We start from the raw sequence: 1,153,433 nt of genomic DNA, 5'->3' as shown, positions 1-1,153,433 counted from the left end.
CTGCCTCTGCCTCTATCAGATCTCTGGCTTCTTTCAGTTCCTTATCTTGGGGCCCTTGCCTTTGTTGCTTTCTCTGTTGTCAGGAACCCTTCTTCCTGACTCTGCTTGGGGAACTAGGCGACTTTTCTCTGTCCTTTCCATGACACTCCCTCCCCCTCCAACATACTGTTTAGCATTCTGTGCTTTCTTTCGTGAAATGTAACACGACTTATTCTTATAATTTTATTTGGGCTATTATGTAAATCAGTTTCTTCTACTAGAATGAGACCTCTGTGAGATCAGGGACTCTGTCTCCATTGCTCACCATTTTATACCCAGCATTTTAGCACAGTGTGAGATCATGGATAGAGGTTGTGGCCCTGAACAAGAACCTGCCTTCCCACCTGTACCCTTCTGCTGTCCTTGTGTTATTTAACTCTTCTCTATAGTTGATGCTTAGTAAATAAATACATGTATTTAAAATTTTATTTATTTTAATTATACTTGAAAGGCATAGAGACACATGGAGAGATAGGAAGAGAGAATTTCTATCCACTGGTTCACTCTTTAAGTGCCCATAACAGTTAGGGCTGTGCCTGGCTGAAGCTAGAAGCCCAGAACTCAATATAGTTCTCCCACATGGGTGGCAGGGACCCAACTACTTGAGCCATTACCTGCTTCCTCCCAAGAAATGCAAATTAGCAGGAAAACTACATCAGAAATGGAGTAGCAGGGCCAGCGCTGTGGTGTAGAGGGTAAAGCTGGCACTGCAGGTAAGCTTTACCCTCTATGCCCATATCCCATATGGGCTCCAGTTGGAGTCCTGGCTACTCCACTTTTCATCCAGCTCTCTGCTATGGCCTGAGAAAGCAGTAGAAGATGGCCCAAGTCCTTGGGACCCTGCACCCACGTGGACTACCCAGAAGAAGCTCCTGGGTCCTGGCTTCAGATTGGTACAGCTCCAGCCATCACAGCCATTTGGGTAGTGAACCAGCAGATGGAATATCTCTCTCTTTCTCTCTGCGTCAGCCTCTCTGCAAATCTCGCTTTTAAATAAATTAATATTAAAAAAAAAAAGAAGTGAAGTAGTTGGGACTTGAACCAGGCACTCCGACATGGAATGTAGGTTTCTCAAGTGGCAGCTTAACCTCTATGTCAAATGCTTGTCCTGCTTAGTAAATATCTTTTATACATGAATGTTTAATGAGATAAACAAGGCAACTCTAGAATTCAGATATGTGGCAAGTTGTTGGCTACACTGTGAGGTGTCATAATTTCTCAGGTATCCTCATTTTTTTCCCGTCCTAACCCAGGTCCAGAATATTACCAGCTTTTTCTTTCAAATCGCTATACTTGCCTGTGGATAGTTACAAGTTGGATTTCTACTGAGGGGATCTTGGTAACATCACCCTTAAGTCTTCCTTATTACCTGCTTCCTAAGTGGGAAGAGTTGATCCAGATACCTTACATGTATTAAATGGATGTATAATTAACTGTCATAGCAACATTATGAGATTGGTACTATCATTAGTTACATTTTACAGATAGGGAAACTAAGGTACCATCAGGTTAGGCGCCTTGCTCAAGGTGACGTGGCTAGTGAGTGGTGGAGCTGAGAGTGTGAACCTGGGTGGTATGGCCTCAGAGACCGTGCTCTTGACTGTTGGCTTTTACTGCCTTTCCAAAGCCAGAGTGTCTGCGAGGAGGATCCTGGAAAGAGAGAGCAGGAGTGTAAAGGAGAGCCCTTTAAATCCAAAAGGTTTGTAGACACAGCCCTAGGATGCTTCGCGTTAGGATCCTACAGTGTTTATTGTGTAGTCCTCATTCCAGGAGCATCAAAATAACTGAGTGGTTTTAAACGGTAAAGGAGTGTGGGGTGATCTGCTAGGTTTTCACTGCTGTCAGGCTCCTGAAAGTTTGGTTTGATGGTCATCCAGGCTGTGGGGCATAAATTGCCTTGCCTTGGGTCAGGGCTTTCCAACTTCAGCATGGGACCATGGAGAATGGCTCAGTAATTGTCCAGTCCGTGGGCTTCTGCCTTGGAACGTTCTGCTTGGTAGATTAAAGGATAGACTTTGGACTGCTTAATCTCTGGTTGCAGAAATAGTCATCTAGATGTTTATTAGGTGGTTATTTGAAAAATAGCCCATGTAATTACCAATGGCAACTTGCATTGAATTTCAACATGAGTGACACTGAGTTACTTAATAAGGCCCTGATATGTGGACACTGATATGAGGACACTGAGACGAGAGAATAAGGAAAACACAACCTAGATTCTGTCTTGGGAAATGAAATTCCCACATAGTACAGAGATTCTCACTCTGATGGAACATGCTGGTAGGTCTTCCCTGAAAGCTCTCCATACCATCCTCCTCTGCCTCCCACTTCTTGACTCCTGGATTTGTGGTCAAGCAGGAATCCTGGAGGGCTGTGCTTATGAATGCTCTCCTGGTTGTAAAAAGTCCACATGACTCTGACTAGTCTTAAGCATTTATTAGAAAGGCCAGTAAATCCAGACAGGCAGGGTCATGTGTCATGCCTATGGGTTGGGAAGATGGATCCCAGAGAGAAACCCTGTGGTTCCCACTACATGTCTCAGTTCTTTCTTTTCTCAGTTACTACTCATTGCAGAACCAATTCTTGTCTCTTCCCTTCTCCACGTCAGCTGTTTTACAGTACTGTATTACAGCTGTATTCCGTCTCCTGTCTTCCCTATGATCTCCAGATTCTGGGGCATGAAAAAATAGACTCCTACTACAAAAAGGCGAGGAATTCTTGAACTAAAAACAATGGATCCAGTTATCTGACCAGGAGGAGGCAGGAATGGGTTGAGAGGTTAGACTACGCCTACATCTCCTTATTCTGGATGTTTTGGATCTTGGTACTTTGCTATAAAAGAGATCGTCTCTTTTACACTTCACAGTGGTGAAGTGGGGCAGGTTTTTGGCACAGCGATTACAGTGCCTTTATGTCAGAGGGCCTGGGTTTAAGTTCTGGCTCCACTTCCAATTTGGCTTTTTGCTAATGCATACTCTAGGAGGCAGCAAGTGATGACTCAAGTATTTGGGTCCCTGCTACCCATGTGGGAGCACCAGAATAGATTCCAGGCTTTGGCCTGGATCAACCCCAGCTACTGCGGACAATTGGGGGAGTGAATTGGCAGATGGAAGACTTCCCTCTCTCTCTCTCTGTCTGGCTCTGTCTCTCATTCTCCCTTGCTGCCTTTTAAATGAATAAAATAAATAAAAAACATTTTTAAAATGGTGAATTTTACCACAGCAACCCCCCCAAATAAACAAATCCTCCACTCAGAACCTCCACAATGCTCAGATCATTCCTAGTTCTCTCAGCAGGGCTGGTTGTGCATCATGGCCCTTAGCAAGTGTATGAGTTGGTTGCCTGTCTGGTGGATGCTCGTGCGAGGCCACTCTCAGGTACAGGCTTAAAGGGCCACCTCTGGGAAACCTTCTGGCCTCTCAGGCAGAGTCAGGCCCTATGAATGGGAAGAAGCCTGACCATTCTGCACTGCTGAGTCCACCATCCCCATGAGCATCTGCCTGTGGCCCCGGGTCCCCCATGTGATTGGCCATCAGCAGGATCTGAGCCTCTGTGAACTACTCAACTGGAGGGTTTTGGTGAGGAGCTCAGGCCAGGGTTTCCTCAGACACAGACTAACATTGTAGCCCAAGACCTTTTTTTAAGACTAAATGTCAAGAAGGAAATAAACCAACAAAAGGAAAGAAAGAAAGAAAGGACAACACTAATTATGTGCAGGTTCCTGGTCCTGTTAGAGCTCATTAGGCCTCTGGCTCCCAAGACAGTGGCTGGTGTGGTTCTAAGGTCCCCCATCTCTTGCTTGGCAGGAGCTATTTAGTTTCCTCTCATAGGGACCTCTTCACCCCTTCACCTCCATTGCAACCAAAGCTGAAAGAAAACTAGCCCGAATCTCCCAAACTCCACCATCCAGGGTCCTCCCTCTGATCTTTGCACTGATTTCTAAGGGACTCACCATTTAGCATCTCATGGGAATTGATGCATGGACAATGATGCATCACCCTTCAACTCTGGAGCTCCTGTCCTGTCAGAATCCAACAGACTGCACCACCAGTGACCTTGCACCCAAGTCACGGGCAGATTTGGGGTCAGCAGTCCTCAGTGAGCATCACAGTTCCATGGGGAGCTCTGAAGACTGATGCTTACTCCCCACTCCAGATCAATTTAGTTGGAATCTCTCCAAGGATGTCTAGCATTGGTATTTTATAGAAGTTCCAAAGATTCTGATGCATGTTTAGGAATGAGAATCTTAATTAATTGAGTTGAGAATCATGCAGTAGGCTCTGAGTTCTCCAGGCTGGGCCATTAGTAACACATCCCAATCCCTACCAATCCCTGCCAGGCTCAAAAATAACTCTCCTATAGAATACAATAAATTGGAAAACGTTTAACAGTTCAGCTTAATAATACCTAGAAGTTTGGTGCATATTGACCTTGTACCAAAGACTGTACTAATTTGGGGGATACTTCAAATATCATCATCCTGGTTTTATACAAAGAGGTGAAGTGACTTGTCCAAGGTCACACAGGTCCTCATTATCTTACTCTGTGCTGGAAATGTAGGGGAAGAGGCTTGGAAACCAAGCAACCCAAGGCAGAGCTCTGTGCCATGGTGAGGGTAGTACATTAATTTTTTTTCTCCCTGGTTGTGTTGATGGCTCACCTGTTTTTCAGGGCTGAATGTAGTTTGTGTTGTTTGAAATTTCACAGAAAAAACAAGAAAGCAAGCTGAAGGAAGACCATGAAGAGCTCGCTCATCAAGGCAACTGACACATCCTTGGAGAAATGAACAATTTTTGTTGTCTGTGTTGAGTAACTGGTGTCTAACCTGTTAAATCGAATTCTGTACTCAGTCTTGTGCCCAGGTAAGAGTATTGATTAAAGCGTTTCCTGTTTGGGGCTGAACTTTTCTTGTCAAGCTGGAAAATTGGTGTTTTAGTTTGTTTTGAGCATGAAATAGGAAGTAACAATGCTGGGTGGCAGGTGCTTTTCCATTTGGAAAGCAGTTCTTTGAATTCTAACAAAAATGTCAAGATGTCTTTGTAGGTGTTTTTCATTCTTGCCAGTGGATGTGTTCTTGAAAAGTTCTATTTCTTCAACTTCAGTTTCCCATGAGGTAGAGGATGTTGCTATTTAGAGGTATAACCTGACAAATCCTCTGAGTACAGACTGTCAACCTGATTTTCTTTGTTTGGTAAATCTGATATTTTTCTTTTGTAGTTGTTTGCTTTTTAGTATTAGGCTTGATATTTACATGAAGTCCACTGAGGACTTATGAAATGAGAGCATTCTATCTAGATAATTCCAGTTTTGTTTTAAAATTTGTAAGAGGAGGTTAGTTTCTTGGGAATATAGTTTAAACTACTCCTTCTCTTCCCTGTCTTCTCTTGTCTTCTCAGAAATTCTTCATTTATATGAGGAGCAAACTTTCCTCAAATATTTCTGTGAAAGAGTTACTGTCAGCAGATAGGTTCTGTGGCTATATGGCTGCCAAAATCAGATCTTAGATTAGCTAGTAGGGTGCTTTTATGAAATGCATTCACAGTTTGTCGGGGTAGGAATGGGAGAGGGATAGAGTGAAGAAGGACTGGGGGCACCTTTGCTTTTCTCAGCACAGAGAAAAGGGGGCTTGAAAATGGAAACCTCTGTCCTGCCTCCTGCCTCATTCTGTCACCATAGTGATTTTCTGCACCAGACCTGCTATAAGTCTCCAAGTTTGTGTCCCCTCCAAAGCTGTATGTTGACATCCTAATCCATAAAGTGATAGTATTTGGAGGTGGGGCCTTTGGGAGATGATTAGGTCATGAGGACGAAACCCTCATGAATGGGATTGGTGCCCTATGAGACAGGTCTCAGGGAGCTCCTTGCCCTTTCCTGTGTAAGGAAGCAGAGAGAGGGTGCTGTCTACAAACCAGGAAAGGGGCCCTTACCAGATTCTAAATTGTTGACATCTTGATCTTGGACTTTGAGCCCCTAGAACTGTGAGAAATAAATTTCTTTTATTTATAAGCTACTCAGTTTAGGGTGTTTTGTTACAGCAGCCCAAATGAACTAATATACTACCCTAACTCTTTTAGATTTTTGCAATTCAGTGAGAGCCACATTTCTTTTCTTATGACTGTAGAAATTGGTTTGTTAGATAAACTAGGGGAAAAAAAGTCAGGGCTGAGTGTTGTGGTGTGGTGGGTTAAGCCACTGCTTTTGGGATACCTCATCCCATATTGAAGTATGTGGTTCAAATCCTGCCTCCTCCACTTCTCATCTAGCTCCCTGCTGAACACACCCTGGGAGACAGCAGATGCTATCTTCAAGTACATGGGCATCTGCCATCCATGTGGGAGACTGGGATGGAGTTCTGGTCTCTTGACTTAGCTCTGGCCCAGCCCTAGCTGTTGTGGCCATTTGGGGAGTTAACTGGCAGATGGAAGATCTGTCTCTCTCCCTTTCTCTCTGTTACTCTGCCTTACAAATAAATAAACAAATCTTAAAAAAAAAAAAGAAAAAAGAAGCTAAAAAACAAAATCAAAACAAGGCAGGGAGGGGGGGCAGGGGGAGAATAACTACCCAAAATTCATTTATCTGTTTATCTTCTTGGAATTTCAGCAAACAAAAGTATACATTACAATAAGCATTCCACCTTTGGGATGCAGACAACAGGCTTAAGTTCCATGTACTTACTTGAGAGTCTGTGAAACAATAGGTGTTGATTTGTTCTTTTTCTCACTTCTAAGTCATCAAAAATAAAAAAAAATGCTGTGTTCCATTAGGATTATGGTCCAATTCTCAAGAAGAGGGTGACTCACATAAGTAGCTGAAGGAAACCAGGCCTAATGTTATTGGTGCTGCATCTCAGTCACTGTTCAGTTCAGTTTTTTGGGGGGAGGGGAAGAAATGGTTTGAGAATAACTTCTTAATTTAATTTAGTGGGATTTATAATTTGTTTATTCTTATTTGTGATCATTTTTGTTTTTCTCAGTTCATAATCTGCTGTTGTTAAATTATTCCAGTTTTATTTCTTAAAGAATTATTTCTGTTTTGAGACATCGTGTTGGGGCCAGGATTACAGTAGAGGTTTTTTTATTTTGTTTTGTTTTGCTTTTGGAGTAAATAATAATGTGAATAATTTTGTGATGGCATTTGGACTGCATTGGAAAGAGTTGTGTCATTAAAATAATAAATGTTCCCACAGGTCTGTCTTCAGTTCACAATCCTTTTCTTGACTTTCAAAGTTGTGGTCCCTGAAAACCTGGGCCATATTTTAATATATTTCACAGGGTCTCAAGTTTACAGAGGTTCCTGGCAAAATCTCCTTTGTGGACCAGGGCCCTCCTAAGAATGGCCACTGTACAATAGGACTATTTCTCTAGGTCACCAGACCAAACTAAACTTTGCTGAAGCCTTTAGGCTCTGAATTATAAAAGATATTTCGAAAAGGAGTGTGTGAATGATGTGTTTGACATAAAAGAGGTGGTTAGTTTTAAGTGTGCAATTTGAGAGGATTGATGGATTATGTGTGTGAGTTCAACCTAGCCCCTCAGTGCTGGGCCGCTGGTCAGGATGGCCACAACTTCACTCAGTCATGCCCATTTCTGGCCTCTCTGAAGGGCAGCCTGAGAAACAGGACATGTCGTGTAGTCTGTGCCAGGACCACTAAGTTGGCTAACACTGCCGGATGGCACTGCTGTCCCTCTCTGATGAGTGGACCTATCTCAGCAGTACTTGAGAGATCATGGAGGAAGTCCCCTCCCTTCTCTGTCCTGGGATCCCTGCCTCCAGTGACAGAAGCCACAACCCTCTGCTTCCTTGCTCTGGGGCCCTTCCACCCTCCACACTTTATCTTTCCAAAGGCACCAAATTATGGTCAGTAACCTTGCTTTTTCAGAGGAAAGAACCTGTGCTTTATTTAACCTCTAGAACTTGAGAATTTGGCCAAAGCAGAGTGGTCTCTAGGACCCTTGGTGCAAATGGATCCTTCTCAGGATGGTTGGATGATGGCCCTTCTCAGCACGGTGAGGAATTCCCAGTTCAGTGTTTTCTCCTCAGGGCAATGCCCCTGTAAGCTTATGTTTTCTTATCTTCAGCCCATAGTAAAATACCCATCCTCCACCTCCCATAAGAAAACCTGCTGGGGCTCGTCTGCTCTGTGCGACTCTGTGGTGACCACATAGCTTTACCTTCTCTCCAGGAGCATGCCAACCAACAGGACAGATTACAACACGTGCATGGCTGGGTTTGCTCTGTATGCAGGGAGGGTCACTGGCAGGGAGTTTGTGTTCTTCTCCACAGCTGGAGTGCAGAAACAACAGCACTGAGGGCTGGCCACGGTGCCCCGTCCCTGAAACACAGCGGGGCATGCAGGCATGACTGGGCCAGCGAGACACCAGCACTAGGATATCACATGAACAGAGAGAAGCAATCCTAGTAAGCTGGGAGTTGGCTGTAAGGTAAGGGAGTTGACTTGACTTAGCCTTTGGTTGCAATTGGCTGGGGATGGTTTTGAACCAGCCAAGCTGTGTCATACATGACCCGCTTATCCTAGTGGGTATGCAGTGTGATTTGTCCTAAGTCCTTCCAGAGAGGAGGCTTCGACAGAGGCAGCTTGAGAGAGTCAGTCTTTTTGAACACTTTGCCATTTACCTTTGCAGGACCTGGAATGTCAGTTAAGAGATAAGGTAGGGGCTAGCATTATGGTGTAGCTGGTTAAGCTGCTGCTTGTGATGTCAGCATCCCATATAGACACTGGTTCAAATCTGGGGTGCTCCACTTCTGATCCAGCTCCCTGCTAATATCCCCGGGAAGCAGAAAAAGATGGCCAAGTGTTTGGGCCCCTGCCACCCATGTTGGAGCTCTGGATGGAATTCCTAGTTCCTGGCTTCAACCTGGTATAGCCCTGGCTGTTGCGGCCATTTGGGGAGTGAACCAGCACATAGAAGATCTGTTTTTTCTCTCTCTGTCTCCCCCCTCTCTGTAACTCTGCTTTTCAAATAATCTTTTTTTTTTCAAAGAGAGAGTAAATGTTCTTCCTCCCCTAAACCCCCACTCCCATTCATTTATTCATTCCTTTGTTTAATGTCTCAATTTGCCAGCTGCTGTGATAGTCTAGGTGTGAAGACTGAGGAATTCTGGAGCAGGAGCACTTGGATTTATTTATTTATTTTTTTATTTAATGAGCATAAATTTCAAAAGTACAGCTTATGGATTACAATAGCTTCCTCCCCCCCGTAACTTCCTCCCACCCACAATGCTCCCCTCTCCCACTCCCTCTCCCCTTCCCCTTCACATCAAGATTTTCAATTATCTTTATATACAGATCAATTTAGCATATGTTAAGTAAAGATTTCCACATTTTGCTCCCACACAGAAACACAAAGTGTAAAATACTATTTGAGTACTAGTTATAGCATTAATTAAACACCTAAGAGTAATTGTGTATTAATTACAGAGTTCAACCAATAGTTTTAAGTAGAATATAAACTGCAACTTTTGTATTGTTGTGGCTTCCCCCCCGCCAACCTCCCTCCCTCCTGTGGCCCTCCCCTCACCCACTCCCTCTCCCATCCCGACCTTCATCACATTTCATTTTCAATTACCTTCATATACTGAAGATCAACTTAGTATACACTAAGCAGGGATTTCAACAGGTTGCACTCACACAACCGAACCAGGTATAGGGTATTGTTTGACTAGTAGTGTTGTTTTTGAGTTTCATAAACACATTAAGGACAGAGATCCTGCGTGGGGAGCATGAACCCAGTGACTCCCGTTGTTGATTTAACAATTGGCACTCTTATTTATGATGTTAGCAATCACCCGAGACTCTTGCTATGAGCTGTCTAGGCTATGGAAACCCCTTGAGTTCACCAACTCTGAATTTGTTTAGTCAAGGCCATATCACAGTAGAGGTTCCTTCCTCCCATCAGAGAAGGGCGCCTCTCTCCTTGATGGCCTGATCCTTCTGCTGGGGTGTTGTTCACCAGGATCCTTCATTTAGATTGTTTTTTGCCACCGTGTCATGGCTTTTCATGCCTGTGAGACTCTCATGGACCTTTTAGCCAGATCCGAATGTCCCAAGGGTTGATTCTGAGGCAGGAGGAGCACTTGGATTTAAATCCTATTCCTGCTATTTACGGGCTGGACGACCTGGGCAAATAAATTAACCTCTTTGTGCTCCATTGTCCTTAAGTATAAAGTGATGATACACATAATTTTAGTAAGTATCTGCTTCATAATGTTGTTGTAAGTAGATAGCATATTTGAAGCACATTAAATTAGTGCCTGGCACCAAATGAGCACCCGTTAACTGTTAGCTACTCTTATTTTTTTTAATTAATTAATTAATTTATTTTTTAAGCTTTATTTCTTTGAAAGGCAGAGTGACAGAGAGAGAGAGGGAGAGAGTGAAAGAGATCTTCTGTCCTCTGATTTACTCCCCAAATGGTTTCAGCAGCTGAGGCTGGGTCAGGCCAAAGCCAAGAGCCAGGAGCTCCATCCAGGTCTCCCACATGGGGGGCAGGGACCCAAGTACACTGACCATCTTCTGCTGCCTTCCCAGGCACATTAGCAGGAAGCTGTATCAGAAGAGAGCGCACAGGATTTGACCTGGCACTCTGTTATGGGATGATGGCATTGTAAGTGGCAGCTTAGCCCACTGCCCCACAACACTGGCCTCAGCTATTCTTATTTTAGACTTATTTATTTGGGGAAAACATTATTTCCCACATTTTCATGATAAGAACATTGAGACTGAGCAGAGCAAATGTCAGAGACAATTTTCAAACCCTAACTGCCTTGTTTCTAAATCCCAAGCTGTTTCTGCCACTTTCTGCCACCCCTTTGTTGTCACCTCCTTGTATAATTCAACCTGTAGATTTGGAAAACATGAACTCAACATTTCAGTCAGGGCACAGGGCAACTGAGGTGTCTTGGCAGAAGTTGGAAAAAGGTTAACCACTTCTTGTTTAGGGCAACAGGTGTTGTTTTCTGTTCTTATTTCTTGTCATTGGAATGTTGTGTTTGTAAATAGCCTTTTTGGAATTTCTTTTTTTCTGCCCCCAAATAAGCCTCTGTTTTCCTTTTCCTTCAGGAGATGACACACACCTAAGATGGTATTTTGAACTGAGATAAACATCACACCTGTTTTAGTGGGATGACTTCCAGGAGCAGGCTGTAAGCAGTAGGTGTTATTGCTGGAAGAACTGACTCTGTGGAGGGAACTGGCTGTGAATGCTCACTTGGCATGGCATAAGAAAAGTGCAGCCTAGGTGCTCCTTGGCATCCTGTGTTCATTGGGTCCTGCAGTCCTCCATCCCTGACAACCAAATCAATCCTGCAGCCTTGTAGGGACTCAGCTGGTAGTTAGTAAGATCCTCCTGGGTGCTCAGAACAGTACCTGAACCCTGTAGGGTAGAGAAGGCCACACTAGGGTTTATAAGATGCAACCTGTGCCCTGCTCAAGTTTCCAGACTTAACCAGGGCAAAGAGATGTCTCAAACTTTGCTGTCAAGAAGTGTTGCAAACCCAGATGTTTTCATGACCAGCAATGACTGACCATCATGAGCAGTGTGGTTTGCAATAACAGTGTAGTTGAAGGGAAATGGAGGGTATGACTCCCCTGCCCTCCTCCTGCAAATTCAAAGCTAAAGCAATAGTGGCTCTTTGGCCACATAAAACTGTTCTGTAGCTGGGCCTTACCCACAGCTAGTTGGTTCTGATTCCTGTTTAATTCTGTGAAATAATGGCAGTGATGGACAGGTGAAGTTTGTGCAGCTCACTTTCATTACTGTTTAATCATAGCTGATTATATATAGCAAAATACGGTTACTTTTGTAGGTCCTAGGAGGTAAGAAATAGTGGGGTCTTGGGGCTAGGGACTGAGAATTTCTTTCTGATATTAAGGGATGGGGAGAGGTTTGGGAGAAGTGATGCCACTGGGGAGGGTATTATGAAGAAAGTGTGCACAGAAATGTCATCTGGGCATATCTTCTGAAGTATCCTAAATATCAGGCGTGGTCTTCGAGACTTTGTGTTATGGACAGTAAGAAGCCACTAGGGTTTTGTTATGAGAACACAAAATATTAATTTGTTCAGGATGGTTTGGGGGCGGGTAGAGGCTGGCTGCAGAGAGACTCTGAGAAAGCCATTGAAGTCGGGAAATTAGGGTCACAGAAGCTGAACTGGGTGGGAGGGTCATGGGGAAGAGAAGGGCTGATTAAACATGGGGAGTGGGATGAAATCAGGAGGTAATTTACCTTAATGGGACTTTAAAACCCACAGGTGTGTGGGTCGGTGGGTTGAGGGGCTACCTTCTCTAAGGGAGAAGCAGTGAAGTTGCCTGTGCTGAGTTGCAAAGTGAAGGTGAGCTATGTAACTACCAGGAATGGAGTGTTGAGTAAGGGAATAACTGCTCTGCAGATCGGAGAACAGAGTCCTTCACACTGTAGAGCCATATTCTTCTGGACGTGTGGTAAGATGAACTCAAGGACTGAGAGAACAATATGGGATGCCAAGGAGAATCTTTATGGGGAGGGATTTTTTTAGGGTCTCCTTTGGGCAGGGAAAATAGAGTAGGAAACACTGACATTTACTAGGGGATGGGGTGCTGCGAGGGAAGTTGGATGTTCCAGACACAGTGGAGGCCTTGTCTTAGATTTAATGTAATGTGTGCATGTGTTGGTGTGTATGTGTCATCCTTCTGAATCTGGTTCTTATTGTGAAGGCCTCTTTTTGTGACTATAATTTAAAAGACAAAATACAAGTCGCAGAGAAAATGCAGAAATGCACCTTGTCTAACTATTTGCATCTGAATGGCAGCTTGGGCAACCGGCTTCCCACAGGGGCATCACTGTTGACTCAGGGGCTCCCCTCTGAGACCCAGAGCAGAAGGTTCTGAATGAATGAACTTCCCTCCATGGGCCTTTTGGAGTTAACAGGAAGAAATTATGATCCTAGGTTGCAAGGGAAAGAATGATTTTGAAAATATAGTAGTACCTGTTTAGGAAAGACTGTAGAAGAAATCTATGAGGCTGATTTTGATTACATTCAGTTTTAAAAGATGGTAGAGGCCAGCGCCGCGGCTCACTAGGCTAATCCTCTGCCTTGCGGCGCCGGTACACCGGGTTCTAGTCCCGGTCAGGGCGCCGGATTCTGTCCCGGTTACCCCTCTTCCAGGCCAGCTCTCTGCTATGGCCAGGGAGTGCAGTGGAGGATGGCCCAGGTGCTTGGGCCCTGCACCCCATGGGAGACCAGGATAAGTACCTGGCTCCTGCCATCGGATCAATGCAGTGCACCAGCCGCAGCGCGCTGGCCGCGGCGGCCATTGGAGGGTGAACCAACGGCAAAAAGGAAGACCTTTCTCTCTCTGTCTCTCTCTCTACTGTCCACTCTGCCTGTCAAAATAAATAAATAAATAAATAAAAAAAAGCAAAAAGATGGTAGAAAGGTTAATGGAGAATGCCCAATAGAAGTTGGAAATGAGGATCTGAAATTTGGCTAGGCAAGTGAAACCTCGGGTTGTGGATAAACACTTTTGGGAATCATCTGCATAGACATGGTAGTTAAAGTCACAAGAATGAAGGCTGGCATTGTGGTGCGGCTTCCTCCAGGTCTCCTACGTGTGTGCAGGGGCCCAAGGACTTGGACCATCTTCCACTGCTTTCCCAAGCCATAGCAGAGAGCTGGATTAGAAAAGGAGCAGCTGGGACTAGAACTGGCGCCCATATGGGATGCTGGTGCTTCAGGCAGAGGATTAACCTACTGTGTCATGGCGCCGGCCCCCATTCCACAAATATTTGAGGGGCCCCATGTGACTGACACAGGCAGAGATGAGACCTACAGTAGAAGAGCAGGAGGAAGAGGAGGTTACAAAGGTGATGGAAGAGAGTAGCAGGAAAATTTGGGACAAAGCAGAACCTGGGAATGCCTTGAAAGCTGAGGGAAGAGAACTTGGAGGAGTACAAGCTAATTAATTGTGATGGATATTTGCAGAAGGGTAAACACTGATGGCTGAGAACATGCCTTTTGGATTTGACAAGCAGAACTTATATTACCTTGGCGTTTCAGAATAGCTGTGGATGTGGAAGCCAGACTGTAGGGGATTAAGGCATTAAATAGGGAGGAAAGACAAGAAGAGAGGGAAGACCAAGAAGCAGCTCCAAAAATTTGTTGAGAGAAGAGGAGAAACAGGGTTCCGGTTTTCATTCTGACACCTGGTTTGGGAACAGAAAGGGCTTCTTAGGAGAAGTGGATTTTGAAGGAAAGATTTAAAGGTGACACGAGGAGGGATATAGTGATATTCACTGCAAAGAAGGGGAGATGGGCAGCTCGATGATGGGGCAATCATGTAGACACATTTTACATTACTGTTTGCTAGAATGGGAAAGCAGGAAGAGGGGAGCTTCAGGGAGTAAACTGGTTGTAGCAAATGAAAGGTGGTCAGAGAGGAACAGGTTTAAACAGGTGAGGATCAGATACTACCGTGCATTGCCTTTTACTTTTTAGGCATTTTGGAGGCACCATGTCTCTTGCTAGGAAAAGACTTTGGAATCTGTTTGAGTCCTAGTTTTGTGAATGTGGGCAAGTTACTTAACCTGGCAAGGCCGGTTTCCTCATTTGGAAGAAAGAGAGGTTTATGATTTGCCTAACTAGGAGTAACTAGGGGTAACTAACTAGGAGACAAAATAAGTGATGCTGTGCATGTAAAATACTTAGTGTAGTGCAGCAAGTAGCATGCAATGTTAGCAATGACTCTTTTTATCTTAAACCACCTTTGGAGGATCGATTGGCATACAAAAAGCTGTACATTTCCAAGTAGACAACTTGATGAGTATAGAGATAGAGATGTATACCTGTGGGACTGTCACTGAAGTCTATGCTTAAAACTCTTCCACCGTCTCCAGACGTTTCATTTAACCTTCGTTTTTTTTTTTTCTCTTAGCAAAAATATAAATATAAAATACATTGTTGACTGTAGGCTCGGTGTTGTACAGTAGATTTCTATAGTGATACTTATTCGCCTCTAAAATTTTAGACTACCTCCAACTTGAGTTAGAATCACTATTTTATGGATCAGCATTGCATCATAGCAGGTTAAACTGTCACTTGGGACACCTGTATCCCATATTGGAGTGTTGGTTTGAGTCCCAGTCACTCCGCTTCTGATCCAGCTTTCTCTTAATGCACCTGGGAAACAGCAGAAGATGGCTCAAATACTCGGATCCCTGTCAACCTATGTGGGAGGCCAGGATGGAGCTCCAGGCTCCTGGCTTCAACTTGTCTCAGCCCTGGCTGTTGCAGGTATTTGGGAAGTGAATCAGCCGTTGGAAGATCTGTCACTCTGCCTTTCAAATAAATAAATAAGTCTTTTTAAAAAGAGAGTTAGTGTTCTAGCACCTGTGGCTCTCTCTGCCTTACTGTGCCTGGTGACATCATTGACCCTGAAGCCAAATTTTGCTGTGCACCTATTTATTCTGTGATCTTGGGTAAGTTGCATCACCTTTTTTTGTACAGTCCTTCTTCTATAGGGAGAAGATAATGGTACCCATTTCATGAGAGTAAATGAGTTAAAATTTAAGTGCTACAAAAAGTGCCTACCACCTAATCAATGCCACATAGATAAAAATGATTTTCCTCTGTGTTGTTGCTATTTCCCTTTTGGAATTGTGGCGCCCACCCGCTGCCACACTCAGCTTGGCAGGGAGCTCACTCTCCCCTCGATGCCTGCAGCTGTTACATGTTAGAGTGCCATCTTGGAAGAAGTCAGACCTTTATTTGTCTTACATATCATCTCTATAAAAGGTAATGATGCCCAGCAGTTGGGTGGGTGGTTATGTGACTGGAATGGACTAGCAGCAAAATTTTCCTTAGTGGCAGGGAAGAAAACTAAGTATCCTTGTGGCCCGAGGGTCTTGTTTGCATGTCGAATTTTTCTGTCAACTGCAGGTCGCACATTCTTCCAACTTACTGGGCCCCTCCTGACTGAGCAAAGAACCTTGAGTTTATGTGTGACTAATGTAAAGTTGACACATTATTGACTTTCTTATCCTTTCTGAATCAGGAAATGGAAGATTAATTCTGAAGTCAATTGGGTGTATTGGGAAGACGGAAGTGAGTGTTGGGGAAGGATGTTACCTCTGTGTTACCTCTGTGGCTAACTGGCACTGCTTTTATTTATAACAGGAGTTTGCACACTAGCACTTCTCTGACACCTGTCAGACCCACCTAGTTTCCTGAAAATCTAGCTGTGCTGTTACCCTGAGTTACTTTAGGAGCTCTGCGCCATCCCCCCACCCCCCCACCCCCCGGCAATCCACTTACTGAGTCCTCAACTCAGACACACCTTTTGTTGGCCTTTTGTTTTTTCTTGCCAGGCTAGGTTGATAACCTTAGACACACCACACATGGGTTCTTAAAATGAATGTTAGGTTTGAATGCTTGGAGGAGGATCAAAGTCCTATTTAAAATGTCATGTTTTCATTTGTGAAGGCATGCCCATAACAGACTGGTGCCTTTGTTCTAGCAGCTGTTCTCCTGGGATGCCTCAATTCCATTTCAGTCTGTCTTACCTTCCACAGAGCTGTGACAAGGTAACACCAGTCCTGGGTACCAGCAGATCTCATGCCTTCCCCTGGCAGCCAGATCCTTGACTCTGATGACTTGTGTGGATGACACATCCCTGCTGTGTAGTCTCAAATGACCTGATGTAGAAGAGGAGAGGGCCACCTGCTAAGTTTATGGCTTTCTCCAATCTTTTCAGGAAAAGGCAACTTCTTGGAAGGAAAATGGAGGTTGGCATCCACACACCACTGCTCAGAACTATCGGCTGAGACTGTGTTTGAGTTCCCAGGTCCTGGTGCTGCCCTCACTAGAAGACTTCTAGAAACCAGCAGAGTGTCTCTGGAAGGGGCCACAGCTTTTCTTTTCCATATACCCCAACCAGAGTAATGAAGTAGGGGTTTACCTCTAAGTCCAAGCAGACCAGATACAGATTTGTAGATGAAACCAGAAGTGTCTCCCTCCATCATTCTAGAGGGATGCCCTTGAAATCACACATGGCATTGGGGTAAGGCCAAAGCCAGAAGTAGAAAGGTAATCCAGGTCTCCCAAGTTGGTGGCAAGAACCCAGTGATATGAGTGAGCTATCCCTGATGCTTCCCCATGTCTGCATTGGCAGCAAGCTGATGTCAGGAGCCAGAGCTGAGAACTGATCCCAGGGGATGGGGAATGCAAGAGTCTTAATCACTAGGCTAACAGCACATTATGTGCTTGAGTTTTGTGGCACTGTATAGCCTAGGCTGTTGATGAATGTCCCCAGTCAACTCTACTCCTGATAATAATTTCACACACTTAGGTGCAGGCACCCAGTTCCCTATGTACTGATCAATATATTGCTTCCAAGTCCCACTTACTAAGCCCTCCTTGTTTTTAGTACATGTGAGGGAGGCACATTTCCCACCGCAAGGTGTATTAAAAAGCACCAGGTGGGGCCGGGGGTAAAGTCTGCTTCCTGCAGCAGAGGAGGACAGTTTCTGAGGATTCCTGACATTTATAGACTTATTGCAAGCGTGAACTTCATGCTGTACCCCCATTTTCCGGGCACCTGAAGAGGTGTTGCGTGAACGTGCATCTCAGCCTCATGAAGGCAGCTTGAGCATCTCAAACCCTGTGAACACCTGTTTCATTCCCATGTGGTACTTTACAGGAGAAAATATGAAGTACTTCAGAAAGTTCATGGAAAATGGAATTGTAAGGTTTTTTTAATTGCAGAAAAATTTTAAAAACCATGCATAGTTTTTTCATGTTAATTTTTCATGAGCTCATTGAAGATGGCTCATATTCTGTTTTATACTCCTTAAAGTGTCATTTTCCCAGAGGGATTCCCCTTTTTCACTAGGTGGGATAGAATATCTTCTGTTGACCCAGCTAATACCGACTCCCTAATTGCTGGTGACGTGGGTCCTGAACCACTGGAGTAGCCACTGCAGTCACCCACGTCAAAGCTTCCCCCTCATCCACCCAACCCTGGGGCAGGGAGGAGTGGGGCACTAAGGCTTATTAAGCATACTATGTGATAGGGTCTCTGCTAAGTGCATCAGACATGTTTTCTCATTTGATACTTAAAAGCAAGCTCAGGAGGTGGGAGTTACCTCATTTCATGGAAGAGAAAACCAAGGCTTAGACTGTGGATCCTGTATTGGCAAGGATCACAAAGGTGAGAGGAAATCAGAGCTGTGCGCCGCGGTCTCTTATTGGGCAGTTAGAGAATACAGCATATCAATCCTGTTGCTTAGACTCTTCTAGCATCCTGTCAGGCATCTGCAGGACCATTTCCTCTCTCCTGCTCCTGAACAGTAGACCCTTAAAATCTGCAAAGCCACACTGCTGGTGAGCCACTGCCTGATAAGCCAGACCCATAATCCAAGGTACTCTAAGAACAGGGATGTATACCCAGTTTGCTTACAATTTTTTGAAAAAAAAAAAAAAATCATTTGCCAGAGATAACATCATTCCTGTATGCATTAAGTATACTTTAGGCAAAATCAAAATCACATGGAGGGGTGGCATTGTGGCTCAACAGGTTAAAGCTGCAGCCTATAGCAATAGCATCCCATATGAGTGCCAGTTTGAGTCCTGACTGCTCCACTGCTGATCTAGCTCCCTGCTAGTGCACCTGGAAAGAAGCAGCAGATGGCCCAAGTCCTTGGGTCCCTGCACCCATGCAGGAGACTTGGAAGAATCCCCTAGCTTTGGCCTGGCCCAGCCTGGCTGTTGTGGCCATCTGGGGAGTAAATCAGTGAATGGAAGAGCTGTCTCGTCTTCTCTAACTCTGCCTCTCAAATAAAAACAACACACACAAACACACACACACACACACATTCACAATCACATGGAAGCCCAGGTGCACCAACTTTCCCAAACAAACCTCTTTCCACGGAGTTGTGTTCTGGAGTATTTCTTCCATGCTGCAAACAAAGGGAAACTATTCTGTATTCTTTTGGCCATGGAGCAATCAGTATTTTTATGAGATTCTAGCCTCTGAAAGCTGGCCACAGGAAGTTGTCCATTCTTTGATGTCCACCCAGCCCTGCAGAGTGCCATCATGACTCAGGTTTTCTGGGCAGGTCTGTGCCTGCCTTTGAAAGAACACCCAATACAGCTGTCAGTGGTTTGCAGTCATATCTGAGGGCAGGATTGGTCTTTCAATGAAACCAAGCCACCCTGATGTAGAGATACAATTATCTTATTATAGTACTTTCTAAGAAAATTCTACTTTCATCTTGGTCATCATGAACACAACTGTTCATAATGGCACTGCATGTCAGCTGTCACTGCACTGATTAACATAAAAAATCAAGTTAGTTTTCCTCAAGCCCTGCTTTTCCATTCTTGGGATATGAAGTTTTGAAAACAGTCTGTGTATAATCCAATCCAACTGACCACATCTCTGCTTTTTCACACCCATCCAAGAAAATAATAATTAAAGTAAAAAGAAAAAGTGGAGGAGAAAGAATGGGGGAAATGTTTATTGAGACTGAGATGGAGTGCTGTTCTCTGATGAGTTAAGAGCAGTGTCAAGACCCCAAAACAAGGGATGTTTCATGAACTGTGCCAACTGCAGTGCCACAACCTGGAGAAACCCAATAAGGAGGAAGAACTACTCAGTTCAACACAAATGATTGACTCAACTTCATTTACAGCTCTATTTATTTCCTATAACAATACCAATAATTCCATTTTAAAATTCACATTGAACCACTGGTTACTATGATGATTACATGATGGTTCGGTATCAGTCTCATAGTTTCAGCTGCAGATGGTCAATACTGAGTATTTACTTCCCTGCTTTCTTTGGCACAATTTCTGGCTTAATTTTAAAAGCACATGTTTGAGCTGGCTACATAAGACTGCATTACTGTTTTGGATGCCAGTGTAAGTACATGTTAAGCATTATTTACAAGGTGAGAACTGAAGCACAGACTTTAATCAGTTATCTTCATAAATTAGCAGGAGGATGACAAGCAAAGGATTTTAATGAACAGGGCTAAGATTAACAGTGAAGCCATCGTTAGAGGAGGAGACAAGCGTCGCAGAATGGAAGACTCACTCCTCACCTGCTGGCACCAGCGTCTCAGGTCCCGTGGTTTACTCTGCAAGAACCCAGGGTTGACACAGCTCTTTTTCTGCAGTGTGGCTTGTTCAAACCATGGATTCTATATTCAAATGCAACGTAGGTGGTCACCTGCCACTGTTGTTTGGGTGCTGATGGATACAAAAGTGCAAGGCCAGCAAAATGTTTCTCTACCTGGCATGAGTCAACACAGGAGAAGGAGGCCTTCTAATTAGATAAAAGCACGTCCAGCCTTTCATGAGTGGCACCTTTGTGTGCAGTCTTATGTACAGCTGATATGGGTTCACTCCAGGCAGCACCAATCTGGGAGATGTAAGTGAATGGCCAGCCTGGACTGTCACCACAATACATCTCTGCTTGGGGCTGATACACAGACCTTAAGTGATCCAACAACATGATTTCTCTAATTCTGATAAAAAGGAAAAGAGTTCTGATAAGCCCCACAGCAGATCTGGGTTGGAATTGTAATAACTATTCAAGTACAAGGACAGCTCTTTATTTCACATTGACAGTTCAATTCTGATCTCTGGCGAATTATATGAAAATAATAAATATATACATACACATACATACATATATATATATATATATATATAGCTCTATAGTGAACACTGGGTTAACAGTTATCAGCATCCCAATACAGTACATTAATAAAAGAACTCTTCTCCTTCCCTCCCCAAAGCCTATACCCATCTTAAGACTGTTATTGAGGAACTGTGCTGGTTTGTTTTCTTTCAAAGCAATTTCTTTGAAATTGGCTAGAAAGGAGTTCAGTATGGACAATTTGGCACATTAGTGGGGAAGGTTAGATGAAGAATAATCTATAAAAAAGTGAGGTCAAAGGAAATCCATGCCAATAGAAAGCCTGAGTAAAAATTTGTAACCAATGACAGAATTATTTTTTAAAAAATACTAGTCTGTACATGAGAAAGCAATTTCTCTTCCATACCCATTATCTAATTCCAAGTTAGTTTGCATACTTCTAAACTTTGGCCTATGGAATTTTAAAAAATTCAGATAATACAACTTTCAAGAATTTCCTTTCATGTTACCCCACCCTGCCCCAAATCCCAAAACCCAGAGAGCAAAGGCTCAGAATTTGAATATAGAAAATAATCTGGAGGTCTGTATATCAAATTAAATGTACAGTGGCCATTTGCATTTTCCTTAATTAATGTTTGCATTTGCTAAGAGATGACTCTCATGGAAGGTCCTTCATGACAGTCCTGTGAAGCCAGTGCCTCTAGAACTGTGAGGTCTGGGTGAAAGAGATTGTGTCAGACTTGTCTACTGCAAAGCCTCCGTTGATGTAGGACTTCTTGGTGTCTGAGTCTTCGTTGTCAAGGGTCGCAGATTCCAAGGCAAAAGGGTTCACGATGTTGACTTCAGATGAAACATCCATCTGCTCCAACTCCTTCTTGGAGAGCTTTTCCACAATGCCGGTTCCAAAAGCATCACCAAGGACGTTGACCACAGTCCTGAACCGGTCCCTGAGGAAGAGACAGCAGGAGTCAGGAGGCTCAGGTTTCATTTTTCTCCACCAATGGGTAGACAAAAGGATATGATGTGTTTAGATTTAAGTGAATGTTGTCCTCATGGACAAGTGACCAGAGGCGCCCCACAGGCCCAGGGCAGGAGGTGGTTCATAGAGGTGCAGAATTAGCAAATAGGCTTTACTGGGGCTGAACTCCCAGTAAGTAGTAACAACTCCCCTAAATCCCCCTGGATTCTCTCCCCTCCTCACAAAGAAATAAGAGTCTTCACAGATATTGAACGGAGTTCAGAATTCAGTTAAGTCTTTTGCCCTAACCCCTGTCTTGTGGGTTCTCCAAATTCAATGTAATTGACATGTGGGCTCCCTTTTGGCTAGGTGAGAGAAATTGGCTATTCTGCCTGTGTTGTATTGCCAAACTGTGTGTGTACTTGTGTGGTCATCCCTGGTGTACTTGTTTCTTTACCAATCTAGGCCACTGTGCTTAACAGCAAGCCAATGGGGATATGGTAGAGTCCAGAGTCAGAAAACAGGTCAGCCTAGGAACTAATTTCTCCTTGAGGCACCCTCAGCCAGTTTTAGTTCCCAGACAGTCTAAAGAAGAGGCTAGCAGCAGGAAGATGTGGAGAGAAGGCACTCCGTGGAGGGCATTGTCCATTTTGATAACAGTAGACATGAGTATTCTTGTGAAAACATCTGCAGGAATGATTAAAAGACCAATAATGCACCCACATACCCACTCTGGATGCCCTGGTATTTAGAACAAGGCCAGGGATTGGAATGGCTCCAGTGCCATTTCACCCCATGGCCTCAGATCGGACTCTTGACTTTTGGTGACGAAGGTTACTGGTTCCAGGAAGAACCAGAGAAAGGAGGGAGAGGAAAATGCACTGTCATCACTAGACAGAAAAGTAAAGCTTGCCACACTGGTAGGGTAACTCGTCATCTCAGTTGGGCCACCTGCTAAAGGGCTCCACATGGCATGGTCTCCAAGCCAGGTGCTGGGGCTTTTGCCTTCTGGGATGTGACTCTTCTCTTCAAACTACATGGAAATGTCACTGTTTCCCTTTCTTCTATCTCAGCTGCTACCTTCCAACTATGTAGCATGGATTCCCTACTAAGCCTGAGCTGGTTTTGAATGAAAAGCTCAATACAGATCTACCCTTAGCCCAGGTGGCTAGGGAATGGAGCCAGACCTTGATGCCAGCAGGCCAAGGCCCAGAAGCAAACATTAGAAGGCATGTTCTCACCTAGGTGTTCTGTGTTCCTTTCTCTCTCTCTCTCTCTCTCTCTCTCTCTCTCTCTCTGTGTGTGTGTGTGTGTGTGTATGTATGTGAGAGAGAGAGACAGAGAGAGGGAGGAAAAGAGATTGAGATTGTTGCCTGAATGGCCCAATTCTTTCTACTCATAACAAGAAAGCACACCATTTATTTAACACATACTGACTGTCACACTCAGTTCTTGACACGCACATGAGCTCCCTGAATCTTTACAATAACCTAATGAGACAGGCAGGATGTTCTCCATCTTACAGATAATGCAAGTGGCCTTCAAAGAGGCTAATGAATCTGCTCAAGGTCAAAAGCCAGTCAGACGTCTGTGCTCACGCCACTGCCCTGCCAGTGCTGGAGACGCCTGGGGAGACAGATGTTTCTGAACCAGCTAGTTCTGAGCCTCTGATGCTGAAGCACAGTGCAGATGGGCCAGGATGGCTGTGGGCTTTGTGATGTCTGGGGCCTTGCCCCGCTGCTTCTTCCTGTTATTATTCTGCAGTTACCTTGTCCCACACCCAGCTCCCAACCTTGAACATTATCAGGTACAGTGAGCTAATGGACTTCATTGGCTTTTTAAAACCTTTGCTCAAGGTTATGAGGAGTTAATTTTTAAGCATGTTATCAGATAGCCTGGTCAGAGGGAAACTGAAGCAGCCCCAGATGGCTCATTAGGCAATCTGGGGGCAGAGTGATGACAGACTGCAGATTCTGCATGGCTGAGAAGTTGGCCCGCCCATCCGGCTGCACAGTGCATTTATTCCAACTCACAGGAGCCAGTCGACAGCAATGATCAGCGTGACATCCTCAGCGGGCAGCCCCACAGCACTCAGCACGATCACCATGGTCACCAGGCCAGCCTGGGGCACACCGGCAGCTCCAATGCTGGCAGCTGTAGCTGTGACGCTGTAGCCAAAACACAAGCAGGAATGGGATTAGACACCTACTTCTCCCTCTAAGGCCCCTGGCTCGCAACATTTAGTAAGTCCCAGTGGCTGCTACCTCCCTGTTCCTGAATTGGGCAGTCAGAATCTGCCATCGGCTGAGAACCAGCTCTGCCTTGCTGTCGGATGAAAGCTGTAGGGCAGTGAAGAATATGAGGCCATGTTCTTGTTCGGGGAGAGGTGGCAAATCAAACGCAGGAAAATATAGAGGAACTGTGAGAGGAGCAGCCAAAAGATGAGCAAGAGAGGTATCCAAGAGCAAGGCAAGAGTTTACCAGCTGGGAATGCTTACAGAAGCTTTTTACCCATCCATACATATATCCCTGTTAAAGAAGGGCCAGGTACCTGTTCACCTGCTTTCCCCCTCACTGCTGCCATCTACTCCCCTAACCAACCACTTACTGAGCATCTAGTATGTGTCAAGAATTTAAAGTTGTCTTGAAGGAAGGGCAGAGGCGTAGCGTAGTGGTAGCAGTGGATGGTCAAGGGTTTATCAGGTAAAGTCAAAGAAATGAGGCCAAAAGGTTAAGCAGTTTTATGTCCATTTTTTTTTTTTTAAACATCACAAGATTCTTGACCTTTCTGGGAACTGTCTTTTAGGGAACTGAATTGAGAAAGTTCCAGGATTCCCATCCAAGGTGCAAACATTTATTCCTGACTGCTCCTTTTAGCCAGTGGATTCACTTTGTGCAATAGGAGGAGAGATCTGGAATCTAGGTGGAGCAGCCAGATGAACTTTATTGCCATGTATTTAAATAGATACCTCATGGGCAGCTAAGATGTGGCTAAGGACTTTTCTCTTCAAAATGTGTAGCTGCTCCATGCTGGAGGGAACAAGAGCTCCCCACCCTGAGGGAACACCCATGCTACTTCTGGAGACAAGTCCTCCCCCTCAGGCAAGATTGAACTGCAGCTGGGATGTCAGTGGGTTGAAAGGTGAAGGTATTTGCACAAAGTTTTGGGCTTGTGTCATCTTTTAGGTCTGTTCTGACTTAAGCAATCTTTGGAAAACCCAACTGTATTTCTAAGCGGATTGAAAAAGAAGTAGGTGAATGCATCAGGGGTTTTTCTTTATCTGAAGTGATTTGTGCCCATGCCCAGTGATCCCTTTCAAAAACCTTCACCTGTCATGGGGAACCATGTGCCTGTAGCTTGAGGCTGAGCTTGAAGCTCAAAATTCATCAGCCCAGGAAAACTCTGTCCTTGGGCCTGGGCTTTGCTGGTTATATCTTGGCAGTTTGAGTGGCTTTGGTCTGCAACATACATATCTGGATAGGGAACACAGTATCAAAACTTCTTCCTGCTGCTTCAACGTATTTGAGGTTGACTTAGGTTTTTACAGAAGAAAACATAATAATCATTGGTACAAAGTTCTTTCCTGGGCCTGTGTTTTTTTTTTTTTTTTTTTTTTTGACAGGCAGAGTGGACAGTAGAGAGAGAGACAGAGAGAAAGGTCTTCCTTTGCCGTTGGTTCACCCTCCAATGGCCGCCGCGGCCAGCGCGCTGCGGCTGGCGCACCGCGCTGATCCGATGGCAGGAGCCAGGAGCCAGGTGCTTTTCCTGGTCTCCCATGGGGTGCAGGGCCCAAGCACCTGGGCCATCCTCCACTGCACTCCCGGGCCACAGCAGAGAGCTGGCCTGGAAGAGGGGCAACCGGGACAGAATCTGGCGCCCCGACCGGGACTAGAACCCGGTGTGCCGGTGCCGCAAGGCGGAGGATTAGCCTAGTGAGCCGGGGCGCCGGCCCTGTGGTCTAGTTTTAGGACAACCCTCTGAACAGGCTGTGAGCTGGAGGGAGACACCCTTGGGTTACACGTCTGGTTCTGTGGTTTTACTAATGGCGTCTCCTTAGACAGGTTACTTCTCTGAATCTTAACTCCTCGCCTGGATCCAGGCGGAATGGATCTAGGTTGCAGGGCTGCAGAGAAGATGACAGGAGGGAATCCATATAAAGTATCTGGGCCGGTGCCTGTGGAGTAGAAGCTTAACAGCATGTCATTTCTGCTGACCACCTTCGCTGCAGGGGCAGGTGCTTCCACCACGTCTACTGCTACCATGGCTGCTGCTGCTACTATGGGGGTGGCTGGGAGCTGGCGGGGGGACTTCCAGAAGTTCATGGAAAATGGGATTAAAAGATAAATATTTTGGTTCAAAAAATTTGGATCCCTGTGTACAAGAGGTCTTCAGGAAAGTTATTGGAAATTCATAATTATGAAAAAGATATTATGAAAAATTCATAATTATGAAAAAAAATTTTACACCAAAATAAACTTGTGTTAACTCTATTTTTCCATGAACTTTCTGAAGTAGCCTGGTATTACTACTCTTAGTATATAATACCCTGGTATTATTACTATTACTACAATAGTCAGAATGACAAGCAAAAATTCCAAACCTGAAAATCTAAAATGTTCCAAAATCTAAAACTGTTTTTATTAAAGGTTTTATTATTTTCTCATCAATTCTCTTGTTATTGTGATATTAATACAGAGAACAGGGGCCAGTACTGTGGTGTAGTGGGTAAAACTGTTGCCTGCAGTACTGGCACCCTATATAGGCACCAGTTCAAGTCCTGGCTGCTCCACTTCCGATTCAGCTCTTTGCTATGGCCTGGGAAAGCAGTAGAAGATGGCCCAAGTCCTTGGGCCCCTGCACCCATATTGGGGACCCAGAAGAAGCTCCAGGCTCCTGGCTTCAAATTGGCACAGCTCTGGCCATTGCAGCCATCTGGGGAGACAACCAGAGGATGGAAGATCTCTCTCTCTCTCTCTGCATCTACCTAACTCTGCCTTTCAAATAAGTAAATAATTTTTTTTTTTTTTTTTTTTTTTTTTTTTTTTTTTTTTTTTTTTTTTGGTGACAGAGTGGACAGTGAGAGAGAGAGAGAGAAAGGTCTTCCTTTTGTTGTTGGTTCACCCTCCAATGGGTGCCATGGCCGGAGCACCGCGCTGATCCAAAGCCAGGAGCCAGGTCTCCTGGTCTCCCATGCGGGTGCAGGGCCCAAGGTTTGGGCCACCCTCCACTGCACTCCTGGGCCACAGCAGAGAGCTGGCCTGGAAGAGGGGCAACTGGGACAGAATCCGGCGCCCTGACCAGGACTAGAACCCAGTGTGCCGGCGACGCAGGTGGAAGATTAGCCTACTGAGTCATGGCGCCAGCCTAAGTAAATAATCTTTAAAAAATATACAAAGAATAGATTCAGTGTAGTTCACAGATAGAATTCTAATAATATTATATTTTCCTCTCTTCCTTCCTCCTCACTTTTTTTTTTAAAGATTCTTTTTTTTTTTTTTTTAAAGATTTATTTATGGGGCCAGCGCCATGGCTCACTTGGTTAATCCTCTGCCTGTGGCGCCAACATCGCATATGGGTGCCGGGTTCTTGTCCCAGCTGCTCCTCTTCCGGTCCAGCTCTCTGCTGTGGACTGGGAGGGCAGTGGAGGATGGCCCAAGTGCTTGGGCCCTTGCGCCCACATGGGAGAACAGGAAGAGGCACCTGGCTTCAGATCCACGCAGCGCGCCGGCCGTGGTGGCCATTTGGGGAGTGAGCCAACGGGAAAGGAAAACCTTTCTCTCTCTGTCTCTCTCTCTCTCACTGTCTATAACTCTACCTGTCAAATAGAAAAAAAGATTTTGAAAGGTTGAGTTACACAGACTTATACACACACACAGACAGAGGGAGGGAAGGAGGGAGGGAGGGAGGGAGGGAAGGAGGGAGGGAGGGAGGGAGGGAAGGAGAGATGGAGAGGGAGATCTTCCATCCAGTGGTTCACCCCTCAAATGGCCACAACAGCTGGAGCTGGGCCAGGCCAAAGCCAACTCTGCAGGTAACAGCTTAACCCATTATGCCACAATGCCATCTCTCCCCCTCCTTTCTCTGTCTTAAAATTGGAAACTTTTTGAGTGTCAACATGACACCAAAAGTTTGGAGAATTCCATCTTGACTTCATGTTACAGCTCATACTCAAAACACTGGCACACTAAATTATTTCAAAATCTGAAAAAGCCCCAAGTATTTCAGTAAGAGATTCTCAACCTATACTAGTAAAACAATAACTACTGCTACTCCCCACTCCCCCAGCTCTTTTTAGGCACCAAATCCTGTAATCATCTTTCACCATAACACAATTTATCCCATGTTCAATCAGTTGTAAGCAAATATCATAAAACCACAAAAGGGTTTGTTTTGAGTGGATGTTTCTTTGGTGCACATTCCACAGAAAGAAACATATTAGGGGTCTAGAAATATCTTTCACCATTAGCCATATGGGCTATAACTATAGCCTGTAAAGTTAAAACTAACTTTTATTATTTCCCAGGTTGAGCCAGAGAGGATTTTTTATGTTAAGTCAATGATGGCTTTGGGCATCACAGTTGTGATTGGTTTGGGGCCTGTAATTACCCACAAGTCGGATTTAAGAAGACACAAGAGAATCGGGGGAGCGGTTTGGATGAAAAAGGACTATATAGCCTCTAGGACCAAAGTTGATTCCTTTAACAGGTCACAAGCATGGGTAGAAAGATCTAGAAAACTTATCAAAATGGGAGAGGGAGGGAGTTCATCATCAAATGGCAAACACAAGAGAGAACTGGCACCTCTTACAACCACTCCTTGGAAACCAGTCTAGCGCTGACAGGGTCCCCCAGGCTGGGGTGGGAGAAGAGGGAAAACTCATGGACATGTAAAAGTAACAACTGCTGGAGCTGCACGAGTGTTTATGGAGCAGGAACTTTGCCAGGCACGATTCGAGGGCTCAGTTTTAACACACTCTCTGCACTTGTAACTACAGGACTCTACACAAGCTCTTTTGGCAAGGGCTTCTTTAGCCAGTAACACATTTTTATAGAATCTGCAGCACTGGTGTAGCTCCCCAGCTGATATGCCACATGGTGTATTTGCACTTGACTTCAGTCAATTCCAAACAAACAGGAATACATACTTTATGATTTAGAGTTAGGGAGATCTTTAAAATTGTACTGTATTAAAACACTGTTGGTAAACAACATTCTTACTCGATATCTAGGCTGGGGTAACAGAAGCAAATTAACTCTAAAAGGTTCAGATCCAACCTTGAGTTGGCCTTGGGACACAGCTTAATCTTAAACTTACATCTATGCTGAACTAGAGAGTCACTAAGTTAACTCTCATCCCAGCCTATCACTCCAACAGACCTTTCTGCAATGGCAGAAGTGTTCAGTATCTGCGCCCTCTGATTCAGTTAGCCATCAGCCACCCATGCTGGTGGCTATCACCTTCAACAGTGCTTTCCTAGAGAAACAACTCTGGCAAGACTCAATATTGACATTTCTACCATTTCTTTGAGCATCTTTTTAAGTCTTCATTGGACTCAAATTCTCTGAAGTCTCTGCTCTGTGGACCACTGCATCCTTGAAAATCTCTATTCTCTGGGTTTCTAGGATACCACAGCCCATGGCTCCCACCTGCCTCTCTGTTCCTTCTCCCTCTTCCTTTTAGGCCCCCTTTTCTCTGTTAGGATCTTCCAAGGCTCAGTCCTTTGCCTCCCTTCTCTCCTCTACACACTTTCCCTGTATAATGACATACATTGCCAGCATGACTGAGTGCTCACTATGTAGGCGCTGCTCCAAGCATTTTATATGCATAATCTTATTTAATCACCACTACTTGAGTAAATTATAGGTACTACTATTACTCTCACGTTGCAGGTGAGAAAACAGAAGATTAGAGAATCCACCCCACTTGCGCAAGGTCACAGCTAATAATGGTGTCACTGATTCAAACTCAAGACAACTGACTCCTGACCCACATGTGTGATGGTCATTAAGCTCGTGACCTGACTTCTGTATCTGCTGGTCCAGGCATGCGTTTCTCACTGCATATCTCCAGCTGGATCTATTAAAGGCATTGTAATTCAGTGGACCACAAGTATAAACTCTATCCTTCCACCTATCTTGATTGCTAGTCCCTATTCTATAAGCCCATCCAGCAATCTAGGATCACCTACCAATCCTGGGAGTTATCCTAGCCTTCCTCATCCCTCATCCCTCATCCAAGTTATGACTCTTCCATTCATTAGCTCTTCCTTATTCCCAGTGTCAGTGCCTTGACAGAGGCCATTTCATTCCTAACCTGGACTTCTGCTAATAGTCTTCTAACTGGTCTTCTGGTCTGTGGTCCCTGTGTCCATCCAAATCATTCACCACACTGACAATTACCTTTAGAAAATGTGTACCTGACTTTTCTCTGAAGGGAGGAGAGAACTTCCACCTTGCTTATGGCCCTGTCTAAAAACCGACAGAGTTTGTGAACTCAAAAGGCTTCCATAGCCTTGGTAGCTCATGTCAAGAGCCTCAGGTGACCACTGACATCATAAATAAGACTGTCAATTGTTAAATCAACAACAGGAGTCACTGTGCACTTGCTCCCCATGCTCGACCTGTCCTTGTACTATGAGAATTAATGGTAAAACTTGTCTTCAAACTGTACTTTATACTTTGTGTGTCTGTGTGAGTGCAAACAGTTGAAATCTCTCCTGAATAAAGAGTTGGTCTTCTGTATATAAAGTCAATTAAAAATGAATCTTAATGGAAAATGGAACGGGAGAGGGAGTGGGAGGTGGGGTGGGTGGGCAGGTATGAGGGGAAGAAACACTATATTCCTAAAATCTGTACACATGAAAATTTGTATTCATTAAATAAAACCCTTCAAAAAAGAAAGAAAGAAAATGTGTCCCTGTCCTTAATATGATAAATGTTCTAAGATCCTTCCATGAGCTCCCCATATAGAAGTTTCATGATATGACCCCTGCTTCCTCATTCTTGTGTGTCCTCTATACTGTACTAGGTATGCCAGCCATCCCAAATAATCTGCATTCTATAACCAGGCCATGGCTACATTACAAGCCCCTGTACATGGTCTTAATCCAAAGTGCCCTAAACACTCTCCATTGCCTGCTGAAGTTTTATTCCTCTTCGAAGATTCCGCTAAACACCCACCTCAGTGAGCTTCCCCCCCCCTCCCCTTTCCAGGTCAAGCCAGCCTGTTTTCCCTGGCAACCACCATGCAAAATCTCATTCTAGCCCTTATCACAGCCCTCAGCTTTCACTGAGCTGTCTATATCCTCACCCAGCCAGGACCCCTTAAAATCATGGGCTGACCCTTATTCATCCTTGAGTCTCTGGTGCCTACTCTCTTCCCAGCACCTACTGAGCACAGAGTTTTGCCCTTGATTAGCCAGACCCTGAAGCCTAAATCTTGCATACCATAAACCCACCACTTATAATATAGTTTCCTGCAGAGACCAAGGAAAATGATCTATCGCAGGGCCCTTCTTGGCCTCCCTTCTTAGATCGAGTTTACTTGAGGCAACCCAGTGACAGGACACAAATGAGTGCGATGCCATCCCCCACCTGATAGTGATGATCTGCCCAATGCTCAAGTCCATATCATTCAACTGTGCAATAAACACTGCTGCCACTGCCTCATAGAGTGCGGTCCCATCCATGTTGATTGTGGCACCAACGGGCAACACAAATCGAGTGATCCTCTTGTCCACACGGTTCTTTTCTTCTGCACAGCGGAAGGTGACAGGCAGTGTTGCTGAACTGTGTGATCAAAACAGAAAAGAACGTTGGGTCTAGGAAGGGTACTTCTCAATCCCTACCCTTAAAGACACCTCTCTTCTAAATAGTAGATCAAGAACCCAAAGCATACTGGCACTTTTGGCAGATCGAGGAATCAGAAGGCGCAGTGCCCACTACTGCTCCAAGCTCCATGGGAACCCTCCCTGGGCTGCAGGCCATGCCAAGGCGGCAAGGACTCAAGAGGGTGAAGGGACAGGGTCTAGGATGTAGCCAGAGATTATGGAGGCATTTTTCAAATGAAAGGCAGCTAGGAACACAAGTGGGAGTCTGTTTCATGTGATAGAGTGTGGTCTGGAGCCTTCATCCCAAAACCGCTCTTCTGCTTACCTGGAAGAGATCATGAGTGCTGTCAGGAGAGCCTGGGTCATTCCCATGGCAAATCGGAAAGGGTTCTTTCGCACCACAATGAAATATATCAGTGGGAGAATGACAATGGAGTGGATTGCAAGCCTGCAAACAAGAGACAGTTTCAAAGGTAACACCACCTGCTGGCACTTAGTCCTGTTGCCAAACACCTTCTTTATTCATGATGTTGTTTAACTTTCATCGTGAGGCAATGAGAAAGAGGGAAGTCAGGCAGGCACGTGGGAGTAGGTCCCTATGTGCATGAGGACACAGAGGCTCTCTCATTCAGTGAAGCTTCTTGTCAAAGCCAGCAGCTGAATGCTAATGCCAACACTCATTTAACATGGTTAATGACCTGCCACCATGCTGAGACATTCCTGCTGTATGTGCTGAACACTCTTCCCTCCTTGCTGCTTCTGAATTACTTTATTATTAATGTTTATTTGAAAGGCAGAGTCGCACACACACACACACACACACAAATAAATCTTCCATCTGTTGGTTCACTTCCCAAATGCCTGCAACAGCAAGAACAAGAGCTGGGCCAGGCTGAAGCCAGGAGCCTGCAACTCCATCTGGGTTTCCCACATGGGTGGCAGGTGCCCAAGCACTTGAGCCATCCACTGCTGCCTCCCACGGTATGCACTAGCAGGAAGTTGGATTGGAAGTAGAAGGGCTGGAACTTGATCCCAGCATTCTGATATAGGAGGTGGGCATCCCAAGTGGAGGTCTAATGCACTGCACCACAATGCCCATCCCATGCTGCTGAATTTTTACTCCTCCTCTATGACTAAGCAAAACATCCCTTTCCTCCAGGAAGCCTTTGCTCACTTTCCCAGGAAGAGCTGATCCTTCCCATCTTGGCTCTCCTTACGTCCCCCACGTTGTGCCTCCTCACAAGCCCTCATTCCCTCCATCCCTGGGGCCACCGCTGTCTTGCTGGATGGCACCCACTAAGAGGGAAGTCAGAACTGCAGTCAGAGAGGAATCCCTGTTCCTCCACAGTCATGCTTTAGGACTGCTCCTCTTTTCTTTATTATTCCTTCCTGCACAAACTGTCCCTTGTCTTACATGGAAATCTGCAGGTCACACAAAAGAGGGGCCTTAAAAAAATGAGGCCTGCTTGTCAGATGTCATGAATATGTAAGTGACAACTTAGAGTTTACAGGTCAGTCCCATGAGGTTGACATAGTAAATGAAATGGTCCTGACAGTCTGTAGCTATGAACTACTGGTTTTCCACTGAAAACCTAGATAGGGTAACAGAAAAGCAGCCAGCAGAACTGCTTCAGAAATGGATCAGCACCATGAATCTTAGCATAATCACTGCCCACCTGCAGCACCTGGTCCTGCCTGTTTGAGCAGTCACAGCAAGGCTGGCCTCTGGAGTGGCACTGGTCCGTCTCCCTTACCACCATGGCCCTTGTGGAATCCAAGCTGCTCCTGTGTTGGCTGCTGGGGCTGTGTTTTGGCACAGATTAAATGTGCAATGGAAATGCTCCAGTGTGATCAAGTTTCAATAGCTAAGTTGATGGCTCAAGTGCAATGTTCGAGGGATTGATTTGTGGGAGTCAAATCAGTGTTATTTATGCATTCCCTTGGTCCACATGTCTTAGCATATGGGACGTATTCAGGAGCACCATACATAACCTGTCCCATCACATCTCTTCTTGGGAAACCACTAACTAGGCTGTATTAAGTATGCAATGACCCATTCCTGCTGCCTTCCTGGTTTATGGCTTCTGAAAAGCCCCACCCAGTTCCTGCTAACCCAAAGCATTCCCAAGCACACTCTCTGAGCATGGCAGTGTTACAGCCCAGCATCAGAATTTGAAGCAAGCAGCCCTGGAGCCTGATTCCACGTAGGCTCCTCTGAACTGCTTTCAGGCTCAAGGTACATGGGGGCCCTTCTTACCTGCTTGGCTAGTTTGCACTTTTGAGGAAGCAAAGGCCAGGAAAGAGCCAGAGGAGGCTATGAGTGGGTTTCTCTCTTGATTTAAAAACTGATTTGAACACAACCAATAAAAAGGCGATGACCAAGCCTGGTCCAGGCTGTTCTGCCAAGAGCTGGCAATTAGCACAGCATGATCCGCCTACTCTACAGCTGTGAAAGGGCAGCCCTGCTTCCCCGCTCTCTTATCTCTGAACCCCATCTTTCCTGCACGTGGCAAAGAAGCTGATTTGACCAACTGAACCTCAGCCTCTCTGCAGCCATCCCATGGGGTCCAATGCGAAGTTCCCGCTGCTGTTCTTGAGCCTGACATACCCACTCAGGACGGTGACCATGTACAAGCCCAGCTTGCGGAAAATTTCCCAGTCTTCAACTTCTATGATCTTCCCGGCAATCAGGAACAAAATACCAAGCGGCATGTAACTAGAAAGCAAGCATGACAAAGGCATGATTCCGTCAGCAGGGTTTTCTCCGTGGGAGGAGGCAAGGCAGTGTGTAGACCCTCAGTGCATGCCCTCAGCTGGGAGGAGCGTAGATATGTCATGAAACCAAGGACTCCGTGTCAAGTCCTAGGCAGACTGCGCGGATTCATTTTTAGTACCTGCATGCACCTTAAATTCTAGCCATCCAAACAGTCATGAGAGTAGTTTGCAAACTTGGCAAGAACACGTGGTGAGAACGGTGCATAGCCTGGGCCATGTGCCCAGTACACATATATCCCACTGATTGCCTTATCTGCTTATCTCATTTGGGTTTGACCCTGACAAATATAGACACTTGGTTCATTCTAGCCATGGTCTTCTAGTTTCCCAGGTACCCGCAATAGAAAAGCAGTATCAGTGGTCACAATAGCTCCATTTGTGGAGCCCCCATTACATCCTGTGTTGGGGAAAGCATTTTATATGCACCATTTCCCTTAATGTACATCTGCCAGTCCTGGGGGTAGTTTTTATTAACTTTGTAGAAGATGAAGCTGAGGTTTCTGCAGGATTAAGTAATTCACCTGGCTTTTTTTTTTTTTTTTTTGAGCTTTGTATGTTGCTGTCAGGGTCTATAATTTGAATTAAATAATGTTCTACCCCGGCCATCAAAGAAGGAGATACCTTTCTCTGAAGGGAGGAGAGAACTTCTGCTTTGATTATGGCCTTGTCTAAATAAGGTCAGAGTTTGTGAACTGAAGAGACTTCCATAGCCTTGGCAGCTCATGACAAGAGCCTCGGGTGATTACTGACGTCATAAATAAGAGTGTCAATTGTTAAATCAACAATGGGAGTCACTGTGCACTTACTCCCCATGTAGGATCTCTCTCCTTAATGTGTTGTACTATGCGAATTAATGGTAAAATTGTCTTCAAACAGTACTTTATACTTTGTGTGTCTGTGTGGGTGCAAACTGTTGAAATCTTTACTTAGTATATACTAAGTTGATCTTCTGTATATAAAGATAATTAAAAATGAATCTTAATGAAGAATGGGATGGGAGAGGGAGTAGGAGATGGGATGGTTTGCGGGTGGGAGGGTAGTTATGGGGGGGGAAACGCTATAATTCAAAAGTTGTACTTTCAAAATTTACATTTATTAAGTAAAAGTTTAAAAAAAAAACAGAGAGTATAAGAAAAGAATGTAAGAACGCCCAAAAATAATGTTCTACCAATTTAATATGAGATAGTGGAGGCAGAGGTCTCCTGAGAAAGTGGACCTCGGGCAGCGTCTGGGATGAGGCAGAGCCTCAGGGGCTGTGCCTGGTGGGCTCAGATGGCAGCTCGTGCTCAGATGTGTTGGGGCCCCTGCTGTACCAGCTCAATGTTTCGAATTTCACTTCTGTATGGGGCCTAACATGGAATGCCTTCTGTGTTCTGATGTGCAAGAAACTCCTTGAAATCTTTCCTTTAAGAGTCACTTCTTACACAGATGCTGGCTTGGTGACAGATGACCTCACAGGGCTACAGGGAGAAGAGTGGCTGAAAGCCAGGCTTGTGTCAGTGAACTACCTCCCGCATGGTGTGTGGAGTTCGTTAGCAGTCTAATGGTTTCATAGCAAATGTTCACCTCCCCTAGAATGAGTTCAGTGGAGAAACAAGCCTCTTCTTCTTAATTCTGAGGAGACAGGGTTGTCAGGGGAAGCAAAGATGGCATTAGCAGCATCTGCTCACCACATAATGATCTGAACGATTTTCATGGTTGCGTCACTCAAAGCATTGAAGAAATCCACCAGAATCTGTCCCTTTTCTCCCATTTTCCCGATGACGAGTCCGAACACGAGGCAGAAGACAATCAAGCCCAGGACATTGATGCCATCTGAATACAGGCCCACGACTCTGTACTCCTTTGTTCTGTTCTGTGGATCAAAACCAAGGAAATATATTGATATGTGATTATAACCTTGTTAGAATGCATGGGAACCTGAAATGAGAAAATGAAATGAGAAATGAAAGCTGAACGTACCAGGCAGAGTGAACAGTACTTCAGGAAATAGTAATAATAAGAATAAATCCTTTCCCAATTGAACTTTAAAGTTTTTTTCTTTTCTCAACAAGTTCCTATTTTAGTATTTCTTTTTAAGACTTTTTACTCTGGATTGCTTTGCATTTTTATTATGAATTTTAGAATCAAGGCATTTTTTCAGGGCTATTTTAATCATGAGCTACATTTACAGTCTGCTTAAAAAGACAGAAATTAGTGCAGGAAGCACAAAATATTTACCAGTGCAAACATTCTCAGGAGATTTTTACCATCTATTTTACCCTGTTAATGAAGCAAACGTACACTTTTTATGGCCTCTGGTCTTGGGTGACCAACAAGTTTTTAGAAATAAAAAAAATTAACCAGATCCCTATTACAAGGGACTTTTACTTTGTCCTGGCTGCAAGAGTATATGATTTACCAAAGGACACCATAATCTGGGTGAGACAAGCCAGGTTTATAAAAAATTATGTGGATGAGCCACCAGGGTGCCAGTCATTTCTGACTTAAATGGCCTACCAGCTCTTTATGGATCAGCCAGGGTTCTCTAATGGCACTGGCTACAGCATTAGCTCCTGACTCAGCTGGAGAGAGACGATGAGCTGTGAGAAACACCAGCTCATGCCAGCAAGACTGTATGTAATGAACACAGCCTGGCGATGCCACAAGCGTCATAAGGAGGTGGGGACACGAATGAGGACTTGGAAGTTAGGGAAAGCAGGCAGCCAGGAGACCAGGCACATTCCAGGAAAATGGTAAGAAAAGCAAAAGCCATCAGGCACTGGGCCTTTTCAATCTGCTCAAATAACTCTTTTCTTTCTTTCTTTATTATTTATTTATTTTATTTTATTTTTTGACAGGCAGAGTGGGCAGTGAGAGAGAGAGAGACAGAGAGAAAGGTCTTCCTTTTTCTGTTGGTTCACTCCCCAATGGCCGCTGCAGCCGGCACACCGCACTGATCCAAAGCTAGGAGCCAGGTGCTTCTCCTGGTCTCCCATGCAGGTGCAGGGCCCAAGCACTTGGGCCATCCTCCACTGCACTCCCGGGCCACAGCAGAGGGCTGGACAGGAAGAGAAGCGACCGGGACAGAATCCGGTGCCCCGACTGGGACTAGAACCCGGTGTGCAGCCACTGCAGGTGGAGGATTAGCCTAGTGAGCCATGGTGCCAGGCTCAATAACTCTTACTCATGCATTATGGCCCCCACACTAATTTAAAGCCCTCTGTGGAATGCCCTCAAAGCACCCTGCTCTTTCCAGTTGTAATCTCTACCACTTTTTGCACAAGGGCAAATGCCACCTGTTTTTCACTATTATAATCCCAGTGCCCGGCAGGGCTTGGCACATGGACAGCGCTCACAAATGTATTTTTGGAACCACAAGGAACTGAGGGGCATATCTGTAAGGAAGAGAGAGGGCTCACTGGGAAGTGACTGGGAAAACGCGAGAGGAGCCAGAGAAGTTAAAGCTTCCCGCAATGGAAGGCAGGAGCCAACTGCAGTCAATTTATCTAAATTCCTGTGTTTACTCAATCTTTTCTTTTTTTCTTAAAGCTTACCTTCCTTTGTGAAGGGAGAGAAGGTTCAGGAGCAATCTACTCTAGGCCTATAAAACTCACACGTTCTAATCTCCAACTTGCAAATCCCAAAAGCTCTTGAGGCCCTTTGACTTTGTTGATAAATTTACAGCCAAGCCTTTTGGTGGTAAAACTTACGCTGAACCAAGGGGGCTACTGATAGTCTGTGTCTCTCACTTGACAGAAAATTCATGAGTTAGCTGCAGAAATACTGAGGTGCTTTCTGGAGGGCTGCTGTCAATCCCCTCCATGGATACTGCATAACCTACAGTGCATGGGCATACGCAACCGAGCCCTCCTGCAAATTCCGGACCTGAATCACAGCTGGGCGAGGAGATCCAGCCAAGGAGCCATGGTCCTGCATTCTGGGTTAAAAGAGCCCTGCAATGTAAAGCAGCTCCCCGACACTGCTGTAAGAAGTGGCTGAGATATCCTGTAGGAGCCACAGCGTCCATTGCTTCCCCATGTGGAACCACTGATCCTCTTTGATCCTGGTAGTTATGTTCCATGAGGTCCCCATGTACACCAACTGAAGCAGCCAATACTAAGCCAGTCCTCCTAGAGGGAATACAGGGTTAGGGAACTGGGAACACTGGTTACATAATTTTCAATAATGAGTGCCTAACATTATTTTATGTATGTTTTTGTTTAAAAATACCATGTTTAATATAAGGCTGAGTTGGTAACACTGAAGTCATGGTCAACAACACTGTAAGTCATGATGGAAAGCAGCTTATCTGACACATGTTTTCTCCTTGGTCTTAGGAACACTAGACAACACTTTTATACTATGTTTCAGTCCATTTTAAACAGTGGAATCATGACAAAAAGCAGAGAAATGCAGAAAGGGTGACGTTAACCACCTTGCAAAATGGACACAGGTTCACACAAGACAGGAAGGCAGGGCACAGCCTTGCTCAGTCTTGGCTGGCCACACGCACGGTGGGTGACACACATACTCTGCTGCTCTGTGCAGGCCTGCCAATGACTATGAATGTGCTGTGAGTACTGATTTGGGGGTTACAAATACATTTTAGCAGGTAGGTGAATTCACCAATGCAGAGTCTGAAAAGAACAAGAATTGAGTGTTTTTCCCTCTGCTCACGCATGACTGGTGCCTGCCTACTGCAAGAGGGGAGCTGCCACGGGACGGACCTCAGACACGGCTGTTGTCATGACGGCTGTGACAGACTCTTCAGTCCCATTCTTCCCTGTATCATCGGAAGCTGTCACTTCTTCACGAGTGGTTTTGTACTGCATATTAGAGAAAAACAGAGACATGTAAACAACAACCAAAAGAGTTATTTAAGCTCCCAAGGCTAAACAACAGGAACACTTTATTGGTCAACAAAAGTGCCTTCGAAGGGTTCAACCTCCAGTGCCTCTGCTGCGTCTAGTTCTTGAACATTCTGCCTGGAAGTTTAGGAATTAAAAGTACACTTGAGAAATACAAACCCTTCATTTCCACAAGTACCATTCAATAGGTCGGAATGTTCTCTCTTGGGGCGAGTGTATGGCACAGCAGTTATGTCACTGCTTTATATGCCTACATCCCATATGAGGATGCTTGGTTCAAGTCCTGGCTCATGGCTCCTCCACTTCTGATTCAGCTTCCTGTTAACGCACACCCTGGCAGGCAGCATGTGATGGCTCAAGTAATTGGGTCTCTGTCACCTATGTGGGAGACATGGATTGAATTCTGGGCTCCTGGCTCTGAGCTGGCCCAGCCCTGGCTGCTGCAGGCATCTGAAGGTAAAGTACTGGATAGAAGATCTCTTGTTTATCTCTCTGCTTTTCAAATAAAGTTGAAAAAACAAAAAGAATGCTAATTCGCTTTTATATCAATGGGACAGTAATGTGAAAGAAAATGTTTTATTTGTAGGGGCGTTCACAGACTAAAGGGATTCCTGTCAATCATGTGTCTCTATTAAGGATTTTCTTTTTTTTCTTTAAAGATTTATTTAATTTAAAGGCAGAGTTACAGAGAGGCAGAGGCAGAGAGAGAGAGAGAGATCTTCCATCCCCTAGTTCACTCCCCAAATGGCCGCAATGGCTGGAGCTGTGCCGATCCAAAGCCAGGTTCCAGGAGTTTCCTCTGGATCTGCCATGTGGGTGCAGGGGCCCAAAGACTTGGACTATCTTGTACTGCTTTCCCAGGCCACAGCAGAGAGCTGGATCAGAAGTGGAGCAGCTGGGACTTGAACCGGCGCCTATATAGGATGCCAGCACAGCAGGCGGTGGCTTTACCTACTATGCCACAGTGCCAGCCCCTAAGGATTTTCAATCTGGGGAAAGTACCTCATCACCTTGACTTTAATAAACAGCAGAAGGATTTAACTGTATAGTTGTTCCCAAATCGGTAGACCCTGGAGGACTATTTGGCAAGTGAGATTTCTGTTGAATTCTCTTCCTTCATCCCTGTCTGGTTCCATGGAGCTTGAACACAGAGGCTGGAGAAAGAGCTACAGTAGTATTACAGCAGGCATAACTGTCGCTCCTCCACAGCTCTACCAACACCAAGCACCAGACAAGTGACCACTGTGGCTGATCTGCAAAGGCACCCTGGAATAGAGGTGCTTCTGTGCCTCCTGGAGCGGGCAAGTAGCAACAGAATTGCCATTTTTGTTGGTATACACAGAGGTCTCTGTTCATGTAATTTATGTAAATGAAAGCAGCGGAATGGGGTATTCAGCTGTTTTAAAGAAGAGAGATCTATAGGAGAAAAGGGCTTGAAGTCAACGGATGAAGAGACGGGCAAGAAGAAAATCGCAGCTGTGTTGCATTGCTCTGTCAAGTTCCAGCAATGGGCATACAGTGGTTAAGAAAAACACTGATTCCCAGGAACACTGGCCACACCATGTGGGTTAGTTGGGCACAACCAGGCAGAGAGGGCAGGGAAAGAGCAGGGGAGGGCACTGTGCTTATGGGCTGTTTCCTCACAAACACAATGTGCTGCTTCTCCAAAAACTAGTACTACAGCTCATTTTTTTTTTTTTTAAAGATTTATTTATTTAAAAGGCAGAGTTACAGGGAGAGGGAGAAGGAGAGGGAGGGAGAGAGGGAGGGAGAGGGAAGGAGGAAGGGGGAGGGGAAAAAGGAGAGGGGGAGAGGAAAAAGCAGAGGGGGAGGGGAAGTGGGAGGGGGAGGAGGAGAGGGAGAAAAAAATCAACTTTCCATGCTGTTTCACTCTCTAAATGGCCACAACAGTCAAGGCTGAGCCAGGCTGAAGCCAAGGAGCCTCATCTGGGTCTTCCATATGGGTGCAGGGGCCCAAGGACTTGGGTCATCCTCTACTTCTTTCCCAGGTGCATTAGCAGGGAACTGGATCAGAAGTGGAGCAGCTGGGACTTGAACCAGTGTCCATACAGAATGCTGGCATTGCAGGTGGCAGCAGCTTAACACTACAACGCTGGACCCTGAAGCCAACATTTAAAAACACTCATTTGTTGACAGACTGTTAACTTGCTTCCTTTGAGTCCTTTTGGAGGAGCAGGTGTTCTTACATGCACCTCACTGTGGGCTGGAAGGATGATTCTGTGCCCCACCACTCACAGGTGCATTTCCTGTTGCCTATTTATTGGGTAGTCCTATTGAATCATAACAGAAAAAAATAACCTTAATTGGTAACAGGAAGAGGGGAACGAACTGAGCGCAAAGGCTATTAATATTACCTGCTGAAAACAGGCCTGCACGAGGTTCTCAGGGAACATATTCCTGGCGGAGACATGAAAATCAGTGTTATATTAGGGCCAAAGAGGGTGTTCTGGTCATACTCAGTACACTGGTAGCAATGAGTCTAATATAGAACAAGTACTTGGGTTTCTCATCCGGCCTCTTCTCTGTAAAATATTTCCATGCATTACAATTTACTTATTTCCTGCTGAGCTTCAACCACGTATGGACAGTTGTGAGCAATCATCACATGAGCGATTCTGTAAGTGACACACTTGCTGTCCACAGTGCAATGCTGCACTGGCAGATGGACAGTCAAGGGACTAAGAATTCTTTAATTTCCTGTGCATTTCTGCTTCCATCCATGAGGATGGATGCTTATCAACAGTCCACTGGGTTTGTTTCCAAATTCTTTATGCCAACTGCAAATATGATCATAATAGGGGAATTAAATCTTATGTAAACCAGGGAAATGAGTGTGAAAAAGAGGTGTGGTTTCTATTAAAAACTAAGCCGAATGCTTGGAAACTCAGTAAAGCCAAATAACTAAAATGTCTGTGGTTAAATTAGGTATGGATAACAATTGAAGTAAAACACACACACATACACACACACACACAAACTGAGAGCATGTGGTGCTCAGTTTTCTTTGCAATTGCTCAGGGTTTTGTTGCTCCATTCCATGGAAACGGGATCAGGAAGTGCAGGCGATGCACATATAAGGGCTGGGTATGTAACAGAAATGATAGGAAATTACAATAAATTAACATACTCAAAGAAAAGACCTTGGCCCTACATCAAAAGTTGGTGGAAAATTCATTTAATTTTTAGATGGGAACAAAACATGTAATGCATATCCAATTTTTCTGAGCCTCTCCTTGAATGACTACTTTTAGTTAGCTGGCCTATTTCTGACCCTGACTGTTCCAGGCAAGATTCAGGTTAAGAAGATTCCTCCTGTGCAATTAAAACATGTGTTTCTTCACGTGTGCTTCAGAAGTGCCTGTCCAATCCAGGCCAGCATCTGAACATGACAGGTATACCTCCTGCATCTCCAGCAAGCTGACATCCTAATGGAGGAGCCTGCTTCTTGCAAAACCTCTTAGAACCATGACTTAGCAAGCAAGACTGGCTACAGAATTTGCGAGATCCAGGACAGAAAGAAGATGCATAATAATGAAATTTAAGAAAAATTTCAAGACAGCGTCAGCAGGGTATGATGACACACATGGGGCCTTGTGCACCTACACAGATCACACACCCCTGAGCCACCCGTGGCGAAGCACTCACCTGATCAGGTCTAACATGGCATCCACTGTGCTGACTTCAGGGGTGCTGCCTGTCCTGTCGATTTCGTCCACTTTCTGGGTGACCCCAGGCTTGATGCTCACCACCAACACAATACCTGTGGCCAAGCACACCACCCACATAGCATTGAGAAAAGTCCAGGCCCCTTGGCTGTCAGTGCAAGCTTCCTAGAACCAGCGGGCAGGGTGGCACCTGGCAAGAGTGTGCCTGGGAAGACCCTGAGATCCAGCCAAAATGCCATCTTTCTGGAAATATTTTATAATTAGACTCAACTCCACTGTTACCAACTAATTATCCAGTTTAAGGATTATGTAAGCTCTTGGCTTGATTCCTTCTACTCGGTGATTCTGCAAGGCATAGAACTGGCACCCTCTTAACGTTTCTCACTTGAGATTTTAATAAGTACTGCCACGGCTAAAATTCAGTAAGAATCACATTTTCTTCACATAAAAGGTACAATTTAGACTTCAAGGCAGAAAGGTTCATGGTAATTTGACAATACTAATTTCTGATTTAAGAAAAAAACAACAGAAGGATCAACTACTTTTTGAAGTCACAATAACACGGAGGAATAAAGTTTCAGAAACAAATGTTACCTAGAATTACAGCAATGATAGTGGTGCAGAAATAATACAAGACAGCACGCAGGCCAATTTTCCCAGAAACATTGGAATCCAGTGCAGCAACACCTGAGGGGGAAGAGAACAGAAGTGAAATTATATTAATTTTTTAAAGACAATCCTAGGGCTGATGATCTCATCCTTGATGTGTGGCATAAACAGCTGAGAAATGTTCTCTGTGTCTACAAGGCCCATCTCACCAGCTGGGATGCAACAGGCAAAAGAAACACTTCCAAATTAATTCCAGAGTGGTTCAGACACCACTTCAGATGCCCATGTCCCTTATCAGAGCACCTGGGTTTGAGTCCTAGGCTCCACCTCCAGTTACAGCTTCCTGCCAACGCTGACCCTGGGAGTCAGCAGTGGTGAGCCAGGTGGGTGCGTCTTTGCCCCCAGTGTGAGGGACCCACACTGATTTCTTGGCTTTTGGCTTTGGCCTGGCCTACCACATGAATTGGATGGGTGTCTGGAGAGTAAACCAGTAGACAAGATCTCTCCTTGCCTTCAAGATAAGAAGAATAAAAATTTTAAATAAATAAAGATCCAAAACATATGCATATTGATTTAGGCAAGAAAGAGTTCAATCTTTAAAAAATATTCCAAATACAGAATTACAAGAGGGAAGCCCAGTGAGGTGCAAATTCCCCTGCAGGCCAATTCCCATAGCCTTGACCTCTGCTCTTTTTGGGGTGGTCATGAAACACTGTCACAAGGCAACTTCCATCTGCATTTGCTCAGAGACCTTTATCAAGATCTGGATACTATACAACTTAATATCCTTTATGATAAACCTCTTGGAATTCCGTGTCAAGGAAAATTTTATCTTGAAGAATTGAGATAGCTTCCTCATCACATAAGGAAAATGTGCAACTCATGATTGTTTTCCTTTTTGCCTTTTCTGTCAGGAAGCTCAGTCAACCAAAAAAGGTTAACTTTTACATATGATTATAAAAGTAACTTATATTCATTATAATTCCATGAAAAAAGAATACAAAGACAAAAACAAAAACCACTTTAGCTCTTCAACTACAGTTACTATTTCAGTGACTTTTTAAAAAAAGATTATTTATTTATTTATTTGAAAGCGAGAGCTTCACAGAAAGAGAGACTGAAAGAGATCTTCCATCTGCTGGTTTACTCTCTAGATGGCCACAACGGTCAAGGCTGGGCCAAGCTGAAGCCAGGAGCCAGAAACTTCTTTCAGGTCTCCCACTTGGGTAGCAGGAGCCCATGCACTTGGGCCCACTTCTGTTGTTTTCCCCGGCCAATAGCAGGGAGTTAGATTGGAAATGGAGCAGCTGGGACAGGAACCCATCTGGGATGCTGGTATTGCAGGCAGCGAGTGGCTTTACCTATTATGCTACAAGGCTGGCCCCTCCAATGACTTCTCTTTTCTTTTTTTTTTTTTTTTTTTTTTGACAGGCAGCGTGGACAGTGAGAGAGAGAGACAGAGAGAAAGGTCTTCCTTTGCCGTTGGTTCACCCTCCAATGGCCACCGCGGCCGGCGCACTGCGGCCGGCGCACCGCGCTGATCCGATGGCAGGAGCCAGGTGCTTATCCTGGTCTCCCATGGGGTGCAGGGCCCAAGCACTTGGGCCTTCCTTCACTGCACTCCCTGGCCACAGCAGAGAGCTGGCCTGGAAGAGGGGCAACTGGGACAGAATCCGGCACCCCAACCGGGACTAGAACCTGGTGTGCCGGCGCTGCAAGGCAGAGGATTAGCCTAGTGAGCCGCAGCGCCGGCTACCTCCAATGACTTTTCTACCAATAATTTTTCATGTAAACAAACAGATAATTTTATAATTTTAACTTTCTTCCTCCTTAATACTTTATTATCCTCATCATTACAAACTTGTTCTGAGGAGAATTTTATGGCCACATCATCATCTGTCATGTGGCTGAAACTATACATACATAAATATATTGAATCATCCCCTTACTGCTGAGTCTTTAGATCGTCTCAGGGCCAAATCCAATAATAAACCACAGCAATTTCATTATCCACCCTAGCTAGTCCATTTCCTTTCTCTTTTCATGATTTTCCAATTGGTTCCACAGGAACAACCCTATTGTGGATGGCTTCTGTTGTGAGACACCTTAACATTCCTGCTTCAAAGAGAAAGGATATAAGTGAATAATTTCTGAGAGCACAGGCAGATTACGAGACCTCTGGCCATTTGGTGAACTCTATTTATGCATGATATTTGGCTATCAATAAAATGACTGAGCACTGCCTAGTCCTGAAAGAGTTGTCTGGATGCCAAGGAAAGCTGCGTTAGAGGTGGAAGACATGCATCCCTCCTTGTGCGAAACCCTTCCCTCTCTCAAAGATGCTCACATGAAAGAAATCTAACGATGCTGTTCTCTACCTGGGCTTCTAGGTTGGAGACGAGGCAAGTGATGAAGCAACCAAAAGCATACCTTTTCTTGGTTTCCAACTCTACCCTGATCATGGAAGAAAATGATTTGGTGTCTTCAGTGTGAACAAGTTGTCCTGTAAACATTGGCAAAGCCAGGATAACAGGACAAAGGAGGAAACTGTCACAAGGCAACCTGAAGGGAAATGCAATAAACCTGTGTGGCTCTCAGGTGCACAGGCAGTGTTTATATTCACTTCTCACGCTATCAAAGGCCCATTCATCTTGTTCAATGAGTGGGGATTATGTTTCTCACATATAACCATACAGATTGGAGGTACAGGAAAAATCTGAAAGGAAGCTATCACCATTATGATGATGGAACAACTCATTTCTCTTGCCAAACACACTGTTGCCCTCACTGCTGATTGCTGCCTTGGAAGTTAATATTTTGAGAAAAGGTGCTCTGGCCTCTTTAGCAGCTACACCAGGATGTTGTTAAAGGCCCATTCACTAACCTTCAGGACAAGACTGTGTAAATACCCAATGATGGGCATATTGCAACAGGCACATTTTATGAATAACCTTGATGATAGCTTGTTTTCTTTCTTTGAGAAAAAGGCAATCGGGTATGTTGAAGAGACTTTGTTTTACTGAGGGTAGGACAACTAAAAATACCAACCATACAAAGAACAACAAAAATCAAGAGGGACCAAAGGTTATAACTCAGAAATAATGAATGATCTCTTTTAGTTGAGGTCTCTCAAAAAAAAAAGAGCAAAAATAATGTAAATATCTAAGTTTGGTAAGTATATGATTATAAAATATACCTAAGAGCTCAGTGTATTATTTTGATAAACAATTTTAAAATTTGTAACTATAATGGTAGGTTAAAAAGAAAGAAAAAGAGCAAGGCATTGTGGGGCAGTGGGTTAAGCCACTGCATGCAATGCCAACATCCTATATTGCAGTGCTGCTCTGCTTTCCCCTGGGAAGGCAGTGGAAGACAGCCCTAGTACTTGGGGCCCTACCACCCACATGGGAGACCTGGATGGAGTTCCTGGATCCTGCCTTTGTCCTGCCCCACCTGGGTTATGGCAACCATTTGGGGAATGAAACAGGGGACAGAAGATTTCTCTTCCACTCCGCTTTTCAAATAAATAAAATCTTTAAAAAAGGACAAATTGTTGTATGAGCCCATTTACAGGAGGTAATCGCTTAATAAAGACAAGAAAATCAGCACTTTAACAGATTTCCAAATAACCTGTCGAAGCACCTTGACCATTCTCTGTGATGGATGTCTGTTTGAAGCAGCCTCCAGCCCCTCAAGTGCAGACAATGGACAGATTCACAGGGTTGTTACAAAACTGTCTTGGGCATGTGTTTGGTGCCCTCTCAGGATTTCTTCCAACAGTGAAACAAATTAAATCTACATGAGTAATTGTTTTGAGCATATGTTAATATGTCTTAATTTGTCTTAATGGCTTGGCCATGGGCTGATGCCTCTGCTTGTACTCCAGGACCAAGCTGGTAATAAAAGGCTTCATAATAATGAGATTGTTGGTGGAAATATCTTAAACAAATACATCCCCAGGCAGTCAGCCAACTCCTCTCTGTTGGAGCACAGCAACTATCTCACAGACTTTGAGGAAGACTTTTATTTCTCATTCCTCTAATCTACTTCAGTTCTACCAATGTCTGGAATATTACAGAAATATTTTCAAATCAACATACTTCCCTACATTCTACAGTTATCCCTCTACCTCTCCAGTCATCAATGATCAGGGGCAAAGCTTGTCCTGAAACCCAGATTCTTGGGTTTTGTAATATGCTATTGAGGACAAAGGTGGTGACCACCAGAGAGGAAGGGAAAATATACAGGACAACATTTTAAGCTTTGAAAACCTCTATAGTAGGGGTATATTAAGGACTATAAAATATCAGTCTGGGGCTGGTGCTGTGGTGGGGTAGGTAAAGCCACCACCTGCAGTGACAGCATCTCATATGAGTGCCAGTTTGAGTCCTGGATGCTCCACTTCCGATCCAGTTCTCTGCTATGGCCTGGGAAAGCAGTAGAAGATGACCCAAGGCCTTGGGCCCCTGCACCCACGTGGGAGACCTGGAAGAAGCTCCTGCCACATGGCTTTGGATTGGTGCAGCTCTGGCCATTGTGGCCATCTGGGGAGTGAACCAGTGGATGGAAGACCTCTTTCTCTTTCTGCCTCAGCCTCTCTGTAACTCTGCCTTTCAAACAAATAAATAAAAATCTTAAAAAAATCTGTTTGGATTGTCTAAACACTCCACCTGCCAATAATAATGATAATGACAATGGATACCATATTGAGCTGCCCATTAATGAATCATTTCTTTAGTCATTATAACCCTATGAGGCAACCATTATCATCCTCATTTTACAGAGGAATCAAAGCTCAGAAAGGCCAAGTAACATATCTCACTATGCAACAGTTTAGTTCTGATTTGGTCCTTGAACTCATGTAGATGTTTATAATTTCAAAGTTATTACTTAATGTTACTTAGTTTAGGAAGTGGGCCTAGAGGGAGGCCCTTAGGTCACTGGGGACATGCTCTCAGAAGGCAATTCTTGCAAGAAGATGATTATAAAAGCCTGAGTTGGGTCTAACTCCTCTCTGCATCTTGGCTTACTATGTGATGCTTCCTCCATTGGCATCCACTGCCCTTAACAGAGACCAAACCAATGAGATCTCCTGATCTTGGACTTGAACCATTCAAACCAAGCCAAGTAAACATTTTCTCTTCATAAAGTTGGTTGTCTTATACATTTTGATGCACTAATGCAAAACTTAGTAACATACAGTCATAATGTTGGCAAGGTGATCCCACCCCAGATTTGACCCCAAAGGTGTATTTTTAACCACCATGCCTTGTTGGCATCATCCATGTGCTGCAAGATTCTAGGCCAGGAATTTCCAAAAGAAATCCCTATGATGATGGAGATTTCTATATTTGTGCAGTAGTCACAAGCTACCCAAGGCTAGTGAGTCCCCAAAAGGTTCCTCCTATGACCGAGGCACCAAACTTTATTTCATTTTAACTAACCTTAATTTTTAAAAATCACACATGGCTAATAGTTATTGCATTGGACAGTGCAATCTTTAGATCACCAGGGTAGTTAGCATTCAGTGGGTGCTCAACTATGTTGAGTGAATGAATTCAAACTTAATTAAACAATTCAGTAGGGGAAGGGTTAAGCTACTAGATGGGACTTTTGCATTCACATCAGAGTGCTGGTTCAAGTTTGAGTCCTGGCTATTCCACTTCCAACAAATGAGCTTTGGAGGCAACAGAAGATGGCTCTAGTACTTAGGTCCCTGCTTCCCATAAGACAGACCCAGAGGGAGCTCCTGGCTCCTGGCTTCAGTTTGGCCCAGACCCAGCTATTGCAGGCATTTGGAGAGTGAACCAGCCTGTGGAAGATCTCTCCATCTCTTTCTGTCACTCTGCCTTCAAAATAAATACATCTTAAAAACTCAGTAACACAGACGGCACCGCGGCTCACTTGGCTAATCCTCCGCCTGCGGTGCCGGTACCCAGGGTTCTAGTCCTGGTTGGGGCAGTGGATTCTGTCCCAGTTGCTCCTCTTCCAGTCCAGCTCTCTGCTGTGGCCCAGGAAAGCAGTGGAGGATGGCCCAAGTGCTTGGGCCCTGCACCCACACATGGGAGACCAGGAGGAAGCACCTGGCTCCTGGCTTTGGATCAGCGCAGCGGCCATTTGGGGGGTGAACCAACGGAAAAGGAAGACCTTTCTCTCTGTCTCTCTCACTAACTCTGCCTGTCAAAAAAAAAAAAATTCAGTAACATCTTTACCTTGCCAGCACAGGGGTGGTGGAGAGGATGATGATGAGCCAACCCCCTGGCACACGATTCCCTGACTGTGCTGACCATGTATTCCAGGCCATCATTCTTGCCTGGGTCCCCAGTGCACTAAACAAGGTGCTCTATGAATGCTGTGTGTGAAGCTATCCGTGCAACAGAAAGAGCTGCACTTAGTACAGATGAGCTCCCCTTTACACTGAGCCCATTTTACAAGTTCACTGCTTGCACAAATTTGGGATTAAGCATAACCTCTTTAGAAAGCACTCAGATGTGCTGGTTTGGAATGGTTTGGTTTTCAGGGCAGCCAACAAAAACACTGGTCACCCATAAAAGACCTCCACACAGGAACACATTTAGCATCTTGGTGTCTGTCAACATTTCTTTTTTCATTATTGGGTATCTTCTCCCCCAGAGACTTAAAGAAACTTCTGTTGCCTCCCCAATAACTGTCCCTGTGAAATTTTAATGCTGCAAGCTAACTGGCTGTATACTAAATGAATGCATGTGCTTTTGATGTAAATAGAATTTGACATAAAATGAATTTTCTCTTCCCCTTCAAAAAACCAGCTTTGGCTGCCCTAGGGGTGATGGATGGCTGCTCCTGCGGGGCAGCACCTGCTTGTCATCTGCTGGGGGGAGGTCAGAGGGATGCCCCCTTAGCCTCAAAACAGCTGGAATACCCTATGCTTTGGGACTTCCCTCTCAACAGCCACCTAGCTTTCTTGCTGCTTGGTCCTCCCTGGTCCCTGAGAAGTCCACTGGACTACTTCTCTTCACAGTCCACTCCCAGGGCTCACTCCTCTTGGGAGCTTATGGCTGCCCTCTGGGGGATGACAAACAAAGGGGGCTGGGTACTCATTTATTACAAAGCAGCTGCACAAGAGTCAAAAAATACTCAAAAATGTTTATAGCACATGGACGGTAATTTGAGGGCTCTTGAATGTAATCATTAGAATTAGGGCTAGAATTTTTTTCTATCATTTCTCTAGCATGTCACTTTTATGACCGTTTACAAAGGTTATTGATCCCTGACAGAAATTTTATAAACTGGTCTTTCCCCATCTAGTTGGAAAACTAGCTGCTTTGTAAAGTCTTGGTACAGAGAACAGGTACTGCAGGGGATAACCAGGAGAGACTTGATGCAGCAGGTAGCACCTGAATTAGGCAGGAAAAGATGAGCAGGATTCCAGTCACCAGGAAGCCTAGGGCCTTTTAAGACCAGGGACAGTTCTGAGGTTGGACTGTGCCCTAGAAACTGGGATAAAAGCCCAGGTTGTCCTTGGAAGTGAGGGATACCTGCTAGCTCTTTATTTTAGGTAGAAAGCATTTGCCTGTTCCACCTCTGGAGGAGGCTCTGACTATCTGGGGTGTTGGCTCCTGGCCAACGCAGCAATCATTTGAACTTTTTATAAAACACTACAAAGGAAGCAGTTGCCTGAGCTAAACAATAGCATATTTTAAAAATAAACATCTGAGGGTAAAAGATTCCTCAGAGAGTTCGCTGATTAAGCTGAGGCTACTGGAGAACAAAGCTGTCGTGACAATCTCTCTCCACTTGGCTGTCATAGTGTCAGAATTAACTCTGCTACTGGAAGCTTTTTTTAGTCTGCCGTATGATGGTGCTTCCCAATTGTGAATGGACACACCATCCAAGAAGCTCAGTGTTGCACAGGAGCTAAAACCCATCATGTGGGTGACTCCAATCTCTGTGTCAGTAACAGAGAGCCACCTGCAGAGAGGAACAGGAGTGGCCTCTGATGGGAAAGAGCTGGCTCAAAGCACAGCCTTCTATTCCCCGACTCAGCTTCCCAACAACACGTTTTTAAAAAATTGTATTTTATTTTATTTGAAATGCAGAGAGGAAGACAAAGAGAGACAGATGGAGAAAGATCTTCCATCCACAGACTCACTCCCCACATGTACTCAATAGTCAGGGTCAGGCCAGGCTAATGCCAGGAGCCAGGAATTTAACCTGGGTCTCCTGCGTAGTGGGCAGGGATCAAGCCATCATCTGCTGCCTGCCAGGTTGCTCATCAGCAGAAAGCTGTATCAGAAGCAGAGTAGCCAGGAAGCAAACCCTCCAACACATGGTGCAGGTGTCCCAGTCAGTGACAACCACTGTGCTAAATGCCCACCCCATCACTCCCTACTTAAGGGAAACTGTGAGGAGTAAATTGAACAATCTCTTATTGCACAGTGATGCTAAGATTAGAAATAATTAGGTCTTCCATCTGTTGGTTCACTCCCCAAATGGCTGCAACAGCTGGGGCTGGGCCAGGCTGAAGCCAGGAACTTCATCTGGCTCTCCCAAATGGGTGCAGGGTCCCAAGCACTTGGGTCAATTTTGCTGTTTTCGCAGGCACATTAGCAGGGAGATGGATCATAAATGGAGCAACTGGGACTCAAAGCAGAGCCCATATGGGATTCCGGCACTGTAGGCAGAGGCTTAATCTGCTCCATGGCCCCAGCCCCAGCCCCAGCCTCAGCCCTGTAAATAGTCTTCATTATGATGGAATGAGTGATAAACAGGATGTGTGTTGCTGAGTGAATGGAAGGCAACTCAACAAACCTCAATCCATTTGTTCTGTCAGTCTCTCACTCCTTCACTGCACCGCCTAGAAAGAGATCTTTTAAAAACATCACTCATGGCCGGCGCCATTGCTCAACAGGCTAATCCTCCGCCTTGCGTGCGGCACCGGCACACCGGGTTCTAGTCCCGGTCGGGGCGCCGGATTCTGTCCCAGTTGCCCCTCTTCCAGGCCAGCTCTCTGCTGTGGCCAGGGAGTGCAGTGGAGGATGGCCCAAGTGCTTGGGCCCTGCACCCCATGGGAGACCAGGAGAAGCACTTGGCTTCTGCCTTCGGATCAGCGTGGCGCGTCGGCCGCAGTGGCCATTGGAGGGTGAACCAACGGCAAAGGAAGACCTTTCTCTGTCTCTCTCTCTCACTGTCCACTCTGCCTGTCAAAATAAATAAATAAAATGAGTGATTTTTTTTTTTTGACAGGCAGAGTGGACAGTGAGAGAGAGAAACAGAAAGGTCTTCCTTTGCCGTTGGTTTAACCTCCAATGGCTGCTGCGGCCGGCGCACTGCGCCTATCCGAAGGCAGGAGCCAGGTGCTTCTCCTGGTCTCCCATGGGGTGCAGGGCCCAAGCACTTGGGCCATCCTCCACTGCCTTCCTGGGCCACAGCAGAGAGCTGGCCTGGAAGAGGGGCAATTGGACAGAATCCGGCGCCCCAACTGAGACTAGAACTCAGTATGCCGGCGCCACAAGGCGGAGGATTAGCCTAGTGAGCTGTGGCGCCGGCCCACTCATTTCATTTTATACTCTGTTATACTCTGGTATAGCCCACCAGTAGCACTGAAGAAAATCCTTACTCTGGCAGATTCTACAAGGGGGACCCCCACCTGCTTCTCCAGCTCCATTGTGCTACCTCCTTTCATCCCAGCATCTCCTCCAGCCCTCTTCTCAGCACACCACTTGTGGGCCTTTGCACAGGCTCTTCCCTCTGCCTGGTCTTCTCCCTACTCTTCATTTGGCTGGTAAATCTTGTCCTCATGGGACCTGTGCAGTGGCACAGTGGGTTAAACAGCTGCAATGCCAGCATCCTGTATAGGAGCACTAGTTCACATCCTGGCTGCTTCGCTTTCAACCCAGCTCCCTGCTAATATACTTGGGAAAGCAATGGAAGAGGGCCCAGGTGCCCGGGCCCTTGACACCCACATAGGAGACCCAGATGGAGTTTCCAGGCTCCTGCCTTTGGCCTGACCCAGCCCTGGTTGTTGTAGCCATTTGGGGATTGAACCAGCAATGGAAGACTTCCCCTCACCCCATAACTCTGCCTTTGAAAGGCAGAGTTACAGAGAGGCAGAGGCAGAGGCAGAGGCAAAGAAAGAGAGAGAGAGCGAGCGAGCGAGCGAGCGCGAGCCTTCCATCCACTGGTTCACTCCCCAGATAACTGGAGATAAGCCAATCTGAAGCCAGGAGCTTTCTCTGGGTCTCCCACATGGGTACAGGGGCCCCAAGCACTTGGGCCATCTTCCACTGCTTTCCCAGGCCATAGCAGAGAGCTGGATCAGAAATGGAGCAGCTGGTACTTGAACTGGCACCCATAGAGTATGCCAGAGCGGGAGGCCAAGGCTTTAACCTGCTGTACTGCAGTGCTGGCCCCTAAAAAATGCCTGTCCTCAGAGTACTTTTCCCAACACCCACACCATTGCTTGGCATCCTGTGGATATTGATTTTCACAGCTTTTAGCAATGGGCTCATTATTTATGATCTTTCTCACTAGACTGCAAGCTTCCAGGAAGGCAGGAGACCTAGGTATCTGCTTGTCCACCAATGCACACCTGGTGCCCAGCAGACAGGAGCTTAATAAACACGTTAATGGAATGAGTGTTTGGTTGCCTGCCCCAGGACTCTCCTTCCAGGCTCTGACCCGCGGGTGGCAGAATGTTCCAGAACAGAACTCAGTCAGTCCCAGGTACTGCCCTTTTGATCTGTTTAGTCTTGGAAGTGACTTCACCTCTCTTCAATCTCCTGTTTCCTTATCTCTAAAGGTGGAGATAAGGATGGTCCCACCTACTTTACTAATTTATAAGGTTGCCATGTGGATTGAATAAACAAGTTCACATTTTTAAACTGAGAAATGTTTCTTTTACTCCTTGGAGAAAATAAGGCTGGATGTTATCTCACATTGTCCATCTAGGGCACAGGGAAACCTTGCAGCCTGCATGAATACTCCTTGAACGTTAAGAGAGAAGAGAAAAGGCAGAGAGGAGCGAGCAAAATATATTTCTGTGCATGCTTCACCTGTGGTATCTATTATGCTTAGAGACATGAATACAAAGAATTTCCTTAAAATAGGTGATATCGCCACCCAAGACTATTGTGTGAAGTAAACAAAATAAATTGGTTGTCGGCAGAATCAATTAAAGGTCATTTTTCAGCCATCAGCTGATCTACAGTTGGTGTTCAAATCATGTCTCAAGGAGCTGGCTGGTCTCCCAGTTCTTCTGTTGCCTGGGAGCCGTAGTAACTTTTTTTTTTTTTAATACCACGGAGCATGGTGGTCTTTGTAGTTGGGATGGATTATTTCAAAGACCCCATGAACTATTTTTTTTATGAGGCTTATTGTTCAATGAAAGCATTAAACACATCCCAGAGGATCTGAGAAACTCAACTGTTTTCTCCCCAAGTCCAGACGAATGCTTTGACACCAGTGCCTGGCTTACAGCTCAGAGAACCTTTTCTGGGTTTCTGGCATAACCTAGTTATTACTAAGTTCCCTCTTTGTTTCTCTTCACCCTATAGAACTGGTAGCTCAGGCTTGTAGGTAGAAGTTTCTTGTATGTTGGTGAACTTTAATGAAAAGCACAAGTCTCTTTTAATATTGTCTTCCATTTCCTGAATCAATGTATTTGGTGCACTTGTGTATGTATAGCTCAGTTCTAATTTTGGTCCTGATAGCTTCTGGTCAGTTCAGGAACTTTCTAGAAACTCCAGGCAATATTAAGCCAAAAAAGAATTGTAAAATTGTTTAGCATTCTTTCTGAAGACGACGCGGTAGCATTTGGTGCGGAGCGTGTTTGCGCCCGCTCCTGCTCCTGACTCACCGCTGTTCGCTCTCGCCGAGGAACAAGTCGGTCAGGAAGCCGCGCCGCAGCCATGGCTTTTAAAGACACCGGAAAGACACCCGTGGAACCAGAGGTGGCCATTCACCGAATTAGGATCACCCTGACCAGTCGCAACGTCAAGTCCCTGGAGAAGGTGTGTGCTGACTTGATCAGAGGAGCAAAGGAGAAGAATCTGAAAGTGAAAGGACCTGTTCGGATGCCTACCAAGACACTGCGAATCACTACAAGAAAAACCCCTTGTGGTGAAGGTTCTAAGACATGGGACCGCTTCCAGATGCGAATCCATAAACGGCTCATTGACTTGCACAGCCCTTCTGAGATTGTGAAACAGATCACTTCCATCAGCATTGAGCCAGGAGTGGAAGTTGAAGTCACCATTGCAGATGCCTAAGCCAACCGACTGTTTTAATAAATTGACTACCACTTGTTAAAAAAAAAAAAAATTGTTTAGCATTCTAAATATACTATGACACGGTGCTACTTTCCATCTTTTAAAAATAAGGACCAGTTAAGTAACTAACTTATCTAGGGTTTCAAAATTAATAAGGGCAGAACTGAGATTCAAACTCAGGCAGTGTGGTCCCTGAGTCTTAACCACCGGACTCTGCAGCCCCTCTGTGACTACATCCTCTCCTGAAGCTTGTTCGGGTGTCCCTGTGTAGAGAACAGCACAGGTGGGAGTTAACCACTCCGGCCTGCTTCCCTGCATACAGACTCAAGTCCAGACCCTTGAGCAAGGCACATGGAGCCAACAAAGTGGCATGCTCACCCCTCCATCCCATTCTCCTCCCCATGGTCCAGGCATTCCTGCTGAAGTCTCATGGTCCTCCCAAGACACTATGCCTTCTGCTATTTCCTTCTGTGTAAAATATTCCCTCTTTCTCTTCATTCCTATCTTTTAAAGTCACATCCCAACATCTCATCCATCTCATCCACTGTCCTCATTCCCACAAAGCACTACCCCACAGCCTTGTAATGTGTGCTCTTTCTCTTGTTGGGACAGGATTTAACTTTGTATCTTGTGTGCCTAACACAAAGCCTGGTTCACTGAAGACGAAGGAACGAATAAATGGTCTCTCAGCTTTGTGCATTCAATGTAAGAGGTCCAGTAGAATCCCTGCATGGTTTCTTTTTTTTTTTCTTTTTTTTTTTTTTTTTGCCATGAAACACAATCAGATTATCTCACAGCTGAACAGAGCTGTGAAACAGACCAGCACCAGCTGAGGCAGAAGGAGTGCTCATTCACGGCTGTCTCTCCAGGCTGCACTGCCTCTGGGAGAGACTGAAATCGGGCATGTTTATCTCTGGTACTTTGTATTTTATTATTTGTGCAGGTGGCACATTCATTATGGGAACTTTATTCCTTATACACTGCGTGCTGCTCCTCTAGTTTTTGGATCAAAGATATTGTGGAAATCAAACTTCAATAGCTGGGCTCTAACTCAACACAAATTTCTTGATGATATTAGGGAAATGTTTAAGGCATGTCAGTAAATCTGCTTAGGCCATTCTGCTTTCCTGGTTTCCAGACAGGGCTAGAGAAATAGAAAGGAAGCACTTTAAGATGCAGGAAGAGCCCATTGGCTCCGGATGTAGCAAAAAGGCAAGAAGTTTGTTCCCAGACTGTAGTCTTGGGCTACAATCTTGCCTCCCCTAGTGGAGATTTTCAAGTCAATAAATTGCTCAAAGTGATAATTTTCATAGAAACTGTAAATAACAGACCACTGATATTTTAAGAAAAGCATTGTGCTTTCCCAAGCTGAAACTGACACTAAATGCTCTTCACCACCCCTGTTAACCAGTAGCAGCTTATATTTAACAGCAAGTTGTATAACCAAGTGATCATGCATCTTCAAACCCTACATCCTCTTGCCAATAGGGGGCCTCCTGGTACTGGCTATCAGAAGACCTCCAGTGCATGACCCAGTGGGTGACAGAACCTTATTCTCTTAGGGTTATTTTCTGTGAGTCTGTTTTGATGCAGTTGTGGTTAACAAACAAACATTTGTTCAATACAACTGGATCCTATTTCAGGGAGGAACATGACCTGGTTCTTTTTGATGTAGGACAAACAGGCAGAAAGTTAGTTTAGGATCATTGAGCTGGGAGTCACAAGCCCCAATGTGAAATTCTATCCTCCTACTTGTCAGTCAAAATGCCAGCTTTCTGGGGAGGGATGAGCTTCATACAGTACTTGGGGGGAAAAGCCACGAAAATATGGATACTGATCTCCACACGGAACTTCACTCCTGGAGACGCACCACCCTGACCTCATAAAAGGGACGAAAACCAGGAGTGGAGCGGCTGCCAGGGATCCCTTCTGTCTTCCTTCCTCCACACCTCCTCCTTTCAGCAATCTTCTGGCCCACTGCCCACTCCTGATGGGTATTTTTTTTTTTTTTTTGTATTGGGCAATCCATGCTCGTGTGTGTGTGTGTTTGCTTTCTCATCTTTGGAATAAAATTTACCTTACATAGGTCAGTACTCAGAATTCTGGTCTTTGTGTACGGTAAGAGGCTAGAGTAAGAAATTAATGCCCTCTCACCCACATCATTTGCCATGGAGGATGTGGGATTACTTCCAGATACCATGAGAAAAGTAATGCAAGGCCTTTAAACAACACCTTCCCCAGCCCAAATCCAAGCATGTCCTCTCCTACAAAGCTCGAATTCAACAGTAAAGGTCTCCCAAAACCTTGGCTGATTCTATTCTGCTCCACCTTCGGGGCATTTATACCCACTGTGTAGAGTGGTGATTTATCTTGTCACAGGGATTCCATCTCAACTAGACTGTATCGTGAGAGTCAGAATCTAGTCTTCTCTTTCATCTACAGCAGATCAGTTTCAGCCTGGCCTCCTGTTCTGGTAAATAAATGTTTTTATTGGCACAAAGCCATGCTCCAATCATTTATCTGCTGTACCTATGACAGCCAGAGTTGGGAGGCTGGACAGAAACTGTATGGACCACAAAGCCTAAAATCCTTACTACCTGGACCTTTGGAGAAAAATCTTGCTGACCCCTGCTTGGGAGCTAACTGACTCACAAATGTCTTCTACATCTGGCTGCTGTTTAACCTACACTACTTATATTTAAGCTTTTATATAAGGATTTTTTTGTTGTTGTTAAAAAGTAGCAGAAAATGCTGCTATGGTTGAGGTCAAATCCTAAAAATTTTGAAATCCAGATGCAGATGCAGCAGTGACAATCACCGAAAAGTTTCAATAATATTAAAAAAAAAAACTCCTAAGGGTGGGATCTTAAGTTTATCTTCAGAGAATCTGCCTACAAATGTAAATCTAATTACCCAACCAGTGCTCTCTGGAGGAAACTGAAGTCACTGATCAACAGAATGCAAATGTTTTCTCCTGCTGTCTAGGGTTTTGTGTTTACCTTGCCTGGGAGGCAGGACCAGTGCTAGAAGTCACTCCCAGTGGCTTGGGGGGAGCGGAGAGGATAAACTTGGAATGCACTTGTAACTGGTGCTGCTGCATGAGGATTGTGTGCTTTTGTGCCAGTAGGCATTTGTAGGAAACCCTGGGGCTCAGGTGTCATAGGGATGGTGAGCAATGTATTTCTCCTTGCTCTGTTGGAAGAAATGTGCACAGGACCTGGCAAAGACTTGGCCAAACCCGACCTGGACAGACACCAAGTCCTGCAAGCAGGGTGGGTTTACAACAAACTGGCAGGAACTGGGACACCAGGTCTACCTGAGTTCTCTGATGGGGCCCACAGGGCAAGGCCAGCCCTTGTGGCTGCATGGCAGGGGAGATGGTTTCTCCATACACCACCACCACAGCAAGCATCCCAGGAAGAGGTTGCCTCCCAGGTCAGGACAGAAAGGCCTGTGCGAGAGCAAAGCTTGGGCCTCCTAGGCCCTGGTGTCAGGTGCCCCTGTCTGGGTGGAGTGGTGCTTGGAGGCAAGAGGCTAGGAGGATCCTTCCTGAGCATGGCCAAGAGCATCACAGAACCATGCTGGGAGAGCACGGGAGTGCATGGAGGGGGCTGTTCTGTTCCTACGCCGGTCACAGGAGGCTCTGCTCATCATAATTTGGGTATTAAAGAAAACATGACTTGGACCAACATTGTGGTGTAGTGGGTTAAGCTGCAGTCTGGGACTCGACTCTGGCATCCCATAGAAGCGCTGGTTTGAGTACCACCACTCCACTTCTGATCCAGCTCCCTGCTAATGTGCCTGGAAAATCAGGGGAAGATGGCCTAAGTGCTTGGCCCTCTGTCACCCAGGTTTGAGACCCAGATGAAGTTCCAGGCTCCTGGATTCAGCCTGGCCCAGCCCTAGACATTGTGGCCATTTTGGGAGTCAATCCACAGATAGATCTCTCTCCACCCTCCCACTGCACTGCCCCATAACTGGGCCTTTCATATAAATAAATCGTTTAAAAAAATGACCTGAATTTAATCTCAGTGACTGGTGAGATCTGGACTGGGATTGCACGGCAGAGTGTGTGGATGGGGTATAAACGGTAGGTGGTGTTCTGTCTGTTAGCACCCACACAGTCTGCCTGATAATGCCTGCAGATTGCATCTACAATGCTGTTTCTCTTTCTTTTTTCCTGTTTTAAAGGACATTTGAGACATTATATCATTTATTTGATACATAATTCCACATGCATTTATAAAAGGTCATTTTCTAAGTCTGTGCTATGGCTCAGCGGGTTAACTGTTGTCTGCAGTGCTGGTATCCCATATGGGGGCTGGCTCGAATCTCTCCTGCTCCACTTCTGATCCAGCTTACTGCTAACACACCTGGGAAAGCAGTGGAGGATGGCTCAAGTGCTTGGGCCCCTCCACCAACGTGGGAAACCCACAAGAAGCTCCTGGCTCCTGGCTTTGGACCATTCCAGGTCTAGCCATGGCTATTCTGGGGAGTGAACCAGTGGATAGAAGCTCTCTCTCTTCCTGTAAATGCAGCCTTTCAAAGAAATAAATAAATCTTTTTTTAAAAAAAGTTATTTTCTTGCACAGCTATATGCCATTATCACCTCTAACAAAATATCATTTTCTTAATATTATCGAATAGCTAGCACATATTCAAATTTCCCTGATTAACATGACTTATTAACCTCATTATCACATAAAGAGGGATTCTTATTGTTTAAAAAAAAAAAAACAGGAAACAAAGTGGCTGTAGAGTATTTTTATGTCATTAGATGGCTTAATGGCAGAACTTTTCCCCCTACCTATTAATGTGGCCAGATAGGTTCCCTGATGCAGAAGCACAGATTATTAGTGTTGGTGTCTTGCTGTCTATTTCCAATGTATGTATCCCTAGGGAACTCATATATTACTTCCCACTCTCCACCCAACTTCCCATATGCATTTTTTTTTTATTTGACAGGTGGAGTTATACAGTGAGAGATAGAGACAGAGATAAAGCTCTTCCTTCCGTTGGTTCACCCCCCAAATGGCCGCTATGGCTGGCGCTGTGCTGATCCGAAGCCAGGAGCCAGGTGCTTCCTCCTGGTCTCCCATGTGTGGGTGCAGGGCCCAAGCACTTGAGCCATCCTCCACTGCCTTCCCAGGCCACAGTAGAGAGCTGGACTGGAAGAAGAGCAGCTGGGACTAAAACCTGGCGCCCATATGGGATGCTGGCGCTGCAGGCAGATGATTAACAAGTGAGCCATGGCGCTGGCCCCCTCCATATACATTCTTATTTGATCTAATACATTTATCAATTAAGCTACTGATCTGTGAAATTAGGTAGGCTTTTGTAATGTGAAAACTTCCCTTCTTGGGACTTGGTTGTGGCACAGTGAGTTAAGTCACCACCTGTGATGCCAGCATCCCATATGGTCACCGGTTTGAGTCCCAGCTGCTCCACTTCCCATCCAGCTCCCTGCTAATGCACCTGGGAGAGCAGCTGAGGATGGCCCAAGCCATATGGAAGATCTGAGGAGAGTTCTAGCCTCCTGGCTTTGACCTGACCCAAGTCCAGCTGTTGTGTGAGTGAACTAGAAGAAGGAAGATCGTTCTGTCTCTCCCTACAGTTCCCTCTGCCACTTTGTCTTTCAAATAAATAAATAAATCTTTTTTAAAAAGAAAGGAAAATTGTCCTCCCTGTATATTTTCTGTGGGCCTCTTCTGGGTGAATCTGAAGCCTGCTGCAGGGTGGAGGAAGGACCTGTAAGAAGGGGTGTAAAGGGCAGTGAGCTGGAGGGGACAGGGAGGAGAGCTGTGAGGGGGAACAGGGCAACTAACACAGGCAAAGTCTGAGACACACGGAGCAGGATCCATCCCACCTTATAAGAATAAGAAAATGCATAGCATGGAAACAAACCAAAGTAGCACAATCACCTTCAAATAAGGAAAGCATAATGGGTCCTGTTTTCTTATCACCCAGACTGAACCACTGATAACCTTGTTTTGATCTCAACTTTTTTTTTTTTTTTTTTTTTTGACAGGCAGAGTGGACAGTGAGAGAGAGAGACAGAAAGGTCTTCCTTTTGCCGGTGATTAACTCTCCAATGGCTGCCGTGGCCGGCGCACAGCGGCCGGTGCACTGCGCTGATCCAATGGTAGGAACCAGGTGCTTCCTCCTGGTCTCCCATGGGGTGCAGGGCCCAAGCACTTGGGCCATCCTCCACCGCCCTCCCGGGCCATAGCAGAGAGCTGTCCTGGAAGACGGGTAACCGGGACAGAATCTGGTGCCCTGACCGGGACTAGAACCCAGTGTGCCGGCGCCACTAGGTAGAGGATTAGCCTGTTGAGCCACGGCGCCGGCCGTGATTTTGCATCTTTATCTCCAGACTATGCTGGGGAACTGGGGGAGTGGGGGTAGGGAAGAAGTGAGTCTAGAAGTGACTGGGTCTGTGCTATTATTCTGGAAGCGCCAGGTTATGCCACTGGAATGCTGAGACCTGTAAATTATTTTCCTAGATTATTTCCAAGGCTGAGCTAGCACAACACGCAAAACACCCGGAATTCAAATATTGGTTATATTACAGAACTAGTATATTCAGGCATGCATTTTTACCTTTTCTAAAACCTGGATTACTACATGAGTTTTAGATTTTCTGCCTAATTGTGGATTAACTTTCTTTACTTTTCCCCATAGATATAACAATTAAATATTGTCACACATCAGGCTTATGATTGTTGTACAGATGCATGCAAAATGCTGTGTATGCACAATTCTGAATATTTTTCTTGGGAGAGAGCCCAGAGTTTTCATCATTTTCTCAAAGGAGAAAAGGAAAAATAAAGAATCTTCGACATGGAAAAAGCTCTAAGGGGTTAAAGCTGTGATGCCTACAGGGCCAGGATGAAAATATAAAAGAATAAAGTGGACAAGGTATTGAGCAATAGGGATGGTAGAAACTCTGGCATCCCCAAATGCATTTGGTCTACTTAAATGGAATAGCTGTTCCTGGCTCCAGATGGAGACCTGGCCCTAGTGTTCGCAGATCTTAATTCTTTCAGAGAAAGTAGAAATCTGGATATTTACATGAAATATTACAAATTTCAAATGCTGATTATAATTTAACAAATAAACAGACATTAAATAGGTCTCTCAGGCCACTAGGCTTAAAATAAACCAGGCATTCTGAAATATAATTAAATACATAAATAACAAAATTAAATGTTTTCTTTAGGTTTCCAGTAAGTCAAGAACACTAGGATCATTTAAGAACAAAGCTCCCAAGAGCTTCCGGACTGACCAGAGTTTGGCATTTGGGAAGTTCAACGGTCAAATGTGACAGCTCTCCAAACAATGCAGTTGCAGAATGAAGCAGATCCTGAAACCACACCTCCCTACCCCCTTCCCCCACAATGTCCAGGAGTCAACAGATCAGTGCCAGTGGAAAAACAAGTTCTAGAAGAAGACATATGCAGACTCCTAACTGTATGATTACATAAAATCTTGATTTTCAAACAGGTTATCAAAGAAGGAGGTACCTTTCTCTGAAGGGAAGAGAGAACTTCCACTTTGACTACGACCTTGTCTAAATATGATCAGAGTCGGTGAACTCAAAAGGCTTCCATAGCCTTGGCAACTCATGACAAGAGCCTAGGGTGATTACTGATGCCATAAACAAGAGTGTCAATTTGTTAAGTCAATAATAGGAGTCACTGTGCACTTACTCCTCATGTAGGATCTCTGTCCTTAATGTGCTGTACATTGTGATTTAATGCTATAACTAGTACTCAAACAGTATTTTTCACTTTGTGTTTCTATGTGAGTGCAAACTGTTGAAATCTTTACTTAATATATGCTAAATTGATCTTCTGTATATAAAGAGAATTGAAAATGAATCTTGATGTGAATGGAAGGGGAGAGGGAGTGGGAGAGGGGAGGATTGCGGGTGAGAGGGAAGTTATGGGGGGAAAAAGCCAATGTAATCCATAAGCTGTAGTTTGGAAATTTATATTCATTAAATAAAAGTTAAAAAAGAATCTTGATTTTCAAGCTGACAACACTAGTGATGGCCATGTCACATCTTAACAGCTGCCAGAATTATGCTAAGTATAAGAAATGCAACAAATGCCGTTTTGTAGACCAAATTAATTTTTTCTACACGAGGAATCTTGCTGTTTACAGGCACCGTGCAATATAATGATCAATAAGAGAAAAGTCCATTTCCAAATGCAGTTGTGTCACAAGTTCAGGTGTTAAAAATACTAGCACAGGGGCCAGCACTGTCGCGCAGTGGGTTATTGCCCTGTCTGAAGCGTAGGCATCCCATATGGGCACTGGTTCTAGTCTCGGCTGCTCCTCTTCCGATCCAGCTCTATGCTACGGCCTGGGAAAGCAGTAGAAGATGGCCTAAGTACTTGGGCCCCTGCACCCACGTGGGAGACCCGAAGAAACTTCTGGCTCCTGGCTTCAGATCAGCACAGCTCCGGCTATTGCAGCCATTTGGGGAGTGAACCAGTGGATGGAAGACCTCTCTCTGTCTCTACCTCTCTCTGTAACTCCTTCAAATAAAGAAAATAAATCTTTTAAAAAAATACTGGCACAATCCACAATTAACCATTTGCTACAGCACCTGACTCTTGGTCCCCATGGCAAATTTCCAGGGTGAATAAGAAGCAAGCTCTGAGTTCCATGACGGGTGGAAGTGGGCGGAGAGGATAAGCAGAGAGAACTGAAGACAGAGGCTGAGGGGTTCTTAGGAGTGCAGGCGCAGTTGAGAAATGAATGAGAAAACTTCAGAAAACACAAACAAAATCGACAGCCACATTTTTCCTCAAGACATGAGCTGAAATTTCAGTGACAACTATGCCTTTTTTCTTCCTTCTGTGCCCTAGATAGAATTGTATTTATAACATGTTTGAAAGTGGCACCTTCCTCAAAAGACATCAGATGCTGATAAGGAAGCTTGGAGCAGTGGTGGACACTGCTACAGACACAAATGACAGAAACATAATATACACTTTCCAAGTGAGGAGTGTGTGTGCGTGCGCACATGTGTGTGTGCAAGAGAAAGACAGAGAGACATGCCCCCAAGGTATTTCGTTTTTCCAAAATTAGAAAAGAACAACTTGGGAAAGTTCTCTTTAAATAACCATAGAGAACACCAGTTTTCTCAAGGTACCTGTAATCATGCTGGATACAATTAATGGCAGAATGACGAGTTTCAGCATCCTCATCAGGATTTCTCCAGGAAAAGCAAAGTAGAATTTATCCAGAGTTGAGAGATTGCTGTATTCTCGAACCAAGACTCCTATGACAATGCCTAGGAAAAATAAGAGTTGCAAAGAAGAAGAAAAAAAAACACTGTTGAGTTCTCCGGCATAAATTTCAGTGGCAAAATACTCCAAATGCACAAATTTTAACAGCAAGAAAGCAAAAGTTTAGAACTCCACAAGTCTATAAAATTTAGGTTTAAAAAATACCCACATTTTGAGAGGTAGCCAGTAGAAAGTACACATTGTTTGGTAAATCTGAAAAAATATTCTTGACATGAGAATTTTTGCTTTCATTTCTTCCCTATCAATTATATTTATCTTAGTCAATCAAATATAAGTATTTTGTTTTTACATACCACTTTCATTCTTTTCTACTTGTGGAAATATTTTACTATAATTTACATATCAGTTTTTCTCATATTTCTATTATAAGTACTCCTTTAATGATCATCCTTACAATAAATGCTCTTCCCTGGTTATACAAATTTTATCATTTTAACAGGAAAATATACTTTCTGATTTATTTTCCATGTTATCTGCCAATTTTGTTCTCTAATGCTTTGTATTCTTTTCAGTTATTTCTCAATAACAACATGTTCAAGTTTATGTGATCAAGAGACTTTTTATAGTCTGATCCTAAGGATCTTGTACATTGAGGCTTATAATTATTTGAGTAGGGACATGTTCACCATCAAGAAAGGTTATATGTTCTCTGAAAAAGCCTGCCTTAACTAGAATCCTATACAAAATCTTTGAGTTATATAGAGAACACAATTTAATGATGACTTTGATAACTAAAAATCACAAATTCTTAATATTTCCTCTTCAACCTGTTCCAAATAGTTCTAATAACATCTAACTACTGCACCCTTCCCGCCTGCTAACACATACTCCCCTTTTTAAAAACTAAGAAATAAATGAGCTGGGATGGCTTTCACACAAATTCCCCTTCATCAGCCTCTAGTGGGTAACATGGGAACTGGAAGAGAAATGGCTAAATTGTGGGGAGATTCAACAAGGATATCATCAGATACAGGAATTCACACACTCAAGCAGCCTATAGTCTGAAAATTCAGAGTTGTTTTAGCAAAGTTAAAAACCACTAGGGCAATGGAAAGACACTTGAAGTATAATAAATACTAGAATTCATACTTCATTGTTTGTCTAGAAATTTCATCTCAGATATATTTCCTATGCTCACTAGTGGACCAAAAAGATGAACTTGGTTAAGATGCACTGAATAATAACCTTACCCTTAGCTTAACTTTATTTTCCTACATATTCTACCTTGTCGTTGATCTCTGAATTTCATGTACACACTACTCAGTGAATTTCTGCACTGTGAATGCACAATTTTAAATCACTGTTGAAACAACCATAGGCATGCAAACATTTCCCAAATTGCAGCAAAGACAAAGGCAAAACGACTCTATTATCAATCCTACTTGGTTTGTATTTTTAAAACCTAGGATTAGAGACTCCTGAATGGTTAAGAACATCAAGGACATAAATATAGTTTAACTGAGAGGCACGATGCACTCACTTCCTGCTTTACCAATTGCCTGTGTTCAGCTGTTCCGTACAAACATACCTAAATTATGCCATCAGGATGCTCTGTAATGCTCAGGGTTTCAAAAATCAAACACTCGGGGCTGGCACTGTGGCACAGCAGGTTAAAGCCCCAGCCTGCAGCACCAGCATCCCATATGGGCGCCGGTTCGAGTCCCAGCTGCTCCACTTCCAATCCAGCTCTCTGCTATGGTCTGGGAAAGCAGTAGAAGATGGCCCAAGTCCTTGGGTCCCTGAACCTATGTGGGAGACCCAGAGGAAGCTCCTGGCTTCAGATCAGCTCAGCTCTGGCCATTTCGGTCATTTGGGGAGTGAACCAGCAGATGGAAGACTTCTCTCTCTCTCTCTCTCTTTCTCTCTCTCTCTCTCTCTCTGGCTCCCTGGCTCTCTGGCTCTCTGGCTCTTTCTTTGTAACTCTTTCAAATAAAGTAAATCTTAAAAAAAAATCAAACACTCATTTTTTCTTATACTATTTAGGTTGCTTCCAGTAAACTGGCTTGTATGTCGAAGAAAACTCAGTAAGTGAAAATAAAAATGTGTCTCTATTCCCAAACAGCCCCAGGACACTCTGTTGAGTGGCAGAATAACCCCATGTGCCCCCATCTCAGGGTTTAGATTACAATGATTAACTCTTCCTCTAGTCATCTCCACTCCAAATGAATGCAGGGCTTTTAGAAATAAATGTACTTGCTATTGCTATTGTTTAACATTCAGCCAGATAAGACTTTTTGCAGAAAAAATAAGAGTTGCCATGCAGAGCAGGCTGAAAGCAATGTGGGGTGACACACACAGTAAACAGGTTACTGTACTAGGCAATTAAAAGTTTGTAAAATACGCTGTTGTTGAGTACCTCAAACTGTACCCTAGGGTTTCTTTTTTTTTTAATTGGAAAGAAAATAGAAGCACTGAAATATCAACGAAGTGCTGGAAAGTGGGGCGATTCACATGGCACCCTGGCACCCTCAAGTGACTGTCGTCACCCAGGAGTTAGATGCCTTGTAAATGGATATGCTATCTCTTGGTCTCAAGCAAGTTTGGAAACACACGGTTCAGGACAAGGAAATCATGGGACGATTTTCCAGTTCCCAAGAACAACCCTTCTCTGCCTACTGAGAGAGTCAGAACCTTGGACAGGATTAAGATGCCTGGAGAAGTCTCCAAAGCCAAAGGACGCTAGGAACCACTTCCCACTTGGGGATGCACAGGCCCACCTACAGGGCCACACCTTGAACTACGGAGGGTAAACATCAGCAACCTCCTTGAATGGTCCAATTCTACAGAGTCCCACAGCAGGACCAACCGCAAGTCCCCAAAGGTAAGAACCCCTGCAGTCCCAGCCGTGGACCCACGGCACGATACTTGAACTTCCTTCTCCCACACAGGCAAGACAGTCTTGAGCAGGTACAGAGATGACTTCGAAAGAACACTGGTGTCATACGAGTAGGTTCAAGTTTTGGTTCCATCGCATGGGAGCTGTGGAGCCTAGGCCACGACTTTAACCTTTCCTCTGGTCAAGCAGTGGGAAAAGGGTCAGATTAGCTTCTTTCAGAGATCCTTCTGATGTCCAAGATGCTGTGAGCCCCAAGCCTTGGTTTCCTCAACTGTCAAATGAGACCACCTGATCTCAGCTCCAAGACAGTTGTTTGTACTTTCCAACTTTTATGTTAAATCTAAATGTGGTGGCCGGGCAAGAAGGAAATGTGAGAGAAAAGTACCAAGACCTCTGCTAGGGCTTCTTCAAGTTGAAGTTCAGAGATGCTAGTTTAGGGGCCAGCGTTGTAGCACAGTAGGTTAAACCTCTGCTTGTGACGCCAGTATCCCATATGTGCACAGGTTCAAGACCCAGCTGCCATACTTCCAATCCATCTCCCTGATAATGCTCCTGGGAAAGCAGTGGAAGATGGCCCAAGTATTTGGGCCCTACACCCACATGCGAGACCCAGAAGAAGCTCCAGGCTCCTTGCTTCAGATTGGCCTAGTTTCAGCCGTTGCAGCCATTTGGGGAGTGAACCACCAGATGGAAGATCTGTCTCTCCCAGTTTGTGTTACTCTGCCTTTCAAATAAATAAATAAATCTTAAAAAAAAATTCTGTTTCAGAGTATGAGTAGAAAAGAGACTTCTCTTTATTTAATGGAATACTGGGCCTTTTACTATAATTAAATTAAAATATGTTGTCTCAAAGATTTTTTTTTAAAAAAGAGAGGATGAAAGATGTATAAACTACATCAAATCTGTTCTCTTTATATCAAAAACTTAGAGATAAAATAGAGTTCTCCAGCACATAATTTAATCTTGGTTTCATTAGATAAGAATTATCGGCAAAGGAAAAATATTTTTAATTATCACTGAGATGGTAATCTAGCCAAGCCATCAGGCTAAGAAAGCAATGTAGTAAGCAAATTAACTGTGTTTCTTCTCACCCTGCAGAATTCTGGAGTTAATCTAAGAACATTCAGGATGGGAAAATAAGCATGCAGTGAACACTTACTAACAATGACTGTGGGCGTGCCCTGGGTACAGGAAAGGAAGGTTTCTCTACCCATCCTTCCTCATATGGCTGTGACCTTTTGTCCTTGTCTAAAGAGCTGTGTAGCTCCTCCAGTACAAGCTCTTCACAGGAATTTTGGCTTAAAAAACAGATGCCTTAGTCTGCACAGATTTTATGTTCTCTTTTTATTTAAATTCTTTGAAGAAAGCACTTTTTAGGGGCCAGTACTGTGATGTAGTGGGTTAAGGTGCTGCCTGCAGCATGGGCAGCCCATATGGCCACTGGTTCGAGTCCCGGTTGCTCCTCTTACAATCCAGCTCCCTGCTAATATACCTTGCAAAGCAATGGAAGATGGCCCAAGTTCCTGGGCCCCTGCATCCATGTGGGAGACCCGGATGAAGCTCCTGGCTCCTGGTTTTGGTCTGGCCTACCCCTGGCTGTTGTGGCCACTTAGAGAGTGAACCAGCAAATGGAAGACTTCTGTTTCTCTGCCTTTACCTCTCTTAACTTTCAATTAAATAAATAAAACACTTTAAAAATATTGTCAGAATGCAAATGTAAATAAAAATCAGTGCAAAACTTTGCCAACCCAAATACATGCAAAATGAAAACGTTTTTATTGTTCCATGTACTCTTGCAGTTAACGAGGACATAATGGTTAATCATATCAAGCACATGTCAGATATTGTCCCAATACTTCAAATTAATTATCTCTTGTATATGAAGGATCTTCAAAAAGTTCATGGGAAATGCATACTATGAAAAAGCTGTGCAAGAATTTCCAAATTTTTGCACCAAAACAAACATCTTTTGATGATATTTTCTGTGAATTTTTTGAAGTACTCTCTTATGCCCCTTTGTAATTTTAATGGCTATAATAGGGTATGGTAATTTTTAAAAATGGAGATAAAATTCACATAACATAACATTTATATTCTAATTAAATTTTTTTATTTAGTTGAGTGGCAGAGAGAAGAAAGAGACAGACAGATAGGGTAGCACAGAAGTGCAGATGAACAGAAAGAGTCTCATATGTGCTGATTCACTCCCCAAATGCCCACAACTGCTGGGAATGGGCCAGGTTTAAGCCATGAGCCAGGAACTCAACCCAGTGTCCCATATGGAGGACAAAGACTTGACTATTTGAATCATCACTTGATGCCTCCTAGAAAGCTGGAATTGGGAGTGCAGAAGTAACTTGAACTAGGCACGTAGATGCAGGCATCCCAACTTGTGTCTTGATGGCTAAGCCAAACACCTGCCCTGCAAATATAAAGTATATAATAAATGTGGTTTTTAGTATATTCACAATTTTGTACTACTCCCATCCAATACATCATTATTATCCAAGACCAGAACAATTCTACCACTCTGTAAAGAAATCAAATACCTATTAGCAGTCACTCCCATTTCCCCCACTGCTAGAGCCCCTTGGCAACCACTAACCTACTGTCTTTTGGATTTGCCTATTCTGAATATTTCATATAGTTTAATTCATACAATCTGTGGAGTTTTTTGGTTTGGGGGGGTCTGGCATCTTTCACTTAGCGTGATTTCAAGGTTCATCTATGTTGTATCAAGTAAGTGGTTTTTCAAAAAAATATTTTTTCATTTATCACAACACCATAAGCATTTTTCCCATGTAAAATGTCATGTCTTCATCTTTTTAAGATGCTGAACAATCCTATTTTGGATTGGATGCTTGATGGACTTTCTTCCTTACCATCAACCAACTGTCAAGCATTTCAGTTCTTGACCATTTTGCTGAATGTCCTAACAACCAAAATGGACAAGCCTGAAATATGAATAAAGTGAGTGAAAGGCTTCATATTATTACATATTTTCAAGTTTAAAGGTCTAAGTGCATTAAACACATTGTTTGTAATATCTAAATTAAGAAGTAGTAACAAATGAACATTTATTAATATCCAACTATATACCAGGCATTGCTTTGAATGCTAGAGGATATGAAGGTGAGCAGTTAAAACAAGAACACAATTTTGTTATTATTGCAATAATGACTGTTTTCCTTCACGGATGACTCTGTCCACTATCTACAGGAAATGTGCTTCATCAAGAGCAGTGATTGTTTACATTGAGTCACCTATTTTTTTATCTACCACCTAAAATTAATTCATTCTCACTCAGGAAGAAAGTTAACCTTGGGGAAGATCTAATTGGTTTCTCAGAGGTAGGGATTTGGACCCACAGGAAAAACAGTTGCTCTCTGGAACAAACCAGCTTCTCTCTGTGCTAAGCCAGCATCTCTGTGCCCAATAAGGATGACTGCTTCTCCTCTCAGTCCCACTGGATCTTGAAGCTGCAGCTTAGTCAAAGGTTAGATTTTATTCTGCTTCATTACCACACTGAGTGAACTTAGTTGTGCTTTCAAAAATTAGTGCTCTCTACTGGAGAATTCTGACAGTTCAACAATCCATTCTTTTGATTATGCACCATATTTCATCCATTCTTTTGATTATACACCATATTTCATTGCTCCTCTGTGTCAAATATCACAGATGGCTGCATCATGGAATTTGAGCAGGAGGAAGAACTACGCTCTCTTTATAAAGTGCCCTCTCCCATTTCTACCCTTCCCCTCCCCAAACTGCCTTCTTTCAGGCAACCCAAACAGAAACAATAGCAAAATAAAGGAGCCACATTATTTACTTTCTATAATTTATGGTTCATTTTTAGGAAGATACTGAATATTAAAGTTATTTTCCCAGCCTATTTGGTCTAAAGAAATAAGAAAACACACGCACAAGTATTTCCTTCATTGTTCAACTCAACTTTATCATGATTAAAGTATTCAAAGTATTTATCTTACAAATGATTCAGAACCCTAAAAGGGGTCAATCCCATGGGCTGTGGGCAAAATGTACCGTGGTAAAGCAAGTAAATACATGATCTAAAAATGAGAGCTGAATTTTGACTGATGGCAGACTACCAATTCTCTCATTCACTCTTCATTCCTTCAACACCTACTCATCTTTTTCAGCACACTCATTTATTCACTCACACACAGGTGTTATTCCAATCACTACCACACCTGCAACATTTATTGAGCACCTACAGGGACAGTTGTACACAATTCTATACACTGTGTGACTACAAAGACGACTGCTGTAGGGCATTGCCCTCAAGCAGTCACCTCTGAGAGGTACATAGACAAATTACTTTAACACAATAGCAAGTGTCAGTAGGATGGTGGTAAACACAGCCTCTTCAAGCTGGTAGAGAAGACTGTCACAGAAAGGAGTAGTAAGAGTTAAGATCAAGAGCAAAGACATCTCAGGAAGACACTACTGTAAAGGCTTAGATCACAAGTCTTAACATATCTGAACAACTTAAAGCAACTCAATATGGCTTGTGATTAGGTAGAACTGGAAACTGAGGAAGAAAGCAGAGGCAGATTGTGAAGAATTTCTTACACCAAGCCAAGGATTTGAAGACGATCGTGAAAGCAGTGGGAAGCCACTGAAGGATGTACAGATTCACTAAAATTTTGAGTTAGAATGCAGCATAATAATTCAAGAAGCAGGGAGACCAATTAGAAAGAACATAGAAGATATCTCCCATCCACCGGTTCACTCCCTAAATGGCCAAAGCCAGGAGCCTGGAACTCCATCCAGGTCTCCCATGTGGGTGTCAGGGACCCAAGTATTTGAGCCAAGATCTGCTGCCTTCCAAGGTGCTCATCAGCAGGAAGCTGGATCTAAAGTGGAGCCTGCCAGGCACTCTGATGTGGGTGGTATGTGGGGTCCCAAGTGGTAGCTTAACCTGCCATGATACAATGCCTGCCCCAGGGGAAAGTAACTAATTATACAAGACCTCTATACCAAGGGGTAGGAATCTTGGGACCTTCTATGATTCTGCCCACCATATCTATTCTATATTATCTCCTAAAACTGAATGCCATAGAGTAAAAACCTCATGCAAAACTGGCATTGACTTCATTGCCAAACAGTAATGTTAAATTCTATGGCTTGCAGTTCTGGGATTTTTAAAATGATGTTTTGAGTGCTCGCTTTGGCAGCATGTATTAAAAAATTAGAATGATACAGAGAAGATTAGCATGGCCCCTGTGCAAGGATGACACCCAAATTCATGAAGCATTCCATATTTAAAAAAATGATGTTCTAAGATTTATTCATATTATACATATAATTCATAATACAAGTAGACACAGGTCATTCTAAGTGATGTTCAGTATTCCATTCCACACTCCCTAGTTTCTGGTGTGTGTGTGTGTGTTTTTTTTTTTTTTTTTTGTATCAAATCTTGCCCCTACTTAATGATTTCATTCCTTTTTTTTAGGTTGACCTGTTCTTTTCCAAACTTTTTGAGTTCATAGCTTAGCTAATTAAGTGTGTTTGTTTTTTCAATATATGAACTTAAGACTATACTCTTCCCTCTGAATTCTCTTGGTGTCCCATTAATTATTATACAGTACTTTTGTCATTCTTTAGTTCTAAATGAATTATGTATCTTCTGAGATTTCTTTGAACTGTAGATTCTTGAAAAATATGCTTTTCAGTATCCAAACACATAGGGATTTGGGGACTTTTTATACTCCTATCTCGTAATCTCTCTGTGATGCAACTGACTCAATTTTCTCTGTTTTCCAACTTCTATTCCATATTTTTTAAATCATTTTAAACATATATTCTCTGTCCTGCATATATTTTCTCTGTTCTGTATATATTCTCTGTTCTATCATCTCTACACTTGGGGACATAAATTCTGCTGTATCTTTTCTGGTTGTTTAAAAATTTTTTTTGTAGGTTTATCTTTTGGTGGGGGGATTGGCTTTTTTTTCTTTGAGTTACAAAAGTGTTCTTACCAGCTCCTTGCTTTCCTGGGGACTTAGGAGTTTCAAGGTATCTAGCAAAATTTTCAGGTTACTTTTTCAGACTAGGAAGTCAGCCTTGCATGGCAGCATAAACTTAGCTCATGCAACCAGGAGAGAATAAGTCTGAGATATAATTTTCTTGCCAGCGCCCCCACCCCTTCTTGCTTATCCCTGGCTATGGGCAGATGCCAAGGATTCCTAAGCTTTTCCTGAGGTCACCATGTAGAATGTTTCTGCTTTTCTTTCCAAGAACAAAAACAAAATTTGATGTTTTGGGCTTTATACTGAGGTCTAATTCTAGTCCCTTGACTCATGTGGGCTAAGATCATCTCTTCTCCATGTGGATATTAAAATCTCTGTGTCCCAGTATCATATGTTCTTCCTGATCGGTGACAACTGACTGAGCACCAAAAAGGAAACCTGTTAAAGTGAAATGAACACTATGAGAAATGGTGACTTCATCAGCCCTTGCCCTGACTGTTGATGAACAACTTAATACGTTATCCCTCTTAGTATTTTTTGTTTGTTTGTTCTACTTAATACTTTTGGTTGAATACTGTAATCAATACACAGTTATTCTTAAGTGTTGAAACTTAACTGAAAAGTGATCACTGTTAAATATAAGAGTGGGAATAAGAGAGGGAGGAGATGTGCAATTCTGGACATGCTCAAGATGACTTACCTCAAACGGTAGAGTTAGAAACATACCAGGGGATTCCAATTTAATCCCATCAAGGTGGCATGTACCAATGCCATCTCACTAGTCCCAGTGATCAATTTCTGTTCACAATTGATCATAATGATAGGACTAAGAGCCAAAGGGATCACATAAACAAGAATAGTGTCTGCAAATACTAGCTGATAGAATAAAAAAGGGAGAGAAGGATCCAACATGGGAAGTGAGATACACAGCAGACCCCTGGAATGGCAGATGTCATAAACAGCACTCTGGCCTCAGAATCAGCCCTTAAGGCATGCAGATCTGGCTGAAAAGCCCATGAGAGTATTTCAGGCATGGAAAGCCAAAACACTCTGGCAAAAAAAAAAAAAAAAAAAAAAAAAAAAAAAAAAAAAAAAAACAAACAAAAAACAACACACCTAAATGAAAGAATGAAAGATTTCTGCGAGTGAGATCCCAGTGGAAAGAACAGGTCATCAAAGAAGGAGGTACCTTTCTCTGAAGGGAGGAGAGAACTTCCACTTTGACTACGACCTTGTCTAAATATGATCAGAGTCGGTGAACTCAAAAGGCTTCCATAGCCTTGGCAACTCATGACAAGAGCCTAGGGTGATTACTGATGCCATAAACAAGAGTGTCAATTTGTTAAGTCAACAACAGGAGTCACTGTGCACTTACTCCTCATGTAGGATCTCTGTCCTTAATGTGCTGTACATTGTGATTTAATGCTATAACCAGTACTCAAACAGTATTTTTCACTTTGTGTTTCTATGTGGGTGCAAACTGTTGAAATCTTTACTTAATATATGCTAAACTGATCTTCTGTATATAAAGAGAATTGAAAATGAATCTTGATGTGAATGGAAGGGGGGAGGGAGCGGGAGAGAGGAGGGTTGCAGGTGGGAGGGAAGTTATGGGGGGGGAGCCATTGTAATCCATAAGCTGTAGTTTGGAAATTTATATTCATTAAGTAAAAGTTAAAAAAAAACCTGTGTGTCCCATCACTGAAGCCTATAATTGAGTCTAGACCATAGCATCATCAGTTCATGTTTGCACTGTGGCTTTGAGCTCCCTTTTCATTTCTGGCACAAGAGAAATTTCTTTTTCTTTGACTTTCGGTTGGGTATGTATTAATTTAGAGAGTGCTGTTATATTTCTGTGTCTTTGAGTAGAAGAATCATCCATATTACTAGCTGTTTACTACCACCACAGATTTCTTCCTTATCCTTCCCAATTTGTCTAATTTAAGAGGGATAACAGACACAGTGAAGATTAAAATTGAGAGTGCCAGAATATAAGCAAATATCTTACTACACTAAGGATTCACTACACCAAAAGTCACGGTTTGGGGTCAGCACTGTGGCACAGTGGGTTAAGCCACGTCTACAATTCCCGCATTCCACAGTGGTGCTGGTCCATGTCCTGGATGCTCCACTTCCAATCCAGCTCTCTGCTAATGTACCTGGGAAAGTAGTGGAGGTTGGCCCAAGTCCCTGGGCCCCAGCACCCATGTGGGAGACCTGGATGGAGTTTCTGGCTACTGGCTTCAGCCTGGCCCAGCTCTGGCCATTGCAGCCATTTGGGAAGTGAACCAGCAAATGGAAGATCTCTCTCTGTGTCTCCTTCTCTATCTCTGTCTCTCAAATAAATAAATAAATCTTTTAAAAAGTCAGGCTTTTCCAAGTACTCCCACATAAACACAGAATCAACTATTCAACAATCATTTCAGACCAACAAATTCTTGCAACACAATGGCAAATGGAGAAATGAAACTTGAGAGGCTTTAATACACAATGAAGTAGGCATTTTAAATCAAGTGAGACATCTTGAGGGAAGAAATGAATTCAGCACAACTCTTCTGTAGTTAGGCTCTCTGTGGTCAAGTTCTGGTCTCTCTATGTTACTAGCTGTATATTCATGGGCAAAGTAGAAGGGAACTTCAACAAGTCTGTAGAGAAAAGAATTTAAAGGTAAGTTTATTTTACTCATCCTGCCACCTGTGCCTCTGTCTCCTCATCTGTAACAACAGTCATGGTAAAACGTCAACCTCATAGAGTCATAAAGAAGCTTAAAGACGATACTACACCTACGTAAGGTGCTTAGGATAAAAAGTATTTGGCTCCCTCCCATAGTAAATGCAACTAATAAATGTTAGCTATTATTACAGGTGTCATACTCTTTTTACATTGTCTTATTTTTTTTTTCTTTTTCTTTCTTTGTTTCTGCTTTAGGTTTTCTTATTGAATTCTCAAAACAGATGTGGTTCTGACAGGTGAGTCATGGGTGCAGAGCTCAAAAGCAGCAGCCAGGAATTGAGGGGAGAACTTACTGGAAAACATTGGCAGTGTGATCAAATTTACAAAGTTCTTCCCTTCGCCTACTGTATTTATCTTGTTGAAGAACTATTTACTTTTGTGGCACAAATTTAAACAATTTCCAACTTAACATTATGATACATAAAGGACCCAAGAGGTAGACTAAAAGTAATGTTTGCTCATCTTTACATCACTTAGTATCACTGAAATAAAAACCTCAGGATCTGACTGGTACTACAAGAAAAGACATTTTAAAATCTTCTGGTGTCTTTGAAAATAATTTTCATTGTGGCTCAATAAGGGAACTATATTAGATCCAGGGGTGGGAATGAAGATACAAACATGGATGATCGAAAGCCCCTTCTCTGAAGCAGCTCACACTCTAGAGAGGATGCAACTCAGCACAGGCCAGAGTCAGAATGGGGTGAGGGTGAACAACGAGAAGTAGAAGTAATGAGTATGGGAAGAGAGGAAGGGGCAGGAGGAGGAAGGCTCAAGTGTAAACACAAGTAAGTAACCACCCCGGGATTTCCATGAAACTGTTTACAAGCCTAAGAACACTCAGGGAATTCCCACTCATCAAGATTGCTTCTCATCACCCAAGAGGGAATGGAAGCTGTAACCAGTACTGGGGTGGCATCAAGAGTACATGGAAAACAAAGCCATGAAAACAAAGAGGAAGACTGATTCCAACCAATAGCGACTGAATAACCAGGTGAGTTGTGCAGGAACAAGGAGACTATAACTTGAATCCATACTTCTTAAACTTCAACGTGCATGTGAATCACCCGAGATCTGTTAGAAGTCAGATTCAGATTCAGTAGGACCAAGCTCAGAGCAGCTGGGAGAAGCCACTCCCGGATGGAAGACTGTCACAGGCCTCCTGCAGCGGGACAGCAAGGTGTGCCTCAGCCAGCCCACAAACAGGTCAGGGGGCCTCCCTCTGGAAACGTCCTGGTCCACTAACGGTCCTTGTTGCCTGTTTCTCCTTCGCTGAACCACCTTCTTCAGTGTTGGTTGGCCTCTCCTCTTCTGCCTCCACGTGGGGCTAGAGGCCTTCCACAGGGTATGTAGTCACGCCTAACCTAAGTGAGGGAAAATGAGACCGCAGCCACCCATTCATTATAAAACTTCTGACCAAACCACCTCCAAAGGGCAAAGTCATCTAGACAAGAAGAAACATGTTGAAAATACTCTCCGGATGATGGTGAGGGCTCACTGGGCTCTGTTTTGTTTTGTTTTCTTTAAGAGCAAATCTGAAGCAAAAACAATGGCTCCATCCCATAATGCGGAAAAATGTGGTAGGTCCACAGGCTTCCTCTGTTAGAGATGGTGACCTTGGCTTTCTTCAAGGTGGCAGGGGGGATTAATTCATGACCTCAACATCGAAACTTTCTGGACAGGAGGTGCTTTAACATGCCAACTACTATTTTTGAGCATAAATTGTGGCAGCCTGAAAAATACAAGTTTTCTTGAAAACTGCTGTTTTCCGATTGACTCAGGAAAGGCAGACATTCACATCATGTACCTGATGAAGGCCTGAACACATAAAGACCCATCTCAAATCAACAATGAAAAGAAAAATCAGTGTTTAAAAATGGGCAAAATTTTTGAATAGATGTTTCTACAAAGAAGAGATACAAATGGCCAATACGTGCATTGAAAGGTAGAGTTACAAAGAGAGAGGGAGAGACAGAGAGAAAGATTTCTCATCTGCTGGTTCACCTCCCAAATGGCCACAGCAGCCAGGGTTGTGTCAGGAGCCAGGAACGTCCCACATGGTTGCAGAGGCCCAAGGACTTCGGCCATCTTCCACTGCTTTCTCAGGAGCATTAGCAGGGAGCTAGATCAGATGTGGAGATGGCTAAGTCAAAGAAACCATGTATTGTATAACTTCATCTATAGAAATGTCTGCAACAGGAAAAACCCATAGAGACAGAAGGTAGACTTAGCAATTGTGGGTAAGGGATTGGGTTTTCTTTTCAGGCATGGTTAGAAATGTTCTGAAACTAGATAATGGTGATGGCTATACAACACAGTGAAAATACTAAAGCCAATGAATTGTGCAATTTATAATGGTAAATCTTATGTGAATTCTATCTCAACTTAAAATCAGCATACAGGGGCCAGCATCGTAGCACAGTGGGTTAAGCTGCAGGCATTGGTTGCTGGCACGCCATATGAGTACCTGTCGGAGTCTCAGCTGCTCCACTTTCAATCCAGCTCCCTGTTAATGTGCCTGGGAAAGCAGTGGAAGATGGCCCGTACTTGGGCCTGTGCCACCCTCTTGGAAGACCTGGATGGAATTCCAGACTCCTGGCTTCAGCTTGGCTCATACTCTGCTATGGTGGCCATTTGGGGAGTGAATGAAAAGCTCAAAGATTTTTCTCTCTTTGTCTCACCGTCTCTGTTACTCTGCCTTTCAAATAAATAAAAATAAATCTTTATCAAAAAAAAGGTAACAAACTCTTAAATGAACTAAATTTTTTAAGTGAGGAGGAAAAAAGAAATGTAGACAATATTAAATGTAATTCATGACCATTCAGATCCATTCATGTTGACGACTTGGTAACTTTTTCACGGGGTGAAAGAAATGACAACACAGAGAAACCTGTTTTCTTCTAACCATGGTACTAAGAGCACAAAGATTGCCCAAGATGTGGCATTTCGCTCAAACGTGTGTGTGAGCTTATCAGATCTGAAAAACATCACCATCTGGAAATAACAATTTGAAAACCTAAACGAAGCCAGACATGTTTATTAACAGCTCAGAAGAAGAAGATCAATCTAAAGAAAAGCTGTGATTACAGATTGTTGTTCATAGCCCACAAAGGAGATGTCTGAGAGCTTAATTTTCAATCACAAAGTACAAAGACAAATCAAAACAGCCTACAGAAAACCAGAATTATTCTGAGGATGGTAAAATCTGAAAATCCATGAGGAAAAGAAAAATCTAAACTAGCAGCCAAGAAAAAACCAGCTGTCATTAATGAATGACTTGCCTACATGCTGCACACAGCCATTCTGCTAAGCTCAGGTTGGGGGGTGGACAGGGTGAGGTCCTGGTCCCCATAGAGCTTGCAGTCTAGGTATCTTTGACTTCATAAGTCACAGCAGAAATTTCCAGGAGTCATCCAGGTCTGGGGCTGAGTGTGCTCCATCAATTACTAGCACTGTGACGTTAAGTAACTACTTTACCCCTCAATATCCTCATCAGGTGTAGGATAGGAAGAATACCTATGTCACACGACTGTTGGAAGCATGAACTTAAGTAACGGATCCAGAGGGCTTAGCCCCGCCCCTGGCTCTCAGGAAGGTTCAATAAGTGATAGCCATGACTGAATCATAACAGCAGAAGTAGAGAGAACAGAGCTTTCGGAATTAACCTATAACCTGAGTAAGTAAAAACCAAGCAGGATCAGATAATGGAAGGAGGGATCAAGAATCTGGATTCTAGTCCCATTTCTACCACAAACTTAGCTATGTCACTGAATCTCTTTGCTTTTTTGGTTGCTTTATCTAGTAACTTCAACAAACGTAACTGAGGAATGTTTAAAAAACAAATGAGAAAATGTATATAAAAATACTGTGTGATATAAACCAATGTGTGTTAGTCTTATTTTAGAATGATTATCTACTATTAATTGTTCCACTTCCCTGAAGTCAATTCAAATTATAGATATATATGAGACAAAATTTGCAGGTTCAAAGACATGCAGGCAGGGGGCCCAAGCTGTTGGGCCATCTTCCACTGCTTTCCCAGGCACATTATCAGGGTGTTGGATAGGAAGTAGAGCAGCCAGGACTCAAACTGGCGCCTATATGAGATGTCCACATTGCAGGTGGTGTCTTAACCCATTATGCCACAGTGCCTGCCCCAACTCTGATCTTTATAACAACTCCACCAGTGAACTTCCTTTTCAGGTGAGAGACACAGGCACAAGGAAGGGAAATAATTTGCCCAAGGTCCCACAGTAAATAAGTGATGACCCTGAGATACCGAAGTAGTTTAGACTCACAATAGAGACATTCTAGGCAACTGTGTCCTGTGTCAGATGACTCTACTGCCCAAGCAACCCCCCATCTCTCTCTTTCTATCCACACTGAACTGCCTTGGTTCATATCTAATTCATTTCTTCCCAAGAGTATTCAATGAACTTCTTTAAGCTCTTCCTACATCCAATTTTGTCTCTGCTATCTTTGTTTGCAAACCAAAGCCAGAGCTATCTTTCCAAGACACAAATCCTTTCACTGGTACCCTAACACAGGGCAACAGGCAAGTTCTTTGGTCTACCTCAGCCCTAGTTCCTACCACATCTATGTTTTAAAGCCTTTGCTTATTGTGCCCTCCACTCTCCCATTTATCTGATTACCACATCAGCTACTTCAAAGCTCAGCTCAAAGGTGTTTGGGAAGACTTCCCAGCCTCCTCCATGATCCATGTGACATGACTGTGCCCAAGCCAGACAGCCAGGGAGGCCCTGTTGGCCCTGTAGATGTGGAGTTAAGTAAGAAGTTCCCACCACTTCCATACCCAGTTTTGGTACCCAAAGCAATTAGATCAGATGCCCTTGGTGGGAATTAGGATGGCCTCAGGTCACTGGAGGCTTTGCTCTTTGCAGGGATGAGAAGACACCAGAAAGAAGGAATTTCTCATCACTGAACACAGACTGTCTCTTGCAAACACTGTATATGTATGCATCAATCTGACTTGTAACATATGCATATGTAAGTATATTATACTGTAAAATGGACTTTTTACATTTTAGGGCTTTTGATGTTAGAATTCTTGTAACTCCAATAAAATTTAGGCTGTAAAATAGTTCCATTACCTGAAAGAACTCCTTCATGCCATTGTAGTTCACCTCTACTGCTCCACTGCTCCAAACCTCTAGCAACCCCTGATTTATTCTCTATCACCATGGTTTTGTCTTTTTGAGAATGTCACATAGTTGGAATCACATTCTACATAACCTTTTGAGACTGGCTTCTTTACCTGAACATAATGCCTTTAAAGTTCATCCAGGTTTTGTGAATATCAATAGTATATTCCTTTTTTTTTGCTGAATGGGTCACACTTATAGATGGATTGCAGTCTGTTCAGGCATTCACTTACTTAAGAACATCTGGGTTATTTCCTATTTTGAATGATCATGAATACAACTGCTACTAACATTCATGTACAAGTTTTCATGTGAACATCACCTTCTCTTTCTCTAGGGTCTACACCTAGGAGTGGGATGGCTGAGTCATATGGTAAGGTACATTTAAGTTTAAGAAGTTGTTCAGACTGGCTGTGCCATTTTATATTCCAATCAGCAATGCTTAAGAGCACCAGTTGTTCCACAACCTCATAAGGACTTGGTGATGTGGCTTTTTTTTTTTTTTGAAAAAAAATTTTTTTTATCTTTTATTTAATGAATATAAATTTCCAAAGTACGACTTATGGATTACAATGGCTTTCCCCCCCTACCGTCCCTCCCACCCACAACCCTCCCCTTTCCCACTCCCTCTCCCCTTCCATTCACATCAAGATTCATTTTCGGTTATCTTAATATACAGAAGATCAGCTTAGTATACATTAAGTAAGGATTTCAACAGTTTGCTCCCACACAGAAACATAAAGTGAAAAATAATAGATGATTTTTTTTAAATGATGATGAAATCAGATCAGACCTATTGTCATGTTTAATCCCAGTGAGAGAGTCAAGTTGGGAATTGATAATTTCTTTTTTTTTTTTTTTTACAGAAGATCAGTTTAGTATACATTAAGTAAAGATTTCAACCGTTTGCACCCCCATAGAAACACAAAGTGAAATATACTGTTTGAGTACTCGTTATAGCATTAAGCCTCAATGTACAGCACATTAAGGACAGAGATCCTACATGAGGAGTAAGTGCACAGTGACTCCTGTTGTTGACTTTACCAATTGACACTCCTGTTTATGGCATCAGTAATCTCCCTATGCACCAGTCATGAGTTTCCAAGGCTATGGAAGCCCCTTGAGTTCTCCGACTCTTCTCTTGTTTAGACAAGGTCATAGTCAAAGTGGAGGTTCTCTCCTCCCTTCAGAGAAAGGTACCTCCTTCTTTGAAGACCTGTTCTTTCCACTGGGATCTCACTCACAGAGATCTTTTTGCCAGAGTGTCTTGACTTTCCATGCCTGAAATACTCTCATGGGCTTTTCAGCCAGATCCGAATGCCTTTAGGGCTGATTCTGAGGCCAGAGTGCTATTTAGGACATCTGCCATTCTATGAGTCTGCTGAGTATCTCACTTCCCATGTTGGATCACTCTCCCCTTTATTTATTCTATCGGTTAGTGTTAGCAGGTACTACACATGTTATGTGCTCCCTTTGACTCTTAGTCCTTTCATTATGATCAATTGTGAACTGAAATTGATCACTTGGAATAGTGAGATGGCACTGGTACATGCCACCTTGATGGGATTGAATTGGAATCCCCTGGTATGTTTCTAACTCTACCAATTGGGACAAGTCAGCTTGAGCATGTCCCAAATTATTCATCTCTTCCCTCTCTTATTCCCACTCTTATGTTTAACAGGGATCACATTTCAGTTAATTTTCAACACTTAAGAATAACTGTGTGATAATTACAGAATTAAACCAGTCATATTAAGTAGAACAGACAAAAAAAATACTAAGAGGGATAATGTATTAAGTTGTTCATTAACAGTCAGGGCTATGCTGATCAAGTCACCGTTTCTCATAGTGTCCATTTCACTTCAGGAGGTTTCCTTTTTGGTGTTCAGTCAGTTGTCACCGATCAGGGAGAACATATGGCTTAGTTCACTCAGCATGATGTGTTCCAGATTCCTCCATTTTGTTGCAAATGACTGGATTTCGTTGTTTCTTACTGCGGTATAGTATTCTAAAGAATACATATCCCATAATTTCTTTATCCAGTCTACCGTTGATGGGCATTTAGGTTGGTTCCAGGTCTTGGCTATTGTGAATTGTGCTGCAATAAACATTAGGGTGCAGACCGCTTTTTTGTTTGTCAATTTAAACTCCTTTGGGTAAATTCCAAGGAGTGGGATGGCTGGGTCAAACGGTAGGGTTATATTCAGGTTTCTGAGGAATCTCCAGACTGACTTCCATAGTGGCTTGACCAGTTTGCATTCCCACCAACAGTGGGTTAGTGTCCCTTTTTCCCCACATCCTCGCCAGCATCTGTTGTTGGTAGATATCTGTATGTGAGCCATTCTAACCGGGGTGAGGTGAAACCTCATTGTGGTTTTGAGATGTGGCTTTTATAGGTATAAACATCATACAGTGGGTTTTTAATTTGCATTTCCCTAATGCTAACAACACTGATCATCTGTTCATGTGTTTATTTGCCATCAGTAATTCTCTTTGCGGAAGTGTCTGTTAAACCTTTTGCCCTTATTTAAAGGTGCATCATTTGTTTTCTTACTACTGAGTTTTAAAAGTTGTTTATGCATTCTGGATCCAAGTTCAGACATGCTGGATATGTGGTCCATAGTTTTTTGCCTATTCTCTTAAGTGTCTGTCACATAGAAAAACATTTTTTGTCAAGCCCAACTTAGCAATTTTGTTGTCTAAGTATCTCTGCCTACTCCAGGACATGAAGATTTTTCTCCTCTATTTTCTTCTAATATTCTTATTCTGTTCCATTAATCTGTCTCTATTCCTTCATCAATATTATACAATTTTGATTACTCTATTAAAGTAGGATAGTGTGGGGCCAGCACCACGGTGCTGCAGGTTAAACTGCCACCTGCAACACTGGCATCCCATACTGGAGTGCCAGTTCAAATCCCAGCTGCTCAGCTTCCCATCCAGCTCCCTGCTAATGTGCATGGGAAAACACTGGCAGATAGTCCAAGTCCTTGGACCACTGTCACCCATGTGGCAAACCCTTCTGACTGGGATTAGTACCCTTCTCAAAGACACCCCAGAGAACTTCTTGATCCACATGCCACCTATGAGCCACAAGGTAGGCTCTCTCCAGACACTGAATCTGGTTGCACCTTGACCTTGGACTTGTCTCAACTGTGAGAAATGCATTTCTGTTGTGTAGAGGCCATGCAGTCTGTCACATATTAGTAGCCCAAAAGAACTTAAACACACTCTCGGTGGTGCTAACTGGTTTCTGTCTAAACTCAATCAAATATAAGCTATGTGGTGCTATGATCTCCCCACTAAAACTCCTGTTGGAATTTAATCCCCACTGAGAGGTGTTGACAGGTGGGATCAGGTGGAACCTTGAAGAGGTGATTAGATCAGGACTCTGCCCTCGGGAGTGGATTAATGCATTCATGGATTAACAGGCTATCTCAAGAATGGGTCTGTTATCAAAGCCAGTTTGACTGTCTCTGGTCACTTTACTGCCACGTGACGCTGTGCTTCCCGCTAGGGAATCGGAAGAGACTTCTCATGCATAAGGCAGCCTCACCAGATGTGGCCCCTTGACCTTGGACGCGCCAGTTTCCAGGACCATGAGCTGAATAAACCTTTCTTTTTTATAAATTAGTCTCTGGTAGACGTGGTAGAAAATGGACTAGATGTTTATCTAATAACTAAACAACATCAACAGCTTTTTAACACCACATATTCAATAACATTTAACCTATGGGGGTGTGAACTGATTACTTTCAGGAAATAGCTCAGGAACACAATAGCCACAAGGCAGGGTGTTTGCGCATGTTGCACCTAATAGCCACTGTCCCCGTGGTGAACAGCATACCTCTCAACCCTGCTTCAGGTGGAGCTGGACTGGACCTAACTCAGGAATTTGGAGGAAGAGGGTAGGAGCCCGGAGCCACTTCAGTCTGGCCAATCAGATCATCACATTCTTATTGTCCCAAAATTCTACTGAGGAATGGGACGCTGACCCAATTAGCGCTAACTTTCAGCTAAAGCCTAGGAGTCTTGGTTGAACCCACGGGGGTCAGAACCTTTCTCTTCTCTGCTGGTGTGTAACTGGGAAAAGGAAACCTTGAGGCAGGTTACAGCTCCCTCACCATCCACAGAAGTCTTCTTGTGTGAGAGTGAAAACAGCACAGGAGTGCAGAGACCTTCCATGGTGAGCATAGGTCTCGATGATATTATTTGAACACCTGAATCCAGCTGTACCTGAAGCCAGGTATTATTTCTGGACTCTTAAGTTATCTGAGCCATAAATCCTGCACCTCACTACCTACCTTTTTGGCTTAAGCTTGTTTGAACTGGATTTTTTTTTTGCAGTTCCAATTAAAAGGGCCCTAAATTACAGGCGGGGAGATAAGAGAGAAGGTGTCAGTGGTATTCTGGGAACCTCTGGAATCAACCGCACCTGTGCTCCTAGCATAAGCAAAAGGCTGGTTAATGTGGGGGCAGGGCACTCCACAGGCCAAGGGTATGGGGTGGGACCAACAGTGGTCTTGCTGGGCCATAGTTAGAGCTTGCAGGAGCCATTATTGCCTCCTGTTTCCCACAGTAGCAGCCACTAATCTCAGCAGACATCATCCAAACTTCTCTGCTCTCATTCACAGGCCGCATGTCTTTCCCACGCTTCTTGACAACAGCGGCCTGAGAAAACCTACTAGGGTGGTACCTGGTACCTTCTGGCTCTGCGCTGTTGCTCTCTGCCTGCCCTCCAGATCCACACTCTGCCCTCTGTCCTGCTCTGTGTGCTGCCAGGCTGACCCCAGGGTTCCCTGCCCTCTGGTTTTGGCTGGGCTTAGCCAAGAAGAGGCACCAGCCACCGAAATCAGAGGTGGACAGAGAGAGAGGGTGGGGTATTTCTTTTCTCACACCTCTCTGCCTTGGCAGCATTCCTCTGTGGCCATCCAGATATTGTCATGTGGCCACACTGTCATGGCCTCAGCCCTCAATGGGCTGTGGTGACACTGTGCCCTGTCCCTTGCCTATACAGGCCTAGGGGAGTTCCCCAGTGATTACTCACTGGGTGCCTCACCAACTTTTGCAGAGTCCCTTAATTCTGGCTAACTCTGTACATAGTCCCTTGATTAAAGTGTCTGGTGAAGTCCTTGGAGCAGATGCATTGCCACTGCCAGGTAACTGAACTGATACAGGACTGCAAGTCCTTACAGCCCAAAGTCACAGAACATCCACTCACAACAACTCCTTGCTACTTCTTAGAGATACGACAGGGCCCAGTGCTGTGGCATAATGGGTAGAGCTGCTGCCTGCGGTGCTGGCATACCATATGAGCCCTGGTTCAAGTTCCAGCTCTCTGCTATGGCCTGGGAAAGCAGCAGCAGATGGCCCAAGCCCTAAGAAGCCTGGAAGAAGCTCCTGGCTCCAAACTGGCCCAGCTCCAGCCATTGCAGCCATTGTGGAGTGAACCAGTAGATGAAGACCTCTCTTTCTCTTTCTCTCTGCCTTTGCCTCTCTGTAACTCTACCTTTCAAATAAATAAATAAATACATAAATCTTAAAAAAAAAAGCTCCACATTGCTTGCTTTCATGCCCTTGTTCACACACATGCCCTTCCTTGAAAAATCCTTTGCCACTATCTCTGCCTAATGAACTTCTATCCACTTCTTCAAGCCAAGTTTAAATGCCATATCCTTCAGAAAGTCTTTCCCAGATCTCTTCTCTGGTGTGATGAGTCTCTCCCTGGACCCCACTGAGCTTTATCTCAACACTGTTCTCTGTTTCTCTTCTCTTCCCCTCCTCTTGAGTTCCTCAGGCAGAAGCACAGCCTGCTCATTGCAGTCCCTGTCACCAACCTGACAGTAAATCTGACTTTTGTAAGTATTTCATTGATACGCGTTGCATTGTTCTGAATGAGGGCCATGTTATAACTGCTAATTAATGCACACGCCCAGGAAGCCACTGTATTTTCTATCCTTTGCTCATCAAACCTGATTCTGAAAAGAAAAAAACAGCCAGGGAGGATGCCATTAGTAGAGTGTGAAACCTGGGCCATGGGAATCTGGGTACAAATTCTGCCACACTGCCCCAGTGCCATCAAACCCTGAAGTGCATCAGAATCGTAGATTCTCCTGTAACTACTGCCTTGTGGCCTCACCCTCCTTGACAGTGGCTATGGTGCTGTATGCATGAGAAGTCAAGGGCCAAGTTCCTACACCTGAGGACTTCTCCCAGGCTTCTGGAGCTCCTGGAGTCTGAACTTGAACCTGTGGGTTCAAGTGAGGATGAGGTTGCTTAGAAAAAGGACCAGCCCACAGGAACCCAACCTCTAAAGCAGGGGTGGGGAACTTTTATGGGGGGGAAAGGGGGCAACGGCCACTGGGATATTTATAACATCATTCACAGCCCATACAAAATTATCAACTTAAAGATTAGCCTGCTACAGATTTATTCAATTTTGAGTCCTGCCTGAAATTGCTTTGGCCATTGGCAGGGTCAGACCAAATCATTTCATGGGCATTATACAGCCTGTGGGCCAGACGTTCCCTTCTCCTGCTAGATCAAGCATCCCATGAACTTTGAGGCCCAGGCAGTAAGTGAATCTTTCAGTCCAGGAACAATCAGTCCCCTTCTGACCCCACAGGTGTCAGCTGCATAAGTCTCATAAAGGCAGTCAGATTATTTCTTCAGATACACAGCTGTGACCTGGCTTGTGAGAGCTCAGAGTTCCCATTTCAGCTCTCTTCAGCTCTCTTTATTCTACTTTGTTGCTCTTAAAGGGCTCATGTCTGACAATATGACGGGTGATTCTATTTATTGACTTGTATTATGCATTCCTGTGAAGTATCTTCATATATCTGTGACCCCATTCCATACCCTCCCCTCCTCGGTACCTGGGCAAATACTTGTATTTAGCCTCCAAGTCACTGGTGGAATTATCAGATTGGTCAACCAGACTGGTAAGGTTTGGTGAGGCCCTAGAATCTTGTGAAGAGATGCAAGTTTAAAACACCAGATGCTCTGGCTCAACACCTCTTTACGATACCCAGTTTCTTTCTTTTTAAGATTTATTTTATTTATTTGAAAGAGTTACAGAGAGAGGTAGAGACAGAGAGAGAGGTCTTCCATCCACTGGTTCACTCCCCAGATGGCCACAATGGCCGGAGCTGGGCCGATCCAAAGCCAGGTCCCAGGAGCCTCCTCCAGGTCTCCCATGTGGGTACAGGAGCCCAAGGACTTGGGCCATCTTCTACTGCTTTCCCAGGCCACAGCAGAGAGCTGGATCTGAAGTGGAGCAGCTGGGACTAGAACCAGTGCCCATATGGGATGCCAGCACTCCAGGCCAGGGCTTTAACCTACTGCACCACAGCGCCGGCCCCAATACCCAGTTTCACAACTTCTGTAAAATACCTTCTTGGTTCATGACACAATCTTTGGGACCTTTCCTTCTACATGTAAACACAAATCTGCTGCTCTGCTCTGCAAACTAGTGTGACTCCTCCACACCTGAATCTTGTATCACCTTGAACTCTGCACTCCAGGATTCCTAGTCCTGAGACCTGCCTGCCAACTGCTGGCCCTGATCTCTTCATGTGGAGCTGAAATTCACTCCTCCTTCCCCGCTAACCCAAAGGCCTGTTGCAGGAAGACTTATTTTCCTCTTCAAGTGAGTTAAGACCTATTTTTAGAATTCTGTGATATTTCTTAAATTAAAATGAAGGCAGTCCCCAGTGTAAATACCTCAATGCTTCTCTTAGTCCTCACTGAAAGAAAGGCAATCAGAAGCCAGCTTGTTTGGTCATCATTCATGAAAGAACACTCAGGTAAGGCATATTAAACATGTTCCAGAGCCACCAATGGGGACCAGGTGCCTTTCGCTCAGGATGAAAATAGCCATTCAAAACACACACAAAGATGATACCTTATGCCACTGTTTAAATGAATAAAACTGTACTGGGGAATTTTATTATTTGTACCCTTCCCCCTTTGTTTCTGGGAAACAATAACAAAATTTATAATTTTATGTTATAAAATTTTACAATTTTATCAAGTATCTGCACATCATCATATGAGCTCCCTTGATAACAGTGAATTGGATTTAAGGTGCAGAAATGACCATAAGTACATCTCAGATGAACTTCAGAGACCAGGAAATCAAACAGGATAAGTATAACCTTTTCATAGTAACACCTGAGGGTTTTCTTGACTCCTGGAATCCAACTTTTGTCTTTGTGAGGATTTTCAGCTCCTTTTCTTAGTAGTGCTGTTACGCACAACAGATGTTCCCTGAGGCACAAGAGGATATATTAGAAGGGAAAAATAGAGACAGACAGACTCCAAGCAAACAGTCACAGCTGTATACCCATGGCAACCTACTAAGGCTCTGTCCTAGACACAGGGCCCTGAAGAGCCTAGAAGCCTGTGGGAGCTCACGATGAGCGCTGTTCCAGTGAACTCTAGAGTTCTAGGTCCTGGGTGCAATTAGTTCAGACTCCTGTGGTTAGAAGAGGGCATTTGGCACAGTGGGTAAGACACCTGCACCCCATATCTGAGCGCCTAAGTCTCAGCTCTACTTTTTTTTTTTTTTTTTGACAGGCAGAGTGGACAGTGAGAGAGAGAGACAGAGAGAAAGGTCTTCCTTTTGCCGTTGGTTCACTCTCCAATGGCCGCCGCGGCCAGCACGCTGCGGCCGGCGCACCGTGCTGATCCGATGGCAGGAGCCAGGTGCTTTTTCCTGGTCTCCCATGGGGTGCAGGGCCCAAGCACTTGGGCCATCCTCCACTGCACTCCCTGGCCACAGCAGAGAGCTGGCCTGGAAGAGGGGCAACCGGGACAGAATCCGGCGCCCCGACGGGGACTAGAACCCGGTGTGCCGGCGCCGCTAGGCGGAAGATTAGCCTAGTGAGCCGCGGTGCTGGCCTCAGCTCTACTTCTTATTTCAGCTTCCTGTTAATGCTCACCCTGGAAGCCAGCAGGTGATGGCTCAAGTACCTGGGTCTCTGCCACCTATGTGTAGACCTTGACTGAGTTCTGGGTTCCTGGTTTCATATGGCCCTATCTCTGACTATTGCAGACATTTGGGATGTGAACCAGTGAGTGAAAGATCTGTCAGCCTTTCAAATAAAGAAAGAAAAAGAAGAAACAGCAAGCTAAAATATCAGAAAGGAAAACGTTTTTACAGATTTTTTAAAAGATTTTACTGGGGCTGGCGCTGTGGTATAGCAGGTAAAGCCACTGCCTGCAGTGCCGGCATCACATATGGACACCATTTCGAGTCCTGGCTGCTCCACTTCCAATCCAGCTCTTTGCTGTGGCCTGGGAAAGCAGTGGAGGATGGCCCAAGTCCTTGGGCCCCTGCACCCAAGTGGGAGATCTGGAGGAAGCTCCTGGCTACTGGCTTTGGATCAGCACAGCTCCAGCCATTGCAGCCACTTGGGGAGTGAACCAGCGGATGGAAGACCTCTCGACCTCTCTCTCTCTCTTTCTCTCTGCCTCTCCTTCTCTCTCTGTGTAACTGACTTTTAAATGAATAAATAAATCTTTTAAAAATAAAATAAAGATTTTACTTATTTTTATTTGAAAGACAGAGTTACAGAGTGGGGGGGGGGCAGTGGTAAAGGTCTTCCATCTGCTGGTTCACTCCCCAAATGGCTACAATGGCTGGAGCTGGACTGATGGAAAGCCAGGAGCTTTTTCCAGGTCTCCCACTTGGGTTCAGCAGCCTAAGTACTTGGGCCATCTTTCACTGCTTTCCCAGGCCATAGCAAAGAGCTGGATTGGAAGAGTAGCCAGGACATGAAACAGCACCCATATGGGATGCCAGCGCTGCAGGCAGAGGGAGGCTTAGCCTACTATGCCACAGTGTTGGCCTCGAAAAAATGTTTAAAAGAGACCAATTGTTCTCATTTCTATTTAAACAAGTAAATATAAGCTTCTATATTTTCCCTAAAATAAACAAGCTTGTTGGTGATTACTGGAAAATATCAGTATTCAACGCAGGTGTCAGGTCAGTTACAGAGACCTGGGCATTGTTTCTCAGGGCTCCGGGTTTCTGAACTGGCAACAAGATCTGGATCTCCATCACTCTGGATCAGAACCCCCTTGATTCAGTGAAACCTCAGGGAATTCTGCAGATACAAGAAAGGAATCCATTAAGAGGAAGCAGAAACAAAGCAAGCCTGTGTTGGCTTTTGGTCAACAACTAACTTTTGCTAAGTAAAAAAAAAAAAAAAAAAAAAAGTCTTCAGACTCTTTAATGACAAATTTAGCATGTATCCAAGCAGTTGTTCAAGGCCTACTGGAACAAGTAGCACAGACAAGCAAATTAATTTCTTATCACAGAAATAATCTCCAGACAGAGGCAGAAATGGGTTAAGAATTTGGCAAGGATGTGAGAGGGCACTTGGAAAGAGAAAACCTAGAAATAAAGACATTAAGAAATTGATGTGAAAAACACTATATTTAAAAGTCAGGACCATCCAGGGCTAATTAAGCTGTGAGACACAGGTCAACAATTGGAAACCAGAAAGACTTTCAATTTATTTTTCCTAATCAGTACAAGGACTTCTCAGGAGATGAGGCTGACTCTTACGCTGGTTCCCTGAGAAGATCAGATCTTCTCTGGGGGACAGAGAGGCGCCCTCCAGTCAGGGAGCTCCAGGGCCAGACTGAGCTCACACTAAAGGCTTCAGAACTTTCAGTAACCAGGCTTGTTCTGTTTCTAGGATCCCAAGCTAGTAGGATTAAAATGTGTTCTGGATGCCTCAGGCTTGAATAAGAACTCCCCAAAGCTTATGTCTCAGAAGTCCATACAATGAATGGCCCATCAGAGAACCAAGGGGATAGATGCTGTGAGGCTGCAGGTGACAGCTGAAATAGTTGGGTTCTTGCCATCCCATGAACGAGCTGGACTGAATCCCCAGCTCCCAGCTTCAGCACTGGTCAGCTCAGCCCTAGCAGTTGGAGGGTTCTAGGGAGTGAACTGACACTTGCTGTCTGTCTCTGCTTCTCAAATAACTGAATAAATAGATTTAAAATAAAAGTATCTTAGAAAGCAAGTGCAGTGCTAGATGCTGTGAGTGCATCAGGCTCATGTAAGATAGGAAAATGAGGTGGGAGAGAGAAATGTGAAAACAATCATACATACTGCACATGAAATTCGACTGCCATCATGGAAACGCTGGGAGGTAGAGCTTCCAAGAAGTAACTAGGCCATGAAGAGGGAGTCGTGCCTTCCTCCTGGAGTGGGTTCTAGCTCTCGTGGGAGTGGATGGGTATTGTGATAGCAGTTACACAGTAGGGCTGCTCTCCTGTTTTTTTCTGCTCTGCGCATGCCTGCTTGCCCTTCTGTTTTCTGCCATGAGTTGAAGCAGCACGGGCCCTTACTGGTACCACACTCTTGGACTTCTCAGTCTCCAGAACCACGAGCCAAAATAAACCTCTTTTCTGACAAGTTGCCCAGTCTCTGGTATTTTGTTATAGCAACAGAAAACAAAGACACATGTACTACATAAATATAAGCTCCATACAATACTAAGATGAGACGTAAGAGGATGCAGGCTTCTGTACTCCTATCATTACCTCGAGCTGGACTTGTTTATCAGGTCTTCAATCCCACAAATCCTATCGCCCCTGCTCAAGGCCATTCTGACCATGATCTCCTCGACACTCCTTCCCAATTCCACCTCTCTTCTCTGGAGGCCCAAAGGAAGCTGGAGCTTTCCTGCAGCATTTACCACACTTGGGCTCATGTTTGTGGCATTTGTGCATAAACTGTTGCAGAGAAGATGAAACACAGACTTCTACTCTGCATTTCTTGCCAGTAATGTTTATCCTTATTCAATTTAAATCACATTCCTAATTTATTGCTAAATGAATAGAATTTTTCCGAGCAACAGACAATACTTTTCATCCCATATGTCAATTTCATTTGATTAACAGTGGTTTCCCGGAGTGTAGTTTCAAGGATTCTGAAGCCATTGTAGAGTTCAGTAGTAGTAAACAAAAAAACCCTGTAATTGATTAGTGATGTCTGCCACACAGCAGGATTGGGAGTTGTGTAAAGACTGATTATCTGTGAATATAAATTGAAGGCTATCACATGGAGAAGGGAGATTATCTCCAACTGAACAGTCAGAAAACTCTATATGATGAAAGTGGGAATGAGACCCATCTTCAGGCCAGTGCAAGACAGGAAAGATAATAGTGGGTGAATACCCAAGCAACAGCATTAGTTCAGGAAAGTACAACACATCTGGGAAAGCAAGTACAAGTTCAACCAGAATACAAGCTTGAACAGAAAGTGCACATAGCAGAAAACCAGGGAAAGGACTAACCACTGTGGAATGCCTTAAGACAAGGAACAAGACAAAGAAGAGCCAAGAGGCAGACAGGAGGAAGGATAATAGCCTCCCTAGCTGCTTTGTAAGAACCAAGTCTCCAAGAATGATTTTAGCTGCCAGGGGAGGGTATCAAAATTTGCTGGGAAGGAAGAGCCTTGCACAGTGGTTAACCTAAGCTTTGGAATCAGGCAGTCCTGGTGCAAATCCCAGCTCCATGTGCTCAGGAACATGATGAGGGCCTTGTAAGTTCCACCTCCCCCAACTGTAAAGCAGGAAACTAACTCATCATGCTGAGTGTCAACTGGGAAATAAATGTGCTTAAAACTTATAGTAAGCCCCCAGTAAATATTAGCATTAGGCTTGGTTAGACATAAGACAAAGAATTTTTCAAAAGAGAAACATCTATCTTTCTCAATGTCTCACAGTTTGGGGGATCTTATGTGAAACTTAGAAAGTAGCCAGGTGGGTCAGAAAACAAGTACATGTGACATCCTCAGAAATTGAGCAAAATCACTTTATTTCCCACAAATGAGGAGAGACTAAAAGATGACACTTTCTGTAACTTAAGCTTTTCTGGTAATAGTGCACTGTTTTCTGGTGGCTGACTTAATTCTTTACTGAATCATAAGCACAAGATAACTCTTAAGCAATAGAACAGTGGCAGAAAAACAATTTATCTGTACAAATGCACCTAAGCTCTCTCCTCTTAAGGATTATTCCCCTTGGTTGGGTGAGCACTGTGGTTTTGGCCATCTGAGTGTTGAACTCAAACATGTGTCTCAGAGCTGTTACAAGAAAAAGCACAGTGAGGACACTCTGTGGGGTCGTTCCTAAACTAATATTCCCATTCCAAAGGCTACCACAGAGCACGAAGTCCCATGACACTGCTCTCAAGACCCTTCCTAAGCACATGGAGAGCTGCAGTGACAACTGTCCTGGCTCTGGACACAGGCACTCGGAGACCAAGGCTTCAGCCCCTCAGATCTATCTGGTCTGGGTCTTAGTGATGCAGAATGAGGTGCATTGGTGTTTCTAACCTAACTGAGTGGGGGCTGCTGCCCAGAGCTCGCACATTTGGGGCGGAGCCTGGGAGAGGAACAATCTAGAATACACAGTGTGAAGCAGCTCTGAGTTGGAATCAGCTGGGCCCATCCCGGAACACGCAGGAGTATTTGCTGGGAAGGAAATATTCCACCTGTGGTAATGAACCAGGCAGGTATTTCTCAAGTTGAGGTAGTAACATCCTGGCAAGGAATGAGTCAACAAAACACTTCCTTTCCATTTGCAGAGGTGTTACTGGGAGGTGTGATAAATACAACACAGCCCCGCTAGATACAATATGGGCTATTCCCCCAGCAAGTATCATGAATGAATGAATGAATGAATGAATGAATGCCTCCCAGCTCCCGAGGGAATTACTGGCTTCCTGAGATCTGTTTCCAATATTGTCTTCTATCAGGAGTTGTATGGTTAATCTTCACAGTGGCAAAGGCCATTAAAGGTACTCCCATGATGCAACAGGCCCTGCTGTAGCAGGGTGGTCAATGTGCCGCTCACTGGCATCTGAAATGAGTGCATTTTCTTCGAGAGCACTTGAGTCCCAACAGTGTACGTGACCCCAGGTCTCCAGCGACACAGGAGCTGCACAGTTCCTCAGGCGAACACAGCTTCCTTGGCAACAGGCCAGCGTGCTGCTGACTCCCTAGGATAGCTATTTTCAGTCTTGGCTCTGTTAAAGGTAATCACAATTGCTCAAAAGTAATGAACGTAGAGAGCTTTCTCTCTACGTAAGCAGTGCATTCATGTGCTTGCCTAACCTAACCCAGGGCTTTCCCCATCTGACTACAACATGAGGTCCACCACATTCTGAATGAGCACACAAAAGCTTTACATAACACATTTTCATTCGAAGCTTCCTTTATTTCCTAGGACTTGGCTCAAGTTTTTGCCAGGGGAGTAACTTTGATTCTGTAGTCATATTATGCTACATAAAATGCTCATCTTTATTAAGCAATATCTAACAAGATGCTTCATATCTGTCAACGATTATCAGTTTATATTCAAAGTCCTTCTAATAGGTGGCACTAAGAATGTACATAGATAACAACCCTGACAGGCAGAGTCTAACTGACAAAACTTTTTTTTAAAAGATCTATTTCATAATTTTGTTAGGTAATTTTGTTTGCAGTTTTGATTTGACAGACTTGTGGTATATACTTTGCTGAGAACAAGCAAAACCCAAGAATCTTTTCAGTGGTGCCCTTAATCTGGTAGGTTTTGGTTTTGTTTCAAAAGTGAAAACACTGGTATAGGCATTCAAAGGCCAGTTTTCTTTTTCTAATTCTTCAGTGTTGGGCCAGTCAGCAAAGATTTCTTCTCTAAGATAATTAAACAGGTGTGTGTGTGTGTGTGTGTGTGTGTGGGAGGGGAAGAGAGTGAAATAGATACATATATATATGTATGGAAGGAGATCTTCTGGGACTCAAAGCAGTGCTCTGAAATAGATACCAGTGTACCAAGTGGAAGCTTAATTTCCTGTGCCACAACCCCGACCCCTAAAAACGAATTTTAAAAACCCCCATTTATTTTGTGCTTCTGGAGTATTCTGTGCTTCAGAAATATTTTTAAAAAATATATTTATACAAAGTTTTATTGTAGTGAATAATCTAATATTGACATAAGACATTGCCCTGATAACAGTCCCATACACAATTTACTTCATTATCACTAAGTCATTCACTAATCAGCAGTTCAAACACAGAACAGTTGACTTGATGTCAGGGTCATTTTATCCTCAGGGAATGCCCTTTACCCCTCCCTTAGCCCCATCTGGAAGAGTTCCTAGTAATCTATCTCTCAATAATGAACTACAATACAGTCATCCGGTTAAAGGTGCTTAAAGCTGGAAGAACCTTAGAGATTTTAAAACTCAGTCAACAAGTATGCAGCATTCACATCCCTGCTTCTCATCCTAAACCCTCGGCAGACACCACTCCTCAGCTTTAGAACTTTTGCTTTCACTCCTTTGTTGACAAACGTACCAGGCAGTCCACTGCCTAGACTGGGATTTGGTTTATGGATGGAATCCTCTTTGCTATTCAAGCTAATCCAAACCCCTTCCTTTCTGATAAAAACAGGCTCAGAGAGTATAAATATCAGGTACACTTTTTCAGAAGACAGCATTTAAGAGTTAGTCGTATCATTCTAAGTTCTCATTTCATTCTCTAAGGCCTGCCAGGTATGACAGGAGTGCCCTCAAGGGGTTATAATCTGATTAAGGTTACTCACAGGGATCAGAGAGGGCTGAAGTGGGCAGAAAATTCATAAAGAAAATGGAGTTTTAAAAAAATTTTATTTGAAAGGAGAGAGAGATTGATTTTCCATCTGCTGGTTCACCCCTCAAACACTTTCAACAGCCAGGGCTGAGCCAGGCTGAAGCCAAGACCTCAGAACGCAACTCAGGTCTCCCCCATAGGTAGCAGGGACCCAAGCACTTGAGCCATTATTTGCTGCCTCATGGAGTGTGCATTAGTAGGAAGCTAGAATCAGAAGCAGAGCCAAGATTAGAAGCCAGGCACTCCAATATCGGATGCAGGTGTCAACCGCTGTACCAAATACCTAATCAGAAAGTAGAGTTTTAGGGGCTGGCGCTATGGCGTAGCGAGTAAAGTTGCTGCCTGCAGTTCAGGCATCCCATATGAGCACCAGTTCGATTCAGAGTTGTGGCTGCTCCATTTCCGATCTAGCTCTCTGCTATGGCCTGGGAAAGCAGTAGAAGATGACGCAAATTCTTGGGCCCTTGCACCCAAGTAGGAGACCTAGAAGAAGTTTCTGGCTCCTGGCTTCAGATCGGCACAGCTCTGGCCATTGCGGCTATTTGGGAAGTGAACCAGCGGATGTAGGACCTCTATATTTCTCTCTGCCTCTGCCTCTCTGTAACTCTGCCATTCAAATACATACATCTTAAAAAAAAAAATAGAGTTTTTTATAAGCTTTGGTTATTTACTCACTCAAATGGGGACAGTGTCTTACTAACTCTCTGGTTCATAAATGGCTCAATTATTTAACACATGTACTAAAGCTGCCAGGCAATGAGATAGAGACTGTGGGCACACAGCAGAGCAGCTCAGGATTCCCTCCCCACAGGGTACACTGGTTGGTGGCACAGGCAAAAAATCAGCATATCAGGTGACAAATACCAAGTAGATACTGGCTCTCTACAATAGCCAGAGAGCATAATGGTTATGAGAAGCGTCTCTGGAGCCAGATTGCTAGGGTTAGTGCCCCTGCTCTGCCCTTGGTCAGTGACTCTGAGCAAATGTCTTAAGTTTCTGAGCCTCAATTTTCTGCAAACATGTTTGATAGGGAGATCAAATGGATTAACGCATGCACAGAACTAGAACAGTACTTGGTACAAAGTGATATGTAAGTCTTAGATCTTATTATATGTGACACATGCAGAGAGGGTGTTTTGTGCCACCTGAGGGAAGTGGGTACTGAGAGGCAGATGGTGAAGGGTTTTGGACACCATGTTAGAGTCAGGCCTCCTGCGCCCGAGGATAGCAGAAGGTCACGGGCAGCCCCAAGTCCCAGGGTGCTGAGCTCCCATTCACATCTTACACAGGGCTCTTGGACAATAGTCTCAGCTCTTCACTGTAAGGCCCTGAAGAGAGGTAAATGAGGCCTCCAAACAGGTGTACCCACGTGCCCAATCTCTGAAGCCTATGAGCATCACCCTTATGGCAAAAGAGTGAATACCCTGTACAGCAATATGGGATTTAAAGATCAGCCAGCTTCATTCTAAATGCCACCCCAAAAGACACACCTGGGAGAAGGCATTCAGCGCAACAATTAAGACAGCCACATCCGCCTCCTGACTCCAGTCAGCTTCCCACCAACACAGACCCTGGAAGGCAGCAGTGATGGCTCAAGTAACTGGGTTCCTGCCACCCCACCCATGTGGGAGACCTGGATAGCGCTCCTGGCTCTGGCTCCAGCCCTACCCTGCCTGTTACAGGCACTTGGCAAATCAGTGAATGGCAGTTGTCTCAAATAAATGATAATTGTTATTTGATTAAAAAAAAGTGCTAGAGGAAACCACATGCACACACATAGGAAAAAGAGATCTGAAAGCAGAGGCAAAGCTTAGAAGATATAGTCACAATTCCAGGAATACAAGAGCAGCCAACAGCACCAAACACTGGGAGAGTCCAAGAGGAATGGCCCCCTACAGCTCCTAGACAGACAGGCCTTGCTGGATTTGGAATTTTGGACTTGTGACATGCAGAACTGGGTGAGAATAAATGACTATCGGTCTAGCCATCCATTGTGTGGAAATTAGTTATAGCAGACACAGGAAGTCGCTATCTGAGGCAGGGAGCGGGCACATGGAAGAGAAACAGCAGTGAAGAAGGGGAGCAGGAGGTGGCCAGGGATTAATCCCTAACTCCTCCCCTCCTATCTCAACCTCAGAGGGAGTCCCAGTCCTTACCCAGGGCCAGGCCTTCAGAGGCGCCCCACCCCTTGGATAAGCATCTTCTCTACCTCAGGGCCTCCCTCCATGTCATTCACCCTTCCCTCATCTGTCTGCATTTCTTGTTCCAATCATTGCTTCTCTTCAGGTTAAATCAGGCTCAAGTCCCAGAACAGAAAAAAAATCCCCTCTGGTTCTCTTTACTACTTTCTCCCTAAGTGTCTTCAAGGAAATGCCCAGAGGGTCACATCCTGTCTCTCTCTTTTTGCAGGGTTAGCATCTCCTCCCCACTGAGTCTCTGGCCAGCACCTGTTCTGTGAGCTTTCTGAAGACCTCTTGTACCTGCTGAATGAATGACTTCCATAGGTGCTGGTTGCTATAGGCATTTTCCTAACCACAACTGAGCCCAGGCTCTTTGCAGGTAGTGGGGCTGGCCCCTGTCTTTAGGAGCCTTCACAGACTTGTGTAAAAAGAGACAGGACAAGAAAGAACCTAGCAGGTCTCCAATTAGCACTGGCAAGCTATATACTACATGAAACCCGTGCTAGGAGACCCAAGGCTGGGCCAGGGTATTAGTAAGAATGTAAAGCAATTGCTTAAGACGTGAGACAGACTCAAAATCTACCAACGGCTGCTTCCCGACTGCTCCTAGGAAATGAAGCAGAGACTGAAGAGGCTTGTTAGTGCCATGGTGTAAGTAACAGCCACTGCCTTTCATGAAAACCCCTAAGCTTGAAATCAGAGTTTTCAACTTCCTGAAAGAATGTAGAACTGGTCTGGAGAGAAAGGTGAGGTTTTACATTATGAGTAAGGCGAGGATACTATTGTGGCTGACCTACACTCTTTAAAGCGTGATTACTGGGTGGCTTGAATCAAAACACTGACAGATGCCTCACGCACAGAATCCTCATTCAGAGCACAAAAACTCTCCCCTAAGAATATCTGCTACTCAGTGAATTAGGAATTAGGCTGTGGGTGCACAAAACAAAATGACTGTTTCCATTTCCCTTTTTAAAAAAATGAATGTTACTGAGGCTGTTATTAGATTAGAGCATGTTATCCACAACTGGGTGTTTTCACATGATCTTAATCAACCCCACAAATACATGAGATAATGACTAATATCCCATTTTCCAAGTGAGGATCCCTGAAAATGAGCACTTTGTTTAAACGGGAGAGCCCCATAGTGCCAGAATTCAAACCCAGGACTCTGACTCCAGACTGTGCTCAGTCTACTCCACTACAACAGCAGGGAAAATCCTGCAAGAGCTGCAGTGAAAGCAATGACAGTGTTCACAGTAGCATCCCAGGAGAGGCCTCTCAAGTGAAAAGCCAAGGTATTCTTTTCAGACCCTTGGAGGGTGTCACAAAAGGAATGAATATGGTCACCTAACTATCCCATCCCACCCTCTTGTGAAGACGAACCTGAGAAATTTAGCTCATTGCATCTCCTTCTCCATGAAAGGAACTAACTTCCACACCTAATAAAGATGACCTTTACTGTGTCATTTCCTTTCACATGCTGTATCTTGAAAACTCAAGAGGGTTTCAGCCGGCTCACAAAAACCACCGCTTCTCATTTCAATAGGAAAAGTATCTTTAAAGCGCCAGGACTGCTGAATTCTAGCAGGGACCCAGCATTTCAGCAGCTGTGATCAGATGAGGACACTGCATCGGGGTAGTTAATGCATTTCACAGGGTTTTCCTCTTTAAGGTCCACATGCTGAAATGTCCAGATGGCAGGCTGCCTAAGAGCTCTCGAGATTTTTCTGGACCAATTAAGGAAGTTACAAAATAAACTCTTGCTCTGATGATCTAGCCCAAACTCACTGTCACTCTTCTAAGTTGCAGGAATTCCACTGCTTGTTAAATCAGTGAGCCAGCAGGTACACAGAGAGAAGCATGATGTCCCGCTTAGGACCAGGGCTATCTGAAAAAAGAAGGAAAGAGGGGGACCCTGGGAAGTGCTTCTGATGAGCACTCTGCAGGCGGGCGGTCCAGGCTTGAGACTTCCCAGACCAGAAGTGGAAATAGAGGGCTGCCCTGTGTTGCCTTCTAGAGGGCCAAATGTCCACCAAGGCTTTGGCCTTTTAAATGGTGGTTTTCCCTTTTTGAGAAAAGTACCTGAATTATACTCCTGGGGCTTGAGTGACCACATTTAAAACTGGAGGAAAGCACCCATCTGAGATCAAAAGTCACCTCTACAAAATGGGCGTGCAATGCCTCTTGACTCTGAAGATGCATTTATGCAAATGGTTCCAAAGGCCAGGAGCAAATGCTCAAAATTCCTTCCAACCCTCCAGTGAAATGGTCTCTGACTAGTGGTGCACAACATGGCTACCAAGGCAGTGTGTCTGGAAAGCTCCATGGCCCAAAAGGCAGAATTACTCTATTTCCAAAGGCCATTGGGACACGCCAGCCTCAGGCTATCCTCTGCCTAAAGTCTTTAAAAAACAGCTGAAAAATGAATTCGGACTCCTATCACCAGCGATATAAACAAGGCCATCTCTTTCACGTGGCTGAAAGGAATTCTAATACCTCTTTGTAGGGTCAGCTATTTAGAATTAATGGGGACAGGACAAGCATTCCCTAAAAATGCCCAAAGCCACTTGGCACTTCTTAGAGGAAAAAAGTCAGCACTTGCTTCTCTACTTTTCTCCTCAGTCACAGAAGTTCTCCGCTAAAGTAATTCCAGGACGTTATTTATTTACTAGAAACCAGACTTTCCCTTGCACAAAGTTCTGGAGGAATCCATCTGACCCCAGATCCCATTCATTAACTTCCAAAGGTGTTTTCTTTGGGGGAGGAGAAAACGGGCACCACTGGAGGGGAAGCAGGCAACACCAACTATTCTGAGGTCCAGAATCAGCAACTAGGAAGAAGGCACAAGAAGCTGGGGGTGGGGGAGGGCCAGAGGCTACCCCTCCCTCCTTTCTAGCAAACCGGGCTGCAGCTTCAAGCAGGTGAAGCTTGCCAAGGACTCCACGTATTCCCCCGAAGGTTCCTCAGCCCTCACCTGCTGGGTGTCCCCACCGGTGCGAGCTCACAGGCAAGGAGGCTAGACATGACTCTAACCCTCAAGAAGTGCAACCCAGAACCCAATTTGGGAAACGGACAACCTCGGCGGAAATTCCGAAGGCAAATACGAGTAACTCATACAGCTGAGCAAGGGTGCAGCCATTCACCCAGTCCAGCGATCGGTCAGGAGTCAATCACTTAAATAGCCCCGTGCTTAGAAACAAGCAGAGACGGTTGGAAGATTTTTGATGGAAAAATAAGGGGAAGGCAGGAGGAGGCTCAGCAGGAGGGTGCTCTCCGACTTCCCCAGTGACCACCCGCGGGCCACAATTGCACATGCCCGAATTCAGGCTCGAAGCTGGCAGCTTTTCCAAGCCAAGCTGCGGGCAGTAGCCGCGCGCCGCGTTCCGGGTACTATGGTGAGCGGCCGCTACGTCCCCAGTTTGCTCCCCGCAGGGGCCCCGCCATCCCAGAGGCCAAGGTGTCTCCTCCAGTCTGACAGCTGTCATACACACCAGCCTCCGTCAAGGCAGCGAGATTCAGAAGGGAAAAAGGGGAGGGAAGAGGAAACGCAGTTAAGATGAACAAAAAAAAACCTATTTGTATCTAAATGGGCAAGACCGGGAGCTACCTGCTTCCCTTTCCACCTTCCAAGCCCCTCTGATCATTTTGGGCAAAGCAAGAATCAGCGGGCGGCTCCTTGGGAACCCAGATGGAATCCCCAAGGAGCAGACATCTAAGCGCCATGGCGAAATCCCCCGCGCAGGGTCCGAGGCGAAGGCCGAGGGGCGCTCAGGCACCCACACATCGAGTGCGCCAGCGCCATGCACACCCTCGCACCCGCGCTCTCCGCACGCGGCCTGGACGCGGGGCGCGCGTGAGGCTGCGCACCTCGCCCACCGGCCGCGCAGCTCACCTAGCACCACCGCGACCACGGTGGAGAGCAGCAGCCAGTTATTCTTCAGGAAGCGCTTGCTGTCGCATCCTTTCCTCGCCGGCTTCCCCATGGCGGCCGTCCGGGCTCCGAGCGGGCCCCGCGGTCGCCGCTGTTGTGTGCGGGGCTGGGCTGTGCGCGCCTCGGCCGGGGATGGCCGTCAGCTGGGCGGCGCGGAGGAAGCAAGACGCCGGTGCGCCTGGGAGAGAGTGCGCGCTGGCCCTGCCGATGCCGCTGTCACCGCCGCCTGGGATCGCGCGCTGCGCCTGCCGCCTGCCAGCCGGGTGGCTTTGCGTGGCGGGCGCGCCCAGCTCCTCCTGCCGCCGCGGCGCTCTGCGGCGCCTGGGCCAACCAGCGAGGAAGGAGGGAGGAGCGGCGGCCCGGGGAGGCGGGTGCGTGCGCGCGCGGGGTGCCGGCGGTCCGCGCGGAGCAGGCGTGGGAGGGCGTCCCGCGCCTCACCTGGGGCCGGGGCGGTCTCCCCGGGAGGCTTATGTCCTGCCCCGCAGCCTTCGCCTGGAGTCTGCCCGTCCCTGTGTATATATATATATATTTTTTCCTTCCAGAGGGGCGCAGCCACAGGCACCCTTAATTTAGACTTAATCATGCATGCTGCCCTCTCCTGGTACCACGCCAGCCATTCCCAGGGTCGGTGCGGGAGAACGCGGCACCCTTTGAGGTGGGAGAAACGGTTCCGCCTTGGGTGCCCCCCGGCTGTCCTATGAAGTCTGGGATTTGCCAGCAACCCGAAAGCCGGCAGCCTCCCTTTGCGAGGAGGGAAAGGCGCGTGAGAGATCCCAGGGTTTGGTGACTTCCTTGAGGGGTCTCTACTCCCCTACTGCGGGACTGCGAACTCTTAGAGTCGCAGGAGGCGAGGCTCCCACATGGTTTGCCTGTGAGCTGAGGGCTCCGCAGTGTCGCCCGCGTGCGGGGGTGGGGGGGGCGATTCCCTCTCAGGATTTTCACTTTCGCTCCTTGTGACTTGCTCGGTGGCCGCCCCAGGCCCCACAGCTGCCTGAGGTGGTAGAGTACTTAGGACTGACAAGCGGGCCCTGCAGTTCTGAGGAGGTGGGCGGGCCCAGCCCCTAGGCCAAACACGTGAGGTAGGCAAAGGCGGGAGTGTTGGAGGAACTGGCTTAGTGGTGCCACAGAAAAGTCTGCGCTGTGGATTTTCTCATTCACCTCCGTTCTTCTACCCATCTTTCTCACCCTCACTGACTCAGCTTCTTTCCTTCTCTTTGTCATGGCACTGCTTTGGCGACTCTAAGCAGTCCCCTCATGAGCGATCTGACGCTGAATGAGCCCTGCGCTCATTCATTTTGCTGTTGTGGAATCTGTTCTCTCATTAGGAGTGAGGGGACCCTCCCCGGCCCAGGTTTCATGAGTAAAATCTCACAGTCAGAGAGAGCTTCGTCCCTTCCACTGAACTCTAACAACCATGTACACCTTAGCATGAGTGAGTTTATGAGGTCCTTTCCAGAAAGGAAACTTTGAGAGAAGGGAAGGGAGAGGAATATGAAGGTCGGTCGGTAGGTGTCTGAGGAAGATCTGAAGAAATGTCATGAGGGGAAATGATCAGGAGTGAGGGAACCGAGTGGTCCCAAAGAGAAAACGCTGGAAAAACTCACGTGTCCAAAATGAGGGAGTAGTAAATACATTATGCATGCATAATACTCTGCCATGCAGTATACACCATCCAGCCTACATAAAAGAAATCTATCAAGTTTTTAATAGTGTAACATAGCACATGTTAAATAAGGAAGAAAAAAAGGTTAAAATTATATATACCGTTCAATCACATGTGCTTAAACTTGTAAAAGAAAACCACATGCTTAGAAAAATGCTAGCAGAAAACACCCCTGAATTGTAACAATCTTTGGGTGATAACATCATGATTGGATCTTTCTCCCTTCTATCTTTCTGTATCTTTCTGTATTTTTGGTGTTCACCATACACATACCCATGCTCATCCCATGCTCTAAAAAATACACAGACCCTGAAGAGAAGAACGCAAGAGGAATTTAGTAGACATCACAATTTTCTGAGTTGTAGTAAGACCATTCAACCTGCATTCTGGGGTTAAGGTATTTAGGCTTAAATCCCAGCAGTGCCACTCAACAACTAGGTGACCATGAGCAAGCTGCTTAAATTTTATGTCTCAGTTTCTTCATCTGTGAAGTGGGGACATTGATAATCTTTACCTCCTGGGAGTATGATGACAACTGAATATGATTGTGTGTATGAAGGACATAGAACAATGTCTAGCCTACCAGTATGATCACTTGTTGGAACTGTGGTCAACTTGAACAAGCATCTTGTAATTCCTCCTGTCATGGTCTGCCTGTTGGGAACCCAACCAGAAGCACATCAGACCCAGAAAAACCCTGGAATACTGATCAATAGTAATTGCCCCTGGCAGTACAAGAGACCTATGTCACTGAGCCTGAAGCCCAGACAGCATGCACGTGTTTTATGCTTCTTTAAATCACGCGTGTAATATGCTGCAATGCACAAGATTAATGACAGTGCATGTGTTCTCCCCCACCCATACATAGAGTCCAAACTTGTGAAAATCTTCCAGACTCAAAAAAAAAAAAAAAAAAAAAAAAAAAAAAAAAAAAAGGCAAGAATCTCAGAGGTTGGAAGCTGGTGGGCCAGGTGAATTGAAAACTGTTTTTGCAGTTGCTACTTGGAAACTCCACTTCAGTTGCTAATAAAGAAAGACTAATCAAACACTTGTAAAGCACTGACATGTTTGGCAGTGCTGTAAGCACATCACAGATATGAATGCACTTAGTCTTCTCAATAACTCCTTGAGGTAGAGACTGTTGTTTCCTCCTGGGACTATCAGAAGCACCAAATGAGAAGTTGTGTCTCATCACCCTCATCTTGTGACTAGGGAAACTGAGGCATGAAGTGGTTAATTAACGTGTAAGTTTCCTTTCTTAGTAAGAGAGGGATCCAGGATCCAAGTAGGTGGTCTGGCTCTGGATTCTGTGCATTCAATCAGTGACTCTCATATGAGGAACCAATACACAATTAAGAGAAAGACTCTTTGAGTTCTGTGTTTTGCTTTATACAAGGTCTCTCAGAACCCATCAGTTCACGTGCAGGAGACACTTTGGTGTTCTAAGGGGCTGTGCTCCCTTCTAGTGGATGGACTCCTGAATCCTGTTGCTGCTGCTGACACCTAATTCCCTGGATTCTCTATATAAGACAACCATGGTGTTCACAGCTTGACTTTGGGGACAGCTGAGAATGAAGACCTTGAGTACTTCTCTTTCATTTTCTTGGCCTGTGAGAGTCATGGGCACAAATGATCTCAAACTGGACAAGAGTTAAGAGGCATTTGCCTTGTAAGTTTTCCCAAAGGAGACCTTGGCCACTCTGTTACAGGAAGAAAAAGTTCTCTCCTGGAAAAAGATCTGAAAGCCAAGGGGGACAAACTGTTAGGATTTCTCCCCCTCCAGTAAATGTTAATATGTCCCTTTTTTTCTAAGTCTTTCAAATTCTTTCATCCAATAAACCTTAGGTTAATTCTTACTAAGTACATTGTGCTGCCTTCTCCCCCTCCCTCAGCTTCTCCCTCCTCCACCCTTCCTTCTTCTCTTAACATTGAGTAACTCTGGCTCTTCTTTTATTGTTACCTTTTTTATATTGACCCTTGGATTCTCCTATTAGTTATTAAAGGAGACTTTGACTTTGCTGAATAAGGTTAAACCAGCAGGTGACAGCTTGGCCTTATACCTTAATTGGGATATAAATGAGAAAGGCATTCAGAAATGAATAGTAAGACAGCTTCTGTGATGTTTCCAGAAATAGTTTGCTGATTGTATTCTGCTGTCATAAAGCAGATGCGGTTGGTTGCTTTGTCCTTAGACTGATGCAGTGGGAGAGGTCATGTACCAGAGTCTCCTTCAGTGTCTCAGCTATGTAGCCTTCCATGACCCATGGTGGTAAGAAGAATGCTATCTGCACATTCAGACACTCTTTCCAATGATCTATTCTGCATCTTCCAGTCTTGATTCAATCTAATTTCCCTTGAAATTGTAAGTCAAAAAAGGAAAGCGCAGGAATTCTTTAATTGTCCAAGCAATATTTTATAAAGATGATTTGGCCAGCAGAGACTTACCTATTCATTAGATGTCCTTCAACTCTTGACTCTTACAGAGCTTTGAACCATTGCCTTTACTGCTCATTCTGACAAAGTGAAGAACAATTTCAGAATATGAAGAAAAGTTCTGTCTCTGTTATCCATAAGCTGTGTGTCTTTGAGCATGTCATTGACTTTTTGGAGCCTCAGTTTCTTCATCTGAAGAGAACATTCGAAGTAATAAGTACAAATGGTCAGTACATATTTGACACAAATGAAAAACACTTTAATCTCACCAGGACACAAGAAGATTCAAATTGAAACTTTTTTTAACCACTGGGAAAATATATTTGACCATAAAAGTTTAAAGGCACAATTATAAAATTTATAGTTGTAACATTATAAATTGTAAACTTAGAAAGTTTGGAGAAATGGATGGGTCACACCTTGCTGATGGATCTAGAAAACACTGACTTTTCTGGGCACAATTAGGAAATTTCTAGCATCTTTTATCAAACGTTCTGGTGTTTTTTACCTCAGCTATTCCACCTGTAGAAATTAGTATGAAACAAAAAACTTGAAGATATGCATGAAGTCTGCTCATCCAGTTCAGCTGGAAACAACTATGTAGTAAAGTGGGTGGACTAAGGATTGATTAAGAGTGTAAAAGTGGACAATGGAACCCTGTTGGGGGAATGAAAAACATACTTAGCAGAATATTGAATTACATGGGAATTACATAGGAAATTGAATTCTCCTGGAAAAGAGTATATATACAAATACAAAACTGTTTTGCAGTGGCAACAGTAACTTATAAAACAGTGAGTAGGTTGTTTATTGCAATGAGGATGTAGTCATTTATTAGTTGCATACTTGAAAATATAAAACAAAATGTGCATACTGTAATTCTAATGAAATATGTGTGTTTGTGTAAGAATAGCAATAGGAAAATTATTAATGTCTTTTGGTTTGTCTTTCTGAGCACCTGCTGTCTGCACTGTTAGGACAAGTTCTTCATATGCTTAAGAGATTAGGATTTGTTACAGAGGAATTTTAAAAATGTGGTGACATTCCACTGCTGTGCGGTATATAGGATTATGTAGCAGGAAAGACTATTACTGTGAGAAAGAACCTTCTAGGCTCAATCATCTCTGTATTAGAATATCAAACTCCCAGCCTGGAAGAGCCATCTCATAGAGTTCACAAGTGTCAGAAAGATACCCCTCCACATTTTAGTCTCAGGTTTTTAGTCTCAGCAGGGTGTTAAGACAAAGGGGAATGAGAAGAAAAGGGAAGAAGGGAATAAGGAGAAAAAGAAAGGGAGACAGGAGAAGAGGATTTTTGTTTCTCTTTCCAGGCTTCATCCAAGAAGTTGGCTATGTTAGGCAAAAAGGGTGACTGCCCTGTCCCTGTACAAGAGGCTATCTCCCAGGTTCTCTCTTCCCTACCCGGGTTGCAGAAATATCAATGCAAATATGGCAGGGCAGTGTGCTCAGGCCAAGAGTAGCTCAGAGATTTCATTCCCCAATAACTTCCAGGCCCTGGTGGCTGGGATGCTGAGCTGAGAGCCAATGGATGTTCACCTAATGGGAGATGTTCTTTTAGAGTCTGGGGGTAGCTAGTGTAGACTCATTTGCAAATTTGTTACCAGCTTTGGCTGAGGTGGGGCTGAATGCATTCAGAGCAGAATACTTCTTCACAGTCTCAAATTTCAACTATGAATTCTATAGAACAAATTGCACAGAGGAAGGACAACCAAATGGACACCAAAATCTAAATACGTTTACACCATGCATTTGGTAGTTAAGTTTGAAAAATCTCTCTTATTCTGCAATAGATCTCTCTTGTCTCATTAGTTAAACAGACTGGATCATAAATTCCCCACATTCTGGATTTGGCTGATTGCTCTTTGATGGAAGCAGTTAATTTGTTTCTCTAAACCTAATATTTCTTGTAAGTGGATACTTCATTCTTTAAAGGTTTGATCTTTTGCAATACTAAGAATAGTTGCTTCTGAAGTCATCAGCCTGATTAACAAGTGATAAATTCACCATTGACCTTTCACATATTGTTTTAGCATCTGTTGGTGATAGTTAAGACCATCTTAGTTAATTTATTTTAATTGTATCATTCCTTCTGAATACATTTGTTGAATCAACTCTCTTGAATCCTGAAATAGACTATTCAGAAAAGGCAGCATAAATGATTAATTCTTTCCTTTTATTGGTTTTCTCAATAACTGGTGAATGGACAATGTCCAGTAATGACTGATGAGTCTTCACTTTGTTTTTAAATGTTATTATGAACGCATGGGTTTGTATGTGTTTTAAGTAGATTTATATGCTCCAAACAGTTACAGTCATGTTTCCTTTCAATTATCAAATTTTTCTACCTTTAGCCAATGGCAGCCCCTTCATTTTGGCTCCTGTGTCCTTTTCACTGCACACTTTGTCTTCTTTTTTTTTTAAATTTTTTATTTAGTAAATATAAATTTTCAAAGTACAGTTAATGGATTACAATGGCTTCCCCCCATAATTTCCCTCCCACTCACATCCCTCCTATCTTCCGCTCCCTCTCCCATTCCATTCACATCAAGGTTCATTTTCAATTATCTTTATATACAGAAGACCAATTCAGTATATATTAAGTAAAGATTTCATCAGTTTGCACCCACACAGAAACACAAAGTGTAAAGTACTGTTTCAGTACTAGTTATAGCATTACTTCACATTGGACAACACACTAAGGACAGATCCCACATGAGAAGTAAGTACACAGTGACTCCTGTTGTTGACTTAACAATTTGACACTCTTGTTTATGGCGTCAGTAATCTCCCTAGGCTCTAGTCATGAGTTGCCAAGGCTATTGGAAGCCTTTTGAGTTCGCAGACTTCAATCTTAGTCCAACAGGGTCATAGTCAAAGTGGAAGTTCTCTCTTCCCTTCAGAGAAAGGTACCTCCTTCTTTGATGGCCCCATTCTTTCCACTGGGATCTCACTCACAGAGATCTTCCATTTAGGTCTTCCTTTTTTTTTCCCCAGAGTGTCTTGGCTTTCCATGCCTAAAATACTCTCATGGGCTCTTCAGCCATATCCAAACACCTTAAGGGCTGATTCTGAGGCCAGAGTGCTATTTAGGACATCTGCCACTCTATGAGTTTACTGTGTATCTCACTTCCCATGTTGGATCCTTCTCTCCCTTTTTTATTCTATCAGCTAGTATTTTCAGACACTAGTCTTGTTTATGTGATCCCTTTGGCTCTTAGTCCTATCATTATGATCAATTGTGAACAGAAATTGATCACTGGGACTAGTGAGATGACATTGGTACATGCCACCTTGATGGGATTGTATTGGGATCCCCTGGCATGATTCTAACTCCACCATTTGGGGCAAGTCCGATTGAGCATGTCCCAAATTGTACATCTCCTCCCTCTCTTATTCCCACTCTTATATTTAACAGGGATCATTTTTCAGTTAAAATTTAAACCACTAAGAATAATTGTGTGTTAATCACAGAGTTCAACCAATAGTACTAGAACAAAACAAAGAGAAAATACTAAAATGGATAAAGTATTACATTGTACATCAACAGTCAGGACAAGAGCTGATCAAGTCACTGTTTCTCATAGTGTCCATTTCACTTCAACAGGTTTCCTGTTTGCTGCTCAGTTAGTTGTTGCCAGTCGGGGAGAACATATGATATTTGTCCCTTTGGGACTGGCTTAATTCACTCAGCATAATGTTTTCCAGATTCCTCCATCTTGTTGCAAATGACCGGATTTCATTGTTTTTGACTGCTGTATAGTATTCAATAGAGTACATGTCCCATCATTTCTTTATCCAGTCTACTGTTGATGGGCATTTGGGTTGGTTCCAGGTCTTAGCTATTGTGAATTGAGCTGCAATAAACATTAAGGTGCAGACAGCTTGTTTGTTTGCCAATTTCATTTCCTTTGGGTAAATTCCAAGTAGTGGTATGGCTGGGTTGAATGGTAGGGTTATATTCAGGTTTCTGAGGAATCTCCAGACTGCCTTCCATAGTGGCTTAACCAGTTTGCATTCCCACCAACAGTGGGTTAATGTCCCTTTTTCCCCACTTCCTCTCCAGCATCTGTTGTTGGTAGATTTCTCAATGTGAGCCATTCTCATCGGGGTGAGATGAAACCTCATTGTGGATTTGATTTGCATTTCCCTGATTGCTAGTGACCTTGAACATTTTTTCACGTGTCTGTTGGCCATTTGGATTTCCTCTTTTGAAAAATGTCTATTGAGGTCCTTGGCCCATCTCTTAAGTGGGTTGTTTGTTTTGTTCTTGTGGAGTTTCTTGATTTCTTTGTAGATTCTGGTTATTAACCCTTTATCTGTTGCATAGTTTGCAAATATTTTTTCCCATTCTGTTGGTTGCCTCTTCACTTTTCTGACTGTTTCTTTTGAAGTACAGAAACTTCTCAATTTGATGCAATCCCAAATGTTAATTTTGGCTTTTACTGCCTGTGCTTCTGGGGTATTTTCCAAGAAGTCTTTGCCAGTACCTATATCTTGCAGAGTTTCTCCAATGCTCTCTAATAATTTGATGGTGTTGGGTTGTAGATTTAAGTGTTTAATCCATGTTGAGTGAATTTTTGTGTAAGGTGAAAGGTAGGGGTCTTGCTTCATGGTTCTGCATGTGGAAATCCAATTTTCCCAGCACCATTTATTGAATAGACTATCCTTACTCCAGGGATTGGTTTTGGATCCTTGATCAAATATGAGTTGGCTGTAGATGTTTGGATTGATTTCTGGTGATTCTATTCTGTTCCATTGGTCTATCCATCTGTTTCTGTACCAGTACCATGCTGTTTTGATTACAACTTCCCTGTAGTATGTCCTGAAATCTGGTATTGTGATGCCTCCAGCTTTGTTTTTATTGTACAAGATTGCTTTAGCTATTCGAGGTCTCCTGTGTCTCCATTATGAATTTCTGCATCATTTTTTCCAGGTCTGAGAAGAATGTCTTTGGTATCCTGATTGGAATTGCATTGAATGTATAAATTGCTTTTGGGAGAATGGACATTTTGATGATATTGATTCTTCCAATCCATGAGCATGGAAGATTTTTCCATTTCTTGGTATCCTCTTCTATTTCTTTCTTTAAGGTTTTGTAATTTTCATCATAGAGATCCTTAATGTCCTTGGTTAAGTTTATTCCAAGGTATTTGATTGTTTTTGTAGCTATTGTGAATGGGATTGATCTTAGAAGTTCTTCCTCAGCCGTGGCATTGCCTGTGTATACAAAGGCTATTGATTTTTGTGCATTGATTTTATATCCTGCTACTTTGCCAAACTCTTCTATGAGTTCCAATAGTCTCTTAGTAGAGTTCTTTGGATCCCCTAAATAAAGAATCATATCATCTGCAAAGAGGGATAGTTTGACTGCTTCCTTCCCAATTTGTATCCCTTTAATTTCTTTTTCTTGTCTAATAGCTCTGGCTAAAACTTCCAGAACTATATTGAATAGCAGTGGTGAGATTGGGCATCCCTGTCTGGTGCCAGATCTCAGTGGAAATGCTTCCAACTTTTCCCCATTCAATAGGATGTTGGCCGTGGGTTTTTAATAAATTGCTTCGATTGAATTGAGGAATGTTCCTTCCATACCCAGTTTGCTTAGAGTTTTCGTCATGAAAGGGTGTTGAATTTTATCAAATGCTTTCTCTGCATCTATTGAGATAATCATATGGTTTTTCTTCTGCAGTCTGTTAATGTGGTGTATCACGTTGATTGTTTTGCGCACATTGAACCATCCCTGCATACCAGGGATCAATCCCACTTGGTCTGGGTGGATGATCTTTCTGATGTGTTGTTGCATTCTATTGGCCAGAATTTTATTGAGGATTTTTGCATCTATGTTCATCAGGGATATTGGTCTGTAATTCTCTTTCAATGCTGCATCTTTTTCCGGCTTAGGAATTAAGGTGATGCTGGCTTCATAGAAAGAATTTGGGAGGATTCCCTCTTCTTCGATTGTTCTGAATAGTTGAGAAGAATTGGAGTTAGTTCTTCTTTAAATGTCTGGTAGAATTCAGCAGTGAATCCATCTTGTCCTGGGCTTTTCTTTGTTGGGAGGGCCTTTATTACTGTTTCAATTTCTGTCTCAGTTATGGGTCTGTTTAGGTTTTCTATGTCTTCCTGGTTCAATTTAGGTAGGTTGCATGTGTCCAGGAATCTATCCATTTCTGATAGGTTTTCCTGTTTGCTGGCATACAGTTCCTTGTAGTAATTTCTGATGATTCTTTTTATTTCTGTGGTGTCTGTTGTTATGTTTCCTTTTTCATCTCTGATTTTATTGATTTGGGTCTTCTCTCTTCTTTTTTTAGTTAGTTGGGCCAATGGGGTGTCAATTTTGTTTATTTTTTAAAAAAACCACCTCCTCGTTTGGCCTATTTTTTGTAATGTTTTTTTTTTTTTGATTCAGTCCTGTTGATTTCTTCTCTGATTTTAATTATTTCTCTTCTCCTACTAGATTTGGATGTGGTTCACTGCAGATTTTCTAGATCCTTGAGATGCATTGAAAGCTCATCTATTTGGTGCCTTTCCAATTTCTTGATGTAGGTACCTATTGATAAAAACTTTCCTCTTAACACTGCTTTTGCTGCGTTCCATAAGTTTTGGTATGTTGTGCTGTTATCCTCATTGACTTCCAGAAAATTTTTGATTTCTATTCTAATTTCTTCTATGACCCATTGTTTATTCAGGAGCAAGTTGTTCAATCTCCATGTGTTTGCGTATGCTCTAGGGATTCCTGAGTTACTAATTTCCAACTTCATTCCTTTTTGGTCTGAGAAGCTGCATGGTATGATTCTAATTCTTTTGCATTTGCTGAGACTTGCTTTATGGCCTAGTATGTGGTCAATCCTAGAGAAGGTTCCATGTACTGCTGAGGAGAATGTAAATGCTTTATGTGTAGGATGAAAATTTCTGTAGATATCTGTTAGATTCATTTGGGCTATAGTGTCATTTAAATCTATTGTATCCTTGTTGATCTTCTGTTCTGTTGATCTGTCTATTTTTGAGAGTGGAGTATTGAAGTCCCCCAGTACTGTTGTATTGGGGTCTAAGTCTCCCTTTAATTCCCTTAACAAATCTTTTAAATAAACCAGTGTCCTGTAATTAGGTGCATATACATTGATAATCGTTATATCTTCCTGTTGAATTGATCCCTTAATCATTATATAGTGCCCCTCTTTGTCTCTCTTAACAGTTTTTATGGTAAAGTTTATGTTGTCCAATATTAAGATGGCTACGTCTGCACTTTTTTCATTTCTGTTGGCATGGTATATCTTTTTCCAGCCTTTCACTTTCAGTTCGTATGGATCTTTGTTGGAAAGATGTGTTTCTTATAAGCAGCAAATAGATGGGTTTTGTCCCTTAAGCCAATCAGCCAATCGGTGTCTTTTAACTGGACAGTTCAGGCCATTAACGTTCAATGTGACTATTGATAAGTGGTAACTTTGCCCTGCCATTTGCCAAAGATATTTTCTAATATATGCTTTGAATTCCCTGTGATCTTTTGCTGTGAGGCTTCCTTCCTTTACCTTCTTTCATATTGATGACCGTGTTTCTGTGTTTCTGTGTGCAACACATCTTTAAGCATCTTTTGCAGGGCTGGATGAGTGGCGACAAATTCTTTCAATTTCTTCTTTTTTTTTTTTCTTAAGGACAGAGATCCTACATGAGGAGTAAGTGCACAGTGACTCCTGTTGTTGACTTTACCAATTGACACTCCTGTCTATGGCATCAGTAGTCTCCCTATGCTCCGGTCATGAGTTTCCAAGGCTATGGAAGCCCTCTGAGTTCTCCGACTCTTATCTTGTTTAGACAAGGTCATAGTCAAAGTGGAGGTTCTCTCCTCCCTTCAGAGAAAGGTACCTCCTTCTTTGAAGACCTGTTCTTTCCACTGGGATCTCACTCACAGAGATCTTTTTGCCAGAGTGTCTTGGCTTTCCATGCCTGAAATACTCTCATGGGCTTTTCAGCCAGATCGGAGTGCCTTTAGGGCTGATTCTGAGGCCAGAGTGCTATTTAGGACATCTGCCATTCTATGAGTCTGCTGAGTATCTCACTTCCCATGTTGGATCACTCTCCCCTTTATTTATTCCATCGGTTAGTGTTAGCAGGTACTAGACTTGTTTATGTGCTCCCTTTGACTCTTAGTCCTTTCATTATGATCAATTGTGAACTGAAATTGATCACTTGGAATAGTGAGATGGCATTGGTACATGCCACCTTGATGGGATTGAATTGGAATCCCCTGGTATGTTTCTAACTCTACCAATTGGGGCAAGTCAGCTTGAGCATGTCCCAAATTATACATCTCTTCCCTCTCTTATTCCCACTCTTATGTTTAACAGGGATCACATTTCAGTTAATTTTTAACACTTAAGAATAACTGTGTATTAATTACAGAATTAAACCAGTCATATTAAGTAGAACAGACATCTTTCAATTTCTGTTTGCTATGAAAGGTCTTTATTTCACCTTCATTCACAAATGAGAGCTTTGCAGGTTATAATATTCTGGGCTGGCAGTTTTTCTCTCTTAGTACCTGGGCTATGTCTCGCCATTCCCTTCTAGCTTGTAGCGTTTCTGATGAGAAGTCTGCTGTGAGTCTAATTGGAGATCCTCTGAATGCGATCTGACATTTCTCTTGTGCACATTTTAGGATCTTTTCTTTATGTTTCACTGTGTGGAGTTTAATTACCACGTGTCGTGGTGAGGATCTCTTTTGGTCATGTTTACTAGGGGTTCTATGAGCTTCCTGTACTAGGATGCCTCTGTCCTTCTCCAAACCTGGGAAATTTTCTGCTAGTATCTCACTAAAAAGGCATTCTAATCCTTTCTCCCTCTCCATGCCTTCAGGAACTCCTAGAACCCGAATGTTGGGTTTTTTAATAGTATCCTGCAGATTCCTGACAATATGTTTTAGATTTCTAATTTCCTCTTCTTTTCTTTGGCTTGACTGTATCCTTTCCTGTTCTCTGTCTTCTAAGTCCAAAATTCTCTCTTCTGCTTCACCCATCCTGTGTTTAAGGCTCTCTAATGTGTTTGTCATTTGATCTATTGAATTCTTCATTTCATTAGGATTTCTCATCACTATCACCATTTCATGTTCTACTAGTTGTTTCATTTCATTTTGATTCCTCCTTAATATTTCATTTTCACGAGAAAGATTTTCTATCTTGTCCATTAAGGATTTCTGTAGTTCAAGAATTTGTTTTTGAGAACTTCTTAATGTTCTTATCAATTTTTTTGTGATCGCTTCTTGCATTTCTTCTATCTGATCATCTTCATAATCTTGAATTTGGGTGTCTTTTTCATTTGGGGATGTCATAGTGTCTTCCTTGTTCTTATTACCTCGGTTTTTGCGTTTGTTGCTTGACATATTGGAGATATTTGGTTTCTTCACTGTGGTGTTTTTTCTTGTTAACTATGATTCTAGATTAAATGGACTGTCTGTTTTTGATGGAGCCTTAGAGGCATGAGATGGGTGTGGCCTGAGAGCTCTGTTTGGTTCCTCAGGGTTAAGGGTGTGCTAAAGGTGACACTCCTAGGTTACGCGTGGTAAATCTCTCTTTCTTTCTTTTTTTTTTTTTTTTTTGATTCAAAAGGGAAGTAATTCCGCACAGCTGAACAGAACTGGAGGTAGTTAGCAGGCAAATGATATACCCACAGGAGCCAGAGTTCGGAAGCTCTATCCCAAGGACCACACAGGGAATCTTTCCTGCCCTCAGTGTGGGCTGAAATTCTCCTGCAGTCTCCCAATGGGTTGCCAAGGTTACCGAATTGTAGCATCTCTGGAAAGTACTCACGTGAATTCTGTGAGTTCTCTCCCCCACCATCTCTTTTTTCACCGTCTCAGTTCAGTAGCACCACACATTCACTAGGTCCTAATCTCCTGTTAATTTACACCCCCCCCCCCCAAGAGTTAGGTTTTTCTGCTAGGCTCAGGGCCGGTGCAGACCTGAGGTCGCCCTGCTTATTACATATGTCCAAGATGGCGCCTGCTCTTTGTCTTGCTCGCCTATGAGAGGTGAGTGGAGAGAGAGAAACTCGTGTCCGTATCAGTCACTTTTTTTTTCCTCTCTCTCTTCTAGTTAGCCTGGTGAACTTTTACTCACGGGGTTGTTCCCTCTAGTCTCCTCTTTCTGCTTGCTTTCCGGTGTCTCGCGCTATTGAGGTTCGGCTCACCTTGTGTTCCAGCGCTGGTGTGTTGAGTCTGCTGCTGGTGTCCCAAACTGTGGGCTCCCACGCTCTCCACGCAGGTCCACTAAAGTCTTAACTCCAGAGACTGATGTTTGCTCAAGTTTTACTGAGGCAATTTGAGCTTCTTCAATTTTCCTCCTCCCTTTCCAGCGCTGGCGCACAGACTCGGCGGCTCCAGCAGCTCTGGCGGCTCCTGCAGCTCCTGCGGCTCCTGCGGCTCCTGCGGCTCGGCTTCCACATGGTGGGTGACCTTGCTCTCCCTGTAGGTCCTCCGAGTCACAGCCACTAGATCCGGAAGAGTTTCCTCTGCAATTTTTTCCTGATCCTTTTCCTGTGGCTACCATAACTCCACTTTTATTAAACTATCTTTTCCCAGACTATCGGTGTGTGCCCTCACTATTCTGCCATCTTGGCTCTGCCACACTTTGTCTTCTGTAGTGTCTTTGTTTTCTGACTCTGCAAGATGTCCCAAGGCCATCTTGGACATTTCTTGCCCTGGAACTGGAATCAATCATTTCTCCCCAGGGTTCATGTGTGCTTTTGTGGGTAATAGTATTTAGAAGTATATCCATGAGTGATACATTTTAAGACCCCCTGGAAACCTGAACCACAAATAGTATTAAACATTATAGATTCTGTTTTTTTCTATACATACATATCTACAATAATGGTCAATTTATGAATTAGGCTCAATAAGAGATTAACAACAGCTAATAATACAATAGTGGTTTGGGGCCATTTTAAGACAAATAAGCATTACTTGAACACACTGCAATACTGCCACACTACCGCAATTTGATAACCTAGATGATTTTAAGTGACCAATGGGTAGGTAGCATATATAGCATGGATACACTGGACAAAGGATTGATTCACTTTTCAGGCATAACTGAAGAAGACAGCATGAGATTTCATCATGTTATACAGATGGACACATAATCTAAAACTTCTGAATTGTTTATATCTGGGATTTTTCACTTACTATTTTTGGATGGTGGTTGACCACAGGTAGCTCAAACTGCAGATAAAGCAGGAACTGTGGTGCAATCTTGGTGATGGGGGCCCACTGCCATTAGATTGTCAGTGTTTCTAGGCCCTTGGAATGGGCAGGGTTCAGAAATATGTATTTCATAATAAAGGATAAATAAATACTAAATTTATACTGTTATTTCCAATTCAACTTTTATTGTGGCATAGTATACTTAATGGATTTTAACACTTGAGCCATTGTTAAGTGTGTAGGTTGGTGGCATTAGATGCCTTCACATTGTTTGCTACTTTCTCTATCTGTGAATATTTGTCCTTGTGTGACTGTCTTGTCACACACTTGGCGCAAGGTCCTATGCTTCATCCTTGCTGAAGCATGTGTCAGAATTCCTTTCCTGTTTGAGGCTGAATAATATTCCACTGCACAAGGACCATGTTTTGTTATCCATTCATTAATCAATGGACTTTTTGGGTGATTTCCACTTTAATGATGCTTTGAACAGGTATGTTTGAGTCCTGCTTTAAATTCTTTGGGGTTTATACCCCCAAAGTATAATTGCAGCATGTGGTAATTCTAGGTTTAATGTTTTGAGGAATCACTATACTCTTTCCCACAGTGGCTGCATCATTTTACAATTCCATTAGAAGTGCACAGGGGTTCCAACTTCTTCATATCCTCGCCAATATTTATTTTCTGGTTTTAAACTTTAAGAATTTAAACAAGTAACAGCCATTCTAATGGGGATGAACCAATTCAAATGTAAGATTATAGGTTTTTTGGCTGAACTTTAAAATTTTTATTTTTAAAAAGTTTCCTTAATTATTTTAAAGGCAGAGTGAAAGAGAGAGGAAACATAGAAAGAAGAAGACATTCCATCCACTGGTTTACTTCCCCCAATTGCTCTCAACAGCCAGGAGTGAGCCAGCCTGAACCCAGGAGCCTGAAACTGCATCTGGGCCTCCCACTTGGGTGGCAGGGGCCCAGGCACTTGACCTATCATCTGCTGACTCTGGGAAGGAGCTGGGTTGGAAGGGTGGGTGGGACTCAATCCCAGTACTCTGATAATGGGATGTATGTGTCTCAGGCAGCATCCTAACCTTCCACACTACAATGCCCATCCCTGAAAAATTTATTCTTGTGCTTCTTTTCTCTACTTCAAAAACAAGACATTATTTCAAGTATTTATTATATAATCATATACTATATAAAATCATTTTTAGAAGTCTAATATTACTTTTAATAAAAGGGCCAATGAATTCAGCTTAATATTCCTTTTTCATTCTTTTTGCTCTAGGGCATACACTACTGGAGACAAGCAATCAAATTACAGTTTAGAGGTCATGAGAAAATATTCTTTTCCCTAGATGATTATTCCCTCAATTTGACATATAGTTAAGATCATATTATATTATTTGTTTTTGAATTTAAGAATTTCTTTTAAAAAATGTAGTACTTTGATAATTATGTAACAAATTCACATGGTTTAGTCAAAATAATAAAGCAGCACAGTCAGAGAATTCCCACTTTAATCTCCTTCTCTTCTTTTACCCCCACCCCTTGCTTTAGGTAACAATCAAGTATCTATTAGCATTTGATTTACTCTTCTGTTGCTTCATTTTAGAAAATATAAGCAGATCTTTATACTAGCATGCCCCTCCCTTTTGTTACACAAAGGTGGCATTTGACAAGCCCTGCTCAGTGCCTCACTTGTTTCAGGAACCATATATCCTGGTGCTTACTCAGTATTGTAGCACGATGGTCTTCCTCATTCCCTTTCTACTTACTGCTCTTCTGTGTTGATATTACTACTGGGAAGTCTTCCTCATGCCTTTGCAAGGCTGTGGAATACTATATTGTGTGGATACACTGATTGTCTCTTTAACAAACTCCCAGGTGATTGAGGGTGTGTTTCCAGAATTTTGCTATTACAAATAATACTATGAGAGAAGGTGTTATACTCACTCAGTAGAAAGACTCACTCTGGCAAAAAGCTCTCTGAAAAAAAGCCAAACAGAAAAACAAAACAACTCTGATGTGTAACCTTTGCCAATTGCATGGTAAAGTACTCCTACTGTGGCCAACTGAAAATTACCAATGTGAAGCCATTGAATATTGAGGGAGACAGAGATGTACTATTTCTCCCATATAGATAGAACAGATGTAAATACCTACAAGGGCATAGACATAGTTGTAACAATAATCAGGAACTCATTAATATTGAGTATTTAATTTTGTTTTAATACCTTCTTTAATTTTGTGCTTTTATAATTTAATGCTTTTGTAGGAGACCAGGAAGAAGCACCTGGCTCCTGGCTTCAGACTGGCGCAGTGCCAGCCGTAGTGGCCATTTGGGGAGTGAGCCAACAGAAGGAAGACCTTTCTCTCTGTCTCTCTCTCACTGTCTACAACTCTGCCTGTTAAATAAATAAATTAAAAAAAAAGAATTTAATGCTTTTATTTCAGGCATAGAAAGCCACGACACTGTGGCAAAAAGATGTTCTACATGAAGGATCTCTGTGAATGAGACCCCAAGGGAAAGAAGTGGCTATAAAAGAAGGGTGTATTTTTCTCTAAAGGGAGGAGAAAACTTCCACTTTGCTTATGGCCTTGTCTAAACATTGATGGGATTTTTAGATTCAAATGGCTTCCATAGCCTAGGAAGCTACTGTCAAGAGCCTCAGGTGGTCACTAATGTCATGTAAGAGTGTTAATTGTGGGCCAGTGCTGTGGCTTACTTGGCTAATCCTCTGCCTGCTGCACCGGAATCCCATATGGGCCCTGGGTTCTGGTCCCAGTTGCTCCCCTTCCAGTCCAGCTCTCCGCTGTGGCCCGGGGAAGGCAGTGAAGGATGGCCCAGGTGCTTGGGTGCCTGCACCTGTGTGGGAGAGCAGGAGGAAGCACCTGGCTCCTGGCTTTGGATCAGTGTAGCTCTGGCCATAGTGGCCATTTGTGGGGGTGAGCCAACGGAAGGAAGACCTTTCTCTCTGTCTCTTCCTCTTACTATCTATAACTCTACCTGTCAAATAAATAAATAAATAATCTTTAAAAAAGAGTGGTAATTGTTAAATTAACAACAGGAGTTACTGTGCATTAACTCCCCATGTAGGACCTCAGTCATCAATGAGTTGTATTATGAGAATTAACTGTAGAACTAGTTCTCAGACAGTTTGTGTGTGTGTGTGTGTGTGCATGTGTGTGCAAATTGTTGAAATCTTTACTTAGTATAGAGTTGGTTTTCTGTGTACAAAGTTAATTGAAAATGATTGTTAATGGAGAATGGACTGGGAAAGGGGAGAGGGAAGAGAAAGTGGGGTGGGAGTGTGGGGGGAGGGTGAGTATAGTGGGAAGAAGAACTACATTCCTAAAGTTGTGCTTATGAAATTTGTATTCCTTAAAAAATAAATTAATTAACAAAAAAGAATTTAATGCTTTTAAATGGAAGTGTTTAACAACCAGCTCATTGATATTTTTGAAAATTCAGCAATTGGTTCTATTGAGCTGATTCAAGCCAAAACATCACTGCATCGCCACCTTGTTTTAATAGCTAAATGGGAAGTTCTTCTAATTGTCAAAGTTAATGGGCACTGAAACAATCTACATATGGTGGTAGACATAAGGGTCTGTTTGTCTCTTAGGAAAAGATGTTTGGAAGCAGGCAGCCTAAAGTCTGTAAGGAAACTCCAGGGCCATCAATGTCCCAGGCCCCTTCTTCCTCAGTCAGCAGCCTCATGGCCAAAGTACTGACACAGCCCCAGGCATCATGTCCATCGGCCAGTGCGCAAGCAAGAACTGGGGAAACACAAACCGGTTGCACTGCTCTGGTGAGTTCTACCTCTTAGGATATTTCCTGGAGGCTCTGTACAGACTTCTGCTTATGACCTACCAAACAGCACATAGTGACCACGCTTAGCTGTATGGGTGCCTGGAAAATGAAGTCAACTCTGCAGATGGCTGCCCCAAACAATATTAGGCTTTAGTCTGTTAGCCTGTTTCAACTTACTATGAATAGCAGACTGTATCTCTGTCTAACTAAATCTTTCAAGCACATGCCCTCTGAAAATCTACCTCTGACCATAGCCTCTCCTCTGATTTAGAGTATTTGTGCTCCAGGGATCACTTTGCACACAAGACAGCATACTTTCTTATACCCATATTTTGGTGTTTCACATGTATATCAGAGTTCCATTTCCTAATTCACTTATACACAATTATAAATTCACATGGGCAAGGTCTGTGTTTTACATTCTTTTTTGTTTCCTTTATGGCTTAAAAGATATTTATAAAATGAAAATGAGGTTAGCAATACCTACACAGTATTGTTGGGAGAAGTAAAGAAATAATCCCTATGAAAGACTGTAAAAATAAAGGATTATATTGCATACATGTCCTTTCCTCCCTCTCTACTTCTCTTACAACAATCATTCATTCCTTCCTCTGATTAAGTATAAGGGGAAACCTGGGGAAGATGAAATTTAATATTTTCTCTTGGTCTTGGGAATTCCATGGACTAATTATGGGTAGTTTTCAGGAGTTAGAGCTGGAGATATTGACTTATGATGGGGTTGAATTTCCTCCGTTCTGGACATGTCTTCAGAGTAACTCTTTAGGCACACACCTAATCTCTCTTGTTCTTGAACTTTGTAAGAATTAAGTTATACTTCAGCCCCTTTGGGGTCTGACTTTTGGCTTCTTTCACTCCACATTATGCTTGTGAAGCTCATTCTTGTTGTTTTGTTCAGCAATCATTTCATGGTATGAGCGTGCTGTCATTTTTCCATGGTACTGCAGACAGACATCAGTGTCCTGCCGTGAATGTCCCGTGTCTGTCTTCTAGGACAGATGTGGATGCACTGGATCTTCACTCAGGTGGGGACATTCTGAGTCATAGGCCATGTGTTCAGCTTTCTTAGGTGCTTCCAGACAGTTTTCCAAAGTGGCCGTACCAAACTGTTCTCCCGCAAGAATGTGAGAGTTCAATTGTTCCCCATATTCATCAATCATTGGTCTTTGTAGCATATTCTGTGATACTTCACTCAGACCCTTCTTTGGGGATTAAGCACTTGTTTGTTTCCTTGCTGGTGGTGTCAGTGGTTGAAGCCCCCCCCCCCCCCCCCGGGAAATTTCCCTCAAGCAAAGAGTGATTTCAAATTCAAGGTCAGGCCCCTTTCCCTGGGCGCAGTCAGCTACAATGACTAATCTGTGGTGGCCGCCGTGGTGTGCGTGTTGATGGTGGCGGTGGAGGTGGTTAGGGTGAGTAGAGGCAATTTCTGCCATCCCAACTCCAGTGCTCCTGGCCCCAGTAACTGATACTTCTACTTCTGTTGCAAGGGTTTTCCCTGTGGTCATCCTTCCTTCCCTCATCCCCTCAAGATGTTTTCCCAGGAGCAGTCCCCTAAAACCTCCTCTGTATAAATTTGAAAAGTGTCAGAGTACATTTCCTGGGAGAACTGATCTAAGACTGTACTGTCAGATTAAAAATTTTTTGGCCTTTCTGGTGGGTACATAATGTTCTTTCACTGTGGCTTTAGTTTCCTTTTCCTTCAAGACTGCTGAGATTGAGCACCTTTTCGTGTACTTTGCAAGCATCCAGGTATCTTCTCTTTTCCTGTAAGTTGTCCATCTTACTCCTTCTCACTATGAGTGCTTCACTGGAGGTCTGTGCTTCAGATATCTTTCTCATGGTGGCTTGCCTCTTCACTCTCTGTCTTTTTAAAACTAATTCATTTATTTGAAAGTCAGAGTTATAGAGAGGCAGAGGCAGAGGCAGAGAGAGAGGTCTTCCATCCTCTGGTTTATTCCCCAAACGGCAGCAACGGCTAGAGCTGGACCAATCTGAAGTCAGGAGCCAGGAGTTTTTCCAGGTCTCCCACATGGGTGCAGGGGCCCAAAGACTTGGGCCATCCTCCACTGCTTCCCTAGGCCATAGCAGAGAGCTGGATTGGAAGTAGAACAGCCAGGACCTGGACCAGTGCCCATATCGGATACCAGCACTGCAGGCAGAGGCTTTACCTGCTACACCACAGTGTCAGTCCCTCTCTTTACTCTCTTAATGATTTTTCTGTCTGCTTGAAATTTAAAATTTTAACTTCATATAATTTATTAAAAGTTTCCCTTAAGTTTAGAGTACTTATAATGCTTTATAAGAAATACTTGCTCACTCCCCAAAGCGTGGAGACATTTTTTATTATAGACATTTTATTAGATTATTTAATTTTGGTCTAAACTCCATCTGAAGTCTGTTACTTTATGCATGAGCTAAGGGTCGACTCATTTTTCTCCATATGAATGTCCAATCAATCCAGCAGTATTTAGTGGAAAGATTTTCCTTTCTCCACTGCATCACAATGTCACTTTTGAGGGCGCTTCAAAAAGTAAATGAAAAGATAAATCTGTTTTGGCACAAAAATTTTGAAATCCATACATATGGGATTCCATACATTGTATTCCATAACCTTTTTAAATTCAAGAGGCAGAGAGAGAGAGAGAGAATGCACAAGTGAATGGGTGCTCCCATCTAGTACTTCATTCCCCCAAAAATGTGCAATTTGATGGGGCCAAAGGCAGGAGCCAGTAATTCAGTCTAGGTCTCCCACATAGGTGGCAGGGACCTGGTTATGTGATCCATTACTGATGCTTCTCAGAGTCGACATTAGCAGGACCTAGAGTCAGGAGCAGAGCTGGGACTGGAACTCAGGCACTCTGATAGGGAACGTAGGCATCTTAACTGGCTTCCTAACCGCTAGACAAACACCAGCCCTCTCATCTGCACTTTTTAAAAAATATTTATGTATCTATTTGAATGACAGAGTTATAGAGAGAGACAGAGGCAGGAGAGAGAGAGAGAGAGAGAGAGAGAGAGAGAGAGAGCTGGGCCATTCTGAAGCCAGGAGCCAGGAGCTTCCTCCGGGTCTCACATGCAGGTGCAGCGACCCAAGGACTTGGGCCATCTAGTACTGCTTTCCCAGGCCACAGCAGAGAGCTGGATTGGAAGTGGAGTAGCTGGGGCCTGAATGGCACCCATATGGGATGCCAGCACCACAAGAAGCAGCTTTATAGGTTACGCCATGGAGCCAACTCCTCATCTGCATTTTTTTCTTTTAGATTTATTTTATTTATTTGAAAGACAGAGTTACAGAGAGAGGTAGAGTCAGAGAGAGAGAGAGGTCTTCCATCTGCTGGTTCACTCCACAAATGGCTGCAAAGGCCAGAGGTGGGCCGATCTGAAGCCAGAAGCCAGAAGCTTCTTCCGGGTCTTCCATGTGAGTTCAGGGGTCCAAACACTTGGGCCATCTTCTACTGATTTCCCAAGCCATTGCAGAGAGCCAGATTAGAAGTAGAACAGCCAGGACTTGAACTGGTGCCCATATAGGATGCAGGCGCTGCAGGCTGTGGCTTTAACCTGCTGCGCCACAGTACTGGGTCCCATCTGCACTTTTGAAGAGGGCAGTTGCTGTTGTCTCAGTATCTGTTCTGGCCCAGTGCACACACCCCAGCCGGCTTTCCCTGTGCAGACACTGCATGCTCCAGGCCTTGTGCTGTCCATGTGGCGAAGTTTGCTGGCCGCTCACCAGCTGTGGCCCACCTGACCTTCAGAAGGGTGTTTTCTTCTTTCTTGACAATGGTGGAGGCCAGTGATTGACTGAGTGACCCAGAAATTGTCTTTTTACCCTCCAGTGGGCTACAACCCAGTCAGATCTGAGCCTCAACCTTAGATACTTAGTGTTAGTATATTCTGTATTACTGTCTTTGTAGCTTTACAGTTACCCCTTGGTTGAATTTGGAATTATTTATATCAGACATTCTCTGTTTACATTTCTTTGTGATTTCTCTTTATTGATCAGGTCCTGATACATCAATCTGTATTCTCATCATGACTCCATTGCACTGTTCTCTTTATATATTGTGCTAAATTTGATAATATTTTGTTACATTTTGTATCTACATCATGAGGGATAATGTTTTATAATCCTGCTTTCTTATGATGTCCTTATTTGGTTTTGGAATCAGAGTAATATTGGCCTCAAATAATTTGGTGTTTCTTCCTCTATTTTCTGAACAAGGGTGTTTACATTGATACTATTTCTTTAAGTATTGGGTGGAATTCACCTGTGAAGACATTTGGGCCTGGAGTTTCTCTCTGTAGAATTATTAACCAAAAATTCTACTTCTTTAGTTGATATTGGGGTGTTCAACTTCTTCTATTTCTTCTTGGGCCAATTTGGTCATTTGTGTCTTTTTCAATGAATTCAACCATTTCAACTATGATGTCAAGTTTATTGGAGTAGTCATTCACAATATACCCTTTGTTCCTAATGTCTTTTAGGTCTATAGTGATGTTCTTTCCATTATTCCTGATATTTGTAATTTGTGTCTTTATTTTTCTCTTCACCAATCATGATATGAATTTGTGAATTTATAATTTGTTTTCCCCAAAGAATCAGCTTTTAGGCTCACCAATTGTCTATATTTTTGTTTGTTTGTTAGGCTACATTTTTGAAGTTCCCTCATTTCTGGATCCTATACTCTCAACTCCTGCCAAGTTTTAGATGATTTAAAATAGAGTTAATGCCTTTAAATATATTTTATTATTTTCTTTTTTTCCCTGGCTTTTCAAACTAGTCTCAGCAGGAGCCCTAATCTGCTACCTACCTTGTTGGAGCCAGAAATAGAGGTATAATTTCTAGTTGCTGGTCTTCCAGGAATCCCTAATTTAAGACTTTTCTCCATTGGTTTCTAATACTGCTATGAACAACCTTGGGCAAGTCATAAAATTTAGTTAAGATTTAGTTTCCTTGTTTGTAAAATGGGGATAATAACAATCTTCTTTTAAAGACATATTTATTTTATTTGAAAGGCAGTGTTACAGAGAGGCAGCAGCAGAGAGAGAAAGAGAGGGAGAGATAGAGATAGAGAGAGAGATCTTCTATCTGTGGGATCACCCCTCAAATGACCACAATGGCTGGAGCTGAGCTGATCTTTAGCTGGGAATCGGGAACTTCTTCTGGGTCTCCCACATGGGTGCAGGGGCCCAAGAACTTGGGCCATCTTCTATTCCTTTCCCAGGCCAGAGTAGGATTGAAAGTAGAGCAGCCAGGACTACAATCAGGCAGTGGCTTTACCTACTACACTACAGTGCTGGCCCCAATAATAGTACCTTACATCACAGCATTTTCATAAGAATTAAATAAAATAATTCAAAGTGAACCTGTTTTATTAACTATAACAAATTTTATAAATGCAGCATGGCTTATAGTTAATTTATACATGTCTTGAAGGCTGAGATTGTGTCTTTTTGGTCTTTCCACAACAGCTCACACAATTCCTGGCATGTATTTTGAAGTTTAATAAATATTTGTTGATCTCAACTGAATCTATTATATATTAATGGTTGTAATTCTCATGGGCTGATTCCAGAGTAAGTATGTAATACATACTTATGTTATTGACATCTCAATTCATCAAGATCATACTGAATTGTTTTTATTATCATTTTGTGGACTAAAAGTATATGCAATATTTTATGGACATTTCATACTTTCTTGTAAGGTTTATTCTCTTTTGGTCATGAAGAGAAAAATGTGCTGAAAAATCTATAGATGGTGGGAAATCCCCGAAGACTGCCTCATAGGAAGAAGAGATGAGGAAATGCTCTAATCTGGTAATGCTGTAGGTTGAGTGTGCAGACATAAACATGGTTTCCTAAGAGATGTGTCACTGACACTTGTCACCTTTCATCCTTTTGACAGTGTCCCTTTCAGCTTATGCAAACATGAACCACACCAGCTCCAGGTGATAGGTTTGCATTTTATCTTAGCACTGTTTCTGGGGTTTTCTCTCCCCACATATACCTGTCTCCCACATCAGGTTTGAACTCGAGTGTGAAGTTCATTCAGGTTAATCAGTGTTTCCCAGCTTCAGTATTCTGCATACCACCTTCACATTTCTTTTCCACATCTATTGTATTACTTATCTAAGATCATCTTTGAACTAATTTTCTTTATCTGAAGTGAATGGATTTTTAAAAAGTATCACTATCATAGCATGTTTTAATTGTTTATCTGAAAGACATTTGTTCTATGTGGGGAGAGAGAGAGAGAAAATCTTTATCTGCTGGTTTACCCTCTAAATGCCCATAGCAGCCAGGGCTGGACGAGGCTGAAGCTAGGAGCCAGAACTCCTTCTGGGTCTCCCACATGGATGGCTGAAACTAGAGCCATTGTCTGCTGCTTCTCAGGACACACATTAGCAGGAAGCTGGACAGGAACAGCACTCTGATATGGGATGCTGTGCCACAACAGTCACTCCCATTATCATAAATTAAAAGTCAGTATCAGTTGTCAAGACCATGTAAAAGTAAAAACAATGAAAATGAAACAGTGTTATTAAATGCCATAAATGGATCAATGCATGTTGAAGACCCTGAGCCCCAAGCCTGCTTTCTTGGTTAAAATAAGCAACAGTTAGAGAGGTTTGTAAGCCTATATAAAGTAAGCTCTTATTCTTAGTATAATGAAAAACTGGATAAATTGAAAACAGACTTCTTCACTATATTGTTCCATTTTATTTTGTGCTTTGCTAATGCACCAACTAAAACCTCTCATGTATGAGGCTTTGGGACTCCCTGGGTAAGATCATTTTCAAGATCTTTTCCAGTTGCAACATGCAGGATGTTCCAAATAATTCCTCTTCCAAGTATCTTTGTATTTTCTCCTTCAATTTTCATTCATGGAAGTGTCCTTGACTTACACCTCATGACAAATGACTATTGTTTACCAGTGACTATCTGCATTATCAGTGCTCAGTGTCACCATGAAACACATTTGGAAATTTTATGTGAGAAATAGTAAAAGGGGGGAAATTGTGAAAAGTAGGAAGTGGTTGGAGACAGTGACTAAGACAAAAGGCATTCTGCCTTCTTGAGCTGGAATATTTTCTCAATTATTTATTTCCTTGCACTGCCCATTTGAGTTTTTTTTTTTGGATCAAAAGTAAGCATAATCTCCTAGAAAGGCCTAAAACGGGGTAGCTCTGTTCTTTCTCTTCAGAGAAAAAGGTGATGATAATCTCTTCAGAGAACCAACATCAGAGTGAGGCAGAGATGTGTAAAGGAGATCATTGGCGTGATAGGAAAAATTTGAATAAATCTATAGGTTACATAAGAAAGTTGGATATTAGTTTCCTGATATTGATCATTTTTCTGTGGTTATGTGAGAAGATAATGTCCTTGTTTTTGAAATGTAAATACTAACATATTTGGAGTCAAAGGAGTTTTTGTTTACATCTTACTTTCAGATTGTTCAGGAAAAAGAATAGATACAGATAAGTAGATTATAGACAGATATTGCAGAATAAATAGATACAGAGAGTCAGTGAGAGATTGAAATAGGAATGTTAACATTTGGAAAATCTTGGTGAAGGGCATATGAGTGTTTTTGTTCTACTTTAGTAATTTTTCTGTAAGTCTATAAATATTTCAGAATCAAGTGTTTCAAGAATTTGCTCATACTATGCTATAAATAAAGAAGGGATTATCTCAAGAAGAGTCCTGACTACCCACTGTTTCTCAACACACACATTCCCAAAAGAATCTTGCCCATTGAGGGAGGGTATCTGGCTGGTGGGTGCTGTGGTGTAAACATATGTTTCAAAGTTCATGTGTTGGCATGCAGAAGTATGAAGCAAGATCCCTACCTTACAGCTTTCACTAAAATCCACTCAAAATGGACTAAAGACCTAAATCTACAACCCAGTACCATCAAATTATTAGAGAACATTGGGGAAACCCTATAAGACATCAGCATAGATAAAGAGTTCATATAAAAGAAAACCCCAGAGACACAGGCAATTACAGTCAAAATTGACAAGTGGGATTATATCAAATTGAGAAGCTTCTGCACCACAAAAGAAATACTCAGCAAAATGGAGAGGCAACCAACAGAATGAGAGAAATTATTTGCAAGCTATACAACTGATAAAGGATGAATAACCAGAATATATAAGGAGATCAAGAGAGTACACAACAAGAAAACAGACAATCTGGATAAGAAATGGGCAAAGGACTTAAACAGATATTTTTCAAAAGAGGAAATCCAAATGGCCAAGAGAAACGTGAAAAAATATTTAGGATCACTAGCCATCAGAGAAATGCAAGCAAAACCACAGTGAGGTTTCACCTCATCCCAGTTAGAATGGCTTTCATACAGAAATCCACAGACAACAAGTGCTGACAAGGTACCCTAATGCACTATTGGTGGGAATGTAAATTGGTAAAGCCACCATGGAAGATAGTATGGAGATAACTCAGAAATCTGAATATTGACCTACCATATGAGCCAGACATTCCACTTCTGGGAATCTACTCAAGGGAAATGAAATCAACATGTGAAAAAGCCACCTGTACCTCCATATTTATCACAGCTCAATTCACAATAGCAAAGAGATGGAATCAACACAAATACCCGTCCACTGAAGACTGGATAAAGAAATTATGGGGGGGGGGGATTGGCGCTGTGGTGCAGTGGGTTAACGCCCTGGCTTGAAGCGCCAGCATCCCATGTGGGCACTGGCTCGAGACCTGGCTGCTCCACTTCCAATCCAGCTCTCTACTATAGCCTGGGAAGTCAGTGGAGGATGACCCAATTCCTTGGGCCCTGCACCCGTGTGGGAGACCAGGAAGAGGCTCCTGGCTCCTTTCTTCAGATTGGCGCAGCTCCGGCCATTGCAGCCAATTGGGGAGTGAACCAGAGGATGGAAGACCTCTCTCTCTCTCTGCCTCTCCTTCTCTCTCTGTGTAACTCTGACTTTCAAATGAATAAATCTCTTTTTTTAAAAAAAGAAATTATGGCATATGTACATCATGGAATACTACACAGCAGTTAAGAAAAACAAAATCTGGTCATTTGCAACAAAATGGGTGAAACTGGAAAACATACTTAGTGAAATAATCTAGTCTCAAAGGCACAAATTCTACATATTCTCCCTGACCTGTGATAACTAATAGAGCACCTAAAAGACAACCTGTAAAAATGAAATTGACACTTTGAGAAGCAATGACTTTGAACAGTCCTTCTCTTGGCTATTGAGGAGCACCTTTTTTCCCCTTTATTTTCTTTATCATATTTTCCTTATCTTTTTTCTTTCATACTAATTGTTGAACCCTTTACTTAACATAGTTAACCACATGTGTATAAAGTTAATTGAAAATAGATATTAGTTAAAAATAAGAATAAGAATAAGAAAGGGAAGACGAAGGAGGGTGGGAGTGTGGGTGAGAGGGCAGGCACGGTGGGAAGAATTACCAGGATTCTAAAGTTTAATTGTGAAATGTATGAAGTTTGTAGCTGCAAATCAGTGTAGTTATGCATACAATTCTACAGACTTACTTCTAAGGGTACAGTTGAAAAGCTTGCCATGGAACCCCAAATTCCTTTAAACTGGCTGTTAAAAATAGCAACTTCAGCCGGCGCCATGGCTCACTAGGCTAATCCTCCACCTTGCAGCGCCGGCACACTGGGTTCTAGTCCTGGTGGGGGCGCCGGATTCATTCCCAGTTGCCCCTCTTCCAGGCCAGCTCTCTGCTGTGGCCAGGGAGTGCAGTGGAGGATGGCCCAAGTCCTTAGGCTCTGCGCCCCATGGGAGACCAGGATAAGTACCTGGCTCCGGCTGTTGGATCAGTGCAGTGCATCGGCTGCACCGTGCCGGCCACGGTGGCCATTGGAGGGTGAACCAACAGCAAAAGGAAGACCCTTCTTTCTGTCTCTCTCTCTCACTGTCCACTCTGCCTGTCAAAAAAAAAAAAAAATAGCAACTTAAGTGTTATAGAGATCATATGGATAGAATTAAGTGGTGAAGTGATCATATAGTTAGGATCAAGTGTTAAAGTGATCATATAAATAGGAATGAATGATAATAATAATGGAATTAAAAAGGAGTGTATGCTGCAACATGGGAAGTAGTCCATACAGCAGACTCAGAATGACAATTGCTTTAGATAGCACTCTGACCTCAGAATCAGTCCTTAAGGCATTATGGTCGGGCTGAAAAGCCCAGGGGAGCATTTCAGACAAGGAAAGCCAATACACTGTGGCAAAAAATGTTCTAGATAAAGGATCTCTGTGGGTGAGACCCCAGTGGAAAGAAGCAGCCACCAAAGAAGGATGTACTTTTCTCTGAAGGGAGGAGAGAACGTCCACTTTGCTTATGGTCTTCTTGAGCTTAGTGGCTCCAATAGGCTTCCATAGCCTAGAAAGCTCATGTCAAGAACCTCTGGGCCAGCGCCGCGGCTCACTAGGCTAATCCTCTGCCTGTGGCGCCGGCACCCCAGGTTCTAGTCCCGGTTGGGGCGCCGGATTCTCTCCCAGTTGCTCCTCTTCCAGTCCAGCTCTCTGCTGTGGCCCAGCAGTGCAGTGGAGGATGGCCCAGGTCCTTGGGCCCTGCACCCACACAGGAGACCAGGAGGAAGCACCTGGCTCCTGGCTTTGTATCGGCGTAGTGCGCCAACAGCAACTCACCGGCCGTAGCACCCACTTGGGGGTGAACCAACGGAAAAAGGAAGACCTTTCTCTCTGTCTCTGTCTCTCTCTCTCTCACTGTCTAACTCTTCCTGTCAAAAAAAAAAAAAAACCCTCTGGTGATCACTGATGTCATACATAAGAGTGTTAATTATTAAATAGACAACAAGAGTCACTGAGCACTAACTTCCCATGCAGGACCTCTCTCCTCAAAGAGCTGTATCATGAGACTTAATAGCAAAACTTGTTCTCAAGAATCACTTACTTTTAGTGTATTAAGTGGAAGATGTTCTTATGTCTCCTAAGCTACAATTATGCCTAAGCTTGCAAAAGATATAGCATTCTTGGGTTCATCTTCAAAGATGATTAAGGGGGCTAGCTCTGTGGCACAGTCAGTTAAAGTCCTGGCCTGAAGCGCTGGCAAACTATATGGGTGCCAGTTCTAGTCCCTTCTGCTCCTCTTCCTATCCAGCTTTCTGCTATGGCCTGGGAAAGCAGTAGAGGAAGGCCCAAGTCCTTGGGCCCCTGCACCCACATGGAAGACCTGGAGGAAACTCCTGGCTCCTGGCTTTGGATCAGTGCAGCTCCAGTGGTTGCAGCCATCTGGGGAGTGAACCAGCTGATGGAAGACCTCTCTATCTCTGTCTCTACCTCTCTCTATAACTCTTTCAAATAAATAAAATAAATCTTTAAAAAATAAAGATAATTAAGTTTCTAAAAGGAAAGAAGGGCAAAGAAGGGAAAAAAGAGAAATCACCTTTGAGATGTAATAATTTTGAACAGCCCTTGTCTGGACTGTTGAGGAACAGTGTTTTTTTCTTTGTTCTTGTTGTTGTTTTCTTTCTCATACTAAACATTGAACTCTACTTAGAATAGAGTTAATCTTCTGTATATAAAGTTAAATGAAAATAGATCTTAGTGAAAAGCAGGGCAGGGAACAGGAGAGGGAAGAGGCAGAGGGGTGGGAGATTATGTGGGAGGGTGTGTACAGTGGGAAGAATTACTATGTTCCTTATGTTGTATTTATGAAATGCATGGAAAGCAAGCAAGCAAGCTAGCTAGCTAGCTAGCTTCCACAAAACAAAAAGAAAAACAAAGTTCATGTGTTGGAAATGTAATCCCTGTATACAGCAGTGTTGGGAAGTGGGACCTTTAAGTGGTGGTTAGGTCATGAGATCTTTGCACTCATGAAGGCAGTCAGGCCTGTACTGTGGGAGTGGGTTGTTTACCATAGGACTGGGGTCCTAGTACAAAGATGAGTTCAGCAGCCTGCACTTGCTTTCTATCACCCTCTCACCTTCTGCCAGATCTCAGCACTTTGATATTGGATGGCCCAGCCTCCAGAACCATGAGGAATTAACCTCTTTATAAATTATTCATTCTAGGGTATTTTGTTATAACAAAACAAAACAGACTAAGGCAATGGGATATCTTGACCAACAGCCCTACTAAGGTTGTCCAAATTGGGAAAGAAATAATTTCTCAAAGAAAAAGTAGAACACTGTGCCAAATGAAGGAATATAGATTTCCAGGTGGACACAATCCATAGCAGTGTACATTAAGGAAAACTTGAGCAGGCAGTAGAAGATCACACGTGTCTGACAATCCCTAATTTATTTTTTATCTCTTTTTAAAATTTAAATTATTCAGGTTTCATATATTTTATATATATAGATTTAGGAACACAGTGATACTTCCTACTCTACCCTCCCTCCCACCCATGCCCCCACCCTTCTTTGTCCTCCCTCTCCCATTCCCATTCTTAATTTTTCAAAAATCTCCTTTCTGTTTACTTAATGGTCATAAAGTTAGCCACACACTAAGTAAAGAGTTCAACAAATAGTATGAAAGAAAAAACACTGTTCCTGAGCAGAAGAGACAAAGGCTGTAAACAATCATCAAATCTCAAAATTTCCATTTCACTCCAATAGATTACATTTTAGGTACTATATTAGCTAGACAGATCAGGGAAAACATATGATATATGTCTTTTTGGGACTGGCTTATTTCTCTAAGATAATGAGTCCCAGCTGTTTCCATTTTGTTGCAAAAGACAGGATTTTATTTTTTTTTACAGCTGAGTTACACTCCATAGTGTATACATTCCATAATTTCTTTTTTTTAAATATTTTTTTTTGCTTTCAAACTTTTATTTAATGAATATAAATTTCCAAAGTACAGCTTATGGATTACAATGGCTTCCCCCCCATAACATCCCTCCCACCCGCAACCCTCCCCTTTCCCACTCCCTCTCCCCTTCCATTCACATCAAGATTCATTTTCAATTCTCTTTATATACAGAAGATCAGTTTAGCATACATTAAGTAAAGATTTCAACAGTTTGCTCCCACACAGAAACATAAAGTGAAAAATACTGTTTGAGTACTAGTTATAGCATTAAATCTCAATGTAAAGCACACTAAGGACAAAGATCCTACATGAGGAGTAAGTGCACAGTGACTCCTGTTGTTGACTTAACAAATTGACACTCTTGTTTATGGCATCAGTAATCACCCTAGGCTCTTGTCATGAGTTGCCAAGGCTATGGAGGCCTTTTGAGTTCACCGACTCTGATCATATTTAGACAAGGTCGTAGTCAAAGGTGGAAGTTCTCTCCTCCCTTCAGAGAAAGGTACCTCCTTCTTTGATGACCCATTCTTTCCACTGGGATCTCACTCGCAGAGATCTTTCATTTAGGTTTTTTTTTTTTTTTTCCCCCAGAGTGTGTTGGATTTCCATGCCTGAAATACTCTCATGGGCTTTTCAGCTGGATCCACATGCCTTAAGGGCTGATTCTGAGGGCAGAGTGCTGTTTAGGACATCTGCCATTCTATGGGTCTGCTGTGTATCTCACTTCCCATGTTGGATCATTCTCTCCCTTTTTTATTCTATCAGCTAGTATTTGCAGACACTATTTTTGTTTATGTGATCCCTTTGGTTCTTAGTCCTATCATTATGATCAACTGTGAACAGAAATTGATCACTGGGACTAGTGAGATGGCATTGGTACATGCCATAATTTCTTTATCTAGTCATCAGTTGATGGACATCTGGGTTGTTTCCATATATTAACTATTGTGAATTGAGCTGCATAGACACCTAATTTCACTTTTTTCAATTGTTGAGCCATAGGATGGACTGGAATCATTCTAGGATTCAAATTTTTTCTCAGTGTTGGTACCTGAACCTTCATCCCTAAGGGTAACTACCAGCCTATGTAAATGGAACACCACCAGGCCCTATTCCTTAAAATGGAACTCACTGAAAAGCACCTTTTGAAAAATCATGTTGATTTAATGAAGAACTTAGGAAATTCAGAATTGATTAGTTTATTCTTTTATGTTTTTTTCCAGGTGAGCAGGTGGACATTCAGGGAAGATAAATGACCCAGGGATACCAGAGTTGGCCCCCACTTTAGATGTACTTTATCAGGATTTCGTCAGTTGACTTTCTCTACAATGCCTTAATTCTTATGAGTTTTTTTCTCAAAGTCCAGGAAAAAATTCTACTACTTTACCAACCTCAGTTGAAATCCAAGTCTAAAGATAATCCCAGCAGAAATCTCAGGGCTGATTCTCATTAGCTCGAGTTATCCCAGTTTTGAACCTTGTGGGTAACTACAATCCTTCACTGCAAAAATAAGGAGTAAAAGAGGTTGGGGAAAACTGGAGCATGGGTCAATCCTGCCTGAATCACATGATTTGATGGGGGATGATTGACCCAAGGAAAATCATAGTGCTATTACCTGAAAAGGGTAAGTGAATGTGAGTCAGACAAAAGCACAGATGAGCATTGCTCTACGTTTCCTAATTTCTGTTCTAAGTTTTCTGCTGCAACTTTCTTCTGATCTTTCTGTTTAACGAGGGTAAACTGTAACATCTTTGGATGTTAGATGCTGTAAAATGGTAGAACCATGGACAGCACCTAAGTTGATGTGGTAAGTTCTTATCTGAAGCAGGAAGAAATCTTTGCAGTAATATATGAAAGCACTCTAATAGATGGTTTATTTTTCTCATCTTATAGATGAGAAAAATGAATCCCAGAAAAGTTACATATGACTTACCTGAGGTTATACAGAGCTGAAGGTCAAATCCAAGTCTTTAAACCCAAGTCTAGATCCCTTTGCCTTTTACCTCATTGTTGCCCATCACATTGTGATGGCATGGGAGAGATGGCAAAGAGGAAAATCTAGGGGCTAGCAGGAGACACCCATTACCTCTCCCTTTCCAGCATGCCTCTGCTCTTATTTTGGTAAATACACCTCCATTTTTGCTTTGGGGAATCTGTCTTTCCACTGTTGCCCTCTTCTGGTCAATGTGTTCCAGGTTGGACCAATTTATTTCATTCTCATGATTTCAAAATGAGTGGGATTACTCCAGAAAGGACGTACAATTGAAAGTGGCACACACACTCATTTGCTCCCTGAAGCAGTGGATCTCACAAATTGAAGAAACTTTTTTCATGCAATCTGGAATTGTGCATGTGGACACACATACACACACACACACTCACAAATTGATCTATATACATACAAAGTGCCTGTGTTAATTCCATGTTTTCCTGATTTTACTTTCCTTATTTTTGCTTTAACTTTTCCTTATTCTCACACCATTCACCTCCCTCAAACTACCAAAAATGAAGTACTTAGTGCTTTTCCACTTCACTAAGTAATTTATGTCTTTTTCCAAAATCCTGCATAGATAGTGCAGAGTAGAATTTAGCTCCAAGATAATAATCAATTTCTCATTCTAAAATAGAAATATAAAATGTTTGCTCTTGGTGAGCCTTAAATTTCCCTTTGTGGCATTTCTAAAGTTATTATTCTTTCATGCAGGTGAACTCATAAATTGCTGGGTTTGGGTAGATTTATATTTAAATCACAGCTAGTGTGAGATTGCTTTCTATCTTATAGTCTTTATTTATCCTGAATCCATCTAAAAGGTGTCACCATACTGTTTGTAGACAACTAAGTAGTATTACCCACAATTTATTGATGGAGGTATTACTAATAGAAGTTATATGGCTAGATCCTCAGAGAACAGGATGGAAATGAAAGGACAAGGCAAAAAAGAAAAATTAGAGATGTCTTGTATAGTAAATTAAAGAGCCTGTGTTGAAGGTCAAACAGATCTGGGATTTTAAGGGTTTAGTTTTAGTACTATCACTAACCAAGTTATCCTTGGTGGATTATATTTCTTTGGGCAAATGAAACTGCCTCTAATAACCTTTCCAAGCCCAACAATGTAGGATATCTCCGGTTGTGCAATCAATTTTTTTAAAAAAAACACTCTCTTCAAGGGCAGGTGGTTAGCCTAATAATTAAGATACCTGGCCGGCGCCGCGGCTCACTAGGCTAATCCTCCGCCTAGCGGTGCCGGCACACCGGGTTCTAGTCCCGGTCGGGGCGCCGGATTCTGTCCCGGTTGCCCCTCTTCCAGGCCAGCTCTCTGCTGTGGCCAGGGAGTGCAGTGGAGGATGGCCCAGGTGCTTGGGCCCTGCACCCCATGGGAGACCAGGAAAAGCACCTGGCTCCTGGCTCCTGCCATCGGATCAGCACGGTGCGCTGGCCGCAGCGCGCCGGCAGCGGCGGCCATTGGAGGGTGAACCAACGGCAAAAGGAAGACCTTTCTCTCTGTCTCTCTCTCTCACTGTCCACTCTGCCTGTCAAAAAAAAAAAAAAAAAAAAAGATACCTGCAGTCCATATTCGAGCACCTGGGTTCAAGTCCCAGCTCTGCTTCTGATTCTAGTTTTCTGCTAACATACAGCCTGGGAGTCAACAGTGATGACTCAAATTATTGAGTCCCTGCTGCCCACATGGGATACCTGGATTGAGTTCTAAGCTTCATTCTGACATGGCTCTAGCTCCCTGAGCCAGGTAGTAGTACCTACTATGGGGAAAACATACCTGGGAATGATAACTGCTGTGGATAAAAATAACCACCATAAAGGGATGGGGAGTGCCACATGGTAGTGGTGATGGTAGCTGTGTATGTTATTTTAAAAAGGTGGTCACACAAAGGCTGATAATATCTGGTGATATTCAAACAAGTGAATATGTTTGGGAGGAAGTATCAAGTATAGTTGGTGGAACAGCAAATCCAAAGATCCTGAAGTGGAAACATGTTTTTTTTTTTTTTAATTTTATTATTATTATTATTATTATTTTGTGACAGGCAGAGTGGACAGTGAGAGAGAGAGAGACAGAGAGAAAGGTCTTCCTTTTTCCATTGGTTCACCCCGCAATGGCCGCTACGGCCGGTGCACTGTGGCCAGTGTACGGCGCTGATCTGAAGCCTGGAGCCAGGTGCTTCTCCTGGTCTCCCATGCGGGTGCAGGGCCCAAGCACTTGGGCTGTCCTCCAGTGCACTCCTGGGCCACAGCAGAGAGCTGGCCTGGAAGAGGAGCAACCGGGACAGAATCTGGCGCCCCAATCGGGACTAGAACCCGGTGTGCTGGCGCCGCAGGTGGAGGATTAGCCTATTGAGCTGCAGCGCTGGCCCAAGTAGAAACATGTTTGACATGTAAGGACAATCAAGAGAACTGGTGTGCCAAAGCAGAGGTAGGGGAAAGGGAGAGTAGTAAGAGGCAAGAGCAGCAGGGTTGGCCAATGGCTAAACCACAGAGATTCAGTGTTCATTGATAGTGTTTTGGTGGCAAGTCATTAGGAAGTGAATTCTATACATACTAAACTTCAATGTAAACATAATAGGTTATCATCATGTGTACAGAATGGGAGTCTATACCCTCAAGGCACTTCGCCAGCCATACTCCCTGGCTGCAGCAGGGCCCATGAAGAAGCAACAAGCATATACACGAAAACAAATATACCTGGATCCTGTGGCTAGTGTAAGAGCAACACAATTTCCCCTGAGTATACATATTGAGAGCTGTTAGAAAAACGTGTTGTTAATATCTCACAAAACAGAAAGTAGAAAAAACATCCCAAGAGGATGGTTTGAAATCATTGGCTTGGAGAGAAAGAATAGAGGCAAATAAGGAATTTCATTTGCTTCTTTTCTTCTTGCACATCTCATGTAGTGGGAATTCATCCTAACTCTTTCTACCTAGTTCTGACAAAGCATTTCAAATCTGAAGTTTTTTTATAAAGTGATTTTGAAGAGCTCTAATGCCAATTGTGCTCTATTATTTCTAGGCTGCATGTTAGATGCTTAAAGAAGCTTATTATTTCTTTGATACTGAAATGAGCTCTATTTGAAGAACAGTATAGGGAATTTTGATCTTATCCACAGAGAATTAAGAACTTTTCAGAAGTAACAAGACAAGTCTGGCTTCTTCTCTGGGATCTTGAGATGTCCTATCTTATTTTATTAAATGAGGAATCCTCCGACAAGACGGAGCACGAATGTGATAGTCTTTTCCTGTAACATCCTCATCTTCTAAATGTGCTGCACAAAATAAGATAAAAGACATTGAAGTTTTAAAAACTCAGGCTCAGTTGAGTCAGTATCAGATTACACTTTGTTCTCATCTGTGTTGCTTTATAATCATGCTAATTCATGTCAGCCTTATTTATTCCAGAGATATGGATAAAGTCACATTTTTCTCTTCTTAATACAAAGTATCTGTGATTACGTAGGGGAAATGTTTCTTCTTATGACACATTAAGAACCAATTCATCTTATTTTGAAAGTTGCTGCATCTCACAATGATATGTGGCTTTCATGGGACAACATTTCCTTCAAATTTCTGGGCAGCATGTTGTGGAAGAAAAAGTTATGTTTACCAAATATGCAACGTGCATTTCTACATTTCCCAGCCCCAATATGATTATGTGGGACCATAGTTTTAGTTTTGGCCAGTGGGCTGTTAGTGAAAGTGACATGGTACTTAGGAGTAGGTATGAATTCTCTGGCTTACTCTACCTTGCAATGACCTAGATCCCAGTTCACCAAATGCAAGAGAGTTGTTCTAAAGAGTGGTCAGCACAGCTTCATACTGTCTAGGAATGAAAATACAAATATTTTCTGTCTTAAATCATGAGATTAGGAAGTTGATGTATTACCATCACAGCTTAGGTTATCTAAATGAAACATCCAGTACCCTTTCAATATTTTCCCTTTGGTGTAGCTAAGGTGATTTTTCTGTTGTTGTTCATGCAATTAAAGAACCCTAAGTGTATATACTAAGGTTAGTGTAATAATGCCCCCATTGGTTTCATTGATATCTTTAGTGTCTGCTAACTCTAATTCAACCTTCAAGCTTCAGCCAAGACAAACTTCATACATGCTCCCCATGTTGTTTAAATGAACTCAAGATTCCTCCCTAATGGTTTTGTTTCCTGCCTCTGTTTCTCTAGGCACATGCCACTACTTTCTAATTCTCTAGCACATTCTATGCACTTTGTGTTCTGAATTTTGGCTACACTACTCTTTACACAAGGAGAGAAACTGCCTTTTTCCATTTCTTTTTTTTTTTTTTTTTTTTTGACAGGCAGAGTGGACAGTGAGAGAGAGAGACAGAGAGAAAGGTCTTCCTTTGCCGTTGGTTCACCCTCCAATGGCCGCCGCAGCCAGCGCGCTGCTGATCCGATGGCAGGAGCCAGGTACTTCTCCTGGTCTCCCATGGGGTGCAGGGCCCAAGGACTTGGGCCATCCTCCATTGCACTCCCTGGCCACAGCAGAGAGCTGGCCTGGAAGAGGGGCAACCTGGACAGAATCTGGCGCCCCAACCGGGACTAGAACCTGGTGTGCCGGTGCCACAGGCGGAGGATTAGCCTAGTGAGCCGTGGCGCTGGCCTTTTTCCATTTCTACCTATTGTGTCCCTTGTTTTTTATAAGACCCATCTCAAATGCCAGTTGAGTTTTCTCTGGTTTCCTAAGCTATGACCTTTTCTGTTTCGAGTCACTTTTTTAAACCTCTATGCATAAATTTCTTTTAATTTTAGTTTGTTTACCTAGTTATCTTTCTGTATAAACCTTTGGAGATAAGGAACAAAGTTGTGTTAATCCCTGTGCCTCTTAGTCTTCAAAATACTAGCACAGGGCATTACTTATAACTTAAGATCAATAAAGATTTCCTTTTGTCTATTGTTTCCATATAAACCTATGGCCCCAAAGCTTCACTAATTCCTGCAGGTGCTCTGATTGGCAGGAATTGATGGTTATACTACAAAGAGAGAGGCTGGTGGAACTTCCATTTTTGGTTTACAGTCCAGTTCTGCCACTTGCTAATTGTATAATTACTTAACTATGATGAGCCTTGTTTTCTTTCCATAGGTGCAGTGCAGGGGCCCAAGGATTTGGGCCATCTTCTACTGCTTTCCCAGGCCATAGCAAAGCTGGATTGGAAGTGGAGCAGCTGGACTCGAACTGGTGCCCATATGGGATGCCAGCACTGCAGGCGGTGGGTTTACACACTATGCCACAGTGCCAGCCCCAAAAGCAGTATTTTAAAAGTAAAGTACAGAGACTGGTGCTATGGTTTAGCAAGCTATAGCCACAGCTTACAGCACCAGCAACCCAAATGGGTACTGGTCTGAATCCCAGCTACTCCACTTCTGATCCAGCTTCCTGCTAATGTGCCTGGGAAACCATGGGATGTTGGCCCAAGTGTTTGGGCCCCTGCACCTACATGAGAGACCTGGATGAAGCTTCTGGCTCCTGACTTTGGCTGGCCCAGTCCCAGTCATTGTAGCCCTTTGGGGAAGTGTATCCTAGGAGGTAGCAAATGTTGACTCAAGTGTTTGGGCCCCTGCCACTCACATGGGAGACCTGGGTGAAGCTCCTGGCTCTTAGTTTCAGTGTGGCCTTGCCCTGGCCATTGCAGGCATTTGGGAAAGAAAGAGCCAGCAGATGGAAGATCCCACTCTACCTTTCTCTCTCTCTCTCTCTCTCTTATTGTCACCCTGGCTTCTAAGTAGTGAAATAATATTTTTTAAAAATGTATTTATGTATCTGAAAGTGAGAATTACAGAGGGAGAGGGAGATACACACACACACACACACACACACACACAGATCTTCATCCATTGGTTCACTCCCTAGATGGCTGGTATGGCCAGAGCTGGACCAGCTGAAGCCAACAGTCAGGAGCTTTGTCCAGGTCTACCACTTGGGTGGCAGGGACCTAAACACTTGGACCATCTTCTGCTGCTTTTCTTAGGCCATAAGCAGAGAGCTGGTTAGGAAGTGGAGCAGCTGGGACACAAAGTGGAGCCCATATGGGATGCTGGCATTGTAGGCAGAGGCTTTACCTGCTGAGCCACAATGTTGGCCCCAGATAAACTTTTTTTTTTTTTTACAAAGTAAAGTACATAGATTGTGAATTGTGAACTACTTGAAGGTTTTTTTTTGTCAAATCTCTTTTTCTTGTAAACATTAGTGGTAATGAACATATATGTCCTAAATGTAATGAAGAATATGTCTGATCTTCTGATTTTGACTTTTTGCATATTAGGACCAAAAAAGACATTTTTAAAATTGAAAATGAAATATCTTTGTTGATGGAAGCAGAGTTTTTGGGAAGTAATTTTTATAAAGGTTGGAAAGTTGTGCTATTTGCAGGGCTGCTCTCAGGATACACTTGAGTGCCTTCCACACCAAGAGAAGAGGTGAAGTCACCTGGGAGCCTGGGGAGCATGTCCTCCAGGAAGCCATCCTACTGGGGAGAGAAAATGTCAGCATCTCCTCCTGCAGATCAGTAGTACTTAGAATCAGAGACCAGTCTGGAAGCAGAGTGAGGTTTAGGACGGGAGATCAGTTGTCACTTCTGAGCAAGAATGAGTTTAATTTCAATTCGACATTAGCTGAAATTGGAACAAAATATATAAAACATGTACTTGCACTAAAATTGTGAGGTAAATGGGATAAGATGTGTAAGATGCTGTGAGAATGCATGTGGGTGGTTGTGGTGTGTGTGTATGGTGTGGGGGCTGATCGGAGACCTGGTGGAAATAATATCCAGACGATCTGAAAAGAAGTTTGAACATGGAGGTATAGGGTATAGCATGAGCAAGGGACCACGGTAAGAGAGAGAATCCATGGGCACACTTGCAGGAGTTGGTGGGTGACTTTGTTGAACCACAGCCATTCAGTGCATCTGGAAACTCCGCACAAGGCAAGGGAAGAGAGGAAGTGAGCTGGAGAAAGAAGTGAGGACCAGATTGTGAAATGTCTTCATGAGAAAGAAATTTCTTCATGAAGAAGGAGTTTGAAAGTTTCCCTGCTGCATTAGTCTATGTGAGTCACCATAAGAAACTGCCCTAGACTGGGTGATTTGTAGATAATACAAATTTACTTCTCATAGTTCTGGAGGCTGGGAAGTCGAAGGTGAAGGTACCAGGAGATTTGGTGCCTGCTGAAGGCTTGCTCTCTGCTTCTGTAACATGGCCTCTGCCGTGTCCTCATGTGGGACAAGGGGCAAGGACAGTCCCTTCAAACCCTTTATAAGGGCACTAGTCCCCAATCAGGGGACAGAGTCCTGATGACTTAATCTCATCCCTGAAGTCTCTACCTCTTTGTACCACCAAAATGGGGGTTGTGTCTCAACAGGAATTTTGGAGGAACATATTCAGATCCTAGTCCCTGTGGATCAGAGTTCACAAACTGGTAAACCATGGGCTGCTTGGATATATTGTTTGGCCAGTACACATTATTTTAGAAATTAACATAATATTTAAAAATTGAGACATATTTTCACATAACAAAACATCTAGAGGTAGGTGTTTGCCACAGCAGTTAAGGCACCATTTAGGACCCCATTTTCCATATGAGCGTGCCTGGGTTTGCGTCCTAGCTCTGCTCCAAATTCCAGCTTCCTGATAATGCACAGCCTGGGAGGCAGCAGGTAATGACTCAGGTGCTTGGGTCCCTGCTGCCCACATAAGAGATCCAGACTGAGTTCCAGGCTCCTGGCTATGCTTGGCCCAGTCCCAGCATTTAAAGATATTTGGAGAGTCAATCAGCTGATGGGTGATCTCTCTCCCTCTCCTCTCTGCCTTTCAAATAAAATAAAATGAGTAACTAAAAGTGTTATTTAAAAACCTGGTTTAAAAAGTCTAGATTGCTTACTTTTCTAGAGAAAAATGGGAGTTTCTGACAATCCTTGGCCTCTACCCAGATATGGCAAACATTTCCTGGAGACAAGTATCAGCTGTCTTCTCCTGATAGGGCAGGTTCATTTCCATTTCCCCACAGTCTCTACTACTCTCTAAGATACTCAGCTGGCAGCCAGCTTCTCTCTCTCCTTTTATCTGCATGTCCCATGTAGTGAAGAGAGTACCTGAGGATGCAGAGTCAAAGTTGGAGTTGCCCCCACAGAGCTGTATTTCTGTGAGTAGGTCATTTAGTCTGGTCCCTTTGGTCTCTGTTCCCTTAGCTCTTGAAGCCAAACTAATTAATTCTTTCTTTTTTTTTAAGATTTAGTTCTTTATTTGAAAATCAGAGAGGGAGAGAGGGAGGGAGGGAGGGAGGGAGAGAGAGAGATATCTTCCATCATCTGGTTCACTCCCCAAAGTGGCTGCAATGGCCAGGGTTGGGCTAGGATGAAGCTGGGAGCCAGGAGCTTCATTCTTGCTTCCTGAAGCTAGGAGCTTCATGTGGGTGGCAGGCACCCAAACGCTTGGGTCATCTGCTGCTGCTTTCCCAGGCATATTAGCTGGATTGGAAGTGGAGCAGCCAGGAAACTAACTAGAGCCCATATGGAATGATGGTGTTGCAGGCTGTGGTTTTACCTATTATGCCACAGCACTGGCCCTTGATTATTTCATTCTTAGTGTCCCTTCCTGCCCCATCACTCTATGATTCTGGTATAACAAAAATAGTGATAAAATGCGATAGCAACTTAGAGTTTCCATTTACAATTTTCAGTCTCTGACTGGACAGATGAATAAACTGAGCTCCAAAGAGGCTAAGGAAAAAACCCCGTGTCCTTTCTTCCACACCATACTAAACTGTTATGCTGTCCTTGGACTTCCAGAGTTGATGCATAATGATTCTAATAAGAAAATGCAACCAATTAGCATGCAAAAGGTAAGATGTATGAGATGCAACTCCAAGGCAACAGGAGAGATTTCACACGAGAAATAAAAAGTCGTCACATACATATATATTTTAAAGATTGCATTTATTTATTTGAGAGGTAGAGTTACAGACAGTGAGAGGGAGAGACAGAGAGTAGGGTCTCCTGTTCGCTGGTTCACTCCTCAAATGGCTGCAACGGCCGGAGCTGCGCTGATCCGAACCCAGGAGCCAGGAGCTTCTTTTGGGTCTCCCACGTGGGTGCAGGGACCCAAAGACTTGGGCCATCTTCTAGTGCTTTCCCAGGCCATAGCAGAGAGCTGGATGGGAAGAAGAGCAGCCGGGATTAGAACCAGCACCCATATTGGATGCTGGCACCGCAGGTGGAGGATTAACCTATTGTGTCACAGTGCCAGGCCCCAAAAGTAGTCACATATATATTTTAACCCTCATATTTCTTACAAGATGATTTGGCATCTGGATGACAAGGAGCTAAACTGAGTCTATAAGAAGAATTTCATTTACCTCCATTCAGACAACTTATCCAAGCACAAAATCTTTGAAGGTATTTTATAATCAGGTCTGAAAATAGTTTTTCAATCTCCAGATGTGGGAATGCCTGGAATAGAAGAGGGAGTGTGTTTGCTGGGAATGCAGATGTCACTGGTACCATAGATGCCAGAGGCTTTGCCTCTTCTTCTCTATTCATTGGAAGGGAGAAGTGGGCAGAATTCAGTTGTTAGAATTTCTGCTTTCTTCATGGTAGTTTCTTCATGGTAACCAACAAGGTTATCAGAATACCAGTCCTGCAAAGTCAAGTACAGTCACCAAGTGTTTGGTTTCATTTACAGGTGAGTTTAAAGTTGTTAGAAGTTGACACACAAAGGAATTTCTGAGTCTGGCTTACTGACTTGTATATGACAGACACTCCCCAGTGCCAAGAGCTTATCCTTCTGTTTGCTCAAGAAAAGTATGTGGAGACTGGTGCTATGGCAGAGCAGGTAAAGCTGCTGCCTGCAACACTGGCATCCCAAACGGGCACCAGTTCTGTCCCGGTTCCTCTACTTCTGATCTAGCTCTCTACTAATGGCCTGGGAAAAGCAGTGGGGGATGGCCCAAGTGCTTGGGTCCCTGCCATCCATGTGGGGGACTGAAGCTCCTGGTGTCAATCTGGACCAGTCAGTGCTGGCTGTTGAGGCCTTCTGGGGAGTGAACCAGTGAATGGAAGACCTCTTTCCATCTATCTCTCTCTATAACTATGTCAGAATAAATAAATAAATATAAACAGAAAAAAAAAAGAAAATTGTATGTGGAGTGGGTGCTTGGTGCAACAGTTGGGATGCAGCTTGGTTGCCCACATACTGTCTCTGAGTGGCTGGGTTCAAGTCCCGCCTCTGCTTCCAAGTCAGATTTCCTGCTAATGCATATACTAGAGACAGTAGCCAGTGGCTCAAATACTTAGGTCCTTGCCATCCATGTGGGGGACCTGGATTGAGTGCTGGGCACCTGGTTTCAATCTGACCCAGTCATAGCTGTTGCAAGCATTTGGGGAATGAACTGGGAGATGGAAGAGCTCTGTCTTTCAAGTAAAACGAAAGTTAATAAATAAAAATTTTAAAAAGAAAGAGTGTGAATGGAAAGAAAATTGAGATAATGATGCTAACTAACCCAGATAATAAAATAAGTGTGGCATGTGATTATGCATTTCTGATGGGGCAGGGAGGGAAAAAAGACATTGCTCACATGTTTTTATCATTGTATATGAGAAGCACAGTCATTATCATGATGCTTCTATGAAACAAAATAAAGGCCTCTATTTTTTGCATGTTTGAGATACTGATTGATAGGACATTCAGCACTGAATCATGATCACATTTCAGACAATCAGCTCTCATTGCTGTTTCTTAGCCATCACTCCCATGGTGGACCGTCAGACCAGATTTCTCTTCTCTTGACCATGGTTCTGTCCCATACTCCTTTCCAGGGCTTCTCCTCTGGGTGAATCACTAACACCACACACAGTCTCCTTGCCTGTCTTTCAGAGAAGGTCAGAATAACCCCTTTACAGCAAGCAGCATCACAGGCACACACGCCGCAGAAGGGTACAGTGTCAACCATGACAGACTATCAGAGTTTTGACTTCTTGAGCCCACTTGGAAACACAAGAACCTTTCTGACAGTTTCTCTGGGCAATCTGGAGGTTAGGTTAAAACTACTTTCTTTGTAATCCTCTGATGTATAAGCTTATTATTCCTTTTCCTGGACCCTCCATCCACTTCTTGAACTGGCCTCCAGAAGCACATGTTCCAGTGACTTCTCTAATAGGGTGCTCTTGATTCTCTTAATCCCATCTTGCTCCCCATTTCAATCCTGGCTGTTTTCTGCTCCATTGTTTTTCCTTCCTGTGATAATCTCCTTATTTCTTTCCCTGATCCTTCTCTCTGGCCTAAAGAATGCTTCATGTTCCTTGCTTATTTTTCTGTTAGTCAACTTCTAACTCAATTATGACTGAGAATTCTCTTTCAAGGGAGAGGAGACTTTTGATCAAATTGGAACAGTAAATTCATATTTTGACACATTCCTTCTGCTCTCAAATACAGATGTTACAGATGAAATATAAAAGAAGAAAGAAAAAAATGTTAAATTGAACCTTCCGTAATTGCAATTTTGAGATGTTAAAATTGTCAAATTTTAGAGACTTTGTATGGTTCACCTTAACATAGAATGATGAAAAAATTGGATAAGTATTCTTTTTTTTTTTTTTTTTTTTTTTTTTGACAGGCAGAGTGGACAGTGAGAGAGAGAGACAGAGAGAAAGGTCTTCCTTTGCCGTTGGTTCACCCTCCAATGGCCGCCGCAGCCGGCGCGCTGCGGCCGGCGCACCACGCTGATCCGATGGCAGGAGCCAGGAGCCAGGTGCTTTTCCTGGTCTCCCACGGGGTGCAGGGCCCAAGCACCTGGGCCATCCTCCACTGCACTCCCTGGCCACAGCAGAGGGCTGGCCTGGAAGAGGGGCAACCGGGACAGAATCCGGCGCCCCGACCGGGACTAGAACCCGGTGTGCCGGCGCCGCTAGGCGGAGGATTAGCTTAGTGAGCCGCGGCGCCGGCCAGTATTCTTTTTTTAATAAAAATTTTATTTATTATTTATTTGAGAAATAGGGTTACAGTGAGAGGGAGAGACAGAAAGAAAGATCTTGCATCTGCTGCTTCACTCCCCAAATGGTTGTAACAACTGGAGCTGGGCTGATCTGAAGCCAGGAGCTCCTTCTAGGTCTCCCACGTGGGTACAGGGACCCAAGTGCTTGGAGAATCCACTACTGCTTTCCCATGCCGTAGCAGAGAGCTGGATAGGAAGAGGAGCAACCAGGACTAGAACCTGCTCCCGTATGGGATGCCGGTGCCGCAGGATACTGTGTCACTGTGCCGGGCCCTAGACAAGAATTCTTATATATAAGACATGAAGTAGGAGTGGGCTTGCCTGACTCTGGGTTTGGAAGCAGGCAGCAGCTTGCTACCAGAATGTTCTATGGGAGTTGGAGGACTGGATACAGGTTTGCTTATTGAAGCTAGAATGGGACTCAAGATATTAATTATTACCCTTAGGTATCTTTAAATTGTCTTTGTGAGGTTGTATTCTGGACTGGAATATGGGGCAAAGGTAAAGGCAACCTTGATACCTTTCTCTGAAGGGAGGAGAGAACTTCCACTTTGATTATGGCCTTGTCTAAATAAGGTCGGAGTTTGTGAAGTCAAGAGACTTCCATAGCCTTGGCAGCTCATGACAAGAGCCTTGGGTGATTACTGAAATCATAAATAAGAGTGCCAATTATTAAATCAACAACGGACGTCACTGTGTACTTCCTCCCCTTGTAAGATCTTTGTCCTTAATGTGTTGTACTATGCAAATCAACGGTAAAACTAGTATTCAAACAGTACTTTACACTTTGTGTGTCTATGTGCGTGCAATCTGTTGAAATCTTTACTTGGTATATACTAAGTTGATCTTCTGTATATAAAGATAATTAAAAATGAATCTTAATGAAGAATGAGATAGGAGAGGCATTAGGAGATGGGATGGTTTGCAGGTGGCAGGGTGATTATTGGGGGAAAAGCCGATATAATCCAAAAGCTGTACTTTTGAAATTCATATTTATTAAATAAAATTTTTCTAAAAAAAAAAGAAAGAAAGAAAGAAGACGGCAGAAACTAAAAAAAAAAAAAAACAAAAAGGCAACCTTGAAATTCCTAGAATAAGGGAAAGCAAAGAAGGAAAAAGGAGAAAATAAAAACAAAATCTTTTCAACATAAAATAAGCCCCAGGGGTGGCATTTGGCTTAGAAGAGAAGAGGTAGGTTAAGACCGTCATGCTCCACGTGGAAGTGCCTGGTTTGATACCCAGCTCTGGCTTTCTGCAAGTGCAGACCCCGGAAGGCAGCAGGTAATAGCTCAAGTGACTGGATTCCTGCCATCCAAGTGGGAAACCTTGATTGAGTTCCTGGCTCCTGGCTTTGCCCTGACCAAGTCTTTACTGTTACGGGCAGTTGGGGGGGGTGATCCAGTGAATTGGAAGTTTGCCTCTCTGTCACTAGATCTCTGCTTCTCAAAATAAAATAAATCTTCATATTAATAACTGTTAATATGTAAAGGAATCCAATGGAAGAAAAGACATGAATTCATTTTAGATCAGATTAATTTGTAATAAATTTTCAAGATGAATTCTCAGGTACTCATCATGCCACCCTAAAAAATCTTAACATTTTACCATATTTTCTTTAGATATTGTTTAACGGAAACAATAAGTATAGCTAAAATTCTTGTTTTAGGAGAGATGGTTATATGAATTACAAGTAATGAAAGGTTGTGTAAAGACTATGTTTATTCCTGTCTCAGAGAAGTCTCCTGTTCCATAATCACTTTCCTGAGTGGGAGGGAATGTGCCAAAGGCATTGTGAAACTTTAATTGCATTAATTTAGCTTAACAAAGACCTTGACTTAGGTGAGTGTTATAGCACAAGGGGTTAAGCCTCCACTTGGGATGACCATATCCCATATCATGGGACTGAGTTTCACTTCTTTTTTTTTTTTTTTTTTTTTTAAGATTTAACTTGAAAGTCACAGAAAGAGGGGAGGCACAGAGAGAGAGAGAGAGAGAGGACAAAGGACAGAGGTCTTCCATCCGCTGGTTCACTCCCCAGATGGCCACAATGGCCGGAGCCGCACCTATCCGAAGCCAGGAACCAGGAGCTTCCCATGTGGGTGCAGGGGTCCAAGGACTTGGGCCATCTTTTACTGCTTCCCCAGACCATAGCAGAGAGTTGGATTGGAAGTAGAACAGCTGGGTCTTGAACCAGTGCCCATATGGGATGCCAGCACCACAGGAGGTAGCTTTACCCACTACACCACAATGCTGGCCTGAGATTCACTTATTTTTTCGATTCATCTTCATGCTAATGTACCTGGGAAAACAGTCCGAATTGCTGGGGCCCCTGCCACCCATGTGGTAGACTCAGATGGAGTTCTTGGCTCTTGGCTTTGGCCTGGCCCAGCCCCGCTGTTCTAGGTATTTGGGTAGTGAACCCCTGAAAGATCTCTCTCTTGGCAGGTGGGATGGGAGCAGGGGTGGGGGGTGGAGGTAAGGGTGAAAGAACCACTATATTCCTAAAGTTGTATCTATGAAAAAATGCATTCATTAAATAAAAACTAAAAACAAACAAACAAACAGAAAAACCTCTCTCTCTCTGTTATTCTGCCTTTCAAATAGGTAATTACATCTTTAAAAAGTAGACTTTTATACTTTTATTTACATGTGTTTAAAATACTCAAGAGAAAAAGGAAGGCATAAAATTAAGGAATCATAAAGCAAAAGTAATAGGAATTACTTCTGAAATGAAGAAGGATGAATTAGAAAGCTTGCAAAACGGAAAACATGATACAGACACAAAATCATATGACAAAACTTCATATATGTAAGGGGAATTAATAATAAAATGGAAGGTAATACTGAAGAATCCACTCAGAAGGCAGCACAGAGAGATAATGCATAAAAGCACTAAAGCATGTTGAAGAGGCAATAGATATTAGGTTGACAGGGACCATCACTGGACATTACATGCATTTTTAGGGGATATTATGACCTCATGTATGTAATTCTTAAAAGCAGGCCAACCAATGCTATATTTAAAGAAAATCTACATATGTAGTAGGATTATGCAAAATATGCAAGGAAATGATAAATACCAAATTTGGAATAATCTGTTTCTTCTGAAATAGGACTGGAGTTTCTCTGCCTGAGATGCCATCCTCCCATTCTCTCTAAAGCTTCTATTTATTTTTAGTGTCCCAGCTCAGATACTATCTCTTAGAAAGTTTTTCTGATCCCATCAACAGTTTTAAGTGCTTATTTTCCTGTGTTCCACTTTGACCTGTACCAGGATATACTCCCATAAAATTGTGATGTTGGAAGACAGCGACTGCTCCAGGTCTGATTCTCATGAACTCCTTCTACTGCCTCTGGTACCAGAAGAGTATCTTTCACACAGCAGGCTCTCATAACTATGGGTGGAATAAATGAATGGAGAAATAACTGCACCCATCAAATGTTCAGAATGAGGCACTGGCCTTGAATCACCCTAATTTTGAGACTTTCCTCTCAATTGCAATTTAGGTAGACCATTCTTGAATGTCAGAACAGATTTCTTCACCAGCAGGTGGAAGTAGGGATTTCTGTGCAAAAGCCAAAGTCAATGTTTTCAACACAGATGGGCTCTGACAAATAAGCCCAACAGGTTTGCATCAATTAGGGATAAGTAGTTCTTTTTAGGGATCTGGAAATGAAGGCCTCACTAAATATGCTTCTGACTCCATGGTTCCACCTTTATGCAAATCCTCTCCCAGGATGCAAATGTGTTGGCAAAAAGTTGAGTCTGTATTTTGTTATGGCAAACTCTTCCAGGAATTTCATATAAGAGGATATAAATCACTCTATGTGTTAACTGAGGAACTTATCCTAGGAAAGCTCATTTTAGATCAAGACAATGATAATCAGAGCAACATTTAAACAGTTCTATAATGGAATAATTTTCTGGGCATATTGGGCATAGAAATTCTCCTCTACAGATAATGGGAGGTTATAAACACCTGAGAAGCAGATTCTGTGGGCCAGTGTGAGACTGTAACTCCCATTGCTTACACTGTGTTCAAAAACATTGTGATGCAAATGAATTTACAAATGCATTTTTGTAGTACAAGACTTACATATGTACTTCTCAACAATTTTCAGTGGCTCCCTATAGCTCCTGAATATGCAAACTTTAAACCTGGAATTTAAATATCCTTAGCTTTCCAAACTTATCCTTGTGTTATGGCCAAATTGAACTATAGGTGCTTGCTCAACCCACAATGCTTTCCTGCCACTACAGGTTTGCGCATGCTGTTCTTCCACTTTTGTTTGTTAAAATCCTGTCCTATCACTGGGATTGAACTATAGCTACCTTTCCTGATTTCCCCCATTAACTGTCTGCTTTTCCCTGTAAATACCAAAGGTAACTATTCCTGTATTTAAAAGATGATGACAGTTGCCATTTATTGAGCAACTCCTATATCCTGACCTTTGCATGAGGTGCACTACAAATGTTGTTTAATATAATTCCCTGACAGTCATGGAAGATGGGAATTTTACCTGTGTCTCTTTCACAGTGCTTGCTCTTTCTCTACCCACTGGCTCAATACAGAGGAGGACAAGAACCTAAAAATAAGTCGGCCAACTAGAGCCAAATCCAGACTGCTGCCTGTTTTTGTAAATATGATTGTGTTGGAACGTGGCAGTGTCCATTCATTTACACATTGTCTATGGCTGCTTCTGTGCTACAATGGCAGAGGTGCAAAATTGTGACAGAGACCACAGAGCCCTCAAATCCTAAAATATTTACTTTGTGGCTTAACACCAAGAAAATTTGCTAATCCCTGGACTAAAAGGATGGTGGACTCCCAGAATAGAAGAACCCTTAGTCCCTGATGGACTCTGTGGAGCAGAACTTCTTTTTCCTCGACCTTACCAATGTGCACTGAATGGTTGTAGGAGCAACAAATTATAAATTCTGCTAAAACATGTGGTTATCTGTTCTAATAGTTAGCCTCTCTAATGAAAGAGTGATGTACTGGGGGCGGTGCTGTGGCGTAGCAGGTAAAGCCACTGCCTGCAGTGCCGGCATCCCATATGGATACCTGTTCAAGTCCCGGCTGCTCCACTTCTGATCCAGCTCTCTGCTATGGCCTGGCAAAGCAATAGAAGATGGCCCTGCACCCACATGGAAGACCTGGAAGAAGCTCCTGGCTCCTGGCTTCAGATCAGCTGAGGTCTGGCCATTGTGGCCATTTGGGGAGTAAACCAGTGGATGAAAGACCTTTCTCTCTCTCCCTCTCTGTAACTCTCTACCTTCTGAATAAATAAATAAACCTTAAAAAAAAGAGTGATGTACTAAGTATAAAACTCTTTAGGACAGTGATCAAAGGATTCCTCTTTCCAATATCCAGCAACATGTGAAGGTTGTTGCTGAGTTTTCCAACTGGGTTCTGCTGCCTTTTTAAATTACAGAGGAGCTTAAGAGAAATTCTAAGACCACAGTCCAGGAATATGCTCCAAAAAAGAACTATCTTAAAGGTTATGGTATTGAGTTGCTAAGGATTTAATTGAATAAATAAATGCTATAGGAAAAAAGACCACAATAATTTTTGAGATATTTATGTGGAACAGGACAAGTTGAGAAAATTTGTGAAGTTTTTCTACATATCATTTCCTCCTCCCCTGTCCAGAATTAGAAAAACTGATACTGGGGCCGGCGCCGCGGCTCACTAGGCTAATCCTCTGCCTAGCGGCGCCGGCACACCGGGTTCTAGTCCCGGTCGGGGCGCCGGATTCTGTCCCGGTTGCCCCTCTTCCAGGCCAGCTCTCTGCTGTGGCCAGGGAGTGCAGTGGAGGACGGCCCAACTGCTTGGGCCCTGCACCCCATGGGAGACCAGGAAAAGCACCTGGCTCCTAGCTCCTGCCATCGGATCAGCGTGGTGCGCTGGCCGCAGCGCACCGGCTGCGGCGGGCATTGGAGGGTGAACCAACGGCAAAGGAAGACCTTTCTCTCTGTCTCTCTCTCTCACTGCCCACTCTGCCTGTCAAAAACAAAACAAAACAAAACAAAACAAAAAAAAAACCTGAAACTGAAAAGTAAATATTCATTTTATTACAGTTTTTCTTTTGTAAAAACAGTTGGTGACATCATTTTATCCCGTCAATGAGAAATACTAGGGAAAGAACCCAGAGATAAAGATGAACTTTCCCATAATATTTGATGTACTAAAAGTGGCTACAATATCATAATGGAATTTGAATCAAGTTAAGGGCTGTTATCTTCTTATCTCCAGGCTATATTTTCTTTGAAAGGAAAATAATGTACTCAGTAATCTATACATTCTCAACAGTGGCCATTGGAGTTCGTTGCCCATGTCTATAGGATGTGATGAATGTTTATCCTTTGGCTCATTTGTTGTTTATTTGCTTTAACAGAACATAGTGACTTTGGAGCCATAAAGTCCATTATAGATTAACCGATCCTAGCTTCTCAGATACCTGGACTCATCAAAGTTTAAGCTGGACAGTTATTGCTAAGATTATTTATGAGAGACTATTCACATGCTTTTCATGCAAGATACGTGCATAGTGGGTATCTGCCAACAGTGCATCTTTTCTGCTCATCTCTTCTTCAAGTAGTGGGAGGGTTGCAAATTGGTATCCATAGATCACATTCCTCCTTCAGACATGTACCATGTGATCAAATCTTTTAAAATCAGAAAGATTTCACACAAAATTTCAGGTTTGAACTTCTTTTTAAAAATAGACAACCTACAAATAGTGGGCCTGTATTCCTATGCATCAACAAAAAGGAACAGTGAGAATTAATTGGGCATAGCTCTTCTAGCTTTGCGTGGTTTCCAACACTTTGTTTTATCTCAGCTCTGGCTTCTTTTACATTATCTTCCAAGTGTCTGAAGTCATTGGAGATCCTGGCTTTCCTTCCTGGGCTCCTTACTCTCTCCTCTGCTTGCCTCATTTTTTTTTTTTAATAGAAAGAGAATTACACTTGGAGTCAAATAATGTAGATCAGCATGTTAGATCTCCTATTATGTGGCTTGCTACACAAGTTATTTGATATGCCTTGTTTCTTTGCTTGTACAATGCTGTAGAGAAAAAGATGTAATGTTCAGGAGATTAGCCAAGGTAGCAGGAAAAACCTGTGTTAGTTTCAGGCCCTCATCCTCTACTGCAGGACAACTGTCCCAGTCTGTACAGGTCACCCTGTGTTCAGTCTCTCCACTCTTACATTCCATAGTTTTAAACACTTTATTTATTCAAAAACATGTTAAACACTTAACTCTGTGTTTGACATTGGGCTGGGGACACAATGATAAGGGAAGACAGACTCAATTCCCGTTGAGTCTTACAGTCCTAGCGAAGGAGGCAGACATAAATCATATAATCACACACAGGACTGTACCATAAAGGAAAGGACCTGCATGATAAGAGGATGTGTGATGAGGCCCTTGATAAGGCCAGGAGGTCTGGGAAGGCTCTCCTGAGGAACACTGCTGGAGATAAGATCTGAAGGTAAGAAGTTGGACGACTGAATTGGGGTAAAAGAACATCCCAGGCACTTTGCTTATGCAAAGGCTCTGTAGGAAGAGAAAACGTGAAGAACACAAAGTTTTAGAAGAAATTCAGGAGGTCATGGAGAGAAACAGGGGTCATGCTGCTGGAGAGGAAGGTAGGAGTCAAATGGAAGTGTAGGACTTGCTAAGAACAGTAGGAATGTCATAAAGGTTTAAGTATGGGTGAAGTGCAATATAATAAAATTTGCATTATGAAAAGGTAATTCTACCTCTGGTATGAAAATCAAATAGGAAGAAATATTAGGTTGGACCCTGTGAAACTGGCATTTCTGGATTGTTTTTGACTTACAAGATGGCAATTTCATATAGTATCACCTGATCAAGTAATACGGGGAGACCTGTATTAGGAGACTGTTGAGAGAACCATGGTTTATGTTAAAAAATGTAAACAAACCATATGGCTTCTCCCAGCCAGCTGCAGGTCTGGTTGGGGGGAGGGGAGACATACCTGGGCAGGGGGGTCATCTGGCCTCTCTGTTTGTTCCTCTATGCCTTCTATTTTTTCCCATGTGGAACTTCAAATGCTGTTCGCCAAGCAGTTCCGAGGACCTGTGATGTCCCATCTAACCTGGTCTGCTGGGGGCTGGTGCCAGCCTCCCGGAGCTGAGTCTCCACCATGCCTCTGCTGCTTCCGTTTCTTATTTGCTTCTTCAGCAGGGACTGCCCAGTCTCTGTTGGTCTCCTGGGCTTCTTGTTGCGAATTTCCCACTGCTCTATCTCCGACGTGTATACTCTCTCCTTTTTAACTGTCTATTTTGCCCTGCATGACTCAGATGGTCCTGTTGCTATACTGCCATCTTTGGACTCCTATACATACGTTTTTAAGAACATACTATTTCCCATCCTCCCTTCCTCCCTCCTGCCTACCCTCTTTCTTCTTCTCTTATTTCTCTTTTAATTTTTTGTGATGGCATACTTTCAATTTACTTTATAATCACAAGCTTAATCCTCAACTAAATAAAGAATTCAACAAGTAGGAAGTAGGAAGACTACTATTCTTTAGGAGTATAGACAAGGATTGTAAGCAATAATCAGATCTCAAGATGTCAATTTCACTCATATACATTACATTTTTAAAAAAATTATTTATTTGAAATTCAGAGTTACAGAGAGAGGGAGACAGAGAGAGAGAGAAAGAGATTTTCCAACCCACAGGCTCATTCCCCAGATAGTCACAATGGCCAGTGCTGGGCGAGACTGAAGCCAGGGGCTGGGAGGTCTCCCACGATGGTAGCAGGGATCAGGGATGTAGACCAGCTTCCTCTGCTTTCTCAGCGCATCAGCAGGGAGCTGGATCAGAAGTGGAGCAGCCAAGAAACTAACCACTGGTGGCATCTTTACCTGCTATGCTACAACACTGACCCCATATACAATTCATTGTTTTGTATCCTATATACTGGCTACCATGACTCTTTTTTTCCTTTTATAGAGAAAGAGACAGAGAGAAAGGTCTTCCTTTCCATTGGTTCACCCCCCAAAATGGCCACTACAGCTGGCACACTGTGCTGAACTGAAGCCGGGAGTCAGGTATCTCCTCCTTGTCTCCCATGCGGGTGCAGGGCCCAAGGACCTGGGCCATCCTCCACTGCCTTCCTGGGCCACAGCAGAGAGCTGGACTGGAAGAGGAGCAACCAGGACAGAATCCAGCGCCCCAACTGGTACTAGAACCCGGGGTGCCGGTGCCGCAGGCGGAGGATTAGCCAAGTGAGTCGCGGCGCCAGCCTATCATGAGTTTTTTAATCCCTCTCAAAACCCTAGGCAATATCTTGTTTATGCAGGGAGCTCAGTTCCATTCTTTCCCTCCTATAGAAATGAGCCCACATTTTTGTAGGTGTTAGAAACGCAGCTCTGCTCATCCCATGGGGTCCATATCTGAAACTCCATCTGAAACTCTCATGGTGTCATCCCATGATTAACTCATATCTGTCCTTCTCACTTGACCTCATGCTATTCCTGGCACCTGTTGTTGGTGGTGTTTTGCTTCCAACTTTTCTATGTGATACGGGTTTTTTTTTAAGGTCAGCTTAGTGCGATGGGGTTAAAAGCAGTCTAGTAAATTGTTTATACATGTTTATACAATTATTTTATAATTTACTATGACATACTCTTCTGTCATTTTACATAAGCATGCACCTCTTGTTATAGGGAAGAAAATCCTGCAGACCAATTGCCACTCGGCATTGGACATCAAGATCATGAAATATAAAAATATAAGAGTGTATATATGTTTGGGGCCCTGGGCTTGAAGACCGGTATTGGGAGGCAGCTGGTAGGATCCCAAGGAAGACATCTCTAGCCTTCACCAATATCACCTAAGAGTTGCCAAATCTGTATAATTGACCAATAGCTGAAAAATATGTAATTGGAGATGAGAATCCTAGCATGTCTTTCATGATAGAATGAAAATCCTGGAATTAGACAAGACTTGCAATCAGGATGTTTTGTCAAGACCCAGAATGATTTGTAGGCTCGGTACAGCTTCCAGCTTACTTCTCTGTGGCCTCTCACTCATGCATAAAATATGGGTGACTACAATGCTGTCTGGAGTTCTTAGATAAAATTTTTATAAATGATTCATTTTTATTCATGTACCAAATGCTGATTATTTACTATGTGCCAACCAGAGAAAACTTTTTTTTTTTTTTTTTTAGCTAGGTTTTATGAGGTGTAAAATGATGACTAAGGCTAAGGCTCCACCTTCTACCTTCAACCCCTTTATGGTTAAGTGGTAGGGGGTATGAGAAAAAAGAATACAACTAGCCAAACTAGAAATAACACCTTATTAGGGGCCAGTGCTATGGCACAGCAGGTTAATGCCCTGGCCTGAAGCGCTGGCATACCATATGGGTGCCGGTTCTAGTCCCATTTGTTCCTCTTCTGATCCAGCTCTCTGCTATAGCCTGGGAAAGCAGTAGAAGATGGCCCAAGTCCTTGGGCCCTTACACCTACATGGGAGACCCAGAAAAAGCTCCTGGCTTCTGGCTTCAGTTGTAGTTACGGCCATTCTGGCCAATTGGGGAGTGAATCATTGGATGGAAGACCTCTCTCTCTCTCTGCCTTTCCTCTCTCTGTTTAACTCTGACTTTCAAATAAATAAATAAATCTTAAAAAAAAGAAAGAACACCTTATTAGATGTTTTCAACATATCCAAGCACTGTGCTAAGAAAATTTCATGGATTAGCTCATTAAATCCTCACATAATCATATGAGACTATTGTTGTATCCATTTTATCAATAAGGGCACTGAAGTCTAGAAAGGGTAAGAAATGTACACAGGTCACACAGCAAAAAAGAGATAGAAGCAGGCTTGAAGCACATTATGGTCCCCAGTTTCAAGGGTCCAAATATTCTGCCCATATGGCTGCCCAAATGATTGTGGTGGAAGGTGATGTGTTCTGCAACAGATGTGTAAAGCCAAGTTGAGTGCACAAAAGAAGATGTAGGGAAAACTTTAGAGAGAAATCTGTTATTCCCAAGTCCAAATGAATGAGTAATATTTTGACAGATAGTGATCTGTGAAGAGGTATCGAGTGACGACAGAGGGCAGAAGGAGGCACTGTGGTATGTTGAGGAAACTACACATAAGCTGTTCAGCATGGTTGATTGTATGAGGGAAAAAAACAGAACAAGAAAGGAGAGTATGTTGGGACTTGGGGAAGAGGTATGTGGCATTTCTCTCAGAGTGGTTCGTAAAGCCCCTGAACATGTGAAATTGCTAAAATCACCTAGTTTACTCTGTTCAGGAGCAGTGGGGAATTTATCTGGATGAGGAAATTAGATGATTTCAGCAGTTTTTAAAAATCTGTTCCAGGATTCAAAGACAGGTTTTTTTTTGTTTGTTTTTAACCTGAGAGCTCTGGATGAGCATCAGGGGCCTGGAATCTCATAAAATTGTGGTCAAAGTTTTATGTTGCATGAGCAGATGTGGTTTGGGTCAAGGGAGGTAGTGATACAGGTGTATCACTTTTTCTAAGGGTTCATGATCTCATCCACACTGCAAACCACTGTCTTAGGGAGAGTGTCACCAATCATCTCAGTGGAGATTTCCTTGGAGTCAAGAACTGGACCCCGTGTCCAACGCTTCAGGATTCTGCAGACATCAAATCTGAGAGTTTAAGTTCCAGACTCATAGGTAAAACTTCCCCCAGAGTCCTCATCGTGCACCCACTGAAGCCTGCCTTGTGTGGGCCTCTGTCCCAAGGTAGCAGGTTGCCTTGGCTAGCAATTTCAACCAGGGTATTAGGGACAGGCAGATCTCACAGTGGAAGCAGCAGTAGGAGCAGCACCACTTTCAGGTTCCATGCCAGGAGGTTGACAAGGGTACTAGGAAGCTGAAAGCTCCAGAAATGACAGCTCTCTGGAAGGATGACTCCCGATGGCAATTTTAACCCAACCCATCTGTGTCAGTCGGTAGTAAGGCAGTCTTGAGAATGAGGCCACTTAAAGGCAAAGCCTGTGAGAAAATCCTTCATTTGCTCCTCTTTTTCATGCCATTTCAGATCTGCCTGCCATGCCTGCCATGCCTGACACCAGCGAGGTAACTGACAGCAGGTAGGAGAAACATCAGCGGTAGAAGCCAGGGGTCCACGGAAATCCTGTGGTCCAGTGGTTATTAGTGGCATGTTTTCTGTGATGATACTCTTTGACAAAGGAAATAGTCTTGTGTGTGTTAGTTGAGGTTGAACTACATGTGTGGGACAGGAAACTTGAGACAGTAGTGGCTTACACTTGGCAGAAATGGGTACTTCTCATAGAAACCAAGTCTGGGTTGGGCAATTTGGGGCTGATAGGGCAAGTCCACCATCAGCAGGAACCCAGGCTTCCTCCAGCTTGTTTTTCCACCAATTTTCAGGAGCTCCTTCATGACCCAAGTGGCTCCTCAGCCTCCAGTCACTGTGTTCATTTACCTGTCTGGGGGAAGGAAGAAGAGGGAAGAAGGGTGCTCCCTTCCTTTGGAAAATACTTTCCCAGAAGTCTCAAGTCACAGTTTGTTTATATCCCCTTGTCCAGCATATAGTGGCCACAAATATCACATTGCCCACAAATGTGATGCGTTCTTTTAACAGGAAAAATCCCCAACACAAAAAATCCACCAACTGCCTAAATTCCCCTTGTGAACATTGCAATGATCAAGCACACAATGGTAGACCACAGTAATGGAAATCTTTAGAATCTGTTTGAAAAATCAAAGTTAAAGTTTATCCAGCTGGTCAAGCTGAGGATTGAACCCAGAAAGAACCAGTCAGTTACCTGAGTTGGCTGTTCTGCAAGACCAAGTGAACATAACAACCATGCAGGAAAGAGATTAGTGAGGTTTGTATAAGAGGTGCCAAATCTTCATTGATTTTCTGCTGACATTCTAAGTATGTGTGTGTGTAGATGTTGTGAGCAAGAATAAGGCAAGTGAAGGTTTAGAGGTATCAAGAAAGACAAACTGCTAGAAGCAATTGGCCCATTTTTCAATAAAATGATTTATATGCCCCTTCCGGTATTTGTGCAGTAAGTTAGCTAACATTTGTTATAGGCCCTTGGTGAATGTTCCATGACCTTGTGATAACCCTAAAAATGATGAGTTTTCTACCAATGAATCCCTTCTGTAAGTTAGTTTAATAGCCCCCTTCTAGCTGTGACAAGCTCTAAGCAATGTCTTAAAGGCTGCTGCCAGATAGGAGTTTCGGTGTTACCTCTTTCTTGTCTTGTCTTGTCTTGTCTTGTCTTGTCTTGTCTTGTCTTGTCAGGAAACAGCATGATTTTCCTAGAGGTCAAAGGTTGGGTGGCATAAGTAGTTCTCCTGGATCTGGCTGGGAAAATAGGCTGAGCAAAACTCCTGAGATGGCAGGAGGCCTTGGGCAGCAAGACTGATATGTATCTTGGAGTAAATAGCTGTCTGCATAGATAGGTTATTTCACTGCTCCAGGCCCTGGGGAAAATAAAGGGAATAGGAATCTGCGCTGTTGGGCGATAAATATTTGTTGATGCCTTCCAGGAATGAGGGAGAGACCTCTGGTCATAGGAGTGAAAGGCAGGTGGTGATGACTGAGATAGGAAAGGCCTGGGGTTGTCCAGACGTGGGAGAGTCTCCTGACTTTCTTCAGGGCACCCTACACCTGGAGAGTCAGGGCATATCCTGTCCTGGGCACTTGATCCACTTTTCTGTTCTGCCTCTGTGTTCATCAGACCCTCAGAACACCCTAGTTTCCTCTTCTGAAACCTGTGAATTGTTTCTTCAAAAATAGGGCATGAGGAGGACACAATCAGCACTACTTAAGAGCTCTGGGTCCTTAAATTCCAGGGAACTGAGTGTTTACTTGTTTCCTCTTAGGGCCTTTGCCTGTCTGTTAGATTCATCCTCCCAAACTCTTCCTTTCGGCCTCCATACAAATGTAACCTCCTTGGAGAGACACTCCCTGTCCCCCTAGGTATTCTGTAAGCCTCCACTGGCGTTCTCTCTCTCTCTCTCTCTCTCTCTCTCTCTCTTTTTTTATCTCATTACCCCAGTTCACTTTCTTCAAGAGCTTTGCTCTCTAAGATGATCCAGGCTTTGTTCTTCCTTATGTGTGGTTTGCCCAAAATTCCCTAACTAGGTTGGCAGACAGAGAAGCAGTACTCCCCAGGTTCACATGCAGCTCAGCAGAGTTCAGACATGCAGCCGACCTTTCTGATGGACAGCCCAGCTGCAGGAGAGGATGCAGCTTCCCAGGTGATGGCACTAGACTAGACCAGGGGACCACATCTCCTCTGCTTGCACCTCACGCTCCTGGGCTTTGTTTTGAGTGCTCTTAGTACTGTCTGTAAGTACATGTTTGTGAGATTAGTTCTTTAAGTCCTATCTGACTTAGTAGGACCAGAAATCACAACCATTTTGTGCCAAGGTTCGCTTCACCAGATGGTGAAGCTTATGGACTCTTTCTCAGAATAATATTTTTAAGTGCATAAAGCCAAACACATGGATTGTAAATGAAACTCATTGTACTGTAATAAAATCAACAAAATGTTAACATACAAGTTTGTGGTATATTCATATATGCCCTTCTCCATTAACACCTTAAAGAATAAAATCTAGTGGCAGAACTAAAGCTTAGAATAATTTTTGAGTGCTGATGAGCATGGTCAACATTTCTGAACTATCTGCAAAGATTGCAAATTGATAGGAAAATGTCAGTAATTTCTATTGGTGTCAGAGGCACAGGAATCTTCAGTGCTGGCTTGTTGCTTACATTCACAATCAAATCAAATGCTAAATTTCAAAAGATTAGTGAAAACAAAGACGTGATTTTCCCCCCATCTGTGTTTAATGACTCCCTGAAGCTTACCTAGGGATTTTAAGGAGCATTCCTGGATCCCAGGTTAAGAATTCCTGCACTAGAATATATCACAAAGGTCTGGGTTATCATTTTAATATTAGCATCTAATGAAGTGGGTAATTTTTACATACTTATGGAAGGGGGAGGGAAGGAAGGTTGGGGAGGGAGGGAGGGAGGAAGGTAGTTATGGGAATTCTTTTGTGTCTTACACTGTTCTCAGAACAAATTTGCTGAAAGAACAAATTCTGTGGACAAGGCGGTGAACTAATCAATAATAAATGAGAGTACCCCCTTCCTCTACCAGTTCCAATAATGATTATACTTTAGGTAAGGTTCTTGATACTCTGGCAAACATATTTAGTATCACAGACAACACAGTGTATGTTTGAATGCTGAATCCCACATCACCTGAAAGAGACAAGTAGCAGCTGTCATTAACCAGGTGTGTTGTGTCAGGTCTTTGAGGCTCCCATCAGCTTTCTCCTTGAACTGTCTTTGTCTTGTTGTCATCCGCAAGATCAGCAGCCTTTGTTGGTCACTCTCTCTTACCATGATTGCGCCCCCTGGTTGAACTCAGCCTCACCACAACCACCAGCCCCAGTGATTTGTCTGGAACGGACTCCTTTTCCTGTCCTTTGTGGAGAAAAGGCCCAGTTGGACAGTAGGCTCACTAGGAGTCTGGTCCTGTCATCCTACAGAGATTATTTCAGGCTCTCCTGAATATCAGCTGGAAAGATCTATGCTATGTGGATTACTGCTCTCACAGTGCCTTCCAAGTCAGCCATCAGTGACAGGACTGAAAGGAAAATCCAGTGCTAGTGGAGACAAGATCAATGTCACTATTCAGTGCTTCAGAAACAATTTCTAATATATCAGCAGCACAGAAGGCAACTTGCATCTCTTGGTGGCAGACACTTTTAAGGATTTTGGAATGCTTTCTAAGACAGTGAAGGATAAATGAATATTCATGCAAGTGATTTAAAAATGGAAGGTCTGCATGTTTCCTTACAGGAGGGGGCCAGATAAATCACTTGGGGAGAGAAACAACAATTTCAGGTGGCTGTAAAAATTAGATGTTACACATAGACCTACTTTCTCATAAGTTCTCAGGGGAATCCAGTGTTCTGTGTTGTCATCAGGATCAAATGATAAATATACGCTGGTTTGTCCCATCCTCCTTACTCAAGTTCATTGGTCTGCTTAACATGATACTAAAATTATACCTTACTTGGGTCACAATGCCCTACAAATAATGGTTTGGAGCTGGAGATGCTTCTCTGGCTATGTAATCATCTAATTCTTCTCTTTAGGTTTGTGTGGCTTGCACTTTCTCAGATTAGAGTTAAGGAAATAGAATATGAATTAAGTTATGGAAGAAAACTTTCTACTCAAACCCATAAAACTCCTGGCCCATTCTGTACACACGGTGCTCAGGAGACTTGTGGATTCTCAGATACTTCTCAGTGTGAGGCCAGGCCTTTTTGTTAAACAATGATTTGGGAATATGTGGTTTTCTATCCTGGTTGCCCAACATTATCAACAGGGAGTGTTTTGTTTTGTTTTGTTTTGTTTTCTAACTACACATGCCTGTACCTATTCCAAGAGTTTGCATAAATTCCCCAGGTGATTGCCTGGAGCAGCCAGGGCTCAGGATCACTGCTCTGAATGCAAAGGCTACTCTCAAAGGCCTTTTCTGTTCATATTTCCATAGATGGCTTTCAGCCTAAGGCCCATGCTCCTTGTTCAAAAGATATTAGCAGCTGTTCAAACTAGATGACCATGTATGATGGTCTTTTCCCTGATGGATTTGGAAGGAATAAATGTTTGGAGGCAAAAGTGAGTTTAAGTTTCCCATATTTGAAGTCAGAAAGCAGAACTCATCGACCAGTTCTTTCCTAGAGATATTAAAATTCCAGTCCTCAGAAATGGTGAGGGTATTTTGTAATTCCTTGGATTATAGTTTAATTGCTTAATGATAGATTGCAAGTCATATGTCATATTTCTCAAAGATTTAGCAATTTGATCTTCACCTGTCTCGGGCCCTACCCTGAATTGACCATGATTCACACCTGACCTTTGTACCACATAGGGCAGCAACTTGTTCCCTGAAGGTGATCTGGACACTTCTGTCCACTGCCCTGGCTCCTACTCTTCCTTTTACTTTCTAAACCTTTCTCTTGCTCTTCAACATTTGAAATTGTACTCATCCTTAAAGAGCCAACTCAAAATACTCTGGTTTCCACAAAGGCCTTTTTCTCTCTGATGCCAAAATCAGAATCTTTCTCCAATATGTTTGCATACCACTTTGTGCTTGTATTCTAGTCTTTGCAAATTCTTACACAGTCATTCATGATGCCTAGTTCAGAAGGATTTACAGAGAATGCAAACCCTGTAACATCCTTGTTTGTAACCTGCTCATCTGGACAATATCTTGACTCACATAAGGTTATAATCCTGAGGTCTGTCTTTCCTGCTGGAAGCCAAAGACCTCTGTGTTAAACCCCAGTTTGTTACATAGAATAAGTATTTGTGGAACTTAAAGAAAAGATGTTTCAGTATTTTCTAACACACTTTAAGTTTCAGGATACTTTCTTCAAAGGATAGGTGACTATCCAGAACATTCGTTGGGATGGCTCATGAGTGACTGTTGATAGGAAGATTGAAACATCTAATGCAGTGACTCTCAGATAGTCCACCCTTAAGATGGCCTTGGAGATATATGTGGAATGTTTTTGATCATCACAGACTGAATATACTGAATGAACTAGTGGGTGAAAGAACTCTGTCTCTCCCTTTATGCCTAAAACTCTGCCTTTCAAATAAATTGATCTGTTTTTTTTTTAAGTCACAGACATGATTTCATTCTTCATTATCATTTGGTCTTGTACTATTGTGCAAAATGAGCTTACATATGAGCTAAAATACAAATGTATCATATACAGATATGTGTGTATTTTAAAATGGTAGTGTATGTTCAAGGAATTGTTAATAGTGGTTACTCCTGAGGAGTGGGGTTGAATCAAAGTAGAAGCAAAGGAAAATTTCATTTTCCTTTTATGCCTCTCTGAACTGTTTCACTTTTCCTCCTTTAGTGAGTGTGCCTTTTAAATATAAAACCTGATTAATAAAATAAAGATGTTAATGAAAATTATTCATTTTTTTTTCCTGGAAGAAAATCCAAAACTTTCATTAAGAACTTCAGCTGTCTCTTGGGAGAGCCAGATGGAGTTCCAGGTTCCTGGCTCAGTCCTGGCCATTGCTGCCATTTGGGGAGTGAGCCAGTGGATGGAAGATCTTTCTCTGTCTTACTTTCTCCCTTTCTCTCCAACTCAGCCTTTCAAATGAATAATCTTAAAAGAAATTAATTTTTTAATAAAGATTTTAATTAAAGATTAATTAACTACTCTTTAAAAATTTCAGAAGTTCAGCTTAGCAGTTAAGATGCTGATGAAGACATTAGCTCCATATTGGAGGGCTTGGGTTCAGTAGCCATCTACAGCACCTGATTTCTGCTCCCTGCTAATACAGACCCCAGAAAGCAGATGATGGCTCAAATGATTGGGTTCCTGCCATCATGTGGAGACCTGGATTGAGTTCCTGGCTCTCAGCTTCCTTGTAAGCTTTTGGAGAGTGAATCAGAGGTTTACTGTCTCCCTGCTTTTCAAATAAACAACAACCATAAAAAAAAGAATTCAAAAAAGATTGATGATGCCAAAATGGGTAGAATTTATTGTTGTAAGGTCAAATGTACACTGTCGCCAAGCAGAAAGATTGCAAACTCTGCAATTTCTTCAGGCATAAATATGATCTGAGTTGTTGACTTCCTATGTGGGGAGAATTGGCTTGAGGACAAGTCCTGCTGATGGTGATGTTCAAGTTCAATTTGCAAACAGATGCCTGAAACAAAATGCCTCTGTTGTGTCTGATGACTAAAATGCATCTGTTTAATAGCAATAGGGTTAAAGTAAAGTATGACCTTGTTCAATACTGGTAAAGTTTATTGGTGGACAAACAAAATGCCAACTATATTATGGTGAGAAGCATTTCGAAAAATGATGTTGAGGTTACAGGATTATTTACTCTGCCAGGACTTTGATACTGAAAATGAGGGCCACATGTGGATGGATCTGAGGATTTAATCACTGGACTAAACAGGATGTTTTCTGGAACAGTCCTTGGGGAAAAAGATACTGCTAGTTCTCTAAATCTATTAATAGGTATATACCTTCTATCATAGTCTGAGAACTCTTGGATAGGCAAGGAGTCCTTCAGACCTAACCCATGCCTAGGAAAACCAGATCTGGGCAGTAGTAACAGCCAGAAAAGATTTTGTTTAGGACACTTACAATAGGGGCAGAGAGACATCAGGAGAGCCCTGGGCTGAACACAGTGTGGGAAGTGGACATTCAAAGCCAAAGAGCAGGATGAGGGTGAGTGGGTGGTGGGGAAAAGCTAGGGGGATTCTGGCAAAACTGTCCTAACAGGATTCTTGCTAAACACAGAACAAGTGAACAGACATGGCCTGGGGTATGGTGGAGGATAAGGAACCCAACTGTTATCAAGGGTGATGAGATAAGGATCAAGGGGGGGGGCCTTCTGACTAAGCCAATTTAGTGGGTTCTTGCTAAAATAAAGTTTTATAAGGGAGTACACAGATGGGCCTAGCAAGTATTTAGGAGCCTGACCAAAGTATTCAGGAGCTTGACCAAAGTTTAATCAAGCAAGGAGTCTTTGTTACCAGAAATGATTCTAAGGATGAGACAGTGTTCAGGAATGACCAGATAATCCTGAAGCATGCAGGTAAAAGCCAATAATCAGCATGACACATGCGTTTAATTATTTAATCCTTTAGACAGTCTTCTAATTGTTTTATTACCCCAATATCCCTGAGACAGCTGAGGTTCAACCAAGGTTAAGGAGGTTCAGTAACTTACCCGCTGTCACTTAGGAGACAGGTGATTGGCCTGGGACTTGACGTTTAATCCCTAAGTTTATCCACACCCACAGCTCCAGCTGTGCTGTCTGAGAAGTGGAGATGGGGTTGGAACGTACATATTTTGCTTTATCTTCCATTAACCTGATATCGTGCTAATTCTGAATTATCTAATCTGAAGTCTGCCCAGCCCTGATACATTGTCCTGAAATGTGCTGTCTTGGTGCTTGCCATTGTGAGCATTGGGACCTTTTAACCCTGGATTCCACCTTTTGTGTTTCTCTCACATGACATCTGTAGCTTGGTGGGGAGGGGGGTTCTTGCTTTTACTAACTTTCCATCCCAGTTGGCTCAGAGGACCTGTGCTTCAGTTTTCCGTGTTTTCCCTTCAAGCAGGGAGTGGTTCCAGCTCTCATTGACTTGGGTAAGGCTTCTCTGTCTACAAATAAGAAATATCTCGATGCAGGTCTATAAAGCAAATGACAGTACTGGGTGAGAGTGACATTCTTTAGTCTGACAAAGCTGAGTCATATTTTGATAGCCAGAACCTCACTCAGCAACATCCAGATTTTTCAGTTGAATAAAATTGTAAAGGGTCTCAGTTAATAACTTCAAAAATAAAATAATGTTCTGTTTTAAGAAGTGTTTAAAAGTGCAGTGGAAGATATTCCCCACCTGGCTGGCCACTGGGCTATGTTGGTAGCAGGATGAGAAAAGACATTTTCAGAGATCACTGAGGGTGACCTGCTATCTAGGGATGTAGACAACTTTGTTAGAGGAGTTGACAACCTTCTTTCTCTCCATTTCGAAAAAAGGTGTATTTATTTGAAAGGCAGAAGGACAGAGAAGCGGGATGGGGAAAGATCTTCCATCCACTGGTTCACTCCCCAGATAGCAGCAGCTGGGGCTGGACTAGGCTGAAGCCGTGATCCAGGAACTACATCTGCTATCCCAAATGGATGGCATAGGCCCAAGTACTGGGACCATCCTCTGCTGCCTTCCTAAGCTCATTAGTGGGAAGCTGAGTCTGCAGCTGAACAGCTGGGATTTAAACAGATGCCCTTATACAGGATGCTGAAATCACTCAACCCACTGTGCCACAGTGCTGGCCCTCAATCTTCTCTCTTGTCACCTATGTCAAGATTATGTGCTAGGGCTGGCATTGTGGGGCAGTGGGTTAGGTACCCGCTTGGAATGCTGGCATTGCATATGGATGCTGGTTTGAGGTCCGGCTGTTCTACTTCCTATCCAGATCCCTGATAATGAGCCTGGGTAAGCAGCAGCAGGTGACCCAAGTATTTGGGCTCCTGCCACCCAGTGTGGGAGAACTGCACAGGATTCCAGGCTCCTGGATTCTGCCTAATCCTGGCTGTTGCAGCCATTTGGGGAGTGAACCAGTGGGTGGTCTCTCTGTCTCTCCTTCTCTCTCTGTAATTCTACTTTTCAAATACATGAATAAAATTTTTAAAAAGATTGCATATTATTTATTAAAAGGTATTTTCTGTGTTTAAAGCTTATCTGGTATTAAGCCAATTTATTTTCACTAAGCTAGTTGAGATCATAAATGAGCCAAGATGGCATATGTGGCTGACTCGGTCATTAAGGTGATGCTTGGGATATTTGCATCTTATTTTGGAGTGCCTGGGACAAGTCTCAGTTACTCTGCTTCTGATCCGGGTCCTTGCCACCCATATGAGAAACCCAGATTGAGTTTTGGGCTCCTAGCTTCAGCCTGGCTCAGCTCTGGCTATTGTGGGCATTTGGAGAATGAATGGTGGATGGAGGATTTCTCTCCCTTTCTCTATTTCTTTCTTGTCCCTCTACCTTTCAAATAAAACAAATAAAATCATTGTAGAAAAATGAGACAAGATATTAAATGGTGTTTTCAATAGAAAACACTTAAAATAATTTTGTTAGCTCTCAATGAATTTGCAACCACACATCAAAATGATGCAAGCCGGCGCCGTGGCTCACTAGGCTAATCCTCGCCTACGGCGCCGGCACCCCACGTTCTAGTCCTGGTCAGGGTGCCGGATTCTGTTCCAGTTGCTCCTCTGCAAGTCCAGCTCTCTGCTGTGGCCCGGGAGTGCAGTGGAGGATGGCCCAAGTGCTTGGGCCCTGCACCCACATGGGAGACCAGGAGGAAGCACCTGGTTCCTGGCTTTGGATCAGTGCAGCGTGCCGGCTGCTATGCGCCGCCAGTAGCGGCCACTTGGGGAGTGAAACAACGGCAAAGGAAGACCTTTCTGTCTCTCTCATGTCTAACTCTGCCTGTCAAAAACAAAACAAAACAAAACAAAAATGATGCAGGACTGCAGATAAAAAAAGAAAACCTTCAGTACAAGATTGTGACAGAGGGGGTTTCAAGCCCATTGGGATCATAAACTATGGGCTTGTATTCCATTCTGCTTCAGCAGTGGAGTCTAGGTAGTTTACCAGAGAGCATTCAGCACCATAAATCAAATATATCAATTTTCTAAAACTGAGGTCAAGTGAAAAATAGAATGGAAAGATGGCATCAAGGAAAAATGGACATATCACTAGCCCCTAAATCAGGGCTTCCTAATCTGGAATGAACAGATGAGTTTGTTCTTTTTGCATACTTTTGCATGTAGATTTGCATGGTGATTTACAAAATAATATGAAAGCATTCCAGGTCATCCGTAGGACTGCCTCATAGCTCAGCACTGCTGCAATGTTTTCGTTCTTGGAATTCTGTTTATGCTTACAGTCAGGTGGTGGTGAGAATTAACAAAATGTAGAGATGGACTGAAAATCTAAATGGCATGTTTGCCCTAAAGGAGGGACAAAATTCATTGCAACATACCATGTGAGCCAAGATTTAACAGCAATTTAAATGCAGAAAGGGTATGATAGGATTGCATCATCACACCACATACTGTAAGTTAGGTATGTGATCCAAAAAATGTATCACATTGACTAATGGCATTAAAATGAACTATACAAGTTTTATGATTATGGTTATGTTAAATTTCATGTTTGTTTTTGTTCTTAGAATTGTATAAGAGCCTATAGACATAAAAATTTTTAACTCTTTTTAGATACATGCACGATTTAAGGAAAATTACAAGGGTTTATTAGAGTTATTTCCTACATGATGACTGAAGGAGGATTGTAAAAATCTTTTTGACCCTGCCTGTGGCTAAAATGAAGAGAGACCTATGATCAGCTAAAGATTCATCTTATCTAAATTTCCCCTTTACTCAGGAGAATTTGGGCTGGCAGTTAAATGTGAGCTAAATTTCACCTGGGAGTATTTTTTAAAGTGATACTGGTAAATACAAAGTTCAGTATCCTTGACAACATCTCATGATCACTAAAGTGAGTTTAAGGCTGCTATTTCTGTGCACCCTTTGCTACAAGACAATGAGGACACAGAACAATGAAAATAACTTTGTGGTGGACCAAAGCAAATGTGGAGCTATCTGAACTTTCTTGGTTTTCAATTAATTCAACAAAATGTTAGACTAGCATGTGAAATAATTAGGGAAATTTTCATAGTTTCAATAGATGCATGAATTCTTCCTCCCTCCCTCCCTCCCTCCCTCCCTTCTTTCCTTCTGAGAGGCAGAGAGAGGTCTTGCATCCACTGGTTCACTCCCTAAATGACCACAACAGCTGGAGCTGGGTGGATTAGAAGCCAGGAGCTTGGTGCTTCTTTTAGGTCTCCCACATGGGAGATGCACGAATTCTTTATGTATATATACTTCAAATCCCAATATTTAATTTTCTGCATTTATTTTTCCTTTTTGGCCCATAAACGTAATGAAAGAAATAAGGGCTAGTGTCGCGGCTCACTAGGCTAATCCTCTGCCTGCGGCGCCGGCACCCCGGGTTCTAGTTCCATTTGGGGCACCGGATTCTGTCCCAGTTGCTACTCTTCTAGTCCAGCTCTCTGCTGTGGCCCAGGAATGTAGTGGAGGATGGCCCAGGTCCTTGGGCCCTGCACCTGCATGGGAGACTGGGAGGAAGCACCTGGCTCCGGGCTTCGGATCAGCGCAGCATGCTGGCCGCAACGCTCTGGCTGTAGCAGCCACTTAGTGGGTGAACTAACGGAAAAAGGAAGACCTTTCTCTCTGTCTTTCTGACTGTCTAACTCTGCCTGTCAAAAAAAAAAAAAAAAAAAAAAAAGAAAGAAATAAGGATGCCTTTTTTCCATATCTCCATGCTAACAAGAAAAAGTAATTGTTTCTCTGTCATTTTAGCTTCTTTGTGATATCTGAACCCTAATATAGAACCTAATTCTTCAGATTCAAAATATGTGGTTTTTGAAGAATTGTTCCTAGTTGATACGTTCTGTCAAAAGATGTTAATCACTTGCAAGCATTTGGGGACAGAAGGGGTTTCCAGTGTTCCAGTAGTCATGCCTGAAATTGGAACTGGGAAATAACAAGTATGTTCTTATAGAAAGTAGCCTTTCAGGTTTGTTTTTCCTATGATCCATATTTGTTTTTCTTTGACAGTCTTTGTTTTATGACAGTTCCCTTTTCTCACATTGATAGTTTATCATTTGTTCCTCATTTCTTTCTTTCTTTTTTTTTTTTTTTTTTTGGACAGGCAGAGTTAGATAGTGAGAGAGAGAGAGACAGAGAGAAAGGTCTTCCTTCCATTGGTTCACCACCCCCCCAAGTGGCCACTACGGCCTGTGTGCTGCACCAATCTGAAGCCAGGAGCCAGGTGACTCCTCCTGGTTTCCCATGTGGGTGCAGAGCCCAAGCACCTGGGCCATCTTCCACTGCCTTCCCGGGCCACAGCATAGAGCTGGACTAGAAGAGGAGCAACTGGGACAGAATCCAGTGCCCCAACCGGTACTAGAACCCGGGGTGCTGGTGCTGCAGGCGGAGGATTGGCCAAGTGAGCCGTGGCGCCAGCCTGTTCCTCATTTCTTAATATTTAATAATTCCCCAACCAAGTGACTATTTGCAGCTGGAAGCATAATTAGGTCCACATTACTAGAATCTTCAGTGCTTTTCCTGATGAATTATCTGTTTTGTTTAATGTCACCTCACTGTGACAACCATTCTCACTGTGTGCCTTATCAGAATCCTGTTACATGGTAAAGCTGTTCACCTGATGATCACTCAGGTCAATTTCTACGATCATGCAAAGACAAACTGAGCCAGAAATATATGAATAAATAAAGTAGTACTTATACTGTAATTTGGAGATAATTGGCAGGATTACTTTTGATAACATGGCTAAATATACAGTGATAATATCCATGGCCTTGGCCGGCGCCGCGGCTCACTAGGCTAATCCTCCGCCTGCAGCACCAGCACCCCAGGTTCTAGTCCTGGTCGGGGCACCAGATTCTGTCCCGGTTGCCCCTCTTCCAGGCCAGCTCTCTGCTGTGGCCAGGGAGTGCAGTGGAGGATGGCCCAGGTACTTGGGCCCTGCACCCCATGGGAGACCAGGATAAGTACCTGGCTCCTGCCATCGGATCAGCACGGTGCGCCGGCCGTAGCGCGCCGACTGCGGCGGCCATTGGATGGTGAACCAACGGCAAAGGAAGACCTTTCTCTCTGTCTCTCTCTCTCTCACTGTCCACTCTGCCTGTCAAAAAAAAAAAAAAAACCCATGGCCCTGCCTAACTCAGAATTGAAGGGCAACATCCTGATGTCCCCATCTTGCTTACTTGTCATTGATCAAGCCACACATTATTAAGGTTTACCTCCTAGAAGGCTCTCTCTCTTCTTTCTTGACCTTCCTGCTCTTGCCTTAGCCCAGGCCACCATCAACTCTTGTCTACATTATTCCAACATCCCCTAAATCTTTTCCTCCATTCTCTTTTGCCCTCTCTTGAACCCATCATCACAAAGAAGAATGATCTTTCTAAAACACAGATGTAATCATGTCCCTCCTGTGCTGAAAAACTTGGTGTGACATTCCTTGTCCCCAGGATTAAGAGCAGGCTTCTTATGTGGCTCCTAATGCTCTTCATGATTTGAGTCTTGTCTACCTTGGGACCTTCTTTTATTCCATTTCTACTCCCCATTCAACTGGAGCCTCTGACATTCTGCTCCAGCCATACCCATTTCTTCCTTGAAGTGACCACGGAGTCATTAACCTAGGACCTACACACTTGGTTTCCTCTGCTCAAGTATTCTCTCCATCTTTTTCTGCAGGTCTCAGCTAGTGTGCATTGTCTCAAAGTAAAAATCTATACCCAAGGCTGAATTAGACTCTCCTCCCATGGGTGCTCATAGCTTCCCATGCTTGGCAGATTTATAGCACCTATCACACTATTTCAACTGACCTGTCAATAAAAACCTCTGGATGGGGTTGCTTGAGAAAAGGGTCAAGGTCTGGAGGCAAAGAGAGTGGTCTGACATCTGCTAGAAATATAGACACAGGAATAGATATAAATATCTTCAGCCCGAGAACCCAGCAAGCACATGACTTCATGGTTATAAAGAAAAGGCAGCATGGTGTAGGGGAAGGGCAGAGCAGAGTTTGACGCAGCTTCAGCCTCCTGACCAGCTATGAGAACTTGGGCAAATCATTTAATCTTTCTCATCTGTACATAAGGATCAGACTCTCTATGATGCGGCTCAGTGAAATGCTGCCTGTGAAAACCTTTAGCACAATGCTTGGCACATATTTGACTAATCAAAAGTAATGCTTATCATCGGTGGTTATCATTGCAAAATTTTCTCTGGTTTTCCTACTTCCAAGCATGATATATATACAGGAACAGAAGGCAATCAAAAGAAAGAAGAGCTTGAATAACCATTTCAAATCCAGAGTAATGGAGATGGGACAAGGTCAGGGGATGGTTGAGGAGCTAATTTTAATTAAAGGAGAATTTACTGACGTAGACCTTGAACTGAACCATTCTACAATTGGGATTCAGGAGGAGGGAGACAGTGCTCTGGGACTCTAATGCAATGTCCAGGACCCTAAAGGAACTCCAGTATGTTGCAAAGGGTATGAAAATGATGGGATGTTGGTAAAAATGCAAATTATGATTCTGAAGATCTGGAGTGGATCTGCATTTCTTACAAGTTTTCAGGTAAAATTATGCTAATGCTGCTGATTGAAATACCATATTTTGAGTAGTAAGGATGTAAGAAATAGCCGATGATGATTTTACTGCTGTACTGATACTGGAAAACCATGAGCTTCTCAGTAAAGATGCAAGAATTCTTCTTCAGCGGAACATTCTGTGTCTTGAAGACAAACTCTGATGAATTCCTCAGGGTGGAGGTGGGTGGGGCTGACTCGCCAGACACATGCTGAGGTAATAATTGATCATCTTTTTTTTAAAATTTTTTATTTGATAGAGTTAGACAGTGAGAGAGAGAGACAGAGAGGAAGGTCTTTCTTCAATTGGTTCATCCCCCCAAATGGCTGCTACGGCCAGCGCTGTGCCAATCCGAAATCAGGGGCCAGGTACTTTTCCTGGTCTCCCACATGGGTGTAGGCACCCAAGAATTGGGCCATCCTCCACTGACTTCGTGGGCCACAGCAGAGAGCTGGACTGGAAGAGGAGCAACCGGGACTAGAACCCGGCACCCATATGGGATGCCAGCGCCACAAGCTGAAGATCATCCAAGTGAGCCATGGTGCTGGCCCCAACAATTGATAATCTTACATTATTTCTTAGGAGGGAGCTCCCATTGACTTCAAGACGTTTTTGTCTTTGTGTCATTGTAATTGGGGCAGCTAGGTTTGAGGGCAGAGAAGACCGGCTCCACATACGAGGACACAGCAGCCGAGGGGAATGGAGGTTGAATGGGGACCTGTAGAAGTAGGGATCCATTTTGGAGAAATGTCTACATGGATATTTAGAAGTTGTTTACCTGATAATACAAAGATACTTCCATAAATTCATGGGAAACTGATATTAAGAGATATGTTTATTCTGGGGCAAAATATTTTGAAATCTATACATACAAACGGTCTTCAAAAAGTTCTTAGAAAATGCATGCTGTGAAAAACCTATTTGTGGATTTCAAATTTGTGCCCCCAAAAACCCTTATCTTTTAGTTTCATTTTCCTATAACCCTTTGTAAGTATCTGCATGTATTCATTTTCCTTCATCCCTTCCAAGGAATCCAGTGGATTGTTCAGTAATGCTTTTGTACGTGAGATTTCTTGTTTCTTCAAGCTCACTGCCTCTGCAAATAGACAGAGGAGGGGACAGCTCACAGCAGGGCTACACTAGCCTTAGAGGCCCCTGTTAAGTCCTATTCAGCAGCTGTTGGGTGGTGGGTGGGCAGGAGACAATGGTGGGACACATCCCATATTCTATTATTGAGTAATATGACTCTATGGTTATCAGCATCAGTAATTAAAGTAAAGGGCAATAGTGGGTTGGCAAAAACACAAGGGAAGACAGTGACTTGGGAGAAGAGAGAGAATAGGGTGTTTGGGAACAGTTTGCAGTGCCTGGAGAGTTTAACTAAAAGGGTGGACATTAAGGAGCAAAGCCATTGTAAGGTCAAATTTATCAATCTTGTTCACAAAATTCTAACTCAAGGAGCAGGTGCTATCTTTAAAACATAATTTTTCGAAGTTTATTTTTTGTTTCTGTCTTGTTAAAAATTGATACATATAGTTTGTATATATTTATGGAGTGCCATGTGATGTTTCAACACATGTATACATTGTGAAATGTTCAAATCAGTGTAAACATATCTACCTCCTTACACATTTATCATTTCTATATAATTAAAGCATTCAAAATTCTTTCTTCTGTTTTTCTTGTACATACAATATATTATCATTATCTTTAATCACCAAGTTCTGCAATCAAACACCAGAACTATTTTTTCCCATTTGACATTTAACTTAGCACCTATTAATCAACCTTTGCCCATTCCTCCCTGCCCCTTACCCTCTCAAATCTCTAGTAATCAATATTATACTCTTCTACACAGTCAACTCTTTAGGATTTTACATTAAGTGAGAACATACAGCATGCATTTTCTGTGTTTGGTTTATTTCACTATATTCTCATATACTATTTTAAAAAACCCAGAGTTACACAGAGAGAGAAGGTGAGCCAGAGAGAGAGAGAGGTCTTCTATCCACTGGTTCACTCCCCAATTGGCTGCAACCACCAGAGCTGTGCTGATCTGAGGCCAGGAGCCACGAGGTTCTTCTGGTTCTCCCATGTGGGTGCAAGGGCCCAACATAATGACCTCCACTTCCATTCAGGTCATCATAAAAGACAGGATTTCATTTTTCTAAATGACTGAATAGTATTTGGCTGTATATACATACATACATATATATAATATATATACTATATTTTCATATACTATTTTTAAAAACCCATTAACCATGGCCGGCGCCGCGGCTCACTAGGCTAATCCTCCGCCTAGCGGCGCCGGCACACTGGGTTCTAGTCCCGGTTGGGGCGCCGGATTCTGTCCCGGTTGCCCCTCTTCCAGGCCAGCCCTCTGCTGTGGCCAGGGAGTGCAGTGGAGGATGGCCCAGGTGCTTGGGCCCTGCACCCCATGGGAGACCAGGAAAAGCACCTGGCTCCTGGCTCCTGCCATCGGATCAGCGCGGTGCGCCGGCCGCGGCGGCCGTTGGAGGGTGAACCAACGGCAAAGGAAGACCTTTCTCTCTGTCTCTCTCTCTCACTGTCCACTCTGCCTGTCAAAAAAAAAAAAAAAAAAAAAAAAAAAAGAAAGAAAAAAGAAAAAAAAAAACCCATTAACCAGTTAATAGGTACTTAAATTGTTTGCATTTCTTGCCTATTATGAATAGTGTTCAAATAAACTTGAGAGTACAGGGGCGAGCACTGTGGCTTAATGGGTTAAGCTGTGACCTGTGATGCAGGCATCCCATATGGGTACCAGTTAGAGTCCCAGCTGCTTCACTTCCAATCCAGCTCCCTGCTAATATGCTGGAGAAAGCAGCTGAGGATGGCCCATAGTCCTTGGGCCCCTGCACCCGTAAGGGAGACCCAGATGAAGCTCCTGGCTCTTGGCTTTGGCCTGGCCTAGCCCTGGCTGTTGTGGCCATTTGCAGAGTGAACCAGCAGATGGAAAGTCCCTCTCTAATTCTCCCTCTCTCTGTGACTCTGCCTTTCAAATAAATAAAATAAACTTCTAAAAAACTGTAAGAGTATGGTGTCTGTTTGACAAATTGATTTTATTTTCTTTGGATGTATACCTAGTGGAGGAATTGCAGGATCAGATAGTAGTTTTTTTTTTTTTTAAGATTTATTTATTTATTTGAAAGTCAGAGTTACACAGAGAGAGAAGGTGAGCCAGAGAGAGAAAGAGAGAGGTCTTCTATCCACTGGTTCACTCCCCAATTGGCTGCAACCACCAGAGCTATGCTGATCTGAGGCCAGGAGCCACGAGGTTCTTCTGGTTCTCCCATGTGGGTGCAAGGGCCCAAGGACTTGGGCCATCTTTCACTGCTTTCCCAGGCCATAGCAGAGAGCTGGATCGAAAGTGGAGCAGCTGGGACTAGAATCAGCACCCCTATGGGATGCCGGCACCACAGGTGGCAGCTTTACCTGCTACGCCACGGCGCCAGCACCAGTAGTTTTATTTTTAATTTTTTACAATGACTGAAATAATTTACATTCCCACCAACAGTGTTTAAGGGTTCCCCTTTCTCCCAATCCTCACCAAGCACCTGATATCTTTCTGGTAATAGCTGTTTTGATTGGTATGATGGTGATAAAATAGAAATTTAACCTGGCATTCATGAAAGGGTCTACAGAGGTTGTATCATTAAATCTCCTTATATTATATGCAAGCACTGTATGGATGTGCCTATGCACACTTTTCTAGGGAGACACTACTTAGCTTTCCCTGATTTGCATATCAAATAGTGGTATAAAAATTGTTTGGGGGGCCAGTATTGTAGGGCAGTGGGTTAGGCTTTGTCTTGCAATGCTGACATCCCATATAGTTCATTATATGTCACTGGCCACTCCTCTTCTCATCCAGCTTCTTGCTAATGTGCCTGGGAAGTAGCAGATGATACTGAATTTCTTGGGCCCCTGTCACCAATGTGAGAGACTAGGATGAAGTTCCTGGCTCCTGGCTTTGGCCTGGCCCAGATTCATCTATTCTTGTAATTTGGGATGTGTATTAGCAAATGGAAGAGTCAGTCTCTCTCTCTCTCTCTTTCTCTCTCTCTCTTGCTTTCCAGGTAAATAACTAGATATTTTTAAAAATGATTCAGCATCATTGAATTCAAAATGAACTAGTATCTTTTTGATACTGAAAATTCTCTTTGATAATAAAAATTGGAAACTAGGAATATTGCCAATAATAAATCAAAATAATCAGCCCAGAGTTACATTGATATTCATTTAAAAATTATGCAACCAGTCAGAGGATGATACAGTTTTTGAATCTGTTTGGGACTGGTGCTGTGGTGCAGTGAGTTAAGCCTCTGCCTATAGGGCCAGCATCCTATATTGGTGCCAGTTCGAGACCCTGCTGCTCCACTTCCAATCCAGCTCCCTGCTAATGTACTTGGAAAAACAACTGAAGATGGCCCAAGTCCTTGGGCCCCTGTACCCATGTGGGAGACCTGGGTGAAGCTTCTGGCTCCTATTTCCAGCCTGGGCCAACCCTAGCCATTGCAGCTATTTGTGGAGTGACTCAGTGAATGGAGGTTTCTACCCCCCACCCCATGTGTGTGTGTGTGTTTCTCCCCCTCTCTCTGTAATTCCAACTTTAAAATAAATATATAAATCTTTTTTAAAAGAAGAACCTTCTTTGGTATTATTTAACAGAAAATAGTGACCCCTGATTCTCAATATCTATAGTAAATAACAGCAACATAAGTAAGACATCAAACTGTAAAAGAATAAATTCAAGTTAGATCAGTATTTTGCCCCCAGAGAGCATTTGGCATTTCTGGAGATATTTTTTGGTTGTCTCTACTTGCAGAACGCTACTGACACCACCATAGAATGTTTCAGTCTATTAAGAGGAGATAGAAGCCAGTGATGATACCAAATTTTTTTTTTTTAAGATTTATTTTATTTATTTGAAAGATGGAGTTACAGAGAAAGGTAGAGCCAGAAAGAGAGAGAGAGAGGTTGGATCACCAACCTCTCTCTCTCTCTGACCCCTGATTCTCAATATCTATGCTTTCCCAGGCCATAGTAGAGAGCTGGATTGGAAGTGGAGCAGCCGGGACTGGAACTGGCGTCCATATGGGATGCCAGTGCCAGAGGCCGGGTCTTTAACCCACTGTGTCACAAGCCCTGGTCCCCTAAATGTTTTTCAGTGCATGGCACAGCTTCCCCACAGCATGGAATTTTCCAGCTCAAAATGTCAATAATCCTGACTCTGGGAAACCTTGAGTTAGGGTAAACGAAAGTTTCCTGACCATGGGAAGTACAGATGATTGAAATAGACATCCTAGGATTGTTCAATTTCCTTCTGTGAAGCGTTTTCTCCTTAATTTTCATTTATTCATTTGTTTGAAAAGGAGATGTAGAGAGAGATGGAGCTAAGAGAGAAGTGGAGGGAGGGGAGACTGACAGAAATTTTCCATTTACTGCTTCACTCCCAAAATGTGTACAACAGCCAGGGCTGGCCCAAGCTAAAGCAAGGAGCCAGGAAGTGCTTCCAGGTCTCTCACTGGGGTGGCAGGGACCCAATCACTTAAGTCATCATCACCTGCTGCCTCCCAGAATCTGCACTGGAAGAAGCTGGAATCAGGAATGAAGACTCAGTCTCAGTACTGAGACACAGGTACTGTACTATGGATATAGTGTTGCAAGCAGCGTCTTAACCACTACACCCAATGTCCACTCTTTAGGAGGTTGTTAGTGATCTAGAACCTCATGTCTACTTTGCAAAACACTGTACCTGTCTGCAAAAGTGAAGCTTTCAGGTGAAGGTACAAAATGTGGAGAAGTTAGCGTGAGAAAGAGATTTGATCTTGCTCAATTTCATGCCCTCACAGTACCTGGCACGCAGTAGGCACTAAATAATGTTTGCAAATTGCATAAATATCTCTGTGGAGTTTTGCAATAAAATGTTCTGCCACCAATTTAGCTGTTCCTAAGGTCAAATGCCCTTTCTGATGGGTGTTTTTATAAAATTGAAATTATAGGGAAATTTATTTTAATATTTATTTATTTGTTTGAAAGGCAGAGTTACAGAGAGCCTGAGGCAAAGGCAGAGAGAGGTCTGGTCTGGACTTTAGCTAGAGTGGCAGCAAGAATCTTTTGGAAAATAGTAGCGATTCCTAATAAATGATACTTCATGTAAGTCTCTACAAGAACCAGTCTGGTAGGCTCAGCACTTTTGGAAGAAAAGATGCCACTTTTTCAGGCACCACTACCAAAGAGAGACATAGATCATGGGGAAATCCTTTTCAAATCTGGGTTTGGGTTGCAGACATCTCCATAGAATATTTCAGGCTATAAGAGGCCCAAAAAAGGAGGTGGGTTGAAATCTCTCTAAGGGTCACATATTTCCAGTAAAATATTGTAGTATGTGAGAAGGGCAGATAGAAAATTATGTCAGCAGCTAGAAAAAAAATCAGACTGCACATGAGACTCACCTTGTTTCAGAGGTCATATAAATAGTCACAAGTCAATAGATGCATTTATATGCCACTGGTAAAGGAGTGTCATTTAAGGGAGAAGATGTGATTGGAGTTTAATAAGCTGAATTACCAAGATTTAAATTCATGGGCACAATTTGTAAATTTAGGACATGGTCTGCATAAACCCTCAACATTAACCTTTAGTATGTTAGAGACATGCAGTATATGCCCGTTTTATTCTTAATGAGTAATTAGAAAGCATTTTACCCTGTTAGACATTCTAGAGTTACAGATCCAGATTTTAAAAACAGCAGTTAGTCATCTGCTGGATGTTCAGTGCAGGAATAGTACTCATGGTGTGTTTTCCTAAGTCAGACTGATTAAGTAGCTAATTATAGTGCTAGTTATTGTGGCTCTGGTCTCCAAGCTTAAAGATATTCATAATAGTTAGACGTGACTATATTTGGCAGAGTTTTGCTTTGCTGTAAGACAGGGAGAGTAATAGGAGGTTATAATATTCCTCATTAGTGGTGAAAGGAATGAAAAGTGTGCTTGCGTATGTCTGTACTTAGTAAAAACAAACACAGTACAGTTGGGTGAAATCAGGTTTTCCCTGGGAAAAGCAAACGAATGCAGTGGGCTGCCTTTCTGGAAAACACTGATCTAGGCTATGAAGTTGACCTTTTAAATGGTGATGAATTGTTTCTCAGAAACCTTTCATCTGAATTAAAGATAAATCTTCCTTCTACGCACTCAATGATACACAGCATTGCCAAATTAAAGCTTGAAGATTATGATTTTCCTTTGCTTATTGTTCAAGAATTGTGAATATAAAGATTTCTCACATATTTGATGCGTATTTGATCCTAAGCTGAAAAAAATGAAGACTCAGAACATCCTCAAATAGCTCTGTTAGTCTTGGGATTAGGGGCTCTGAGATAATAAAAAAAAAGTCTGAACCGAGTTGAAGTTTCTTAAAAGATAGATATGAAAGCCCCAAATCTCATGTCAAACTGATCTGTGCTTTCTGCCTTCTTTGAGAAGAATCCTAGGTCTTCAGGGTTAGCAGCCAAGGGCAATCATAGCAAATTCAGAAGTAAACTCAGTCAAAAGTAAATTTAGGGTATGAAAATGAATTTTTTTATTTTACTTTTGTTTTTTAATGGAAAGTCATTTTCCTGAGGTTTGATTTTTGATAGAATGGGGTACAGCAAATCAAAGTCCTAACTTCCACTAGCTTTCCATTTTCTGTTCCAGTTTTAGAAAATCTGTAGTTCTGGTGAAAAATAAAAACTCAAGCCCACTGAATCATAAAGGTCACAGGGAAAATAATGTTTTTATCAGCAGTAAAAGCAGAATTGGATTAAAGCAAAGACTCTTTTACATGTTGACAAATGACCACAGTAACAACAAAAATGATCACCTCTTTTAAATGAGGTGATCAAAGTTAATTTGCTGAAATCAGACTAACATAATTTGTCTCCTGATGCAATGTACAGAGGAGTGCACAAAATGACTTCAGTTTTCTTGCCAAAATTTAATCATGAAGAAATATCAGGCAAACCCAACTTGAGTGACATTTTACAAAATAAATGGCTGTAGTCATCATAAAAATCCAGGTGAGAAAGAGCCAGAGAAACTTCCAGATGGAAAAAGAATAAATGATACATGGCAATAATGCAATGTATATGTGGGGAGATCTTGGACTGAGAAAAATCAGATAATTAGAAAGCCTTTTATTAGCAATTGGTGAAAAATGAACATGGACTGTGGAGTAGGTAATAGTATTGTATCAGTGTTAACTTTCCTTGTTTTGATAACCACAGTGTGGTAGCCCAAGAGGATATAATTTTTCTTATGAAATACAGACTATATTATTTGGTACAGAGACATAGTGTTTCCAAACTTACTCTTAGATTACATAGAGGGAAAACTGTCACAGCTAGAGCCAGAAATAGAAACAGAAATAGAAATATGTGTGTAAAGAGAGGTGAGCATGCAAGTTTATCAAATGGAGAAAAATGGAAGCAAGGGGCGAATCTGTATAAAAGGTTTAGAGGACTTCTGTTTGCTTATTTTTACATCTAACTTGAAAGGCGCACACACACATACACACACAGGGGGGGAGAGAGAGAGAGAGAGAGAGATTGATTTTCTATCTACTAGTTCACTCTCCAAATGCCTGCAGCGGCCAAGGCCAGGCCAAAGCCAGAACCCTGGAGCTCCTTCCCATGTGAGTGGCAGAAGCTCAAGTACTTAGCCATTATCTGCCATCTCCCAAGATGTGGAGCAAGAAGCTGGATCGGAAGTGAAGGAGTCAGGAAACTGGCACTCCCATATAGGACCCAAGTGGCAGTTTAAATTGCTGCACCATGTCACCTCCCCACCCCATTAATTTATAATATTAATAAAGCAGTCACTTACTGATTGAAATAAACAATTATTAAAATACCATCAGGCAAGGTTGATTTTATTTCATCAAATTCTCCCAAGGTAGGACTGCTGGATCAAGAAAACCTATCTCCAAAACAACAGCAGCAACAAAACAATACACAAATTAAACTTCAATGGGTGGGTGATTCAGAATGATCAGTGACCTAGAGAAATTGTTCTGCATTTTTCCAGTTGTGTCATTCTGGCAAGAGACACCTATGCTGCTTGAAGGAGTTTCCATTTAGCATTATAAGCAGCAAGGCTGACTCAGAGAATGGTACTGTGTCGAGATGCTTCCCTGGGAGCTAGAATAAGCAAATGATTAATTTTTCCAAAAGCAAATGGATATCCTGAACAGCATGTCTCTCCCCTGTTAGCATCAATACGTTAAAGGATGTTGTGTTTAGGGGGTGATCTGAGAAAAGAGAAGGCATGTTAAAGTTCTGGATCTGATTTAAAAAGAAGGGGGGGAGGGGAAGAAGAAGGGAAGAAAACAAGAAAGAAAAGAAAGGGGAAAGAAAAGGAAGGAGGGGCCAGTGTTGTGGCTTAGTGGATTAAGCCCCCACCTATGACACTGGCATTGCAAATGGGCACTGGTGCAAGTCCCAGCTTCTCTGCTTCTGATCCAGCTCTCTGCTAGTGGCCTGGATAAAAGCAGTGAAAGATGGCCCACGTATTTGGGCCCCTGCCACCATGGAGAGCCTTGTGAAGTTCTTGGCTTCTGAATCTGGGCTTCAGCCTAGTCGTTGCAGCCATCTGTTGAACGAACCTGTGGATTTTTGAAGATCTCTTTCTCTCTCTGTGTCTCACCCTCTCTGTAACTCTGAATTTCAAATAAATAAATAAATCTTTTTTAAAATTTATCTTTTTTTTAAAAGATTTATTTATTTTACTTGTAAGTCACAGTTACACAGAGAGAGAAGGAGAGGCAGAGATAGAGAGAAAGAGAGAGAGAGGTCTTCCATCTGCTGGTTTACCCCCCAGATGGCCACAATGGCCAGAGCTGTGCTGATCTGAAGCCAGGAGCCAGGAGCTTCTTCCAGATCTCCTACATGGGTGGAGAGGCCCAAGGACTTGGGCCATCTTTTATTTACTGTTTTCCCAGGCCATAGCAGATTGGAAGTGGGACAGCTGGGTCTCAAACCAGTGCCAATATGGGATGCCAGCACTGCAGGCGGTGGCTTTACCCACTACGCCACAGTGCCAGCCCCAATAAATAAATTTTAAAAAGGAAGGGAGAGAAAGAAAGAAAGAACAAATGAACAAACAAGCAACCAGCAATTGCATCCCAGTTAGAATCTAAAGTTTGGGTCACATGGAGAAACAACTGACTTCAGTCCCCCTTCCTCAGGATAGGCTAAGACCCCAGCTAAGTGGGGAGGAGATAGATTCAGCTTGGATCAGTGCGTCCAAAACTCCCCTGATGATCTGCTCATGTGTAAGAGTAATAATGGACACCAGCTACCACAGCACTTTTGACAGTGCAAGCCTTTTTTTTTTTTTTAACAGGTAGAGTGGACAGTGAGAGAGAGAGAAAGACAGAAAGAAAGGTCTTCCTTTGCCGTTGGTTCACCCTCCAATGGCTGCCGTGGCAGGCGCGCTGCGGCCGGCACACCACACTGATCCGAAGGCAGGTGCCAGGTGCTTATCCTGGTCTCCCATGGAGTGCAGGGCCCAAGCACTTGGGCCATCCTCCACTGCACTCCTGGGCCACAGCAGAGAGCTGGCCTGGAAGAGGGGCAACCGGGACAGAATCCGGTGCCCCAACCGGGACTAGAACCCGGTGTGCCAGCACCACAAAGCAGAGGATTAGCCTAGTGAACCGCGGCGCCGGCTGACAGTGCAAGCTTTTTTCTGTAGTCTCTGTCCTCAAGTCAGATGGAGAAATGTATTTTCTCAAGTTTCAAAGGAACTTTTACATATCTGGTAGAATAAACTGAACACCTCATCCCAGCACCCATACAAAACACAAACACACACCCCCTCTTAGCATGGAAGAAACCTAGCAATGAGAAAGAAATTCTCAAAAAATGGTACCAGGTGACCCAGACAGAGCAATTTTTAAGGGAATGTGGCAAATCTCAATGAGAACAGGGTCAGAAAAGAGTTCTAGTGTTAGTAGTTCAGCAGAGGTAGGGTTAAAGCTGTGTTATTAGTAGAACAGATCCCTTATATAGACCAGGCAAAGCAGTCTTTGAAAGAAGCCGCTTCTCTCACAGGCGAAGTTGGTTTGTCTTGAAGGAAATTCAAAAGGCAAACCAGAGGCAGACTCTTCTGGAGGTCAAGTACCCCTGTGGTGGTCCCTTCCACAGAGCACGAGGGCATCTGTGGCATTGGCACTGGGGTTCAGCTAACCACAGAGGTGGTTGCATAATCCAGATTCAAGAAAGGACTGGCTCCAGGGCTCTGCATCCTGGTAAGGCTGGTGGGCAGAATAGAAAGAGGGGAGGGAGACAGATAAGGAGGAAGGGAACTGATTAAAGAGACAGAGGAATCATCCAGCAGGAGGTGAGCCTCTCTCAAAGGGTCAGAACACAGAAGACTTGTTCTCCTGAGATAGCAGGAAGAACACTAACTGAAAGAGAAAAAGCATCATTCCTGTTTCTACCCCCAGGGCTGTACCATTTGGGGTCCAAAGAAGACAGGAAAGTTAGTAGAAGTAGAATTAGCTACTGTGTACCTGATGGGCACCCATCCTGTCCCACAGTGGACTCCTGGCAGGGAAGAGCCCCTGGCAAGGGGGAATCCTCGAGTGTGATGGAGGGGAATGCAATTCCCTGCCTCCCCTGGTCCCCACTGTACCCTCCCCAGAAGGCCACTGGAAATAGCCGGCAGAAGCTAGAAAGGTCAGTCACTACCATGGGTATAAGCATATGAACTGTGCCAGATGCTTAAGACTTTTATCAAGCACCTAATATGTACAAACATTGAGGTTTAAATGACCACAAAACCTTTGCATGCTGTTTCCTGCACATAGTAGGGGTGACTGCAAGCTATATGCATTATGAATTATACTTTCAATGCAGAGTACAAATTACTGAAAAATGGGGGATAATGGATAACATCTTGTCCCAGGGTTTCCATCATGATTAGTGAATTAATGCATATATACCATGCAGCCTGAAGTAGGGACTCAGTCGTTGCTGGCTCGTTTTTTGGACCCTCACTGGTTGAGGTGTTTCTACTTTGATCTTGTATACACAAGTAATTCTAAAGTCAAAAACCGATGATATCTATCATTCTGATTTTCTTTTAAGATTATTTATTTATTTGAAAGGCAGAGTTACAGAGAGAGAGGGAAAGACAGAGAGAGATCTTTCATCTGCTGATTCACTCCCCAACTGGCCACGACAGTCAGGGCTAGGCCAATTAGAAACCAGGAGCCAGGAACTTCTTATAGGTCTCCTATGTGGGTGCGGGTCCCAAGTACTTGGGCCATCAGCAGGGAGCTAGGCCTTGAACCGGTTCCTGTATGGCATGCTAGCATAGCGGGTGGTGGCTTTACCCACTATGCCACAATGCCAGCCCCCTATTCTTATTTCCTTGGAAAATACGGGAACTTAGCTTTTCAAAATGTGTCATATGGGCCTTTCTACTGCTATAGGAGCATCTCACTCTATATTTCTTCTGCGACTTCAAAATCATTTATATTAGACAATTTCATATTGTCCCACAGGATATGGAGGTTGTTTCCTTTTTTTTTAAAATGAGCTTATTTTTCTATCTGTTCTTAAGATAATTTTTATTGATCTGTCTTCAAGGTCATTGATTCTTTTGTCATTTCCAATGTGCTCTTAATTCCTTCCTGTGAATTTTTCATCTTGTTGTTGTCCTTATGTTTTGTTAGGGGAAATCTATGGAAAGCCCAAGCACATCTGAATTTCCAAGACTCAACTTCTCAGTTCCATCTCCCCTGTGGATCTTGCCGGGACTTGGTTACAAGCACTGTTAGGGTATGTCCAGATGAAGCTTTGCTCTGGATCAGGGCCCATGCTTGTAGGTATAGCTATGCTGATATCTTAGCTGGTTCCTGGCTTTGTTACAAGAACCACAGGCTGGAGCATGGTCAGTGGAAGTGTCCTCTGTCTATCATAGGAAGAATAGTTAAAAGAAACCCTGGGCTTGAGAAAGACTTGGATGGGGAAGGCATGGGGAAATGGATGACGCACAGGAAGAGCTGTCACATCACAGAAAGAAGCAGTAAGGTCTTTATGGCCTTGGGGCCTGTCCCTAGCTTTCCCAGGTGCATTAGTAGGGAGCTGGATTGGAAATGGACCAGCCAGGACTTGAACTGGTACCCACATGGGACGCAGGCACTGTGAGGCATAGATCTAACCTGCTGTGCCATAGTGCCCATCCCACTCCATCATCATTCTACAAACACTTTCTAAAAGACTGAAGCATCAGTGCTTGGTTTCTGGTCGTCTGGAGGACAACACCGTGAAATAGGAGTAGCTGACTGATGAAGGTGAGCTGAGATTGTGATAAGGATCATTGTCCGATATGGTGCAACCATGTCTGTACTGACACTCCAGGTTCCCAGTTTGGATCTCAAGGAATAGAGAGAACCATGACTCACCAAGTTTTAATACAAAGAACCGAGGAGCTGGGAAGAATTACTGATTAGAAATAACTACAAATAAGCCATCTTTTTATGTATCCTCACACAAGAGAAGATTCTCTAGGTTGCAGCTGAATTCTCTAGTCTCAGCTCATTCATTTGAGTCAAACATTGCCTTGCCCCAGTTTGGGGGAAGATGAGACCAGCAGAAAACAAGACAGATTTCAAAATCTTTTGACTTGTTACCTTCAGCCCCAAGCCTAGCTCCCCTGTGATGTAATAAACTCTTGAAACAAAAGTTTGAAAAAGTCAGGGAGCCAACACTGTGGTGTAGCAAGTAAAGCCACCGCCTGCAGTGGCAAGATCCCATGTGGGAGCCGGTTCGAGTTCTGGCTGCTCCTCTTCCAATCCAGCTCTCTGCTATGGCCTGGGAAAGCAGTGGAAGATGGCGCAAGTCCTTGGGCCCCTGTACCCATGTGGGAGACCCAGAAGAACCTCCTGGCTCCTGGCTTTGGATCATCACAGCTCCAGCCATTGTGGCCATCTGGGGAGTGAACCAGCGGATGGAAGACCTCCCTCCCTCTCTCTCTGCCTCTGCCTTTCTGAAACTCTGCCTTTCAAATAAGTAAATAAATCTTTATAAAAAATAGAAAAAGTCTGAAATTAGAGACATGCCTTTTTTGGTGGGGAAAAAAGAAAGGAATAGAAAGCCTTTTTTTTTTTTTAAAAAAAAAAGATTTTTATTTATTTGAGAGGTAGACTTGCAGATGGAGAGAGGGAGAAACAAAGAGAAACGTCTTTGATCTGCTGGGTCACTCCCAAAATGGCCGGAATGGCCAGAGCTAGGCTGATCCAAAGCCAGGAGTCAGGAGCTTCCTCCAGGTCCACGTGCATGCAGGGGTTCAAGGACCCGGGCCGCCTTCTATTGCTTTCCCAGGCCATAGCAGAGAGCTGGATTGGAAGTGGAGCAGTTGGGACCCTAACCAGTACCCATATGGCCTTTGTCTTTTACAATATAATTAATTCTCAATGTTTTCAACTTGGAGCTATTATTTGAAAGTTTAATTTCCCTTTTATATCCACTAGTCTCTCATAATTGACTTAAATTATTCCTGATACCAGTGTGAGCAAATTAGTCTAGGTTTACCTAGGTTAAGAATAGTATGTGTTCCAAAAAGTATTTTCCATACATGCTCAGACCTGACTACATTTTTTGTTTATTTTTAAATTATTTATTTATTTGAAAGTCAGAGTTACACAGAGAAAGGGGAGAGAGAGAGAGAGAGAGAGAGAGAGAGAGAGAGAGAAAGAAAGTTCTTCCATCTGCTGGTTCACTCCCCAATTGGCCGCAGTGGCCAGAGCTGTGCAGATCTGAAGCCAGGAGCCAGGAGCTTCTTCTGAGTCCCCCACATGGCTCCTGGCTTCGGATCAGCACAGCTCTGGCTGTTGTGGCCATCTGGTGAGTGAACCAGCGGATGGAAGACCTCTCTTTCTTTCTCTCTCTCTCTCTCTGCCTCTCCTCTCTCTGTGTAACTCCGACTTTCAAATAAAAATGAATAAATCTTTTAAAAAAAAAAGACTGTTTAGTGGAGTGTACATGTTTTCCTTCCAGTCACCTTGTAGAACTCACACTTGTGGTAAACCCGTGTTACTGGACCTTGGTGTCATGGGTTTTAACCACGGAGGGCTTTTTGCAACAGCAGTGATGTAGCAAGGGGCAAAAGAGTATAAGCTTCTTTTTAGGCAGTGCTCTTGGTTCAGCCAGAAGTTACCCTCATTGGAAAAGATCTTTCTAGACTGGAGTTCCAAATGAGGATAAATGCTCATTTTCTAAATGGTCAGTATCAGCTGTGTGTTCCTTAACAAGAACTATTACCCATGCCAAGTGTTTTCCACTGGCAATGAGACTCATTTGTGTGCTCTCTCCCCTACCCCATGATTTTTTTTTGTCTCAAAAAAAAATATTCTCTCGTTTATTCCCTGAACACCAAGATGCCACTCATTACCTTATACCTACACCCTGCTCTCCTAGCTTCTGCATGTCCAAAGACTAGATAATAAATCACATTTCCTTTTGAGAAATTTCTGATACCACCTGGTTAAAATCCATAGAGTTGTGTGTCTTTCCTTCTCTACCACCCTGTTTGCTTCACACTTCCACTCATTCAACTTCCAACCATCCAAACATATGAAAACACACCAGAGGGTCAGGCATGGTGATGCAGCACAACGGGTCACCGCTCTGGACACCCACACCCCATATCAGAGTGCCAGTTTGAGTCCCAGCTCCTCACTTCTGATCCAGCTGCCTGCTGCTGCATTCTGGGTGATGATGGGTGATAGCTCTTATGCTTGGCCTCCTGCTACCTGTGTTGGAGACCCTGATGGAATTCTGGACTCCTGGGTTCTACATGGTCCAGCCCTGGCTGTTGTAGACATTTGGGGAGTAAGCTAGCAGGTGGATCAAAAAATATATTTCTCTGTGCCACATCCCCACCCCCACATCTCTCACTCTCAAGTAGATGAAAATAAATATATATATTTTATTTGAAAGGTAGAGCAACAGAGAGAGAGAGAATCTTCCATCTACTGATTCACTCACCAAATGGCTACAACAGCAAGGGCTGGGACAGGCCAAAGTTAGGAGCCAGAAACTTCATCCAGGTCTCAGGTCTCCTATGTGGGTGCAGGGGTACAAGCACTTGGGCTGTGCTCCACTGCACTCCAAGGCACACTAACAGGGAGTTGGATCGGAAGTAGAGAAGCTGGGGCTAGAACTGCCACCCATTTGGAAAGCCAACACTGCAGGCAGAGGCTTAACCCATTATGACACAATGCCAGCCCCCAAAATAAATAGCTTTAAGAAGTCATATCAGCTATCCAACACGTATAAAATAAAAGGCTTTATGATTTTTCTGTTACCTGATTTGCAAGTTTTTAAATATTTGCTTCTTTTTTGTAGTGTTTATTTTTATATTTTTATTTTTATTTTACAGATTTTATCTATTTATCTTTATTATTTATTTTTATTTATTTTATTTATTTTTAATCAACTGGGACTCCAAACTAGTGTTCCCATATGGGATGGCAGCATCCCAAGAGGCAAGCTACCTCACTGTGCCACAAAGCCCACCTCAAGTGATTGTTTCTGGTATTTTTCCATCAGAATGTTAGCACCAGCACTCTGGTGTAATGAAATCCTAGGCCTTGTGACAACGAGAGATCTGCTCTTTTCAGTTGTTGTTTTCTAACATGAAGCCTGTCTGTTATGGGCATGCCATTCCCTTCTTTTAGAGAATCCAAGTTATTATCCCTGTTTAGGCTTTTGCTATTTGCTTGGAGAGATTTATGCAATTGCATCTTAGGGAAGAAGACAGATGAGAAAGTGCATTCAAGTGCAGAATCAGCAGTCCCGAAGAGGTCTTCATGAGATGTTTTTCACTGGGACAGAAATATTAATTAGGCAGTAGTGACACCACCTGGTCTTCCTGGGAATCTTCCTTCATTCAATTCATTGGAAAAATAAACACTTTTTTGTTGTCTGCTTTAACTGTGTTAGGCACAATGAAAGCTACATAAGAAATAAAAGGGGCTTGATCTTGAAAGGCTTATCATCTGAAAATTATAAAAAAATATACAGATGCCTTCCCTGATCCACACCACCCACCAAGGGATTAGGAGAGGGAGTTTATCCTGCTATCTATGTTTTTCTGAGGATTTTGATGGTCACTCAGATTTGAGGAGTGATCTAGGGAAAGGCTCTGACAACAGACCTGGAGAGATTCTCAAGAAATCAGAAATCCAAAGAACCAGGGGAATTCAAGATTAAGTTTGCATGGGATAACCCAGAGACTTCCTTGAGGAGGAAATTCTTGCAGGTCTGTGTGAAAAAGCAGAGAAGTTAAAAAATAAAAGCAACAATAAGGTGATATAAGCGGGGAAATATTCCAAGGTGGGGGAAAGACATTATGTGTGTTATTTAATATGCTGTTTAGTCATGATCAAACAAATGAAATGTTCTCTAATTTATACCTAGTATTATCACAGTTACCCTATACCAGTTGGAGTCTAGTCAGAAAAATGGGAGCCACTCTGGATGTTTCCTACAGAGGCAATTAACACAGATCTTGGTTTGATGAGTATTGGAAAGGTAGAGAGCTAAAGAGAAAATCAAGGGAGCTTTAGAAGGGAAAGGGGCGACATCTGTAGGCAGCAGCTGCCAGCCTGGGGGAATGAAGGCAAGAGAAACTGTCTCCAAAGCAAAGGGCAGGCTTTTAGGTTCTCCAGGCAGCAGCACTAGTACTGACAAGGGTCGTCTTCCTGGCCAGCACTGGACCAGGAAAGGCAGTTACAGCAGAAGTTTCGATTGTGGAAGGGATACATCTGCTTCCAACACACCAGCAGAAGCAAGAGAGTATGAGAAAGAATTAACAGCTCTCTGTTTTGCTGGAACTTAATAGAAAGCCACCTAGTAAGGGAGCCTGGGAGATGTAGTTTGTGGTTTCCCAGCCTCAGAAATATAGAGTTGATGGAAGAAGGTGCAGTGCAGCTAAGGGTCAACAGGGAGAAGACTGAGACTCTAAGCGGAGTGAATCAAGATGGACTTCCTTCAGGAAGATAAAAAGCATGCCCAGGTCAACAGGCTTTGTTCTAAAGTATGCTCAATTTTGTGATAACCACTGAGCAGCTCAGCCCATGTGAACTAGAGAATCAAGCCTGTCAAATTTTGGATGCTTGTGTGACCATTGTAACTCTTCTCTTGTCTTTTGCTATTTTAACTTAATTTACCCACTTAGACATCTGTCTATCCATGCATGCATCCATGCAACCATCTATCTACCCATCTGCCTACCCTGTTAGTGACTTTTATATACCAATCACTGTGTTAGGCCCAGGAGATCTGAAGACAATTCTACATAGTCATCCTTAACTAGTTTCCAAGACAGGCAGGAATGAATGAATTTGATAGTCACAGAAAACGCAAGAAATAATAATATTTGTTCTTTATGCTTTTCAAAGTATTTTCTCATTTCTATCCTAAAATACTTACAAAATATTTTATTTTTTAAAACTTAAATTTTTTTGACAGGCAGAGTGGACAGTGAGAGAGAGAGAGAGACAGAGAGAAAGGTCTTCCTTTGCCATTGGTTTACCCTCCAATGGCTGCTGTGGCTGGCGCACTGCAGCCAGCGCACCGCGCTGATCCGAAGCCAGGAGCCAGGGGCTTCTCCTGGTCTCCCATGCAGGTGCAGGGCCCAAGCACTTGGGCCATCCTCCACTGCCTTCCCGGGCCACAGCAAAGAGCTGGACTGGAAGAGGGGCAACAGGGACAGAATCCGGCACCCCGACAGGGACTAGAACCCAGGGTGCCGGCACAGCAGGTAGAGGATTAGCCTATTGAGCTGCGGCGCCAGCCTAAAACTTAAATTTTTATTTATTTATTTTTTTAACAGATTCAATGTGCTTTTGTAGATACAATTTTAAGAACATAATATTTTTTTTTTTTTGACAGGCAGAGTTAGACAGTGAGAGAGAGAGAGAGAGAGAAAGGTCTTCCTTCCATTGGTTCACCCCTCAAATGGCTGCCACGGGTGGCGCGCTGCACCGATCCGAAGCCAAGAGCAAGGTGCTTCCTCCTGGTCTCCCATGCGGGTGCAGGGCCCAAGGACCTGGGCCATCCTCCACTGCCTTCCCGGGCCACAGCAGAGAGCTGGACTGGAAAAGGAGCAACCGGGACAGAATCCAGCGCCCTGACCGGGACTAGAATCCAGAATACTGGTGCTGCAGGCAGAGGATTAACCTAGTGAGCCGCACCCTGGCCAAGAACATAATATTTTCTTCCTTCCTGCCCCACCTATCTTTCGCTCATCCTCCTTCCTTCTCCCTTTCTTTCTTAATAGTTTTTGAGATAGCATATTTTAAATTTATATTACAATAAAAAGGCTTAATACTCCACTGAATAAGAACTGTGACAAGTTAAAAGCAAAAAGACCCTAGATTACTGGAAATGTAGAGAATGACTTAAACGAGAATTGAATGGGAAAATGAACATTTCACCCCCATATACAGTACATTTCCAAGTAATCACAGGTCATTAAAATAATAGTAGTATAACATTCTTAACCATTGGTTTCACGAAGGTGTACAAGTTTTACAAAACTATGTTTGCAGCAATACTGATACACATAGATATCTCTTTCTTTTTTTGTTTTTTGAATTTCAACTCCCACATTTAAGGGAGAACATGTTATTTTTGTTTATCTAGGTCTGGTTTATTTCACTCAACATGATGTCTTCCAGTTGTGTCCATTTCACTGCATATGGTAGAATTTCATTCTTTTTTATAGCTGAATAATATTCCATTGTGTGTGTGTATATATATACATTTTATTTATCTGTTCATCTGATGATGATGGATACCTTGGTTGATTCCAAATTTGGCTATTGTGAACAGTGTTGTTATGAACAAGGAGGTGCAGGTATCTCTCTGATACACTGTGTTCAAGTCTTTAGGGTGTATACCCAGTAGCGGGATTGCTGGATTATATGACAAGTCTATTTCTAGTTTTTTGAGAAATCTTCATACTGTTTTCCAAAGTGGCTGCACTAATTCACATTCCCACCAACAGTGTGTGAGTGTCCCCCCTTGTCCACATCCCCTCAACATTTGTTACTCTGTATTTTGGATATTAGTCATTCTGACAGGGGTGAGGTGATATTTCATTGTGGTTTTGATTTGCATTTCCCTGATAGCTAGTGATGGTGAGCATTTTTTCATATATTCTTACACATATTTTAAAAGATATTTTTACTTTGAAAATAGTTTGATTTGTTTTCCCACCAACAAATTTTTGTGAACATTGTATATCACTTTCTTATAAATAGGAGAGATCTTAAAAATTTCACACAAATATGTATAATGAAAAACTGCACATGAATTTCAAAACTTTTCACCAAAATAAACTTATACTCACTTGTTAAAACATATCTGATCAGCATCTAATTTGAAGCATAAAAAGGGGGAGGCATCAACTTGAGGAGAACCTTATGAGTGACATGAATTCTGCTAAAACAGAAGCAAGCACTCAGATTTGTGCTGAAGATTAGTAAAATCATTGATGCTTCACAAAAAGTTTTTGGGAGTAGTATTCTTCCCAAATCAGAAGCTTACAAATGGATAACTCATGTTAAGAAAAGATGATGTTAAAGACAAAATCTGTAGTAGCAGATCACGCACATCAATTTGTGCAGAAAAAAAATTAATCTTGTTCATGTCCTGATTGAAGAGGACTGACAAGCAATGCAGGAACAATAGTCAACACAACAGACATCCCAGCTGGCTTAGCTTGCATAATTCTAGCTAAAAAATTCAAGTTGAGCAAACTTTCTGGCCTATGGGTGCCAAAATTGTTACTCTCAAATGAGCTGTAGACAAGGGTAGAACTTTCAATGGAAATTTTCAATAAGTAGAATTAAGATTCCAGAGCAATTCTTGGAAAAATTGCAACAGGAGATGAAACATGGATTTATCATTATGATCCTGAGGACTAAGCATTAATCAAGGCAATAACTACCAAGGGGGAAAAGAGTTCCATTAAAGTGAAAGTGGACTGGTAAAGAGCAAAGTCATGGAAAGAGTTTTTTGGAATGCTCAAGGAAATTTGCTGGCTGACTTTCTGCAGGGTCAAAGAACAATAAAATCTGTTTCTTATAAAATTGTTTTGGGGGCCGGTGCCACGGCTCAATAGGCTAATCCTCCACCTGCAGCGCCAACACCCCAGGTTCTAGTCCCGGTTGGGGCGCCAGATTCTGTCCCCGTTGCCCCTCTTCCAGGCCAGCTCTCTGCTGTGGCCAGGGAGTGCAGTGGAGGATGGCCCAAGTGCTTGGGCCCTGCACCCCATGGGAGACCAGGAGAAACACCTGGCTCCTGGATTCGGATCAGTGTAGTGCGTGAGCCGCAACGCGCTAGCTGCGGCAGCCATTGGAGGGTGAACCAATGGCAAAGGAAGACCTTTCTCTCTGTCTCTCTCTCTCACTGTCCAGTCTGCCTCAAAAAAAAATTGTTTTGGGGGCTGGCACTGTGGTGTAGCTGGTAAAGTCACCGCCTGCAGTACTGGCATCCCATATGGGCACTGGTTAGGGTCCCTGCTGCTCCTCTTCCGATCCAGATCTCTGTTATGGCCTGGGAGGGCAGTAGAAGATGGCCCAAGTCCTTGGGACCCTGCACATATGTGGGGGACCTGGAAGAAGCTTCTGGCTTCAGATCAGCACAATTCTGGCCATTAGAGCCATCTGGGGAGTGAACCAATGGATGGAGGACCCCTTCTCTCTCTCTCTCTCTCTCTCTCCCTCTCTCTGCCTCTCTCTGCCTCTGCCTCTGCCTCTGCCTCTATGTAACTCTGCCTTTCAAATAAATAAATAAATAAATCTTTAAAAAAATGAGAGTTTTGAGAAAGGTAACCAAATATTTAGCAGGAAAACACACAGGAAATCTTCCCCCAAAGAGTCCTTCTCCATGATAACAATGCTTCTGTTCATTCCTCTCATCAGACAAGGGTAATATCCACGGGGAGTCATTAGGCTTCCAACTTACAGTACTGATTTAGATACTTCTGACTTCTTTTTATTTCCTAATCTTAAAAAATTCTTGAAAGGGCAGCCATTTTTCTTCAGCTAATAATGTAAAAAAGATTCCATTGACCATGTTAAATTCCCAGGGTCTTCAGTTCTTTACAGATGAGCTAAATGGCTGGCTGGCATCATTGCTTTCAAAAGTGTCTTGAACTTGATGGAGTGCATGTTGAGAAATGAAGTTAATATTTTTGATTTTTTTAATTCCATTTTTCCACCAAATTTTTGAGTTCCCTCACAGAAGATGACCATGTTTTTGCTACTTGCTCCCTATTGTTCTTTTGGATAAATAGGTTTCCTCCTCCGACTTAATGATTTCCCTGAATTTCTCCCATCTTTTTAGGCCTCAGCAATTCCACCATTCCAGAGACTCTTTATATTGTGGCCTTTTTTTGTACATCGTCTCTCATTTTTTTTCCAATTTTATTCTGTTTTATTTTTTGAGAGGCAGCAAAAGAGAGACAAGGGCAGAAAGAGCTGCCATTTGTTGGTTCACTCTTCAAATGCCAGCAGGGCATGAGCTGGCCTGGGCAGGAAAAGACCTCTTCCCTGGTCTCTGATAAGGGTGGAAGGAACCCAATTATTTGAGTTATCTCTGCTACCTTGTAGGGTCTGTATTACCGAGAACTTGGAGTCAGAAACTGGAGCCAGGACTCAAACATAGGTACTCTGATATGGGACACAGGTGTCCTAACACTAAGCTAAACGTTTGCCCCCTCCTCCCAATTTTTAAAAATTTTTCTTTTTTGTTCTTTATTTATTTGAGAGGGAGGGGAAGAGACAGAGAGTGAGAGAGGAGATTGCCCCTTGGCTGGTTCACTCCCCAACTAGGGCTGAGCCAGGCTGAAGCTAGGAGCCAGGAGCTCACTCTGGGACTCCCAAGTGTGCAACAAGGACACAACTACTTTTGCCATTACCTGTTACCTCCCAAGGTACACAGTAGCAGGAAGCTGTATCGAAAGCAGATCTGGGACTTGAACCTAGGTTCTCTGATATGGGATGCAGTGTCTGAGGAGGCATGAGATGCCCAGCCCTCTGCTTCCAGTTTTATATGGCTTCTTTGGCTTCTGGGTTTGTTATCTCCATTGCCTTGACCAACTGGCTCATATTGATTGGCCTTAGAAACATTTGAGAAATTAGACACTGCTCTGAATCCTTCTCTCCTAACTTTGCTTTTAGGAGGGTCTCATCTCTCCTGTCTACAACTTTATATTGAGTTAATTCCATATTCTGCTATCAGTTTATTTACTTTTAAAGATTTGTTTATTTATTTGAAAGTTAGAGAAAGGAAGAGAGAGAGAGAGAGAGAGAATCAGAGAGAATCTTCCATCTACTGGTTCACTCCCCAGGTTCCTGCAACAGCCAGGAGCCAGGAACTTCTTCCAGATCTCCCAGATGAGTAGCAGGGACCAGACCATTTGAGACATCTTCCACTGCTTTTCCCAGGCAATTAGCAGGGAGCTGGATTGGTAGTGGAGCAGCCGGGACCTGAACTGGTGCCCATATGGGATGCTGCAGGTGGCAACTTTACCTGCTATGCCACAGCCTTGGCCCCTATACGTTTATTTTAAAATGTTGACATGTTTATATTTGATTGGTACTAACCAGTGTTTCTAAAAGTCCTCACTCACTCAAGCTCTTGTTAAATATGCAGATTTCTTGGCCAACTGCAGTCTTGCTGACTCAATCTCTGGTGTGGGGCTCAGACACCTGCATGTTAACAAACTCCCCGGAGATTCTGATCACACAAGCATAAGACACGTTGATTAAGACCTTTGTCTTCAGCTCTGTTGTTTTTATTCTTACCTACTTTCCTGCTTTCAAAAATATTTTTAGCAGAGTACCCTCTTATCTTTGAACTTCCCAGATGGGCAATAATGATTTGAAGTTTGCCCCTTTATTTCTGAAATAATTTGAACCAATTATTATCTTTTCGTGTATGTGCAACAGAGGTTCTCCGTGCATATAATGGAAATATTCAAACAATAACATGGAGGCATTAAAAAAAGAATCAGTCAAATACCTGTCTAATTAGTAGATAGCAAGAAGGCAAAATTTATTCTATTTTTAAAGGGAGAGTCAATAATGAACCAATTATAATCTTTCTTCTTCTGGCAGCATCCACCCTTCTAGGTTTGAAGCCTTGTCCCAAAATATTCCTGTGGAGTAGAGCAGATATTGATGTGCCTGGCTAGAGAAAATGAGGTTCAGAGAGAGGGAACTTGTGAGAAAAATCATGTGATGAATCAATTACAGGGCCCAGGTTAGAATCCAGGCTTCCTGGGGCCTTTCCTCTGAATCTGCCACGAATTCAGTGGTCTCTTCTTTTAGTTTGGGGTCTGTACCATAAACACACACACACACACACACACACACATTTTTTTTTAAGATTTATGTATTTGAAAGACAGAGTTACATAGAGAGGTAGAGCCAGAGAGAGAGGTCTTCCATCCTCTGGTTCACTCCCCAGTGGCTGCAATGGCCAGAGTTGAGCTGATCTGAAGCCAGGAGCTTCTCCCAGGTCTCCCACTTGGGTGCAGAGGCCCAAGTACTTGGGCCATCATCCACTGCTTTCCCAGGCCATAACAGAGAACTGAGTTGGAAGTGGAGCAGCTAGGACTTGAACCTGCACTCATATGGGATGCTTGCACTGCAGGCGAGCCCTTTCACTCACTGCACTACAGTGCCAGCCCCAACACAAACTCTTTGTAATGTAACATGATATGTTTTGAATATTGGCTCCTTTTTTGTGCCCACTTTTTGAGAAACATCCTTTTTCCGAGAGCAAATGGCTACATGAAAAATGCCTGTGTCATCACCAGGACCCCTGTAAATTAATACATTTTATTCCCTGGATGGTGCCAGTTGCAAATGGGGAGTGAAGCAAACACTGAAGTGAAGCAAAAAGTCATGATCATTTCAAGGTCCACTGCAGCAGCAGCAAACAAGGCAAGTGCCACCATCCAACGGGAATGAGGAGCTCAAAGCTCAGCTCCCAGACCCTGAAATCTCATCACAGCTCTTCAAAGCGTTTGCAGCTCTTCTCTCCCATTTCTGGATAATTGGCACGGAAAGAAAGGACATATTGTCAAGCTTCCAGAATGGCTGAAAATTCTCAAGTCATTTAGATTTGGCATTGCAACATGTTTTTGTGCTTGGTATTTCAATTTGGGTTTAATGTATTTTGAGAAATTAGAACGTTTAAATAACAATAACACAGTAATGAGAACCAAGATGTTATTATACCTGGATTTTTCATTCTGTTGTAAGATTTCCTTCTTTATATAGGGAATCCCATGAAAGGGGGATGATTTCCCATTGCACCAACCCAGTAAGAATCCTTCTGTCTCTGTCTTACCTTACCCATAAAATTACTATTCCTTTTCATAGGATCGATGTAGTTTGACACATAAAATATAGGATGCCTGGTTGAATTTTAATTTCAGATAAACAACAAAAGCTTTTTAGTATGAATATGTGACACATATTTAAGATAAATGTTGAGTAAGAACAATTGGGATACATTTATACTAATTTTTTTCATTGTTTATCTGAAAATCATATGTAATTGGTACTGTGTAATTTTATTTTTTTGAGCCTGGCAGCCTAGCTTGCTTAAATGAGGTAATATGTTTGTAGTATCTGGCACATGGTGAATGTTCAGTAGATGTTCATAAAAATTGTTTTCATCATGAGCTCCTACAGACCCTAACAAATAGTAATAATTAGCATTTGTATATTGCTTTCTTATTTCCAAAGCCCTTTTGTTTCCATGAAATTCTGATTCTCTTAATGAGAGCTCTGGTATCCCCATTTGCCAGAGTAAAAAACTAAGTCTCATCAACATATGTTTTACTGGCTGCAGACTAAGCCACATTAGGCTGAAGAATCTTTTTACTTTTCAGGATATTTTTAATATTGATATAATATTGAGTGCTACCATACTACTAACTGCACAACTAAGAGCATAATTTTTCTACAAATATATCATGAGTTCCTTAGCTCAGAGATTATGACTGTTGTGTTCTTCATTACCCAAATAAAAATATTGCTCAATAAATATTTTCCAAACAAATGCAACTTCCAGATTATTGCTGGATTCTTTTAATAATGCACATAATAACAATGATATTAATATCACATGGCTGTAGTTACTAAGTAATCTCCACTTTACTTTGTGATATCAAGAGCATTATTACTCCACTTAGAGATGAGGAACCTGAGGCACAAAAGGTCTAGGCCATTTCTTGCCTAATTATTTGGCTAGAAAGTGGTGGGGCTGGGAGGCAGTCTCAGGTGGTCTGGCTCAGAGCCTGTGTTTGTCACCAGTGCATTATTGATCCTCCAGCAGAGGACTTGATAACTCAATGAATGTGTGCGTTTGTGAACATCTTGATGCAGATTGCCAAATCACTCCCTGTATACTTTCCCACCAGGAACATGTGTGTGTGTCAGGGCAGTTATTCCAGCACAGTCTTCTCTTTAAAACTTTCTCATATTTTTAAAAAATCTCTTTTTGAATTTTTTCTTTATTTTAAAGGCAGAGAGACAGAGAACCATTTGTCATCTGCTAGATTACACCCCCAAGTGACTACAACAGCCAGGGCTGGGTCAAGCCAAAGCCAGAAGCTTGAAACTCAATCTGAATCTTGCACATGGGTGTCAGGGACCCCGTTATTTGAGCTGACATCTGCTACCTCTCAAGATGTGCCTTAGCAGGAAGTTAGATTGGAAGCAGAGCTGGGACTTGGTAGCACTCTGATGTGGGATGTGGGCATGCCAGGTGGCATCTAACCCACTATGCCAAATGCCCACCTCCTTTCTCAGGTAGAAAAGATATCTAGTAGTATTAAATTTCATTTTTATAAGATATGTATGTGTTTACATCCATACACTTTGGCATATTAAAATTAAACAAAGTAATTTCATGATGTGTGTTTTCATTTGTGGCAAATGAGCTGCAAAAGTCAAATTTGCTTTGCTGTTCAGTTTTGTATTTGAATGTTTGTCTTATGAGGTTTATTTTTTTAAGTTTTATTTAATGAATATAAATTTCCAAAGTACAGCTTGTGGATTACAATGGCTCCCCCCCATAACGTCCCTCCCACCCACAACCCTCCCCTTTCCCACTCCCTCTCCCCTTCCATTCACATCAAGATTCATTTTCGATTCTCTTTATATACAGAAGATCAGTTTAGCATACATTATGTAAAGATTTCAACAGTTTGCTCCCACACAGAAACATAAAGTGAAAAATACTGTTTGAGTACTAGTTATAGCATTAAATCTCAATGTACAGCACACTAAGAACAGAGATCCCACGTGAGGAGTTAATGCACAGTGACTCCTGTTGTTGACTTAACAAATTGACACTCTTGTTTATGGCATCAGTAATCACCCTAGGCTCTTGTCATGAGCTGCCAAGGCTATGGAAGCTCCCTGAGTTCACTGACTCTGATCATATTTAGACAAGGCCATGGTCAAAGTGGAAGTTCTCTTCTCCCTTCAGAGAAAGGTACCTCCTTCTTTGAAGATCCATTCTTTCCACTGGGATCTCACTCGCAGAGATCTTTCATTTAGGTTTTTATTTTCCCCCCAGAATGTCTTGGCTTTCCATGCCTGAAATACTCTCATGGGCTTTTCAGCCAGATCCACATGCCTTAAGGGCTGATTCTGAGGCCAGAGTGCTGTTTAGGACATCTGCCATTCTATGGGTCTGCTGTGTATCTCACTTCCCATGTTGGATCGTTCCCTCCCTTTTTGATTCTATCAGCTAGTATTTGCAGACACTATTCTTGTTTATGTGATCCCTTTGGTTCTTAGTCCTATCATTATGATCAATTGTGAACAGAAATTGATCACTGGGACTAGTGAGATGGCATTGATACATGCCACCTTGATGGGATTGAATTGGAATCCCCTGGTATGTTTATAACTCTACCGTTTGAGGTAAGTCAACTTGAGCATGTCCTGAATTGCACATCTCTTCCCTCTCTTATTCCCACTCTTATATTTAACAGTGATCACTTTTCAGTTAAGTTTCAGCACTTAAGAAGAATTGTGTATTCAACCAAAAGTATTAAGTAGAACAAACAAAAAAAAATACTAAGAGGGATAACATATTAAGTTGCTCATCAACAGTCAAGGTGAGGGCTGATCAAGTCACCGTTTCTCATAGTGTTCATTTCACTTTAACAGGTTTCCTTTTTGGTGCTCAGTTAGTTGTCACCTATCAAGGAGAACAGTGGTATTTGTCCCTTTGGGATTGGTGTCTTATGAGGTTTAAATATGAAGAGCAACATGTCAGTCTTTTGTGATTTCTTCTGTGGCTCTTCTATGGGTAATGCACTTGAAATCACTTATTCATCTCCATTTGTCAAAGGCTCTGCCTAGGAAAAGAGTGGTCAGCCTCCAAGAGCCTTCTGTGGATCATACTAATGACGGAAGTGCTTGCCACCTGAAAAATGGGCTAACATTTCTTTCTGACGCTTTCCTTGCTAACCCATTTCCTTCCTAACCTCTTTGCCCGAGAGGATCCCTTTGCTCCTTCTTTAGGAACAATCTCTCCTCCACTAGGGTCATGTCTGTGAACACTTATGGAGCAAACATGAAACATTTTCTTAAAAAAAAATTTGGATTGCTAATCCAACCATTCTGAACAACAATAATATTACATATTTTTTGATATTTTAATCTATTTTAGTACATTTCCCATGTGTGACCTCAGCGTTCCTGTGAAGCCCACATCTCAGGCCTTTGATAGATAAACAGTCAGAAACCAGGAAATTCGTGACCAAGGCCACTGAAAGTGGCTAGAATCTGATTGTTGTAAGACTGGCCCTTGTGGTCACCTCACTCCCAAGTTCCTTATGAATGAGTTACTGTCACAGGAGAGCTAAATAGTCATGCAATCCTTTTCTTGGTCAAGCATTAGTGTTTCAGAAGGTTTTGAAATTTTCCTCCTTGTTCTGGATTGTTAACCAGTTGGGGATAGGAAATTCTCTGATAGGAAATTTGATTTATGTGCACATGTTTTTAGAAAGCTAATAAACAGGGATATGCATGCTCTGTTACTTTAGAAGCAAACATTACCTCAGAGAGGGCCCTGTGGTAGTATTTGGTTGGTCTGTCTCATGCCTTCTTCACACACTAGAAAGCCATGTGTCTGCTGAACATCTTTTGTATCTGCCACAAGATGGTACCATTGCGCAGTCTAGAGAGAGCATGGGCCAGCAGAGAAAGCAACAGAAGGAGATTAATCTTAGGTGAAGTGTAGCACGAACACAGAAGAAACCTTGCCATTATATTCCAAAATAGAAATTGTTTTCACTGAAGGTGAAATGGACATTTGTATATACTATAATTTTATCTGCCTTCTTTCTCTACACTTACAGTCTCACTCTTAAAATAGCTAAGGTTCTGTTCTATAAGAAGGTTATGATCTTCACTTCAATTGAAAGATAAATTTCTCCCTCTAATGTTGGAAGTTTTATAGGATCAATGGAAGCTCCCTTCCCCCTCAATCCTGGGTATTCCTTTCTCTTTTGGAGAGAGGACCAGCTTTCCAGAAACGGTTTCAAATTCAGTTTTGCAAAATGGTAAATGACAACAAACAATGCATTGTGTCAGGAGAGAATGGGCTACAGAGCTGAAATCAAGCAGAGAGAGCAATCAGAGCCTCATTTATGATAGAGAAAAGTTTGAAGCAAAGGCCCAATAGGAGAGGTTGTGGGGGAGCACCATGGAGAGGCTTGCCAGTGAGTTGCAGGAAGATATTTCATCACATGGGAAAATGCTCAAGATGGAATGTTCAGTGAAAGAAATAAATTGCAAAACTGGATTGGCTTCAATAGTGTGCACATGAGCATGCATGTGTGTTGATGGGAGAGATGCACAGTGAGTGACAGTAGTTCTGAGTGCAGCTCATTCACTGCTTTGGGCCTCTAGGTAGTGCCTCCGTTTTCTAGCATAAGCCTGCTTTGTGAGTGTGACCAGTCCTCCAGGAAATGAGCAGGCTCTGCTGCCAGCTTAGCTCTCACTCCTCTCCTGTGGAATGGGGATGAGATGCCTTGATTGACAGCCTCATTAGAGTCACACAGAGCAGCGAGTCGGGAGAGTTCCCCAAGAAAGGGGTGTGAGGAAGCCTTGTGTGAGCTTTGCCTGGTGCTGTTGCACAGCCTAGACAGATTATTGGCCTGCAGAGAACTTGTGCTACTTGTGCAAACCTTGAGGTTTGTGAGGCCTCACAGTCTTAAGGGTCTCGGTTGCAACTGTGTGAGATGATCTTTTGGAAACTGGCAAATAATTGTTTGGAAATTCTACCCACATTCACAATCTCTATTGGTTCTTTTAAAATATGCTATGAAGCAGAAGTCTCAGGACAGCAAAGAACACAGACGAGAGTCAAAGTGGACCACTCAGGCCAGTGTTGTGGCACAGCAGGTTAAGCAACTGCTTGCCAACGCCAGCATCCCACATAGGAGCGCCAACTGGAGTCCAGGCAACTTTGTTTCTGATCCAGCTTCCTGCTAATGCACCTGAGAAAGCACCCAAAGATGGCTCAAGTCCTTGAGCTCCTGCCACCCATGTGGGATAATAGGATGGAGTTTCTGGCTTTGGCTTAGCCTAGCTTTAGCTTTTGTAGGCATTTGGGAAATGAACCAGCGGATAGAAAATCTCTGCCTTTCTGCTTATCTCACTTGCTTACTTTATTTCAGATAAGTACCTAAATCTTTACTTTAAAAAGTGGATCGGCCGGCGCCACGGCTTAATAGGCTAATCCTCCGCATTGTGGTGGCGGCACACCAGGTTCTAGTCCTGGTCAGGGCGCTGGATTCTGTCCTGGTTGCTCCTCTTCCAGGCCAGCTCTCTGCTGTGGCCAGGGAGTGCAGTGGAGGATGGCCCAAGTGCTTGGGCCCTGCACCCCATGGGAGACCAGGAGAAGCACCTGGCGCCTGGCTTCGGATCAGCACGGTGCGCTGGCCGCAGCACGCCAGCCGCGGCGGCCATTGGAGGGTGAATCAACGGCAAAGGAAGACCTATCTCTCTGTCTCTCTCTCTCACTGTCCACTCTGCCTGTCAAAAATAAAAAAAAGTAAAAAAAAGTGGATCATCAATACTTCCATGTTTTGCTTTGGAGGGATGGACAGAGTAGAGTAGGACATAGAGGGTTTTGTCCCTAAAGAGGAGTCACAGAAGGTAAACTGTAACTTCTCTTGAATGAGGAACATCTGACAGTGAAGGTATTTGGATAATTAGAAGACAATACCATGGAGGCAGTTTCAACAGAGAGATCCTTCTCTGCATATTAGCGGTAATATTAAATAGCAGTGGTCTGCATATGGACAGAGGTTGCTCATATTACCCAGAACCATCATCGTTACCTATTCCATTTGTTGCAAGATGTGAAATACACTTGTCAAAATGGTGCATACGTATGATGTAAGTTGTTCAATGATCACAGTTTGAAATTTTCATGTTTTTCTCCAGATAAGGAAAAATCATTAATTTCACACTGAGAATTAAGAAGTGTTTTTAGACCCCAAAAGGAGAATTTGGCCAGGGGTTTCACATAACGTTAATACAAGTGAACTTCAAAAAGTTCATGTTAGGGTGGGCTTATGGCTTAATGGTTAAGACTCCAGTTTTTTTTTTTTGTTTGTTTGTTTGTTTGTTTGTTTTGACAGGCAGAGTGGACAGTGAGAGAGAGAGACAGAGATAAAGGTCTTCCTTTGCCGTTGGTTCACCCTCCAATGGCTGCTGCGGCTGGCACGCTAAGGCCGGCACACCACACTGATCCAAAGGCAGGAGCCAGGTGCTTCTCCTGGTCTCCCATGGGGTGCAGGGCCCAAGCACTTGGGCCATCCTCCACTGCCTTCCCGGGCCACAGCAGAGAGCTGGCCTGGAAGAGTGGTAACTGGGACAGAATCTGGCACCCCGACTGGGACTAGAACCCGGTGTGCTGGTGCCGCAAGGCGGAGGATTAGCCTACTGAGCCATGGCGCTGGCAAGACTCCAGTTAAGATGTCTGCCCCCCACATCAGAGTGTGAAGGTTTAATTTCTGGCTCTGGCATTAATGTGGACCATGGGAAGACATCAGTGCGTCTCAAGTAATTGGGTTCTTGCCACCCACAAGGGACACGTGGATTGTGTTCTCAGCTCTTGCTTTGGCTCTAGCCTGCACCCAGCTGTTATAGGCATTTGGGAGTGTGAACCAGTAGATGGGAGCTCTCATTTCGCTGTCCCTCTGTCTCTCATTAAGAAAGTAAAATGTTTTAGAAAATGGAAAATAAATTTGGTTCAAAATATTTTGAAAACCATGTGTTTTTTTAAATAAAATGCATTTTTGTGAACTTTTTTCCCGTGAATGCATAGATTTCAAAATGTTTTACACCAAAATAAGCTGTAAGTTAATTTCATTTTTTCCCCAGTAGCCTTTAATTTGCCCTTGTATTATCCAAGTGGATTCTTTGTGTGCATTGAATGGTGCTGGAAACGTGTGTAACTTCCATAGTTTATTATCCCAGAGGAATTGTTTCCAAATGCTGGTCTTTGAATCAACTATACTCTGTCTTCCTCTCCTTCTCTCTCTGTGTAACTCTTTCAAATAAATAAATAAATCTTAAAAAAAAAAAAAGAAACCCTTAAGTGGCTTTCCTGAGGTGTTGCCTGCTTTTCAGACTTGGCATTTCATAACCCAGTTGGTGTTTTTTACTTCTGGTACCTGTTTTATCTTCTGAGAAGATGTATGCAGTGCTTCCCAGGACTGGTCACTGCATGAGGCACTGAGGTAGACAGAAACATCAGCCATCATCCCTGTGCCTGAGAACTCACTGCCCCCTGCAGGTTGGGAAGGATGGTGTAGTTCCTGCACTTCCTGGGGAGATGCTTGCCACAGAGCAGGTGGGGTGGGAGAAAAACATGAACAAAGTAAGGATAAAGTACAGGATTCCTTCAAGAGTTAGTGAGCTACCATAACTCTAGCATCTTCCCCTTTCTCGACTATTTTTAAGGGTTTCCGAGAAGAGAACCTATTTAAGCAGATCTGGATTTCTCCAAGCAAATACCATTTGCAAGATTTTCTCTTTTTGGTCATCAGTTGAATCAGGATATTTTAAATTTGAAGCAACTTCTTTAAGTGTGTTTGTTAAAATTTGGCCTTAAACCCAGTGTGATTTTTATTGAGTTACAGCACATTGGTGGCCCAGGCCATAAGTGCCTGGCTTCTGTCCATCAGCATCCTGATGGCCAGTACCATGGGGCAGCCTGCCACAGTAGCATGTGTCACCTGGCCCTTGGTGGTGATGATGCACCTGCTGGATGCCTTCAGTGAACTTGCCATCTCTTTCCTAACCAGACTCTGCTTTTCATTCTGCCAACCAAAAACACATCACAGAGTAGGCACTCAATAAGACTTCCCTTTCTCATGTCCAGTGGTGCAAGTAGGGCCCAGTTGCAGTCAGGATAATAGGTTACATTTCTTTCCCCAGAGTGGGCTACAGAATTTGTAGGTACAGTGGAAAATATAAGTGTTGTGTCCCTTGATCTAAACAGCATAAAAGTGCATTAAAGATGCTAAATATAAAATATTCTCATTTCTTTCATAGCTTTTCTCTTAGGTTATCATGGTGTTTACTTTGCTATTTGATGCCATTCTGAGTAATGAAAATTAAAGTTTTAAATAATTAGCATGAATTTTGCCATTCATCCTTTTAGTGTTCAATGCTAATTTTAAATTTTAACTTTATTATTTTTTAAAGACATCTATTTATTTGAGAGGAAAAGTTACAGAGAGGCAGAGGCAAAGAGAGGCAGAGAGAGGTCTTCCACCCACTGGTTATCTCCCCAGATGGCTGTAACAGCCAAAGCTGTGCTGATCCAAAGCCAGCAGCCAGGAGCTTCTTCTGGGTCTCCTACGCGGGTGCAGGGGCCCACGGACTTGGGCCGTCTTCCACTGCTTTCTCAGGCCATAGCAGAGAGATGGATCTGAAGTAGAGCTACTGAGACTCTAACCAGTGCTCCTATGGGATATTGGCACTGCAGGCTGCGGCCTCACCCGTTATGCCACAGTGCCAGCCCTTAACTTTATTTTTTAAATTGTCAGATAACATTGTGTCATTTTATTGTGTCAAGCATGAGGGTTTGTTTTTTTTTTTTTTTTTTGACAGGCAGAGTTAGACAGAGAGAGAGAGACAGAGAGAAAGGTCTTCCTTCTGTTGGTTCACCCCCTAAATGGCCACTACGCCTGGCATACTGCGCCGATCTGAAGCCAGGAGCCAGGTGCTTCCTCCTGGTCTCCCATGCGGGTACAGGGCCCAAGCACTTGGGCCATCCTCCACTGCCTTCCCGGGCCACAGCAGAGAGCTGGACTGGAAGAGGAGCAACCGGGACAGAACTGACACCCCAACCGGGACTAGAACACAGGGTGCCATTTCTGCAGGCAGAGGATTAGCCTAGTGAGCTGTGGCGCCGGCCAAGCATGAAATTTTGAAGTGCATATACATTGTGGAAGGGTTAAGTCAAGTTACCTGGGGCAGGTATGGTGGTACAGTGGGTTAAGCTGCTGCATGGGGTGCTCAGATCTCATAGCAGAGAGCCTGGAATTGAGTCCCACATCCACTTCTAATCAAGCTTTCTGCCAAAGTACCTAGGAGGCACCAGATGATGGCTCAAGTACTTGGGTTCCTGCCAGATGTGGGAGACCCAGATGGAGTTTCTGGATCCTGGCTTTGGCCTGGCCTAGCCCTGAATGCTGTGGGCATTTGGGGGAGTGAACCAGTAGAAAGATCTCTCTCTCCCTCTCTCTGTCACTCCATTCAAATAAAGAAGTAAATTAATAACTCTTAGAAGCCTGGTTAAAAATTGCCCTACCTCATATAATTATTTTTGTGGTGAGTACATAACATCCTTGTTACATTTTGTAAAGAATACAATATATCATGATTAGCTATAGTCACCTTGCTATACAGTAGATTTCTTCACATTTTTAAAAAAGATTTATTTTATTGTATTTATTTGAAAGAGAGAGGTAGAGACAGAGAGAGGCCTCCATCCGCTGGTTCACTCCCCAATTGGCCACAATGGCTGGAGCTGTGCTGATCTGAAGCCAGGAGCCAGGAGCTTCCTCTGGGTCCCCCACGCTAGTGAAGGGGCCCAAAGACTTGGGCCATCTTCCACTGCTATCCCAGACCATAGCAGAGAGCTGGATTGGAAGAGGAGCAGCCGGGACTAGAACTGGTGCTCATATGGGATGCTGGCGCTTCAGGCCAGGGCATTAACCCGCTGTGCCACAGCACCGGCCCTGATTTCTTGACATTTCTAACTCACAGTTGCTGAGAAACAGGAGGCAGGGCACACCATGCAAGGGCACATGAGGAAGCACCGGTGTAGGTCAGGAGGCAGGAGTGATGGGAATACCTGGGCCTGATCCTTTATTATAGTTTTCATGAAAAGGACTGGGCGAAGGAGGGTTGTCAGCTGAGCTTGCCAGGATCATCTAGTTTAATGATTTCATTGTCCCGGACTCTAACAGTGATCCCTACTTGTCTAATAACTGGCCCTGGGGTCCCTAGGAAATAGGCATACTGGCCCCTAGAGTATAAAAGCCAGGCAGATGAGGCGATTTGGAGCCTTGACTCTGGAGAGGTTGCTTTGCAAATCAAAGGATGCTCCCAGGCAGATTGTTTGCCATTGCTGGGCAGCAACTGACCCTGGGAGAGATAATCCTGTCCCAGGTCCCTGAGGTCCCAAGATGTCAAAGCATCATAAAATGAAGAAAACAAACCAACAAACAAAAAACATGATTTGTACAACTGATATAATAGGAAGTTCAGGAAGACAAAAGCAGAGCTGTACATAGCACTACTTGTTTATTTGAAAGGCAGAGATACAGACAGAGAAGGAGAGAGGGAGAGAGATCGAGATTCCATCCACTGGTTCACTCCCTAAATGGCCACAATGGCTGGGGCTAGGCTAGGCTGAAGCTGGGAGCCAGAAGCTTCTTCTGGGTTTCCAGCTGGGTGCAGGAGCCCAAGTATTTGGGCCATCCTCCACTGCCCTCCCAGGTGCATTAGCAGGGAGCTGGATCAGAAGCAGAGCAGCCAGGACTTCTTAAACTGGTGCCCACATGGATGCCAACACCCCAGGAGGAGGCTTAACCTTCTATACCATAGCACGGGCCCCAAAACTTCTGAGCACAGGGCCCAGCACAGTTGCTCAGTGGTACACCACAATGCTGGCACTGACTTTTCCCTCATGTACTCTTTCTAGACCAATACCTCCTCCTCAGGACACTTCACCACCCTTCAGAGCATAGACAGAATCAGTTGGAGGTACAGTCGTGGCTTTAAAACAAGGATCCCACAAGAGGGGAGGGGGCAAGACCAAGGACTGAACCCACCTGTGGAGGCCGGACCAGAAAAAAACTGAAAAGACACAACTGCAGCTAAGGCTAGAGAGAGTGTGAGCAGACAGTGGAATAGAGCATCTGAAATTGTGTTGGTGGAGCAAACAGCATTCAGTTCTTCCCACATTTATGGTGTGAGATACAGAAGGACTAGATATGAGCTCTATCTTTGATATAAACAATCAGGTTTCCAAGGCCTTGAGCCAGGAGAAAGCTTTGAAATTTACTTTGTAGGAAGTGGAGGGGGGAGCCCCTGAGAAACAGCAAGAAAGGTAACATATTGTGAATTCTATGTTTTAGAAAGATGAGAGAGACATGGCAATGGACAGAGGTCAATTTGATGGTGTCAGCAATTATCCAATAAATAGTAGATTTCAACAAGGGTTCAGCAGGGAGGGGCACCTGCTGGGGGTGGGGTGGTGTGTCCTTGCCGGCAAGTCCAGGCAGGGAAAAGAATCAGGGTTCTGTCACTCAGCCAGAATTTGTAGGCAGGACTTCAACCCTTAGGTCAGGGAGTATCCAGGGCAACAGAGGCCACAGAAGCTTGAGCGAAGGAATTGGTCTGTGTGGGGAGGATTTTAGAAAACCTGGGATTTCAGACTGAGGTATATCTGCTAGAAGAACTGGGGTGGGGCTGAGGGACAGCCCTTAAGAGTGACTGACTCAGTAATACCAGCTCCTAGACAGAGCACTATGGCTACTTAAATGGCAGGCAGGCTTTGTCCTGAGCAGGCATTGAGTCAGCAAGTGGAAGTACTGTGTTCACTCTTGTGAGGCATAGAGGAGCTGCCAAGCCTGACCAAAAAGTTTATGTGAACTTTTAAAGAACCTGATAGTTTTATATCTTTTCTTCTTATGAAGGTCATTATTTTAGGCAATATAGCTGAGCAAAATGAAAAATCTAACTGAAGTATGTTTCTACTCATCCTGGGCCATGTTGACATTTGGGAGTGTGTACCTTCAGTATTTATCTTTACATTTCCCCCTTCCCTTACAAAAATGGGAGTCTTTTTTATTGGATTTTTTACCTTTTGAAGTTTCACTAATTTGTGATACCTGTGTAATCATATGTGTTTATCCTGAGCCACCCTGGAAGTAACGCCCAGAACATTCTAATTCTCTGTTTCTGAAGTCTTCAAGAAATAAATCTTGTCGACCCAGAGGGCTACTTACCTCAAACTTCACACATTGGTTGAAAGAAAACATAAGCCCAGAATTATGAACCAAATCTAAAGAGATTTAACTAAGAGAGCCAAAGTGCTTGGTTTGCACCTGAGAATCCAACAAGAAGCACAGAAAAAGCCAGCAGCCATGGGATAGTGGGGAGGTGATGAACCACAGCTCGTGGTGAAGGGCTGGAAGAACAAGCTGCTCATCATGGAGAAGTTGAGGGGCTGATGCTACCCACTCATCTGAAAGCTGTTACCTGGAAGAGGAAGCTCCCCACAGTTTCAGAAGCCCACGGAGGTAACTTTTGGGTGACCATGATGTGCTATTGACTAGTATTTCCCCTCTGGTCTCCAGTTCTTTTTCACTGTGTCTCTACCTACATTCTCCTGTAACTGCATGTTTTATTTTTACTCATTGTTGGCTTTATGGCCATGAATAGAGTGCTTTACTAGGTAAATTGTACTGAGATCTGGTTCATGGTTCCAACCTGTCAAGCGTTGGGATTCTGATTAGGTTGGTGAGCCTGTAAGCCATATGCACATGTGTTCAGCATACAATTAGTACAATCCTCGATGGACAGATGTCAAGTGGAAGCTACAGAAGAATAACTTATTGCCTAAAGTCTTAGAGCTAGGGTATATCAGAGCCAAGCCACACCTGGGTCATCCGACCCTCAGGCAAATGTTCTCTCCAGGACACTATACTCTCTCCAGACACTTTGGAATATATGGTAGAACTTATGAAAAGTTCTAGAAACAACAGAGATCTGCCTTTTGATTGGTACTTTCATGAACATTGTACAACTCATTCTTTAAGCAAAGATAGAGCTGATATTATTGTTCTCATTTTACAGATGAGATGCCCAGGAAGGTTAGGTATCTTTATCCAAAATCAGAGCAAACTGGCTGCAATATATGAGTTGTTGCAGAGAACAACTAGATTGGAAAGATATATTCCCTTCGTGGGATTCTTAAGATGTTCTTGGGACTACTTCTTCAGAAGACATAGACTTGTGGCTGAACAATCCACCAGGAATTATTAAAATGGGAGAACCTTAAAGCCCTGATCAGAAAAGATACCCGAAAATCTCTTAACACTATGCAAAAATGCCTGGATGAATCTGATCTCCAAAGATATACAAAAACAAGAAAATATGTAAGCACCATTTGGGATCTGATTAGAATTTGGAGTCTAGTTTCCTAAGTTCAGAAGCAGATAACTGGAGAGAATTTTCAGGAAAAAAGCAAACATTCTTTTGGGCTTTATTTGTTCTGCTTAATTAAGCCCTTGGCTAACATAAGCAAGATTTTGATTATTCTAACTGAAAAGCTTTGTGTAGGTCTTTTACTCTCACATAACAATCACCAGCTTGCTTCAAGAATAAGCCAGTGAGTTTGTAGACAGCATCTCCCTTTTTAGTTAGAACAATAGAATTTGAGAGCTAAAGGGCTCCTTCAACATGCATTCCAGGCCATGCTTCTATCTTCTTTTTAAAGATGAAGAATTGCAGTTCGGACACATGCAGTGATTTAGTCAAAGTCACACATCAGGGCTAGGACCAATTCTTGGCTTGAGAATAGGAATCTCATGGACTGCTTACTCAGTGCTCTCTTTTCTCTGCCTTATGATGCCCTGTTGCCTTCTGGCTGAGAAAGCTCACTAATAAGGACTTTTTGGGATGACTTAAGTTATTTGCCTTGGAAATACTGAGAACATCAGAAGAAATCCCTTTTAAAATGTAAGAACAAAAAACCCTGCATCACCTAAAGCCCAATGAGTTTAGACTTATTCAGCATCAGAGAACAGTCATACCAAATGATGTGTTTATTGATATGAATTAGCAAGAACAAACTGTGGTTAAATTGGCCTACCGAACAGGAAGCATCATGCTGTAGAAGGCCCGAGAGCTTTGGAATTACACTTGGTGGTAAATGCTAAACTCTCTGAGCTTCACTTTCCTCACTAAAAATGGAAGACAGTGCTTTCCCTGGTTGTATTGGCTGGAAGTTAAATGAAATAATAGATGTGCAAGTACTGAATTTAGCATCTGGTCCATGTGTGGCACTTTTTTCCCATCCTAGAATTTGATGATTCTTTGAATGCAATGCACTCTTTAAATAAATGTTGTTCCTGTGTTGGGTATGGAGGACAAAGAGGTGAGTGCCAGACACAGTATCTGCCTCGTAGAGAGTATTTTTTTTAATGGGGAAGACAGACATTAAGTAAGGAATTATTATTCAGTGTCATGAATTATTAGGTAAGGATGTCAGGATGTTAAGGAATATGGAGGCGTGGACCTAGTTTGGAGGATCAGGTAGGGTCTCCATGAGGTGGCAGTGTTTATGTTAAATCCTAAAGCATGCGAAAGACTTAGCCAGGTGAGATGGGATTAAGCCAGGGGAGGGTAGATACAATTATTCTCAGCAGAAGCACCAATCAAGTGTGAAAATACTGAAGAAGGAGAGCTCAATTAATGTAAAATGAGGGGAAGCGTGGCAAGGTGATGCAGCTGGAGAAATAGATGGGGTAGAGCCTTACAGTGTGCAAACCGTGGTGATGATACTGGAAGTTAATTTTGAGGGCGTAGAGAAACATTGGGGAGCTTTATGAGTTTGACTGGAGTGATTTTTGTCATTGAAATTAAATGGCTATAGGCCGGCGCCGTGGCTCACTAGGCTAATCCTCCGCCTAGCGGCGCCGGCACACCGGGTTCTAGTCCCGGTTGGGGCGACGGATTCTGTCCCGGTTGCCCCTCTTCCAGGCCAGCTCTCTGCTGTGGCCAGGGAGTGCAGTGGAGGATGGCCCAGGTGCTTGGGCCCTGCACCCCATGGGAGACCAGGAAAAGCACCTGGCTCCTGGCTCCTGCCATCGGATCAGCGCGGTGCGCCGGCCGCAGCACGCCAGCCGCGGCGGCCATTGGAGGGTGAACCAATGGCAAAGGAAGACCTTTCTCTCTGTCTCTCTCTCTCACTGTCCACTCTGCCTGTCAAAAAAAAAAAAAAAGAAAGAAATTAAATGGCTATAAATATTAGCTTACTGGAAATATATAGGTAAAGGTCACAGCTGAAGTGGGCTGGCAGGATTCATTTAGGAAGTGCCTTCATCCTTTGTTCCTGGAATTCAGGGATGTCTTTCTGAGGAAAAGCAGAAGAAAATTTAGTATTATGCCCCACCACAAGAGAGAGCTACTGGTCTTCCATGGCCATGTAACTTTCTGTTGGCCAATTGTCTAACAACAACATGGCGGCACTGGGAGCTGGCTCAACAGCTTGGCCATTTTCCAGGGATAAGGCCGTTATGGCAGTTGGTGGTTGGTAAATTCATTCCCTGATTTCTGTGTCCAACCATATGCTCAGACCCTACTGGCAGTCTGCAGCCTGGACTTTCCAGCCAGCACAGAACAAAGACAGTCTGAAAAGCCCTCTCCCTGTCACCATCGCAATCACTTGAACATTTATGCTCCAAACAGCTCTCTTACAGGAAGACGTTTGTGTTCCTCGGGAATGTGAAGGAAGGTTCATGGTTTTTAAAATTCATGAATTGCGTGGAATGGAACGTTCCTTCTCCAAGTACAGGAAAGAAACAGAGAGGCTGTGTCTTCTTACATCCAAGCTTTGGGTCATCTCAGGCAGGAAAAATCTAGTCTGACTGATTATTTGGTGTGGTATAGCCAGAAAGACCCCCTTCCCTCCCATAGTAAGAGAATTTTTCTTCCTTCTCAACTCATTGTGTTGGATTCACTTGAGAGCATGCAGGCTGAGGCAATCAGCTGAAGGAATTCAGTATTTATCTTTTTTCTTTTCGATTACTTGAAGACAATAATTTAGTCTGGGTATATGATCAAAGCACAAGCCAACTAAAAGACTCAGGTGGCCTGATTTGCTTTGGTTGGTTTAAATGCAGACATTGGAAAATTGTGGAATTGGTCTTTAACTGTGCTTATTGCCCCTTTGATGCTGTCTCCTGACTCCCTGGGCCTATTTCTTTCCATTCTGGATGCTCATTACCCTTATCCCCAAGATCAGAACTCACTTCTCTACCAAACTACTTCGAATGACCTACCCTTCTCTTGCCAGCTCACCCTGCTGTACCTCTGAATGAAACCTTAGAATGTGAATTTGAAAAAAAGAAATGATTAAATTGATTTTAATAAACTGTAATGTCTGAATGTAGGAACACTCTGTACACTATTGGCTCTAGACCCATTCAGGTGTAGGTGGAGTGCTACATTTTAAAGGAAGATTTTGGGGGACTGGCATTTGGCTTAGAGGTTAAGGTGCTAGTTAATATGCCTGTATCCCATATTGGAGTATCTAGGTTTGAGTCCCAGATTTGCCTCTGTGTCCAGCTTCCTGTTAATGCACACTCTGGGAGGCAGTAGGTGATGGCTGAAGATGTTGGGTCCCTGCTACCCACATGGGACAGTTGGATTGATTCCCTGGCTCTCAGCTTCAACCTGTCCTAGCCTGTCATTATGGACACTTGGGGGGAGGTGAACCAGTAGATGGGAGATCTCTATCTCTGTCTCCCTCTATTTCTCTAAATAAGTGAATAAAAGAAGGTTTGATAGTCCAAGTGAATACATGGTAGGAAAATTTAAAAAGTTTTAGAGGCAGAGAAACTGTTCTTTCCCAAATGCTCACTATTGGTTTGCTCCTGCAATGTCAGGGCCAGAGTTAGAGCTGGGAGCAAAATCCTTAAGGGGATTTTAAGCAAAAGATTGAAAAAGCCAAAAATCTCTTTGTAACATTAGACTAGATGGGGTGGGTGTTTGGCTTAGCAGTCAAGATGCTTGTTGGGACACCTGTTTCCCATATCACAGTGCCTGGACTTGCTACTGATTTCCAGCTTTTGGCTTTAGCTTCCTGCCATTGCAGACCTGGGAAGCAGCAGCAATGGTTCAAGTGATTGGATTCCTATCAGCCATATGGGAGACCTGGATTGAGCTCCCAGCTTCCAGCCTCAACTTGGGCCAGTCTTGGTATTTGAGGCATTTGGGGAGCGAATTAGCAAGTAGGAGTGTCTCTTGCTCCCTCTCTCTTTCTCTCTCTTCCTTTCCTTCTGCCTCTTACATAAGTAAATAAATAGATAGGCAGATAGGTAAATAGATGTTTAAAATTAAAATATATAGGGGCCAGCGCTATGGCGCAGCGGTTTAAGGTCCTGGCCTGAAGCTCCGGCATCCCATATGGGCACCGATTCTAGTCCCGGCTGCTCCTCTTCCAATCTAGCTCTCTGCTATGGCCTGGGAAAACAGTAGAGGGTGGTCCAAGTCCTTGGGCTCCTGCACCCATGTGGGAGACCTGGAAGAAGCTTCTGGCTCCTGGCTTTGGATCAGCTCAGCTCCGGCCATTGTGGCCATCTGGGGAGTGAACCAGTGGATGGAAGACCACTGTCTCTGTCTCTACCTCTCTCTGTAACTCTGTCTTGCAAATAAATAAAAATAAATCTTTAAAATTAAAATATATATATATTGCACTAGGTGTCCTGGCTTGCTTGTTCATAACTGGGAGTACAGTTGGAGCCTACCATGAAGAATTGCCCCAAGAGGTTGTGATATAATTTATTAACCTCAACAGTTATCTGAATAATTATGGGATTATGTTAGTTGGTAGTAACTGTTAGTCAATGGGGTTCATTATTTATATGTATGATTTCTAGAGCAGGAGAGTTAAATGGAATTTCTACAGGTAGAACAAGATACAAATGGGAAACCAATGTTCGTAGAGATGTTGAGGACGTGAGAGAGCAATTCAGGATTAAATAAATCTGGGAAAGGCAATCACTAAGGTCCTTTTACATGCTAATCACTCAACTACTAGGCAACATCTCTCTCTCTCTCTCTCTTTCTCTTAAGGTTTATTTACTGGTTGGTTTGTTTGGTTATTTGAAAGGCAGGATGACAAAGAGAAAGGGAGGAAAAAGGAGAGAGAGATCCTCCATCTGCTGGTTCACTCCCCAAATGGCCAGGGCTGGGCCAGGCTGGAGCCAGGAGCTTCATTTGGGTCTCTGACTAGTGTTCAGGGGCCCAAGCACTTGGGCCATCTTTTGTTGCTTTCCCAGGTGCATTAGCAGGGAGTTGGATTGGAAGTGGAGCAGCTGGGACTCGAACTAGAGCCTATGTGGGATGCTGGCATCAAAGGAGGCAGCTAAACTTGGCTATACCACAATGCTCTGTCTTTAGGCAATATCTCTGGTGGCTGAATGCATAGAATTTCTACTCCATGACTTGTTTTTATTTTATGAATACCTTAAATATGTTTGAGGAAGTTTAATCACTTTATTTTTAAAAAGTAAGTTGATTTTTATCATTTATGCCCTAATGTACCACAATTTCTTGGTGTTAAAATTAGCAAGTAGTTTAAAACTATCTTTGGTTATCCATGATTATTGGTTATTGATCATTTCTATTCTTGATGACTTCCTAGGTCAAGGCTGTCTCTAGGGTCTAATTTGCCCTAATGTAGAGTGTGAATAATGGGGCAGTGTCCTCCTCTCTCCTCTCTTTTCTTTCCTCCTTTCTTCTGCTGCCTCCACTCTCTGCATTACCAGTGCATGTAACCCTCAGTGTCTGTGGGTTCCACATCCAAGGGTTCAACAAATACAGACAAAAAACCTTTGAAAAAAACTATTATGTCTATACTGCACAAAGTATAGACTTTGTTTCCTTGTCATTATTCCCTAAACAGTACTGTGCATTTACATCTATACTAGGTAATATAAGTAATCTAGAGATGATTTAAAGTCTATGAGGGAGGATATGCATAGGTCACATACAATTACTATGGCCTTTTGTTTAAGGAACTTAAGCATCTGTGTGGTTTAGTATCTGCAGGGGTTCCTAGAACCAATCCCTCATGCACACAGACGACTTATGCTTCTCTTTGGCTACCTTCTTCCCCTCTCGCCTTATTCCCTCTACTGCCTCAAATTCTATTTGTTCTGATCCAGTTGCTTGAAATTAGGCATCTTTGTGCTCATCCATCCTTCTCTAACACAATGGCTGGGTTTTCTGGCCAGATCTCTAGGTTCTGTGTCTGTTCACAGAAGTGATGTGCTGAGAGCTGGACCCTGGATCCTTAGTGCTTCACACCTATTCTCTGTGTGTGTGTGTGTGTGTGTGTGTGTGTGAGAGAGAGAGAGAGAGAGACAGACAGACAGACAGACAGATAGGGAAGTGGGGGGAGAGATCAGTTCCATCTAGTGGTTTGCCTATCAAATGGCCACAATGGCCAGAGCCAGAGCCAGGAGCCAAAGCTGGGAGCCAGGTACTTAATTCAGGTCTCCCGCACAGGTGGCAGGGATCCAATTGCTTGGGTCACACTGCTGCCTCCTGGATCTGCATTATCAGCAAGCTGGAGTCAGGAGCTGGAGTGAGGGATCAAACCCAAGAACTCTAATGTGGGACATGGTGTCCCAACTGGCATCCCAACCACCAGTCCAAATGTCGCTCACATCCTCCTTTTTAATTGAGCATTACCTGAGGGCTCCAAAATGCTTCTGATCCCAGAGAAATGTCCACATATTGCCTCTGTGAGGTAAGAGCCCTTTCTCACAGGATCCTTGAAGGGAACAAACACATGATCATGAATGAGCAACTTAGAGGAAAACTCATCAAAAATGCCTACTTCTGAGTGTTGGAAAAACAAGTCGTTGCTATAGGATTTTATTAAAACTGGCCACATGCCGAGATGGAAAGTGTGTGGTCATCAGCTACAAAGGGAGGCTCAGCTGAGAAAGCTCATTTTGGGAAGAAAATTGTCTTCCGATTTTCCTGCTCTATCAATGATACAGCAATTTCTTTTAGACTTTTCAGTTGTGCACAACCCAGTCAGCAGAAAAGTTGAATGTCCTTCCTTTCCTAGCTTAGAAAATATCCTATTAAAAGAGAGAAAAAGAAAGGACAAGGAAAGAAGAAAAACACCCATTAAGATAAAAGCTACTTTCTACCCTCCACCCCACTGGTTTCAGACAAAAGAGACTAGTCTGATACAGTGGCTTGTCTTAGTCTGATTTACAACTTAACCATTACCTCTACTTCCAGGCACATTTGACCATATGTGGGAAACTGATGAGCACTCTTTAAAATTTTTAAAAATTAATTTATTTATTTGAGAGGGAGGTAAAGAGGAAGAAAGAGAGAGACAGATAGATCTTCCATCCATTGATTCATTTCCCAAGTGTCTGCATTAGTTGGGGCAGGACTAGACCAAAGTCAGGAGCTGGGAACTTGATCCAGGTCTCTCACATGGGTGACAGGGACCCAAGTACCATCATCTGCTGCCTCCTAGGGCATGCATTAACTAGAATAGGGTGCGGAGGCAGGACTCAAAATCAGGTACTTTAATTTGGGATGTGGGCATCTTGACTGCTGCACTAAAAGCCTGCCCCTCAATGAGCATGCCTCAGTGATTCAGTGTTGTATAAGTAAATGTATTTCCCTTCCTTGACCATTTATCTCCTGCTTACTTTTGCTTTAGAATCACCAAGAGGATATCAGTTGATCCCTAGAATTTCACTAGATTTTTCTTATGAAACTACTAGCATATTTTATTTCTCTTGGATGAGGAAGAGAGAGATTACATTCTAAACTTGCAAAAACAAGATTAAAAATGTCAAAGATTACAAGATCCTACCCTTTACCATTGGGGAAGGAGCTTCAGAGCATGCTACCAGTGTTCTACTGATGTCAACAACATTTAGGATTTGAAGATGTAATGAAACCACCATGTTATAACAAGTTCAGCAAATGAGGTTAGGATCCTACACTGACTTTTTTTTTAAAGATTTATTTATTTATTTAAAAGTCAGAGTTTCACAGAGAGAGAAAGAGAGGCAAAGAGAGAGAGGTCTTCCATCCGATGGTTCACTCCCCAATTGGCCATAACGGGCAGAACTGCACCAATCCGAAGTCAGGAGCCAGGAGCTTCTTCCAGGTCTCTCATGCAAGTGCAGGGGCCCAAGGACTTGGGCCATCTTCTACTGCTTTCTAGTCCATAGCAGAGAGCTGGATCAGAAGTGGAGCAGCTGGGACTCGAACAGTACCCATACGGGATGCCTGCACTGCAGGCGGCAGCTTTACCTGCTATGCCACAGCATTGGCCCTCTACACTGTTGATGCCAACTCTTCCTGTTATGTGTGCAAGGTCAGAATAAGGTCAAGTCAGGACTGGTTATGGAGTGATTAGGGTCAGAACATGGGGACCTGGAAGCCTTAGTCTTCTTTACTAGTTAGGATCTATCCTAAGCTTGATCTTGGTGTGTTGGTGAGTCACCCAGGAAGAAGCAATTCACACATCACAGACTTGTAAAATCTCAGTCTCCTTGCTTGCAGAACATAGTTGACACTAGAGAGAAGGAGCAAGTGTTTTCTTGTAGGTAAGACAGTAAAGGGAGTGGCACCTTTAGGGAGAGAGGGAATCAGTGTTGGGTAGAAGTCGAACTGGGATGTAGGGCAGGACTCAGTCCATCCCACAGAGGCCCCTGGAGCTGAAATAATTCGTCACAGGGGTCTTTTTCAAAGAACCACCTCTTTGTTTTGCTGATCTTTTGTTTGTTTGTCTTTTGGTTTCAATTTTGTTGATTTCTTCTCTAATTTTAATTATTTCTTTTCTCCTACTAGTTTTGGGTTTGGTTTCTGTTGTTTCTCTGGATCCTTGAGATGCAGTGATAGCTCATTTATTTGGTGCCTCTCCAATTTCTTGATATAGGCACCAATTGCTGTAAACTTTCCTCTTAACATTGCTTTTGCTGTATCCCATAAATTTAATATGTTGTATTGTGGTCTTCATTTGTTTCTAGAGATTTTTAAAATTTTTCTTTTGACTTCTGCTATGACTCACTGTTCACTCAGGAGCATATTGTTCAGTCTCCATGTGTTTGCATATGTTCTAGAGATTCCTGAGTTGCTGCTTTCCAGCTTCATTCCATTGTGGTCTGAGAAGATGCATGGTATGATTTCGGTTTTTTTGAATTTGCTGACATTTGCTGTATGGCCTAACATGTGGTCAATCCTAGAGAAAGTTCCATGCACTGCTGAGAAGAATGTGTATTCTGCAACTGTAGGATGAAAAGTTCTGTAGATATCTGTTAGGTCCATTAGGTCTATAATGTTGATTAACTTAGCTGTTTCCTTACTGATTTACTGATTTTCTTTCTGGTTGATCTGTCCATTGCTGAAACTGTGGTATTGAAATCCCTCATTACTATTGTATTTGAGTCTATGTCTCCCTTTAGATTCCTGAGCATTTCTTTTAAATAACTAGGTGCCCTGTAAGTAGGTGCATATACATTTATAATAGTTACATCTTCCTGCTGAATTGATCCCTTAATCATTACATTATGCCCTTCTTTGTCTCTTTAAAGAGTTTTTATGTTAAAATCTATTTTGTCTGTTATTAGGATGGCTACACCAACTCTTTTTTGGTTTCTGTTAGCATGGAATATCTTTTTCATTCTTTGACTTTCAGTCTGCTGCATCTTTGTTGGTGAGATGTGTTTCTTATAGGCAGAAGATAGATGGGTTTTGTTTTTTAATCCATTCAGCCAATCTGTGTCTTTTAACTGGAGAGTTGAGGCCATTTACATTCAAGTTGACTATTGATAAGTAACAACTTTGCCCTGTCATTTTTCCATAACTATTCCTATTTTTTACTTTGTATTTTCTTTGTACTTTCACTGTTAGATTTCTTTCCTTTGCCTTCTTTCATAGTGATGACCATGTTTCTGTGTTTCTGTGTGCAGCACATCCTTAAGCATCTTCTGCAGGGCTTGGCAGGTGGTGACAAATTCTTTCAATTTCTTTTTGTCATGGGAAGGTCTTTATGTCACCTTCATTCATAAATGAGAGCTTTGCAGGGTATAGTATTCTGTGTTGACAGCTCTTTTTTTTTCTTAAGACTTGGACTTCTCTCCTAGCCTGTAGGGTTTCTGATGAGTTGTGAGTCTAATTGGATATCCTCTGAAAGTAGTATGCCATTTCTCTCATACACATTTCAGAGTCTTTTCTTTATGTTTTACTGTGGAGAGTTTGATTACAATGTATCATAGTGAAGATCTTTTCTGTCATTTCTATTAGGAGTTCTATTTGCTTCCTGTACTTGGATACCGTTTCTTCAAATTATGGATATTTTCTGTTGTTATTTTACTAAAAAGGCCTTTAATCCTTTCTCTCTCTCCATGCCTTCAGGAACTCCTAGAGCCTGTATGTTGAGTCATTTGTTAGTATTCTATAGATTTCCAACAGTGTTTTTTAGTTTTCTAATTTCTCCTTCTTGTGTTTGGCTTGACTGTTTAATTTCCTGTGCTTTGGCTTCTAATCTTCTTTCTTCTACTTTACTGATTCTGTCATTAAGGCTTTCCACTGCATTTTTTATTTTTTCTATTAAATCCTTGAGTTGCAAGATTTCATTTTGATTTCTCTTTATGATCTCAGTTTCATGGGAAAAATTTTCTTTCATGTCATGTATGAATTTCATTAGTTTTGGCATTTGCTTCTGATTATTTCTAAGTAATCCTATGATCAATCTTTTGAATTTCCTTTCAATCTTATCATCTTCACACTCTAGTACTGAAGTATTGTGTTCTTTTGGGGGCATCATGTTGTCTTCCTTATTCTTATTTCTTGAATTCATGCATTTGTTATTTGGTATTTGTGGAGATAGTTGTTGTTGGTTTCTTTTTGTTTGTTTGTTTCTTTGTTTTTTTGTTTTTTTTTTGTGCGTGTGTGTGTGGTTTTTTTTTCTCTCTCTGGTGGTATTTATCTTTGGACTATGTGTGGATTAGTGAAGTGTATGCTTTCAGGGAATAGCTATAGTTATGTGGTGAGTGTGGCCAAGGAGCTCTGTTAGTGCTCCAGGATGAAGGGCGTGTCTGAGGTGATACACTGAGGTTTGGTATGGTAAATCTCTTTTTTTTAAATCAGAGGAGAGGTTTGTTCTTGTCTGTTGGCATAGCTGAACTCCTCTCCTCAAAGGAGACCAGTGCCTGGGTGCTTGCCCCATTGGGTATATTATTCATCTGCTTTGACACAAGGACCACACAAAGGATCTGTGAAGTCCTCAGTGTAAACTCAGATTCGCCAGCAATGTCCTTTGCTAAGTAACCAGGGAGCCCTGATCATGTAGAGCCTCCCACAATGACTGCCCAAATTCCTAGCTACACCCTGAGTCCTCCCAGGCAGCCTCAGTGTTTTCACAGTCTTGGCACACAAGCCTCCCACAGTCCCAAGCACCTAGACCCCACCTCACTCAGGAGTCTCTGCTTGGCTGGTTGCTGGGCGTGGACACAAGCCAGCATAGTTGTTACTTATGTCCAAAATGGCACATGCTCTCTATCAGCTTGTAACAGGATGCTGTTGCAGGGTGATCAGGAAGAGAATAAACGTGCCCCCCTCTTTGTTTTTTCTCTAGTTTGGCAGGTAGACTATCCCCCAGGGGGCTTCAATCTGGATTCTCTCTAGGGTCTTCCTGTAGCTTTTTCATCAGTGGCTTGGGCTGCTGCAGTCTGGTGTCTCCTCACTCTCCAACTCTGGTGTGAAGGCTCTCAGCAGATGGGGTCCTGAGTTCTGTGTGTCTTCACCCTCCAAGTAAGTCCACTGTGGACCTCCAATTTGCACAGAATTTCCTCCACTGTTTCCTTCCTAACTCTTCCCTGAGACTGCATTCTTCCCACTTTTTAAGAAGTATCTTCTCCTAGACTAGAGCAGCAAACTCCCTCCCTACTCCACCATCTTAATCTACAAAACCACCCTGGAATATTTGTGAGATGATTCCCATTAGAGGGTTTTGTAATTCACATGTTTTCCAACTCCAACGTTCTTAAAAGTCCATCTAAAGCCAGCTGGAAAATGTAGATTCCTGATCTCTACTTCCAGGCACTCTAACGCAAGCAGTCTGGACTGGGGCCTAGGACTATGCATTTTAACATGCCCAACACTTTGAGAGGTGCTGATCCAGACACTTTGAAGACTTTTTTTTCAGCTGTTGAAATCTCATCCATTAGTTCATCTTGTTGCCTTGCTCCTTATAAGTCCTTCCAGAGGAGCTGAGGATGGGCCAACAGGTGCAACTGAGATCTGCAGTTCTGCTCTTTTCCATCAGTTGATTGACATCTTGTGGCTCTGGATGTAAAGTAATGGCCACCCTTATGAATAATGGATATGATATTTTAAGAATTGTTTAATGTATTTTTTATTTCCCTTAAATCAAGATGCCATATGGCTCTCCATCCTTTTAATCAATGAGTTTCAGTGCTTCAGGGGCAGGGCGGTCACTGGCTAGAACACCAAAGTCATCACTCAGCTTTGACTGTCAAATGAAGCTTTTTATGTATTGTATCCCCAGGGAGCAAGTGCTGTTGAAAGCTAGGCTGCATCAAGAGACAGAAGGAATTTATAAATTTCCAAAATTCCTTTTATTTATCATTTATTTCTAATCTTATTGGATTTTTATTAGAGAAGGAGATCTGTAAAATCTCTACTCTTCATATTTTCTTGAGGTTTTCTTTGCAGTCACATACATGATCGATTTTTGTAATACATCTGTCCTTCAATGGATGTCAAGTTCTCCAGCTATTGAAAGAAGTGAGTTGACTGTAATATTCAGTTCCTCTCTGTCTCTATTTTTTGTCTCCAAGATCTCACTGATTTGAAGGAAGTCTATGAGAATCTCCTATTGTACTTTATTCATTCTTTTTGAATATTAAATATTCTTTTTGAATTTAAATTTTGCTTTTTATCAAAGCAAAATTCTTTCACAAATTGTACTCTGATGCTCAAAACAACAAGAAAAAGCCACATATTTCCATGATTTACTTCTTCCCATCCCCAAATTATTTCTTCTTAGAGGCAACCACTTTCAACTCTTTCTCCTTTATCTTTAAAAATAATTTATTTATTGATTTATTTCAAAAGGCAGAGAGACAGAGAGGGAAGCAGAGAGAGAGAGAGAGAGAAAGAGATGGATAGAGAGCTCTCTCATCTGGTGTTTCACTCACCAAATGTCTCCAACAGCTACAACTGGGCCAGTCTCAGGGCAGGAACTAGAAACTCCATTCTGATCTCCCACATGGGTAGTAGGGACCCACATACTTGAAGTATCACCTGCTGCCTCCCAGGGTGCTAATGAGCAGAAAGCTGCATTCAAAACATGAGACAAGACTCAAGCTCAGACTCTGATTTAGGCACAGGCACCCCAAGTTGCTTCCTAACACTGTACCAATATTGACCTATTTGCTTTATCTTCTTATGGTTACCTCTTTATTTCAAAATTACACATGACTTTAACTTTTAACCTTTGAATAAGATCTGTTAACATCCTACATTGGAAAATGAATTTGGGGAAAAATAAACACCCATGTTGAATCTGCCATGCTAATGTCTTTAAGGAGGGTTAAGGACAAGTGATAAGATAGGTGAAACCTTGTTCTTCCTCTCTAAGACAAAACTCTCGCTGGGGAATGGTGAGTATTAGAAGTAACAATAGACATTAAAATTATCTACTGAGCACCTACTGTTGTAGTGAAGTTGCCCTCATGAGCTTGCATTCTAACTGGAGAGCCAGACAATAAGCAAATATGGGAAAATGCTTGTCAGTTGGCAAAAGAAATGTTATCATGAAAGAAACAAGGAGATTAATAGGATAGGGGGTGGAGTTGGAAATGGGCTTGTGATTTTAACTAGGGCCAAGGATACCAGGATCCAAATATCCAAGCGAATGCCTGAAGCAGGTAAGGGAAATGGCTCTGGGTGTTCCAAGTAGAAATGAAGTAAGAGCAGAAGTAGGAAATGAGGTCAGGGAGATAATGGCAGTGTCCAGGGGCAGGAAGGAATGAGAGTCAGATTGTGTAGGATCTTGTAAGCACTTTGGCTTTTACTGTGAGATGGAAACTTCTGAAGACTTTATAGTAAAAGGAATGACCTTGTTTGAGATCAGATGGAAGGGATTGCTCTGGTAGTTGTATTGAGAATAGTCTGAAGGGAGACAAGGATGGCAGCTGGAGACTGGTCAGGTGACTCATGTTATATCCAAGTGGGAGGACTTGACCAGGCTGCAGTAGTGAAGACAGGATGTATTTGGAAGGTAGAATCAACAAGACTTGCTGATGGATAGAACTTAACAATTTGAAAGGAAGAGAGTAGATAAGGGATTTTGGCCTGTGTATTGGAAAGATAGAATCACTTCCTATAGAAGAGAAGATTATGAAAGGAACCTATTTTAGGAGGAAAAATTGTGGCCATTTGAGGAGTGAGAAGTGTCTTGATCATCCAGGTGAAATCGTGGTCTAGACTGTTGAATATCTGAATCTAGAGTTTGTGGGATAGAATTAAACAGAATGCAGGGGTCAGTGCTATAGCACAGTGGGTTAAAGCCCTGGCCTGAAGAACTGGCATCCCATATGGGCGCCAGTTCTAGTCCTGGCTGCTCCTCTTCTGATCCAGCTCTCTGCTATGGCCTGGGAAAGCAGTAGAAGATGGTCCAAGTCCTTGGCCCCCCTGCACCCACATGGGAGACCCGTAAGAAGCTCCTGGCTCCTGGCTTCAGAACGGTGCCGCTCCGGCCATTGCATCCATCTGGGGAGTGAACCAGTGGATGAAAGACCTCTCTCTTTGTCTCTACCTTTCTCTGTAACTCTATCTTTCAAATAAATAAAATAAATCTTAAAAAAAATAAAATAAACAGAATGCAGCCAGGGAGCTGTTAGCAGAGATGATATTGAAAACCAAGAGACTGGATGAGAACACCTAGGGAATGAGTGAGTAAGAAAGAGAACTCAGCTTTGGGCCATTCCACACTTATAGGTCAGAGAAGAATTGATGATGATAAAGTCCAAGAACTCAAATAAAGGAGGTATTTTAAGAAGAAAATATAATGAACTTTGTCAAATACTGCAGATATGTTAATAGGATGAATACTGAGAATTGACCACTAGACTTAGCAATATGCATATCATTAGCAGCCTTGATAAGACCAGTTCTACTGGAATGGTGTGGGGGCTGGGGGCTGGGTGCTGGGAGTAGGAGGGAGGATTGGGAAGAATGAAGGAAACCAAAATGGTGAGAATAGGAAAATCTTATCAGCAGCTTTGCTATAGAGGGGAGAAGAGAGGTGGGGTGATAGATAGAAGGGTATGGAAGCTGATGCAGGTTTAATTTAGAAGTTGAAATTGTGGTATGTTTAAATGTTATGGGATCCATCCAGTAAAGAGAAAACCAAGTGATGCAAGAGAGGGGAAGGATTTCTGACAATGGGATCTCATTCTGAGATCAAAAGTTGTCCTTGGTACAATGAATTGCTTGTCATTAGTAATAGGAGAGAAGGCAGAATATATGGACACAAATAGAAGGGATGGGTAGAGGAACGGTAAGCCTATAGAAACTTTCTTATTGATCTCTGTATTCTCAATGAATTAAGTGACCTTGGACTGAATAAACTGGATGAAAGTGAATATGGTTGAGCATGTGTTATCAAGAAAAGAAAGTATGAAATAAGTCATAGCAGAGGGTACAAGAAAAAAAATGATATAGTGCCATATTAAAGGCTTACTTGAGGTCAGTGACCTTGGGTATAAAATGATATCAGTCTTCACAATTGTGAGGCTTTCACCAACCAAATCAGGCCGTGCACATGTTAGCATGGAGTAGAAGAAGAATTAGATTTAACCAGGATGAGAATTTGTTGAACAGTTATGAGTTTGGGATCCCAGAACAATGGTCTTTATCCTTGACTTCCTTTTCCTAGACTGGGAAGACTTAAGTTCCAGGGCTGCCACAGTGATATGTTGGAAAGGGCTGAAGAAGGGTGGAGGTAGTTGGTTAGAGAGCAGTCTTGCCTTATAGAGTGTTCTGTGGGGAGCAACTGGGAGCAACTCGGACTAGACTAAGTTACTGGAATTAAGACTTATTCTATGCATCTGCTCTCCCACAATATGGCGCTGGGAGAGGAGGAAACAGCTTCTATGCAGCTGCCTCCAGTTCAACCAATAAGCAGCAGGACCTGCTCCTGATTGGAGGAGAGCAGCGTACTCGGCGTGTGGGTAGCAGAGTTGGGATTGGTGGAAGAGGACTATAAAGGAGGAGAGAGACAACATGCACCAGGAACACCTGAGGAACATCTGAGTAGCCCCCGAGAGAGCCGGCCGGCGGTGTGCCGCTCCCCCGCGGAAGTGGGGAAAGTGGCTAGGGGGAACCGTCCTTCCATGGAGGTGGAAGGGACGGTAGCCAACCCGGGAAGAACCAGCAGCAAACCCGGGGAGGGCCGAGCAGACGAAAGAACAACGCAGGGTCCTGTGTCGTTCCTCCACGAAGATGGGGAGCGACAGTGTTCCACATGTCTGAGGGTCAGTGAATGCAACTAGGAGAATCTGCCTCCTTAGTGGGATCACAGAAATGCTAAGGGAACCAACAGACCAGAAAAGATATGAAATAATTCAGGAATCAGTAGCAGGTATAATAACAGTATACTCAAGGATAACTGATGCCAGCTGTGGGTGTTAGCACAGTTTCCAAAAGAATCAGGCAGGATCAAATCCCTGTGATGGTCACCATGCACAAGTATCCAGAACAAAGATCAGCCCAGCTTCTTCCCGGAGGTCAACAGTAAGTTCACAGTTGGGTGATCCTTATTCTGGCTCTCTTGCCACCATACAGATACATAAGCTCAGCCCTAGACTCAGGAGCTGACTTCACCAGGAGAACAAGGAAAGAGACTGCTTCCAGAAAGATAGAGAATTTACCCCAAACTGACACTGAGATGAGACAAAATAAAAGGATGTCTCGGGGCAGGTACTGTGGCACAGCGAGTTAAAGCCCCAGGCTGCAGTGCTGGCATCCCATATGGGTATTGGTTTGAGTTCTGGCTTCTCCACTTCTGATCCAGCTCTCTGCCATCGCCTGGGAAAGCAGTAAGAAGATGGCCCGAGTCCTTGGGTCCCTGCACCTGCCTGGGAGACTCAGAAGAAGCTCCTGGATCCTGGCTTCAGATCGGCTCAGCTTGGGCCATTGCAGTCGTTTGGCTAGTGAACCAGCAGATGGAGGACCGACCTCTGTGGCTCTTATCTCTCTCTGTAACTCTGTCTTTCAAATAAACAAAATAAACCTTTTTTTAAGGACATTTTATACTGGAATTGGCTGGGTGCTTTTAATGAGTTAAAATCTTTCCTACGCCTCTCACTTCTACTGAGCTCAAAAGTCAGATGACGTGGGAATAAAGGAAAGTAACTTAAGTGGTTTTTTTTTTTCCATTTGTTTTGTAATTCATGGACTTCTCCCTGGGAACAGACATTTTGGATTATTCTGTGATTTAAAGTATACATATTACTCCTGCTTCAGTGTTGTAATTTAAACGTGGTCATATAAGAAAATATTAGAAGTGTGGAGAAGTACGAAGATAAAGGCATAGATCCAGGTATTCTAGGGTGTATCAACCTCATGCTAAGTGATCAAGCCATGAAAATCTTGTGAATTCACTAATGAACAAGAAGCAAAGTTACTTGTCACAGCTGGTGTTAGATTTTGTTTTTTCTTTCATCTTTGTATCTTGGTCAATCCCAACATGGAAATGTCTGTTCTAAAGCTCACCTATCTAGGGAAGTCACCACTAAACACACGTCTTATTTTTTGAGCAACAGCTTTGCCACAGACCTTTCAGCATCACATGCACCAGGGAGATTCCCAGTTTTGAGCTTTGTCCTTGGGGTCAAAGTGATCTCATGAGCTCTTGAGGTCATCCTTTTTTTTTTTTTTTTTAAGATTCATTTTTATTGTATTTGAAAGGCAGTGTTAGAAAGAGGAACACACATACACACACACACACAGACAGAGTTCTTCCATCCACTGGTTCACACTGCAAATGGCTGCAATGGCTAGAGCTGCGGTAGGCTGAAGCCAGGAGCCAGGAGCTTCTTCAGGGTCTCCCACATGAGTTTAGGGACCCAAGAACTTGGGCCATCTTCTACTGCTTTCCCAGGTGCATTAGTAGCAAGTTGGATCACAAGTGGAGTAGCTGGGACTTGTACCAGTGCCCACATTGGATGCCAGCACCATGGGCAGGGTACTTAGCCCGCTGCACCACAACACTGGGCCCCTGGATGCATCCTTATGTCATCAGGGCTGGGATGACCAGTGTCCTGTGAGTTGATGCAGCTGTTGGGAAATTTTGCTTTTATTCCATCTTAACCAAAGATCATCTTAGCTTAAGGAAATCACCTGTACCTAAACATGAGGAGAAAATGAGGGCAAAGGCATGTTTCCATTGGCTGCATAAAGGTCCAAAACTGTTCATCAAGCAATGCAATGGGGAGAAGAGGACAATGATTGCTCTGGAACGCAGTAGCACTTGAGGAACCAAGTCCTCTACAACCATCCTGGGACCCATATCCATTTTTACCAGGAGCTTAGCATAGCTGGAATGTTGTGTCAGCTGCTGTCTGTATTTGGACAGACCTGCTAATATCTCTTTTGTTTTAGTCCATTTGGGCTGTATAACAAAATATCATTACCTGGGTAGTTTACAAGCAACAGAAGTTTATTTCTTACAGTTCTGGAGGATGGGACATTCAAGATCAAGGGGCGAGCAGGGCTGGGGTCTTGTGAAGGCCTGCTTTCTGGTTCATAGACGGTCCCTTCTGTGGTGTCCTCACGTGCAGGAAGGGACCGACATTGTCCCTAGGTCACTAATGAGCTTCATGCTGTAATCACTCACCGGGCCGGCAGTTCTCACCTCTGAATACCCCTCACATTAGGGGTTAGTGTGCAACATAGGCGTTTTGTGGGGACACAAACATTCAGACCACAGCACCTGCTTTCCTCCCAAAATTCAATCCTGTCAAGTTGCTGAATGAATAAGATAATGCATTTTAAGTAGAAGGCATATGATAGGTGTTCGAGAAATGCTTGCTATTTTTAGCAGAAACAATGAGAATAGCAATGGTCTGAGCAAGTAGTTTTCAAAGATCTTTCACAGAAGTCTGTGGTTGAGAAGGGAAATGTTATTTATACCAATGCTTTACAAATGTGGCAATGTATCCTGATATTCTTTGAGGCTTGTCAAAATACATACTCTGGTCTCAGTCATAGTCATTCTGATGCTGGCTTTGGGGTCGAGAGGGGACAGCTATGTAGTTAAAGATCCATTGGTGAGACTGATGTGCAAATCAGTGGATCTCAAACATGGCTGCATATTAAATATTAAACTGAGAAGCTTACAAAAAGTACAAGTGTCAGGGCCATATCCTGGATTAAATGAATCAGAGTCTCCGGGCAAGGCACCCATTTCAAAAGAGCTTCCCCTGAGATTCTAATGTGCCTTTACAGATTCTACACTTTGGTTTATATCACCATCATCTGAGGTGTTTGTAAAAACTCTCAGTGTCCAGGCACCATGATTCTGAATCAGAACTCTTTGAGTAGAAGCCCAGGAATGTGCATTCTAGGGAACTCCACAGGTTTTTACATACAACCAGTTCCAAGAATCATAGTGTCAGACCAATATTTCTCAAACTTGGCAGCACATTGGAAGTACTGAGATAATTTAAACAGTACTGATCATCTGGTCTCACCCCCCAGATACTCCAAGTAGATTGGGAGGGGGTGTATTAACAGCTCCTTAATATCCAGTGAAGCTCTAGATTGTAATATCCCACAAAGCTTTGGAACCAACAGCACCTGGACTGGTAGCATCAGCATTATCTTCTGGGAATTTGTAAAAATGCAAGTTCTCTTGCCGGCGCTGTGGCTCAATAGGCTAATCCTCCGCCTAGCAGCGCCGGCACACCGGGTTCTAGTTCCAGTCGGGGTGCCAGATTCTGTCCCAGTTGCCCTTCTTCCAGGCCAGCTCTCTGCTGTGGCCAGGGAGTGCAGTGGAGGATGGCCCAAGTGCTTGGGTCCTGCACCCGCATGGGAGACCAGGAGAAGCACCTGGCTCCTGCCTTCAGATCAGCGTGGTGCGTCGGCTACAGCGCGCTGGCTGCGGTGGCCATTGGAGGGTGAACCAATGGCAAAAAGGAATACCTTTCTCTCTGTCTGTCTCTCTCACTGTCCACTCTGTCAAAAAAAAAAAAAAAGAAAAAGAAAAGAAAAGAAATGCAAGTTCTCAGGCTCCACACAGACAGACTGAAGCTCTGGAGGTAAGGCTCAGCAATCTGTGCACCAGCCCTGCAGGTGTTTCTAATGCAGAGCCAGGGGTCTAGACCTACTGGCTGGTGCTAATAGATTAGCAAGGATTGCTGGATCAGATCAGCTGGTTGACACTTGGAGTCGAGACCCTCGGCCCAGTCAATTTCAATTGAGGTATGAGGAAGGCCTGGTGGAATGGGGGTGCCCTGTACAAGGCCTTTGTCCAGAGAGGCCAGCCTTGGGGTGCATGTGGGAAGGGGAGAGCTCTGAAGTCTGCCCTCTACCCACTGGCTTGTCCTCGACTAAAAGGCGTGCTCATTGAGGACAGCCCAATCCAACTTTCATTGAGTGCAACCCAAGGCTTTCCACAGCTGTTCCTAGGCTTCAGTGAGAACTGAACTGTGGCCACCACTTACAGTAGCTTGTTAAAAGCCTCCTGAGCTCTCCACCAGCAGACTCAGGTTCTGTGGATGTGGTGTGGGTACGAAGGAGCAGCCTTTTAAACAAGAACCCACAGATGATGATGTCAGTGGGGTATAAACCACACTCTGAATAACATTGGTTTATGGGCTGATGTCTCAAGCCTGAGAGAAACATGGGAGTCCTTCCAGTTCAGTTTCAGCTTCAGAAGGTCGGGAGCCTCCATCAGTGCATTGACAGGAATCCCAGGTCACATGAGCAAAGTCACTGGCCAAGCTCTTCCTCCTCCTGGTTCCAAAGAGCTGCTTTTGATGCCACTGGAATGCTTTTTTGGTCCCAGGTCTCCCCAGCCTCATCATCACATTGCTGCCTGGCTCTACAATTCACCTCTGGCATCTGGGTCCCTGCTGCCTATGGAAGATCTAATTTGCCTCACCTGAACTGAACTCTGCCTGACCCAGGCAAAACACAGGTGGTAGAAGCCAACAGGTCTAAGAGGTGCTTTCGTCTTTGGGGATAGAAATCCCAAGCACTGCACCTATTTGGCCTCTAGGCGGCGCCAACCTTTTGGAAAACAAGGCTGTTTATGTAACAGATTGGCAGTTTGAGTGGCTGTATAAATGTCATTCTTTAAAAATAAAGACGAAACTCTCAGTTAACTCAAAGTGGAGCAAATTAAAAAGTAGAGCGAAACGTCTATTTCACGAACACAATTCATCCACTGTGCTTGGTACTTCAAAATGATACCTTTTCTTCAAATGATAACTGGCAGCCTCCCACCAGCTTTAGCTGTGCAGTGACAAAACAACAGATCAATTCACTCACTTCAGCAAAGAGGAAAAAGCTGGTCAGTTAGGACGGGCTCCATGGGACACAAATACCTGGATATGGAATTTCTTCTATGCCACCAAATATGTAAGGGAAGTCACGAAGCCATGACAGAAGTGTGGACTTGATCCCCAAAACCTACCACTGAAGTTTTGTATTGAAAGTCTCATTTGTTTAAAACATGATTATTTTTCTCCGTGAACTCACCAGGAGGGTCTTTGAAATGCCAGTTTCCAGCAGTCTCTAAGGTACGTCTGTTACACATAAAGGCTTCATGTTCTGAGGCCTTTGTGTCCTTGTGTGCTAATGGAAAGTCTCAACCTTAGCTAGAAAATGGAATCTCTTGGGGGAGATTTTCTAATCCCTAGGCTCAGGCATGTAACCCAAACTGATTAAGTATGGCTTTGGCTTTGTGGAGGTAACCCAGGCTGCAATATGCCTTTTTTTTTTTTTTTTTTTTTTTTTTGACAGGCAGAGTTAGACAGAGAGAGAGAGAGAGAGAGAAAGGTCTTCCTTCCATTGGTTCATCCCCCAGATGGCGGCTGCGGCTGGCACGCTGCGCCGATCCGAAGCTGGGAGCCAGGTGCTTCCTCTTGGTCTCCCGTGCGGGTGCAGGGCCCAAACACTTGGTCCACAGCAGAGAGCTGGACTAGAAGAGGAGCAACTGGGACAGAGTCCGGCGCCCCAACCAGGACTAGAACCCGGGGTGCTGGTGCCGCAGTCGGAGGATTAGCTTAGTGAGCTGTGGCGCCGGCCTGCGGTATGCTGCTAAGCTCCTTAGGTAATTTCACGTGGGGCTACCCTTTTGGTGTCCTTGCTTTCTCTTTGCAGCTGTCTTGGTCCCAAGGTGCAGACTGATTTCTGGGGCTGCGTGTAGAGACCCATCTCCAGTCCAACAACGGCTTCTCCCCAATTCCTCTATCTGCTTGGGTTCTGCCCCAGGCTTCACGCAGAAACTTGATCCTAATGGATCCTTCTCTAGCATCTTATTCCTGTCGGGCCAGGGGAAATCCAACAGTGATCAACATCATGACCTCAAATTTGGGCCTACTACACAGTCATTGACTGGTAGATAGAAAAGCTAGCTCCTAAGTTGTCTAGTATGGTGGTTCCTAAATATTAGCAAAGAGACTAAAAATCTCTTTCTGAATAATAACCTAGGGAGTTTGTTATTGTTTTTTAAAGAATACACACACATATACAAAGATATTTCGAAAGTCCATGGAAAATGAAGTTAAAAGGCAAGCTTTTTTGGTGCCAAAAAACCTTGAAATCAATGCATGTAAGGGATCTTCAAAAAAGTTCATGGAAAATATGTTTCCTGATAAAACTGTACATGGATATCAAAATTTTGTACCAAAATAAACATCTTTTAGCACTATTCTGTACTAGTTTTTGAAAGTACCCTCATTTATCTATGCAAGAGTATTCCAAAAAGTTTATGAAGGGGCTAGTGTTGTGGTGCAACAGGTTAAACCGTGCTTGTCACACTAGCATCCCATATTAGATGGAACACCTATTTGGGTCCCAGATGCTCTGCTTCCAATCCAGCTGCCTGTTAATGTGCCTGAGAAAGCAGTGGAAGTTGGCCCAAGTGCTTGGTTCCTGGTCATATGTGTGTGAGACCTGGATGGAGTTCCTGCCTCCTGGCTTTGACCTGGTTTGACCCCAGTCATAATTGCTGTTTAAGAAAATCTCTTTTTCTTTCTCTGCCTCTCAAATAAAATAAATATTTTTAAAGGTCGATAAAAATGGAATTAAAAGTATGAGTTTATTTCGGTGCAAAGTTTTTTTTTTGAAAACCATGCATAGTTTTTCTTTTTTTTTAAACTTTTATTTAATGAATATAAATTTCCAAAGTACAGAATATGGATTACAATGGCTTCCCCCCCATAACGTCCCTCCCACCAGCAACCCTCCCCTTTCCCACTCCCTCTCCCCTTCCATTCACATCAAGATTCATTTTCGTTTCTCTTTATATACAGAAGATCAGTTTAGCATACATTAAGTAAAGATTTCAACAGTTTGCTCCCACACAGAAACATAAAGTGAATAATACTGTTTGAGTACTAGTTATAGCATTAAATCTCAATGTACAGCACACTAAGGACAAAGATCCTACATGAGGAGTTAGTGCACAGTGACTCCTGTCATTGACTTAACAAATTGACACTCTTGTTTATGGCATCAGTAATCAACCTAGCCTCTTGTCATGAGCTGCCAAGGCTATGGAAGCCCCCTGAGTTCACTGACTCTGATAATTTTTAGACAAGGCCATGGTCAAAGTGGAAGTTCTTTCCTCCCTTCAGAGAAAGGTACCTTCTTTGATGACCTTCTTTGATGACCCGTTCTTTCCACTGGGATCTTGCTCACGGGGATCTTTCATTTAGGTTTTTTTTTTCCAGAGTGTCTTGGATTTCCATGCCTGAAATACTCTCATGGGCTTTTCAGCCAGATCCGCATGCCTTAAGGGCTGATTCTGAGGCCAGAGTGCTGTTTAGGACATCTGCCATTCTACACATTTCCACCTATATAAAAAATGTTTTGCACCCACTTTTTTGCACTAAAATAGAATTCAATTTCATTTCCACAAACTTTCTGAAATATACTTGTATATATGCTATACAGCTTATTTAAAATATTTATTACTAATTGATTAATTTCTAGACTTGGTCCCAGAAAGTCCCAGTTAGTAATTTGGAGAATGACCTGGAAAGCTGTGCTTTAGCAAGATAAGCCTGGAGGAACTGATGTGGGCAACACTTTCAATACAGAGCAGTAGCAGAACCTCCAGTGATGTCATTTATCCAAGGGCACTGAGCTAATCAGAGGAGATAAGATCAGAATTAAGTGTCCTGATTCCTCTGAAAAGAAGTTGTGTTGAAGATAAATGCAATTTTTGTATTTCAAAAATTTAAAAAAAGCAAACCCTATCCAACAAATTGTCCTTCCCACCTTACCAGCCAGACATAAAGGATTCTTCCTTTAACAGATGCAAAGCATCTGTTAAATGGGATCAGGGTCTCATCTTCTGCCTGGACAAGTATGTGCTGTGTGATTTGGGGTAAGTATTTTTGCCTCTCTGAGCTCCAGTCTCTTTATCGTTCATGTGAGCTAATGCTTGTCTCATGGAGTTTTGTGAGGGCTCAGTGATAACAACATATCAAGGACAGAGTGTGTAACTTGGCATTGAGGAAACACTGAGAACCCGATTGCTGCTACTGCTATCATGGTGACTGTTTGTATCAGGCAGCATGTGTCTGGCTTTGTGGCATGGAAGAAGGAGAACCAGAACAATGGCCCATGAGGCGTTCATCCGATTACTTTAGTTTCGTGATGCTGGAGGCCCTGTTCTGACTTGGCATGTCAGAAAGAAGACCTGCAGGGGTCCAGCGTTTTTGTGTTAGCCATATTTTCTGCTTATAAAGGAAATAAACATCACTGTAGAAAAGACTAGAAATGTTTAAAAAAAAGTGTGATCATATTTTCCATACAGTTTTGTGTCTTTATTTTCAAATTAGCATTATGTAATGAGCACTTTCTCATGTCATTAAAATTCTGTAACTATGTCACATTGATTATGGCATAATATCTGATCATATGGTTGTATTTAATGAGCCATTTTTCTAATTGTCAGACATTTATATTGTTTCTGTTTTGCCATAAATGCTTAACATTTTGATGAGTATCTTGCAGTTAAGTTTCGTTGTGGATTTCTGATTAGTTCTTAATGACTGCATCCCGTAGTGGGAATTCTTGAGTTAAACAACATGCACTTTTAAAGATTCTTGCTATGTATTCAGAATACTTGGACAACTCTGGAAAAGTTTTTCATGTATTAGAAGCCAAATGACATTATCAACTTTGGGTAATAAGTAGTATCTCATTTTAATACATTTAACAATATTCACTATTCGTGTTGGATTTTTGTTTTTGATGATTGTGTGTTCTTTAAAAATATGTATTTATTTGAAAGGAAGAGCAACAGAGAGAGAGGAAGGGAGTAAAGGAGGGAGGGAGAGAGCAAAAGAGAGAGCTTTGATCTGCTGATTCACTCTCCAAATGGTACAATAGTTGGATCTTGGTCAGGTTGAAGCCAGGAGCCAGGACTTCCATTCTGGTATCATGTGGGTGGCAGGGGCCCAAGTGCTTGGGCCATCTTCCCCCTGGACATTAGCAGGAAAATGAATTGGAAATGAAGCACCTGGAATTTGAACTTGGTCCCTATATTTCGGGTTTTTTTTAAAAGGTTTATTTATTTACTTGAAAGGCAGAGATACAGAGAGAAAAGGAAAGAGAGAGAGAGAGAGAGAGAGAGAGAGAGAGAGAATCTTCCATCCACTGGTTCACTCCTCAAATGGCCAAAAAGGCCAGGGCTGTGCCAGGCCAAAGCCAAGAGCCAGGAGTGTTTTCCAGGTCTCCCATGTGGGTGCAGGGGCCCAAGTACTAGAGCCATCTTCTTTTGCTTTCCCAGGCATATTAGCAGGGAGCTGGATCAGAAGTGTAGTAGTCAGGACTCAAACTGGCACCCATTTGGGATGCTGGCGCTGCAGGCAGAGGCTTCACTTGGTATACAGCATTGGCCTCTGGTCCCTGTTTGTTAAGTTACTGTTGGCCATTTACAATTTATTTTTTATCTATCTATTTCATTTATTTAAAAAATAGAGAGAGCACATGAGTGAGCAAGCATCCGTCTCTTGGTTCACTTCCTGAACGCCTGCAATGTCCTGATCTGTGCCAGGCTGAAGCCAAGATCACAGAACTCCTCCTGGGTCTCCCACATAGATGATAGGGATACAAGTACTTGAGCCATCACCTGCTGGCTCCTAGGGTACAAATTAGCAGGCAGCTGAATCAGAAGCTGGGTAGCAGGACTCAACCAGTGGCTCAATCCTCTGCACCACAACACCAGCCCTATGTTAGATTTTTGTATACTTACTAGTCATTTATTTTTTCATCCCCTCAGAATTCTATTTTAATTTGGCCTATTATTTTCTGTTGGAATTTAGTGTTTTCCTCGTTGGTCTGTATAACTACTCATGTATAATTGACATATAATTTTGTAGATCTCTCTTCACAGATCCTTTTAACCAATTTACAATGCATTTAGTACACACATATATTTTCTGTAATAAAGACTTGCCCACCAACAGAAATAATATGCAAACTATGATCTCCTGAGAGCTAGCATTCCCTGTTTCCCATAGGTCATGCTTGGTACAATAGCAAGGTTTGGAATTAGATGGATTTGAGTCCACATCTTGGTTTTATCATTTATGGGTTTTGTGGTTTGATCTTTCAGAGTCTTGCTCTCCTATTCCATTGAATGGCTATTATCATAACTAATTTGCAAGGCTCAAGTGAAGATCAAGAAATGCTACTAATCTCAATATCCTGACACATATATACCAGGGATCTCAGGGTCAGGTGCCAGAAATGGCAGCAATGATGTCAAGGTACTGAGGCCTTGGCTTAGAACTGGCGCCCAGAGTGTTGGTGACCAGGGTGTTAGGTTGGCTTTGGCCCTGTGAAACAACTTCAGTGCTGGTTTCACCAGTGCCAGAGGTTTAGAGCAGCAGAAGTTTTGACTATGGAGAGGCTCTATAGGAACCCAGAGCCAAAGGGGAGGAAAACCATGAATCCTACCTGGCGACGCAGAGGACATGGTTTGAACTCGTGAGAGATTCTCTTTGGAGACTCTGACAGCTGGAACAGGTAGAGGATTTTACAGTGAGCTAGAGCCAGAGAAGTATTGCTGTTGTGATTGCACTCTCACACCATGGTACGTGGATTATGGATTATAGACAGGGAAACTGAGGCCTCCAGCAGCTCAGTGACCTGATCAGAATCATGTGGTCCATCCTGTCCAGACTCAGGTCTCCTAACTCTCTTCTCCATCTCCTGTCATTGCGTAAGTTTCTCCAAGTCAGCCAATTGTATTTTAGTTGCCTATACATGTATTAACTAATTGAATTTCTTGGAACTGGACTCACGTGGGGAGATGGCAAGGTCACTGCATCCTCTTAAATCTGGTTCAGAGTGGGGAGGGACCCTAGTGTACATCAGAGAAGGACAAGGGACCCAGGGGTAACCAGTGGGTCTGTGACTTTTTGGAAAGGTCAGACCCTTCTTTGACAGGACTAGATGTATCCTGATATTACAGTTTTAAGTTACAACCACAAACATTGTTGAAAGCGCCCCGGTTTAATCCCGGGATATTTAGGGTGCTTCAGGTGAGCAGCCAGACATCAGCTGGTTTAACACCATCCCCAGAGCTGGCGGAATGGGGATGGACAACCGAATCATTGAATTCTACTTTGTTTTCCACCCTTGGAGGCTGTGTCTACACAGGAAACACATTGAGCAGAGGTGACACTCCAGATGATTTGAGCAAAAATCCTTTGCGGCATAGCATTGCCAGACACTTATTTGTTAAGTCTGGCAATGCTACAAGAAATGAGGATTTATTGGCTGGAACCGTGGCTAAACAGTCTAATCCTCTGCCTGTGGTGCTGGCACACCAGGTTCTAGTCCCGGTCGGGGTGCTGGATCCTGTCCTGGTTGCTCCTGTTCCAGTCCAGCTCTCTGCTGTGGCCCAGGAGGGCAGTGGAGGATGGCCCAAGTGCTTGGGCCCTGCACCTGCATGGGAGACCAGGAGAAGCACCTGGCTCCTGGCTTCGGATCAGTGCAGTGCGCCAGACTTAGTGGCCATTTGGGGGTGAGCCAATGGAAGGAAGACCTTTCTCTCTCTCTCTCTCTCTCTCTCTCTCTCACTGTCCACTCTGCCTGTCCAAAAAAAATAAAAATAAATAAAAACCTGAGGATTTACTTTAGCCAAACCATTCAGTTTAGCTGTTCTACAATTAATTGATCAATTGTGCAGGTTAATTGGCTTGTTTTCATCTTGTGAGGGTTTCATCTCGTTTCATCTCACTTTGTGGTATAGACTACAGTCATCAATAGAGGTATTTCTTTGTGTCTCTAATTTGCCTCAGTTTTGGCCCTGAGACACTCAGCAAAGATGGATCGGAAGAGCTTCTCTTCTATGAGCTGGTCTCATTATAACTGTGGATAGAAGGGAGTGGACATGACTGCACATGGCTGGCTATGCCTTTGAAGGTCAGAAGTAGAAAAGGGTCATGGACACCACGCCTTCCTCCTGTGCAAATGGTCATGTGTAGTGTCTTTTTGTGCCTAATAATGAACACTGCCACTCCTAAAGGCGACAATGTGGATTGAGGGAGTGAAAGAGTGAAAGGAGAAGGCGTGCAAAGCAGTACAGGGACGGTGGTGGACAGGCCCCTTACTCAGTGGGCCAGGTCAGTCTGTTTAGTGTTCACCTAGGCAACCAGTTGCCAGGAGGTCGACAGTGACTTCCCCATGACAACACTGGAGCAAGGTCCCTGGCATTGCAAACAGAGGCAGACAAGTCAGCACAAGAGTGGGCCTGCTGCTTAATGAGCGTGCAATGTGTACTGCAATCATTTCCGGTAGGATGCAGAGGGCAGAGGGCACTCACCAGTTTCCTGCCTCTGCAGCCATCAGCTGGCAATACTTTTCTGCCCTCCCAAAGACCCTAGAGCTGCCGAGTTTTACTGTTGATGGTTTTGAGGGGTTCTATGCGTTTATGCTTTCTTTTTAACTTGAAGAAGAATTGAATGCTATTTCCAGGAGGCTCCTTAAGAGACCAATTTAGAAACTGCCTGAGACATACCCTATCCACATGGTCTTTCATTGTTCTTTTGACTCATTTTTCCAATGATAAAAGAATCAATACTCATTTTCTGAATTTGAGTGAATGTAATATGAGATGATACCACTTAGGCACACTTGGTGTAACTGTTTGCCTTGAGATTCAGATTCAAAATCCTCTATCTGTGAGACCACCAAAGTCATATTGTCTGCCTCATGAGGGTGTCACTTTTATTTTTAGGTGCTGAAGCCCCTGAGGAACCTAGTCCTTCTATCTGCACAGGCCATCAAACAGTCATGAGGGTAGCATTCTAGGGAGGGCTTGCCCCAAAGAAAATGGTGGCCGTTGTTGCTTGAAATCCCACCTTTTGTAAAGCCCTGTTTCAGGCTTTGTAATAACAGAGTTTCTCTTGGGAGGAGAATTGGGCATAACACCTGCAAGTGATAGGTAATTAAAACAGAAGAAATAGGGACGCCTCTGCTCCCCCCAATCTCATTGCTTCACATTTATGTTTACAAGTCTTTTTTTTTTTAATAAATTTATTGACTTACTGATTTATTAGGTTGTTTTGAGAAACTGCTGGTCTCATATCAAATCAGGTCTAGGTATGCAGTTCTTTTTTTAAAAAACTTTATTTAATAAACATAAATTTTGAAATACAACTTTTGGATTATAGTGGCTTTTCCCCTTAACCTCCCTCCCACCCACAACCATCCCATCTCCCACTCCCTCTCCCATCCAATTCTTCATCAAGATTCGTTTTCAATTATCTTTATATACAGAAGATCAACTTGGTATATACTAAATAAAGATTCCAACTGTACAAGAGCCTTTCTTAAAGTTCTGGGGGAAGCCGATAGCATTATTTGAAAAGATGGTTTCATAGCTAAGTACAACTGGGGAATATGGGGTTAAAATGATCTCTTTCCTGCACATCTTATCAGAGACTTTGACATTTAAATGCACAGTGTGCATCGCCTTATTATGCAGTAGTTCTTAAACTTATTTGATCAGGAAACAAGTTTCTTTTTTCTTACAGAGCAGGGAGACTATTGTTTATTGGATCATATTTGGAAAGCTATCCCAGAGCAGTGTTGAAAAGTCGTTGAGCAAGACCTTGTCCTATCACCACTGTCTAAATTTTAGAAATCTGTTTTTGTCTTTTAAGATTATACTGTTTGCTGATTCTTAGGCAAAATAAAGTCAATTTTTTAAAAGGCTTAGTTTCTCGGTTTTTAAAATAAGGATAATAGTATCTGCCTCATAAAGTTATCCTGAAGATCAAAGGAGACAGCTTATATACAACAGCTGTAATGTAGATACTAAATGTTATGAAAATGAAGGTACTGAAAACACATTGAACTGAGAGGCATCTAAATAAACATTATAAGCAAATAATAATATACTGCTCATGCCAGAAATACTGATGTTGCATGTTTAAGATTTAGAATACATATTGTCTAGTATCTAGTAGGTGATTGATGTATATACTGAATGGATGTATGGGTACTTGAAGGCCTAAATCTACAACTGTACCAAGTGAAATGTATACTAATAGGGATCGGGTGAGGCTGGCTCTTATTAGCTACATTGGCTCACAGGTCAGAAGCTTGTTTCTATTGCCAGACCAGAGGGGGATGGGTAGGTTGCTGTGAGTATCATGCTCCCTACCTCTAAACGTCATCCAGAGACCCAGGTGGGCTGGTTTGCTCAGCTGTTCTCAACATGAGCCTTCCCTCTCTGTGTGCAAGTCTGCTCCAATAGTCCCGACTTCCCACCAGCAGGACAGGGGAGGGAGGAAGACAGGAGTGAGCGGCTTTGTGAAGAAGATTCTGTGAACCGGGAGTTAGTCACATGACCACACTGAGCTACAAGGAAGCTGAAACCTGAGGGACTCCTATCACTTGTAGGGTTGGGAACATCAATGATTTGGTCTGGCCCTGCCAAGGCAACCGCAGGTAGGACTCAATGCAGTGAATCTCTAGCAGGCTAATTTTTCAGTTGAGAATTTTACATGATCTCTGAGTGATGCTACAAATATCCAAATGGCCCATGGCAGAAGAAAGTTTCCACATCTCTGTTAGAGGAAGAAAATAGCAGTGGATAGTGGGAGCAGTCTCTGCCTCAAAAGCCTGCCTCAATCCTATACCTAAATCTAGGAAGGAAAGCTGCTTCCAGTGAATGTTGACCATTAGAGTCAGGGCATTGCTCCTGCGGTATGGAGTTAGTGTTCTCTTCCACTTTGGGAGTTCTAGTTCAAGAGATTTAGACAAGCTGGGTGGGTTTGCAGGAGTTCAATTATGATAGTTGGTGATAGGCTGGAAATCCAAAGCTTTTAATAAATCCTTGGGGGGCATTCAGTACATTAACCTGGAAAAGAGAGGATTTCAGGATAACAAGATATCTGTCTTTAAAGACATAAGGACTCCCAAATTGAAGAAGGCTTAGAATTATCCATGTAGCTTTAAGAAATGAAAGGGACTCACACTTCAGTCCCCCAAATGCTTTTCCATCCCACCCCCATGGACCATCCCTTTTACAAGCCAACCAATTCAAATTTCTTTCTGCTTTGGAGCAAATCATATTTTCTCTCACTTTTAAGCCTTTGTCCATAAGTTTCTTTGGTCTCCAACACTTTCCCAACTTTGGTTCTGGCTATTTCCTGCTCATTTTTCTGGTCTCAACTTGGATGTTTTAAACTTTAGGCAATTTTGACTAGTACCTAAGTCTGTGATCGGTTCCTGTCTCCCGTGTTCCTTTGGCAATCCACAGTACCTCATCATAATGCAACACACTGGATGAAGTAGTGGGATTTCCCACTGACTGTACCTACCTAAGTACAGGCAGCTCCATACTTCCCTGGTTGTCAAGAACCCAACCTCTGTTCCAGGGGGCCAGTGAATGTCCTGAGCTGCTGCAAAAGGCAAGAAAGGGAAGTTTGGTAATGGTAACTTTGATGGGGTAGTGAATTGAATGGTGTCCTCCCAAGATTCATGTGCCCTTGGAACCTTAGAATGTGATTTTATTTTGCAAATAGTCTTTGCAGATGTAATGAGTTAAGATGAAGTCATACTGAATGAGAGTGGTCTTTACATCCAACAGTCAGTGTCCCTATAAGAGAGGGCACAGAAAGAGACGCACAGAGAAGGAGACACTGTGAATAGGAAGAGATTAGCATTACGCTGCTCAAGCCAGTGGCTGCCTGGAACTTTCAGGACCTGAAAGGACAAAGAAAGAATTCCTCCCTAGAGCTCTCAAAGGGACCATGACCCTGCAGAAACCTTGATTTTGGACTTACAGACTCCAGGAATCTAAGAGAGTAAGTGTCTATTGTTTTAGGTTGCCAATTTCTGGGAGTTTGTTACAGCAGCTTTAGGAAACTAATAGAGATGGCACAGGGCAAGGTGGGATTCCTTTCCATGAACAGTCTTCGGATGACATGTGTATAGCTGTCAGTAGAGGGGACCAGATATACAGCAGTGGGAAGAACAGCCAACATAATCCTTCAGTGCAAATGTCAGGCGTGTTTGCTACACTGGCAACAGGTGATCTGTAGGCATCACTTTGCCTCAACCCCGGCTCCTCCGATGCTTGCTGTAGTGGATTCAACAATGATTCCACCTATTCCGAGTTATCCCCTGTGTCCAGTTTCTATTTGCAGCAAGCTCTCAGTCTTTCTTGCTAGCTCAGATGGAGGTCACATAGTTTGCCTAGGTTCTTAGTCTGGGCCTTTTTCTTTTCACTCAACTATTGAGACCTAAACTCTAACCAAATGGTTTGCAAACTGTGGTTCCCTGGACAAACAATGTCAGCATCACCTGAGTGGGTTCTAATAGTATCAAAGCTCAGGGCCTAGTGCAGACCCACTGAATCAGAAACTCTGGATGGCCCCAGCAATCTTTGTCTCAACAGACCCTGCAGGTAATCTCATTGTTCATCAAAGTTTGAGGGCCATCCATTTATAGCTTTGCTGTCTTGGGGCCATGCATCTTGATTTTTCTTTTAATTCTCCTGGCAAAATCCAGATACTACAACACATAAGATTTGGCTTTCAAAACTGTTATTTCTGATATGAGCATCAGAAGTCCACATCAGATATCATCATAAAAGTAAGTTGTTTTTTTTTAAAAAAAGATTTATTTATGTATTTGAAAGTCAGATTTACACAGAGAGAGGAGAGGCAGAGAGAGAGAGGGAGAGAGAGGGAGAGGGGGGGAGAGAGAGAGAGAGAGAGAGAGAGGTCTTCCATCTGCTGGTTCACTCCCCAATTGGCCGCAATGGCTCGAGCTGCCGGAGTTGTACCGATCAGAAGCCAGGAGCCAGAAGCTTCCTCTAGGTCTCCCACGTGGGTGCAGGGGCCCAAGGACTTGGGCCATCTTCTACTACTTTTCCAGGCCATAGCAGAGAGCTGGATTGGAAGTGAAGCAGCCAGGACTCAAACCAGCGCCCATATGGGATGCTGGCCCTGCAGGCAGTGGCTTTACCCACTATGCCACAGTGCCAGCCCCAAAAAGGCAGTTTTGACTATGACTATTTCTATGTACTTGCATTTCTGCTGGAATAATCCAACTTTTCATCAAGGGTATATGGAAAACTCCAGTTGGCCTGAGAATAGTCCTGTTCAAGGAAATTTGTTAGAGAAAAGCACATAAAGATATATTAATTGGTATATTAAAATCTGTGTGCTAGCTACATACATTCATGTATTCATCTGTTTCCCTAGACTGTAAGCTCTTAGAGATCAAGGACTATGTCAGTATGATTTGCCACTGTGTTACAAGCACCAGCATGAGCCTGGACACTTGTTGAACAGATGAAAAATCAGTAAGTTTTAGCAATTGTAAATTCCCCAGCACCAGAGGTGTTTAGGCAGAGATTAGATGGGAATGGCAGGAATGTTGTAGAGAAGGTTCACATATCGGATAGGTGTCGGACTGTATGAATTCTCCAGCCTTCACCCACTGTGAGTCTTTGTTACAGGACCCTGCAGGTAGTGCAGCACTTGGCCCATTGTCTAGCACAGTCTTACTGTTAACTGTTTTGTAACCTACTGACTTCTCCAGTGAGAGTAGAGTTAATGGTGACTTTCTTATAGGCTCCCAGACATTTTCTGGTTCTAGGACAAATCGTGGGGTTTTTGAAGTACCCATTTGGGGAGCATTTTACTATTCAGAGATAAAAAAATCTATTTTTTGTTGTCACACTTATAAATTTGGGGAATTGTCCTGACTTCAATATTGTACTTGTTGATTGTAAGAAGCAAAGTGAAAAATTAAAGTCTGCAGGGCTCAGTGGATTGAGATGATACTGCACACACACAGATATAGAGCAGCCCCTGGCTGCTTTCATGCAGATGTGGGGTGATGGTCACAGAATGTTACACTGGAGGAGACCTCAGGGGGGTTGTGGTCTACATTTGAGAAAACTGAGGCCTGAAAAGGAGGAAAACTTCTTGACCCTGCACAGATGCCCAAATAGGTAATATATTAGTGGGATGAAAAGGTTTATGCCATTTCTTTGAGCATTAGAAGGATAGCCTGGCAAGAAGGCAAAATTCAAAAGAACCTGATTCATGACCATAGACCTTGGGTGGCAAATGCCACTGGTGGCTCACTTGTGTCCCCTTGACATTCCTCTTACAAGCTGTGGTTCCTGGGGTGTAAGAGAAACAGGCAGATAACTGCAACTTGTCAACCTACCTCTCCTGGCCAGGGAGTGCCATGTGTCAGCCTCTTGTTCTAATAGACCAATGAGAGTGAACATTGCATGCTCACTGTGTGTCAGACACTAGTCTAAGTGATCTAAGTGTCTTAAAGCTTTCAATCCTCACAACACCCTGTGTGATAGAGACATTTATTATCTGTAAGTTATAATGTAATAATAATAAATGCATAATAAATAATCAATTCATGATAAATAAATGATAAATGCATACGAAACTTATGCAAGGTCACAAGCTTGACCTTGTGGTTCACTCCCCAATTGGGCCAATTGGGGAGTGAACAGGCAGGGCAGGATTCTAAGCTGGGCTCTCTGGTGTAGACACGACTGCCCGGTAAAATTCTTTTTTTTTTTTTTTAAGATTTATTAATTTATTTGAAAGTCAGAGTTACACAGAGAGAGAAGGAGAGGCAGAGAGAGGGAGAGAGAGGTCTTCCATCTCTGGTTCACTCCCCAAATGGCCTTAATGGCTGGAGCTGTGCTGATCTGAAGCCAGGAGCCAGGAGTTTCTTCTGGGTCTCCCACGAGGGTGCAGAGGCACAGGGAATTGTGCCATCCTCTACTGCTTTCCCAGGCCACAGCAGAGAGCTGGATTGGAAGTGGAGCAGCCAGATCTTGAACCAGCGCCTATATAGGATGCCGGCATGGCAGGTGGGAGCTTCACCCACTACACCACAGTGCCGGCCCTGTAAAGTTCTTAATATAGAAGCTCGTGTGGATTCAGAAGTCAGGAGGCTTCCCTCTTCTTGAGGCCCAGGGCCTTCCTCCTTTGGTTTCCCCTTTGTAGGGGGATGGATTGATCTATCAATGATCCAGGGTCCGGGGCAGTGCCACAGGTTTCCTGTTCACACAGGTAAGAAGGTGGGAGGCAAAATGGCTGATTGAGACTTGTGGATATCCCCCAGTGCTCCCAGTTTTGCTATGACTTTGAGACATGAACTTCTCTAACTGCTGCTACTTAGGGGTAGAGGGAGTTCGGATTATTCAACTGGCTCCACAGGCGGAGTTGTAATTCTTTTTTTTTTTTTTTTTTTTTTTTTTTTTTTGACAGGCAGAGTTAGAGAGAGAAAGGTCTTCCTTTTCTGTTGGTCCACCCCCCAAATGGCTGCTACCGCCGGCGCACTGTGGCCGGCTAGCCACGCCGATCTGAAGCCAGGAGCCAGGTGCTTCCTCCTGGTCTCCCGTGTGGGTGCAGGGGCCAAGCACTTGGGCCATCCTCCACTGCCTTCCCGGGCCACAGCAGAGAGCTGGAGTGGAAGAGGAGCAACTGGGACAGAACCGATGCCCTAACCAGGACTAGAAGCCGGGGTGCCGGCACCGTAGGCAGAGGATTAGCCAAGTGAGCCGTGGCGCCGGCCGGAGTTGTCATTCTTTAGGAGCCTCAGCATAATCTAGGATGCCTTAGGGTTCCTAGCACAGACCTGGAGAGATCTTTATTTCTCTTGCCCCTGCCCTCTTAAGTCACAAAGGATGAGTCAGTCTCGGGTCTCTGGGCAGACTCTAATGAGACATGGCTTCCTGGCACTGGAGCCCTGCAGTAACTGCATCCAAGGCTTTCCCATCAGTGGATCACATGACTGGAAGACCATATGTGCTGGGCTACATGAGCATTGATGACAGTGGTGAGTGGGAAAGAACAAAAAAATCCTGGGACATTTCCCTAACACATGTCATGCTCATACAAAGGCTTTTGTGTTCCTACTTTACTTTAACCCAGGATCCTGCTGAAGGTCTGGGTTTGTGACACATGTTCAGGGGAATTTAACATCAACAATTCACCACAAGACATTAGATTCCACTGGGCTTCAGGCATGTTGGTCACTGAACATAGCCCTCAGGTACAACGTGAACAAAATGTCCAACTGAAAGAAGTTGGGCTCCAGGCAAGGGGGACACTTCTTGCCCGAGGGCTGCTGCTGGTGCTACATAGGCTATTGCTTTTCCACAATTCCACGGGTACCATCCTCACTGATGGCAAATGGATGGAGCCCCTTGGAGTTGTGTGGTGTGATGACAGTGGTATTGTATTCAATGAGGTGAAAGGCAGCCCCCTCTGGCTTCACAAAGCAGAAAGCTCAGGGTTGCTCATGAGCCCTCCTTGTCTATCATGCTTCGTTCCCAATCCATCTGAGAACATCCTGTCTTTTAGCTTTCAGTCCCAGTTGAGTCTGCCCTGTCTCTTCATTCCACTTCCCTGATCTCTCCATCATCCCTCACTCAGACTCCTGGAGTAATCTTCTCGCTGGTATCCCCACATCTCTAATGAAACCACTCTAACGATTTGTCTTGGCTCTGAGAAGAAGGACCAAGGTTTGGACATGGCCCCAGGCTTTGACGTCTGTCCCTTGCCCACCTCCCCAGAATTACCTTGTTCCTTCTGTTCTCTCAGCCTCACTGCTCTGGCCTTTTTGTTCAGGTCCTGGAGACCTGCTCTTCCCTCTGCCTGGGACGCTGGATGCTCTCCCTTCTCACCTCCACCCTGACAGCATCATTAACTCTCACTCACTTTTACTCTCAGCTCCTGTGTCATTTCCTCACCTGACCTTTTCAACATGAATCACATTGTAACCTCCATGGATGGGATGGTTTCACGTCAGTTTCCCCCATGTGACTCTAAGGTATGTATCTTGCTCAATGCTGTACCCCCAGTGCCAGCACAGGAAACTCAGGAGATATTTGTTATTAAAGGAATCACTTTGCCCTTAGGTGGGAAGCAGGACAAAAGTAAGTCCACAGCCACAGATACCCCCCACTGAAGTCCCTACGTCTTTGTCTGTGTGCTTATCCTAAACCAAGACCCAGATCTTCCTCTTAGCAGGTGCTTCCAGCCTGAGTACATTTCTAACTATTCATATCATCCAGCTCTAGAATTTGTCATCATCACAAACCACACCTCTATCTTTTACATAATAACTCTTCATCCCATCTTCTTCCATTGGTGCCACCATTCTACTTTCTGTATCTATGAATTCTACTCTAGTTATGTCATGTAAGTGGAATTATACAGTACAGTAGTCCCTCCTTATCTGCAGTCTTTATGGGTTTCAATTATCTATGATCACACATTATTAAATGGAAAATTCCAGAAATAAGAAATTCATGTTTTAAGTAACTCTTATTATATTGTTATAATTGATCTTTTATTATTGGTGTTTGCTGTCAATATCTTCCTGTAACTTACATTAATTAGGCTTTATCATTGCTAGTATGTATAGGAATAAACATAGTATACATAGGATTACATACTATATGAGGTTTCAGGCATCCTCTGGGAGTCTTGGCCCCTATTTCCTGTGGATAAAGAGGGATTTACTGTATCTGTCTTCTTATGGCTGAATTATTTCATCTAATACAATGTCTTTAAGGTTATCCATGTTGAGGTGTGTGTCACAATTTCCTTCTTCTTAAAGGATGGATTATATCCCATTACGTGGACGTACCCCATTTTGTTCATCCATCCTTCTACTGGTGCATGGTAGCTGTTATTTCTGCCTTCTGAGTGTTGTAATGCTGGACATCAGTGTTTGACAGTTTTCAGTGAGTGATGCTGTACATCGGTGTTCAACAGACAATTTTCAATGACCTGACATAATTTTTGAGATAATGGGTTAGTGTCTCCCTCATCTTGGCATAACAATCTTTTTTTAAAAAACGTTTAGCTATTTATTTGGAAATCAGAATTACAGAGAGGTAGGAGAGATGGAGAGAGACAGAAATCTTCCACCCGCTGGTCCACTCCCCAGATGGCTGCAATGGCCAGGGCTGGGCAAGCCTGAAGCCAGGAGCCAGGAGCTTCATCTGGGTCTCCCACATGAGTGGCCAAAGCATTGGGCCATCCTTTTCCAGGCCAGTAGTGGGGAGCTGGTTTGGAAGTGGAGCAGCCAGGACACAAACCAGCACCCATATGGGATGCCAGCATTACAGACAGCGGCTCTACCCATTAGGCCATAATGCCGGCCCTAGCATAACTGAATCTTGAACTGAGTATTTCTTGCCTTGCAAAAAGTGTCTGCTCACCCTTTTACCTAGCCAGCCCCAACTTAGACTTTCTGCCCCTTGAGAAATAACAGAAGCATGGGGAAGCCTATGTCCCCGTGGGGCTTGTGTTAGGATGAGAAAGTAGGCTTCTGGAGTTTTGAGTGCTGTGTTGGGTCTTCAACCCTCACCAAAATTCAGAGAAGGGGAGGAGATCCACGTGCATCTTGGTTTTGGGGAATGGATATTTGTTTCCTCTGCCTGCTGTAATGAATCCATGCAAATGTGGTAACGTGAAATAAACAAATTGATCCTCATGTACCTCTGGGAGCCAGAAGCCTGCAGTCTGTTTCATGGAGCTAAAGTCAAGGTGTCAGCAGAGCTGGAAGCTGTGAGGGAAGAGTCACTTCCTTGCCTTTTTAGCATCTGGTGGCCTCTTGTGATCCCATCACCCCACTCTCTGCTTTCACCATTAAATTGCCTTGTCCTCTGCATCTGACCCTTCATGCCACCCTCTTATAAGGACCCCGTGATTCCATCAGGGTCATCAGGTAATCCAGGACAATCTCCCACCTCAAGATGTTTAACTGAGTCCTATCTGAACAATCCCTTTTGCCATCTAAGATAACATTTTTACAGGTTCCAGGGGTTAGGACATGAGTATATCTATGTGGGTGAGGATGTTATCAGTGGAACAGAAAAGGCTTCCTAAGAAGCAAGGGGCTGGCCTTAATTGGCAGGCAGTGCAGGACAGGTGGATGGGGTTAGAATTCTAGGGCAGAGGCAGATGGGGGCTGGGTAATCTGCCCCCAACTAGTAGTAGGCATTACAGGATTCTTTCTCTGATGTGTGAGTCAACAAACATCTACCCAAGGCCCACTGTCAGCCTGGACTCACCTCACTGCACCCATTGGAGTATTCTGCAGAGCGCCCAGTGTTTCTGACCAGTGGGCAATGCCCTGATCTCTGGAAGCAGCACAGCAGTGGAGATTCTTGTGCAATGAATTCTTGTGGGTCTCCAAAAAATGCACTCCTCGTGAACATCTACAGAGCTTCTCGAAGGGCTGACACTTGTTAGGCTCTGTAGATGCAGGCAACTGAGACATAGCCCCTGCTCCAGGGCGTCTTTTTCTTCTTGGTTTCTCAGGCTTCATGCCATGAAGAGGATGACTTTTACAGTTGAAACAAGTTTTTATAAAACATGGACTGTCCCTGGAAAAAAAAAAAAAAGGTTGATTTTGATTTTGGCTCGAAACTAGGTAAACATGAATCTTGGTGTGCATTGTCTGATTCCAGTGTTGATGAGGGTTTAAGAGGGGAGAGGAGGCATCCTGATGAGTAACAAAAATGTGGGTGCTTCACAGAAAAGGCAAGGATTTCGGCAGGATGGAGAGCTACTAGAAGTGGGGGGTGTACTGAGGGATGCGAGCTTAGTAAAATTCCTGAATAGGCTCTGAAAGTCTATCATAAATGCTGATTTGAAGATGAGCTGTATGCTGTTCCTAAAGCTTTTATTTCTTTCATGTTGGTCCAAATGTTATGCCCTAGCACATTTCTCGGAGTGCTCGTCACCACATTAGGGGGTCCTTGACTCTTTCAAGTGGTTCAAGGGGGAACATGTCACTCATCAAAAACACACAAACAGCCCCCTGAGAGGTCCTGTCCTAGCCTCAAAAGTAAAACATAAAGGAGGAAAAAATGTGATGGGGTTTGCAGTTTGGAAAAGGCAGCTTTATGCATGTGAAGGTGGAGCATATGCTGAAGCTGTGGGTCTTGTGGGCGCACTGGGCTCACGTGCCAGCAGGAGGAGTCACCAAATGTGTGGCCTGGGCACATTGTTGAATTTCTTGGCGATTCTGTGGTCTCTTCTTTAAATGAGGACAAAAGAGCACCTAAGCACGAGGCTGTTGAGTAAATTCAGACATATTTGACATATCATCCGCAGTAAGTTCTGAATCAGGGTCAACTGCTGCTCGTGGATAAGGATGCTACCTGGGCTTGTATCTTTTAGTCTGTGAAGTTAGGTAAGAGAAAATGGTGGCCCAAGTTAATCCATCCTTAGAAACTTGAAACAAATCACCCAAAGCCAAAACAAATCAAGTGACTTACAGAAAATGGTGCAAAACAAATCAAGTGATTTACAGAAAATGTGCTTACTGAGTCATTGGCAGGCTTCCTGCTTCCTTGCATTTTCCTTAGTGATTTATTCGAATCCTGGAATATGTATTCAGATTGACCTCAGTCTTTTTATGAGAAGATCTTGCAGAATCCAAAGCTGCTGCCAATGTGTGAGTGAAAGGAGGGGACAAAGCTTGGAACCATCAAGAAAGAGCATTAATCATAATCGTAGCTACTATTACACAACATGGTCAGTGACAAAAAGTCTTTTCACCTGTTTTGTCTCACATGATTTGCAAGTCAGTCCTATAAGCTAAAATGGGACTGTTAATCCCATTTTACTGATGGAAATAGTGAGGCTGAAGGAAGTCAAGTAACTTACTTGGCACAGGTAATAAAGGGCAAGACTCAGGACTGCACACCTTCTGCCTTTAGAAAAAGCCAGAGGCTGGCACTGCAGCTCAATAGACTAATCCTCTGCCTGTGGCGCTGGCACCCCGGGTTCTAGTCTTGGTCGGGGTGCCAGATTCTGCCTTGGATGCTCCTCTTCCAGTCCAGCTCTCTGCTGTGGCCCGGGAGTGCAGTGGAGGATGGTCCAAGTGCTTGGGCCCTGCACCCACATGGGAGACCAGGGGAAAGCACCTGGCTCCTGGCTTCGGATCAGCATGGTGCGCCAGCCGCAGCGTCCATTGCGGGGTGAACCAACAGAAAAGGAAGACCTTTCTCTCTCTCTTGTCTCTCTCTCTCTCACTGTCCACTCTGCCTGTCCAAAAAGAAAAAAGAAAAAGAAAAAGTCAGTGTCCTAGGTTATGAGCTTCACAATGAATTGATCAGAAGATGAATGAATGCAGCCGTTTTTATAGAGCTGACTGTCAGAGTGCTCACTTTTTTTTTTTTTTGACAGATTTAGACAGTGAGAGAGACAGAGAGAAAGGTCTTCCTTTTCCTTTGGTTCACCCCCCAAATGGCTGCTATAGCTGGTGCGCTGCGCCGATCCAAAGCCAGGAGCCAGGTACTTCCCCCTGGTCTCCCATGCGGGTGCAGAGCCCAAGCACTTGGGCCATCATCCACTGCATTCCCGGGCCACAGCAGAGAGCTGGACTGGGAGAGGAGAAACCAGGACAGAATCCGGTGCCCCAACTGGGACTAGAACCCGGGGTGCTGGCATTGCAGGCGGAGGATTATCCAAGTGAGCCGTGGCGCCAACCCAGAGTGCTCACTTCTGAGTGCTGTGTGCTATTTTGAAAAGGGGGATATTGTACAGAATATTTTTAAAGAAATGCCTCTCTCTCTCTCTCTCTCGCTCTCTCTCTCGCTCTCTCTATCTCTCTCTCCCTCCCTCCCTGCCTCCCTCCTCTCTTCCTGTCTTCCACTTCCCTTGACTCTCTGCCTTTCAAATAAATAAGTAAACATTTTTTAAAAATCAAAGACTATAATCAGACATGCAAAAGCTTTTGAAGGAGACAAGCCTTACTGGAATATATTAGGACATTTGTGTCACTTCCTCAGGGGACTATTTTGAAGGGCATCCCCTATTTGGGTGTGAAAGTTGGTATGTTTCTTTAAACATGAGGGCCATATTACTTTATAGCTGTAGTTTTAGGAAGTCAATCAATAACTTCCTTTCTTTCCAAGTGCAGCACCAGTTGAGAAATCAGACCCAGCAAGCAGACAGATGGAGATCATAGTGTGAGCTTTATCACTGATAAGCTCGTGAGAGAGCCAGCTTGAGAGCTGTGGGCAGAAGAGTTGCCAACAGCTCAGCTCCAAGTTATCAAGCTTTGCCCACCAGCACCACCACGGCCCTCATCCCCCACCCTCAGGGCAGAGCCTGCCTCACCAAGCATCCCACAGAGAAGGCAGAGCAGAAAGTGTGAATCTGTGGACAAGCAGATGAGAGAGGATGAAGGGTGGAGAGAACAAGGGAGGGCAGGACAGAAAGGAAGAGGAGGGAAGGAGGCTGAGCTGTGTCGCTCATCTCCCTTTCCCAAACTCCCTAATTTGGTAAATCCCTCCTACCTTTCAAAGGAAAAAGGAGTAACAGTAGGGGGTGGGGCAGAAATAGTACCCCAAGGAAATTTGGGATAAATTAAAGGGAACCCCTTTAACATTTTTAGGTATTGATGCACTTACTTTAATGCCATCAGCATTTCCCAGAGTTAGATATGATTATCCTGTGTAAGAAAGTCAAGGTGAGATATGGGTTTTGTGGTCCTTTATCTCTGAATGTGTTTAGTTAGATGAACTGTTTAGTAGAGATAATTTACTATTTTTCATGATTTGTTCATTCATGCAACAACTTCAGTTGAGCCCTTACCATGTGCTATGGCTGAGGGTTTCACAGCAAGCAGAGAGACATGGTGACTGGCCCCCAGGAACTACAGTGAAGTCTGGGGAGGAAGAACCCCATCAGTCACTAAAGTGTGAGGTTACTACCACATGAATGGGTACCTGTGACTTCAAGGTTTATAATAAATTAGGAGTCTGATGGTTGTGAAGGTCAGGAAGCAGCTCCTGAGAAGGTGACACCTGCGCTCGGATCTGGAGGGTAAGTAGTTAACTAGGCTAAGAGAGCAAAGAGCATTGCAGACAGGGGGACATTCATATAATGTCATATACACAGCAGTGAAAATGAATGAGTCCCTGCTGCCCACAACTACAGGGATGAACATTAGCAACATAATGTTGGGTGGGAAAAAAGCAAATCCTAGAGACTACATGGAGCATGGTACTCTATCATGATATAAACTTTATATAAACTTTAACAAGAAAAATGAAACAATATATTATTTAGATATACAAATATTGTGATAAAACAAAAAAGGCACAAATACAAACACAGAATGTAGGGACAGTGGCTACCTTCAGAGAAAGGGTAGTAGGGAAGGGATGGGAAGTTCACAAAGGGACATGGAAACCATTGGTAAGTCTCTAGATAATGTATGGAAAGTTCTAAACAAGTTTATTGTATCATTTTAAACATATAAATAAAAAAGGCCACATATTAGCCAATTTAATGGCATTACATAAACCAAGGGTTATGGTTAGTCCAATGCTAGGTACTTGAGATGAAAAACAGGAGTGATTATGCTGAGTATTTGTGGAGTTAATGAATATTATAATGGTTGGAACAGAAAAGTAGAGGAGAGGAAAGATAGGAAATGAAGCTGTGGAGATGGCTGGGTCCACACCATACAGACCCTATCAAGCTGGAATCCCTTTATCCCAAAAGCTATAGGAAACATTGAGGTTTCTAAGCAAAAGACAGACTTCAAAATTTGGATTTTGAAAAAAGCACATCATTGTGCATTCAATGTCCTGACTAGATTGAAGAGAGTCCAGACTTAATGTGAATGAACTACTAAGGAAGATTTGTCTAGACATCAGTAGGTGGAAGCTAAGAATAGTGTGGTGGCAGCAGTGGTAGTGATGGTGGTCACAGTAATAGTACTGGTGATGGTAGTGGTGGTGGTGTTTCTCGTGGTGTTCACGGTGGCAGTGGAGATAGCAGTAATTATGATGGCAATGAGGTAATGATGGTGTTGGTAATGATGAGGTAGGTTGATGGGGATGAAGGTTGTGGTTGTGGTAATGATAGAGGTAGTAATGATAGTGATGGCACAGGTGGTAATGGTACTGGTAGAACTGGTGATGGTGGTAGTTTTAGTGTGGAAAAGACAGGTAAAAAGGGGCTAGTGTTGTGGTATAGCAGTTAAAAGCCTTTGCAAGTGACACCAGCATCCCATATGGGGTGCCAGTTCAAGTTCCAGCTGCTCCGCTTCTCATCCAGCTCACTGCTAATGCACCTAGGAAAGCAGTAGAAAATGGCCCAAGTTCTTGGGCCACTGCACCCATGTGGGAGACCCAGAGGAAGCTCATAGCTCTTGGCTTTGGTCTGGCCCACCTCCAGCCATTGTGGCCATTTGGGGGATGAACCAGAGAATAGAAGATCAATCTCTCTCTCTTTATCTCCCTCTCCCTCTCTTTATAACTCTGCCTTTGAAATAAATAAAAAGGGGCCAGTGCTGTGGTACAGCAGGGTTAATGCCCTGGCCTGAAGCGCTGGCATCCTATATGGGCGCCGGTTCGAGACCCAGCTGTTCCACTTCAGATCCAGCTCTCGGCTATGGCCTGGGAAAACAGTAGAAGATGGCCCACATCCTTGGGTCCCTGCACCCATGTGGGAGACCCGAAGAGGCTCCTGGATCCTGGCTTTGGATCAGCACAGCTCCGGCTGTTGCGGCCAATTGGGGAGTGAACCATCGGATGGAAGACACTTTCTCTCGCTCTCTCTCTCTCTCTCCTCTCTCTGTGTAACTCTGACTTTCAAATAAATAAATAAAAATAAATCTTTTTTTAAATAAAAAACGAAACTCTGCCTTTCAAATAAATAAAATGATTCTTTTTTTTAAAAGATAGATAAAGAGACAGATTTGAGGATATTTAGCAAGTAAAACCTACAGAATTTAGAGATAAATTTTATATCTGTGTTTATAGACAGGAAAACAAAGATGCCAATGGTAAATTCATTCTCTGGCTTGTTAATAAAGTGGGGATGGGTGGAGAAAGAGTTAATAATAACTCAGTTTGGGGCTGAGTTGGGGATGCATTTTTAGGTCTCACTTCTTTCTCACCTCCTTTCCATAGATGATGATCTCACCTTTTTTTGTTGTTGTTCTTTAAAAAGAAGACAGTTTCTGAAGGACATCTCACAAACTCAGACTCTTCCTGCAGCCAGCCTGACAGCTGGAGTGAGTGAAGTAGCCTGGGTCAGGGAGACAATCATGATGGTGGAGACTTTGGTGACTTGTAGAGCCAGTGGGGGGTGGGAGAGGTGGCTATGACTCAGATTAACTCAGATTGGGAGTCAGTCAATTAGACTCTGATTGGGAGTCAAATGTTGCTAGCTCTAGATTTTTCAAGGAGATCTAAAAGTCATTATTTTTATGTTTCTTTGTTAGCAACTAATTTCGGCACACACACACATGCATGCACATACATTCACAGGCACACACACACACACACACACACACACCCTTACTGACCTACTGTAAGGACCAACCCTATGGACAAAATAAAACAAATCTATGACTCCTGGGTAATCAAACTAGGATTTTGGGGCCGGCACCGTGGCTCACTTAGTTAATCCTCCACCTGTGGCGCCGGTATCTCATATGGGCGCCAGGTTCTAGTCCCGGTTGCTCCTCTTCCAGTCCAGCTCTCTGCTGTGCTCCCCCCCGGAGGGGGCAGTGGAGGATGGTCCAGGTGCTTGGGCCCTGCACCTGCATGGGAGACCATGAAGAAGCACCTGGCTCCTGGCTTCAGATCAGCGCAGCACCGGCCGTAGTGGCGATTTGGGGAATGAAGCAGTAGTGGCCATTTGGGGATTGAAGCAACAGAGGGAAGACCTTTCTCTCTGTCTCTGTCTCTGTCTCTCTCTCTCTCTCTCACTGTCTATAACTCTACCTGTCAAATAAAAAAATTAGGATTTTGGCTCCAAATCATTATTAGTATTAGATTACTCATCAAATTACTAATAAAGTATAATTTCCTTAACATTATTGGGATAGAAATGATAAGATATCACTATTAAGTGGTTTAAGCATTTGGATTTTACCAAAATGTATTATTTAATCAATCTTAAAACATTTTTAATTTTTTAAAATTTGTACTTAAAAATACCAAATCTCAGGAAAAATTGCAAGAATACAATCATGAACTCCCACATACCTTCATCCAGATTCACCAGTTTTCTTAGCATTTTGTCATATTTGTGTATCCCCCCCACATCCTATATCTGAATCATTTGAAAGCAGGCTTTCCCCGATACAGACATGACATACTTGACATTCTCTTACACAGCCTCAATACATTGATCAAATACAACACTGTTATCTAATATACATTTACTATACAACATTGCGATTTTTTTTTATCCAAGATCCAGCCAGTGCCACCCCCTTGCACTTGAATGTCATGTATGTTTAATCCTTTAACCTAGAATGATTCCTCGTGTCTTTCAGGACACATTTTTGAAGAGTAGAGACCAGCTGTTTCACGGGAAGCTTCTCAGATGGAGTTAGCTTGGTTGTTACTGATGATTAGATTCAAGCTGTACCTTTTTGACAGGAATACTAGTCAATGTCCTGGTATTTGCAGGACCTCACCCCAGGAGCAAATGATGCCACTTTTATCAGTTAGGGAGGGGGTGCCTGGTAGATTCCCTACTAGGCAGGAAGCTCATTCCTTGGAGGTCAGCAAGGAATCTGCAGGGAGGTAGTCTGAGACCCTAAACCTACAGTTGGTGACTTTGTTCATCAAAAAATCTTCATCCAGTTATTTAGCACCCATTGAAGATTCTTGCCTGAATCTTACTATGGAGGTGGCAAGTTTATGATTTTTAAAATATTTCTTCTACATTTATTAGCTTTTCATGGTCTTAAAAGAAGAGCTTTCTCCTCTCCATTTATTTATTTGGCCATATTTGCATATCGCCTCACTCCTGCCTCCTGTATGGGATGCTGGTATTTCAGATGTCAGATTTACCTGCTGCAGCATAATACCAGCCTGTATTTTTTTTTAATATCTGTATGGCTACTGGGACTGTTTTGATAGTCAGTGTATCAGGGACCAAGTACTTGAGCCATCACCTGGTGTTTTCCCAGGGTGTGTATTATCAGGAAGGGGGACTGGAAGCAACAGAGCTGGGGAATTTAACTAAGCCCTCTAATACAAGATGTGGGTGTCCCAAGCAGCACCTTAATCACTGTGCTACACACCACCTCCACTCCCCACCCCACAATCCTTCCAAGATTGAAATTTTAAAAAGATACCTGCTTCCTTAAGAGAGGGCAAATAACACATGCCTTTAAAGCAGTGATTCTCAAGTGTGGTTGCACATAGCCTCTCTCAGGGAGATATGAGTAGGGGCTGAACCCCATGGCAATTAAGTCAGAATCTTTACAGCATGCATAGTACTTTCTCTTTTTTTAACTTTTATTTAATGAATATAAATTTCCAAAGTACAGCTTATGGATTACAATGGCTCCTCCCCCCATAACTTCCCTCCCACCTGCAACCTTCCCCTCTCCCACTCCCTTTCCCCTTCCATTCACGTCAAGATTCATTTTTGATTCTCTTTATATACAGAAGATCAATTTAGTATATATTAAGTAAAGATTTCAACAGTTTGCACCCACACAGAAACACAGAGTGAAAAATACTGTTTGAGTACTAGTTATAGCATTAAATCACAATGTACAGCATATTAAGGACAGAGATCCTACGTGAGGAGTAAGTGCACAGTGACTCCTGTTGTTGATTTAACAAATTGACACTCTTGTTTATGGCATCAGTAATCACCCTAGGCTCTTGTCATGAGTTGCCAAGGCTGTGGAAGCCTTTTGAGTTCGCTGACTCTGATCATATTTAGACAAGGTCATAGTCAAAGTGGAAGTTCTCTCCTCCCTTCAGAGAAAGGTACCTCCTTCTTTGATGGCCTGTTCTTTCTACTGGGATCTCACTCACAGAGATCTTTCATTTAGGGTTTTTTTTTTTTTTTTTTTTTTGCCAGAGTGTCTTGCAAAAGAAACAGTCAGGAGAGTGAAGAGACAACCGACGACAGAATGGAAAAAAATATTTGCAAACTATGCAACAGATAAAGGGTTAATAACCGGAATCTACAAAGAGATCAAGAAACTCCACAAAAACAAAACCAACAACCCACTTAAGAGATGGGCCAAGGACCTCAATAGACATTTTTCAAAAGAGGAAATCCAAATGGCCAACAGGCACATGAAAAAATGTTCAAGGTCACTAGCAATCAGGGAAATGCAAATCAAAACCACAATGAGGTTTCACCTCACCCCGGTTAGAATGGCTCACATACAGAAATCTACCAACAACAGATGCTGGCGAGGATGTGGGGAAAAAGGGACACTAACCCACTGTTGGTGGGAATGCAAACTGGTCAAGCGACTGTGGAAGTCAGTCTGGAGATTCCTCAGAAACCTGAATATAACCCTACCGTTCGACCCAGCCATCCCACTCCTTGGAATTTACCCAAAGGAATTTAAATTGGCAAACAAAAAAGCAGTCTGCCCCCTAATGTTTATTGCAGCACAATTCACAATAGCCAAGACCTGGAACCAACCTAAATACCCATCAACGGTAGACTGGATAAGAAATTATGGGATATGTATTCTTTAGAATACTATACCGCAGTAAGAAACAACGAAATCCAGTCATTTGCAACAAAATGGAGGAATCTGGAACACATCATGCTGAGTGAAATAAGCCAGTCCCAAAGGGACAAATACCATATGTTCTCCCTGATCGGTGACAACTGACTGAACACCAAAAAGGAAACCTCCTGAAGTGAAATGGACACTATGAGAAACGGTGACTTGATCAGCATAGCCCTGACTGTTAATGAACAACTTAATACATTATCCCTCTTAGTAGTTTTTTTGTCTGTTCTACTTAATATGACTGGTTTAATTCTGTAATTAATACACAGTTATTCTTAAGTGTTGAAATTTAACTGAAATGTGATCCCTGTTAAACATAAGAGTGGGAATAAGAGAGGGAAGAGATGTATAATTTGGGACATGCTCAAGCTGACCTGCCCCAAATGGTAGAGTTAGAAACATACCAGGGGATTCCAATTCAATCCCATCAAGATGGCATGTACCAATGCCATCTCACTAGTCCAAGTGATCAATTTCAGTTCACAATTGATCATAATGAAAGGACTAAGAGTCAAAGGGAGCACATAAACAAGTCTAGTACCTGCTAACACTAACCGATAGAATAAATAAAGGGGAGAGTGATCCAACATGGGAAGTGAGATACTCAGCAGATTCATAGAATGGCAAATGTCCTAAATAGCACTCTGGCCTCAGAATCAGCCCTAAAGACATTCGGATCTGGCTGAAAAGCCCATGAGAGTATTTCAGGCATGGAAAGCCAAGACACTCTGGCAAAAAGCTCTCTGTGAGTGAGATCCCAGTGGAAAGAACAGGTCTTCAAAGAAGGAGGTACCTTTCTCTGAAGGGAGGAGAGAACCTCCACTTTGACTATGACCTTGTCTAAACAAGATAAGAGTCGGAGAACTCAGAGGGCTTCCATAGCCTTGGAAACTCATGACTGGAGCATAGGGAGATTACTGATGCCATAGACAGGAGTGTCAATTTGTAAAGTCAACAACAGGAGTCACTGTGCACTTACTCCTCATGTAGGATCTCTGTCCTTAATGTGGTGTACATTGAGATTTAATGCTATAACGAGTACTCAAACAGTATATTTCACTTTGTGTTTCTATAGGGGTGCAAACTGTTGAAATCTTTACTTAATGCATACTAAACTGATGTTCTGTAAAAAAAAAAAAAAAAAAAAAAAAAAAGAAGAAATTATCAATTCCCAACTTGACTCTCACTGGGATTAAACATGACAATAGGTCTGATCTGATTTCATCATCATTTAAAAAAATCATCTATTATTTTTCACTTTATGTTTCAGTGTGGGAGCAAACTGTTGAAATCCTTACTTAATGTATACTAAGCTGATCTTCTGTATATTAAGATAATCGAAAATGAATCTTGATGTGAATGGAAGGGGAGAGGGAGTGGGAAAGGGGACGGTTGCAGGTGGGAGGGACGGTATGGGGGGGAAGCCATCGTAATCCATAAGTCGTACTTTGGAAATTTATATTCATTAAATAAAATTTTTAAAAAAAGTGGAAGTTCTCTCCTCCCTTCAGAGAAAGGTACCTCCTTCTTTGATGACCTGTTCTTTCCACTGGGATCTCACTCGCAGAGATCTTTCATTTAGGTTTTGTTGTTGTTGTTGTTGTTGTTGTTGTTTTGCCAGAGTGTCTTGGCTTTCCATGCCTGAAATACTCTCATGGGCTTTTCAGCCGGATCCACATGCCTTAAGGGCTGATTCTGAGGCCAGAGTGCTGTTGAGGACATCCGCCATTCTACGAGTCTACTGTGTATCCTGCTTCCCATGTTGGATTGTTCCCTCCCTTTTTTATTCTATTGGTTAGTATTTTCAGACATTAGTCTTGTTATGTGATCCCTTTGACTCTTAGTCCTATCATTATGATCAATTGTGAACAGAAATTCATCATTTGGACTAGTGAGATGGCATTGTACATGCCACCTTGATGGGATTGAATTGGAATCCCCTGGTATGTTTCTAACTCTACCATTTGGGGCAAGTCCAATTGAGCATGTCCCAAATTGTACCTCTCCTCCCTCTCTTATTCCCACTCTTATATTTAACAGGGATCACTTTTCAGTTAAGTTTCAACAGCCACCTACAGGATTCCACTGAGAAGCCACCACATGTGTGAGGAAAGTCTCTGCTAAGGTTACAGGTGGCTTGGTTCACAAGCTAAACACAAGTGAGCATGATCCACATCACATATCTGACTTAAAAACTGGTAATTAAAAACTGTGTTAGAGTATATTTTGAGCTTAACCTGGGAGTTGAAAGACATGGAATATGTTTTTGTTTTTTTCTTAGTGTGATGATAAAAACCACGTTCCCGGGGCCGGCGCCATGGCTCACTTGGCTAATCCTCCACCTGCAGCGCCGACATCACATATGGGTGCTGATTCTAGTCCCAGTTGCTCCTCTTCCAGTCCAGCTCTCTGCTGTGGCCTGGAGGGGGGGGCAGTGGAGGATGGCCCAAGTGCTTGGGTGCCTGCACCCACATGGGAGACCAGGAGGAAGCACCTGGCTCTTGGCTTCGGATCGGTGCAGCTCTGGCCATGGTGACCATTTGGGGGGTGAATCAACAGAAGGAAGACCTTTCTCTCTGTCTCTCTCTCTCACTGTCTATAACTCTACCTGCCAAAAAAAAGTTTCCTTGATTTTATGGTTTATGTGAGGTTCACATTTTAATTACTTTTGAAATCATGTTATGACCTAAAACTAAGACTGTGTGTGTGTGTGTGTGTGTGAAAGTTTTAAAGTTGTATCTAGGACAGGGTTCTTAAAGTTCAGTGCACACCAGAAATACCCAGAGTACTTTTCCCAAATGGGGCATTTTAGGCAGATTTCTGGTCCTTTGAGAAGGCCCAGGTGACAACCACCAATGATTCTGATTCACCTTGCACTTTACCTTGAATGGCAGTTTTCAGAGCAGCATTGCATCACCTGAGAACTTGTTAGAAATGCACGTTCTCAGGTCCTGCCCTAGACTTTACTGAATCAGAAACTTGAAGTGAGGATGAGCATTCTGTGTGTTCACAGGCTGTAGGGATGCTGAGGCAGGATAAGGAGCCATGTTCTAAGAAGTGTTGCCAGTGCTCCTGTGTTTCTTTAATGAATAGTAGTCATTGAGGTTTTTTTCATTTTTAAAATTTATATAAGGTGAACAAATTTCCTGTATTTTATATACACAAATTTAGGAGCATAGTGATACTTCCCCTCCTAACTTCCCTCCCGCCCATGATCCCACCCTTCATCCTCATTCCTTTCTAATTCTTTCTTTTAATTTTTATAATGACATACTTTCAGCTAATTTTATAAATATAAGCTTGACCCTTAATTCAGTAAAGAATTTAACAAATAGTAAGAAAACAACAACACTGTTCCTCAACAGTAGAAACAAGGGCTGTAAACAATCATCAAATCTCAAAATGTCAGTTTTGCTCACATACAGTACATTTTTTGTACTCTATTAGTTACCACACATCAGGGAAAACATATGATATTTATCTTTTAGGGACTGGTTTATTTGACTAAGTATAATGGTTTCCAGTTGCATCCATTTTGTTGCAAAATGAAACAAAGCCAATCCTCTCCCTATCCTTTCCACTGGGTGGTATTGAGACCATGGGAGAACATTTGGTTACTTCCAAGGTCAAAACAGCTTTGCCTACCTATTCTGTTTCTCTTTCACAAGAGGTTCCTGAGTTAGGAAAGCACTGGAGCCACACCTCTTCCTACCTCTGGCCTAAGTTACTCTAATGCCATTTCCCTCATTGTTCCCTGAGTTGATCAGCCCTACTGGGCCTCCTGGACACTCAGCTCCACCTCCAGGAGAGCAACAGGGACAGCATCCAACACACTTACCTGCTTGGGTCTGGAAGGCCAAGAAAAGGAAGACTGGGGTGCCATGGACTCATCACCACATCACTGGGAGCTCCAAGACCATCCACTGCCCAGACTGTGGCAGGGGCAACCTGGAGGCAGAGACAGAGACATCCAAATCTGATTTATGGATGAGTAGTATTCCATAGTGTATATATAACATGTTTTCTTTGTCCAGTCATCGGTTGATGGACATCTAGGATGATTATCTTAGCTATTGTGAACTGAGCTATAATAAATGTGAGGGTACAGATAACTCTTCCATATGCTGACTGCATTTCATTTGGGTAAATTCCCAGAAGTGAGATTGGGTCATATGGTAGATATCTTTCCAGATTTCTGAGGTATCTCATTACTGTATTCCACAATGGCTGTACTAATTTACATTCCCATCAACAGTGTATTAGGGTATATTTTCTCCCATGTTCTCACCAGTATTTATTGTTTTCTTTAATTTTTTTTTATGAGAGCCATTTTAACTGGGGTGAAGTGAAACCTCATTGTGATTTTGATTTGCATTTTCTTGATGCCTAGTGATCTTGAGAATTTTTCATGTATCTGTTGGCCATTTAGATTTCCTTTTTTGAAAAATGCATGTTCAAGTCTTTTGTCCAACTGGACTGCTTGTTTTGTTGTTGTTGAGTTTATTGAGCGCTTTATAGATTCTGGGTATTAATCCTTTATCAACTGCATAGTTTGCAAACAATTTCTCCCATTCTGTTGGTTGCCTCTTCACTTTGCTGTTTCTTTTGCAGTACAGAAGCTTCTCAACTTGATATAATCCCATTTGTCAATTTTGGCTTTGATTGCCTGTGCCTCTGGGGTCTTTTCCAAGAAGTTTTGATTGTGGCAATATGTCTTGATGTAGGCACCGGTTGCTATAAACTTCCTTCTTAACACTGCTTTTTCCGTATCCCATAAGTTTTGATATGCTGTATTGTCAACTTCATTCATTCCCAGTACTTTTTTATTTCCCTTTTGATTTCTTCTATGACCCACTGTTCATTCAGGAACATGTTGTTCAGTCTTCATATGTTTGATTATGTTCTAGAGATTCTTATGTTGTTAATTTCCGTCTTCATTTCATTATGTTCAGAACAGATACATAATATGATTTCAGTTTTTTAATTTGCTAAGACCTGATTTATGGCCTAGCATATTGTCTATCCCAGAGACATTTCCATGCACTGATGAAAAGAATGTGTATTCTGCAACTGTGGGATGAAAGGTTCTGTAGATATCAGTTAGGTCCATTTGGTCCATAGTTTCTATTAGCTCTGTTATTTCTTTGTTGATTTTCTGTCTAGTTGATTTGTCCATTGATGAATGTGGGGTGTTGAAGTACCCCATTACTATTAATATTGGAATCTATGTTTCCCTTTAGACCTATTAACATTTGTTTTAAATGGCCAGATGCCTTGGCATTGAATGCATATACATTTATTATAGTCACGTCTTTCTGTTGAATTGGTCCCTTAATCACTACATAATGCCCTTCTTAGTCTCTTTTAACAGTTTTTGTTTTAAAGTCTATTTTGTCTGATATTAGGATGGCTACACTTGTTCATTTTTGCTTTCCATAAGCATGGAATATCTTTCTCCATCCTTTCACTTTCAATCTGAACATATCTATGTAGGTGAGATGTGTTTCTTGCAGGCAGCAAATAGATGGGTCTCTCTTTTTATTTTAAGTCCATTCAGCCAATCTGTATCTTTTTTAAAAAAAGATTTATTTTATTTATTTGAAAGACAGAGCTACAGAGAGAGGTAGAAACAGAGACAGAGAGAGGTCTTCCATCTGCTGGTTCACTCCCCAAATGGCCCCAATGGCCGGAGCTGAGCTGATCCAAAGCCAGGAGCCAGGAGTTTCTTCCAGAACTCCCACAAGTGTACAGGATCCCAGGGATTTGGGCTATCCTTTGCTGCTTTTCCAGGTGCATTTTCAGGGAGCTGGATCAGAAGTGGAGCAGCAGGGACCCGAACAGCACCCATACTGGATGCTGGCGCTGCAGGCTGGGGCCTTAACTGCCATGCCACATTGTTGGCCCCCAGTCTGTGTATTTTAATAGGAGAATGTAGGCTATTTACATTCAAGGTTATTATTTTTTAAATATTTATTTTGTTTATTTGAAAGACAGAGTTACAGAGAGAGGTAGAGACAGAGAGAGAGGTCTTCCATCTGCTGGTTCACTCCCCAGAAGGCTGCAATGGCTAGAGCTGCAGCAATCCAAAGCCAGGAGCCAGGAGCTTTTTCTGGTTCTCCCACATGGGTGCAGGGGCTCAAAGGCTTTAGGCCATCTTCTACCACTTTCCCAGGCCACAGCAGAGAGCTGAATTAGAAGAGGAGCTGCCAGGACTAGAACCGGCACCCATATGGGATGCTGGAATTTCAGGCCAGTGCTTTAACCCGCTCTCCCACAGTGCTGGCCCCTCAAGGTTATTATTGATAAATAATGATTTGGTCCTACCATTTTCCTATACATATTCCTATTGTTTGCTTTGAATTTTCTTTGTACTTTTACTGTAAGATTTTCTGCTTTCACATTCTTTCATAATGATGACTATCATTCTCTATTTCTGCGTGTAGCACTTTCCGAAGAATCATTTGTAAGGCTAGACAAATAGTGACAAATTCTTTGAATTTATGTTTTCTCTGGAAGGTCTTTATTTCACTTTCACTTATAAATGAGAGCTTTGCTGAGGACTGTATCCTGGGTTGACATTTTCTTTCTTTTAGGACTTGGGCTATGTCTATCCATTCTCTCCTGGCCTGTAGAGTTTCAGATGAGAAATCAAAAGTTAGTCTAATTGGGATTCTCTTGTGTACATTTTAGAATCTTTTCTTTGTGTTGTGCTGCTGAAAGTTTGACTGTAATGTGCCCTGGTAAAGATCTTTTCTGTTCCTTTCTATAGGAGTACTAGGTGCTTTCTGTATTTGGAAATCCCATTATGTCTCCAAATTGGGGAAGTTTTCTGCTATTTATTTCATTGAATAGTCATTCTAGTCCATTCTTTCTTTTGTTGCCTTCAGGAACTCCATAGACATGTATGTTTAGTCATTTGATAGTATCTCATAAATATCAAATACTATTTTCAGTTTTTTCTAATTTTTTCTTCTTTTTTGTCTGACTGAGATACTTCCAGGATTTGTCTTCTAGCTTGGATATTCTTTCCTTTTTTCTTTTTAAAGATTTATTTATTTGTTTGTTTGAGAGGCAGAGTTACAGAGAGAGGAAGAGACAGAAAGAAAGATCTTTTATCCGCTGGTTTACTCCCCAAATGGCTGCAAGAACCAGGGCCAGCCAAGTCAAAATTAGGAGCCAGGAGCTTCTTCCTGGCTTCCACATGGGAGCAGGGACTCAAGGAATTGGATCACCTTCTGCTGCTTTCCAAAGTGCATTAGCAGGGAGCAGGATCTGAAGTGGAGCAGCTAGGACTCGAACTGGCACTCATATGAGATTCTGACACTGCATACAGCAGCTTTACCCTTTGTGCCAGTGTCTCCTCTAATATTTGAGTTTGATTTCTCTTCACTATCTCAATCTCTTGGCAAATTTTTTCATTCACACTATGAATGGATTTTTTTTTAACTCATGAATTTGTTTCTCTGTGTTTCTGAGTAATTTTATGATCATTCTTTTGAATTCCTTTTCAGTCATTTCACCAATCTCTTTGTCTTCATATTCTAATATTTAAGTGTTGTTGTGTTCCTTTTGAGGAGTCATATCGTCTTCCTTGTTCTTGTTTCTTATATTCCTATGTTTATTTTTAGGCATTTGTGGAAACACTTGTTGTTTTTCTCCTCTGATGGGTTTTGTCTTTGAGCTATGGCTCTGTGGCTTAGTGGAGTGTCTGCTCCTTCGGTGAATACCCAGAGGCACAGGCTGGGTGGTACCAGGGGGCTCTGGTCAATGCTCAAGTGTGGGGCGAGAATCCAGGGTGACACTGAAGATGGGCGTGATAGATCTCTTCTAATGTCAGCAAGTTGGAGGGTATAATTATGCCTGTTGGCATAATCGCAGCCTCACCTCCTCTCTTCTAAGGTGATCAGTGCCTGAGGTTAGCCCACAGTGGGTACAAGCCTCACCCACACTGGTACATGAACCACACAAATGATCTATGTAGATCTCAGTGTGTGCCTGGAACCCTCTGTGATGACCCACCCAGGGAGTCAGGGAGCTCGGAGACTCTCGTTCCAGCCACAGTGATTGCCCAGAGACCCTGCTACACCCATTTCCTATCACGCAGTTACAGGATTCCCACAGTCACAGTGCACAAGGTTCCCACAGTCATGGGGTGTAGAGGATCCACTCAACCCCGTGAGTGGATCCTGTCCATGGAAAGAGCAGAGACATTCCCTGAATCAGCTGCCTGTGGGGGCTCCACCTTGTCAGATTGAGCCCCACAGCCTATGATAGGTTGAGAGGATGGGGGCACCTGACAGTCCTATGTAGGTGCCCAGCCCCTTATCAAGCATCCCAGCCAGACTCAAAGTCCGTGGGGAAAGTGGATTTTTCCCTCTGGTAAATCTCCTAGTTGCGTGTGTGTGAGAACCACTGCAGCCTCTGCTGGCGCTGATGGTGCTCTCTCTTTACTGGTCTCCAGGCACCCTTGTTGGGGTATAGGGAGGAAGAAATGTACTTTTCCTTCACTGGATTAGGTGGGTATCCTGTGCCCTGCTAAGGCTTTAGGCAGGGCTCAAAGTCATTGTGGTCTGCAAGGCTCACCCTTGGGTAACCTCACCAGTGATGCAGGCTGCCATGGTCCATTTTCACCTGGCTCTCAGAAGTTGGCGTCTCCTCCAGCCCCAAGATGCGGAAGTCATGGGTAGTCTCTGCTGCCATATGACCTCACTTTCCATGCTGCTCCATGGTGACCCTCTTCTTTCTGTAGAATTTCCTCTACGAACTTCTCCCCGACTCCCCTAGGAATGCACTTACTCCACTTTTCCTTTACTATCTTCCCCTGGTCACAATCAGCATGTCTTTTTCCTATTTAGCCATCTTGGAATCTCCATTGAAGATATTTTTAAAAATGCAAATCTGGGCTCCATTGACAACCTAAAATTCAAAAGGAGAAAATTCCAGTGCTAGAGGTAGATAAGGTATATTAACAAACACTCCACATGATTCTTGTCTTTTTTTTTTTTTTTCTGACAGGAAGAGTGGATAGTGAGAGAGAGAGACAGAGAGAAAGGTCTTCCTTTTGCCGTTGGTTCACCCTCCAATGGCCGCCACGGCTTGCGCGTTGCGGCTGACGCACCGCACTGATCCGAAGGCTGGAGCCAGGTGCTTCTCCTGGTCTCCCATGGGGTGCAGGACCCAAGCACTTGGGCCATCCTCCACTGCCTTCCCGGGCCACAGCAGAGAGCTGGCCTGGAAGAGAGGCAACCGGGACAGAATCCGGCGCCCTGACCAGGACTAGAACCCGGTGTGCCGGTGCCGCCAGGTGGAGGATTAGCCTATTGAGCCGCGGCACCGGCCTGATTCTTGTCTTAAGACAAATGTGGCAAACACCAGGATGGAAAAGCCCAAGATTTCCCTTTGTGTAGGTTGACTTCACCTATTTAGGATCTATCTTTGGGTTTTGTGTTCATCATCCTATTTACATTTCATAACAGCCTTTTGAAGTGGATGGTAACCAAACTCATTTTCCAAGTGAGAAAACTGAAATTTAGAGAACTTAAAATGGTAGCTAGAACCATAGAGATAGTGAGCTGGAAAGCTGAAGATTAAATCGGGAACTTTCTGACACCAAAGTCTTTGCTCTTAAACTAGTCTTGTCTTCAAAGATAACTGCATGCAGGGGCTGGTGCTGTGGCCTAGCCAATAAGCCACTGCCTGCAGTGCTGGCATCCCAGATGGGCATCGATTCAAGTCTCAGCTGCTCCACTTCTGATCCAGCTCTCTGCTATGACCTGGGAAAGCAGTGGAAGATGGTCCAAGTGCTTGGGCCCCTGCACCCATGTAGGAGACCTGAAGAAGCTCCTGCTCCTGGCTTCGGATCGGCGCAGCTCTGGCTGTTGTTGCCATCTAGAGAGTGAACCAGAGGATTGCAGAGAAGAACCCTCTCTCTCTCTCTCTCTGTGCCTCTCTGTAACTCTGCCATTCAAGTAAATAAATACATCTTTGGAAAAAAATGTAACTGCATGCAAATTGTTGTTATAGAGCAGTGCAGCCTTGTAGATGTGGGCCCAGAGCATGTCCTTGGTGCAACATTGAACAATTGCCATCTGTAATCCCAAACTAGTTTTTTCAGATTTTCCCTCCACTGTTAGTCTACATAGATTGTTCCCTGTTCTTTGGTCTCCCTTTGCTCATTCCAACCATTGCTAATGCCCTCACTGTACCTTTCCTGATGAGAGCTCTCCATTCTTTTAGGCCTCTAACTTGCAAATTTACTTATTGTATATTTCCTTCCTTTCTTCCTCCCTCCATTCCTTCCCTCCCTCTGTCCCTTCCTTCCTTCCTTCCTTGCTTCTTTCCCCCTACTTCCAAAATATGACCATGCTTCAAATTTTCCTCTGTCGAGCCTCTCTGACCACGCAAAAGCTCAATGAATTCTCTCACCTTGGGCCCACTATGACCTGCTTGGCCTGTATCCTCTATTTGGTACCTACTTATACATCTTAATCTTTCATCTAGATTAAAACTCCATGAAGGTGTTACTCTGTCCCTGGCAAGTAGTAGGAGCTGAGATAAAGTCTGTTCACTTAAAGACTAATAGAAAATGAAGATGGATTAAAAATTATTTTTCAATTTTTTGAAAGGCAGAGACAGAAACTAACAGAGAGAGAAAGAAACCATCCATCTGCTGGTTCAATCCCCAGATGCCTGAGACAGCTGGGACTAGGCCAGGTCAAAACCAAGAACCTAAAACTCAGTGTGGGTCTCCTATGTGGTTGGCAGAGATGCAAGTACTTGAACCATCACTGCTGCCTCCCAGGGTGTGGGAACAGCAGGAAGCTGGATCAGAAGCAGAGCTAGTACTGGAACCTAGCATTCCAAGTGGCATCTTAATTACTGCACAAAATACCTACCCCTGAGGAATGATTTTAAAATCAAGACAAGTTGTGAGACCTTGTGGGAGAATCTGTGAAGGGGTCACTCAAGTGATCATTGGATTTGCAAAGAGAGTTAGATGAATTTACTGAGGATTTTTTAGAAGTCAGTTTGTATGAATCCTAACATATCTTCTAAACCCAGAAAAGTACAGGGAAATCTTTTTTTTGTTGAAGACAGAATGGAAGTGGCATTAGGAGATATAATGGTAAATATATAAAGAATTCTATATAAAAAATTTATCCAATGTGATCATTATTTCAGATGAGAATGTGTTTTCTTTAAAAAAAAAAGAAAATGGGTAATGTCTATTCCAGTTCCTTTTCAAACTTTAGGGTAGCAAAGTTTTGGGAATGGCATCGTGTTTCAGGCCAATGCCATCCTAGGAGGTAACAGGGGACATCTGACCTGAAACAGTCCATACCTGGAAGAACATGTCAGTGGATCTCTAATAGGGTCAGGGTTAGTCTGGGGAAAGAGTGCCACCTGCTGATCAGACCAAGTCACGTTTTTTTCTTGCCTGTGTCCTATTTGGCTTGGCTAAAAGCAGGTATCCCAGAGGCTGATCCTTAGTGAGGTTGTGTGCAGTTCCACGGTATTTCACTGGCAGGCTCAGGAGGACATTGCCACAAAAGTGAGGTGTTCCAGGAATATGTTCCAGGTCTTCTTTTAGATCCCTTCTTGGGAAAAGAGTTTTCCCTGAGGAAAAGTATCAACAGTCTTGGTGTAGAAAATGACAGAACTGATATTGGGTGAATAGTGCTGCATAAGGTTGTATGATTCCATCAAACAGATTTCAGAGACAGCTGTGTTGTTAAGGGAAGGAGAGGCCAGAGGGGAAAGTTTAAGAATTAACTGTGTTTTAAAATGGTTTGAATTAATTTAAATTTTTAAAAATTTGAGGTCTGCTCCATTGACAAGTAAAAATCTTCATTTTCTAATGCATTAGTAAATGGGGAGTTTATTTACTGAAAAGTGTTGTTGTGTATACAGTACAGTTTCAGATGCTGTCTAAAGTAGCAAAACACTGAGATCCTAAATGTAGGGGCACCAGAGTCTCCTGGAAAACCAGTCAGCCCCTGGCTTCTTGTATAGATGATGGTCACAATTGCTTGTCCTCTCAACCCTGTGTCAGGTCAATGTGAGAAGCGTATTTGAGATTGATGGGCTGGGTGGATGTTCCCTGTTCCCTCCAACCAGAAACATGCATGTGGGACATGTGATTTTAGCTGTGAGAAAGGCCACTTCTGAAATCAACTGAGATCCCAAATTAGACTCTTTTTCTTCTTTGGTGGGAGTTGTCCTTAAAGAAAAGACATTTTCATTGCCTGAGAGAACCAGAGGGAGTGGAAGGACCATGGGGGAGGAGAGATCTTCACTGCCTCTAGCCAAGTTGGCCCTTGGGGCTTCCTATTGTTACTGTTAATCCCTGGGGAATTCCAGGACCCTGGATCCTGTTAAGCAAGTTCACACTGAAAATGACCACATTGACACTCACCCTCAAGAGGGTCTTACCTAAGCCAGAATGATAGGAAGGGGCCATTGCTGAGCTAGCGGCACTCTGGGTGCCCAGCACTGGGTAGAAGCATTCCTTAGAGTGTAGGTCAGCTCCCCTGCAGCCCTTTGCAGTGGGAAGAGCAGAGACACAGGGACACAGGTTACTTGCTCCAGAGCTAATGAGAGAAGCAGCTGAGATATGAACCTATTTCTGCCTGGCTCCAGAATCAGTGCCCTTGTTCACATGATATCTTGAACCACTAGTGGTATGTTTTCAAACACTGCTAGTGGACTTATCTTAGAACTAGAAAAGATAGGAACAACTCCACAGCCTGCTTTTCCTTAGTTGCAAGAGGCTATCCTGCTCTATGGCTGACAGAGGGTCCTACTTTCTACAATCTTTATTTGAGAGGGATAGAGAGAGGGGGGAGGAAGGAGGTGGGAGGCGAGGAGGGGAGAGAGAGAGGAATAGAGAAACTCTTCGACCTGCCAATTTACTGTCCAAATGCCCACGACTTCTGGCATGGGATGAAGCCAAAGCTGGAAAGCCTGGAATTCAAACCATATCTCCCTTGTGGGTAGCAGCAACCCAACTGATTGAGCCATCATGTACTGCCTCTCAGGAAGTACATCAACAGAAAGGTAGAATCAGGAATGAAGATGGGACTCAAACCCAGGCACTGTGATATGGGTCGCAAGTGTCCTAACCAGTGACTTAACAGCTGGGCAAATGCCCATACTGCCTTTTCTTTCTTTTCTTTTTTTGACTGAAGACCACATAGCTTCTCAAAGTTTTAGCCTCCCTCACAGAGAAAAGCAGTACTTACTGCTTGACTTGAACATGTGTATGTGCACACACATGTCATATACATTCATCCTTTTTGCACAGAGTGGGGAAGTTGAACAGAATAGGACCACTGAGGAGACAGATAGCATTGAGTGGCAGGAAACTACATAGTGCTAGGACATGGTGGCTGGTATTAAGGGCACTGGTTTGGTGGTCAACCATCCTTGAATTGAGTTCTTGTTCTGCCATGAAGAATTATGACTACAGTAGCAACAACGGTGAACATGGGAGGGCTTACAGTGTGTCAAATACTCTCCCAAACATTTCGTATGTATTCATTCACTTAATCCTCATAACCATTCTATGAGATAAGTGTTGTTATTATTTCCACTTTACTGAGTAAGAAAATTGAGGCACACGGAAGTTGTTATTTATTCAAGGTTCCACCAGCTAATAAATGGTAAAAAGATGGCTTAACCTCAGGCAATCTGGTTTACTACATGAGCTATGGTGTAATACTGTCTCTCAACTAACATTTACTAACTGCTTCAGTTAACCTTTCTAGACTTTAGTTTTTCCCATATATAAGTTCACGTTTTTAAGAAATACTGATGTCAAAGCCTATGTAAGATGCGATAGATCAGACAGAGGTGGAAAAGACCATGCACACAGACTCCTACTCCCCCCCACCCAGCATGTATCCATGCAGCATGCAAAGGAGATGGAGGCCACGTGCAGTTGAGAACCCCTAGGAGAGCTGCAGGAGCTGGCACTAGAACTTGATCATATGATAGGAGACTGATCTGGAAAGGGCATTTCAGGCAGAAAGAATGCTCATGGTGAGTTTGGGGCCCCTGTTAACCAATCTGTTTTGACTCAGTAATAGGGTATTGGGCTGGGGACACTGTCAGAGGGAAAGATCAAGATCCAAGTTTAAGGAGTCACATCTATGACCATTCATTGACAGTAGCATGTAGGCTAAATTCACGAGTGGAGAGACTGGAGGTCAACTACCAGAAGGCCAGAGAAATGGTCTGGCTTAGAAAATGGAGAAGCTCAAGTTGGATGGCAGGAACTGAATAATGGGGACAGAAGTCTGAAGTATCAGGAAAGCAGGATGAGGGGCAGCAAGATGAGCAGAGGAGGCAGTATGGTGAGTGATTCACTGGGTGAGAGGGCAGCAATGGCTTGCAAAGTAAGACAGTCAGTCACTGAGTTCTTCAGACCAAGAGTTCTGTGGACCATACAGGCAGACACACATGGTCAACGTTAATGCGTTTGCTGAATTCGTATGGCTGAAGCTTAGAGTAATGATCGTTAGAGGAATGTGTAATGACAGCCACCTACCATGTGCCAGGCATTCTATATGCTCACCCCATCCTCCAATGTTGTCTCTAATCAGCAGATGAGTACTGCTCTACAGGTGTGGGGCTTTCATTTGAGAGGGTTTTTCTCCCCAGAAGATGCAACATAACTTGGTGCTTACAGGCAGACACTGAAGCCAGAAGACTGAGTAAGTGGAGGAGCTACCGTTGTATATCCTGGACAAGAAACTTGATCTTTCTGCCCATCACTGTGTGCCTCTGTAAAATGGAGATAACATTATCCACCTCCCAGTGTTGTTGTGAGGACTAGATAAGTTAACTTGAGGTTACATAATGCCTGGCCTAGCCATTGCTATTGATGAGCGAGTTGATGAGCAGCAAGAAGAGATACTCTGGCTAAGGACACAGAGCCAGCAGGCCCAGTATTCAAACCTGGGCCCACCAACAGCCAGGCCTCCTCCATGCTAGCTAAGGGGAAAGAAGACCATAAAACAGAGAGAGGAGCAAGCACATTCAGGTGGCAGGATGCAGACGAGGACTATTAGAAGGAACCAGGAGAAATTAGGAGGAAGAGGAGCCAGTGCTGTGGCATAGCCGGTAAAGCTGCTGCCTGTGGTGCCGGCATCCCAAAGGGGTTCCATTTTGAGTCCCAGCTGCTCTACTTCCAATCCAGCTCTCTGCTATGGCCTGGGAAATCATAGAAGATGGCCCAAGTCCTTGGGCCCCCTACACCCATGTGGGAGAACTGGAAGAAGCTCCTGTCTCTTGGCTTCAGGTCAGCACAACGCCAGCCATTGCAGCCATCTGGGGAGTGAGCCAGTAGATGGAAGACCTCTCTCTCTCTCTCTCTCTCTCTCTCTCTGCCTCTGTCTTTATATAACTCTGCCTTTCAAATAAATAAATCTTTTTTTTTTTTTTTTGACAGGCAGAGTGGACAGTGAGAGAGAGAGAGAGAGAGAGAAAGGTCTTCCTTTGCCGTTGGTTCACCCTCCAATGGCCGCCGCTGCAGCCGGCGCACCGCGCTGATCCGATGGCAGGAGCCAGGATCCAGGTGCTTTTCCTGGTCTCCCATGGGGTGCAGGGCCCAAGCACCTGGGCCATCCTCCACTGCACTCCCGGGCCATAGCAGAGAGCTGGCCTGGAAGAGGGGCAACCGGGACAGAATCCGGCGCCCCGACCGGGACAAGAACCCGGTGTGCCGGCGCCGCAAGGTGGAGGATTAGCCTATTGAGCCACGGCGCCGGCTCAAATAAATCTTTTTTTAAGATTTATGTTATTTATTTGAAAGGCAGAGTCACACAGAGAGAGGAGAGGCAGAGAGAGAGCGAGGTCCTCCATCCACTGGTTCACTCCCCAGATGGCTGCAACAGCTGGAGCTGCACCGAACCAAAGCCAGGAGCCAGGAGCTAGGAGCCAGGAGCTTCCTCCAGGTCTCCCACATGGGTGCAGGGGCCCAAGGACTTGAACCATCTTCCACTGCTATCCCAGGCCATAGAAGAGAGCTGGATCGGAAGAGGAGCAGCCGGGATTAGAACTGGCGCCCACATGGGATGCTGGCACTTCAGGCCAAGGCTTTAACCCACTGCATCACAGTGCCTGCCCCAATAAATAAATCTTTAAAAAATAAAGAAATTAGGAAGAACAGGAATAAAGAACTTTTAAAAGTCTTTTCTGTTTCCCTGACCATATAAGTAAAACAAGTTCATTCTAAAACAGCCAGGAACTAAATTGCAGTCACCCAGCCATCTCCCCTGCTCCATTGTCAGACAACCACTGCTAACCAACAAGCCCAGTACTTTACAGTGTCACAGGAGGCAGGGGAGAAGACTAGGGAAGGCAGGGTTGCTCAGTAAGGCCGGTTGTAGAAGAGTCTGGGCCAGTTAGCTTGGTGTTGGGAAGGATGGTCCACAGCAGGGTGGGGGCAGGGGAGTAGGTCAGCTGAGGGGCAGGAGTAGGCAAGTTAGGCTTGGAGTGAATCTGATGTGGGAGGCAGGGGGCAGAGGACAAACAGCTCCAAAATAAGGGGGCTGGAGCATAGTGTTGCAGGGTAGGAAACACTTTCTGTGTGATGGACCCTTTTGGCAATCCAGTGAAGCTTCTGGACCACCTCTCAGAGTAAGATTTTAATGCCTAAATGGCATACAAGGGATTACAGCAGGGAGACACTTGGAATGAAGACCTCTCATAAGGACCCTCCCAGCTTTAAGACTGAGTACTTCTGCGACGTGTACATTCTTAGAAACTACCTGTGGTCTTCTGTCGCTCCCCCTCTTCGTGGAGGAACGACACTAAACCCTGCCTAGGCTTCATATCCGAGTCACGGCACCATTATGTCACTCCCCCTCTTCGTGGTGGAGCGACACAGGACCCTGCGCTGTTCTTTTGTCTGCTCGGCCCTCCCCGGGTTTGCTGCTGGTTCTTCCCGGGTTGGCTACTGTCCCTTCCACCTTCGTGGAAGGGCGGTTCCCCCTGCCACTTTCCCCACTTCCTCGGGGGAGCGGCACACCGCCGGCCGGCTCTCTCGGGGGCTGCACAGGTGTTCCTTCAGATAGATGTTCCTGGTGCATGTTGTCTCTCTCCTCCTTTATAGTCCTCTTCCACCAATCCCAACTCTGCTACCCACATACCGAGTACGCTGCTCTCCTCCAATCAGGAGCAGGTCCTACAGTTTATTGGTTGAACTGGAGGCAGCTGTGTAGAAGCTGTTTACTCCTCTCCCAGCGCCATATTGTGGGAGAGCAGATGCATAGAATAAGTCTTAATTCGAGTAACAGTCTAGTCCGAGTTGCTCCCCACAGTCTTCCAAATCTTGCACACCCTGTTAGTATAGAAAACCAAAATGCACCCCAAATTGTGGTTGGCTCCCCACCTCTAGCTCCAGACTATGATTTTTAGACAAGGACCACCTTCAGATGAACCACACACTCTACGCTGAAAACAAGTTGTATTAGAATGTCAACATCACACCCCTATTTGTCTACTTCAGAGGGATGCTGGCAGGATAGAAGATGTGATGAAGACCTCATGTGTGCTGATCAAGTTTCACAGCATTACAAACCCATTTCCACCAAGTCACAGAGGCCCATAGTCCTGGTACCTCACTCATCACAACAGGCTCATGATGTGCTGCACACACTTAAGATGGCCACCGTCTTGCCTGGCGGCTGGATCTGTCCCCGTTGGGTGTGTATCCTCACAGCTGGGCTGTGGAGGCAGGGTGAGGCAGAGCAAATAGGATTCTGCACTGAGAATCCTGGGCATATTCAGGGTTTAAGTTTGCAATGAAATTCAGAAAATCAGCTATGACTGTTCTTGGACTAGGTCAGGGGCAGCCAGGGCTCCAGGCAGATTCCAGAGGTACACTGGGGCACACACTAAGCAAGTGGCTTTCTGAGATTTTTCCCTATCACCCATTCAATCAGGAACTGGTTGTGCCTGCCTAAGAAGCCTATTAATACAGTATAGAAAGGGGTTCACTTGAAATAATCCTATCTAGTCTTCAGTTATTATTTGATATTTTGTTTTAAGCTACCAGAGTAGGTCAATAAGAAAAGAGCTCTTCTACCCCATTAGCTGTTGCTTGAAGTGAAATTATCATACCAGTGACATCCATTGTTGGAAGACTATTTTGCATTGGCCCCATGTAATGTGACATGAAGAGAAAAAGTGTGTAGCAGAATCCTGATATGGAAATCCAGACTTAAAAATCATTCTCTCATGGCTTGGCATCCTTGGGATGAATTGGTCATAGTTTTCAACAACTTAGATCAAAGCCAAATGCTGTTTGCATTCAGACAGTGATTCAGGGACCATGTCTTATTTGGTTTCTTTGAAAACAGAGCACAGACATTTTTTCATACCTTTGAGAGAAATCTTTTGGCTGCCAAATTTGTGCATTGTAAATTTTCTTGTACCCTAATACAGAGTTCTACATCTTGTATCCAATGTCTCTTTTGGAGTATCCCTATACTGAGTTGCCTATTACAATGATGGTCTCCTGATGTAATGTGGAAAAAAAATAGGCCAACTGGTAAAGATAAAAAATAAATGAGAGTAAATAAAACACATATGGAACTTCTACTTTCAGAGTTAAAATGTATATGAGGATGTATGCAAATCAGCCATCCAAATAGAAATGCAGACTGGGTTAGAGTCAGGCACAATTACGAAGCAGCCAAGTTTGCTTTCTCTGGCCTTTTATTCTCCTGACCTGGGTATTTTCATAACCTGTACCTCTCTTCTGATTTCAATTTACCCTCTGACCCTTCTGTACACCTAGAGAATTAGAACTGTCCGCAGTCACTACCCACTTCAGAAGTCTTCTCCCCACCCCCTCCCGACACTTCCTTTTCCTTCTACAACATCCCCTCCTTAAAATCCACATGATCTGTGTCTTTTTCCTAGAGCCTTGCTCATAAGTGAGAAGTATTTAAATGACTATCCTTTAGAAAAATACTAAGTCATAGCAAATTCCTGACCCTAGTACACTGATGATATGTTTTCTTGATTTTGCTTAGTTCATTTAACAGATTGTATTGAGGGCCTATTCTGCAGGGATCAATAGCTTTGGTGTAGTGGGAATTACTTGAGGTGAAGTTGTAAAATGGGGGGAGGGGGCATCTCCCCCAAAGGTGAAACAGCAATTGGGAGATGATGCAAGTTGATTTTATTTTATCTAACAAATGTTTTATCCCACATAGTCTGTGACAGGCATTGTTCTAAATGCTTGGCAAATATGACCTCACGTACTCCTCAAAGCAAATACTTTTATAATATTCATTCTCTTTTTGCAGGTGGAGAGACAAACACAGACAGAGTAAGTGACTTCCCCAAGATTGCTCAGCTATTAAATGTGGAGCCAGGACAGAATCCCAGCAGTTTGGCTCCAGGGTTGGGAGTGCTTAAATCATCTTGACTCTGCTTCTCCAGCTGCCAAGTGCAGGACACAGACAAGGGCTCTGAGTTTGACGTCAACATCCATTCCAGGTGAGCTAATGAGGTCAAAGAGGTCTTTATGACAGTCATCGTTCACCCTGGCTGCTCATTGGAGTCTCCTGGGAAGCTTTCACAAGGTCCTAATTGTGCCGGCCTGCGGCACAATGAACTGGGTCTTCCTGAAACAGAGAGTGGGAATGCGGGGACAAGGACGCAAAGAATGGAGCCAAGACAAGTCCTGATCAAGGCTCGTTTATTGAACAAATCCAGTAGTATTTAAACATGACCAGTTGTTTACAAGAAGGAGCACAAAAGATTTACATATCAAAACGGCTCTTAAGGTTACAATAAAAACACTTAGGTGATAAATGAAGGTTACAGGTGTGACTGATTATTTGTATCATCTCTTGTGAAAGGTTTAGGTTCCTCCTGCCTCTTCCCGGAATCTCCCCTAGCCTAATTGTCTGTGCCAGGAAGTCTCCATTCATATGTTTAAGTGTAAACAAAGGGAGTGACTACCTGTGGCTGCCCACACCTAATGCCCAGGTCCCATCTGGGTTGATTGAATGAGAATCTCTGGGGCAAGGCCTGGCCATTACATGACAAGCTTGCCTGGGTGTTCTAAGGGGCAGCTAACACCGAGAATCATGGCAGGGACGGGTCTCCAGTTCTGCCTCCTCTCAAGCGTGGTGTGCAGCTCAGAGGGAAAGGAGGAGGTTTCAGGTGGGAGATGAGGGTGGGTGGAAAACCTGGTCCTCTGGTCCTCTCTTCTCTCCCACCGTCAGGATTCTGCATGTTCCCCCAGCCTTCCATCTTCTTTCTCCTCTTCTCTGACCTTGTCTCCCTCTTCCTTCCCTTTGTTTCCTCTTCTGTGCCAACACTTTCAACCTGGTCTTCTGTTCAGCTTCCTGCTGAGTCTTATTTCCTCCTCTGCCTCTTCAAGTTCACAGCCTTTCAGTCATTTCACTTAGCAGGGCTTAGAAAGGGAGCAGGGGTAGAGTCATGGTGCTCAAATGATTAATGACACAAATTCACAGGGCTCCTGGAGGAATTAAAGGAGGGACTAGGATGCATCTACCTGCTTCTCAAATAGTATGATTAGTTTGAATACTGCAAGGACTATGTTCTGTGTGTCGCTCCCCCTCTTCATGGAGGAACGACACTAAACCCTGCCTAGGCTTCATATCCGAGTCACGGCACCATTATGTCGCTCCCCCTCTTCACAGAGGAACGACACAGGACCCTGCGCTGTTCTTTCGTCTGCTCGGCCCTCCCCGGGTTTGCTGCTGGTTCTTCCCGGGTTGGCTACTGTCCCTTCCACCTCCGTGGAGGGGCGGTTCCCCCTGCCACATTCCCCACTTCCTCGGGGGAGTGGCACACCGCCGGCCGGCTCTCTCGGGGGCTGCACAGGTGTTCCTTCGGATGTTCCCCTTAGATGTTCCTGGTGCATGTTGTCTCTCTCCTCCTTTATAGTCCTCTTCCACCAATCCCAACTCTGCTACCCACACGCCGAGTACGCTGCTCTCCTCCAATCAGGAGCAGGTCCCACAGTTTATTGGTTGAACTGGAGGCAGCTGTGTAGAAGCTGTTTCCCTTCTCAGCGCCATATTGTGGGAAAGCAGATGCATAGAATAAGTCTTAATTCCAGTAACTTAGTCTAGTCCGAGTTGCTCCCCACACTGTGGTGCCCAAATTTTGCAGGGAATATTAGTTTCTTATTGCTGCAATAATAAGTTGCCTTCAACGTAGTGTCTCCATTAGCTAAGGTCAAGATTTTGGCAGGGCTGTTTTCTGAATGCTCTAGGAAAGAGTAGGCTTCATTGCATTTTCCAGATTGTGGGAACCACTCACATTCCTTGGTTAATGACCCCTTCCTGAATCTTCAATGCTTGCAGCATACCATCTCTATGGCCCTGCTTCCATATGGGTATCTGCATTTTTCAGGGGTCTTTAGAAAGACACACTTGGTAGGATATGTATTTAGTTGTTTGAAGCCAGATCTGTTAGGAAAATTGTGTCACATGATTATGGCAGCTGACAAGTCCCACAACAAGTTGTCTACAGACCAGAAACCCTGGGATGATGATAGCATGGCTCATTCCACGTCCAAAGGCCCCAGAACCAGGGAAGCCAAGGGTTTAACTCTAAATTTCAGGCCAACAGCCCGAGTGCCAGCAAGGGTGCTACTGGTGTGAGTCCTGGAATCCAAAAGCCATCAAATTTGGAAATCTGACATCCAAAGCAGGAATGGAGTGCATTCAGACATCCAAGTTCTCAGGGCCAAAGACCAATTTGCCTTCTGAATTTTTTTTTCAAAAAGATCTATTTATTAATTTGAAAGTCTTAGTGACACAGAGAGAGAGGGAAAGAGACAGAGACAGAGGTTCTCTTCTCAAAATGCTACAATACCTGAGGCTGGATCAGGTCAAAGTCAGAAGCACAGAAACCCATCCAAGCCTCCTACTTAGGTGGCAGGGACGACAGTGTTTGAGCCATCATCTGCTGCAACCTAGGCACATTAGCAGGAAGGTGGATCAGAAGCAGGGTAGCTGGAACTCAAACTGGCCCTTCAATATGGGATGCCAGTGTCAAAAGCTGCAGCTTAACGGGGTGTGCGATAATGCCCACCCCTTGCCTCTTGTATGTTTTCTCTCCAGACCCCCAGCCAGTTGATGGTACCTTCCCACACTGAGCCCAGGTCTTCCCACCCAGTCTACACAGACTTACTTGTTCATCTAATTTGGAGACACCCCCATAGACAAACCCAAAATAATGCTTCCCCAAGTTTCTGGGCAGCCCTTAATCTAATCAAGTTGACATTAAAAAATTAACCAATTCTTTCTCTGACTCTTCTTATGTCTTCTTCTTTTTATTTTTTAAGAACTTGTGAATACATTGGGCTCTCTTCCATAATCTATAACAGTCTCTATTTCAAGGTCAACTGATTAGCAACCTTAATTCTATCTGCAACCTGAAGTCCCTTTTGTCCAATAACCTAACATATTAATAGGTTCCAAGGATTAGGGTGTAGAGCTTTTGTGGCGTCATTATTCTCCCTACCACATAAAGCCCCACAGAGCAGGATGAGGTTGGTAGCAAAGGTCTTTTCATGTAGCTGGAACAGCAAGTGCAAAGGCTAATGAGAGCATGCAAGGCAGGATTTGATAAACTGTAAGTAGCTCAGTATCACCTAGCAGTGTCATTTAACAGTTTGTTACACATGTAATTTATATAATCTATTTTCCTCTTTAATTTGATATAATAATTATCTTTACCAAATATCTCACCAAAATGGTTTACAATAAACAGTACTCTATGGAGGCAGAACAGAGTGTGTGCTTTGCAGCAATAGGAGGTTGTGTTCTAGTCTTACCTCTGTCATTTATTAGCCCAAATCTGAGAATTAAATGAGATCAGGAATCTCAAGTACTTTGCTTAGCCTTGGCATATGATAAGCCCTTAATAAATGTGGGTTGGTATTACCATGACTAAACTGTGCCTTAAGCTGACCACTTATAACTTGTCACCCTTGTTTTCTAAATGTCTTTCTTGCTAGAAGGAAAAAGAAAGCAGTGACAGGAAGAACATTTCTGACCTATGCAACCTGCTAAGATAACATCATGATTATCAGGTTCAAACTGTCTAACTGCTGTGCCTTAAGTTCAACCTAGAATCTAAGGACTCAGTGCTCCTGCCCCTTATGCCAACAACCCCACACAATATCTACAGCTAGAATTTTAAATGGCATTTAGTGATGAAACAGAAGACAGAAATGCATGGGGTTAGGGAAGAGGTTCAAGGATGAACTGAAACTTTTAAAGGTAGAATTGATAACAAGCCCCAAAATGAGTGGGACTCCTGGGCTGGCACTTGTGTATAATTCCTTTCCTATTTCTGAATGCTATTGTGGGAAACCCTTGGAGATTCTATTTTATCTGTCAATGAGAAAATGCCCAATCTCAATAGGAATTTTGGAATGCATATACTTCCTCTTAGGTGCTGTGTTCTTGGACCACATTTTTTTTTTTTTTTTTTTTGACAGGCAGAGTGGACAGCGAGAGAGAGAGACAGAGAGAAAGGTCTTCCTTTGCCGTTGGTTCACCCTCCAATGGCCGCCACGGCCGGCGCTCTGCGGCCGGCGCACCGCGCTGATCCGATGGCAGGAGCCAGGAGCCAGGTGCTTTTCCTGGTCTCCCATGCGGGTGCAGGGCCCAAGCACCTGGGCCATCCTCCACTGCACTCCCTGGCCACAGCAGAGAGCTGGCCTGGAAGAGGGGCAACCGGGACAGAATCCGGCGCCCCAACCGGGACTAGAACCCGGTGTGCCGGCGCCGCTAGGCGGAGGATTAGCCAAGTGAGCCGCGGCGCCGGCCACTATTGGACCACATTTGTTAACCAATAACCAAGAACATGTGGAAATGGGCTTGCTTTTCAAGGTAGTGGTCTGACAACCAAGTGGATAAGTCATTCCATCTGACCCCCAAAATTTGACCAGGTCATCTGAAAGGGGCCATAGTGTAATTCCTAGGGAAGTAGAATGGCTCTTGCTTAACATACTGACCAAAGGGTAAGGGGATCTTGAAGAGAGCATCAGCTACAACTTAATTTTTATTTTTTATTTTTATATAAAGCTTTTATTTTATAAATATGAATTTCATAGGTACAACTTTTTATTATAGCAGTTCTTCCCCCCATACCCACCCTCCTACCCCCATACCATCCCACCTCCTATTCCCTCTCCTATCCCATCCTTCATTAAGATTCATTTTTAATTATCTTTATATACAGAAGATCAACTCTATGCTAAGTAAAGATTTCAACAGTTTGCACCCACACAGACACACAAAGTATATAGTACTGTTTGAAGACTAGTTTTACCATTAAGCCTCTTAGTACAACACATTAAGGACAGAGGTTCTACATGGGGAGCAAGTGCACAGTGATTGCTGTTGTTGATTTAACAATTGACACTCTTATTTATGATGTCAGTGATCACCTGAGGCTCTTGTCATGAGCTGCCAAGGCTGTGGAAGCCTCTTGAGTCCACAAACTCCGACATTATTTAGATAGGGCCATAATCCAAGTGGAAGTTCTCTCCTCCCTTCAGAGAAAGGTACCTCCTTCTTTGATGGCCTGTTCTTTCCACTGGGATCTCACTCACAGAGATCTTTCAGGAAGCTCATTTTTTGTCACAGTGTCCTGTGTCCTGGCTTTCCATGCCTGAAATGCTCTCATGGGCTTTTTAGCCATATCTGAATGCCTTAAGGGTTGATTCTGAGGCCAGGTACTGTTTAGGGCATTTGTCATTCTATGAATCTGCTGTGTGGCCTGTTTTCCATGTCGGATCGTTCTCTCCTTTTTAATTCTATTATTATTAGCAGACACTTGGTCTTATTTATGTGATCCCTTTGACACTTAATCCTATCTTTATGATCAGTACAACTTAATTTTTAAAAAGGACTCAAATGATGTCACAGAAGCTACTTATTAGATGGTTCCCTTTGAAGTCAGTCTTGCTTTTCTTTATACCCTCCATGACACCTCAAACAGTTTTGGTACCTCTATAAATTGTTGTAACAAAAACTTTTCTTAAAAAACTAGAAGGGGGGATAGTGCTGTGGCATAATGAGTAAAGCCACCAGCTGCAGTGCTGGCATAACATATGGGCTGCTCCACTTCCAATTCAGCTCTCTGCTATGGCCTGGGAAACCAGTGGAAGATGATCCAAGTACTTGGGCCCCTGCACCCATGTGGGAGACTTGGAAAAAAGCACCAGGCTGCTGGCTTTGGATCAGCCCAGCTCCAGCTGTTATGGCCACCGGAGAGTGAACCAGCAGATGGAAGACCTTTCTCTCTCTCTCCCTCCCTCCCTCCCTCCCGTTCTCCCTCCCTCCCTGTGTAACTTTGCCTTTCAAATAAAATATGTAAGAAAAAAAAAGTAGAAGGGATTTACAGGTTCTCACCAATAAAAGTTAAGAGGTCAGGCCGAGATCAAGTGTGTTCCACCAGCACCCTGGCTCCTATTCTCTGAGCGTTCTCCACTCTGCCCTCTGCTGACTGACAGCTGCTTCTGCAGGCTGAAAGACATTGCCTTCCATTTTGTGTCTCCATAAGAAAAGGAAGAGATGGCTGGCGCCGCAGCTCACTAGGCTAATCCTCTGCCTGTGGCGCTAGCACCCTGGGTTCTAGTCCCAGATGGGGCACCGGATTCTGTCCTGGTTGGCCCTCTTCCAGGCCAGCTCTCTGCTGTGGCCTGGGAGTGCAGTGGAGGATGGCCCAAGTGCTTGGGCCCTGCACCCGCATGGGAGACCAGGAGGAAGCACCTGGCTCCTGGCTTCGGATCGGCACAGCGCGCCATTTGCGGGGTGAACCAACGGCAAAGGAAGACCTTTCTCCCTGTCTCTCTCTCTCTCACTGTCTAACTCTTCCTGTCAAAAAAAATAATAAAATTAAAAAAAATATGTTTTCTTTTCACGCCTCATTAGCCTACATTGGGTCACATGCCTGTTTTTTCTTATATTAATTTATTTTCAAAGATTTTTGATTAACATGTAACACTTGTACATTTTTATGGGTCACAGTGCATATTTTAACACATCTACATGGCATAAATCAATTAACTGCCTTTCCATTGACTTATCCTTTGTGTATTTGGAGCCTAACAACTCTTCCAGTTTTTATATGGTATATAATACATGATCTTGAATTCTAGTCACCTCACTGGGCTGTAGAACATGAGAACTTCCTATCTCTATCTGACTTTGTTTTGATTCCTGTTATTCAACTCCTTCAACAACTCTTTTCTTTCCCCTCGCCATTCACAACCTCTAGTAGTCTTTTGTAACTTCAAATTCACTACTTTTAATGACTTATATGAGAGGGAACATATGGTACTTGTCTTTCTGTGTCTGATATTTCACTAAATATAATGATCTTCAGCTCCATTCATTTTGCTGCAGATGTCAAGATTTCATTCTTTTTACGGTAAAATGATACTCCATTGTGTATATAACCACATTTTCTTTATCTGCTCATCCATTGATATATATTGGGTTGATTCCGTATGTTGGTTATTGTGAAAAGTGCTGCAATGAACATGGGAGTGCAGGTATCTCATATGCTGATTTAATTTCTGTAGGATATAATCCAGAAATGGGATAGCTAGGTCATATGGTAGAGCTATTCTTAGTTTTTTTGAGGAATCTCCATGCTGTTCTCCATAATGGCTGTACTAATTTGCATTCCTACCAACAACATAAAAGGGTTCTATTTTCTCTATATCCTTGCCAGCTTTTGTTATTTTTTGTCTTTTTGATAATAGCCATACTAACACAGGTGATATGATATATTTTGATTTGAATTTCCTTAAAGGCAGGTAATATTGAGTATTTTTTCATAGATTTGTTAGCTATTTTCAATTCTTCTGCTGAGAAATATTTATTCATATCCCTTGCCCATTTCTCAGCTGAATTGTTTTATTGTTGTTATTGAGCTTTTTCAATTCCTTATATATTCTGGGTTTTAGTCCTTTGTCACATGAATAGCTTACAAATATTTCCTCCCATTCTGTTGCTTGTCTCTTCACTCTGTTGATTGTTTCCTTTGATGTCAGAAGCTTCTTAGTTTGATATGATCCCTTTTGTTGATTTTGCTTTAGAGCAGTTGTTGCCTATGCCAATACCTCAAATGGTTTACTCTTTCTCCTAGTAGTTTCATCGTTTCAAGTCTTACATTTATATCTTTGATCCACTTTGAGTTAATTTTTGTATAGCATGAAAAGTAGGGAGGAGGATGTCACCTTCATTCCTCTGCATATGGTTTACCCAGCATCATTTATTGTAGAGACCAGTCTTTCTTCAGTAGAAATCTTTGATGTTTTCATGAAAGATCAGTTGGATTTTGATTTGTGGATTAATTTCTGGGATCGCGATTCTGTTCTATTGGGCTGTGTGTCTGTTTTTATGACAGTATCATGCTGTTTTGGTTATAATAGCTCTGTAGTATGTCTTGAAATCTGCTATCATATGTCCAGCTTTGTTCTTTGGCTCAAGATTGCTCTGGGTATTTGGGATCTTTTGTGCTTCCATTTACATTTGAGGGTTATTTTTCTGAGTTCTATGAAGAGTGGCATTGGTATTTTGATGGAAATTCATTGAATCTGTAAATTCCTTTGGGCAATATGGACACTTCAGTAATAATAGTTCTTCCAACCCATGAAGTGTTTTACAACTTTCATTGAAGAGGTTCGGTTAAGTTTGAAGGTATTTTTATGGCTTTTGTGAATAGGATTGCTCTTGTAATTTCTGTCAGTGAGTTTGTTATTGGTACATAGAAATGCTACTGATTTCTGTGTGTTGATTTACTATCCTACAACCTAACTAAAAGTGTTTTTCAGTTCTAATAGTCTCTTGGTGGAGTCTTTAGTCTTCAGTTTATCTTTCATCATGTCATCTGCAAACAGGAATAATTTGATTCCCTGCTTTCTTATTTTATGCCTTTAATCTCTTTCTCTTGCCTAAATCTGTGGCTAAAATTTCTAGTATTGTATTAAATAAGCGTGTTGAGGGGCCGGCTCTGTGGTGTAGCCAGTGAAGCCTCTGCCTGAAGTGCCGGCGTCCCATCTGGATGCCGGTTTGAGTTCCAGCTGCTCAACTTCCGATCCAGCTCTCTGCTATGGCCTGGGAAAGCAGTGGAAGAGGACTCAAGTCCTTGGGCCCCTGTACCCATCCTGGCTTCGGATCGGTACAGCTCCGGCCATTGCGGCCATTTGGGGAGTGAACCAGCAGATTGAAGACCTGTCTCTCTCTCTGCTTGTCTGTCTCTGTAACTCTGCCTTTCAAATAAATAAATCTTTGGGAAAAAAAAGTGTGAGAGTGGACATCCTTGTCTGGTTCCTGATCATACAGGAAATTCTTTCATCTTTTCTCCGTTTAATATGCTGTTAATTGGGGTTTGTCATAAGTAGCCTTTGTTATGCTGTTATTTTCATCGTATATAATAATTTGTTCAAGGTTTTATCAAGAGTGGATATCAAATTTTTTTTAATTTATTTATTTGACAGATAGAGTTAGACAGTGAGAGAGAGAGACAGAAAGAAAGGTCTTCCTTCCATTGGTTCACTCCCCAAATGGCTGCCATGCCCAGCGCTGCGCTGATCCAAAGCCAGGAGCCAGGTGTTTCTTCCTTATCTCCCATGCAGGTGCTGGGGCCCAAGCACTTGGGCCATCCTCCACTGCCCTCGTGGGCCACAGCAGAGAGCTGGACTGGAAGAGGAACAACCAGGACTAGAACTGGTGCCCATATGGGATGCCGGCACTGCAGCTGGAGGATTAACCTAGTGCACCACAGTGCCAGCCCCAAGTGGATATTGAATTTTATTGAATACTTTTTTTCTATCTGTTGAGATGATCATATGGTTTTTGTTCTTCAATGTGTTGACGTGATGTATTGTGTTTACTGATTTGCATATGTTGAGTCATTTCTGTATCCCTGGGATAAATCTCACTTGATTATGATGAATGGTATTTTTAATTTGTTTTTAAATTTTATTTGCTAGCATTTTGTTGAGAATTTTTGTATCTATGTTTATACAGGATATCGGTCTATAGTTTTCCTTTGTTGCTGTGAGCTTGTCTGGCTTTGAATCAAACTAATGCTGGTTTCATAAAATGAGTTGGGAAGGTATATTTCCTTTTTGATTTTGGGGAACAATTTGAGAAGAATTGGTATTATTTCTTCCTTAAAACTTTAATAGAATCAAACCAATAAGTATTTGATCTGAGCTTTTCTTTTTTGCAAAGATTCTAATTATGGATTCAGATTCATTATTTGTTGTTTTCTAAAAAAATCCTAAGTACATAGGTTTTTGTTGTTTTCAAGTTTCTATTTCAATGGTTTCTGCTCTGACCTTTATTATTTTTTCCTTCCTTCCACTGACTTCAGGTTTATTTTGTTCATGTGCCTGTTTTGAACAAATCTCTGTGTCCATAGAAATGCCCTGCACTGATTGGCTTAGGCTTAGATTTATGAGCCATTCATTTTGACCAGAGGAGTGGGATTTCTTTCAGAATCATCAAGCCCTATCCAGCTGGGGCTGGAGTCAGCTTCCCCAGAAGCTCTTGAGCTATGCCTCTTATCAAAAAGTGAAGCCCCTACTTACACATGTATGCTGGCCATTGTTACAGTTCCCATTCAATTTTTCAAAAACTCAGGAATTTAAAGAGAACCCCCCAGCAGTTCAGAAACCAGTGCATGGTCTCCCAGTAAGAGGTAGAGTTGAGATTTCCAGGGTTTTCTAATTCCAAAGTCCACCCCTCTTCCAAGGGACCACTGTGTTTGAGTAAATAAAGAAATAAATGGCCGGTGCCGTGGTTCAATAGGCTAATCCTCCACCTAGCGGCACTGGCACACTGGGTTCTAGTCCCGGTCGGGGCGCTGGATTCTGTCCTTGTTGCCCCTCTTCCAGGCCAGCTCTCTGCTGTGGCCCGGGAGTGCAGTGGAGGATGGCCCAAGAGCTTGGGCCCTGCACTCCATGGGAGACCAGGAGAAGCACCTGGCTCCTGGCTTCGGATCAGCGTGGTGCACCGGCCATAGCGCGCCAGCCATGGTGACCATTGGAGGGTGAACCAATGGCAAAAGGAAGACCTTTCTCTCTGTCTCTCTTTCTCACTATCCACTCTGCCTGTCAAAAAAAAAAAGGGGGGGGGGCGGACGTTTGGCACAGTGGTTAAGACACTATTTGGGATGCCCACATCCCATATCAGAATTCCTGGGTATGAATATCAGCTCGGCTTCTGATTCTGTTTTGTGTACCCTGGGAAGCAGCATGTGATTGCTCAGGTGCTTGGATCCCAGACACTCACGTGGGAGATCCAGATTAAGTTCTCTGTTCCAAGCTTTGGCCTGGCTCAGCCCTGGGGGTTATGGGTATTTGGGGAGTGGATCAGTAGATGGAACATCTCTTATTTTCTCTTTCCCTCTCTGCCTTTCAAATGAAGAAATAAATGTCTAGTGGAAGCTGGGTCTCCTGCCCTTAGAATAGTAGAAACTTTCTATTGAGCCACTCCCATATCAAATGGGCCACACTTTCTCTGCATCTGTGTTCTTTTTTTTTTTTTTAAATTTTTTGACAGGCAGAGTGGACAGTGAGAGAGAGACAGAGAGAAAGGTCTTCCTTTACCGTTGGTTCACCCTCCAATGGCCGCTGCTGCTGCAGCGCTGCGGCTGGCGCACCGCACTGATCTGATGGCAGGAGCCAGGTGCTTCTCCTGGTCTCCCATGGGGTGCAGGGCCCAAGCACTTGGGCCATCCTCCACTGCACTCCCGGGCCACAGCAGAGAGCTGGGCTGGAAGAGGGACAACCAGGACAGAATCCGGTGCCCTGACCGGGACTAGAACCCGGTGTGCCGGTGCCGCTAGGTGGAGGATTAGCCTATTGAGCCATGGCGCTGGCCTGCATCTGCATTCTCATCTGTACAACTGAAGTTGTACTAGATCCTACATCAGTGAGATGTTGTGAGAATTAAATGAGGTGCTACAGATAAAGAACTTGGATCAGTGTCCCCAACCTGAAATAAGTCAACATTCTTATCCAGGTTGCAGGTGTAGGACTGGTCAGTTAGCCAACGGACAAGAAAGTTCCCCCTTCCCTGCTCTATAGAGTTGAGTGCACAGGAATGTGTACATAAATGAAATCCTCCTTTGTCCTCTAGCATCATGGCAATTTAGGATTAGTAGAAAAATTCTAAGTTCATTTAAACCCCTCACAGATGCACTTACAACTTGAGATGAGTCAGAGAGGAATCAGAAAACCAGGAAATCACTTTTGTTTTTTCAGAACAAACGAATTTTTTGATCTCAATTATTCTGATGACATTCTAATGCCGCCTTGCCTTCTTCATTTCCTTTCATTTTAAAAATTTTATCATTCTATCTCTATCCTCATTCCCTATTTTCTGTTTCTTATTTCTTTTTTTCCTCATTCAGTGAATGTTTTCTTTTTTTGGGTGGAATTCAGGTGTGGTATGAATGATCTGGTTTGGTGTGGTATGAGGGAGGTAATGGGTGTCTGTTATAGAAGGTGTCAAGGTGTAGGGAGGCAAGACATCCTCCTCCTAACGCCATGCTTTGCACTGAGACTTTGAATTTCCTTCCTCAAGATATAGGAAATAATATTTTAATCTTCAGATTACAATGAAGAGCTGGGGTGTGCAGAAAGAAAAGGACAGGTAAGTAGATTTTGGGGAATGTTAAAATGATTTTACTCATATACAAAGAAAAGCTATCAGTGCTATTCACCATTACTGAATGCAGGGAAACCTTTCTTTCACTCATTAATCCATTAATTCAATTAGCATTGATTACTTACTTACTAGGACCCAATACTGTCGGAAGCCATGAAAGACTTAGGAAGAAAAGTAAGATACAGCCACGGGGGAGAGTGCTTACAGAAGGCAGTTATGGATAACATCTTGACCAGGTAATTAATTTTGCAGCACTATATATGCATTTAAGTGGCCAGTGTGAATGTTATGTAGTAAAAGAATAACTTGCTATTTGTGGGATATTCCATGTATCTGTAGGTTTGCCTTTATTTTGGCAAGCTCTTTGTAGATATATCTTAGCGATATGTTAAGCAACATCCACTTTTCTGAAAGTTTAGATGCATCTCAATTGGGTTTATATAAAATAATCAGAAAAATTCACCAATCATAATATAGAGAGCCATTATATAAGAGTAAAATATTTCACAATTTTTCAGTTGCATTTGGAGTGACAAATTTTAGACTCTGATTTACACTAGAAGAGAAAAAGAGGTATGATTCTATGTATCTAATAGGTATAAACAAGAATTTTTAAAAACTGCATCACTGGGCCAGCATTGTGGCCTAGTGGGTAAAGCTTCTGCCGAAGACACTGGCATCCCATATGGGTGCCACTTCGAGTCCTGGCTGCTCCACTTTCTATCCAGCTCCCTTCTAATGCACCTGGGAAAGCAGTGGAGTATGGTGCAAGTGCCTGGGCCCCTGCCACCTAGGTGGAAGACCTGGAATAAGCTCCTGCTCCTGGCCTTGGCCTGGCCCAGCCCTGGTTGTTATGGCCATTTTGGGAAGTAAACCAGTGGATGGAAGATTCTCTTCTCTCTGTCTCTCTCTCTAACTCTTTCAAATAGGTAAAACAAATCTTTTTAAAAAAGTTACATTACTAAAAATAAATAAATAAGAAACTGCATCATTGATGTGTAAGCACAAGAGTGTGAGCTGACCAATGTTTGTGGCAAAGTTAGTGGAAAGATAAACTTATTTTATTCGGGTTTCAAGTCCTGATAAATATAATGTAAAATTTGCTGCATCCCACTATTTGTACTACTAGCTCAGGAACGTAAAATGGAAAATTTCCATCTTATACATTGAGTTCCCCTCTTTAATTTGGCTAACACTGACTTTTTCCACTGCATTTCTACATCCTGGACTCTTGCCAGCTTGTATGTGTGTGCATGTGCTTTAATAGCTAGGCATACTATCACTTGTGCCATTAGCTCAACTTGTTTGCATTTTGGGCTTCAAACTTGTTTCTCTCTATGAATACTCTATTGGCATAGGAATCTGATCATAGTTCTTGGCAAGTCTGTAAATGGTTTGCTGTGAGATCACTCAGACTGACACAAATAACAGTCCTGAAGATTGGCTGTTAGGATGTTCTTCTGGGAGTGTTCCATTGCTGTAGCTATGAGGCTGTGAATGTTCCTGTTTTGTACTCTAGCTTTGTGTGGTCCTTGTCTTCTATGGCCTTTCTGATGCTTATGCCTCCACTTTGAATGATCTTTTAAAATGCTTATTTATTCTGTGTTTGTTATTCAAAAGGAGAGTGTCAGAAGAAGAGAGAGGGAGAGAAAGAGGGAAACAGAGATATATCAATCTCTATCCACCAGTTCACTCCTCAAATGCCTGAAACTATTAGGGCTGGGCCTGGCAAAAGCCAGGAGCCAGGAACTCCATCCAGATCTCTCTCATGGATGGCGGGGACCCAGGTACTTGACCCATCATTTGCTGCCTTCCAGGGTGCATATTAGCAGGAAGGAGGATGGGAAGCAGAGATTCTAGGAGTCAAACCAGACACTCTGATATGGGATGTGGCTATCTGATATGGGATGTGGCTTAACCTGCTGCTCTACAAATGGCTACCCTAGAATGGTTTCCTTTTCTTATCAGTTCTCCTTTCATTTTCTGATGTCCACCTCAAACCACAGCTATTCCATGCCACTTGGTAGGGAATTATTCCTCCCTTCTCCATGTCCACTGCACACTTAATTGTGCTCATCTGACACTGATCACAAAATGCCTCCTGCTTTATTCTGCTGCAATAGGCTTCGTGTAGTTTTTCAGAAGGATAGAAATGTTAAAAGAACTTAGGGTTTCTAGAATGGCAAACCTAGCTCTGTCTTTAACTTTGTTTACTGAGCTTCAACTTCTTTGCTTCTAAACAGGGTATTACTAATGACCATCTCATATGACCACTTGGAAGAATGGGTGAGATCATACATGCAAAGACTCCCAACTTCTTGAGGGTTTGCTGTCTCCCAGGCACTGGACAGAAAGCTTTATGTAACATCCTCCCATGCAGAAAGTGTTGATTTCTTTAGTCTCAATTGTTGGACAGAGTAGGCATTAATGAGAACTGGACATTAGTTGGCAGCAGGGCCCTGTCTGCTGAGTCAGCTTCCCTGAGTCAGTGGTTGAGGCACATACAATGCAGGTCTCTAGAGAGTGAAGTTACTGAATGGGCTGCAGTTCCCACCTATCTGCCTGAAGGGCTGCCAGGGTGTGATTCCCCAGCATGATGGAGCGCTCACAGGGAGGGGAGAGTAGTACATCTGAACTGCATTATCTCCTTTCCCACTGTCTCTCACCACTCCTGCCTCTCCCACCCCAACTGACCAATTCAACCCAGAAGAGGTACAGATCTGATTGTAAGTCACTCCAGGAGTGTGTTGGTCTCTGCCTTTTTACTATGCCTCATGGAATATCAGGGCATTGTGGATCAACATTCTTGCCCTGCTCATTCACCATTACTCCAAATTCAACCAAAGCATTGTACCTGTGCAATGGAAATGTCTTAGGGATGTCAGGGATCCATGAAAATCACATCTAAACAAAATGAAAAATCCTACCCTTGGGTACTTATAAATGAAGAGAATTCGGGGTACTTGCAAATCAATAACCCAAAACTTTTCCACTGTTTTCTTTTTATAAGCCATTGATTAAAGTAGGGTGTAGAACCACATAATTTTTTTTCTTCCAGCTAAGCTACTCCCATCAAGTGGGTAGTTTTGGAAAATTCTGTAACCCCTAGGACACCATTTCATGCATCAAAACCATTGTATTTGAAATGATGTTTGAAGGAAGTTGGAAAGGTGTTTTTGCAACCTCTTTGCAGGTTTGTCTTGTTCCTGGGGAGCAGTTGTATAGTCTGAAAGTGTGATGAACACAATTTCCCATTCTGCATGGAAGGATCAATGTTCCCATCTTGCTCTGCAAGGCTGGAGTTAATGAGGAGGAGTTTTTATGTGAAGGTCAGGCATGTTGCAATAACCAGCCAGAACTGAATAGTCATGGCAGTTCTACCACTTGGCTTCTTTGTTTTTGTCATGCTGCTGCATGCTTCATTTTATGAATATTTTCTTTTCTTATGTGTGGTTGAACACATCTCTTGACATCTTGGGCTTTGAGACTTGCCTTTAACAGGCCATGAGGCACAGAGAGAGAAACTGGAAACTGGACAGAATGTCATATCTGAAACATGTATTTATTCTCCTCCCTCTACTTCTGCTGACAGATACTCTGGTGATTAATATTCTGAAGAATCTGTTTCTTAAGGAGAAGGAGAAGGAAGAGGAGCACCAGACACAGAAAAAAGTATTGTGAAAACTGACTTTCTTTTGCTGATGTTCATGTCATGGATGAAGACAAGGTCTAGTAATAGTCCTGCTGAAATGAGATAAATGAAAATTGCTTGGCTTCTTGAGCTAAGTCGTTCATGTTCTTCAGGATTCTATCTTGATCTTGGCGTCTACTCCCTGAAGGCTGATTTGTGTTTGAGTGAGAGCAGAACAGGCTGCCAGGGCTGAGGAAATCCCAAGTGTCTTGGGGCATCCTCATTCATTTCATCGCTGCAGAAAGTCCTAGCTGGGGGACTGTGTGCGTTTCATAACTAGATTCCCAAGAATCGAGAATTCACAGTATGGGCAACTGTGGCAACACGTGTGAAGCCATTAAAATCAGGCCCTCTGCAGACCACCATTTGAGGGCTAACAGAAAGGCAGGGTGGGGTGGGGTCCCAGCTTAGGTGGGACTTGAAGCCTGAAGCAGGGGATGATGAATTCTTAAGGAAAAAGCTCTATTTGGCATGGCAGGTGCCTCTGTACCTGGAAGTTGGTGTTCAGAACTGTACACCTTTGCTACATTTTCATCACCTTCGTGGCTTCCCTAACTGGGAAAGCTGCCTAAGACATCCTTTCTGCCTTACCTGTCCAGTTCTGAAACTGTCAGGCTAATCGGATCCCCTAGATTAGAAAGATACTTTTAGGATTTTTTTTTTTTCACTTTTTAGTTTTCAATCTCTCCCTGTTACTCCTGAGTATTTTCCCCCTTCTCGTTCTTTATGGCTTGTCACCAAATCCTGTGGAAACGGTGACGCTTTTTCATTAGAGAGAGAGAGAGAGTTTTCAACCAAAAAGGCCAGGAAGAAGGCAAGGGTCTCCCCACTGTTACCCTGTACCCTGCCTTGGAGTTCGACTCCGCGCACAGGAGAAGGAGTGTGTGTGTGAATGAGTGGAGAGCAAGACACAGGCTCGGCCTTGGAATTGGCCGGCCCGGTGACCGGCGAGCCCGCCCCCACCCCTCCCCCCCTGGTGCTCGCACTCAGGAAGCAGCTGGCTGCAGGCCGGCCCTCGCGGCAGCACACACATCCACACTCCTCGCCGGGCCGCCTCCCTCCCTCCCTCCCTCTTCCCCCTTCCCCTCTGCCGTGCAGCGCATCCACACTGCGCCGCCCGGGCAGCCCAGAGCGCGGCGCGCACGGGCACAGGCGCCGGGAGCCGCCACCGCCACCCCTCCCCGCACGCCGGGGTTCGCGGTCCGCCGCCGTCCAGGTTCGGCCCGGCGCTCCTCTTTACGGGATCCGCTGGTTAGCAGCAGTTAGCCCGCATCCCGGGCTGGCCCCCGGACGCATCCGCCGGCCCGGGGCGAGGATGAGCAGGACAGACGAGGCACAAAGTCGCAACCCAACTTTTTGAAAACATTCTTTGCGAGCGCGTGTGTGCAGCGGGGGAAAATGAGCTGATGCCGAGGGTCCAACCACCCCCCTGCCGCCGCCTTCCCCTGCCGCCGCTGCCCTCGCAGCCGCGCGCGCACACACGGCACTCGGGCCCGGTTTCCGTGCTCTGTCCCCGGGCTGAGATGCAAGTGTTCAGCTCCGAAGGAGGCAGAGCCCGCCGAGCGCTCTGAAGCCTGGAGCCCCAGTAACTCCTCGCCAGCGCTGGCCGCCCGCTGTCACTCGCGGAGGCTGGCCGGGGGAAGGGACCCGCACGCCGGGCTTTGTTGTGGAAATCCCGGTTACCAGGTAAGTGGACGCCGCAGGAACTCTGCTTGCAGGCGAGCGACCGGGAGAACCCTGGTGCTCGAGAGTTGCAGGAGCTTTGAGGCTCAGAGCCGCCAACGGGGGGTTCGGAATAGTTTTCCACGCTGAGCGGGCAGCACTTGGGCGGGTTTAAGGATACGTGGGCTCCAGCCCCCCGATTCTTAGATCTTCTCGAAACGTCTATCGGGATAGAGATAGCAACACCTCACTGGGAGGCGATCAAGCTGGGTTCTTGCCAGTTACCTACGAGTGCCCAGTGTAGGAAGACACCAACAGGTTTGGAAGTTTGGCTCATTAGGAAGAGTTTTCTTTTTCTTCTTACATTACAGGTCCCAGAGGGCTACAAAACCAGGGCAAGTTACAGGGCGCATGGGCAGGGTGCACGCCACCCCGAGTGCCCACGGAGAGAGATTTTGGCTCAGTGGGCACTGATGGGGTGACGTTAGATCGGCCGCGCACACACCGGGCTGTAGTTGCCTTTTCAGGTCCCACGTGTTTGCGTAGCACCACGAAGGCTTTTTTTTATTTTCCCACGCGTGTGCTTCCCCCCAGCCGGCGTCGCTCTGGTGCCCGGAGCCCCTCGGGGCGGGGTGTTAGGCGTGTGAGTGGCGGAGAGCGGGCCAGCGCCTGCGGCCGCAGGTCTGGCACTGTCACCTCCCCCGCGCAAGGGCGCAGACAAGGCTCAGACGCGAACGCTCCCCGCCGGGCTCGTCACCGCGCGTTTACGTTTTCATGGGCCTGCCGAAATGTCAGCCGTGTTTGGAAAATGTCTCAGTCTCGGGGACTTTGTCCTGCGCACGGCTCCAGGCCCTATAAATGACCCTGTGTGTGTTTTGAAGTGGGCCGGGGCCGCTCTCTGGAAAGCGTGAGTGAGCCGCCGGGCTCTCTCCTAGACACACACCTTGCCCCAAGCGACTGTCCCAAGTTACTCACTGGAGCTGACAAGTCACTTCGGGGTCGGGGAAGTCACCCAAATGTCTGGAAATCTTGGCCCCGGCGGATTTGTCATCCTATGGATGATTCAATTAGGTGCCCGGAGGAAGAAACTTTGGGGACGGTTTCTGGCTGCGACTTCAGATTTTTTGGAGTGGGGGGAAGGGTATTTGGGAGGCGAAAGGGAAAAGGACACCCGAGCGCCGGGATGCTTGCCCGAGAGGCGCTCCTGGCCGGAGGCTGAGCCCGTGCGCTCTGGGGCGCGGCGAGCCGGGCCCGGGCTCCCCCCGGGCTCGGGCAGGCTCCGCAGCACGCGCGGGTCCCCGGCCGTCCGTGCGGGCTTCCGAGGTGCGGGCCGGCGGCGGCGCCCTTTCAGCCCCGACTTACTCAGGACTGAGTTGCACAACAGGAAGCCGGCACGAGTTTGTTTTGTTTTGCTGCGTTCGCTCGCTCGCGGACGGGGCTGAGGGTTAGGGGCGGAGGCGGCGGGGGAGTGACGGGGTCGCGGCAGCGCGCACCCTGCCGGGCCCCGCCGCCTCCGCCTCCGGATCCGCCCCTTGCTCCGCGCCAGGGAGCCCCGGGGCCAGGGCTTGGGACCCCAGCAGACCACGCTTGTGGGGTAAGAAAGCTACGAGGGCTGCCCTCCTCCTGTCGTACCGCGCGCCCCTCTCCCCGGCTGCGCTGCTCTGTGCCTCACCTTCCCTCACTCCCGGCGTCCCCGGTTTCTGTCGGGCTCTCATCTCAGCACCCTCTGAACCCGGGGCAGGAGATCTGGCGTTACTTCCGGCGTCGCAGGGAGGTGCAGGGTTGGTAGAGACTGGACTCCTGTCGTCTGGGCCCTCTTCTGGAAGGGCTCTGCACCCTCTCCCCACGCCAGCATCTCTGGAGAGTTGGGGCCCCAGGGGCCTTAGAGTCCGCGAGGAAGGGAAGTTCTGCAGCTCCCTCCAGTGGAGCAGTTCCCTTTAGGTTATGGGACTTAGACTCTCAAGTGCTGTGTAAACAAAGTTAGAAGGGGCCTGAGCTGCTCCTGGCCTACATGTGAAGGTATTGGGGACCCACAGACCTTAAGGGTTTTGCTCGGGATCTCGCAGCCAAATTGTCAGACGCAGGGCAGACACTTAAGACGTCCAGTTCCCAGTTTGAAGAGCATTTCTGGGTCAGAAGGTGAACCCAAGCCAGATGCAAAGGCTTCTGTCCCCCTCAGAGAGCTTTCATGAGCCATGGTTTCTGCCTTGGGATGTAGCCAGTCTTCCGTTTCTGCCCTCGGCCTTGCTCATTGGGTCTCCCCTTTTAGAATAAACGGGGCAGCAGTTTTCTTTTGAGGTGGTGGTGGTGGTGATGGTTCAAACTTGATTTTCTCCTGCCTCTGCCCGGTGTGCTGCTTGAATCAGGTGCAGCCACGTTGAGGGTTGTTCACAGAGAAGTTGAAGAGATTCTGGAGACAGGAGTCTGTGATAGTGTGTGCTATTTTTGCAACTGAGACTTTGCTGAATTTATGGATCATCTTTAAGCACGCTGCAGTTTTCTTGCGTTTTCAGTAGTTGGCTGGGCCGGCAGATTACTTCCAATACTACCTTTTGAAAGAAAGGGCAGGAGACATTTCTTTTCCTGTTATTTCCAAGGCACCTTTCCTTGTTGGTGGTTTATTTCCTTTACTTTGGTGCCCCGGGGCCTCAGCAAGTCCTTGAGTATGAACAATTAAATCTCACTGCTGCTGCCATAATCCACTCTGTGCTTGGTTCACCGTGGGCCCATTTGGGAGAACATCATTTCTCTGATTCTCTGATTCCACCCTTGTTCCTTATTAGAAGTCAAGTTATCGGAGGTTGAATACCTGGTGTTTGTTGACTAGCCTGGGAGGAAGTGATCTCTTTTGTTTGGATGCACTCCAGTGTCTACCTAGCGGGTCAGATTCCTACTGGACTCAAATAGGCAGGATGGGGTTGAAAAATACCAAATGAATGTTTTGTTTCAGTCCTGCTTCCTGTATGTGGCAGGAGAGGATCTTTCCTTCATTTCAGAAGACCGCTCACTCCAGCCTTTGCTCCCCCCACGCCCCTTTAGTGTTCTCTTCTGGAATAAATGAAGTCTGAGGACATTCTTGCTGCTCTTGCCCCCTCTTATTTTGTAGTTACTGGTCTTTGGAGGTGAAAGTCAATTAGTGAGTCTCCCAGCTTCCAGATGTGGTGCTTCTTGAAGGATATAATTCAGGAGTAGGATTCCATGCACGTTATGTCCCTGGTTTTTTGTAGTTGTTTTCTGTAGAGGATATATATTGCAAATAAGGTGGAAAGACAGGACATAACTCTAACTTTGTCTTAAGTTACATTGGTCATAGACTTGATCAGGACTGGGGAAAAAAGCACATGGTTACATCTATGCAATCAAAGTGTGTTACCCCTTTCAATCAAGGGTGATGAGACATACTAAAACCTTGATAGTAACAAGTGCTTGGTTAAAAGGTGTGCTAGTTCCAAGTTTTCCTTGTTTCTCACTTGAGGCATAGTTGACATAAAAGCCAGTTTTTATCTCAAATGAAATATCTCTACAGAATAGGACTCCTGTGTTAAATTCAGTGAATTTTCACACACCAGATACATCTCTATCAAGGAACAGAACATAGTTAATACACAGGAAACATATCTCATATTCCAGTACCGTGATTACCCCCTCCTAAACTCCACTGCCTGCCTTCTAATGGATACATTCATTTTGCCTATTTTTAATACCCTATGTAAATGGAATGATTCAATATGTACTCTTAGGTCTGGCTTCTTTCCTTTGACAAACCACCTTTAAGGATAATGGGACACTTTGGCTTGGAGAAATTAGTTGGTCAGGCATTACTTAATATGATAGAATTAAGGAAAAACACTAAGGAAACAGACGCCATATTTACGCCGTGATGACTGTGTGGATAGGGACACTGAACAGGAATCAGTGAAATGTCTGGTGTGGCCCCAGTGTAGGTAAGTAGGGGCTGCTTCTTCCATGGCAACCCAGGATGCATTTGCAGGCCCACTGTGAGGGCCAACAGCACCCACAACAGACAAGGTGCCTGATCTCAGTACTGGACTGACTCTTCATGTGGCAGCATTATGCTAGGATTTTTTGTTGTTCACCTTTTTGCCAAGCAACGGCAAGAATAATGTGCTTGTCCAGAAGAGTGAAATAGAATTTCCTTGCTACTTTTTCTCGATAGAAAAAGTAGTAGCCAGTAGTAGACCAGGAGGAATAGACAAGGAACTAGGCTAACTTGGTTTCATAAGCTACAGAGCATGGGATCATGGGATTCAGGATTGTATGGTCACACTTCACTTGTATTGTATTTGAGTAATAAGTCCTAAATGTGGGATATAACTGCATATTTTGCTGATACTGTATTTTCAGTATAAATGATCAAGAAAGTGTGAATAATATAAATATAAATATATGTGAATATACAAATGCAGTCTAAGAATAGGTTTGGTAAATGTAGTATGAAAAATGTAACATGTAGGTTTTATAGAAGACAGTCTTTGTACATATAAGTGCTGGAGAAAGTTCCAAGAAAAATCAGATGTCACTCCAAAAGCTAAATGAAATTAGAATGTAGATGTGGATACAAGTACAGGCGTATAACTATAATGCAATGGAGAAAGGAGTGTGAAAAGAGGTGTGGAAAGTAAAGTACTTTCACGTTTTTCAGGTCCTTTTATGTATTAAACACTGTGCTAAGCATGTGACATGCATTTTCTCAGTCTTCTGTAATGTTGTGAACTATAGACAATGCATAATTATCCCCATTTACATATCTGAGCTGTGGAGACCAAGAACAGATCAGGGAGACATACGTGGATATTTGGGGTGGGCTAAGAGGGTTAGTAAGTTCTAGAAAGAAGACAGCAGAAGGGAATGGAAAAACCATGGAGGAAGTCTCTAAGGCAGTATGTAGGATGAACAGGAACAGGAGCCAGTCGTGTTCCACTATGAGAAAAACAATCAGGGGGTTTGTCTGTAAAACTGAAATCTTGAAGTCAATACACAGCTGAGGGCAAATAAACTGGAGACAGATTAAGCTGGTGGGGCCACTCCTGTCTGATGCGATCTCTTCTAGGCCAAGAACGTGAATGGCTACCTACTCCCTCAAGTGTAGCAAGCCTTGCTGAACTGCAGATGGGCTGATAGGCTCACAGTGCAAGATCAGAGCCAGTTGTAGGTGCCGTGATAAAGAGTTCAGACTTCCTGAACATCAGTTATTTCTGAAATTCTGAGTCAGGTCTCTGAAGTTTCATTTCTAGGCCTGTTGAATACTGTACACAGAAAACTAACCAGATGTCAGGACTGTGTATGAAATTTTGTTATTCTTGTGTGTGAAGAAATGGATTAATGTTTTCCCAACCTTTTCAGCATGACCAATAGATTCCATTTCTGTCTGTAACTTGGCTGAGTCACTCATGGATGTTTAAAAAAATTTTTTTTAATAAATATGTTGTCATGTTGGTTAAGGGCCTAGTCATTGTTGTGGACATTCATACTTCTATCATGATGTCATTGAAACATAATTTAAGTTGTGTAAAACTTTTGTCTAACAATGGCTAAAAATAGCTATATTGGTCACTTTGAAGGCTATAACCACACTAAAGGAAAGAAATCACTCAGATTCATGTGTGATAGAGGCACTTTAATATGTTTAAATATCTGGTTTAGGGAGTGAGACATTTTATTTCTAGAATCTTCCATAGGTAGATATTTATTACCCCTTTGAAAGGATTGTGACTTTTAGCCTTGAAAATAGTTATTCACGTGAACTGAGTGGTTAGTTGTACAGACTAAATAATGCTCTTTTTCTTTTGCCTTATTTTACTACCTATGTACTTCCTTGAGTGAGGATGATTTTTTTTAAAGAAAAATCTTCAACCAGTTGCTTCGCTTTTATGTTTATGAAGAAGAAGTCTTTGTGTCTCAAACCATGGCCATGTGGTGCTCACTCTGCAATTCAGGTAATTAATTCAGCAGTGACATCATAGGGAATGTGTTCATTTTTCCATTCCAATTCCTCTTCTTGGAGTCTGATGGTTAACTCATATTAAGAACACATTTTGAAAAACTCAATTCTCAAAGACAGTTATGAGTTAATTTAAACATTCCCCCTTTTGTGTTATAAATGCACTGTTTCATTCCAGAGAAGGTCTACCCTCTGTAATGAAGGTGATGTAAAATTGTCCATCATGTTGATCCTGATTGTTAGTTGTTTGATCAGTTATTACTGAGCACAGTTGATCAACTGATATTTACTAAGTAGAAGCCATAGGGAAAAACAGCAGTGGTGGAAATATGGTTTCATATTATTTAATCCTCATTTTTTTATAAAGCTAAAAATGTTGAACTATGAAATCTTTTTAAAAGATCTATTTTTGGGGATTTATTTTACTTTGTTCAACTCTATGTATACCTGCAGCTGTTCTTTGTAGATACTTGGATAGGCAAATAGACCGGATGTTTTTATAATGTAGCTTTTATGCTGTTTTGACTGTGACCTACCATAAAATAGAGAGACATCAAAATGTTCATGGAAACAGTGAATTAAAAAGACAAGCTTATTTTGGTGTAAAAACTTTTGAAATCCATATATACATTTTCCATGAACTTTAAGAGAAGATATTTATTTATTTGAAAGAGTTACAGAGTGAGAGAGACAGAGAAAGAGAGAGACAGAGAGAGAGACATCTTCGTCTAGAGAGAGACATCTTCCATCTGCTGATTCACTCCCCAAATGGCTGCTGGAGCTGGGATTGCACCAGGCTGAAGCCAGAGTCTGGAACTCCATTTGTGTCTCCCATGTGAGTACAGGGGCCCAAGGACTTGGGCCATCTTCCACTGTTTTCCCAGGTGTATGAGCAGGGAGCTGGACTGGAAGTGGAATAGCATGGACTTGAACTGGCACCCAACAGGGGATACTCACATTACAGGTGGCGGCTTAACCTACAGTGCCACAACACTGGCCCCTCCGTGAACTTTTTGAAGACATCTCATATATGTATTATGTTACTCAGAACATAATATATGCCTGTAAACGTGTTGATATGTCCACCCACAAATAACTGAAGTAATTTATGACCATTAATACATTGTTTTTACTATGATAACTTCTACTCATATTTATTTTATTTGGCTTTCTTTCATTAAAAAAGCTTTCTCTGTTGAATAATTGATTTTATGGACCACCAATGAATTACAACCCAGTTTGAAAAACAGTGTTTTAGAAAGACTACTTCTTTACACATAGATCTAGGAATTTATAGTGTATTGATACCTAACTGGGCCAGTGCATGGGCTGAGGCATTTTTACCTTTCTAAAGTTTTATTATGTTTGTCTTAAAATATTTTTGGTTCCAAGTTAATTTTCACTTTGTGATTTCTTGTACATGACCAGGAAATCTGTAATCATTTCTTTCTGTTTTGCCATTTTTGATAGGGCCACAGTTTTCTCGTTCTTTCTGTACTCATTGATGAGTTAATTACTGAGGCAAAGTAAATGAAACTCTTCTAAGTAATTACTACTAAAAGTAGTGACACTGAGTGAAGTAGGAGGCTATGAGAGTTACATAGATGCACTGAAGTGTGGAAAGTGGACTCTAAGCGAGGTTATGGAACTTTTAATACTGCCCTCCAGCAGTATTTTCCTGAAGGTCCTGACTTTGTTCCAACAATCTGTAATAATTTTCATTGTGTAGATGGTTCTCAGTGCTGCTTCTGATTTCTTGTTGTTAGGATTGACTAACTGGAGATAAATTCCTGAATTGGTCTTGGCCAAATTCTGTGGTTTTCTCACTTCTTTCCTTTCTTTTTACCCTCCCTTTCCCTTCTTTCTATCTTGCCATGTTTCCTATTCCTATTTTGAGCTTCATAGCCATTAATTTAAATTAATAATGGCACTGCCTTAAATTTAGGAGAGATTATTTTCATTTTTGAGGACATTTATAAAGCATAAAAATTACAAAGTTGAAATATTTGTAATAAGATAGCTAAGGGTTTGAACCACAGATGAAGTTAAATCAGTATTTCCATTAGATGGGATCTATGCTGTTCATTATGTTATCTGTGATGTTTGTTCCATTATCTTTTCTGAGTGGTCTTTGGAAGGATGGTTGTGACTCTCTGGAGGCTACACCGATTTGGCTTCATATTTTTATTTGGTGTACCAGAATGAGACCTCTTTGATTTCATCTAGTTGCTAGTTATATTGCTTGAGTAACATCTGTACATATTAGTATTCAGAATAAATATGCTAACATTCTTAGAACTACTGACATTAGGCCTTGGGAGTATCCAAGTGAACAGGTCCATGCATACTAATTATTAGGTGTAACCTGCCTAACTTTTGTTCTGCATCTCAGTAAGGAGGAATTATTGTAGCGAGCTGTTTTTGTATAACTTCTGTGGTACATTCTGTGAAAATGTTGATTTCATGGAATAAAGTAAGTGAAACACAGCAGTGATCAGCTATACCTTGTTGTGGGTTACTTTATCGTAATATAGTACCCTCCAGTTTCAATTTAGAGCAATGCTAGTGTACACATCCAATACATTTCCTCTATAATATCCTCTGGCTTCACAGGCGCATGTTTGCACTTTCCTCTTGTTAAAATTGCAGACAAGAATAATTTTGATTTATTGGTGACATCTAATATAGCTTTGTTTATATTGTTGCCAATAAAATGACTTACATGATTGGGTTTTGTTTATACAATCTTTTCTGAGGAGTCAGTCACCTGTGTTAGGACAAGGTACATTCTGCTTATTAAAATGAACTCCTGGGATCTAAGAACATTCAGCTCTATCTGTCCTTGATTGAATTGCAAAATGTGCTTCACATTGCAGCCGTGCATGAGAATAACTTATAGTATCTATCAATAGGCTTTTCATTTCTATATTCTTCTGGCCACAAAAGCTGTAACAAGAGAAACCCATGGGAATTGCATGGGCCTATTAACGATCAAGGCAACGATGTTGAAAAGGCAGTGTTAATGAAATTATACAATCATTAACTCAGAAGGAAAAAACCAAAAGAATAAATAAAAACTCTTTTAGATGGCTTAGACCTACTTATAAGAAGCAGACTCAGGAGCAGTTTGTTTGCTGACCAGTATTTTGTGCCTCATTATCAGGTTTTCTATTCAGAGTAAGAAATGCTTGTGGCATAAGGAATGGAAAATGTAACAAAGGCTAAATGTAGCCTAAGGAAATGAAATGATGTATGAAAATTAATAATTAACTGGCTCATCAGATGAATTATGACTCTAGATGAGTCTATTAATGATATTTACCAAGAAAGGGCCTTTTCGGTTGTAAATAGGCACTATGGAACGCCTGTTTTTGGAATTTTCTTGAATGGGTGCATTAGCATTGCTCTTGCTTGTTTAATTTTTAATCCTTGAAAAATAATTCCTGGGGCCTTGGGTGGAAGGTAGAGTCATGATTTTATATTTTGATGAAACTTATGCTTTTCCAGAAAATTGTGGAATTATTAAATGGTTTTGTGCCTTAGTTTCCTTAGGGGTTAAGTAATTTCCTCTCAAACCTGATTTACAGGAGTGTGTTGAGTTTCAAAGTGGTCAAAAGGAAAGATTTATTAAGTCTCATGTTGACTCATATTAGCAGAATGAACATTTTCATTGTGTGAACCAATGGAATATTAAAAATTTAAATATGTCAATATGTCAGATATCAGATTCTCTAAATTTATACTTCTGGATTGTTTTGCCTTTTCTTTTTCTTCTGTTGGTAGCCTGGGGTAGAGTAATTGGGTAGAGGACAAAAGGGAAGATGCTGGAAAATTTGATCAAGGTTTTCAGTAGAAAGATGATCATGTAGTCAAATACTGTCACTTAGGATGTTGATACGGATTAGTTGTGGTTGCACATTTTTGGCAAAGTCTAAATTTAACCTTCAATTCATTTTTCATGGTAGTGTTGCCTTTCAGCACATTGTGGGCAGGAGAGCTTTCCTATCAGCTCTTGCTTTGATAGACTTAGTAGAGGTTGCTGTTATCTTTGCTTGCATGTCTACTGGGTTTTCCTATATTCAAGTGCCATAGGTATACAATCTGTGTATTTATTGATTGGAGTAAGTGGATTTTTTTTTTATAAAATTCCTTATCCAAATTACCTAGAATAACATTATTTCAAGAGAATGTGGTGATTCTGGTCAACCTCCTCAACTTTTTATGGATGAAAAACTACAAGTCCAAAGAAGTGATAAAAGATTTGCCAGAAGTAGAACTCAGGTATCTTGACTTTTTGAGTGCTCTTTTCACTGTAACTCTGGGAAGCTGTGTCTGTCTTAAAAGTTAGCAGTTTATTCTCATTTAGTTACCAGGTGGACTTAGATTTCTATCTTGATTGTATGACCTAGCTAAAAGGTCTTTACAAGTATTGTAATGTGAATAGAAAAAAAATGATTTCTACATTCTGGTATCTAATGCTTGAAAAAAAATCTGTTGGCATGATTAATGTGAAAACTGGAATTACAGGCATTTTTCCCGTGTAGTTTCTTTTTGTTTTGTCTTGAGGCTGGTTTTGCTCAGTTGCATATCATTGTTTTCCATGGTATTAATCACTTTACTCTCAGGATACTGTTTTTCTGGCCATAAAATTTAAGTGTAAGTTGCTGTTGTTTTACTTTCAACCTCATGGTATTTCAAACAGGCATGCAGTTTATAAGAAAATAAATATTCAGTGCGAGACAGACAAGTGTGAATGCCTGATTAAGTTCTCAGTGCTGTAATTATTTTTCCTTCTTGCAGACTCACCTTCTTAATGATTGTGTGTAGTGCTAAGTACTCTTAGGTGTTTTTATCCATATTTTTGATGAGAATTCCTGCTTGCATGTGATCTTCCTGCCAAAATGACTCTCTTATTTTTAAAAACCTGGAAATGGGCACAGTCTACAAATCTGCAGACAGTTGTCACTTGAACTATGGTCTCAGTGACTCATATTTCCAGTCATGTTGGACAATTCTTTATTTTCAAAAAATTACCAATATGACATCTTTTGTTGTTGTTGTAGAGAGCTGAATAAGCACTTTCTTCTGCGGGATTCAGACTGCTTGGAAACACTGTTTTATCAATGAGTGGAGAATAGATGGCCAATTTCATCTGACAGAGCTCGAGACATTCAATGACTCTTGCTCATGATGAACCAATGAATGAGTCAACATGCCAGCTGGTAATACTGTCTACTTCTCCTACTTGGACCCAAAAGAAAAGGCATTGGAATTTTTCCAGTGTAAAAAGAAAAATCTTAACAAATCAGTCTGGTAACAGGTTCTGTGTTTCATTATTCCATTAATAAACTTAAATGATTCAGGTTTGGATAACCTGAATGTATTTGTCTGTTTATAGAGATTGTCATGCAGGGCAGGGGACAGAGGTGAGACCTGGCTTAGAGGAACACTACTAAATAATTCCTTGGAGTAGATGGCATGATAGCATGAAGTGTCACAGAGTGATGGAATTCTTAATAAAATAGAGAATTGGTAAAAATTATAAAAATACTCCAAAATTCATATTGTTAATTATTTGTGATGTTCCTTAACACAGGCACACTTTGTTGAAGGTATGGTGAGTGCTTGAGTTGAAAATTAAAAATGTTTTAGGCTTTCCGCTATGATGAAAGAAAAAAAAACTCCTTCACAAAAAGTTTTCACTCCTTCATATATTTTCTGTGATGATTTATGGAGTCATTTATTTGGGAGTTGAGTTGAAAATATTTGTGTAAGACCTTAAGTGGATCATACATAGTAGGAGCCATCCAGTTGAAGATACCTGGTCACTGTTGCTTTGCACTCAATCCTTATTTCCTGTGTTTGTTCAGCTTTGGCTTCTTTCCATGCCTATAATATCTGTATAAAAGGCCAATTGTGACTATGTCTATCATAGAGTTGAGGTGGTGCCACTACCATAGTAGCTGGCTGCCTCACTGCATGCATTTAAGGAACTGGCTATCAAGGAATTGTGGAATACTAACATCACATTTGTGGTAGTAATTTTTTTTTACCTAAAAACCTTTTATTTAAGGTATACAGATTTCATTCATTTCATATATACAAATTTAGGAACACAGTGATTTATTCCATACTACCACACTACTGCCCACACTCCCACCCTTCTTCCTCCTCCCTCTCCTTTTTCTTTTTCTTCTTCTTCTTTTTTTTTTTTTTTTTTTTTTTGACAGGCAGAGTGGACAGTGAGAGAGACTGGATTCTCCTGTTTCCGTTCTTGTTTTTTACAAAGATCTATTTTCAGTTAACTTTATACTCATAAGGTTAACCCTACACTACATGGAGTTCAAAAAATAGTATGAAAAATAAAAACTGTTCCTCAACAGTTGAGACAAGGGTTGTTCAAAATCATTGCATCTCAAAAAGTGTCAATTTCACTTCTCTAGATGATCTTTTAGGTACTCTATTAGTTACCACAAATCAGAGACTGACTTATTTGACTAAGTATGATGGTTTCCAGTTGCATCCATTTTGTTGCAAACTACAGGATTTCTTTTTTTTTTTTTTTACCCCACTGTGTAGTAAGTGTAAGCTTTGCGGGACTGTGATCAGGCATGGTGAACATACTGGGCAGCTCATCTGTATGAGGGCCATTCTTTATGCTTTTCAAAGGCATTTCGTGAAGCTTTTTGTTTTCTTTTAGTATCTTCATAGAAGGTTAGTGTATTGTGTGTTGACTTTATTTCCATCCCTATAAATGAGAATCATTATGTAACCAAGACTCTAGTATTGCTGTGAATATTTAAATATATATTTAAATATATTTTGTGAATATTTAAATATATGGAATTTGAGATCTAGGCAGTATTTGCAGTACAAAAGACTTTCATCTTTTGTAAACCTAGAGATTGTGAAAATCCTACTCATATGGTAAAAATCAGAGATGGCTTCATGTCCCAGTAATCTCATTTTGAGGCCATGTCTGTTTTGTGTTTATTGACTGAAACCCTTTGAAATATTGGTCTTATAGCTCCTGACTGTGGTACTTTTGGGTTTCCTAAGGCCCACTATAGTAAAACATTGAACTGAACTAGTATGGACAGATCCTCAAGGGAGAAAACTAAGTTGCATTTTGCCAGCCAGCACCTGTAGATTGGTTGGGTTGCCAAGAGCATTGCATAGATTGGGGCTTATTGGCAAAGAAAACAATGCAGTGATCCGTAATCCGTGCCTACCATGAGTCTGGAAGGGGAGAGTGCCCGCCAGTGAGCTATAACTTATATTGGATGGCCCCGTTCTATGTAAAAGGCCATTTTGTTGGGAGTGCTTCTTTTCTTCCTGATATGAAGGATATGCAGGTTGAAAACTTGCTATGCCTCGTTTTGTTTTTTACTTTAAAAATGCCTGTATTTGTCTTTTAAACAGGCTCATAAACCATCCCATGGATAGCTTATTGGACCTTGCCTGAAAGGAGTGAGTAGTGCCACTGGCTATTTGACCAAACTGGCGACAGGTTTTTCAGGATGAATGGAAGGTCATGCGGCATGAATCTGCACCGGACAGCAGGAACCACACAGGGGCCTGGGATGCTTAGTGGCCAACACGTTCCTCCCATACGAGCTCACTCGGGAACTCCTGGCCCCTTGTCCTGTGGCAGCACACCAAGCCCTGCTATTGGAAGCCTTGCTAACAGTCTCCATCTCAAGATGCCTTCAGGAGGAGGGATGGCTCCTCAGAACAACATGGCTGAGAGTCCCATTCACCTGCCTGCCTTGAGCCCCAGGAGACAAGTGCTCACCAATGGGAAGCCCCGATATCAGGTTGCCCCGGCTGGAGGCATGTCAGGGTCACACACTTTAAAGCCAAAGCAGCAGGAGTTTGGAAGCCCTTTTCCTTCAAATCCTGGGAAAGGTAGGATTGTCTTTCTGGAATTTTTTTCAAAGTGAAAGCTTTTTTTTTTAAACCTCCAAAATCCCTTTCTCTGGCAGAAAATCCTATGGGAAGGATACATCACTCAATGTCAGGGTCAGAATTGATGTTCTCATAATGATATCCAGCTTGCTCAGTAAGGGGTGTGTGTGTGTGTGTGTGTGTGTGTTGGGGCAAAGGGACCATAGTGGTAAATAATTGCTGAGTAAAAGCATGTGATACCTCATGGGACTGTGAAAGAGTAGAAGCTAAGATAGATCAGAAATAGAAAGGTGGGGTGGGTGGCGGTAACAGAAGGGCAGGAGCAGGAATCACAAGGTGCTACCCTCTGGATACACGTAGCTCTGCTGGGGCTCTCTGGGGGCTGCATTCCGTTGGCCAAGGATGAGAGGGTGATTGGAACTGCCATTTATGCTAGTGTTAGAAGTGCTAGAAGAAAGGTGTTTGGAAGGGAAAAGATTGAAAAAGAGAAATTTTAATAACCAATAAATGAGGAATAAATGTATACAAATGACAAGAAAAATATTTTGAGAAAATTTATAATTTTTATAGTACAGTTAGAGCTATTATAAAAGAAGCAAGCTAGAAGAGAATAATGAAAAGATGTATTGCGTGGTTGTGGAGAACTAGAAAATCTGGTTGATTTGAAATGCAGAGGGAATGTGTGTGTGTGTTTTTAAAGATTTTATTGATTTATTTGAGAGGTAGAGTTACACACAGTGAGAGGAAGAGACAGAGAAAGGTCTTCTGTCCGTTGGTTCACTCCTGAAATGGCCGAAACGGCTGGAGCTACGCTGATCTGAAGCCAGGAGCCAGGTGCTTCTTTTCAGTCTCCCACATGGGTGCAGGGGCCCAAGGACTTGGGCCATCTTCTACTGCTTTCCCAGGCCACAGCAGAGAGCTGGATTGGAAGATGTGCAGCCAGGACCTATATGGGATGTGGGTGCTGCAGGTGTAGGATTAATTTACTGCGTGTACCATGGTGCTTGCTTCTTAGAGATACTGTGTTTTTAATTCAATAGTGTTGACTTACCATATATTGCATTAAAATTTTAAAAAATTTATTTGAGAGGTAGACAGGGAGAGAGAGAGAGAGAGAGAGAGAAAGAGAGAGAGAGAGAAACACAAAGCATTTACTGGTTCAATCTCCAGATACCTACAACAGTTGAGACTAGGCCACACTGAAGCCAGGAACCTGAAACTCAATCCATGTTTCTTATGTGGGTGGCAGGGGCCCAGCTACTGGAGCCATCACCTGTTTCCTCTTTGGTTCCTTATTAGCAGGAAGCTGGAATCCAGAGGGAGCCATCATTGAAACCCAGGTACGCTGAAATGAGATGTAGCTGTCTTAACTGATAGGCCAAATGCTCACCCTCAAATTGCCATATGTTTTAAATTAAGGAAAAATTGTTAAGGAATAGAAAATTATTTACATGACATACTATATTGAGAAACTGATATTGACTTAATGAATTTAAACCAGGTTTGGTTTTGAGTTGTTTTGCTTCTTAGAGATACTGATAGTAAGTATTAGAAAAGATTTCTTGGGGGACATACCCAACATGGCTCTGACATTGTTGGTTGCTGTTCTCATGGTGTGGCAAACTAAGTTCCTTAATATCAAACTCAGGTGTTTGGGTTTTCAGAGACAGAGTCCCAGTAAAATCTTCCAGCTCATGCTTGACTAGTGAACTGTAGCCTGCTTTTTTTATGAACCATACTGAGTTTGCAATCTCGACAATAGGAATGGAGGTAGTTATATCATAACTTAGTATGTGTCAGTCATTGTGTTAAGTGCTTAATAATACATAGTCTCAGTTATTTTTCATAATAGCGCTGAGTTGTATGCTATGGTTGATTTAACTGATCAGGTGACTAAGATCTAGAAAGAGTAATAACTTCATGGTCACCAGCCAGGTGGTAGGGATCAGAAGTGGCTATAATTGTAATCACAGTAAAAAAAAAATGCTTCAGGTACTGAAGGGATAGTGAACTCTTGGGGTCAGTACATCTTGGAATGTAAGTAAAATATAGGACTGCTTTTGGATTCTTGTCTTTGGTTCCCTGGTCCCTTGCTTGGCTTCCCAGTGTACAGAGCCTGTTTTGGGTCTACATAGTTGGGGCATGATACACACAGATAAGAGGACAAAGACATTGTATAATTATTCTGGCCGTGCAGCTTAGTTACCATTACTGGTCTGGATGGTGCCAGAGGTGGCTGCATGTGTCCTTTTCAGATCTTGATTGACAGTCCCTAAACTAAGCCTTAACTGGTGGAGAATGGTGATCCAGGACTGTTTGAACTTTGATCATTTACTCAACAAATAATTATTGAGCCTACATGAGTGTATTATGGGTGAGCTGCTGTTCTGGAGATAAAATAACCAGTAAAAGATAGTGCTTGCCCTCATGGTACTAAGGGAGACAGACAAATAAATAAGTGGGCAGTTAAAATAAAGCACAGTAAGAGCTCTGATAGGGATATGCTCTGAGTGACATGGCAACATCAGTGAGGGGGGTCCCAGCCTGTACTGAACTGGTGGAACAGGAGCAGAGTATGATATTTAAGCTGACACCTGTGTGCATCCATGTGTGTGTGTGAAAATATATATGCACACGCATATATGTGTGTATATATTTATATCCTTATATAGAGAAATAGGTTTATTATGAAGAATTGACTCATGAGATGATGGAGGCAGGCACATCTCAAGACCTACATGGTGATCAGATGGTTTCATGCCAGTTCAAGTCAGAAGTCCCAGAACAGGCAGAGCTGATGGTAAAGGCCCAGCCCTGGCCATTGCAGCCATTTGGGAAGTGAACCAACAGATGGAATCCTCCCTCCCTCCTCCTCCCTCTCCCCCTCCCAGGTAGGGAAGCCAGTGTTTTGGTTTGAATCCAAAGGCAAGAAAAAAGCTGATGTCATTGTTCAAAGGCAATCAGACAGGGAAGAATTCTCCCTTACTGGGAGAAGGGTCAGCCTTTTATTCCATTCAGGACTTCAGCTGTTTGGATGAGACTTATGCACACTATCAGGGACAGTCTGCTTTACAGAGTCTACTGATTTGAATGTTAGTCTCATCTTGAAACATCCTTGCAGGAAACACCCAAAATAATGTTTGATCAAATATTTGGGCAGCCTGGGGCCCAGGCAAGTTGACACATCACAGTAGACAATCATTGCTTTGGGACAAGGTGCAGTTTACATGGTGGCTAAAAAAATGCATTTTCTGAGTCTTGAGAGTGATTATGCTAACTCTTAGGAATGCAGTGAGTTGTGTACAGAGAATGTAAGTTCCCCAAGGACTGTCACGTACGTTGACTTCTGATTTCAATAAAGAGTAGATACTTTGCAGTGGAAGCCTTATGAGAAGAATACAGTTGATAGTAATGTTGATGCTACTTAAGGACTGAGTTCTGCTCAGTTGGAAACTCAAGTAAGAGACTTTACCATCAGAGGATGTAATTTCCAAACTCAAGTTCACTGAGGCACCACAGTAAGCTCAGGGTATCACAGGCTATTTTAAAACTTGAAGGAAACAGAAGGATATGTGGCATCCTTTGAATACTAGGCAAGTGCTAGCTTGAAGAGGCCAACAGTTTCAAAAGTAAATCGTACTATGCGGGCCGGAGCTAAGGCTCACTTGGTTAATCCTTCTCCTGTGGCGCCGCCTTCCCACATGGACACTGGTTCTAGTCCCGGTTGCTCCTCTTCCAGTCCAGCTCTCTGCTGTGGCCCGGGAGGGCAGTGGAGGATGGCCCGAGTGCTTGGGCCCCTGCACATGCATGGGAGACCAGGAGGAAACACCTGGCTCCTGGCTTTGGATCAGCGCAGCGCTGGCCGTTGCGGCCATTTGGGGAGTGAACCAACAGAAGGAAGACCTTTCTCTGTCTCTCTTTCTCACTGTCTGTAACTCTACCTGTCAAATAATAAAAAATAAATCGTACTATGCTTCCTTTAGTGATGTCAGATCTTTAGGTAGCCACATTTTCAGTAATTGTGATAAAAAAGCAAGCACTTTATATACCCATGTTCTTAGTATTATTCATAAAAGCCAAAACACATAAACAACCCATGAATATATGATTGAATGGAATACTTAGAGTGAAATGCTCAGCCTTAAAATGGAAGTAAATTCTGGGAGAGGGTTTTAGCTTAGTGGTTAAGGCACTAGTTATCAAATGTTTGTGAGTACTGGGTTTGATGCCTGGCTCTGGCTTCTGACTCCTGCTTCCTGATAATGCATACTGGGGGGTGGATGTGGGGGGGCGGGGACAGTGGCAATAGTTCAAGTAATCAGGTTCCATACGTCCATGCAGAAGATCTGGATTGCTTTCCTGTTTCCTGGTTTCAGCCCAGTCTGGCCCCAGACATTGCAGCCATTTGTGAAGTCAATTAGTGGGTTAAGAGTTCTCTCTATTATGTTTGTCTCTCTGTCTCCTAAGTAAATATACAAGGAAAAAGCAAACTTTCAAAAAGAAAGGAAATTATGATACATGCAAAAAAACAACAAGGGTGAACCTTCAGGAAATGATGCTAAATGAAATATGTCAGTCACAAATTGACAAATACTGTGTGAGTCTTCTTATATGAAGTTTTTGGCATAGTCATGAAGACAGAAAGACTAGTGGTTGCCAAGGTTTCAAGGAAGGGGATTAGGGAATTAATGTTTGATGGTACACAGTTTCAGTTGGGGAGGATGAAAAAGTTCTAAAGATGGATGGTGGTGATAGTTGTATAATAGGAATGAATTTCAGGCCATTGAACTGTACAGTTATAAGTGGTTAAGATAATGCATTTTGTTAAATCTACAATGGGAGTCATTGGGTACAGGCTTCCCACGTAGGATCTCTGTCCTTAATGTGTTTTACTATGAAACTTAAAGACAACACTACTAGTCCAACAACACCCTATACCTTGTGTGGTTGTGTGAGGGCAGCCTGTTGAAATCCTTGCTTAGGGTATACTAAGTTGATCTCCTATATATGAAGGTGATTGAAAATTAAACTCAATGAAGGGTGGGATGGGAGAGGGAGTGGGAGAGGGGAGGGCCGTGGGAGGGAGGGAGGTTGGTGGGGGGGAAGCCACAACAATACAAAAGTTGCACTTTGTAAATTCACATTTATTAAATAATAAAAAGAATAAAAAATAGCTATACCAAAAAAGATGATGCATTTTATGTTCTTTATATTTTACCACTGTTTTAAAAACAAGTAGTAAGTGAAGTCAACTTGGAACAGGAAATGAGGGTTGTAGTGTCCAATCAGATTCCAAGCTTTGAGAAGTAGTAGAATGTACAACTGAAACACATTACATCAGTAATTGTGGTTGAGAATGAAATAAAATTAAGAATGAAATAAAAATACCATGTTTGTTTTAATTTATGTGCATTTTCCCCCAAACAGTTGTCAATATATAAATGCTATTAAGTTATTAACACCTAACTACTTAATAAACACAACTGTTGGGTGTTTCTTTTGACCTGGGGGCACTATGAAAAAAATGGCTGAGGCACCAAGCATGCCATGAACTGAGGACATATGGGAACCTCTATCATAGGAGTTGATTTTTCTCTCACATAGAGAATGCTGGAGTAGGCGATTGCTGCTGAGGAGCGGCAGTTCAGCTGTGTCAGGTCCAAGATCATGGAGCTGTCCTCAGTCTTTTCTGCATGTTTGTGCAATTGCACTGCTGTACACCAGCTCAAGCTACAGTGGTGTCTACTGAAAATAGTGAAGGAGGAAGGGAAAAGGACAAAGGGCAAAAAAGCTAAAAAACAGCCAACTCTCCCCAAATCTGTCCCCTTTCAACAGGACAGAATTTAAACAGGAGCCCTGCCCAGTTATTCTCACTAAAATCAGCTAACTATTACATAACTTAATTCTTGAATAGGCTCATTCTTTGGTCCTGAGTTTATCTTCTTTTAAACTTGCTGCTATCTTATTTTATTTTGTATTCTCTATTTTTTAAAACAATTATTTGCCTTTTTTAAAGCATTTTTTCCACCTTTATCTCTCTCAAGTCAAAGTAAGTTGTAGTTGTAGACATTGTGATATATTATTCACAAATTCTTAAGTATCTATATAACCAAAATATGTCCATTAGAACCAAGGAATTCAACTTTGCTGTAACTATTATTTATAGTTATATCTTATAATCTATCATCAAATTGCTATTATATTATTTTATATTTTATGCCAGTTATTATTTATAATATACATAATTTCTTTTCCCCATTTAAAATACAAATGTCCTTTACTGCCACACAAAGACCTAATCAAAGATCATGTATTACATTTGGTTGTCATGTCTTTAGTGTTCTTTAATCTAAACCAGCCCTCTCCCCTGCCTTATCTTTGTGTTTCATGCCAAAGTATGTTGATATCTTAAGAGTTCAGGTCAGTTGTGTTGTTCCACGATTGTTGTGTCTGATCACTTCTTCCTGATAAGTTTTAGGGTAAACATTTTTGGCAGGAACCCTGCATAGGTGATTTGTGTACCACCTGTGACACTGCACCAGGAAGCCCTGGATATTCCTTCATCCTGGTGTTCATGATGCTACATTTGATCACCTTGTTGAAGTGGTGTCACCTGATCTCTGCATTGTGCAGGACACTTTTTCCCTTTCAAAATTAATAAATAATCTTATAGGAATATCTTGTTCTCCAGCAGCCTTTCATAGCATCTATCGATGATTGTTGTGTGAATCAGTTTTTATTGTTAATTGCATACTGATGGGTTTTGGATTCTATCCTTCCCTCTCTGTTAATTGGTATTCTTCTGGAAAGGAGAGCCTTTCTCCCTCTTCTTTTTGAGAATAATTGTAGTTACATGTGTTCCTTTTTAATATTTACTGTGCTATAATTCATTATCATCATTATTTATTTCTGATGCTCAAATTGTCCCAAATTTGGCCATTGGGAGCCCTTTGTGGTCAGTTCTTCTCTCTGTTTGATATGTTCCCATTAAACACTAACTTGTTTTCAGGCAAGATGTTCTAGGCTCCCTTGTATTTCCCTGTCCCTCTTATTGGGGGACAGTATTTGGAAAACCACGTGACTGTCCTTATTAACTCTGGGATGTCATTGCTGTTAAGCCATTTCTGTGCACAGAGCTAGGAAATGTATTAGAAAAAGATAATGAATTCTTGTTGAAATGTAACAATGCTGGGTTCTTCTTTATAATTCCTCATTGCATGCTTGCCACTGTGTACCTGCTTTTTAGTGACATAACTTGTTTTTATTTGCTCTGTCCTACAATAAAATTACTTTTAGCTTTATGTTTTTGAGATAATAGAAATTAGATTTAACATTGATAGTTTACCATATATGAGTTTTTTAAGGTACTGAGATAAGAGTGCTTATTTCTCAGGGCCTCAGAGTACACATGGAAGACATTGAGCAATTGGCAGCTCTCTGGTAGGATTTGTGAGTAAAGGATCCTGCTTATATTGTACCAATAATAGCATTCCCCCTACTTCCTGCTCCAGCAGTTACTGATTGTAATTAGACTGGTAAGAAATGCATTTTTCAAAGCATCTGGGAAATCGGTTTTATGATCCCCACTTTAAGCACATTTGACACAACTATTTAAATATTTAAGACAATTCTACATTTGCAGTACCCAGAGGACTATATAATTGGGAAGGTTTTCATTATAAAGGTTTTTATTTTACCGCAGGGCCTCTGACATTTCTTGTTGGGCTCTGCTGTCCTTGGAGACAAAGGGAGTTAGTTATTCATTAGCGTCTGTGGGTTATTCATTATTGTTGGTCAGAAAAAAACAGAATAATATCAACAAAGGACACCAAACTAATTGGGATTAAAAAACTCTTTTGTGTCACTTAAGTCTGGTGTCTCTTGGAAAGACCCGGTTTAAGGAAGATAGTGTATTGTGCAAACCTGGGAGGTCTAAACATGAGTATACTTTAAATAATACAGCAAATTGTATTTTTATTTCTCCCAATTTGTGGTTGACTAGTCTAATTGGTTAGAATCTGGGGCTTACATTACAGCTTGATTCTTCAGTGGGTCAGTTACCTTCAGGTTTTTGTCCCTCTGCCACATCATAAATTTTAAAATACTGCCCATGACTTAAGATGCTACTTGCCTATAGTATCCCTCATGACTATTCATCCCTGGAAAAAGAATAGGCAATGAGGAAGTCTGTGAACCCCAGTATGCACACCTTGAAAGAAGCCATGTTGGATCCAGGGTAAGAGTAGCATTTGGGGTCCCCCATTTTTGAAGAAATTAAGTTAATATATTAGTTGAAAAAATTTTGGGCAAACTACTTGGTTGCTCTTCTTTCTCTTCCTCTCCCCTCCCTTCCCCTCCCTTCCCTTCCTCTCCTCTCTTTATTTGAAAGACAGAGTTACAGAGAGAAGTAGAGCCAGAGAGGGAGAGGTTTTCCATTGTGCTGGTATACTCCACAAATGACCACAATGGCCAGAGAAGAGCTGATCTGAAGCCAGGAGCTTCTTCCAGGTCTCCCACGTGGGTGCAGGGGCCCAAGGACTTGGGCCATCTTCTACTGCTTTCCCAGGCCACAGCAGAGAGCTGGATCAGAAGAGGAGCAGCTGGGACTCCAACCGGTGCCCATATGGATGCTGGTGCTGCAGGCTGGGGCTTTAACCCACTGTGCCGCAGCACCATCCCCTCTTTCTTTTTTTCGTTTTTTAAAGATTTATTTATTTGAAAGTGTTGCAGAGAGAGAGAAGGGGAGGCAGAGAGTGAGGTGAGAGGGGAAAGGAGAGAGAGAGAGAGAGGAGATCTTCCATCTGCTGGTTCACTCCCTAAATGGCTGCAAAGGCCAGGGCTATGCCAGGCCAAAGCCAATAGCCAGGAGTGTTTTCCAGGTCTCCCACATGGGTGCAGGGGCCCAAGTACTTGGGCCATCTTCCACTGGTTTCTCAGACACATTAGCAGGGACCTGGATGGGAAGCAGAGCAGCAGCAGGACTCAAACCAATACCCGTATTAGATGCTGACATTGCAGACTGCTACTTTAACCTGCTGAGCCACAGTGCCAGCCCCAGTTACTTTTTTTTTTTACTTCTACTTTTTAATCATTTATATTTCTTTGCAATTCCAATGTGGCTTCTTGCAGAATTAGAGCAAATAAAGTAAATATTCCATGAAAGATTCCCAAAATAATGTACTCGCCAGAAACCAAAGGTATTATTGGATTTGGGGAAGCCAGTGTTTTCATTTTGTCTCACCAACAAGGCAGGTGAAACACAATGTTTAGTTTGTTTACTCACTGGGTTACACAAGGTAACTTTGTGTGATTTATTGTTGTTGGGTATAAATCAAATTGATGATGGATTTCTAAGTATTACTAAATAGCAGGCAGGACTTGTTCCAGTTATAAAAGCAATTTGTCAGTCGGGTAACATTCCACCTTTAAAAGAAACAGTATATTCCAGTAACCCACTCCCAACCTCCCCAACACACCTCAAATTCTACTGGACATGAAGCTGAAATGTGACAGCCATTAGTCACCTGTAGTATTTTTTGACTGTTAAACAAGAACAGTCTTGGACTTCTATAGTACTATGTAGGTCACAGTCTTTCACATTGATTATCCCATGTGATTTGATGAAAGGCTTCCTCCTTTGAGGCAGGGCAAGTGTAATTGGACCCATTTTAGGAGTGAAGATACTGAGGCTCAGTTTGCTGGTGATCTCACTCTATGTTATGTGCTGTATAGGTTTACATTGAACAGGGTACTATTTTATTTTTTATTTTATTTATTTGCATGCATTTCAGAATTCTAGCTTTAGGAATATAGTAATTCTTCCCACTGTCTAGTCCTCCCACCCACATTCCTACCCCTCATCCTCCTCCTTCTCCTATTTTGTCTTATTTTTAAAGATTTATTTATTTATTTGAAAGAGGTACAGAGAAAGAGAGGCAGAAAGAGAGAGAGAGAGAGAGAGAGAGAGAGAGAGAGAGAAAATCTTCCATTTACTGGTTTACTCCTCAAATGGCTGCAATAGCCAGAGCTGGGCTGATCCAAAGCCAGGACTTGAACCAGCACTCAGATTGGATGCTGGCTGCTTTACCCACTGTGCCACAGCACCAGAATAGGGTACTATGATCTGAGCTCTCCTGCTACAGGAGTTCTGAGAAGTCCCTGACACCTTTCCTCATAGAGTTTGCCTTTAAAAACAAACCATTCAGCTGTCAGATCGATCCAAGAGCTAAGCAGTGGGCCCTTGCTCTTGTTTTGGAAAATGTTCCTTGCTGGTTCTCAGCCTTTGGCTTCGCTGAGCAAGGGCAGCTCAGAGTACCTGGGGAAGAGTCAGGGAGTCTTTGCATTGTGGCCACCAATATATGCTCTGTGTTGCTGGTTGAAGTCTCTGAACCCAAGCAGGTGGGCTATCATGGATGTGAATAGATTAGCTACTTCCGAGTCATCACATTTTAAAGACACAATGGATGGTGACTTGTATTTAACACCTATTTTCATGGCTGCCTTATTTGAATAATGCAAGAAATAGAGAGTTGGTAATTGGCTCTGACATAATAAATAAGTTAAAAATGATGTAGGAACTTGCTCCCTTATAGCCTGAGGACCAGCAGTTTTAGATTCCTCTGGGAAACACATGGTCTCAGGGCCACCCTGGGCCTGTGAATCAAGATCTCAGCTGATTCATCTGCATGCTGCTGGCTTCCTGGCTGTGTGAGGAGTGATTGCACAGGATCCCAAGTTCAGAAGGGGTGTCCTGCGCTGAGATTTAATAGTCTGTAATTGCCATCTTGACATTCATGTTAGTTTTATCTTTGAATCACTGCTTGGTAAGTGATGTCTGATGGATACTCAAGCATGCACAGTGCACTTGGAATCTCAGTTCATGCATGGTCCCACCTTCTGCCAGGATAGTCACTGCACCACTTGTCCCCATTCAGTGCCACTGCTACCTTCTGCTGCCTGTGGGGACCTGGGCCTGTGTGTAAGGAGGGTCAGGGTCAGTTGTGTCTGCTTCATGTGCCCAACTGCAAGTGAAGCTCTATGCACCTTTGAGGGTCTGTGCTTGCCCTGTGATTATCACTGTCGGGGAGGATCCCAGGTTAAAAGCAAATTTGAAAACATCCCAATGAGTCCAGAGGGAGACCTGAGAAGTAAAAACATTCTTCTTGCTTTTCAAACATTGTCATTTTGTTCTGGTCTCTACCAATTCTGTAGCTGATTTTGCAAGTGCATGTTGAAATCTGAGAAGCATTGCTGTAGTAGAAGGAGTGTACACTGGTCACTGACCCACTTGCCCCACACACCCTGGGGTGGGATCTTGGCAAATCATTGGTTCTCCCTGCTCAGTTCCTCATGTGTAAAATGAGAGTCATGTCTTGTCCTCGTTTCTACATGGACAGAATGTAGACAAAGGGCAGGTCTCCTTGGGTGGAGCCCTAGCCAAGGCACCTCTGATCCTTGGCTTTGATTTCAGGAGGCTGATGAACAAGGCTGGACAGTATGGCCTGGGGGTGGGTGGGGGTGGAGAGCAGGTTCAAAATGGGACAAGAAAGCCATCCATGGGAGAAGATGGAAAGTGAGAGTCAAGAACCTGAGGAAGGCAGGGATTGGGATGTTGAGATGGGCAGTGGGTGAGCATCAGAAGACCTCTGAGCCACATGAAGGAACTGCCCTGGGAGTCGTTCGCTTGTGTGGAGATCGCTGGTGGAGGTAAGATGGTGGAACCATAGATGGCACTTGCTTCTGAGAGTGAAATTAGATGATAAATGTGAAAGTGCGTTTATTTTATCTTTTTTTAAGATTGATTTATTTACTTGAAAGTCAGAGTTACACAGAAAGTGTAGGAGGCAGAGAGAAAGAGAGAGAGAGGTCTTCCATCTGCTGGTTCATTCCCCATTTGGCCGCAATGACCGGAGCTGCACTGATCTGACCCCAGGAGCCAGGAGCTTCTTCTGGGTCTCCCATGCGGGTGCAGGGGCCTAAGGACTTGGGCCATCTTCCACTGCTTTCTCAGGCCATAGCAGAGAGCTGGATTGGAAGTGGAGCAGCTGGGACTCGAAGTGGCATCCATATGGGATGCTGGCACTGCAGGCGGCAGCTTTACCTGCTATGCCACTGTGCTGGCCCCAAAAGTGCATTTGAAATTATAAACTGCCAGAGGCATGTAAAGTATTGTTCCTTGATTACAAGGGGGCAGTCTGGGTCTCCATAAACCACAGTAATTGCTTCTGTGAGACATGGCCTCGCTCCACTACCCTCTTCATTCATGTGATTTGTCTTTTGAAAAAAAGGCCTACAGTTTATTCCTGGCTCCCAAGTCTGGACAGTATCACAGACTACTTGATGTGTGGACTTAGAACCACAGAAGTTCTATACTTTAACAGTTGTTTCAAAAACTAAAGAGAGAACAAAACTAAACCCCAGTGAATAAGCATTGAGGCAAAATAAAATAAAGAATCTCCCATATAAAGATTCTCCTTTATTTAAAAAGGGTTAAGCATATGCTTCATTGTCTAAGCTGGCACACTTTCAGAATATAATGGGAGCCTATTGATAATTATACCCAGGTCTATCTTGCACAAATTGGAAGGTAGGTCACTCTACAGTCAGGGGACATTTGGTTGCATCTAGATGCAGAATCTTACCCTCCCTTAAGGTGAGGCAGTTCAGCCTACTTCACAGGATTAACTTCATATAAGTTAATAGCAAAATTACCTCTGGGAGTCAGTGAGTGATTATTTGGATAGTGTTATGTAGAACACATACATTTCTAGTTGCTCTGGGGTTGAAAATAAACTACCTAGCAATTATTGAGCACTTGCTGTCTTCTAGAACTATGCTTAGCATTACATATCTCAATGTATAAAGTATCTGCACTGACAACACAAGAACAGAGAGGCTGAGCAAGATGAAGAGACTCACTCAAGAACACTCAGTGGAAGGACTGGATCTTTGAACCCATGTCTCACTGACTCCAGAGCCTGACATCTCTATTGGAGTTTTTTGTTTGTTTGTTTTTCTTTTTCTTTTTTCTTAGCACAGATTTGCCTCAAAAGGTTTGGTTCTTGGCAACTGGGGATGCTTTCCAGAAAGATACTTCATGTCTGCTAGAATGTCTACTACATGTGGTGGTGTAGTGCCTGGCATGCTTTTGTTTGGAAAGAACAGCAAGCAAAGCAGACATCCAAGTGAATTGTTGTGGGTGTCTTTGTCAATTTGTGTACAAAGAAACCTTCTACTTTCTTATGATAGTGTTTTTTCTGTGTTGGTAGGCAATACAAAATAAAAATGAAAGAGTATGGCCAACTTTTTGAGACCTTACTCTGGGCTGGCTGTTGCACTGAACATAATAAAACTAAGTATAACTTGCAGGCTCTTCTGTGATGGCCCTGGAACTTTTTCTCATTACTTCTCATAAAACCCAGTATATATCTGTAGGCTGAGGAACCCAAAGTTAGAAGAGAAGGAGAAATTTAGAAAGAGTCTCATGGCTAGTATATGGCAAATCTGAGAACTGAAAACCTAAACAGATCCATAACCAAGATGTAATTGAATCAGTAATAAAGATGTTTTCAATAAAGGAAAGCCCAGAACTGATGGCTTCATTGCTGAATTCTGCCAGACATTTAATGAAGAACTAACTCCAGTTCTTCTCAAGTTATTCAAAGCAATTGAAAGGGAGTCTGTTTAAGTCCCTTGAAATTGAGAAGCTTCTGTACTGCAAAAGAAACAGGAAAGTGAAGAGGCAACTGACAGAATGGGAGAATATATTTGCAAACTATGCAACTGACAAAAGATTAATGACCAGAATCTACAAAGAGATCAAGAAACTCCACAACAACAAAACAAAGAACCCAGTTAAGAGATGGGCCAGGGACTTAAACAGACATTTTTCAAAAGAAATCCAAATGGCCAACAGACACATGAAAAAATGTTCAGGATCACTAGCTGTCAGGGAAATGTAAATCAAAATCACAGTGAGGTTTCACCTCACCCCAGTTAGAATTGCTTTCATACAGAAATCAACAAACAACAAATGCTAGAGATGATATGGGGGAATGTAAACTGGTAAAACCACTATTGAAGACAGTATTGAGATACCTCAAAAATCTGAATATAGACCTAACATATGACCCAGCCATTGCACTCCTGGGAATTTACCCAAGGGAAATGAAATCAATAAACAAAAGAGCTATCTGCACCTCTGTGTTTATTGCAGCTCAATTCAAAATAGCTAAGACATAAAAATCAATCTAAATGCCCATCAACTGAAGACTGAATAAAGAAATTATGGAATATGTACACTGTGAAATACTATACAGTGGTAAAAAAAATGAAATCCAGTCATTTGCAACAAAATGGATGAATCTGGAAAACATCATACTTTAGTGAACTAATCCAGTCCCAAATGGACAAATACCATGGGTTCTCCCTGATCTGTGAGAACTAATAGAGGACCTAAAACAAAAGCTGTAGAAATGAAATTGACACGTTGAGAAGCAATGACTTGAACAGTCCTTGTCTTGAGTGTTGAGGAACAGTGTTGATTTCTTTGTTTTTTTGTCTTTTTATTCTTCATGCTATATGTTGAACTCTTTACTTAACATAGAGTTAATCATGTATATAAAGTCAATTGAAAATAGATCTCAGTAAAAAATAAGAGGGGGAAGAGGAAGTTTTTTACTGTAAAGCTGGATAGTTCTGTATACATTAGGACTTACTTCTAAGAGTAGAATTTAAAAACTTGTTATGGGGCTCCAAATTCCAAAATTGGTAGTAAAATGCCATCTTAATTGTTAAAATGATCATAGTAGGTGTTAAAATGAACATATAGATAGGATTATGTGTTAAAGAGATCATATAGATACCATCATGTGCCTGGTAATAATAGAATTAAAAAGGAGGGAATGTCCAACATGGAAAACAATCCACACAGCAGATTCATAGAATGACAATTACTTTAAGAAACACTCTGGACAGAAGATCGCAGAATAGGGAGGGAGCACGCCGATGGTCTGGGAAGGGAAGGTTCAAAGACGGGTGAGAGTTTGTAGTTTCAGGGAAAGGGAAGCTCTTCCAAAACAGGGGAGGCAGGGTGGACCTGCGAGGAGGACATAGACGCCTGAAGAGCAGGACACCAGCAGGAGTGTCTGCGCACCAGCGCTGGAAGCCAAGGTGAGACAGGGAGCTCGCCCAGCACTGCTGTAATAGCCACCTCGCCCCTCCCCCAACCCACCCTGGGACGGACACTGAGACACGCACGACTGAGTGGGGGAGGAAATAAAAAATGGAACAGAGTGAGTGGCGCCTGCAGAAAGAGTGCGCGATTCAGGGGGACTAGTAGAGGGTCTAGGCAGGCCAGGATCCCTCCCCCAGGTCAGAGCTGCAGCGGGCGGGAAGCAGCCATCTTGTTTGTTTACATTCGGGCTTAAAGGAGAACTGCCTCTGCCTGGGCACTAATGCAGGAAGCAGCCATCTTGTTTGTTTTCATTCGGGCTTAAAGGAGAACTGCCTCTGCCTCGGCACTAACCTTTGGAGGCGGAGCCCAAGGATGGAGTGGAACAACATGACACTCCTTGCGCAGGGGTGGGCAGCAACGGAGGGCAGCTCATAGCCCTGACACCAGTCTACCTGAAAAACCACCCAGACGGAATGCCAAAAAGCAAAACAAAAACCCACAATAAGAATATAGAAGAACATATAAACTCGCCAATAGAGCAGGCTAAACCAACCATAACAAAGGCTGAAGAAGAAGAAGAATTTGAAACCATGCCAGAAAAAGAATTCAGAAAATTAATAATCAGAATACTTAGAAATAATGAGAAACAGTGTCGAGAGTTGAACGAAAAACAAGCCCAAGGATTAGAGATCCTAAAGAGAAGCCAGAATGAAATACTGGAATTGAAAAACTCAATTGGCCATATAAAAAACACCGTGGAATCCCTCAGAAATCGAACAGATGAAATAGAAGAGCGAATATCAGAATTCAAAGACAAACTTCCAGAAATAATACAGTCAGTTCAAACGCAGGAAGAAGAAATTAAAAAAAAAATACGGTCAGAGACCTACAAGATTCAATCAAACGGTGTAATGTTCAGATAATAGGAGTCCCTGAGGGGGTGGAAAGAGAGAATGGATTGGAAGGTGTTTTCAATGAAATAATATCAGAAAACTTCAAACAAAGGCAGCTGGATAACAACAGGCAAATTCAACAGATAGCCAGGACTCTGAACAGGGTAGACCAGAAGAGAAATTCACCGCGACATATTGTGGCAACACTCAGCTCGGTGACACACAAAGAACAAATCCTAAAATGTGCCAGAGAAAAACGACAAATCACATTCAGGGGTAAGTTAATCAGACTCACCCCAGACTTGAAAGAATTACTAAAGGATTTAAAGGGAGATACAGATTCAAATACAATAGTAACAGGGGACTTCAACACCCCACTCAGCAATGGACAGAACAACCAGTCATAAATTCAACAAGGAAACAACAGAGTTAATTGATGCTATAGACCAAATAGACCTAATAGATATCTTCAGAACCTTCCACCCCACAGCCACAGAGTTCATGTATTTTTCCCCAGTACATGGAACGTTCTCTAGGGTTGACCATATGCTAGGCCATAAAGGGAGCCTCCACAAATTCAAAAAAATTGAAACTATACCATGCGGCTTCTCAGACCATCGTGCAGTGAAACTCGAAATCAACAACCCAAGAATCTCTACACCATATGCAAATATATGGAGAATGGACAACATGATTCTAAATGAACAGTGGGTCATCGAAGAAATTAAAAGAGAAATCAAAAGCTTTCTAGAAACAAATGAAAATGATAACACAACCTATCAAAACCTGTGGGACACAGCAAAAGCAGTGCTAAGAGGAAAATTTATAGCAATTGGTGCCTACATCAAGAAGCTGGAAAGGAACCAAACAAATGAACTCTCCATGCACCTCAAGGATTTAGAAAAACAGCAGCAAATCAAGCCCAAATCCAGAAGGAGGAAAGAAATACTAAAGATCAGAGAAGAAATAAACAGAATTGAAACAAACAAAAAAAAATACAAAAGATTAACAAAACCAGGAGCTGGTTCTTTGAAAAAATAAACAAAATCGACACACCATTGGCCCAACTAATCAAAAAAAGGCAAGAGAAGACCCAAATCTGTAAAATCAAAGATAGTAATGTAAATGTAACAACAGACACAACAGAAATAAAAAGAATCATCAGAAACCAGTACAAAGAGATGTATGCTAACAAATTGTGGAATCTGGAAGAAATGGATAGATTCCTGGACACATACAACCTTCCTAAACTGAGCCGTGAAGATATAGAAAATCTAAACAGACCCATAACCATGGAAGAAATTGAATCAATAATAAATGCACTACCGAAAAAGAAGAGCCCAGGACCGGATGGCTTCACCGCTGAATTTTACCAGACATATAGAGAACAACTAACCCCAGTTCTTCTCAAGTTATTCAAAACAATTGGAAGGGAGGGAATCCTCCCAAATTCTTTCTATGAAGCCAATTTCACCTTAATTCCTAAGCCCGGAAAAGACACAACAGAGAAAGAAACTACAGACCTATCTCCCTGATGAACATAGATGCAAAAATACTCAACAAAATTCTGGCAAACCAAATCCAACTGCACATCAGAAAGACCATTCACCCAAACCAAGTGGAATTTACCCCTGATATGCAGGGATGGTTCAATATTCAAAAGTCAATCAATGTAATACATCACATTAATAAATTGAGAAACAAAAATCATATGATTATCTCAATAGATGCAGAGAAAGTATTTGACAAAATACAACACCCTTTTATGATGAAAACCCTAAGCAAATTGGGGTTAGAAGGAACATTCTTCAACACAATTAAGGCAATTTATGATAAACCAATGGCCAGCATCATATTGAATGGGGAAAAGTTGGAGGCATTTCCATTGAAAACTGGCACCAGACAGGGATGCCCACTCTCACCATTGCTATTCAATATAGTCCTAGAAGTGTTAGCCAGGGCCACCAGGCAAGAAAAAGAAATTAAAGGGATACAAATGGGAAAGGAGGAAGTTAAACTATCCCTATTTGCAGATGACATGATAATATATATAGGGGACCCGATAAGTCTCCTATAAGAGAGTATTGGAACTCATAAAAGAGTTTGGTAAAGTAGCAGGTAAAGTAGCAGGATACAAAGTCAATGCTCAGAAATCAACAGCCTTTGTATACACAGATAATGCCAGGGCCGAGGAAGAACTTCTAAGATCAATCCCATTCACGATAGCCACAAAAACAATAAAGTACCTTGGAATAAATTTAACCAAGGATGTCAAAGACCTCTATGATGAAAATTACAAAACACTAAAGAAAGAAATAGAAGACGACACAAACAAATGGAAAAACCTGCCATGCTCATGGATTGGAAGAATCAATATCATCAAAATGTCCATTCTCCCAAAAGCAATTTACAAGTTCAATGCAATACCAATCAAAATACCAAAGTCATTCTTCAAAGACCTAGAAAAAACAATGCTGAAATTCATATGGAGAAACAGGAGACTGAGAATAGCTAAAGCAATCCTCTACAATAAAAACAAGGCCGGAGGCATCACAATTCCAGACTTCAAGACATACTACAGGGCAGTTATAATCAAAACAGCGTGGTACTGGTACAAAAACAGATGGATAGACCAATGGAACAGAATAGAAACACCGGAGATCAATCCAAACATTTATGACCAACTCATATTCAACAAAGGACCTAAAACCAACCCCTGGAACAAGGACAGCCTCTTCAACAAATGGTGCTGGGAAAACTGGATGTCCACATGTCGAAGTATGAAGCAAGACCCCTACCTTACACCTTATACAAAAATCCACTCAACATGGATCAGAGAATTAGAGATGTGCCATGACACCATGAAACTAATTGAGAGCATAGGGGAAACCCTTCAAGATATTGGAACAGGTGAAGAATTCCTGGAGAAGACCCCGGAGGCACGAGTAATCAAAGATCAAATAAACAAATGGGATTACCTCAAATTGAAGAGTTTCTTTACCACAAAGGAAACAGGAAAGTGAAGAGGCAACCAACAGAATGGGAGACGTTATTCGCAAACTACACAACAGATAAAGGATTAACAACTAGAATCTATAAAATGATCAAAAAACACCACAAAATCAAAACAAACAACCCAATTAAAAAATGGGCCAAGGACCTTAACAGACATTTTTCAAAAGAGGAAATCCAAATGGCCAACAGACTCATGAAAAAATGCTCAGGATCCCTAGCCATCAGGGAAATGCAGATCAAAACCGCAATGAGGTTTCACCTCACTCCGGTTAGATTGGCTTACATACAGAAATCAACCAACAACAGATGTTGGCGAGGATGTGGGGAAAAAGGGACACTAATCCACTGTTGGTGGGAATGCGAACTGGTAAAGCCACTATGGAAGACAGTTTGGAGAGTCCTTAGAAACCTGAATATAGCGCTACCACAGGACCCAGCCATCCCACTCCTTGGAATTTACCTAAATGGAATTAAAGGGGAGAAAAAAGAGCCATTTGCACCTCAATATTTGTTGCAGCTCAATTCACAACAGCTAACACATGGAAGCAACCTAAATGTCCATCAACAGATGACTGGATAAAGAAATTATGGGATATGTACTCTATGGAACACTATACAGCAGTAAAAAACAATGAAATCCGGGCATTTACAACAAAATGGAGGAAGCTGGAAAGCATCATGCTGAGTGAAATAAGCCAGTCCAAAATGGACAAATATCATATGTTCTCCCTGATCGATGGCAACTAAACGAGCATCTAAAATGATACCCATTGAAGTGAAATGGACACTATGAGAGACAAGGACATGATCAGCCCTTGTCTAGACTGTTGAGGAACAACTTACTATTTTATTCCTTTTAGTATTTTTGTTGTTGTTGTTGCTCTGTTTGTTCTACATAAGACCACTGGTTGAACTCTGTAATTAATGCACAATCATTTTTAGGCATTTAAAAATTAACAGAAAAGTGATCTCTGTTAAACATAGGAGTGGGAATAAGAGAGGGAGGAGATATATAGGTTGGCACATGCTCACTCGGACTTACCTCCAATGGTGGAACTAGAAATGTGACAGGGGATTTCAACTCAATCTTACCAAGGAGGCAGGTACCAAAGTCAGCGCACTTGGTAAAGTGGTAAGTATAAATACACAACCGACCAAAAAGATAGGGTATGTGTCGATGAGATTTCACAAATAAGACCAGTGTAAGCAAATAATGAAGGATAGAATTAAAAGGGAGAGAAGGATCCTGCGGGGAAAACAGGACACACAGCAGACTCATAGAATGGCAGCACTCCTGCCTCAGAATCAACCCTTGGGACATTCGGATCTGGATAAAAGGTCCATGAGAGTCTCACAGGCATGGAAAGCCATGACACGGTGGCAAAAACCAATCTAAATGAAAGATCCTGGTGAACAAGACCCCAGCAGAAGGAACAGGCCATCAAGGAGAGAGGTGCCTTTCTCTGAAGGGAGGAAGGAACCTCCACTGTGATACGGCCTTGACTAAACAAGTTCAGAGTTGGTGAACTCAAGGGGCTTCCATAGCCTAGACATCTCATAGCAAGACTCTCGGGTGATTGCTGACATCATAAATAAGAGTGCCAATTGTTAACAACGGGAGTCACTGGGTACATGTTCCCATGTAGGATCTCTGTCCTTAATGTGTTTTACTATGAAACTTTTAAAAACAACACTACTAGTCAAACAATACCCTATACCTTGTGCGGTTGTGTGAGTGCAGCCTGTTGAAATCCTTGCTTAGTATATACTAAGTTGATCTTCAGTATATGAAGGTAATTGAAAATGAAACTTGATGAAGGGCAGGATGGGAAAGGGAGTGGGAGAGGGGAGGGCCATGGGAGGGAGGGAGGTTGGGGGGGAGCCACAACAATACACAAGTTGCACTTTGTAAATTCACATTTATTAAATAAAAAAAAACCAATATAACAAATAAAAAAAGAAAAAAAGAACTTAATACTTTACCCTTTTAGTATTTTTTATGTTCTACTTAAAACTATTGGTTGAACTGTAATTAATACACAATTACTATTAGGTGTTTAATTAATGCTATAACTAGTACTCAAATAGTATTTTACACTTTGTGTTTCTGTGTGGGTGTAAACTGTGGAAATCTTTACTTAATATATGCTAAATTGATTTTCTGTATATAAAGATAATTGAAAATTAATCTTGATGTGAATGGAAGGGGAAAGGGAGTGGGAGAGGGGAGTGTTGTTGGTGGGAGGGAAGTTATGGGGGGGGGATATTGTAATCCATAAGCTGTACTTTGGAAATTTATGTTCATAAAATAAAATAAAAACAAGTTGGAAATGAGGATCTGAAGTTTGACTAGGGAAGTGAAACCTGGGGTTGTGGATAAACACTTTTGGGAATCATCTGCATAGACATGGTAGTTAAAGTCACAAGAATGAAGGCTGGCATCGTGGTGCAGCTTCCTCCAGGTCTCCTATGTGTGTGCAGGGGCCCAAGGACTTGGACCATCTTCCACCGCTTTCCCAAGCCATAGCAGAGAGCTGGATTAGAAGAGGAGCAGCTGGGACTAGAACTGGCGCCCATATGGGATGCTGGTGCTGCAGGCAGAGGATTAACCTACTGTGCCATGGCGCCGGCCCCCATTCCACAAATATTTGAGGGGCCCCATGTGACTGACACAGGCAGAGATGAGACCTACAGTAGAGGAGCAGGAGGAAGAGGAGGTTACAAAGTTGATGGAAGAGAGTAGCAGGAAAATTTGGGACAAAGCAGAACCTGGGAATGCCTTGAAAGCTGAGGGAAGAGAACTTGGAGGAGTACAAGCTAATTAATTGTGATGGATATTTGCAGAAGGGTAAACACTGATGGCTGAGAACATGCCTTTTGGATTTGACAAGCAGAACTTACATTACCTTGGAGTTTCAGAATAGCTGTGGATGTGGAAGCCAGACTGTAGGGGATTAAGGCATTAAAGAATAGGGAGGAAAGACAAGAAGAGAGGGAAGACCAAGAAGCAGCTCCAAAAATTTGGTGAGAAGAGGAGAAACAGGGTTCCAATTTTCATTCTGACACCTGGTTTGGGAACAGAAAGGGCTTCTTAGGAGAACTGGATTTTGAAGGAAAGATTTAAAGGTGACACGAGGAGGGATATAGTGATATTCACTGCAAAGAAGGGGAGATGGGCAGCTCGATGATGGGGCAATCATGTAGACACATTTTAAATTACTGTTTGCTAGAATGGGAAAGCAGGAAGAGGGGAGCTTCAGGGAGTAAACTCGTTGTAGCAAATGAAAGGTGATCAGAGAGGAACAGGTTTAAACAGGTGAGGATCAGATACTACCGTGCATTGCCTTTTACTTTTTAGGCATTTTGGAGGCACCATGTCTCTTGCTAGGAAAAGACTTTGGAATCATGTTTGAGTCCTAGTTTTGTGAATGTGGGCAAGTTACTTAACCTGGCAAGGCCGGTTTCCTCATTTGGAAGAAAGAGGGTTTTATGATTTGCCTAACTAGGAGTAACTAGGGGTAACTAACTAGGAGACAAAATAAGTGATGCTGTGCATGTAAAATACTTAGTGTAGTGCAGCAAGTAGCATGCAATGTTAGCAATGACTCTTTTTATCTTAAACCACCTTTGGAGGATTGATTGGCATACAAAAAGCTATACATCCCCAAGTAGACAACTTGATGAGTGTGGAGATAGAGATGTATACCTGTGGGGCTGTCACTGCAGTCTATGCCTAAAACCCTTCCACCATCTCCAGAAGTTACATTTAACCTTTGTTTTTTTTTTCTCTTAGCAAAAATATAAATATAAAATACATTGTTGACTGTAGGCTCGGTGTTGTACAGATTTTGTATTGGAATTTTGTATTGTTTACACTGAATAACCTTAGTTGTCTCTGGCAGTGGTACAAAGGCTTGATATAATTTTCCTACCACTACCTAATGGCTTGACTCCAAAGGGTAGCATTTTCTTTTTCCCAATTTACATTTATTCTCTACTGCTTTTTTCTAATTGTGTGCACATGCATCAGTATGCAGATAACAAAATCCATCCTTATCTCCCCAAAGCCTATAGTTCATTCCCCTTTTTTACCAGCACTGATTGCAAAACCTCAATAACTTGTGGAGGCTGTGCACTCCGTAACTTGCCATCCCAATTCTCACTCAATCCTGAGTAGAGAGCCCATTCTTTCACCAAGGAAGCGAACGGAGGGTCTTTCCAGCCAGGAACATCACAGGTTACACATGCAACTTTAGTTTGTTTTTTTTTTTTTTTTTTTTTTTTTTAAAGAATGGCATTGCTTTGTATACTTGCAGATCCTGCCGACTATGCCAATTTGTGACAGCAAATTATTTTTCAGCTGTCTGCTGTGCACAGACTTAGTTACTTTCAGTTTAATTTGCAAGAAATACGCTGCAACCCTTGCAGTACACACTAAAATTATTTAGAGGAAAGATAAAGGAGTATAGATTAACAGAATGTTGCAATAAACATGGCTCCATTGCTTTAATGATACTATAGCAAGATGGTCCACTGATCCCTGTAGGGAGGGCCTGAGGCTGGACCCACTTCTAGTTTCCTGAACTCTGTTTTTTTTAATGAATTACCTTTTTTATTACTTTTGGAGTGACATTGGCCCAATGTCTTCCTCTTTAGCATCGGAGGCAAACCCCAGGAGGAGCCTTAGTTTGATTTTTGACTTTTGGACAATTTTTGTACATGTCCCTGCTGCCCACATTTATAGCACCCTTGTTTATTGGGCATAACCCTCCTTGTTGACTTTTGTAATGACATACCAAGCAGAGTGGCAGGTCCTGAATGTTCTGTTTTTAAGTGAATCCATTTTGCTAATTCCTTATCAAAGGGACTGTCACAGAACACCCCAATAACAGTAGCCAATTGACCCATGTCTGCATTGTACTTATGTTTCGTAGAATTTACAGTACCGTGGGCATCACTAGGCAATCTTCAATCCATACTGAGAATCAAACACCATTATTAATCATCATGGACATGTTTAACATTCAACTTGACTGCATGTTCCACCGGGATGAAATGGTAGCAGCAGAGGCTTGCTCCGGCTCTCCCTTAAAGCCCCCAAGGACAAGGGTGGCTCATGGCCAAGATTTTAGGCAAGCAGTGCATCCTGTCCCGGATCTTGGCCAGAGAGCCGAGACACGAAGCATGCCCACCTGTTTATCAGAAACCTTCCTTTATCCTCCCCGGGAACTGGCCAGGCTCCCAAGGAGCAGGAGAAGGTCATTCGGCAGCAGAGTTACTTATCTACCAGAGCTGAACCTAGATACAAGCCTCTCCATCCCAAAAATCTGTCCTTACATTTGGCCCTAGGGTTGCACCAAGGTATAGACGTAATTAACATCATAAGAATACAATACAAATTTCTCATACAAGTATACATCCAGCAATTAAACACAATAATATTCAATGTGTTTTAAGGATAAATTGAAACATATCTGAGGGGGAATTAGCCTCTTATTATCTGTAATTGTTACATTTTTGCAGGTTTGTGGAATCTTAACTATTTGCGGCATATTTTGATTTACATTTTTTTTTGTAAAGCAAACCAAGCATAATCTGTCCAAACATTCCTATCAATAATAGGGATAGAGTTAATACATAATACAAAAACAGAATGGGTAGTCTGGACACTTGGTCACAATTCCTCATTTTACATAGTAATATTAACTTTATGACAGATAACATTTACTTCAAATGAAATATTCAGATGCAGGGTGGGGGGTGTCCAGTGTACACTGATCTACCAGTGTTTCTTATCCACAACACCCTCTTCAGTAAACCGAAGACTAATTTTAATTTTTTTTAACAGCACTGATAAAGTGCTCTACGGTTTCTTTCTTTAACCCTATTCTCTACATCTGCAATAAAGTTTTCACAGCCTTTGTCATGGCTTGCTTTATTTCTTTAAATGCACATTTAAATCTTTTCCCAGCAAATCCCAATATTGCTCATCTAGGACTCCTTCTGAGAACCAAGGACTGACTATTCCTATAGCATTAATGAACTGTTTTGTGGCTCGCTGTTTTCTTAACCCTTGCTCCTCGCATCTTGAGTGAGGCTTTTAGCCCTTCTACAAACATTTCTTGCTTAGTTAGTGTTTGTCCCATAGTTTCGTTGCTCCACTTACCCTCGTAGCCTGTATCGCGGATGGGTTAGGATGCGGTGGCCACTATGCCGGTCTTTACTCACCTTCTTCGGGCCCGTATCACAGACAAATTGTCGGTGGTGGCTGTTATGAGACAAGGCAGCGACCTAAATGAAACAGCCGGCTCTTCCAGCGACATTCAGTTCAATTCCCGTTCCTCGAGCCCCACGTTAGGCGCCATTTGCCCCGGCCCGCTTGGTAATTAACTAGGACACGAGGAGGGCAGACCTAAATGAAGAGACAAACCAGACACAAGAAGGGAGACCAAAACAGTATTCTGATCAAGGTCCCACTTTATTGGAGAAGGAGGCAGCTTATATAGTACAAGGCAAGGATTGTAACAGTTGAGGGCAAGCAGGGGTCATTTTACAACATAGTTAGAAGGAATAGTTTTACAGGAGTTTTAAATCAACATCAGTTTGACAAGGGGAGTTACCGTGGGGTTTTACAGCCACCAAATACGCTTATAAGATACAAGAGGTCGTGAGGTCAGAGGGCACTGAAGCCAGAAGGCCAAGCGCCAACCATATCAGTGATCTGTACAAACAGAGCTTTCTAGTGATTTGTAGTGAAAGTTCATCTAAACAGAGGCCTCTACAGGGAAACCAACACAGTGGCTCCCAACAGTCTCCTTCCCTCCCCAAAGCCTATACCCATCTTAAGACTGTTATTGAGGAACTGTGCTGCTCTGTTTTCTTTCAAAGCAGTTTCTTTGAAATTGGCTAGAAAGGAGTTCAGTATGGACAATTTGGCACATTAGTGGGGAAGGTTAGATGAAGAATAATCTATAAAAAAGTGAGGTCAAAGGAAATCCATGCCAATAGAAAGCCTGAGTAAAAATTTGTAACCAATGACAGAATTATTTTTTTAAAAATACTAGTCTGTACATGAGAAAGCAATTTCTCTTCCACACCCATTATCTAATTCCAAGTTAGTTTGCATACTACTAAACTTTGGCCTATGGAATTTTAAAAAATTCAGATAATACAACTTTCAAGAATTTCTTTTCATGTTACCCCACCCTGCCCTAAAACCCAGAGAGAAAAGGCTCAGAATTTGAATATAGAGAATAATGTGGAGGTCTGTATATCAAATTAAATGTACAGTGGCCATTTGCATTTTCCTTAATTAATGTTTGCATTTGCTAAGAGATGACTCTCGTGGAAGGTCCTTCATCACAGTCCTGTGAAGCCAGTGCCTCTAGAACTGTGAGGTCTGGGTGAAAGAGATCGTGTCACACTTGTCTACTGCAAAGGCTCCGTTGATGTAGGACTTCTTGGTGTCTGAGTCTTTGTTGTTGAGGGTCACAGATTCCAAGGCAGAAGGGTTCACGATGTTGACTTCAGATGAAACATCCATCTGCTCCAACTCCTTCTTGGAGAGCTTTTCCACAATGCCGGTTCCAAAAGCATCGCCAAGGACGTTGAGCACAGTCATGAACCGGTCCCTGAGGAAGAGACAGCAGGAGTCAGGAGGCTCAGGTTTCATTTTTCTCCACCAATGGGTAGACAAAAGGATATGATGTGTTTAGATTTAAGTGAATGCTGTCCTCGTGGACACATACTGACTGTCACACTCAGTTCTTGACACGCACATGAGCTCCCTGAATCTTTACAATAACCTAATGAGACAGGCAGGATGTTCTCCATCTTACAGATGATGCAAGTGGCCTTCAAAGAGGCTAATGAATCTGTTCAAGGTCAAAAGCCAGTCAGACGTCTGTGCTCACGCCACTGCCCTGCCAGTGCTGGAGACGCCTGGGGAGACAGATGTTTCTGAACCAGCTAGTTCTGAGCCTCTGATGCTGAAGCACAGTGCAGATGGGCCAGGATGGCTGTGGGCTTTGTGATGTCTGGGGCCTTGCCCCGCTGCTTCTTCCTGTTATTATTCTGCAGTTACCTTGTCCCACACCCAGCTCCCAACCTTGAACATTATCAGGTACAGTGAGCTAATGGACTTCATTGGCTTTTTAAAACCTTTGCTTAAGGTTATGAGGAGTGAGTTTTTAAGCATGTTATCAGATAGCCTGGTCAGAGGGAAACTGAAGCAGCCCCAGATGGCTCATTAGGCAATCTGGGGGCAGAGTGATGACAGACTGCAGATTCTCCGCCCATCTGGCTGCGCAGTGCACTTATTCCAACTCACAGGAGCCAGTCGACAGCAATGATCACGGTGACATCCTCAGCGGGCAGCCCCACAGCACTCAGCACAATCACCATGATCACCATGCCAGCCTGGGGCACACCGGCAGTTCCAATGCTGGCAGCTGTAGCTGTGACGCTGTAGCCAAAACACAAGCAGGAACGGGATTAGACACCTACTTCTCCCTCTAAGGCCCCCGGCCTGCAGCATTTAGTAAGTCCCAGTGGCTGCTACCTCCCTGTTCCTGGATTGGGCAGTCAGAATCTGCCATTGGCTGAAAACCAGCTCTGCCTTGCTGTCGGATAAAAGCCATATGCAGTGAAGAATATGAGGCCATGTTCTTGTTCGGGGAGAGGTGGCAAATCAAACGCAGGAAAATATAGAGGAACTTTCAGAGCAGCAGCCAAAAGATGAGCAAGAGAGGTATCCAAGAGCAAGGCAAGAGTTTACCAGCTGGGAATGCTTACAGAAGCTTTTTACCCATCCATACATACATCCCTTTTAAATAAGGGCCAGGTATCTGTTCACCTGCTTTCCCCCTCACTGCTGCCATCTACTCCCCTAACCAACCACTCACTGAGCATCTAGTATGTGTCAAGAATTTAAGTTGTCTTGAAGGAAGGGCAGAGGCGTAGTGTAGTGGTAGCAGTGGATGGTCAAGGGTTTATCAGGTAGAGTCAAAGAAATTAGGCCAAAAGGTTAAGCAGTTTTATGTCCCTTTTTTTTTTTTTTTTTTTTGAACATCACAAGATTCTTGACCTTTCTGGGAACTGTCTTTTAGGGAACTGAATTGAGAAAGCTCCAGGATTCCCATCCAAGGTACAAACATTTATTCCTGACTGCTCTTTTTAGCCAGTGGATTCGCTTTGTGCAATAGGAAGAGAAATCTGGAATCTAGGAGGAGCAGCCAGATGAACTTTATTGCCATGTATTTAAAAAGATACCTCATGGGCAGCTAAGATGTGGCTAAGGACTTTTCTCTTCAAAATGTGTAGCTGCTCCATGCTGGAGGGAACAAGAGCTCCCCACCCTATAAAGTCCTTTGCTTTGGATGTGCACTGAGGGAAGACCCATGCTACTTCTGGAGACAAGTCCTCCCCCTCAGGCAAGATTGAACCGCAGCTGGGATGTCAGTGGGTTGAAAGGTGAAGGTGTTTGCACAAAGTTTCGGGCCTGTGTCATCTTTTAGGTTTGTTCTGACTTAAGCAATCTTTGGAAAACCCAACTATATTTCTATGCGGATTGAAAAAAAAGTAGGTGAATGCATCAGGGGTTTTTCTTTATCTGAAGTGATTTGTGCCCATGCCCAGTGATCCCTTTCAAAATCCTTAACCTGTCATGGGGAACCATGTGCCTGTAGCTTGAGGCTGAGCTTGAAACTCAAAATTCATCAGCCCAGGAAGACTCTGTCCTTGGGCCTGGGCTTTGCTGGTTATATCTTGGCAGTTTGAGTGGCTTTGGTCTGCAACATACATATCTGGATAGGGAAAACAGTATCAAAACTTCTTCCTGCTGCTTCAATGTATTTGAGGTTGACTTAGGTTTTCACAGAAGAAAACATAATAATCATTGGTACAAAGTTCTTTCCTGGGCCTGTGGTCTAGTTTTAGGACAACCCTCTGAACAGGCTGTGAGCTGAAGGGAGACACCCTTGGGTTACACGTCTGGTTCTGTGGTTTTACTAATGGCGTCTCCTTAGACAGGTTACTTCTCTGAATCTTAACTCCTCGCCTGGATCCAGGCGGAATGGATCTAGGTTGCAGGGCTGCAGAGAAGATGACAGGAGGGAATCCATATAAAGTATCTGGGCCAGTGCCTGTAGAGTAGAAGCTTAACAACATGTCATTTCTGCTGACCACCTTCGCTGCAGGGGCAGGTGCTTCCACCACGTCTACTGCTACCATGGCTGCTGCTGCTACTATGGGGGTGGCTGGGAGCTGGGGGGGGGGGGGACTTCCAGAAGTTCATGGAAAATGGGATTAAAAGATAAATATTTTGGTTCAAAAAATGTGGATCCCTGTGTACAAGAGGTCTTCAGGAAAGTTATTGGAAATTCATAATTATGAAAAAGATATTATGAAAAATTCATAATTATGAAAAAAATTTTACAGCAAAATAAACTTGTGTTAACTCTTTTTCCATGAACTTTCTGAAGTAGCCTGGTATTACTACTCTTTTCTCTATTTTTTTTTATTTTCTATTTGGCCGTCCCCCCAGCAGCAGTAGTCACTTTGGAAGCTGGGCTGAGTGAAGGGCTTTTCAGCTTAGAGCCAATAAGATCCGTGGCTCTGACCTGAAGTCCTTCAACTCCAGGGCAGGTCCATTTCCAGTGATGCAACTCTTGGCTGGCAGAGCTGCCAGGGCTCTTCATAAGTTAACTTCTGCTGAGCCCAGGCTTACCACACTGAAAGCCAGTTCAGTGGACTGGCCTGTTGGGTCTCCTTGAGGGCATATCACTGTACAGAACAGCCATTAATAGGCTGCCACCTATCTTTCCATTTCTGATGCCCAGCTTTCTTTTCCTCCTGATTTTTGTTAAAGCAGACCAGAGGATGCAAGTCAAGGGGGTGCTCAAATCCCAGATCACTTACTGACAATAGTAATATAAAATGAAAATTTAGAAAGTAATTTCAATCATTAGATAACAAATACAGCAGTTTCAATTAAACTTTAACTGTTTTTTAATTTACCAATTGATTCAAATTACTTTCTGCTCTTAGTAACCTGTTAACCATACTTTCTCTCAGTTGGTACCTGTAATACATTATTGGCTTCATCTGTTTACAGTGCCATCCCAAAATACTGAATACAATAGATGTGGCTGGAAAAAGTCCATCAGAACCTATAGGAGGACAGCTAAGCACAGAACCAACAACGTTTTAGTTTTATGAGCAGCAAATCTGATATATAAAACTGCGGATGACAAGAGACTTTAAGTTGCCACATTTAAAATTATAAACTCCTTATAAACTCAACAAGAGGCACTTGCTTACTTCACATAGCATTTTTGAAAGCACCTGCAGGATTTTACAGAACATTTAACTCTTAAGGTCTCTGTGGCTTTCTCATTAAGATCCAATATTTCTTTCTTTCATAACCTTCTGTGACTTCCACACACCCTCTTCAACTTACTTGAAACATTCCATCATTTCCATTCCAGTCTAGAGTAAACTAGCCATCAGGATGAAGTCAATCTTACAAACTTTGTCCTTTCTTTATTCAAAATAACTCTTTCCTTTTAACCTTCCTTACCAAATGCACATTTCTATAACATTTTTAACACAAATTTAACATGCTGAGTATACAAGAGTTTACAATAAATTAGCAATTACACCTAAATGGCTTAAGATGCTGATATTTCTCTACTTGAATTCAATTAAAATTAAAATTAAAATTGCATTCATCTAAAACAAGTACCAATTACCCATTGCTGTTTCATTGAGTACTGATTGCCCGGAAACCTGTTAAAAGAAATTGCAAAAATAAGTTCAGCAAGTTACAAAGCAATATTTTCAAAGGTAGTGGTCTACTTAGATTCAAAGAAAGGAAACCAGAGGAGGAGGCTAGAGAGCCACGTGTCAGGAACAGGTCCTTTTAAAACTTTGCCAGAGGGTGGCCAGGGAAGCAGGAGCAGCGAATCTCATTAGGATGGGGGTGGTGAGATTGACACTGGTGGTTGGGCCACGTGGCTACCTGGCTTCCAGAAATGGCAGAGGGGAGAGGCAGGACATGGGGTGGGGCAGGGCAGAAGAATGCGCATATGGGGGCGGGAGGTTCCTGGCTAGCTATGTGGTCCCCAGGAACTCAGAAGGGTGGAGAGTTTGGCAGTAACACAGAAGAGGTGTCCTTAGGCAGTGGGGGCCCAATCTTGGCCAGCAAGACCTGGGCTGTTGAGCAGGCAGAGAGGAAAGTAGAGGAGAAGGGAGTAGGACGGGAGCGGAGGTCACAGAAAGCCTGGACATATGGGACCATTTTCTCTCCCTGCGGCAGAAATTCTCAAGGTAATTAGGCCATGCCTGAGTGGAGTAGAAGATTAGGCGTTTACTCCATAGGTCGTGGACCAGTCCCAGTTTATTCAAGTTCTTTAGGAGGCAGGCCAGGGGGCATTTTGAGTCCCACCCTCAGGATTGGCCAGATCCCATGGTGTCCCCGGTAGCCCGGATCTACTGAAATTCGGTAAGGCATCCCCTGTCCCGGACTTCAGCAGATGGATTAGAGGTCAGTCCTCTACGGGGCCAAGCCAGCAGCAGGACGTCTCCACAACTGCTGGGAGGCTAAACAGTGGAGAACAGAGGCCACGTGCGCATGATTTGGAGGTCTCTGTCCGGATGGAGAGCTAGCCAGAGATCACAGAGACTGGGCCAACCCAGAGGAGGGAGGGAGAGCAAGGGAGGAGTTACTTACAGTTGGTCGAGCTTAGTCTATAGTCAGCCTGGGGCACCAGACAGGGTCAAGGAGCAAGGGGGCCTCAAACTCAGAAAGGGGAGGCTCACAGCCTCAGCTCCCCGGTTTCGGCACCATCTGTAAGGTGTCTGGCGCGTAACAAATCTTCCCAGGCAGACAAATCAATTCATTCACAGGCTTTTATTGGGGTTCCGCTCCCGGGCAAGGTTCCCCGGTCCCAACAGAGCAACAGAGTAGGGGCCGGAGAAGTCGCCAGTACTCTTAGTATATATACCCTGGTATTATTACTATTACTACAATAGCCAGAATGACAAGCAAAAATTCAAAACCTGAAAATCTAAAATGTTCCAAAATCTAAAACTGTTTTTATTAAAGGTTTTGTTATTTTCTCATCAATTCTCTTGTTAATGTGATATTAATACAGAGAACAGGGGCTGGTGCTGTGGTATAGTGGGTAAAAGTGTTGCCTGCAGTACTGGTATCCTATATAGGCACCGGTTCAAGTCCTGGCTGCTCCACTTCCGATTCAGCTCTTTGCTATGGCCTGGGAAAGCAGTAGAAGATGGCCCAAGTCCTTGGGCCCCTGTACCCATATTGGGGACCCAGAAGAAGCTCCAGGCTCCTGGCTTCAAATTGGCACAGCTCTGGCCATTGCAGCCATCTGGGGAGTGAACCAGAGGATGGAAGATCTCACTCTCTCTGCATCTACCTCTCTAACTCCGCATTTCAAATAAGTAAATCTTTTTTGTGTGTGTGTGTGACAGGCAGAGTGGACATAGAGAGAGACAGAGAGAAAGGTCTTCCTTTGCTGTTGGTTCACCCTCCAATGGCCACTGCGGCCGGCGCAATGCAGCTGGCGCACCACACTGATCCGAAGCCAGGAGCCAGGTCTCCTGGTCTCCCATGCGGGTGCAGGGACCAAGGTTTGGGCCGCCCTCCTGGGCCACAGCAGAGAGCTGGCCTGGAAGAGGGGCAACTGGGACAGAATCCGGCGCCTTGACCGGAACTACAACTCGGTGTGCCGGTGCTGCAGGCAGAGGATTAGCCTATTGAGCCATGGTGCCAGCCTTAGTAAATCATCTTTAAAAAATATACAAAGAATAGATTCAGTGTAGTTCACAGATAGAATTTTAATAATATAATGATATTTTCCTCTCTTCCTCCCTCCTCACTTTTTTTTTTCAAAAGATTCTTTTTTAAAAGATTTATTTATGGGGCCAGCGCCAAGGCTCACTTGGTTAATCCTCCGCCTGTGGCGCCAACATCCCATATGGGTGCTGGGTTCTTGTCCCGGCTGCTCCTCTTCCTGTCCAGCTCTCTGCTGTGGACTGGGAGGGCAGTCGAGGATGGTCCAAGTGCTTGGGCCCCTGCACCCACATGGGAGACCAGGAAGAGGCACCTGGCTTCGGATCCATGCAGCGCGCCAGCCGTGGTGGCCATTTAGGGATTGAGCCAACAGAAAAGGAAGACATTTCTCTGTGCTCTCTCTCACTGTCTATAACTCTACCTGTCAAATAAAAAAAAAAAAAGATTTTGAAAGGTAGAGGTACACAGACACATACACACACACACACATACACAGAGAGAGAGAGAGAGGGAGGGAGGGAGGAAAGGAGGGAGGGAGGGAGGGAGAGATGGAGAGGGAGATCTTCCATCCAGTGGTTCACCCCTCAAACGGCCACAACAGCTGGAGCTGGGCCAGGCCAAAGCCAACTCTGCAGGCAACAGCTTAACCCATTATGCCACAATGCCATCTCTCCCCCTCCTTTCTCTGTCTTAAAATTGGAAACTTTGAGTGCCAACATGACACCAAAAGTTTGGAGAATTCCATAACTTGACTTCATGTTACAGCTCTTACTCAAAACACTGGCACACTAAATTATTCCAAAATCTGAAAAAGCCCCAAACAGTTCAGGCCCCAAGTATTTCAGTACGAGATTCTCAACCTATACTAGTAAAACAATAACTACTGTTACTCCTCACTCCCCCAGCTCTGTTTAGGCACCAAATCCTGTAATCATCTTTCACCATAACACAATTTATCCCATGTTCAATCAGTTGTAAGCAAATATCATAAAACCACAAAAGGGTTTGTTTTGAGTGGATGTTTCTTTGGTGCACATTCCACAGAAAGAAACATATTAGGGGTCTAGAAATATCTTTCACCATTAGCCATATGGGCTATAACTATAGCCTGTAAAGTTAAAACTAACTTTTATTATTTCCCAGGTTGAGCCAGAGAGGATTTTTTTATGTTAAGTCAATGATGGCTTTGGGCATCACAGTTGTGATTGGTCTGGGGCCTGTAATTACCCGCAAGTCAGATTTAAGAAGACACAAGAGAATCGGGGGAGCGGTTTGGATGAAAAAGGACTATATAGCCTCTAGGACCAAAGTTGATTCCTTTAACAGGTCACAAGCATTGGTAGAAAGAGCTAGAAAACTTATCAAAATGGGAGAGGGAGGGAGTTCATCATCAAATGGCAAACACAAGAGAGAACTGGCACCTCTTACAACCACTCCTTGGAAACCAGTCTAGTGCTGACAGGGTCCCCCAGGCTGGGGTGGGGGAAGAGGGAAAACACATGGACATGTAAAAGTAACAACTGCTGAAGCTGCACGAGTGTTTATGGAGCAGGAACTTTGCCAGGCACAATTCCAGGGCTCAGTTTTAACACACTCTCTGCACTTGTAACTACAGGACTCTACACAAGCTCTTTTGGCAAGGGCTTCTTTAGCCAATAGCACATTTTTATAGATTCTGCAGCACTGGTGTAGCTCCCCAGCTGATATGCCACATGGTGTATTTGCACTTGACTTCAGTCAATTCCAAACAAACAGGAATACATACTTTATGATTTAGGGTTGGGGAGATCTTTAAAATTGTACTGTATTAAAACACTGTTGGTAAACAACATTCTTACTTGATATCTAGGCTGGGGTAACAGGAGCAAATTAACTCTAAAAGGTTCAGATCCAACCTTGAGCTGGCCTCGGGACACAGCTTAGTCTTAAACTTACCTCTGTGCTGAACTAGAGTCACTAAGTTAACTCTCATCCCAGCCTATCACTCCAATAGACCTTTCTGCAATGGCAGAATTGTTCAGTATCTGCGCCCTCTGATTCAGTTAGCCATCAGCCACCCATGCTGGTGGCTACCACCTTCAACAGTGCTTTCCTAGAGAAACAACTCTGGCAAGACTCAATATTTCTACCATTTCTTTGAGCATCTTTTTAAGTCTTCATTGGACTCAAATTCTTTTAGGCCCCCTTTTCTCTGTTAGGATCTTCCAAGGCTCAGTCCTTTGCCTCCCTTCTCTCCTCTACACACTCTCCCTGTATAATGACATACATTGCCAGCATGACTGAGTGCTCACTATGTAGGCGCTGCTCCAAGCATTTTATATGCATAATCGTATTTAATCACCACTACTTGAGTAAATTATAGGTACTATTATTACTCTCACGTTGCAGGTGAAAAAACACAAGATTAGAGAATCCACTCCACTTGTGCAAGGTCACAGCTAATAATGGTGTTGCTGATTCAAACTCAAGACAACTGACTGCTGACCCACATGTGTAATGGTCATTAAGCTCATGACCTCACTTCTGTATCTTCTGGTCCAGGCATGCGTTTCTCACTGCATATCTCCAGCTGGAACTATTAAAGGCATTGTAATTCAGTGGACCACAAGTATAAACTCTATCCTTCCACCTATCTCTATTCTATAAACCCATCCAGCAATCTAGGATCACCTACCAATCCTGGGAGTTATCCTAACCTTCCTCATCCCTCATCCTGTATCCAAGTTATGACTCTTCCATTCATTAGCTCTTCCTTATTCCCAGTGTCAGTGCCTTGACAGAGGCCATTTCATTCCTAACCTGGACTTCTGCTAATAGTCTTCTAACTGGTCTTCTGGTCTGTGGTCCCTGTGTCCATCCAAATCATTCACCACACTGACAATTACCTTTAGAAAATGTGTACCTGACTTTTCTCTGAAGGGAGGAGAGAACTTCCACCTTGCTTATGGCCCTGTCTAAAAACCGACAGAGTTTGTGAACTCAAAAGGCTTCCCTAACCTTGCCAGCCTCACATGACCACTGACATCATAAATAAGACTGTCAATTGTTAAATCAACAACAGGAGTCACTGTGCACTTGCTCCCCATGCTCGACCTGTCCCTAATGAGTTGTACTATGAGAATTAATGGTAAAACTTTGTCTTCAAACTGTACTTTATACTTTGTGTGTCTGTGTGAGTGCAAACAGTTGAAATCTCTCCTGAGTAAAGAGTTGGTCTTCTGTATATAAAGTCAATTAAAAATTAATCTTAATGGAAAATGGAACGGGAGAGGGAGTGGGAGGTGGGGTGGGTGGGCGGGTATGAGGGGAACAAACACTATATCCCTAAAAGCTGTACACATGAAAATTTGTATTCATTAAAATAAAAACCTTCAAAAAAAAAAAAAAAAAGAAAGAAAGAAAATGTGTCCCTGTCCTTAATATGATAAATCTTCTAAGATCCTTCCATGAGCTCCCCATATAGAAGTTTCATGATATGACCCCTGCTTCCTCATTCTTGTGTGTCCTCTATACTGTACTAGGTATGCCAGCCATCCCAAATAATCTGCATTCTATAACCAGGCCATGGCTACATTACAAGCCCCTGTACATGGTCTTAATCCAAAGTGCCCTAAACACTCTCCATTGCCTGCTGAAGTTTTATTCCTTCCTTTAGAGGAAGATTCCACTAAACACCCGCCTCAGTGAGCTTCCCCTCCCCTCCCCTTTCCAGGTCAAGCCAGCCTGTTTTCCCTGGCAACCACCATGCAAAATCTCATTCTAGCCCTTATCACAGCCCTCAGCTTTCACTGAGCTGTCTATATCCTCACCCAGCCAGGACCCCTTAAAATCATGGGCTGACCCTTATTCATCCTTGAGTCTCTGGTGCCTACTCTCTTCCCAGCACCTACTGAGCACAGAGTTTTGCCCTTGATTAGCCAGACCCTGAAGCCTAAATCTTGCATACCATAATAAACCCACCACTTATAATATAGTTTCCTGCAGAGACCAAGGAAAATGATCTATCACAGGGCCCTTCTTGGCCTCCCTTCTTAGATCGAGTTTACTTGAGGCAACCCAGTGACAGGACACAAATGAGTGCGATGCCATCCCCCACCTGAGAGTGATGAGCTGCCCGATGCTCAAGTCCATGTCATTCAACTGTGCGATAAACATTGCTGCCATTGCCTCATAGAGTGCAGCCCCATCCATGTTGATTGTGGCACCAACGGGCAACATGAATCGAGTGATCCTCTTGTCCACATGGTTCTTTTCTTCTGCACAGTGGAAAGTGACAGGCAGTGTTGCTGAACTGTGTGATCAAAACAGAAAAGAACGTTGGGTCTAGGAAGGGTACTTCTCAATCCCTACCCGTAAAGACACCTCTCTTCTAAATAGTAGATCAAGAACCCAAAGCATACTGGCACTTTTGGCAGATCGAGGAATCAGAAGGCGCAGTGCCCACTACTGCTTCAAGCTCCACGGGAACCCTCCCTGGGCTGCAGGCCATGCCAAGGCGGCAAGGACTCAACAGGGTGAAGGGACAGGGTCTAGGACATGGCCAGAGATTATGGAGGCATTTTTCAAATGTAAGGCAGCTAGGAACACAAGTGGGAGTCTGTTTCATGTGATAGAGTGTGGTCTGGAGCCTTCATCCCAAAACCGCTCTTCTGCTTACCTGGAAGAGATCATGAATGCTGTCAGGAGAGCCTGGGTCATTCCCATGGCAAATCGGAAAGGGTTCTTTCGCACCACAATGAAATATATTAGAGGGAGAATGACAATGGAGTGGATTGCAAACCTGCAAACAAGAGACAGTTTCAAAGGTAACACCACCTGCTGGAACTTAGTCCTGTTGCCAAACACCTTCTTTATTCATGATGTTGTTTAACTTTCATCATGAGGCAATGAGAAAGAGGGAAGTCAGGCAGGCACGTGGGAGTAGGTCCCTATGTGCATGAGGACACAGAGGCTCTCTCATTCAGTGAAGCTTCTTGTCAAAGCCAGCAGCTGAATGCTAATGCCAACACTCATTTAACATGGTTAATGACCTGCCACCATGCTCCCTGAGACATTCCTGCTGTATATGCTGAACACTCTTCCCTCCTTGCTGCTTCTGAATTACTTTATTTTTAATGTTTATTTGAAAGGCAGAGTCACACTCACAAACATACACACACACACACACATACACAAATAAATCTTCCATCTGTTGGTTCACTTCCCAGATGCCTGCAACAGCAAGAACAAGAGCTGGGCCAGGCTGAAGCCAGGAGCCTGCAACTCCATCTGGGTTTCCCACATGGGTGGCAGGTGCCCAAGCACTTGAGCCATGCACTGCTGCCTCCCAGGGTATGCACTAGCAGGAAGTTGGATTGGGCTGGAACTTGATCCCAGCATTCTGATATAGGGGGTGGGCATCCCAAGTGGAGGTCTAATGCACTGCACCACAATGCCCATCCCATGCTGCTGGATTTTTACTCCTCCTCTATGACTAAGCAAAACATCCCTTTCCTCCAGGAAGCCTTTGCTCACTTTCCCAGGAAGAGCTGATCCTTCCCATCTTGGCTCTCCTTACGTCCCCCACATTGTGCCTCCTCACGAGCCCTCATTCCCTCCATCCCCGGGGCCACCGCTGTCTTGCTGGATGGCACCCACTAAGAGGGAAGTCAGAACTGCGATCAGAGAGGAATCCCTGTTCCTCCACAGTCACGCTTTAGGACTGCTCCTCTTTTCTTTATTATTCCTTCCTGCCTGCGCAAACTGTCCCTTGTCTCACATGGAAATCTGCAGGTCACACAGAAGAGGGGCCTTAAAAAAATGAGGCCTGCTTGTCAGATGTCATGAATATGTAAGTGACAACTTAGAGTTTACAGGTCAGCCCCGTGAGGTTGACATAGTAAATGAAATGGTCCTGACAGTCTGTAGCTATGAACTACTGGTTTTCCACTGAAAACCTAGATAGGGTAACAGAAAAGCAGTCAGCAGAACTGCTTCAGAAATGGATCAGCACCATGAATCTTAGCATAATCACTGCCCACCCGCAGCACCTGGTCCTGCCTGTTTGAGGAGTCACAGCAGGGCTGGCCTCTGGAGTGGCACTGGTCTGTCTCCCTTACCACCATGGCCCTTGTGGAATCCAAGCTGCTCCTGTGTTGGCTGCTGGGGCTGTGTTTTGGCACAGATTAAATGTGCAATGGAAATGCTCCAGTGTGATCAAGTTTCAATAGCTAAGTTGATGGCTCAAGTGGAATGTTCGAGGGATTGATTTGTGGGAGTCAAATCAGTGTTATTTATGCATTCCCTTGGTCCACATGTCTTAGCATATGGGACGTATTCAGGAGCACCATACATAACCTGTCCCATCACATCTCTTCTTGGGAAACCAATAACTAGGCTGTATTAAGTATGTAAGGATCCATTCCTGCTGCCTTCCTGGTTTATGGCTTCTGAAAAGCCCCACCCAGTTCCTGCTAACCCAAAGCATTCCCAAGCACACTCTCTGAGCATGGCAGTGTTATAGCCCAGCATCAGAATTTGAAGCAAGCAGCCCTGGAGCCTGATTCCACGTAGGCTCCTCTGAACTGCTTTCAGGCTCAAGGTACATGGGGGCTCTTCTTACCTGCTTGGCTAGTTTGCACTTTTGAGGAAGCAAAGGCCAGGAAAGAGCCAGAGGCGGCTATGAGTGGGTTTCTCTCTTGATTTAAAAACTGATTTGAACACAACCAATAAAAAGGCGATGACCAAGCCTGGTCCAGGCTGTTCTGCCAAGAGCTGGCAATTAGCACAGCATGATCCGCCTACTCTACAGCTGTGAAAGGGCAGCCCTGCTCCCCCGCTCTCTTATCTCTGAACCCCATCTTTCCTGGATGTGGCAAAGAAGCTGATTTGATCAACTGAACCTCAGCCTCTCTGCAGCCATCCCATGGGGTCCAATGCGAAGTTCCTGCTGCTGTACTTGAGCCTGACATACCCACTCAGGACGGTGACCATGTACAAGCCCAGCTTGCGGAAAATTTCCCAGTCTTCAACTTCTATGATCTTCCCAGCAATCAGGAACAAAATACCAAGCGGCATGTAACTAGAAAGCAAGCATGACAAAGGTATGATTCGGTCAGCAGGGTTTTCTCCGTGGGAGGAGGCAAGGCAGTGTGTAGACCCTCAGTGCGTGCCCTCAGCTGGGAGGAGCGTAGATATGTCATGAAACCAAGGGCTCCGTGTCAAGTCCTAGGCAGACTGCGCGGATTCATTTTTAGTACCTGCATGCACCTTAAATTCTAGCCATCCAAACCGTCATGAGAGTAATTTGCAAACTTGCCAAGAACGGTGCATAGCCTGGGTCATGTGCCCAGTACACATATATCCCACTGATTGCCTTATCTGCTTATCTCATTTGGGTTTGACCCTGACAAATATAGACACTTGGTTCATTCTAGCCATGGTCTTCTGATTTCCCAGGAACCCACAATAGAAAAGCAGTATCGGTGGTCACAATAGCTCCATTTGTGGAGCCCCCATTACATCCTGTGTTGGGGAAAGCATTTTATATGCACCATTTCCCTTAATGTACATCTGCCAGTCCTGGGGGTAGTTTTTATTATCTTTGTTTGCAGAAGATAAAGCTGAGGTTTCTGCAGGATTAAGTAATTCACCTGGCTTTTTTTTTTTTTTTTTGGAGCTTTGTATGTTGCTGTCAGGGTCTATAATTTGAATTAAATAATGTTCTACCCAGGCCATCAAAGAAGGAGGTACCATTCTCTGAAGGGAGGAGAGAACTTCCGCTTTGATTATGGCCTTGTCTAAATAAGGTCAGAGTTTGTGAACTGAAGAGACTTCCATAGCCTTGGCAGCTCATGACAAGAGCCTCGGGTGATTACTGACATCATAAATAAGAGTGTCAATTGTTAAATCAAAAATGGAGTCACTGTGCACTTACTCCCATGTAGGATCTCTGTCCTTAATGTGTTGAACTATGTGAATTAATGGTAAAATTGTCTTCAAATAGTACTTTATACTTTGTGTGTCTGTGTGGGTGCAAACTGTTGAAATCTTTACTTAGTATATACTAAGTTGATCTTCTGTATATAAAGATAATTAAAAATGAATCTTAATGAAGAATGGGATGGGAGAGGGAGTAGGAGATGGGATGGTTTGTGGGTGGGAGGGTAGTTATGGGGGGGAAACGCTATAATTCAAAAGTTGTACTTTCAAAATTTATATTTATTAAGTAAAAGTTTAAAAAAAAAACAGAGAGTATAAGAAAAGAATGTAAGAACGCCCAAAAATAATGTTCTACCAATTTAATATGAGATAGTGGAGGCAGAGGTCTCCTGAGAAAGTGGACCTCGGGCAGCATCTGGGATGAGGCAGAGCCTCAGGGGCTGTGCCTGGTGGGCTCAGATGGCAGCTCGTGCTCAAATGTGTTGGGGCCCCTGCTGTACCAGCTCAATGTTTCGAATTTCACTTCTGTATGGGGCCTAACATGGAATGCCTTCTGTGTTCTGATGTGCAAGAAACTCCTTGAAATCTTTCCTTTAAGAGTCACTTCTTACACGGATGCTGGCTTGGTGACAGATGACCTCACAGGGCTACAGGGAGAAGAGTGGCTGAAAGCTAGGCTTGTGTCAGTGAACTACCTCCCGCATGGTGTGTGGAGTTCGTTAGCAGTCTCATGGTTTCATAGCAAATGTTCACCTCCCATAGAATGAGTTCAGTGGAGAAACATAAGCCTCTTCTTCTTAATTCTGAGGAGACAGAGTTGTCAGGGGAAGCAAAGATGGTATTAGCAGCATTTGCTCACCACATAATGATCTGAACGATTTTCATGGTTGCGTCACTCAAAGCATTGAAGAAATCCACCAGAATCTGTCCCTTTTCTCCCATTTTCCCGATGACGAGTCCAAACACGAGGCAGAAGATAATCAAGCCCAGGATATTGATGTCATCTGAATACAGGCCCACGACTCTGTACTCCTTTGTTCTGTTCTGTGGATCAAAACCAAGGAAATATATTGGTATGTGATTATAACCTTGTTAGAATGCATGGGAACCTGAAATGAGAAATGAAAGCTGAACGTAACAGTGATCTACCCAGGCAGAGTGAACAGTGCTTCAGGAAATAGTAATAATAAGAATAAACCTAGGTACACAATCAATTTTATCCCTTCCTAATTGAACTTTAAAGTTTTTTTCTTTTTTCAACAAGTTCCTATTTATTTCTTTTTAAGACTTTTTACTCTGGAATGCTTTGCATTTTTATTATGAATTTTAGAATCAAGTCATTTTTTCAGGGCTATTTTAATCATGAGCTACATTTACAGTCTGCTTAAAAAGACAGAAATTAGTGCAGGAAGCACAAAATATTTACCAGTGCAAACATTCTCAGGAGATTTTTACCATCTATTTTACCTTGTTAATGAAGCAATCGTACACTTTTTATGGCCTCTGGTCTTGGGTGACCAACAAGTTTTTAGAAATATAAAAATTAGAAATCGGAGCCAAGATGGCGGAATAGTGAAGGCGCGCACCGATAGTCCGGGAAAATTTAGTTTAATAAAAGGGGAGTTACGGTAGCCTCAGAAAAAAGAACCAGGAAAATATTGCAGAGGAAACCCTTCTGGATTGAGTGGTCGTGAATCGGAGGACCTACTGGGAGAACAAGGTCGCCCACCGCGCGGAAGCCGAGCTGTGGGACCGAGCCGCGGAAGCCGAGCCGCGGGACCGAGCTGCACAAGCCGAGCCGCGGGACCGAGCCGCTGGAATGCGAGGTGAGCCGAACCTCAATAGCCCGAGACACCGGCAGGCAAGCGGAGAGAGGAGACTAGAGGGAACGACCCCCGGGGTGGGGGGGAACTTCACCAGGCTAACTGGAAGAGAGAGAGGGAAAAAAAAAAAAGGTGACTGGCACGGACACGGGTTTCTCTGTCTCCGCTCACCTCTCAAGGGCGAGCAAGACAAAGAGCAGGCGCCATCTTGGACATACGTCATAAGCAGAGCAACCTCAGGTCTGCACCGGCCCTGAGCCTAGCAGAAAAACCTGACTCTGGGCAGGGCAAATTAACAGGAGATTAGGACCTAGTAAATTTGTGGTGCTACTGAACTGAGACTGTGAAAAAAGAGACGGTGGGGGAGAGAACTCACAGAATTCACGTGAGCACTCTCCAGAGACGCTATAATTCCGTAACTTTGGCAACCCAGTGGGAGACTGAAGGAGAATTTGAGCCCACTCTGAGGGCCGAACAGATTCCCTGTGTGGTCCTTGGGAAAGAGCTTCTGATCTCTGGCTCCTGTGGGTATGTCATTTGCCTGCTAACTACCTCCAATTTCGTTCAGCTGTGCAGAATAACTTCCCTTTTGAATCAAAAAAAAAAAAAAGAAAGAGAGAGAGAGAGAGAGGTTTACCACGCCTAACCTGGGAGTGTCACCTTTGGCACACCAAACAGAGCTCTCAGGCCACACCCATCTCAAGCCCTAAGGCTCCATCAAAAACAGATAGTCCACTTAATCTAGAGTCATAGTATAACAAGAAAAAGCACCACAGTGAAGAAACCAAATATCTCCAATATGCCAAATAACAAACGCAAAAACCAAGGTAATAAAAACAAGGAAGTCACCATGAAGCCCTCAAATGAAAAAGACACCCCAATTCAAGATTATGAGGATGATGATATAGAAGAAATGCAAGAAGCAGATCTCAAAAAAATTGATAAGAACATTAAGAAGTTCTCAAAAACAAATTCTTGAACTACAGAAATCCTTAATGGACAAGATAGAAAATCTCTCTCGTGAAAATGAAATATTAAGGAGGAATCAAAATGAAACGAAACAACTAGTACAACAGGAAAATGGGATAGTGACTGAAGTGAAGAATTCAATAGATCAAATGAAAAACACAATAGAGAGCCTTACAAACAGAATGGGTGAAGCAGAAGAGAAAATATCGGACTTAGAAGACAGAGAACAGGAAAGGATACAGTCAGACCAAAGAAAAGAAGAGGAAATTAGAAATCTAAAACATATTGTCGGGAATCTTCAGGATACTATTAAGAAAACCAACATTCGGGTTCTAGGAGTTCCTGAAGGCATGGAGAGGGAGAAAGGATTAGAAGGCCTTTTTAGTGAGATATTAGCAGAAAATTTCCCAGGTTTGGAGAAGGACAGAGAAATCCTAGTACAGGAAGCCCACAGAACCCCTAATAAACACGACCAAAAGAGATCCTCACCACGACACGTTGTAATTAAACTCTCCACAGTGAAACAAAGAAAAGATCCTAAAATGTGCAAGAGAGAAACGTCAGATTACTCTCAGAGGATCTCCAATCAGACTCACAGCTGACTTCTCATCAGAAACTCTACAAGCTAGGAGGGAATGGCGAGATATAGCCCAGGTACTAAGAGAGAAAAACTGCCAGCCCAGAATATTATATCCTGCAAAGCTATCATTTGTGAATGAAGGTGAAATAAAGACTTTTCATAGCAAACAGAAATGGAAAGAATTTGTTGCCACTCGTCCAGCCCTGCAAAAGATGCTTAAAGATGTGTTACACACAGAAACAAAGAAACACGGTCATCAATATGAAAGAAGGTAAAGGAAGGAAACCAAGGAAGGAAAGCTCACAGCAAAAGATCACAGGGAATTCAAAGCATATATTAGAACTTATCTTTGGCAAATGGCAGGGCAAAGTTACCACATATCATTAGTCACATTGAACGTGAATGGCCTGAACTGTCCACTTAAATGACACCGATTGGCTGATTGGGTTAAGGAACAAAACCCATCTATTTGCTGCTTACAAGAAACTCATCTTTCCAACAAAGATCCATACAGACTGAAAGTGAAAGACTGGAAAAAGATATACCATGCCAACAGAAATGAAAAAAGAGCAGGCGTAGCCATCTTAATTTCAGACAACATAAACTTTACCACAAAAACCGTTAAGAGAGACAAAGAGGGACACTACATAATGATTAAGGGATCAATTCAACAGGAAGATATAACAATTATCAATGTATATGCACCTAACTACAGGGCACCGGTTTATCTAAAAGATTTGTTAAGGGACTTAAAGGGAGACTTAGACCCCAATACAATAGTACTGGGGGACTTCAGTACTCCACTCTCAGAAATAGACAGATCAATACGACAGAAGATCAACAAGGATACAGTAGATTTAAATGACACTATAGCCCAAATGGATCTAACAGATATATACAGAACTTTCAATCCTACAGCTAAAGATTTTACATTCTTCTCAGCAGTACATGGAAGCTTCTCTAGGATTGACCACATACTAGGCCATAAAGCAAGTCTCAGCAAATGCAAAAGAATTAGAATCATACCATGCAGCTTCTCAGACCATAAAGGAATGAAGTTGGAAATTAGCAACTCAGGAATCCCTAGAGCATATGCAAACACATGGAGATTGAACAACATGCTCCTGAATGAACAATGGGTCATAGAAGAAATCAAAAGAGAAATCAAAAACTTCCTGGAAGTAAATGAGGATAGCAGCACAACATACCAAAACTTATGGGACGCAGCAAAAGCAGTGTTAAGAGGAAAGTTTATATCAATAGGTGCCTACATCAAGAAATTGGAAAGGCACCAAATAGATGAGCTTTCAATTCACCTCAAGGATCTAGAAAACCTACAGCAAACCAGACCCAAATCTAGTAGGAGAAGAGAAATAATTAAAATCAGAGAAGAAATCAACAGGATTGAATCCAAAAAAAAATTACAAAAAAAAATCAGCCAAACGAGGAGCTGGTTTTTTGAAAAAATAAACAAAATTGACACCCCATTGGCCCAACTAACTAAAAAAAGAAGAGAAAAGAACCAAATCAATAAAATCAGAGATGAAAAAGGAAATGTAACAACAGACACCACAGAAATAAAAAGAATCATCAGAAATTACTACAAGGACTTGTATGCCAGCAAACAGGGAAACCTATCAGAAATGGATAGATTCCTGGACACATGCAACCTACCTAAATTGAACCAGGAAGACATAGAAAACCTAAACAGACCCATAACTGAGACAGAAATTGAAACAGTAATAAAGGCCCTCCCAACAAAGAAAAGCCCAGGACCAGATGGATTCACTGCTGAATTCTACCAGACATTTAAAGAAGAACTAACTCCAATTCTTCTCAAACTATTCAGAACAATCGAAGAAGAGGGAATCCTCCCAAATTCTTTCTATGAAGCCAGCATCACCTTAATTCCTAAGCCAGAAAAAGATGCAGCACTGAAAGAGAATTACAGACCAATATCCCTGATGAACATAGATGCAAAAATCCTCAATAAAATTTTTGCCAATAGAATGCAACAACACATCAGAAAGATCATCCACCCAGACCAAGTGGGATTTATCGTGGTATGCAGGGATGGTTTAATGTGCGCAAGACAATCAATGTGATACACCACATTAACAGACTGCAGAAGAAAAACCATATGATTATCTCAATAGATGCCGAGAAAGCATTTGATAAAATACAACACCCGTTCATGATGAAAACTCTAAGCAAACTGGGTTTGGAAGGAACATTCCTCAATACAATCAAAGCAATCTCTGAAAAACCCACAGCCAACATCCTATTGAATGGGGAAAAGTTGGAAGCATTTCCACTGAGATCTGGTACCAGACATGGATGTCTACTCTCACCACTGCTATTCAATATAGTTCTGGAGGTTCTAGCCAGAGCTATTAGGCAAGAAAAAGAAATTAAAGGGATACAAATTGGGAAGGAAGAACTCAAACTACCCCTCTTTGCAAATGACATGATTCTTTGTTTAGGGGACCCAAAGAACTCTACTAAGAGACTATTGGAACTCATAGAAGATTTTGGCAAAGTAGCAGGGTATAAAATCAATGCACAAAAATCAACAGCCTTTGTATACACAGACAATGCCATGGCTGAGGAAGAACTTCTAAGATCAATCCCATTCACAATAGCTACAAAAACAATCAAATACCTTGGAATCAACTTAACCAAGGACGTTCAAGATCTCTACGATGAAAATTACAAAACCTTAAAGAAAGAAATAGAAGAGGATACCAAGAAATGGAAAAATCTTCCATGCTCATGGATTGGAAGAATCAACATCATCAAAATGTCCATTCTCCCAAAAGCAATTTATAAATTCAATGCAATACCAATCAAGATACCGAAGACCTTCTTCTCAGATCTGGAAAAATTGGTGCTGAAATTTATATGGAGGCACAAGAGACCTCGAATAGCTAAAGCAATCTTGTACAACAAAAACAAAGCTGGAGGCATCACAATACCAGATTTCAGGACATACTACAGGGCAGTTGTAATCAAAACAGCATGGTACTGGTACAGAAACAGATGGATAGACCAATGGAACAGAATTGAAATACCAGAAATAAACCCAAACATCTACAGCCAACTTATATTTGATCAAGGATCTAAAACCAATTCCTGGAGCAAGGACAGTCTATTCAATAAATGGTGCTGGGAAAACTGGATTTCCACGTGTGGAAGCATGAAGCAAGACCCCTACCTTACGCCTTACACAAAAATCCACTCAACATGGATTAAAGACCTAAATCTATGACCTGACACCATCAAGTTACTAGAGAACATTGGAGAAACCCTTCAAGATATTGGCACAGGCAAAGAGTTTCTGGAAAAGACCCGGGAGGCACAGGCAGTCAAAGCCAAAATCAACTATTGGGATTGCATCAAATTGAGAAGTTTCTGTACTGCAAAAGAAACAGTCAGGAGAGTGAAGAGACAACTGACAGAATGGGAAAAAATATTTGCAAACTATGCAACAGATAAAGGGTTAATAACCAGAATCTACAAAGAGATCAAGAAACTCCACAAAAACAAAACCAACAACCCAATTAAGAGATGGGCCAAGGACCTCAATAGACATTTTTCAAAAGAGGAAATCCAAATGGCCAACAGACACATGAAAAAAATGTTCAAGGTCATTAGTAATCAGGGAAATGCAAATCAAAACCACAATGAGGTTTCACCTCACCCCGGTTAGAATGGCTCACATTCAGAAATCTACCAACAACAGATGCTGGCGAGGATGTGGGGAAAAAGGGACACTAACCCACTGTTGGTGGGAATGCAAACTGGTCAAGCCACTATGGAAGTCAGTCTGGAGATTCCTCAGAAACCTGAATATAACCCTACCGTTCGACCCAGCCATCCCACTCCTTGGAATTGACCCAAAGGAATTTAAATTGGCAAACAAAAAAGCGGTCTGCAGCCTAATGTTTATTGCAGCTCAATTCACAATAGCTAAGACCTAGAACCGACATAAATGCCCATCAACGGTAGACTGGATAAAGAAATTATGGGATATGTACTCTTTAGAATACTATACCGCAGTAAGAAACAACGAAATCCAGTCATTTGCAACAAAATGGAGGAATCTGGAACACATCATGCTGAGTGAAATAAGCCAGTCCCAAAGGGACAAATACCATATGTTCTCCCTGATCGGTGACAACTGACTGAACACCAAAAAGGAAACCTGTTGAAGTGAAATGGACACTATGGGAAACAGTGACTTGATCAGCATAGCCCTGACTGTTAATGAACAACTTAATACATTATCCCTCTTAGTATATTTTTGGCTGTTCTACTTAATATGACTGGTTTAATTCTGTAATTAATACACAGTTATTCTTAAGTGTTAAAAATTAACTGAAATGTGATCCCTGTTAAACATAAGAGTGGGAATAAGAGAGGGAAGAGATGTATAATTTGGGACATGCTCAAGCTGACTTGCCCCAAATGGTAGAGTTAAAAACATACCAGGGGATTCCAATTCAATCCCATCAAGGTGGCATGTACCAATGCCATCTCACTAGTCCAAGTGATCAATTTCAGTTCACAATTGATCATAATGAAAGGACTAAGAGTCAAAGGGAGCACATAAACAAGTCTAGTACCTGCTAACACTAACCGATGGAATAAATAAAGGGGAGAGTGATCCAACATGGGAAGTGAGATACTCAGCAGACTCATAGAATGGCAGATGTCCTAAATAGCACTCTGGCCTCAGAATCAGCCCTAAAGGCATTCGGATCTGGCTGAAAAGCCCATGAGAGTATTTCAGGCATGGAAAGCCAAGACACTCTGGCAAAAGATCTCTGCGAGTGAGATCCCAGTGGAAAGAACAGGTCTTCAAAGAAGGAGGTACCTTTCTCTGAAGGGAGGAGAGAACCTCCACTTTGACTATGACCTTGTCTAAACAAGATAAGAATCGGAGAACTCAGAGGGCTTCCATAGCCTTGGAAACTCATGACCGGAGCATAGGGAGACTACTGATGCCATAGACAGGAGTGTCAATTGGTAAAGTCAACAACAGGAGTCACTGTGCACTTACTCCTCATGTAGGATCTCTGTCCTTAATGTGCTGTGTATTGAGATTTAATGCTATAACGAGTACTCAAACAATATATTTCACTTTGTGTTTTTATGGGGGTGCAAACTGTTGAAATCTTTACCTAATGCATACTAAACTGATCCTCTGTAAAAAAAAAAAAAAAGAAATTGTCAACTCCCAACTTGACTCTCACTGGGATTAAACATGACAATAGGTGTGATCTGATTTCATCATCATTTAAAAAAAGTCATCTATTATTTTTCACTTTATGTTTTTGTGTGAGAGCAAACTGTTGAAATCCTTACTTAATGTATACTAAGTTGATCTTCTGTATATTAAGATAATCGAAAATGAATCTTGATGTGAATGGAAGGGGAGAGGGAGTGGGAAAGGGGAGGGTAGTGGGTGGGAGGGACGGTGTGTGGGGGAAGCCATTGTAATCCATAAATCGTACTTTGGAAATTTATATTCATTAAATAAGTTAAAAAAAAAAGAAATATAAAAATTAACCAGATCCCTATTACAAGGGACTTTTACTTTGTCCTGGCTGCAAGAGTATATGATTTACCAAAGGACACCATAATCTGGGTGAGACAAGCCAGGTTTATAAAAAATTATGTTGATGAGCCACCAGGGTGCCAGTCATTTCTGACTTAAATGGCCTACCAGCTCTTTATGGATCAGCCAGGGTTCTCTAACAGCACTGGCTACAGCATTAGCTCCTGATTCAGCTGGAGAGAGACGATGAGCTGTGAGAAACACCAGCCCATGCCAGCAAGGTCGTATGTAATGAACACAGCCTGGCGATGCCACAAGCGTCATAAGGAGGTGGGGACACGAATGAGGACTTGGAAGTTAGGGAAAGCAGGCAGCCAGGAGACCAGGCACATTCCAGGAAAATGGTAAGAAAAGCAAAAGCCATCAGGCACTGGGCCTTTTCAATCTGCTCAAATAATTCTTTTATTTATTTATTTATTTATTTTATTTTATTTTTTGACAGGCAGAGTGGGCAGTGAGAGAGAGACAGACAGGGAGAAAGGTCTTCCTTTTTCCGTTGGTTCACCCCCCAATGGCAACTGCGGCCAGCGCACCGCACTGATCCAAAGCCAGGAGCCAGGTGCTTCTCCTGGTCTCCCATGCAGGTGCAGGGCCCAAGCACTCGGGCCATCCCCCACTGCACTCCCTGGCCACAGCAGAGGGCTGGACAGGAAGAGAAGCGACCGGGATAGAATCCGGTGCCCCGACTGGGACTAGAACCCAGTGTGCAGCCACCGCAGGTTGAGGATTAGCCTAGTGAGCCATGGTGCCGGCCGAAATAACTCTTACTCATGCATTATGGCCCCCACACTAACTTAAAGCCCTCTGTGGAATGCCCTCAAAGCACCCTGGTCTTTCCAGTTGTAATCTCTACCACTCTTTGCATGAGGGCAGATGCCAACTGTCTTTCACTATTTAATCCCAGTGCCTGGCAGGGCCTGGCACATGGACAGCGCTCACAAATGCATTTTTGGAACCACAAGGAACTGAGAGGGCAGATCTGTAAGGAAGACAGAGGGCTCACTGGGAAGTGACTGGGAAAATGTGAGAGGAGCCAGAGAAGTTAAAGCTTCCCACAATGGAAGGCAGGAGCCAATCTTCTTTTTTTCTTAAAGCTTACCTTCCTTTGTGAAGGGAGAGAAGGTTCAGGAGGAATCTACTCTAGGCCTATAAAACCCACATGTTCTAATCTCCAACTTGCAAATCCCAAAAGCTCTTGAGGCCCTTTGACTTTGTTGATAAATTTCAGCCAAGCCTTTTGGTGGTAAAACTTACGCTGAACCAAGGGGGCTACTGATAGTCTGTGTCTCTCACTTGACAGAAAATACTGAGGTGCTTTCTGGAGGGCTGCTGTCAATCCCCTCCATGGATACTGCATAACCTACAGTGCATGGGCATACGCAACCCAGCCCTCCTGCAAATTCTGGACCTGAATCACAGCTGGGCGAGGAGATCCAGCCAAGGAGCCATGGTCCTGCATTCTGGGTTAAAAGAGCCCTGCAATGTAAAGCAGCTCCCCGACACTGCTGTAAGAAGTGGCTGAGATATCCTGTAGGAGCCACAGCGCCCATTGCTTCCCCATGTGGAACCACTGATCCTCTTTGATCCTGGTAGTTATGTTCCATGAGGTCCCCATGTACACCAACTGAAGCAGCCAATACTAAGCCAGTCCTCCTAGAGGGAATACAGGGTTAGGGAACTGGGAACACTGGTTACATCATTTTCAATAATGAGTGCCTAACATTGTTTTATGTATGTTTTTGTTTAAAAATACCATGTTTAATATAAGGCTGAGTTGGTAACACTGAAGTCATGGTCAACAACACCTTAAGTCATGATGGAAAGCAGCTTATCTGACACATGTTTTCTCCTTGGTCTTAGGAACACTAGACAACACTTTTATACTATGTTTCAGTCCATTTTAAACAGTGGAATCATGACAAAAAGCAGAGAAGTGCAGAAAGGGTGACATTAACCACCTTGCAAAATGGACACGGGTTCACACAAGACAGGAAGGCAGGGCACAGCCTTGCTCAGTCTTGGCTGGCCACATGCACGGTGGGTGACACACATACTCTGCTGCTCTGTGCAGGCCTGCCAATGACTATGAATGTGCTGTGAGTACTGATTTGGGGGTTACAAATACATTTTAGCAGGTAGGTGAATTCACCAATGCAGAGTCTGAAAAGAACAAGAATTGAGTGTTTTTCCCTCTGCTCACGCATGACTGGTGCCTGCCTACTGCAAGAGGGGAGCTGCCACGGGACGGACCTCAGACACGGCTGTTGTCATGACGGCTGTGACAGACTCTTCAGTCCCATTCTTCCCTGTATCACCGGAAGCTGTCACTTCTTCACGAGTGGTTTTGTACTGCATATTAGAGAAAAACAGAGACAAGTAAACAACAACCAAAAGAGTTATTTAAGCTCCCAAGGCTAAACAACAGGAACACTTTATTGGTCAACAAAAGTGCCTTTGAAGGGTTCAACCTCCAGTGCCTCTGCTGCATCTAGTTCTTGAACATTCTGCCTGGAAGTTTAGGAATTAAAAGTACACTTGAGAAATACAAACCCTTCATTTCCACAAGTACCATTCAATAGGTCGGAATGTTCTCTCTTGGGGCGAGTGTATGGCACAGCAGTTATGTCACTGCTTTATATGCCTACATCCCATATGAGGATGCTTGGTTCAAGTCCTGGCTCATGGCTCCTCCACTTCTGATTCAGCTTCCTGTTAATGCACACCCTGGCAGGCAGCAGGTGATGGCTCAAGTAATTGGGTCTCTGTCACCTATGTGGGAGACGTGGATTGAATTCTGGGCTCCTGGCTTCAAGCTGGCCCAGCCCTGGCTGCTGCAGGCATCTGAAGGTAAATTACTAGATTGAAGACCTCTTGTTTATCTCTCTGCTTTTCAAATAAAGTTGAAAAAACAAAAAGAATGCTAATTCGCTTTTATATCAATGGGACAGTAATGTGAAAGAAAGTGTTTTATTTGTAGGGGCGTTCACAGACTAAATGGATTCCTGTCAATCATTTGTGTCTCTATTAAGGATTTTTTTCTTTAAAGATTTATTTCACTGAAAGGCAGAGTTACAGAGAGGCAGAGGCAGAGGCAGAGGTAGAGGTAGAGAGAGAGAGAGAGATCTTCCATCCCCTAGTTCACTCCCCAAATAGCCGCAATGGCTGGAGCTGTGCCGATCCAAAGCCAGGTTCCAGGAGTTTCCTCTGGATCTGCCATGTGGGTGCAGGGGCCCAAAGACTTGGACTATCTTGTACTGCTTTCCCAGGCCACAGCAGAGAACTGGATCAGAAGTGGAGCAGCTGGGACTTGAACCGGCGCCTATATAGGATGCCAGCACAGCGGGTGGTGGCTTTACCTACTATGCCACAGTGCCAGCCCCTAAGGATTTTCAATCTGGGGAAAGCACCTCATCACCTTGACTTTAATAAACAGCAGAAGGATTTAACTGTATAGTTGTTCCCAAATCGGTAGACCCTGGAGGACTATTTGGCAAGTGAGATTTCTGTTGAATTCTCTTCCTTCATCCCTGTCTGGTTCCATAGAGCTTGAACACAGAGGCTGGAGCAAGAGCTACAGTAGTATTACAGCAGGCATAACTGTCACTCCTCCACAGCTCTACCAACACCAAGCACCAGACAAGTGACCACTGTGGCTGATCTGCGAAGGCACCCTGGAATAGAGGTGCTTCTGTGCCTCCTGGAGCGGGCAAGTAGCAACAGAATTGCCATTTTTGTTGGTATACACAGAGGTCTCTGTTCATGAAATTTATGTAAATGAATACAGCGGAATGGGGTATTCAGCTGTTTTAAAGAAGAGAGATCTATAGGAGAAAAGGGCTTGAAGTCAATGGATGGAGAGACGGCAAGAAGAAAATCATGGCTGTGTTGCATTGCTCTGTCAAGTTCCAGCAATGGGCATACAGTGGTTAAGAAAAACACTGATTCCCAGGAACACTGGCTGCACAATGTGGGTTAGTTGGCACAGCCAGGCAGAGAGGGCAGGGAAAGAGCAGGGGAGGGCACTGTGCTTATGGGCTGTTTCCTCACAAACACAATGTGCTGCTTCTCCAAAAACTAGTACTACAGCTCATTTTTTAAAGATTTATTTATTTAAAAGGCAGAGTTACAGGGAGAGGGAGAGGGAGAGGGAGGAGAGGGAGGAAGAGAGGGAGGGAGAGAGGGAGGGAGAGGGATGAAGGAAGGGGGAGGGGAAAAAGGAGAGGGAGGGGAAAAAGTAGAGGGGAGGGGGAGGAGGAGAGGGAGAAAAATCAACTTTCCATATGCTGTTTCACTCCCTAAATGGCCACAACAGTCAGGGCTGAGCCAGGCTGAAGCCAAGGAGCCTCATCTGGGTCTTCCATATGGGTGCAGGGGCCCAAGGACTTGGGTCATCCTCTACTTCTTTCCCAGGTGCATTAGCAGGGAACTGGATCAGAAGTGGAGCAGCTGAGACTTGAACCAGTATCCATACAGAATGCTGGCATTGCAGGTGGCAGCAGCTTAACACTACAACGCTGGACCCTGAAGCCAACATTTAAAAACACTCATTTGTTGACAGACTGTTAACTTGCTTCCTTTGAGTCCTTTTGGAGGAGCAGGTGTTCTTACATGCACCTCACTGCAGGCTGGAAGGATGATTCTGTGCCCCACCACTCACAGGTGCATTTCCTGTTGCCTATTTATTGGGCAGTCCTATTGAATCATAACAGAAAAAAATAACCTTAATTGGTAACAGGAAGAGGGGAACGAACTGAGTGCAAAGGCTATTAATATTACCTGCTGAAAACAGGCCTGCATGAGGTTCTCAGGGAACATATTCCTGGTGGAGACATGAAAATCAGTGTTATATTAGGGCCAAAGAGGGTGTTCTGGTCATACGCAGTACACTGGTAGCAATGAATCTAATATAGAACAAGTACTTGGGTTTCTCATCCGGCCTCTTCTCTGTAAAATATTTCCATGCATTACAATTTACTTATTTCCTGCTGAGCTTCAACCACGTATGGACAGTTGTGAGCAATCGTCACATGAGCGATTCTGTAAGTGACACACTTGCTGTCCACAGTGCAGTGCTGCACTGGCAGACGGACAGTCAAGGGACTAAGAATTCTTTAATTTCCTGTGCATTTCTGCTTCCATCCATGAGGATGGATGCTTATCAACAGTCCATTGGGTTTGTTTCCAAATTCTTTATGCCAACTGCAAATATGATCATAATAGGGGAATTAAATCTTATGTAAACCAGGGAAATGAGTGTGAAAAAGAAGGTGTGGTTTCTATTAAAAACTAAGCCGAATGCTTGGAAACTCAGTACAGCCAAATAACTAAAATGTCTGTGGTTAAATTCGGTATGGATAACAATTGAAGTAAAACACACACACATACACACACACACACACAAACTGAGAGCATGTGGTGCTCAGTTTTCTTTGCAATTGCTCAGTGTTTTGTTGCTCCATTCCATGGAAACGGGATCAGGAAGTGCAGGCGATGCACATATAAGGGCTGGGTATGTAACAGAAATGATAGGAAATTACAATAAATTAACATACTCAAAGAAAAGACCTTGGCCCTACATCAAAACTTGGTGGAAAATTCATTTAAGTTTTAGGTGGGAACAAAACATGTTATGCATATCCAATTTTTCTGAGCCTCTCCTTGAATGACTACTTTTAGTTAGCTGGCCTATTTCTGACCCTGACTGTTCCAGGCAAGATTCAGGTTAAGAAGATTCCTCCTGTGCAATTAAAACATGTGTTTCTTCACATGTGCTTCAGAAGTGCCCGTCCAATCCAGGCCAGCATCTGAACGTGACAGGTATACCTCCTGCATCTCCAGCCAGCTGACATTCTAATGGAGGAGCCTGCTTCTTGCAAAACCTCTTAGAACCATGACTTAGCAAGCAAGACTGGCTACAAAATTTGCGAGGTCCAGGACAGAAAGAAGATGCATAATAATGAAATTTAAGAAAAATTTCAAGACAGCGTCAGCAGGGTATGATGACACACATGGGCCTTGTGCACCTACACAGATCACATACCCCTGAGCCACCCGTGGCAAAGCACTCACCTGATCAGGTCTAACACGGCATCCACTGTGCTGACTTCAGGGGTGCTGCGTGTCCTGTCGATTTCTTCCACTTTCTGGGTGACCCCAGGCTTGATGCTCACCACCAAAACAATACCTGTGGCCAAGCACACCACCTGCATAGCATTGAGAAAAGTCCAGGCCCCTTGGCTGTCAGTGCAAGCTTCCTAGAACCAGCGGGCAGGGTAGCACCTGGCAAGAATGTGCCTGGGAAGACCCTGAGATCCAGCCAAAAATGCCATCTTTCTGGAATATTTTATAATTAGACTCAACTCCATTGTTACCAACTAATTATCCAGTTTAAGGATTATGTAAGCTCTTGGCTTGATTCCTTCTTCTTGGTGATTCTGCAAGGCATAGAACTGGCACCCTCTTAACGTTTCTCACTTGAGATTTTAATAAGTACTGCCACTGCTAAAATTCAGTAAGAATCACATTTTCTTCACTTAAAAGGTACAATTTAGACTTCAAGGCAGAAAGGTTCATGGTAATTTGACAATACTAATTTTTGATTTAAGAAAAAAACAACAGAAGGATCAACTACTTTTTGAAGTCACAATAACACGGAGGAATAAAGTTTCAGAAACAAATGTTACCTAGAATTACAGCAATGACAGTGGTGCAGAAATAATACAAGACAGCACGCAGACCAATTTTCCCAGAAATATTGGAATCCAGTGCAGCAACACCTGAGGGGGAAGAGAACAGAAGTGAAATTATATTAATTTTTTAAAGACAATCCTAGGGCTGATGATCTCATCCTTGATGTGTGGCATAAACAGCTGAGCAATGTTCTCTGTGTCTACAAGGCCCATCTCACCAGCTGGGATGCAACAGGCAAAAGAAACACTTCCAAATTAATTCCAGAGTGGTTCAGACACCACTTCAGATGCCCGTGTCCCTTATCAGAGCACCTGGGTTTGAGTCCCAGGCTCCACCTCCAGTTCCAGCTTCCTGCCAACGCTGACCCTGGGAGTCAGCAGTGGTAAGCCAGGTGGGTGCGTCTTTGCCCCCAGTGTGAGAGACCCACACTGATTTCTTGGCTTTTGGCTTTGGCCTGGCCTACCACATGAATTGGATGGGCGTCTTGAGAGTAAACCAGTAGACAAGATCTCTCCTTGCCTTCAAGATAAGAAGAGTAAAATTTTTAAATAAATAAAGATCCAAAAATATGCATATTGATTTAGGCAAGAAAGAGTTCAATCTTTAAAAAATATTCCAAATACAGAATTACAAGAGGGAAGCCCAGTGAGGTGCAAATTCCCCTGCAGGCCAATTCCCATAGCCTTGACCTCTGCTCTTTTTGGGGTGGTCATGAAACACTGTCACAAGGCAACTTCCATCTGCATTTGCTCAGAGACCTTTATCAAGATCTGGATACTATACAACTTAATATCCTTTATGATAAACCTCTTGGAATTCCGTGTCAAGGAAAATTTTATCTTGAAGAATTGAGATAGCTTTCTCATCACATAAGAAAAATGTGCAAGTCATGATTGTTTTCCTTTTTGGCTTTTTTGTCAGGAAGCTCAGTCAACCAAAAAAGGTTAACTTTTACATATGATTATAAAAGTAACATATTAAAATTTTAACTGAAAAGTGATCCCTGTTAAATATAAGAGTGGGAGTAAGAGAGGGAGGAGATGTACAATTTGGGACATGCTGAATCGGTCTTGCCCCAAAAGGTGGAGTTAGAATCATGCCAGGGGATCCGAATACAATCCCATCAAGGTGGCATGTACCAATGCCATCTCACTAGTCCAAGTGATCAATTCCAGTTCACAGTTGATCACACTGATAGGTCTAAGAGTCAAAGGGATCACACAAACAAGACTACTGTCTGCTAATACTAGCTGACAGAATCAAAAAGGGAGAGAATGATCCATCATGGGAAGCAGGATACACAGCAGACTCATAGAATGGCAGATGTCCTAAATAGCACTCTGGCCTCAGAATTACTCCTTAAGGCATTCGGATATGGCTAAAGGGCCCCTGAGACTATTTTAGGCATGGAAAGCCAAGACACCCTGGGAAAAAAAAAAAAAAGAAGACCTAAATGGAAGATCTCTGTGAGTGAGATCCCAGTGGAAAGAACGGGGCCATCAAAGAAGGAGGTACCTTCCTCTGAAGGGAGGAGAGAACTTCCACTTTGACTATGACCCTGTCGGAATAAGATCAAAGTCGGTGAACTCAAAAGGCTTCCATAGCCTTGGCAACTCATGACTAGAGCCTAGGGAGATCGCTGACGCCATAAACATGAGTGTCAAATTGTTAACAACAGGAGTCACTGTGTACTTACTTCCCATGTGGGATCTGTCCTTAGTGTGTTGTCCAATGTGAAATAATGCTATAACTAGTACTAAAACAGTATTTTACACTTTGCGCTTCTGTGTGGGTGCAAACGGATGAAATCTTTACTTAATATACACTAAATTGATCTTCTGTATATAAAGATAATTGAAAATGAATCTTGATGTGAATGGAATGGGAGAGCGAGCGGGAGATTGGAGGGAATTTATGGGGGGAAAAAGCCATTGTAATCCATAAACTGTACTTTGGAAATTTATATTTACTAAATAAAAGTTTAAAAAAAAATAAAAGTAACATATTCATTATAATTCCATGAAAAAAGAAATACAAAGACAAAAACAAAAACCACTTTAGCTCTTCAACTATAGTTACTATTTCAGTGACTTTTTTAAAAAAGATTTATTTATTTATTTATTTGAAAGTGAGAGTTCCACAGAGAGAGAGACTGAAAGAGATCTTCCATCTGCTGGTTTACTCTCCAGATGACCACAACGGTCAAGGCTGGGCCAAGCTGAAGCCAGGAGCCAGAAACTTCTTTCGGGTCTCCCACTTGGGTAGCAGGAGTCCATGCACTTTTTTTTTTTTTGACAGGCAGAGTGGACAGTGAGAGAGAGAGACAGAGAGAAAGGTCTTCCTTTGCCATTGGGTCACTCTCCAATGGCCGCTGCGGCCGGCGCACTGCGCTGATCCGATGGCAGGAGCCAGGAGCCAGGTGCTTTTCCTGGTCTCCCATGGGGTGCAGGGCCCAAGCACTTGGGCCATCCTCCACTGCACTCCCTGGCCACAGCAGAGAGCTGGCCTGGAAGAGGGCAACCGGGACAGAATCCGGCGCCCCGACCGGGACTAGAACCCGGTGTGCCGGCGCCGCTAGGCGGAGGATTAGCCTAGTGAGCCGCGGCACCGGCCAGGAGTCCATGCACTTTAAACGATGCTGTTCTCTACCTGGGCTTCTAGGTTGGAGACGAGGCAAGTGATGAAGCAATCAAAAGCATACCTTTTCTTGGTTTCCAACTCTACCCTGATTTCTGAAATGCAGATCACATTATGAGGCAAACTATCATGAAAGAAAATGATTTGGTGTCTTCAGTGTGAACGAGTTGTCCTGTAAACATTGGCAAAGCCAGGATAACAGGACAAAGGAGGAAGCTGTCACAAGGCAACCTGAAGGGAAAGGCAATGAACCTGTGCAGCTCTCAGGTGCACAGGCAGTGTTTATATTCACTTCTCACACTATCAAAGGCCCATTCATCTTGTTCAATGAGTGGGAATTATGTTACTCACATATAACCATACAGATTGGATGTACAGGAAAAATCTGAAAGGAAGCTATCACCATTATGATGATGGAACAACTCATTTCTCTTGCTAAACACACTGTTGCCCTCGCTGCTGATTGCTGCCTTGGAAGTTAATATTTTGAGAAAAGGTGCTCTGGCCTCTAGCAGCTACACCAGGATGTTGTTAAAGGCCCATTCACTAACCTTCAGGACAAGACTGTGTAAATACCCAATGGTGGGGATATTGCAACAGGCACATTTTATGAATAATCTTGATGATAGCTTGTTTTCTTTCTTTCAGAAAAAGGCAATCGGGTATGTTGAAGAGACTTTGTTTTCTTGATGGTAAGACAACTGAAAATACCAACCATACAAAGAACAACAAAAATCAAGAGGGACCAAAAGTTATAACTCAGAAATAATGAATGATCTCTTTTAGTTGAGGTCTCTCAAAAAAAGAGCAAAAATAATGCAAATATCGAGGGCGGAGCCAAGATGGCGGAATAGTGAGGGCATGCACCGATAGTCCCGGAAAATTTAGTTTAATAAAAGTGGAGTTACGGTAGCCTCAGAAAAAGGATCAGAAAAAAATTGCAGAGGAAACTCTTCCGGATCTAGTGGTTGTGACTCGGGGGACCTACTGGGAGAACAAGGTCATCCACCGTGGGGAAGCTGACCCGCGGTAGCCACAGGGTCTGCGCGCCAGTGCAGGAAGGGGAGTGGATGTCACACAGACACCAGCGGGGAGAGCAGGGACGCCCAGGGCTCCGAGTCCACACACCGGCGCTGGAAGGGGAGATGAGCTCAGTAACCCGAGACATTGGCGGGGAAACGGCGGTCAGAATCTAGAGGGGAGCAGGAAAGTTCACCAGACTGACTGCAGGAGAGAAGGAAAAAAGTTGGGGGGGGGTACGGGTACAGACAAGTTTCTCTCTAGTTTCTCTCTCCGCCAACCTAGCAAAGGTGAGCAAAGAGACAAAGAGCAGGCCCCACTCTGGATATACATAACAACAGTGGAGAGCTAAGGAACTGAGTCGCTACAATTCAGTAACCTAGGCAACCCAGTGGGAGTCCCCAGCAGAAACTGAACCAGCACAGAGATCGGAAGCTAAATACTATCAATTCTGCACAGCCATGCGGTATGGTATTACTTACCTCCTGAATAAATAAATAAAATAAATGAATGAATAAATAAATAAATAAATAAATAAATAAAAAGAGAGAGATTTACCACGCATAACCTGAGGGTGTCACCTTTGCACACCCGTAACCTGGAAGAACCAAGCAGAGCTCTCAGGCCACACCCATCTCAAGCCTCCAAGGCTCCTCCAACAGCAGGCAGTCCACTTAACCCAGACATAATATAAAAAAAAAAATCACAGTGAGGGAAGAAGAATTAACTATGCCAAGCAACAAACACAAAAATCGAGGGAACAAGATCAACAATGACACTATGATGCCTCCAAATAAACAAAACACCCCAAGCCAAGATTATGAAGATGATGAGATAGAAGAAATGCAAGATACGGATTTCAAAAAATTTATGATAAGAACCTTTAGAAGTTTTCAAAAGCAAATCCTTGAACTACAGAAATCCTTATTGGACAGGATTGAAAATCTCTCTTGTGAAAATGAAATTTTAAGGAAGAATCAAAATGAAACTCAGAAACTAGTAGAACAGGAAAGTGTGATAGTAAAGAGAAATCAAAATGAAATGAAGAGCTCAATAGATCAAATGACAAACATATTAAAAAGTTTAAAAAACAGAGTCAGTGAAACAAAAGAGAGAATATCGGACTCAGAAGACAGAGCACAGGAAAGCATACAGTCAAACCAAAGAAAAGAAGAGGAAATTAGAAATCTAAAAAATATTGTTGAGAATCTACAGGATACTATTAAAAAAACCAACATTCGGGTTCTAGGAGTTCCTGAAGGCATGGAGAGAGAGAAAGGATTAGAAGGCCTTTTAAGTGAGATACTAGCAGAGAACTTTCCGGGTTTGGAGAAGGACAGAGACATCCTAGTACAGGAAGCTCATAGAACCCCTAGTAAACATGACCAAAAGAGATCCTCACCACGACACGCTGTAATTAAACTCACCACAGTGAAACATAAAGAAAAGATCCTAAAATGTGCAAGAGAGAAACGTCAGATTACTCTCAGAGGATCTCCAATCAGACTCACAGCAGACTTCTCATCAGAAACACTACAGGCTAGGAGGGAATGGCGAGACATAGCACAGGTGCTAAGAGAGAAAAACTGCCAGCCCAGAATATTATATCCTGCTAAGCTCTCATTTGTGAATGAAGGTGAAATAAAGACCTTTCATAGCAAACAGAAATTGAAAGACTTTGCGGCCACTCGTCCGGCCCTGCAAAAGATACTTAAAGATGTGCTACACTCAGAAACACAGAAACACGGCCATCAATGTGAAAGAAGGTAAAGGAAGAAAACCTACCAGTAAAAGAGCATGGGAAGCTCAAAGCATATACTAGAAAATATCTCCGGGAAAATGTCAGGGCAAAGTCACTACATATCAATAGTCACATTAACCATTAATGGACTTAACTCTTCAGTTAAAAGACACCGATTGGCTGATTGGCTCAAGGAACAAAACCCAACTATTTGTTGCCTACAAGAAACACATCTCTCTAACAAAGATGCATGCAGACTGAAAGTGAAAGGTTGGAAAAAGATATTCCATGCCAACAGAAACCAAAAAAAAAAAAAAAAGCAGGTGTAGCCATATTAATATCAGACAAAATAAACTTTAATACAAAAACTGTTAAGAGAGACAAAGAGGGACACTATATAATGATTAAGGGTTCAATTCAACAGGAAGATGTAACTATTATAAATGTATATGCACCTAATTACAGGGCACCGGTCTATTTAAAAGATATGTTAAGGGACTTAAAGGGAGATTTAGATTCCAATACAATAGTACTGGGGGACTTCAATACTCCACTCTCAGAAATAGACAGATCATCCGGACAGAAGATCAACAAGGAAACAGCAGATTTAATTGACACTATAGCCCAAATGGATCTAACAGATATATACAGAACTTTCAACCCTACATCTACAGACTTCACATTCTTCTCAGCAGTGCATGGAACCTTCTCTAGGATTGATCACATACTAGGCCATAAAGCAAGTCTCAGCAAATTTAAAAAAATTAGAATCATACCATGCAGCATCTCAGACCACAGCGGAATGAAGCTGGAAATTAGCAACTCAGGAAACCCTAGAAAGTATGCAAACACATGGAGACTGAACAACATGCTCCTGAATGAACAATGGGTCATTCAAGAAATCAAAACAGAAATCAAAAACTTTCTGGAAGTAAATGAGGATAACAGCACAACATATCAAAACTTATGGGATACAGCAAAAGCAGTGTTGAGAGGCAAGTTTATAGCAATAGGTGCCTATATCAAGAAATTGGAAAGGTACCAAATAAATGAGCTTTCAGCGCATCTCAAGGACCTAGAAAAACTGCAGAAAACCAAACCCAAATCTAGTAAGAGAAGAGAAATAATTAAAATCAGAAGAAATTAACAGGATTGAATCCAAAAAAAAAAAAAAAACATTACAAAAAATCAGCCAAGCGAGGAGCTGGTGTTTTGAAAAAATAAACAAAATTGACACCCCATTGGCCCAACTAACTAAAAAAAGAAAAGACCCAATCAATAAAATCAGAGATGAAAAAGGAAACATAACAACAGACACCACAGAAATAAAAAGAATCATCAGAAATTACTACAAGGACTTGTATGCCAGCAAACAGGAAAATCTATCAGAAATGGATAGATTCCTGGACACATGCAATCTACCAAAATTGAACCATGAAGACATAGAAAACCTAAATAGACCCATAACTGAAACAGAAATTGAAACAGTAATAAAGGCCCTCAAAACAAAGAAAAGCCCAGGACCAGATGGATTCACTGCTGAATTCTACCAGACATTTAAAGAAGAACTAATTCCATCTCTTCTCAAACTATTCAGAACAATTGAAAAGAGGGAATCCTCCCAAATTCTTTCTATGAAGCCAGCACCACCTTAATCCCTAAGCCAGAGAAAGATGCAGCACTGAAAGAAAATTATAGACCAATATCCCTGATGAACACAGATGCAAAAATCCTCAATAAAATTTTTGCCAATAGAATGCAACAACACATCAGAAAGATCATCCACCCAGACCAAGTGGGATTTATCCCTGGTATGCAGGGATAGTTCAACATTTGCAAATCAATCAATGTGATTCACCACATTAACAGACTGCAGAAGAAAAACCATATGATTATCTCAATAGATGCAGAGAAAACATTCGATAAAATTCAACACCCTTTCATGACGAAAACTCTAACCAAATTGGGGATAGAAGGAACATTCCTCAATATAAGCAAAGCAATTTATGAAAAACCCATGGCCAGCATCCTATTGAATGGGGAAAAATTGGAAGCATTTCCACTGAGATCGGGCACCAGACAGGGATGCCCACTCTCACCACAGCTATTTAACATAGTTCTGGACGTTTTAGCTAGAGCCATCAGACAAGAAAAATAAATTAAAGGAATACAAATTGAGAAGGAAGAAGTCAAACTATCCCTCTTTGCAGACGATATGATTCTTTACTTAGAGGATCCAAAGAACTCTACTAAGAGACTATTGGAACTCATAGAGGAGTTTGGCAAAGTGGCAGGATATAAAATTAATGCACAAAAATCAACAGCCTTTGTATACACAAGCAATGCCACGGCTGAGAAAGAACTGCTAAGATCAATCCCATTCACAATAGCTACAAAAACAATCAAATACCTTGGAATCAACTTAACCAAGGATGTTAAAGATCTCTATGATGAGAATTACAAAACCTTAAAGAAAGAAATGGAAGAGGATACCAAAAAATGGAAAAATCTTCCATGCTCATGGATTGGAAGAATCAACATCATCAAAATGTCCATTCTCCCAAAAGCAATTTATAGATTCAATGCAATCCCAATCAGGATACCAAAGACATTCTTCTCAGATCTAGAAAAAATGATGCTGAAATTCATATGGAGGCACAAGAGACCTCGAATAGCTAAAGCAATATTGTACAACAAAAACAAAGCCGGAGGCATCACAATACCAGATTTCAGGACATACTACAGGGCAGTTGTAATCAAAACAGCATGGTACTGGTACAGAAACAGATGGATAGACCAATGGAACAGAATTGAAATACCAGAAATCAACCCAAACATCTACAGCCAACTTATATTTGATCAAGGATCTAAAACCAATTCCTGGAGCCAGGATGGTCTATTCAATAAATGGTGCTGGGAAAACTGGATTTCCACGTGTGGAAGCATGAAGCAAGACCCCTTCCTTACACCTTACACAAAAATCCACTCAACATGGATTAAAGACCTAAATCTACCACCTGACACCATGAAGTTATTAGAGAACATTGGAGAAACCCTTCAAGATATTGGCACAGGCAAAGAATTTCTGGAAAAGACCCAGGAGGCACAGACAGTCAAAGCCAAAATAAACTATTGGGATTGCATCAAATTGAGAAGTTTCTGTACTGCAAAAGAAACAGTCAGGAGAGTGAAGAGACAACCGACAGAATGGGAAAAAATATTTGCAAACTATGCAACAGATAAAGGGTTAATAACCAGAATCTACAAAGAGATCAAGAAACTCCACAACAACAAAACCAACAACCCACGTAAGAGATGGGCCAAGGACCTCAATAGACATTTTTCAAAAGAGGAAATCCAAATGGCCAACAGACACATGAAAAAATGTTCAAGATCACTAGCAATCAGGGAAATGCAAATCAAAACCACAATGAGGTTTCACCTCACCCCGGTTAGAATGGCTCACATACAGAAATCTACCAACAACAGATGCTGGAGAGGATGTGGGGAAAAAGGGACACTAACCCACTGTTGGTGGGAATGCAAACTGGTCAAGCCACTATGGAAGTCAGTCTGGGTATTCCTCAGAAACCTGAATATAACCCTACCATTTGACCCAGCCATCCCACTCCTTGGAATTTACCCAAAGGAATTTAAATTGGCAAACAAAAAAGCAGTCTGCCCCCTAATGTTTATTGCAGCACAATTCACAATAGCCAAGACCTGGAACCAACCTAAATGCCCATCAACGGTAGACTGGATAAGAAATTATGGGATATGTATTCTTTAGAATACTATACCGCAGTAAGAAACAACGAAATCCAGTCATTTGCAACAAAATGGAGGAATCTGGAACACATCATGCTGAGTGAAATAAGCCAGTCCCAAAGGGACAAATATCACATGTTCTCCCTGATCGGTGACAACTGACTGAACACCAAAAAGGAAACCTGTTGAAGTGAAATGGACACTATGAGAAACGGTGACTTGATCAGCATAGCCCTGACTGTTAATGAACAACTTAATACATTATCCCTCTTAGTATATTTTTGGCTGTTCTACTTAATATGACTGGTTTAATTCTGGAATTAATACAGTTATTCTTAAGTGTTGAAATTTAAAAAAAATGCAAATATCTAAGTTTGGTAAGTATATGATTTTTATTTATTTATTTATTTTTTTGACAGGCAGAGTGGACAGTGAGAGAGAGAGATAGAGAGAAAGGTGTTCCTTTTGCCGTTGGTTCACCCTCCAATGGCCGCCGTGACCAGCACGCTGCAACCAGTGCACGACGCTGATCCGATGACAGGAGCCAGGTACTTATCCTGGTCTCCCATGGGGTGCAGGGCCCAAGCACTTGGGCCATCCTCCACTGCACTACCTGGCCACAGCAGAGAGCTGGCTTGGAAGAGGGGCAACTGGGACAGAACCCAGTGTGCTGGCGCCACAAGGCGGAGGGTTAGCCTACTGAGCTGCTGCGCCGGCCTGTAAGTATATGATTATAAAATATACCTAAGAGCTCAGTGTATTATTTTGAGAAACAATTTTAAAATTTGTAACTATAATGGTAGGTTAAAAAGAAAGAAAAAGAGCAGGGCATTGTGGGGCAGTGGGTTAAGCCACTGCATGCAATGCCAACATCCTATATTGCAGTGCTGCTCTGCTTTCCCCTGGGAAGGCAGTGGAAGACAGCCCTAGTACTTGGGGCCCTACCACCCACATGGGAGACCTGGATGGAGTTCCTGGATCCTGCCTTTGTCCTGCCCCACCTGGGTTATGGCAACCATTTGGGGAATGAAACAGGGGACAGAAGATTTCTCTTCCACTCTGCTTTTCAAATAAATAAAATCTTTAAAAAAGGACAAATTGTTGTATGAACCCATTTACAAGAGGTAATGGCTTAACAAAGACAAGAAAATCAGCATTTTAACAGATTTCCAAATAACCTGTGGAAGCACCTTGACCATTCTCTGTGATGGACGTCTGTTTGAAGCAGCCTCCAGCCCCTCAAGTGCAGACAATGGACAGATTCACAGGGTTGTTATAAAACTGTCTTGGGCATGTGTTTGGTGCCCTCTCAGGATTTCTTCCAACAGTGAAACAAATTAAATCTACGTGAGTAATTGTTTTGAGCATATGTTAATATGTCTTAATTTGTCTTAATGGCTTGGCCATGGGCTGATGCCTCTGCTTGTACTCCAGGACCAAGCTGGTAATAAAAGGCTTCATAATAATGAGATTGTTGGTGGAAATATCTTAAACAAATACATCCCCAGGCAGTCAGCCAACTCCTCTCTGTTGGAGCACAGCAACTATCTCACAGACTTTGAGGAAGACTTTTATTTCTCATTCCTCTAATCTACTTCAGTTCTACCAATGTCCGGAATATTACAGAAATTTTTTCAAATCAACATACTTCCCTACATTCTACAGTTATCCCTCTACCTCTCCAGTCATCAATGATCAGGGGCAAAGCTTGTCCTGAAACCCAGATTCTTGGATGATTTGTAATATGCTATTGAGGACAAAGGTGGTGACCACCAGAGAGGAAGGGAAAATATACAGGACAACATTTTAAGCTTTGAAAACCTCTATAATAGGGGTATATTAAGGACTATAAAATGTCAGTCTGGGGCTGGTGCTGTGGTGGGGTAGGTAAAGCCACCACCTGCAGTGACAGCATCTCATATGAGTGACATATACTCATCTCATATGAGTCATATACTGTGACACGGTGCTATTTTCCATCTTTTAAAAATAAGGACCAGTTAAGTAACTAACTTATCTAGGGTTTCACAATTAGTAAGGACAGAACTGGGATTCAAACTCAGGCAGTGTGGTCCCTGAGTCTTAACCACCGGACTCTGCAGCCCCTCTGTGACTACATCCTCTCCTGAAGCTTGTTCAGGTGTCCCTGTGTAGAGAACGGCACAGGGGGGAGTTAACCACTCCGGCCTGCTTCCCTGCCTACAGACTCAAGTCCAGACCCTTGAGCAAGCCACATGGAGCCAACAAAGTGGCATGCTCACCCCTCCGTCCCATTCTCCTCCCCATGGTCCAGGCATTCCTGTTGAAGTCTCATGGTCCTCCCAAGACGCTATGCCTTCTGCTATTTCCTTCTGTGTAAAATATTCCTCCTCTTTCTCTTCATTCCTATCTTTTAAAGTCACATCCCAACATCTCATCCATCTCATCCACTGTCCTCATTCCCACAAAGCACTACCCCACAGCCTTGTAATGTGTGCTCTTTCTCTTGTTGGGGCAGGATTTAACTTTGTATCTTGGGTGCCTAACACAAAGCCTGGTTCACTGAAGATGGAATGAACGAATAAATGGTCTCTCAGCTTCGTGCATTCAATGTAAGAGGTCCAGTAGAATCCCTGCAGGTTTCTCTCTCTCTCTCTCTCTCTTTTTTTTTTTTTTTGCCATGAAACACAATCAGATTATCTCCCAGCTGAACAGAGCTGTGAAACAGACCAGCACCAGCTGAGGCAGAAGGAGTGCTCATTCACGACTGTCTCTCCAGGCTGCCCTGCCTCTGGGAGAGACTGAAATCGGGCATGTTTATCTCTGGTACTTTGTATTTTATTATTTGTGCAGGTGGCACATTCATTATGGGAACTTTATTCCTTATACACTGCGTGCTGCTCCTCTAGTTTTTGGATCAAAGATATTGTGGAAATCAAACTTCAATAGCTGGGTTCTAACTCAACACAAATTTCTTGATGATATTAGGGAAATGTTTAAGGCATGTCAGTAAATCTGCTTAGGCCATTCTGCTTTCCTGGTTTCCAGACAGGGCTAGAGAAATAGAAAGGAAGCACTTTAAGATGCAGGAAGAGCCCATTGGCTCCAGATGTAGCAAAAAGGCAAGAAGTTTGTTCCCAGACTGTAGTCTTGGGCTACAATCTTGCCTCCCCTAGTGGAGATTTTCAAGTCAATAAATTGCTCAAAGTGATAATTTTCATAGAAACTGTAAATAACAGACCACTGATATTTTAAGAAAAGCATTGTGCTTTCCCAAGCTGAAACTGACACTAAATGCTCTTCACCACCCCTGTTAACCAGTAGCAGCTTATATTTAACAGCAAGTTGTATAACCAAGTGATCATGCATCTTCAAACCCTACATCCTCTTGCCAATAGGGGGCCTCCTGGTGCTGGCTATCAGAAGACCTCCGGTGCATGACCCAGTGGGTGACAGAACCTTATTCTCTTAGGGTTATTTTCTGTGAGTCTGTTTTGATGCAGTTGTGGTTAACAAACAAACATTTGTTCAATACAACTGGATCCTATTTCAGGGAGGAACATGACCTGGTTCTTTTTGATGTAGGACAAACAGGCAGAAAGTTAGTTTAGGATCATTGAGCTGGGAGTCACAATGTGAAATTCTATCCTCCTACTTGTCAGTCAAAATGCCAGCTTTCTGGGGAGGGATGAGCTTCATAGGGTACCTGGGGGGAAGAAGCCACGAAAATATGGATACTGATCTCCACATGGAACTTCACTCCTGGAGACGCACCACCCTGACCTCATAAAAGGGATGAAAATCAGGAGTGGAGTGGCTGCCAGGGATCCCTTCTGTCTTCCTTCCCCCACACCTCCTCCTTTCAGCTGCCCACTCCTGATGGGTATTTTTTTTAATGGGGCAATCCATGCTCATGTGTGTGTGTTTGCTTTCTCATCTTTGGAATAAAATTTACCTTACGTGGGTCAGTACTCAGAATTCTGGTCTTTGTGTGCGGTAAGAGGCTAGAGTAAGAAATTAATGCCCTCTCACCCACATCATTTCCATGGAGGATGTGGGATTACTTCCAGATACCATGAGAAAAGTAATGCAAGGCCTTTAAACAACACCTTCCCCAGCCCAAATCCAAACATGTCCTCTCTTACAAAGCTCGAATTCAACAGTAAAGGTCTCCCAAAACCTTGGCTGATTCTATTCTGCTCCACCTTCGGGGCATTTATACCCACTGTGTAGAGTGGTGATTTATCTTGTCACAGGGATTCCATCTCAACTAGACTGTATCGTGAGAGTCAGAATCTAGTCTTCTCTTTCATCTACAGCAGGATCAGTTTCAGCCTGGCCTCCTGTTCTGGTAAATAAATGTTTTTATTGGCATAAAGCCATGCTCCAATCATTTATCTGCTGTACCTATGACAGCCAGAGTTGGGAGGCTGAACAGAAACTGTATGGGCCACAAAGCCTAAAATCCTTACTACCTGGACCTTTGGAGAAAAATCTTGCTGACCCCTGCTTGGGAGCTAACTGACTCACAAATGTATTCTACATCTGGCTGCTGTTTAACCTACACTACTTATATTTAAGCTTTTATATAAGGATTTTTTTGTTGTTGTTAAAAAGTAGCAGAAAATGCTGCTATGGTTGAGGTCAAATCCTAAAAATTTTGAAATCCAGATGCAGATGCAGCAGTGACAATCACTGAAAAGTTTCAATAATATTAAAAAAAAAAACTCCTAAGGGTGGGATCTTAAGTTTATCTTCAGAGAATCTGCCTACAAATGTAAATCTAATTACCCAACCAGTGCTCTCCTGAGGAAACTGAAGTCACTGATAAACAGAATGCAAATGTTTTCTCCTGCTGTCTAGTGTTTTGTATTTACCTTGCCTGGGAGGCAGAACCAGAGCTAGAAGTCACTCCCAGTGGCTTGGGGGGAGCGAAGAGGATAAACTTGGAATGCACTTGTAACTGGTGCTGCTGCATGAGGATTGTGTGCTTTTGTGCCAGTAGGCATTTGTAGGAAACCCTGGGGCTCAGGTGTCATAGGGATGGTGAGGAATGTATTTCTCCTTGCTCTGTTGGAAGAAATGTGCACAGGACCTGGCAAAGACTTGGCCAAACCTGACCTGGACAGACACCAAATCCTGCGAGCAGGGTGGGTTTACAACAAACTAGCAGGAACTAAGACACCAGGTCTACCTGAGTTCTCTGATGGGGCCCACAGGGCAAGGCCAGCCCTTGTGGCTGCATGGCAGGGGGGATGGTTTCTCCATATGCCACCACCACAGCAAGCATCTCAGGAAGAGGTTGCCTCCCAGGTCAGGACAGAAAGGCCTGTGCGAGAGCAAAGCTTGGGCCTCCTAGGCCCTGGTGTCAGGTGCCCCTGTCTGGGTGGGGTGGTGCTTGGAGGCAAGAGGCTAGGAGGATCCTTCCTGAGCATGGCCAAGAGCATCACAGAACCATGCTGGGAGAGCACGGGAGTGCATGGAGGGGGCTGTTCTGTTCCTACGCCGGTCACAGGAGGCTCTGCTCATCATAATTTGGGTATTAAAGAAAACATGACTTGGACCAACATTGTGGTGTAGTGGGTTAAGCTGCAGTCTGGGACTCGACTCTGGCATCCCATAGAAGTGCTGGTTTGAGTACCACCACTCCACTTCTGATCCAGCTCCCGCTAATGTGCCTGGAAAATCAGGGGAAGATGGCCTAAGTGCTTGGCCCTCTGTCACCCAGGTTTGAGACCCAGATGAAGTTCCAGGCTCCTGGATTCAGCCTGGCCCAGCCCAGGACCTTGTGGCCATTTTGGGAGTCAATCCACAGACAGATCTCTCTCCACCCTCCCACTGCACTGCCCCATAACTGGGCCTTTCATATAAATAAATCATTTTTTTAAATGACATGTATTTAATCTCAGATCTGGACTGGGATTGCATGGCAGTGTCTGTGGATGGGGGTATAAACGGTAGGTGGTGTTCTGTCTGTTAGCACCCACACAGTCTGCCCGATAATGCCTGCAGATTGCATCTACAATGCTGTTTCTCTTTCTTTTTTCCTGTTTTAAAGGACATTTGAGACATTATATCGTTTATTTGATACATAATTCCACATGCATTTATAAAAGGTCATTTTCTAAGTCTGTGCTATGGCTCAGCGGGTTAACTGTTGTCTGCAGTGCTGGTATCCCATATGAGAGCTGGCTCAAATCTCTCCTGCTCCACTTCTGATCCAGCTTACTGCTAACACACCTGGGAAAGCAGTGGAGGATGGCTCAAGTGCTTGGGCCCCTCCACCCATGAGGGAGACCCACAAGAAGCTCCTGGCTCCTGGCTTTGGACCATTCCAGGTCTAGCCATGGCTATTCTGGGGAGTGAACCAGTGGATAGAAGCTCTCTCTCTTCCTGTAAATGCAGCCTTTCAAAGAAATAAATAAATCTTTTTTTTTAAAAAAAAGTTATTTTCTTGCACAACTATATGCCATTATCACCTCTAACAAAATATCATTTTCTTAATATTATCGAATAGCTAGTACATATTCAAATTTCCCTGATTAACATGACTTATTAACCTCATTATCACATAAAGAGGGATTCTTATTGTTTAAAAAAAAAAAACCAGAAAACAAAATGGCTGTAGAGTATTTTTATGTCATTAGATGGCTTAATGGCAGAACTTTTCCCCCTACCTGTTAATGTGGCCAGATAGGTTCCCTGATGCAGAGGCACAGATTATTAGTGTTGGTGTCTTGCTGTCTATTTCCAATGTATGTATCCCTAGGGAACTCATACATTACTTCCCACTCTCCACCCAACTTCCAATATGCATTCTTTTTTTTTATTTGACAGGTAGAGTTATACAGTGAGAGAGAGAGACAGAGATAAAGCTCTTCCTTCCGTTGGTTCACCCCCCAAATGGCTATGGCCGGCGCTGTGCTGATCCGAAGCCAGGAGCCAGGTGCTTCCTCCTGGTCTCCCATGTGTGGGTGCAGGGCCCAAGCACTTGAGCCATCCTCCACTGCCTTCCCAGGCCACAGTAGAGAGCTGGACTGGAAGAGGAGCAGCCGGGACTAAAACCTGGACGCCCATATGGGATGCTGGCGCTGCAGGCAGATGATTAACAAGTGAGCCACGGCGCCGGCCCCCTCCATATACATTCTTATTTAATACATTTATAAATTAAGCTACTGATCTCTGAAATTAGGTAGGCTTTTGTAATGTGAAAACTTCCCTTCTTGGGGCTTGGTTGTGGCACAGTGAGTTAAGTCACCACCTGTGAGGCCAGCATCCCATATGGTCACCGGTTTGAGTCCCAGCTGCTCCACTTCCCATCCAGCTCCCTGCTTATGCACCTGGGAGAGCAGCTGAGGATGGCCCAACCCATATGGAAGATCTGAGGAGAGTTCTAGCCTCCTGGCTTTGACCTGACCCAATTCCAGCTGTTGTGTGAGTGAACTAGAAGAAGGAAGATCGCTCTGTCTCTCCCTACAGTTCCCTCTGCCACTTTGTCTTTCAAATAAATAAATAAATCTTTTTTAAAAAGAAAGGAAAACTGTCCTCCCTGTATATTTTCTGTGGGCCTCTTCTGGGTGAATCTGAAGCCTGCTGCAGGGTGGAGGAAGGACCTGTAAGCAGGAGTGTAAAGGGCAGTGAGCTGGAGGGGACAGGGAGGAGAGCTGGGAGGGGGAGCAGGGCAACTAACACAGGCAAAGTCTGAGACACACGGAGCAGGATCCACCCCACCTTATAAGAATAAGAAAACGCATAGCATGGAAACAAACCAAAGTAGCACAATCACCTTCAAATAAGGAAAGCATAATGGGTCCTGTTTTCTTATCACCCAGACTGAACCACTGATAACCTTGTTTTGATCTCAACTTTTTTTTTTTTTTTTTTTTTTTTTTTGACAGGCAGAGTGGACGGTGAGAGAGAGAGACAGAAAGGTCTTCCTTTTGCCGGTGATTCACCCTCCAATGGCAGCCGTGACCGGCACACTGCGGCTGGCGCACCGCACTGATCTGATGGCAGGAGCCAGGTGCTTCCTCCTGGTCTCCCATGGGGTGCAGGGCCCAAGCACGTGGGCCATCCTCCACTGCCCTCCCGGGCCACAGCAGAGAGCTGGCCTGGAAGAGGGGTAACCGGGACAGTATCCAGTGCCCTGACCAGGACTAGAACCCGGTGTGCCGTTGCTGCTAGGTGGAGGATTAGCCTGTTGAGCCACGGCGCTGGCCATGATTTTGCATCTTTATCTCCGGACTATGCTGGGGAACTGGGGGAGTGGGGGTAGGGGAGAAGTGAGTCTAGAAGTGACTGGGTCTGTGCTATTACTCTGGAAGCGCCAGGTTATGCCACTGGAATGCTGAGACCTGTAAATTATTTTCCTAGATTATTTCCAAGGCTGAGCTAGCACAGCACGCGAAACACTCAGAATTCAAATATTGGTTATTGATTGCCAAGAATGGCGTATGTGAGGCTGGCACTGTGGCGCAGTGGGTTAAGCCACAACCTGCAGTACCCACATCCCCTGTGGGTACCAGTTTGAGTCCTGGCTGCTCCACTTCCTATCCAGCTCCCTGTTAATGCACCTGGGAAGGCAGTAGAAGATGGCCCAAGTCCCTGGGATCCTGTACCATGTGAGAAACCTGGAGGAAGCTCCTGGCTCCTATCTTCAGCCTGGCTTAGCTCTGGTCTTTGTGGCCATTTGGGGAGTGAACCAGCATATAGAAGATCTCTCTCTCTCTCTCCTTTTCTCTCTGTAACTCAGTCTTTCAAATACATAAATCTTAAAAAAAGAGAATGGCATATATTTTCAAACACATAATATTACAGAACTAGTATATTCATGCATGCATTTTTACCTTTTCTAAAACCTGGATTACTACATGAGTTTTAGATTTGCTGCCTAATGTGGATTAACTTTCTTTGCTTTTCCCCATAGATACAACAATTAAATATTGTCACACATCAGGCTTATGATTGTTGTACAGATGCATGCAAAATGCTGTGTATGCACAATTCTGAATATTTTTCTTGGGAGAGAGCCCAGAGTTTTCATCATTTTCTCAAAGGAGAAAAGGAAAAAAAAAGAATCTTCGACATGGAAAAAGCTCTAAGGGGTTAAAGCTGTGATGCCTACAGGGCCAGGATGAAAATATAAAAGAATAAAGTGGACAAGGTATTGAGCAATAGGGATGATAGAAACTCTGGCATCCCCAAATGCATTTGGTCTACTTAAATGGAATAGCTGTTCCTGGCTCCAGATGGAGACCTGGCCCTAGTGTTTGCAGATCTTAATTTTTTCAGAGAAAGTAGAAATCTGGATATTTACATGAAATATTACAAATTTCAAATGCTGATTATAATTTAACAAATAAAAAGACATTAAATAGGTCTCTCAGACCACTAGGCTTAAAATAAACCAGGCATTCTGAAATATAATTAAATACATAAATAACAAAATTAAATGTTTTCTTTAGGTTTCCAGTAAGTCAAGAACACTAGGATCATTTAAGAACAAAGCTCCCAAGAGCTTTCCGGGCTGACCAGAGTTTGGCATTTGGGAAGTTCAACGGTCAAATGTGACAGCTCTCCAAACAATGCAGTTGCAGAATGAAGCAGATCCCGAAACCACACCCCCCTTCCCCTTCCCCCACAATGTCCAGGAGTCAACAGATCAGTGCCAGTGGAAAAACATGTTCTAGAAGAAGACATATGCAGACTCCTAACTGTATGGTTACATAAAATCCTGATTTTCAAACAGGTCATCAAAGAAGGAGGTACCTTTCTCTGACGGGAGGAGAGAACTTCCACTTTGACTATGACCTTGTCTAAATATGATCAGAGTCAGCGAACTCAAAAGGCTTCCATAGCCTTGGCAACTCATGACAAGAGCCTAGGGTGATTACTGATGCCATAAACAAGAGTGTCAATTTGTTAAGTCAATAACAGGAGTCACTGTGCACTTATTCCTCATGTAGGATCTCTGTCCTTAATGCGGCGTACATTGTGATTTAATGCTATAACTAGTACTCAAACAGTATTTTTCACTTTGTGTTTCTATGTGAGTGCAAACTGTTGAAATCTTTACTTAATATATACTAAATTGATCTTCTGTGTATAAAGATAATTGAAAATGAATCTTGATGTGAATGGAAGGGGAGAGGGAGTGGGAGAGGGGAGGATTGCTGGTGAGAGGGAAGTTATGGGGGGAAAAAGCCAATGTAATCCAAAAGCTGTAGTTTGGAAATTTATATTCATTAAATAAAAGTTAAAAAAGAATCTTGATTTTCAAGCTGACAACACTAGTGATGGCCATGTCACATCTTAACAGCTGCCAGAATTATGCTAAGTATAAGAAATGCAACAAATGCCATTCTGTAGACCAAATTAATTTTTTCTACATGAGGAATCTTGCTGTTTACAGGCACCATGCAATATAATGATCAATAAGAGAAAAGTCCATTTCCAAAAATGCAGTTGTGTCACAAGTTCAGGTGTTAAAAATACTAGCACAGGGGCCAGCACTGTCGTGCAGTGGGTTATTGCCCTGTCTGAAGCGCAGGCATCCCATATGGGCACCGGTTCTAGTCTCAGCTGCTCCTCTTCCGATCCAGCTCTCTGTTATGGCCTGGGAAAGCAGTAGAAGATGGCCTAAGTACTTGGGCCCCTGCACCCACGTGGGAGACCCGAAGAAACTTGTGGCTCCTGGCTTCAGATAAGTGCAGCTCTGGCCATTGCAGCCATTTGGGGAGTGAACCAGTGGATGGGAGACCTCTCTGTCTCTACCTCTCTCTGTAACTCCTTCAAATAAAGAAAATAAATCTTTAAAAAAATACTGGCACAATCCACAATTAACCATTTGCTATAGCACCTGACTCTTGGTCCTCATGGCAAATTTCCAGGGTGAGTAAGAAGCAAGCTCTGAGTTCCATGAGGGGTGGAAGTGGGCGGAGAGGTTATATAAGCAGAAGGAACTGAAGACAGCAGCTGAGGGGTTCTTAGGAGTGCAGGTGCAGTTGAGAAATGAATGAGAAAACTTCAGAAAACACAAACAAAATCGACAGCCACATTTTTCCTCAAGACATGAGCTGACATTTCAGTGACCAACTATGCCTTTTTTTCTTCCTTCTGTGCCCTAGATAGAAGTGTATTTATAACATGTTTGAAAGTGGCACCTTCCTCAAAAGACATCAGATGCTAATAAGGAAGCTTGGAGCAGTGGTGGACACTGCTACAGACACAAATGACAGAAACATAATATACACTTTCCAAGTGAGGAGTGTGTGTGCGTGCATGCATGTGTGTGTGCAAGAGAGAGAGAGACATGCCCCCACGGTATTTCGTTTTTCCAAAATTAGAAAAGAACAACTTGGGAAAGTTCTCTTTAAATAACCATAGAGAACACCAGTTTTCTCAAGGTACCTGTAATCATGCTGGATACAATTAATGGCAGAGTGACGAGTTTCAGCATCCTCATCAGGATTTCTCCAGGAAAAGCAAAGTAGAATTTATCCAGAGTTGAGAGATTGCTGTATTCTCGAACCAAGACTCCTATGACAATGCCTAGGAAAAATAAGAGTTGCAAAGAAAAAAAAAAACACTGTTGAGTTCTCCGGCATAAATTTCAGTGGAAAAATACTCCAAATGCACAAATTTTAACAGCAAGAAAGCAAAAGTTTAGAACTCCACAAGTCTATAAAATTTAGGTTTAAAAATACCCACATTTTGAGAGGTAGCCAGTAGAAAGTACACATTGTTTGGTAAATCTGTAAAAAATATTCTTGACATGAGAATTTTTGCTTTCATTTCTTCCCTATCAATTATATTTATCTTAGTCAATCAAATATAAGTATTTTGTTTTTACATACCACTTTTATTCTTTTCTACTTGTGGAAATATTTTACTATAATTTACACATCAGTTTTTCTCATATTTCTATTATAAGTTCTCCTTTAATGATCATCCTTATAATAAATGCTCTTCCCTGGTTATATAAATTTTATCATTTTAACAGGAAAATATACTTTCTGATTTATTTTCCATGTTATCTGCCAATTTTGTTCTCTAATGCTTTGTATTCTTTTCAGTTATTTCTCAATAACAACATGTTCAAGTTTATGTGATCAAGAAACTTTTTATAGTCTGATCCTAAGGATCTTGTACATTGAGGCTTATAATTATTTGAGTAGGGACATGTTCACCATCAAGAAAGGTTATATGTTCTCTGAAAAAGCCTGCCTTAACTAGAATCCTATACAAAATCTTCGAGTTATGCAGAGAACACAATTTAATGATGACTTTGATAACTAAAAATCACAAATTCTTAATATTTCCTCTTCATCCTGTTCCAAATAGTTCTAATAACATCTAACTACTGCACCCTTCCTGCCTGCTAACACATACACCCCTTTTTAAAAACTAAGAAATAAATGAGCTGGGATGGCTTTCACACAAATTCCCCTTCATCAGCCTCTAGTGGGTAACATGGGAACTGGAAGAGAAATGGCTAAATGGTGGGGAGATTCAACAAGGATATCATCAGATACAGGAGGTTAAAGCCCCAGCCTGCAGCACCAGCATCCCATATGGGCACTGGTTCGAGTCCCAGCTACTCCACTTCCAATCCAGCTCTCTGCTATGGCCTGGGAAAGCAGTAGAAGATGGCCCAAGTCCTTGGGTCCCTGAACCTATGTGGGAGACCCAGAGGAAGCTCCTGGCTCCTGGCTTTGGATCAGCTCAGCTCTGGCCATTGCGGTCATTTGGGGAGTGAACCAGCAGATGGAAGACCTCTCTCTCTCTTTCTCTCTCTCTCTCAGACTCTATCTTTCTTTGCAACTCTTTCAAATAAAGTAAATCTTAAAAAAAATTAAACACTCATTTTTTCTTATATTATTTAGGTTGCTTCCAGTAAACTGGCTTGTATGTCGGTATGTCGAAGAAAACTCAGTAAGTGAAAATAAAAATGTGTCTCTATTCCCAAACCAGCCCCAGGACACCCTGTTGAGTGGCAGAATAACCCCATGTGCCCCCATCTCAGGGTTTAGATTACAATGATTAACTCTTCCTCCAGTCATCTCCACTCCAAATGAATGCAGTGCTTTTAGAAATAAATGTACTTGCTATTGCTGTTGTTTAGCCTTCAGCCAGATAAGACTTTTTGCAGAAAAAATAAGAGTTGCCATGCAGAGCAAGCTGAAAGCAATGCAGGGTGACACACACAGTAAACAGGTTACTGTACTAGGCAATGAAAAGTTTGTAAAATATGCTGTTGTTGAGTACCTCAAACTGTACCCTAGGGTTTCTTTTTTAATTGAAAAGAAAATAAAAGCACTAAAATATCAACGAAGTGCTGGAAAGTGGGGCGATTCACATGGCACCCTGGCACCCTCAAGTGACTGTCGTCACCCAGGAATTAGATGCCTTGTAAATGGATATGCTATCTCTCATTCTCAAGCAAGTTTGGAAACACAAGGTGCAGGACAAGGAAATCATGGGATGATTTTCCAGTTCCCAAGAACAACCCTTCTCTGCCCACTGAGAGAGTCAGAACCTTGGACAGGATTAAGATGCCTGGAGAAGTCTCCAAAGCCAAAGGACGCTAGGAACCACTTCCCACTTGGGGATGCGCAGGCCCACCTACAGGGCCACACCTTGAACTAGGGAGGGTGAACATCAGCAAGCTCCTTGAATGGTCCAATTCTACAGAGTCCCACAGCAGGACCAACTGCAAGTCCCCAAAGGTAAGGACCCCTGCAGTCCCAGCCGTGGACCCACGGCACAATACTTGAACTTCCTTTTCCCACACAGGCAAGACAGTCTTGAGCAGGTACAGAGATGGCTTCGAAAGAACACTGGTGTCATACAAGTAGGTTCAAGTTTTGGTTCCATTGCATGGGAGCTGTGGAGCCTAGGCCATGACTTTAACCTTTCCTCTGCTCAAGCAGTGGAAAAAGGGTCAGATTAGCTTCTTTCAGAGATCCTTCTGATGTCCAAGATGCTATGAGCCCCAAGCCTTGGTTTCCTCAACTGTCAAATGAGACCACCTGATCTCAGCTCCAAGACAGTTGTTTGTACTTTCCAACTTTTATGTTAAATCTAAATATGGTGGCCGGGCAAGAAGGAAATGTGAGAGAAAAGTACCAAGAACTCTGCTAGGGCTTCTTCAAGTTGAAGTTCAGAGATGCTAGTTTAGGGGCCAGCATTGTGGCATAGTAGGTTAAACCTCTGCTTGTGATGCCAGTATCCCATATGTGCACAGGTTCAAGACCCAGCTGCCTTACTTCCAATCCATCTCCCTGATAATGCGCCTGGGAAAGCAGTGGAAGATGGCCCAAGTATTTGGGCCCTACACCCACGTGGGAGACCCAGAAGAAGCTCCAGGCTCCTGCCTTCGGATTGGCCTAGTTTCAGCCATTGCAACCATTGTGGGAGTGAACCACCAGATGGAAGATCTGTCTCTCCCAGTTTGTGTTACTCTGCCTTTCAAATAAATAAATCTTAAAAAAAAATTCTGTTTCAGAGTATGAGTAGAAAAGAGACTTCTCTTTATTTAATGGAGTATTGGGCCTTTGACTATAATTAAGTTAAAATATGTTGTCTCAGAGATTTTTTTAAAGAGAGGATGAAAGATGTATAAACTACATCAACTCTGTTCTCTTTATATCAAAAACTTAGAGAGAAAATAGAGTTCTCCAGCACATAATTTAATCTTGGTTTCATTAGATAAGAATTATCAGCAAAGGATAATATTTTTAATTATCACTGAGATGGTAATCTAGCCAAGCCATCAGGCTAAGAAAGCAATGTAGTAAGCAAATTAACTGTGTTTCTTCTCACCCTGCAGAATTCTGGAGTTAATCTAAGAACATTCAGGATGGGAAAATAGTATGCAGTGAACACTTACTAACAGAAGAATATTGCCTTTATTCTGATACTATAAGAAACTTGTCAAGGGCTTACAAGCAACCAGAGACAGGATCAGATGTGTATCTTGAAAGGATTACCAGAGATAAACCGTGAGGAACACAGGAAGTGTGGGTGGGGTGTGAGCAGAAGAAGGGAATTTGAGACTATTGTAGTTGTTTGAGCATCAGATGAGGCATCTTTGATGATGGAGAGTAAGCTGGGGGAGGGGAGATTTCAGGTAAATAGGACTCATCCAATGGGATAAATCAGAATATGGCCTGATTCCTCAGCTCCTCTGCAGGCTGAAACTTTAAGTGAAGGATTCAGACATACTTACTCTCTAATGAATTGTTTCACTGATCCTTCAGAACCCAGTTATTCAACTGATATTCATGGAGCACTTATTATGAATTATTCCAAGTATAAGTGCTGTCAGATTAGCCAGAGCACCTTGTGAATTGTGTGCCTATTCGTGCCAGAAAGTGGGGATAAAGTAAAAATCAGTGTGATCAAAATGTCAGTGGAATTTAAATACCAAAGGTCAATTTTCCTTTTGGAAAATCAAATAAATGCACTCTGTAGTTCTTTATAATTTGTAAAATTCCAGACTACCTCACACAAGCCAAGGAGGAGGAAATGAACCAGGGAGATTCCAGAGACTCCCAAGGCCACAGAACCATGGGAAGTCATTCTTAGGCTTCAGGTCTTCCGAGTCTGAGACAAGGACTGCATATAGTGTTTTAACATCAAAAGCATAATTGAGGAAGCTGGTAAGGCAGCTCCTTGAAGGAAAAGGTTTTCTGTTTTAAACAGCTAGTCCAAAATGAAAACAGATTCAGATCTTCCTCTCCCCACTAGGAAAAAGCACTTCTGCTTTTCTCACTATCTAGAGTAACCAGTCAAGTGAAGGCAGATGAATACAGGAAATTCTGAGATTTTGTACTGATTGGTCACAGAAGGTAATGGTTTCCAGGTATATCTCTTACAAGCCCATGCCAGTACCCACAGAAAGCTTAGAATCAAGGGAGAAAAGACAAAAGAGGGAGGCCCATGTTCCCCTTATTTGGCTCTTTCTTCACTGGAGCAATTGAATAACCTAACATTGGTGCTTGTCTGCACACCCTTCACTTCTATTTAGTTGGTTCTTAATACTCATGAAGGGCTTTAAATCAAAGTCCTATTGTTCTTATTAATGACCTTGATCTTTACAAGATTATACCAGGAGGCTTAACACAGGGTGGTTCTAAGGATGTGCTGTAACTTAGGTTTAGAAAATTGTATCTTCCCTGCTACCCTCATCTGAGAATCAGAGAATCACTCTGGGGGATGTCAGTTCTCCCAGCACAGGCACAGCAACAGATGCTTCTGCTTCCCTAGACAGATGTTTCCCCTTGGGCTTGACATATTTCCAACTATTAATATCAAATCAACTCATACCTGGACTCCAAGTATTCAATGGCATTATTTATCAAAAATAAATGTATTAAAATATCCAAAGACCACTTCAAACGTCTGCTGCCTTCAAGACAGTTTTTGGCACTTGTAACAGACACTGTAGTTTTCTACACATGAGCACCCACTCTGTTTCACAAACTATCTAGCAATTCAAACAGACCATTTCAGGTTCAACCGTGCATAAGAATAGTACGGATGATCTGCAGTCACAAGAACTTCAATACTCTTGCACAGAGTAAACCTGCTAATATTAGGACTCAAAACTGAAAAATAAAGCCATTATGTGGTAATATGGACAGGTTTAGGGAAAGATGTACAGCCAGCTAGCCAAGGCCACATAATCCCGGACATTGATTTTTCATGTGTTGGGATAAAATTATGTTATCTTCCATTTCATATTCTTGCATTTCTAGTGAGACACACCACATTCAGGCCACATATTCCTTCCCTTTGTCTGTACAGTGGTAGAAGCTATTCTGATACAAGATTCTCCTAGACAGTCAGCAGCATCCTGATTCACTACCCAACTTGGAATCAGTAGTTCTGAGAGATGTTTCCCTAACAACCAGGCTGAATTCAAGGTCATTCTCTTTGGCAGGTGACAGCCTTCTACCTCAGGATACAGAAAGACATGTCTCTCACTCTGGGGCTCCCCTTTTCAAATCATATAGCATGGTGCTCTGTGGTGATTTGAAGTTTTTTACACAAGTTCTGGTAGAATTCTGATGCCAAGAAATGTGGATAGGAGTTATTCTCCATCAAGCTGTAAAACCTTTTCTGTGCAGATGTAAAACAGCCAGTTGTAGCATTTTGTATATTTTGGACAATGAGAATTTTGGTTTAGAAGTCTATGTTTACCTCTTTTGGGGCCGGGGCAGTCTCCCCGGGAGGCTTATGTCCTGCCCTGCAGTCTTCGCCTGGAGTCTGCCCGTCCCTGTATATATATATATATATTTTTCCTTCCAGAAGGGCGCAGCCACAGGCGCCCTTAATTTAAACTTGTCATGCACGCTGCCCTCTCCTGGTACCATGCCAGCCATTCCCAGGGTCGGTGCGGGAGAACGCGGCACCCTTTGAGGTGGGAGAAATGGTTCCGCGTCGGGTGCCCCCGGCTGTCCTATGAAGTCTGGGATTTGCCAGCAACCCGAAAGCTGGCAGCCTCCCTTGGCGAGGAGGGAAAGGCGCGTGAGGGACCCCAGGGTTTGGTGACTTCCTCTAGGGGTCTCTATTCCCCTACTGCGGGACTGTGAACTCTCAGAGTCGCAGGAGGCCAGGCTCCCACATGGTTTGCCTGTGAGCTGAGGGCTCCGCAGTGTCGCCTGCGTGCTGGGGGGGGGGGGGGCGATTCCCTCTCAGGTTTTTCACTTTCGCTCCTTGTGACTTGATAGGTGGCCGCCCCAGGCCCCACAGCTGCCTGAGGTGGTAGAGTAATTAGGACTGACAAGCCTGCCCAGCAGTTCTGAGGAGGTGGGCGGGCCCAGCCCCTAGGCCAAACATGTGAGGTAGGCAAAGGCAGGAGTGTTGGAGGAACTGGGTTAGTGGTGCCACAGAAAGCCTCTCATTTCAATAGGAAAAATATCTTTAAAGCGCCAGGACTGCTGAATTCTAGCAGGGACCCAGCATTTCAGCAGCTGTGATCAGATGACGACACTGCATCGGGGTAGTTAATGCATTTCACAGGGTTTTCCTCTTTAAGGTCCACATGCTGAAATGTCCAGATGGCAGGCTGCTTGAGAGCTCTCGAGATTTTTCTGGACCAATTAAGGAAGTTACAAAATAAACTCTTGCTCTTATGATCTAGCCCAAACTCACTGTCACTCTTCTAAGTTGCAGGAATTCCACTGCTTCTTAAATCAGTGAGCCAGCAGGTACACAGAGAGAAGCATGATGTCCCGCTTAGGACCAGGGCTATCAGAAAAAAAGGAAAGAGGGGGACCCTGGGAAGTGCTTCTGATGAGCACCCTGTGGGTGGGCGGTCCAGGCTTGAGACTTCCCAGACCAGAAGTGGAAATAGAGGGCTGCCCTGTGTTGCCTTCTAGAGGGGCAAATGTCCACCAAGGCTTTGGCCTTTTAAATGGTGGTTTTCCCTTTTTGAGAAAAGTACCCGAATTATACTCCTGGGGCTTGAGTGACCACATTTAAAACTGGAGGAAAGCACCCATCTGAGATCGAAAGTCACCTCTGCAGAATGGGCGTGCAATGCCTCTTGACTCTGAAGATGCATTTATGCAAATGGTTCCAAAGGCCAGGAGCAAATGCTCAAAATTCCTTCCAACCCTCCAGTGAAATGGTCTCTGACCAGTGGTGCACAACATGGCTACCAAGGCAGTGTGTCTGGAAAGCTCCATGGCCCAAAAGGCAGAATTACTCTATTTCCAAAGGCCATTGGGACACGCCAGCCTCAGGCTATCCTCTGCCTAAAGTCTTTAAAAACCAGCTGAAAAAATGAATTCGGACTCCTATCACCAGGAATATAAACAAGGCCATCTCTTTCACGTGGCTGAAAGGAACTCTAATAGCTCTTTGTAGGGTCAGCTATTTAGAATTAATGGGGGCAGGACAAGCATTCCCTAAAAATGCCCAAAGCCACTTGGCACTTCTTAGAGGAAAAAAGTCAGCGCTTGCTTCTCTACTTTTCTCCTCAGTCACAGAAGTTCTCCGCTAAAGTAATTCCAGGACGTTATTTATTCACTAGAAACCAGACTTTCCCTTGCACAAAGTTCTGGAGGAATCCATCTGACCCCAGATCCCATTCATTAACTTCCACAGGTGTTTTCTTTGGGGGAGGAGAAAACGGGCACCACTGGAGGGGAAGCAGGCAACACCAACTATTCTGAGGTTCAGAATCAGCAACTAGGAAGAAGGCACAAGAAGCTGGGGGTGGGGGAGGGCCAGAGGCTACCCCTCCCTCCTTTCTAGCAAACCGGGCTGCAGCTTCAAGCAGGTGAAGTTTGCCAAGGACTCCAAGTATTCCCCAGAAGGTTCCTCAGCCCTCACCTGCTGGGTGTCCCCACCGGTGCGAGCTCACAGGCAAGGGGGCTAGACATGACTCTAACCCTCAAGAAGTGCAACCCAGAACCCAATTTGGAAAACGGACAACCTCGGCGGAAATTCCGAAGGCAAATACGAGTAACTCATACAGCTGAGCAAGGGTGCAGCCATTCACCCAGTCCAGCGATCGGTCAATCATTTAAATAGCCCCGTGCTTAGAAACCAGCAGAGACGGTTGGAAGATTTTTGATGGAAAAATAAGGGGAAGACAGGAGGAGGCTCAGCAGGAGGGTGCTCTCCGACTTCCCCAGTGACTGCCCTCGGGCCAAATCGCACACGCCCGAATTCAGGCTCAAAGCTGGCAACTTTTCCAAGCCAGGCTGCGGGCAGTAGCCGCGCGCCGCGTTCCTGGCACTATGGTGAGCGGCCCCTAAGTCCACAGTTTGCTCCCCGCAGGGGCCCCGCCACCCCAGAGGCCAAGGTGTCTCCTCCAGTCTGACAGCTGTCATACACACCAGCCTCCGTCAAGGCAGCGAGGTTCAGAAGGGAACAAGGGGAGGGAAGAGGGAACGCAGTTAAGATGAACAAAAAAGAAACCTGTTTGTATCTAAATGGGCAAGACCGGGAGCTACTTGCTTCCCTTTACACTTTCCAAGCCCCTCTGATCATTTTGGGCAAAGCAAGAATCAGCGGGCGGCTCCTTGGGAACCCAGATGGAATCCCCAAGGAGCAGACATCTAAGCGCTATGGCGAAATCCCCCGCGCAGGGTCCGAGGCGAAGGCCGAGGGGGCGCTCAGGCACCCACACATTGAGTGCGCCAGCGCCATGCACACCCTCGCACCCGCGCAATCCGCACGCGGCCCGGACGCGGGGTGCGCGTGAGGCTGCGCACCTCGCCCACCGGCCGCGCAGCTCACCTAGCACCACCGCGACCACGGTGGAGAGCAGCAGCCAGTTATTCTTCAGGAAGCGCTTGCTGTCGCATCCTTTCCTCGCCGGCTTCCCCATGGCGGCCGTCCGGGCTCCGAGCGGGCCCCGCGGTCGCCGCTGTTGTGTGCGGGGCTGGGCTGTGCGCGCCTCGGCCGGGGATGGCCGTCAGCTGGGCGGTGCGGAGGAAGCAAGACGCTGGTGCGCCTGGGAGAGAGTGCGCGCTGGCCCTGCCAATACCGCTGTCACTGCCGCCTGGGATCGCGCGCTGTGCCTGCCGCCTGCCAGCCGCCTGGTTTTGCGTGGCGGGCGCGCCCAGCTCCTCCCTGCAGCCGTGGCGCCCTGCGGCGCCTGGGCCAACCTGCGAGGAAGGAGGGAGGAGCGGTGGCCCGGGGAGGCGGGTGCGTGCGAGCGCGGGATACCGGCGGTCCGCGCGGAGCAGGCGAGGGAGGGCGTCCCGCGCCCCGCCTAGGGCCAGGGCGGTCTCCCCGGGAGGCTTGTGTCCTGCCCTGCAGCCTTCGCCTGGAGTCTGCCGGTCCCTGTATATAATATATATATATATATATATATATATATATATATATATATTTCCTTCCAGAAGGGCGCAGCCTCAGGCGCCCTGAATTTAGACTTGTCATGCACGCTGCCCTCTCCTGGTACCACGCCAGCCATTCCCAGGGTCGGTGCGGGAGAACGCGGCACCCTTTGAGGTGGGAGAAATGGTTCCGCCTTGGGTGCCCCCGGCTGTCCTATGAAGTCTGGGATTCGCCAGCAACCCGAAAGCTGGCAGCCTCCCTTGGCGAGGAGGGAAAGGCGCGTGAGAGATCCCAGGGTTTGGTGACTTCCTCTAGGGGTCTCTACTCCCCTACTGCGGGACTGTGAACTCTCAGAGTCGCAGGAGGCCAGGCTCCCACATGGTTTGCCTGTGAGCTGAGGGCTCCGCAGTGTCGCCTGCGTGCTGGGGGGGGGGGGGGGGGGCGATTCCCTCTCAGGTTTTTCACTTTCGCTCCTTGTGACTTGATAGGTGGCCGCCCCAGGCCCCACAGCTGCCTGAGGTGGTAGAGTAATTAGGACTGACAAGCGGGCCCAGCAGTGCTGAGAAGATGGGCGGGCCCAGCCCCTAGGCCAAACATGTGAGGTAGGCAAAGGCGGGAGTGTTGGAGGAACTGGGTTAGTGGTGCCACAGAAAGTCTGTGCTGTGGATTTTCTCATTCACCTCCGTTCTTCTACCCATCTTTCTCACCCTCACTGACTCAGCTTCTTTCCTTCTCTTTGTCATGGCACTGCTTTGGCGACTCTGAGCGGTCCCCTCTTGAGCTTTCCTGATGCTGAATGAGCCCTGGGCGTTTTTGCTGTTGTGGAATCTGTTCTCTCTTTAGGAGTGAGGGGACCCTCCCCGGCCCAGGTTTCATGAGTAAAATCTCACAGTCAGAGAGAGCTTCGTCCCTTCCACTGAGCTCTAACAACCATGTACACCTTAGCATGAGTGAGTTTATGAGGTCCTTTCCAGAAAGGAAACTTTGAGAGAAGGGAAGGGAGAGGAATATGAAGGTCGGTCGGTGTCTGAGGAAGATCTGAAGAAATGTCATGAGAGGGGAAATGATCAGGAGTGAGGGAACCGAGTGGTCCCAAAGAGAAAACGCTGGAAAAACTCACGTGTCCAAAATGAGGGAGTAGTAAATACATTATGCATGCATAATACTCTGCCATGCAGTATACACCATCCAGCCTACATAAAAGAAGTCTCTCAAGTTTTTAATAGTGTAACATAGCACATGTTAAATAAGGAAGAAAAAAAGGTTAAAATTATATATACCGTTCAATCACATGTGCTTAAACTTGTAAAAGAAAACCACATGCTTAGAAAAATGCTAGCAGAAAACACCCCTGAATTGTAACAATCTTTGGGTGATAACATCATGATTGGATCTTTCTCCCTTCTATCTTTCTGTATCTTTCTGTATTTTTGGTGTTCACCATACACATACCCATGCTCATCCCATGCTCTAAAGCTTCCTCAAAGGGGAGCAGTCACCACCTCTTTGGCTAAGATTCAGCAGGAACCCGACGAGCCTTACAGTGATTTTCTCACGCCTTAATGTTGCGGCTGAGAGACTAGTTGGCCCAGGAGAAAATGGAAGTGCATTTGTTACGCACCTCACCTTTGAGAATGCCAACCCAGCTTGTAAAGATATTCTTCAGCCTCATAAACATAAGAGTGATTTTTCAGAATATGTAAGGCTCTGTGCTGGTGTGGGATCGGCCCATGCCATGGGCTTGGCAATTGGGGCTGCACTCAAATCGACCCAAAATCCCTCCAAGGGGACCTCCACTTGCTATGAGTATAAACAGCCTGGACATTTTGCCTGTGAATGTCCAACAGCCTTACTAAACAGGCCCATGGCCCAAGGCGCGGCTCCATCTCCCCCAGGCAGGCCGCTCCCCTCCACCCCATGCCCCCGATGTCATAGGGGTTAACACTGGGCAAATGAATGCAGGTCAAAAATGAATTCTTCAGGACAACCCCTCCCTCCTTGAGTGAAACTCCCAGAGGGGCCAGCAGGACAACTCCTCCCTCCTCGAGGGAAACCCCCAGAGGGGCCAGCCCCTGGCCCCAGTATCTCAAAGGACAAACCCTGGGGCAGTATGGTTTGTCCCCTCCCAGCCTCAGGCTCAGCAAATGCCTCAGCAATTGCCTCCTTCCCACGAGCAACCCCAGGTAGCTCAGGATTGGACCTCTGTGCCGCATCCGATACAATATTAGATTCCACCCAGGGCCCACAAATTATCCCTAAAGGGGTGCAGGGCCCCTTGCCTCCAGGTACCTGTGCTTTTATTCTCAGCTGAGCGTCAGCCACCCTTAAAGGCATTCAAGTTTTTCCTGGTATTATTGACAGTGACTTTACTGGGGAGATAAAAATCCTAGCAGCCGCTATTAATGGAGTGGCTGTCCTTCCACAGGGCACCTGTCTAGCACAACTGGTTCTTCTGCCTTTAATTACTGGAAATACATCCTCAATTTCTTCCAGGCCCCAAGGCATTACCCCTTTGGGCTCCTCAGATGCTTATTGGGTCCAGCCAATTACAAAAAATAGGCCTGTGTTAACCCTTACTATTGAAGGAAAGGATTTCAAGGGCATTTTGGACACAGGGGTGGATGCCACAGTCATATCTCAAGATCATTGGCCCGCCCATTGGCCGCTGACTGCATCTCTCACCCATTTGTGAGCTATAGGCCAGTCCAATAACCCCCAAGTCAGTTCAAGGGTATTACACTGGAAAGATAAGGAAGGCAATCAGGGCACTGTGACTCCTTTTGTATTACCAGGCCTCCCTGTTAACCTGTGGGGACTTGACATTCTCTCCCAAATGGAAGTTATCCTGCGCAGCCCTAATGCTGTGGTCACACAACAAATGCTGCGCATGGATTATGTGCCTGGAACAGGACTTGGAAAAATGAGGCAAGGCATAACTCAACCTATTACAACCCCCTCTAAAACAGATAGACATGGGCTCGGATATTTGGATTTTTAGTAATGGCCACTGGCCTTCCTGTACCCCATGCAGATAAAAATCACATGGAATACTCAAACTCCTGTTTGGGTGGATCAGTGGCCGCTTACTCAAGAAAAGCTAAATGCCGCTACCGCACTTGTACAGGAGCAGCTCATGGCTGGACACCTGGAGCCTTCCAATTCTCCCTGGAATACACCCGTTTTTGTCATAAAGAAAAAATCTGGTAAATGGTGCCTCTCACAGGATTTGCGCGCTGTTAATAAGGTCATGGCACCCATGGGAGCCCTCCAACCTGGCATCCCAACCCCTGTGGCCATCCCAAATGGTTATTAGAAAATAATTATAGATCTCAAAGACTGCTTTTTCCTTATTTTGCCTTTAGCCTCCCCTGTGTTAATTTCCAGGGACTGATGCAAAGATTTCATTGGAAAGTCTTGCCCCAGGGGATGGCCAATAGCCCCACCCTTTGTCAAAAGTTTGTAGCACAGGCAGTGGACCCGGTTTGTTTATGCTGGCTTCACATTTATATTCTGCATTATATGGATGACATTTTACTGGCGGCTCAAAACAAGTCAGACCTACAAGATTGCTTTACAGCGCTTTCTAAAGCCCTTCTTGCCCTTGGTTTACAAATTGTTCCTGATAAGGTCCAGTTACAAGACCCATTTACCTATTTGGGTTTAAACTTACAACAGGAATTGGTTTTTGTGCCCCGCATCCAGTTCCGTTTGGATTGCCTCCATACCCTTAATGATTTTCAAAAACTTCTAGGAGATATTCAATGGCTCAGGCCCTATTTAAAAATACCTAATAATGTCCTTTTACCCCTCAATGACATTCTGCGAGGAGACCCGGAATCCCCCCCCCCCCCCCGCGCAAGCTCACCCCTGCCGTGGGAGATGCATTAAACCAAGTAGTGCAAGCCATTAGCCAACAGTTTGTCTCACAAATTTCTTACACTCTCCCCCTACTTTTTGTAGTTTTAGCCACACCACATACACCCACTGGAGTTTTTTGGCAAAAATCCCTCATGCCCAATAAAAAAGGTCAACCTCTTTTCTGGGTTCATCTCCCCATTTCCTCATCTAAAGTAATTACAGTATATTTGTCTCAGGTTGCTTCAATAATCATCAAGGCTCACTTCCTTTCCTGCCAATATTTCGGAAAAGACCCCAATGTTATAGTAGTGCCATATACCAAAGAGCAGACTCAGTTCCTTCTTCAAACTTCCGATGACTGGGGAATAGCCATGTCAGGATTTATGGGAGTCATTGACAATCACCTCCCTAATGACCCCGTGTTACAGTTTGCCCAATCCTATTCCTTTGTTTTTCCAAAAAAAAAAAATTCCAAAGGCTGTTACAGTATTTACAGATGGGTCCTCCAATGGAATGGCTGCCTCCATGGCAGACAACCGTTCCCATGTTTTTAAAACAGCCCAGTTGGTTGACCTGTATGCCATACTTCAAGTCTTTACACAGCTTTCCAGTCAGGCTGTAAATATTTATACTGATAGTGCATATGTAGCTCACTCCATTCCATTGCTTGAGACTTCTCCTTTTCTTAAAACAGCTTCCAACACTATGCCCTTGTTTATACAAATTCAAAAGCTAATACGAGAAAGACAACAGCCCTTCTATTTGGGACATATTAGGGTGCACACAAGCCTACCAGGGTCACTCTCAGAAGGTAATGCCCAGGCAGATGCTGCTACAAGGCTTACCTTCTCCACAATTGTGGGATCAGCACAGAAAGCTCAAAACTCAGAAGGTAATGCCCAGGCAGATGGTGCTACAAGACTTACCTTCCCCACAATTGTGGGATCAGTGCAGGAAGCTCAAAACTTGCATAGGTTGCATCACTTAAATGCTCAGTCTCTGTTTGTTTTGTAAAATTTCATGAGAATAGGCTTGTGAAATAGTCAAAGAATGCCCCTCATGCATTACAAGTCAACCTGTACCGCATTTGGGAGTCAATCCGCATGGTCTTCTCCCTAATCAACTGTGGCAAATGAATGTCACACACTTCCCAAAATTTGGCAAACTAAAGTATCTTCATGTCTCTATAGACACCTACAGTGGCTTTATCTTTGCCTCCCCCCATACAGGAGAAGCTGCTAAGGATGTTATCTTGCATCTTATCACAGCGTTTTCTGTACTGGGACAACCTGTTAAGATTAAGACAGATAATGGTCCTGCTTATGTCAGTACTAAATTTAAACAATTTTGTGAAGCACTCCATAATAGTAGATTACCCTCTTTATGTCCCTAATTCCACCGTTGTTGTATGTAGGGATAATTTAGCTTATACCAGTTTACCAACAAATTGGACCAGTAATTGCATGCATGCTATGCTTCTTCCTGATGTAGAGATTATTGATGGAAATACCCCTGATCCTATCCCCTCCCTTGATTATATCGAAGGGAGACAAAAGTGAGCTATTCAATTTATTCCTTTATTGGCCACATTGGAAATTTCTACAGCTGTGGTTACAGGATCCACAGGGCCGGGAATCGCGGTCCAAAAATATAGAGAATTGTCCCAACAACTTATTAAAGATGTACAAACCCTATCCACCACCATTCAGGACCTTCAAGATCAAATTGATTCCCTAGCAGAAGTGGTTTTACAAAATCGTAGAGGCTTAGACTTGCTTACTATTGAACAGGGAGGTATTTGCTTGGCTTTACAGGAAAAATGTTGTTTTTATACTAACAAATCCGGCATTGTTCACAATAAAATCAAGACACTTCAAGAAGATCTGGAGCGTTGTTGACGTGCCATGGCTGAAAATCCCTTTTGGACAGGATGGAATGGACTGCTTCCCTATTTGCTACCGCTTTTAGGCCCCATTGTTGGGTTGCTTGTTATACTATCTGTAGGTCCTTGTCTTTTCAATAAGCTGATGACTTTGTTATCAAACAGCAAGTAGATAATTTAGCAGCCAGACCAATTCAAATACATTACCAAAGTCTGGCCATGGAAGATCCCATGGAGAACGTTATCTCTGTCTCTGGTCGGTGAGGTCTGGCCGGTGAGGTCACGGTCCCTCCAACAACTGACTCTCCCCTTCAGTCTGCCGCTGCCCCAGTTGGGAGCCCAGGAAGGGCCCCAGGTCTATCAATAAGACGAGCAGTAAGCCAATGATGGGCACCTTCCCGGAACCTCACCCACCTAAGACAGGAGTCCTTGGGGACTGGCAAGGATATCCAATGATGGGTAAGAGGTGCTGGAGCTCTGGGTCGATTTCTAAGGCAGGTACTGCTCGTTCATCACACTTGGCCTAACCGGTAGCCATTTCTGTTTAATTGATAAGAAAGGGGGATATGTCAGGGATAGAACAGATGTAAATACCTACAAGGGCATAGACATAGTTGTAACAATAATCAGGAACTCATTAGTATTGAGTATTTAATTTTGTTTTAATACCTTCTTCAGTTTTGTGCTTTTATAATTTAATGCTTTTATAGGAGACCAGGAAGAAGCACCTGGCTCCTGGCTTCAGACAGGCGCAGTGCCGGCCATAGTGGCCATTTGGGGAGTGAGCCAACAGAAGGAAGACCTTTCTCTCTGTCTCTCACTGTCTACAACTCTGCCTGTTAAATAAATAAATTTAAAAAAAAGAATTTAATGCTTTTATTTCAGGCATAGAAAGCCATGACACTGTGGCAAAAAGATGTTCTACATGAAGGATCTCTGTGAATGAGATCCCAAGGGAAAGAAGTGGCTATAAAAGAAGGATGTACTTTTCTCTAAAGGGAGGAGAGAACTTCCACTTTGCTTATGGCCTTGTCTAAATATTGATGGGATTTTTAGATTCAAAAGGCTTCCATAGCCTAGGAAGCTTCAGTCAAGAGCCTCAGGTGGTCACTAATGTCAAGTAAGAGTGTTAATTGTGGGCTGGCACCGTGGATCACTTGGCTAATCCTCTGCCTGCTGCACCAGATTCTCATATGCGCCCCGGGTTCTGGTCCCAGTTGCTCCTCTTCCAGTCCAGCTCTCTGCTGTGGCCCAGGAAGGCAGTGGAGGATGGCCCAGGTGCTTGGATGCCCGCACCTGTGTGGGAGAGCAGGAGGAAGCACCTGGCTCCTGGCTTTGGATCGGCATAGCTCCGGCCATAGTGGCCATTTGGGGGGGGTGAGCCAACGGAAGGAAGACCTTTCTCTCTGTCTCTCCCTCTTACTGTCTGTAACTCTACCTGTCAAATAAATTAATAAATAATCTTTTAAAAAAGAGTGGTAATTGTTAAAATTAACAACAGGAGTCACTGTGCATTAACTCCCCATGTAGGACCTCAGTCCTCAATGAGTTGTATTATGAGAATTAACTGTAAAACTAGTTCTCACACAGTTTGTGTGTGTGTGTGTGTGTGTGCATGTGTGTGCAAATTGTTGAAATCTTTACTTAGTATAGAGTTGGTTTTCTGTGTACAAAGTTAATTGAAAATGAATGTTAATGGAGAATGGGACTGGGAAAGGGGAGAGAGAAGAGAAAGTGGGGTGGGAGTGTGGGGGGAGGGTGAGTATAGTGGGAAGAAGAACTACATTCCTAAAGTTGTGCTTATGAAATTTGTATTCCTTAAAAAAATAAATTAACAAAAAAGAATTTAATGCTTTTAAATGGAAGTATTTAAAAACCAGCTCATTGATATTTTTGAAAATTCAACAGTTAGTTCTGTAGAGCTGATTCAAGCCAAAATATCACTGCATCTCCACCTTGTTTTATTAGCTAAATGGGAAGTTCTTCTAATTGTCAAAGTTAATAGGCACTGAAACAATCTACATATGGTGGTAGACATAAGGGTCTGTTTTTCTCTTAGGAAAAGACATTCAGAAGCAGGCAGCCTAAAGTCTGTATGGAAACTCCAGGGCTATCAATGTCCCAGGCCCCTTCTTCCTCAGTCAGCAGCCTCATGGCCAAAGTACTGACACAGCCCCAGGCATCATGTCCATCGGCCAGTGCACAAGCAAGAACTGGGGAAACACAAACCAGTCGCACTGCTCTGGTGAGTTCTACCTCTTAGGATATTTCCTGGAGGCTCTGTACAGACTTCTGCTTATGACCTACCAAACAGCGCATAGTGACCATGCTTAGCTGTATGGGTGCCTGGAAAATGAAGTCAACTCTGCAGATGGCTGCCCCAAACAATATTAGGCTTTAGTCTGTTAGCCTGTTTCAACTTACTATGAATAGTAGACTGTATCTCTGTCTAACTAAATCTTTCAAGCACATGCCCTCTGAAAATCTACCTCTGACCATAGCCTCTCCTCTGATTTAGAGTATTTGTGCTCCAGGGATCACTTTGCACACAAGACAGCATACTTTCTTATACCCATATTTTGGTGTTTCACATGTACATCAGAGTTCCATTTCCTAATTCACTTATACACAATTATAAATTCACATGGGCAAGGTCTGTGTTTTACATTCTTTTTTGTTTCCTTTATGGCTTAAAAGATATTTATAAAATGAAAATGAGGTTAGCAATACCTACACAGTATTGTTGGGAGAAGTAAAGAAATAATCCCTATGAAAGACTGTAAAAATAAAGGATTATATTGCATACATGTCCTTCCCTCCCTCTCTACTTCTCTTACAACAATCATTCATTCCTTCCTCTGATTAAGTATAAGGGAAACCTGGGGAAGATGGAATTTAGTATTTTCTCTTGGTCTGGGGAATTCCATGGACTAATTACGGGTAGTTTTCAGGAGTTAGAGCTGGAGATATTGACTTATGATGGGGTTGAATTTCCTCCGTTCTGGACCTGTCTTCAGAGTGACTCTTTAGGCACACACTTAATCTCTCCTGTTCTTGAACTTTGCAAGAATTAAGTTATACTTCAACCCCTTTGGGGTCTGACTTTTGGCTTCTTTCACTCCACATTATGCTTGTGAAGCTCATTCTTGTTGTTTTGTTCAGCAATCATTTCATGGTATGAACGTGCTGTCATTTTTCCATGGTACTGCAGACAGACATCAGTGTCCTGCCGTGAATGTTCCTGTGTCTGTCTTCTAGGACAGACGTGGATGCACTGGATCTATACTCTGGTGGGGACATTCTGAGTCATAGGCCATGTGTTCAGCTTTCTTCGGTGCTTCCAGACAGTTTTCCAAAGTGGCCATACCAAACTGTTCTCCCACAAGAATGTGGGAGTTCAATTGTTCCCCATATTTATCAATCATTGGTCTTTGTAGCATATTCTGTGATACTTCACTCAGACCCTTCTTTGGGGATTAAGCACTTGTTTGTTTCCTTGCTGGTGGTGTCAGTGGTTGAAGCCCCCCTAGGAAATTTCTCTCAAGCAAAGAGTGATTTCAAATTCAAGGTCAGGCCCCTTTCCCTGGGCGCAGTCAGCTACAATGACTAATCTGTGGTGGCCGCCGTAGTGTGCGTGTTGATGGTGGCGGTGGAGGTGGTTAAGGTGAGTAGAGGCAATTTCTGCCATCCTGACTCCAGTGCTCCTGGCCCCAGTAACTGACACTTCTACTTCTGTTGCAAGGGTTTTCCCTGTGGTCATCCTTCCTTCCCTCATCCGCTTAAGATGTTTTCCCAGGAGCAGTCCCCTAAAACCTCCTCTGTATAAATTTGAAAAGTGTCAGAGTACATTTCCTGGGAGAACTGATCTAAGACTGTACTGCCAGATTAAAAATTTTTTGGCCTTTCTGGTGGGTACATAATGTTCTTTCACTGTGGCTTTAGTTTCCTTTTCCTTCAAGACTGCTGAGATTGAGCACCTTTTCATGTACTTTGCAAGCATCCAGGTATCTTCTCTTTTCCTGTAAGTTGTCCATCTTACTCCTTCTCACTATGAGTGCTTCACTGGAGGTCTGTGCTTCAGATATCTTTCTCATGGTGGCTTGCCTCTTCACTCTCTGTCTTTTTAAAACTAATTCATTTACTTGAAAGGCAGAGTTATAGAGAGGCAGAGGCAGAGAGAGAGGTCTTCCATCCACTGGTTTATTCCCCAAATGGCAGCTATGGCCAGAGCTGGACCGATCTGAAGTCAGGAGCTAGGAGCTTCTTCCGGGTCTCCCACATGGGTGCAGGAGCCCAAGGACTTGGGCCATCCTCCACTGCTTTCCCAGGCCAAAGCAGAGAGCTGGATTGGAAGTAGAATAGCCAGGACCTGGACCAGTGCCCATATCGGATGCCAGCTCTGCAGGCAGAGGCTTTACCTGCTACACAACAGTGTCAGCCCCTCTCTTCACTCTTTTTTTTCCTTTTTTTTTTTTGACAGGCAGAGTGGACAGTGAGAGAGAGAGACAGAGAGAAAGGGTCTTCCTTTTGCCGTTGGTTCACCCTCCAATGGCCTGCACAGCCGGCGTGCTGTGGCTGGCGCACTGCGCTGATCTGAAGGCAGGAGCCCGGTGCTTCTCCTGGTCTCCTATGAGGTGCAGGGACCAAGCACTTGGGCCATCCTTAACTGCACTCCCTGGCCACAGCAGAGAGCTGGCCTGGAAGAGGGGCAACCGGGATGGAATCCGGTGCCCTGAGCGGGACTAGAACCCGGTGTGCCGGTGCCGCAAGGTGGAGGATTAGCCTATTGAGCTGCAGCGCCAGCCTCTTCACTCTCTTAATGATTTTTCTGACTGCTTGAAATTTAAAATTTTAACTTCATATAGTTTATTAAAAGTTTCCTTTAAGTTTAGAGCACTTATAATGCTTTATAAGAAATACTTGCTCACTCTCCAAAGCATAGAGACATTTTTTTATTATAGACATTTTATTAGATTATTTCATTTTGGTCTAAAATCCATCTGAAGTCTGTAACTTTATGCATGAGCTAAGGGTTGACTCATTTTTCTCCATATGAATGTGCAACCAATCCAGCAGTATTTACTGGAAAGATTTTCCTTTCTCCACTGCACCACAATGTCATTTTTGAAGGCGCTTCAAAAAGTAAATGAAAAGATAAGTCTGTTTTGGCACAAAAATTTTGAAATCCATACATATGGGATTCCATACATTGTATTCCATAACCTTTTTAAATTCAAGAGTCAGAGAGAGAGAGAGAGAGAGAGAATGCACAAGTGAACAGGTGCTCCCATCTAGTACTTCATTCCCCAAAAGTGTGCAATTTGACAGGGGCCAAAGGCAGGAGCCAGGAATTCAGTCTAGGTCTCCCACATAGGTGGCAGGGACCCGGTTATGTGAGCCATTACTGATGCTTCTCAGAGTCTACATTAGCAGAACCTAGAGTCAGGAGCAGAGCTGGGACTTGAACTCAGGCACTCTGATAGGGAACATAGGCATCTTAACTGGCTTCCTAACCACTAGACAAACACCAGCCCCCTCATCTGCACTTTTTAAAAAATATTTATGTATCTATTTGAATGGCAGAGTTATAGAGAGAGACAGAGGCAGGGAGAGAGAGAGAGAGAGAGAGAGAGAGAGAGAGAGAGAGAAAGTCTTTCATCTGCTGGTTCACTTCCCAGATGACCACAATGGCCAGCGCTGGGCCATTCTGAAGCTAGGAGCCAGGAGCTTCCTCCGGGTCTCCCATGCAGGTGCAAGGGCCCAAAGACTTGGGCCATCTTCTACTGCTTTCCCAGGCCATAGCAGAGAGCTGGATTGGAAGTGGAGTAGCTGGGGCCTGAATGGCACCCATATGGGATGTCAGCACCACAGGAAGCAGCTTTATAGGTTACGCCATGGAGCCAACTCCTCATCTGCATTTTTTTCTTTTAGATTTATTTTATTTATTTGAAAGACAGAGTTACAGAGAGAGGTAGAGTCAGAGAGAGAGAGAGAGAGAGAGAGAGGTCTTCCATCTGCTGGTTCACTCCACAAATGGCTGCAAAGGCCAGAGGTGGGCCAGTCTGAAGCCAGAAGCTTCTTCTGGGTTTCCCATGTGGGTTCAGGGGTCCAAACACTTGGGCCATCTTCTACTGATTTCCCAAGCCATTGCAGAGAGTCAGATTAGAAGTAGAGCAGCCGGGACTTGAATTGGCACCCATATGGGATGCAGGCGCTGCAGGCTATGGCTTTAACCTGCTGCGCCACAGTACTGGGTCCCATCTGCACTTTTGAAGAGGGCAGTTGCTGTTGTCTCAATATCTGTTCTGGCCCAGTGCACACACCCCAGCCAGCTCTCCATGTGCAGACACTGCATGCTCCAGGCCTTGTGCTGTCCTGTGGTGAAGTTTGCTGGCCACTCACCAGCTGTGGCCCACCTGACCTTCAGAAGGGTGTTTTCTTCTTTCTTAACAATGGTGGGGGCTAGTGATTGACTGAGCGACCCAGAAATTGTCTTTTTACCCTCCAGTGGGCTACAACCCAGTCAGATCTGAGCCTCAACCTTAGATACTTAGTGTTAATATATTCTGTAGTACTGTCTTTGTAGCTTTACAGTTACCCCTTGGTTGAATTTGGAATTATTTATATCAGACATTCTCTGTTTACATTTCTTTGTGATTTCTCTTTATTGATCAGGTCCTGATACATCAATCTGTATTCTCATCATGACTCCATTGCACTGCTCTCTTTATATATTGTGCTAAATTTGATAATATTTTGTTACATTTTGTATCTACATCATGAGGGATAATGTTTTATAATCCTGCTTTCTTATGATGTCCTTATTTGGTTTTGGAATCAGAGTAATATTGGCCTCAAATAATTTGGTGCTTCTTCCTCTATTTTCTGAACAAGGGTGTTTAAATTGATACTATTTCTTTAAGTATTGGGTAGAATTCACCTGTGAAGACATTTGGGCCTAGAGTTTCTCTCTGTAGAGTTATTAACCAAAAATTCTACTTCTTCAGTTGATATTGGGGTGTTCAACTTTTTCTATTTCTTCTTGGGCCAATTTGGTCATTTGTGTCTTTTTCAATGAATTCAACCATTTCAACTATGATGTCAAATTTATTGGAGTAGCCATTCACAATATACCCTTTGTTCCTAATGTCATTTAGGCCTATAGTGATGTTCTTTCCTGATATTTGTAATTTGTGTCTTTATTTTTCTCTTCACCAATCATGATATGAATTTGTGAATTTATAATTTGTTTTCCCCAAAGAATCAGCTTTTAGGCTCACCAATTGTCTATATTTTTGTTTGTTTGTTAGGCTACATTTTTGAAGTTCCCTCATTTCTGGATCCTATACTCTCAACTCCTGCCAAGTTTTAAATGATTTAAAATAGAGTTAATGCCTTTAAATATATTTTATTATTTTCTTTTTTTCCCTGGATTTTCAAACTAGTCTCAGCAGGAGCCCTAATCTGCTACCTACCTTGTTGGAGCCAGAAATAGAGGTATAATTTCTAGTTGCTGGTCTTCCAGAAATCCCTAATTTAAGACTTTTCTCCATTGGTTTCTAATACTGCTATGAAGAACCTTGAGCGAGTCATAAAATTTACTTAAGATTTAGTTTCCTTGTTTGTAAAATGGGGATAATAACAATCTTATTTTAAAGACATATTTATTTTATTTGAAAGGCAGCATTACAGAGAGGCAGCAGAGAGAAAGAGAGGGAAAAGAGAGAGAAAGAGAAGGAGAGATAGAGATAGAGATGAAAGAGAGAGAGAGAGAGAGAGAGAGAGATCTTCTATCTGTGGGATCACCCCTCAAATGACCACAATGGCTGGAGCTGAGCTGATCTTTAGCTGGGAATCGGGAACTTCTTCTGGGTCTCCCACATGGGTGCAGGGGCCCAAGAACTTGGGCCATCTTCTATTCCTTTCCCAGGCCATACAGAGAGTAGGATTGAAAGTAGAGCAGCCAGGACTACAACCAGCACCCATCTGGGATGCCAGCACTGCAGGCAGTGGCTTTACCTACTACACTACAGTGCTGGCCCCAATAACAGTACCTTACATCACAACATTTCCATAAGAATTAAATAAAATAATTCAAAGTGAACCTGTTTTATTAACTATAACAAATTTTATAAATGTAGCATGGCTTATAGTTAATTTATACATGTCTTGAAGGCTGAGATTGTGTCTTTTTGGTCTTTCCACAACAGCTCACACAATTCCTGGCATGTATTTTGAAGTTTAATAAATATTTGTTGATCTCAACTGAATCTATCATATATTAATGGTTGTAATTCTCATGGGCTGATTCCAGAGTAAGTATGTAATACGTACTTACGTTATTGACATCTCAATTAATCAAGATCATGCTGAATTGTTTTTATTATCATTTTGTGGACTAAAAGTATATGCAATATTTTATGGACATTTCATACTTTCTTGTAAGGTTTATTCTCTTTTGGTCATGAAGAGAAAAATGTGCTGAAAAATCTATAGATGGTGGGAAATCCCCGAAGACTGCCTCATAGGAAGAAGAGATGAGGAGATGCTCTAATCTGGTAATGCTGTAGGTTGAGTGTGCAGACATAAACATGGTTTCCTAAGAGATGTGTCACTGACATTGTCACCTTTCATCCTTTGACAGTGTCCCTTTCAGCTTATGCAAACATGAACCATACCAGCTCCAGGTGATAGGTTTGCGTTTTATCTTAGCACTGTTTCTGGGGTTTTCTCTCCCCACACATACCTGTCTCCCACATCAGGTTTGAACTCCAGTGTGAAGTTCATTCAGGTTAATCAGTATTTCCCAGCTTCAGTATTCTGCATAACACCTTCATGTTTCTTTTCCACATCTATTGTATTACTTATCTAAGATCATCTTTGAACTAATTTTCTTTATCTCAAGTGAGTGGATTTTAAAAAAGTATCACTATCACAGCATGTTTTAATTGTTTATTTGAAAGACATTTGTCCTATGTGGGGAGAGAGAGAGAGAGAGAGAGAGAGAGAGAGAGAGAAAATCTTTATCTGCTGGTTTACCCTCTAAATGCCCATAGCAGCCAGGGCTGGATGAGGCTGAAGCTAGGAGCCAGAACTCCTTCTGGGTCTCCCACATGGATGGCTGAAACTAGAGCCATTGTCTGCTGCTTCTCAGGACACACATTAGCAGGAAGCTGGACAGGAACAGCACTCTGATATGGGATGCTGTACCACAACAGTCACTCCCATTATCATAAATTAAAAGTCAGTATCAGTTGTCAAGACCATGTAAAAGTAAAAACAATGAAAATGAAACAATGTTATTAAATGCCATAAATGGATCAATGCATGTTGAAGACCCTGAGCCTCAAGCCTGCTTTCTTGGTTAAAATAAGCAACAGTTAGAGAGGTTTGTAAGCCTATATAAACTAAGCTCTTATTCTTAGTATAACGAAAAACTGGATAAATTGAAAACAGACTTCTTCACTATATTGTTCCATTTTATTTTGTGCTTTGCTAATGCACCAACTAAAACCTCTCATGTATGAGGCTTTGGGATTCCCTGGGTAAGATCATTTTCAAGATCTTTTCCAGTTGCAATATGCAGGATGTTCCAAATAATTCCTCTTCCAAGTATCTTTGTATTTTCTCCTTAAATTTTCATTCATGCAAGTGTCCTTGACTTACACCTCATGACAAATGACTATTGTTTACCAGTGACTATCTGCATTATCAGTGCTCAGTGTCACCATGAAACACATTTGGAAATTTTATGTGAGAAATAGTAAAAGGGGGGAAATTCTGAAAAGTAGGAAGTGGTTGGAGACAGTGACTAAGACAAAAGGCATTCTGCCTTCTTGAGCTGGAATATTTTCTCAATTATTTATTTCCTTGCACTACACATTTGAGTTTTTTTTGTTTTGTTTTGTTTTGTTTTGTTTTGTTTTTGGATCAAAAGTAAGCATAATCTCCTAGAAAGGCCTAAAACAGGGTAGCTCTGTTCTTTCTCTTCAGAGAAAAAGCTGATGATAATCTCTTCAGAGAACCAACATCAGAGTGAGGCAGATGTGTAAAGGAGATCATTGACGTGATAGCAAAAATTTGAATAAATCTATAGGTTACATAAGAAAGTTGGATATTAGTTTCCTGATATTGATCATTTTTCTGTGGTTATGTGAGAAGATAATGTCCTTGTTTTTAAAAAGTAAATACTAACATATTTGGAGTCAAAGGAGTTTTTGTTTACATCTTACTTTCAGATTGTTCAGGAAAAAGAATAGATACAGATAAGTAGATTATAGACAGATATTGCAGAATAAATAGATACAGAGAGTCAGTGAGAGATTGAAATAGGAATGTTAACATTTGGAAAATCTTGGTGAAGGGCATATGAGAGTTTTTGTTCTACTTTAGTAATTTTTCTGTAAGTCTGTAAATATTTCAGAATCAAGTGTTTCAAGACTTTGCACATACTATGCTATAAATAAAGAAGGGATTATCTCAAGAAGGAGTCCTGACTACCCACTGTTTCTCAACACACACATTCCCAAAAGAATCTTGCCCATGGGGGGGGTATCTGGTTAGTGGGTGCTGTGGTGTAAACATATGCTTCAAAGTTCATGTGTTGGCATGCAGAAGTATGAAGCAAGATCCCTACCTTACAGCTTTCACTAAAATCCACTCAAAATGGACTAAAGACCTAAATCTACAACCCAGTACCATCAAATTATTAGAGAACATTGGGGAAACCCTATAAGACATCAGCATAGATAAATAATTCATATTAAAAAAAACCCAGAGACACAGGCAATCACAGTCAAAATTGACAAGTGGGATTATATCAAATTGAGAAGCTTCTGCACCACAAAAGAAATACTCAGCAAAATGGAGAGGCAACCAACAGAATGGGAGAAATTATTTGCAAGCTATACAACTGATAAAGGATGAATAACCAGAATATATAAGGAGATCAAGAGACTACACAACAAGAAAACAGACAATCTGGATAAGAAATGGGCAAAGGACTTACACAGATATTTTTCAAAAGAGGAAATCCAAATGGCCAACAGACACATGAAAAAATGTTTAGGATCACTAGCCATCAGAGAAATGCAAGCAAAACCACAATGAGGTTTCACCTCATCCCAGTTAGAATAGCTTTCATACAGAAATCAACAGACAACAAGTGCTGACAAGGTACCCTAATGCACTATTGGTGGGAATGTAAATTGGTAAAGTCACCATGGAAGATAGTATGGAGATAACTCAGAAATCTGAATATTGACCTACCATATGAGCCAGACATTCCATTTCTGGGAATCTACTCAAGGGAAATGAAATCAACATGTGAAAAAGCCACCTGTACCTCCATATTTATCACAGCTCAATTCACAATAGCAAAGAGATGGAATTAACACAAATACCCGTCCACTGAAGACTGGATAAATAAATTATGGGGGGGGATTGGCGCTGTGGTGCAGTGGGTTAATGCCCTGGCTTGAAGCGCCAGCATCCCATGTGGGCACTGGCTCGAGACTCAGCTGCTCCACTTCCAATCCAGCTCTCTACTACAGCCTGGGAAGTCAGTGGAGGATGACCGAAGTCCTTGGGCCCTGCACCCATGTGGGAGACCAGGAAGAGGCTCCTGGCTCCTGGCTTCAGACTGGCACAGCTCCGGCCATTGCAGCCAATTGGGGAGTGAACCAGAGGATAGAAGACCTCTCTCTCTCTCTCTGCCTCTCCTTCTCTCTCTGTGTAACTCTGACTTTCAAATGAATAAATCTCTTTTTTTAAAAAAGAAATTATGGCATATGTACATCATGGAATACTACACAGCAGTTAAGAAAAACAAAATATGGTCATTTGCAACAAAATGGGTGAAACTGGAAAACATACTTAGTGAAATAATCTAGTCTCAAAGGCACAAATTTTACATATTCTCCCTGATCTATGATAACTAATAGAGCACCTAAAAGACAACCTGTAAAACTGAAATTGACACTTTGAGAAGCAATGACTATGAACAGTCCTTCTCTTGGCTATTGAGGAGCACCTTTTTTCCCCTTTATTTTCTTTATCATATTTTCCTTATCTTTTTTCTTTCATACTAATTGTTGAACCCTTTACTTAACATAGTTAACCACATGTGTATAAAGTTAATTGAAAATAGATGTTAGTAAAAAATAAGAATAAGAATAAGAAAGGGAAGAGGAAGGAGGGTGGGAGTGTGGGTGAGAGGGCAGGCACGGTGGGAAGAATTACCAGGATTCTAAAGTTTAATTGTGAAATGTATGAAGTTTGTAGCTGCAAATCAGTGTAGTTATGCATAAAATCCTACAGACTTACTTCTAAGGGTACAGTTGAAAAGCTTGCCATGGAACCCCAAATTCCTTTAAACTGGCTGGTAAAAATAGCAACTTAAGTGTTATAGAGATCATATATAGAATTAAGTGGTAAAGTGACCAGATAGTTAGGATCAAGTGTTAAAGTGATCATATAAATAGGAATGAGTGATAATAATAATAGAATTAAAAAGGAGTGTATGCTGCAGCATGGGAAGTAGTCCATACAGCAGACTCAGAATGACAATTGCTTTAGATAGCACTCTGACCTCAGAATCAGTCCTTAAGGCATTCTGGTCCGGCTGAAAAGCCCAGGGGAGCATTTCAGACAAGGAAAGCCAATACACTGTGGCAAAAAATGTTCTACATAAAGGATCTCTGTGGGTGAGACCCCAGTGGAAAGAAACAGCCACCAAAGAAGGATGTACTTTTCTCTGAAGGTAGGAGAGAACGTACACTTTGCTTATGGTCTTCTTGAGCTTAGTGGCTCCAATAGGCCTCCATAGCCTATACAGCTCATGTCAAGAACCTCTGGGCCAGCGCCGCAGCTTACTAGGCTAATCTTCTGCCTGTGGAGCCAGCACCCCAGGTTCTAGTCCCAGCTGGGGCGCCAGATTCTGTCCTGGTTGCTCCTCTTCCAGTCCAGCTCTCTGCTATGGCCCAGGAAGGCAGTGGAGGATGACCCAGGTCCTTGGGCCCTGCACCCACATGGGAGACCAGGAGGAAGCACCTGGCTCCTGGCTTCGGATCATCACAGTGCGCTGGCAGCAACACACTGGCCGTAGCAGCCACTTGGGGGTGAACCAACGGAAAAAGGAAGACCTTTCTCTCTGTCTCTGTCTCTGTCTCTCTCTCTCTCTCACTGTCTATCTCTTCCTGTCAAAAAAACAAATAAACAAAAAACCCTCTGGTGATCACTGATGTCATACATAAGAGTGTTAATTATTAAATAGACAACAAGAGTCACTGAGCACTAACTTCCCATGCAGGACCTCTGTCCTCAAAGAGCTGTATCATGAGACTTAATAGTAAAACTTGTTCTCAAGAATCACTTACTTTTAGTGTATTAAGTGGAGGATATTCTTATGTCTCCTAAGTTACAGTTATGCCTAAGCTTGCAAAAGATGTATCATTCTTGGGTTCATCTTTAAAGATGATTAAGGGAGCTGGCACTGTGGCACAGTGGGTTAAAGCCCTGGCCTGAAGCACTGGCAAACTATATGGGTGCCAGTTCTAGTCCCTTCTGCTCCTCTTCCTATCCAGCTCTCTGCTATGGCCTGGGAAAGCAGTAGAGGATGGCCCAATTCCTTGGGCCACTGCACCCACATGGGAGACCTGGAGGAAGCTCCTGGCTCCTGGCTTTGGATCAGTGCAGCTCCAGTGGTTGCAGCCATCTGGGGAGTGAACCAGCTGATGGAAGACCTCTCTATCTGTCTCTACCTCTCTCTATAACTCTTTCAAATAAATAAAATAAATCTTTTAAAAAAAGATAATTAAGTTTCTAAAAGGAAAGAAGGGCAAAGAAGGGAAAAAAAGAGAAATCACCTTTGAGATGCAATAATTTTGAACCTCCCTGGTGTAGACTGTTGAGGAACAGTTTTTTTTTCTTTGTTCTTGTTGTTGTTTTCTTTCTCATACTAAGCATTGAACTCTACTTAGAATAGAGTTAATCCTCTGTATATAAAGTTAAATGAAAATAGGTCTTAGTGAAAAGCAGGGCAGGGAACAGGAGAGGGAAGAGGCAGAGGGGTGGGAGACTATGTGGGAGGGTGTGTACAGTGGGAAGAATTACTATGTTTCTAATGTTGTATTTATGAAATGCATGGAAAGCAAGCAAGCAAGCTAGCTAGCTAGCTTCCACCAAAAAACAAAAACAAAAACAAAGTTCATGTGTTGGAAATGTAATCCCTGTGTACAGCAGTGTTGGGAAGTGGGACCTTTAAGTGGTGGTTAGGTCATGAGATCTCTGCACTCATGAAGGGAGTCAGGCCTGTACTGTGGGAGTGGGTTGTTTACCATAGGACTGGGGTCCTAGTACAAAGATGAGTTCAGCAGGCTGCGCTTGCTTTCTATCACCCTCTCACCTTCTGCCAGATCTCAGCACTTTGATATTGGATGGTCCAGCCTCCAGAACCATGAGGAATTAACCTCTTTATAAATTATTCATTCTAGGGTATTTTGTTATAACAAAACAAAACAGACTAAGGCAATGGGATATCTTGACCAACAGCCCTCCTAAGGTTGCCCAAATTGGGAAAGAAATAATTTCTCAAAGAAAAAGTAGGACACTGTGCCAAATGAAGGAATATAGATTTCCAGGTGAACACAATCCATAGCAGTGTACATTAAGGAAAACTTGAGCAGGTAGTAGATCACACATGTCTGACAATCCCTAATTTATTTTTTACCTCTTTTTAAAATTTAATTTAAATTATTCAGGTTTCATATATTTTATATATATAGATTGAAGAACACAGTGATACTTCCTACTCTACCCTCCCTCCCACCCATGCCCCCACCCTTCCATGTCCTCCCTCTCCTATTCCCATTCTTAATTTTTTGAAAATCTCCTTTCTGTTTATTTAATGGTCACAAAGTTAGCCCCACACTAAGTAAAGAGTTCAACAAATAGTATGAAGGAAAAACACTGTTCCTCAGCAGAAGAGACAAGGGCTGTAAACAATCATCAAATCTCAAAATTTCCATTTCACTCCAATAGATTCCATTTTAGGTACTATATTAGCTACACAGATCAGGGAAAACATATGATATATGTCTTTTTGGGACTGGCTTATTTCTCTAAGATAATGAATCCCAGTTGTTTCCATTTTGTTGCAAAAGACAGGATTTTATTTTTTTTTTACAGCTGAATTACACTCCATAGTGTATACATTCCATAATTTCTTTATCTAGTCATCAGTTAATGGACATCTGGGTTGTTTCCATATATTAACTATTGTGAATTGAGCTGCATAGACTCCTAATTTCACTTTTTTTAATTGTTGAGCCATAGGATGGACTGGAATCATTCTAGGATTCAAATTTTATCTCAGTGTTGGTACCTGAACCTTCATCCCTAAGGGTAACTACCAGCCTATGTAAATGGAACACCTCCAGGCCCTATTCCTTAAAATGGAATTCACTGAAAAAACAACTATAGAAAAATCATGTTGATTTAATGAAGAACTTAGGAAATTCAGAATTGATTAGTTTATTCTTTTATATTTTTTTCCAGGTGAGCAGGTGGACATTCAGGGAAGATAAACGACCCAGGGATACCCGAGTTGACCCCTATTTTAGATGTACTTTATCAGGATTTCGTTAGTTGACTTTCTCTACATTGCCTTAATTCTTATGAGATTTTTTTCTCAAAGTCCAGGAAAAAATTCTACTAGCTTACTAACCTCAGTTGAAATCCAAATCTAAAGATAATCCCAGCAGAAATCTCAGGGCTGATTCTCATTAGCTCGAGTTATCCCAGTTTTGAACCTTGTGGGTAACTACAATCCTTCACTGCAAAAATAAGGAGTAAAAGAGGTTGGGGAAAACTGGAGCATGGGTCAATCCTGCCTGAATCACATGATTTGATGGGGGATGATTGACCCAAGGAAAATCATAGTGCTATTACCTGAAAAGGGTAAGTGAATGTGAGTCAGACAAAAGCACAGATGAGCATTGCTCTACATTTCCTAATTTCTGTTCTAAGTTTTCTGCTGCAACTTTCTTCTGATCTTTCTGTTTAACGAGGGTAAACTCTAACATCTTTGGATGTTAGATGCTGTGAAATGGTAGAACCATGGACAGCACCTAAGTTTATGTGGTAAGTTCTTATCTGAAGCAGGAAGAAATCTTTGCAGTAATATATGAAAGCACTCTAATAGATGGTTTATTTTCCTCATCTTCTCATCTTATAGATGAGAAAAATGAATTCAGAAAAGTTACATATGACTTACCTGAGGTTATACAGAGCTGAAGGTCAAATCCAATTCTTTAAACCCAAGTCTAGATCCCTTTGCCTTTTACCTCATTGTTGCCCATCACATTGTGATGGCATGGGAGAGATGGCAAAGAGGAAAATCTAGGGGCTAGCAGGAGACAGCCATTACCTCTCCCTTTCCAGCATGCCTCTGCTCTTATTTTGGTAAATACACCTCCATTTTTGCTTTGGGGAATCTGTCTTTCCACTGTTGCCCTCTTCTGGTCAATGTGTTCCAGGTTGGACCAATTTATTTCATTCTCATGATTTCAAAGTGAGTGGGATTACTCCAGAAAAGACGTGCAACTGAAAGTGGCACACACACTCATTTGCTCCCTGAAGCAGTGGATCTCACAAATTGAAGAAACTTTTTTCATGCAATCTGGAATTGTGCATGTGGACACACATACACACACACACACTCACAAATTGATCTATATACATACAAAGTGCCTGTGTTAATTCCATGTTTTCCTGATTTTACTTTCCTTATTTTTGCTTTAACTTTTCCTTATTCTCACACCATTCACCTCCCTCAAACTACCAAAAATGAAGTACTTAGTGCTTTTCCACTTCACTAAGTAATTTATGTCTTTTTCCAAAATCCTGCATAGATAGTGCAGAGTAGAATTTAGCTCCAAGATAATAATCAATTTCTCATTCTAAAATAGAAATATAAAATGTTTGCTCTTGATGAGCCTTAAATTTCCCTTTGTGGCATTTCTAAAGTTATTATTCTTTCATGCAGGTGAACTCATAAATTGCTGGGTTTGGGTAGATTTATATTTAAATCACAGCTAGTGTGAGATTGCTTTCTATCTTATAGTCTTTATTTATCCTGAATCCATCTAAAAGGTGTCACCATACTGTTTGTAGACAACTAAGTAGTATTACCCACAATTTATTGATGGAGGTATTACTAACAGAAGTTATATGGCTAGATCCTCAGAGAACAGGATGGAAATGAAAGGACAAGGCAAAAAAGAAAAATTAGAGATGTCTTGTATAGTAAATTAAAGAGCCTGTGTTGAAGGTCAAACAGATCTGGGATTTTAAGGGTCTAGTTTTAGTGCTATCACTAACCAAGTTACCTTTGGTGGATTATATTTCTCTGGGCAAATGAAACTGCCTCTAATATCCTTTCCAAGCCCAGCATTGTAGGATATCTCTGGTCGTGCAATCAATTTTTTTTTTTTTAAAAAAAAACACTCTCTTCAAGGGCAGGTGGTTAGCCTAATAATTAAGATACCTGCAGTCCATATTCAAACACCTGGGTTCAAGTCCCAGCTCTGCTTCTGATTCTAGTTTTCTGCTAACATACAGCCTGGGAGTCAACAGTGATGGCTCAAGTTATTGAGTCCCTGCTGCCCACATGGGATACCTGGATTGAGTTCTAAGCTTCATTCTGACATGGCTCTAGCTCCCTGAGCCAAGTAGTAGTAACTACTATGGGGAAAACATACCTGGGAATGATAACTGCTGTGGATAAAAATAACCACCATAAAGGGCTGGGGAGTGCCAAATGGTAGTGGTGATGGTAACTGTCTGTTATTTTAAAAAGGTGGTCACACAAAGGCTGATAATATCTGGTGATATTCAAACAAGTGAATATGTTTGGGAGAAAGTATGAAGTATAGTTGGTAGAACAGCAAATCCAAAGTTCCTGAAGTGGAAACATGTTTATTTTTTGAAAAATTTTATTATTATTATTATTATTATTATTATTTTGTGACAGGCAGAGTGGACAGTGAGAGAGAGAGAGAGACAGAGAGAAAGGTCTTCCTTTTTCCGTTGGTTCACCTCCCAATGGCCGCTACGGCCGGTGCGCTGTGGCCAGCGTACGGCACTGATCCGAAGCCAGGAGCCAGGTGCTTCCTCCTGGTCTCCCGTGCGGGTGCAGGGCCCAAGCACTTGGGCCATCCTCCACTGCCTTCCCAGGCCACAGCAGAGAGCTGGCCTGGAAGAGGAGCAAGCAATAACCCAAATCTGATTAATATTTCAGTAGAACCATTCTGGCTGCTGTATGTAGGAGAGCAATAGTGGAGGCACAAGCCTGTTTAGGAGGCTATTTGAATAATCCTTGTAGAGACGATGGGACTTGGCCAGGTGGTAGTTAGTGAGAAGTGACCATATACTGAATATATGTTTAAGGTTGCTAGCATTATATAGCAAGGCATTGCATATACAAGTATAAGAGAACCAAGAGATTCAAAGATAACCTAAGACAGACAGAGGATAGGACTTCTGAAGACTGCTCCCTGGAGCTCTCCAAACTTTAGAGATGGAGGAGCTGGGAACAAATCTGTGAAAGAGATGGAGAAGGAATGGCCAGCGAGGTGGGAGGAGAACCAGGAGAGGGAGGTATCTCAAAGCCTCCTGGAGAAAGTGGTTAGCTATGCTGGGGGCTGCTAAATGATGGAGAAAAATGAGGACTGAGAATTGACAACTGGAGGGAGTCTTTAAAGAATTTTATCTGAACTTAGAATAGTGATTATTAGTGGGGGGCAAGTGGGAAGAGGGGGAATAGAGAGTGGCTGAATACAGGGTGCTGAAATGCAGTCAGAAGGAAGTATTAGATTCTACTGTTCCACAGCACAGTGTGGATACTAGAGATCACAGTAATGCATCATATGCTGTATAAGGAACAGTATGGAGGAAATAGCATAGAGGAAAGATGAGCAGGTAGACATGCTAATTTCCTGTTTGATCAGTTCACATTGCATCTGTGTGTGAAAGCAGTGGACAGTGTCCCATCCAGGTACAGGTGTATTACTTAAACAAAAATTTTAGAAAACAGAATTGACCACTAGGTGTAATTATAGGGCAGGCATGTGGCTGAGCTTGACAAGAGGTGGTGCAGTAGAATTGTGGAGCTAAATATTCTGAAAGCCTGTGCTGAATTTAGAGTACTAAATTCTTAGTTCCAGTTTTTTAAAAAAATCCTACAGACTCTGATTTGACTGGTGCATTTCAGGCAAGGCTCTTGTTTTTAAACCAAGCAACTATGGTCATTGGGAAGGGAAATTTGGTGGTTCAGCGGTAGACCAATCAGCAGCAGGGGACCACAGGCTGTCATGTAAGAACATGGGCCTTCCTGAGACAGGTATGTGGAGGGAGAAAGGGAACAGTTCCTAGAGAGAGGAGGATGAGTTTGCAAAGAGTTGCCTTTGCATGGGGTCTGTTAACTTAATCTTCAAGTATAAAATGGGGTTAAAAATTCCCGTGTCACTGTATTGGTGTCAAAATCCGAGCATGGAAGAGAATATGGTTAATGAGTTCTACACATACTAAACTTCAATGCAAACATAATAGGTTATCATCATGTGTACAGAATGGGATTCTATACCCTCAAGGCACTTCACCAGCCATACTCCCTGGCTGCAGCAGGCCCCATGAAGAAGCAACAAGCATGTACATGAAAACAAATATACCTGGATCTTGTGGCTAGTGCAAGAGCAACACAATTTGCCCTGAGTATAAATATTGAGAGCTGTTAGAAAAATGTGTTGTTAATATCTCTCAAAACAGAAAGTAGAAAAAACATTCCAAGAGGATGGTTTGAAATCACTGGCATGGAGAGAAAGAATAGAGGCAAATAAGGAATTTCCTTTGCCTCTTTTCTTCTTGCACATCTCATGCAGTGGGAATTCATCCTAACTCTTTCTACCTAGTTCTGACAAAGCATTTCAAATCTGAAGTTTTTTTTTTATAAAGTGATTTTGAAGAGCTCTAATGCCAATTGTGCTCTATTATTTTTAGGCTGCATGTTAGATGCTTAAAGAAGCTTATTATTTCTTTGATACTGAAATGAGCTCTATCTGAAGAACAGTATAGGGAATTTTGATCTTATCCACAGAGAATTAAGAACTTTTCAGAAGTAACAAGACAAGTCTGGCTTCTTCTCTGGGATCTTGAGATGTCCTATCTTATTTTATTAAATGAGGAATCCTCCGACAAGACGGAGCACGAATGTGATAGTCTTTTCCTGTAACATCCTCATTTTCTAAATGTGCTGCACAAAACAAGATAAAAGACATTGAAGTTTTAAAACCTCAGGCTCAGTTGAGTCAGTATCAGATTATACTTTGTTCTCATTTGTGTTGCTTTATAATCATGCTAATTCATGTCAGCCTTATTTATTCCAGAGATATGGATAAAGTCACATTTTCTCTTCTTAATACAAAGTATCTGTGCTTATGTAGGGGAAATATTTCTTCTTACGACACATTAAGAACCAATTCATCTTATTTTGAAAGTTGCTGCATCTCACAATGATATGTGGCTTTCATGGGACAACATTTCCTTCAAATCTCTGGGCAGCATGTTGTGGAAGAAAAAGTTATGTTTACCAAATATGCAACATGCATTTCTACATTTCCCAGCCCCAATATGATTATGTGAGACCATAGTTTTAGTTTTGGCCAGTGGGCTGTGAGTGAAAGTGACATGGTACTTAGGAGTAGGTATGAATTCTCTGGCTTACTCTACCTTGCAATGACCTAGATCCCAGTTCACCAAATGCAAGAGAGCTGTTCTAAAGAGTGGTCAGCACAGCTTCATACTGGCTAGGAAAATACAAATATTTGCTGTCTTAAATCATGAGATTAGGAAGTTGATGTATTACCATCACAGCTTAGGTTATCTAAATGAAACATCCAGTACCCTTTCAATATTTTCCCTTTGGTGTAGCTAAGGTGATTTTTCTGTTGTTGTTCATGCAATTAAAGAACCCTAAGTGTATATACTAAGGTTGGTGTAATAATCCCCCCATTGGTTTCATTGATATCTTTAGTGTCTGCTAACTCTAATTCAACCTTCAAGCTTCAGCCAAGACAAACTTCATACATGCACCCCATGTTGTTTAAATGAACTCAAGATTCCTCCCTAATGGTTTTGTTTCCTGCCTCTGTTTCTCTAGGCACATATCACTACTTTCTAATTCTCTAGCACATTCTATGCACTTTGTGTTCTGAGGATTTGGCTACACTACTCTTTACACAAGGAGAGATACTGCCTTTTTCCATTTCTACCTATTGTGTCCCTTGTTTTTTTCATTTATTTATTTATTTATTTATTTTGACAGGCAGAGTGGACAGTGAGAGAGAGAGACAGAGAGAAAGGTCTTCCTTTGCCGTTGGTTCACCCTCCAATGGCCGCCGCGGCCAGCGCGCTGCAGCCGGCGCACCGCGCTGATCCGGTGGCAGGAGCCAGGAGCCAGGTGCTTTTCCTGGTCTCCCATGGGGTGCAGGGCCCAAGCACTGGCCACAGCAGAGAGCTGGCCTGGAAGAGGGGCAACCAGGACAGAATCCAGCGCCCCAACCGGGACTAGAACCCGGTGTGCCGGCGCCGCTAGGCGGAGGATTAGCCTAGTGAGCCGCGGCGCCGGCTTCCCTTGTTTTTTATAAGACCCATCTCAAATGCCAGTTGAGTTTTCTCTGGTTTCCTAAGCTATGACCTTTTCTGTTTCTAGTCACTTTTTTAAACCTCTATGCACAAATTTCTTTTAATTTTAGTTTGTTTACCTAGTTATCTTTTCTGTATAAACCTTTGGAGATAAGGAACAAAGTTGTGTTAATCCCTGTGCCTCTTAGTCTTCAAAATACTAGCACAGGGCATTACCTATAACTTAAGATCAATAAAGATTTCCTTTTGTCTATTGTTTCCATATAAACCTATGGCCCCAAAGCTTCACTAATTCCTGCAGGTGCTCTGATTGGCAGGAACTGATGGGTATACCACAAAGAGAGAGGCTGGTGGAACTTCCATTTTTGTTTTACAGTCCAGTTCTGCCACTTGCTAGTTGTATAATTACTTAACTATGATGAGCCTTGTTTTCTTTCCATAGGTGCAGTGCAGGGGCCCAAGGATTTGGGCCATCTTCTACTGCTTTCCCAGGCCATAGCAAAGCTGGATTGGAAGTGGAGCAGCTGGACTCGAACTGGTGCCCATATGGGATGCCAGCACTGCAGGCAGTGGGTTTACACACTACGCCACAGTGCCAGCCCCAAAAGCAGTATTTTAAAAGTAAAGTACAGAGACTGGTGCTATGGTTTAGCAAGCTAAAGCCACGGCTTACAGCACCAGCATCCCATATGGGTACTGGTCTGAATCCCAGCTACTCCACTTCTGATCCAGCTTCCTGCTAATGTGCCTGGGAAACCAAGTGTTTGGGCCCCTGCACCTACATGAGAGACCTGGATGAAGCTTCTGGCTCCTGACTTTGGCTGGCCCAGCCCCAGTCATTGTAGCCCTTTGGGGAAGTGTATCCTAGGAGGTAGCAAATGTTGACTCAAGTGTTTGGGCCCCTGCCACTCACATGGGAGACCTGGGTGAAGCTCCTGGCTCTTAGTTTCAGTGTGGCCCTGCCCTGGCCATTGCAGGCATTTGGGAAAGAAAGAGCCAGCAGATGGAAGATTCCACTCTACCTTTCACTCTCTCTCTCTCTCTCTCTCTCTCTCTTATTGTCACCCTGGCTTCTAAGTAGTGAAATAATATTTTTTAAAAATGTATTTATGTATTTGAAAGTCAGAATTACAGAGGGAGAGGGAGATACACACACACACACACACAGAGAGAGAGAGATCTTCATCCATTGGTTCACTCCCTAGATGGCTGGTATGGCCAGAGCTGGACGAGCTGAAGCCAACAGTCAGGAGCTTTGTCCAGGTCTACCACTTGGGTGGCAGGGACCTAAACACTTGGACCATCTTCTGCTGCTTTTCTTAGGCCATAAGCAGAGAGCTGGTTAGGAAGTAGAGCAGCTGGGACACAAACTGGAGCCCATATGGGATGCTGGCATTGTAGGCAGAGGCTTTACCTGCTGAGCCACAATGTTGGCCCCAGATAAACATTTTGTTTTCCAAAGTTAAGTACATAGATTCTGAATTGTGAACTACTTGGAGGTTTTTTTTTTGTTTTTGTTTTTGTCAAATCTCTTTTTCCTGTAAACATTAGTGGTAATGAACATATATGTCATAAATGTAATGAAGAATATGTCTGATCTTCTGATTTTGACTTTTTGCATATTAGGAACAAAAAAGACATTTTAAAATTGAAAATGAAATATATTTGTTGATGGAAGCAGAGTTGTTGGGAAGTAATTTTTATAAAGGTTGGAAAGTTATGCTATTTGCAGGGCTGCTCTCAGGATACACTTGAGTGCCTTCCACACCAAGAGAAGAGGTGAAGTCACCTGGGAGCCTGGAGAGCATGTCCTCCAGGAAGCCATCCTACTGGGGAGAGAAAATGTCAGCATCTCCTCCTGCAGAACAGTGGTACTTAGAATCAGAGACCAGTCTGGAAGCAGAGTGAGGTTTAGGACGGGAGATCAGTTGTCACTTTTGAGCAAGAATGAGTTTAATTTCAATTCAACATTAGCTGAAATTGGAACAAAATACATAAAACATGTACTTGCACTAAAATTGTGAAGTAAATGGGATAAGATGTGTAAGATGCTGTGAGAATGCATGTGGGTGGTTGTGGTGTGTGTGTATGGTGTGGGGGCTGATCGGAGACCTGGTGGAAATAATATCCAGACGATCTGAAAAGAAGTTTGAACATGGAGGTATAGGGTATAGCATGAGCAAGGGACCACGGTAAGAGAGAGAATCCATGGGCACACTTGCAGGAGTTGGTGGGTGACTTTGTTGAACCACAGCCATTCAGTGCATCTGGAAACTCCACACAAGGCAAGGGAAGAGAGGAAGTGAGCTGGAGAAAGAAGTGAGGACCAGATTGTGAAATGTCTTCATGAGAAAGAAATTTCTTCATGAAGAAGGAGTTTGAAAGTTTCCCTGCTGCATTAGTCTATGTGAGTCACCATAAGAAACTGCACAGAATCTCTGTAGTTAATGAATTAGCAATGGCTGAATTGTTAGCGAGGATTGTCAGAAGACTGCCAAGCTTAGTAAGGAGGAGAAAGATAAGTGATATAAAAATCAGAGATGAGTGGAAGGAAACCACTCCCTTACTGATATTAGTAATCTTTTATATAGTTAATGGTCAAAAAATTATATTTACTTCTTAAAATCCAGGATTGGTACTGGTAACATAGAAATATTGACTTTTCTGTACATTCCTCATTATTGGTTCCCCAGAAAATAATTATTAAGAGTTTATGAAACCAGATTAAATATCCATGTTCACTTCAGCCTTATTTTTTCAAATAAAAATTTGAATTTTCAAAAAAAAAAAAAAAGAAACTGCCCTAGACTGGGTGATTTGTAAATAATACAAATTTACTTCTCATAGTTCTGGAGGCTGGGAAGTCCAAGGTGAAGGTACCAGGAGATTTGGTGCCTGCTGAAGTCTTGCTCTCTGCTTCTATAATGTGGCCTCTGCCATGTCCTCATGTGGGACAAGGGGCAAGGACAGTCCCTTCAAACTCTTTATAAGGGCACTAGTCCCCAATCAGGGGACAGAGTCCTGATGACTTAATCTCATCCCTGAAGTCTCTACCTCTTTGTACCACCAAAATTCAACAGGAATTTTGGAGGAACATATTCAGATCCTAGTCCCTGTGGATCAGAGTTCACAAACTGGCAAACCATGGGCTGCTTGGATATTTTGTTTGGCCAGTACACATTATTTTAGAAATTAACATAATATTTAAAAATTGAGACATATTTTCACATAACAAAACATCTGGAGGTAGGTGTTTGCCACAGCAGTTAAGGCACCATTTAGGACCCCGTTTTCCATATGAGCGTGCCTGGGTTTGCGTCCCAGCTCTGCTCCAAATTCCAGCTTCCTGATAATGCACAGCCTGGGAGGCAGCAGGTAGTGACTCAGGTGCTTGGGTCCCTGCTGCCCACATGAGAGATCCAGACTGAGTTCCAGGCTCCTGGCTATGCTTGGTCCAGTCCCAGCATTTAAAGATATTTGGAGAGTCAATCAGCTGATGGGTGATCTCTCTCCCTCTCCTCTCTGCCTTTCAAATAAAATAAAATGAGTAACTAAAAGTGTTATTTAAAAACCTGGTTTAAAAAGTCTAGATTGCTTACTTTTCTAGAGAAAAATGGGAGTTTCTGACAATCCTTGGCCTCTACCCAGATATGGCAAACATTTCCTGGAGACAAGTATCAGCTGTCTTCTCCTGATAGGGCAGGTTCATTTCCATTTCCCCACAGTCTCTACTACTCTCTAAGATACTCAGCTGGCAGCCAGCTTCTCTCTCTCCTTTTATCTGCACGTCCCATGTAGTGAAGAGAGTACCTGAGGATGCAGAGTCAAAGTTGGAGTTGCCCCCACAGAGCTGTATTTCTGTGAGTAGGTCATTTAGTCTGGTCCCTTTGGTCTCTGTTCCCTTAGCTCTTGAAGCCAAACTAATTAATTCTTTCTTTTTTTTTTAAAGATTTAGCTCTTTATTTGAAAATCAGAGAGGGAGAGAGGGAGGGAGGGAGAGAGAGAGAGATCGAGAGTGAGAGAGATCTTCCATCATCTGGTTCACTTCCCAAAATGGCTGCAATGGCCAGGGTTGGGCTAGGATGAAGCTGGGAGCCAGGAGCTTCATTCTTACTTCCTGAAGCTAGGAGCTTCATGTGGGTGGCAGGCACCCAAACACTTGGGTCATCTGCTGCTGCTTTCTCAGGCATATTAGCAGGGAGCTGGATTGGAAGTGGAGCAATCGGGACACTAACTAGAGCCCATATGGAATGATGGTGTTGCAGGCTGTGGTTTTACCTATTATACCACAGCACTGGCCCTTGATTATTTCATTCTTAGTGTCCCTTCCTGCCCCATCACTTTATGATTCTGGTATAACAAAAATAGTGATAAAATGCGATAGCAACTTAGAGTTTCCATTTACAATTTTCAGTCTCTGACTGGACAGATAAATAAACTGAGCTCCAAAGAGGCTAAGGAAAAAACCCTGTGTCCTTTTTTTCACATCACACTAAACTGTTACGCTGTCCTTGAACTTCCAGAGTTGATGCATAATGATTCTAATAAGAAAATGAAACCAATTAGCATGCAAAAGGTAAGATGTATGAGATGCAACTCCAAGGCAACAGGAGAGATTTCACACGAGAAATAAAGTCGTCATATATATATATATATATATATATATATTTAAAGATTACATTTATTTATTTGAGAAGTAGAGTTACAGACAGTGAGAGGGAGAGACGGAGAGTAGGGTCTTCCGTCCGCTAGTTCGCTCCTCAAATGGCTACAATGGCCGGAGCGGCAATGATCTGAACCCAGGAGCCAGGAGCTTCTTTCCGATCTCCCACGTGGGTGCAGGGACCCAAAGACTTGGGCCATCTTCTAGTGCTTTCCCAGGCCATAGCAGAGAGCTGGATGGGAAGAAGAGCAGCCAGGATTAGAACCAGCACCCATATTGGATGCTGGCACCGCAGGTGGAGGATTAACCTATTGTGTCACAGTGCCAGGCCCCAAAAGTAGTCACATATATTTTTTAACCCTCATATTTCTTACAAGATGATTTGGCATCTGGACGACAAGGAGCTAAACTGAGTCTATAAGAAGAATTTCATTTACCTCTTTTCAGACAGCTTATCTAAGCACAAAATCTTTCAAGGTATTTTATAATCAGGTCTGAAAATAGTTTTTCAATCTCCAGATGTGGGAATGCCTGGAATAGAAGAGGGAGTGTGTTTGCTGGGAATGCAGATGTCACTGGTATCATAGATGCCAGAGGCTTTGCCTCTTCTTCTCTAATTGGAAGGGAGAAGTGGGCAGAATTCAGTTGTTAGAATTTCTGCTTTCTTCATGGTAGTTTCTTCATGGTAACCAACAAGGTTATCAGAATACCAGTTCTGCAAAGTCAAGTACAGTCATCAAGTATTTGGTTTCATTTACAGGTGAGTTTAAAGTTGTTAGAAGTTGACACACAAAGGAATTTCTGAGTCTGGCTTACTGACTTATATATGACAGACACTCCCCAGTGCCAAGAGCTTATCCTTCTGTTTGCTCAAGAAAAGTATGTGGAGACTGGTGCTATTGCAGAGCAGGTAAAGCTGCTGCCTGCAACACTGGCATCCCAAACGGGCACCAGTTCTGTCCCGGTTCCTCTACTTCTGATCTAGCTCTCTACTAATGGCCTGGGAAAAGCAGTGGGGGATGGCCCAAGTGCTTGGGTCCCTGCCATCCATGTGGGAGACTGAAGCTCCTGGTGTCAGTCTGGACCAGTGCTGGCTGTTGAGGCCTTCTGGGGAGTGAACCAGTGAATGGAAGACCTCTCTCCATCTATCTCTCTCTATAACTTTGTCAGAATAAATAAATAAATATAAACAGAAAAAAAAAGAAAATTGTGTGTGGAGTGGGTGCTTGATGCAACAGTTGGGATGCAGCTTGGTTGCCCACATCCTGTATCTGAGTGGCTGGGTTCAAGTCCCGCCTCTGCTTCCAAGTCAGATTTCCTGCTAATGCATATGCTAGAGACAGTAGCCAGTGGCTCAAATACTTAGGTCCTTGCCATCCCTGTGGGGGACCTGGATTGAGTGCTGGGCACCTGGTTTCAATCTGACCCAGTCATAGGTGTTGCAAGCATTTGGGGAATGAACTGGGAGATGGAAGAGCTCTGTCTTTCAAGTAAAACGAAAGTTAATAAATAAAAATTTTAAAAAGAAAGAGTGTGAATGGAAAGAAAATTGAGATAATGATGCTAACTGTTGTTAGGTATTTGGGTAGTGAACCCCCTAGATGAAAGATTTCACTCTTGGCAGGTGGGATGGCAGCAGGGGTGGGGGGGTGGAGGTAAGGGTGAAAGAACCACTATATTCCTAAAGTTGTATCTATGAAAAAATGCATTCATTAAATAAAAACTAAAAAAAAAACTCTCTCTCTCTGTTACTCTGCCTTTCAAATAGGTAATTACATCTTTAAAAAGTAGACTTTTATACTTTTATTTACATGTGTTTAAAATACTCAAGAGAAAAAGGAAGGCATAAAATTAAGGAATCATAAAGCAAAAGTAATAGAAATTACCTCTGAAATGAAGAAGGATGAATTAGAAAGCTTGCAAAACAGAAAACATGATACAGACACAAAATCATAATGACAAAACTTCATATATATAAGGGGAATTAATAATAAAGTGGAAGGTAATACTGAAGAATCCACTCAGAAGGCAGCACAGAGAGACAATGGATAAAAGCACTAAAGCATGTTGAAGAGGCAATAGATATTAGGTTGACAGGGACCATCACTGGGCATTACATGCATTTTTATGGGATATTATGACCTCATGTATGTAATTCTTAAAAGCAGGCCAACCAGTGCTATATTTAAAGAAAATCTACATATGTAGTAGGATTATGCAAAATATGCAAGGAAATGATAAATACCAAATTTGGAATAATCTGTTTCTTCTGAAATAGGACTGGAGTTTCTCTGCCTGAGATGCCGTCCTCCCATTCTCTCTAAAGCTTCTATTTATTTTTAGTGTCCCAGCTCAGATACTATCTCTTAGAAAGTTTTTCTGATCCCATCAACAGTTTTAAGTGCTTATTTTCCTGTGTTCCACTTTGACCTGTACCAGGATATACTCCCATAAAATTGTGATGTTGGAAGACAGCGACTGCTCCAGGTCTGATTCTCATGAACTCCTTCTACTGCCTCTGGTACCAGAAGAGTATCTTTCACACAGCAGGCTCTCATAACTATGGGTAGAATAAATGAATGGAGAAATAACTGCACCCATCAAATGTTCAGAATGAGGCACTGGCCTTGAATCCCCCTAATTTTGAGACTTTCCTCTCAATTGCAATTTAGGTAGACCATTCTTGAATGTCAGAACAGATTTCTTCACCAGCAGGTGGAAGTAGGGATTTCTGTGCAAAAGCCAAAGTCAATGTTTTCAACAGAGATGGGCTCTGACAAATAAGCCCAAAAGGTTTGCATCAATTAGGGATAAGTAGTTCTTTTTAGGGATCTGGAAATGAAGGCCTTACTAAATATGCTTCTGACTCCATGGTTCCACCTTTATACAAATCCTCTCCCAGGATGCAAGTGTGTTGACAAAAAGTTGAGTCTGTATTTTGTTATGGCAAACTCTTCCAGGAATTTCATATAAGAGGATATAAATCACTCTATGTGTTAACTGAGGAACTTATCCTAGGAAAGCTCATTTTAGATCAAGACAATGATAATCAGAGCAACATTTAAACAGTTCTATAATGGAATAATTTTCTGGGCATATTGGCTGAATAGAAATTCTCCTCTACAGATAATGGGAGGTTATAAACACCTGAGAAGCAGATTCTGTGGACTGTAACTCCCATTGCTTACACTGTGTTCAAAAACATTGTGATGCAAATGAATTTACAAATGCATTTTTGTAGTATAAGACTTACATATGTACTTCTCAACAATTTTCAGTGGCTCCCTATAGCTCCTAATATCCAAACTTTAAATCTGGAATTTAAATATCCTTAGCTTTCCAAACTTATCCTTGTGTATGGCCAAATTGAACTATAGGTGCTTGCTCAACCCACAATGCTTTCCTGCCGCTACAGGTTTGCACATGCTGTTCTTCCACTTTTGTTTGTTAAAATCCTGTCCTATCACTGGGATTGAACTGTAGCTACCTTTCCTGATTTCCCCCATTAACTTTGTCTGCTTTTCCCTGTAAATACCAAAGGTAACTATTCCTGTATTTAAAAGATGATGACAGTTGCCATTTATTGAGCAACTCCTATATCCTGACCTTTGCATGAGGTACACTACAAATGTTGTTTAATATAATTCCCTGACAGTCATGGAAGATGGGAATTTTACCTGTGTCTCTTTCACAGTGCTTGCTCTTTCTCTACCCACTGGCTCAATACAGAGGAGGACAAGAACCTAAACATAAGTCGGCCAACTAGGGCCAAATCCAGACTGCTGCCTGTTTTTGTAAATATGATTGTGTTGGAACGTGGCAGTGTCCATTCATTTACACATTGTCTATGGCTGCTTCTGTGCTACAATGGCAGAGGTGCAAAATTGTGAGAGACGACAGAGCCCTCAAATCCTAAAATATTTACTTTGTGGCTTAACACCAAGAAAATTTGCTAATCCCTGGACTAAAAGGATGGTGGACTCCCAGAATAGAAGAACCCTTAGTCCCTGATGGACTCTGTGGAGCAGAACTTCTTTTTCCTCGACCTTACCAATGTGCACTGAATGGTTGTAGAAGCAACAAATTATAAATTCTGCTAAAACATGTGGTTATCTGTTCTAATAGTTAGCCTCTCTAATGCAAGAGTGATGTACTGGGGGCGGTGCTGTGGCATAGCAGGTAAAGCCACTGCCTGCAGTGCCGGCATCCCATATGGATACCTGTTCAAGTCCCGGCTATTGCTATGGCCTGGCAAAGCAATAGAAGATGGCCCTGCACCCACATGGAAGACCTGGAAGAAGCTCCTGGCTCCTGGCTTCAGATCAGCTGAGGTCTGGCCGTTGTGGCCATTTGGGGAGTAAACCAGTGGATGAAGGACCTTTCTCTCTCTCCCTCTCTGTAACGCTCTACCTTCTGAATAAATAAATAAACCTTAAAAAAAAAGAGTGATGTACTAAGTATAAAACTCTTTAGGACAGTGATCAAAGGATTCCTCTTTCCAATATCCAGCAACATGTGAAGGTTGTTGCTGAGTTTTCCAATTGGTTTCTGCTGCCTTTTTAAATTACAGAGGAGCTTAAGAGAAATTCTAAGACCACAGTCCAGGAATATGCTCCAAAAAAGAACTATCTTAAAGGTTATGGTATTGAGTTGCTAAGGATTTAATTGAATAAATAAATGCTATAGGAAAAAAGACCACAATAATTTTTGAGATATTTATGTGGAACAGGACAAGTTGAGAAAATTTGTGAAGTTTTTCTACATATCATTTCCCCCTCCCCTGTCCAGAATTAGAAAAACTGAAACTGAAAAGCAAATATTCATTTTATCACAGTTTTTCTTTTGTAAAAACAGTTGGTGACATCATTTTATCCCATCAATGAGAAATACTAGGGAAAGAACCCAGAGATAAAGATGAACTTTCCCATAATATTTGATGTACTAAAAGTGGCTACAATATCATAATGGAATTTAAATCAAGTTAAGGGCTGTTATCTTCTTATCTCCAGGCTATATTTTCTTTGAAAGGAAAATAATGCACTCAGTAATCCATACATTCTCAACAGTGGCCATTGGAGTTCGTTGCCCATGTCTATAGGATGTGATGAATGTTTATCCTTTGGCTCATTTGTTGTTTCTTTGCTTTAACAGAACATAGTGATTTTGGAGCCATAAAGTCCATTATAGATTAACTGATCCTAGCTTCTCAGATACCTGGAACCATCAAAGTTTAAGTTGGACAGTTATTGCTAAGATTATTTATGAGAGACCTATTCACATGCTTTTCATGCAAGATACGTGCATAGTGGGTATCTGCCAACAGTGCATCTTTTCTACTCATCTCCTCTTCAAGTAGTGGGAGGGTTGCAAATTGGTATCCATAGCTCACATTCCTCCTTCAGACATGTACCATGTGATCAAATCTTTTAAAATCAGAAAGATTTCACACAAAATTTCAGGTTTGAACTTCTTTTCAAAAATGGACAACCTACAAATAGTGAGCCTGTATTCCTATGCATCAACAAAAAGGAAAAGTGTGAATTAATTGGGCATACCTCTTCTAGGTTTGCGTGGTTTCCAATACTTTGTTTTATCTCAGCTCTGGCTTCTTTTAGTCTTTACATTATCTTCCAAGTGTCTGAAGTCATCGGAGATCCTGGCTTTCCTTCCTGGGCTCCTTACTGTCTCCTCTGCTTGCCTCATTTTTTTAATAGAAAGAGAATTACACGTGGAGTCCAATAATGTAGATCAGCATTTTAGATCTCCTATTATGTGGCTTGCTACACAAGTTATTTGATATGCCTTGTTTCTTTGCTGTAAGATGCTGTACAGAAAAAGATGTAATGTTCAGGAGATTAGCCAAGGTAGCATGAAAAGCCTGTGTTAGTTTCAGGCCCTCATTCTCTACTGCAGGACAACTGTCCCAGTCGGTACAGGTCACCCTGTGTTCAGTCTCTCCACTCTTACATTCCATAGTTTTAAACACTTTATTTATTCAAAAACATGTTAAACACTTAACTCTGTGTTTGACATTGGGCTGGGGACACAATGATAAGGGAAGACAGACTCAATTCCCGTTGAGTCTTACAGTCCTAGCGAAGGAGGCAGACATAAATCATATAATCACACACAGGACTGTACCATAAAGGAAAGGACCTGCATGATAAGAGGATGTGTGATGAGGCCCTTGATAAGGCCAGGAGGTCTGGAAAGGCTCTCCTGAGGAACACTGCTGGAGATAAGATCTGAAGGTAAGAAGTTGGATGATTGAATAGGGGTAAAAGAACATCCCAGGCACTGGAAACTGCTTATGCAAAGGCTCTGTAGGAAGAGAAAACATGAAGAACACAAAGTTTTAGAAGAAATTCAGGAGGTCATGGAGAGAAACAGGGGTCATGCTGCTGGAGAGGAAGGTAGGAGTCAAATGGAAGTGTAGGACTTGCTAAGAACAGTAGGAATGTCATAAAGGTTTAAGTATGGGTGAAGTGCAATATAATAAAATTTGCATTATGAAAAGGTAATTCTACCTCTGGTGTGAAAATCAAATAGGAAGAAATATTAGGTTGGACCCTGTGAAACTGGCATTTCTGGATTGTTTTTGACTTACAAGATGGCAATTTCATATAGTATCACCTGATCAAGTAATACGGGGAGACCTGTATTAGGAGACTGTTGAGAGAACCATGGTTTATGTTAAAAAATGTAAACAAACCATATGGCTTCTCCCAGCCAGCTGCAGGTCTGGTTGGGGGGAGGGGAGACATACATGGGCAGGGGGGTCATCTGGCCTCTCTGTTTGTTCTCTATGCCTTCTATTTTTTCCCATGTGGAACTTCAAATGCTGTTCGTCAAGCAGTTCCGAGGACCTGTGATTTCCCATCTAACCTGGTCTGCTGGAGGCTGGTGCCAGCCTCCCAGAGCTGAGTCTCCGCCATGCCTCTGCTGCTTCCGTTTCTTATTTGCTTCTTCAGCAGGGACTGCCCAGTCTCTGTTGGTCTCCTGGGCTTCTCGTTGCGAATTTCCCACTGCTCTATCTCCGACGTGTATACTCTCTCCTTTTTAACTATTTTGCCCTGCATGACTCGGATGGTCCTGTTGCTATACTGCCATCTTGGGACTCCTATACATACATTTTTAAGAACATACTATTTCCCATCCTCCCTTCCTCCCTCCTGCCTACCCTCTTTCTTCTTCTCTTATTTCTCTTTTAATTTTTGTGATGTTATACTTTCTTTTTTTTTAATTTTTTTTTGACAGGCAGAGTGGACAGTGAGAGAGAGAGAGACAGAGAGAAAGGTCTTCCTATTGCCGTTGGTTCACCCTCCCATGGTTGCGGCCGGCGCACTGCGGCCGGCGCACCACGCTGATCCAATAGCAGGAGCCAGGTACTTATCCTGGTCTCCCATGGGGTGCAGGGCCCAAGCACTTGGGCCATCCTCCACTGCACTCCCTGGCCACAGCAGAGAGCTGGCCTGGAAGAGGGGCAACCAGGACAGAATCCGGCGCCCTGACCGGGACTAGAACCCGGTGTGCTGGCGCCGCAAGGCGGAGGATTAGCCTGGTGAGCCGCAGCGCCAGCCAGCATACTTTTGATTTACTTTATAATCACAAGCTTAATCCTCAACTAAATAAAGAATTCAACAAGTAGGAAGACTACTATTCTTCAGGAGTATAGACAAGGACTGTAAGTAATAATCAGATCTCAAGATGTCAATTTCACTCATATACATTACATTTTTTAAAAAAATTATTTATTTGAAATTCAGAGTTACAGAGAGAGGGAGACAGAGAGAGAAAGAGAGAGAGAGAGAGATTTTCCAACCCACAGGCTCATTCCCCAGATAGTCACAATGGCCAGTGCTGGGCGAGACTGAAGCCAGGGGCTGGGAGGTCTCCCATGATGGTAGCAGGGGTCAGGGATGTAGACCAGCTTCCTCTGCTTTCTCAGCGCATCAGCAGGGAGCTGGATCAGAAGTGGAGCAGCCAAGAAACTAACCACTGGTGGTATCTTTACCTGCTATGCTACAACACTGACCCCATATACAATTCATTGTTTTGTATCCTATATATTGGCTACCATGACTTTTTTTTTCCTTTTATAGAGAAAGAGAGAGAAAGTCTTCCTTTCCATTGGTTCACCCCCCAAATGGCCACTACGGCTGGCACACTGCGCCAATCTAAAGCCAGGAGTCAGATTTCTCCTCCTTGTCTCCCATGCGGGTGCAGGGCCCAAGGACCTGGGCCATCCTCCACTGCCTTCCTGGGCCATAGCAGAGAGCTGGACTGGAAGAGGAGCAACCAGGACAGAATCTGGCGCCCCAGCTGGGACTAGAACCCGGGGTGCTGGCGCTGCAAGTGGAGGATTAGCCAAGTGAGCAGCGGCGCCAGCCTACCATGAGTTTTTTAATCCCTCTCAAAACCCTAGGCAATATCTTGTTTATGCAGGGAGCTCAGTTCCATTCTTTCCCTCCTATAGAAATGAGCCCACATTTTTCTAGGTGTTAGAAATGCAGCTCTGCTCATCCCATGGGGTCCATATCTGAAACTCCATCTGAAACTCTCATGGTGTCATCCCATGATCAGCTCATATCTGTCCTTCTCGCTTGACCTCATGCTATTCCTGGCACCTGAGGAGTCCTTTGTTGTTGGTGGTGTTTTGCTTCCAACTTTTCCATGTGATAAGGGTTTTTTTTTAAGGTCAGCTTAGTGCGATGGGGTTAAAGCAGTCTAGTAAATTGTTTATACATGTTTATACAATTATTTTATAATTTACTATGACATACTGTTCTGTCATTTTACATAAGCATGCACCTCTTGTTATAGGGAAGAAAATCCTGCAGACCAATTGCCACTCAGCATTGGACATCAAGATCATGAAATATAAAAATATAAGAGTGTATATATGTTTGGGGCCCTGGGCTTGAAGACCAGTATTGGGAGGCAGCTGGTAGGATCCCAAGGAAGACATCTCTAGCCTTCACCAATATCACCTAAGAGTTGCCAAGTCTGTATAATTGACCAATAGCTGAAAAATATGTAATTGGAGATGAGAATCCTAGCATGTCTTTCATGATAGAATGAAAATCCTGGAATTAGACAAGACTTACAATCAGGATGTTTTGTCAAGACCCAGAATGATTTGTAGGCTCAGTACAGCTTCCAGCTTACTTCTCTGTGGCCTCTCACTCATGCATAAAATATGGGTGACTACAATGCTGTCTGGAGTTCTTAGATAAAATTTTTATAAATGATTCATTTTTATTCATGTACCAAATGCTGATTATTTACTATGTGTCAACTAGAGAAAAAAAATTTTTTTAGCTAGGTTTTATGAGGTATAAAATGATGACTAAGGCTAAGGCTCCACCTTCTACCTTCAACCCCTTTATGGTTAAGTGGTAGGGGGTATGAGAAAAAAGAATACAACTAGCCAAACTAGAAATAACACCTTATTAGGGGCCGGTGCTTTGGCACAGCGGGTTAATGCCCTGGCCTGAAGCGCTGGCATCCGATATGGGTGCCGGTTCTAGTCCAGGCTGCTCCTCTTCCGATCCAGCTCTCTGCTATAGCCTGGGAAAGCAGTAGAAGATGGCCCAAGTCCTTGGGCCCCTACACCTACGTGGGAGACCCAGAAAAAGCTCCTGGTTCCTGACTTCGGTGTAGTTCCGGCCTTGTGGCCAATTGGGGAGTGAATCATTGGATGGAAGACCTCTCTCTCTCTCTGCCTCTCCTCTCTGTTTAACTCTGACTTTCAAATAAATAAATAAATCTTAAAAAAAAGAAAGAACACCTTATTATATGTTTTCAACATATCCAAGCACTGTGCTAAGAAAATTTCAAGGATTAGCTCATTAAATCCTCACATAATCCTATGAAACTATTGTTGTATCCATTTTATCAACAAGGGCACTGAAGTCTAGAAAGGGTAAGAAATGTACACAGGTCACACAGCAAAAAAGAGATAGAAGCAGGCTTGAAGCACATTCTGATTCCGTTTCAAGGGTCTAAATATTCTGCCACATGGCTGCCCAAATGATTGTGGTGGAAGGTGATGTGTTCTCCAACAGATGTGTAAGGCCAAGTTGAGTGCACAAAAGAAGATGCAGGGAAAACTTTAGAGAGAAATCTGTTTTTCCCAAGTCCCAGTGAATGAGTAATATTTTGACAGATAGTCATCTGTGAAGAGGTATCGAGTGATGACAGAGGGCAGAAGGAGGCACTGTGGTATGTTGAGGAAACTACACATAAGCAGTTCAGCATGGTTGATTGTATGAGGGAAAAAACAGAACAAGAAAGGAGAGTATGTTGGGACTTGGGGAAGAGGTATGTGGCATTTCTCTCAGAGTGGTTCGTGAAGCCCCTGAACATGTGAAATTGCTAAAATCACCTAGTTTACTCTGTTCAGAAGCAGTGGGGAATTTATCTTGAGGAGGAAATTAGATGATTTCAGCAGTTTTTAAAAATCTGTTCCAGGATTCAAAGACAGGTTTTTTTTGTTTGTTTGTTTTTAATCTGAGAGCTCTGGATGAGCATCAGGGGCCTGGAATCTCAGAAAATTGTGGTCAAAGTTTTATGTTGCATGAGCAGATGTGGTTTGGGTCAAGGGAGGTAGTGATACAGGTGTATCACTTTTTCTAAGGGTTCACGATCTCATACACACTGCAAACCACTGTCTTAGGGAGAGTGTCACCAATCATCTCAGTGGAGATTTCCTTGGAGTCAAGAACTGGACTCCGTGTCCAACGCTTCAGGATTCTGCAGACATCAAATCTGAGAGTTTAAGTTCCAGACTCATAGGTAAAACTTCCCCCAGAGTCCTCATCGTGCACCCACTGAAGCCTGCATTGTGTGGGCCTCTGCCCCAAGGTAGCAGGTTGCCTTGGCTAGCAATTTCAACCAGGGTATTAGGGACAGGCAGATCTCACAGTGGAAGCAGCAGTAGGAGCAGTACCACTTTCAGGTTCCATGCCAGGAGGTTGACAAGGGTACTAGGAAGCTGAAAGCTCCAGAGATGACAGCTCTCTGGAAGGATGAATCCCCATGGCAATTTTAACCCAACCCATCTGTGTCAGTTGGTAGTAGGGCGGCCTTGAGAATAAGGCCACTTAAAGGCAAAGCCTGTGAGAAAATCCTTCATTTGCTCCTCTTTTTCATGCCATTTCAGATCTGCCTGCCATGCTTGCCATGCCTGACACCAGCGAGGTAACTGACAGCAGGTAGGAGAAACATCAGCGGTAGAAGCCAGGGGTCCACGGAAATCCTGTGGTCCAGTGGTTATTAGTGGCATGTTTTCTGTGATGATACTCTTTGACAAAGGAAATAGTCTTGTGTGTGTTAGTTGAGGTTGAACTACATGTGTGGGACAGGAAACTTGAGACAGTAGTGGCTTACACTTGGCAGAAATGGGTACTTCTCATAGAAACCAAGTCTGGGTTGGGCAATTTGGGGCTGATAGGGCAAGTCCACCATCAGCAGGAACCCAGGCTTCCTCCAGCTTGTTTTTCCACCAATTTTCAGGAGCTCCTTCATGACCCAAGTGGCTCCTCAGCCTCCAGTCACTGTGTTCATTTACCTGTCTGGGGGAAGGAAGAAGAGGGAAGAAGGGTGCTCCCTTCCTTTCGAAAATACTTCCCCAGAAGTCTCAAGTCACAGTTTGTTTATATCCCCTTGTCCAGCATATAGTGGCCACAAATATCACATTGCCCACAAATGTGATGCGTTCTTTTAACAGGAAAAATCCCCAACACAAAAAACCCACCAACTGCCTAAATTCCCCTTGTGAACGTTGCAATGATCAAGCACCCAGTGGTAGACCACAGTAATGGAAATCTTTAGAATCTGTTTGAAAAATTAAAGTTTATCCAGCTGGTCAAGCTGAGGATTGAACCCAGAAAGAACCAGTCAGTTACCTGAGTTGGCTGTTCTGCAAGCCTGAGTTTGATTATAGGTTTTATACTTTTCTTACAGGGTGAGTCCATGTGTTGAGTCAGGTTTAAACAATACGATTTCTTTGTGATTATCAAACAAATTGATAAACAAAGAATAGCCCATTGAAAAGTAAAGAACACCTGGTACTAGCTACTGACTTGATTACTGATTAAGGAGGAATATTGCATTTCCATACTCACTCCCACATGAGGTCTATATGCAGGGAGAGGAAAACAATGGAGTCCTTAATCAGTCTTCCTACAGTGGCCTTAAGATGCAAAGCTTACTCCTTCTTGAGGTACAGGAGATGTTTCCTTGCCCACCACCAAGATTTCTACCGTCACAGGTGAGTATCCTTGAAAGGTCACATGACCTGGGAACTGGCTGCATGGTGCCTTCACAGCAGGGACAGCAGCCCGGCTGACTTAGGTCTCTGCAGTAACCATTTAAGTCCACAGCCACATCTCAAGTTTGAAGATAATTGCTTAGGATCACATTCCCAGATGGAGTCCTGGCTGGAATCTGATGGTTGGCATTCATGGAGCTATTCTCAGCAGAGAGATCGAGATTCACAGTAATCTAGAGCTCCACCAGGCCTTGAAAGACATCTCTACTAATCTCATAGTTTTATAGACAAGGAAATAGAGGCCCAGAGAAACTAAAGAACACAGAGAGTAAAAATCAGACTGGAGGAGACTCAGTAGCTAAGTTACATCTGGAACCTCCATCAACTGATTTCAAGTCCAAGTTCACTCCTTGTTTTTAAAGCCTTCTTTTTAAAAATTTAAATATTACTTTAGAAAAAAAGTTTGCATTGATGGTTCATTGGAAATTCAAAGATTCAGGGGGGATTTTTTTTTAACTTTTATTTAATGAATATAAATTTCCAAAGTACGGCTTATGGATTACAATGGCTTCCCCCCAATAACGTCCCTCCCACCCACAATCCTCCCCTTTCCCACTCTCTCTCCCCTTCCATTCACATGAGGATTCATTTTTGATTCTCTTTATATACAGAAGATCAGTTTAGCATACATTAAGTAAAGATTTCAACAGTTTGCTCCCACACAGAAACATAAAGTGAAAAATAATAGATGATTTTTTAAATGATGATGAAATCAGATCAGACCTATTGTCATGTTTAATCCCAGTGAGAGTCAAGTTGGGAATTATAATTTCTTTTTTTTTAACCAAAGATCAGTTTAGTGTACATTAAGTAAAGATTTCAACAGTTTGCACCCCCATAGAAACACAAAGTGAAATATATTGTTTGAGTACTCGTTATAGCATTAAGTCTCAATGTACAGCACATTAAGGACAGAGATCCTACATGAGGAGTAAGTGCACAGTGACTCCTGTTGTTGACTTTACAAATAGACACTCTTGTTTATGGCATCAGTAATCTCCCTACGCACCAGTCATGAGTTTCCAAGGCTATGGAAGCCCCTTGAGTTCTCCGACTCTTATCTTGTTTAGACAAGGTCATAGTCAAAGTGGAGGTTCTCTCCTCCCTTCAGAGAAAGGTACCTCCTTCTTTGAAGACCTGTTCTTTCCACTGGGATCTCACTCACAGAGATCTTTCATTTAGGGTTTTTTTTTTTTTTTTTTGCCAGAGTGTCTTGGCTTTCCATGCCTGAAATACTCTCATGGGCTTTTCAGCCAGATCGGAATGCCTTTAGGGCTGATTCTGAGGCCAGAGTGCTGTTTAGGACATCCGCCATTCTATGAGTCTGCTAAGTATCTCGCTTCCCATGTTGGATCACTCTCCCCTTTATTTATTCTATCGGTTAGTGTTAGCAGGTACAAGACTTGTTTATGTGCTCCCTTTGACTCTTAGTCCTTTCATTATGATCAATTGTGAACTGAAATTGATCACAGGGGGGATTTTCTTATAACTGAATTTTCTGCCAAGCGTTTTTGCCTTAACCATTGCTTTTCGAAAAGCTTTCTAACATTTACCAATTAATTTTCCTGTCTTCATTCAAGTGTAGTGCAATAGGTAGGATTTTGTTTTCCTTTGAGCTTGTACTACCTTGTAGTGGATTAGGGCCATCAACTGACCACCAATCAGCTTACCCTTCACATCTCACCAAAGACCAAGTGAACATAACAACCATGCAGGAAAGAGATTAGTGAGGTTTGTATAAGAGGTGCCAAATCTTCATTGATTTTCTGCTGACATTCTAAGTATGTGTGTGTGCAGATGCTGTGAGCAAGAATAAGGCAACTGAAGGTTTAGAGGTATCAAGAAAGACAAACTGCTAGAAGCAATTGGCCCATTTTTCAATAAAATGATTTATATGCCCCTTCCGGTATTTGTGCAGTAAGTTAGCTAACATTTGTTATAGGCCCTTGGTGAATGTTCCATGACCTTGTGATAACCCTAAAAATGATGAGTTTTCTAACAATGAATCCCTTCTGTAAGTTAGTTTAATAGCCCCCTTCTAGCTGTAACAAGCTCTAAGCAATGTCTTAAAGGCTGCTGCCAGATAGGAGTTTCGGTGTTACCTTTTCTTTCTTTTTTTTCTTTCTTTCTTTCTCTCTGGTCAGGAAACAGCATGATTTTCCTAGAGGTCAAAGGTTGGGGGGCATAAGTAGTTTTCCTGGATCTGGCTGGGAAAATAGGCTGAGCAAAACTCGTGAGATGGCAGGAGGCCTTGGGCAGCAAGACTGATAGGGCATAAGGAGGACACAATCAGCACTACTTAAGAGCTCTGGGTCCTTAAATTCCAGGGAACTGAGTGTTTACTTGTTTCCTCTTAGGGCCTTTGCCTGTCTGTTAGATTCATCCTCCCAAACTCTTCCTTTAGGCCTCCATACAAATGTCACCCCCTCGGAGAGACACTCCCTGTCCCCCTAGGTATTCTGTAAGCCTCCACTGGTGTTCTCTCTCTCTCTCTCTCTCTCTCTTTTTATCTCATTGCCCTAGTTCACTTTCTTCAAGAGCTTTGCTCTCTAAAATGATCCAGGCTTTGTTCTTCCTTATGTGTGGTTTGCCCAAAATTCCCTAACTAGGTTGGCAGACAGAGAAGCAGTACTCCCCAGGTTCACATGCAGCTCAGCAGAGTTCAGACATGCAGCCGACCTTTCTGATGGACAGCCCAGCTGCAGGAGAGGATGCAGCTTCCCAGGTGATGGCGCTAGACTAGATCAGGGGACCGTGTCTCCTCTGCTTGCACCTCACACTCCTGGGCTTTCTCTCGAGTGCTCTTAGTACCGTCTGTAAGTACACGTTTGTGACATTAGTTCTTTAAGTCCTATCTGACTTAGTAGGACCAGAAATCACAACCATTTTGTGCCAAGGTTCGCTTCACCAGATGGTGAAGCCTATGGACTCTTTCTCAGAATAATATTTTTAAGTGCATAAAGCCAAACACATGGATTGTAAATGAAACCCATTGTACTGTAATAAAATCAACAAAATGTTAACATACAAGTTTGTGGTATACTCATATATACCCTTCTCCATTAACACCTTAAAGAATAAAATCTAGTGGCAGAACTAAAGCTTAGAATAATTTTTGAGTGCTGATGAGCACGGTCAACATTTCTGAATTATCTGCAAAGATTGCAAATTGATAGGAAAATGTCAGTGATTTCTATTGGTGTCAGAGGCACAGGTATCTTCAGTGCTGGCTTGTTGCTTACATTCACAATCAAATCAAATGCTAAATTTCTAAGATTAGTGAAAACAAAGATGTGATTTTCCCCCCATCTGTGTTTAATGACTCCCTGAAGCTTACCTAGGGATTTTAAGGAGCATTCCTGGATCCCAGGTTAAGAATTCCTGCACTAGAATATATCACAAAGGTTTGGGTTATCATTTTAATATTAGCATCTGGCTGGCACCACGGCTCACTAGGCTAATCCTCCGCCTTGTGGCGCCGGCACACTGGGTTCTAGTCCCGGTTGGGGCGCCGGATTCTGTCCCGGTTGCCCCTCTTCCAGGCCAGCTCTCTGCTGTGGCCAGGGAGTGCAGTGGAGGATGGCTCAAGTACATGGGCCCTGCACCCCATGGGAGACCAGGAGAAGTACCTGGCTCCTGCCTTTGGATCAGCACGGTGCGCGGGCCCCAGCATGCCAGTCGCAGCGGCCATTGGAGGGTGAACCAACAGCAAAAGGAAGACCTTTCTCTCTGTCTCTCACTGTCCACTCTACCTGTCAAAAAAATATATTAGCATTTAATGAAGTGGGTAATTTTTACATACTTATGGAAGGGGGAGGGAAGGAAGGTTGGAAGGCAGGGAGGGAGGAAGGTAGTTATGGGAATTCTTTTGTATCTTACACTGTTCTCACAACAAATTTGCTGAAAGAACAAATTCTGTGGACAAGGCGGTGAACTAATCAGTAGTAAATGAGAGTACCCCCTTCCTCTTCCAGTTCCAATAATGATTATACTTTAGGGAAGGTTCTTGATACTCTGGCAAACATATTTAGTATCTGTGGGGAGCAACCCGGACTGGACTGAGTTACTGGAATTAAGACTTATTCTACGCATCTGCTCTCCCACAATATGGCGCTGGGAGAGAAGAAAACAGCTTCTACGCAGCTGCCTCTTGCCAACTTGAGTGATGACCTCCAGGAGCTGATCCTGCTCCTGATTGGAGGAGAGCAGCGTACTCGGCGTGTGGGCAGCCAAGTTAGGATTGGCGGAGTAGGACTATAAAGGAGGAGAGAGACGGCATGCACCAGGAACATCTAAGGGGAACATCTAGCTGAAGGAACACCTGTGCAGCCCCCGAGAGAGCCGGCCGGCGGTGTGCCGCTCCCCCGCGGAAGTGGGGAATGTGGCAGGGGGAACCGCCCTTCCACGGAGGTGGAAGGGACTGTAGCCAACCCGGGAAGAACCAGCAGCAACAGGGAGGGCCAAGCAGACAAAAGAACAGCGCAGGGTCCTGTGTCGTTCCTCCACGAAGACGGGGAGCGACAAGTATCACAGACGACACAGTGTGTGTTTGAATGCTGAATCCCACGTCACCTGAAAGAGAAAAGTAGCAGCTGTCATTAACCAGGTGTGTTGTGTCAGGTCTTTGAGGCTCCAATCAGCTTTCTCCTTGAACTGTCTGTGTCTTGTTGTCATCAGCAAGATCAGCAGCCTTTGTTGGTCATTCTCTCTTACCATGATTGCCCCCCACCCCTGCCTGGTTGAACTCAGCCTCACCACAACCACCAGCCCCAGTGATTTGTCTGGAACAGACTCCTTTTCCTGTCCTTTGTGGAAAAAAGGCCCAGTTGGACAGTAGGCTCACTAGGAGTCTGGTCCTGTCATCCTACAGAGATTATTTCAGGCTCTCCTGAAGATCAGCTATAAAGATCTATGCTATGTGGATTACTGCTCTCACAGTGCCTTCCAAGTCAGCCATCAGTGACAGGACTGAAAGGAAAATCCAGTGCTAGTGGAGACAAGATCAATGTCACTATTCAGTGCTATTCAGTCACTATTCAGAAACAATTTCTAATATATCAGCAGCACAGAAGGCAACTTGCATTCTTGGTGGCAGACACTTTTAAGGATTTTGGAATGCTTTCTAAGACAGTGAAGGATAAATGAATATTCATGCAAGTGATTTAAAAATGGAAGGTCTGCATGTTTCCTTACAGGAGGGGGCCAGATAAATCACTTGGGGAGAGAAACAACAATTTCAGGTGGCTGTAAAAATTAGATGTTACACATAGACCTACTTTCTCATAAGTTCTCAGTGTTCTGTGTTGTCATCAGGATCAAATGATAAATATCCTCTGGTTTGTCCCATCCTCCTTACCTCACGTTCATTGGTCTGCTTAACATGATACTAAAATTATACCTTACTTGGGTCACAATGCCCTACAAATAATGGTTTGGAGCCAGAGATGCTTCTCTGGCTATGTAATCATCTAATTCTTCTCTTTAGGTTTGTGTGGTTTGCGCTTTCTCAGATTAGAGTTAAGGAAATAGAATATGAATTAAGTTATGGAAGAAAACTTTCTACTCAAACCCATAAAACTCCTGGCCCATTCTGTACACACGGTGCTCAGGAGACTTGTGGATTCTCAGATACTTCTCAGTGTGAGGCCAGGGCCTTTTTTTTAAACAATGATTTGGGAATATGTGGTTTTCTATCCTGGTTGCCCAACATTATCAACAGGGAGTGTTTTGTTTTGTTTTCTAACTACACATGCCTGTACCTATTCCAAGAGTTTGCATAAATTCCCCAGGTGATTGCCTGGAGCAGCCAGGGCTCAGGATCACTGCTCTGAATGCAAAGGCTACTCTCAAAGGCCTTTTCTGTTCATATTTCCATAGATGGCTTTCAGCCTAAGGCCCATGCTCCTTGTTCAAAAGATATTAACAGCTGTTCAAACTATATGACCATGTATGATGGTCTTTTCCCTGATGGATTTGGAAGGAATAAATGTTTGGAAGCAAAAGTGAGCTTAAGTTTCCCATATTTGAAGTCAGAAAGCAGAACTCATCGACCAGTTCTTTCCTAGAGATATTAAAATTCCAGTCCTCAGAAATGGTGAGGGTATTTTGTAATTCATTGCATTCTTACACAGTCATTCATGATGCCTAGTTCAGAAGGATTTACAGAGGAAGCAAACCCTGTAACATCCTTGTTTGTAGCCTGCTCATCTGGACAATATCTTGACTCACATAAGGTTATAATCCTGAGGTCTGTCTTTCCTGCTGGAAGCCAAAGACCTCTGTGTTAAACCCCAATTTGTTACATAGAATAAGTATTTGTGGAACTTAAAGAAAAGATGTTTCAGTGTTTTCTAACACACTTTAAGTTTCAGGATACTTTCTTCAAAGGATAGGTGACTATCCAGAACATTCGTTGGGACGGCTCATGAGTGACTGTTACATCTTGATAGGAAGACTGAGACATCTAATTCAGTGACTCTCAGATAGTCCACCCTTAAGATGGCCTTGGAGATATATGTGGAATGTTTTTGATCATCACAGACTGAATATACTGAATGAATTAGTGGATGAAAGAGCTCTGTCTCTCCCTTTATGCCTAAAACTCTGCCTTTCAAATAAATTGATTTTTTTTTAAAGTCACAGACTTTCATTCTTCATTATCATTTGGTCTTGTACTATTGTGCAAAATGAGCTTATATATGAGCTAAAATACAAATGTATCATATACAGATATGTGTGTGTTTTAAAATGGTAGTGTATGTTCAAGGAATTGTTAATAGTGGTTACTCCTGGGGAGTGGGGTTGAATCAAAGTAAAGGCAAAGAAAAATTTTAATTTCCTTTTATGCCTCTCTGAACTGTTTTACTTTTCTTCCTTTATTGAGAGTGCCTTTTAAATATAAAACCTGATTAATAAAATAAAGATGTTAATGAAAATTATTCATGTATTTTTTTTTTCCTGGAAGAAAACCCAAAACTTTCATTAAGAACTTCAGCGGTCTCTTGGGAGACCCAGAAGGAGTTCCAGGCTCCTGGCTCAGTCCTGGCCATTGCTGCCATTTGGGGAGTGAGCCAGTGGATGGAAGATCTTTCTCTGTCTCACTTTCTCCCTTTCTCTCCAACTCAGCCTTGCAAATGAATAATCTTAAAATAAATTAATTTTTATTAAAGATTTTAATTAAAGATTAATTAACTACTCTTTAAAAAATTCAGAAGTTCAGCTTAGCAGTTAAGATGCTGATGAAGACATTAGCTCCATGTTGGAGGGCTTGGGTTCAGTAGCCATCTACAGCACCTGATTTCTGTTCCCTGATAATACAGACCCCAGAAATCAGAAGATGGCTCAAATGATTGGGTTCTTGCCATCATGTGGAGACCTGGATTGAGTTCCTGGCTCTCAGCTTCCTTGTAAGCTTTTGGAGAGTGAATCAGAGGTTTACTGTCTCCCTGCTTTTCAAATAAACAACAACCATAAAAAAAAAAAGAATTTAAAAAAGATTGATGATGCCAAAATGGGTAGAACTTATTGTTGTAAGGTCAAATGTACACTGTCGCCAAGCAGAAAGATTGCAAACTCTGCAATTTCTTCAGGCATAAATATGATCTGAGTTGTTGACTTCCTATGTGGGGAGAATTGGCTTGAGGACAAGTCCTGCTGATGGTGATGTTCAAGTTCCATTTGCAAACAGATGCCTGAAACAAAATGCCTCTGTTGTGTCTGATGACTAAAATGCATCTGTTTAATAGCAACAGGGTTAAAGTAAAGTATGACCTTGTTCAATACTGGTAAAGTTTATTGGTGGACAAACAAAATGCCAACTATATTATGGTGAGAAGCATTTCGAAAAATGATGTTGGGGTTACAGGTTTATTTACTCTGCCAGGACTTTGATACTGAAAATGAAGGGCCACATGTGGATGGATCTGAGGATTTAATCACTGGACTAAACAGGATGTTTTCTGGAACAGTCCTTGGGGAAAAAAGATACTGCTAGTTCTTTAAATCCATTAATAGGTATATACCTTCGATCATAGTCTGAGAACTCTTGGATAGGCAAGGGAGTCCTTCAGACCTAACCCATGCCTAGGAAAACCAGATCTGGGCAGCAGTAACGGCCAGAAAAGATTTTGTTTAGGACACTTACAATAGGGGCAGAGAGACATCAGGAGAGCCCTGGGCCGAACACAGTGTGGGCAAGTGGACATTCAAAGCCAAAGAGCAGGATGAGGGTGAGTGGGTGGTGGGGAAAGCTAGGGGGATTCTGGCAAAACTGTCCTAACAGGATTCTTGCTAAACACAGAACAGGTGAACAGACATGGCCTGGGGTATGGTGGAGGATAAGGAACCCAACTGATATCAAGGGTGATGAGATAAGGATCAAGGGGGGGGCCTTCTGACTAAGCCAATTTAGTGGGTTCTTGCTAAAATAAAGTTTTATAAGGGAGTACACAGATGGGCTTAGCAAAGTATTTAGGAGCCTGACCAAAGTTTAATCAAGCAAGGAGTCTTTGTTACCAGAAATGATTCTAAGGATGAGACAGTGTTCAGGAATGACCAGATAATCCTGAAGCATGCAGGTAAAAGCCAATAATCAGCATGACACATGCGTTTAATTATTTAATCCTTTAGACAGTCTTCTAATTGTTTTATTACCCCAATATCCCTGAGACAGCTGAGGTTCAACCAAGGTTAAGGAGGTTCAGTAACTTACCCGCTGTCACTTAGGAGACAGGTGATTGGCCTGGGACTTGACGTTTAATCCCTAAGTTTATCCACACCCACAGCTCCAGCTGTGCTGTCTGAGAAGTGGAGATGGGGTTGGAACGTACATATTTTGCTTTATCTTCCATTAACCTGATATCTTGCTAATTCTGAATTATCTAATCTGAAGTCTGCCCAGCCCTGATACATTGTCCTGAAATGTGCTGTCTTGGTGCTAGCCATTGTGAGCACTGGGACCTTTTAACCCTGGATTCCACCTTTTGTGTTTCTCTCACATGGCATCTGTAGCTTGGTGGTAGTGGTGGTGGGGATTCTTGCTTTTACTAACTTTCCATCCCAGTTGGCTCAGAGGACCTGTGCTTCAGTTTTCCGTGTTTTCCCTTCAAGCAGGGAGTGGTTCCAGCTCTCATTGACTTGGGTAAGGCTTCTCTGTCTACAAATAAGAAACATCTCGATGCAGGTCTATAAAGCAAATGACAGTACTGGGCGAGAGTGACATTCTTTAGTCTGACAAAGCTGAGTCATATTTTGATAGCCAGAACCTCACTCAGCAACATCCAAATTTTTCAGTTGAATAAAATTGTAAAGGGTCTCAGTTAATAACTTCAAAAATAAAATGATGTTCTGTTTTAAGAAGTGTTTAAAAGTGCAGTGGAAGATATTCCCCACCTGGCTGGCCACTGGGCTATGTTGGTAGCAGGATGAGAAAGACATTCTCAGAGATCACTGAGGGTGAGCTGCTGTCTAGGGACGTAGACAACTTTGTTAGAGGAGTTGACAACCTTCTTTCTCTCCATTTCGAAAAAAGGTGTATTTATTTGAAAGGCAGAAGGACAGAGAAGCGGGATGGGGAAAGATCTTCCATCCACTGGTTCACTCCCCAGATAGCAGCAGCTGGGGCTGGACTAGGCTGAAGCCGTGATCCAGGAACTACATCTGCTATCCCAAATGGATGGCATAGGCCCAAGTACTGAGTCTGCAGCTGAGCAGCTGGGATTTAAACAGATGCCCTTATACAGGATGCTGAAATCACTCAACCCACTGTGCCACAGTGCTGGCCCTCAATCTTCTCTCTTGTCACCTATGTCAAGATTATGTGCTAGGGCTGGCATTGTGGGGCAGTGGGTTAGGTACCCGCTTGGAATGCTGGCATTGCATATGGGTGCTGGTTTGAGGTCTGGCTATTCTACTTCCTATCCAGATCCCTGATAATGAGCCTGGGTAAGCAGCAGCAGATGACCCAAGTATTTGGGCTCCTGCCACCCAGTGTGGGAGAACTGCACAGAATTCCAGGCTCCTGGATTCTGCCTAATCCTGGCTGTTGCAGCCATTTGGGGAGTAAACCAGCAGGTGGTCTCTCTGTCTCTCCTTCTCTCTCTGTAATTCTACTTTTCAAATACATAAATAATTTTTTAAAAAGATTGCATATTATTTATTAAAAGGTATTTTCTGTGTTTAAAGCTTATCTGGTATTAAGCCAATTTATTATCACTAAGCTAGTTGAGATCATAAATGAGCCAAGATGGCGTATGTGGCTGACTCAGTCATTAAGGTGATGCTTGGAATATTTGCATCTCATTTTGGAGTGCCTGGGACAAGTCCCAGTTACTCTGCTTCTGATCCGGGTCCCTGCCACCCATATGGGAAACCCAGATTGAGTTTTGGGCTCCTAGCTTCAGCCTGGCTCAGCTCTGGCTATTGTGGGCATTTGGAGAATGAACGGTGGGTGGAGGATTTCTCTCCCTGTCTCTATTTCTTTCTTGTCCCTCTACCTTTCAAATAAAACAAAATTATTGTAGAAAAATGAGACAAGATATTAAATGGTGTTTTCAATAGAAAACACTTAAAATAATTTTGTTAGCTCTCCATGAATTTGCAACCACACATCAAAATGATACAAGCCGGCGCCATGGCTCACTAGGCTAATCCTCCACCTATGGCGCCGGCACCCCGGGTTCTAGTCCTGGTCGGGGTGCCGGATTCTGTTCCGGTTGCTCCTCTGTTAGTCCAGCTCTCTGCTGTGGCCCGGGAGTGCAGTGGAGGATGGCCCAAGTGCTTGGGCCCTGCACCCACATGGGAGACCAGGAGGAAGCACCTGGTTCCTGGCTTTGGATCAGCACAGTGTGCCGGCCGCTATTCGCCACCAGTAGCGGCCACTTGGGGGGTGAACCAACAGCAAAGGAAGACCTTTCTCTCTGTCTCTCTCTCTCACTGTCTAACTCTTCCTGTCAAAAAAAACAAAACAAAACAAAACAAAACAAAACACACACACACACACACACACAAAATGATGCAGGACTGCAGATAAAAAAAGAAAACCTTCAGTACAAGATTGTGACAAAGGGGGTTTCAAGCCCATTGGGATCATAAACTATGGGCTTGTATTCTATTCTGCTTCAGCATTGGAGTCTAGGTAGTTTACCAGAGAACATTCAGCACCATAAATCAAATATATCAATTTTCTAAAACTGAGGTCAAGTGAAAAATAGAATGGAAAGATGGCATCAAGGGAAAATGGACATATCACTAGCCCCTAAATCAGGGGTTCCTAATCTGGAATGAACAGATGAGTTTGTTCTTTTTGCATACTTTTGCATGTAGATTTGCATGGTGATTTACAAAATAATATGAAAGCATTCCAGGTCATCCATAGGACTTCCTCATAGCCCAGCACTGCTGCAATGTTTTCATTCTTGGAATTCTGTTTATGCTTACAGTCAGGTGGTGGTGAGAATTGACAAAATGTAGAGATGGACTGAAAATCTAAATGGCATGTTTGCCCTAAAGGAGGGACAAAATTCATTGCAACATACCATGTGAGCCAAGATTTACCAGCAATTTAAATGCAGAAAGGGTATGATAGGATTGCATCATCACACCACATACTGTAAGTTAGGTATGTGATCCAAAAATGTATCACATTGACTAATGGCATTAAAATGAACTATACAACTTTTATGATTATGGTTATGTTAAATTTCATGTTTGTTTTTGTTCTTAGAATTATATAAGAGCCTATGGACATAAAAATTTGTAACTCTTTTTAGATACATGCACGATTTGAGGAAAATTACAAGGGTTTATTAGAGTTATTTCCTACATGATGACTGAAGGAGGATTGTAAAAATCTTTGTTGACCCTGCCTGTGGCTAAAATGAAGATTTCATCTAATCTATCTTCTGTTTAAAAAAAAAAAAAAAAAAGAAATTATCAATTCCCAACTTGACTCTCACTGGGATTAAACATGACAATAGGTCTGATCTGATTTCATCATGATTTAAAAAAAATTCATCTATTATTTTTCACTTTATGTTTCTGTGTGGGAACAAACTGTTGAAATCCTTACTTAAGGTATACTAAGCTGATCTTCTGTATATTAAGATAATCGAAAATGAATCTTGATGTGAATGGAAGGGGAGAGGGAGTGGGAAAGGGGAGGGTTGTGGGTGGGAGGGACGGTATGGGGGGGAAAAAAAAAAAAGATTCATCTTATCTAAATTTCCCCTTTACTCAGGAGAACTTGGGCTGGCAGTTAAATGTGAGCTAAATTTCACCTGGGAGTATTTTTTAGAGTGATACTGAACTGCTATGGCCCGGGAGTGCAGTGGAGGATGGCCCAAGTGCTTGGGCCCTGCACCCCATGGAAGACCAGGAGAAGCACCTGGCTCCTGCCTTCGGATCAGCGCGGTGCGCCAGCTGCAGCGTGCCAGCTGTGACTGCCACTGGAGGGTGAACCAACGGCAAAAGTTCAGTATCCTTGACAACATCGCATGATCACTAAAGTGAGTTTAAGGCTGCTATTTCTGTGCACCCTTTGCTACAAGACAATGGAGGACACAGAACAATGAAAATAACTTTGTGGTGGACCAAAGCAAATGTGGAGCTATCTGAACTTTCTTGGTTTTCAATTAATTCAACAAAATGTTAGACTAGCATGTGAAATAATTAGGGAAATTTTCATAGTTTCAATAGATGCATGAATTCATCCTCCCTCCCTCCCCCCCTCCCTCCCTCCCTCCCTTCTTTCCTTCTGAGAGGCAGAGAGGTCTTGCATCCACTGGTTCACTCCCTAAATGACCACAACAGCTGGAGCTGGGTGGATTAGAAGCCAGGAGCTTGGTGCTTCTTTTAGGTCTCCCACATGGGAGATGCACGAATTCTTTATGTATATATACTTCAAATCCCAATATTTAATTTTCTGCATTTATTTTTCCTTTTTGGCCCATAAACGTAATGAAAGAAATAAGGGCTAGTGTCGCGGCTCACTAGGCTAATCCTCTGCCTGCGGCGCTGGCACCCCAGGTTCTAGTTCCATCTGGGGCACCGGATTCTGTCCCAGTTGCTCCTCTTCTAGTCCAGCTCTCTGCTGTGGCCCAGGAATGTAGTGGAGGATGGCCCAGGTCCTTGGGCCCTGCACCTGCATGGGAGACTGGGAGGAAGCACCTGGCTCCAGGCTTCGGATCAGCGCAGCATGCTGGCCGCAACGCTCTGGCTGTAGCAGCCACTTAGGGGGTGAACTAACGGAAAAAGGAAGACCTTTCTCTCTGTCTTTCTGACTGTCTAACTCTGCCTGTCAAAAAAAAAAAAAAAAAAAAAAAAGACGCCTTTTTTCCATATCTCCATGCTAACAAGAAAAAGTAATTGTTTCTCTGTCATTTTAGCTTCTTTGTGATATCTGAACCCTAATATAGAACCCAGTTCTTTAGATTCAAAATACGTGGTTTTTGAAGAATTGTTCCTGGTTGATATGTTCTGTCAAAAGATGTTAATCACTTGCGAGCATTTGGGGACAGAAGGGGCTTCCAGTGTTCCAGTAGTCATGCCTGAAATTGGAACTGGGAAATAACAAGTATGTTCTTATAGAAAGTAGCCTTTCAGGTTTGTTTTTCCTATGATCCATATTTGTTTTTCTTTGACAGTCTTTGTTTTATGACAGTTCCCTTTTCTCACATTGATAGTTTGTTTATCATTTGTTCCTCATTACTTTCTTTCTTTTTTTTTTTTTTTACAGGCAGATTGGACAGTGAGAGAGAGAGAGACAGAGAGAAAGGTCTTCCTTTTGCCGTTGGTTCACCCTCCAGTGGCAGCCACAGCTGGCACGCTGCAGCTGGCGCACCGCACTGATCCGAAGGCAGGAGCCAGGTGCTTCCTCCTGGTCTTCCATGGGGTGCAGGGCCCAAGCACTTGGGCCATCCTCCACTGCACTCCCGGGCCATAGCAGAGAGCTGGCCTGGAAGAGGGGAAACCAGGACTGAATCCAGCGCCCCGACCGGGACTAGAACCCAGTGTGCCATGCTGCTAGGCAGAGTATTAGCCTATTGAGTCGCGGCGCCGGCACCTTTCTTTTTTTTGACAGGCAGAGTTAGATAGTGAGAGAGAGAGAGACAGAGAGAAAGGTCTTCCTTCCGTTGGTTCACCACCCCCCCCAAGTGGCCACTACGGCCTGCGTGCTGCACTTACCTGAAGCCAGGAGCCAGGTGACTCCTCCTGGTCTCCCATGTGGGTGCAGAGCCCAAGCACCTGGGCCATCCTCCACTGCCTTCCCAGGCCACAGCAGACAGCTGGACTAGAAGAGGAGCAACCGGGACAGAATCCAGCGCCCCAACTGGGACTAGAACCCGGGGTGCCGGCGCCGCAGACGGAGAATTAGCCACGTGAGCCGCGGCGCCGGCCTGTTCTTCATTTCTTAATATTTAATAATTCCCCAACCAAATGACTATTTGCAGCTGGAAGCATAATTAGGTTCACATTACTAGAACACATGCTGAGGTAATAATTGATCATCTTTTTTAAAAAATTTTTTTATTTGATAGAGTTAGTGAGAGAGAGAGACAGAGAGGAAGGTCTTTCTTCCATTGGTTCACCCCCCACAAATGGCTGCTACGGCCAGCGCTGCGCCAATCCGAAGCCAGGAGCCAGGTACTTTTCCTGGTCTCCCACATGGGTGCGGGCACCCAAGCATTGGGCCATCCTCCACTGACTTCGCGGGCCACAGCAGAGAGCTGGACTGGAAGAGGAGCAACCGGGACTAGAACCCGGCACCCATATGGGATGCCGGCGCCGCAGGTTGAGGATCAACCAAGTGAGCCATGGCGCTGGCCCCAACAATTGATAATCTTAAATTATTTCTTAGGAGGGAGCTCCCATTGACTTCAAGACTTTTTTGTCTTTGTGTCATTGTAAGTGGGGCAGCTAGGTTTGAGGGCAGAGAAGACCGACTCCACATACGAGGACACAGCAGCCAAGGGGAATGGAGGTTGAACGGGGACCTGTAGAAGTAGGGATCCATTTTGGAGAAATGTCTACATGGATATTTAAAAGTTGTTTACCTGATAATACAAAGATACTTCCATAAGTTCATGGGAAACATCATCAAGAGACATGTTTATTCTGGGGCAAAATATTTTGAAATCTATACATACAAACGGTCTTCAAAAAGTTCTTAGAAAATGCATGCTGTGAAAAACCTATTTGTGGATTTCAAATTTGTGCCCCCCAAAAACCCTTATCTCGTAGTTCCATTTTCCTATAACCCTTTTTAAGAATCTGCATGTATTCATTTTCCTTCATCCCTTCCAAGGAATCCTATGGATTGTTCAGTAATGCTTTTGTACGTGAGATTTCTTGTTTCTTCAAGCTCACTGCCTCTGCAAATAGATAGAGGAGGGGACAGCTCACAGCAGGGCTACACTAGCCTTAGAGGCCCCTGTTAAGTCCTATTCAGCAGCTGTTGGGTGGTGGGTGGGCAGGAGACAATGGTGGGACACATCCCGTATTCTATTGTTGAGTAATATGACTCTATGGTTATCAACATCAGTAATTAAAGTAAAGGGCAATAATGGGTTGGCAAAAACACAAGGGAAGACAGTGACTTGGGAGAAGAGAGAGAATAGGGTGTTTGGGAACAGTTTGCAGTGCCTGGAGAGTTTAACTAAAAGGGTGGACATTAAGGAGCAAAGCCATTGTAAGGTCAAACTTTATCATTCTTGTTCACAAAATCCTAACTCAAGGAGCAGGTGCTATCTTTAAAACATGATTTTTCAAAGTTTATTTTTTGTTTCTGTCTTGTTAAAAATTGGTACATATAGTTTGTATATATTTATGGAGTGCCATGTGATGTTTCAACACATGTATACATTGTGGAATGTTCAAATCAGTGTAAACATATCTATCTCCTTACACATTTATCATTTCTATATAATTAAAGCATTCAAAATTCTTTCTTCTGTTTTTTTTTGTACATACAATATATTATCATTATCTTTAATCACCAAGTTCTGCAATCAAACACCAGAACTTTTTTTTCCCATTTGACATTTAACTTAGCACCTGTTAATCAACCTTTGCCCATTCCTCCCTGCCCCTTACTCTCTCAAATCTCTAGTAACCATTATTATACTCTTCTACACAGTCAACTCTTTAGGATTTTACATTAAGTGAGAACATACAGCATGCATTTTCTGTGTTTGGTTTATTTCACTTAACGTAATGACCTCCACTTCCATTCAGGTCATCATAAAAGACAGGATTTCATTTTTCTAAATGACTGAATAGTATTTGGCTGTATATACATACATACATATATATAATATATATATACTATATTCTCATATACTATTTTTAAAAACCCATTAATCAGTTAATAGGTACTTAAATTGTTTGCATTTCTTGGCTATTATGAATAGTGTTCAAATAAACTTGAGAGTGCAGGGGCGAGCACTGTGGCTTAATGGGTTAAGCTGTGACCTGTGATGCAGGCATCCCATATGGGTACCAGTTAGAGTCCCAGCTGCTTCACTTCTTTTTTTTTTTTTTTTTTTTTTTTTGACAGGCAGAGTGGACAGTGAGAGAGAGAGACAGGTGAGAAAGGTCTTCCTTTGCCGTTGGTTCACCCTCCAATGGCCGCCGCGGCCGGCGTGCTGCGGCCGGCGCACCGCGCTGATCCGATGGCAGGAGCCAGGAGCCAGGTGCTTTTCCTGGTCTCCCATGGGGTGCAGGGCCCAAGCACCTGGGCCATCCTCCACTGCACTCCCTGGCCACAGCAGAGAGCTGGCCTGGAAGAGGGGTAACCGGGACAGAATCCGGCGCCCCGACCGGGACTAGAACCTGGTGTGCCGGCGCCACTAGGCGGAGGATTAGCCTAGTGAGCCGCGGCGCCGGCCCAGCTGCTTCACTTCTAATCCAGCTCCCTGCTAATGTGCTGGAGAAAGCAGCTGAGGATGGCCCATAGTCCTTGGGCCCCTGCGCCCATAAGGGAGACCCAGATGAAGCTCCTGGCTCTTGGCTTTGGCCTGGCCTAGCACTGGCTGTTGTGGCCATTTGCAGAGTGAACCAGCAGACGGAAAGTCCCTCTCTAACTCTCCCTCTCTCTGTGACTCTGCGTTTCAAATAAATAAAATAAACTTCTAAAAAACTGTAAGAGTATGGTGTCTGTTTGACAAATTCATTTTATTTTCTTTGGATGTATACCTAGTGGAGGAATTGCAGGATCAGATAGTAGTTTTTTTTTTTTTTAAGATTTATTTATTTATTTGAAAGTCAGAGTTACAGAGAGAGAGAAGGTGAGCTAGAGAGAGAAAGAGAGAGGTCTTCTATCCACTGGTTCACTCCCCAATTGGCTGCAACCACCAGAGCTGTGCTGATCTGAGGCCAGGAGCCACGAGGTTCTTCTGGTTCTCCCATGTGGGTGCAAGGGCCCAAGGACTTGGGCCATCTTTCACTGCTTTCTCAGGCCATAGCAGAGAGCTGGATCGAAAATGGAGCAGCTGGGACTAGAATCAGCGCCCATATAGGATGCCGGCACCACAGGTGGCAGCTTTACCTGCTATGGCATGGCGCCAGCACCAGTAGTTTTATTTTTAATTTTTTACAATGACTGAAATAATTTACATTCCCACCAACAGTGTTTAAGGGTTCCCCTTTCTCCCAATCCTCACCAAGCACCTGGTATCTTTCTGGTAATAGCTGTTTTGATTGGTATGATGGTGATAAAATAGAAATTAAACCTGGCATTCATGAAAGGGTCTACAGAGGTAGTATCATTAAATCTCCTTATATTATATGCAAGCACTGTATGGATGTGCCTATGCACACTTTTCTAGGGAGACACTACTTAGCTTTCCCTGATTTGCATATCAAATAGTGGTATAAAAATTGTTTAGGGGGCCAGTATTGTAGGGCAGTGGGTTAGGCTTTGTCTTGCAATGCTGACATTCCATAAAGTTCATTATATGTCACTGGCCACTCCTCTTCTCATCCAGCTTCTTGCTAATGTGCCTGGGAAGTAGCAGATGATACCGAATTTCTTGGGCCCCTGTCACCAATGTGAGACACTAGGATGAAGTTCCTGGCTCCTGGCTTTGGCCTGGCCCAGATTCATCTATTCTTGTCATTTGGGGTGTGTATCAGCAAATGGAAGACTGACTCTCTCTCTCTCTCTCTCTCTCACTTTCCAGGTAAATAACTAGATATTTTTTAAAATGATTCAGCATCATTGAATTCAAAATGAACTAGTATCTTTTTGATACTGAAAATTCTCTTTGATAATGAAAATTGTAAACTAGGAATATTGCCAATAATAAATCAAAATAATCAGCCCAGAGTTGCATTGATATTCATTTAAAAATTATGCAACCAGTCAGAGGATGATACAGTTTTTGAATCTGTTTGGAAAAGTCAGGGACTAGTGCTGTGGTGCAGTGAGTTAAGCCTCTGCCTATAGGGCCAGCATCCTATATTGGTGCTGGTTCGAGACCCTGCTGCTCCACTTCCAATCCAGCTCCCTGCTAATGTACTTGGAAAAACAACTGAAGATGGCCCAAGTCCTTGGGCCCCTGTACCCATGTGGGAGACCTGGGTGAAGCTTCTGGCTCCTATTTCCAGTCTGGGCCAACCCTAGCCATTGCAGCTATTTGTGGAGTGACTCAGTGGATGGAGGTTTCTACTCCCCTCCCCATGTGTGTGTGTGTGTTTCTCCCCCTCTCTCTGTAATTCCAACTTTAAAATAAATATATAAATCTTTTTTAAAAGAAGAACCTTCTTTGGTATTATTTAACAGAAAATGGTGACCCCTGATTCTCAATATCTATAGTAAATAACAGCAACATAAGTAAGATATCAAACTGTAAAAGAATAAATTCAAGTTAGATCAGTATTTTGCCCCCAGAGAGCATTTGGCATTTCTGGAGATATTTTTGGTTGTCTCTACTTGCAGAACGCTACTGACACCACCATAGAATGTTTCAGTCTATTAAGAGGAGATAGAAGCCAATGATGATACCAAATTTTTTTTTAAGATTTATTTTATTTATTTGAAAGATGGAGTTACAGAGAAAGGTAGAGCCAGAGAGAGAGAGAGGTTGGTCTTCCATCCACTGGTTCACTCCCCAGTTGGCTGCAACGGCCAGAGCTAAGCTGATCCAAAGGCAGGAGCCAGGAGCTTCTTCCGGGTCTCCCACGTGGGTGCAGTGGCCCAAGGACTTGGGCCATCTTCTACTGCTTTCCCAGGCCATAGTAGAGAGCTGGATTGGAAGTGGAGCAGCCAGGACTTGAACTAGCGCCCATATGGGATGCCAGTGCCAGAGGCCGGGTCTTTAACCCACTGTGTCACAAGCGCTGGTCCCCTAAATGTTTTTCAGTGCATGGCACAGCTTCCCCACAGCATGGAATTTTCCAGCTCAAAATGTCAATAATCCTGACTCTGGGAAACCTTGAGTTAGGGTAAACGAAAGTTTCCTGACCATGGGAAGTACAGATTATTGAAATAGACATCCTAGGATTGTTCAGTTTCCTTCTGTGAAGCGTTTTCTCCTTAATTTTCATTTATTCATTTGTTTGAAAAGGAGATGTAGAGAGAGATGGAGCTAAGAGAGAAGTGGAGGGAGGGGAGACTGACAGAAATTTCCCATTTACTGCTTCACTCCCAAAATGTGTACAACAGCCAGGGCTGGCCCAAGGTGAAGCAAGGAGCCAGGAAGTGCTTCCAGGTCTCTCACTGGGGTGGCAGGGACCCAATCACTTAAGTCATCATCACCTGCTGCCTCCCAGAATCTGCACTGGAAGAAGCTGGAATCAGGAATGAAGACTCAGTCTCAGTACTGAGACACAGGTACTGTACTATGGATATAGTGTTGCAAGCAGCGTCTTAACCACTACACCAAATGTCCACTCTTTAGGAGGTTGTTAGTGATCTAGAACCTCATGTCTACTTTCCAAAACACTGTACCTGTCTGCAAAAGTGAAGCTTTCAGGTGAAGGTGCAAAATGTGGAGAAGTTAGCGTGAGAAAGGAGATTTCATCTTGCTCAATTTCATGCCCTCACAGTACCTGGCACGCAGTAGGCACTAAATAATGTTTGCAAATTGCATAAATATTTCTGTGGAGTTTCGCAATAAAATGTTCTGCCACCAATTTAGCTGTTCCTAAGGTCAAATGCCCTTTCTGATGGGTGTTTTTATAAAATTGAAATTATAAGGAAATTTATTTTAATGTTTATTTATTTATTTGAAAGGCAGAGTTACAGAGAGCCTGAGGCAAAGGCAAAGAGAGGTCTGGTCTGGACTTTAGCTAGAGTGGCAGCAAGAATCTTTTGGAAAATAGTAGCGATTCCTAATAAATGATACTTCATGTAAGTCTCTACAAGAACCAGTCTGGTAGGCTCAGCACTTTTGGAAGAAAAGATGCCACTTTTTCAGGCACCACTACCAAAGAGAGTCATAGATCATGGGGAAATCCTTTTCAAATCTGGGTTTGGGTTGCAGACACCTCCATAGAATATTTCAGGCTATAAGAGGCCCAAAAAAGGAGGTGGGTTGAAATCTCTCTAAGGGTCACATATTTCCAGTGAAATATTGTAGTATGTGAGAAGGGCAGATAGAAAATTATGTCAGCAGCTAGAAAAAAAATCAGACTGCACATGAGACTCACCTTGTTTCAGAGGTCATATAAATAGTCACAAGTCAATAGATGCATTTATATGCCACTGGTAAAGGAGTGTCATTTAAGGGAGAAGATGTGATTGGAGTTTAATAAGCTGAATTACCAAGATTTAAATTCATGGGCACAATTTGTAAATTTAGGACATGGTCTGCATAAACCCTCAACATTAACCTTTAGTATGTTAGAGACATGCAGTATATGCCCGTTTTATTCTTAATGAGTAATTAGAAAGCATTTTACCCTGTTAGACATTCTAGAGTTACAGTTCCAGATTTTAAAAACAGCAGTTAGTCATCTGCTGGATGTTCAGTGCAGGAATAGTACTCATGGTGTGTTTTCCTAAGTCAGACTGATTAAGTAGCTAATTATAGTGCTAGTTATTGTGGCTCTGGTCTCCAAGCTTAAAGATATTCATAATAGTTAGACGTGACTATATTTGGCAGAGTTTTGCTTTGCTGTAAGACAGGGAGAGTAATAGGAGGTTATAATATTCCTCATTAGTGGTGAAAGGAATGAAAAGTGTGCTTGCGTATGTCTATACTTAGTAAAAACAAATACAGTACAGTTGGGTGAAATCAGGTTTTCCCTGGGAAAAGCAAACGAATGCAGTGGTCTGCCTTTCTGGAAAACACTGATCTAGGCTATGAAGTTGACCTTTTAAATGGCGATGAATTGTTTCTCAGAAACCTTTCATCTGAATTAAAGATAAATCTTCCTTCTACGCACTCAATGATACACAGCATTGCCAAATTAAAGCTTGAAGATTATGATTTTCCTTTGCTTATTGTTCAAGAATTGTGAACATAAAGATTTCTCGCATATTTGATGTGTATTTGATCCTAAGCTGAAAAAAATGAAGACTCAGAACATCCTCAAATAGCTCTGTTAGTCTTGGGATTAGGGGCTCTGAGATAATAAAAAAAAGTCTGAACCGAGTTGAAGTTTCTTAAAAGATAGATATGAAAGCCCCAAATCTCATGTCAAATTGATCTGTGCTTTCTGCCTTCTTTGAGAAGAATCCTAGGTCTTCAGGGTTAGCAGCCAAGGGCAATCACAGCAAATTCACAAGTAAATTCAGTCAAAAGTAAATTTAGGGTATGAAAATGAATTTTTTTATTTTTATTTTGTTTTTTTAATAGAAAGTCATTTTCCTGAGGTTTGATTTTTGATAGAATGGGGTACAGCAAATCAAAGTCCTAACTTCTACTAGCTTTCCATTTTCTGTTCCAGTTTTAGAAAATCTGTAGTTCTGGTGAAAAATAAAAACTCAAGCCCACTGAATCATAAAGGTCACAGGGAAAATAATGTTTTTATCAGCAGTAAAAGCAGAATTGGATTAAAGCAAAGACTCTTTTACATGTTGACAAATGACCACAGTAACAACAAAAATGATCACCTCTTTTAAATGAGGTGATCAAAATTAATTTGCTGAAATCAGACTAACATAATTTGCCTCCTGATGCAATGTACAGAGGAGTGCACAAAATGACTTCAGTTTTCTTGCCAAAATTTAATCATGAAGAAATATCAGGCAAACCCAATTTGAGTGACATTTTACAAAATAAATGGCTGTAGTCATCATAAAAATCCAGGTGAGGAAGAGCCAGAGAAACTTCCAGATGGAAAAAGAATAAATGATACATGGCAATAATGCAATGTATATATGTGGGGAGATCTTGGACTGAGAAAAATCAGATAATTAGAAAGCCTTTTATTAGCAATTGGTGAAAAATGAACATGGACTGTGGAGTAGGTAATAGTATTGTATCAGTGTTAACTTTCCTTGTTTTGATAACCACAGTGTGGTAGCCCAAGAGGATATAATTTTTCTTATGAAATACAGACTATATTATTTGGTACAGAGGCATAGTGTTTCCAAACTTACTCTTAGATTACATAGAGGGAAAACTGTCACAGCTAGAGCCAGAAATAAATAGAAATATGTGTGTAAAGAGAGGTGAACATGCAAGTTTATCAAATGGAGAAAAATGGAAGCAAGGGGCGAATCTGTATAAAAGGTTTAGAGGACTTCTGTTTGCTTATTTTTACATCTAACTTGAAAGGCACACACACACACACAGAGAGAGAGAGAGAGAGAGAGAGAGAGAGAGAGAAAGAGAGAAAGAGAGAGAGAGATTGATTTTCTATCTACTAGTTCACTCTCCAAATGCCTGCAGTGGCCAAGGCCAGGCCAAAGCCAGAACCCTGGAGCTCCTTCCCATGTGAGTGGCAGAAGCTCAAGTACTTAGCCATTATCTGCCATCTCCCAAGATGTGGAGCAAGAAGCTGGATCGGAAGTGAAGGAGTCAGGAAACTGGCACTCCCATATAGGACCCAAGTGGCGGTTTAAATTGCTGCACCATGTCACCTCCCCACCCCATTAATTTATAATATTAATAAAGCAGTCACTTACTGATTGAAATAAACAATTATTAAAATACCATCAGGCAAGGTTGATTTTATTTCATCAAATTCTCCCAAGGAAGGACTGCTGGATCAAGAAAACCTATCTCCAAAACAGCAACAGCAGCAACAAAACAATACACAAATTAAACTTCAATGGGTGGGTGATTCAGAATGATCAGTGACCTAGAGAAATTGTTCTGCATTTTTCCAGTTGCGTCATTCTGGCAAGAGACACCTATGCTGCTTGAAGGAGTTTCCATTTAGCATTATAAGCAGCAAGGCTGACTCAGAGAATGGTACTGTGTCGAGATGCTTCCCTGGGAGCTAGAATAAGCAAATGATTAATTTTTCCAAAAGCAAATGGATATCCTGAACAGCATGTCTCTCCCCTGTTAGCATCAATATGTTAAAGGATGTTGTGTTTAGGGGGTGATCTGAGAAAAGAGAAGGCATGTTAAAGTTCTGGATCTGATTTAAAAAGAAGCAGGGGAGGGGAAGAAGAAGGGAAGAAAACAAGGAAAGAAAGAAAAGGAAGGAGAAAGAAAAGGAAGGAAGGGCCAGTGTTGTGGCTTAGTGGATTAAGCCCCCACCTATGACACTGGCATTGCAAATGGGCACTGGTGCAAGTCCCAGCTTCTCCGCTTCTGATCCAGCTCTCTGCTAGTGGCCTGGGTAAAAGCAGTGAAAGATGGCCCACGTATTTGGGCCCCTGCCACCATGGAGACCCTTGTGAAGCTCTTGCCTTCTGAATCTGGGCTTCAGCCTAGTCGTTGCAGCCATCTGTTGAATGAACCTGTGAATTTTTGAAGATCTCTTTCTCTCTCTGTGTCTCACCCTCTCTGTAACTCTGAATTTCAAATAAATAAATAAATCTTTTTAAAAATTTATCTTTTTTTAAAAAAGATTTATTTTACTTGTAAGTCAGAGTTACACAGAGAGAGAAAGAGAGGCAGAGATAGAGAGAAAGAGAGAGGTCTTCCATCTGCTGGTTTACCCCCCAGATGGCCACAATGGCCAGAGCTGTGCTGATCTGAAGCCAGGAGCCAGGAGCTTCTTCCAGATCTCCTACGTGGGTGCAGGGGCCCAAGGACTTGGGCCATCTTTTACTTACTGCTTTCCCAGACCATAGCAGATTGGAAGTGGGACAGCTGGGTCTCAAACCAGTGCCAATATGGGATGCCAGCACTGCAGGCGGTGGCTTTACCCACTACGCCACAGTGCCAGCCCCAATAAGTAAATTTTAAAAAGGAATGGAGGGAAAGAAAGAAAGAAATAATAAATGAACAAACAAGCAACCGGCAATTGCATCCCAGTTAGAATCTAAAGTTTGGGTCACATGGAGAAACAACTGACTTCAGTCCCCCTTCCTCAGAAGAGGCTAAGACCCCAGCTAAGTGGGGAGGAGATAGATTCAGCTTGGATCAGTGCATCCTAAACTCCCCTGATGATCTGCTCATGTGTAAGAGTAATAATGGACACCAGCTACCACAGCACTTTTGACAGTGCAAGCCTTTTTTTTTTTTTTTACAGGTAGAGTGGACAGTGAGAGAGAGAGAGAGAGAGAGAGAGAGAGAGAGAGAAAGGTCTTCCTTTGCTGTTGGTTCACCCTCCAATGGCTGCCGTGGCAGGCGTGCTGCGTCCAGCACACTGTGCTGATGTGAAGGCAGGAGCCAGGTGCTTCTCCTGGTCTCCCATGGGGTGCAAGGCCCAAGTACTTGGGCCATCCTCCACTGCCTTCCCGGGCCACAGCAGAGAACTGGCCTGGAAGAGGGGCAACTGGGACAGAATCCGGCACCCCGACTGGGACTAGAACCCAGTGTGCCGGCGCCGCAAGGCAGAGGATTAGCCTAGTGAGCCACGGCACCGGCCGACAGTGCAAGCTTTTTTCTGGAGTCTCTGTCCTCAAGTCAGATGGACAAATGTATTTTCTCAAGTTTCAAAGGAATTTTTACATATCTGGTAGAATAAACTGAACACCTCATCCCAGCACCCATACACACAAACACACACCCCCTCTTAGCATGGAAGAAACCTAGCAATGAGAAAGAAATTCTCAAAAAATGGTACCAGGTGACCCAGACAGAGCAATTTTTAAGGGAATGTGGCAAATCTCAATGAGAACAGGGTCAGAAAAGAGTTCTAGTGTTAGTAGTTCAGCAGAGGTAGGGTTAAAGCTGTGTTATTAGTAGAACAGATCCCTTATATAGACCAGGCAAAGCAGTCTTTGAAAGAAGCCGCTTCTCTCACAGGCGAAGTTGGTTTGTCTTGAAGGAAATTCCAAAGGCAAACCAGAGGCAGACTCTTCTGGAGGTCAAGTACCCCTGTGGTGGTCCCTTCCACAGAGCACGAGGGCATCTATGGCATTGGCACTGGGATTCAGCTAACCACAGAGGTGGTTGCATAATCCAGATTCAAGAAAGGACTGGCTCCAGGGCTCTGCATCATGGCAAGGCTGGTGGGCAGAATAGAAAGGGGGAAGGGAGACAGATAAGGAGGAAGGGAACTGATTAAGGACACAGAGGAATCATCCAGCAGGAGATGAGCCTCTCTCAAAGGGTCAGAACACAGAAGACTTGTTCTCCTGAGATAGCAGGAAGAACACTAACTGAAAGAGAAAAAGCATCATTCCTGTTTCTACCCCCAGGGCTGTACCATTTGGGGTCCAAAGAAGACAGGAAAGTTAGTAGAATTAGAATTAGCTACCATGTACCTGATGGGCACACATCCTGTCCCACAGTGGACTCCTGGCAGGGAAGAGCCCCTGGCAAGGGGGAATCCTCGAGTGTGATGGAGGGGAATGCAATTCCCTGCCTCCCCTGGTCCCCACTGTACCCTCCCCAGAAGGCCACTGGAAATAGCCGGCAGAAGCTAGAAAGGTCAGTCACTACCATGGGTATAAGCATATGAACTGTGCCAGATGCTTAAGACTTATCAAGCACCTAATATGTACAAACATTGGGGTTTGAATTACCACAAAACCTTTGCATGCTGTTTCCTGCACATAGTAGGGGTGACTGCAAGCTATATGCATTATGAATTATACTTTCAATGCAGAGTACAAATTACTGAAAAATGGAGGATAATGGATAACATCTTGTCCCAGGGTTTCCATAATGATTAGTGAATTAATGCATATATACCATGCAGCCTGAAGTAGGGACTCAGTCGTTGCTGGCTCGTTCTTTGGACCCTCACTGGTGAGTGTTTCTACTTTGATCTTGTATACACAAGTAATTCTAAAGTCAAAAACCGATGATATCTATCATTCTGATTTTCTTTTAAGATTTATTTATTTATTTGAAAGGCAGAGTTACAGAGAGAGAGAGGGAAAGACAGAGAGAGATCTTTCATCTGCTGATTCACTCCCTAACTGGCCACAACAGTCAGGGCTAGGCCAATTAGAAACCAGGAGCCAGGAACTCCTATGTGGGTGCGGGTCCCAAGTACTTGGGCCATCAGCAGAGAGGTAGGCCTTGAACCGGTGCCTGTATGGCATGCTAGCATAGCAGGGGGTGGCTTTACCCACTATGCCACAATGCCAGGCCCCTATTTATTTCCTTGGAAAATACGGGAACTTAGCTTTTCAAAATGTGTCATATGGGCCTTTCTACTGCTATAGGAGCATCTCACTCTATATTTCTTCTGCGACTTCAAAATCATTTATATTAGACAATTTCATGTTGTCCCACAGGATATGGAGGTTGTTTCCTTTTTTTTTTTAAATGAGCTTACTTTTCTATCTGTTCTTAAGATAATTTTTATTGATCTGTCTTCAAGGTCATTGATTCTTTTGTCATTTCCAATGTGCTCTTAATTCCTTCCTGTGAATTTTTCATCTTGTTGTTGTCCTTATGTTTTGTTAGGGGAAATCTATGGAAAGCCCAAGCACATCTGAATTTCCAAGACTCAACTTCTCAGTTCCATCTCCCCTGTGGATCTTGCCGGGACTTGGTTACAAGCACTGTTAGGGTATGTCCAGATGAAGCTTTGCTCTGGATCAGGGCCCATGCTTGTAGGTATAGCTATGCTGATATCTTAGCTGGTTCCTGGCTTTGTTACAAGAACCACAGGCTGGAGCATGGTCAGTGGAAGTGTCCCCTGTCTATCATAGGAAGAATAGTTAAAAGAAACCCTGGGCTTGAGAAAGACTTGGATGGGGAAGGCATGGGGAAATGGATGACGCACAGGAATAGCTGTCACATCACAGAAAGAAGCAGTAAGGTCTTTATGGCCTTGGGGCCTGTCCCTAGCTTTCCCAGGTGCATTAGTAGGGAGCTGGATTGGAAATGGACCAGCCAGGGCTTGAACTGGTACCCACATGGGACGCAGGCACTGTGAGGCATAGATCTAACCTGCTGTGCCATAGTGCCCATCCCACTCCATCATCATTTTACAAACACTTTCTAAAAGACTGAAGCATCAGTGCTTGGTTTCTGGTCGTCTGGAGGACAACACCGTGAAATAGGAGTAGCTGACTGATGAAGGTGAGCTGAGATTGTGATAAGGATCATTGTCCGATATGGTGCAACCATGTCTGTACTGACACTCCAGGTTCCCAGTTTGGATCTCAAGGAATAGAGAGAACCATGACTCACCAAGTTTTAATACAAAGAACCAAAGAGCTGGGAAGAATTACTGATTAGAAATAACTACAAATAAGCCATCTTTTTATGTATCCTCACACAAGAGAAGATTCTCTAGGTTGCAGCTGAATTCTCTAGTCTCAGCTCATTCATTTGAGTCAAACATTGCCTTGCCCCAGTTTGGGGGAAGATGAGGCCAGCAGAAAACAAGACAGATTTCAAAATCTTTTGACTTGTTACCTTCAGCCCCAAGCCTAGCTCCCCTGTGATGTAATAAACTCTTGAAACAAAAGTTTGAAAAAGTCAGGGAGCCAACACTGTGGTGTAGCAAGTAAAGCCACCGCCTGCAGTGGCAAGATCCCATGTGGGAGCCGGTTCGAGTTCTGGCTGCTCCTCTTCCAATCCAGCTCTCTGCTATGGCCTGGGAAAGCAGTGGAAGATGGCGCAAGTCCTTGGGCCCCTGTACCCATGTGGGAGACCCAGAAGAACCTCCTGGCTCCTGGCTTTGGATCATCACAGCTCCAGCCATTGTGGCCATCTGGGGAGCGAACCAGCGGATGGAAGACCTCCCTCCCTCTCTCTCTGCCTCTGCCTTTCTGAAACTCTGCCTTTCAAATAAGTAAATAAATCTTTATAAAAAATAGAAAAAGTCTGAAATTAGAGACATGCCTTTTTTGGTGGGGAAAAAAGAAAGGAATAGAAAGCCTTTTTTTAAAAAAAAAAAAGATTTTTATTTATTTGAGAGGTAGACTTGCAGATGGAGAGAGGGAGAAACAAAGAGAAACGTCTTTGATCTGCTGGGTCACTCCCAAAATGGCCGGAATGGCCAGAGCTAGGCTGATCCAAAGCCAGGAGTCAGGAGCTTCCTCCAGGTCCACGTGCATGCAGGGGTTCAAGGACCCAGGCCGCCTTCTATTGCTTTCCCAGGCCATAGCAGAGAGCTGGATTGGAAGTGGAGCAGTTGGGACCCTAACCAGTACCCATATGGCCTTTGTCTTTCACAATACAATTAGTTCTCAATGTTTTCAACTTGGAGCTATTATTTGAAAGTTTAATTTCCCTTTTATATCCACTAGTCTCTCATAATTGACTTAAATTATTTCTGATACCAGTGTGAGCAAATTAGTCTAGGTTTACCTAGGTTAAGAATAGTATGTGTTCCAAAAAGTATTTTCCATACATGCTCAGACCTGACTACATTTTTTGTTTATTTTTAAATTATTTATTTATTTGAAAGTCAGAGTTACACAGAGAAAGGGGAGAGAGAAAGAGAGAGAGAGAGAGAGAGAGAGAGAGAGAGAAAGTTCTTCCATCTGCTAGTTCACTCCCCAATTGGCCGCAGTGGCCAGAGCTGTGCAGATCTGAAGCCAGGAGCCAGGAGCTTCTTCTGAGTCCCCCACATGGCTCCTGGCTTCGGATCAGCACAGCTCTGGCTGTTGTGGCCATCTGGTGAGTGAACCAGCGGATGGAAGACCTCTCTTTCTTTCTTTCTTTCTCTCTCTCTCTCTCTCTGCCTCTCCTCTCTCTGTGTAACTCCGACTTTCAAATAAAAATGAATAAATCTTTAAAAAAAAAAAAGACTGTTTAGTGGAGTGTACATGTTTTCCTTCCAGTCACCTTGTAGAACTCACACTTGTGGTAAACCCGTGTTACTGGACCTTGGTGTCATGGGTTTTAACCACGGAGGGCTTTTTGCAACAGCAGTGATGTAGCAAGGGGCAAAAGAGTAGAAGCTTCTTTTTAGGCAGTGCTCTTGGTTCAGCCAGAAGTTACCCTCATTGGAAAAGATCTTTCTAGACTGGAGTTCCAAATGAGGATAAATGCTCATTTTCTAAATGGTCAGTATCAGCTGTGTGTTCCTTAACAAGAACTATTACCCATGCCAAGTGTTTTCCACTGGCAATGAGACTCATTTGTGTGCTCTCTCCCCTACCCCATGATTTTTTTTTGTCTCAAAAAAAAATATTCTCTCGTTTATTCCCTGAACACCAAGATGCCACTCATTACCTTATACCTACACCCTGCTCTCCTAGCTTCTGCATGTCCAAAGACTAGATAATAAATTACATTTCCTTTTGAGAAATTTCTGATACCACCTGGTTAAAATCCATAGAGTTGTGTGTCTTTCCTTCTCTACCACCCCGTTTGCTTCACACTTCCACTCATTCAACTTCCAACCATCCAAACATATGAAAACACACCAGAGGGTCAGGCATGGTGATGCAGCACAATGGGTCACCGCTCTGGACACCCACACCCCATATCAGAGTGCCAGTTTGAGTCCCAGCTCCTCACTTCTGATCCAGCTGCCTGCTGCTGCATTCTGGGTGATGATGGGTGATAGCTCTTATGCTTGGCCTCCTGCTACCTGTGTTGGAGACCTGATGGAATTCTGGACTCCTGGGTTCTACATGGTCCAGCCCTGGCTGTTGTAGACATTTGGGGAGTAAGCTAGCAGGTGGATCAAAAAATATATTTCTCTGTGCCACATCCCCACCCCCACATCTCTCACTCTCAAGTAGATGAAAATAAATATATATATTTTATTTGAAAGGTAGAGCAACAGAGAGAGAGAGAGAATCTTCCATCTACTGATTCACTCACCAAATGGCTACAACAGCAAGGGCTGGGACAGGCCAAAGTTAGGAGCCAGAAACTTCATCCAGGTCTCAGGTCTCCTATGTGGGTGCAGGGGTACGAGCACTTGGGCTGTGCTCCACTGCACTCCAAGGCACACTAACAGGGAGCTGGATCGGAAGTAGAACAGCCGGGGCTAGAACTGCCACCCATTTGGAAAGCCAACACTGCAGGCAGAGGCTTAACCCATTATGACACAATGCCAGCCCCCAAAATAAATAGCTTTAAGAAGTCATATCAGCTATCCAACATGTATCAAATAAAAGGCTTTATGATTTTTCTGTTACCTGATTTTCAAGTTTTTAAATATTTGCTTCTTTTTTGTAGTGTTTATTTTTATATTTTTATTTTTATTTTACAGATTTTATCTATTTATCTTTATTATTTATTTTTATTTATTTTATTTATTTTTAATCAACTGGGACTCCAAACTAGTGCTCCCATACGGGATGCCAGCATCCCAAGAGGCAAGCTACCTCACTGTACCACAAAGCCCACCTCAAGTGTTTGTTTCTGGTGTTTTTCCATCAGAATGTTAGCACCAGCACTCTGGTGTAATGAAATCCTAGGCCTTGTGACAACGAGAGATCTGCTCTTTTCAGTTGTTGTTTTCTAACATGAAGCCTGTCTGTTATGGGCATGCCATTCCCTTCTTTTAGAGAATCCAAGTTATTATCCCTGTTTAGGCTTTTGCTGTTTGCTTGGAGAGATTTATGCAATTGCATCTTAGGGAAGAAGACAGATGAGAAAGTGCATTCAAGTGCAGAATCAGCAGTCCCAAAGAGGTCTTCATGAGATGTTTTTCACTGGGACAGAAATATTAATTAGGCAGTAGTGACACCACCTGGTCTTCCTGGGAATCTTCCTTCATTCAATTCATTGGAAAAATAAACACTTTTTTGTTGTCTGCTTAAACTGTGTTAGGCACAGTGAAAGCTACATAAGAAATAAAAGGGGCTTGATCTTGAAAGGCTTATCATCTGAAAATTATAAAAAATATACAGATGCCTTCCCTGACCCACACCACCCACCAAGGGATTAGGAGAGGGAGTTTATCCTGCTATCTATGTTTTTCTGAGGATTTTGATGGTCACTCAGATTTGAGGAGTGATCTAGGGAAAGGCTCTGACAACAGACCTGGAGAGATTCTCAAGAAATCAGAAATCCAAAGAACCAGGGGAATTCAAGATTAAGTTTGCATGGGATAACCCAGAGACTTCCTTGAGGAGGAAATTCTTGCAGGTCTGTGTGAAAAAGCAGAGAAGTTAAAAAATAAAAACAACAATAAGGTGATATAAGCGGGGAAATATTCCAAGGTGGGGGAAAAACATTATTGTGTTATTTAATATGCTGTTTAATCATGATCAAACAAATGAAATGTTCTCTAATTTATACCTAGTATTATCACAGTTACCCTATACCAGTTGGAGTCTAGTCAGAAAAATGGGAGCCACTCTGGATGTTTCCTACAGAGGCAATTAACACAGATCTTGGTTTGATGAGTATTGGAAAGGTAGAGAGCTAAAGAGAAAATCAAGGGAGCTTTAGAAGGGAAAGGGGCGACATCTGTAGGCAGCAGCTGCCAGCCTGGGGGAATGAAGGCAAGAGAAACTGTCTCCAAAGCAAAGGGCAGGCTTTTAGGTTCTCCAGGCAGCAGCACTAGTACTGACAAGGGTCGTCTTCCTGGCCAGCACTGGACCAGGAAAGGCAGTTACAGCAGAAGTTTCGATTGTGGAAGGGATACATCTGCTTCCAACACACCAGCAGAAGCAAGAGAGTATGAGAAAGAATTAACAGCTCTCTGTTTTGCTGGAACTTAATAGAAAGCCACCTAGTAAGGGAGCCTGGGAGATGTAGTTTGTGGTTTCCCAGCCTCAGAAATATAGAGGTGATGGAAGAAGGTGCAGTGCAGCTAAGGGTCAACAGGGAGAAGACTGAGACTCTAGGCAGAGTGAATCAAGATGGACTTCCTTCAGGAAGATAAAAAGCATGCCCAGGTCAAAGGGTCATGGGTGGCTGGCAACAGGCTTTGTTCTAAAGTATGCTCAATTTTGTGATAACCACTGAGCAGCTCAGCCCATGTGAACTAGAGAATCAAGCCTGTCAAGTTTTGAATGCTTGTGTGACCATTGTAACTCTTCTCTTGTCTTTTGCTATTTTAACTTAATTCACCCACTTAGCCATCTGTCTATCCATCCATGCATCCATGCATCCATCTATCTACCCATCTGCCTAGCCTGTTAGTGACTTTTATATACCAAGCACTGTGTTAGGCCCAGGAGATCTGAAGACAATTCTACATAGTCATCCTTAACTAGTTTCCAAGACAGGCAGGAATGATTGAATTTGATAGTCACAGAAAATGCAAGAAATATTTGTTCTTTATGCTTTTCAAAGTATTTTCTCATTCCTATCCTAAAATACTTACATAATATTTTATTTCTTAAAACTTAAATTTTTTTTGACAGGCAGAGTGGACAGAGAGAGAGAGAGAGAGACAGAGAGAAAGGTCTTCCTTTGCCATTGGTTTACCTCCAATGGCCGCTGTGGCTGGCGCACTGCAGCCGGCACACCGCGCTGATCTGAAGGCAGGAGCCAGGTGCTTCTCCTGGTCTCCCATGCGGGTGCAGGGCCCAAGCACTTGGGCCATCCTCCACTGCACTCCCGGGCCACAGCAGAGAGCTGGACTGGAAGAGGGGCAACAGGGACAGAATCCGGCGCCCCGACAGGGACTAGAACCCAGGGTGCCGGCACAGCAGGTAGAGGATTAGCCTATTGAGCTGCGGCACCGGCCTAAAACTTAAATTTTTATTTATTTATTTATTTTTAACAGATTCAATGTGCTTTTGTAGATACAATTTTAAGAACATAATATTTTTTTTTTTGACAGGCAGAGTTAGACAGTGAGAGAGAGAGAGAGAAAGGTCTTCCTTCCATTGGTTCACCCCTCAAATGGCTGCCACGGCTGGCGCGCTGCACCGATCCGAAGCCAAGAGCAAGGTGCTTCCTCCTGGTCTCCCATGCGGGTACAGGGCCCAAGCACTTGGGCCATCCTCCACTGCCTTCCCGGGCCACAGCAGAGAGCTGGACTGGAAAAGGAGCAACCGGGACAGAATCCAGCGCCCTGACCGGGACTAGAATCCAGAATACTGGTGCTGCAGGCAGAGGATTAACCTAGTGAGCCGCAGCCCTAGCCAAGAACATAATATTTTCTTCCTTCCTGCCCCCCCTATCTTTTGCTCATCCTCCTTCCTTCTCCCTTTCTTTCTTAATAGTTTTTGAGATAGCATATTTTAAATTTATATTACAATAAAAAGGCTTAATACTTCACTGAATAAGAACTGTGACAAGTTAAAAGCAAAAAGACCCTAGATTACTGGAAATGTAGAGAATGACTTAAACGAGAATTGCATGGGAAATGAACATTTCACCCCCATATACAGTACATTTCAAAGTAATCACAGGTCATTAAAATAATAGTAGTATAACATTCTTAACCATTGGTTTCACGAAGGTGTACAAGTTTTTTTTTAATTTTTTTTAATTTTTTTTTATTTTTTGACAGGCAGAGTGGACAGTGAGAGAGAGAGACAGAGAGAAAGGTCTTCCTTTGCTGTTGGTTCACCCTCCAATGGCCGCCGCGGCCGGCGCGCTGCGGCCGGCGCACCGCGCTGATCCGATGGCAGGAGCCAGGAGCCAGGTGCTTTTCCTGGTCTCCCATGGGGTACAGGGCCCACGCACCTGGGCCATCCTCCACTGCACTCCCTGGCCACAGCAAAGAGCTGGCCTGGAAGAGGGGCAACCGGGACAGAATCCGGCGCCCCGACCGGGACTAGAACCCGGTGTGCCGGCGCCGCTAGGCGGAGGATTAGCCTAGTGAGCCGCGGCGCCGGCCAAAGGTGTACAAGTTTTACAAAACTATGTTTGCAGCAATACTGATACACATAGATATCTCTTTCTTTTTCTTTTTTTGTTTTTTGAATTTTAACTCCCACATTTAAGGGAGAACATGTGATTTTTATTTTTCCAGGTCTGGCTTATTTCACTCAACATGATGTCTTCCAGTTGTGTCCATTTCACTGCATATGGTAGAATTTCATTCTTTTTTATAGCTGAATAATATTCCATTGTGTGTGTGTATATATACATATATATATACATACATATATATACATATGTATATATATATATACATATATATGTATATATACACACACACACACACACCACATTTTATTTATCTGTTCATCTGATGATGATGGATACCTTGGTTGATTCCAAATTTGGCTATTGTGAACCGTGTTGTTATGAACAAGGAGGTGCAGGTATCTCTCTGATACACTGTGTTCAAGTCTTTAGGGTGTATACCCAGTAGTGGGATTGCTGGATCATATGACAAGTCTATTTCTAGTTTTTTGAGAAATCTTCATACTGTTTTCCAAAGTGGCTGCACTAATTCACATTCCCACCAACAGTGTGTGAGTGTTCCCCCTTGTCCACATCCCCTCAACATTTGTTACTCTCTGTATTTTGGATATTAGTCATTCTGACAGGGGTGAGGTGATATTTCATTGTGGTTTTTATTTGCATTTCCCTGATAGCTAGTGATGTTGGGCATTTTTTCATATATTCTTATACATATTTTAAAAGATATTTTTACTTTGAAAATAGTTTGATTTGTTTTCCCACCAACAAATTTTTGTGAACATTGTATATCACTTTCTTATAAATAGGAGAGATCTTAAAAATTTCACACAAATATGTATAATGAAAAACTGCACATGAATTTCAAAACTTTTCACCAAAATAAACTTATACTCACTTGTTAAAACATATCTGATCAGGATCTAATCTGAAGCATTAAAAAGGGGGAGGCATCAACTTGAGGAGAACCTTATGAGTGACATGAATTCTGCTAAAACAGAAGCAAGCACTCAGATTTATGCTGAAGATCAGTAAAATCATTGATGCTTCACAAAAAGTTTTTGGGAGTAGTATTCTTCCCAAATCAGAAGCTTACAAATGGATAACTCATGTTAAGAAAAGATGATGTTAAAGACAAAATCTGTAGTAGCAGATCATGCACATCAATTTGTGCAGAAAAAAAATTAATCTTGTTCATGTCCTGATTGAAGAGGACTGACAAGCAATGCAGAAACAATAGTCAACACAACAGACATCCCAGCTGGCTTAGCTTGCATAATTCTAGCTAAAAAATTCAAGTTGAGCAAACTTTCTGGCCTATGGGTGCCAAAATTGTTACTCTCAAATGAGCTGTAGACAAGGGTAGAACTTTCAATGGAAATTTTCAATAAGTAGAATTAAGATTCCAGAGAAATTCTTGGAAAAATTGCAACAGGAGATGAAACATGGATTTATCATTATGATCCTGACGACTAAGCATTAATCAAGGCAATAACTACCAAGGGGGAAAAGAGTTCCATTAAAGCGAAAGTGGACTGGTAAAGAGCAAAGTCATGGAAAGAGTTTTTTGGAATGCTCAAGGAAATTTGCTGGCTGACTTTCTGCAGGGTCAAAGAACAATAAAATCTATTTCTTATAAAATTGTTTTGGGGGCTGGCGCTACGGCTCAATAGGCTAATCCTCCACCTGCAGTGCCAGCACCCCAGGTTCTAGTCCCGGTTGGGGTGCCAGATTCTGTCCCCATTGCCCCTCTTCCAGGCCAGCTCTCTGCTTTGGCCAGAGAGTGCAGTGGAGGATGGCCCAAGTGCTTAGGCCCTGCACCCCATGGGAGACCAGGAGAAGCACCTGGCTCCTGGATTCGGATCAGTGTAGTGCGCTGGCCGCAGCGCGCCAGCCGCGACAGCCATTGGAGGGTGAACCAATGGCAAAGGAAGACCTTTCTCTCTGTCTCTCTCTCTCACTGTCCAGTCTGCCTGCAAAAAAAATAAAATTGTTTTGGGGGCTGGCACTGTGGTGTAGCTGGTAAAGTCATCGCCTGCAGTACTGGCATCCCATATGGGCACTGGTTAGGGTCCCTGCTGCTCCTCTTTTGATCCAGATCTCTGTTATGGCCTGGGAGGGCAGTAGAAGATGGCCCAAGTCCTTGGGACCCTGCACATATGTGGGAGACCTGGAAGAAGCTTCTGGCTTCAGATCAGCACAATTCTGGCCATTAGAGCCATCTGGGGAGTGAACCAGCAGATGGAGGACCTCTTTCTCTCTCTCTCTCTGCCTCTGCCTCTCTGTAACTCTGCCTTTCAAATAAATAAATATATAAATCTTTAAAAAAATGAGTGTTTTGAAAAAAGTAACCAAATATTTAGCAGGAAAACACCCAGGAAATCTTCCCCCAAAGAGTCCTTCTCCATGATAACAATGCTTCTGTTCATTCCTCTCATCAGACAAGGGTAATATCCACGGGGAGTCATTAGGCTTCCAACTTACAGTACTGATTTAGATACTTCTGACTTCTTTTTATTTCCTAATCTTAAAAAATTCTTGAAAGGGCAGCCATTTTTCTTCAGTTAATAATGTAAAAAAGACTCCATTGACCCTGTTAAATTCCCAGGGTCTTCAGTTCTTTACAGATGAGCTAAATGGCTGGCTGGCATCATTGCTTTCAAAAGTGTCTTGAACTTGATGGAGTGCATGTTGAGAAATGGAGTTAATATTTTTGATTTTTTTAATTCCATTTTCCACCAAATTTTTGAGTTCCCTCACAGAAGATGACCATGTTTTTGCTACTTGCTCCCTATTGTTCTTTTGGATGAATAGGTTTCCTCCTCCGACTTAATGACTTCCCTGAATTTCTCCCATCTTTTTAGGCCTCAGCAATTCCACCATTCCAGAAACTCTTTATATTGTGGCCTTTTTTGTACATCGTCTCTCATTTTTTTTCCAATTTTATTCTGTTTTATTTTTTGAGAGGCAGCAAAAGAGAGACAAGGACAGAAAGAGCTGCCATTTGTTGGTTCACTCTTCAAATGCCAGCAAGGCATGAGCTGGCCTGGGCAGGAAAAGACCTCTTCCCTGGTCTCTGATAAGGGTGGAAGGAACCCAATTATTTGAGTTATCTCTGCTACCTTGTAGGGTCTGTATTACCGAGAACTTGGAGTCAGGAACTGGAGCCAGGACTCAAACATAGGTACTCTGATATGGGACACAGGTGTCCTAACACTAAGCTAAACGTTTGCCCCCTCCTCCCAATTTTTAAACATTTTTCTTCTTTGTTCTTTATTTATTTGAGAGGGAGATGAAGAGGCAGAGAGTGAGAGAGGAGATTGCCCCTTGGCTGGTTCACTCCTCAACTAGGGCTGAGCCAGGCTGAAGCTAGGAGCCAGGAGCTCACTCTGGGACTCCCAAGTGTGCAACAAGGACACAACTACTTTTGCCATTACCTGTTACCTCCCAAGGTACACAGTAGCAGGAAGCTGTATCGAAAGCAGATCTGGGACTTGAACCTAGGTTCTCTGATATGGGATGCAGTGTCTGAGGAGGCATGAGATGCCCAGCCCTCTGCTTCCAGTTTTATATGGCTTCTTTGGCTTCTGGGTTTGTTATCTCCATTGCCTTGACCAACTGGCTCATATTGATTGGCCTTAGAAACATTTGAGAAATTAGACACTGCTCTGAATCCTTCTCTCCTAACTTTGCTTTTAGGAGGGTCTCATCTCTCCTGTCTACAACTTTATATTGAGTTAATTCCATATTCTGCTATCAGTTTATTTATTTTTAAAGATTTATTTATTTATTTGAAAGTTAGAGAAAGGAAGAGAGAGAGAGAGAGAATCAGAGAGAATCTTCCATCTACTGGTTCACTCCCCAGGTTCCTGCAACAGCCAGGAGCCAGGAACTTCTTCCAGATCTCCCAGATGAGTAGCAGGGACCAAACCATTTGAGACATCTTCCACTGCCTTTCCCAGGCAATTAGCAGGGAGCTGGATTGGTAGCGGAGCAGCCGGGACCTGAATTGGTGCCCATATGGGATGCTGCAGGTGGCAACTTTACCTGCTATGCCACAGCCTTGGCCCCTATACGTTTATTTTAAAATGTTGACATGTTTATATTTGATTGGTACTAACCAGTGTTTCTAAAAGTCCTCACTCACTCAAGTTCTTGTTAAATATGCAGATTTCTTGGCCAACTGCAGTCTTGCTGACTCAATCTCTGGTGTGGGGCTCAGACACCTGCATGTTAACAAACTCCCGGAGATTCTGATCACACAAGCATAAGACACGTTGATTAAGACCTTTGTCTTCAGCTCTGTTGTTTTTATTCTTACCTACTTTCCTGCTTTCAAAAATATTTTTAGCAGAGTACTCTCTTATCTTTGAACTTCCCAGATGGGCAATAATGATTTGAAGTTTGCCCCTTTATTTCTGAAATAATTTGAACCAATTATTATCTTTTTGTGTATGTGCAACAGAGGTTCTCCGTGCATATAATGGAAATATTCAAACAATAACATGGAGGCATTAAAAAAAGAATCAGTCAAATACCTGTCTAATTAGTAGATAGCAAGAAGGCAAAATTTATTATATTTTTTAAGGGAGAGTCAATAATGAACCAATTATAATCTTTCTTCTTCTGGTAGCATCCACCCTTCTAGGTTTGAAGCCTTGTCCCAAAATATTCCTGTGGAGTAGAGCAGATATTGATGTGCCTGGGTAGAGAAAATGAGGTTCAGAGAGAGGGAACTTGTGAGAAAAATCATGTGATGAATCAATTATAGGGCCCAGGTTAGAATCCAGGCTTCCTGGGGCCTTTCCTCTGAATCTGCCACGAATTCAGTGATTTCTTCTTTTAGTTTGGGGTCTGTACCATACACACACACACACATTTTTTTTTTTAAGATTTATGTATTTGAAAGACAGAGTTACATAGAGAGGTAGAGCCAGAGAGAGAGGTCTTCCATCCTCTGGTTCACTCCCCAGTGGCTGCAATGGCCAGAGTTGAGCTGATCTGAAGCCAGGAGCTTCTCCCAGGTCTCCCACTTGGGTGCAGAGGCCCAAGCACTTGGGCCATCATCCACTGCTTTCCCAGGCCATAACAGAGAACTGAGTTGGAAGTGGAGCAGCTAGGACTTGAACCTGCACTCATACGGGATGCTGGCACTGCAGGCCAGGGCTTTCACTCACTGCACTACAGTGCCAGCCCCAACACAAACTCTTTGTAATGTAACATGATATGTTTTGAATATTGGCTCCTTTTTTGTGCCCACTTTTTGAGAAACATCCTTTTTCCGAGAGCAAATGGCTACATGAAAAATGCCTGTGTCATCACCAGGGCCCCTGTAAATTAATACATTTTATTCCCTGGATGGTGCCAGTTGCAAATGGGGAGTGAAGCAAACACTGAAGTGAAGCAAAAGTCATGATCATTTCAAGGTCCACTGCAGCAGCAGCAAACAAGGCAAGTGCCACCATCCAACGGGAATGAGGAGCTCAAAGCTCAGCTCCCAGACCCTGAAATCTCATCACAGCTCTTCAAAGTGTTTGCAGCTCTTCTCTCCCATTTCTGGATAATTGGCACGGAAAGAAAGGACTGATATTGTCAAGCTTCCAGAATGGCTGAAAATTCTCAAGTCATTTAGATTTGGCATTGCAACATGTTTTTGTGCTCGGTATTTCAATTTGGGTTTAATGTATTTTGAGAAATTAGAATGTTTAAATAACAATAACACCGTAATGAGAACCAAGATGTTATTATACCTGGATTTTTCATTCTGTTGTAAGATTTCCTTCTTTATACAGGGAATCCCATGAAAGGGGGATGATTTCCCATTGCACCAACCCAGTAAGAATCCTTCTGTCTCTGTCTTACCTTACCCATAAAATTACTATTCCTTTTCATAGGATCGATGTAGTTTGACACATAAAATATAGGATGCCTGGTTGAATTTTAATTTCAGATAAACAACAAAAGCTTTTTAGTACGAATATGTGACACATATTTAAGATAAATGTTGAGTAAGAACAATTGGGACACATTTATACTAATTTTTTTCATTGTTTATCTGAAAATCATATATAATTGGTACTGTGTAATTTCATTTTTTTGAGCCTGGCAGCCTAGCTTGCTTAAATGAGGTAATATGTTTGTAGTATCTGGCACATGGTGAATGTTCAGTAGATGTTCATAAAAATTGTTTTCATCATGAGCTCCTACAGACCCTAACAAATAGTAATAATTAGCATTTGTATATTGCTTTCTTATTTCCAAAGCCCTTTTGTTTCCATGATATTCTGATTCTCTTAATGAGAGCTCTGGTATCCCCATTTGCCAGAGTAAGAAACTAAGTCTCATCAACATATGTTTTACTGGCTGCAGACTAAGCCACATTAGGCTGAAGAATCTTTTTACTTTTCAGGATATTTTTAATATTGATATAATATTGAGTGCTACCATACTACTAACTGCACAACTAAGAGCATAATTTTTCTACAACTATATCATGAGTTCCTTAGATCAGAGATTATGACTGTTGTGTTCTTCATTACCCAAATAAAAATATTGCTCAATAAATATTTTCCAAACAAATGCAACTTCCAGATTATTGCTGGATTCTTTTAATAATGCACATAATAGCAATGATATTAATATCACATGGCTATAGTTGCTAAGTAATCTCCACTTTACTTTGTGATATCAAGAGCATTATTACTCCACTTAGAGATGAGGAACCTGAGGCACAAAAGGTCTAGGCCATTTCTTGCCTAATTATTTGGCTAGAAAGTGGTGGGGCCGGGAGGCAGTCTCAGGTGGTCTGGCTCAGAGCCTGTGTTTGTCACCAGTGCATTATTGATCCTCCAGCAGAGGACTTGATAACTCAATGAATGTGTGCGTTTGTGAACATCTTGATGTAGATTGCCAAATCACTCCCTGTATACTTTCCCACCAGGAACATGTGTGTGTATCAGGGCAGTTATTCCAGCACAGTCTTCTCTTTAAAACTTTCTCATATTTTTAAAAAATCTTTTTAAATTTTTTCTTTATTTTAAAGGCAGAGAGACAGAGAACCATTTGTCATCTGCTAGATTACACCCCCAAGTGACTACAACAGCCAGGGCTGGGTCAAGCCAAAGCCAGAAGCTTGAAACTCAATCTGAATCTTGCACATGGGTGTCAGGGACCCCGTTATTTGAGCTGACATCTGCTACCTCTCAAGATGTGCCTTAGCAGGAAGTTAGATTGGAAGCAGAGCTGGGACTTGGTGGCACTCTGATGTGGGATGTGGGCATGCCAGGTGGCATCTAACCCACTATGCCAAATGCCCACCCCCTTTCTCAGGTAGAAAACATATCTAGTAGTATTAAATTTCATTTTCATAAGATATGTATGTGTTTACATCCATACACTTTGGCATATTAAAATTAAACAAAGTAATTTCATGATGTGTGTTTTCATTTGTGGCAAATGAGCTGCAAAAGTCAAATTCGCTTTGCTGTTCAGTTTTGTATTTGAATGTTTGTCTTATGAGGTTTAAATATGAAGAGCAACATGTCAGTCTTTTGTGATTTCTTCTGTGGCTCTTCTATGGGTCCTGTACTTGAAATCACTTATTCGTCTCCATTTGTCAAAGGCTCTGCCTAGGAAAAGAGTGGTCAGCCTCCAAGAGCCTTCTGTGGATCATACTAATGACGGAAGTGCTTGCCACCTGAAAAATGGGCTAACATTTCTTTCTGACGCTTTCCTTGCTAACCCATTTCCTTCCTAACCTCTTTGCCCGAGAGGATCCCTTTGCTCCTTCTTTAGGAACAATCTCTCCTCCACTAGGGTCATGTCAGAGAACACTTAAGGAGCAAACATGAAACATTTTCTTAAAAAAAAATTTGGATTGCTAATCCAACCATTCTGAACAACAATAATATTACATATTTTTTGCTATTTTAATCTATTTTAGTACATTTCCCATGTGTGACCTCAGTGTTCCTGTGAAGCCCACATCTCAGGCCTTTTATAGATAAACAGTCAGAAACCAGGAAATTCATGACCAAGGCCACTGAAAGTGGCTAGAATCTGATTGCTGTAAGACTGGCCCTTGTGGTCACCTCACTCCCAAGTTCCTTATGGATGAGTTACTGTCACAGGAGAGATAAATAGTCATGCAATCCTTTTCTTGGTCAAGCATTAGTGTTTCAGAAGGTTTTGAAATTTTCCTCCTTGTTCCAGATTGTTAACCAGTTGGGGATAGGAAATTCTCTGATAGGAAATTTGCTTCATGTGCACATGTTTTTAGAAAGCTAATAAACAGAGATATGCATGCTCTGTTACTTTAGAAGCAAACATTACCTCAGAGAGGGCCCTGTGGTAGTATTTGGTTGGTCTGTCTCATGCCTTCACACACTAGAAAGCCATGTGTCTGCTGAACATCTTTTGTATCTGCCACAAGATGGTACCATTGCACAGTCTAGAGAGAGCATGGGCCAGCAGAGAAAGCAACAGAAGGAGATTAATCTTAGGTGAAGTGTAGCACGAACACAGAAGAAACCTTACCATTATATTCCAAAATAGAAATTGTTTTCACTGAAGGTGAAATGGACATTTGTATATACTGTAATTTTATCTGCCTTCTTTCTCTACACTTACAGTCTCACTCTTAAAATAGCTAAGGTTCTGTTCTATAAGAAGGTTATGATCTTCACTTCAATTGAAAGATAAATTTCTCCCTCTAATGTTGGGAGTTTTATAGGATCAATGGAAGCTCCCTTCCCCCTCAATCCTGGGTATTCCTTTCTCTTTTGGAGAGAGGATCAGCTTTCCAGAAACGGTTTCAAATTCAGTTTTGCAAAATGGTAAATGACAACAAACAATGCATGTGTCAGGAGAGAATGGGCTACAGAGTTGAAATCAAGCAGAGAGAGCAATCAGAGCCTCATTTATGATAGAGAAAAGTTTGAAGCAAAGGCCCAATAGGAGAGGTTGTGGGGGAGCACCATGGAGAGGCTTGCCAGTGAGTTGCAGGAAGATATTTCATCACATGGGAAAATGCTCAAGATGGAATGTTCAGTGAAAGAAAGAAATTGCAAAACTGGATTGGCTTCAATAGTGTGCACATGAGCATGCATGTATGTTGATGGGAGAGATGCACAGTGAGTGACAGTAGTTCTGAGTGCAGCTCATTCACTGCTTTGGGCCTCTAGGTAGTGCCTCCGTTTTCTAGCATAAGCCTGCTTTGTGAGTGTGACCAGTCCTCCAGGAAATGAGCAGGCTCTGCTGCCAGCTTAGCTCTCACTCACTCCTCTCCTGTGGCAGGGGGATGAGATGCCTTGATTGACAGCCTCATTAGAGTCACACAGAGCAGCGAGTCGGGAGAGTTCCCCAAGAAAGGGGTGTGAGGAAGCCTTGTGTGAGCTTTGCCTGGTGCTGTTGCACAGCCTAGACAGATTATTGGCCTGCAGAGAACTTGTGCTACTTGTGCAAACCTTGAGGTTTGTGAGGCCTCACAGTCTTAAGGGTCTCGGTTGCAACTGTGTGAGATGATCTTTTGGAATCCGGCAAATAATTGTTTGGAAATTCTACCCACATTCACAATCTATATTGGTTCTTTTAAAATATGCTATGAAGTAGAAGTCTCAGGACAGCAAAGAACACAGACGAGAGTCAAAGTGGACCACTCAGGCCAGTGTTGTGGCACAGCAGGTTAAGCAACTGCTTGCCAACGCCAGCATCCCACATAGGAGTGCCAACTGGAGTCCAGGCAACTTTGTTTCTGATCCAGCTTCCTGCTAATGCACCTGAGAAAGCACCCAAAGATGGCTCAAGTCCTTGAGCTCCTGCCACCCATGTGGGATAATAGGATGGAGTTTCTGGCTTTGGCTTAGCCTAGTTTTAGCTTTTGTAGGCATTTGGGAAATGAACAAGCGGATAGAAAATCTCTGCCTTTCTGCTTATCTCACTTGCTTACTTTATTTCAGGTAAGTACCTGAATCTTTACTTTAAAAAGTGGATCGGCTGGCGCCACGGCTTAATAGGCTAATCCTCCGCCTTGTAGTGGCGGCACACCAGGTTCTAGTCCTGGTCGGGGTGCCGGATTCTGTCCCGGTTGCCCCTCTACCAGGCCAGCTCTCTGCTGTGGCCTGAGAGTGCAGTGGAGGATGGCCCAGATCCTTGGGCCCTGTACCCGCATGGGAGACCAGGAGAAGCACCTGGCTGCTGGCTTCGGATCAGCATGGTGCGCCAGCCACAGCGCGCCGGCCACAGCAGCCATTGGAGGGTGAACCAACGGCAAAGGAAGACCTTTCTCTCTGTCTCTCTCTCTCACTGTCCACTCTGCCTGTCAAAAATAAAAAAAAGTAAAAAAAGTGGAGCATCAATACTTCCATGTTTTGCTTTGGAGGGATGGACAGAGTAGAGTAGGACATAGAGGGTTTTGTCCCTAAAGAGGAGTCACAGAAGGTAAACTCTAACTTCTCTTGAATGAGGAACATCTGACAGTGAAGGTATTTGGATAATTAGAAGACAATACCATGGAGGCAGTTTCAACAGAGAGACCCTTCTCTGCATATTAGCAGCAATATTAAATAGCAGAGGTCTGCATATGGACAGAGGTTGCTCATATTACCCAGAACCAACATCGTTACCTATTCCATTTGTTGCAAGATGTGAAATACACTTGTCAAAATGGTGCATACGTATGGTGTAAGTTGTTCAATAATCACAGTTTGAAATTTTCATGTTTTTCTCCAGATAAGGAAAAATCATTAATTTCACACTGAGAATTAAGAAGTGTTTTTAGACCCCAAAAGGAGAATTTGGCCAGGGGTTTTACATAACGTTAATACAAGTGAACTTCAAAAAGTTCATGTTAGGGTGGGCTTATGGCTTAATGGTTAAGACTCCAGTTTTTTGGTTTTTTTTGTTTGTTTGTTTGTTTGTTTGTTTGTTTTGACAGGCAGAGTGGACAGTGAGAGAGACAGAGAGAAAGGTCTTCCTTTGCTGTTGGTTCACCCTCCAATGGCTTCTGCTGCTGGCATGCTAAGGCCGGCACACCATACTGATCCAAAGGCAGGAGCCAGGTGCTTCTCCTGGTCTCCCATGGGGTGCAGGGCCCAAGCACTTGGGCCATCCTCCACTGCCTTCCCGGGCCACAGCAGAGAGCTGGCCTGGAAGAGGGGCAACTGGGACAGAATCTGGTGCCCCAACCGGGACTAGAACCCGGTGTGCTGGCGCCGCAAGACGGAGGATTAGCCTACTGAGCCATGGTGCTGGCAAGATTCCAGTTAAGATGTCTGCCCCCCACATCAGAGTGTGAAGGTTTAATTTCTGGCTCTGGCATTAATGTGGACCATGGGAAGACATCAGTGCATCTCAAGTAATTGGGTTCTTGCCACCCACAAGGGACACGTGGATTGTGTTCTCAGCTCTTGCTTTGGCTCTAGCCTACACCCAGCTGTTATAGGCATTTGGGAGTGTGAACCAGTAGATGGGAGCTCTCATTTCTTTGTCCCTCTGCCTCTCAAATAAGAAAGTAAAATATTTTAGAAAATGGAAAATAAATTTGGTTCAAAATATTTTGAAAACTATGAGTTTTTTAAAATAAAATGCATTTTTGTAAACTTTTTCCCGTGGATGCATAGATTTCAAAATGTTTTACACCAAAATAAGCTGTAAGTTAATTTCATTTTTTCCCCAGTAGCTTTTAATTTGCCCTTGTATTATCCAAGTGGATTCTTTGTGTGCATTGAATGGTGCTGGAAACGTGTGTAACTTCCATAGTTTATTATCCCAGAGGAATTGTTTCCAAATGCTGGTCTTTGAATCAACTATACTCTGTCTGCCTCTCCTTCTCTCTCTGTGTAACTCTTTAAAATAAATAAATAAATCTTAAAAAAAAAAAAAGAAACCCTTAAGTGGCTTTCCTGAGGTGTTGCCTGCTTTTCAGACTTGGCATTTCATAACCCAGTTGGTGTTTTTTACTTCTGGTACCTGTTTTATCTTCTGAGAAGATGTATGCAGTGCTTCCCAGGACTGGTCGCTGCATGAGGCACTGAGGTAGACAGAAACATCAGCCATCATCCCTGTGCCTGAGAACTCACTGCCCCCTGCAGGTTGGGAAGGATGGTGTAGTTCCTGCACTTCCTGGGGAGATGCTTGCCACAGAGCAGGTGGGGTGGGAGAAAAACATGAACAAAGTAAGGATAAAGTACAGGATTCCTTCAAGAGTTAGTGAGCTACCATAACTCTAGCATCTTCCCCTTTCTCGACTATTTTTAAGGGTTTCCGAGAAGAGAACCTATTTAAGCAGATCTGGATTTCTCCAAGCAAATACCATTTGCAAGATTTTCTCTTTTTGGTCATCAGTTGAATCAGGATATTTTAAATTTGAAGCAACTTCTTTAAGTGTGTTTGTTAAAATTTGGCCTTAAACCCAGTGTGATTTTTATTGAGTTACAGCACATTGGTGGCCCAGGCCATGAGTGCCTGGCTTCTGTCCATCAGCATCCTGATGGCCAGTACCATGGGGCAGCCTACCACAGTAGCATGTGTCACCTGGCCCTTGGCGGTGATGATGTACCTGCTGGATGCCTTCAGTGAACTTGCCATCTCTTTCCTAACCAGACTCTGCTTTTCATTCTGCCAACCAAAACACATCACAGAGTAGGCACTCAATAAGACTTCCCTTTCTCATGTCCAGTGGTGCAAGTAGGGCCCAGTTGCAGTCAGGATAATAGGTTACATTTCTTTCCCCAGAGTGGGCTACAGAATTTGTAGGTACAGTGGAAAATATAAGTGTTGTGTCCCTTGATCTAAACAGCATAAAAGTGCATTAAAGATGCTAAATATAAAATATTCTCATTTCTTTCATAGCTTTTCTCTTAGGTTATCATGGTGTTTGCTATTTGATGCAATTCTGAGTAATGAACATTAAAGTTTTAAATAATTAGCATGAATTTTGCCATTCATCCTTTTAGTGTTCAATGCTAATTTTAAATTTTAACTTTATTATTTTTTAAACACATCTATTTATTTGAGAGGAAGAGTTACAGAGAGGCAGAGGCAAAGAGAGGCAGAGAGAGGTCTTCCACCCACTGGTTATCTCCCCAGATGGCTGTAACAACCAAAGCTGTGCTGATCCAAAGCCAGCAGCCAGGAGCTTCTTCTGGGTCTCCTACGCAGGTGCAGGGGCCCACGGACTTGGGCCATCTTCCACTGCTTTCTCAGGCCATAGCAGAGAGATGGATCTGAAGTAGAGCTGCTAAGACTCTAACCAGTGCTCCTATGGGATATTGGCACTGCAGGCTGCAGCCTCACCTGTTATGCCACAGTGCCAGCCCTTAACTTTATTTTTTAAATTGTCAGATAACATTTTGTCATTTTATTGTGTCAAGCATGAGGGTTTTTTTTTTTTTTGACAGGCAGAGCTAGATAGAGAGAGAGAGAGAAAGGTCTTCCTTCCGTTGGTTCACCCCCTAAATGGCCGCTACGGCTGGCATACTGCGCCGATCTGAAGCCAGGAGCCAGGTGCTTCCTCCTGGTCTCCCATGCGGGTACAGGGTCCAAGCACTTGGGCCATCCTCCACTGCCTTCCCGGGCCACAGCAGAGAGCTGGACTGGAAGAGGAGCAATCGGGACAGAACTGACGCCCCAACCGGGACTAGAACCTGAGGTGCCATTTCTGCAGGCAGAGGATTAGCCTAGTGAGCTGTGGCACCGGCCAAGCATGAAATTTTGAAGTGCATATACATTGTGAAAGGGTTAAGTCAAGTTACCTGGGGCAGGTATGGTGGTAGAGTGGGTTAAGCTGCTGCATGGGGTGCTCAGATCTCATAGCAGAGAGCCTGGAATTGAGTCCCACATCCACTTCTAATCAAGCTTTCTGCCAAAGTACCTAGGAGGCAGCAGATGATGGCTCAAGTACTTGGGTTCCTGCCAGATGTGGGAGACCCAGATGGAGTTTCTGGATCCTGGCTTTCGCCTGGCCTAGCCCTGAATGCTGTGGGCATTTGGGGGAGTGAACCAGTAGAAAGATCTCTCTCTCCCTCTCTCTGTCACTCCATTCAAATAAAGAAGTAAATTAATAACTCTTAGAAGCCTGGTTAAAAATTGCCCTACCTCATATAATTATTTTTGTGGTGAGTACATAACATCCTTGTTACATTTTGTAAAGAATACAATATATCATGATTAGCTATAGTCACCTTGCTATACAGTAGATTTCTTCACATTTTTTAAAAAGATTTATTTTATTGTATTTATTTGAAAGAGAGAGGTAGAGACAGAGAGAGGCCTCCATCCGCTGGTTCACTCCCCAATTGGCCACAATGGCTGGAGCTGTGCTGATCTGAAGCCAGGAGCCAGGAGCTTCCTCTGGGTCCCCCATGCTGGTGAATTTGGGCCATCTTCCACTGCTATCCCAGACCATAGCAGAGAGCTGGATTGGAAGAGGAGCAGCCGGGACTAGAACTGGTGCTCATATGGGATGCTGGCGCTTCAGACCAGGGCATTAACCCGCTGTGCCACAGCACCGGCCCCGATTTCTTGACATTTCTAACTCACAGTTGCTGAGAAACAGGAGGCAGGGCACACCATGCAGGGGCACATGAGGAAGCACCGGTGTAGGTCAGGAGGCAGGAGTGATGGGAATGCCTGGGCCTGATCCTTTATTGTAGTTTTCATGAGAAGGACTGGGCGAAGGAGGGTTGTCAGCTGAGCTTGCCAGGATCATCTAGTTTAATGATTTCATTGTCCCGGACTCTAACAGTGATCCCTACTTGTCTAATAACTGGCCCTGGGGTCCCTAGGAAATAGGCATACTGGCCCCTAGAGTATAAAAGCCAGGCAGATGAGGCGATTTGGAGCCTTGACTCTGGAGAGGTTGCTTTGCAAATCAAAGGATGCTCCTGGGCAGATTGTTTGCCATTGCTGGGCAGCAACTGACCCTGGGAGAGATAATCCTGTCCCAGGTCTCTGAGGTCGCAAGATGTCAAAGCATCATAAAATGCAGAAAACAAACAAAAAAAACCATGATTTGTACAACTGATATAATAGGAAGTTCAGGAAGACAAAAGCAGAGCTGTACATAGCACTACTTGTTTATTTGAAAGGCAGAGATACAGAGTGAGAAGGAGAGAGGGAGAGAGAGATCGAGATTCCATCCACTGGTTCACTCCCTAAATGGCCACAATGGCTGGGGCTAGGCTGTGCTGAAGCTGGGAGACAGCAGCTTCTTCTGGGTTTCCAGCTGGGTGCAGGAGTCCAAGTATTTGGGCCATCCTCCACTGCCCTCCCAGGTGCATTAGCAGGGAGCTGGATCAGAAGCAGAGCAGCCAGGACTTCTTAAACTGGTGCCCACATGGATGCCAACACAGCAGGAGGAGGCTTAACCTTCTATACCATAGCACGGGCCCCAAAACTTCTGAGCACAGGGCCCAGCACAGTTGCTCAGTGGTACACCACAATGCTGGCACTAACTTTTCCCTCATGTACTCTTTCTAGACTAATACCTCCTCCTCAGGACACTTCACCACCCTTCAGAGCATAGACAGAATCAGTTGGAGGTACAGTCGTGGCTTTAAAACAAGGATCCCACAAGAGGGGAGGGGGCAAGACCAAGGACTGAACCCACCTGTGGAGGCCTTACCAGAAAAAAACTGAAAAGACACAACTGCAGCTAAGGCTAGAGAGAGTGTGAGCAGACAGTGGAATAGAGCATTGAAATTGTGTTGGTGGAGCAAACAGCATTCAGTTCTTCCCACATTTATGGTGTGAGATACGGAAGGACTAGATATGAGCTCTATCTTTGATATAAACATCAGGTTTCCAAGGCCTTGAGCCAGGAGAAAGCTTTGAAATTTACTTTGTAGGAAGTGGAGGGGGGAGCCCCTGAGAAACAGCAAGAAAGGTAACATATTGTGAATTCTATGTTTTAGAAAGATGAGAGAGACATGGCAATGGACAGAGGTCAATTTGATGGTGTCAGCAATTATCCAATAAATAGTAGATTTCAACAAGGGTTCAGCAGGGAGGGGCACCTGTTGGGGGTGGGGTGGTGTGTCCTTGCCGGCAAGTCCAGGCAGGGAAAAGAATCAGGGTTCTGTCACTCAACCAGAATTTGTAGGCAGGACTTCAACCCTTAGGTCAGGGAGTATCCAGGGCAACAGAGGCCACAGAAGCTTGAGCGAAGGAATTGGCCTGTGTGGGGAGGATTTTAGAAAACCTGGGATTTCAGACTGAGGTATATCTGCTAGAAGAACTGGGGTGGGGCTGAGGGACAGCCCTTAAGAGTGACTGACTCAGTAATACCAGCTCCTAGACAGAGCACTATGGCTACTTAAATGGCAGGCAGGCTTTGTCCTGAGCAGGCATTGAGTCAGCAAGTGGAAGTACTGTGTTCACTCTTGTGAGGCATAGAGGAGCTGCCAAGCCTGACCAAAAAGTTTATGTGAACTTTTAAAGAACCTGATAGTTTTATATCTTTTCTTCTTATGAAGGTCATTATTTTAGGCAATATAGCTGAGCAAAATGAAAAATCTAACTGAAGTATGTTTCTACTCATCCTGGGCCATGTTGACATTTGGGAGTGTGTACCTTCAGTATTTATCTTTACATTTCCCCCTTCCCTTACAAAAATGGGAGTCTTTTTTATTGGATTTTTTACCTTTTGAAGTTTCACTAATTTGTGATTCCTGTGTAATCATACGTGTTTATCCTGAGCCACCCTGGAAGTAATGCCCAGAACATTCTAATTCTCTGTTTCTGAAGTCTTCAAGAAATAAATCTTGTCGACCCAGAGGGCTACTTACCTCAAACTTCACACATTGGTTGAAAGAAAACATAAGCCCAGAATTATGAACCAAATCTAAAGAGATTTAACTAAGAGAGCCATAGTGCTTGGTTTGCACCTGAGAATCCAACAAGAAGCACAGAAGAAGCCAGCAGCCATGGGATAGTGAGGAGGTGATGAACCACAGCTCGTGGTGAAGGGCTGGAAGAACAAGCTGCTCATCATGGAGAAGTTGAGGGGCTGATGCTACCCACTCATCTGAAAGCTGTTACCTGGAAGAGGAAGCTCCCCACAGTTTCAGAAGCCCACGGAGGTAACTTTTGGGTGACCATGATGTGCTATTGACTAGTATTTCCCCTCTGGTCTCCAGTTCTTTTTCACTGTGTCTCTACCTACATTCTCCTGTAACTGCATGTTTTATTTTTACTCATTGTTGGCTTTATGGCCATGAATATAGTGCTTTACTAGGTAAATTGTACTGAGATCTGGTTCATGGTTCCAACCTGTCAAGCGTTGGGATTCTGATTAGGTTGGTGAGCCTGTAAGCCATATGAACATGTGTTCAGCACACAATTAGTACAATCCTCGATGGACAGATGTCAAGTGGAAGCTACAGAAGAATAACTTATTGCCTAAAGTCTTAGAGCTAGGGTATATCAGAGCCAAGCCACACCTGGGTCATCCGACCCTCAGGCAAATGTTCTCTCCAGGACACTATACTCTCTCCAGACACTTTGGAATATATGGTAGAACTTATGAAAAGTTCTAGAAACAACAGAGAATCTGCCTTTTGATTGGTACTTTCATGAACATTGTACAACTCATTCTTTAAGCAAAGATAGAGCTGATATTATTGTTCTCATTTTACAGATGAGATGCCCAGGAAGGTTAGGTATCTTTATCCAAAATCAGAGCAAACTGGCTACAATATATGAGTTGTTGCAGAGAACAACTAGATTGGAAAGATATATTCCCTTCGTGGGATTCTTAAGATGTTCTTGGGACTACTTCTTCAGAAGACATAGACTTGTGGCTGAACAATCCACCAGGAATTATTAAAACGGGAGGACCTTAAAGCCCTGATCAGAAAAGATACCCGAAAATCTCTTAACACTATGCAAAAATGCCTGGATGAATCTGATCTCCAAAGATATACAAAAACAAGAAAATATGTAAGCACCATTTGGGATCTGATTAGAATTTGGAGTCTAGTTTCCTAAGTTCAGAAGCAGATAACTGGAGAGAATTTTCAGGAAAAAAGCAAACATTCTTTTGGGCTTTATTTGTTCTGTTTAATTAAGCCCTTGGCTAACATAAGCAAGATTTTGATTATTCTAACTGAAAAGCTTTGTGTAGATCTTTTACTATCGCATAACAATCACCAGCTTGCTTCAAGAATAAGCCAGTGAGTTTGTAGACAGCATCTCCCTTTTTAGTTAGAACAATAGAATTTGAGAGCTAGAGGCCTCCTTCAACATGCATTCCAGGCCATGCTTCTATCTTCTTTTCAAAGATGAAGAATTGCAGTTCGGACACATGCAGTGATTTAGTCAAAGTCACACATCAGGGCTAAGACCAATTCTTGGCTTGAGAATAGGAATCTCATGGACTGCTTACTCAGTGCTCTCTTTTCTCTGCCTTATGATGCTCTGTTGCCTTCTGGCTGAGAAAGCTCACTAATAAGGACTTTTTGGGATGACTTAAGTTATTTGCCTTGGAAATACTGAGAACATCAGAAGAAATCCCTTTTAAAATGTAAGAACAAAAAACCCCGCATCACCTAAAGCCCAATGAGTTTAGATTTATTCACCATCAGAGAACAGTCATACCATGTGATGTGTTTATTGATATGAATTAGCAAGAACAAACTGTGGTTAAATTGGCCTACCGAACAGGAAGCATCATGCTGTAGAAGGCCCGAGAGCTTTGGAATTACACTTGGTGATAAATGCTAAACTCTCTGAGCTTCACTTTCCTCACTAAAAATGGAAGACAGTGCTTTCCCTGGTTGTATTGGCTGGAAGTTAAATGAAATAATAGGTGTGCAAGTACTGAATTTAGTATCTGGTCCATGTGTGGCACTTTTTTCCCATCCTAGAATTTGATGATTCTTTGAATGCAATGCACTCTTTAAATAAATGTTGTTCTTGTGTTGGGTATGGAGGACAAAAGGTGAGTGCCAGACACAGTATCTGCCTCGTAGAGAGTATTTTTTTTAATGGGGAAGACAGACATTAAGTAAGCAATTATGATTCAATGTCATGAATTATTAGGTAAGGATGTCAGGATGTTAAGGAAGATGGAGGCGTGGACCTAGTTTGGAGGATCAGGTAGGGTCTCCATGAGGTGGCAGTGTTTATGTTAAATCCTAAAGCATGCGAAAGACAGCCAGGTGAGATGGGATTAAGCCAGGGGAGGGTAGATACAATTATTCTCTGCAGAAGCACCAATCAAGTGTGAAAATACTGAAGAAGGAGAGCTCAATTAATGTAAAATGAGGGGGAGCGTGGCAAGGTGATGCAGCTGGAGAAATAGATGGGGTAGAGCCTTACAGTGTGCAAACCGTGGTGATGATACTGGAAGTTAATTTTGAGGGCGTAGAGAAACATTGGAGAGCTTTATGAGTTTGACTGGAGTGATTTTTGTCATTGAAATTAAATGGCTATAAATATTAGCTTACTGGAAATGTATAGGTAAAGGTCACAGCTGAAGTGGGCTGGCAGGATTCATTTAGGAAGTGCCTTCATCCTTTGTTCCTGGAATTCAGGGATGTCTTTCTGAGTAAAAGCAGAAGAAAATTTAGTATTATGCTCCACCACAAGAGAGAGCTACTGGTCTTCCATGGCCATGTAACTTTCTGTTGGCCAATTGTCTAACAACAACATGGCGGCACTGGGAGCTGGCTCAACAGCTTGGCCATTTTCCAGGGATAAGGCCGTTATGGCAGTTGGTGGTTGGTAAATTCATTCCCTGATTTCTGTGTCCAACCATATGCTCAGACCCTACTGGCAGTCTGCAGCCTGGACTTTCCAGCCAGCACAGAACAAAGACAGTCTGAAAAGCCCTCTCCCTGTCACCATTGCAATCACTTGAACATTTATGCTCCAAACAGCTCTCTTACAGGAAGACGTTTGTGTTCCTCCAGAATGTGAAGGAAGGTTCATGGTTTTTAAAATTCATGAATTGCGTGGAATGGAACGTTCCTTCTCCAAGTACAGGAAAGAAACAGAGAGGCTGTGTCTTCTTACATCCAAGCTTTGGGTCATCTCAGGCAGGAAAAATCTAGTCTGACTGATTATTTGGTGTGGTATAGCCAGAAAGACCCCCTTCCCTCCCATAGTAAGATAATTTTTTTTCCTTCTCAACTCATTGTGTTGGATTCACTTGAGAGCATGCAGGCTGAGGCAATCAGCTGAAGGAATTCAGTATTTATCTTTTTTCTTTTAGATTACTTGAAGACAATAATTTAGTCTGGGTATATGATCAAAGCACAAGCCAACTAAAAGACTCAGGTGGCCTGATTTGCTTTGGTTGGTTTAAATGCAGACATGGGAAAATTGTGGAATTGGTCTTTAACTGTGCTTATTGCCCCTTTGATGCTGTCTCCTGACTCCCTGGACCTATTTCTTTCCATTCTGGATGCTCATTACCCTTATCCCCAAGATCAGAACTCACTTCTCTACCAAACTACTTCGAATGACCTACCCTTCTCTTGCCAGCTCACCCTGCTGTACCTCTGAATGAAACCTTAGAATGTGAATTTGAAAAAAAGAAATGATTAAATTGATTTTAATAAACTGTAATGTCTGAATGTAGGAACACTCTGTACACTATTGGCTCTTGACCCATTCAGGTGTAGGTGGAGTGCTACATTTTAAAGGAAGGTTTTGGGGGACTGGCATTTGGCTTAGAGGTTAAGGTGCTAGTTAATATGCCTGTATCCCATATTGGAGTATCTAGGTTTGAGTCCCAGATTTGCCTCTGTGTCCAGCTTCCTGTTAAATGCACACTCTGGGAGGCAGTAGGTAATGGCTGAAGATGTTGGGTCCCTGCTACCCACATAGGACAGTTGGATTGATTCCCTGGCTCTCAGCTTCAACCTGTCCTAGCCTGTCATTATGGACACTTGGGGGGAGGTGAACCAGTAGATGGGAGATCTCTATCTCTGTCTCCCTCTATTTCTCTAAATAAGTGAATAAAAGAAGGTTTGATAGTCCAAGTGAATACTTGGTAGGAAAATTTAAAAAGTTTTAGAGGCAGAGAAACTGTTCTTTCCCAAATGCTCACTATTGGTTCGCTCCTGCAATGTCAGGGCCAGAGTTGGAGTTGGGAGCAAAATCCTTAAGGGGATTTTAAGCAAAAGATTGAAAAAGCCAAAAATCTCTTTGTAACATTAGACTAGATGGGGTGGGTGTTTGGCTTAGCAGTCAAGATGCTTGTTGGGACACCTGTTTCTCATATCACAGTGCCTGGACTTGCTACTGATTTCCAGCTTTTGGCTTTAGCTTCCTGCCAATGCAGACCTGGGAAGCAGCAGCAATGGTTCAAGTGATTGGATTCCTATCACCCATATGGGGGACCTGGATTATGCTCCCAGCTTCCAGCTTCAACGTGGGCCAGTCTTGGTATTTGAGGCATTTGGGGAGCGAATTAGCAAGTAGGAGTGTCTCTTGCTCCCTCTCTCTTCCTTTCCTTCTGCCTCTTACATAAGTAAATAAATAGATAGGCAGATAGGTAAATAGATGTTCAAAATTAAAATATATAGGGGCCAGCGCTATGGCACAGTGGTTTAAGGTCCTGGCCTGAAGCTCCGGCATCCCATATGGGCACCGATTCTAGTCCTGGCTGCTCCTCTTCCAATCTAGCTCTCTGCTATGGCCTGGGAAAACAGTAGAGGGTGGTCCAAGTCCTTGGGCTCCTGCACCCATGTGGGAGACCTGGAAGAAGCTTCTGGCTCCTGGCTTTGGATCAGCTCAGCTCCGGCCATTGTGGCCATCTGGGGAGTGAACTAGTGGATGGAAGACCACTGTCTCTGTTTCTACCTCTCTCTGTAACTCTGTCTTGCAAATAAATAAAAATAAATATTTAAAATTAAAATATATATATTGCACTAGGAGTCCTGGCTTGCTTGTTCATAACTGGGAGTACAGTTGGAGCCTACCATGAAGAATTGCCCCAAGAGGTTGTGATATAATTTATTAACCTCAACAGTTATCTGAATAATTATGGGATTATGTTAGTTGGTAGTAACTGTTAATCAATGGGGTTCATTATTTATATGTATGATTTCTAGAGCAGGAGAGTTAAATGTAATTTCTACAGGTAGAACAAGATACAAATGGGAAACCAATGTTCGTAGAGATGTTGAGGACGTGATAGAGCAATTCAGGATTAAATAAATCTGGGAAAGGCAATCACTAAGGTCCTTTTACATGCTAATCACTCAACTACTAGGCAACATCTCTCTCTCTCTCTCTCTCTCTCTCTCTCTTTCTCTTAAGGTTTATTTACTGGTTGGTTTGTTTGGTTATTTGAAAGGCAGGATTACAAAGAGAAAGGGAGGAAAAAGGAGAGAGAGGGAGATCCTCCATCTGCTGGTTCACTCCCCAAATGGCCAGGGCTGGGCCAAGCTGGAGCCAGGAGCTTCATTTTGGTCTCTGACTAGTGTTCAGGGGCCCAAGCACTTGGGCCATCTTTTGTTGCTTTCCCAGGTGCATTAGCAGGGAGTTGAATTGGAAGTGGAGCAGCTGGGACTCGAACTAGAGCCTATGTGGGATGCTGGCATCAAAGGAGGCAGCGAAACTTGGCTATACCACAATGCTCTGTCTTTAGGCAATATCTCTGGCTGCTGAATGCATAGAATTTCTACTCCACGACTTGTTTTTATTTTATGAATACCTTAAATATGTTTGAGGAAGTTTAATCACTTTATTTTTAAAAAGTAAGTTGATTTTTATCATTTATGCCCTAATGTACCACAATTTCTTGGTGTTAAAATTAGCAAGTAGTTTAAAACTATCTTTGGTTATCAATGATTATTGGTTATTGATCATTTCTATTCTTGATGACTTCCTAGGTCAAGGCTGTCTCTAGGGTCTAATTTGCCCTAATGTAGAGTGTGAATAATGGGGCAGTGTCCTCCTCTCTCCTCTCTTTTCTTTCCTCCTTTCTTCTGCTGCCTCCACTCTCTGCATTACCAGTACATGTAACCCTCAGTGTCTGTGGGTTCCACATCCAAGGGTTCAACAAACTACAGACAAAAAACCTTTGAAAAAACTATTATGTCTATACTGCACAAAGTATAGACTTTGTTTCCTTGTCATTATTCCCTAAACAGTACTGTGCATTTACATCTATATTAGGTAATATAAGTAATCTAGAGATGATTTAAAGTCTATGAGGGAGGATATGCATAGGTCACATACAATTACTATGGTCTTTTGTTTAAGGAACTTAAGCATCTGTGTGGTTTAGTATCTGCAGGGGTTCCTAGAACCAATCCCCCATGGACACAGATGACTTGTGCTTCTCTTTGGCTACCTTCTTCCCCTCTCGCCTTATTCCCTCTAATGCCTCAAATTCTATTTGTTCTGATCCAGTTCCTTGAAATTAGTAATCGTTGTGCTCATCCATCCTTCTCTAACACAATGGCTGGGTTTTCTGGCCAGATCTCTAGGTTCTGTGTCTGTTCACAGAAGTGATGTGCTGAGAGCTGGACCCTGGATCCTTAGTGCTTCATACCTATTCTCTCTCTCTCTCTCTCTCTCTCTCTCTGTGTGTGTGTGTGTGTGTGTGTAAGAGAGAGAGAGAGAGGCAGACAGGGAAGCAGGGGGAGAGATCAGTTCCATCTAGTGGTTTGCCTATCAAATGGCCACAATGGCCAGAGCCAGAGCCAGGAGCCAAAGCTGGGAACCAGGTACTTAATTCAGGTCTCCTGCACAGGTGGCAGGGATCCAATTGCTTGGGTCACACTGCTGCCTCCTGGATCTGCATTATCAGCAAACTGGAGTCAGGAGCTGGAGTGAGGGATCAAACCCAGGAACTCTAATGTGGGACATGGTGTCCCAACTGGCATCCCAACCACCAGTCCAAATGTCGCTCACATCCTCCTTTTTAATTGAGCATTACCTGAGGGCTCCAAAATGCTTCTGATCCCAGAGAAATGCCCACATATTGCCTCTGTGAGGTAAGAGCCCTTTCTCACGGGATCCTTGAAGGGAACAAACACATGATCATGAATGAGCAACTTAGAGGAAAACTCATCAAAAATGCCTACTTCTGAGTGTTGGAAAAACAAGTCGTTGCTATAGGATTTTATTAAAACTGGCCACATGCCGAGATGGAAAGTGTGTGGTCATCAGCTACAAAGGGAGGCTCAGCTGAGAAAGCTCATTTTGGGAAGAAAATTGTCTTCCGATTTTCCTGCTCCATCAATGATACAGCAATTTCTTTTAGACTTTTCAGTTGTGCACAACCCAGTCAGCAGAAAAGTTGAATGTCCTTCCTTTCCTAGCTTAGAAAATATCCTATTAAAAGAGAGAAAAAGAAAGGACAAGGAAAGAAGAAAAACACCCATTAAGATAAAAGCTACTTTCTACCCTCCACCCCACTGGTTTCAGACAAAAGAGACTAGTCTGATACAGTGGCTTGTCTTAGTCTGATTTACAACTTAACCATTACCTCTACTTCCAGGCACATTTGACCATATGTGGGAAACTGATGAGCACTCTTTAAAATTTTTAAAAATTAATTTATTTATTTGAGAGGGAGGTAAAGAGGAAGAAAGAGAGAGACAGATAGATCTTCCATCCATTGATTCATTTCCCAAGTGTCTGCATTAGTTGGGGCAGGACTAGACCAAAGCCAGGAGCTGGGAACTTGATCCAGGTCTCTCACATGGGTGACAGGGACCCAAGTACCATCATCTGCTGCCTCCTAGGGCATGCATTAACTAGAATAGGGTGCGGAGGCAGGACTCAAAATCAGGTACTTTAATTTGGGCTGTGGGCATCTTGACTGCTGCACTAAAAGCCTGCCCCTCAATGAGCATGCCTCAGTGATTCAGTGTTGTATAAGTAAATGTATTTCCCTTCCTTGACCATTTATCTCCTGCTTACTTTTGCTTTAGAATCACCAAGAGGATATCAGTTGATCCCTAGAATTTCACTAGATTTTTCTTATGAAACTACTAGCATATTTTATTTCTCTTGGATGAGGAAGAGAGAGATTACATTCTAAACTTGCAAAAACAAGATTAAAAATGTCAAAGATTACAAGATCCTACCCTTTACCATTGGGGAAGGAGCTTCAGAGCATGCTACCAGTGTTCTACTGATGTCAACAACATTTAGGATTTGAAGATGTAATGAAACCACCATGTTATAACAAGTTCAGCAAATGAGGTTAGGATCCTACACTGACTTTTTTTTTAAAGATTTATTTATTTATTTAAAAGTCAGAGTTTCACAGAGAGAGAAAGGGAGGCAAAGAGAGAGAGGTCTTCCATCCGATGGTTCACTCCCCAATTGGCCATAACGGGCAGAACTGCACCAATCCGAAGTCAGGAGCCAGGAGCTTCTTCCAGGTCTCTCATGCAAGTGCAGGGGCCCAAGGACTTGGGCCATCTTCTACTGCTTTCTAGTCCATAGCAGAGAGCTGGATCAGAAGTGGAGCAGCTGGGACTCGAACAGTACCCATACGGGATGCCTGCACTGCAGGCGGCAGCTTTACCTGCTATGCCACAGCATTGGCCCTCTACACTGTTGATGCCAACTCTTCCTGTTATGTGTGCAAGGTCAGAATAAGGTCAAGTCAGGACTGGTTATGGAGTGATTAGGGTCAGAACATGGGGACCTGGAAGCCTTAGTCTTCTTTACTAGTTAGGATCTATCCTAAGCTTGATCTTGGTGTGTTGGTGAGTCACCCAGGAAGAAGCAATTCACACATCACAGACTTGTAAAATCTCAGTCTCCTTGCTTGCAGAACATAGTTGACACTAGAGAGAAGGAGCAAGTGTTTTCTTGTAGGTAAGACAGTAAAGGGAGTGGCACCTTTAGGGAGAGAGGGAATCAATGTTGGGTAGAAGTCGAACTGGGGTGTAGGGCAGGACTCAGTCCGTCCCACAGAGGCCCCTGGAGCTGAAATAATTCGTCACAGGGGTCTCTTCTTGAGACAGGGGGTTCAGGACTTAGTATTTCCTTGCACCCACTGGTCATAACATGCAGGCTACTACAGGGAGAGGTGAAACGTGAAATTGCTCCCTTCTGCAGGGCAGTTCTTTTTTTTAAAGATTTATTTATTTATTTGAAAATCAGAGTTACACAGAGAGAGAAGGAGAGGCAGAGAGAGAGAGAGAGAGGGCTTCCTTCCGATGGTTTGCTCCCCAGTTGGCTGCAATGGCTGGAGCTGCGCCAATCCAAAGCCAGGAGCCAGGAGCCCCTTCCAGGTCTCCCACATGGGTGCAGGGGCCCAAGGACTTGGGCCATCTTCTACTGCTTTCCCAGGCTATAGCAGAGAGCTGGATGGGAAATGGAGCAGCCAGAACTCGAACTGGTGCCCATATTGAATGCCAGCACTGTTGGCGGTGGCTTCACCCACTACACCACAGCACCAGCTGTGCAGGGCAGTTCTTGTTTGTATTTGTATCAGCAGCAATACAAACAAGTTGTCCCACAACATCCAGTAACAACTGTGTCAAGTTTCATATGTGCTCTTGATGGAGGTTGCAAAGTGGGGCCTCTTTCAGAAGGAAACTATCAGGACCAAGATAAAGGTTTTGGGACAATATTGGGATGAGGTCAAGACAATTGACAGCCAGCTGCTGGGAATCTCAAAGCATCAGAAATTCCTCTGCTTCCTCTTGTTTGTGTTTTCTGTAACAGCCAACCAGCTCCTCTGCCTTAGTACCACCCTTCTCCAAAGCCCACGATAGGCAATGCCCACTCCAAAGTTAATGTCTTTTTAAAGCACTTCTCAAGGCAGCTGTGCCCCAATGCCACTCGTTCTGTGTCAGGAAGAAACAACAGCACAATTTCAAGAACACAGGCTTTTACATCAAAAGAGTTGATACAAATCCCTATTCTGACACTTAATAATTATGTGTCCAGGAAAAAAGGATTTAATATCTCAGCCTCAGTTTTTCATTTATAAAATGGGGGCATTAATATTGTTCTCATGGGGTTAAGGCAAAGAGTAACTGAGACAATCCTTGTAAAAGGGCAAAGCAAGGTGCATGCAAGGGCTTCATGTGTGTTAGCATTATTACTAAAATGGCAGGAGTTCAATATTGCTGATACTGTTTGTATTAGTCTGATTAGCCTCAGCCACATCTGTCTGAGTAGGTGGGTGTGTGCTTTCCAGGGGTGGGTTACAAGTGGACTTTGGCCTAGAGTATACCAGTGTGTCTGAAGTGGTTCTCATTTTCCCCTAACAACCAACATAGTCACATGCTCTTGCTGGGACATCTTTTCACACACGAAAGACATGTTGTGATGCAGAGTGATTTGATATTAAAAGGTCTGTGAGGCCAGTGTTTGTGGAGATGAGGGTTAAGCTGCTACTTCTGATGCTGGTATACCATATTGGAGTGCCAGTTTGAGTTCTGGATGCTCTGCTTCCAATCCAGTTCCTTGCTCGTAAGACTGGTAAGGCAGAAGATGGCTCAGGTTGCTTGGGCCCCTGCCACTCATATGGAAGACCCAGATGGAGTTCCTAGCTCCTGGCTTCAGCATAGCCCAGCTCTGGCTGCTGTGGCCATTTGGGGAATAAACCAAATAAACCTTTTAAAAAAGGTCTAAAATCCAGAGGTGATCAGTTGATGAGATGACACTTCTAATCTTTCTCCTCCTGAATCCTCATGAGGAAACACCATGGTTTGCTTAAGGCAAGGACCCTGAGCAAAGACCACAGAGGGAAGTGATGGCTCATTAGGGAAGGGGAATACCACAGATGGGCTTCAAGTTTTTTAATTTAACTTTTTTTTGGCAAATTTTGATATTCTACTTAGATTCTTAAAGTGTATTTTATATATAAATAAATTTACATGCATATGTACATAAATATATATTTATATACCTAATGTAAGTGTATATGTATTTAATATTCATTACTTGGAGCAAAGAAAGAATATATACATTGGTGCATGCTTTATTTAACATCAAGATCAATTATTTTTCCAGGTAAATACTGACTAATCTGGAGGACAGAGCATTGTGTACCTCTCAGTTCAATAATTCTTGATGTTAACTTCAGCAGAAATCAGTGTTTGCTGATTATACTCACAAGAACCAAAGCAAGCAACGCTACCATTTTAATATATTTTAGTACTAAAATCAAGTGAAAATCTGGATCTTGGACCTCGAGGGTAATGTGTACTACGGAAAGAGTTCTTGCTACAAAATGTTAAAGGAAACATGTATTGGGTGTGTTGTGCCGTCACCAGTCAATAACTTTTTTTTTTTTTTTTGACAGGCAGAGTGGACAGTGAGAGAGAGAGTCAGAGAGAAAGTTCTTCCTTTGCCGTTGGTACACCCTCCAATGGCTGCCGCAGCCGGTGCACTGCGCCTATCCAAAGGCAGGAGCCAGATGCTTCTCCTGGTCTCCCATGGGGTGCAGGGCCCAAGCACTTGGGCCATCCTCCACTGCACTCCCTGGCCACAGCAGAGAGCTGGCCTGGAAGAGGGGCAACCGGGACAGAATCCGGTGCCCCGACCGGGACTAGAACCCAGTGTACTGGTGCCGCAAGGCGGAGGATTAGCCTAGTGAGCCGTGGCGCCCGGCCCAGTCAATAACTATTACTGCTCTGCAGATGGGAGAGAATCATCAGAAGGTGGTAAAAGGTGAGCAGTAGCTACTCGAAGGAGTCAGGGAGAAAGATTGTTGGCTTGGTCTCATTACAGTAGAAGTAGCAAAACAGAAGTAGAAGTCTGTTTGCCATGAAGGTAGATCAGCAGCTTTTCCTGACTCCTGGTTCCAAAAGCTATCTGCTTAATCTTCCAGATAACACAGAAAAGGAAAGAGATTAGCTCTGATGAGCTGTGTTCTAGTTCCAGCCCCCCAGTCAACTGAGCCAGGAAGGGATTGCGAAGCTTGAGGTACTTGGGGAGATTCACACCTGTGTGTGCACAGTTAAGGGCATCCCTGGCCATTTGGGATTTGGTACACACCAGAGCAATTGTAACAGTAGACTTTGAAGGAGCAACTTTCAGACTCAGGAGAATGGGAACCAGGATGACAAAGCAGACTGAAGTATCTGTAACCTCTCTTTTGTGAACCATGCAAGCCTCTGTCTCTACGTGCTGCCAAGCTCTTACCGGTTGGGAATGCCAAGGATGGGCTTCAGGAGGAGTATTAGGATTTAGGGACCCACATACCTCTTGACCCGCATCCAGTCTGGAGGGTTTGGCATGGAGTAACAGCAGCACCAGCAGCACAAGTAGCTTCTCTGAGCCGGCGCCATGGCTCACTAGGCTATCCTCCAGCTGTGGCGCCGGTACCTCGGGTTCTAGTCCCGGTTGGGGTGCTGGCTTCTGTCCCGGTTGCTCCTCTTCCAATCCAGCTCTCTGCTGTGGCCCGGGAGTGCAGTGGAAGATGGCCCAAGTGCTTGGGCCCTGCACCCACATGGAACACCAGGAGGAAGCACCTGGCTCCTGGCTTCGGATCAGCGCAGCAGGCCAGCCGTAGTGGCCATCTGGGGGGGTGAACCAATGGAAGAAAGACTTTTCTCTTTGTCTCTCTCTCTCACTTTCTCACTAACTCTGCCTGTCCGAAAAAAAAAAAAAAAAAAAAAAAAAAAGAAGTAGCTTCTCTGAAGTTCTGCAGGGTTCTTACTAAGATGTTACGTGTTACCAGGGCCTTTTTCATGCCTCTCTCATCTGCTCACTATATGGGGTTATCTAAGTGAATCCCAGACTATTATTTGGACACACATTGTGTACACATATATGTACATACACATGTGTGCCCACCACTCCCTGAGCATTTGTAGAATGACTACTGTACTTCAGGAAGTAGATCACTGCCCCACAAATGCAATGCAGACTGAAATTTTTAAAAAAGATTTATTTATTTATTCAAAAGTCAGAGTTTAGAGAAAGAAGGAGAGGCAGAAAGAAAGAGATGGACCGTCCATCCGCTGGTTTATTCCCCAAATGGCCACAATGACCAGCATTGGGCCATACAAAGCCAGGAGCCAGAAGCTTCCTCTGAGTCTCCCACGTGGCTGCAGAGACCTAAGCACTTGGGCCATCTTCTGCTGCTTTCTCAGGCACATTAGCAGGGAGTTGGATCAAAAGTGGAGCAGCCAAGACTTAAGGTGTCCATATGGGATGCCAGTGTCACAGGTGGCAGTTTAACCAGCTGTGCCACAATTCTGGCCCTAGACTGAAATATTTCTTATCTAAATAGGTGGACTGTAAGAACTCTGAGGGCCAATGTTTTTGTCTGTTTGGCCATTGATAGATATCCCCAGAACCTATAAGAGTGTTGGCATATAATATAAAAAGTGTTTTACCACCTATCATGTCAACACTAACTATAAGACTTACAACACAGAGAATTTCATGGGACAATGAGCAATTCAATTTGTGAAGGGATTTAGCACATTGCTTAATACATGATAATTATCAAATGGTTGGATGAACTTTGTATTAGTCTTGCTTTTTTAAATTACAAAAGGAATATTAGGACATGGTTTAAAAAAACAAACATTGAAAAAGAATTTCTTGTCACTCTCGTTATCAGCTTCATTTTTCTGCAGCATCAAGTATTGTCAGTTTCTGTGCCCTTCCAAGCATTTTCTAAGCATGTCTATATAGAAACACACAGATGAACAGACACATGTGTATATGTATGTGCACAAATTGGTATGTACACTTACCAAAAATGAGAATATTCTTTACACACTGCTATTGTCATTCTGGACATAATATCTATATTTTCTGATCCATGTAGATGTAACATACCTTTTCAAAACATCTTGCAATGGCAAACATTTCCCTTGTTCCCAGTCATTAGCTATCAAATAATTTGACAGTGAACACCTTTGTTGCATCAGGCCCCACCGACAGACTCACTGGGAATGATGCAGCGGACTGATCCATATGCTTAATTGTTGGAACCATGTCCAACTATCTTTGCAATTGCTAGATCAAAGGCTATATCCCAAGTAAATTTTGATACTTAATCTCAAAAAAAAAACTTGTTAATGGACCATTTGAGGGATTCTCTAGGGAAAAGAATTAATAGGAAATATATATATATATATTCATATTTTTACAGGGGGAGGTCTTCATGGAGTTCATGGAAAGTATATATAACAAAGAAAATATGCTTGAATTTCAAAAATTTTCCCCGAAAATAAACTTATCTTGTAATTCTATTTTCCCATGGAATTTTTAAGGTACTTTCATATGAAAGTGAGTAGATAGATGAATAAGGAATTGGCTCAGATGATCACGGAGGCTGAGAAGTCCCAAAATCTAGTTGGCAAGCAAGAGACCCAGAGGAGCATACAGTGCAGTTCCAATGAGAGTTTTAAAACAGGGAGAAACAGAACAGCTGATGGTGTAAGACCTGGGTCTGGATCCAAGTACAAAGGCAAAAGATCGATGTCTCAGCTTGAAGACAGACACAGAGAGAAATTTTCCCTACCTAGCCTTTTGCTCTTCGATCAAGGCTTCTACTGGATTGTGTGGGGCCCACCCATTTGGGGAGGGCAATTTGCTCTACTTGGTTCACTGGTTCAAATAACAGCTTCATCCAGTAAAAGTCACAGGCACACTCAAAATAGTGTTAAGTTAAACATCTGGGCACCCTGTGGCTCAGTCAAGTTGATACAAAGTTGTCTATCACAAAATTATCCCCCAAGGAGTTCAAGTGAGAACAAACCCCACTCATTTTAAATACAACTTGGGACTAAAATAGGCCTCTTATTTCTGTTCTGTTTGCATAAGCAAACTCATTAATACTCAGTGAGATTGGTTTATGTTAGATTTCATTCTTAGATTCTTAGTCTTTGGAAACCATTTGATTTAATGCCAGTGAATATATTCCATCTTTTGAAACTCTCATTAATATATTATAATAATGTCACCTACAGCTGCTAGCATAATATTCTCCTTTGAGAGTCCAATTTAACCTTCCTTTTGCACATGTAATCCTGCAAACAATGGCTTGCATTTCACATCCAAAGGGTTTTGGGATCCCACCTTTAAAAGACTTCCTCTTGATGTTTCTCGGCTTTTGGTTCATCAGCAAATTCCAAATTCATTTCTGATGATTTTTTTTGCTCTAGTAGTCATCAAATTTCATTTGTAAATGAGATAAGTGGCCTTTGATCGCTTACTCTTTGCAAAGTCTGCAGCACTCACCTGAATCTGCCATGTTCCCTGTGTATTTTAAAAGTAGTAACTGCACTAGAGGCAGCTTGACCTCACCGTGAGAAACAGCATTTGATTGTGGGACTTGGCAGTGCCTTCAGTTTCCTTCCATCTAACATCTGTCAGTCATTCCCATTGTCCAGGAAACATTATCTCCATTCTCCATGTGGAATTTGTTATCTCTGGTGGTACATACAACTTCTCTGGAGCCAGATCATCCTCATTCCTTGGCTTAATCGTGTTGCATTTTGCTCCTGGTGGAAAACAAATCGTGCTTTTAAAAGCGTGGCTAGAGCACTGGATCCTCTGCACATTACATCACTACTCCTCCCCATAAATTCTGCACCAGTCTGAGTCTGCTGCTGAACCCAGTGTGCACAACACAGAGGCTTAAATGAAAGAAACGTGTCCCATTTACTAAATTATATTGTTGTGCTGGAAGGAACTTTGGGCTGCGCCTCATCATAAACCTTCACTGTAAGGACAAGAAGGTTGGAGCTCAGAGCTGACTTGAATTAACTTGGCCAGAACTTGGGTCAGAAAACTAATTTTTTAACTAGTTAATTTTGCTGCAGTGTGATACGTATCCCACAAAATACACAGGACTTGACTGTCCAATTGATGCATTTTAATAAACAGCTATGCCATCTATGTAACCATAACCAGCACATGCCAATCAAGATACAGGCATTTCATTGCCCTCAGGAGTTTCTCACACACCCCTTCCTAGTTGAAAAGCAAGTCTTTGATTCCTGATCCAGTGTTTTTGTCACCAATGTATGGGTGCACTCATCATTTGGTGAAAAGAGCCTGGGACTGGAAACAGAACATGTGGGTTCCCATCTCAGTTCTTGCTCCATTAACTACATGACGTTAGACAAGCAGTTTTGCTGAGTCAGTAACTCTAGCTATTGATTGATGAAATACGGGTGGGGGTCCAGACAGTAAAGGTGGTAAAGTCTGTCTTTGGTTCCCTTTACCCTTCCTGTCTGAGATCCTTCTTGCCCCTTCTGAGCTGTGAGGTATTGCTAGGATTGTCTGGCCTCCATTTCATTCTGCTGTTATCTGTGGTGGTTAGCTAGGTACCATTACAAACAGAATAGAGTAGTCCATCTTATATCAAGGAATTCATATGTTGTTCCTAGATGTGCTTGTGTTTAATAATCATAGTGACAGCTATAGTTGCTTGTGTATTGACAAGACCCAGAGCATGTGTTTAACATTCTATAGACATTGACCAAATGAACCCTGCCTTGAAGGAACAAGCCTGTAAGCTTGCTGTGTTTTTTTTTTAAGATATATTTATTTATTTAAAAGTCAGAGTTACACAGAGAGAGTAGAGGCAGAGAGAGAGAGAGAGATATCTTTCATCCGTTGGTTCACTCCCCAGATGGCCACAACAGCTAGAGTTGAGCTGATCCAAAGCTAGGAGCCAGGAGCTTCTGGTCTCCGATGTGGGTGCAGGGGCCCAAGGACTTAAGCCATAGCAGAGAGCTGGATTGGAAGTGGAGTAGCCAAGACTCAAACTGGCACCCATATGGGATGCGGGCACTCAAGTGGCGGCTTTACCTGCCTGGCCACAGCGTGGCCCCTGCTGTATTTTTCAAAAGGCCAATCTGAGGTTCAGAGAGGTTACACATGGTCACACAGTTGGTAAGTGTCAGAGTTTGCATTGTGATCCAGATCTGGCTAACGCCAAAGCCAGGACACTTTTCAAGTCTGCCACCGCTAAAGAAACTCTTGACAATGACAACCCCTTAGCTCTAAGGAATGACACTGCAAGATGACATTTGAGTTGGCATATCTTCCTAGAGGGAGAAGGATATTGGATCATGAACTTCACAGATATGTATGCATCACCCCAGTGCTGCCAAGAGGAGTTGTGCCCCTAGCCCCAATACCATGGTGAGAGTGCATTGTTTGAAATAAGTGTGACTGTGCCTACATGTCTGAGATAATTTCATTCACTGGATTTTTGACCCAAGTTGTATCAGATGGATTCTGGAAGGTAAGCAGATATCTTAGGCAAAATTAGCCACAGAAGGTGAGATTCCAGGCTGGAGCATATACTCCTGGTTCACTGTTGCAAAAGGAAAAAAATCACCCATTCACTCAAGCAGGAGAGTCTGCCTGTTAATAGGGTGTTGGATCCTCCGCCCCACCAGCATGAAGAGAGATACCCTGTTTTAAAAAGAAATGTTAGGAGGTTTGGCCCAAGGTGAGCCCTCTGAGTTTCACTCGGTGCATCTGATTCCATAAATCTTGGCTTGCCATTGTCTGGGTGCAGGTCTGGCATGACTCTTTCCTAAAGCCCTCTTGACTTATAGTAGTTTTCCTGAAATGGTACAGAGCAGACTGTGAGAAACAAAAGCAACTCAACAGCTATAGGCACTATATTCAGTACAGCGCATAGGATTCAGAAGGTACTCTTCCAGGCAGGGGATAGCAGGCCCCAGGATACACCACTGAGAGCTACTCCATGGTATGGTTTGGGGGAGGGTCATCTCTAGAACATTCTGGAATACTCCAGATTAAAGTCCCTTTTTGGTACTTTCTTGATGCTGAACCTGGGAGAAACATTCTTAGGCAAGGAATCAGAGTACAGTCCTTAGTTTTGTTGGCAACACACTAATCCACACACTGCCCCCTGGCTAATGCCCAGAGGCAGTTCTGGAAAGTCCTTAGTCATTTCTCGTCTGGGTTGAGTCCAGAGACAAACCCTGGACCCTGAACTTTGAAAATCCTGAATCTCAATAGGCTTGATTAGTTTTGCTGCTGGTGAACTCCCACGCCACCTTCTCATATTTTAAAGAAAGCTGCCTGAGGTCAGAGATCTGAGACTTCACAGAAGCAGATCATATGGCAAGCAATTTCATGGGCAGTGAGACAATGGGGGCTTTGAAGGGTTGCTGAGCTACAGATGTCTGCACTCGGCCTGTGGTTTTGTCTGGCTGGTGGGGCACTGAAGTCTAATCACCTTTGCCTTGGCAGCTTCAGCCTTCAATGGCACAGGGATGTCAAAACAGGGGGCTTTTCAGAGTTGGAGAGAGAGACAGAGAGGTTGGATCAAGTTGCATTTGTTCACTCAGGGATCAAAAGACAAAGCTGAATCTTGGGATGGGCTGCTGTACCCCAGGATGAAATAGCTTTCCAAAGAGGTAACTGACCTCCTAACCAAACCAGTGAGCCTATAAACCACTAAGGCAAGAGCTGTGAAGGACAGGAAGGACTCCATATCTCTGCCTGGAGAGTAGCAATTTAGGCTTGCTAAATGTGTAGAAATCAGAACTTGTTCTATGCAGCATAGGATATGCATTTCTTTTAAAGTTCATGAAATCTTTCCATAGGTCATCAAACTAGGAATGTTCATTTTGGCCACTGTCTGAGAATATTTACTTTTTACAATTCATTATTTTGGTGTCCACATCAAAATGTTATTTCTCTGAGCCAGCGACACAAAAACACAAGAGTCAGCAGAACTGGCCAATGCCACGCCTAACTCTTCAGGCCTGCTTGGTTTAGGTCATCTTCCCTCTAACCAAATCTAGGTTAATGAAAGACTCTAGGTAGCTAAGGAAGAAATCTCTCTACACAGAGGAAGCCTTACCCAAGACAGCGTCCACTTTCATGGCCATCTGTAAGAAGCATGACTCCTTGGTTACTATTTTATGCCCTAAAATTGAGGAGCAGAGAAAAGGCCCTTGGTTTTGCCTGAAAGATGCCCCACTGTGGCTCAGCCATCCGTGTTCCCATGCCCTCACCGGCCAAAAGGCTTCAAGGTGAGTGGAGAACTTTTAAAATCTGGAAACAGATGACTGAGGGACCCTACACAAAAAGCCCAGTGTAATTTTAGTAGTCATAGGCCAACCTCAGGTTTCCACTTGTATCTGAGCCATATCCCCACATGACCTTGAGACAACTAGTCAGCCACCCAAAAGTGCATGAATGGGTATTGCCTGAGCTTCAGTGATGCTAACTAAGCATAATACAATGACTGCAGTTTTTTTTTTTTTTTTGAACAGGGTAATAGAGTGGACCAAGATAATCTTCCTCTATAATTATAAAGATCTCCTATTTATCAACTTCAAGAACACCATAGCTCAAGTTTATGTGGGACACTTAATTCATAAAGAGGAGGAGGTTTTAGAAAATGCTATTGCATTTTAACCAAGAACAGCTATTAACCCTCTAGGGGACAAATCAAACTGTTTAGATCCAAAGCACAACTCAGAGATGCACTACTGATTTTATTTTTTTCTCCAAACTAAGAATCTTCATGCCCTTTTTTTTTTTTGAAAAGACAACTCTGAATTAATTTTCTTTGAAAATGACTTCTTTGTGCTCCAGTTTTCTGCTTAAAGATAACATTGGATTCTTTGAAGAGGCTTAGAAACTAATTTTAAAAATCTAAGGCTCATCAATAAGTGACAGAGATTCCTCTGGGTACTATGTTATGCTCCCCAGTTCAAGAGAGCACCATATATAAATTTTCAGAACAATATCATTCATTCTCATTTGATGCCTGTCATTTGGCAACTCAGATCACATATTCCTTTGCTCTTTTTGTCCATGAAAATTCTGCTAATTCTGAACAATTAAGTAGAAAGTCCATTTTTCACTCTTGTACAGAGTAATAAAGAATTGTTCAAGACAAGCATTTCTGTGTTTTCAGGATATATTCTGATACTTTATTATAAGCTTAAACACTGATCAGCGTTTTATGAGATACTTTTTCAAGTATCTCCCCTCACCCTCCAATGTCTCACTGTTCTTTTTAAAAAAGATATATTTATTTATTTGAAGGACAGTTAGAGAGAGGGAGAGAGACAGATGTCCCATCTGCAGGTTTATTCCTTAAATGGCTAGGCTGGGACAGGCTGACGTCAGGAGCCAGGAGTTTCTCCCAGGTCTCCCACATGGGTGCAGAGGCTCAGGCACTTGGGCCATTCTCCGTTGCTTTACCAGGCATGTTGGGAGCTGGATTGGAAATGGAAGAGTCAAGACTTGAACCAGCCCCATAAGAGATGCTGGCATTGCAGGAAAGAGCTTAATCTGCTATGGTACAATGCCAGCCCCTTGATTGATTTCTTGTTTATTTCTTCCACTTAGGAAATTAACAAAATACAGAACAGTATGAACAAAGATGAAGAACTTATTTTCCCACTACTCATTAACATTTTATTGCACTTACTTTTAGTCTCTTTTTTAGTTAAAATGTAAAATATTACAGATTAAATTCAGAATTCTGTGTGTCTCGCTCTATTTCATCCCTTTCCCAGAGACAATGATGGTGGTTAATTTAAGAAGTATTCTTAAAAGATTTTTGAATACTTTTTTTTTTTTTCATTTTCGATTCTCTTTATATACAGAAGTGTCGCTCCCCCTCTTCGTGGAGGAACGACACAGGACCCTGCTCTGTTCTTTCGTCTGCTCGGCCCTCCCCGGGTTTGCTGCTGGTTCTTCCCGGGTTGGCTACTGACCCTTCCACCTTCGTGGAAGGGCGGTTCCCCCTGCCACATTCCCCACTTCCGCGGGGGAGTGGCACACCGCCGGCCGGCTCTCTCGGGGGCTGCACAGGTGTTCCTTCAGGTGTTCCCCTTAGATGTTCCTGGTGCATGTTGTCTCTCTCCTCCTTTATAGTCCTCTTCCACCAATCCCAACTCTGCTATCCACATGCCAAGTACGCTGCTCTCCTCCAACCAGGAGCAGGTCCTACAGTTTATTGGTTGAACTGGAGGCAGCTGCGTAGAAGCTGTTTCTCCCTTCTCAGCGCCATATTGTGGGAGAGCAGATGCATAGAATAAGTCTTAATTCCAGTAACTTAGTCTAGTCCGAGTTGCTCCCCACAGATCCCCCTTTCTTTTTATTTTTGGCGTTGATACGTGCCTGTCTTCGGTGCCCCGCGGCACACACTCTGCTCTGCTTGCTAGAGTTGCCCACAGGTGCTTACAAGCCCTACCAATCAGGCAAACCGAATCCAGGTCCTCTCTTCGCCATGTTGTGAGGAGGTTTTTAGGTGCTGATGCGTGCCTGTGTTCGGTGCCCTGCAGCGCATGCTCTGCTCTGCTAGAACTGCCTGCAGGTGCTTACAAGCCCTACCAATCAGGCAAACCAAATCCAAGCCCTCTCATTGCCATCTTGTGGGGAGACTTATTGGTGTTGATAACGTGCCTGTCTTCGATGACCTGCAGCGCATAAGCTGCTAGCCGCCTGCAGGTGCTTATCATCTTACTAATCAGGCAGACCAAATCCAAGCTCTCTCATTGCCGTGTTGTGGGGAGGCCTTATTTTTCCCTATTTCTCTACCTCCGGGCATTCCTATTTCTCCTATTTTACTTCTATTTGCCAGCATTCCTATTTCTCTCATTTTACTTCTAAATTTCTGTTTCTCTTATCCCTGCGGCTTCCCGGCACCCGCCCCGAGGCTGCTTCTCGGCGGCTTCCCGGCTCTGAGCCGCTTCAGCCCGCGCTTCTCTCATCTGCGCGGCTGCCCGGCGCCCGCCCTGCGGTGGGCTCCCGGTTCTGCGCGGCTCGGCTTCACGCGCACACTCCACGGTCTCCACGCCCTTCGCGCCCGCACCACGGCCTCGCGCCAGCCCTGCGTTCCCTATCTATTCACGCCCCGTGCTCTCTCTGCACGCGGCGGCTTCCGCGAATCACACAGCGTAGCTCACGTTTCCGCCGCCGGCATTCAGTCCAAGTTCCCCAGACTAACCTGGCGAATTCCAACCTGGCAGCCCACGTCTCTGCCTCTGGTTCCAGATTTTCGCCTTTTGCTCCCCGGGCTGACTTGAAGAATTCCAAGCTGGCTTACATCTCCGCCTCGGCCTGCACTCGCGGCTTCATCCTCCCTAACATTTTTCTCTACCCGGTATGTTTCCCTAAGTTTTCTTCCAACAATATTCCTCCCTCATTTCTCCTGGCCTCTCCCCACAGTCCGTATCCAAGTCTAAGTTTCTTATAGGTTTCACTTTCACTTTCAACCTGCAGTCCGTATCTGAGTCTAAGTTTCTTCTTGCTTTCACTTTAAATCCTAACTTCTTTCCCACAGTCCGTATCCGAGTCTATGCCTAGGCTTTCGATAGCTTCTTCCGGCACCTTTTCCGTCCGGCTTTTCCCTAGGCTCTTTGCTAGTCTCTCTCTCCGGTATTTTCCACTTCTTCCCGTTTCTTCCCTCCTAGGTTTCCTATCCGAGTCACGGCACCATTATGTCGCTCCCCCTCTTCATGGAGGAACGACACTAAACCCTGCCTAGGCTTCATATCTGAGTCACGGCACCATTATGTCACTCCCCCTCTTCGTGGAGGAACGACACAGGACCCTGCTCTGTTCTTTCATCTGCTCGGCCCTCCCCGGGTTTGCTGCTGGTTCTTCCCGGGTTGGCTACTGACCCTTCCACCTTCGTGGAAGGGCGGTTCCCCCTGCCACATTCCCCACTTCCGCGGGGGAGTGGCACACCGCCGGCCGGCTCTCTCGGGGGCTGCACAGGTGTTCCTTCAGATGTTCCCCTTAGATGTTCCTGGTGCATGTTGTCTCTCTCCTCCTTTATAGTCCTCTTCCACCAATCCCAACTCTGCTACCCACACGCCGAGTACGCTGCTCTCCTCCAACCAGGAGTAGGTCCTACAGTTTATTGGTTGAACTGGAGGCAGCTGCGTAGAAGCTGTTTCTCCCTTCTCAGCGCCATATTGTGGGAGAGCAGATGCATAGAATAAGTCTTAATTCCAGTAACTTAGTCTAGTCCGAGTTGCTCCCCACACAGAAGATCAGTTTAGCATACATTAAGTAAAGATTTCAACAGTTTGCTCCCACACAGAAACATAAAGCATGCATGGCTATGTAAAGGACAATATGAAGACATTTCAAAAATCTTGTGGAAAAGGAATTAAATGGTGCTTGTTTTGTGCAAAAAAGTTTTGAAATCTGCGCATACATAGGATCTTCAAAAAGTTCATGAAAAAAATCACGTTACAAAAGCTATGCATGGGAGATGGCACTGTGGTTCACTTGGTTAATCCTCTGCCTGTGGTGCTGGCATCCCATATGGGCGCCAGGTTCTAGTCCCAGTTGCTCCTCTTCCAGTCCAGCTCTCTGCTGTGGCCCGGGAGGGCAGTGGAGGATGGTCCAAGTCCTTGGGCCCCTGCATCTGTATGGGAGACCAGGAAGAAGCACCTGGCTCCTGGCTTCGGATCAGCGCAGCACCACCCGTGGCGGCCATTTGGGGGGGAGGGAGGGTGAACCAATGGAAGGAAGATCTTTCTCTCTCTCTCTAACACTACCTGAAAAAAAAAAAAAAAAACACAAAACCAACTATGCACATAGAAAGCCAAGACAGTGGCAAAAGAATGTTCTACATGAAGGATCTCTGTGAGAGAGACCTCAGTGGAAAGAAGGGGCCATCAAAGAAGGACGTACTTTTCTTTGAAGGAAGGAGATAACTCCCACTTTGCTTATGGCCTTGTCCAAATACTGACAAAGTTTGTGGATTCAAAAGGTTTCCATAGCCTTGGCAGCTCATGTCAAGCTCCACTGGTCACTGATGTCATACATAAGAGTGTTAATGTTAAATTAACAACAGAAGTCGCTGTGTACTTACTTCCCATGCAGGACCTCTGTCCTCAATGAGTTGTATTATGAGAATTAACTGTAAAACTTGTTTTCATTTTTTTTGTGAATATGTGTGCAAATTATTGAAATCTTTACTTAGTATAGAGTTGGTATTCTGTGTATAAAGTTAATTGAAAATGAATCTTAATGGAGAATGGGACTAGGAAGTAGGAGAGGGAGGAGGAGATGGGGTGGGAGTTGGAGTGGGAGGGCGGGTATGGTGGGAAGAATCACTATATTCCTAAAGTTGTACTTATTTAATTTGTACTAATTAAATAAAAGGTTTCTTTGGGAAAAAATATTCCAGAATATTTTAAAATCAGGGAAGGAAATGGACCCTGTATAGTAACTTCTTGTTTGTTTGCATCTGTTGCTTTGCAACTTCATTCAAATAAAGTGTTAAAAGTAACTATCTGTTGGGCTTGAAGCACAACTATTTCATTGCTTTTTGGTTTTTGTTTTTAAATCACTTTGTGGCTCATCAGTGCTTCTAGTCAAGGGAAGAGCAGAGTGGAGTTTCAGGCAAATGTGCAGGCTTGTGGGCTCTCACCTCATTTGCTCCCGTCCCAGGAAGGGTTGCCCTGGTGGCAGGGCTACCTTCCACAATTAGGAGATATTTTGAAAAACAATCAAGAAGTCTTCCAATTGATAATTCTTCTTCTAGAAATAGAGTCTAAGATTTCTCAGACAAGCATGCAAAGATGTCTGAAGAAGTATGTTCACCACAGCATATCTTCTAAGGGCAAAACTTAGAATCAGCCTAAGTATCTATGCCAGTCAGAATTAGGTTCATTTGCACAGAAGGACGTACTTAATGCTGGTCAAACAATAGAGTTTTACTTAGAAGTTCAAGAGGTCTACTGACTTTAGTTAACACCAAAATAATGTGTTCTTTAAAAATGCTAAGACAGTTGATTTTGAATGTTCTCACCACAAAATGGTGACTTTGTGAGATAATGCATTCTTAGTTAAATTTAGCTATTCCACAACGTATGTACAAGACTACTTCAAAAAGTTCCTGGAAGGGGTAGACATTTGGCACAGTGGTTAAGATGCCACTTGGGATGCCTTCATCCCACAGCACATAGCCTGAGTTCCAGCCGTGGCTCTGCTCCTGATTCCAGCTTCCCCAGGAGGCAGTAGGTGATGATTTGAGTTTTATGGGTCCTGCCACCCACATGGAATGCCCTGGCTGTTTTGAGCATTTGGGGAGTGGAACAGCAGATGGGAGATCTCTGTCTTTCTGTATCTCTCTGCCTCTCTTTCAAATAAATTGAATCAATAATAAAGAAGCACATTAAGAAAAAAAGCTCATGGAAAATAGAATTAAAAATTAGTTTGCACAAAAGTTTGAAATCAAAGCATTGTTTTCTCTTTCATGAACATTCTGAAGATCACTGTATTTTTCAAAACATCATTTTATGTATAATAAATGTATATAATGTTATCTGCCAATTTAAAGGTTTTTAGTTTTATAAAAGAAAACATTTAATAATCATCACTGAAATATAATAGAAATATAGTTCCTTCTCACCCCAAACAAGATCAGAGGTAGGTGATCAGGGGCTAACATGGTATCTTCACATATCATTGAGGACCAAGGCTCCTATCTTGCCAGTTTACCAACTGTAGGAAACAGCTCCATCTTTCAAGGCCATCTTATGACCCAGAACACCTGCTAGATCACCACCTGTCACCTCCTCATTCCATATAGCAGGAAGTTGATAGAAGGCAAAAATAAGAAGGCTCCTCCAACCAACTCAGCCAAGTGTTCTTACAGGGGGCTGACATCCTTATTACAAGGTATTTGATTGTTGTGGTAGCTACTGTACATGGGATTAATCTTAGAAGTTGGTTCTCAGTCATGGCATTTTCTGTATAAACAAAGGCTGTTGATTTTTGTGTATTGATTTTAAATCCTGCTACTTTACCAAACTCTTCTTTGAGTTCCAACAGTCTCTTGGTGGAGTCTTTTTGATCCCCTCTATCTAGAATCATGTCATCTGCAAATAGTAATAGTTTGATTTCTTCCTTCCTAATTTGTATCCCTTTGATTTCTTTTTCTTGCCTAATGGCTCTGGTTACAACTTCCAGGACTGTATAGAATAGCAGTGGTGAGAGTGGGCATCCTTCTCTGGTTCTGGTTCTCAGTGGAAATGCTTCCAACTTTTTCCCATTCAATAGCACACTGCCCGTGGGTTTGTCATAGATTGCCTTGATTGTGTTGAGGAATGTTCCTTCTATAGCCAATTTGCTTAGAGTTTTCATCATGAAGGGTATTGTATTATATCAAATGCTTTTCCTGCATCTATTGAGATAATCATATGGTTTTTGTTTTTCAGTTTGTTAATGTGATGTATCACATTGATTGATTTGCAAATGTTGAACCATCCCTGCCTTACCAGGGATAAATCCCACTTGGTCCATGTGAATGACCTTTCTGATGTGTTGTTGGATTTGATTGGCTAGAATTTTGTTGAGAATTTTTGCATCTATATTCATCAGGAAAATTGGTCTGCACTTCTTTTTCTCTGTTGAATCTTTCCGGATTTAGGAATTAAAGTGATGTTAGATTCATAGAATTTAAGAGGATTTCAACCCTTTCAGTTGTTTTGAGTAACTTGAGAAGAATTGGAGTTATTTCTTCTTTAAATGTCTGATAGAATTCAGCAGTGAAGCCATCTGATCCTGGGCTTTTCTTTGTTGGGAGGGTCTTTATTACTGATTCAATTTATGTCTTGGTTATATGTCTGTTTAGGTTTTCTATGTCTACATGGCTCCATTTAGGCAGGTTGCATGTGTCCAGGGATCTATCTGTTTCTTCTAGTTTTCCCAGTTTGTTGGCATAGAGCTCTTTGTAGTAAATTCTGATGATTCTTTTTATTTCTGTGGTGTCTGTTGTTACATTTCCTTTTTCATCTCATTTTTTTTTTTTGATTTGGGTCTTCTTTCTCCTTTTTTGGTTGGTTGGGCCAATGGTATGTCAATTTTGTTATTTTTTCAAAGAACCACCTCTTTGTTTTGCTGATCTTTTGTTTGTTTGTCTTTTGGTTTCAATTTTGTTGATTTCTTCTCTAATTTTAATTATTTCTTTTCTCCTACTAGTTTTGGGTTTGGTTTCTGTTGTTTCTCTGGATCCTTGAGATGCAGTGATAGCTCATTTATTTGGTGCCTCTCCAATTTCTTGATATAGGCACCAATTGCTGTAAACTTTCCTCTTAACATTGCTTTTGCTGTATCCCATAAATTTAATATGTTGTATCGTGGTCTTCATTTGTTTCTAGAGATTTTTAAAATTTTTCTTTTGACTTCTGCTATGACTCACTGTTCACTCAGGAGCATATTGTTCAGTCTCCATGTGTTTGCATATGTTCTAGAGATTCCTGAGTTGCTGCTTTCCAGCTTCATTCCATTGTGGTCTGAGAAGATGCATGGTATGATTTCGGTTTTTTTGAATTTGCTGACATTTGCTGTATGGCCTAACGTGTGGTCAATCCTAGAGAAAGTTCCATGCACTGCTGAGAAGAATGTGTATTCTGCAACTGTAGGATGAAAAGTTCTGTAGATATCTGTTAGGTCCATTAGGTCTATAATGTTGATTAACTTAGCTGTTTCCTTACTGATTTACTGATTTTCTTTCTGGTTGATCTGTCCATTGCTGAAACTGTGGTATTGAAATCCCTCATTACTATTGTATTTGAGTCTATGTCTCCCTTTAGATCCCTGAGCATTTCTTTTAAATAACTAGGTGCCCTGTAAGTAGGTGCATATACATTTATAATAGTTACATCTTCCTGCTGAATTGATCCCTTAATCATTACATTATGCCCTTCTTTGTCTCTTTAAAGAGTTTTTATGTTAAAATCTATTTTGTCTGTTATTAGGATGGCTACACCAACTCTTTTTTGGTTTCTGTTAGCATGGAATATCTTTTTCATTCTTTGACTTTCAGTCTGCTGCATCTTTGTTGGTGAGATGTGTTTCTTATAGGCAGAAGATAGATGGGTTTTGTTTTTTAATCCATTCAGCCAATCTGTGTCTTTTAACTGGAGAGTTGAGGCCATTTACATTCAAGTTGACTATTGATAAGTAACATCTTTGCCCTGTCATTTTTCCATAACTATTCCTATTTTTTACTTTGTATTTTCTTTGTACTTTCACTGTTAGATTTCTTTCCTTTTCCTTCTTTCATAGTGATGACCATGTTTCTGTGTTTCTGTGTGCAGCACATCCTTAAGCATCTTCTGCAGGGCTTGACAGGTGGTGACAAATTCTTTCAATTTCTTTTTGTCATGGGAAGGTCTTTATGTCACCTTCATTCATAAATGAGAGCTTTGCAGGGTATAGTATTCTGTGTTGACAGCTCTTTTTTTTCTTAAGACTTGGACTTCTCTCCTAGCCTGTAGGGTTTCTGATGAGTTGTGAGTCTAATTGGATATCCTCTGAAAGTAGTATGCCATTTCTCTCATACACATTTCAGAGTCTTTTCTTTATGTTTTACTGTGGAGAGTTTGATTACAATGTATCATAGTGAAGATCTTTTCTGTCATTTCTATTAGGAGTTCTATTTGCTTCCTGTACTTGGATACCGTTTCTTCAAATTATGGATATTTTCTGTTGTTATTTTACTAAAAAGGCCTTTAATCCTTTCTCTCTCTCCATGCCTTCAGGAACTCCTAGAGCCTGTATGTTGAGTCATTTGTTAGTATTCTATAGATTTCCAACAGTGTTTTTTAGTTTTCTAATTTCTCCTTCTTGTGTTTGGCTTGACTGTTTAATTTCCTGTGCTTTGGCTTCTAATCTTTCTTCTACTTTACTGATTCTGTCATTAAGGCTTTCCACTGCATTTTTTATTTTTTCTATTAAATCCTTGAGTTGCAAGATTTCATTTTGATTTCTCTTTATGATCTCAGTTTCATGGGAAAAATTTTCTTTCATGTCATGTATGAATTTCATTAGTTTTGGCATTTGCTTCTGATTATTTCTAAGTAATCCTATGATCAATCTTTTGAATTTCCTTTCTGGCATTTCTTCAATCTTATCATCTTCACACTCTAGTACTGAAGTATTGTGTTCTTTTGGGGGCATCATGTTGTCTTCCTTATTCTTATTTCTTGAATTCATGCATTTGTTATTTGGTATTTGTGGAGATAGTTGTTGTTGGTTTCTTTTTGTTTGTTTGTTTCTTTGTTTTTTTGTTTTTTTTTTTTTGTGTGTGTGTGGTTTTTTTTCTCTCTCTGGTGGTATTTATCATTGGACTATGTGTGGATTAGTGAAGTGTATGCTTTCAGGGAATAGCTATAGTTATGTGGTGAGTGTGGCCAAGGAGCTCTGTTAGTGCTCCAGGATGAAGGGCGTGTCTGAGGTGATACACTGAGGTTTGGTATGGTAAATCTCTTTTTTTTAAAATCAGAGGAGAGGTTTGTTCTTGTCTGTTGGCATAGCTGAACTCCTCTCCTCAAAGGAGACCAGTGCCTGGATGCTTGCCCCATTGGGTATATTATTCATCTGCTTTGACACAAGGACCACACCAAGGATCTGTGAAGTCCTCAGTGTAAACTCAGATTCGCCAGCAATGTCCTTTGCTAAGTAACCAGGGAGCCCTGATCATGTAGAGCCTCCCACAATGACTGCCCAAATTCCTAGCTACACCCTGAGTCCTCCCAGGCAGCCTCAGTGTTTTCACAGTCTTGGCACACAAGCCTCCCACAGTCCCAAGCACCTAGACCCCACCTCACTCAGGAGTCTCTGCTTGGCTGGTTGCTGGGCGTGGACACAAGCCAGCATAGTTGTTACTTATGTCCAAAATGGCACATGCTCTCTATCAGCTTGTAACAGGATGCTGTTGCAGGGTGATCAGGAAGAGAATAAACGTGCCCCCCTCTTTGTTTTTTTTCTAGTTTGGCAGGTAGACTATCCCCCAGGGGGCTTCAATCTGGATTCTCTCTAGGGTCTTCCTGTAGCTTTTTCATCAGTGGCTTGGGCTGCTGCAGTCTGGTGTCTCCTCACTCTCCAACTCTGGTGTGAAGGCTCTCAGCAGATGGGGTCCTGAGTTCTGTGTGTCTTCACCCTCCAAGTAAGTCCACTGTGGACCTCCAATTTGCACAGAATTTCCTCCACTGTTTCCTTCCTAACTCTTCCCTGAGACTGCATTCTTCCCACTTTTTAAGAAGTATCTTCTCCTAGACTAGAGCAGCAAACTCCCTCCCTACTCCACCATCTTAATCTACAAAACCACCCTGGAATATTTGTGAGATGATTCCCATTAGAGGGTTTTGTAATTCACATGTTTTCCAACTCTAACGTTCTTAAAAGTCCATCTAAAGCCAGCTGGAAAATGTAGATTCCTGATCTCTACTTCCAGGCACTCTAACGCAAGCAGTCTGGACTGGGGCCTAGGACTATGCATTTTAACATGCCCAACACTTTGAGAGGTGCTGATCCAGACACTTTGAAGACTTTTTTTTCAGCTGTTGAAATCTCATCCATTAGTTCATCTTGTTGCCTTGCTCCTTATAAGTCCTTCCAGAGGAGCTGAGGATGGGCCAACAGGTGCAACTGAGATCTGCAGTTCTGCTCTTTTCCATCAGTTGATTGACATCTTGTGGCTCTGGATGTAAAGTAATGGCCACCCTTATGAATAATGGATATGATATTTTAAGAATTGTTTAATGTATTTTTTATTTCCCTTAAATCAAGATGCCATATGGCTCTCCATCCTTTTAATCAATGAGTTTCAGTGCTTCAGGGGCAGGGCGGTCACTGGCTAGAACACCAAAGTCATCACTCAGCTTTGACTGTCAAATGAAGCTTTTTATGTATTGTATCCCCAGGGAGCAAGTGCTGTTGAAAGCTAGGCTGCATCAAGAGACAGAAGGAATTTATAAATTTCCAAAGCTCCTTTTATTTATCATTTATTTCTAATCTTATTGGATTTTTATTAGAGAAGGAGATCTGTAAAATCTCTACTCTTCATATTTTCTTGAGGTTTTCTTTGCAGTCACGTACATGATCGATTTTTGTAATACATCTGTCCTTCAATGGATGTCAAGTTCTCCAGCTATTGAAAGAAGTGAGTTGACTGTAATATTCAGTTCCTCTCTGTCTCTATTTTTTGTCTCCAAGATCTCACTGATTTGAAGGAAGTCTATTAGAATCTCCTATTGTACTTTATTCATTCTTTTTGAATATTAAATATTCTTTTTGAATTTAAATTTTGCTTTTTATCAAAGCAAAATTCTTTCACAAATTGTACTCTGATGCTCAAAACAACAAGAAAAAGCCACATATTTCCATGATTTACTTCTTCCCATCCCCAAATTATTTCTTCTTAGAGGCAACCACTTTCAACTCTTTCTCCTTTATCTTTAAAAATAATTTATTTATTGATTTATTTCAAAAGGCAGAGAGACAGAGAGGGAAGCAGAGAGAGAGAGAGAGAGAGAAAGAGATGGATAGAGAGCTCTCTCATCTGGTGTTTCACTCACTAAATGTCTCCAACAGCTACAACTGGGCCAGTCTCAGGGCAGGAACTAGAAACTCCATTCTGATCTCCCACATGGGTAGTAGGGACCCACATACTTGAAGTATCACCTGCTGCCTCCCAGGGTGCTAATGAGCAGAAAGCTGCATTCAAAACATGACACAAGACTCAAGCTCAGACTCTGATTTAGGCACAGGCACCCCAAGTTGCTTCCTAACACTGTACCAATATTGACCTATTTGCTTTATCTTCTTATGGTTACCTCTTTATTTCAAAATTACACATGACTTTGACTTTTAACCTTTGAATAAGATCTGTTAACATCCTACATTGGAAAATGAATTTGGGGAAAAATAAACACCCATGTTGAATCTGCCATGCTAATGTCTTTAAGGAGGGTTAAGGACAAGTGATAAGATAGGTGAAACCTTGTTCTTCCTCTCTAAGACAAAACTCTCGCTGGGGAATGGTGAGTATTAGAAGTAACAATAGACATTAAAATTATCTACTGAGCACCTACTGTTGTAGTGAAGTTGCCCTCATGAGCTTGCATTCTAACTGGAGAGCCAGACAATAAGCAAATATGGGAAAATGCTTGTCAGTTGGCAAAAGAAATGTTATCATGAAAGAAACAGGGAGATTACTAGGATAGGGGGTGGAGTTGGAAATGGGCTTGTGATTTTAACTAGGGCCAAGGATACCAGGATCCAAATATCCAAGCGAATGCCTGAAGCAGGTAAGGGAAATGGCTCTGGGTGTTCCAAGTAGAAATGAAGTAAGAGCAGAAGTAGGAAATGAGGTCAGGGAGATAATGGCAGTGTCCAGGGGCAGGAAGGAATGAGAGTCAGATTGTGTAGGATCTTGTAAGCACTTTGGCTTTTACTGTGAGATGGAAACTTCTGAAGACTTTATAGTAAAAGGAATGACCTTGTTTGAAATCAGATGGAAGGGATTGCTCTGGTAGTTGTATTGAGAATAGTCTGAAGAGAGACAAGGATGGCAGCTGGAGACTGGTCAGGTGACTCATGTTATATCCAAGTGGGAGGACTTGACCAGGCTGCAGTAGTGAAGACAGGATGTATTTGGAAGGTAGAATCAACAAGACTTGCTGATGGATAGAACTTAACAATTTGAAAGGAAGAGAGTAGATAAGGGATTTTGGCCTGTGTATTGGAAAGATAGAATCACTTCCTATAGAAGAGAAGATTATGAAAGGAACCTATTTTAGGAGGAAAAATTGTGGCCATTTGAGGAGTGAGAAGTGTCTTGATCATCCAGGTGAAATCGTGGTCTAGACTGTTGAATATCTGAATCTAGAGTTTGTGGGATAGAATTAAACAGAATGCAGGGGTCGGTGCTATAGCACAGTGGGTTAAAGCCCTGGCCTGAAGAACTGGCATCCCATATGGGCGCCAGTTCTAGTCCTGGCTGCTCCTCTTCTGATCCAGCTCTCTGCTATGGCCTGGGAAAGCAGTAGAAGATGGTCCAAGTCCTTGGCCCCCCTGCACCCACATGGGAGACCCGTAAGAAGCTCCTGGCTCCTGGCTTCAGAACGGTGCCGCTCCGGCCATTGCATCCATCTGGGGAGTGAACCAGTGGATGAAAGACCTCTCTCTTTGTCTCTACCTTTCTCTGTAACTCTATCTTTCAAATAAATAAAATAAATCTTTAAAAAAATAAAATAAACAGAATGCAGCCAGGGAGCTGTTAGCAGAGATGATATTGAAAACCAAGAGACTGGATGAGAACACCTAGGGAATGAGTGAGTAAGAAAGAGAACTCAGCTTTGGGCCATTCCACACTTATAGGTCAGAGAAGAATTGATGATAAAGTCCAAGAACTCAAATAAAGGAGGTATTTTAAGAAGAAAATATAATGAACTTTGTCAAATACTGCAGATATGTTAATAGGATGAATACTGAGAATTGACCACTAGACTTAGCAATATGCATATCATTAGCAGCCTTGATAAGACCAGTTCTACTGGAATGGTGTGGGGGCTGGGGGCTGGGTGCTGGGAGTAGGAGGGAGGATTGGGAAGAATGAAGGAAACCAAAATGGTGAGAATAGGAAAATCTTATCAGCAGCTTTGCTATAGAGGGGAGAAGAGAGGTGGGGTGATAGATAGAAGGGTATGGAAGCTGATGCAGGTTTAATTTAGAAGTTGAAATTGTGGTATGTTTAAATGTTATGGGATCCATCCAGTAAAGAGAAAACCAAGTGATGCAAGAGAGGGGAAGGATTTCTGACAATGGGATCTCATTCTGAGATCAAAAGTTGTCCTTGGTACAATGAATTGCTTGTCATTAGTAATAGGAGAGAAGGCAGAATATATGGACACAAATAGAAGGGATGGGTAGAGGAACGGTAAGCCTATAGAAACTTTCTTATTGATCTCTGTATTCTCAATGAATTAAGTGACCTTGGACTGAATAAACTGGATGAAAGTGAATATGGTTGAGCATGTGTTATCAAGAAAAGAAAGTATGAAATAAGTCATAGCAGAGGGTACAAGAAAAAAAATGATATAGTGCCATATTAAAGGCTTACTTGAGGTCAGTGACCTTGGGTATAAAATGATATCAGTCTTCACAATTGTGAGGCTTTCACCAACCAAATCAGGCCGTGCACATGTTAGCATGGAGTAGAAGAAGAATTAGATTTAACCAGGATGAGAATTTGTTGAACAGTTATGAGTTTGGGATCCCAGAACAATGGTCTTTATTCTTGACTTCCTTTTCCTAGACTGGGAAGACTTAAGTTCCAGGGCTGCCACAGTGATATGTTGGAAAGGGCTGAAGAAGGGTGGAGGTAGTTGGTTAGAGAGCAGTCTTGCCTTATAGAGTGTTCTGTGGGGAGCAACTGGGAGCAACTCGGACTAGACTAAGTTACTGGAATTAAGACTTATTCTATGCATCTGCTCTCCCACAATATGGCGCTGGGAGAGGAGGAAACAGCTTCTATGCAGCTGCCTCCAGTTCAACCAATAAGCAGCAGGACCTGCTCCTGATTGGAGGAGAGCAGCGTACTCGGCGTGTGGGTAGCAGAGTTGGGATTGGTGGAAGAGGACTATAAAGGAGGAGAGAGACAACATGCACCAGGAACACCTGAGGAACATCTGAGTAGCCCCCGAGAGAGCCGGCCGGCGGTGTGCCGCTCCCCCGCGGAAGTGGGGAAAGTGGCTAGGGGGAACCGCCCTTCCACGGAGGTGGAAGGGACGGTAGCCAACCCGGGAAGAACCAGCAGCAAACCCGGGGAGGGCCGAGCAGACGAAAGAACAGCGCAGGGTCCTGTGTCGTTCCTCCACGAAGATGGGGAGCGACAGTGTTCCACATGTCTGAGGGTCAGTGAATGCAACTAGGAGAATCTGCCTCCTTAGTGGGATCACAGAAATGCTAAGGGAACCAACAGACCAGAAAAGATATGAAATAATTCAGGAATCAGTAGCAGGTATAATAACAGTATACTCAAGGATAACTGATGCCAGCTGTGGGTGTTAGCACAGTTTCCAAAAGAATCAGGCAGGATCAAATCCCTGTGATGGTCACCATGCACAAGTATCCAGAACAAAGATCAGCCCAGCTTCTTCCCGGAGGTCAACAGTAAGTTCACAGTTGGGTGATCCTTATTCTGGCTCTCTTGCCACCATACAGATACATAAGCTCAGCCCTAGACTCAGGAGCTGACTTCACCAGGAGAACAAGGAAAGAGACTGCTTCCAGAAAGATAGAGAATTTACCCCAAACTGACACTGAGATGAGACAAAATAAAAGGATGTCTCGGGGCAGGTACTGTGGCACAGCGAGTTAAAGCCCCAGGCTGCAGTGCTGGCATCCCATATGGGTATTGGTTTGAGTTCTGGCTTCTCCACTTCTGATCCAGCTCTCTGCCATCGCCTGGGAAAGCAGTAAGAAGATGGCCCAAGTCCTTGGGTCCCTGCACCTGCCTGGGAGACTCAGAAGAAGCTCCTGGATCCTGGCTTCAGATCGGCTCAGCTTGGGCCATTGCAGTCGTTTGGCTAGTGAACCAGCAGATGGAGGACCGACCTCTGTGGCTCTTATCTCTCTCTGTAACTCTGTCTGTCAAATAAACAAAATAAACCTTTTTTTAAGGACATTTTATACTGGAATTGGCTGGGTGCTTTTAATGAGTTAAAAATCTTTCCTACGCCTCTCACTTCTACTGAGCTCAAAAGTCAGATGACGTGGGAATAAAGGAAAGTAACTTAAGTGGTTTTTTTTTTCCATTTGTTTTGTAATTCATGGACTTCTCCCTGGGAACAGACATTTTGGATTATTCTGTGATTTAAAGTATACATATTACTCCTGCTTCAGTGTTGTAATTTAAACGTGGTCATATAAGAAAATATTAGAAGTGTGGAGAAGTACGAAGATAAAGGCATAGATCCAGGTATTCTAGGGTGTATCAACCTCATGCTAAGTGATCAAGCCATGAAAATCTTGTGAATTCACTAATGAACAAGAAGCAAAGTTACTTGTCACAGCTGGTGTTAGATTTTGTTTTTTCTTTCATCTTTGTATCTTGGTCAATCCCAACATGGAAATGTCTGTTCTAAAGCTCACCTATCTAGGGAAGTCACCATTAAACACACGTCTTATTTTTTGAGCAACAGCTTTGCCACAGACCTTTCAGCATCACATGCATCAGGGAGATTCCCAGTTTTGAGCTTTGTCCTTGGGGTCAAAGTGATCTCATGAGCTCTTGAGGTCATCCTTTTTTTTTTTTTTTTTAAGATTCATTTTTATTGTATTTATTTGAAAGGCAGTGTTAGAAAGAGGAACACACATACACACACACACACAGACAGAGTTCTTCCATCCACTGGTTCACACTGCAAATGGCTGCAATGGCTAGAGCTGCGGTAGGCTGAAGCCAGGAGCCAGGAGCTTCTTCAGGGTCTCCCACATGAGTTTAGGGACCCAAGAACTTGGGCCATCTTCTACTGCTTTCCCAGGTGCATTAGTAGCAAGTTGGATCACAAGTGGAGTAGCTGGGACTTGTACCAGTGCCCACATTGGATGCCAGCACCATGGGCAGGGTACTTAGCCCGCTGCACCACAACACTGGGCCCCTGGATGCATCCTTATGTCATCAGGGCTGGGATGACCAGTGTCCTGTGAGTTGATGCAGCTGTTGGGAAATTTTGCTTTTATTCCATCTTAACCAAAGATCATCTTAGCTTAAGGAAATCACCTGTACCTAAACATGAGGAGAAAATGAGGGCAAAGGCATGTTTCCATTGGCTGCATAAAGGTCCAAAACTGTTCATCAAGCAATGCAATGGGGAGAAGAGGACAATGATTGCTGTGGAACGCAGTAGCACTTGAGGAACCAAGTCCTCTACAACCATCCTGGGACCCATATCCATTTTTACCAGGAGCTTAGCATAGCTGGAATGTTGTGTCAGCTGCTGTCTGTATTTGGACAGACCTGCTAATATCTCTTTTGTTTTAGTCCATTTGGGCTGTATAACAAAATATCATTACCTGGGTAGTTTACAAGCAACAGAAGTTTATTTCTTACAGTTCTGGAGGATGGGACATTCAAGATCAAGGGGCGAGCAGGGCTGGGGTCTTGTGAAGGCCTGCTTTCTGGTTCATAGACGGTCCCTTCTGTGGTGTCCTCACGTGCAGGAAGGGACCGACATTGTCCCTAGGTCACTAATGAGCTTCATGCTGTAATCACTCACCGGGCCGGCAGTTCTCACCTCTGAATACCCCTCACATTAGGGGTTAGTGTGCAACATAGGCGTTTTGTGGGGACACAAACATTCAGACCACAGCACCTGCTTTCCTCCCAAAATTCAATCCTGTCAAGTTGCTGAATGAATAAGATAATGCATTTTAAGTAGAAGGCATATGATAGGTGTTCGAGAAATGCTTGCTATTTTTAGCAGAAACAATGAGAATAGCAATGGTCTGAGCAAGTAGTTTTCAAAGATCTTTCACAGAAGTCTGTGGTTGAGAAGGGAAATGTTATTTATACCAATGCTTTACAAATGTGGCAATGTATCCTGATATTCTTTGAGGCTTGTCAAAATACATACCCTGGTCTCAGTCATAGTCATTCTGATGCTGGCTTTGGGGTCGAGAGGGGACAGCTATGTAGTTAAAGATCCATTGGTGAGACTGATGTGCAAATCAGTGGATCTCAAACATGGCTGCATATTAAATATTACACTGAGAAGCTTACAAAAAGTACAAGTGTCAGGGCCATATCCTGGATTAAATGAATCAGAGTCTCCGGGCAAGGCACCCATTTCAAAAGAGCTTCCCCTGAGATTCTAATGTGCCTTTACAGATTCTACACTTTGGTTTATATCACCATCATCTGAGGTGTTTGTAAAAACTCTCAGTGTCCAGGCACCATGATTCTGAATCAGAACTCTTTGAGTAGAAGCCCAGGAATGTGCATTCTAGGGAACTCCACAGGTTTTTACATACAACCAGTTCCAAGAATCATAGTGTCAGACCAATATTTCTCAAACTTGGCAGCACATTGGAAGTACTGAGATAATTTAAACAGTACTGATCATCTGGTCTCACCCCCCAGATACTCCAAGTAGATTGGGAGGGGGTGTATTAACAGCTCCTTAATATCCAGTGAAGCTCTAGATTGTAATATCCCACAAAGCTTTGGAACCAACAGCACCTGGACTGGTAGCATCAGCATTATCTTCTGGGAATTTGTAAAAATGTAAGTTCTCTTGCCGGCGCTGTGGCTCAATAGGCTAATCCTCCGCCTAGCGGCGCCGGCACACCGGGTTCTAGTTCCAGTCGGGGTGCCAGATTCTGTCCCAGTTGCCCTTCTTCCAGGCCAGCTCTCTGCTGTGGCCAGGGAGTGCAGTGGAGGATGGCCCAAGTGCTTGGGTCCTGCACCCGCATGGGAGACCAGGAGAAGCACCTGGCTCCTGCCTTCAGATCAGCGTGGTGCGTCGGCTACAGCGCGCTGGCTGCGGTGGCCATTGGAGGGTGAACCAATGGCAAAAAGGAATACCTTTCTCTCTGTCTGTCTCTCTCACTGTCCACTCTGTCAAAAAAAAAAAAAAAAAGAAAAAGAAAAGAAAAGAAATGCAAGTTCTCAGGCTCCACACAGACAGACTGAAGCTCTGGAGGTAAGGCTCAGCAATCTGTGCACCAGCCCTGCAGGTGTTTCTAATGCAGAGCCAGGGGTCTAGACCTACTGGCTGGTGCTAATAGATTAGCAAGGATTGCTGGGTCAGATCAGCTGGTTGACACTTGGAGTCGAGAGCCTCGGCCCAGTCAATTTCAATTGAGGTATGAGGAAGGCCTGGTGGAATGGGGGTGCCCTGTACAAGGCCTTTGTCCAGAGAGGCCAGCCTTGGGGTGCATGTGGGAAGGGGAGAGCTCTGAAGTCTGCCCTGTACCCACTGGCTTGTCCTCGACTAAAAGGCGTGCTCATTGAGGACAGCCCAATCCAACTTTCATTGAGTGCAACCCAAGGCTTTCCACAGCTGTTCCTAGGCTTCAGTGAGAACTGAACTGTGGCCACCACTTACAGTAGCTTGTTAAAAGCCTCCTGAGCTCTCCACCAGCAGACTCAGGTTCTGTGGATGTGGTGTGGGTACGAAGGAGCAGCCTTTTAAACAAGAACCCACAGATGATGATGTCAGTGGGGTATAAACCACACTCTGAATAACATTGGTTTATGGGCTGATGTCTCAAGCCTGAGAGAAACATGGGAGTCCTTCCAGTTCAGTTTCAGCTTCAGAAGGCCGGGAGCCTCCATCAGTGCATTGACAGGAATCCCAGGTCACATGAGCAAAGTCACTGGCCAAGCTCTTCCTCCTCCTGGTTCCAAAGAGCTGCTTTTGATGCCACTGGAATGCTTTTTTGGTCCCAGGTCTCCCCAGCCTCATCATCACATTGCTGCCTGGCTCTACAATTCACCTCTGGCATCTGGGTCCCTGCTGCCTATGGAAGATCTAATTTGCCTCACCTGAACTGAACTCTGCCTGACCCAGGCAAAGCACAGGTGGTAGAAGCCAACAGGTCTAAGAGGTGCTTTCGTCTTTGGGGATAGAAATCCCAAGCACTGCACCTATTTGGCCTCTAGGCGGCGCCAACCTTTTGGAAAACAAGGCTGTTTATGTAACAGATTGGCAGTTTGAGTGGCTGTATAAATGTCATTCTTTAAAAATAAAGACGAAACTCTCAGTTAACTCAAAGTGGAGCAAATTAAAAAGTAGAGCGAAACGTCTATTTCACGAACACAATTCATCCACTGTGCTTGGTACTTCAAAATGATACCTTTTCTCCAAATGATAACTGGCAGCCTCCCACCAGCTTTAGCTGTGCAGTGACAAAACAACAGATCAATTCACTCACTTCAGCAAAGAGGAAAAAGCTGGTCAGTTAGGACGGGCTCCATGGGACACAAATACCTGGATATGGAATTTCTTCTATGCCACCAAATATGTAAGGGAAGTCACGAAGCCATGACAGAAGTGTGGACTTGATCCCCAAAACCTACCACTGAAGTTTTGTATTGAAAGTCTCATTTGTTTAAAACATGATTATTTTTCTCCGTGAACTCACCAGGAGGGTCTTTGAAATGCCAGTTTCCAGCAGTCTCTAAGGTACGTCTGTTACACATAAAGGCTTCATGTTCTGAGGCCTTTGTGTCCTTGTGTGCTAATGGAAAGTCTCAACCTTAGCTAGAAAATGGAATCTCTTGGGGGAGATTTTCTAATCCCTAGGCTCAGGCATGTAACCCAACCTGATTAAGTATGGCTTTGGCTTTGTGGAGGTAACCCAGGCTGCAATATGCCTTTTTTTTTTTTTTTTTTTGACAGGCAGAGTTAGACAGAGAGAGAGAGAGAGAGAGAGAGAGAGAGAAAGGTCTTCCTTCCATTGGTTCATCCCCCAGATGGCGGCTGCGGCTGGCACACTGCGCCGATCCGAAGCTGGGAGCCAGGTGCTTCCTCCTGGTCTCCCGTGCGGGTGCAGGGCCCAAACACTTGGTCCACAGCAGAGAGCTGGACTGGAAGAGGAGCAACTGGGACAGAGTCCGGCGCCCCAACCAGGACTAGAACCCGGGGTGCTGGTGCCGCAGTCGGAGGATTAGCTTAGTGAGCTGTGGCGCCGGCCTGCGGTATGCTGCTAAGCTCCTTAGGTAATTTCACGTAGGGCTACCCTTTTGGTGTCCTTGCTTTCTCTTTGCAGCTGTCTTGGTCCCAAGGTGCAGACTGATTTCTGGGGCTGCGTGTAGAGACCCATCTCCAGTCCAACAACGGCTTCTCCCCAATTCCTCTTTCTGCTTGGGTTCTGCCCCAGGCTTCACGCAGAAACTTGATCCTAATGGATCCTTCTCTAGCATCTTATTCCTGTCGGGCCAGGGGAAATCCAACAGTGATCAACATCATGACCTCAAATTTGGGCCTACTACACAGTCATTGACTGGTAGATAGAAAAGCTAGCTCCTAAGTTGTCTAGTATGGTGGTTCCTAAATATTAGCAAAGAGACTAAAAATCTCTTTCTGAATAATAACCTAGGGAGTTTGTTATTGTTTTTTAAAGAATACACACACATATACAAAGATATTTCGAAAGTCCATGGAAAGTGAAGTTAAAAGGCAAGCTTTTTTGGTGCCAAAAAACCTTGAAATCAATGCATGTAAGGGATCTTCAAAAAAGTTCATGGAAAATATGTTTCCTGATAAAACTGTACATGGATATCAAAATTTTGTACCAAAATAAACATCTTTTAGCACTATTCTGTACTAGTTTTTGAAAGTACCCTCATTTATCTATGCAAGAGTATTCCAAAAAGTTTATGAAGGGGCTAGTGTTGTGGTGCAACAGGTTAAACCGTGCTTGTCACACTAGCATCCCATATTAGATGGAACACCTATTTGGGTCCCAGATGCTCTGCTTCCAATCCAGCTGCCTGTTAATGTGCCTGAGAAAGCAGTGGAAGTTGGCCCAAGTGCTTGGTTCCTGATCATATGTGTGTGAGACCTGGATGGAGTTCCTGCCTCCTGGCTTTGACCTGGTTTGACCCCAGTCATAATTGCTGTTTAAGAAAATCTCTTTTTTTTTCTCTGCCTCTCAAATAAAATAAATATTTTTAAAGGTCGATAAAAATGGAATTAAAAGTATGAGTTTATTTTGGTGCAAAGTTTTTTTTTGAAAACCATGCATAGTTTTTCTTTTTTTAAAAACTTTTATTTAATGAATATAAATTTCCAAAGTACAGAATATGGATTACAATGGCTTCCCCCCCATAACGTCCCTCCCACCAGCAACCTTCCCCTTTCCCACTCCCTCTCCCCTTCCATTCACATCAAGATTCATTTTCGTTTCTCTTTATATACAGAAGATCAGTTTAGCATACATTAAGTAAAGATTTCAACAGTTTGCTCCCACACAGAAACATAAAGTGAATAATACTGTTTGAGTACTAGTTATAGCATTAAATCTCAATGTACAGCACACTAAGGACAAAGATCCTACATGAGGAGTTAGTGCACAGTGACTCCTGTCATTGACTTAACAAATTGACACTCTTGTTTATGGCATCAGTAATCAACCTAGGCTCTTGTCATGAGCTGCCAAGGCTATGGAAGCCCCCTGAGTTCACTGACTCTGATAATTTTTAGATAAGGCCATGGTCAAAGTGGAAGTTCTTTCCTCCCTTCAGAGAAAGGTACCTCCTTCTTTGATGACCCGTTCTTTCCACTGGGATCTCACTCACGGGGATCTTTCATTTAGGTTTTTTTTTTCCAGAGTGTCTTGGATTTCCATGCCTGAAATACTCTCATGGGCTTTTCAGCCAGATCCGCATGCCTTAAGGGCTGATTCTGAGGCCAGAGTGCTGTTTAGGACATCTGCCATTCTACACATTTCCACCTATATAAAAAATGTTTTGCACCCACTTTTTTGCACTAAAATAGAATTCAATTTCATTTCCACAAACTTTCTGAAATATACTTGTATATATGCTATACAGCTTATTTAAAATATTTATTATTAATTAATTAATTTCTAGACTTGGTCCCAGAAAGTCCCAGTTAGTAATTTGGAGAATGACCTGGAAAGCTGTGCTTTAGCAAGATAAGCCTGGAGGAACTGATGTGGGCAACACTTTCAATACAGAGCAGTAGCAGAACCTCCAGTGATGCCATTTATCCAAGGGCACTGAGCTAATCAGAGGAGATAAGATCAGAATTAAGTGTCCTGATTCCTCTGAAAAGAAGTTGTGTTGAAGATAAATGCAATTTTTGTATTTCAAAAATTTAAAAAAAGCAAACCCTATCCAACAAATTGTCCTTCCCACCTTACCAGCCAGACATAAAGGATTCTTCCTTTAACAGATGCAAAGCATCTGTTAAATGGGATCAGGGTCTCATCTTCTGCCTGGACAAGTATGTGCTGTGTGATTTGGGGTAAGTATTTTTGCCTCTCTGAGCTACAGTCTCTTTATCGTTCATGTGAGCTAATGCTTGTCTCATGGAGTTTTGTGAGGGCTCAGTGATAACAACATATCAAGGACAGAGTGTGTAACTTGGCATTGAGGAAACACTGAGAACCCGGTTGCTGGTGACTGTTTGTATCAGGCAGCATGTGTCTGGCTTTGTGGCATGGAAGAAGGAGAACCAGAACAATGGCCCATGAGGCGTTCATCCGATTACTTTAGTTTCGTGATGCTGGAGGCCCTGTTCTGACTTGGCATGTCAGAAAGAAGACCTGCAGGGGTCCAGCGTTTTTGTGTTAGCCATATTTTCTGCTTATAAAGGAAATAAACATCACTGTAGAAAAGACTAGAAATGTTTAAAAAAAAGTGTGATCATATTTTCCATACAGTTTTGTGTCTTTATTTTCAAATTAGCATTATGTAATGAGCACTTTCTCATGTCATTAAAATTCTGTAACTATGTCACATTGATTATGGCATAATATCTGATCATATGGTTGTATTTAATGAGCCATTTTTCTAATTGTCAGACATTTATATTGTTTCTGTTTTGCCATAAATGCTTAACATTTTGATGAGTATCTTGCAGTTAAGTTTCGTTCTGGATTTCTGATTAGTTCTTAATGACTGCATCCCATAGTGGGAATTCTTGAGTTAAACAACATGCACTTTTAAAGATTCTTGCTATGTATTCAGAATACTTGGACAACTCTGGAAAAGTTTTTCATGTATTAGAAGCCAAATGACATTATCAACTTTGGGTAATAAGTAGTATCTCATTTTAATACATTTAACAATATTCACTATTCGTGTTGGATTTTTGTTTTTGATGATTGTGTGTTCTTTAAAAATATTTATTTATTTGAAAGGAAAAGCAACAGAGAGAGAGGAAGGGAGTAAAGGAGGAAGGGAGAGAGCGAAAGAGAGAGCTTTGATCTGCTGATTCACTCTCCAAATGGTACAATAGTTGGATCTTGGTCAGGTTGAAGCCAGGAGCCAGGACTTCCATTCTGGTATCATGTGGGTGGCAGGGGCCCAAGTGCTTGGGCCATCTTCCCCCTGGACATTAGCAGGAAAATGAATTGGAAATGAAGCACCTGGAATTTGAACCTGGTCCCTATATTTCGGGTTTTTTTAAAAGGTTTATTTATTTACTTGAAAGGCAGAGATACAGAGAGAAAAGGAAAAAGAGAGAGAGAGAGAGAGAGAGAGAGAGAGAGAGAGAGAATCTTCCATCCACTGGTTCACTCCTCAAATGGCCAAAAAGGCCAGGGCTGTGCCAGGCCAAAGCCAAGAGCCAGGAGTGTTTTCCAGGTCTCCCATGTGGGTGCAGGGGCCCAAGTACTAGAGCCATCTTCTTTTGCTTTCCCAGGCATATTAGCAGGGAGCTGGATCAGAAGTGTAGTAGTCAGGACTCAAACTGGCACCCATTTGGGATGCTGGCGCTGCAGGCAGAGGCTTCACTTGGTATACAGCATTGGCCTCTGGTCCCTGTTTGTTAAGTTGCTGTTGGCCATTTAAAATTTATTTTTTATCTATCTATTTCATTTATTTAAAAAATAGAGAGAGCACATGAGTAAGCAAGCATCCGTCTCTTGGTTCACTTCCTGAACGCCTGCAATGTCCTGATCTGGGCCAGGCTGAAGCCAAGATCACAGAACTCCTCCTGGGTCTCCCACATAGATGATAGGGATACAAGTACTTGTACCAGTACCTGCTGGCTCCTAGGGTACAAATTAGCAGGCAGCTGAATCAGAAGCTGGGTAGCAGGACTCAACCAGTGGCTCAATCCTCTGCACCACAACACCAGCCCTATGTTAGATTTTTGTATACTTACTAGTCATTTATTTTTTCATCCCCTCAGAATTCTATTTTAATTTGGCCTATTATTTTCTGTTGGAATTTAGTGTTTTCCTCGTTGGTCTGTATAACTACTCATGTATAATTGACATATAATTTTGTAGATCTCTCTTCACAGATCCTTTTAACCAATTTACAATGCATTTAGTACACACATATATTTTCTGTAATAAAGACTTGCCCACCAACAGAAATAATATGCAAACTATGATCTCCTGAGAGCTAGCATTCCCTGTTTCCCATAGGTCATGCTTGGTACAACAGCAAGGTTTGGAATTAGATGGATTTGAGTCCACATCTTGGTTTTATCATTTATGGGTTTTGTGGTTTGATCTTTCAGAGTCTTGCTCTCCTATTCCATTGAATGGCTATTATCATAACTAATTTGCAAGGCTCAAGTGAAGATCAAGAAATGCTACTAATCTCAATATCCTGACACATATATACCAGGGATCTCAGGGTCAGGTGCCAGAAATGGCAGCAATGATGTCAAGGTACTGAGGCCTTGGCTTAGAACTGGCGCCCAGAGTGTTGGTGACCAGGGTGTTAGGTTGGCTTTGGCCCTGTGAAACAACTTCAGTGCTGGTTTCACCAGTGCCAGAGGTTTAGAGCAGCAGAAGTTTTGACTATGGAGAGGCTCTATAGGAACCCAGAGCCAAAGGGGAGGAAAACCATGAATCCTACCTGGCGACGCAGAGGACATGGTTTGAACTCGTGAGAGATTCTCTTTGGAGACTCTGACAGCTGGAATAGGTAGAGGATTTTACAGTGAGCTAGAGCCAGAAAAATATTGCTGTTGTGATCGCACTCTCACACCATGGTACGTGGATTATGGATTATAGACAGGGAAACTGAGGCCTCCAGCAGCTCAGTGACCTGATCAGAATCATGTGGTCCATCCTGTCCAGACTCAGGTCTCCTAACTCTCTTCTCCATCTCCTGTCATTGCGTAAGTTTCTCCAAGTCAGCCAATTGTATTTTAGTTGCCTATACATGTATTAACTAATTGAATTTCTTGGAACTGGACTCACGTGGGGAGATGGCAAGGTCACTGCATCCTCTTAAATCTGGTCCAGAGTGGGGAGGGACCCTAGCGTACATCAGAGAAGGACAAGGGACCCAGGGGTAACCAGTGGGTCTGTGACTTTTTGGAAAGGTCAGACCCTTCTTTGACAGGACTAGATGTATCCTGATATTACAGTTTTAAGTTACAACCACAAACATTGTTGAAAGCGCCCCGGTTTAATCCCGGGATATTTAGGGTGCTTCAGGTGAGCAGCCAGACATCAGCTGGTTTAACACCATCCCCAGGGCTGGCGGAATGGGGGTGGACAACCGAATCATTGAATTCTACTTTGTTTTCCACCCTTGGAGGCTGTGTCTACACAGGAAACACATTGAGCAGAGGTGACACTCCAGATGATTTGAGCAAAAATCCTTTGCGGCATAGCATTGCCAGACACTTATTTGTTAAGTCTGGCAATGCTACAAGAAATGAGGATTTATTGGCTGGAACCGTGGCTAAATAGTCGAATCCTCTGCCTGTGGTGCTGGCACACCAGGTTCTAGTCCCGGTCGGGGTGCTGGATCCTGTCCTGGTTGCTCCTGTTCCAGTCCAGCTCTCTGCTGTGGCCCAGGAGGGCAGTGGAGGATGGCCCAAGTGCTTGGGCCCTGCACCTGCATGGGAGACCAGGAGAAGCACCTGGCTCCTGGCTTCGGATCAGTGCGGTGCGCCAGACTTAGTGGCCATTTGGGGGTGAACCAATGGAAGGAAGACCTTTCTCTCTCTCTCTCTCTCTCTCTCACTGTCCACTCTGCCTGTCAAAAAAAAAAAAAAAAAAAAAAAAAACACCTGAGGATTTACTTTAGCCAAACCATTCAGTTTAGCTGTTCTACAATTAATTGATCAATTGTGCAGGTTAATTGGCTTGTTTTCATCTTGTGAGGGTTTTATCTCGTTTCATCTCACTTTGTGGTATAGACTACAGTCATCAATAGAGGTATTTCTTTGTGTCTCTAATTTGCCTCAGTTTTGGCCCTGAGACACTCAGCAAAGATGGATCGGAAGAGCTTCTCTTCTATGAGCTGGTCTCATTATAACTGTGGATAGAAGGGAGTGGACATGACTGCACATGGCTGGCTATGCCTTTGAAGGTCAGAAGTAGAAAAGGGTCATGGACACCGCGCCTTCCTCCTGTGCAAATGGTCATGTGTAGTGTCTTTTTGTGCCTAATAATGAACACTGCCACTCCTAAAGGCGACAATGTGGATTGAGGGAGTGAAAGAGTGAAAGGAGAAGGCGTGCAAAGCAGTACAGGGACGGTGGTGGACAGGCCCCTTACTCAGTGGGCCAGGTCAGTCTGTTTAGTGTTCACCTAGGCAACCAGTTGCCAGGAGGTCGACAGTGACTTCCCCATGACAACACTGGAGCAAGGTCCCTGGCATTGCAAACAGAGGCAGACAAGTCAGCACAAGAGTGGGCCTGCTGCTTAATGAGTGTGCAATGTGTACTGCAATCATTTCCGGTAGGATGGAGAGGGCAGAGGGCACTCACCAGTTTCCTGCCTCTGCAGCCATCAGCTGGCAATACTTTTCTGCCCTCCCAAAGACCCTAGAGCTGCCGAGTTTTACTGTTGATGGTTTTGAGGGGTTCTATGCGTTTATGCTTTCTTTTTAACTTGAAGAAGAATTGAATGCTATTTCCAGGAGGCTCCTTAAGAGACCAATTTAGAAACTGCCTGAGACATACCCTATCCACATGGTCTTTCATTGTTCTTTTGACTCATTTTTCCAATGATAAAAGAATCAATACTCATTTCCTGAATTTGAGTGAATGTAATATGAGATGATACCACTTAGGCACACTTGGTGTAACTGTTTGCCTTGAGATTCAGATTCAAAATCCTCTATCCGTGAGACCACCAAAGTCATATTGTCTGCCTCATGAGGGTGTCACTTTTATTTTTAGGTGCTGAAGCCCCTGAGGAACCTAGTCCTTCTATCCGCACAGGCCATCAAACAGTCATGAGGGTAGCATTCTAGGGAGGGCTTGCCCCAAACAAAATGGTGGCCGTTGTTGCTTGAAATCCCACCTTTTGTAAAGCCCTGTTTCAGGCTTTGTAATAACAGAGTTTCTCTTGGGAGGAGTATTGGGCATAACACCTGCAAGTGATAGGTAATTAAAACAGAAGAAATAGGGACGCCTCTGCTCCCCCCAATCTCATTGCTTCACACTTATGTTTACAAGTCTTTTTTTTTTTAAAATAAATTTATTGACTTACTGATTTATTAGGTTGTTTTGAGAAACTGCTGGTCTCATATCAAACCAGGTCTAGGTATGCAGTTCTTTTTTTAAAAAAACTTTATTTAATAAACATAAATTTTGAAATACAACTTTTGGATTATAGTGGCTTTTCCCCTTAACCTCCCTCCCACCCACAACCATCCCATCTCCCACTCCCTCTCCCATCCCATTCTTCATCAAGATTCGTTTTCAATTATCTTTATATACAGAAGATCAACTTGGTATATACTAAATAAAGATTCCAACAGTACAACAGCCTTTCTTAAAGTTCTGGGGGAAGCCGATAGCATTATTTGAAAAGATGGTTTCATAGCTAAGTACAACTGGGGAATATGGGGTTAAAATGATCTCTTTCCTGCACATCTTATCAGAGACTTTGACATTTAAATGCACAGTGTGCATCGCCTTATTATGCAGTAGTTCTTAAACTTATTTGATCAGGAAACAAGTTTCTTTTTTCTTACAGAGCAGGGAGACTATTGTTTATTGGATCATATTTGGAAAGCTATCCCAGAGCAGTGTTGAAAAGTCGTTGAGCAAGACCTTGTCCTATCACCACTGTCTAAATTTTAGAAATCTGTTTTTGTCTTTTAAGATTATACTGTTTGCTGATTCTTAGGCAAAGTCAAGTCAATTTTTTAAAAGGCTTAGTTTCTCGGTTTTTAAAATAAGGATAATAGTATCTGCCTCATAAAGGTATCCTGAAGATCAAAGGAGACAGCTTATATACAACAGCTGTAATGTAGATACTAAATGTTATGAAAATGAAGGTACTGAAAACACATTGAACTGAGAGGCATCTAAATAAACATTATAAGCAAATGATAATATACTGCTCATGCCAGAAATGCTGATGTTGCATGTTTAAGATTTAGAATACATATTGTCTAGTATCTAGTAGGTGATTGATGTATATACTGAATGGATGTATGGGTAGTTGAAGGCCTAAATCTACAACTGTACCAAGTGAAATGTATACTAATAGGGATCGGGTGAGGCTGGCTCTTATTAGCTACATTGGCTCACAGGTCAGAAGCTTGTTTCTATTGCCAGACCAGAGGGGGATGGGTAGGTTGCTGTGAGTATCATGCTCCCTACCTCTAAACGTCATCCAGAGACCCAGGTGGGCTGGTTTGCTCAGCTGTTCTCAACATGAGCCTTCCCTCTCTGTGTGCAAGTCTGCTCCAATAGTCCCGACTTCCCACCAGCAGGACAGGGGAGGGAGGAAGACAGGAGTGAGCGGCTTTGTGAAGAAGATTCTGTGAACCGGGAGTTAGTCACATGACCACACTGAGCTACAAGGAAGCTGAAACCTGAGGGACTCCTATCACTTGTAGGGTTGGGAACGTCAATGATTTGGTCTGGCCCTGCCAAGGCAACCGCAGGTAGGACTCAATGCAGTGAATCTCTAGCAGGCTAATTTTTCAGTTGAGAATTTTACATGATCTCTGAGTGATGCTACAAATATCCAAATGGCCCATGGCAGAAGAAAGTTTCCACATCTCTGTTAGAGGAAGAAAATAGCAGTGGATAGTGGGAGCAGTCTCTGCCTCAAAAGCCTGCCTCAATCCTATACCTAAATCTAGGAAGGAAAGCTGCTTCCAGTGAATGTTGACCATTAGAGTCAGGGCATTGCTCCTGCGGTATGGAGTTAGTGTTCTCTTCCACTTTGGGAGTTCTAGTTCAAGAGATTTAGACAAGCTGGGTGGGTTTGCAGGAGTTCAATTATGATAGTTGGTGATAGGCTGGAAATCCAAAGCTTTTAATAAATCCTTGGGGGGCATTCAGTACATTAACCTGGAAAAGAGAGGATTTCAGGATAACAAGATATCTGTCTTTAAAGACATAAGGACTCCCAAATTGAAGAAGGCTTAGAATTATCCATGTAGCTTTAAGAAATGAAAGGGACTCACACTTCAGTCCCCCAAATGCTTTTCCATCCCACCCCCATGGACCATCCCTTTTACAAGCCAACCAATTCAAATTTCTTTCTGCTTTGGAGCAAATCATATTTTCTCTCACTTTTAAGCCTTTGTCCATAAGTTTCTTTGGTCTCCAACACTTTCCCAACTTTGGTTCTGGCTATTTCCTGCTCATTTTTCTGGTCTCAACTTGGATGTTTTAAACTTTAGGCAATTTTGACTAGTACCTAAGTCTGTGATCGGTACCTGTCTCCCGTGTTCCTTTGGCAATCCACAGTACCTCATCATAATGCAACACACTGGATGAAGTAGTGGGATTTCCCACTGACTGTACCTACCTAAGTACAGGCAGCTCCATACTTCCCTGGTTGTCAAGAACCCAACCTCTGTTCCAGGGGGCCAGTGAATGTCCTGAGCTGCTGCAAAAGGCAAGAAAGGGAAGTTTGGTAATGGTAACTTTGATGGGGTAGTGAATTGAATGGTGTCCTCCCAAGATTCATGTGCCCTTGGAACCTTAGAATGTGATTTTATTTTGCAAATAGTCTTTGCAGATGTAATGAGTTAAGATGAAGTCATACTGAATGAGAGTGGTCTTTACATCCAACAGTCAGTGTCCCTATAAGAGAGGGCACAGAAAGAGACGCACAGAGAAGGAGACACTGTGAATAGGAAGAGATTAGCATTACGCTGCTCAAGCCAGTGGCTGCCTGGAACTTTCAGGACCTAAAAGGACAAAGAAAGAATTCCTCCCTAGAGCTCTCAAAGGGACCATGACCCTGCAGAAACCTTGATTTTGGACTTACAGACTCCAGGAATCTAAGAGAGTAAGTGTCTATTGTTTTAGGTTGCCAATTTCTGGGAGTTTGTTACAGCAGCTTTAGGAAACTAATAGAGATGGCACAGGGCAAGGTGGGATTCCTTTCCATGAACAGTCTTCGGATGACATGTGTATAGCTGTCAGTAGAGGGGACCAGATATACAGCAGTGGGAAGAACAGCCAACATGATCCTTCAGTGCAAATGTCAGGCGTGTTTGCTACACTGGCAACAGGTGATCTGTAGGCATCACTTTGCCTCAACCCTGGCTCCTCCGATGCTTGCTGTAGTGGATTCAACAATGATTCCACCTATTCCGAGTTATCCCCTGTGTCCAGTTTCTATTTGCAGCAAGCTCTCAGTCTTTCTTGCTAGCTCAGATGGAGGTCACATAGTTTGCCTAGGTTCTTAGTCTGGGCCTTTTTCTTTTCACTCAACTATTGAGACCTAAACTCTAACCAAATGGTTTGCAAACTGTGGTTCCCTGGACAAACAATGTCAGCATCACCTGAGTGGGTTCTAATAGTATCAAAGCTCAGGGCCTAGTGCAGACCTACTGAATCAGAAACTCTGGATGGCCCCAGCAATCTTTGTCTCAACAGACCCTGCAGGTAATCTCATTGTTCATCAAAGTTTGAGGGCCATCCATTTATAGCTTTGCTGTCTTGGGGCCATGCATCTTGATTTTTCTTTTAATTCTCCTGGCAAAATCCAGATACTACAACACATAAGATTTGGCTTTCAAAACTTATTTCTGATATGAGCATCAGAAGTCCACATCAGATATCATCATAAAAGTAAGGTTTTTTTTTAAAAAAAAAAGATTTATTTATGTATTTGAAAGTCAGATTTACACAGAGAGAGGAGAGGCAGAGAGAGAGAGGGAGAGAGAGGGAGAGAGAGGGAGAGGGAGAGAGAGAGAGAGAGAGGTCTTCCATCTGCTGGTTCACTTCCCAATTGGCCGCAATGGCTCGAGCTGCCGGAGTTGTACCGATCAGAAGCCAGGAGCCAGAAGCTTCCTCTAGGTCTCCCACGTGGGTGCAGGGGCCCAAGGACTTGGGCCATCTTCTACTACTTTTCCAGGCCATAGCAGAGAGCTGGATTGGAAGTGAAGCAGCCAGGACTCAAACCAGCGCCCATATGGGATGCTGGCCCTGCAGGCAGTGGCTTTACCCACTATGCCACAGTGCCAGCCCCAAAAAGGCAGTTTTGACTATGACTATTTCTATGTACTTGCATTTCTGCTGGAATAATCCAACTTTTCATCAAGGGTATATGGAAAACTCCAGTTGGCCTGAGAATAGTCCTGTTCAAGGAAATTTGTTAGAGAAAAGCACATAAAGATATATTAATTGGTATATTAAAATCTGTGTGCTAGCTACATACATTCATGTATTCATCTGTTTCCCTAGACTGTAAGCTCTTAGAGATCAAGGACTATGTCAGTATGATTTGCCACTGTGTTACAAGCACCAGCATGAGCCTGGACACTTGTTGAACAGATGAAAAATCAGTAAGTTTTAGCGATTGTAAATTCCCCAGCACCAGAGGTGTTTAGGCAGAGATTAGATGGGAATGGCAGGAATGTTGTAGAGAAGGTTCACATATCAGATAGGTGTCGGACTGTATGAATTCTCCAGCCTTCACCCACTGTGAGTCTTTGTTACAGGACCCTGCAGGTAGTGCAGCACTTGGCCCATTGTCTAGCACAGTCTTACTGTTAACTGTTTTGTAACCTACTGACTTCTCCAGTGAGAGTAGAGTTAATGGTGACTTTCTTATAGGCTCCCAGACATTTTCTGGTTCTAGGACAAATCGTGGGGTTTTTGAAGTACCCATTTGGGGAGCATTTTACTATTCAGAGATAAAAAAATCTATTTTTTGTTGTCACACTTATAAATTTGGGGAATTGTCCTGACTTCAATATTGTACTTGTTGATTGTAAGAAGCAAAGTGAAAAATTAAAGTCTGCAGGGCTCAGTGGATTGAGATGATACTGCACACACACAGATATAGAGCAGCCCCTGGCTGCTTTCATGCAGATGTGGGGTGATGGTCACAGAATGTCACACTGGAGGAGACCTCAGGGGGGTTGTGGTCTACATTTGAGAAAACTGAGGCCTGAAAAGGAGGAAAACTTCTTGACCCTGCACCGATGCCCAAATAGGTAATATATTAGTGGGATGAAAAGGTTTATGCCATTTCTTTGAGCATTAGAAGGATAGCCTGGCAAGAAGGCAAAATTCAAAAGAACCTGATTCATGACCATAGACCTTGGGTGGCAAATGCCACTGGTGGCTCACTTGTGTCCCCTTGACATTCCTCTTACAAGCTGTGGTTCCTGGGGTGTAAGAGAAACAGGCAGATAACTGCAACTTGTCAACCTACCTCTCCTGGCCGGGGAGTGCCATGTGTCAGCCTCTTGTTCTAATAGACCAATGAGAGTGAACATTGCATGCTCACTGTGTGTCAGACACTAGTCTAAGTGATCTAAGTGTCTTAAAGCTTTCAATCCTCACAACACCCTGTGTGATAGAGACATTTATTATCTGTAAGTTATAATGTAATAATAATAAATGCATAATAAATAATCAATTCATGATAAATAAATGATAAATGCATACGAAACTTATGCAAGGTCACAAGCCAATTGGGGCCAATTGGGGAGTGAACAGTCAGGGCAGGACTCTAAGCTGGGCTCTCTGGTGTAGAGACAACTGCCCGGTAAAATTCTTTTTTTTTTTTTAAGATTTATTAATTTATTTGAAAGTCAGAGTTACACAGAGAGAGAAGGAGAGGCAGAGAGAGGGAGAGAGAGGTCTTCCATCTCTGGTTCACTCCCCAAATGGCCTTAATGGCTGGAGCTGTGCTGATCTGAAGCCAGGAGCCAGGAGTTTCTTCTGGGTCTCCCATGAGGGTGCAGAGGCACAGGGAATTGTGCCATCCTCTACTGCTTTCCCAGGCCACAGCAGAGAGCTGGATTGGAAGTGGAGCAGCCAGATCTTGAACCAGCGCCTATATAGGATGCCGGCATGGCAGGTGGCAGCTTCACCCACTACACCACAGTGCCGGCCCTGTAAAGTTCTTAATATAGAAGCTCGTGTGGATTCAGAAGTCAGGAGGCTTCCCTCTTCTTGAGGCCCAGGGCCTTCCTCCTTTGGTTTCCCCTTTGTAGGGGAATGGATTGATCTATCAATGATCCAGGGTCCGGGGCAGTGCCACAGGTTTCCTGTTCACACAGGTAAGAAGGTGGGAGGCAAAATGGCTGATTGAGACTTGTGGATATCCCCCAGTGCTCCCAGTTTTGCTATGACTTTGAGACATGAACTTCTCTAACTGCTGCTACTTAGGGGTAGAGGGAGTTCGGATTATTCAACTGGCTCCACAGGCGGAGTTGTAATTCTTTTTTTTTTTTTTTTTTTTTTTGACAGGCAGAGTTAGAGAGAGAGAGAGAGAGAGAGAGAGAGAAAGGTCTTCCTTTTCTGTTGGTCCACCCCCCAAATGGCTGCTACCACCGGTGCACTGTGGCCGGCTAGCCATGCCGATCTGAAGCCAGGAGCCAGGTGCTTCCTCCTGGTCTCCCGTGTGGGTGCAGGGGCCAAGCACTTGGGCCATCCTCCACTGCCTTCCCGGGCCACAGCAGAGAGCTGGAGTGGAAGAGGAGCAACTGGGACAGAACCGATGCCCTAACCAGGACTAGAAGCCAGGGTGCCGGCACCGTAGGCAGAGGATTAGCCAAGTGAGCCGTGGCGCCGGCCGGAGTTGTCATTCTTTAGGAGCCTCAGCATAATCTAGGATGCCTTAGGGTTCCTAGCACAGACCTGGAGAGATCTTTATTTCTCTTGCCCCTGCCCTCTTAAGTCACAAAGGATGAGTCAGTCTCGGGTCTCTGGGCAGACTCTAATGAGACATGGCTTCCTGGCACTGGAGCCCTGCAGTAACTGCATCCAAGGCTTTCCCATCAGTGGATCACATGACTGGAAGACCATATGTGCTGGGCTACATGAGCATTGATGACAGTGGTGAGTGGGAAAGAACAAAAAAATCCTGGGACATTTCCCTAACACAAGTCATGCTCATACAAAGGCTTTTGTGTTCCTACTTTACTTTAACCCAGGATCCTGCTGAAGGTCTGGATTTGTGACACATGTTCAGGGGAATTTAACATCAACAACTCACCACAAGACATTAGATTCCACTGGGCTTCAGGCATGTTGGTCATTGAACATAGCCCTCAGGTACAATGTGAACAAAATGTCCAATTGAAAGAAGTTGGGCTCCAGGCAAGGGGGACACTTCTTGCCCAAGAGGCTGCTTCTGGTGCTACATAGGCTATTGCTTTTCCACAATTCCACGGGTACCATCCTCACTGATGGCAAATGGATGGAGCCCCTTGGAGTTGTGTGGTGTGATGACAGTGGTATTGTATTCAATGAGGTGAAAGGCAGCCCCCTCTGGCTTCACAAAGCAGAAAGCTCAGGGTTGCTCATGAGCCCTCCTTGTCTATCATGCTACGTTCCCAATCCATCTGAGAACATCCTGTCTTTTAGCTTTCAGTCCCAGTTGAGTCTGCCCTGTCTCTTCATTCCACTTCCCTGATCTCTCCATCATCCCTCACTCAGACTCCTGGAGTAATCTTCTCGCTGGTATCCCCACATCTCTAATGAAACCACTCTAATGATTTGTCTTGGCTCTGAGAAGAAGGACCAAGGTTTGGACATGGCCCCAGGCTTTGACGTCTGTCCCTTGCCCACCTCCCCAGAATTACCTTGTTCCTTCTGTTCTCTCAGCCTCACTGCTCTGGCCTTTGTGTTCAGGTCCTGGAGACCTGCTGTTCCCTCTGCCTGGGACGCTGGATGGTCTCCCTTCTCACCTCCACCCTGACTGCATCATTAACTCTCACTCACTTTTACTCTCAGCTCCTGTGTCATTTCCTCACCTGACCTTTTCAACATGAATCACATTGTAACCTCTATGGATGGGATGGTTTCACGTCAGTTTCCCCCATGTGACTCTAAGGTATGTATCTTGCTCAATGCTGTACCCCCGGTGCCAGCACAGGAAGCTCAGGAGATATTTGTTATTAAAGGAATCACTTTGCCCTTAGGTGGGAAGCAGGACAAAAGTAAGTCCACAGCCACAGATACCCCCCACTGAAGTCCCTACATCTTTCTCTGTGTGCTTATCCTAAATCAAGACCCAGATCTTCCTCTTAGCAGGTGCTTCCAGCCTGAGTACATTTCTAACTATTCATATCATCCAGCTCTAGAATTTGTCATCATCACAAACCACACCTCTGTCTTTTACATAATAACTCTTCATCCCATCTTCTTCCATTGGTGCCACCATTCTACTTTCTGTATCTATGAATTCTACTCTAGTTATGTCATGTAAGTGGAATTATACAGTACAGTAGTCCCTCCTTATCTGCAGTCTTTATGGGTTTCAGTTATCTATGATCACACATTATTAAATGGAAAATTCCAGAAATAAGAAATTCATGTTTTAAGTAACTCTTATTATATTGTTATAATTGATCTTTTATTATTGGTGTTTGCTGTCAATATCTTCCTGTAACTTACATTAATTAGGCTTTATCATTGCTATGTATGTATAGGAATAAACATAGTATACATAGGATTACATACTATATGAGGTTTCAGGCATCCTCTGGGAGTCTTGGCCCCTATTTCCTGTGGATAAAGAGGGATTTACTGTATCTGTCTTCTTATGGCTGAATTATTTCATCTAATACAATGTCTTTAAGGTTATCCATGTTGAGGTGTGCGTCACAATTTCCTTCTTCTTAAAGGATGGATTATATCCCATTACGTGGACGTACCCCATTTTGTTCATCCATCCTTCTACTGGTGCATGGTAGCTGTTATTTCTGCCTTCTGAGTGTTGTAATGCTGGACATCAGTGTTTGACAGTTTTCAGTGAGTGATGCTGTACATCGGTGTTCAACAGACAATTTTCAATGACCTGACATAATTTTTGAGATAATGGGTTAGTGTCTCCCTCATCTTGGCATAACAATCTTTTTTTAAAAAACGTTTAGCTATTTATTTGGAAATCAGAATTACAGAGAGGTAGGAGAGATGGAGAGAGACAGAAATCTTCTACCCGCTGGTCCACTCCCCAGATGGCTGCAATGGCCAGGGCTGGGCAAGCCTGAAGCCAGGAGCCAGGAGCTTCATCTGGGTCTCCCACATGAGTGGCCAAAGCATTGGGCCATCCTTTTCCAGGCCAGTAGTGGGGAGCTGGTTTGGAAGTGGAGCAGCCAGGACACAAACCAGCACCCATATGGGATGCCAGCATTACAGACAGCGGCTCTACCCATTAGGCCATAATGCCGGCCCTAGCATAACTGAATCTTGAACTGAGTATTTCTTGCCTTGCAAAAAGTGTCTGCTCACCCTTTTACCTAGCCAGCCCCAACTTAGACTTTCTGCCCCTTGAGAAATAACAGAAGCATGGGGAAGCCTATGTCCCCGTGGGGCTTGTGTTAGGATGAGTAAGTAGGCTTCTGGAGTTTTGAGTGCTGTGTTGGGTCTTCAACCCTCACCAAAATTCAGAGAAGGGGAGGAGATCCACGTGCATCTTGGTTTTGGGGAATGGATATTTGTTTCCTCTGCCTGCTGTAATGAATCCATGCAAATGTGGTAACGTGAAATAAACAAATTGATCCTCATGTACCTCTGGGAGCCAGAAGCCTGCAGTCTGTTTCATGGGGCTAAAGTCAAGGTGTCAGCAGAGCTGGAAGCTGTGAGGGAAGAGTCACTTCCTTGCCTTTTTAGCATCTGGTGGCCTCTTGTGATCCCATCACCCCACTCTCTGCTTTCACCATCAAATTGCCTTGTCCTCTGCATCTGACCCTTCATGCCACCCTCTTATAAGGACCCCGTGATTCCATCAAGGTCATCAGGTAATCCAGGACAATCTCCCACCTCAAGATGTTTAACTGAGTCCTATCTGAAGAATCCCTTTTGCCATCTAAGATAACATTTTTACAGGTTCCAGGGGTTAGGACATGAGCATATCTATGTGGGTGAGGATGTTGTCAGTGGAACAGAAAAGGCTTCCTAAGAAGCAAGGGGCTGGCCTTAATTGGCAGGCAGTGCAGGACAGGTGGATGGGGTTAGAATTCTAGGGAAGAGGCAGATGGGGGCTGGGTAATCTGCCCCCAACTAGTAGTAGGCATTACAGGATTCTTTCTCTGATGTGTGAGTCAACAAACATCTACCCAAGGCCCACTGTCAGCCTGGACTCACCTCACTGCACCCACTGGAGTATTCTACAGAGCGCCCAGTGTTTCTGACCAGTGGGCAATGCCCTGATCTCTGGGAGCAGCACAGCAGTGGAGATTCTTGTGCAATGAATTCTTGTGGGTCTCCAAAAAATGCACTCCTCGTGAACATCTACAGAGCTTCTCGAAGGGCTGACACTTGTTAGGCTCTGTAGATGCAGGCAACTGAGACATAGCCCCTGCTCCAGGGCGTCTTTTTCTTCTTGGTTTCTCAGGCTTCATGCCATGAAGAGGATGACTTTTACAGTTGAAACAAATTTTTATAAAACATGGACTGTCCCTGAAAAAAAAAAAAAAAGGTTGATTTTGATTTTGGCTCGAAACTAGGTAAACATGAATCTTGGTGTGCATTGTCTGATTCCAGTGTTGATGAGGGTTTAAGAGGGGAGAGGAGGCATCCTGATGAGTAACAAAAATGTGGGTGCTTCACAGAAAAGGCAAGGATTTCGGCAGGATGGAGAGCTACTAGAAGTGGGGGGTGTACTGAGGGATGCGAGCTTAGTAAAATTCCTGAATAGGCTCTGAAAGTCTATCATAAATGCTGATTTGAAGATGAGCTGTATGCTGTTCCTAAAGCTTTTATTTCTTTCATGTTGGTCCAAATGTTATGCCCTAGCACATTTCTCGGAGTGCTCGTCACCACATTAGGGGGTCCTTGACTCTTTCAAGTGGTTCAAGGGGGAACATGTCACTCATCAAAAACACACAAACAGCCCCCTGAGAGGTCCTGTCCTAGCCTCAAAAGTAAAACATAAAGGAGGAAAAAATGTGATGGGGTTTGCAGTTTGGAAAAGGCAGCTTTATGCATGTGAAGGTGGAGCATATGCTGAAGCTGTGGGTCTTGTGGGTGCACTGGGCTCACGTGCCAGCAGGAGGACTCATCAAATGTGTGGCCTGGGCACATTGTTGAATTTCTTGGCGATTCTGTGGTCTCTCCTTTAAATGAGGACAAAAGAGCACCTAAGCACGAGGCTGTTGAGTAAATTCAGACATATTTGACATATCATCCGCAGTAAGTTCTGAATCAGGGTCAACTGCTGCTCGTGGATAAGGATGCTACCTGGGCTTGTATCTTTTAGTCTGTGAAGTTAGGTAAGAGAAAATGGTGGCCCAAGTTAATCCATCCTTAGAAACTTGAAACAAATCACCCAAAGCCAAAACAAATCAAGTGACTTACAGAAAATGGTGCAAAACAAATCAAGTGATTTACAGAAAATGTGCTTATTGAGTCATTGGCAGGCTTCCTGCTTCCTTGCATTTTCCTTAGTGATTTATTCGAATCCTGGAATATGTATTCAGATTGACCTCAGTCTTTTTATGAGAAGATCTTGCAGAATCCAAAGCTGCTGCCAATGTGTGAGTGAAAGGAGGGGACAAAGCTTGGATCCATCAAGAAAGAGCATGAATCATAATCGTAGCTACTATTACACAACATGGTCAGTGACAAAAAGTCTTTTCACCTGTTTTGTCTCACATGATTTGCAAGTCAGTCCTGTAAGCTAAAATGGGACTGTTAATCCCATTTTACTGATGGAAATAGTGAGGCTGAAGGAAGTCAAGTAACTTACTTGGCACAGATAATAAAGGGCAAGACTCAGGACTGCACACCTTCTGCCTTTAGAAAAAGCCAGAGGCCGGCACTGCAGCTCAATAGACTAATCCTCTGCCTGTGGCGCTGGCACCCCGGGTTCTAGTCTTGGTCGGGGTGCCGGATTCTGCCTTGGATGCTCCTCTTCCAGTCCAGCTCTCTGCTGTGGCCCGGGAGTGCAGTGGAGGATGGTCCAAGTGCTTGGGCCCTGCACCCACATGGGAGACCAGGGGAAAGCACCTGGCTCCTGGCTTCGGATCAGCATGGTGCGCCAGCCGCAGCGTCCATTGCGGGGTGAACCAACAGAAAAGGAAGACCTCTCTCTCTCACTGTCCACTCTGCCTGTCCAAAAAGAAAAAAGAAAAAGAAAAAGTCAGTGTCCTAGGTTATGAGTTTCACAATGAATTGATCAGAAGATGAATGAATGCAGCCGTTTTTATAGAGCTGACTGTCAGAGTGCTCACTTTTTTTTTTTTTTTTTTGACAGATTTAGACAGTGAGAGAGACAGAGAGAAAGGTCTTCCTTTTCCTTTGGTTCACCCCCCAAATGGCTGCTATAGCTGGTGCGCTGCGCCGATCCAAAGCCAGGAGCCAGGTACTTCCCCCTGGTCTCCCATGCGGGTGCAGAGCCCAAGCACTTGGGCCATCATCCACTGCATTCCCGGGCCACAGCAGAGAGCTGGACTGGGAGAGGAGAAACCGGGACAGAATCCGGTGCCCCAACTGGGACTAGAACCCGGGGTGCCGGCATTGCAGGCGGAGGATTAGCCAAGTGAGTCGTGGCGCCAACCCAGAGTGCTCACTTCTGAGTGCTGTGTGCTATTTTGAAAAGGGGGATATTGTACAGAATATTTTTAAAGAAATGCCTCTCTCTCTCTCTCTCTCTCTCTCTCGCTCTCTCTATCTCTCTCTCTCTCCCTCCCTCCCTGCCTCCCTCCTCTCTTCCTGTCTTCCACTTCCCTTGACTCTCTGCCTTTCAAATAAATAAGTAAACATTTTTTAAAAATCAAAGACTATAATCAGACATGCAAAAGCTTTTGAAGGAGACAAGCCTTACTGGAATATATTAGGACATTTGTGTCATTTCCTCAGGGGACTATTTTGAAGGGTATCCCCTATTTGGGTGTGAAAGTTGGTATGTTTCTTTAAACATGAGGGCCATATTACTTTATAGCTGTAGTTTTAGGAAGTCAATCAATAACTTCCTTTCTTTCCAAGTGCAGCACCAGTTGAGAAATCAGACCCAGCAAGCAGACAGATGGAGATCATAGTGTGAGCTTTATCACTGATAAGCTCGTGAGAGAGCCAGCTTGAGAGCTGTGGGCAGAAGAGTTGCCAACAGCTCAGCTCCAAGTTATCAAGCTTTGCCCACCAGCACCACCACGGCCCTCATCCCCCACCCCCAGGGCAGAGCCTGCCTCACCAAGCATCCCACAGAGAAGGCAGAGCAGAAAGTGTGAATCTGTGGACAAGCAGATGAGAGAGGATGAAGGGTGGAGAGAACAAGGGAGGGCAGGACAGAAAGGAAGAGGAGGGAAGGAGGCTGAGCTGTGTCGCTCATCTCCCTTTCCCAAACTCCCTAATTTGGTAAATCCCTCCTACCTTTCAAAGGAAAAAGGAGTAACAGTAGGGGGTGGGGCAGAAATAGTACCCCAAGGAAATTTGGGATAAATTAAAGGGAACCCCTTTAACATTTTTAGGTATTGATGCACTTACTTTAATGCCATCAGCATTTCCCAGTTAGATATGATTATCCTGTGTAAGAAAGTCAAGGTGAGATATGGGTTTTGTGGTCCTTTATCTCTGAATGTGTTTAGTTAGATGAACTGTTTAGTAGAGATAATTTACTATTTTTCATGATTTGTTCATTCATGCAACAACTTCAGTTGAGCCCTTACCATGTGCTATGGCTGAGGGTTTCACAGCAAGCAGAGAGACATGGTGACTGGCCCCCAGGAACTACAGTGAAGTCTGGGGAGGAAGAACCCCATCAGTCACTAAAGTGTGAGGTTACTACCACATGAATGGGTACCTGTGACTTCAAGGTTTATAATAAATTAGGAGTCTGATGGTTGTGAAGGTCAGGAAGCAGCTCCTGAGAAGGTGACACCTGCGCTCGGATCTGGAGGGTAAGTAGTTAACTAGGCTAAGAGAACAAAGAGCATTGCAGACAGGGGGACATTCATATAATGTCATATACACAGCAGTGAAAATGAATGAGTCCCTGCTGCCCACAACTACAGGGATGAACATTAGCAACATAATGTTGGGTGGGAAAAAAGCAAATCCTAGAGACTACATGGAGCATGGTACTCTATCATGATATAAACTTTAACAAGAAAAATGAAACAATATATTATTTAGATATACAAATATTGTGATAAAACAAAAAAGGCACAAATACAAACACAGAATGTAGGGACAGTGGCTACCTTCAGAGAAAGGGTAGTAGGGAAGGGATGGGAAGTTCACAAAGGGACATGGAAACCATTGGTAAGTCTCTAGATAATGTATGGAAAGTTCTAAACAAGTTTATTGTATCATTTTAAACATATAAATAAAAAGGCCACATATTAGCCAATTTAATGGCATTACATAAACCAAGGGTTATGGTTAGTCCAATGCTAGGTACTTGAGATGAAAAACAGGAGTGATTATGCTGAGTATTTGTGGAGTTAATGAATATTACAATGGTTGGAACAGAAAAGTAGAGGAGAGGAAAGATAGGAAATGAAGCTGTGGAGATGGCTGGGTCCACACCATGCAGACCCTATCAAGCTGGAATCCCTTTATCCCAAAAGCTATAGGAAACATTGAGGTTTCTAAGCAAAAGACAGACTTCAAAATTTGGATTTTGAAAAAAGCACATCATTGTACATTCAATGTCCTGACTAGATTGAAGAGAGTCCAGACTTAATGTGAATGAACTACTAAGGAAGATTTGTCTAGACATCAGTAGGTGGAAGCTAAGAATAGTGTGGTGGCAGCAGTGGTAGTGATGGTGGTCACAGTAATAGTACTGGTGATGGTAATGGTGGTGGTGTTTCTCGTGGTGTTCATGGTGACAGTGGAGATAGCAGTAATTATGATGGCAATGAGGTAATGATGGTGTTGGTAATGATGAGGTAGGTTGATGGGGATGAAGGTTGTGGTTGTGGTAATGATAGAGGTAGTAATGATAGTGGTGGCACAGGTGGTAATGGTACTGGTAGAACTGGTGATGGTGGTAGTTTTAGTGTGGAAAAGACAGGTAAAAAGGGGCTAGTGTTGTGGTATAGCAGTTAAAAGCCTTTGCAAGTGACACCAGCATCCCATATGGGGTGCCAGTTCAAGTTCCAGCTGCTCCGCTTCTCATCCAGCTCACTGCTAATGCACCTAGGAAAGCAGTAGAAAATGGCCCAAGTTCTTGGGCCACTGCACCCATGTGGGAGACCCAGAGGAAGCTCATAGCTCTTGGCTTTGGTCTGGCCCACCTCCAGCCATTGTGGCCATTTGGGGGATGAACCAGAGAATAGAAGATCAATCTCTCTCTCTTTATCTCCCTCTCCCTCTCTTTATAACTCTGCCTTTGAAATAAATAAAAAGGGGCCAGTGCTGTGGTACAGCAGGGTTAATGCCCTGGCCTGAAGCGCTGGCATCCTATATGGGCGCCGGTTCGAGACCCAGCTGTTCCACTTCAGATCCAGCTCTCGGCTATGGCCTGGGAAAACAGTAGAAGATGGCCCACGTCCTTGGGCCCCTGCACCCATGTGGGAGACCCGAAGAGGCTCCTGGATCCTGGCTTTGGATCAGCACAGCTCCGGCTGTTGCGGCCAATTGGGGAGTGAACCATCGGATGGAAGACACTCTCTCTCGCTCTCTCTCTCTCTCCTCTCTCTGTGTAACTCTGACTTTCAAATAAATAAATAAAAATAAATCTTTTTTTAAATAAAAAACGAAACTCTGCCTTTCAAATAAATAAAATGATTCTTTTTTTTAAAAGATAAAGAGACAGATTTGAGGATATTTAGCAAGTAAAACCTACAGAATTTAGAGATAAATTTTATATCTGTGTTTATAGACAGGAAAACAAAGATGCCAATGGTAAATTCATTCTCTGGCTTGTTAATAAAGTGGGGATGGGTGGAGAAAGAGTTAATAATAACTCAGTTTGGGGCTGAGTTGGGGATGCATTTTTAGGTCTCACTTCTTTCTCACCTCCTTTCCATAGATGATGATCTCACCTTTTTTTGTTGTTGTTCTTTAAAAAGAAGACAGTTTCTGAAGGACATCTCACAAACTCAGACTCTTCCTGCAGCCAGCCTGACAGCTGGAGTGAGTGAAGTAGCCTGGGTCCGGGAGACAATCATGATGGTGGAGACTTTGGTGACTTGTAGAGCCAGTGGGGGGTGGGAGAGGTGGCTATGACTCAGATTAACTCAGATTGGGAGTCAGTCAATTAGACTCTGATTGGGAGTCAAATGTTGCTAGCTCTAGGTTTTTCAAGGAGATCTAAAAGTCATTATTTTTATGTTTCTTTGTTAGCAACTAATTTCGGCACACACACACACATGCATGCACATACATTCACAGGCACACACACACACACACACACACCCCCTTACTGACCTACTGTTAAGGACCAACCCTATGGACAAAATAAAACAAATCTATGACTCCTGGGTAATCAAATTAGGATTTTGGGGCCGGCACTGTGGCTCACTTAGTTAATCCTCCACCTGTGGCGCCGGTATCTCATATGGGCGCCAGGTTCTAGTCCCGGTTGCTCCTCTTCCAGTCCAGCTCTCTGCTGTGGCCCTGGGGGTGGGGGCGCAGTGGAGGATGGTCCAGGTGCTTGGGCCCTGCACCTGCATGGGAGACCATGAAGAAGCACCTGGTTCCTGGCTTCAGATTGGCGAAGCGCTGGCCGTAGTGGCCATTTGGGGAATGAAGCAGTAGTGGCCATTTGGGGATTGAAGCAACAGAGGGAAGACCTTTCTCTCTGTCTCTGTCTCTGTCTCTGTCTCTGTCTCTGTCTCCCCCTCTCTCTCTCTCTCACTGTCTATAACTCTACCTGTCAAATAAAAAAAATTAGGATTTTGGCTCCAAATCATTATTAGTATTAGATTACTCATCAAATTACTAATAAAGTATAATTTCCTTAACATTATTGGGATAGAAATGATAAGATATCACTATTAAGTGGTTTAAGCATTTGGATTTTACCAAAATGTATTATTTAATCAATCTTAAAACGTTTTTAATTTTTTAAAATTTGTATTTAAAAAATACCAAATCTCAGGAAAAATTGCAAGAATACAATCATTAACTCCCACATACCTTCATCCAGATTCACCAGTTTTCTTAGCATTTTGTCATATTTGTGTATCCCCCCCACATCCTATATCTGAATCATTTGAAAGCAGGCTTTCCCCGATACAGACATGACATACTTGGCATTCTCTTACACAACCTCAATACATTGATCAAATACAACACTGTTATCTAATATACATTTACTATATAACATTGCGATTTTTTTTTTTATCCAAGATCCAGCCAGTGCCACCCCCTTGCACTTGAATGTCATGTATGTTTAATCCTTTAACCTAGAAAGATTCCTCGTGTCTTTCAGGACACATTTTTGAAGAGTAGAGACCAGCTGTTTCACGGGAAGCTCCTCAGATGGAGTTAGCTTGGTTGTTACTGATGATTAGATTCAAGCTGTACCTTTTTGACAGGAATACTCGTCAATGTCCTGGTATTTGCAGGACCTCACCCCAGGAGCAAATGAGGCCACTTTTATCAGTTAGGGAGGGGGTGCCTTGTAGATTCCCTACTAGGCAGGAAGCTCATTCCTTGGAGATCAGCAAGGAATCTGCAGGGAGGTAGTCTGAGACCCTAAACCTACAGTTGGTGATTTTGTTCATCAAAAAATCTTCATCCAGTTATTTTAGCACCCATTGAAGATTCTTGCCTGAATCTTACTATGGAGGTGGCAAGTTTATGATTTTTAAAATATTTTAAAATATTTCTTTATTTATTAGCTCTTCATGGTCTTAAAAGAAGAGCTTTCTCCTCTCCATTTATTTATTTGGCCATATTTGCATATCGCCTCACTCCTGCCTCCTGTATGGGATGCTGGTATTTCAGGTGTCAGATTTACCTGCTGCAGCATAATACCAGCCTGTATTTTTTTTAATATCTGTATGGCTACTGGGACTGTTTTGATAGTCAGTGTATCAGGGACCAAGTACTTGAGCCATCACCTGGTGTTTTCCCAGGGTGTGTATTATCAGGAAGGGGGATTGGAAGCAGCAGAGGTGGGGAATTTAACTAAGCCCTCTAATACAAGATGTGGGTGTCCCAAGCAGCACCTTAATCACTGTGCTACACACCACCTCCACTCCCCACCCCACAATCCTTCCAAGATTGAAATTTTAAAAAGATACCTGCTTCCTTAAGAGAGGTCAAATGACACATGCCTTTAAAGCAGTGATTTTCAAATGTGGTTGCACATAGCCTCTCTCAGGGAGATATGAGTAGGGGCTGAACCCCATGGCAATTAAGTCAGAATCTTTACAGCATGCATAGTACTTTCTCTTTTTTTAACTTTTATTTAATGAATATAAATTTCCAAAGTACAGCTTATGGATTACAATGGCTCCCCCCGATAAGTTCCCTCCCACCCGCAACCCTCCCCTCTCCCACTCCCTTTCCCCTTCCACTCACATCAAGATTCATTTTCAATTCTCTTTATATATAGAAGATCAATTTAGTATATATTAAGTAAAGATTTCAACAGTTTGCACCCACACAGAAACACAAAGTGAAAAATACTGTTTGAGTACTAGTTATAGCATTAAATCACAATGTACAGCACATTAAGGACAGAGATCCTACGTGAGGAGTAAGTGCACAGTGACGCCTGTTGTTGACTTAACAAATTGACACTCTTGTTTATGGCCTCAGTAATCACCCTAGGCTCTTGTCATGAGTTGCCAAGGCTATGGAAGCCTTTTGAGTTCGCTGACTCTGATCATATTTAGACAAGGTCATAGTCAAAGTGGAGGTTCTCTCCTCCCTTCAGAGAAAGGTTCCTCCTTCTTTGATGACCTGTTCTTTCCACTGGGATCTCACTCACAGAGAACTTTCATTTAGGTGTTTTTTTTTTTTTTCCAGAGTGTCTTGGCTTTCCATGCCTTAAATACTCTCATTGGCTTTTCAGCCAGATCCGCATGCCTTAAGGGCTGATTCTGAGGCCAGAGTGCTATTTAGGACATCCGCCATTCTACGAGTCTACTGTGTATCCTGCTTCCCATGTTGGATCATTCCCTCCCTTTTTTATTCTATTGGTTAGTATTTTCAGACATTAGTCTTGTTATGTGATCCCTTTGGCTCTTAGTCCTATCATTATGATCAATTGTGAACAGAAATTGATCACTTGGACTAGTGAGATGGCATTGGTACATGCCACCTTGATGGGATTAAATTGGAATCCCCTGGTATGTTTCTAACTCTACCATTTGGGGCAAGTCCAATTGAGCATGTCCCAAATTTTACCTCTCCTCCCTCTCTTATTCCCACTCTTATATTTAACAGGGATCACTTTTCAGTTAAGTTTCAACAGCCACCTACAGGATTCCACTGAGAAGCCACCACATGTGTGAGGAAAGTCTCTGCTAAGGTTACAGGTGGCTTGGTTCACAAGCTAAACACAAGTGAGCATGATCCACATCACATATCTGACTTAAAAACTGGTAATTAAAAACTGTGTTAGAGTATATTTTGAGCTTAACCTGGGAGTTGAAAGACATGGAATATGTTTTTGTTTTTTTCTTAGTGTGATGATAAAAACCACGTTCCCGGGGCCGGCGCCGTGGCTCAATTGGCTAATCCTCCGCCTGCAGCGCCGGCATCACATATGGGTGCTGGTTCTAGTCCCAGTTGCTCCTCTTCCAGTCCAGCTCTCTGCTGTGGCCCGGAGTGGGGGGCAGTGGAGGATGGCCCAAGTGCTTGGGTGCCTGCACCCACATGAGAGACCAGGAGGAAGCACCTGGCTCTTGGCTTTGGATCAGCGCAGCTCTGGCCATGGTGACCATTTGGGGGTGAACCAACAGAAGGAAGACCTTTCTCTCTGTCTCTCTCTCTCTCTCACTATCTATAACTCTACCTGCCAAAAAAAAGTTCCCTTAATTTTATGGTTTATGTGAGGTTCACATTTTAATTACTTCTGAAATCACATTATGACCTAAAACTAAGACTGTGTGTGTGTGTGTGTGTGAAAGTTTTAAAGTTGTATCTAGGACAGGGTTCTTAAAGTTCAGTGCACACCAGAAATACCCAGAGTACTTTTCCCAAATGGGGCATTTTAGGCAGATTTCTGGTCCTTTGAGAAGGCCCAGGTGACAACCACCAATGATTCTGATTCACCTTGCACTTTACCTTGAATGGCAGTTTTCAGAGTAGCATTGCATCATCTGAGAACTTGTTAGAAATGCACGTTCTCAGGTCCTGCCCTAGACTGTACTGAATCAGAAACTTGAAGTGAGGATGAGCATTCTGTGTGTTCACAGGCTGTAGGGATGCTGAGGCAGGATAAGGAGCCATGTTCTAAGAAGTGTTGCCAGTGCTCCTGTGTTTTTTTAATGAATAGTAGTCATTGAGGTTTTTTTTTTTCATTTTTAAAATTTATATAAGGTGAACAAATTTCCTGTATTTTATATACACAAATTTAGGAGCATAGTGATACTTCCCCTCCTAAATTCCCTCCCGCCCATGATCCCACCCTTCATCCTCATTCCTTTCTAATTCTTTCTTTTAATTTTTATAATGACATACTTTCAGCTAATTTTATAAATATAAGCTTGACCCTTCATTCAGTAAAGAATTTAACAAATAGTAAGAAAACAACAACACTGTTCCTCAACAGTAGAAACAAGGGCTGTAAACAATCATCAAATCTCAAAATGTCAGTTTTGCTCACATACAGTACATTTTTTGTACTCTATTAGTTACCACACATCAGGGAAAACATATGATATTTATCTTTTAGGGACTGGTTTATTTGACTAAGTATAATGGTTTCCAGTTGCATCCATTTTGTTGCAAAATGAAACAAAGCCAATCCTCTCCCTATCCTTTCCACTGGGTGGTATTGAGACCATGGGAGAACATTTGGTTACTTCCAAGGCCAAAACAGCTTTGCCTACCTATTCTGTGTTTCTCTTTCACAAGAGGTTCCTGAGTTAGGAAAGCACTGGAGCCACACCTCTTCCTACTTCTGGCCTAAGTTACTCTAATGCCATTTCCCTCATTGTTCCCTGAGTTGATCAGCCCTACTGGGCCTCCTGGACACTCAGCTCCACCTCCAGGAGAGCAACAGGGACAGCATCCAACACACTCACCTGCTTGGGTCTGGAAGGCCAAGAAAAGGAAGACTGGGGTGCCATGGACTCATCACCACATCACTGGGAGCTCCAAGACCATCCACTGCCCAGACTGTGGCAGGGGCAACCTGGAGGCAGAGACAGAGACATCCAAATCTAATTTATGGATGAGTAGTATTCCATAGTGTATATATAACACGTTTTCTTTGTCCAGTCATCGGTTGATGGACATCTAGGATGATTATCTTAGCTATTGTGAACTGAGCTATAATAAACGTGAGGGTACAGATATGCTGACTGCATTTCATTTGGGTAAATTCCCAGAAGTGAGATTGGGTCATATGGTAGATCTCTTTGCAGATTTATGAGGTATCTCATTACTGTATTCCACAATGGCTGTACTAATTTACATTCCCATCAACAGTGTATTAGGGTATATTTTCTCCCACGTTCTCACCAGTATTTATTGTTTTCTTTAATTTTTTTTTATGAGAGCCATTTTAACTGGGGTGAAGTGAAACCTCATTGTGATTTTGATTTGCATTTTCTTGATGCCTAGTGATCTTGAGAATTTTTCATGTATCTGTTGGCCATTTAGATTTCCTTTTTTGAAAAATGCATGTTCAAGTCTTTTGTCCAACTGGATTGCTTGTTTTGTTGTTGTTGAGTTTATTGAGCTCTTTATAGATTCTGGGTATTAATCCTTTATCAACTGCATAGTTTGCAAACAATTTCTCCCATTCTGTTGGTTGCCTCTTCACTTTGCTGTTTCTTTTGCAGTACAGAAGCTTCTCAACTTGATATAATCCCATTTGTCAATTTTGGCTTTGATTGCCTGTGCCTTTGGGGTCTTTTCCAAGAAGTTTTGATTGTGGCAATATGTCTTGATGTAGGCACCGGTTGCTATAAACTTCCTTCTTAACACTGCTTTTTCCGTATCCCATAAGTTTTGATATGCTGTATTGTCAACTTCATTCATTCCCAGTACTTTTTTATTTCCCTTTTGATTTCTTCTATGACCCACTGTTCATTCAGGAACATGTTGTTCAGTCTTCATATGTTTGATTATGTTCTAGAGATTCTTATGTTGTTAATTTCCGTCTTCATTTCATTATGTTCAGAACAGATACATAATATGATTTCAGTTTTTTAATTTGCTAAGACCTGATTTATGGCCTAGCATATTGTCTATCCCAGAGACATTTCCATGCACTGATGAAAAGAATGTGTATTCTGCAACTGTGGGATGAAAGGTTCTGTAGATATCAGTTAGGTCCATTTGGTCCATAGTTTCTATTAGCTCTGTTATTTCTTTGTTGATTTTCTGTCTAGTTGATTTGTCCATTGATGAATGTGGGGTGTTGAAGTACCCCATTACTATTAATATTGGAATCTATGTTTCACTTTAGATCTATTAACATTTGTTTTAAATGGCCAGATGCCTTGGCATTGAATGCATATACATTTATTATAGTCACGTCTTTCTGTTGAATTGGTCCCTTAATCACTACATAATGCCCTTCTTAGTCTCTTTTAACAGTTTTTGTTTTAAAGTCTATTTTGTCTGATATTAGGATGGCTACACTTGTTCATTTTTGCTTTCCATTAGCATGGAATATCTTTCTCCATCCTTTCACTTTCAATCTGAACATATCTATGTAGGTGAGATGTGTTTCTTGCAGGCAGCAAATAGATGGGTCTCTTTTTTTATTTTAAGTCCATTCAGCCAATCTGTATCTTTTTTTAAAAAAAGATTTATTTTATTTATTTGAAAGACAGAGCTACAGAGAGAGGTAGAAACAGAGACAGAGAGAGGTCTTCCATCTGCTGGTTCACTCCCCAAATGGCCCCAATGGCCGGAGCTGAACTGATCCAAAGCCAGGAGCCAGGAGTTTCTTCCAGAACTCCCACAAGTGTACAGGATCCCAGGGATTTGGGCTATCCTCTGCTGCTTTTCCAGGTGCATTTTCAGGGAGCTGGATCAGAAGTGGAGCAGCAGGGACCCGAACAGCACCCATACTGGATGCTGGCGCTGCAGGCTGGGGCCTTAACTGCCATGCCACATTGTTGGCCCCCAGTCTGTGTCTTTTAATAGGAGAATGTAGGCTATTTACATTCAAGGTTATTATTTTTTAAATATTTATTTTGTTTATTTGAAAGACAGAGTTACAGAGAGAGGTAGAGACAGAGAGAGAGGTCTTCCATCTGCTGGTTCACTCCCCAGATGGCTGCAATGGCTAGAGCTGCAGCAATCCGAAGCCAGGAGCCAGGAGCTTTTTCTGGTTCTCCCACATGGGTGCAGGGGCTCAAAGGCTTTAGGCCATCTTCTACCGCTTTCCCAGGCCACAGCAGAGAGCTGAATTAGAAGAGGAGCTGCCAGGACTAGAACCGGCACCCATATGGGATGCTGGAATTTCAGGCCAGTGCTTTAACCCGCTCTGCCATAGTGCTGGCCCCTCAAGGTTATTATTGATAAATAATGATTTGGTCCTACCATTTTCCTATACATATTCCTATTGTTTGCTTTGAATTTTCTTTGTGCTTTTACTGTAAGATTTTCTGCTTTCACATTCTTTCATAATGATGACTATCACTCTCTATTTCTGCGTGTAGCACTTTCCGAAGAATCATTTGTAAGGCTAGACAAATAGTGACAAATTCTTTGAATTTATGTTTTCTCTGGAAGGTCTTTATTTCACTTTCACTTATAAATGAGAGCTTTGCTGAGGACTGTATCCTGGGTTGACATTTTCTTTCTTTTAGGACTTGGACTATGTCTATCCATTCTCTCCTGGCCTGTAGAGTTTCAGATGAGAAATCAAAAGTTAGTCTAATTGGGATTCTCTTGTGTACATTTTAGAATCTTTTCTTTGTGTTGTGCTGTTGAAAGTTTGACTGTAATGTTCCCTGGTAAAGATCTTTTCTGTTCCTGTCTATAGGAGTACTAGGTGCTTTCTGTATTTGGAAATCCCATTATGTCTCCAAATTGGGGAAGTTTTCTGCTATTTATTTCATTGAATAGTCATTCTAGTCCATTCTTTCTTTTGTTGCCTTTAGGAACTCCATAGACATGTATGTTTAGTCATTTGATAGTATCTCATAAATATCAAATACTATTTTCAGTTTTTTCTAATTTTTTCTTCTTTTTTGTCTGACTGAGATACTTCCAGGATTTGTCTTCTAGCTTGAATATTCTTTCCTTTTTTCTTTTTAAAGATTTATTTATTTGTTTGTTTGAGAGGCAGAGTTACAGAGAGAGGAAGAGACAGAAAGTAAGATCTTTTATCCGCTGGTTTACTCCCCAAATGGCTGCAAGAACCAGGGCCAGCCAAGTCAAAACTAGGAGCCAGGAGCTTCTTCCTGGCTTCCACATGGGAGCAGGGACTCAAGGAATTGGATCACCTTCTGCTGCTTTCCAAAGTGCATTAGCAGGGAGCAGGATCTGAAGTGGAGCAGCTAGGACTCAAACTGGCACTCATATGAGATTCTGGCGCTGCATACAGCAGCTTTACCCTTTGTGCCAGTGTCTCCTCTAATAATTGAGTTTGATTTCTCTTCACTATCTCAATCTCTTGGCAAATTTTTTCATTCACACTATGAATGGATTTTTTTTAACTCATGAATTTGTTTCTCTGTGTTTCTGAGTAATTTTATGATCATTCTTTTGAATTCCTTTTCAGTCATTTCACCAATCTCTTTGTCTTCATATTCTAATATTTAAGTGTTGTTGTGTTCCTTTTGAGGAGTCATATTGTCTTCCTTGTTCTTGTTTCTTATATTCCTATGTTTATTTTTAGGCATTTGTGGAAACACTTGTTGTTTTTCTCCTCTGATGGGTTTTGTCTTTGAGCTATGGCTCTGTGGCTTAGTGGAGTGTCTGCTCCTTCAGTGAATACCCAGAGGCACAGGCTGGGTGGTACCAGGGGGCTCTGGTCAATGCTCAAGTGTGGGGCGAGAATCCAGGGTGACACTGAAGATGGGCGTGATAGATCTCTTCTAATGTCAGCAAGTTGGAGGGTATAATTATGCCTGTTGGCATAATCACAACCTCACCTCCTCTCTTCTAAGGTGATCAGTGCCTGAGGTTAGCCCACAGTGGGTACAAGCCTCACCCACACTGGTACATGAACCACACAAATGATCTATGTAGATCTCAGTGTGTGCCTGGAACCCTCTGTGATGACCCACCCAGGGAGTCAGGGAGCTCGGAGACTCTCGTTCCAGCCACAGTGATTGCCCAGAGACCCTGCTACACCCATTTCCTATCACGCAGTTACAGGATTCCCACAGTCACAGTGCACAAGGTTCCCACAGTCATGGGGTGTAGAGGATCCACTCAACCCCGTGAGTGGATCCTGTCCATGGAAAGAGCAGAGACATTCCCTGAATCAGCTGCCTGTGGGGGCTCCACCTTGTCAGATTGAGCCCCACAGCCTATGATAGGTTGAGAGGATGGGGGCACCTGACAGTCCTATGTAGGTGCCCAGCCCCTTATCAAGCATCCCAGCCAGACTCAAAGTCCGTGGGGAAAGTGGATTTTTCCCTCTGGTAAATCTCCTAGTTGCATGTGTGTGAGAACCACTGCAGCCTCTGCTGGCGCTGATGGTGCTCTCTCCTTACTGGTCTCCAGGCACCCTTGTTGGGGTATAGGGAAGAAGAAATGTACTTTTCCTTCACTGGATTAGGTGGGTATCCTGTGCCCTGCTAAGGTTTTAGGCCGGGCTCAAAGTCATTGTGGTCTGCAAGGCTCACCCTTGGGTAACATCACCAGTGATGCAGGCTGCCATGGTCCATTTTCACCTGGCTCTCAGAAGTTGGCGTCTCCTCCAGCCCCAAGATGCGGAAGTCATGGGTAGTCTCTGCTGCCATATGACCTCACGTTCCATGCTGCTCCATGGTGACCCTCTTCTTTCTGTAGAATTTCCTCTACGAACTTCTCCCCGACTCCCCTAGGAATGCACTTACTCCACTTTTCCTTTACTATCTTCCCCTGGTCACAATCAGCATGTCTTTTTCCTATTTAGCCATCTTGGAATCTCCATTGAAGATATTTTTAAAAATGCAAATCTGGGCTCCATTGACAACCTAAAATTCGAAAGGAGAAAATTCCAGTGCTAGAGGTGGATAATGTATATTAACAAACACTCCACATGATTCTTGTCTTTTTTTTTTTTTTTTTCTGACAGGAAGAGTGGATAGTGAGAGAGAGAGACAGAGAGAAAGGTCTTCCTTTTGCCGTTGTTTCACCCTCCAATGGCCGCCACAGCTTGTGCGCTGCAGCTGACGCACCGCACTGATCCGAAGGCAGGAGCCAGGTGCTTCTCCTGGTCTCCCATGGGGTGCAGGACCCAAGCACTTGGGCCATCCTCCACTGCCTTCCCGGGCCACAGCAGAGAGCTGGCCTGGAAGAGGGGCAACCGGGACAGAATCCGGCGCCCCGACCAGGACTAGAACCCGGTGTGCCGGTGCCGCTAGGTGGAGGATTAGCCTATTGAGCCGTGGCACCGGCCTGATTCTTGTCTTAAGACAAATGTGGCAAACACCAGGATGGAAAAGCCCAAGATTTCCCTTTGTGTAGGTTGAATTCACCTATTTAGGATCTATCTTTGGGTTTTGTGTTCATCATCCTATTTACATTTCATAACAGCCTTTTGAAGTGGATGGTAACCAAACTCATTTTCCAAGTGAGAAAACTGAAATTTAGAGAACTTAAAATGGTAGCTAGAACCATAGAGATAGTGAGCTAGTGAGCTGGAAAGCTGAAGATTAAATCGGGAACTTTCTGACACCAAAGTCTTTGCTCTTAAACTAGTCTTGTCTTCTAAGATAACTGCATGCAGGGGCTGGTGCTGTGGCATAGCCAATAAGCCACTGCCTGCAGTGCTGGCATCCCAGATGGGCACCGATTCAAGTCCCAGCTGCTCCACTTCTTTTTTTTTTTTATTTTTTGACAGGCAGAGTGGACAGTGAGAGAGAGAGACAGAGAGAAAGGTCTTCCTTTGCCGTTAGTTCACCCTCCAATGGCCGCCGCGGCCGGCGCACTGCGCTGATCCGATGGCAGGAGCCAGGAGCCAGGTGCTTTTCCTGGTCTCCCATGTGGGTGCAGGGCCCAAGCATCTGGGCCATCCTCCACTGCACTCCTGGGCCAAAGCAGAGAGCTGGCCTGGAAGAGGGGCAACCGGGACAGAATCCGGCGCCCCAACCGGGACTAGAACCCGGTGTGCCGGCGCCCCTAGGCGGAGGATTAGCCTAGTGAGCCGCGGAGCCGGCCCTGCTCCACTTCTGATCCAGCTCTCTGCTATGACCTGGGAAAGCAGTGGAAGATGGTCCAAGTGCTTGGGCCCCTGCACCCATGTAGGAGACCTGAAGAAGCTCCTGCTCCTGGCTTCGGATCGGCGCAGCTCTGGCTGTTGTGGCCATCTAGGGAGTGAACCAGAGGATTGCAGAGAAGAACCCTCTCTCTCTCTCTCTCTGTGCCTCTCTGTAACTCTGCCATTCAAGTAAATAAATACATCTTTGGAAAAAAATGTAACTGCATGCAAATTGTTGTTATAGGGCAGTGCAGCCTTGTAGATGTGGGCCCAGAGCATGTCCTTGGTGCAACATTGAACAATTGCCATCTGTAATCCCAAACTAGTTTTTTCAGATTTTCCCTCCACTGTTAGTCTACATAGATTGTTCCCTGTTCTTTGGTCTCCCTTTGCTCATTCCAACCATTGCTAATGCCCTCACTGTACCTTTCCTGATGAGAGCTCTCCATTCTTTTAGGCCTCTAACTTGCAAATTTACTTATTGTATATTTCCTTCCTTTCTTCCTCCCTCCATTCCTTCCCTCCCTCTGTCCCTTCCTTCCTTCCTTCCTTGCTTCTTTCCCCCTACTTCCAAAATATGACCATGCTTCAAATTTTCCTCTGTCGAGCCTCTCTGACCACGCAAAAGCTCAATGAATACTCTCACCTTGGGCCCACTATGACCTGCTTGGCCTGTATCCTCTATTTGGTACCTATTTATACATCTTAATCTTTCATCTAGATTAAAACTCCATGAAGGTGTTACTCTGTCCCTGGCAAGTAGTAGGAGCTGAGATAAAGTCTGTTCACTTAAAGACTAATAGAAAATGAAGATGAATTAAAAATTATTTTTCAATTTTTTGAAAGGCAGAGACAGAAACTAACAGAGAGAGAAACCATCCATCTGCTGGTTCAATCCCCAGATGCCTGAGACAGCTGGGACTAGGCCAGGTCAAAACCAAGAACCTAAAACTCAGTGTGGGTCTCCTATGTGGTTGGCAGAGATGCAAGTACTTGAACCATCACTGCTGCCTCCCAGGGTGTGGGAATAGCAGGAAGCTGGATCAGAAGCAGAGCTAGTACTGGAACCTAGCATTCCAAGTGGCATCTTAATTACTGCACAAAATACCTACCCCTGAGGAATGATTTTAAAATCAAGACAAGTTGTGAGACCTTGTGGGAGAATCTGTGAAGGGGTCACTCAAGTAATCATTGGATTTGCAAAGAGAGTTAGATGAATTTACTGAGGATTTTTTAGAAGTCAGTTTGTATGAATCCTAACATATCTTCTAAACCCAGAAAAGTACAGGGAAATCTTTTTTTGTTGAAGACAGAATGGAAGTGGCATTAGGAGATATAATGGTAAATATGTAAAGAATTCTGTATAAAAAATTTATCCAATGTGATCATCATTTCAGATGAGAATGTGTTTTCTTAAAAAAAAAAAAAAAGAAGAAGAAAATGGGTAATGTCTATTCCAGTTCCTTTTCAAACTTTAGGGTAGCAAAGTTTTGGGAATGGCATCGTGTTTCAGGCCAATGCCATCCTAGGAGGTAACAGGGGACATCTGACCTGAAACAGTCCATACCTGGAAGAACATGTCAGTGGATCTCTAATAGGGTCAGGGTTAGTCTGGGGAAAGAGTGCCACCTGCTGACCAGACCAAGTCACATTTTTTTCTTGCCTGTGTCCTGTTTGGCTTGGCTAAAAGCAGGTATCCCAGAGGCTGATCCTTAGTGAGGTTGTGTGCAGTTCTACGGTATTTCACTGGCAGGCTCAGGAGGACATTGCCACAAAAGTGAGGTGTTCCAGGAATATGTTCCAGGTCTTCTTTTAGATCCCTTCTTGGGAAAAGAGTTTTCCCTGAGGAAAAGTATCAACAGCCTTGGTGTAGAAAATGACAGAACTGATATTGGGTGAATAGTGCTACATAAGGTTATATGATTCCATCAAACAGATTTCAGAGACAGCTGTGTTGTTAAGGGAAGGAGAGGCCAGAGGGGAAAATTTAAGAATTAACTGTGTTTTAAAATGGTTTGAATTAATTTAAATTTTTAAAAATTTGAGGTCTGCTCCATTGACAAGTAAAAATCTTCATTTTCTAACGCATTAGTAAATGGGGAGTTTATTTACTGAAAAGTGTTGTTGTGTATACAGTACAGTTTCAGATGCTGTCTAAAGTGGCAAAACACTGAGATCCTAAATGTAGGGGCACCAGAGTCTCCTGGCAAACCAGTCATCCCCTGGCTTCTTGTGTAGATGATGGTCACAATTGCTTGTCCTCTCAACACCCTGTCAGGTCAATGTGAGAAGCGTATTTGAGATTGATGGGCTGGGTGGATGTTCCCTGTTCCCTCCAACCAGAAACATGCATATGGGACATGTGATTTTAGCTGTGAGAAAGGCCACTTCTGAAATCAACTGAGATCCCAAATTAGACTCTTTTTCTTCTTTGGTGGGAGTTGTCCTTAAAGAAAAGACATTTTCATTGCCTGAGAGAACCAGAGGGAGTGGAAGGACCATGGGGGAGGAGAGAGCTTCACTGCCTCTAGCCAAGTTGGCCCTTGGGGCTTCCTATTGTTACTGTTAATCCCTGGGGAATTCCAGGACCCTGGATCCTGATAAGCAAGTTCACACTGAAAATGACTGCATTGACACTCACCCTCAAGAGGGTCTTACCTAAGCCAGAATGAGAGGAAGGGGCCATTGCTGAGCTAGCGGCACTCTGGGTGCCCAGCACTGGGTAGAAGCATTCCTTAGAGTGTAGGTCAGCTCCCCTGCAGCCCTTTGCAGTGGGAAGAGCAGAGACTCAGGGACACAGGCTACCTGCTCCAGAGCTAATGAGAGAAGCAGCTGAGATATGAACCTATTTCTGCCTGGCTCCAGAATCAGTGCCCTTGTTCACATGATATCTTGAACCACTAGTGGTATGTTTTCAAACACTGCTAGTGGACTTATCTTAGAACTAGAAAAGATAGGAACAACTCCACAGCCTGCTTTTCCTTAGTTGCAAGAGGCTATCCTGCTCTATGGTTGACAGAGGGTCCTACTTTTTGCAATCTTTATTTGAGAGGGATAGAGAGACGGGGGAGGAAGCAGGTGGGAGGCGAGGAGGGGAGAGAGAGAGGAATAGAGAAACTCTTCGATCTGCCAATTTACTGTCCAAATGCCCACGACTTCTGGCATGGGATGAAGCCAAAGCTGGAAAGCCTGGAATTCAATCCATATCTCCCTTGTGGGTAGCAGCAACCCAACTGATTGAGCCATCATGTACTGCCTCTCAGGAAGTACATCAACAGAAAGGTAGAATCAGGAATGAAGATGGGACTCAAACCCAGGCACTGTGATATGGGTCGCAAGTGTCCTAACCAGTGAGTTAACAGCTGGGCCAAATGCCCATACTGCCTTTTCTTTCTTTTCTTTTTTTGACTGAAGACCACATAGCTTCTCAAAGTTTTAGCCTCCCTCACAGAGAAAAGCAGTACTTACCTATTGACTTGAACATGTGTATGTGCACACACATGTCATATACATTCATCCTTTTTGCACAGAGTGGGGAAGTTGAACAGAATAGGACCACTGAGGAGACAGATAGCATTGAGTGGCAGGAAACTACATAGTGCTAGGACATGGTGGCTGGTATTAAGGGCACTGGTTTGGTGGTCAACCATCCTTGAATTGAGTTCTTGTTCTGCCATGAAGAATTATGACTACAGTAGCAACAACGGTGAACATGGGAGGGCTTACAGTGTGTCAAATACTCTCCCAAACATTTTGTATGTATTCATTCACTTAATCCTCATAACCATTCTATGAGATAAGTGTTGTTATTATTTCCATTTTACTGAGTAAGAAAATTGAGGCACACGGAAGTTGTTATTTATTCAAGGTTCCACCGGCTAATAAATGGTAAAAAGATGGTTTAATCTCAGGCAATCTGGTTTACTACATGAGCTATGGTGTAATACTGTCTCTCAACTAACATTTACTAATTGCTTCAGTTAACCTTTCTAGACTTTAGTTTTTCCCATATATAAGTTCACGTTTTTAAGAAATACTGATGTCAAAGCCTATGTAAGATGCGATAGATCAGACAGAGGTGGAAAAGACCATGCACACAGACTCCTACTCCCCCCTACCCAGCATGTATCCATGCAGCATGCAAAGGAGACGGAGGCCACGTGCAGTTGAGAACCCCTAGGAGAGCTGAAGGAGCTGGCACTAGAACTTGATCATATGATAGGAGACTGATCTGGAAAGGGCATTTCAGGCAGAAAGAATGCTCATGGTGAGTTTGGGGCCCCTGTTAACCAATCTGTTTTGACTCAGTAATAGGGTATTGGGCTGGGGACAGTGTCAGAGGGAAAGATCAAGATCCAAGTTTAAGGAGTCACATCTATGACCATTCATTGACAGTAGCATGTAGGCTAAATCCACGAGTGGAGAGACTGGAGGTCGACTACCAGAAGGCCAGAGAAATGGTCTGGCTTAGAAAATGGAGAAGCTCAAGTTGGATGGCAGGAACTGAATAATGGGGACAGAAGTCTGAAGTATCAGGAAAGCAGGATGAGGGGCAGCAAGATGAGCAGAGGAGGAGGCAGTAAGGTGAGTGATTCACTGGGTGAGAGGGCAGCAATGGCTTGCAAAGTAAGACAGTCAGTCACTGAGTTCTTCAGACCAAGAGTTCTGTGGACCATGCAGGCAGACACACATGGTCAGCGTTAATGCGTTTGCTGAATTCGTATGGCTGAAGCTTAGAGTAATGATCGTTAGAGGAATGTGTAATGACAGCCACCTACCATGTGCCAGGCATTCTATATGCTCACCCCATCCTCCAATGTTGTCTCTAATCAGCAGATGAGTACTGCTCTACGGGTGTGGGGCTTTCATTTGAGAGGGTTTTTCTCCCCAGAAGATGCAACATAACATGGTGCTTATAGGCAGACACTGAAGCCAGAAGACTGAGTAAGTGGAGGAGCTACCGTTGTATATCCTGGACAAGAAACTTGATCTTTCTGCCCATCACTGTGTGCCTCTGTAAAATGGAGATAACATTATCCACCTCCCAGTGTTGTTGTGAGGACTAGATAAGTTAACTTGAGGTTACATAATGCCTGGCCTAGCCATTGCTATTGATGAGCGAGTTGATGAGCAGCAAGAAGAGATGCTCTGGCTAAGGACACAGAGCCAGCAGGCCCAGGATTCAAACCTGGGCCCACCAACAGCCAGGCCTCCTCCATGCTAGCTAAGGGGAAAGAAGACCATAAAACAGAGAGAGGAGCAAGCACATTCAGGTGGTAGGATGCAGACAAGGACTATTAGAAGGAACCAGGAGAAATTAGGAGGAAGAGGAGCCAGTGCTGTGGCATAGCCGGTAAAGCTGCTGCCTGTGGTGCCGGCATCCCAAAGGGGTTCCATTTTGAGTCCCAGCTGCTCTACTTCCAATCCAGCTCTCTGCTATGGCCTGGGAAATCATAGAAGATGGCCCAAGTCCTTGGGCCCCCTACACCCACGTGGGAGAACTGGAAGAAGCTCCTGTCTCTTGGCTTCAGGTCGGCACAACTCCAGCCATTGCAGCCATCTGGGGAGTGAGCCAGTAGATGGAAGACCTCTCTCTCTCTCTCTCTCTCTCTCTGCCTCTGCCTCTGCCTCTGTCTTTATATAACTCTGCCTTTCAAATAAATAAATCTTTTTTTAAGATTTATTTTATTTATTTGAAAGTCAGAGTCACACAGAGAGAGGAGAGGCAGAGAGAGAGCGAGGTCCTCCATCCGCTGGTTCACTCCCCAGATGGCTGCAACAGCTGGAGCTGCACCAAACCAAAGCCAGGAGCCAGGAGCTAGGAGCCAGGAGCTTCCTCCAGGTCTCCCACATGGGTGCAGGGGCCCAAGGACTTGAACCATTTTCCACTGCTATCCCAGGCCATAGCAGAGAGCTGGATCGGAAGAGGAGCAGCCGGGATTAGAACTGGCGCCCACGTGGGATGCTGGCACTTCAGGCCAAGGCTTTAACCCACTGCATCACAGCGCCTACCCCAATAAATAAATCTTTAAAAAATAAAGAAATTAGGAAGAAGAACAGGAATAAAGAACTTTCAAAAGTCTTTTCTGTTTCCCTGACCATATAAGTAAAACAAGTTCATTCTAAAACAGCCAGGAACTAAATTGTAGTCACCCAGCCATCTCCCCTGCTCCATTGTCAGACAACCACTGCTAACCAACAAGCCCAGCACTTTACAGTGTCACAGGAGGCAGGGGAGAAGACTAGGGAAGGCAGGGTTGCTCAGTAAGGCCGGTTGTAGAAGAGTCTGGGCCAGTAAGCTTGGTGTTGGGAAGGATGGTCCACAGCAGGGTGGGGGCAGGGGAGTAGGTCAGCTGAGGGGCAGGAGTAGGCAAGTTAGGCTTGGAGTGAATCTGATGTGGGAGGCAGGGGGCAGAGGACAAACAGCTCCAAAATAAGGGGGCCGGAGCATAGTGTTGCAGGGTAGGAAACACTTTCTGTGTGATGGACCCTTTTGGCAATCCAGTGAAGCTTCTGGACCACCTCTCAGAGTAAGATTTTAATGCCTAAATGACATACAAGGGATTACAGCAGGGAGACACTTGGAATGAAGACCTCTCATAAGGACCCTCCCAGCTTTAAGACTGAGTACTTCTGCGAAGTGTGCATTCTTAGAAACTACCTGTGGTCTTCCAAATCTTGCACACCCTGTTAGTATAGAAAACCAAAATGCACCCCAAATTGTGGTTGGCTCCCCACCTCTAGCTCCAGACTATGATTTTTAGACAAGGACCACCTTCAGATGAACCACACACTCTACGCTGAAAACAAGTTGTATTAGAATGTCAACATCACACCCCTATTTGTCTACTTCAGAGGGATGCTGGCAGGATAGAAGATGTGATGAAGACCTCATGTGTGCTGATCAAGTTTCACAGCATTACAAACCCATTTCCACCAAGTCACAGAGGCCCATAGTCCTGGTACCTCACTCATCACAACAGGCTCATGATGTGCTGCACACACTTAAGATGGCCACTGTCTTGCCTGGCGGCTGGATCTGTCCCCGTTGGGTGTGTATCCTCACAGCTGGGCTGTGGAGGCAGGGTGAGGCAGAGCAAATAGGATTCTGCACTGAGAATCCTGGGCATATTCAGGGTTTAAGTTTGCAATGAAATTCAGAAAATCAGCTATGACTGTTCTTGGACTAGGTCAGGGGCAGCCAGGGCTCCAGGCAGATTCCAGAGGTACACTGGGGCACACACTAAGCTAGTGGCTTTCTGAGATTTTTCCCTATCACCCATTCAATCAGGAACTGGTTGTGCCTGCCTAAGAAGCCTATTAATACAGTATAGAAAGGGGTTCACTTGAAAGAATCCTATCTATTCTTCAGTTATTATTTTATATTTTGTTTTAAGCTACCAGAGTAGGTCAATAAGAAAAGAGCTCTTCTACCCCATTAGCTGTTGCTTGAAGTGAAATTATCATACCAGTGACATCCATTGTTGGAAGACTATTTTGCATTGGCCCCATGTAATGTGACATGAAGAGAAAAAGTATGTAGCAGAATCCTGATATGGAAATCCAGACTTAAAAATCATTCTCTGATGGCTTGGCATCCTTGGGATGAATTGGTCATAGTTTTCAACAACTTAGATCAAAGCCAAATGCTGTTTGCATTCAGACAGTGATTCAGGGACCATGTCTTATTTGGTTTCTTTGAAAACAGAGCACAGACATTTTTTCATACCTTTGAGAGAAATCTTTTGGCTGCCAAATTTGTGCATTGTAAATTTTCTTGTACCCTAATACAGAGTTCTACATCTTGTATCCAATGTCTCTTTTGGAGTATCCCTATACTGAGTTGCCTATTACAATGATGGTCTCCTGATGTAATGTGGAAAAAAAAATAGGCCAACTGGTAAAGATAAAAAATAAATGAGAGTAAATAAAACACATATGGAACTTCTACTTTCAGAGTTAAAATGTATATGAGGATGTATGCAAATCAGCCATCCAAATAGAAATGCAGACTGGGTTAGAGTCAGGCACAATTACGAAGCAGCCAAGTTTGCTTTCTCTGGTCTTTTATTCTCCTGACCTGGGTATTTTCATAACCTGTACCTCTCTTCTGTTTTCAATTTACCCTCTGACCCTTCTGTACACCTAGAGAATTAGAACTGTCCGCAGTCACTACCCACTTCAGAAGTCTTCTCCCCACCCCCTCCCGACACTTCCTTTTCCTTCTACAACATCCCCTCCTTAAAATCCACATGATCTGTGTCTTTTTCCTAGAGCCTTGCTCATAAGTGAGAAGTATTTAAATGACTATCCTTTAGAAAAATACTAAGTCATAGCAAATTCCTGACCCTAGTACACTGATGATATGTTTTCTTGATTTTGCTTAGTTCATTTAACAGATTGTATTGAGTGCCTATTCTGCAGGGATCAATAGCTTTGGTGTAGTGGGAATTACTTGAGGTGAAGTTGTAAAATGGGGGGAGGGGGCATCTCCCCCAAAGGTGAAACAGCAATTGGGAGATGATGCAAGTTGATTTTATTTTATCTAACAAATGTTTTATCCCACATAGTCTGTGACAGGCATTGTTCTAAATGCTTGGCAAATATGACCTCACGTACTCCTCAAAGCAAATACTTTTATAATATTCATTCTCTTTTTGCAGGTGGAGAGACAAACACAGACAGAGTAAGTGACTTCCCCAAGATTGCTCAGCTATTAAATGTGGAGCCAGGACCGAATCCCAGCAGTTTGGCTCCAGGGTTGGGAGTGCTTAAATCATCTTGACTCTGCTTCTCCAGCTGCCAAGTGCAGGACACAGACAAGGGCTCTGAGTTTGATGTCAACATCCATTCCAGGTGAGCTAATGAGGTCAAAGAGGTCTTTATGACAGTCATCGTTCACCCTGGCTGCTCACTGGAGTCTCCTGGGAAGCTTTCACAAGGTCCTAATGCCCAGGTCCCATCTGGGTTGATTGAATGAGAATCTCTGGGGCAAGGCCTGGCCATTACATGACAAGCTTGCCTGGGTGTTCTAAGGGGCAGTTAACACCGAGAATCATGGCAGGGACGGGTCTCCAGGTCTGCCTCCTCTCAAGCGTGGTGTGCAGCTCAGAGGGAAAGGAGGAGGTTTCAGGTGGGAGATGAGGGTGGGTGGAAAACCTGGTCCTCTGGTCCTCTCTTCTCTCCCACCGTCAGGATTCTGCATGTTCCCCCAGCCTTCCATCTTCTTTCTCCTCTTCTCTGGCCTTGTCTCCCTCTTCCTTCCCTTTGTTCCCTCTTCTGTGTCAACACTTTCAACCTGGTCTTCTGTTCAGCTTCCTGCTGAGTCTTATTTCCTCCTCTGCCTCTTCAAGTTCACAGCCTTTCAGTCATTTCACTTAGCAGGGCTTAGAAAGGGAGCAGGGGTAGAATCATGGTGCTCAAATGATTAATGACACAAATTCACAGGGCTCCTGGAGGAATTAAAGGAGGGACTGGGATGCATCTACCTGCTTCTCAAATAGTATGATTAGTTTGAATACTGCAAGGACTATGTTCTGTGGGTGCCCAAATTTTGCAGGGAATATTAGTTTCCTATTGCTGCAATAATAAGTTGCCTTCGACATAGTGTCTCCATTAGCTAAGGTCAAGATTTTGGCAGGGCTGTGTTTTCTGAATGCTCTAGGAAAGAGTAGGCTTCATTGCATTTTCCAGATTGTGGGAACCACTCACATTCCTTGGTTAATGACCCCTTCCTGAATCTTCAATGCTTGCAGCATAGCATCTCTATGGCCCTGCTTCCATATGGGTATCTGCATTTTTCAGGGGTCTTTAGGAAGACACACTTGGTAGGATATGTATTTAGTTGTTTAAAGCCAGATCTGTTAGGAAAATTGTGTCACATGATTATGGCAGCTGACAAGTCCCACAACAAGTTGTCTACAGACCAGAAACCCTGGGATGATGATAGCATGGCTCATTCCACATCCAAAGGCCCCAGAACCAGGGAAGCCAAGGGTTTAACTCTAAATTTCAGGCCAACAGCCCGAGTGCCAGCAAGGGTGCTGCTGGTGTGAGTCCTGGAATCCAAAAGCCATCAAATTTGGAAATCTGACATCCAAAGCAGGAATGGAGTGCATTCACACATCCAAGTTCTCAGGGCCAAAGACCAATTTGCCTTCTGAATTTTTTTTTCAAAAAGATCTATTTATTAATTTGAAAGTCTTAGTGACACAGAGAGAGAGGGAAAGAGACAGAGACAGAGGTTCTCTTCTCAAAATGCTACAATACCTGAGGCTGGATCAGGTCAAAGTCAGAAGCACAGAAACCCATCCAAGCCTCCTACTTAGGTGGCAGGGACGACAGTGCTTGAGCCATCATCTGCTGCAACCTAGGCACATTAGCAGGAAGGTGGATCAGAAGCAGGGTAGCTGGAACTCAAACTGGCCCTTCAATATGGGATGCCAGTGTCACAAGCTGCAGCTTAACGTGGTGTGCCATAATGCCCACCCCTTGCCTCCTGTATGTTTTCTCTCCAGACCCCCAGCCAGTTGATGGTACCTTCCCACACTGAGCCCAGGTCTTCCCACCCAGTCTACACAGACTTACTTGTTCATCTAATTTGGAGACACCCCCATAGACAAACCCAAAATAATGCTTCCCCAAGTTTCTGGGCAGCCCTTAATCTAATCAAGTTGACATTAAAAAGTTAACCAATTCTTTCTCTGACTCTTCTTATGTCTTCTTCTTTTTATTTTTTAAGAACTTGTGAATACATTGGGCTCTCTTCCATAATCTATAACAGTCTCTATTTCAAGGTCAACTGATTAGCAACCTTAATTCTATCTGCAACCTGAAGTCCCTTTTGTCCAATAACCTAACATATTAATAGGTTCCAAGGATTAGGGTGTAGAGCTTTTGTGGCGTCATTATTCTCCCTACCACATAAAGCCCCACAGAGCAGGATGAGGTTGGTAGCAAAGGTCTTTTCATGTAGCTGGAACAGCAAGTGCAAAGGCTAATGAGAGCATGCAAGGCAGGATTTGATAAACTGTAAGTAGCTCAGTATCACCTAGCAGTGTCATTTAACAGTTTGTTACACATGTAATTTATATAATCTATTTTCCTCTTTAATTTGATATAATCATTATCTTTACCAAATATCTCACCAAAATGGTTTACAATAAACAGTACTCTATGGAGGCAGAACAGAGTGTGTGCTTTGCAGCAATAGGAGGTTGTGTTCTAGTCTTACCTCTGTCACTTATTAGCCCAAATCTGAGAATTAAATGAGATCAGGAATCTCAAGTACTTTGCTTAGCCTTGGCATATGATAAGCCCTTAATAAATGTGGGTTGGTATTACCATGACTAAACTGTGCCTTAAGCTGACCACTTATAACTTGCCACCCTTGTTTTCTAAATGTCTTTCTTGCTAGAAGGAAAAAGAAAGCAGTGACAGGAAGAACATTTCTGACCTATGCAACCTGCTAAGATAACATCATGATTATCAGGTTCAAACTGTCTAACTGCTGTGCCTTAAGTTCAACCTAGAATCTAAGGACTCAGTGCTCCTGCCCCTTATGCCAACAACCCCACACGATATCTACAGCTAGAATTTTAAATGGCATTTAGTGATGAAACAGAAGACAGAAAAGCATGGGGTTAGGGAAGATGTTCAAGGATGAACTGAAACTTTTAAAGGTAGAATTAATAACAAGCCCCAAAATGAGTGGGACTCCTGGGCTGGCACTTGTGTATAATTCCTTTCCTATTTCTGAATGCTATTGTGGGAAAACCTTGAAGACTCTATTTTATCTGTCAATGAGAAAATGCCCAATCTCAATAGGAATTTTGGAATGCATATACCTCCTCTTAGGTGCTGTGTTCTTGGACCACATTTTTTTTTTTTTTTTTTTTTGACAGGCAGAGTGGACAGCGAGAGAGAGAGACAGAGAGAAAGGTCTTCCTTTGCTGTTGGTTCACCCTCCAATGGCCGCCACGGCCGGCGCTCTGCGGCCGGCGCACCGCGCTGATCCGATGGCAGGAGCCAGGAGCCAGGTGCTTTTCCTGGTCTCCCATGCAGGTGCAGGGCCCAAGCAGCTGGGCCATCCTCCACTGCACTCCCTGGCCACAGCAGAGAGCTGGCCTGGAAGAGGGGCAACCGGGACAGAATCCGGCGCCCCAACCGGGACTAGAACCCGGTGTGCCGGCGCCACTAGGCGGAGGATTAGCCTAGTGAGCCGCGGCGCCGGCCACTATTGGACCACATTTGTTAACCAATAACCAAGAACATGTGGAAATGAGCTTGCTTTTCAAGGTAGTGGTCTGACAACCAAGTGGATAAGTTATTCCATCTGACCCCCAAAATTTGACCAGGTCATCTGAAAGGGGCCATTGTGTAATTCCTAGGGAAGTAGAATGGCTCTTGCTTAACATACTGACCAAAGGGTAAGGGGATCTTGAAGAGAGCATCAGCTACAACTTAATTTTTATTTTTTATTTTTATATAAAGCTTTTATTTTATAAATATGAATTTCATAGGTACAACTTTTTATTATAGCAGTTCTTCCCCCCATACCCGCCCTCCTACCCCCATACCATCCCACCTCCTATTCCCTCTCCTATCCCATCCTTCATTAAGATTCATTTTTAATTATCTTTATATACAGAAGATCAACTCTATGCTAAGTAAAGATTTCAACAGTTTGCACCCACCCAGACACACAAAGTATATAGTACTGTTTGAAGACTAGTTTTACCATTAAGCCTCTTAGTACAAAACATTAAGGACAGAGGTTCTACATGGGGAGCAAGTGCACAGTGATTGCTGTTATTGATTTAACAATTGACACTCTTATTTATGATGTCAGTGATCACCTGAGGCTCTTGTCATGAGCTGCCAAGGCTGTGGAAGCCTCTTGAGTCCACAAACTCCGACATTATTTAGACAGGACCATAATCCAAGTGGAAGTTCTCTCCTCCCTTCAGAGGAAGGTACCTCCTTCTTTGATGGCCTGTTCTTTCCACTGGGATCTCACTCACAGAGATCTTTCAGGAAGCTCATTTTTTGTCACAGTGTCCTGTGTCCTGGCTTTCCATGCCTGAAATGCTCTCATGGGCTTTTTAGCCATATCTGAATGCCTTAAGGGTTGATTCTGAGGCCAGGTGCTGTTTAGGGCATTTGTCATTCTATGAATCTGCTGTGTGGCCTGTTTTCCATGTCGGATCGTTCTCTCCTTTTTAATTCTATTATTATTAGCAGACACTTGGTCTTATTTATGTGATCCCTTTGACACTTAATCCTATCTTTATGATCAGTACAACTTAATTTTTAAAAAGGACTCAAATGATGTCACAGAAGCTACTTATTAGATGGTTCCCTTTGAAGTCAGTCTTGCTTTTCTTTATACCCTCCATGACACCTCAAACAGTTTTGGTACCTCTATAAATTGTTGTAACAAAAACTTTTCTTAAAAAACTAGAAGGGGGGATAGTGCTGTGGCATAATGAGTAAAACCACCAGCTGCAGTGCTGGCATAACATATGGGCTGCTCCACTTCCAATTCAGCTCTCTGCTATGGCCTGGGAAACCAGTGGAAGATGATCCAAGTACTTGGGCCCCTGCACCCATGTGGGAGACTTGGAAAAAAGCACCAGGCTGCTGGCTTTGGATCAGCCCAGCTCCAGCTGTTATGGCCACCGGAGAGTGAACCAGCAGATGGAAGACCTTTCTCTCTCTCTCCCTACCTCCCTCCCTTCCTCCCTCCCTCCCTGTGTAACTTTGCCTTTCAAATAAAATATGTAAGAAAAAAAAAGTAGAAGGGATTTACAGGTTCTCACCAATAAAAGTTAAGAGGTCAGGCGGAGATCAAGTGTGTTCCACCAGCACCCTGGCTCCTATTCTCTGAGCGTTCTCCACTCTGCCCTCTGCTGACTGACAGCTGCTTCTGCAGGCTGAAAGACATTGCCTTCCATTTTGTGTCTCCATAAGAAGAGGAAGAGATGGCTGGCGCTGCAGCTCACTAGGCTAATCCTCTGCCTGTGGCGCCAGCACCCTGGGTTCTAGTCCCAGATGGGGCACCGGATTCTGTCCTGGTTGGCCCTCTTCCAAGCCAGCTCTCTGCTGTGGCCTGGGAGTGCAGTGGAGGATGGCCCAAGTGCTTGGGCCCTGCACCTGCATGGGAGACCAGGAGGAAGCACCTGGCTCCTGGCTTCGGATCGGCACAGCGCACCATTTGGGGGGTGAACCAACAGTAAAGGAAGACCTTTCTCCCTGTCTCTCTCTCTCTCACTGTCTAACTCTTCCTGTCAAAAAAAATAATAAAATTAAAAAAAATATGTTTTCTTTTCACTCCTCATTAGCCTACATTGGGTCGCATGCCTGTTTTTTTCTTATATTAATTTATTTTCAAAGATTTTTGATTAACATGTAACACTTGTGCATTTTTATGAGGCACAGTGCATATTTTAACACATCTACATGGCATAAATCAATTAACTGCCTTTCCATTGACTTATCCTTTGTGTATTTGGAGCCTAGCAACTCTTCCAGTTTTTATATGGTATATAATACATGATCTTGAATTCTAGTCACCTCACTGGGCTGTAGAACATGAGAACTTCCTATCTCTATCTGACTTTGTTTTGATTCCTGTTATTCAACTCCTTCAACAACTCTTTCCTTTCCCCTCGCCATTCACAACCTCTAGTAGTCTTTTGTAACTTCAAATTCACTACTTTTAATGACTTATATGAGAGGGAACATATGGTACTTGTCTTTCTGTGTCTGATATTTCACTAAATATAATGATCTTCAGCTCCATTCATTTTGCTGCAGATGTCAAGATTTCATTCTTTTTACGGTAAAATGATACTCCATTGTGTATATAACCACATTTTCTTTATCTGCTCATCCATTGATATATATTGGGTTGATTCCATATGTTGGTTATTGTGAAAAGTGCTGCAATGAACATGGGAGTGCAGGTATCTCATATGCTGATTTAATTTCTGTAGGATATAATCCAGAAATGGGATAGCTAGGTCATATGGTAGAGCTATTCTTAGTTTTTTTGAGGAATCTCCATGCTGTTCTCCATAATGGCTGTACTAATTTGCATTCCTACCAACAACATAAAAGGGTTCTATTTTCTCTATATCCTTGCCAGCTTTTGTTATTTTTTGTCTTTTTGATAATAGCCATACTAACACAGGTGATATGATATATTTTGATTTGAATTTCCTTAAAGGCAGGTAATATTGAGTATTTTTTCATATATTTGTTAGCTATTTTCAATTCTTCTGCTGAGAAATATTTATTCATATCCCTTGCCCATTTCTCAGCTGAATTGTTTTATTGTTGTTATTGAGCTTTTTCAGTTCCTTATATATTCTGGGTTTTAGTCCTTTGTCACATGAATAGCTTACAAATATTTCCTCCCATTCTGTTGCTTGTCTCTTCACTCTGTTGATTGTTTCCTTTGATGTCAGAAGCTTCTTAGTTTGATATGATCCCTTTTGTTGATTTTGCTTTTGAGCAGTCGTTGCCTATGCCAATGCCTCAAATGGTTTACTCTTTCTCCTAGTAGTTTCATCGTTTCAAGTCTTACATTTATATCTTTGATCCACTTTGAGTTAATTTTTGTATAGCATGAAAAGTAGGGAGGAGGATGTCACCTTCATTCCTCTGCATATGGTTTACCCAGCATCATTTATTGTAGAGACCAGTCTTTCTTCAGTACAAATCTTTGATGTCTTCATGAAAGATCAGTTGGATTTTGATTTGTGGATTAATTTCTGGGATCGCTATTCTGTTCTATTGGGCTGTGTGTCTGTTTTTATGACAGTATCATGCTGTTTTGGTTATAATAGCTCTGTAGTATGTCTTGAAATCTGCTATCATATGTCCAGCTTTGTTCTTTGGCTCAAGATTGCTCTGGGTATTTGGGATCTTTTGTGCTTCCATTTACATTTGAGGGTTATTTTTCTGAGTTCTATGAAGAGTGGCATTGGTATTTTGATGGAAATTCATTGAATCTGTAAATTCCTTTGGGCAATATGGACACTTCAGTAATAATAGTTCTTCCAACCCATGAAGTGTTTTACAACTTTCATTGAAGAGGTTCGGTTAAGTTTGAAGGTATTTTTATGGCTTTTGTGAATAGGATTGCTCTTGTAATTTCTGTCAGTGAGTTTGTTATTGGTACATATAAATGCTACTGATTTCTGTGTTCATTTACTATCCTACAACCTAACTAAAAGTGTTTTTCAGTTCTAATAGTCTCTTGGTGGAGTCTTTAGCCTTCAGTTTATCTTTCATCATGTCATCTGCAAACAGGAATAATTTGATTCCCTGCTTTCTTATTTTATGCCTTTAATCTCTTTCTCTTGCCTAAATCTGTGGCTAAAACTTCTAGTATTGTATTAAATAAGCGTGTTGAGGGGCCGGCGCTGTGGTGTAGCCAGTGAAGCCTCTGCCTGAAGTGCCGGCGTCCCATCTGGATGCCGGTTTGAGTTCCAGCTGCTCAACTTCCGATCCAGCTCTCTGCTATGGCCTGGGAAAGCAGTGGAAGAGGACTCAAGTCCTTGGGCCCCTGTACCCATCCTGGCTTCGGATCGGTACAGCTCCGGCCATTGCGGCCATTTGGGGAGTGAACCAGCAGATTGAAGACCTGTCTCTCTCTCTGCTTGTCTGTCTCTGTAACTCTGCCTTTCAAATAAATAAATCTTTGGGAAAAAAAAGTGTGAGAGTGGACATACTTGTCTGGTTCCTGATCATACAGGAAATTCTTTCATCTTTTCTCCGTTTAATATGCTGTTACTTGTCTGGTTCCTGATCATACAGGAAATTCTTTCATCTTTTCTCCATTTAATATGCTGTTAATTGGGGTTTGTCATAAGTAGCCTTTGTTATGCTGTTATTTTCATCGTATATAATAATTTGTTCAAGGTTTTATCAAGAGTGGATATCAAATTTTTTTTTAATTTATTTATTTGACAGATAGAGTTAGACAGTGAGAGAGAGAGACAGAAAGAAAGGTCTTCCTTCCATTGGTTCACTCCCCAAATGGCTGCCATGCCCAGCGCTGCGCTGATCCAAAGCCAGGAGCCAGGTGTTTCTTCCTTATCTCCCATGCAGGTGCTGGGGCCCAAGCACTTGGGCCATCCTCCACTGCCCTCGTGGGCCACAGCAGAGAGCTGGACTGGAAGAGGAACAACCAGGACTAGAACTGGTGCCCATATGGGATGCCGGCACTGCAGCTGGAGGATTAACCTAGTGCACCACAGCGCCAGCCCCAAGTGGATATTGAATTTTATTGAATACTTTTTTTCTATCTGTTGAGATGATCATATGGTTTTTGTTCTTCAATGTGTTGATGTGATGTATTGTGTTTACTGATTTGCATATGTTGAGTCATTTCTGTATCCCTGGGATAAATCTCACTTGATTATGATGAATGGTATTTTTAATTTGTTTTTAAATTTTATTTGCTAGCATTTTGTTGAGAATTTTTGTATCTATGTTTATACAGGATATCGGTCTATAGTTTTCCTTTGTTGCCGTGAGCTTGTCTGGCTTTGAATCAAACTAATGCTGGTTTCATAAAATGAGTTGGGAAGGTATATTTCCTTTTTGATTTTGGGGAACAATTTGAGAAGAATTGGTATTATTTCTTCCTTAAAACTTTAATAGAATCAAACCAATAAGTATTTGATCCTGAGCTTTTCTTTTTTGCGAAGATTCTAATTATGGATTCAGATTCATTATTTGTTGTTTTCTAAAAAAATCCTAAGTACATAGGTTTTTGTTGTTTTCAAGTTTCTATTTCAATGGTTTCTGCTCTGACCTTTATTATTTTTTCCTTCCTTCCACTGACTTCAGGTTTATTTTGTTCATGTGCCTGTTTTGAACAAATCTCTGTGTCCATAGAAATGCCCTGCACTGATTGGCTTAGGCTTAGATTTATGAGCCATTCATCTTGACCAGAGGAGTGGGATTTCTTTCAGAATCATCAAGCCCTATCCAGCTGGGGCTGGAGTCAGCTTCCCCAGAAGCTCTTGAACTATGCCTCTTATCAAAAAGTGAAGCCCCACTTACACATGTATGCTGGCCATTGTTACAGTTCCCATTCAATTTTTCAAAAACTCAGGAATTTAAACAGAACCCCCCAGCAGTTCAGAAACCAGTCCATGGTCTCCCAGTAAGAGGTAGAGTTGAGATTTCCAGGGTTTTCTAATTCCAAAGTCCACCCCTCTTCCAAGGGACCAGTGTGTTTGAGTAAATAAAGAAATAAATGGCCGGTGCCGTGGTTCAATAGGCTAATCCTCCACCTAGCGGCACCGGCACACTGGGTTCTAGTCCCGGTCAGGGCGCTGGATTCTGTCCTTGTTGCCCCTCTTCCAGGCCAGCTCTCTGCTGTGGCCTGGGAGTGCAGTGGAGGATGGCCCAAGAGCTTGGGCCCTGCACTCCATGGGAGACCAGGAGAAGCACCTGGCTCCTGGCTTCGGATCAGCGTGGTGCACCGGCCATAGCGCGCCAGCCGTGGTGACCATTGGAGGGTGAACCAACGGCAAAAGGAAGACCTTTCTCTCTGTCTCTCTTTCTCACTATCCACTCTGCCTGTCAAAAAAAAAGGGGGGGGGGGCGGACGTTTGGCACAGTGGTTAAGACACTATTTGGGATGCCCACATCCCATATCAGAATTCCTGGGTATGAATATCAGCTCGGCTTCTGATTCTGTTTTGTGTACCCTGGGAAGCAGCATGTGATTGCTCAGGTGCTTGGGTCCCAGACACTCACGTGGGAGATCCAGATTAAGTTCTCTGTTCCAAGCTTTGGCCTGGCTCAGCCCTGGGGGTTATGGGTATTTGGGGAGTGGATCAGTAGATGGAACATCTCTTATTTTCTCTTTCCCTCTCTGCCTTTCAAATGAAGAAATAAATGTCTAGTGGAAGCTGGGTCTCCTGCCCTTAGAATAGTAGTTAATATGAGAAACTTTCTATTGAGCCACTCCCATATCAAATGGGCCACACTTTCTCTGCATCTGGGTTCTTTTTTTTTTTTTTTTAATTTTTTGACAGGCAGAGTGGACAGTGAGAGAGAGACAGAGAGAAAGGTCTTCCTTTACCGTTGGTTCACCCTCCAATGGCCACTGCTGCTGCAGTGCTGCGGCTGGCGCACCGCGCTGATCTGATGGCAGGAGCCAGGTGCTTCTCCTGGTCTCCCATGGGGTGCAGGGCCCAAGCACTTGGGCCATCCTCCACTGCACTCCCGGGCCACAGCAGAGAGCTGGCCTGGAAGAGGGGCAACCAGGACAGAATCCGGTGCCCTGACCGGGACTAGAACCCGGTATGCCGGTGCCGCTAGGTGGAGGATTAGCCTATTGAGCCACGGCGCTGGCCTGCATCTGCATTCTCATCTGTACAACTGAAGTTGTACTAGATCCTACATCAGTGAGATGTTGTGAGAATTAAATGAGGTGCTACAGATAAAGAACTTGGATCAGTGTCCGCAACCTGAAATAAGTCAACATTCTTATCCAGGATGCAGGTGTACAACTGGTCAGTTAGCCAACGGACAAGAAAGTTCCCCCTTCCCTGCTCTATAGAGTTGAGTGCACAGGAATGTGTACATATATGAAATCCTCCTTTGTCCTCTAGCATCATGGCAATTTAGGATTAGTAGAAAAATTCTAAGTTCATTTAAACCCCCTCACAGATGCACTTACAACTTGAGATGAGTCAGAGAGGAATCAGAAAACCAGGAAATCACTTTTGTTTTTTCAGAACAAAGAATTTTTTGATCTCAATTATTCTGATGACATTCTAATGCCGCCTTGCCTTCTTCATTTCCTTTCATTTTAAAAATTTTATCATTCTATCTCTATCCTCATTCCCTATTTTCTGTTTCTTATTTCTTTTCTTCCTCATTCAGTGAATGTTTTCTTTTTTTGGGTGGAATTCAGGTGTGGTATGAATGATCTGGTTTGGTGTGGTATGAGGGAGGTAATGGGTGTCTGTTATAGAAGGTGTCAAGGTGTAGGGAGGCAAGACATCCTCCTCCTAACTCCATGCTTTGCACTGAGACTTTGAATTTCCTTCCTCAAGATATAGGAAATAATATTTTAATCTTCAGATTACAATGAAGAGCTGGGGTGTGCAGAAAGAAAAGGACAGGTAAGTAGATTTTGGGGAATGTTAAAATGATTTTACTCATATACAAAGAAAAGCTATCAGTGCTATTCACCATTACTGAATGCAGGGAAACCTTTCTTTCACTCATTAATCCATTAATTCAATTAGCATTGATTACTTACTTACTAGGACCCAATACTGTCGGAAGCCATGAAAGACTTAGGAAGAAAAGTAAGATACAGCCACGGGGGAGAGTGCTTACAGAAGGCAGTTATGGATAACATCTTGACCAGGTAATTAATTTTGCAGCACTATATATGCATTTAAGTGGCCAGTGTGAATGTTATGTAGTAAAAGAATAACTTGCTATTTGTGGGATATTCCATGTATCTGTAGGTTTGCCTTTATTTTGGCAAGCTCTTTGTAGATATATCTTAGCGATATGTTAAGCAACATCCACTTTTCTGAAAGTTTAGATGCATCTCAATTGGGTTTATATAAAATAATCAGAAAAATTCACCAATCATAATATAGAGAGCCATTATATAGAGTAAAATATTTCACAATTTTTCAGTTGCATTTGGAGTAACAAATTTTAGACTCTGATTTACACTAGAAGAGAAAAAGAGGTATGATTCTATGTATCTAATAGGTATAAACAAGAATTTTTAAAAACTGCATCACTGGGCCAGCATTGTGGCATAGTGGGTAAAGCTTCTGCCGAAGACACTGGCATCCCATATGGGTGCCACTTCAAGTCCCGGCTGCTCCACTTTCTATCCAGCTCCCTTCTAATGCACCTGGGAAAGCAGTGGAGTATGGTGCAAGTGCCTGGGCCCCTGCCACCTAGGTGGAAGACCTGGAATAAGCTCCTGCTCCTGGCCTTGGCCTGGCCCAGCCCTGGTTCTTATGGCCATTTTGGGAAGTAAACCAGTGGATGGAAGATTCTCTTCTCTCTGTCTCTCTCTCTAACTCTTTCAAATAGGTAAAACAAATCTTTTAAAAAAAGTTACATTACTAAAAATAAATAAATAAGAAACTGCATCATTGATGTGTAAGCACAAGAGTGTGAGCTGACCAATGTTTGTGGCAAAGTTAGTGGAAAGATAAACTTGTTTTATTTGGGTTTCAAGTCCTGATAAATATAATGTAAAATTTGCTGCATCCCACCATTTGTACTACTAGCTCAGGAAGGTAAAATGGAAAATTTCCATCTTATACATTGAGTTCCCCTCTTTAATTTGGCTAACACTGACTTTTTCCACTGCATTTCTACATCCTGGACTCTTGCCAGCTTGTATGTGTGTGCATGTGCTTTAATAGCTAGGCATACTATCACTTGTGCCATTAGCTCAACTTGTTTGCATTTTGGGCTTCAAACTTGTTTCTCTCTATGAATACTCTATTGGCATAGGAATCTGATCATAGTTCTTGGCAAGTCTGTAAATGGTTTGCTGTGAGATCACTCAGACTGACACAAATAACAGTCCTGAAGATTGGCTGTTAGGATGTTCTTCTGGGAGTGTTCCATTGCTATAGCTATGAGGCTGTGAATGTTCCTGTTTTGTACTCTAGCTTTGTGTGGTCCTTGTCTTCTATGGCCTTTCTGATGCTTATGCCTCCACTTTGAATGATCTTTTAAAATGCTTATTTATTCTGTGTTTGTTATTCAAAAGGAGAGTGTCAGAAGAAGAGAGAGGGAGAGAAAGAGGGAAACAGAGATATATCAATCTCTATCCACCAGTTCACTCCTCAAATGCCTGAAACTATTAGGGCTGGGCCTGGCAAAAGCCAGGAACCAGGAACTCCATCCAGATCTCTCTCATGGATGGCGGGGACCCAGGTACTTGACCCATCATTTGCTGCCTTCCAGGGTGCATATTAGCAGGAAGGGGGATGGGAAGCAGAGATTCTAGGAGTCAAACCAGACACTCTGATATGGGATGTGGCTATCTGATATGGGATGTGGCTTAACCTGCTGCTCTACAAATGGCTACCCTAGAATGGTTTCCTTTCCTTATCAGTTCTCCTTTCATTTTCTGATGTCCACCTCAAACCACAGCTATTCCATGCCACTTGGTAGGGAATTATTCCTCCCTCCTCCATGTCCACTGCACACTTAATTGTGCTCATCTGACACTGATCACAAAATGCCTCCTGCTTTATTCTGCTGCAATAGGCTTCGTGTGGTTTTTCAGAAGGATAGAAATGTTAAAAGAACTTAGGGTTTCTAGAATGGCAAACCTAGCTCTGTCTCTAACTTTGTTTACTGAGCTTCAACTTCTTTGCTTCTAAACAGGGTATTACTAATGACCATCTCATATGACCACTTGGAAGAATGGGTGAGATCATACATGCAAAGACTCCCAACTTCTTGAGGGTTTGCTGTCTCCCAGGCACTGGACAGAAAGCTTTATGTAACATTCTCCCATGCAGAAAGTGTTGATTTCTTTAGTCTCAATTGTTGGACAGAGTAGGCATTAATGAGAACTGGACATTAGTTGGCAGCAGGGCCCTGTCTGCTGAGTCAGCTTCCCTGAGTCAGTGGTTGAGGCACATACAATGCAGGTCTCTAGAGAGTGAAGTTACTGAATGGGCTGCAGTTCCCACCTATCTGCCTGAAGGGCTGCCAGGGTGTGATTCCCCAGCATGATGGAGCGCTCACAGGGAGGGGAGAGTAGTACATCTGAACTGCATTATCTCCTTTCCCACTGTCTCTCACCACTCCTGCCTCTCCCACCCCAACTGACCAATTCAACCCAGAAGAGGTACAGATCTGATTGTGAGTCACTCCAGGAGTGTGTTGGTCTCTGCCTTTTTACCATGCCTCATGGAATATCAGGGCATTGTGGATCAACATTCTTGCCCTGCTCATTCACCATTACTCCAAATTCAACCAAAGCATTGTACCTGTGCAATGGAAATGTCTTAGGGATGTCAGGGATCCATGAAAATCACATCTAAACAAAATGAAAAATCCTACCCTTGGGTACTTATAAATGAAGAGAATTCGGGGTACTTGCAAATCAATAACCCATAACTTTTCCACTGTTTTCTTTTTATAAGCCATTGATTAAAGTAGGGTGTAGAACCACATAATTTTTTTTCTTCCAGCTAAGCTACTCCCATCAAGTGGGTAGTTTTGGAAAATTCTGTAACCCCTAGGACACCATTTCATGCATCAAAACCATTGTATTTGAAATGATGTTTGAAGGAAGTTGGAAAGGTGTTTTTGCAACCTCTTTGCAGGTTTGTCTTGTTCCTGGGGAGCAGTTGTATAGTCTGAAAGTGTGATGAACACAATTTCCCATTCTGCATGGAAGGATCAATGTTCCCATCTTGCTCTGCAAGGCTGGAGTTAATGAGGAGGAGTTTTTATGTGAAGGTCAGGCATGTTGCAATAACCAGCCAGAATTGAATAGTCATGGCAGTTCTACCACTTGGCTTCTTTGTTTTTGTCATGCTGCTGCATGCTTCATTTTATGAATATTTTCTTTTCTTATGTGTGGTTGAATCCATCTCTTGACATCTTGGGCTTTGAGACTTGCCTTTAACAGGCCATGAGGCACAGAGAGAGAAACTGGAAACTGGACAGAATGTCATATCTGAAACATGTATTTATTCTCCTCCCTCTACTTCTGCTGACAGATACTCTGGTGATTAATATTCTGAAGAATCTGTTTCTTAAGGAGAAGGAGAAGGAAGAGGAGCACGAGACACAGAAAAAAGTATTGTGAAAACTGACTTTCTTTTGCTGATGTTCATGTCATGGATGAAGACAAGGTCTAGTAATAGTCCTGCTGAAATGAGATAAATGAAAATTGCTTGGCTTCTTGAGCTAAGTCATTCATGTTCTTCAGGATTCTATCTTGATCTTGGCGTCTACTCCCTGAAGGCTGATTTGTGTTTGAGTGAGAGCAGAACAGGCTGCCAGGGCTGAGGAAATCCCAAGTGTCTTGGGGCATCCTCATTCATTTCATCGCTGCAGAAAGTCCTAGCTGGGGGACTGTGTGCGTTTCATAACTAGATTCCCAAGAATCGAGAATTCACAGTATGGGCAACTGTGGCAACACGTGTGAAGCCATTAAAATCAGGCCCTCTGCAGACCACCATTTGAGGGCTAACAGAAAGGCAGGGTGGGGTGGGGTCCCAGCTTAGGTGGGACTTGAAGCCTGAAGCAGGGGATGATGAATTCTTAAGGAAAAAGGTCTATTTTGCATGGCAGGTGCCTCTGTACCTGGAAGTTGGTGTTCAGAACTGTACACCTTTGCTACATTTTCATCACCTTCGTGGCTTCCCTAATAACTGGGAAAGCTGCCTAAGACATCCTTTCTGCCCTGCCTGTCCAGTTCTGAAACTGTCAGGCTAATCGGATCCCCTAGATTAGAAAGATCCTTTTAGGATTTTTTTTTTTTTTCACTTTTTAGTTTTCAATCTCTCCCTGTTACTCCTGAGTATTTTCCCCCTTCTCGTTCTTTATGGCTTGTCACCAAATCCTGTGGAAACGGTGACGGTGACGCTTTTTCATTAGAGAGAGAGAGAGAGAGAGAGAGAGACAGTTTTCAACCAAAAAGGCCAGGAAGAAGGCAAGGGTCTCCCCACTGTTACCCTGTACCCTGCCTTGGAGTTCGACTCCGCGCACAGGAGAAGGAGTGTGTGTGTGAATGAGTGGAGAGCAAGACACAGGCTCGGCCTTGGAATTGGCCGGCCCGGTGACCGGCGAGCCCGCCCCCACCCCTCCCCCCCTGGCGCTCGCACTCAGGAAGCAGCTGGCTGCAGGCCGGCCCTCGCGGCCGCACACACATCCACACTCCTCGCCGGGCCGCCTCCCTCCCTCCCTCCCTCTTCCCCCTTCCCCTCTGCCGTGCAGCGCGTCCACACTGCGCCGCCCGGGCAGCCCAGAGCGCGGCGCGCACGGGCACAGGCGCCGGGAGCCGCCACCGCCACCCCTCCCCGCACGCCGGGGTTCGCGGTCCGCCGCCGTCCAGGTTCGGCCCGGCGCTCCTCTTTACGGGATCCGCTGGTTAGCAGCAGTTAGCCCGCATCCCGGGCTGGCCCCCGGACGCATCCGCCGGCCCGGGGCGAGGATGAGCAGGACAGACGAGGCACAAAGTCGCAACCCAACTTTTTGAAAACATTCTTTGCGAGCGCGTGTGTGCAGCGGGGGAAAATGAGCTGATGCCGAGGGTCCAACCACCCCCCTGCCGCCGCCGCCTCCCCCTGCCGCCGCTGCCCTCGCAGCCGCGCGCGCACACACGGCACTCGGGCCGGGTTTCCGTGCTCTGTCCCCCGGCTGAGATGCAAGTGTTCAGCTCCGAAGGAGGCAGAGCCCGCCGAGCGCTCTGAAGCCTGGAGCCCCGGTAACTCCTCGCTAGCGCTGGCCGCCCGCTGTCACTCGCGGAGGCTGGCCGGGGGAAGGGACCCGCACGCCGGGCTTTGTTGTGGAAATCCCGGTTACCAGGTAAGTGGACGCCGCAGGAACTCTGCTCGCAGGCGAGCGACCGGGACAACCCTGGCGCTCGAGAGTTGCGGGAGCTTTGAGGCTCAGAGCCGCCAACGGGGGGTTCGGAATAGTTTTCCACGCTGAGCGGGCAGCATTTGGGCGGGTTTAAGGATACGTGGGCTCCAGCCCCCCGATTCTTAGATCTTCTCGAAACGTCTATTGGGATAGAGATAGCAACACCTAACTGGGAGGCGATCAAGCTGGGTTCTTGCCAGTTACCTACGAGCGCCCAGTGTAGGAAGACACCAACAGGTTTGGAAGTTTCGCTCATTAGGAAGAGTTTTCTTTTTCTTCTTACATTACAGGTCCCAGAGGGCTACAAAACCAGGGCAAGTTACAGGGCGCATGGGCAGGGTGCACGCCACCCCGAGTGCCCACGGAGAGAGATTTTGGCTCAGTGGGCACTGATGGGGTGACGTTAGATCGGCCGCGCACACACCGGGCTGTAGTTGCCTTTTCAGGTCCCACGTGTTTGCGTAGCACCACGAAGGCTTTTTTTATTTTCCCACGCGTGTGCTTCCCCCCAGCCGGCGTCGCTCTGGTGCCCGGAGCCCCTCGGGGCGGGGTGTTAGGCGTGTGAGTGGCGGAGAGCGGGCCAGCGCCTGCGGCCGCAGGTCTGGCACTGTCACCTCCCCCGCGCAAGGGCGCAGACAAGGCTCAGACGCGAACGCTCCCCGCCGGGCTCGTCACCGCGCGTTTACGTTTTCATGGGCCCGCCGAAATGTCAGCCGTGTTTGGAAAATGTCTCAGTCTCGGGGACTTTGTCCTGCGCACGGCTCCAGGCCCTATAAATGACCCTGTGTGTGTTTTGAAGTGGGCCGGGGCCGCTCTCTGGAAAGCGTGAGTGAGCCGCCGGGCTCTCTCCTAGACACACACCTTGCCCCAAGCGACTGTCCCAAGTTACTCACTGGAGCTGACAAGTCACTTCGGGGTCGGGGAAGTCACCCAAATGTCTGGAAATCTTGGCCCCGGCGGATTTGTCATCCTATGGATGATTCAATTAGGTGCCCGGAGGAAGAAACTTTGGGGACGGTTTCTGGCTGCGACTTCAGATTTTTTGGCGTGGGGGGAAGGGTATTTGGGAGGCGAAAGGGAAAAGGACACCCGAGCGCCGGGACGCTTGCCCGAGAGGCGCTCCTGGCCGGAGGCTGAGCCCGTGCGCTCTGGGGCGCGGCGAGCCGGGCCCGGGCTCCCCCCGGGCTCGGGCAGGCTCCGCAGCACGCGCGGGTCCCCGGCCGTCCGTGCGGGCTTCCGAGGCGCGGGCCGGCGGCGGCGCCCTTTCAGCCCCGACTTACTCAGGACTGAGTTGCACAACAGGAAGCCGGCACGAGTTTGTTTTGTTTTGCTGCGTTCGCTCGCTCGCGGACGGGGCTGAGGGTTAGGGGCGGAGGCGGCGGGGGAGTGACGGGGTCGCGGCAGCGCGCACCCTGCCGGGCCCCGCCGCCTCCGCCTCCGGATCCGCCCCTTGCTCCGCGCCGGGGAGCCCCGGGGCCAGGGCTTGGGACCCCAGCAGACCACGCTTGTGGGGTAAGAAAGCTACGAGGGCTGCCCTCCTCCTGTCATACCGCGCGCCCCTCTCCCCGGCTGCGCTGCTCTGTGCCTCACCTTCCCTCACTCCCGGCGTCCCCGGTTTCTGTCGGGCTCTCATCTCAGCACCCTCTGAACCCGGGGCAGGAGATCTGGCGTTACTTCCGGCGTCGCAGGGAGGTGCAGGGTTGGTAGAGACTGGACTCCTGTCGTCTGGGCCCTCTTCTGGAAGGGCTCTGCACCCTCTCCCCACGCCAGCATCTCTGGAGAGTTGGGGCCCCAGGGGCCTTAGAGTCCGCGAGGAAGGGAAGTTCTGCAGCTCCCTCCAGTGGAGCAGTTCCCTTTAGGTTATGGGACTTAGACTCTCAAGTGCTGTGTAAACAAAGTTAGAAGGGGCCTGAGCTGCTCCTGGCCTACATGTGAAGGTATTGGGGACCTAGAGACCTTAAGGGTTTTGCTCGGGATATCACAGCCAAATTGTCAGACGCAGGGCAGACACTTAAGACGTCCAGTTCCCAGTTTGAAGAGCATTTCTGGGTCAGAAGGTGAACCCAAGCCAGATGCAAAGGCTTCTGTCCCCCTCAGAGAGCTTTCATGAGCCATGGTTTCTGCCTTGGGATGTAGCCAGTCTTCCGTTTCTGCCCTCGGCCTTGCTCCCCACTGGGTCTCCCCTTTTAGAATAAACGGGGCAACAGTTTTCTTTTGAGGTGGTGGTGGTGGTGGTGGTGGTGATGGTTCAAACTTGATTTTCTCCTGCCTCTGCCCGGTGTGCTGCTTGAATCAGGTGCAGCCACGTTGAGGGTTGTTCACAGAGAGGCTGAAGAGATTCTGGAGACAGGAGTCTGTGATAGTGTGTGCTATTTTTGCAACTGAGACTTTGCTGAATTTATGGATCATCTTTAAGCACGCTGCAGTTTTCTTGCGTTTTCAGTAGTTGGCTGGGCCGGCAGATTACTTCCAATACTACCTTTTGAAAGAAAGGGCAGGGGACATTTCTTTTCCTGTTATTTCCAAGGCACCTTTCCTTGTTGGTGGTTTATTTCCTTTACTTTGGTGCCCCGGGGCCTCAGCAAGTCCTTGAGTATGAACAATTAAATCTCACTGCTGCTGCCATAATCCACTCTGTGCTTGGTTCACCGTGGGCCCATTTGGGAGAACATCATTTCTCTGATTCTCTGATTCCACCCTTGTTCCTTATTAGAAGTCAAGTTATCGGAGGTTGAATACCTGGTGTTTGTTGACTAGCCTGGGAGGAAGTGATCTCTTTTGTTTGGATGCACTCCAGTGTCTACCTAGCGGGTCAGATTCCTACTGGACTCAAATAGGCAGGATGGGGTAGAAAAATACCAAATGAATGTTTTGTTTCAGTCCTGCTTCCTGTATGTGGCAGGAGGGGATCTTTCCTTCATTTCAGAAGACCGCTCACTCCAGCCTTTGCTCCCCCCACGCCCCTTTAGTGTTCTCTTCTGGAATAAATGAAGTCTGAGGACATTCTTGCTGCTCTTGCCCCCTCTTATTTTGCAGTTACTGGTCTTTGGAGGTGAAGGTCAATTAGTGAGTCTCCCAGCTTCCAGATGTGGTGCTTCTTGAAGGATATAATTCAGGAGTAGGATTCCATGCACGTTATGTCCCTGGTTTTTTGTAGTTGTTTTCTGTAGAGGATATATATTGCAAATAAGGTGGAAAGACAGGACATAACTCTAACTTTGTCTTAAGTTACATTGGTCATAGACTTGATCAGGACTGGGGAAAAAAGCACATGGTTACATCTATGCAATCAAAGTGTGTTACCCCTTTCAATCAAGGGTGATGAGACATACTAAAACCTTGATAGTAACAAGTGCTTGGTTAAAAGGTGTGCTAGTTCCAAGTTTTCCTTGTTTCTCACTTGAGGCATAGTTGACATAAAAGCCAGTTTTTATCTCAAATGAAATATCTCTACAGAATAGGACTCCTGTGTTAAATTCAGTGAATTTTCACACACCAGATACATCTCTATCAAGGAACAGAACATAGTTAATACACAGGAAACATATCTCATATTCCAGTACCGTGATTACCACCTCCTAAACTCCACTGCCTGCCTTCTAATGGATACATTCATTTTGCCTATTTTTAATACCCTATGTAAATGGAATGATTCAATATGTACTCTTAGGTCTGGCTTCTTTCCTTTGACAAACCACCTTTAAGGATAACGGGACACTTTGGCTTGGAGAAATTAGTTGGTCAGGCATTACTTAATATGATAGAATTAAGGAAAAACACTAAGGAAACAGATGCCGTATTTACGCCGTGATGACTGTGTGGATAGGGACACTGAACAGGAATCAGTGAAATGTCTGGTGTGGCCCCAGTGTAGGTAAGTAGGGGCTGCTTCTTCCATGGCAACCCAGGATGCATTTGCAGGCCCACTGTGAGGGCCAACAGCACCCACAACAGACAAGGTGCCTGATCTCAGTACTGGACTGACTCTTCATGTGGCAGCATTATGCTAGGATTTTTTGTTGTTCACCTTTTTGCCAAGCAACGGCAAGAATAATGTGCTTGTCCAGAAGAGTGAAATAGAATTTCCTTGCTACTTTTTCTCGATAGAAAAAGTAGTAGCCAGTAGTAGACCAGGAGGAATAGACAAGGAACTAGGCTAACTTGGTTTCATAAGCTACAGAGCATGGGATCATGGGATTCAGGATTGTATGGTCACACTTCACTTATATTGTATTTGAGTAATAAGTCCTAAATGTGGGATATAACTGCATATTTTGCTGATACTGTATTTTCAGTATAAATGACCAAGAAAGTGTGAATAATATAAATATAAATATATGTGAATATACAAATGCAGTCTAAGAATAGGTTTGGTAAATGTAGCATGAAAAATGTAACATGTAGGTTTTATAGAAGACAGTCTTTGTACATATAAGTGCTGGAGAAAGTTCCAAGAAAAATCAGATGTCACTCCAAAAGCTAAATGAAATTAGAATGTAGATGTGGAGACAAGTACAGGCGTGTAACTATAATGCAATGGAGAAAGGAGTGTGAAAAGAGAGGTGTGGAAAGTAAAGTACTTTCACGTTTTTCAGGTCCTTTTATGTATTAAACACTGTGCTAAGCATGTGACATGCATTTTCTCAGTCTTCTGTAATGTTGTGAACTATAGACAATGCATAATTATCCCCATTTACATATCTGAGCTGTGGAGACCAAGAACAGATCAGGGAGACATACGTGGATATTTGGGGTGGGCTAAGAGGGTTAGTAAGTTCTAGAAAGAAGACAGCAGAAGGGAATGGAAAAACCATGGAGGAAGTCTCTAAGGCAGTATGTAGGATGAACAGGAACAGGAGCCAGTCGTGTTCCACTATGAGAAAAACAATCAGGGGGTTTGTCTGTAAAACTGAAATCTTGAAGTCAATACACAGCTGAGGGCAAATAAACTGGAGACAGATTAAGCTGGTGGGGCCACTCCTGTCTGATGCGATCTCTTCTAGGCCAAGAACGTGAATGGCTACCTACTCCCTCAAGTGTAGCAAGCCTTGCTGAACTGCAGATGGGCTGATAGGCTCACAGTGCAAGATCAGAGCCAGTTGTAGGTGCCGTGATAAAGAGTTCAGACTTCCTGAACATCAGTTATTTCTGAAATTCTGAGTCAGGTCTCTGAAGTTTCATTTCTAGGCCTGTTGAATACTGTACACAGAAAACTAACCAGATGTCAGGACTGTGTATGAAATTTTGTTATTCTTGTGTGTGAAGAAATGGATTAATGTTTTCCCAACCTTTTCAGCATGACCAATAGATTCCATTTCTGTCTGTAACTTGGCTGAGTCACTCATGGATGTTTAAAAAAATTTTTTTTAATAAATATGTTGTCATGTTGGTTAAGGGCCTAGTCATTGTTGTGGACATTCATACTTCTATCATGATGTCATTGAAACATAATTTAAGTTGTGTAAAACTTCTGTCTAACAATGGCTAAAAATAGCTATATTGGTCACTTTGAAGGCTATAACCACACTAAAGGAAAGAAATCACTCAGATTCATGTGTGATAGAGGCACTTTAATATGTTTAAATATCTGGTTTAGGGAGTGAGACATTTTATGTCTAGAATCTTCCATAGGTAGATATTTATTACCCCTTTGAAAGGATTGTGACTTTTAGCCTTGAAAATAGTTATTCACGTGAACTGAGTGGTTAGTTGTACAGACTAAATAATGCTCTTTTTCTTTTGCCTTATTTTACTACCTATGTACTTCCTTGAGTGAGGATGATTTTTTTTAAAGAAAAATCTTCAACTAGTTGCTTCGCTTTTATGTTTATGAAGAAGAAGTCTTTGTGTCTCAAACCATGGCCATGTGGTGCTCACTCTGCAATTCAGGTAATTAATTCAGCAGTGACATCATAGGGAATGTGTTCATTTTTCCATTCCAATTCCTCTTCTTGGAGTCTGATGGTTAACTCATATTAAGAACACATTTTGAAAAACTCAATTCTCAAAGACAGTTATGAGTTAATTTAAACATTCCCCCTTTTGTGTTATAAATGCACTGTTTCATTCCAGAGAAGGTCTACCCTCTGTAATGAAGGTGATATAAAATTGTCCATCATGTTGATCCTGATTGTTAGTTGTTTGATCAGTTATTACTGAGCACAGTTGATCAACTGATATTTACTAAGTAGAAGCCATAGGGAAAAACAGCAGTGGTGGAAATATGGTTTCATATTATTTAATCCTCATTTTTTTATAAAGCTAAAAATGTTGAACTATGAAATCTTTTTAAAAGATCTATTTTTGGGGATTTATTTTACTTTGTTCAACTCTATGTATACCTGCAGCTGTTCTTTGTAGATACTTGGATAGGCAAATAGACCGGATGTTTTTATAATGTAGCTTTTATGCTGTTTTGACTGTGACCTACCATAAAATAGAGAGACATCAAAATGTTCATGGAAACAGTGAATTAAAAAGACAAGCTTATTTTGGTGTAAAAACTTTTGAAATCCATAATATACATTTTCCATGAACTTTAAGAGAAGATATTTATTTGTTTGAAAGAGTTACAGAGTGAGAGAGACAGAGAAAGAGAGAGACAGAGAGAGAGACATCTTCGTCTAGAGAGAGACATCTTCCATCTGCTGATTCACTCCCCAAATGGCTGCTGGAGCTGGGATTGCGCCAGGCTGAAGCCAGAGTCTGGAACTCCATTTGTGTCTCCCATGTGAGTACAGGGGCCCAAGGACTTGGGCCATCTTCCACTGTTTTCCCAGGTGTATGAGCAGGGAGCTGGACTGGAAGTGGAGTAGCATGGACTTGAACTGGCACCCAACAGGGGATACTCACATTACAGGTGGCGGCTTAACCTACAGTGCCACAACACTGGCCCCTCCGTGAACTTTTTGAAGACATCTCATATATGTATTATGTTACTCAGAACATAATATATGCCTGTAAACGTGTTGATATGTCCACCCACAAATAACTGAAGTAATTTATGACCATTAATACATTATTTTTACTATGATAACTTCTACTCATATTTATTTTATTTGGCTTTCTTTCATTAAAAAAGCTTTCTCTGTTGAATAATTGATTTTATGGACCACCAATGAATTACAACCCAGTTTGAAAAACAGTGTTTTAGAAAGACTACTTCTTTACACATAGATCTAGGAATTTATAGTGTATTGATACCTAACTGGGCGAGTGCATGGGCTGAGGCATTCTTACCTTTCTAAAGTTTTATTATATTTGTCTTAAAATATTTTTGGTTCCAAGTTAATTTTCACTTTGTGATTTCTTGTACATGACCAGGAAATCTGTAATCATTTCTTTCTGTTTTGCCATTTTTGGTATTGCCACAGTTTTCTCGTTCTTTCTGTACTCATTGATGAGTTAATTACTGAGGCAAAGTAAATGAAACTCTTCTAAGTAATTACTACTAAAAGTAGTGACATTGAGTGAAGTAGGAGGCTATGAGAGTTACATAGATGCACTGAAGTGTGGAAAGTGGATTCTAAGCGAGGTTATGGAACTTTTAATACTGCCCTCCAGCAGTATTTTCCTGAAGGTCCTGACTTTGTTCCAACAATCTGTAATAATTTTCATTGTGTAGATGGTTCTCAGTGCTGCTTCTGATTTCTTGTTGTTAGGATTGACTAACTGGAGATAAATTCCTGAATTGGTCTTGGCCAAATTCTGTGTTTTTCTCACTTCTTTCCTTTCTTTTTACCCTCCCTTTCCCTTCTTTCTATCTTGCCATGTTTCCTATTCCTATTTTGAGCTTCATAGCCATTAATTTAAATTACTAATGGCACTGCCTTAAATTTAGGAGAGATTATTTTCATTTTTGAGGACATTTATAAAGCATAAAAATTACAAAGTTGAAATATTTGTAATAAGATAGCTAAGGGTTTGAACCACAGATGAAGTTAAATCAGTATTTCCATTAGATGGGATCTATGCTGTTCATTATGTTATCTGTGATGTTTGTTACATTATCTTTTCTGAGTGGTCTTTGGAAGGATGGTTGTGACTCTCTGGAGGCTACACCGATTTGGCTTCATATTTTTATTTGGTGTAACAGAATGAGACCTCTTTGATTTCATCTAGTTGCTAGTTATATTGCTTGAGTATCATCTGTACATATTAGTATTCAGAATAAATATGCTAACATTCTTAGAACTACTGACATTAGGCCTTGGGAGTATCCAAGTGAACAGGTCCATGCATACTAATTATTAGGTGTAACCTGCCTAACTTTTGTTCTGCATCTCAGTAAGGAGGAATTATTGTAGCGAGCTGTTTTTGTATAACTTCTGTGGTACATTCTGTGAAAATGTTGATTTCATGGAATAAAGTAAGTGAAACACAGCAGTGATCAGCTATACCTTGTTGTGGGTTACTTTATCGTAATATAGTACCCTCCAGTTTCAATTTAGAGCAATGCTATTGTACACATCCAATACATTTCCTCTATAATATCCTCTGGCTTCACAGGCGCATGTTTGCACTTTCCTCTTGTTAAAATTGCAGACAAGAATAATTTTGATTTATTGGTGACATCTAATATAGCTTTGTTTATATTGTTGCCAATAAAATGACTTACATGATTGGGTTTTGTTTATACAATCTTTTCTGAGGAGTCAGTCACCTGTGTTAGGACAAGGTACATTCTGCTTATTAAAATGAACTCCTGGGATCTAAGAACATTCAGCTCTATCTGTCCTTGATTGAATTGCAAAATGTGCTTCACATTGCAGCCGTGCATGAGAATAACTTATAGTATCTATCAATAGGCTTTTCATTTCTATATTCTTCTGGCCACAAAAGCTGTAACAAGAGAAACCCATGGGAATTGCATGGGCCTATTAACGATCAAGGCAACGATGTTGAAAAGGCAGTGTTAATGAAATTATACAATCATTAACTCAGAAGGAAAAAACCAAAAGAATCAATAAAAACTCTTTTAGATGGCTTAGACCTACTTATAAGAAGCAGACTCAGGAGCAGTTTGTTTGCTGACCAGTATTTTGTGCCTCATTATCAGGTTTTCTATTCAGAGTAAGAAATGCTTGTGGCATAAGGAATGGAAAATGTAACAAAGGCTAAATGTAGCCTAAGGAAATGAAATGATGTATGAAAATTAATAATTAACTGGCTCATCAGATGAATTATGACTCTAGATGAGTCTATTAATGATATTTACCAAGAAAGGGCCTTTTCGGTTGTAAATAGGCACTATGGAACGCCTGTTTTTGGAATTTTCTTGAATGGGTGCATTAGCATTGCTCTTGCTTGTTTAATTTTTAATCCTTGAAAAATAATTCCTGGGGCCTTGGGTGGAAGGTAGAGTCATGATTTTATATTTTGATGAAACTTATGCTTTTCCAGAAAATTGTGGAATTATTAAATGGTTTTGTGCCTTAGTTTCCTTAGGGGTTAAGTAATTTCCTCTCAAACCTGATTTACAGGAGTGTGTTGAGTTTCAAAGTGGTCAAAAGGAAAGATTTATTAAGTCTCATGTTGACTCATATTAGCAGAATGAACATTTTCATTGTGTGAACCAATGGAATATTAAAAATTTAAATATGTCAATATGTCAGATATCAGATTCTCTAAATTTATACTTCTGGATTGTTTTGCCTTTTCTTTTTCTTCTGTTGGTAGCCTGGGGTAGAGTAATTGGGTAGAGGACAAAAGGGAAGATGCTGGAAAATTTGATCAAGGTTTTCAGTAGAAAGATGATCATGTAGTCAAATACTGTCACTTAGGATGTTGATACGGATTAGTTGTGGTTGCACATTTTTGGCAAAGTCTAAATTTAACCTTCAATTCATTTTTCATGGTAGTGTTGCCTTTCAGCACATTGTGGGCAGGAGAGCTTTCCTATCAGCTCTTGCTTTGATAGACTTAGTAGAGGTTGCTGTTATCTTTGCTTGCATGTCTACTGGGTTTTCCTATATTCAAGTGCCATAGGTATACAATCTGTGTATTTATTGATTGGAGTAAGTGGATATTTTTTATAAAATTCCTTATCCAAATTACCTAGAATAACATTATTTCAAGAGAATGTGGTGATTCTGGTCAACCTCCTCAACTTTTTATGGATGAAAAACTACAAGTCCAAAGAAGTGATAAAAGATTTGCCAGAAGTAGAACTCAGGTATCTTGACTTTTTGAGTGCTCTTTTCACTGTAACTCTGGGAAGCTGTGTCTTTCTTCAAAGTTAGCAGTTTATTCTCATTTAGTTACCAGGTGGACTTAGATTTCTATCTTGATTGTATGACCTAGCTAAAAGGTCTTTACAAGTATTGTAATGTGAATAGAAAAAAAATGATTTCTACATTCTGGTATCTAATGCTTGAAAAAAAATCTGTTGGCATGATTAATGTGAAAACTGGAATTACAGGCATTTTTCCCGTGTAGTTTCTTTTTGTTTTGTCTTGAGGCTAGTTTTGCTCAGTTGCATATCATTGTTTTCCATGGTATTAATCACTTTACTCTCAGGATACTGTTTTTCTGGCCATAAAATTTAAGTGTAAGTTGCTGTTGTTTTACTTTCAACCTCATGGTATTTCAAACAGGCATGCAGTTTATAAGAAAATAAATATTCAGTGCGAGACAGACAAGTGTGAATGCCTGATTAAGTTCTCAGTGCTGTAATTATTTTTCCTTCTTGCAGACTCACCTTCTTAATGATTGTGTGTAGTGCTAAGTACTCTTAGGTGTTTTTATCCATATTTTTGATGAGAATTCCTGCTTGCATGTGATCTTCCTGCCAAAATGACTCTCTTATTTTTAAAAACCTGGAAATGGGCACAGTCTACAAATCTGCAGACAGTTGTCACTTGAACCATGGTCTCAGTGACTCATATTTCCAGTCATGTTGGACAATTCTTTATTTTCAAGAAATTACCAATATGACATCTTTTGTTGTTGTTGTAGAGAGCTGAATAAGCACTTTCTTCTGCGGGATTCAGACTGCTTGGAAACACTGTTTTATCAATGAGTGGAGAATAGATGGCCAATTTCATCTGACAGAGCTCGAGACATTCAATGACTCTTGCTCATGATGAACCAATGAATGAGTCAACATGCCAGCTGGTAATACTGTCTACTTCTCCTACTTGGACCCAAAAGAAAAGGCATTGGAATTTTTCCAGTGTAAAAAGAAAAATCTTAACAAATCAGTCTGGTAACAGGTTCTGTGTTTCATTATTCCATTAATAAACTTAAATGATTCAGGTTTGGATAACCTGAATGTATTTGTCTGTTTATAGAGATTGTCATGCAGGGCAGGGGACAGAGGTGAGACCTGGCTTAGAGGAACACTACTAAATAATTCCTTGGAGTAGATGGCATGATAGCATGAAGTGTCACAGAGTGATGGAATTCTTAATAAAATAGAGAATTGGTAAAAATTATAAAAATACTCCAAAATTCATATTGTTAATTATTTGTGATGTTCCTTAACACAGGCACACTTTGTTGAAGGTATGGTGAGTGCTTGAGTTGAAAATTAAAAATGTTTTAGGCTTTCCGCTATGATGAAAGAAAAAAAAACTCCTTCACAAAAAGTTTTCACTCCTTCATATATTTTCTGTGATGATTTATGGAGTCATTTATTTTGGAGTTGAGTTGAAAATATTTGTGTAAGACCTTAAGTGGATCATACATAGTAGGAGCCATCCAGTTGAAGATACCTGGTCACTGTTGCTTTGCACTCAATCCTTATTTCCTGTGTTTGTTCAGCTTTGGCTTCTTTCCATGCCTATAATATCTGTATAAAAGGCCAATTGTGACTATGTCTATCATAGAGTTGAGGTGGTGCCACTACCATAGTAGCTGGCTGCCTCACTGCATGCATTTAAGGAACTGGCTATCAAGGAATTGTGGAATACTAACATCACATTTGTGGTAGTAATTTTTTTTTTTACCTAAAAACCTTTTATTTAAGGTATACAGATTTCATTCATTTCATATATACAAATTTAGGAACACAGTGATTTATTCCATACTACCACACTACTGCCCACACTCCCACCCTTCTTCCTCCTCCCTCTCCTTTTTCTTTTGCTTCTTCTTCTTTTTTTTTTTTTTTTTTTTTTTTTTTTTTGACAGTCAGAGTGGACAGTGAGAGAGACTGGATTCTCCTGTTTCCGTTCTTGTTTTTTACAAAGATCTATTTTCAGTTAACTTTATACTCATAAGGTTAACCCTACACTACATGGAGTTCAAAAAATAGTATGAAAAATAAAAACTGTTCCTCAACAGTTGAGACAAGGGTTGTTCAAAATCATTGCATCTCAAAAAGTGTCAATTTCACTTCTCTAGATGATCTTTTAGGTACTCTATTAGTTGCTACAAATCAGAGACTGACTTATTTGACTAAGTATGATGGTTTCCAGTTGCATCCATTTTGTTGCAAACTACAGGATTTCTTTTTTTTTTTTTTTTTTTTTTACCCCACTGTGTAGTAAGTGTAAGCTTTGCGGGACTGTGATCAGGCATGGTGAACATACTGGGCAGCTCATCTGTATGAGGGCCATTCTTTATGCTTTTCAAAGGCATTTCGTGAAGCTTTTTGTTTTCTTTTAGCATCTTCATAGAAGGTTAGTGTATTGTGTGTTGACTTTATTTCCATCCCTATAAATGAGAATCATTATGTAACCAAGACTCTAGTATTGCTGTGAATATTTAAATATATATTTAAATATATTTTGTGAATATTTAAATATATGGAATTTGAGATCTAGGCAGTATTTCCAGTACAAAAGACTTTCATCTTTTGTAAACCTAGAGATTGTGAAAATCCTACTCATATGGTAAAAATCAGAGATGGCTTCATGTCCCAGTAATCTCATTTTGAGGCCATGTCTGTTTTGTGTTTATTGACTGAAACCCTTTGAAATATTGGTCTTACAGCTCATGAATGTGGTACTTTTGGGTTTCCTAAGGCCCACTGTAGTAAAACATTGAACTGAACTAGTATGGACAGATCCTCAAGGGAGAAAACTAAGTTGCATTTTGCAAGCCAGCACCTGTAGATTGGTTGGGTTGCCAAGAGCATTGCATAGATTGGGGCTTATTGGCAAAGAAAACAATGCAGTGATCCGTAATCCGTGCCTACCATGAGTCTGGAAGGGGAGAGTGCCCGCCAGTGAGCCTTATATCGGATGGCCCCGTTCTATGTAAAAGGCCATTTTGTTGGGAGTGCTTCTTTTCTTCCTGATATGAAGGATATGCAGGTTGAAAACTTGCTATGCCTCGTTTTGTTTTTTACTTTAAAAATGCCTGTATTTGTCTTTTAAACAGGCTCATAAACCATCCCATGGATAGCTTACTGGACCTTGCCTGAAAGGAGTGAGTAGTGCCACTGGCTATTTGACCAAACTGGCGACAGGTTTTTCAGGATGAATGGAAGGTCATGCGGCATGAATCTGCACCGGACAGCAGGAACCACACAGGGGCCTGGGATGCTTAGTGGCCAACACGTTCCTCCCATACGAGCTCACTCGGGAACTCCTGGCCCCTTGTCCTGTGGCAGCACACCAAGCCCCGCTATTGGAAGCCTTGCTAACAGTCTCCATCTCAAGATGCCTTCGGGAGGAGGGATGGCTCCTCAGAACAACATGGCTGAGAGTCCCATTCACCTGCCTGCCTTGAGCCCCAGGAGACAAGTGCTCACCAATGGGAAGCCCCGATATCAGGTTGCCCCGGCTGGAGGCATGTCAGGGTCACACACTTTAAAGCCAAAGCAGCAGGAGTTTGGAAGCCCTTTTCCTTCAAATCCTGGGAAAGGTAGGATTGTCTTTCTGGAATTTTTTTCAAAGTGAAAGCTTTTTTTTTTAAACCTCCAAAATCCCTTTCTCTGGCAGAAAATCCTATGGGAAGGATACATCACTCAATGTCAGGGTCAGAATTGATGTTCTCATAATGATATCCAGCTTGCTCAGTAAGGGGTGTGTGTGTGTGTGTGTGTGTGTTGGGGCAAAGGGACCATAGTGGTAAATAATTGCTGAGTAAAAGCATGTGATACCTCATGGGACTGTGAAAGAGTAGAAGCTAAGATAGATCAGAAATAGAAAGGTGGGGTGGGTGGCGGTAACAGAAGGGCAGGAGCAGGAATCACAAGGTCCTACCCTCTGGATACACGTAGCTCTGCTGGGGCTCTCTGGGGGCTGCATTCCGTTGGCCAAGGATGAGAGGGTAATTGGAACTGCCATTTATGCTAGTGTTAGAAGTGCTAGAAGAAAGGTGTTTGGAAGGGAAAAGATTGAAAAAGAGAAATTTTAATAACCAATAAATGAGGAATAAATGTATACAAATGACAAGAAAAATATTTTGAGAAAATTTATAATTTTTATAGTACAGTTAGAGCTATTATAAAAGAAGCAAGCTAGAAGAGAATAATGAAAAGATGTATTGCGTGGTTGTGGAGAACTAGAAAATCTGGTTGATTTGAAATGCAGAGGGAATGTGTGTGTGTGTTTTTAAAGATTTTATTGATTTATTTGAGAGGTAGAGTTACACACAGTGAGAGGAAGAGACAGAGAAAGGTCTTCTATCTGTTGGTTCACTCCTCAAATGGCCGAAACGGCTGGAGCTACGCTGATCTGAAGCCAGGAGCCAGGTGCTTCTTTTCAGTCTCCCACATGGGTGCAGGGGCCCAAGGACTTGGGCCATCTTCTACTGCTTTCCCAGGCCACAGCAGAGAGCTGGATTGGAAGATGTGCAGCCAGGACCTATATGGGATGTGGGTGCTGCAGGTGTAGGATTAATTTACTGCGTGTACCATGGCGCTTGCTTCTTAGAGATACTGTGTTTTTAATTCAATAGTGTTGACTTACCATATATTGCATTAAAATTTTAAAAAATTTATTTGAGAGGTAGACAGGGAGAGAGAGAGAGAGAGAGAGAGAGAGAGAGAGAGAGAAAGAGAGAGAGAGAGAAACACAAAGCATTTACTGGTTCAATCTCCAGATACCTACAACAGTTGAGACTAGGCCACACTGAAGCCAGGAACCTGAAACTCAATCCATGTTTCTTATGTGGGTGGCAGGGGCCCAGCTACTGGAGCCATCACCTGTTGCCTTTTTGGTTCCTTATTAGCAGGAAGCTGGAATCCAGAGGGAGCCATCATTGAAACCCAGGTACGCTGAAATGAGATGTAGCTGTCTTAACTGATAGGCCAAATGCGCACCCTCAAATTGCCATATGTTTTAAATTAAGGAAAAATTGTTAAGGAATAGCAAATTATTTACATGACATACTATATTGAGAAACTGATATTGACTTAATGAATTTAAACCAGGTTTGGTTTTGAGTTGTTTTGCTTCTTAGAGATACTGATAGTAAGTATTAGAAAAGATTTCTTGGGGGACATACCCAACATGGCTCTGACATTGTTGGTTGCTGTTCTCATGGTGTGGCAAACTAACTTCCTTAATATCAAACTCAGGTGTTTGGGTTTTCAGAGACAGAGTCCCAGTAAAATCTTCCAGCTCATGCTTGACTAGTGAACTGTAGCCTGCTTTTTTTATGAACCATACTGAGTTTGCAATCTCGACAATAGGAATGGAGGTAGTTATATCATAACTTAGTATGTGTCAGTCATTGTGTTAAGTGCTTAATAATACATAGTCTCAGTTATTTTTCATAATAGCGCTGAGTTGTATGCTATGGTTGATTTAACTGATCAGGTGACTAAGATCTAGAAAGAGTAATAACTTCATGGTCACCAGCCAGGTGGTGGGGATCAGAAGTGGCTATAATTGTAATCACAGTAAAAAAAAAAATGCTTCAGGTACTGAAGGGATAGTGAACTCTTGGGGTCAGTACATCTTGGAATGTATGTAAAATATAGGACTGCTTTTGGATTCTTGTCTTTGGTTCCCTGGTCCCTTGCTTGGCTTCCCAGTGTACAGAGCCTGTTTTGGGTCTACATAGTTGGGGCATGATACACACAGATAAGAGGACAAAGACATTGTATAATTATTCTGGCCGTGCAGCTTAGTTACCATTACTGGTCTGGATGGTGCCAGAGGTGGCTGCATGTGTCCTTTTCAGATCTTGATTGACAGTTCCTAAACTAAGCCTTAACTGGTCGAGAATGGTGATCCAGGACTGTTTGAACTTTGATCATTTACTCAACAAATAATTATTGAGCCTACATGAGTGTATTATGGGTGAGCTGCTGTTCTGGAGATAAAATAACCAGTAAAAGATAGTGCTTGCCCTCATGGTACTAAGGGAGACAGACAAATAAGTGGGCAGTTAAAATAAAGCACAGTAAGAGCTCTGATAGGGATATGCTCTGAGTGACATGGCAACATCAGTGAGGGGGGTCCCAGCCTGTACTGAACTGGTGGAACAGGAGCAGAGTATGATATTTAAGCTGACACCTGTGTGCATCCATGTGTGTGTGTGAAAATATATATGCACATGCATATATGTGTGTATATATTTATATCCTTATATAGAGAAATAGGTTTATTATGAAGAATTGACTCATGAGATGATGGAGGCAGGCACATCTCAAGACCTACATGGTGATCAGATGGTTTCATGCCAGTTCAAGTCAGAAGTCCCAGAGCAGGCAGAGCTGATGGTAAAGGCCCAGCCCTGGCCATTGCAGCCATTTGGGAAGTGAACCAACAGATGGAATCCTCCCTCCCTCCCCCTCCCTCTCCCCCTCCCCGGTAGGGAAGCCAGTGTTTTGGTTTGAATCCAAAGGCAAGAAAAAAGCTGATGTCATTGTTCAAAGGCAATCAGACAGGGAAGAATTCTCCCTTACAGGGAGAAGGGTCAGCCTTTTATTCCATTCAGGACTTCAGCTGTTTGGATGAGACCTGTGCACACTATCAGGGACAGTCTGCTTTACAGAGTCTACTGATTTGAATGTTAGTCTCATCTTGAAACATCCTTGCAGGAAACACCCAAAATAATGTTTGATCAAATATTTGGGCAGCCTGGGGCCCAGGCAAGTTGACACATCACAGTAGACAATCATTGCTTTGGGACAAGGTGCAGTTTACATGGTGGCTAAAAAAATGCATTTTCTGAGTCTTGAGAGTGATTATGCTAACTCTTAGGAATGCAGTGAGTTGTGTACAGAGAATGTAAGTTCCCCAAGGACTGTCACGTACGTTGACTTCTGATTTCAATAAAGAGTAGATACTTTGCAGTGGAAGCCTTATGAGAAGAATACAGTTGATAGTAATGTTGATGCTACTTAAGGACTGAGTTCTGCTCAGTTGGAAACTCAAGTAAGAGACTTTACCATCAGAGATGTAATTTCCAAACTCAAGTTCACTGAGGCACCACAGTAAGCTCAGGGTATCACAGGCTATTTTAAAACTTGAAGGAAACAGAAGGATATGTGGCATCCTTTGAATACTAGGCAAGTGCTAGCTTGAAGAGGCCAACAGTTTCAAAAGCAAATCGTACTATGAGGGCCGGAGCTATGGCTCACTTGGTTAATCCTTCTCCTGTGGCGCCGCCTTCCCACATGGACACTGGTTCTAGTCCCGGTTGCTCCTCTTCCAGTCCAGCTCTCTGCTGTGGCCCGGGAGAGCAGTGGAGGATGGCCCGAGTGCTTGGGCCCCTGCACATGCATGGGAGACCAGGAGGAAACACCTGGCTCCTGGCTTTGGATCAGCGCAGCGCCGGCCGTTGCGGCCATTTGGGGAGTGAACCAACAGAAGGAAGACCTTTCTCTGTCTCTCTTTCTCACTGTCTGTAACTCTACCTGTCAAATAATAAAAAATAAATCGTACTATGCTTCCTTTAGTGATGTCAGATCTTTAGGAAGCCACATTTTCAGTAATTGTGATAAAAAAGCAAGCACTTTATATACCCATGTTCTTAGTATTATTCATAAAAGCCAAAACACATAAACAACCCATGAATATATGATTGAATGGAATACTTAGAGTGAAATGCTCAGCCTTAAAATGGAAGTAAATTCTGGGAGAGGGTTTTAGCTTAGTGGTTAAGGCACTAGTTATCAAATGTTTGTGAGTACTGGGTTTGATGCCTGGCTCTGGCTTCTGACTCCTGCTTCCTGATAATGCATACTGGGGGGTGGGTGTGGGGGGGTGGGGACAGTGGCAATAGTTCAAGTAATCAGGTTCCATACGTCCATGCAGAAGATCTGGATTGCTTTCCTGTTTCCTGGTTTCAGCCCAGTCTGGCCCCAGACATTGCAGCCATTTGTGAAGTCAATTAGTGGGTTAAGAGTTCTCTCTATTATGTTTGTCTCTCTGTCTCCTAAGTAAATATACAAGGAAAAAGCAAACTTTCAAAAAGAAAGGAAATTATGATACATGCAACAACAAGGGTGAACCTTCAGGAAATGATGCTAAATGAAATATGTCAGTCACAAATTGACAAATACTGTGTGAGTCTTCTTATATGAAGTTTTTGGCATAGTCATGAAGACAGAAAGACTAGTGGTTGCCAAGGTTTCAAGGAAGGGGATTAGGGAATTAATGTTTGATGGTACACAGTTTCATTTGGGGAGGATGAAAAAGTTCTAAAGATGGATGATGGTGATAGTTGTATAACAGGAATGAATTTCAGGCCATTGAACTGTACAGTTATAAGTGGTTAAGATAATGCATTTTGTTAAATCTACAATGGGAGTCATTGGGTACAGGCTTCCCATGTAGGATCTCTGTCCTTAATGTGTTTTACTATGAAACTTAAAGACAACACTACTAGTCAAACAACACCCTATACCTTGTGTGGTTGTGTGAGGGCAGCCTGTTGAAATCCTTGCTTAGGGTATACTAAGTTGATCTCCTATATATGAAGGTGATTGAAAATGAAACTCAATGAAGGGTGGGATGGGAGAGGGAGTGGGAGAGGGGAGGGCCGTGGGAGGGAGGGAGGTTGGGCGGGGGGGAAGCCACAACAATACAAAAGTTGCACTTTGTAAATTCACATTTATTAAATAATAAAAAGAATAAAAAATAGCTATACTAAAAAAGATGATGCATTTTATGTTCTTTATATTTTACCACTGTTTTAAAAACAAGTAGTAAGTGAAGTCAACTTGGAACAGGAAATGAGGGTTGTAGCGTCCAATCAGATTCCAAGCTTTGAGAAGTAGTAGAATGTACAACTGAAACACATTACATCAGTAATTGTGGTTGAGAATGAAATAAAATTAAGAATGAAATAAAAATACCATGTTTGTTTTAATTTATGTGCATTTTCCCCCAAACAGTTGTCAATATATAAATGCTATTAAGTTATTAACACCTAACTACTTAATAAACACAACTGTTGGGTGTTTCTTTTGACCTGGGGGCACTATGAAAAAAATGGCTGAGGCACCAAGCATGCCATGAACTGAGGACATATGGGAACCTCTATCATAGGAGTTGATTTTTCTCTCACATAGAGAATGCTGGAGTAGGCGATTGCTGCTGAGGAGCGGCAGTTCAGCTGTGTCAGGTCCAAGATCATGGAGCTATCCTCAGTCTTTTCTGCATGTTTGTGCAATTGCACTGCTGTACACCAGCTCAAGCTACAGTGGTGTCTACTGAAAATAGTGAAGGAGGAAGGGAAAAGGACAAAGGGCAAAAAAGCTAAAAAACAGCTAACTCTCCCCAAATCTGTCCCCTTTCAACAGGACAGAATTTAAACAGGAGCCCTGCCCAGTTATTCTCACTAAAATCAGCTAACTATTACATAACTTAATTCTTGAATAGGCTCATTCTTTGGTCCTGAGTTTATCTTCTTTTAAACTTGCTGCTATCTTATTTTATTTTGTATTCTCTATTTTTTAAAACAATTATTTGCCTTTTTTAAAGCATTTTTTCCACCTTTATCTCTCTCAAGTCAAAGTAAGTTGTAGTTGTAGACATTGTGATATATTATTCACAAATTCTTAAGTATCTATATAACCAAAATATGTCCATTAGAACCAAGGAATTCAACTTTGCTGTAACTATTATTTATAGTTATATCTTATAATCTATCATCAAATTGCTATTATATTATTTTATATTTTATGCCAGTTATTATTTATAATATACATAATTTCTTTTCCCCATTTAAAATACAAATGTCCTTTACTGCCACACAAAGACCTAATCAAAGATCATGTATTACATTTGCTTGTCATGTCTTTAGTGTTCTTTAATCTAAACCAGCCCTCTCCCCTGCCTTATCTTTGTGTTTCATGCCAAAGTATGTTGATATCTTAAGAGTTCAGGTCAGTTGTGTTGTTCCACGATTGTTGTGTCTGATCACTTCTTCCTGATAAGTTTTAGGGTAAACATTTTTGGCAGGAACCCTGCATAGGTGATTTGTGTACCACCTGTGACACTGCACCAGGAAGCCCTGGATATTCCTTCATCCTGGTGTTCATGATGCTACATTTGATCACCTTGTTGAAGTGGTGTCACCTGATCTCTGCATTGTGCAGGACACTTTTTCCCTTTCAAAATTAATAAATAATCTTATAGGAATATCTTGTTCTCCAACAGCCTTTCATAGCATCTATCGATGATTGTTGTGTGAATCAGTTTTTATTGTTAATTGCATACTGATGGGTTTTGGATTCTATCCTTCCCTCTCTGTTAATTGGTATTCTTCTGGAAAGGAGAGCCTTTCTCCCTCTTCTTTTTGAGAATAATTGTAGTTACATGTGTTCCTTTTTAATATTTACTGTGCTATAATTCATTATCATCATTATTTATTTCTGATGCTCAAATTGTCCCAAATTTGGCCATTGGGAGCCCTTTGTGGTCAGTTCTTCTCTCTGTTTGATATGTTCCCATTAAACACTAACTTGTTTTCAGGCAAGATGTTCTAGACTCCCTTGTATTTCCCTGTCCCTCTTATTGGGGGACAGTATTTGGAAAACCACGTGACTGTCCTTATTAACTCTGGGATGTCATTGCTGTTAAGCCATTTCTGTGCACAGAGCTAGGAAATGTATTAGAAAAAGATAATGAATTCTTGTTGAAATGTAACAATGCTGGGTTCTTCTTTATAATTCCTCATTGCATGCTTGCCACTGTGTACCTGCTTTTTAGTGACATAACTTATTTTTATTTGCTCTGTCCTACAATAAAATTACTTTGAGCTTTATGTTTTTGAGATAATAGAAATTAGATTTAACATTGATAGTTTACCATATATGAGTTTTTTAAGGTACTGAGATAAGAGTGCTTATTTCTCAGGGCCTCAGAGTGCACATGGAAGACATTGAGCAATTGGCAGCTCTCTGGTAGGATTTGTGAGCAAAGGATCCTGGTTACATTGTACCAATAATAGCATTCCCCCTACTTCCTGCTCCAGCAGTTACTGATTGTAATTAGACTGGTAAGAAATGCATTTTTCAAAGCATCTGGGAAATCGGTTTTATGATCCCCACTTTAAGCACATTTGACACAACTATTTAAATATTTAAGACAATTCTACATTTGCAGTACCCAGAGGACTATATAATTGGGAAGGTTTTCATTATAAAGGTTTTTATTTTACCGCAGGGCCTCTGACATTTCTTGTTGGGCTCTGCTGTCCTTGGAGACAAAGGGAGTTAGTTATTCATTAGCGTCTGTGGGTTATTCATTATTGTTGGTCAGAAAAAAACAGAATAATATCAACAAAGGACACCAAACTAATTGGGATTAAAAAACTCTTTTGTGTCACTTAAGTCTGGTGTCTCTTGGAAAGACCCGGTTTAAGGAAGATAGTGTATTGTGCAAACCTGGGAGGTCTAAACATGAGTATACTTTAAATAATACAGCAAATTGTATTTTTATTTCTCCCAATTTGTGGTTGACTAGTCTAATTGGTTAGAATCTGGGGCTTAGATTAGAGCTTGATTCTTCAGTGGGTCAGTTAGCTTCAGGTTTTTGTCCCTCTGCCACATCATAAATTTTAAAATACTGCCCATGACTTAAGATGCTACTTGCCTATAGTATCCCTCATGACTATTCATCCCTGGAAAAAGAATAGGCAATGAGGAAGTCTGTGAACCCCAGTATGCACACCTTGAAAGAAGCCATGTTGGATCCAGGGTAAGAGTAGCATTTGGGGTCCCCCATTTTTGAAGAAATGAAGTTAATATATTAGTTGAAAAAATTTTGGGCAAACTACTTGGTTGCTCTTCTTTCTCTTCCTCTCCCCTCCCTTCCCCTCCCTTCCCTTCCTCTCCTCTCTTTATTTGAAAGACAGAGTTACAGAGAGAAGTAGAGCCAGAGAGGGAGAGGTTTTCCATTGTGCTGGTATACTCCACAAATGACCACAATGGCCAGAGAAGAGCTGATCTGAAGCCAGGAGCTTCTTCCAGGTCTCCCACGTGGGTGCAGGGGCCCAAGGACTTGGGCCATCTTCTACTGCTTTCCCAGGCCACAGCAGAGAGCTGGATCAGAAGAGGAGCAGCTGGGACTCCAACCAGTGCCCATATGGATGCTGGTGCTGCAGGCTGGGGCTTTAACCCACTGTGCCGCAGCACCATCCCCTCTTTCTTTTTTTCGTTTTTTAAAGATTTATTTATTTGAAAGACAGTGTTGCAGAGAGAGAGAAGGGGAGACAGAGAGTGAGGTGAGAGGGGAAAGGAGAGAGAGAGAGAGAGATCTTCCATCTGCTGGTTCACTCCCTAAATGGCTGCAAAGACCAGGGCTATGCCAGGCCAAAGCCAATAGCCAGGAGTGTTTTCCAGGTCTCCCACATGGGTGCAGGGGCCCAAGTACTTGGGCCATCTTCCACTGGTTTCTCAGACACATTAGCAGGGACCTGGATGGGAAGCAGAGCAGCCAGGACTCAAACCAATACCCGTATTGGATGCTGACATTGCAGACTGCTACTTTAACCTGCTGAGCCACAGTGCCAGCCCCAGTTACTTTTTTTTTTTACTTCTGCTTTTTAATCATTTATATTTCTTTGCAATTCCAATGTGGCTTCTTGCAGAATTAGAGAAAATAAAGTAAATATTCCATGAAAGATTCCCAAAATAATGTACTCGCCAGAAACCAAAGGTATTATTGGATTTGGGGAAGCCAGTGTTTTCATTTTGTCTCACCAACAAGGCAGGTGAAACACAATGTTTAGTTTGTTTACTCACTGGGTTACACAAGGTAACTTTGTGTGATTTATTGTTGTTGGGTATAAATCAAATTGATGATGGATTTCTAAGTATTACTAAATGGCAGGCAGGACTTGTTCCAGTTATAAAAGCAATTTGTCAGTCGGGTAACATTCCACCTTTAAAAGAAACAGTATATTCCAGTAACCCACTCCCAACCTCCCCAACACACCTCAAATTCTACTGGACATGAAGCTGAAATGTGACAGCCATTAGTCACCTGTAGTATTTTTTGACTGTTAAACAAGAACAGTCTTGGACTTCTATAGTACTATGTAGGTCACAGTCTTTCACATTGATTATCCCATGTGATTTGATGAAAGGCTTCCTCCTTTGAGGCAGGGCAAGTGTAATTGGACCCATTTTAGGAGTGAAGATACTGAGGCTCAGTTTGCTGGTGATCTCACTCTATGTTATGTGCTGTATAGGTTTACATTGAACAGGGTGCTATTTTATTTTTTATTTTATTTATTTGCATGCATTTCAGAATTCTAGCTTTAGGAATATAGTAATTCTTCCCACTGTCTAGTCCTCCCACCCACATTCCTACCCCTCATCCTCCTCCTTCTCCTATTTTGTCTTATTTTTAAAGATTTATTTATTTATTTGAAAGAGGTACAGAGAAAGAGAGGCAGAAAGAGAGAGAGAGAGAGAAAATCTTCCATTTACTGGTTTACTCCTCAAATGGCTGCAATAGCCAGAGCTGGGCTGATCCAAAGCCAGGAACCAGGAGCTTCTTCCAGGTCTTCCGTGTAGGTGCAGGGGCCCAAGCACTTGGGCCATTTTCCACTGCTTTCCCAGATGCAATAGCAGGGAGCTGGATTGGAAGTGGAGCAGGCAGGACTTGAACCAGCACTCAGATTAGAAGCTGGCTGCTTTACCCACTGTGCCACAGCACCAGAACAGGGTACTATGATCCGAGCTCTCCTGCTACAGGAGTTCTGAGAAGTCCCTGACACCTTTCCTCATAGAGTTTGCCTTTAAAAACAAAACCATTCAGCTGTCAGATCGATCCAAGAGCTGAGCAGTGGGCCCTTGCTCTTGTTTTGGAAAATGTTCCTTGCTGGTTCTCAGCCTTTGGCTTCGCTGAGCAAGGGCAGCTCAGAGTACCTGGGGAAGAGTCAGGGAGTCTTTGCATTGTGGCCACCAATATATGCTCTGTGTTGCTGGTTGAAGTCTCTGAACCCAAGCAGGTGGGCTATCATGCATGTGAATAGATTAGCTACTTCCGAGTCATCACATTTTAAAGACACAATGGATGGTGACTTGTATTTAACACCTATTTTCATGGCTGCCTTATTTGAATAATGCAAGAAATAGAGAGTTGGTAATTGGCTCTGACATAATAAACAAGTTAAAAATGATGTAGGAACTTGCTCCCTTATAGCCTGAGGACCAGCAGTTTTAGATTCCTCTGGGAAACACATGGTCTCAGGGCCACCCTGGGCCTGTGAATCAAGATCTCAGCTGATTCATCTGCATGCTGCTGGCTTTATGGCTGTGTGAGCAGTGATTGCACAGGCTCCCAAGTTCAGAAGGGGTGTCCTGTGCTGAGATTTAATAGTCTGTAATTGCCATCTTGACATTCATGTTAGTTTTATCTTTGAATCACTGCTTGGTAAGTGATGTCTGATGGATGCTCAAGCATGCACAGTGTACTTGGAATCTCAGTTCATGCATGGTCCCACCTTCTGCCAGGATAGTCACTGCACCACTTGTCCCCATTCAGTGCCACTGCTACCCTCTGCTGCCTGTGGGGACCTGGGCCTGTGTGTAAGGAGGGTCAGGGTCAGTTGTGTCTGCTTCATGTGCCCAACTCCAAGTGAAGCTCTATGCACCTTTGAGGGTCTGTGCTTGCCCTGTGATTATCCTTGTCGGGCAGGATCCCAGGTTAAAAGCAAATTTGAAAACATCCCAATGAGTCCAGAGGGAGACCTGAGAAGTAAAAACATTCTTCTTGCTTTTCAAACATTGTCATTTTGTTCTGGTCTCTACCGATTCTGTAGCTGATTTTGCAAGTGCATGTTGAAATCTGAGAAGCGTTGCTGTAGTAGAAGGAGTGTACACTGGTCACTGACCCACTTGCCCCACACACCCTGGGGTGGGATCTTGGCAAATCATTGGTTCTCCCTGCTCAGTTCCTCATGTGTAAAATGAGAGTCATGTCTTGTCCTCGTTTCTACATGGACAGAATGTAGACAAAGGGCAGGTCTCCTTGGGTGGAGCCCTAGCCAAGGCACCTCTGATCCTTGGCTTTGATTTCAGGAGGCTGATGAACAAGGCTGGACAGTATGGCCTGGGGGTGGGTGGGGGTGGAGAGCAGGTTCAAAATGGGACAAGAAAGCCATCCATGGGAGAGGGTGGAAAGTGAGAGTCAAGAACGTGAGGAAGGCAGGGATTGGGATGTTGAGATGGGCAGTGGGTGAGCATCAGAAGACCTGTGAGCCACATGAAGGAACTTCCCTGGGAGTCGTTCGCTTGTGTGGAGATCGCTGGTGCAGGTAAGATGGTGGAACCATAGATGGCACTTGCTTCTGAGAGTGAAATTAGATGATAAATGTGAAAGTGCATTTACTTTATCTTTTTTTAAGATTGATTTATTTACTTGAAAGTCAGAGTTACACAGAAAGTGTAGGAGGCAGAGAGAAAGAGAGAGAGAGGTCTTCCATCTGCTGGTTCATTCCCCAATTGGCCGCAATGACTGGAGCTGCACCGATCTGACCCCAGGAGCCAGGAGCTTCTTCTGGGTCTCCCATGTGGGTGCAGGGGCCTAAGGACTTGGGCCATCTTCTACTGCTTTCTCAGGCCATAGCAGAGAGCTGGATTGGAAGTGGAGCAGCCAGGACTCCAACCGACGCCATATAGGATGCTGGCACTGCAGGCGGCGGCTTTACCCGCTATGCCACTGTGCTGGCCCCGAAAGTGCATTTGAAATTACAAACTGCCAGAGGCATGTAAAGTATTGTTCCTTGATTACAAGGGGGCAGTCTGGGTCTCCATAAACCACAGTAATTGCTTCTGTGAGACATGGCCTCGCTCCACTACCCTCTTCATTCATGTGATTTGTCTTTTGAAAAAAAGGCCTACAGCTTATTCCTGGCTCCCAAGTCTGGACAGTATCACAGACTACTTGATGTGTGGACTTAGAACCACAGAAGTTCTATACTTTAACAGTTGTTTCAAAAACTAAAGAGAGAACAAAACTAAACCCCAGTGAATAAGCATTGAGGCAAAATAAAATATTTAAAGAATCTCCCATATAAAGATTCTCCTTTATTTAAAAAGGGTTAAGCATATGCTTCATTGTCTAAGCTGGGACACTTTCAAGAATATAATGGGAGCCTATTAATAATTATACCCAGGTCTATCTTGCACAAACTGGAAGGTAGGTCACTCTACAGTCAGGAAACATTTGGTTGCATCTAGATGCAGAATCTTACCCAACTCCCTTAAGGTGAGGCAGTTCAGCCTACTTCACAGGATTAACTTCATATAAGTTAATAGCAAAATTACCTCTGGGAGTCAGTGAGTGATTATTTGGATAGTGTTATGTAGAACACATACATTTCTAGTTGCTCTGGGATTGAAAATAAACTACCTAGCAATTATTGAGCACTTGCTGTCTTCTAGAACTATGCTTAGCATTACATATCTCAATGTATAGGCCGGTGCCGTGGCTCACTGAGCTAATCCTCCGCCTTGCGGCGCCAGCACACCGGGTTCTAGGCCCGGTCGGGGCGCCGGATTCTGTCCCAGTTGCCCCTCTTCCAGGCCAGCTCTCTGCTGTGGCCAGGGAGTGCAGTGGAGGATGGCCCAGGTGCTTGGGCCCTGCACCCCATGGGAGACCAGGAGAAGTACCTGGCTCCTGCCATCGGATCAGCGCAGTGCGCCGGCTGCGGCAGCCATTGGAGGGTGAATCAACGGCAAAGGAAGACCTTTCTCTCTGTTTCCCTCTCTCACTGTCCACTCTGCCTGTCAAAACAAACAAACAAACAAACAAAAAAATCATATCTCAATGTATAAAGTATCTGCACTGACAACACAAGAACAGAGAAGCTGAGCAAGATGAAGAGACTCACTCAAGAACACTCAGTGGAAGGACTGTATCTTTGAACCCATGTCTCACTGACTCCAGAGCCTGACATCTCTATTGGAGTTTTTTGTTTGTTTGTTTTTCTTTTTCTTTTTTCTTAGCACAGATTTGCCTCAAAAGGTTTGGTTCTTGGCAGCTGGGGATACTTTCCAGAAAGATACTTTATGTCTGCTAGAATGTCTACTACATGTGGTGGTGTAGTGCCTGGCATGCTTTTGTTTGGAAAGAACAGCAAGCAAAGCAGACATACTATGGCCAAGTGAATTGTTGTGGGTGTCTTTGTCAATTTGTGTACAAAGAAACCTTCTACTTTCTTATGATAGTGTTTTTTCTGTGTTAGTAGGCAATACAAAATAAAAATGAAAGAGTAGCGGCCAACTTTTTGAGACCTTACTCTGGGCTGGCTGTTGCACTGAACATAATAAAACTAAGTAAAACCTGCAGGCTCTTTTGTGATGGCCCTGGAACTTTTTCTCATTACTTCTCATAAAACCCAATATATATCTGTAGGCTGAGGAACCCAAAGTTAGAAGAGCAAGAGAAATTTAGAAACAGTCTCATGGCTAGTATGTGGCAAATCTGAGAACTGAAAACCTAAACAGATCCATAACCAAGATGTAAATTGAATCCGCAATAAAGATGTTTTCAATAAAGAAAAGCCCAGGACTGATGGCTTCATTGCTGAATTCTGCCAGACATTTAATGAAGAACTAACTCCAGTTCTTCTCAAGCTATTCAAAACAATTGAAAGGGAGTTTGTTTAAGTCCCTTGAAATTGAGAAGCTTCTGTACTGCAAAAGAAAGTTAGGAAAGTGAAGAGGCAACTGACAGAATGGGAGAATATATTTGCAAACTATGCAACTGATAAAGGATTAATGAGCAGAATCTACAAAGAGATCAAGAAACTCCATAACAACAAAACAAAAAACCCAGTTAAGAGATGGGCTAGGGACTTAAACAGACATTTTTCAAAAGAGGAAATCCAAATGGCCAACAGACACATGAAAAAATGTTCAGGATCACTAGCTGTCAGGGAAATGTAAATCAAAATCACAGTGAGGGTTCACCTCACCCCAGTTAGAATGGCTTTCATACAGAAATCAACAAACAACAAATGCTAGAGATGATGTGGGGGAATGTAAACTGGTAAAACCACTATTGAAGACAGTATTGAGATACCTCAAAAATCTGAATATAGACCTACCATATGACCCAGCCATCGCACTCCTGGGAATTTACCCAAGGGAAATGAAATCAATAAACAAAAGAGCTATCTGCACCTCCGTGTTTATTGCAGCTCAATTCAAATAGCTAAGACATGAAATCAATCTAAATGCCCATCAACTGAAGACTGGATAAAGATTATGGAATATGTACACTATGGAATACTATACAGTGGTAAAAAAATGAAATCCAGTCATTTGCAACAAAATGGATCAATCTGGAAAACATCATACTTTAGTGAACTAATCCAGTCCCAAATGGACAAATACTATGGATTCTCCCTGATCTGTGAGAACTAATAGAGGATCTAAAACTAAAGCTGTAGAAATGAAATTGACACTTTGAGAAGCAACGACTTGAACAGCCCTTGTGAGTGTTGAGGAACAGTTTCGATTTCTTGGTTTTTTCGTTTTTTTATTCTTCATGCTATATGTTGAACTCTTTACTTAACATAGAGTTAATCATGTATATAAAGTCAATTGAAAATAGATCTCAGTAAAAAATAAGAGGGGGAATAAGAGAGGGAGGAGGAAGTTTGTAACTGTAAAGCTGGATAGTTCTGTATACATTAGGACTTACTTCTAAGAGTAGAATTTAAAAACTTGTTATGGGGCTCCAAATTCCATCAAAATTGGTAGTAAAATGCCATCTTAATTGTTAAAATGATCATATTAGGTGTTAAAATGAACATATAGATAGGATTATGTGTTAAAGAGATCATATAGATATCATCAAGTGCCTGATAATAATAGAATTAAAAAGGAGGGAATGTCCAACATGGGAAACAATCCACACAGCAGATTCATAGAATGACAATTGCTTTAAGAAACACTCTGGGCCGGCGCCATGGCTCACTAGGCTAATCCTCCACCTTGCAGCGCCGGAACACCGGGTTCTAGTCTCGGTCGGGGTGCTGGATTCTGTCCCGGTTGCCCCTCTTCCAGGCCAGCTCTCTGCTGTGGCCAGGGAGTGCAGTGGAGGATGGCCCAGGTGCTTGGGCCCTGCACCCCATGGGAGACCAGGATAAGTACCTAGCTCCTGCCTTTGGATCAGCGCAGTGCGCCTGCCGCAGTGCGCCAGCCACAGCGGCCATTGGAGGGTGACCCAACGGCAAAGGAAGACCTTTCTCTCTCTCTCTCTCTCTCTCTCTTTCACTGTGCACTCTGCCTGTCAAAAAAAAAAAAAAAAAAAAACCACTCTGATCTCAGATTCAGACCTTAAGGCATTCGGATGTGGCTGCAAAGCCCACAAGGGAATTTCAGGCATGGAAAGCCAAGACATTGTGGCAAAAAATGTCCTACATGAATGATCTCGTTAAGTGAGACCCCAGTGGAAAGAAAGGGCTGTCAAAGAAAAGGATGTACTTTTCTCTGAATGGAGAATTTCAACTTTGCTTATGGCCTTGTCTAAATACTGATGAAGTTTGTGGTCACAAAAGGCTTCCATAGCCTTGGAAGCTCATGGCAAGAGCCTTGGGTGATTACTGACATCATAAATAAGAGTGTTAATTGTTAAATTAACAACAGAAGTCACTGTGCACTTACTCCCCATGTAGGACCTCTGTCCTTAATGAGTTGTATTATGAGAATTAACTGCAAGACGTACTTTATACATTGTGTGTGTGTGTATGTGTGTGCGTGCGAACTGTTGGAATTGTTACTTAGTATAGAGTTGGTCCTCTGTATATAACGTTAATTAACAATGAATCTTAATGAAGAATGGGATGGGAGAGGGAGTAGGAGGTGGGACGGGAATGGGGGTGGGAGGGTGGGGAATGAGGGGAAGAACTGCTATATTCCTAAAGTTATACCTATGAAATTTGCCTTCATTAAATATAAGCTTTAAACAAACAAACAAACAAACAAACAAATATCTGTGTTATTACTTATCCATGGATGAATGAAGGGACAGCAAATCCATTCATTTCTTCATCAATGGTGATGTAGTGTAATAGAAATGTTGGCTTGGAGATGAAGAGGGAAAGCTCAAAACCTAGGACTTGCATTAACTGTGAGATTTTTAAGAGAGTAATTTATTAATGTAGGCTCTTTGTAAAACGAGGAAGCTGAATGACTCCTTCGTAGCTGTCATTGTTTTATGATTTGTGAAGAACCGGTCAGTCACCTTTTAAGAGCTGGGAACTAGGCATGAAGCCTGGCTTGCAGAATGAGTTAACCGTTGAGGATTCCTATCAGGTAACTGACATAGACTTGGTAGTGGCAGTGCTATCCAAAGCTATCTAGCTAAGGAGAGTTAAGGACAAGGAGATGAAACACTTTTTTATTCAGGTATTTGAATACTATGGGGCTGGCTTTGTTTTGATTTTTTTTGTTCTTTTTTTTTTTTCTAAATTTCCATTTTTCTGCATCCAGGATTTAATCTTGACAAGGACCTGGCAAAACACTACCTGGAAGCTATTTCACTTCTGGGACTTTATCCAAGACAGGATGGTCTTTTGTACCAGTTTCACTTGCTCCTAAGGGACTGACTACTCTTTTAACTTATAGATGGCCTGTCACTAGACTCATTTTCTCTGAAGACTAGGGACCAGGAGTCCAAAGACCAGCAAACAATGAAGACCACACTACAACAGTTTAGTGAAAACAATCCAGGATTAGAAGATGAGAGGAGTTGTGCTGGCTGAAGAAACTTTATTGGAAGGCTGAAGAGGGAACATGGGTGTGTGCACTGTGGGGCGATGGCTTTTTTCTTATTCTCCACGTGATGACATTCCCATTATCCTCAGACATTTTCCTTTTTTTCTGTTCCTCCTTGCACCCACATTTTCTGAAGCCTTGATTTTTATGAAGGAAACAATTCCTCAAAAGCCTTCACATAAATGGGTTATAGAAGCAGAAAGCACTTATGAGCAGTGCTATAACATTTATGAGCTTTTTAGAGTCCAAACATCAGACTGGGATGGGTGCATGTAAGGCACTCCATTCTACACACACTGGAAGACTGAGGCACAAAACTGCTTTGGTTATTTTTGCATAAGCCAGGCAGTTGATTTTCCAGGTGACAGATGAAGGTGTGAACCAATGTGAAAGCATTTTACTAAAGTATTCTGCTTTGGTTGACTCTAGCTTGTGAACTTGTCACCCCCTTGCATCTCTTGTTTGAATTTATAATCTTTAGTGGGGAGATGTTATAACGTGTGTAACAGGGGTGATGAAGTGGGGCGGTGCCTCACCACCCTAACAATGGCAGTCTCTCTGTGCATGTTTCTGCATTAGTCTGTGGCCAGTTTTCTTTGTAAACTGTGTTGTGACTTAATATAGAAATCAAATTTTAGGTAGAGAAAGGTATGGCATTTTTTTTTTTTTTCTGTGTCAGGAAGTAGAATTGAAGCATGAGGGGTCATTCTAGCTCAGTCACTCCACTTTCCAGAAAGTGACACAAAGCACAGCCCAGTAGTTGAAGATGCAGCCCAGGAGTCTAATGTGTCTGAAATTTAGTCCCAACTCTACCCTCATCTACCTGGGACCTTGAGCAAGTGATTTACCCTTATTTCATGGAAGCTTTAACTAATGATATAAAATAATGCATAGCTGGAATTTTAGCATAATGCCTGCTACTTAAGAAAGAGTAATATGTTAAGTATCACTTTATGAAAATAGCACAGTAGAAATCACTCTAGAGTAGATAACTGAGTCTTTTGAGTTCTAGTTCTTTTTGGTGTCATCTTTCATCAGTTATGAACTCTGTGAATCCAGAAGATTGTTATTTCCTCAAGTTTTTGAGGGCCTACTATGTACCTGTGTGGCTGAGGCAAAGTAACTGTACTTACCTTGTGTTCTAAGGGGAGCAACAATCAATGAGTACATATCTAAGATTTAATTTTCATGGAGCAGTAAATGCTGTAGGCAGCAAAAATCAAGATATTTTAGAATTGGTGTCCAGGGCAGACATCTCTGATAGAAATAAAGAATGAGCATGTGAAGACTGAAGGAGGATTGTTCCTAGAAGACAGAAAGGTAAGTGCATATAGGTCCGATTTGATGCAGGTATGCAAAATCACCTTTGTCCTGAGAGACTGAGATTGGGAGTTCAGAGATTTCAGCCCTTTGAACCTTTGAAGAGTTAGAGGTAGAGGATTTTTAGAAAGGACATCATATTACTACATGGAGAATAGACCAGGTTAGAAGGTAAGAATGGAAACAGGAAAATCAGTTATTTCATTGCAGCAACCCTAGGGAGATAGATGATGGCTTAGCCTGGATGAAAGTGGGTGGAAGGGTTAGATTTAGGATAAGTTTGAGGGTTTTGCTGAGGATTGGTTATGAGGCAATAAGGAAGAGACGAATCAAGGAAGACTTCTAGGTGTTTGCCTTGAGCAGGTAGTAAATGGTGCTACCATTTCCTGAGATGGAGCAATCTGGGCCTGGAGGAGGGAGATCAAGTGTCTGCTTTGAACATGTTGTATCTGGGATGCTCATTAGTCCTTTAAATGGGATGCTGGGTTCACAGTTGAATATATGAGTCTGGAGCACTGAAGTGAAATGGAAGCTCGAGATAGAAATGTGGGAGTTAACAGCATAGGGATGATACTTGGTGTCATGGCCAAGAAGTGAGCTGTGGCACAGTCATGACTGCAGGAAACTAGGAGGATGACACTAATCAATGAGGTCAGAGGAAAGCCAGGGTAGAGCGTATGTTGGACACTAAATGAAAAAAAGTTTTTGCAGAGGAAGGAATGTTCAGCTAGGTCAGATGTTGCAGAGATGTCAGATAAGATGAAGCCAGCAAATTCTCTAGCAAATTGAGGAAGGTGACTGCTGCCCTTGAAAAGAGGACAAAGGACATGTTGTGTCTTGCCTGTTCACCACCACGTTGCCTGTGACATGCATGGTGTTCGGAACATGATAGAAACTTGAAAAACATCTGTAGAATGACTTGGTGGATAGATGGATGAGCGAATGAATGAATGAATGGACAGGTCTGACTCTTGGCCCCCTTTTTTTGGTCTACAACTTTTCCTTGTCTTAGACTTTATTTTTAGACTTACCAAGGAAAAATAATCATGTGATGATGAATAAACATATACATGACATCTTCTGTTAGCAGTCGGTAATAGATTCAGTGTTTATTTTACATGTTAATTAATGAAAGTGTATAAATCATATTAGTTCTTACCAACATTCTGTATTATACTTTAGGGTGAAATTAAAATGCTGTGATATAATCCATTGGTACCACATTCCCTCTCTTCCCTACCCCAGAGTCCACAGTATCTCCCTGTGAGTCACCCAGCAGTTCATCAGGTTCCCAAAGTCTGCTGTGAATGGAAGATAGAACAATTAAATAGAGGAGGTCAGAGCTTACTTCACAGTTCAAACCCATAACCATTTCAGTCCAGGAGCTTTCTCTCTCTCTCTCTCTCTCCCGTTCTCTCTTCCTTACTGTGAGCTTGTCATCTAGCGAAGACACTCTTAGTTGTTTGCATTGGAAAGTCTTGCAGTTTGTCAAGCTGTTCTCTGAGGCACCCTTGGGTGCCACAGTGAATGCACAGCCAAGCTGTGGGATAGGTGTTTTTTTTTTTTTTTTTTTTTTTTTTTTGCAAACACAGAAATGATCAGCATCTGTCAGCTACCATGTGAACTACTGGCTTAAGGTAGCTCATAGTTCCAGTATAAGATCACCACATTCCTTTCAGTGATGTCATATCTTTGCAAAGCTGGGCTTTGGGGGTTTGCTGTGATAGAAAGCTGATATCATGTAGCAATCAATGTGGAGCAGGAAATGAGATGATGGAATCCAATCTCATTCCAAAGTTTGAGAAGCTGTGTATTGCCCAGGAGCACAGCCTCCCCCCCCTTTAAAATTGTGATTATTTAAGAATGAAGTAAAAAATACAATTTTCCTATCTCCTTGTTTTTTCCAAATTGCTACCAAGTTGTTAGGACATGAATGCTTAACAACTTATTTGAATCTACCCTCCCCTCTTTTGTAAGTAAAAAGATTTATTTATTTTGAAAGAGAGACAGAGATCTTCCATTGATGGATTCATTCCCTAAGATGGCTGCAACAGCCAGTGCTGGGCCAAGCTGAAGTCAGGAACCAGGAACTTCATCTGGGGTTTCCCAACTGGGTGGCAGGGTCCAAGCACCCAGGTTATCTTCTGTTGATTTTCCCAGGCCATCAAGAGGAAGCTGGATCATAAGTGGATCAGCCAGGAACCGGTGCCCTTATGGCAACTTTATCTGCTATACCACTAAGCTGTCCCCGACCTACCTTTTTAACATATGGAACTGCAGGGTATTTCTGTTGGCCTAGAGATACCTTGAGAAAATGTACCAGGCTGCCTGATTTAGCTTCTTAGGAATTTAACAAAAAGAAGAAAAGGGGAGAGAAGGGACCCATTCTGCTGTGAGCTCCAGCTTGGTCTGCTGTGGCCCTGCCTGTCTCCCAAGTCTACACAGTTTCCACATTCTTTTAAGTGTTCCTGTAAGCGATTGAGTGAATTTGCAAAAATAATGGATATTGATTAACAATCCTATTTCTTGGCAAATGAATATTTTTATGTTAGTTTGTTGGCAGCCGCTGCTCCAAATGGCTCCTGTCACATCCCCTTCAGGAGACAGGTCATTTTTTGTCACCTTTTCCTCTGTATCTCCCTGGAAATGCTGCTCCATGGTGCCCAGAACCAGGATTACTTGTCGCTCCCCCTCTTCGTGGGGGAACGACACAGGACCCTGCGCTGTTCTTTTGTCTGCTCGGCCCTCCCCGGGTTTGCTGCTGGTTCTTCCCGGGTTGGCTACTATCCCTTCCACCTCCGTGGAAGGGCAGTTCCCCCTGGCCGCATTCCCCACTTCCGCAGGGGAGCGGCACACCGCCGGCCGGCTCTTCTCGGGGGCTGCACAGGTGTTCCCTCAGCTAGATGTTCCCCATAGATCTTCCCGGTGCATGCCGTCTCTCTCCTCCTTTATAGTCCTCCTCCGCCAATCCCAACTCGGCTGCCCACACGCCGAGTACGCTGCTCTCCTCCAATCAGGAGCAAGTCCTACAGTTTATTGGTTGAACTGGAGGCAGCTGGGTAGAAGCTGTTTTCTCCTCTCCCAGCGCCATATTGTAGGAGAGCAGATGCATAGAATAAGTCTTAATTCCAGTAACTTAGTCTAGTCCGAGCTGCTCCCCACAGAGGAGAGCAGATGCATAGAATAAGTCTTAATTCCAGTAACTTAGTCTAGTCCGGATTGCTCCCCACAGATCCCCCTTTCTTTTTATTTTTGGCGTTGATACGCGCCTGTCTTCGGTGTCCCGCGGCACACACTCTGCTCTACTTGCTAGAGTTGCCACAGGCTCTTACAAGTCCTATCAATCAGGCAAACCGAATCCGGGTCCTCTCTTCGCCATTGTGAGGAGGTTTTTAGGCGCTGATGCATGCCTGTGTTCGGTGCCCTGCAGCGCATGCTCTGCTCTGCCCGCAGGGGCTTACAAAACCTATCAGGCAAACCGAATCCAAGCCTTCTCATTGCCTTATTGTGGGGGAGACTTATTAGTGTTGGTTCGTGCCTATCTTCGGTGACCTGCAGCTCATACTCTGGTCGAGCTTTGCTGGCGCTTACCGCCTTAAATCAGGCAGACCGAATCCAAGCCTCCTAATTGCGGTATTGTGGGGAAGCTTTACTGATGTTAATTCGTGCCTGTCTTCGGTGACCTGCGGCTAGCCGCCCAGGTGCTCATCGCCTCACTAATCGGGCAGACCGAATCCAAGCCTTCTAATTGGCATGTTGAGGGGAGGCCTTATTTTTCTCTATTTCTCTATCTCCGGGCATTCCTACCTCTCCCATTTCACTTCTATCTTCCAGCATTCCCATTTCTCTTTTACTTCACTTCCAAACTTCTGTTTCTCTTATCCCCGCAGCTTCCCGGCACCTCGCCCCGCCGGCGGGTTCCCGGCTCTGCGCCGCTTCAGCCCGCGCGCCTCTCTCATCTGCGCAGCTTCCCGGCTTTGCGCGGCTTCCCGGCGCCTCGCCCCGCCGGCGCCCGCCCCGCGGCGGCTTCACGGCTCTGCGCGGCTTCCCGGCGCCTCGCCCCGCCGGCGGGTTCCCGGCTCTGCGCGCACGCTCCGCGGTCTCCACGCACTTCGCGCCCGCACCACGGCCTCGCGCCAACGCCCCGTGCTCTCTCTGCACGCGGCGGCTTTCGCGAATGTTTCCGCCACCACCGGCATTCAGTCCAAGTTCCCCGGACTAACCTGGCGAATCCTGGCGGCCCACGTCTCTGCCTCTGGTTCCAGATCTTCGCCTCTTGCTCCCCGGGGTGACTTGAAGAATTCCAAGATGGCTTGGCCTGCACTCGCGGCTTCATCCTCCCTAACATTTTTCTCTACCCGGTGTGTTTCCCTAAGTTTTCTTCCAACAATATTCCTCCCTCATTTCTCCTGGCCTCTCCCCACAGTCCGCGTCCAAGTCTGTTTGTTCTAGCTTTCACTTTCGCTTTCGACCTTAGAGATTTCTCCCAGCTTCCCCCCGTAGTCCGTATCCGAATCTATGCCTAGGCTTTCAATAGCTTCTTCCGGAACCTTTTTCGTCCGGCTTTTCCCTAGGCTGTTTGCTAGTCTCTCTCTCCGGTATTTCCCCAATTCTTCCCGTTTCTTCCCTCCTAAGTTTCATATCCGTCCTAGGTTTCCTATCCGAGCTAGGTTTCCTATCCGAGTCACGGCACCATTATGTCGCTCCCCCTCTTCGTGGGGGAACGACACAGGACCCTGCGCTGTTCTTTTGTCTGCTCGGCCCTCCCCGGGTTTGCTGCTGGTTCTTCCCGGGTTGGCTACTATCCCTTCCACCTCCGTGGAAGGGCAGTTCCCCCTGGCCGCATTCCCCACTTCCGCAGGGGAGCGGCACACCGCCGGCCGGCTCTTCTCGGGGGCTGCACAGGTGTTCCCTCAGCTAGATGTTCCCCATAGATCTTCCCGGTGCATGCCGTCTCTCTCCTCCTTTATAGTCCTCCTCCGCCAATCCCAACTCGGCTGCCCACACGCCGAGTACGCTGCTCTCCTCCAATCAGGAGCAAGTCCTACAGTTTATTGGTTGAACTGGAGGCAGCTGGGTAGAAGCTGTTTTCTCCTCTCCCAGCGCCATATTGTAGGAGAGCAGATGCATAGAATAAGTCTTAATTCCAGTAACTTAGTCTAGTCCGAGCTGCTCCCCACAGAGGAGAGCAGATGCATAGAATAAGTCTTAATTCCAGTAACTTAGTCTAGTCCGGATTGCTCCCCACAATTACTGTCATTATAGCACCTGACTTAGGAGACTTTGTGGGCTAGACTGGGTCTATGTCTGACCATTCATATCTGTTTATTTTCCTCTCTGCAAACATGAACTGGGAGAACTGAACAATTGCCTTACAGGGGAACTTTCTGAAAGTGGTCATCTGTAGCGAGGGGACCACCCAGATCTGTTGGAGGACCTTCTTGGGAAGCTACAATGGTTGTGATGTACTATATTTGGCCCTTAAAAGCTCAGAGGACTCCCATATTTTTTCATAGCAAGAGATTGCTATATTTTTTGAGGTTCAAGATAAGGGAATGAAAAGTGCCCGTTTTCACGAGTTTCTAGGCAGTGCCTTAGACTCTCTGAAATGGGAATTGCACTTAGTGAAATTACAGGTTTCTGGCCATTGACAAAGAAGAAAAGCAGAGAAGTGAGCGAGTTACGTATGTAGCGTGGCTTCATCTGTCTCCACAGTGGTCTTCTAAGGGATTAAAGTGCCCTCATTTCTGTGCCTTTCTTTGCTGAGTGGAGTGACCCTCTTGGGCAGTTGTGCTTTCAGTCTTGATGCTAGCCTTTTCAGGGTCAGCCTTTAAAATTACTCTGCACAGGGAGAAGAATGCTTAGTCTTTTGTTTCTGTTTTTCCCGATGATGAAGATTTTTTTTTCCCTCTCCTTATCTGATTCTTCCTAATCTTTGCTGTTAAGTCCTCAGTTTCAGAAAGTGGTCATCTGTAGCATGGGGACCACCAGATCCATTGGAGGACCTTCTTGGGAAGCTACAATGGTTGCGATGTTGTCTTTCCATCTTAGTCTAGCTCCTCCCTTCTTCTAGTGCTCCGTTCTGCTCTCCACCTCCATCTCTGTGTCTCCTCTCATGGCCTCCCATCGTGACAGAGCCCTCAAGCCCCACATCTCACTCTCACACATCCCTGAAGGAAGGAGGTGCTTCATTGACTGGGGACGCTTACCCTGGAGCCCGAATGGAGTGTCACAGTTCTGCAGGAGGTAATTTCTATGTTGAACTCATAGATGAGATTCAGATGGTTCCCATGAATGAACTTTACCATGGGATGAGTTAATCAGGACTCAGTTCCCTAATCAATTTTCCACAAGTCCATAACATTGAGAAAGATTAGCTGGTACTTGCTGTTTGAGTTTAAACACCTCTAATTCTAGTACCAATATTTCCCATAGCAGTGCTATGCAGATATGAATACATTATCTCCAGAGCTTCACTGACTTGGAGAGATGCAGTGACTGCCAGTAATGGGAATCCTAGGCATAGTTTAAATTTGCTTTAGACAGGCACATCCCCCTTGGGACTAGCCACATTTCTGTTGTTCTGTAGCCACGTGTGTTATTGGCTGCTGTGTTAGACAGTACAGCTCCAGATAGTAAGACATGGAGAGAAAGACAGATTTTTCAGGCAGTAAACAAACTGGAAGTATTTATTAAGCTTCTGCTTCCAGAGTGATGAGTGAAAGGAGCAGGTGCTGGGCCAGTAAGGTGCACTTGGGAAGCAACTTAAAGTTTTATGTTAGTCTTTTAATGACTTTAGTCAGACAGTTGCTCAGCTGGGGGTCAGACGGATGAAGCAGGTATAAGGCCAAAGGTCACTATCATTCTTTCTATACAATCACCCAGTTCCCTTCCTATTCTCCATTTCCACCTCCTGTGCTTAAATGTCCCTGCTTCTTGGAAGTCTGGGACTTACACAGGTAATGACTAGTCTGGTTGGGGAAAGTATCTCCACAGTTAAGAGCTCAAAGAGTTCTTTAAATCCTCGAAACACATTCTCCTTTTTCTATTCATTTCATATGACAAGGGAAAAGATGTTGCCTTTTTTCCCTTGAAATTATACAGATGACATCTTATTGCAGAAAGGCTCAAAAGCCCCCAAGTCTATTTTCCTGGTTTGCATGCTGTGGTGACAGGTGTCCCCAGCCCCCTTCTGTGAGTGGGGGCAAGTTTGAACACGCCCTGCTTCCTTTGCCTGGGTTAAGCATTATCTTATGTTCTTTGGGTTACTCTTGCATAACACCATCACAAGGATAAACTGAAAGCAGCCCCATTTAACTTTGCTCTGAGTCTGCCCTGAGAATGAAGGGGTAAGATATGGGGGTGGGGAGCTGGTGAGTTGTCAACAGCTGAGTACATGAGAAGGGAATATGGTCAACTCTAACCATTTTCACCTTAGTGCCCCCACCTCTAACTTCCATCTGCTTTCCTCTCTGTGAAATGAGGAGTTTGTGTTAGGTGAGGAACCACTAGTGTTTTTCTGGTGGGAAATATGTTTTCAATTCCCTGTATGTAAAAGGAAAGGTGAGCCATGCTGACAGCACTCGTGGTGGATTGCAGGCTCTTGGTTCTGCAGGCTATTAGCTCTTCTTAGAAACTGTCACCCAGAGATGCTAGGATCTCATAAAAATCTAAGGCCCTTGGTAGTCTCAGTTGCTAGGTTTCTGAATCTTTGAGATGCTTGATGTGTTGCTTATCTGTGCTCTTGTCACAGAGAGAGGGTCTAGATGGTGGGGTCTCTATTCGTGTTAGGGAATTACCTTGAATGTTTGTTTGGGGAGGGACTATGCAGGGAAGCAGGGCAGGTTGGAGATGGTAAACCTGCAAGGAACCCTTGGTGTTTGTTAGAGTCCAGTTGTTTGCTAGATGACACCTAAAGCTTTGTGATAATGAATCTAAAGGACTATGCTTAGAGGTAGGATTGCAAAAGTACAGAGTTGAATTATTGTGATGCGTTAGGAATGTGGCATGTTACTTGAATAAAAGAAAAAGGAAAGAAAAGAATGAAAGCAGTGCTATGTGGGAGTAGCTGAGCATTTTATTTCCAAGCAGCTTCAAATGATTAAGTATTTTAATTATATGTTAAATATATCATATATAATGGATACAATATAACATTATCAAGCCTCCATTGAATTCTCTTGCTTAATTTAGTCTTTCAGTTCATAATCTTGCATTTTCTCAATATGCTCTCATGGTCTAGAAGGAATGATAGCTGTGTTACTTCTTTTAATACTTACTTTTAAAAATTTTTTTGTCTATTTGAAATTCAGAGTTGGTGGGGGGATAGAAAGAGAAAGAGATCTTTCATCTGCTGGTTTATTCCCTAAATAGCTGCAATGGTCAGGGCTGGGCCAGACTGAAGCCAGGCGCTCCATCTGGGTCTCCCATGTAGGTGGCAGGGTCCTAGATACCTGGGCCATCTTCCATTACTTTCCCATACACAGTAGCATTGAGCCGGAGTAGCTGTGACAGAAACTAGTGTTTATATGGGATGTAGATGTTGCCGGTGGTGGCTTAACCCACTGTACCACAATATAGGTCCCTAAAACTTAATTTTCACTTCATATCTTATTGAGTTTTCTGTGCCTCCCAAAGTAAGGCAAATTATCATGGTGGTAGTAAGTATTCTTCTCCCCAGTAGGGATGTGACTACAGCAGGAATGAACTTCCCTGGGATCTTTTTTTAAAAAAAAAAAAATTATTTATTTATTTGAGGGAGAGTTACAAGAGAAAGACAGAGAGAGAGAGAGAGAGAGAGAGAGAGAGAGAGAGACGGAGAGAGAGAGAGGGAGAGAGGGAGAGAGGGGGAGAGGGGGAGAGGGGAAGAGGGAGAGGGAGAGGGACAGGGACAGGGACAGGGACAGGGAGAGGGAGAGATCTTCCATCCACTGATTGACTCCCCAAATGGCTGCAATGGCTGGAGCTGAGCTGATCCAAAGCAAGGAGCCAGGAGCATCTTCCTGGTCTCTTATGTGGGTGCAGAAGCCCAAGCACTTGGGCCATTTTCCGCTACTTTCTCAGCCATTAGCAGGCAGCTGGATCAGAAAGGAAGCATCCAGGACACAAACTAGTGCCCACATGGGATGCTGGTGCTGCAGGTGGAAGCTTAGCCTACTAGGCCACAGTGCCGGCCCCATTCCTTAGGCATCTATGGATAGTATTTAGGGTGTCTCTTAGCCCCCAGAACTTATATGCAAATTTGACTTGATAAGACTGTGTTCGTGAGAGCATTTACATATTTATATATCTATTTTTATATAGTTATATGCCTATATATATTCTTACATAGAATATCTATTCTTTTTTTTAACTTTTATTTACTGAATATAAATTTCCAAAGTACAGCTTATGGATTACAATGGCTTCCCCGCCATAACGTCCCTCCCACCAGCAACCCTCCCCTTTCCCACTCCCTCTCCCCTTCCATTCACATCAAGATTCATTTTCGATTCTCTTTATATACAGAAGATCAGTTTAACATACATTAAGTAAAGATTTCAACAGTTTGCTCCCACACAGAAACATAAAGTGAAAAATACTGTTTGAGTACTAGTTATAGCATTAAATCTCAATGTACAGCACACTAAGGACAGAGATCCTACATGAGGAGTAAGTGCACAGTGACGCCTGTTGTTGACTTAACAAATTGACACTCTTGTTTATGGCATCAGTAATCACCCTAGGCTCTTGTCATGAGTTGCCAAGGCTATGGAAGCCCCCTGAGTTCACCGACTCTGATCATACTTAGACAAGGCCATGGTCAAAGTGGAAGTTCTCTTCTCCCTTCAGAGAAAGGTACCTCCTTCTTTGATGACCCGTTCTTTCCACTGGGATCTCATCACTCGCGGAGATCTTTCATTTAGGGTTTTTTTTTTTTTTTTTCCAGAGTGTCTTGGCTTTCCATGCCTGAAATACTCTCATGGGCTTTTCAGCTGGGAATATCTGTTCTTATATAGCTAACAATTATGTTTTCATATGCTTTATATTTAGATTATATTTATGATTTTAACCAATATAAATATTACTCAGTGTTCATTTTTAACTCTAGTTGTTTTTGCAGTGAGATTATGATCCTGTTTTTGGAGTTATCTTTCCTTTTCTTTGTTTTAAAGCAACTATCCTTCCCTTAAGGAAAGCCCGTTTTGACTGATGATGCGAATAGTAGAAGGGCAGTGGCTGTTGACAGAATACAGGCAGTTGTGGGCTTTATACTGTGTGGAAGGCTGAGAGAAGCTGTTTTCATGGTGTTTGGGTATCCACTGAACACATGAAGACCAGGCAAAGAGGGCTGCAAAAAGATACCTGCAGCTTTTAAACTTCAATTGTTTGAGTGACAAACAAAACATATTGAATAGAAAATTCAACCACTTCTCACAAGTACATTATGCTAACCCAAACGAAATGTGAGCACATTTCCTTAGGATGAAGCTGATTGTGCCTCCTTTGGTGCCAGTGTTTGCACAAATGATGTGAAAGCCTGGAGGAAGATGACAGAGCCTATCTCATTGGACAGTGTTCATTACTGCAGTGAGACACAATTTACAGTTTATGTCAGGAGTAAAAAGGAACAGAACCTACAGAGCCTGTTCGAAAGCTCCAGATGAGTTTTACAATGGGCTGCTTGCAATTTTATTTTAGGAAATGACAGGAGAGAAAGGATGAGCCCTGTTCTTATCTTCCTTGGCAAATCTCATGCCTACAGGTGAATGGCTTTTGTCAGCAGAAGTCAGAGGGGATCCTGAATTTCAGTCCCAGTTTGGAAGATGTGTTACTACAATGCTAGGCTGTGGCTTTGTCTGAGAGGTTGCTTACAACTTAAATTTTAGCAGGAGACATGAGAAGTCCAGAAACAACCAAAAATGACACTTAGAGAAAATGCATGCAAATTGTAGCCATGTAAGTTCCCCTCTGGAGTTGTGAAAATATTTTATCTCAAACAAGATCCCTTCCTGTCAGCATTTTTGGGAACACCTTGTGGCTTGTTTCTCTAGGCAGTGACTGGCTTCATGTATGTTGGTTTATGTGTACAAAAGCACTTCAACTGCTGAGTAGAAAAAGCATCATTGATGTAAATCAAAGAAATATTTAAGAGAGTTTTTGCTTCTTAGTCTCATAAATGAAATGGGCCCTATTTGCAATGGGGTGTTTCCTTTTCTTCCAGATAGGGGAGATAGAAACATAGCCAAGAATGACTTTTCTCTGATTATTCTTTATGTAATTTGCTAAGTCAAACTGGGAAAGGAAAAATAAATGCCAGAACAAGGAGTTGAAGATATGAAAGTGAACAAGGCCTGTGAGCTTGAACTGCTTTGATAGTTGGTTGGAATTCTGCAGTCAGGTATAATCTCTGTCAGTATAGGGTACTCTTGGCATTTTCTTTGGCATCTTAGAGATGAAAAAGATGGTTTTAATCCTGGAGGCATTTGATAAGCAGGGAAATGCTTCACTGGAACATATGGCAGATTTTGGATTATAATAAGTATACAAAGTCCAGAGGAACTGGAGGCATAGAGAAGGTGGAAGTGTTTGAACTTTTCAATCCCAGAAGATGGATTTCTGGAAGAAGTCCAGTCCAGCTCAGAGAACCAGTGAGGGTAAACACTGGAGATGTGGGGGGCTAGCGCTGTGATGCAATGGGTTAAGCCTCTGCCTGCAATGTCGGCATCCCATATGGGTGCTGGTTTAAGTCCTGGCTGTCACATTTCCAATCCAGCTCCCTGCTAATGCACCTGAGAAAGCAGTGGAAGATAGCCCAAGTGCTTGGGCCCCTGCACCCATGTGGCAGACCCGGAAGAAGCTCCTGGCTTCAACCTGGCCCAATTCTGGCCATTTTGGCCACTAGGGGAGTGAACCAGCCAGATAGAAGACCTCTCTGTTTCTCTAACTCTGCTTTTTCAAATAAATAAAATAAAAATTTTGAAAAAAGGACTTGAGGTATGGAGGTGTTCAGAAAGATTCTTCAGTCTCTTGTGACTCCTGACAAGACAGGGTGAGAGTCAAGGATGTAGAACTAAGGAGGAACCATACTATGAAGTCCTCTAATGCAGTCTTTACTCTGTTGGCTATATAAATTATTGAAGACTGTTGATGAAAATGCCATGTTTTGAACTGTGTTTTATGAAGACCACTTTGGCAGGCAGTGACCGTGCCTTCAGGAGAAGAATAATGACACATTCAGATTCCATTTAGAAATTATAGCATTTTCCAAAATGACTCTTTCTCTGTGTCATCAGAATCTCAGAAAGTTGGTTGTTTGTTCCCATCCTTCTTCCTCCAGGTAGTCATCCCTTCATTCATTCACCTAGGACAAAAGCATTTGACATCCACTATTACGTCTTTCAAGATCATTTGCGATTGGGCACGTTTAGGGTGGTATGGCCGTGGACTACAATTATACCTTGATGTGTGTATAGCTCCTTGCACTTTTTTTTTTTAAAAATTTTTTTTTTTTTTGACAGGCAGAGTGGATAGTGAGAGAGAGAGACAGAGAGAAAGGTCTTCCTTTTGCCATTGGTTCACCCTCCAATGGCCACCACTGCCGGCACGCTGCGGCCAGCGCACCGCGCTGATCTGATGGCAGGAGCCAGGTGCTTCTCCTGGTCTCCCATGGGGTGCAGGGCCCAAGTACTTGGACCATCCTCCATTGCACTCCCGGGCCACAGCAGAGAGCTGGCCTGGAAGCGGGGCAACTGGGACAGAATCCGGCGCCCCAACCGGGACTAGAACCCGGTGTGCCGGCACCACTAGGTGGAGGATTAGCCTATTGAGCTGCGGCGCCGGCCTAGCTCCTTGCACTTTTCAAAATGCCTTTATCATAATCTCTGCCTTTAGAACCTGAGACTGATTCAAGGACAAAAGCTGACTATTGATGAGTTAGCATCAGAATTTGGGTGTTTTGATTCTGTAAGCAAATGTAATTTCCATCTTCTGTGAAGCACTTGGTTCTGTGTGGAATGCTGAGGCTTAGACCACAGCGTCTCTTCTCTGAGGATGATAATCTTTGTGGATCCTGAGGCCCTACACCTAAGGGGAAGGGAATCCTCTAAACCACCATGATCCATTCTAGTTGTTACTCAGCTTAAAAAAAGATGGTTCAAGTGGGAAGTCCTAAGGCTGTTGTGCATGCCTGAAACAAGTTATGTCAAGTAAAGCATCTCAGTGTGTATTTATTTACCAGTCTTTTGATGTAGGACCCAGGTCTTTGATTAAGGGTCTTCTTCTTGGAGTCCACTTCAATCATCTCCCTTGCACAACTCTTCTATAATTTCACAGTATTGATTTCTTTAATGTGGAATGAAAACTTAAAAAATATTTGTGAGGCAATCATGAGTATAGAATCATTTTATATTTAAAAATTCCCACCTAACATCTTTCATCCTTATTTACCTTTTGCCTAACTAAACAACAGTTGTTTTTTTTTTTTAAAGTAACTCACCTTTTAAAAAGATCTCTGTCCAATTGGGACAGGTGTTTGGCAAGGGGGTTAAGATGCTGCTTGAGATGCCTGCAGTTCAAATCAGAGTGCCTGGGTTAAAGTCCAAGCTCCATTCCTAATTCCCAGTTCCTGCTGATGCCTACATTGTGAGGTAGTGGATGATGGCTCAAGTACTTGGGTCCCTGCCACCCATGTTTTGAGACACGGATTGGATTCTTTGCTCCCAGCTTCAGCCTGGCCCAGATAGGGCTGTTGTGGGCATTTGGAAAATGAAACAGTGGATAGAAGATGTTTGTCTGTCTGTCTGTCATCATCTCTTCCACTGTCTATCAATCTGCCTTTAAAAAAATTAATTAAAACTCTGTAGTTTTCATAAACTACCTGCCTTCTTTTTCTACTTATGTATCATTTAATTGAATCATGTAAATTTGATTAAATTATATAAATACTAAAAAACATACAATTGTTATAAGCCTGTCTGTGACAAACAGGTTTGGGAACAAACATGATGACTCTTGGTAAATGTCTAACTCAACTGGTGGGCACCAAAGTATGCTGGCGTGTTGGAAAGCAACGTCCTAGCCAGAGCATTCACTGTGCCATGGGCAACTGTCAGTATATTTCTCACAGGGAATAGAGGACATGAGCCCTTCTGGTAAGCTGGTGAAGAGATACAGCTGCACTTTAATCTGCAATAGCTTGTATCACTGAAGAGATCCAGAGTATAGATAGATGGAGAAAGTCTGAAAGGACTTGTGGGAAGCTTGGAATGTTAGTTGTGGTTGGAATAATGGCTGGGCTTCAGGAAAGGAAGTTTTAGGGGATGAGAGAGAGACAGCAAGAGTTGAGGGAATGGTTAGATGTTCTCAGTAAGGAAAGGAGTCCACTTTCTCATAATAGAAGTAGTCAGATCATGCTCTCTTCAAAATCTTCTTGTAAGTTCTAGCTCGTGCAGGAACTGTCCCCATACCAGGTGGCTAGGTGAGGATTTTGATTTACTTCCTAATGTAAAATCACTGTGCTAGTTAGAGAATTAGTCATTTAGTCTTCCACATTCAGTGTGGACCACAGCTAATCTGTCCCAGGCAGATGGCTTTTCTTTTCTTTATTTTTTAAAAATATTTATTTATTTATCTGAAAGGGAGAGTTACAGAGAGGTAGAGGCAGAGGGAGGGAGGGAGGGAGGGAGGGAGAGAGAGAGAGAAAGAGAGAGGTGTCTTCCATCCGCTGGTTCACTCCCCAGATGGTCACAACGGCTGGAGCTGAGCTGATCCGAAGCCAAGAGCCAGGAGTTTCCTCCAGGTCTCCCATACAGGGCCATCTTCTACTGCTTTCCCATAGCAGAGAGCTGGATTGGAAGCAGAGCATCTGGGACTCGAAACGGTGCCCATATTAGATGCCGGCACTGCAGATAGTGGCCTTACCCACTACGCCACAGTGCTGGCCCCTGGATTTTCTTAAAATAAGAGACACCACCTTATTTTAAGAAAACTGGCAGGGAGGCATTTATAAATTCCCACAGATGTCCACTGTGATATAGTAACCCTCTGCGAGAACCCTTCATATATTTGACCATGATTATTAACTGTTTTTCCTGATTTTTAGGATGGATTATTCCAAAGACATACATGTATTCTATATGCTCTTTATTCTAAATCCACTAAATAGTAAGAAAGAGAAATTAAAAACATGGAGCTATTTTCCATCTAAAATTTTCAAATGAATCACAAAGGGCGTTTGTACCAAATGTACCTATCTGTGTTAGTCCCTACTTGCATATATGTATGTGTGCCTGTATGCATGTGCAAGTGTGAGATACACACACACAGGTATGCACATATACACACATTTGATCAGATAAGGGTGCCAAGGGCAGTCTTGCAGGCCTAATTTGAAAGTCAAAACATCAAGGCATGTCCTGGGATCACCTCAGTCCAGGAGGGAACATTGATTTTTCCATATGCTTTCACTTCTGGCTGATCCTTCCTGGCCACCTCCCCCTCCTCCTTCCTCCACCCTGGTACAGGTTAAACAAGATCTGACCCTCATATCGACTTATTAAGCTCCCCCTAATCATGAAGTGGGTTTGGTACTGAAAATAAATTAGGGCAGCAGTCTCTTCAGGTCTGCTTCTAAGAGAGGATTTTTGAGATGGAAGGACTTGGAGACCCAAGCCCTGGAGTGTTCAAAATGAGACCCAGGGGTTTCAGGGTTCATGATGGTACTCATTATGGTACTTTTTTGGAAATACGCTAAAATTTCATTGATTCACTACAAGGATGGGTTTTTCTGTATTTCTGGCTCATCTAAAGTATTACTGTCCAATAGAAATAAGGAGCCACATTTAAAATTTTTAGTGGACACATGAAAAAAAGCAAAATGAAACAAGTTAAAATTAGTTTTAGTAGTACATTTTACTTACCACATTATATCTAAACTGTTATTTTAACACATAATCAATGTGTTTGTTAAGGAGGTACAATATTTTGTGCTTTTTGGTGTTAAGTCCTCTGTATCCAGTGTGTGTTTTATTTAGCATGTCTTTTTTCAGACCAGCTTCATTCCGTGTGCCCGGTGGCCCCATATGGCTGGGGCTGCCCTGTTGGATGAGTGCAAGTATAGGGTGTCCCATGGAGAAGCCAGGGAACATGTCATTTCTGCATCACAGGACATGATGGATATGGGCCCCCTGTTGTTAAGACAATCTCCATCAGCCAGGTTGGCTTCCTGGTATGCATTGGGTTGTGCCCAACAGGGAGCTGGAATCAGAGTGTGGACGTGGGGGTGAGGGGAGTGTGTGCTTTGGAATGCTGCAGTGTGTTTGATTTCACCTTAGAGGCAGCAGATGGATGCCCATAAAGCTCTGAATAAAGGGAATTGTTCCTCAGAAAGAGTTGTTGAGCAACAAGTATAGGGTTTCCTGGGTAACAGCCAAGCATGAGCAGGTTCCTATAGATCGGTTGGCACACACTTTTTCCACTTCCTGGAGATGCCCTAGAATTAGAAAGTGAAAACCAGCCCTGTATTACTTTGGGGGCCTTCAAAGACAGCATGTTCCGGAAACTGACCAGGGTGGAAGTTGTTTCCTAGGGTCCAGGTGGGAACGGGAAGTACCCACAGCAGCAAACTGGCTTTTGCCTGCTGTTTAGACCCTGGGGTGCCCCTGTGCCTTCCTTCTCATTGCTGAGCGAGCCAAAGCCACGGGCTCGGTTTGATCTAATTTTACTCCAAGATTCAGGAAAGGAACAGTAGTATTATAAATATACAGCATAAATGTGACTGTATTATGGATATAATGTAAAATTCCTTTGCATTTTAAAGCAAAGCAGTATTGTAGAAATAGTCCTGAATTGACCGTGAAATCGTTTGGGACCCGGCATCTTTTTCCTCAGGCTTGGAGTTTATTTTCTTTTGCTTGTTAGGAATCCTTGTGGAAGCACTGCGTCTCCTCTTTCCCACCCCACACTTCATCCAGTCGTGAGTTTAATTCACTGTCAGGCTTCAGAGGGTATAGGAGTAGGCAAGGAAATTCTGGCAAGGTCATAATTACAAAGGGGGATTTTCCAGTGGGGGAGAGAAGTTCATTTGAAATCAGCATTTTGAAAGGAAAGGATTATCAGCTGCTAGTTAAGATTAGCTTTGGTAGAAATTGAGTTAAAAATACATATATGCAAATAAGCATACACATGTGCCAATATACACATACATGTGCTTCTCTTCAGAGTAACCAAAGTTCTATTTTTCCCTCCTATGTTGTTAGTTTTATTTTACTTTTACTGAAATGGGTGAACCGAACACTATTACTTAGATAAAAATTCCCTTATTCTCTTTATTGCGACCTGTATTTTAAATGATTTCTAACTTTTTTCTTTTCCTCTGATTTTAAGGCTAGTGTATATTGATACTTTGCAGATAAAATTATCCATTAATGTTGTGATATTACTACCATCTTCTAATTTATCTATGATTATTCCTGTTCCTTTTCTTTAGTGGAGGGAAACCTTAGGAACAGCAGGTGGAAGTTATGCTTCGAATAGATGAGTTAATTGTGAGAAAGATAAATCTGAGTCCATTACTCTTTTTTTTTTTTAAAAAAAAGATTTTATTTATTCATTTGAAAGAGTTACACAGAGAGAGAAGGAGAGGGAGAGAGAGAGAGGTCTTCCATCTACTGGTTCACTCCCCAGTTGGCCGCAATGGTTGGAGCTGCACCCATCTGACGCCAGGAGCCAGGAGCTTCTTCTGGGTCTCCCACTCGGGTGCAGGGGCCCAAAGACTTGGGCCATCTTCTACTGCTTTCCCAGGCCATAACAGAGAGCTGGATTGGAAGTAGAGCAGCTGGGACTCAAACTGGCGCACATATGGGATGCTGGCGCTGCAGGTGGTGGCTTTATGTGCTATGCTACAGCGCCAGCCCCCATTACTTTTGTATTATAGTTTTATCTATCTTTTGATTGCTGTTAGAAAAAGAAAAGATTATAGAATAATTCATCATTAAAAACCTAAAGTTAGAATAATTTAATAATGAATAAATTAAAGTAGATGAATGTGACAGGCTTTTTTGGGGGGTGGGGAGCAGTAAGGGAATGATTCGGAGTTGAGCATGGTGCCATTTGTTACCACTCGTGAAATCTAGTGACTGTGGCAGGCAGATCCTACTGACCACATTCTATTTCACTAGGGTTACATTTAGAGATAGGCTCAAAATACATTTGGATCAGCTGTTGGTATATAAAATGGAAGCCCATTTAATATTCTAGATACAACCTAACAAGAGGAAGAGCATTGGTAATGGAAAAGTCACGAAAAATTCTTTAGATCATTTTTTTTTTTTTAGTTGTGTTTCTCAACAAAGAATAGGATGAACCCTAGTGATTATCCAGATCCCCTCAAGCCTCCCAAACCCAGGTTTTTCTTACATTGAATTTGAGGAAAGAGAGAACACACAACGTACTTTTTTTTTTTTTTTTTTTTTTTTTTTTTTTGTGACAGGCAGAGTGGACAGTGAGAGAGAGAGAGACAGAGAGAAAGGTCTTCCTTTTGCCGTTGGTTCACCCTCCAATGGCCGCCGCGGCTGGCGCGCTGCGGCCGGCGCACCGCGCTGATCCGATGGCAGGAGCCAGGAGCCAGGTGCTTTTCCTGGTCTCCCATGGGGTGCAGGGCCCAAGCACCTGGGCCATCCTCCACTGCACTCCCTGGCCACAGCAGAGGGCTGGCCTGGAAGAGGGGCAACCGGGACAGAATCCGGCGCCCCTACCGGGACTAGAACCCGGTGTTCCGGCGCCGCTAGGTGGAGGATTAGCCTAGTGAGCCGCGGCGCCGGCCCACACAACGTACTTCTCAACCTTGATCACACTGTCTCAATGACTGACGTGTTGGGCTGGTTGTCTCTAGTGGGTGCTCCCAAATGATGAAGTTCTAGTGTTTGCTCCTAGGTCTTTAGGGATGGCTCAGATGACAGCCCCTTCAGCCAATTACCAAGGGCAGGAGGACGAGAACTTCATCTTCCCCAGTCGCAGGGCAGAAGAGCTGCCAGCTGCCGTGGGGAGAGAGGCGCCCTGATGAGAGCTGTGTTCTGAACTGGCTTCCTCAGGGCAGAAGTACCCAGCAGTAGTCAGAGCATTTCGCTGCTGGTCACTTCAAAAGGCTTCACCCCCGGGAAAGCCTGACTCACAGGGTGCTTTGGGAGCTCGGGGCTGCAGGGTTTAATTAACAAAAGCCACCTCTGGAAGAAAGATGTCAAGTGGACACATAAAACGTTGCCCGGCTCATGAGAAACGGCCCACAGGGAGCGCCCACATCCAGAGCACTGCTCATCTTCTTGTTGGGCAGCACTGGGAGACACTGGTACAGCTTTTATCCTGCCTCCCAGGAAGGCTTAAGGTTTCCTTGGTTGCTTCCTGGGGGCCTTTTGAGTGGACGTGTAGTGGTTTTATTACTGCCAGGTGGGAGAGTGTTTGGTACATAAATGGCTCCGGTCTCCTTCAGGAAGGAAGTTGGGGGAGGGGTGAGTAGTATCTTGGTCCTGTAGGTGGGTGTTTCTTATTGTCAAACCAAAAGGGATATGTCCACAGCCATGTCCCCTTCACTACCAAAGTAACTGTTCCCTCTCCGGTGTTGTCTGTCCTGGACAGAGGCTGGCGGTAGGAAAGGGTTAAATACTGAAGATCTGTGAAGAGATGGCTTTTCTCTCTTTGGTCTGCCTTTTAGCCACATTGTTCCAGTCTCTTAGGAAGCTGTTTGGGGGCAGAGACTTCATGCCAAGCAGAGCAGACGTGAGAAGTCCCAAGGCCTGTCCCAGGGAGTGGCTGTAAAGGGTTACTCCTGACATTGTGCTCACTGTTAGAGAAACAAGACAGGCTGGCAACAGGAAATTCCTGGGGAAAATTCTTGTTTTAGAACATTCTTAGGTAGAAATTCCAAGGAAGGAGTTCCGGTCAATCCCTGGTCAAAGGTAGAATAAAGGGACCATGCAGGGGACATGGGCTGTCCACGGGCTGTGAATTAACTAAGGAAGAGAAAGTTCCTGAAGCCCACACCTAATGGGATGAAGTGCTGAAGTGGCAGAGGACTTTAAAAGATAAAATGGGTTTCCAAAAACAGGAAGAGAGAATGAACCTGTCAGTCGTTATTCTTTCAATTTAAAGTTAATCTCAAGTGAAACAGTGGAAAAATATTACAAAACAAAAGGCATGTTTGATTAATGAGATGGTTAATCCGGTCATGAGATTCAACAGTTTGACGAATCACATTTTAAAATACATTTATGAAACTAAAGGTGAAGTATAGAATATAGAACTTGATAATAGAACTAGAATTGAATATAGAACTAGAATTTGATAATGAAAATAATATCCCAAAATAGCTGGATTTGTGGTTTACAAAAGCAATTAATCCTGAATTATAAAGATGTCATTTGTAGGTTTTCACTCCTGCCTCAGAGCTCACTAGACTGAACCTGAAGTAGAGATTTATTTTATCTTTCACTTAAAACTAGATTTTTTTTCTTTTTTAAAAAAGTATGTGTCACCATATTATAGCTTTAATTCTGTGTTCTGCTTTTTTTTTCCAGTTACAGTTCTTACTGTTGCTGTAATTTTTCTGGTTGTATAATATGCCATCTAGAGGATATACTTCACCATGCCTTGTGATGGATATTTAGGCTATTTCAAACAGAATTTTAGGTTATTGAGATTATTTCATAGGATGTTGCTGCCATTCCAGACAACTTGCTTTGATCTGCTTTGTGTAATACACCTTTCCCTTTATTTTGAATTACCTTAGAATTATTTTTGAAATAGGATAAATGAGATAAATACATATTTTGATAATTCTTTATCTTGATTATTAAATTGATTTTAAAACATCTCAGGAGGCAGAATAAGAGTGGATGTGAGCCCTTGTGCCTAAGAAAGCTACATAGGGTAAAAAATTTAGTAGATTTCCTGGAGCTGGAACAGATTCTCACCTGAGATGATATTGAGTCATCTCCAAGGGAATCCTACTCCCATAACAATATTTTTAATGAATTACTAAGGAAAAAAGAAAGGTGTTTGCCAGAAGAGACATTTTAGCTAGTCTCCCTGGGAGGGATTTATATGTAAGTTGGAACCTGAAAACTTCGGGAGTAAATGAAGTTTTAATACATTGAATCTTGTTTCCTGTAAGACAGGACTTAAAAGTGCCTTACTCATGGGGGGAGGGCGCAAGAATATTTGTGCATAAACCAAGTGCTGGAGGAAACATGTTATTGCCGCTAACCCTGACAGTAACAAGTAAACTTGTTATTGACAGTAAAAAGTCAGAGTAAATGATTTTTGTTGCTCATGTGGTGGAAGTTAGACTTTTCTGCTAAAAGTTTGAGGAATTTTTCTCCTAGGTTTTCTCAAAATGAGGTATGCTTCACTGTTATGGCCAATATTTGCAAGTACTGTAACAAAAACCTGTTTAAACACAAAAACAAATATTTAGTCCGTCATATCCCAACCCCTGTGGAAAAGGGAAAGGCTTTTTAAAAGTGAGAATTCTTAATATCATAAACTCTTTGTTGGAATGGGAGCTATTTAAAAATGTACAACTTTAGTAAGTGAAGGAGACGCACTGATGTAAACCACAAGCATGTCTAGTGCATGAGGTCATCCCGACTCCTCACCTCTGAAACAAAAGGTTTCTCCTCTAGTTGTTTCTTACTTTCTCTCTCTCTCTCCCTCCCTCCCTCCCTCTCTCTCTCTCTCTCTCTCTCTCTCTCTCTCTCTCTCTTTTGACAACCGCGTCAAGTTTTCCTGGCTGTGGCTGGTGAGCAGTGCTCCAACTATTAAGCTGTGTGAGAACAGTGAACTTGGTCAGCAAGGATCATTTGTCTCCAGTTGTCAACAAAGGCTTGTTTTACTAGGAACAATGACTACGCAGGTTTGTGCGGAGTGTTGTGTGCAAAAGCGTTAATCAGTAAGCAGCTTGAGCCATACTCAGAATCTCTTTTACATAGTTATTTTGCTCCTTAGGGGTGATTGTTGTTTCTGTCAATTGGCAGCATCTGAAAAAGGAGTTCATCAGTATGCTGGGATGCTTTCTGCATAGAGTGCTTGATTTGGTCCTCTGTTTCTTTCTTTTGGTTCTTTTTAATCAGTTTTCACCAGCATGCAGCCCTGTTATTAATGATGTTTAAGTACAGCAAAGTGATTAAATGATAATGATCTTGGGTTCAGTCCAAGAAGACAGATTTTTCTTGCTTTGGGAATACTTCAGTGTCCCTGAGGAGGATGTTTTTTTGCACACTCACATTCGCAGCCACTCACACATTCACACTCACAGAGGATATTGGTTCTAAGAAGTACTGAAGAGAGGACGATTGGCCATTGGAAAGGGGGCTAGTCCAGAGCCAGTAGGAGTAACTGTGTGGTGGTGGTGAATGAATTCTTCTGCTCTGTTTGGCACTGACCAAAAGGACTGAATCACTATGAGAAACATTCTGAGCTTAATTCCAGCATGGCTGAGTGGCTGAGATCAAATTGTTAGAAACTTGAAGCTGATAAACGATTCATTTCAAGTCTTTAGTGGTGGTACGCAAGTGAACCTTCCTCCTGAAACACATACTCAGGGCATCCTCCCCCAACTTTAACCACTTGGTGGCCTCTTGTCCCATCTTCATTAGACCTGAGAGGGTGCAGGTTTCTGTGCCTAACTAAGGCAAGTGGGACAGATGCCATGGAGGGTAAACCTTTGCTGGTACCTTGTTGAATGCTTCCAGCTCTAGAGAGTCTTCATGCGGAAGTGAAGGCCATGGATTGTGAGGTCTAAAATCAGATAAACTTTTGAAATGGCTGGATGACATAAGCTGTCAAGACTAATAATAAATATACAAATAAAAGTTTAACAGAATAATTACATTGATTGACCTTTCACCATATTCTGAATACTGTGCTGGACTTGTTACATATGCTGTCTCATTTAATCCTCACAATGGTGCAAGGAGATACATTGCATGATATCTTGATTTTACAAATGAGAAAATGAAGACCCAGAGAAGTGAAAACATCTTGTTGAAAGTGGCATGGCTAGTATGTGGGAGTCACACAAGTGAGTTTCTTGAATCATTCATCCCAGGATACCACCCTGCTTCTCCTGGTGTGATATCTTCTATACCAGGATTCCTGCTTCTGAAAGACTGAATAGGTGAGCTAGGAAGAAAAATCGACCAAGAATCTCCTCGGACTCTAAAGTTAACTTGTGTTTGGCTCCTCACCCCTAATGATTGGGAAGCAGGGATGGTGTACAGACCTACAAGAACTGCATTCTAATTAATCACTAATCAAAAGTGGTTTATTTGTAGTGAGAAACAGGATAACAAAAGCCTAGGACATCTCATGGAATAACTTCTTTCAGAGAAGGGCTTATGAAGTAATAATGCCAGTGACCATGCAGGAAAACCTGTGTGAGGTTCTAATGAGTCTCTTGAGTCAAAGGTCTTTGAGACCAAAGACTGAGAGTGTAGATTTGGGTAGCTGGACTATAACAGTTGCACCAGGTCTTGTTGCAAGAGTTTTTGTGAATGCCCTTTAGAGCATTCTATAAGCCCTGCAGATTTCATTGTCTTTGGACAGATCTTCTCCCAGCTGAGAGAGAGGGAGAGAGAGAGAGGAAGGAGAAAGATTGATTGAAGGAAGTTCTGGACCCCTCAAGACTGGCAAACTTTGCATACTGAGGGACCTGATTAGTACCTAGCCAGGGGTTTCTATGGTAATGGTGTTTGCCTATATCCTTTGAGTATTTGAGTGGAACCGTCACAAGAGAAGCAGTAATTAACAAAGATTATCAAGGAATTATCTTGTCTGCTGTGTTTGAAGGTTGAAGTTAGTGTAGGAGTTCCTCCCTTTTGAGAAAGGTGTTGCCTGTGTATTTATATTATTGATACAAAAACTTTGTAACTGGTTAATGGAGCTCAACCTCCTTGTTAATACAGATATTACTGACATGTAGTATTAGAGATGTTCTTGGGAGTAGTTGATAGTATTGTGGAGTAGCAAAGAACTAAACCAGACACAAATATATTTTGCCCACATACTTATTCCAGTTCAAGGGATTCTAGGATTAGCAGTCTGCTTCTTGGGATGGCCAAAGTTCCCTGGTTAATTATAGTAATTTTAACTTGTCACTTAATTTATATATTAGTATCAAACATTTAAACATGCCTTATAGTGGAAATTTTAGTTGGAAAAAAATAGGAATGATATTAGGTAATTTCCTAATCTGAATACCTTTTCTAACTTCTTAAGCGTCTTCATTTTTAATATGAGTTCTTCCAGAACTTTCTATGGATGATAACTACTGTTCTATAGTAGGCTGTTGTTCATGTTTGCATAATATTTAGAAAATATCTTGTGTAGTAGCCCCAAAAGAAACTAATAACTTGAAGATTATTATTATTATTATTGGATTTTAAGAGAAGTTATCATATTGCTAAAAGTCACACAGCTGGTAAATGTCAGAGGGAGAATGGAACCTAAGAGAGGATAGTGCTAATGGTAGATTCCTTTGTTTCATTTTGTAAACATAATTTTGAGTTATAACACAATTATATAAATCTTAATTTTAAAAATTATTTATTTTTATTTATTTGAAAGGAAGAGAGACAGTGACAAAGGCAGAGATCTTCTGTCCTCTGATTCACTCCCAAATGCCTACAAAAGCTGGGACTGAGCCAGACCAAAGCCAGGAGCTGGGAACCAAAACTGGGTCTCCCATGTAGATGGCACTGATCCATCTACTTGAGCCTGCTCATCATCTGCTGCCCAGTACAGTGCACATTAGCAGGAATCTGGAATTGGAAATGGAGCTGAGATCAAACCCAGGCAATATCTTAACAACTGCAAAATACCTGCCCTAAATCCTGGTTTTAAAAAACCTAAAGGCTTAAGGAATTTGTTACTTTTCATTACTGGTAACTCAGAAAAAGTATTGTTGAACAAATTGCCTGTTGTAGAACAAAAGGAAGAACAATACCTGGGACGTAATGGTGACCATAAGCTCTTGAGCAGCTTAGTCCCAAACCTTCCAGTAAGTTTCCTTGAAGTATATCCTTTAATATTGCTATTCCCATGAGAGTCTGTGAGTATTAAAACCATTGCATAATGCCTCTGTGAGTGACAAAAATCTTGATCTTTGAATTTCTGAAAATGTCTGACTTACCTTTGCATTGAAGTGGTAGTTTAGTTGGGCATAAAATTCTTGATTGACCATGATTTCCCTCAGAACTTTGAAAATTTTATTGTTCTTGGGCCTTAATTTTTGATTTTAAGAAGTTTGATAACAATCTAACTCTAGTTCCTTGAAGAGCTTTTCTTTATTCAGATGTTTTACTGTTTCATCATAATACATTTGATGCTGGATCTATCTATCCTATCATGCTTTCAATCTAAGGACTTATTTCTTCAATTCTGGGAGACCTCACCAAATAATCCATTTTTGTAACTCCCTTCATTTCTTTTCCCCTGAAGTTGTTATTAAAATGTATGTTGGAGCCTGTCAATATTCCTTCTAGCCAAAGTATGTTAACATCTCCTTAGCATTATCTTCAAGTTCACTATTGTTTTTGAATGTGTTAAATATATATTCGTACTCATCTGTTGAATTTTTGTAGTTCAGTACTTTTATTTTGCAAGGTTTTTTTGTTCTTTTTTTATATCTACCTGTTCTTTTTCCCCCCACAAATTCATGTTTACTTTCATTGGATGTTTCTCATTCATTATCCCAAAGATACTTACTTTACCATCTGACTATTCTATGAACTTAATTTCATTTGGTCTGAATTCATAACTTGATGGTTGATTTGACTTTCTTAGAATTGGATTCTTTTATGTTTTGGAATTTTAGTTTGTGGGCTCTTTGTAAATATGAGGGATTTTTTTTTTGCTTTTTTGTGTTGTTTCTTTCTCTCATTCTTCGCCTTTGACTAATGCTTTTGTGGTTTTACAATGGCTTTCACCTGGTTCCCTAAGCCCAGTCCATAATTAAATATTATTTTCTTGCTCCGTGATGATTTGGGGAAGTATCACAGATTCATAGTGCAAGCAGGTAGCTTGACTCAGTGCTTCTCCTAAGACATTCTCCTTCTTTCAGGCTAGGTGTAGGTGCTGGCCGGTAACAGCTCCTCTGTTATTTTGTACAACTTCCTTTTACAAATGTGTTGGTATTAGGATATCTGGAGAGGAGAGAGGGAGCCCTGCTTCAGTCCTTGACTTCAAGTAGTCGTGTGCCGTTTGGGTTCTTGTACCACCCGCTTCCCTGAAGTCCAGTTCTGTGCTGTCCCTGCCCATATCTGGCTTGGTAGTCTTCCATTTCTCTGATCTCAGCCCTGCTTGGTTTCTGTTCTTTTCTGGGTGATGCAAATTTATTTTGCCTTTGCAACTGATAAATACTGGTTTCTCTCTCTTAAAGCTTTATTTATTTTATTTGAAAGACAGAGTTACAGAGAGAGAGAGAGAGAGACATTTTCTGTCTGCTGGTTCACTCCCCAAATGGCTGCAGTGGCTGGAGCTGAGCCAATCTGAAGTCGAGAGTCAGGAGCTTCTCCCCTGTCCCGCAGACAGGTGCAGGGGCTCAAGGACTTGGACTATCTTCTAGTACTTTCCCAGACCATAACAGAGAACTGGGTCGGAAGTGGAGCAACAGGAACTTGAACCGGCACCCATATAGGACAGGACTTTACATGCCACGCCACAGCGCCATCCCCTGGTTTTTCTCTTTTTAAAATTAAAGTTGAAAATGTGAAATACGTGTTTGGATCAGAGGAATTATCTCAAAACTTGGACTCACAGGGCTGACTTGGCCCATACTATTTTTGCATTGCCAGCTGGGCCACCTTTTCCCAGGAATGTTGAGATATGACTGTATATTGCTGTCTGTTTACCCTATCTAACTTCTCCTGTAGAATTGCTTCAGAAATTAAGGGATTTACTTTCTTCCTGGAATGGCTTTGATTGGGCAGTGTTCTGAATAAATTTCAAAGCTCCACCTACAGTGTAAATGTCAGTGTTATCTCATGCTAGGGAGAATAATATTAAGAAATAAGTAAGTTTACAGAAATTATTCTCAAGAACCAATTTTCAGGAGATGTGACATTTGATACGATGTGTACTCAAGTATAAACTTCCACTTGACTGTTCATGTGTGTTTTAATAAAATAGCCGAAAAGGTTTCATGAATTGTTTTGGCTGTCGTTTTTTTAATAAGAAATAGTATTTTAATAAAAACTTTATATCAAAGCTTTTATAAAATCAAATGTTAATAAAATTGGAAATGTTTATTTTTTTCATCTCTTAATATGTCAAAAAACCAGAAATAGCCATTCTTCGGGGAAGTTTTAATTGTGCCTCTAGTCCTTTCGGCTTGTGTTTGACATTGTGCTGTAGCCAGCTCCTCCAGTCCTCCCTCTCAGTGTGTTCCAGGCCCACTGTAACTCTTGAAGCATTCAGTGAGGTCGGGCTCCATACTCAGAGCCTTATTTCTGGTAACTGCTCCTGATAACCAACCAAAATTAGGGATCTTGAAATCTTACCTTTTAATAGTTTAATTTCAGGTATTTTCACCATGCTGAATTTATTTTTCATTAACCTTGAAATATTTTGTGATGTAATTATCACACAAAGCAAGGCCCATTCCTTTGGGCCTTGTCCTCAGAGGTGGCTAAAGCTGCTGTTTGCTTGAATAGCGTTCCTGAGATCTTTTATGCATCCCCCCCCACCCCTTTATTGTCATAAATGGCAACCTATTACTAAATGCCATTCTGGATCTTGTTGTTTACACCTAACAGTTTATTTTGATGATCATTCCCTATCAGTATATGTGAAACTGCCTCATGATTTTTTTTCAAACATTGGAACAGTTAACCATTGCTAGAATCTTATGCTCAACAAAGCATGACGTAGGAACTGTTCAGGGCCAGTCATGCATTTGTTTTTTTGCAGTAGAATGGACTCTCTTTATTCGACTGTCCTGGTGAGTGGATTCTGGAACTTCATGTTCAAGATGACAGCAGAGCACAGCTTCCCTGCGTGGAAGTCTGCTCCCAGACTGGCCCTTCAGTTCTGTGTTTTCAACAATAGGTGGCACCAGCAATTTCTGTATTGGGGCTGTATGGCAATGGGAAGCATCATCATTTTGATCATTTTTCATTTCATACCGTTGTGTTCACAGATTATTAAGAGCAAAGATGTGTTTATCTGAAAGCCTGGAGGCTTGCGCATGCATGCATGCATACACAGAGGATTAAGAAGCACTTTGTAGAAAGGGGCCTGTAATACGATGCCGTGGTTCTCACCTTGCCCTGGCCCTGTATTTGCTGCTGTCATCTAGGGAAACGAGACATTTAGTTAACGCATTAGATTTAATGAATTACGAATATGATCAGTTATAGGCAGAATAGATGTTTGCAGGTGAATCTTGTGATATTCTTTGGGTGGAACTTGGTCTTGGCCACACACATGAGGATTTATCACTGCGCTGAGGAGTTACTCCCAGAGCTTAAACTGTCAGATTCCCGTTGGCAGTTCTCCATGTTTATTATACAGCCCTCATGACTCCCTGGCTCCCTGTACCTTGTGCCTAGATGGCCCATCAGCATTAAAAACACAGAATTTTAAAACTAAATTCCATATTAATCTCCAGAGAGTTATTCCCTTATTTTACTTTCATTGCTACCTCTCCACCAATTTCTTACTCACTCTTCTGTCTTTCAAAAAATTTCCTCTATGTTCACTGGCAGTGCAAGACTTTGATCAACATATGTCTCTGCAATTCTCCTGTCCACTCCACTTTTGTTCTTGCAAAGTATGGGGAGGATAATTCTCCTGGGTTGAGGATGAAAAATCCATGCATGTTGCTTGCATAGTTTTCTAAGTTAAGCGTGCGCTGATCCTAACAATCCATGCAATCCCAGACAGAATCTGCACAAAGCACCTTCTGATGTCACTGTTTTTTTGTGTACATCTCTGGGTCTGTGGACAGACCTTGGAAATGAGAAGGTGAAGGGAGGTTTTACAGCCTTTAACAGTGTGGAGTCTTAATTTAAGTAGTGTTGTTTCTCTGATTTCCTGAAGGAGTTCAGAACTCCTTGGTGTTATCTAGCATCAAGCTTTGGTTTCACCCCATGATGCCACCTGTGGATTTATGTCTTCATCGAACTCTTCGATTTTACCGAAGTCCCAGATAGACCTGCTCTGTGTCTTTATGCCAAGACCTTATAAATTCCAGAGTTTCTCAGACCTTCCTTTGTGCTCTGTTAGTGCTTGGCTGTTAGTTACTGGCTTCTTTGGGTGTTCAAGTCACTCTGTCAGTGAATACCTTGACACAGAGACACCAGAGCACACACTCAGAAGTGTTCTTTGTGAGCAAAACTGATTAATCTGCTCCATATTTTGCCATTGTGTTAGGGTAGAGCTCAATACCAAAGAGGTCAGTGCAATCCTGGATTTGCTGTTTCTTCCACCAATCCTGTTTCAGAACCTTCAACAGCTCTTCCTAATTTTCCATTCAAGACCATCACCATGTGGGCCTAACTTACTTTTAAAAAATTTGACCCAGAAATATCTTTGGAAATCTGACAGATTTGGCTCCATCGTTCTGGGACCAGGAAAGACTGGGCTCAGAGAAGACTACTCAACTGAGAGAGGAAGAGAAAAATGTCCTTGCTTGGTGAGGGTGCTAGTTGCTGTAAGGAAAGACCTGAGACTCCAGTGCCTCCTTCTGCATCAGCCCCCAACAGCCATGAAAAGGGACAGAACTGCTGTGTCACCTTCTGTAGATTTTTCTTCATGCCAGGGTTCCTCTTTGAGTGCTAGGGCTTTCATTTTTCTTCCAAGGATGTGCCTACTGCCTATTCTCATCAGATTTCATCTCTGTGAGACTGATGTCAGCTGCATACCTCTTATGGCTGAATAATTCTGATTTCCTTTAGAACATGAAGGGTTGATTTTCTAGGAATTTACTTCAAACTAATGAATGATAGTAGCTTTCACTTATTGAAGAGATGGTATAAGCCAGACACTCAATGCCCATTGTCTCAGCAACAAGTGTATGAGGTAGATTCTTTCACTCCTCTCCCATTTTGCACTGGAGCAAACAGGTCAGAGCATAAGTATTGCCTCAGTTGGCTCAGATAAGGAGGAGCCGGGCTAAGGAGACTGGTTCTTCTCTTTAGATCTTGCCATCTTCAAACTTAGAAGCAATGCCATGCCATTTTGCTTCAGGAAGAAGCAATAAGCTCTATGCTTTTCTTCTCTTGTGCACTGCTTAGCTGTGTATTACCCTTTATTCCCCCTTAGGTGTATGTAAGCTGTTTCTATGACTCAGTTACAGGTCAGGCAAAGTACCCTTTAGCCTTCTCTAGGGAAGAGCTAATGTTTCTCTGTGTGCATTTCAGAAGTTGTCTCTGTTACTGATTTCTTCATGTATTCACCATATATTCATTCTAATTATTACTGGGTGTGAAGTTGTTCAGAAGACATTTATGGGCCTATCTTCATGATCTTCATGGAGTTTTATAGCTTAGTTAGGGGAAAATGTAAATAAGAAATAAGAAAAATTAATTAACCAAGTAAGAGACCAAATTACTTCTGTTCATACTTTTTAATGAAATGTTTTTTTATTTTCATAACCTTCTGCACCAAAGCACCCACCCCTTGTTCATTGAAAAGCAGAATTAACTTGAGTAACCATTGTATAATCTGCCTAGCAAAGACACTTAAATGAATATATTTTCTTATGGGAAGGAATTAGTAATTCAAACCAGTGTATGTTTGAAGTTGATTAAAGGAAAACAGTAAAATTCCTGGATAATGAGTTAAATGTGCTGGAACATTACCTATTACCCACACATAATATAAATACATCTGAAACTTCTGGCCAGTGTTAAAATGATAATATTTCAGGTAGGTGGCGCTAATAAGTACTCTTGTAGGTACAGGGTGTTGAGTTAGAGAATAGGCGTCACTTTGACCTCTTCTTTCCTCATTTTCCCTGAAGTAATTAAAACTCAGAGAAATCACATAATCAGTCTCCCCCTTACTTCCCAAATTCATGACTCGTAGGATGAATAGACTCTGGTTTATTCAAGGTTTCAAGAGTTCAAGTTGTCAACATTTCACCCTCTCATACATTAGCAATGTCAGTGACTTAGAAATGAATATGATTTGAACTTCATGATTCTTTCCCTCAGATGTGGTTGAAGTACTGTGAGCTCATCATGAAGAAGCAGTTAGGTAGATCTGCTCCTTAGCCTGCTTTGTCTGAATTTCACCTTCTACTACTAAATGGTCTTACTAGTTGTAGTGACTCAAGAGGCTTTTTTTTTTTTTTTTTTAAACTCTGTGTGACTACTTTAGCAGACCACATTAAAGGATTTCTGTTCCTTGTTAGGTTGCAGGAATGAGTTTTCTTAATGCCATCATTGGATTCCAATGGAGGAAATAAATTACTCATGCATTTTCTAATGGTTAAAAAATTTTCCAGAGTCTTGGCTGTCTAGTTCTCATAATGCAGAGGTTCCATTACCAAAGAGTAATTGATATAATTTTGACTGGCAGGCTGATACTACTTAGAAAATCAGCTAAATAAAACACTTGAATCATAGATCCTAGGCCAGAATTTCAAAAACTATGTGAGTTGACATTTTGTAGTTACAAGGAAAATCTAGACTTGGGAAAAAAAAAAAACAAAAACTGATCTTGTCTTATTTGTTTTGTGTATTTGAGTAAACTCCTTAGGCTCTCTAAGCATTGTTTGCCTCATCTGTAAAAATGGAGACAGTCATAGTAAGTGCCTGCTGCAACTATTTCTTACTATTTTTGAAAAAACTCAAATGAGATCACACATGTAAAGGCTCCCTACAAAATTACTTGAAGCTGTATGTGAAAGTAAGGGTTTAAAAATATAACAGTAATGATCATAATACTCAAAGTGACAACTTTAATCTAAATCTTGGCATAGAATTTGGATATGAGAACATTAAATAGGTACTTGGATGCTTTTATGTGTTGGTATAGTAACCCTTTTGAGAAATGCAAGTCACTAAAGGGAGGATTTTGCTATTTGACATTTATGTCAATAAAGGAAAGCAGATTGAAATACTGCTTTCACAATTAGAAATAATGGAAAAACATGAAAAGCAGGCAGATGATAACATGAGAGAAAAGAGAATGGGACGAAACCTATGGTACCCAAACTGTCCCAAGGCCTTGTTCGATTTGCTAGGGGTGAGTCAGAGATTTGGTTCTGAGTTTTCCTGCAGCCACTGCAATGAAGGAAACATAATCAGCCACATGAGTCACTGTGCCCATAAGGCTAAAGAGTAAAGGGCTGTTCCCAGTATTGAGACACAGGCAGTGATTTTCCCAGGAAGTTCTCAAAGAGAGGACAGTGCATCATGAACAGCATCTTACAAAACATCTCAGTGGTAAAATTTCGTACACTTTTTTTTAATTTTTAAATTTTTTTTTACTTTTATTTAATAAATATAAATTTCCAAAGTACAGCTTTTGGATTACAGTGGCTTTTTCTCCCCCCATAACTTCCCTCCCACCCACAACCCTCCCATCTCCCGTTTCCTCTCCCATTCCATTCACATAAAGATTCATTTTCAATTATCTTTATATACAGAAGATCAATTTAGTATATATTGAGGCTGTTATTGATGTCATCGCCAGATGAAAAATGATCAGACAATTCATTCACTGTTTTTGTTCAAGAGCTTTTATTTACTTTGTTGTAGTCATGATTGAAGTTGTATTAGGGTGAGAAATATTCGCTGAGATCACCTAGGTCCCTTTTGCTTTATAGATTGAGGAACTGATGCCTCCAGGAGTTGAGTGGAGTCAAAGCTCAGGATTACCTTCATGTCAGAATCCAGGAGCTCCAAGTGAAAATAATTTGCTCTGAGCCCAATTGTGGAAGTGTTCCTTGTCTCAGTATAAATACCATTTGGCACTTTCAACATGTTTCTAATTATGAGTTTAGCAGTTTACTGTGGTGTGTTTTTTTCCCCCTGACTGTTGTAGACGTGTAGAAGCCATTGAATTGATGGCATTTTTCCATTTTGTTTATTTGTTTGTTTTTCACTGGAGAAGCTATAAGTAAGCCTGCAAAATAGATCTGAAATTGAGAGACCAGGTCTTCATATACAAAATTTCTAAGATTTTTATTTATAGTGAATAAGATACCCATCTTGATAAATATCATTGATGCTCATAATCTGAAAAAGTATCAATATTCCAAAGCATCAATGTTTTAAGAATTTCTTTAACAAAAGCAAACCTTAACTTTGAAACATACATGGAACTTAAAAATATTGGCTGCAGGCCAAAGGACGTTTTGCTTATAGGGCAAGCTTATTTGCTCACATTCATGGGAGGTGACTTCACATGTTAGTGGCGGTTGTTCAGGAGGTTCCTGTGGTGTTTCAGGGACCAACTAAAACAAATTCTTTCTACAGGGAACTTAGATCAACCCTGAGAATCCACAGGGCCCAGGTCCCCCAAAGGATGGAGTAGTAAGCTTGTGAGATATGAGAGAACTTGGCTTTTTCTGGTTCAAAATTTTGTGAGGCAATTTGTGTCTTTGAGGGTGGGATGCTTGTGGACTGCAATGCAGGAGTCCTAGAATGTAAATGTTGGAAGTGATGATAGGGAGAAGCTTAAATAACTTGTCCAGAGTGACACACTAGAAGGCTAAGCCTGGTGCCTTCTCCTTCCCACCTTTGAGAGAGGTGGGAATGTGCCAGGGTGGAGAGGAGGAGGAGGCAGTGCCACTGTGAAATCGCTTCTTCCAGATGCCTTCTCGTTTTCCAGTTTGTCAAATTAAAACTTGGGGCCAGATGATCTTGGCACAACTTCATAAATATAAAAGGTGTGGGAGATGTAAGTACTCAAAAAGTGGTCGCTTTCTTAGGAAGATCCCAGCCCACCTAAGAAGAGTGTCCTGATTCTTCCCCACTGTTCCCTAAGCAATATTAGCAGGAGTAAGCCTGAAGGGTTGTGAGATAAAAAGAGCAGAGATGTAGAATATGCTTCTCATTCTGCCCACACAGCCATGGGAAGGAACACACTGGCCCAAGAAATGAATGCTGCCTCTTTTTAAGCTCACTGACAGCAAAATGAATTTGATGTTTTGTGTCTTAAACATGTGCACAAGATAAGCCAATTTGTTAAGACACAAAACATATACTACAATCTTTTACTCAAATTTCTAGCCCATGGTTAAAGTATAACGCATTACCCTGGACTTGGTACTGCCCAGATCTGGTGCTGGTGGTTCTTTTATTCTTTCTTTTAAAGGAGCCCTGTTCTTGGACCTGCATGTCTGTGAACTTGCCCGCTGGATTAGTGATCTGTGAATGCACTTGCTGTGTTACACAGTGACACTGTGACTTGGAACCTTTGGCAAGCTCCCATGCTCCAGGGTTAAATAAAGTCTTGGCTTGGTCTGTTTATGTTTGTTGGTGGTGAATGTTAAGTGATTCACAAAAAAAAAAAAAAAAAAGGACAGGTAAACACAAGGGAACAAGGTGGCCCCATTCTAAGCACTCATTTTTGCATGTCCGTTTCTCAGGTGTTGAGATGAGTCAGTGTAGGACTTTCTGGAATAACTGAGTCATGAGGAATTGGATGTTGAGGGAAGCTTTTAGATAAGTGAGTAATGGAGGGGCGATCCTTGGTAGATGGGGGCTGCCCCCAGAAGAGAAAGAAGAAGGTATACTTAGCAGCAGTGTCTGGAGAATACATTGTGTGTAGAGAAAACATAATGGCTTATGTCTGCACAGTGTGTAGGACTTGTAAGGTGATGTCACATAGATCATCTCACTGAACCTGGGTGGAAAAGAGGGAGGGAGTGAGAAGAGCCTCAAGGTGGCACTGGCAGCACCAATGATGAAAACAGTCTGTCTCTCTTTCTCTGTCTTTCAGATAAAATAAACATTTAAAAAACAGAGACATCTGGAGACTCCTTTGGGGCCTGAGGCATGGCTCCAACTCCATCCTCCCAAAAGTCAAAGTAGCTTCTTCCTTCTTCCCTTGCTGGTTCTGCCCATGAGCACCGGATCTGGTCCCAGCACACTTTGCAGAACTGTATATTATAGGATGGAGCTTACAGTCCTGCAAAGTGATATAAAGTTGTCCCGGGCATGCCATGTACATGGATCGACTTTATTCCAAAAGAACCGTTTTGCATGGAAGACAGAGATGCGATAACCCAGGAGGCACGAGCTCTGGGTTCTAGAGACAGCTTTGAGCCAACTCTCATCATCAATTCCTGTCCCTCTGTGCTGGGAATTTGCCTGTGTGACCTCTGGGGTCCATTGCAAGAGCTCTCGTCCTGGTTCCCTGTCCTGGGATTTCCTCTTGTGTGAGGACTGATGATGCTGCCTTTGCAGACTGTCCCATTCCTATCATCCCCTTCCATGGCCCCTTCAGTCTTTTGTCGGAGGTACACGCCAGGATTTTCTCAACCATTTCTGTCCCCGGTATTCCTGTTTGTTATCTTTGCCCCTTTCTCTGACAATATAAGCACGTGTTAGCCAAAGGCAAGTATTAGATTTTGCATTCTGTGTGCTGGTAGTTCTTCAGACATTCCTTGATATCAAAGGAGGGTTGTAGAAAAAAAGTCAGCTCAGGTATCTGCATTAAATCTGGAGAAATTTCAAAGCTTTACCCCTACTAATTGATTTGTATTTTCCCATTCATCTAAGGAGAATGGGAGAAAAATATTTTCCAGCTAATTCGTAGGCCCTGTATTATACATGTGTTTTGCACATGCTTGAGGGCTTGTAAGAAAATGCCAAATAAAAATAATTTATTTCTTTCCCTTTTCATTTGTTTCCTATATACTTTTTAGTTAACTTTTTAATTTTTAAGTAATTTTGAACTTGCAGAAAAGTTGTAAAAATAACAAAGAATTCCCATATGTCCTTCACCCAAATTCTCTATTTTAACATTTGACCTCATCATTTTGTTCTCTGTGCTCTCCAAAATATCAAGCATTCTGACCTAAGTGTGTACGTTTTTTCTGAATCATTTGATAGTAAGTTGTAGACACGTTTTCCTAATACCTTGAAATACTTAAGTGTATGTTTCCTAGAAAAAGCAAAATAGAGAAAAAGGAAATACTTCTCTATTTTCCTCTTTCCTTTTTGTTCTGGGATCCAACCAGGCATCACATGTTGTTGTTAGGTCTCCCTGGTGTCCTTTAATCAGGAATAGTTCTGTAGTAAATGTTTTTAATTTTTTTTTTTACTTTGATGCCAGCATTTTTGAAGAGTGCTTTCCACTTACTTTGTCAACGTTGCCTCCTCATGAGGCCCAGGTTCTGTACTGTGGGCAGGAATATCTCACATAGAATGTATATTCTCAGGACATGAAATCAGGAGGCATCAAATTGTCCAAAACTTATGATGTGAACTCCTGTACCTTGGCTGAGACAGTGTGCCAGGTTTCCCCATTGTAAAATTAGTTAATGAATATTTTACCTGTGAATTTATAAGTTGATTTCTTAAGTTTTTGATGTGAAGCTTTTTTGAGATTATTTTAATATCTTATTCTTCATTAAACTTTTACTCTTTGCTTTTGGTTACACTGATTATTTTCTAACTCCATCATCCCTTCTAAATTTATTAGTTTTATTCCAAAGTAAAATAGGAGATATGTATTTATTTATTTATTTATATAGTATGTCATGATTTTTTTTCAGTGTATTATAATATATTGCTCTCAGTATTCATTTTGATGTTCAAGATGGCCTGGATTTGGTCATTGGAAGCAATTTTAAACTGCTCCCTGAGTTCTTTTGCAATCTCTTTATCATCCTTTGAGGAACTCCTTACCTTCTGGTACAGTAAGATGTTTTGGGCTCATCTACTACATTTTTGTCCTAGCCCTGGAATCAAAGAGCCCTAGTTCATTTTAAGGAAAGTGATATTTAGAAATGAAGATCTGGCCAGCACCATGGCTCACTAGGGTAATCCTCTGCCTGCGGCGCCGGCACCCCGGGTTCTAGTCCTGGTTGGGACGCCGGATTCTGTCCCGGTTGCCCCTCTTCCAGGCCAGCTCTCTGCTGTGGCCCGGGAGTGCAATGGAGGATGGCCCAAGTCCTTGGGCCCTGCACCCCCATGGGAGATCAGGAAAAGCACCTGGCTCCTGGCTTCTGATCAGCGCAGCGCGCCAGCCCCAACGTGCCTGCTGTAGCGGCCATTTGGTGGATGAACCAACAGAAAAAGGAAGACCTTTCTCTCTGTCTCTTTCTCTCTCTCACTGTGTAACTCTGCCTGTCAAAAAAAAAAAAAAAAAAAAAGATCTGAGTGTTAGATGTGCTTATTGTCAAAGAGGTATTAGTGTTCCTAGGCTATCTCAGTTGGAGAACTAGGAAACACACACACACACATACTGTGTTTACACAGATCTCCATATATATCTTCGTATTGATGTTAAAAAAACATAAGTTTGCACCAATACCTCCAAATTACAGTCCAGCCCCACAAGGTTTGCTCTAGTTTTAACTTTTCAAAAATTTGTGTCTCTCTTATCTAACAGTGAGAGTCTTGCTCCTATCATTCTTGGGGTAATTATTTTCTGTTTGCGGTGTAAGCAGTCTCTTAGGCCCTCACCTCTTTTGACACCCATATTGGGCCTGTAGCATGTGCTGACTACCCCAGTCAAGGTTCACCACTTCCTCCCAGCTGTTGGCATTATTTGAGGGTTTTTAAACAATTATTCATGTTTTTGCATTGAACGACACTTATAATAACGAATAGTTTAACTAAGGTCTAATTATGAACTGGCCTTTTTCTGTCTCTCTCCCTGTTCGCTATGAGTATTGAGAGACATGACTGACCTTTGCATATTTGAATGATAGTTTGAGCTTGATGAGTTTGGTCACCTTCATTGAGGATTGGGCTCCATGGTTAGTAGTGCTTCTCAGTGCTTTTCTTATCCTGACTGTCCAGCACACAAAGTGAAATGGATACGGTTTGTAAAGAAAACAGTTGATGGGCATGGGTGGTATGAGTGTCTAGGTTGTCTTGTTATACCTGTAATCCTGTAAGGACACTGTTTTGAAAGCTCTAAGTTAAAACGTGGTACTCCTAAGCAGCTAAGATAGTTCCAAGACCTGAATGTTGTGCCTGTAGTCTCTGTGCCTGAGGTTGGCCAGGTCTCTGTGCCTGCTTTGTCTTATTGGTCATAAGTGAGACCATGTTGTCTTACCACAACTCACTGGCATGTCAAGTACAGAAGCTCAAAGCACTTGGCGATATTAGCAGAGTATTCTTTAATCACCTCCATTAGTGGAGGAATGTAGTAAATCAACCAATTGATTCCTGTTTCAAATTAATTCATTTATTCATCCAGTGATTATTGAGCTCTTAGTCATGTGCCAGGCAGATTTGGAAATAATAGGAATACAGTGATGACCAATTTGAGTTCTCATGTGGTTCACATTCTAGAAGAGGAGAAAGATAAAAAAGCAAAGGGAAAGGATTATTTCAGATAGCTGTGAGGGCTGCACAGAATATAAAGCCATGAGACGGTTTTAAGATAGGTACAGTGGTGAGCTGCTGGGCTGGAATTTATATTTTTGAATGATCCCTTTGGCTGATAGTGGAAAATGGATTTGGGGAAGCAAAAAATGGTTGTGTGAGACCTAGAGAAAGGTGTTGATGATTTAGATTTTGCTGTCCAAAATGGTAGCTGCTATCCCCATATGGCATTTAATTTCTTCCTTCCTTCCTTCCTTCCTTCCTTCCTTCCTTCCTTCCTTCCTTCCTTCCTTCCTTCCTTCCTTCCTTCTTTTTTTCGTCTTCCCTCCATTGGTTCACTCCCCAAATGGCCATCACGGCCAGTGCTGTGCCAATCTGCAGCCAGGAGCCAGGAGCTTCCTCCAGGTCTCCTGTATGGATGCAGGGGCCCAAGCATTTGGGCCACCCTTCACTGCCCTCCTGGGCCAGAGCAGAGAGCTGGACTGAAAGAGGGGCAGCCAGGACTAGAACCGGCACCCATATGGGATTCTGGTGCCACAGGTGGAGGATTAACCAAGTGAGCCCCGGCACCAGCCCCAGCTATTTCATTTTAATTTCAAAATTAATCAACATCAAAAAACCAAGTTTTTTCAACTGACTTGAACTGGCCACATATCCAGTGCTCCATAGAAACATGTGGCTGGTGTCTACCATGTTGGTCAGTACCTCTATAGAACATTTACATCATTACAGAAAGGTCTTTTGGATACCTCTGGTTTAGAATGTGGTGATTGAAGTGGAGGTGGGGAGAAGCAGATGGGATAGATAGGGGATATATCATCAAAGAGTTGCTGATTGCTAGTATAGGAGTAGAAGGGAAGAGACAGATTAAGGATGATGTGTGGCTTTTCAGCTTGAGCAATGGGGTAGATGAATAAGATTGCAGAGGAACAGAATTGGTTATAGGGATGAAGAGTTTTGCGTAAGATGTATTATGCCATCTTGGTTAGAGCGGAATCCAAATAAATCTTAATGGAGGTACACAGAGAAGGAAAAGTCCATTTTGATGAGCTTTTCAGTCTCATAGCAAATGCTAAATAAGTCCCATATGTTTGTAAGTCCTCATCTTGCTTTAATTTTAAAGAGGCCATTATTGTCTGTTGGTTGTTATATTAAATACTATTTCATGCTGCTGCAGAATTTAATTCCACAGAAATCCCTTTGTTTATTTTAATTTTGTTTGAATTGTGATTTGGAACGCTAACTGAAAGTGACCAGAAAATGAGGAGTTACCTTGGCTCAAGAATTACTCGTTAAGGGACCACAGGTGCGAGACTCTGGTCTGGGACTGTGGCAGGTAAATGAAAGCCTGCTAGCCTTGTGTTTTTGAAGCTTAGCATAAACTTATAGATAAGGCATGTCTCCTAAAGGAGGAACTGTGGGGAGATGAGAGTACTATAAAGAGTCTCCTTAAAATCAAGAGACATTTCTTGGTATCTTTTCAGAATGGTGGTATTTTCAGCCACATGGCGAGTAGACAATACATGAGTGCATGTATTTGAAGTTTTACAGCCCTAGAAATCACTTCCAGCTTTGCCCCTGTTTGGAAGGAATCGCTAGCCTGCACACAGTTGGGGGAGAGGCCCTGCACTGTAGTAGTCACACAGAGGAAGGCTGAACAAGTGTTTTTTTTTTAGCTGCTGCAATGCTTTTATGGCTAATGGTCGACAGCCAGCTATGGGGTCTACAGCCAGTGGTTGAGTCTCTGTTCATGCTCTGTGTTCTTCTCTGCACACACTCTTCTGAAGCATGAAAGTTCTCTTTGGCTGCTACGATTTGGGTTCACCACTGTTGTGCTCATGAACCAGTCACCCTGGTGCCTCCTTTCATGTTTCTAGACCCCATTTGTTTGTTCTGAGGGCGTGGGAGAGATCGCAGGAGGGGCTGACAAAAGCAAACTGGAGTTAACTTTGGAAATATGACCCTGTCTTTTGTTTCCTTATCTGTTGTGTTTTACAGCACCACAGCTCCTGGTAGCAGTGGCCCTCTTTCCTGAGGCTCTCTTCCTCTTTGCACATTCACTCCTTAATGTATTGAGGTCTCCATTCTCTTATGCTCTTGTGCAAACCAGTTCAAATCTGTTTTGCTATTCAAGAGAGGAAGGGTTTTGGTTTTTAATATAATGGATGTGACATTCCTTGTCTGCTTCATCTGTTTTTGAGGTGACAGCCCCCCCTCCTACATCCTGCTCATCAGATAGTGAATATTCACCCATCTATAACTGTAATAAGAATAAATGCACAGGAAAGCGTGGGGGAGTTTTGAATCCTGGGTTCTAGGCCACACTGGGCCTTCAGTGTTCTGAGAAGCGGGGAACAACCAGGCATACATTGTGATGAACCTGTAGTGGCAGCTGAATGCTGGCTCTCTCTGGGCCTCCTTCAGAATCCCAGCGAGGGCTCTCCCAGTCCAGTGAATTCAATTCAGCCCACATTTTCTTCTTGCATGGAATTAATTTAGAATGAGGGAAGAAAAACTGCCCTGGCATCTGTCTGTTTAAATAGAAAGAAAAGTCAAAGAGTTTTTTTCTTTTTTTTTCCAAACAGCATATGTAATGAATTTATGTGGACATGAGTTTCTCAAACATTAGGAAGGCCACAATGGGACCATCACACCAAGCAACATGGAGTCCAACATCAAAATGAGAGTTCTAGTTGAATTAAGAATTTCATTAAAACCAGCTTTTTGATTTTTAAATTCTTCTATGTCCATCCCTAGATTGCCGAACCATTTTTGAAAAGGATTTTGAAAACAACTGAATTTGCCTTTCTTTTAAAGCAGGCAAATACCAACCAAGTATTGTCACACTGTTGAGGGAAACAAACATCGAAAGCTGGAACAGGACTTTGTAGTAACACAGTGTTATGAGGAAACTTTGAAGTGGTTAAATTATACAGACGTGTTTTCAGAGTCTACAGCTTTCAGTAGGTATTGGAAATGGAAGCTGATGACGGGAACATTCATTGCATAGAAATTGAATCACAGAAAGATGATTCCATGGCATAAATCCAGGCGATGGCATTATATGAAGCCCCAGGGTTTTTGACGCTTGGAAAATGAAAACAGAACATTGGAAAATCCCGGAGTCTTTTCCTATTAGAGCTTTAATAAGGCCAAATAGATTTTTTCTTCACCATAAATGATAGGCTGTGTGTTGTCCTCCATGAAACTTGTAATTGTAATTAACCAGAGAGGCAAACTCCCAATCCAGCTGAAATTGAGTGTATATTTAACATATGTGTATGTTTTTCTGTGCACATACACACACACCCACACACACCCCTACCTCTTCTCTGTCCTCTCTCAGGCAAACCTGTGGTCAATGACTGTGCATGTGTTTAGACCAGTTCTAATTAGAGACTTTCAAGGTGAGGTTGGAGGGCTTTTACACCGGTTTATTTGCTTGTTTATTAATTGTCTCTTCCAAAAAAAGAGGCTGGAGGTGTTCTCAGAGAAGTTTTGTGCTTATCTTCCTGACACTGCATTTTCAGCCTCTCTGGTCTGCTGTGCTCTTGGTGAACCCATATCTGAATCAGCTGATGCTCTGAGGCCAGAACCTTCGTTTTTATTCTAATGACAATAAATGACTTTTCAAAGTACAGAATGCTGTCTTGTCCAGTCTCACTTGACTCTCACAATCAGCGGGCAGGCCAATATTTTTAAAGTCTAGGTGAGCCCGTTGATGAATCTCCCTTTGGATAAATGATTAACAGAAGTTATATGCAATTGACCCACCCCACAAGACTGATTTTTTTTTTCAAGCCTACAAAAAAAATGCACTTTATATTCTAACAGTTTCTCAGCTATGCAGTCTGGAATCTCTCTGGTGTTAGAAGCCATAGCAGCTCAGGAAAATTTCCTTTTATTCAACATCTGCAATTATGAACTAACCTTGGTCTTAGGAAAGTACACAACATCCTTGAAAATTATGTGAAGAAGTATAAAAAACGTTGAGGAAGCTAAATGAAACTGAAAGAAAGTGACACACGCAGCTCTGCTCAGATTGTCTTTGATGTTTTACCTGTGGTGTCTCTTGTTCTTCCCAATATGGGAGCTGGTAGAGGACAGACACTGGGAGGGCCCCTGACACTTGGGAAGATGCTCATTGAATGTGGGGTGAATTTAATTGTAAAATAGAAGACACACGCTGCATTTGGAGATTTGGATTGGCCGCTGGTTCTGACACATGTTGTGACACTAAGTAATTCAGAAGATGTTTTTCCCCAAAGTTTGCAGAAATTCTCTGCCTGCTGGGGCTAACCATTTGACACATTAATAGCTTTGAAACAGAATATGGGTCAATTTTGCCACTGCCTCCTTTCCACAAAAATGCGTACTCCAAAGCTTTTATGACAAGATGATCAGAGAGCAGAATTTATTTCTGAGCAATTATCCTACTTTCTGTTCAAGTTTGTTCCATTAACTTTCATCATGAGTTTTGTTTGATAAGTGCTAGAATACAACATAAGCCGGGGCGGCAGAGGCTCTGGCAAATGCTATTTGTGAGCTGAAATGTCTCTGAGCCCATGCATACTGTCTCCATCACTATCTCCTTACCTTCTTGTAATTTTTTTTATAGAACCTACATCTTGCTGAAATATAATTTTGTGTTTAGTTCTGTTTTGCTTACATATTTATTTTCAGCTTTCCTTATTAAAGTATTAGCTTGACAAAAGCTGGGCCATTAATCTGTAGCCTCAATATCTAGAGCAGTTCTAGCACCTTATTGGTGTGTGATAAATGTTTCTTGAATGAATGAGTGAATGAGTAAAAACATTGGCACTCTGTGTATATTATTCATTCATTCACAGACACCAAGATCCTTTTATGTGCCTTGTGCTTTTCTATGTGTGGGGAGCAACCCGGACTGGACTGAGTTACTGGAATTAAGACTTATTCTATGCATCTGCTCTCCCACAATATGGCGCTGGGAGAGAAGAAAACAGCTTCTACACAGCTGCCTCCAGTTCAGCCAATAAACTGTAGGACTTGCTCCTGATTGGAGGAGAGCAGCGTACTCGGCGTGTGGGCAGCCGAGTTAGGATTGGCGGAGGAGGACTATAAAGGAGGAGAGAGACGGCATGCATGAGGAACATCTAAGGGGAACACCTGTGCAGCCCCCGAGAGAGCCGGCCGGCGGTGTGCCGCTCCCCTGCGGAAGTGGGGAATGTGGCCAGGGGGAACTGCCCTTCCACGGAGGTGGAAGGGTCAGTAGCCAACCCGGGAAGAACCAGCAGCAAACCTGGGGAGGGCCGAGCAGACGAAAGAACAGCGCAGGGTCCTCCACGAAGAGGGGGAGCGACACTATGTGCCAGGATTTTAATGGTGAACAGCATATAGTACTTATGTTTACAGAATATAATGTCTAGCGTGGTGCTGTCCAATATGGTGCACACTAGCCCCATGTGGCATACCTTGATGGAGACAAATGGGGGAGAAGTCAGAGGTAACTTCTCAGGGAGAAGAAGCTAGACTTGATGGTCAGCTCCAAGAGCGTTGGTGTTTTTCCTAAGGTCTAATTACAAGTGGATGGAGCATGTGTATATTATTTGTTCATCACAAATTGATCCTCGTGTTCACTTGCTGAGAACACACCCTTTCCTTCCTATTCCACTGAAGACAGAGTCCAGACTCCTTAAGATGCCTCCAAGGCCCCTGCCATCTGACCCTGCTACTCTTTTCTGAGACTTCTCTTCTACACTTCGCCTCTCACACCTTGAACCACCTAGAAGGAGTAGGGTCAGTTATCCAGATGTTCTATTTCTCTTGCTTTTCATCCTTTGAACCTGCTGTTTCCTCTCCTTGGAAAACTATAGCCTTCTCTGCCTCATCCTTGTTCTCATACTTGTCTTGTAGGCCTCAGCTGATAATTTTTCCATCCCTGTGTCATCCATGTCTCCCCCACCCCACTGTAGCACACAACACACTTGTATTACGTTGCCTGTTTATGTGTCTGTAACCCTTAGCCTTGAGACTGCAGGCCCCACATCTGTCTTACCTCCTTCTTTGTCCTGAGTACCCACCATACTGCGTGGCAAGGACACAGAGTTCAGCAAACATTTTCTGAATGAATGAATGTAGTAGATGATCTGTTCCCACTTGCAGGATGTCACAGCATGGCTCTGAATGAAGCTGCAGATATCACTGTGGCCCATTAGAGGAAGCCCCTAAACTCAAGGATTGGGGGTGGGGCGGGGAAGAGATGGTAGTCAGCGAAGAAGGCAAATCAATGATGGCTGTTCCTTGTTTTTCCATTCAAATTCTGGAAGTTGACATTTATCATTTACATAGACCCTTCACCCACTTGAAGCATATATGCAGTGACTTTTGGTAAATTTACTAAGTTGTGCAACCATGACTGTAATCCAGTTTTAGAACATGCTTGTTACCCCAATAAAATTCCTTATGCGCATTTACTGTTAATCCTCTTTCCTACTTCCAGCCTCAGGCAACCACTAATCTACTTTCTGTCTCTATGGATTTGTTTTTTGGGCATTTTATACAAATGCAATCACACAATATGTGGTCTTTGTGTCTGCCTTCTTTCTTTTGCAAACTGCTTTCAGTGTATTCGTGTTGTAACATACAGTAATATCTCACTCCTTTTAGTCATCAGGTAATATTCTGTTGTATGGATATACCACCTTTTATCTGTCCATTCACCGGTTGATGGACATTTGAACAAGTGCATACTATTTCTACTTTTTGAATGTTAAAAACAGTGTGACTACTAGGAACATTCACGTGTAAGTCTTCGTGTGGGTGGATGCTTTGATTTCTCCTGACTAGATGTCTGGAAGTGGAGTTTCTGGGTGACCTACTGCTTTACTTTTTAAGAAACTGCCAGCTGTTTTCCAGCATTGCTGAGCCATTTTATAGTTCCACTAGCAATGAATGTGTAGTGACCCTTGTTCTTAAGGGCTAACTTTAACCAAGGCTAGAGACTCTTTTTCCTCCTACCATCTGGTGTTGTGTGCTGGCAGTTAGTAATGCAGTGTCTCTTTCCTAACTGAACAAGACGTGTAGAATTGGTGGGATGATCCCAAGTCTTGACAGATCTCTTTCTGCACTGAATATGAATTTAGGGCTGCCTCAGAAACTATCTATTTTAGGAGCCTGCTGGAAAACCCATGGCTCAAGAGAATTCCATTTTGTGGATTTTGTTACAATGCCATGTGGCTCTTAAATTTCCATAAATCACATGGACTCCATGACAGTGTACACAAATAATGGGGTTCATACATTTAGAACACTGGAGTAGTCCAGGGAACAAGTTTTCATTGAGAACTGACTACATGGACAGGCTCAAGTTAAATGGTGATGGAGAGCAGGTGGTATAGATAGATGCTCAGAGAATTTAGCCCTCCCAGGGAAACCAATTCAATACACTGTAAATAGCAGCCAAACCTTGCAAGACAAAGTTTACCCAAGTGGAGGAGAGGATGGCACACATTAAATGGCTATAAATGTGGTAGCATCTCTGAGTGGGGGATAGCCTGGGAGAGCTGGAGGTGTCAGAGACAACTTCTGAGAGGAGGAATAGGAAGTATGTGAGAGGTTACCCTGAAGGAGAGGAAATGGGGCCATTCCAGGTAGAGGAACAGTATGGAAGAAAGCCCAGAGGTTCCAATTCTCGTGGCTTAATGGGTGAGACCATGAGGAGACCAGCTTAGGTAAGTGAAGCTGCATCAAAGCATGGGTCCACGATAAGCCTTATGTTTCTTTCTGTGCTTATAGGCTCTATCATTTCCCAGAGAGCCTTGTTTATTTTAACCTGAATACTGGGGTTTTTTGGATTATAGAGTACCCAGTTATGAAAAGAGTTCCGGAGCAGCTCACTAAAGTTTGCTCTTAACAACAACAACAATAAAACCCCCTACTTGGCAGTCATAAGTAGCTTGCTAGATAGGGATGTAAGCAGGCCAAATTTGAAATTCTATTCTATTCTAATTCAAAGCGTGTTGCACAGTCCTGTTTTCAGATGAGAGATTCAAATGCTTTCCCAGATAATATGAAGGGACGTTAAGATAAACGAAGGCCACCACAAAATAGGAAAGGCAATTGGATGCCAGGCTTCGCTGATAACAAGAGGCAGGATAATCTGATGGTTACTTTCTGGTTCGATTGTTCAAAGATGGAGTGATTAAACATACCACAAATCCTTTCTGTATTGCAAAGCTATCATAACAGGTACTTTCTATGTTTTCTCAAGATCTTTGGGGCTTCTGTTACTGGAATTAGGCTCATTTATTAAGGCTTGAATTAACTAAAGTATGTATTGTTCTGAAGAAGGCTTCTTTCATTCAATAAATACTTTTGGTGTGCCTGCTGCATGCCAATTATTATTCTCTGCTGCATGCCAATTATTATTCTAGCAATGGAGATTCCAAGTTGGACAAAGCATCATCCCTACATTCTGTGAGTTATGTACCCTATTTTGATATCAAACCATACATGAATAGTGACTGAGAACGTCATGGGTGAGGTGATGGGATGGATGTCTTATCTTTATGCCTGCAAATGACCTTATTTGCAACTTTGGTCTAGGGTAGTGGTTCCTTACTGGGGGTGATTTTAGCAATGCATTGAGAAATTTTGACAGGTGTAACTGGAGGGATTATGCCGGGTTCTCTTGGACAGAGGCCAAGGATGCTGCTAAAAATTCTGCAGTACACAGAATAGCCCCCCTCCCCCTGGGAAAGATTGACCCAACTCCAAATGTCCATAGCTGAGGTCAAGAAACCCTGGCAGAGAGGAACATAAAATGATAGGAGTTCTAAGGCTTTAGCCATGAGCCTCTTGTTGACAAAAGTGTGTGGAAAATAGAATTAAAAGATAGATTTATTTCCGTGCAAAAAAATTTGAATTCCATGCAGGTTTTTCATAATATGCATTTCTTGAACTTTTTGAAGGCTGCTCATATTATGATTAACAATGGATAGAAAAGTGAAATGGAATTAATGTGATTTATAAGGACTCAGGAGGATGATAGGTGTGATGAAAATGACACATTGGTTATTCACATCTGTAAAATGAAGGCAGTGGGTTAGATCAGGGTCTCCAAGTGGAACATAGGCATCATTTTTAATGCAAAAAGAAAATCTCAGAACTTCTGTAATTTATTTATTTATTTATGTGTGTGTGTGTATGTGTGTGTGTGAGAGAGAGAGAAAATATGAGAATGAAAGAGTGTACTACCATCTGCTGGCTCACTTTCCAAGTACCAGCAATGGCCGGACCAGGCTGAGCTGAAGCCTGCAACTGGGGACTCAGATGAGGTCTCCTAATTGGGTGGCAGGGACCCAATCACTTAAGCCATCACCACTTCCTCATTGGATTTGCATTAGCAGGAAGCTGGAGTCAGATTTCCAAACAGGTACTTCGATGTGGGATGTGGTGTCTTAATTATTAGAATAAATACTCACCCCAGAATTTCTGTAATTATATTTTTTTTATTTTTGTTTGTCATCTTTTGTGTGTTGTAAGATGTCCATGATGTGGAATATAGCATGGATATATAATTTATATAAAGAAGGGTCACAAATTTATGAGATGTGTGCTCCATAGCATCTTTTAGAAGAGGGGGGATTGTGCAAGTTGAGTACCCTGACCTTTTCCCATCCTGACAGCCTAAGCTGTGGGAAGCAGTATCACGGAAGCTGGAGGCTGTCTGGCTGCGGATTTGTCTTCATGGAAGGGCATACAAGGTGATGGACATCTGTGTCTCCAAGAAGCTGCCACCCACTGAGTTCCATCTCTTGGCATTCAGAGAGTGGCGGAGGGCTTGGGGCAGAAATTGACACATTCTCTTGTCACATAGAGTCAGAATTTTTAAAAATTGGCAAGGCACCGGGGTTTTTCCAATTATTCTGTACTCAAGTGTGGAAAATACTATTCCCTGACAGAAATTTGATTCACACTTGACAAAGAGCATGGGGACATGGGGAAGTTGCATAATCGCCGCTCACAAAAGGGCCCTGAGTAGGAACGGCCTCTTCCACTCCTGCCCACTCCAGCATGGGCAGAATAGTGCCTTGTTTTCAGACACTCAGGCTGCACCATGGTGAGCAACGTAGTGTGACCTTATATTCTTAAGACCGCTCTCTGGACTGTTCTGGGCCATGGTCCTTGTTTGGTCCCCTTTGCATTGACGTCAGGAGGAGCTGCAGAAAGTCATGCCTCATGAAGACTAGAGCTGTCCTTGGCCCTTGCAGTCTCAAGGTTTCAGTTGGAAATCCTCTCCAGTCCCTGTGTTCAAACTCCTTCATGATCAGCTTTCCTTCTGTCCTTTGACTTGGGGGACTGGGCACTTGCAGTCATGATTTTAAAAATCAGCTAAATTCTTAGATTATGCCTGTGGGGTAAGACTGTGATTTGGCAAATAAAAGCTTTTCTTTCAGGGGCCTGAACCAAAATGAAAACTGCCGGCCTGGTTAGACCTGCACTTGGCAGGTGAGGCGGTTGTTGTGATGTTGGTAGAATAGAAATCACATTGCTGTTGATGTACAGAATGGCTATTGAGTCACACACAGTAACCATGTTGTTTTAAGCACCTTGTCATTACCCCCAGCCTGGCTTAAGGAACATGGAGTATTCTCATTGTCTTCAAGCTGGAAGTCTTTAGCCAGGTGTGAAAAGTTAGAATCAGAGATCAGTGACAGGGGGCATAGCGGGTAAAGCCACTTCCTGCAGTACCAGTATCCCATATGGGTGCTGGTTTGAGTCCTGGCTGCTCCACTTCCGATCCAGCTTTCTGCTATGCCTGGGAAAACTGTAGAAGATGGCCCAAGTCCCTGGGCCCCTACACCAGCATGGAAGACTGGGAAGAAGCTGCTGGCTCCTGGCTTTTGATTGGTTAGTTCTGGCAGTTGCAGCCATCTAGAGAGTGAACCAGTGGATGGAAGACCTCTCTCTCTCTCTGCCTCTGTCTCTCTGTAGCTCTGTCTTTCAAATAAATAAGTCAATCTTAAAGAGAGAGAGAGAGAGAATCAGTGACCTAAAAGGGATCTTAAAGAATCATTTCAGGGCCAGCAGTGTGGCATAACAGCTGAAGTGCCGGCATCCCATTTGGGTGCTGGTTGGATCCTGGCTGCTCCGATTCCAATCCAGCTCTCTGCTATGGCCTGGGAAAGCAGCAGAAGATGGCCCAAGTCCTTAGGCCCCAGAACACGCGTGGGAGACCTGGAGGAATCTCCTGGCTCCTGGCTTCAGGTCGGCACAGTGGCCATCTGGAGAGAGAACTAGTGGATGGAAGATCTCTCTTTCTCTCTGCTTCTGCCTCTCTGTAACTCTACCTTCCAAATAAATAAATAAATCTTTTAAAAAAGAAGAACCATTCCATTTGCTTCCTTACCCAATACCCTACTCAGCTGCAGAGTGCTTTAATTGTTAAGGTCTTGGGTCCTGGCCCAGGTTGGCTGCACTGAATTTCCCCTGTGCTCCTCTTCAGCTGTGTGGCCTTGGGTAGCCTGTTTGTCCCCTCTGTGTTGCTGTTTCCTCATCTACCATGCAGGTGGAATGAGAAAGATAACCATTGCATTGCTGTGAAATTGAAATACCGCATCTGGAAAGATCTTACTATGGGTAAGGCAGACAGTAATATGGTAGCTATTGTATTAGTCATTAACTTTAAACAGGAATAATTGTGGCTGTTCCCCAGTTTTCTTTCAGTTACTTCATAAGTATTATTTTGAGATAAAGCCATCATGAAAAAAAAGTGCACATTTTAGTCCTGCAAATATTTCTTTCGCATTCAAGGGAGGAATACAAATTACCAACAATTATTGACTTTGGACATAATGGAAATTCCCAAATTGAGTGTTCTTATTCCTGTGCTGACTGTTGTGAAATATTTTGTGTGTACCTTGAAGTTTAAGTAGGGCCAGCAGAGGCTACGTCCTCTCCTCACAGTGGAGGGACACAGCATGTGGCTTCCGTGTGTGAGGTGGAGGTTTGTGGGATGGATCATTAAATTGAAATGGGTTGCAGACAGAGGTTGAGGATTATTAAGCGCTTATCACTGTGAGTTGGAAAGTGTGATCTGGAGGTAGGAATGAACATGTTGACTTTCTAAGGGCACGCGGTCTAGAGATTCTGTACTCTTTTTTTTCTTTGGAAATTTAGGGTGAAGTGTGCTTTATTTCTTTCTTTTTTTTTTTAATGTATTTATTTATTTGAAAGGCAGAGTTACAGAGAGACAGAGAGGCAGAGACAGAGACAGCGACAGAGAGGTCTTCCATCTGCTGGTTCACTCCTCAAATGGCCACAGTGGCTGGAGCTGTGCCAATCCAAAGCCAGGAGCCAGGAGCTTCTTCCAGGTATCCCACATGGGTACAGGGGCCCAAGGACTTGAACCATCTTCTACTACTTTCCCAGGCCTTTGCAGAGAGCTGGATCAGAAGCTAGGACTCAAACCAGCACCCACAGGGGATTCTGGCACTGCAGATAGTGGCTTTACCTGCTACACCAGAGTGCCAGTCCTGAGATTCTGTATTTTTAAAAGGGCAAGTTGTCTTGGTCAGCTGGCTTCACAAAGAATGCATTTGGCTTCAGGGGAGGGGATATGAGGGTCCAAAACAGGGTACAAATTAGTTATTGTTCGTCAGTATGGCAAGTCTAGTTCTCCCCCATTCCTTACAGTGCAGTGTGCCAAGTATCTATGTTAAAAATGTGAAAACTATGTTAATCTCTCAATTGTACCCAGATTTAACAGGTCATGTTTCAGTAGACAGTTAAACAGTTCAGCCCTGGCATAAATTGATCCAAGTTCGTATCTATCAGAGATCTTCATTCAGGCTTTTAGCACAGTTCTGCATTTTTCACAGATATATCATTTCATGTGTGGATGGTCCACACTTTTCATTAGACCTGAGAACCAAAGGTAGGAGGCCCATGGTTTTGCCAGCTCAGTGTCTTCCTGTGGGAGAGATCATGAAGTATTCTCTTGTTTTCTTGACCTCAAAGGTCAGTAATATGGTGGTTTCCTTAAATGTTCGCTGTACACATCCTGTCTGGAATTTTCCTACGCAGTTCATAAAGCTATGGTTACATTTTCTCCCCATTGGCATTATGAGTTTTTCATTCTCATAACTTTCTGTTGGAAATAGAATTTTATTTGTAGAGAGTAAATCTCTTTCAAGGTTAGAAGGTGCCAGCTAATCTTTGCACACTGAAATTTGGTGAATGAGATACTGTTGAAACCAGTCTTTCAGTGATTTTTTTTTTTTTTTTGGAAAAAAAAAATTGTTACAGTTTTCAGAGTTTTCTTCTTTCCAGAATGAAACACTTTGACTTTTTTAAATTTTTTTTTTATTTTGACAGATAGAGTTAGACAGTGAGAGAGAGAGAGAGAGAGAGAGAGAGAAAGGTCTTCCTTCCATTGGTTCATCCCCCAAATGGCTGACACAACTGGAGCTATGCTGATCCGAAGCCAGGAGCCAGGTGCTTCCTCCAGGTCTCTCACATGGGTGCAGGAGCCCAAGCACTTGGGCCATCCTCCACTGCCCTCCCGGGCCACAGCAGAGAGCTGGACTGGAAGAGGAGCAACTGGGACAAGAACCTGGCACCCATATGGGATGCTGGCGCCACAGGCGGAGGATTAACCAAGTGAGCCATTGTGCTGGCCCCAACACTTTGACTTTTATAAAATGTTTTTGGTAAAAATGTAGAAGATAAAAACTCATTTGTAAATTCTGTTGATCACTTTTAAGATCCCCATTCCAGATAGTTCTGTCATAAATTTCCTTACATCCAGTGACCAGAAAGCATAGTGACTTTCTATAATTGAAACTAGAAGGATTTTGTACCAGTTACCTACTTTCTCTCCCAATAGGTACTTTCTACCAGTTTTCCAATCTGGTTGAGGAATCTTGTATCTTGAAACACACAAAGAAGCAAGAAGACAGTGAAAAACCAACCAAATAAAACCAATCCTCTTTTGACCACATCTGATCCTTTTTTGAATGCTGCCAAACTCTTTTTTTTCTTCCATATTTCTTAGGGAAGAGATCTTCCACAATGTAGATGTCCACCAATCCACTGAAACCACTTCCTTTAAGACCACTACTGGCCTCTCACATCAGCTGGTAGTCTTTGTCTTGTCTTTTTGAACCAACTCCAGTTGGCCTCCACTGTAATGGGGAGTTTTTGGATCATGTAACTGAAAATTCTGAAATAGGTGCTGGCCTTATTCGAGGTTGAATCAGTACCTGAAACGATGGACCAATGACATGGATTCTCTCCAACTTCATGTTTTGGTTTCATCCTTAGGCTCCTCCATGCCACTGAGTCAGTTTTCAACCCTGTAACTCTGGATTTTCCCCTCTTGGAACATCAAAAGGGTTGTAGGTGTCACATCCTCACATCAAACCTTCCAGGGAGGAAAGAGAAATATCATTTCCTCCCAATCCTCAGCAGGTATCCCCTGTCATCCCATTGTCTCCCCGTGGGTCCCTGCCTATCTGTGAACCTGTATCCCACCCTGGCCAGGGATTTTTGCATATAGGAATTGATTGAAGTTATGGGTGTCACCAGTAAATACAGATCAGTCTGCCAAGAGAGGGGACTCTGGAAGTAGGTAACTCTGGAAGTGCTGTAACAAAGAGGGAGAGGAGGTTTTGGGCAGCAGTAGTCATAGCTGCTGTCTTTGAAGTGGTTGTAATTTATTCTTTGTTGAAACTCTGGGTGTCAAGTCTCTTTTGTCTTGGTGTCTCTAACCTCTCTGTCTCCCTGCAGCTTTCCTGTGCTGACAGACTTCAACGTCCAGGGACTCTTACTAGTCTGCTAGTTTGAAAGTGTTGGTTTCCCTAACAAGCAGACCTTTCCTCTTACTCCTCTTGCTTTTGCTGGTCAGTTTCATCTTCAGTATCCTCTCAGCTTCTGCTCATAGATTAATGGAAGGACTTTCATGTTTTCAGACATAGTGAGTTTGTGAAAATGTGTCAATTGGTTACATGTAGAAAAGTCAAATAGATTATGGAAAACGTTAGGAGGTATGTGGGAAACAATTGTTATAAAAATCCCTAGTCATACCTCTCCTTTTAGATAATCTCTCCAAACAGAAGATATCTCCAAAATTGTGTGCCTTTCTTCAATTTAGTGCTTTTCTTTTATTTATATTTATTTATTTATTTATTTGAAAGGCAGAGTTACAGAGATGCAGAGGCAGAGGCCTTCCATTTGCTGGTTCACTCCCCAGATGGCCGCAAGTGCTGGAGCTGTGCCAATCTGAAGCCGGGAGCCAGGAGCTTCTTCTGGGTCTCCCACATGGGTGCAGGGGCCCAAGGCTTTGGGCCATCTTCTACTGCTTTCCCAGGCCACAGCAGAGAGCTGGATCAGAAGTAGAACCACTGGGACTGGCATCCATATGGCTAAGCCGTGGCACTGGCCCCAGTGCTTTTCTAATAGCTCATGCTTTCATCTGCTTGAATTCAGTGAATACCTGATACGTTAATGATTTCTGACTGTTGTGAAGCTTACATTTCTTGTTAGGGTCAGCACTTCATTTGTCTTCTTATTTTTACCTCTATCTTTACATTTTTGTTCATAGGAAAACCCAAATGTACTAAATGCCACACCATTCGACAGGCATTGGTGAGGGAGGATGTTGTTGTTATTGCCAGAACCAAGCATCTGGGTGATAAGCATGGTTGGTACACAATTGACCAAAAGATTGGTCAGCTGAAGAAACAAAGTCCACATTTGGCACAGATGTGATTTATGGATTTAGCGTGCCATGTGCAGAGGTGAGGGGGGCAAAGGCTTATTATGGCCTGTACTTCTAGCACGTGTATATTTGGTTGTCTCCAGCAAGATGTCCTCTAGGGTGGCCTCATGTTTCCCAGCATTCCTCTTGCATTCTCTGGCATAGGTCACCATCCTCCTTAGTCATGCAAAAGGGAAACCCCAAATTAATCCCACCCACACACTTTGCTGATTTTGCACTGTTTGTCCTGAAATGACCTTGCCCTTTCCATCCCTATTATCACCACCCTAGTTCAGCCCCCTGTCATTTTTTGGCTGGTCTATTCAATTGCAGAAGTCCCCTGACAAGTCTTTTTTCTTGTAGCCATCTGCTGTAGCAGGGGTGAGCAGACTTTGTCCTGTAAAGGGCCAGATAGTAAATATTATGAACATTGCAGGTCATCTAATCTCTGTGGCAACCACTCAGCTCTGCCTCTGCAATAGCAGCCATTGACACAATGTAAACAGATGAGTGGGGCCTGTGTTCCAATAAAACTTTATCTGATCATTACACATGATGCACATCTGTGAAACTATCACACTGTACTCCATAAATGTATACAATTAGGGGTCAGCTAAAATTTTTTAAGAGACTACTTATGGACGCTGAGTTTGAATTTCATATAGTTTTTATGTGTCACAAGATTAAGATTCTTCTTTTGGTTTTTCAGAAATCATTCAAAAGCGTAAAGAGCATCCTTAGCTCGCAGGCCACACAAAAGTGCTGCCAGCTGCAGTTTGCTGACCCAGTTTCTACCTGCTTACTAGACTGAGCTAACCAAAATATGCATCTGAACATTTCATTTGAGTGCTTAAGCCCAGCAGAGGGTTGCCAACAGGGACTGAAGGAATGAGATTCAGCTCCCTTAAGATGGCCTGTTGATTTCTTCGCCATCAGACCTTCAACATGTTATCTTGCCAGTTCGAATCTTGCACCACACTCTTCACAATACTGACCTCCATGCCATTTTCTGCCCACACTGAGCTATTTCTTCCCAAAGCCTTGTGCTTCCTTCCAGGAATCTCCTCCCCTCTCCTCTCTTCTTTCTTTCTTCCATTTTTTTCTTTTCCTCTCTCTCTCTCTTTTTTAATAGTGTTAGAGTTGTTGGTTTATTTGCTTTGCTTGGGGGTTTCCTGCTGGCATGGCCATGTCATACTTGATTCTGTCTTGCTACTATTTTTTTTAAACATTTATTTATTTATTTGAAAGTCAGAGTTACACAGAAAGAGAAGGAGAGACCGAGAGAGAGGTCTTTCGTCTGCTGGTTCACTCCCTAACTGACTCAAACCAGTGCCCATATGGGATGCTGGCACTGCAGGTGGCAGCTTTATCTGCTATGCCACAGCGCCAGCCCCTTTTCCTATAATCTTCTAGCCCAGTGCCTTGCTGAGTAGACACTTTAGCATGCATGGATAAATGGACATATGAAGAAGTTGAGAATGAAATAGTGAAATGAGCCAATTTTGCTATTTTTCTAACAACCTTCACCAAGGTGTTGGTGAATTGAAACCTGTAGTTATTTTCTTTTTTTTTTCTTTTAAGAGTTATCCATTTATTAGAAAGGCACAGTTACAGAGAGGCAGAGGCAGAGAAAGAGAGAGAGGTATTCCATCCACTGGTTCACTCCCTAGGTGGCTGCAATGGACAGAGCTGTGCCAATCTGAAGCCAGGAGCTTGGAGCTTCCTCTGGGTCTCCCACATGGGTGCACAGGCCCAAGGACTTGGTCCATCTTCTATTGCATTCCCAGGCCAAAGAAGAGAGCTGTATCAGAAGTGGAGCAGCCAGGACTCGAAATGGCGCCTATATGGGATGCCGGCACTGCAGGCGGCAGCTTCACCTGCTGCATCACAGTGCCAGCCCTGAAACCTGTAGTTCTTAATGTAAGAGTGGGTTGGATTCCAAAACCTTGTTTTAAGTTGGCTGTTTAGAACTTAGAACACGTTTGGCAATATCTGGGGTGTTACACATTATGCTTACCTGTTCGGCTTAGTCCACAAAAGGTTACTGGTGCATAATGTCATTGTAGTAAGATTTGAAAATAATAATAGAACTGCCACCTTTTAAATTTTATTAAAATGTTTATAGGCCCACAGTTCATCTCAAAGCACTTTAAAAGCCATTTCCAGTCCTTGTGTGACATTATAAATTGAACAAAACTGAATGTTAATAAAATCTTAGTGTGAATAAAAAGTAGATAGATCCTGACAAATTCTGTGGGAAACTGAATGCTTTTGAAAGCAACACTTCTTCAGTGTTTTCACTGTGCCTCACGACTTAGGGTTTTCTTTACCATGCTAGATTTTTACTGAAAGAATTTCTTTGAGCTCATCCAAAAGATTATGGCCGCTATTTTTTGGACTCAAATGTAAAGATACATAGATAAATATTTTGATGAAAAAAATGTCTTCTTAAGCACTCCTTCAGCAAACCACTTTCATCTAACCTCCTTTGGCAAAGTTCCTTGTTTTTAAAATTTTTTTTCTCTTGTATTCAAATGATTATTTTTAAATTTTTATTTCTCCTCATTTGTCTCTTGGACTCATCAGCATTTCCTTATACCTTAGCTAGGAGAGCAGATAGGTACCAGTAGGGTCAATGAAGTCTTTTGGCCTCAATTTACTTTATTAGTTGACATGCTTATTGAATCTTTGCCCTGCTCAACGCATACTTATTAAAATACTGTCTAAATGTACAGTAGAAGGCCACACTTTGTATCAGTTAAGTAAAGGGATTGGAAGGGTAAAGGGTAGTTACAAGAAGTTGGAAGAGAAGAACAAGGCATAGTATTTAGAAACTGTTAAGATTCAAATTGTCTTTCTTGGTGTGCTCATTGTAAAAAATCCAAATACTAGAGAAATTTTTAATGTATGCAAGTAAGTTTCCTCCTAAACTCCCATCTTGAAAATGAGATATAAATATCTAGATTTTATTGTATGCATATTTGGATATGTACAATTAATGATGACTTTTAGTAAATGGGAGTTGAACCTTATTTCATGACATCTAAAATGCTTAATTGAGCATGCACCATTATTTTGTATGTCACCAAGCAAGAAGAAAGCTTAACCTTGGTGCACTATGCCAGAAATATTCTCTGACTGTCCTTCTATATCCATAGTCCTGCTTCCTTCCCTAGGAAGCAGATTTGTATGGACTATTCTAAAGGTCTCTTCTTGGTCTCTGGCTTCTGGTTGGGTCTGGCCAATAGTCACTGCTTGCAGGAAATCAGAGTGAGGTGGAAGAGTGAGGAAGGAGGATTTATTCCTGTAGCTTGGTTCTGACTATACTTTGCATTGATGAGGCTCCTGGAGAGAAGGGCACTTTCTTCTCCAGGTGGCATGCTCCTACCTACGTGATATTAACTCTCCCTCTAGTTTCCTGTTGAATTCAAACTTTTGTTGCTGTGACATCCACCTCCTGGTTTCAGCTTTGTTCCTCAGGTCTGCACATGGAAACCCTATACTGTTCTTTCATTATGACAGTGTGGTAACAACTCAAATATAGGTGACTGTCTTTGTAAGCCTGTCCAGGCCAAGTAGCACCATGGGAAATAACTTAGATGGCACATTGGCCTTACCACTACTGAGTCAATCATACATAGATGTCTTTCCTGACATTGAGAAAGGGCATTACTCGAGATGGGTGCATTGGCTTTTGTGTGACCTTTGACAAGTTGTGTTTATTTCTGCTCCTCAGTTCTTCTATTTGTAAACTAGACATTGCCAGGAGAATAAGATGAGATGATACACACAAAGCACTTGGAATGATGCCTTTATATACTGTAGGTGTTCAATAAATGGTAGCAGTTGTCATTGTCCTTGAGTTGTCCTGACCATCATTACTAGTGCCTTTCAAGACATCAGTGGATGGAGTTTCTAAGACAGTTCCAATACAAACAATATATTATCTTGTTTTTGGCTTTTTTAAATTGGGGAATTGTGACTCATGGAGACTTAGTCTGTGTAGACGAGAAAGAATGAGCTTTTATCCCTTAAATCTTTTCTGTATGAACTACTCCAAGATTTTGGTGGTGGTACCCAAATGTCTTCTTATAACCTTTCCTAGATTTTAACTATTTTTCAATTCTTTGTCTGACTTGTCCTGACTCTGATGATATAATACCCACAACATTGTGGAGGTGGTTCAGGCTGTCTGTACCTAGTGACCTGTAGTCTGTCACCCGAAAAGGTCAAGATTAGGGGAAATCATATCTCTTTAGAGGTCAGGCAGGTAGCATAAGTGTGTTGAAGGTGGTGTAGACTGTGATAGCAGAGTGGCAGAGACCATGGCAACACTGCCATTTCCCACCCCATCAGAAGGGATTCACACTGAAAAAAGCATTTCAACACACTACTGCTCAGTTAAACTATCTTTCCATAGTATTCAGCCAGATGGCACCAGTTTGATAACTCTGATCCAAATGAATAATAACATTAGCAAATCCCAAAGAACAAAAGGATCCTTACAGGAATCTTTTTATTCCATGCTTCTCTCCTGCATGTAGTATTTCACCATCTCTGTTGTTAAAGAATGGAAGCATTTACCTCTTTGGGCTTGCTTTATCATTATTTACTGCTGATTAACAAACCACTCTGAAACTTAGTGTCCTAAAATAACACATATGTATTATTTTTCATGATGTTGTCGGTTCACTGAGTGCTTCTTACGGTTTGGGCTGATTCAGGTGGGTCTGAATGGCCTAGGATAGCCTCAAGGTCTAGGCCCTTAGCTTGGGTAGTTGGGACAGGGTCTCTTTCAATTTGGCCTCCCCGTGCCAAGCATGCCAGCCCACAGGTCTTTACACAGAAAATACAGAATTCCCAGTAGCAATAAGCTCCAAGTGCTCAGAACCTTTTCAGGCTTCTGCTTGTGCCCCCTTGGCCAAAGCAGGACTCATGGCCACGTATGGTTTCAAGGAGTATAGAAACAGATCCCAGCTGTTGATGGAAGGAATGACAGATTCACTTGCATGTGCCTGGAAAACTGCACAGTACTTTTAGCTTTTGTAGAGAAAAAATGCTGCGAGATTTGTGAAATACAGGAAGGAGGTTGGTTAGGGTCTGTGTGAACCTGCACGGCGGTAGCAGCCAAGATGCCATGGAGCAGCCATGTTGGAGTACCTGCGGTTACTAGGGAAGAAGAGCTCACAGAGAGGCCAGGAGGAATAGGCAGAGTAGTCAAGTATATGGTGCCAGTGGACTGTGGAGGACCAGTAGGCAAAAGCGTATCTGCATGGTATGAATGCTGACTGTGGGCAGACCCAGTGTGTAGGAGGTAGGTGGGAGTGACTGACCAATACCCACAGTCCCTTCAGGATGTGTATCTGAGTGATGCCTGTGGAGAGGAGCTATGCCTGCAGCCCTTCTCTTTACCACCAGGCAAATACATCTAAGTGATGGCCGACTCACAGGCATCTGCTGATCTTCTAGTAGAACTGACCTCCACCTGTACCTGGAAGCTTATTAGCTTATCTCTACCTACCTGGGGTAGACTCTCTGCTTCAACATCTGGGGCACTTGTAAGCCCTGTTATTACTTACCTGCACAACAGCAAGCGGCATCCTGAATGTCCAGGGAGATGAACCAGTCAGGGAGTAGAAGGGACCTGTCCTAAGGGCTAGTGCCTGCACGTAACGGATCTGAACAAAACCAGTTTGAGATTTTATTCACTGAATGTTTGCTCCTGTTACCCCATCAGCCCTCAGATAGAGATGTGGCAAGATCTCATGTCTGATTTATAACTCATACACATGTAAAGTAAAATCAAGGGCAGCAAAGGGGACATGTGGCTTGACTTCAAGGTAGAAGAATTTTATCGCCTTCGATGGCTTTTTTAAAATGTTTATTTATTTATTTTGAAAGTTTGGGTTAGAGAGAGAGTAAAAGAGATGTGAGAGAGAGGGGGGGAGAAAGAGAGAGGGAGAGAAATCTTCTATCTGTTAGTTCACTCCTCAGATGGCTGCAACAGCCTGGGATGGCCCAAGCTGAAGCCAGGAGCCAGGAGCTTCATCCAGGTCTCCCATGTTGATGGTAGGGCCCATACACTTGGGCCATCTTCTACTGCTTTTCTTGAGCTGTCAGCGGAGAGCTGGTTCACAAGTTGAGCAGCCAAGAATCAAACTGATACCCATATGGGATGGCAGTATTGCAGGAGGAGGCTTTACCTGCTATGATATAACACAAGCCCCCTTTTGAAGACTTTTTAAAAACACTCTGTTATAATTACCTTAAGGAAGGAAGAGCAGGAAAACATTCCGTGAATGGGCTTTGTTCTCTGGTGGGGCAGGAAACACAGAATCCTCTGACTTATGTGGGACAGAGGTGGTTTCCAGGGGGAAAAAGTTTCTGATAATGCCTCTGACATTTACTGAGTAATAACCATGTGCAGTATTGGGCAGTATGTTGCAAACAGTGTTCCGTTTGATTCTGAAATAGTCCTGAAATCTTACCTGAGAGTTCTCATTGTTGGTAGGGAAACTGAGGCCCGGAGCAGCTGGACAACTTGAACCTGTGCCCAGAGATAGGAGGAAGCAAAGGTGTGAGCTTCTTGCAGCATCATACAGCTTCCTGGGACAAGTGGGCAAGCAGGATGGGGCCGCCTGGAGGAGGCTGGGCCATCACTGACCTAACAGTGGAGTAGTCATGGGGATCACCCTGGTGGAAAACTCTCTCCTGGGTCTCCCCAGTCCTCTTCCTCTGCTTGTGCATGCCCGGCTTCCCCGCAGTGTTCTCAGTCCCAGGGTCTCTGTCACTTGCCCCTTGCTGATTCTCTTGAACTCAGCCTTGACACTGGTAACTTGGAGCTGCAGGAGCTTCTGAATCAAGCATCCATCAAATGGCAAACACACTGTGTGGCAGGTCCAAGAGGATGATGTGGGCTTATGGAGAAATGTCGCATTTGAATTTCAAGCCCACTTTGTCATTCAAGTATTATTGCATTGGTAGTTCATTTCTGTTGCTGGAAATGTAAGTTTTAAACAATGATTTTTTTTTTCTAAAAAGTCTTATATTTCTCTTCTCTCTCTGTGGGAGATTGTGTCCTGGGTCACAAACCAGAGAGACTTCGTAAATAGAGTTTCCAAATATTTATCATCTAAACAGAGCACTTTGGAGAGTGAAAGGGGGCACTATTAATAATCCTGCAGGACAATCCCTGAAGAACAGGGGCCCACAGCTACCTACAGGAGAGAACAGAGGACCTTTGAAAGCTGGGGAACTCCTTGCACATATTTTGTAATTTGATGATGAGTTGTTTTGGATGGTGTGTCAATAATTTTAAAGAAAACACATGCACATCTCCAGGGCAAACTTTGAAACGAAGCAGGAGGAATAACTTTTTGGCTTGCTCATTATTAATAGCCCCAGTGCTCTTGAATTGCCAGTAAATTTCTCTTGTCTGGTTCACACATTTGGATTCTGTCCTTCATACGGAACACTTGCAAACTCTCCAAATATAAACATCTTTAATGAAGCAGTAAGATACTGAGGCGAAACAATGTCCAAGGTGTGAATTATTGCACTATCCATGACAGACTGAAGTGTGACTTTTTGTGATTGCAGAATGGCTGGTTGCCAAGTTGTATAACAAAAACCCTCATAATTGCAGCTCTAGATAATTCATATTATCTTAAAACCTCTATTTTTAAGTTAGTGGAGACTGTAAAAAAAAAAGGATCCAAATAGTACAATCTCTTCTCCAAATTTTTAAATTTATTTCAATGCCTGGTGTGTGTGTGTTAAGTACCCTCCAAGATATTTATTTCTTTTCTTTGTAATTTCATGAAATATTATTAGTGGAAAATGGGTGGAGGTAGGTCTTCAATGAAAGACATGTGATAAAACTATATACATCAGGAATAATTTTTTGCGCTTGAAACTGCAATCTTCTGAATTTCAATAGGAAACTGGATTTTTATTTTCCTGTTTTTTTCTAATTATAAACTGTGATTCCTTTGACATGAATTATATTTCCATTCAAATGTTGAAATACCTAAGGTATATGTATAAGGTCAAACTCCAGACAAAACCACGAAATAGGCAAGATCCAGCAGCTCTCAGTAGCTATTTGTTTGTGTTCAGCAATCTAAACAGCAGAAACTCCTAGCTCCAAATTTTCCCATACATCTCTCCCTTCCCCTTCTCCCTTCTTGCTTCTCCTTTGTCATTGTCTTTAGAGTCTGCTCTTTATTTAACAGAAAGGCTATTAACAAGTGGTAATGGTTCATGAAATTTCTATCCAACTGCCTATCTTTGAGCAAGATGACCTGGAACACTGAGTAGGTAGCTCAGGCCCTGTGCAGAGCAAATTGTGGTGGTAGAAATTTTAGGAGCAGGCCTTGTGTTTTCTTCTGCCGCCCTCAGATCTCCTGTGTGAGTGTCCAGTCCACCTGCCCATCCTGCATTATGCAGCTGATCAGAATCATTGCAGTTCACTCAGAAATAGGAACATTGCTTTAAGAATGAGAAACAGCCCCATGAAAAGATGTACTGAGACGTGGTGCTTTTGAGAAAGAATGGAATAATTGCTAGCTTCACTCCATAAATCACTATATTTCCCTGAAGGTAGTGATAATCAATGTGCTTTGACTCTCAGCTTCAGCTGGAAGAATCAAGGAAGAAATATTTCACATTGATTTGTCTCATCCAGGACCCAAGCTGTGATGGGAGTTAGTGGATTCTAAAGAATGGCTGATATAGCAGCTGGAAATGCAGCATTTCGAATCCTCCTGTCTTCCTGTCACATAGCTTATTCACTTCTGCTTTCTTTGTCTGCACCAACTGCACTTTCCGAGAGAGAAAAACGAAAACCTTCAGACTCACCAGGAGTGCTTCCTGTGCGAAGGCTTCTTACTGTGTCTCTTGTATTTCTGAACTCACCCAATCTTCATGTGGTTTCTAAAGTTTCCTTTTGCACCCTGGGAAAGGCTGGTTTCCTAGAAGCAAGAGGTCTTAGAAATCAGCAGGCTCCCTGGTGCTTTATTTTATTTTTCACGACCCCAGAGTTGCTCAAAACCTATGGCAGGGGATGGCTGGGTGAGTGGGGGAAAAGGTGGAGTTCCGTGATTTGGCCCCAGAACCTTCACTTTTATTTGTTTTGTACGTTGTACTCTGTATTCCATTTCCCTTGGCGGTTATCAGCTGACATTTGAAAGCTTCTGATCTCTGCGAAGTGATTAATCCCCAGTGATCAAACTAGTTAATGGCAAGGTCTGGGCCTGGAATGAGGCTCCTGATCCTGTGGACACCTGTCTTGTTATAATGAAAATATAACCTTGAGAAAAGATAGAGTCATATGCAGCTAATCAATAGATAGATGGACAAAGTTGAAAAGAGGGTACTCAGAAAGGGGGAAAAGCCTTGGGAGAAAAGCCTCACTGAATCAAGGAATACAAGCTAAGGCAATGTTGATTTGGTTTTTCATTTTTGCCCATTAGTTTCCCCCTGCTCATGTATTGGTAATGATGGTGTAAATTTTGGGGAGGATGTTCATGTTGCTGGGCCTTAAATGTGTTGATGTCATTCTCACATTTAACCCCACTTACAGAAACTGATCCTAGGAAAAACATTTAAAATATACCAAAACAAATATGTGTAAAGATATTCTTTGTGGTGTTTTTATTAATAGTAAAAAAAAATCCTAAATACACAACTATAAAGGAACAGTTAAGTAAACTGTTAATGTCTGTATGGTAAAATACTACGTTTATACATAGTTTTAAAAGATATGTTAAAATAATTTAAATATATGATTAAATATAATTTTATACAAAATTTCATATCAAATATAGGTTGAATGCATTAAAAATATGTACAGGTAGGTACAGAGAATAGGTTGTAGAGAAATAACCCAAAATGCTGTGATTACCTCCAGGCAATAGGATTATACACCATTATCATTCTTTGATGTCCAAAAACAGGTTTCCAGTTTTTCACATTGTATTGTATTGAAGGGGAGAAATGAGGCTTTTCCCCTTCTGACCATTGCCCTGGCAGTGCCACCAAGATCATGATTTGGGTTATTTTCTGATATAATCTAGGAGTGAGGGAAAGGCCAGAGCCTCCTGCCCCTGCACAGTTTTGGTTCTGTGAACAGAAGAGATTTCCTTGTGTCACTTGGCAACTCCAAGTTTTCAGTGCGTGGTATTGGTGCTCAGGGAGGATTCAGCAATGCGAAGACTCTTTCTTCACAAAACGGAGAAGCCCGGGCTTTCAGCCCTTGCTGTACCATCTCCTGTCTATGGGACTTGGACCAGATTCAGACACCTCCCTGAGCCTCGATGTTTTCCTCTCTCAGATGAGGATGATGATACTTCAGTTACATTGTTAAAACCAGAAAGATGGTTAAGAGGCATAGTATGGTGCATGAGTAGATGTAGAAGAAATACTCAATTCATGTCTGTTACTTGGCTTCCCTTCCTCTGGGCCTCCTCATTGCCTTATGGGAGTTAGGTATGGGACAAAGTACTTGGGCCTTGAAAAGTTTTTCCTTATCCAGTACGTCAAGGACTTGGATAGGTAAAAACCTAGGAATCAGGATGATAGTCCTGGATGGATAGATAGATCCTTCCAGGTACCCCAACAGAGCAAACACTGGCAATTACTGATTTTCAGCATGCTATAGACCACCGTGGTTAAGAACAGGTGTCTCTCAGAGAACACATACAAATTAGAGTCCTTTGTCTTCAGTAGCTGGAGGATCCAGCTTTTGATTTTTGTATTCATGACCAGAAGGCATCTAGTGCAGGAGGAATTCCAGAACTGTGGAGTAGGAGACATCAGCCCCTTGACTCTTCACCCAGAGACTGGGACCCTCAAGCTCTCAATCTCCTTCCCTTGCTCTTTCAGAAAACTGTCCCCAGACTCTTGGCAGATTCTGATAATCCATTTGTTTGATATACTTTCTTTCAGGAGGGAGATCTAGAGCTAAGATTTGGGGGTTCTGATGCAAGCATTGTCAAGTCCTGAAGGGACATCTAGGGAACCTCCTGCTTGCACTCTTTGCTCTTTCAAAGAAGAAAGGAGTGCTGAGCTGAGATCCTGTGCTTAGGGAGGGTCAGCTGCTGTCACTCATTGTCTCCTTGAGTCACATCAGGACTGCAGACATCTTAGTCATATTTGCTTACAAGATGCACAGATCTAGATTCTTGTAGGCCTAATGGCCCATGTTGGGAGAGCCTAAAATTAAACCAGGTCAGATGCCAAAGTATACATAAAATGCAAATGAATCATTAAATAATTTAAAAATGGAATAAATGTTTACTGCCTCCTGGAATATAGCCCGGGAACCCGAATGCAAGATTAGTACGCATCTGTAATGCGTAGCAACTGCAGCCTGGGATTTAAAAGCCGGTATTTCCAAAGGAACAATTAATTTAAAATGGAGGTTATTCACAGTTTACAGACTTAGCATCTGCCTGTTTAGCATATGCAATATAAAGCAAAGTAGTGGTAGATTTATAAAAATGTCAGATAATTGATGATATATGTATGCTAATTGTTTTTGCATAATCCACTTGTATTTCTCCCTTGTGATCTTTAGTAAGATATCGTAAGGAGTTTGTGCCTTTTGCCTTTTATGATTTAAATGTTCTAAGTTGAAAGAATTTATATATATGTTGTGTGTGTCATATTTTACTTTGGAATTTCTAGATATTTGTTGTTGAAATCAGAGAATTTAAAGATATCTGTATTTTTCCTTGACATGTCTAAACAGTATTTTTGAACTGAAATTCCCAGGTTATGTTGTTTTTCTAAGTAGGTATAATTTAGGAGGCCTGTTTACTTTGCTGATAACCATGACTTAAATGAAGCTTATTGTAATGTGAAGAATTTCATATGTTATTGCTTTCATCCTTTGCATATTTGTAGTTACTTTATTCTCTGGGGGCAAATTATTATTTTAATTGCTTTTACTTCTGGTGAGCTATCTGTGTTGCAAAAGTTGATTATGGTATTACCTACTTATGTAGAATTTCCTCTAGAAACTGACATGTACTGAAACACAAGGTTTATGACTGAAATGTAAATGTGGAAATTGAAGCATTGTTATTATTTTTTGAATATGTAAGAATGTCTAGGTTATTTTTCTGTAGAGAAATGTGTGTGTGTGTGTGTTTTAACTGGATACTCAACTAAGATTCATGTCTCCTTTTGCTAAAGGTCTAAGGACATAAATAATTTGAAGAAAAGGTCTTCAGTACTTTTCAGTGCTAAATTTTGGGTGTGTAACTTTCAATAACATTTATTGCTTCAGAAAAATATCACGCCTTGGGATTGCTTTTTGTATTAAAACACATAGCTCCTAAATATAGTAATAAATACACTTGCCTGTAATTAGAATATCATGAACATCTGAAAGACTGTTTGATGACATTTGCTTTGGCCCACCACTTTCCACGAATTTGAAGCTATTTGCAAAAAGAAAAGAAGACATATCTGGTATGATTACTGATAAATAGAAAGAGTTAGGGAGTGTGAGAAAAGATGATAAAATAGAAGGAAACACACTGCCAACTGAAGTTTGAGCATAATTGCTGAGATCGAGGGTATTAAAGACTTAATATAATCTGATCCCTTACTGGAATTTAGCCACTTGAGAGCTCTGCTTGTTTTCCCCATTTGTATGTCTGTTTTGACTAATTTCTTCAGTGACACTGATATGACATGGCCACCACCTTCTTGCTGCCAGACTTGAAGGTAAGAACAAGCAAAGTGTTCTTGATATGAAAAGATTCAGGTGTGAAGTTATATAAGGGGAGTATGTGGATGAACTCTGGTGCCCATGGGTATGTTAATCAGTCCACATGGTGTTTAAATAAATAAATCAATAAATCTAACATTTAAAAATGAGAAGATTTCACATAAAAATTCAGACAGTTGGCTTCTCTTGGAATATTGAAAGACCAACCAGCTGGCCTACTTTCTTAAATGATAGTACTGTTACTGTAGCCTGACCTCGGAGAGCATTTGTGAGTGTGGCCCCTAATTTTAAGGTAACCCTTGCTTGCAGAGAGCTTGCTGGTCTTTTTAAAAAAATTTTTTTAAACAGTATTAGGCTTACAGAAGATCAGTTTAGTGTACATTAAGTAAAGATTTCAATCGTTTGCACCCCCATAGAAACACAAAGTGAAATATACTGTTTGAGTACTCGTTATAGCATTAAGCCTCAGTGTACAGCACATTAAGGACAGAGATCCTACATGAGGAGTAAGTGCACAGTGACTTCTGTTGTTGACTTTACAAATTGACACTCCTGTTTATGGCATCAATAATCTCCCTATGCACCAGTCATGAGTTTCCAAGGCTATGGAAGCCCCTTGAGTTCTCCGACTCTTATCTTGTTTAGACAAGGTCATAGTCAAAGTGGAGGTTCTCTCCTCCCTTCAGAGAAAGGCACCTCCCTCTTTGAAGACCTGTTCTTTCACTGATCTTCTGTAAAAAAAAAAAAAAAAAAAAAAAGAAATTATCAATTCCCAACTTGACTCTCACTGGGATTAAACATGACAATAGGTCTGATCTGATTTCATCATCATTTAAAAAAAATCATCTATTATTTTTCACTTTATGTTTCTGTGTGGGAACAAACTGTTGAAATCCTTACTTAAGGTATACTAAGCTGATCTTCTGTATATTAAGATAATCGAAAATGAATCTTGATGTGAATGGAAGGGGAGAGGGAGTGGGAAAGGGGAGGGTTGTGGGTGGGAGGGACGGTATGGGGGGGAAAGCCATTGTAACCCATGAGTCGTACTTTGGAAATTTATATTCATTAAATAAAAGATTAAAAAAAAAACAGTATTAGGCTTAAGTATTGCAGTGCTTAAACTTGTTTGCTAGTGGTTTTCTTAGAACTTTTGTCTTGTGTTAGATTTCCCTTCACCCTTTCCTCTAGTGAGTACATCCAAAGTCTTCTTTATGGGAATTCATTTCAGATGATACGTCTTCATTTGGCATGCACACTCGTTCTTCATTTAGCAGTCATTCTAAGAATATTTATACTGATCATGTATACTATCAAAATGTGAGTTCAGATAACTCTGAGTGTAGTTGATGTTTTAGAATAAGCTAATACTATATAAAAGAGGACTTTAAAAATACTACGTACTGGGATTTGGGATAATCTCAGATGTGTAGAATGAACTCTGAAGTCCCATATTATGTATGGTACAAAACCAAGAGAAACTATTTTTAGTCTGTCGATTCCTTGGTGTGGAACCTAATGACCTGGGTGGAGTGGGTGACCCTATCCCTGTGTCAGTGCCCAGCTTACTCTCAGAATGAAATAACTAAGGGACTGTATATATTGAGAATTGGAGCTGAGCCACTATGGAAAAGAAAACTCACTGATAGAAAGACAGCTGCAAATACGAGACTTTCAAAGTAAATAAGAAAATATAAATTCAATGTGGATTTATTCCAGGCCTCATGTGATTCATTTTGGGCACCTGTTTTTTCTTATAACCTAGCATTAGGAAGTAAACTTCAGTTTTTCACATACCCTTAAATATAAGGTACCTGGTATAAAAGAAGCATTTTACATGAAAAAGCAGAAACCTTCAGCAAATCTATTTAATATTTATAATAAAAATACTATTGTAAAAACTATTTTGGTCATTATTACCTAAAATACAAACAAAGATATTCTGCCATTTGGGTGTTGATTTTCCTTTAAATGGCCTTTAAAGTCTGTTCCATTTAGAGCCGCCTTCCTCAGTCATTTAATCTTTCAGCCAATTGATGTATGAGCTTTTATGCTGTGTGTGGTACCCTATTTCCAAATTACAATCACTGTAAACTTGCAGTATGTAAGCACTGTAGACCAAGTTTTAAGCTTAATCTGTATGAAAAAGAGTTTGAGCGAAGTCAGATTCCCTCCATATGATTGCATTTGGCATAAATTTTTGTGTCATGTGATAGCATCAACCCATTAAAGAAAGGTCGCAGGAATGATGCAAGCAATTCTCCCCTCAGATGGCTAAAGATAAATTCTTTAAAGAAATTAACCAACAAGAATCTTTCCTTATATCAAATTTTCAAGTCTGCATCTGGTTTTCAAATTAAATGAATGAGGTTTATTCCATCTGTGTTCATTTCTTTCTTTTTTCTCTTTCTACCACTAAAAATGGAAGCCCAAATACAGAATTTAACATTTCATCTAAGTCAAAGAACAGAATGTGGCAGTTAAATTTTAATCTAATCTCTTAAGCAGCATCTATGGAGTCTTTTTTATTACTAGACTTGGGTACAATGCATTTCATTTTTAGGACTAAATGTAAGTTACTCCCCAGATAGTGTTGGTGAATAAAAAGAACCCCTTTATTTCTACACTGTAATGGTAGATACTAACACACACACACACACACACACACACAGGCAAACCTGTCCATCTGTGCATAATTTAATTGTAATAAATAGCCTTTCATTTTTGGAAACCAATAGTATTTCAAAAGTGAATGTTTGGTATTCTAAATATGACTTACAGGTGATACTAATAAAAGTGCCTTTTCCATATACATGGTGATAAATCTCACCCTTAGATAAAAGCCTAATCAATCTCATATGACTCCCTTTGCATGATCTGTATGTGCTCAGTATCATGAGTGCACTTCTAGGCACATTAATTCTTAAGTAATAGTTTGCCCAATTTGTTTCTCTGCTTTATTGCATTTGTTGATTCTGAGTGTGATCTCTAGTGTTGAAAATTCATGAGAATTATGTGAACATTTTTATTAGTATTTATGGTGAAAATCTCTTAGATGCTTCTGCTAATATATATTTAGGTCATTACTAATAAGACACATGTGCTGAATGTGTAAGAAAGGCCAGAACATGAATAGCTTTCTGCAAACTTTGTAAGATGGAAAAAGGAGTTCATGCTGTATGTTTTAGTCCCAACTGAGGCTTAGTATTTTGGGGTCAGAGCAACGAGTTGGCCGAATACAGTGCTCAATCTTTGGGATGTTATATTGGGTATATGCTTGGAGAACAAGATTGAAGCATTCCCCAGTGACTGTCTCAAATACTTTTTTTTTTTAACTTGTATTTAATGAATATAAGTTTCCAAAGTACGAATAATGGATTACTATGGCTTCCCCCCCATACCGTCCCTCCCACCCACAACCCTCCCCTTTCCCACTCCCTCTCCCCTTCCATTCACATCAAGATTCATTTTCGATTATCTTAATATACAGAAGATCAGCTTAGTATACCTTAAGTAAGGATTTCAACAGTTTGCTCCCACACAGAAACATAAAGTGAAAAATAATAGATGATTTTTTTAAATGATGATGAAATCAGATCAGACCTATTGTCATGTTTAATCCCAGTGAGAGTCAAGTTGGGAGTTGATAGTTTCTTTTCTTTTCTTTTTCTTTTTCTTTTTTCTTTTTTTTTTTTTTTTACAGAGGATCAGTTTAGTATGCATTAAGTAAAGATTTCAACAGTTTGCACCCCCATAGAAACACAAAGTGAAATATATTGTTTGAGTACTCGTTATAGCATTAAATCTCAATGCACAGCACATTAAGGACAGAGATCCTACATGAGGAGTAAGTGCACAGTGACTCCTGTTGTTGACTTTACCAATTGACACTCCTGTCTATGGCATCAGCAATCCCCCTATGCTCCAGTCATGAGTTTCCAAGGCTATGGAAGCCCCTTGAGTTCTCCGACTCTTATCTTGTTTAGACAAGGTCATAGTCAAAGTGGAGGTTCTCTCCTCCCTTCAGAGAAAGGTACCTCCTTCTTTGAAGACCTGTTCTTTCCACTGAGATCTCACTCACAGAGATCTTTTGCCAGAGTGTCTTGGCTTTCCATGCCTGAAATACTCTCATGGGCTTTTCAGCCAGCTCCGAATGCCTTTAGGGCTGATTCTGAGGCCAGAGTGCTATTTAGGACATCTGCCATTCTATGAGTCTGCTGAGTATCTCACTTCCCATGTTGGATCACTCTCCCCTTTATTTATTCTATCGGTTAGTGTTAGCAGGTACTAGACTTGCTTATGTGCTCCCTTTGACTCTTAGTCCTTTCATTATGATCAATTGTGAACTGAAATTGATCACTTGGACTAGTGAGATGGCATTGGTACATGCCACCTTGATGGGATTAAATTGGAGTCCCCTGGTATGTTTCTAACTCTACCATTTGGGGCAAGTCAGCTTGAGCATGTCCCAAATTATATATCTCTTCCCTCTCTTATTCCTACTCTTATGTTTAACAGGGATCACATTTCAGTTAAATTTCAACACTTAAGAATAACTGTGTATTAATTACAGAATTAAACCAGTCATATTAAGTAGAACAGACAAAAAAACTACTAAGAGGGATAATGTATTAAGTTGTTCATTAACAGTCAGGGCTATGCTGATCAAGTCACCGTTTCCCATAGTGTCCATTCCACTTCAACAGGTTTCCTTTTTGGTGTTCAGTCAGTTGTCAGCGATCAGGGAGAACATATGGTATTTGTCCCTTTGGGACTGGCTTATTTCACTCAGCATGATGTGTTCCAGATTCCTCCATTTTGTTGCAAATGACTGGATTTCGTTGTTTCTTACTGCGGTATAGTATTCTAAAGAGTACATATCCCATAATTTCTTTATCCAGTCTACCGTTGATGGGCATTTAGGTTGGTTCCAGGTCTTAGCTATTGTGAATTGAGCTGCAATAAACATTAGGGTGCAGACCGCTTTTTTGTTTGCCAATTTAAATTCCTTTGGGTAAATTCCAAGGAGTGGGATGGCTGGGTCGAACGGTAGGGTTATCTTCAGGTTTCTGAGGGATCTCCAGACTGACTTCCATAGTGGCTTGACCAGTTTGCATTCCCACCAACAGTGGGTTAGTGACCCTTTTTCCCCACATCCTCGCCAGCATCTGTTGTTGGTAGATTTCTGAATGTGAGCCATTCTAACCGGGGTGAGGTGAAACCTCATTGTGGTTTTGATTTGCATTTCCCTGATTGCTAATGACCTTGAACATTTTTTCATGTGCCTGTTGGCCATTTGGATTTCCTCTTTTGAAAAATGTCTATTGAGGTCCTTGGCCCATCTCTTAAGTGGGTTGTTGGTTTTGTTTTTGTGGAGTTTCTTGATCTCTTTGTAGATTCTGGTTATTAACCCTTTATCTGTTGCATAGTTTGCAAATATTTTTTCCCATTCTGTCGTCGGTTGTCTCTTCACTCTCCTGACTGTTTCTTTTGCCGTACAGAAACTTCTCAATTTGATGCAATCCCAATAGTTAATTTTGGCTTTGACTGCCTGAGCCTCCCGGGTCTTTTCCAGAAACTCTTTGCCTGTGCCAATATCTTGAAGGGTTTCTCCAATGTTCTCTAGTAACTTGATGGTGTCAGGTCGTAGATTTAGGTCTTTAATCCATGTTGAGTGGATTTTTGTGTAAGGTGTAAGGTAGGGGTCTTGCTTCATGATTCTGCACGTGGAAATCCAATTTTCCCAACACCATTTATTGAATAGACTGTCCTTGCTCCAGGAATTAGTTTTAGATCCTTGATCAAATATAAGTTGGCTGTAGATGTTTGGGTTGATTTCTGGTATTTCAATTCTGTTCCATTGGTCTATCCATCTGTTTCTGTACCAGTACCATGCTGTTTTGATTACAACTGCCCTGTAGTATGTCCTGAAATCTGGTATTGTGATGCCTCCGGCTTTGTTTTTCTTGTACAAGATTGCTTTAGCTATTCGAGGTCTCTTGTGCCTCCATATAAATTTCAGCACCAATTTTTCCAGATCTGAGAAGAAGGTCTTCGGTATCTTGATTGGTATTGCATTGAATTTATAAATTGCTTTTGGGAGAATGGACATTTTGATGATATTGATTCTTCCAATCCATGAGCATGGAAGATTTTTCCATTTCTTGGTATCCTCTTCTATTTCTTTCTTTAAGGTTTTGTAATTTTCATCGTAGAGATCTTGAACGTCCTTGGTTAAGTTTATTCCAAGGTATTTGATTGTTTTTGTAGCTATTGTGAATGGGATTGATCTTAGAAGTTCTTCCTCAGCCATGGCATTGTCTGTGTATACAAAGGCTGTTGATTTTTGTGCATTGATTTTATACCCTGCTACTTTGCCAAACTCTTCTATGAGTTCCAATAGTCTCTTAGTAGAGTTCTTTGGGTCCCCTAAATAAAGAATCATGTCATCTGCAAAGAGGGATAGTTTGAGTTCTTCCTTCCCAATTTGTATCCCTTTAATTTCTTTTTCTTGCCTAATAGCTCTGGCTAGAACCTCCAGAACTATATTGAATAGCAGTGGTGAGAGTGGACATCCCTGTCTGGTCCCAGATCTCAGTGGAAATGCTTCCAACTTTTCCCCATTCAATAGGATGTTGGCTGTGGGTTTTTCATAGATTGCTTTGATTGTATTGAGGAATGTTCCTTCCAAACCCAGTTTGCTTAGAGTTTTCATCATGAACGGGTGTTGTATTTTATCAAATGCTTTCTCGGCATCTATTGAGATAATCATATGGTTTTTCTTCTGCAGTCTGTTAATGTGGTGAATCACATTGATTGATTTGCGAATGTTGAACCATCCCTGCATACCAGGGATAAATCCCACTTGGTCTGGGTGGATGATCTTTCTGATGTGTTGTTGCATTCTATTGGCAAAAATTTTATTGAGGATTTTTGCATCTATGTTCATCAGGGATATTGGTCTGTAATTCTCTTTCAGTGCTGCATCTTTTTCTGGCTTAGGAATTAAGGTGATGCTGGCTTCATAGAAAGAATTTGGGAGGATTCCCTCTTCTTCGATTGTTCTGAATAGTTTGAGAAGAATTGGAGTTAGTTCTTCTTTAAATGTCTGGTAGAATTCAGCAGTGAATCCATCTGGTCCTGGGCTTTTCTTTGTTGGGAGGGCCTTTATTACTGTTTCAATTTCTGTCTCAGTTATGGGTCTGTTTAGGTTTTCGATGTCTTCCTGGTTCAATTTAGGCAGGTTGCATGTGTCCAGGAATCTATCCATTTCTGATAGGTTTCCCTGTTTGCTGGCATACAAGTCCTTGTAGTAGTTTCTGATGATTCTTTTTATTTCTGTGGTGTCTGTTGTTACGTTTCCTTTTTCATCTCTGATTTTATTGATTTGGGTCTTTTCTCTTCTTTTTTTAGTTAGTTGGGCCAATGGGGTGTCAATTTTGTTTATTTTTTCAAAAAACCAGCTCCTCGTTTGGCTGATTTTTTGTAATGTTTTTCTTGATTCAATCCTGTTGATTTCTTCTCTGATTTTAATTATTTCTCTTCTCCTACTAGATTTGGGTCTGGTTTGCTGTAGGTTTTCTAGATCCTTGAGGTGAATAGAAAGCTCATCTATTTGGTGCCTTTCCAATTTCTTGATGTAGGCACCTATTGATATAAACTTTCCTCTTAACACTGCTTTTGCTGCGTCCCATAAGTTTTGGTATGTTGTGCTGTTATCCTCATTTACTTCCAGAAAGTTTTTGATTTCTCTTTTGATTTCTTCTTTGACCCATTGTTCATTCAGGAGCATGTTGTTCAATCTCCATGTGTTTGCATATGCTCTAGGGATTCCTGAGTTGTTCATTTCCAACTTCATTCCTTTATGGTCTGAGAAGCTGCATGGTATGATTCTAATTCTTTTGAATTTGCTGAGACTTGCTTTATGGCCTAGTATGTGGTCAATCCTAGAGAAGCTTCCATGTACTGCTGAGAAGAATGTAAAATCTTTAGCTGTAGGATTGAAAGTTCTGTATATATCTGTTAGATCCATTTGGGCTATAGTGTCGTTTAAATCTACTGTCTCCTTGTTGATCTGTCCTATTGATCTGTCTATTTCTGAGAGTGGAGTATTGAAGTCCCCCAGTACTATTGTATTGGGGTCTAAGTCTCCCTTTAAGTACGTTAACAAATCTTTTAGATAAACCGGTGCCCTGTAGTTAGGTGCATATACATTGATAATTGTTATATCTTCCTGTTGAATTGATCCCTTAATCATTATGTAGTGTCCCTCTTTGTCTCTCTTAACGGTTTTTGTGGTAAAGTTTATGGTGTCTGATATTAAGATGGCTACGCCTGCTCTTTTTTCATTTCTGTTGGCATGGTATATCTTTTTCCAGCCTTTCACTTTCAGTCTGTATGGATCTTTGTTGGAAAGATGTGTTTCTTGTAAGCAGCAAATAGATGGGTTTTGTTCCTTAACCCAATCAGCCAAACGGTGTCTTTTAACTGGACAGTTCAGGCCATTCACGTTCAATGTGACTAATGATAAGTGGTAACTTTGCCCTGCCATTTGCCAAAGATAAGTTCTAATATATGCTTTGAATTCCCTGTGATCTTTTGCTGTGAGGTTTCCTTCCTTTACCTTCTTTCATATTGATGACCGTGTTTCTTTGTTTCTGTGTGTAACACATCTTTAAGCATCTTTTGCAGGGCTGGACGAGTGGCAACAAATTCTTTCAATTTCTGTTTGTTATGAAAAGTCTTTATTTCACCTTCATTCACAAATGATAGCTTTGCAGGATATAATATTCTGGGCTGGCAGTTGTTCTCTCTTAGTACCTGGGCTATATCTCGCCATTCCCTCCTAGCTTGTAGAGTTTCTGATGAGAAGTCAGCTGTGAGTCTGATTGGAGATCCTCTGAGAGTAATCTGACGTTTCTCTCTTGCACATTTGAGGATCTTTTCTTTATGTTTCACTGTGGAGAGTTTAATTACAACGTGTCGTGGTGAGGATCTCTTTTGGTCGTGTTTATTAGGGGTTCTGTGAGCTTCCTGTACTAGGATTTCTCTGTCCTTCTCCAAACCTGGGAAATTTTCTGCTAATATCTCACTAAAAAGGCCTTCTAATCCTTTCTCCCTCTCCATGCCTTCAGGAACTCCTAGAACCCGAATGTTGGGTTTTTTAATAGTATCCTGAAGATTCCCGACAATATGTTTTAGATTTCTAATTTCCTCGTCTTTTCTTTGGTCTGACTGTATCCTTTCCTGTTCTCTGTCTTCTAAGTCCGATATTCTCTCTTCTGCTTCTCCCATTCTGTTTGTAAGGCTCTCTATTGTGTTTTTCATTTGATCTATTGAATTCTTCACTTCAGTCACTATCCCAGTTTCCTGTTGTACTAGTTGTTTCGTTTCATTTTGATTCCTCCTTAATATTTCATTTTCACGAGAGAGATTTTCTATCTTGTCCATTAAGGATTTCTGTAGTTCAAGAATTTGTTTTTGAGAACTTCTTAATGTTCTTATCAATTTTTTGAGATCTGCTTCTTGCATTTCTTCTATGTCATCATCCTCATAATCTTGAATTGGGGTGTCTTTTTCATTTGAGGGCTTCATGGTGACTTCCTTGTTTTTATTACCTTGTTTTTTGCGTTTGTTATTTGGCATATTGGAGATATTTGGTTTCTTCACTGTGGTGCTTTTTCTTGTTATACTATGACTCTAGATTAAGTGGACTATCTGTTTTTGATGGAGCCTTAGGGCTTGAGATGGGTGTGGCCTGAGAGCTCTGTTTGGTGTGCCAAAGGTGACACTCCCAGGTTAGGCGTGGTAAACCTCTCTCTCTCTCTCTCTCTCTCTCTTTTTTTTGATTCAAAAGGGAAGTTATTCTGCACAGCTGAACGAAGTTGGAGGTAGTTAGCAGGCAAATGATATACCCACAGGAGCCAGAGATCAGAAGCTCTTTCCCAAGGACCACACAGGGAATCTGTTTGGCCCTCAGAGTGGGCTCAAATTCTCCTTCAGTCTCCCACTGGGTTGCCAAAGTTACAGAATTGTAGCGTCTCTGGAGAGTGCTCACGTGAATTCCGTGAGTTCTCTCCCCCACCGTCTCTTTTTTCACAGTCTCAGTTCAGTAGCACCACAAATTTACTAGGTCCTAATCTCCTGTTAATTCGCCCCGCCCAGAGTCAGGTTTTTCTGCTAGGCTCAGGGCCGGTGCAGACCTGAGGTCGCTCTGCTTATGACGTATGTCCAAGATGGCGCCTGCTCTTTGTCTTGCTCGCCCTTGAGAGGTGAGCGGAGAGAGAGAAACCCGTGTCCGTACCAGTCACCCTTTTTTTTTCCCCTCTCTCTTCCAGTTAGCTTGGTGAAGTCCCCCCTCCGGGGGTCGTTCCCTCTAGTCTCCTCTCTCCGCTTGCCTGCCGGTGTCTCGGGTTATTGAGGTTCGGCTCACCTCGCGTTCCAGCGCTGGTGTGTTGAGTCTGCCGCTGGTGTCCTGAACTGTGGGCTCCCACGCTCTCCACGCAGGTCTGCTCCCCTTCCAGCGCCGATGTGTGGACTCGGAGCCCTGGACGTCCCAAGTCTCCCCGCTGTTGCACTCCCCTTCGAGCACTTGCGCGCAGACCCTGCAGCTTGCGCAGCTCAGTCCCGCGGCTCGGCTTCCGCGGCTCAGTCCCGCGGCTCAGTCCTCTGTCTCAAATACTTTAATACACTTTTTGTAGTATATTGACTTGGAAGTTTACCTTAGGATTGGAGGGTGTTCTAACAACAGCTTCCATTTCTTGGTTGCAAAATCATGTGTGGTGTTGGAGAATTCACTGAAAGTCAGATCTGTTGATGAGCCCTATGCATTCATCCTACCCAAACTAACTTTCTTGGTTTTCCTGGCAGGAGACTCTCTTGGGTCTTCTTCCATGCCTCTGTCCAAGAATGGCCCTTCCATAAACTGCCCTCTACATTTTATTGTTAGTTCATGTCTTCACTGCCTTTAAGAGCCCGTTTGAAACTCCTATTTTCTAGAAGTTTCCTCAAGTACTTTTTTTTTTTTTTTTTTTTTTGACAGGCAGAGTGGACAGTGAGAGAGAGAGACCGAGAGAAAGGTCTTCCTTTTGCCATTGGTTCACCTTCCAATGGCTGCCGCGGCTGGCGCGCTGCAGCCGGTGCACTGCACTGATCCGATGGCAGGAGCCAGGTGCTTATCCTGGTCTCCCTCGCGGGTGCAGGGCCCAAGCACTTGGGCCATCCTCCACTGCACTCCCTGGCCACAGCAGAGAGCTGGCCTGAAAGAGGGGCAACTGGGACAGAATCAAGCGCCCCGACCGGGACTAGAACCTGGTGTGCCGGCGCCACAAGGCAGAGGATTAGCCTGTTGAGCCACGGCGCCGGCCCGTCTAGTACTTTTAATCCATCCTGCACCCTTGTCTCCATTTTATCCCTTCTTTTTCCTTTTCTTTCTTTTTTAAGATTTATTTATTTATTTATTTATTTGAGAGGCAGAGGGAGAGACAGAGAGAGAGAGAAAGGTCTTCCATCCGCTGGTTCACTCCCAAATTGGCTGCAAAGACTGGAGGTGAGCCAATCTGCAGCCAGGAGCCAGGGGTTTCTTCTGGGTTTCCCACATGGGTTCAGGGCCTAAACACTTGGACCATCTTCCACTGTTGTCCCAGGCCATCAGCAGGAAACTGGATCAAAAGAGAAGCAGCTGGGACACAAACCGGCGCCCATATGGGACACCGGCACTGCCGGCAGAGGCTTTGCCTGGTATGCCACGGCACTGGCTCCCTATTTTAGTCCTTCTTGAAGTCAAGAATCATGTCTACTACTGTTGTTGTTTTTGGCACCCATATGGAATGCTGGTGTCGTCGTCGGTGGCTTTACCCGCTAAGGTCCCTGTTGTTTTAATATTTTACTACTTATCATAAAATCAGAAGCCATCTAGGCTGGTTAGGTTTTTTCAGACCCCCTGGTTTTTATCTTCTGTCGTGTTGAATATGAGGAAACTGTGTCCAATAGAAGTTAAAATGGCAATGCATGCCTATGATTTAAGTTTGTATTTTGGTGTAAATTCAGACTTCACAGGAAAGCTGCAAGAACAGTACACAGAATTCTCTTACACTGTTTACCCAGATGTCCCAAATATTAACTTTTTACCACATTTGCTTCATCATTCCCTCCCTCTATTTTTTGCTGAGCCACGTAGAGTAAGTGCAGACATGGTGCCTCTTTACCTCTAAATACTTGTAGTGTATAGTTCCTAAAAATAAGATCATTTTCTTACATTACTGCAGTACAGTGATCAAGGTCAGGAAGTTAAACACTGATGCTTGCTATGATCTAGTGTACAGCCCTTCTGATTTCACCAATTGTCATGCATGCACAGGGTTTAAAGGCATGTAGCACATGAGTAGCAGCTGGGAGGCTCGCACCAGAGCCTTCCACTCATTCTCTTAAGTTCTTTCTGACTCACTAAGCTAAAGGGACATCTTTAGACCTCACATCTGACAACAAAGTGACGTCATCTGAAAGCCTTGGTGAACTAAGGGCTTTCAAAGTTGTTCAGTAACTACCACGATCTGGGGCTATCAATGCTGTTATTTTTTTAAAGGTCAGTGAATACAAAGTAGAAATCTTGATGTCATTCTTCACGTGTCCCTTGTGTCTGCCAAGCAGCAGAGGTCTCACTGATGAGATTAAAGTCACAGAACTACCAGTTGACAACGCTGAACAGCAGCAGAAAGTTTGGCCGAGAACTAAATGGATTTGGAGACTGCTGATTACAGAGTAATCAGCTTTCTCAGATACTCATTATTGAAGATGGTGCTGAGGATGGGTAGCCCCATAGAAAAAAATAAAAATGCTGTATGAGACTTAGTTGAAATAGCGCATTACTTACAAATTCACATTGCTGTCATGATTTACATAACTGAATTTCCTACTTATCTAACAAAGAATCTGGATTAAACAGATTGATGTTGCAATTATTAGGCCAAAGTAGGGACCAAGGCTTATGTCTATTTCCTTGGAGTTCCTTGTTTAATTTATTAGAGGCATCCCAACGTGACCTCCAGCATTAAAGAGAACATAGTACGGCAGAAATGTTCAGCTGCAAGAAGAGTTTGGCATTGTTCAGAGGTTTTGGGGACAATTACAACATTCATAAAGCCAGAAAGTGATACATAAATCTTTTTTAAAGTAAAAATGTTGGCTTATTTCTCAAAATGTTTCTATTACTTAATAATATGAGTATCAGAGCCTTTGTTCGGCACATAATGTTCAGAATAATTTGGTAGACATGAACTAAAGATCCTTTAAACAGCTTGCTTTTATCACAATTCAATTTTATTCCTCTATTCAGGCACAGTGACATTCATTTAGTGACTTTGTTGTGGGAACATTTCTTTGCATATAATATACAGAACCATTCGAGTGTAGTCTGTTTTGGATCATTATCCATTTCTTTGGGCTTTCTTGGATGGAAGAAAAACAGTCCAGTTAACAGCCTCAAGTCAAAAATATCTGAAAGACACGACTTTTTCTTATATATATATATATATAATTTTAAAAAAACCTTTACTTTTGGATACACTTTAGACAATCAGAGAGCTGCTCTGAAGCTTTAGGGGGTGTGTGTGTGTGAGAGAGAGAGAGAGAGGGAGGGAGGGAGGGAGGGAGGGAGGGAGGGAGGGAGGGAGAGAGAGAGAGAGAGATAGTTGATTAGTTTGCTTCCAGTTGAAAACTTGCTGTCAAAGACGTAAAGAATGCTTGCATCTAACCAGCACTTTTAAGTTATCTCCTTTTGGTGGAAACAGGCTTCTAACTGCAGCACAAGGCCGGTGTGTTCCTCCTGTGGTTTTGTATGTCCTGGCTGCTGGCCCTTTAGAATATGTTCTCGTTCGTGCCCTTACAGATTCTGATGAGGCATGGATGGTGCAAAAGGAGCAACCAGACCAAAAATGGCATCTTGAAATAAACACTTTGAAAGAGGAAACTGTTAAGGAAACATTTATGAGGAGTATGTAACAGGCACAGGTTCAATATAAATCAGCCAGTGTCAGTGTGTCTGTTAGAAAACAAGTATTTTCATTGGGGTTGGAGAAGAGTTATAAAAGGAAACCCCTGCAGTGGAAAGGACATGAATGAGCGATGAGGTCAGATAATCCCAAATTCAAGTCCTGATGCTCCCACTTTTATTAGTGACATGTTCTTCGATCTCTCTGATCCATACCAGGATTAGTTCTTCGATCTCTCTGATCCATACCAGGAAAATCTTTCATTCAGTGAGCATATATTGGGCCCCTGTCAGGAACTGGGCACCCATTGTTGCTAGACTCAGAGGGTGAGGTTTATATAAGAATGTACATGAAATCACTCAGTGCAATGTCTGGCATATCATAGCAGCTGAATGTATTTATTTGCCTTTCCTGTTTGTCCTCTCAAACTTCCATGAACAAAGGGAGATTACAGTACTTCCCTAGAACTTAGTGAGTTTAGTCAGTATTTCCAGTACCTCCTACACAAAATTTTTCATCATGAATTGTTGGAATTTGTAATTTGACAAGTTAGATGCACAGTTCTATGGAACCTCAGCTGGACTGAGTCAGCAAACTGAACTTTTCTCTTTTTTTTTTAGAGTTTTAATTTCTTTTTTTTTTTTTTATTTATTTGAAAGAGTTACGGAGAGAGGCAGAGAGACAGAGACAGAGAGGTCTTCCATCCACTGGTTCACTCCCTAAATAGCTGCAACAGCTGAAGCTGAGCCGATCTGAAGCTAGGAGCCAGGAGCTTCTTCCTGGTCTCCCACATGGGTGCAGGGGCCCAAGCATCTGGGCCATCTTCCACTGCTTTCCCAGGCCATAGCAGAGAGCTGGCTCAGAAGAGGAGCAGCCGGGACTAGAACCGGCACCCAAATGCGATGCCAGCACTTCAGACTGGGGCTTTAACCTGCTGTGCCACAATGGCGTCCCCCAACCATGAGCTTCTCTTCCAACTTGGCCAGTATAGCCAACCGCTCTTGGGCAATTCTCTTCACCTCCTTGGGAGTCATTTCTGTTGAGGGTACAGTAAGAGTTTGGGATTATGTGATGTTTATCCCTCCTGATCCCATATTAATTGATTTACTTCTATTTCTCTCCTTTTTAAAAAGATTTAGTTTCTTTACTTGAAAGGCAGAGTTACAGAGAGAGACAGAGGGAGAGACAGAGAGAGAGAGATCTTCCATCTGCTGGTTCATTTACCAAATGGGCACAATGGCCAGGAGTGGGCCAGGTTGAAATCAGGTACCTGGAGCTTCTTCCAGGTCTCCCACATGGCTGCAGAGGCCCAAGCACTTGGTCATCTTTTACTGCTTCTCCAGGTGCATTAGCAGGAAGCTGGATGGGAAGTGGAGCAGCTGTGACTCTAACCAGTGCCCATGCGGGATGCTGGCACTGCTTAACTTGCTACACCACAACACCGGCTCCTATTTCTCTCCTTTAATAAATGTTATTAGTGTGTCTTATTTTTCTTATATCTACTTACCCTAGCCTTATGCTCCAAGTTTTGCTGGAGTTGCTGATGAACAAGAACATGGGTTTGGTTTTCAACTTTGATTCAGTTGTTTTTATCTTGTTCTCATCTCTGGTTTTGGGACAGAAAAGAGAAAGAGAAGACAGAAGATGCAGCTGTCTCTTACCATCTTCCCTTTAATTGAACTTAAGCTGATTTTTGGGTTGTGCTAAGAACACATGAGGCTGAAGGCCCACCATTTCCCAGGGTCCTCACCAGTTTGATTTCCCTTGTAGTAGTCACAATCCTTAAGATAAATTATACAATACCAAAAATCATAGATGGCAATGACTGGAAGAGACTTTAATGGCTGTTTGGGAATCTACAAAACTCAAGTCATGGAAGGAGAAGGAACTCTTCCAAGGATAAGCAGCTGGTTAGCAGTTAGGCCAGAACTTGAACTACCTAGCCCAACTCTCATCTGCTATTGCTTTGAGAATGGTTATTTCTTATCATTTATTCTCATATAGCCTCTGGGCTAGCCAACAGCACATGTCTCTTTTAATGATAAAGATTATACTGTGATTTCCCTTATCTTATGGGGTTCTTTCAGTGTTTCCTGGGCTATAGCTTTGCTTTCCACCCTTCAATGTATCACAGCAGTTCTAGGAAAAGATGCTCCTAAATCACCCTTAATCTAAATATCCACTCTATTCCTATTTCTTTCTTCTTCTTCTTTTTTTTTTTAAAGATTACTTATTTGAAAGGCAGAGTTACAGAGAGGCAGAGGCAGAGAGAGAGAGAGAGAGGTCTTCCATCCACTGGTTCACTCCCCAGATGTCCACAAGAGCTGAGCTGGGCTGATCCAAAACCAGGAGCCAGGAGCTTCTTCTGGGTCTCCCACGTGGGTGCAGGGGCCCAAGGACTTGGGCCATCTTCTACTGCTTTCCCAGGCCATAGCAGAGAGCTGGATTGGAAGTGGAGCAGCTGGGACTCGAACCAGCACTGCAGACGGGCTTTACTGATTGCCACAGCGCCGACTCCCCTATTTATTTCTTAAATGTAGTAATCATGATTCATGCTTATGGAATGCTTCATATGAGTAAGACATCATGCACTGTTGTTTTCCCTGTTTCCAGAGGAGGAACGTGAGATTCAGAGAACTTTATGCTTTGTCTGAAGTTCCCAGCAGTGGTTCTAGGATTTGGAAGCAAGAGGTCTAACTCCAGAGTCTATACCTTGAAGTGGTGTTGTGTGCTCCCCTCCCACCTCACCTCAAACTCTCTTCCTTTTTACAGATTCCATTTTGCTTGCCTCCATAAATATCGGGGATTCCGAGTTCCAGCCTTGTGCCTACCCTTATGCCAAGTGCTTCCCGTGTGATCCCTGAGCAGTCTCAGACACTATACTTACCAATATCCCTCGCTCTAGTTCCTTTTCCAGGCTCTCCTTTTCAGTTGTCTCTGTTTAGTTCCAACTGGCTCTCTGCACAGCAGCGTCATACTCAATGTGTTCAGAACAGTGTGGCACCTTGGGCATCAGCCTGGAGGAGAGAGGTTGTAGAAGCCTTTCTGGTTCTGCTGCAGTGACATTCTAGGTGTAGGACTGTGTCAGAATACACAAGTCTGCATGTTAAAAGCTGTATTTGATAGCATTTATCTATAAACAAATAAATTAGGCAGCTTTTTTTTTTCCCCTATGGAAAAGAATGTGGTTTGAAAAAGGGAAGGGTTTTTTTTTTCATCATGCTTTACATATTTAAGGCAGTGTTTACATCAAAATGATATTGGACATGTCCCATTTACCACGTTTGAGGGGCCCTGCAGCCTCCATTCTCCTGTACTGATAAAACCTCAAAGGCAGGGACACGTTACAACCCCTTGCAGCACCTATGAAACACAGCCTGTGTGGGTTTTGACAAGTTCCAGTAACCTTGCGTACCAAACCAGAGTGCAATACCCTGGAAAGGAAACCAAGAACAAAATTCAGAATTAATCTCTTTACTCCTCTTCACTACTCCTAGCCTCCAGCTGCTCTGCTATCTTTGGTTTAAACAGTGCTATTTTTGTCAAGATTAAGCATCTTTTTGTTTCTTTTAAGTCTGGTCTTTGCTTTGCTTGGAAGTGTTCATCTGGGCTTTACTCCCTTCCTCCCTGATCCATGAATTTTTGTTCTCAAATCAGCTTCTTGCTTTGTACGGTATCTTTTTCTTCCCAATATTGTTTGTTCCTTGCTTATAGGATATTCTTTGCCATCTAATTTTAGATCATACACAGTGCCCTCTGAGCAGCCTCTCCTTTGCAGGGATAGAAGCCATGGTTAAGATGTCACTTCCTATAAATCGGTTTTGGGGAAGATGAAGGCAGCTGTGGGTCGGGGAGAGGGGAGCAGGAACTCAGGAAGTCTGACCTTTTCAAAGTCGGCTTAATCCTCCCTCTTATCCCTGCGGTCTCTGAGCACGCTGTGGAGGGTGGATGGACCCTCTTTAACGTGGAGGAATGAGCTTCTGCATTGTTCGCCTTTGTCCCAACAACAAAAGCTCTGGAAAATTCCAATTAATTAGCAAGCCTTGGGCTAATGAAATCAAACTGAAAGAGAAATGCACTAAGCTTTCAGAGAGGCACCAGCATGTGAGGACAATGCTGATTTCAAATATTTGGGGCTGTTTGTATAATTTTCCCAGGACTTGCCTTCCTGAGACTCATAGAGATAAGAGGAGAGAGGCAAGAACAAGGATTTGCCAGAGTCAGGATGTAATAAGCTTGTTGGCTTTTTAAGGACACTAAATGACCCACTGTCATTGAAAGAAGCCTGTCAAATGTGGGCTTACATACTCAGGGAAATTAAACCCAGACTATAGAGCTTTGCACATTTGTGTTTAGAGCAAGAACTGGATGAACACAAAGTAGATTGATATGAAGGGCCAGGAAATCACACTACCATTGTCTCCTTGAATGTGGATTTGCCGTCAGTGGGGCTGCAGGAAATGTATGGTGATGACAGCCACTAAAGCCATTCATTTGGAACCTTTATACTGTATATTCTATGTTAATAACAGTAATAAAATCCCCATCACAACACCAATACCACCAATTCACATATACTGAGTATTTATGGTACACTAGGTACTATTCTGTACGCATTTAATTTTCTTAACAGTCTTATGAGATACTAGATGTTACATGACTGCTATTTTTGTTACCTCCATTTCATAGTTCAGAATTTTGAGGCTAAGCCATTAAGTGACCAGTTCATGTCCTAGATTTGAATCCATGCAATCTACTTTCTGTGTTCATATTCCACATTGCCATACCACCCTGCCTGTAAATATGATCTTACTACCACAGGCAGAAATAGCACTGGAGACCAGGTTAGATGTTGCTGGGCTGAACTAGGGGCACATGAGTCTGAGGTCCTGTTTTCTGCCTGGTCACAAGTTATTTCCATGAACTTGGACAAATCACTCACCTCTATTTCTAGCCTTTAGCTTGTTCACCCTTAAAATAAAATTGTCATGTTAGATGATATCCGAGTTATCTTCCAGTTCCAATATTCTGTAGATTGAGAAAATGATGAGTTCCAGATATAGGGTAAATGAAATGGTCACTTTTATTTTATTTTAAGGTTTTATTTATTTAAAAGGCAGAGTGAGAGAGAGAGAGTAGGAGAGACAGAAAGAGAGAGATTTTCCATCTCCTGGTTAAGTCTCCAAATGGCTGCAATGGCCAGGGCTGGGCCAGGCTGAAGCCAGGAGCTAGGAGCTTCTTCCAGGTCTCCTATGTGGGTGCATGGGCCCAAGTACTTTGATCATCTTCCACAATTTTTCCAGACACATTAATAGGGAGCTGGATTGGAAGTGGAGCAGCCAGGACATTAACTGGCACCAATGTGGGATGCTGGCATTGCAGGCAATGGTTTAACCCACTGCACTACAATGCTTGCCCCAAAAAGGTCATTTGTAAAGAAGTGTGTTGGTGTGTGTATGTGTGTAGCAGCAGTTTTATATCCAGGCAGATCTGTGTTCAAATGCTACCTCTTCTGTATGACTTAGAGCTGATTGCTTTGTCTCTTTGCACTTTAATTGCTTCCTTTCTCTGATGGAGGTCGTGTTATTATGTATCCTTAGCATGATGCTCAGGCATTGTTGATACTACTTCTCTTTATCTTCACATAGATGGAATAATAGTGGGTAGAGGGTACCCCACTTAGGAAACTGCATTGAGAGAAGAGACTAGTTCAACCAAAAGGAACATTTTCTTGAAAAAGTGGTTAGACTGCTGTATATACATGGTTGAATTGCTTGATGATTCATCTTATAGGTGAGAATAATTCAGTCCTAAAACCATTAAGCTGTTGGCAGATTTTCTGTGTGGCTTCTTCATTGAACTATGTCATCTTCCTGTCATTGTTTTCCCTTGGGCAATTATTTTGTCTGCAAATGATCTGCAGATTCCTTGGAAAAGGCAGTAATTGAGAAAGGATGCTGGTTTAGCAGTCATACTGGATGCAGTAGTGTCCTTCAAAAATTCATGCCCCCCTGGAACCTGAAAACAAGTTAGTTTTTGGGTATAGGGTTTTTGTAGATGCAATCACGTTTAAAGATGAGGTCATACTGTGGTAGGGCTGGACCTAATCCAATGACTGCTATCCTTATAAAAAATGGGAAGTTGGACACAGAGACAAGAATAATATATGAACACAGACAACACAAAAAGAGAACACCATGTAATGGCAGAGAAAGAAATTGGAGCGGTATATCTACAAGCCAAGAGATTTCCAAGATTGCTAGCAACCTCCAAAAGCAAAGGAGACAAGGAAAAACCCTGTCCTGTAATCTAGCCAGAGTGTGCCTGTGCCAGCACCTTGTACTTCCATTTCCAGGACTCTGAGAGAATACACTTCTGCTGTTCAAAGACACCCAGTTTGTGGTAGTTTTGTTATGGAGGCCATAAGAAACGAATATAGCAGGTAAGCTGTGTGTTTGTAAATCATAATACTTGGGGCTGTCTGAGAGAGAGAGAGAGCAGAGTAGTCATTGACTAAGGGAGAAGAGAAAACATAATGCCTCCCTACAAGGGTATTTTTGAAGCTGTTTATCATTGCCATGGTTCCTCTTCCTTGTCAAAGAAGTTTTCTTTTTGTTTTAAAGATTGATTTATTTATTTGAAAGGCAGAGTTAGAGAGAATGGGGGGAGCACTTCCATCCACTGGTTCAATTCCCAAATGGCCACAATGGCTGGAGCTAGGCTGATTTGGAGCCAGGAGCCCAGATCTTCTTCCGGGTCTCCCACATGGGTGCAGAAGCCCAAGAACTTGGGCCATCTTCTGCTGCTTTCCCAGGCCATTAGCAGGGAGCTGGATCAGAAGTGGAGCAGCTGGGACTTGAACTGGTGCCCTCATGGGATGCTGGTGCCTCAGGCAGTGCGTTTACCCACTATGCTACGGTACCGTCCCTCAGAGCAGTTTTCACTCATATTATCCAGGATTAAAACCAGTGTTGTGGAAAGGCCAAAACACAGAGCTAGATTAAAATTGGGTTTAGAGTAGACTAAAATTTTTTAAAATTTGACTTTCATATTCAATGCAGTAATTATCAATGGAGATTTTCAGTATTGTCCACAGAAACTTTTAAGAGAGGTGTCACTACCTTGTTTACCAGTTGATTTAAACATTCTTTTGAGGTCATCTGCATGCTTCCTGAAATTAGAAAGGAGGTAATATATCTGAAACACTAACTTGGCTACAGAATAGACTGGAAAGTACAGAGTTCCTTGGAATGAGATGATTACTTCTAATTTGGGGATACATCTTGAAGTTGTAGTAAGAAAAATAAATCTTAGTTACCTAAAAGGCAAGAACTTTGCAGAAAACAACATGATATTAAGACAAAAACCGTCAAACAGGCTTGGGCTATGTGGACTCAGTTCCAGAAAAGCTCAGAGTGAAGACAGCTCGTGAATTCTGTCAACAGGGAGTGAGGCCCATATCACATGTCACTTTGCTTTGTTTTTAACATGTGGCTCAAGCTGTGCCAGACCTGCTGCTGTGTGGGAGATGTACTTTCTGACAAAATAAGGCATTTTCCTGGCATCAGGCCGCTTTGGAATTTTTACTGGTGTGCATAAACCCAGTGAGTTTGTGTTTTCCACACAAATTCAATGCAATCACACTTGGCTTTTTGGATTGATGGTGGTCTTGAGGGCTTGCCAATGTGGTAAGTTTCTTATCACCACTACAGGTTGTTTGGAAGAAGTGAAACCAGGTGTTCACTCATCCTTTATTTAAAACTTGCTTCCCATCTACCATACCTCTTATGAAGAAGAAACAGAGGAGGCAAGATCGTAGACCAGCTTTGGAAGGACTGAAAGCACTTTGTTGAGTGGAAATGGAAGCCTTTCTAGGAGACCATCTCCTTCTCCTCTTTCCCCTCATCCATCATGATGATAAAGTTCATTGCTAAAGTTCATATATATTATTGTGTGTTCAAGGAAAGGATGCTGATGATGCTGATGACGCTGATGACATAAATATCAGTGTTCATTCTTGGTTGTCCATTATTGGTTGAGTTCAAGTACTTTGTAAATAAACAAACTCTAGGATACGAACAACTCTGGTAACTTTTCTGCAACCCTGTTGGCTTGTCCTGCAAATCCCTGGTGCCCCCCTCCAATGCATTTCACCGTTTGTTACAAGAGGGATCCGTGAAGCCACATGGATCCCCAAGCACAGATAAATTGTGTCTGTTATAAAAATAACTTCAAGTTCCTTCTCCAGCATCATGGTGTGTTTTCTTTATACAGAAAGAACAAAACATAATATTGAGAAAGGGGGTGAGAGAAGGCAGAGATCCTACAAAATAATAATAATAAAAAAAACCCCAGTGTTTTATGTATGATCCTGGGAGATGGTTCCTTCAGTTCATGCAGCCTGCTTCTTTGAGTGTGTATCAGAGATGCAGACTCAGGCAAGACTCAGGTCCTGTTCTCTAGGAGATTGCAGTCTAAAGTCCAGAGACTGGCAGGTCATCCCCAGATTCTCCTGGCACCCTCCTCCCCACTGAATGATCCCGGCTAGCTGGCCTTCCTTCCCCATCAGTCTGGTTCAGCCTTCGTGTCTGTGCTCGGTGTTTCCTCTTCATCCACCTTCGCCTTTGCCCACAAGCTGCTGCATGACTGCTTTCGTCTCAGCAATCTGCATCTCAGCCACGGGCCATCTCTTCCCCAGGCCTTCTCTGCCGTTCAGTCCAGAGTCACCCCTTCCCCCGCTCTATGAGCCTCTGTTCTATGCACGGTTTCATTTATTTCGTGGCACTTGTTCTTGGATGAAATGATCTTGTTCCTTTTTTTTTTTTTTTTTTTTTTTGACAGGCAGAGTGGACAGTGAGAGAGAGAGACAGAGAGAAAGGTCTTCCTTTGCCATTGGTTCACCCTCCAATGGCCACCGCAGCCGGCGCGCTGCGGCCGGTGCACCGCGCTGATCCGATGGCAGGAGCCAGGTGCTTCTCCTGGTCTCCCATGGGGTGCAGGGCCCAAGCACTTGGGCCATCCTCCACTGCCTTCCCTGGCCACAGCAGAGAGCTGGCCTGGAAGAGGGGCAACCAGGACAGAATCCGGTGCCCCGACCAGGACTAGAACCCGGTGTGCCGGCACCGCAAGGCGGAGGATTTGCCTATTGAGCCACGGCGCCGGCCGATCTTGTTCCTTAATCCATTCACTTGTTTTACTGTCTACATTCTCACTCCTAAAATACAAACCATTGTACCCTCAGCAGTGCATTTTTGTGGAATGAATGCATCAATGAATGAATGAATGTATAGTACATTACAATACATTCTGTAATGAAAGTGTTAACTACAAGTTGTAGGAAAATGAGAAAAAGAGTGACAATGTGTGTGTCTAAGTAAGCGGGTAGTATTTTCACAGAAGAGATGTGTGAGCTGGACCTGGAAGGCAGAGAGAGTGTGACAGAAGGTGCTGCTTCTGCTTAGGTAGATGAAGCTTTTGCTTCGTGATCCTGACCCCCACTGCCTGATCCACTTCCTCCTGGCATTCAGTGACAGCCCAGATAATTCACTGATAGGCCCAGTAACTGTGAACTCTGCCCTTTTTTGCACACAAGCGTCAGGAAATAGAGGAACATATGTTTACCGAAAACTTCTCCTTCATGTTACAGAAAGTTGCTAAAAGCTTGTCTTTCCAATAAAGATAAACTTGGAATTGAAGTAATGGAGAAAAGGAGCTTATGAAACCTAAGTAGGCATTCTTGACGAAATAAAAATAGAAGCTTAAAAGACGCATCATTTTTGGAAAGAAAAAAATACATTTTTCCCCTACTGTAAGAAACTACGTGTGGATGAGGCATGTGTGTTAAACCATAGAATAAAATTTGCATATTACTTTAGGGCAACCTTGGCAATTCAGTTTTGTCAGTCCTGATAGACGTGCTGGCAGTATACATACCCGAGATGATCGCTTGAAGAGACAATTGTATTTTTACTGAAAAGGTTTTTTGAGGATACAATTTATTGATATTTAGTGAAGCATGAAGTTTCTAAACGAAGCCTGAAAGCAATAGCTAAGCTAATTAACTTCACATAAAAGCTCCCAGAATACATATGTGCTATGGGTTGCGTGCTTATCAATCGTGCCTGCTTACACTGACATCTAGGATAACGTGCTCCTCATGTATGCTTTGTGGAAGCAACACCGCATGCTGCTGTAATGCATGCATTAAAGGAGGAAATAACCACTTAGATTTCCTGCAAATGAGGATGGGGTATTTAAGTCAAGCTCTGCAGGATTTATAGGTTATAATTTAGCAGAGTTAAGACTAGTTATAACAACACGTTATTTCCACACACTTGATTTGAGCCTCTATCTATGCTGTTTCATTGAATGATAAACCATCCCCTGGTTCTAAAAATGTGCATCTTCCTCCCTCTTCTTGTTCTCCCAAAGAGAGGCCAATGATGCTAAATAACATGAGATGAACATTTCATTGTGCAGCAGGGATTTGTGTGGGCTTTTTCCACTGCATGTGAGAACATGCCCCGTTGAGAGCTCTGAGAATTTTCAAAAGCAGGCAAAGCCAGTCCTGCTTTGGCAGTCATTTCGAAGTCACTCCAGTTTGGGGGGCAGAGGGCTTACCCTGACAAAGCTGTTCTCGTTGACCTCTATCAATGGCCATCTTCCTTTTCAGACAGCGTTTCATTCCCTTAACTACAGGTCCCCAGGCTCTATCCCCTTGCAATAGAGTCCAGATGTCAAAGAGCAATGGGTAATTCCTGCACGTACTTTTCTGAAAATGATATGATACAGAACACAGGAGTCTGACCAATTAAGACCTGTATTGCTGATAGAGCAGCAGGTACTGTGATTCACATTAGCCTGTGTAGTGCTCCTTAAACTTGAATGTGCATCAGTGGCTCTCATAAAGCCCACAAAAATGCCAGTGCACTGGCCCCAGCATCTGTGATCTAATTCAGAAGTTCTAAGGTGAAGCCTGAGAACTTGAATTTCTAACAGGTGTTCTGGTGATGCCAATGCTGTTGGTCCAGGCACGGTGCTTCCAGGCCATTTTCTGGCATGGATGGGCAAGAATGCTTTCCAGGGACCCTGGGAAGGATGCAATTTGTTTCAGATACTTCCTAGCTCACAGCCTAAAACCTTTTCTTCCTTAAAAGATGTCTCTGTTCTTTCTCTAAGATAGCAGATAAGGGCATGAAACTTATTCACACTTAGGTATAATGACCTTGGGCAACTTTGGGGCTATACTTAACAATGACATGTACGTTTTAATGGTGAAATTAAAGGAATGGAATTTGAAAGAAAACATTTCAAATACCTACCAGTTAGTGGATCATAAAATCCAGGTTTGAACTCACCACTCAGGCCAGACAGTCTGCTTATCCATGAAGCATCTCTGCCTCACTGACCTCTCACCTGACCTCCCCCACCCCCACCCTGCTTTGTTTCTAAGTTCTCTAATACCTAATATAGGTCTGGTAAACAGGAAGCACCTGGTAAGAATGTATGGATTGGATAAAGGGATGGACAGGTGGGTGTGTACCAGGGACAAAAATGTTACAGCTCATTTGAGTGCTTCTTGTTCTTGCTCACTAAGCAATAATTTAGTATTGACCTTAAAATAAAGACGCCTTATGGTTCTTTAGGGTACCCACCCCAATTTGCATTTTAGAGGGTGTAATAAACCAGTTAGGAAGCAATCCAGGAATGGGAATAGAGGAAAGTGTGTTGGAAGGGGTTCAAACTGAAGAAGAGAGAGAAGAGAGGAAGGAGGGAGGGAAGAACCTTACTTCTATGGGGATGTTGGGGAGGGAGGAAAAGTGAAGGAAGGCTTCAGGATTGCTCAAGTGTCTGGGAGTTGTCAATCAAGGAGTGGCAGAGAGTGACAGCAAATGAGGTGATTTTTTTTCATCTGTTCTGGGAGTCACGTTTTGAACGTACTGCTTACTACATCTGAAACTGGGGTGAGGAGTCCTGGGATTAGTTTGGGTTATAGATGATTAAACATGTTAGCAGATGGCAGATAATATGAAGATACTTCAAAAGGTTGGTAGAAAATGGAATTAAAAGATAAATTTATTTTAGTGCAAAAAATCCAAGCATACTTGTATGTTCTCAATGGAACAGGATAATGAATAGCAGTAGCATGCAAAAATATGATGCTTATGCTTGTTCATAGGAGCTTGTTAGGCAGTGTTTTTCAAAGTTGGGGGGCCCCAAACTGCAGCATCAACATCATCTGGGAAAATATCAGAAATGCAGATTCTTGGGTTGCACCCCACCCCCTGACTCGAAACCCTGGAGTGGTGCAGCAGTTCACGTTTCTGCAGTCTCTTCTAGGGAATTCTGGTGCATGCCAGAGTTTGAGAACCAAGAGACCAGGGAATTGCTATACTCAACGGTTCCTCCATTTAAAGGAACAATAGGAGCTGCACATGACCAGGGCCCTCTGAAATTCAGGGTGGATTTTGGTTAAAACATTACAGGTGGCTGATGTTGTCCTGTAGGTGAGTACACTTTTTTCCCCTAAATATTTCATCACTTGAAAGGCCCATGAAGACAAAGATTTTGAGCTCAACAAAGAAAACAAATGGGCTCAATATCAGAAGGGGGAAAAAGAGAAGTTTATAAAGCGGTCACATTGAACAACTGTACATGAATCTAGGCCGTGGCCAGGTCATGAGCCTGGGAAAGTGGCTTGGTTGCTGAGCAAATGGGCCGTGTCATGGGTCAGTGGCTCCAGGTTTAGTCAGCCACTGATGTCACTGGGAGCGCAATCATGCTTGTTCTCCTGTTTTGTAACTCACTTTTTTTTTTAAATGTTTGGCAGTACGTTAGTAACGTGTCCTTTTTAGTTTTTTGCCCATCAGTATCAGTATTTTTTCTTTAAATAGTCTCTTTTCTAAGTATATGGATTACTGAAGAAAAAAATCATAAACACAAAAAACAAAGAATAAAATAAAGTCATATACCATATTTTACTGATACTGACATCAATTTTTAATATTTTAGGTGACAAATATGTAAGTGTATTTATCTTGTGATTCTACTCTGAATTAAGTTTTATATTTTCTTTTTCCATATTTTCTTTTGTTAAGAATTTTGCCCAGTGTAGTTTCATAGTCTTTGAAGATATTTCTAAATATAGCAAAGATTTTATTTTTTTAAAAAAAGATTTTATTTACTTATTTGTTGATTTATTTGAAAGGCAGAGGGACAGAGAGGGAGAGACAGAAGAAGGGAGATCTTCCTTATGTCCACTGGTTCACTATGCAAATGGCCTCTGCAGTCAGATTGGACCAGGCCAAAGCCAGGAGCCAGGAGCTTCTTCCTGGTGTCTGACCTAGCAGAGACCCAAGTACATGAGCTATCATCTGCTTTCACAGGTACATTAGCAGGGAGCTGAATCAGAAGTGGAGCAGGCAGGATTCGAACCATTCCTCTGATATGGGATGCCTGCATCACAGTAGCAACTTAACCCACTGCATCAAAGAAATTTTTTATGTGTGAAAAGAACACTGTAGGTTCTTTAATCACATTTCTTTCTTTTTTATTAAAATTGTATTATCATAAAAATCTTCAAAACATTGTGGTCTAGACCTCTAATATTTCCTTAGTGTGCATTATTACATCAAATGACAATTTTAAATACCCTTGTCACATTGCCAAATTGCTTCCTCCAAATTTTGTGTTACATAATTACCCTCTCAACTCAACCTAGTGGCAGAATATTGAGTTTCTATTTTATATCTCATCTATTGGATTCTTCTTTTGTAAAACTGTATGTCCTTTGCTTCCCACCCTCTCCCATGCCAGGAATATTTGCATTTTGTTATTGGTTTATAAGGCCTTTCACGTATTAAGTCTTCTAACTCTCTGTTACATCAAATGCTGGTCTTTTGTTTGTTTTCTCAGTGTAAAGTACTTTTTGACCTAAAATGTTTTTGTAGTTATATCTGTGTATCTTTGTCATCTGCATTCTAAAATTAAACAATTCAAATGTGTTTTCTTTTAGTTGTTTTGTACTTTGTTTTTAATATTTTGTTCCTTGTTTCTCTGTGGTATATATGGCTGATTGTATTTTCCAGTGGGGACTGATACCCTAGCTCCCATTCCATCTGCTCTGACTTTGCCTTTCCCTTGTCAAGAGGCAGACTCTCGTTTCCAGTCCCCAGCCTGGTTTGGTCAGTATTACCTTGCAGAAATCATACTGTGCTTCCTTAGCTGGTCCGGAAGCCCTGTCCTCCTTCTGTCTCTTGGAAGGCAGCCGTCATGCTGGGAGAAGCCCAGGCTGTGTGCAGAGACAGCCTCAGCTGAGTCCCCAGCTCCCAGCCGGCGTCAGCCCTGACACATGAGAGACCCTGTGTGAAGTATGTCCTGTTGAGCCCCATCCATTCCTGGAACCACAAAGGAGAGTAAGCAGTTGTTTTCAGGATGCTGAGTGTGGGGTGATTTGCAGTGTAGCAGTAGATAATCAGAACATATGTAATGTGAGTAAGGACTTAGCTTTCATTACCTCCAAATTGTAATGAAGAGTTGCCCCACAACCCATTCATCTACTTCCTTTCCCCCCACTCACTGCTGATGCCCTCAGGTGCTGATTTTCACGTGATCTTATGCCCTGTTCTGTTTCTACAGTTTTTTTTTTTTTTTTTTTTTGACAGGCAGAGTGGACAGTGAGAGAGAAAGAGAGACAGAGAGACAGAGAGAAAGGTCTTCCTTTTTCCGTTGGTTCACCCTCCAGTGGCTGCTGCGGCCGGTGCACCACACTGATCCGAAGCCAGGAGCCAGGCGCTTCCTCCTGGTCTCCCATGTGTGTGCAGGGCCCAGGGACTTAGGCCATCCTCCACTGCACTCCTGGGCCACAGCAGAGAGCTGGACTGGAAGAGGAGCAACCAGGACAGAACTGGCGCCCCAACCGGGACTAGAACCTGGGGTGCCGGCACCACAGGCGGAGGATTAGCCTATTGAGCCGTGGCACCGGCCCTACAGTTTTTATTTTCATAGCTTTATAGTATGTTTTCTTTTTCAAGGCCTTTGATTTTGTACAAGTTTATTCTTTCAGGTAGACTTTAGAATCTCATTATCAAGGTAGTGGATGAGGAAAGATCCCTCAGGACCTTGCAAGAGAATCCTTGGTTCTCTTATCTGAGTGGTGTTGTCTCCTTCGGCAGTGTCTAGACTGAGTGTAGTTTGAATTATCACAGCTGCAGGTGCTGCTGGCATCTGGTGGGCAGAGGCTAGAGATGCTGTTCAACATATTAAAACACATAGAGCACCCTGCCCCTCCCCCACACACAATGAAGAATTATGGGTACAGAATGTCAGTGATGCACAGAGAAATGCATTGAACTTATAAGAAAAAATCAACATACTTAATATATTTAGTTGTTTTTTTTTTTTTTTTACAAAATAATGTGTACATAGAATGGTATGTCAAAAGATTAATAGGAAAATGAAATTAAATGTAAGTTCAGTTTGGCGCAAAATTATTTGAAATCTGTACTCACTGTTTCGTAATAGGCATTTCCATAAACTTGTTGAAGACTCCTCGTATGCATGGGTGTCAAAAATTTTTTGCAGTAAAATAAACTTATTTTTAATTCCATTTTCCATAGATTTTTTGAAGTACCCTCATATCTTTATTCCTGTATCCAGCAAAGAATATAGTTTTCTTTTTTAAAATAAATTTATCTTTTAATTATACTTTCAATAAACTTTTTTTTTAAAGATTTATTTATTTATTTGAAAGGCGAAGTTTCAGAGAGGCAGAGGCAGAGAGAGGTCTTCCATCTGCTGGTTCACTCCCCAATTGGCCACAGTGACCAGAGCTGCACCGATCCAAAGCCAGGAGCCAGGATCCTCCTCAGGGTCTCCCACATGGGTGCAGGGGCCCAAGGATTTAGGCCATCTTCCATTGCTTTCCCAGGCCATACCAGAGAGCTGGATGGGAAGTGGAGTAGCTGGTACTCAAACTGGGCCCCATATGGGATGCTAGCACTGCAGGCGGCAGTTTTACCCTCTACACCACAGTGCAAAGCCCAAGAATGTAATTTTCTTCATAGTACATACTATTCTAAGGAATTTTTAATTAAAATTTTTTTCATTAAATTTTGAAATTCATAATTGGTATTAAATAGGAAACTTATTGCTTTTGTCATATTTGTAGTGTCTTATACCTTATTCCTCTGTAGTAATTTTTAGCACATTCTGTTGAAATATGTAGTTAGATAAAATTTTTTATTTAAAAATTATGTTAATTCTTAATTTTATTTATTTGAAAGGTAGAGGGATAGAAAGAGAGAGAGATAGGAGAGGTATCTTATTCACTGGTTCACTCTGCAAATGCCTGCAATATCTAGGGTTGGGCCAGGCTGAAGCCAAATTCTGGATCTCAGCCTGAATCTCCCATGTGGATGACAGGAACCCACATATCTAATCCATCACCTGCTGCCCCCCAGATGTGCATTCGCAGAAAGTAGAATCAGCAGCAGGGCTGGGACTAGAGCCCATTCACTGTGATATGGGGTATGGATGTCCCAAACAGCATTTTAACTGCCACACCAAACTCCTGCTCCATGTAGACAGAAATTTTGACATTTAATTTGATAAATAAGAAAAGGGAGGAGGGATAAACCAGATGTTTACTTAGGAAGTGTTTGAGCTTAAAAGGATTTAAGAGATTATCTACTCCCTAACCTTCATTGCAGTAGATGATCAATCTGGTACCTAGAGAAGGTAATTTACCTGCCTTTTGTCTCTTGGTTAATGTTGGAGCAAAGAATTGAAAGCAGCACAAAAATATAGCTTTTAGATTAGGGCGGTGAGTGAGTCCTAATTTATATAAAATTGTGAGCCTTGACTTTATGTTGAAGGCCTTTGTAATGTTACAGAGTTGGAAATGCCCTTACACCACTTCTCTTCCATCCCCTCCCCTTCCATTCCATGTCTGCTTCACAAAGTGTTCCCAGTCCCCTTTGACTTGTAGAAAACTTCCCGTGGTAGCATCTGCTTTCTTGAGGCTCACACATCCCTCATGGTTGGGTGGTGTTGGAGGAAGCAAAACTCCCACTAGCTGTTGAGTGCCAACTAATAGGGGTTTGAATGCAATGGGGGAAAATTGTGTTGCTTACTTGCTGCTATGTGAGATAGGAGGCCGGGGGCCGATCTGAGATTCTGATTTGTTGATACAAGACCACCTGAACCATGCATCCTATAAACAATTGTTGAACAGAATTGAATTTATATGACACTTTGATATTTTCTTTCTTTTTTTTTTTAAAGGTCTAGAGGTAAGATTCATTCCAAGGAGGACTGAGAGTCTTAACCCTAAGGGCCCCTCTTTCTGTCACCTCCGAAAGTTGTCTTTCCTGAGGGTTTTCAGCCGGAGTTCCTCTATGCGGAGGGGGTACTAGCAGGTATAAATGGGAACAGATGATTATTACGCTTCATTACCAGGCGAGATCCCTGTGCCACAGGGACTCCATCCAAACTCATTGCAATGATGAAGAGCCCTCTCATTATTTCAGACTCCTGAAGGCAGCATTTTTCTTTAGAAAACCATGACAAAGAAAGTAAGGCCACAATGCAATGGAATTCCCTTAGTTCCTAACTGCTAATTGGACAATTGTTCTGCAATTATTATTATGCCAGCAAATAATAGCCTTCTAGCCTCACTTGCTGCTTGTAAACTTTCCTTGAGATGCGAATCTTTGTAAAGAATTATGCTGTCAAGTTTGATTGCTGAAATTAGACTGCTTTCTTCCTTTTCTTTAGCAAGGTGCTTGATGTTCCTAAGTAGCCTCTGCTTTGCTTCTGTGTGCATTTACATCTGCAGATGAATAAGCAGGCCCGGGTTCTACCAAATCTGTGGTTCTGTCTTCAGTCGTATCTACTAAACCCAAGATTTAAGGAAATAGGCACCTTTCTTTTAAGATGCTGAAGTTAAGCAATCTAATTTCTCATTTCTTTGGAAAATTCATACATTTTGCCTGATCTGGGGGAGTGCTGGCTTTTGTATCCTCTGAGCTCAAAGACAAAGGGAAGAGAGAAATCTTTCTGGGGGCGTTTTCAGATACAATTTGTAGACTGAAATAAAACTGCTCTTGAAGCCCAGTTGTAGAGTTAGAGGTCCCTGTGTCCCTTCCCGTGCTCAACCCTCCTCTGTGCTCACCTTTTTTCTCTGCCAGTTCCTCCTCGCTTCATAAATGCCATGGTTTAAAACCCGTGGCTTCCCATGCAGAGGGTTCTACAGTCTGCTGTCTATTTTGAAAGGGAAACACGTTTTTTAACTGCCTCAGAGATATTTGCAGATTTAAGCATTATTTAAATGACAGCCGAAAAGATAGGATACAATGGAATGTGGGTTTGGTTGGGTGCGTCAGTGCTTGGAGTAGCTGTGTGACTGGGGGAAAGTCAGTTTGCCTCTCTGCATCAGAAGCAGAGCAGGTGGGACTTGAACTGGTGCTCCAGTATGGGATGCTGGTGTTGCAGGTGGCGGCTTAACCCTCTGTGCCACAATGCTGCCTCGCCATGATATCTAATAGTCCTTCTAGCCATAGCCCTTTATGAATTCAAAGTATGGTGGGAGCAGGGACACGTGTTTTCGTGTGAGGGATGCCTGGGAATGTTTTCATCATCTGCTCTGGTTTGAAGGTAGTCTTGTAGATTATGAGAGATGAAAGGTTTACAGATGTGAGCTGCAGGTGGAAAAAGGCATTAACATTTATTGAGCATCTGGTTTGCATCAGGTCAGGTGCTAGATAGTTTCCTTTCTGATCTCACTGTCCCAGTGCAAGTGATTTGGCCAGGTTCATACAGATACAGAATCACAGACCCGATTTGGCCTCCTGACCTTGAGATCTTGCTCTGACGTAGACTCCTCTTGCCTCCATACCAATGACCTTGCTCACCCCTACATCCACATTTATCTCCCCCTTATTTCAGTATTTTTATTGTATAGTGAAAGCGGGAACAGCTGTTTGTCTGGACCAGTCAGTGGCTGGTGAGATTATGCTTTTAGGACAATGCAGATTTGTAAGATGAAAATTTGAGCTTGTGAGGCACAGCTTTAGAAAAGACCCCTTTTAGGTTTATTTATATCATGATAACGTTGCTTTTTAGTAGAGAAGGGCCCTAAGAAATGTGGGATCTGCATTGAAGATGCATCCTGCAAGGCATCAAGTATGTGCATCTTATTTTCCATATACATTGCACTGTTTTTGTGTTCATCTGTGTTTGTATGCATGTGTGTGTGTTTACATGGGCACCATGTTCTGACATTCCTAACATATATCCTGATAATTGTGTGCCCTCGAGACTGTCGAATAAGTTGTAAAAGTATGAATCCTCTCTATTGTTAGTAAGATTGATGCAGGTGAGCTTTTTCATAACTTGTTCCTAAATATCACCACCACCATGTCTGTGTTCCAACACCTTTTTAAATTTATTTTGCCAGACATCATTTTATGCTTTGATTCTCTGTTCTCTGTTTCACTTGCTGTACCCCAAGCACTTGGTTGAATGAGTGAATGAACAATTGATGTTACGCCCCCAAATTCCTGAAAGTAAGAAGGGTACTGGTAAAGACATATAACCACTACTAAAAGGGCTAGATGAGCATCTTCTGTTTGTGGTTGCATGCCCAATACCACTGAGGATGCTGACACAGAATAAAATAAGGTGTGATTCCTGACCGTTGCCTGTGTGTGGAAGCCAAGATGTTGGAGACTCAGAATGAGTGTTTGTTTCAGTTTTGGGAGAGGAATGGGTTTTCAGTTGTCCTTGAATTCTCTCCATTTAGGACCATTTGTCCAGTCATGTGAAGAGTGCTATTGAAAGTCTGCAAGCTCATAGATAGCCATGTGCATTCTTTGGGTTAGACTACCTGGGTTTGAAGCTGCATTCTTAGTAAGTTGCTGTGTTTTCTGAACTTAAACCTCCACTATGAAATGGGATGGTAATAATCAGGGTTACATGAGCTGAGTGTGTTAATCTAGATACAGAGCCAGGCAGCTGCCTCTGGTACCAAGTAAGCCTTCCATTAATGTTAGCTCTATATTATGATTGATCTATTGATTTATTTATGAGGGAGATAGAGAGTATTCCCATTCTTGTATTCCCTCCTCCAATGCCTGCAGTGACTGGGGACAGAAGCCAGGAACCAGAAGGTGTGCATGACAGCTACTTGAGCTATCACCGCTGCTTTTCAGGGTCGACATAAGTGGGAAGCTGGAATCAGGAGCCAGAGCCTGCTATTGAATGCAGGCACTCTAACGTGAGACCTGGGTGCCCTCAACTTGTGTCTCACCCGTTAGGCCAAATGCTTGCTCCTCATTTTATGTTTCCTGTCTAGTTGAGTTGTTATAGTAGCAGTAGTAGCAGTGGTTGTGATAGTCTCAGTTCTTGGAAAGCCAGTGTGATTACAAGTCAATAGCTCAGTGACCTCTGTGCTTGTTTGGGGGTGCTCATGAATAGCTAAGATGGGTCAGAGGAGAAGCGGCTTCGCTATATTCTTGTTTCCATGAGGGGCTTCATGGAACAGGTGACAAGTCACTTAGGCAAGGGCTGCATGGATAGGGAGGAGCTGCGTGTGCAATGAGGGGGAGAGAGTTGAGTAGGAATGGCCAGGACAGCGAGAAAGAGGCAGCTCCCACCACACCACTCCAACCCCCGGGGCCTCTCAGCAATCTCCCTCTTCTATTTATTTATATTTCCCCTCATGTTAAATAATAAAGTCATGTTCCCCCTCTAGCCTTTCCCTCAGCTTCCTATGGAAAGCGGCCCTACAAACACGGTACAGGTGTGCTGGGGGCTTTGCTTCTCCGAAGACATTGAATGAGGGTCTGCCTGCTGCGGGTGGCTGTGGCCTGGTGCTCTGTGGGTGAGCAGTAGGGTGGAAACAGCCGGTTAACGGGAGAAAAGTAAACTGCAGGGACTTAAGGTGAAAGAAGGGGTTAGTAACACAAAAATATGCGCAGTTCACACCAGCTGGGCGTTGAGAGGAGGACTAAAGCATGGCACAGTTGTAGGCGGGAATCTGGAAGGTTTGTTTCAAGTTGGCATTGGCCTTGGAGCTGGTCCGTGACCATAGGAGGATGGCAGCTATGGGTGGAGGAGTGTTGCAAGTGGTGGCCAGAGACTCAGGCTGCCCAGAGAGGGGCTGTGGTGTGGTGCATTAGGGCTGGAGTGAAGCCTCCTGTGATTGGGGCAAGGAAAATATTGCAGCCAGATCTCATCCAGGATCAGGGATCTGGAGAGTTCTCCTGAAGGTGGTTGTGCTATAATAAGAAAAAGGGAGGAAGGATTGAGAGCTGAAACATTCCTAGTGTTCAAGTTAAAAGTTAACTCTTTTGTGTAGTTAACGACTAACTTGCTCTATCCCATGCAAAAGGGAAAAAGGAGAAGGGAGAAATAGAATAAGGTGGTAACCAATTGGCTTCAAAAGAACAAGCCTGGTTTGCTTATGTGGTTGCGCATTTTCAACGTACTACACACGTGGCTTTTTTCAGAGATGAGCACAAACTTGAACAGTCTTAGACGCACCTCTGTGAATCCCCCCTGTGTCGTCTGCAGGGTTTTGGAGCTATTTTTGAACACATTCCTAGTTTAGCCATTAGAAATTATGGGTTTTATTTGTATAAACTCAGCAGCTAAAATAGCGCCTTTCCAGAAAGGTGGGGTGAGCTCATCGCCGTCTGCTGTGACCCAGGCAAGTTAATGACCTGCCCGGTATTGTTCACACCGGCCAGCCCTGGCTGCCTCCACCAGCCGAAGTTCCACTTGAAGGGAGACATTGTTTCTTGGGCTGCATTTGTCAGATGCTTTCCTCTCTGCATGCCAGCCTGTGCTGAATGTCCTAGCAGTCCCTGAATGTTCCTGCTGCCTGTAATTTATGAAACCACAGAGCAGGTAGCCCTGGAAATGTATACAAAGTACTCGGCACTGCTGTGCAAGGCCCCCAGCGAAGAGCAGAGGTAAACACCTCTATACCCACACGTGTAACCTACCAGACCCTGCCTATGGAAGCTCCAGGGAGCCAGGACTTACTCCTAACAACTTGCAGAGTCAGTGGCTGAGCAGCCTGGGGACATGAGTATTATAAGCAGGAGGGGCATTTGCTGATGATTCTGATCATTTTTCCACAAGAATGGTAATGTATGGAATGGAGGTATGTGGAGGAAGGGGATTAGGAATTGGAGAATTTGTACTGGGAGCAGGAAATTAAAACAGAGCACCATGGTGGGCTTGCAAAACTTTTAAAGATGTTTACCTGCATGATGTTCAGTTCATTTGGGTAAAGCAATGAGCGGCTGAAGGACATTCATTGCAATGGGTTTAAGACTGTAAGTATCAGGAGCTAGGGCAGCATGGCTAGAAAACAAGAGACAGCTGGTAAAGTGCCTTTAATTAGGTATGAGATCTAAAGCCATCTCAGGGTGCTGTTGGGCAGAGAATCAAAAAGGAGGAAGGACTGCAGTGTGGTTTTATAAAGTCGAAGAGAATGCTGTTCAGATGGAGTGCCAAGGAAAATCCTGGGTGCATGTGTGTGGAAACATCACCATGTACCCCCTAAAACTGCAAAACATCCTGGTACGTTGGGTCTGGCCTGTTTTAAATGAACAGCTCTGGCATTGTCTGTCCCTTTTGCTGTGTTTGTCTAGAGGACTGTTCGATTTTTGTTACCAGGCTAATCCTTGGATTAAAGAATAGGTATCTTGAGGTGAAATTTCTTCAGGGTTCTGTCCTTCCTGGAGAAGAACTGAATTTGCTGTTAAGGGAATTGTCCCTGCAGGTGCCAGGGTAGACATTTGCTTGCCATGTACAGGTGACTTTGATAAGACTTCTTTTCAATCTTGCGTATTTGTGAGTGCATTCTTGGGAAGATTGCTGCTGGGTAGTGTTGCATGTCAGAGATGAGGGAAGTTTAGTTATTAACCCCACATGGAGGGTAAAGAGGGGCAGTAGGCAGCCTGTGGAATGAGGAAAGGGCCAGACTGAAACAGTTCCAAGAGGTATTTTTGTTGTTTATACTTGTTAATTATTAATATTAATTATTGATGAAAAACGGTTCTGACTCACATGCCGCACATTGTTTAGGAATAAATTATCACATTTCTTATCAGGAACTATAGTAGACATTAAACTATTTCAAGTAATCAATACTTATTAATTTAGTGAGTCGTTTCTCCCTGTTAACGGTGAAGACAAAAAGAGAAATCATGACTTTCTGGCACGGAAGGAACTTGTTTTATGAAAGTCTATTTTCCCCTCAGCTTTAGGAGATTTCTGGCATGAGGGGACTATGTTAAGAACTGAAAATTTGATCAAATTAAGTCAATAATTAAAACGTATCTTCAGAACAAAGTGCCTGTTTCATGAAGGACATGTAGGTAACATGTAGGGTTTTGTAGGTTCAGGTTGCTCACTGAGTATTGTGTTTTGTCTCAGTTGTCTATCCCTTTTCACATGTGTGCTCACTGTGATCATCTTAGTTTTTGGAAATGAGCTTTGCAGGAGTTTCTCTACTTTGTACTTTATGATGTAGATTTAAGTGAAATATATTCTGTTTAAATTCCAGTGAGCAGGTGTGTACATGACTGAAGGCTGCTCTGGCAGATGCTGCAGGACAGGGATAGGAAGAGGGGAGTGGCAAGAAAGGAAGAGAGAAGGAAGGGAGAGGGAGGGAGAAGGGAGAGGAACTTTGAGAGTGGAGGGCCTCCTAGCTGTTGCTGTGACTTGGAGACATTGTTCTGAGGGTCAGGCTGTAAGAGTCAGAACATATGCTTCTAGGCATTATGGATGTTTTGAGCATTCTGAGATCCATGTTAGCTTTTTTTTTTTTTTTTTTTTTTTTTTTTTTGACAGGCAGAGTGGACAGTGAGAGAGAGAGACAGAGAGAGAAAGGTCTTCCTTTGCCGTTGGTTCACCCTCCAATGGCCGCCGCTGCAGCCGGCGCACCGCGCTGATCCTGGCAGGAGCCAGGAGCCAGGTGCTTTTCCTGGTCTCCCATGGGGTGCAGGGCCCAAGCACCTGGGCCATCCTCCACTGCACTCCCTGGCCATAGCAGAGAGCTGGCCTGGAAGAGGGGCAACCGGGACAGAATCCGGCGCCCCAACCGGGACTAGAACCCGGTGTGCCGGCGCCGCAAGGTGGAGGATTAGCCTATTGAGCCACGGCGCTGGCTTTTTTTTTTTTTTTTTGACAGGCAGAGTTAGTGAGAGAGAGAGAGAGACAGAGAGAAAGGTCTTCCTTTTCCGTTGGTTCACTCCCCTAATGGCCGCCACGGCTGGCGCGCTGTGCCGATCCGAAGCCAGGAGTCAAGGTACTTCCTCCTGGTCTCCAGTGCGGGTGCAGGGCCCAAGGACTTGGGCCATCCTCCACTGCCTTCCCCGGGCCATAGCAGAGAGCTGGGCTGGAAGAGGAGCAACCGGGACAGAATCCGGTGCCCCGACTGGGACTAGAACCCAGGGTGCCGGCGCCACAGGCGGAGGATTAGTCAAGTGAGCTGCGGAGCCGGCAACTTTGTTCTTAAGACTGTGTATTGGATTTCCTGTGGGCTTTCCTTGTTTTTAGTTTTAGTTTTAGTACATATCAGTGGTCCTATTGTGTACTCTTAGCAGTTATGTGCAGAGGTCCTAATCATATCGTTGGTGACCCAAAGAGTTATTTGGTTGTATATAATAACACACAGTTGAACCACTTCCGGGGTTACTTTTTCCTTTGCCCTGGTAGCATTCTGAGGTGCCCTGAATTTGTGTATACTCCCAGTAAGGGGAGCCTTCAGCCTTGCAATCCTTAGCCAAGGAGGACTAAGTAGGCTGATCCTGGATCAGTTCATTGTCTGTCATCTCAAAGTCTTGCCACTGACCTCACCCATAGCCTGGTGTTTGGTTCTAAGAGCAGTGGATGCGCCACTTTACAGCACTCCAGTCTCAGGTGGCAGATGCTCCAGGGCATCCTCAGGTAAACCTTGATTTCATCGGGCTTACTTCATTTACGGCAGAGAAGTCTGCAGTTGTAGAAAACAAAAGGACACTGCCTTTTTTAAATGGAGGTGACAGCTACTGGTTTCTGCAGAGGAGCTGAAGAACAAGTAACTTGTAAATGCACAATGTGTTCTTGCTTATGTACTTCCTAGCACAGTTCTAGAGCAATAGAATACAGGTAAGTTTTGTTATCTTCTCATTTTGAGTTATGTTTATGAGAGGCATAAGAAGATTTGCAGAGAGGAGAAAAACCTTTTTCATACCATTAGTTTATATTTTATATCTCATGAATTCTAGCCATTTATAAAATTATCTGGTTTCTTGCCCCTACTCATGGTTGATTTTTTTTCTTTTTCCAGCCAGAGACCTTTGAATTATTTTTATTCATAAGTGAAAAATGTATTACAGCTTTATTTCCTTTTATTAATAGTTCCTTCTTGCCTTTAACCACATCTCTGACTTTTTGGCATGTAGGGTCCAATGAGCTCATGCTTAATCATGTATAAACAACCATCTAATTATATGGTTTTGGATTTTCATTTGACCGACTAAACAAAAATGACACAGAAACGAGAAACCTGACAACCTCCCCTTCTTGGGATACCTGGCCTTTCTCTCTCTTCATGCATTTAGTAAAATGCACGTTATAACTTATCAAAAAAATCAGTTTGTATCTGCCAAGTTTCTGAGGTAAAATTGTTCTTTTCAAGGCTACGTGTCAGAAAACAAGTCGGTGGAGCTAAATTATACATCTCCTTTGCAGATTTTCTTTTGGGCTATAGTTTTTCCTCCTCTGGACTGAGGTGTCACCAGCGTTCCTTGTGCTGCTGGTGTTGGCTGACAGCGCAGCATTCATGGGACGAGGTTTCCCATTCTTTGTCCCCTTGCCTTCTCTCGGAGGTACAATAACAACTGTGCCTGCTGCCCTATCTTCCCACCCTCCCCCAAACCACTCTGACATACTTTGGAAAGAAAATAGCAGGGCAGTCTTTCCAAACAAATGTGCTTACAGCGTTTAAACAGGAAGGAAGAAATTGTCCATTCCCTTTTGTTTCTCATTGGCTTGAGCCTAGAGTTCTGATCATGGGGCAGAATCTCTTTTGAGCTTTTGGCTAGGTTCACCATACATAGCTCCATGTGCTTGATAGATGAACGATGAAAAGATAGGGCAGAAAGCCAAGTGCTAGATGACCTCAGATGAGGCTCTCTGAAAAGTTCATGGAAGAATGGCATTAAAAGATAAGTTTATTTTGGTGCAAAACAGCTTTGGAATCCAGACAGTTTTTTCATAATGCACATTTCCTATGAATATCTTGAAGACCCTTTTTATGCTTGATCTCAAAATTGTTTTGCACTAAAATAAACTTACGTATAATCATATATATAGGTATATGTGTATATATATATATGGGGGAGTTTTCATTATATATATATAGTTTATCTTTTTTAAAAATTATTTAGCTTGTTTATTTGAGAGAGAGAGGGACAGGGAAAAGGAAAGGCAGTGAGGGGGAAAGAGAGAAAGAGAGGGAAATAGAGAGAGGGAGAGAAAGAGGGAAATAGAGGGAGGGAATGAGGGGGGAGAGAGAGAGAGAGAGAGAGAGAGAGAGAGAGAGAGAGAGAGAGAGAGAACTCTTCTACTGATTCACTCTCCGGATGCCTCCAATGGACTGGATAAAGTCTGGGAACCAGGAGCCGGATTCAGGCCTCCCATATGTGTGAGCAGGAACCCAATTATTTGAGCCAATAGTTGTTGCCTCTCAGGGTCTGCATCAGCACGAAGTCAGGAATCAGAGCTGGATATCAAACCCAGGCACTATGGCATGAGACTGCTGGGCTAAGAGCCCATACCTAAACCTATGTTTTAATTTTGTTTTCAATAAACTTTTAAAAGTAAACTAGTGGAATCTGAAATAATGGAACTCCAAGAAGCTGAGAGTGGAGTGGCAGTTTTACGGGCTGCAGTTGGGAGTAGGAGACACAAGGAGATATTGGACAGAGAGTACGAAGTTTCAGTACTTTGCAAGATGCTTATGTTTAGAGATCCAATGCACAGCAGAGTGGCTGTAATGAACAACACTTACTGTATACTTGAAATTTTTTAAGAGGATAAATCTTAAGTACCCCCCCCCCATACACACACACAAAGGTAGCTATGTGAAATGATGGGTCTATTAACTAGCTTGACTGTGATCATTTCACAGTGTATATGTATATTAAAGCATCATGTTGTACATCTTAAATTTATACATTTTATTTTGTCACTTAAACCACAATAAATCTGACAAAAAGAGTTAAAATTGCCTCTATTTATTATTTTTTTTCTGAACACTTTGCAAGATGAGTATTTCAAAGAGTAGATTTGGCTAGCTAGTATTTAATAGCTGTAACACAGAAGTAAATGGATTCTCGTGAAATTTGGCCAAAGTGATTTATTTCCTTACTAATCCTTCAGCCTTAAAAAGTAATTTGACTTCTTAGAATTTCTCTGAAACGTGCATATCCTTAAGTGCTAAGATTTCATACACTTAGATGGATTAGGCTTGGAAGCAAATTATATTGACTCCATTTTGAGAATTTAGAGTTAGTATGGTCTTCCTAAGATTAATATCTAACAATTTTTCTTATTGAAAATATTCTGGAAATGATTTCCTAATTTTTCTTCCCATTGTAAGGTACTAATAGGGATTTGTTACAATATTTTTTTCCAAACTGTGGATTTTTTGCTCAAGGTTCCTGTTCTCATTGGGCAAACAGATCAAAGTGAGACTTCTGTCTGTAATGATTATTTTTGTTTTGATATGTTTTGTTTAGAACAGAGGGTAGCAAATCCTGGAAGAACTAACAGATTGATTCACCCTACAGCAGTCAGATGAGGAAGCACTGTATTTACCAAGTTAAGGCCTCTGCTTAATTGACCCTTTCAGAATGGGGCAGGGATTTGATTTCTCTCCTCATTTACTTTGAAAGTCAAAGGGTCTTATGTTGCTTGTGATGTGTTATTTATTCTCTTCCAAGAATTTGTGAAGTAAGCTTTCAACTTGATTAGCATTCAACTTTTTATTCACATTTATTCTCAACTTTAGTGTTCAAATTTGGATGAGTAACAACTAATCCTTTTTTAAAAGTGTATTATTTTTGGGAGAACATAATCACAGCTTTTAATTTAGTTTTTTTTTTTTCATACTGGCATTGATATGTATTAGGATTGCTTTTCATTTCGATGGGGAAGACTTTGGGTTGTAAGCAGTTCTCTTCCTCCTTGTTTGACCCAATTTTAGATATTAATAGTTCAGGGTTATTACAGATACAGTGTCTAAATTAGCATCTACAGAGTATACAGATAAAGCAGTCACATTCACTTTAGTTCCAATTCATGTTCTAGTCATGTTTCCAGAGATGTTTAGGTTATCCTACTTCTCATAAATTAAAAAATATCTTGAAATAAAAGAAATAGAATGGGAATTATCCGTGTAAGCCCTGGCCAAATGCCTGATGTGATGTTAGAATTTTGTTTTTGTATTTTGGTTGAAGTCGTGTAATTTTTGCACAATGACGTGTAGCTTGAGCCAAAAGGTATTTATTTCATACTCCTCATCTTTCTAATTTTAAATGAATCTATAGTGGGTATGACTTACTCTACCAACTAATATGCACTAGAAATGGTTCTTGAAGTTATTTCCTTTAAATCAAAACACATCAAACTCCAAGACCCCATCTTGCTGATTAAGGGGAAATTTAATCTCAGTCATTGTTACTTGGGACATCTTGATACTCTGCTAAAACAAGACAATACTCCAGGGTCTTTATACAGAGCAGAAAATTCCAAGAGCTTTTCTGGTTCTTGGTCCATCAGGTTACTGCCAAGATGCCTGTTGGCCAAGTCCATATGGTCTCTAGGAGTTTTCTGATCTGTGCATGGCTTGGTTGTAGAAATCTTTGCTGGAACTGGGAGCTCCAGGTCCCAAAGTCTAGCCTTGTGTACCTGTGCCATGCAGCCACATCCTCTGCCTCTGCTGCCTTCCTGTGGGGGCTGCCTCTCCACTCAGAGAACCATCTGACTGCTCTTCTTCCTCGACTTGGCCAGCTCACCTTTTTCTTTCTTTCCTGTTCCTCCTGGATGCCTGCTCCATTTTCAGAAGGCTCTGCAGTTTAGAGCACCTGGTGCAAGGTCAGTGAATTTAAATTTCTACACAGGATTAGCCCTTTTATAGTAACCTCTCTTGGAACAAGAGAACACAAAATACAAATACGACAGTTCAGCAGGTTTTCTTGCAGTGCACCCCAGCTGCCAAATGGGCTTTGGAGAGTCAAGAATCTCCAGCCTGGGGAATAAATGGTAGCTGGCTCCTGAGACAATTGATTAGCCCTAGGGGTCTTTTCTGAAGGAAGCTGAGTGCTTCCCATTTCCAACAAGTATCCCAGCCTTGTTTTTTAATATGAAAGAAAGTAATCCCAGTAACCATCTGCCTTTTCTCCAGGTTTGGTGTTTCTGAGCATCCCATCTGGATGGGTAAGCCCACGTGTAACAGAAAACACTTCTGGATAGAGTATACATGTTTTGGACAGTTCTTAGGAATCACAGTTTGGGGGGAAGTAAAGGTAGCCTTGCAGCTGTCAATGATGACTTGACTTTTCAAGACTAAGAAGTTACATGTAGCTGGCGCCGCGGCTCACTAGGCTAATCCTCCGCCTTGGGGCACCGGCACACAGGGTTCTAGTCCCGGTCGGGTGCCAGATTCTGTCCCAGTTGCCCCTCTTCCAGGCCAGCTCTCTGCTGTGGCCAGGGAGTGCAGTGGAGGATGGCCTGAGTACTTGGGCCCTGCACCCCATGGGAGACCAGGAGAAGCACCTGGCTCCTGCCATTGGATCAGCGCAGTGTGCCGGCCGCAGCGTGCCGGCCGCGGTGGCCATTGGAGGGTGAACCAATGGCAAAGGAAGACCTTTCTCTCTGTCTCTCTCTCTCTCACTGTCCACTCTGTCTGTCAAAAAAAAAAAAAAAAGAAGAAGTTACATGTAATATGAAGGATGACTGGAAGCTAGCCACTCAACCAACTATTAGATACTAAAAGAAATTTCCAGTGATTTATATATAGAGTGTGTGTGTGTGTGTGTGTGTGTTTGTGTGTCTAGCAGAGCATATGGAGAGAGGGGGAAAATTAGTAATATTTCTAGCTCTTTGGTAATTTAGAGGAGGTTCCTGGCTCCTGCCTTGGGATCAGTGCAGCTCCAACCATTGTGGCCAATTGGGGTGTGAACCAGCACAAGACCTTACTGTCTCTGCCTCTGCCTCTCCTTCTCTCCCTGTGTAGCTCTGACTTTCAAATGAATAAATAAATATTTTTAAAAAGTATGACATGTAATTTAAAAAAAAGAAAGCATATGAATACCTAAGCTTATGGACTACTTCCTGGCTGCTGTTCTAAGTGCTGTCTATACAATGAAGTGTTGAGCACTCCCTGCAGTAGGAACAATTATCATCTCCATTTTTTAGAGGAAACATAGAGACAGAGTTTAAGGAACTTGCCTCTGGTCAGAGAGCTGGTAAGTGAAGCCATTCTGACTTTAGCATCTCTATTCCTTTCTTCTTCCCCTGTGCTACCTTTGTAATCCTTTTTCCATCCATTGCCTCCACTTGATTTTGCCTAGTCCACCCTGCTCCAGCCATTGAAAGGTTGAGATCAGGTCTTATTTCCTTATCTGTAGCCTCCCTCAGTTTGTATAGATCCTTTCTTTCTTTAAGCTTTTTTTTTCTTTTTTTGTCCTTACCATTAAAATAACTCAGTTTAGGATTGTTTCCGATGTCAGTGCAAACTTTTTCTAGTTGGTCAGAGACTCTGACCAAGGGCTAGTTCAGTGGCCTGGGACTCCATTATTCTAGCAGAGCACGGAGCTTGCACTCAGTAAATGTGGTCTGTTTGTGATCTTGGAAATGGAGCTGGTTTTTTCCCATTAAAGTATACTTCCTCCCTCCCTTCCTCTCATTCTTTCTTGTGTTTATGGAAGTCCTCTTTTTGTAGAGTTAAGGATAATAATTTCACCTAAATATATTTTCATAGATTAATCCACTAGATGAGCCTTGGTTAAAGCCTATTATATGAGTTTGTGAGCAAGAATTGCCTGACTCATCTATGTGCTTGCTCTCCCTAGAGTATATAAGATAACACAGAGCAGCGAAACAATAAATGAATACCTGATCCGTGAGCGATAAATTACAAAATTGTGCCTGTACTGGTATTTCAGTTTTTCAGAGTAATGGTTTGCTTATTTAACAAATAGATCTGCCATCTTCCCCATGGGATTGTTAGAAAATTTGTCGAGGGAAAAGCAGTAAAATGTGCTTACATTTCCTCTTTGGTTTTCTAGGCTAATTGTTGGTGAACTTTATTTAACACTTCTGCTATACTAAGAGTCTCTGTGGAGCAGAGCAGCTCTCAGTTAACTTGGCAAATCATTACTAGAGAGAACAGAAGGGTCAGCATAAGACTCTCTACTAATTAGTTGATAATTGATGTACAATAGCTGACTGATGAGACTTTAGAATATAAACCCCGGAAATATTGCTTAATTTATCTTTCCGTCTTTATGAGATGGCTTGGAACTGTGGATTCTTAATCTCTTATCAGGACTGCCCGGAGACAGGGAGCAAGATTTGAGGCCTCAGGCCCAGGAATCCAGGGCCCTGAGTAGTCCAAAAAGGAAGATGATAGTTTTTAATCTCTCAGGATATAAATTTGACTCCATCTATTGCAGGGATGAAGTGAAATGAGTAGGGCTGGTGATTCCACACTTTGTGCACAGCATTCCTGAGTGCTGAGTAAGAATGGAAGATTGTTGGCATGGCAGTTAGATTCTTTGTGGGATAAACATGGGATATTCAACCTAAGCTGCTGGGAACAAGGTGGTGGGAGATTGCATGATTCATGGAAATCTCCCTGGGTTTGGATCTGACCTGTTGGCTGGCTCACTTCAGAACAGAGTCACAAAATGGACTTTATATAATCCAGCCCTTGCAGTTTGTTTTCTTGAATCTTTATGAATCAATTATAAAGTCTTCAATCTTACTCTAACTTGCTTCTGTAACTATTGCTTTCTTATTTTGCCATTCACTGCTCTGTGGCCTCAGCACTGTTCGTCCAGCTTCTGGTTCATGAATCTCTGCCAGATTAATATTGGTTGAACTCTGCTTCCTGAAGGAGTCTGATTGCCTAGGGCACTGGGTCTTTATATGCATGGTACTGACCAGATACACCAGCATCATCCTGTTTGATTGTTTTGTAGTGGTATCTAGGAATTTGTATTTATTTTTATTTATTAGTAGCCAGAGAGAGAGAGAGAGACAGAGACAGAGAGACAGAAAGACAGACAGACATAGATAGAAATATATTCTATTCTACTCACTCACCTTCAAATGCCTACAATGCCTGGAAGGCCCAAGCCAGGAGCCCAGAACTCAACTCACGTCTCCATGTGTATGACAGGAACCCAATAACTTGAGCTATCAACTGCTGCCTCCTATGGCTGCCTAGGCAGGAATCTAGAATCATGTGTCAGGCCTGGAACTCAAACCCGGACATGCAGATTGGTATGTCTTAAACTGGTAAGCCAAAGGCCTGCCTTGGAATTTGCATTTGCATTTTTGAAAAGTTTTCCTGGTGATGCTATTAGGTACCCAGGCTTAGAGCCTATGCAGTATTCAAACTTTTATATCAGGTCCTCCGGACAGTTGAACCAACTCTCTGAGCTCTATCTCCTTTACTTCTCTTGCAGGCAGCCTGGCTTCTCACTTTCCCAGGACACACCAGGCCTCCTCCCTTCTGTGTGCCTGTCTGCACCCTGCTGTTTCCTTGCCATTCATGTGTTCCTTCTTCCCGCATCCTTTAGCTTATAGTTTCCCTTAGAATGCCTAGCTTGGATGAGTCCTTGGGGAGGAGAAACTCCCTGAACAATGTATGTTGCATAGAATTTGTTCCTCTGAGAGATTTATTTCATATGTTTTCATTTTTAAAGTCCCTGAGGGGGTGGGCATTGAGGTACAACTGCTTAAACCAAAGCTGGTGGGTGCACTCATATCCCATCTTGGAGTGCCTGCTTTGATTCCTGGCTGCTCCACTTCCAGTCCATCTCCCTTCCTTTTTTTTTTTTTTTTTTTTTTTTTTTTTTGACAGGCAGAATTAGAGAGAGAGACCGAGAGAGAAAGGTCTTCCTTCCATTGGTTCATCCCACAAATGGCCACTATGGCTGGCGCGCTACGAAACTAGGAGCCAGGCACCTCCTCCTGGTCTCCCATGCGGGTGCAGGGCCCACGGACCTGGGCCATCCTCCACTGCCTTCCTGGGCCACAGCAGAGAGCTGGACTGGAAGAGGAGCAACTAGGACAGAACCCGGCACCTCAACCAGGACTAGAACCCGGGGTGCTGGTGCCACAGGTGGAGAATTAGCCAAGTGAGCTGCAGCGCTGGCCCAGCTCCCTTCTAATGTACGTGGGAGGCAGCAGATAATGACTGGAGTGCTTAGTCTGCTGCTAACCTCATGGGAGACCTTGATGGAGTGAGTTCTGGGTTTCTGGCTTCAGCATGGGCCAGCCCTGGCTATTGGGGGCATTTGAGGAGTGAACCAGAGGATGGAAGATCCTTCTGTCTCTCTGTCACTCTTTCAAGTAGAAAAAATAAATGCAATCAATGAATAAATAACCATTTCAAAGCTCTGAAAAGACCTGTAGTAAAGAGATAGTTGAACTTTGCTGTATTGGGTTTCCCCAAAGTTATTTCACCATGGACATCTCCATGAGCCTGTCTCGTTGATGGTTTAACAGCTTTGAACATCTTTAAGTGTGGGGAATGCCTCTACACTCTTCAGCCAGTTACCCTATGCGCAGGGATTGCCCACTCCCTTTCTCAGGGCCTGTGTCTGTGCTTCATGCTTAGGCCTGTGCAGCCCAGTAGCATTCCCCTTGTTCCTAGGTGAGAGGTACCCTCTGAGGAGTCAGGGTGCTGTACCCTGCATTCCTTCTCTCTCATAGATTTTGTGCAGTTTTGAGCATTTGTAACCTTTGCCAAATTGAAATGCTTTGCCCCAGAATAGAGGAGCCAGTTATTTCATTCTGGTTTTCATCCTTTGGTGATCATAGCCCTTCAACCATGCCTTGCTGTATTTCAGAGAAACACAGTGGACACTCACATATGTTCATTAAATTGTCACTGCTATATCTCAGCAGGAAAATGTGATGCATTTGACCAAGCACTGCGTAACAGCCCTGGTATGTCTGGCATGCATGGATGTATTCATTTTGCTTTTACAGAGGAGCGTGGGGAAAGGTGGGAGAAGCTAAGGACCTATGCTCTAGCAGTCTTTAAATTTTTTAACAGTTTATTTAGTTTCATTTTATTTTAAAGGCAGACACACACACAACACAAGGTTTCTATGCACTGGTTTACTCCCCAAATGCCTGGAATAACCAGGGCTTGGCCAAGCTGAAGCTAGCAGCCTGGAACTCCATGTGCATCTCCCATATGGGGACAGGGACCCAAGTACTTAAACCATCATCCACTGCCTCCCAAGATTCTCATTAGCAGGAAGCTTTATTGAAAGCAGAGGGGCTGGGGCTTGAACCAGGCACTGTGATATGGGATGTGTGTGTTCAAGTGGCAGTTTAACTGCTGTGCCAAATGCCTCCACCTGCTCCAGCCTCTTTGGTGTATTTTTACATTAGAGAGCGGGGAAAGGGAGAATTGCCCCCTCCTGTGGTAAAAAGAAGGTGCTTTTCTATTTTATTTATTTATTATTTTTGAGGAATGAGGGAGTGATTGTGCACTCTTCTGCGTTCTCCAGTCTTGAAAATTCTTTTATTTTTTTATTTTTAAACGATTTATTTATTTATTTGAAAGTCACAATTACATTGAGGGAGAGAGATCTTCCATTTTTTTCGGGGGGGGGGGGCAGGCAGAGTTCGAGAGAGAGAGAGAGACAGAGAGAAAGATCTTCCTTCTGTTGGTTCACCCCCCAAATGGCCACTATGGCCAGGGCACTGCACTGATCCGAAGCCAAGAGCCAGGTGCTTCCTCCTGGTCTCCCATGCAGGTGCAAGGCCCAAGGACTTGGGCCACAGCAGAGAGCTGGACTGGAAGAGGAGCAACCGAAACAGAACCGGTGCACCGACTGGGACTAGAACCCGGGGTGCCAGTGCCGCAGGCAGAAGATTAGCCTAGTAAGCCGCGGTGCCGGCCTAGAGAGATCTTCCATCTGTTGGTTCACTCTCCAAATGGCAGCCACAGTCAGAGCTGGGCCATGCCCAAGCCAGGAGCCAGGAGCTTCTCCTGGATCTCCCATGTGGGTGCAGGGGCCCAAGCACTTAGGCCATATTCTGCTTCTTTCCCAGGTGCATTAACAGGGAGCTGGATGGGAACAGGAGCAGCCGGACATGAGCTGGTAGCCCTATGGGATGCCAGCGTTTTAGGTAGTAGTTTTACCTGCTATATCACAATGCCAGCCCATCCAAAGTTGTTTTTTTTTTTTTTTTTTTATGCTTCATATTGGTAATGCTTATCTTACTTGAGAGAAGAGGAAGGGCTGGAATTGGTAAGATGCTTTTCCCAAGATTATCTTATTGACAGGCACCCAGGTATAATGATATAGCAATGTGTGTATGTGTTATGATATATTTCACTGTTAGTTTAAAGACATTATTATTTGTTAACACAGGTAATTCTGATGACATCTGTAGAGATAGAGGGGGCGATGTGTACCAACTCACATTGCCTTTAGAATTACAGTGTTCACATTCACATTTAGGTGAGCTTAGAGAAAGATGAGAAAGGACACACCTTTCTCTACTGGAGCTGGTTATCTTTAGTGATATTAGGGAGAGGTGTGAATCTGAGCTTTTTCTTTACATTCATTCACATTATTTGGGTTTTTAAAACACATGTATACATAAATCTATATTACGTTTGGATTTAAAATATCGATAAAGATAATCTCAAATGAAAGATAGAATGTACATTCTAGATAATATTCTGTTATCTGCTAAGGCTATGAAACCTTAAAGAAGAGATGTAAATGCTAAATTCCCAACATAATTTGGGCTTGGGAGGAGGTCCATAATAAATAGTACATTGTTTCCCTACCACAATATCATTTTTCCCCCTAATATAGGAAAGGGTGGGAAGTATAGCTCAGTGTGAGGGCTGAGTGGACCTATTGACTGACCGTGGAATTAGGTAATCTAACCTACCCAGTCCAGTACTTTGTGGTCACAAAAAGCCTCCTTAAGTGAGGCTCATCCTGTGTACAGAAGGTCTGTGTCTCTCTGTAGGCGAGCTTAGTCCTGGGAGGAGAACAGAAAGGGTTTCCTGAGTTTCTCATGCCCACTTGTTCCTCCTAGTTTGATAGAGAAGGGCCAGTTGTGTAAGAAAGGCAATTCCTCTGCTTACAAAACGAGAAGTGGCAACATCACTAATCATTAGGAAAATGCGAATCAGAACCACAGCAGGACATCTTCTCACCTTAGATAGAATGATGAGCAGCAAGGGCCAAAAAATAACTACGGTGAGGGTGCAGAGAAAGGGGAGATCTGCACTGGTGGTGGGAATATAAGTTAGAGCAGCTATTATGGAAAATTGTATTGCAGTACTTCAAAAAACTAAAGACAGAACTTCTGTAGATCCTGCTGTTCCACTTGGTATGTATCAAAAGGAAATGCAATCAGCATTTCAAGGCACCCTCACGTTTGTTGCAGTCCTCTTCATAATAGCCCGGATTTGGAATCAACTGAAGTGTCTGTTGACAGATGAATGGTTAATGTGGTCTTACTATGCAGCCATGAAAAAGAATGTAATCCTGTCATTTGCAGCATCGTGGGGGACGTGGAGGACATTATTTAAATGAAATGAGCCAGACACAGGAAGACAAATACTACAAGTTCTCACTCATATGTGAAAGTTTAAAAAAAAATTGATTTCATAGAAGAACAGAGTACAACAGTGGTTACTAGAGGCTGGGAAGGATAGGGAACAGGACAGATAGAGGGAGGCTGGATAGTGGCTTCAAGATACTGTTAGAGGGCGTACATTCTAGTGCATGCTAGCACAGTACTGTGACCATCATTTACAACAGTTTATTATGTATTTTATAAAAAGCTGCAGTTTATTATGTATTTTATAAAAAGCTGGAAGAGTTCAAAGGTTTTCAGAATGAAGGAATGGTGAATGTTTAAGGAAATGGAAATGGTAATTATGCTTATTTGATCATTATACACTGTAAACATGTATGAAATTATCATCCTAGACTTCATAAATAGGTACAGTGATAATGTGTCAGTGAAAATAAAAAACCATTAAAAATAAATGTATAAGTAGGATTAGTATTTCAAATGGGAAAAAAGAAAATGAAGAGCTAGGAATGGGTATGCAAATGATTATAGAATTATCCCTGCCATTATGGTTTAATTTATGTTATTGAGGGGCCAGCGTTGTGCCTTAGCAGGTTGTCTGCCAACTGCATTGCTGGCATCCAATATAGGTGCCAGTTCAACTCCCAGCTGCTCTATTTCCCATCCAGTTCCCTGCTAATGTGCCTGTGAAAGCAGCTGAGGATGCCCCAAGTGCTTGAGCCCCTGCCACTCACATGGAAGACCCTGAAGAAGCTTCTGGCTCCTGACTTGGGCCTGGCCCAGTCCCAGCCATTGTGGCCATGTGGGGAGTGAACCAGCAGATTGAAGACCTCTTTCTCTTTAACTCTTCCTTTCAAATAAATGAAAATAAATCTCGAAAAAAGATCATGTTAAGGTTGTATATTTAAATTTATGAAGATTAATATTTACAAAGACTTATTAAGATTATATGTTTATATTATAAAGATATATATTTTAACACAGTTATTCTTAAGTGTTGAAACTTAACTGAAAAGTGACTGCTGTTAAATATAAGAGTGGGAATAAGAGAGGGAAGAGATGTGCAATTTGGGACATGCTCAAGCTGACTTACCTCAAACGGTGGAGTTAGAAATATACCAGAGGATTCGAATTAAATCCCATCGAGGTGGCATGTACCAATGCCATCTCACAATTCCAAGTGATCAATTTCAGTTCACAATTGATCATAATGAAAGGACTAAGAGTCAAAGGGAGCACATAAACAAGTCTAGTACCTCCTAACACTAACCCATAGAATAAATAAAGGGGAGAGTGATCCAACATGGGAAGTGAGATACCCAGCAGACTCATAGAATGGCAGATGTCCTAAATAGCACTCTGGCCTCAGAATCAGCCCTAAAGGCATTCGGATCTGGCTGAAAAGCCCATGAGAGTATTTCAGGCATGGAAAGCCAAGACACTCTGGCAAAAGATCTCTGTGAGTGAGATCTCAGTGGAAAGAACAGGTCTTCAAAGAAGGAGGTACCTTTCTCTGAAGGGAGGAGAGAACCTCCACTTTGACTATGACCTTGTCTAAACAAGATAAGAATCGGAGAACTCAGAGGGCTTCCATAGCCTTGGGAACTCATGACTGGAGCATAGGGAGATTACTGATGCCATAGACAGGAGTGTCAATTGGTAAAGTCAACAACAGGAGTCACTGTGCACTTACTCCTCATGTAGGATCTCTGTCCTTAATGTGCTGTGTATTGAGATTTAATGCTATAACGAGTACTCAAACAATATATTTCACTTTGTGTTTCTATGGGGGTGCAAACTGTTGAAATCTTAATGCATACTAAACTGATCCTCTGTAAAAAAAAAAAAAAAAATTATCAACTCCCAACTTGACTTTCACTGGGATTAAACATGACAATAGGTCTGATCTGATTTCATCATCATTTTAAAAAAATCATCTATTATTCCTCACTTTATGTTTCTGTGTGGGAGCAAACTGTTGAAATCCTTACTTAATGTATACTAAGCTGATCTTCTGTATATTAAGATAATCGAAAATGAATCTTGATGTGAATGGAAGGGGAGAGGGAGTGGGAAAGGGGAGGGCTGTGGGTGGGAGGGACGGTATGGGGTGAAGCCATTGTAACCCATAAATCGTACTTTGGAAATTTATATTCATTAAATAAAAGTTAAAAAAAAAATAAAGATATATATTTTAGATTAGGCATTTATTTGGGTTTGTTAAAGGAAACCTTGCCAGTTAGAAGCATTAAGATGCTTAGAACTAGAAATAGTGGGAAAATTTGAACTCAAAGTTCCAGAAACTTCATTTGCAAATAATATTAATTGACTTTCAACTCTGTTTCAGTTGGGTGTTAGCTGTGCGCTCACAAGGAAAAAAGGGTCAGGCTTAGAAAATACAGATTTGCCCATTAACAGCGTATGAGTAAGAGGTTCAGGGAATCTCCTGTTCTTTCTTGCCAAGCTTTGAAATTCTCAAATTTCCCATTATAGTGTTCCTGTGCATTAGAACGCCCTGAAGGTGTTGGACTAGCCATTGGCACCTTCCGTTGAAAGAATCAGCCTTTTCTAAAAACTGTCAGTGGAGAGAAGGATGAAATGCGGTGAGGAGAGAGAGCCGCCTGAAAGCTGGGTCTCCCGCAAGTGTATGTGAGGGTGTGGGTAAGTGAGTTGGCATGTGGTTTCCTGTCACCCAGAGAAGCATGCTGAAAGCGGTGCCAGAAAGACACCAGCGACGAGCACTGTAATTCACTGCAATTCACCTATGTGTGTGTTAAATCTGTACCCTAATGTATATCACATGTATGAGTGCTAGATCTTTTAATCCTCTATACTACTGAGAGAGGTAACTTCTAGTGTTAACGCCGTTTTTGATATCAGGCTGCTAAGACGCAGAGAGCTTAAGTAAATTGCCCAAGGTTACACAGCCAGTCATTTAGTGGTGGAGCTAGAATGAAAACCTATGCGATTAGCTATTGTTCTGTGTGCTATTAACTCATGTCCTTTCTTCCTCTGACTTTTCCCTATCTCCATCTGCCTTCAGTGCGCTGGTATCCAGTAATTTACTAACTCATTCTTGAAGATCCACCCAAGCATGAGTTTCCAAAACTTTTTTTGCAAAGCACTATCCTGGATAGGAAAAAATTTGCTTTAAAGGATATTATTGGTAATTTAGACAGCATATTACTTACTAGCATTATATTATTGTGCTAAATGTCTTAAATTTTTTAAATTAATTTGTTTGAAAGTTTGAGAGAGAGAGAGAAAGCTTTCACACCTGTTGGTTCATTTCTTAAATGCCCACAGCCGCTGAGGCTGGGCCAGAATGAAGCTAGGAGATAGGAACTGAAATCAGATCTCCCATGTAGGTGGCAGGGACTTGACTGCTTGAGCCATCATCTGGTGCCCCCTAGGGTGTGTATTAGTGAGAATCTGGAATCAGGAGTAGAGGTGGGACTTTGAACCCAGGCACTCTGATAAAGGATGTGGAAGTCCCAAGGAGCATCTTAAACATTGTGCCAAACCTGATCCCATAGATATCTTGAATTTGTTGATTATGTCATGATTATGGATTTTAGAGATGAAGGACATGAAATCTGTGACTTACTCTTAAATGATTCAAAATTAATAACAATATAAATAATAAGCTTATAGATTAGATAAAATTGAGACTCCTTGTAGTATTCTTGCAAATTTTTTGGTGGGTTTTAAAGGAAAGAGTTGAGAAGAAAACCTTGCTACTTAGAGTGGTGAGGCACACATTAAATGCTTTTCATCCTCAGTACAGCTCTCTGAGTTAGTCACTATTAAGTCCTCATTTTAGAATAGGACTCTGAGGCTTAGGATCCCTATGGGCCTCTAGCAAGGGCAGGAAGCATGACTCAGATGGTGGTGTGCACATTTCTGTTTCTGTAACGGTGAAGTTGCTCTTGCACCATCATTTCTGACCTACTAAGAAAGCCATTTCAGAGGACCCCACTTGGAGCAGGAATCAGCTCATCCTAAGACATGATTGGTGTGATGTGTGCGTGTGTGGCTTAGGCTCCATGGGCAGAGGTCCCTCTTGCTCACCACTGTCTCTGTGGGCCTCCTAGGTCATGGCTGGCATTTGATAAGCTCAGTTGAGTGAACAGTAAGAACCAGAAGCACGTTGGATACTCGTCTCTCTTCCTCCCGCGATATTTCCATGTTTGTTGTTCCATGTCACCCATGTCGTTTTTAGAAGAGCTTCTAGTTCTGAAAGATGCAGCTCCCATGGTGATGACTGCGACACAATAAACTCTTTACCTTCAAGAGAACCCTTTTAACTAATGAAGATGTTAATTAAAATCATGCCCCTGTGAAGATGACCTCTTGATTCAGAAATGCGAAAATGCAGAGCACTCATGCTGGGCCAGCACACAGTGACTTTGGCTGGAATGTCATAGGAGGTATTGAGAATGCCCTCCACTTGGATCCTTATCTGAGCAATAAATACATTTTTTAAAAACACACCGTGTTGTCTCTAAAAATAAGCAGTATTTCAAAATGAAAATCAGTGCACAAGTAGTTGGCACATCTGGTAGTCAGAAAAGCTGTACAGTTTGTTTTCAGAGAGCGACAAGCCAGGAACATTCAGACTTGGCCAACTGAAAACTTTTCATCTGTCTGTGATTACACCTGGTTTTAAAAAAGTTGGCTCTAAGCTCAAAGCAGAAAGATCACTGGAAATGGACAGAGAACTAAACAGCATTTATGATCTTGTTTTATGCATGGAATTATGAAGAACTACTTTTTCTTAGAGAAGAGCAATAATTATAGTAATAACAGCAGCCGCTAGCTTCTGTGGAACACCTACCGTGTGCTGGACAAAGTGCTGAGTCCCTTATGTGTGTTGTCAGTACTAATGCACAGCGGTTGTATGGTGCTGTTAATTTTCTCCTTATGTTACAGATGAGAAGACACAGACATAGAGATAAGACACACAGATATTAAGTACAGCATATGCATTCCACGGGCATGTTGGCTATGGGGCCCGAGCTCCAAAGCAGGTATAATTCTGACTAGTGTGGAGGTATTCAGGTTTGGAATTTGGGAAAGTAAAAGAGAGGAGGTTGCATTGAGCACAGTGGCTCACCGTCCAACTGTCGCTTGCTCCCACTGATGAGATGTGCTACTGTTTTCCAAAACATCCTCATACATTTCCCAAGAAACTAACTGTTCATTCTTATGCTTCAAGGCCATCGTCCTGAGTAACTGTTAGAAGCTGTCCTTCTGCCATGGTTAGATAGGTTAAAGTTGACCAGTGAATTTGGGAGTAGGAGGTAATATAATAAGAAATCATGGAGATGTTGGGGAGAAAAGGATTAATGTTTCTTTCTTAAAGAATAACAGATTAATTTCAGTGTGTGAATCCAGAGTAGAGGGTTACACAGATAATCCTTGACTTGTGAAATTCTGCCCTAGGAAGAAGAGTTCCTCATTACTGCTCCCACTGGCTTCATCATCCATTCAATCTAGGTAGCAAAACTGTGGAGAAGCAGCAAAGGGTTGACTTGGCTGAAGCTTTTGGTTGGAAAACAGCCTTGTCTTTACTCAGTCAATTAAATGAGATATTTAACACTATGTTATAAAATAGGCTTTTTGTTAGAAGATTTTGTCCAAATGTTGGCTAATGTAAATGTTCTGAGATTGCTTAGCATAGGTGAAGCCAAGCATATTCAATGGGTTATGTGTATTGGATGCAGATGCATTTTGACATAGATATTTTCATTAAAATACTGAAAGACCATTAAAAAAGAAAGAAAAATAGCACTGTTTTTTAAAAAAGAAAATCAGGATAGGTTCAGTGGAAATAATTTGTCAGTATTTAATTTTCACTTATAGCTCTCCCTTTTTTAATTTAAGAGGCAGAGAGAGACAGACACCGGGAAGGACAGATAGTGAGAGAGAGAGAGGAAAAAAAAAGGGAGAGAGAGAGTTGGTGGAGAGCTCCCATGTGATGGTTCATGCTCCAGATGCCCACATTGGCCAAGGCTGAAGCAGGGAGCCAGGAGGCAGGAATGCAATCTAGGTCTCCTGTGTGGATGTCAGGAGTCCAATTACTTGAGCCATCATTGCTGCCTCACAGGGTCTGCAATAGCAAGAAGGTGGAGTCAGGAACCAGAGCTGGTAAATAAACCTGGGTACTCTCATATGGAAGGTGGGTGTCTTAACTGCTAGGCTAAAGGCCCACTCCCTGTAATTGTCTTTTTTTTTGACAGGCAGAGTGGACAGTGTGAGAGAGAGACAGAGAGAAAGGTCTTCCTTTTGCCGTTGGTTCACCCTCCAATGGCTGCCGCGGCTGGCACGCTGCGGCCGGCACACCGCGCTGATCCGAGGGCAGGAGCCAGGTGCTTCTCCTGGTCTCCCATGGGGTGCAAGGCCCAAGCACTTGGGCCATCTTCCACTGCACTCCCGGGCCACAGCAGAGAGCTGGCCTGGAAGAGGGGCAACCGGGACAGAATCCGGTGCCCCGACCGGGACTGGAACCCGGTGTGCCGGCACCACAAGGTGGAGGATTAGCCTAGTGAGCTGTGGCGCCAGCATGTAATTGTCTTTTAGTTTGATTTGTTCTTAGCTTCATTGGACAGATTTTATTGTGCCCTGTATACTATGCCCTGGGCTAGGTGCTAATGAAGCAGAGATGCCTTCAACCAGGGTTTGGTCTTCAAAAAGCAATAAAGTATTATAGACAGGAGGTCGGGTTGCATGACAGCAGTTCAGTCCTCTGAAGCGTGAGAGCTGCTGAGGCAGCTGTGCTGTGGTGGCTACTGTAGGGGAATGAAGGAGGAATGGTCAGATCTGCACAGTTGCTTGCGAGGGAGGGAGGTCTGAAAGAGTGGTGGGCCTTTGAAAGATGCAGAGATGCTCCCTAGGTAGAGGCGGCCATTCCAGACAGAGAAAAGAGCATGAACTAGGCAAGGGTTAACAGAAATGTTTCAGAAGTATGTTGGTATTTATTGATTTAAAGGTGTGTGCCTTTTCACATCACAACATCTCTGAAATCTGGACACCATGCACATGCTTAGTTGACAAAATAATGGTACGCCTTATGGTATATGGCATTTTAGATTTGATTAAACAAAGTGTTGAAATACTTTGCCATCAATTAATATTTCTTGAATGTGCTGTTCTAGCTGCTAATATGTCTTTGATTTAGGGGTAAATATTAATACATATTTTTCAATTTTTTAAAATTATTTGCATCTATTCAAAGCCAGAGTGAGAGAGAGCAAAAGAGAAAGAGATATGGTGATTCTGTTGGTTTACTCCCCAAATGCCTACAACAGCCAGTCCTGGGCTGGGTCAAAGCTGGGAACCCAGAGCTCCATCTGGGTCTCTCCTGTGTGTGGCAGGGACCTGTGTACTTGAACCATTATGTGCTGCTTCCCAGGCACATTAGCAGGGAGCTGAATCAGAAGTGGGGGAGCCAGGACTCAAACTGGCACTGTGATATAGGATGCTGGCATCTAAAGTGGTTGCTTAACTCCCACACCACAATGTGTGCCCTTCATCAATACCTTTTTTATTGAAGAAGAGTCAGGATGAAATGATTGAGTTCCTTAGATGAATACAGGACTTGCTATTTGGCAGAGTACTTGATGTCAGATGTTACTTTTAGTACCATGGCTGGTAGCACTGGGACTTGGGGAAGTAATGCAGGTGTCTAACTTCCTAGACTAGGCTACAAGCCCATCACATTGCCTTTTTCCCAGGTAAAATGAGAGTTTGAAATGCAAATGCCTTGGGCTTTGGAATTTATCAAGATCTTAATGTATGATGCGTTACATAAAAATGTATGCACTGCTGTCAGCATGAAGGCAAAGCCCCAATGGTACAATGCTTTATGAATTATGAAGACAGAGTATCTGTACACTGATCTTTCAAGGTACAAGAAGATGGATCATGGATAAGCTGCATTGGGAGTGGTGGAAGGGAGTTTCTGGTTTGCATGTCTGAAAAAAAAATCAGAAATTTCTGTTAGAGCTGATGATTTTGGAAAGTTTCCATGGAAGAAACTTGGAACCCAACTTAAGCCCACAGATGTCATGAAAATATACCCTGGTGCATTCAGTTTCTGCTGTCACGAAATCCCTCCGTGACCTTGGGCATGTCCGTTACCACTTGGGTTTTAGTTTCCCAAAAGGCTGGATCTGAGCCAGGTTCCTGCCAGCTGAGGGTGCTCTGACTCTCCCAGCATTGTGCACTTGCATCCGTGAGAACCTGAGGATGACTCCAATGTCCTTTGGTTTTGGGGGACCCTTCGGAGATAATATAAAAGATGACAAAGTAAGGGGTTTTTTGCTATTTATTTAAAAATTGGGAAAAGAAAAGGAAATTATACCCTCCAAGAAAAAATTTCTGTTTCTACCTTCTTTGATCTCAACTATATGAAAAAGATGGAAAATTTGGTGAGAAAATTTTAGACCTAATTTATTAAAAACTGAGATTATAATTGTTAGGAGTGGGAACAGAGTGTACAGTTACTGAGACTTGATCAGGTTGTTGGCAAAAAATGTTTGAAAAAGCACTTGCACATAAAAAGAATGTCTAGAATGAGTCAACTATTATTATTTTTTATAAATGAGTCATGGCAATGTTTGTCTTTCTCCTCTTTGCTTTTCACTTTTCCATAACGACAGATTCTTGTGGGTTTGTACTTATTTTCTTTCCACTTTGGGTATGTACCAAATTTTACTACATTGAATGATTGTTACTACTGCAAATGAAAAATCAGTGTCCAAGTTGATTACAGTGCTTCTTACTGCACGAGTGTTTTGTTTGTGACTATCTCATCCTCAGTTTTTAAATGGGGTAGATATCGTATGATGATTGTTGGGGAATAGAGAGGAAAAAACCCATATCAGGGAGATGCAGCCAGACTGTGTCCTTTAAAGAGATTTTTTGAAAGTCCAGATTTGGAATGAAATGAACCAGTTAAACAGGTTTTTTCAGCTGTGTCAACTTTCCCTGCTGAATGATTCAAGATATTAGCCATTCTAGGAAAAACTTGAGTTTGATATAGAAAGTACCAACCACTTATCATCTTAACTGTTTAGGTAAGGATATTATAAAATACAGCTCTTCTTATTATAATTGAACACTTCTGTATAGAAGGAGTACAATGCAAGCACATGCATTATCTATGAGTGGTGATTATGGAAAGATTCCTATTGTAACATTATGGCTTTTTCACTAGAATTAGAGAAAGCTTGATGGTATCACTAATACTAAAAAAAAAATCAAACCTACAAGACCCAAGGACTGTCTCTAAAGATGGGTCCTGCTAGAAGTGTGCACATGTGTATATGAACTGATTTCTGATGTAAGGGGCATGGAAGCTAACCTGATTCATTTGTTTTTAGGGGCTCTTGGCTTTGGGCCTCAGTGCAAGTCCATTGGAAAAGGCAGCTGCAACAATCTAGTGGTCACCAGCAGTCCCATGATGGTTCAGCGACTGGGACCCATTTCACCTCCAGCAAGCCAGGTCTCTACAGCATGCAACCAGATCAGTCCTAGCTTACAGAGGGCTATGAATGCAGCCAACCTGAATATACCTCCTTCAGATACCAGGTCTCAAGTTACTTTTTTTTCCTCCTTCTTTGTGGTATGATCACATCACATGAGTGTTTTCTCTTCTCTTCCTCAATATTCTCTCTCTCTTGCATGCACACACACACACACACACACACACACACCCCTACACACATGCGCACATGCATACTAAATCTTCAAGCAGCTCTATAATTTGAGCCTTGTAGGGGAGTGTGTCTAAAAACTAAGTATGTATCATGGTATCATCTTTATTGGGAGGAATGGTTTCTACACATACTATCTTGTGGTATGAAGGAAATGAATGCCCAATTTCAGATGTTTAGACTTTAGTGACTGAAACCCAATGTGTAAATTTGTCAATTTCTGGTGAGGCAAGTCATGTCATAGCCTAACAAATTGAAATGTTCTATGTACAGCTACACCACCTGATGGGTTTTCATTGCATATGTCGCAGTTTCCAGGTAGCTTTACAAGGTGTTTTGTCACTCTTTCCATCCATCCATCTACCTATCTACCCAAATATTTATTAAGTACCTACTGTCTGTATACTATAATAATTGAAGTTAAGGGAGATAGTATAAAGAATATAGATAGAAATCATGAATTTAAAACGTGGTGTATCTGGAAAGACATACTTTTATGTGTGAGTTATATAACACTTCAGCACAATGATTAGGTGCCAGAATCAGTAGATACTATATGTCATGTATCTATCTCCATGGGAGAGAATTGAATAGAATTGGGAATTCACTCAGACAAATGGTACTGTTTCTGAAGATTGATATTAGAGACAGCATAAAACCACAATACTGTGCAGTGTTTAAGGTCTACTCATGTTTTTGTGTTTTAAGTAAATTATTTTATCTTCCAGGTATTATCTTGGGAAAACACAATGCGAAGTTTTGCCCCTTAGTGCTACTTCTCTTGTAACTGTGATCTTGCAAAGGAGCTTTATCTCTGCATCTCTGTGGCATCCTCATTGAGGACTAGGACCCACTCATGCCTTGCAGCTCTGGGCTCCTGGTTCTTCTTCCTTTCCTCCCACCCCCAATTCTCCTTATAACTCTCCATTGTCCTGCCAGCCACTTTTGCAGCCTCTGAAATCATAGTTCCTGGAATCATTTATTTATGCCAGTTTTTTCATGAGGTGGAAACTTGTTTTTCACTGGAGACTTTTTGTGATGGGAAGCTGCTGTCATTTTCCCATTGATGATTATGCCTTAAGGGATTCCTCAGACTTGCTGAGTGCTGCATGTAAAATTAACTGTGCTCATGGATGGGTGTCATTGGGAAGCCTTCAGCTTCCTGTCTGTGGCAAGTCCAGCCCATGCCTTGAAGGCAGAGAGTCATAATTAATGAAGAGACTGACGATCGGCAGAGTACAGACTGTACAAGCCGTGTACCTTATGCAGTCCCTTTCATGGGTCAGCCAGAGAGAGGTCATTATCTCAGTGTTTTCTGGCATATTTGGTTCCTTAGCATAATTTTATATCCTTAAAAGACAAAGCCTTCAAGATGCACTGATGAATGTTTTAGACTATGCATTCTGAGTCCTTCTGTGGAGAAAAGTTACTTGCAGGATGAGCAAAGGAACAAGAATTGGGAAGTAGCTTGGTAAAGTATGGAACCTACTTTTAGCAGTTATGGCAAGGTCACATTTATTTGTGATCCTTGAATTGGTTCATGTGTTCCCACTGGGGAGAGACAGGTTGAGAGGCAACAGTTCAACTCGGAGGCATTTTACTCTCTGGACATGAAGATGATGCAGGAGGAATCAGCTTAGGGCTTTACTTGTGTGGGCATCCAGGAGATAGATCATGCAGGAGAAGGGGCAGAAATGGTTCTGTCTGAAAGATGCTCAACTGTGAAAAGCTGTAAAATTCACTGTTTTCCCCTGGTTATTTTTATTGTTCAGATTGACAGTAGAACACATGGAGACTATGGAAAGGCCATGGCAGTAAATGATGGGCTTCAGAGAGAAGCCCAGAAGCCATGTGTGTGGTTTTGATACACATCCTTCCAGTGACCTGCAACCACATTTATTGTGGGCATAGGTGTTCCTTCCTACCAAACTCATATAATAATTTACATGTTTTCTATTGAGTTTTTCCAGTTAATATATCACAAACACCTCATTTTATGATAAAATTCTTCCTCAGGATCACCTAATGGCTTCCCTACACAAGATTCAATTTTAAAAAGAAAGTATATAAATGAAACTATACTTTTTCATCAGTCTTTTATTACTGGGCATTTAGTTGCTTCTCTTGATTTCAGAATGACAAAGAATGCTTTCTTGGTTCAATCTGTAAACCTTCTATTGCACATCTCTGATGATTTAGAATAAATTCTTAGAAGTAAAGTCTTCTGGATCAAAGGAGATGTACAGTGTTGAGGTTTGTGATATGCATTCTCACTGTAGAAAAGACCTACTCACTTGTAAACTTCCCAGCAGTCTGAGGAGTGTCAGTTTTCTCAGACTTTACCAAATACTTAGTGTTATTATTTTGATAACTTTTCCCTGTTTGATAAGTAAAATGTAATTTTATCTTAATTTTAATTCTTTTTATAAGATTTATTTTTATTTATTTGAAAGAGTTATACAGAGACAGAGAGAGGGAGAGATAGACAAAGATCTTCCATCTGCCAGTTCACGTCCAAAACGGCAGCAGGGCCAGGTGGAAGCCAAGTATCTGGAGCTTTTTCTGGGTCTCTTACATGGGTGCAGGGTCCAAGTGCTTGGGCCATCTTCTGCTACTTTCTCAGGTGCACTAGTAAGGAGCTGGATTGGAAGTGGAGCAGCTGGGTCTGGAACCAGTGCCCATATAAGATGCAGGTGTGACAGGCGGTGGCTTAACCCACTATACCACAATGCCAGCCCCTGCAATTCTTAATTATTGCTAATATTGCATAATTTTCATAGACTTATTGGCTGTAGTTTTTCTTTTGTCATTCCTGGGGCATTTTTTCTTTTGGGGCGCTCATCTTGGAGAGAATGGTTCTTTACCTTTGTTGGGTTCTATTTAATCTAATGTTGGGAATCCTACCCTAATGCTATGAATTGGCCTCAATTAATTTTCCAGTCATTTCTGACTTTGCCCCCTTAATAATAAATTCAAATTATATATTCTGATCTTGAAGATCTAGGAGCCATTCACAATTTAGGTGTAGCTAAAACTCTGTAATATAGCCATTGTGTGTATTTTTCCCCTAAAAATGACAAGGTTAAGAAGCTGATGTGATAACCTTGAACAGTGACTTCCTCTATCAATCTGGCAAAAGTTGGCAGTAGAAAATACGGGATGCTACTTGCATGAATTTTTATAGATATTTAGCTTCTCTAGTGTTTGTACATGCATTGTGAGTCTGCATTTTATGACAGAATACTCATAAACTTTCTTCAAATCTTAGCCCTGTTGAAGACATGATGGATTCAAGATAGAGAAAATCTAAAGGCTTTGCTCAGTCTGACTTAGCTTCTCAGTCACAAAGTTCACCCTACAGTGTTATTCAAGATCCCAAAAGACACTCTGTCAAGCTTTTCATCTCCTAACCCAGGACTTGGAGGTGATTTCCTTTCAGTGTAGAGCAAATGTCTGCAAAGCGCAGAGGAGGGCAAGGGAGCTGAACTTGCTGTGAGTTCTAGCATTTATCAAGCTATCCTGTCTTCAGGCACAGTGCTCATTCTTGGGGGGAATTTATGAAGGCACAAACTTGCAGAAAAGAACTTGCAGATAGACTATGACTGGCCTTTCCCCCTCTTGGTCTGTGTGTGTCTGAAACAGGAATATTCTCTTGAGCATCAGTTTCCATGTGATCCCTAAATTACAACTTCTTTTGAGCTTGTCACTGACCCAAGCAGTTCAGCTTGGTCATCACGCCGTATATGGCCTTATCAGAGAGTTCTGAGTGCCTGCTCCACCAGCCACCACGATCCTTTTGCTGGTGGCTCCTGAGTTCTTCACAGTGGTTTTCTTTTGTTTGAGATGTATCTCCTTTCCTTCCACACATAGCTCTGAATTAACATCACCAGAAAGAAAATCAGAGTGGGATGAACGTGTAGGAATGGAGAATGCTCTCAGTACAGTGACAACTCTTTGTCACTGTCTTTCCCATAGGCCCTGTGTGGGTAGCAGCAGGGGTTTCAGGTTGCAGAACAGAAAGCATAGGTTCCGGGCGTAGCCTCTGTCTCAACGGCTCATTCAGTCGGGCAGAGCATTCTGAAGCAGCAAGTGGAGAACACAACAAAGCATCCGTGTTAGGTCACCGCGTATCATGTGCTCCTTCCTTGAAACTTCCGAAGGACTGTGGTCCTTTTTTCTTTTTTTCCAGCTCTAGTATCACTGGGAGTAATTTCATAGAACCTCAGTGTTATTCTTTATAAAACAGTGTTATTCTTTATAAACTCATGAAAAAATATATGAAGCATCTTCAAAATGTTCATGGCAAACACCTATTATGAAAAAATTGTCCATGGATTTCAATTTTTTTTTGCACCAAAATAAACTTACATTTGAATTGTATCTGTCCATGAACACTTTAAAATCTCTTCATGTGGGGAAATTATTTGTAAACTTTAAATAGTGATTGATTTGTTCTATTGATTATTAATTTTGTTAATGATTTTTAAAAGGTTTATTTATTTGAAAGGCACAGTGAGAGAGAGAAAGAGAGATTTTTCATCCATAGGTTCACTCCCCAAATGGCTGCAGAGGCCAGAGCTAGGCTGATCTGAAGCCAGGAGCCAGGAGCTTCTTCTGGGTCTCCATGAGGGTGCAGAGACCCAAGCACTTGGTTCATCTTCTGCTGCTTTCCCAGGTACATTAGCAGGGAGCTGGATCAGAAGTGGAACAGCTGTAACTCGAACTCTGCCCATATGGGATGTCGGTTTTGCAGGTGGTGGCTTTACCTGCTACGCCACAGCACTAGCCCCTCTTAATACTTTTGAGTATTTAGTATCTAACACACTCCAGCCCATACTGGGAGATAAAAATGAGCTATTCTGTTGAAAAGAGTGAATTTTGTTGAGGAAGATTACACCCCTAGATGTCTAAAATGAACATACTACCTAAGTTCTTTGGCAAGAGGACTGTTTGAGAGCTAGTGTACTGGGAAGAGATCTTGAGGATTAGAACTTCAAAAGCTGGAAAGGTCTGGGTAATTGCAAAGGAGGAAGACTGGCTGCTAAGCAAAGGTCTTTCTTTGGTAGTTTTGTTCTTAATAGATGTTCAAGGTAGAAGAGAGTGTTCTCGGTATTATTGCTTTAATGATTACAATATAGAATTTACTTTCTGAAAAGCATATGATGACTATCTCAGAAAACTGAGATGTGCAAGGAGTTAAGGCATGTGCCCGCACGGATTGTGCTGTGACTGAAGCTGAACCGCAGATAGGTGTAATTTGAGAGAAATGAGGATGGTCTCTCAACAATGGGACAGGTGAACATGTCTCATCGTGGGCTGCCCTAACACAAAGCAAGAGAATTTGATAAGCACAGTTTATGCAGGTGGATAGCATACATGTTCTGTTAGTCACTGCTTACACATCTGCAGTGTTCCGGTGTGGCGGCGACAGGCAGATGCACCCCCTGAGAATGAGCACTCCCTCCGCCACGTGGCTGAGGAAAGCTCTGGTTCTTTATGGACTCGGAATCTTCTCAACCTCACAGCGGAAAGCAGGTCACACTGCCTGGTCTGTGATAGGAGCACTGATTGAGCTCGAGTCCACAAGCAATTCCTGTATGTCACTGGGGAAGGGACCGAAAGACCCCTGACATCCAATCACCAGGAGTCTTGAGCCAGGCTTGCGGGAAAGAGTGTGACATGCTGCAAGTGTGCCAGGAAAATAATTGAAAAGTGTCCACTGGGAACTAAGAAAGCAGATGGTTCAGAAACCACTTTGAGGCAAAAGGACTTCAGCCTAAATGTAAGGATGTGGACCAGGAAAAAAAAATCTATGTGAAGGGCCACTGGACGTAAGTTCCTGCTGTGTTTATCATTGGTAAACATTTCTTCACTCGATGGTGACATTGTGTCCATCATGGTGTTATCATCTTAGATGGGTATTTTGGAGCAAAGATGTTTTCCTGCTAGTGGCTCATACTTGTAGGAAACTGTGTTCCTGGCTTCCGTGTTGTGAAATGGAATAAGTTGAACAGGTGCAATGAAAATGCTTCTCTTTTCCTCAGTTCCTTTGCAACAGCTTGATGTTTTCCAGCTGCAGATAGTAAATGTGTTCATTTTGGGGAGATGCACATTTTATGTAACTTTATTGCGATTAATTTTTGTCAGAAAAAAAAAAAACAATGTCTGTAGAAAGCCAGTGCAGGGACAGATAAATAAGCCAGGCTTTTCTGCTGCACACCATGTCCAAGTCCAGGAATACAGTGCATATTCATAGGTAGATATTTCCAGCCTCTTTGTGACACATTTTCCCTCCAAGGAACATAGCTTTTCTCTTATTTTTAAGGCAACAATGTCATAGTAAAGCAGAGTGACCTTTCAAGTCACCAGAGCTACATCATGAACTGTATTGATATGCAGATAACATATTGCAACACATAGGGCATGTTTTATAAAGGGTAACAGTAGTAAAGGAATTGTTGTAAGAATGAACCCCTGAGAGTGAATAATCTGCTCTTGACCCAAAGCTGCTGTGGTTTAAGGATAAGAGTTCACAGGATACCCAGGACTATCACATGTGATTAAAGTCCCCATGGTCCCCATGCATAATTGCAAATAGGATTTGATTTCAGTTTGTTACTCCCTTACATAGTAAAGCTGCACTTTTTTATTTATTTTATTTTTTATGGCTCCCCCCCCATAACTTCCCTCCCACCCGCAACCCTCCCCTTTCCCACTCCCTCTCCCCTTCCATTCACATCAAGATTTATTTTCAATTCTCTTTATATACAGAAGATCAGTTTTGCATATATTAAGTGAAGATTTCAACAGTTTGCACCCACATAGAAACACAAAGGGAAAAATACTGTTTGAGTACTAGTTATAGCATTAAATCACAATGTACAGCACATTAAGGACAGAGATCCTACATGAGGAGTAAGTGCACAGTGACTCCTGTTAAAGCTGCACTTTATATATATATATATTTTATTCCATGAGATGATGTGATGTTGTGACTACGTGCTGACAGACTGAGGTGCTATCTTTTAAAAAATAATCTTCATAATCCCTTAATGTTAGTGAAATTATTATTCCACAATTATGAAATTATCCCCGGGATTACTCTTTGACTTTGAGGATTTCTTTATTTTTGAAACCAGAACAGATTTTTTTTAAAAACCTTCTTTATTTATGTAAAGGGAACAGATTTCATGCATTTCATATACACAGTTTTAAGGACACAATGATACTTCCCACCCTACCGTCCCTCCTTCCTTTTTTATTTTTCTTTCAATTTTTGCAATGACATACTTCAGTTTACTTTATAATCACAAGCTTAGCCTTCTACTAAATAAAGAATTCAACAAGTACTAAGTAGAAAAAAACACTATTTTTTTCAGGAGTATAGACAAAGACTATAAAAAAAATCAGATCTGAAGATGTTAGTTTCACTGATATACATTGCATTTTATGTACTCCTTATATTAGTTACTATAAATCAGGGAAAACATATGATATTTGTCTTTTTGGGACTGGCTTATTACACCAAGTATAATGGCATCCAGTTGGATCCATTCTGTTGTGAAACAAAGGATTTCATTCTTCTTTAATGGCTGAGTAGTACTCTGTTGTGTGTATGTACCACCATTTCTTTATCCAGTCATTTGCTGATGGACGTTTGGGTTAATTCCACATCTTAGCTGTTGTTAATTGAGCTGCTGTAAATGTGGGAGTTTATTTATTTGAAAGTCAGAGTTACAGAGAGAGAGAGGGAGGGAGAGACAGATAGAGAATGGTCTTCCATTTGCTGGTTGACTCCTCAGATGGCCTCAGCAGGCCAAAGCCAGGAGTTTCTTGCAGGTCTCCCACGTGGGTGGGAGCACTTGCACCATCCTCCGCTGCTTTCCCAGGCCATTAGCAGGGAGCTGAATTGGAAGTGGAGCAGCCAGGTTTCGAACTAGTGCCCATATGGGATGCCAGCATTATCACAGACAGCAGCTTTACCCGCTGTTCCACAGTGCTGCCTCCACCCCCTGCTCCCAAAGCATGGATTTCTATGTTATTTCCCCAGATGGATTGGACTTTAAGCCTGGGTTCCCATTTTAGACTTGTACCATGTGTTTTCAAAAAGGTCATGGAGGGTTGGGTATTTGATGTGGGCATTGAGATATGGCTTGGGATGCCCACATCCCCTATTGGAGTGCCTGGGTTTGAGTCCTGACTCATCTGCTTTCTGCTAATGCGCACCCTGGAAGGGAAGAGGTGATGGCTGAGGTAGCTGGGTCCTTACCATTGCCATGGGAGTTTCTGACACCTGGCTTCAGCTGGTCCAGTGCAGGTTATTGCAGGGATTCTGGGGAGTGAACTAACAGATGGGACATCTCTTTGTTTCTCTTTCTCTCTCTGCCTTTCAAATAAATAAAATAAGTAAATAAATTTTTAGAAAGTTCATAGATATTCATATTATGATAATACTATGCCTAGATTTGAAAACTTTTCTGAGTCAAAAAATACATGGATTTTTAAATTCCATTTTCCACAAAGTTTTTGAAGGACCTTCATATTTCCTGCAATGCCTGTCATAGCACACAGTAGGTACTTAAAAAATACTTGCGTATTTGGTTTTCCATGACAGGGATCAATAATTTTTCCCAGGTCTGTAACTTTTCCCCACATGAAAAAACGTGCTTAAAAATAAAGTGTGGACCATTTATTGTCATTCAAGTATTGAGATTATTTATAACAATAGATCTTTCATTTTATTATTTTGGAGAGCATTAGCTTTTATTGTTCTTCTCAGTAAAATATTATTTACCTGGAACTAAAAGCCCCGGATTTTATCTTAGCCCAAGAATGTGTGTTTAGCAAAGAATGTAATTAGGAGAAATACTTAAGGGATTGTCAATGCAGTGTTCTTTTAGCTCTTAAGCAATGCATATCCTGCTAAAATATTTATTTTTTTCCTTCCCTTCTGGCTGCTGTTCCAGGTCCCTTATTTCACGTGAGTCTCTGGCATCTACAACTTTGAGTCTGTCGGAGAGTCAGTCGGCCTTGAGTGTGAAGCAAGAGTGGTCGCAAGGCTACAGGACTCTCCCTTCCCTTTCCTCCAGCCACGGCTCTCAGAATGGGGTTGATCTAGGCGACCTCCTTAACCTTCCACCCGGGACATCCATGTCCAGCAGTAGTGTCTCTAACTCATTGCCACCCTATCTTTTCGGCATGGAAAATAGCCACTCTCCTTACTCTAGTCCCCGGCACTCAGCCACCAGGTCCCACTCTGCTCGCTCCAAGAAGAGAGCACTGTCCTTGTCCCCGTTGTCCGACGGCATCGGGATAGACTTCAACACCATCATCCGCACCTCGCCCACGTCCTTGGTGGCCTACATCAATGGGTCTAGAGCTTCCCCGGCCAACGTGTCTCCACAGCCTGAAGTCTATGGGCACTTCCTGGGGGTACGTGGCAGTTGCATCCCGCAGCCGTGCCCGGTGCCCAGTGGCCAGAAGAGCGTGCTGGTGGCCAGCGGCAGCCTGCCACTGCCAGCCTATGGCGAGGACTGCGCCCTGGAGTACGAGCGCATGCAGCAGCTGGAGCATGGCGGCCTGCAGCCCGGGCAGGTCAACAACATGGTGGTGCAGAACCGCCTGCCAGGCCCTGATGGCCAGCCAGCCGGCCTGCTCAAGACCGAGCGCCTGGAAGAGTTTCCGGGCAGCGCCCTTGACCTGCCTCCTCTGCCACAGCCCCAGGGACCTCCGCCCCCCTACCACGCCCACCCGCACCTGCACCACCCAGAGCTCCTGGGCCACGCCCAGCCACTGGCCCTGCCCCAGACCGCACTGGACGAGGATGGGGAGATGGACGACCTAGGAGGCAAGCACTGCTGTCGCTGGATAGACTGCAGCGCCTTGTATGACCAGCAGGAGGAGCTGGTGCGGCACATCGAGAAGGTCCACATAGACCAGCGCAAAGGCGAGGACTTCACCTGCTTCTGGGCTGGTTGTCCTCGTCGGTACAAGCCCTTCAACGCCCGCTACAAACTGCTGATCCACATGAGAGTCCACTCCGGGGAGAAGCCCAACAAGTGTACGGTGAGTTTCTGAAGCCCACGGGTGACCTGGCCTGAAGGCCTCGATGGCTCTTCCATGCGTATGTTTCTCCTTATGTGGTTCTCGGGTCAAGGCTGTGCGCGGTCTTCTCTCATAGCCATGTGGATGTGTGCAGGTCCAGGGACCCATGAGAGTGGACTTCTGTTCAGCGTGAAGGAGTGGCGGGGGGGCTTTAATCATTAGTGGCTGTGATCTCTCTGCCTTTCTCGATTCTGTTCTGGGTAGGTACATGATCGACCCTGCAGCACTGGTCAGTCTGCCACATTGTCCAAAATCCTGGAGGATCCTGGCCAGGCACAAACATGGGGTTTCCTTAATCTGCAAGGATGGCCGAAAGAGAGAAATCTACACCACACTCCAGCAAGCTTCAGCTCTGTCCCAAGACAAATATTTAGGGATTTTCCCCTCCTCTCCAATAACTGAGTGAGACTTGGGGATGTTTGTGTGTGTGTGGGTGGGGGGGGGGTGGTTCTGATATTTGGAAAGGAAGTCACCACTTAGCAACTTGGCTAGTAAGAGTGTGGCTGTACACACCCGCATGCCTGCACGCTATACCTTCCAGAGTGGTGAGACTGGATAACGATGTGCCTCCAGTGTGAAAACAGCCTGGGCATGCTATGGGGGCTGCGCCTCACAGGATCTCACCTCGTTTTGAGAGACACTTTCGTGGAAAGGTCTAAGGAAAAAGAGCTGAGAAGGGAATGTGCTTTTGGTGTTGAAGGAAGTGGGCCTGATGTCTCTTTCTCCCCTGCCTCCCACTTTCACAGCACCAGGCCTGGAACGCTCTCTGTTTCTTGGCAAAATGTGCTATTTTTGAATAATATGATTCTTAAATGATTTCACAACAATTTCACACCTCACAGAAACCCTCAGGGTTTATAAGCAGGACATCACCCCTGGGACCCCAGGATGGCTTTGCACAATCTCAGACAGCTCACTTAACTCTTGGAAAAAAGAAGAGCATATGTTTCAAATTAGTTTAGATGGACAGAAATATTTCTTTTACAGTGAAAATCTGAAAATTCTATGTACTCTCTGGATATTGCATATTCTGCATGTTGCTAAAGACAGGGTTCTTCAAGAAGTTTGTGGGAAGGTGGAACTCAAAGATAAGTATATTTTGGTACAAAGCAATTTTGGAATGCATAGTTTTTTTCATAATACACATTTTCCATGAACTTTTTGAAGACCCTGCCTATGTGACATAACTAAATCAGTGTGGAAAGGAACTGACTTGGACTGTGGGCCCCCCAGCCAGAGTTCTTTTTTTTTTTTTTTTCCTTTATAGTATGCCATGATGATAAAGAATCTGGACTGCATTTATGTTTGATTATAAATTGGCCAAAGTATCTGATTTGTACAAAAGCAAACCAGACAGGTGACAGCTGTAATGCAGGCATTCGAAGCACCTTTTCACTGTCCAGTAGATATTTTTGAAACAGTTTGAAGAATCTCTGGTGGAATGAAATTGCATTTCTTCTCATTACATTATGCCCCATGTTGTGATTTTTCTTAAGGAAAACCTGAAGCTGGTATGTTGTGAGAATGCCATGTTCTAGGAGTGAAAAGAATAATTACATTGCAGGCAGCAAAACCTTACTCTGTCACTAGGGTTCTGCATTAAAAATGTCAGAAAGAGACAAGCAATTGAAGGCAGTTCCATTTACTGTGTTTGGAACACACCAGTCTATGGCAGGCAGGAAAGACATTCAGTCTCTGAAGGAAAACAGTCCAACCTTTCAGTTCTGACTAATCCTGGCTGAAAATAGTTTACTGGATTTGGCTTTACTGAAATAAACATAAAGGCTTGAATTATCCAAAAAAATTTTTTTTTGCGTTGCAAAATTAATTTTTGTGCAATAGGATTTCCCCATTTTCCCACTGTTCCCAGACTTTGCAAAGACACATAACTTTATAAAGTTGGCTTTTTCTAAAGTACATGATGAATATTAAAAATAGAAATATTTGAGTGACAGATTAAGATGAGAGGTGAATGTTTGCAGGCCTCTGCCTAGTTTTTTTTTTTATTGGTATTATTCAGGATGGATATGGGAGGTGATTTCTCTCCCCTAAGCTGCCCACTTCCCACACACTTCTGGGTAGACTCTTTGCAAGATTCAAATAGCTAATTTAATAGCTATCAAATGTAGAACTACAAAGCAATTATTTCCAGTGAAAATATATTGATACAAAACAGGGTTTCTTAGGAGTTGATTAATGCTGCAGTTGTAGCATTGGGACTATCTATTTTTAGAAGGAGGACATCCAGTTCCATATAGAACATACTATCATGGGCATTATGCCTTCTGAAATATGTTATGTTGCTGCATGTCATCTGTTTGATTTGTAGGGTTGTAGTCAACTGGCAGCGGTGGATTTGGCTGTGAAAGTGTAGCAGTTGTCTCTAGGTATAGTCTATGGATAGAAGATATTGTGCTTAAAGTGAATGTGTACCTGGGAAAAAAAGCCAGACATACTTTTCTTCCCTTTTCAACAATTAATCTTTATACTATTGGGACCTAGATGCAAAAAACTATTAAAACTGAGTGTTTCATCTCCTGTCACCACAAAATGTGATGGCAGTTGGTTCAGAGTTCAAGATCTTTTCCAAGGAAAGTGACCACACTCTTCTTTTGAAGAAATGATCTTTAGGTTTTTGTGTCTGTGCCACATACAGAGGCCAGGAGCAGTTGAAATAATAAAACTCCATCCGTTTTTGTTTTACCTGTGTTGAACCATTAATTTTCTGCATATAACAGAATTGGTCATCGCTTTTGCTCAGTTAGCTGATTGACCCAAGAGGGAGATGGTGATCCCATTATGTTTGGTGACTATGACTACAAGCAGCAGCACAAAGAGCTTCTGGAAGTCATGTGTAAAAAAAGTGGGCGTATGACAAGAGTTCTCCGTGACAGTTTGCTTACAGTAAGAGCCTACCACTGGCATCCTCACCTCATGCCAAACTCCCTTTCTCTTTTCTGTACAGGAAAACATGTTCTCACAATCTCTGATTATGACTCTTTAGCCTTAGCCAGACCCCTGAGATTCAGATCATGTAGGATTTTAGGTGGCAGAACCAGGGTAGGAGGGGGGCATACTGTTTCAATTACTGGAGGAAGAGAATGGATTCTGTTCCTTTTCCCACCCAAACAACTCCACCCTTCTGAAGATCTCATTCTTACTGCTTCTGTTGAAATCCTGACCAGCTGCTCTCTCTCCAGGCCTGGTCTCGATTGCCAGAGACAGTCCCAGCCAGGGGCACAGGCCTTGAGAACTGAAGTGCCTCAGCAAGCAAGGAGGCAGAGCTCAGCTGAATCAGAGCCTGGGATGCAACAATATTCCACTGAAAAAATACCCCAGTGCGCTCATAGCTAACTATTAACGAAGGTAATTTCCAGGTGGCAAATCATTGTGTTTCAGCCTTTCTGGCATTAGATCAGGCCCAGCCTTGGTACATCTTGGAATTACCAGATCAGTTGAGCATTTCTAGGTGTAATGATGTAGAATTATAGTAAGTTTTTCAGAGACGGTAAGGTTCCAGACTCTCAAGTCAGAGCACCTCATGAAGTCTGAGTTTGTCTCTTTTTCAAACCCTTGTTTCATGTTCCCAGAAGGACAACCTAGAGTGTAACCCAAAACCATAGAAAGACACTGGGCTTCCCTAACAGTATCCATGGTAATGGTTCCAGCAGAGTGCACACTAAGAATGTTTTTACCCTTGGTCTTTCTGCCAGTCAGTGGAAGGGTGTGCAGTGCCTGGATGGTGTTCCAGGAAGGTGTGTTCCGAGTGAGATCAGGCACGTTCTGTCTGTAGTCCCTCTCATGAGAAGGCCTGTCTTGATCAGGGCAAAGTGAGCAGAAGAGCCGGGTTGTCTTACCAGGAAGGACCAGAGATGCCAACACTGCCTCCGTGCACAATTGAAAGCAGTTGTGTTTGGAGGTTAGGGAGTGTTAATAAGGGAATTAGGGGGAATGTGGGTTGCCACTTAAATTTTGCTTATTTTTCCTGGATGAATTTTATCCAATAGCAAAAAGGAATTTTGCAAAACTTTTACCCACCCACAGATTTTCATGAAAATGTCACTAACCAAAGACAGTTTTGAATTTTGTATGAATTGACTCATTTCTCCACAGGCATTTTGCCTGGCAAAATCCAGAGTATTTGCTTTGGCTGGAATATTGGGCAGTTTGCTTTTTAAGTAACATTGGATAATGAACACAAGAAAATAAATATGGAGTTGGGACCCGTGTCCCCAGTCCTCTTTTATGGCCTGGTGTATGGGTTCATGAGCCAGCTTTAGCCTTGTAAGACATTTCTTGAAGAAAAGTAAAATTTATTGCAAGCTGTGTTTTTTTTTTTAACATCTTTTGTTTCGTTATTTTAATAAGACTTGGTATTGTTGTGGTGACCATGATGATACTTCTAGAAGTGTCACAGTTAGTTAACACTTCACAGCCTTCATGTTGGCAAAAATGAATACATTCTGTTCATACCAGGTATTGACAAGGGTGTGGATAATGAGGACTGCTTTAACATGCTGGAGACAGTAAGTTGGTGTCACAACTTTGGAGAACCCTTCAGGAAGAACTTGGAGACTTGTGGATGAGATATCTGCGTCTGAGTGTCTCCCCTGGAGAAACTCTTGTAACTGGTGGTGGGGAGACATGAGAAAAGATGTTTATTACATCTTTTTTAAAGTGTAAATATATTAATTGTCCATATACAAGGTAAACCAATAAACTATGGTTTATTCCTAATGAAGCAATATAAAGAAATTTAAAATTAAATACACTCATATCACTATGGGTAAATCTCAAAAAACAATGGTTAAGTGAAAAAATTATATGCAAAAATGATATGTGTGGTACAGTACCACTTATGTACATTTAAACACACATTGAGCAATGTAGTATAATTGTTGCAGATAAATAACTATGTGGAGAGGCAATGTAGTCATGATCAGGATAACCAGTCACCTTAGCATAGTGGATATTTTTAGAGAGGGAAGAAATGGAATGTGGGGATTTTTGTTTTCTTTTTTTTCTGAATAGAAAGAGAACTAAGACAAACTTGGCAAAATACTAATTTTTGTTTAAGTATAGATGTCATAGTTGTCTGTTATGTGTACTTTGGTGCTTATTTGAAATATTTCATAACTATATGTGTACATTTTTATCCAAAAATAAAAGAGAATCAATTATTGCAACATTGCAACTCCCTTTCACACATACCACTTTTCAGATGAGAACAAAGCCTAGAGAAATTGATTTTTTCAAGACTATTAAGTTGTTTTCACTACTCCCCACTTAGAGTCTAAGGTAGTGGTTCTTAATCTTGGCTGACATTGGAAATCACTTGGAAATCTTTATTAAGTACCGGTACTTGGGTTGCACCCCTAGTCTGTGATATGATCAGACTGACGCAACTCCCCGGGTGACTCTGATGAGCTTCCAAGCTCTGTGCTTGGGCTCTGGCTGAAGAGAAGCTTCCCTGTCATTTCAGTGAAGGTGGAGGGGGCAGTGTGTACATCTTCATTATCATCAGTGTCCTAACATTGATTAGCAAGTTTAGTGTTGGAATAAAACTCAGAGACAAGAGATAAGAAGATACTAGAATGATCCTGTGGTGGCAGAGGGCTTTCAGCCCTTCTGTACTGAGATCACTCTTGCTCAGTGCCCCATAGTCAAAGGCTGGGAAGGCACTTGTGCTGAACCATCTGTGTATCATCGCCACCTATTTGACTCCCTGAGTTAAAAGTGGAACTGACAAATCTGTCACATCGTTCTCATTTTTAAAGGTAAGATAGAGTGTTCTTCCTTCCCAACATAACACAGTCTCTCTGCTTTTAATAAAAAACGATCTTCAAAACATTTTTGCTACTATGAACGCTTCTGAAGAGTTGGTAAATTACCAAAATATTGAATTTTCCCTTTTATCAAATCTGCCTGATGTGATTAAATAAATAAAATTAACATTAATATCCTTTTTGTCTCTTGAGGCTGAAACACCACCAGTGAAACATCTGGTAAAGATCAGAGAGAGTGTAGCTTCCAAATCATTTCCCACATGGCATCAGTCTGTCAAATATTCAATGCAAACTCAATGATTTAAAAAAAAATAAATCTCAAGATTTATTCTCCAACAATGTTGCATAAGAAAGAGATGCAAACATATTTACCTGTGTATATACGTGTGTATATACATGTTCAGGGTGCTGTAGACATATACGTGTCACTATAAATTACAGGTCCCTTAGAATAGGTGAAAGCAAAACCACAGAAATTCTCATCAGATGGGGAATTGACCACATTCTACGAGGCATCTGTCAAATTGGATTTCAGTCCCCAAACACAGTGGAGAAACCTGCCATTTGGTAGTGGTTTAATTTGATTTCCCTTTAGAAGGCATTTAATCCAGTTTACCTGGGGAGCTGGCCTTTCATGAACTTTGTCCTGAAAATAAATTCATAGCAGATTTGGGCCAGTGTTTCAAAGCAAATTGTGGTTTATGTTTCCTTGCCCTGTGATTCTAGGATTAATGAAAAGCAATAGATAATGAGAGCAACCCTAAGAGGTTAAATAGTTGGGGCTTTATCCTCATTAAACAAAATCATTAACTACATAATGGTTAATGCTCCTTTCAATTCATATTTGTTTCATGCTTCTTCTCTAATTTTCTGCCCTGAAATAATGTTTTTAGAATTAGAATTATGTATATCTTTAATAAATAATAAGATAAAAGGAAGGTATAGGAAACCTTTGGAGGTTTATTCATAAATAGATTTTAAAATATAATTTTATTTGTCCTTTCATACTGCAGTGTGAAAAATTAGTTTGCCAATTTATTAGAAATGTCTTTTGTGACCTTTGGAATATTTCTTAATTACCATTTCTCTGAATGGCCGCGTTGACAGCTTTGAATGCAGAAAGAAGTTGAGTGTGCAGAGTGAAAGACCAAACACATTTATTTTTCCCAAAAATAGAGGTTATCTGATTCTCTTTGATCTTTCAGAAATGTTTTATTCAAGTTCTGGGTAGAAGTGATTTGGAAAAGAGATGTTTGGTTATTATTTCTAAGCAGATTTATTAATTTCTGCTATAATTACTGAGTCAGGCCTTCTAGACAATGAATGTTCTAAGCTTGGCAGCACATTTGTGGTTGGAAGACCTAGAACTTGAACAGAGCAGTCTTGATTTCACATCTGCTCTAACTCTGAGCAGCCATGTGTCCTTCATGTAGAGGGAGACGTCTTAATAGGTGTCATCACTCATCCTGACTTTGATGAGAAAGGGCAGTGAAACTGTGTGTTCTCATTTTACACCATGGTGTTTAGTTTTATTTTCTTGGGCGATAGGTACTGGACTTGAGTAGGAAGAATATCCCATCCTTTAGAAGGATGTTTAAAGAACTGTTTTTAAAAGATTAATTGAAAAGTTGCTGAAGGATTGGAAAATGAGATGGCCAAGTTCTGGGTGGGCAGGAGCAGTGCACTTATGTAATTATACCCAATGTTCCAAAGTCAGGGTGACCATACAATTTATTATTCAAATAGGGCCACTCTTAGGAGTGAACTGGGTTCTATTTCATTGGAATATCAGTCTAAATGAGATTTGTCTTGGTAACGCCATGATGTAGAATTACTCTGCCCAAATAATGTGCACTGATTTGTCTACCCCATGCATGCTCTTTCATTGATTTCGTCACTGAATGCAAACCATGTGCTATACCCTGTCCTGGAAGCTGATGTGAGTGTGTGTATGTGTGTATGTGTGTGTGCGCATGTGTACAAAAATAAATGGGATATTCCCTTGAGGATCTCATAGTCTTCTAGAGTTGATACTAGTGAATATACTAAAACAGGGCAATGATAAAGATCTTTGCAAACTATTTTAATGGGAAAACAGGGGAAGAAACTCCGACGTATACTCATACGAGTAGAGAAGGCTTCGTAGAGGAGGTGACTGCATCATGAAAGAAGATAGCCTTTCATGCAGAAACAGGGAAGGAGAGGCCATTGCAGCCAAGGCACAGCAGTGTGCAGTAGCACAGGAGCATGGAATGGAAGCCCAGAGGAAGAAATGATGGCCCAGTAGTTTCATGGAGCCCAAGACTAGGTAGAAGTAGAAAGTGAGGCCGCAAGGACTCTAGGGGAACTTTCACTAACAACAAATAGGGACTATGTTATTAAAATTTGAAAGAATTGCCAAGCCCAGTTAAACTAAATGCAAATCTATGCCTGCCCCTTAAATACAAAAAAATCGCCAGATGCAGGGTCTCATGCAGGAAGCAAGCACTTGTTTGAGTGCTCCTTCAGCGAAGCTTTGGCTCCTCTAGACCGTCTCCATGGTCTCTTTAAACTTACAGCTTAACTCTTTATGAAAATGAACCTCTTGGCAGCCATCAGATGAAACACACCTTTTTTTAATTCTAAGCAATCAGCCAGGGAAACATAATGGAGACAGGCATAAAAGCATTTTCTGTTGCAGACTTTAAAGACAAAAATTAAAAACCTGGGGGAGACTGGAGACCGAAGCTATTTGATCAATTATGTAGAATGATTAAGATGTGGACAGAGGCCGCATACATTATCCTGTGTACGAGTAGCTTTCCATTAGTTAAATATTTCCTTTTGTAATCTGTAAAGAGAGTGAAGTACTGTTAAACAAAGGTTTGGACTGGCACTTGTTATGCCGAGCTTGTCAGCCCTTTCAAGACTCCTTCCCCCCACTGCTGAGATTTACTTTGGAATTTTTTTTTCTGCTCAGTCTGAATTAATACAGAACAGAGCTGAATGCTTGAGATGTTTGGAGGAGTGCAGATGAAGTCAGCTCTCATCAAAATGGCGCCTGTCCCTGGTGACTCCATGTGGAGCACGTGGGGCCCCATTGCCTCTCTAGGCTGGGGAAGGCCAAGTGACGGGGGGGACTTGGAGCTCCCTGCTCTAGCAGCAACAGCTCCACTGCGGTCAGCTGCATGCCTGAGAGCCCATATGAGCAGGCCTAGGCGTTCCCAGTGTTCTGGACACAGCATCTAATTGGTCCTGGGTCCTCACTCTTAAAATTTATGGGGCAGTTTCTCAGGCTTGTCTCCCCAGAAGAGCATCTTTTCTGTGTGTAGAATATTTGTTTGAAAGTACGTTCTTTCTTCTTTTCTTTGCATTTTTGTCCTGAGACCTGAGTTTGGGACCTGATGAACGTGTCCTTTTATGGGAAATACTGCTGCTGCTGACACTCCCTTTCCCCAGTCTAAGTCCCAGTTCCTAGTGAGAAAGTTGCCCAGGAAACAGTCAACAGTGCTTTATTAGCCACGAGAATGGAATTGGGGTTCGGAGAATAGCTGTAATGAAAGGAAAATGGGAGACCCAACTTTAACATTTTTTTTAAGGTTTATTTATTTACTTGAAAGGCAGAGTGGCAGACAGAGACAGAGGTGCGCACTTTAGAGAGAGAGAGAGAGAGAGAGAGAGAGCAAGTGAGCGAACAAGCTTCCATCCACTGGTTCACTCTTCAGATGAGCCAGGCCTAAGCAAAAGTGCCTGGAACTCCAACCTGATCTCCCACATATGTTACAGGAGCCCAAGTGCTTTGGCCATCTTCTGCTGCCTTGTCAGGTGCATTAGCAGGGAGCTAGATTGGAAGCAGAGTAGCCAGGGCTCAAACCAGGACTCTGAGAGTTGGTGTGGCAGTTGGTAGCTTAACCTGATGTACCACAGTGCCTGCCCCTTAAAATTTTAAAATAGAAATTTGTCTCCCATCTCATTGGCGGTGACCCCCTCCTGTCTTTTTCCCTCAAATTTCCAGGGTACCTCAAAGGCCCCCTGCCTCATTCCGTATTTTTCCTCTCTACCAATCTGAGACTGCTTTTGCAAAAGAGAAATCCATACCTACAGTGGTGATTGTTGGGGAGCTTCAGTGTGCTCCCCTTCCCAGAGAGCTACATTTTGATGGGGAAAGAAGTATTAAACGTCTCCTTTAGACCAAAACCTCTTCCAAAACTCCTTCAGGAAAAACTAGGGGAAAGAAAATGATTGTGTTAAAATTTCTGAGCTACTGGATTAGTTTAATCCTCATCCTAGCCCTCAGGGCTACGTAATTGCTGGAGTTTGAGATTCCAACTCTGTTCTTTCCACTGCATACTGATGTATAACTTGCTATTCTCCTTTGAGTCCTATCCATAGCATCTGGCTCAATGGTTAATGTATACTGATCCTCAAATGTATATACATATGTACATGAACACACACATTTTGAAACTTGGTGCTAGATACAGAGAGGCTCATTATTCTATTATTTCTACTTATGTGAGGATTATAAATTTCCCTTAGTAAAAAGTTTAAATAAATGAGAGGTAGGTACTTAGCCTAGCTCTTAAGACACCAATTGGGGTGCCCACAACCCATTGCAAAGTGCCTGGGTTTCAGTCCTGTACTGATTCTGATTCCCTCTTGCAGCTAACACACATCTTGAAACCCTGCCACCAGGTGGGTGACACACATGAAGATCCTGGCTCCTGACCTTGGCCTTTCCTGGCCCTGGCCATTGTAAGCATTTGGGGAATGACCAGCAGCTGGGAGATAGGTTTCTCCCTCCTCTCCCCCTTTCCTTTTATACAAATAAATTAAAAAAATAAAAATAAATGGATAAATGAATTTTTTGCATTAATTTATAAGCAAGAACAGTTTGTTCTCCTCAGCTCCTTAGAAAATGATGCCAGCCATTTTTCTCCTTAGATAACCTATGCTCTACTGATCTGAAAGCTTATTAATTTTTTCCATTGCTCTTGAAAGCCTCTGAAATCAGTGTGCCAAAGAATGAGATGAGAGATACTTTTAGGCAGTAACATGATATTTGAAAAGGCAAATGATAAGAAGAGAGCATTATTGGAATACATTAAGATAATCTAGACTTTGTAGCAGACAACACCAAATCTCAGTGGCTTGGCACGATAAGGATTTATTTCTTGCTTGTATTCTTATGCAGCCAGCTCCTTGCACTGATATAGTGACTCAGGAACTTTCTGTTTAATGGCTCTGTAGTCTGAGTCTAGGGTGAAAGAGAGATTGTTGAGGATTGTTAATGAGTATTAGGAGCCAGATCTAGAAGTGACTCACTTCACTTCTTCCCAGGTTCCCTTGGGCAGTACTCTGTTGCATGACCCCAGCTGACTGCAAGGGAAGCTGGGAAGTGTGATTCTCATGTCTGCCAGGATGAAATTCAAACACAAAGCATTGGTGAGCACAGAGTATGACAGCTGTCACAGGGCACTAGAAATACCTCCTACTTTACTCCTACCCTACCCCAGTTTTCTAAATCCCCTTGAAAAGGAGGAATATTTCTGCCTTGATCTTTGAGCCTTCTATAAGTGGAGATCCTGTCTCATCAATGTGTTTTTTTTTTTTTTTTTAAAAAAAGACTATTTCTTCTTTTCTTATCAGCGCTGGCTCCTATAACTTGCTTTTCAACTTACTAAATCTTTCCCAGCCCAACCATTTTTTTTGTTATTTACTCTCCAAGGATTCCTTTGCCATACAGTCACCACTGCTGGGGAAACTCTCCTTATCTCAAGTGGATTACTCAGTTTTTCCCACCTTGTCCAAATTACATGTTCTTAGTACATAATTCCCTGCTGCTCATCATCTTTGTAAGTCATAGGATGTACAATGTCTTCATGTGCCGCAGGCACTCACCCTTAAGGGAGAGCTGCTCGTTATCAGGGCAAGGTCATAAATGAATCACTCCGAGATTCACCATTGTGCGCAGAAATTTGGTGTGAAGGGTGATTTTACTAAGACCCTGAAACACAATATTCCCCATCTGTTCATAAAGTAGCTTATTTGATACACACAGTGTGGTCATAAATGCTCCGCTCTTCTCTGAATGCTTGCTTTTGGTCATGAACTGGCACACACTCAAGGAAAAAATGACAATGTGCCTCTATGGACACTTTTGGTCCATTTCCATAAATATATTCAAACAAAATGAAATTGCCTGGCTCCTTATAATATGTCCTTTAGTGTGTTTAAGCTTGCAAAATTACCCCCAAGGATGACAAATTGTAAACATCATGTAATACCACAGCCCCGGGTCAAGGCCTAGCTCAGTGTTTTGCCGACACTCACCCCTCCTAGAAACGTTTAAAGTGTTTTAGGAAAATGAAGCTAGGCAAACAAGCTTATCGGGAGTGACAATAAAAAAAATCATTGATTCTAATTAGAAGGCGTCACGTATACAGAAACAAAGCTGCTTTTGTGTGGTGGAAAGTCTACCTGGTCTCTGAAACACATGGAGTGTTTTCCAGTGGCTTTAGATAATCATGCTGACAGAGTTTCAGGGCCCTGACCTTTTGGCCCATCTCAAGTCATTCAGCTGCGCATGTTGAAACTTGCCGAAGGTGTTGGTGAGAGGTGTGCTGGAGTACATGTTGCCACAAAGGTGTGACAATAGGACAGGTGCTTTTGTTTCCTACAGCTCTAAACTGCATCAGAAATTGAGGTGGAAATATTCAGGTTCTTGAAGCAAGGATTGAGTTTAATGTAATTATCTCAGTGTCCCTCCCTGTAGCAAGTGTTTCCCTCAGTAGCCCAGTGAGTTGATCTACTGCTGGGGAGCACTCCGGTTTCTCGGGTTGTCTGGGTCACCTTAATCCTGTTCCATTGTGTGCTCCAGGAAGGCCAGCTTTTCAAACTGTGACCCTGGTTTTGTGCTGTGCTCATGGAGTGGGGCTTTTATGATGGAATTAGTCAAGGAAGGAGCTATATAGTCAGATCAAAGGATAGAGAAATCTCTTAATTGCTTAAGCTATTGAAGTAGTAAGTTGGAATCCACAGCTATGTCACCATCACTATTCTTGAATTCAGAACTGCAGAAAACATGAATTTCATTGGACCACAGAATGAAGAATGTAGATCTTGGTGTAAATCAGTGGGCAATTTATTTAAAATTAAGGGTACATGTTGACCATTTGTCATGTCGCTGACTTATTTTCAAGGATAGGGTTTCATAAAAGGCAGTTTTAGTTGCCTGATTGTAGGTGTCCTGCAGAGCCTGGCTCACTAATTATCATCAGTGAGTAATAGGGATTGCCAAAAAAAGTCCATTGTATTCTAAAGGAATGATACTGCCAAGTGTCTTGACAGGCTCCTGCTGCACTTGTCAAACAGCTGTGCCTGGGAGTGAAGTTTTGAAGTTTGATTCTCACTTAGCCAAGATTAGAATAGGCTTAATTGAAGGTGTCTGCAGTGGAGGACAATTTCAGATTCTTAAATGCAGAATTCATGCATTTCTCAAAAACAACAGACCATTTCTAAATCACTTTGTTTAGTTTCGTCCTTTATTTTCACTCTGATAAGAATGATATAACATCCAAAAGAGAAATATAAGTAAAAGAAAATTGTTTTAATGTGGAACAAATTCTAAGTTTATGTGTGTAATTGTGTCACTTAAAGAGATTTTTGAAATGTAAATATTTGGTTTGTGCTTACATTTGAATGCAGAATCATGCATCTAATTATATGTGTGCATGCTGCCTGTGCCCTTTAAAAATGACCCTCAGGTGCAAGCAGAAAGAAAAGTCTCTGATGATTACATCATGGGTTCAAGTATTTATCAAGCAACTGTTTCACGCCAGTCAGTTCTTCCAGTCACTGGAGATACAGCAATGAATAGATCAAATCAAAAACTCCTTGTTCTTCCAGCGTTTCTAGTCTGAAGGGGAAGATGGTAAATAACACAAACATCTGAGGGAACAAAGTTCCAGGCAGAGAGAAGAGCAAGTCAAAAGGTGTCAGTGCAGGAGTGTTGGCTTCGCTTACTCCAGAAACATCAAGGAATGCAGGGGGCTGGAGTGGAGTGACGAAGGGAGAAAGAAGGAGTGAGGGGATAAGTGAGGGCTGGATTGTTTTGCATCCTGTAAGCCACTGAAAAGTATGGTTTGGAGTGGTAGCATGGTAGGGCCTGACTTACGTTTTAATAGCATCAGCGAGTGCCCTGAGGGAAAATGAAGGGAACGAGGAAATGTCAGAAGACCAAACCTCCAGGACTGGGATCATTGCAGGAGCCATTTATCTGGTTTTTCTGCTTACATCCAAAAGTAGAAATTGGGATACACACTTGGATTCTTGCTGTATAAACTTATAGCCCCGCCTGACAGGAATTCCCAATGGACTGAATGTGGAGTGTGGGAGATGAAAGGATCAAGGATTACTCCCAGGTTTTCTTGTGTATCTAAAGGAATGAGATGAGGGTTATTGTAGCAGATTGGAGGAGGAATCAGAGTTTGGTTTTGGACATCTCATGTTTCAGGAGCCTGTTCAAATAGTGAGTCTGGTGATCAGAGAAGACTAGAGCGATATAATTTGGGGGGTGACTTATGTGTAGATAGTACTTCAAGTTATGAAATTGATTGACATCATTTAAATGACATGAGAAGTAGCATCATGAAAAAATTCCTGTCTGTACCCTCATTTCCAGAGTAGGTGAAAGAATTCCATGAACGGTAGAAAGAAGGGGGTTTCTCTCTCTTTTTTTTTTTTTTTTTTTGACAGGAAGAGTGGACAGTGAGAGAGAGACAGAGAGGAAGGTCTTCCTTTGCCATTGGTTCACCCTCCAATGGCTGCCGCGGCCAGCACGCTGTGGCTGGCGCACCGCGCCTATCCGAAGGCAGGAGCCAGGTGCTTCTCCTGGTCTCCCATGGGGTGCAGGGCCCAAGGACTTGGGCCATCCTCCACTGCACTCCTGGGCCACAGCAGAGAGCTGGCCTGGAAGAGGGGCAACCGGGACAGAATCCGGTGCCCCGACCGGGACTAGAACCTGGTGTGCCGGCGCCAGAAGGTGGAGGATTAGTCTAGTGAGCCGCGGAGCCGACTGGGGGTTTCTCTTAACCCAGCACTCTGTATCCTCCTGGTCCTCCTTTGTCATGATGCTCTGACTCTACTTCTGATAAATCCAGGAGAATTTTAGGGGTCATTGAACATTAAAAGGTGGGGTTGAAGATGTCATTCCAAAAACTTGCACTTATGTTTCTAGACCAAAAGACAGAAGGGCAGAAAATAAGAGGGACAAGTTTCAAGAGAATAGATTGACTCTGCCATCATGGTTTTTTGTTCTTGAAATTGGAGGAAATCAATGACTAGGTCTGTGTATTGCAGTTCTTACATAATTTTTTTTTTTTTTGACAGGCAGAGTGGACAGTGAGAGAGAGAGACACAAAGAAAGGTCTTCCTTTTGCCGTTGGTTCACCCTCCAATGGCCGCCGCAGCTGGCGCGCTGCAGCCGGCGCACTGCGCTAATCCGAAGGCAGGAGCCAGGTGCTTCTCCTGGTTTCCCATGGGGTGCAGGGCCCAGGTACTTGGGTCATCCTCCACTGCACTCCCGGGCCACAGCAGAGAGCTGGCCTGGAAGAGGGGCAACCGGGACAGAATCCGGCGCCCCGACCGGGACTAGAACCCCGTGTGCCAGTGCCCCAAGGCGGAGGATTAGCCTAGTGTGCCGCGGCGCCTGCCAGTTCTTACAGAATTGAACACTCAGTAAGCATTGTATTCTGAGAAACAGTAGTCTGTTAGTTCAACCATTAGGGTGGGATGATGACAAGGAGTCCAGGAATAGACGGGTTACTTTCTTGGTCACTGTTTGTTGAAGGGATTCAAACAGTAATGAATAGTTTTCTTCTTGACTTTTCCATCAGCAAGGTGCTAAGATTTTTCTTTGAAAATGTGGCTCTTTAATGAACTTGATGGTACCTTGTATTCCAGAGTGCATCTTCTCTGTTTCCTGACTGACTTCTTGGGGAGCTTGCTCTGAGAAGGCCTCTGTGTGTTGATGAGCAGCAGTATAGAGTGGCTGCTGGCTGGAAGTCTCTTGGGTTGTGCACAGGTTGACCCCCTCAATGTGTATGTTGAACAAAATGCTCAGCGGCTGTTCTTGACTCGTGAAAGCCCAGTGTGAATCTGTGGAAATACTTGTAATTTCAATTTTAAGATCACACAATCATGTTTCTTACTACACAAACAGTCTAATGGAAAACCTTTTGTGTATCATGTGTTGAATTTGTTTACTGTGGATTATAATAGCTAGGGAACAAAACCTTACATTTTAGCTTTTGGAAAATTTTATAATGTTCATGTCTACGGCAATAAAACTTAGTTGGCTCCAGCAGGGTGGCTGTTTTGTTTGACTGTAGTGTTATGTCACATCTACATCCAGAGAAGGGACAGGGATTTTTTTTTTCTTTCTGCGTTTATTTTCCCCTTCTGTTGTCTCACATCTCTGCTTATCTTGCTAGCACCTAATCCTTTGTCTTTTCCTTCTAGGCAGAGCTGTTGAGGACGACAGCACAGTGAGCATGGAGATTGCAGCATTGCTTAAAATCTGTGTGTGTGTGTGTGTGTGTGTGTTCCACCTGGTGAATGTGAAAAAAAGCATATTCAGCACTCAGAGCAGTAGCACTTACTATATTTAAAAAATTATTTTATTAATTTGACAGGCAGAGTGAGAGAGAGAAGGAGAAACAAAGAGAGAAGGAGACCTTCCACTGGCTGACCCACTCCCCAAATGGCTACTCAGCCAGGAAGAGGCCATGCTGAAGCCAGGAGCCTGGAACTCCATCTGGGTCTCCCATGTGGGTGCAGGGGCCCAGGGACTTGGTCCAAACACTTGAGCTGCCCTCTGCTGCTCTTCAAGGTGCATTAGCAGGGAACTGGATTGGGAGTGGAGCAGCCAAGACTCAAACTGGGCTCTGATATGGGATGCTGGCATAGCAGGCATTTGCTTAACCCATTGCGCTACAAATGCTGGCCCCAACATTTAATGTTATGTCTACATTTTAGCGAAATGAAATCTGGAGACTGTTTTATATTCTGTAGTCTGTGTACTGTCCTGGTTTGAACAGGGCTTTGCAACTACAAGTACTATTAACATTTTGGACTTGGGGACTGGATAATTCATTGCTGGAGGGGTGGGCTCTGTGGCATTGAAGGAGGTTAGCTGCATCCCTGGCTTCTACCCACTTTATGTCAATGGCACCCTTCTCATCCCCTGAGTGTCTTCAGATATTGATGTATGTATTGTGGGAAGCAAAAATGCCCTTGACTGAGAACCAGGGGAATCTGACTTTATAAACCATGTTCATATAGACACAGGACATTGATCTTGAAATTTCAGTCAGTACCTAAAACACGAATACATGGCTTAAAAAAACAAACAAAAATGCACATCTCTCAAGTAGGCATGTGGTCCAGCAGTTACTATATGGCTTGGGATGCCTGCATCCCATATCAGAGTGACCTGTGTCAAGTCTTGGTTTCATTTCTGATTATAGCTTCCTTCTGATTTGTACCCTGGGAGATAGCAGGTCATGGCTCCGTGCTTGGATTATTGCCATCATGTGGGAGATCCAGATTGTATTCTAGGCTCCTGGCTTTGAACTTGCCTGGCCCTGGCTACTGTGGGCCCGTAGGGAGTGAACCAGCAGATAGAAGATCTTGGTCTTTCTGTCTCTTTCTCCTGCTAAATTAATTAATTAATTAATTAAAACTTCCCTTGGCTTTGCCAAGTGAGAGTTTGTGAGAGCCTCTCCTGCTTCTCAGACCACCCCAAGGACAAGGACCTGGGCCATGACTACTGCAACCTCTGATGACAAGTACTTAGTTAACACTGAGATGTCCTTTTTAAATAGAAACACTGGTAGATATGGAGGGTTGGTTCTCTGTCCTAGAAATATGGTTGTGTCTAGAATTTATCTTTTGGTGATGGGAAGACTTCTGGGGTAGAAATAGTGATAGATTTTAAACCAGAATTCTGGCCTTCAATGAGAGTGATCCTTGTCACTGATTGATTTATTATCAATCCCATTATTTGTAGTGCAACCATAATGTATTGAAAATATACAGAAACTTAGTGGTTCAATTTGTGGCTTTACTGTATCGGTGTCCTTGGGTGCTCTGCTTCTTGGAGGTAGAAATGAAGCACAGTCTACTCTTCTACTTCTTCTTAGGTTAAGTCCTTGAAAGTGTGTGATTTGGGGTCTCACCGTGGTGTGAGAGACAATGATTCAGTAACAGAAACAACCCAACTTTGATAAGAAAAGCCCAAAGAAGCTTGAGGTCTATAATTGTGCCTAGCAAGCAGTGCTTGTAACAGTAAACTTTTTTGAAATCAGATAATTGAAAACAGCTTAAAAACAAATAGCTTGCTCGATCTTAATCAGGAAAATAGTAGGCATAATTATTGGTAGTTACATGTATTACCCTCCCAAAGTAATTTCCAAATTATGAGATTGTTTGGTTAACCTGTTCTGCCTAGGAGACTCGAAATCAAGACTGAGTGTGGGACTATTTTGTTTAGAACAACTAGGGGCAATAATAGGCATTGACAATTGAAAGCAGCTTAATTCAGTTTATATAGAATAATGAAAATCCCACTATGTTCACAACAGAAGAAAATTCAATAGATACAGCAGTCTTTGGACATTTACTTTTGAACCTCAGAGAGTAAAAATGTCTCTCCGTAGTTTGAGACAGACTTTAGAGAAGCAAGCTCTCCCTAAGATAAACATCTTCCGTTTGTTAAAGTCAAGGTTGTATGGGACTGTCCCGTGCATAATCTCATTGGGTTCTCACAACAATCCCTGGAGGTAGGGAAAGTGGTTGTACTTTTCCATTTTAAAATGAGGGAAGAGCTTACGTGATTTCATCTGAGTTTACATGGCCAGTAAGTGCTGGGTTGTGAACCAGAACCCGGGGTTGTTGGATTCTGAGACCAGGGCTTTTTGCTGCTTGACCACAGGTCCCTGTGAAGTTCTTGTGAGTTATGTTTGCTTCATCCCTTACCCTGCTCTTTTCCAGGGGGCTATCAGTCCAATTCCCACCACACCTCCCCCCTTACCCACCACACACCTCCCTCAGGCCTTCTCCATTGCACAACAATGGGAGTACCATTTATTTTGTGTACTCCCTGGTATTGTACAACTAGTGGGTTCCTGGGGGAGGGGGTTATAGACCATATAGAATTCTTGGGGGCAGTTTCTACCCCAATGTTAGTAGAAATTGTTGAGTGATACCATGCATGAGTAGAATGGCTTTCTATGCTTGGGGACTTAAAAAAGAATCAGGTCTCTTTCCTGAGTATTATATCACTTGAGTTACTGAACAACTTTATAACATTGCTTGTAAAAATAACCACTGAAGTCCTGCTAAATTACAAAGAAAATCATCACTGGTTTTATTCATTTGATTAAAGAAATATCCCAACATTTGACAGAGAATGATTTCATCTCATTTAAGATGATGTAATTTTTTCCTTTTGAAGCTGGTTATTCTAATAAAAAGAGAATATTTTTACATAATAGAAAAGCTGCACATTTCTGCACTATATTATAAAGGAATATCAGTATTGATATTCAGGCATCTTTTATCCTGTTTTGTTGTATACCATTTAAAAAAATTATACTAATATACTCTCTTACATCTTCCAGAAATTATTTGTCCTATTTTCATGGGTGATCAATTTTGTGGGACCAAAATGCATGTGAGAGGATAGGGTATTGACTGTGTGGGCTGCCAGGGAGCAAGGCTGATAAAGGTGAGAGCAATAGCTTCTCAGTGTAAACCTCATGTTCTCATACTGCCTTACCTGTTTACTTTCTGTTGTGTCGCTCCCCCATTCGCGGAGGAACCACACCGGACCCTGCACTGTTCTTTCTGCCCGGCTCTTCCCGGGTTTGCTGCCGTTCCCCTACTCGCGGAGGAACGACACCATCCCGGGCTAGCTGCCCCCCCCCCCCCCCCCCGCCTCCGTGGAGGGGCGGCACCCCCGCCGCTTTCCCCACTTCCTTGGAGGAGCGGCACACCGACGGCCGGCTCTCTCCGGGGCGGCTCAGATGTTCCTCAGGTGTTCCTCATGCATGTTGTTTCTCTCCTCCTTTATAGTCCTCTTCCACCAATCCATGCTCTGCTGCCCACACACCGAGCACGTTGCTCTCCTCCAATCAGGAGCAAGATCAGCTCCTGCAGCTTATCAGTCAAATTGATGAGGCAGCTGTGTAGAGGTTGTTTGTTACCTCTCAGCGCCATATTGTGGGAGAGCAGATGCATAGAATAAGTCTTAATTCCAGTAACTTAGTCTAGTCTCAGTTGCTCCCCACACTGTTGTTTCTCTACCAGTATATAAACAGAAAGAAAACTGAGTAAGCATAAGGATACCATGACTTTTCACCATATTCTACTTTTCAAAACATTCTTCTATCCAGTGTGCCATTTTGTTACAAAATCCAATATGGAAGGCAGAATGGACACTCTGATTGCACTTGGTTTCGTGGCTGAGCAACTGAGGTTCAGACAAGTATATAAATAAGAGAATAACCCTTGGTAAAAATTATATGCTAGGGTCTTTATATAATGCTGTGAATGTGACCATTTTCTCCCAAAATAATATTAGGAATTTAAAGGTAAAAGCAAATTTGAAGTGATTAAAATTCTTGGTGGAATGATATAAAACATAAATAAGATGCAGACATAATTTTAAAACACAAAGTCACATATTTCTGTTCATACTTGGTTTGTAATTTATTGTGTCCTGCAAAATGGAAGCATAGAAATAAGAGCCCATCCTGGAACAGAACTTCGTGATGGGTTGAACTGTGTCCCCCAGAAGATATGTAGACCTCCTAATCCCTTCTCATATCTTAGAATGTGACATTATTTGGAAATACGGTCTCTTAGAGGGAATCATATAGAAATGAATCTATTAGAATGAACCTGCGTCCGTTACAGCCGGTGTCCTTGTAAAAAGGGGAAAGCTGCACACAAAGTGACATGCATGGTGTGAACAGACAGAGATACAGGTGGTCTCTGAATGGAGGTGCAGGCAGAGACTGGCCCCCACGAGCCAGAGACGGCCCGTAAACCACCAGAAGCTGGGAAAGAGACTCAGCAGATTATTCCGCATCCCCAGGTCTGCATCCTTCATTCTGGACTCTGGCTGCCAGAACTGTGAGACGCTGTGTGACATTTTGTTCCGGCAGACTCAGACACAACTGTGGGGAGCAACTGGGAGCAACTCGGACTAGACTAAGTTACTGGAATTAAGACTTATTCTATGCATCTGCTCTCCCACAATATGGCGCTGGGAGAGGAGGAAACAGCTTCTACACAGCTGCCTCCAGTTCAACCAATAAGCAGCAGGACCTGCTCCTGATTGGAGGAGAGCAGCGTACTCGGCGTGTGGGTAGCAGAGTTGGGATTGGTGGAAGAGGACTATAAAGGAGGAGAGAGACACCATGCACCAGGAACATCTATCTGAAGGAACACCTGTGCAGCCCCCGAGAAAGCCGGCCGGCGGTGTGCCGCTCCCCCGCGGAAGTGGGGAAAGTGGCAGGGGGAACTGCCCTTCCACGGAGGTGGAAGGATCGGTAGCCAACCCGGGAAGAACCAGCAGCAAACCCGGGGAGGGCCGAGCAGACAAAAGAACAGCGCAGGGTCCTGTGTCGTTCCTCCATGAAGAGGGGGAGCGACACACAACTACAGCAGTGTCCTCTCATGCCCATGGGCTATGATCTGAACCCCCCATGGTTTTGGTGGTTACCTGAAGCCATGTCTGACCTTGTACATTCCTCTACATTCGTGCCTGTGATAGCATTTGATTTATAAATTAGGAACAGGAAGAGGTGAACAACAGCAGCTAATAATACAGTGCAGCAGTGTTAGCAATATGCTGGAGTAGAGGTTATGTGAACCCGGTCTGTTTCTTTCCCGAGATCTCATACTGTACTCACCCTTCTTCTTGTGTGTTGTGTCACAGTTACGTGATGAGATGAAGTAGGACGCGTAGTGTGGGCACCATAGTATAGAGTCAGGCTGTCCTTGGCTCTCTGAGGAAATGTCAGGAGGACTGTTGATCCATGGCAGTGCTGGGTGACTGCAGAAACCTCTCAACACAGACATGTGGGGAAGGGGCACTCTGACTGGCTTCCATCTGTGCGGGCCTCCCAGTGCTGGTGCAGGCACCATGGCCTCTGCTGCTCTTCCTTCTTGCCCTCGTAACTTCAGTGAGCTGTGCTGTGGGACACTGGGTTTCATCTTGGGGAGTCACCGGTATACTTTAAGGGGAGAAAAAAATGATCAAACCTTTGCTTATTATCTATCAGGAACATTCTTAATTTTTATTTATGTTAAAAGACAGAGGGAACAGAGATGGAGAGGGATTTCTCTCATCTTCTAGTTCACTCCTCAAATGCCTGTGACAACCAGATCTGGGCAGGCCAGAGTTGGAAGTTGGGAACTCAATCCAGGGCTCCTACAAGGGAGGCAGGGCTGCAAGCATTTGAGCCGTCACCGCAGACTCCCAGAATATGCGTTAGTAGAAAGCTGGAATCAGGAGTGGAGCTGAAACTTGAACTCAGGCACTCTGATATGGAATGCAGACATGCCAAGCAACGTCCTAGCTGCTATGCCAAATGCCCACACCTAAGCCTGTGTTTTAAATCTTCCCTTTGGCTGCAGTAGGAGCAATGGATTTGGGAAGCATGGTGAGAACAAAAACAGGGCCAATCAGGAGAGTTTTACTCTCTTCCAGTTGTGAGGTGATGAGGGGGCAACCTCGGGGTGGGGGGGGCAGGCATTGAGTGCCTCATCCATTACTTTGGTTCCCAAGATGTCGATCAGTACAGTCTCATCACACATACTCTCTCTTAGCCTGTGGGCGAGAGGGGTAAGGCGAGGGTCTCTCTATGACATTGTAGTCTGCTAGCAAACTTACTTGTAGTGTGTGTTTTCTGAACCTATTCACAGCATTTTGGGAACAGCACATGCTGACCCGGACATAGTACTCTGTCTTTGCTCTACATTTGGTTTGTTTAGTGCCTTTTGGCAGCACATGTGTGTGACAGCTAATATGGGGGATGAGTGGGTAAACTTCTAGGGGGAATAAATTCATAAACATATCGATATTTCAATCATGACCCTTGGAATTTTATGTCTCAACTTTGATCATAACTCTAAAGAGAAAGGAAAGAGGTAAGGAAATACGAAGCCACAGCAGGGGATCGGATCGACTATTTCCAGAAATTAGGAATTAGATTAAGTTTAGAGCCACACCAATGGCTGAAGGCATGGGCATGCAATATATAATTGTAAGAAAGAAGTGCTGCAGAAGCCTCAGTTCACATCCAATTAATCTCTCAGGGTAATTTGTTTACTGGATTCTGCTGCCAGAATGGGTTGCTTTCTGCAGGGCTGAGGGTTAGTTGATGAAGTGATTAGTCGTGTTTCTGTTCCACAGCATATCTATCTTGCCCATGGAAAATGTTAGCAATATCCCCTCCGTATCATTCATCTTCCACTCCCCCATTTGTGACTCCCAGCCCCCTATTCGTAATTCTGGTGTCATGGAGGGACATCTCATTAGGAATATACAAAGATCAGTGAATGACCTGGCTTGGGTGGTGGCAAGATTTTTTTTTTCTTTAAAGGCCGTCATTAGTCACAATTTCAAAAGGGGATTAGGATTTGAGTGAGAAAGTGTTACCACGTCTTGAAAGTGGATTCTTCTGTAGCTTCAGTGAGAGCTCAAATTCTGAGAGACAGAAACTTATTTTTGTTTTCACATCGCTCAACTGCACCAGCTCTTCTTTAATCATCCAGTGCCCTGCTGTGCAGAAGAGCCTGTGGGTCTTTCAGTGTGATGCTGAGACCATGATGACCTATTTCTGGTCTGCATAAAGCTGTAATGATGATACAGCAAGCACTGATGTAGCTCAGCAGAATAGAATAGAGCCCAGAGGTGACTTACAAATAAATGGTAACTTAGCGGTGTCAGATTCTGTTTTGTGTTTGTGTTTGTGTTTGCTTTGCCCTACCTGTGCCGTGAGGCCTTCCTGCTGCTTCTGTGGATGATGCAGCCTCAGCACTTCTGGGTGGTGGCGTGTGATCCCAGTAAGCTGCCCGTGTTGATCACATGGTACAACAAGGGGCTATTGTTGACATTGAGCAACACGCTCCACATTCGATGGCAGTCGCCCAGCACTCGCCAATGGCCATTTTCATCCTAAACTATTTTGTCTTGGTGAAATATTTTGGTCAGTGTGTAGTGCAGATAGAATCTTTGATGTCTTGCCTTGAACTCCCCACTTCTTCCTCTGTCTTTAGTCAAAAGGTTGCTGGAGAAAGGAGGCAGCTTTTGGAAGTAACCATAGGAGAAACCTATTCCTCCTCAATCTCCTTTCTCTTTGAAGGGTCCCCGGGTGGCTTGGACTAATTAGAGACCTGGACATTAGGTGATCTCAGCTCCTCTGACCTTAGGTGAGCCCTGAGGCCCAGGATTTCCTGTAGGCCCATGCTTCTCTTTGTTCCTTCTTGAAAGCCACTGTCCTATTTTTGGTATTGGTCTTCACTCATTCAGAGGCTAACTTACATCTTTGTACCCTCTGGAACAATCTTTTCCTTTTCTTAATTTACAGTAGAAGCACCCTGTTTCTGAGTAATTTGGGTGGCAAGATATGCTCAGAGAGGATGCTCCCGGCCCACCAGTTTGGGTGTGCACAGCTCTGTAAACCTGAGTGTCTTTGGGAGATAGGTTTTATGCATCCAAAGCTTTGCCCTTGGAGTGGGGGGAGAACTTCTCTCCAGCTTGTTACCATCTTTGTCTCCATAAGCTGTGTTCCCCCTCCTCTCTGCCACCTCTTCTTTGCCCTCCCACCATGTAGACTGGGTCACATCACAGACAACTCTTAAACTCAGGGAAGCAGTCCCCACTATAAATAAGCTAATATTAAAAGTGGTTTTTAATTTAGTCCATCTGCCATGAAGTTTAAGTTGAGAAAGTACTCCATCCCCTCACTCCCAGTTCCAGTTTTTAAAACTTGTAAATTGTCATTGAATTAAAGAAAGGGCCATTGAGAAGTTAAGAGTCTTGCAATTATTCATAGATGAATGTGTTACTTTTGTTTTTGGTATGAGTGAACAATACCAATGGCCTTTTAGTTGAAACTATTCCTGGACTAGGTGTAGGAATGATTCAGTCTGTGTCTATAATGCAGCTGGTTGGGGGAGGGCAAACATCCATATTTACTTTAGTCTAAATGGAGTCAATTAACAACAAATCATCTGGTTATTTTAGCACTATGTAGCAACTTAGATATTAAGCCACTTTTGGCAATTTAGAGAATTTTTTTAAATTATGTGTTTAAACTTTTGGTTAGCATATGTATTTTTGGTTTTCCATATTTCTGTATTTTACCTTAAAATGTATTTCTCTTGCTTTGCATTCATATGTATTCTTGTTATGACAAAAATTCATGGAAAAAAAGAAAATTTAGGTCTGAGATATTGAGTGTCAAGAAAATAGGAGGCCAGATTTGCAGTTAGAGCCATTTGGGTTGAATTTTTTTGCCCAGTCACTGGATGGTTTCAAAACCCAGAAAGCTACACAACTTTTCTGAATGTCAGTTTCCTATCCAGTAAAACGAAGAAGATAATACTCACCTTGTGGAGTTGTTGGCAGGGTGAAGAGAGGTAATAGAAAGCCACAGTACCCAGCAGTGAGTAGGAACTCACTTCTCAAGTGTTTAGTTCCCTTTTCCTCTTGTGAGGGCAGATGGTGGCACAGCTCAGGTTAGCTATAGAGTAGATGCATCATTAAGCATGAAGCAGATTTATTGCCAGTTCACTTTCACCATTCACATATGAAAGAAATCACTAGGGTGAAGTGTCTTACTCAAGAGGATATAATTGCTGGTGGAGGATACATTAGAACTAAAATGTCTCTCTTCAGCCTGGACTTTTTCATTTAAAATATGGCTTGACTCGTGATCCAATAATCCTTCTCCTTGAATTCCATAAAACAACAGCCATCTATACAAACCTCCCAATCTAATGTCATCAAAAACCCTGGAAATGTGAGCAAATATACGGTGGATGTACTTGTTTATTAAGGCCAAGTTGTTGTACATTTACTCTGTAGATTCTGGGTTATTATACAACCTTTCATTGATATCTGTCCTGAAATTTGGGAGTACTCAGAACTTGGATATCTTCTTTGTGCAGCATGAGATAGCACCTTAGAGTAAGGCTGTGTCCATTAGTTGAATGGCTTCTTCCAAGGCTGCATCATTAAAATTGAGTAGATGTGGGCTGATTTCCCCTTCACAGGAGACATGTTGCTTTGCACTCTCACCAGCTATGTATGAGTGTGCCAGTTTCTCCTGCACCTCACCAGCATAGTATATTAGCAAATGCCCCCACATGTGCTGAGGTGACAGATGAAAATTACCGGTATTTTAAAGAGCTTTGATGACCCGTCTTGTGTTCCTCTCTTGTTCTTCCACTCCTCTGACTTCCCTGCTACGTTCCTTCTCCATCTCTTTTTGTCCATTCTCTCGTGTCTCTGGTGGAGATTTTGGATTCATTAAAGACTTGTATGGGAAGCCGTCACTGAACAAATGATCTACAAGAACTTGGAGTTCAGACATCTGTGGGAAACTCAACTCAAAAAGGTTGGAAAAGGCAATGAGTCACTCACAAGAATCAGTCAATAGAAAACTATTGATTCAACACACAATTGACCTAAAGTTCCTATTTTTGGAGTGGGATTTTGTAAGGTGAGACCTCAGGGATATTGAAATAGTGATCAGGTCTTCTGGACAGCTCATCTTGTCATGACCAAAGAATATGTCTTTGACCTCAAGTGGAAAGTGGTTAGCAGTCCCAGATGCAGCACAGCCAGCTAAAATCAAGAAAAATTGTGGTTGTCCAAATCAACCTCAGCCAGTGGGTTCATCTGGAAGCTGAAGATGCCTTGACCTCTGTAAGTTTCCTCAAGACCCATAACCAGTCTCTGGGTATTTATTATCCCTCATGGCACCATTAAAAGTCAAGCCCATATTAAAAAATTTGCTCCTTGTCAGTTTACAATGTGCTAGATGGGGACCAACATCATGGCGTAGTGAGTAAAGCTGCCGTCTGCAATGCCAGCATCCCACATGGATGCTGGTTTGAATCCTGGCTGCTCCACTTCTGATCCACTCCCTACTAGTGCACCTGGGAAAGCAGTGGCAGATGGCCCAAGGACTTGGGCCCCCGCCAGAATTGTGAGAGACCCAGATGAAGTTCTTGGGTTTGGCCTGGCCCAGTCCCAGCCATTTGGGGAGTGAACCAGCAGATGGAAGATCTCTCCCTCCCCCCCCCCCCCGCTCTCTGTTTCTCCCTCTCTCTGAAACTCTGCCTTTCAAACAAATAAAATAAACTTAAAAATAATTAAAATATACTAGAAAACAAACTGTCTTTGGACTCAGGGCTAGTGTACTCACTTGCTTCAGAGTCTCAGCCCATTCTCCTATTCAGGGTTTAATTGCAAGAGCAAGACCTCTGCCAGGCCTGGAGAGGGAACACTGTCTGCCCCTCTCCTTCCTTCATATGCCCCGGTCATCCCTTTGTATGTGCTTTCCAAAAGCTGGTCACGCTCTGTGAAAACCTCAGGGTCAAGGTGATTGACACTTTTCAGTATTTTTCCAGCAAGAACATCCATTCGTTTTAGTAACACTTTTTTTTCCAAGCAATATAGCCTAGGGAAGGAGAGTGTGAACTCTGGGACCAGGCTGTGCCACTTAGAGGCTGTAGGACCGCGTGTTACTTACCCACTCAGTGCCTGAGTTTTCGTATCATAAGGATAAGGAAGATAATGAAATGTGCACACATATGAGTATATATATTTCTGTATGTGTGTGTGGCTTAATGAGGTGCCTGGCTTAAAGTCAGTGATCTGTTTTTATTAGTAGTGGGAACATTGATATTTTTATTTTGGACACTAAGGATAAGTGGAAACAATGCCTCCTGTGTACCATTCCTACAAGAATTTTACAGATGATAAGCTTACTTATTATTACTCCATGGCTATTGTCATCTTCTTCTAATATATGGACACTAAGGCATGGAGACAATAGCCAAATTGTTCAAACAGCTTAGCTAAAGTAGAAAATGGCCAAGCTGGGATTTTCAGTCTGATTCCAGAACCTGCAGTTCTAACCACTATGTTCTGCCTGAAACTTCTAGAATGTGCATCCTAGTACCTCGGGCATCCTGGACATAATAACAGGATCAGCCCCAACAATAGCAGTGACAGTAATAATACCTTCTGGCCCATATGAGGTGTATTATATGCACCTGCCTGAGCTGTTTTCTCCTGCCTGTGGCCTGTTGGGATCCTGTACAGATTAGGAAGCAAAGGAACACAGAGATACCATGGCTACCAAGTGGCAGAGCCATTATTTGAGCCTAAACCTCTGATTCCAGGTTCCTGATGTAACACCACCCTGAGTGCCCCCTGGTGGGATTCTGTGTCATGGGCCAGGTGACTTGGATATATAAGGCAGGACCAAGAGGCAGTCAGTAGACTTGGAAGCTTTCCCTTTTCCTCCCTTCCTTAGCTATCATGTGATTCTGCTTTAGAAAATGTATTTATTTTTGACTTTCAGTACAAGAAGGCTAAAATGTGAATTCTGTGACAGCTCAGGTGCTGTAGCCAGTTTCAGATCCTCAGTATGAAGGAGTTCAAGGTGTTGTCTTAAACCTGGACAGAAAGTTAAGTGAAGACCATAGTTTTGAATCTACTGATTTTAGGCAAGATGCTGAGAGCAGGAGACCACTGTAGAAGAGAGGACGCTGCAGTTCATTCACACCTGGGCTCTGTTGAAAACTGAGGCTTTAGGGGCTTTTCTTGGAAAAGCATTTTGACCCTACACATCCAGAATCTCTGTGGGCCCAGAAAGGACAACTCACACTGCTACAAGGCAGAAGGGGCTGAGAAAGGAGCAGAGTTCTTGGCTGTCACACACCTGTGCCAAGAACATGATAGAGAGGAAGAGGTACCATTTTGTTTGAATAAAAAGAAGTACTCTTCTTTTTGATCACCTGGAAATGTGGATTTTCTCCTCTTTATTACCTAAAAAGGACAGCTGAGCATTACTTTTTTATGTTTAAAATATTTTTATATTTCACTATTTTTCCTTAGTAATTCCTCAACAATTTTGAAGCACTCATAGTGATAGATTTTCCATTCCTTCATATTCTTACATTGTTTGAATTTGTAATGTAATGTATATCAATACACAGTGTTTTCTAACTTACAAATGTGTGTTTCCTCTAAAATATTTCATGAAGGATAAAAAGTTGTCTATTCTTTAAGATTAGAATTTTTCGGCATTTTCATTTTTGAAGTAAACTGGCATTAAACTCTATGGTTTCGTAAGTGATGTACTAATCTTCCAAGTGTTATTCCCGGTACATAACAGAGCCATCCACTCCCCTTCACCCCCGCCACCAGGACGTGAACTTAAACCTCCACACTGCACTTATGACAGACATGAATATTTGGGTTAAGAAACATGAAAAACTAGCCTATATTAGAATTTTGGAGGCTATGCAGTAAAAATAATGAGAGTAAAGCAAACGTTTACTTTTTGTTTAAAGCAGGCTGTGGGGAAGAGCTTTCTCCCCAGCTTTGTTACAGCAAGGACACTTGGATTTAGATGTTCCTGTCAAAATGAAGTCAGTGGTAGCTCCATCTGAGAAGCTGTCTGTTCCGTTTTCTCCTGAAGAATGAAGACAGGCCTTCTGGGGTGAGGCCCTTGAGACTGGCAGGCTGCCATGTGGGATTCTGGCTGTGAGATATTTGGCCTTTTGAAAAGAAGTGTTAGTATATCCATTCTGTCTGAGGTTTGCAATGTAGGACTTCATAAGTATGAAACCACATAATGTTGCTGCATCATTGAAGGCATTCAAATTTCCAAAGAACTCCATGTTCAATTGTAGATTCCCAGAGAAAAGGGAGGAGGTCACATTTACCTCTCTCCTCCCTGGTGTTGGAAACACATCCCACCTGTAGTAGGTGTTCAGTAAATGTGGAACCTCAGGTGCTAAAAAGCCAGTCTTAGAAATCAGAAGATAATTGTCCTGTAATCATTCACCTTGGCTTAATGGACAAGCACTTTATGGAATCAGAAGGGGCAGAAAAAGTACAGGAGGATAGTAGTTTTCTCCTATTGACCTTCATTCATCCCTCTTTCAAGTGGAAAGTCATCAAGTGAGAACGTTTCTTTTTCTTGCCAACCTCTCCCATTTAATCATTTGATTCACCAAAAATTATTTATTAGCTTAACCTTATGTTTTATGCCAAGAATTGGGGTCATCCCATAGAACCACAAAGGTAAATAAAACCCAGTGCTTGATCCTAAAAGGAGACAGGTCAGTACATGAAGCTAAATTAAATTGAGCACCACATGTATTCCAGTAGTAAGGATTTTTGTACATGGTATTAACTTCCCTTCTGTCGTCAACTTTATTTTCCATTCTGCCACTTTTGTTCTTTCTCCCACTGAGAAGTAGACTTCTTGTAGGGTGTGCCTGGATTGACAGGAAATCCAGATGCACCAAGACTGCTCAGACGTGATCTGGTGAGTCAGCTGTGTTCCATTGTGGCAGATGCATTGAGGGTTTATGAGTGTGATGGAGAGACTGCCTGCAAACAGTCTAAAGTTCAATGGGGCCATTTTATGTCCATAACCAGCCATGGTGGGAAATGGACAATAGTAAATGAGAAAGCAAGGCCTGGCTGCATTTCTGAGTTCAGGTACCAAAGGGAGCAATTTTGTGTGTATGTTGGGATTGGTGGGGTGGGAGCAGAAGGAAGATTTTGTCGGGGTAATGGCCAGGCTTGAACCATGTAACAGTATTATAACTGCTCTCCACTGTCAGCACACGTTAAGACTATTGATAGTGCCAATTTTCTTTTTTTTTAAAGATTTATTTATTTTACTTGAAAGTCACAGTTACACAGAGAGAGCAGAGGCAGAGAGAGAGATAAAGAGAGAGAGAGAGAGGTCTTCCATCTGCTGGTTTACTCCCCAGATGGCTGCAACGGCTGGAGCTGCACTGATCCGAAGCCAGCAGCCAGGAGCTTCTTCCAGGTCTCCCACATGGGTACAGGGACCCAAGGACTTGGGCCATCTTCTACCGCTTTCCCAGGCCATAGCAGAGAGCTGGATTGAAAGTGGAGCAGCTGCCAGCGCCGCGGCTCACTAGGCTAATCCTCCACCTTGCGGTGCCGGCACACCGGGTTCTAGTCCTGGTCGGGGCGCCAGATTCTGTCCCGGTTGCCCCTCTTCCAGGCCAGCTCTCCGCTGTGGCCAGGGAGTGCAGTGGAGGATGGCCCAAGTAATTGGGCCCTGCACCCCATGGGAGACCAGGAGAAGTACCTGGCTCCTGCCATCGGATCAGCGCAGTGTGCTGGCAACGGCAAAGGAATACCTTTCTCTCTGTCTCTCTCTCTCACTGTCCACTCTGCCTGTCAAAAAAAAAAAAAAAAAAAGTGGAGCAGCTGGGTCTCAAACTGGCATCCATATGGGATGCCGGTGCTGCAGGTGGCGGCTTTAGCCGCTATACCACAGTGCCGGCCACAAATAATGCTAATTTTCATATTAGGTACTCACTGACTATATGAATACTATGATGTTGTACTCGTCTTCCTTAAATCTCTTGTTATTTTTTAACTTTAAATGTGGTTGTGAACTCAACTGTGGTATAAGTTCTGTGAGGATAGAGTCTATGTCCTGTACTTTTTACTCTTCTCACATAGCAGAGGATTTTCACATTTGTCCTAGATACTAAAGGATTTAGTTGGAGCATTTTCAGTCAAGGTGTTAGGCTTTAGATATATCTGGAAGTTGCTGATTGTTTTGATTTTGCTTACAAGGATATCATTTCATTATCCATTTTCCTTTTCCTTTTTCATCTCAAAACTTTTTTTTTATTTTCTTTTTTTTTTAAGTTTTTTTTTTAATTTATTTTTTATTTTTTGACAGGCAGAGTGGACAGTGAGAGAGAGAGACACAAAGAAAGGTCTTCCTTTGCCGTTGGTTCACCCTCCAATGGCTGCCATGGCCGGTGTGCTGCGGCTGGCGCACCGCACCGATCCGAAGGCAGGAGCCAGGTGCTTCTCCTGGTCTTCCATGGGGTGCAGGGCTCAAGCACTTGGGCCATCCTCCACTGCACTTCTGGGCCATAGCAGAGAGCTGGCCTGGAAGAGGGGCAACCGGGACAGAATCTGGCGCCCCGACCAGGACTATAACCCGGTGTGCCGGCACCACAAGATAGAGGATTAGCCTGTTGAGCCGCGGCGCCGGCTTTTTTTCATTTTCACTCAATAGTGGTTCTGTGTGGTTTTGGATATGCATATATTCAAGACTGTCATTTGAAAGTATCTTTTACCATTACTTAACGTAAATGGAGAAGGAATGATATATATTCATCCATGACTTGATTAAGAGATGAAAAAACAGATTTTTACAGCTGTTCTACTTCTGCATTCTGACTGTAATAAACCTAATATTTATTGATATTGCCTGTTGTATTTTTTTCCATTTTAAATTTCACAAGTTTCAAGGCCAGTCCAGTTCAATTAAATAATTAACAAGTAGATTGCCAAATGTAGACAGTATACTGTAGTAGGAACTTGTAGAGGCCATGAAATTGAGGAGTTAAGGAGCCCCTGCCTTGTAGGGGCCACCATCCACCGTGGAGGATACATATCTAAATTTTTCCAGTATCAGCTAAACTGTAAGGAATGGTATAACTAAAGAACCAGCAAGGTTCTGGGGGTGTTGAGGGGGAAAAGAGGTTACTCTACATGGGGTTATGCAAGTTTGAGGACTTCTTCGGTTAATGAGGTTGTGCTCTAATGCCTAAAGTCCCCACTATACACAGTACCAGGCGGGAGCCTCCTCAGCACGATGTTGAAAATAGCACACATATGTGGTTTAAATATATATATATATATATATATATAACCCTAGAAAGGATATACAGTGGAGAGTAAGACTATCTCTTAACACATTTCATCATCCTTCCTCTCTGGAGACATGCGCTTTCCACAATTTCCTGTGTTTGATTGATTGTTATAGATTTGTTTCTGGAAGATCTTTTTTTAATTTCATTGAATTCAACCCAACATAATAAACATTTTACATATGTGCTATATTAGGTCTTGGGAATACTAAGAATAGAATCCTGATCTCTGAGAGCTCACAGTGTGATTGATGCACATAAAGATATAACTTGGAATATTACATATTGAATGGTATGATAGAGATACAGAGTAAGTATTCTGATAACTCAGAGGAGGGAATGACTGACTCATTGCCCTGGAGTGGGGCTGGGGAAGTTATTTCATAAAGGTCATTATCCTTCTGCTGAGACTGGCAGTGTAAGGATTTCACTAGGCTGCAGTGTAGGCAACTAAATCCTTGGCCAAAAGTTCCATGTGTTCAAAGAAATAAAAGATTTGAAAATATGTTTTGAGTATGATCCATTCAGGGGTAAATACATCTGGACATTGAGCCAAATTGTCAGGGATGTTGGTTTCTCATCTTGTGATGTTTGGATGTCGTGGTGTATAAGGAAAAGAGAAGTGACTGAAGGAGGAGCATGCACAGGTGGGGGTCTGAGGTGTATCTCTTGTAGAAGGATATATTTCTTGTAGAAGGGTATATTGCTGGTCCTCTTGAGGATGGGATGGGCATGGGAAGAAGTGCATGTGTGATCAGTTCAGATGTTACCTTTGGACATTACCTGGGTAGGTGATAACAAATGAGGCAGTGAGGTCTTAGTGATAGCATAGAAAGAGAAAATGAGAGGCTCTGGTGGTAACAGGTACGCTTGACCTCAGGACTTGTGTACTTGCTGAGAGGACACAGATGTGTGCAGACAGTCTTTAGTCCGGAAGGAGTAAGCAGTCTGGAGAGGACAGAATTCTCAGAATGCAGAGTGAGAGATGAGAGGAAGAGAGGACTCTGGGGAAATAGCAACATCGGCAGAGTGGGCAGATAAAAAGCCGTCAGATAGAGAGGCAAAGTGATCGACTCGAAAGGCAAAATGACAGGCAGTCAGGCAAAGTGCGGTGGTGGAAGTTTGAGCAGGGAATGTCCCTTACTGTCTGGGTGTGGCTTTGCTTCCCTTCAAGACTGTGAGAGAGCTTTGGCAGTGAGCAAGTCTGTTTTTTTTTTTTTTCCCAGAGAATACGACTTATTTTGGCATGAAAAGAAAGGTTATGGTAGACTGTCTTGAAGGGAGAAGTGATGAACTGAGCAACACCATTGGCCATGAAGTGGGGATCATGAGAAAATGTGGGGCCAGGCACACCATCTCTGCTTGTCACGTGGTGTGCCCAGTGAATAATGTTCCCCGCTGTTGTTGGTAAATTTAAGACCACATCTGGGGGAGAGTTGGTTGTCTGGAGTATAAATGATGAGGGTCAAGGCAGGGGAAGAAGGAGGGGTGGCTGCTGGCACTGGGCTTGGGGTGTCTGTCCACTGCCTTCTTTGGAGCTGTTTTTTCCCCTTTGGTATCTATTGAATTTCTAACTTTATGTGTGAACTGAAAGGAGTATTTGCTACGAGATTTTAAAAACTTTTCCCAGAAGTGGCATTGTGATATAGTGGGTTAAGCTACCAATTGGGATACCTGCATCTCACATCGGAGTACCAATTTGAGGCTAATCTGCACTTCTCAACCACCTTCCTGCTAATGCACTGTGAGAGGTAGCAGATGATAGCTCAAGTGCTTGGGTCCCTGCTATACGTGTGGTAGACCTGATTGGAGTTCCAGGCTCCTGGCTTTGCCTTGGCCCAGCCCTGGCTGTTGTAGGCATTCAAGTATTTGGGAAGGAAGCCAGCAGCTAGAAGACTTTCTCTGTCTCTCTCTCTTCATCTCTCTCTCTCCATCTCTCTCTATCTCTCTACCTTTCAAGTAGAAGAAAATAAATATGTAATCATTTTGGAAAGCACACAGATTTCCCCCCCTAAGTTTCGCATGGCTTGGTAACACTGGACAGTCACTTTCATCACAGATGGAATCAACCCTGCCTGTGCTCCTCTGACCTGTGGGAGCCGTCTCTGGAGAGCACGCGCAAGGCATCATGGGTAGTTCCTGCACATGGACTGTGATGTACAGATTAACGGCCATGGTCCTAACGTGGTGTTCTAGTGCCAGCGTCCGTCTGCACGAGGAGGAAGCCAGGGAGTTTGTGAGGTCACCAGATCCCGGAGCTGGCAGTGCAGCTCTACTGTACGGCGTGCTTGTGTTGTTGATAACGTTCTGTAATGTGTGATAACAAAGAGCAGTGTGTGGTAACAAAGAACACTCTGTTACCATGAGTTATTTTAACCACCAGCCTTCGCTGCTCAGCCTTTTTCCCCCTTCTTCCTCACAGCTCTTTGCTGGCTCCCTGTCTCCGTCACCCACTCCCACCTCCTCCCCAGCTGCTCCTCCTCAGCTCCTTGTGTGAAGTCCTTTCCCATGGCTGTTTCGCCTCCACCACAGCGAACCTGCTGTAGGAATTGGCTGTTTTTTTTTTGTTAAGAATCTATTTATCTATCTATGTAAAAGGCGGTGTGACAGAGAAAAAAAGAGAGATGGAGGGACCTTCCATCTGCTGGTTTACTTCCCAGGGGCTACAATAACTATGGCTAGGCCAGGCCCAAGGCAGGAGCCTGAAACTCCATCCTGATCTCCCATGAGTGTGGTAAGGAACCAAGCACTTGGGCCATCTTCTGCTGCTTTCTCAGGAGCATTAGCAGGGAACTAGATCAGAAGTGGAGCAGCTGGGACTTTATTGGTACCCATTTGGGATGCCGGATGCCACAGTACTGCCCTGGCTGCTAGCTTTACAACATTAGCAACTTGCCATTAGTTTCCCCTTCTCCTTGCACATACATTTCTACCAAGGGTTATTCAAATTTAGAAGACCCCAAGATAGAAGATATACCAGGAGCCCCTCTAAATTTGAGAGAGGCCAGGAAGTGTGTGCGTGTGTGTGTCTGTGTGTATGAAAGCAGGGAAGGAGAGAGAGTGCATTTCTAGGACTATATCACTCTGCTCTTGTTTCGAGGGCTTTGTAGTTACTTTTTCTTTTCCCAAAGGCCTTCTTGTGTTTTTTGTAATGCTACCAAGCCAGAAAAACACAGAATAAGCTTTATTAAACCACACCTGGCAAAGTCACTGTGTTCTGTTCCTGGCCCAAGGCTCCAGCTGGTATCCTGGCCGCATGTAACTCCAGCTGAGCAGAGGTGGGGAATTAGAGATCATGGTATAAATGGTGATAAACCAGGAGGTTCACTCATTTAGAAAGAAATCATTTATGAATGGATCATCTTTTACTCTGGCAGGAAGTAGTGAATGAAATCCTGAGTTGTAATGTGAGTAAATGGTACATGGGTAAGGGTGTGATAAGCTTTACTGATCATCTTGTGCAGACTTCAAGGTAGAGAGGGATGTTTGCAGCTCTCCTTGCACTTCCTACAATTAGTGCTCTTTTTTCTCTTTTAGATCTATTTCTTTATTTGACAGAGTTACAGAGAGGGAGAGGCAGAGAGAAAGAGAGAGAGAGTGTCTTCCATCTTCTGGTTCATTCCCCAGAAAGCCACAACAGCAGGGCCTGGTCCAGGCCGCAGCCAGGAGCCAGGAGCTTCCTCTAGATCTCCTACATGGATGCAGGGTCCCAAGCACTTGGGCCACCTTCTGCTGCTTTTCTCAGGCTGTTAGCAGGGAGCTGGATTGGAAGTGGAGCAGCCGGGACTCAAACTCATGCCCATATGGGATTTCAGCACTGCAGGCCACGGCTCTACCCATTACACCACAACACCGGCCCCAGTGGGCACTTCTATGTTTCACTTTGGTTTACAGCACACATCAAGATGTTTTTCTCAAATCCTTTTACTTTTTTTAAAATTAATTAATTTATTTGAAAAGCAGAGTTACAGAGAGGCAGAGGCAGAGAGAGAGGTCTTCCATCCCCTGGTTCACTCTCCAGGTGGCCGCAATGCTGGAGCTGCGCTGATCCGAAGCCAGGAGTTTCTTTCAGGTCTCCCACATGAGTGTAGGGCCCAAACATTTGGGCTGTCTTCCACTCTTTTCCCAGGCCACAGCAGACAGCTGGATCAGAAGTGGAGCAGTGGGGACTCAAACTGGCGCCCATATGGGATGCTGGCACTGCAGGCGGTGGCTTTACCTGCTATGCCACAGCACTGGCCACAAACCCTTTTAAAACCTTGTTGTGCACATTTTCAGTGATAAATATCATACATATAAAAATAATACAAGTGTCAATTAAGAAAGACCCACTGATTGGCTATATAGGCTTTGGGAAGTAAGTGAATGTGTCTATTTCTGTTTCTTTACCCATAGAATAGAATAGTTGAAAAATTATCAGCTCCAATATCTTGTTCATTTCAAAATCCATTAATAGCAGATCAGCTTTAAGGCTGGCATCTGGGTTCCACTTAGTTCTTCAGTTCCTTGTTTCTGGTAACAGTTACCTTGATGGCTGTGGTAGGGGTTATAGATTGCCAGGCTCAGTGAAAAATGTAGCGTATTGATTAGTGATATCTGCTTTGGATGCAGTGATGAGGAGTGGTAGCACAAGCCTTGTGTTTTACCATTTGTGCTCTAAACCCACTAACAGACCACAGGGCAATTGTGTTTTCATTATACACGTACAGACAGACACACACACCCCACTTGAACCTAATTGTTGATAAAATCACAAACATGGGTTCTATTCCTTTTCTGCATGATTTAGTTTCAGGTAAATCACAATTTTGTTTCCTGGTTCATGTGTCTTTTTTTTTTTTTGGACAGGCAGAGTGGACAGTGAGAGAGAGAGACAGAGAGAAAGGTCTTCCTTTACCGTTGGTTCACCCTCCAATGGCTGCTGTGGCCGGCACGCTGCTGTGGGCGTACCACGCTGATCCGAAGCCAGGAGCCAGGTGCTTCTCCTGGTCTCCCATGCGGGTGCAGGGCCCAAGCACTTGGGCCATCCTCCACTGCCTTCCCGGGCCACAGCAGAGAGCTGGCCTGGAAGAGGGGCAACTGGGACAGAATCTGGTGCCCCAACTGGGACTAGAACCCAGTGTGCCGGCGCCGCAAGGCGGAGGATTAGCCTATTGAGCCACAGCGCCGGCCCATCCGGTTCATGTGTCTTAAGACTAAAGGTAAGGCCGGCGCCGCGGCTCACTAGGCTAATCCTCCGCCTAGCGGCGCCGGCAGACCGGGTTCTAGTCCCGGTTGGGGCGCCGGATTCTGTCCCGGTTGCCCCTCTTCCAGGCCAGCTCTCTGCTGTGGCCAGGGAGTGCAGTGGAGGATGGCCCAGGTGCTTGGGCCCTGCACCCCATGGGAGACCAGGAAAAGCACCTGGCTCCTGGCTCCTGCCATCGGATCAGCGTGGTGCGCCGGCCGCAGCGCGCCAGCCGCAGCGGCCATTGGAGGGTGAACCAACGGCAAAAGGAAGACCTTTCTCTCTGTCTCTCTCTCTCACTGTCCACTCTGCCTGTCAAAAAAAAAATAAATAAATAAAAAATAAAAAATAAAAAAAAATAAAAATAAAAAAAAGACTAAAGGTAAAAGAGCAAAGGCAGTGTGCATAGCTTAGTTTCAGAGCATCACCACTTCAGACTCATGTCTTAAAAACTTGGATACTTGCAGAAGACTAAGTAGTAAATCATGTCCTGTTACCTGTCTAATATGGAGCCCTAAACCTTGATACCTTTATGACTATGAGCTTAGAAGAAAAAGTGGTGTTTAGAAGTATATGCGGGAAGTTATATAAACTTCACATTTAGCCTGCTTCGAAAGTGATTCCTAATATGTTTTATAATTGCTGTGAGATGTCTGACAAAATTATGTTTTCAAAATATCCAAGCAAAGAGTAGGGAGCTACAAGACAATATTTTTAGAATAGTGGATGGAGATGGATGATGTTAATCAGATTTCAAGGTTCGCCTTGACCCACTGCCTCTTGGGACAGTGATCAAAGTCTCTTGAATCCTTCTGATGCGGAGTTATTCATTAGTGTTCTCAGCACATAATTATGGACTGTCAGAAGGTTTGGTAATAAATGTAATAATGAGTAGCATTTGTGTAATAAGTGAGTAGCATGCCTGTGGCTTGCTGAGGTGTTAGCATAATGACCTCCTGTGATAGGTTGTTTTTCTTCTCCCTCAAGACCTGAGCAAACTGTCTTATATCTTGCCTACCCCATCTCAAACGAAGATGTAAAACATAGTTCTTCAATTTCTTTAAAAGTTTATTTATGATGGGAAGAAGCACAGCTTCTTATTTTATTTCTTTCTTATTTGTTCTATCTTCTTTTGAATCTGTTACACTGGAAGTGTAACAGATTTTGTTTTTGTGCTTGACTCTTGGTAAGAATATATAAGTTTTCTCCTGCCACACATGGTTATATACAGTAAGATGTTAGTAAATCAGTGCTGATAAGCAGTGCCATATTTAAATTGCTGCCTGCATGATACTCTTGCTCAGGGATGCAATTATTTCCCTTGGTTTTGACAAGATGTCAACTGTGATATGCATAGAGCACAAACATATCTTAAGACATGTAGAACATTGGAAATCTTTCCAGAGGAAAGCTTGAGTGTGTGTCTGGGGCTCCCATTCTGATTCCATCATCTGTCTTTGAATGTTTGTTTATATGTAGATTATTAGCTGAATATGCACATGAAGTGGCATTTAAGAAGCATGAATCATTCTATTTAGTGATCATAATTAGCGGCAGTTTCTGGTAATATTTTGCCTTCATTTTCAAATTTGAGAGCATAAAGAGGAGAACAAGTTATTTTTAGTAGTACTACTGGAAGTTATGGTAGGGGTGTTTAGATATAAGAGCTTTAAGAGGGAAATCATGGTGATTCAGTGTTTGATAGTTTTATATTGCACACCTACTGTGTGCATCTGACTGTTGAGAACACAGAGAAGGCCATACAGAAATAAAGTAAATGGAAGTAAATTAGTCATAGTAAGCTAATTGCTCTAACAGGCTTTCAAAAATGCTGTGGTTTAAAACAAAAGTCTATTTCCAGCTAATTGGAAGGACTACCCGTGTATTTACCTAGGACCCAGGCTCCATCCACCTCAGGTTCCACTATCACTAGGGTCTCCAGTGCTTTTTCTATTTAACCAGGTGGGGAAGACTGAGAGTGGATTAGTGCCTCTGCTCACATCCCATTGACCGGATTTCAGGAACATGGCCAATCTTAGGCACAAGGAAGACTGTGAAATGTAGTGCAATTTACTCCATAGTAGACAGCCTCTGCCTCAGCATGAAGTATGTACAACAGAATAGAAAGGGTTGAAATGGTAAGGCTAGGGTAGCGAAAGACTGGGAGGCCCAGAAGAAAGAAGCTAGATGCTTGGGAATATTTTACAAAGAAATCAAGTGGGCCATTGTTGCAGCAGCTCTCGCCTGGCAGTCCTGTTCCCACATAGCATGCTAATCCTGGTGATACACTGGAATTTGAGTGTTTCTGTCTGCGTCAGAACTTAAACTTGTTGGGTAACTCAGTAAGAAAGAAGGGATCCATAGTGGCCAGCAGTTCTGAGGCAGAGCCTACCCTCTACTGTTGAAACGAAGGACCTGCTGAGCAAGTTTGGGGAAATGCCCTGTGAAATGGAAACCCTGCCTCTGAAAATGCACTGCACAGCTGCACCCCTTCAAGGACCCTCAATGACAGGCAGAGGCGCCTCTGATGCTGTTTTCTTAGGAAGGAAAGGCAGTATGAAGGTTCTGTGATGGGGTAAGAATGATCCAACACCAGGCCTGGTTTTAGGTATTGTTACTGGAAAGCCTTGTGATATTTGCCCCAACACTTGCTCTTTCTCAGCTTTGATCTTTGTATTATAACCTTAATGCCCTTAGACTTCTCCCATTTGGTAACTCTGTGGGATTTTAGCTAATGGAAATAAGATCAGTCTTATTCAGGGCCAAGATTAGGGTCAGAAATCTAAAGGGTGCCAAAAGCTTATTTATCAAGATAAATTATATTTGAAAGTAATATTTAAAGGAATCACTATTAATTTTAAAAATCAAGGAAGAACAAAATATCAACATTTTAAATAGGATGGGATTGGGGTAAGTATTTTTTTTTCTGTTGCTTCAGCTCCATTATGGCTCAGCATAGCACTGTTAAGGATTTTGTCATTATTTGTAGTGTTGATATTTTGCTCATCACGATACTTTTGTATTCATGTTAAGTTTTGTACCAAGGTATTACTGAGTTATTAGAATCCCCTTACATCATGCCTCCAAGAGGAATGCCTCCCACCTCACTGTAGTCTGAGCACTGGAGTACTTACTTTTGTGTCCCAGTGCCTGGCACAATGGCTATGACACAATAATTGCTCAGTACATGCTTGTAAATGCAAGAATGCTTGAAAAATCGTAAGTAAACTGCAGGTGTGGGGGGCCTTTGAATTGGAGGTAAGGATGATTTTGGTACCATAACATGTGGCTTCCAACCCAGTCATAAAGTGAAGTTTCGTAGGGGCCCAGTATAGTCAGGCATTGGTCTTACACACAGACTCCTGCACAGACAGTTTTACAATAGCATTGTCCAAGTGGAGCCCTCCGAGTAGCCTTCTAAAAGACTTGTGCATATTTTTCTTTATTAAGGGGAGTATTCATCATGTCCTCTCTTTGTTCAGCTAATACATGCTGGCTGAATCCTGCTTTTTTTTTTTTCCTTCTTTTGTCTCTTTCTTTAGGCTTCTTTTTTTGAGAGGGAAGGCGATTTTTATATTTGCTTATGAGCTGTGATTCATTGAATTTCTCTATGTATTTTAAATGTTTAAAAGAATTTGTTTGTGTGTGTCTATCTTTCAAAGGTAGAAAAGAGGCTCTTCCTGATTTTGAGTAGGAAAGCTAAGAATTTAATTCTGATTTCTCTGGCTCCATAGCCAGACTTCCAACCCTGAGGACCTTCTAGAGATTGTGGGGTAGTGAAGGCTTTTCCCTGGTGGTGACTTAACAGTGTCCCAAAGCAAAGAATTTTGAAATTGGCCTGAACGTGGCTTATTGGAGGAACCCCCCTGGACCAGCAGATGAGAGAATCCATCAGTGAATCCAGACTTGTGGAAGTTTTCTTACTGGGGTAGCCCCCTTTTGGCCTTCTTCGCTACGTTTTACAGATTGTAGGAGTTTTGAAAGGCCACATAACTGTCAGAGCAAGTCCAAGGCAGGCATCTAGGCAGTCTTTTTCCTAGTTTACCTTTGACGGGAATCTTAAGCAAGTCACACTCTCCGGTTTTTCCTCTGTGAAGAGGGAATAATTCTAATACCTCCTGCTTATCACCTTTGTTGGCTGCTGGTGAGAAGATGTAAAGAAAAAAGTACTTGCAAGTTATAAATGTCATCTGTGCGGAATTTAAATATCTGAAATTTGTTCCAAAAGCAATATGACCTTATTTCTGGAATTAGAGAAGGTAGAGAAACCATATCACAATGTGCAGGAAAATCACCATTAATATGAACGCTCATTGCATTAAACCGTTTTATATTGGAGGAGTTTTAGTAATCACAAACGTTTGCTTCTGTTCAGTAATTTCCTAAAGAAATAAGGCTATCTTTTTAGCAAATTACCTGCTTTTAAGGAAGGGAAACTTGATAGTTTTTCTGGGGAGAGTTTTTCTGGGGAGAGCAGAGGGCAACACATTTCAAAGCACAGATTTCTTATTCAGAACTTCTCGTAGCCCCTCTCCATTCTGAAGTAGCTAAGCGCATTGTTAGTAGCTTGACTGAAAGAAAGCACAGCCTGAAGCCAAGGACTTCCATGCCAGACTTTAAGCTAGAACATATTTTTATAGCCATGTTTGAAATCTCTGAAAGAAAGGAGATTATTATGAAAAACACTGACCTGTTCTTAACAGTAGGAATGGCAGCACCATAATAATAATGCTTTCTTCACTTCATGACCCCAGCCTGGCTTGTGAAGGGACCTGTTGGTTTTATCTTGTAGTCACTTCTGTAGATAAGACTGCTAAAGGTACATCAGGCACCCCATGCAGGTGTCTTTAGTTTGGCTTGGGTTGTTTTGAGGGCCATGTGGCTCTCTAGAGAAGCCTGGAGCCAAACAAGAAGAATCTTCAGATTTGGAAGGAGGCTTGAGTTATCTAGATCAGCAGTTATCAGACTGGATTCCATTAAATCCAGAACTTTCACAGAAGGATGGGGCAGAGAGGGCAAGGACAGGACTGTGTAGAAGCAGCAGGTGGAGTGAAGTCAAGCAGGTGGGCCCTAGATGGTTCATACTCCCATTTTAGCCAAGGGATGCTGCATTTAAAGGTTTGCTCTATTGAATTTAGCATGAGATTGTATTTAGCAGAAGGTTGATTGATAAAAATAATTTTAAGACCACTGATTTGGCACGACTTTCTTCCAGTCTAGGAATTTCCTTTGCACTACCTTAGACCAGAGGCAAATCATTTTCAGTCTGTCCAGCTCTAGCAATGGGGAGCTATTTCAGTCAGGGTCCTGTAAAGAGACCAGAGTCACACCAGGCATCTGAACAGACAGAATTCAGTCTAGAAAGAATTGTTAACTAGGCATTGGAAAATAGGTCTTGGAGCAGCCTTTACCTCTTGAGATAGGAACAAAGGGAATAGTTTGGAATTATTAAAATACAGAAGCTCAGGGCAGGTATGGAGCTGGGATCCAGTTCTCTGGGGAGGATGCTGTACATGAGCTGTGTGAATGATTGAAAAATAGCAAGCTGGCATCCATTACTGCTGCTGAGATGAAGAAATGTTATTGGGATAAAGCTAACATGAGCACAAGACAGGAAAGAGACAGAAACTTTTCTTCAAGGTGCAGATTACAAATTTGCTTCATTTAAGTTTGCACAAGGAATATACTCTAATCATCTTGATGCTCTCTACCATTTCTGCTTCACCATCTCCCTTCCACCTGGTTGGTTCCTCCTCCTTTCCCAGCTCATGCAATGAAGAGTCTTCCTGCTAAGTTTCTGTTGAACTTGCTCCAGGCTGAGGACAGTCAATGTCATGAACTAGGAATCTCCAGAGGAGCAGGGCCATTTCAGATGGGACCCCAAACACCTTGGTTTCAGGTTGACAGGCACCCCACCCAAGCCACAGAATCCAGTTCTCCTCTTTCTTGAACATTTGTTATCTATGCCTCTGAACATGGGTACTGCATCAGTCCTCTTGTTAGTGATTTCTGGAGGACTTGAAAGAATAGACACATTTACATCCCTACGCTACATCTCTTCTATTGCTAATGCCTTACAGTGGCTTCCTCCCTAGTCACATACGGAGGTGCTAAACAGGAGGAATATTTTTTCTTATAGCTCCACGTTCTCTTATAACTTACCTACTATTATCTCAGAGCAGATTTGCTTTCCCTATTGCAGTAATTTGGAAATGCCATCATCACAAAGTCATATCTGGGGTCCTGTCCCTGAACCAGGACCTCTTCTTAGACAGACTTAGCTTTAAGAAACAATACTGGAATTAGTTACATTTCAGCATCCTGGTCTCAGCTATCTTGGTCACCTGCAAAGCCACCATGATCTTGATAAATGAGATCTTGCCTCATCAAGTCGGTAGGCATGTTTGCCACACCATAGAAAGATCTACCAGGATCATCTGCAAAATCTCAATTCTCCAGACACAGAAACTGAAGCTCCCACAAGGCTATGGAGTTGGGAGGTAGCACACAGTTTCCTGGTTCTACTCCAACAATCTTTCTACTGATTTCTACTGATGCTGATTTCACAATGAAGATAGAAAAGACTCACTCATTAAATAAGTAGTGTGCACATGGTGAAAAGGCTGATGAACACATTCAATAACAGAAGTGAGATTTTAAAGACTGACATGAAGCCCCCACACACAAATCATGGAAAAACACATGGAAATTGTCAGGAGTAACAGATTTATTTAGCAGCTGAATCATAGTGCATGTGTATGCCCCAAATCATCAAAATGCATACAATTTTCCATTTATCACTTACATCGCAGTAACATTTTAAGTTTTAAAGATAAAGCAAATTCAAAAAGAGTCACGATATAATCATAGATAGAGGTTGTAAGAATTGATTTCAGGGTGTTGGCAAAGCTTTATTAACAGTAGTCAAAACTGGAAACAACCTATGTGCCCATCAACAAGTACATGGATAGACAAGTTGTGGAATATGCACACAGTGGAATATTACACAGCAGTTAAAATGAGTGGAATACTCAGACGTGCAGCAACAGATGAATTTTAAGAATATTATAATGAGGAGCTGGCGTTGTGGCACAGTGATGCAAGCTGCCACTTGTGACACCAGCATCCTATATTGGAGTTCTAGTTTAAGCCCCATCTGTTCACTTCTAGCTCATTTTCTGCTAATGTACCTGGACCCCAGCCACCCATGTGGGACACGAGGAGGGAGTTCCTGGTTCCTGCCTTCAGCCTAGCCCAAATCTGGTTATTGTAGCCATTTAGGGAGTGAGATAGCAGATAGAAGATTGATCTCTCTATCTATAGCACCCCCACACCTTTCTCTGCCACTCTGCCTTTCAAATAAATAAGCATGTTTTAAAAAAGAATATTATACCGAGCAGAAGAAACTCAAAACAAAAATGTCCACACTGGATGAATCTATTTACATAAAATTCTAAAAACATAAAATTTAATCTGTAGTAACAGAAAGCAGAAAGGTGGTTGCTTAGGCCCCTGACAGAAAAACCAACTGAAAGGAGTTTTTATTTTTCATTTTTTAGATTTAGTTTATTTGAAAGGCAGAGTTAGAAAGAAAGGGAGAGCCAGAGACAATGGTCTGCCATACACTGGTTCACTCCCCAAATGTCTACAACTGGGCCAGGTTGAAGTCAGGAGCCAGGAGCTTCATCTGGGTCTCCTACATGGGAGCCCAAGCACTTTGGCCATTCTTCGCTGCTTTCCAAGGTGGGTTAGCTGGGAGCTGGATAGGAAGTGGAACAGATGGGACTAAACAGTGCCCATGTGGGATACCGGCACTACAGGCAGTGGCTTAATCCAGTATGCCACAACGCCAGCCCTGCACAATGAATATGTTGTGGGGTGATGGAAATGTTGCACATATTGGCTCAGGTGGTGATTTTACAAGTGAACACACTGCCCAAATTTCATGGGACTTTCTATTTAAAATGGGTACATTATGGGGCAGGAATTTGGCACGGCAGTTAAGATGTGGGTTGGGTTGCCTGCATCTTGTATCACAGAGCCTGGGCTTGGGTCCTGGCTCCACTCCCAACTCCAGTTTCCTACCAGTGAGCACCCTGGGAGGAAGCAGGTAATGGCTAAACTACTTGTTTAGCCACCCACACAGAAGGATCTAGACTGAATTCCTAGCTCCCAGGTAATTCGGAGAGTGAACCAGTGGAATGGCTAGGAGTTCTGTTTTTCTTTCTCTCTCTCTGCATTTCTCTGCCTTTCAAATAAAAGTAATTAATAATTAAAACTTTAGAAACAAAATTGGCACATTCTACTGAATGTGAATTATAAACCAAAGTGGTTGAGTATAGAATACATTTTCAACTTGTAGACAGTGGGAAAACCTTCAGTAATAGGTTCTACCTACTATCCCATTAGAACCATAATCTCCATGTGAAAAAATATGTTGAATTTTAAACGATTATAAACTTGCCATGGAGTAAAGCAATTGCAAAAGAAAAATAAGAAGGACAAAGGACGCCCTCAGAAGTTGTCTTCCTAGAGTTATATTTTTAAGATGAAGGGAAATTGTGATTCTGTTACAGTTTGCGTTAATCCAAGCATACCTACAGTGTTAGGCCCTGTGACCTATCTCCATGCTCCTATTACCTATAGTGCCCTTCTGAGCACTAAGCTATTTTTTCTTCATCATTCTGAAAGGAAAATCTATTACCATCAGTGTATTCTAATTACATATAAATTCTAAATTATGTTTAAAGTACCTATAAGAAAAAAATTAAAACTGACCATTGTACTCCTCCTTAAAATTCACCAATCATATGTTGAACATTTAGTACCTATCCTCCCAGTCTATTGTTTAAAATACGGATGGGTGGATGTGCCACAAACATTGAATGGTGCTGTGCATGCCATTTCATAACCTGCCTTTTTTACCTAAGGATATAATGTGGCATTCTCTTTATACCATTACATTTTCTTCTTCACCATCACTTATAATACCTGCTGAGTATTCCACATTTCTAAACCAATGTCTTATTCGTGAACATTTGTGGTTTTTCCATGTTTCTGGGAATGTTATCAGCAACTTTGATATTAATAACCTTATAGCTAAATTTCCATGCAGAGCATGAAAAATGCATAAGGATGAATTCCTCGAAGTGTAATTGCTAAGGCAGGAAGTACGCACATTCTTAAGGCTTTCGCTAGGTACTGACAAATGGAGAAGTACATTTATAAGAGGAGCTGACAACCTGGCTGGTGTCCAAAGGATGCCAGTCAAATGTCTACACAACGTGTCCTTGAGACAGGCTACAGGGACAAGGCATGGTTGGCTGGGAAAGAAGAAAACTTAAGAAAGAGAAGTTCCCTCCTAAAAGGAAAGATATTTTATTTTCTTGTGTGCTTCTTTATCATTGAAATCATTGAAACTAATTCAACAAGAAAGCAGGATACCTTGAGAAAGCATTGGCTCCTGTGTTGGTTATTAAGCTATTGTATCTCAGCTTCAGAAACATCTGTGCTGTGCTTTGGGATGCAGGGAATCTGCAACCATGTTTCTCCTTTGCCAGAGTCCTCCCCATCAGCCTCTACCAATAGGAGGCACTCAGAGGAAACTGAAGGAGACAAAATTTTCTGTCTACAGAAATTCTACAAGTTAGTTCAGTGGATTTTTTTTTTTTTTTTTTTTGACAGGCAGAGTTAGACAGTGAGAGAGAGACAGAGAGAAAGGTCTTCCTTCCGTTGGTTCACGCGCTGCACCGATCCGAAGCCAGGAGCCAGGTGCTTCCTCCTGATCTCCTATGTGGGTGCAGGGGCCCAAGCACTTGGGCCATCCTCCACTGCCTTCCCGGGCCACAGCAGAGAGCTGGACTGGAAGAGGAGCAACCGGGACAGAACCCAGCACCCCAACCGGGACTAGAGACCAGGGTGCTGGCACCTCAGGCAGAGGATTAGCCTAGTGAACCGCGGCGCCGGCTAGTTCAGTGGATATTTTGTGTTGTGTTGTAAGCTGGGGTTTGTGTACTTATATACATGGGATGTACACAAACAACTGATGAGCACCTGTTGTATGTTAGGTGCTACTCCATCTACTTAATATGCATCAATATACTTACATAACTTACTTAAATAATTTCCCATAGCTGATTATTATTTCCATAGCAGAGGCTAATAAACTGAGAGAGAAGCTAATTCCTTGCTGGAATGAGGGTTGGATCCAGGCAGTCGGACTCCCTAACTTACACTCTTAATTGCGGTGTCATGTTGTCTCTGGACCTGTGTGCCCTGGCCTGGATTATGGAAGAGTGCTTCAAGGGAAGTGAATGTGATATGACAGCACCGTCCTCCCTCTCACGAAGTGTGAGCCCAGAGGGGCACCCTGAGCTTGTGTTTTGTGGTTGTGTGTCGTGTTCTGCCCTGATGGTCTGTGTCAGCTCTGTGAGACTGGGTGTAGAGCTACAGGATCCTTCTATGAGTTGAGTTCCAAAGAGTGGGAGACCTCCAGTGCTTTAGAATAACCTGAGTGGTGGCAGTTTTTTTCTAATTCTAGGTCCCATATAAGATCTTTTGAATCTCCTTATGCATGTGAAACTTTTGTGATGAGACCAGGGGATTGGACAATGTGACCCCCCTCCCCCACCTGCCCGCCCCTGTGGCTTTGGGTGTGCACGAGCCCAGAATAACTACTTGAGGTATCCTGCATTCATTCTGTCTTTAGGTGGATGTTCCCCATCAGTGTTGTATGCCAGACCAAATGTAGCAATCCTTCTTGTAAATCGTTGCAGATGAATGTGTCTCTGTTTGTACTGTATTATCAAAGGCAGTTGGGGGGGGGGGGAGGTTGAGGAACAGGTGTGCAACACAAAGGCAGTGATTGTGAGGTTATCAAACTGCTTTCCAGTCTGAGATTGGCAGCCACTTCATACCCCCAAAAATGCAGATAGACTTATATACTTACTTAAGGGACTAATACCTAAACATCAAAGCAATAAACCCAAACAAAAAAGAAGGATTATAAATATATCATACTCTACGACTAACACGTATGCTTTTGTTTAGAAGCTATTTTACTACTCATTTGGGCTTTCAGTTTGATTTGAGGCTGCACATGAACTATAAAATGGTGAGTGTGGCTTTGTTAGGCTGCTCATGTGTGTCACAAAGTCTTCTTTCTCCGCTCACTCTGCTTACACAGAAGAGAGAATTGAAGCAACCACCAGAGCAGCTGAGTGATACAACAGCACGAAAGCAGCCGTTCTCTCTAGGAAGCCAGTTCTCTGTTATGAGCAGAAATCTCTGTAACAAGCAGGATGTCATAAAAGAGCTCATGCTTGGCTAGACTTTTTCAGTAAATTGTAAAGAGGAAAAAAAAATGTCATGTTTTATTTACAGTGAATACATTTCATACATGGGAACCAAATCCTGATAGCTCGATAATGGCTATTTAAAATGTCCCTGGAAGTTTTATAGAAACTCTCTGCCTCAGACTAAACAAAAACAAAAAACAAGAAAAACCAAACAACCCATTACTGCCCAAATGGTATTGATGGGTTGAAGGCTCCAATGTCATGGCAAGTGAACCTGCATGACACTGTCCCTACCCACCATGTGGGATATCCTGTGCTGATCTTAGTGTACTTGACCACCAAGGGCTTCATTGCTTAGCCTTTCACAACAGTCTCTAAACCTTGCAATGGTCGTGAATAGCATAGATATCATTTTTTTTTAAAGATTGATTTATTTATTTGAAAGGCAGAGGGACAGAGAGAGAGGGGGGAGTATCTTCCATCCACTGGTTTACTCCCCAGATAACTACAATAACTAGGTGTGGACCAGGCCAGGAGCCAGGAACTCCATTCTGTTCTCCCCGTGGGTGGCAGGGGCTCAAGCACCTGGGTCATCATTCACTGCTTTCCCAGGAGCATTATAAGCAGGGAGCAGGATCAGAAGTGGAACAGCTGGTACTGAAGCTAGTACTCCAATCTAGGATGCTGGAATCACAAGTGGCAACTCACTGTGCCACGATGCTGGGCCCTAAGCCTCATTTTTGAGGGATCTGAGTTGTAAGTGAGCCCTTTCTTAGAAAATGGTCAAGCTTATGTATTATTAAGATGGATTCTAAGAAAGAATCTAAGGAGTAACTTGAAAGCAGTCCATGTCATAAAGGAAGGAATCCCAGGAACAGGAAATAAAGGTGAAGGGTGGATTGCCGTAATCTGAGAGACACCCCTGCACCACCTGCCTGGCCTTCTTCAGCCACGACAGTAGGAGGACCTAGAGGGCAGGTGTGATGGTGAACTTCATCCCTGATGTTGCCCAGAGCTGTTTGCTTTGCTCTCTGGCTGGGAGGGATGTTACTGAGGCAAGTGAAATCTGCCTATAGCCTTTCCCTTGCACGGTGTCTCTCTTTTTTTAAATTTTTTTTTGACAGGTAGAGTTATAGACAGTGAGAGAGAGAGAGAGAGAGACCGAGAGAAAGGTCTTCCCTCCGTTGGTTTACTCCCCAAATGGCCACTACAGCCAGTGCTGCGCTGATCCAAAGCCAGGAGCCAGGTGCTTCTTCCTGGTCTCCCATGTGGATGCAGGGGCCCAAACACTTTGGCCATTCTCCACTGCCCTCCCAGGCCACAGCAGAGAGCTGGACTGGAAGAGGAGCAACCGGGACTAGAACCCGGAACCCATATGGGATGCTGGCGCCACAGGCGGAGGATTAACCAAGTGAGCCATGGCACCAGCCCTGCACAGTGTCTCTTGATACTGTATTGTTTATCATTTCCCTGTTAGGAAGAGTGCTATGGCTTTTGTGAAAGTCTTAAGAGTGATTTTTCAAAGGCTGTATTATAAAAGCTATAAAATTATAAAGCCATTTTAGTAATTTTTTTTCCAAAGAATAAAAACATGATATTAGAGATTGTAGGTATCGAGAAGAGCGGCAAAGAGAACACTTTCTTCTCTGAATCTAGCAGTGTTGGGGCAAACACCTGGTAGTAGTAAGAGCTCCTCAAAGGTACCCATACTGGCAGCTGTCATTTAAACTCTTAACATTTAGCAGATACCCATGCACTCCTCTTCAAGTCGAAGCATGAGACCCCGGATAGAAATGGAAACACTGGTGGAGATTTCAAGGTCCTGGATGAGTTAGGAATGGCTCATTTCCAATTCTGTTCTCATCCAACCCCAGCGTACCCAAAGGCAAAGGCAGTATTTGGCTTTCCTAGGGTCATTTTGGATTGTTTAAGGTGTCCCTCTGTGCCTTGGAAAATCACAGAGAGGGGATAGAGAGAGATTGTATTGTTTTGATTGGGGCCAGCTACCTGTGACTTGCTTCTTTCTTCACATTATGACAGTCATCTACCCTGAGTGCTCCTCATCCCGTTGTGCCATGTGTGTCCCTGGGCTTTTGCAGGCCCTGCCTCCCAGTGATGCGCTTTCTCCTTGTAGCTTTGGTGACAGTTGGGAATTCCTGAGTAGGGGCTTCTGGAGCCTTAGCCTGCTTTGAAACCAAAAGGCCTTGCACATTTCTTTGTGTAATATTGGTCAGAGCATCATAAGGAAGGTCTTAAAGGGGGAAAAAGACCCCATTTGCAAAAGGAAAAAATAATGAAGACAGCTGTTTGCTGTGAGTGTACACATGCGCATTTCTGAGTGCTGACATACGGATGCGTGAAGCTCGGTGCTTTAACCTTGTCACCATGCCTTGAGGCCCTTTCTGTCTTCACTGGGCTTCCTGCAGTGGCCCATAAAAGAACTGTATAAAGCTTTCTTGTAATGGGGACACTCATAGGCAACAGATGATATAATTAATTGATTAGTTGGTAACTTAATTACTTAAATATTATATGGTTGATTCCTGACTTTGGGGTATGGCAGTTTGGGGCAAAGTAATAACTACTCACAGCCTTTCATGTGGGTACGTGAGAGAGCCTGTGTGGAGCTTGTGTGTGCTTCACACTCAGGTCCACACCCACACATCATCTCACACACTCCTTCCATGTGCACACAGCCATGTCTTTCTCTTTCTCACTCTCATACTACACACAAATCCCGCCTTCTACCCTCTCAACCCCCCACATACCCGGGTAAACACTGCCTCCTTTGGGGTCTCTGGTCATAGAGTGTATAGAGAGGGTCAATACTGTGTTGAGACTTAGTCTTAGATAACTGAGAGATCTTATTGCACAAACAAAATTTCCCAGTACATAGTCCTCATTAGTCAGTTTGCTCATTATTCTTCCCTGGTGCAAACCTGAGTTTAGCCTGTGTGATTATCCATTAAATCATTATATCCAAGAGAGAAATTCAGTCCAGAATGGATTTATATGGAACTTTCTTACAAGGAAGCAGTCATCTAATTGAAGAATCTGAAGTACTCTTCTGTAGAGCTGCCACAGCCTCTCACCTTCCGTGGAGATGGTGAGGACACATTAAGATCCAGGATGCGAATCATGTAGGATGCCAGTCACTCAGAATCACCGCAGCGTCTTGCTTACAAAAAATGCAAGCTGGACTAAATGGACTGAGGCTGATATAGCTGCCTCTGTGTCTTGGTCCCATGTTCCTGGGACTCCTCTCCTGCCCCTGCCAGTGCCATTGAGGACAACTGCAGAACTTCCGGAGCTGTGCCTCTTGTCACCTGCAGGCTTCCGCTCCCACATGCAAGTCTTGAGAGTTACACCTGAAGCTGCACAAGGCAGAGTGTCCTTAAGGTTGGTTTTTCTTTTAAAATCCACCATGGTGTTTTAGAACAACTCCCTAATCTTTCATAAAAGAACTTTGGCAAGATAGCAAAACAGCCATATAAAAGGCTCTTGACTAAATTTAATGGCTTAATTTCTCTGTAAGTATGCACTGTAGACCACAGAAGCACCCCCTCCACATGTACTTTCATTTCAAGGCACTTTTCCATCTCAATCTGGAGGTAGGCATGCATCCTTTTGATGTTCTCGGGGTGGAAAGCCTAGCACTTGCCAGGCTCATAAGCAACTTTCGATTTTTCAGAGTTAGCTTCAGACTGAGGGTCAGGGCCTTCAGTGTGTGTGTAAGCCCATGTGCTTTTAAGTCTACCAGTGATTTTCTGTGTAGTTGTTTTATCTCTAATCCCAGTCCCTCCTTAAGAATGGGGCTGGAAGGTTTCTATGCCTGTGGTTGGGAGTGGCCAAGGAACTGATCCAAATGCTTAGCCACAGCAAGGCCTCCTCGCCAATGGTTTCAGGCCTGGAGGCTGAAGGGGCCCAAAGGAGCAACCTGCCAGTCTCAAAATCTGGAAGACAAGGTAGCCAATTAATTCCCCCAACCATAAAGTTTTAGAGCTGGCTGATATCTTAGAAATCTGCTCTGCTCAGCAGGTTGCTACATATTCAACAGGGCATTTTTATTGAGCCTTATCCAAGGCCCTTGAGGCTTCATAAAACTATGAATTTTATAGTACTTCTGCTAATCCCATACATTTATTAGAATGAACTCTCCTGGCTGGACATGAATAAGCCACTTCCTTGGGCCTTCGTTCCTCATGGATAAAACAAGAGGGTTGAATTAGAGATACTGATTCTTATTATCCCTTCCTTTTCTGATATTCTTTAATCAGTGATCAGACCTGGATTTATTGTTCAGGTCTGCACTACGGGGAGAAGTTGAATAGATGTATTAAACACACACAGAGAGAATGCCAAAAATAAAACAACAAAAACTCTTAGTCAAGAAAGGAAAAAATTCCTTGCTAGAACTATGTTTCTGTGTTTCCACCTTAGCACCAGAATCAGTCTCCTTACGTGGTCCTTTGGGGCCAGTTGGAGGAAGCTATATACTGATTGACCGCAATGTCTCCTCAGAAATTTTGCTCACTGAGCTGCAGGATTTTCCTCAGTATTTCTGATTACACACAGTGTACTTGGTCTTGTAAACAAATTGGAAAATACAGAGAAGGAAAAACAGAAAATTCACTGCTCCGACACGTAACAGTTTTTAGATGTCACATTAGCCGTTTTCCTTTGCCTACTGATGCTGTTAATGCTGCCCTCCTTGCCTTTTGGGATCGAAACTTAGAAATCCTGTTTTTTAGGTTATTTAAGATAAATTTTATCAGTAAACCTTTTGTAGCTTATTTTTCTCTAGTTATCAAAATCATGAATGATCCACTCTGTGGATTGCTGTGGGAGATAAGCATCTCTCCTACCACTTCCTTCAGCTGCTCTGTGGGATTAGAATTAGATTATGACGAGTCACAAAATTTTTATTAGAATTTGCCTTTGTAATTAAAAGCAATTTCAAACATTGTTTTAACATTTTGTGCTCCTAGAAATGGCATTGAATTTTAATTAGTTATATGAGCTCTTTTTTGCCTATACTTCTCCCAGTATTAGAGCTCTTAAGTTTGAGTCTCTCCTCCCCCAGCTGCTGGTTTTCTGAGGGTGTTTTCGGAAGGATGTGTAGCCTAATGCTTTCTGATTTCATGCATTCTCAGGACTTTCTCTGTTATCTTTACCCAAGAATAATGACCCTACTAGATATTGAGCAACTGCATCAGAATCTTCTCTTCAAGCACAGTGGTTCATTTTATTTCTAATTATTAAAATTATGAGAAGTCTAGGGTGAATTTATTCTTTGATGGTAACATTTTTTTTCTTGCTTTCATGCTTATGGGGTCCCCCCTCCTTGAAACAAGACATTATTAATTTTTTTTTTTAATTTTTTGACAGGCAGAGTGGACAGTGAGAGAGAGAGACAGAGAGAAAGGTCTTCCTTTGCCGTTGGTTCACCCTCCAATGGCCGCCGCGGCCGGCGCGCTGCGGCCGGCGCACCGCGCTGATCCGATGGCAGGAGCCAGGAGCCAGGTGCTTTTCCTGGTCTCCCATGGGGTGCAGGGCCCAAGCACCTGGGCCATCCTCCACTGCACTCCCTGGCCACAGCAGAGAGCTGGCCTGGAAGAGGGGCAACCGGGACAGAATCCAGTGCCCCGACCGGGACTAGAACCTGGTGTGCCGGCGCCACTAGGCGGAGGATTAGCCTAGTGAGCCGCGGCGCCGGCAAGACATTATTAATTTACTTTCTTTCCCAGAAGCAAATCTATTGTCCCTGTCTTGATTGTGTTTTAAGTTGGCAAATCTGGTTTTTTTAATTATTATTTTTTTTGACAGGCAGAGTGGTCAGTGAGAGAGAGAGAGAGAAAAAGGTCTTCCTTTTTCCGTTGGTTCACCCCCCAGTGGCCGCTGTAGCCGGCGTGCTGCAGCCAGCACATCCTGCCGATCTGAAGCCAGGAGCCAGGTGTTTCCCCTGGTCTCCCTTGTGGGTGCAGGGCCCAAGGACCTGGGCCATCCTCCACTGCACTCCCGGGCCACAGCAGAGAGCTGGACTGGAAGAGGAGCGACCGGGACTAGAACCCGATTAGCATATTGAGCCGCGGCGCTGGCCCAAGTCTGTTTTTTATCTCTGTAGTTTAGTTAGGAGTCTTTAGGAGGTTCCCTTTCATGAGTGTTTCCTATGGTTTCATGCATGAATAGCCCACTTGAATCGTGTTGAAGAAACAAGTTAGAAATTCTCAGAAATAGTCTCCTTTTCATACAGTAAAATTCTTTCATAGGAATGCTTATACTTGGATCCCTCACAGCTATTCCCTTCTTTTTACCTACAACATTTTTTTTGACGGGCAGAGTTAGACAGTGAGAGAGAGAGACAGAGAGAAAGGTCTTCCTTCCGTTCATTCACCCCCCAAATGGCTGCCATGGCTGGCGCGCTGCGCCAATCCGAAGCCAGGAGCCAGGTGCTTCTCCTGGTCTCCCATGGGGTGCAGGGCCCAAGGACTTGGGCCATCCTCCACTGCCCTCCCAGGCCACAGCAGAGAGCTGGACTGGAAGAGGAGCAACCGGGACAGAACCTGGTGCCCCAACTGGGTCTAGAAACCCAAGGTGCCAGCGCTGCAGGTGGAGGATTAGCCAAGTGAGCTGTGGCGCTGGCCACCTACAGCATTTTTTTAGTATGTCTTTGGGCTCTTTTTTTTTTTTTTTTTTTTTAGTATTTATTTATTTGAGAGGCAGAGTTACAGAGAGAGGGAGAGAGGGAGAGAGAGAGGTCTTCCATCTGCTGGTTCACTCCCCAGAGGGCCACCATGGTCAGAGCTGGGCTGATCTAAAGCCAGCAGCCAGGAGCATCTTCTGTGTCTCCCATGTGGGTGCAGGGGCCCAATAACTTGGGCCATCTTCCACTGCCTTCCCAGGCCATTAACAGGGAGCTGAATTGGAAGAGGAACAGCCGGGACATGAACCAGTGTCCATATGGGATGCTGGCACCGCAGGCAGAGGCTTAGCCTACTACACCACAATGCCAGACCCATCCTTGGCATCTTGTCCCCTCGTTCACTGCTATGAAAGTGCTTCTTAGTAAGTATTGAGACAGTGGGTTGTGATTCCAATCATAGACAAACCTCACCAAAGACTTGAAAAGAGAATCTTTTCAGATAAAGAATTATTAACCAGTCAAAAAGGTTAAGTACTAAAAAGAGTAAAAGGATTCTAGGAATACATGCAGGGCAAACGCAGAGCTCAGTGCAAGGAAAGAAATAAGAGTTTGGAGAAGGATTTCTTCCTGCCCAACTGAGGTTAAGGATTAGACCTCATTGCAGGCGATCTGGCTGCATCTCACGCTGTGGTGTACAAGTTCACCGAGATACTGGTAGGCTAGAGCTGTTGAACAGGCAGCTGCTGGCCTGGGTGCCAGCAGACTGGGGTTTGTCACAGGCAGGTGCCCACTGAGGTACTAGAGAAACTCACCACAGAGTAGGTGCCGCAGAGCCTGCCACTGGCTGCTGCCACCCAGCAAAGCAGGACTCTAGAACCAGGGCCAGAAAAACCCCTTCTATGCTACCTTGCCATGTCTCTCCAGGTCCCTCTATTGGTGAAACCTAATGGTTGCATTTATTTGGCTGGCAAAGGGAAATGTTTACAGGGTTCAGCTCTAGTATCATAGAGCAGGACAAAGAAGGGTGGCTTTGGCATTGACAATCAATCTGATAACTGGAACAGATGGGTTCTCTGAGTCTCAGAATGAAGAAAAAAGGAATAGCTTTCTGTTTCTTTTTAATTTATTCCTGAGAGAGAGAGAGCGAGCGAGAGCGAGTGAGCGTACTCCTCCACCAGTTCACTTCCCAAATGCTGGCAATGGCAAGGATGCTGGAGTCAGGAGCTGGAGCTGACTCTAACCCAGGTAGTCTAATGTGGAAGGCAGGCGTCCTAACCCCTAGACTAAGTACCCACCCTGGAAGGAGTAGTTTTAATATAACTCCCTAGTACTCAGTCAGAAGCTCTGCAGAGTGGCGTGGGAGGGACAGAGCAGAAGCCTCAGTGCCAGTGGCAAGGAGCTTCCCATTCCTGCTGATGAGGTTGTTTTGTTGTCATTTTTGTTTGACAGCCAGGGAGTGGCCTGTGCTCTGCCCAGGGTGCAGACATGAGCGTGAAGGGCAGACTCCTATGGCTTTTCCACCCAGGGGCTCTTCTTGCTGGATGCTTCTAGAAACCATGGGAGGATTTTAATCAGCTCCCAACTGCCCCTACGATAATGAGTGTTAATGACCTGCTGTGGTCTCCGCCATACCTACACACAAACACCATTGGCTCTTTATTAAATAGAAATGCCTTGACATTTCTGGTATATGGATTTTTCCCCCTTTCTAAATTTCTTAAAGGATTTGAGTTTCTAGTTTTTTATTCTTTGAGTCATTTTCATGATATTCTGGAAGGAGGCAGAGTTGCATGTATGTACATATACCACCTTTCACCAGAAAGTCTGATGTTTTCTCATAAAGTATATTTTCATATATTTGTCTTAATCTTACTTTAAAAAGTCCAGTCCTCTTAGCCTTCCTTGTATTTCCTGTGCCCTCTCTAATAGAAGTTAGAGCTATGTGACCCCATCTCAGGGCTAAAATGTACTTTATGCTTTAACTATATGATTGTTATGGCATCTTCTGTGTGTGTATACAGTGTATTCAAATACTACCATCTGAAACAGACCTCTTCACCTGGAATATTCTATGCTTGTCACTTTAGTTAATTAACATCACAGTGATGTGTGGATTTAGCATTTGGATTTTTGCTACTTTGTATTTTTCTGGCCCAAAGAAGATTTATACAGTTAACACAGAGTTCTATTTTAGTAAGCCTGTTTACTAATTGGTAGAACATGACATTTGTGTTACTTAATACATTAAGTAAGAAGAGTTGGGAGTTTGTGTAAAACAAACAAATTTGATATTAAATTTTGAGAAATGTCAGAAAATTTCTCACTTTAGCTGTTTTATAATGTTGGTATGGAAAAAGATTCAAAGAGATACAATAGTAAGTGAAAAACTTTATACAGTATGTGAAAATACCACACATAACATGGTACTTAAAAAAATAACCCATTCTGCTGGCCCCAAAGTCAGCCTGTGTTCAGTGTCTCTGATGTTCCTTTTTCCATCTGGGCTGTGTTGCAGGCACAGCTGGGCTCTGGAGGAGGGGCAGGGGAGATGGTTGTGAGTCAGGGAAGATGTGAGAAGGGACCTAGAAGGGACCTAGAGGTGGCTTCGTCCTTGGGGAGGGATGGTTTGGGAACTCTACTGGCTAGGGGAGTTCTGGGAAAAACCAGAAATCCATGCCTCCCGAAGGAGAAATAGCCAGCTCTCCACTCTTGACCAGGAATGGAATTAAATTCATTGCCTGTTTGTAGTTTCCAGAATCAAACGTTTTTCCCTTTTTCTGCAAAGTTAGGGGCAGTGCCTGTTTTAATCTTCAGGCCTCTTTGCCAGCAGGCGATGCAGTGGTACTCCAGTGGCATCCACTAAGGCGGCTCCCTGGGGAATCGGGACATGTCTGTGCCAGGACTAGGGAGCCAGTGGCCTCGCTTTCTGGCTGTTTTTGCCTTCTGAATTAGTCCTCAGTTTCACAGATTGAAGCCCCCTTCCCATACCAGGAAGTGGAAATGAGGTAGGATTTACGTGGTTTCCTCTCTGACAGTGGTTAATTTTGTACAGTTTGCCCGGAGAGTCCAGGGTTTAGTAGTGGTAAGAAGAGGTGAACCAGGTGGGTATGTGGATCTCATGTCACCCTTATTATAAATCCAGTAGATGTATTTTCTGAAATAAAAATCAGTCATGCAGAAAATTTGACAGTTAGGTACAACCTTGAATTTTATGTAAGTAATATCTCTGTGCTTTGTTATGTAAAGTTTTAAATTTTTGGTAGTCATATCCATAAATCAGTATTATGTGTAAATTTTTAATCTTATTTAAGAAGGTCTTCTTTATTCTACTGCTTAAAAATATTTTCTTCTAATATTTTTGGAACTTTCCCTCACTCTTATCTCCATAAGCCTCAGAGAACTTATTTTAATGTATAATGGTAGGTATGAATCTAATTTTTCCCTCAATAAATGTCAGTTATCTTTGTGTCGCTAGATCAGCTCTATCCTTCTGCTATTGAGAAATATGCTTCCTTTAGCATAATCTATATTCAGATTTTGCCTCATCTATTACTTAGTTCTCTCTTCTGTTTCAGTGATCTTATCAATTATTGAGTTTCCATGTCTCAGAGTTTACAAAAAATGTCTTAAAGCTTTAAAGGATGTTTGACATCTCACCAGGATGTTTCTTGTTTCATAGAACAGGAGGTTTTGTGGCACTCTTTATATATAGTTCACTTTTATCAATAGGTTTATTACTGAGTACTGGATACATACATAGCACTCTATGAATGGGATGAGATTCTGTTATACCTTTGCTTTTTTTTTTTTTTTTTTGACAGGCAGAGTGGACAGTGAGAGAGAGAGAAAGGTCTTCCTTTTTGCCGTTGGTTCACCCTCCAATGGCCGCTGCGGCCAGTGCGCTGCGGCTGGTGCACCACGCTGATCCGATGGCAGGAGCCAGGTACTTATCCTGGTCTCCCATGGGGTGCAGGGCCCAAGGACTTGGGCCATCCTCCACTGCACTCCCTGGCCACAGCAGAGAGCTGGCCTGGAAGAGGGGCAACCGGGACAGAATCCGGTGCCCTGACCGGGACTAGAACCCGGTGTGCCAGCGCCACAAGGCGGAGGATTAGCCTAGTGAGCCGTGGCGCCGGCCATACCTTTGCTTTTTAAAAAATTGTTTTCCTGAGAAACCTTTTATTTAAGGAATACAAACTCCACGCAGTTCATAAATACAACTTTAGGTACATAGTGATTCTTCCCATAATACCTGCCTTCCTACCCACACTCCCACCTCTCTTCCTCCTCCTTCTCCTATTCCCATTCTTATTTTTTACTAAGACATGTTTTCAATTAATTTTATGCAAGCATGATTAACTCTATACTAAGTAAAGAGCTCAATAAATAGTATGAAAAAAAAAAACCTGTTTCTTAAAAGTCGAGGCAAGGACTGTTCAAAGTCATTGCATCTCAGAGTGTCAATTTCACTTCTATAGATTAACTTTTAGGTACCTTTCGATACTTTATTAGTTATCACAGATCAGGGAGAACATATGGTATTTGTTCTCTTGGGACTGGCTTATTTCACTAAGTATAATGTTTTCCAGTTTTATCCATTTGTTGCAAATGATAGGATTTTTAAAATCACAGTCTGTAATATTCCATGGCATACATATGCCATAATTTCTTTATCCAGTTTTCAGTTGATGGACATTTGGGTTGATTCCATATCTTAGCTATTGTGACTTGAGCTGCCATAAACATGGGGGTACAGACAACTCTTTCATGTGCTGATTTCATTTCCCTTGGGTTAATTCCCAGGAGTGAGATGGTTGGGTCATACAGTAGGTCTGTATTCAGATTCCTGAGGTATCTGCATACTGTCTTCCACAGTGGCTGCACCAGTTTACATTCCTACCAGCAGTGGATTAGAGTACCGTTTTCCCCACATCTTCACCTGGATTTGTTGTTTGTTGATTTCTGTATTAAAGCCATTCTAATGGGGGTGAGGTAAAACCTCACTGTGGTTTTGGTTTTCACTTCCCTGACAGCTACAGATCCTGAGCATTTTTCATGTGTCTATTGGCCATTTGGATTCCTCTTTTGAGGAAGGCCTGCTTAGGTCCTTTGCCCATTTCTTAACTGAGTTGTTTTTTTGTGACTTTCTTTTTTTTTAGAAGTCTTTTATTTAATGAGTACAAATTTCATAAGTACAACTTGAGGAATATAGTGATTCTTCTCACCATACCTGCCCTCCCACCCCACTTCCTGCTCCCTCTCCCATTCTCAGTCCCATTCTCCATTAAGATTCATTTTCAATTAACTTTATATACAGAAGGCCAATTCTACACTAAGTAAAGATTTCAACAATTTGCACACACACACAAAATATAAAAAGCTGTTTGAGAATGAGTTTTACAGTTAATTCTCATAATACAACTAATTGAAGATAGAGATCCTGCATGGGAAGTAAGTGCACAGTGACTCCTGTTGTTAACTTAACAATTAACACTTTTATGTATGATATCAGTAATCACCCGAGGCTCTTGACGTGAGCTGCCAAGACTGTGGAAGCCTTTTGAGTCCACAGTCTCTGTCATTATTTAGACAAGACCATAAGCAAAGTGGAAGTTCTCTCTCCCCTCAAAGATAAGTACATCTTTCTTTGATGGCCCCTTCTTTCCACTGGGGTCTCACTCACCAAGATCCTTAATGTAGGACATTTTTTGCCACAGTGTCTTGGCTTTCCATGCCTGAAATGCTCTCATGGGCTTTTCAGCCGGACCAGAATGCCAGATGATTCTGAAATCAAAGTGTTGTTTAGGGTGTTTGCCATTCTATGACTGCTTTCCATGTTGGAACATTCTCTCTTTTTTAATTCTATCTATTGTTATTGTAATTCTCATTATAGAGATCTTTTACTTCCTTGCTTAAATTTATTCCAAGGTATTTGATTTTTTTTGTAACTATTGTGAATGGGATTGATCTTAGAAGTTCTTTCTCAGCCGTGCCATTGTGTGTATACACAAAGGCTGTTGATTTTTGTGTGTTGATTTTGTATCCTGCCACTCTACCAAACTCTTCTATGAGTTCCAATAGTCTCTTAGTGGAGTCTTTTGGATTCCCTGTATATAGAATCTGGCCTTCTGCAAAAAGTGATAATTTGATTTCCTGTTTCCCAATTTGTATCCCCTTGATTTCTTTTTCTTTCTTAATGGCTCTGGATAAAACTTCCAGGACTATATTGAATAGCAGTGGTGATAGTGGGCATCCTTATTTGATTCCAGATCTCAATGGGAATGCTCCCAACTTTTCCCCATTCTGTAGGACACTGGTAGTAGGTTGCTCATAAATTGCCTATTGTGTTCAGAAATGTTCCTTTGAAACCCCATTTGCTTAGAGTTTTCATCATGAAAGGGTGTTGAATTTTCTCAAATGCTTTGTCTGCATCTATTGAGATGATCATATGGTTTTTGTTCTTCAGTTTGTTAACGTGATTTATCACATTGATTGATTGGCGAATGTTGAACCATCCCAGCATACCAGGGATAAATTCCACTTGCTCTGGGTGAATGATCTTTCTGATGTGTTGTTGGATTTGATTGGCTAGTATTTGTTGAGGATTTTATGTCTGTGTTCATCAGGGAAGTTGATCTGTAGTTCTCTTTCTATGTTGTATCTTTTTCAAGTTTAGGAATTAAAATGATGCTGGCTTCATAGAAGGAATTTGGGAGGATTCCCTCCCTTTCAATTGTTTTGAATAGCTTGAGCAGAATTGGAGTTAGTTTTTCTTTCAATGTCTGGTATAATTCATCAGTGAAGCCACCTAGTACTGGGCTTTTCTTTTTGGGAGGGTCTTTATTACTTATTCTGGTTCTGTGTTAGTTATTGCTCTGTTTATGTTTTCTATATCTTCAAGGCTCAATTTTGGTATATTGTATGTGTCCAGTAATCTATCCATTTCTTCTTAATTTCCCAGTTCATTGGCATACAGCACTTTGTAGTAGTTTCTGATGATTTTTTTTATTTCTGTTGTGTCTGTGTTATATTTCCTTTTTCATCTCTAATTTTATTGATTTAAGTCTTCTTTGTCCATTTTTTGGTTAGTTGAGCCAATGGTGTGTCACTTTTTTTTTTTTTTCAAAACACCAGCTTTCGTTTTGCTGACCTTTTGTATTTTTTTTTTTTGTTTCAGTTTTGTTTATTTCTGCTCTGATTTTAATTACTTCTTTTCTCCTACTAGTTTTGGGTTTGGTTTGCTATTGTTTTTCCAAGTCCTTGAGATGCATTGATAATTCGTTTCTGATTTCTTGACATAGGCACCAATTGCTATAAACTTTACTTTTAACACTGCTTTTGCTGTATCCCATAACTTTTGAATGTTGCATTGTTGTCTTCATTTGTTTCCAGAAATTTTTTGACATGTCTTTTGATTTCTTCTATGACTCATTGTTCATTCAGAAGCATGTTGTTCAATCTCCCTGTGTTTGTATATGTTCTAGAGATTCTTGAGTTGTTGATTTCCAGCTTCATTCTATTGTGGTCAGAGAAGATGCATGGTATGATTTGGATTTTTAAAAATTTGCTGAGATTTGCTTTATGGCCTTGCATATGGTCTGTCCTAGAGAAGGTTCCATGCATTGTGGAGAAGAATGTCTATTCTGCAACTGTAGGATGAAAAATTCTGTAGATATCTGTTAGGTCCATTTTATACCTTTGCTTTTTAATTAGATAGTATTGTGTAGAAAACTTACTTTTCCAGGATGAGCTTGTGTCTAACCAACCTATTGAATTCATTTGCCTTAATTATTTTCCAGGAGATTTTCCTAGACTTATATATAGATTTTAGTCATGTCATTCCTAGATTTTACTTACATTTATAGCTCATCGTTTCCTTGTTTAATTGCCTTGTTTGAGACCGTGATGCATTGCTGAGTTCCAGTGGTGAGGTGCTAGAAAACAAGCTGCCTCACTTCTGATTTTAGTGAATGTGCTTTCAATACAACACCATGTTTAGCATTTTTATGCTTTTAAATCATGATTAGGGTTGACTCTTACCAAGAGTTTTTGTAACCTCCATAGAGACAGTCATCTGGTGGGTTTTCTTATTCCATTAATGTGCTGAATTACATGAATAGCTTCCCAGATGTTTAATCATCATTCATTCCTGGGGTAAACCAGTCTTGGTGGTAGGATTTAGTTTTCAATAATGTTATGTTTTCCTCTACCAAGAAGCCAAATGTATCATCCTTTCTTTCCCATATAATTTGTTACATACTTCCATACTGAATTATCCATCATATTACACATTTTAGAAGAGCTGAAAATTCAACTAAGTGGGGGAGAAAACAGCAGCAAACATAAGAAATAAGAAAGGACATATTTCATACATTTTGCTCCTGGGAGTATTGTGAAATGTGCACATTATATCCCTAGATGGAGTTAAGGTCCTGCTAACTTAGAAATAAATTTTTCCTCGTGTATTTTCATTTTATTTTTCAGAAATGGAACTTGGTTTGCCATCTACATATTAATCTGGTGAGACAATGATATGAAATGTAAATTAATTTATTCCAAGTGCTTAGTCAACATAACAGAAATAAGAATGTACATTCCTTGTGTACAGTGCTAACTCTTAGTGGAAAGCTAGATTGGAAGTTGAGCAGCTGGGACTTGAACTGGTGCCCATCTGGTGGGCGGTTCTGGTACAGAAGCAGAGAGAATTAGGGCCTCTTTTCCTTCCATCTCTCTCTGAGTCCCTGTAGTATATTCAATAGGAGGAAATTAGCAAGGAATCTTAAGAAATACCTTGTATAACATCACAAGGATTTTCACTTTGAAATGCATTCTCTTCTAAGTTAGTCATTAAGCCACAGGGGCAATGTATCCTTTGAATATCACTTTGCATTTGTTAGGTTCCTTTGTATCAGAGAACCTTCAGACCTTTTAAGCCTTTAACTTTCACAGTGTGGCTACTTAATTTGGGTAGGCAGGGAAATAATTCAACCTCCATTTTGCCAGAAGGAAATGTGTGAGGGAGAGGCAGTGGGGTATCCAGAAGTCTTGGGGGCAGACAAACTGGGGATGGGAAGGAGAAGCACTCCTGTAGCTGTCTCCATTACCCATGCCCCTTTTTGCCACCTGACTTAAGCTCAGCTTCGCCAGGCACAGGAGGCTGTCTCAGGACACTCAGAGCACTGGTAAACAAGGAAGAGTGGAGCAAAATGTGCAGTGGCAGCCATCATGTCTCCCTTGGGGCCTGTAGCATAATTCTTCATGGACTATGCCCAGTACAAGCTTTCAGGAAGAATAACTGTTGCTTTGTTCTCCAGAAACCTTTCAAGATATCATGATCTTGGCCTTTAAGATATTTTGCTGAAATACTTGGGACAATAAAAAGAATTAACATTGTGTTGTCAAAAAGAATTTTTTTAGAAAAGAACCAAAATCTCATTTTTACATGTGTAGTTCAGTCTTTCTGAATGCCCAATTAAACCATTTTGTGGCTAGTTATGTGACAATCCAAATCTAGAATAGAAAGTCCTCCTTTTTATTGTTTTCTGGTGTTGAAATATAATGCTAACCATTGAGCAGCCGCCATTTTAGAGTGATGTGTAAATCTAACTGAATCAGAAGACTGTGGGAGAAACTCTTCTGAATCATGCCCAGGGACAGGCCAGGAAGTGAGGACTGACGGGTAAGTTCTGAGTCTGGATAGGCAAGGGGTAGAAGCCATAAGAATGGTAGCTATGAGCAGGGTTGAAGCTTTAAAAAATATTTTTATTGACAGATGATAATTATACATCTTTATGGAGTATAGTGTGATGTTTTGGTACATTTATACACAGATATTAATAAACTCAAGATACCTGGATTATGCATCATCTCAAACATTTATCATTTTTTGTGATGAGAACATTCAAAATTCTCTCTTCTAGCTGTTACACTGAGGGTGGTTAGTTAACAATATTCTACTGTATAATTCAAAATATCTTGGAAAGAGGGTTGAGACTTTTGACTTCTGGGAAGAAGCTGTATGACTGATGGTGAAGAAGGGGGGATAGTGGGCTGGCAGGGAGCACCTCTAGCTGGAAGGTGCCAAAGTTTAGAACAAGCTGAGAGGGACCATTGCCCAAGGTGATAAGAAACAGGTTGTCTGGGAGTAAAATCAGGAACCAAATTAGTAGTTGAAAAGAGAATCTTGTTAAAGTGGAAATCTGAAGTGAAGAAAGAAATGGGAGACTTAGTGTAGGCTGTTAGTCTTAAAGAATTGAGAAAAGAATGATGTGAAATACGAAAATTATTCTATCAAGTGAAAGTTTTGAGTAGGCTGGAATTTCCAAACAGGGGGCTTGGCTGAGACATCTTCCAGTAAATCATCTAGTTTGTGCGGCAGGGCTGGCAAATGGGCTCATAGCTGTTCGCCAGGCCAGCCATTCCAGGAGGAATGATGCAGCCAGAATTCATTATGGCCTTCAAAGTAGGGGTAGAATTATGGTTCAGATGTAGAAAATTTCAAGTGACCTTTACACCATTTTTAACAATGAGTGTATGCAAAACAATCACATAGGGTTTTGAGTAAATGAGAGAACCAGTGACACAAAGAAATATAATACACTGGGGCCAGTGCTGTGGCTCACTTGGTTAATCCTCTGCCCGCAGTGCTGGCATCCCATATGGGCACCGGGTTCTAGTCCTGGCTGCTCCTCTTCCAGTCCAGCTCTCTGCTGTTGCCTGGGAAGGCAGTGGAGGATGGCCCAAATGCTTGGGCCCTGCACCCGCATGGGAGACCAGGAGGAAGCACCTGGCTCCTGGCTTCGGATCTGCTCAGCGTGCCGGCCGTGGTGGCCATTTGGGGAATGAGCCAATGGAAGGAAGACCTTTCTCTCTGTCTTTCTCGCTCACTGTCTATAACTGCACCTGTCAAATAAATTTAAATATATATATATATATAATATGCTAAATTTCAGAACGAGAGAAGCCCTTCCTAGATGAAATTTAGGCTATTTTCATTCTTTGCGCAGTGGTGGAAAGAAGAGGAATCTGATATAGGCAGGATAAGAAGAATTCAGCCCAACTTTTTCCTAATTTTGAATGGTGTCACATCAGCTGGCATGATTACCTAAAATCCCAGGGATCTACAGTCACAAAAAAATCATAGTACTCTCAAATTATTTCCATGGGTCTTCACTATGAGCATAGTGGTGGTAGGCAGAAGGCCATTGGTGGGGTAGAAAAGCAGTGGTTTCCCCCATGACACTGCACCCTTTTCCAACAGTAAGGCAGCAGCCTGGTGATGGCTGGAGACAGGGCTACAGTGCAGAGAAATCCCATCTCAGCACTCTGATGTACTATAACTACCTTTCAAAGGTTGACGGCAGGGCATCAGGGCAGAGAGAGATCTCTGGAGGTGTAGAAAGCTATGAATTGTAATATAGAAAGAAGAGACTTCTCAGGGACCCAAACAGCAGCCTGCCAAGGCCTTACAACTGAGAGAGATATCCCTCAGTTTAGAAAATGGATGGTTTAGCTGTAAGAGATTCTGGAATCTTGCCAGTGCTCAGTTACTTATCCCTGGTAAAGGAGAGAGTCTTGATCCCACCCTAAAAATACTGAAAGCCAGGGTGAGTTGAATCTAACTAAAGCTACTGTAAAGCCCAGATCCAGATCTGTAGACTAGATGGCTCAGTGCTACTGTCTCCAACAAGAAGCCTAGGAGAGGGTGAGGACTTTTCTGTGTATAAATGTTAATAACTAGACTCTACTGTCCTTTTATACCAAGTTTTCAACAGAAAGGAAGTTATAAGATACATAAAGAAGCAAGAAATTCCAACTGTTGATCAAGAGAAGAAATAGTCAACAGAAGTAGACATAGAGATGGTCTGATTTTAGAATTTACAGGTGAAGTTTTAAGTGGTTATGCTGAGTATGTTTAAGAATTTAGGGACAAAATGGATAGCATGTGGGAACAAATGAAGAATTTCCACATGCAGATAAGAACTCTTTTTTAAAAGTAGGGACAGAGAAGAATTCTCTGGGAGTCTAGAAAGTCAAACCCTCTTGAATACAGATGTGATTTCTGAATCCACAGCAATCTCTCTTTATGCTCTGACATATTTTTCTGTGCCCTTTTGTGTATATGTGTTTTACAGTTGTGAATTATAGACAAAATAAAATAAAACACAACCCAAGATAATGGCCTAATGCAATTCCTGGGCTGGAGAAGTCAGTGACCCACAATGTTAGTCATGGCTAAATCCTAAAATCACTTCTTTTCTTCTAGGTATGAGGTTGAAAAGATCGAAATAATTTATCATTCTGTGCAATGCATGCATCAGGTGACGTTTTCTGTTCTATGCTTTGTTTGGAGAGATTACTCATTCAAAAGGGCAAGTGGACCAGAGGCAATGTCTGAATACCACAGTCTATCATAGAGAAAAACATCTGTAAATTTTTTGGAAAATAAATAAACATCTATAAATACTTTATTTATTTTTTGGGTGAGGTGATTCCCCACCTGCCTTCCTTCTTCCTTCCTTCCCTCCTTCCTTCCTTCCTTCCAAACTTCCTTCCTTCCTTCCTTCCATCCATCCTTCCCTCCTTTTTAGCATGTAAGGAAGACCAAGTTTCAAAACAAAGGCCATGTACTATTTTGCGTAAACCCATCATCAGGGCATTTTTTTTCTGAAAGTGTTTCAGTGAAAACCATTTTTTCTTATTACATTAAAAGTATTTTCATGTCTTTGCTGGAAAATGTCAAAGGTCCTTTTGGTATCATTGAAAAAGCTGAGTAAACTATTTTTTTAAGATGATTTCTTCTGTTCCCTAGGAAGTCGATTTGACCTTTCTTTCTTTTTTATTTATTTTTCAATTTTCTTTCATTGGAAGAGGAGTGAACCAGTTCACATAAAATGTGACTTTACATTGTGCCTTTCAGTCAAGGACAAATAATGAGTCTGAAACAGACTCCAAATGCCTTCTGAACTTAAACCTTTTCCAGGAAATGAAAAAAGTTGCTTTTTATTTTTTTAAAAATTGTTCATTGTCACCTGTTTTTTGTGCTTTCCTGCTCTCTCTGCTTTTTAGAGTAAAAGTGCTATGATAGTTTTTTAGATGTGCTTCTTGGGGATGTATCCAACTAGAGAAAATTCAGTGTGAACTTAGGCCCAGATCCATAATTTTCAGGGACCAGAGCAGAATGAAAATTTGTTCAGAAATTATTAAAAATTTAAGATGGTGACAGCTGAGCTTTAAACCAAGTATGGAGTCCTTCTAAGGGTGGGGCTCTATGTGACTACACAGCATGTGTGCCTATGAAACCATCCCTGGAGTTAGGATTATCTCATCTGCTTGTTCCTTAGGGGATTGGTGATCTTTCCTGAAGCTGCTAGGTATTCTAAATCATGATCTTGAATGAGATTTTAGGAGCCTAGTTGTAGCAGGAGATGTGTGGACAAAAGGTAAGACTGTGCAGGTAAAGCAGTGCCATTCAGTCTTAGTCACCATAGATTTAGATAATTACTGCATTGTTTTCCTGGCAGATTACAAAAAGTATCTTGAAGAAGAGCAGCTTTTCTAAAACACAAAGATGCTGTTTGAGCAGTTAGCTACCTCTGCCAGTTTCCTTTCGCTGATTTCTCAGCCTTCTCTCTTTTTCTTATAGATCCAGTTCCTCCTTTTGGCAGTGCTGTCACAGTGCATGTGTGTGTCTGTGCATCTGTGTGTTTCTCTCTTTTCTCTGTCTTCTCGCTTGTCCACCCCTTTGTTTTCTTCTCTTTGCTTTGTTCTGTTTTCTGTCAGCAACCTGTACTTTGCTCCCCAAACCGGGCTTCATAGAGCCTCCCTCAGAAACTGACATTTGAGTTTCGGGATGGTTTTATTCATTTGGTCCCCTCTCCCAGGAGTATTCCATTTGAAGCCCTGATGAATTCTAAATGGGAAAAGGGAGCTTTTAACAACTTAAAGGAAACCCTGTGAGCAGATGGTGCCCATCACAGCCATCCTTAAATCTCACAGTTTAAAAAGAAGTCCTGTATTTGAAGCTGTATTCACAGGGAGCTTGTACTATGACAGTGAGATAGGAATAAAATCCGCAAGAGGACAGTTTAATTCCTAGGCCTTGATGGTTATCCCTCAAATACAGCTTCTCTAAGGTGGAGAAGATCTTTGAGACAAATTAGAGATTCTGCTTGCAGGGCTCCCTACTAATAGAATTGTGGTTGTGAACCCTGTCGAGTGCCATCACAAAGCTCTGGACTGCACTCCTGAGTGTGTGTGTATGGTCTATAGAATCAGGGCCAAGCCTGGGGCTGGGTTGTGACTGTGATACGGACAAACATAGCTGATATTTGGAACATAGTCTTCATTGCCCACAGTCCTCCTATCTACCCTTCCCCCGTCTCCCCATCACCTTGACAGTAGAGGAGGAGGGTTTCATTTGCCTGCTTGCCTTTTCCAGCATGTAGACTTCTTTCCTTCCACTATACTGCCCTTGATGTTCATTTTAACCCAATTCTACCTGTAAAAGACATGTAGTAAGGAAGGAAGAAGAGTCTTGCTGTGAAAGCCGGAACATGTATAGGGCTCAACAAAGCTGCATGTTGGCTCTTGTTGAGCATGGAAGTGCTCTGGCTTCACAGAAGATAAAACTTCTGTGCAAGTACCTGATCACCCAGGTCTTCCTGTGAAAATGATAGCGCCTCCATTCCTTGCTTCCTTGTCAGTCTTCTAAACCTGCCGCATGACAGTATATTTGCCTCAAATTTCAAGTCCTACATTCCTTCTTACAAAGTTTAACATTGTACATCCTCTATTTTGTAATGGAATAGTTTAAATTTTCATATATCTCAAGATGATAAGCCCTGTCTTGATTCTCTTGGAACTCCCATTGTCTGGCCCTGAAAACTCAGCCTATGTAAGGAGCTTGCTGATGATGCTGGGGACATAAAAAATAGGATGAGGAACAGAGACACATAGAGACAACCTGGATTTAATTGCACCTGGAGTTTAGAGCAATCTGGGGCCAGATTCTGCTTAGTCAGACTCGACATCTGTAGTTACAGTTCTCAGAATAGCCCAGGAAAGAGAAAACAGAGGCTCTTGCCAAGTCTGTTGGTGTCAAGGATGACAACTCCATATGCTAAGAAGCAGGAAGCCCAAGTTGCACTGCTCATTCTTGGTCTGGGACACAAAAGTAAAGAAAAGGAGAAGCTGAAGCATGCCCACTCTTCTTCTCCCCTTCCCCACCAGACCAGGAAAGAGGAAAAGAACTTTCAGAAGTCAAGTAGCATAATCATGATTCTGAAAAAAAGCTCTGGATAGCATTGTTAGGCAGATCCATGTGAAATCCCAGAAAAATCCATTTGTGGCTCCTGTGGGAAAAGCCTTCAGAGACTGTTATTTGGACTGGTGTCTTAATTTTTAAAAATAGAATCTTGGAGCACTAAAAACCCATGGTGGTTTAGCATGCCAAAGAGCAAAATGAGGAAAATTGTCTTTTTTTTCCCCCAGATGTTTTGGTCAAGAAATTTCTCTCTCTCTCTCTCTCTTTCTCTCTCTCTCTCTCTTTCTCTCTCTCACACACACACACACACACTCTGTGTCTCTCCCTCTCCCTCTCCCTCTCTCTCTGTCTCACACAGACACACTTCATAAAATGTCCCAGTTTGGCTGTCTACAACGTGGCATTATTATTATTATTATTATTTTAGTTGAGAAATAGCACAGGTCTGTAGAGGAAATGATTAAATAAACTGAGGTCCAGGAAGAATGATAATTAGGTCTTTAAATCTGAATTGTGGTGGAGCCAGTTTGGGACCTACATGACCTATGACCTGACTCTACCCTAGTCCCTCACCAGGCCTGTGCTTGCCTCCATAAATGTCCATTTCTGGACCTTTAGAACCTATGAGCTCCTATTGTTGAATTCACTGCAGAACACATCCATGTGAGAATCTCACCCGATTTTCTAAGTGTTTATTGTCGACTTTTAGATTTAGGTGGGTCTTCAGAGCATGGGAAAATAGGTGTTTTTGTTCTGTGCCTTAGAGACCTAGAGTTGTGGAGGGCCTGTGGAGTTCTCAAATATTTGTTGAGGAAACTGTGGCCTATGGTCTCTGCTGAGAATAGAGCAATAACCACAAAAGGTGAGGTCTCTGCCCTCATGGGGCTGATATTCTGAGGAGTGTAGGCTTCTCACTCTGCCATCCAAGCCCTGTGACTTTGAGTGAGCAGTGTCACCTCTCCTGGCCCTAGTCAGCTTTTCATTTTCCAAAGAATTAAATATTCTGAAAGCTTTGTGTTCAACTCAAACATTTCTCTTTGTTCTTTTTTCATGGAAATACCAAGAATCTGGTCATGGTGAAAAGGCCCTTGGGGTAGGTAAGCATGTACCCTTGAAGGATCTTCTAGAATAACTTGACTTTTTGCTTTGATCTTAAAGTAAGTACCAGAGGAGCCTTTATTTGATAAACAGAACAGAACAAAGCAAAATCAAAGCCTGAAGCAAAGTAACCTTAAGGACCTTCAGTAATGCTCCTTTATCTTTACTTTGGGAACAAAAACAATCTGTTACAAAGTTTGATGATCTATGCAGCATAAGGGAAGGCAGAGTTGAAATCCACATTTGAAATATAAGCAGTCTACAGTTGGTCGTCAGTGGTGTCCTTTTTCAGGTAGTCTCTGAGGCCATGTCCCTTCTCTTCTTGAGGCATTAGAACCTGTTATCATCTAGAAAAAAAAATTTTTTTAATTTAATAAGAAAGAAAACAAGTAGGCACTGAGGCTGGGTCTTCCTGTAATTCTTTTTATCCTCAGAAACTGTTCACACATTTATCCCCTAACAAAATGCATGCCGTGTGCCGAGTATTGTTGAAGGCGTGGGGATATTGTGTGGAACAAGACAGAAGAGTTCCACCCTCATGGAGATTAAGTCTAGAAAGGGTGATAAGTAGACAGTTCAGAAGTGAGCAATAAAGAATCTGAACGTGCTGTGCTGTGAAGAGGGTGGGAGAGGATGAAGTTAGAGAAGTGCCCAGGGTCAGGAGGAGGAACTTTATAATTAGGGTCAAATGGTTCTATCTGAGGAGACATTCAGTGAGCTAAGTCTAGATGATTCAGAGCAGCTATGGCTTGATCCTGTGTTGGTCACTCATGTTATTTAATATGAGTTATAAAATTAAATATGGGTGTAATATGCTGTAGCTACTGTGGAAAGCAATCTGGCAGTAGCTCAGTAAGTTAAGCCTGGAATCACTAAGTGCTTCAGCAACTGCACTCCTAGGGGTATACCCAAAATAATGGAAAACTCATGTTCAAACAAAACCTTGACATGCATGTTCATTCCTATTTTCAGTAGTACTACTCATAATAGTTAAAAGATGGGAACAGTCCGAATTCCATCAGTGGATGTTTGATCAACAAACTGTGGTATATCCATTCAGTGGAATTATATTTGGACATAAAAAAAGAACAAAGTTCTGATATATGCTATGACATGGTGAACCTTGACATTGTGGTGAGTGAAATAAGTCAGACCCAAAAAGCCATGTATCATATCATTTGATTTTTGCAGTGAGTCTGGGATAGGTAAATTCATGAAGACAGAGGCAGATTAGTGGTTGATCAGAATTTGGGGGAATGGGAAATGTGAATGACTGCTAATGGCTATGGGGTTCCTTTTTAGGGTAATGGCAGTGTTCTGTAACTGGATAGCAGAGATGGTTCTTCAAGAATATGGATGTATTTTTTTTGACAGGCAGAGTTAGAGAGAGAGAGACAGAGAGAAAGGTCTTCCTTCCGTTGGTTCACCCCACAAATGGCCGCTATGGCTGGCGCGCTGCGCAGATCCGAAGCCAGGAGCCAGGCACCTCCTCCTGGTCTCCCATGCAGGTGCAGGGTCCAAGCACTTGGGCCATCCTCCACTGCCCTCCTGGGCCACAGCAGAGAGCTGGACTGGAAGAGGAAAACCGGGACAGAATCTGGCACCCCGACTGGGACTAGAACCCGGGTACCGGCGCTGCAGGCGGAGGATTAGCCTAGTGAGCCACGGCACCAGCCATGAATGTATTTAATATCAGTGAATCAGACACTCACATGGCTAAAATGGTAAATATGTGTATTTTACCACAATTAGAAAAATTAAACCCCGGAGTGATGTTTGACCCCAGTCCATACTGAGAGACACACGTATGCTTACTTGAAAAATGACCTGAAAACTAATTACAGCTGTCTGGCTTAATCCTTTAGTTCAGGAGGGATGGGGGATAGTTGTATTTGGTATTTATGTAGGCCCACACCTTTCAAAGGAAGACTTTCACCAACTTACCAAATAAAATGAAACCTAAACACAGGTGTGCAAATATTTTTTGTGTGCACATCTTTCTAGTGAATGCGCTCTTTAAAGCCCTAAGGTATTTGAAAGTTAACAAGATGTGTTTTAAACACAAACCCATCCCCAGCCCACGTATTCCAATCTGTGATTGTTTTCTACATCTAAGCAAATGAGACAAGGTCAGCTCCTTTGTTGGGAAGTGATTTCATTTCTGACCAAAAAGAATATTCTCCCCTGTGAGCTTGTTTCCTGTCCCTGGGGTCTTAGTGAGAAGAGAAGACTGGGGATGCAGTGGGTCAAGGGGCGATGTTCTGTATCAGCAGCAGCAGTCTTGGAATTCAGCTGGTGGAGAGGTTTTAACAGATCACTCAAGACCAAGTCGAAGGTACGACTTGGATTAAGGCAATTCAGGGACAGGGGAGGAACACTGGGCTGGCACTCAGGGTCTGGTTTTAGTCCTGTCTTCACCTGCCACTAAGCTTCTTTGGACCCCTAAGGATGTCATTTCAGTCCACATATACATGTAGGAGGAGTCTTCAGAAAGTTAATGGAATGTATATTAGGAAAAAAAAGTCATGGCTTTCAAAATATGTTTGCACCAAAATAGATATCTTTTGAAAAATTATTTACTTAATGTTATTTGAAAGGGAAAGAGAGAAAGAGAGAGAGAGAGCGAGCGAGAGAGTGTTCTGTCTTCTGGTTCAATCCCCAAATGCCCGTTATAGCCAGGACTGATCCAGCCAAAGCCAGGAACCCAGAAGTCAGTTCATGGGTGGCAGGGATCCAAGTACTTAAGCTATCATCAGCTGCCTAGCAGAAGAACCAAAACTCAAACCCAAGAATTCTGGTATAGGGGTGAGATGTCTCCAGTGGTATCATATTTGCTGTGATACATGCTTAGCTCAATTTATCTTTTAATTGCTTTCTACAAACTTCCTTAAGCACCTTGGTGCTATCTGTAAAAATTAGTACCTCCATTGACCTGGCACTTAAATTAAATACAAAAGGAAAAATGTCTTTTCGCCAAACATTAAAATATTAGCCATAGCACTTATACCATATTTCTTGGTTGAGTTTAGTGTGTTATTAAATTTCTTAGAATGGGAGAAGTTGGTTGAAGTCCTGTGTAGCCTACAGAAATTATTTCATAACATCTATAGAGTCTCCAAACCTCTGATAAGAATGATTACTATGGGAACCAGTGCTGTGGCATAATGGGTTAATCCACCGCCTTCAGTGCCGGCACCCATATGTTGCCGGTTCAAGTCCTAGCTGCTCCACTTCTGATCCAGCTCCTTGCTAATGTGTCTGGGAAAGCAGCAGAAGATTGCCCAAGTGCTTGGGCCCCTGCACTCATATGGGAGACCCAGAAGAGGCTGCTGGCTCCTGGCTTCGGCCTGGCCCAGCCATTGTGACCACTTGGGTAGTGTACTAGCAGATGGAAGATCTCTTTCTCTCTGTAACTCTGTCTTTCAAATAAATAAAACCTTTTTTAAAAAATTATGATTATTATGTTAATTTTTTAAAAAAAGTTATTTCTCAAGTAATAGTTTCTTTCTTTCTTTTTTTTTGGACAGGCAGAGTTAGACAGTGAGAGAGACAGAGACAGAGAGAAAGGTCTTCCTTTTTCTGTTGATTCACCCCCAAAGTGGCCACTACAGCTGGTGCATTGCAGCCGGCGGGCTGCACTGATCCGAAGCCAGGAGCCAGGTGCTTCCTCCTGGTCTCCCATGTGGGTGCAGGGCCCAAGGACCTGGGCCATCCTCCACTGCCTTCCTGGGCCACAGCAGAGAGCTGGACTGGAAGAGGAGCAACCGGACAGAATCCGGCACCCCAACCGGGGCTAGAACCGGGGTGCCGGCTCTGCAGGCAGAGGATTAGCCTAGTGAGCTGCGGCACCGGCCCCAACTAATAGTTTCTTAAAGCTTTATGATTCTGCTTTTTTCTTTGAGCCACATAAATAAAATGCTGTCTAGGCCTCATATTTTTCTATCGATTCCTCTCATCTACTTAGCTATTAGAGATGGGGGTGTGTTTAGCTGGTTTTGCAGGGGTAGATTTTGATATATTTAGGCTTAGATGGGAAGCACTCCACCAGAGCACTCAGAAAATTTTGGAACAGTAACAATGTCCAGCAATCTGGAGTGTTCTATCTCTAGGTTCTTTCTACTTAACGTCTTGTAAGGAGTAGCACCCTCACCACATACACCTTTCCTTTGTCTGCATCTACTTTTCCTACCATGCTCCACGTTAGAAATAAACAAGACTGTGTTTGCCTTTTCTCATAAATAGACACAAAAGAGAAAAGCAGCTATTGTGCTTGTTTGAGGCCCATTGTCTGTTTTCATTCTGACCCAGTTTCTGTCCGGGCTTGGGAGTTGAAGGGGGAATTTGAGGCCTCGCAGGAGATTATCAACGGATGCTTTTGGGCATTTCTCTGCAACGTGTGCCTCCGTGGTAATTGCTCACTAGGATCCTACAGTCACCAGGAGTTTATTGTTCTCCAACAGGAGGAGAAGTAAATCTTTGCAGCTGATTGTGCAATGCTTAGCTTCTCTCAACTACAAGGACTCTGATGGCAGGTTTAGAATTTCACCTGCAGGTGTGAAGGCTTACTCTGTTCTCTGTTGTCTCATCTTCTGTGGAGGCCTGTCCTGAGAGGGGCTGGAGACTGAGCAGGCCTGGGGAAGTGGTGCCTGTGGCTGTCAGTGGACTCTGGTGTTTGAAGACTGGAAAATGTCACCACGAAAAGCATCAAATCCTGCAGGCAAGGTATGTGGACAATAAAGAGGTCTAACCTTTGTTCTCTATGGAGACACTAAGTTCTGGAGACAGTTCTCAGGGTTCTCATGCAGGGAGCTGATTCCTATGTGTGTGTTGGAGGTGGCGATATGTGTGTGAAAGACAACAAAGGAAAGAGCAAGAATATGAATGGGCTCAGCCTAGGACACTCTTGCCAGCATCCGTGTGCAGTGGCCATTGGCAGCAGTCACAACTTGAGTAGCTGGCCTGGGCACTGACTGGTGGGAATGGATGGCAGCTGGTAGAGCAGGTCCTGGATATCTGGTTTCGTGCTAAGCTTTTACCCTTTAGCAATCATTCTGTGGGACAGAGTAGGAGGGTTCTGGAGGAAGAGCCCAAGTGGCCAGGTCTTTGGCAGTGGTTGTTGACCAACCAGTATTGGTGCGTTTGAGTTTTTCAAAAACCAGCACAGCAGCTGCAACTCTGGGATGCTCTCTGTGGCCTTTGCTTCTCAAGCAGCTCCTATGAAGATGTAATGTATTTGGTGTGCAGGGCGGCTGGCTGATGTTGCTAGATGTGTTTGTTTCTTGGACAGTATGCTTGTGTAACAATTGCTCGAACATCATTGTGCCCATTGACCTGCTGTCTGGCACTGCTGCTCAAGTCTGCATGCCTGTGTCGTTCAGTGCAAATGGAGGCCTGCTACTTCAACACCAAAAATAATTTTGGGTCTTGCATTGACAAATATTGGAGACTATTTCAAAGTGAGCTAACATGGTAAAGTTACTGGCACCCCAGAGATGGGTTTTAGGAGGTCTGTGTTGCCTGTTTCTGGAAAAGGGGCTATAATGTTGGCTAACAAAAGAGTGGTTGGTGAAATGTTTGTGCAGGTATCCCAGCAGGTGCATAGGGTGGGTCTAGTTGCTGATGGGTAGTGAAGATAGCATGTGAGAGGTGTGAAGTAACTGAAGAAGTTTGCAGCATCTGAGTGCCACAGGGTGTTCAGTGCAGGGGAGATGCTGCCTCCTCTCACTTGTGGTCCTAGGAAATGCTTTTGTTTGCACCAGGAAGACTGCTTCTTTCTTCATTAGGTCACTGCCATTAGAACAATTTAGTGCAGTTAAAAATAAGCACACAGTTAAATACCATAATGTGGTTAAGCAAACTGTTTCTGACTGTGCAAGCTAACTCCTTTCCTATTTATGAAAGTGGCTTCTATTATATTATGCACATACTGAGCTATAGCGTGACTATATGACAGCCCCATATAATATCAGCATTTAAGGTGGACTGTTTAAATAGATCCACAGGGTAATACGTTTTCAGCAGGATCCCATACAGTGCATGAACCATCTCACAGCTTGATTTGTACCCTGACATCTGCTAAATATGTTTTTTTTTCTCTTGATCCTCATGAATGCCGTTCTGAAATTTAAAAAATACTGTTTGATTTTCATGGTTTAGATTAAAAGTTGCATTATGGTTAACTCTAGAGCATGTCCTTCATGACGGAGTAGACTAGAGGGTCAGAGTAGGGTTTGATTGGCAATGTTTCCATTCACTCTTGAAGTAAAGGAGACGAAGTACCCGTTTATTTAGGACTATCTGATCATTGGTTAAATTGGGGAATGTGGAGTATCCCCAGTTCCAAAATCTTGAGTCTTAAGCACACTTCCCACCCAGAGATTGTAGGAAAAGTTGGAACTAGAGAACAAAGACCTTAGTGGGCCCAACAGATAGCAGCTAGTTAGGAGGATTTAACTACCTCTGGGTTAATCATGCCCAGTGACTCTTGCTGTTTCCTTAGTGTTAGTCCTCCCTTTCCCCACCGAATGACCAGGAGGACCAGAACCTCACGACAATGGCTCTCTCCTGAGGAAGGTCTTGGACATCTCAGATAAAGGAGGATGTTGAAGTAGGGTTCTGTGTGTACCTCTCTTGTCCCAACATCTCACGAAAGTTCATGGCCTTGTTTACACTACTTGTAGATAACCTTTCTACACAACAGAAGGAATATGCAGAGAGGCCAGGAATGCTGGCCCTGGAACTGTAACACCCAAGTGCAAGTCTTTCCTAAAGCCTTGATCCCACTCTGTGTTGTTCATGCCTACATCAATATTACAAATATTAAAATATTAATTAAAAATATTACAAATCTTTCTGGCTGTAGGTTGTAAGCTTCTTGAGGTCAGGGGTCATAAATTACTCATTTATGGATCTCCAGTTCCCAGCATAATGCCTGAATTAGAGTAGGTATTCAATTAAATATTTGTGAAAATAAAACCAAGAACAAATGAACTAGCTGGTGGAGGAGTCTTTAAATGATAGTAAAAAGGTGTGGATTTAAAACTTTTTATTCAGGAGCAACAGGTTTTTGAGGTTAGTGAAATGATGTGATCAGAACTGGAGTATGAGACTGAGAAAGCAACATTAGAAGATACAGACTCTTGAGATTTAAAAGGACTTTAAGGATAACCCAATCCAACAGCCCATTTTAAATCTACATTCTTTTTTTTTAATTATGATTCATTTATTTGAAAGTAAGAGTTACAGAGAGACAAGGAGAGACAGATAGACAGATAGAGATCTTCATCTGCTGGTTTACTCCTCAAATGGCTACAACTACTGAAGCTGGGCCAGATTGACCAGGTCTCTCACATGGGCAGCAGCAGCCCAAGCACTTGGACCGCCTTCCACTGCTTTTCCCAGGCCATTAGTAGGGATCTGGGTTGGAAGTGGGGCAGCTGGGACTCAAGCCAGTGCCCCTGTGGAATTCTAGCATCTCAGGTGGCTGCTTTACCCAATGTGTCACAGTGCTGGGCCCACATCTACACTCTTCTATAACTTTCCAATTAGTAGTTGTTGGGCCTTTGAACACCTGTTCTGTGTTCACAGTGAGCTAAGATGCCATCTATAGTTTTTGTCCCCCATTGTGTCTCTTGGAGATGGCTACATAAAGTATTGCTTCTCGTCATGTGACAGTCCTTAATTTATTTCAAACAGGGTTGCCATGCCCCCAACACATCCTTGCTAAGTGAGTGTACCTTGTTCATCCATTTATTCTTCATGGGACATACTGTTGAGTTCCTGCACTATTCTGGTAGCTAACCTCTAAACATAGTGTGTTGAATGTATATCTCTCAGGAAGGGCATCATTGAAAGTTAAGGTAAGATCCCAGGTATGACATGGAGTTGAAAATGTTTATTAACTCCCTAGAATTCTAGAAACCAAATGCACTTTAAGTGCAGCTCACCTTATTAGCTTTATTGGTGGCCCGGTCCTGCCTCTCAGTCAGGTTTAGCTTCCTGTTGAAACAGCATTTTTCCATTCACTTAAGCCATTTTGTCTCCCAGCCTCTGTTTATATGGGTGCTTATTTAGACCCAAGAACATTATTTTTCCCTAGGTCTAACAAACATCTCTCATGCCTGTCAGACTTCTCTTTAAGGCCATACAGTGCCATTTGTGCACAATATTTACCATCTTTCTCAACATTTTGTCTCTAAAGCTTTGGTGGGGATGACCCTTCTGTTTTCATCCAACTACATGGTGACATGGGGAGAGGTATGAGCTGGATACACCAAGGAGAGAGCCCGTGGCAAGCTGCTTGATAGTTCTCTTAAATTGGATGTCAAGTTTGAAAATGGTTTGAAACAAGCGTTTCATCCTTACCTCATAATTTGTTAGAATATCCTAAGAGATCTTAAAAAATGTGGTGCTGAAGACCTTGCTTTTTTTGCATCATCAGTACAATTAAAGGGAAACGTGAGTACAGGCTGATCTGGCCAGTTCTGAGTAAAATTTTGTTGCCTCCTGGTGATTGCACATTCAAGCAGTCTAATAAACCACTGTGGGGCCAGCGTTGTGGTGCAGCAGGTTAAGCCACTGCCTGTGACACTGGCATCCGATACAGGTGTCAGTTCATGTCCTGCTGCTCCACTTCTGATCCAGCTCCCCATGAATGTTCCTGGGCTAGAAACAGAGGACGGCTCAAATCCATGGGCCCCTGCACCTAGTGTGGGAAATCTGGAAGAAGTACCTGGCTCCAGAATTTGGCCTGACCCAGTCCTTGCTTTTGCAACCATTTGAGGAGTGAACCAGTGGATGGAAGATTTCTCTCTTTCTCGCCCCCGAACTCTGCCTTTCAGATAAACAAACAAACAAAAAAACAAAAAAACCCACAAAAAACCTCCTTAATTGTACTATGTATGCACACAGACATGCATGTTATATTTGAAAAGAAAATAAACCACTTGTAATTTTCGCCAAGTTGTCCCAAGGTGAACCCTATTCAATTTTTAGAACCTACCTTCTCCATTGTGAAAACATGAATGACATTTGCCAGTCCCCCAGCTTTTGGCACACCTTCCATTTTCCATGATTACTCTGATTTCTGACAGGGATGGAGCTTAAGTGATCTCCAGTGCAAGGACACAGGATATGCAGGGCTGGGATTTGGGGGCCGCATTTAATTTCACCTTAAACTTGTTGTCTGATATTTTTCCAGGCATTAGCTGCTGGGGCCAGAACTTTTTTTAAGTTTGTTACATTGCAGGTACCAATGCAAAAATCATTTCTGTCACAAAAGGCCAAAAGCACTTCATCTTCCAGCAGCTTTTTCATTATGTGAAATGCACAAGGCCCAGTGTATACACTGGTCTGCAAATAGTGGGCTTCCTCAAAGAATAGGGCTTCTTATAAAGATACAGGTGGTTGGGGCGGCACTGTGGTGTAGCGGGTACACCCATAGGGGCACCAGTTCGAGTCTCAGCTGCTCCACTTCCAATCCAGCTCTCTGCTGTGGCCTGAGAAAGCAGTAGAAGATGGCTCAAGCCCTCGGGCCCCTACACCCATGTGGGAGACCCAAAAGAAGTTCCTGGCTCCTGGCTTCAGATTGGCACAGCTACAGCCATTGAGCCGTTGTGGCCAATTGGAGAGTGAACCAGAGGATGGAAGACCTCTCTCTCTCTCTCTCCCTCTCTCTCTCTGCCTCTCCTTCTCTCTCTGTGTGTAACACGTTCAAATAAAAAAATAGATAAATCTTTAAAATATTAAAAAAAAATACATGTGGCAACAATGGCAAAATGGCCACATGGATGGAAATGAGCAGGACTAATTGAAAGTTCTTAGGTAACTCCATGGTTGGGTTGTTTGGCTACTGCTCTAGCAGCCAAAGCTCGATGACTCCCCATGCTGGCCCTGTGCCAAGAACTGACTTGGCTCCTTTCTGTCTTAGCTCTCACTGCTGTGCTCCCATACGACTTCCAAACTCTTCCTGACCTTCAGAACCTACATGTACCATACTTCTGGCTTCAAAGTTTGCCTTATCCTTGGCATTTTGTGACCGGTTTCTCCTTCATTTTCTGGTCTCAGGGGGCCTTTAAGATGATATGTAGAATAATTTAGGGAAGGATCTACCCCCAAATCAAAAGAAACTAATTTTCTTTTCAAAAAAATACAAGAAAACTTGGTAAAGTCTCTGCCTCTGTGAGAGTATTGTAAGCAGTCATAGTCTCTCCCTGAAGTAACAGCCCACCTTGTGGACTGCTGTGTTCTACTCTACTCAACCCTGGTCACAGACATGTGCCTGACCCAGAGACAACCAGTCCATCAGCTGGCCAGCAAAAAGCTCTTCTCAAACCAGAATAAGATGGAACAATCAGATTCATTCCCTCCTAATAATCTTAACTGAGGACAGCAATAGGGTGAGGAATGAGGTAGCAGGAATGGAGGAAGAAAGTGCAATAGAGACCCTGCAGACCAGAGAGAGAGAGAAAGAGAGAGAGAGAATATCTTCTTTTCCTAAGGAGTAGAAATAATCAGAAAAATAAAATATTAATGTTCCAAGGGTCTTAATATCTCCTACCATCTTGGGATGGATCCACATAATCACAGCGTAGGTACTTTATGTCTGGTTTATGGCACTTGGCACTCGGGGATGGAAAGTGGGTGATTTTGCAGGCAGAATTAAGAACCATGTCTTTAACTAAGACTTTGATCTTTCTTCTGTGGTAGGAGCTTCTCTCCCCTATTGGTTAGGGTCCCTATCCCACTTCCTTTCTCAAGGGCAACCGCAGAAGGTCTCCCACTCTGGGGTACTGAAGGGTATGTGCTGCTTTCCTCTTCTGCCCTGGGTCCTACTGACGTCGACCACCTGCTTTCCCCTGCCCTATGCTCTTGGCAGCAACTCTAAGCGTGCTGCCTTCCATTATTGGTGACAACAGCTGGCTGCAGGTGCTGGCCCACCTGCTAAACCTGAGAGCCCCCAGCCCACCACGCTTGCATTGTGTTCTCCAGAACCACAAAATCAATTGAGGCTTTATCCTGTTCTTGTCCTCATATAGGTCCTCTCCTCCCCTTTGTGTTCCTTGGTCACATTATCCTGAAGGGCTACTGTGTCAGTTCCCAATAGCTGCAAGATGGTTTGAAAATAGATCTTTCCGTTCTTTCTCTAGACTTCATTCACAAGTCCATAGCTGCTGGGACTCGTGGGGGAAGAAGCTTTTCCTGGGTGCAGAATATTGTGATTGGAAAGACCCCTTCCCAGCTTTCCAATAACTGCTGTATTATTTGGAAGCAAATGTGTGGGCCTGACCTCTCTTTTCTAGCCTGTCACCAGCCTTTCTTGCCAGCTCTGAAAGAGCCTGTCCATCACCATAGATCAGCCACACCTGAATACCACCTGGGACTCCAAGGGGGCCCCAAGCCAGCACGGCTCCCCACCCTCCTTAGGACTTGGAAAAGAAAACACATGAAAAACACACCGTCCCTCAGCCTGGCCCCCTGCCTCAAAAACCAAGAAAACTGGATTTCTTTCTCAACACTCTACAGTTCATACCTTTTAAAAATTAATTCTGACAGCACCACTTCTGGCCCCTTTCCAAAGACGCGAAGTTTTGCTGAAAGTGATTGGAAAGAAAGGAACAAAATGGGCGTTTAAAAGGATTAAAATGCAGGAGTTAAATTGGGGCCTTGAGTGGTGCCGTGGGAGGAGGGGCAGGAAAGCTGTGAGTGCAGAGAGGAGTGCAGCTGAGAGCTTTGTGGCTCTGAAACTGGGCGAGAAAAGCCGCTCTGGGATCTCAATGGAAGAATGGCCATTTCCTTTGATATTTCCAAAATTGCCACACTTGGGGTCCACACTGCTTTCTTACCGTGTGAGCAAGTGCTAATGTTTTGGCATCCTGGCACTTAGCTGCATTCTACTAATAAATATGTGTGGTTTCAAGTCCTGACTCAAACTCATTATCATTTTTTGGGAGAAAAATATCTTTCGAAAATGTGATATAAATTCAAGAAAACTCTTGCTGCTTTCATTGTCCCCGGAATCATGTATCATTTTCCACAGAGTACTGCCATTTGTTGATATTTTCCCCAGTTTTTGTTTTGGGGAGTTTTGTTTTGTTCTAGCGGCAGCTGAAGTGGTTTTGAGTGTTTGCAGCATGATGTTAATTAACCAACTGTTTCACCCTGGAACTCTGAACACCTGGGCTGACATAAATTGCTCAGAATCGGTGTGGAAATCTTTGGAACAGGATGTGGAGGATTTGGGGTAAAACAGACAGTAGATGGTGAGAGATTCTCTGTGTTTGTTGTTGAGACAAAATAAAAACAGGCGCATAAGCATCAGGCACTAGGAGACAGTCTGTTTGTGGCAGCAACAGGCATGTCTTAGGTACTCGGAGGTTAACCTGTGGTGGCTCCCAGAACCTGTTTGCGTGATGATAGGTTAGGTTTGGTCTGTTTGGTTGACAGTTGACCCTGTAACCATTTCTTTTCTCTATGCTGCTGATCATTGAGCTTGAAACTTTTATAAACTTGGATACTTGCCAATGATGGATCAGGGCTGGTTCTGGGGATTGCTAAGGTCAGCGTGAGATTTTAGTTCTCAGATTCATCCACCAGCTCAGATCCATCCTTTCTTCCCTTTGGGGCTCCTGACCAACAGAGACTAGGCAGAGAAAACCGTATTTTAATAAGAGATGTGACACCGTAACTGAGCAGGCACGTGGAAATCACACATAGACACACTCCAAAGAGAAGGGATCCTGGGGAAGCTGTATGGACACAGTGGTTAGGCCTGTACAGCAGACACATCCTTTGTTCCACCAAATTTGAGGCAGAAAAGCTAAACCAGGTGGCAGTGGTTGCTGTGCCTAAAGCAAGGTTTCCCAGAAGCAGTACTAATTTTTTTTTAATTTTTATTTTATTTTTTAAATTTGACAGAGTTATAGACAGAGAGAGAGAGAGAGAGAGAGAAAGGTCTTCCTTCCATTGGTTCACTCCCAAAATGGCTGCCATGGCCGGCGCAATGCTGATCTAAAGCCAGGAGCCAGGTGCTTTCTCCTGGTCTCCCACGCGGGTGCAGGAGCCCAAGCACTTGGGCCATCCTCCACTGCCTTCCTGGGCCACAGCAGAGAGCCGGACTGGAAGAGGAGCAACCAGGACTAGCAACTGGCGCCGATATGGGATGCCGGCGCTGCAAGTGGAGGATTAACCAAGTGAGCCACACGCTGGCCCCCATTTTATTTTATTTTATTTTATTTTATTTATTTTTAATTTGACTAGAAGCAGTACTAATGACATTTGGGGTCAGACAGTTCTTGGTTGTGGGGCCTGACCTATGTATGCATTGTGGGAGTTGGGCAGTCTCCTTGGTCTCTACCCACTGAATTTCAGGAGTACCACCTCTAAACCCCCAAGCACACTCTCCCACCTCCTGGTTGTAACAACAAAAAGTAACTTCAGACATTGCCAACATTTCCTGGTGTGCAGGGTGACGCCACTTGGGAACTGCTGGCCTCTCGAAGGCAGCCCCTAACTGGCTTTGGTATCTGCAGTGATACCAAGTCTACGAAGCCCAACCCTGGTCATACAGCCCTAAGGAGAGGATCTAGATGTTTTAAAATGGAGTGCAGAATATGATGGAAGCTCCTAAAACACTGATTTCCAATTGTTACGTATTGAAATCTTCTGGAGAGCTTTTAAAATGCTTGGTGCCCAGGACACACCTCATATCAACAAAATAAGAATCTCTGGTTGTGGGAAGCAGACCTTTGGGGTGTTCAAAAGCTTCCCAGGCATTCCAGTGTGCATCCAGATTTGAGAGCCAGTGCCTTAAAGTACAGTCACTGCAAGAAATGGCCAGAATGCTGGGCTTGCAAAGGTCCTGTGTAATAAGCAGCGTCTGGCTGTTAGTCATCCCACATAGCTGACTTCCAGTCTTTGTGAAACCTAAGCATGCGTCGGAATCACCTGGAGCGTGAACAGGTTGAGAAAGGAGTCTGCCTCCTTAGGTCTGGAGTGCATTCTGATGACTGGCATTTCCCACAAGTTACCTAGTGGTGTTGACGCTGCTGGGTTAGGGAACACTTTGGGGACCACTGCTTACGACCACCACCTGCAGACCAGGTAGAACCACGGTTGTAATGTCCCTTTCACTCACTTTTTTTTTTTTTAATCTGCTTATCGTGTTTTCACCTTTCCCCCATCTTTATAACTCACCACCCACTTAGCTCCATTGAAGGCACTCTTATTATCATTAGCCTTAAAGTGCTAAGAAATTCCATTCAACACTTTCCAGTTCCTTCCATATCCTTATTCATTGAATCTGTTTTTCCTTACTTGCTAACATTAAAGCTTTCAGAAAAAGACCTCTTATTTAGTTTTAATGTTTTCAGATTGCCCTTATTTGATCATCAGTGGGGATTTCTTCTGTTTTCATTGCATATGTAGCATGCTGTAATGCTTTGTTGTTGGAATATACTTTGGGCACTAAAATATCTAACAACCATTTTCAAACTGAATGAGTTTTTGACAAGATCTTTAGAATTGGGAGATTGTCTACTCAATAGATCAGAGTTTTTTTCAGCTCTTTTTTTTTTTTACCTTGTGAGATGCAGTGCTTCATAATTGATATTATTTGAAGCATGATTGTGTATTTTAGAAATTAGTAAACTCCTTTAAGACCAACACTATGATTGCTGTGTCCCCATTTATAACTTCCATTAAAATCACTCTTCATCCGGAAATAGATAAAGTGTTTATGGGTGTATATTTGGTCAGGTAAATACCAGGGCTATTTAGGAAGCTTTTCCACAGGATAACAAGATAATGTAATTTCACGAAACCAGAAGTCTCAGTTACCTTCTGATTGGAATCCATTGAAGCAGGGCTGCCATTGGCTCTTCTCATAGGATTCAGATCTTCTCAAAGGGTTTTGCCCTCCACATTTGAGACAGGCTGGCCCTGAGCTTGGGCTTTTCCCCATTGGCTTTCCTAAGTCTCCAATTTGCCCTGTGATCTTGAATCCTAAAACGATTCCTCTTCCCATGTTCTTTTAACTTGAATGTGCTAAAACCTGTATATTTTACCATCTTGGCATTATCCTATAGAAGCCATTGAAAAATACCTGACATCTGACTGATATTTTTATGACCCTGACAAAAGTCTGTTTGGACAGATTCTGGAAGAAAACACATAGAGCGAACATATAGGGAACACAGTGGGAAAGACCACTGGAAGGGTTGCCCACCAGGCCAAGTACTGGTGCTAAATAGTGATTGTGACCTCAGTCAAGTCACTCCACTAGTCCTGTTTTCACGTTTCTGATCTGGAGAATTGAGCAAGTTAGACCAGGTATGTCTTGTGACTATGAGGTTGTCTTTTCCAAGAACTAGAGAACTGGGGGATCCGGAACTGTTTCTGGGGAGCTTGGGCTTCATTCTGCTGTAAGTGACTCACAGGAGAATAAATTGTTTGGAAAAGAGAAAGACAGGTGTTTGGGCACCAGTGTAGAATATGTGATAAGCTTCTCTGTTTTGGCTTCATAGTTAATACTGCATTGAGCAGATAGGAAAATAGTTTATACAGCAAGATCTTGAATTTTGGTCCTTAAAACCCATTTTAGTACACAGCAAGCCCATCATATCTGAGGATTCCACAGTGGTAGATTCAACCAGCCACACATGGAAAATATTTCAACAAATGTGTCTGTACTGAATGTATAAAAACTTTTCTCCTTGTTGTTATTCCTTAAACAATGTCATGTAATGACCATTTGTATAACATTTACATTGCATTGTGTATTGTAAATAATAATCTAGGATGGTGACTATAGGAAGATGTATGTACAATCTATGCAAATACTATACAACTTTTTATAATGAACTTCAGCATCTACAGATATTAGTGTCGGAGGGAGGGATCCTGGACCCAATTCACCTGGATTTTAAAATGCAGATATATGCAGAAATACCTCTGTGAATAACCTTCTCTATTAAATCCCATATTGGAAGGTAGAGTGCGGAATCTAGTTGAGGTAAAGAATTGTTAAGGTGTTCCTTCTGAAAGACTCCCAAAATGGGGGATCAGGGAGAGGGTGGACATTTGGTTGGTGGTTAAAATGCCACTTGGGATTCCCACATCCCATATTGGGGTACTTGGGTGTGAGTCCCTGCTCTGCTTCCACATCCAGTTTCTTGCTAATGTGCACCCTTGGAGGCAGCAGGTGATAGCTCAATTATTTGGGACCCCGTTACCCATGTGGGAGACACAGATTGAGTTCTGGACTCCAGGCTTTGGTCTGGCCCAGCCTTAGCTGTTGTAAGCTTTTGGGGAGTGATCCAGGAAATGAAAATAACTCTCTTTTTCCCCACTTCTGCCTTTCAAGTAAATAAATAAGTAAAAATTAAGACTAAAAAACTTCAAAAGGTCAGGGTTATAACAATATGTGGTGCAGAAGCTTATACATCAGTTATTTTTTCTTATCCCCTTTCCCAAATTCGTAAGAGATTGGTGGTTCCGAATGTTGTGGCAGGCTGTCCTGCATTATCCAGTGGCTCACCCTGAGAGAAGACAGGGAGTTAGCAGGCAGTTCCTCAGTTGTGCAAATGAGGCTGCCTTGGAGATAAGTAGAGAGAAAAGCAGGCGATCAGTTATGAGAGAGCCATAACCTCCCAGTCACCTTACTGATGTTTCTCCAGGCAACGATACTTATGTGCAGTGTTTACTGCATGTGAAGGCTGACTCTGCATGTTTAAGAAATCAGGATGAAGGAAACTGTAAAACTGTAAACCCTGAAGAAAACGAATGAACAAAAGGGTTGAGTATGAATGGCCAAATTATATCATAAGCCAAAAGGGCTGGTCATCTTTTATCACATAGCACAGTTGATTATAGAATGGGTCCTCTGGCCGCTCCCTGGATCAAAAACATGAAAGGGACATGCGCAGGAAATTTCTCTTCCTTTTAATCAGGACACAGTGGCCTATGGAGACTGGGAAAGCGTACTGGATTTCACCTTTCGTCTTGCAGACATCACTCATGTCTCTGAAAGGTTCAAGTTGAGAATGTCTTGGCGTGGAGTGCCAAAATGTCCTTTATCATCCCGATAACAAGTTTCCCAATTTAGTTAACAGTTTATTCAGTAGTAAAACTACAGTGACTTATGTTTAGAGGTTTCCCTTTGTGTCGACAGAGAGGGCTTTTGGAACTTGGTAACAAGTTGGACAACTTTTCTGCTGTCCTTCAAAAGGTGCGGCCAATCATGGGATGGCCAGCTGGAATATGGCTGGTGCTAATCACTCGAATTTAAACCCTTGGTTAGTCACGAATACTCTATCCAAGGGTCACAGCGTTTACTTGGGCCCCTTTCAGGTTTTCCCCAGGCTCCTTCCTCCAGGCCAGGTGAACATGAAGAGGGACAAGAGGTTCTTCTCCACTCAGGTTCCACCCAAAACAAACTTACGAAATGCAAAATCCTTCTGAGCTCCCAAACATGAGCAGGTGATCTTGTAAATGCTTCACCCACTGAAGCTACTTCTTTCCTTTTTGCTGGGTTTTGCATCTTCCTTGAATATGTGCAGCTGAAAGGTGTACATAAAATATTCCTCCAGGAAAACATCAAAGTGAAATTTCTCCGCAGCTGTCATAATAATCCTCATTAAGTGGATGGTGTTTTAGAAAAGCACTTGAACATTTCATAAGCATAAATGAATCACAGCAACTCTTGAAGAGATACCACCAATTAATTAAGTGACCATACGGGAAGAGTGAAAATCGGAAACTTTAAATTCAGGAGAACTGTGACTGTGATTCCATCAGCAAAATTTTTAGCTGCTTTTCTGTCACTGAGGAGTTTATCTGCTTGTGCTTGAGTCATAGTTTAAAGATTTGTTTGTTTGAAAGGCAGACCAACAGGGAGAGAGAGGAAGAGAGATCTTTTTTTACAAAAAAGATTTTATTCATTTTTTTGAGAGGCAGAGTAACAGACAGAGAGAGAAAGAGATGAGAGAGAGTTCTTCCATCTGCTGCTTCACTCTCCAAATGGCTGCAACAGCCTGAGCTAGGGCAATCTAAAGCCAAGGGCTAGGAGCTTCCTCCAGGTCTCCCATGTGGGTACAGGGGCCCAAGCACTTGGGCCATCCTCCCCTGCTTTCCCAGGCCATAAGCAGGGAGCTGGATCTGAAGAGGAGCATGAAATTGCACCCATATGGGATGCTGGCACTGCACGCGGAGGCTTAGCCTAATGCACCACAGCTCCAGCCTGAAGAGAGATATCTTTCATCTTTTGGTTCACTTCCCAAATGGCTCATCTGCCAGCCGGGGCTGGTTTAGGTCAAGAGCTCAAAACTCCATTCTGGTTTTCTACATGGTGGCAGGGGCCCAAGTACTCGGGCTGTCTTTGCATTTCCAGGAGCATTAGCAGGAAGGGAGACCAGCAGTAGAGCAGCCAGGACTTGAACTGGCCACTCCAGTATGGTTTGCTGGTGTTACAAGTGGCAGCTTAGCTTGCTGTGCCACAAAGCTGGCCCCATGGGGTCCCAGCACCTGGGCCCTTGCCACTCATGTGGGAGACCCTGATGGAGTTCCTGGCTCCTTGCTTTCAGCCTGGCCCAGTCGGATTGCTGCAGACATTTGGAGAGTGAACCATCAAATGAGCTCTCTTGTCTCTGTCTGATTTCCTCTCCCTGTTTCTCTGCCTTTCAAATAGATAAACAAAACTTAAAAAAATAAAATAATACCTGGACCCGTGAAAACACCACTGTGTATGTGGCAGGGGGTTGGGGTAGCAGGGAAAGTTGTGAGGTATTCTCAAGCAATACATTTATGAACTGTGCCTAGCATTTATTATACTCTAGGCACTTCTGTAAAGGAAAAACGAGTTCATTTCATCCTCACGATGACTCTGTCAGATTTAAGTTTTCCTTATTAGCTCATTTTACAAATGGGAAGACTGAGGTTCAGAGAGGTTATTAATTTGTGCGGGGGGGGGGGTCCACAAAATTTGCAGGTTACAGAATTGGAATTTTAATCCTAGGCCATCTGTGTTCTCTGTTCCTTTGCTACGATGTTTCTCCTAATAAAGCTTTGCTGAAATGGAAACCCCAGTGTTGTCTCTGAAGCCTTTATAAATGAGTGGGCATTTCCTTTCATTTTATCCTCAGCATACAGGGTAAGGAAGGGATAGCTATTCCCTTTTTAGTACTAAGAAAACAGGCTTAGAGAAAGGTGTGGGATTGACCCAAGGCCACCTGGTTGGTGAGTCACAGAGCAAAAGCTTGGAACATGGAACCCCCCTGGCTTGAGCTCTGGTTCTTTCTGCCCTTGCTGCAGTGCGGTGGTCACTCTGACTGGAGCAAGAACCCTTGCAATCTGCCCCTTTTATTTCTGGGTCCCTCCACTGGTTTTCATCTCTCCTAGAGGCCTGCCATTACACTCAAATACTGGGAGAGTGGAGGAATTTTTGCATCAATGATGGTCTTCTGAACACCAGCTTTCTCTGAAATTCCTTTTGGTGTATCATCCACAGTTTTTCTCTAACCCCTGCTCCATGAACGACCAGCAGTTGCTATGGTAGGAATGGATTTGGGAAGTCTTAAGTTCAAGTTAAAAATTCTCATGTAGTAATGCTTTGTTGCCTGGGCACCTGTTCCTGTCTGGATCTCAGTGCTTACAGCTGCAGCTCTTCAGAGTAGCCCCCTATTTTCTTTGCTGGCAGCCTTTGTGTCTTGAGGAGCAAAACTGTTTTCTTATTTTAATCGTACATCCTCCCCCTTTGGCTATTGATAGAAACTGTAACCAATTTGGGCTGAGTTCTCTGCTTTCTTTCCCAATAGGAATTTTGCTTTCAACTCAAGCTGTCAATCATTTCTCAAAACCCTGCTTTTTATTTATACATCTCCTTATTTATATCCCATCGTGTTCCACAGAAGTTGAGGTAAATTTCAGGAAACATAAAATAGTAAAAACCCAAGGATAAAGTAGCAAACAAAGATTGAAGTTGATAGAAATTAGAATAGAGCAAGACCTGAGAGAAGAAAAAAAAAAGTGGTTTGATTCCTAGCTCCTTAGCCAAAAAAAAACAGAGCAAAACAAAATGACAACAAAAACAAAATGTGACATGCAGTCAATCCCAGAATTTTTGTTGATGAGGAGGAGGAGACAAGCCTTCAGACTCTAAAGGGAAATTCTCACTGGGGCCTTCTTTTTAGATGATAATTTCCTGTGAAAAGCTTTTAGGCACTGTGGTTATAAAGATAACCTTGAATCTTTCTACCTAGCAGGGGGTCGGGCAAATTCAAATCCATAAAAACAATAAAAGCAGCTCAAGGACAAGCCAGCTAGTAAGGGAATGGGTAGGAAAGAGGAACTCACTGTCCCAGAGGGACCCTGATGGGCAGTAGGAAGTTCTATCCAGTGGAGCCCTGAAGGAAGAAATTGATCAGAGGAGTGGAGATGGGCACTCCAGTCCCAGGAAATGAAATGGGCACTGGTCAAGGTTAGATGAGTATGTGTTTGGAGTGAGGTGGGGATATAACCATTTGGTCAGTCAAGTAGGGACAAAAACAGTGTGGTGGAAGACAGGATAGGAAAATGGTTAGGATCAGACTGTGCGTTTTAGGAAACTGCGTAGTGTCTAAGAAGAGGCTGTGCCCTGCCCTGTGCTCTAGGGAGCTCATTCTGGTGCTTGGGAAGAATGTGTGACAGAAGCAAGTAGCTGGACTGAGGTCGTCAGTTAAGGTAATATTATAACATAGATCAGAGCTTGAGGCAGGCCTGTGGCAGTGGATGGAAAATAGAAAATGAAGAATCTGTGGGAGTGACAACTAGATATTTGACCAGATGGGTGGGAGACAGGCAGGAGGCGACTCTGTGATAGATTGAAGTTATCTCCCACATGGGGATGTGCTTGGAGCTTCTAGAGTCTTCTGTTTTGGCTAAGTGCAGTATTCTGGTTGAGGACTTTATTTGGCTATCTCTGGTTTTGAAGCATGGCTTACTAACTCTATGATCTCCCAATAAGCAGAAATCCAAGCTGTAATGTTTACCTCTGTAAGATGGAGGTAACATCTACCATGAGAGAATGGAGTAAAGATCGGGAGACAACAGGCATGTTTGGAAAATGCCCAGCACATGTGCAGCTGTCCCAAGACATCGTGTTGTAGTGACTTCTCCTCCTGGGACTTCTCAGTTGCTGTTGCTGCTGCTGCTTCTGTTTCCATGTTATTGCCTCATCTTCAATTCTTAGATCAGAAACCGTTTTCTCAAAGTCTGCTTAGAACCTCTGTGTCCTGGCTCACCTTAGTAATGTGGCGAAGGCAAGCGCCATGTTGGTGTGACAGGAGGACGTGGGCAGTGAAGCTCCCCACTTTTGCAGCACAGCCAGCAGTCTTTTTACCCCACTCTGCACTCCAGGGTGTGAACTGTGCCACTGAACCCCTCAACCGAGGACTGCTCAGGATAGAGTGACGGCCTCGTGAGGACAGAGTGGACACCACTGACAGAGTGCTGGTGATACCAGTGTCCCGGGAACCCCTCCCCACCTCCTCTCCCAAACTGTTTCCTGAAGACGTGGAAATGTGCACAAACAGTAGCAAAAGCGAAAGTGGGGAGAAATGTTGAAGTGATTCACGATGAAGCTCTGAGGACAACACCGTGACTACAGAAGGGTCCCAGAAGGGTCAGTGAATTGTTGTAAGATTCCTAATTACTGAGCGATGTGGGCTGAGCTTCTTAATGGGAATTTTCTCCCTCCTAATTAACATCTCCCTTTCTGAATATGCTTGCAGGTCTATGCTAATTTAATAGTGGAAAAATAAACCAAGAGCTTTTATAGACAATATGATCATTACGCTGTGGCATCCTGCTCTTAGTGATAGAACTAGCTTTTTCTGTTTCTAACTTATTTTCTGATGCTATTGTAGCCTGATAGGTTCAATAACATTTCTGGGGTCTGTTAAGATTTTTTTTTTTATATACCGTGAAAAATGGCTTAATCTGAATCCAGAAATGTAGATAGGACCCATGTCATTCCAGTTTCCTTGGATCCTTTGCTTAAATTATTGTAGGATTAAACAGGTCTTTGTGTTATTGTTTGCATGAATAGAATGTTAGTTTATCTGAAATAGCTGGCATTCCTTTTTTTTAATAGATCTTTCTTTTCAGCTCTCTGTTTCTCTCTCTCTCTCTCTCTCTCTCTCTTTCATTCTTTTGAGTTATTTATTTATTTGAAAGGCAGAGTCACAGAGAGAGAGAGAGGGAGAGAGAAAGAGAGATCTGGCCGGCGCCGCAGCTCACTTGGCTAATCCTCCGCCTGTGGCGCCGGCACCCCGGGTTCTAGTCCCATTTGGGGCACCGGTTCTGTCCTGGCTGCTCCTCTTCCAGTCCCGCTCTCTGCTGTGGCCCAGGAAGGCAGTGGAGGATGGCCTAAGTCCTTGGGCCCTGCACCCGCATGGGAGACCAGGAGGAAGCACCTGGATCCTGGCACCAGATTGGTGCAGCGCACCGGCTATGGGGGCCATTTGGGGGGTGAACCAACGGAAGGAAGACCTTTCTCTGTGTCTCTCTCTCACTAACTCTGCCTGTCAAAAGAGAGAGAGAGAGAGAGAAAGAGAGAGAGAGAAAGAGATCTTACATCTGCTGGTTCACTCCCCAAATGATAGCAATGGCCAGAGCTCAGCTGGTCCAAAGCCAGAGCCAGGAGCTTCTTCCCATCCTCCCATATAGGTACAGGGGCCCAAGGCCTTGGGGCATCTTCTGCTGCTTTCCCAGGCACATTAGCAGGGAGCTGGATTGGAAGTGCAGCATCTGGGACTTGAACTGGTGTCCATATGGGATGCTGGTGCTGTAGGTGGCAGCTTTATCCACTACACCACAGTGCTGGCCCATGGCATTCTTTTTTTTTTAGTCTGTGGTATGTTTTATTTCTTTTTTTTTTATTAATATAAAGAGAACAGATACCATGTATTTCATTTTTAAGTTGGTTAAGTAACAGTTTCAAGGAACTGGCAATTACTGGGCACAGCGTCATCCTTTGATTTTGAACAATGTGAGACCTGTTCTAGTGACCATGCTTGAACTTGACTGTACATAGGAATCATCTAGAGATTTTGACAGAGTAGGTCTGGATGGGGGCCTGGGAGTCTCCCCCATGGATGGAGTCCATGCTTCTGTTGGCGGGGCTTACTTTGAGGAGCCTGGTTCTGGTGCTTCTCCATTTCTCTTTTCCCATGGGACAAGGCATCCATGGGAGCTAGGCAGTGTCCCTACCCACACCTGTGCTCCCTCCTTCTCCACCCTGCTGAGGATACTATGGACTCAAGGATTCCCTATCCAAATGGCCTGGGGCCTTCTTCTAGGTCTTACATTCTTATTCTTTTTTTTTTTTTTTTTTTTTTTTTTTTTTTTTTTTTTTTGACAGGCAGAGTGGACAGTGAGAGAAAGAGAGACAGAGAGAAAGGTCTTCCTGTGCCGTTGGTTCACCCTCCAATGGCCGCCGCGGCCGGCGCCCTGCGGCCCAAGGACTTGGGCCATCCTCTGCTGCACTCCCTGGCCATAGCAGAGAGCTGGCCTGGAAGAGGGGCAACCGGGACAGAATCCGGCGCCCCGACCGGGACTAGAACCCGATGTGTCGGCGCCGCTAGGTGGAGGATTAGCCTATTGAGCCGCGGCGCCAGTCACATTCTTATTCTTCAAGTCTGTCTTCCTGGGGTGGGTGTACCCCAAGTCTGAGGAGGTGGCCAAGGGATAGCTGTTGTGGGGGTGTGCAAGAGCCTTTGTGATATAAGATAACTCTTGGGGTGGAAAGGGAAGAGGATAAGTAAGAGTGTGGGAAACTCACCCAGCACTGTGTGTGGCTGGTGTAGAACCCTGAGAAGTTCAGCAGTGCCGCATTCCACCTGAAATTCTGTCCTCGGGATCTTTGAGAACCTGAAAAAAAAATGCAATTGGTAGTGGAAAGTAGGGGCATCTTGTGCATGGAAATTGGTGGGGTGCACAGAAGCTCTTGGCATGCGGTGTATGCACTTCCACTGGCAGTTTTGCCCCTGTCCTGCGCGCAGTGTGGCAGTTCTAACTCGATGATGGGTTCTGACCCGGGAGAGTGAGATCTTTGATCCCTTCATCACGTGACATTTTGCACTGACATTTTCTTTGGTATACTTTATTATGCTGCCACATAGTATCCAGTTCCACATCTTTATTTTATGGGCCATTCCGCCATCTTTAAATTTATCTGTCAGCTGACAAATTCTTTTAAAAATAAGCCTTTCTAAATTATAAAGTTTAATATAAAAATGTAAAAAAAAAGTTTGAGGAAAGTGTGATGAGATGCTTTTACATGTTGTGATTTTTGTAGAGTTGTCTGATTATAGCAGTAAGGACTGAACTCCCTGTCTGGAGTACACATTTTAGGGCTGATTGTGAGAAACTTGGGAAGGAGTGACAGCACCTCTGCTGAGCCCCATTCTTCTTGCTGTGCTATAAGTCAACTGAAAGTCCTCCTGTGTGCAGTGAGCATCTGTGGGTTTCAGATTCCTGTACCCACCCAGCAGGCAGTCTGGGCAGCATGGAAGGCGCTGAGGATCTGCCTGACCCTGGGTGTCTCGCTAGGTGTCTCTGGCTTCTCAGGGCTACCCGTAGTGCCTCTGTCTGATCTCTGAACACTGCATTTTCCTACCACGGTTGAGAGGACCCAGCCCCTTTAACTGTGCACAACTTAATCTCCTATCTGTTGAGACTCTTGCTATCTGCCAGGACTTTCCTGGCTAGCCAGAGCCTGTGCTTCTTGCCACATATATGTTGACATGTAAAAATGAGAGCCTTAGGAGAGTGATTTCAAAACTGTTGCATCGGGACTAGCACTTTGGCTCAACGGGTTAATGCCCTGGCCTGAGGTACCAGCATCCCATATGGGCACTGGTTAGAGTCTTGGCTGTTCCTCTTCCGATCCAGCTCTCTGCCATGGCCTGGGATAGCAGTAGAAGGTGGCTCAAGACCTTGGGCCCCTGCACCCACGTGGGAGACCCGGAAGAAGCTCCTGGCTCCTGGCTTCGGATTGGTGCAGCTCCAGCCGTTGCGGCCAATTCGGGGGTGAACCATCGGATGGAAAAACTCTCTCTCTCTCTGCCTCTCCTCTCTCTGTGTAACTCTGACTTTCAAATAAATAAATAAATCTTAAAAAAAAAAAACAACTGTTGCATCACCCAAGGGAGAAGAACTGGAACCACTGCAGCGACTGCTAACTGACCCCTCGCTCAACGTAGTTGTTTTCTCATTGTCTTTATACCTCCCGGAGTAATTTTTCTTTGGTATCTATGAGCAGTGTCTTCTTTTTCCTTTTTACCTGTCTTTTTTACATTTTAAAAATAGAAATGAAATGTATAGGACATAAAGTAACATCTCTAAGTGTAAATTCAGTGGCATTTGGTATATTCACAATATTGTGCAACTGCTACCTGTACCAATTTGCAAATATTTTCATCCCCTCAAAGAAATCCTCCACCCATTAGGTAGTAACTCCTCCTACCTCCTTCCCCTCAGCCCCTCCCTTGCACCCATTCATCCCCTGTCTGTGTATATTTGCCAGTTCTGGACTTTCCATATGAATGGCAATATACATTATATGACTTTTCTCTCTGACTCTGTTTGCTTAGCATAATGTTTCTGAGCTTCAAACACACAGTAGTGTGTATCAGTTCTTCATCTCCTTCTATGGCTGAATAATATTACATTGCATGTATATAGCACATTTTGTTTACCTATTCATCAGCTGATGGGAACTTGGGTCTGCCCTTTGACTGTTGTAAATCACATTTCTGTGAACACGCATGTAGTGCAGGTATGTGAGTGCCATTCTCAGTTTTTATGTGTGTACACCTAAGAAAGGAATTGCTGGATCGTACAGTAGTTCTGTTGTAACTGTGTGAAAAGCTGCCACAATCTTTCCCACAATACCTGTAGTCAATTTACATTTGCATCAGCAACACATGAATGATCCAGTTCCTCTACATCCCCACCAATACTTGTTCTTTTCTGGTGTGTGTGTGTGTGTGTGTGTGTGTGGCCATACTGGTGGGTATTAAAGTGATAGCTCATTATGGTTTTGACTTGCATTTCTCTAATAATTTATGATGTTGAGCATCTTCATGAGCGGTTTGTTGATAACGTCTGTGTGTGTTGCTGTGATGTCAGGGACTAAGAGGCATCCCATGGCATTTCTTGCCTCATTCTGGCTTCCTGTACTCCCTGCTACCCTCTTGAGGCATGTGTTATGTGAATTCTCAGTTGTGCCATGGAGAATGAGGAGCACACATTTTTGTCTAGTAGCAAGAAAAAAAATCTGTTGGGATTTCTAATCCTGTGAAGCACCTGTCATTACCAATGACTACAGGAGTTTTTAGAATTTACTTTCCAGAGATCCCAAGGGTTTCAAAGATAGTTTTTAAGGTAGTGAGGGGGTTACCAGTGAAGTTTTTTTTTTTTTTTTTTGTTGTTGTTGTTGTTTGTTTGTTTTTTTTGACAGGCAGAGTTAGCAGAGTTAGACAGTGAGAGAGAGAGAGATGGTTCACCCCCCAAACGGCCGCTACGGCTGGCGCGCTGTGCCAGTCCGAAGCCAGGAGCCAGGTGCTTCTCCTGGTCTCCCACGCAGGTGCAGGGCCCAAGCACTTGGGCCATCCTTCACTGCCTTCCCAGGCCACAGCAGAGAGCTGGACTGGACTGGAAGAGGAGCAACCAGGACAGAATCTGGCGCCCCAGCCGGGTCTAGAACCCGGGGTACCGGCGCCGCAGGCAGAGGACTAGCCAAGTGAGCCGCGGTGCCGGCCACCAGTGAAGTTTAAGACTTAGGTATATCTGAGGGGATTACTGATTTGGACTTTCAGTTAACAGAAATTATTTTCACAATTAAATCTTCCCTTCTCCTTTCTATAAAATATACCTCTTTTTTTTTTTTGTCTTGTAATTTATCTATTTAACCAAGTGCCACACCCGAAAGCAAATAGAATGAATGTTGCCATGTGAATATCCAAGATCTTCCCATGTTTGTTGTGCGGTGGCCCTGTGAGGAATAAGAGAAACGGGAGAGCTTTGCTGTCTTCACTGTGCTCTATGCATTCATTTGTTGTTGTACCTTACTATCCCTCTGACTTAACTCATTAGCTACAAATCCACGTCGTTTTTATGTGTAGACATTATTAAAATATTACCTGACACAGAAGCAGGCAAAAATTATCCGTGTGTTGGGATCCAGTGAAGAGGTTAGGGTTGGGGCATGGTTGCTGGAATTGGGCTCCAAGGGCTTCTGAAGTCTGATGCGTGTTCTTTCTTGTTCTGCATGGCAGGAGCATATCACTGTGTGGAAACTCAGTAAGGCTTATCCTTAGCGTTTAAACAGCTTTCTCTGTGTGTATGATACTTCAGTAAACATCTTACTGAAAAATAAAGAGAAAAGCCCTACTCTTTTTCTGGGCTAGGAGGTGGGGAACTATTGGTTTGGATTTTAGGTTTGGGTTAATAGGAATGACTTTAATGAAATCTTCCTTTTGATAAAATGCATTTCTGTCTTTTTCTTCATCTTGCAGTAATGTGTCTACTTCTTAATCACGTGCCACACTAGAAGGCAGGAAGCATGTCACCAGGCGGATGTGTAGGATCTTCACATGCTCTTCTCCTGTGTGAGGGCTGTATGATTTGAGAACACGGGAAAACCTTTGGTCATGATAAGGACAAAAAGGAGAAAGGGAATTGGTTTCATTGAATAGCTCTTTATGGAGTCAGACATTATGCTAGGTGTTTTACAAAGTGCATTATCTCCTTTGGTCTTCACAGCAGTCCTGTGACATGATGTGTTATTCTGATCTTGTGGATAGAGAAACTGAGGGCCAGAAATTCTAAGATATGTAGGGCTCAGAGAACTATGAGTAATGCATTCAGATTAACCCCAGAAGCTGTCTGGTTTCAAAGTTCTTTGCAGTATATGGGGTCTGTGTTACCTAATTGATGTTCAGTTACTACTTATCTAACAGATGAATGAGTTAATTATAGGGAGACACATGCTGTGCTTCTGTTCTAGTGGTCTGGGTTGTGTGGGTGTGTTCTGGCCTGCTAGTTTACAGATGGGTAGGTTGAAATGGAACTGACAGTATGCTCACCCTTTGGGTCCCCCTACCTGCAGGCTCTGAGCTGGCCTTGAGTTGAATGGAGGCTGAGGGGTCTTAAGAGCTACTGACAGATTGGTGGCCTGTTAGCCAGAGTGTATTTCTCCTGTGAGGGTTCAGCCTGGGATGTTCTCATTTAGAGATGGGTGTCTCAGTGCCTTACCCACATAGAAACTGGCAGGAATAATGGACTGGTTGGAAGGCTGGATTGAACAGGATCCTAGTGAGCTGTCAAATGTGATTGCTGAAATGATTTCAATCTGAGCTTATCAGACTGTTTAGGAATGGAGAACAAGCACAGTACATGTTATTTATGGCATTCACACTCTTACAGCTAGAAACAAAATATAGCATGTCCCAGGCTCAGATTTAAATTAGAATATTCTAGCGTGCCTGCACAGATTAACTGAACAATAGATTTGAGAGACAAGAACTTCAAACCTAGATGAGAGAGGAAGAGAGAGAGAAGAGCAAACATTTTGAGCATGTTTCAATCCTCAGTTGGACTAGTTGTCATGTGCCCACTGTGGGGGTGTGAAAGGCATTCTGGTATATCCAGTTGTGAACTATTTTAGCAAAACTCATGCTGTGAACAACTGCTGAATTACACCACAGCTGTATTACATTGTTTTTCTGTGATTTAGAGACCTGGTTTAAGAGATCTTTGCGAATCTTGTGGAATCATTTTAGAGACTCTGGAATAATTAAGTGTTGTTCAATTAAATAGATGTATCCCTTTAGTCAGATTACTAAAAATGGTATCCTGGTGGTCTGTTAACTGCTATAGGAGTAGAATTGATTGTAATGCAGCAGATCAAGTGTGTGTTTGTGTTCAAAGATTTGGCTTAGATTATTAGGTGAGAAAGATGGGGCAGTGTTGAGATGGAGGAGCTCCAACAGTTTCATCATTAACTCCTACCCCGTCTTCCACATGGATCCTTAAATCATGAGAAATCATGGAATTCGAAATCCTACAGGTCCAGGTTTGAATCCAGATTCACGTTTTCCAGGCTGCATAACTACTAATTTTCTGTTTCTGTCTTCTCATCAGAAAGAAGGAGATAACGTTGATACTGCCGTGTCACTAAATGTCAGTTCTATCATTCAGCTCCTTTTGCCCTGGTTATTTCAGTGGATAAAATGCTATTAGTTAAAGTGCTTTAACACATATTTTAAAAACAATGCAATAAACATGCTTAAAGAAAATAGATGTTAAGATATTTATAGTTTGAGGGTTCTCAGGTTTGTGAGTATATTATTCATTACCAAGTTTTTTTCTGTTTTAAATGAATTGCATTGTATATGCAAATTATTTCCCCTATTTCTCTTTCATGTTTAAATAATGTACATTATGTGTTTGAGCTACTAATATATGTATATTATTCATTTCTGAGGTCATCTCAGGTTGTTTTAGAAAGTTGAGGACAGTAAAATATTTAAAGTACACAGATTTTTGTGCTTTTGTTGAAATTTCATACCTAAGTGCATGTTAATGAAACTCACTGTGATCATTATTGCTTCATGGTAATAGAAAAGCAGTGATAAAATAATTGTCTGTTTGCTAGGAAAGCATTAGTAGATCTGTGCTAACATGGCCTGATAATTGAGGCTGATCTATAGTAGTATATCTGCTGGTTTACTGTTTTTGATTAAATACTAAGTGGGTAAATGTACTGTCCACAACTCAAATAGTGATATCCTAGCTCCTGGGATATTGAGGCCTGTTTGCTAAAGTTGCTGTGCATTTGTAATCTTGATGTTGGAAGAAAGCCTCTGTAGACTAACCATGCCCACTCAGGCCTTTCTGATCTATAATTGATAGTGTTCCTGTGATCATGATTTGACCCAAAGCATAGATTGGGTATGTTATAAAATTTATTCTCTGTATCATGACTTTTGTTTTTGAAAACAGCTCACAACATTTTTTCCTGATTGCAATACAGGATAACCCAAGTCTATTTCTATTGATTATTCAAAATGAGAGTGAGAGAGAAAGAGAGAGCCAGCATTTACAAAATCCCTGTGAACAAGAACCATCATTTATATACTCTCAGTATATTTTTCACTCCTGAATTCTTAAGAACATTTCCTTTTGAGTTGATAACACAACTTCCATGGCCTACCCTCTGTTCTCAAAAATTTTAATCATTATGTGAAATTCATTAGTAAGTCTATATTTTTCTCTAAAAATATGGGCCTAAGTATTGTATATATGAAGATACTTCAAAATGTGAAAGTTTAATGGAAAGTGGAATTAAAAAAATAAGTTTATTTGGGTCTAAATAAATTTTGAAGTCCATACATACTCATATGCTCTGGTATCCAGAGCTCTGATTTGTCCATTCATTAATTCACTTACTCATCTCTTTTTTCAGTAAACATTTCTTGAATACGTTCTGTTGCTCATTACTGTGTTTAAGTGCTAGGAACCCAGTGAAGAACAGGACAGGCACAGTTCCTGCCCTGTGAAGACTCCTGAACAGGTCGGGAGATGAATCCCAGTCAAAGAGACATGGAACTCAGTTTATCTTATCTATGATAAGCAAGGAATTTGGGGGAGACAGTGACAAATGAGCTGAGATACAAAGGGAGAATATGCCATAGCTAATAAATAAATCCTCTGTGGAAACTCAAAAAGTCTTGGCCTCCTGTATGCCCACTGGGATCTGTTTGGTTTCATTGGCAATTAGGAGAAGCAGGCCTCCTGCCTCCTTCGATGCACTCCCTGTGTAGTATGAGGCAGCCTGTCTGTCACACTCCCTGAGTTTCCCACCAGTTAGTCTTTGTGGAAAATGAGAAACATGAAGAGATGGAGCTTCCTGCGTTTTGTTTAGCTGTACCCTAATTAGATTTAAGCAGTGGCCACGTGGAGCAACCTCATCTGTGTCTGCTACCTCTGCTATTCCAGAAGCTAATGGGGCTGATTTGAGAGTAAGTGTGTTCCTACAGGGATGTGAAAAGAAAGCAAGAGGAAAAAACAGAAATTAATTAATTCTATCCACACAGTCATTATCATGACCTTCGTTTTGATTCTTGATGTGATGACAACTGTATTTGCAGCTTGTATTGCTGTGATACTAATTAGAATAGAAACATAGCACTTCTGATAAACTTCCTTCTTGAGAAGGTTTATTTAATTCGCTTTACAGTCTCAGTCTCAACACCTGCAGACAGGCTGGGGAGTGCAGGGATTTGACTGGATGATAGAAATGGGCTCTATGGCACTCACCATCATCACTTGGAGAAAAATTAACTTTCACTGAGTAAGCAGTGCTATACAAGTATGCTTCTCCAATCATCGGTGGAGGAGGGCCAGTTTTTCCTTTTTAAATTTTAATCGATGATAAATGTTCTCTGTACAACTAGACTTAGCAAGAGTGCTTGATAACGTTGGACCGGGTCTGTACCCTGTTCAATAAGAATGAAGTTGTTCACTGCTCAGAGCAATATCAGATGCCAATAATATGAGCTCTAGTTTCTCAATTATAAACTCAGTACTCTTGATTTCTGTACTTTTGTCTTACCGAGGGTCAGAAGCAGGTAGTGTGTGAAGCAGCACTGGTGGTCATAATACTAAAGGCTCCTTTTCATCATGAGAAGGAGGAGAAGGGGGCGAAACCAGAACCGAGAGCACCTTGTAATCTCTAACCTCTTATGGGATGAGCCCTTGTCTAGTAGAAGACCTGAACATTCAAGCTAAGTATTGCATTTGGTTTTGAGAAGCCACACTGCTCATTTGACCCACCGGATGCAACATGTCCTTAAACATAAAGAGGGCTTTGGAGAAGTTTTGAGACTTACTTATGGGTAACTCCTCACCCAGAGTCCTTAGTTTTTGGCAGTGTTTGTATGTGCAGTTAGGAACAAAAGCAAATACTTTCTTGATGACAAATATTTGGGGTCTGATGACCAAGCTGGCAAACTTACTTTAGATTCTGCTCCCCAGTATTTCTTTGGAAAGCAATAAAAAAAATAGCAGGATAGAATTTTGTTTAGATAAAATTTTTTGATTAGTTGCACTGCATAGTGTTGTGTTTTGCTCTTGACTACCAAGAACTTAGAATCCAAAATAAACAATGTGGATTTTAGCTCAAATTCTGTGTGATACCTGATAAAAACTGGATAGTTTCAAAAAATTGTAGAGGATGTTTTTAAAAAAATGTCGTAATCAGAGTTCAACATCTATATGGTTTCCTTTATAAATTTATAAAGTTGTTTTTCAAGTTTATTGAGGTATAATCTGTGTGTAGTAAATTAGATCCTTCTAAAGAGAGGATTGAGTTTCATAGCTGTACATCCCCATGAAGTCATTGCCACAAACAAGACAATAGAGAGCATTTCCATCTCTTCATACCCCTTTGTGATCCATTCTTCTTTCAGCACCTGGCTCCAGGCACCCACTGATCTGGATTTTGTCACTGTAGATTAGTTTGTATTTTCTAGAATTTTAGGTAAATGATATCATGCAGTGCATGCTTTGTGCATCTGGTTTTTTTCACTACTGTAATCACCTTGAAGAGTCATACTTGTTGTTGTGCATATCAGTTGTTCATTCCTTTACTTCACTGAGTAATATTTCATTATGTAGTTAAATACCCTGTTTTGCTTTTCCACTTCTCTGTGGGACCGTTTCCAGTGTTTGACTGTTGTGAGTAAAATGGCCATGAAGATTTGTGTACAAGTCTCCGTGTGGATAGGTATTTGCATTTCTCTTGGACAAATGCCTGAGAAGGTGACAGTTGAGTCACGTGGTAGGTGTATGTTTAATTTGCTAGGGAGTCACGAGAGAGCATTTTTGCTAAATGAAGTCACCAAGCAATGCATACACTTTAGAAAGTTTGGTTTAGTTTTTTTTTTTTTTCATAAATCAGTAGAAATAGGTTATTGGATGAGGCGAATGATTTCCCACAAAAATATATGCTGGAAATGTGCTCTTATAAAATATACTCTCAGAACAGGGAAAAACTTGACATAGGGATGAATAAATTACAATCATAGGGATATTAAACTAAGCACAGGACATGAGACTTAAACTCCATCATTTCTTGGCTGTGTAATGTGGAACATTTGGAACAGTTTCTTATGTTCTCTGAGATACCCCACTTTGCTAATCTGTGAAATGGGGATGATAGTACTAGGGTGACATTTTATAAGGTTTCTGTAAGAATTACTTGAGAAATTCTATCTAATAATCTTAATGCAAGCATAGCAAGTCTTTGGATGTTAAGTTGCCATCATTGTTGTGTTTAAGGAAGCACTTTTATGCCCTAAGCTCCATTGGAGGCACTGACCTGTGAATCTACATGCTTGGGATTGTTTTTATCTTGTCTCTCCTGTTCGACTAAAAGTTGCACAAAATGATGGTGTTGGGAGCTTCACATTTTAGGGACATATTCTTCAGATCAACAGCAGAAAGTCAAGAGTTGCTTTGTGAATTCCCCAGGTGAAGCCCATCTGGTCACATGCATAATTCCAGAAAAAACTCAGAAAGCTTGGCAAGAGTTTGAGCAGCTTGTATCTGACAGAAATCCAGAAATTTCTTCTTAGAGGTTGCCCAAAGGAAGTCGTAGTTCCTCAAGTATATGATAGGAACATGGCAATAACCTCATTATATGTAGTGTGATGTCACTCTATATTAACAATGTTAATTGAAAATGAGTTTCTACAGGTGTTCAATTGTTGAAAGGAAATTTGAATAGAGTACGGGGAGGCTTGCACTTTTAAATCATGAAATAAAGAATGCAAAGTTACCCAAAGCTTGATCCATGTATCAGGCAGATAGGAAGCTACAGATTGCTGTATTCCATAAGGTTTTGTAGTATATAGGATACAGTTTTGTTTCTCCCTGTTGGTGACAGTAGCTCATTAAAACAAGCATTCGACAGATAAGTTTGAGTAGGATGGGTTTTAGAAAGGACAGTGAGAAATTTTTTATTCAGTTGTGTCAAAACTGCATGTAAAATGTCATAAATCATTCAAGAATGAATATGAATTAGTAATGTAGGTTTGTTCTTTATGGCCTGTGTTATCTAGTTTAAGCCATCCTCTAATTTGTAATGTAGTGTAGCTTAAAATGTGTACAGTCACACACACACACATACACATACACTTGTGTAGGTGTATAAAGTATAGCAAACCATAATATGAGGGTGCTTTAAAATTTTCATGGAAAATTGAATTAAAAGGTAAGTTTATTTTGGTGCAAAAATGTTGAAATCCATACACATGAGAATCTTCAAAAAGTTCATGAAAACACTGCAGGGATTTCAAAATTTCCTGCACCAATATAAGCTTACCTTTTAATTCAATTTTCCATGAACTTTTTGAAGTATTCTCCTATGAGTACCGTGTGTAATGGAGTGAAATGCTTGGCTGACAGTCTCAGAGACTTTCTGAGCCCTTTCGGGGACTTGTGCAAGAATTTCAGATGCTTGGTTGCTGTTACTCTTGCGCAAACCCTGCATCAGATTTGTGTCTATTTCCATTAGTCCCACTACTTTCTGTAGCACACAGAGATTGCTGTGCTGCCCTATATTTGGAACTGAGAGCAGGTGGAAGTTGATTTCTGGTATGTATTACTGTGGCGCTATCAGAAGATACATGGCCAGTATTGTTTGCTTCTATCAGGGTGGCAGCAAGAGAGAATTTGAAATAGAATCCACCATGTGTGCTGCTGCTGCTAATTATTCACTTTGTTCTTGCAGCTCGGCACTAATTCATACAATATCAGACCTTTATAATCTGCCGCTATGTAAATGACTGGGGGAAGTTTTAAAAAGCCTTTTGTTGCAGAAGCTCAGGTTCATTGGCAAAGCTGTTAATTCTCAAGATTAAAACCCAGGCATAAAGCCTGGTGGCAGACCCCATGTTACTAAACAAGCATTTGGTTTGTGACTCGTGAAGAGTCATTCCCAAGCCAACCTAATTGGTTGAAAGTGTGAAAAATGCAGACTTTTAAAAATTATATTTCTCTCATACTAAGCAGAGGGCTGGTGAAGTTTCTCTCAAATTGACCTAATGTTTGAATCTGATATCAATGTAAACAGACAACAGCATGCTTTGTTCACTAAGGGCCTTGACAGCCCGAGACCTTGTGTAGGGGATGTGCAGCATTGCTCGCCATACCAGTCCTGAGGACAAACAGACCTTCCCTCTGTTCCTCTCCCTTTGCACACCATCCCTGGCCACAGAGCCCCCGCTGTTCCTGCTGCACCTGGGGAACACTCCTGTTTTGCTCCTGGCATGGCTCATCCCTTCATCTGGAACAGTCTTCTGCTATCTACCGATGACTCCTCTTCTTCAGGGCCCTGCCCTGAGGTCACCTTCACCACAAGCAGCCCACTCTCCCCAGCTTGTTTAAGTCACATCTGGCACCCTCCCTGGTCCCTCACACCACAGATCCCTCACTGTGCTCTAATTCCTGTTTCCATAGCACTTACCACTCCCAGCACGCTATAGCATCTACTTGTATGTTATGTCTCTTGCTTGTGGTTGGCTTCCCTGTCTGTCCCTCCCACTCCCCTCTCTGTGAGAGGGAGGAATTGTGATATTGTTCACTGATGGATTAAACTAGGCCCTCAGTAAAGCATTTGCTAAGTGAATACATTGTGGTATGAACCCTGGAAAAGAAACACATCCTTGGTGGTGAAGTTGCCAGATAATGAGGCTGTCTGCTATAATCAAGGAGATAGACGTGTAGAGTCTCTTCCAACCCATGTCTATCTTTGCTAACAATGTGATGTTAGGCAAAGGGCAGAACCTCTTGGGTCTTCACTACCTCTTAATAATCTAGCAGATGCATGTATAAATGGACCATCTAAACTTTAAACTACCCCATTTAATCCTCTATCCTTTGTTACTGAGGTTTTTTATTACTAACTTACGTATTTTAGAGTTAGAAGCACACACCCACGTGTGCGCACACACACATGCACACACACACACAGCTCCCATCTGATTTGCTCCCCAAATGCTAGGGCTGGGCTAACCCAAGGCAGGAGCCAGGAACTCAATCCATGTCTCCCACGTATGTGGCAGGCAGGAACCCACCTCTTAAGCCATCACCATTGCTTCCCTGGATCTACATTAGCAAGAAACTGGAAACAGGAGTTGGAGCCCTGTAATAAACTCAGATACTCTGATGTGGGACATAGGCCTCCCCAGTCAGCATCTTAACTGCTAGACCTAAGGCTTGCCCCTGTTGTCAAGATTTAATGCCCCAAAAGAGCCAAGATTATTTGTATTGTTATCTGATTCCTAACCCGCATCCTTATATTACATTGGATGGGTAGAATTAGCACTTATCAACTGCCAGCTAACTGGCACTGTGCTCATGCTCTACTCATGTCTTCCCATTGCTCCTCACCACCTTTGAATGAAGTGGCTGCTGTCACCTCATGCTGACACAGGCATTCCAGACCCCTAGGGTGGGGGGTGCCCATAGGAAGTAGAACAGGTGGAATTTCAGCCTGAGCTTGTTTCAAAGATTATTCATGCTTGATCCTCTAAGCAGGAACACAGGATCTTCTTTTTCTGGTCATGGAAAGCCACTTTCATTAGCTTTCTCTATGTCTTCTATTCTTCTTTGGTGATGAATTCCAAGAGCCCTGCATCAAGATCAGTGGAGGAGCTCTTTCCAGGTGTGTGTGCCTGCTTTTCAGGGGACTGGGCCTTCCTGCCACAGCTGTAACCAAGGAGCTGTCAGATCCCAGAGATGAGGGCAAAGACAGTTTGTGAGCTCTAACACATTGGATATCAGAAACACTAAGTCACCCTCCTTGCCCTTTTCATTCTGCAAATCCACTAACCCCAATCAATATCCTAATTTTTGCTAAGAACTGGTGAAGCCCCTTATGTCTTAGTCTGTTTGGCAGAGTTAATTCAAGATGGTAAACTGTGAATTAGAAATTACATCCCAGGTGTTCCTTTAGTTCGTGAAAAATGACTGGTGACAGAAATGATTCATCTATGAGTTCTTCTCCAGTGTGCATTCTGGGGACAGACCTGCACCTTCCCCCTGGCCTTCTAGACCCAAGTCTGTGTCACCGAGGAGAGGAGAAGAAACAGTCTAAAATGATCCCTACGTCTTCTCTGAATTGCCCATTTTATATTCAACCCTCCTCCCCTCAAGGCAGAGCAGAGGATGCTAGCAAGCAGCCAAGTTTCAGTTTCATCCCTCCTTCCCCCTTTCTCTGCCTTCCTTTCAGGATGCACTTGAATATCGTGCTATACAGGAAGAGTTTTGCTTCTCTTTTAGCACAAGCATTTGAAAAATCTTTGTGAGGAAAAACATAGCACTGAGATGTAGCTGTGTTTTATGTATTTGTTTTAAGAGTTTATTTATTTATTTGAAAAAAAAAGTGATGGAGTGGAGAAAGAAAGAGAGAGGGAGATCCTCCATCTACTGGTTCACTCCACAAATGCCCACACCAGTGGGGCTGGACCAAAGCCAGGATCTATGAATTCCACCTGGGTCTCCCTGGTGGGTGGCAGGAGACCAAGTACTTAGGCCATCACGTTTTGCCTTCCCAGGTGCATTAGCAGGAAGTTGGATCAGAAGTTGAGGAGCTAGGACTTGAACCAAGTATTCTATATGCGTTTTGGGTATACCAAGTGAAAATTTAAAAATTGCTGTACCAAAACATCTACCCCGATAGCTGTGTTTTGGTTTTGGAAGTGGGTATCCAAGAGATTAAGCTGGGCCTAGGAGATGAAGTCTGTCCCATTGATTGGTTGGGAGCAGCTGTGTTCAAGGTGTTACTTTTCATCCAGCATGTCAGTGTATCTCACAGTCTCCCTGTGGATGCTGATCTGGAGCATGTATTGTGAGGTGGGGTACTCCACCTGGACCTTTTTGGACTTCTCTACAACTCACTCTGACACCAGGCTATCCTCTCTAAGAGTTCTGTCCTTGCTTGTGACAGTTCCTCTCCTAGGACTCCCACAAAATTCAAATCTGATTACCCTGGCCATCAGGCATAGCCTCTCTGTGATCATCTAAACTTCATGAGACTTCTAAGACTGCCTGTGCCCAGAGATTTCTCCCTTCACTAAACGCTTGTCCTCACCCAATTCCTATCCCTCACATGACATTTCTGTACTGCCTTGTATGACTGATCTGTGGGTGTGTGTCACTAGAGTTGTGTACATGCATGTGCACACCTACAAATGCCTTGTTAACTCCTTGAAGGCAGGGATATTATATCTTTTCTCTGTTTTGTGGCATTCAGCCCCCAAATTGAATCATCTGTTAGTTGAAGGGCATGCTGTCTTCTAGTCCCTGCTGTAGAGTGAAGGAATAGTTAAATGACTATTTGAACTGGTTATGGTTACTTCCCAGAATTAAACTAACATTACTCTTCATAATTTTTTTTAAGATTTATTTTATTTGAAAGGCAGAGTTGGGGGGGTGGGAGAGAGGAATCTTTCATCTGCTGATTCACTCCCCAAATAGCTGTAATGGCTGGGTCTAGACCAGGCTGAAGCCAGGAGCCAGGAGTTTCTTCTGGGTCTCCCATATGAGTGCAGGAGCCCAAGGACCTGGACCATCTTCTACTGCTTTCTGCTACACATTAGCAGGGAGCTGGATTGGAAGTGGAGCAGCCAGAACTCCAGCTGGAGCCCACATGGGATGCCGGCACTGCAGGTGGTAGTTTAACCCATTATGCCACAATGCCAACCCTTATTCTTCATATTTCTAAGCAAACACTTAGTCACCATACAGTGGTGTGTACAAAGCCAACCCTTAATAATCACTGACCCTTATAAATATCTGGGTGATGGTGAGGTTGGAAGAAGCCTAGAACAACCTAGTGGTTTCTGGTGTTAAAAAAAAAAAGAAAGGGGGAAGAATATAGGCCAAACAACCTTTTTTTCAGAAGCACTCAGGCCAAAATTACAGGCACATCACAGCTGATTGAATGGATGTCCCTCCACCTTAAAAGCATTTTGCAATGTGATTGTTGGGCTTCCAGATCAGGTATCAGAAAATCTCTTGGGCTGCATTGCTCAAGAGTGAGACTTCAGCAGTTCCTTGTGCTGTTGAAGTGTTTGTGTTCACTTTAGTTATCATCTGATCAGATGCCAGCTGGTAATGGGACTGTAGTATATTTGCACAACAATGGGATCCTCAAAGGGCTGAGAAAACATGACAGAAATGGTGAGTGGCAGAATCCTTAGATGTCTCATTTAATGCTGGGTGATTGAGTGCATCCATGTGGAGGAGCTTTTCCAAGTCAACATCAGCACAGAGCAATTGTGGATGAAACATCAGAGCCTTCCTTGAATAGGATGGGATGGGTATATGCAAAGGCAATTATTGTAAACAAGTGCAGAAGTCTTAAGGAAGAGAAGTTGCATTATTTTTTAGCATTGGGGAATGTCTCTGTTGCTTCATATGACATCCGTCTTCCAAAACGCTCCCTTGGCATTTCTGGCCTGGTGCATTATGCTGAGCTAAATCAGTCCCTTTGTTCTGTTTAGGGATATTTACTTATTCTTGTTTATTTAATGGGAAGTGAAAATGAGAAAGTAAAGGAATCACAGAAGTTAAGTCCCACTATAGAAAGAAAAGGAGACAGCTTGGCCAGGAGCTCATTTTCAGAAACAATGGAAATTGCAGTACCATTGGATTCTTCTTGACTTCATGGTTGACTCCATACAAAATAGTTTTAGACATGAAAGACTTTGATGACAGTGCTATGTGGACATTGAGTTTCTGAGTGAGGGTGTTTGGGGTTAGCCAGTCATTTACTGCACTCAGTTTACTTTGAATATAATGAACTTGAAATGGAAAATATGACCTATCTTTGAATCAGTATTTGGTGCCTTAACCAGAGAAGAATTGCTATGTGTAAGAAGGTTGTAATTGAACTATACATTAGCAGTCTTCCACAAAGCAACCTTTGAGTTTGACAGGCATGCCCAGTTGGGACAGGATTTAGCATCTATAGAGTATTTACAAAAGCCCTGTTTATCAGGGCTGGTTTGATTATGCCACACCATGGAGAAAAGCCTTCGTTATTGTTGTTGAACTTGTGCACAGACAGAAAAGGCATAACTTCACTTACGCAATGGCAGAGGTTGGAGAGAGAGTATTCTCTGCTCCACAAAAGGTGAACTATTTCACATGGAGTGTCATAATACTTCAAGGGTAGGCATGGATAGTTCAGTGATTACTGCAAAAGAGACTATCCTTTGTTTTTTGGCAGATATAAATATTCTATAATTAATATCATTAACATAGCTTCATAGGACAATGATATTGCTTTGATTACATGTGCAGGAAGGGCAGTGTGGTAGAAAGATGGAGAAGATGGAATCTTTATCTGGAATATTCTCTAATTCTGCCTGTCTATCCCCTCAAAAACTCATGAACAACCTAACTTGCCATGGTCAGCTAACTCTAACCTGTGATGACTGATGTCATCACGTTACGTTACCTTTCCAATGTCAATTTCTGAGGGCAACTTTACCAACTTCCCAGATTAGGTCCACATTCCCTTCATGTGTTCTCATTGGACAGTATTGTTTCTCCCTTAGCTTTCAACCCATTGGTAATTTAATAATTGTGTAAATAGTGATTATTTTCCATCAACTCTATTAGAGAGAAAATTCCATGAAGCAGAGGATCTATTTTAGTGTTCACTAATCATTCCCTGAGGCTGATATGCTGAACTCCACTAAGTTAGAGCTCAGTGAATGTTTGTTGAAGAAATGAATGAATGACTAGTGAATGGTTGAATTGTCCCAGCCCTACCAGTATTCAACCCAGTGACATCAGATAAGTCATCCAAGAATCATTGGACCTCAGTGCGTATACCTGCTCTTCTTATTAGAATAGGTGATTTCTATGTTTGTTTCCTATGGCTGCCATAACAAAATATCACAAATTGTATGGCTTAAAATAGATGTATTCTCTCACATATTTACATCTGCCAATTCACTACCCAAATGCCTGCAACAGCCAGAGCTAGCCCAGACCAAAGCCAGGAGCTGGGATCTCCATCTGTGTCTCCCATGTGGGAGGCAGAAACCCAAGTACTTGGACCATCATCTGCTGCATATTAACAGGAATCTGGGTTGGAAGCAAAGGCCTGGCTTGATCCTCAGTGCTCTAAAATGGGATGCAGACATGCCAAGTGGAGCCTTAACTTGCTGTGCCACAGCATGCGCCCTTTAACACATACAATTTCTCGGGTCCCTCCTGAGTTTTCTGATTCCATAAGTTAGCCTTCTACAGTTCTTTCCCCATATTCACAGCTATATTCTTCCCATACTGGTCTCAGAAACTGCAGGTTCCATTGAGGCTAAATCCAGGAGTTCTTGTTAACAGCAGAGTGATAAAAGTTTGAGTCAGAATTGAGGTCAAGATTCTTAGGTTTCATGTGAAATCTCCCCTTTGATTTGTCTGCCTTCTGATGCCCATGGTGCTCCTGGAATCACAGTGAGCCCAAATGGTACCTTTGCGTGAGGAAGCACACGTGCCCTTAAAGTCTGGTATTTCAGTCCCCATCACCCCCTCATTGGGAATTCTTGTGCTGAGTGCTCCATGCCCAACTGTATGCTGAAGCTCTGGCCTTCCCAGATTCTTAGCAAATGCTTCTTGGATCCTATTCAGCTGCCTTGCCTTGTCCCTTCACACTTGTGTAGTCCAGCCTTATATCTACCTATCTGAACTGCCTGAGACTATATGAATCTTTGCAATGTTTTCGGTCCCGAGGCTCTTTTATTCTAAATGAAAGCTTTCCTTTGCTACCAGAAGATCAAGTGCTCCCCAGGAAAGTGAAGGAAAACGTGGTCTAATACTTGTACTACATCCCTAAAAAATAACTTAAGTCAGCGATAATGTGAGGGCACTTCAAAAAGTTGATGGAAGATTGGATTGAAAGGTAAGTTTAGGGGGTGGGTATTTGGTGTAGGGGTTGAGACACTACTCGGGATGGCTGTGTCCCATATCAGTGTGCATGGTTTCAAGTCCCACCTCTGCTCCTAATTCGAACTTCCTGCTGATGAGCACCCTGGGAGATTGCAGGTAATGGCTTAAGTGATTAGGTCCCTGCCGCCCATATGGGGAACCTGGATTGAGTTCTTGGCTCTAAGCTTTGGCTTGACCCAGTCCTGGCTTAACAAGCATTTGTGGAGTGAATCAGTAAATGGGAGTCTCTCTCTCTCTCTCTCTCTCTCCTCTGTTTGAATAAGAGATTTCTTTTACAAATATGGGTTCATTTTGATATAAAAATACTTAGAATCCATGTACTTCTTTTCATAATACACATTTTTCATGAATTTATTGAGGCCCTGTCATATACAAGGATTTCAAAAATGTCTTGCACAAAAATAAACCTTCTTTTCAGTTCCATTTTCCATAAGGTTTTTGTAGTCCCCTTGAAGTTCTTGAGCTTCTTGTGTCCTACATTTGATAGGGAAACCAAATGAACATTTATTGGAGTCCAACTCTGTGCCAGCTCCTGTTTACAGCTTCTGAGTGTGTAAATGTGTAAACAGATTAATCATCTTATTCATATCTACATATTTTAATGCTGTACTCATGTAAAAAAGAAGCAGTGAGTCTTCAGGGGCGGAGAATTTATAACATCAGGAGAATATATTCTTTGAATCTCAACATGATTGCTATTACTTCCTTCAGTATTGAGGAATAAAAGTTACAACAACCTTCAAAAGAGACAAGATACAAGGAAGGAGGGAGTCACCCATGGAAGCAGCTATGGTATAAAATCCTAGGCTCTCTCTCTTGCTTCTCCAGCAGCTGTTTTTCTGAGAAGTGCAAGTGCTGGCATTTGGAGAGCTGTGGTAGGACATCATGAGCTGACCAAGGACTCAGACTGATTCTCAAGCTTCCCCACACCATGGTGCAAATTGTCTCAGAGACCTGAAGAATCCCAAAGGAAGGTTACATTTTTTTTTAATTTTACAGATAGAGTTATAGACAGTGAGAGAGAGAGAGAGAGAGAGAGAGGTCTTCCTTCCATTGATTCACCCCCCAAGTGGCTACCATGGCCGGCGCTGTGCCGATCCGAAGCCAGGAGCCAGGTGCTTCCTCCTGGTCTCCCATGCGGGTGCAGGGCCCAAGCACTTGGGCCATCCTCCACTGCACTCCCCGGCCACAGCAGAGAGCTGGACTGGAAGAGGAGCAACTGGGACTAGAACCCGGCGCCCGTATGGGATGCCAGCACCACAGGCAGAGGATTAACCAAGTGAGTCACAGTGCCAGCCCAGTTACATTTTTGCTCTGTCCTCAGACAAGGAAGCAGAGATAGTGGAAGAGCCAACACATGAACAAGTATTAGAAAAAAGACCAGACCGGCGCCGCGGCTCACTAGGCTAATCCTCCGCCTTGCGGCACCAGCGCACCAGGTTCTAGTCCTGGTCGGGGCACCAGATTCTGTCCTGGTTGCCCCTCTTCCAGTCCAGCTCTCTGCTGTGGCCAGGGAGTGCAATGGAGGATGGCCCAAGTCCTTGGGCCCTGCACCCCATGGGAGACCAGGAGAAGCACCTGGCTCCTGCCTTCGGATCAGTGGGGTGCGCCGGCCACAGCGCGCCGGCTGCGGCGGCCATTGGAGGGTGAACCAACGGCAAAAGGAAGACCTTTCTCTCTGTCTCTCTCTCTCACTGTCCACTCTGCCTGTCAAAAAAAAAAAAAAAAAAAAAAAGACTAAGGTCAAGAGAGATGGTGACTGGGCTCCACCAGATCCCCACCTTTCCTGACAGCTCATTAACAGGATGTTTCCATTTTTGCAAAAACACAAGGAGGAGTGTTTTTACACATTATTTAAAAATGTGACTCTCAGTGTCCTTAAGAAATTGCATAAATATTTAGGCAAAAGCATCAAGGATAGTTTATATTCTCAGTATCCTTTAGAGAATCATCAGGAGGGAATTAGGAACGATCATTAACCTTTTTTTGGTCTCTGACACAGGTCAAGAACAAACCTAACAGCAAAAATAACGTAGCTTGCCCAGATTGCTATTGCCTACACTGGATCTCCAAACTGCATTGGCTAGTTTTATCCACATGCTTCTAATAATTATTAATGACTCATTGCTTTGTTTATTCATGAGGCACTTCTCAGTGCCCGTAGCGTCATGCTTTCTGGCATTTCTGTGATTGTCGTGGAGGCATCAGGCTTGTAAAAAACATTGCCCCATGTTCGTGGGGTTTACGCCTAATGAGTAGGTATGAAGAGGTAATGGGGCAGTGGTTTAGCCCCTATATTTATGAAATTTCTTTGAATGACATTATAGGGGTTAGAAGGGGGGTTGTTGTATGTTTTTACATTTTTTTCATTCTCCCTGTGATGTTTGTTTTCAGGGAGGCTTTCTGAAAATGGAAGAAAAAAAAAATCTCAGTGCCTCTAATACTTCCCTCTATCCTGTCACCTTTCTGACTTCTGCTGCCAAAAGTAATCATTTTTAATGAGAATTCTCAACCATAAAAATCTGACTTTTGAAAGCAGTGCTGGAAAGAGAGACCAGTCTCTTGGCGGGTGTGTCAAAACAATAATAGTAATAATTTTAAAAAAAGAACACATGTTTTAAAAACAGATATACCCAGTTTCCCATGAATACCTAGAGTTTCACGAAATAGCAAATGAAAATGACGTGTGGGCACAAGGCATTTGGCCCACCCACATCAAACTGACCAGAGGAAAGCAGTGTAATAAAGATCATACAGCAAATTCCTCCTGATCAGTGAGGACCAGACTCCGCTGGGTGGATGGGGAGCAATGCAGTGTACTCTTAGCTGGAAGGTGGGATGCTGGGTCTTGGTCCTAGCCTTTCTTGGGCAGCTTTGTGTTCTAGATCCCTTGTGCATGGGTTACCAGCCCATCTCTGCAGACTGCTGAGGGCACCGTGGAGTGCACAGCCCAGTACCTGTTGCCCGAGGCTTTGCTCATTGGACCAACAACACTCATAGGCCGCTGAAAGCCACATGGGCCATGCCATGACATGTAACCTTCTGTTTTTGTCTTCTGGGCCTTCACTTCTGTTTTCACCTGCCGTTTGACTCCGGAATCCCTGAGGACCAGAACCCCGCTTCCTGTTTGTGCCCTCTCCCACCCCAGAGCTGGCAGAGTGCTCTTGCACATCAGACTCTGGTGCCCAGCCCGATGCTGGCTCCCCTTTCTGCGGCCCAGGCACACTTCAGTCAATCTCCTGCTGATGCACTTTGTATTATTAAAGCTGGCACATATTTTAGGACCTGGCTCTGACAGGAAGAATTTACAAATAGAGTTTTTGAGAGGGTTCAGATTCAACATTTGTGGCGAAGAAAATATAAGCTAGTGGTTAAGCCAGCCTAGGTACCACTCTGCACCCTGTCTCCCCCCCTCCACCCCCTGGCCCAGCTCCAACACTAAAACATCTCAAGTAGTTCCACTTCTACCTATTTTCAGTCATGAGGTTTTCTGTGAAAATAATGGTTCTAGTGGTTCTACTACAAATGCGTACATACACATCCAGGTGGGTGCACTGTCACTCCCAGGACTGTTTTCTTTGTAGTAGGATTCTAGTATCTCCATGGAGTGAATGAGTCCATAAGTCAGAGTGTGGTCTGGGATAATAGAATTTGCTGCAGGAATTTGGAACACAAAGATATTTCCTAAGACATGGGCTTGTAGACCCTTTGGACGGGCTGGTGGAGGACAGGTCCCAGAGAGCTGCCCTTGGCTTTCTCAAGATGAGGAGGCTGCTCAAAGCATAGGATAGCCACAGCCATCTCAGCCACATAGGCAGCAAAGCAGCTGATTCGCAGGAGCAAGTCTGGGATTTCACATATGTTCTTTTCACATGGCCCGGCCTGACATCACTGGAAAGGATTCCTGGCTTCTCCTTGTCTTCTGCCTTCCAAGTTGTACACAGATGTCTCTCAGTGGTTGACTCTAAACCTGCAATCTGCCAGTCAGGGAGCTTGAAGAATGGAATATTCCTGGGCTTCTAAGAGGGAGAAGAATGCTTACTGATGGCCTGACATCATTCTGAGGGGTTTGCCCTGAGGAAATAAGTTAATATTTGCAACTGACCTATAAGATGGAGTACGTTATCATCCACCCATTTTACAGCCTTGGACACCAAAGTTTGAGTAACTTGGCCAAGATTATAGTCCATCATGTAGCAGAGTTGGGCTTAAGAATGCAGGCAGTCTGTGGCCCAAATTTTTGCTTTTGACCTCTGCCCCATTGGTTTTCAGTTGAGAGCCATACTGTTTTGTCATCTCCCTCCCCTCAGCTTTAGGGGAAATGTCTGGAGATGCTTTTGATGGCCACAACTTGGGAGGGTGCTGCTCCATTCTGGTGGGGACCGTCCCAGATGCTGTCAGGCAGACTACAATGCTCAGAAAGGACCCCAGTGAAGAATTATCCAGTCCAAAATGCTCCTTGCCCTGCGCTCTGCTGAGAGGTTGGCAGTGAAGGTGTGGACAGAGGAGCTTCCTGTTTTCTCTGATGTCTGCTATTTAGGAGCTTCCATTGTGTCCTGTTGCCTGGGCCAGGCTGTACCCTGCCCCTAGCTTTCCAGGGGGTCCCTTTTCCCTTTGTAGTGAATCCTAGTGGCCTTGGCTGAGGTCGGAAGAACAGGGAGCTCATGCTGTGTCTGAGACAGTCAGATCCCTGATTGTCCAACCCCTCACCCTCTTTGCAGCCTGACATGTTTTTCGGTTGCAATACTTTGCCTCTTGTTTCTCCCTCTTGCTCTGTCTGGAACTGCCATTCCTCTGCCAAATATAACACAAATATAACCCACAGGGAGCACTAGAAGAACCTTTGGCTCTAACCATGCCCTCAGCAACCTGGCTAGCATGAGTGCACCGCCACCCCCTACCCCCAGCACCCAGAACGAAGCTGGTCCCCCTTCTGCTCTCAGAGGCTCCACAGAGAGCTAAGGTCTCAGAGCCTGGACCATGGGTACACCTTGGCCAGCAGGGGCACCAACCCTCTTCTTAAATAGCAGCTGGCACCTGTCACACGTGTCCTGTGGTGTCCCTGTTGAAAGTGAGGAATGATCCGTGCCAGCTGGCTTGTCAGCTGTCACAGTAAACAATGAGCACAAACCACCTTGTGTCTGCAGCACAGCTGAGGGGGGCTGTCTTTGCACACGGTCTGTGCGAGGGAGGTGGGCAGCCTCCTCACACTCTGTATGAGCAATTTCCATTCTGTTGTTTTCTCTCGCACATGGCTTTCTGGAACGGCTCTGTAAGGAGAGAGAGGACGAGCAAGCGAGCAAGGGAGATTGACTAAGTGTTTTAACTTAGATTCTTTGTGCTTTATCTATGGATGCATCCATTTTCTTGTGAGCAAAGAGATGAAGTATCAGGGTCAAGTGGATGAGCTGTACTTGTGGCTCAGATGCAAGAGTGTGTCTTATGCAGCGCAGTGCCAGTTCACGAAGAGCTCTGAAGCTGCAGCAGGAGAAGTTCTGGGTGATCCGAATTGCTAGTTCTGCTCTGCTGGGTCAAGTGCATGGCTTTAGTTAGGCCTCCTCACTTCTCCCCAGTTGTAAAATGTAGACATCGGAGCATTATCTCCTCTAAATTTTTTTCCAGTTCTAAACATTGCTGGCTTTAGTGTTCAACTCATAGCATTTAGACGAGGGTTAGAGGCCTCCATGTTCCCATCTATGACATGTTCATGTCAAAGAATTCCCCTAACAAGTGGGCAATCATATCCTCTGTGAGCTGCCCACATCCTAGCTAGGGAGAAGAACACGGTCCTCTGAGAATCACTGGCTGGCTGTGTAAGTCATTCCTTGCCCTGGGTTAACACATAAGGATTAGGAGTGTATGTGAAGGTAGAGTAGCCAACACAGAATTCTGCAAGCAACTTCTCTGCTTTCCAGGGGACTTGGTGGGTGCCAGGTTTTGAGTGTATACTAGGAGCATTTTGACCAGAAAGCTTCCATCCCTCTCTTCATCTTGGTGTAAGGTAAGGGAAAGACATTGGCCACTATGTTAGGTTCATACTGAGGGCTGACAGGTGCTTCTCAATCCATCTGAGATGTTGGAGTTGTCCAGGCTGAGTAGCTCAGAGCCATTAAACAAATGTAATTTTATTTATTTATTTATTTATTTATTTATGACAGGCAGAGTGGACAGTGAGAGAGAGACAGAGAGAAAGGTCTTCCTTTTTGCCGTTGGTTCACCCTCCAATGGCCGCCACAGCCGGCGCGCTGTGGCCGGCGCACCATGCTGATCCGTAGGCAGGAGCCAGGTGATTCTCCTGGTCTCCCATGCAGGTGCAGGGCCCAAGGACTTGGGCCATCCTCCACTGCACTCCCTGGCCACAGCAGAGAGCTGGACTGGAAGAGGAGCAACCAGGACAGAATTGGGTGCCCCCGAGATGGATCAGGACTGGAACCTGTTGTGCCGGCACTGCAGGCAGAGGATTAGCCTATTGAGCCACTGTGCCAGCCTAAACAAATGTAAATTTAGGGCCCACTGTGAGCCACGTACTGTGCTTCATGCTGGGCCTATGGAACTGATTCCTAGTGATCTCATAGCATCCTTTCTGAGCCATGCAAAAACTAGGCCAAGTGCTCTCTTAGCCACTCTAAGACCTTTGCTAGTCAAAAAACTTTCCAGAAAATGGAAGGCTTTGTTAGACATATGTGTAGGTGGAGGGTCTGTAAGAAACTGTAAAATTAGGGGGTTTCTTCCAGCATGTGGGAGCTCAGATTCAAAGGAAGTGTGGATATGCAGCTCTGGTGTGCACAGAGAATCACAGCAACAAAACACAGGGCTCTGGTCACAGGGGCCTTTGCTTCTTCACTGAGAGGTAGAGTAATGTTCAGGGCTTTTGGAGGTAAGCAATAGCTTTATGAAAGTCTATGATTGCGGGGCCAGCGATGTGGCATAGTGGTAAAGCCACTGCCTGCAGTGCAGGCATCCCATATGGGCACTGGTTTGAATCCTGTCTGTTCCACCTCTGATCTAGCTCTCTGCTATGGCCTGGGAAAGCAGTGGAGGATGGCTCAAGTGCTAGGGCCCCTGCTACCGCCTGGGAGACTTGGAGGAGGCTCCTAGCTCCTGGCTTTAGATTGGCACAGCTCCAGCCATTGCAGCTATCTAGGAAGTGGACCAGCAGGTGGAGGACCTCTCTCTCTCTCTCTCTCTCTCTCTCTCTCTCTCTCTGCCTCCACCTCTCTGTAACTCTGCCTTTCAAATAAATAAATAAATCATAAAAAATAAAGAAATTCTATGATTGCTACCTAAGTCCTGATCCTATGAGAGTCTGCATAGTACTTCTTGATTTGTGTATTCTGCATGTACGTTCTAGTAAAATATGATAGGCGCGCGTGCGTGTGTGTGAGAGAGATCTTTATTGTGTGCATTTCAAATGAGTGCATGCAAGGATTTATATATCTGATCAGTTTTTCTCATAGTATCTGACATCCTACTGCCAGACATTCCTTTGAAGTCTTTGAGCTTTTTTTTCTCCAGCAAATTGCTGGTGAATCCTCATTGAAATTCTGGCTATCCCTGGGATTGTTTCTGCTTTATTTCTTTAACTGACTTCTTAGCAGGGATTGATACCTTTCCTACAGCAGAGACCTGAGTGGAAGACCTCCAGGGGGAAGGGTGTAGCTGGCACAAGGGCAATAAAGGGTACCTTGAAGGGTGACAGAGAGCTTTGACTTTTCTCATAGTCTGGGGGCAGAGGGAGATGGGGATCACATCATCAGAAGTTCTTATCTTGCTGTTCTGCTGTGCAGTGAGAAGGAAGGCACCAGAGGTTTTGCTCTTACTCGTTCTAATCCCGTATGACCCCCTCTAATTAAGGGGCCCCTAAGGCAGGGCAGCACCCATATGCCCACACAGTGCTGCACCAAACACTGACCATAGACGGTGTTTGGGTACACAGTTTGTTTCCTGGGCTTTTCTCCTAGTAATATTTTCCTCTAGAAGAGGAGTTGGTGTCTTGAGCCTGTCAGTCAGTCCCAGGAGTACCTAAGTCACCAGTGTGGCATCATTTCATTTTGGCCAACAGAAAAAGCCCCTTGACACACTTGCCCCTTGGCTGTCACATGTGTGACATGCCCTTGCCTCTCCCCTGGGCAGCTCTCAATCCAGAAGGTGTTAGGAAACATCAGCCACCTCAAAACTTTTCCTTTGAGTAAAGCAGCACCATGAGGAGTTTTTGCTAGAACAATCCATTCCTTCACCCTGACCTTTAACCTTTATCATTACTGAAACCTAATCATAGACCCTTAGCTGGAAATGTTGATATTTAAAAGAAAGAGAATGCAATTTAGGAACCAGACTATCTGGGTGTTAAGTCTTAAACTCGATTCCTTCCCCACTTGGGTACCTCTTTTAAGACTTGTGAAATTCAGGATTTTCATTTACAGTAAGGAGATGATGGTACTTAACTCCTAAGAGTACTTGAAGCATATAAAGGGCCAGGTGTTTGGTCATCAAAGGACATACGTGCTTCTCCCTGCTTGTGTCCTAAGCCAGCAACTGCTCCTCATCTCAGTGATAAGCTCAAGGCATCACTTGAATTAAATAACGACCCATAATGACCCACTTTTATAATCCGACCTCCAGCTAAATTATAGTCTCATTGGCCAGTTTATCCACTTTGCTTTGGTTTCAGAAATTCCATATGGATAACTAAATATGATTTAGAAATACTCAGATTTTTTTTTTTTTTTTGAGACATGTGACTAACTTCACTTAAAATCAGTGCTCAGGATAATTTGTAAAAGAAGCTTTCACACTACTCACCTGTCAGGCAAGGAGTGTGAAAGAGCCAAGGGCCTAACACTGTAGATGCAGACAGGAAAACGTGCGTTCTCCCAAATTATTTTTGCAGCTTTTGTGGAAAGTCAGTTAAAAGCAGAGACAGGTGGCTCACATATTTTCTTCCAATAACATCTTTGGATTCAAGAGTCAGGCAGCAGGTCGGCCTATAGAGATGTGATGTCCACGTGCAAGTTCTTAGGACTTTAACCTTGATATTGTGTCACATTTCTGTTCATCCTGGACCACTTTAGACAACAGGAATACTGTACCCATGCAACAAATGGTTGGCAGAAGGCTGAAGGGAAGAAAACCTCCACAGAACCCAGAATAGAATTCTTTGCCCAACACATGCATTTTCTCTTTCTACTGCACAAGTACTGCTGCAACTCTACTTAAGTATCTGTAATGGCAGTGTCATGTTGTTTATATGGCATACCGTCATGAATTCTTTCTATTCTTGGCATAAGTTTAGGTTCTTTTCAGATTCTTTTGCTTTTACAGTGTTTGATATTCATAATGACAGCAGCTAACGTGTATACAGTACTTAGCCATGTCCTGTACATGTACACTTAATTTAACCCTTTCAACAATTCTATTAAATGTATCTTATCCTTAGCCCCACCTCATTGCTCAACATACTGAGGCATAAAGATCCAGTAGGCCCAAGGTCACAATTATTAAGTGATAGAAGCAGGATTTAAAGTCAAGCAGTTTAGCTTCTTGGGCCATATTCTTAGCCACTGTGCCACTGTTCCTGACATTATCTCTTTATGTATATGAATATATATTTATCTGTGGATGTAAGCATGATGTATGTGTGTTGGTATGTAGGCATGTATGTGAGTGCAGGGCAGGACATACTTTCATTGTGTAACAGTATGTTAAATTCTTGGCAGTGTGATTGGTAGGGAAAGAATATGTGTATTTGAAATTTTGATAGCTGTTGCAAAAATAGCCTGCCCCACTTCCACCCCCATTTAATCTTACAACAGTTATTTTGTAACATTAGATGCCACAGAGAATAGCCAGTATGGAAGTCACACCCACAAAGTGTGTGTGTAAATGGGTTACTCCATGGTCTCTTCAGTGAATGTCACTTTCCATTGGCTTCAGAGATCCCTCAAACAACATTGCCAACAAGTGGTCCCCTTCTATCCAGTGTGTCCCCTAAACCAAGAGACCTGCCACTGCCCCTAAATATGCCATAGATGTGCTAAGTGACTCAGACTTTTGCTGGAGATCAGCATTTGCAGTCTCTTGCCAACTGCCCAGGTTGTATTCACACAGGAGTATCAGACTGGGTCCTCCTTGTTTCTTCACCTTTTGCATGACTTTGCCTCATTCTCGTCACCAAAGACATTTTCAGTGTTTGTGAAAGGATTCAGGTAATTCATGTGATTTTTTTTTTAGATTTATTTATTTACTTTAAAGGTAGAGCTGTGGGTAGGGGGAAAGAGAGAGAGAAGAGAGAGAGACAGAGACAGAGACATCTTCCATCACCTGCTTCCCTTCCCAAATGGCTTCAACAGCCAAGGATGGACTAGGCCAAAGCCAGGAGCCAGGATCTTGGTCTGCTTTGTGAGAGACAGGGGCTCAAGCACTCTGGCCATCATCTGCTGTCTTCCCACACACGTTAACAGGAAGCTGTATAGGCAGCAGAGCAGCCGAGACTGTTACCGGATACTGGTGTTGCAAGCGGTGGCACAGCCTGCTGCACCACAGCGCAAGCCCCAATGGTTCATGTTTCAGACTTCTCCTATACCATCAGTTTAATCAAGGCGGTTACTTTCTTACTTGAAACAGTTCTATTCTGATGACCTATCAACTATTCAGGAGTGTTTTTCTTATTTATCATCTTTGGTCTGGTCATCAGCCCATCCATCAGTGAAAAATCATGTTTTAATCCATCCCCTCATTCCCCCAAAAGAACTGGTGTTGTGGCACAGGAGACAAACTCCCACCTGCAACACTGATTTCCCATATGAGTACTTGTTCAAGTCCCAGCTGCTCAACTACTGATCTGGCTCCCTGATAATGTACCTGGGAAAGCAGCAGAACATGGCCCAAGTGTTTGGGCTCCTGCCACCCACGTGGGAGACCTGGAAGGAGTTCTGGGCTCCCAGTGTTGGCCTGGCCCACTCCTGGCCACTGTGGATTTGGGAAAGTGAACCAGCAGATGAAGATAATCTCTGTCTCTGCCTTTGTTTTTCTGTCTCTGTAGCTCTGTCTTTCAAATAAATAAGTAAATCTTTACAAAAAAAGATTGGTTCATCAAAGCAAGAACTGTGATTTCCCTTTCTTCCAGTTTCTAGCGCTGTACCTGCCACGGAGTTGGTAATTGACCCAGGTTGTTGACTTTAGCTTTTGAATGTTTTGGTGCACTGGGACACCATAGTAACAGTTATTATAAATGGAATGCTCTAATCGAAAAGCTCATTTTAGATTTTTGTCTTACCCACAAAAGATTTGCCAAAGAACTTGAACAAACCTCAACTCTTACAGGGTAATGCATTATACAAGCATCAAAGATAAAGTTTTAAAAAGTTTCCAGAGAAGTTTCATTGTTAGAATAAGCTTCTGTCCTTCGTTTATAGCCCTTGTCTCTTTCGTTGAGGAACAAGGTTTTGTTTTCTCTTTGTACTGTTTGTTGAACTTCTTTACTTAGGGCAAGAATAACGATGTGATCATTAAGTTTACTGAAAAAAGATCACTGTAAAAATTAAGAGTGAGAATCCTGGAGGGGGTGGAGGATGGGATTGGAGCATGGGTGGGAGTGGGCGGGGGGGTGTGCCACTGTGTTCCTAATACGATATAAAGGAAATATACGGAACATATATAACTTAAATAAAATATATAAGTAAATAAAAATAATAAGCTTCTGTCTTCAGTGACAGTAATTTCTTCTTGACACTGTACCATGGTCCAGATGGTTGCTGAGGGAATTTTGTGCTGGGTGTGTTCTCCAGCACAGTGGTGCACTTTATTTGGTACTGACAAATGAAGACTCTGTCAGGGATCCTTTGAGTTGCTTTGGTATTCATGTTTGCTGAATGGTGGTGGAGAGACTTAGAAACTTTGAATACATTGAGCAAGATGTATTCTGTGAGCCTGGAACTTTCCTCCTGGTCTCACTGTGAGTTCTCGACTATTTATTGATAGCATGCAGTTCTATAAAATTGAAGACACTTAAGTGGATTCCACTCTATTCTTCAGAATTTGTTTTTCAATTTTGACTTTTTGTTTCTTTTTTCCTTCCTTCCCTCTCTTCTTTCTCCTTTCTTTCTCTCCTATCCCTTTCTCTATTTTCTTTTTACATACCAGTGTATTTCACTATGTGGTATGGAGAATTCTGTTATACTTTCCAAAGTCTCAATAATCTAGTTGCTTGTGATATGATGGGAGCTATCAGAGAAAGATAGTGTACTAAGTTAGAAGTGTTTAAGCCATGTTTAAGCCATGCTGCAGGGGCTTAGACAAATGGAAACTCTTATTCTCATACTACCACAGGTTTCCAGAGATAGCTAAGTGCTGGTTTTGTCTCACTTACTTGGAAATGTTAGAGTCCATGTCTCTGTGATCCACTTGATCTTTTGTTCTAGTGTTCTCTTTCTCCTAGCAGACATCAGTGTATATCTTATTTTCCAGAACTAGATTGTTCTGCCATTCATAATCACATGAGAGGCTGGGAAAGAGTGTTAGTCTTTCTAGCCACTAAAAGAAGAGACAGCAAAGAAAAATGAGTTGTACATGGCTTTGGGGTAACCAATCAGCAGTGTCTTCCACAGGTAACAAATAAGTATGAAGTTAATACAAGGAGTGTTGCATGCATAGATTCAGAAATGGGAGAATTGAGTCCTGAGACAGTGTCAACAGGGATGAAGTCCAGTCTGTAACTGAATTGGTTTTCCATGGCTGCTGTAACAATTTACCATAGACTTAGTGGCTCCAAATAACACATACTTATTTCCTCATGTACCTGGAGTTCCAAGTCCAGGATAAGACTTACTGGGCTGCCTGCGCAGAAGTCAGTGGGACTGGTTCCTTCTGGAGGTTCTGGAGGGAGAATCTGTTTCCTTTTTAGCTCCTAGAGGCTCCATATTCTTTGGCTGTGGCCACTTTCTCATATCATTCCCATTTCATGCTTCCATGCTCACATCTGCTCTTAACTGATCCATCCTCTTGTCTTCCTCTTATTAAGACTTTTGTGATTACATTGAGCCACTCAAATAATCCAGGATCATCTCTTCATCTCAGGAGCCTTAATTTAATCACATCTGCCAGGTTACCTTCCCTTCCCCCACCTTTAACTATGTAATGAATCATATTCATAGGTTCCGAGCTAGGACATAGACTCTATTGGAGGAGGCATTACTGATTCCTTCACAATAGAATGAGCAAGAAACGCCCAAAAGGGCCAGAACAAGATGGGTGTGGAAGAATGAGAGTGCATGTGCCCCGACAAGGGACAGAGGCCAAGGGATGGATTGTATTTTATATAGATGATCCTCACTTGCTCTTCTGTACTGCGTTTGTTCAAAGTGTATATCTGAGAAATCCATCAAGTATGTCTTGACATATAATATTTACAAATGGTACATATGATGACTGCCTGCTTACTTGGATGCCTAAAGCTATTTAGAAATTAAAAATTTTGAAAGAAGACTTAATTTGAAATCTTTCTTCAGAAGTTTTTCCTTTTAAAGAAAGTGAACAGCAAGTGAACATGTTTACAAAATCAGCTTCACAGGGAGAGACCAAAAAGGAATACTTTGATTAACATTTTCTATTAGTATGGCTTGTCTCGTGTTATTGCGTAGTATTTGTGTTCCATAATGAATCTGAGTTTTAATTGATTGAATTTATTCTTTTCTGGAAATTCCTTGAGGATAACTAAAACACCCACAGTAAAATACAAATCTGATATTTTTCCCATGGTAATCTTTAGTCTTTGATAGGCATATACTATTTACAACCATAAAAATCATGCATAAAGCCACTAAGAACATGATTGCATGCCAAAAGTTTCTTTTTTTGAATAAGAAAAAGGTTGTTCTTGTATCTTCCTTAATTTACTCACTCATTGATTCATCAGACATAATTTAAGAATGTGTAACATGCCAGGCAGTAAAATCAGCATAAAGAATTCAGACATGAGTATAAGTGGATTTCATGCTCTTTAAGGATAGGAAGTGGGCCCTACTCTTGATAAATTTAGTGCCTAGCACAGTGCATGACCTAAAATTAGTATACAGGAAGTGTTCAGTTAATGTAACTGAAAATAGATCCCATAGCTACGTAGATCTCACAGACAAGGGAGAAGAGACATATAAACAGGAAAACTGACCTGTGGTTTTGTGAAAGAACAGAAGAGACAACAACCATCAGAGTTGTCAGGGAAGATCTACTAAAGATCAGACATTTGCTGATACTGGAGACAGGAGGAACACCTACCAGGCAGAGAGAACTGCAGGCCCATAGTTCAGATGTGTAGTGTTGGGTCTGATTATATAGATTAACCACTGGCATGCAGACAAGTGGCAGGATGATGAAGGTACAAACATAGTGGGTTTCATGGGGAAGAGCCTAGTTTGCCTTATTAGAAAGTTAGATTTTATTCTGATGGCAACAGGAAGCCACTAGAATATTTTAGGTAAAAGAATAAGAAAAATCATCTTATTCATCTTTCTTCTTGTTAGATTTTTGGAAATGCAAAATGTCTCTTATCTACCAAAGAATATAACTTACAGAACGGGACTTCAAAAGATTCATGGAAAAAGCATGTATTTTTTTAAAAAATTATTTATTTATTTATTTATTTGAAAGGCAGAATAACAGAGAGTGGGAAGGAGAGGGGGAGAGAAAGAGAGATCTTCCGTCTGCTGATTCATTCCCTAAATGGCTGCAATAGCAAGGCATGGACCAGGATGTAGCTGGGAGCTGGGCGCATCACCCAGGTCTCCTATGTGGGTGCAGGGGCCCAAGCAGTTAGGCCATCTTCCACTGTTGTCCCAGGTGCATTAGCAGGGAGCTAGACTGGAAGTAGAGCAGCCAGAACTTGAACTGACGCCCGTATGGGACGCTGGTGCTACAGGCAGCAGCTTAACCTGCTGTGCCATAGTATCAGCCCTGGAAAAAGCATATATGAAAAAACTATGCCTGGGTTAAAAATATTTTTGTACAGGGGCCAGCACTGTGGCTCACTTGGTTAATCCTCCGCCTGCAGCACCGGCATCCCATATGGGTGCCAGGTTCTAGTCTCGGTTGCTCCTCTTCTAGTCCAGCTCTCTGCTGTGGCCCAGGAAGGCAGTGGAGGATGGCCCAAGTGCTTGGGCCCTGCACCCACGTGGGAGACCAGGAAGAATCACTTGGCTGGCCGTAGCGGCTATTTGGGGAGTGAACCAATGGAAGGAAGACCTTTCTCTCTACCTGTCAAATAGTAAACAACAGGAGTCACTGTGCACTTACTCCTCATGTAGGATCTCTGTCCTTAGTGTGCTGTACATTGAGATTTAATGCTATAACTAGTACTCAAACAGTATTTTTCACTTTATGTTTCTGTGTGGGAGCAAACTGTTGAAATCTCTACTCAATGTATGCTAAACTGATCTTCTGTATATAAAGAGAATCGAAAATGAATCTTGTTGTGAATGGAAGGGGAGAGGGAGTGGGAAAGGGGAGGATTGCGGGTGGGAGGGACATTATGGGAGGGAAGCCATTGTAATCCATAAGCTGTACTTTGGAAATTTATATTCATTAAATAAAAGTTAAAAAAAAATTTGTACAAAAATAAACTGATCTTTCATTTTAAAAATTTTTATTTATTTATATTTATTTGAAAGGCAGAGAGAGAGAGAGATAAGGACATAGAGGGATCTCTGATCTGCAGGTTCACTCCCCAAATGTCCTAACAGCAAAGGCTAGCCAGGTTGAGACCAGGATCTGATTTTGAAACAGCAGAGCACATGAGTGGCAGGGACTCAAGGATATGGGCCATTATCTGCTGCCTCCCTGGTGTGCATTAGCAGGAAACTAAAATCAGGACATGGGACTTGAACCTAGGCCCTCCAGTGTGGGATCCTGGTGTACCAGGTGGCATCTTAACTGCTATGCCAGACACCTGCCACATAAACTTATTTGAAGTCTGTTTTTCAATGAACTTTTTGAAGTAACCTCTTTTGTATATTTTAAATGAACATAGTAATAATTAAAATAACAGGCCGGCACCGTGGCTCAATAGGCTAATCCTCCGCCTGCGGCACCAGCACCCCAGGTTCTAGTCCTGGTCGGGGCACTGGATTCTGTCCCAGTTGCTCCTCTTCCAGGCCAGCTCTCTGCTGTGGCCCAGGAGTGCAGTGGAGGTTGGCCCAAGTGCTTGGGCCCTGCACCGCATGGGAGACCAGGAGAAGCACCTGGCTCCTGGCTTTGGATCAGCGCGGTGTGCCAGCCGCAGCGGCCATTGTGGGGTGAGCCAGCGGAAAAGGAAGACCTTTCTCTCTGTCTCTCTCTCTCTCACTGTCCACTCTGCCTATCAAAAAAAATAATAATAATTAAAATAACAGAAGAAACTAACACCCAACTTAAGAGATAAATGACTCGCAATTTTCTGGTCTTGCCCGTGTCTTTTTCGCTGGCCTTTTGCCTCTTGCTCCTTCAGGGAGACTTACCATTTTGCACTAATGGTTTTTCAGAAAAAAATTCCTGAAAGTTTTACCACATGTGCATGAATCCCTAGAAATCCGTTGTTTGGTTTTGCCTGTTTTTGAAGTGTATTAATGACTGTGTTTCTTTTGAGATTTTCTTTTGTCACTCAATGTTATGTTTCAAGATTTAATCATGTTGATATGTGGGTCTACGGATCATTAATTCTCATAAGTATGTAATAGTTAACAAACGATTATACCAGATTTCATTATTCAATTTATCATCATTGATATTTGGATTATTTCCAGTCTTTTCTGACTCTGAACAGCCCTGTGACCATCATTTCTGTGATGGTTTCCTGGAGACGTGTGCTGCCGGAGTCTCCCTCAGAGAAGAGTCACTGGGCCACCCTGTTTGTGCGTGTTCAGTTTTGACTTTTCCTACAGTGAACGAATCAGTTTATACTCCCGCTGTTGTATGAGAATCCTCGTTTCCTTACATCCTTCCTTCGACTTTTCCCTCTTTGCCCTGTTATTTGGTATAAAATATGAATATTAGAATTTTCAATTGTATTTTTTGTTAGTGAGGCCACGCCCTTTTTTCATATTTTCCTTGGTCATTTGTATTTCTTCTGGGACATACAGAACTTTTTCCCATGAGCAGTAGGGTTGTATGTCTTTTATTTGCTGGTTTGTAGGAGCTCTGTTTATTCTGGGTGCTATCCTTCGATGCTTATCTTCCAGTTTGTGCAGTTTGTGCCATTTTAACATCCTCTGAGGAGCTTTTTGTATTAAAAATTCATTTATTTATTTGAAAGATAGATATAGAGAGGAAGAGACAGACACACACACACACACACAGAGAGAGAGAGAGAGAGAGAGAGAGAGAGAGAGAGAGAGAATCTGCTGGTTCACTCCCTAGATGGCTGCAATGGCCAGGGCTGAGCTAGGCCACAGCCAGGAGCCAGGAGCCAAGAACTTCTACCGGTTCTCCAATGTGGGAGGCTGGGGGCCCAAGTACCTGGGCCATCCTTCACTGCCCCTTCCAGGCGATTAGCAGGGAGCTGGATGAGAAGTGGTGCAGCCAGGACACAGAACCAGCATCTACCTGAGATACTGGTGCTGAATTCAGCAGCTTTACCCATGCTGGCCCTGAATTATACAATCATTGACATGTTTTCAACAGTGAATCGCCCTATCCATGAATATGTTTTGTCTCTCAACTTACTCACTTTTAATGTTAAGTTAAACATCAGTTCTTTTCAGTGTATGATTTATGCTTTTCATGTTTTATCTAAGGCACCTGCCCTGCTTTAGGATCTTTAAAATATTGTCCTATTTTTTATAAGTCTCTGCATATATATATATATATATATATATTTGAAAGTCTCAGGGCCAGTGCTGTGACACAGCAGATTAAAGCCCTGGACTGAAGTGCATGCATCCCATATGGGCACTGGTTCTAGTCCCGGCTGCTCCTCTTCTGATCCAGCTCTCTGCTATGGCCTGGGAAAGCAGTAGAAGATGGCCCAAGTCCTTGGGCCCCTGCACCCACATGGGAGACCTGGAAGAAGCTCCTGGCTCCTGGCTTCGGATCGGCGCAGCTCTGGCTGTTGCAGCCTTCTGGGGAATGAACCAGCAGATGGAAGACCTCTCTCTATACAACTCTTTCAAATAAATTAAAAAAAAAATCTTAAAAAAGGAAAAGAGTTACACAGAGAGAGAAGGAGAGGCAGAGAAAGAAGTCCTCTATTTGCTGGTTTACTCCTCAATTGGCTGCAATGGCTAGAGCTAGGCCAATCCGAAGCCAGGAGCCAGGAGCTTCCTCCGGGTCTCCCACATGGATGCAAGGGGACCAAGGACTTGGGCCATCTTCCACTGCTTTCCCAGGCCACAGTAGAGAGCTGGATCAGAAGAGGAGCAGTCAGGCCGGCGCCGCGGCTCACTAGGCTAATCCTCTGCCTAGAGGCGCCGGCACACCGGGTTCTAGTCCCAGTCGGGGCACCGGATTCTGTCCCGGTTGCCCCTCTTCCAGGCCAGCTCTCTGCTGTGGCCAGGGAGTGCAGTGGAGGATGGCCCAGGTGCTTGGGCCCTGCACCCCATGGGAGACCAGGAAAAGCACCTTGCTCCTGGCTCCTGCCACCGGATCAGCGCGGTGCGCCGGCCGCAGCGCGCCTCCACGGCGGCCATTGGAGGGTGAACCAACAGCAAAGGAAGACCTTTCTCTCTGTCTCTCTCTCTCACTGTCCACTCTGCCTGTCAAAAAAAAAAAAAAAAAAAAAAAAAAAGAAAAAAAAAAAGAAGAGGAGCAGTCAGGACTTGAACCGGCACCCATATGGGATGCTGGCACTGCAGACATGGCCTCACCTGCCACGCCACAGCACTGGCCCCTTGTCCTGTGTTTTTTATCAAAATGTGTTAACTTGCTGTCTTTCACTATTAAGTTCTTGATATATCTGAGTTGTTTTATTTTTGTTTTGTTTTTTTATGACGAGTTCTGGAATCTGCTTTCATTTTTCCCCCAAGATAATCAGTTCTTTTAGCAGTATTTTAGAAATCCATACTTTTTCTACATATCTGTAATGCTGCTCTTTCATTTAACAAGTTTTCACATATAAAAGGTTCTATTTATGGGATCTCTGTTCTTTTGCATTGCTCTGTTTTTCTGTCCCTATGCATAAATATTGCATTACTTCATCAATCAGTTTTATTTCATGGGGCAAGTTCCCCAGCCTGGTTCTCTCTCAGCATATCTTGACCTCTGTTAGCTGTTAGTTTTTCCGTATACTCTCATTTCAGGATAAGCTCTTCAAGGTCTTTGAAAAATCCTTTAGAGATGATATTAGAATTTTATTAAATAGGCCGGCACCACTGCTCAATAGGCTAATCCTCCACCTAGCGGCGCCGGCACACCGGGTTCTTGTCCCGGTCGGGGCGCTGGATTCTGTCCCGGTTGCCCCTCTTCCAGGCCAGCTCTCTGCTGTGGCCCGGGAGTGCAGTGGAGGTTGGCCCAAGTACTTGGGCCCTGCACCCCATGGGAGACCAGGATAAGCACCTGGCTCCTGCCATCGGATCAGCGCGGTGCGCCGGCCACAGCACACCGGCCGCGGCGGTCATTGGAGGGTGAACCAATGGCAAAAGGAAGACCTTTCTCTCTGTCTCTCTCTCTCACTGTCCACTCTGCCTGTCAAAATAAATAAATAAATAAATAATAAAATAAAATAAAAGAATTTTATTAAATAAGTGGCTTACAGGGTGGGCACTGGGCAGACAGTTAAGCCACTTCCTAGGCTGCCTGCATCTCATATTGGAATGCCTGAGTTCAAGTCCTAGTCCAGCTTCCTGCTAATGCATCCCAGGAGGCAGCAGGGGGTGGCTCAAGTGCTTGGGCCCTTGCCAACCAATGTGGGAGACCCAGACTGAGTTTGCAGCTCCTAGCTTCTGCCTGGTCCAGCCTCGACTGTTGAGAGCATTTGGTGAATGAGCAAATAGATGGGAGATCTCTCTCTGTGTCTCTATATGCCTTACAAAATCATAAAAATAAATCAATAAATAAAATTTAAGAAGATGTAGCTCAATTATACAATCATTTTCAACAGTGAGTCACCCTATCCATGAATATGTTTTGTTTTTCAACTTATTCACACCTTTGTTCAAGACTTTCAATAAAACTTTATGATTTTTTATTTAAAAATCACACATAAGGAACAGTGTGGTGACATAGTGGGTAAAGCCACCGCCTGCAGTGCCAGCATCCCTTTTAGGTGCCAATTTGTGTCCCGGCTACTCTACTTCTGATGCAGCTCCCTGCTAATGGCCTGGGAAAAGTAGCAGAGGGTGGCCCATGTACTTTGGCCCCTGACACCTACGCGAGAGACCCAAATGAAGCCCTGTTATATAACTTACATATGTATAATTAGTTACTGTTACTCTCTGGTTTGGATTTTAGCCAGTCTGACAGGGGTAAGGTGACATCTCATTGTAGTCTTGATTAGCATTTCTCTCTTGGCTAGTGATATTGAGCCTTTTTTTTATATGTTTGTCAGCCATTTATATTTCTTCATTTGAAAAATGTCAATTGAAGTCCTTTACCCATTTCTCCACTGGATCTTTGTTGTTGTTTTTGTTGTTGAGTTTTTTAAAGTTGCTGATACATTCAGGATAGTAATCCTTCATTGACTGGGTGGTTTGCAAATATTTTGTCCCATTCTGTTGGATGTCTGTTCACTCTATGATCATTTCCTGTACTGTGCAAAAGCTTCTGAATTTCATATAGTCCAGTTGTTTAGTTTTGATTTTGTTCCCCATGCTTTTGAGGTCTTGTCCAAAAAGTTGTACCCTACACCAGGGTCTTGGAGTGTTTCCCCTGTGTTTTCTTTCAACAACTTCATAGTCTTAGGTCTTAAATTTCGATCTCTGATCCATCTTGAGTTGATTTTTGTACATACATGGTAAGAGTTATGGATTTAATTTAATTCTTCTATATATATACATCCAATTTTGCCCACACCATTTGTTGAAGAGATTATCCTTACTCCTCTGAATGGTCTGAGCACTTTTGTAAAAATCAGTTGGATGTATGTATATGGATTAATTTCTGGGCATTCTATTCTGTTCCGTTGATGTATGTATCAGCTCTCATGCCAGTGCCAGGCAGTTTTCATTACTACAGCTTTGTAGTATGCTTTGAAGTCAGGTATTGTGATGCCTCCGCTTGATTTTTCTTGTTCTGGATCACTTTAGCTTTTCTGGGTATTTTGTGATTCCATATGAATTTTAGGATTTTTTTTTCTAGTATTATAAGGAATGTCATTGGCATGTTGATAGGGATTGAATTGAATCAGATTGAAAACAATCTGTAGATTGTTTTAGGGAGTATAGACGTTTTAATGATTCTTCCAATCCCTGAGCAAGGAATATATTTCCATTTTTTTGGTTCCTTGGTGATTTCTTTCATCAATGTTTGATAATTTTCATTGTAGAGATCTTTCACTTCTTTGGTTAAATTTATTCCTAAATATTTGATTTTTTTATTTGTGGCTATTGTGAACAGGATTTCTTTCTTGATTTCTCTTTCTGTAAGTTTATCATTAGTAAACAAAAAACTACTGTTTTTTGTATGTTTGTTTTGTAACCTGCAACTTTACTGAATTGGTTTATCAATTCTAACAGATTTTTGGTGGAGTGTTTAGGTTTTTCCATGCACAACATCATGTCATCTGCAAACATGGATATTTTGATCTTCTTTCCAATTTTATGGCCTTTATTTCCTTCTCATTCCTAATTGCTCTCACTAAAACTTTCAGTACTATTTTGAATAGGAGTGGCAAAAATGGACATGCTTGTCTTGTTCCAGATCTGAGAAGAAATATTTTCAGTTTTCTCCATTCGGTATGATACTGGCTGATGGTTTGTTATGTATAGCCTTTATAATTTTGAGAGGAATGTTCCTTTTCTATACCTAATTTGTGGGTGATTTTTATCATGAAGGGGTGTTGAATTTTATCAAATGTTTTCTGGGCATCTGCTGAGATGACCATGTGGTTTTTGTTCTTCATTCTATTGATGTGATTTATGGCATTTATTGATTTGCAAATGTTGAACCACCCTAACATTTCTGGGATAAATCCCACTTGATCATGATACATGATCTTTTTGATGTGGTTTTGGATTCGATCTGCTAGTATTTTGTAGAGGATCTTTGTAACTATGTTCATTAAGGACATAGGTCTGTGATTTTCTTTTCATGTCATGTCTTTGTTTGGCTTTGGTATCAAAGTAACATTGGCCTCATAAAAAGAGTTTGGCAGAATCCCTTCCTTTTCAGTATTTTGGAATAATTTGAAGAATATTGGAGTTACTTCCTCTTTGAATGTTTTGTAGAATTCAGTAGTAAACCCATGAAGTCCTATACTTTTCCTTGATAGAAGATTTTTAGTTACTCCTTCAAACTCATTGCTTATTATGAGTCTTTTTAAGTTGTCTAGGTCTTCTTGATTTAATATTCATAGGTTATATGAATCCAGGAATTTAGCCATTTCTTTGAGGTTTTCCAGTTTATTAGCATATAGTTCTTCATAGTAGTTTCTTCATGTTCCTTTGTATTTCATTTGTGTTCATTGTAATGTCTTTTTCATCTCTAATTGTATTTGCATTTTTCTCTTCTTTATTAGTCTGGCTAAAGGTTTATCTGTTTTGTTTTCCTTTCAAAATGACTGTTCTGTTGATGTTTTTATTTTATTTTTTTTTAGTTTCAATTTCATTTATTGCTTCTCTGATCCTTATTGTTTCTTGCTTCTTGCTGATTTAGGGTTTGGTTTGTTCTTGTTTTTTCTGAGTCCTCAAGGTGCATCATTAGATCTCTTTATTTTTTAAAAGATTTATTTATTTGAAAGTCAGAATTACAAAAAAGGAGAGGCAGAGGTAGAGAAATCTTCCATCCACTGGTTCACTCCCCAACTGGCCACCATGACCAGAGCTTGACCAGGCCAAAGCCAGGAGCCAGGAGCTTCATCTGGGTCTCCCACATAGGTACAGGGTCTCAAGAACTTGGGCCATCTTCCACTGCTGTCTCAGGTGCATTAGCAGGCAGCTGGATTGGAAGTGCAGCAGCCAAGACAAAAACCAGCACCCGCATGGGATGCTGGTGCTGCAGGCAGCAGCTTTATATGCTATGCCACAGCACCCACCCCATTTCTCTTCTTTTAATGTAAGCACTTAATGCTATAAACTTACCTCTTAGTACTGCTTTTGCTGTATCCCACAGGTTTTGATATGTTGTGTTTTCATTTTCATTTATTTCAAGAAGTTTTTTATTCTATCTTTAATTTCTTCAGTGACCCATTGATCATTTAGTAGCATGTTGTTTAATTCAAAAGCATTTATGAGTGTTCTATTGTTCTTCTCATTGTTGAGTTCCAGTTTTGTTCCTTTATGGTCTGAGAAAATATATGGTATGATTTCAGTCTTTTTAAATTTGCTGAGACTTGATTTGTGACCCAATATGTGATCTATGCTTGAAAATGTTCCATGTACTAATGAGAAGAATGTGTATTCTATAGCTGTTGGGTGAAATGTCCTATAAATGTTTGTTAGGTGCATTTGCTCAGTAGTATGTTTCAACTCTGATGTATCTTTATTGATTTTCTGTCTGGATGACAGACATGAGAGTGGGGTGTTGAAGTCACCCACTCTTACTTTATTGGAGTCTATCTCTCCCTTTAGGTCTAATAGTACTTGATGTATATATCTGGGTGGGTTTGTGTTGGGTGCATGTATATTTATGATTGGTATGTCTTCTTGCTGAATTGAACCTTTTATCAGAACATAATGACCTTCTTTATCTCTTTTTACAATTTTTGATATAAAATGTGTGTGTGTGTGTGTGTGTTTTTCCTGATTTCGGGATTGCTATACCTGCTCTCTTTTGGTTTCCATTTGCCTGGTGTATCTTTTTTCATCCCTTCTCTTTCTGTGTGTATTTTTGTTTGTGAAGTACATTTCTCAGAGGCAGCATATAGTGGGGTCATGGTTTTTATACATTCAGCCAATCTGAGTCTTTTAGTTGGTGAATTTACTACATTTACATTCAAGTTTAGTATTAATAGATAAGAACCGAGATCTGTAATTTTGTTGACTGGATAATGATTCTACCTGCTCTGTTAGTGAATTTGGTGGTGACATGTGTTTCATGTTTACTTCTAATGCAGAACACCACAATTTCTTGAAAGGCTGGTCTGGTGGTGGTGAATTCTCAATTTTTGCTTGTCTAGAAAATACTTTATTTCTCATTCACTTCCAAAGGATAGCTTTGCTGGATATAATATTGTTGGTTTGAGATTTTTTTTTCTTTTAAGACCTTTAATGTATCATCCCTCTGTCTTCAGGCTTGTAGGGTTTCCACTGAGAAGTCTAATGTTAATCTAATTGGCTTTCTTCCATATGTAACTTGATTCTTTTCTCTTACTGCCTTTAAGGTTCTCTCTTTGTTTTTGACTTTCAACAATTTGATGACAGTATGCTTTGGGGAAGACCTTTTTTTGGTTGAGCTTGGTGTTCTTTGAGCTCTTTTATCTGGGTGTCCATGTCTTTCAAGACCTGGGAAAATTTCAACTATTATTTCATTTAGCAAGTTCTCAACAATTTTTTTCCTTTTATTTTCCTTCAAGAATACATATTATACAAATATTTGGTCTTTTAATGGTATTCCATATTTCATGTAGACTGGCTCCATTCTTTTTAATTCTTTTCTCTTTATTTTTGTCTGATTGGGTTATTTCAAAATTCTTATCCTCAAAGTCAGAAATTCTTTCTTCCACTCAGTTTATTCTTCTGTTAAAGCTCTTAATTATATTTTTTATTTCATTGACTGACAATTTCATCTCCAAAAGTTCTGTTTGGTTCTTCTTAGTGAGTTCTATTATTAATATTTTCATTCATGTCATTGATTGATTTACTCATTTCCTTAATCTATCTGTTTTCTCTTGCAGCTTGTTGAGTATCCTTACAATCGTTGTTTTGAATTCTGTATCTGTCATATATTTCCTTCAGTTCAGGATTTAATTCTAGAGGACTGATGAGTTCTTTTTGAAGTGTCATGCTAGCTTGCTTCTTCATGTCTCCTTTGTCCCTGCATTGATGTCTATCCATCTGGTGCTCTCATCCTTTCTTTTTTATGGAGTAGGTTTCATTGGAAAAGAGTTTCTGGTTTATCTGGAATGCAGTGTAGCACTTGGCTTGTTGCTTTGGCTTTGATGGTAAGTGAGCCCAGAAGTGTAGTCTAAGTGATTCCTTTTGTCTTAATCAATGTCGTCTGTGACACAGTGGCCTAGTCTACTGTAGTTTGTAGGGATAGAAGTGTGATGAGAATGAATTTGAGATGAATAAAGGTTTCCTTGGGGATGTATCTGTGGCCCACAGAGAGTTTGGTGTCAATCTCCCTGGTGAATGTGATAGCCAGGACCTTGCTCTTGTTGCTGAAGGAGACAAGGGTGGCTGCCCACTTGTCCTACTGAAAGCTTCAGTGATGCCAGGGCTTGTGGCACCAATGGCTGTGACTCTAGCAGTATGTGATACAGAGGGACCCTTCCTCAGGTTCTGTGGCTTATACCACCATCAGCCCAAGTCCTAGGACTAGAGGAAATTAACTGAACCCTGTTCCAGTCCTGCAGGCTGACTACAAGGTATACAAGAGGTTTTACTCTGAGGGTATGAGCCACAGAGGTGGAGGGCAGGTAGATTCTTCCCAGGGTCTACTGGGTAGATTCCAGTGACATTGAGAAATTTTGAACTAATTGTTACAGTCTTGGTATTGCAGGGTATAGTGGAGTCATTACCTAGATGTCTCAGGGTGGGAGCAGAGATTTTTTTTTGTGGACTGCTTCTGGTGTTAGCCACCAGCAGCTGAGGCAAATCCCTCTTGCTCATGTAGAGTGTGTGAGCATAGCTTGGATCTAATGCCCTCAAATCCCCTCAGTTGCAGGCTGCAGGGGATCTGTCCTTTGCCCCACACGTTGCCCTGCCTCTGACTGCAGTGTTGATAGGAGCAGGACAGAGACGCACTGCAGTATGGTGCTCTGTGTCGTGGGGGAGAGGAGGAAAGGAAAGCAACGTGGCTTCCCTGCTCCAAGCCCGGCAGTTGCTCAGACCCCAGTCAGCTCTCCAGGCTGAAGTCGAAGTCAGCAGGTGACTGTGTGGAATTCCCCCTCAGCTAAAACTGCCAGCAGCTGGGCACACAGCAGGTTCTTCCTACCTCGAGGTGGGAAGGTGGCGGCTCACAGCCAGCAGCTGGTTGTTGTGTAGTGTCTCTGTCGTCTCTCCTCTTGTCCTACAGCATCTTTGTTGTTGTTGTTTTTCTGCTTCTTCACTGCAAATTTCTGTCAGTCAGACCCCTGGAAATACAGTCCTTCCTTGTTCTTTTCATATTCCAGAGCAGTTTAAGTTAGCGTGGACCCTATTCAGCCATCTTGGATTTCCCTCTGTTTTTGTTACTCTTATAAATGGTCAGTTTAAGTTTTACATTTTAAGCCCTTGGTTGCTAATGCATAGGCATGGAAGCTTGATTTTTTAAAATGCATAAAGGGTCTAATGAGACAGACATTCTGAGTCATTGATGGTAACATTGCAAAATGATCACAAACTCCATGGAGAGGGCTTGCATGCAAATCTACACTTTTATCCTCTGGAGTAATATTCTACATCTAAAAATTTACCTTGATGAAACACTTAAAGATATCAGACAATATCAGTATCAATTATTTGTTTTAGGTTTTTTTTAGTGTTCCAAAATATTCTAAACTCAAATATATAGTTATAGATGCTGATTAAACAACCATGATGTATCCATACAATTGTGAAGCTGTAAAATCATGAGTAAGGATGGCCTGCAATTTTCACTTTTCTCATTTCTACCCTTTAATACATTATATGTAAGTTTGAACTTTTTCTGTTTCTTGACTGTTAAGAAATCAGCTGTTAAATCTTGCAGATAAAATGGGAGGGTTTTAAGTTGCTGACTTAATTATTTTAAATGGGTCTAATATTCAGAATTTCTGTTTCTTCCTTAGTCTCTTAGATAATTAGCTTTAGGCTAGACATTTGTCTTTTCATCTCAGTTTATTAATTCATGGATGTATATTATCATTCTAACCTCTGCTGCATATATAATTATGTCTCCTTCATTGAGTCTCTATATTGTATCTCTGTTTTCTATTAATTTATTTTCTCATTTTTATTACTTTTTTTCCTTTTACTGCCTTGAGCAAATTTTTGATTTTTTCCTGACTCTTATTATTTTATTATTTGCTAACACAAGCATTTCAGGTGAAGAATTCCCCTCAAAAACTGCTTTAGCTGCCTCCCAGAAATTTTTGCATTTTAACATGCAGATTTAACTGAACAAAATGTAAAGCTACCCAACATCTTTACTTTTTTAGTAATCAGCATCTTTAGTTTTTTTCCCAGAAAAACTCCAGAATTTATCTCTTTATTTTTATTCCCCAAACTAAATTTCAGTGTTCTTATTTTTCTAGTCATTATTTGTATTTATCCATGCTTTTGCATTTTCATTGCCCTCTGTTCTTTCTTTTATATCTGGACTTACTTCAGAGATAATTTTTCTTTCTCCTAGAGGACGTTTTAAAGAGATTCCTTTGGTGACAAACTCTCAGTTTTTAGTTTGCTGAAAGCATTTTTCATTTTTCTTTAAAGGTATTTGTAACTTTGATGCAATTTTGATTGTTACTTCTATTTAACTGTTGATAACATTTTGAAGGTACAGGTTTCTCTGATGCTGCTGTTGAATCTGATTGTTATTTCTTTATAAGTAATCTTTTCTTTGGGATTACTTTTAAGATATCCTCCTTATTTCCAGTGTTTTGTTATAATGTGCCTAGATACGAGTTTGTTTTTATTAATCCTGCTTAATTTTGATTCCTAAGACCTAACCTAATGTTAGGTCTTTTTGAATTCAGAGAAGTATTTTCTTTATTTTTCAATCAATATATAACCATCTACTGGAACTCTGATTAGAAGGCTATTGCATGTGTGATGCCTACCTTCTGTGGCTTTTAACTATCTTTTCTCTGCTGGGTTCCACTTAATTGATACACATTTATTTTCCAGATTAATAAATCTCTCTTCAGCCATGTCTTCTCTACTCCTTAACTCACAAATTAAGTTTTTATTTTTGATCATTACATTTTTCACTTCTAGAACTAGATTTTATATTTCAAAACTGCCTGGTCAATTTTTATAATTTCTTTTTTCCTTGCTATATATTCACTTTTCTTCTTTATTTCTTTAAAATGTTTACTCATATATCTGATATTTCAATACTCAGACAGTTGATAATCTTTTCAGTTCTTGTTTTTTTTTTTTGTTTGTTTGTTTGTTTGTTTGTTTGTTTTTTGACAGGCACAGTGGACAGTGAGAGAGAGAGAAACAGAGAGAAAGGTCTTCCTTTGCCGTTGGTTCACCCTCCAATGGCTGCCGTGGCCGGCGTGCTGTGGCTGGCGCACCGCGCTGATCCGAAGGCAGGAGTCAGGTGCTTCTCCTGGTCTCCCGTGCAGGTGCAGGGCCCAAGGACTTGGGCCATCCTCCACTGCACTCCCGGGCCACAGCAGAGAGCTGGCCTGGAAGAGGGGCGTCCTGGACAGAATCCAGCGTCCCAACCAGGACTAGAACCCGGTGTGCCGGCGCTGCAGGCAGAGGATTAGCCTATTGAGTTGCGGCGCCGGCTCAGTTCTTGTTCTATAGGGTGTGATTTCTGCTGGTTGCTGCTTCTGTCACCCACTATGGCATATTTTTACTATAATCTCATATTTATGGGAGCTTTATCTTTGGAAATTCCTGAAGCCTAGCTTCTATGCATTCTTCCAAGGAGTATCTGTCTTTGTTGCTTGCAACAACTTAGAGACTCTATCAGCTCTTTATAACTTTATTATTTTTATAACATTAAACTGAAACATCAGTAGTAGGCTATTTTAGACCATGTGAAACCATGAATTCATGATCCAACCCCAGGTCATATGGTTAGGAATTCTTCGGGGAGTCTTTTTCTCTTTACTGAGCACCAAGACCTCTTTCATGATTGCCTCGCTCTGTTGGTTAAGTTTTTGTTTTGTTTTCCTACCTCATTTGCTGTGTTGCCATTTAGAAGTCTTCGCATTATGAGTGGGTCTTTGTCTAAACACAAATCCAAATCTGTACCCATACTTTATTTCTTTTTCCTACCTGACTCTTTGGAAGCCAAGGTCTAAGGTGCCTGTAATTGTTAGAATGTCCTCACCTCTTGTTCACTCGGCTTGATTCCTGGGTCTTCAGTTTGTTTCTGGCCTGGAATGCATTCCCTCACTGTATTGTCATGTCAGCTATGTGATAACAAGATGTTTTTGGAGAGCATTGTAACCACCATGTTTAGATATGCTGCGTCAGAAGGGATTTCTCTGAGCATGCTGTTTGTCATATCAGTGAGCACAGAAAGAAATAAGGAGTCAGTTTTGATTTTAGTTTATGTTGGCGATAGAGTTGAGCCGTAGGCTGACATCAGAGAGAGGCTGGACACCAGGAGTTAATTTTTGGTTCTGACAATTTATTTGCACAATAAGGCAGGAATACTGCATAAAACTTCAATCTCATTATACTGCAAAATGTGTAAAATAACTCAAAATGAAGATACTGTAATAACTATTAGTTATGGAAGTATTTGTTTATAACCCTTGTGATATTTTAAAATATATTTGTGAATTGGAGTGTATTTTCATAGCCTCACTTTAAGAAAGACACATTTGCTAAATCTTCAGTGAGAAAAATGATTGCCAATCAAGGTGTAGGTGTCAAAACTGCTCTCCTTCCTGCCAGCATTCCTTATTTGCCAAACATTTCAACATGAAGAGGGGACTTGTGCACATGTCAGATGGTTGAAGTAGGTTCTTGTTTCCTGGTGGCAGAGTCAGAGGAATGAGACCCTAATGAGAAACCACTCACTGTGCTAGTTTCCTAAGGCCAGCAGGTGCTTCTCCAGAATAGTGATTCTCAAAATGTAGTCCCTCAAAGTGTAGTCCAGATCAAGGAACTTGTAAAAAATGCAGATTCTCTGGTCTGACCCAAGATATTCTCAGTCAAGAAACTCTGGGGTGAGGCCCAGAATCTGTGTTTTCACAAGCCCTCTGGATGGTTCTGAAGTTTACTGGAGTTTGAAAACTACTGCTCCTAAGAAGTGAACACAGAATGGAAGTGATTGTTTGAAAAGATAAACCAGTATTTTCACTGTCAACATACCTTTAAAATGTAGCAAAGCCAGACGACTTAGAACAGAGGGAAAAGATTGAAAGCAGCCTAAATGTCTAGCAGCGGGCAGATAATAAAATGAGTTGTTTTATAACTTTTGGATGAAGGTATACAGCTATTACAATTATTTAAGAATACTTAATGAGGAAATTGCTTATGATAGAATGTTTAAATATATGTTTGTATACATGCACAAACATCTGTGTTCATGATGGCATATGTAGACATTCATTAGGATCACAGGGAATTCATTCTTTGTCCTTGGAATACATGGAAATGTGGCATTGTGGAGGATTTGTACCTGTACATAATATATTCACATTTTTGTGCATTTCTAAATTTCTATTAATTTCACAAAATACTGTTAATAGGAGAATGAGCTATTTCTTAAGTGGAGGTAGAATTGCACTGAGTTTTGTCACAAGGTGAAAGATCACACCTGAGTCCCTGACTTTGCTCAGCACAGTTGAGGGAAGAAGCTGCCCAGGACATGCCAGTCTGACAAATGGTACAAGGGCACGGCAGAGTGTCGTGTGTTGTCAGTGGGGTTTACTCTTGGGATAGCTTCAGGTCAGTTCATGACACTGTTGACTAGCTATAAATCTTGAAAGGCTGAGTTGGAGTGAGAACACAGGAAACACAAAAACCTTCTTCTTCACGATCCTGTAGCTCAGAAAATCCCCAACATCTGGCTCACGTGTGCAGCCAGGAAAGATACGATTTACCCTGGCAGGCAGCCTTCCTCTGAGTCTTTGCTGGTTGGCTCCGGGTCACACAAGGAAAACACTCTGCATGGCTTTGCTGAGGGTTTTATTCCCAAGTGGAAAATCTTCATGCACATCAAACTAAACTAAAGAAAATTTTGTATGGTACCACCCAGGGAATAAAAGAGTTGGGCCTTATCAGAATCGTCCAAAGTAGAGATTATTGGATGTCACACTGTCTGGTCCTCTGTTTTACACCACTTACATTAAAACTGTAATAATATTGAGAGAGCAAGCAAGGGTATCCTTACAAAGATAGTGAATACACTGTTAACTTTTTTTTAAACTTTTATTATGGAAATTCACAGAAGTTGTCAAAAGTAGAAAGAATAGTTATAATGAATATGCCCATCATCCAGCTTTAACATCATTTACTCTTTAATAATAGAAATAAATATATCTATTCCTATTGAGCTTTTGAGTTAATAACCTTACCAGCTCTATCCCATTAGTGAGAGTCTCTTCTTTTATGGGGATTTGGTTTAGAATTCTATGCCTTCATTGTGGGGGAACAAGGCAGCGTAGTTCCTTTGAACTCTTCTCAGCCAGATCTTTAGGGAGGAGAAGGATTTCTTTACTGCCCCCATTCCCCAAAGAAACAACTATTGTTAATATAGATGACTCATTTACATGAGTTGCATTTCTTTGGTTTTGAACTTCCACTTTCTGAAGAGCTGAAATTTAAAAAAAATCACTCCCCCTTTCCCCAACTACTTTTGGAAAACACGCATACACAGGCTGCCCTAAAGCAAAGTTTTAAAATTGGGCATCTTATTTTCTCATTGACTTTACATTATGAAATTTGAGTTTAGTTCCTCTAAAAATAATTGACCTTAAGATGCAATGCAGTCTCATCTAAATATTCAACTTACTAAAAATAATTGCAAACTCTATTATAATAAATATTAGTATTTCCCAAGTTAACCAGCATTTGAAATAGGAAAATATAACTAAATTAAAACAAAACTAATACTATAAGTAATTCCCTGGCTCCCCATGTGAAGTGTGGCAGGTGCAGAGATAGCAAGTGGCATGAGCAGACTGGTATAATTTCCTAAATGTTCCTCGTGTATTAAACTTGCAAATGAAATCCCAACTTGAGCTGTTATATTACTTTATTGTTTTTATTTTATTTCTGCTATGTGTGTACTTACTGATCTCTCTTTGGACTCCTGCCAGTGACAGCAGAAACTCTCTTTCATATCTTCATGAAAGAACTTTTGGGGAGAAGGTGAAAATCAAAATCAAAATAGGTATTTGTTATTAGGATATCTGTGGTACACACCTAGGAATACTGATCTCCAGGGCTTCTCTGTAAGATACCTCCTAAATTTAAGCACAGACACAGCCTCTTGTGACGAAGTGTCTGAGCATCACTCCTCCCTTTTTGCTGTTAACACCTTGTCTACTAAAGGGGCTGCAGGATCTCGAACATTTTGCCCGTGTGCTGGGAGCTGCGCTCTGCATGAGAACCAGTTGAGGTGAAGACTGTGTAAGACTCATAGCAGGTCCCATAGCCCTCGTTTTCTACATCAGAAACAGTCTGGTTCCTGTCTCAACACAATTCTTTCACCTTGGCATTGCACACTTCAGGAACTCCTAAGTTTGTTACATATGCTTTTCAAATCTGGGGCCATGCTCGCAGCCAGGGATGAATCTACTGTTTTTGTATACCAGAAGAAGCTCAGTTCTGTCATTAAATTTGTGTAAAATTTAATTTGTATGAAATATAAAATATTTTAAAATCTAGAATAAAGAAGAGTATGTTTGTCTAGTTAAATACTAATTTGGACTTCATGGCTGGATGGCTTCTGATTAGTTCCATTCTCAGTGCTTTGGGAGTCAAGTGTTCCTTTACTCCCCTGTGTGGTGGAAGGACAGGGATATTTTGGAGGGATCCTTTGACAAGCATGGGCTTAGACGGTCCTCAGTGTGCCAGAGCATTCCTGCTTGCCCTGCAGAGACAGAATATTATGAACTCTGAGGTGGCAGGAATTTCTTTTGAAAGCCACAACACATTGTGTTGAGTGTGAGTTTGTTCCTCAGTTGCTGAGCTGCTATCATAATTCAGGACTATGCCAGGTGTAGATCAACCTTTAGTAAATAAAACGTGCTATCGCCCTTGACTTTAAGAACCATTGCTCGAGTCATTGTGAATTCACTGAAAGGATGTTTCCTAGCATCTGCCTTCCTCCTGACTAGTTCTAATACTGTGTGAAGGTAACATCCCTCCCGCCTCCCTTTACAAAACTCTGGCTTTTCAGACACGGTTAAGTGAATGATGGAAAACGGATCACAAAAGCAGCTTGCCTGTGGCTTGTTCCACACTGTACGGCTGGCCTTGGAGGCCACATGTCATGTTTGAAAATGAACTTCATGGTAGAAATATTACCTGCTTTCACGTTCATACTGTGGTGGCCTTCAGTTTGTTAAATTCAAGTGTTTATTTTGAAACCATTGTAGTTCCACATGCACTTGTAAGAAATAATACAGAGAGAGTCCTTGTGTGTTTTGCCCAGTGTCCCCCCATGGCAGCATTTTGCAAAACTGTAGCATCATATCCCAACCCTCTTCTTCAGCGTTCCTCAGTTTGACTTGTACTCGTTTTGCCTGTGCGGAACTTTTGTATTTGTCAAGATACCGAATACAATCTGGGATACTGAACTGCCCTCCTCCACCCCAAGGTATCACAATCAAGGCATAGTTAAGTTCTTATGTAATATAGTGTAATATTTGCATGTATGCATGTACTTGTGTATATCCTACCGTATGCTTGAAATCATCTCTACATTATTATAATATCCAATATAATTTAAATGCTATGTAATTCTCATTACATTTACATGTAACTACATATATCTGTATTTCCATAGCATTGTATTATATTTAGAGAATAGTGCCCCAGATACTGTCTGTATGTGTTCGGTGTAAGTGGAACTAAAAAAATATTTTCAGTCCCAGACTGATTGAATTCTCAGATGTGGATCCTGCAGTTATGGTGGACAACTTTATTTCCAACACTACCACCGCCTCTCCTGCCCCTTTTTCATTAGCTTATTCACTTGTTTTCCATCTGCCACATCCCTGGTCTTCCTGGCAACCACTAATTTGCCCTTTCTTTCTAATTTTTCTCATTTCAAAAGCATACATAAGTGGAACTAATACAGTCTATAACCTGTTTGGATTGGCTTTTTTCCCCACTCAGCGTAATTCACTGGAGATTCACCCAAGTTGTATCAATACTTCATTCCTTTTCATTGCTGAAGAATATTGCATATGGTCTGTTACTGCAGAGTACGATACAGTTTGTTTAACCGTTTACCTGCTGAAAGACATCTGGGAAGATTGCAGTCTGCACTATTGCAAATGAAGCTGCTGTGAATATTTGCATACGGGTTTTGTGTGAACATATTTCTCTGTATAATTGTTTAATAATACAGTTCCTGGGTAATAGCGTAATCACGTTTAGTTTGATAAGAAAACCGTTTTCCAGAATAGCTGTATTGTTTTGTAGTCTTAACAGTAATATATGTGACACAGTTTCTTTACATCCTTGCCAGCATTGTTGTTGTCCTTATTTTTTATTTTTAGATATTCAGACCAGCATGTATTATGACTCCTTGTGGTCTTAGTTTATTTTCTCCCAAAGGCTAGCGAGGTTGAACATCTTTTCATGTGCTTGTTTGCCATCTGCGTATCTTCTCCAGTGAAGTGTTTGTTCATGTCTTTTCCCATTTTTAATTGGCTTGTTTGTTACTGTTGAGTTTTGAAAGTTAAAAAAATCTAAAATTTTTTTAAATAATCTATTTACTAGTCTTTAGTTAGAAATGTGATTTTCAGATATTTTCTCCACGTCTCTGTCTTTTTATCCTTTTACAATGGACTTCCATCAAGCAAAAGGTGTTTTCTGTTTTGTTTTGTGGTGTTTTGTGCTTTGATGAGGACAAAGTTTTATCACTGTTTCCTTTTATGGATTACATTTTTTAAATATTTATTTTTATTTATTTGAAAGACAGAGTTACGGAGAGACATAGAGACAGAGAGAGATTTTCCATCCACTGGTTCACTCCCCAGATGGCAATAACAGCCGGAGCTGCGCTGACCCAAAGCCAGGAGCCAGGAGCTTCTTCTGGGTCTCCCACATGGGTGCAGGGGTCCGAGAACTTGGGCCATCTTCTACTGCTTTCCCAGGCCATAGCAGAGAGCTGGATAAGAAGTAGAACAGCCAGGTCTTGAACCGGCGCCCATACGGGATGCCGGCGCTTCTAGCCAGGGCTTTAACCTGCTGCACCACAGTGCTGGCCCCGTGGATTGTATTTTTTATATTGAATCTAAAGCCCTTTCCTTAATTTTAGACCCCATATGTTTATTCCTATTTTTTTCTAAACCTTTTTTAGTATTGTGTTACCCTTGTCTGTGAGTTGATTTTTGTATACAGTATGAGGTGGAGTCAAGGCTCAGTTTTTTTCGGAGCGTTCAGTTGCTCCAGAACCAATCCTTTCTTCAGTGAATCAATTCAGAACATTTGTCAGGTATCAGTTGGGCATTTTTGTATGTCCTTATTTCTGCATCCTGTATTCAGTTCTATTAAGATGTGTTTTTAATCCCTTGTCAATACCACATCATCCTGATAGTTGTCACTAACCTGTAAATCTTAACGTAAAATAAAAGATTCTTCTTGCCCTCATCCTTGTTATTCTTTCAGTTATACTGGGACTTTTTTTTCATATAAACTATGAGTGGAGAATGGAAAACTTACTTCCATTTAAATCCCTTTACCTTTCTCACTTTTAAATACCATTGTCTTGAGTAACAGATGGTATTATGATTTTTTTTATCAAATTTGTGTTTCAATAATTCTGTATTTTTGCCTTGTATCTTTTCCTTTCCTGGCAGTCCAGGATTCTTTTATTGTTTGAAGAACGTTGTTTAACAATCCTCAAACATAGATCTGCTAACAACCGAGTCTTTGTTTTTCTTCATCTGAGAATGTTTGCATTTCCTCTTTATTTCTGAAGGATAATTTCTATGGATATAAAATGTGTAATTGACAAGCATTTCATTTCAGCCCTTGAAATCGCTTCTTTCTGTCCTGCATGGTTACAGACAGAAAAAAATCTGTTATCAGTAGCTTGATGGTGGTGAACATTTTGGAGCATCTGCAAAGATCACATCATCACATTGTTGCTCCTTAAACATAAACAATTGGTGATGATCAACTATACCTCAGTAAAGCCCTGGGAAAATTCCCTTTCATTTGATGTTCCCATTTAAGAAGTATATCCTTTCTCTCTGACTTCTTTCAATTGTTTGTCCATCTTCCATCTGCAAAAATTCAGTGACTGTGTGTCTCAGTGCAAATTTTTTTTCTGAGCTACCCTAAAATTGGATTCACTAAGCATCAGTAGGTTTGTGCCTTTGCTGAATTTGGGGAGTTCACAGCCATTATTTCCTCATACAACTTCTTAGCTCCATTGTATTTCTTTCCTCCTTGAACTCTGATGACACATATGTTGGAACTCTTGATGTCCCAGATGTCCCTGAGGCACTGTCCTTTATTTGTTCCAACATGTTTTCTCTTTCTTGTTGAGATTGGTAAATTTTGTTGTTCTATCCTCAAGTCCATACTGAGCCTGTCCATCAAGTTTTTAAGTTTCTGTTGATTTTTTAAATTGTGAAATGCCTCTGCTATTTTTGATAACTTCTTTTATTAACTGAGGTTTTCTCCTCCCCCCCCCTTTAGTTTTAAGAGAATTTCTGATTGTTGAAGCATTTTTATGACCTCTGCTTTAAAATCCCATTCAGATAATTCCAACATCTAATTCTCCTGATTTGTTTTGGTATTGACATTAATTTTTTTTTCATTCATGTTTTGATTTTTTTGGTTCTTGGTTGATGAGTGATTTTTTAAAATTGAATCTGGATGTTGTATATGCTGTACATGAATATTCTGGTTTCTGCTTCATTCAGTATTTATCCGAGCAGACAGTTTAGCATGTAGGTCTTTGCTCTCTTCAGTGGGCTGGAATTCCAGATTCAGCTTATCTGGTGCCACTGGGGCTCCCTTCACTCCTACTGGGGCCACAGTCAGCCAACTGGGCTGGGAAGGTATTCCTGCTAGTCCCCCTTAATAGGCAAAGAGTACCAGGATCATTGAGACAAAGAGGATTCCTAGATTGGGTCACCTACCTACACCAGGTATCTATTTCAAAGTATGTCACTTCTTTTTTGTGCCTGGATTTTGAGTACTGGTGTCACAATACTTGTGCACTGATTGTGCATGTGATACTGGCTCACACCTGTAGCCTTCTATCTGCACTGTTCTCCTCTCTTTCAGGCCATTATGCAGCTGGCATGAGGCAAGTGGCCTTGCTGCTCAGATGGCTTCATGTGAGCAAGTGATCCACCACTTTGAAGCCCCTTCCTGGTATATGCGAGTGGCATTACCCTTTTGGACATTTAGTCACATTTCACTGAATATTGGGCCTAGCCTCAAGATGCTTACTGTTTAAATGAGTCACCAGTCCCGTCCTGCTGCAGAATAGCTTGTGTTGAGTGGGAACTTATTGGTATATGTGGCTCTGGGAGAGAAAGATCAGATGATAGGGTTAATGGTGATATGACAGTGTCCCTGATTGTTCACTTGCCGTAAATCTGCATGGAAGATCAGAATGGGAACAGTGGATAGGGAATGAGCTTCAGTGAACTGTTTTGGCACAAACTCCAATCCATATGTAACGCTGGAGTCATAATAATCATCAAAGTCCCAAAACAAAATTGTCTGCAGCAGCCACAGCCCCTTCTTCCCAGTCCTGATCTTCTGCTAAACTGTGGAGCTGCTCCCCGCTGCTCTGTGCTGCTCACAGGAGGTATTAGCACACCACTGAGGCTGTCTCGTCAGAGGAAGCTCAGGCCTGCAATGTAGAAGTGCAAAACACCACTCTTCAGTACATCCCTTGGCTCCAAGGTATTGAGGATTTGTTTTGTGGTTTTAATTTTCTATAAATTATCCTATAATTTAACTAGAGAAGTTTTTCTTTTCCTTCAGGGAAGTCATTCCTGACAGTTCCTCACTTAATTTTTTTTTAATTAGCCTGACTGATTTATTTCTCTTCTTTTTCTTCGTAAATGAATTTATAATTGATGTGGGTAGCATAAACTATACAAGTTGTAGTTTAGCAATATTATAAAGTTATAATTTAAATTGGAAATAGCAGAAACTAACGGGAAACATTAAGAAATGATTTTTGCAGAACTAGATTTTTGTAATACGCAGTCTTTGGGGTTTGTGTTTAATGCCCCTAACTCAGATGAATATCTGCTTCTTGTTGAGCATTGACGTAGACATATCAGTGAACCTTTTCTTCCCCGGTGACATCCCAGATATTTCATGTGTAGACAAACCTTGATTTCTTGGCAAAAATCTTGTAGTATCTAAAAAAAAAAACTCTTTTGATATTACTAGTTGACATTGTTTCTTTTTTTTTGTTTGTTTGTTTGTTTGTTTGACAGGTAGAGTTAGACAGTGAGAGCAAGAGAGACAGAGAGAAAGGTCTTCCTTCTGTTGGTTTACTCCCCAAATGGCCGCTATGGCCGGCGCTGCGCCGATCCGAAGCCAGGAGCCAGGTGCTTCCTCCTGGTCTCCCATGCAGGTGCAGGGCCCAAGCACTTGGGCCATCCTCCACTGCACTCCCGGGCCACAGCAGAGAGCTGGACTGGAAGAGGAGCAACTGGGACTAGAACCTGGCGCCCATATGGGATGCCAGAGCCACAGGTGGAGGATTAGCCAAGTGAACCATGACACCGGCCCTGACATTGTTTCTTTAAAAGTGTAGTGCTCCCAGTAGTAATAGTTGTGTGTCCACACGAGCTGTGAGAGATGATGGTACAGAGGGGATCATACGCCTGCCTCCTGGCCCAGGTATTCACATACCAAAAATCAGGGCCTCACAGTTAGTACTGTTGCCCACTGTGGAATTTCTCTGCTGAAAGAAGACTTGTCTGACTTGGACTGACATGATAAGGAAGAGTGTGATTTTCCTGTGTGTGAAGTAAGCTCCATGTACAGGGAGTGGACCCAGTACAAGAAGATGTTGCTTGTTGGCAACAGGAGCCTCAATCAGTTCCTTTGCACTTGATCTTGATGCGGGTTCTTGGTTTGGATTTTGCATCATTTCTTCTTAACATTTAAGAGCAGTGACCATAGGTGACTTAAGCTTTGATTCTGTCTTCCTCCTGGCTAGGGAGGAAGGCTAGGGTCCTGAAACATCATATAAAGGAAAGGGAAAATAAAAAAGAAGTTGAGATGCAAACCAGTTTTGTTTCTGCCTCTGTGAAAAGTTTTGATAAAGAAAAGAGTTGGAAATTATTAACTGGCTAAAAACAATCAATGGATACATATTCTCTTTGCTAGGCTGAGCCTTCTGACTGACTAGAACAGAGAGAATTCTGTGTATTTGGCACTTATTTGGATATTAAATATATAGTGCATCTTTTCTTGTATTCATAAAGGCTTCTGTTGATAAGATGAAAGGAATCGCCTTTGTTTTCCATCCTGAGTCACTTATTAAAGAGGAATGGAGGCAGTCATAGAAATACTAGGCTGGAGAAAACATGTGATCGTTACAGGTTGGAATAACGAGAGCTACAAGAAATAGTTCAGAACCTGGCATAAGTAGGCGTGACTTTACTGGACTAAAGACACGTTGAGGAGAGGGTATCTTCACATCAAGATCACCCCGATAGGAGCTATGTTTAGTATTTAATATGAAGGTGTAAATTGTTTTTTAAAATGAAAAGACAGAAAGAGGCAGAGTAGTCCAATGACATCTTTTTAAATTTGTACAGTTGTGTAGAAAGAAAAACCCAACACCTAAGTACAGTTGTCCTGTGCTAGTAGAGGAAGGGTAAGTCATAGGAAAGACTACATTTTGGAATGTCATATTCTCTTCTGTTCCCTGAATTAACAAGTAAATACAATAACACCATGTGGAATTAAAATGTGCCTCTCAGTAAAGGCATAATAAAATGAGGTGAGCCCATCCAGCATCTTTTTTTTTTTTTTAATTGTAAGCAGTTACTTTGCAGGTGGAGTCAGAGGAAAGCTATTATATGACTCTTCAATCTGTCTATGGCAGATGTATGGAGCTCAGAACCTGCCAGAACTCTCCAAGAACTTTTGGAATGTCTCTTGGGGTTCTGAATACTTTTTTCAAAAAATGATTTGCAGGAAGTCGCTGGCCACCTATCTGGGAAAGTTCTAGATTTCTGGACCTGCCTGGTAAGGTTATATGGCAGAAGAGACTTCACGAACAGTAGTAGCTATGATGTCCTCCACTGCCCCCAGAAATCGAGATGGCGACATCATACCCCTGGGCCTCATCAGTATGCTTGGGTTTGATGTAAATTTGTAATAAACCATTGAGGACAGGAGTGTTCTATGAAGGTTCTTGTAAGGAAACTTTCAGTAACTGTGAATGTGCTGGCATGAACGATGAATATGCCACCTTCCACCCATGCATCCATGCCGCTGTCCCATTCATCCAGTGGACTTTGCTTTATTTGTTCAGAGTGATGGAGAAATGCCCTGTCTTTTTGAAGTCCTCTAGCTTTGTGTTCCGGTATGTTTTGTCACCTCTGATGCAGTGCTGTGTTAGTAACCCCAGAAAGAGCTAAATCTCTCCTGCTCAAACTGGCCTATTAACTGTTGGTAAAACACATTTCCAAGAGAGCAGGTAGGGTTAGGTTCTAAGTACTTCTAATTTTCAGGATAACAGATATCCTGATAAACTGACCAAATGCTAAGTGGTATGACTGCTTGCCAGCCCTGAAATGAATCAGCAACCTCTTCACGCATCCCGGAAAGCCCAGCTGCAGCCAGGCAAACAGGACCAGTGTCCCTGCCTTCACTCTACTTTGTCCCAGTCATAGAGGGCGAGCCTGGGCCAAATGTCAGGTCTTCAGAGATGACTCGAGTCCTTGCCCCTCTTTTTCTTTGCGTGTTACCTCTGGGATTGAATCTTGATGCTTGCTGTTCCTCCTTCCCTCTACCTCCCCAGTGCCAATCCTCGTTACTCGCCTCTTCTCAGCTCCCTAGCAGAAGTGGCTTTGACATCAGCCCTTTTGCCTCTGTGACTGACAGAGATTTAGTATGCGGAGGTTTGAGTCTCCTTTTAATCTTTGCCTTTCAAGTGTGGATGAAAGTGAGGCCTGGAGGACACAGGGTGGGTGGGGGGCTACTTTCTCCGTTGATGTTCCTGAAAGTTTGTGGCACCTGTGAGTTGGAATTGCTGCTGTTTCCAACCTGTGTCAGCCTATGCTATCCCTGCTCTGCAGCCAGGCCTCTCTCCCCTGTCCCCAGCCTATGCAGGCTCTATGTGCCTGCCCACCCAGTGTCTCTCCCAGGGTCTCACTCCCAATGGAGATAAGCTGTCTCTTTTCCCTGTCCTAACTAATTGCCCAAGGCCTCCTCCATCCCAACTCCCATCTTGCTCCTCTTATCCCCCAACTGTAATCACCCTTCCCCAGCTTCCACCACCTTAACCTTTATCTCTGAAACCTTTAGTGTCTAATTACCCTCTGTCTGACATGCTCTCATTTTTCCCAGATGAACATTATGAGCTGTTTGAAGATAGAAATGAGGTCCTTCTGTCTTAATTTTTCTTTAATTTTAACTTATTTTTAAATTGAGAGGTAAACTATGTATAAATTATGTACAGCATGGTATTTCAAGATGTGCATACTTTATAGAATGATGAAATAGAGCCAAGTAACATGAGGTTATTGTTCTTGAGGACCTTTCACAGATTGGCACAGCTCTGCCCACTAGCAGGCACTCGGTGGAGATGAATGGGTTGAATTGCTGACTCTGTAGCTGGGAAGAGGCCCAGTTCCTGCCTGCAAAAAGCCTCTAATAGCATTGATGAGGAAGGGGAACAATTTGGCCTCACATCCCTGATTTCTCTGGAAGCGTGTCATAGTTCATTTTGTGCTATTAGAATAGAATAACTGGGGCTGGACCCATGGCACAGCGGGTAGAGCTGCCGCCTGCAGTGCTGGCACCTCATGTGGGCACTGGTTCGATTCCCAGCTGTTCCACTTCCGATACAGCTCTCTGCTATGGCCTGGGAAAGCAGTGAAAGATTACCCGAGTCCTTGAGTCCCTGCACCCATGTGAGAGACCCAGAAGAAGCTCCTGGCTTTGGATCGGCGCAGCTCCGGCCATTGCGGCCATCTGGAGGGTGAACCAGTGTATGGAAGACCTCTCTCTCTCTTTCTCTCTCTCTCTGCCTTTCAAATAAATAAATAAATAAATCTTTAAAAAAGAAGAACAACTAAGACTACATAACTGACAAAAGACTCAAGTTTATTTCTCCCAGTTGCAGAGAGTGGAAAGCCTATGACTTAAGTAACAGCAAGTTTGGTGTCTGGTCCACAGTGGTGCCTTGGATACTGTGTCTTCTAGGGGGAAGAACGATGTTCTTCCATGGCAGAAGAGCTGGTGAGGGCAAAACTGTTCCTGCAAGCCCATTTTATATAGCAACAGTAATCCATTCCTGAGGGTGCAGCCCTCATGGCCTGAATACCTCCCACTAAACCCCACCACACATGTGGTTTCATCGTGAGTGTTGGAGTGGTCAGAAACATCGAAACCATGGCATGGCCCTGCAGAGAAATAAGGAACATTAGTTTTGAGTAGTAATGAAGAGGACATTCTTGGACCCTGCTTGAAACAAGAGATCTAGGATTAGTGGTAGAATTGTACCCTACTCGTCTAAATCCATTTAGATCCCTTTAAAGCACAAAAATGTAAAATAACCTAGGCCAGGCAACTTTTAAGCAGATACATCTGTACTGATGAGTTTCATCTCCCTATATTATTTGTTTCCTTCAGATGATTCTTTATTCTGCATCATTTAAGTGCTTTTCATGTGTGGCTGTGTCCACTGATCATGCTATTTCAGATGTAATTTCCTATTGTGAATTCTGTGAGAGTAATGACCATGCCTTTATCACTGCTCACTGCTCTTTGTATGTCTGGTATGTGGTGTCGCTTACTCTGTGGATTTTGTGTTCAAATGCCAGCAGCTCAGTGTTTTAATTGTATTTCTCAACCTTGGCAACAGCAGTAGGTGCCTAGAGCTAGTTATTTAAGGGGTCTTCAAAGAATTCATGGAAAGTATATATCTTGGGAAAACTATGTATGGATTATAATGTTTTGCAACAAAATAATCTCATCTTTTAATTCCATTTATCCCATGACCATTTTGAAGTGCCCTTGTGTTTCGTCCATGAGGCAGGATAGAGAGGAGATGAGAAAAACAGCAGTGGAAGAAGTTTGAGGCGAGGAAGACCAGGGTATTCAGCAAATATTTTCACTGCAGAGATAGTAATTGAAGTCCTACTCAGTGTCAGGAATTCTGCTAGAAACCTGGGAGTTCAGCTGTCTACAACATAAGCAAAATCGGTGCCCTCATGGAGTTTGCAACCAGTTCTGAGGGTCCAGAATAACGGGTTTAAGAGGCACAAAAATTAATAGCTGTAGATAAAGGTGCTTTAGTGCCATTTAAGGGGAAGGAGCCTTCTGCCAAAGGGTTTCACCAAGAGATTCGTGCAGATTCCACTGGCCTGAAACAAATCCGAGATGCTTTTTCACAGCGTCAGTGAGAAACACCATTCTTATGTCAGGAAGAATTTTCCAGCATCGGGAACCAATGGCATATTTATAGGCCCTTTTGCGTCAACTTGTCAAGCAGCATCTTTAACACAGCCTGTTCCCTAGAAGCATCTCACGCTTGGTGCAGGCTGTGGTGACACTGAAGCCAGACATTCTGTGGTCTCCACTCCAGCCTAGCAGGGGCTGCTGGGAGTTAACTGCCTGTAGCATACTGTTAGCACAAGCGTCCTGAGTGAGCCAAGAGACAATAGCAGTGCTGATTCTCTGGAGTCCAGAGGGACTTTTCTGGCCAACTGGTGTCCTATGTAAACCTCTAGACCTTGGAACTGAATGTTGGTAACCAATCAAAAGACTTAATTCTGTGCTCTCCTTTGTGTTTTTTGAATAGTGATAATGACATGCAATTTTTTAGCCTCTTATTACACCTCCAAGAGTAGATTGTTAGCATTTTTGTTGCATAATAGCCTGTCAGGTCTAATTTGAAGGAGCACAACAACACTTAATGTTATTGGGGTACTCCGTGTTACAGAAATGTACACATCAAAGAGAGTTGAGACACATTATGCTGCAGAAGAATGACATTATTGCAAATGAAACCTCAAACAGAATATTAAAGTGAAGACTAGGAAGAAAAGAACAACAAAAAAACCAGTCTTAGCAACGCAGCTAACTAGGCTTAGGAGTCCGGCCAAACACACAGTTCTACCATTGACTAGGTTGAATTAGCTCCCATTAGCAATCAAGGCGATTTGAGTTTGTGCACAGCTTCACATAGGAAAGCTCAGGGTGAGAACTGATACAATGCTCTTTATGAAAAATCGCCGATTCCCAGTTTGCTCTGTGTAAAGGGAGACTGTGTATTCCTGCAGCTGTGCTCGAAGTCTTCTCAGATCTTCCATTTAGAAAGAATGTGGCTTTCTTTTGAGCTTTATAAATGAACCTCTGAAACTTGGATCCAGCAAAATTGCCTTTGAAATGGGCTAGCTCCCCAAATTACAAGCCATGCTGGAATTAGGGGATGGCACTGGGAGTCAGGAAGGCTCCCTTGAGGAGGTGATGTTTGACCTGAGTCCTTTGAGAATATATGGATTATGCTCAGAGACAAGAGAGGGTTTCTAGCAGAGGCAGAAGTGCAAGGGTACATTAAAAGGTTTATAGAAAAGTGGAATTAAAGGTAATTTTGTTTTGATGCAAAAGAACATTAAAATCCATGCATAGTTTTTCCATAGTGCATGTTTCCCATGAGCTTTTTGGAGACTCTTCATGTGTGTGGAATTCACTTGTTTCATCAAAATAAACACCTTTTAATTCCATTTTCCATGAACTTTTCAAAGTGCTGTCATATGTGTGAAAGCACCGAGATGCCACATATTTAGGAACTGCTCATAGCAGTGCTTCCAGGCAAGATCATGGCAGGGCATGGTGGGCGGTGCGGGTTTGACAGTTTCTTATGGTGGCCTCAGCACTCGTCCAGAGCACAATGAAGATGCATGCAGGCTTTTCAGCAGCAAATGGTAGCATCTCTTCTATTTTCTAGAGAACTGTGGTGGCAAGCCAAGAAACCAGACACACTAAGAGTTTTGATGAAGCCATTTGCAGGTAGAAAGTGCTAAAAACCAAAGGCCTTATGTGACAGTGGAGATAGGTAGTAGGAGCAGAGCCAGGAGCCACCTTGAAGAGGCCTCAGTCCTAACTGTCATCAGCAGAGGAGACCAATAGTCTAGGCAGGCCTGGCACATCCATTGCAGGAGATCAGATGTGGAAATTGATTGCAGGAGGTGAAATCAGCTGCGACTCGCATGCCATTTTAGACTTTGGGACCTGGAATCCAGAGGTTTTTCTCCTAGGTTTAAGGGCTGATGATGGGACAATATATTTAAGATTTGTTTTGCTGTGCTGGTGCTGTGGCAAAGTGGGTTAAAGCCCTGGCCTGCAGTGCTGGCATCCCATATGGGCGCCGGTTCAAGACCCAGCTGCTCCATTTCCGATCCAGCTCTCTGCTATGGCTTGGGAAAGCAGTAGAAGATGGCCCAAGTCCTTGGGCTCCTGCGCCTGCGTGGGAGACCCGGAGGAAGCTCCTGGCTCCTGGCTTCAGATCGGTGCAGCTCCAGCTGTTGCAGCCATCTGGGGAGTGAACCAGTGGAAGGAGGACCTCTCTGTCTCTACCTCTCTCTGTAACTCTGTCTTTCAAATAAATTAAATAAAAAAAAAAGATTTGTTTTGCATAGTGCTAAGCATCAGTACCCTACTGATGTTACCTAATAGAATCTTTACTGCAAACCATCTTGTAATGCAACTGCTAGGACGATATCTACCGTGAAGATGAGAAAACTGAGGTCTAAGAGTCTAGGTCATTTACTCAGTGCTTCCAGTGTGGATGTATTGGGTGTCAGACCCTAGAACCCCACCTCATCACCCCTGTACCCACAGCCTTATGAACTACTTCTTTATTCCCCCTTAGGCACATAAAAAAAAAAAAAAGAGAAAATCTCAAACAGAATCTTCTGATTGCTTGTGGCATCTCTCCTTTGTCCTTCATTTTCTTTGCCTTCTTAATAACCATGCTCTTTTATTAGTTGCCAAAACTAGAAAACACGAAAGTCTTAATATCTCCTTTTCCCTCTTCCACCTCGGATATTGCCACACCTGACCTCTTTCTCCACCTTTATACTCACTCTGAGACAGGGCCTTTTCTCAACCCCTCTGTTCCTTATGAGACCTTTTCAGTCTGGGAACTACTTTTCTCTCTTACCTGCTCCATTGTCTTAGCAACAGTAGAAGGTTAAAATTATTTACTGATTGATTTAGTCAAAGGAACCCTTTATAATGACACTTTGATCACGTTTTATTATATGTTTATTTTTCAGTTAACCCAAATCTGGTGTATAGTTGAGGGTGTGTACTGTAGAATGGGCCAACAGGTTTTATATGAGTTCTAACTGGAGATCAGCAATGAAATCAATAGCTTGACCAAGAATTGGTTTCCAGACATTCTAAAAAAGGTTGGTATCTATGGGAAGGTCTTGACAAAAAACATTTGGCCATCATACATGACTCAGATCACAGGCATTTTCATGGGCTAGTGTGGGATATTAAGCAGTACAGGTTTCCAAAGTTAGCAACCAGACTCAGGCATATTCAGGAGTGCAGTGGACACACTCCAGCGGCAGGGGGTGTAAGTTGGAAAAAAGAGGATCTTTTCTCCTTTTTCCTCTTACATTTTTCATGCACTTGGCATTTTAAAATCACATGTGACATTGTCTGAGTTTTTAATTAAGGAGGGTAAAGAGTTTCATATTAAATTACTTTAAAATTTGCAGACATTATTTTTCATAATGAAGAAGCTCAGTTTTATTTACAAGTGAAATTTTAATATTCTCAGCTTTTCTGTACTCTATTAGTGGTCATTTTTAATCTATCACATGATCTCTATTTTTGCCTTCCCTTTTATTTTTGAAACTCCCACTTTAGTGTACACTGGCAGGAGTAAACATTCTGCCCAATCATTCGAAGTGTGGACCGAGGATAGGCCTAGTTTTCATGTTGCAAAAACAAAATAATTTGGATTCCACCGTTTTAGATTTGTGCTAATTTAGGCCTGGCATGTGTCATTGACATTGGGTAAAATGTTTGGCCTCTTGTGTATAAAATATTCATTTTTTCCCCACTAATTTTCAGTATGTAGAACTGAAGGAGCTGTAATATGCTTTACTTGATGGATGAGGAAACCAAGACCTAAAGGGTAAAAGAATCCTTGAGGGCAAGATATCCCTGTTCCTCTCTGCTCAGATTCCCTTGACACCACGTGCAAAGGAAATACCTGTGTCTTAATCCCTAAATAGTCCTCACTTTGAACCCTGTACTAGTTTGTAAGCAAGGCTTTCCTATCCACCATTCCTCACTCCCTACCTCTTTTTCCAGTATTCTAACTCTGAAGTTGCCTTTTTACGCCAGTAGAACTTTAATCAATCCAGAAATAATTTGGGGACCTTTGATATACTAAAATTAAGCATTTGACATTTTTGTCTTCAAAGACAACCCCAAAGTAGCCACACAGTATTCTCTGTTTTGGACACAGAGAATAAACCTTTGTGGGCCCCTCTCCTTTGCAGTAGATCATGCTGCTTGTAGCCAGAGCTGCTACCTACTCCTGCCAGCAAACAGGTAGTTGAGCTGTCATCCCTCTGGAGAGGAGGAGGGTGTTCCCAGATTGTTCTTGGAATCCTGAATTGTGGGCAAGTTCGGGGAATTTCCTATCAGCAAGAGCTGCCCTGGAGACTACTTCCATTGTAGGTCCTATTCCAGAATTTCAGAAGAGCACTAAGCAAAGTCAAGAGTGACTTTATACCTTTGTCTCAAGTCTAGAGCAATGGAGTGCATTCATTTGGGGTAATGGATGGCTTTGGAGATCCCAAGAAGGCTATGGACCAATCCTCCTGCCCCAGCCCCAGAGATGTGTGTGTGTGTGTGTGTGTGTGTGTGTCTGAGTTCCATCTGTGGAGTGCAGGATCTGTACCTCTAAGCTACAATTATCAACCTTACAATGAACATCACCTCAATTTATATGGCTAATTGTACCCTTGACATAGAGTGTAGCATTTGATCCTGAATAAATTCATTTATTTGAAAGATGTAAAATAGTAGGAATTACGGCAATAATAATCATTATTATGTATTGATGCTAACATTTTTCATTTGCTGTTCCAAGCACTTGATATGTACTAACTTCCTTCCTCATGTTCTTTTGCAGTATTAACCTTCATTCAAAAGTGAAATAACTAAGGCAGGATAGTGGCAGACTCACAGGATTGATGGGCTCCTTGAAGACCTTGCATGGGTTTGAGTGGAACCCTAGGGTTTGTGAATGAATTTGATTTCTGGTCAGTACACTTGCCCTATAATGAACACTTTCCAACCAGTTCTTTAACAATTGAATTACTTACTCAAAACACAATGCTCACAGGAGACTCTCCAACACTGGTCCAACTTCTAATAGATAACATGCCCAACCCCTGGCTGAACTGGTCCTTTTGGCTTCTATAGAAAGTTGCCAGCTTCTGGATTTACCCTTGTATTCATAGTATGCTTAAAGGAGAAGAGTTAATTCTCCCAAAAGAAGTTGGGGTGAATTAGGAAGGGAGAATGAATGTAGGGCAGTTTTAAGTGATAAATGAAATGATCATTTGTTCTTCTCCCCTGCAGCCAAGAGATTTGTGTGACTTGGTGATTCAGTGCCATCCTTTGGTTAAACAGCTAAATGAGTTATTGGTGATTGAGTCTACGCCAGAAGTTCAGTGCCAGCAACTGGAATTGTTGCAGTGTCCACACCCTGGGACCCAAGACTCCAACACATGCTCTTGGAAAGGAGACAGAGAGCAAAGCCTGTGTGTTTTTTTAAAAGCAGTTGAGTTAATTGCCATATTCATGTAAGCTGTTTTCATGGGAAACGAATTTTATGTGTTGCGTAGTGGGCCATCGTAAAAACTTTATTTCATCTTTAAGTAGATGCTGGTTTTCCTTAGGCCATACCAGTATGTGAAGAGTAGATTCAGAACTGGTTGGGTTTTTACAAGGATTGTTGTGCAAAGGCGTCTCTGTTCTCTGTAGTTTTTCCTAGTGCTCCATCACTTCAGCCATAGCCAGCATGCATAGTGTTTTCTACTCAGGACACAGTGCCACCTATCCATGCTATTGAATTCAGATCTGCTGCTTGTATGGAGAAGACTTGAATAGAGACTGTGTCCCCACACACGGGGACACTTGGTACTTAGCCCTGCGTAATGCTTGCCCTGTAAATGCCGTCCTGAGCAGCCCCCGCAGCCCGGCAGCAGACCGCAGCAGTGAGTGGTCATTGTTTCTGTGGAGCTGGGGACGCCTCATGTAGAGGGAGAACACAGGCACTGAAGCTCCTGTGTCTGGGTTGGCTCACAGGTGCTCTCTTCTTCTTTGATTTTTTTTAAAATAAAATGTACTTTATTTAAAAAGTATATATAGTATGTCCCATGATACAAAATGCTAGACACAGCATATTTTTGAGTAGCATAATGGATAACCTGAATATCTGTTTTCTTTTCCTAATTATATCTTTTGTATGTTTATTGTCTTTTCCAAGGTTGGATTTTTCTTTATTTAACAGTTGATTCATATCTTTGGATATTTCCTGTTGCTTTGTCTTCAGCTTCACTCATATTTGCTTATTTTTTTTTTTGAAAAATATTTATTTATTTGAAAGGTAGTGTTGTAGAGAGAGGAGAGGAAGAAATAGAAAGAGAGAGTTCTTCCATTTACTGGTCTATTCCCCAGATGACTGCAATGACCAGGGCTGGGCCTGGTCAAAGCTGGAAGCATGGAACTCCATCTAAGTATCCCACATGGATGGCATGGACCCAAGCCCTTGAGTCATCTTCTGTTGCTTTCCCTGGAACATTAGTAGTGAGCTGTATCAGAAGTGGAACAGCCAAGACTCAAGCAAGCACTCATCCATGTGCTGGTGTTGCAGGCAGTGGCTTAATCCACCATGCTGACCACCTAAGCTCTGCTTCTTTAACATTTATTATGCTGTTAAAATCTTTAGTATAATTTTTCAATTTGACATTGCCATTTCATTTTAGAAATTGGATTTAAAGTATTTTTTAAAGATCCATTTATTTATTTGAAAGGCAGAGTTATAGAGAGAAAGGGAAGAACGGATATATAGAGAGATATCTTCTCTCTGCTGGTCCTCAATGGCCACAAAGGCTGGAGCTGGGCCAGTCCAAAGCCAGGAGCCAGGAGCTTCTTCCAAGTCTCCGTGTGATTGCAGTGACCCAAGCAACTTGTGCCTGTGGGGAGCAACTCAGACTAGACTGTTACTCGAATTAAGACTTATTCTATGCATCTGCTCTCCCACAATATGGCGCTGGGAGAGGAGGAAATAGCTTCTACACAGCTGCCTCCAGTTCAACCAATAAACAGCAGGACTTGCTCCTGATTGGAGGAGAGCAGCGTACTCGGCGTGTGGGTAGCAGAGTTGGGATTGGTGGAAGAGGACTATAAAGGAGGAGAGAGACAACATGCACCAAGGAACATCTGAAGGAACACCTGTGCAGCCCCCGAGAGAGCCGGCCGGCGGTGTGCCGCTCCCCCGCGGAAGTGGGGAATGTGGCAGGGGGAACCGCCCTTCCACGGAGGTGGAAGGGTCGGTAGCCAACCCGGGAAGAACCAGCAGCAAACCCGGGGAGGGCCGAGCAGACAGAAGAACAGCGCAGGGTCCTGTGTCGTTCCTCCATGAAGAGGGGGAGCGACAGTGCCGTCTTCTGCTTCTTTCCCAGGTGCTTTAGCAGGGAGCTGGATCCGAAGTGGAGCAGCTGGGACTCAAACCAGAGCCCATATGGGATAACAGGACTGCAGGTGGCAGCTTAACCCACTGTACCACAACACTGGCCCCCTTTTAAACATTTTAAAATTTATTTTCATTTTTTATTGAAAAAAAAAAAGAGAGAGAAAGAGAGAGAGGATCTGCCATCTGCTGGTTTACTCTCAAATGCCCCATTAGTGAGGGATGGGCCAGGATAAAGCCAGGAGCCCAGAACTCCATTGTCGTCTCCCAAGTGTGTGGCAGGGACATAAGTGCTTTAGCAGATTATCTGCTTTTTCCCAGATTGCACATTAACAGGAAGCTATATCAGAAGCAGAGTATCTGGAACCCAAACTCATGCACTCCAATAAGGGATATGGAAATCCAAGCAGTAACTTAACTTTTGTGATAAACCTCTGCTCTCTAGAAGTTTGATTTTTGTAAAATAGGCTATCCATGCCTCTTTTCAGTTTTCTGAGTATAGGAAACACAGTTACAACACCTAATTTAATGGCTTTGTCTAACTCTAACATTTGTGTAGTTATCTCATTCATCAAAGCCAGTTTGATTATGCTTCACATTGTGGGTCATGTTTTCCTGCCTTTTTGCGGGCCTTGCAGTTTTTGAGTTTTTTAAAGACTTCATGTTTTGAGAGCAGTTTTAAGTTCACTCCAGAATTGAGAGGAAGGTGCTGAGGTTTCCCACCTACTCCCTGCTCCCCATAAGCACAGCTTCCCCATTACCAACATCTCTGGCCAGAGTGGTGGGTGTGCTAAATTGATGAGCTGAACTTGACACTAAATAATTGCTCAAAGGCTGTAGTTTACATGAGGATTAACTGTGGATATTGTACATTTTGTGGGTTTAGACAAAGGTATAGTGATGTGTATCCACTATTCGAATACCAGGTAGAGGGGTTTCACTGCCTAAAAATTCTTCTGTGCTCTGTCCATTCATTCTCCCCTGCCCGGTTAATCACTGGTCTTTACTGTCTTTTTCTAGAATAGCTTTTGTCTTTTCTAGCATGCCATATGATCAGACAGCATGTAGCCTTTTCAAACTGTTTTGTAAAAACATTTTACAATATGCATCTAAGGTTCCTCCTGTCCTCATAGCTTGATAATGCATTTCTTTTTGGGGCTAAATAATACTCCATTGTCTGCGTGTGCCATAGTTGATCTTTTCACCAACTGAGGGACATTTTGATTGCTTCCAAGTTTTGGCAATTATGAACACAATTGTATCAGCATCCATATGCTAAGTTTTCACCTCTGAGTAAATACCAAAGATTGTGATTGCTGGATCGTACAGTAAAATTGTGCCAGGTTTTGTAAGAAACTATCAAACTGGCTTCCACAGAAGCTATTTTACTCTTCAGTCCTGCCAGCAGTAAGTGAGAGCCCCTGTGGCTCCTTATCTTCTGCAGCATTTTACGTTGTTGGTGTTCTGGATTTTGGCCGTTCTAATAGGCATGGTTAGAACCTCCGTGTTGTTTGAATTTGCTTTTTCCTGGTAGCATATGATTTGGAGCACATTTTGTATCCTTATGTGCCATCTTGTTTGTTGAGGTGTCTGTTGCACGGTAGTTTTTGATTGGATACCAGATAATGGCAATTCTACTTTTTTGTGATCTTTGCTATTTTGGGTGTTTTTTTTTTGTTTTTTTTTTGTTTTTTTTTTTTTTTTTTTTGACAGGCAGAGTGGACAGTGAGAGAGAGAGAGACAGAGAGAAAGGTCTTCCTTTGCTGTTGGTTCACCCTCCAATGGCCGCCGCGGCCGGCACGCTGCAGCCAGCGCACCGCACTGATCCGATGGCAGGAGCCAGGTACTTATCCTGGTCTCCCATGGGGTGCAGGGCCCAAGGACTTGGGCCATCCTCCACTGCACTCCCTGGCCACAGCAGAGAGCTGGCCTGGAAGAGGGGCAACCGGGACAGAATCCGGCACCCCAACCAGGACTAGAACCTGGTGTGCCGGCACCGCAAGGCAGAGGATTAGCCTAGTGAGTCACGGCGCCGGCCGGGGTGTATTCTTACAAATATTCTTGCACTTGGCTCTAGGATATAGATAAGTTACTTGATAATATTTTGATACTTATAGATCTTGCTTTTATGATTTGTTTGGCAGGCTGAGAAGTGCTCAGGTTATAGCTAATTTCACTCTTGTTTGGAGGTGGGATCCTCCTCAGTACCCTACCCAATTCCCCATGAATTGAGTTTTTCCAGGCTGGTTGGTAGGAATAACAGGGACACTGAGCATCCTGCACTGTTCCTTCTGATACTTCGGTTCTGTCCCCTGCACTCAGCAAATCTACTCACATGCAGTTACATACTCTGCTGGATACTCAGCAAATCTTTTTCTGGGCTGTTCTCAGTACTGTTTGTTTTTCTGCCCTGGAAACTCTAGCTTGGTATCCCCTTTGCTCTCTTTCCTCATCTTAAGCAGTCTACTGCATTCCTTGTGCTGCTGCCTGGAAATTGTCTCCAGGCAATAAGCTGGAGCAATAGTTGGCCTTACCTCATTGTTTTTTTTTTCTCTTATTTTAGCACCCACTTTCATTTCCCAATGTCCAGTATATATTTTGGGGAGGGCATGTGTGTGTGTCTATGTGTATGTGTTTGTGTGTGTTTCAGAGCAGAGTCAGTTTGTTCGCTATTACTCCATCTTGACTAGAAGCAGAAGCATATTCATGGGAAGTAATGCATATGAGGGGGCAGAGCACTCAAGGATGTGTAGCCTGCTTACACGTTCGTTTTGATTTCACCCCCTCCTCCCAATTTCCATAGTAAATTATTACCATGTAGTTTCGTGCTTCTTTCTTCCTGCCTGTTTTCCCTTCCCTTCCCTGCAGTAGTGTCTGGTGTGTCTGTAATATTTATCTCTTGACGTTTCCACAGTACTTGTTGAGTTGAGTATCTCCTAGATACCATATACTCCATGAGGCATTGGCAACATGAAGAATAATCGGATGGTTCCTTCCTCAAACTCACCATGATTGATTGAAAATGACCCCATTCCCCTCCTTTGCACCTGTGAGCTGGTTTCTTGGATATGGCCCATGAGTTGCCTCCTTGACTGGAGAGAATAAACATGCTTACAGAAGGAAGAAAGAATATTTGAACAGCACATGCTTTGGACAATGCCTGAAAAAGAGTAGGTGCCCAATAAATACATACTCGAGTGCAGGAATGAATGAATAAAATTATCTGTGAACTTAATAGTCCTATTGATGATTTTACAACCACATTTACATCAGTGTGGCTTGAAGAAATTGGAAAATGCTTTCCTATTTGCTATGCAATTTAATTGGAACAATGTATTGCGTCCCTGGAGTCTGAACCCCATGCTTGTCACTGGGACAATGGCAGGGAGTGCGACAGGATTGTTACCTTCTTTTTAAAAAAAAAAAAAAAGATTTATTTATTTATTTGAAAGGCAGAGTTACAGAGGCAGAGACAGAGAGAGAGAGAAAGTCTTCTGTTGGTTTACTCCCCACATGACCACAATGGCTGGAGCTGAGGTGATCCAAAGCCAGGAGCCAGGAGCTTCTTCCTGGTCTCCCATGTGGGTGCAGGGGCCCAAAGACTTGGGCCAACATGTACTGCCTTCCCAGGCCATAGCAGAAAGCTGGATCAGAACGAAGCAACCAAGACTCGAACCAGCACCCATAGGGATGCCAGGATGCAGGCAGCAGCTTTACCCACTGCACCACAGCACCCACCCCAGGATTCTTACCTTCTGAGCTTGCCAGATGGCACTGTACAAACAGCTGCATCAGAACACCTAGGAAGGCAGACTAATGGAGTGACGTGGGCTTTTAGGAGGAGGTGAGGGCTAAGTTGCAGCCTAGCATTTGGTGAAGAAATGTATTTTGAATGATGCCATTCTTCCAACTCTTAAACTGTAGTATTTGAAGCTAGAGTCAGGCCGTTGCATCCATTGTCTACTTCTGTTCTAATAGCTTTCATAAAAATTTGGGTGAGCCATAAAGATAAAATCACTTTCTGATCATGTATAGTGCAATATCCTGACAGTACCTGGTTGAAATGAAAAGACCTGAAGAAGTTCTGTTCCCTTTAATAGAAAATTCATTTCAAAAGTGTCCCAGCAGAGGGCTGAGCACAGAGGGCTAAGGTCTTCACAAATGCTTGTTTAATTGAATTGAGGACATAGACTCTGAGAGGTGGCAAGGAGCAGGGATGGGGAATCTGCTGGCTCCCTCTTCTCAGCTCTGGCTCCTGCCCGAGTTCATCTTTCTTCTGTTCGTCCAGATCGGCAACAAAGGAGCGCTTCAGTTCAGCAGAGCAGCATAGAGCAGGCACGCATGCTGAGCAGGAGGGCTGTCTAGAGAGACCGCGTAGTAAATACAGTGCGCTCATTGAAATGCCAAGTGTCACTACTTTGGCATTTAATTATCTGACTTGCTGGCAGCTGGAAGTAGGGAGGCAAGCAGAAAAAAGAAGAGGAAAAGGCAGTGAAGAGCAGAAGGCAGAGCTGGCCAGTGATCTGATAGAGACAGCCAGGAGCAGTGTTCCAGGCACATCCTTAAAAACACACACCTTGTATTTACCTCTGGAGTTAGCTGCAATTTTTGAAAAGAAATCCCCATGAAAATGCCTTCTGATTTTCTTGAAGATAAAATAATCTCTTTGAATATCCAGAGGAATAATCGTTGCAGACCATGCCCAGAGTGGGCCATCAGAGGTGTTGAAACACACAGCATGGTCACGTGGGAAAGAAACTTGAACAAAGCAGTGGTCGTGCTATGGCAGCTCTGTCAGAGTGGAAGGAAAACGCCCTGGCAGTTGCTGGCCCAGCTGACATCCCGGGTTGGGTAGAGAGCTGGGGGCTGTGAAGGTAGCAGGCAAGGCATTTCATTCCAGCTCTGCCACTTCCATACAGTGTGAACCCAGTGTCTGGATCTATCAGGTCCCTCCACACTGAAGTGTTTCCTATCAGAAATTTGCATTGTCTGGGTAATTAATGCTGGCTTAAGTCACTTTATTTTGTGCCTTAAAGGGGCAAACAGCCCCTTGTGTTGTTTACACAAGGGGCTATGTTGGAAAAATCATACCTTTTTTTTCTTTTTTTTTTAGGCTGCAGGCTCCTTTTCTTAAAATATTATAGAGGGCACTTGTTCTCAAGACCAGCAGGAAGGAGAGAGCTACTCGAAGGGGGAGATTAGCCTCTTCCGACTCTAGGCACCTACAGGTCTTTCCTCAAATGCCCCCTTCTTGGGGAGACCCCCTCAGACCTCGCATTCCTAAGCAAGCAAGCCCTCTTCATCCATCCTCTTTGTAGTAGTTACCAGTGTGGGCCACCTAGTGTCTCACCCCACAGAGCACTTGGTCTGCACCTCCCCCACTGCAGTACCTGGGGACAGGAGACTGCTGTGTTCTTTTGTTATCCCTACTTTCTCCAAGAGATCATCTGGAACTCAATTTTCCTTTAAAAAGAGGCACTCAATAATGATCTTTTTTTCCCCCACTGAATGACATACAAATAGCCACGAAGATTGATACATGTCAGTCTTATTCTGTTAGTGTAGAGTTGGGGGAATGACAGGTACCCATCAAACTGTGCTGAGTGTTGTGCTGGGTTTATGGAGTGTTGTGGGAACACAGAGGAAAGCCTTTAACCCAGATCTGAGGCTTCCTGGAGGAGGTACTCAGAGCATTTAGGAAACTGGGGCACATGTAAAAATACTGAAGAAGTCAGTATTAAGACTTAACAAGAGGAGCAGGGGTTTGGTGCAATGGCTAAGACACTGCTTGGGGTGTCCTCGTCCCATATCAGCATGTCTTACTCGAGATTCTCCACTGCTTCCAACCCATTTTCCTGATAACGTGCACCTGGAATCAACAGTTTGGTTCCTGGGACCCATATGGGAGACCCACATGGAGTCCTGGGCTGCTGGCATCAGTCTGTCTCAGGCAGCTGTTGCAAGCATTTGGAGAGTAAATCAATGGCATAAGACCTCTGTTTTCTCTCTCTTTCTCTCTCCATTCTGCCCCTCCTCTTTTTCAAATAAATACAAGTACAGAAGTAAAACTTGAAAAGACAACAGACTTAGAAGGACAGTGGTCATCTATATCAAGTTGAGGCAACTTTGGCTACATCAGAGCAAGGCAACTTTCAGGGACTAGGTCCAGAAAGAGTTCGGAGTGTTCTGGAGAGTGATGAATACCAAGTGGAGGTGAAATTGTGACCTTGAAGGCTGCTGTGAAAGTCATAATAGCAGGTTTAGAGTGTTTTGTCAGGGCATATTTGACTCCGGAGAAGATGCTTATATGCTTCAAAAACAGCACATTCCAGGCTCCTGCATTAAAATAATGCTATTGTGTATACAAAACCTTGTTGAAATATGTGGACACTTTGATCTAGCAGTTCTAGCTCTAAAAATTTATGCTAAAATAATGTTGTCTAATATAATAGTCAAATTATATATACATATGAATGTGTGTATCCTACATATTCATATAGAGGGAATACATTTACTCTCTGTTAGTATTATTTTTATATATAAATACAAAGACCTTTTAAATTACTTGAGATTATCTAAATTTCCAACAAGAGGGGATTAATTAAATAATTTATGGATTATCTATAAAATGGAATATTTTATAATTATGAAATTCATGTCTTGGTGATATATTTATTGAGCAAAAGTCTTACAATATGTATAGCATTACTTTATTTTTCTAAAAAGTATACACATATATATTTCCACCAATGTACAGAAGATACATGCTAATATTAATATTTATGTGTGTTAACAGTGCTTATTTATCTAATATATATTTAGGCAGTTGGTGGGTCTTTATTCATGTATAAGAACCAATAGAAAGAACTACAGTAGAAACTCTTTATACACCCTCCACCGTGTAAAATGAAAAGGTGAGGCCTTTGGGTGCCGGTTTTCTCATTCCATATAAGCCCAGGAGTGTCCACAGTGAACTTCTCCAGAGGAGGGCTTAAGCCTTCCTCCTGGCTTGAGTCCACCCTCCCTTCCCTGGGAGCTCTTCATGAGAAAGACCTGGTTGTCAGTACCCAACTGAGACCTGTATTTGTCTCTTGCGTTTAGACTAAAGGAGGGTGCACCCCGCGGCATCAACTGGCCTTTTGCTGTCATGAAATATTACTGTTTTATGCTCACAAATAACAGTTAGCAGGCTTTCATTGCTGCATGGTGTGAAATTAGACCTCCTAACCAGCTGGATACAACAGCCTGGTGTAGAAATGGTGATGACTGCTAGTGTTCATGGCTCAATTCAATTAGGAATATTTTTTTTTCTCCTCTTTGGTGAAAGGGGTAGTCAAGATGAATGCCTTGCAAACTTCTGAAATATGTACTTGTATAAAAGAACTATTAGAGTAGAGCAACATCTCTATGATCTTTGAACTAAGCCGTCATTCTGCCATTATTGATGTAGCTGCTTTAAGCCGTCTAATTAAAATCGGAGTGACAGATTTGTTATTGAAAATCTGAAACCCAGCTCACATCCCATACAGCACATCTGAGCTGGGTATATATCTGCTGTTTTGATGGGCTCTCAAAATTGCTAAGCTGTGCCGGGTGCCAAAAGGAATTCAATAAATCTTTTCTTTTCTTACTGAGCAGCTCTCATTAGTCTTTTTAATAATAGCAGTAGTGGATATCAACTTCAGTTCTCCAAAATAAATTAAGTGTGTCCATTAGGGTTGTAATTATAGCATCAGATAAGAATTTGTTCTGCTGCGGAGATAGCAAGGCTGAGAGAGCTCTCCTCTCGGTCCTTGTGTTTTAAACACTGCTTGGTGTGTGAAATGTGGATCTAATACCTGAGTGGAGGAGGGGTGGCCCGTCAAGGTCATTGTCTTGTGAACTGACAATATTTCTCCCCTCTTGGAATTCTGAGCATATGGTATCAAGTGGTGTGAATTCTGCAGAGACTAAGTGGAGGTTGGTCACCAACTAGTAGCCCACAGTTCAGAGCATCCTAAACAAACCGCCTCAACCTCAGAGTAGGAGAACATGACAGAAGGCTGCGGTATCTGAAAATTTAGCTAATTTTTTTTAAACTAGCAGGAGCCATCTGTCATGATTATTCTGATTCAAGGGCTAAATTGAACGGAAGGCATTGCTGGGCAATTAAACAAGTTCTCTCAAAATATTTTCATACCTTTCCATCTTGTCAGAGGCATTTTTTTTCTTCCTACCAAAGATGTCATCCATTGTGGTGGATTTTTTTGTTTTGTTTTGTTTTTGGAAAGTTTCTGTCTCCCAACGAGGAGCCTTGTCATTCTGCTGGTGCTGAAGGAGGGGCTGGGATGTGAGTAGATGGGTATGTAGTGTTTGAAGTTCTGGCCTTGTGGCTCTTGTAATGTTCTCGTTCCTGACTGACATGTCATGTTCTAAATGAATGTGTAAGGACTGCTGCAGAGGTTGTCCAGAGTCCTCCACCTGTCCCCACCCCAGACTTAGGAAAGGAAGGCAAAGTTGCTGGGCAGGAAAACAGGCAAGGGGCAGAAGACGGTGCTTTTATGGCAAGAGTCTGCCATCACTTTGCTGTCATTCTTTTCCCACTTCCTCCTCCAATTTGGAAGCAAAGTTTCTGTGATTTCCTATGTCATGAGCAATAAGAGACTTTGGAAGTTCTATACTCTTGGGCATGAGTGAAAATACAAACTTGGAAAAAACATTTGCATTTTTTGCCCACGTATGGAAGGTTACCTCCTTTCCCTCCTGTCTTCTAACTTCATTATTAACCAAAAAAAAAATTCACATGTTGATGTGAAGGCAACTGGGTGTCATTTCCCTTTAAATAGTACAAACATATGGGGGCAGGATTGCATTTGTCACAAATTGTCAAAATATTTTTTTTTGAGAAACCAAAATCTTCCAAGGCTGGCTCCAAATATGCCTGATTTCCTTGAGCAGTGAGCAGTACGACCTTTTCATTAGCAGACGTATTTATAAGTACACATATGGCCTGCCAGGACCCCATTGGCTACTGCTCTGATGAGACGGTGACAGAATGATGGTGTTTCACCTCCATGGAGATTAGTTTTTTAAAAAGTTACTGAGTTACCTTAGCAGTTTGCACTTACAGTCATCTAATTTGTCTGCATTTTATTGACAGGTGCAGTTTTTTAATGAGGGCTGTGAGAGCAGAGATGTTTTAAATGTTTTGATTTCTTTGTGTGCAGGCCCTATCTGATGATAGGTTTTTTTTTCCCCCTGGGTAATCCATGAGACTTGTCAAGATGGACAACCACCAGTGACATAAAAAATGAGCCAAAGATGGGTAAAACTTTAAAAGAATTATTTCTAGTTTATTTTAGGCATTTTATTTGAGTAGTTTATAAAATAAGCCCCTGTGACATGCTTTGAGCTTCTCAGTGAAAGGAATGTCATGCAAATGCACAAATAAAACAGTGTGCTCCACCCAGAAGGCCAGTGAGGTTTCAGAAATCACCAGAAGTCATGTTTCTAAAAGTCAGGTATGCCTACAGTTACCTTGGTGGAACAAGAATGGCTGTTACTGAGTAGGGTTCTGAAGATGTTAGTGAAATTAGCTGTATAACTGAGGAGAGTGTTTTCCAGTCTTATAAAACCTACGTCCTGGCTGGCGCCGCGGCTCACTAGGCTAATCCTCCGCCTAGCAGCGCCGGCACACCGGGTTCTACTCCCGGTCGGGGCGCCGGATTCTGTCCCAGTTGCCCCTCTTCCAGGCCAGCCCTCTGCTGTGGCCAGGGAGTGCAGTGGAGGATGGCCCAGGTGCTTGGGCCCTGCACCCCATGGGAGACCAGGAAAAGCACCTGGCTCCTGGCTCCTGCCATCAGATCAGCGTGGTGCGCTGGCCGCAGCGCGCCGGCCGCGGCGGCCATTGGAGGGTGAACCAACGGCAAAGGAAGACCTTTCTCTCTGTCTCTCTCTCTCACTGTCCACTCTGCCTGTCAAAAAAAAAAAAAAAACCTACGTCCTTTTTCAATAAGCCAAACAAATCCTTGGCCCTCCCCACTGGCCTTCCTGTGGGTGCGCTTTGTAGGTCACTCTGACAACTGCCCACTTCATGTCATGTCCTGTTGAGAATTTTCTTGGCTTCTGGTTTAGAACAGGCTTATCTCCATTGGCCATAAAAATTGTGTAGAGCTGGACTCACCAAGGTTTGTGTTACCGATGTGAGAAGCTTTTTGGATTCAGAATTAAAGATTATAATACATATTGCTTGGCTGGCACCGCAGCTCCCTAGGCTAATCCTCCGCCTGTGGCACCGGCACCCCGGGTTCTAGTCCCGGTTGGGGCACCAGATTCTGTCCCGGTTGCCCCTCTTCCAGTCCAGCTCTCTGCTGTGGCCCGGGAAGGCAGTGGAGGATGGCCCAAGTGCTTGGGCCCTGAACCCACATGGGAGACCAGGAGGAAGCACCTGGCTCCTGGCTTCAGATCGGCGCAGTGCGCTGGCTGTAGCGGCCACTTGAGGGGTGAACCGACGGAAGGAAGACCTTTCGCTCTGTCTCTCTCTCTCTCTCTCTCTCTCACTGTCTAACTCTGCCTGTCAAAAAAAAAAAAATAATACCTATTGCTGTTTTTCAAACTTTGAAGCTCCAGTAAATTCCAGTTGTTTCCCTCCTCAGCTGCAAATCCCAAATTCTGGAATTGTCTCCCTCTCCCCTGCACCCTCCTCCCCATCCAGGCGTCCTCCACGTGCTTCATTGTTCCTTCACCTTTTCTTTTCTTCCCCATTTCCTTTTTTTTAAAAAAATATTTATTTATTTATTTGAAAGTCAGAGTTACACACACACACACACACACACAGAGAGAGAGAGAGAGAGGGAGAGAGAGAGAGAAGGAGAGGCAGAGAGAGAGAGAAGTCTTCCATCCATGGGTTCACTCCCCAGATGACTGCAATGGCTAGAGCTACACTGATCTGAAGCAGGAGCCAGGAGCTTCCTCTAGGTCTCCCACGTGGGTGCAGGGGTCCAAGGACCTGGGCCATCTTCCACTGCTTTCCTAGGCCACAGCAGAGAGCTGGATCAGAAGTGGAGCAGCTGAGTCTTGAACCAGCGCCCAAATGGGATGCCAGCACTGCAGGCAGTGGCTTTACCCACTATGCCACAGCGCCAGCACTTTCCTTTTTAATCTTAACGTTTCTGGTGCTTTTGGACTCCTGAATGGCCACCTTTCTCCAGCTGATGACATTAAAGGACATTTTCCTCTACTCTAAGACAATGAAATTGCCTGGGCTAACTGCACACTTTCGCAACTGAGTTCATTTCTTCTTCAGCTTCACAGGCACAGGGAAATGTGTAAATAGGGATCTTAATTCTCCCTCAGCTGCAATATATACTCTTTAACACTTCCTAGGTGGAAAAAAAACATAGGAATGCTGTTCTTTTAAACTTGTAATGGTTTCATTGTGAATTCCCCGCGTGCTCCCTGTCCTCTGTGTTAGTGAGCAATTGCTTTTTCTGAAGACACAAATGGTGCTGATTGACTTTTAGAAAATAGCAGAGCCCATATGTGCCTGTGTCTGCCTGTGGGATAGCTTTATACCTCCACTGAGTGCTGCAACTGCATTGGGATCACTAAGAAATAGAAATTGCGAATGGAGCAGAAATTCATTATGGGACTTACTATTTCTTTCTGTGTGTGAACAAGGTAAGCCAGTGGTTTCTGTTGATGAGAAACTCAGTGCCACTGTTAACTGTGTATCATAGGTTGGTTCCATACCCAGAATTTAATTAGTAAAGAAGAAAAAAGTAAAATTCAACCAAAGGCCCTTCATAGTCATCAAGATTGTTGATTTCAGTAGAAACAACCATTCATTATTTTATTCAAATTCAGTTCCTAACCTGCCACTGTATGTAATTCATAAAATTTCTTGTTGGAAAAGAGAAAAAAAGGTGTAAATCCAGAACTGTTTTCATGTATGATGGGGAAGGTCTTGAAGAGCTTTACACATTTTGCTTGCAAAATAAAGTAGAAATGAGTGAGAATTTGTACCATATGTCCACTTATTTTTCACACTTACAGTAATCATGAGTGATCTGAACTCATAAATTATTGAGTTTTATAAGAATTCCCAATTCTTTTTAGAACTAACTTAGGTTGTGCAGTTTGATTTAGGTTACAATGAAAAGCTTGATTAACTTCCAGCTGTAAAATAAGCACATAAACATTTGCAAAAATAAGATATTGAAACCTTGCATGTGTTTCCCTTCTTTACTATGTGGTTTGAAAGATCTTACTTTGTGACTCTCATTTTATTTTTTGACTATTGTTGGGTGGTTGCATTCTGGTTTTAGTGTTCTTGATTTTATGTTATTAGGGATGTTTATTGTCAGATTTAATTTCCTTCTCATTTAGGAATTTATAAATAGCTTTGTATGGATATGATTTCCACAGTAGTGTATAGTAGTTCATCAGGAGAGATTTGCATGATCAGTAAAAACAGGTAAATCATTTGTGGAATAAGGAAGTTGGCCTTGGCCAAAGAGAATTCTCCTTTGCCTTCAGCTTGTAGTGGGTTAGCTTGAGAACTGGTCACAATGGATCTTGGATAGGGTTGACACATACGGTCGTGTTACAGTGGGACTGGCTGTTCCAGGAAGACCAGCCTTGTGGTTGAGAGTGGGAGCCTTCTGTTCACATGACATCAGTCAACCAAGAGGGTGAGATTAACCACATGAGCAATCAGCTGGTGATGCCTGTGTAATGGAGCCCTAATAAACATGATGAACAACAAAGTGGACGCTCCGTGGAAGACACGGATATTCTAACACCTAAATGTCACAAGGGTTGCACACTCTGAAGACAAGGGAAGCATTGGCATTTGGCACCCTGCCAGACTCTACCCTGTGCATCTCTTGTCTTCACTGGCTGTAATATGGATCTTTTCTCTGTAACAGATCATATCCATGAATAGGATAACTTTTGTTATTTCTTTGGCTCCTTCTTATGACTGATCCTACCTGAGGGTGCTATGGGGAACCCTTCCAAACTTGCAGGTGGTTTCACAACTGTGGGGCATTGTACCCTCAAAGTTGCAGTTTGGTTAACTCTTAGTAGCATCAGGAATGAGAGTCACTAGAACAACCCCGAGTCATTCAAACTTGTGATTTGGGAAGAATGATTACAATAAAAAGATAAAAATCTGTCTTTCTGTAACTGAAGTTTCTCTTAAATCATTTTTGAAACAAGCTGAGGAACAAATAAATACACATATGCTTAACAACACTGGTAAATAAATAAACACAGAAATAGAAAAAGTTTTCTAATTAGTACCATAACTGCAAGTATTTTTTTTTTTTTTTTGACAGGCAGAGTGGACAGTGAGAGAGAGAGACAGAGAGAAAGGTCTTCCTTTGCCGTTGGTTCACCCTCCAATGGCCGCCATGGCCAGCGCACCGTGCTGATCCGAAGCCAGGAGCCAGGTGCTTATCCCGGTCTCCCATGGGGTGCAGGGCCCAAGGACTTGGGCCATCCTCCACTGCACTCCCGGGCCACAGCAGAGAGCTGGCCTGGAAGAGGGGCAACCGGGACAGAATCCAGCTCCCCAACTGGGACTAGAAGCCAGTGTGCCGGCGCCGCAGGCGGAGGATTAGCCTAGTGAGCCGCGGCGCCGGCCCATAACTGCAAGTCTTAATGCTTCTGTTCTCTTCTCATTTCATGATATTTGACAAAGAATAGTACTTAGATCTAGCTCATCTGAGAAGTGTCCCCATGACAGTCCATCAGCAATCAAACATAAAGCTTCCTGAGACCTTGATCAAGAAAGCAGAAATAATGGGGAAGTTTGTTAGCATCAAATAGTAAAGGAGACCCTCAGAATTGCTTTAGGAACCCCCTGTCTGGGACACTCTCTGTAACACAGGGTGCTTGCAGTCTGAAAAAGCGAACCTGACTTCCAACATTGAGCAGACGGTGCTTCTGTGCCTCTTCATTCATAGGATCCAGAGATAACCAATAACCAGGAGATAGCATGAGGGGGCTTTAAATGCTACTGGGTAGAGGAATAAAGAGTCAAGATGTTTTTTCATTTAGACAGATTTCATCCTAGAACAAAGAACAGTCTTGAGGCTTAACTGGAGCAGTGGTAGGTTTCAGGGGAGGAGAGGAAAGAGGTTAGGGTTTTATCCTTCCCAAATCAGGCACTGCTCATCAAAGCAGAATTTGTTCTTGTGACATAGACGTTGTCTTCCACAGAGCAGCATCCCTCAACATGGCACTCTGATCCAGACCTGAGGACTAGTACTAGGAAACGCTGATGTGCTTGTGGATCATGGATCAGTGAAATGTCCTAAAACACCATTTCAAATGACAGCTTCTACTTGTACCACAGGTACCGAGAGTGTGCCTATCTCTCAGTGTTTTCTTGTTAGCAAATAAGGTGTGCCCTGGGTGTCCCCAGTATCACGCCCAGTGGCCACTGCTGAACTGAGGGAGAAGGGTGAGATGCAGGTCAGCTCCTTTGTTCCTAACTCTGAAAGGGCAGCAAAATAGCTCAGCATTCTAAAGTGTGGTCACATTTCATTGCTGGAATCGATCGTCGATTACATACAGGACAATCCCTTTTAAGGAACTGTGATTACAGGCGTTAGTGTCAGTACACCAAATAGAGCCGTTGTGGTGTGCCAATCAGATAACTGTGTGCCTAACATGCTGCCGTGTGCCCTGCAGATTAGCTGATTGTGTGCAGACCCACCTGTGCACGCTGGCAGCCGTAGTAAATGCCAACAGAGCCCCAGCATGTCAGCTGTGTCCGTGGCTTCCTGGTGTGTCAGATTTCTTCTCATTCCCCTTTCTGCTTTCTTCTTACATACCTGTTACTAGTTTCCCCAAATGACGTACTTCAGATTTTCTGCTTCCTGAGAATGCCATTTTTGGGGTATAATTGTTGACTGCATAGAAATCAGATAATAACTTTTTGTTTGTCTGTTTGCTGTTAGTCTAGGTCAGTTTTACTCTGATTTACTCTCAGTTGCTTTGTGTCCACAGCACCATTAAAATACAGGATAGAATTCAGCCTCGAGCTCCTTCTTAGGTGACATAGGCTAGAAACTGTCTTTTCTTGGACAGGAATGATCTGAAATGAGCCCCACATTTTCTTCACTTTGAAAAGGGGTGGTGTGGCTACCTGGTCAGAACTCTGTTCTTTGAAGCTATTAGACACCAAAGGGCCTCCCTTCGCTCCCTTCCATCTGTATTTTCCTCCAGAAGACCAAGTCATCTAACAGGGAAAATAGAGCCACTTTTGTAGCTCTGGATCTACTTTGAACTCAATAGTCAACGTGGGGAATACCCATCTTCCATACTTCTCCCTTTAATTGCCAGCTTCTCACTAGACTGTTTCCTTCATGAAAGTTCTCACCAGAACACAAGAGGTAACTGAGCTGTGCTGACTGGTGGGAGAGTTTTGTGTGTAATAATCAAAATGCTCTCAGTTTCTAGTCCCACAAGTGATCCTGCGTGTGCTTGCTGCTAGACAGAGCTTCTATGATTCTTTGCTATGGGAGGCTTCCCTGTTCCATTGCAGGATGTTGGTCAGCATCTGTGGATTATAGATGGAAGTCTTCTCCCCCAGGTCACTTGTGCCAAGGAACAGTGTCTCCAAATGTTGACAGATGTCACCCCTGGTTGAGACTCAGTGCTCTGAGATGTAGCACTGATACTCTCTTCTTCATAAATTTCTTAAGATGATGGCTATGTTAAATTTTCAGGTTGATAGAGTAGTCATTTCTCTTCTAAATAATGCATTTCTTTGCCCAGCTGGACTAGAAAAGAACAAAAATCATTTTGAGTTTTGTGCCCTGCAAATTATCAAGTCTTCTGCAAAAGAAGAATGAAAATCATTTATTTTCTCATACTGTAAGGATTATTAGACTAAGTTACTTTGAGTATTTCTACCAGGTACAGAATCTTATTTATGACCATTTTGATCCCAGTCTTCACCAGCATCAATGCAACAAGCTAGGGTCTTGTTTACTGTCCTGTTGGGGAAATCTCTGAGCTTGACAGAGGATGTATGCCAGATCTGTGGCATGTGTGTGTGTGTGTGTGTGTGCACATAATTGTTTTCACATTATCTTCTGGGCAGCACTTTAGGCAGAGACGAAAGCTAAAAGTAAATTACCAACTTCCTAGTTGTATGTGAATGCTGTGTATATTATTCATTTGAAATACAAAATGTACAACTCTAAATATTTTTATCATAGGCAACCTTTATCCATCAAGTTGCAGGACTTGTCTCAAAATGAAATAAAAGTTTCCATTTAAATCCCCTTACCTAGCTTTCCTCCCTGTCAGTGTGCCCTGGAAATGCCTGGTTTTGAATTTTTTTCAATTTCTGGACAAGGGCACTGAGTTGCCTAACTTTCCAGTTGCCAAGAGTGACTCTCAAAGTGACCATTTGGAGCTTCCAAGAAGACAGACGTGGGATTCAGAAACAAGGGACACAGGTTATGTGGTTGAATTCAGACGCAAAACATTGGGTCCTTCACAGTTGTCCTGTGTGGTTGAGAAGGGACGAGCTCCAGAAAACCAAAGAGCTACGCTGGGCTTTTGAAATCTGCAGCACGACTGAGACGGTCACCTGCTCCCAGCTGCAGTCGCTGTGTGTTCCGTGGCTCCTGAGATCTTTGCTTTCATGAAACTGGTCATGATTATCGATCAGTTCTGATCAGGTCAACACATAGCTATAGATCATTTGGTGTGGGCCAGACCAAAAGCCACTTGACTTCGGGTGGAACATTAGGTGTTAATAAGTCTGTTCCCCAGACCTCCTCTTCCTTGGAGATATTTGCTGCCATTAGGGAGAAGAGCATAGAGGCTTGCTTGTGAACTTCTGCATTTCTAACCTAAATGTGGATTCTAAGCAACCTTTTATTCAAAGAAAGAACACACTGGAAAAGAGATTGGTATTTCAGCCTTTTGAGTCTTCACTTTGTTGCTGACAAATTATTGGTCTGTTTTACCTTCTTTGAACAGTGAGGTTCATTGTTGGGTTTGCTGGGTCGTATGCATGTCATTACACAACACCTTGCTGAGAAAGGAAACCCAGGGTAAAAAGGATCCCAGAGATGAGGCAAGGGTTTGGCTTTAGCTCTGTGACTCAAACATGGACAAGTCATTGGTCCTGACAGTTGCCCTGTGACACAATGGAAAAACAGTAAGCCATGTTGATGGAGCCTACCACATTTTTCCAAGGGATGTTTTGTGTCTGGACACCATGGAATCACATTTAAATTTGCTCACTCATATTTAAATTTTACCCAGACAGTCCAGTCTAAAGCCCAATGGGTGGAATAACTGCCTAAATATACCAAGAGTAGTTGGCAGTTCAGACTCTTTTCCCTGGAATTTAGGATTGAGTTTCTTTCAGGAATAATGATGAAATATTTCTATTTCTTGATTTGTTGTGGTTATGTGTGTACAGTCTGCAATAATTAACTGAGTTGTATGCTCTCATTTGTATGGCTTGCTGGATATAATATTTAAAAGATGTATTTTAAAAAGATTAATGATAAAAGTAATAGGAATGACAAAACTTCATAAAGGGGGCAAGTAATCTTAACCTGTGGGAAAAAATAGAGTCATAGTATCTTAGTGAAATTTTAAATATCAGTTGTATAGTTTAATCAAACATCTTTGCAAATAGACTTAACAATGCTATAGGTGATGTGCCATACAAATAGGTATTTTCATATGTGAATATACTCACATTTCATTTAGTAATGCTGGAAAGCCATCTCCTTTAAAAGAAGAAGTCTCTTGTTTTACTGGGAAGTTTTTCCGTCTGTGATGAACCCTCTGTGGGACTTCAGTCAAGTGCTGCTGGACTGTGTATCATCAGCACTGTGAATCTAAGCCTTTGCTGCTTTCAGTGTCCCATCGGTTAGTGACTGCAGGATGAGACAGATGAAGCTTCAAACCGAGGACGGCGCTGCTTCTGCTGCGTGACTCCCTACTCTTGGCTAGGGCTTCCTTCCCTTATGCTGTGACCATGGATTTGAAATCCAGCTTTGAAATCTCTTAAGTTACAACCCAGAGAGCCCAAGAATACACAACTATTTCAGCCCACACATTTAGAAGAATCATAAGAATTTAGATTTATGGTGAGGATAAGAAAGTAAATCTGAGTTAATGAAAAATATAATTATAGTTTTTAAAGATATAATTTGTGTTTTTTTTTTCTTTTTGAAGAGTGAAACATTTGCTCACCACAATATACAAAGTGTTTTCCTCACCTCCTCCCCATCCTGCTCCCCTTAAAATAGTGTGAAGACTTTGGCCTGCATCCTGCTATACATTCCTTATGACTCTAGAAACACACAAACATACAAACATATGTGATTTTTTTTTCTCACCACCAAAAAATGGAATCATCCTGTGCGTATTTCCCATCACATCACTTCTGTCTGTGAGCCATGTAATGGGGGGACATCACTCCAAGTCAGCACATGGAACTCAGTCTTTTTCGCATAGTCTGTAGTACTGGTGTATTGTAATTGTGGATTCAGGCCAGTGTCCTGTGTTTCTGTGCTGTGACAAATGAAGCAATACATATGCTGGTATAATTACTCTCCTATACTAATATTGATATTTCCATAGGGTAGAAAGTTGTTAATGAAAAGTGAATTTTTTAAAAAGTGTTCTCAGGTCTACCCAGTAAGTGAAAAGGAGTCAGCCAGTGCCAGGTGCCAGCAGATGCAGATCCTTACCAGGCTTCTTTACTGAACACCCAGAATTGCACCTGCTGTATCAACCTTTACCTGATTGACTGATGAGTCCTCAACACAGTGTCTTTCAGAAAGTAAATCAGAGATTGCCTGCAGCTAAGGGTGCAAACAAGGATTAGCTCTAATGGACTCAAGGAATCTCTCTGGGCCGATGAGGATATTCTCAAGCTGCATTATGATAAGAGTTTCACAGCTCAGTAAATTTGCTAGAGATCAATGAATTTCACTTTTAAGTTGGGTGAATTTTACAGTATGTAAATGACTGATGCTTCAATAATGTTGTTTATAAATTTATAAAGTTGTTTATAAAAATAAATTTTATAGCAGCTCATGTGACACCTTTTTTATATCATCAATTAGCATTATCTGAGAAAAGAGCTTTGCGTCAATAAAGTCAGTTTCAGCCCACTAACACCTGCTTGATTTATTATAGCCTTAGAATTCTTGGAATTTGCTCAATAAATATTTTTTGCATTTAATTGAAGAAATTTTTTTTGCTTGTGCTGATTGTGACAGTTATTTCCCAGAGTTGTATCCAAGGAAGCTACAACCTTATTACCACAGTGATGAATCTTTTAAATCCTGTTCGTTCATTCAGCAGTTATTTGTGAGCACTCAGTACTTGCCAAGCACTCTTCTTACTGGGAGTATGCCAGTGTCCAAAAAGTTCAAGATGCCTGCCCTCTCAAAGCTTATGCTCTAGCTTTAAGTCTAAAAAAGGAGAGCAGAGAAGAGAAAACCATATGTTTTATTTTTATTTATTTATTTTATTTGAAAGTCCAAGAGATAGAAATTACCCATCCACTTGTTCACTCCACAGAAGTCAATAGTAACCACGTCTGGGGCCAACCAAAGCCAGGATCTGGGAACTTAATCTGGGTCTACCACAGTAGGGGCAGGGACCCAGCTTCTTGGGCCATCACCTATTCTTCCCAGGGTTCACATTAGGAGAAAGCTGGAATTTGGAGTGGAACAAGAGCTCAAAACCAAGCACTCTGATATGGAACACAGGTCTCTCAAACAGCTAACTGCTCAAACGTCCACCCCTATTTCATGTTTCAAACTTGGGTTTTCTGTTAAAATACAAATTCTGCCATTTCAGGGATAGAGTTTAAAGTCTATATTTCTACCAAGCACAAAATGATACTGGTACTGCTAGTCTGAGGATAACACTTTGAGGAGTAGGATTTTAGCATACAATTCAAGGGGTCATAGTTATATGAGATTGTAGTATATTTCATATCCTTGGTTCTCTCCAGTTCCTTCAGTTTCCTGAGATCCAGGTAACCAGCACAGAATTAGAAGGGTGAAACAGGAGGCAGTAGGCTGGTGTGCAGTAGCTCTCGGTTATTGCCTGGTACATCTGCAGCTTGTCTCTGCTGCACGAGAGAGGTGTGCTGTGTCTGCGAAGACCAGGGGCATAGCCCATCTTGGAGGCAGCGGCTGCTGGCGGCTGTTCCTCTGCAGTTTTTCCCCATCCACACACTAGTCAAGAGGCTAGGGAGCTTAATGCCCCTACAGATCTTCTGCAACTATTGTCTAGACTCAATGACAAAGAGGTAGAATTTGAGTCAAAATGATGATCTAGTGGCTAATAGTAGAGGTGTGGCAAAAGAAAGTTGTATTTTTGCCTGCTTACTCTGCACATCATAGAAACCTTAGGAGAGATTTATTATTTTCATTTTCAAACACAAACACTCTAAGATTCTGACCCTCTGAGTATTTTATTTTATTGTTTTTGGCTTCTTCTTCTTCTTCTTTCTTCTTTTTTCTTTCTTCTTTCTTCTTTCTTCTTCTTCTTGAACAAGATCACACAATTGGTAGCAGAATTAGGATTAGACTTGACTTATTTGTATCTGACTTCAGAGTGACAAAGACACTTAGCTCTGTACCCCTGCTGGAGATTTCCTAGTTCAGGAATATTTCTTGTTACTTTAAAATGCACTTCACTATTTACAACTTTTGAAGTTGAAGCACCATCAGTTCTTTAAAAAGCAGCCCCTCAGCCAGCATGTGGCATAACAGGTTAAGCTGCTGCCTGCAATGCCAGTATCCCCATATGGGTGTCAGTTTCAGTCCCTGGCTGCTCCACTTCCCATCCAGTTCCCTTCTGATGTGCCTGGGAAAGCAGGGGGAGACAGTTCATGTCCTTGCAGCCCTGTTCCCACATGGGAGACCCAGATGAAGCTCCTTGCTCAGAACTGGCTGTTACAACCATCTGGGGAGTGAACCAGTGGATGGAAGATCTCTAACTCTCTGTAACTCTGCCTTTAAAATAAGTAAAATAAATCTTTATATTAATAAAAAAGCATCCAATCATGCTCATGCCAAGCTGGTACTAGAAGCTTTGAAAGATACAAGACACTGTCTATTATACATTATTTCACCCAATACCTTTTGTGAAAAGATTCTATTCCTCTCTATTGTTCTTTTCAAATGCTCCAGCGTGACAGACAGAGTATATTCTAAACATAGATGACTCTAGAAATTGAGAAACATCATCTGTTAGAGAATAATTGATCCTTGTTATCTGCCGGATAATATTTTCAGCTAATAATCTTCAGAACATCACTTTTAATTAAACATAGTAGCTAATTAAAATACAGAATGTGTGAGTGAATTCTTGGGAAATTAGAAAAGGAAATCTTGAAGATAATAAGTAGAATTCTCTTTCATATATTTCTCTTCCTTTTTTTGAATATTTCTTGACCTTTTGTCAAATGCAGTGCACAGAAAATGTAATTAATGCAAGTGTGTTTTGTACGCCCAGTAATAGATTTTTTTCATTGAAACATAACCTTTATAAGATGCTTCTGTTATTACTGGCTGTCAGGTGAAAATTGAATGAGCTTGCTATGAGCTTCAGATTTATCTTTCTGTCTACAAAAGGCTGTGCGAGAGGCTGAGGAGCTACATAGCATTTACTGATGATTCTGTAAATTAGTCCCATCAATCTGCAGTAAACATAATACAGTCTGTCCTCCAAGCTAATGGTAGGGCTGGCGGTGATACTCTGAGGCACAGCGCCCTCTCTGTGGCCACTTGGAAAATGTCTGCAGTTACCAGGAGCTTCTGGCAGTCAGTGTGCCGATGCAGTGGGTTCCTTAAAACGAGCATGGCTGCCCGAAGCCATTCGTTCACCCTCACAGGTTGGAAAAAGCATCCAATTTGCCAGTGGGATCTATTGTTTGCAGCTAGATTGTAGCTTTGTGGCAATCAGATACCAAAATGAAGCTGAAAAGTGACTTAGGAGACATGGAAGGCCCTTCCATGCCCTCTTTCTGAAGGTCTTGTCCCTTTTAATGTTCTACGATGGGAACCATTGCCCTCAGTGGCTTCAGTGGGCCCTGGCTCCATCCCAGCCTCACAGTAAGGTCATCAGTCTGGGTTTGCAAGAATGCCAACCTTCGCTTTGCCTGCTTTTCTAGAGCTGAGCAAAATGTCAGACATCAAGTGTGTCAACGAGGAAGCTTCCATGAGTCAGCAGTTGATGTTCCTCACCCTTCATCTTGGTATTAGGGGATGGTCCCAGTGAACACAGAGCTGACTTTGACTCTGGCTCAGTGCTGTCAGGGATCTTGGAGGTGGGAACCCACTTGGCTAAGCACCAGAGGGTTCTCAGCTTCCTAGGATACTGCAGACTTCATCGAGTGTGGAGTTGGACCTGACATCTTCTAGGAGCAGGCGCTGCATCTTCAGCAGGGCCAGCCGTGCTGGGGGAGCCTGCCTCGCTCCTGTTCCAGCACATTCTCGCTGCCAGTGTTGTTCTGCACTCCAGAAGCGCAGGGGATGTGTGAACATGTCGAATTAATGAAAAACAAAGTTAAACATTTCAGAACCTGCAGAAGGGTTCAATTCCAGAAATGAGCAAAGGTTTGGGAAGAGCCTCGTTTTTTTTTCAGTGAGGTTTATTCATCCTGTTTAGACACAAAAATAAGTCTTTCAAAGAACATGAATATTTGAGGCGCTTGGCAACATGCGTTCTCTGGCAGCCTCCCCCTTATTTATACCATGTAATTATACTCGCCTTTGTATGTGTGTCCTTTTCATGATAGAGCCTAACATAGTCCTTTGTCAAACTCCAGTTATTGATTAGCCCTGGCAACTCTGAAATGTGGCTTTTTTATACATCAATAAATCTCTTTTCCCCCTCCTTGAATCACAGCAGATCTTGTTGGACATTTAGGAAGAAAACAACTTAAAATTCACATCCAGATCTTGGCTGCCAATTCAGGACTTTGTTACAGCAAAATTTGCCAAGTTTTGAGCTTACTCCTTGCTGAAAGTACAGGGTTTGGGGGTGGGAGATCCCTGTTGCCAGAATGACAGCTAAGTGACATCATTAAAACATGGCTGAGTCTTAGTCTCCCATGAAATTTTGGCCTCCACATTCCCCTGTTTTCCTTAGTTCTCTCCTCTTTCCTGCTCTTCGACCCATCCTGTAATCTCTTCTTAAAAGAAAAGCAAACAAAAATCTGCTCAAAGGCATGACATCAGTGACCAACTATGAGCCTACAGATTTGTTTGAATAAATATAAGTAAACAACCAAAGACTTGGCCTTTTTTCAAGAGATTTAATCCTTGTTCCAGTTGTACATCTACAGTGTTAATTTTCATTAGGGAACTGGCACTCCATTTAAAAGGAGAAAATTAACACGGCTGGGGAAGAAACTGGTGAGCCTGAGTATGGATAGCAGGCATTTCTGGCTTCCCTTCCTGATTTATAAAGATTATCATTATGTCTGTGGTGCCACCAAGAAGATTTAGTTGCAGCCAATTATTCTAAATTCAGTTCTATTTAGGGTTGAATCTCTTTAGGACGAAAAGAAAAAAAGAAGTTCTTTGACAATGCTATTTTCATATTCCATGTTTATATCAGGATGCATTGAGTTCGCAATTAATTTTTTTACTGAAGGCAGGTTTTATTGGTTCGTGTATTAAATGGCAGCCTGGAGCCTGAAAGAGTTCCTATGACTTTTCACGATGCTTTGTTGGCAGCCCCCAAAGATCCCGTCTCTCTTTTGAAGTTAATAGACTCGTTCTTACCTTTGTCTGCTTGTGCAGATTTGCGGGTAGACACATGAAGTCTGCCAAGTGGAGCAAATGGTTAGGAACCGTTCTCAATATGGGTGAGCCCACGAAGCACTGCAGCAGAACGTGGCGCTCCCTCCTCACGGCAAGTTTCCTTTTTCCTATTGAATGTTGGCAACCTTGATTTTGGAATATTTTTGCATTCACAATCAAGAATCTTTCAAAGAATGTTATTCTGACTGGCTTATTAAGGACCCATGATTTATGGCACATTTAATTCCACCCGACTTCCATTGGGTGGTTGCATGGGGAGAACATGTAATATATTCAGATTTTGTCAAAGCCAGAGAATAGCCTATTTTTGTCACATATCAGATTCAAGCTTATATTCCAGGCATTTATTTATTTTACTTGTGTATTTTTTGTAAAACCAAAAGGATTAGTGCACGAGTGTTGTGACCTTTATCACCTATGGGATACTGTTTCCACATCTTCAGGGGATCACAAGGCCATAACAAGCCATACAGCAAGAGCACTGTGGTTTCTGATGAGCCATTGCTTTCTTGTAATGCAAGAGCCTATTTAGGGTGATCCTTGTGCTGCTGTCAGTGCAATGAGGGTCAGCAGTTGTGGTGACAAATTAGTTTTGACAAGCTTAATGACCCCAAAGAAGAAAAGTCTGTGGCTCTGATAGCAACTGGGGAATAATTGGTGAGCTCAGCCAAATGGGGAATGTGTTAAAATTCCCCAATTCTCTATGGCAGGCCAATTACACCATTCAGCCGAAGGGTGGAAGGTTGCCATCCGCTTCTTTAGCCTTACAAAAGCATCAGCAGGCTATATTTCAATCAATTGAATTTGGTTTGGCGGGACATCAGGACATTGAAAGAAACAACTGGATCTTTCAAACTATGTTGGTACAAAAAACTTGGGCAAAGAGCAAAATGAGAATTTTTGTAAGGCACCAGTGGATGGTGCTGACCTCACTATTGGTGAATTCCTTTGGTGTATCCTGGGTTAGTTTCCGATCATCTGCCCAGGGTGAGCAGGCCCTGTGACTGGTGTTAATTCATTAGAGTACCTGATTAATAATTGATTATCAATGACAAGCCCACCAAAACATGATTCTTTGATTATTTCATTCAACAAAGAATTTATTGTGGCCCTACTGTGTTCCAGGGCCATTCTGGGTGTCATGGAAGAAGATAAAAAAAGCAAAAGAGAAGACTTTTGCCTGCATGGGGACTGCCTTCTATTGGGCAGGTACCATTAATAGACAAGTAATACATGAACCGAGGGATTCCAGGTGGTAGCAAGTGCTATAGCAGGGAATAATAGGGAATGTGGCAAGTGCATTCATTTACTAGAACTGCAAAGTACCATGAACTGTGGCTGAACTAACAGACATGTACTATCTCACAGATCAGGAGGCTGGAAGTCCAGAAGTAGGATTGGCAGGGCTGGTTCCTCTAAGGGCTGTGAGGGAAGGATCTGCTCCTGTCTGTCTCCTCAACTTGTGGGTGGCCATCTACATATTCAGATGGTGTTCTCCCTGTATTTTCACCTCGCCTGCCCTCGGTGCCTATCTCTGTTGCCAAATTGCCTCTTTCTGGAAAGACACCATACATCCTGGAAAAGGGTCCACGCCAGTGACCTCATTTCAACTCTGTAAAGACCCTGTCTCCAACTACAGTCACAGCCTAAGGTCCTAGGGGCTGAGACATCAACATAGGAAGTGGAAAGTTAATCAGCCCATAAGATCAGATGACCCCTTTAAGAGAAGGAGGTTGGAGAAGTCTTGGGGGAGTACAGATGGAGTGGAGACCTAAGAAGACGTCCTGAGAAGAACTGGAGGTAGAGCATTCCAGCCATGAGGGTGTGTTAAGACTATGAGGTGGGGTAGACTCAGTTCAGGAGATCTAGAAAGGTAGCTGGAGTACTTGTAAGGAGGAGGGAAAGGATTAAGGTAGGGATATGGTAGGGATCAGAGTAAATACGTTTTGTGGGCTAACCTCAAAGAGAATTTGGATTGAATTTTGAATATGGTCCCCCCTTTATATATGGGTATATGTTCCTGGTCCCCCTGTGGAATCCTGAACCTGCAGAAAGTACCAAACTCTAAACACACTTGACTTTTTCCTTTCCAGTCAAGCACTTTTACATTTTCATTTGCAGGAAGCCCTTTCTGTTTTCTCTTTGGCATAACTGAGTTGCCAGCATCACTACACTTGCAGTTTAGAGCCATTCTTAAGTGAAATAGCACAAGCTTTGTGATCCTGTGAGAGTCAATGTGCTAACTGTGCCAGCTCTTGACAGGTGAAGAGTGTATTCAAGCATGGTTATGCTGGACTAAGGGATGGTTAACAGCCTGGGCAGGATGGACTGGGACTACAGGAGATTTCATCACACTATTACAAATGACATGCAATTTAAAATTATGAATTATTTCTAGAATTTTCCACTTAAAATTTTTGCAATACAGGTAACTGAAATCCCAGATTAAGGAGGGGAGGGGACTACTGCACTGCAGGGAGTAGATGCAACTGTTTAAGGAAAGGAAGTAAGTGTTCTGATTTTGCCTTCTAAAACTCTCTTACTCCTTTCAAGCTGCTGTAACCAAAATGGACTGGGTAGTTTATCAGCAACGTAAATCTACTTCTCGCAATTCTAGGTGATGGGAAGTCCCAGATCAAGGTGCCAGGAGATGGAATATCTGATAGACAGCACCGTCTCCCGGTGTCCTTACATCATGGAAGGACCTCACTAGCTCCCTGTGGTCCCTTCTCTAAAAGTACTTACTCTTGAGGACGTGGCCCTTGTGACCTGATCAGCTCCCGGGGACACGCCTGCTAACACCACCACCGTAGAAGCATTGAGATCATGACAAAAGCCCACATTTACAGAGTGCCTACTGAAAACACAGCAATGAGTCAAGTGCAAAATGGTGTTCTGGCTTTCTGACGGTCTTTACTAGTCTCACCCAGACCTCATACCCTGTGTGTAAGTGCCAAGGACTTCTTGCTGCTTCTGCACAGCTTGCTTCATAGCCTGTTATCTGCTTCTTCCTTTCCAGGCCTTGACCACTGTTATTTCCTGTGCCTGGATTTCCCTAAGTACCTGCTTTGCTCACTGAACTCCTATGTTTACTTTAATATCTCCATCAGAAGTGACTTCCTATATGACACCCCAGTGTCATGCATTCTATCTCTGTCTTTGCTTGAATTTTATTATGACACATCATGTTGCATTTATCTGTTTACTTGTCCATCTAGCCAACCCCGGGTGAGCTTCCTGGGGCTAAGCACATATTTCTATGTGTGCTGAGATCCTACCACAGTGTGTAGCCCAGAGTAGAATCCTAACACTTGTTTATTAAATGAATGACTAAATAAGATATAAGACAAGTCCTAAAAACAAAGGCAAGGCCTTGCCCTTAAGAAAGAAGCCCAATAAGAATTCCTGGGAGAGAAGAATAGAGTGGAGGGCTTTGTAGGCACCTCAGCCTGATGCCAACCCCAACTGGCATTTCCTATAGCCATCATTGCTTAACTACTTTGAGTTTCCATTCCTCCATTAGTAAAATGAGCTTAATGATGCATGACACTTAAAAAAAATTAATGGAGGAAACTTTTTTGAATGTACCTGACTTATGGCCTGGCACATACTAGATGCTCAATGAAATAATGCTTTCTTTTTCTTCCCCTCATCATTGTCATTACATTTGGGGTGGGTTGGAGGGCATGTGGAGATTCCTGCAAACTCCAGATTCAGCAGTGGTTCACTTAAGGCCTTGGTGGTTGTATGTGGCAGGCATTTACCTCCGTAGTAGGTTTCCAGAGAGCTGAGAGAAGGGATAGCTGTGTTGCAAAATTCTGGTGGGAAACTGGGACTTTACCAATCACCTTTGAGAATGAACTATACAAGTGTAATGCTGCCACAGAATTCCTGCATCGAAGGTTCACATTAATCGAAGGTGATTCATTACCCACAATAATCCATATGGTGTGGGGCGATCCTGTATCCCATTCCCAAGGGGCACCTGGTTTGTAACGTGGATGCTTCTAACAGAAACTCTTCAGCATCTTGCAGCATCTACCTTGTGCATCTTTGTATGGACCTGAGCAGATGAAATAAATTCTTAATTTGTAAGGCAAAATGAAAAAAAAATTTGAGACTGATTTTTCACTGTACACCCAAGCCATACTGGGAATGAGAATTAAAGCAAGCTCACCAAAAGTTGGTCGGTGCTAAGATTTCTTTGTCTGTTTTCCAGAATTGCGGTACATGTGTGTGCCTAACAGCAATATTTTAAATATGGCTTCTATTTAAAATCAGTATTCTCCAGTGTTGCCTCTGGGGTGAGGATCTAATTTTCTGTGTCAGTACTGCCCTGGTGGTATATCCTTAGGGTTTCTTGATAAGTCCTTGGTTGACATGTCTGCAGTATGCAAATTCCATCGTGGTGGCTCACCTTGCAACTCCCTGCAGTTGGAGTCTTTGTTCCTCCTGCACACACAGAATCGGTGCTTTCTCCTCCCTGCCACCTCAATTGCAACTTTGAAAATCTTCTTTTCAATGTGCTAATTATAAAGGTGAAAGCAAAGACATTAATTGGCGAGGCAGTCAAACTGGGGAAGTGTTATTCAATCCAAATACATTGATTACTGCATAAACAAGAACAGGTTTACTGTGTAGGAAGGTGTAAAACGCTCTCAGGAGAGGGCTCCAAACCCACTGCCTGATGATTATTTTATCCTGCTTTTCCATTCGAGACCCCTAGGCCACACCTTCAAAGAAGGAACAGATACATAGATAGGAAGCCACTTTGAGATTTTCTCCCCATTCCGCTGCACTGTGGGAGGCAGTGGGCTTAGAGGCCTAGGAACGATTTTTCAGGTTTTAGCTCCAACTGCTGCTGCCATGCTGCGAGTTCCAGGGCAAGTTCTCAAGGACGGAGTTCTTAGACGCTCTGCCAGGGAAGATGCGGGGGATTAATCAGCTTGTGACTGCAAGTGTAGATTGTGCTTCTTGTTATTGATGTGCCTGAGAGTCGAGGCAGAAACCTGCCCTTCTTGGTGGGGGGGGGGGGGGGGGGAGTTCTCAACATTTCACTGAAACTGCAGAAGGAAAAAGCCAGATGAAGGACTAAACATCACATGCTGTTAAAGCCTGGTCAGCTGTCTCACGTACCAGGCTGTTTCTGTAATGGAATTAGTGTGTGGGGATTTTTGGATGTTGGCGCAAGGAAGAAGCTACTTTGTTAATGAAAGGAAGAAAAAAAATATAACTGGGCTGGGGGATCAAAAGAGGAACAATTACAAAAATCCCTCCGTGTGATGTCTTTTGGTGCACCCTAAAGCTAGGAATGTGATCCAGGAGTTGAATTACTGCAGAAAGGACTGAGGCTTAGAGTGATGTCTCCAAGCCCTTTGGGTTTCTGGGAAAGGCCTTTATTTGACAGGCCAGAAATATTCTGCTTGAGGGTTGGGTCTCCACAGAATTAGACAAAGGGCGTCCAAGCCTGTTCCATGGTGATCGGAAGGCTTGTGTCCAGGACATTTCTGTTGATTTGGAGACCATCTATAGACTGAAACCCACTGTGCTTGGTTGTAACGTTTTAATAGCCTGCCTGGATTGTTGGCAGGCTCTCATTTGGTTTATTTTTCTCTAAACTTGAAACTTAAGAAATTGAAATTTGAGAACATGGCTGTGTCTTGAAACTTAAAATTTTAAATGCCATTGGGGGCGATTTTTTCTTCTTCTTTCAACTGGTGCATTGAAGAATAGAATTTAACGTTTATAAAAGACTGTTGGGTAATTAACCACAAAAGCTTTTTCAGGGACAATAAAAGCAGGTGGTTTGGCCAGAGTGGAAAGTCTTTTCTTTGTTTCTTCTCTCTCGCTCCCTCTATTTTAAATATATATATATATATATATATATGTATGTATAATTTGTTCCATCCAGAGAATGTCGATTGTGGGTTTAGGAGGGTAGCATACCACTGGTTTGCATGTATATGCAGTTCATTCAAGCTGCTCATCTTTCCCATAGCTATCATGAAATGGAAATATCCCTGTGCTGATTATATTGACACCTTTCTTCCCCTAGGTTCAGCTTCTTTGTGTTCTATCTCTTTGGCAACGAACTCAGCATGAGGATTTCTGCAAAGCTCAATATATTATTCAATCACAGGGTGAACAATCTACCCTTAACTGTAATTTATCAATTATTTTTCCCTATGGCTTTTGAATCCTTAACTGCTGGGAGAGAAAATTTATCTGACATTTTGGTACTTTTTATACTTAACTCTTCACAACCCTCTTGGATGAGAATCTGTTTTGTGATCCTAGTAGTTTCTTGGATACTTCTGTTCTTTAATCCAGTGCTAACCAAAACCACTGCTCATGACCCCTCTTTCACTGATACGATATTTTTAAATTTGTAAAATTTACAAGAGGCTGCACAACGGCCTCTTGAAGCCATTCATTCTCATTGGCAGACACCTCTTTCAAGGCCCTATGATACCTGCAGCTCTGGAATTCAAGTTCAGGGTGGCTGATGTTGTTGTTGCCACCATCCTATTCATTCTTTGTCTCTAAATAGATGAGTAAATCAGGTGGGAAAAGTCTATAGCTAAGTTGGAACTGTCTTCCTTTTTTTCTTGAAGTACAAAATAAGCTTTAGTTTTTAAATTTGAAACCCGAAAGAGACAGACAGAACACATTTGTCTTCAAGGGTGTAGTGACTGAAGATGGAGAACCTGGCCTTCTGGCCCTGTCATGTGCCCGATTGACAACACCATTTCCTGGGTCCACTTCCTTAGGCAGAGCAGTTCAGGCTTTCTGCTCACCCTCTCCAGCCTGTCCCCCAACTCCCTCTGTGTTCTCGCTTTTGCAGAACGTCTGCTCAACAGGTGGGTCCTTCTGAGCTTTCCAGGCTCTCTCTTATTAATTTATTTTTATCCACAGACCTATTTCATGTGCATCATTATCTGAATTGTCATGAATTGGGGATTGAATTCCAGACTGTCAAAGACATGTTTTCAGCTGAACAAAGCAAATGAAAGAAAAGTCTTCAGCCCCCTTTTCTTTATTCTCATTACCCATCCCAGCGGGGAGGATGAGTAAAGAATGCTTCCTCTAGATCCTGCAAGAATTTCTAATATTCGCTCTTTCTCCGTAAGATATGAGCTTAATCCTTTCTTTAGACATTTTCTTTTTTTCTAAATAAACAGGGCCTAATTGGAAAAAGCTGAGAGAGCTAAGCAGAAAAGAATAGAAAACATTTACTGAGCTTGGAAGTGCATATTGAATACTGCAGGAAATTTGCATATGGATTACTTGGTGAAAAAAAATAGAAACATTCTCAGCCCATTAGTTGCTATGATGGACTCCCACTGACTAAAACCCAAGTACTTTTGCCTTGTTTTCTCCAACTGTTCTTTTCTGTAATCATTTCTCTTTGACCACAGGGCAGCTGTTCTGTTACTGCACTTTGTACCAAGAAGACAGACCAAGGAATGTAGCTGGGCCTAGAAAAAGAGCAGGCTACCTTGACTTAATCCCTGAGACATTGTGCCACTATTTCAGAGCTTTGGCTAGAGGGCTGCCTCTTTATCAGAGGAGCTTCCAAGTCACATTTTCAGCTCTCCAGTTGGGTTACATGACAACCCATAGATTCCTTTTTGGTGACTTAGTGTCTCCAAATGCAATATGAAGATGAACATTGAACAGTACTGATGAAGACGGGGAGAAAAATCAATGAATATTTATAAAAGTAAGTTGAGTCCCTGAAATACAAGATCCTGACAAAAATTCAATGCATAATTAAGGTAGGGAGAACAGATTAGTGTTAAATATATGTGTGAAACACATTTTACATTTCCTTCCAACAAAGGCTGAATTTAATTTACTCAAAGTGAGGGGGAGAAAGAGAAAAAAAAAGTTGTATTGTGAATTAGGATTCTAAATTTGGATTTTGATATGTTGATTGGTGTACTACAGACATAAAGCCACATGTTGGCTTTTTCAGCAAACGCATGCCTGTGTGTGTGTGAGATGAAGGAATATCTATAATGAGCAAATCTAACTACCATTGACAGTATTCCTTCAGCAGAACAACAGAAGTACTAGCAAAAGAATTGCTCTCAAAAAGATATTTTAAACTGTTTACTGTTAATCCATAGAAAAGTCATTAAACATGGTTCAGCTTTTTGCATTGTGAAATGAGGCAAAACCATTTGTACAAAGAGCTATTCAGATATTGCCTGCAGAAAACATATACATTATTGTATCATTGCTTAAGGAAACTTAAACCCTTGTCACTTTGAAAAGAATCATTGCATATTAAGAGTTGTGGATCAAACATATCCATATAAGGATCAAAACATAAGGATCAAAATATCAATGACCATTAGCCCATTTCAGGCTGTCCACAATGACGTAGGAACTATTGGTAAGAAAGATCTGTGTGAGGTCGATCGCATAAATGGAAAGAAATTCTCATAGATAAAGAAGATTCTAAACACCTCAGGGTTGCATATGCACTAATTTTTCCAAAGAAAAAAATACATGTATATTCTCAAAAGAGTTTGTCGTTAAAAAGGATGCTCTGTAGAAAATCCAAGCTCCTTTTGTTTTCCCTGGGGGCAGATTCACTTGATGCAGGTTTATTTTTTGTTGGAGTATTAAGACATGGCCAGATTTTCTGCTGAGAGGCAGAATTCACTAGAGAATATATGTAGCGCAGACCCGCGTGTCCCAGAGGAAACCAGGAACTGCCCTTAATCCCCCTGTGAAGACATCTACATGAATATCTGAACTGGAAACTATGAGGTAACAGTCCTGTGATGATTTTCTGGGGGCTGCAAAATAAATCGCATCCACATGTGTTGGAGCTATTGATTAGATCTCCTAGAAACTGATTGTACAAATATGGCCTGAGGACCAGTGGCATCAACATCACGTGGGAAGTTTTCTGAAGCATAGACTCCTGTCCTTATCTCGAACTGCTTAAATCAGAGTGTGCTTCATAAGGAGCTCTCCCCAGCAGAGTAAAGGCCAAGGGACCCTCAGACACCATTTGCTATACCCTTGGCCCAGGTCTTATGTGCTGTCTCCACACAGTCACTGCTTGATAAACCTGCAATAACTGACTCTTGATCATTGAATTAATGATGATCAGAGAGTAGCTTTCACGTTTGGATAATCCGACTTGTTATTATGCATCAATCCCAGATTTTATTCTTTTAATGTGAAGAGCACCTGGCAAGTTCCAGGCACTGGGCTCGTCTCAGTAAACAGAGGAATGAACAAGAAAGATCCAGAAGTCAGCAGAGAGCCCTGCACACTGAGATGTTTATTTAATGGCAGATGGGTGCAGAATTAGGAAAGGAAAAAAGCCACAGTGTGCAAAGAAAGTGCAAATTCAGTGGGCCTGGTCCAGTCTGGTCCAGAAGATCAGAACCCCCCTGGGAGCTGGGGCCCTTGGGAAGCTTGTGGTTTAGTTGGGCCAGGAGTAGGAGGGGAGCAGCAAGGAAGATTATGATTTAGCAGTAATTAGGGTGGCTAAGAAGGAAATTGATGTTGTTAAACTAACTCCCCCACAAACATTTTTATTGGCTGAATGATTTTATTTTTGAAGTACCAAAAGCTTTTATGGTTTGCTCAAATTAGAAAAATAATAAACACCACAAGTCCAAGGAGCATGAAAACAATAGCTTTACAAAGGGCCGGGTTTCAGATCTGCTTGTGGACTGCGATGCTCCACACTGCCTTGCTCCGGGTGCACCTGGGGCTGGGCAGTGTCCTGTTCCCCAGGGCTGCTCTGCACTTCAGCTTCAGTGACCAGCTCTCTCGGATTTATCTGCAGATGCCGGAAAGGCCCCGGCGGTGGTTCTTCTTTTTCTTCCCGTGCTCTTTCCTCTCCTTCTCTCCATTTCCCCCCCTCCCCTCCTTTGAGATTGCTTTTCCATCTCAGTCATTTCAAGTTTGAATTTGATTTACATATCTACACTGCTAATTATGCCAATTACTTGCAGTGCTTCTGCGTTCTAAAAAGAAGTCTGAAACTGACCCCTTTCATTAAAGTCAGTTAAGTTCACCCTGAAATTTGGAGCAATGGGGACAAGTCCCTTCTCCTCCCCCGACCCCTAAATATATTTTTTGAAGACCAGCTGCCAGTGCAGGTCCTGGACACTCATACTCATGTTTTCTCATAGTCCAGCATGCATTCTTTAACTAAACACTGCTCTTGAAAGATCAAAAAGAGCCCTCCCTGCTTTCATTTTGTTCTTGGCCTTGGCTCATGGGTGGCTTGCTTTCTTTCTTCGTTTTTTTCCCCCCCTTAATTTACAAAAAGCTTTCTTTCCTTCAGAAGAAAAAGAAACAGTTGTGTGGATCCTGAAGAGATCATTAGCGTTTGCTAACACTGTGTTCCTGAGTTGCTTTAGTGCCCTGTCTTCTCGCTGTTATGTACTGAGCAGCTGAAGTAATTGGGCCTTGGATTTTTAGATTACTATGAAGCCAGACCTATTGTCATTTATTGCTGGATGCGATTGCACCATATGTATTTAGTGAAGCTATTTTTTCACGTCCCTGGTGGATGACTTTGTCAAAATGTGTTGAGATATTTCTGTGCATGCAGTTGGAATCCACAAAACAGGCATTTCGTGTAGCACTTAGAAATTGCAGAGGGCTTCACAGTTTTTGTCTCTAGACCTGAAGGTCTGTTCTTTAAGTTCTGCTCATCGTTTATGGTTCCCCCAGTGTTATCAGAACTAGCCCTGTTCCTGTCAGTCTTTGCTTGTTTTGGGAATAGCAGAGCTTTAAAAAGAGAAAGAAAGAGGGAGTGAGGGGTGGAAGAAGAAAAAGAAAGCCTTTTAGCATGGACAACTTGTATCTTTTATTTTTAATAACTTGTCCATTATTCAGCAAGTTTGCATTGGAAGCTTACTGTGCACGCTCTTGCGTCCTGCAAGGACAAGCCTGGTTCCTGTCCTGTTGGATGTTACAAGGGCATTTTTTGTGGAAAACTAAACTTAGCAACTTGGGGACAGAAAATGTGTTCCTATAAAACAGATATTTCAACTAAGCTTTAAAAGGTGTGCAGAATTTAACCAGGCAAATAGGAGGGAAATGTTCTTGCAGGCAAAGGAAATAGCATGTATGAATGCCCTGAGGTGAGAAAGGGCATGGCTTCTTTGTGTAGTGGAGGTTGAAAGAACAAGGGAGACAAGAGCAGAGGTGAGATAAAGCTGATCAAGTAGGCAGGAACCCTAGTAAGCAAGATATTGTGAGCAATAGGTAGACTGTGGGCTTTATCTGAGAACTAATGAGAAACCTTGGAAGAATTTGATGTAGGGTAGTGATATGATTAGATGTCTAGTGTTCAAAAAGATAACTCCACTAGCAGTGTGGAGATTAGATGGCAGGTGGGAGCAAGAGTGGATGGGGAAGACCCACTGAGATGACCATTGAAGTAGAACAAGTGGGAAGTGATGATGGCTTAGCCTGGGGAAGGTCAGATGAACTTGGTGAGGAGTATTTGTGTTTGAGAGATGCTTGAAGACTTGGCAACTAAAGGTAGATGTGTGCAAGGGAGAGTCTACAGTGACTTCCAGCCTCTGTGCGTGCACTGCTGGTTATATAGAGAACAGGGAGTGAAAGTTCTGTTTTGGGAAAAGGGTCATTGTTAAGTCTTAGAATACTTACTTTGAGGTGCCTATGGGTCGTCAGTGTAGAGAAACAGAATAATCAGCAAGGCCTGGAGCTAAGCGGAGAGGTTTAGGCCAAGTTCAGCAGTGGATAACACCATCTCTTCTGATCTGATGCTGGTTGGATTCTTATGCTCCACAATGAGAAATAGTAAAATGAGCTGTTTTTTTCTTTCCTGAGAACTTTGGCCTCAAATGGAATTGGGAGAGCTACAATAAATATTTAGGCGAATATTCAGTTAATAATTTTTTTAAAAAAATTATTGAGCACCTCGTATGTATTAGGTACCTGTTAGATTATAAGGACTTCTTAAAACCTTTTTCTCCATTATTATAGTTCTTTTGGAGAAAGAGCCTGCAAAGTATGCGTGTAAGAAGGGTCCTGTTTTGACACTAATGGTGAATTGGTGGTAGTTTCCAGCCCCTCTATGTTTGGTGAAATGAGAGGAGTTCTTGCTGCAAAGTTCTTGCTGTTGTTTGGCTGAATGTTGCAACCTTGAGGTCTTTCTAGAATTGTCAAGTTGACTCTTGCATACTGAGTCTCATTTTGCATTTGTTTCCCAGCAGTCTGTTCCATGCTTCTGAATGACTCATAGATGCACACCACATTTTTTTTTAATTTGAGAACTATAGTTAGTTAAAATGGAGATGATGCCAAGAACATACGGCTCACAGTCCTCTCAAGTCACTGCTAATGGCTTAACTCTGCATACAGACTTTGTGGAAAATGATTGGTATAATTTAGGGTAGTTGACCTTTGTGAATTTAATTTACTAATATTTTTTCATTCTGCAAAAGAAAATAAGAAAGAGTACAGTTGGGTCCCTTCCAAGATGTGTTTCTTTGTTATCTCCTTGACTGCCAGACAAGTAGCCTTCCCTTGGAGTGGCGTGGAGGGAATACTTGTTAACTAACTGAGCAGAAGGCCATGATTATAGCTGAGGCTGTCTGTTTATCAGCTGTGTGACTTTAGTAAGTCCCTCAAATTCTCTGGGCTTCAATTCCCTTTACTTATAAAATGAGGATAGTAATACAACAAAGGAAGAAGTAAATCTAGGAACCTATTTATTTTACTCATTCCTTTACTTTTAATAGAAACAATAGTAGTTGAAATTCAACACAAAGACCAACGAGTCTAAATAATTAGACAAATATTCTTCTGAAATTTAAAATGTTTCAGGTGACAAAATATCCATATCCACCCCAGTGCTGTACAGTTTTAAGTAGAATTTTATGTTGATCTATTGTTCTTATGATAAATGGAGTTAGCTCCAGAGAGAAGGAATAAAAGTTGCATTAAGTAGAATAGTCAAAAGGATTGGGGCTATAATTCTTGACCAAGGTATTTTCCTAAGAATTCTATAGAATAAAGGTCAATGTTTACATGACAGTGATTGGATATAGGCTTCAAAACCTGAAAGATCATCATTGGAAAGACTTAATGGATTTAATTACAGCTTCTTAATACCCATGAGCAAACCATGGGCATTTAGGAAAAAGAGCAAAGTGTGAGAGCCACTATTTCCACAACCAAGAAGGAGATGCAGTCAGATATGGGGTACAATGGCTTAAAATTAAACCACTGTTGGAGAAGAGCAAGTGAAAGAAAGAAAGGGTTTTCTGAGCACCTGCTGGGTGCCAGTTAAGCTTGTGATGAGAAAGGCGTGCAGAAGAACTCAGCCATGAAAGGAAAGGAACTGGAAGTCATGCATTTTGGAAGCAAGCAAGTGGTATTGATGAATCAGTGTGGGTTGCCATGAAACGTTGTCAGTCCTAGGGCTGTGGAACCACAATGAAGCCTCGCTGGGAGCACCCCTTTGAACCAACCACCAGGGTTAATGCAAGGTTTTGAATTACATTATTTTCATTTCTACTTTATTTTTAAGCAACCAGTTGCAGAAGACATTTAGCAAGAAGATTGATATTTAAGCAATGTGTAATGGCAATTGATGGCTTTTTGTTGAGAAAAGCAGTGTCAGGAAAATATCCCTGCCACTCTTTCTCTCTGCTACAGTGGTAGAAATTTTACATTTGAAAGTAAAAATGCTTAAGATATAATTTTTTAATCCCATCTTTTCTGCCCACTTGCATCTTTTCCAAAGCTTGTCAGGGCCAGATCTAGAATAGCAAGAGCCATTAAAAATTTGGCATCTTGCACTCTGTTTTTTGGAATAAACTCAGTTGTAGGCCAATTTATGGTAAATTATTCTCTTCGTGTGTGAATTTCCTTTTCTCTCTTGGCAAATTCATGCTTGCTTCTACACCCCTGCACACAGATCTTAAACACACACATCTATTACAGAATCTGTGTGGGATATGTGTGCAAGTGTTGAAGTGTGTGCCCATGGCTGTACCCACAAGTGCATATGCACATATTTGCACCTATGTGCCTATATGATAAGCAAATTGACTTAAACAGTTTGTCTTGGAGGTTTGTGTTGCTGTATGTATGTTAGCATACATTCTGTTGCAACCCGCAAACAGTTTCTCAGTCAAGAGATGACAGAATTCAGCAATCATTTTGGGAAACACTATAGTAAATAAATATATTGCTTAGCTCTGTTAAACCAAGCATGCCAATTCTTAATAAAACTGAAGGCAAGCAGTGGCATTTCTCATCTTTGCAATCAAAGACAGTTACCGTGTAGCAAGTCCACTGCCAATGGGGAAGGTGGCACCAAGGCCTTGCTACAGCCCTTGTACTCTGAACAGAAACTCTGTAGCTAAATGCAGTTGTAACCTAGGACCTGGGATCAGAGTCTGCCTCTGGTACAGAGGTGATGGTTGACAGAGGCATGGCATCATGGGAAATTGCTGCCCTCCTCTTCGGGGATACTTGGCTCTGAGCAACTCAGGGCAAGATCCCAAGGAATTTTTTCTTTACATAAAAAACTCTTGAGGAGAGGGTCTCTCCTGGCATATTCGAAAGTGTGTTAGCTAAGCTTCTAAAGGGCAATTTAAGACAGTTTATTTTCCTTTATGTATGAAGAAGGCACATCTTTGTGTGCCTTCAGTTATTGCTAATAGCACATTCCAGTGGATCTGCTCAAATCTGGAAACGGGTGTGGCAGAAAACAGCTCCTTTCATCGGTGTTGCTATACATTTCTCAGAACATCAACTTAGAAGTTAATGCTCACATCCACAAAAAAAAAATACAGCCATTGATATTAGTGTTTTTCCCCACATGTTTAGATATTAAAATAATTACATACACACTTTACAGTAGTCCTATAGGATGCGAAAATCCAGCATCTGAAACCCAGGAATGCATTTTATGGCTTTCTCGAGATTGACCTTTTAATGTCATCATGAGCAGTAACCAGCCCAACCTAATTAAAAGGCCTTAATGAGCTTACTACACAAGGAAGTCTAGGAAATCAATATACTTTCTTACAAAGAGTTCATTCTTTCCATTTTGTCTAGCATTTATTTAGCAAATAATCTACGATTGCTTGAGTATATGCCAAGCCCTGTGCCTAGTGCTAGCAATAAAAAGATTAATAAGACTTAGTTCCTTGTCCTCACAAAGCTCACAGCCTCACGGGGAAGACAAACCATCCAATCCGTGTTCCTCCGCAGGCTCGCGAGGTCACAGGCAATGCGTGGCGGGCGAGTGCGGCGGCTGATCCACTGTGCCTGGTGGTGAAAGCCTAAAGAGCGGCTTCCTGGAAGAGGTGGTGCCAAACTAAAGGGGCAGTTGGATGTTACCAGGCAGCAGGGGTAGCACATGCAAAGGCACCAGGCCTAAGGGAGCAGGTTGCATCATGAAGTTGTAGCTGGGCCGGACTGGAGCCCAGGTGGGAGGGATGGGAGGACAGAGGAGAGGGAAAGGCGTGAGCAGGTTGGTGCTAAGCTCGGGGCCCCCTTGTGCTTTCTTCTGCTGTGCCCCGTCTTTCACCTGCAGTCTCCTTCCTGCTTTCTCCACGTTCTCTTTGACTTCATCAGTCCCCATCTTCCGCAAGCTGGAAATATAAAACACATGTTTTTTGCATATTCTTGTCTATTTCTGAGCAGACCTTTCATAGAAGTTAATGTTTTAGAAAATGTGAAATTAACAAGAATATGCAAAAAAATATGTATTTTGCCTATAACCCGAAAGCCCATTCCTCAGCCTCTCAGTTTTCTTACCTGCCCAATGTTCACCTGGACTTCAGTGTACAGAAACCAGTAGAGGAGGTGTTGCCGGCCTGCAGGTTTACTCTGGATATATGTCTGTCTCCCAAAATGCACTGTGAATGCAGGAAAGGGAAGCCTGAGCCTGGTGTTTCTTCTGTGTCATCCACATAGGCAAACAACCAGTATGGACTCAGTCCGCTAATGGAGCAGAGAATTGGTCATTTGGAAAATTAACTTGTGTTTTCAAAGTGTGAAAGAATTCTTGGCTTTAATACAGATTAGTAATGTGCCTGACTGGTGCTTATATTTGTGTGCCTTGTGTGTGTTTCACGGAAGTTTTGTGCACATGCAGGTACGTATATAGGGAATGATGCCTGGCTCTGTGGTGGTCACAAGCACAGATACACAGAAATGAAATAATTTGATCGTTTTTAGTAATGCTTATGTAGAACTAATAACAAAGCCATAAAATGTGTGTGTGCTTCTGGCTTGTAATCCAAGTGTGTTTATCATGGTCTGACGCCCCCTGACGTACACGTGGATGCACGCTTGCAGATTGCATGAAATCAATGCTGATAAACAACAACAAAAACTTACTTCTGTATTTACACAATCCCCAGACAACCAGTTTTTTCTTTATTTACCCCCTCACAGAAATCGTATTGGTTTGGAATTGTAGGATTCTGGTGTTGTATTGATACAACATGAATAATATATGGTCCCTTATATTTGCTGAGTAGCTGGAGAAGACCATGTGATACGTCTTAAATATCAGTGCTGCACTGAGGAGTGTTCTTTTTCCAGTTGTGAATATAATGCCCGTGATGAAGTTCTGTTTGTCCCAGGTCTTCTCAATTGTTATAAACCAGACACTTGATAATTTCCATAAAAAATTTAATGCGGTTTACATATTGGCCTAGAAATAACATATTCCTTTCTGCACTGTCATGTGGCTTCTCGAAAACAGTTTTTTCCATTTGTCTTTTTATAAGTTGAACCCTCATTTGTTTTGCCACTTCATTTAGAGTTCCCTTTTAAGGATCAGCTGCTACCTGTGACCCACAATGTTAAAAAGTAATGAATTGCCTTGAACCAAGAAGAAACACATATGTCCTGCCTGTTTAGGTAACCGTTGATTATACAGATTTCTTACTGATCAGAAACAAGCAGCACAACAAGCCAGGAAGTTGTATTTATGAGTCAGTTAATAGATTCATTTTGTATACCAGAATAACAAGGAAAAACATAGTAACCGGAATCTCTTTATGACAGTTTAGGAAAACATTACGGAAAGGTTTTTATATTAATTCTACAAAACTTTTACTAGTTCCAGCAAATCTGGATAAATGAGGATTGCAGGCCACTTCAGAAGGCCAGATGAGTGGCATGCACTAAATTGGTTGACGTATTGAGGCCAAAGTGTCATAGCCTCTTCTCTGCTCCAGCTGCCCCAGCCAAAACCATGGGCAGGGAAACTGAAGACAGTTGGAGAAATGCAAGTGCAAGGAAGTTTGGGAAACTCAGAGTTGCGTTGCTTTCCCTGAAGTGAAGAGAACTTGCAACTTCACCAAAAAGATAAGCCTACCATGACTTGAAATAATTTTTAACAAGGCCATTATTCAGCCTATATTATTCAGCATAGAACCTTTGAAAGTTATTAAAACAGATGGAACCTTTGCAATGTTTTGGCACACTCAGAATTCCTGGATGTGATATTCTGTGATGGGCAAGAGGAGGGTTCCATTGCAAACTGAAGTAAAACCCCAAAGCCAGGACACGTGGAGGCGTGTGCTCTGTGCTCTCTGTGGAGCCAGCAGTCTGAATGGAACGAGGAGCAGGAGGAATATCTGTATCAGCCAGTGTGGCAGAGTTGTGACCCAGATACCTTGGTTATACCTCAAAACGTGTGAACTCTTTTCTTTTTTCCCTTTGTGGAACACTTTCTACAAACAGATGTGGTAAATATTAAGATCTGCTGGAGCACCCCGTGCTAATTGGAAGGCACTGGAAACAGAAACCAGAAGGACGTGAGGTGTGCCGTTTGTCAAAATGCAGAGTCAGCTGAAGGAGAAACACCATCAGGTGGCTCCAGTGTGCAGGGTGCTCCTGCTGCTTCCCGTTGTGCACCTCTGTCTTTTTGTTATTATTGCTTTTTGACTTCTCTGTTTTTCTTCTCTTATTTCCACAACCTGAAATTTAAAATTAGATATTACAGACAAAGCTTGATTCATCCAAGGCAAGCCTGTTCTTCATTCTTTTTTTCCCCTCTAGTCCTTTTGTGTATGTGATTTCTTCTTTAAACCCCACCAAACTAAATTTTCAACATGAGGTTCAGTGCATCATCCCCAGAACCTTGCTTCTCAAATTATTTATCGTCTGTGCACTTTCTACATTTGGAAGCATCACCTGTAAGTAAGATTGTAAGAAAAGCAGAATTTCACCTTGGATCTGCTGAATCAGAGTCCATCGTAACCAGACGCCTCCTCCAGCACCCCGCCCATGTCACACTAAGGTGCAGGCACTGCTCTAGAAGCAATGTTCCAGAACTCAATGCTAGCTGGATGCCTGCGTCACATTTCTCACGTCTTCTAAGATGTGTAGGGTGATCTCAGCTGCTTCTTTGGCCATCTCTTTCTGGGTCGTGGGAGAAGTAATTTCATTTGCATCTTTTGAAGGTATACACTTGATTCAAGTGGACTTGAACTCTTGGAGTTATTGTGGAAGTCACCTCAACTGTATCCAAGCATTAGAAATATCTGCTTACCTTTCCCTCAGTGCCTTTCATCTCTGTTGTCTTTGGGCTATGTGTGGAGAAGCAAACTGGCATGCAATTCACCCCTCAGTGCCTGCTGGGTGTCACAGTGCCAGCCATCACTAATGGGATTAATTAGTCTTGACTGATGAAATTGTAAAAGTGTAAATCTCCAAGGGTCATCCATTCTGAGCCTTAACTGAAATCAGATGTATATTTTTTAAGAGGGCGTCCAGCATCGTAGACTCCTTTCTGTTTGGGTTCTGTTGATGTTAATGATGGTATAGAAACCTGATCAGGAAAGGTTTGCTGTTATTACTGCTTTGAATACAAACAGTGTTTCTCAGCACCCTCCCTAGCTGCTGAGGGGAGGGAGCAGTCCTCTACTTGATTATTGGTTACACATACGGATTAAATCCCATTTTAATGGTGTCTAATGAGCCTTTCATTTTTAGAACCTTACACAAAAGCTTCTAATAGAAAGGGAAAGTAATATCTCAAAGGTCATCTTAATGCCACTTAATGTCAGCAATCCGTAATCAAGCCAATATATATAGATGGTGATTATAGTCCAGTCGTGATTCTTTAAATATGAAATAATCCTCTAGATTAACAAAGTGGTGCAAGCTAAGGTCCTTTAGGTTTGAGGCAACTTAGAATTTCTAATTAAAGTTTGTTACTTGAAAACAGCCTCAGAGTTAAAGAGATTTTTCTGAGTGAGGCTTCATGCAGTGCAGTATTTTCAAAACCCAAGGGACTTAAAGTTCTGTCACTGACAGTTTCATGCACTGTTCTCCTACTCGTCTGTAAAGCTACTGAAACGAGCAGATGGAAAACGATGGTTCCCCCTCAGTGCTTTTTCTCAATGAAGGAACATAATGGGCAGTAGAAATGTGGGACATTTTGTTGGTCAGGAGGCCCTGGGAGGACTTATGGGCATACCTGTTTTGAGGTGGGCATCTGTTGGACAGCAGATTAAGAAGTGGAGGATTTAGCAGGGGAGGGGAGTGTCTAATCCATGCGCTGTCATTTGTTCTGGCCCTGACAAGACAACCACTGGTGGAACTCAAAATTCATTAGATCTGAATATGTAGCAGGCTAATGTTTAAGTTGACCATTATGTATGGCCAACAAATGATCTTATAAATATGCAAATGGGGTCCAGTGCTATGGTATGGTGGATTAGGCCACATCCTGCCACGCCAGCATCCCTTATGACCGCTACTTCCAGTCCCAGCTGCTCCACCTGTGATCCAGCTCACTGCTGGTGACCTGGGAAAGCAGTAGAAGATGGCCCAAAAGCTTGGGCCCCTGCACCCATGTGGGAGACCTGGAAGAAGCTCCTGGCTCCTGGCTTGTGCCATTCCCCCCCCCCCACCCGTGTGTGTGTGTGTGTGTGTGTGTGTGTCTTCTTCTCTCTGTAGTTCTGCCTTTCAAATAAATAAGTAAATCTTTAAAAAAAATCCAAATGGCCATTGGCAGATAAAAGGTTTCTCATCGCCGGGAGTCTCTAGTAAGACTGGCATTCTGGAATTTTTTCCCATTTGGGAGGTGTTAGTTCTCAGCCCTACGATGGTTGTTCCAATGCTAGACCACAAAATTCTTGTATGCATTAGAAATGGGTGAATTCTGCAACATATTTATAGTAGCTGCCCTCTGATTCATGCGAGACGTATTCCAAGGCCCACAGTGATGCCTGAAACTGCAGTAGGACCAAACCCTGTACACACATATAGTTTATTTCTTTATATACCTATGATAAAGCTTGATTTACAGAGTAGACACAGGAAGAGATTAGCAACAATGACTTATAATAAAGTAGGGCAGTTATAACAATATACTGTGAATGTTCTTTCTCAAAATATCTTACTATACAGTAGTCTTAGCCACCTCAGTGTATATTTTTTTTCTTCTAAGTTGAGAACCTTTATGCTTTAACTTATAGGAAGTGTTTTATACCTTCTTCTTGGTATACCAAATTGCCAGTATCGCTGCTCTTGTGTTTTGGGGTCATTATTAAATAAAATAAAGATGCTCTAGCACAAGCACTGTGGTACTGTTGACAGTTGTTATTAGATAACTACAAAAAGACCAAGGGGTATGGGTCTTCATTTTATGTAGCAGTTGGTTGGTGGCAGTGACAGAGGGAGTGGTCAGTTGACACTTTGGACATTAGATCTCAGAATGGATCTGGACTGTAGGAGTGTCAATGAGAAAGCCTCTGACCCAACCCAAGGAAACACTGTTAAAGGTCCTTGCTTTGCCAAGCAATTTACATTTACAAGGCAAGATACACTCGTTAAAGTTCAGAAACATGAAAAACATAAGAAGGATAAAAGCCATCTATTTGCCCAAACACCCAAAGAATCCACTTGTGGTGTATTTTGTAACAATCTTTTGTAAACCTACCTAAGTGTTAGTTTATTTTTAATGCATTAGCATTTAATTGAACTTATAAATCTAGGGCTAAAACTGCCTGAGGGAGAGGAAATTCTTGTGCTGAATTATAGGGTTATTCCCATAATGAATGATAATGATTCATTATAAAATTGTTTGCTTTCAAGCTCCATCCAGATGCCATTATAGAAAGGAACACCTCCTTCCTCTCCTTGCAGAACTGTCAGTGTGACAAGTTCATTCAAGTGTGGTGCCCTCCACACTCCTGAGATGTGTTGGGTGCTAGGCCCCCCACCAAGCCATGTGTCAATCCTTTAGAACCTGATTTCACTTGACTGAGTTGGAGTTCATGGCTTTCTGCAAGTGAATTTCTTCAAGAACAATGAGTGGGCAGTGTGTATCATGAATCCTTACATACACAAAATTGTCCTCTCCTACCCTTATTCATACAACTCATTGAGGTCAAACCCTTCACTCTCCATCTTGCTCCTGGCAATACGGTGATGCTGCTCTGTTGTCTTCAGCACTTTTTTGTCCCAGAGGAAACTTCTGAAATCAGCTTGACTCGCATTATTTTTCAGATCATCTTTTTGTTGTCCTTTCCAGTCTGAGTGCTCCTATTTCTGCTGCTCCTTGCTATTTGGAAATGATAGGATGTGTGTAGATGAAATAGTTCATTTTTCACAGGTTTACTTGGATTGTGTGCAGCCAGCTCTTTGGTCCTTAATTCTTGCTTCTGTTAATAGTAATAATATCAGTTGGCTGAATTGTAACTGGATGTCTAAGCGAGGGTGTCATGGAAGAGACCTTGGAAAGGCTAGTCTGCCCACAGTCATGGCTAATCATGTGGACAGTTTGAACTGATCCAGGATATGTCCTGGATTCCTCTCATCACTCTGTGGCAGAACTAAGGGTCTTATTATATCTGCTACCAGAAGAAACTTCATTAATCTATTCAAAAACAGTTCTGCATTCCCATGCTGGTGCTGAAGCAATGCCACGTTCTCTCTGACCAAGATCTGAGGCCACTGTGAAAAGGTCTGAGTATGCACCCTTGGAGCTGGCCCCAGACTGGAAATGACCCTACAAAAGAGCCTTGCTAGGAACCCAGCTACAGGCGTGGCGTGTCCAAAACCACAAGCTCATTTCAGACCTAAGTGTGGTCCATCAGGTGATTCCAAGGAAAACAAACCGAGCTCCGGGAGTTTGCTCTGAGTGGTCATTCAGAGAGAACCTTAAAAACAGCTTTGATCGTCAGAGGCCTCTTAGCTGTGATTTGGGTTAATTTTGAGCCCCTCTCTCCTCAGACTTGACACCCCTTGGCAACCTGCAGAACGAAGCCCCTTAACTGCCTTTCCTTCCAGCAACATGGCCTTATATATGCCTTTCACTCTGTGGAGAACATAGTTGGCTTCCTCAGCATTCATCTTGTGTTCAGGCTAAATTTATTTTATGTGAAATAGAAATCAGGAAAACACCAAAATTATTTTAAGCAAAATATCAAAATTGAAATAAACCAACATATGTCTGCGAAACATGTATAACTCTCAATCAAAAATAAGTGCAACTTTCATAAATTTCTTAAAATACTCTACCATGCAAAATCTGGACAACTTAAATAGATGGAATTATGACATGTTTGATTGTTTTTTCTACTTACTTCATCCTTTACTTAAAAATGAAAATTTCAGTAGCCAGGACCAGCTCTGGGTGATCCCTTCTACTTTAGTAAGTAAGAGAACTAAGGAGTTTTGTAAAATTTCTTGCTGCTAGGTTGTTCTACCTGCTAAGTTTCAGTGGGAGCTATCTCTAACTCACCTTTCTTCACTTAACTCTGTTCTTTCCCTCCCCAGACTAAGAAGTGAGGTTTCTTGGTTGCTTTCAGCATATTTGCTTTGTTCCATAGGCTTCTAAATTTCCCTTTCAGTGATATCTCAAATGGGGTTAAAATTGTCAAAGTAACAAATATTCTGGGGCTTAGCACCAAAGAGAAGTTAAAAAAGGAAATCCCCATCTCTCTTTTGTGCTTCATAAGTAGGCTTTCTCTAACATATTGTCTTCTTTCGCTTGTCACTCAAAGGATTGGAATCACTTTGACCCTATAATAGTAGCTGATATTTTGCCCAAATAAGACATTAAGTAGATGTTACTGTCAATAAATACTATTGACAAACCAAAGATGCATTCATTGAAATCTTCAGTCTTTCCTTTTTCAGTTCTCTTCATGAATTAGATAACAAAATTTCTAAAAAATGGAAAAAATTAAAATGTTACTTTATTTGGAAAATGATTTAGTGATAAATGAATCATCTGTCTTCTAGTTCCTTTTAAAAACTTTATCTCATTAGATTTGACATTGCTCAAAATGTTAACATGGTCATTCTATTGGGAGTTGAAAAACCTCTACAAATAGAGTTAAGAAAATGTCTGATCATATTGATCCAGTGGATACAAGCCTTTTCATCCCAGACTCTTAGATCTTCAATTCTCTTTTTTTCACACATCATTCTGATTTTTCTTGTTAGTTTATTAGTTGTCAAAAAGTTTCTTCCTTCCTGTTTCCTTCAATTGAGACCGATTTGGAAATGGAAAAGTGTGTTAATTTTTAATAAATTGTTAAGACACACATTACTGTATTTTCATTAACCAAGCCAGATGGCTCACAGAGAATTTTCTCTGACATAAGTGATCACAGAAATCAATTTGGGATTCAAATCTGGTATGGAAAGTGGCATGTATATTCTGTGGAAAAAATGCAGTTCACATAAACATGTGGCTATTTTTAGAAGTCCTACTCTTTCCTGTTTGGCTTTTATTTTATTATTTGAGGCTAAGTGCAAATTAAGGTCTTTTCTCCACTCTCCCAGACTCAGGCATTCAAGGTCCTCCTCAACAACAAAAAAAATTGCTTTCTTTTTCTTTTTACAGTTTGAAGGTTGCAAAAAAGCCTTCTCAAGGCTCGAAAATCTCAAGATTCACTTGCGGAGCCACACGGGCGAGAAGCCGTACCTGTGCCAGCATCCAGGCTGCCAGAAGGCGTTCAGTAACTCCAGTGACCGCGCCAAACACCAGAGGACACATCTGGACACTGTAAGAAGGGCAGGAGCCTTCCAGCAGCCCAGAGCCCCCGTGGGAGGAAGCGCCCGTTTGATAGTGAGATGGTGAAAGGGTTTGCTCTCTGGTCTGCAGGTTCCAGGGACAATGCCAAGGGCAGCAGTGGAATTAAGGAGAAGGCCAGGAGGGGCCTCACTCTGCTGGTTTTGCTTTCTGTAGTTGCAGGTTCTCCTAAATATCACAACTTCCTGGTGCAAAGAAACTTCTTGGTTGCATGTGTTTACGAAGGGACAGCACTTCAGGGGCTGTCATGTGGTAGATGTCATACAGAGAAAGATCACTAGTGAGTGACTGGGCATGACAATAAGGATTTAAATATCAACACATAGCAAAGTAAGTAGGGTCTGCTATTGCTAGAAATGTGGCATGTTTGGGTGCCCTGGCTAGTTCTTCTCTTCTTGACATAAGAACTCTGTAGCTGGCATGGTTTTTGAGAGTACATGTGGCCTTTTGCTTCAGAAACCACCTCGTATTTTCACCTGCAAATGGTCTACAAAGAAACAACAGCTCTTCCCCCAGAGTTCAGTTTCATGATGTTTCCTGTGCTAACAGCCACATGTCCTTTGACAGCAACCCTCTGAGAACCATTGCCCTTCCTTGCTATACTTTAACCCCCCTAATGCTGCAACTTGTCACTCGTTCACAAATGCCTTTTCTGCAGACTGGCATCTTTTTATTTTCTCAATTATGTTGAATGCCCTCCTTTGCAGTTCTCAGTTTTCCATACCTGAGGCCAGATAGACTCTAGGTAATTTCACTTTGCTTAACGAAGCCATCAGAATCAATGTATTATACACTTCCCGGATCTCTTATCCCACGTTCTTGCAAATAATGTATTCATGACAGTACTTGCTCAGTGTTAACATTCTGCTGTCTATTATTAAACTACACCGGCGTTTGAATTTTGAAAAGATACTGTTATTTCTACACACCTTCTCATACATATTTAAGATTCTTCTGATGTTATAGTTGACATATTTATTAAATTTTATATTAGTCTCTATTAGTCATATCGATAGAAGTCATTTGGATATATGTCACATAACCTTTCTGAACAGAATTATCTCCTAATATACATAAATGTGATGCTTTGCCTAGTAAATATCTGAAATATAATTAGAGCAATGTACACCCAGGGTGGACTCTTTCTACTCTAGCTCAATTGAATTCAGTGATTTTAGGACCCATGGAATAGAATATTAAATGAATGAATTTGGTGAATAATGGAATTTTTTGAAGTAAAAAAGGAATGAAGAATAAATTATGTTAAAATGCCCTATTTTGTTGTGTCTAAGATGGTCTTGGTAGAATTCAATAAATTTTCCAATTTGTCATTAAACTTTATCATGGAAGAATGAACATTCATGAGACAAGATTGTCTTGAGAAATTGCTTTCTCCCCTAGCTAGCTATCTGTAGTTTGAAAGAACCATTGTGAGGCAAAGTGTTATGGTTCTACAAAGCCTGTCTTTGCTTGGAGCTAATTTTAGCTAATCAAACTAAGGGCATTTTCAGAAATCATTTTTGGAATTAAGAAAAATATAGTCCTTTTTGAAACTTTTGAGGAAAACGACCTTATGTCCTGGTCCCAGTTCCATGCAGCAGCTTTCAGAACTCATTTATTTTTTTTGAAAAAGATATTTCTCTGTTAAATCTTTGAAAACAACATTTTTTCCCTTTAAGCTCCATACTAGCTCCTGTTTCAGTTTTTTTTTTTTTTTACTATGTTTAACAAAATGGTAAGCTCTTTTAAAAACATATAGAAGTTAAGCACTTGTTTTAAAAAGTGAACTCTAGTTCCTTGAAGAATTTGTGGTTTAATTTTAGGTCCCTGTTCCCTTTCATTAAGTACTCCTTATGCTAATGCTGTCAGAATTTTGGATAAAGTATCTTTCTTCAACTAAGTGGATTCTTTACTCATAGGATTTAGTGAGTTCATAATTCTAACCTGAAAACTTTTATTAATTCCTTTCTCTATTAGTATTTTAATATCTAAACAAGTGAAGTAATTATATAGTGAAGATGGAAAAAATTGAAATATTTAGTTGGATGAAGTATAGTGTGCCATTTAAAACTAGGTAATCTGAGATGAAATGACCAGTACCGCAGTACTGCTTAGACCGGTCTCTGCTGTTTTGCATACTGGGCCCAGGTACAGGATAGCAAGCGAGAGGGTGAAGACCAGCTGGGAAGAATGGTGCATATTCAAGCTTTCTCCAAGAGCATCTCAAAATCAAATACAATTAACATTGCCAACCAAAATCAGTGATGACTGGTAATGCTAGTAACATGAATTTGTATAACACATTAATATGCACAAAGCCTTTTTACATGTTATAGCATCTCCCCTAAAGCTCACAACTTGAGCTTATGTGATCACAGTGTGGCTGCTAGTAAAGAAACTGGCTGATTTCTTCCTAAAGCTAGGCCAGGGTAGGGATGGCTAGTACAAGAAAGCCATGTGAACCCAGTTCATGGCAATCTGTACTTATCCAGTGGAAATTCCATTAGCAATTGACTTTTACCAATGATCCGCTCACCATTTTTGTAAAAACTGTTCAATACCAAGAGCATGGTCCATCCACTGCTTATTGTTAGACTCCTGACATATAAAAGTACCCAGTACATCTTGGAAACACAAGAGCTGCTGGCTAATTCGGTCATCTAGTCAATCGATGAATAAACACATGAGTTGTCAAGCAATTCAAATCAGGTACATCAAATTACATTATATATTCATAATTCCACGTTGTTCTTAGAATCCAAAATGGCAACAACTACAGCTGGAGGGAGTGAGTCGCAAATATGATTAGCAGCAGGGTACTATAAACCACATACATGTTGGCCCACAAAGTGACACGCATGCACATGAAGACAAGAGCAACATATAAACAGTTTTGTTTTGTTTTGGTTTGTAATCTATCAGATTCCCAGCACACGAATCCTATTTTAAAGACAGAGTTTCAGTTATTGTTCATACACTTCATGTGATGTAGGTAGGCGCAGCTCAAATAGCTCACCTGATGAGATTCTAAGAAGACCAGTGACAGTGAATATGTCTCAAAAACAGTTCATCTGTGGGGTTGTTTGGATTTCAGTTCTTGGAATAAGCCAAAGGTTTTGATTTATCTCACACTGAAGAGTTGTAGTCTCAGACCCTTGTGTTGTCATTATGGTAGGAGTAGGTGCCGAAATTTGAATGCGTATAGGAGATGTGTCATTTGCTCATTTATTCATTCCTGACTAGTAGGTACTATGTACTAAGGTTATTAAAAAAAAATCCTAGACTCAACTTTGGGCTCCACAGGGGAACTGAAATAGTTGAAACTTGTGTTCTTATCACACTCAGCCAAGGGATAATTCATGTTACTCAGGCTCAGCTCCAGGACTCCTCCACAACTAATACTATTAATATTTCTCCAGCTGATTTTTCCTGTGTCTGTTGTTTGAAAGCTACTGTCTCTTGCTCACTTCACACTAATTTTCCCTTCTTAATTCTCTCCTTCTCTCTTTCTAAATCAGGTTTCTTCTGAAACATACCCAGTCTTTTCTGGACTTTTCTACAGCTTCTTTACCTGAACTCTTAAAGAATATGTGTTTACTAGTTTCTGACAATACCAAAGATTATTCTCAGGGAAACACAACTGTAAGTATGACTGGAGATGCTTACTAATAATTTCCACATTAAACAAATGCCTCAAGGAGTTTTGTGGTTAGAGTGCAATCTACAACAATCTCTTAAAAATCATCAAGGATCGGCCATTTCTTTGTGTACTCTTGCCTTTGTCACGATGCAAATTGAGTGGTCTTTCTAATTAAGATGCATGAGTATTACCCAGTGTTCCACATCAGTCAGCTTGGTAACAGCTTATACTTTGAAGTCAAGAGTCTTTGAGTAAAACCATCCCTAGTTACCTTTATGATTTAACCACGGCCATTTCTTTCTTTCTTTCTTATTTAGAAACCTTATGCTTGTCAAATTCCAGGATGTACCAAACGCTACACAGACCCAAGTTCTCTAAGAAAGCATGTGAAGGCACATTCTTCCAAAGATCAACAAGCAAGGAAAAAGGTAATTTTAAAAGAGAATTTTCCAGCCAGGAAAAGCACATTTAAATTACTCTTGCTGTATTCAGAGCTTCTGCAGGGCTTTGGAAATTCTTTCACTTCTCAAGGTGTAACATGCTTTAAACTGTTTGTAAGGGAAAGTCTTCCATGAATTAAAAGCAAACCTATGATTTGCATAGCTGACAGAGCCAGATAAGGATTTCTGGAAAAGGCTTGTATAATAGAAATCAAAGAAAATTAGTGAAAGTCATCTTAACTGCAATGAAATCCAAAGAGATAAAGAAACATTGAGTTGGGCAAACAACAGAGACCCTTTCTGGAAAAAAGTGCTTTTTCATAAATTGTCGATTGACTAAAATCATTTTGGCAATAATGAAGAAAATAGGTAAATCTCTATTTTAGGATAATTGTAGTGTATTCCTCACTTTAAATGTAGAGAAAAAACAGGTCTTTTGATGGATATTATGTATGAAAATCTTAAACAGAAATGGAACTGAATGCAACTTTAACATTAATGAGGGATTAATGCAGTTTTCAAAATTTATAGTAATTTTTTGTAATAATTTGGAAGAAACATTAAAGATCAACCAGCCAAACTACCTGGCTTCCTCTCCTAACTCCTGTTATACGTATAAGAGGTTAACTATGCTGTGTTTCACCATCTGTAGACACAGGGAACTTACTATCTTTCAAGGCATCTCCAAGTAACTGAGTTTTTAAATTTTTGGACCAGCTAGTATCTTCTGTCCATGTCATAAAACATGTTGAGCTGAGCTTGCCTTTTTGAGTATTTCATTTGTATGGAGATGGATACTTGATTCATTTAAGGACCATTTATAACAAATTTAAGGACAGTATGAGACTTAACTTATTTCAAGTTGATTGAATACTGTGGCAAGGGTTTTGAGGTCACCATGGCTTCCAGTTAGAAATCTTGCATTCTTTCATGGTTTATAGGGATTTAACACTTCTATGTTGGGAAATTCTCTGTAGTCTTTTGTTACTGGAGTTTTTTATTCCTTGAAAAGTCTTAGTGTAATGCCAGCTGAAGGCTCATATACGGAAAGAACTTGACCTTTTCCCTAACTTAAAAAAATATGTAGTTAGAAGGCGTTGGTAGATAATGTTTTTTAAAAAGTTTATTTATTTGTTTTATTTTATTAGAAAGGCAGAGACATAGAGACAGAGAAAGACCTTCCCTTTGCTGGCTAACTCCCCACATGCCTGCAATGGCCAGGACTGGACCAGGCCGAGGCCAGGAACTCAGAACTCCATCTAGGTCTCCCACATGGGTGGTAGGAACCCAACTACTTGAACCATCAAGCCTCCCAGGGTACACATGAGAAGGAATCTTGGATCTGAAGCAGAGCCAGAACACAAACCCAGGCACTCCCAGACAGAATGCAGCCAGCAGAGCAGTGTCTCTGGCACAGCTGTGCCAGATGCTCACCCTGTTATTCTTAATTGCATACAAACCTACTCCTTAATGTGAGTCCATTGTTTTTTTCTAGAAATATAGTTAAATCTCTCTAGTTGGGATCCCAAGAAATATTATCTATAATCTTGTGGCATGGATTGGCTATATTCTTAGATTTTGGAAAAGCAAGGGAAGTGTTAAGTTAATGATGTTGAAAGGAAGATGGTTAATTTTTTTAAAATAAAGCACCATTTTTTCCTATTATTAAGTACTGTCAGCAGGACCATGGTCTAATGGTTTTTCTCATTCTATCTCTCTCTTTATATTTTTTGAGGTAATAAATTATATATAACTTATGTTTATATATTATATTTATATATATACCTATTTATATTTATATAAATATATATTACATATATATATTAAAACCCTTGGAGCTGACAGGTTTTATTCTCTGAGTCTGACCATTCTCCTCCTCCAAGTTGTCCCAAATGTGTAAGGTTTCATTATAATAGCAAATCTTTCATAAGGTTAGAGACTGCCTTTGTAGAACATTGACAATAGTCATGGACACAAAAGAATGTAAGTCTCCTGTCTAGAAAAATAAGCAACAATTTGATACTCAGTTTGAAAAGGTAACCTGGGTTGATCATTGTGGAAAGAGAATGGGATATTTTCAGGAAATTTGCAGTTTCTGTTGTTCCAACATGGGTGGGTTTCAGCCTGAGCAGGAAAGGAAGAGTAGTTTTGATTGTTAGAAAGATTCTTGAAGCATTAACTGAAAAAGTAAAAGAGACCTTGAAACTGTATAATGCAACTTTATTGATCATCTGCAGGCAACATTGAGTAGGCACGCAGGGTACCAAGGGTGTGCTTTTGAGGAGCAGGATTATAGTCTCATGTCAGATACAGCAGTGCTGTCTCACTTTTGTCACATGGAAGATGAGATGTGGTCTCTCGAAGGTTTTAGCATTGATGTTGGCTTTGTTTCCTGCAAATGGTTGAACTGCACTTGCTGGGCTTTCGTTGCCCAGTGCTCAGTGACAGGTTTACAGAGGTAACTTTCCGAAGTTTACCCTGCCTCTCAGTCTGAACATGTAAAAAATCTTTTATGAATCTGTGATGGGTTAAACTGTGGAACTTAAAATGATCAAAGTTGTTCCATCCAACACAAAGAAGTGTCACTCCCAGGAGAGGCAGTTGCTCATAAACCTGAAATCAGTTAATCCACGTTTCCAAGTCGTGTGCTGATATACTGGTGGGTCGTATTTACATGGTACAATGTTGTTACTAGACCTTGGAGAGATTCTAATTGCTCACTCACATCAGGACTTGGTATTTGAAATATTTCCTGGCAGCAATAATAAAAAAAAGAAACAATAAACCTTTTAAGGCAGAATTAAGATTATTTATGACTTTAATTAAAAATTGAAAACTGGCATCATTTCAAAAAACCCTTTACAAAAATGTGAATTCATCAAAAATAACCATAAAAATTCCAAGGTGATAAAGGCACAGTGGAGTAATGGTCCTAGCCCTAGGGAATTGTTTTGTTGAAAAGAATAAAACTCTTTTCTGTCACACCCTGTTAGTCATGGACTTGTTTAATATACCCTGCCTGCCTGCCTGCCTCTAATCCGCTTTGTAACCTCCCCTAGACAGTAAATGACATTATTTTGGTCTTAGAGTTGCCGTCTTTATGAGGCCTTCCTCTAAAATCAGGGCCAGTGACAAGGCAACCATAGCCACAGATAAATGTGTACCAGGAAGTCCAGAGATCCCATCTGTGATGCCCTGGCCTTTTTCCACACCTGTTGGATCTCACACCTGTTGGTTGAAAACCAAGAAGAACTTGAAATCTCAACTAAACGTTATTCAAGCTGTGAAAAGAAAGAAGGGGGGAAAAACTTCTTTTGCAAAGCATGAGGATAATTTGGCTCATTGTATGCAGAGAGTAACTTTTCTCTTTGCATAATTTGTGCACATCCACATATCCCATCAGCCAACAGACAGACTTCTTCCTTCAAATGCACTCTGCATATCTTGAGTCCTTCGAATTGAAGGGGCAAACAGATTATGAGTAATGAAATACTCCAGTCACCAGATATGGTCTTTGCTGAGAATAGTATTTAGCCTACAGAGCAAAAGGCAGAATATGTCCTTCAATTCTGTCTGATAATAAGTGACTGAAAGAAGAGAAGACTAAGGCAATAAGCCACTTGAAGTGTTTCTCAAGGCTGTGAGCTTTATCAGAATTTTTCATTTTCACCTTGGAATTGCAATTACCTGGGGGCGGGGGAGAGGTTTCCTTCAACATTAGCCTAGTATCAAAATGGAATTTTTTTTAAAAGTCAGTGCAAAGAATGCCTGGCCAAAAGTTTAGAGGTGACATGAATCTTTCACCCGTTTCACAAAACCACAAAGATTCTGAACTTTGGGTATGACTTGTTAAATGTTTGTTAAACATTGACCTTTGATCCACCATGGCTGATGACTTTCACTTGTGTGACTTCAACATAGGCTGTTATAAACCAACCGTAGCATTTTACATGTGTACAAATGCAGCACGTACTTATATTTCCTACTTAGACAACAGGTCGGTATAGCTTTCTGGCTAAATTAGATCAGGTTATCAATGCAGCTGTCTTATTGTAGAACTGACACTGCTTTGGGACATATTCAGAGCTGCTACCTCACCCCCCTGTGTACTGTAAACCATGCACAGTTTCATTAAGTAACACATGGGTTCACCTTGCTTTGCGCAGTTCTTGGAATCTCAAAAAGCTATGCAAAGATAAATATTTCCCCCAATAGAAGCAGACATTAAAAAGCTATTGAGGCTCCATTTTACTGTCAGTTGTTTTTGGTCATGGTCTGTACAGCTTATGGCACGTGCAACTTGGGTACAAATTCAGGGACCACTCTGGGTTTTACCATCTCTCTTCATTTTTCTTTCTTTTTCCTGCTCAGAAATAAATTAAAATCACTGCTACTATTAATGGAATATTAGTAATAGGCATACATCACACATACCATCTCTCAAGATGAGCTAGCCCACCCTTCTCACGTTTAAGTAACTATACTGGGATCAAGTGGGTGTGATACTCTTGTAGGGGTGATGTTCAGACTGCAGTAATTTTTTTAATGAGTCACAAACTTCTGTAATTTAACAATTGTTGGTGACAAATTACTTATGTCACACCTCAAAATGATGGTGAGATGTACATGAATATCCTGCTGTCTCAGTTGAGAGTAACTGATTTAAGAAAGGTGCTGGGTGATACTTTTGTGAAACAAGTGTTTTTAGTTTAAAAGGCTCGTGGTACTTTCAAAAAGTTTGTGGAAAATGCACGTTAGGAAAAATGAATGCAAGAATTTCAAAAATTTTTGCCCCCAAATAAATGTATGTTTTAATCATTTTTCCACAAACGATCTGAAATGTACTGTTAGTGATGCTAGTCAATATTTAAATGTAAATGAAAAACAGGCCAGCGCCGCGGCTCACTAGGCTAATCCTCCGCCTAGCGGCGCCGGCACACCAGGTTCTAGTCCCAATCGGGGCGCCGGATTCTGTCCAGTTGCCCCTCTTCCAGGCCAGCCCTCTGCTGTGGCCAGGGAGTGCAGTGGAGGATGGCCCAGGTGCTTGGGCCCTGCACCCCATAGGAGACCAGGAAAAAGCACCTGGCTCCTGGCTCCTGCCATCGGATCAGCGCGGTGCGCCGGCCGCAGCGCGCTGGCCGCGGCGGCCATTGGATGGTGAACCAACGGCAAAGGAAGACCTTTCTCTCTGTCTCTCTCTCTCACTGTCCACTCTGCCTGTCAATAAATAAATAAATAAATAAATAAAAATGTAAATGAAAAACAAGACATCAAAAAGTGAACCCAGAGATAACAGCACTGATTTGGAGTTGAAACCAGTTGCCTGAAGGCTTGTATTTAAATTAAGCCCAATATGATGCCAGCAACACTTTTAAGAACATTTGATGATTACATTTAGAAGGAGTTGGGGAAGGTTAGCGATGAGAGTGATTAGCTAGAATGAGTTTCTTTTTTTGTTAATTTTAAAATTTATTTTGAAAGAGTCACAGAGAGAGGTAGAGCCAGAGAGAGACAGGTCTTGCATCTGCTGGTTCACTCCCCCAAATGATTGCAACTGCCAAAGATGAACTGATCCAAAGCCAGGAGCCAGGAGCTTCTTCTGAGTCTCCCATGCAGGTGCAGGGCCCAAGGACTTGGGCCATCTTCCACTGCTTTCCCAGGCCATAGCAAAGAGCTGGATCAGAAGAAGAGCACCAGGTCTTGAACCACCGCCTGTATGGGATGCCACTGCTGCAGGCCAGTACTTTTTATCTGCTGTGCTACAGCACCAGCCCCATAGAATGAGTTTCTATTCTTTCATGGGTAATCAGAAAAATTGTCTTCAGCTTATAAATACACAAAATGTCTACCACCATCTGTGAGGTGATGGCCCAGGGCTTTACTTAGCACTTAAAGCTGTTTTGGGAAGTATGTTCTTTTAGAATATATCTCATAAGATGTTATTGAACATTTCTTTTTTAAAGTATGTTTTTTTAATTGTCATGAAGTTTAGGAAACCCTTAGTAAAATGTTATTCAGTGGTTTCCTCTTGCAAGAGTTCTTAGAGACTAGCATCTACCATTATTCCAGAGAGAAGATCACATTAGCCTGCTAAAAATTATTTGGCCAAGAGCATCTCACCAAACTTCCATCCTGGTAAATTATTGGAGAAGTATCATCTCACAGAGTTTAATTTATTCCATTCAGTGCATATTTTTTTAGAAATTTTAAAAGATTTATTTATTTATTTGATATGGAGAGACAGAGGTAGAGCGAGTGAGATCTTCCATCCGCTGGTTCACTCCCTAAATGGCTGCAATGGCCAGGGCTCAGCCAGGACAGTCAGGAGCTAGGAGCTTCTTCTGGGTCTCCCACATGGGTACAGGGTTTCAAGCACTTGGACTATCTTCTACTGCTTTCCTAAGCACATTAGCAGGGAACTGGATCAGAAGTGGATCAGCCAGGACTCAAACCAGCGTCCATATGGGATGCCAGCACTGTAGGTGGCGGCTTTACCCACTATGCCCCAGCACTGGCCCCTCAGTGCATATTTTTAGCTGCCTACTGTGTGTCTGGCACCTGGTTAGACCCACAGATCCAAAGGTGTATGAAACAGACTGTTCTCTGTCCTCACAGATCTGCATTCTCATGATGAGGTCCAACAATAATCAAAAGGCAAAAAATGGGTAACATGTGTAAGCAAGGAAACAGTGAGGGGAGTGCAATGGACATGAGCAGATGGAGGCCTGTTGAGGTGATGTGGTCAACATAGGCCTCTCTGAGGAACTGAGCATTTTTCAAGCAGGAACAAAAGCCAGTGGCCACTTTAGAATTCAGAAAAAAATACACTAACTGCAAATTTTAAGCAGAAGCTATTCGGTCGCAATACTGTGCCTTCCAGTTTGATCTTGGAAAAGAATCTGATGCTACTAAGACCTCAGCACAGTAGATGTCAGGATCATGTTAGCTGTCGTAATTGCACTTTTCTGCAGTCTGTTCCTGCACTGGAGGGCCTCTATACTGGACGGTGGAAATCGTAGCTTCCATCCCTCAGCGAAAAAAATGACTCAGATGGTCAGCATTTGTGATTCTCTGAGTACTCAGTACAGGTGAGGTGCTTGGTACAGGTGTGAGAGCTCTGAGGCTTTAGAAACAAGGGAGCCCCAGCTATGGCCTTGTAAAGATTCCATTCTGTCATGAGACACGCAGAGACCTGTGCTGTCAGTGCGCTGGAGAAGTGCCCTGATGGAGTCCCACAGAGAGTGCTCCTGGGCCATGGTGCATGGGATTTCTCCTGCAAAGGATGGAGATTGTTTAGGAGTGTACTCTTAGGTTTTATTGTTTGACAGCAGTGGGGAGATGAATGGGTTTTTATATTCTCCTTAATAACGTTCCTCTGCTGTCATATTAGCAAAGTGTTTTTATTTCTGTTTCACCTGAAAATCCTTAATTAGAACAAAAACATGTCTGTTTGGCACAGTTCTGACCAACTACGTAAAGAATAAAGACCTTATGATAGGTGCTTTAATGTGCAAGTTGGACTGTACAGTGCCAACGTAGCTACCGTATGGAAATAGTTCCTAGACAATTACTTTTCTGATTGAAAAGCCTTCTAAGCTTCTCATTCCCTTTCTGTTATAAAATTTTGTATATTCTTGGGGAAAATGATTTTGGAATAAAACCATTTACTCAGGCCGTCTGCAGCTTCCTAAGACACCATGACACAGCTCACCATTGCCTTTCTCGGGCATTCCCTCTTTGTCTCCACTTACAAAGAATTCTCGTCCCTTGTGCAATGCCTGCTCCCTCAGCTGGTTCCCACTAGTTCCCCTTTTCAATTCCAGTTGAGCATTGTCTTTAATATCCATGGGCAGTATTTTCCCATTTGTTTGTATCTTGGCTCTCCAAGCTGTGAAGATTTATTTTCAGGGTGACTTCACACAACGGCTTGGATAAGCCCAGAGCAAAAACTTTTCATGGTGGATACTGGGCAGGTGGCTGTGTCTTAGAGCAGTGTTTGGATTGGACATCAGGAGGCATGGGCTTCTTTTAAGCAGTGCCATGAATTGCTTCGTGATTTAGCTTAAATTACATTCTCCTGGTTTTTCCATTGCTCCATCTTTGCAGCTAGCTCAAAAGGCAAACACAGGGCCGCAGAGGTGAAAGAGAAGTTATTTCAGTAGAAATCACTGTTAGAGCACACATCTGCCATCCATAGCAGTCTCCTGTGACTGACAGCAGACCATCAGTGTCCTTGGAAATACTATTTCTTCTGAATATTGTCATAGGTGAAATCGTCTCTCAGTGATTACTATACCTAGTCTGTCTGGGTCATGTGGACATTCAACTTATAGTATAAAACAGAACAAGACAAAGGAAGGGAGTCCGGGACCCAAACTAGAGGGACTACTATCACATTTAAACCTGTGATATTTGATTTTATTCAGGGGAGATATAACTTGGGGTTCTTAGATCCATAGTGGGGTAGCCCATAGCTGGTTGGGTTTAAAAAACTCATAAACTCTTGAAATTCTTCTGCAAAAATGTCATTTTCTGGGAAGAGATTCCACAGATTTCATCAAGACTGTGAGTTCAGAGAAATGCCGGGCTCCTCGTGACTGTGTCACCTGACTTGATTTACAGTACCCCCAAAAACTTGCCTAACCTAGAAGATCCTGTACCTCTCGTGCTCTGAAGGATTGACTCCTACTGGTACAGAATTTCCAATTATTCAATAAACACTTCCTCTGCATTTACTTTGTGTTTGATATCTTGCTAAGTGCCTACAAAAATGGTAAGATATGCTCCTTTCCCTTGAGGCAATCAGAACACAAAAAAGGGCTAGATTTTGACAAGGGGTAGACAGACTTGATAAATGGTAAGTTCAAGTGCAGTGTGGAGATAGAGTAGGAGCAATGCACTAGTTGGAACTGTGTACACTTTTGTAAGATTTAACAGAGGCTTGGAGTAAGGTGGTACAGTTGGGATACAAATGAGTGAGAGGAGGTGGTGATGGATTGAATGCCTGAAGCGAGGAGAAGAGGAACATAGCGCCCAAATTCCCAGTTTCTGAGGTGTGTGGGCAAAAGCCGAAACTACCAACAGTTTCTTCTTCCAAAGAGAATGCTTAGCTCTATTCTTTAGGTTTCTAGCTGATTAGATAAGACACACCCAGATTGTCAAAGATAGTGTCCGTTTTAGTTCAAAATCAACTGATTGAAGATGTTAATCATATATGAAAAAAATACCATCATAACAATACCTAAATAAGTGCTTATTGAGTAACCAGGGACTAAAATCTTATCAAGTGAACTTGTAAAGCTGACCGCATCACATCCACTTACTAAAAGCCATTGTGTTAAATTTTAAATGGGGTTACTTTATTTGAAAGTAACACCAGCCTCATGAATATAAGACATAGTGAACCTCAAAATGTGTGTGCTCAGTATTAGTGCAACTTGATTATTCACTAGGAAAACAGAATGAAATTAATGACTGGATTTACCTGGTCCCACTCCCTTTTGTGGTAACATTGACTGTTTAGAGCAAATTGGTTCAAGGCAATTAATTTAAAGACATCATGCTGGGAGAATAAGAGTTTTATACTTTAAGCAAATAAGTAAACACTTTGTTGGTTTAACTGACATTTTGCATTTTATATCAGAGAATTTACACATAGAAGTTTATCATGATTACTTAAAAGTCAGTCATTTCGGTGTAACTTTGTGTCACAATGTTTGTTAATACAGTGTGTTTTTATCTTATTAAATGAGATAATGACAATAAACTCTTAACATGATACCTGACTTGGTAGCTATTAATACTTGAAATATATGTTGTCTATTAAGGGTTTTTGAGAGAGATGACAAGTGCTTGTTGAAATTTTAGTAAGCTGGATTTTTGTACTCCAGATTCCTCCATTAATTAATTTTCCCCTCAAAGAGATTTTAGCTGCTTAAAAATAATTAAGTCAAACTGATAACATGGTATACTTGTACAATGATTACATATCCACTTTATTTTTTCTTCACATAAGACACACTTTTGTGGTCATGTTTATGTGTTTTAAAAACTCAGGCAGGCAATCTTTCCATCCTAATGGCCCTTTCCTCTAGAAAGCTTATCATATGTCAGCTCTTCCTTACATGTTATATAAATGACATATGAGTCTAGATTTCAAGTTGAAGAGTTTCACCTTAAAGGCCATTTTAAACATTGAATGCTTATTGAATTGGCATTCTCTAAATTGGTAGCACATTTGCCATTATATAATTATTATTAAATGTATTTGCTATTTTATTTCTTCTTATGTAAATTGTCTGCTCATTTCTTTTACATTTGGGCTTCTGAGTCCTGGACCTGGATTCAAATCCTTACTTCACCAGTTTTCATGATAACACTTTTGGTGAGTTACTTATCTCTCAGGCTCTCATTTGGGAGATCTGGATAGTAGCAGCAAACTTGTGGGATTGTTACAGTCATCAGTGAGAAAATGCTTGCTCACTACTGACTGCAGGCCTGTGTATGGAGGAGTGCAGTCATTGAAGGAGGTGACAGTGCCCTTGAGGATGGCAGTGGTGATTATCATTACAAGGGATTAACAATATGTAGGAAAATAGGGCTGGCATTGTGGCAAAACAGGTTAAGGTGCCACCTGCAATGCTGGCATCCCATATAGATGCCAGTTTGAGTCCCAGCTGCTCCACTTCCAATCCAGCTTTCCTGCTAATGCACCTGGAAGAACCAGTAAAGATGGTTCAAGTGCTTGGACCCCTGCACCCAAATGGGAGGCCTGGAACAAGATCCTGGCTCCTGGCTTCAGCCTGCCCAGCCCTGGTCATTGTAGCCATTTGGGAAGTAAACCAGTGGATGAAAGATCTCTCTCTCTCTCTCTCTCTCTCTCTCTTTCGCTCTTTCTCCCCCACTCCCCTTCCCTCCTACCCCTCCCTCTCTCCCTCCCCCAGTCCTTCCTTCCTTCCCTTCCTCCCTCCTTCTTCCCCTCTCTCTGTAATTCTACTTTCAAATAAAGAAATCTTTTTTAAAAATACACATGAAAATGACTTGCCGTGCCCCATTTCTGCTGAGGAGACTGGCTCTAATTTGTGGAAGAAGAGGTGAAAGTTAGATTTTAGCAAGTGTTGTCTAAAGAGAGAAGAATTTTTTTCTTACCTCTGCTGGCTTAGTTGGATTTTTCCTTGAGGAGCTAGGGGAACTTGACTGATCGTTGAGCCTTCTGCAGGGTGCAGTAGAATTGTTCACCAAGCAAAATCCAACCTATGTGATTTACATACGTTAATAATGATCAGGGTAACATTGATAGTAAAGAAAGTGTCTTATTTTGCCTACATTTAATCCTTTAACCTTTTTTTTTGAAGAACATTTACATATGAGTCTCCTCATCTTTTTTTTTTTAAAGATTTATTTATTTATTTATTTATTTATTTGAGAGAGTTATAGACAGAGAGAGGGAGAGACAGAGAGGTCTTCCATCCACTGGTTCACTCCCGAGATGGATGCAGTGGCTGGAGCTGGGCCAATCCAAAGCCAGGAGCCAGGAGCTTCTTCCAGGTCTCCCACGCAGGTGCAGAGGCTCAAGCAATTGAACCATCTTTCCTGCTTCTTCCAGGTACATTAGCAGGGAGCTGGGTTGGAAGTGGAGCAGCTGGGACAGGAACCGGCTCCCATATGGGATGCCAGTGCCACAGGCAGAGACTTAGCCTACTGCACTACAATGGAACCTTAGGCTATTATGCCACAGAGCCAGTCCCCTAATGCTTTAACATTTAAGAGCCATTTTGTATCCGCTATTTTATTCTTTGGACTGTAGATTCAGGAATGAATTTTTTATTGCTTCTTTTACTCTCTGTAGTTTATTCCTAAGCAATGAGAAGGTTTGGAAGTGGGAAGGAATCCAAGTATGATGGCAAAAGGTGGTATGCTGCTTTTGTACAGCCAAAAGATCCATGGAACATGCACCAGAATTAGTTAATACTGCCTAATGCACAGCCATCAATTATGTCCTGACATACTGTTTGCAATCTTGGCATTCCACAAAATGTTTTGGCGCAAGATTGTTCTTCCACTGGGCTATCCAGAGCCTTCTTTATAAACTCTAGCAAAGTGTCACATGACATCTAAAATTCTTATTGTTTTCTCAGTTTGTTGAGTAAGGACTCACTTTTGCTAACTGGGACTAACTCTGGTTACAGACAGTATCTGCCTCATTAAGGTTATGCTTTCTACTAGCTCACATGCCCCACTGCCACTACATGGGACCAGCTGAGCTGCAGGCATGCTGGCATAGAACTGTAGTCCATCAGTGTCACCTCACCCACCCTGAGACCTAGAGTTAGAATCACACTGAGAAAATCTCAAAATATATTCACAAAGCCTCTTCATGTAAGCTTAATTTTTCTGACTTACTACAATCATTTATGACCTAAGACAATCACTTGCTATTGGTTAGCAAGTCTGCTGTGTCTAAACATTCCTTGTCTTTTAAAGTCAGAAACCTGACTTCCTGAAACACCTGGACCTGGGCTGTAGTTCTCTTTCAAGGATGCTGCTTTTCTCCACAGTGACCTTGCTATTATATGTGGAAATTATTATCCCCAGTTATAACAATTTTTCCTTACTAGGTTCTGGAATTTTTTTAGCATATGGACTACATTATTCCTCTTTTCATTACTTTAACCAAAATACCTAGAGGCGCTCCTTTGAGAAGGAAATGACTTATTTCAGCTTATAGTTGAATGATACAAAATTGGATGTCCCCATAGTCAGCCTTCTGATGGGAGGCTGGTCATGGTGGTACAAGGGGCACGATCACATAGAGAGCCAGGAAGGAAGGAGAACTAGGTAGAACTTGAACTCAGATAATCAGCCTGCCTGGAGAACCACCCTCCTGTGAGAACCAACCTCAGAGGGTATGCCTCCAGTGACCTGAAACCTCCCACCAGCCCACCTCTTAGAGTCTGTCATTAGGTCAAATGTGCACCTTAACATTGAGACATCAGAGTTCAAACCGCTCCATGAGTTTGGGGACACAAGTGCTGCATGCATAAGAGGGACTTTATTGCCGTCATCTCCATTTCATACATAATATAGAACCCAGTTTCAGCAAGAGTCCCCTGAGAACAGCAGTGTCATTTTCTGGCCCTTGAGGCAAGTGTTGAGGTTGGAAAGCTTGACAAAGAAACCAATGCTAATGGGCCTTATGTAGACCACTAAGATGATAAACATAGACCATGGCTAGATCTGTGATTTAGAAAGAAAATTACAGTGGTAGTACGGGGAATGAATTAGGGATTTAGAGTGAAAGGAGACAAGGCAATTAACTAGGTTGGCATATTTCCATTAATCAACATTCTTTAGATACAGTGGCTCATCCAACTATGACTACACCCAGCTGTGCTGTCATCAGTTCCAGGGCTTTCCCAAATGCTGTCGTGAGAGATTTTGCCAAGTATCTTGTTGAATTTGAGGCTCATTATATGTGTGGCTTTCCGGTAAGGTTATCTGAAAAGGAAACGAGGATTCTCTTGTTGCTCTCAAATGCATTCTAGGTCCTTCTGACTTCCTTCCTTCTTTATTGCTCGCCAACCTATGATTCTTTCTAGAATCTCTCCCTCCATGAAGTTTAACCTTTCTGGTCATCGGTTACATTTCTAGCCTTTTTCTTTTTTACCTCATTGAAATTCAGGATCTAAAGATTCTTTTGTCTATTTTCTTGTCTTAATCTGTTTGAACTTTATCAAAACATCCTTTGGCAATCATACTTACAAGTGGTAAGAATTTGTGTAGATACAGCACCTTACATTCCATGACTGTCTTCTTGGTATCTTCTTTACTCCCCAAGGCTTTGCTTTACTCTCTCCCTCAGCACTTTGTTTGTTTGTTTTTAAGATTTATTTATTTATTTGGAAGGCAGAGAGAGAGAGAGAGGGATAGGAAGAGACAGAGAGGTGTCCTCCATCCACTGGTTCAATTCCCAAATGGCCATAACGGCCAGAGCTGGCCCTATCTGAAGCCAGGAGCTAGGAGCTTCTTGCAGGTCTCCCACATGGGTGCAGGAGCCCAAGGACTTGGGGCATCTTCTGCTGCCTTCCCAGGCCATAGCAGAGAGCTGGGTTGGAACTGGAGAGGCCAGGACTTGAACTGGTGCCCATATGGGATGTCGGCACTTGCTGGAGGTGGTTTTACCCACAGCGCCACAGCGCTGGACCCCAGCAGTTAGTTTTATAACATTTCTCCTTTGGCATGCTCCTCTGGGAAAGATACAAGTCAGAAATTAGCAGAGTTATTACAGACTGTATCATGCTCAAAGTCATTTTAGTATTACATAAGAAATGCGGAGATGAATAAAAAATGAGAACATATGCATACTTTTATTGAAACCAGCTACTATTGATTCTAAGACAGGTCCTGACTCCAGGGATGTTAAAATATGTCTTAGAGTCAATGAATCACAGTGGTTTAACATTGGTGCATATCTTTACATACATTTTTCTATCACATATAAATCTTTTTAAAGACTTATTTATTCATTTGAAAGGCAGAGTTACAGAGAGGCAGAGAGAGAGAAAGAGAGAGGATCTTTCATCCGCTGGTTCATTATGAAGATGGCCGCAATGGCTGGAGCTGTGCCAATCTGAAATCAGAAGCCTGGAGCTTCTTCTGGGTCTCCCACACAGGTGCAGGGGCCCAAGAACTTGGGCCATCTTCTACTGCTTTCCCAGGCCATAGCAGAGAGCTGGGTTGGAAGTGGAGAAACCAGGACTCGAACTAGAGCCAGTATGAGATGGGCATTGCAAGCAGCAGCTTTACCTGCTACACCACAGCTCTGGCCCCAGTCTCATATAAATTCTATGAGGCCCTTGTGTTTTGATTCTTTTCAGCAAATAGCATTTAATGAATATATTGCCTTATCAGCAACTGCATTGTTAATAGGTGCATTTTAAGGATGTACTGCATTTAACCTGTCTTGCATTTTTAAATATTTCAGTTGTTTGAAGGTTTTTCTTATGATAAACAGTTATGTAGTGCATATGCTGCTCGATAGATCTTATTTCACGTCCCAAACTTCTTAGTATAATTTCTGGCAACGAACTGCTGAGTTAACTTCCCCCAAATTTGTAACCATTTGCTCAAATCCCTGTTAAGACTATGTAAAAACAATTTTTTTCTTATACTTTACTAATTTACTGTGATTGTGTGTGAATATAATAGATGAAAAATAGATAAATTGATATAAGAAGCTTACATTTCTAGAATTTGATTATTTCCTCAATGTTTATTTACCATTTTCACTTATTTTTATGTATACTTAAAGTAACTCTACATAAAACAGATAGTAACCAATTCATTGTCATATATAGTTGCAAATATCTGTAGTGGTTTGTCATTCTTGAAAGTAGTTTTGCTGTGTAAATTTTTAGTCATATAAAATTTAGGTATATTTTTATAAACTTGGACAGGATATTTCTCCCATCTAAAAGTTTCTGTTTTGATGTTACTCTTTTCAAAGATCAACCCAAGTTCCGCCATTTTTATTAAACTCTATCTTTTTCCATTTTATTTATTTAAAATTATTTATTTATTTGAGAGAGAGAGAGACAGGTTACTATGTGCTTGTTCTTTCTCAGATGGCTACAATGGCCAGGGCTGGGTTTGGACTGAAGTCAGGAACCTGCCACATGGGTGGCAGGAGCTCAGTTGTATGATCCATCATCACTGCCTCCAAGGGTTAGCAGGAAGCAAGGGTCAAGAGCCAGAGCCACAGAGCTGAGAGCTGGTGTTATGGCATAAAAGGTTAAGCTGCCATCTGCAGCGCTGGCATCCCATATGGGCGCCAGTTCAAATCACGGCTGCTCCACTTCTAGTCCAGCTCCCTACTAATTGTGCTTGGGAAAGTAGTGGAAGATGGCCCAGTGCTTGGGCCCCTGCACCCATGTGGGAGACCCAGAAGAAGCTCCTGGCTCCTGGCTCCTGGCTCCTGGCTCCTGGCTCCTGGCTCCTTGCTCCTGGCTTCTGCCTGGCCCATCCTTGGTCATTGCAGCCAAATGGGGAATGAACCAGTGGGTGGAAGATCCCTCTCTCTCTCCCTCCTTCTCCTCTGTATCTACCTTTCAAATAAATAGATAAGTAAATAAATCTTTTTTTTCTTTTTTTTTTTGATTATATTTTTTTTTAACTTTTATTTAATAAATATAAATTTCCAAAGTACGGCTTATGGATTACAATGGCTTCCCCCCCATATCGTCTCTCCCACCCGCATCCCTCCCCTTTCCCACTCCCTCTCCCCTTCCATTCACATGAGGATTCATTTTCAATTCTCTTTATATACAGAAGATCAGTTTAGCATACATTAAGTAAAGATTTCAACAGTTTGCTCCCACACAAACATAAAGTGAAAAATAATAGATGATTTTTTAAATGATGATGAAATCAGATCAGACCTATTGTCATGTTTAATCCCAGTGAGAGTCAAGTTGGGAATTGATAATTTCTTTTTTTTTTTTTTTACAGAAGATCAGTTTAGTATACATTAAGTAAAGATTTCAACAGTTTGCACCCCCATAGAAACACAAAGCAAAATATACTGTTTGAGTACTCATTATAGCATTAAATCTCAATGCACAGCACATTAAGGACAGAGATCCTACATGAGGAGTAAGTGCACAGTGACTCCTGTTGTTGACTTTACCAGTTGACACTCCTGTCTATGGCATCAGTAATCTCCCAAGAGCCAGAGCCAGGAATCAAACCTGGGCACTCTGATCTTAATCAGCATCTTAACTGCTTTCTCTGACAGTCATGGTTCTGCCTTGTTTCTTGTTGAAGAACAAGTAAGGCTTCAGAAACTGTGCCTGACTGAGCTGAATCTCAGCTCTGATTCTAGGGGAAATAGCTTACCCTCTCTGAGCTTCAAGTTCATGTTAAAACAACCTGTCTTCACAGAGCTACTAGATGTTGCAAAGAAGATCCTGTATGTGCATGGACTTTGCAAAAAAAAAAAAAAAAAAAAAACCCAGATTCCAGAGTACAGGAGGTGCTAAGCCAATAGCTTTACTCTTTCTCCTTGACACACTTTTGTTAAATGAGAAAGGCACTGTATATGAGTGGCCCGAATACAGTAAAATTTTAACTGTCCTCCTTTGAGGTACACGTGAAAGGCAACTATTGAAATTCCACGTCTTATCTCAGAAGACTAATGTGTGACACCAGTATGCACAGCCAAAACTTTAGCTCTGATTTGTTTTCAGATTCCGTGGCACTTACACTATGAAGTCCTGAAGGGTTGTGACCCAAGACACTGTGTTTTGATAATAACAATACAAAATCACTGCCCTGAGATGTTTTCCTCATTCTGTATCTCCAAGGACATCACTTGACTCTGGAAAAGGACTCAAAAGGGAAAAAATAAATAAAGAACTGGCAGGGCATGATCCGCTAGAAGCCTTGTGTCACTACAGTGCTTTGGGCTAACCTAGCACATAAGCAGTGGCCATCAGAATTTGAGTAATGTTTACCTGTTGTGAACTTTGAATAGAAATATTTTGCAATGATCGTGGAAAGATCATCCTCAACATTTCCCCATTTATATGTGAGCAAATACAGAAATCAGGTTTCATTGCCATTTACTCAAAATAGCAATCCAAGGTGTTCCATTCCCCCTCTCCTTTTCAATTTTTTTTTTTAAATCTTGTTCTTTTGTATTCAAAAATATGGCAAGAATAAGTCTCCCAATGTCCAAGTCATAAAGACTCAGCTACATAGGGATAAGTCATGGCATAAATGAACAAAGGGGCCTAATGCTTAATAATAGGTTCCCCACCTCCCATGTCTACCCAGTTACAATTCCCCCTCCCTCCCAGAGTATTAAGCTGGAAACTGATAAGAGACCCTAACATAGCAAACACCTGTGTAAATGCAGTACAAGTTACCTCTCTTCAGCCATCAGTGAAAGCTAGGAAGGGTGAATTGGTATTGAAAACATACAGTAATAACATAATGGGTGCAATTACCCGTTTTTACTCACTTCTCTGATGAAACTAGAGTATAAAGGACATGGGAAGAAGAATAACAAGCACTACAGACCTAGTAGCACAGTGTACTGGGCAGTTCTCTGCCTGTTGGTTCCTCAGCCATCACACCAGTTCTGCAAGGTTAGTGTTAGAATCACTGGGGTAGCCTTCAGGAGAGATGGCGGCAGAATCCCTGTGCCCTGGAATACCTTTCTCAGGAGTTCCCGCGCTCCCGGCCTTGGCGGCTCAGTTACAGTGCCATCCAGATGATCCCATTGTGTCTCATTTCGAGGTGAAAGGCGTAAGGCTCAGAGCTGAATGAGAGCACAGAGCATACTCCCTAAGCAGTACAGGTGTACTGGAGCTGAGATTTTCTGACAGCCACCTCCCCGACCCCCACCACCAAGCCGTGCACCTTTAGCTTTACCGTTCCCTACTCTATGTGTCTGATTTCCCAATAAGGAAATCATTGTAACTTGTGACAAGTTCTTGACCTTAGGGTTACTGTTGGAAGTTCTGTTGTGACCTCTTAGAGGATGGTGAAGCCCCTATAGGTTTTAATACTTTACTCGAAATTCTCTAAGCCTGCCTCTTGGTGGCTCGGCCACAGGCACAATCTGATCCTAGATTGAAACTCATCGAAGTACCAGCCCACATTTCTCTCCTTTAGGCCACTCTTCCCCTGGCTGTCATATGTGCCAACTAAGCGACCAAGAACATGGTAGGATTCACACCTATGAGATTATCCTGGGGTCTTATAAGAAGACCCTAAATACAAGCTGGCCTGGTGAGATCATTCCTGCTAGCCATTTCTTCCAGAGCTGTGCATATCAGTAGGCTGGACCTGCAAAGAGATTCTGTTCTGAGTACAGCTCTCTAATTTGCTTGTTGCAGTTCCATGGATGTTGTCAGAAGACATGAGCCTCCAAGGTCAGAGGAAAAGAAAAGTTTATTATTCACAGCAATAGCAGTGACAAGTTCCGGTTCTTAAGTTCCACTTCTCGTAAGACAAAGAGACACTGGCATAGTCAATGGATTGTGTTATAGGAAGGGAATTCTGAGCTTGTAATGGGCACCGCACTCCCAGCTTTGGGTCAGGGGGGACACCATCCTGGTTTTCCACAGCTATTTGATACGTAAACATCTTTGAAAAGATAGCCTAGAAAGGCAGTCAGTGCTCTGGTCATAAAATATGTACAAATTTGAGAGACCCATGGAGAACTGCCTTTCAACAGTGGGTTCCTGTTGGTTGCGAACGTCCAGAGCCAGCCAAACACTAACTTCAGCATGCCCCAGAAAGTGTCTGGATGTTCCAAGTAGCTCTGGGCTTTCCGAGAGAAAAGACCGAGCCCGCGTAAATGGAACGCGGATGTCTAAAAGACACGATTCCCTATCTTGGAAGTCTGTATTTTACTAATGATTTCCATCCCTGTTTGTTGTAGAGTGTCCAATCCTGCCCATAGAGGGCATCAGTTATCTCCTGATTTGATTGCACAGTTTCACGTCAGCACCCCTGACCACCACCACCTAAAATTACCCATAACACTGGCCTTTTACAATGGGATAGAATTGGCACCTTCGCAGTCACTCTTTCCGGTTACAGGGTTATCTCCAGAAGGTCCCTGGGTAATTTTGTTTTGTTGTACGGCAGAAGCCCTTCACTCCATTACTGTATCAATATGGCTTCAATTACCAGTGTTTGGGGAACAACTCTGCCTGTCCCTGTGGCTATTGTGCAGAAAAGGCGGTTTGAATGGGAGTGTGGGATTGGAAGAAGCGAGAAATGATGAGCATGCTTGGACTTGGGTGAGGTCATCCCAGTGGGGTCCCTGTGAAATAAAGGAATAACTTGAAACCGCTGGATGACAAGGCAGAGAAAAACCCAGCAGTAGGGAGCATTGAGAAAAAAAATGGGTGAGGTAGTGGTTTAGAAGTCTCTCCACAATTTATACTGAAGCCTATTGAACTTCAATAGGAGTTACAATGGGGTTTTGCTATGGCCCGTCTCTGTTGAAATTTGGCTTTACAGGGGAATACAGGTAGTGTATTCTAAATGAGTGTCAGCAGAGTGTTTTTAAAGGAATAGTTCAGCTCAGATGCAGTGGTGTTTGCTTACTTGTCAGTGTTTCCCTTTCTTCTTATGCCTAATTAGGCATGTACCCTGTTCATAGAGACATCTTCAGCCCCGCCAGCTGGTGCTTTCCCTGGGTGTACCCTCTGAGATGCACACCAGCCACTTGGATAGGAAGCAATGCTATTTACATTGATACAGTTAAATTAACTTGTGGGAGTGAAAACCTCAGCTTTTTCATTTCCTGCCTAGTATTTCCAATTTGGAATTGCAACACTGCATTTACGTGCATTTTTGCCTCTTAAATGGTCTGTGGGGTTACAACATTTGAGAAATTCCCAGGAACCCTTAATCTTTCTACAAACACTGGTTTGTAAGCTAAGGACCAACTCACCATCTCACTGTTATCTCCTTATGCCCTGCTGAATAATTCTCATTTTGCATTGTACATCTTTAGATTGTCCCTGTACTGTCTTTTAGTTCAAGTTTCCCTCTTGAAGATACCAAGAAAAGGATGAAAAAAAATTGTTAGAAAACTCTAGCTGCTGCTTTCAAGAGCAATTGAACTTAAAGCTACTTTCCTATTGTTTTCTATGAAGTCTCATTTAAAATACTTTATTAATGCAAAGAGACATGCATTCAGGGCTAAGGACCAGTGAACTGTAGCCATGGCAACCGGGAAGCCGTTTGGGAGGAGAAAAAATGCAGTAAAAAAGTAAGTGTTTTAATCCTTAACTTTAATCCCTTTTCTTCCTGTTCTCAAAATGAAATATAAATCAGGCACCATGCAGCGCTGCAATTTTTCTCTGAAAGGGATGTTGGCAAAAGGGGATTAGTAATGGACAGACGTGTTTAAGGAATTTAATCACACAATTTGTTGTAAAACTTTTGAGACCACGAGTGACCAGTTCCTTTGAGTGGCGTCGATGAGAGCCAACAAAACCTACTTTGAAACTGATTAGAGAGTTGGCGCAGGGGGACACCCCTGTTTGCGGTTATTGTTACATCATTTCAGCCCGTGGTAATGACATGAGAAACCGAGGCATTTGCCTGGTTCTCCCAGTGGGGAGGTAGAAGACTGGAGGGTGTCTCCTTGGTAGAATACAGATATTCCTTTGATCTTCACGATACTGGGGAAAAATTTAGTCACCAGTATTTCACTTACTTACTACCTTTCTTAATATTTGATTACTATGGGAATTTTACAAAGATGTGTGCTTTCTATTGTCAACAGACTCTCGAGTTTCTCCTTAAACAGGCACAGGCCTTGGTTTCTGTGGACAGTAAAATGGAATTCTCAGAAGGATAGATTATTACTTTTTGATGTCTCTACTTTTTGTTTTGGATATTTCTGCTCTGTATAGTCTAGACGACTTGTTCCGCGTGTTAATTTCTGATTTTTAGAAAAACAAACCTTGATTTGCTTTCCTTAAAGTCAAATAAAAGAAATATGGCCCCCACACTGACAGGAAATGTGGCTTGTCTGACTGTACAGCACATCAGTCTTGCCTGGTTCTGCTTTGGAGAATTGCTGGGGCAGAAAGAGGGACATGTCTTTATGGCACTTTTCCTTCCCTCAGCATACATAGAAGAGTATTTCTTTGATAAATTTATTTCTAGTGGACTAAAAGTTTCCAACACACTGGGCTCTTTGCAGAGATCTAAAGTAGCTACAACTTGTACTAGCTTCCTGCTGTGTCAGAATGTGAAATTACTTCCAATAATAGCATCTTCCCAAGGGGGTGCTGATAATTATGACAGACAAGCAACATGAGGCCTGGAGCATTTGAGAGTGCAGTTAGACACAGCAGACCGCTGAGTTTGGAGTTCCTTACAGACCCTGGGAATAAAAGTACACATGCACAAGCCTGCAAATGGTAGGACATCTGGGGAGAAAAATAGCATCCTGTTCAGGTTAGAGGACAGCATGCGTGAATGCTGTCTCTTGGGTCTGCTTCCTCACTTTGATCCGCTCTTGTTTCTCCCCATCCTATCAGACAGCACAGCAAGACTAACGTAGGTGAAGACGTTGCTTTCAAGATAGCATCAATGGCATCCTTGCCCCTTTAGTGGATAAACTCAAAGGTTTCTAGTCTGTATTTATGGGGAGAGGTTACCTTTTTTTTGTTTAAGAGACAATTGGGTTAATTACAGGGGGCAGATGATAAGAAGTAACATAAAGTAATGTCAGTGACCAAAGCAGTAAAAGTATACTGTAACCATGAAGATGACTTTGGCAGAAGCTATAGAGCCTGCAAGAATATCCTAGAGGACTTCAGTCTTGTCTTGGGCTTCCTTGAGGTGCATCTCTGGACTAGGCCTCCTTTCTGATGACCAAGGAGAGAAGCTTCAGTCCGTGAATGAATCAACAGGTTATACATTCATGTATAACTCCCAACTAAGACATTCAATCTTCCAACAAGAGGGGGAAATGCGTTTGTCTAATGACAAAAATAGTGGCACAGGTTGGCCCTTGTTTTTAGGGAGCATAACCTCACATGTGGAACAGCAGCCAAGGAGAGCAGAGCTTTGGGCTGGTCATTATTCAACCAGGAGCAATTAGACTGAGGATCTCCTCTTGGCTCTGTAGTTTATCAAAAAGGGGGCTTGAGTATGTGGTTTTGGACCCACCCAGCTTGAAATTTCTGTGTGCTACTTATTACATATACACTAGACATTGAATCTTTAAAACCAAGGTAGAAAAATGGATTTGTTCCCAGCCCTTCCAGATGAATGAGAGATATGAAGTATAAATGTAATGAATTAGCATTTCATATTGGAACGATTGCTCATTTACACATTCCAAAAGGCAGTATATAAATGTGAATGGTATTATCTAGTGAAATTTGGCATAAAAGTAATTTTTTTAAACTTCTGTTAAGATTTCATTTCACTCTTTGCTATTTTATTCTTAATTGATAATGTAGGCATGCTTAAACTGCCTCACCCTTCTCTCTCCCTTGTATTGCATGAAGACAGGGTTCTATCTGTCTCTGAGGCCTGCACTAAAGGTTAAGCATGGATACATGAATCCCTAGCAGCTGTTGATTAATTTGCTATTCATTCATTTGTTCATGACTTCCTCAAACATTTAGAGAATACTTTTTTGTTTTCTTTAAAAAAAAGCAGTGTTTTAGGTTGCATATTCCAATAGCCAGGGACCTGTTTACAAAAATATTTTATCATCTGCAATGCATGCACATACATCTATATGTATGTATGTGTACATATATATGTATGATTTATAAATAACTGTTATAAAATATTGAGTACCAAAGTGACATCAGTAAGATGAAGAGAAATTAATACTACAAGGTAGAAAGGGAGGAATTGACTTTGGAGAGGAAAGATCTTAGAAAACTTGGAGGGAGAAGTGACAATGAATTGGTCCTTGGAAAATATGCTGAATGTGTTATTGATATATAGAGTATGGAGAAAAGGATACTCTGGGTGAGGGAGGTTTGTGACTAGACATGAAGAATGTGATGTGGATGAGAATGAACCAGGAACATAGGGAAGAGCATCTTGACCCTGTGTGACCCAAGTCGTGGCACATGACACAGTTAGGAGAGAGACAGCTCATTAAAGCCCATGAGCTTTGAGGGAGAGTCAGTAAGGACCTTGGAATGGTGAGTTGGTGATGATATGCTTGAGGGAGATCAAACTGCTGAGTAGAAGGTGGATGGAAGAGCAGAAAGCAGTGCTCTCCATTAAAATGACAGCCTTCAACTTTTGGAAGTAGGCATTTAAAAATTTGTCCAAACATTCATGCACATTAGAATCAGCCTGAAGTCTTTTTCAGTCAATCCATTTTAATTAAATGAAAGACAGAAAAAAAATAAGATCCACTGATTACACAGTTAAGTCCCTCCCCACACTTCCTAAACTATAGCACAGGCAGGAGCTGTAGTCAGAAATCAATTCAAGGGAAGACAATACAGAGCTGGCAAGATGGACAGGGGAAGTAATTACTAGATGCTTTAATTAAACCTTGAGAATACTTGAATAGAAAGAAAAATGCTACACTTGAATGGATTAGATGGAATGTGTGTGGTCACATTAGTGCAATGAGCTGGTGTCAGCGGAATTTATGTAGCTGTCATAGAAGTAAACCCTTTGTCTTTCTTTGAGTCTGCACAACCCCATTACCAGGCCCCAAAGTATGAAAGGGGATGTTTCCCACAGCAAAGTGAAATTCTGTATTCATATTCCTATTCCCCTAAGAAAAAGGGCGTACCCTTCAGTTAGGTGTTGTGCTTTGGAGACATATCTTTGGACAAAGCTTGATTCTACCTTTGAGTTTATCCACTTTGAGTAACATTTTCAAGTCAGAAAGTAGTGTAAGATTCTTGATGTCAGTTTTACAAAACTATTGACTTAGATGGAAAAGGGTATTTTTATAAATGTAACAGTCCAAAAGAGTACAAGCTACATGCCTTTCTGATTTCAACATCCTTTGAAACCTCAACTCCCCAATCCTATCCAGGATAGCTAGATCGTGGTACAGATTTTGGTCGATAGAACATCCAGATGAAGTATTAACATACCCAGAACGTTCTGGAAATGTTTCATTGTTGGTTTTGGTTCCTAATATATTTTGGTCTGTTCCAAAAGAGTGAACACTAGCTGCATTCTTCCGAGATAGAGTAACTCCAGGGTAATATTCATCTTCAGAAACTGTCTCATGTCTTCATTACTGTTGAGCTCTGGCTATTAATCTGAGGCTAAGACCCCAGATTGTTGCTAACATAGGTATCATTTGTAAAAATCATAATAGCTTCTCCTTGAGTTAAAAAAAATTAACCTTACACAACACTAGCCTTAGGTCACCTGGTATAATCCTGTAATAATGATACAAGGTTCATGTTACCACCCCATTCTACAGAGGAAAGTTCTGAAGGCTTGACAAGTTAAATATCTTGCCAAAGGCCGCACAGTAGTAGGTGGCAGAGCTGAGATTTGAACTTGAGTCTGTTTGATCCCAAAGTCTCCATTCTTTTTCCTTTGTCATGTTGTAACACATTGATAAATTTAAGAAGCTGAGAAAAGAAAGAAAAAATATTTTTAAAAAACAGTTGAGAGAGAAAAGGAAATAAGAGTGCATATTATGGGGTACTGCAGTGCTTCCACAATGAATATTAATGAAAAATAATAATTTGCCAAACAGCAATTAGCCTGTGTTTAACATTGATTAGCTGCCATATACTGTTGAAATGCTTTATCATCTCATGTTATATCCATCAACACATTATAAATTGGGTGACATTATCCATATTATGCAAAGGAAACAAAGCTTAAGAGATGGTTAAAGAACTTTTCAGGCTGTCTAATGTTACATAAGTATGGATACAAAATTCAGGTTCTGACCTGCACTCTCAGGTTACACCATCCATGGCTGCTATGGATGCGATTATTGGTGGCTTAGCACTGTCCATAGGCATTGGCTGTTTTTCATAGGTAACTCAAGCTTGGCCAGAGATTGACACTATCTTTAGTGCTTGGCCAGAGAATGTTTTCATCAAGTTTGCAAAGGACACTGAAGTGGGGAGTGTGGTAGACAACTAAGTGGTTGTTTCGATGAAATAGAGACAAGAAGGGCTTCTTTCTGTCTCACCAAACAGCCATGGAGCTTTAGAAAGCTAGCTTCCCAGTGTAAATAAATCTGGGGGTTTAACTGGATGCCAGATTTATTCACACTACACCATAAACTTCATGAGGGCAGGGAATGCCTTGTCCTCTTCATCACTTTATCTCCCACGGCTAGCATGGTTTTGGGCAAATGTTAAGGACTCAGTAAATATGTGTTGAATGAATGAAGGAGTGAAGACTGTAATTTGGGTTTTCAAAGCTATTAGCTGTTTTGCACTGAATTCATAGAGCTTGAGAGTCTAGAACAAGAGATGTACAAGGGTACTTCAAAAAGTATGGAGAAATGAAATTAGAGGATAAATGTATTTTGATGTAAAAATGTTTTGAAATCCATGCACAGTTTTTTTCTAATATGCATTTTCTCTGACCTTTTCGAAGACTTCACTGATGTATGGATTTTAAGGTTTTTTGCACCAGAATAAACATCTGTTAATTCCATTTTTCCACAAACTTTTTGAAATGCTTCCATATTTATTTGATTACACTCTGTTCTGGTCGGAGAAGCTAGTTCACCTTATTAGTGTTTGGATATCATTTGCATGTAAACCACTGAGGTCCCTTTGAGAACAATTGAGGTGGTGAATGGAACACTGATATTTTAGTGATTTTTATGTGTCAAGCATGAGGTTAAGTTCTCAAAGCTTCTAAGATAGCTTTGGTATTGGCATCATTTTACATAAAGGAAACTTTGCCAGGAAAGTGACTACACTGCCCAGAATCACAAAGTAGTTAAGCCAGTTTGTCCAAAGGCCTCAACTCTCCTACTTATGTATCATCTTATCTGTTTAAAAAACGAAAGGTGTTCAGCCTAGAGAAAACCTGCTAAGGGAGAGTTGACGTAAAAGCTAAGCTATGACCATTTCAGTACTGTCCAAGATTCTATAGCATTTGGAAGCTTGTGAGATATTATATGAATTGTAAGAATAAACTGTAAACAGAATTATTCTGTGATTTGGCAGATGAGGGGAGGAATAAATCCCAATAGATGGAAATTAAGCCCATTATAGTTCAGTCTGAGGCAAAGTTTTAAATGATTAGACCTATTTAGCAATAGGAGGTGCTGAGAGTAGGGAAGTGAGTTCCCTGTCATCAAACGGATGTATTGGCATGAAATGGACGTTTTGAGATCCAGTGATTTTTTTTTAATTTTATTTATTTATTTGAGAGGTAGAGTTACAGACAGTGAGAGGGAGAGACAGAGAAAAAGGTCTTCCTTCCGTTGGTCCATTCCCCAGATGGCCGCAATGGCCGGAGGTGAGCCAATCCAAAGCCAGGAGCCAGGAGCCTCCTCCGGGTCTCCCACATGGGTGCAGAGGCCCAAGGATCTAGGCCATCTTCTACCGCTTTCCCAGGCCATAGCAGAGAGCTGGATTAGAAAAGAGGCAGCTGGGACTAGAACCGGCGCCCATATGGGATGCCGGCACCACAGGTGGAAGATCAACCTACTGCGCCACGGAGCCAGCCCCAAGAGATCCAGTGATTGTTTACAGCCTTTGTCTCGCCTGCTGAGGAACAGTGTTTCTTTCTTCATGCTGTTTGTTGAACTCATACTTAGTGTAGGGTTAACTTTATGATCCATAAGTAAACTGAAAATAGATCTTTGTAAAAATTAAGAATGGGGGCCGGCGCTGTGGCTCACTTGGCTTATCCTCTGCCTGCAGCACCAGCACCCCAGGTTCTAGCCCCGGTTGGGGCGCCGGGTACTAGTCCCGGTTGCTTCTCTTCCAGTCCAGCTCTCTGCTGTGGCCCGGGAAGGCAGCAGAGGATGGCCCAAGTGCTTGAGTCCCTGCACCCGCATGGGAGACCAGGAGGAAGCACCTGGCTCCTGGCTTTGGATCAGCACAGTGCCAGCCATAGTGGCCATTAGGGGAGTGAACCAACAGAGGGAAAACCTTTCTCTCAGTCCCTCTCACTGTCTAACTCTACCTGTCAAAAAAAATTAATAATGGGAATGCGAGAGGGAGGAGGAAGAGGGTGGGAATGTGGGTGAGAGGGAGGGTTGAGTGGAAAGTTTCACTGTGTTCCTAAATCTGTCTATATGAAATACATGAAATTTGTATAACATAAATACAATTAAAAATATGTAAAACACACACTCACAAAGTATGTAAACAAAGTTTGATCTGCTATTATAGTATGTAGTAGTGCAATGCAGTACAATACGATAAATTTAAATGAAATAAAACTGCCAGTTTCTCAGTTGCACTGGCCACATTTCAGGTACTCATTTATTAGTGTGGCTGGTGGCTACCAATTAGTACAGTGCAGAACCTGTCTCACTCAGATGTCATGTGGACAGCATCACTAGGTAGGATTATTGGGTCCTAGTTCCTTTTCGCTCTGAGATCCTATGTTTCTGTGAACAGTTCCAATCAATCAGCATTTTTAACTAAAGAAGCATTAGTTCTGTTGTGTCTTTACTGGCACTGAGTTTTTTCATATATCTTGCTGGTGTGTGCACCAATTCAGGTATTTTGGCAGCTCTGGGTAAATATTTTGACCCTTAAAAAAAAGCTCAGGATACCCAGTTGGGCCATTATGTTTCCAAGGAAAATTTTTTTCCAGTGCCATTTTTCTAAGTCTTCACTCTCATTTCTTTTCCTCCCTGTAAATTGGTCATTCTCAAAGGAAATGAATTTGATAGCAGATTGTTGGAGATTAATTACCTATGATATGCCAAAGCCACTTCATAAATGTCATTGCTAAGTAATCCCCTAGAGATAGAATTCTTAGATTCAAAATTAATTGTAATTAATATAATAGGTTAATTCATTGTAATTATTTTTAAGCCTTTTGGCAATGAGCTAATTCCCTGAGATCCACATTGCTCGAAGTGTCATAGAGAACATTTGATGAGAATGTTCTGGTAATAAACCTTAAACCTCTGGGGGAAAAAATAAACCTCCTTGTCTTTCCTTCTGGCAGAGTTTCTTCAGAAACATATTTTGGTGGCATTTGATTTCTGGAGAACAAAGGAATCCCTACAAGGTGATGCATAAACATGCATGGCCCAGATGGGCTATGCTCATTGGAGAAAGGGAATACAAAAGGCCTTTGATTGTGCCTCGTTTTCTTTGGAATTATGTCTCACTTCAAACCAACAGAATGCCTTTGCTCCTGGAATAAAATGTAATGGAACTGAAAATTGAAGAATCTGGGCCTTTTTCCCTTTCCTAATTATTTCCACTTGACTCACTTAATCTTGGCCGATTATTCAATCATATCTGAAATGAGAAAATGACGGGAGTAGAATTTCCATCTCTTGTTTCGAGAGCTTATAAACATTAACAGAATAGTCTTGAACAAAAAACAAATACAAATCACAATTGACGGTGCCTTGTTTTTATATATTAGGAAAAATCCCTGCATTGTTAGGGAAGAAGCTCAAATTTCTGCATCCAGGAACCTTGTCAAGCCTTGATGGGTGATTTCATTATTAAGGTTGAAAAACTATCATTTGGAAACGAATATTTCATAATGGGGGACTGTACAGAAGCTACGGAGCCAAATTTGTTTACTTGCACCTGGATAGGCAGAGAATTTAAGCCCTAAAATGGCTCATTGAAGATCAAGATCATCAGTCCTCCAAGACTCACAGATGGCTTTTGTGACGCAGTGCTGTGTTGTGTCTTCCTGGTGTCTCCATGATCCTTGTAGCAGCTTTTGAATAGGAGTATATACAGGCAATTCCAAGGATTGCTGGGACCTGTTTTAGGACTCAATATACAAAAAACAAAACAAAACAAAACAAAAACCTTTCAGCAATTGGAACTATCTGAAATTGAAGCTAAGTGCCAATGTGAAGTTGTCCCTTATTATTGGAAATCAAGAATCCAAGTCTGAAGGTTACCTGTTGTGGAGTTGTTGTAAGGGAGGCAGGTTATGCAAAAAGTAGAGAGGTTTGAATATAGTCACATCTGAAGCCCCTTTTAAGGCTGATTGGTTTGTATTTAACTTAGTTTCCACGTTATTTTGTTTTCAGTGTTAGCCATAATGGCCCAGAAGGCCACAGTTTTATTAAAGATCTAGTTACCCTGCTGTGTGGTGTGGGCAGAGAGGATACAAAACAGAAATGAACCTTGTGTACCCAAGCGTGCTTTTAAGATGGTGCTAGATTGGCTCTCGGCATTCCTGAACCAAATAAAACTAAGTTTGGAATATTTACCAAGTTGGGTGCCCTAGAAGTCAGCTGGGAGCCAAGGATTCAGGACCATGTGGTTTATTAAGGAAGTACTTCCAGGAGAGTCCAGAGGAGTGTAGAAGGGAAGGAAGTTAGGCAAGGTTGCCCATTCAGCTGGCCCCATCCCACAGGGAGCTCTGGAGCTTTACTTACATCTGAGTTGTCACTTCAAAGACAAAGGAGCACTGTTTAATCACTGATAGGGATGGAGAGGGTAAATTCTGCTTTCTCAAAAGTACGCAGAAGCTGGGGGATAGGCACCCCAAGGCTGAGGGATGTGTAGCACATTGCTAGTCAAAGGAATGGAGAGATAGGGTAGGGCAGCTAGTCTCTTCACTGCATTTACTCTTCTCTGTATGTTGGAGAATTGTGTTTTAGAAAGAGGAAGGTAAGAGATGACCCCATTCTATAACTTAGGCATATGTAGCCACAATTAAAGATTGAAACTCCATTTAGATAAAGCATGGTAGCTCATTCTTTCAAATCCAGTTAGCAGTTGGCAACAAAATGATTTGCCATGACATTAGTACCTCATTGCTGGGTACCATGGGGGTTGAAAAGTTTGAGAGGCATAGAGCCAGGGCCTTGTAGATGGTTTAGCACAATTGTGCAGACTCATTTCATAACAAGTACACACGACCAGTCCCAGGAGTGTTGAAGACAGTTCTTGCTGTACCACAGGAGGCTCAGTGGGGACTGGTCTGGTCAGAGAAAGCTTCATTCAGGAGCAAATGATCTACTGGGTCTTAGATGAGTTTAACAGGAGGAGGCAGGCCGTTCTAGGCAAGAAGAGTGAACAGTGTACTAAACAAGATGTTTCTAAACAGCCAGTTGGGCTTTTGTCAAGACCTGAGGGAAAAGTCCATGCATAGTAGACCTGAAGTCATTGTCCAGAAGCTCTTAATGTCTCAGCCACTTGGGGCAAATGTGCTGAACAGTACATATGGGTACTTATTTCTTGGGAATGGCATGGCAAATACTATTAGGAGAGTCCATCTGATGTCCCAGGATGGAGCGGGGAGAGATGAGAGCCTGGAGGAGTTGCTGGTGGTGCTCCAGCCCTGTGTTGCTCCCTGTACCCATTCTCTCATGTTCTGGTGCCTGCACGTTCTTTCAACCTGGAGTCCAGGAGTCATTTCACAGTTAACGTCTTCAAAACCAAACCACTGATTTCCATCCAACCTGCTCCTTCCCTGTTCTCCTTTGCTGTTCTTCTGACCAACACTTGTGTACATTCATGACTCCCCTCTCTCTTGTATTCTATGCCAAGTTTAGCTCCACCTTCATAACAGAAGTTAGGGGCCAGTGCTGTGGCATGGTGGGTAAAACAATTGCCTGTGGCACCAACATCCTATATGGATGCCAGTTCGATTCCTGGCTGATCCACTTCCAATCCAGCTCCCTGCTAATGCGCCTGGGAAAGCAGCAGAGGGTAGCCCAAGTACTTGGGCCCCTGCATCCGTGTGGGAGACCCGGAAGAAGCTCCTGGCTCCTGGCTTCAGATTGGCCCAGCTCCAGCCATTGTAGTTATTTGGGGAGTGAACCAGCAAATAGAAGATCTCTCTCTCTTTCTCTCTCTCTATCTCTGACATCACACGCATTTGGATGATTGTAATTGCTCTCCTTGGACACTCTGTGTTCCCTGTTTTCCACAGAATAATCACAGTGATTTTGTCATAATACAAAGCAAAGTACTTGCTTTCTGGCTCACACCCTCCCATTGGCTTCCCATTACAAGGAAATAGAAACTGAATCTTCATGTGCCTGAATGCCTTACATGCTGTGACTCCTGGCGGTTTGTCCACCTCCATGTCCTATATCCTTCTCCTTGTTCTCTTGCTCTCTTCTCTCAGGTAGCTGCTTGTAGAACCCAGCAACCTGTTGTCTCCTTTGATGTGTTCCCCTGCCAGGCTTTCTGCATGAAACATTCTGCATGTGTGTCTTGCTCCCTCATTTTATTCAGGGCTCAGCCTATAATGTTCTCTTCAGAGATCTTCCCTGACCTGATCTAAAAAAGCAGGTGGGAAGCATGTAGAAGTGAGTGTCGTTCCCACTGAGTCTGGCTGAGCTCTCTGGAGGCAGAGTGAGGACCAAAGAAAATATTTGGAAAAAAATGGAAGTGAGAGAGGGAGATAGAGAATCAGGGGAAAACCTGAAGTCAGAATCCAAAGAAAGAATTCAAGGAAGTGGCTTCTCAGGAAGGGACACCAATGTCAGGGTACTGAGACAAGATCATTTCGTTTCAGGATTAAGAAAATGACCCCTGGGGTGGGCATTTGGCCTAGTGGTTATGATTTGAGTTAGGATGTTCATGTCCCAAAATGGAGTGCCGACTGTCAGTCCCTGCTCAGCTGTTGACTTTAGCTTCCTACTAATGTAGAACCAGGAGGCAAGAATGGCTCACATATCTGGATCCCTGACACTCGTGTAGGAGATCCCAACTGAGTTCCCAAGTCCTGGATTTGGCCCAACACAGACCCAGATGATGCTGGCATTTGGAGAGTGAAGCAATGAATACAAGCTGACTCTTCTCTCTCTCAAAAAAAAAATTTTTTTTTTAGAAAAGTACCCCTGGCTGGCGCCGCGGCTCACTAGGCTAATCCTCCACCTTGCGGCGCCGGCACACCGGGTTCTAGTCCCGGTCGGGGTGCTGGATTCTGTCCCGCTTGCCCCTCTTCCAGGCCAGCTCTCTGCTGTGGCCAGGGAGTGCAGTGGAGGATGGCCCAAGTGCTTGGGCCCTGCACCCCACGGGAGACCAGGATAAGTACCTGGCTCCTGCCATCAGATCAGCACGGTGCGCCGGCCACAGCGGGCCGGCCGCAGCGGCCATTGGAGGGTAAACCAACGGCAAAGGAAGACCTTCCTCTCTGTCTCTCTCTCTCACTGTCCACTCTGCCTGTCAAAAAAAAATTTTTTAATTAAAAAGAAAAGTACCCCACCTCTCCCATGGACAAGGGACAATCAACAAAGGAACAGAGATAGTGCCCTGGAACCACTGTGCCTGTGCTTGGGATGTGGATGGGAAGGCAGAATGAGTGCCATGCTGTACTCTCTTCAGACAAATCTGCAGGGCAGGGGACAATGAAAACCAAACAAGCAGTCTCCTGAGTTTTATTGACTCCATCTGTACTCCAGCAAAGACCTCTGTCCCTCAAGAGTGTGATGTCAGAATATCACAATGGTGACAAGATATGCTAGGGACATGTCAAGAGAACTGGGAACCCACTGGTCTTTCCCCTTCTAGACCAACATGTGAAGGATAGGCTCCTGGCTAAAATATGGAGTCATAAGCAAAGGCAAAGCATGTGAGCCTCTGTGACAGGGTAGGGGAAAGGGGAAAGTTGGTAGTGAGTTAATTCTAGAGTCACTGTAATGTAACCCCTAAAAATCTGACTTTGCATTCTCACACAAATCCAAGCTTAATGTTTATTAGCCATGTAATTCTCATCTCTAACATGGAAGTCAGAATAGTATATAGAGAGTTGTTGCCAGGCACATAACAGTTGAGAACTTTGTAGGGATTCAGTATATATTTACTGAACTGAAATTCATTCTTCAAAAGTGGAGCATGTTGGCTGTACACATGCATCCCTTTGTCCATGGGATTCTATTGGTTCTGTTTCCTTGTGACCTGAAATAAGTTATCCCACAATAGTCTTTATCAGTCAGGGTTCTCCAGAAGAACAGAACCAGTAGGAGATGTGTGTGTGTGTGTGTGTGTGTGTGTGTGTGTGTGTAAAGAGAGAGAGAGAGAGAGACAGAGAGAGATTTTTAAGACATTAGCCTATACAAGTATGGGTGCTGGCAAGTCAGAAATTGCTCAGGCAGGCTCGAAATGCTCAGGCAGGGGCTCATGCTGAAATCCAAGGCAGACTTTCTCCTTTTCAGTGAAACCTTGTGTTTTGGCTCTTAAGACTTTTTCACTGGTTGGATAAGGCCTGCCCAGATTCTTGAGAATGATCTCCTTTATTTGAAGTCAGCTATCTATAGATGTTAACTCCATCTACAGACTTCCTTCACAGCAAGCACTGCATGAGTGATAGATGAATAACTGGTACTAAAGCCTGATCAAGTTGACACAGCCGTATCATATAACTCACTCATATGGGATCTCAAAGAAGGAGAGACAACGTGCATGTGAGAATGTGAGAATGTGGAACAGTACAGGAGATGAGTCTCCCAGAAAGCAAGTGGTGGAGACCACGCCAGGGTTCCTTACTGCACTAAGACTTAAAGCTAAGTCCTTACCGAGGGCTGTGGGGTCCTGTGGGGCCCTGGCCTCACTCCCTCCCATCTCTCCTCTCCCAAGTCTGACTTCCTACTTCTCGGCCCACATCACACCCTGCTGCAGCCACAGCGGCCTCCTTGCAGTGCCCTCCATCTGGAACTGCCTTCCCCTCAGTATGCACTTAGCAAATTTCTTCAAGTCTTTGCACAAATATCTCTTCTAAAGGAGGCGTCGGTTCCCCCATCACTCCCAGTCCCATCTCCCCTTCTTTCTCCTTCTTCCAGAGCGTGCTCCTCTGTCTATCCATTTTATTGCTTGTTTGCCATTTATTATCTCTTCTCTAGTTTGTAAGCCTTCAGAGAGAATCTTTGTCTGTTTTGAGTGCTTTTGTATTTCAAGTGCATAGGGCTGTTTCTGGCATATGGTTGAGGCCGGAGAAGTGTTTGTTGAGTGAATGCAAGAGAAGAATAAAGAAGGGTCATGCTACTCAAGAACTCATAGGGCATGGTTAGGGCAGGTGGGTGGAATAATTTCAGGGGCATCATTTCCATGCATTATAGGAGGAATAAAAGTCTCAGTGTCACTCTATATAGTAGCTCTTTAAATTGGAAGAATTGGGGCCAGCACTGTGGCATAGTAGTTTAAGCTGCTGCTTGTGATACCAGCATCCCATATTGGGATTGCCACTGGTTCAAGTCCTGGCTGCTCTGCTTCAAATCCAGCTCCCTGCTAAGGTGCCTGGGAAAGTAGTGGAAGATGGACTAAGTGCTTGGGCCCCTGCCACCCACATGCAAGACCTGGATGGAGTTCTAGGCTCTTTGCTTTTGCAAACCCAGCAACTACTGTTAGGGCCATTTGGGGAGTGAGCTAGTGGATGGAAGATTCTCTCTCTCTCTCTCCCTCTCTCCCTCTCTCCCTCTCTCCCTCTCTCCCTCTCTCTTTTCTATGATAATGAGTTTGTGCATACAGCCCCAGGATCAATGGTCAGTTTCCACAGGAGACAACACTAAACTTTTAAGGTTTAGCTGTCCCAAGGAGGCTTCCTAAAAAATTGTCAAGTTATGATGACAAAATACGAAGCATGACCCATTCACCCCTACATGGATTTGAACTTACTTTCCCAGTATTTGCAAATCCAGGGACTTGCCAACATTCCTAGCATTTATCCTTATCTTCTCCTCCCAGTGGCCTTTCCTAAAACCCGCTAATTAGAGGTTTGAAGTCTGTGCTTCGGAAAGATTTTTATTAGCCACAGCTAATCAGAGAAGATAAGAGCTCAGTTCCTCCATTAAAGAATATTAGTATTTTATAGTCCCCTGTTTCCAGAGTTCAATTCCTCTTCTCATAACCAGAAAAATCTTAACTCACCCCATCAGGATTCTTAGAGATCGGTGGTTCTAAAAGTGGGGTCCCCAGGCCAACAGCATCCTCCTCTTTGGGAAACTTGGAAATGCACTACAAACCTATGTAATAGCTATTCTGGGGTGGGGTTGTGATATATGCCCAGATTTGAGAACTACAGTTGGAGACCATCCCCCTCCATTGAAAAATGTTCCTCTGTCTTCTTTATATTTCCCTAGCATCTGAGATGTTGCTGAGATACACAGTTGTATACAATTGTTTATATACCTGGTATGGGTTTCTTTTTCCAAGTATAAAATTATATTATGTTAAAAGATAGCCCTCCCAGATTATGCTGTGTACCTCTCACCTCACCTATTAGATAATTCCTGGACTGGATACAGTTTAAAACCTTTACATGACATGGAAGGCCCTTTTCTGGACTAATAATCTGGAAGGGAAACAACTCGCACATCATTACTGCATTTTTATGCACATGGAATTCCTTTGGAAATTTTCCATTAAGTCCTCGAGGCTTGTTCAATTTAAGAAGCACTTTCTAGAACCATGTCTAATCCCAGAGAAAACCAAATTAACTCTCACCACAAAGTCGTATGGAATCACACTCTTGGAAAACATGAACACTTGTTGAAGCTAGGGAAGAATTGCCTGCCTTTGACGCCAGGAGTAACCATGGCCGTGAAATTCCTTGGAAAGACCTCATTGATACTGATAACTGTAAAACCCTAGAGTAGTTGGTAATAGAAAGCAGAGAAGCATTCGTGTCTGCCCTTAGTGGAACATGTGGACCCCAGATCACTTTTTAACGATGGAAGACAAATTAAAAGTGATCACCAGAACTCATTCTAAGCCTTTATTTTTTTCCAGTTTCGCTTGCACAGCATGTGTTAGGTTAGTACCAAAATAACAAACATACCTTCCAAAGGCCCTGAGAGGGTTAGACATGAACACAGTCTTGGTCAGAGATTCCTATATGCCACAGCTGAGGAAATTATAATTGTATCTCATTTGTTACATGTGTTACATCTCCCATCCCTATACCTAGGGGTCACTGATAGTTTCATATTCTTGGACGAAGGCTGGGTGCATGTTTGTCTTTTTGTGAAGCTTTCTGAGATAGAAGAAATACTGATCTGTAAACATCCGTAAGTTTGTGTGTGAAGGATATGTGTTTGTGTATGCATGTGTGTGTTTCTTTCTCATCAGAGCCCAGTTCATTGTCATTGTCAGTAGTATGCTATTTGTTAAATTTTTACTCATTTATATCTATTTATTTGAAAGGCAGAGACAGCAAGAGCTTCCATCTCCCAGTGCACTTCCCAAATGCCTGTAACAGCTGAGGTTGGGCCAGGTTGAACCCAGGAGTCCAGAATTCAATCCAGGTCACCTACATGGGTGGAAGGAACCCAAGTACTTGAGTCATCATCTGCTGCTTCCCAGAGGGTGCATTAGCAGGAAGCTAGAAGTGGAAGCAGACTTGAAGCCAGGCACCTCAGTGTGGGTTGCAAGCCTTCCAGGCAGCGTCTTGACCACTACCACTGTGCTGATAATGTTTAATAACTGCTCTCCAAGTTTAAAAAAAAAAAAAAAAGGCCTCAGGTTTTAGCATGCGCCAGTATGGTGTAAATATTTCCACCTTGACCAATTTCAAGCTGTCAATCTGACATCATTGCATGCAGCATTTGGAAAAGATGCATACAATTGGCACATTCAAGACTGGTGAAAGCTAGTTCCAACACATCATTAGAATATAGAATACTTGGAAGGCAGAGGAAAGGATTAAAAATATGGGCACCAGTTCATGTCCTGGCTGCTCCACTTCCTATCCAGCTCCCTGCTAGTGCCCTGGAAAGAGCAGCAGAAGGTGGCCCAAGTGTTTGGGCCCTTGCCACTAATATGGGAGACCTGGATGGAGCTCCTGGCTCCTGGCTTCTGCCTGGCCATCTGGGGAATGAACCAACAGATAGAGTGCTCTCGCTCTCTCTCTCTCTCTGTAACTCTGGCTTTCAAAATAAATAAATCTTTAAAAAAATGAAGAAATGAATTTATGGTATTACAATTACTAACAAAAGTCAGTTCTAATCAGTTTATATTCTGGTATCTTGTGTGTTTTTATGTAACTTATTTTGTGTATATAATTTCATATTTTGCTTTTATGTTCATGAGTATCATTTTGATGGTATATTTTAATTTGATATATTCTATCAAAGTAATGTAAAATCATGTATTTAGCCCTAATTGTAGACATTTAAACATTTAGCAAACAATTGTTGTTATGTTATTGTTAGAAGTAATACTATGTATCATTAGAGAAAGATTTGTGTACACTCATGTTTCTTTGGGTATAAATCTTCCTTCACATTTCTAGCTATCCTCTTAGGACAGATTCCAGAATAGCATTATCTCAATTGTGGATCTTGAAAACTGTTCTCAGATAACATCTGAAAGTTTGTACCAATCCACACTCCTCCCAGTGGTGTTGAAGGAGGCCTCTCACTGAGCCTTTACTGCCACTGCTTCACTGTTCATATTTTTGGTAATTTGATAAGAAAAGCAGTTTTAGCATGGTACTTCTTTGTAAGTGTGCCAAACATCTTCACAAGTATCATCATTTATATTTCTCCTTTCTAACACTGTCGACTCCTGTCAAAGCTGCGCCTCCTACATTGCTGGTTTCCTCTGTGTCTCTCCCTGAGGCCCCAGGCTGACGTCACTCCAGCCGCACTGCTCTGCACACGATCTCCGTACACCACTGGGCAGGCAGATGCTACTCCCCTCAGTTTGCAGGGCTCATTCCCCTGCTTCTTTCAAGGCTTTGTACAGTGCCATCTCCAAGAGGCTTTCCCTAACACCCTATCGAAAGCTTCCTCCGCTCATCCCACTCACTGTCTCCTTTCTCTGCAGCAGCTTTTCCCCATAGCCTGTATCAGCCTCTGATGCTGTACAAGTCTATGTTGGATTTATTTGGCATCTGCTTATCCACCCAGAATATAAGTTCCAGCAAGGCAGTTGTTAATCCTAGAGTTTAGAGGAGTGTGTGGTACTGAATAAGTATGTGTTGACGGAGTACGTATGTATACTACAGATCTGCATCTAAAGGTTTAGTGTTATCTTTATACCATTCATTTATACACTGTTTTTAAATACCAGATTATAGGTATCTATAATACTTATAACAGATGTATTTATAGATTGTTTTAAGGTATATTTTTGTACAAACAGAAAGTTAATGTTTTTATGTCACTGAATCTTCCACAGTGGTTTTCCATTCTAAATATACCTAAAAGATTTTTACTCGTAAGGAGGTCATGTAACTTTTCACCTCTACCTTGTTCTAACATTTATATGATTTGGTTTTTCAAATGTAACTTTTATATATAAAGAATTTTGTTCTATATGATAAACCAGATTTCAATTGTTTTGTTTTCATGGAACATACTGTTGGGTTTCTTTTTTACTGTTAATGACATCGGATTTTCTTTTCATCATGTTCTATAATATTTGAAAATTTAACTTGAGTATTTTCCTCTCCTGTAAAAATCTATAGGAGTTAAATTCTCAGTTGGCATTTCATAATTATCTCCAGGATATTTTCATGACAGTATCTCTATATTTTAAAAGCACTTTCCAATATGAGCTAAATCTGCTTGAGTTTGTTTTCATTATCATTACAAGTTCTGATAAGATACAGAGCAAATAAATGGAAATATAGTAGGAAGTTGGTTCTCAGAAGTGGAAATATCAAGACCTGAAGTCAAATCCGCCTCTAGCCACTTTTTCCTGAAGCACCTGCCAAGTATTATCAGCATTGGAGAACTGACCCTTTACACTGTTAGCTCCATGCCTAGCCCATTTTGGCTGCTTGATAAATATTTGTGGATTGAATTGCATCGAGCCTTAGGGCATGATACCTTTTCCAGGCAAGTAGGCCAAGGACCAGCTTTCCTTCTCCATCTCTCTTGTTTTCTCCTTCTCTTAGCTGCGGTCCAGCACAGAACTGCATCCAGACCTGCTCACAGACTGCCTCACCGTGCAGCCCCTGCAGCCGGCCACTTCCCCACGAGACGCTGCTGCTGATGGCACTGTGGGATGCTCCCCAGGGCCCGGGCCTGACCTCTATTCAGGTAACCACAGCAAAGGCTGAGCCATCCACACTACCATTCTCTTTAGGCCTTGCATTCTGGTTAAAGGAAAGGCTCATGTGAGAAAGATTCTGTATATTCATCTGTACCTTGCTTTATCAATGGGCCGTATGTTGCTCTCCTCCCCTTCTGATTCCTGAGCTGGGCTTGGCAGCCATGGTTTTTTTTTTTTTTTGTTTTTGTTTTTTTTTTTCTCATAAAGAAACAAAGTGAAATAATACATTCGCTCATTTAGCTTTGGACTTCTGCCAAAAGTTCAAGGCACCCAACCCTCCCAGGTATTTTAAATTTGCTAACTTGATTTAGACTCAGAGGAAATGTTTCCCCCTTAAGCAGGTCACAGGCTGCATGTGGATTTCTTAATGGAACAGTCATTGTCATCTTTGCATTTTAGAATGAAAACCTGGGTCCCTAAAAAAAAAATTTCCCCTTCAGTAAATGAACTTGTAAGAATGCTCATTAGTGTTTGCCAACCACTGGAGAAAGGGGTAAGGAGTGGCACGCCCAAACTACCTTCTACCTGAGTTTGAATAATAGGTGACTTTATATCTGGAAAAATTCGTGTATGGAGTGAAAAGTAAGAAAGGATCAGTGTGTCACAAAGATTTTTACTTTTCTATTTTCTTAGCTTTGAATTTTGTGCATTTTCTATTCTATAATGCTATACCCGTGCAAACATAGTTATCATCCGTACATATGGAAAGCTCTGACAGTCATGCTATGCATATGAAATCAAAAGTCTCACCAGCCCCACATTCCAGACAATGGGACTCTATTTTCTGTGCGTTGCAAAATCCACTCCCACATCCATCTGATTCCAGAGCCAGGTTTGGCAGAAGGTTGTTTTTCCTTTTTTAAAGTCCCAATAGGCCATAAAGAATTAAGAATTTACTGAAGCCTTGTAGTGGAATAGGAGAAAGACATGCTTGTATAATATTTTAGACCTCACAGTTCTCAGTTTATCCAGATGCAGGGGGAAATGGCATTGAGTGAGTATTTCAAGGAGGGTCAATCTTCAAGATGTCTTCAGTGAACCTTTACCATTTGCTTTGGGTACTTACTCTTAGAGACAACACAGATGCTTTATGACACCCATGAAGATGAGATTGTAACTTATCTAAAGGGCTGACCCAATCTTGCAGAGGCTTCAGGTGCACTGCATATAAACACATCAAGTATGCCATTGCCAGTGTTACTAACACACACATAAATATTTTGTATTAGAGATATACATGGAAAAGCATGACTTGCTTTTGTTTGTATCCATGTCTGTTTGACTTACCATATATTTGATATTTGAACATTTATTTCAGCATATTAAATGAACGATCAGTTTAAACCAGACTACAAAGCATTCTCCTATTTTATAAGTCCATAATTCTGGCCAGCGCCACGGCTCAATAGGCTAATCCTCCGCCTGCGGCGCCGGCACACCAGGTTCTAGTCGCGGTCGGGGTGCCGGATTCTGTCCCAGTTGCGCCTCTTCCAGGCCAGCTCTCTGCTGTGGCCAGGGAGTGCAGTGGAGGATGGCCCAAGTGCTTGGGCCCTGCACCCCATGGGAGACCAGGAGAAGCACCTGGCTCCTGGCTTCGGATCAGCGCGGTGCGCCGGCCACAGCGCGCCGGCCATGGCGGCCATTGGAGGGTGAACCAACAGCAAAAGGAAGACCTTTCTCTCTGTCTCTCTCTCACACTGTCCACTCTGCCATCAAAAATTAAAAACAAACAAATAAGTCCATAATTCTGGAATCTTGCTGAAGACCCAACACTCAAACAGTTAAGGGTCAAAAAGCTAACTGGAGGCTGGTGCCGTGACTCACTTGGCCTGCGGTGCCGGAACCCTGGGTTCTAGTCCCGGTTGCCCCTCTTCCAGTCCAGCTCTCTGCTGTGGCCCAGGAGGGCAGCAGAGGATGGCCTAAAGTGCTTGGGTCCCTGCACCCGCATGGGAGACCAGGAGGAAGTACCCAGCTCCTGGCTTTGGATCGGCATAGTGCCAGCCTTAGTGGCCATTAGGGGAATGAACCAACAGAAGGAAGACCTTTCTCTTTGTCTCTGTCTCACTGTCTATAACTCTCTATCTCTCTCTCTCACTGTCTAACTTTGCCTGGCCAAAAAAAAAAAAAAAAAAAGCTAACAGGAAGTGATAGAAAGATGGCCCAACACCCCACATAAGTGATTTCTAATGATGAACTAATTTTGTTGTGTTTGGTCCTCTTGGAAATAGGTTTGGGAAACCATGGTATCTCTTTCTATGGAAACCATTGTGCCTTTGTTGTAAGTAGCGTACAACATGAGGCCAATTTTCAGAATGTTTACATTTGCCTTTGTGTTTGTATGTCTTTCAGTGTTTTTAAACTTACCGTGTTTTAATGTGTTTAAGTATCGTTCAAATGGCTTTGTCATTCCAAGTGGATTTCCAGTTTTTTTCATGATACTTTATTGTTTTCAGTCTTTGAAAAGACCCTGAGCTCTGGGCTTTCAGTTTTGCAAGGGAGGTGAGCTGCCAGAGAGGCAAAGGAGCTTAGGTAGCCAGAACCATCAACAGCACATCTTTGGGTTGACTCGGTGTGACTTCAAACACTTGAAACAGACAGGTGGCCATCTTTTTCCACTTGGATCCTGGAATTTCACTTCTCCAGGCAGCTTATACCTGGGAAAGTTTATCCTCCCTACTTCTTTATTTCTGCTCCCCTCAGATCCCACTTTATTTTGTTGATTCAGCCTTTTTTTTTTTTTTTTAAAGTATATGCCTTTTTTTTTTTTTCTGAGTAGACAGGAAACCTAGAGGCCAAGGTGGGCTGAAGGAAAAACTACAAAAGAAAAATCCCTTTAAGGTCTGCAAGTGTGCTTTTTGGGAGTGTTCATTCACACCAGCTGCATGGTTTTGCTTAAAAATCCGTGGAAAGATGCCAAGCTGTGACGGATACCAAAGGTACAAATGAAAAGTGGTTGTCAATAAGTTAAATGTAACATCTGAAGTTTTAGAGCAATTTGATTAAGACGATTAAGACTTGTCTGAATAGCAGTACTTGCAGTCATTCCCTTCACATTCTGATTCACAGAATTAAAATATAATAACACTTCTATAATCATTGTCCAGAATGTGTACCTTTAAGTGCTAGTAAATTGATTGATTACAAAAAATATTTGATGACAACCTGCTGAGTATGTGTGGGCATAGGATAAAAAACAGGAATTACGGCATCAGACACCATGACCTGTCAGCACCCTGATGATTAGGGCCTCAGTCTGAAGACATCATTATTTTAAAATGGAGATTGCTAGTGGCCAAAAGAGGATGCTTTTTAAGAATCCAGGAAAGGGATGACCAAGGAAGTTGGCAGTTCTGACGTATACAAATCTCAAAGTGTCCTGAACTGGTGGTTTCTCTTATTGAAAGAAACTTTTCCAGCTGACAAGGCTTTGCTTTCTTGGGAGGACTGCCTGAAAAAGACTTTTCTTCTTGTGGAAGAAAGTAGTCTCACAGGTTAAAGCAGCCACATATCACTTGCGGCCACACTGGAGATGATTTTAAATTGAGGTGTTGACTTGTCTGCTACTCTGAAAATCCCCGGGCTCCTGGGGCCTGCTACTGAGCTAACCTGACAGCCGTGGTCCACCTGGCACAAAGGTCATGGCCATGATAAACCGTCCTTAAGGATGGCTCACTTACATTTCCTGCTCTTTTGTTCAGAGGTTCCATGCCCCAGATAAATAATTCGCTGGCCAGCTTGTAAATGCAGGTACTCTACGTGATAATCTGAGAGATACCGTTTCATAGCCAGTAGAATGACTAAGATGTGAATGCTACGTTTAAGACCAATATAGATCTTCTGATGAGCTCCTGTGGTGACCTAATGAAGCCTAATGAAGCCGGTAAGTCTATACTTTAATGAGTCTGCAGTATCATGGATGGCCTGGGCCAGTGCCTAGTCTTGGCAGTGAGTCTGTTCACTAACAAATAATGCTTTGTGGATGATGATCTGTCCCATGAGTGATCAGAAAACTTATGGCTCCCTCCAAAACAAAGCTGTGTGATAGATTCAGTAAAATGTAACCTAGCAAGTGACCTAAACCATGAGGACATCATAGAGGCCAACATGATGGACATGTCTGAGTCCCATAGAAACTACCTGTCAAGTCAGGAGCTGATGCAGCTGGAACAAGAGAAGTCTGTAAGAATGAGAGCATTTCAGTACTTCTTCTGTTGGGTTCCAAATGAATTACTATCTTTACAGCCTGTAAATTCTGTTGAATTATCAAAATTTAAATGTAACCTTAGGTATCTCAGGGAAAATATAATTATTTTCAGATATGGTAGGGAAATCTCAAAGAAAAACACCTTATTTTTGAACAACAATTTAGGGAGTTGTATACATATTATCGTTGTCTTCCCTCCCTTCCCATTAGCAGGATTATGAAGACTTCTAGTTCACAATATCATCACTTTTTGTAAGAGTCATAATAAATCTATATAGAAGCTAACATACTTTATGAAATAGTTAATCTTTCATTCTAATGTAACTTTATGGTATACATTTTAATAAATTTTCTACAGACACTTTCAACATTCTGAAGTTGACTATATTTGCTGTCTGGACAGCTTGCACAGTTGCAAGTGTTAGGAATAATTTTCTATAAAAGTACCTCATATAGTCTGTTCTTAAAAAGTGGTTGTTAATTTAGGGACTTTATTAGTGGGTTCTAAATTGACACACAGACTTCCCAGTAGGTTAAACTTTATAGGAGAATTGTGAAGATCAAACAACATAATCTATATAAAAGTCTTTTTATATAAAAGTCTTTAATAAGACATAGAGCATTATAAAATGCATAGTTACTACTTGCATTATCTTCAAATAGCTCTTCTTTGCTTGGAATCCATGAAAGAGATAAAGCAACAGAACAACTTTGCAACTGCTGGGGGACAGTAAAAATGGATAATCAGGGTACAAAAGGAATTTAAAGGGACACCTTTGACAGTACTTTTTTGTGATGTCTTTTCTTATGCTGCCTTGAGATGCTGTCAAAATCTTGTGTTGTTTTTGTGCCATTTTTTACGTCTGTGTTCTGTCTGCCTATTTGGATTGGAGAATCAGTGAGGGTAGGAGCAAGCTTCAGACTCCTCCATTCATCTTAGCTTTAATCTATAGCCTTTTTCCTCCCTGGTCCTGAGCCAGTCCTTTAGCATGCATCACATCACTTCGAAGGCTTGTGAAACGAGTTTGTTGGGCCTTTCCCCCAGGGCTTCTGTACAGTAAGTCTGAGTGAGTCCTAGAAGTTTGAACTTCTACCAGGCGTTTCTGACAAGTTTTCAGGTGACACTGCATGTTGCTGGTGGAGGGACCACACTTTGATAACCAATTGCTCTGGATCATAAAGTGCGGGGATGTGACTTGTAGCCAAGCATGATCTGAATTTGGCCTGGGGGAGTTAGAACAGGAATGTCCCTGTGGTATATATTTCTGTTTGTCACAACAGAAAACCTATACGTGGATATTTTGCTTGTCATCCCACACCAGTGTTATAAGGGTCCTGCTCCTGTTTTGATTAAGATTGAGATCTTAGAACCACTCAACTAAAAACTATTAAAATTCTGATTTCCAACCAGTACAGGACATGTTTGAATGCATGCAGTTAATGTGAATGCCTTTATGTGTTTACAAGCTGCTTAATTTGGTGTTTTAACTTTCCTTATCTGTTTAGTCCCTCATATTCATGTTAGTTTTTTTACACAAGATTAAGCTGAATTACTAAATTCTACAATGTGCACAAATTTTTTTGCTGTAAAAATAATTTGGTAAAATAATTCCACACCTCACTGAGAAGGCAAAGGAAGTAGTGAGGCTGGGCCATGTAGCTTTAGTCCTATTGAGAAAAGCCTTGATTGTCTTTATACTACTATTTCTCCTTTCCTCACTTAACATTTTGCCAGCACGCCAATGGATTATGACAAGAGAAGGTTGGATCTACCTTGAGATATATACAGCAAAGCTGTTCTTAAGTAACAGGTGGATGCTAAGACAGGGAATTCAGGATAGAATTTCTGGAATAAGAAGCTAATACCTATAGAAGGTAGAAGTTAACATTCAAACTTCTCATTCCAAAGTTCTGGCTTTTTTTAGCTGAATTTATCTTTCAAGGAAAAGAGAGAAATAGGCAGTTACGCTTCTTTCATGTGAAGAATAAAGAAAAAATACAAGATATTTTCAGTGTTTGTAGTCATAGTGAAAGTTCAGTTCTACACTTGTGTGAGCACTAAAATTAAGTGTTGAGAATAGCGTAAGACTCTGAATTGAAGGACATTACTGATTTCGCATGTATATTACTTCTCCTGTTTTACAGTAATAAGAGGGCATATTGCAGATATTGAATAAACAGGATTGTAGAGTGTGTTGAATGTACTTATTCTATGCAAGCAACAGCACTGCCACAGAAGACTGGCTCTTATGGTGTTTTCCTCTCTGTTATCAGAGGCTGATCTGCTTCATTCAGGTGTCTTGGCCATGGCTTAACAGCAGGTGTTGATTCATCAAAAGTTAAAGCTGCCTCCTTGAAATCTTAGTTTCTCACCGCACTTCCCATTGTTTCTAGTTGCAACCTGGGCTTGCTCCTTGGACTCCAGCTTTGTTCTCTCTTAGGGCATTATCTGCTCAGGTCTGGCTTCTGCTCTGACTGACCGTCAGCTCTGGATTTCAGTTGAGTCTTGCCCTGTAGATTCTATGAACACCTGAATACACCCTAAAGAGTCAGGGATTCATGAGCTTCATTGCAGCTTTTGCCCTGCAGGTGTAGAGAAGGTTCTTATTCGTACCCTCCAAGAGTGAGCAGCTGCAGAAAATGAAGTATTCACTATTCAAAAGAAAATGGAATAAACTCATCAGAGTGTATGGATCTGCTCCTCAGGCTAGTTCACCGGGATGCTTATGAGCTTTCTCTGAGAAATGGATATACTTCCTGAAAAATGCAGTGTACATCTGCCCCAGGAGATTTTGCAGTTGGGAAAGTAATGATCTAAAATCCATGGTTTGAAGTACTGAGATAGTTCTGAGTTAAATCTGTACAAAGGGTAAGGATGAGCAGTATCTCATGTCTCTTAAGTCATACTGCTGATCATGTTTTTGAAATTAATTGATTTTGTTTATTTGAAGGATAGATAGCAAAATCTTCCATTCATTGGTTTACTCCAAATGCCTACAGCAGCATGGCTGGCCAGGTTTTGAATACAGTCCCTGCCAATAAGAATTCAAGCCAAGATGAGGACTTGGGACTTCCATATTCTAAGACCCATTTTCAGATCTGTAAATAAGACTGTTTTCTCTGTTTCCATGAATATTAGAGGTATACCTGGACTGGCTTTACAGAGTGCCTGGGAGACCTCATTCCAGGTCTCCCAGGTGTCAGGTACCCAAGTACTTGAGCCATCACTTGCTGCCTCCCAGGGTCACATTAACAAGAAGCTGGAATCAGAAGCAGAGCTGGGACCTGAACCTTGGCCCTCCGACATGGGATGTGAACATCTCAAGAAGAGTCTTAGCCACTGCACTAAATGCCTACCCCAACTGACCATACTTCCTTCAGTCCCTCTGGTCATCTCTGTAGCCTGTCTGTACTCTAAGATAACATTTTTAAGTGGAACTGTTACTTCTTCCTGTAACTTAGATTTCCACCTTACATTAGATCAGTTGCTGGATTAAATGACATAAAGAGTTCTTAGAACATAGCGAGTATTCAGCATCCATTAATTATAATTGCTGTTGCTTTTTTCCAAATACTAGAAAAATATATGTTATAGTTCTGTCAAGCAGATAAGTAACAGGTGCCACAAATTACCCACTACCATTTTAAAGGAAATGAGAAAAAATAGAAGCCTAAGGAAATTAGAAATTTAATCAGCATCATTTGGTAGAATAAAAGTAAAATATAATTTTAAAAATATTTTGTATTCTAGTACTTTGTCCAATAGTTCATCTTATATTTTTTAGTTAAGGGAATATACTATACATCTCTAAAGAAAAACAAATTGGCATCAGGAGTCTACCACTTGAGTGGCAGTGCCCCCAGACTCACAGTGTCAAAACTTGGTTTTGGTAGTTACTTAGGTTTGGGTGTTCAATATTTTTGTTGTTTCATTTCGGTTGGTTGTTTCTGGAGTGTATTTTGGTTTGGTTTGGTTGGTTGTTTTTGGAGACAGCGTGCTATGGCAGAAAGAACGTGGAACTTGATGCAAATTCTAGTCATGGCTCTCTGTTCCCTAGGTATTTAGTATGGGGAAGTTATTTTTCCTGTCCTATAAAATAGTAGTCCCAATAGTAAGAATACTGACTGCATAGGACTGTTGGGAGAATTACATTAGATAGCCTGAAAGAGTTCACTGTACTCCTTAATAGCTGCCGGATGCTCAATCAACGTTCCTTTGTTTTTTTCCCCTCCTCTTTGTTTAAAACTAAGAAAATTATTTGTAGGCTAAGTTGGTGTTTATGAGAGGCAATAGAACCCCTTTTATCCCTCCATTTACATGGGGTGCTATTTTGTGGGGTTCAGTAATAGACATCTGAAATATAGTCCCTGCCAATAAGAATTCAAGCCAAGATGAGGACTTGGGACTTCCATATTCTAAGACCCATTTTCAGATCTGTAAATAAGACTGTTTTCTCTGTGTCCATGAATATTAGAGGTATACCTGTACTGGCTATACAGAGTGCCAATGTGTCTGCTTGAAAAATGAACTTAATGAACAGTGAACTTGTGAGGGTGAGGCGAGCGGAGGGAAGAAGACATTGGATTGATGGCCTCCACCAGTGCAATTTCACACAGTCATTGTTTTGACATTGCTGAGGTATAGTCTTAGTCCCTCCTGATGACATTTTGTAAATAGACTCTTCCAGGCCACGTCCTTTATCTCAAAATGTACTCCAAGGCATCTAGAAAAATATGCTTAACTATTTGCTGACCTCACAATTAGCGGCTGTATTTCAGCAACCATTCCCTAGTCTTTTCATTATGGTGCTTAGTAGTTAACAAGAAACAGATGCACATTGTAAGCTGGACTCTGTGCTGCCTCCTGTTTTTGCATAGTCTGAGAACTAAGGATGTTGTTAGACTTTTACATGCAAACATTGAGAAGCCACTTAAAGAATTGTGGACCTGGACTCTTATCCACAAAGCCCACAACATTTACTGTCTGACCCTTTGCAAGTACCCTGTTTCATTCATGTATCGGGAACACTTGTCAATGAGTGAAATCAAAGATGCCATAAAGTAAATTAATGAAAATGAATTCATTGAAGAGGAGAACATGTTATAAGACAGGTTAGGATCCTGTAATACATATACGTTTTACTGATGCCTATAATATTTTTCATTTAGCACATACTTTAGTAGTTTTCTTGCTTAGGGATTTTCAGAGATTTCTATTTATTTATTTAATAATTGCATTTTTATATAGATAAAACTTTAGGAATACAGTGGTTCTTTCCCCCATGCCTCCCACCCCACTCCCATCCCACCTTCCATTCCCTCTCCCATCTCCTTCTTCATTATGGATCATTTTTAGTGTGACTTTATATATAGAGGACCATCTCTATGCTAATCATAGATTTCAACAATTTGTCCCCATGCCCACACACAACATATAGAGTACAATTTGAGAGATTTTTTATAAGGCTCAATGTTTATAATATATAACAGCGGTACTATTTCTGTTGCAGACATCCAGGCCACATATAGCCTGGATATTTATTCCTCCCTGAGACATCCTTTACAACCCTAGAAGTTGTGGCTCTGAAATAGATTATTAATAGTTCAAGTCGTGGAATTGCAAGAAGACATCCACAGAGGCAGCCTAAGTGATGGCGACAGGTAGGAAGGGGTGTGGTACCAGGTCCTAGTGATGTGACCCACCTCCACTTAGGAAGCAGTTGATGGAGGCCAGGTAGGGCCTAGTTTTAATTATGATGAGCCCAAGACTGGCAGAGAGATCACAGGGAGTAGCCTTTTGATGATTCTTTTTTGTTTTTCAAAATTAATTATTTGAGAGGCAGAGATTGGGCTTCCATCTGCTGTTTTACTCCCTAATTGCCACAACAGCCGGAGCTGGTCCAAGTTGAAGCTGACAATAGAGGTTTCCCACGTGGGTGGCAGGGACCCAAGCTGACTTGAGCTGTCACCTGCTCCTTCCCATGAGTGCGTTGGCAGGAAGTTGGAATTAGAAGCAAACCAAGGCACTCCAGAATGGGATCCAGGAGTGCCAAGTGGCATTTTATCCACTGTGCCAAATACCCATCCCTGTCTTGGGTTAATTCTGCACAGGTTTTTTTTTTTTTTTTTTTCCCTAAAAAGAGAAGTATATCACACTGTTGAACATCAAGACAGTGTTTTCTAAAATCTAGTCCTTTAGTAGACACATAAACTAACAGGAGTAAAACAAAAAAAAAAAATTAAAACCAATTTCAGGGACCTGTTTGTCACATTCCAGTAGGAAAGAGGCTTGCTTCCTCAAAATGCATTGTCTACCCACGAGTATGTTTGAAGTTGACATAACTGAAGATGGAATCCTGCATTCCATAGATAGAGAAATGATTTCAAATACAAATCCCTTGAAAAAGGTTCTATAGGGGCATCAATTCATGATAGAGTCTAACTTCTCAGAGTAAAATAAACAAGGAGGAAACACTGATCACCTGCAGACAAGATGGAAGAGTGGGGCAAAAGTGTAGAAAGGAAGAAAGTCCTGCTCCTTGGAGTCACAGGAATACCAGCTTCGTAGAGACGAAGCTTTGTCCAGGGCCGGCAATCATTGTCAATGCTGTTCCCTCCTTGTACAGCAGTTCCCAAGAGGGCTGCTGTTTTCTCCCTTTAAAGAGGTAGGCAAGGGAAAGACTCCCTCAGAGTTCAGAGCGGGCAGATCAGCCCTTAGTTTGGCAGCTGAATGTTGCATTAAAGTTGGATGGCTATCTAGGCCAAAACTCTTTCCAAGAAGTCTTGGCTGGGAAACGTTTTCAGAAGTCCTATGAGAGTTGAGTGAGTTGGAATATTCCAGCAGGTTCTGATGGGGGACAGGGTATCTTTTGTAGTCAACATGGTACAGGTAGAAGACAGATAAGGAATGAATAATGAATTAGAGAACCCAATGTATTTTACTAAAACTTTGTTTTTTGTGACCAAGTTGGACTTCACTTCCAAAAAAAGAGTTGAAGAGATTTTTGTCAGAGCTTCCAGGAGTATTTGTTCATGCTTGGTCCGTCCATCCATCCGTCCTTCCTTCCTGTCTCTTTCTCTTTCTCTCTCTCTCTCTCTCTCTCTTTCTTTCTTTCTCTCTCCCCTCCTCCATTTTAAAGATTTATTTATTAATTTGAAAGTCATAATTACACACAGAGAGAAGGAGAGGCAGAGAGAGAGAAAGAGAGAGAGAGAGAGAGAGAGATCTTCCATCTACTTATTCACTCCCCATTTGGCCGCAAGGGCCGGAGCTGTGCCGACCTGAAGCCAGAAGCCAGGAGCCTCCTCTAGGTCTTCCCACACAGGTTCAGAGGCCTAAGGACTTGGGCCATCCTCCACTGCTTTCCCAGGCCATAGCAGAGAGCCAGATCGGAAGTGGAGCAGCCAGGACCTGTACCGGCGCCCATATGAGATACCAGTACTGCAGGTGGAGGCTTTACCCACTATGCCATAGCACCAACCCTTGGTCCCTTTTTCGTCTTTGTTTCTGCTTTCCCACTCTGCCAAAATGGAGGTTAATGTAACACACAGATCAGAGGAAATGAAGGATTTTTCACAAGGGGCATGTGTCATTTGCCTGTTAAATGCTTTACTGACTTTCTTTGAGATGCTTCAAAAAGATCATGGAAAAATGGAATTAAAACATGTTTACTTTGGCGCAAGGAAAAATTGAAATCCATGTATACCTTTTCATACTGTGAATTTCCATGAACTTCTTGAAGTTTCTTCTTATGTAATGAACTCTCTGAGGGTAAGCAGATAGGTTGAGAAGCAGAGAGAAGAAATATAAGGTATGAGATTTGAGGGGCCGGCACTGTTGCATAGTGAGTAAAGCTTCTGCCTGCAATGCTGGCATCCCATATGGGCACCAGTTTGAGTCCCAGCTGCTCCACTTCCTATCCAGCTCTCTGCTGTGGCCTAGGAAAGCAGTAGAAGATGGCCCAAGTCCTTGGGCCCCTGTACCCACATGGGAGACCTGGAAGAAGCTCCTGCAGCCATTTCGGCCAATTGGGGAGTGAACCAATGTATGGAAGACTCACTCTCCCTCTCTCTCTCTCTCTCTCTCTCTCTCCCCTTCTCTCTGTGTGTAACTCTGACTTTCAAATAAATAAATCTTTTTAAAAAAATAAGAACTCGAGATTTGAGGTTGGACATGCCACGCATTTTCTGGAAGGATCCAGAAGGGCTGTTTGAAGTGGTGGTCCCCGAGAAGCTGAGACGGCTGCCACAATGATGCCCTCCTCCTTGGCACAGAATGGCTTTGTTCTGAAAGGCACATGTTTCAGGAACTTTTCCCAACATGAAGTTAATTACACCTGGAGTTACTGAACGTTTGATCATAACCTTTGGCACTTATGTGAATGACATCAGCCATTATCTTCTAGTTGTATCACAGTGTATTCCAGAAAGGCATGTAAGCCATGTATCCTCTTCCAAACACTAATAACTTCTTCCCTGGCTATAAATTCAGCAGCACGATGGATGTGGAAATGTAATTGGGCAGCCTGTGCAGAAATGTGGAGCTCACAGGGGGAATCCATTTGTAAGAGAACCTGAATATTCATGTAACTGTCTGGACATCAATAAATTCTCATTTTACCTTATTTATTTCTGTTCCCCAGTAAAAGGCAGCCCTCTTATGCTCAAAGTTAATGGGCATGTTCTTCAGAGCTGTGCCCTCACTTACCTTAATAGAACGTCTCCCTAACACATTTGTTTATCCGTTGCCAGGTAGCTCTCCTATAAGGTGACATGAGTGTGTTTTCTTTGTCTTAGTGCACGGGAGACAGTTGCCATTGTTTGCCATCAATTAGCTCGGGTAGCATGTCAAGGATGTACGGGTGGTGTCATTCCTGACAGCCGCCCCAATCTGGTTGAGAAGGGATTGTTTCATTATCCTCTTATCAGGGCTGCTGGATAATGATACTCTACACTGCAAAGTGTGGAGGGAAAAAAAAGGCAGGCAGAAAGAATAGATTTTTAGGGATTGGCAGTATGAAAATTATTCATGCCGCAAGGAGAAGGGCAAGATTAGAGAGATGACGGTGCAAACCCTTCAGAAGCTACTTTTTCCTAATACAGGTAGAATGTGCAATAATGTCTTTCCTGCTGGAGAGGGAGGGAAGGGAGACATGCATGGACATCAGGAGCCAGGATAAAGGAAACGCAGCCCCCTCCACTGTTCAACAACAACACCAGGATTAGCTGGGGCGGTGCTCCATTCTCCAATTAACCTCAGTATCAAACACAGCCTAGTACATGACCCTGACGGGGTGATTTTCTTGTTAGAAGGCTCTTTCTGGTTTGTGAATTTAGTCAGGAGAGTGGTTTCTACTGAATGAGAGTGCAATTAAATTGCTCCAAGGTGAAATACAAAGAACCACAGGAGGTGTTGGGGCCTAAATTTTCACTGTTGGGGCCAAGGTGATAGCCACCACCAATATTGGCCTCTGGCTTCAGAATACATCAAAAGAAGTCTTTCTTGAGTTCTGAAAATTATTGAAAGCTTTGGATCTTTATGCTGTTGGAGAAACAAACAAAAAGCAGTGCTGAAAATGTAAAAATACTTCAAGATAAACTAAGCTTCAGGAGGAACAAATGTGTTGACATTTTAGTAGCAGCCCATTTTCGCTCCTTAACCAAGTGCAATCATGCATGAAAATGACTTGTTATCTTTTAAACTGAAATGCATGATGGGTTGTAACTCAGAGGTGCATATTACCATTCAAAATTAAGTACAATGCTTTAACCCCATGAGGATTCCTTGGCAGGCCCCAAATACTTTCTAGCAACTGACATAAAAAAATTAAACAATAAAAAGCTTGAATGTTATTAGAATGGCTGTAGTCTGCAGTTTATGTTATTGAAGTTTCTTTACAAAGTTCATAGAGAAAATGGCATTAAAAGATAAAGTTGACTTTGGTGCAAAAAATTTTTGAGATTCATGCATAACTTTTTTCACAATATGTGCTTTTTGTGAATTTTTTCAAGACCCTCAGTATATGCATTTTTATATCTGTAATATAATTGAGAGGCATACTTTATTGGCAACTTGCCATTTTGGAGCAACATAGGCTTTTGTCTTACTCTAATCCTATTAATAGTGGCAGTAGTTACAATAATGTGAATAGCCAAATGATAACAGCAGTACTTAACCACAGTTCAGGCATTGAGCTAAGTGCCTTCTATATATGATATGATCTTCTTCACAATGCTGTGATATATAATCTTTATTTAAGGTAAAGAACCTAAGATTTAGGCTAAGTGACTTGCCTAGGACATGTGGCTGATAATCCTAAAGCTAAGCTTCAAATCTTGGTCCATCTGACTCATACTGTATGGCTTTGTTCTGTTAATAACCACCCAGACACTATCTGTTATAACTGTCCAGTTTCTGATGAGGCCAAAGAAACCAAAATGTGCATTGCTGCCCAACAGTTTTGGAACCTCTGAGCTCCAGGGAGAGGCGGACAAGATTGAGCTCACCATTTACATGGGTCCTCTAATTCTTTTTAATGTCTCTGTGAAAGCCTTTACCCTGATTTCACTGATGAGCTTGCCCCTCTGTGCTTCCATCCTGGAATTACTGCCCAAGAGCTGAATGGTGAGCTCACACCTTTTGTCATGTACCAGTCACCAGGCAATTACTATCATTTCTCAGGGTCCCAACGTTACTCAGATGCTCATGTTAAGTGAATTTGTGGTAGAGGCCTTCCCAAGGTCAAAAACAAAAAGAAAAAGAAACCTAATCTGGGAATGGAATGTGGTCATTATCTGCTTGCAATGTAACTATTTAGGCTTCTGCTTTCTGGCACAGAGCAATGATGTTAACTGATGTTAACCCTTGCTAGACAGCATAAGGCTCAGTATGTGTGTAGAATAAACATTATCAGTAACTGCGTGTGCATGTACAGTATTGTTTCAATTCCTAAAGCTGATGTGTAACAGAGTATCCAATCAAATATATGCATGTAGTCATATATGGGAGGCAGAGAAACTAAAAATCTATATAAAGAAAATACTCCTTTTGTTCTAAGCTCAGGCTTTTGGATAAAAATCCAACTGAGCCTTATGCCAGCAGCAGCAGCAACAGCATCATCATCATCATCATCATCAAAGGCTGCTTCTTTTATGATGCTTCTGTGTCTCATCTCTGTTCACAAATCCTGCTACAAATTCACAGTCAGTGGAGAAGACTGGTTCCCCCGTGGCTATGAGGGTAAACCAGAGCAATGCCTAGGCTCTTCAGCAACTAGGAGTGACTCCAAATGCAAATTCACACAGCAATTCAGTAGCTTTAAGTTTGTACAGTAAACCTCTTCTTGGCAACTACTGATAGGTGTGGCCTTTTGGCTGAGGACATAATGCTTGCTGTGTTAAAGGGTACACATAGCTGGTTGCTCAGGAGTGACCCTCCCTCTTTCCTTCTTTTCCCACTAGCAGATCAATATGCTTCTGACAAGCATCTGAAGTCTTTATTTGGGAAAAAGCACATTTCCTACCAACTATTCATTTTCCAAACCAAATAACTCAGTTCACTTCTTGCCTGTATTTAACTACAGAGCTGGAAACGTCTCTCATCAGTGATGAGGTATGTTGAGGATGAGCAGAAACATAAATGGAATCATACTTCTTGCATTCTCACCAGCAGTTTGATAGTTAAAGCTACTGTGTGCATTGTGGGTAGCAGGGGAGAGTGCCTGTTAACTCCTAGCAGCCTTTGCAATGGGCTGTTCTGGTTTCTGGTGTACCACCAACACTCGAAGCCTTTTCTTTGCTCCACCTCGCATCTGGGAGGCAATGTAATGTGGAGCACAGGGACATGTGATCTGAAATCCAGCTTACTGAGTTTGAATTCCAGCTCCACTATTGAGTTGTAGGCCAGATAAGCTCAAGCAGAAACCAAATTGAGCCTCATGTTTCTCTTCAATAAATTGGAGAAATTTTTTTTTCATATTTTATTTATTTATTTGAGAGGTAGAGTTACATACAGTGAGAGAGAGAGACATTCAGAAGGGTCTTCCATCTGCTGGTTCACTCCCCAAATGGCCACAACAGCGGGAGCAGAGCCTGTCTGAAGCCAGGAGCTAGGAGCTTCCTCTGGGTCTCCCATGCGGGTGCAGGAGCCATCTTCTACTGCTTTTGTAGGCCATAGCAGAGAGCAGAATCAGAAGAGGAGCAGCAGAACTAGAACCGGTGCCCATATGGGATGGCGGCACCAGTGCACCACAGCACTGGCCCCTGGGGAAATGTTTATAAAATACTTCACACTTGATTGGTACTCAATAAATCTGATTCTAAGCTATGGAGCAGCAAGAAGATGAAATGCAGCTGGGAAATGGTCCAGCACCAACCACTCAAACTGTGGTCCCTGGATCAATAGCTTCCGCATCATTGTGTCATCATTTTATGGGAAGTCGTTAGCAGTTCAGGAGCTCAGTACCCCTGTCTCCCAAAACCCAGCAGATCACAATCTACAGGTAACTCTGATGGTTTGTCTACATATTAAAGCTGAGAAGTAGGACTCCGCTGCCCATAGAGTTTTGAAAGGGAGTACGTATTGGCTGATTTGAATACACCTCAGAGATCTTCCATGCCCTCTCAAATGATGGACACCAAAGTCACAAAGCCCTGCCTACCGAGCTTCCCCAGTTCTGAGGATGGGCCCGACACGAGAGTCTTTGTTTGTAGATGTTCCCAACCCTCCTTGCCTCCTTCTTCTGTGCAGTGAATTCATCACAGCTGCAGTATCCCCAAGGAGGCCCTGTCCATACCCATTAGAAATATAGGCAAATAGTTTTCATTTGGACAGAGAAAGAGCTGCCAATTAACCCATATTAACCTGAGTTAGTTAAAAGCAAAAGTATAGAATGTCCTGGTTCCAGGAGCCAGTGAGCTGGCATCCAAGAAGGAGGCCAACAGATGCTACTTTGTCAAAATCATGAGGCCCGTGAGTCACCTGCACCCAACTACCCTGGAGGCGGGGTGGTGAGCTGCGATAAGCCAGGCCCCAAAGGGAGAGAGGGTCTTGGTCTTCTGGTCTTCTGCTAAAGACAGGGCTCACGTATTCATCTCCAGACCAGGCTTTGATTTCCTTGGGGAGTCCACCATCTCTTAATCACAAAAGCAATAAGAATTTCCAATATGTTCCTCTCCCGTGCCTAATCAGTTGTTCCAGCTGTCAGTCATCAGCCACGTCTGGAAGCTCACTTTAAAAGCCCTCTTCCAGCTTTGAAAGCAGTCGTGACCCCCAAGGTGACACAGACAATGAAGGCTGCCCCCACGGGCAGGCTGTGTGTGACGGCTGATTTGATCACCACGGTGTTGTTAATATTGCCCTGTATTCTGGAGGGATCTGTTCTCTTCCTTACGCTTTGATCGATAGGCCACAATGTATGCCTCATTGGTTGAATTTGGAAAATCATTTTGAGTGTTTATGGAAGGGAATTTTTCCTTTTGTAAATGACCTTACAGTTTCACTCTAACATGGGGATTTTCTTCCTGAGGTTATAAATCATTTAACAAAGCCCAAGCATTTGTCAGGAAGCATATGTTATATTGGGCAGGTCTGTGTGAAGTTGGCAGGTGTTCAGATTTAAAGCATTAATAGAGGTTAGCACATGAAGAGTACAGAGTCAGTTCTTGAGTTGGAATGAATGAAGGTATGAATAAAATAACACTCTTAGATGAAAGTAATTAAGATTGAATCCTGGGTGTGTGATGCGATATGGTCACACATCCCTGCCAGTCAGTGTCGGTAAGGGAATCATTCCCTGTGTCAGAGTGGCAATTTCTGAGAAATGTGGGTGTTTGAAAGAGGTCAAGAGCAATCCTGTTGGAGCCGCAGCCTTCTGACTCTAGAGCGTTGCCCACTTTATTGGACGGGACTCTGAGTTGGGGACTGGGTGAAGGTTAAAAGCCACACTTGTGTCTTCAAATTTTCTTGTTCCCGGGTGACATTTACAAGCAGCCATCAGGCCCAGGACTCTATGCAAAGCAATCTGTAAGGATGCTGACCCCAGGCTTCTGCTAGGGCAAAAGTAAGATTGACCTGTAATTCTCATCTAATTTATTAGAAAACAGAGGCAAGAAGGCGCAGGCTTGTTTTGCAGAGAGAGAATTTTTTATATACCTTTCATAAAAAAACTCTCCAAATGCAGACTTTGAACCCCTAGCCCCCTTTCTTATTCTTCATGAGGCTGCTGCCAGAGGACCACCATCTTTGCCAGTACCGTTAACCCGCTGCAGCAGCAGACAGAAAGGGTGTGACTGTGTATCTCTCTATGGGTTAGTCAGTATTTGACGGCAGCCCAGCTGGAGGGCATGCTCCTAAGCTTTCAGCCCTGGACCGGTCATTTTGTATTCCCTACCTCACATCCTGTCCACCACTAACTTCTATTTATTGCTGTGGCAGCCAGCTGTTCAGGAACAGTATGGCAGCACCTCCCTTCAGCCACACCATGTCCCTCTGGCTCTCTGCCTGGGAATCGGGCATCTGTGAGAACATTTGACCATTCTGTTACATGTGCATACTTGGAAGTGTGAAAGAATTAGCACACTAGGACAAACCTCAGCCAGTAGAATAGAGAGAGTTGGTAGATAAATGCTCCTTTCTGTCCATGTTGTACTCATTGAGGCCTAGATGGATCCTGTTGGCATTTAGAGTGTGCGCTTCATTGTTCACTCACCAAGCAAACACAACACTAAGAATGTTGTGTCCCCCCCCCTTTCTTATGCCAGCAGCTAACTCAGTGTGTGCCACACGGTAGGTACTTCCTAAACATTTAGGACATAATTGGCTACTAAGAGAAGAATGAGATGAGCACAGGTAACTCTGCACAGAGTAAAGCATCAAAATAAAGCAAGGTAGAGAACATTACTGGCAAAAGCAAAGTAGTGTAAGTGGTCACCATACACTTGGGATGTGGTCAGTCTGGTTTGGCCACAGGTCAGGGCACATTGTGGAATCACAAATAAGATAGTGCGTTAGAGTGCTTTGAACACTATCCAGTGCTCTTCTGTAGTAGGAGCCTGTGTTTTGCTGGAATTGGCAGAGTTGGCCTCCTCCATGTTGCATCCCCCTCAAGGAGAGGAACTCATATGTGGAGAGAGAGTGGCATGTAGAACTCAGTAAATATTGAATTAAGAAATGTATTTGTTGTATGATGAATGACCAGGAGGACCAAAGATGGATGGTGGGAGCCAGTGGTCAATGGGGTATAGAAGGGGCCCTCAACCAGACACTCAGTGAGTGACAGGCTGTAAACAATACCAATTTCTGAGCTTATTTCATCACATTTAGTACAGAATGTTACGAATATTGCTAATAGAAACCCCTGGAAAGCCCCACATTTTCTGTTGAACCCTGGAGTTAAACTTAGAATGTGAACCCCAAGTTTCCCCGTTGCCCACTGGGCTGTAAACAACAGGGCACTGCTTCCCTTGTGATAAATACACACACACACGCATACAAAATTGCCTCCAAGGGAAGGTAAGTGATGGATGCATTCAGCAGGTATAACAAAATAAATAGGAGAGCTCACATCTCTACACTCAGGCAGAGGAAAAAAACAACAACCAGGAAGTTAGCTGTGCTTTCAATGTCTGTGTGACCTCTTATTATTCCATTAGTTTTTAGAATAGTATATAAAACACCAGGATCCATGCTGACAAACACCAGTATTGAAACCATTGCCACAGTCAATCCAAAAGGCTTCTCCCCTGGGTAAAATTGTTATTTGGAATACAAGCAGAATTGTGGCTCCCAGAGCTAGCTGAGCATAAATGAGGGCAGTGATTCATAAGGTGACTCCAATGAGTTTGCAAATGTGCAGCTTTTTTGGAGGCTGACACACACACAGAAGCTCAGCATTGCCTTTTTGAGCTCCTAAGCATTTTCTGGTCTCAGTGTCTCTTCAGGACTTGGAGGGCTGGAGTGCAAGCTTCTGAGGATGAGTGTTAACCTGAAAGATTGCTGATTAACCAGAAATAGACCTTTCACATCAGATCATACCCCTGTCAGGCACTTTTTGAGCGGGAACATGGTAATTCTGCCTCTTCATATGTTCTTTAAAGTATCTGAACTCCTGTTCCATTGGATTAAGTTTTTGGGGCTGGGTCATCTAGGGTATTAATTCTATCCTGGAGAAGGGTGAAGAAAAGTGCTACTGGTTTAAAAATACAACTCTCTGAACTTTTAAACCCTCAAATCTTCCTGATAATGTGGTTTCTCTTTCTTAATCCTGAACCTGATTTCATTTTTTTAAAAAAAAGAAAAAATCCATTTGTTCTTTGATAGTGGAAGAGTAAGTTCAAAATGAGCAGAAATGGGTACAGAACTCAGCACAGCTTTGTACAGGAAGGGAAGTTCAAGATTTTTTTTTTTTTTTTTTTTTTTTTTTTTTTTTTTTTACAGGCAGAGTGGACAGTGAGAGAGAGAGAGAGAGAAAGGTCTTCCTTTGCCGTTGGGTCACCCTCCAATGGCCGCCGTGGCCGGCGCGCTGCGGCTGGCGCATCGCACTGATCTGAAGCCGGGAGCCAGGTGCTTCTCCTGGTCTCCCATGGGGTACAGGGCCCAAGCACTTGGGCCATCCTCCACTGCACTCCCGGGCCATAGCAGAGAGCTGGCCTGGAAGAGGGGTAACCGGGACAGAATCCAGCACCCCGACCAGGACTAGAACCCGGTGTGCTGGCGCCGCTAGGTGGAGGATTAGCCTATTGAGCCGAGGCGCCGGCCGGAAGTTCAAGATTAAGTTAAAGTTAAAGCAATGCTGGTTTGATTGCAGCATACTGGGATGTCTTCTGAGTGGGTACCCAATGCCAAGAGAACTTCCCTTATAGATTCTGCGTGTCAAAACCCCTGGGCATTTCTTCCGGGCATTGTATCAATTAGCTGATTGACATGGCACATGCTCAAGTTTGAGGTTCCATATAGTTCTCAAAGGCTACAACTGGGGTTCTCACTGACTCTCTGTTGTAATAGGCCACAGCAGGGAAAGATCCCAGAGCTTCATCTGAAGCCCCATTTTCATATTTGGTAATGTTGGAAGAGGGCTCCTTTTAGGTGAAGGCCAAATGTATTCATTCCTGCCTTGGAGAAGCACCTTGGTCAGTTAGACTCACAAGTAGGTATAGGATCCTGCATTTGTAGGATCAGATCAGTTTCATTCTCAATATGGTGATGTAGCAGGTGCCCAGAGACCTAGGCCTGATCTTCAGTGAGAACAGCAAGAGGCTTGTGCTGTGCCCTTCTCAGTCAGCTGACTGAAGATCTGTCACCTGATTCTCATCCCCCATGAGTGAAAAACACTAACCCAGAGACCTTCCCTCAGATGCAAACAGCACAGGCCTGACTACACGGTGTACAGGCAGGGAACTGGCAGGGCTTGACCACACCTAGGAAAGGAACTGGCAATAGCAGCCTGGAGCTTGCCCATGTGAGCTCTGGAGTCAGCCGCAGAGCTCTCTCCACCAAGGAAGCTGTTCTATCGAGAAAACAAAAGCTGTGTATACCTAAGAAGGAGAGAACAGTTCCCTGCAAACCACCCAGAGAAAAACAAACAAGCCCCTAAAATATGCTTGCTGTCAGCCTTCAGAGTCTTAAAAGATGCGGGCTTCACTTGGGCACAGTCTCACGGTTCTTTTCCCTTGCTTTCAGCACCCATTTTCTCCAGCAATCATTCAAGCCGAAGCGGAACAGCTGCTGGGGCCGTGCCACCCCCACATCCTGTCAGTCACCCTTCTCCAGGACATAATGTACAGGGGAGCCCCCACAACCCCTCCTCCCAGTTACCTCCACTCACAGCTGTGGACACAGGAGCTGAGAGGTAAGGCCATCTGTCTCTCTCTCGTAATAGGTGTCGCCGCCAAGCCTCCCTCCACGGAGAAGTGCTTTGACAGTTGCTGCATTTTATTAATAATCCATCGGTGGGTTGAGTTACCCGAAGGTGACATTTTGAAAGTAACATACACAAAGCACATGGACCAAATATCTCATTATCTGTTATATTTTTGCCATGCGAAAACAAATGAAATGATATTGGCAACAGCCAACTGGAGTGTCAGGTGCTGGAATCATGTATTGTATCACCCTGTCTTTCCCACTGTTCCTCTGTTTCGGGGACTCAGGTTTAAGGTAATGCAAGTGTGGGTTGAATTGCTTTCCATGTGTAAGATGAAGCCCTTGTCACATAGCACGTATTGTTGGCTTGGGGCAAAGCTTCAAAGGACACATGTTGGTACCTGGACAAGGAGATCTTCACTGAATACTTTATATTGGTATTACTTTATGGTATTTTTTTCTTATAGATTCTCCATTGACTTTAAAGGCTTTTGGGAACCTTTCTTGTATTTCTGCTCCCTAATATCATGTGTGTTTTTGTGGATCACAACCCAAAATAAGCATTTGCATCTCTTGTGTTCCCCATCTCCTGCCACGTTTTGGAGAGCAGGCACTGCTGAACTTCTCTTGCCCAGTGGTAAGATGTGAGGCCGTGTCAGCATAGGGCACTGTAGCAGGAGACTGGGCACCTCAGTCCCTCTCTCTGCACTGCCCGATCCTCCAGTGATGTGCACAGAGTGCCCACACCTGTGCCACCCCTTTCCAGTTGTCAACTGGCTTGAGTTGATCTACTAAGGTGTGACTCTCAGGTATTCAGAAGGGAGAAAAGGTTCTTTAAGGAAGCCCTGTACAATCTTGAAGTGGTTGCATTTGGTGAACAAAATGATGTGTTGAACAGGTAGCAGAATTAAACATTTTGAATCTCGGATTTTACCATCAGTCTGAGGTTCCATTGTTCTTGGTCTAATTTCTGAATTTAGTTTGTATTTTAAGTCTGATATCTTATGGTTTATACCTACTTCCCTATTTATTCAGTCTTTTGTTTAATGAACTTCAATTGATTTTTGGATGCTTGCCATTGTAACTGGAGTGAGGTACAACCTTATTGTGGTTTTTATTTGCATTTCCTTTATGGCTAGTGATAGTGAGCATTTTTTCATGTATCTGTTGGACATTTGAATTTCCTCTTTTAAAAAATGCCTGCTGAAGTCCTTTGCCCATTTCTTAACTAAATTGTTTATTTTGTTGTTGAGTTTCTTGAGCTCTTCATGGATCCTGGATATTAATCCTTTATCAGTTGCATAGTTTGCAGATATTTTCTCCCATTCTGTCACTTGTCTCTTAACTTTGTTGAGTGTTCCCTTTGCCATGCAGAAGCTTCTTTGCTTGATGTAATCCCATTTGTCTATTTTTTATTTTATTGCCTGTGCTTCTAGTATCTTTTCCAAGAAGTCTTTCCCTGTGCCAAAATCTTGCAGGGTTTCCCCAATGTTTTACTCTAGTAATTTTATAGTATTGAGTCATATATTTAGAGCCTTGATCCATTTGGTGTTGATTTTTGTTTAAGGTATAAGGTAGGGGTCTTTCATGCTTCTGCCCATGTAGATTCAGTTTTCCCAGCATCATTTGTTGAAGAGACTGTTCCTTCTCCTGAGAAGATTAGTTTCTTGTGGATGCATGGATTTTTCACACTAGCTAAGATATGGAATCAACCCAGATGTGCATTAACTGATGACTAGATAAAGAAAATGTGGTATATATACTCTATAGAATACTACTCAGCCATAAACAAGAATGAAATCTTGTCTTTTCCAACAAAATGTATGCAACTGAAAACCATCATGGTTAATAAAATAATCCAGTCCCCAAAAGACAAGTATCATATATTTTCTCTGAAGTTTGGAAGTTAATATAGAATAAAAAAAAGTGTAGGAATGAAATAGATATCTTGTGATATGATTATTGTCTTTAGCCCTTGTTTATACTCCTGTGTTACTGTGGTCTTCCTACTTTTTACTTGTTAAGTATTATAGTTAGTAATGAATTAAACCTATGATTATGGAGTGCATTGAAATTTTGTCTTTGTAAAAATTTTTAAAAGGAGAAGGATTGAGGGAAAGAGAATAGTAGGAAGGGAAGTATGGTTTATCTTCATCGAACTGTACCTTTTTTTTTTTTTTTTTTGGACAGGCAGAGTGGACAGTGAGAGAGAGAGACAGAGAGAAAGGTCTTCCTTTGCCGTTGGGTCACCCTCCAATGGCCGCCGTGGCCGGCGCACTGTGGCCGGCGTGCTGCGGCTGGCGCACCACGCTGATCCGATGGCAGGAGCCAGGTACTTCTCCTGGTCTCCCATGGGGTGCAGGGCCCAAGAACCTGGGCCATCCTCCACTGCACTCCCTGGCCACAGCAGAGAGCTGGCCTGGAAGAGGGGCAACCGGACAGAATCCGGCGCCCCGACTGGGACTAGAACCTTGTGTGCCAGCGCCGCAAGGCGGAGGATTAGCCTAGTGAGCCGTGGTGCTGGCCTCGAACTGTACCTTTGAAATGCATGAAATCTGTTCTCCTCATATTAATTTTTTTAAAAGAGCCTCAATTGAGTACCTGCTATGCTTCAGATGATGTAGTGGGTATAGATGATAGAAAGATTATTAAAATTTGCTCCTGTCTTTATAGGTATTAGTAATGAGGATAGATGTGTAAAGAAAGCATAAAAGACAGTTTGGAAACATGATAAAATACGGATACCACAGCAGCTTAAAGAGGATGTCCCTAACTCTGCCTCAGGTGGGACGGAAAAGACAGACCTGATGACCTAGGCATTGAAAGAATAAAGCCTTTTTCAGGTGGATACATGGGAACAGCATCCCACACAGCCCAAACATGTGAGAGAGAAAGAAGATACACACACAAAGCATGTGGCTGATGGAGTCCAGATGGTAGGGGGTTAGCACGTATATATCCTTGTATTTTGTGTCCAAGGAATTTTCCCCTCATCCAACTGGAAATAAAGCACTATTGTGAGCTGTTAGGAGAGAGACATAATCAGATGGATACTGTCAAGAGGGAACTCAGAGAACAAGATACTAGAATAATTCAGGCTGAAGTGAGAGATGGAAAGACACAGAGGGATCTTTATGAGAAATATGGAGACTTGAAGCAAGACAAAGCAGTAAGGATGGAGAATGCACTCAAAAACTTTAGGAGGCAGAGTCACTTGTTATTAATAGGAGTAAGGAGAAGAGGTCAGAATTCCTTCCTGAGTTTCACAACTGGATGGAAAACTGCACAGCTGACAGAAATGGAAAATACAGGAAGATCATGGTAGTATGGTGTGACAGAAGATGAAACAATAAATTGGCTTTAGGAGTTTGAGTTTTAGAAGGTTGTAAAAGATCCACGTGACAATGTCTGATAGGCAGTTTGAACCAGGAATCACCAGATCAGACTTACTGTAACAGTTTCAGGTCCCTGGTGAAGTGTAAACAACCATTAGCCTCCTACCACAGGCCCCATCAGTAAAGCAGTATGAATGTAACCACCCATTAAGTTCATAAACACTGGAGATAGAAAAACTGTTTTGCCAGTTATTTGATATATTCCTATAAACTGGGATGATGAGTAATTCCTTTTAGCTTTTTTAAAGCAGTTTCCAGTTGGGTTTTAAGTGGTATTAGCCATGGGTGTTTCATCGTCTTGTTTCATTCTGCCTGGTTGAGAATCACATTCTACAGGTAGTGAGACTCAGACACAATGTGTGGGAACCTTCCCTTCTGCCCTGCATCTCCTTATCACTAGGTTATGACAACAGTTATCAAAGCATAAGAGAAATGCAGTCATGGTCTCTCCTTCTTATACAGAGCCTTTAAAAGAATATGTGTAGCAAAAGATTTTAGCCATTGTTCAAGTCAGAAACAGCAATCATCACAACCCAAACACCTGACTGAATCCCAGCTCTGGCAATGGCTAATTGTTTGGCTGTAGATTTGTTCCTTAGCTGCTCTTGCTGCTTGGGAGTTTGTTTCGCATTTTATTTTATTTAACGGTTTTTATTTTTTTAAAATACCCTCTTAGAAATGTCAAGAATAGTACAGCAAACACCTGTACACCCTGCACTCATATCCACCCTAGCCACTTTTTCTTCTTCTCTTCCATTCTATTCATCCCTGGTTTGGGAGGTTCTTTATGAGTTGGCTTGCCTGTTATTTCTGAGCCATTTGAAAAATACTTGCAGATATCATTGAACTTTACCCCTAATTACTAAAGTGGAATTCACCAAAGAACAGTCTCCTACACAAACCCAATGTAATAATCACACTTAAGACTTTTAACATTGATATAATGCTATTATCAGTCAGTATTAAGATTTCCCTAATTTTGTGAATAATATCCATTAGAGCTGGAGTGGTGGTGTTTTCTTTCCTTTTTATACTTTAGAAACTAACAAGGATCACTCAATGCATTTAACTGTCATGGCTTTTTAGTTTTCTTGAGTATAACAAGGTTGCCTAATTTTTGTCTTAGTTTTTTATTTTATTGCCTTATAGTATACTGACGGTTTTTGAAGATCTTGGGACATTTATCTTGCACAGTGTTCCGTTGTTTGGATTTATCAGATTCACTGTAAACACCTCTGGCTGAGTACTGCATAGGTGATCTGGTGCAGTATTCCTTTGCTGTTTTCACACTTGGTTTGTGCATCCCGAGGTTTTTGAATTAAATGAGGCAAAACAGGTAAAGGGCCTAGCATGTTCTATGGCATGGAGGGAGCATTCAGTAGCCATGGATGCTAACACAGAGATTTGGGTTTGAAAGCCAGAGGATGTTGTTAAAGGATCATAGAGGATGTCGTTAAAGGATCACTGAAAATGTAAATAATCATGGAAGGGGAAATGGAGAAGGAAGGGGAAGGAGACGATACTTTCTGTGGAAGAGTGAATGAAGAAGACTTTTGCACTCTTGTGGTTTCGCCTCGCTGCTGTGTTCTTCCCACAGGATGTGTGCCCTGTCCCCGGGCCAGCCTCTCGGAGTGGGCAAGTGTGATGTGGGGTTATCACTTCCCATCAGATCTGGAGAGGGGATGACATGAAACAGTGCCGAGTTATTCACTGTGTTTGCATTCGTGTCCGCCATAAAAACACGGAAAGGAAATGTGCTTACCTTCCGCTTTGGGTTTATATATCTCTGCCTCTGTTTGCCTGGGAAATCCCCCAGTAAAAACTTCAGCAGTTTTCTTAACGGAAATAGGTTTATCACACTTTGCGATTTTTAGTGGGAAACTGGCATCTTTTCCTGCTCTGTGGGCATTGATTCATCATTTGCTTGGCTTTGACTTGTTAATAAAATGGGCTGAGTCACTGTCAGAAGTCAGGAAAGGTCCACCACATCTACCCAGCTAGTGCTGGGTCTTTGATCCTTCCCATCATAAAACAGAATAAAAGCAAATTCTCTCAGTTTGATGAGGTCCCATTTTTATTTTGAAATACTATCTGAATGACACATCATTTCAGCGATTTAACCAGCACCGCATCGCATCACCTAATGTTGATTTAAACTTCTTATGGGAAATGGCCTTTTACTGTACGAAGCTGGATGAGCCAAGGGTACTTTATGTTTATGACAGTGGCTTCTTCCCGTGAGAGGAACTCAGTGTCTCTGGAAATGTTAATCCGTTGGGTTTCATAGTATGTCTGTGAGACCAGAAAAAACAAACATATTGATGAGAGTCCCATTTTGAAACAGAAATATTGCAACCCCAAGAAAAGTCAGCTAGATTTGTGGCATTCATCTGTGCAAGAGAATGCCAGCTGCTGCTCTTCCTTCCGTACACAAACAGGGTGGGCTCTGCAGTCCAGTGACTGCGTTTAGAAGACCTGTACATTGACCACAGTGGAGCAACTTAAAACGGGCTTTTCATGAGTCTCATTTCTGAGCCAGCGAACACCTGAGAAGAAGAAAAGGAAGTGAAAATAGTATATATGTGTGTGCATATCATATCTACACATGAAGCAAGAATGGCAAAATCTTAGAAACTATTAAATCTTAAAATGAAAAAAAGTCCCTGCCCTCCTCAAAAAAATGTGGTCTTTGGGGCAGTATACAATCTAGTATATGAATCAGTGGCAAAATATATTGGGAATAATTGTTTTTGAGAAATGAGTTGGAGTACCTTTACCACGTAAGGAATGCCAGCTTCTAATGTCCTTACCAATGTTGGGAAACCTTCCTATTCTTAACACTTCAGTATTTTTTCAGCTGTAATATTGCTAGAATTCTAGGCTCTTTGACATCCATGTGGTCTCTCCATGCCTGTCAACAGCACTGACTTTTGTAGGCATCATTTTCTAGTTCATCATTGGGAACATTGCTAGCCTGGATGCTAAGGGCTACAGGTAGCAACCATTTTCGATTTAGTGGCATGGAATTCAGTCATGGGCTTCCGTTCTACTGAAGTCAGCTGCTCACTGACTTCTGACTTTGTGTGTTTCTTCATCTTAATTCAGGCTTTGCTTCTACTTAAGGACTTCTTTTCCTGTCTTTGACTCATGTTACACAGTCTTGGGAAGCCTTCTCAATGCTCAGACACATCTCCCTGTTGAATTCCTTGATTCCTATACCTGATTTATGTCATCTCACTAATTGGAGTTTCCTTATAACTCTCAGAGTGCTCTTGCAGTGAATTACACCGTGGTAAGTGTTGAGGAAAGTTTGATAAGGGGCAAAGACCAATGAAAGGTCATTGTCAACTCCCACCATGCAGGTCGGAGGTGTCTAGAAAGAAACAGTTCTTCTGATTTGTTGGAAGGGAGGGCAGTTGCCCTGGTCCACAATGATCCCACCACCTTATGTAATCTGCACACTTTGGTTCAATACCTAATTGTTCTGATACATAAATTCATGCATGTACACTCAGATGTGCTACTAGGCATCCCTCACCACCACCCATTGCTAATGTTGCCTACACCATTTTCTTGTGGTCTTGAATGCTACAATCCTGATACTTACCATTCTCTCTTATTTTCATGTATAGATTCTGAACAACTCAGAAATAGTCCTACTGCTTTATAGCTCTTCCCACCACCAGGATGCTTTGAGCAGTCAGGGCCATTGATATATTCACCCACTCAGCTTTTTCATGGACACATACACACACACATAATCTTCCCCATTTTTTTAATCTCCTAATATGTATGCAATAACCATAAGTATCATGTAAGTATTAGCCCTTACAAAAATCAGTTCCATCATTAGGTGTTATTTGTCTGTTGAGTCGTTCACTTGGCTGGTATTTATGTATCAGGCAATAGGCTGGGCTTTGAGGATGTAGTTAGCAAACAAGATGAACAGGAGCCCTGCCCAGAGCCTCCTGTCTAATAGGAAACAACCAAGTCAAAAGGGAATCATAGTTGATAGTAGTGTGAAGGGTGATACCAGGGGCTGCAGAGGCAGACAGAAAGAATACTTAGCCCACAATTAAGAAAGGGAAAGGACAGAAATTCAGGAAGAAACTTCTGAAAGCAGAAGGTCTGTAGTGAAGAAAGTTACGTAGGGGCTGGTGCTCTGGTGCAGCAGGTTAACGCCCTGGCCTGAAGCTCCGGCATTCCATATGGGTGCCAGTTCGAGACCCAGCTGCTCCACTTCCAATCCAGCTCTCTGCTATAGCCTGGAAAAGCAGTAGAAGATGGCCCAAGCCCTTGGGCCCCTGCACCTGCATGGGAGACCCAGAAGAAGCTCCTGGCTCCTGGCATCGGATCGGCACAGCTCTGGCCGTTGCAACTAATCGGGGAGTGAACCATCGGATGGAAGACTGCTCTCTCTCTCTGCCTCTCCTCTCTCTGTGTAACTCTGACTTGCAAATAAATAATTAAATCTTTTTTAAAAAAGAAAGTTATGTAAAAGAAAGGTTGCATCCAAAAGCTAAAAGGAATGAGAGCAGGTGAAGAGGGAGTTTAATGGATAAATGAGAGAGTAACTTTATACTCCTCATTAAAAGTTTGAGCTTTGTCTTCAGGGCAAGAAGTTATATTTGGCCAAAATGTCTGTAACCCAAATGCCTTTCATGTCTGTTGTTCACCCACAAAGAGTTACCCATTCATTCTGACCCTCACAGAAGAAGAAATAGAAAAATGGTTCATCTGGTCTTCAGCAACTAAAGGCTATCCTTTGTCCTTCCCAGACTGGTGAGGCAGCGCAGTGAGACTTATGTTATTTTCCTGTTCAGTATAAATTGAAAGTACAGTTTTGTTCCTTAACAATGCCAAGCTTGTTTTTGTATAGTCATGGTTTACCAGAGCTGTGATGAGTCATTAAATGTCAAAAAGAGTTACCTCTATGCTAAGTAATACACTTTTGGAAATAGCAGCAGTACGTTGGCCTCCCTTGTGTCTGTTACATCAGAAAAATTGTGGAGGTGGCTAGGATTATTCACATGGCTATGTCACCATATAGGTGCACTTTTTCCTGTGAGCTCCATGCTGGGGGGAACTGGACAAGTGTCATAGATACTTTATTACCTCTGTATTAACTTAGAGGTCATCATATAAACACAAGCAGTAAATAAAATTGATCAGTCTTGATCATTGCAATAATTGAGAACAGTCATAGTGAAAACAAGGATGTGAGCCTCAAGAGCCATTGTTATCAGCCCGCATGTTCACATCCACGTCTGCTTACTGCGTTAGGTGAGCACAAGCATTGTTCTTTTATTGCTGGTGGTGGTTGGAGGTCACAACACTTTCTGTTAAGAAGTCAAACTGATGTCCCCAGTAAGCATCTTGTGAAAGGATCCATTTCATTCTAGAAATGTGGCTTCAGTTGACATTCTGGATTAATAGATGTAGGATACAAAAATCTCTCTTCCCCAATGCACACACTCACACACACACACACACAGCTTGAGAATTTTGCTGAATATGGTAAAAGTTGTTCCTGATGTCAATGCTGTGATCCACACAGAGGCAGAAAATCCCCTTATTCTAGCCCTTGACATGCAGCTTCTTAAAATTATATTTGTTAAATGCATAGATGTGAAATAATAAATCCGTTTCCTTTATTAATAAAAAAAATTTTTAAAAGAGGCAGAGAGAGTGACAGAAAGAGAACTCCCATCCACTGACTCACTCCCCAGATGCCCTCAATAGCTGGGACTGGGACAGGCCAAAACTGAGAGCCAGAAACTTAATCCAGGTCTCCCATGTAGATGGCAGTGTCCCAAGTACTTGAGCCATCACCTGTTGCCTCTCAAGATGTGCATTAGCAGAACAGAATCAAGTGGAGCCGGGAACCCATTCGCTCTGATATGAGATGCAAGCAACCCAATCAAAGTCTTTACTGCTATGCCAAATGTCTTCCCCATATTCTCTTTTTATCCATAAAAATCCAGTTGAAAATAAGTGTAACAACTTATTTATAAGTTGGTAACAAACAAGCCTTCTCAAATGACTGGGAAATGTGTGACCATTATTCAATGTGGTAGCCAGAGCCACATGTGACTGCTGAGCATTTGAAATGTGTCTAGTGTAACTTGAGATGTGCCATAAGTATGAAATACAAACCAGATTTTTGAGGCTTGCTCGAATCAAAAAAGAATCTAAAAATAATAGCTCATTGAAAATTTTTATTGATTTTACTTTGAAATAATATTTTAAATATGAATGTCTTAAAATGTATCAATTTTTTAAAAATGTTGGCAGCATTTTTCTACTTCATTTTTCTTAAATCTGTAGAAAGTTCTTGGTACTTCTCCATGTTCATTTCAGAGCAGAATGGCCCACCAGTCTTCAGACTTCTCAAATATTGATGATCTGTGACCACAACCTTGTTTCATCCTCTATGGAATGTATCAGTAGGGTCATTGGCCTTGGGAATCAAGCTTCTTCTCACAAAGATGGTCACCATATTAATAAGTTTTTCAATATGCCCCCCTCCCAGTTTCCTCTTAAGAATCATACATACACATACAAGGAAATTTATGGCATTGATTACTTTCTTCTGACTGATGCAGTGATTATAAATGGCTCCACTGGATTAAAAAAATCATAATAACGAAGCACTGTTAAATTGGCTTCCTCAGTCTTCTGTAATCTATTTCCAAATTAAATGTCCATGTGGTCTGCAAAACTTTAATTAATATAATTGTCATAGTCTAATACGTTTCGTGATAATAGAAGGAAATCGAGAGTTAAATGTGCAAGGCTATCTTCAAGATTTCTTAAAAATCTGAAAGGCATAGGAATCAAGTTTGATTCCTTCCTTTCCCCAAATGCTGCCACATCTGCTGAATATGTAGCTTAGCCTTCCAAATACATTGCAAACCTAATCAATACTATGTCACTCTAGTTCTAGCCACCATCTCCTTGCATCTCCTCCTAACCGGTGTGTTCACATCCAGTAATGGCTATCCATAATCTTCCACCCTTACCCTAAAGCACACCCAATGCCTTTGCTCCACACAACAAGAACTGAGCTTTAAAATGTAAACCAAGTCATCTGTTTCCTAATTACAACCCTCCCTCCATCATACTTAGAATTAAATCCAAACTGCTTTTTGTGGTGTTTATCGTCCTTGAGGGCCTCAGCCAAATTCACCTACCATTGTTCCTCTTGTTTAGTCTGCTCCATCCACACTGGCCCCCTTACTCTTCTGGAAGACCCCCAACTCATCCTGCCTTTGCCCTTGCTGTTCCTGAAGCCTGAGAGGCACTTCCGTGAGAACCTTGTGTGACTTGTACTGTCATCTCTGGGATCTGCTCATTTGTTACCTCTTCCGTGAGGCCTCCCTGACCACTCTAGGATTTCGCTTTTCTGGTTTTACTATATTTATTAGCTCCACTTCTTCTTCATGACTTCTAGTTCTCTGAAATCACAGTCTGTTGATGGACTTTCTTACAGTACCCTACAGCGGAAGCCTCCCGAGACTTGTTCCCAGTCCTTGCTGCCCGCTCCCCAGGAATTCTGTGAAAGGAGTGAGTATAAAGGGAAGGGAGTACTACTACCATGGTTCTTTTCTTAGTTTCAGGACAGTATCCCTCAGCACATAGTTTCTGTTCCTCCACTTCCCTATTCTCATGGTCCCTTCATGAGAAAGCAGGAAACATGGATGGGAACGCACGTGGCACTCCATCCAGCAAAAAGCCTGATTTGTGGTTCCACTGGAGTTATTTTCCAGGTTTTTCACTTTAGATAATTAGCAATCATGCATCAATATCCAAGTTTTAGGGTGTCTGTAAAAGGAACGCTTTTTTTTTTTTTTCAAGTGCCAAAGAAGTAATTTGGCCTCTGAATGCCAAATCAGCCATCTTTATGCTGTTATGCTGTTCCCACATTGCAAACAAATCCCCCTCCTGGTAAGCCCAAGTTGATGTTTTTTTAGTCCCCTTGGATTTTCAGTCATGAAAGTGAGTCATGACAGTAACAAAGAAGGCTTTGGGATAAAATAGAATTGCTTTTCTTAAAACCTCTACTTTAGTGCATTAGCGTGAAGCAACAATGGAGTTCCAACTAAGCCATGGTATTATTCAAATGTGTCCATGGGTCCTTTTTATGTTTTCTCTGAAACAGCAGGTCGTTTGGAGCCAGAGCTCCCACAGACAGGCTGTGCACGGCAAAGGCTCTAGTTAATGTCTTAATGTACTCTAGAAAAATCATGGTCTCTCTGCCTCCCAAGTCAGGACAGGAGACTTGAAGGCTCAGAGACTGTCTTGTTTAGGTGAAGAACTGTTAATTACTGATGAGGAGCCCAGTAAGGTGAACAGACACCAAGAGACAAAGTTCTTTGAATGAGTCTTTTTGCTTCTTTTTTCTGTGAAATTGCCTTTGGATGCTTTTCTGTTGAGTTGCAAGGAGAAAAATATGTCTTTGTTGCAGCCATGTTTCTCTGGGTACAGGTTTGGGTCATCCTCTTGAATAGATATTGTCCCCACAGAAACTGTAGCTCTGGACAAAAGGTTATTGACTATTTACACTAACTGAAGAAATGTCTTTTTCCACCTGGGTGCAAGAATTGATTCTGTGTTGGGAGAGAAGCACAAAGAGCCAGGGGTTTGTTGACCAGAGCCATTCTTCAACTGCAATGGCCCACATTTGTTAACTACTGATCATTGCATTGGTACTGCATGACGTGCTGGAGATACAAAATGGTAGGAAACAGCTGATGATTTATTCTCTTTCCATCTGAAGGAGCCAAGAGTCCTTCTCTAATTGTGGATTTTTAAACTATACAGTGTTTCCTCTCATTGAAATGTTGTCAAATGTTGGATTCCTTTGTGGCTGTTAGAATAGTGACCTGACATCCTATATATGAGAAAAATGCACATGTGAACAACACGTATTGTTTCTGACCAGACCAGACCAAGGTAGTTTCCTTTCACATTTGTGGATTGTATTGACTTTAAAGTCTCATGCGGCAACAGATTCCAAAGGCACCTGACCAGCCTAGGCAGAAGTATCATATTGGAAGTTTGTTCTCCAAGTTCTTCCAGTGTCTTCTAGAGAATTGTGTTTGCAGTTTGAAACCATGGAATAATCTTATGTTTTATATACCTAGGCCTTTTACATGTTTAGACAAAGATAGTGCTTGTCTTTTCTCATTTCTTATCTTGAATTTTTATTATACTCTGTTCTGAATGTTTTTGCTTTATCTGATGGATTCTTTTGCAAAACAGATTGAACACTATGTCTGACACCATGCTGAACAAGAGAAAGATTCTTCCCTTTGCCGCAGGACTGTGAGTTAATCCCCTCGATTTGACCTACTCAAAGCAGCCTAAGGGATGGTATCACTGCAGTTGTTTGATTTTTTTTCTCATAGCAGATTTTTTTTTATATCAAATGTCCAGGACCACTCTGGATAAATTTCCTCCTGGCTAGTGCTTTTTTAAAAAGGGAATTTGGCAGAATCAGACTTTTCTTTTCTCTTCTCATCATATCTGATTCTGAAATAGAGAAACAACTGAGTCGTAGCCAAGTCTGCAGTCAAGATATTCCAGAAGACTCCAGCTCCTCATCCTGTATAATTTATTTGTCTGACATCCCCTAGATGTTCTTCTTCTCTCCGTTTTCATGTCCACAGGGGAAATATTGCAATATCCTGGGCGCTATCTCAGCATTTACCAGAAACAGATACACAGGGGCTTTGGGCATGGATTGCTTTGTTTTCCTGACATACAGCTGGCGCTGCCCATGTCCAAGTGGAGAAACTCTGCTGCAGAACACCCTGTCCTCTGTCTTCCCACAAACACCCAGTATAAGACAGATCTCAGTCTCCTTCAGGAAGCCATGGTGATCATTGCCCTAACAGCCACCATCACAACCTTGATTTTGTGTGCGCCACACAACCTCTGGCAATCATTGTTGAGTCTTGGTCTTTCCAACCCGCTGAATTACTTGCAGTTAATATTGACCCAGCCTCCCAGAAGGAGACAGAAACAGCTTCCAGGGGGACAGATTTGGCCCTTTGACTGTTTGGGGACAGAGTCCTCAGACACATAGCTCTTGGCCAGCTTTGGTCCTGCCCAGATGGACAGTGTTGCAATTACCCACACTTCCCAGCGGCCGTTTCTTCATTACTGAAAGCTGGTCTTGATTGTCTCAGAAGCTGAATTCAATTTGCAGTTCCCCCAGTAACGTGCTGTGATTCATTTGGGGACAAATCTGGATTGAACTCAGTCCAAGTGTCTCTTTTGTGAGACAGAAGGGAAGTATAAGTAGATACTATAGTCACCCAGATGAGTCAGCCAGGAATTCATGAAGTGATTCATAAATCGTTATAAAGACCACTAAAGTCTACTAAAATGGAGCGCTGTCTGGCTATACAAAGTGGGGCATTATCATTGGGGGGTGTTTTTAGATGTTAAATCAGATGTGAAATCCTTAAAACTGTGCTTTTCTTCTTAGGTTTTGAAAAGGATTCCTTTCCCCCCCATCTCTGTGGTCGGCCAACTGCTAAAGCCATTTTTCATTGATTAGTTTTCACAGATGAATTTTAAAATCACCACAGATGATACCCTGCAATTCTTTGGGGAAATAAAAAATACCTCCCCAAATCCATTGCAGACCAGTTTGTATCCATTATTTCTACTCCCTGGCAGCAAATCAATAATATTTTTTGTGTGAATACAATGAAACAAGCTGTTCTAATGCATTCTTCCTTCTTTGGGAGGTCTATAACTATAGCCTGTGGAAGGGGGAGGTGGGGAAACTATGCAAAATACACACCAGCCCACATTTAATTTAACTGGCCATGTAAACACATACATTTTCAAAGTGTTAACCTGCAGAGCAATGCTAAAACACACAGTCCCACAGTGCTAGCTGGGACTACTTACACGTACAGCACAAATGAAGAAGAGGAAAAAACACGACTCCCATTTGACTTGTAACACACACAGTGGTCATTTGTTTAAAGAAATAAACATATAAGTTGGTATAGAAATACTTGGACTTTTAGACAGTAGAAGAAGCCCCACCCTGAAAGGAGTTATCCGGTTAGAAAGGCTCAAAGTTTATGCCCAGCCATGCATGAAGAACCCCAGGATAGGACTGAACAAGCTCACCAAAGCAAACTGGCAGCACTTGCATTGCCAGACGTTTTTCAAGGTGGAAGAGTGCTGAGATACCTTACTCCAGCCCACAGTGAGGGTTGCCATCTCAGAAGCCCTCCGGACTCCTCTGCTCTTCCTGCCTGGCCACTATCCTCTGGCTTGCTCTGCCTCTGCACCAGACAGGTCTTGCTCACTGTATTGAGTTCAAGTGGTATCTGTGGTGTGTGGAGAGCTGGCTTGGTGATTTGGGGCAGGTCATTTCCCCTCTCTGGACCTCTTTTTTATTCTTAGCCTCGGTTTTCCATGATTGCATGAATTTGTCAACTTGGAGACTCAGTTGATAAACCCACTAAATCAGTTGATAAAACCACTTACACAAGCCCAAGACTGACTATTCCTAGAGGCAGCATTGGGGCACAGCAAGTTAAGCCATCAGTGACAGCACAGGCATCCTACATCAATACTGGTCCATTTCTGATCCATCTACCTGCTAATGCACCTGGAAAGGCAGCAGACAATGGCCCAAGTACTTGAGCCCCTGCTACCCACGTGGGAGACTAAGAGAGTTGCAGGCCCGTGGCTTCATCCTGGCCTGGCCCTGGTTGTTGGAGCCATTGGAGAGTGAACCAGCAGAGTAAAGATCGATCGATCGATCTCTTTCTTTCTCTCGGTCACTCTGCCTTTTCAGTAAATACATACATAAGTATTTTTAAGAAAAAATGATTTGTAGAACCGGAAGATTAACCAGATGTGTAAATGCCTTCTTTTAATCTTAGTTTTCACATCTGAATGTCAAGGAACAAAGACTTGAAGGTTTTTATTTTTATTTTCTTAAATTAAAAGTTCTATGGATGTTCTATACAGCACTGGAACCACAATCTTTTATAGATCCCAAACACCTGGGGTGCATGTTAATGTCAGAGATGCCTTTAATGAACATTTGATTAGTCATTCCATACACATGTACTGACCACGTGAAAGGCATCAGACATCCATTGTTTTAAGTACTTTAATATCCCTGACTTGCCATACCCCTTACCTCCTATTCTTTTTTTTTCTCCATAGCACTCATTTCCTCTAGCCCAAAACATAATTTGCCTACTTAAGTTTTTTCATCACCTGCCACTCCTCACTAAAATGTAAGTTTCATGACAGAACAGATATGTGTCCCTTGTTGCACCATCCCTGGGGCTTAGAACATTGTCAGATCCTTGGTCTGTACTCAGTAAGTGTCTCTTGAGCAAATAAATAAATGTGATCTATACTTTTCAATCCCCAGTGGGAACTGAGGTGGTCTTTATTTTATACTTGAAATCAGGGCTGGCCGAGGCTAGGGAATTTATTCAAGATTACCCAGCTAGTCAGAGACAGAGCCAGGATCCAAAACCAAGTAGGTCCAACTTCTGGACCCTCTCTCTCCTACTTTGTCCATCTGCTTCTCCTACCATTAACACTTGTCCTGCACATGAACCAACAGTGTCCATGTCTCACTTGACACCTACTGTTCTGTGAAACAGTCTACAGTTGAGTAGTGTTTTATTATTATTATTTGACAGGTAGAGTTATGGACAGTGAGAGAGAGAGACAGAGAGAAAGATCTTCCTTCCGTTGGTTCACTCCCCAAATGGCTGCTACGGCCAGTGCTGCACCACGATGATCCAAAGCCAGGAGCCAGGTGCTTCTTCCTGGTCTCCCATGCAGGTGGGCCAAGCAGGCCCAAGCACTTGGGCCATCCTCCACTGCCCTCCCAGGCCACAGCAGAGAGCTGGACTGGAAGAGGAACAGCCGGGACTAGAACCGGCGCCCATATGGGATGCCCGTGCCACAGGCGGAGGATTAACCAAGTGAGCCACGGTGCCAGCCAAGTAGTGCCCAAGAGGAAAGATGACCAGTTTGATTGTAGTCCACCTCACAGCAGAGTTGGAGCTGGATGACAGCAGAGGTTTCAGGGCAGGGAAAGCAGGGGAGGATGATGCCTCCCTGGGTGACCACCAGGACCAAGTAAATACCACCCCCGTCAGCCATTTGTTAAGGTATGGATAATTAAATATTTGCAGAAACTTTTAAATTCTCTCCCCTAGAGAGAGTCGTTCATGAGTCTTGAAAACCTGTCCCTCCACCCCCTTTTTTGTTTTCTTGGCCAGCCATTACACATGCTAGGTTATATAAACTCTTCCCCTAAATTCATGGAAATGGTTGACTCAGTTCTCTGGTTTGCTTTTGTGTGATGTGTTTCTGGTAAGCATTGATTTTTCTTTTTGTCCTAGTCTGTGATGTGCCTGTTTACATAGCAATCATCTATTTCAAAGAAGTATAAAAGGCTTAAGTGGAGACTAGTAAGCTATGTGGAATGAAATCTCTGAAATGCCAATTTGAGATCCGAAGCTGGGGGACAGGGTTAGACCTTAAAAGGATCTCAGATGGTCTCTCATAGACACATGGCAGCTCAGATTGAGTTAGAGTGACGTCACATTGGTCTGATGTTATTGGGGAGAGATGCTATAGGAGATAAATTGTAAACAATTACACTCTGTCTTTGAACTGAAATTTTTTGTATTTTGCCATAAAAACTGTTAATTCACTTTTAATTTTGTAGAAATCTCACCTGACTTTGGGCAGAATATTCACAGCGTATTTGTTTCGATGTGTGTATGTGTAGGTATGTAGGTAAGAATACTTAGAAAATGTCATTCTGAGACCCTGACTCTACCCACAACAGTCCCAAGAAAGGTTTCTATTGCCTGCTGAGCTTCTCTTTTAGCATGCATGTTTTCTGTTTGTTGTTAGCTGTGTCGTGAGTTCTTTGGGCTTTTTAAATCACTTTTCTGGCATCTTCCTTGCTGTGAGTTGTCAGTGTTTTTGGAAGTTCCCTTATGGCCTCTAACAGCAAACTCTTTCACCTTCACGTCTCTCCTCCAATTTTAATTCACTAGATCTACTCTTCTATGAGTCTGTTCACAAGTAACCAACTTTGTGAAAATTAAATTTGAATTAACAGAGGTGAGAAATGAATGAATGAATGAATGAAATGAAACATAATGTTTCTAGGCAGTTGCAAAATTAATTCTCCTGCCTGTACTTCAAAATCAATCCTATTTACACACTCCTTACAGTAGCCTTTCTAGTGATGAATTCTTATTTATTTCCTTGTTTCTATATTTGTCTTGCTAATCATGATCTCTTCTTGTCACTTTTCACTTTCCTGTAAGTGTAAAAGTTTTTTGTTCTAATTCCTTTTCCAAATCAAAGTCTGCTTTAAGAACACATTTATTTCATGTAAAATCATTTATGTTTAATCATTTACTTCATATGGAGTAAAATACTATGTTTCAAAATTATATTAACTTTATACCATATAATTCATTTTTGAATACATGGAGAAAAATATAGTATGAATTAGAGCAAAATGTACAGTCTGTTGAAGGCATAATATTTTATTCTCCTGGGTCTCCAAGATACCAGTGCTAAAATCTGGGTATTTGTGTCTAATTTTTTTCTGTACTCAGTGTTATCATGATAATGAGTGAAACTTGATAACCAAGAAAGCATGACCAGGGATGGGAAATTCCATGAATGAATAGATAAGAATGATTTGTAATTAGCATATAATTATATAGAATAGTGTGTGTGTGTGTGTGTGTGTGTGTATACAGAGGCTAATGGATATGGAATCAGAATTATAGATGACTCCTGAAATGCTCAAATGAATTATCCTTTTGGTTGGCTGAGTGTGCTCCCTTTTTAAAGCTATTAATCATAGCCGGCGCCATGGCTCACGTGGCTAATCCTCTGCCTGCGGCGCCGGCACCCAGGGTTCTAGTCCTGGTTGGGGCACCGGATTCTGTCCTGGTTGCTCCTCTTCCAGTCCAGCTCTCTGCTGTGGCCCGGGAAGGCAGTGGAGGATGGCCCAAGTGCTTGGGCCCTGCACCAGCATGGGAGACCAGGAGGAAGCACCTGGCTCCTGGCTTTGGATTGGCACAGTACGCTGGCCGTGGCGGCCATTAGGGGAGTGAACCAATGGAAAGGAAGACCTTTCTCTCTGTCTCTCTCTCTCTCACTGTCTAGCTCTGCCTGTCAAAAAAAAAAAAAAAAGCTATTAATCATAATTTACCTGTTGACTATGGCACTCCAAATTATAAACATATGAGGTTTTATATTGATAAAAATCTTTGCTTCTTTCCCCTTCTGCATCTACCTTCTCTGTTTGCTGTTAATCACACCCATGTTCATGAATCACATTTACTTGCTTGGGAGTGAGGGATTGTGAACCAAAATAATTCTCTTCCATCAGAAGATTCTATAAGGCTCATACTTCCCAAATACTGCTGTCTTGCCCAACCATACATAGCAGAAAGAGGTACCAGAAGAAAAGCTCTGAAAACCATGTAGAGCCTCTTGGATCTGTTATTCCCAAATGAGGAAATAGAATTAGTGAGCCAATCCAAGGATCTTGCTCCTTTGCCTATAAAACAAAATTGAGACAACAGTGATGACTGTTGAGTAATGACAAAGGTTGCCTTGCAGTTTAAATTCTCCCTCCATGGGGACATGTAAGAACCAGGGAATTCAGAGGTTGGATTGTACTCTGGACTTTCTGTAGTCCTTTTTTTTAAGATTTATTTATTTATTTGAAAGTCAGAGTTACACAGATAAGGAGAAGCAGAGAGAGAGAGAGAGGTGTCTCCATCTGATTTTTTACTCCTCAATTGGCTGCAATGACCAGAGCTGTGCTGATCCAAAGCCAGGAGCAAGGAGCTTGTTTTGGGTCTCCCATGCGGGTGCAGGGACCCGAGGACTTGGGCCATCTTCTACTGCTTTCCCAGGCCATATCAGGGAGCTGGATTAGAAGTGGAGCAGCTGGGACTCGAAGTGGCATCCATATGGGATGCTGGCACTGCAGGCGGTGGCCTTACCTGCTGCACCACAGTGCCGGCCCCTCTCTATTTCCAAAGTCTGTGTTTCCTCATCTCCTCTCACAATCTCAGAGTGACTTGTGAGACACGTTGGCGATGTATTCCCCCAACAGTCACCTCCATGTGAGTCACCCTGGTGTACACACTTCACTACACATTCTCAGGCCAGAACCACAGTTCCCTTGCTGTGTTTCTCGAAAGGCCGGCCATTCAACACGTCTTTTCAGGATAATTCTGTTGAAGAGAGAAATCCTTGGAATATGTCTATTTACCTAGCATGGGGCACTCGTTTACTGTTCTCTTCCAGCAGAGTAAAAATGTAAATGACCAATTAACCAGGCTTCCTCACCCGGCTTGGTTGTTAAGTGTTCCCTGACCCCCTCTTGGTTCCAAACCACCTTATTACATAACTCACCACACTGTTGGTGGAAGGGACAGGTAAGAAGAACATGAGTTTTTTATCCCAAGCTTTCTCACTGCAGCAACACGAATGGACATATTCTTATTAGCTATTCTGGTTCAGAATGTTTCACATTTCCTTATAAACTTGACTGGTGCATCTTCCCTTTTTATCATCTATGGCTCTACACAAAAGCCCAGCCAAGTGAAGTTCTTTGTTCCTGTGAAACAAGTGGTGTAAACAGATGGTAGCCTATACATGTTAGTGCAAAGCAAATCCTATTTTCTATGCAATGTAAGAAACAGCAGACTGGAAGTTTTCACTTTAATAGATCTTTGGTGTGGGGTTCAGGGAGGGGAGACTAAACAATCCACTGTTAATCTAGTGTCTTTGGAATTATTTTGCTAAATCAATCCCCTGTTCCTTTCTCTGCCACACCTGTGCCAGTCCCTTACCTATCTGGCAAATTGGGTATTAATTTGGTACTCAGTGGACTTGGCTCAACTTTTATATTGTTCTTCCAAATATGTGTTCCCTTCAATGTCAAAATGTAAAAACCATCATTTTAAACCTACTGAATTGGTTCCTACCAATTCTCCCTTCTAATCAGCAGATCAGTGTATAGTCATTTAGTTTGTATCCCAGGTTACTTGATGATGTCACCTTCTTTAAACAGCAGTGTGTTCCCCCCTCCCCCAAGAAACTACCACGTCTCCATGCGATTGGCACACGTGACTACAAAAGATGTTCTATGTTTGGTTCTTACTTCACCCTCAAAAATATTCTTTGCCAAGTACAGAACCCATGCAGATCTCTTGAGATCTGGGTTTAAAACCACCCTTGACCTTTGAAGTTTAGGTTCATTTATTCTTGGCAGAATAAAATGTATTGTTTAGAGAGAATGGGATTTGAGAGGCTCGTAATAGAGACTTGTAACACTTCTTGGACCTCAGATATGTCTTACAAAACAAAATGTTTATGAGCTAAGTGTAAATGATTCAGCAACATACGGATCAAATTTCCCCCTAAAATGCACACGGATTTAAAAATTAGCAGGAAAAAAAATGGCCTGGTAAAAATGTGCTTTGAATTGTACCAAACCCAGAAAGTTTGAAATGTAGTTTAAGAAGCCTAACAAACCCAAACTGTGCCTAGTTTTCCCTTTGTGGGTCGCTTTTATTCCCTCAGTATCTGAGTTGGGAATCCAGCGATCAGAAGTGGGAGAGAAAAGTCCTGAAGGGTTTTTTGGTTTTGTGTTTTTTTGTTTTGTTGTTGTTGTTGTTGTTGTTCTGCTCTGTTTTGCTTTGTTTTTAAGCAGCTTGTGTCACACCCCTGTGCAGCCAGAATGGGAAGTTAGGATTTGGCTTCAGAGTTGCCCTTGGTGCCTCATGTTGCCTTCTGTGTGGCTGTTTTCTCAGGTTCGCACCTTCTGCTCCATCTCCTCACCACATCAGCCCCCGGAGAGTCCCGGCTCCTTCGTCAATACTGCAGAGAGCACAGCCTCCCCTCACCCAGCAGACATCAGGTGCGCACCTGAAGTCCTATCAGCCAGAAACCAACTCTTCCTTTCAGCCCAATGGCATCCACGTCCATGGTAAGCAGGGAGCTGGCAGCCCCTGGAGTCCTGTTGTGCTGTTGCTTTCAGTCAAGTGTCTTAGTTACCACTTGTGGATTTCAGATGTTCTGTTACGTATCAGACTTGGGCTTTTGATTCTCCTCTAAAATTTCACACTTAATATGCATGAAATCCAATAATAGTTTCCTGGCGTGGACCCTGGGATGGGATGACTTATGACACCCAAACTGGTCAGCACAAGGCAATGACCCCTTCACACCCAGTGCTCTTACACCTCACAGACAGGCCCTAGCAACAGCATCTCATTTCTAAACAATAAACAGCCCATGGAAGAGGATGCCATGGGAGTCCTTGGGCCCATGCGTGCCTTCTCCCTCCTAGTTCTTGCTCCCATTCCCACATGCCGGATCCTTGTGTGTCTTTCAAGGCGCAGATGAAGGGACACCTCCTCCCTGGAGCCTCTCCTGATCCCCCCCACTGAGGTGATGTCTCCAGGCTCTAAACTGATTGCACAGCACCGGCATCCTCACTTTACCTTGTGTGTACTTACCTGTGAGCGAAATGCCTTCTCACTGGTAATTGTAATCTTATTTCTGAAATCAGCTTCCTGCTCCATTGTCATTTATCTTGGAGAACCTAATACAAGTCTGCACATGTAGTAGAAATACTCAGGGAGTGCATAAGGAATTTAAGGAGGTGGGGCAATGAGATATCTCAGTAGTTTCAAAATGGAGACATCTTGTATTTAAGAAGAAATATCATAGGGAGCTAAGTCTGAATTAATTTCCTTTCTTTATTTAAACCTGTTTTGCCAATTCAGACACAAAGCTTGGTGAACTTCCATAGAAAGATGAACTGACAGATCTGCAAACTCGCATCATCTTTTACTTTCTGGAGCAGCCAGGCCTTCTGCTATAAGCAAACGAGACACTGTCCATTTAAACCAGGTGTTTCAACTTCTTCTGAAAAACATGAGTGTCTTCTGTCTGCCTCTTACCAAAAATTTACTCCATAGGAGTTATTAGTTGGATTTAATAGATGGTGTCCCCTAACAATTCTAAATCAGTATTTAAACTGAATGTGAAGAAGTATGAGAAATTATTGAAGATGGACAAACCAAGCTGTGCTGAGGCGTTAAGCTTGGAGAACATCCAAGTAGGGGCCGGAGCAGCCAATAGGAGGTAACAGAAGGACACTGACCAGGTTTAAGAAGGAAAAGACTTTGAAAAGCTACTGGCTGTGGATTGAAGTTCCATCCATCTCCTCCTCTCCCTACTTCCCGCCTGTAACCACACAAAACCGTTTCTTCCCCAAAAAATATAGATCTCCTCCATTATTCAGGCCTTTGGTAATTTTTACCTTGTTTTGTCTGTAAGTTTTTTCCCAAGCTTCAGTTACATGTTTATTCAACCAAGAAATATTTCTTGATTGCCCAGTTGCAAAAAAGAAAAGCAACAAGTATGTAGAAAAGACAGTCCTTTTCCCACTGAGGGGAGCTCCCAGATCAGTGGAGGGCTTGCCTAATGTGTGAGAGACCCAAGTCCCTGTGCTGTGAGGCCACCTGCACCCTGCCACTCAGGAAGATTGACATGGAATGCAGAGTAGGTCACTGATTGTAAGACATAATTTTTTTTTTTACTTTCACATTTTAACACTGCTGAAATCTGGACATAACTCACAGTCAGTGGCATTGTATAATTGGCAGTGATTTTTCTTTCTGGAGCTATGTAGAATAATGGAGCGTTTCACAGTCAATGGTGTCATAGTTCCAACGAAGTGAAGTATAACGTGCTTTGATTTCAACTAGGAAGCGCATTTCCAAAAATTTAAAAATTAACCTATGTGTAGAAAAAAAGAATTGGACAGAAATTCTCCAAAGTATGAACAGGCTTTGTGTTGGAGTTGTAGGATAATGGGTGATTCCTTCTTTTTTCTGCTTTCTAAGGACATTTTTTTAGAGGGGTTTTGGAATTAGGCCCATCTGAATGGTAATATCAGGCTTGTCTGAATTGTGCGACTCTACACAAATTACTTAGTCTCAGTTCAGGTTCATTAAGTGGGGAAAGTCTCATCTACCTTCTGTCATCCCTTGTTAGGAGAATTTGACAAGAAAAGCACCTGGCACAGAGTAGGAGCTGAACTACTGACGCTGTACCTTCTACTCCCTTCCTTTTCCTTTGTGAATTAGGGTAGTGGTTATAGCCCTAGGGCGAGCATAATACCTGGTGCAAAGTAGACATTTAATAAATATTACTGAACTAGTGATTGACACTCTCTCATTCAACAAGTGAACAATGAAATGAGGGGACACAGAAAATGGAATCTCCCCGTCCATTGTGCCCTGCCTGGCGGCACAGTACTCTTTTTTTCCACATTTCCTTTTTTTGAGATAAAAACTGAATATGTGTCAACTTGGAGTTGTTGGGTTTATTTTTTAACTTTTCCTTTTTAATTGTTAATGCTTCCCATGACCATTGAGAAACTGCTTGCATCAGCCCTAAAAATAAGTTCAGGATATGGTTGGGCAAATTGGGAAATTGTGACTTTTCTCCAGGAACATGGGCAAGAAGCTGCTGAGATGACTTTGCAGAGGGAATGCCCATGTATCAGCCTCTGGACATCTGCTAGGAATTAAAGGGTAGGGACCCAAATACAGCCTTACTGCCTCCTTTAAGCATTTTTCTGGAAGTATTATCCTGGAGCTTTCTGGTCACAAGGGTTTCTCATTAACTACTCTTAAGGACAAAATTCATCTACTATTTTTTAAGTGAATGTTGGAGCTTTGGGAGTGAAAGGAAACTTTCTTAATGCATTGCGTTTGTTGATTGTACCTTTTCAGATTTTGTTGGATGAGTTTGCTGCGTGGAGTTATGCAGCATCCTGGTGACAGGGAACGTCATCCCCTAATAAAATTCAATTTTTAAAGCCCCAAGCAGTGTCAGGGTTTCTAACATGATAGCTACAGTGAGTGAGTATTCCCTCTTTCAAGAAGTCTATGGCTTTAATGAGCATCGTTGCCCCAGTATCCGTTGTACTCCTTGCAGTAGGCAGAGGTCAGGGAGAAATGTCCTTACTGTATTTCTAGAGATGGGATCTGAGACCTATAAGAATATGAAGTGTCTAAACATATCTACTTTGCTAGAATAGCCACAGCCAGTTCAGCAAGAGGTTCATATTCCCAAGCTATATTCTTTTTTTTTTTTTTTTTTTTGACAGGCAGAGTTAGTGAAAGAGAAAGAGACAGAAAGGTCTTCCTTTGCCGTTGGTTCACCCCCCAAATGGCCACCATGGCCAGCGCGCTACAGCTGGTGCACTGCACCGATCTGAAGCCAGGAGCCAGGTGCTTCCTCCTGGTCTCCCATGCCGGTGCAGGGCCCAAGCACTTGGGCCATCCTCCACTGCCTTCCCGGGCCACAGCAGAGAGCCAGACTGGAAGAGGAGCAACCGGGACAGAATCTGGCGCCCCAACCAGGACTAGAACCCTGGGTGCCGGTGCCACAGGCAGAGGATTAGCCAAGTGAGCTGCGGCGCCGGCCGAGCTATATTCTTTTTTTTTTATTCTTTTTTTTTTATTTTTATTTTTTGACAGGCAGAGTGGACAGTGAGAGAGAGAGAGACAGAGAGAAAGGTCTTCCTTTGCCGTTGGTTCACCCTCCAATGGCTGCCGCGGCTGGCGCACCACACCAATCCAAAGGCAGGAGCCAGGTGCTTCTCCTGGTCTCCGATGGAGTGCAGGGCCCAAGCACCTGGGCCATCCTCCACTGCACACCCGGGCCATAGCAGAGAGCTGGCCTGGAAGAGGGGCAACCAGGACAGAATCCAGCGCCCCAACCGGGACTAGAACCTGGTGTGCCGGCGCCGCAAGGCGGAGGATTAGCCTAGTGAGCCGCAGCGCCCGCCCTGAGCTATATTCTTAATCAGCTTATTTCTAAGTCAAAGGCACACTGAAATGAAAAAATAGATCTCAGAAGGACTTTGGTCTTTTTTTTTTTTTAAGAGTTGTTTTGTTTATTTGAAAGACCGAGTTACAGAGAGAAAGAAACAGGGAGAGAGAGTCTTCCATCTGCTAGTTCACTCCCCAGATGGCCGCAACGGCCGAAGCTGTGCCAATCTGAAGCCAGGAGCCAGGAGCTTCTTCCAGGTTTTGTTATGGTATTAATGGGTAATTTCTCTTAAAATACCCTGTTCACTCAAGGTAGTTAGAGTGTTCTTGGCATTGCTAAACCAGCATGTTCACAATTTTCTTGGTTCCAGACCCATAAAGGAGAAGCCAAATTGAGTTCAGGAAGTTTTGACTGGTCAGGCAAATCTGAATGTCATTCAATCCATGCACTATAGTACCAGTAGTAGTAGAAGATAAAAAAGGCACCCAGTTTATCCACAGGAAGATGTCACAGGAAGGTATTAAAGATAAATGGTTCATTGGGAAGCTCAAATGGGAGAAACCAGGCAGAGCAGAAACAAAGGCTACAAACGACAGTGTGGTATACACAGGGAGAAGAACCGAAGGGAGATTGTGTGTGGGAGGATGCATAGGTTAACATGTGGCACAAAGCAAAGGATGCTGGAGAACTAGTAAGATTGGTTCACAAAGGATTTTATGCCCTGGTCAGTGTAATACAATGAATGAACAAGTCAGCGTAGCATTTTAGGAAAGACTGCTACATGGAGAATGGAATAAGAGAGGTAGAATTATTAAGCTGTCAACTATGAGCAGGATGGCGGGCTGCATATATGGAATAACCAGGCATCAACAACTTGAACAGAGAGTCCATTTCACTCAGATGCAATTGGCAAATAGGGGGATGATTTTGGAGTAATATGGAATGGTGCTCGTTCACGAACAGCCTTTCCTAGGTAAAGAGCTGGAATCACAAAAAAGGAAGAAAATGAAGAAATCCCCACCCTAGCTGCTACATAGGCACCAGCCCTTTCTACCCTACTTTAATACCATTTCAAGGGAGTATAACCCCTAAGGCTCCCTCCCCAGAGAGGTGCACACCCAACCTTTCATGGCCTTCAGCTAATGGCAGATCCCACTCCCTCCTGGGTGCTGCACTCTGTTGTCATCTGCTGGTACCTGTAAACTAATATTTCCCATCAAAATTTTTTGTGTGCATTTTTAGTAACTACCCAGGAGCGGATAACCGCATTCAACTGGTTGGCCTGGCTGTCCAAAATCCCTCTTGAATATTTTGTTAATGCTGTAACAAAATAGGTTTCATAGATTTTGAGCTCTCTGTCCCAGTCCTAGTTTCCCAGAGACCCTGTTACTTTTTATATAGATTTATGCAGAGCACAAGACTTTTCAGGATTTATTTACTGCGTTATAGCAGCAACATCAATGTTCACTCTTCTTGCATAGTACAAGTCTAAAGAAACAGTGCTGAGTGGAGTAACAGCCCACAGAGCTGCCAGTGGCCAGGTCTCCTCCCATCTTTCTGCTTTGCTGTCTTGAACAAGAAATGTTTCTGCTGGTCGCGATATGAATGCTAGCTTTCTCCACATCTTGTCCCAGAATCAGAGAGAGGAAGGTAAAGAAGGAAGAACAGGTGCACCTTTAGCTTAGTCACACAGCTACCCTTAGATACAAGAGACTGTTATAGTGCTTTGCCATGCTTAGCAAAACTGCAGTCCTGTTGTAACATTACTGGATAGGCACACTGCAGGGTCTGCCAAGCATTCTGGATGGTTTTCTAAAATTTTAACTGGAACTAGCACTTCCTACCTCTCAGACAGATTTATTTGGACCACCTCTTGGAAATTGATTGTAGAGTTTAGAAGTTTCTTTTGAGGGTTCTGCCCCATTTTCTGCCCCTCTCCTCCATTCTCTTAGCTGACTGTTCTTCCTCTACTTGCTGTCATTTTCACTCCTTGGAGTTTGCAGTTGCCAGCACACAGATTCCCATCATCCATGGCCCAGTTATTAGATTTCATTAGGAACACACCACAAGGCTCCCTCCTCAGCCTGGGCTGTTTGATACCAGTGAAACACAGTGGGAAATGGGAGGCTTCTCTGTTGGTCACTGCTCTTGTGGTTCTTAAGCTGTCTGTTCATGATTGAATGCATGCCCTGCCTACAGGCTCGGAAGAAGCAGGCCAGTCGGGTCCCGGACAATGGTGGCATTTTCTACCTCGGTATGGAGCTGTAAGCTTGTCAGCCCAGTTCAAATTGACTGCACCAGGGAACAAAGGGTTTCCAGCCACCAACAGGCTTCCAGGAACAAAACACCTTGTAAATGGCTTGTCCCACCAAAGAGCCAAAGCATCTTTCCAACTATAGAAAGCTCAGAACATTGCTATTCAGGTGAAAATGAGGTGACAGGTACAAGTTTAACCAACTTCTTCCTCTGTTGGTTGTTTACTCACAATGATTGAGCAATGGAACTTTCCAAGTTGAGTAAGGGTTACAGCCACGCCTGATCTCATCACTGGGGATTTATAGTGTTAAATCTTTAAAGGTTACTCTCTTAGAGGCAGATTTTAAAGACAATAAACATCCTCCACTCTACAGGAAATGTAGTAACAACCAAGTGCATATGTGAGGTTGTGAAATAATAATGAAGTAGTTAAGACTAGAAATTATATTGCATAGAACTTGCGTGTGTGTCACAACTTCTAGAAATCTCAGGAAGACAAATAGAACTGATTATAAGTCAACAGAGTATCAGACTTCACTGAGGAAGTGGTGACATATTCAGAAAAGAAACGATCCAGTGAGTGCACTTCATGCTATTCTGATGTGATCATCAGCAGTCATAATCAGGCATAATTTTCGATATCAGACATGAGGTTATTAATGCTTACATAGTACTAGAGATTGATGATTAGATTCAGAGAAATCCTTAATTACTGTCATATACTTAATTACCACGAAATTACCTTAAGAACAGTTTTACATAAGTAGTACTTGATAAATTCTGACAGTGTGCTAATGCTAAAAAACAAAAGGTAAATTCCAAGTGCATATTTGGGGTGCTGTCAGCATTTCAACATGAAAGGTTTTGTGGGAAGGTTGTAAGATGGTCATCGAAACCAGAAACGCTGTTTGAATGATTGATTATAGAAATGACTGAACTGTGAAACATCTGCATGTGTAATTAAGCATATCATGCAGAAGCCAAAGCGCGCACACACACACACACACACATACACATAGAAGAAATGCACCAGATTAGTGTGCCTCGTTAGATAAACAAGGATATCAGGGTGATTGAATCGATTAACTGTCACTAAATTGGAAGTTTCCTTAGGATCAGGACTGTATCCTTCTAGATTGCCTTGTTCACAGTAGTGCTTAATAAGTTTGTTGAATAAATATGATTGAGTAGAAAGAAAAGAGAAGAGAGGTGTCTTATTTGTGGCTTCCTAGACTAGAGGAGCCAGCCCCTGGCAAAGCTGTGACTTTATAGTCACGTTTCCAGGGCCCCTCTGTGTTCCCATCTGCCTGAGACCTCTCCCTAGAGGCAACAGAACAGTCTGCTGATCCACTCACACATCAAGCTCAGTGCAGTACCATACCAATTCTCGTCCCTGTTTGCATTTTAAAGTGGATACCCCAGACAAAGCTGGTGCTGAGCGTCTAGCAGTGAAGCTGAGGGCAGTGGGAGCCTCATGCAGAAGGGATCTTGAAGCGTCCCTAGTGTCATCCCTAGTGCGTGTAGGTGCAAAACCCTTGCTTCTGAAAGCCTTTTCACCTTTCATTGTGTTTACAGACGCTAACTTACATACATACCCACTATGTGGTCGTATTGTAAGTGGCAAGTTCCAGAAGAGAAGGTGTGTCTTGTCCAAGGTGAACGTGGAGGAAGGGAAACAGTGAGATATGGAGGAAACTAGAGAAAGGAGCATGGAGGCAGGCAGGTGGCAGAGCTGAAGTGGAATCCGGCGAACAAGCCGGTGTCATCCTGATTCTGGGTCTGTGCACTCAGCCGAGGGTGATAGGTCTCTTTTGTAGTTGTTACAAGAAGGAGAGAGAATGCCTAGACTATGGATGGTGCCCGGTTCATTAGAGCTATTGTAACTGCTCTTATTTTCCCACTGTGCACTAGGTACTAAGTGTTCTGAGTATGTACATGTAAGTCATTGAATCCTTAAAATAACATTAATAAAAATATTCATGCACCCTACCCTTGCAGGTAAGACAGAGGAAGAGATGTACTGCCTTGCCCCGAGTCCCAAACCTAGTGAGACTGAGAAGTGGTTTTATAAACCCAGTCTGACCCCAAAGCCTACCTTCGTTTTACTTTGTGATGGTGCTTCTAGATTTACTGCTATTGAAGTTTATAGTTACCTACTTGGGAAATATTTTTGTGTGAGAGTTATGTGTGGAATATAAAGAAGAGGTTCCTGGCAGGGTTAAAATCCTGCTGATAATGTGATTTCTATGATTTTTAAGACAAAGTGATTTCCCACCAACATGGTAGCTTGTCTCTGGACAACAGTAGCTGGAATTGTTCACTTCTTTCTGCATCAGGCGGTGTGATGAATGTCTACCCTTCCCTCTCTCATGACTCCCTAGGACAACCCCATGAAGAAGGCATTGTTCACTCCCATTCTACAGATGGGAAAGTGGAATCAGTACAACATTAAATAACTTGCTCAAGATTTCTTACTTTTGAAATGGAGAAGGTGGAAATTATACCCAAGACCTTCCGACTCCAGGTCATATTCTACATGTGCTGCTGCGGCTGTTGACAGGGTATTGTGTGTAGATAAGGAAGAGGGCCCTCTCTTGTTGCCTCCTGGAGGAATTACCCTAGAGAATGTGTGTGTGTATGTGTGTGTGTGTGTGTGCGCGCGCGCGCGCGTATCTTAGGTGCCATGTTTGCTCAAACAGTAATTTCTTATAGAAACCTCAGAAATCTCATTATTAAATCAACAAACCTGGGTCTCTGGGCTATTAGCACAGTCCTTAAATATAGGTTGAGGGGGGCCGGCACCGTGGCTCACTTGGCTAATCCTCCGCCTGTGGTGCCAGCATCCCATATGGGCGCCGGGTTCTAGTCCCGGCTGCTCCTCTTCCAGTCCAGCTCTCTGCTGTGGCCTGAGATAACAGTGGAGGATGGCCCAAGTGCTTGGGCTCCTGCACCTGGCTCCTGGCTTTGGATCGGCGCAGCGCCGGCCATAGCGGCCATTTGGGGAGTGAACCAACAGAAGGAAAACCTTTCTCTCTGTCTCTCTCTTTCACTGTCTATAACTCTACCTGTCAAAATAAAAAAAATACAGATTGAAAATTACTGACTTGATGAATGTTATCTGTTCATTGTTTTAAAAGTTCTCACAGTACTTAAGCTTATAGTTCTAAGTTCCTTCCCAGCTTATGCTTCCCCAAGTTTCACTGCTCAGGTTAATGACTGTTTAGTAATCGTTGCGTGTTCTTATAGAACTTTTTCAATGTTTGTGGAAATGAAATGGATATGTGTACCTATATTTAAATGTGCATGTATATGTATCTATATGTATATCTACATGCTACATGTAAAAATAGTCATCATTCTGCACATTTGGCATCTTGTTTGATGACTTGGTTTTCATTTAGCTTAGCAAAATATATACTTCTGATTCCCAGGTCAGTATATATAGATCTACTCTGTTTTTAAAATTGTGTAGTACTCACAGGAATATGTTACCATTTCAAAAAAATTATTCTCCCAATAATGGACTTTTTATTTATTTATTTATTTATTTTACCTTTTCTCACAGTGGTATATGAAATCACTGTATGTGTATATATAAGGGACTTCAAAAAGTTTGTGAAAAAATTGGATTAAAAGGTAAAATCGGCTGGCGCCGTGGCTCACTAAGCTCCAGCACCCCAGGTTCTAGTCCTGGTTGGGGCGCCAGATTCTGTCCTGCTTGCTCCTCTTCCAGTCCAGCTCTCTGCTGTGGCCCGGGAAGGCAGTGGAGGATGGCCCAAGTCCTTGGGCCCTGCACCCCATAGGAGACCAGGAGGAAGCACCTGGCTCCTGGCTTTGGACTGGCGCAGTACGCCAGCTGTAGCAGCCATTTGGGGGGTGAACCAACGGAAGGAAGACCTTTCTCTCTCTCTCTCCCTCTCACTGTCTAACTCTGCCTGTCAAAAAAAAAAAAAAGATAAATTCATTTTGGTGCAAAAACTTTTGAAAATCATGCATGGTTTTTCATAGTACACATTTCTTATGAACTTTTTGAAGAACTCTCATATATGGATATGCCTTTATATACATACATATGAATCTCTTTACACACTTTCACAGGAAGTATTTCTAAAAGAGAAATTAAGTTAATTGGTACATACATTTTCAGGTTGGATAAGTACTGCCACATCCTAGTATTTTTTAAAAAATGAAAGTTGTACTAATTTGGACTCTCACTAGCAGCACAGTATCACACCTGTTTCCTCACACTGAATGTGAACATTTTAATTGTTGCCAGTTTGTTTAGCCAAGATTGGTGACTTGTTTTAATGTTTCCTTTAGTTAGCACTGTGATTGACTATCTTATCATATTCTCACTCAACACTAAAGACAGTTTTTAATAATAATGAAGACTAAGTAAGAGGAGCTACAACTTGGGTTTTTATTGTCTTTGTTAAGTAGTTTGTCTGTTCTTTCACTCTGACAGTCATATTGTATTGCTTCCAGTATGCAGTTCATTTTCTTAATTGCAACTCAGAAATTTATTGAAGAGAAAGAGATATCCTGAAAAATCTCCATTACATTGACTATTAATGCTTCCCTGTCAGTTAACTTAAAAATACCTATAGAAGTACATTTAATCAAAGTTATTATAGATTTAGTATTTGTCTTCTGTTGAGTTAGTAACAGAAACACAAATGTTCTGTCTTATGTGTGAATCTTGTGAGGTTTACTCTCTAGTGAAAGAATATCTTAAAATCCATTAAATATTTTTCTAATAGCTCTGTTTTAGGGGCTGTTCTGTTGGACTCTTCAGAGCTAAACATGTTAGTGACTGTCCTGTAATTCTTGTATTTTTAACGGGAATTTTCTGTGTGAATATGATAATAATTGATGATTTAAAAGAATAATTATAAATAGTTATTGGCACAGCTTTCTTAAAAATAAAGAGCAAAATACACATCATCAGCATATGAGTAATTGGTAGTATGGCCACTGTGTTAATCAAACAGAACAACAAGGATGATAAAACACTAGGACTGGCTTGATCTGTCTCCGTTTAGATCATCCTGGCTCAACACCATATTGCAAAACAAACCCAGCTCCCTTAGAATTTCTTACTGGTTTACTTAAAATTGTGAGTGCTCTTTCTGATTACAGGAATTTGCCCCCACTAACCAGACTGTTCTGACTAACCCCTTCATTTCATTCTTTTGCAAGGTCTTAGAGAACAAGATCTTATAAGATGCAAGCCTATTGAAGTAAAAACATTCAGGCATTTTTCTAGATCATTTAAGTGTGACCACTAACCCCTCCCTTTATACATTCCTTTACCAAGCCCAGCCTTATATCACACAACCCAAAGCAAGTTCTTAAATTCCCTTGTCATTGGGGCCTAATGACTGTGGGAGTTTGAATTAGCAAAGCAATTATACACAGTTCTTTGTACCTGTAGATCTGGGCTGATGCAGCATTTTTTACATGTGGGCATGGAATCATGTTGTCTGCTTGGTCCCTGTAGCACTTGGGACATCTTGGTGTACCTAATGCATACTTAAAAATCAGGAGTTTAAGGTACAGTAGAGTGAGTTAAGCAGGAAAGAAAGCACCCTGTGTACCAGCCACAGTCATCAGAATAGGACCCTCACATGGCAGTGGGAGGACATCTGTCTGTCAGGAAAGGTGGAGCAGACAGGACAGATCACAAATGGGGTTGTCCACATTAGCAATTAGCATACACAAGGTCTAACAAGTTAAAAAGCATAATTTCCCAATGGCCAGATGGAAGGAGTTGTCAGGGATTTGGGGATTCAGTAACATTTGTCAGGTTTCACAAGTACAGTGTCTACTCCAGCTCAAATCCGCTTATATAGATTTCTGTACTCTTTTATTTCCAGTTCAGATTTAATCTCCACATAACATTCTAGACCATAGATTTGGAGGAAGCCTTGGCTATGAGGCAGAGGTTCGAGGAAGCAATAATCAAGTCACTGAATCACTGGCAAGTGTGAGCGGGGCCCACTCTTAGGACAATGCTGGAAACTCGTGTCATCACAGACTTCAGAGAAGCCAGCAGTCATATCTTTAGTAGAAGAGTGGATGCGATGTGGAAATTTGGTTACAGCTGGACAGCAGAAGTCAAGGCCACAAGATCAGCATAGGGTCATCAGTGTGACCAAGATAATTGAGTCATTTGAATGAGGTCCATATTTTCACCTTAACCAAGACCTTACATAGGAGATAAAGTCACTAGAAGAGAGAGCCAGGCAAGCCATATTGATCCGTTCCCATGGAGGGTGAATTCCAAGGCCACGAAGTCATGGTAGATCTGTGATCACCACTTCATCTTCAAGAGCCACTAGGCCCAGTGTAAAGGACCAGGGACCAACCTAAGGGGCAATTTGCTCTGCTCCCCCATTTCAAGTTAAAGCTGAGCCATTCTGTTTTTTCTAGTGGAGTTTTATTTGGAGAACATTTGGGTGTCTGTAAATCATCTAAGGATGCCCTAAGAGCCTCTCAAACTTTAGTGTAAGAAATACTCTGCTAAACTCACAGACTTCCAGGCTCTTCAGCAGAGTGTAGGGTCTGCCATAGCACTCAGGAGTGTGTGGGTGCAGCATATCTACCCAGGTGGAGCTTTGGCTGGTGGCACCCACTTTTAGAATCATTGATTTCCAAGAGCACAAGGGGAAAAAAAGAAATGTCACACTGTGTCCCATAAATATGTATAATTATTGTTAATAACATACTTTAATAAAAATAAATTTTTGAAAGTCATTGGCCTATAGGGCCAGTGCTCCCTTGAATGATCCTCAGTCAGAGATGATGCAGTCACAGGTTTGCCTGTGACTGAGGAAGTAGATACTTTCTGGCTTCCTTCTCCTTTGCCTCCTGGGAAAGTCCTGTAAGTACAGAATGACTTAAAATGTATCAAGAACCAGGGGCCAGTGCTGTGGTGCAGAGGGTTAATGCCCTGGCCTGCAGCGCCAGCATCCCATTTGGGCGCCAATTCGAGTCTTGGCTTTTCCACTTCAATCCAACTCCCTGCTAATGTGCCTGGGAAAGCAGCTGAGAATGGCCCAAGTCCTTGGGCCCCTAGACCTATATGGGAGAACTGGAAAAAGCTCCTGGAACCTGGCTTCAGATCAGCCCAGCTCAGCCATTTGGGGAGTGAACCAGTAGCTGGAAGACCTCTGTGTGTGTGTGTGTGTGTGTGTGTGTGTGTCTACCTCTGTCTATAACTCTTTCAAATAAATAAAAATTAAAATCTTAAAAAAAATGTGTCAGGAACCAGTCTGGACCTCAGGGGAGGCTGAGGGAATGGGATGCAGAGATTCCTTTTCACATCCCTTTAACTCTCTTTCTGAAATCTCAGCAGACCTTTCCTACAGCAAAGCTTTCTTGGAAAGACAAGAGCAGGTAGAATTAAATCTTCACTCTGCCATGTTTCCCTGGTTCTGCTTTATATCCAAATATCTCTGCGTCAGAAGGTTGCTTGTGAGCTCTAGGGAAAGGAACCTGAGAAAACCATGGCAGATTTATCTCTACACTCAGAGGATGAAAGCAATGTTGGGCTTATAATGAGACAGTAGAGCAACGATTTTCAGTGATTTTACTATTGACCAGATATGTTCACACTTACTATTTTATTTGGCGCTTATAGCCACCCAGTGGAGGTACATATGCTGGCCACAAGTGGTTCCTGCCTGAGAAAAATTTTCAACACATTGTTAATAACCTTGACCGTTGGGAAGGATTGCCTCTCACTACCCTTGGGTAGAATGTCAGATCCTCCATGCTTCATTGGTGTCTAACTTGTATCCAGGAGATTTGAATCCTAGGGAGTAGTCAGAAGGTGATGGAGGGAGGGTGGCAACTCCTAGGCACCTGGGCACTGAATTTCTTTCATTTGTGCCCTGTGCTCCTTTCTCTTCCTACTTTGAGGATTCTGCTGCCTCAGGAGAATAGAGTAGAGAATGAAAGACTCAGAAAAGTGTACGTTTTCCCCCAGGCCACACGGCCAGTAAAGGAAAGTTGGCTTTCACATCCATCTCACACTCCTCAGGTCTTCTGAGTTTTGACGGCGTCTATTATATGTAAATTCCAAATGCTTTCTCAACATCAGGATTCACTGAACCATTTTATTGTATGTATCCACACGTGGAAATCACTTAGACACATTGCAATTGGTTTACTTTGGCAGCTTATCATTATGAGAATTTGGAAGCCATAGGCCACCTTGCACTAGGATTTGGGGTGGTTTGGGAGTATTTAAATGGAAATTGATTACATCTTTAACATGTGCCTTCCTTCTCCCACTGCTTTTCCCAGTGCATTATAGTTCCTTTCAGCAGCATGCTCTAGCCATTTCCATTTGGTATCTAAGCCCTTTGTACATATCAGTAGCAGACCCCTCTGCCTCTTTCCTCTCACCTGCCCCTGGAGATAAGGAGACAAGTCCTAGGGCCAGTATATGGCTCATGGTGACCAGTGGAGTCCCCAGCTTGCTGCAGACCAGGTGAGGGGCCCTGGGGGGACAGTGAAAGAGTGTGCCGAGTGTTCAGAGACTGTCTCCCTGCAGACTGTGGGCTGGCAGCAGGAGCTGCGGATGGCCCCTCCCTCTTGGAACCAGGTGCGCTTTTTTCGATGGAAGCCCCAGTGCTGCATGCCATCTGTCCCAGGGCAAGCAGACCAGACAGTTGCTCCAGCAGTCAGCTTTGGCTCCTCTGTCATGGGAAGTCCTTCAATAGGAATGTACCCAAGTGGGATTTTAAGGGTTATTATTGCCATTATTTTCTTCTCTCTTAGTAGTTGCTTAAATGTCAGTTGTAAATAGCTCGAGTGCTTTGCAAGCTGGTTCAATTCTCAGCCTGAAGAAAAATCTGTCTCCCTAACACAGTCTGTAAGCTGTTCCTGCAGCTTCCCCATTTATAGACTCTGTATTAAAATGAAGAGTCAGTGTCTCCACCTCTTCCAGGAAGGAAGCTTAGTAGAGTTCTAACTCAGATGAAGTCTTGGATGATGCTGATGGTCAAGACCAGGGGCGGAGGTGGGTGTTTGGACTAGTGATTGACTCTGTGTGGGACTCTGACATCCCATATCTGAACACCTGATTAGAGTCCCAGCTCTACTCCAGCTTCCAGCTTCCTGCTAATGTGCACTTGGAGGCAGCAGGTGATAGATCAAGCAGTTGGGTCCCTGTCACCTAAGTGGGAGACCTGGGTTGAATTCCTGGCCTCTAGATTCAGCTCCTCCGTCAGCCCTGGGTGTTGTGAACATTTGAGGAGTGATCCGGTTGATGGGAGCACACTGTCTCACTCTCTGCCTCTCAAATATGTGCATACAAATAGGGATTTTTGAAAAAGAAAAGACCAGGAGTCAAAGCAAAAATAATAGCCCAGTTGTGACAATTTCACTTTTGAGGGCAGCATCCTTTTATACTTAAGGGTGGTGGGTTATATGAGAAAAATTGCTTAAGAACTGAGTGTGTGTTAAATAGAACTTCTAAATATTTCTAAGCTTATTTCATGACAACATAACTGCTACTATTTTCTTAGGACCTTCTGTGTACCAGGGACTACACTCAATGCTTTTACAAACATTGTCATATCTAAAATTTTATACAACCCTATAAAACAGGTACTATTTTCAAAGAAAATGAGGTGCAAGAAATAAAATCATTTATCATATAACCCAGTTGGCTAGTAGGTCAATGTGCTTCAAACTCAGATCCAAGTTGTTCACTGAAAAGTGGCTGAATCAGATAATTAGCCCTAAGAAATTTCTGAAATGTCTCTGTTTCAACTCTTGAGAGTTTTTAGAATTTTTCAGTGATTAGGTCATTTGATCATTTTTACTACTTAATTCAACACTTCCCCCCTTAAGGAGAAAGACTGTACTTTGTAAAATGTTTATCTAGGTATGAAGAACTTTGCCTGTGATCTTGCAGCAAGATTTTATGTAGATCAATTCTATTCCTGAGCCCATGCCCCAGAAGTCTATATCAATTGTGTCCTAAAAAGGCCAAAATGTAAGTCCTGCTTGTGAAATTGGTAGCTCTGAGAATCTGGATGGTAATTCAACTTCTCAATTTCTTTGTAAACTGGGGACATTACTGCGTAGTTAAAGTAGTAATTGTTGGAAGAATGAACGATTTCTATGTAAAACACCTGGGACAATGGTGACCTCTGAGGGGCTGCTATAGCACTGACCAAAACATCCTATGAAAATGTTAAAGCAGGGAGAATAGCAGTGGAAAAACTCTATTAGGGAAGCTGGTTAGGGTGCCCTAGCCCCACATTCCATCCCTGAGTCTGGCTCCTGAGTCCCCAAGTCTGGCACCTGATTCCAGCTTTCTAAATGCAGACCCAGGGAGCAAACAGTGATGACTCAAGTAGTGGGGTCCCTGCCACCCACTTGGGAGACCCTGCTTGAGTTCTGGCTGCAGCACAGACCAGACCTGTCCATTACAAGCATCTGGGGAGTGACCTAGCAGACCTAGCAAATGGAAACAATCTCTCTCTCCCTCCCAACCTCCCTCCCTCCCTCCCTCCCTCCCTTCCTCCCTCCTTCCTTCTCTCTCTCCTATGAGTATTTTTTAATTAAAAAAAACTTGTGATTTAGATTTTATGATCACAGTTTTCATTCTACTGCCCATTTGTTATAAAATGAATGCTAGATATGTGAATAACTCCAACTGTCTGGATATTTAGAGATACTGAAATGGCTGAATAAATTTTTCCACTTTTATTTGGGATCATGCAAACAAAGTTATCAGTGATAAAGGCAGGGTATTTAACAGTTCCTCTACTTCCACTTCTTTGTCAGTAAAATGGAAACATTTGTTTGAATGACCTACTTAAAAGATGGTAATGTCAGGCACATAAGAAGGACCGCCCGAGGGGTCCTATTGCTCTATAGCTCTGCCACTGTGCTTTTTTTTTTTTTTTTTTTTTTTTTTTTTTTTTTTTTTTTTTGACAGGCAGAGTTAGACAGAGAGAGAGAGAGAAAGGTCTTCCTTTTCTGTTGGTTCACCCCCCCAAATGGCCACTACAGCCTGTGTGCTGCAGCCAGCCCGTGATCCAAAGGCAGGAGCCAGGTGCTTCTCCTGGTCTCCCATGGGGTGCAGGGCCCAAGGACTTGGGCCATCCTCTACTGCCTTCCCAGGCCACAGCAGAGAGCTGGACTGGAAGAGGAGCAACCGGGACAGAACCCGGCGCCCCTAGTCAACGCCCAGGGAGCAGCCGGGTTCTCGACTTTATTGGGAGGGGAAGAGCTTTTATAGACACAGAAAGGGGGCTGTCCAGGGCACAACCAGCTGAAAGGTAAGGCAGGACATGAGCCGGGCACGCCCTCAAGGGCCTATCACAGCCGAGGAGACATACTGTCCTTCCATACGGAAGTCTCCTGTCAGGCTAGGTACCTCCCCCGGGGGCCAGCTTAGATTGTTGGAAACGCTGAGTCACTGAGATGCGGAAGTGCGGCAAACTCGAGCAAAGGCTTAGAGGCCTTATCTAGCGAAGGCTTAGCAACTTTGTTTCCTTTCTGGTTGGAGCCCCCCCCGCATACCCCCCTTTTCTTTTATTTTGAGGATAACTGTGCCTGTCTTAGGTTGTCCCCGTCAGGAATCGGAAGTTGCCCGTCGTTGGAGAAGCCAGGGTTGAGAGCCTGACCATCCTGTCTTAGGTCGACCATTCCCAGGAGATCTTACCTGTCATTGGCTACCAGTCCCTTATTTAGGAGACAAGGGGGTGAGCGGCCTCTGAGTCTGCTTTGAACACACAGAATATGGCCGAGAAGATGTGTCTTCAACGACTGCATTCTGTGTCCTTTAGGAACCTCACTAGAGACTTATTAATGTTCTTCCTCATTGATTTCTGCCACAGATCACATAAGGTACCCAGAGGGGGCAGGTCAACGTTCCCCAGAGAGTAGGGGACTCCTCAAAGCCTCCGAGAACAAGGGCCCTGAGGAGGCTAAGGAAGCCTGCCTGCATCCATGCCCTTCTATGTCTGTCTGTCTCTGGAGCTCTGGTTGGAGCTCTTTACTCATCACTGGGGCTCACCCATGTCCCTGCATATGCAGCATTTGTATGACGGAGGCCAAAAACCCTACACTTCCTAAAGTAACCCACAAAATTATAGCCTGTGGAAAAATAATGCGAGTTGTAAAGCTCATAAATATACATCCTTCCTTCCACTTGGCTGGCAAACAGCCTCACCACCAAGAAACTGAGGGGCTGCCAACACTGCCTCTGCCTCTGATATCTGCTCATTCTCCTTCCACCATTCAGCATCACTTGGGAAAAGGCAGGGCTGGGCCTCAGCAGAGACATGGGGTAGCCTCCTGATTAGACCTGCCGTGGTAGGACAGGTAGAAGAAACCATACCCAAAACCTATACTCCACTGCTGTTCATTCTTCCTATCTTGAATGCATTCCAGAGACAAGAATCATATCTCTATATATCTGTTAAAGAAAATTTTCTCTCTGTTGTCATATATGATATAAAATTATATTACTTGATTCTCAATTATATGTCTGTTTTCTTTCACCTCCATTAAAATGTTTGGTTTACACTAAAATGTGAGTTCCAAGAAGGCATGAAGTATGTTTTATTTGTCACCCTGTCATTACCCTTAAGTAAATGCTTAGTGAAATGTTTTTGAATGAATGAAAGTATAGAAATGAAAAGCTTGCATTATTAAAAGAATGGGAAAGGAAAATTGAAAAGTAACATTGAGCATGAACTAAGTGCCGGGCACATGCTCAACACTTTACACTGATGGTCCCTATCACTCCTCTTTCATCTTTGTGGCTACATTACCAGTGTTTGCTATTGAGACTGCCATTTTACAAAAATAAAATAGCAGCAAAGGTGAGCACACCCAATTAGTCAGTGTTTCTCCTTAAGAAGTCAAAGGAATAATTGACTCCTGAGGTTTGGGGAGTAACCAAAAAACTTAAGTACTTGGCCTAGATCCTTGGATTGATATGTTGGATCTCATGGAAATTGAAGGGTTTCCCCATATGAAGATATTGAAGGGTCTTGGGAGCAATTGCCCTCAGCATTGTTCGGAGGAGTCTCACAGAGGACCATACCAAGCCTGAGTAGGTCACTCTCTGATTGGAGGAGTGGTTCTGGGGCAATCTTCTGATGTTAGTGAGGGGTTGCTGCTCGCACATATGGACTCTCTGGATCTGTGTGTTGTCATCATGATCCAGGCTGAGCCCACAGCAGGGAAGGGTCAGTTTTGATTCTGAAGCTCATCTGTCTAGCATGTTTTCCTGGTGCCTACAGTTTGGTGGTAGCTCCTCAGACTCATCTTAAAAGAAGCTAAGAATTTGGTTTTGCAAAGCCATCTACTACATAAACAACCTACTAAGTGCACAGATCATGCGTTAGCACCCTGACAAGGTGCAGGCAGATGGTATTAATCTCCATCCAAAGCAAGTCCCACCTCTGCTCCCCATCCAGCTTCTGGCTAATACAGCTGGGAGGCAGCAGATGATGGCCCAAGTCCTTGGGTTCCTGCCACTCATCTGAGAGATCTAGATGGAATTCCTGAGTCCTTGCTTTGGCCAGGCCCAACCCCAGCTGTTGAAGGCATTCTGGGGGTGAAGTAGCAGATGGAAGATCTCTGGCTCTATGGCATAGCAGGTAAAGTCGCTGCCTGCAGTGCTGGCATCCCATATGAGCACCAGTTTGAGTCCCAGCTGCTCCACTTCCGATCCAGCTCTCTGATGTAGCCTGGGAAAGCAGTAGAAGATGACCCAAGTCCGTGGGCCCCTGTACGCATGTGGGAAACCCAGAAGAAGCTCTTGGTTCCTGGCTTCAGATCGATGAAGCTCCAGCCATGGTGGCCATCTGGGGAGTGAACCAGCAAATGGAAGACTCCCTCTCTCTCTCTCTCTCTCTGCCTCTGCCTCTCTGTAACTCTGCCTTTGAAATAAATTTAAAAAAAAGAAAAAAAAATTTCCATCCATGCATACACACAGCTAAGTAGAGCTTTCTCTGTTGACACCTCATTCTACCACTGTGAGGTGTAAACAATGGAGACACTCCTTGCATGTTGCTACTGCCAATGCACATGGTAACCTAGGCCCTCACTCTGAAACACATAAATGGTGACATGCATCCTACATTTTGCTGCTTCCAGAAGGGAAAACAGGTTCTCCAGGGAGATTGATATGCTTTGGCAGGTTAGCCATAAAACTACTCAATCTCTTGAGGGTTGCAAGTGGGTGACCACTGCTTACTTACTGATATGTTTGATTCTTTGATTCTTCTTCCAAAGATTGAGTGGTATATTTGTAAAGAAAAGATAGATGTAATGAAGAATCTAATATACTACTTCCTATCTTGAAGGCCAAGAGCTTAAAAATCATTTATGCAGCTTTTATTTAAATTCTTAGTGGGTTATATGTTTTTCTTTCAGGAATCTAATCAAAAACATTCCTGAAACCAACTGTGCTAAACCTGGGAATTCAAATTGTCCTAGAACTGTTCTGTCTCGTGCAGTATCCATGAGCCACGTGTGGCTATTTGATGAATTAATCAAAGTTGAATAAAATTAAGTCAGTTTCTCAGGGGCACTATCCACATTTCAAGTGCTCAGTAATCACACCAAGCTGTTGTATTGGACAGCGCAGATAAAGAACACTTCAGTCACCATGGAATAGTTCAATGGGACAGCACTGCCCTAGAGAATGCCCTTCTATTATCACATCTGGTCATGCAAATTCCCTTTTCTGCTAGCTTCCCCCACCCCCTTCCACTTTGGGAAGGAAATCCACACCCAGTGTCATGAGGCTGCCTTATTATCGTCCACAGCAAGAGTGACTGTGAACTCTTTTTTTTTTTTTTTTTTTTGACAGGCAGAGTGGATAGTGAGAGAGAGAGAGACAGAGAGAAAGGTCTTCCTTTTTGCCATTGGTTCACCCTCCAATGGCCGCTGTGGCCGGCACACCGCGCTCATCCGAAGCCAGGAGCCAGGTGCTTCTCCTGGTCTCCCATGGGGTGCAGGGCCCAAGCACTTGGGCCATCCTCCACTGCACTCCCTGGCCACAGCAGAGAGCTGGCCTGGAAGAGGGGCAGCTGGGACAGAATCCGGCACCTCAACCGGGACTAGAACCCGGTGTGCCAGCGCCGCAGGTGGAGGATTAGCCTATTGAGCCACGGCGCCAGCCTGTGAACTCTTGATGTAACCCTATCATTATAGTCATGTAACTAAGTAAAGAAAAAAGGCTTTTAAGAATTAATGATAGGTGAAGAAACTCATAGGTTACATAAGGAGAGAAAACAGGTTATAAGACTTTAGTTTTGTGTGTGTTTATCTGACCATTTCTGAATCATGGAAGTAATTTTTCCTGATTATAAATAGTGTACATTTTCTAGTTGATATAATTAGCCCCAAATATTTTCATAATTGAAAAAATCATTTTTAGAGGGAAATTGTTTTTAGGAGCAAAAAAAAGAAAGCTTCCCAAAACTGAAAATTTGGAGTGGCTTTTCTTGACTTTCCAGAGCTACAGTTTTGAGCTTATGTACAAATTCCTGCCCTCTTGCATTCTTGGAGGTAAAGCAACTTCTGCAGTGGAGGCGGGGTAACCTTATAACTAAATGCAGCCACTAACATTTCTTGCCCATTTATATATTCATGTGTGTATTCTTATGCTACATGTAGTATTCTCTCTCCAAACTATATTATCAACTCTCAAGGACAAGGTTTTGTCTTTATTTCTTTGATCTCTCCAACAATATCCTAACTAGCGCTTGGTCCTAACTAGTACTTGGTGGCCATTACTGACTGACTGACAGGTTGGCTGACCTTGCCATTGCTCTTAGGTTTTATGTCCGTGAAATGTGTTAACATTTTGCTTTGGGTCCGAGAAGTAGTGTTTTTTCCAAATGTGCCACATGAAATCCAACCCCTGGAATACAGAAGCCATTCATCAGAAATTGAGTTTGGCTTTCCCTGGATTTGTGTGTGTTGTAAGATCTTAATGGCATTTTTAAATTTTTTCATTAGTTTTATGGAAATGTTAAAACTCTGATTTGAGTGACCACAGCCATCCACACGGGCGCATTTGGCATCCCTAGTAACCGGCTACTTGGAGGGAGGGATTTAATAAAGAGGATTTTCTTCTCTTGAGTTGGCTGTTAAAGTGATAAAACATGCTTTCGAGGCCATTCTGGTTTTGACAGTTTCTTGTGGTAGCCAAGATACCCAAAGGCAGAAATTAGAGTGTGCTCCACCCCCCTCGCTCAGATCCAGACTGGGAGCGGGCGCCCAGAATGTTGGGTTTAATAGTGAGCTTCACCAAGTGTATTTTACCACTTTACAAACTTTCATACTTAGGCACATTACAACATCCAATATAGATTGAAGCCATGTGACGTTTCTGCTCTTTCTGAAAAAACAGACAAGAAAATAGGAACGGGGGAATGAAGTGGTTTTCACAAAACGCCAGTGAAGTCTCTGTCATTGTCCCTGAATGATTAATGTCTCTATTTGGGGAGTTGTAGGAGTTCAGTGAAAAATGTCTTCTTTTGGAAGACCATATTACACTGAGGAGTGCTATCAGGGAATTTATGGGTGATGCGTGTGAGCAGAGCCGGCAGAGGTATAGATAGCAAATATTGTCTGTCCGCTCAGAAAGAAGGCATGCATTGTAACAGACTAACTACAGTGGCTCCTGGTGATGTTTCTCTCCTGATATTTACGCTCTGTTTATATGTGTCTGGATGCCATGGACCCAAAGTCAGAATCAGTCCCAGGAACTGCTGAAACATACAACTTCACTTTCCAGATTCCTTGAAACTTCCCAAACTTGTAGCTGTTTTGAGCTCCCACTGGGATAAATGAAGAAAACCGGATGTGTGTCAATTAGTGTGGGATCTCAACACCATGCACAAGAGGTATACAGCTCAGATCTCCAGAGGGCCAAGAATATTCCAGAATATTTCAGCTGGGAGCTGGGGCTGTGCCACATGCCTCCTACTGTGTCAGAACAGTAGGAGGTTATTGTTGAAGGATTTACATATTGCCTTACTTTAAGTATTATTTCTGTCAGTAGATTCTATTTATTTTTAGAAATACATTATTGTTATGACTTTTACTTATTTAACACATATATTATATAAATGATACCATTAAAGTATATATAAGTATTAGTTTCATAATTATGCTATCACAGTGTATTATATGATATGTAAATATTGACTCATTGAATCTTCATAAGAACTTAATGAGATATAGCTGTTAACATTACACCTATTTTACAAATTAGAAAACCAAGGTACCAGGAAGTTAATTAAATAATATTATAAAATTATATTGTCAGTTCGTAGTTAGAGCTAACAGGTGAACCCAGGAAATCTGCCTCCAGAGTACCTTTCAGAAAAGCATAAAGGTAAAAACAAAGAAACAAGCAAGTACACAGGGACAACTAGGGGTTTGGTGTCTTAGCCATCTTTATCCTATATATGGACTTCCACATAATTGAGCCTAGTCTTCATATTCAATTTCTTATCTTGCTCTTTTTAACTGAACTGTATAATGGTGTTTCTGTGTTGTTAAAAACTCCTGAGTTTTCTTTTTAATGGCTGTTTAATGTTCCCATCACTTAGTGCCGCACTGTTGCTGAACCACCTCTTGTGGTCATCCGTTTGGCATTCTACAAGTTCTTACCAACTATGAAAACAGACCACAATGTAGAACTAAAGAAATTGAGAAAGAAGAAGCATTCCAAAATTGGTGGGAGGACTTGGGGTAGGAATGTCCCCTGCTTGCTCCATATTTTCCAGGACTCTTTGCAAAGTATAGAGAAAAGAAGCAGCCCATCTGCTCAGGTACTAGAGCACTAAGTAAAAGCATATTAAGCCCATAGCTTTGGAAATTTCTTGAAGGTAAATGCATTCCAAATGTTTGTTTGGAAAACAAAGCAGCCTTGAAAGCTAAGGTGGGGAGCTGGCACTGTGGCGCATTGGGTAAAACCACCGCCTGCAATGCTGGCATCCCATATGGACACTGGCTTGTGTCCTGGCTGCTCCACTTCTGATCCAGTTTCCTACTAACGTTCATGGTAAAGCAGTGCAAGGTAGCCCAAGTATTTGTTCTCCTGCCTTTCACAATGGAATTCCTGTCTCCTGGCCTCAGCCTGGTTCAGCCCTGGCTGCTGTGGCCTTTAGGGAGGGAACCAGTGGATGGAAGATCTCTCTCTCTCTGCCTCTCCCTCTCACTGTAAGTCTGCCTTTCAAATAAACAAACAGATCTTTAAACACACACACACACACACACACACACACACACACCACTAAGGGTAGCCTTGACTGTTGAAGGCATCTTGCCTTAGGAAGCCAGGCTGAGTGTGGTTCTGGCTGGGTTGGAACATTCTTCGGAAGCTGTGCTGGGAAGGAGCTCAGTGCTGTGCTTGCTTTTCAGGGTTTTACGGGCAGCTGCAGACCTTCTGCCCTCCACATTACTCCGACTCCCAGAGGACCGGGCCGCCTGTCAGCTCCTGCAGTGTGGTGCCTTCCTTCGAGGACTGCCTGGTCCCCACATCCATGGGCCAGGCTGGCTTTGATGTTTTCCACAGAGCCTTCTCAACTCACTCGGGCATTACAGGTGTGTGGGGTGACTGACGTAGGAGAGACTAGGTGGGTTTCCAGTGACTGGTCTACATGAGACTGGACCCAGCACAAGCCAATGCCAGATCCTCTTGAACGACCTCCGAAATGTCCTTGGTCACCCTCCTCCCACCTCGAGCCCAGCCCACCTCCACCACCCTAGTTCAGGTGCTGATGCTCCCAGTCTGTGGTAGTAACCTTCCACCAAGTCTCCCTGAGTCTTCCTCTCCTGTCTCCCTTTGTGCCCTCCATTCAAGCACGAGCATTGCCTTCTAACAGTGGAAGATGACCCGTGTCCCTTTCTTGCTCAGACACCTGCAGTGATTTCCAGTTGCAAGGCCTTCAGGACCCCTGCTGGTTAGGTCTCATCCAACTCCCCAGAGCTGCTGCTGCCCACACACATTTTTCCCTCCAGAGTCTTCATGTGAGCTTCAACAGGGCCCCCACCTCCGCCACCCCACACCCACCCCCGGCTCTGCTTCCTCCTGAACTATTCCGTCCCTCATCCTCTCTCTGTGACAGTCTCTCTCATTACAACTGCACTTTGACAGTCTCTCTCGTTACAACTGCACTTTGACATCACCTTCATCGGGAGGTCACACTCACGTTTCCCCAGGACACTTCTGCTTTTCTTTCCCTCCCGCTGAGCCTGGAGTGTGCACACTGAGTCACATTTGAGCCAGCCGTCAGCAAGTCAGCCAGCTCCCAGACTGAGGTCCCTGAGGGACGAGGCCAGGGAGGCTGCCCGCATAGCCCCCTGGCGGGGGGGGGGTGGTCTTCGGAGAACTGCATCACTGCCAGGCACCCAGGGTGGGCGTGGCGTGGCTGTTGTTACTGACGTTACTGACGTCCTGTGCTTTCCCTTGCAGTGTATGATTTGCCGTCAGCTTCCTCGGGCCTCTTTGGGGAGTCGCTTCGCAGCGGGCCTGAAGATGCCACATTCTTGCAAATCAGTGCTGTGGACCGGTGTCCTAGCCAGCTCTCCTCTGTCTACACCGAAGGCTAGAAGCTCCCCTGGCCTCTGCTGCACATCCAGAACCTTCTCGTGGCTTGCCATCTGGTGTCTTCACCCTCTCACGGGCTGTGCGAGAAAGGACGCCAGGCAGATCAGTGGAAGCTGCAGGGCCGCTGCAGGACTGGATGGGCAGAGCCGGCCTCGCAGGAATGTTTCCAGTTGCTCCATGCTCTCTGGGTTTGCTGGGCCCATTGACCAGCACAACTGTTTGGCAAAGGGAATTCAGAGTCTCACTCTGCTGGATACCTGTTACTTCCTGGCGGTCAACTGGCCGAGGACACAGAGGAGTTGATGTGCACATGAATGTGTAGTTTGGGGATGACGCCTGCTGCTAGCTCTCTGTAGGGAGGGACAACCAGAGGCAGTGACCAGAAGCAGAGGGAGCTGCCTCAGCTGCTCTCCCTCCCTGCTGGGCCATGCAAAGCCAGGCACGACAAGGGAAATGCATGGCCTAAGCTCAGTGTGGTCTTGACACTTGGGAACTCCCTGGGTTTCCGTCTCCTCCCAGATACTCCGATGCTAACCAGTTGCTTCTCTGTGTTTCTCCAACAGTGAAATAAGATTTTATATTCCAGCAACCTAGTGTTGTTTTTGCATCTTAAAGACATATTTACATCTATTTTAAATGGAATATATATGTATATGTATACATATATATATATATATATATATATGTATTTAGGAGTCTGTTCTTTGGTTGGAAATCATTGTTACTTTAATCACCTCAGCTACATGCATTTTGCCACAGCTGTCACTCTGCCTGGCCCTGCCCCTGGGATGTTACCACGGCAGTTAGCAGAGGCCACATGAGGGAACCTCCGTGGGTTAGCTGTTGAGCAGCCCCACTTGGAAGACCTTGTTGTAAAGAAAAGGTCATTTAACTGTTCCACTCATTGCCTCCACGCTGCTGCTCCACCTGAGAGGTGCCTGCACGTGTGAGAACGGGGCCACACACTCTGTCATGGGCCTAGGTTCCCTGAGAAGATGAAACTCGGGATGCCTGACAGCCACGCACTTTGCACAGCCTCTGCTCGCCTCCTCCAGGAGGTCCCTGTCTGTCCCTCTTGTTGCACTCATCTCACCCTCTCCCTGACCGTGGTGCAGACATACTCGCCGCCACCACGGCCTGACCATCACCTCTTGGGAAGGTAGAGGGGACAGCCACAAAAGGTAGGCAAAACAAGACAACCATTCTGCTGAAACTCTGATTTGAAGGCCTGGAATATTCCCACAGCTCTTGGCCGTTTTCTGTGAACCCTACATAAGGAGTCACCCTCTATGACACCTTTACAAATCTATGAGCATAGGCTATAAAAATTGGCCAAACCCTAAAGACCCAGTAAACTCTTGACATTCTGGTGCCATCACATTTCAGGATTTCTTTTCTGTCTTTGAAAGGGTGTTTTCTGAACAACAGTGAAACAATGTTAATTGTCAAGCTGAGATACTTACAAACTTCAGTAAGACAAAGAGCTTGATGTGAGACTTGGGATCCTGGGACAGGTTGTGTCCCCGACAGGTCCTTCTGTGGCTCACAATCCATAGTGTTCTACTCGATCCCAGAGTTCGTTCAGCAGAATGCGATGGATAGAGAACCAAGTGTTTGTTTCATTCTTACTGTCTGCTTGGTCGGTCTAGTTTCTCTAACTAGTGGGCTGTGTTCTGAGAAAAGCTATCCTGCCGACATCCAAGTCTGCAAAAGAAGTAAGTTACCCACTGGACGAAAATCTCCGCTTTTCCAAAGCAGGCACATGAAGCTTTGGGGACAAGTGAGCTCTCAGGACACATGTAACATAGCAGGCTTCCCGCAGCATCTGCGGGTTGTGTCCCTCAGCCTAAGCAGGGTCGTGTGTGTGCTAGCCCCGCCTGAGTCAGTACAGTAGCATGCCTCCAGTGTCCTCTGCCACACTCCAGAAAGAAGGGAAAACTCTGGGATCTTCAGAGAGACCACATCTGCCTGTCCTTAAATATTAAAGCCTTGAGGAGGAACTCAAAATACATTTCATTTTCATGGTGAGGAGGGAAAAAAAAAAGATGAAAAGGCTAGGTTACTAGTGCTGCTGATGTTGTCTGCCTTGCCTCGTGGCTTTATATCATTTCCAATAGGAAGGAAAAAGGAGGGCAAAGCAAGAAACAACCTCAGGAGACATGGATGTCATCTCCCCCTTACTGAGGGAGGAGATGCGTCTGTGCCAGCTGTGGCCTCCCGGTGTTCCTGCCCCTGTCTTGCCTCGCCTGGGCTGGAGGGACCAAGGGCAGGCCACGCAGGAGCAGCAGCTGCACCTGTGAGCATCCTCCCTCGGCAGGATCCAGGCCCAGCCCCTGCAGGAGCATCCAGAAGTTGCCCCATGCACCTCCTCACCAGCCCTTCTGTGTTGCCTGATGTCTCCAGGTTTGAGATTAGAGACCCAGGGCAGGACACATCGAGGCTCCCTCCAGACTGCACATTCTCCTTACATTCCAGAACCTCCCCCCCACCCCCCTCCCAGTCTTAACCTTTGTGCCTTGCTTGCTTTTGCACAGTGAAAGATTTGTATATGCTCTCATCATTATTTTGGAAAACAGTAAAGATAGAAACTTAAACAAAATCTTTCCCTTCCATTTCCTGTCCTGTTTCATCTTGATAGGTAACTGTTCATGTAAACATCTGGATAGAGATCGTCATTGCCCTTGTGTCAAAAAACCAAACCAAACCAAACCAAACCAAAGACTGGTGCTTGTGAAAACACACACAGCCCAAAGCCAATTATCCTATTACTTAAAAAAAAAAAAAAATCAGTATGTCTAAAGACATCTCATTTCCTCCAATGTCTTAATTCCCTAAAAGAACTACATCAAAATGTCAGTTGTAATTTAGCCTCTGATCAGCTGTTAAATATTATTTAAATTATGTAGTGATCTTATGGGGGTATCTGCCTTTACTTGTACCTCCCCCAAATTACAGAGATCCTAAAATGCAAAAGTGGTCTTTAGGAGATCACAGCGTGGTTTCCACTGATAGCAGAATATTGGTTTTGTTCTGTGGTTTTCAGATTGCCAGCTGTCGCCTGCTGTGGTGCACATACCAGTCTTGAACAGGGATGACTAACTGTTCCACTCCCCCATCCGAGAACCTTGACTTTCCAGGTGCCTTGAAGTATTGGGAATGGTGACTGTAAATGTTCAGTTTAATTATTTAGTATTTTATTTGACTGTTTTGACCATGTCATTTTATAGCAGCATTTTCTGAACAGCACTTTTTGTTGGTAATAAGGAATTTCTGCAGTTATATTTTTTTTTTCTTTTTTGCCATGGATAAAGCAAAAAAAAAAACACACTCATTGGAGAAATTGCGAGTGTAAAAAAGAAGAGATTTATTTTGTACAGACAGCAAAGCATCCTGTGTAATGTTGCTGACATAAAGCACTTTGGGGGAAAAAGTGGAAATCTGTTTTCCATAAATCACACAGATTCTTGTACATAGTTCTATACACTCACGTAGAGAAATGAACTGCATATATCATACTGGATATGGGGCCGATTTTACTCTAGAGGCACATCTGGTACTTATTGTCATAAATCTTTTAAAGAATTAGGTACACTTTTTTCTATTAATATGTATAGTTTTGTGATTTGTCACAGTTATGTTTCATATAATCATAAGTTATTTTGTCTTGTTTCATGAAGTCCTTTTTTTATGTCAAAAGTAAAATGAAGGGATTGTGCACTTCATATAGGAAAAAACTGGAAATCGGCTTAAAAACGCAATGGCCAGGCCCATTGTTTGTTTGTTTGTTTTATGATTTTGTTTTGTTTTGCCATCAGCCTCCTGTGTACTGGGGATGGTAATTATAATTAAACGCAGATTGGGGGGTGGGGAGTCTCCAAGGCCAGCTTTAAAAGGCCGCTTTGCTTTGGGCCAGAGCTGCAGCCTGGATTTAATTATAGATATGAGGACGAAATGGCAGTAAAAATGAATGTCCCCCTGAATCCTTTACATGTTGGGAGTGTCCATAAATAAAACATGAAGTTTTATTTCATCAGATTTAATTAAAGCTTTTATACATGTTTTATTGGTTATTCTATTAATCCACTTCACAAACTGGAGAAATGTGTGCTCAGGCTTGGGGTTTACTTGTGCCTTTTCAGTGTGAGCGCTACATCATGCTTCAGAAATGCCTCCCATGCTTGGTGCCCCAGGTGCTGGGCTCCAGCACGAGGGCCATGGGGGCGGGGCCTCTGCAGCCCTGTTTTCCTGAAACCCTGCAGAGAAAGGCGCAAGCATCAGCTCCCTGAGGCCTGATTCCCTGACTTTTGCCGTCCACTGATTGCCTGGAGGAGAACAGGGCAGTGACCCGCTCCCTGCATCCCCCCAATTCTGTCCACTCTGCAGGCGTCAGAAGGCCATCTGAGGAGCTCTCGACCTCGGCTCCCATCCCTGGGCAAGAGCATGGTCAGGATATTCGCCCACCTGGCCCAACTGCAGGCCAAGCCCGTGAAGCTGAAGATGCCACAGGTCAAGGATCATCCTCGGCCGGCGCCGCGGCTCAATAGGCTAATCCTCCACCTGCGGCGCCGGCACCCCGGGTTCTAATCCCAGTTGCTCCTCTTGCAGTCCAGCTCTCTGCTGTGGCCTGGGAGAATAGCCCAAGTCCTTGGGCCCTGCACCCAGCGTGCCAGCAGCAGCGGCCATTAGAGGGTGAACCAACGCAAAAGGAAGACCTTGCTCTCTCACTGTCCACTCTGCCTGTCAAAAAAAAAAAAAAAAAAAGGATTATCCTTAGCATTCTGACTTCCTTGCTGCACTTTAAGACCTGAGAGAGGTTTCAAGGGGAGACACCAAGCAGAGGTGACAGTGCACCTTCTCTGAGCAGACAGACTATTTGGTTCAAGGTTATGAAAGTGGGAATAAGCTGAGAAGACCCAGCTCCTTAGATCCCTAAAAGGGGGTCCCTAGCGTGGATGTGATTTGGTGAAGCTCTCGGGGGAACAGCTGAGCCTTAAGTGGTAGAGCTGAAGGTACACTAAGCTGTGCCCCTCAACCCAGAGCCTCTTCTTATGTCCCCTGCTCCCGGGATCTGCAGTGTGTTTCTGCAGTGGGTCAGGTAGGATATATTTTAGACTTTGAGGTCACAGTGGACTCCATCTCGGTGACTCCACTCTGCCTCTGCAGCTCAAAATCAGCCAGACAATACGCAAAAAAAAGGGTGAGGCTGTCTTCCAATAAGACTTTATTTATAGACCCACATTTGAATCTCATCTAACTTCTGAATATCATAAAATATTCTTTTGATTCTCTTTAACGCCTTAAAAAGATTTTTTTTTAATTCCTAATCCACAGGCTACACAGAAAACAAAAAGGCAACGGGCATGATTTGGCCCATGGGCCATCGTTTGTTGACTCTAAATGGAAAAAGTATTCCCCAGCCCTTCCGATAAATAATCTTATCAAAGGAAGGAACAAGATAGGAGCCCTTCTGCTTTGCTTCACTGGGTCCTGTTCCTAGAGAAGTGCATGAGTTCTATTGATTGAGCTTTTCTTTGTTTAGATCCTGGGTTCTGCTCCCCGGGATACAGATGAATGCTTAGAGCCTGGAGTGCCATTCGACTTTATCTCTGGATTTAAAGTTTTTAATAAAAAGAACTGGGCATAGAGAAATCTGTGAGAATTGGAAAATGAGCACCCATTCTTTCCAAGCTAACCAAATATTTGCTGGATCTTGGCAGCCATCGCCAACCTTTTCCTCTGAAATGCTGAGAGATTACAAGAAATGGGAGCCTTCATTTTCTCAGGCCACAGCTCTTATGAGAAGCTGGAGCTGCCTCTCAAAGCCTGCAGGGGTTTCAGGGAAAGGAGTCAGGGTTTTATGTCCAATGATACCACCGAGAATCAGGGGCCCTTGACAGTTCCTGCAATATGCCCCCTCCCCGCAGCGGGACAGCAGCTGTCCCCTCCTGTTCCCCACCCCTCCCCACCCCCATTTCCTGTCATGCCTTGTTCCCTAGTTCCCAAGTTGGGGCTTCTCAGCCCTGATGGTGCTGCTTGTTGGCTTCTCATCCTTATGGGAGAGAAAGAGACTGAATTCACATGGGCACAAGTGCGTGCCTTTCTTTGTGTCTCTAGCCTGTGATAAATTTGGTAGTTTCCAAAATACGGTTATTCATGAGTCTTGAGTCATTTGCTAAATATTAGCTTGGGCTAAATCCCTCTTCAGCAGGTCTCGCTGGTGGTTTCCCATGCTTGAGTTTGTGCTTTGTGTATTGTTCTGATACTAAAGCTGCAGGGAGCATGGCGTTTTGGGTGAAATAACCCAGATTTTATAAAGAGAAGTTTAACCAGAAGAAAGGTTAGAGAACATCCAGTCCAAGCTCATCATTTTACAGAAGAAGAAACTAAGTTAGTTCATTCATTCCTCTCATTCATTTGCTCGCTCATTTGATATTTATTGTGTGTCTATGAGATGGAAAGTAAACAGAAATGACTTTTATCTTCGTGGAGCTAAGAAGGATTCCCAGAATCCTCTGAGAATCTTGCCTGGGCTTGCTGAAAATTGTTTTTCAGGCGACAGAGTTGGAGTTTTCAGTGAGATGGGGGCACCTGCATTTTCAGTAAGTTTCCCAGGTGGTGGTTCATGCAGACTGCTGTCGCCACCTTTGACACTGTGGAGCAGGCAGACAGGGCAGCTCTGTACAGTCAGCTCTCAGCAGAAGAGCGGCCCCCAGTTCCTGCTGGGAGAGGTCGGAGGGTAGGGTCAGTGTTTCTTGAGGGAACGGGAGGGAGATACTGAGCTGGTTCTGGAGGATACGTAGATCACAAAGAAGGAAAACAAGGGTGCACCAGACAGAGAACAGAACTTGTGCTGGGGCACCAGGAGAAGCAAGGTCACCCCTCAGAATGGCTAAGGGTTGGAGATGGGGCACTTCGAGGACTCTTCATGACCCACTGTTTTACCCGTCTGTTGTTGCCTAAGCTGGCTGTTAGCAGTTTCTGTGCAAAAAGAGTTCCACTGTCAGTTTGGTCAAAGTCAGCAGGTATCTTTCCTTTAGGAACTCCCAGGGCCTTTAGCATATTACTGAGCATTATGACTCTCCTCCAAGGCAGGGAGGCCAGGTGCTGCTCCGGGAGCACTATCGAAAAGGACCTTGTTAATACTGTGAAAGAAGCTTAATGATTCCTCAAGGAGCTCAACATATCATTCCCATGGAACCAAGGAATTTCCACTCCTATTTTGAAAGAATTGAAAGCAGGGACTCAATCTGATTTTGTATAGCAGTCTTCAAAGCAGCATCATTCATGGAGCTGAAAGCAGAGAACAGTGCAAGTGCCCAACAAGAGATGGATGGAAAACCAAAATGTACATACATTCAATGGAGCATAACTCAGGCATAAAAAAGAAGGAAATTCTGATACAGGTGGAAACATGGATGAACCTCAGACATTGTGAAATCAATCAGATGCAAAAGGACAAATACACGTGATTCCTTTCATGAGGTACCTAGAATAGTCAAACACATAGATTACCCGAGGTTGGAGAGGGCAGGAACGGAGAGTTAGTTTAGTAAGTGCAGAGCTTGAGTTTAAGAAGATGAAAAAGTTCTGGAGATGAAAAGTGATTCTATTTGCACAAAATTGTGAGTGAACTTAAAAAGCCATTGAAGTGTATGCTTAAAAAAAGGCTAGAATGGTAAGATTTATGTTATCTATATTTTACCACCATTTCTTTTAAAAAATGTGGGTGGGTCACCTTAATAGGATGCCTGAGCCCCAGTAGACAATTTTTTAAAATGTTATAGGACCTTGTTAGGTCAGTGTTCCTTAGGATGCTCTCTGTGGATGTCTCCTGGATTTGAGCCCAGTAGGGATCAGTATTTGCTACTGATAGAAGGAAATGATGGTAAAAATGCCTTGTGGCTTGCTGAGAAAGGAAGAGGAAACGTAGCTAAGGATGAGACGAGAAGGTGGTTCCGTGCACAGAGCACCGTGCCTCATGTGAATTCTCAGGATTTGACAGAGGGAAAGGAAGGAGGAAGGAAGGGGGCTGGGTGCTGAGGAGGTAGCGAACTAGGGCGGCTGGACACCCACCCAGCACTCTGTGTCTTCTCCTCCAGGTACCGGGAACCATTCAGGAAGCACGGACACATCCCCGTCCCCGTGGTGGTGTGTTCTAGTGGCTCGGCACTTCAGATTTTGATTGTGATATGTGAGACCCCGCAGAGATTCAGTTTCCAGGAGGCAAATGCAAACACAGAGCTGGGAGTGTGCACCTGTGTTGAGGAGTAACACATTAGGGTGGAAGGTGGGTTAGGCAGAAAGCACAGTGGCCTCTGAGGCCTATCACATGGTGCCTCATCCAGCCCGCAGGACGCTCCCAGGCAACAACTGTTCTTTCCAGTGCAGAGATTCTCCTGGGCAGAAATAGCTGGGCTGCCCCACCAACCGCTTGCTAAAGCCGACTGCGAAGAGGGTCTCTTGGCTCTCGTTGTCTTTATCATTCATCAGCTGGGCTCCTTCCAGGGAGCTGAAACAGACCTGAAAGAGTTAATAGTGCCCACTAACCACAGTCCTGTAACTGGAGATCTGAGCATGGCAGCTTTGTGCCTGTCACAGAGGCCGGGGTGGGGCGCAGAACTCAGGTTCCTCCTCATTTTGTTTCCTGGTTTGTAATAATGCATGCACTGGGCACACACACTTTGGAAAAGGGATTTCTGCCTTAGCCCCTCCCCTACCAGGGCTCTCTCTTCTCTTTAACACACACACACACACACACACACACACACACAATGGGTGGGAGTCCAGATTCTCAAGACTACCTTCTCCTAAGGCTAGCATGTTTCTCTCTGGGAACAGTGGTGAGCTTATGTATGTATGCATGTATGTGTGTATGCATGTATGTATGTGTGTGTATATATGTATGTAGGAAATGGAAGACCTCTTGATTTTTCTTTCCTCCTAGGAGACATCAAAAAAGGACACCAGCTTTGGTGCTAGGCAGACTTTGCCCTCTGCTACTTACATGCTTTCCAGTCCCAAAGCAAATTCCTAAACTTTACCTTCTATGATTTAAACAGCATTTGGCTGCATTACTCTTGTAAACATTTAAATCCTGACATTGTAGTTCAGTGGTACTGGGAGGGTGAAGTCTCCATCCAATATCTGGGAGATGGGCCTGGGAGAAGGCCCTTAGGGCATTGGAGGCATGCCCTTGGAAGGTAGCTCTCCTGAGGTGGTTGATTATATAAACCTGAGATGGCCCAGCCTCTTTCCCACTCTCTGCTTCCTGGCTTGCCGTGGGGTCCTTGATCCCGCCTGCTTCACTGCTGACATTCTGCAGTCTCACCAGATGGACTATGAACCTCCAAAACTGGGAGCCAAAATAATTTTTGTTCTTTCATAAGTGGCTTATGTATTACATTGCAGTAATGAAAGCCTGGCTAGTGTAACACTGCTCCCAGACTACTTCTTCCCGCAGGAATCTTAACTGCCCCTCTCAGGGGCACTGAGAAGTAGATAGATTATCTGGTGCAGTCCCAGGTGTGTGTGAAGTGGTCTCTAAAAGGTCATCAATCCTACACCCTTAATGGAGTCTGCACTTGGGAGGAAACCACAGCAAGGCCCATAGTGCTGAGATCAGTGTGTGCAAGCAGGCAAATGAGCTAGCCCAGAGTGCACTCACGCTGTAAAATCTCCCAGTGATAATGCCTCCAGTGGTCTGTCTTTACCTTAACTCAGCACAACCAGTGCTCCACACAGATGTCCCCTTGGCACCCTCCGGGGGCCATCAAAAAAGATAGCACCACCTTGAGAAGCAAGCAAGAGGACCCTCTGTGTTGGGGCCCATGCTTCAAAGGACGACACTCTGGTTATTCTCCTGTTCTGCCCTGCAGAACGGAAAGTTTTTATGGCCAAAGCACAGCCCTACTCACATCCTTTTTTCTTCCCCTTCTTGGCTCATTCCTGATACCTGAAATCCAAAAATTCCCTGTCCGTGTTACTCAACGCTGGCCTTCATTCTCATATCCATCTGCCCAAGCATGGATCAGGTCTCCAGCATGTGCATCTGAGACCCGAGGGGTGGCTGTTTGCAGCATTGTGGATGGAGCCAGACGTGGAGGTTGTGGTGTCCCTGTGAAAACATGAACCCTCCTCATGGATGAAGACGGAACCAGGGATTTAAAGAGAAGGGGCCTGGCTCTTGTGGTGTCACCATGTTCTGGCTAAGAAATCCAAGGGATCTCTGATCATTCTGACCTGCCAAGTTGTTTTGAAAGTATACAAGTATTTGTTAAGAAGAGAGAACATATTTTTACTTAACAGGTTTTGTTAGCTTGCTTTGGAATTTTTAAATATTTAGATCTATGAGTTTATAAGCCTTCATTTGCAATTTTGCCCCAGGCCCTATAAATATTAGAAGCAAGCCTGTGAAGATTCTCAGAGCCTTAGAGTCAATCACCCCAAATACCAAGAGAGACGATGTGCAGAGCAGATTCCAAAGTCCATGAAAAATGGTTAAGGAGTTGTGAGAGCATCGGGACGCAACAAATACCCTGACAGTTGCCAGACAGCAAATGGTGTACAATGCAAACATTTGTTGTAGTCTAAGACTTTTTGAAACAAAACAAGGCATTGTTATTTCTAATCCAAGTGCTTCCTGAGTTGGCTGGGATCTGCAGTCAGCAGTGAACATCTGTAGACCATGTCCCTGAACACAGTACGTGGAGCATCTGTACAGCTCAGTCCTTTGTGTTGCCTGGGGATGTAGCGTGACTGCTCTACAGAAGAATCGCTTTAGAGAATGCCCCTTCTCCCCATACTGCGAGTCTGCATGGCACATTAAGCTAACCATCTCTGAGGGGCACTGCAGAGCACATCTGTGTTACCCAACCACACTTCTGGGCCTTCTGTCATAGACTGAATCATTTTCTCTCTTCTCCCTCACTGTATCTTGTGCTCACTTCTGCTTAGACTTTCGAAGGGCCACATTCCTGTTCCCAGACAGGGTTTACGCAGTTTAGCCAACTGCTAAGGCCAAGAGTCCCTGGTCAAAGAGGCCCATTTGGACTTGGTCTCCTCGTGGCTGCCAGAGAAATTCAGAGCTCAGTTGCTAAATGCTACCTAGTCCAGGTGCCACCTAGAGTAATTGAAATACTGAGACAGTGGCTTATGCAGGGCAAGAGCTAGTGAATGAGACGACCAGGACAAGAAGCCTGGGCTCTTGATTTTCCTCCGTGAAGACTTCCTCTGCCTCTGCCCGTTTCTAGGACCTTAGTGCTTATTAGAACTTTGCATAGCTATGCCAACCTGTGATTGGGCACACTTGCTCACAGCCCAGAGTTACCGTGGGGAATCTTGCGCTCTTGATCCATTCTCCTCCTTGCAATAGATCATAGGCTGCCTGGCTGGGCTTTGACTAATTGGCCTAAGAACAGTCCTGTTCCTGTTCAGACTGCATCATGCCAGGGGCAGCCTTGTGAGACGTGAAGACCACTGGACTGAGTCCAGATCCAGGCCCTCGTTGGGTGACTGTCACCAAGTCATTTCTGACGGAGCTTGAACTCCACAGTAAGATGGCCTTGGAATCCACTCTATACTTGACCAGAGTGAACTTGAGTTTCTTCACCTGTTTGATGAAGATCACACCTGAGTAACAGGATTCTTTGAGAGTTCATTTGCCTGTCACATGGCTAACCCTCAACAAATGTTGCTTTCCCTTCTTCACCTCTCAAACTCCAGGAATTGAAGCAGATGATCTGCACGAGAGCTGCCGCCTGGCTTCCTATCTCAGCATCTCCTCCGGGATGCATGATTTCTTTCTTTCTCGGGCATTCCCCTCCTCAGTCCAGCTGTGCTCACTGAAAACCTTCCTATAAGACTACTGCCCTTCACCTTCCTAGGTCAGGAAGGACTTTACAGCTAGGGCCTGCCCACCTAGAAACCAGTACAATTAATGACTACCAAGAAGACAGATCCAGCTGGGAAGTGACTATGTAATACGAGCAGATTAGCTTCCGTGCTGCCTGACAGAGGTTGCAGGAGAGCTCTGAAGCCAGTGGTCATGCCGCCCTGATGCACAGGAACCACGACAGCAAGGGATCCAAGAGGCTGCAGCTGCACAGAACAGTGCTCGGCTCCCTCTCTCAGCCTTAGGTCCTCTAGGTGACACCCTAAGGACTGATAGAGAGAGCCAACTGCTAGGCCACAAAACCACACTTTTCAGAGGGTGAAAGAAAAAGTCCACACATCCAGACAGAATGCAGCAACTCTTTTATTAACCATCATTTACTTAGGTTGAGAAGGAAAAAAAATCACTGAAGAAACATAGGTGTATAGGCAATATTAGGAATGGAACTGAAAAACTAACTGAACCCTTTCTATCTATCTATCATCAATCTATCTATCTATCTATCTATCTACCTATTGCTGTCTCCATCTTTCACCTCTGCTTGCTTTGACTTATTCTATTCTTTTGTCTTTGCAAACCTGCCACCTCTGCTTCTCTGCTCTACACAACTGGCAAATGATGCCTAGCCACTACTCCAAAGCTTATGCCAAAAGACACAAGAGAGAGTAAAGCAGCCAGTCTCTATATGTATAGATAAATAGATAGATGTAGATATAGATTAGTCATAGATATGGATCTATATAGCCTGTCCATTTGGATTTCAAATAGATAAAGAACAGATTCTGAGACACCCATCTTCATTCCGGTACTCATTCAGGTTCTCATCCCAGGTTTGATTGATTAGTCACCCCCCAGCAGTCTGTGTATAAGTTAATAGGGACCCCTGCAGTGAGAGAGAAGAACTGGGGGAAGGGAGTCTATGTGAGCCTAGAATGAGATCCAGGAAGTATCCACTACACCGATAGAATGGGCTAGACTATGGCAAGAATGTTAGTTTTAGTTCTCCCAAGGGCTATGTGTTAAAGGCTTGGCCACAGAGTAATGCTTTTGGGAGAGGTAGAAGCATAGTTGTGTCTGGTGTCTAAGACGTGGGCCTGGTGGGAAGTCCTCAGGTCACTAGGGACATGTCCTTGGAGAGTAGGTCTTCTGAGAGGGTTGGTTCTAAAAGCAGAAGTGACCCTAGTATCTCTGTCTCTACTTCCTGGCTCACCATGTAATCCGCACGATTTGCCAGTACCATCCTCCAGCCTCAGCAGTTGGCCAAACCAATGGCACCTACCCAGTCTTGGGCTGTGAACCTCCAAAACCATGATTCAAAAGAAAGCTCCTTCCTTCATAAGTGACTTGTCTTAGGAATTTTATGGTAGTAAAGAAAAGCTGACTGATGCAGGCCACTCAAACTCAGAACTGTGACTCCAACAGTCAATAGTTCCAGACTACCACAATGGTATGTGGTACCAGAATGGAGAGTGAACCTTAGTCAGTAGAACTCATCAAAACCTGACTCAGCTGAACTGTGATCGGCAGATCTGTTTCTAGGCCTTGGTCACTGTGAGTTTTTTGCTGCAGCATTTACTCTTTGGACATCATTAATTCAGACTCAGGTTGCCTGTGAGTTTCTGTTAAGGGCTGACTGGGTGGTGCCACAGCTCAGTCTAAACGAGCACTCTGTGTGACTTGTATTCTCTCAGGAAACCACATTCTTTCTGAAGGATCACCGTTCTAGGGAGCAGTATGTGAGGAACTCAAAATACCTTAGGTGTGAAGGATAGGAGCAACATACTGCCATTGGGTGCATTTTCCTCTACCCAAGACTTCTAGTAGAATACCTGTTTCTAAACACTTCTGAGCATGCAACCACCCAACGTGACGTCTTCTTTATTCTAAAGGACTGCTTATTGACGTCTTGGGAAGTTCACGTGTCTCTTCTATGGGCTTTTTAACTCCCATCCATCATGTCCACCACATCCTACAGCATTCTGCACTTGATTTCCGGGAAGAAATTGTGGCATTCTGTCTTTTACTCTGATGATGTCTGCAAGAGTTTAGATTCAGTCAGAAACAAGATTGTCCCTGTAATCACTATTAATCCTTCCTGGGATTCGCAGCAGCTCTATAAACTGTTCCCATAGTGACCTGGAGCAACGTCTTAGTACCCCTATCACGATGGTCAGGAGAAGAGCACCCACTGTTGCCACGCCCTTCTGAGACTGTGTGGAACTGCTGCTCAGCCCAGTGAGGTCAATGGGAAGAAATTAAAGCTTCTGTTCCTGCCATGATGGTCAACTGCTGCGGGCTGCTGCTTCCCCTTCTCAAAATCAAATTTGTGGGAACCATAAGAGCAACAGGAGAATGTGGCTTACAAAATAGCAACCGTTGGAAACCTTGAGGAATTTCTCAGATGCTGAAGTCAGTCTTCACTAATGTGGGAGGTGTAGTGTGGGATAGGGTGGGAGCAAAGTAACTAGTTTGTTTTTTTTTTTTTAAGATTTATTTATTTATTTGAAAGACAGAGTTACAGAGAGAGGGAGAGAGAGAGATCTTCCATCTGCTGGCTCACTCCCCAAGTGGCCACAACAACTGGGGCTGGGCCAGGCTGAAGCCAGGAGCCAGGAGCTTCTTCCAGGTCTTCCACATAGGTGCAGGCACCCTAGCACTTGGGCCATCCTCTGTTGTCCTCCTGGCACATTAGCAGGAAGCTGGATTGGAAGTGGAGCTGCTGGGACCAGAACAGGCTCCCATATGGGATATTGGTGCTGCATGCAGTGACTTTAACCTGTTACACCACAGCACCTACATCTTTTTTTAAAAAAATATTATTTTATTGGCACCTGTTCTGTGGCACAGTAGGCTAAGCCTCCACTTGTGACACCAGCATCCCATATGAGTGCTGGTTCATGTCCCTGCTGCTCCTCTTCCAATCCAGCTCTCTGCCTATGGCCTGGGAGAGCAGTGGAGGGTGGCCCAAGTGCTTAGGCTCCTGCAAATGTGTGGGAGACCCAGAGGAAGCTCCTAGATCCTGGCTTTGGATCTACCCAGGTCCAGATGTTGCGGCCATTTGGGGAGTGAAGACCTTTTCTCTCTCTCCCTCTTTCTCTAATTCTGCCTCTCAGATAAATAAATAAAATCTTAAAAAATATTTTATTTATATCAATGGCAGGTTCTGGGATGGGGTGGGGGAAAACAGAGAGAGAGATCTTCCATCCACTGGTTCACTTCCCAAATGGCTGCAATGGCCAGGCCTGGACCAGGCCAAAACCAGGAGCCAAGAGCCATCCAGGTCTCTCATGTGAATTGCAGGCCCCCAAGCACTTGGGCCATCCTCTGCTGCTTTCCCAGGCACATTAGCAGGGAGCTGGATCAGAATGGAATAGCCAAGACTTGAACTGATGCTCCAGTATGGAATGCCAACATTGTAGGTGACAGCTTAACCTGCTGCGCTACAATGCCAACCCCAAACAAAAATAGAAAGAATGACCAGAGAAGAAAAGAAACAATTGAGATTGCAAGGTTGGCTCTTGCCTGTCCCTCGCATTGACTTTGGACCAACACTGCTGTCTTTTCACTTAGAAATTTTCTGCTGCAACCAACCCAATCCGTAGATGCTGGGGAGTGACAGTGAAGGTAAAGTCCTGGTTGAGGAATTGAGAACTGCTGGGGGCCCCAGCTTCCCGAAGACCTTCATTTCTCTGCCATGTTACCGCCTCCACACTTGCTGGTGTTCGTGGGCACTCTAGGGAATTGTGTCTTCCCACTGCTGTATTAGCCTAGGGGTTTAAAGTGAAAACCCTGAGGGGCACTGCCTAGGGGCGTGACAAAGAAACAGGAAGGGTCGGCAGCAGGGCTGTGGTTTGTTCTGGGTCACTGCCGCTTGGAACTCGGCCTCTAAACCTCCCGATTCTTACACGGACTAGAGGGCCGATCACTGACCTTTATAAATACATTCTGCCACACAGAGTGGACGACCCCTGCAGGAGTACATGAGCTCAGAAACTGAAGCAAACTCCTGTGTAGTGCACAAGCCAAAATGTCTACCTTTGGAAGCAGAAATATTAGAACAAAGAAGTCAAGTTTTAAAATTTATTTGAGAAGCATAGAGACAGAAAGAAGTTATGTGATGGATCACTCCCCAAATGCCAGCAATAGCCAGCACTGGGCCAGGGCCAAAACATGGTCTCCCGTGTGTTTTGCAGGAACCCAGTGATGTGAGCCATCCCTGATACCTCCCAGGGTCTGCATTAGCTGGAAGCTGGAATGGGGAACTGGAGCCAGGAGGTGAACCCAGGCACCCCAAGGCAGATGTCTTATCCACTAGACTAAATACCTTCTTTGATAAAAGAAGTGGGCCAGTGCTGTGGCATAGCAGGGAAAGCCGCCTGCAGTGCCAGCATCCCATATGGGTGCCATTCGAGTCCCGGCTGCTCCTCTTCCGATCCAGCTCTCTGCTGTGGCCTGGGAAAGCAGTAGAAGATGTCCCAAGTGCTTGGGTCCCTGCACTCGCATGGGAGACTCAGAAGAAGATCCAGGCTCCTTGCTTTAGATTGTCTTAGCTCTGACTGTTGTGGCCATCTGGAGAGTGAACCAGAAGATGGAAGACCTCTCTCTCTCTGCCTCTCCTTCTCTCTCTGTGTAATTCTGACTTTCAAATAAACAAATAAATCCTTAAAAATGTTAAGTAAAGGCTATTAAAATAGTTACAGAAATGAAGAAATTATTATCATATGTAACAAGAAAAAATATGAGAAAAATATTATCTATGAAAAACACGATAAGGGGTAAGGGCTGTGGTGTAGTAGGTTAAGCTGTTGCCTGCAGCACTGCCACCTCAGATGGGCGCCGGTTCTAGTCCTGGATGCTCTATTTCCCATCCAGCTCCCTTCTAACACTCCTGGGAAAGCAGCAGATCATGGGTCAAGTGCCAGGGCCCTGTACCCACGTGGGAGGTCTAGAAGAAGCTCCTGGCTTCAGATCGTCCCAGCCATGTGGGGACCTTTCTCTCTGTCTCTCCCTTTCGCTATGACTCTGCCTCTCAAATAAAGAAATAAATCTTAATGAATAAATAAAAAGCAACACTGTGAAATGTATTTTTAAAAAAAAGAAAAACAGTGGATGGGTAAAGTAGGATGGATAAAGCTGATAAAAATAAACTAACAAAAACAGAAGAACGCATTGCAGTCTATAAGAAACATTTAAAAAAATGAAAGAAAAGGTAAATTAAATGGATCATGTAAGTAGAACCACCAACACTTAGAAGCTAGATACTCCATAAGAAGAAAATGAAAATAGAGAAAAACATCTGAAAAAATGGTGACACAGTTCTCAAAATTGAATAGAAACAAAATACCTTAGATTAAGAGAGCCAAATATAAGACATGAAGAAAAATTGACACCTCACTATTGTAAAATTTAAAGACATCAAAAGCAAAGGAAAATTATCAATACTTCTAGAGAGAAAGAACAGCTAAACCACAAAGGAATAAGCATTAGAATCACACTGGATTCTTAAAAGCATTACTATCTGAAAGAAGACAATGGCATAATGACAGAACTTTTATGAAAATGAAGGAAGAATACTGGAGAGAAAGAGTCTAATGGAAGCAAAATAGCTTAGAAAATATAAAGTAAGGCTACAAAAATGGTTTAATATAACAAAAATTATAATAGATATAAATGCATTAAATTCACCATTTAAAAGACAAAGCTACTTACATTATATGTTTTTAAAAAGATTTCAACTATGTTACTGAAAGAGCTCACTGAAAGCAAAAAGTTGCAAAAAAGACTTAAAATAGATGAGAAAATGTACCAAAAATATTAACAAATGGAAGACTGGGGTAACAACTGTAATATTTGACAGGAGTCATATAAGAAAATATAACTTAAGGAACAAAGAAGACTTTATATACAAGCATTAGAAACTAACAAATAAGAAGACATATAGATCACAAACATATACACAACTAACAATTAATATTCAAAATATACCAAGGAACACTGACAAAATTGAAGAGAAATAAGTGAATTTAAGTTGCCATTTTTAAAGCAATTATTTCCTTTTAAAAAAATTTGTCTAAGTTATACAAGTTTCCTGTATTTTCATGTATACAAATTTAAGACATGGTGACACTTCCCCCCAACCACCCTCCTGCCCACACTCCAACCCTTCTTCCTTCTCCTTCTCACGTTCCCAATCTTAATTTTTTTTTTTTAATCTTTACACTGAGCATGATACACTCTCGTTTTGTTGTTGTTGTTGTTGTTGTTGTTGTTTTGACAGGTAGAGTTAGACAGTGAGAGAGAGAGAGACAGAGAGAAAGGTCTTTCTTCCGTTGGTTCAACCCCAAAATGACTGCTACGGCCAGCGTACTGTGCTGATCTGAAGCCGGGAGCCAGGTGCTTCCTCCTGGTCTCCCATGGGGGTGCAGGGCCCAAGCCCTTGGGCCATCCTCCACTGCACTCCTGGGCCACAGCAGAGAGCTGGACTGGAAGAGGAGCAATCAGGACAGAACCGGCGCCCCGACCGGGACTAGAACCCGGGGTGCCGGCCACCACTCTTAATTTTTACAAAGGTCTATTTTCAGTTTACCTGCTGATCATATAGTTAACCCTACACTAAATAAAAGAGTTCATTAAATATATGAATAAAGAAAGAAACAACAACAACAAAAAACACTGCTCGTAAATGGAAGAGACAAGGGCTGTAAAAAATCATCGAATCTCAAAATGTCTATTTAACTCCAATACATTACATGTCAGGTACTCTATTACTTACCTTGGATATTAGTTATAAGTTGCCAATTTTAATACACTGCTTTCTGAAATTTAAATTGATACTAAAGCAGAAGAACATGCAAATTTATCAAAGGAGTGGCACACAGATAAACTTGTACTAATAAATATGTACAGAATTATATATCACACAAACATAGAATTCATATTCTTTTTTGATTTGCTGGAGGATTTTTATAAAAATAAACTTTATGAGATCAAATTGGCTTAGCATTTCAGGGCTGTTTTAATTTTATGAAAACTTTCTATCAACAATTCCTTCACAAGTTATGGGGTACAGAGTGTGGAAATTGCATTCGGGCTTCCACATACTTTCATCTGGAAATGACACACCTACTTCCATTCACATATTGGCTGAAGAAATTAACAAGGTTATGCTTAACTTCATGAGGCAGAGAAATGGAATTCTACATTCTGGGAGAAATGGAAAGCTGGATATCAGTGACAGCAGCAGTGGCTATCAGAGGCAACTTAATGGGAAAAAATATCTACAAGGTTTAAATATGCACATAGCAATATACAGAAATCTTCAAAAATGTTCAGAATGAAAAATATTAGAAAATAAAGGAAGAGCTGAGCCATAAATATATCATTTCTATAAGTATAAAATGCATGTATATATACAAAACTATATATATATCAAACACAGTAGGTATTTACAAGTGAGAGGAAAATCACCATGGAGTAAGCGGTTAAGAATACATACATCAGTACATGGTAGAAGGGCTTTGAAAGATCAACGATGCTAGCATGCTATGAACAGATGATAATGACTAACTACTTGCTGATGCTGAGATACGTTTTAAGGTATAGGAATTATATTGGAAGGGAATAAATTAAATTAAAGTTATTGTTTTCAGGTGATGTTATCTTCCTAAAAATCCTTTAAGAATATAGATAGAAATTATTAGAATTAGCAAGTTTATCAGTGGCCACACTTTCAAAATCAGTATAGGTAAATCTATTGCATTTCACTAAGCACAAACAGAAACGTGATTTTATAAGAGATCATTTAGAATATTTTTTAAAAACATTAAGGGCCTAGGAATAAATCTAACTAAATATTAATTAGAGAAAGAAATATAATTTTATTAAAAATTATTTAAAAGGATTTAAATAAATGAAAATAAGTGTCATATTTATGGATTGGAAGAGTCAAAATCATAAAGCTGTCTACTATTTCTAAATTAATCTATATATTCACCACAATCTGACTTAAAATCCTAGCAAATGCTTTTATGTATGTGTAGGGGAAGGGAGCTTAAGTTGAGAAATACAAAAACCCCTCACATAGTGAAAGCTTTGAAGAAAAAAGGAAGGAAAGGAGGAGTAGACAAAGGGAGAGGAGAAGCAGGAGGATGAAGGTGAAGAAAGAAAGAAAAGAGGAACAGAAAGATGAGGAAAAGAAGATAGTGGGGAGAGCGGAACAATCCCAAATACGAAGATTTATTACAACGCAATGTCACTGGCACAGGGCAAGTAACCAGCAGAACTGAGAAAAAAAAAAAAAAGAAATCATGAAATAGATCCACACATAAACAGAAAAAAATTCATAACAGATCTTATTAGTGGAGAAAAGAATAAAATTTAATAAGTGACTCTGAGGCTATTGATTATCTTAATAGGAAAAATTAAAATTTGATCCCTATCTCACACCATACATTTAAAATAAATAAATCCCAGGAGAATTTAAGCATGAAAAGCAAAACCCAAGTTTTGGGGAATAGCTTTGTGACACTGGAATGAGTAGAATTTGTTGAACAAAATCGAGTCAACAAACTAGATAATACTGATGTGACTTCATTCAATTTAAGAATATGTGTTCCTCCAGATACTGGAATAAAATGAAGAAACAATTGGGAAAAATATTTGCAGCATATAATACTAACAAAATGATAGTATTCAGAATAAAGAACCATAAATCAATAAACAACTCTGTGGAGGTGGCAGAGAAAGTATCCACAAAATTCTTGAATTGGCATTTAGTGGAGAGGGAAGCTCAAATGGCAAAAAACTTATGAAAAGATGCACAGATTGTAATGAATCAAGAAAATGTGCATTTTTTAATCCAATATGAAATAATGTTTCACACACATTTTTTAAAGATTTATGTATTTATTTGCAAGTCAGAGTTACACAGAGAGAGGAGAAGCAGAGAGAGAGAGAGAGAGAGAGAGAGAGGTCTTCCACCTGATGTTTCACTCCCCAATTGGCAGCGATGGCCCGAGCTGCGCCAATCCGAAGCCAGGAACCAGGAGCTTCTTCCAGGTCTTCCACGTGGGTGCAGGGACCCAAGGACTTGGGCCATCTTCTACTGCTTACCCAGGCCATAGCAGAGAGCTGGATCAGAAGTGGAACAGCTGGGTCTTGAACCAACGCCCATATGGGATGCCGGCGCTTCAGGCCAGGGCATTAACCCACTGCGCCACAGCGCTGGCCCCTCACACACATTTGATTGACAAAAATTACTAAAGTCTGATAACATTATATTGGTGAGGATACAAAGTAACCAGAACACTTCTACCCTGCTAGTGGTTATATAAATAAGTACAATTGGCAGTTTCTGCTAAAGTAAAATACACATATATGCAAAGAGCCAGCAATTCTGTTCTTCAGTTATACCTTGGAACAACTCTTTCACATGACAAGAAGACCAAGACTATTCAGAACAATATCATCTGTAATAGGAGAAAAGTAGAAATAAGCCATCTGATTATCACTATCAGAATCAATATTTTAGTTGTGAAATATTCATAAAAAAGAATACTGGGTAGCAGCAAGAAATGAAGAACGAGTCAGGAACGTACTTTATTAAGAAAACAAGTCACCAAGAAAATTCTGTAAGTCCCATTTAAGAATACAATTGCAGTAGAAAAAGCAAAGGGGAAACACTCATAAAATTCAGGGGAATGAGTACCATGGGAAAATGGGAAGAAAATGAGAGCATACAGGAACATAGGAGACTGTAAAATTACTGATAACTTTTTATTTTCCATATCTTGGATGATTGGCAAGGGGAGTCTATTCTATTGTTATAAAATGTCTGCCTGCTTAATAATTATTCTCTAAAAATATTCCAGTAAGTTAAATTTTTTTTAAAGAATATTCTCCAAAGGAAAGGACTTCTGTTGGGGTATACTGTTAATTATCTGTGGAATCATCCCTAGAGAAATGGCTCTTCCATAGAGTAGCTAAGATCCTGGCTGGCTACATTTCCTGTCTTAGATAGCTTCACAGCCTACCTGGTTCTTTTGAATTTTGCTTCACCTCTATGATCTAAATCCTCAGTTTATACATGTGGCTACGCAATTATGTGCCTGATCATCTCCAAAACTAAGTATAAAAAAAGAGAGTAGTCATTTTGAAGAGATTCTCCTTTTTAGTCTTAATTGGCGTTTCATGGCCAGCCCTTCCACATGGAGGTCTCTGGGCTGCGCTGACTGCTTGTCAGTGTTAGCGTGGGAGAAACCTTTGCCCCTCTGGTCTTGTTCATCACATCGCTCCCGACCACCAGCACTGGAGCAGGTTTGTTCCCGGTCGTTTCAGACACCAGCTTTGTGCTTTGCTAATTCCTTTGCCCCTACAATTGTCAATGAGTTATTCTCAAACTTGCACATTATAAAATTCTGTTCTTTTCAACATGTTTTCCCTCAACTCATTTTAATTGAGCATAGATTCTTGCAGCTTAGAAAAGTCCAATTCAAGACTGTCTATATGTAGCTCAGCCAAACAAAAATAAAATGTTTGGGACAGATGTCTACAAATGGGGGAAGTCTAGATGCCTACTTGCCATTCTGTGGCTTTCAAAAGTTTGAGTCCATTCTGGCCACATTTCTCTACCTGACAGGGTAAACTCAGGATTTTTTAGGAAAGAATGAACCTGCAACCTATAATGATAATTCTGTGAAACTGGTCACTAATTTATACACAGGGATGGCAGTAAATAGAAAGAGGGTGCTACAGTTTGAACATGACTGGGCTCCCCAACTGATACAGGTGTTTAAGTCCTGAAGTCACAAGTGAATGCTACTGGGAGAGTGGAGACTTGATCCATTGATTCTCTTCTGGAGACGGATGAGGGGGGAGGTCTATAGAGCATTAGGGACATGCCCTTATGAGAATAAGGGGGTTGTTGACATACTCCTGAGTTAAGTCTAGCGCCTCTCTCTCTCTCTCTCTCACCTGGCTTGCCATATGATTCTCTCTCCATATCCCTACTATTCCTTTCTTCTGGACTCACCAGATAGCTGAACCAAGACTGGAGCCCACCCAGTCTTGTACTCTGAGTCTCCGAAACCACCAGCCAAAATAAGCTGCTTCTTTTGCTAAGTAGCTTGTCTTAGATATTTAGCCATAGTAATGAGAAGCTAATACAGGAAATTGGTACTGAGGAACAAGGTCATTATTATTACCCATTCCTGAAGATGTGGAGAGGACATTGGAATTGGTTTATAGGGAAAAAGTAGAAGAGGTTTTTTTTTTTTTTTTTAGATTTATTTATTTATTTGAGGGGCAGAGTTAGACAGAGGGAGGTCTTCCATCCACTGGTTCACTCCCCAAATGGCCGCAACAGTCAGAGCTGGGTTGATCCAAAGCCCGGGGCCAAGGGCTTCTTCAGGGTCTCCCATATAAGTGCGGGGGCCCAAGCATCTGGGCCATTTTCTACTGCTTTCCCAGCAGGAAGCTAGACTGGAAGTGGAACAGCCAGGGCTGGAAACAGCACCCATGTGGGATGCTGCCACTGCACGTGGAGGCTTAACCTACTATGCCACAGCACCAGCTCACCCTCAGAAGAATTTGGAGAAGGCTAGAGAAGGTTGAGAACACTGTGGGTGTTATGATGAGGGCTTAGCAGCTCAGAGTGCTGACACAGACCTACACAGTAGATGCCATGCTGATCGGTCTCAGATGGAAATGGGGATTCTGTTGGAAATGAGACCAAGGCCACCTTTGTTACTGGTGACAAAGAACATGCCTTCATCATGTCCATATCCTGAGACTGTGGGAGGCTAACCTCAGAGGTGGTGACGAGTTTGTTTGGCACAGGAAATTGCAAGGCAGCCAACGCATTCAGTTTGCAGTGCAGGTGTGATTGGCTGCTGTTGGGAAGTTTTACAGTAGAATCAAGATCAAAAGGGAGCAGAGCAGAAAGATCTGGAAAACCCTCAGCCTGAGTAGAGAGGGAAGGGAAAAAAGGCTTAATCAGGGCTGGAAAGAGAGGTGGAGAAAGTTGGTGCTAACAAGAATTAGCACAGGTTAAAAGTAGCCGTGTGTTAATAGACAAGAGAACCAGAGACCTTGAAGGCATGTCAGAGATCCCGGAAGCTGCCCCTCCCATCACAGGCCCAGAGGCCACGACAGGCAAATTGTTTCCAGAAACCCCAGCACACTTTCAGTGAGCTTGCCCAAGACCACCTCCCTGCCGGCTGCAGCAATGGTTCCACAGGACCCAGGTGCGGCTGCTGCTGGTTGCAGACCTTGGCGTCATCCACATGATGCTGGCTTTCCGGGTGAGCAGAATGAAGATGTTACATGGTCGTGGCTGCTTCCACCGAGATTTCAAAGTAAAGCCTGGGAGGTCAGGCAGAGCGTGCCAAGGGGTTGGAATGTCTGCTGGGGCGCTGCCCAGTGGAGCTGTGGACGTGAAGCTACAATAGAGACCCCCAAGAAGGTAGAGTGCCAGCAAGGCGAGGCAGGTCTGGGGAACACGGCCAGGTAAGCCCGCCAAAGTCACAGGCGTTGCCATTGCAGCCTAGAGAGTGGCCGTGTGAGTGGAGACTGACGGAGCTGGGGAAGCTTCCAGAACAAATTTTGGACAACCTAGGGGTCCAGACAGATTTTCACAGGGGCAGGTTTACTGCAAAGAGCCCCACAAGGGCAATGCCAGGAGGAAACATGGGGTTGGAACTGTGCAGAGCCCACACCAGGGCATTGCCTAGTGGAACTGCAGAGATGAGACCCCAACCTGTGGGAAATGACACTTCAAAGCCATAGGAGGGGCTGCACAGGCCACTGGGAAATTTTTTCTGCACCAGCTGTGTTCCTGGGGCTGCACAAGGAGCTTTGGGATTTAAAATTTGCAGTGCTGGCTTTCGGTCTTGTTTTGGTTCCATTTTCTGTGCCTGTCTCTTTTGGAATGGAAATGTACACCCTGTGCTTGTCGCACCGTTTTATCTTGGAAGTATGTAACTTGGAATTTTTTAAGGCTCACGGATGGAGTGCCTTGAGTTTCAGACTAGACTTTATACCGTTAAGTTAATGTTGGACTGAGTTGACTTTGGAACTATTGGGGTTGAAATGAATGTACGCTGTATGGGTGAAAGACATGAGTTTTGGGGAGCCAGGGGCAGAATGCTGTAGTGTAAACATGGTTAGGGGGCCGGCGCCACGGCTCACTAGGCTAATCCTCCACCTTGCGGTGCCAGCACACCAGGTTCTAGTCCCGGTCGGGGCGCCGGATTCTGTCCCAGCTGCCCCTCTTCCAGGCCAGCTCTCTGCTGTGGCCAGGGAGTGCAGTGGAGGATGGCCCAAGTGCTTGGGCCCTGCACCCCATGGGAGACCAGGATAAGTACCTGGCTCCTGCCTTTGGATAGGCGCGGTGCGCTGGCCACAGCGCGCCGGCCGCGGCGGCCATTGGAGGGTGAACCAACAGCAAAGGAAGACCTTTCTCTCTGTCTCTCTCTCTCACTGTCCACTCTGCCTGTCAAAAAACAAAAAACAAACAAACAAACAAAAAAACCACATGGTTAGGTTCCACAGCTCATACTGATGTTTAATCGCCAAGGTCATAATTAGGTGGTACTAGGAGGGTGAAGACTGGATCCAATGGTGGTGTTCAGAAAGTGGGCCTAGTGGGAGGTCCTTCGGGCATTTGGTGCATACCCTTGGAAGGTAGTTCTTGGAAGAGAGTTGGTTAGATAATGTAGATGGGGCCTGCCCACTCTGTGTCCCAGGCTGGGTGGGTGATGCTTCCTCTACATGCTGCACCATTGCCATCTTCTGTCCTAACCAGACGGCAGAAATGATGGAGCCCCCTCAGCTTGGACCATGAACTTCCACAGCTGTGAGCCAAAGTAAATCTCCTTCCTTTGTGAATAGTTTTTCTTAGGTATTTCGTTGCAATAATAGGTGGTGGCTGACTGATATAAACAGGCCTATCTAAGTCTTCACTTTCTCCTAAGAAAGCCAACAGAAAAGTGTGTGTGGGGTCAGTATCTTTGTTGTTATGCAAGCTGGTTAGCACTATAATACCCACTTTTGAATTTTATATTTGTTCAAAATAAAAATGTTAAGAATTCAGTGTTTGAAGATCTTTATATAAGTTTCTAGTTACCTCAAGGAGTTCCACAAGTTCTGACTGTTCCTATGGTGCTGTTGCAATCTAACTATCCTTGAACACTTTATCTTCTTTTGCTGCTTGTAACCTCTTTGCAAGGTCAGTATTTTTCTGAGTGACAACATGAGGACTGCCACTGGTTGGAACAGAGTCAGCTTAGGCAAGCAAAGAGGGTATTGCCGTTTAATCATTTCATTCACAGTTTCACAAACATCTAGTGAGTTTATAGACCAGATACTCTTCAGAGCACAGCTCATGGTCTTCATCCTGCTAATAGGTGCTCAGTGTTTAGTTCTCCCCTTAAAAGAGATAAATACAGCTGCTTTAAGAAGAAAAAGTTGAGAGATTTAAGAAAGGGAGGGATGAAAATTTGCTGTTGGTTGATGAAGCTGTTTATGTTCTATCCCTGGTACCTTTTCCATCGAAATTGAGTCGATAACGTCAGTATCGTTGGCTTTAGGGAAGGAGCATTGAGCTGCTGCTTCTGTCCTGCTCACTGCTTTTTTCCTCAGTAGAATAAGGTAGATAGGCAATTCCATTCCAGAAGTGGAGCAACATTATCAGAAGAAAGAAATAACAGAAGAGAGCTAACGGCTTTTCTACTCAAAACAGTTCCTTTATAGTAGTTCAACTTTGTCTTTATTCCTCCAAGACAAATCATAAACCCTTTGAGCAATGTCCCCTTTCCTGCTGCTGGCTTAACAGTTGCTGTTTAGAAGTTGGTAACAAGTTGTGTGTTGATGTATGTGTGTATGTGCACACGCATGTGTTGGGGAAGAGTCAGGAGAGAAGTTTCAATGGAGATACACTTATTATTGATCTACTTCTCAAAATGTGTGTGGTGCCCATATGTGATGGGGGCGGAAATGCAAGTAAATACAATCTGGGGTATCTTTCATAAGAATTATGTTTTACACAATGAATATGCACACTGCATAGATTTTGATCAGGCGTTTCCTATTGGGGTTGAAATGAATGTACGCTGTATGGGTGAAAGGCATGAGTTTTGGGGAGCCAGGGGCAGAATGCTATAGTGTAAACATGATTAGGTTCCACAGCTCATACCGATGTTTAATCTCCGAGGTCATAAGTAGGTGGTACTAGGAGGGTGAAGACTTGATCCAATGGTGGTGTTCAGAAAGTGGGCCTAGTGGGAGGTCAAGGATTGAGAATCCCGTAGGGATGTTGTAAAGTTGCAATGAGGAAACACAGTCATTGTTAAACTTTAACAATTTGAATTTGAATTATGTGAGGTTCTTAATAAAACCCACATTTTGATTCAGTACAGAGAGAGGCCTGAGACTCTGCATTTCTAATAAGCTCCCGGGTGATATTGATGCTGCTGATCTGGGACCACCTGTTGAGAACCAAATGCAGAGACAAAGACCAGTGCCTGAATTAAGAAGTGGACCCCACTGTACAAACCTGTGCATGAGTATCATAGATACAGACCACACACACACACACACACACACACACACACAGGCTGATACTTTTCAGTGAGGCCAAAGGGGAGACTTAAGTAAATTCCCCTTTGTACCTATTCCACTATTTACACATTACTTAGAAGTCAACTATTTCCTGAAATTTTGGCTAAAACTCCTTTAGCTGTAGGTTATAAATCCCTACACTTCTGCTTGCACACATAAAAGCTTATATTTAGCAATTTTCCATAGATACTGATACGTGTGTATACAAGAAAATTTAAACATTCCCCACCTCAGAAAGGAAGATAAGTGCTATTTAAAGAGAAGCTGGCCCATTTCTGGAAAAATATGGAGATCATTTTTTCACATCATCCAATATCCATGATACTTAATATTCTCAGCACTCTTGGCCATTCCTGGGTGATTTGGTTTATCCATCTCTGTGTTGTTTTCCTCCTATTTCAGGCAGAGAACTGTCTACCAGACATCAGGAAGCATGAAACCAAAGCAAAAAGCTAAGAAAGCTACAGTAGCCCTATTCCTATGTTCACCCCTTTGAAACTTTCCCCCAGCACACATGCCCCCCCCCCCCCCCGAATTCCAGCTACGATTCCTGAAGCATAGGTTACTCTGTGTCACCTTGGGACTCAGGAGTGTCCTCTACGAGAACCCATTGACGTGTATAGTGTTTACTGATGCCACCTCCCTCCCCCCCAACTGCTCTATCTAATGGACTCCTCAGAGAGAAAATGTATGACTTGTTTATTACTGTGTCTCATGAGCATAGCACAGTGTTTGGTACAGAAAAAGTGCTCAACAGTCTTTGCTGAATGGAATTGAAATTGCAGGTCATTGAAAAAATGATTTCTGAGCTGCTTGGAAGAAGGGGGAAGTATGGCTTCTGGGGAAAGACTACAACAAGGAAAGGTCTAGAATGTGAAGTTGTGAGAGATCACCTGTGCAGGGAAATTCAGACAGTTGTCTGGCAGGTGTGTGTGATATGAATGGGTATTGGGAGAGAAAGCAAGTAAGAGACAGATCTTCGGGTGCTCTGGATCTCATTAGATTGTGTAGACATCTGTATGTCTTATGAGACCTAAAGAAGAATGTGATAGTTCTAAGCCTGTAAGTAAAAGGATGCTGTTTGGTTTAAAGACAATGCTGGTAGGAAAGACATCATAGATTAGAGCACATTAAGATTAGAAGCAAGGATTTAAAGACCTAGCTGGTCCTTGCAGAGTTGGACAGACGCAGGGTAGGCACGCAAAAGTGCCTTCATCTCTGATGCCATCCTAGGACTGCCTGCAGGTGTCCAACCGTCTTCCTAGAATTTTGAAAACTCATTGGGTTACGTTTGAAAAACAACCAAAATGGGCCTCTTCTCCAAAGACATGAGAAATTTATTTCGTGTTAAAAGCCCATAAATGTATTTTAAAAGCTGGGGGTGGCCATTTTGGCAAAATGCATTTCCCATCAGCCTACTTGATTTCACTTACTGCCTTTCATGAAATGTATGTATATAGAAAGCATGAGACTCCCCACTGGGTTCTGCATTTATGCGCATCTGCCGTCCAATTTACAGCTTGCAAGGGAGGTGTTAATTAGTTGGCAGAAGCACCTGAACATGGAGTACTGGGTTGGTTGAGGGGGTGGGAAGGTCTCTGGCATTTCCTTCTTCACATAGGCAGGGAAAAAAAAGAAAGAAAACTCACATCGCTGTCCAAAATGGCAACCTTCAAGCCAAGGCAAGAGGTGCAACTCCAGCAGGTACCTCCTTTCTCTGAAAGGAGAGTCTATTTCTGGTTTCTTGTAGTTAATAGCAGATGAATATCAAGTGTCCATAAGAATTGAATTACAAAGATCTTTCAGAGAAACCCAGTGAGTTTTTTTTTTTTTTCTCTTGAAATTGGTAAAATTAACAGTGAAGAAGAAAGAAGACAAATCTCAGCAGGATGAAAAGCAGAGAATACTCCTTAGAAGAGAAAGGGCAGGGATCCAGAGCCAGGGGAGTCCAGGAGGTGGAGGGTAGCGAGGGAAGTCACAGATCCAGGTGGCACTCAAAGAACTTTTCATTCCTGGTCAATAAAAAAAGTTGGCTAGCTAAAGTAGGTTGTTCCAAGCAACCATTTATTGGGGGGGGGGGGGGGGACAGAGCAGGGCTAAATAGACTCAATTTGCATGTCAGCAAAATTTATCCAATCTCTATAACTCAAAATGAACAAATAGTTGATGAGACAAAATTAAGACAGGATATATCATTTAATCAAATTTTCTTTTTTACTAAGATTTATTGATTTGAAAGAGTTTTACACACACACACACACACACATACACTTACATGGAGAGAGAGAATTTTTCCATCCGCTGGTTCACTCCCTAAATGGCCATAACGGCTGGGGCTGGGTTGATCTGAAGCCAGGAGCTTCTTCCCATTCTCCCATGTGGATGCAGAGGCCCAGGCCATCTTCCACCAGGTGCATTAGCAGGAGCTGAATCAGAAGTGGAGCAGCCTGGACTCGAACTGGCACCCATATGGGATGCTGGTGCTGAAGCCAGTGGCTTTACCCACTATGCCACAGTACTGGCCCCAAATATTTTCACTTTAGAGTTTGGCACGACTGAGGTACAGAGAAGGAAAGGAAGGTTTCCAGTGTTGGGGAAGGTGGAATTATTTGACTTCAGTTCTTGTCCTTCTGCCCATTAATCCTGCAGCACACCATACTGTTTTCTAAATGTCTTCAGAACACACCTGGGGCGAGCGTTCCCCCTCAGATCTGGCCTAGCCCTGCAACTCAACACCACTGAGATGCACAATTTTGTTGCTGAGAGAACAGCAAGGACAAAGGAAAAAGGCATGATCAGAAAGGAAGACCCCAACATACCACATGTGGATCACCTAGCTGTTGATACCTTCACAACCACCCAGAGGGAATCAATCAAAGTGTTGATAAAATAGAAACGTGCAGCTGGTTAATCAATATTGTGTGTACAGATGGGGCAGACACCATTGTGTTAGCAATTCAGAGGTGCTCAGATTCCATAGATAAGAATATGTGGAGACTGTTTCCTTTCGACTTCGTAAAGTGCCACTGAACCTTCATAAAATACAGCTTGCTCTGAAGCAATGCAAAAAAGGAGAAAGTGACGTAAGTTGAAGTTTCAGCACATTCAGCAAGTATTGGTTCATGCTGCCAAGATACAAGCTACCTGAACAAAGAGAGAAGAACGCCGTTCATCCATCCCCGGGTGGCTGCACCTGGCTCCTGAGGAGGCTGAGGTGTCTAAACAGAGGAAGACAAACAGAAGGGAGGAAAGTCAGAGGGAAGACAAATGGGGGCAGGGTCTCCTTGGAAGATCAGAGGCCTGCAAGCTCTGCTGCTTCCTTTGGCAAATCCTAATTAGCCCATGAGAAGACAAAACACGATGTGTTTTCAGGACACATACCCCAGGGAGAGAGGAATTCTTAAGGTATATAATTAGGAGCAATTAGTAAGGGCTAGAGGGGAGCAGGGTAGAGTGGAGAACTGGCTTGCTGGGGTAATGGCTTCCCCAGAGGATTGTGGGAGGTGGCATGCTTCAGGTTTTTCTGAGCTGAGTTTGCCTTGGGCTCTGTGCTTAAAAGCCTGAGGATAGAGATTGGAAAATTAAAGGGGGATTTTCTTACTCAAGTTTACCAAATATTTTCTCTGGGAATTGTTTTAAACGCCCAGTTCCCAGGCCAGTCCTACACATGGTAGAGTTTTCAGTGATGTTTACTAATGAGGAAATAAAGTGAAACAAAGGGGTGAAGAAAATTCACACATTTCCTCTCTGTCCTCATTCCCTATACAAACTGTAAGGGTTTGGGAGAGCAGGCTGCTTCAGTTAAAAATAAAACCTAGTGGTAAAACCCAGAAAAGGGACACTAGGGTGATGTTGCCATTGCTTGAGGATTCATTAGGTGTAATGGAAGATACAAGAGCCAGGGCCTCCAAAAGCCTATGTGGACATCATATGTGTTGGAGAGGGTTGGTTCCCATCCAAGATCCACTACTTCCTGCCATGTGACCTACAAAAGGCTATTTGTTCTTCCCCAGTCTTGGTTTGCTCATCTGCACAATGGACCTGACTTATCCTGGGTTGTTGTAGGGAATTAATAAGATAATGTCCCCCAACTAGTGTCATGAGCAAACTGAGGCAACATCCAATAAATATCCAATAAATGTATTGGCCTAAATGTGTGTTTTGGAATCAGTTTATCTTGGAGGGCTCACCAGGAAACTTCATTGCTTAAAATTAGACATTCTAAACTTGAGAGATTTATTGGGCTTTTTTAATGGCCAAGGTGAGTGTTTGGCAATGCCTGCTTTTCAAAGTATTCAAATTAAAATTACTGTGACTATGCATTATGGTGCCAAACTTAGGCCATTCATCCATTTTCGGTAATGTTCACATTTTAGTTTTTTTTTTTTCATTCTTTTTTCTTATTGTCATAAAACATATAATACACTTTGCTATGTTTACCACTTCTAGGTGTTCAATTTAGTGGTATCTTCATTTTGTATAGCCATCACTATCATCCATCTCCAGAACCTTTTCATGGTTCCCAACGGAAACTCTGTACCCACTCAATGCCAGCTTCCTTCTACCCACCCCCTGAACCCTGGCAGCTACCATTCTTTCTGTCTCTACAAATTGGACTACTCTAGAAAGCTCATGTAAGAGGAGTCATACAATATTTTCCTTTTGTAACTGACTTCTTTCGCTTAATGTCCACAAGTTTCATCCACACATAACATGTGCCAAAAATTATTCCTTTTAAACACTGAATAATATTCTGTCATTAATTCTGTTAGTTATTCTGTTATTCCACCTTTTTATCCATTCATCTGTTGATGGTTGTTTCCATCTTTTGGCTATTGTGAATAATGTGGCTATGAAAATAGTTATTGTACAGCTAATTCATTTTTAATTGAGCATTGCTTAGAGACAGAACTCGCAAGTGCTGGTTCACTTTCCAAGTGCCTGCAATGGCTATTTTGATCAGGCCAAACCTGGTAGCTGGAAACTCAATCCAGTTGTCTCCTGGGTGGCAGAGACTCGGTTACTCCAGCCATCACCTGCTCTCTCCCAGGGTCTGCATTACCAGGAAGCTGGAGTCCAGAGCTGAGCCAGGACTAGAGTGTAGGCTCTCTGAAATGGGATGCTGGCATCCCAACCAGTGTCTTAAACGTGAGGCCAAATACCCATCCTTAACTGTTAACAATGCTACTATGAGTGTAGTTGTACACCTAGTTTGTTTTTTGGCCCGATTCATAAATATTTCTCTCTCTCTCTCTCTCTCTCTCTCTCTCTCTCTTTTAAGATTTATTTATTTATTTGAAAGTCAGAGTTACACAGAGAGAGAGAAGGAGAGGCAGAGAGAGAGAGAGAGATCTTCCATCCACTGGTTCACTTCCCAATTGGCTGCAACATGCAGCCTGAGCTGCGCTGATCTGAAGCCAGAAGCCAAGAGCTTCTTCTGGGTCTCCCACATGGGTGCAGGGGCCCAAGAACTTGGGCCATTTTCCGTTGCTTTTCCAAACCATAGCAAAGAGCTGGATCAGAAGTAGAGCAGCTGGGACTTGAACCAGCACCCATATGGGATGCTGGCACTGCAGGCAGCGGCTTGACCCGCTATGCCACAGCAACAGCCCCCATAGGTACGTTCTTGATCTGCTTCTGATAATAGCTCGATTGGTTTGCCCTTCAAGCATATCCTCTCCTTAAGGTCTTGACATCTCAAGAAAAATGTCAGCACTAACCCCAGCTCACTCAGCTTTTGAAGTGTATGAATCTGCAATGAACCAACCAACACACACATACAGAGAAATACACTTTAGTACGAATAGCTGCACAGCACTTGTGAGAGAGTGTACTTTCCAACTGAATTCATCACAGTACCTTCCAGAAGATAAGGTGAGAAACACACCTTATTAAAAGACAGCTGTTTGAAGGTTTACTCTTTCGAATCTGACCCTAAATTAAGTCATGCCACCACGAAGCTCAGTAACTGGCAGGTATGTCTTCAGCTTCCATAGAGTTGGTCTTAATGAATGATACTTCAGTGAAAGGGCTCTATAAAGTTGAAGTTTTGTTCATCTGTGCTCTATGAAAGCATACTGCATTTTTCACCCATGTGGATATGGTTCACTTTTTTATACTGTACCATCTTTAGGAGGACCCCCTGGAAGAAATTGCTGTTTGGAACAGCATCAGCTATGACTTACTGGAGTTACTGGCTTATTATTTTTTTTCTGTGAGCACAGAATTGTTGGACAAATTGTGTTCCAATCATTGCTTTGGCTACTAGGAAACTTAGATACAGATTTGTTTCCCTCTCAGAACAAAAGGCATAGGGAAGTATAGCATGTACTTTGTGTATTCAGTTCACCTCTGGTTTCATTCTGTTTATTACCATGTTTTCCTCTTGCAGTGATTTTCCCACTTTTTCATTGCAGTTTTCCTGTGAGTCACAGTATGAGAAAGAATTTTTTTGGCCAGCACCACAGCTCAATAGGCTAATCCTCTGCCTGCGGTGCCAGCACCCCGGGTTCTAGTCCCAGTCGCTCCTCTTCCAGTCCAGCTCTCTGCTGTGGCCCAGGAATGCAGTGGAGGATGGCCTAAGTGCTTGGGCCCTGCGCCCGCATGGGAGACCAGGAGAAGCACCTGGCTCCTGGCTTCGGATCAGTGTGGTGCGCCAGCCACAGCACACCGGCCACAGTGCGCTGGCCGCAGTGGCCATTGGTGGGTGAACCAATGGAAAAGGAAGACCTTTCTCTCTGTCTCTCACTGTCCACTCTGCCTGTCAAAAAAAAGGTTTTTTTTAATAGGAGAGAATAAGAACATATCATCTAAAGTTCTTGGCTGCAAACAACAGAAAACCATTCTAATTAACTTTACCACAAATTAATTAATTAGAAGTGAATTTTGGGGAAAACTATTAGCTTAGCTCATAAACTTGTTGGGAAAGTTGAAACCAGGGATCAGGGTGTAGGCAGTTTCCCAGAGAAACTGGACGATTGGCACTGCAGTGCACCGTGAAAGGCAGGACTGGTCTCAGCTTGGCCCTGTCTTGCCTATGGCTTTGTATAATTTTCTTTCTGGGCAGGACCCAGGGAGAGCTCCTCTTGCCATGGGCTTGCCATTGGAAGGAGAGGGGAGACTATGCTGAGATTCAAGCCCCTAAACAATAAGTATCCACTCTAGAGACCCTCCCCTGTCCCCCAAAAATGTAAGAAGGAGATGGAGAGGAAGGCTGAGGGGGAAGCAGATTGGGATTCTAAGAAATGAAAAAGAATTGAAGTAATATGGTGGCCTTATTCCAGGTGAAGGATGGTTGGCAGAGAAATTATCTAGAAATTAAAGTCATACATAACTGTCAAGTGTAAGTGCCCACAGAGAAGTGTCATTTATGGAGCAATTGTAGCTCCACGGGTGTGTTTGTGCTTGCAGAGGTAATGGTGATAAAGTGGGAAGAAGTGCTAAGATCCTAAAATGCTGAATTTCCAACCAGTTTTTGACTTTCTTATACCCACTCAGCTCTCAGTGGTCACATGTAACACCAAAGAGCCTGACAGGTAAATGAATCCTGATACCATTTTGTCCCTCAGGAAATAAACACATGGGGGCCTGATGGACCCTCTTTTTGTTAAGATTTATTTTTTATTTATTTGAAAAGCAGGGTTATAGAGAGAGATGAGAGAGAGAGGAGAGTTTTGAGAAAGAGAGAATCTTCCATCAGTTGGTTTGCTCCCCAAATAGTTGCAAATGGCCAGGGCTAGGCCAGGCAAAAGCCAGGAACTTCATCTAGGTCTCCCATGTAGGTGCAGGGACCCAAGCAGCTGGTCCATCCTCCACTGCTTTCCCAGGCACATTAGCAGGAAGTTGGGTCTGAACAGGAGCAGCCAACTCTGGAACTGGCGCCCATATGGGATAGTGATGTCGTAGGCAGAGGCCTAACCCACTACACCACAACACAGGCCCCAGGATTCCTTTTGCTTCTCGAGTTAAAATTTTAGATCCGATGTAGCATAAATAGTCTGCTGCATGCGTAGTGCATTTTCTCTCTTTTACAGTCCCCTTTAGTTTTATGCCTTCTAAGGGGGTTAGGAGAGAGTTCTACCCAGGAGGAGACATTGAGTCTACCTGCCACACCAACCAGATGGGAAAACTGGAGGTGGTGGACGAAGTAAAAGGAAGAAGATGGGGAACAATAGAAAGGAATAGAAGGGAGAGGAAAGATGGGAAGGAAAAGCCAAGTCAAAGAACGAATAGAAGAGACAGAAGGACTTCTGAGGAAGCTTGAAGGAAGACAGCATTTTTAATCCTCTTGCTTCTTCCATGTAAAGCCCAGATTTAAGGACATCCTGCTATCTGTGTGGGCTTCAGCACATCTTAGCAGACGGCAAGTCCTTTGTCCCTTTCCAGGCTCCCACAGTACATTTTAGGATTTGGAAGTCAGGCTTCACTGAAAATTGCATGTGTGAAATAGACGAGAACATTTCCACTTTATATTCCCACCCTCCCACCCTCCGCCGAAGCTAGCAGCCTCGACATCTGCATCCAACAAGTCCATTTTCCTGGCTTCTAGCCCTCCCTCTGTCTCTGTCTCTCTCCCTCTCCTACCTACCACTGTGCTCATTTGTCTGAACTCTGCTTCCAACTTTGCAAAATGCAAGCCCTTAGCTCCTAGAACCCTGGCCCTTAGTATGCAGCATCCTGAGCATCTCTGACTGCCTGAATGTGATTTTGGGGACCATCTCGTCCCGCCCTGCACACACACTGACGTGAAGTTCATATACAATATTCTCAACTGTAGAGAATGTTGTCCTTTACAAGAGTGCAGGTCAACACAAACTTCTCCATCCCACCATACGTTGGAAGCTCCCCTGTCTTGTTCAGGAGGCTGCAAATTCCCACCTGCCTTAGGTCAGTTTGGAAGAAACTCAACTGAAGTCTCAGTGCCCAGAAAGGTCCAGGTATAGCTAGGGTCTGATGTGAATATAGGTCCAGAAGCAAGGACTCTGTTCGTGTATCTAAAGCTTTGGCATTGTCTTGTTCATGTTCTCCAGAATCCCAAAGGACATCTAATATCAAAATGGGACATGCTGTTGGAATCAGGGATAAAGGAAATCAACAAGCCAGGATTTGTCAGCTCTGTTCACAAGAGAGGGTTCCTGACTAGCAGACTGGAAGACTCTTTCCCTGGTGTAGGTAATACCAGATATTTGCTTAGTGAGGATGACCCATTACATCTGCACAGCCTAAGGTTGCTGGGTCTACTTCCATGCTCATCAGGTAGCCGTCAACTGAAGACTTGACTTCCCATGTAGATTTTCACATCAGGAAAGATTCTTAGTCTGCTTTCTGCTGCTATCACAGAGTGCCATAGGTTGGGTAATTTATAAAGAACAGGGTTTAATTAGCCCAGAGCTCCGGAAGCTGAGAAGTCCAAGAGTGTGGTGCCAGCGTGTGCTGAGGGCTTCCTGCAGCCTCATAACGTGGCAGAAGGCAACACAGGGTGTGACAAAGCAAGCACACTGGCTCAGGTCTCTCTCCCTCTTAAAAAGTCACAAATGCCATCATGAAGCCCCATCCTCACGATCTTAGATAATCCCCATGACCTCCCCAATTCCCCGTTCGAAGCAGCTGCAGCATGAATGCCTTCAAATCCTAGTAGGGAGGGTACACTGACATGCTAGCCTCAGTAGCTGGTGGCCTCTCTGTCTTTTCTAGATCTTGCTAGATCTTGCTGTAAATAAACACATTGGTATTGGGGCAAGAAACCCTTTGGACCATTCGTAAGCTTCATCTGTTTGGGACCACCTGGGCCTGGTTAACTGCTTGCATTGAGGAGATCACATTCTAGATGCGCTCAGCTCAGCATCCTGTGGTGATGCCCTTGAGTCACGGTGACCTCATCCACTTCCACACTCTCCAAGATACTTTAGAAGAAGCCAGTGTGATTCTGGAATAACAGCAGGGCTCACATTTATCCACCATTTGCTATATGGTGGATATTCTATAGCACCTTTACTTTAAAAAAAGAAAATTGACTAATTTAATCCTTACAACATTCCCATTTGATTGGTGCTATGATTATTACCATTCTATAGATGGAAAAACTGAGGCATGAAAAAGTTAGATAGCTTGCCTTAGTGGTAGAGTCAGGGTCCAGTTCCAGGCAGGCTGGCCCCCAAGCTTATACTCTCAAAAGTACCTCCGTAATGCCTCCAGGCAGGGACTGATGACATTTATATCTTTGCTCTACAACTGTAATATTTTGGACAGATTGCAAATAGCACATCTGGAAATTATTCATCTGAAGTCTTTGGAGAAGCTTTGTCTAGTGGCTTAGATCCGCTTTGATACTGGAAAGCAAAGCAAAACAAAAGGGAAAAGCAGGAACATATGTGGTAGGTTGTTCTGCAAGCTGTGCCCCAGTCTTGTCTTCAGCATGGAAACTGACCAGAGAGACTTAGCCAGGAATCCACATGGGTGTCGAACACTCATTCCAGGAGAAACACTCCTAAACTGGCTCAAAGGATCTCTCCAAAATTCTGCCTCTGCAGTCCTAGCTCCTCATGGGTTATCTGTGACCTGTATTGACAGACCCCACACACACGGGCGAGGGAGTGTGGAGAGTGACTGCCAACATCAGGCTTCATCACGTAGAAAAAAAGGGAAGATGACAACAAGGACCCTTCAGCCAGGGTCTCCTGCCTCACTTGCTCTCCTATGTTCAGAGTGAGTCAGGCATTTTGACTCACTAATAAGTCATGTTCCTCACTGGGTTTTCTCCATGCAGGCACATCAATAGGACTAATAACTCAAACTGGAATCTGGCTCATTATGCTCATTTTCCTTTGTTCTTATACAGTAAAAGCCTGGGAAATTCCGAGCCAGAGCATGGTGGAGACCCACCCCTGAACCTCCTCAATGGAAGCTCAGGCCATTCACAAATCAGAGTAAATCTTTTTTCCCAAGAGATTATTGCTTTTGCCAGAAGGTTCACTTACAAATTCCCACCCTGGAGTCGATGGTCAACTCTGTCTACACTGTCTGCATCACCAAGTCCAAGTCCACACTCTTCTCCACTGAGCTATCTGCCTTACTTCCAGGGTTTGCATATTCAAGCGTACCCGTGTGGCACTGGAATGTCAGATTCCTATAGGTAGAAACAATGTTCATTGATAACAAATTATATTATGCAAATGACTACTAAAATACAGCATTGCACAATGTAATTGGCAGCTTCTAGTCGAAGATATTGTGCCTGAGTGGAGAGCCGGGGACTCGCCTGGGCCTGGCCTCATTTCTGCCTCACTGGTTTCTCCTGCCCAGTCTCCAACCAACGTGCAGCATCTTTGAGCCCTGTGCTGGTCTTGCTTCCCCTGCCTGGCCATCTCAGCCTGCAGATCGGCTCTCCCAATGCGACCAAGCATTTGCTCCTGGAACCCTGTTGTTATTCTACCACTTCCTCCACTTCAGCTGGAGTTGATCCCTCTGGCTCCAGCAGATTGTCTAGCTGGTGCGGAAGTCCTGAGTGTTCTGCACGTTTTGCTCACCCATTGACCACAGTTTTTGAGTGACTTGTTAATGCTTCTTTCTTTTTTTTCTTTTTTTTCTTTTTTCTTTCTTTTTTTTTTTTTTTTTTTGAGAGGCAGAGTGGACAATGAGAGAGAGAGAGACAGAGAGAAAGGTCTTCCTTCCGTTGGTTCATCCCCCAATGGCCGCTGTGGCCGGTGAGCTCCAGCTGGCGCACTGCGCTGATCCAAAGCCAGGAGCCAGGTGCTTCTCCTGGTCTCCCATGGGGTGCAGGGCCCAAGCACTTGGGCCATCCTCCACTGCACTCCCGGGCCACAGCAGAGAGCTGGACTGAAAGAGAGGCAACCAGGATAGAATCCGGCGCCCCAACTGGGGCTAGAACCCAGTGTACCAGCACCACAGGCGGAGGATTAGCCTATTGAGCCGTGGTGCCGGCCAATGCTTATTTCAATATCTGAATTCTAGGGGCAAAAATGGCCTGCAGTGACAGAGCAAGCCCTTCCCCTCCCCCCCATTTCTGTCCTCTGAATACCCAGGCTCTTCTATTTTTAGATAATGTATCTTTATGGTTGATGAGTCTGCCTCAACTACAGTTGGACTTCTTGAATGTTTTGCTGCTTATAAAATGCTATGTGTTTATTACAAAAAAAAAAAAGCCTGAGAACTAAAAAGATATGTAAGGATGAAAGAAGGTTTTTACCACATTTCCATGAGCAAACCACTATTCACAGTTCAGTATACACAGTTTTATGTGTGTATGTATATATCTAAAATACATATTATATATGCTATCCACATTTCTATAGCCATATCAAATGGAAGTTTCTTGAAAGTATTGTGGAATATACTGTGTTGCCACTTCGGAACATGTGGGTTGTCACTTAATAATGCATCCTGAACATCTTTGTCTTATCAGCACAGGTAAGTCATTTTATAAAAGGTTACACAGTGTTCCATTGTATAAATGCATCACAATTTGTTTAGCAAAAGCCATGCAATGACATCTGCCTCTTTTTCAATCAGTTTGCTATTATAAAGCACAGTGAACATCCTTGGACCTCTATCTTTTCTTCTTTGGGTTTCTCTAGAGTTTAGGATGTCTGACATGGTTATGTATCTCTGAGCCTCAGTTTCCTTCTCCCTAAATTGAGGATAACTTGCAGAAGGTTGTAAGAATGAAATGAGATACATGACAATGGAGTGCGCATGTATTATCACGTTAGCCCCCCAGTATCTAGCTCTCTATCCAGGGTGGTAATTCTTCACTTTCTGAATGTTGGTTGAGGACAAAGACTTTCTGATAGGAGAAGTACCAAAGATCCCAGTTGATCACCACCCCAGATTCTTTGCAACCAGACGAAATCACATGAGCAGGGTTGCACGAGTCAGTGAATGCATTTCGCACTGCACTTTGACTTGGAAGCACATGGCACGACCACCATTGGCGGTGGGGCTGGGGAGGGGCTCACTCTTGCTCTTTGATAACCTTGGCAGCAGTGGTGAAAGCAAGATCATGTTCTTGTCAGAGAAACAGCAGGGGTGTAAACTGTAGGTGAAATGTGTGGTGACTGACAGAAGGAATGACTTCTTCATTAGAACAGATTTCAGGCATGGATTTGGACATTGTTTCTGGCAGCTTCACTTCAAGCCTTATTCTTCAGACATCCTGACAACTCTGAATTACTCAAAATGCTGTGAATAAAGTCGTTTTCTGGTTAAATTAGCCAGGGACATTTTCTGTTGCTTGTAATTAAGAACACTGTCTGCTACATATGCATAGTTGTAAAACACCATATGAAGATAAGTATTGCGACAGATGCTCCTGAATGCTTCCCCAATGACCATTTCTGCTGCTTTCTTGCGAACAGGGTGGAAATTTGACCCAATTTCAGCTAAGGTGATATCAAGGAAAGTTTAACTGTTTCTTCTGGGACAGAGTTTTATTCCTTCCTAATAAGAGAAATGCCTACAAAGAGAAAATCTTATTTTATTCTTCATGGCTGTTTTCCCTGTTCTCTCCATCCAGTTTTCTTCTTGGAATGCCATTGTAGGAGAATGAGTTACTTAGAGATTTGGCAGCCTTTTTATGATCATGAGGAGAGATGTTATCTATACCCTGGGGATGAGTGACACAACTGAAGAGTGTGGAGTTTGAGTCCTTGTTGATACTGCTGAATTTCCTTTAAAAACTTGGAATGCTTACTCCAAGTTTATCCATTAAAATAAAAAATAATCGCATTTTAAGACATTAAAAAACAGGTAGTCTGTTACTTGCAGCTAACTGTTCAAGATATTTCAGAGATTTTTATGGGAACTGAGGTTGATATGAGGATTTCCAAGTTTCAGGACTTCAACTATCTGACCCTATCTTTAATTGCAAAACACCCCAAAATTACTAATTGGCATCTAGATATTTTAAGTTCAAAAAAAGCTCTTGGATAGTTGACTATTTGTTAGTATGGAAATTCTGGTCTCATTGAAGTGTTCTCTCTTTTTTTTTTTAAAGTTTTATTTTATTATTATTGAAAGAGTTAGAGAGGTAGAGAGAGAGAGAGAGAGAGAGGTCTTCCATCCGCTGGTTTACTCCCTAGATGGTCACAACGGCCAGAGCTGTGCTGATCTGAAGCCAGGAGCCAGGAGTTTCTTGCAGGTCTCCCATGTGGGTGCAGAAGCCCAAGCACTTGGGCCATCTTCTGCTGCTTTCCGGGGCCATAGCAGAGAGCTGGTTCGAAAGAGGAGCAGCTGGGACTTGAACCAGCACCCATATGGGATGCTGGCGCTTCATGCCAGGGCTTTAACCTGCTGTGCCACAGTGCCAGCCACCATTGAAGTGCTCTTTAGGAGACTATCAACCTGTCCCAAACTGGCACAGGTCAAAGCAGTTTTCCAAACTGAGCCTCACAAGGCTCATGACTGTCTGGTCTCGGGATCTGTTGAGGAGCCTGTGGCTGGCTTCCAGGTCTTGAACTCGCGTCATGTGACTGTCATCTCTCTTCCTGACCCTGGGTCTCCCAGTTGTAACAGTCTATGAGGCAGCAGTTGTTCTAGTGGACACTGTTCAGCAGCTTGCCACATTGCCCATCTCAATTTGGCCTCAAGATACGTTGATGGGGTGGGTGTCATTTCTTTATCTTATAAAAAAGGAAAAGAACGTTCAGAAATTAAATAATTTGCTCCAAGTCACACCGTTGTGAGTTACAGGGATGCAGTTCGCATCCACGTTGTTCCCTCTATCTCAGAGGTTCTCAAGAGCTGCCAACTGGGATATCTCGAGGAGCTTTAAAAAATACTGATGTCTGGGTCCCAGCCCCAAAGATTCTAGGCTAATAGATGTGCAGGAAAGCCTGAATCTTAGGAGATTTTTAAGTAGTTTTTTTGAAGTCTACTTTACATAGCATACAGTTTACCCACTATAACTGCAAATTCAGGTATTTGAAAAAAACATATTTAAAGATTCCACAGCCATCACCACAATCTAGTTTCAGGACATTTCTATCACCCCCAAAAGTTCCATCTTGCCAGTTTGTAGTCAATCCTTAGTGCCACATAGCCACTCATCTGCTTTCTGTCTCTATTAATTTGTCTTTTCTAGACACTCAGTGTGAGCAGAAGCATATCATATATAGGTGTTTGCATTTGGCTTCTTTCATATCTCAAAATTTTGTTGAGGTATATGCATGTTGTAGCATGTCCCTTCTTATTGTTGAACAGTATTCAGCTGTGTGACAAAATAATGTTTTGATAATGCTGTGAATATTAGTATCCATACCTCTGTGTGGAAATGTGTGTACATTTCTCTTGATTGAACGTCCAGGAGCATAATTTCTGGCTCCTATGGTGTTTAACTTTAAAAAACAAAAGACTTTATTTATTTGTTTGAAAGGCACAGTTATAGAGAGGAGAAAAGGCGGTGGGGACCGGAGGGGATCAGCCAGAGAGAGATCTTCCATCTGCCGGCTCATTTCCCAAATGGCGGCAATGGCTGGGCTGCGCCAGGCTGAAGCCAGGAGCCAGGAGCTTCTTCCAGTCTCCCACGTGGGTGGCAGGGGCACCAATAGTTGGACAATCTTCCACTGCCTTCCCAGGCTCATTAGCAGAGGTCTGGATCAGAAGTGGAGAATTCAGGATTCAAATTGACGCCCGTAGGCTTACAATGAGAGAAATAGATCTTCCATCTGCTGGTTCACTCCCCAGCTGCCTGGGGTTAGACTAGGCCAAAACCAGGAGCCAAGAATTCCTTCTAAGTCTCCCACATTAGTGGCAGATACCCAAGCACTTGAACCTGCTTCCTCCCAGGGTTTGGAATCATAAGCAGAGTGGCTCCTTGAGCCTAGGAACTCTGCTATGGGATGTGGGTGTACTGAGTGACAGCTTAACCTCTGACCCACGACACTCTCCCCTAGAAACAAGTCTCTTTTTTCAGATTGATTGATTGATTTGAAAGTCAGAATCACACACACACACACACACACACGCACACACACACACAGATCATCCATCCACTGGTTCACTCCCCAAATGGCCACAACTAAGGATGGAGTAGGCTGAAGCCAAGGGCCAAGAGCTTCATGTGGATCTCCCATGTGGGTGCTATCCTCTGCTGCTTTCCCGGGCATATTAGCAAGGAGCTGGATCAGAAGTGATATAGCTGGGACTTGAACCGGAGCCCATATGGGATTCTGGCACTGTAGGCGGAGTCTTAACCTAGTATGCCCCAGTGCTGGTCCCAACAAATCCTTTATTAGATATATGATTTGTGGCCGGCGCCACGGCTCACTAGGCTAATTCTCCGCCTGTGGCACCGGCACCCCGGGTTCTACTCCCGGCTGGGGCACTGGATTCTGTCCCAGTTGCTCCTCTTCCAGGCCAGCTCTCTGCTGTGGCCTGGGAGTGCAGTGGAGGATGGTCCAGGTCTTTGGGCCCTGCACCAGTATGGGAGACCAGGAGAAGCACCTGGCTCCTGGTTTTGGATCGGCACAATGCACCGGCTGTAGCGGCCACTTCGGGGGTGAACCAACAGAAAAAGGAAGACCTTTCTCTCTCTCTCTCTCTCACTATCTAACTCTGCCTGTCAAAAAAAAAAAATAGATATATGATTTGCAAATATTTTCTCCGTCTGTTGACCTTTCCATGTTCTTATTGGTGGTGGTGTTTGTTTGAAAATACAGACATTTTAATTTTGAAGTACAAAATACCAATTTTTCATTTTATGGATTGTGCTTTTGTGTAATATCTAAGAACCCTCTGGCCAACCCAAGATCATGAAAGCTTATTCCTACTTTTCCTGCCAGAATGTAATAGGTGTAGATATTACATTTAGGTTATGATCCATTCGGGGCTCATTTTGTACATGTTCGTGCAGGTTTGGCATACGGATACCCAATTATTGTAAACCCACTTGTTGAAGATTGTCTTTGCTTCACTGAATGGTCTTTACATCTTTGATGAATAAACACCAGAACTGGACAGGGCCTCCTTGGTGCAGCCAACGTTGAGATTCAGGCTACCCACAGGTGCTAGCATCCCTAGGTCTCTTTCACCTTTCTGTATGAGGCAGGGATCTGGTAGGCTCTAGGGTCCAAAGCACACTTCTAGTTTGATGGGAAATCTTTGTGAATTTTCCCTAGAATTTTTGCAAATGCTATCCTTTCTGTGTGGACAGAAACTTTCAAAGGGAACTGACTATACAAAAGTGATCTTAAACCTAGAAATAACCACAGCCTACACTGGCAGAATTGTTCTGTTCTTCCTGTATGAGTCACACCCATGTCTGCTTTTCTCAGTTGACTCTGAGCTGTACAAAGGCAAGGGCTGTGATTTATTAATAAAAACAATATATACCACTACCACTTGGAGCATCAGCTACATCCTAGTGTTGTGGTCAGCGCTTTATAGATGTTGTATCCTATAGTCATCATTTTCTAAGAAGCCTGAGTTGTGTATTGCAGAAGCTGAGTAACTTGGCCAAGGTCATATTGCCAGTAAATGACAAAACCAGGATTCATTCCATGGCGAGCCTGTCCATAAAATCACACAAAGAGATCAAGCAAATATTACTGTAGAGTTCAACCTCTTACAGAAAGTGCCTCTGAGTTCTCCAACCTTTACACACCAGTGTTATAATTGTAGCACACACACGCACACACACACAAAACAAACAAAAACAGAAGAAACCTTCAGAAAATTTGTGGGAAAGTGAAATATAAGTTCATTTTTAGGTAGAATTTTTTAAAAATGTGAATAATTTTTTTGTATTATGCATTTTCTATGACCTTTTAAAGACCCCTCATTAATATACTCAAATAGGTGAGCAGGAGAGGGCGGTGGAAGCGTTAGACTTGAATGGGTTAGGTCTCTCCATGGGTTGCACTCGTATATTCAGTTTTTTGATGGAAATTTAGAATTTTTACCCCACTGTGGAGAGTGATAATTAATTTAATGGTTACGTGACTGGTTTACTGTGATTCTGACAGTTTCTCCCCATTCTTGACCATTGTCAATATTGATCTTTCTCTAGAATGGCAGAATTTTATACTTGGACTTTGGGGAGAATGTGTTTCCTCCCACCAGCCCCCAACAAACACCTGAAGCTTTGTCTGTAGTCCTCTATTAGCCGTTCCATGAAAGATGATAGCTTTGCAGTACCTGCTACTCCTGCCCAGACCACAGTCCCATAGGTGAGGCCACACATGTGTTCATCCACAGATAGGCCCTGCGTGCTATGCTCTGTGAGTTTCAGCATTGCATTTGTAAAGCAACTTCTACCTTGTCTTCCTTGGGAAACAGCCCCTCCCCAGCGCCGATCATGTGACCCTGGTGGGGCTGTCAGTCATTGTCCTCAGTCCCTTCCCACAAAAAGAACCATGATGGGATTCAGCCAGGTCAACCCTTTCACCTTCTTCTTGCAAAAGGCAAGATGAGCACACCATCCATGTGCGGCCCACCATGGCTTTTCTGGGATTTACTTTACCATTGCTCAAGAGTCCTTTATCAAATCTTGCTTTTATCTTATTAATACTTTGTGATTTGGTAAAATTACCTTTACATGAGGAATAATTGATGCCTGTGTCTGAAATAGTGAGTCCATTTACAACACTACAGCACCATTATGCAAGAAAAGCACAGGGAATGGTCATTTAGCCTAGTAGTTAAGATGCCTGTGTCCCATATAGACACACCTGAGTTCAATTCCTGGATCTACCTTCTGACGCTGCTTCCTGCTGATGTACACCCTGGGGGGAGTGGTGAGGGCTCGAGTAGTTTGGTTCCTGCCACCCAGGTGGGAGACCTGGAATAAGTTCTAAGTTCCCAGCTTCAGCCCTGGGCTGGCCCTAGCCACTGCAGGCATTTGGGCAATAAAGCAGTGACAGAGGGAGTCATCTCTGTCTATCAAATAGGTACATTTTATTAAACAGTATTGTGCATGCTTGTTTATCTGACCATGTGCTGTGTTCACAGATGAGTGTAGCATTGATTTGTTTTGTGTGTTACAAACCTCGGCCAAACACTTTGGTCACATTCTGCTCCATGCCTCTGTGGGGCTTCATTGGTTTGACCATGGTCTCCTCCTTGTTAGTGCATCCTACTCTGGTTTCTGTGGCGACAGGTCTCTGCTGGGTCCTCTCCTCCTCCTAGGACAATGCTCTCTCATCTCCTTTTGTGGGCCCTCTTTCTATAGGATTTGTCACACTGGATAGGGACAGAGTGACTTGCTTTTGGGTAGCAGAAATTGAAAGACAGGAACCAACCAGGAGCTGCTGATGGCCAACTTCTGCCATCTGTCTTCGGTGGCAGAGAAAGAAGCCAGGCCAACCAGAGCAGCATGGAGCTATGGAGATGTGGGGGAGAAAGAGAGTGTGAGTGGGCGAGCAATTTCTCTCCCTTTGGTTTGGTTCACCCCAGCATCTGTCTTCCTAACATACCCCTCTAGACTAAGTGGGTTTCTGTGAATTGCAACCTGACTGAACTGAACTACACCCACAACCCCTTCCCCCACCCCCACCCCCCTTTAGCTCGTATCTTTCTGGAAATTTGATTGCTGAGATAGCTAAAGGCAACGAAATACGGAATTCAGGGTCTCAAACAGGGAGGCAAGTTTCCGGGATAGAGAAATGGTTTTTCCAGACCACAACTCAGGAAGTTAGCACAGTCTGCAATAATTCTTTGTTCCTGGAAGCACTTGTAAAAACCAATCTACTCCTTGCCTCCAGCATAGCCCTCTGAGAAACCTGCAATCCTTCAGAAAGATTCCTATATTTGGATGCTGACTCAGCCAAAAAAAAAAAAAATTCCTCCCAACAAATTTAATTCTGCAGGCCCCAGCGGTGACTGACAGTGTTCTGGATTGGAAGCACTGTAAATGCAGGCAGCAAGTTGCCTGCTGTTATTTTCCACTTTGTTCTAGTTTAATTGCTTTTGTACATGTGCCTATTACATGAAGAACCAACCAAAAATGCTACAGTAATGAAAATGACAGTAGAACTGGCATTGTGTCTCTTCAGAGTCTCCTACTCAACTCTGGAGCTGGGCAGGTGTTTTTCAGTCGAAGGAAAGATGTTTTTTAAAGGTGCCATGAATCTGGGGAAGATGATAGCTATAATTCTCCCTTGCCCATGGCACCCTTCCTAGCAAATGCTCCCATTAAAATGACAGGTTCCACAATGCAGGCTCCCAGTCCAACTTCACACTGCATGATGGCAGTGGAGATAAAAGTTGTGTGAGAACTCCCGAGGTAAATTGCCTTAGTGGCATGTGAATAGTCTAATGGAGTTAGCTTTTGGATAACAGGAAGTTTCCAAATCGAAACAGAACTGTGCTAGCTCCATGTTGTCACCAACTTTCCTATGTGTTCAAGCAGTGACGATGGTTAGGGATAATAGGCTGTGCATTCATCCACTGCTTGCCCACTTTATTCTCCTTCTGGATTCCTGGTGATGACCCCCACAGGATGTGTTTATTAAGCAGGACAGCAGGCTTCCTGGAGGATTTGGCCAGTGAGGGGAATAGGCTCTTGCCGATTTCTAGGAACAGACAGGAAGGAAGCAGAGGCCAGAATTACAGAGAGAAACTCTTTTGAGCTTCTGGATAAGCAATGCCTCAAGTCAGAACATCTTTGACTTTTCATTTATAGACACCAATAAATGTCCCCTTCTCATATGCTCATTTGATTTTATTGGTAATATTTTTGTCACTTGAGACTGAAAGAATCTCAACTGGTATTGATTGTTTGACTCCTTGGGTTCTTTCTCAGTGAAGATCTTCCGAGGAGCCATGAGGGACATGAATTCCCACCCCTACCCCTCGACCTCCCACTCATGGCATGTCCTGGTCTGGCTTAGTTCCTCTTCCTGTCTGGGCTCAGTGCTACATCAGCTGTTACATTTTGTTTGTTTTCTTCAAGGCATGATCAAAGAAGAAACCACAGGGCTGAGACTCTCAAAGTGAGACCACTCAGCCAGCAACATCAGCACCACCTGGGAAATTGTCAGGGCTATGGCTCTGCATTTTAAAACAGCCTTCCAGGGGGTTAAGATATGAACCAAAGCCCTAGAGTCACCCCGGAGTAGATGTCCCATACCACTGTGCACTGCAGGACAGATAGGATCAGCGTTTATGGGATATTTGAAACAGTGACCAGAACCAGTTTGATATCTTGCCAGAAGTGCTTTTTGACACAAAGGATGCAACTCTCAAGGGGTGCAGTAAGTCAAAAGTGATTGACAAGGGCACAGATCAAAACCAGGCTAGGACTTATTGGATGCTTATGTGTCTGCACACCAGTGAAAGTGGTTGGGTGAACAAGGTGTGCATGATGGCAGGGGGATATTTGGATGTTTCTTCTGTGGAAGAAAACATGGGAAAGCAGCTGTTTTAGAAGAAATTAAGTTTCCCAAGCTTTCATATGTTGATATCATCTTTGGTGGTTTTCAGCCCAGTAATTTTGGAAGTTTTAAGGAAGATAAACATTTGATATCTGAGCAAAAATAAATTTAATTTCTGGTGCAGTGGCAACCTATCCAACACTGTCTTATGTTGCAATGATGCTGGTGATATGGGAAACACCAGGAGGAAACACCATGCCTCTTCCCATCACTAGATGGCTTGGTGGCCTTGTTCATTAGCACATCACTGCATCCACAAGTGCTTTCCTTTCTGAATGAAGCATTCATGGAGTCTGTATTTTATTTTTTAAAAGATTTATTTACTTATTGAAAGGCGTAGTCACAGAGAGTGAGAATATATTTGGAGAGATCAACATCTTTGGGTTCATTCCCTAAATGCCCACCACAGCCAGGCCAGGAGTCGGGAACTACATCCAGATCTCTCACATGGGTGGCAGGGGGCCAGGCACTCGGGCCATCTTATGATGCCTCCCAGGTGCATTAGCAGGGAGCTGGATTGGAAGCAGAGCAGAAAGAACTCAAACTGGTGCTCTGATATGAAATGCTGATATCTCAAGTGGCAGCTTTACCTGTTGTGTCACAGTGACCGCCCTGGGCCCACACCTTTTAACAACACGCTCCTCACTCAGCTCACATCTGAGCTATAACATTTAAACTAAGCCTCAAGTTAAGTAAACCAACTAACAACTGTAACCAAGATGAATGGCTGGCCTTGACTTTTCTCTATTTGTCCCCTGCATCATCCCAACCCAGCCTTCTTTTTAGACAGCTGTTGGTCTTGCTGACTCTACCTGGCTTCATTTATAAATCAGATGTTAGCTTTGATTTATTTATTTTCTCCAAAAAGTAATCAGAGAAGAAAGCATAGAACATGGGTGTGGTAATGACACTTTCCCAAAACTTGGGGACTAACCAGTAAAAGCCAGGAGCATAAAGGAACAGTTAACCTGGCCCACGCTGTCCTGGGCAGTCGCTCTTGCCAAATTCTCAGGTTCTTTCCTGCAAAGTCAGCCTTGCTGCTTAGATTCAAAAGTCTCCTAGGCAAGAAAGAGTTTCCACAGGGTACTCCCAAAGCAGTACCTGTCGGCTGTGAATGACCCACATTTCCTCCTAGCAGAGCACTCTGGATCTTTCCGTCTCTCAGTCTTCCCTCTCTTGCCAGGTAATTAGTTGGTAGTCAGTAATACTGTCTTTGTTCCATGCCTGCTGAAGAAGGTAAGAACAGGCCGGCGCCACAGCTCAATAAGCTAATACTCCGCGTCGGCGCCGGCACACCGGGTTCTGTCACAGTCGGGGCGCTGGATTCTGTCCTGGTTGCTCCTCTTCCAGACCAGCTCTCTGCTGTGGCCCGGGAGTGCAGTGGAGGATGGCCCAAGTGCTTGGGCCCTGCACCCCATGGGAGACCAGGATGAGCACCTGGCTCCTGCCATCGGATCAGCGCAGTGCGCCGGCCGCAGCGCGCCGGCTGCAGCGGCCATTGGAGGGTGAACCAATGGCAAAGGAAGACCTTTCTCTCTCTCTCTCTCTCACTGTCCACTCTGCCTGTCAAAAAAAAAAAAAAAAAAAAAGAAGAAGAAGAAGAAGAAGGTAAGAACAGAGGATGAAGGCCGATGCCTCTGCGTGTGTGTGAGCAAACACACACATCTTTTCAGCCATAGGTTTTGCTATTTCAAAGACAAAACTCAAAACAACACAGCTGAGGAAGGAAAGTTTGCCGTCACCTTGGCGCAGCTTCTGCTGTGTTGTCCTGGATGAGCATGGTGAGTGTACAATCGCCCGCCAGAGCTTTTATCCATGAAGACTGCGAGGCTTTCTCTGTCTTCTCAGGTGCAGTGGCGAACGCCCAGGCCTTGCCACCAGGCAAACCTGAGTACAGATGCTGATTCTACCACTTAGTTGGAAAAATAGACTAAATCTCTATCCCCTACTATTATTTATGAAGCATTTGTTGAGCAGGTACTATATGCCCAGCACTGGTCTGATCACTTGGAATTAGTGAAACAGGCAAGGATATCTGCCCTTGCAGAACTTAGGTCAAAGGGGAGAGATTTATAGGATGTTAGGGGATCAGGTTGCAAAATTAAATGGTCAGCACAGAATTCAAAATCAAATACTTAATGATGAGAGACTTAGATAAGGGGTTCCTGGAGAGAAGATGTAAGTCCCAAGATAGCAAAGAACTGGAGCAAAGGCCCTGGGGTGGAGCATGCCTGGGGAGTTTGAGGCAGAGGTGGGAGAACAGTGTGGCATAGTGGAATGAGCAGAAGAGAGGAGAGTAAAAGAGGAAGTCGGAAGGTATGGAGAAGTGGATCAGGTTGGCCACCAGAGGTAGATGTAAGGACATTAGCTTTAGTGACATGGGAGTGACTACAGAATTTTGAGCAGAGGCGTTTGCAGATCTGACCTGGTTTCTAAATGAATCCCCCAGGCTGCTGTACAGAGAAGCCCCTGTAGGTGCCAGGTGGAGGCGAGGTGTAGTTTAGAAGCTGGCTTGAATCCCGGTGCAAGGCGAGGATGGACTAGGCCAGATTAGCAGTGAAGGGAGAGAAAAACTTGAATTGGGATATAGCTTGCAGGTGGGGTGCTAGCATGATTTCTTGATGGACAGTTTGGATGTGGGTTATGAGAGAAAAACAGTGACTCCAAGGTTTTTGGACTGAGCAACTGGAAGAATAGAAATGCTGTTAAGCAAGGTGCAGCCTGTTTTTTGGGACTTAGTTGAAAATCACCTCCCCTGGAGCCTGACCCAAAGTAGGCACTCACTTCTTCCCTATCAACCTCCTGGTCATCCTGCTTCTTCCTCCTCACACTGCCTCCCAGTGGACCAAGACGTCACCTCTTCATTCAGCTCCTTTTGTCGCTTGAAGTCAGTGAGGGGAAGCAGGAATGTGCTGAGGATGGCGTGAGGCGAAGCATTTTGCAAAGTCTTAGTGCAGAGTAAATGCTCAACCAATGCTGACTCTTAACCCAACAGAAAATTTAGCAAGTCACAAGGGCCTCGGGCACGAGTGGTTTGGGCTGATAGTGCCACTTCCTGTCTCTGCAGCTCGTCCAGAGACCCAAGGAAGCTTCTCAAACACTGTTCTGATGCCATTGCTCAGCATTTCACGTTCAGTGGCTCCCATGATGAAGGTCAGGCTGTTAAGCAGAGGCCCAACACTGTGCTCACCAGCAGTGCCTCCCTGTTGAGCTCAGGTCACACCAGAGCATGTGTTTATCTTGCAATCTTTCCATGCATATTCAGGCCACAGAACGTGGCCATCCTCCATCTGTCCTCTAGCAGGGCCCCTTCCCATGTCTGCCGCCTCTTGGTGCTGGCCTGTTCTTCCTTTAGCACAGAGCAAAGCCACTACCTCTGAAATGTCTTCAGCATTAGTTTTGTGTCTTTATACTCCTACAATGGTATGTACATGTGTGTAAGGGGTTGGATTTCCCACATATCCAAGAGTGGTGATATTAAAATATTTAACAGTTGGTTAGATAACAGTCTGGACAACAGTCAGCCAGCCCGTGTACACCAGAGAACATAAGTTTTCTCATATAGTATTACACCTGGACTCACTTACCCCTCCAGTTTGATTCTAAGGCCCCACAGGCTACAGACCATCCCTTACCTGTCCCCAAAACCCCAAAGAATGTCTGACACCTATTAGCCTCTCTTTGGGTATTTGCTGTGTAAACCAGCATAGGAAAAAGAGCATCAAAAGTCTCATCCTCCTTTGGAATATCCTCAGTACTAATTTCTCACTCCTGATGCTGCCTGGATCAAAGAAGTTGTCCTGTCACCGTGCAGGAATGCCAAGTCCCCCGCCTCGCCCCATCCTCTGCCCAGTGCTCCGTTTCAATCAAAGAGGCTCATATTGGAGCTGAAGGTGTCTCCCCAAGAGTGAGTTTTCACAAGTGGCCAAGCCAAAACTCACAACACCCTCCTCTGCCATCCGCTCCAGAGAGCACGCTTGGCTCAGGATGCCAGGAGGACGTGCATGGGGGAGTGAGAGGTTGTCTGAACTCACAGCTGCCAGCTCAGTCCAGCACTGGCAACTTCCGCTGCCTGCTTCTCCTCCCTTGCACACTCACCTTTTCTAGCTCCAACTTGAAAGTGGGTTTTAGAAATGTATTCCCTCTCCATCAGGAAAAACAAGCTCCAAATAGGCCAAAGTAAATTGGCTTGAGCATTTGAATAAATGATTATTTTTCCTAAGTGGCCTCTCGCACATAGCCAAAGTCTATGATTTTGGCCAAAAAAATAAATAGAGAGAAAGTGAGAAAAATCAGATTAAAGAGGGCTGGACAATCTACAGAGAATTCCCTAAAGTTCATGCTAGGGAGACCCTGGAGATCACCACCTTCAAGGTTTCTCAAACTGTGTTCCAAGGAGCCCCAAGGGTTAGCCTCATCCAAGGGATAAAGTTGCAAGTAGCCACATACAGGGCAGATCCAGCCCCACACCCACCAGCCCCTCTCCAATTGGCTTTGATAAGGTTTTATCCATTTTGCTATGAGTTTGCTTGAAGAGAGGTCTGTGGTTAAAAATGCTTACAAATGTTTCTTCCAAATCCAGTTTTACAAAGGAGGGAAGCAGAGCTGAGGGAGGTGCAGCACTTTGCCTGGCTCTCACAGGGAGCGGGTGATGGAGTTGGATTTCAATGTCAAGCCTTCTAATTCAAAGCGGATACTGTTCCCTTGCTGCCTCCCAGTGTTCCACATCTTTCTGGGTCGCTTGCCCAGCATTTCCTTTTTCTTTCTCCTGCTACTGGAGGCTGGGTTGTCAAGAATTTCACTAGAGCTGAGGCTCTAACCCCCAAAAACAAGGTGACTGGTCCGGGAGTGGATACACAAGCTGGCCATTACAGTCCTTTCATAGGGAAAGGGAGCGAAACAGAGGAAATGGCTTGCTTTCTAAGGCTGACCGTATTAAAATCCTGTGTAACACGGAACAGTCAGACGCTCCACTGCAATCATAGGGAAGTTTCAGAATGAAGCCAGCAGAAAGGAAAGCCAATCAGAGTGGTATGTAGAGGTGCAGTGAATTCTGGGGGCATTAATTCAACCCTCAGAACCAGCAGTGTCTGAAAGTTGAACTACTCCAGACTTCCCAATCTCAGCAGCCAATATTTTCTTTTTGACTAAATTAATCTGATCAGGCTCCTATTTTTTTTTTCCCAGCAGTATCCCAACACATAGCCTGAATTATTTTCATGTATAGAATTTTGTATACTGAGATCTTCCATTAGCCTGGGTCACACAGTGGGAGGAACCATTCTACCTCATCTCAGAGTGACATCAACTCTGTCCAGGACATACAAGGAACATGGAAGCCAGATGTCACAACATCCCAGAGAGATTGATTTGTCCAGCAGGTTTTCTTGAAGAGCCCTCCAAGTACAGTTAGAACTTTTTGCAAACTTGATGATGTGTGCCCACAGTCCAGCTGGCAGCCATGTTTAGAGGTAGAGGCCTTTGAGCCTGTATTTGAACTGCTGCTTTCCTGAGTAGTACCATCACAATCAAGGGATGAATGTTTATGTATCAGTTAAGGTCTAATCAGAAAAGTAGTTACCATTTCAAAGTTTGACAGTAGAGGGGATTTACTTGAGAAATTGGTTCCAGAGGATGGGGGAGGGGTTTTTGTTCTTTTTTTTAGACTTACTTATTTATTTAAAAGGCAGAGAGAGAAAGAAAGAGAAAATAATTCTCCCATCTGATGCTTCACTCCTCAGATGGCCACAATGGCTGGAACTGTGCTGATCCAAAGTCAGGAGCCTGGAGCTTCCCCCAGGTCTCCCACATGGGTATAGGGGTCCAAGCACTTCGGCCATCCTCCACCACTTTTCCAGGCCATAGCAGAGAGCTGGATCAGAAGTAGAGCAGCGGGGACTTGAACGGGCACCCACGTGGGATGCCCGCACTGCAGGCTGCAGCTTTTCCTTCTACACCACAGCGAGGGCCCTGAGGGGTTTTATTTCTTTGTAGCAAAATAAGAAACATAATAAAATAACAGAGTTGTTGACTCATTGTATAAAAGCACCAGAAAATGTAGTATATTACAAAATTAAGATAAAGTTATTTTTAAAGATGCATTTACTGGGGCCAGCACTGAGGCATATTAGGCTAAGCCTCCACCTGCAGGGCCAGCATCCTGTAGAGGCACTGGTTCCTGTCCTTGTGCTCCTCTTCCAATCCAGCTCTCTGCTGTGGCCTGGGAAGGCAGAAAATGGCCCAAGATTTTGGGTCCCTGCACCCATGTGGGAGATGCAGAAGAATCTTCTAGTTTCTGGCTTCAGATTTGCCCAGCTCCAGCCATTGAGGCCATTTGGGGTGAACAAGTGGATGGAAGACCTTTCTCTCTGTCTCTCCCTCTCTCTCTCTAACTCTGCCTTTCAAATACATACATACATATAGAGAGAGGGGGAGACAGAGATAGGGAGAAATCTTCCATCCACTGATTCATTCCCCAAATGGCTACAACAAACAAGGTTGATCCAGGCTTAAGCCAGGAGCCAGGAGCTTCATCTGGGTCTCCCATGTGGGATCAGGATCTCAAGCACTTGGGCCATCTTCTGCTGCTTTCCCGGGCACATTAGCAGGAGATGGATTGGAATTCAAGTAGCCAGGAGTCTAAACAGTGCCCATATGGGATACTGGCATCACGGGTGGCAACTTAACCTGCTATGCCACAATGCCAGGCTCTGATAGTATTATTCTTTCTGACACTGTACAACTAACACAAACTGTTCTCTGTTCCCAGTTATTTCCAGTGGAAAGATCATTACATATTTTGATTGCAATCCAGGGATGGCTCTAAGTTACAGTATTCTATAAGGCTTAAGATAACAATGTTAGCCTTGAATTGCTTTACTGATACAAGTAGTTTTTACTGCAAGTGATTTCATGCATTCTGAATACTAGCATCTACAGCCTAGTGAAAAATCACATGTGGACAAGACACATTGTGTTTACCTGCAATCATTACAAAGGTAGCCGATGTTTTCTCCCAGTAAGACAGTTGAAAAGTAGTATCTTTTCCCATCAGTATTACTGTTTTAAGTCTTCTGTCCACCACTAATTTAGCAGTGTATATTAAGTTATTCCATACTAGTTCATGCAGGGGTTCTCCTGTCATACCTCTGCAGATTTAACATACTTCTCGTCAGCTTCTTCAGTCATTAGTTCATCTAGTTCTGAAGGGTTACTCAGCATCATCTTGAGCAGCCAGCCATCTTCATAACAAGATAGGCTGATTGAGTCCTGGATTCTCTGCAAGGTGTCATTGATTTCAGTGACTTGTGATAGGTGGGAAGTCAGTTCATTTGTAAGTTTCACGCTTGCTAAAGCACCAAACTCATCTTGTTTTTCAATTTTGTTCCAGCAAACAACAGTAAATAACATCTCCCAAACTTTCCAGTACAGATTTGTTGATTACCCTGTTTCTATTACCATTGTTTTGTTGTTAGCCATTCATGTATCTTGGTGAATTGATGCACTGAGAATTGAGTGGGTCCTCTGTGCAATAACAGCCTGCAGCCACCAGGGCAAGGTGGGCAGGGTGCAGAGGGTACCAAGGTTCACAAGGGTACTGAGGATAGTCATGTAGTGCCTCAGGATTCATGTACTGAGAAGTCCAATGAGATGGTGGGGCAACCCAGCGACTAGCATCAACAGGAAGCACCTGCCATTCGGAGTTCAGAAGTTAAGGTAGAGTAGGTAGTGATCCTGGAGCCCAGCATCCAGCAGCACCAGATGGAAGCACAGTGGTCCTGCCTGTTGGGAGTTAGAAACCATGAGGATACTCAGCCACCACTGGGACTGTGGAGACGCCAACAGAAGGGAAGTGACTTCAGTGGGAATACTCTGGCTTCTTTCTTTTTACCACCTCAGGCAAACCAGAACCAATGTACATTCACCAGTAGGTACTATTGGTAGACATATTTGGTGGGGGTATTATGGTACCTGTAAATCTTTGAGGACACTTTGTAAAAATCCACGGAGAGATCCAAGATGGCTGAATAGAGTATAGCCATGCTAACTCTGTGTTGCTCTGTGATATGAAAAGCAAAAAGGATGATCACAATTTTAGGGACATGACTGATGAAAATTATCAGCCAAGAACTTAAAAAACCAACAAAGACTCAAGGGGACAAGAGGAGAGAAGACAAAGACACCACTGCAAGCCAGCCACACGCAACCAGCTGCCTGCTGTGAGCTGCCATCATACCACAACAAGAACACACCTCTGAATGTCCACTAAAAGAGCAGACATTCACTAAGCTACAGAAGCATAATTCAAATATAAAACCCATCAGAGGAAAAAACCAACAAATGATTACACAAATACTTAAAAATAAATATAGAAACATGAGGAACAAGGACAAAGAAGGCAATATGACTTTCCCAAAGGAACACATCAACAGTTCAATATTAGACTGTGAAGACAAAGAGATGGATGAAATGCCTGATGGGGAAGTAAAAAATTCTTTTTGAGTAATCATAAGATTACTCAAAAGCAATTAAAAGCAAATTCATGACTTAAAAGAAATCCATATGTAACATGGATGAAAAATTTTTCCATGAGATAGAGATAGGAGAGAAATCAAACAAATATTAAAAATGAAGAATTCAACATGTAAAATAAAAGTAGTGGAAAGCCTTAAAAACACTTGTTGGGGCCGGCGCCGTGGCTCACTTGGCTAATCCTCCGCCTGTGGCGCCGGCATCCCACATGGATGCTGGGTTCTAGTCCCAGCTGCTCCTCTTCTAGTCCAGCTCTCTGCTGTGGCCTGGGAAGGCAGTGGAGGATGGCCCAAGTGCTTGGGCCCCTGCACCTGTATGGGAGACCAGGAGTAAGCACCTGGCTCCTGGCTTCGGATCAGTATAGTTCCGGCCATAGCAACCATTTGAGGGGTGAACCAATGGAAGGAAGACCTTTCTCTCTGTCTCTCTCTCTTACTGTCTATAACTCTACCAGTCAAATAAAAAAAAGAAAAAACACTTGGTGAGGTAGAATGATAAATATCCAAGCTAGAAGACAAAAATCTTTGGAAATAGATTAAAAAAAAAGAAAAACTGAAAATAGAGTTTGAGATTTATGGAATACTGTCAAATGACTTACGATGCATGTCTTAGGAGTTCCTGAAGATATGACAACACAACATATGGAATACAGCAAAAGCAGTGTTAAGAAGGAAGTCTATACCAATTATTGGAAAGACATCAAATAAATGATCTAACAATGTATCTTAAGGACCTAGAAAAAACAACAAACCAAGCCCAAATTTAGCAGGAGGAAAGAAATAATTAAAATTAAAGAAGAAATAAACAAAATCGAGACCCAAAAAACATTAAAAATCAGTGAAATGAAGATCTAGTTTTTTGAAAAAATAAACTTGATATGCCACTGGTCCAACTAACCAAAAAAAGGGGGTAGGGGAAGATAACCAAAATGAATAAAATCACTGATGAAAAAGGAGATGTTAAAACAGACACCACAGAAATAAAAAGAATCATCAGGAATTACTATAGTTATAAGCCAACAAATTGGAACATTTAGAAGAAATGGATAAATTTCTGGACCCATACAATCTGTTATAATTGAGTCATGAAGACACAGAAAACCTGAATAGACCAATAACTGAGACAGAGGTTATCACTAATAAAAACTCTCTCAACACAGAAAAGCCTGGGATCAGATGGCTTCACTGCTGAATTTTACCAAATTTTTATTTTTTAAATTTTTAAAAAGATTTATTTATTTATTTGAAAGTCAGAGTTACACAGAGAGAAGGAGAGGCAGAGAGAGAGAGAGAAGTCTTCCATCAACTGGTTCACTCTCCAATTGGCTGCAACAGCTGGAATGTGGCGATCCAAAGTCATGAGCCAGAAGCTTCTTTCGGGTCTCCCACGTGGATGCAGGGGCCCAAGGACTTGGGCCATTTTTTGCTTTCCAGACGATAGCAGAGAGCTGGATCAGAAGTAGAACAGCCAGGTCTTGAACTGGTGCTCTTGTGAGATGTCGGCACTGAAGGTGGCGACTTTAACCTGCCACACCACAAGGACAGCCCCCAAACTTTTAAAGAAGAATTAATTCTAATTCTTCTCAAATTACTCAAAACAATTGAAAGGGAAGGAATCTTCCCAAACTCTTTCTATGAGGCCAATGTCAATTTAATTCTAAAATCAGAAATTGATACAATAGAGAAAGAGAACTATAGACCAATATCCCTGATGAACATAAATGTAAAAATCTTCAACAAAATACTAGCCAATCAAATCCAATAATGCATCAGAAAGATTGTTCACCCAGACCAAGTGAGATTTATCCTTGGTATATGGTATGGTTCAACGTATGCAAATTAATAAACGTGATAAATCAAAAAATTG

The 1,153,433-nt window shown here is 42.8% G+C and overlaps 4 protein-coding genes, 3 long non-coding RNA genes and 1 other non-coding gene across 23 annotated transcripts; 3 read left to right on the top strand and 5 right to left on the bottom strand.

Moving 5' to 3' along the window:
• Positions 1 to 19,718: 19,718 nt before the first annotated feature.
• SLC1A1 (solute carrier family 1 member 1) lies at positions 19,719 to 103,701 on the bottom strand. Its single transcript, NM_001082249.1, is given in 12 exon segments — positions 19,719 to 21,648; positions 23,693 to 23,827; positions 31,254 to 31,448; positions 31,815 to 31,937; positions 34,098 to 34,205; positions 35,935 to 36,119; positions 38,974 to 39,072; positions 41,490 to 41,532; positions 42,781 to 42,895; positions 43,395 to 43,487; positions 64,821 to 64,961; positions 103,435 to 103,701. Coding segments are annotated over 12 exon segments (1,575 nt in total). The 5' UTR covers positions 103,526 to 103,701; the 3' UTR covers positions 19,719 to 21,401.
• LOC100348955 (small ribosomal subunit protein uS10) lies at positions 55,175 to 55,709 on the top strand. Its single transcript, XM_002708113.4, has one exon. The coding sequence runs from the start codon at positions 55,298 to 55,300 to the stop codon at positions 55,655 to 55,657; it is 360 nt and encodes a 119-aa protein (XP_002708159.1). The 5' UTR covers positions 55,175 to 55,297; the 3' UTR covers positions 55,658 to 55,709.
• LOC127484984 (U6 spliceosomal RNA) lies at positions 72,996 to 73,102 on the top strand. The gene has a single exon (XR_007912194.1). It is a non-coding gene; the product is annotated as a U6 spliceosomal RNA (small nuclear RNA).
• A 147,068-nt stretch (positions 103,702 to 250,769) lies between the features above and the next one.
• LOC108176565 (uncharacterized) lies at positions 250,770 to 303,005 on the bottom strand. Of its 3 annotated transcripts, XR_007924179.2 has the most exons (6): positions 302,768 to 303,005; positions 267,878 to 267,987; positions 260,451 to 260,555; positions 255,830 to 256,553; positions 254,570 to 254,884; positions 250,770 to 253,280 (listed from the first exon to the last, which is right to left on the bottom strand). It is a non-coding gene; the product is annotated as an uncharacterized lncRNA (long non-coding RNA). The 3 variants fall into 3 exon arrangements; XR_007924180.2 differs by lacking the exon at positions 260,451 to 260,555; XR_007924182.2 differs by lacking the exon at positions 255,830 to 256,553 and having other exon boundaries at positions 302,768 to 303,003.
• GLIS3 (GLIS family zinc finger 3) lies at positions 300,927 to 1,098,205 on the top strand. 12 transcript variants are annotated; one of them, XM_070051509.1, is made up of 12 exons: positions 300,929 to 301,119; positions 314,480 to 314,965; positions 611,182 to 611,667; positions 757,489 to 757,696; positions 766,788 to 767,886; positions 981,002 to 981,163; positions 985,148 to 985,258; positions 1,024,745 to 1,024,889; positions 1,046,784 to 1,046,952; positions 1,068,235 to 1,068,410; positions 1,092,956 to 1,093,138; positions 1,094,010 to 1,098,205. In XM_070051509.1, the coding sequence occupies exons 3-12, from the start codon at positions 611,280 to 611,282 to the stop codon at positions 1,094,144 to 1,094,146; spliced, it is 2,778 nt and encodes a 925-aa protein (XP_069907610.1). In that variant the 5' UTR covers positions 300,929 to 301,119; positions 314,480 to 314,965; positions 611,182 to 611,279; the 3' UTR covers positions 1,094,147 to 1,098,205. The 12 variants fall into 12 exon arrangements, 11 of the variants coding, with proteins under 11 accessions (XP_069907649.1, XP_069907610.1, XP_069907617.1 ...); XM_070051516.1 differs by lacking the exon at positions 300,929 to 301,119 and adding an exon at positions 302,630 to 302,689; XM_070051548.1 differs by lacking the exon at positions 985,148 to 985,258 and having other exon boundaries at positions 300,927 to 301,119.
• LOC127493723 (excitatory amino acid transporter 3-like) lies at positions 341,265 to 401,299 on the bottom strand. 2 transcript variants are annotated; one of them, XM_070051570.1, is made up of 13 exons: positions 400,868 to 401,299; positions 392,021 to 392,161; positions 371,460 to 371,552; positions 370,846 to 370,960; positions 369,553 to 369,595; positions 367,027 to 367,125; positions 356,644 to 356,828; positions 354,817 to 354,924; positions 352,522 to 352,644; positions 351,961 to 352,155; positions 345,799 to 345,835; positions 342,378 to 342,512; positions 341,541 to 341,679 (listed from the first exon to the last, which is right to left on the bottom strand). In XM_070051570.1, the coding sequence occupies exons 1-12, from the start codon at positions 400,956 to 400,958 to the stop codon at positions 342,414 to 342,416; spliced, it is 1,329 nt and encodes a 442-aa protein (XP_069907671.1). In that variant the 5' UTR covers positions 400,959 to 401,299; the 3' UTR covers positions 341,541 to 341,679; positions 342,378 to 342,413. The 2 variants fall into 2 exon arrangements, with proteins under 2 accessions (XP_069907667.1, XP_069907671.1); XM_070051566.1 differs by lacking the exon at positions 345,799 to 345,835 and having other exon boundaries at positions 341,265 to 341,679; positions 400,868 to 401,298.
• LOC138844261 (uncharacterized) lies at positions 510,540 to 599,640 on the bottom strand. Of its 2 annotated transcripts, none has more exons than XR_011379802.1 (3): positions 599,446 to 599,640; positions 565,931 to 566,040; positions 510,540 to 512,453 (listed from the first exon to the last, which is right to left on the bottom strand). It is a non-coding gene; the product is annotated as an uncharacterized lncRNA (long non-coding RNA). The 2 variants fall into 2 exon arrangements; XR_011379801.1 differs by lacking the exon at positions 510,540 to 512,453 and adding an exon at positions 560,601 to 560,872 and having other exon boundaries at positions 599,446 to 599,639.
• Positions 545,757 to 556,878, bottom strand: LOC138847399 (uncharacterized). The gene is made up of 3 exons (XR_011385182.1): positions 556,525 to 556,878; positions 554,922 to 555,236; positions 545,757 to 553,632 (listed from the first exon to the last, which is right to left on the bottom strand). It is a non-coding gene; the product is annotated as an uncharacterized lncRNA (long non-coding RNA).
• Positions 1,098,206 to 1,153,433: the final 55,228 nt, after the last annotated feature.

Source organism: Oryctolagus cuniculus, chromosome 1 (assembly GCF_964237555.1).
Source record: "Oryctolagus cuniculus chromosome 1, mOryCun1.1, whole genome shotgun sequence".
Taxonomy (NCBI): Eukaryota; Metazoa; Chordata; class Mammalia; order Lagomorpha; family Leporidae; genus Oryctolagus; species Oryctolagus cuniculus.
Note: the sequence above shows the minus strand (reverse complement) of the source record. Positions and strands in the feature narration are given on the sequence as shown.

What these genes read in the sequence shown, in the direction of transcription:
- LOC100348955 (XM_002708113.4), top strand. Translation starts at nt 55,298, where the DNA reads ATGGCTTTTAAAGACACCGGAAAGACACCCGTGGAACCAGAGGTGGCC.
- LOC127493723 (XM_070051566.1), bottom strand. Translation starts at nt 400,958, where the DNA reads ATGGGGAAGCCGGCGAGGAAAGGATGCGACAGCAAGCGCTTCCTGAAG. An exon ending in TGTCATTGCTGTAATTCTAG is followed by an intron (nt 370,961 to 371,459) that starts GTAACATTTGTT and finishes GCTTGGCCACAG; the next exon opens with GTATTGTTTTGGTGGTGAGC. An exon ending in GGGCAGCTCATCACTCTCAG is followed by an intron (nt 342,513 to 351,960) that starts GTGGGGGATGGC and finishes TTTTGGCTACAG; the next exon opens with CGTCACAGCTACAGCTGCCA.
- GLIS3 (XM_070051509.1), top strand. Translation starts at nt 611,280, where the DNA reads ATGAATGGAAGGTCATGCGGCATGAATCTGCACCGGACAGCAGGAACC. An exon ending in AGAGGACACATCTGGACACT is followed by an intron (nt 981,164 to 985,147) that starts GTAAGAAGGGCA and finishes TTTCTTATTTAG; the next exon opens with AAACCTTATGCTTGTCAAAT. An exon ending in GTGGACACAGGAGCTGAGAG is followed by an intron (nt 1,046,953 to 1,068,234) that starts GTAAGGCCATCT and finishes CTGTTTTCTCAG; the next exon opens with GTTCGCACCTTCTGCTCCAT.